At 40.0% G+C, this 1153433-nt stretch overlaps 10 protein-coding genes and 1 long non-coding RNA gene across 25 annotated transcripts in view; 3 read left to right on the top strand and 8 right to left on the bottom strand.

Moving 5' to 3' along the window:
- CAMK1D (calcium/calmodulin dependent protein kinase ID) overlaps positions 1–139542 on the bottom strand; it is a 228202-nt gene extending 88660 nt beyond the window's left edge. Inside the window, exons 1-3 of one of the 2 annotated variants that reach the window (XM_030466180.1) lie at positions 139182–139542; positions 44250–44381; positions 5080–5154 (exon numbers count right to left, since the gene is read on the bottom strand). In XM_030466180.1, the coding sequence (XP_030322040.1) occupies positions 5080–5154; positions 44250–44381; positions 139182–139273 (299 nt within the window). In that variant the 5' untranslated portion in view covers positions 139274–139542. The remainder of the gene's footprint in view (positions 1–5079; positions 5155–44249; positions 44382–139181) is intronic. The other variant, XM_030466169.1, reaches the window with a different exon arrangement.
- Positions 139543–160906: 21364 nt separating this feature from the next.
- Positions 160907–198442, bottom strand: CDC123 (cell division cycle 123). The gene is made up of 13 exons (XM_030458952.1): positions 198256–198442; positions 196965–197036; positions 194840–194894; positions 193423–193455; positions 190027–190122; positions 189225–189331; positions 180960–181008; positions 178903–178978; positions 175883–176005; positions 171439–171467; positions 166179–166307; positions 164218–164355; positions 160907–163423 (listed from the first exon to the last, which is right to left on the bottom strand). Exons 1-13 carry the CDS (start codon positions 198327–198329, stop codon positions 163397–163399), a joined length of 1008 nt encoding a protein of 335 aa, XP_030314812.1. The 5' UTR covers positions 198330–198442; the 3' UTR covers positions 160907–163396.
- A 19-nt stretch (positions 198443–198461) lies between these two features.
- Positions 198462–211628, top strand: NUDT5 (nudix hydrolase 5). Of its 5 annotated transcripts, XM_030458979.1 has the most exons (11): positions 198464–198621; positions 198828–198982; positions 202853–202961; positions 205786–205853; positions 206939–206991; positions 207671–207778; positions 208238–208333; positions 209743–209844; positions 210249–210257; positions 210976–211029; positions 211294–211628. In XM_030458979.1, the coding sequence occupies exons 3-11, from the start codon at positions 202899–202901 to the stop codon at positions 211386–211388; spliced, it is 648 nt and encodes a 215-aa protein (XP_030314839.1). In that variant the 5' UTR covers positions 198464–198621; positions 198828–198982; positions 202853–202898; the 3' UTR covers positions 211389–211628. The 5 variants fall into 5 exon arrangements, with proteins under 5 accessions (XP_030314855.1, XP_030314839.1, XP_030314822.1 ...); XM_030458995.1 differs by lacking the exon at positions 198828–198982 and having other exon boundaries at positions 198462–198621; positions 210249–210313; positions 211294–211382; XM_030458962.1 differs by lacking the exon at positions 198828–198982.
- A 1720-nt stretch (positions 211629–213348) lies between these two features.
- On the bottom strand, positions 213349–227927 carry SEC61A2 (SEC61 translocon alpha 2 subunit). 4 transcript variants are annotated; one of them, XM_030460068.1, is made up of 12 exons: positions 227831–227927; positions 226557–226624; positions 222486–222551; positions 220575–220653; positions 218339–218470; positions 218082–218191; positions 217340–217493; positions 216341–216501; positions 214736–214933; positions 214312–214503; positions 214090–214166; positions 213349–213731 (listed from the first exon to the last, which is right to left on the bottom strand). In XM_030460068.1, exons 1-12 carry the CDS (start codon positions 227835–227837, stop codon positions 213545–213547), a joined length of 1431 nt encoding a protein of 476 aa, XP_030315928.1. In that variant the 5' UTR covers positions 227838–227927; the 3' UTR covers positions 213349–213544. The 4 variants fall into 4 exon arrangements, with proteins under 4 accessions (XP_030315928.1, XP_030315942.1, XP_030315952.1 ...); XM_030460082.1 differs by lacking the exon at positions 227831–227927 and adding an exon at positions 225626–225717; XM_030460092.1 differs by lacking the exon at positions 227831–227927 and adding an exon at positions 225647–225717.
- A 4478-nt stretch (positions 227928–232405) lies between these two features.
- On the bottom strand, positions 232406–252516 carry DHTKD1 (dehydrogenase E1 and transketolase domain containing 1). The gene is made up of 17 exons (XM_030465951.1): positions 252342–252516; positions 250079–250234; positions 249151–249362; positions 247220–247414; positions 246641–246910; positions 244008–244179; positions 242878–243076; positions 241731–242043; positions 240540–240624; positions 239804–239943; positions 239268–239418; positions 237974–238080; positions 235682–235846; positions 235244–235326; positions 233996–234165; positions 233416–233501; positions 232406–232953 (listed from the first exon to the last, which is right to left on the bottom strand). The coding sequence occupies exons 1-17, from the start codon at positions 252502–252504 to the stop codon at positions 232852–232854; spliced, it is 2769 nt and encodes a 922-aa protein (XP_030321811.1). The 5' UTR covers positions 252505–252516; the 3' UTR covers positions 232406–232851.
- A 1947-nt stretch (positions 252517–254463) lies between these two features.
- Positions 254464–257820, bottom strand: LOC115598373. Its single transcript, XR_003987606.1, has 3 exons — positions 257740–257820; positions 257258–257331; positions 254464–254548 (listed from the first exon to the last, which is right to left on the bottom strand). It is a non-coding gene; the product is annotated as an uncharacterized LOC115598373 (long non-coding RNA).
- Positions 257821–257919: 99 nt separating this feature from the next.
- UPF2 (UPF2 regulator of nonsense mediated mRNA decay) lies at positions 257920–321478 on the top strand. 2 transcript variants are annotated; one of them, XM_030451054.1, is made up of 23 exons: positions 259369–259480; positions 259660–259726; positions 263486–263865; positions 264561–265340; positions 270467–270627; positions 271578–271775; positions 273588–273737; positions 280108–280211; positions 280706–280791; positions 287304–287412; positions 288666–288779; positions 289978–290094; positions 292935–293120; positions 293645–293848; positions 294450–294725; positions 296359–296542; positions 300232–300371; positions 302171–302275; positions 303214–303312; positions 304072–304239; positions 309090–309231; positions 312844–312964; positions 320135–321478. In XM_030451054.1, exons 3-23 carry the CDS (start codon positions 263504–263506, stop codon positions 320142–320144), a joined length of 3816 nt encoding a protein of 1271 aa, XP_030306914.1. In that variant the 5' UTR covers positions 259369–259480; positions 259660–259726; positions 263486–263503; the 3' UTR covers positions 320145–321478. The 2 variants fall into 2 exon arrangements, with proteins under 2 accessions (XP_030306924.1, XP_030306914.1); XM_030451064.1 differs by lacking the exons at positions 259369–259480; positions 259660–259726 and adding an exon at positions 257920–258028.
- A 13713-nt stretch (positions 321479–335191) lies between these two features.
- On the bottom strand, positions 335192–360670 carry PROSER2 (proline and serine rich 2). 3 transcript variants are annotated; one of them, XM_030469592.1, is made up of 4 exons: positions 360413–360670; positions 350982–351197; positions 339852–340107; positions 335192–338980 (listed from the first exon to the last, which is right to left on the bottom strand). In XM_030469592.1, the coding sequence occupies exons 2-4, from the start codon at positions 351159–351161 to the stop codon at positions 337983–337985; spliced, it is 1434 nt and encodes a 477-aa protein (XP_030325452.1). In that variant the 5' UTR covers positions 351162–351197; positions 360413–360670; the 3' UTR covers positions 335192–337982. The 3 variants fall into 3 exon arrangements, with proteins under 3 accessions (XP_030325452.1, XP_008491259.2, XP_030325453.1); XM_008493037.2 differs by having other exon boundaries at positions 339855–340107; XM_030469593.1 differs by lacking the exon at positions 360413–360670 and adding an exon at positions 354487–354583.
- A 20954-nt stretch (positions 360671–381624) lies between these two features.
- On the bottom strand, positions 381625–388121 carry ECHDC3 (enoyl-CoA hydratase domain containing 3). The gene is made up of 5 exons (XM_030469594.1): positions 387883–388121; positions 387636–387757; positions 385688–385785; positions 383654–383854; positions 381625–382115 (listed from the first exon to the last, which is right to left on the bottom strand). Exons 1-5 carry the CDS (start codon positions 388095–388097, stop codon positions 381786–381788), a joined length of 966 nt encoding a protein of 321 aa, XP_030325454.1. The 5' UTR covers positions 388098–388121; the 3' UTR covers positions 381625–381785.
- A 21047-nt stretch (positions 388122–409168) lies between these two features.
- Positions 409169–529059, top strand: USP6NL (USP6 N-terminal like). Of its 3 annotated transcripts, none has more exons than XM_030464941.1 (15): positions 409169–409272; positions 414457–414546; positions 465317–465390; positions 467306–467388; positions 484691–484730; positions 489882–489962; positions 499416–499523; positions 502465–502574; positions 504651–504699; positions 506415–506535; positions 509708–509802; positions 512469–512534; positions 512622–512721; positions 514359–514511; positions 525493–529059. In XM_030464941.1, exons 2-15 carry the CDS (start codon positions 414543–414545, stop codon positions 526923–526925), a joined length of 2517 nt encoding a protein of 838 aa, XP_030320801.1. In that variant the 5' UTR covers positions 409169–409272; positions 414457–414542; the 3' UTR covers positions 526926–529059. The 3 variants fall into 3 exon arrangements, with proteins under 3 accessions (XP_030320801.1, XP_030320804.1, XP_030320809.1); XM_030464944.1 differs by lacking the exon at positions 409169–409272 and adding an exon at positions 409280–409328; XM_030464949.1 differs by lacking the exon at positions 409169–409272 and adding an exon at positions 409503–409592.
- Positions 529060–591428: 62369 nt separating this feature from the next.
- On the bottom strand, positions 591429–1140117 carry CELF2 (CUGBP Elav-like family member 2). 2 transcript variants are annotated; one of them, XM_030469342.1, is made up of 17 exons: positions 1139930–1140117; positions 1036292–1036334; positions 1035568–1035603; positions 893889–893924; positions 721288–721484; positions 690315–690397; positions 667769–667817; positions 659114–659248; positions 648653–648732; positions 643570–643728; positions 642107–642170; positions 631226–631360; positions 611748–611867; positions 605939–606136; positions 602601–602744; positions 597065–597236; positions 591429–595757 (listed from the first exon to the last, which is right to left on the bottom strand). In XM_030469342.1, the coding sequence occupies exons 5-16, from the start codon at positions 721463–721465 to the stop codon at positions 597109–597111; spliced, it is 1473 nt and encodes a 490-aa protein (XP_030325202.1). In that variant the 5' UTR covers positions 721466–721484; positions 893889–893924; positions 1035568–1035603; positions 1036292–1036334; positions 1139930–1140117; the 3' UTR covers positions 591429–595757; positions 597065–597108. The 2 variants fall into 2 exon arrangements, with proteins under 2 accessions (XP_030325202.1, XP_030325201.1); XM_030469341.1 differs by lacking the exons at positions 893889–893924; positions 1035568–1035603; positions 1036292–1036334; positions 1139930–1140117 and adding an exon at positions 832207–832476 and having other exon boundaries at positions 605939–606118.
- Between the last annotated feature and the right edge of the window lie 13316 nt (positions 1140118–1153433).

Below are 1153433 nucleotides of genomic sequence, written 5' to 3'. Positions count from 1 at the left end.
GCTCAGCTAGGCTGTTTTGTTTTGTTTTGTTTTGTTTTGGGTTGGTTTTTTTTTTTGGAAAGGTAAGGAGAAAGGTTTCAGGGTTGACAGAGCCAGGCTGGTCACCCTAAAAGCTTGTTCTGAGCAGAGATGTCAAAGCCTGGGAGACCTCATGCAGGAGAAATACTCTGGTGTCCTTGGAGAATCAGAATCCCCTCCTGCCAGGATCAGACCTGCACTTCAGGAGCACAGCCCTTGAAAGAGGTGGAAAGCTACACCAGACTGGCAGAATGATTTTTCCTTTTTTTAACTAGATCCTGGTATTAACAGGATTTCCTCTGGATTTGCTGCTGTTCTTCACTGTGAAAAAAGAGGGCAGAGAAACTCAGGGATGTGGTCAAGTTTGATCATTACTTGCTTGGTTATATGCTTTCCAGGGCCTCCTCCTGTATCCTTTCCCCATGTGAACTGTCTTGTTACCTTCAGGAGGAACTAAAGAAAGAAGAGTTCCAGCATTGCAGGTTGAAACTGCAGCCTGGAAGATGCATTAGAAAATGCTGTGTACCTGTAAGGATGTTAGGCAATGGATTTGATTCGCTAGGGCGTGTGTGACTGGATATTTTTAAGAAAAGGTTAATAAAACAGCTGCTAATGCTGACCAGCTGCTACAGGCAGCATATCCTGCCTGGGAATTCCCTAACTTTTGGAGGTGCCTTTTAGACCTAATTTTTAGGCTGTTTTACAAAGGCAATGATTTTTCCTCCCCATCTGCCTATTGGATGAACTTCTTGCCTTCTGGATGAATTTCAACCACCTTTGATGGAAGAGCAGAGATAAAAAAAAATATTAAGTTCCTATATTTTTAAGCAAATACAGAGGAATAAAGGAGAATAAGAAATTAATGCCTTTGTGAATTTTTAACTTGTCTCCATGTCTTTTCAGAGAGGCAACAACCCCAGCTCCTGTGGGGCTGTGCCTAGTACAGGGTGCACACAAATCTGTAGGAAACCAAACTTCACTGCTTCATGCTCCAGTTCAGGAGAACAATGTGGATGGAGTCAAAGTCCCAAGAGCTTTGGGAATCTGCTCCGACCTGCCCAGGCAGCACATTCAGAAACAGCATTTGCAAACAGTTCTGTGACACTCAGAAAAGATGTGTTTATGTAAATCCATTTTTCCAGCATGCAGAAAATGAATCACCAATACCCAAAGAGACCGATTTTGCCAGTGATGCATTAGTACCTGACAATATTAACCACAACAAGTTATCAGGAGATTTCCCTATGCTGATGAGATGAAGTAAGGCAGAGAGCTTAGAAGACACAGTAGGGTAATTCTGCCAAGTGGCATCAATAGCAATCAAAAATCCTGTACTAAAAAAAGTTTTCTATCACTACAAAAATTCTCTAAAAAAGTTTTCTATCATCCTGAGACATAAATTTTATTTCTGAAAGCACTTGATTTCCCCCCCATCTTCTACAATATCCTCCAAGGAAATCTCACCCAGCGTCCAGAAACGTTCAGAGAATTGTGGCTTTGAGGAATCTGGTGTAGGAGAAGGTGTCCCTGCCCATGCAGGAGAGTTGGAACTAGATGATCTTTCATGTCCCTTCCAACCCAAACCATTCTATGATTCTATGATTTTAGTGTTCCCTGTGTAGGTTTAAATGGCACTACAGGAAACCCAAGTTGGGAAAGGAACAGGTTTTTCTGGGTTTGAAAGAACATGATCCTAATTGAAATATAACAAAACCTAAATGTTTTGAAGTACTTTTCTCTAGTGCCTGCAAAATTTTAGCAGAATCATCACAGGAGAGGCAGCAATTATCCTACATCTATATTCTGCTTTGCAGCTGCAGTGGTAGCTCCACCTGATACCAAAGCTGAGCAATATTTCTTGGAGCAAAAGACAGCATGGAGTTGTCCATAATCTTGCCAAACTTAGAATCACTAGGTTGGAATATCCTGTATTTTGGGAAAATAAATAAAGAAAAAAATGGTCCAGTAATTTCTAAGGAACAGGTTAACACTTTGAGACAGCACATGAAATTCTGAGCTGTCAAATCTGGGGATCTCCAGGCTGGATGCACTAAGAGGACTGGGACAGTCTGAACAGTTTCCTGAGGACTGGTATACAATATATGTAAAAACAAGGTGGTGAAACCAAAGCCAGAGATCAGATTTCCCCATGAACGTGCCAGTAAACCCAGAGGACAGATTCACCAACAGCTACATAACCCTGGGAAGAGCTCCCAGAGGGACTGACAGGAATAAATTAGGTGTCAAATAGATGCAGACGGCTGCCTCGTCACCTCCCAACCTGCCAGCTCCAGCACAGACACTGCCACCTGTGCTTGCCCATACCTCTGACAGGATAAATGAGGTGCAATATTTATCCTTTAAGTGCTCCTGCTAACAGGCAAAAAGTAAAAGTAGACGTAACAAACATCCACCAGGAGGCTTGCTCTGCCTCCAAAAGCCTTCTCCCACAGAGGTGCTGGGAGATGCTCAGGGGCTGTAATGTGGATTTTCCACAACAAGAAGAACTTTAAAGGCTGGCAATGAAAATGCTGTCCATGAAACAAAAAACCTCCCCTGGGAAACATCAGTTAATGCCCACTTAACAAGCAATGAGCCAGGGAGAAGGGCATATGGATTTGAGATATGTTGTGCCCATGACACTGATCTCTGAGTGGCCCTAATGTTACATCCCCTCCCTTTTTTTTTTCTTTTTCTTTTCCTAACCTAAATGTTTCTTCATGAGACCTGCTTGACCCCTTCTACTTCATAGCAAACCTCAGTTTTAAATGTAGGCAACAACTGTATGATTTAGGAGAAATACACAAAAATGAGAAGCTAAAAACCCCACAAGGAATCTAGTAATAAATAGTGCAGAAATGTAAACAAACAGATAGCTCATGCCCTGCAATGCTTGGCAGCTATTGTATCAACAAGTTAGAGTTTCCTTGGAAACCAAAGATTATCCATGCGTGCCTCTCCCAGACAGAAACAGGCAAAGGAAGCACACAGAATTAATTTTAAGTCTTCTGGACTTTGTGGTGTTGCCACTTGACTATGGATGCCAATTTATCCCAATCACAGCTAATGATGAGAATTCAGAGGCAGTGCAGTGGCTGCACCATCCTTATGCAGTGTGCCTTGGGGACATATGCCATGAAATGTCCACAGTGACGAGGGTGAGTACCTGGGCATCTTGTCCTCTCCACCCTGGGATTATAAAACCCTTTTCCAAAAAGGCACAGGAAAGTCTTTCCCTGGAAATACCCTGTGCAGAGCAGAGGACACCATGGCCTTGTCTAATTTACAGCAGCAAGGAGGGCCAACAGCAATGGCTTGGAACAACATCAAACAACTTTAATAAAATTAAGCTTCAGCTAATGTGTTGTACCCGATCACTGAAGCAGATTAAGAGCCCACATGTGCACAGGGTTTGTCTGGGTGAGCAGGAGTTTGTTACAGTGCTGTCACTTGGTTGTCCCAGACCAGGACAGGAGGGTTTGAGAATCTTCCTTGCCTTTTTTTTTTTTTTCTTTGAATGATAAAAAGCATTGATCCTGCTCCCTGTCAGACTTCAGTGCATTTGGATGCACGATGTCTCAGCTCACCCCACAGCACAGGGTGCATAGCTCAGCCAGGGCTGGGGACAGCCCAGAGCTGCTGCCCCACACCCTCTGGATGGGTCCCTGGCAGCTGACTTCAGCCAAGGATTGCATCCCAGGGGCATCAGTGAAGCTGTGTCCATGAACAGCTGAATGATTGGCCCTTGGAAAACCAGTTGGCTGGGTTTACAAATATAACTATAACAGAAAGCATGATTTCCTAATAAGTGTTGAATTGGGAGCAAGTAGAAATTTATACTAATATATATATATATATACACATAATATATATTCAGTTTCACCTGTGATTGCAGATCTACATTTTAGATAATCCAGTCATCTGGATGTCAGAAATTTAGAAAAGTGAGGGTTACACTACATTAAATAAGCTAATAATAAGTAGGAGTTATATTGAGTATAATTTTTTTCTAAATAGATCAAACAAAAACAAGAATTTGTAGATCAACTTGTCACAAAAGTGTTCCTTCCTACAGCCCATCTCTTCTTCCCAAATTCCCATGTTGGAATTTTTAAGACACTGATGTCCCTGTGCAAGTTCTTTTGCACCACTCTGCGTTGAAACATAGGGCTATAGAAACAGACCAAAGATGTACAGGGCACTGTTCTTCCCATACTGCCAACAGGTTCTGAAATCATTGACAACAGAGAAGGGTCTCCCAGCATGGTCTCCCAAGGTTTCCCATGGGGTATTTAACCCCAGAGCTGCCTCTGTCAGATGCTCCAGGCTCCACATCTCTCTCTTCACAGCTGGGCTTTATCCCTCTGCCCTGTCTGCTCTGCTCGTTTGAGGTGATCACATAATTGAGAGAGACTAGAGATGGTAAGAAGTCATTTTAACTTCAAATTATGTTTTAAATTTATTTCAGAAGGATGAAAGGGAAAAAAAAATAAAAGCAGAATGAGCATCACTTCCCTCTCCCCTGCCAGCATGTGATGGGAGTGCCAGATCAGCCACAGCCTATCACATACCTGATGGGATCCTGACCTCAGGCTCGGAGGGAGAAAATGGGGAAGAGGGGCTCTGGTGAGAGGGTTGTGTCAAGAATGGTCTGAGCTACTACTGCTGCTGAGAAAAGGATGAGGTTTTCTTGCAAATACAGCACCCATGCATATGGTGGCAGTGCTCTTGCTCAGTACAGACCAGTTATTTGTTGAGTCACAAAGAACTAAACCATGGCAACCCCGTAGATATGGAGCCACCTCTGACCCCCTCAGCATTCTCTCTTCATTGTGGTTTGATTGGGATGACACCATTCACAAAACACATTGATTCCCAATTTCATGACAACCTAGCCCATCATACCTGGAGCCCATTTTTAACCACTTGCCAGAGATTTGCAGACTGTAGCACACAAGACAAACACCTCTCACATATCTCATCTTTGGGGTTAAAGAAAAAACCTAAACCAAGAAGACATAGTAATTTTGACACAGAAAGTTTATGAGGTTCAGTACTCACAATTGCATGACCAGGTATAAATGGTTCGGGCTTTCATAGATGTCTTCCAGGGCAACTATATTTTCATGCTTGATCCTGAAAAAAACATAAGATAAGTAGAGTGTAAAATAGTTTGTTTCTTTTTTTTTTTTTAATACCTGCAAAACATAAAGCATTTGTCTAACTGAAAATTAGATGCTCCTTGTCAGTACTTTCTTCAACAGCATAAAAGCCAGTTTTGACTGAAGTGAACACACATGAGTGCTTTGCATCCCAGAATGCTGCTATTACTTACAGAAAAGTCCTTCAGACTTCTTTGAACCCAAAATGTTGAAGGGTTAAGCATTGGGGGGCATTAGTGGTTTACAATTCCCATGTCAGGTCAATGAAGATGAATGGTCAGAGGTTGGAGTCTCAGGACAGCAGCAAAGTGGGATGAGGGATCAGTGACACAGGCAGGGTGCTGGGTGGCAGGGAGAAGGGTGCAGAGCCTGGCACAGGCAGGCAGCAGCCATACAACATCCCCAGGCTCCTTCCCACCAAATTCACCCTGCTCCAATGCTGTATCTGGTTTGGACACCCAGATTTCTCTGCAGTGCTATGAAGGATCACACACTTTCTGTGCAACAGCTCCAAGCATCTTCATGAATTTTCTACATCCTCACTATTCTCCCCCATCATTCCCACTGAGCCTCTTATCAAAATGCTTGCTTTAAAGAGACAAATCATCTCTACAAGAATACCTCTAATTAACTACTCAGCGCAGTGCCTCTCTGGGCTTGGTCCTTAAATGCTTACAAATAATTTCCAAAGGATACATTTGACTTGTGCAGACCCTAAAGAGACTGCCAGTACAACTCCAGGGCCAGGTTATTAATTATGCCAATTGCAGACAATTGTTTTAAGAGCAAGAGAAAACTGGGAAACACTGAGCAGAGACAGCAAAGGTCACTCATTAAACAACAGATGGACACATTCAGAAAGAAAAAGTGCATCAGCAGTAACTGCAAAACTCTCTGCATGTTTCAAGGTTCAAGTAGCTTAATTAAGATGCTTAATCACAGACCTGACCCTCAACAGTCCCAAGAGCCCCTACCATCCTGCATGAAGATGCCAAGAGCAGAAGGTCCCCTGTGCCTGGTAGGATCTTTCCTTGCGTAAGAATGTAAACTAATCCAATTTCCTGTAAAATCACTGGAAAGATTATGACTGACCTGAATTTATGCCCATAACGAGTTATCAAAAGCTGCATTCATATAAGGACCTTCAGGAAATTTATCATCAACAATACATGAGCTCAAATACAATACTCTGCAGGGTGTCAAACAAATATACAAGTAGGCTCCTTACTCTACATAAATAACTAGAAAACCCCATGATATTTTAGCAAAATTTCTCTGTGCACTGCATCACAAATTAAGTTATTAATATTGAAAGCGGGGAACCAATCCACCACCCACTTGGCTTTACACAGTACACACCTGGAAACCTTTGTTTTGCTGTGTTTGTTCTCTTCAGGGTTGCAGTTACGACAAGGGTAGTTTTGCCTTGTTGAAGCCAGTTGATGGTACACCAGAACCACAAATGACATTTCAATTGAACAGTCACTATTAAAACTTTGCATTTCTATTTTTGAGAACCTCAGAGGTTCTCCAAACCAACCAAACCCCACTGAGACAGCTGCCAGCAATACCCAACCCTCACACACGTGGCTAATGGGTGGGTGACCCACAAGGATGAACAGCCAAGGGCCAGAAAAATCCTCATCTGTCATGTACACCAAGGGCTGCCACAAGACCCTCTGCCTTCTCTGATTTGCAGACCAGATGGGCCTTGTGCCACTGGGCTCTCTGAGGGCAGATAACCTTGCTCAGTTCTAAAGTGAAGGGGGAGAGAAGGTTTGGTCCTACTGCTGTGGGTTCCTCCATACTGAGCCACTCTGTCCCTCTTGGAAATCAGGTCAGGATTTGGAATCAGCAGGTTGTAAGCACGTGGGATTCAGGAAGACAGTGAATATAAAGTGTAAGCTGGAAGGAGTCATCAGAAGAAGCTGAATCACCCTCCAAATACAAATAGAGCCACCCCCACTATGATGAGGGTATTTTGAAGAAGATGTCCCTTTGGAATGTGACTCCAACGCTGGTGGATGCTGCACTTGAGGGCCTTGATGAGCTGGAAAGGAGACATTTTTTCCTCTTTCTCACAGCCTCCCCAAGACCAGCAAGGCCTTAACCATGGAGTTATGCAGTGCTCAATGCTCCTGGTGAAGTGCACATCACACGCCTGCAAATCACGCAGCTGGTCCCACACAGCATTTCTCTGCTCAGCTGGACTCTCAAATGACAAGCTATTTAAAGCTTGAAAATGCAATTCAACAGTGGGGAAAAAAATCTGTGGAAATTACTTGGAGAGAAACCTACAGTTCAGATCAAGTTGCAGGTTGTATTGCTGAAACTGGGACCAGAGGAGCTGTGGACTTCCCAGCAGAGGTCACTGCCACCAGCAGCAGCCACCAGCTCTGCTGCCCCTCTGAAGGCACCAGCCCAGCCTGATCCACACTAATTAACCCTTCAATGCTGAAAACTGTTCATGACAATGGCACTCCAGGGTTTGGGAAATGGGGACCAGTACTGTCACATCATTTTGCTGATGCCAGCAAGGCCAGTGGGGACTTCAACAAGCTTTTCCCACTCCTCTGTGAGCAGGTCAGAGGTGCCAGACATGTGGGTGCCAGACAAATGGACACAGATACATTGAGAGCCATGGAAATCCTGTGCAGTGGCAGCTGCTTGATGGCCACTGATCAGGAGGGCTTTGGGAGGATTTGGGAATGCCTTAACTAACTCCACTTCTATCCCCCTCTAGAAGTTCCAAGTGAATCTCAAAGGATTCATTCTGCCAAGCCTGCAAATGTCTCCACACAGCCCAACCAGTGCTCTGGCTTAGCAGAAATACTCCCTGGACTAGCAGAAATACCCCCTGGACTATCTGATCTCCTCAAGACTTGCCAGGATTTATTTTTAAAAGGTAGCAGAAGGGACTGAGAAACCAGATCTCCTGGCCCCAAAGTATTATTTTAACCAATGGGCCATATTCTTACAAGCCCTTCTTCTTAAGCCTAGTTTCCTGCAGCCTTTTTCTTCCCTCTGTCCTCTCTCTCCAGCCTCTCCCCCTCCCAATGTGGGGGTCTAATGCTGCAATAGATAAGCCTGCCCTGGAGGAACTCTGTGCAGGGCAATGCAGCAGCAGTGTTGCAGAACACGGTGATGGTGGAAAAATTATGGCTGTAGCAGAGGGGCTGTGGACTGGGATGACAGCAGTTCCCATTAGTTGTTTCCAAAGAAAGAAAAAACTCCCTGAAAACAAACATCAAACCAGGGGCTTGGCTAAAGTAAATTAGCTCAGATTACGCAAATTGTTATGAACAAGGAAACATCCAGCTTTGGAAATCTCCCTTTCCATCCCTATCACCTCTGCTTCATCACAATTCCTGTTTTCCCTGATGCTTTCCCTCCTTCCTGGCAAAGCCCAGGTGCTGCTTGCAGCCCCCACACCCTGATGTGTCCCCACAAATCCCCCCCATCTGCAGCACAAAGAGCAGGTGCCACTTCCAGTCACTGCTGCTTGGTTCATTTTCAGGAAGATTCTGAGGTTATTTGACAGAAAGATGTCTAGAAATAGACATACAAATAAAGAGGGTAATACTTCAACCAATTCTCTTAGGACTCTCCAGCCTACAGATCCCATGAGATGCTGTGATCCAGGGGACAAAGAAATAAAAAAAATAAATCTAGACATGAAGAACAGGGAAATCCAACTATTCAAAAACTTGTGAAGAGAGATTAATCCTGGTAAAAAACTATGAAAGGAAAGGATGGTAGTCTACAACTACCTGAAAGGAGGCTGTAGCGAGGTGGGAACTGGACTCTTTTCACAGACGACCTTCAACAAGACAAGAGGACACAGTCTTAAGTTGTGCCAGGGGAGATTTAGGTTAGATATTAGAAAGAATTTCTTCACGGAGAGGGTGATTAGGCTATGGAATGGACTGCCCGGTGAGGTGGTAGATTCTCCGTCCCTGGAGACATTTAAATAAAGACTGGATGTGGCACTCAGTGCCATGGTCTAGCAACTGCTCCGGTGGGTCAAGGGTTGGACTAGATGATCTCTGAGGTCCCTTCCAACCCGGCTAATTCTATGATTCTATGATTTTCAGAGCAGCACTGGTTTGGATGCTGTGCTGCAGGCAGGCATGAGCCACAAGGGTTGATGAAACCCTACAAAATTATCAAATTTCCCCTCCAGCCTCCCAGTTTTATGATTCTGCCCACATGCTGTTAGAAAGGTGTCAGCAACAAATAAAGGGAGGCAACACTGCACCTGAGCAATGTTTCAACATAGAAGCAAATTGCCAGCCAAGATTTAAAGCAGCAAACTGAACTGGGCAATCAACATCTTTGGGTGACTTTTCTGAGCATGGCAGCTGTGCAAACAAGGGAGCCCCAAGCACAGAGAGGTCCCCTCTGCTTGCTGTGGAGTTGTTGCACAAGAGCACTGATAAGGGAATTGTAATTTTTCCCTGACTGCTCCAATATCCAGTGCTGCTGCAACACAGAAAGCTCTGCAGTAGCCAAAACTCATCCCTGAAACAAGACCCAGCTTGACCAGGGTGGCATTTGGCCCCGTGAGACACCTTCCATCACACCAAACTGGGTGTGATGCAGCATTGGAGCAGTGATGAGGATGAGGGGTGGTATCCCAGTGATGCTAAAATCCACCCTCACCACCAGATCCTACTCCTCTGTCACCAGAAGGGCACAAGTTCCATAGGATCACAACAAGCCCTAATGGGGAAAAAAAAAAAAAAAAACAAACCCCACTGAAAAATTAAAACATAATTTAAAGAATCAATCTGTTCCATGGGTTTTGGCCAGACAGTGTTCTGAAGGAGCAATGGATTTTTATATGGAAGTCAATGTACAAAGGAAATTAAATCCTTTCATGACTGAGCTTCCTGTACATCTCTGCTGGCTCCTGGCTATCCCAGAGGCCAAGGAGCTTAAAGAAAACTGGTGGCTTATTCCCTCAGATTGTTAAAGAGAGGGGTAGCACTCAGCATGGATTAAAGCACAGGACTGAGATTTTGCTGTTGCTTTGGCTGCCAAGCTGCCAGGAGAGCCATGTTAAGTATCCCAGCTGCAAAAGCATGCTAGAAACTATGATTGAATCACTTATTTTAATGTATATCATATTTAACCCTGAAAACTAGGATTAGTTACAAGAATACTGTGCAAAAAACCTTGGGCAAATATGAGAGCAGGTTCCCTCCTGCAAAAACTCTTTATGAGTCAGTGCTACGTTTGCAAGACATGACATTTACTGCTGCTCCTCCATGAACAGCACATGTCAAGGATAAAATGCCACAAGAAGGCAGAAATAATTAGGTGAAAGCCAGAACTAACAAAGTTTAAGTCTGCAAGGATTTATAGCTTTGAGTAAACAAGTGTCTTTGCAAATAAATGCTCCATTATTTCCACATATAAAGAGTTTTGCCAGCAGCATTGGGGGGGGGGGGGGTGTTACTGGCATTGAATTCACCAGTTGGCCAAGAGAAGCTTTTAAATCCCAACTTCTGCTCTGGAGGACAGGAGAAACTTAACTCTGATCAGCTGTCTGAAACAAGTCAATGGTTTCAACAGATATTAGGACAGTGTCACATATATTCACATGAAGTGATGGTATCAGATTGCTTTCCACATGAAAGAAAAGTACCAAAAAGTCTTCAGGATGGCTCATAATGGTGTGAGAACCCCTGGGAACAAACAAGCTGCTTGCAAGGGGAAAACATGACAAGTCTGCTAGGAGGGTAACAGAGTAAGTGAGATGGCAAGGCTTGGTACAGGGAAGGAAACTGATGGATGTCCTGGAAATGCTTGGCTGACTGCAGCAGAGCTCTGCCCACCACGTTTGGTCTGGGAAAACCTTCAGCTCCTGATGCTGACCCTGGGATTTGCAGTGCCTTATGTGATGCAAGGTCTCTTATCATTCCAGCTGTTGAAAATCAACCAGACATGTATGATGTGAGGTTCCATATCTCTCAAGCTACCCCCTCCCTTTCTTATTCTGTAGCCCCCAAGCATCCTCCAAGAAGAATATTTTACAGATGGATATTTCTTCACTGATATTTTTGCATGAGCAGAGTTCAGCATGACACTTCTCCCATCGTCCAGGTTTCCCTCCCACATGGACTTACTGGTGTGAAAAGAAGAAATATAAGCTCCAGTTCAAAATCTTTTTTTTTTTTTTTTTTTTGTCCAGTTGATATTTATCAGGCCTTTCTCATCCACTGACTCACTGGTATCTTTTTTCTTGTAAAAGGTGACTTCATAGCAGACCTTTCCCCCTCAAAAAGAGCACAAAATATCTTGCGGGCTTATATATCTCTGACTGAAACCTTTTGCCTTCTTGATAATTTCAATCTTCTCAACAAGAAGGTCTTTTATACCACCAGCTCATAGCCAGCAAATAGTTTACTTCCAGCATTGAGCAATGACTGCCAGCATTCAGGAGACCCCAAGAAGTTCACAAGAAGTCAGCAGGAACTGCATGGGTTGGAGTTGCTTGCAGTAAAGTTTGAAGAGGAAAAAAAAACACAGGGCGGGTTGGTTGATAATTTTTTTTTTTAACATAAAAGTGAAGTTCCAGGTTGCAAGATTATAAATTTTAAAATGCTTGTGCAAACATGGGAATTTCACCCTTGGGTTAGTATCATGCAAGCAGGGCAGCTTGTGGTAAATGAGAGGCTGCCAGATTCAGATCATTACATAAACTCTCTCCTGAAATGGACATCTTTGGAGCTATCTTTAGAAGGAAGGTGGAAGGCTCAATAGTACCAAGATTAAGTTCTACTACTTCATGTTCCATGCACTGGTCCTCCCCAACCCTAAAGCCAACAATTATGTGGTGACAGATTCTGCAGCTTTTGTTTTCTCCCTCATCAGCTCAGCAGTTTCCCTCTCTCACTCACAAACACATTTGCAAATGAAGTGAAAGTTAGCAAAACCTCAGCTAGATACCAGGCAGATGTTGTTGTTCTTAGCACAGGTGAATCTACAAGCTTACAAAGCAAAAACATCTGTTTTTTCTCTTTTATTGCATTTAGACTGCTGATTTTTTTTAAGCCATATCCTTGATTTGCTTATTATAAAGAGCTGGTGGAGGTTTACTGGATTCAGTATTGAATACTTCCTAGCATTAAAAATGTAAGAGAACTTGTATTTATGAGTAGAAATACAGAATTGTGTCTCATGACCAGCAACAGTTTTGACCTCCTCTGATCTCCCACCACTTGAAACCTTTTGTTCCCACACACATTGCCCATCTCACCTTGCTTGATCTAATGACTGGGCAAGTCAGAGCTAATTTCAGCTCCAAGCCAGATGGTTCAGAGCCCATATGTTGACTGTCTGGCCAGATTAACTAAATCTCTGTAGCTGGAAGGCCAAGGAGTTGAACTTTGGGTCACACATGGTCTCAAACTCACAGGCTGGTTAAAACATATGAAGGAAATTAGTGTCTTTGCTAACAACTTTAAGATCTCTGTGCTTCTGCCAAGTTAATTGGGGCAGGCAGGAAACATCATCCTCCCATCTGCTTTGGAAAACTGGCTAGAAGAGGAAACACCCTGGATGCCCTAGAAAAGGGGACACTAAGGCAAACGTAGAGGGATGAATCACTTCATATACCTTCCCCCAGCTGTGACTAAAGAGGAGATTGTGATAAAAAACCTCAGTCCTGGTAACAAGCAGCAAGTGGCTCAGAGCAGGCATTTGAAGGAAGCAGGGGCACTCAAAATTCAGCAGCAAGGCAGATGTCCACCAAAACCCCTGCCCCTTTTAGCCTTCAAAGTTGGTGATGGTTTTAAAATGAACATTTTTTGCCAGTTTAGTTATTTCAGGATTCAACACTTCGATTTGTCATGTAACTTTCTATACATAAAGAAATGAACCAGGATTGGATTTGTCCTGAGCCACTGTACTAGGAGGATACTGAGTGATTCTGCTATTAATGCAGCTGCCTTCTCTGGGGCTTACATGGGATATAATCCACTGCAAAGAGGAGAAAGGAGGGGAAGGTGCCAGAAGACCATATCTCCTGCTTGTACAACTTGACATCTCTGTTTCATCTTTCAGATCCTACCCATCACCTCTGGGATCTCCTGTTACTCAAGGATGAAGACCCAGAAATCCTTCCAAAACTTTCAGTGGACTTCCTTCCCCAGCACTGTCTGTCTTCTTATCATGAATGTCAGCCTTACATACCATGTTCATAAAACATTCTCACCAGAGTTAATGGTGTTAATGCCAAGCTGGAGACATTTCATAGATGGAAACCTGAGCTGTGTAGTTAAGCACCTGTAGCACTAACTGTAACAAAAACTACCCACATACACCTCAAAATTTCTGATCCATGCCCTACCTCAAGTCACTGAGGTAGCAGATACACACACACACACACATATATATATACACATATATATACATATACCAGGTGCCTCCCTAGCAGTGTAATCCTTCTCTTAAATTCTAATTTCTCCAGATGCTGTGAGCAGAGCCCAGTCTGGCTCCTTCACTGCCAGAGGCATTTGCAGTCTGGGGCATTCCTCCCTGCACCTCTCTGCACAGGAGTGCTGCTTGAAGAAGTAGAGGTTGCTCACTCACCTTAATAAATAGTTTTGGTTCCCTCCTGCATAGGGGAGAGAGGTATGAACCTCCTCAGCCCCAGAGCACATGTATTTTCCTCCTGAAAGTTCTTTCCAGCCATTGGGCATGGTACAAAAGGGATGCTGGAGGCAGCATCCTATCACAGAATCATAGAATGGTTCAGGTGGGAAGGGGCCTTTACAGGCCATCTGGTCCAACTCCCCTGCAGTGAGCATCTTCAGCTAGATCAGGTTGCCCACAGACCTGTCCAATCTGACCTTGAATGTTTCCAGGGAGGGGGCATCTGTCACCTCTCTGGGAACTCATGGCAGTGTTTCACCACCCTCGCTGTAAAAGATTTTTTTTCGAATCTCTAGTCTAAATCTAGCCTCTTTTCAGTTTACAACCCTTTGTTCTGTCACTACAGATTGTACTAAAAAGTTTGTCTCCTGACCACTTCAGAAACAGTCCAGCTGTGTGCTGGGCAAGCTGCCGGGGTGCATTCAGCATGCAGAGGGAGCCCACAGGCTTGGTGCCTCTTCAGGACATGGGCTGAGGTTATGCCCTGTTCTGCCTCAGATCTGAATCACAAGAGAGCTCAGACAAAGGCTGAACATCTCTGGGACAGATGGAGGGGGTTTCACTACACACCAGTGCAGCTTTATAACCTCACACAAGCATAAGATATGAGTATAGGCACTTTGAGAATAAAAATGAGGAGTTCCTAGCTTGCACACCTGGAGTTAGGTGCCAACTTCGTGTCCTCTTGTCTCAAGCATTTTCCTATGAAGGCTGCTCAGCAGCCTTTAAAGAAAAGGAAATTCAAATTCTGGATCTTCTGTCACAGTAACTCACAGCTCCAGCAAAAGGACCAAATGACCACCTGAAATACTTGGATTCCTACAGTAGGACCTGCAGCCCATTGAAGGCAACAGGAATATCCCCAAAACAGTGACATCCCTGATTTCAGGAGTATCCCAATTCCCCTGAGAAGCAGACCAAGCCATCAAAATGGCAGTTTCCAAGCAGTGGATCCCAACTGGCAGCATTCAAAAAGGCTTGCAGAACTTGAGCATAAACCTCCAGACTGTTTAATTTGAAACACATCAAAACAAGTATTAATGATTAACTAATCATTAAAGGTGAAAAAGATAAAAGTTGTGGCTGCAAGGATTTCTCTTTGCCAAAAACAGTGAATTATCTTTTAGTGGTTGGCAGCAGCCCTGTTTTTCCAGTGTGGGGGAGTGTGGATTTCCATGTGCAGCCAGTAATTACAGCTGCTTCCCACTCCCTTGCCTGGGAGTCAGGAGGAGCTACAGGCAATTAAAGTTGGTGAGGAGCTCCTGAGCCAAAGGAGATTGCTCTGAAGGGGTTTCATGCAATGACAGATAACAAAAAAGGAGGCTCTATTTGCAAAATCCTTGACAAACATGGTCTTAAAGAAGACTGACACTCTTGGAAGAGTGATTGGACTCCAGCAAGAGAAACTATCCCTGTCCCTTGCCTCACAAAATGAGAAGCTTTTAATTGTTTACAGTGCATGAAGAGCTGAATAACTGGTATGATGCTCATTTCTTAGCCTCCTGGTTCTCAGATGAGTGTAGCATGTACACATAGACTAAGTGACATCTGAAACCTGGCAGCAGATACTACACTTCTGAAATGAAAGTGAAATATCCATCTGACACAGACACTGGAATGTTGTTGTCTACTATATCTTTTTTGCTGGTCCTGAATACATACTAATGACAGTGAATGTTATACAACCCACACATCTGTACAGGTAAATTAAACAAAAATATGGGTGACTGGTGATTTGGATTGCAAGATGTAACACAACTAAGTATTTAACTCCACCCCATGGGAAATAAGTGTAGCTATCACCCAGGAGATGTGGCAGAGCTGGGAATTCCAGATGAGCCTCATACAGGATCTTAAGCTATTGGGTTATCCAAAGATCTATCTCATACGGGTAAGGTGGAGCCATCACCCACAGTGCTGATGATAAGGACAGGTAGCAAAAGGTGGAGACCATTTCTGTACTCGAGAGGACACTGATGTAACCAAAAGGACACCTTGTCTCACAGCAGGAACCAGGGCTCTGCTCTACACCCATATCCAGAAAGCTTTACCCCTCAAAACTGCATTTTCTTCACAAAGTGGAAAAGCAATCGGGCAACCAAGTGCCAAAGACATTCCGAGCATAAAATTTTTGCCTTCCCCGTCAAACCTGACAAATCATTTGCATGCTCAGCTCTGCAGCTGGGGTGACCATGAATTGTTGTTGGGCAGCCTGGAAAATCACAACCCTTGACTGTTTCCTACCAGCTTGAGTGTCTGTGTAATAATGAAAGCCCAATGCAGTTCCTGGCTGCCATACTAAAGGCCAACACTGTCAGATTTGCCCAGCTGCAGCTGTTCCATACACTGAAGAACAGCAAATGCTCTCCAAAAGTGGTGGGACATCCTGGGGGTGCAGGGGTTACAATGATAATAACTTTGCTCCTCCCACCACTTGTGGGTTTGAGTCTTGATCAAGTCTTGGTGTATCTGTGTCATTAGGACCACTCTGCCACAGCTTGCAGGCACCTTGACCACCAGGTTGGCCTCAGGGACCACATGCCCACAAAGCAGTGAAGCCAACAGACCTGGAGCACAGTTTTCTCAAGGCTCCTGGGCAACCCTTGGCTGGCATCTCAACTCCAACACTTGGTCTGCAGCAATGAGCCAGATAACAAACTCCTCAGCAGCAACCTGCCAAAAAAACCTTCCCATCCCCAACAAGCTACTGGGAAGCCAATTTATTGAAAAAGGCAGAAGGAGAAGTAAGAGGCTAGGCAGGTTTCCACATTTCATCATCCCAGTATTAGGACACTCCTACACAGCAGGCTGCTCCCCCAGCTGCCTGTGGGAAGTGCCAAGAGCCCTGGGCTGAGTCACAGCCACCCTGCACTCAGTGGGAAAGCTCTGCAGAGTGGGGGAAGCATCTCAGGTGGACAACTGCACCACTCTGTGCTCATCACGAGTTCCTCACAGCGTAAAGAAAGCCCAAATGAGAGGAGATTCACTGCTCCTGACACCTGGGTGAAAGCAGTGGGATTGCTGCACGTCCCGGAGCCACCCCTCTGCACAGCTGGCAGTGATAGAGGAAGATGCTCCATGACTCAACCTGCCTTTTGGAAACTTAAATGAAGGCTTAAAGTTCATTTTGAGTCTTCACAGACAGTGAGGGCAAAAATTCATCCTCTCCTTCCAGTGCTGTTGGGTTTGCTTTGCACATGGACTTCAGGAAAGAAGCAGAGGGACCAGAGAGAGAGAGAGAATGGGCAGAATCAATCATGGCATCATTCAGCTGGGCCAAAGCTTGAAATCTTCAATCAGGCAAAACCACTGGGGGTGTCACTTGGCTGGATTGAAATGTTGACAGCAACACTGCACAGTCCAAACTAGACCTGAACTTGACACACCGACTGTCAGAAAAGTTCCTTAACCAGAACCATGTAATTAGCAGAAACCCTTGCTAACAAGGATGCTTGTGTGTAACAGCTAATTGGTTTTTTACCAGGTGAGAATAGGTCTGAGAAAGTTAATCTCCCCAGTTTTACAAAGGATATGATAAAGTGGGTCTAATTAAAAATGAAATAGCATTGAAGTCCATTTATTCTTGCTACCTGTAGTCCTGTGGTGCACAGGCAGGTGTATAGGTTTCTATTTTTAGGAAAGAGAAACCTGGATTCACAAATATCTCCAAAGAGCTCAATAAAGAGTACTTCAAATTGCAGTTCCCTCTTTTGCCACTGAATGGAAGTAAAATTGTTAAAAACATCCACTTAGTAGTCAAGGACCAGACATCTAAAGATTGTTATGTACCTTATGATGCAAGTAACTTCCTATAGTAACTAAGCATCAAAGCACTATCAGACATCCTCCCAAGTATCTTCAGTTAGCTAAATATCTTTAAAATGTATCTCTGAATGATTTCTAAAGGTAATATAGGCACAGAAGAGCTGGAAGGCTGGAATCTTTCCACTGTTCTAAACCTCTAATATCTACTGCAGATGGAATTTACATTTTTTTAATATGCCACTGCAGCACTGTTCTGCTCCAGAGTGGAAGTTTACAATGCCAATACTTCAGACAGTAATGAGCCAAATACTAATGTTATAAGCAGTAATTAATCTAAAAAGACAGCAAATCTTTCATGTAAATTAAATGCATGTCCAACCATAGGAATAGTAGAGCTAAAGAGCAATATTGTGACAGCCTATGGGGCTTTCCATGACTCTAGGTTTTACCACTGGCCATTGACTTCCTGCACATCATGATAAAGTAGAAACAGGAATGAAAATATTTTGAAAATAGGAGTTTATAAATGTATTTCAAATTACAGCAATAGCAGATTTATCTTTTTCAGTTTCTTGGGTTTGTTTACACAGCTACAATGAAATCAGTACGAAAAAAAGGTTGTTTCATGGCATTCCAGAGAATGTTTTCTAACCAACTAAGTTACAAACTACACTGCTGTAGATTTATAATACTTTATGCAGCCAAGTCACATATACAAGTCACACAAAGTGACTCATTTTTTTTCCTAAGCAATGCAACCAATTAATTCAAGGTGTTAGAATGAAAGGTAGCTATTAGATGAAGTCTAAATTAGATGGTACTAAATGCAGCCTTTGAGCTGATGGACACAGGGCACTCTGGTAACATCACCCTCTCCTTTACTGTGCTAAAAGCTGTATTGCCCCCAATAAATAATTCTGAATCAATACATTTAAACTGTCTACTTTTTAAAGCTCATCAACCAAAAAAAGCTTGCCAGGATGATGCTGGAAGACTCCTAATACAACAAATCTTTCTTCACAAATGGGTGCATCAATTCTGAGGAGGGTGGAGCATCTGTCTGGAGAAAAGGTGAGCTCTAGCTCAGCCTTTGAGGCTACTCACAAGAAAAAAGAAGCTACAAATCAAGGGGTGTGATTTTATAGCATTCACTCCTGCCTACTGTATCCTTACATGGGGCAACACTTCTGCTTACAACACTTTGTGGAACAGTCATCAAACCCACCTCTTTTTTATTATTATTACCTCATCTTTATGTGGTTTCAATAAATTCAAAGTCCTGTCACAAACTGCAAGTGCATTAATGCTTCACAGGTGCTGAACACAATAGGTAAAAACTGCTGGGAAAGTAATCAGTGGTGTGATTAGCATCAGAAACTCGAGGTTAGAAGTTCACTTCTGGATGAATGTTCATGTTCTTACCATCTGCAATCTGGTGATCTCTCAAGAGCTGGATTTGGAATAAAATTTACCAAACACCTCAATTCCAAAAGCAACACAAAAAGAGGCTCAAATGTTCATATATAATTAGAATTGCACCCTGAAAGGCATCCTCTCCTAATCTTTTTGCCCTGTTTTATTGCTATAGCTGCCTAATTATACCTCAACCTGTATATTACTGCATTACCACGTCACTCTGCCTCCTGGTGGGATTTTTGAAACAGATGAAAATAATTCTTTCCTCTAGTCAGGAGGACATTTGTATGTTTTCAATAGAACCATAAGAGAGAGGAAACTATCTGCTGTGTTAATGCTTCAGCTCTGAGTTTCCATTAACCTCCTAACTTCAACCATTTTTCATTATGAAATCATGACCTTCAAACCAAGCATACAGAAAGAAAGTACATTTCTCTCCACTCACATACCTCTGAAGTGTGACTGGAAACACTGTTCGCACACTTAAAAAGAATCCACCTTTGAGCTAGGACCAAAAATGAAACCTTGCAGAGCCAATGGAATTCGCTGCAGGATTTACAAGCATTCCAAAGGGAGCCAGAGTTAGCATGGAAACACGCTCGGGCTTCAGGCTGGCACCAGCTACCAGCAAACATTATGAAAAATATTTTGGAAATATTTAGAGAAAGGAAAAAACACATCTGGGCTTTGATGTGTGACTTCACACCAACTAACAAGCACATTGAGAGGCATGAACAGTGGTCAAGAAACCAGCCAGAGCCCCCAGAGATACCAGATGCCAAGGAATGTCTCTCTGTCACCTTATAAATCTTTCTGTGAGATAGAACTGAGAGGAAATAGTTGGCTGGAATGGGCAGAAGAAGGACAGTTCTGACTCCAAGGACACATACTTGCAGGTATCTAAAGTTAGATGACAGGATAACCAAAGCTCATGTCCTTACCTACACTTGAGCTGGTCCACACCATGCTGGTGTGGGATCTCTGAACTGGTTTTGATGACACCATAGGGTACATGGGAAGGGAGAAGCAGACTGTCCAAGGAGTGCACAGGCTTCAGTGACCCGAAACCAGGTCTGTAATACTGGTAAAGTCACACATCATAATCCCATGTGCAAGATCTGCTGAGCAATTAATATTGCACCAGTCGTGAATGTGCTTAATTTAGACACAATTCACTGTTATCATTCTGATTAATACAGATTGTTGAATTAAACTTCACAAAACTCCATACCAGATACAGGTGAGGCTGTTTCCAATGTGTCACTTTGCTTTTGACAAGCATAAATAGAGTTCTGAGTAGATAATCAGTCCTGAAATCTCACAACACTTACTCACTCAGCATGAATGGTTAAAACACTTAAAATTAATCTTATATTAGTCTAATTGTTATGCACTGCCTCCTGGCCTCTTTGCATTTTTTGTTTTATTTTTTACATCTTATTTTCTGCTCTGGTTTCAGCTGGCTATGCCTATTCATTTACTCTTTCTCAGAAACCCACCTGAAGGTGGAAAGCTCTTCCCTGCCATCTCTGCAGCTGCAATGACAGCAGTCACACAGTTTCCAAAGGCTAGGGCTTACATTTCTGCAATCTGTGAGACCCTGCTCAGGGCAGCAATCAGGAACAAGAGGAAGGGAAGAGTCCCAGACATGCACGTTTCAATTCCTGCTGTCTTCTCCTCTCTGGCCTTTTTCATTCATTCACACACCTTCTATGTCCCTCCCAACCCAAACCATGCTATGATGATAATCATCTTCCTGGTTCCTTCCACTTTCTCATCTGCCTATATCTGTCTCTCATGCCACGTTTCCCTGTGGCATGAACTCTTTGCACCTCATTTGAACAGCTTTTAGTTACCAGGAATCCTTCTGTTGCTAATTCAATGCCTAAATGGCAGAGAACATAGCATTGGAGCAGAGCAGAATGAAGATCTCTCTGCTCCAAATCCCAACGTGGTGATGATGCTGTGGTGTGATCTCCTTCTGACCCCATCCTGTACTCCACTTATATTAACAGTGTGAAAATACTTAAACCTTGGAGGTTTCTTAGCCTGATGGAAGGCAGCACAGCCACCCAGGAGATGAGGCTTGTGAGTTTCCAGGTGTCTCATCATATGGTCACACATCCCCACCAGGAAAGAAGCACATAACCACCAGCAATAAGCCCCTCTCAGCTGGATACTCACCTCCAGAAGGGGCTGTAAGGTCCAGCTCCAGGATGAACAGCCATGAATAATGTAATTCCAAGCTTCCAAGAGGGACAGGAGCCCAGGCACAACTTTTGCCTACTGCTAGGCAAAACTCCATCCATCATTTGACTTTCTGGAGGCTGCTTTCAGGCTCCCAGCTCTCTCCATGGATGGTTTCTGCAGTCCTTGGACAACATGAAGGGAATGTACATCTCACTCTGGCTCTTGCAGTTTCCTTTCCCTTCCAAATAACAATGCCACAGTTTGAAGTTGGGAACTGGCCACAGAGCTCTGCAGATAAACAACCCCCACCCCTTAGTTGCCAGAATAACACTCCTCTTGGGAGGAAAAGCCCAGATGTCTAATGGTCCAAAGAAATTCAACTTTAAGTTGATTGAAGTAGAAATAGCCACTGGAAGTGGTAAAAGTCACCAAGGGAGGGAACTGCAGGCCTGGAAATGAACTGAGATCTCTGCCAGCACCCACTAAGGGGGCTGTGCCAGCTGGGGCCTCTGCAAAGCAGCCTGAGGATTTGCTGACTCAGCAGACATCAAGCATGGCTCCTTTTGAAAAGTTCCTCTTCCTTGCAGAAACCCCAGGGAAGGAATTTGACCTCTGAAAATAATTGTCAGCTGCCTGCCAGGATGGATCTACTCACTGCATGAGATGCTTCCTAATCCCAGAGTTTGCCCATGTCCTGTGTCTGCTGAGGACATCAGCTATGAAAAGCATTTCTAGAAGTGGTTAGAAAAAGCTGGAACATGACTCTGGCAAACACTACTAACCTCTTCCAAGACTAAAATGTCTCCTCGCTTTCCTGCTGACCCTCCAAAAAACTAATAAAAATAGAATTTTCAAACAAAATCTAAAATTAGCTACCAAATACAAAGAAGTATGAACTGTAGTTTCTACAGCATGGTATTTTGTAACAGGTATTTTATAATCTCAAAAGCAAGGTTATTAACACCCCCATTATGTTTGCCAGGGACCTGGCAATTCCTAATCCAGCCAATGCATTACTCAGACATCCTGGGGATGGCTTGCAGAATAAAACAAGAAGACAGATGTGTGCACACCCTCTCTGCTCACTGCAGCCCCTTGACTACTTTAATCCTCCATTTCAAACTGGATTTACTTTTCATCATTTTATAAACAGGCTGAGTGGAGCTGTGGATGAAGTGTCCATGCCTAGCAGGGAGTGTGGCCAACAGCTGAAATCAAGGGGCCATTTTCTCTACTGAAACTCAAGTTGTGGTCCAGAATTGATGCAGAAGCACCTACCCCCCTGTCCTTCCACATGGCCATCCACTCCCAGCCACCTCAAGAAATCTCACCTACACCCTGATTTATTGTTGTTTGTCAAATACTCACAGTTTCTAATGCAGAGAAGCACAATTTCCAGATGATTGCCCTTGAAATGGTGACTATTACATATTTTGCAATTTCAATGCAAAGACATTTTTAAGTTGAAAATAAATTCTAAGGATTCAGTCTGATTTAATACACTGGTTGATAAAGAGGATCCCTCCTGTCCATATTTCCCTCCCTGATGCCATCTTTTTTCCAATGGAAAACCAAGAAATATCAATTTCTTTCAGGATCCATGGCTCATGTGAACCTAATAAGATATAAAAGCTATTTTCATGTACTTGTACAGAAAATTTACACTTGCTTCTTACAATAATGAGTTTCCAGATGCTCTGCCTGATCCACATAAAAATGTTTCAGCATCCCACTGGCACTGTTTGCAAGCTGCTCATTCTAATAGCTGATTGCATCCAGTTGGATTTTAATTCAGAAACAACCTTGTTGAAGTAAAAAAAAAATAAAACAAATGTTAAACTAACACAACTAGGAAGAGATTTAGAGCCTGATTCTCCAAACAAACAAGTTATGCTGTAAGATAATGTAAGAGAAAGGTAAGCCAGTCTTTCCATGTGATAGCATTTATTTGTTTAATGAAAGGTCAGGCAAAATAATGAAAAATTCTGTTGTTTAACTCACTGTGAAGGCAGATTTCAGGGCTGGGAATTTGCTCGGTTTTAGAAGAAATAAATTTATGTCAACAACCAGTGCAGTTTGCCAAGCACTTGTTTCACCTCTCCCACCTCTCTCTGGGTTGAGGGCTCTTGGCCAAACCTCTTGCCCCATGAGTCTATTGTGTGGACTCCTTGTTTTGCAGGCACCTTCACAAAGATGTTGCCTCTACTTTTGGCACCTCTCAGCCTTTTTTTCTGTGGCCACTGCTTGTAGGAAACAATCTCTTTGAAAAAACAACTCACTAGTCATTTTCCAAAAGACTTGTGGTAAGCAGGAGAAAGGCTGAAGCCTGGATCTAACCAACCTTGCAGACCTTCCTCCCAGCACCTCTCTCGGAGGAAGATTTCTTGACAACACCTCACCCCAACCACCCTATCTCTTGTCCCTCCAAAGCCAGATGCCTCAGATCTGTAACAACCCTTTGGTTCTCATTTTAATTTTGAGAAGCCTCAGCTTTGCTCATCTATTGAGAGCCCAGGAAACCTGTATTGCTCCACTAAAAGCTCCCTCTGCTCACTGTTTATTCAAGGCCATTTTCTCCCATAGTGCCTTATAGAATCATAGAATCATAGAATCATAGGGGTTGGAAGGGACCTCGAAAGATCATCTAGTCCAACCCCCCCTGCCAGAGCAGGGCCACCTAGAGTACCTCGCATAGGAACGTGTCCAGGCGGGTTTTGAATGTCTCCAGTGAAGGAGACTGCACGACCCCCCTGGGCAGCCTGTTCCAGGGCTCTGTCACCCTTACAGTAAAAAAATTTTTCCGGATATTCAACTTGAACCTCCTGTGCTCCAATTTACATCCATTACCCCTTGTCCTATCACTGGTCACCACTGAGAAGAGCCTAACTCCTTCTCCTTAACACTCACCCCTTACATATTTGAAAACATTGATGAGGTCACCCCTCAGTCTCCTTTTCTCCAAACTAAAGAGACCCAGCTCCCTCAGCCTTTCCTCATAAGGGAGATGTTCCACTCCCTTAATCATCTTAGTAGCTCTGCGCTGGACTCTTTCAAGCACTTCCCTGTCCTTCTTGAACTGAGGGGCCCAGAACTGGACACAATACTCCAGGTGCGGCCTCACCAATGCAGAATAGAGGGGGAGGAGAACCTCTCTTGACCTACTAACCACACCCTTTCTAATGCACCCCAGGATGCCATTGGCCTTCTTGGCCACAAGGGCACATTGCTGGCTCATGGTCATCTTCTTATCTTTGCCATTGTGTCCTGCTCTAATTACTTCCCTTCTGAGAACTTAATTTCATTTATCTCCTTGGAGTCAGACAGGATTGTATCAAACATGTAAACTCAGCTGGGCATGATATTCCTGCAAACACTTACATCCCTCAGGCTGCCCACAATTCTCACCATATCACAAGAGATCCCACTCAGCAAGGGGAATGTGCATTTGTTCAACTCTCCATTTGTTGGTGTTACAGAGGCTGCAATGCTTTGCTGTGCAAACTCCAGTTATTGCTAGCTGAAGCATGCTACAGCTCACACTGATGAAGCTGAAATATTCTTGGATGAGGAATAAAAAAACATCTTGGAAGAGCCTGAATGATGAAGCCTCTAACTGGATTCTAATGGAAGGAAAGTGTTTGTTTTCTGAAATTTAAACATTTTTCTCTTCAACTGATCCATACAGTACAAACAATAAAAAAAAATATGCTGCTTCTTTTTTTCCTTCTCAGTTCTTTATACTCCTGTGCTCTTTGCTGAGAATCTGTCTGGGCTGGTACCTCAAGTGTTGGTACATGTGCCCCGTTCTCAGACCCACAGCTGAGACACCTTGGGGCTGTGGTCACCAGTGGTTTTCCACATATTTTATTGAAATACAGCAACAGTCAGATGAGAAGGACTTTTGATTAAATCTTTATTCTCTCTCTGTAACTAATATGGACTGCAAAGATCTTGAATATTGGGATGTTTTCTAGCAGGTTGCTTTTTCCAGACACGTTGCTTTCCTTTCAGAGTGTGGGGAAGCAGGTTTTATAACACACAAAATGCACAATGGAAATTACAGGAAAGGTTCACACAAACAACCTCAACCTACGTAACTAGAAGGCAATTTCAGTTAATAATGGAACTGATTTTTTATTAAGTAAATTCAGATTTATTTTTGTTTTTTTGACAAGTGAAAGCATAAAGAGCATTTGGGGAACTCTCAGAGATTATAAATAATAGAGAGTAATAATACTGCCATCATCTGCAACGTGCTCCATGGGAGATCTTCTAACTCCACTAGTCAACATGTGGAATAAAAAAGAAAGCTCAAATTGAAGCTGCTGCCATTATTATCTTGCACGAAGGAGAGCAGAATGATGTTGCCCATGGCTCATAGCTCACCCAGAAGAGCTGCTGGTGGCACAGTAAAGGTAGGGGTTGGCAGCTTCAGAAGAACACACAGATATGTTCAACAAATGCCAACTTGCCTAGTGGTCTGTCACTAAAGATGAATTGGATTAATTTCCTTTTCACTCTGCAGAAATCAAAGCAGACTGTTTCCAAATAAATATGTCATCTTTGAGGCCAATTAAATTTTGCAAGCCATGACCAGGAGGAGAAGAGAGGATCAAGAGTTGGGCTTCATAATGAAAGGTGACTCCAAACCTAATTGCTAGGAGAAGCAATTTGACTTGTCTTGATTGTGTGTTCCTCAAGATAGAAGTCTTTGATAACTGCCTGCTCTGGGTTCCCCTCTGCACCCCCTGCCTGGCTGTTCTGCCACAGATGCAGAGATGGGCCCTTCTAAACTTAGGCTACAGCATCTTCTGGTTTTAGCACTGGAGAGCCACATTCAGCCCCAAGCTGACACTACAGGCACTCACCTGTTAAAATATGCATGGGAAAAAGCAAAGAATAAAAGTGAAAAACAGCGCAGAGGCAAACTGATGAGAAAAAAAACTTTTTTTGCAATATGGACAGACATTGATCCCTAAGATAATCTTTCCAAGGAAGTATCACACCCAAGATCTTATTAAATAGCGGGCAAGTGAAGCAGCATGCCAAGTATAGAGACACGTCATCACAACTTCAAGATAGCTTTTTCACTCCAGTGCCAACTTGACATGTGTCCCACCCTATACAATTATTTGCTATTACTTCTTCCTATGTGAGATCACCCTAAAAACAGTAATTAGAGGATATATTTGTTTAGAGCAATGCAAACGACTGCTTTGATGCATAGCATGTCAAGTTAGCCAGGAACCACACCTGGCGACCAGAATAAAATCATCAGTGAAAAATAAATTGTCAGTCTACAGTTTCACACAGAATGTAACACTTCCCTCCAACAGGGCTCATGCATCACTTAGTGCTTAACACACTCCCCAGAAGAGGGAAATATCTCAGACACAGCTCAGCACTTAACCCTTTGAGGGCAGGCACCCTACTGCAATGACGTCTGGACCAAGGTGGGGCTGTTTCCAGTTCCCAGAAAGGAAACAAAAGGACTTGATCAGCACCTCAACTCCCATATTTGCCTTGCCTGACTCTGACCAAAGAGCTCACAAAGAAATGGGCTCACTGCCTGGTTTCATTCTCACCGTGGGTCGATCAAACATCCGAGTGTTGCACCACACCACAGGATTTCAGCCCATGCTGGTCACCTGCTCTGTGAGGCATTCAGGAACAGGCTTAGGTACCAATATAAAAAACTCTTGCACTAAATTAACTTTATGCGTGCCCAAGGAGCATCCATCTACCTTTCTATCAGTCTCAGTTAGTTCAGCAAAGTCTGTGAGACACGAGAGATTTAAGAGGTCCGAGGTGACAGGAGAAAAGATATCTCAGTGGATGACTCCATGCTCTGGAAGAGTTTCTCAAAGGAAAGCAGGAAGGGACTCAGTAGTGTCCTGAAAAAGTTAAGTTTTATTTTTCTATAGAAATTACTATTGAAGGATTTTAGTCCATGAATGGCCCTCAAGCACCACCACAATTCTAATGATGATTTCCACCAACAGCCATGTCCTTGCCACCATCAAATCTGCTGACAGACCTGTTTCTTCATGAGCACTTTCCCCACAGACCTTAAGAAAATGCTTCCACCTCTCCACAGGCAGGGAAGGATTATTTTGTACTTCACTGTTTCCCATGTTGCCAAATTACCATGATGAGAGACAGCAACAAGCCATGGTGGTTAAAGATATTCCTCTGGGGGTAAGAGATGCAGACACTAATGGGTTTATAATATGGTCCATACCACAACACATATTGTATAAATGACAGCTTACATGTGGCCTGTCTGCTGTGAGCAGAAAAAAGTCAGTTATTTGAAGAACCCCACTAACCTCAGCCAAAGGAAGCAGCAGAAATACCAGGGTTCTTCAGGGGACTGCTACACTCTACACATCCATCCCTATTGAAATAATTTGGCTTAGAGCAGCACCACCAGCCAGAGCCCGGACAAGAAGGTGTTAAGGTATCTGGCTAGGAGTGACAGCACTGAAATGGTTTATCCTTTCCTAAGTCAGAAATACCACACACAAATTACAGAAATCACAATGCTGTCTGCTCAGAGGAGTCTATCTCCTCGGGGCATCCTTTTGGAGCAGACCACGCCATGGTAAAGGTCAGCATCGTTTACAGACAAATCTATTTTGTAATACATGGTGCACACTGTGCTCTTTATGAGACAACTTCCACACAAAACCAGCTTTCTCAGGTTGACACAAATCCTCTTGGGCATCTCGCTGAAGAACAAGGAGGAAGGGGAAATGCTGGTTCAAGCAGCAGATTGCCATGCCCACAGCACGCAGCACAGCCCTGGGTTTGCCAGTGGTACCAGCACCTCGACCCCTATTCCTCTGCAGCCCTGAGTGCTTATTGATCCCTGTTTGATTTTGGTTTGACTCAGGCAGTAAACACTGGGGAGGTTTGAGCCCTGGCTGATCCATTTTCAAAGAATTTTCCAGACATGACTATGAAGAGCATCTGGCCTTGAGTCTGAACCGTAGAGATGCCCCTCATGATGACATTTGGAAACTGCTTCCTCGACTGCAAAAATAACCCAGCACGAAATTTCACTTGTATTTTTATACCCTTTAGAGCTCTGAAAAAGTCCACTGCCTATAAAATACTAATGGCAAATTCGATCAAGCTGCAAGTTTGCAAAGGGGTTCACAGTTCCCAGTCTAACCCCCAGCATTTGACAACACTTTCAGGTTTTTTTCTTTTCTAGGTGAGAAGCACAAAAATGCAGGAGGAATTAACTGTTTGGGAACCTCTTTCAGCATCCAAGCCGATGAAACTTTTTTCTGGAATGTGTTCCTCATTCTCCCATACCTCATCCATGCCCCCTTTCTCCTGGATGACTCAATCATATAAGCACCCATGTTGCCAGATGTCATCTTTAAATCTATTTTCTACTTAGAGCAATGTGCATGTGTTATGTCAGCTATGGAAGGGTGGATTGCTACAAGTGTAATGACCCCGAGCAAGGGGCATTTTTGCTCTGCTATAGGACAAAAAAGTCCTATTGGAAATTCCTATGGAAAAGGCCCCACCACAGTGGACCATATGCAGCTTCTCTGATCAGCAGTATAACTCCTCATTATTATCAGAAGTGAAGAGAAGAAAGTGTGAGGGAAAGTGTTTACAAAACAGTAAAACCAACTGCTCAAGATGCTCTGCCTTATTTTTAATACAAGGAAAAGCACAGCCCTGCAAAGCAGTTTTTAATTAACTGCTTTCTCCCAGCAATACTTTTGCCTCTCCACAACTGTGCCAAGTACTGATATTTATGTAACTCAGCAACAGTTATGATTTTGCTTCAAAAATGTTATTTCAGTGGGGCTCTGCCAGGACCCAGCAAACCCTGGGGTGTGTGCAGTTCCAGAAGGAGGCTCAGGGCAAAGATGGTCTTTGAGGATCCTCAAATAAAAAGTTTAGTCTGGAACAGGCTAAGAAAAATCCTGTTTTCTGAGCTTGTTCCTCCACATTGAAGAAGGGAAACAGTGACCAGGAAAAAAACAACAGACTCCAACACCCTCAGTGACACCAAGAGTCCTTAACACCATCCTCTGCCTCCTAGAGCAGCCACAGCAAAGGAACATTCCAGGACTGGATGAAATTCCTATAAGGCCAATTAAAAAAGCTGTGAGCTCAAGTAATTACTAGGGAAAAATAAAAAAAATTAATATACAGGGATTTCCTGAAAACCATATTCCATACTAACTCCTCCACAACTGTACTACTACTACTGGAGGCACCCAGCATGGCTGCTTTGAATAGTTTTAATCTGCCAGGGTTAACTTCTGATTTCTCTTGAGGATTGTGGGGGTTTTTAAATTTCTTTTCATCCCCTCAGAGGGCTGAGTTCCACCATGGGGAGTGCAGACCCCTGAGGATCTGTGGGCTTCACAGGCTCTGTAAAAGATAACTAAAAAAGCAAACTGTTGTCCTTGAATTTTCTAATCAAATTGCTATGCAAGAGCTGGCCCTACCATTAAAAAAAAATTAAAGTATCTGCCTATTCAAAGGGCTGAAAACCATTAGTATAAAACTATTTCCAAAATAAGCTTTTGGGTTTACACTCTTTTATTTTCCTAAAAACAAGAAAGAAATTACCCACAGCAGCAGGGCAGCAAATTCCACTACCAAACCCCCTCCTTTTAATCCTTTCTAGATATTTCATGCCCCTGGCTATGGGTCCCTGTCATGTCTCCACCCTACAACCTCAGCATGCTCCTAAAATCAGCCCTCCCTCCTTCTCAGTTAACCCAGCTTCACAAGGCACTTATTTAAGAATTTATGATAAAATGATGATAAAATCTGGATTACTAAATCAAGCACTCTTTTCAGGAATCAAATGTGCCCTTTTTTTTCCTCCCATCACTTCCCCCATAAATCACTACGTGACATGAGAACACTTCTGGCTGCAGATTACACAAGGAATGGCCAAAATATTCTCCAAGTGTCCAAGGCTGCTATAAAGAAGAATCCTACCCAACACTGCTCAGTAAAACCAGGCAGATTACACAACAGAAGTACCTATGTAGGCAGAATAGTAAAGAAACATCAGGGTTTTTTAACACACTGAGAAACACATTCACAAAGCAGTAAATATAAGCTAAACCCAAGTAAATTCCCAAACAAATGAGAATAACAGGGTATTTTTTGGAAGGAGTTTAGAGGATGCTTTCACAGTTTAGTGAATAAGCAGGAGATTCCCATGAAGGCTGCCTGCCTTCCTAACCAGTCTGCATTAGTCAAATCCAGTTATCCAGACCTACATAGCCTAAGCAGATGAAATAACACAGATCACTTGATGTAGAATGTCAGACCAGGTGAGTGACTTTCTCTTTCCAGAATTAAACACAAGAGTTTAAAGAGAGGGCTTGTCCTGACCCAAAATCTAGTCCAAAAGGAGTGCCAACATTTGGACAGTTTGTCTCATCTTCTTTTATTGAAAAAACATGTTGTTTTGGCTTTTGTTGTTTACAAAAAACTCTTAAAGAGGTTTTCAAAATGGTGCCAGACTAAGACCAGCAGCATATTGAGTCCCAGTGCTCCCTCTCATACCCAACACATCTCTCTCTAAAAGATGGGGACAACATGATGGAGGGTGATGGAGTGGCTGCTCCCATGTTGAATGTCCTCTCTTCACTTTGCCCACTGGACATAAACTGATCCATTGGGTGAAGAAGACCCAACTCATGGAAGTTCCTGAGGTGTATATGGCCATGTACTGACTAAAGCACCTGGCTGTTAACCAAACTTGCTACCTTTTTTTTTTTCAATTTACACTTACATGGCCACAGTTCAAACTGTCTTGATATGTAAATTGGATTAAAAATGCAATCTACACTGAGTGTAAACTCTGCATTTGGAGATGCTCCAGGGTATGCATTATTTCTTGCCTTGAGGGAAGCAGAAAGCCAGGACTAATGCTGGAAAGGATCAAAGTGCTACTGAAGGCAGAGCAAGCAAGATACAAATAGGAGATAGGAATAACATTATTAGGAATAACAAGAACTTGGTTTGTAGTCCAAGATGGCAAAGGGCTGGAAGGACAGTGATGGACTTTGTATCACCATCCCCCAAGAGCAGAAAGCAGCAATTTCCCACAGGGATACTCTGGGCATAATCATGACATAGGAAATTATACAGCTGACTAGCAACACTCACGGGATCCTACTAGTGTTCCCTAGAGAGGGGATTTCAAAGGAATCAAGATCCCTCTCCTCTACAGATGCTTTTAAAAATGTCACTCAAGTCTACTGAGACAAGGATGTGACAGAGTCAACACAGCCCCAGGTCTCTAAAGCTTGTAAGAATTCCCTGTGTGTAAACTCTCTATGCTCATTGACATGCCCTTTCTGTTCTTTACTAAATTCACCAGAAATCAACCTGCTAACATATTTACCTACATCAGCTCTTCCAGGAGCATATATAGCACTAAAACAAACCAAATAAAATTATATTACAATAAAGTAGTATAGATGTTCCCAACTTGAATAGTTATTTAACACTCAACTACGGGGAAAGAAAAACTGAAAATTTGCCAGAAACACTGACATCAAGCTTCCATTTCAAGAGTAATTCAGAGTGATTCCAAATATAGTTGGTCCTATTAAGAAAACAGCTCTGGGTAAGAGTGCAAACAACTATGTCACCATAAGAAAGAAAATCAGAAACAGATGCTTCTAATGAAAGCAGAAATTTTAAATGAAGTAAGCAATTAAGAGCCTGAATAGTAAATCATAGAACCAGAGGCAAGAGGGGAGAAAACCTCTGTGTGCCCACCCCATCCTTTTGGGGTGAAAATTGCTGGGGAACTCTGAGCCTAGTCTTTCAGTTTGTAAAAGCAAAAAAATGCCAGCAGCAAGACCTTGGAGGAGAAAACTTCACTTTGTAAGATGCAGACCATGTTCCACATCCTCTCACAGAAGTGGCCTTTGGGTTCCCTTGCTCCAGCTCTAGGGCTACATGAAGGTAGGAGAGGTGACATGGATAGTCCCTGGCAGATTCCCTCTCTGCGGGCTGAATCCTCAGCCACGGTACCTAAATCAGCAGTAACACCCAAAAACACCCCAAAACACCCATCATCTCTACAGGGAAGCCAAGATTCTGTGTTGGCTTAGCTTCATGCCCTTAAGGTTGTGAGGACATGAAGATGGAGTGACTGCCTTGGGAAGAGGAAAGCCACAAATATGGTCCATGGCCCCCCTTTTTTTTTTTTTTTTTTTTTTTGAGATACAGCCATTCAGGAGGCACTGGGAACCAGTAAAGAAGGCTGGGCAGCATGGCTGCTCTGTACAAAGCCCCGTGTCCACACTGCACACAACAAAGCCTCACAACCCCTGTGGGTGACCCCCATGGCTTTCTTTTCACTTTTGCTTTGGGATAAGATTCTCAGGGGAGCCTCAAAGATTCATGTAACCACGTTCAACGCTTTTGAATGTTCCTATTGACCAGAATAGCACTAGATCATATTACCCATGTCTATTTGTTAACGATGAGGGCTCATTTACCCATGCTGATGCCACGTGCCTTGGATGCATGTTTTGTACACCATAAATGGCAAGGATGAGGCCTTCCAGACGTAAACACTGGGGGACACACAGCGGCTCCGCTCACCAGCGATTTTCTCACGCACCCAAAAAAAAACACAGAAGGAAAAGTTTCAAACTTCACTGAAGTTTTCAAGTTCCCTCCCATAAGTCCACTTGTAGTAAACATGAAAGCAGCCAGCCATCACTGGTACAGCAAAATTTTATCTTTAGAAAGGGAAGAACTGGCACTTCTACATATGCCAATAAAAGCTCCATCTTTGTGGCTCACGCCCTAGCCACGGATTTGTTGTGACTCACATCAAAGAGCATTTTAAAAATAATGAAAAACCCTTTCCTTTATGTTTTCAATTAGAAATCCCCTATTACGCCTTTTAGGAGCAAAGTTGTCAACAGCCACTGTTTTCAGTTCTAATTACCAAGTTTACAGCAGGCATGGGAGTGACCACACTGCTTTGCTCTCGAGTGATGCTTCTTGACAAAATATCTGATGCCAGAGGCTGCTGCTGCATGTGGACTCTTCTGCTTTTGGTGGAGGGAAAAAAAAAAAAAAGAACTGAAAAAAAAACCTGAAAAACAACCCCACTCTGATGTGTATTTTTCAAACAAATATTTCAGTATGAGCTGACTATTGCATTTTGCCAGGTCCACAAGGTCTGAATCCATCTCAGTTGCCCACAGAAAATGCCTGCTTAGCTGAGGCAGTACAGATATATTTGTGTAAGTTCACAAAGGTCTCAGTTTAATCCCTGATGCGTCAGTCAAGACAGGAGATATCACAAAGGTATGAAGATATTTGAAGCAGGCTGTTATTCTCTTTGGTGGGAACCAAACATTATATATAGAAAGTTTGGGCTAATCTCAGATAGAGTAAGCACTGGTGTGCAAAAATGTATCTGGCACACTTCACTGCTACGCATTTGTCATCTGATTTCTATTCAGTATAGAGTTGTAATATACATTAGATAACTTGCTAAAGGTTTGTCCCTTCTCAAAGTCATTGAACCAATTTCCAAGAAAAAGAAATCCATTCTGATTTTCATATTTTAAAGTATTTTTTAAAAAAGAGCACACTACATTTAAGAAAGCTTGAATTCACATGTGTCTATACTCCTTGAAAAAAAAAAATCAGTGGAGAAGCAGGCATTAATTATCCCTATTTAATGTAATGCTCCATAATTTAAATTTGATAAAATACCTGGCAACATTAAAGCTATCTGTAACATAACCTTAGGGAAGTGATTTCATAGTCCACTTACTAATATAAATTGCCAGTATGAAAACTAACCCAGAGATTTCTGCGTGTATAGATGCTTAAGAATTGAACAACAAAGTCAGATGCCTATAAATACCAGAGACACAGAAACAGGGATGCAATCAAGGTTTTGCTTTGAAAACTGATTGATTAAAAGGTTTGAAATCCCATAGTTGCAGAAGCACAACCTCCTAGTATGGCCACTCTTAATTCAGAATGAGAACAGCCTATTCTGATTAAACCAATGCCTCATGAATATAAGGCAAAATTATAAAATTACAATTTCTGATTTTTAAAACATATCAATGTTTCATTTGTAAAAAAATTGACTGCACCATTTCTAGGTGGTCAAATAGAGCCCAAGGGCAGCCAACAGACTAAATGAGTGTCTTGTATTTCTTTATTAAAAGACAAAGTCCTTACTTACAGGTTTATATTGTCTCTCTTTTTTTGTCTTCAAAGTTCCTACTAAAGCACAAAGTGTTGTATGAGTAAGCATTGTAAGAATGAATCAATATGTATTACAGATGACGACTGCAGAGTTAGTTGGCCAAATACCAATTAATTCATGCAGCTGTCAGTTCAGAATATTTTGGATATATTCCAAACTCAGGCAGTGCCATTTGGTTTAACCTGGTGCAACTGAAGGTGTTATGGAGTGCAAATATTTTCCCATGTTCTTATGGTTGGAGCCAACCCCCCTCTGCAAAACCCTGGTTCAAGACACCCAGAATCATGACCTGAATGAGACACAAAGTGTAACTGTGATTCACCTTCTTGAAATGAAAACAGGAGGCAGAAGCTGCCAATGGAGTTGTTTTCAATGCTCACTGGGGTCAGACATCACCCAAACTGTGCCAGTGATAACATAACTGACCTCATGTCATAGCATGGAGGCCAAAACCACATCCACTTGTATCCAGAAAGCATTTTTATCTGCAGCTAAGGGCAAAGTGTGCTCAGGAAAACTGTAATTTCTGATAAGATTTGTGTTTCTACCTTCTTGAATTGAGATTTTTCTGAATACTTATTTCTCCTCCCTGTACATTCTGATCCACTTAGAAATGCATATTTGATGATTTCCACAGAAACCAAGAGTTGAGCTCACATGCAGCTGTGTACCTTGAGGATGCTTCCATCTGGCCAGAGGAATCCTACCTTGCACTTACTTATCTTTTATTCCTTCATACAATTTAATTTGCCACTCAGATACTCCAGAGTTTTATGAGTCAATGCCATGGATTTTAATAGCCCAGAAGTAAGATAAAGGACTACCCATCCTGCTGCTAGGGCTGTGCATCTAAATGACTTCTCATAAAAATACAGTGTTCCTGTGGTTAGAAATTAACTGGCTCCCAAGGGAGCACCACAGCAACTTAATACAAAACACTGAAATCCTCCTGTTTATAATTCAAGATTTAGACAAGACAGGCAAAATGCAATAAATTTATAGTATTTTGACAAGGACATCTTCGCTTCACTAATGCCATGAGGCCTTCAGACAGCCTTTTATGCTTTTTCCAAATGAAGAAATTACTTTCAAGGGGAAAAAACCCAAAACTTAGTGTTGGACAAAATAAATCAGATTACTTCTAAAGAATCTTGTGAGAAAAAACAGGAGAGGAAGGCTTTTGCCTAGCAAAGCCAACTGGGACTACACACTCAGCAGCTTTTAGGCACCAATGCATCCCTCAAGATCTGGGTTGCAAGAACTTGTGAAAATGCTTTCCTTACTACTACTTCATCACCCCAGAACCTGCACTGTCACACTGCTTCAAACAGAGTTGCTGCAATTTTTAACTCCCCACAGCTCCTGTGATTTGGGACAGTCTCACAAACTAACCCAGCTTCTCTTCTGCCAGCTCCATAATCCCCAACCAAAGACTTGTAACTGCAAATTAGGTAACTCCTGGCTTTAAAGACGTGGGTGTAACAAAGACAGACCTTATGCATCCAGATAGTTGAGTCATTTGTCAACCTGCTGAGTCATTTATCTAACTGTTAGATCTTATTTAAGAGCCTTTATGCTCTTTAATATATGCTTTAATAATTCTTTCCTTTAAGGTAACAGACAACGGTACATATCATCTTTTACCACTGAAACAAAACTGTAACCATCTTCCTGAGTAAAAAACACAAGAAAAATTGATATTTTCATTCTTCTCCTAGGACCCTTGAAAGGAACCCAGCTTTGTTATACCAGCTGTACACAGGGTAGGGTCCACATAAACCCCACATCTGTTCCAGCAGCAGACTCCAGCTAAGGCTGAACAATCCCCTTTGCTGATCTGAAAGCATCTTAGAGCAACTTTCAGAAAGCAGCTGTTTCTGCCATAACACACCAAATTCTTTTCCAGGCCGGAGCTCTGAGCAATGAGACATTTCCAGCCCCTCTGCACTGCACCCTCCTCCCAGCATGGAGAGACCATTTTTATTTTTTTTTTTGAGTTGCCTCAGGGCATAGGATGACCTTAAAGAAGAACAGTTATGCAAGGGAGATTTGGTAAACTATTGCCACCCAGAAAAGAGGACAGCTGCATTGTCACCCAGCAATTGCAGTGAAATGACTTTTCAGGTTCCAACCCACCCAGAGGAACACAAGTGTCCTGCAGAGGCTGCAGGACAGAAGTGGTGCACACCAGCCATAAAGCTATTACCAAGCACTACGCCTGCAAGTGAAACTATGTAAGACCAGAGAAGATACCAAGAATTTGGTTCCAGTTCAGGAACCTGGATTGGTACCAATCCAGGCAGTCCAAAGTCTTCCACTGCAAAGTTTCCAGCATCTCTGTCCTGGTTTGGGCCAGGATAAAAGTGATTTTCTGTCTTGTACTTTTGCTTTCAGCTAAGTCTCTTGTAAGTAGTTGCACTTTCTGAAATTAACAGCAAGTTTCTCAGACAGTGTCTGCTTCTGGGGCTGATAACTCTCAATGTTTATAGTTACAGCCAGAGACTGGTGTGCAGAGCCAAGGACACTGCTCAGCTCTGAGGAACATTTTACCCTCCAGAAGGAGTAAAGAGGTCCCACCTGAAGCCCTCCTTTGGGGAGGAATGGACAAGATAGATGCCAGAATTGACCAAACAGAGTATTCCATCCCATACACCTCATACGCAGTATAAATTTGAGGGATCAACAGGGTCAAACCCCTTCCTTCTTCCCCGTCTTCCCCTCTCCCTGTTTGCTTCAGCATCCTGGGAGGATTCCATCCATTCCTCTGCCTGTGGTCCTGATCCATTCCAGCCTGAATCTGTGTGTTCCTGCCTCTTCTCCCAACTGCTGCCGACTCCAGGATTCCAGCCTGGACTGTCCCAGGGCTGCCCTGCATCCTCAGTGGGGATGTGAGAGTTACTGGGGGAAAAGGGGGAAGGAACTTGGTATCAATTTTCCTGTATATTTGTATAGATTTAGTAATTTTTCCTATTTATCATTACCATTTCATTAAAGCTGTGTAGTTTAGTTTCCAACCCATAAGTCTCTCTCCCTTATTCTCTCTCCTTCTTTTATCAGGGAAGGTAATTAATAAAGAGCATCTGGTATTCGGTTTAATTGCCAGGCCAGAGTTAAACCCTGACAATCTCAGTGAACAAAAATGGCATCAGTTTTGTTTCAGGTTTCACCTTTTTTTTTTAATCACATTAATTCCTCGCAGTAAAAGGAAAACAACTGCTAATGGCAAGGCTGAGCTCTCCTGTACCATACCCACAGATACAGGGTCAGATTCACTTTTGCCTGAAACCCAAGAAGGGCAATTCATCCAGTCTGCATCTCCTGGATTCAGGAGATGAGCTCATGGCCTCGAGCTGATGTCACCCTCCAGGAATGCCCAACTGTCTCCCTACCCTCCAGTGTTGTGTAGATCCTGGCTCCTTTCCAGACCTAACCCACCTCCCCAGCCAGAATGCCTGAAGAAGCACCCACGGGTGGCTCCAAGGGGTGGCACTAATGTCCCACCAGGCATCCAGGTCAGCCCAGCAGATGTGTGGGGCCAGCGATGAGGTCTCCCCATTCAGGATGCCAATAAATACATTCTAATCTTCCACACCTGACAGCAGCATCATGAGTGGTACCACTGGATACCCTTAACCACATGCCCAGGCACCCTGAGCCATCCTCCTGTGGGGGAGCTGGCTTTTGGGATGCCCTGAATTTGCAGTTGGCAAGGCTTGGAGCATGGCCACACAGGGAGGGCAACATCAGCCTTCTGTGACCCCAGGACAACTGCAGCATCATGAGCAAGCCAGGTTTTAACAAGTAAATCTACATAAAAGCTTTCTCTGAAAGTGATTACTTCATATAACAACCAGCTGTCTCTTCAATTCTTGCTGAGGCAGCCTATCTTCTCAGCATTATTCACAGAGGGGGCAAAAAAAAAATAAAAGTGGAATTAAATAAAAAGCAGCATGCCTGTTTTGTCCATAGGGTAAGCAAAGCTTCAGAGAAATAATGTTACCTGACAGACTGAGGCATCAAGTGCTTTTTTCATTTTTTCTTTTCAAAACACTCCATTAATTTCTTTACAGGAAAAATAGCTCAAACTGCTGGGGTGTAAAGAGGCAATTAGTTATTAACCCCTTAAAATCCCACAGCTTTTTGTACATCAGCTACACAATCTAATTGCTGTCACTTTCATGTTAGCACTTATCAACACAGGATCAAAGTGTCTCCTCTTCAGTTTGGCTACCCTTGTACTCCATGACCTCATACAGAAAAATAATAACCATAGGAGAGCATCAGTGGGCACCAGCAGAGCCTCTGACCTGGGAAAATGGAGTATGGGACCATCCAGGCCTGCCAGGGCTGTATTATTTGACCCAGAGTCAGCCATGGCTTGAATAGATGGGTCTGTCCCCTAAAGTCACTCAGGAATGTTCATCTGAATTAATTAAATGTCCAAATTTGTGTTAGGGCACATTAAACTTCTGCATGGACAATTTTATTTTGAATAAATGTAGCCCTTGATTCTGAGTTAAATTGCACAGAAGAGTTTATGAGAGGTAACTAATGGGTTTCAAAAGTAAATTTGGATTCATCTTCCTAGAGGATGACCCTAAAGGGTTAGCCCCAGAGCAATGAGCCCTTACAAAATTGGGGGCAGGGAGATTTTAGGGGAATTTTGTCAATGGGCTAATAAAGAGTATCAAAAAGGTACAATTTTTAAAATTACCCTCTTAATCATCATGTAAGTGTTGAAAAGAGGTGATTTTTCCCACATTTTTTTATCAAAGGTGTCCTCTTGAATGCCCAGACTGGTGCTACCTCCTGGGATGGTGCAAGGGGCCCCCTTTGACCAGCATCTGATTTATGGGAGAGCAGAAACACCCCCACTTTCACACACTTTAGGAAAACTGCTCATTGGTGGGTTTTGCTTCATTTTGAGGTGGGTACAGCCCTGACTTCCCAAACTCTGCAGGATGATGCCTCCCAGTCTCTCTCCCTGCTCCTGACTGCTCCATCAGCTCCTGGCTGTAGATGCAGTCATACAAAGAGCAAAGCAGTGCCTGGGTGTGAATCACTGCCTGAACACCCAATTCCCTCATCTCCAGGGGAAAAAGGAATGGAAAGCACTGGCAGAATTTTAGCTGACCTGCTATAAAACAGCTTGATCACACTCTTTAACAGGAAAAATGTCTTCAGTCTGCAATTAGGCCTGGCTCTGATTTGTAATAAGGAATTTAATGGTGCCTCTCCCAGAGGATCTAGGAGGGGGTGAGAGTATGAGATCAGTTTAGTAATGATTTTTTAGACCCCTATTTAGCAGAAACTAGCTAAAATAGAGTATGATTTGCTTAACAAGACATTTATTTGTGCATATTGCTGCTATTAAGTAATCAATACATCTGGGTGCAAGGCTGCAGACAGTTTATTGTTCCTCCCCTTGCTTTGCTCTGACTCAGCACTGAATCTGTCTGACTGTCCAGGCATTACGCATACAGCTAAAAAGTTTCTTGTGATAAACAGTGGTGTAGCCAAGGTAAACAAAAATCAGGCATATTTTTCTCTGTCTGACTCTTACAAGGATGTGGGTTTTTTTCTATTTAACTGGAACCTGATGCTTCTTTACAGCTCAACTCTTTGCACCACCTACTGCCTTCAGGAACCCGTCGCAGAGCAGATTCATCTTTCAGCATGTTCACACCTGCACAATTACCATAAGTGGAAGAAATCTCCTCTATTCTACAGCAAACAATGGAAAGAATTGCATTTACCTTTCTGCTCTAAACCAGAAAACAATTTCTTTCAGAGCAGGTTATGAAACTTCCTGCATCTCAGTTCAGGAAAAGTTTGTGAAACCTGAAGATGACCACATGCTGTCAGTCCCCAGTTAATGAATAGTGATAGTCCTGTTCTAGGGATCCAGTTTGCTTCCTCAAACAGGTTCTAAACCACAGCACTTTGCACTGCTAAAGAAATATATTTTAAAGCCTCTGAATGGTGCAGCTGACCTTTTGTGATTGAGATGTAGTATTTTGCCCTATGTCCAGTTCCAGGCACCCAACACACAAGTAGAAGGAACAGCAATCCCTGTGTACCAATGCATCACTCAGGCACTTAGGAAAGACATTAAGAAAACTTCCCCCCCCCCAGTGTGGTACCAAACACTGGTGACTTTCACCCTGCCCTGAAGTATCCCTTTAGGCCCAAGTTCAGCAAGGTGAGGTCAACCTACTCACTGATTTCACTGGGACAAATAACCATCTAAAATTAGGCACATGCTTATATACTTTGTCAGGCTCAGGCTCTAGGATTAACTGCAGCCTTAGTCTTTCCCAGCACTGCACTCGACAGCTCCTTCCCACTCCATCCCCACCCATCCAGCTCATCAGGGAATGTTGCCATGGATTTCTACAGGACACAAAAGAGTCCATATTGGAAGAACCCTGTTAAGGTTGCTAGGCGTAAATATTGACTTAACGGCTCTTCCGCCTTTTTTCTTTTTTAAGAACAGATTTGTTGGCCACGGCTGGAAAAATAAAATGATGGAGTATGCATGATTCACTCTGGCACTCACAGAAACATGCAGATCAGTTGGCTGGCAGCTCACTCCTCTCTGAGCAGAACATCGCTTCTAAAATGTGTCATTTGCTTTTGGCAGCAAGAGCATCCAAGCCTACAGACAGGGAGATAAAATCTCCTGCCTTCCATGTACTGCACTTGGGGACTGCTGCTGCTGACCTTCCCCACCACAGAACATGTCCCTAATGCATCCAGCAGCTTTTTAGCTGAGACACATGGAATGACTGAGTGCAATCAATGTGCATTAGAAGTCCAGCCCAGAAACCTCCCTTCATGGACTCATGGGTCTGTCGACATGAAAAAGGGCTGCAAAACAAACTGCAGGTAAAACTTTTTATTGAAAGGTCTTCTGCTGTTTCACAGACAATAAATAATGAGGCAGGAGATGCATCAGGTCACACGGGAACTCAGTGGCAGAAGTGAAAGGAGAGCCAAGGGTTTTGGTCATTGGATTAATGCTTTCACCACTAGGCTCTACTTCTTACAGTACTCCACACACAGCCTTAAACTTGATTTAAAAAAAAAAAAAAAAAAGCATAATTTAAAAAACAGCTTCTACACAACATCATCCAAGCCCTTTTCCATATTGATTCTGCCAAATCTGGATTGTTTGTCAGGACTGACAGAAGGACAAACCTCATCCAGGACAGGCCGAGGGTACAAAATATACTTGATACTTGTGTGTGCCAGTTCTGGACATGGCCAGCAAAATACTTGGCTGATCTGTTCACTACATGCAGGTGCAATTAGCATCCCACCTGAGGGCTGGTTGAGCCTGCAGAGAGAATATTCAGACTACATGGTAGACCCCAGTTTGATATACAATCAGAGAAGGAAAGAAGAGTTCCATTTCACAGTACTTGGCAGATGTCTGCCAGAAAACAAGCACCTCATCAGCAAGAAGACAAAAATCTAGTGATCCAATATAAGAAGAGAAAGTCCAGTATCAGAGAAGTGATTCTTCTCTAAAGGATCACAAGGAGTTTGCTCACCTTTCAGCTGGGCAGGGTGTCCTTTGGGACTTTCATCCCACTGGAGTTTAAGCACACACCCCCCGCAAGCATAATGCAAAACCAAAAAGGCAGACCAGGATCAACACACATTCCTATTTATATTTGCTTTGCATCCAGCCTCTATGGCTCTATGCCTTCCTCTCAGGGAACAGGGCTCAACTCCTCCTGCCAGGCATCCTCTGTGCACATCCCCTGCAGAAGCAGCAGTTTTGTGCACATCTTGCTAAGGCTGTGGCACCTCAGAGCCACACAGGGAAGCCCAGGGCTCTGGCATCCTACCCAACTAATTAGACAACACACAAATTAGCCACCCCACTCAGTATTAACCTACCAGAAACCAAAGCAGGACATTTTAATACTTTGGGATCTCAGCAGGATTCACTCCACCTCTCTCAAATCTACTTTTACTGATAGCTTTTGAAGCAGAGATTTCATTGAACAGAGACAGAGGTTGATACCCTCCTCAACTGCAGACAGATCCAGTTTGTTATTTTCTAAGTGTTTCCTTGGTGGCACATACAAATTCAATCCTGTATCAGCAGTGCTGTCTATTTCCAGAATAAATACAGTGATATGCAAAGTTTGCATTAGCAACAGCTACGAAGAAGACATCAGGAGATAAAAAAAGAAAAATCTCTCTTAAGGTCCCAACATGCATAGGACAAAAGACCAAGTAGATCTAATTGTATGAAATTAAGGAATTTTCTGCCCACTCACGCTCCTGCCCTTGCAGCTGGAACAGCACAGCCTGGGAGCTGCCTCCTGGTTTCTCAGGAAATTGTTTGCAGGGAACGGAAACATTTCACATCACAAGCTGCAAGAAATCATCTCAATGATCTCTCTACTAGCTCTGGGTCAAGGCTGATGCAAGGCAATCCTTACTGCATGCCAAAACTGCTGCTTTTCTACACACACAAGTATCAGGGGACAAATCCATGTGGACAAAGACTCTTCCAAGCTGCCTGTTAATGGCCATTAGTAACTGGTTATATAGATGGCAATGGCTGAGCTTTATGACAGGTTTTCAAAACCACCATGCAGAAGTCCAACATGCTGCATTTACTACTGTGTTTATTTATTACCCATTCTACTTACATATGGGTCCAGCAATGGGAAAGCAATAGCACCAAATGCTTGTACCAATTTGGAGCCTTGTTTGTGTCCTTCACTGAAAAGGATCACCACTGCCCCTGGAGTTTGTCCTTGAGGTTGCTCCTTTGGCTTAGGCTGTGTGAGCCTTTAGTCAGAAATACCTACTTAGTTTTCAAGATTAAGGATCAGTTTTGTCACGCAGTGTTCAGACAATCAAGCACAAGCTTCTACATGACCAAGAAGCTGGGGCCAGAAGTCCTACTGGAGATCACAGTGCAGCAAGAATTAAGAGTGCCCCAGGCCAACACAGACTTCTATATAGTTGTACAACATTTAATTGAATGAGAAGGTACTTTTAGAAATTTAAAACGAGTCACATGGACCAATCCTAAAGTGTCCAGTCTGTTTCAGTTTCCTAGAAAGTTAGGGATGACTACTTCATACCCAAGTGTCTCAAGACAGACAAGATGAATTCCACTTTCAGGGCATAAGATGAGGAAGAGGTAAGGATCAAGACTCTAATGACTACAGTGTATTAATACATTGAATCTACAGCAGTCATGAGCTGACTTTTTCTTATCCATGCATTCCAACTATGGTCAGGAAAAATAGACACTGTGGACAACCCTGATAAACTAGAACTTGCCCTGGAAAGTCACTTCCAGAGCTGGCAGAGGTGTCTCTCCATGGTACAGGTTCCCATTCTCTCCTGTAACAGCCCATAGCAAGCCATAGTTTTAGAGCAATTAGTATAGAGATTATTTTAAGCACTTGGAAATAAGGAAACTGGTCTTGCTCTCCTCAAAGCCACTGAGCCAATCACTGATATTATTAGTGTGGATAAGGTCTTTTTAGGGCATCATAGGCTTTACTCTAACCTAACTCCACTCCTTTCCCACTTTGCTGTCATCTGGCTGTATTAATGCAACAAAAACCAGAGCATTTTCCAAAACATTTTTAGCATCATTTAAGCTCAGGTGATCCTGTCTGTCTGTGATGGACTGAACAACCTGTCAGTCACACTTGTCAATCACTCTTCATGCTCCTTAAATGCAAGGATGCAATGGTTTAATCAAGGCAATGAAGCAGAAATGAAGGTCTGATACTTACTTTCTCAGGACTGCAATTTCATTTTCTATGCTGCTTTCCTTCCCCTTCAGTGCCTTCTTGGGGATGCACTTGACTGCAAAGAGTTTCCCACTCGCTCTCTCTTCAGCCAAAACAACTTCTGAGAACGCACCCCTGAAAGAAGAGAAAAAACCTGGGTTTAAGTGGTGCCTTTTCTTTGGAAGCTGTTAAATGAAAGACAAGCACTGAATATAATTCTGGTGTCTTTTGATACCTGCTCCTGAAAGCCTCAGCACCACCATTATGAGCCTCTTTCCTTGCCTCCACAGACTTGTGCAGACACTCACCAAACATTACAGCCTTGCCAAATGCAACCATTTGAATAATGAACCATAGTCCAGCAGAGGTAGAAGCAAAGCTTAAAAATCAGAAAATACCATTTGCACACATGAGGACACAGACTGTTGTCAGGATGACTGATTTGATGGATGATGTACTTTTTCCCTGCCTGAAGTTTTAGGATGTTTAAATCACATAGCAGCACAAAGTCCCTAGGGCTAAATAACACATTGGTGCCAAGAGCACTCTCAGTTCCTCGGTGACCAAAGGAGCCTCTGTTTTGGTCCTCTCTGGCATCCCAGAGCATCTCCTCACCACAGGCTCAACCCTGATTCAGAGGGGGTGGCAGTGTCAGAATTTCTCTGTGTATAGAGTTATTCCACAACACAAACTGCTGTGTGTGATCACTCAAGCCAAAGGATCGGATTAAATCACAAGTCCAAACGTCAGCCTTAAGAGCAGCCTCCCTATGGTTACCCCAGAGAGGATTACACAAATAAACTTCATCACAGCAGCCCATCCCTAATTGCCAAGAGTGGGCAGTGCCTCTCCTTCATTAGGGTATTCCATAACAGAGTATTATTTCTTGCACTCTCATTGCTTCCTACAAAGCATCTGGATATTACTGAGGAAAGGCCAGGAAAATGTTACAGTCAGAGCTACATACAATTTTATTTTTTTTTCTGTTTTCACTGTTTTCTGAGCATATTCTGAGACACTGCTGGTCTGGATGGACCTTTGCTCATCCCCACTGTGGTCACTCATGTTCCAGTGCTCATTACTGGTTTAGCAGTGAGGTACTGGACAAGATAAAGAACTGCTGTGATGAGGAACAAAAACCCCACTCCTGAAGCACCTGTTTTTGTCCAAGAAACATCAGAGCCAAGAACTTCTCTAATAAGATCACAACTGAACGATCCACCAGCTGAATTATTTTATGTATAAAAAATAAAAAGTGGGAGGACAGTTTCCTGCATTTTTTACTCATCAGCAGATTATTTTGACCTTCTACATAGCTCTCAGTGAAAGGAGCTCAGGAGCAGCTGAACAAACTCAGCCACACTCCAGCCTGCTCTTCAAACCTTAATGTTCAACCACAGCCTCATCTGGCTACCCCCAAAGCCTCTTTTGGCTTTCTCTGCCTTTCATTCCTCACAACTGCTGCTTCTCTGGATGTCTGCAGAGTAACAGAAGTTTTTGCTTTCCTGGCCAGGCTCTTTCTTTTTAAGTCATACACTTTGATGGCCCAACCAAGTATCTGTGACCTCACCAATGGTTCCCAAGTTGTGAAACAACTGAATGAATTATTAAGCCAGCAGATAAGTGGATAAGCAAAAACAAGAGGCTGCTGCTTTGGGGAGAAAGTGCCTGATAACCCAGAAATGCTTTTGTTGCCAGCACCAACATGGAAACTGCAACAGGAAGCTTAGGAACAGATTAAAAAAGAATTCTGCAAGCTGTTGCTGTGGATGTCTGAAGCTTGTCTACATGCAGCAGTGACCCTATGAACCAAGAATGCTTTACCTGCAGTTTGGACAGTGCTCCAGACTCTGACCACATTTATGCCACTCTAAGTACGAGTCACTGTTTCCTGCTTTGTGTATTACCTACCATAGCACATCAGAGCATCATGGGCTCCATATTAAGAGTCCACACAACTGGTCCTGATGGCTTGCAAAATTAAGAGATCAAGCCATGCAAAGTGTCTTTAAAGACCAATTTGTTGCTTTCCTATTATCCACAGTCCCCAGTAACTTGCTTCACCAAATGGGGTTTTCATCCTGACCCTCATGCTTAGGACAGCCAGACCAGAACTGCAATAAATCCTTTTTCTGGGAAAGCCTGAACACCTCCCAGCACTTATCAGCCTCAGTTGCAGACCAGGGTGCTCAGAAACACACAGGGCAGCTCCCAGCTCTGTCTCATGAACCCTTCAACACTCATCTGTTTAAGCTTTCAACACTGCTTTTCACTCCAGCTGTGTCTTGAAAAAGCTTTTTGCCTTCAGTTAAAAGCTGTTAAAAGCAGCATACTCATACCCATTGTTTACTGATCATGCAGCTCTCCCTCCCATTCTTTATGACACTATAAAACCAGAGAGAGCTCCCATCCTGATCTGGATTTCCTTGCTGTTCTCAGACAACAAAATAAAGGAATTCCCTTTACATCCCTCCATGCAATAAAGCCAGGCTTGGAAAAACATCTCTATTTCAGCTGGCTTCACCATTTTGCTGTTTTTCTTTTTCCACTTACCAGAACAGCCGTGGGGTTCCATGGTCAGAAAAAGCTATGAATTTAAATGAAATTTCTGCAGGAGCTCTGAGATACTCATAAAAACCATTTCTATATCTCCTTAACAACCTTTGTCATTAAAGCATGAAGGAAGCTGAACCTCAGCTAAAGCATTTGCTCACACATCAACCCTGGACACTGGCAAGGTTTCATATGGGGCCATGTCATGAAACTGCTGGAAAGAGCCTGGGAAACCAGAGGAAAGTGCTGGGGTGGATCTGCCAGGAAGGCAGGAGAGAGATGCAAGGTATTCTGTGTTGTCCTGTGCACAGAATGGTTTGGATTGAAAGGGACCTTAAAGATCATCTCATTCCAACCCCCTGCATGGGCAGGGACCCTTCCCACAGCCCAGGTTGCTCCAAGCCCCATCCAACCTGGACTGAGACACCGCCAGGGATGGGGCAGCCACAGCTTCCTTGGGTAATCTGGGACAGGGGCTCAGCACCCTCACAACAAAGAATTTCTTCTAATATCTCATCTCAATCTCCATTTTTCCAGTTTGATACTGTCCCCCCTCATCCCCTCCCTCCATGTCCTTGTCCAAAGTCCCTCCCCAGCTTTCCTGGAGCCCCTTCAGGCACTGGAAGCTGCTCCAAGGTCTCCCTAGAGCCTTCTCTCCTCCAGGCTGAACAGCCCCAACTCTCTCAACCTGTTCCAGGCTCTTCCCACCCTCAAATTCAAGAATTTCTTCCACATGTCCAACCTGAATCTCCCCTCTCCAAGTTTTAACCCGTTTCCCTTGTCCTCTCCCTACCCCCCTGTGTCCAAAGCCCTCCCACACGTGCTCCTGTGTTCACAGAGCAAAAAGAATGTTAAATAAAAGAGAAGGGAGGAAACAGATGAATACAGGGATCAAAGAGTTAAACTCAGATTGAGGAACCAACAGCATAGGACAAGAAGAAATAGCAGCAGGGAGCATCAGCAAGGAAAAGGCAGCAAAGACACTCCTGGAGTCAGGGGAGAGTCAGAAATAACAGCTTATAGATAGGCAAGCAATTATCATAATTTCAAACACAGAGCTGAATTCATTCACCCTTAACAATCCTGTCCAACCCCCTCAACCCCTCCTGACTCACACATGAAAAGCCAAACACCAGAGAAAAAGTCAGGAAGAAAAGGCTGCTCATTTCCTTGCTAACAGTAATATATCCTATATATCAGCAATATATCCCATATATCAGCAATATATCCTACAGCAAAATCTCTGCTTCCTCAAAAAAGTTCCCCAGAACTACCAACCTGACAGCCTCACTACAGAAAGTTTTTTTTCCCCAAAGAATCAGTGTGCCCTTTAAAATTAAGGAAGGAAGAAATTTATCTTTAAGAATTTATTATAATTCTAATATCATGGAGTTAAAAGTCAATTGTGTATAAAATTCTATACTAGCATTCAGCTTTGATAAATGTTAAATCTTACACCATTAAAGTGACAGGATGTGTTTTCCATTAAGTATTATCAAGTAGTGTAAAAAGGAAAAAAAAAATTATATAAGAGATGTTGGACAACCAGAATGCTCCATATATGCAGCTCAGACAGGCTCTGGATTTACACCCCAGTTCTCCTAGGAGATCCCAATAATGACATGATGAACCCAAGACTTGCCACTTGCCACCCATATGCCACCATCTCCATGGGAACTCTGAGCCAGAAAGAGATTCAGAAACCTCTGGGTGAATCCTGAACTTTGAATTATGAGGTTATGAGAATTTCTGTGAAGTGCACAGGTGAGTTGGGATATTTTTTATTCAGTGAAATAATGAGGAAGGTGCTTACATTGTGAAAATATATGGGAGGTTTATTCTCCTCTTCCCAAAAATTATGGTACAAAGTTATTTTCACACTCTGATACAGATTCTTTTTACAAAAAAAAAAAAAAAATAGGGTAAAGAGGTTAATTGCTTATGGTTAAAACTTATAGTTATGGTTTTAAAAGTGCCTCAGATGTTTTGGATGTCCCATTCCCTTCGTCTTCGAAACAGGTAATGTGCAACCTCAGCCTTTGCTTCTCTAGAGAGGGGCTTAAATCCCTTCAGAAGCTTTCCTTGTCCTGCCTGCAGATTCTAGGAAACAAATAAAAAAGCATCACAGTTTTGAGGAAGTAGGACAGCAGTGGGAATGGGTAAATGGGAAACTTGTGCAGAATTAAACCACCGAGACAGCTGCTGAAATACATGTGGCAACTGAGCCTAGTTTTGAAAGTTTTGACCATGTTAGCATTTACCCAGAGGACTCTTTTCAAACTTCCAATTAAGGCATGAAATAATTTTATGATCTAGATTCATTTTAGATGAATTAGAAACAATGTAAGAAAATTTTTCAAAGAGGTTAAATGACTTGACCAGTCACATGGAGATAATGGCAAATTCTAGAAGGTGGTTGAGACATCCTGACTCCTCACCCCTTTGCACACATCTGGACCATCCCATGAGATGTCAATCTTTTACAGATTTAATCTGTTCAAATTATTTCTCATCCAGTTATTTTCTCTAATCTAGATTTAAAGATTAGGATTTCAAGATGATCACTGGGATACAAATTGCATTCATACCCAAAGATAATGGATAATTTATTAGAAAACAAGGGCTGCAAGGCAAGGCTATCCTGCAGATGAAAGCAAAATAAAGGCCAAATAAATTTTTCCTTCATCTGTTTCAACTGTAATTTAATATGGACACCTAATTTCTGAAAGACAATGAACAACATATACTGTGACAGCAAATCTTTTCTCATTCATCAAAAAAAAATTGCTGTCACAAAAATTCTGACACAATGAAAACAAAGAGTTCATGGAGGGATAAAGCTGAATTTTTGCATTTGCAGAGACCTCCATGTTGAGCAGTGTTCACTGCATGGGCAGGTGCTCTGCCATACTAAATTAACATAGCCAGGAAACAAATTTCAAATCTTCAGGCTGTGTGTAGCTAATGATTTTAATTATGATACAGTTGGCTTTCTGTGTACTTTCCCCCAGCAAACCATAGGAAAAGAAACTGAACACTCATGATATGAAAACTGTAGCATCCTCAGAGGGAAGATACCTGAGATGAGAGACCAACTGAATCAAAATGAGACCAACCAAATCACAAAAGGTCATTTCCATAGCTTGGCTTCAGCACCCACACACCCATTCTGCTCCTTGACTCTCCAGAGAAAGGTGACTTTAATCTGCACTGCAAGCAGAGGCAAGGATGTAAAAAAAAAAATAAAATTTCCCTGGCCTGAGCTCAACCTCTGTGTAATCAGCACATACCAAGGAGATTCTAGTCCTTCAAAATATTTTTCTACAAAGCTATTTTTCTGCACAAGTCATGTTCTATTTCTTTTTATTAAATTGTCTGCTCTGTCATTTCTGTACACACAACCTCACTCTCCCACATTCCAGACCCATCCCAACATAAACCCAAACTAAGGCTGGAAATAAAGTTTTTCACTCTCAAGTCATGTCCATGAATGTCCTGAGGTCAGTGAGAAAATGAATTGACAATGAAATTTTCAGTAACTCAGTGATGTCTTAATACAGTGCTAACAACAGTACAGTCCAGAGAGGGTTTTTTTACCCAATCAAAAGCAATGGAGAAGGTTTTTTGGGACAGTTTAACATAGTACAGAAGTCAAATATCCCTACATATTCCCAAGAGCTGAATATAAATTTACAGGACAAGAAACCCACTTCCTAATCTGGTTACAGCCATCTATTCTTCAGAGGACAAATGCTTTTTTCTAGCTATTTTCATTCATCAAACACCAAGTCCCAACCCTACAACCCCTTCTATGGCAATGCTTCCTCTGCCTGGGCACAAGCAGAACCACCAGGATCACTCTGCTAACATCAGTATTTTTAGCCTCACTAATCCTTTAACTTCCACTAAGCCACCCCCCAGCCACAACTGGAAATGTTTGTTTTCTACCTTGGTGAGTGGCTGCTGCACCACCAGACACTGCCATGCCCTGGGCTGTGTCTGACCCTGGTTCCCCTTCTTAGGGCTGATCCAAATCATCCCCCATAGTGATGTCCCCCATCCCCACCAAGATGCCTGAGGCTGGGAATGCTATTACCCACTACAGATGATGAACAGCACTGCCAGCTGTGCCAAAATGCTGTTGCTGTAGTCTGATGGACAGGGAAACAACAGGGCTAAGAGGCAAAAATACCCTCTGCTGGGTGCAGTTGTAGCAAGGAGCTCTTCTTCTCTCTCACATTTCTCTGTGCCCTGAGCCACTGCTCCATGTCAATGCCCTCAGTATTTTGTCCACACTTGAAGGTATCTTGAGGCCACTGAGGTCTGATGAGCAGCCACTTCCCTCCAGTGGGAGAGGAGCCCAGGAATCCCTGTGCCCAGAGATGGGCAGCACAGCCCCAGCTCCAGATTTCATCTCTTCTGTCCTCCTCTAACTTAATTTTTAAGAGAGAGAAACCACACTAACACACAGGTCTCTTCTGGGACTTAAAAATAATAAAAATCTGTGATTCTGTGATTTTTACAGCTGTGACAATAACAGAGACACCTGGCAATATCATACTGCAGGTGGAGCTTCTCCTTTTCCCTCCTTATGAACCAATTTGGGTTTCTCCCACCATTGCAGGGTGAGTCACTGTGACAGAATGAGCAGCACAAACCCTTCATCCTGTGCAGTCACCAAAAATGTTTGGATTGGTTTGGATTTAACTTCCATTTTTTGGGGGGTACTATTATCTGCAATTACAACAGCTCAGTGTTTTGACAGTTGTTGTCACCAGAGTCAGCTGCAAGAATTTTAATGCCAATTTGAGAGTTATCACTTCTTCTGTTTTAGCTATTCATTATTTTATACTCACAGGGAAAAAAAAAAACCAACAAAAAAACCACAAGAAAACCCCACAAAACACAAAAGAAAAAAACAACAAAAACTACCCAGCCCCCTTAGAATTAAGACTGTGAAAATCCACAGCTACTTAAAGGAAAGCTGCTTAGAGGAAAGAGACTTCTATGAGGTCAGAAAACACCAACTTAAAGTTGCACATTTTAAAGCATGAAATTAGGACACTATGATCAAGGTAACTTCACAACCCTGTCTCTCCCCATGAGGCACCTGCACCAGAATGTGTTGCCCCTCACGGGCTACAATTATTTTGACCCAATTGCTAGAAACCATACAGAAATTAGACCATTACTCCAGGATTAACTTTAAGTTCACAGAGGGGCATGGCACACACCACCAGTGTGTCCCTGAGAAATTACCTTGCCTTCCTTCAAACACCATGTTCTGAGGCATCAGCAAAGTGCCACATTGGTCCCTGGAATCCTAAGCACTTCTCCCTGCCCAGCATCACCACCAAACCAGCTCAGCTCCCACTCTGGGGGTCAGCAGGGAAACATCAAATTTGAGACCTGTGCTGCAATGCAGGCAGAGAACTTCTGGGATGGCTTCCAACCATGCAGATGGGAAATCCTGCAGTGCTTGGGGAGCTCCAGCTCATCCACCAGCAGGGTGATGGCACCGAAGCACATGGCCAAGGAGACTCCCTGGCAAAAAAAAAGCCAGTACAAGCAGAGCAGAGCAAGGAATATGGGCTTCAGTGCCATAAAACTTAGGTTCAAAGATGAATAAAGCACAGAAATTAAGCAAAAAATCAAAAGTCTCTGCAGGACCTCTTCCCTTTCGGAGAAGAACTAAATTTTTAGCTGCCTGGTGCATGCTGATTTAATAGGATGCTATGCAGTCTGCTCTGAGACAGTGATGCATGGATGCTAAAAAGGGAAACTGGCCCGGCACAGATCCCCAGACATGTTTGTTATTACAGTTCTCCTCTTCCCTGAACTGTTTGCTCCTTTCTGATTAATCCTGACCCCTATTAGAAAGGGAAGTATTGTCTTCAAAGGCCTATTACACTTACATTACATCCTCTCTGGCAATCCCAGTAAAGCCATCCAGAATCAAAAACAAAACACACAGCCTTCTGTATTGAGCTCTTCCTTCCATTATACACTTCACAAATGAGCTGTTAAGCAGTTTATTTTCCCCACTGATGATCACTTTCTTTCCAAAGTGAATATTTAAGTTCCTTTTTTCCACTTTCATCTTATAAGACAAAAGGAGCTCATTGTCACCCAGGGTTTATCTGATGGCAGCATTCTCACAAGTAAATAACCTTTCTTTTTCTAATAATGACCTCAAGCCTTTCTCGAGGCGTAAGGGATCACTGTAATTTTTTTCAAAGCATTTCTCTGTTCTGACACTGATATATGCAGGGTCTGTTACAACACATCAGATTTCTGGAGATCTTATCAGGCCATATAAAGCAGATTACATCAATCTGAAGTAGCATCTTCCTTCTTCTTTTCATACATAGAAACTTAAGAAATTACCCTGACACTTTCCAAGGCGTTGGCTCAATTAAAGAACAAAATGCTATTGCATCTTTTAAAGCAAAGCAAGGACAGTGCAGATACTGTAGTTTTTCATGCAACAGTTCCTTCTAAGGAGAAAATCTTCAGTTAAGATGAAACAGCAATTGCCTGAAGATGAAATAACATTGCAATTATGTCTAAACTATGGGAAGCTTCCACTTAGAAGTTTTACCTAAAGGTGTCTGGGTCTTCACAAATTCAAGAACAAACCCCAAGTTCTGATGGTCTTCTTCAGTAATCATAAGCAAATGACTGTATTGTTTTTCTGGTGATTGCCAAACACCAGCCTGTCTTTCATTAACTGTATGGCCCATTCTACTGATGAGGGGCTGGAGGAACAGCAACCTTCTTCTGATCCCTCTTCCTTAACTGTAATTATTTATAAGCACAGAACTTTGAATAATCTAAAAGTGAACACTCTTTTCCTACTTAGCAGAGAAGCATCTCCAGCAGATTATTACATCCCACCCTAAAATATACTGAGGGTAGCACACTGTTACCCTGTAGGAATCCCAAAGTGCTGGAAACCAAAAATTCCCTTTCCATTGATCAAAGAGATCATCTGAGACCCCCAGACCTTAATGCTGAGATGCCTACTGGGCAGCTACCATTAAGTTAGATGGCTTCCAGCCTCAGGAGCTGGTCTTGCTTCCAGAAAAACCAGAGCCTGACCACCCAGAATCAAAGTCCTCTGACCACATCTATATGGGTACTGCTGGCATCAGAACTATTCCCCAAGAGAGGGCCAAGACTGCGGTGCTGGGGTAAAGATCTGACACTGGTCAGATGAGTCACACCCTAAACAAACCTCTTGATTTTCACTGAGAGCAAAGGGAGCCTATGGGGAGATGAAGATGTGGGCACTTTGAAAGCTGAGGCAGACAAATCTCCTCAACTCATAGGACCTGAGTATGCAGGATAACAACATATTCAAAGCCAAAGTAGGATTAGGACTTCTAAGGTTTCTACACCCATGGTCACAGTTCCTATCCCTATTCTAAGGACAAACTAGATTAGTTAATCAGATGATGAAGCCAAGGAACATCTCCTAGGATGTGACATTTCCAGTTTAATCCTTTAGACCAAATCTACAGCCCAGCTAGGAAGCACTCCCCATGGTTGTGATGAGCAGCCTCTGAAAAAGGAGGCCACAGGGCTCAGAGCTGTCACAAGCCAGCTGAAAAATTCTCATTGTGTGAAAGCCCTTCTATGAAACCCTAATTGGGCAGTTCCTCATCCTGTTGTTACCCATCCAGCTGGTCCTGCATATCTGTTTTAAATAATTGGACTAAAAATTATGTGTATTCTGTGTCCTTGCCCACATTAAGTCTTAGCTTAGAATAGCTTTAAAAAACAAACAAACAAACAGAGAGGCACCATTCAGCCCAGTGAAATACAAATTGCTCTGTAGCCCAGGATACCCAGAACTCCCACTGCAGCCTTATTCCCCATTGCCACCTCTTGAAACACTACAGAAGTGTTTACTGCCCTACTCCCCAGCCTCTTGACTCATGTATCCACATGTGGTTTCATGACTGAGGTACATTAAGAAATCTTAGCAAACTGGTTTGCCTGGTACCCAGCAAGCTTGGAAATCAACATTTTGCCAAAGATTATTCCAGTGTAACTGTATCCAGAAGTTACCAGGTACTTCTGAAACTCACAGCTACCTCTGCTAAAGGAATTGTCATGCACTCCACAGGTGTGGATGCCTCGGTCCTGTTCTCATCAAAGCTCAGTGCAAAAGGGGTCTTCTCAGCTTCAGTTGATGAGGAATCTCTCCACAGTTCCATGTTTAAGGTGCTGTGATGAGACTACTGAACTTACTTACAAAATAGGTGCAAAACCAGCACAACATTCCTCCCACAAATTTATTGTCATGAGCCTCCACACCACACTCCTCTGAAAGAGCACTTCTTATGTCATGGAGTTACACTGGGATTAGCTAAAAGGAAATTCCTAAAGGAATTAGCTAAATTAGGTAAAAGGAAGTGCAAGGAACCAGAAGCTGTACCAGCTTCCATCCAAACCAAGCCTTAGCATTGATCAGATGCAGCAGAGAGAATATGGGGTCTACAAACTGAGGTCCTCTGGGTCTGTCCCATGCTTTTAATATCAGACAAGGCCAGAGACATATGCAGCAATTCCATTCCCTGAGGACAGAAAACATTCCCATCTCCTGCTGCTTTGGCCATATGATGGCAGAAGGCCATGAAGAGGGAAGGAGTCCCTCCAGTATCACAGACCTGCACCAAAGCAGATGAGTCCACTAATGAAATACAGCAGAGGAAAGGTACTGATGTTTACTGCTTTTCATCTGAAATGACAGATTTCTCCACTCAAAGAGTCAAGTCTGGTCCACAGAAGCCATCAGCCATGGAGATGGTCCATGGAAACCATCAGCAGTGAGACACTGACACCTCTGTCAAATCCTCCATAAAAAGCTTTAGATCCTTGGTTTAATAGCAACTAGTTTAGTCTTCCTAGCAAATAATCATTCCTTTATTTACCAGCCCTGCTGGCAAGGAGATGAAGACTGGGGACCTGCAGATCTGCCTAGGCAAGCTGCTGCTACTGTGCTTCACCTGAATCACCAGAACCACAACTGAGTCCAACTGCCTGTGGCTTCAGCACCCTGTACAAAGACATGCCAGGGCTGGACTCCTCATGCCTCAGTCTTCACTTCCCATTCTCCAGTGAGCCACAGCACAGGAGGAATTAAGTCAGTGCCCCAGCCAGCTTGCAAACACCAACCTAAGTCAATTGCTGCATAGGGATGACCTTCTGTGTTGGAAAACTTCAGCAGAAACAACCTGACAGCAGCATTGATTCCCTTTATCTGGAATGTAATCACAGCACATTATAGTCTCAGAACACAATGACAAGTTTCCTAGGAGATGACTGCCACGTGCCCTCCCTATTTGTAAAAATGAAATTTCTCAGAACTCATTTCCATCCCAGGCTGAAGCACTCCACACACACACACACACACACCCTGCCAATCGCCACTACCACACTCCTCAGCCTTTATGTGGGTCCAGATAACCCACCCAGCCCTTGGGTGGCAGGTCTGAGCAGTACCACAACACACCTGATGAGAAGGGAACACAGTTCTGCAAACCCAACACTGCTGGTTTCTCTGTTTTTTCAGAATCTGTTGCATGATTTCAAACATGAATAAAAAGGAAGCAGCACATCATCCTCCCAGGTGACCCCCACCCCAGGAGAAAGTCCCATGGATGTTTTGCACTGGGAAAGGGATGAACAGACAGGATTTCAAGAATCTCTCTCCCAGTCCACTGCAAAGGTTATCTGAGAGGCAATTCCCAACACTACTGGTAGCAAGCTGGGCAGCTCAACTGAGCCCAGCCCAGTTGGTAAATGCTGCCACAGGTTGGATGTGGTACAGATGTGCTGTGGCTGGTTGGTACACTAGCACACAGAAGGGATGGGTTGCAGATTATTCAAAACAGGTTAAAAGTTGATTAAAAAACAAACAAACAAAAAAAGCTAGAAAGATTCCAGAAATTTGGCCTCCTGAAGAGCTTCTGTTTATTGTCATTGAAAAAGCTTGAAGGAGAGGAAGAGCTGGACACTTGATCTCAACAGCAAGTGCACAAATCATCTCTGGGATCATTTCAGGAACACATCAAGACAGGACAGGGTCTGTCCTCACCACAGCCAGGGAAGTTCATTATGAATAAATAAGCTGCAAAACACGACAGGTCAAAAGTATGTATGAAACTGTTATAATAGCAGAAAAAGCTTGATACTTTCTCAAGCAAAAGAGTTTTGCTTTCTGCTGTTAATAAGAGCTTCATTTGTTTAGAAAGTTTATGTTCTCCTTGAAACAAAGCCCTTTCCCATAAAAATATTTCTAAGTGACCAGGAATTCATTGCAAGAGAATGAAGACTTAAGGATCCTGAAATGTAAACTCACATGGCTTGGTCATGAAAAGTGTCCTTTTTACCTGGTTAAAGGCAGACATGAAGAAGGGAAAAAAAATGCTCAACAAGATTAAGGAACAGGCTCTCCTCAGTCCAGTCCTCTCCAGTTACAACCATTACCAGTTACTTAAAGAAAAAAAATGTAAGAAAAGGAGCTCCTGCAGCAGAAGACTTCCTCTACCTCATTCATCTCCCCACACCTCCAACACTCGGTGACCCAGAAGAGGGATCTCTATTCCAGTGCCAGTTGTGTTAACCCACCAAGGAGGAGCTACCTGCCCTCTAGTAATCCATGTAATTAATTTTCTTCAACCCATTCACACTTTAAATCTCACAGACTCCAGCAGAATTGAGTCCACTGAGTAACAAAGTACAAGAGAACGCAGCTCTTGTTTGTTCATTTCAAATTTGCTGCTGGATAATTTCTTTCTATAACTCTCTCCTAAAACCCATTTAAAAGATGTTAAGCAGCCAACTTCTCTACTAAAACCCATTTTAAAGATGTTAAGCAGCCAGCTGCTCTCCCATGTCACGCAATGGGTTTTAATCACAAATATACAGAATGGTTTTTAAGCCAGGACTCAAGAGTGGTGTTAGAAACGAACAGCAAAAGGAGGCTGCAGAACTGGATTCCCCCTTCTTGCTCCCCATGGCAAGAAACTATCAATCTGTAGTAGGGTGTACATATGACAAAGCCAGAATTCTTAGGAAAGGAGGTACAACCTCTTACACTGTGTTAAATCTGCACTGCCAAGTTTAATTTTGGAAAAAGAACGATAGAAGTGAGGAAGCTTTTAAAACAAGAAGTTAGAAGGCCCTTGGAGACAGAACCAGGAGAGCTAAAACTTGCAGGAGGCATAAGGAGTTCTTAAAAATGTCAACACTTGACACTCAGAACAAATATGTAACCCATATAAAAAAAAGAAACTCTAGAAAACAGGGAAGTCTGGCAGGCCAAGCAGCTGGGCAAGAGAAAATATGAGACTAAGACAGTATCCACAAAAACAGAAGTTTTGTGTCCAAACAAGGAAACAAAAATGGATTATAGTGGATAGAATATATTCAAATAATATTTGAAAAGCAAAATGCATTTGAAGAACAAGTTGCAACATGAGGAAATTCAATAAAGACTGTTTTGCACATATCAGAAACCAGAAGTGTGACAAGTAGCTGATGGACCAGAAAAACAATCAAGTATTGAAGAAGTATGAATAAACCTGCATGGCTATAGCAAAAAAGCCCCAACATTGCTTTTTGGACATTTGTGTTCACTCCAGAGAGGTTTTGGGAGATTCCCACACTGGAAAAGATTGGTAGAAGAGGTTATAGATGGAGCTGACCCAACCATTCTCTGGTTAGAACTTAGATGTGAAAGTACCAGACCCTAACCATAGGCTGATGTTTCTCCTTTAAAGCTTTATGGGCACCCAAAGATTAGGAGGCAGCTTATGTGACACAGTTTTTAAAATGGGGTTCAAAGGAGCAATGCAGGAATTACAATGGACTCCTGTCAGATTAGCAAATCTGACATCAGCAGGTTAGTAAAAACTATAATGAAGAACATCCCTCTGGCAAAGGATAGAATTATTGAAGACCAGGAAGAATAAAATAGACTGAGGAAAAGCTAATGTGGCTTTCGAAAAGGGACCCAGGTCTCATAAATGTGCTGGAGTACTCTGGAGGGGTCAACATGTATGCAACTGAAAAAATCTTGTTGGTGTAAATTCCTTAGATTTCAGTGGAGTGCCTGAATGCAGGATCTCTGAGATGAGTTCTTAGGGGATAGAAGCAGCTTCCTGCATGGATAAAGAACTGGCTAAAAGGAAAAAAACAGCAAGAAATGCGTGGTAAATCCATTTCATATCCAGTGCTAGAAAGCAGTTTGCCACACCCTGAATGTTCTGTGCTTTTGAGATCCTCATCCTTGCCTGCAGGACATGGCAGAACCAGTAAGGGTGCCAGTGATGATCAGAAGTTTGAAACAGCCCCACAGTGAGGAATTACTGAATCAACTGGGGCTGCTCAGTCTGGAAGGGGCAACTGAGGAGGGCAGAATGAAGCTGAGTAGAATAGGGAAGGAGGGGGGTCCCTTCCAGCTAAAGGATGAGGTGAAAGCTCACAAAGGTAGAAAGGACCCCCACCAAAACAAACTTCATCCAGCTCCTTTCCATAGAACAGTGAACATTAACAAGAATTCTGAACAGGACTGGAAATAAATGGCAATAAATCCACTCCAGACTACTAAAGGCATGATTTGAGTCTCAGAAAATGCTTGCACACCTCCTCCTGAATGCTAGGGAAGTACCCACAGTATTATAACAATTAAGTTACCATTAAATGCTGACCTGTACTTCCCTCCCCAGACATCTGGCATTGGCTCCAGGGATGGGGGGGACAGGACAAGCTGTATTTTTGGCTTGATGCTGTGCAGCTGTTCTTACAGTCTAGCAATGCAGTGGAGCCAACAGCAGCTAATGGGAAAAAACAGGCAAGCAAATTGCATGGAGAATGAAGCCCATTACTGAGACAAATGGGAAATTCTTTAGGGTTAACCCACAGCAAAATGCAAGGAAAACTGTATGTAAAATACTGCCCAATTACATCAAGACCATTTTTCACCTAAGTATCCTGGTCAGGACATGTAGTAGTAACTTTGGAGGAATTAAACCAGCAAAGAATTATCATGAGATGTCCAGGGAAAACACAGCTTTGAAAAGTGCATTACATACCTGTGGTGGAAACAGCCTATGTGATCTTCTTGGACTTTATCTGGAATAAATATAACCCCTGTCTTCCTTTGTTCTTGCTTTGAGTGAATCATATGATGGGCCTCTTACTGCCACTGCAGATAACACTTTTACTTGCAGCTAATGAAATTAAACCTGATATCCCAAGACTTAGCTATACCATTTTAAATGGCAAAACCTCCCCTGCATTTATCCTTACCACATCCTTATGGGATTAGGCAGCACCACCACATATGAAATATGTGGGAAGTAGGGTAGGGAGGGCATAAAGGAGACAGCCCCCAGGTTCCTCCCACTCAAGACTCATTCCTGAACTGGGAGAGTTTCTTCACCTCCAGCCACAACCTGTTTTCACCCTGGATCTTCTGCCTTAGTTCTCCCCTTCTCTTGTATCACAGCCTGCTGTCCCCACACACATCAATGGTAAGGGCCAGGGTACAGCTTAGCTCTTCCCCAGAAAAGAGACTTGCTAAAAAGCTGGGGTCATTCCCTGCCATTTTGCTGGGAAATTTTAATATTTCAGAAGTGTTTCTTGCTTTCTCTATGGCAGACTCCTAAATCTGCAGTAAAGCAGCAGCATTGCCAGCCCACCCAGTCCAGCAGTTAAGTAAAACTTATTTATTGGCCCCAATGTTGCAGTGAACCCATCCTCCTAACTTAAGCAGTGTAAACACACGTTGGTTGAGCTGCCATCTTTATAAGGAAGCAAATCTTTTCTCTTTGTTGACAAAAGCTCTGGGGTAGCATTTATTATACACGAACGTTAGCAGGTGTTCATATTTAACTTGTTTTTGTGGCTTTCTTAAGCCTGAGATGCATACGTTGATTGAGAATTACTGTTTATTCATTTCTATGTAACAGGAGAAGCAGCATTTCATCTGTCTCATCCATATTTAATAGCTCCAGGCACAACAACCATGAAAGGTCGATTTTTCTCCCACTAGGGAAAATACCATTATTATTATTCTTCTTCTAATTACTACTACTACTACCATGGCTACATGTATATTCTGAATTTATTAATTCCTGGCTTTCTATATTATTTTTACATTATCTGTGGGCCAGGTCCTTTTCTGGTGCTTGCCTGAGTTACTGCCCTGATGGAGCCATACTGATTTATGGTTTGCCAAGTCACATCAGCTATGGACAGAGTCAGTTTAAAGCTTCTTGGCAATTTAAGCCAGACTGAATTTTGCTGCACTTGGAAAGCAAACCATTTGGTGTTCTTGCTGCCACCAGGAAGGTGGTTTAGAGAGATACCTGCTGCCTTTTGGAGGTCCGCTCCTATCCCCAGGGTGAGCTTCACCACCTCCATTTTCACACTTCTCAGTCTTGGCATATACAGAGGGTAAATGGTGGGGACAGGGATGGTCTCTGGCTGCTGCTCCATGTGTCACCCATGTCTAGAGCAGCCCCTGCTCCTAAGATGACATGGAAATATGAAGGATGGCACCCAGCAGAGCAGGGCAGCTCAAGGTCTGTTCTGATGCCTGATTAATCTCAACCCCAAAACAGGATCCAGCCCCAAGGAACCAGAGGTACCCCTCTAATCAACGCCCAGGAAATCACAACAGTCTGAACTAACAAATGCTCCAGAGTGTCATTTATCTAATTAAGCATAAAAAAGATGAAGTATAATCCTGGAGACATTTTTTTTTCCCTTTCCAGTAGTAGGAGAGGACTTCAGCAAGCTTCAAGGAAACCTCTTTCCTCACCTGAGCCTGGACAGCCTCCAGCACTTCTATCAAATGTGCAGTGACAATTCCAACCAGAGAAGAAGTTAAGATGTGGGGTTTTCCTGGTATTTGTTCCTGGGAGAAAAGTTCCCTGATAACATGTCATTAAAATGTTAATCATAAAACTGCTGAGGGCTCCTTTCCCCAGGAGGTGACTCGTTCAGCCAGGGTCAGTGGCACGATACCATGAGGCAGTGCGTACCCAGCAAGAAACAAATTTGATGGATTCAACCCAGTCACATGCTGCGAAAGAACCCCAGGAGCAGGGACTGGGATCAGTCCCTTGGAACAGCAGAGCTGCCAGGGAGCCACAAACACCCTGGTGACCCCACAGGGGAGGTTTGCTTGTCCCCAGGCAGGGCTGAGGAGCAGCAGCAGCACAAGGGACAGACCTGGAGCAGTCACCAGCAGGAAGCTTGATGCCTCCAGAGTTGCCTTTTTAGTTTAACTCCAGTTCAAGAGGGGAAAAAAAAGGAACCCTAAGTTGCAAGTTTGGGGCTTTTTCAGCCTCATCTACCTAAATAAGTTAAAAAAATGTTCAACACACTGAGGGCTGAAAGTCATGATGAAAGCAAGAGCAACGCAGAGGATATATATATATATATATATAAACACACATTTTTTTTCCTTTTATTTGTAATTTGGAGATAGAACAAGTCTGTGGGGAGCAACACATATTATTCCCTTTCCTCTGCATGTGTAGTTCTCATTAGGGCCAATTAGGATGATAATCACATCTGAAAGGAGGCTACAAGCCAACCTGTGTGATAAAAGCAGAAGTAAACACAGCTCCTGGGAGCTTCGGGAGCATATGGTTTCCCCACCAGCTTCTCCAAGCTCAGATCTGATTGAATTCAGCCCAGAAAGCTCAGTTGTTTATGATGTTATCTGGGAGATCATCCTACCTGGGAGAGGACAGGGTGTCTGTGTGGCTCTTTGGGGACCCACAAACCTGTCTCCTCTAAGGACTGCTGTAATAACAGGTCTCAGTATGCAGGAGGAGAGAAATTAATTGTTTGTTCCATGTCCAGTGCTTTCTCCATACTTAGCATAAGGCATCTAAGATTTCTATGCTATTAAGAATCAATACATTGCTCGGGGTGATATGAAATAGAAAATCTCATCTAAATTCAATGAAAGCAGGTCCTGCATGCAGTTCCCTTAATGCCTTTTCCATTTTCCCTCCCCAGAGCAAACTGGTGAGTGCAATCCTAATGGGATCGTCCAGGCAGATTTTCTGCACATGGATGTTACCTATGGCATCCCCATCTCCACTGCCTGCCATGCCCTCCCCATCCCAGCTGCCTCCCAGGTGACTCTCTGCAATTACATTTCTAATTGTACCAAGTGGTGCTCTCTCTGGGATGGCACACTGCTGTTTAATTTATAAATGTCAATTTGGAAGCACAATACAATGACAAATTACCCACAGCAGACACAGAGCAGCTCCCACTTATGTAGAGGTAAGAAGGCGACAAAAATAATTAAGTACTTAACAAAGAGAGAGGATGGGGGAATGCAGGCAACCCTTTAATGCCACCCTTCCAAATTTTAACACATGCTTGATTTTGAGCCATTTAAGTGGAAGGGGCCAGGTAGCTGAGTGGCAGGTTTAATATCGGACATGACATTGCACAGTCTGTGACTGTTTGGGAACCTATTTAATATTTAAATCTCAATTAACCAGTGGGACTGACTTGACATTTAAAAATCTAAACAAAACACTTGAAGCGTAGCTCTTTAAAAAGCATCTGTAAAAGCACCTTATTATGGACCTCCTCCTTCTTTGCACCCTGAGTAACATTTCCAGGGTGGGAGAAGGGAAATAAAAAATTGAAAAATTGGTATTTGTTGATTTTTACCCCCATTCTCTTCACATAGCCAGTCCAACTAAGCAAAGATCAGGCTGAATTCTGTCCCTCTGGCATACAATCAGCAGAGATAAATGAGCTAGTTCTGAACTAGAAAAAAATTGTTTTGCAGGAGGAAAATCAGCTTATACCAAGCTCTGAATTACCAATGCTGCTGCTTTCTAACTATCTTGTCCTTTTATACAGCTGATTCCAAGTGATATAAAACATGAGAAGAGGACAAGATGCCTAGAGTACTGGTTGGGGAAATGGGGTGGAAGACCTGCATGGAGCATCCTGGGTTCAGGCAACAGACACAAACCAAGCAGGCTTGTCCCTCAGCCATCCTGATCTCTGCAGGCAAAGTCATGGTGCTGGTTTCAGCTGGAGATAGAGCAGGAGTTGCCTTTTCTCCTGGCTGACAATGCTTCTCCAGTATCAGCCCCACAGGCAGTGAGGGGCAAAAGGGAAAGAGCACCAAAGTAAAAGCATCAGGCACAAGGCAAATTGCTCTAGGTACCAACATTTTCTCCATGGCTCAAACATTATGGATACAACAGCAGCATGGACAACTTTTCCCTTCCACCCAACCACCCCGGCACACCACAGGCTGCCTGCATGGACCCACTTGCATTTCAGCAGGTCCTTCAATGTTTCCAACCAGGAATGAACACAAGGACTTCTGCTCCAAGAGGGCATTAACAAATAACCCCATGTTTAATCTTTTAATCTACTCTCTGATTCTCAGTAGCATCACTTCAAACTCTGCATGCTGAGCACGGGGTTCCTGATGCCACCCTGCAGGCCAGGTGACCACAGCCAGGCCTGGAACCAGCCCCATGAGGTGTCACCATCCACCTAAACCTCAGCCTGCATTTCTAGCCCTTTAACTGCACAAACACAGTCACTGAGACACTAACACACTGCAGATTTCAATCCCTCCTCTTTTGGAGTTTCTCTCTAAAAGCAACATGCAGTGAGTAGCTCTGCAAAGGGTTTGCTCTCTTGCCAACAAACAGAAAAAGACAAATGGAGACCACCTCAAAGTGCATTTGTCCTCTACTCCTTAAACACAGTCAACCAGAGAGGTTCAGTGTCTTCCCTGCTGTCCACCTACTGTGAAAACCACCAGCCTGCCAGTGTGGAAGAAGAGCCCACCACACTGGGTCAGACCAAACGGCAAGTTAGCAAAAAGCACCCCTCCCTCCTCCCCCAGCTTGTGACAAACATTTGACTGAAAAGCATAAGAAAGAGAAAATATGGAGAGATCCTTCACCTGATTCACTCTTCTGACTTCCCATGATCAGCAGCTCAGGGGTTTCCTGGGCACAAGAGTGCCCTGGGCCCACTCATGCAATGATCCATAGGGAAAACCTTGTCTAATCCTCATGTCCATAACCATTTCCATCTCCTGCAGCTCTGCACAGAAAAGCCATGAGAACAAGTGCCTCAGCTGGCACCAGCTGGGTGCCACTGGTGCTAATGGACTCGTTCTGCTTTATACCAGCTGGTAATCTCCCTCTTCTCCCTCTCTGGCCTCTCAACAGATTTTCTGATGTCCAACAAACAAAATACTCACCAAGAAGGTGGATCTAGCCCAGCAAGTGCTGTGCCATGTCTGTGACATTGGTTTATGTCCACTCTCTGAGAGGAAGGTGAAAAACATTGTCATAGGGCTGAAACAGAGTACTCTGGCCTGGGAAACCTTTGTGCTAAACGTCATTACTTAAATATTGGCTTATTCCTTCCTGATGGGTCTTTCTATCCTTTGGAATGCCTTGGATTGTTCTAATCCTTGCTAATGTCATGTTTTACATTACTAAAGGAAAACAGGGTGGGACATGCTGTAGCCCTTCATCCCCATGAGGATGAAGCCCCCAGATTGCCAGCATTTCTCATGACACTGAGCTTCTACATCCTGCTTTAAACAAACTACTTGCAATTATTTCCAGAAAAAGCCAAGTTCATTTCACACCCCTTAAAAATGTCAGCATGCTCTATTCCAGCCACCCCTTTCTAACAAATCACTGACACCAGGGAGAGGTGAAGGGAAAATCTGAACTCTTTTGGAGACATCACTCCCATTTCAGCTTCCATGGGTTCATTACCCCACAGTGACTTTAGCCCCTGTGTTCCTCCTGCCCACTCTGTCATCTCCTCAGTGTGAAGCATTAGGGGACCTTCCCCAAAACCAAGCACTGATGGCATCCCCAGCTGGCAGGCAGACATCACAAGTGCCATCCCTTGCAGGGGGAATATTTGCCTGGGCTGAGTCTGCTCTTGCAAGATCTTTCAGGGTTGGTCTGTGTGCCAGCAATGCTAACGTGCTCACTGGAAAGGGTGTCCTCCACCACAGAGTAAGCCACACAGAGAGGCTCTGTCACATAAAAGCAGTTTCTGCTTGTCAGGGTTTAACACTGGCCCAGCAATTAAACCAAATAACAGATGCTCTCTATTAATCCCCCTCCCCTCCCTGATAAAGAAAGGAGAGAGAATAAGGGAGAGAGACTTATGGATTGGAAACTAAACTACACAACTATAATGAAACAGTAATGATAAATAGGAAAAATTACTAAATATGTACAAATATACAGGAAAATTGATACCACGTTCCTCCCCACTTTCCCCCAATAACTCTCACGTTACCACCGAGGCTGCAGGGCAGCCCTGGGAAAGTCCAGGCTGGAATCCTGGAGTCGGCAGCAGTTGGGAGCTGGAGGCAGGAACACACAGATTCAGGCTGGAATGGATCAGGACCACAGGCAGAGGAACAGATGGAATCCTCCTAGGATGCTGAAGCAAACAGGGACAGGGGAAGAAGGAAGGAAAAAAAGGGGGTTGACCCTCTTTATCCCTCAAATTTATACTGAGTATGACGTATATGGGATGGAATACTCTGGTTAATTTTGGCGTCTATCTTGTCTGTTCCTTCCCAAAGGAGGGCTTCAGGTGTGGCCTTTTTACTCCTTTTCTCCTTCCAGAGGGTAAAATGTTCCTCAGAGCTGAGCAGTGTCCTTGGCTCTGCACACCAGTCTCTGGCTGTAACTATAAACATCAAGTATTATCAGCCCCAGAAGCAGACACTGTCTGAGAAATTTGCTGTAAATTTCAGCAAATGCAGCTATTTACAGGGGACTTAGCTGAAAGCAAAAGTACAAGACAGAAAATCATCTTTATCCTGGCCCAAACCAGGACACCTCTTTTATGTCAAGTTATGATCAGGAAAGGCAGCTGCCTTCCTCAGCTCTGATCTGTAGTGTCAACAGGAGAGATGTTAAACGTTTAGACTGGGAAGCTCCAGTATTAACCAAAAATACACCCACGTAGGCAGGACTTAGGGGATCAGCCCTCTAAACCTGCCCTGGAGCAGGGCCTGACAGCAAACCAGAGGGTTTTCCCTGGATCAAAGATTCAGGGCCAAGTCCCTACTTCTGTCAGCTGCTGGGGAGCTGAGTCCCAAGTTCCCACACTGATCCGTGCTGGGTAAGAGCAGAGAAGCAGCTTATTTTTTCCACCCTTTTCCCATGTGTGATTAGAGATGGGCCCAGGAGATGGAGATTTGCTGGTGAAAACCTCCCCTTTGATCAGTTCAGTGAATTGTGAGAGTCTGTGGTTAAAACCTTTCAGTCCCAGTGCATCCCAATTAGAGATAATCCCGAAATACATGGTTTGCATGAAGTGAGATTTTTCTGGTGCCTGGAAGGAAAAAAGAGGGAGTTTCTTGTTTTAGTACCATTGCTTACTCTGTCATATTTCATCCCAACAACTGAGGTCACATGCTGCTTTCCCTTCCCTTATTTTCTGAAGAAGAAAGCAGAACGGGCACTTTTAGAACAGAAAAAACCCAGAGTAGAACATGGGTCAAGTGAAGTTTGGTGCCTATTTTTCCCACAGGAAAAGTAAATCCAAGAGGCAGAGTGTTCTACATGATGAATTTTTTTTCCAGCTATTTTAAAGGCATTATTTCCTCAAGCAAAAGGAGAAAGAGAGATAAAATGTCTCTCTTTTCTCCATATCTCTGTCACTGAGGAATGTCTCAGCAATTTTACTCATTTTCAGGCTCTCTTCCCTACTCTTCCTTCCTTTTGGTGTCTGTGGTGAGGCTGCAGTGCCACTCACTCAATGCAGAGCTACAAAGTTGACTCACTACAGCACCTTTTTTCTGCTCACCAGCCTCACTGAATTATTGAAAAGGGCACTGTCAAGTTGGGAAGAATATATCCTAAAAAATAAAATAAAATTTCTTTTTTAAGTTCCAAATGGCACCTCAAACCATGTATTTGTGGAAATAAATTAAAGAATTTGTAAGGGACTCGTTTTCTTATCCTTAATAATACCCTTGCTTTTCTTTGCACATTTCAGTCCAGATAATCCCAGTTCACCATCAATTTCTAATTGACTTCACTCTCTGCTTTTCCTGGACTCACAGCAACGATATTGCCAACCCTCATAAGTTTGTCCTCAGTCTTGGGGTATTTGTAGGCTTTTTTTTGTAAAGTCTGAGCTTGTAAAGACATGAGTAATGCTGTGGCTCAGCTTTCAGTTTTATATTGTTTTATTTTGGTACCTGTTAGGCTTCAGAGTTACAGGGAACAGTTTGACTTCCCAGTACAAGTTCACCCTAAAGCCTCAAAACCTAGAATCCAACTGAAAACCTTACATAACCTCATTGTTTTAGGGAGATTTTTGTGATTCCAGGAAGACTGGACACTTTTTTATTTTAAACGCTGACACCTGACTTGTGTTAGATTTAGCATCTTTACAGTCAACATGTAAGTGCAAGATATGCACAGCTCAAGATCTGTTTCCTTTTCCATCCCTTTTCACTGGGTGGGGCTCAGCATCTCTTCATGGGAAACCACCAGTCAGAGCAGTGGGGGCAATGCTGAGGAGATCCCTCTGCTCCTCCATCCCTGCTGACCACAGCTTCAGTTTGAGTGTGTCCCTTATCAGAGCAGCTAAACTCTGTGGAATTCTTAATAATTAGGCAAATACCTAGTATCACCTGTAAAACAATAATTTCTCTGATTTTATTGGTATAAAAAAAATAAACAAAATCATAGAAAGATTGGGGTTGGGAGGGACCTTAAAGACCATCTAGTTCCAACCTCCCTGCCATGGCCAGGGACACCTCCCACCAGACCAGGTTGCTCCAAGCCCCATCCAACCTGGCCTTGAACATTTCCAGGAGTGGGGTATCCACATCTTCTCTGGGCATCTCAGGCCAGTGTCTCACCACCCTCACACTAAAGAATTTCTTCCTAATGTTCAACCCTAACCTACCCTCTTCCAGTTTAAAGCCATTACCCCATGTCCTGTCACTGCATTTTTTACCCTTATAAAAAGTCCTTTCTGAAACTCAGGGTATATAGAAGAAGGTGAGAGTTTGACATCAACACTTAACCCACTGGTGACAACATTAAGAAAGATGCTGGGCATTTGCAAAGAGAGACTCCTAAAAGCTAAGATAAATTGGTCAGAACTCCTTAGATAAAACTCGTATAAGAAAGTGTGTAGTCAAAAGAGAGAACTTGAGCTGAATTGAAACAAATTGGGGAAAAAAAACCCCAACAATCCACACTTATTTTTGTGTTAGACTTTCTGCTGGAACCTTGTTATAAAATCCAGCAGTGCATCATCTCGCCCACACAGAATTTTCTCACAAGATGCCAGGAATGAAAAAAAATACACAGTTCAACCAACCTACCTCCAGGGCATATTTACACAAAGGTTTTCATTTGCCTTTCAACTTGACATATTGTTTTCAATACCTAACTGAAAGATAAAGATATAAAATATACATTGCAATGCAATTTATTCCAGAAGAGCTCCACAGTGCATCTTAGGCAATGCCCATGAAGACATCATCCCTGCACTGCCATTGCCAAACCTGACCCTGGCTGCTAAAATTTCAAGCATACAGGAGAGGAATTAATTAATTTCTTCATTTCTACTGCAAAACTGATGCAGCCAAGAACATCCAAAGAGAACAAAAAATCCTTCATCCAGGCTGCATTTACCTGAATTTGAGAAACTTTGGGCCAGACTGTGGACTGGGAGTATGGAGCATATATGAAGGGAAATGCAGACAGAAATAGTGTTTTTTCCAGCAGCTGTGGGTTGAGGGCTGTGTTTCCCTGGGAAGCAGGGAACACCTAGTACACCTTGTATGCTCTGGGGAGTAGTCAGAAATGGGAAAATCCTTACAAGATTTTGATTTCTCTATGAATAATAAAGGCTCCAGAATAAAAAAAACAACCAGCCAATAAACCCACAAAAATCCAACCAACCAACCAAAAAACCCTTATTTTCTTAAAAAAAAAAGAATTTCAAGTTCAGTGGGGAAGCGAATGGAAAACTCCTTGAAATCATCAGAGATAACCTGATGCCATCTCTACCACATCTGCCTCTGCAAGCAGCAGAGCACCACTGAGGCTCTCCTACAAAGCTCAGAACAGGTTATACCATAACAACACTCCTTCAGTGGGGATTAATCACCATATAATCATGCTGGGAGGATTCAACCAAAACCAGAGTTAAACCCCTTCAGGCCTCATACATACAAACACAGAGTCCCTCCATGAGATGTTTAAAATCTCAGCAGTACAGTGAAAAGGGGGAAGATACAGCGAGGTTATTTCTCCCAAGAGGAGGTTCATGGAGCAAACCCCAGATATGGTTGTTACTGCATTAAGGCAATTAATTCTTATAATGAATGGGATGAAATTAAAGGGAGATGTCTCTGCAAATCAGGAGGCAGCAGCCTACCAGAGAGGCCCCATCATATATATATCTACCCTCTCGGCTCCACAGCCTAGACTGGGACCTGTAGCGGGAGGAGCCATGCTTGCTCCTGAAGCTCGACGAGCTGCTGGTCTCTTCCAGGACTCCAGCCACCACACAGCGCTTCCAGGGTAGAAGTGTAGCGGGAAGAGCCTTTCTTGCTCCAGAGTCTCGACGAGCTGCTGGCCTCTCCATGCCTCGCACCAGAGTGAGCTGAGGTGCCTTCTGTGGGTGTGTGTCCCACCTTTATTGGCCCCCTGGTCTTGCTCATGCCCAATAGGGGCCTGTCCTAATCAGGCACAGGTGGACTCACACCCACTCTTTGGCAACTCAAGGCACCTGGTTGACAATGTCTCTCTACAGGGACCCACAATATAATCTCCTTCAAAGTGGTAAATACTGACTGAAGTCTGGAACAAAGTATGTATTGAATTTGAAGAACCAAGATTTTCACCCAGTTTGCCTGTTTTATAATATATACACATTAATATGTACTCATCCTGCTTGATCCTATCACTGGTCACCATTAAATGCTCCTAACCCAGCTTTTGGTACAACACAAGCTGTACTATTTGTAACAAAATGCTCTCTCAAGAGTAAATATCAATCTCTTCTTGTGCTGTCTCTCTACAAAACCCTCCACAGCCTGTTGCCAGCTCTCATTATGTCTGGTTCTCTCATTTTAATTGCAAACACTTTACGATAAGGACCTCCAATTTGATTTTTCTGTAGTGCAGAACGTGCAGTAAAGTTGCTCACAAATGACAGAGAAAAACATGCAAACATTAAGCATTTGAAAAATGGGTAGACATCCAAAATTAAATTATTCTTTAGAGTATGACTGGCTACAGGCTGGATAAATCCTGTCACTATTCAAGTTAATAAAACAAATCGCTTGACATTTCTTGACAGATGTTAGATAATTTTTAGCAAAGTTACAAGAGCACTATAGATAGTGTTATTAAAAGCTTTGATTAGTTATGAGAATGGGCTCGTAGGTCTAAATCAAAGCTGCTAACTGAAGCTGGTGGAATAATTGATGCTAAAAACTAGAAATAAGCCTCTAGTTCCAAGAAAACGCTATAAAAGGAAGATGACACTTATGCTGGAAAATGAGACAATATTCATGGCTTTCACATCCTTTCTGGTCCACGTTAAACTGTGACTTTTCAAAGCAGAGGGAGCCCCTCACTGTATGGTCAGGCTGGACAGAAATGGCAGGAGTGCTTCTCACCCAGGTGACAGCACCTGATGTGAGTGTGGTCCTCATCACACCTGTGGGGTGCATCGTGTCTGTTTTAACACAGTTACTCTGGAGGAGAAATCTCCATGTTTTCCAGGTACTATGGAAGCAGAAATATTCATAGAATCATAGTGTGCCAGGTTGGAAGGGACCTCAAGGATCCAACTTTGGTTGGATCTGGTCCAACTTGGTCCAACTTTTCTAGGTAGGAACACAGTTTAGATGAGATGGATCAGCACCCTGTCAAGCTGAGTCTTTTAAGACTCAGATATTAAAGTGCCTGGTGTTGGGGAACCCATCAGTCCCCTGGGGAGATTATTCCAATATTTGACTGTTCTCAAGAGTGAAAAAATTTTCTTCTAGTGCCCAATTGGGAACTCCTCAGGAGTTACTTGCACCCATTACCCTTCATCTTTTCCATGGGACTCCTGATGAAAAAGGAGTCTCCAACTTCTTGGTAGCCACCCTTTAAATGCTGAAATATGACAATAAGCACATCATAACAGAGAACAGTAACAGTGAAGAAGCAAATATGAAATAGGCACTGCCAGAACCACCAGCAGCACAGAGGACTTTCCTGCAGTGTTTATATGAGACTGAGTCTCTTTATCTATATCTACATATCGTTATTACTATTTCTTCATTTCATTTAACCTCTTCAGTGTTTTTTTCCCCCCATCTTTAAGGTTTCCTTTATTCCCCTTTTATCTCCCCTTGGTAGAGCAGTGGGGGTGACAGAAGGTGTGTGTCACTTGGTTATTGGCTACAACCCTGACACAGATGTGTCTGACAAGCAGAAGAATCCTTTAGTGCTCTTTGCACACTTTTGAAAAACTCCCAGCAAACCCTACAGACAGTTGGTGAGATGCACAAAGAGCTCAATTAGCTTTTCAAAGAATATTTTTTGAATTCTTTACTGGCATAATTTTCAACCTACCCACACAGGTCTTGTATGTCAGACCCTCCAAACCAGGTAACATCACCCTCCCTTTCATACTCCTTATGAAACACTGCCAAGGTCTCAGGACCAGACCAAGCACTCAGCTAAGGTTTAGGAGCCCACCACTGGTGAAAGGCAACAACATCTTCCTGCTGCCCCTGCAGTGAGTCTCCAATCTTTTTTAGCAGCTGTAAAAATCAGTTTTCTCTGTCTCCTTAATCTTTAGTCCATTTGCTGAGACCTCCTGAAGAGATGGCAACTTGTCCCCCTGGGGAGAGTGGCTTTGCCCTGTGGACACTTCCACCCAGAAATGAATTCACTTAACAAAGACAACATGCTGAGGACCCTTCTGGTCTCACAATACTAAATGTTAAATGATGTCCTACAACAAGACAGCCAAGGACACCAGTAATATAAAAGATTTCAAAGCCATACATGGAAGGCAAAGGGAAAACAATGTACCCAAGTACCGGGCTGAGCTGAAGGCCAATTTCTGCACTCTGTCTTTATCTCCAGTATTACACAGTCTTAAAATTGAGAAAAATAACAACAACAAACAAAAAAACCCACCAGCTGCTAGAAGCAGCTTGATTTAGAATTGATTCTGCTGTTCTCCCATCCTTAGTACAGAATCAAACAATCGAGCTATCAAATCAAAATCCAGAAATACCCTAAAGCCATCACTGTAATAAGATGATTTCATCAGGTTGCTCAAATAATGGCTCATTGAACCAGCAAAATGGAGAAATATTTGCCCAGGAAATTTAGTTTAAAAAAACCCACATTTTTTTTTTTAAAGGGCAGTGAGAGCAATAATCTGAGCAAGAAAGACTTCTTGTGTCAAAGTTCATGGAACTCCAACTTCAGAAGCCTTCTCTTAATGTAACTTGAAACATCAGAAATCGAGGCTGTTGCTCAGCCAGAAGAGCAGAAATGCATTTTAACATAATTATGTCTGTATGTACACATATGTTTGTATATTTTAATACAGTAATATTCTTAATTTAAAAATATATTAATGTCTGTGTGTACACAGATACATATTGAGATATATATAGAGATATATCTGATACATATTGATAACTGTATATAACATTGGGACTAATGTTTGCAAAATTCAGTCATTCAAACCTCCTTTGGTTACAATGAAAAATTAAATGCATCCTGTTTCTCAGAGGAGTTTGACTGCCTAGATTTGTCAAAATTATATTTACTCTAGTAAGTGAAACTCAATCACACCTGAATCACAAAAGGATAAACCTAAAGGCTGCCATCAAGCAGAATTCACCCATTTGACAATATACTTGATACCAGCAGCTGGTGAGGGATGGTAGAATGACCTATATCTTGGTAGCTTTTATCTTCCAAACCCTAGAAAAGAGCCCAAGTCATGTCCTGTGCAGACACCAGATGCAAAGCACAGTCCCTTTCACCTTTGCCTTATCTTTTCCATCTGTAATATGGGACACCCAATGAAGACTTTTTCATCTGCAGTCAAGTAGAAATAGAGACTTTTATTACTCTTCACTCACTACAAGCACTTTCTCACCCCTCATCTGTGTCATTTATCTGGTCTTGGTGGACCAACACCAAACACCCTACCAAAGCCCAAATACACCTGGGACAGTGAGTTCTATGAGGGCTGAAGAGAGGCTCATGCCTGAGGTAATGGGGCTACATGGTAAAAATATTAATAAACAGTATTTCCACCTTATTAGCCTCTAGCTTTCTCAGCACATCATTTCTTTGAGCTATTCAATAACTGTTAACAGGTGACAGGCTCTACAAACCATTAAAATTATGTAACTTTCAGATCTGTCAGGTTGAAGAATTGTTCTTCCCACCACCCCATTACTTTTAGCAACTCCTGCCAAATCAGCTGCCTATGTGGGAGCAATTGAGGAGTCAGTTCAGTTAAACAACTCTCCCAGTACACTCCTTCAGAAAGGTTCAGTCAACAACACCTTTTGGGTGGCCATTTTTACATGGTGGTTTTGTGAGATCCTGGCTGGATTTATCCTCTCAAAGCCACAACCCCCTGCAGTCTTCTTGTAATCCTTGCTCAGAGAAATTCAGATAATATTCAGAATATATCAGACTTCAGCCATTTCCAACAAAAAGGTATATGGAGACAATATGTACATCTGGCACAGAAATACCAGATTTCATGTCCTCAAGTAGACTTGTGAGATTTCACTACAACTTGTGCAGACGGTACAAACCACAAAGTGGCTTTAACAACTGGGGATGCCATTGACATCCAGAAAAAGCAACATGACCACTGAACAAGCACGAGGGAGACGTTGACAGCTCCAAGAGGAACAGCTCTATTTCACAACCCTTATCTCACTGTAATTAATTTTGAAGCAAGCTATCATTCCCTGTCACACTTCCACACAACTCCCAGCTCAGAGAATGCAACCTCGGGAGCCTACCAAAGAAAGATGGGGAATAAGCTCTCCTGGGTCAAATTCCTTATAGCACGTGGTTTGGTTCCATGGGGAAGATGCCCTGCTCTGCCTATCTCCAGCTGGTTTAGCTGGTCAACCAATTTTGGTTGCTGGGTAGAAGCTGCCAAATCAACATAAACCTGACTCTGATCATTGAACTCAAAATTTGTAAACAGATGCAGAGCAAAAACCTTCTCAGCTCCATCTAACTCTGTCATAAAACAAATTTCTAATCCTTTTTTTCTCCCAGTTTACCATACCTTTCTGATGAACTGAGCAGGTATGTCAGGCTCTCCAGGGGCCACAGCTCCTGAGAATCATCAACTGAGAATAAAAATCAGCTTTTACTATTCTGTTATCAATTCCACTTAATGATGTCTTTCTTTATCAGGCATGTTGTGACCTCTGTAAGTGACTAGCCTGGTTCAGAAGATACAAACTGTCTTAAGGATTGTAAAAGTCAAGGGTTTGGGGTTCTTTCCTCTTTCTTTGGATGTTGTAGGACCAACAATTTCAAAGCACTCAATATTGAAAGCTGGTGATGGCAAGATAAAAACAGAAAGAAAGATAACAGCACAACTCACATGCTACATGAGACAGCCAGAAGCTTCTGTGCCACCACAGCACCAGCAATTCAACCTACCAAATCAGACCCTAACAAAGACCAAAATGACAAGCACACAATGCTGCCAATTCCCTCCAAAAATCCAGGTGCTCAATTTAATCCTGGTCTTCGTTTTGCTTACACAAACCTGGAGAAACCCTTCAATGACTACTCATGGCTGAAGAAGACAGCAATGTTTCTCAATTACCAGTGACACAAACATAAGGAAAACATGAAGAATGGCTGCAGGAGTTGGGACAAAGGTGTCTCCTTTTCTTCCTTTCCTACCAAGCAGTAGCTTGTATGGACTGAACAGGAGATAAGCAGCTATCTAAAGCGTGACAAAAAGTTAAGACTGTTTCAAAAGCAGGGCCTGCAAGTCCAGTCTGTGTATCAGCAAATCCTGGCCACGGAGAAAGAAGAGAACTCAAGTGTTAACCTGGCAGCTGAGGGTCTGTCTTATTTCCTACAGTCCTACCCAGCAAACAAGTGCAAAGCTGACCATCCAGCTTCCTTAACTATCTGAAACAGATTGTGCCCTGTCAGAACTAGCAAAGCACTCAGGGCTGATTGCAGCCAAGCCCCCAGAAATACCAAGCAAACCAGATACAAGGGACATACGGGGCAATGCCTTCTCTCCTACAGATAAATGAGTACAGAACAAAAGAAACAAACCAAAGGATGCTTTACCCCATCTTTCTCCCATTTCCTTTAATCAGCCATGGGCCAGAAAACAGATTTCAGATTTTATATACATCCTCCTGTAAATAAATGAGAGACCAATGTGTTCTTATGCAATATCCGCAGCATGAAATAGCTTTCCTGGCCAGCTTTCAGGCCTTATCAGTTTGGCAGAACTGTTTGATACAGTTGGGACATGTGCTCCAGCTGAAGTATGCCATGGGATGCTGATGTTTCACTCTGTCCCAATGTGTAAAATATTCTCTCTACTTCTGACACTCCCCCACTGACATCCTCTTGATGACAGGTATTTGTCCAGTTGCCCTGGTTAAAAAAATTTCCATCTTCCACCACATCTCTTTGGTAAACTCACTGGGAAAACTAAATGATCAAAAACTAGGAAAAGTTCACTCAGAAAAACAAATCCCACCAAAAATAATAATGTAAAATTCTAATTAGACAATAATAATTTTGGGAAATGGTATAGTAAAAGATTGTCCAGGAGATTTGAAACCCACATCCTAGTTTTGATTCACTCACGTTTTGCTGAGTGATTCTGAACCTTCTGAATTTTTTCCCTTCTGCAGAATATGCATAAATGAACCATTTCCTTTACACATCCCTTGAGGATCAGGGAATGAAAAGAACTGGATGAGAGCTGTGCTGTTCTTCTGCACTGAACTTTCCTGTTTTCCTTGATCTGAAATATCTTTCATTCACAAGTCATTATGTGATATGACTTAGAGGGGAGCACTGCCTGAGCCTGTCTGCAGGATACAGCCCTAAGGCACAATATCAGGGATCATCCTGTAAAACAAAAAGTTGCTTCTAAGGGGACAGAAGTATAACAAAGAGAGATGAACTTCATTAACAAAAAACCACAGTAATAAACCTCATCTTGTAGCTGAGAGAGCCTGCTGGAAATGATCAAAATAAACCAGGAAAGTTGTATTCAGTGTGGACCTTTTTTCCCCCTTTTAAATAAGGAATCACCATGCTGTGACTCTTCTTATTGGGAACTGGTGGAAAAAGCTGGCCTAAAGTTCTGAATCACCCTGTTCGGAAATGAAGGATGGTTTTGTGATTGGAAGACTTAACTCGAGACCTGGCTTCAAATCCTGTTGGGTTACAGGTTGCTGATGGGCTTCAACAATTTACCTTTGGTCTGGCATTGAAAGCTCTTTGGAACACAGCTTCTCCTTTCACAGGTATTTGCAGTAATGGGCTTTCATTTCATGCTGCAATCCATGCACTGCTTTAATTTGGGTTAAATTAATAAATTATACACATGGACCTATGTGAGCACTAATATTCTTGAAGAAAAATACCTATCACTGTGTTTCCATCATGCACATCAAAAATTTCTCTTTCCTTCATCCCTGGAAAGATGAAGAATAATAATAAGAAACTGAATAATAGGATTCAGATTAAAAATAAATATAGGGATATCCAAGAAGGGAAACTAGAGCAACTATGAAATTAATCAGTGAAGCTTATGAAGTAAATGGATAGGTTATTGCAGAACAGCATTGAATCAGGCTTAGGACCACCTCCCACTAATTTTTGTATGAACAAAATGGATACTTATTGAAAACATTTTTAATTTGTAAACATTTCAACTATCTCCATCTCAAGAAGAGATAACACACTGGACTTTTAACAAACTTTTCTGAGAAAAATCCCCGTTAAGTTTTCAATTACAACAAAAACTCACCAAAAACTGAGGTTTAAGAAAACAGTCACTCTTTTTACTACCAAGCAGTTAGAGGAGTTTTCTATCTAAAAGGGCTTATGCCACAGGGACAAAATTATCCTTAATATAACCACAATAAAATCACTAGATTCACTGATAAATGTCTTCATCTTCCTACATTGATCGTGCCTATCAAAGAAGTCAGATTTCTCTAAAGGTTTCTCCCCTGGGAGTGCCCTTTTTTACTGGGCAGAGTCACAAGTGCCTGGTGCTCCCTCTCAGTGCCATTTCTTCCCTGCCAGGCTGGCTGCCATCTCTCATCCCCAGCAGGCTGAGCCATCCCCACTCCATTTTCCACCCAGGGAGGGTAACACCGAGGCTGATGGAGAAACCAAACTCTGCAGAAATGCTTAGTGCTAAATTCTTTCCCCCTGCACAAGCCCAAGTAAGTAGATTTCCCATTGGGAACCACACTGAGACACGGACAGAGGTTCCTCTCCTTGACTTGCGGGTAGTGGCTGCTACAGAACACGTAAGTGCCATCAGCACCTGGTGACATACAGAACCAGCACCTGTCTTACTGTGCACGGCCATGCAGGTTTGAGAGGTCTGTGGTTAACAGGCACCAGCTTGCAGCCTCCTGCTCTTTGCAGGAGATGCCACTTGGGTGACCCCCACTTCTGAGGAAATGTCAGTGTTTGGGGCAGGGGTGTGGGAAAGCTCAAAGCAACAAATGCCAGAACGTGGGGCTCCAGCAGGCAGAGCTGCTTCTAATCCATGCCAGCCACTCTTGGGCTTGCTACATCCCTGCACAGGAGATCAGAGTCTCTGTTTAAAGTACAGGTCTCCAAAACCACTGCCAGCCACTGATCACAAAAACTTGTGGCTTGGGCAGACTGGGGCTCTGCTTCCCTCTTGAAAACTGCATCTCAGGGCTGACAAACCCTACAGCAAAGCCCTTGCTGTGGTTTTAGTGGTGGTTTTAGCTCCCGTCAGCCTTGCCTTGTACAGGCTGCATTTCCCACTGCTGCAATAGCTCTGTTCTGAAACAAAATTACAAGAAGCCTCAGATAAAGGCCCATGCGTGGGCTGCTTTCTTCAATCATCCTCCCGAGGAAGGAAGTTCAGCTGGAGCCAAAAGCCAGGTCCCAAGCTGAACTCACACCCTGCTGAGCCAGGCAGGGAAAACACTTCAGAGCTGCATCCAGCAAAGGATGTGATGGTCAGAAGGGACATTTCTCCCCAGACACCCCAGGGGATAGCAATTCAGACCCAATGCAGACAGCCAGGTCAGCCAAGGGAGGTTGGCAGATTCTGCACAGCAACAAAATGCCACCACAGGAGTGAGTCAGTCTCAGGAATAACACCTGTAAGCTCCCACATCAATCCTAAATTATTATATCTTGCTGAGAGAGACAGAAGGAAGAGATAAATGTAAGTGGACAGTTTACAACTGCTAATACTCAGGGGTAGGTTTTGCTCTCTGTAGGAGCTGCAAATGAAGATACAAGGGATGTCTCATCATGAAATAGCAGGGCTGGGGCTTAGGTTGAGGCCCAGGAGACATGGATGTTCTTCATACCACCCTGCTGTGCTGTAGCTTCAGGAAGGATGAAAAAAAAAAAGCAGAAATTCTCAATTACTCAATTGAATGTGGAAGAAGCTTTGGAATCCTAAACCTTAAAACTCATAAGTCAAGCAATGAACAGAAAGAATCTAAATAGCATTTTTTTTTCCCAAACTCTTTAACTTACATTTCCTGGTAAGTTCTCTGTAAAATGAAATTCATTACTTCTTTTCTTTTTTTCTTTCTACACAAAAAATCCTTAAGGGAGGGAGAACTCCAAAGTTTGCACTCATGACAACTCTGCAGAGAAGCTGCACACACAGAATACACAGGAGAATAAACATTTAGAGGTGATTTTTACCAAGCACTGAAATCCTCTTTTAGAAAACTGAAAGTCTCTTTTCTGGAACACTTTCCCTAGATGAGACCTCATTCTTCCAGCCCTGCAAGCTCTCTCACAGCAGCCCATGTTTTGTAGGGCTGACAAATCCACTCTGAAGCTGTGCACTTAAAAACCACCCTTCACCTAAAATACTTTCTGAACTACAGCACTTCATGCTTAAAGTGCAGCACAAACAGAACAGTGATAACTAAGTAGCAGAGGTCCAAGAAACACTATCTGATCTCTTTTACCACCTGCAGAAATGCCACCTGAACCTACATTTCCTGGCAAAAAAATTGTCACCTTGGTTCTGCCACTGGGCATGCCTAAAGGAGCCACCACCTGACTTGTGCCACCTGTGTCCCCTGACTTGTGCATATAAATCTGTGGGATTCACAGAAGAAGTGGCCTCAAAATAAGTCTTCTATGGGGCTGCAGACCATTGGAAATACTCAGATGAAATACAGGTTCAGGTAGAGCAGGATGGGCAAAGAAGTTGGGAAGTCTCCAGCCATCAAGACCCAACTGGATCAAGCCCTGAGCAACCTGAATTGACCCTCATGTGAGAGGGTGACCCTCATGTGACCCTCATTGGATGAGAGAACTCATGAGGTTTCTATCCACGTGTTTTACCCATGATACTGTCATGGAGGTTGGGATTAAGTTTCAAGTGCAGATGTATAAAGTTGAGCATCTAGTCTATGCCATGGAAAAGGAGATCCTCCCCCCTATTTTAAGGAAAGACAGAAGAATTAACCATGGGGAGTATCCTCTGTCCCCACTGACCACTTGAACAGAAACAGCTTAGACAACAACCACCCAAAATGTCTAAAGCTGGAGTGGGAATGCCACCAGACCCTTCAAACCACCAGTGGAAGCCAAATAATTTGGGATTCACACCCAAATCTCTCTGAGGAGCTTCCTAATCACCACGAAGGGAGTGCTATGGCAGCAGAACTCTTCTTCCCTCTTCCCAAAACTTGGATGCTGAGAATTGGAGATGGAGCCCACCTGGCAGTTTTGGAGGAATTGATGCTGGTCCCAGTCTCTGATCCACAGGTTATCTTTCTTTCTTCAGTTTGACTTGAATGCAGTAACTATCTCATGCAAAATATATAAACAGATTTGCTCTTTCTGCATTATACTTGGTGCATTATTTATGGGCAGACTTTGCTTTTCCTCACACAAATAACTGCCAATCATAGGAGCAGCTCCTGTGAAGGATGGATTTACATGAGAATGAGCCCTGCAGGGCTAGGAGCCTAAATAACCCATCTGCCAGCCCAAGGGCAGACTCAGCTCAGGTGCTTCATGAAGTACCACAAGTGCTAAAGAAATAAATCAGTAATTATAATATGTGGCAGCTCCTAGGACACAAGGTGGTGGGAGGAGGCTGGGACACTCAGGCTTCTCCATGTGCTTTTACCATTCAGGTTCTTAGCAACTAAACATTTGTATATCTATCTCCTCTTTCTTTAGACCACAGACTCTTTGGGATGTTGACTCTCACTCACTATGAAGCTGAAGAAAGAAATAAAGACAAATAAAGTAGGATTCCAGGATGAAAAACAAAAACAAAGTAAATAATACCCTCAGCAAGGCTCTGCTCAGCTGCTGCTGACTGACATGAATCACAAGATGAGCTGGCAAGATAAGAACCTGAGTTTTAAAGTCCCACACTTCTGTCACAACAGTATTTTATAAACAACTGACACTACCCACTCCCCACTGAGACATAACAACTCCAAGCAGAAAATCATCTACCCAGGCAAATGCCACGGATCTTTTCTTCTGTCTTCCCTCCCCTTTCTCTCTTCAAATATTTGTTCATCAGACTTCAGCACCAAAAGCTGGAAGCCTGCCCTGCTGCCCTTCTAATATTTAATAGAGTAAAGCATTTATTTGCTAGTATATTCTCTCAGTTAAAACATGCTGCCTCAATAAATCTTCCTCCAGTGAAATTTTATGTATTCGGGCTACCTGTTAACTGCAGAATTTTTGTAATAAATTTTTCTCACTTGCAGCCTGACCTTTGTAATTTTCATAATACAAAAAAAAAATAAAAAATAAAAAATAAAAAAAAAATCTGTTCCTTCCAGGGAAGTACCTTCCCAATCTGCTCACCTTTCCTCTTTGTATGCTGCAGCAAATGGATGTCAGTGGGGAACACTCCCCAGTGGGCTGACCCAGCATCCTGAATGAGGACACCTGAGCCTGGGGTCTGAGGACAATCTTTTATACTTCTTTACAGAAAACACCTCTTTGGGACAGAATACCAACAATATATCAACACTGCAAGCCTTAATCCAAAGATGGCTTTTGCTCTACTGGTAGGTCAATATTAAAGCTTTGGGTTTACTAAAATATGTGATGCATATGTAATATGCATCAGTAAATATTGCATTTGCACCACTAAAATCTCTAGGTGGGCAAATGGGGGGTCACCACAAGGATTTGTTTACTCAGGCTCAGTAATTCAGCTGGGTCTTTTGGCACGCTGGAGAAGACATGATTTTAAAACAGTCTTGTAGAGCTAAGCTTTCAAAACTGTAATAATTTATTTAACTGTCTAATAACAACTAATGCTTCCTATAACTGTACTATAATTTACTGTTGTGCACTCCCCAGGAAAAGCATTTTCTTTTAGCCAGCTGGCTGGAGTTGTGAAACAAAGTGTGTTTGCTGACCACTGGGCTTTCAGTCAGACCCACTGGAACTACAGAGCAGATCAAGACACTTCTGCTGAGTGTTGTCCCACGAGAAATGGTTTCTTCTCTGGAAAGCTGAAGAAGGTAAGAAGGGCTTGTGTTAAAACCATGCAAAGGGGTGTCTGTAACATTTTCACATCCTCTTTCTAATTTCCTTCCTTTAAAGTTTCCCTGATGTCTGCCTTAAACTTAAATATTTAAGAGCCAACTTAAACAAACAAACCAACCCAACTTATTCTATTATTTTCTCCATTTTCAATGCCCATCTCTTCTTCTTGGACCTTTGTACATGAGAGCTGTCTCTACCTATAAAGAAATTAGTTTTTAATTGAATCTTTTTATTCTTAAAATCTCACCTTGGCAGTAACAAAAGCCAGACCCTGGTGTGCTGTGACAACTGACCAGGATAAAAAATATTGCCGGGCTGTATGGACTGTATAGGGATCATGTTCCTTGCCCGAGATGAAGTGAAAGGCTGGACCATGGCTCAAGTCATGCTTCTGACACGAACATTCTAAGTTTGGCTCTTCTAGAGTACTTTCCTATGGGTCTCAAAGCACTTTTGTAACAAAAAGAAGAGTTTTAGATGTAATAGATGGCAATGAGAGGCTTTGAATAGTGAAGTGACTTAATAGAGGACATTTCCGATCAATGCTGGGAACAACATCCAGGGCTTACTAATGCTGCCTTCCAGAAAGCACAGTGACCTTCACAAAACCAAAAAAAAAAAAAATAAGCTTAATCATTGCATTGTTTCACATTTGTAATTTCTGATAAAGGAAAAGACATTTTTCAGGGAAATCTTGGGAGTTCATTTTTTACATGGATCTTCTATTCCACGTTTTCTTTGGCAAACGATCAGTGAGCTCATTAATTTCTATATCTAACTCAGTTTCCCGTTTCAAAGTGCTATAAACAGAAGCAACCAGCTGCTCATGCCAGAAAGTAAACATTAAAGTGGAATGATAACATAAATGGTCCCTTTTAAAACTGTTTCAGATGAAAGAGATCACAAAGGCTCATCTTAAAACCAAATGGCTCTTGAAATCCCAAGTTAAAGACCTCCTTACCCTCTGCTTCGACTAAGTATTTAAGCTAATGAGAGCTAGGAAATCAATGAGTGGATATTGCACTGCTACCCAGCCAGGCTTCAGAGAGATTCTGGTAAACAAACACAGGCCTAAAAATAAATGTGATGGAGGAAATTTTTCAGGAAATTACACATCTATAAGCAGAGGGGAGGAAAAGAAGGTGGAAAGGGACACTGTGGAGGTAACTGACACGGAAGAGATCACACTTCAGATTTTTTCATCTATTAGATGATCAGCTCTGCTTAGATTCGTACACAGCTTAATAACTGAGAAACATCATTGCTGAATCTACAGGCTGCATGCCATGCCCTCAGCTCACATCTGCACACTCAACTACAGATGGTATTCAGGGCACTGGAGAGGGAAACTCAGTTCTCAAGAAAAGCCAACATGGACTCAACTTGCTGCAATAGCAGAGTTCTAAATGCCACAATAATTCTTGCTCTAAGACCTGCTCCAAGTTTCTGTTTGCTTTATTTTACATAATTGGTGGTTCCCTTGAGGGGCTTTGGTGTTATAGACAGGAACCTGTACATATGCCACTACAGGAGAAAATCTAGATTTTGTAACAAAACCTACTATCACTCTTCTCAGTTTTGCAAAACTCTTCCCTAAGCTGAGAGCTCACACACCCCAGATTTGTGCCATACATTCAGAACTTTACTAGTGCCACAGTAAAGTCCTGTTCTCCTGCCTTTGTGTCCATGTCTCTTCAACAGACCAAAAATGCTGATGTTTCCAGATATCATCACATGCAGTGCATGCAAAGACACACAAAAGAACTAATCTCATGATGCCTCTGGCAAACAGCCCTTCATCCCCCACAGACTGCAGGGTTTGCTGCTCCCAGCCCTGTGGCTTTGCCCACCTTTGTCTCCATCCCAATGGTAGCATGATGACATTGCCAAGAAGTGCCTAAGCATGAAGCTTTTCATAAACTCACAGAATTGTTTTGGTTGGAAAAGGCCTTTAAAATCATCTAGGTCAACTATTCACCCAGTATTCCCAAATCCATCAGTAAACCATGTCCCTGAACTCCATGCCTACAGGTCCTTTAAATGCCTCCAGGGATGATGACAACCAGTGCTCCAGGCAGCCTGTCCCATGGCCTGAAAACCTTTTTCATGAAGAAATTTTTCCTGATGTCATATCTAAACCTCTCCTGGCACAACTTGAGCCCATTTCCTCTTATCCCATGGAGTGTTACTTGGGAGAAGAGACTGACTTCCACCTCACTACAGTCTCCTTCCAGGTAGCTGTAGAGAGTACCAGAGAGTTTCAGAGTGGTAGAGTTTCATTTCATTTGGGAAGAGATGAAGTCTGATGACTTACAGCAACAAATTTCATGCTTTTAATCCATATCCTAGGAAAATCCTATAAACAATTATCATGACTCCAGAAAACAATTATTTTCAGCAGACACAGGGCATGAACTTGATGGTGTGTTTGACAGGGAGTGCAAAGGGCAGAAGATGCAAATGCTTCCAGGCTGATGCTGCAAAAGAAGGAAAGGTGATGGCCTGCTGGTCAGTATTACAAATGCATGCAAAATGAGGTCCTTTTCCAGTGAAAATCATGCACAAAGGTCTCTTTACACTGCTAAATGACTTTTCATTGTGAGTTTTGCAAGAGGTTCCCAAACTGCAGCAGAAACAACCAAGCTTTGTTCTAAGCTTTCTCCCTCTGACACTGCCCACGACTCTCAGTTCACCATATGCAAACCACATACACAACCACAGACTGCACACATCCAGCCTGGAACTGTTGCCAGGGAACAAGAAAGAAACATCAGGTTATTTGTTTCTAGCAACTGGAGGGAAGCTTCACTAGGACTGGTCCCAGTTTCCACACCAGTCCTTCAGAGGGCATCAGCTGGGGTAGCACTGCCTCTTCTGTGCTCTTTATCTTCTCCTCCACACAGAAGAAACTTTTTGTCTCTTCTTTATTTGACAGCAGAGATCAGCTTGTGTCTCCAAACTCTCTGACTGCTGCCAGACCTGCAGCTCTGGTCTCTAATAAACCACAATTCTGCAGGCAATTCTGCAATTTCAGAGAATCAGAGAGCAATGAGGCTACCAAAGCAACAATAAAAATACAGATAGGAGAAGCCATTATTCTGAACAATATTAGATTGCCCCTAAATTCATAATTGGTGTCTCCTCAGCCTATAAAAAGTCCATTACCGTGTGCTTCTTTCTGAGAGATGAGGCTTGCAGCATAATCCTTCCCGTGGCAAAATAAACAAAGAAACAGACTTCAGAAAACACTACTTTAAGTCCAAGCACTTCCACAAAATATACTTTCTTGAAGATTGAAAAGGATTATTCTTATGTCATGTTATGGACAAGTTACATAGGCCTTTAAATAGCAGCAGTGGATAAAGCTTTCTTTTAAATAAGAGGTATGCTGTAGAAGCAGACACTTATTTTGCTCATGTGTGATGCCTAAATGCAGAGTAAGGTAACTCAGAAAAGGGAATCAGGTGGGAATCAGGTGGTTTTACAGGGAGATGGAAGTCAACTAATTTAGAAGTTCCTCAACTGCCCTTCTAGTAACAACACAGACAGAAAATGGAAAAGCAATAAGCTGATGCTGTCATTGCAAAGTTTTACTTCCAGCTTTGATTTTCCACAGAACTACAAACAATTTAATTGCGTGAGTACAAATGCACCATGAATCCCTCATTGCACCATTTCCCAAAAAGCTATCAGAGCAATTTTGAGAGAGAACAAGGAAAAGCTACCCAAAAATACAAAACTTTAATGTACACCTTGTCTGACAGTCCCATGAAGGTCCAACCCTCCTCCAGCTGGAGCATGACCCAGGGCAGGGCATGGGGCAGCTGACAGTGGCACTGCCAAAAACTCTGATCTGGTACAGAAGTGGCTGCAGTCTCCCAAGGAGTGAGGACAAAACTGGCCAGGCACAGTACTGCTCAAAGAAAGTATAAAGAAAACTATATAGAAGGGATTAAAGAGAGAGAAAACAAAATAAGACAAATTGTTTGGAGGTCACAAGCCCGATTTTATTGCCTGATTTTTGTTTTGGCAGCTGCACATCCCAGGGAGGCTTACTTAGGGACAGATTTTGCTTAAAGCTTCTGCCATGCTGTGTACAGAAGAAACAGGAACAAAAAAATGTCTCATGGAGTTGTACTTCTTTAGAAACCCAGAGGAAGTGAGCCACTTGTGCAGCTCCCAAGCTCATGCTCTTTGGTGTTGGTTTCTTTTTAAGACTGGATTTATCTGTTCATTCTTTTAATTAAAGAAACATAATAAACATAATAAACACAATTTCACCTTCTTTCCCTCCTGCTCCCCAAGCAAGCATTAAGAACAAACAGCAAAACTAAAACACTAAAATCCACTGATTTTAGTCCAGGAGGAGAAAGCTACAGGTGAAAGCCAAACTGAAGGGGGTGTATCCCAGCATTATCCTTCCATGCCCCTGGGCCAAACAAGGATTTCTGGGGAGGCTCTTTGGTGGGTGTGCAGCAGCCACCACTATTTACTGGTGGCACCCAGCTGTGGGGACATGTCCCTCATCAAGTCTGTGTCCCTGCCTCATATCCTCAGCTTGCTCTCTGCCCAGGACAGTGCTAGCCATGGGTGGGTGACACCATCCAATGAGAAGGGCACCAAAGCCATGCAGCAAACATCTTTCAGATTTGCTGTGAAGCTGCCATCCCTTCAGCCAGTCCAGACTGCACGAAAAAATTCCCCCAACCTGCCAAGGTCATGGTCTGGCACTGCACTGACACTGCTGATCTTCCCCTCCACACTGTGTTTACATTTCTGGCTCCCCCAACAGACTGACCCTCAAGTCCTCCTTCCTTTGGGGACACCAGCCCCAAGAGCCACCAGGCTGTGACAAGTCACAGTTTGCTATTAGTTTATAGCAACCTCCACAGACTTGAAAACATCACTTAAGCCCAGATCCTTCAAGTCATTGTGAACCTGAGGGGCCTCAAGACACCAGGTGGAAGTGCATCTGGGCAGAGAGCTGTTTCTCCAAGCCTGATTCATCCCAACACAGGATGTGGAATTTGTAGTCTCAGCACCCATTTGATGATCAAAGCAGCAGCAACAAAAAGGGAGCAGGAGCCATGAATTGGTTGCTTCATCTGCTCTTACGTAGAATTATGTAATGACATTAAGTGGTGTAATTATGGAGCCCGACCACGCATATTTATGGTAGAAGGGAAAGTATGCTTAATGCTGTAATTACATCTAAAAAAGAGATCCCATGACTGATTACATCCACAGGGTGGCAAGCAGCAAAAAGCTTCATGGTGTAGCATTAGGAATGAATTATGTGCCTGGTAGGTTTCCTTCTTATTCAAAGCACAGCAGTGTAAAATATTGCTGGCAGGTCCCACATCTCCTTGTGCCTTCCACAGTGCCAGGATTATCACCATCACCAAGCCCATAAACAGCAAAACCTTCTGAATAACAACTGAGGCCAACTCACCCTTGTCCCATGCAGGAATGATCCCATTTTGTCCCAAATAAGTAGGGATACAGCACCACTGGAGTGTGACAGCTGTGATACCATCATGGTGCCACAGGAGTTGAGGATGTGGTGACTGATGGGGTCTTCAGCCCTGCTCTATGTGTCTCATGTTTGTTCAACTTTCCTGTTTGTCTGAGGTTGATGAAGCCATAGGATGAATCTAAGACGAAGACCCTGGCAAATGCTTGCCCAGGGCCAACACTGGATTAGCCAGTGTTATACTGGTTACCAGTTCTTCCAGATAAGTCACAGGAAGATGATCTTGGCTGGTCAGCTAGAATCATACCACAAGCCATGTCACCTAAATCCAACTTCTGCAAAGCACCCACACGACCCTCCCATCACTTCAAAACCAACAACAGGAGAAACTGGCTCAAATCCACCTCTTGCTGCCAACTTTCCCCATCCCACACCACTCATTAACTCAGAGCAGACAAGGATTTGGCCTTAGCTTGCTCAGAAACCATCTCCTTCAGGAAACACTGGAAAACACAGAACTACCTAAAACACTGGTCTGAAGCCAAAGAAATGCTAAAACATTCCTCAAATCCATTTGTCTTGCTGCCTGCCATGGAGTTCACTACTACAGTTCTGTGCTATCCTGAGATATATGGACTGTGGGTCCACTCAATCCCAGACAGAGGGAGGACAGTTAACACCAGCCCATTCCCTGATGTGTTTGACTCATTCTCCTTTACTTTCCTTCTTAAGGTTCCTGTTAGAGCAATAGTGAAGTACAACCAGCATTTGTGGGCTTTTTCCCTTAAGAGTTCAGAAAGCCAGTACATGATGGATGCCTGTTGCTCCAGACCCCAAAACTCACCTCTGCAGACAGAGATCTGCATAAAACTGATGCATTAAACTGAGAAATGCACTTCACTTCGCTAGCAAAGTTCATAATATTGGGAACCTGCTATTCCTAGCAGAAAGCCTAAGAGTTTTACAACTAGACCTTTGCTAGCCAGCCACACCTCTTGCCCAAATTGCTTTTACAAACTCCACATAACATCCACAGCCTCCACTCCCCCTGGTGCTCAAATGACCCCCAAGCCCTTCCACTTTGGGAAGGAGACTGAACAGCCCCAGAATAGGTTCCTGCATTTTCGTACATTTTCAGCTGAGCTGTCTGAAGAATAAGTGGGTCCAATAAGATGAGGAAAACATATCAGAGAAACGAGGATTAGGTGGAAACCTAAAGTTTCTTGTCTGATGACTTCAGATCAGGGCTGTTTTACTGAGCAGCATTTTTACTAGTAAGTAAGCTCAGTACTGATTTTTTTTCTCTCTCTGTCTCTCTCAATGGGTGCTTCTCTTCAGGGGTCCAGAGAATTAGTTGGGAAAGGTGAGAAAACTTCCCCCAGGGACAGAAAAGAAATCAGTGTAAGGTTAGGACACTGCTCCTTGCTTCATAATCCTGATGCTAGGACAGGGAGGACAGCCTGGGTGGGAGGACAGGATGGGATCATATATGTTCTTTGGGGGGAGAAAGGCAAGGCTGGGTTTGGTATTCAAAAGAGAGAAGCAAAAAATATAGGTGTAATAGAAAGGGATGAAAAACTTCAATTTTTTCCCCCCAATATTTTGCCCACTGATCTGGCTCACAAGCTCACAACCTTGATCTGAAGGTTGTGAAGGTACTTCAATAAATCCAATCCCAAATAAATGTGGGGGGATGGGTTAACTGTTTATTCCCCAATATTTTGTTCTGAGATTTTTAAATAAAGCAAGTTTCAAAGCTCCAGAAAGAAAGCATCATGGTAAATATTTTTGCTCTTCAAAACCAGCAGCTGCATATTTCTTCACACCAGCTATGAAGCAATGAGAGGAGATAATAAAAGTAGACATAAGCTGGTAGACAAGAAAATATATGCTGAATATTATGGAGCATTCAGCTGAGGAAGAGTGGATAGTAAACACCAAATGAACTGATCATATTTCCCAACAAAATTCAATAGGTGGATACTGATTTCCAGGCATGCCTGCTTCACTCCATTCCCTAGTGCTTAACTGCCTTTGAAGGTCTTCAAAAGCCCGTCCAGAAAACATCTGCTTACTTAAGTGCCATCTTACCAGCAGGTTATTTCTTTAGTCTGTAAATTAGCAGCACACTGACTCCAAAGAGATGCTCACTGAGAACCTTCCCACTTTGCCTCCAGTATTGATTTCCTGGGCACGTTCTCACAAGCACGTAGCAGGACACAGAAGATGATGATGTTTCCAGCAAGGAGGAAAAATTCCAGTTTTGGTATAGGGAGCTCTGAACTTATAAAAAAAATAGGGGTAAATTTAGCTCGTGTTCCTCCTTTGGGCCAAGCTCTGAGGTCTCCGTTTGCACCAAGGTACATCCATAAGAGGCAGAAGGCTGGGAGCAGGGGGAATGGGAATGGGCAGGAGTGTTGGGGGAGCAGCTGACAGCTCCTGGCAGGGAAGGCAGGGGGGGCTCCAGTGATGGGGTGTCAATACAAGGCTGTGACATTAAGCAGCACACTGGTGTGCAGGGTGGCAGCCTGAGGCCAGCTTGAGGAGCAGTGATCAAAACAAGCCAGAAAACTCAGCAACCTTCAGCTACGTGAAGTTTCCAAGGAAGCAAGGGAACACCATGTCTGGGCTTGTTGAACAGCCATGAAACCCATCACCTGTGGCCCCACAGGAGGCAGAATCCCCCTCAGCTCACAGCAGGGCTCCTCCACCTCTTGCCAGCCCATCCTTCCAGCTTCCAACCAGCAGGTCCTGCCCTAAAGTGGACCTGGTGCCATGTTGTGAGTCGTGTCCCCCCATCTGTGTCTCCCACCTGCCTCTGAGACACCCACAACCTACCCTAACCCAGCACAACAACCCCCTACCCAGCACTGCCCACATCATGAGCCCAGCCTCACAACACAGAGAGACATCTCTTGTTACTAACAAGAGACAGAAGTTTACTCACCTCCTGGGTTTTGAGTCTTCAATGGAATTAATTAGCAATCATGAATTAATTTCAGCTGAGAGGAACCCCTGGAGGTCTCTAGTCTACCCCACAAGGCACAGCATATCCAATTAGATCATCCAGCTCAGAGCCATGTCCAGCCAAATTTTGAGCATTGCCACAGTGGATGTCCCCTCCCAGACACTCCAGGCAACCCCCACCTGTGTTTGACCATATTCACAGGAAGGTTTTCCTACATCTAACTGGAATTTCCTGTGTTGTGATTTGTGCCCCATTGCACCTCGTGTTGCTGCTGCACACCTCTGAGTAGAATCAAGCCCCATCTTCTCTACACCCTCCTATTAGGTGCTTATAGACAGAAAAAGCTCCTCCTAGAGCCATTTCTTCTCCAGGATGAAGAAACACAATTGTCTCAACTTCTCCTGGTCCTCCAGACCCAAACTACATTAGTGGGCCTCAGTGTTTCTGGGTTAAGCTATGGTTTGGGGGACACAAAGACATTTAGGGAGTCCCAAACCCTGTGTTTTCCCTATAGCAACCCTAGGGCACAGAGGTACCCCAAGAAATGAGGGACTTGCAGCCTGGGGAGCTAGAGCTGAGTAACCAACCTTGGATGTTCACTTCTCCTCTCTCAATGGGAAGTGAAACCAGCCAGACAAATCCTGAAACAACCACAGAGCTGACAATGGTGAACTGCTGAACTATGGCAACACAGCCACTCCTGGTCAGAAGCCAGAAGCTGCACCTTTCTTTTTTAACCCTAAACCAAACTCAGCACCAGATCTCTTAAATGTACCTATTCCCCTTTTTTTCTTTCCCCAAACCTTTGATCTATCAGTTATTAAGGGAATTATTTTTCTGTCCCTTCTTTAGGGTCTGTGGTTGGGTGGTAAGTGTTGAAAACTAGCACAAAGAAAGAGTGACTGTGTGCCAGGCAACTGTAAAAACATAGCCAAATAAAAGATCTCCTCTGCTCAGAAAGGAAGGCTTTGGTGAGAGGAACCTGTGGCTGTGGAGCCTTCTTCCCTCACTAAATTCAGAACCACCTCACTAAAATTCAGAACAGCTGCAGCATCACTTTAAAGCCTCTTCAGGCTTTCAGTGGAAGTTCATGCAGCACATTAGGGATGTCAGGATGAACATTATGAAAGTTGATGGTGCTGCTCTCCAGAAACTAATGCATCTTCATTTGCAGCACAAATGATAAAGGGATATCTTTATTTGAAACAAATATTATTTTAAGAACATGATTAGCACCAAGTAATTATATGGAGATATCAGTTTTTTTAACAACAGTGAGTGGGACAGAGTGGTTGTTGTTCATATAAAGAGAAAAAAAGAGTGAGACAACTACACTGTGCATCATGGAATAACAGCAGCAGGGCTTGGCCTCTTCTGGTGATGAAAAGCTCCACAGTAATTCCAAAATGTGCTCAGTTGCTTTTTATTTATTACTGGCATCAGTGCAGTCTTTCTTAATGATCAGGAAGAGGAAAAAAAAAGAATAGTTCACAGCATCCACTTACTCTTTTATGTGTGGCCATCAATGTGTCTGTGCACTGAGTCTTTTCTTCTTCTCTCCATTTTTGATATGTAAGCAGAGCTAAACATACTCAAGAGAGCCACTGAGGACATTTGGGCTGTACCTGGCTCAGAAATTATTCCAGGTTAATTGGAGTCTTTTTCTTAGTCTTGGAAACCTTTAGAAACAAAAGATAATATTCATTCTAGGAATAAATTTCTCTTGGTCTTGCCACGCTCAGATCCTTGACTCTGAGATTTTATCTCCAGATCAATACAGGGCTGAACCCAGGACTTCTTGCATGTGCAAAGACAGAAGGAATAGGCACCATTTTTTAAATTTTGCTGCTCTTTTCTTTGGCTAACCTTTAACACAGGCCTCACTGGGCTGGTTAACATTCAGTTTCCTTGCTCAAGGCATTCCACCTAGCCCAGCTTCCCTCCAAAGCTATTAAATGGATTTAATTCAGACCATGATATTGAGCCCCACATAACAAGCCAAAGATTGTAGTGGACAGAGGTTTTACAAAGCTCAGAGGGTTTAGTTCATACTGGCTCCCAGAGCAAAGCTAGTTTAAAAAAATATCTTATTTTCAAGCACTTGTTTCTGTCATTTTCCACTCTCTGCCATGCTGGACCAGCAATGGTGTAAACTGGTATTGCTCTGCTACAGAGATTTAGCTCTTTTCAGGAGGCAGCAATTGCAGTGTTAGCTCTGCCCTGTGTCAGCCAGGAAAGTGGTCATCAAATCCATGTTTGCTGATTTCTCTGGGCATCCTGGGGCATCTACAAAACTGAGCTTTTTTTCTTTGCCTGGGATTCCTTTGCTTGGTTTCTTGTTTTGGTTTTTTCATCGTTTCCTAAGAACGAGCAATTGGATGCTGTTTATTACCCTCCTGTAGTTTTCAGTCTGTTGGAAATTGCTAACACAGGGCTAATCCATTGCTAAATTCCCATTTAAAAACCTAAGAATGCTCTGAGAAGGAGTAAATTTTACTTTTCTAAACCCACGCTGGGTTGTAAAAGTCCCATCTCCATTTTGCCTAATGGAACACTACTGAGTTTTGCAGCATGCTTCTTTTTTACAAGATCTGTTATCATCAAGCCCTATAGAACTAATAACCCTGATTCTCAGTTAATAAAGAGATAGAGTAAGCAGGTTTATAGGTGCTCCACTAGTTCTGGCTCTGGCAATCTGCTTCTGCAAGATGCAGTCCCTGCAATACTGTCCCAGGTCATAAATAAATACAAGAGGCAAGACTCCTTCTTGACCTCCACACTGTGAGATGTCACCAGTGCTCCATGCCACTGCATCTCCCTGTTACTTTGATGTGTATTTCTCAGTATTTCATAAGTAACACAAAAATTAAACAGAATCCGAGGCAGCAGGAAAATCAATCTTCTCCAGAGAATAATTCCAGTTAAAAAATTCAATAAATCTTCAAGCCGTTAAGACACTGTATCAAAAAAAAAAAAAAAAAAAAAAAAAAAAAAAAAAAAAAAAAAAAAAAAAGTTGTAGCAAGGATGCACTTAAAGAGAAGGCATCCAAAAATACACTCCAAACAGCCAACATCTCTGGTGCAATAATATTCTTAATACGTTCAGACAAGTGTTTTTAGGAAGACAGATGATGTCTAAATGTTCTTTCTTGATAATTTCTTGTGTGCTTTCAATTTTCTGGAGACAATTAGTCATTGTAACAGGAGCATTTAGACTTTTAAACACACATTTTTTCACTAAAAAATAATTCACTCAGGCTGGTAATGTGATAACCTTTCTCTGATTAATTAAATTTTCAGCGTGAGGTATTCTGTGAAAGTACATCAGAGACAAAGTGTAAATCCAAACAGTCCTGTAGCTAATGCTGCTTTTTTGAGGATTTCAATGCAATCCTTCAGGCTGCCACACTTTGTCTGTCATCTTTGAGCTTCAATTTCCAACTTTATATAATGAGAAACCCACGTTCAGCCCTACACAGCCACACAATGCTGGTTATTGATATGCCTTGCTTCAGGAACACAGGTTTGCCAATCCCAATCCATTTTAAAGAGCCAGAAGTGAAACCAGACAGTGTCTATAGCTTGATAAATGGTAGGCTGATAGGGTCTGATACCAGAACTTATTCCTCTGCTTAATTTAAAAGTTAATTCAGAAGCCCCTGAGGTCTCAGCAGGAGTGAAGACAACTCATTAGCTGACAGCAGAATTTGGGGTGGTTAATTTATATCCACCATGAGAAGCCTGAGTGCCCCTGGGGCTAGGTGGTACTTCAGCAGTGGTTTTAAGGACAACCATCATATCCCCAAGACAATGAACCCTGAGCACTGTGACCCAAGGGCACCTGCAAGGCATCTCCTGGGTGCAAAGCTGTGTCCTACCTCCCCCCTGAGCTCCTGTTGGATTCAACAGAGAATCAGTCCCTATCTGACCCATCCCAAATACCCACGTTAGGGTAGGAAATGCCACCCAGAAAGGACTTTTCTGACTTTTCCCACAGGGAAGCCAAATTCCCATGTAGGTACCTACCCATGCTTGGGCAGATGAATCTTATCCTCAGTCTCTAGAGGCTGCCAGGCCATCACAGTAGGGACAGAGCTAACACAAAACTCTCAAATTAGAGACCTGTATAAGCGTCATTTGAAGCTTCACACCCCTCAGAGGAGGAATCAGAGTTATTTGTATGAGTAGGTTGCATTTAGAAGGTTCCCTGCTCTTCCCAAGCAGGATGCAGTGAGTTTAGGGAAAAAGAACAATATCCAGGAACACACTTGTTGCCTTAGATCTCTGAATATCCAGTCACAGAACCTCAGTGTTCCTGTGCACATACTCATTATCACCACCAGAATCCCAAGGGATACAGGGATGAGCTTTTATCACTGTTTTCCAGGGTGAGCTGAGGTTGGCAGGCTATGCCAGGGAGAATGAGGAGTACCAGGGAGCAGGAGTGGCACAGCCTGGGGACCATTTCCAAGGTGAAGCCTGAATGACCATTTTTCCATCTCTTGCAGCATTTACAGTATTTCGACAGAAACTTTGCAGCTACAGGGAGACCCTTATCTTTCCTGGCAAAGCTGGTACATTTTTAAGAGCCTGCCCCATGCAATATGTGGTATTTTCTCTCTTTTCACCTTGACAGCTGCAAACTATCGCCCTCATTCCTGTTCCCCTTATCCCACTGGGAACTCTTATATTAAGTAACTCCTAGATAAGAATGGGAAATCAGTCATCATAAACACATGGGCCCCACAAGAACTCCAACTTTCATCCTGAAAAACAGCTTTTGCTGCAGTGCTAACACTGGGATGAACTCCTGAAAGGATTGCTATTTTCTGTAGGCTAAAAAGCTTCCAATCAGCAAATAAGAGGTTCTCCTAGAAGAAGAGTTCCTGATCATAAAGTCTGAGGAATTATTTTTGTCTTTTGAGGCATCAGGGAAGAGCACAAGAAAATCACTCACAGGACATGCATCTACCATGATTTCTGCTCAGCACTGGATTATTATGTGCACAGTCCTACAGGTTTCAGCAAGTGTATGGCTGAGTCTGATCCTGATTAACCACTCAGTATTAAGGACCTGAATTTGCAGATTATCTGGTGTTGCATCAAGGCTCAGAGCCTTTGGAATATAAACTGGCTCCACAACTTCCTAACCTCAGCAGATAAAACTGTCCTCTAACTGGAATTGGGAGCTCTTATGAAAAGACTTTGCACCTACCATGAGGCTGCTTCAGAGATATTAATTCATTCAAGCTTGTAATACTCCTGCAAGATAAGGGATGTTGTGATCCTCATTTTATTGGCATGGAAATAGAGCTGATGGACAGACATTTTTTTCTGGACAAGGGAATCTGAGGAATCACTGTCAGAAATAGCAATAAACATTTTCTAGCATTCAGTCCATGCCTTCAACATTAATAAAGTCTACTCCCTTTAAACGATGCAGCCAGAAGAAAGAAGAGAGGTTTTGTTCTGATAACCCTCCTGCTTCTTTCACACGCTGGAGCTGCAGAACCACATCTTAATTTTGTACCCACACAATATGCAAAACTCCTGATTGCTCAGCTCTCTGCACTTATGTGCCAATGCTTAAGAGCATCTTCTGCCAATTGGAACTGGCCTGTTATTGTTATTAATCATCTGTATATGCCACAGGTTCACAGGAACTATCTGGAGTACTTTATTTCTGTAAAGCATCCCACTGTGATTGCCCTTTTTCTCTCTGGCTGACCATCTCCTCTGCCTATACTTATACTGGTTTTTTTCATTAAACAATCAGATTATACCCGATTTCCCCATTCATTAAATGTATGCAGCAGGGAGAGACAGCAGTTTCTTGCTTCTGCAAACAAATGTGTCTCAGAGAATCTGCACAAAAAAAAAGGAAAGAAGAAAGGAAAGGAAAGGAAAGGAAAGGAAAGGAAAGGAAAGGAAAGGAAAGGAAAGGAAAGGAAAGGAAAGGAAAGGAAAGGAAAGGAAAGGAAAGGAAAGGAAAGGAAAGGAAAGGAAAGGAAAGGAAAGGAAAGGAAAGGAAAGGAAAGGAAAGGAAAGGAAAGGAAAGGAAAGGAAAGGGGAAAGAAGTAAAAGGAGAAAGGAGAAAAGGGAGAGAGGAGGGAAAGGAGAAAAAGGAGAAAGAGGAAAGAGAAAAGAAGAAAGAAGAAAAAAGCTCACATGGAAAGGAACTGCACAGGTGAGACTGGTGGCCCTGTGATACTTGAGTCTGTGACATGGACAAGCCCTTAGAGCCTATGAATTATCAGGTCTTTAAGCAACAGATTTACATTCAAGATTCTGCTCCTTTTGTGTCCCCCCAAATTCTGGCATCTTCCCTACAGTACCAGAGCCCTCAGGGGAATCAGTGTACCCAAAGGTGTGAAATTCTCAAGAAGGGGAGAATCTCTGTGCAAACAAGAAATGTCCCTGGTCATCTTCCAAAGCAAACCTTGCACCGACAGCATAGACTCAGAGCATGAGGATTTGGTCCTCTGTCAGTATGGTTATGTGACACCACAAGGGATGTTTGCTGACTGAAAGCAGCTCAAGAAAACTCAGAAAACAATTAAAAGGAGAAGTTGGGGTTCATGTGCCCCACTGGAGGGTTGTGCATAATGAACAGTTTGCTGTCCTCAGGCCTTGGTGGGTTTGTGTTTGACTCCTTTCTCAGTTATATACAAATGGATATAACTAATGGCCTTGGGGCAACACTGAGGTCTTCCTCAAGTGCTCAGTTGAGTTTGTTCAAGCCATAAGCACTCTGGTTTGTACCACTGGAAAGCACCTCCAACAACAGAGCAAAATATCAGCTGAGGGTATAGTACTGCCAATAATTAACAGCAATGTATTTGTGAGTCCATTATATCAGATGCTCTTATTTACTGTAAATGGATAATTGCAAAAAGTGGAGAGCAGTTGCAGAGCTGAGGCTGCACTGAGGTTTCCACTTAAAGCAAGGACTCAGCCTCCTGGTTGTTTAGTAATTTTATAATAAAACTCAAGAGATTCTGTGGTTCCACTGTCAGCTGGAAATTAATGTGAAGCAGAAAACTAAGAAGAGCTTTGCTCCAGCAGTCGATTTCTCTGAATTTTACATGAGTGAAGCAAGAATCATTGGTCCAAAACTTATAATGCCATTGCAAAAACACTCTGGGCAGTGTACTAGAGGCAGTGAGGCTGTCTGCAGGGTACAGGAGAGAGAACCAGCCCCAGTTTTCCCACAGAGTGGTGCTGCTGCCAGCCTGGCAAACCAAGGTCCCATGCCAGCCTTCTGCAAAGCATCTTTCACATGGCCTTCTGCTAACAGCTCCAGCCATGAGTTTTTTGCAGCAATGACACCTGACTGATACGAGCAGAGCTGTGACCTCCAAATCATTGCACAAAGGCCATTAGCTTGGGATGGCTGCTGTCCCCTGCCAGCCCAGGGCAGGGTACAGTGATTTGTGAGATGAAAGGGTCAATACCCCAACCCCAGGCTCCCTTCCACTCCACCCTTTTGCCCGGCAGTGTTATCGATGAAACAAATGAGCTGTGCTGCAGTGAACTGGCACAAATGTGCCATGCAAAGAAGCAGCTGGAAGCTCAAATTGCAAAATTTGCAGCTAAGAATGCAAATGGCTCAGCCAGGTTACTCTAAAAGCAGCTTTTGTGGTTGGTGAGCTGTGGATGGAGGCACCACAGAGCCTGGCAGTGATGAAAAATATCCCATTATACTCCAAGTGTTCCTGCCTGATCTGGAGAAGCACAGAATTTTGGCATATTTTTCCCCTATTTTGGTAAGATTCCATTATTAGAGATATACACGTACAAGAACTGAGGTTTATATTATTTTGTTACAGCAGTTAATTTTATTTTTAAAAGCTGGATCAATTTGGGAGCAACTTGTAAAAACAGCCTTTAAGGTTGGAGTTGCCACTTCTGGTGTACTTTGAAAAAAAAACCTACACACTGAAACTCTACGGGGTATTCACTCTGTGTTTTACACAAGCAGCTCCTGGTCTGAGGAATCTGCAGAGTAAACAAATGCAAACAGAGCAAAATAAATGAGACAAGAGAAGGTCAGATGAATATGATGAAGATGAATGAGAGTGAGATGGGGGAATGTTGCTCGTAGTGGCAGCTGCATGGCAGGAAGGAAGAGCTGAGCCCTGGGGGCTGGAGGCAGGGCAAGGAGATTTCTGAAAAATACTGGAACCACAGGAGAAGCAGGAGATGGTTTTCTGAAATACACTTCACCTCTTGCCTCCCTCCCCACCCTGTGTATACTCAAAATGAACCAATTTATCCACAGACACAACAACCTTCTCCTTCCTCCTAGCACTTGCACATCAGCATCTTGGAATGGCTGAGAGGGGCTGCACCAGCCTGACACAAAGATTCTGGATTTAATTTTACCTAAGATCTAAAGTCAGACAAAAGATTCCTTTGGTCTACACATGGGGTATGGCACTGGGCAACCTGGCACGTCCCTTGTGTCCAGCCTGGAGCTGTCCCAGGCATCTTGAATGGGTCCCCCAGAGCTTCCCTTTAGCCACTGCAGCCCCTCCAAGGTTATAACCATGGCCCCTGCAGAAAGGTTGCACAAGGAAGAACACAGAGGAAAGCCTCATTTTGTGATCCTTGGCTGTAGCTTTACACTTCCCAAAGATGTTCAAATCCCACTGAAGTCATAAAGGAAAGAAAGACAGATGAAAATTGCTGGCTGCTTAGTGATGATCACATTTTGAAAACTCTTCTGTGTTTAAAGGAGGGAAAATATTGTTCCCTGCTAGCTTTTGGATCTCACCAACCCAGCCATAAGCTTTGGGGGTCAGGCACTTTCATGTTTCACCTGGGCTCAGAAAAAAAACCTGTGCCAAGAAAAAAAACAAAAAACAAAAAAACCCCAAACATCCCACAAATACCTATTCAGACAGTGCCAGGGAGGCTGTATGGAACTGCTGCATTGAAGCAAGAGCTTCCTCCTGCTAAGTACTGGCAAAAAAATTTCCCTGGTATCCACTCATTCTGCCAGAGCTCAGCACAGAGGTTTCCATTTCCACCCCTGGGGGACACCAGGGCAAGATGAGCCAAAGTGGGAACCTGGCACACAAAGTCCCTGCCCTGCAGGCAGAGATTATTCTCTTCCAACATATCTATAAAATCAGTTATGTGGAGACTTTCTTTTTTTATTTTTGCAATTGCATTTTGTATTTGAATTAGATTTTTGTATTAGAATTAGAATTTTGTATTAGAAATAGACCTCTTCATGATGTGACAGTGCTCATTAACAGAGGTTTTTAATAGCTTGCAGCATCTCAGACATGACCAGGTTTGACAAAGACTTGGTGTCCCCCAACACAGCTGCCCCAGAGCCTGTGAATGTGGACACAGTGAGATGGTTTAATCCAGCTCTTCTTCATCAGGTAGCTACCACCACTTGCTGCATTCAGTGGGAATTTTGCATTTTTCTTTGACAGGAAACACCACTGGGCTACCAGAGTGGGTCTGTACATGCCGTGAAGTAACCAGATATTGATATTTTGATGAAACAAAAAATGCCCTGTGGGAGGTTTGTGCCTCAGAGGGAAGGAGGTGATGCAGCCCTAGGGTGCTGTCCCACCCCACTCTTGTGACAGCAGCAGAGCACAGGAGACCCTGGGCAATTAACCGAGGTCTAATTATAAATTCTCCTGGTAAAGACAGCTGAGCAGCCTGTGCTCTGCTCACTGAGTGTCATCTGGTTCTTGTGCCATGCTGGGTACAACAGTAGGAAGAGCAGCCTTGGGGATTTGAACTTGGGTGGGCAGGTCTAAGCCAAGTAAAATGAATTTTGGACTGCAGACTGGGGAGAAATGAGTCCTCCCTGGCATGCTGGAAGGTGTACAAGTTCCCCTGAGGATTAGGATCCCTCTCACTTGAGCAAACTTTGACTGCTTTGGACAAAGCCATGGAGAATATTTTGCAAGGAACAACCCTGTGGGTGGAAGGGATGATCTCATAGGTCTTTTCCATCCGTGACTTCCAGGGTTTTTGTGCCTCTGACATAAAACCCCGAAATAGCAACATCAGTCTAGGTCAAGATAACACTTGTTTTACATCTGGCCAAGAGTAGATGTGCTACACAGAGGTTGTAGGAGCCATTCCCAGATGCTACATCCCACCCCCAGAGTAAGCCCTGGGATGAGGGCTTTCCATCAGGCTGACAGGAACCTAGGGTGTGCACCAGGGTGACCATAAATATAAATATCAGCATGGATCCTGCACGAGTGGGACAATTCCTGGACAAAATTCCTTAGCAAATCCTTCATGCTGCCATGCTGTTCCTCAAGAGATGCTCCTGTCATTTCTGGCAGTTTAGCAAGAGCCTGGGCATGTCCATGGGCTTGAGCCCCAATCTCCCAGGCCTGAGCATGACACCAGCTTCCTGCATCCAACACCAGAGGCTCAGAAACATCCATGCTACACATAACTTCAGAAGTAAAAACATGGGAAATGTCTGCACACTCATCCTCACCTCTCCTCTCAGCCTAAGCTAATTTCCCAGGAATTGCCCCTAGTTAAGAAGAGACTCATGGCCCCTACAGCTGGGGAAAGGTGGCTTTGAACCAGAGCACCCTGACCATGGGTACAATAAATCACTTCACTTTCTAGCACCTCATATTATTTACCCACCAAGCAGGGAACGACTCAGTTTTCCCACCTGGAAAAAAGGGCAGGGATATTTGCTTTTCTCATGCACTGAACCTTAATGAAGGCAAATCTGCAAAATGCCCAGGAAATCACCACTGCACATCAGGTGAGGGCAGTCCCTAGAAAGCAGTGCCCAGTGCAGTGTGCATCTCAGGTCATTAATTAATCTGTACAAATAACTCTGATTATCATGAAGGGAGTTGCAGACACATCAAGGGGAACCCAGAGCCCTGGGGGATCAGCAACCACTGTCCCACTGCAGTCTTGTGGCTAACCCAAACATCAGAGGGGACAGAGGCAGATGAAAAAAACCTTGCCCTTCAAGTGCAGCCACCAAGAAAGCCTAAAAAAGCTCCCTAAGTTTTTTTAAATGACGTGCGAGTGCTGCCCTGAACTTACAGAAATGAAAAAATTGTTTATTGAAATCACTAATCCATTTAAAACATGGGAAAAAAAAAATGCACTTTTACCACCTGGCTTCAGCTGGTGTGTTTATTACCAGAGGATCTGAGGCAGAACCAGCACTGCCCACTCTTGTGATTCCTGGTCCTTTTCCAAACACCCTGGATCCTGGAGCCAGCTATCCCACAAGGCTTGCTGAGAGGGGTGGGGGGGATGTGGGATGGGTTCTGCTTTTTTATTTTTTCAGATATGCTTCTGACTTCCACCGAAAAATATTTCAAGCATGGAAATCTAAGTTCTATAACCTGGAAAGTGAATTGAAATATAAAAAAATTCATTTTTTCTTTTTTTCTTACATCTTGAAATTTTGAAGGCATGAGTCTGAATATTGAGAGCTGCCATAAAGAATGCACTGATTACTGGAAAAAATATTTTTTAATTTTCCTTTTCTTTGATTTTGTTTTTGTTTTTTTTCTTTTTTCTTTCTGATAGAGAGGAGTCTTAACAGCAAAATTTTTCTCAGTGGTCCAAAGTGTTCAAAGTGGTTTCTTTTGGGCTGGATCCTAAGCTCAACAGAAGCTGAGTTCTGCTTCAAGTCCAGCCTTTCTTTATCATTACATCTAAATATGATCTCACCTCCTATGGGCAGCAGTGGCCTCACCACCTCCACTGTAGTGTTATGGAGCTCATTTTCCACAAATACAATATTACAATTCCACCTAAATACTGACTCACTGGGTCACCTGTTTGCATCTCCAGAGCCTCAGCACCAGACCCAAACACCCATTCCCTAACACCCCAATGCAGGAGACACCAGCACCCCCAGCACCCATGGCAGATGAGGACACCCAAGGACACTCAGCACTCATCTGACAGCTTTGACAGCCTGGCAGACTTTAGGTACCACTGCAGCTCCTGCCTTTGAGTCATTCCTGGGCTCTCCACACCAGGATGGAGCCTGATGCAAATTTATGTAACTGCAGACCCAGGTTTAGTCACCCTCTCATCACGACACAAACACACACACACCCCCCACAGAAACTTTCTACATGCTCTGGAAAAACCAAGATGATTTGGAATGATAGGGCTGGGGTCCAGCTCTCCCCATCCCAGGCTGCAGGGCAGCATGTGGAATGGTTTTTTTTGGTTTTGGGATGAGGGGGTTAAGTTCAGGCTGACTCCAAACACATTCCCCAGATTGTTTTGAGGATTGAAAGGAAAACAAGTATTCCTTAGAGAAGGGCTGCCAATTTGACTCACTGCTAAATGACCTCTGCAAGAGATCTTAATCTGGCTTTTAATGGTTCAGCAAAGAAATCTCATCTTGTGGAGGCCAAGGCCAGGCTGGAGGGGGAATTTAAACCCACCTCCCATGGACAAGCAGAGATCTCTGGAGATCCTTCTGCCTTTGGAGATACCACAATCTTTTCATTTCTGAAATACATCCATCCTTGGGGAGAGAAGCTTATCAGCTACTGTTCAGGTGAAAGTCTGCCAGACCTGTGGTTGTAATTCAGCAGGGAAAACAATCATCAAAGGGTAATACTTAATGACAGAGACTCTGGGACTTTTCTCTATGCTCATCAAGCTGCAGGGCTGGGAGAGAGACCATCCCCAGCTCTGCTGAGCAAAGCTTGGTTCAGCACAGCTTGTGTTGCACAGAACACCGTGGATGAGTTTCTTTTTCTAAAATGGGCAGAAAACATTTTTCTTCCAAGATCCCATGTAACACTTCCTCTGCTGAATGCACATTTTGAGCTTTTGGTTTAGTGCAAATCTGCTTGGCTCCAAAGGGAACAGAAGCACTAAGCTGGCTGGCACCAGCCTCTTCTGTCCTGGGGAAACCAAGTTTGAGTCATTAGCACTTGTGTAATTAACCTCTCTTTGTTCTTCCATTGGAAAGTGAACTTTTTCATCTCTTGCCACAACCTAGAGATAAGCAGGGCAGTGTTCAGCATCTGCCCCCAGCACAACGAGCTGAATTCCTGCACTGGAGAAAGCAAGTCTGGGATGGATGTAGCCATCAGAATCAGTTCTGGATCCTATGATCCCATTTCCAGTTCTGTGTCACTACATGTGGTTCCTCTGTAGTGTTAAAAGACTCCCAATTTATTAAACACTCCCCCCAGTCTATCCCTGCCCACTGCACCTGGGCCAGAGGTACCACTTTGTTTTACAGTCTGGGAACCAAGGCATAAAGAAGCTAAGATCTGCTGTACTCCCCAGAGGATTTCAGAGGATAAATCCTATGGATTCATGTTCGTACTTCCAGATCATGTGAAATCTTCAGTCCCAAGAGAGCTTTTTTTTTCGGTGAGTCTAAATGGCAGAGTGATCACCAGCCTCCAAGTCAACTGAAACCTGGAATGTAGTGACAAAACCTCCTCCAGATGTGAAGTCAGATGAGTAAGAAACATCCACAATGGAAGACTCAAACTAGATAGTGTGACACACTGGTTTCTGGAGGGTGACAGTCCTTCTCCACAGTCAGGACATGGTTAGAAGATGAGCAATTACACTGCTCAATCCCTGGCTTTTGAGGGAGAGCCTGCAGCTCTCCACAGTGGGGTATCCTCTACAGACACAGAATAGGAACAGGTCCTGGGATGAGCAAAGGGCTCCACCCCTGTGGTGAAAAGCAAACCAACCTCTTAACCCCTACAAGAGGCAAACACATGCTCTAGATCTGATGCACACTGCTTTCTCCAAACTCTCATTGGTATGGCTGCCTCCCAGAACAGACACCATGACACACACTTGAGAGCAAGGCCCTGGGTTGTTTTTTTTTTTCAGTTATGGGGTGAGAGGTCCTCACTACAGCATTCATCCACCTGGGATGCATGGATGGACTCACAGGTGCTACATGGGGCAAGGCACAGCAGAGCCTGGCTGTTCTGAGGTGTGTTGGGAGGACAGTTCTAAGCAGGAACCATCAGCAGAAGACAGGGAAACCCATGGGAGGAGGATTTTTGTGTGGATTTGTTGGGGCAGCTCAGCAAAGCACAAAAAAAAAAAAGAAAGTCCCTAATGGAGATGTCAGAGCAAACCTGAGCCCCATCAGGTCAGAGTTGTGGAGTCTTCTTATGCAACAACCCAATCCTAAGGTAAAGCAGAAAGAAATTCCATGCTTGTATGACTCAGTGAGTTATTCTGAGCAAGCTGACTCTTACAGGAGGGATTTCACTGAAAAACAGACAGCTGATAAAAGGTCTACAGGCAACCAGATACCACAGAGCTCACATTCAGCCACAGCACATAATTTGCAGGGAGTCAGGAACCCTTCCACCCCTTCAGTGAAGGTGGGAGCATCAAATTCAGACTCCAAGGATATCCCCAACATCAGCATTTCAGCCCTTGCAAGGAGTGGCAGCTGCCAATGGAAAATGCTGGAAACTGAGAAGAGGAAAGTAAAAACAACAAGAGAAGCCAAGGTAAAATGCTGAGTTTCCTGGAGGTTTTCCATTCTTGGCTGCTTGGCTTGGTGGACTCCAAGTCCTCTGATTGAACCCGGGGACAGACAAGTGGGAAATGAGATGAATGTTGCCTGGAAAGGCATTTCAGAACATTGGAACACAATAAAAAAAAAAAAAAAGAAATGCACCCATACCCTCATCTACTCTTTTGCTCTTGCACTGGTTGGCCAAGGACCTCCAAGCTGACCCTTGCATCACACAAGCACTGAGGACATCCCCAAGGACCTCCAAGCTGGCCCTTGCATCACACAAACACTGAGGATGTCCCCATCTCCACAGTCACAAAGCAAAGAAGCCTCTTCTATTGCTCATTCTTGGTCATCCTGAAATGTCATCCCACCCAGGTCACTGTGGACAGCCCTTCATATTACTGCTCTCCTTTCATTTCCCATCATGGTTGCTAAGATGCACCAAAGCCCACGATCCTCTCCTTGCTGTTTGCTATTTCCACATTCTATTAAGAAGGTTCTCATCAGGGAATTGCTTTGCTATCTGCTTTAAAATTAGTTTTGGGGTGGGCGGGTTTCTAATGGCTTTGGCATTGGGCCAGATTTCTATGTTTGCTTTTCAGATTTGACTGAGTATCGAAATAGTTTGGTTTAGGAACTTTTAAACCACTTTAAATTTTTTTGTATCAATATCTAGATTTACAGAAGAACCAGCTGATCCCCCTTTTCCACACAACTATACCCAGAGTACATATGTGCTGTCATAAAGCATGGGGGTGAATGGATCTAAATGCACACTGTACTGGCGTGTGAAAACTTCCAGGGAAACTTCATAAAAATGACTGAGTGTCAAAAAGGGACACATGTGCAGAATTGCCCCCATAAACCATACCAAACCTGGTCAGTCCCACACCATAGCTCTACATCTCCTTCCCCATGAATTTCTTTTTCACTCTACCCTTTCCTCACACTATTTTCACTGTACCTGGGGTGTTGCGTTTACCTCTGGGCTATCTTCTCCTGTCCTTCTTATATCAATGTCTCTTATGTCTCTTATAGGTCTCTTTCTACAGCCTTTCTCTTAACACCTCCATTCTCATTTCCATTCTGTCTTTTGGGGAAATAAGGGCAATAATATTTTAATTTGCATGGGACCGTTGTACAGTAAAGATGATGAGAAGGCAAATTACTCTGTGAGGCATCAACAGCTGCCTTCATCTAGTAGTTTGATTTTTAGAGAGACTGCCAGATGGTCACAGATGACAGAAGCTCCACACATCTCCCCATCCACCCCTTCTGATTGTTTTCCTTTACAGTCAGTAGATTTCTGCATACAGAAAAGACATCCTTGGTATGAACAGTACAGCTTCGGAAGTTGTCAGGGTAGAAGATGGAACCCACATCCACAAACATCATCAAGGTGAGAGTTTCACATTAGAAACACTTTAAAATGTCACACTGAGTGAGATCAGTGATTCTTTCAGCCCAGGACTGTCTCCAGCAGGGATGCTCTTCAGGGAGAGCAGGAGAGCCTGCTCTTTACCTACAGTCTCTTGCACTCTTAGTCTTCCATTATCCACATTTTTTGGTTAAGGGAGATTACTGGGAATACCCCTGTCCTCCTACCACCATAGACCTATTGCCACTGAATTGTTTTAATCCCCTTTTGAACCTGCTGAGGTCAGCAGGCTCACTACCTCCTGAGGCAACATACTCCAGAAGCACACTACCTGCCAAGTACAAAAAATCCCTTCTTTCAGCTGGATATTTGCTTTTCAGTTAGATTAAAATCACTGGATCCAACCACCTGCTAGTTTCAACATACCCCCCACCTGCCCTCCCTCCTCCCTGCTGAAGTCCCAGCCTGTGCAAAGCCCTCAGGAGGAGGTGCTCCATCTCTTTTGAGCTCTTCTCTGGACTTCATCCACCTCCATCCTGCACTGCTTGCAGTACAGGTACATCAAACCTTCCTATCATGGAAATAGGAGGCCCCACATCTTGTTCTCAGCACCATCCCTGGCCATGCTCAAGGGTTTGCTTCCTTTTTTGGATGTCACTACACATCAAGTGGGTGACTGCAAACAACTCCCAAGTGTGACTCCAAGATGTCTCTCCCAAGCTGTAGCTCCCCATGCTTGAGTTCAGCATCATGAAGGCAAGAGTTTAATCTTCCCTTGATGGATTACCTAACATTTATCTACACTCAACCACGTGTCCCTTTTTGACACTCAGTCATTTTTATGAAGTTTCCCTGGAGTTCCTCACCATCCATGTGGCATCTGACTACCCGAAAGAGCTTGGCTCCATCTGCAAACCCAATTTTCTGTTTGTATTTGACCTGTTGTATTTTACAGCCTTTCCCATTCTCTTCATTTGAACAAGCTTTCCATTTCTCAGACACCAACCATCACCTGTCACAAGATGTTTAACTTTCCTTCTGAGCCTGCAGGGGATGTGGGGGAAAACTTTGGTTTCTTTTCAAATTACAGCACACGTTTTATCTTAGCTTCTAGCCCCCTGTTATTAACAGCCTCCAGGCTGCATGGAGGTTCCTTGTTCTTTTGAACTATTCCTTTTATAGCCTCCTTCATATTTAACTGGTCTTGAAACCAAGTATCCACAGACAGGATTTATATGCCCTGCTTTTTCCTGCTGTGATGTTAAATCTAATTGTATTGCACCTTCTCCTAGTGAGCTCTCCTGCTAATACCTCTTGAGCCTGGCCCTGCACACCAAATGCAGAATAGCACCTTTTTTTACAGCACCTAGGATTAATTGTTCTAGGAAGCATCTATTTACTCCATCCAAAACCTTCTTGCTACATCTCATCCTGATGAGGCATTGGCTATGGATGGATGGTTGAAATCTCCTGCTATTAATACTTGTCCTAAACTTGCTGCTTCTTACTTAATATTTCCTGGTTTTGAGAGAGAGAGAAGATGAAGGGTCAGTAGTAAAATTCTAGTACTATACTTATTATTGGAGTCAGGATTTCCACCCACATTGATGCTATAGTGCCTCTCCTTTCCTTTAAGACTTCTGTGCTGCTCCACATTGCATTATCCTTCACTTGCAGTGCCACCTCCTCTGTCTATATATCCTACTCCAGTACTCCTATAATGCTGGTAGCCTGGCAACACTACATCCCTCTAATTACCCCTTTTCTACCAGGTCCCTGGGGTACAGGCCCTACCATGGTTGTCACTTGACAGCAAGCCCTCTGGTTTCCCAGGTTATTTTTCCAGGTTATTTTCCCAAGTTATTTTCCAACACTAGGGTATGAGCATGTGTACGTTTTGCCTCCACTCCAGCTCCTAATACTGTGCACATCACTCAGATGCTTTTGTAGGCAAGTCTGATGTGCCTTTCCTATTTACTGTAGCTGGGCTCTGTTCAGCCCTCCTGGACTGAATGTGCAGAGCATCAACCACATCCAGCTCACAGGCTGCATCAGTCCAAGCCAGGTCCTTCTCTGCACCTTCTTCAAGCTCCCAGTTTGAATGCTCTTCTATAACCCACTTACTTTTCAGTGCCAGGTGCCTTACACTGAATCTTAATCAGTTTTGACTACAGGTTCTTGTATCCAGAAGTTCTCCAGTTCCTGAAGACCCAAAGAGTATCCCCAATTCTCTGTGATCTCGTCCAAGCACCAAAACTACAGATCTTTGGCTGCCTCTCCAGACTCACCTATGGCATTGGATGTATTTCAGAGAGTGCTACCATGGAGATCCTGGACTTCAGTTTCCCACGTAGCAACCTGAAGTTATGCTACAGACCATCCCTCCCACACTTCCCTGTGTCTCCAGGACCAGCACAGACCACCCATCCCTTTCCTGCATCCAGCAGGAACTCACCTAAACACCACGATATCCACCCCATGTCTCCATGACAATTTTCCAAGGTGTCACAAACTGAGCTCCCTCTACATCAGATACCTAAATCTGCCACTACTTGCTCCTTCCAACCCCATGAGATTCCCTCTGCTACTGGAAACTCACATGGAGGGGAGCTGACATCTGAGAGGTTTGATCCCTCCGCACCAGCAGGGCATCCTTCTATCCAGAAGGCTCCTGAAGTAAGGAAAATGCCATACCAACATCCTCTTTTCACCTTGCTGGCCCTGTAATTACAACCCTGAGTTTCTCATACACTTATTTATTGCATTATTATACTCTTTCATCTCTTTAGCAACCATTATGGTTAGATACAGAACTAAAGTCTCAAAGCTCAGACCTGGATTCATTTTTAGATGCAAGAGCAGAGCTATATAATGGAAGTTCTGGATTCCAGTTTCCCCAAAGGACAGGCAGATTTGAAACTACTGTTGCTACTTAACCTGCCCCTCCAGGAAGGAAGACAATTTTGAGTGGGTATATTATTTTACATTTTCTGGATATCTACAGCTGGCAAATGCAGCATAAGGCAATAGCTCTGTGCTCCATTTTTATCATAGAATCATAGAATTGGCTGGGTTGGAAGGGACCTCAGAGATCATCCATTTATTTATAAAATAAACTTTATTTATTTTTATACAAATTTTATTAATTTGTATTATTTTACATAATCCTGTATATGTTCAACTTTTTTTTTGTACTGTCTTCCCAGGAGGAGAGGCAAAACAGGCCTCGTGGCAGAAATTACCTACATGATTTGTACTACCAGGAGACATCCAGCTACAACTTAAATAGACTACACAAAGGACACAGAATAGTTGAAGCATAAGTGGAGCCACTTAGATCTGCCAGGAGACAGAGACCTGGCTTTGCTATAGCTTTATAAAGCTGTAAAATGCATCACAGTTACAGACCACAGGCTGAGGAATTTGCTCACTGAGTCTGGCAGTAGGGAAAGGTCTTGTCAGTGCTCTCCTAATTTCAACCCATAAGCACAGCTTAAAGTTTATCCTTGAAGACTTGGCTTTTGCTATCAAATGAGGCTAAGCTGGACTGTGAGTTACTGTGGAAACAGAGTCTGAAAACAGAGACTCCAGGTACTGGTCCACTCACCCACAAGAATTTTTTGCAGCATCTGCAGGATGCCCGAGTTCCTCCTAAATTGAAGGAAACCTCTCTGACTGGCACGAGTGACTTCTTCATAAAAGAATCCCAACCAAGCAAAACGAGCATTATCCATTCAGAAAATCCAGCACACTTAAGAGTGAGTTACAGCCTCCTGCAGCTTTTCCCCAGATGCTCTCCCAAATACCATGTTGGGATCATTCAGTGTAAAAGGAAGACTTGTCAGAAGGGAAATCATCCAAAAGTCTGGGCATTGTTGACAGACCCTTTAAGGGAGATGCTGTAACACAGGAGCTACAAGACTTACACCATTCAAACTGTCAGCACCTCTCCTCTTCACAGTATTTTTGTCACCTATCATATAATCCATAGAGACTTAAACCCCCGCAATAAAGAGTTGCTTCTTTCTCTCTTAACAAGATCCCTGGATACAAAAGGAGCAAAATTGTTGGTTTTTTTAAATTTTGCTCAACAAGAGGCTCAGCAAAGCATGTGTGAGGAGGTGAAGAAATACTCCCCAGCCATGCAGAGCACTCCATGTTGCATGAAGTGTACCTGCAACTGCAATCTCTAAAGCAATCCCAGTGAGACAAGAGAGAGGCTGAGAGAGATCTCAAAGCCCTCCAGGGAAAAAAACAAGAACCTAACTACATAAGTCACCACCAAGTGACAGAGCTCAACAGACAAGTCATTAACATCCCCAGTGACTGGCTCTATTAGCCTAAGCTGCATTAGTGGGACCAGAGCTGTTGCAAAGTCACAGAGATTAACTAAAAATAGTCCAAGAGCCACAGAGGAACAGTCTTGTTCTAAACTCTTTATGCGACTTAAGATAAAACTGACCCTGATGTCCAGGAGAGCCACGTGTGCAGGAATTCAGCAGCTCCCATCACTAAGGGAGGATGAACCCTACTGCTGGTAAACAGAAAAGAGCTTTCCCAAGTCACTATGGTCCAACCACAGTCTGGAGGGGACCAGTAACAGGAGAGGGTCTGTTCTCATTCCACCCCAATCTACAGAAGAGAAAATCTGTTCATTTAGCAAATCGTTCATTGGTTTCAGTAGGGAGGGAGGTTAAAACATTGTTTGTGATTCTCTAAAACCACTTGCTTTTAATTCACTGCCTAATCCTCAGGAGGCATCTAAACCAGGCATTTTTTACATAGAAATAAAAGAAGCCATTCAATTACAGTCAGGCTGTGTTGAAAACAAATTGGAACAGTATGAAAGAGCAGGCACTGCCAAATAAATGAAATCTCTTCCAAGTGCAAGGCTACCAGTTAAACACAGCCCAGAGAGCAGCCAAAGCCCACTCCTGGCCATGCCTCCCCTTGTTCTCCATGTGATGCCCACCCAAAAAGCACATTCATGTTGTTTGTGTCTGTGTGGATTACAATATGTTCAATGAGTATGAACACATTGTATTTACAGAGAGGGAGACCATGTCCAAGTCCAAAACATTGATCAGCTAACAGCATCTGTTGGATTAAAACTCATCAGACCAAATATAAAGCATGAGTAATTAAATATATGTCCAACTTGATAGCAGTCTATGGTATTACTGGTATTACAAGACTAAGCAGAGTTACAGCTAATGATCAGACATCTTTTGAATGCATATAAAGTTCTCATTCAGGGCTTAAGCCAGTCTTTGAAACATAAAAAATCAAAAAGGACCTGCAGTAAGGTATGGGGGACATAGAAAGACAATGTTTCCTCCATAGCATTTGGTGGAGGTCACTGCCAGGAGCAAGACAAGAGGAGAGGCAATGCTACTGCACTGGCAATGAAATTAATGCATAAATAGCACCAGAAATCATTAGGAAATTATGTGCACAGTCAGGTTCTCACCTTCTCCTCCTCTCTCTCTTGCTAATGCATACATATACATCTCTCCTTCTAGGGCAGCTACAAGCACAGCTTCATGTATCAACACACCTTTAAACCTCTTTGATCTGTGTTTCAAAGGGTAAATTTAGGAGGATGGCACCAGGGAATAAAATCTTTCTTGCCAAAGACTGCATCTACTGCTCTTCTGAAAGCTCAAACTGCTGGAACCCAAATGTGCCACCAAGAGCCACCAGTCATGTGCTGGCTCCCTGCACAGGAATGACAGCTTGGCCCATTCCTTCTCATTTGGTCTTCATCATCCTGGATAGAGTAAGCACGTATCCCACCAAGCAGTTCTTGACATGGCAGCAAATCTCATCAACTCAATGCTCACAGCTCAGGAGGGCAAATGGTTGGTATGAAAGGAAGAATAAGGCTGGGGACTAAGTCCCCTGACTCCTCATTTCTACACATCTGAGTCCCCACCAGGAAGGGATGGCTCCCTTCTAGCCATCCTGGAAGACAAGAAATCTGGACCCATAGCTGTGTGCTTGGGTATCACAAAGCTTGAAACCTCCCTGCAATGGGTTTGCTGCAGCACTTTGCACTCACCCTGCTTGCCAGTGCAGCACAGAATGGCTGCTGGCCAAATTCTGCTCTCCCTTACACCACTGTACAAATTATGAGAATAAACTCCTTTAATGTCAATGAGCCATGGTGAGATTAGATGCCTGTGTTTCAGAAACCAGCACAAGTTATGCCTTTACAACTGAGAGCAGAATTTGTCCCTTGTAGAGAAGCAAGCCTGGTGCCACACAGCTCATGGTGCTCCTCAGAAGGGTTTCCCAGCAAACTCCAAACTCAACAACCCATTATCAGCTCCTTGGCTATCTCTACCCTACCTGAAGCACAGCCATGCTCTGGCACAGGGAGCAGCTGAGACCCCAACATGCACCCCAAGCAGTGTGCATAGATTTTTAGAACCACAAAATCCCTCCAGAATCAAACAGATTAAAATTCCTTGGGACTCTTGCAGGTTTGGCATTTTTAAAGTGACAGGTGAGCCCTTTTAGCTGGTCCTTTTGCAGTGCTGGCAAGACTTTCCACCCAGATGTGTGATCAGATAGTTGCATAGATTTGAATTATCCTTTGACATAAAGATCCTGCACTGATGTTTTTGTCTGTGCCCCACAAAAACAGGAAAACATTACCTGTATAAACTGTGTTCTTAATATGTAGATATGTAAAGCATATTAAGTATGTAAATATGAATTACATATAATGTAATTTGTACATTATTTGTAATATGTACATATAATAAATATGTAAATATGTGCAGATATGTAAAGCATATTAAATGCCTAAAACTGATCTCAAGTTACTCAGGCTGTGGTGAGGTTTTCTTATAAACACACCACATGATTTTAGCAACACACAGAAAGAAATTACAATGCTGCTGGTCTTGGCTCTGGTTCCTGTGTTTCCCCTCATCTCCTTCTCCACCCTCATCTCAGATTAGCCCACCCTCCAGTTATCCTGGTAGGAACTAGGAGCAGCAGGCAGCCCTTAGCCATGCAAGTCCTTTGTCCACTGTCAACTTTTATCTTTAGCTAGCACAAGCCTCTTGCTGTCTCTTGGTCATGGATGTTTGCATGGGGGTACCCCCATGGCTGCTGACCTCTGGTGGGGAAGGATTAACCCTTAAATTTGAGTCTCAGTGTTGATGAGGGAGAGCACAATGCTTGTGCAAAGCTTGGGCGGGCTGGGGGAAGGAGAGGCCACCAGGTATGAAAGCTTTCTTGGGCACTCCAATGCCCTTTGCACCTCTTGGCTTCATCTCCCACCAAAGAGCTGGTCCTGCCCAACTTTCAAAAGAGAACTGTGAACAGTGCCCTGCCAGGCAGACCCCTAAATCCTCCTCTCAGGCTGTAAAGGAGCAGTTGCAGTGAGAGCAGATGCAGCTCAGGGGATGCTCAGTGGGGACACAGGGTACCAGCACTGCCACAAAAGGAGATGATCAACCATAAAACGGATGCCAAATATACCTGTGTGTAGCATCTCTACTTCCAGAGAAGGTTCCAGGACACCTCATAGCAACCTTATAGTATTGGGGCCCTACTGAAAAGCTGTAGAGAGACGTTCACAGGGGCATGTAGTGATAGGATGAGGGGTAACAGTTTCAAACTGAAATTGGGTAGATTTAGATTAGATATTAGTAAAATCTTTACTCTGATGGTGGTGAGACACTGGCACAGGTTTTCCAGGAAGGCTGTGAATTGCCCATCCTTGGAAGTGTTCAAGTCCATGTTGGGTGGGGCTTGGAACAACCTGATCTGGTGGGAAGTGTCCCTGCCTATGGCAGTGAGTTGAACCAGATGATCTTTAGGGTGCCCTCAAACCAAAACCATTCTGTGATTCTATGACGAGAGTAAATTCATCACATTATGCCTGGTCACATCAATCTCTGTCACTACAGAAACACCTGCCAATGCCCTGGGCCATTTAGAGTAGCAGAGAGAGGCTCAAACCACAGAGGATGGGGAGCTGCTCTGCCTCACTAACAAGTGCTTCAGGAGATGGAGAAGCCAAGCAGGGAAACCTGATCTTTGCCAACTTCTGTGATGGGAGACCACCCCCATAACATGCCCATACCCCCACTGCTTTAGAAAACTTCTGCTGTCAACTCTCAGCATGGGAGGAGAGAGGTGGGGGGCATCTCTCAGCCAGCACTTGGGTGAACTCATCTTTCAAACTCCACCTAAAGAGCTTAAGAGGGAGGGAGTACAGCATGAAAAAGCAGATCTTGGAATAACCTGGGCTGAAAGAGCAGGGCAGCAGATTAGCTGAAGACATGGGCAAAGGCCAAGCTTAGATTCCCTTAGTTAAATGGCTGAGAAGAACCAGGAGAGCTGGCCAACACGTCTGGCCAAAATGTATTATTAACAGCAATGCACACATCTACAGGAAGGATTACACGTGGTTAGAGCCAGCTGCTGCTAGCACAATATTGACATAATTCCCACCAAATAATTTTATTTATGATTACAGAAGATCTGCCAATCATCTATTAGCCCTTTGGAAGTTACCTGGAAATGAAAACTTCACACCAATTGACACCAAATTTTCATAGCAAGCAGCTCGCCTGCAGAATCCTGCCCTGAAGTGAAGAGCAGACAGCACTTGCCCAGGATCTTTAAAGTGGATTTCAAAGAGTTTTAAGAAGAGGAATATCCTGTTCTTTACCCTCAGCTATCGGATGGGAAAAATTTAATTCAAAACAGTTGCAGGGTAAAAAACATTAATGAATATTTCATTCATTAGATCATGGTTAGAGGCCATCAGAACTAACGAAGTAGTTTCAGTTTGGGAAATAGAACAATCTTTTTTAAAAAAATAAAAATATCTCCCTTTTCAAAGCAAGATTCTCATTGTAGCACACAAAAGAATTTAAAAAATAAAGTGAAGTTTTTTACCTAAAAAAAATTTTTTTACACAGATCAAACTAATCAAAGATATCCAATTTGCCAATTTGTGCAAGACTGTTGGGATATCCACATTCTCAGAAGCCCTGGTCAGTAAAAACTCCACAGATAACCACAACCATGTACAATTTCATCCAGCACATGAAACCCTGGCTCCAGACAAGTGTAGTAAATCCATCACATCTCACGTGCAGAGGATATTCTTGGCAGAGCAGACAGTGCATACACAAACTTCCCAAATAGAAATAGCAACACTTTAAGTCATTATGCTTGGTCTGTTCAGGGCCTTCCAGGGAGAGAACGGGGTGGTTCTGGGCTAGAGCCATCTTTCTTCACATACTGTGTTGTAAAGTGAATTTTTGTTTCCATTATTGCCTCTCCCTTTTGCAAGAAATGGCACATGAGGATCATTAAAAATGATAGTACTGTCTATACCCCAGCCTCTTAATTCATCCCCAAAAAGACTGGCAGTTTTTTGAATCAAGATTTACAAGAGCAATCCATCTGAATCCACCTAATTTCTCTTTTTTTTTCTAGCTGACTACTGAAAGAAAAAAACAAGGAGGAATTTTTTGAAATGAAGTTTTCTTCTTCAAAGAAGAAGATTAATGAAACTGAACCTACAAGCAGATCCAGATGACCCAGATCTGACTTCCCAGCATGGCCACCAGAGCTGAGATGTCTCAGGGTCAGGCATTCTCAGCCCTGTGGCCACCCTACAAAGCCACCTTCTCCCCAAGAAGGTAACTCAATCCTCACTGTTGCCAGTCAGGTTCAAAACCAAAATCTCAAAAAACCAGCAGGTTTCTGGCTCCTGTGCAGCTGAGCAAGGTGATCACCCTCACAAGAGCTGCACCCAGTTGAGGAGAGACCCACAGCAAATCACTGCAGAAGCCCTGGTCCTGACCCACAATAGCTCAGCATGTCTGGGCAGGAAAAAAATACAATAAATGGCAAAAGGCAAGCACTAAGGGATGGTGAAAATTATTCAGTTGGTATTTTTTTGAAGACTGCTGCACAGGAGGTATCCTTAGATCCCATCTCTCTTCCTGTGTCGCTCACTAATTTCAGGAGAAACAAGTGCAGGGTGGGGTTTGCAGCCTCTGATCCCATCACATCTGCAAAAGCAGTTTGGCTCTTCACATCTGCCTCCTTAAATGTTACAGAAAGTTTCAGCAGCTTCACTCCACCAACAGCCTCTTCTTTGGACTTAATCATGGCAAACTCCCCAGGGTATGCAGTTTGACACTACCACTGTATAAGTTTCCCAGACTTAAAAGGAAATTTTCCTGCTTGGACAGGGGAGCAGAAGGTATGGAAAGTGCTCAGAAATTACTGCTACATCTGGAAAATAACTTCATTTCTCAGTTTAAGCTTCTACTGCTTAAAAAAAACCCAACAACACACGTTTTTGAGTTGTCCTCAACTCCCAACCTCGTGTTATGGAAATAAAACTTTCCCAAGAAATGCCTCAAAGGGCCTAAGCTTGGGCTGTGGAAAGAAGGATCCATGCATTCACAACCTCTGCCACAGGGTTCAAACACTGGGTATTGACAGATTTTCCTCTAGTAATTCAGAAGTTGTTGTTTGTTTTTTTCTTCTGTAAATATTGGGCTGTGCTGTAAAACGAGTTTACACCTAACCAAAGTGTGATGCAGAGTGTTTCAGAGACAGAAGATCTTTTGGCCATGGTCATCACCAGCTGGACATTGGCCAGACCTGAACTGGAAACCTCTTAACAACACAATCAGAGCTCACACAGGCCTGGAGATGAGGATTGCTGAGCAGTGCATCTCACTTTTCTGCAACTTGAGAATGATTGAATTTTTTCTTCCTTTGTTTCCCCCCCTCTTTTTTTTATTTTTGTTTTTGTTTTGTTTCTTTCTTTTCTTTTTTCTTTCAGGCCACAAAACCATTTTCTGCAGTGATTTTCCTTTGAAGCCACCTAATAAGCAACTTATGCTCAGCACATCCAGCTCGTATTTTCCCCACTCTCCTATCCCTCTCCCGTTTTACTTGGCTCTCTAGAGCTGAGGTTCCTGGGGGTTGTTTTTCCAGCTCTTGTGTCTTCTCACCCTCTGCCCCCCAACCATCCACAAATCCCAGGCAGCACACTATGGGTGCAGCAAAACTTCATGTAAGAGAGGGACAACAATAACACAACTTCAAAGCCAACAGGGCACCAGGTGACCCAAACCTGAGCTTGGCTGTTCCCTCACGACAGAGGGAGGGAGATTTTGCCAGCTGAAGAATGGTTCAGAGAAAATGTAGATGAAGGAAATCGTGCTACAGAGATGGAGTTTCCAGTTCACACCTGTCCTCACATCCACTGACCATCCTCTTCCAAATCCTCACTTTCCCTGAGGAAAACCCCACCCAAAGCCATGAGTTGCCAGATGAATCTCCTTTCTTGCTGATTTTACCATATGAAGGCAGAAAACAGGCTCATCCATCATCCACGAAACCAGAAGCAAAAAAATCCTGGGTTTCTGCCTAATGACCCAGAAAAAATTTCAAGCAGATTGGGTGTGTTGATGTGAAATCCCAGGATCCAAATCATCTTCCAGTGTAAATACCAACTGAGATAAAGGGCAGGCATATGCTTTAAAAGCTCATAATCAGTACGAACACCTAAAAAAAAAATATAACACAACTGCAAGGTGTAATGATGATATTTATTTTCAAGCAAAGGTAGAGTTAATGTTTAATTACTGTGGCTTCTGCTTTTGTGGGGCAGAAGTGGATCCCACTGGTTACAAACCTGGTTACAAACTCTCACAAGGTTTCTCAGGAAAACAGACCAAGTGGTGTAAGTGGGGATGCATGTGGTTTTACTTTTTCTCTGCAAGAGACCTGCATTAAAGGAATATCTTATTGGCATCAAATCCAGGGAGAAAGAATGGTGCTACTGCCACTCTCTAAGGACTGGAAAAGTCACCTTAAGTTTCCAGTGATAATTGGAAATCTGGCAAGTGAAGCAAATTAAAAAAGTGAGGAGAAGAAAGTTGGGCCCAACCACAATATTTTTCACTTTTGCTGGCATTATTTAATGGAAGATTTTACATCCAGTAAAAGGATCCAGCTGAGGAAGGAAAAGCTGCTAGCTCCATCCCACCCCTGGGAAAGCTGGAAAGGACCTGAACCTGCACAAGCTAAACTGCCATGAATTTAATTGCCCAGCAATTAACACCCTGGAAGATATGAAACACAACAAGTTTTCTTACAGGTGATCTACATCATCGATCTACATTTTCAAGCTGGTTGTTGATCAAGGTGGCCCAGTTTGAGATACCTTTGGCCTAATTTTAGATAGATTAATCACCTGCAAATGAGCACCAAGGCTATTAAATGTTTACTCTCACCTATAAGACCATAAACCAGCAGGGGAAAAGCCTTATGGCAGTGTTTATATTAGAAACAGCATTCACACAGCTCAAAACCAGCAGATCAACTCCTCCACCCTGATGCAACTCCTCTTGGGCTACATCAATCTTGGCTGGGGTTTAGATGAGGAGGTGTTTCCAGCAGCCCACTCAAGTCTTACAGGGATTCAATGTCCAAGGATGCTGCTGAGCTGCCTTGAGGTGTCCCATACCCATATGCCACTGAAGGCCATTTAAGACCCTCTCTGCCATTCCACTCAAGTTCCAGCTCCTGTGGGGACCCCATCTCCAGAACATCCACTGTGAGCTTTTTCAGACACCCTGGGATATCCCAAATGACACTGAATGCCTAAAGCTAGGCAAATGGACCCAGCTGTTGAAGGTGCAATGAATCCCACACAGCCTCTTTACTGCCTTAAAAAATCAACAGCAATTCCAGGGAAATAGCAGATTTTCTGAAAAAGCAGTACTGTCCCACAATCTCTCCAGGTTCTGCAGTGCACAAGGTGAAGAGATGATGTGTCCTTTCCTTTATTTCCTTTACATTTCAAAAATTCACCAAGTTTTACTCAATCTAATCAGCCTCAGATGAGAACAAACCCAAATTACACCCAAGAAGTTGTTTTTGTTCAAGGTCCAACTCACTGCCTCACGTTATTCTTTCTGCTACAGTCCTATTCCCAGAAAAGCTGAAGATCTCCAAAAACAAAATCCCAACACATTTCCTTTGCCTGTGATGGAGGAAAGTTATTTTTCTGAGCACTCAGAATTCATTTTTGAAGGACTGCTTGATTAAATAGGAATCTATTAATATACTTCATTTTCTTATTGTGTTTTAAAGGGTATTAAATGAAGGCTGCTATTCCCTCATTGCAGTTTTTATGGAATTGAGAAAAATATTTATGGTGCACCAACAGCCTGCTAAACTGAATAGTTTTTTCCCCTCTCACTCTGCCAAGATAGTTCTGTGGTGATGTTTTACAAAATGATTTAGCAGGGCTCTGATTCACGCTTCGTGTGGCTCCATGCTGGGTGTGTGGGGACATCAAGAGCCAGGAGTCCCCACCAGATGTTGGGCTGCCCCAGTCAGGAAAATCAGTGTTGATACCTGTTGGCACCAGTGTCCTGGCAGGGCTGAGGTCTTACCTACAGCTCCCATCCTACCCAGCTGCAGTAGCTGGGGAAGTCTCACACCCAAACCCATGAGTTTTTCCTGCTGTCCTTACAAACTCTGGGAGGGATGGCAAACCTGGTCCCTTGCATTATGTAGAAACCACAGAATCATAGAAACACAGAATCACAGAATAGTTTGGGTTGGAAGGGACCTTAAAGATCATCCAGTTCCAACTCCACTGCCATGGGCAGGGACACCTCCCACCAGACCAGGTTGCTCCAAGCCCCATCCAACCTGGACTTGAACACTTCCAGGGATGGGGCAGCCACAACTTCCCTGGGTAACTGGTGCCAGTGTTTCACCACCCTCACATAAAAGAGTCTACCCTCTAAATCTAAATCTACCCTCTTCCAGTTTGTCATCCCTCATCCTATTACTACACACCCTTACAAAATGTCCCTCTTCAGCTTTCCTGTAGCCCCTTCAGGTAATGGAAGGGCACTATAAGGTCTTCCAGGAGCCTTCTCTTCCCCAGGCTGAACAACCCCAACTCTCTCAGTCTGTCTCATCATCTTCATGGACCTCCTCTGGAGTCACTTTAACAGCTCCAGGTCCTTCTTGTGTCTCTGGGGGCTCCAGAGCTGGATGCAGAACTCCAGGTGGAGTCTCATGAGAGAGGAGTAGAGGGGCAGAATCACCTCCTGGTCACACTTCTTGTGATGCAGCCCAAGGCACACTTGGTTTTCTGGGCTGTGAGTTCACACTGCTGGCTCCTGTACACCCCCAAGTCCTTCTCCTCAGGGCTGCTCTCAATCCTTTCTCCACCAAGCCTGCATTTGAGCTTGGGTGGAGCATTTGTGCTGATATATGTAGAAATAGAGGACCACCACTCAGGTGGACTTGTTCATGGTCACTCTTCATCAGTCTGTATCTACCAGAAAAGCAATGAAGTATTTCATATTTTGGGTCCTATCTAAGTCCCTCTGACTTCACAACTCTGACAGGACTTCAGCATCTGCTTGGGAACAAGCACACGTGGCAGTACACATAAGCAAAATGAGCACACAGTAAGTGAGCTGCACTTTTAGTAAATATTTTAGTGAAATGTGGCTTTCCTTACATCACTAAGGAAAATACACTTCAGGAAAACCTCCCCACTCATGCAAAAGTGAAGTCGTTGTGTGCTTTGTAAGTGGAGCAGTGGAAGGATCTCGTAAGAAGTAAAAAGCTGTGCTAAAAAACTCAGGATGGAAAGATCCGGATACTTGGAGTCTAATTCAGGAAGACGTCAGTGGGTTTTTGCTAAATCACACCCTGTGCAACACATTATTTAAGAATACACAAATGGTTTCTTGAGCGTGGCTGCTCTCCTACCCATGGCCTGGCTGTGTGCCCTTCTCCCTTGGGGCTCTTTGCTTAAAGCATCCATAGGTTAAAGAGCCCTTCCACAGCTACTCACCTTCCCTGAAAGCTTATGAGCAATTTGACAGGGCATCCATCAGCTGGCTCTGCTCTTCCAAGTGGGAAAAGACAGAGTGTTTTACCTTCCAACTATATAACTTTGCATTATAAAAGTGTTTAGACTTGGAGATTTTCCTGATGAATGCCAAATGCTCCACAGCAGCAGCCTTCAGCAGATCTAAATCATGCAGCTTCAACGAGAGCCTGCTTTCCAATTTATGCATTAACTTTACTTTTTTTTCAGAATCTGAGAAAAAGCCTGAATGCACTCTGCCTACAGAAAGGCTTTTTACAACAGTAACTCCGTGGTGACTGGAAGCACAACTCTCTTATGTGACTGAACTGATTTTCAGGAGGCATAAACATTGTTAGACATTAAAAAAAAATGTATGAACTAACACATAGCTAATGCTACAGATCTATCCTTGAGGCAAGCCCACATCATCTTATTACTGGAGGGCTCTTCAGGGCAGTACAAATCCTTATCCACTGCTCCATAATTCCCACTCTGTTGGCAGTAAAATGCTAAACCCACTGTTTTTTCTGACTCACACTTGTAACCTGGATTGCACAGGAGGGGAAAACTGCCTCAAAACTTCACATTTCCTTCCAGTTGCCTCCCTACTGACCATCCATCAGTGAACCAATGCTGGAAAACCCATGAGGAAGCTGGAACTGAGAGATCCTTCTTTAAGGTCTTTCTGCTGTGCTGTGAGTCCCAGAGCACTGAAAGAGAAGTTTCAGAAAGTAAAACCCATTTCAGTTGGGTTTGCTCTCTTGTCTCATCTCTAGTGCTCTGGGGGTGGGGCAGCCCATCTCTTTTTTGGAATCAGTGTTATTTTTAGGAAACAGAGCAGGTTCTTGCAGAAACATGTCCTATAAAAAGCATCAGCTGCAAAACAACAGCATTACAGCTGAGTTTCCAGCACACTCAGATACACCTTAAGGACAACAGGGAAGATTCTTACCATGACAAAAACAACACCTTACATAGTACATTTTGAACATCTCACATAGCAAGCTTTAATTAGCTAATCTCAAAATGAGTTAGAAAGTAGGTCAGGCACTGACAGATGGGGAAACCAGGCCAGAGAGGTGCTGCAACTTTTCCAAGGTCATAAAAAAGCCCAGTGGCAAAGTCAGAAATAAAACTCATTGCCCAGATCATTAGCCAGTGCTCTTCCAGCCAGTTAATGCTCCTGCATTAGTCTACATCATCTCCAAAGGACTTTACAGGCCAACTCCTGACTTTAGTCCAGCTGCAGGTACCACTAGGGGAGTCCCAGTACTGGGGTGCCTATATTGGAAGAACAGCATCAGCAAGAACACTGGGCCAAATAAACTGGTTAGCAAAGTAAAAGCAGAACTCCTGCTTTTGCAATTGCCTTCACTTCAGCTCTAATACACACATGCATGGCCAGGAAGGGTCTCCTTATTGAAGTTTTCCTACTGAGCCCTGCCCATATAACGTATCCCAAAGACTACTCCAGCTCAAGGACAACACAGCCCTGCTGGGACACCAAGTATTTCAGACCAGATTCATAAAGATCTCAGAACTGGTTTACCACTGTCTCACTGACAGCAAAGGTCAGCTCTCACTATTTTTATTGGGAGCAGAGTTAGGTCACTCCAGATAAAACCCAACCTAGAGAGTTTTTGATGCTTGCCTGCACTTGTCATGACCAGAAAGAATGCCAGAAGTGGAATTTCTATTGCACTTCACAGACCAGACATAGAGATGGCAACTGCAATAAAATCTCTACCATAAATGCTGAAGCCATCTAATAAAAAGCACTGAGCTGAGGAGGGAGAGCTAAACTCAACGTGACAGTAGGCTACAGAAAAAGGAAGACTTTGTTCTGGACTCTCAGGAGCCAGCATGCATTCTCCTTCTTGCATCCTCAGCAGACATCACATCCCCTGCCTGTCCAGGATTGCTTTTGCTACCAAAAGCTTCAGACCAGAACACACTTGGCAATGCTAAAAGCTGACAAGAAGCCCATCACCCCTGCAGATACAGTAAGTGATGTTTAAAGATGACTTATCTTGACTGTTTGTTAGACAAGAGTTTCGTGTCAAGGCTCCAGGCAGATCTAAAAGTTGATTCCACATCTCTCTGTGTTTAAGGGCAGCCAAATATAAACCCAAAGGCTGCTTTTCACCCAGTCTGGCAACTCTGATATGTTTCAAAACATGCCAACAACAAGAGAAACCAACATGAACACAGGGCTCTCTTCTTCCCCGAAGAAACTCTATTAATCTAGAAATTCAATTATGTAGACATAAAGCCTTCTGATATTCAAACTCTGTGCTTGATTATATCTGTGGATAAAAAAATGACACAATCCCTTCTTGAAATTCTGTAATTTGTTCTTCAGACCACAACACACAAAAGTATTCAGAAGGAGCCACAGCAGAAAAAGATGCCAGCAGATGGTATTATCCTGAACAAAAGCAATTAAGGACATTTGCAATATGTCAAAAGTGCAGCTAGAAAAACAAAGTGTAGACTTGTACATCTGTTTCTTAATGAAGCCACGAGTATCTGACAGTTATCCAGCAATCACAAGATCAAGACTGCAGCACCACCAGTAATAGATAAGGAAATACTGTATGTATGCAGATTCTTTAACAGTAACCAGAAAATACAAGATGCTGATCAGAAACTGAGTAACCAGATACTGGAAGTCCATATGTCATGCATAAATGTAGCAAAAATAAAAGCATATGAATTTTCGGTATCACAGATTTTGTAAGGACTGTGATTTGCTCAGAAACAGTAGCAACAGGAGTCATCTGGCAATGATGAGTTAAGAAATACTGTTATCTTCAATGGCACAATCATCTGGCATATCTTAAAGGCTGCTGGGAACCTTGTCACCTTGCCTGAAATAAAAAGTTCTCAATATTCCCTAAAAGCTACTTAAGACATTTCTGGTGGAAACCCCATGACACACATTAGAGGTATGAGAGCTATGAAACCAGGCACATTGCTGCCATCCTGCAGACTATAAAACACAAATGGACTGAGGGAATCCCAGAGTACAGGGAACAATCTTTTATCAGTTCCCTGTGGAGAAGATGAAAGGTTCAAACATTTCACATGGTGGTGAGAATAACCTCCTCTCCCGTGCTCCAGCATTACCCCCTGCTACTTGATCACATCTGAAGAATGGGGACTCATTTATGGAAGCAAAGGGTAAAATCAGTGAAGATGCTGCTGAAGATGCTGTTTAGTGTCCACTGTGACAGTCCCTGTCACTTGTTACCAGTGGCTGCAGATCCTCCTCACTACAAACAGGGATGGGACCATCCCAGTCACTGCTGCAACACGGTGAAAGGTCTGGTATTAAAGTAGATGAACATATCACCTCTGTCTACAACACTTGTCATTCATCTCTCATGCCAAGTTGCTTCTCCATTTGCTGCCAAACGAATAAATATTCAGCAAGATTTACATTAATCGGTAAAAAGGGCTGAGGGCCAGGCTGCCTTGAGAAACCTGCAAAAACACAGCCTTAGCACACAGTGAAAAACATACTCACATTGTGCCTCAGAGCAATGAATGCATCATTCATTTTTTTGCCAAGGCCCAGACGACAGCCTCATTAGGCCAGAGATGGATAAATGACAAATGATCTGGTGAATAATGTCACCATGGGCCACGCAGGACTTCATGGCAAGCAGCACCACTGAATACAGATGACTGGGTAGGGATTGAAAGAACAAAAAATGTAAGGCTTTAAGAATTACTTTCCTGGAAATAAAAAATTGCACTGGTTACTTGTTATTAATTTGCTTTGTAAATTGATTTTGTCATGTCACCTTGTCAAAGCATTGAACAAACTGAATAATTGCTTAAGCAGCTTTGATAGAGATGTGACAGATTATTCAAGCATTGTGATTCTTTGTTCTCATATATCTCATTAAGAAATGATGATTGGTTCTATTTACAGCTCTTAAGCTGGATCCAGCAACCACTGACACATGAATCCAACCTGGCATCTACCAATTTTTTATTGTTCTTGGTCCAAAATTGTTCCTGGGCAAGTGGCTCTTGCAAACCCTTTCAGTGTAGTGGCTGATGGTTTTTAACGATGCAAGACAGAAGGGAAAAAAAATGAACTGACTTCCCTGCTGATTTATAGCATCTATGGAATGAAAAGAAATAAAACTTCTTTTGCTTTGTATTATTGTCTTCCCCCATCTCCTATGGAAGGACTATTTTTAATCTGCATTGTTTCATTAAAGAGATTCACAGCACATCCTTGTGAACAACTGGGCTGATAAAAGATGTGAACTGCCCCGTGGGACATGCTCAGCCCTTTCCTCTTCTGTCCTGGAATTGCAACCTGATCCTCCACAGCCTTGTAACTTTATATTGCTATTTGAAACCTGAGTGTAAGGAGCAGAAACCACTGCTGGTCCAGTGCTTTTCTTGACTCTCGGTGGAAAACCCCCAAGCTGTGCTCATCAAAGGCAGAATTTTACAGTCACTTTGAACTGCTACAAATGATTCAAGAGAAAATCAGAAGAGAAACAGGCCTGATGTGCTGTTCTGAGCTACTGCAGGAAGATTTGCTCTGAGTGGAAAGCCAACTCATGAGGAGAACTCCAGGAAGGCATTTTACAGTCATCTTCTGGAACCAAAACTGCTTTTCCAAGTATTTTTATTACCAAACTCCCTTTCTTCCATATTTTGCCTTAAAGCACCAGAATATTAAAGCCACTGTTACGTCCCTTGGGGTATTACTTAAATAATAGGAAAAAAGTGAATGGATTACTAATGTACCCACTACCACAGACATTAGCAGGGTGGGGTTTTAATCAACACAACCCTTCATGCCCTACCCATAGAGCAGCAGAGGGCAATGAGCCATTGCCATCACCATGAGGGCACTGGTGCAGACTGGAGTTAAATATGGGCAGTTTATGGTCATATACTTCAACCAATCCACCTATTGAGGGGAATCACTCACAGGCTATAAGACAGACCTACAGACATCAAGTACAATGTTAGTTAATTCTCCTTCCACTTTGCAACCAAAAAAGACTCCCATCTTCTTGCCACTGCCTTAATCTTCCCGTGTGAATGGTGCTTTACCTAAACAAAGCCTTTAACTGATCCAAAGGAAGACTTTTTGCTGTCTTCCAGCTGTGCTTCCCAGCTGTGCACAGCTGTGGGATGTAACTGTGGCACTGCATCTCACTGAGGGGTTTAGGATTTAAATAGGAGACAGAAAGCACTGATTCAGAGCAGAGGTAACATGAAGAGCAGGATATACCATCATGTTCACTTCTTATTTGACTGGGTTCACCCTCCCTAGCCAAATGAACATGGAGGCACCAGACTGGGTAACAAGAACAGAAACAGAACCATTGGCTGCACCCAAGTCTTATCTCAGCAGATGGAAGCAGGCAAGGAGGCATCACAAAAACATCTGTCAAGAAGTCACTGCAACAGAGAAAGGCAAGTAGCAATCAGCTAAAGCCAGTTTGCATCCCAGGACAAATACCTCCTCATCACTGGGGAAATCCTTATACTGAATTTTGGGTTAGACCCTTTATTAGGGATCATTAGATCATGCAAGGAAGCATGACTCTCCTGCCTTCTCCTCAATGTAACCCAAATCTGAAGAGAAATTCAAACTACAGAATAAATTAACAATGTTCACGATGATCTTAAACAGCGTTTACCAAACGGCACAGGTCATTCTCTGTGCATTTATTGACTGAGCCAAACAACATGCTGGGTGACAAGAAACTAGCACTATATATCACTATATATCACTATATAAATAGTATTTGTAATGTCTGTGAGTATCTATATCTACATAAACACTGCATCTACTTACATGCATATAAAGGGCTCCCACACCTTCATCACAACCACACAGCACTGCAAGACAAAGATGTGGCAGCATCCCACCATCTCCAGAGCACACACTGGCACTGAAGCTGCCAGGCACCTCAGTGGCCCTTGAGTGACAATGATGAAGCATTGGGGATGATGCTGGTGAATTCTTGCAGTTGGGTAGCTCATTAACAAGCCAAGGGACCTGCCTGTCTCTGGAGTCAATGAAGCTCAAAGCACACAGCCCATTCAGAGGAGAATTCACCTGCAGCACAACCATGCTCTCAGCTCTAGTACTTGTTATCTTCTCTTTCAGCAGTGCCACAAGGGCACAACACATTTGCTTTCAGGGCACAAATCTCAGCTGACATCAGGAATCCTAAAATTGCTTTATTTTCTTTCCATTAAAAATACAAGTTTCTTCAGAGAAACTCACTCAGAGGACTTACCTACAAAGCTCTGTGACTTTTCAGGGTTTCTCTCTTAAGAGCACAGGATTTATGTATATTACATAAACTAGATGGCTACATCTAGTAGCCAGGGAAAATAAGTAGTAAAAGTAGTAAGTAGTAAATAAATAATAATAATAATAAGTAGTGAAACTACTCCAGTTACCTTAACATACCCAAGAGCAGAAGTCTCAGTGCAGCCTGAAGTACCTGTATGTCCTATGTCTGCCTGCTTTTAAGAACCTTGTGTTCTTCAGCTCATTTCTTGGTACATTCTCCCCCAGTAGGTAAATATCTAACCTCCTGATTCCTAAAGCTATAAATTTAATCTGTGACGTGAGACATTTTCCTCTTTTCTAAGTTACTGCCCTTGTGCCCCAGTGCCTGGGCCATTCAGTCCCCAGGAGTCACACCATTATTCTCCATAAATGTTTTTATCTAAGCACCTTCTTTCTCACAGTGCATCAAGCAGCTCAGCTAACAAGCCACAGGTTCTCTGCCTCCCTCTTCTCTCCCTAAAGAAGGGCACATGTGCAGCAGTACAGGATTTTGTGATTATCTTTTTTTTTTTAATGTTTGAGAGCATTTCACATGGGGAAGGAGAGTTTGTTTGCTTTGTAATATTCAGGTTGCTATGTAATTATGCTAGAGAAGGTGTCTCAAAACACTGTGGCTTGGTCTCAGAGAATGAGGTGGTGTTTTTAATTATGATCATCATCAGCCCATGGAGAAGCTCAACAGTGTCAGATACAAAAAATGTTGTGTCTCTTGAACAAATTAATTACACCCTTGCGGAAAGAAATCACATTAATGCAGAGGAGTGAGGCTGACAAGGATCCCAGGAGCTTTAGATAGTCTTTTAGATATTTCAGGCCAAAATAAAAGATAAAACCTTGAAATTTGTTCAGGTACTCTGGATGAGAATGGGGTAGGGAGCACAAAACAAGATTAATATGTTCACAGCATCTTCTGCCATTGACAGTGCACACCAAGCACTCTGCTGTGCCTGAAATATGCAAAACCCTGAAGGCTTCAGGGCTGGGCATATCCTATGGATTTACTTATGCTGAGAGGCAGGAGAAGGCAGGAGTGAAAAGTGGGAGGAAATCTCCCAAGCCAGCTCAACATAAGAGGGAAGGATTATTCAGGGATACTCCAACAGGCTCTCTCAACTACGGCTGCATCTGATTAGCAACCTGTGCCTTCCTCAGAGTTCTCCACATGGCTCTACAAATCCTCTGAGAACTCTCCTCTTCCACACACCCTCAGCTCACTCCTACGTTGTTTGGGTTTTTCTAAATAATTTTGGCTTTTCCACATTTTTTTCATCCAATAGTCATCCTCATTTCAGCCCTTGCCCATCACAGGGGGAGTGGCAGGGTCACAGCTAACGAGTTGGGCTGGGAAGTCCAGGCCTGATTGAAGCTTGGTCTCCTGAATTATTTAAACTGGGATGGGAAAACAGGATTCTGCTGGGAACAATCCTACATCACCCCAAGAACTGCCTGGTCTGCTTCAGCTCTTTATAGCTCTGGGAAGACCTCGATTCCTCTGAACATCTGAGAAACAACACCGCAAGAAAGCACCCGTGCTGTTAACAGCCACATGCAGACAGAGCTTTGCACCTTCAAGCCTTAACTAGTAAAAACCAATTCTTTGTGATGACCCTGGATGAACCACATAAAAATAAATACATTTTGAATACATTGGTGCTGACAGAGTGCCCACGATTAAAAGAAGCAGGATGGTCCACTCCAGAAGGCTGGAGTTGATTCTGGCTGTGCTTTGGGTTTTCAAGCAACACATTTCCTCATCTCTAACAAAACAGTGTTAGCATTTTTGTCTTATTTATTTAGCTTGTAAGTTCTTCTGGGTATGAACAGTTGTTTACTCTGGTGTTTGCACTATTCCTAGCTCCACAATGCCTGTTCTCATCTGAGGCCAATGAAAGGAACAGTAGTGAAACCCCCAAATACTTTTAGATCCTTCATATTGACCTGCTCTGGCAGAGGGGTTGGAATAGATGATCTTTCAAGGTCACTTCCAACCCCTAACTTTCTGTGATTCTGTGATATTTCACTTTTGAGTGTCCAACACTCAAACATAGAACAGCTTTTCAGCCTTTACAAATCTTTACATTTCAGTACAAGGAGTTATGCTCTTTTATTTTATACTGTCCTCAAAAGCCCATCCATTACTGCAACAAGTAACAGCTAGAGAGAGCAGGGCAGCCACATTTCTCCAGCACACAATCCATCAGGTCAGCAGGCAGGTTTCACATCAGCTAAAATGTTAACATCACAGTATGACTCCACAGGTCTGGGAGGTACGGGCTTAAGGGAGATACCTGCAACATCTGAGGAACCCCCAGGAGCTCCTGGAAAGAACTGCAAACCTTTGCATCCCAACACTGATGAACAAGGGTTACTTATTCTCCAAACTGCCATACCAACCCTCACCAAAACAACCATGGAGGTAAAAGGTTTCCAGATCTCAAGCTTTTGCACAGGTCCTGACCTCGCTTCGCTCCCATCAATCACTGATGAAATCTCTTGGTCCTCTGCACTCTGACAACCAACTGAGCATCAGATTTAGTTATCAGATTTTGGGTGCTCGGTTTTGAAAGAACATACCTTCAAATATTCAAATATTCAGCCTAAATTAGGGAGAGTTTAGAGCAGGACAATGAGAGGAATCCACAGTGAGCAGAAAGAGAGCAAGGCAAAGGGTGTAGGGGAGAGCTGCCAGAGTTCTGCACCCTATTGCTGCCAGGGGTCAATGCTCGAGTTCATTTGCCCCATTAAAAGCACCTCCTTTTCTTTCCTCCCTGAAACTGTAAGTAGGCTGAAACTTTTCTTTATCTCCAACTGGGAATGTAAGAAAATCAAAACAAAACCTGAAAGAAATCCTACATCTAAGCCAGCAGGTCTTCTCTCACATGCTTCTTCCCCTTTCGACTCTTGAAAAAGGTATTTTAAGAACTATCTTTGTGGTTCTGTACTCCACTTGTCCAAAGCTGTTGATGTGTTAAATGTGACATATGATATTGCCCAGGAAAAGAGCACACAAAATCAGTCATCTGTTTTACAGAGCATCTCCAGCCCTTGTACTCAATTGCTCTACACACAAATCAGATCCAAAAGAGAGCTTCTTCTGAGCATATCCAGTGTTAATTAAAAAAAAAATTTAAAAAATAAGCTTTTTAACTCAGCCAAAAAATTCTACTCAAAAGTATTATTTTAATTTAACCTCATACAATCTGTCTGGTGAGTAATTCTGGCATAAAACTCAATACACAGCTTTCAACATGAAAACATCAGTGAGGGGCCTTCAAAAGTTTATTAACAATCTGTTATTTATAGTTTTGTTTTTAAAAAAATGATTGACACAACATTCAGAGGAAAATTATAGGAATTGCCAAGTCAGATAACAAAAAAACCCATCAGTGTCAAGATTTGATAGAAACATTTTAAGGAATGTTATGATTTCTAGAAAAGATAAATATTCTGATTTATGATGAGCTATTTGTCATTCAAAACCAGCCCAATCACACACATATATTTGCAAATTATTGTTATTGTTGTTAATTATTATTTACAGAAAAGCACTGAAATGCAAGGTGGTTTGAATTCCAATGAAAATGACAGATTGCTGCCCCAAAGAACTTCTTATTCCTCCCTTCACTCATTACCTGTTTACTAACAGTGCCCGTTTAGTCTCAACTTGTTTTCATGCTATCTAAAATGACAAGAAAATTAGGTCCTATTAAGTAATCATGAGTATAAACTGTGACTCACCAGTTAAGTGAATACCATTACTGGCAATAAATTCAGAATCCTATTATAAATACTTGTTATTGTCAAGCAAACCAAACAATACAACTTCATTCAATATTAATTCTATCTCTGGATGCTTGAAAGGATTAAATAACTCCAGCCAATATTCTGCGTGTAGTCAGGAGAACCATGTGTGAAGGGCAACAATAATTGAGGTCAGTCACCAAGGTAGGAAGATAAAAGAGGCAAAAAGGAAGGAAAAAATACCAAGATATTTTAGCTCCTGTGTGAAAGCAGATGGAGGGTGAAGGAAGCAGACAGGCTGCTCCAGATGGTGGGAGCGGCGGTGAAGAAGGCTCTCACACCCACTGTGTTGTGGCTGTGATGGGAAGAAGAGCCTTGGTTAAAGGATTACTATAGGACTCAGGTTCAGCTCCATCCACTACCTCTCCACCAGGTCTTCAGACCCTCTGGGTTCTGCTTGTTGCAGGCTTTAGGGTGTCAGATCCCACTGTGGCTGACAAAAAAGTACCAGCATTTTTATGTGTGTTTGGCCCTCAGAGCTGCACAAGAGTTTTTGGCCAAGGCAAGGATTGCATTTCCACAGAATCATAGAATCTGATTGGCTGGAAAAGACTTTAAAGATCATCAAGTCCAACCAAAAATCCAGCACTGCCAAATCCATCACTAAACCATGTCCCCCAGCACTGCATCTACAAGGCTTTTAAATCCCCCCTGGGATGGTGACCCAATCACTTCCCTGGGCAGCCTGTTCCAGGGTTCAATAACCCTTTCAGTGAAGAAGTTTTTCTTATACCCAGTACAAACCTTCCCTGGTGCAACTTGAGGCCATTTCCTCTTGTTCTATTGCTTGTTAGTAGGGAGAAGAGGCCAAACCCCTCCTCACTACATCCCCTTTCTAGGCAGTTGTAGAGAGCACCAAGGTCTCCCCTCAGCCTCCTTTTCTCCAGGTTAAACAACCCCAGTTCTCTCAGCTTCTCCTCACAAGACTTGTTCTCCAGACCCTTCACCAGTTTTGTTGCTCTTCTCAAGACACTCTCCATGACCTCAATGTCCTTTTTGTGACTGAGGGGACCAAAACTGAACAGGGGATTCAAGGTGAGACCTCACCAGTGCTGAGCACAGGGGACAATCCCTGCTGAACTCCTGATGCCCACATAACTCCTGATAGAAGGTGGAATGCTGTTGGCATTCTAAGCCACCTGGACAAAACCTTCCAAAGCCCATTGCTTAAAAAAATAGGGGGGGAAAGACCAAATGTCCTATTCCAACCCTACCCAGGCATCTTATTGCCATCTTGCAGGTCAAGCACATTCTCAGTCACACAGCATGCAGGTGACTGGGTGTCTTCCAGCAGCAGAGACAGTTCTCAGACAGTAAAGATGCACTTGAAAGAGAACAGCCTTGGAAAAAGACAAGGCAAGGCAAAAAGGGGTAAGACATCAAAACTAGTGGCAAATAAGGCTCAAAAAGGAAGCGTGAGCACATATGTGAGCTGACAAAGTCTCCAAAATGATCCATTCACCTGACAGCCTTTGATTATTGAGTATTTTAAAATTTTATTTTTAGATGGCAAAAGAAAATTGGACTTTATGCTTTACTGTTGCCCCAAACAAGCACTGTCCAAAATGCATCCATTAAACCTGCTTGGAGACCTGTCAAAAATCCCTTTTCTAAAGTTCTCTCCATCAGCCTTTAAATCCATTGGCCATCTTGCTTTTCTTTTCTCCCCATTTCAGTTCCAAGTAAGTGCTCAAACCTGCTATTTTCTGTAACTGCTCAAGGGAGACCAACAATCTACATGATAAGATACTACAATTCACATTGCAAATAGCAGGGACTCATTATTTTTAAGAACACAGGGGAGGTAAGCCATGCCACACAATAGCAACCAGGTTACTTGGTTTAAATATATATATATATATCACCATAAAGGGTTCCTAACAGTATTTTTCTGCTTGCTGCAGAAACTAAAACATTTTAGTAGTTTCACAGCATTAATTTAAACATTAATACCTGGACCTCAGCTCTCAATGCTCTTCCCACAGATACTTGAGAGGTGCTGTAGGTACCATGCACCTGAGTATGAATTATCCCTAAAACCCCCATTACTCAGATTCCTAGAGTTACAGATCTTAAAGTCAGAAATGACCATGAAACATCTTCCTCTGTAAACATGGACAAGAGGCTCTTCTCTTTCCTGGTGATTCTAGCATGCAGCCTGAGAGCTCTCAGATGGCAGGAGGATTTTTCCTAGCAAATCATCCCAGAGGAGATGGGAACCACTTGCCTCCATAGTTTTCCCCAGTAGTTCATCAACCTTCCCCCTGAAAACATATGCCTTAACTTCAGCCCTTTGGGACACTGTATTTTTTATCTGCATATATGTTTTTAACATGAAATGTTTCTTTTATGTATGTTTTTTTTTTAAAGAGGAAAATACTGAACTGAGGAGAAGATGAAACAGTCTCACAGTGCCACTGCAGCCTCACTGGAGTGCCATCAGAGAGAGGCAGAAAATGCTGGTAATGTCAGCAGAAACATGAAAATCAAACACACTCCTCAGAGTTCACAGGGGCTACAGAGCCAGAGGAAACACAGATACCAACACGTTTCTTTACATCTTGAGAATTTCCAAAATCAGAAGGGAAGACCAACTGAGTGACTTGTATGATGCCTCAAGTTAAAAGTCCCAACAGTGATGATTTGTTGTGCTGAAGCTATCACAAGTGCTTTTTGCACTCAGTTGATGAAAAAGGAAGATCTTTGAGCAGAGAAAACAGATCTGGAGCCTGCTGATATCTCCCAGCAACCTCTCAGACACATGGGGCACCTTGGCCAGGACCTGTCCTGACCATCAGCATCTTCTTGCCAGTGGAAGTTTGGCACATCACCTCCAGTAGCCTTGTCCTCCCTAAAGGTCTGAGCAACCAAGAACAGATGAGAACATGAAGTGGAGCAGCTCATGAAAAGCCTGAGTGTCAGTGCAAGACTGCAGGCAGGGGAAAATACCATGAAGGACAGGAGAGGACAAAAACACAGGAGGCAGCACATAAGGATTTGTGACAATGTGTGAGAAAGAAAATAGATGTGAGAGCAGGACATGGGATGACTTCATCTCACTGCATGAACAAGAACATATGGGTATGGGGAAGAGTCATGAAGAGCACCGGGAGCCCATCTAATGGTGTAAGAGTATGGATAAGGACACAGATGAGACAGTTATGGTAGATCCCCTTAGAAAAACAGAATAACCTGTAAGTTTTCTCTATATTGTGTTTTAGGAAAGTCCTGGACACATCTTTTCAGAGAATATTTGTCTTCCCTATATTACAACTATATCCTCACAAATCCCTGTGTTATCATTGCTGAGATTTAAAGATTCTGCTACATCAGTTTTAAGAACAGCACCAGTATTCCAGTAGATATGAAGCTTGAGCCTCTCTAAATATTGTAATTTCCATCATAACTCTAATGGCAATAAGGCCTAATGAGAGCTATCTTAGAACTGTGGGCATGATCCTGATCCTTAGGCAGACCAAATGATTGGAAGCTTTCCTCTTTGGCTGGTGGATTACATGGCATCTTGAGTTTTAAAATGCCTTAGACATCATACATTTAAATATGAAGAAAAAATTATATTTCAGTGATCACTCATCTGCTTATCAGATTCCTGATCCTTGGAAACTTCACACCTCTCAAGGGCTGGGGCAGAATTCCCCCCTTTCCTGGCAGGCCTGTGAATTGAGTAGAGTTACAAGAGAAAAACTTCTGGCTATTTAAAAAGATTACCAGCTATTCAGATCATCTTTCCTCAGGCCTACTTGTTTTGACTTGGAAGGGATCCTCACTGCATCAGCTGAGGATCAGCCCACTGCTGTTTTGTTTTTTTTTTCCTTGATTTACTTTGTGTATTTCTTCTTAGCTGCTTTTTCAGGATCTGTAATTTCACTTTCAAAGGCTCAGTAGTGAACAGGTCCAGTTTCAAGAAGAGGCACCCACTGATCCTCTACATACAGAGTGTGGGGCACTGCAAGTTACTGCAGTCCAACATGGATCAGCACCACCAAAATAAAGCAGCCCAAGAATGGATCAGGACCATTATATGTATTTTTTATATTTTTTAAAACATATTTTGCTGGTTTATATCTTAATTCATATTACATTCTATTTTCTTAATTCATATTTGCAAAATATTTCATTTACACTCTGGTACCCAAGAGACTGCAGACACAAATTAAGATTGGGGACTCATGGGAACTAATGACTACACTTAGGGACTGAGCAAACACAAACCAGGGTAGAGAAAGGTTTGAGTACCCTCTGAACCAGCCACTGCATTACTGGAAACTGCTCTAGGAAAACACTATTGCCCAGCAGCACTGAGCAAAGCAAATAACCCAGACCTCAGCCACCAAAGGAAACAATTCTCTGAGTGGAAAAGGCTCCTTATCTACATCTGGAGGTGACGTCGGATTCAGGATGCCCATTTCAGCATCAATGTGGTTGGACATGATTTACAGAGACACATAAATAATTAATCCCAGCTCTGGAAGAAAGACCTGGGAAGTCATTAGAGGTATTCCTTGAAGCCCAAATGACCTAATGATTAACTGAGTTAGGATCTTATTAATAATTCCAGCAACTTCAATTCTCCCATGTTAAAGATTTGCTGAAAAAGCCTTTATTCAGATGAAAGACTCCTTTCAGAGAACAAATCGTTAGTGGAGTATACATATAGATCTAACATTCACAAACCAAGGAAAGTAAAATTTATTTTTAATGTTCCCTTTTCACTTTCTTCCCTGTTTGGGAGTTTAGTGCTTTTCTTTCTCTAACCAATTTTACCCCAGGAAATTCAGACTGTTGCATGGAAAGAGGCTGCTTCCCCATTAAAACTGCTTTTAATGCTTCAGCATCCTGAAATGGAAGGTGTAAGAGAAAAGCAAAATGGGGCTATTACCCTAATCCAGTGCATCTCATCTGCCCTGACAAATTTTTCACTCCAAGCCCATCCATGCGAGAGAAAAAACCTATTAGGTGGTGAGATCAGCTACAACAGGTCTCAGCATTACAATGAGGAAGAGATCAAAGCAAATTCTATCTCTGCTCCTAAATAATGCCAGAGGAAAGATTTTGGTCCAGGTGCTTTAAAGGATTCCATCCTTTGGACTTAATTCCATCCTTTGGACTCCTGCACCCTGTCTGTCTGCTGCTCAGTTCAGTGAGCAGACCTTTACAAACACTTTATGATTTGCACAGTGATGTCCTACATTTTTTAGAAGTTTCACACCCTGGTAAATCACACCAGAGCTGATAGGAGCTGCAGGTGCTGTGCTTGTGGGTGGCCAAGGACAGAACCAAAACTCAGATTCAAATCTGGTAATTACCAGGGTACCTTCTGAAATTAAGGAATGCACAACCAGAGGGCAACCAATGTGTAAGCTGTAAAATGCACATACATTCATAATTAATAGGGTTTTGTCTGGAAAAAAAAACCAGCTCTATTTCCTTTATAAAGGCCCAGGTTTGTAAACCATTGATTTTAATTTTCAAAAACTTTGTAGATTGACTTGTTAAGTCCAGTTTAAAACTTCACAGCTTCCACTCTCATTAGAAAGGACTTACCAAACCAAACTGGGAGGCTAAGACAATGGTTAATCATTTGAGACACTAATTGGCCTTATTTAATGAATTTAATTTGCAACAGCCATGTTAATATGCATAACCATTAACTCTGACCAACTTTACCTTCGTTGGGACCTACACCTGCATCCATTAACTTCTCTGGGACACAGATCAAGGCCACAACACTAATTGACTCCAGAATTCTTCAGTGGCACAAATTATCCCTCACAGCTCCGTACATAACAACCAGGAATATGCCAGAGGGTTGCTCAGTGCAAACTGTCCTGCTGCTCTTAACAAAGCTCTTTGCTTAAAGACTTTCCTCCCAATACCCCATTGTTCAGGAAGGGAACCAGACACCTCAAGTGGCAAGCAGGGACACGTCTCTCCGGACATGAAATTCCGACAGCTAAAACTTGATGAACGTGATGAGAGTGCACCATAAAGCTTGGCCCTTACACTGCACTTTGCTTCTTCAAAGACCTGGACAGACATTAATTCCATGTGCTAAGTCAGCATTTTTCCAAGGGCTTGGCTGCCTGCTCGTTGCAGGTGTGTGACCCACCCCACATTAAAGGACCAGCCTGAGCCTGAGTCGCAGTTTGTTACTAGGAAATCGGTGAGCCCCTGAACCAAATATACTCTGTTTATAGAGAGCCCTCCCTTGGAAGCAGAAAGAAACTGAAATATGACAGTCAAAACTTATCCAACCGTATTTTGGGACACAGAGTATGGGAAGCACTGTTTGGGATTCACGATGCTTCGTTTAGAGATGGGCTTGAAGTTGCAACTGAGGAAGCGGGGGTGACACCGCAACGAGGAGCAGTCCCAACACAACTGAACTTTAATTCCAACATCTCCAGAGGCAGCAGCCCATATCCTGACCTCCTTCAGCACTCCTGGCTCTCTCTAAAATATCCCATAAGCGAAAAAAAATTTTTCAACAAAAATAAAACTCTCTGCCCAGCCAAAAAAGCATCAGCCTGCACCCCGCTCCCTTGCACCATCTGCGCATGTTTATTCTCAGCCTTCCGATAAAAAAAAAAAGACAAAAAAAAAAAAGCCCACACTAACGTTTTACTAATCTTTATGCCCCGCCACTATAAATAACAAATAAACCCCAACACAGTTAAGTACCGTAGCTAAAACACATCCAATCCACTCCGATTATTCCTGTTTGTTTCTCCACGAATAGATGCAGCCCTCGGCTTCAGGGGAACGCGTGCGAGTCAGACTGCATTTATTTACAGTAGCACCACCGAGAAAAAAACCTTTCCCCGTCTCCTGATCCTATAAATATTTTAAAACACTTTTCCCCCCCTTTATTTAGGAGGTAAAGGGGGGATCTTAGCTCAGCAGATATATTTTTCTCCGTGTTTCCAGACAGCCCCGACTTCTCGGAGGGATGAGGGGTGAGCGGAGCGGCCCCGAAGAGTGCACAGAGGGAAACGCACACACACACCCGCACGCATCCGCGGGGTGATCCGCGCACCCCCGCGGAGAAGGACCCGCGCCGCCCGCCCCGCTCCGCGCATCCCCCCCCAGCCCCCGCAGCCATCCCTTGACCTACGTCCCCAGCGTCTCCTTGAACTCGAAGATCTTCTTGATGTCCTCCGCTTGCTTCTTCCAGGAGCCGCCACCGTCCCCGTTCTCCCGGGCCATGGCCGCGGAGCGCGACCCGCGGATGCCGGGCCGGGCGGCACCGAAACGGCGAGCGGCTTTTGCTTTCCCTTCTGTCGCGGTAGCAGCGACTGCTGCTGCTGTCCGCTCTTCTTCTTCTTCTTCTTCTTTCTTCCTCCTCCTCCTTCTTCTCCCCTTCCTCCTCCTCCACCTCCTCACACTTCCTGCCCGCTGCCGCTTTTATTTCCTCCGCTCTCCGGCGGGCTCCGCGAGTGTCACTTTTCCTGGGCTATTTCCTCCCAACTTTCTCTGCCCCCCCCCCCCGTCCCTCCTCCTTCCCCCCGCCTTTCTCTCCTCTTCCCACCTCCGCACTCCCGGGGCTGCCCCGTCCCTCCCTCTTTCCTTCCGCGCCCCGCGCAGCAGCTGCGCGCACGCTCTGGGGATCACTCTGATCCCTGATAGACCCACCCCGGGAAAAAGTCCTCCCTTCCTTTTTTTTTTCTTTCTTTTTGTTGGTTTGTTTGGGTTTTGTTTGGTTTTTTTGAGAGGAGGGGGTCACTGTTTCTTTACCCCCCGCGCCCCTTCCCCGTGGGATGCGGAGCCTCCCAGGCGCGGTGCGGTGCGGAGCGGAGCGGTTCGGCCCCGCCAGCACCGGGCGCAGCAGCGGCTGTGTGCGGTTGTTATGGCAATGGGAGGAGGAAGAGGAAGAGAAAGAAGGAGGAGGCAGCCCCGCCGCTGCTCTGCTGCCTGGCGCTGCCCCTCCTGACTGAATGACTGGAGATAATTCGCATTGCACCAAAACCGCGCACGTCAAACGGGAGGGGAGGGAAACTAAAGAGGGGAGGGAAAAAGAAAAAAAAAAAAAAAAAAAGAAAAAAAAAAAGAAAAAAATTAAAAGCCACACCACGAGTAGCGCAGCGCCTGGCCGGGATGCTCGGGGGCAGCACCACGCACACTCCCTGGTTGCAAAACCTCACCCCTTGGCAAGGGTACCCAGCACAGCCCTCAGTGCACCCAACGAGCACCCAAACACCAGAGGCACCCCCTTGAGCAGCAGCGAGCCCAGAGGCAGCTGGATGGGCACCAAGCAGCCTTGGCTGGAGGCCCATCCCACCACCCCCAAGCCTGACAAGGCACATACACACACAGACACACGTGGCCCTGCTGAGATTGGTGCTAAAAGTAGCTTTTTCTGGGCAAGGCTGAGACCTTTTGCATCGTCGCATCGGGCATCGGATGAGTTCTGATGAGAGGCAACGGGCAGGATTCATCAGAAAGAATTATTGTCTAGGCTGAGAGGTATCTCTGGGCTTCAGCTTCAGAAAGGTAAAACACTAAAAAAGTGCAGTTCTTTTGGGACAGCCAAGTTAGGTAACTAAATCAGAGGCCTCACTGCCTTCAGGTACAGGCACTCTGTTTCCTGCTCATTAAATAAGGTGCCTGAACATAAATCCTAATATAAACAGCAGAATAACATTCACTTAAAACCAGATGGGATTGTATGCACACAGCTCTTTAACATGCATAACATCCTTTAACAGTTTGCTTGAAATTCTACCTTCGAAGCTGATTTTCTGGATTTCTCATTATTTATGAGCACAATTTACAAGGTATCACCCTGTGAGGCTTTCCCTGGATCTGGGCTGAGCTGTGCCTTCCAATTCAAAGGGGACGTGTCAGAAGTGGGAGTTCATAGGTGTTTGAAGGTGTAATCTTGGAGAAGAGGATGGGCGGGGTGTTTGGGCAATGCTACCCTCTGCTGGGCAGAGCCACTCGGCTTGGGCTGTGCCAGCTCCTGTGCTTTGGTGGCCATCCCACCACACGGGCAGCCCAAACATCCAGGAATTTGGTTTCCTAGGACAGGTGATTAGGTGCTGTCAGTGTTAACTTTGAACAGCTTTCCTTCTTTCCATCCTCTGGGTTTCCTTCCCTGTGTAAGCCTTGTGGCAGTGTCACCAGGAGTCCCCTAGCAGGATCTCCGTGTCACTGCATGCCTAGGAAATGAAAGCTGTGACTGATCTAAAAAGATGCAATTGTCACTCAAATCCAGATTTCCCTTCAGCCCTCGCAGCAGTGATATTTTCTGTCTTTTTCACTCATAAATTCCATCAGAAATGCCACACTGTGATTTTGGGGTTGCTGAACGGAGCTACCAAATGCAACCTCCTGTCTTCAGAAGGCAGAGAGTTTGAGGCCAAAAAAGAGCAAGTGTGATCAGATGCCCTTACCTCTAGCACAACCAAGGCAAAAAGACCTTCATCTATCCAGAAGTCATGAACTGTAACTCATCCTGGAGCTATGACATCCCAAAGCCACCTTTGTTATTTATCCATCACAAATCACCACTCTTATTTATGAAGTCACGTTGGTCCTTACAGCATCACATTAAAATCTCACTGTGCAGACAATATTGCCCACTTTTCCACTCCTGCTTTCAACAGGAAAATTTTTACATTAAATTGCTCAAATCCCCTCCAACACTGCAATTTCTCAGCATCAAAATTGCATATGATAAAGTACACAACCATCTGTAAATCTCAGTTCCTTTTTTCCTTATTTAACCTGCCCATTTAGCATTGTTTGGATGTGCTTTTTTTTGTGATAAAAGTACTTGTATTTGAGGTAACTGGTAATATAGAAATCTCTGGAGCCATTACAGCTTTAATGAGAAGTGCTCAGGATGCTCCTATTAGGCAGGGATGCCTGGCACAATAGACCATCACAGCCCCTTCAGTCTGTCATGTCAGGCTGAATTTAGGGAGTCTGTAATCTTGCTTGACTGATAAGCTCCTGCAGAGCTATTGTGGCTATCAGAAAAGCAGGTATTTCTGAAAAACTAAAATCTTCCATGAGAAGTTGGCTGTGTACAGCAGGGCACATGGCAGTGCTGTGGCTCTGTGTGGCTGCAGTCAGTGTCTAATTCCACACAACTGAAGTACAAGAACATGACTCAAGTGGTAAAATGAAGCACTCAGAAAGGTCAGGATTAAGACTGCCAATGGAACATCAATTTGGGCCCTGTTTGTGGGCAATCTCTCATTACCTGGGCAGGCTTTGCAGCTCTGCCAAGGGTTTTATCAGGAAATGGCAAATAAGCAGATGTGGCTGATGTGCACTTGAAATGGCTGCACATGGGCATCCAATCACCCCATGCAACAAAACCCCTTACAGCCCTTACCAATAACAATTTGTTTATTTTTTTTATAAAGCTTCCTATGGAAATTTAGAGGAGAAATTTTAAAACTGCTTCTAGGTGAGATGTTTTATTTCAGAATGAAGTAATCTCATTTTTTTGAGTATTATTTAAACTACAATATAATGAGCAAATACAAAGGAGTCATACCTACTTTCCAAGCTCTTTCACTTGCAACCTGGTTTTCTTCTGCTTAAACACTATAATACTAGATCTCTTTCCCAAAGAACAATGCTGTTTCTGACTCATACAACATAATCTTCCTTTTCAATTAGAAATCAGCACTGCTGACAGTTTTCTGCAAGAACTGCAAAACTCTGCCTGTTGCTTGGCTGCCCAAGTCCAAGCACAAGAGATGAGCACCCACAGCTCCATGTCTCTGCCTTGGCTTAAAACCCCATGTGCAAGCTCCAGCATCTGAGCCAGAGCAGCTTCAATGCAAAGCAAACAACATGTGAGCACACAGCTGTTCTCTGCTGCCTCAGGGAGTGGCTTTTCCAAAAAAAAAAAAATCCAAAAAACCCAAAGCCACCTGGATTATTGGTTTGTACCTATACAAGCAGGAACCAGGTTCTTTGGTGCTGGTCTGTGGATGCTGATAGCAATGCACAAGCGTAGACCTCAGCAAGCAACTCAAAGCAAAATGACATCTGGGAGGTTCCAGAGCTTCTAGGACAAGCTTAAGATGACATGAAATCCTGGAGCAAGAGATCTTCCAAGTTGGCAGCACAGGTTACTGTCTTAATTTTATTAGAAGCCAAGTCTGACTGACATGATAAATAATCCCTCGCCCCACCCCTAAACACACTTTTTTTTGTTGTGCCTTTTGTGCATTCTTGGCATTTTCATGTGTGGGGATGTTGTAGCTCCAGCCTTAGACCCAAGGTGAGTGACTCTTTTGTAAATCTGAAGGACATCCCCTTGGGTATTATGCTGAGTCATGAGAAAATTAACTTTTGAAAAGAATTGCTTACTTTAAAAAGGAGAGAAGAATTGCTTATTTTAAATGAAGAATTTAAACTCATTTAAATGAGAAAATTGCTTATTGAAAATCAAACAAAAAAAGAGTTCCCTGCTACTTTTTTCATTGGATAGTAATCAGAAAGAATAGCAATTTGAAAAGTGCACTTTGACAGGGAACCAGAGGGTTTGAATTTTCACCAAGGATAAAAAGAGTGCTTCTGGCTGAGTTTTAATGCTTTCCAGGTTTGTTTTGACACTGTTAACTTCAGTGCAGAAAATTATAACCTCACCTTTAAAGATGCCCACAAGCTGAAGCTGCTGATGCCAACAGCAATGCTTCTCTGAGCTCACAGAAGACTTTCAAGCAACCAAGACTTTGACTTGATCTGTATATCAAGAGGATGTACATGTAGAAAAAAAAAATCACCCCAAATGAGAGACTTCTGCAAGTCTGAGATACATGGTGATTTTTGTTACTTCTTTTAGGGTTAATTATAGCCTTAGTCCTTACACCACCTTTAAGCATGTTAAAGCTTTAGATGAATTTAAGCTCTTTCACATGACCTCAGGCCCTTGCTCACCTTACGTTGCTAAAACACTGTCCAAAACCATGCAAAAGCAAGGGAGAGGAGATGATAGATGGGGGCTGCCTCTGCTTTTCTCACAGGGAAGTGGGAGCTCGAATTGCCATAGAGTTTTAAACTATATCTGTAAAGTAGAATGAGCAAGCCCTGAAACAGACTTGGGTCCTCAGCCTGCAATTAGTTGCCTGAAGACCATCTGGTGCCTGATTAAGCCCCAAGGTGCTTATGTCACTCCAGAGGTTCTGAAATGCCAGCCAAGCTCTTTAAGTTGTGACTTTTTTCCCTTGGTTTTATTCTCACCTGAATAAACTGAGGAAGTTCCTGGACAAAACTACTGACAACATGATGCAGAGGTCACCCGTTTCACTATGGAAAAATTGGGATTTAAGAGAATAATAACCAGGTTGAACAGATCACTTAAAATCTGCCATGCCATGGGTGCACTGCAATAAACCTTTCAACCCAGGACTGTAAATCACAGTCACACACAATGGAGGGGGCAGTGGAAAACTCTCCCTGCCAAATCAGAAGATAGAGGAGTAACACAGTGGTAAAGATGAAGATGAGCAATGAGAGAGGGGGTAGAAGTTGGACAGGAGAGCAGGGAACAAATGTGTGATGGGAAGGTCAAAGGGATGAGATGCTCCTGGGGCAAAAGGTTAAGAAAGAAAAACCACACACACCCCACTCAGCTCCTGGTTTTGAGCTCCAGAGACTCGAATCTCAGTGTTTCCCTGCTGGCAAGCACCCCTTATGAAATCATCACCAAAACATGTCTTGTGACTTTAGAGAGCTGCATGACTAACACAAACCCTGCTCATGCCTCTCCTCTCCCTCCCTGAGCTCTTGAGGTGGAGATCTGAGCTTGGGATTCAATTGGAAGAGCCTTGCCAACAAGCAAAGTTTTGGGGCTAAATGAGGATTAGATATTTCTTCAGTTGGTTTGGTTGATATGGCTTTGCACACGTGTTTTTTTTGGGAAGCAACAAGATAGAACATTACATCCACAAGGTTTACATTGGAAAAACATTAGGTGAGAAGGTAAGGACTCAAACGCTGCAAAAATATGAAAAAAAAAAAAAAAAAAGTTGCCCAGACTTCCAATTCAACATCATAATACAGGTTTACTTGGGTTTGGGGTTGTTTTTTTTCCCTCAGGATTTCTCCCCTGCAATGAGCAGTTCAGCACAGGGAATTTGGGGGCATGGGGAAGGAGCTGCCCATGAGGATGTCCAAGTAGGACACTCAGGCTGGATTTGCCCTGGGGACAGGAACAAATCCATGGGAGTTGTGCTTCAGGCACACACAGTGCAGTGAAATGTTGTGTGCTCTGGGAGATCCCTGGGGTTGTAAATTGAGCACCCTAAAATTAGCAAGTGCCTTTGATCACTCTGGCCTTAATCTCTCTGTGCCTCAGCTCACCAGGTGGTGATATCACTGTGAAGATAAACACATTAATATTGATCAGATGCTGCAGCATTACAGAGGAGCTAGCAAGGAAATTAATGTTGAATTCAGTGTGTGGTTTGAACAGCATGTGTTAACGTGGCCTCGAGCAATTCACTGGATTAAAATAACCCCAAATGATAGGTGATCAGATAATTAAAGGATGCATCGCATTCGAGATGCACAAAGGCCTGTGCAGGCTGTTTAATTCTGGAGTTTCCTAGCTCTGGAGAGCTTGACTGTACAACCTTACAATCTGCATGTGAGGTTCACAGCCTGTACCCTGAGGAAGAGAGGTTTATCTCATCACATGGCCTCTGCACCACCTCCATGCACGTGCCTGTCTCTTTCCTCCAGCCCTGGTAACTTTTGACTCCATCCCTAATTCCAACCACGTATCATGCCACCACAGGGAGGCCAAGAAAGAGAACTTAATTTGCAAATGAGGAGGCAGAGTAGAGAGAAAATATCCATTTTTCCCACCCTGGAGAGACAGGTTGTTTTGTTGGACCTCAGGGAGTCCTCAGAGGATGAAAGTGCAAGAGGAGACACAAGTCTGTGGGATGTGGGGCTCTACTGGTTTAGCTACCCACTGCAGTGATCTTTCATCCCATGGATATATCCATCAGGGAACTGAGCTTGTGAACCTCTAAGTAACCCTGAAAGGCCAGATCTTACCAGCTGTGAAGCCAGCAGTGATTGACACAATGTAAGAGCCTCACATCCCACCTCAGCCTGGCTCATGCTTGCATCAGGTCTGTGTTCACACTGAGGATCAGGGCTCAGGGTAAACATGCACAGGCAGGTAGTGACTGAAGAAGAGGTAATGGCTTCAAACTAAAAGAGGGTAGATTAATTTAGACACTAGGAAGAAATTCTTTGCTGTGAGGGTGGTGAGACACTGGCACAGGCTGCCCAGAGAAGCTGTGGCTGCCCACTCCCTGGAAGTGTTCAAGGCCAGGTTGGATGAGCCTTGGAGAAACCTAGTCTGGTGGGAGGTGTCCTTGCTAATGTCAGGGGGCTGGAACTAGGTGATCTTTGAGGTCCCTTCCAACCCAATTCTACATTTCTGTGAACATGAGTCCTTAGCTTCATGCAATATTATTGTTCAGGCTGTACATCTACTATAAGTTTTCATCTTCCCAAGCCCAACATTCTCATCTGAGCCATGGGAATCCTCTATCAACACAACTCACTGCCAGAGGTGATATGCCAGAGTCATCCCATCTAAGAAAAGGGACTTATTCTGGACATCTTCCTTATCTGCACCCAGGAGAAATGTCAACAGCCTCCAGCACCACCTCACCACAATAGAGTCAAATAAGTGAAGAGCTGGGGGGAAGAAAATCATACAAGCTGGAGAAAAAGATATGGAAAGACATTCACTTTCAGCAGAAGTCAGCTGTCTTTTGTATGGGTAAAGTCCTCTTAGAGATCAGATTTTTTTTTTTTTTTTAATGTCCTCATTTTGTCTTTTTCTTACTTGGTGAATATTACTGTTTTCCTGTGTTTCTCACAAAACTGAAATTATCTTGGCTAATTTTGTTCTTTTCTGCCACAGACATTAGGATTGCTAAATAATGAAGGAAGAAGGAGCTTTGCTAATTAATTGCAGGATTGTACCCATGTGCCAGAGGCAGGGCAGTGCCATCAGCAGGTGACAGCTATGTGAGACAACAACCAAAGTTGAGTCTTGCTGCCCAAGCCCATCCCAAAGCAGAGATGAGGTGGTTTGGTCTTTATCAGTGGGCAGATTCTCCATCCCAACACTCCAGGCCTGCTTCCAGTCATTCCCCACAACTTATTTTTAAGCCCCATGAGATTCCAAGTGAAAATGATTTTATTTTCAGTCACAATATGACACAGAAAGATTCATTTGGAGCAGTCTCTCTTTTTGGTTTTCTACAGAAAGTTGGTGCTTTTATGAAATGAAGGTTGAGATTGTCCCCTTAGCCTTTCATTGCAGGTGTTGGCTACCAGAAAAGAAAATAATGCCTTGGAGCAACCCATGAAAAATCCCACTGACAGCACTTTTATCTTCCACAAAGAGATCCACACACAGAGAAGGAAGCCTGACTGCCAACAGGGAGATCCTGATGGGGAATATGTTCCTCCCCGCCCCCCCTGCAAAAGCCCCAGGTGAGGACCAGCATCCCTGGCTAACTGGACAGCAATCCAAGAAGCAGCTGATCCCACATTTATCCACCCCATTTTCCTTTCCATCTTGTTATTCTTGCCCTGAGGATGTGCATGAGGCCAGCTCTGGTCATTAGCACCAGGTTCTTGGCAACTGGGTTGTGTTACAGGGACAGTGGTGGAAAGGAGACAGAAATATTGCTGGGCAGATCCCAGCCTCTGCAAGAGCTGGGTGGACCTCAGCAGCCCAGGGGGAGCTGAAGACCCCAAAAGCCAGGGTGGGAACCATTAAAAAGGTTGGAAAAGAAGTTAATGAGTGAACAGGATCTACAGAAGAAATGAGTTCCACCAGCTTGGGAGGGAAATGTGGATTTTCATATACGCATGAGCTTGCACAGATTAGATTTTTGTCCTTTACATAAAACAAGCTTTTGCCATGGGTTTAGCCCATGCCCTGGCAGGCAGACCCCCAGGTCAGTGGGTGCTTAAGAAAAAGCACAAGATCTTCATTCCTGTGGGACAGGGACATGGGGACTGCCCCTGCCTGTACCTCGGGCTCAACTCTTCCTGAGTAGAGGGTAAATATCTGAACCCAAAGGCACCAGCCAGGTTGATAGAGGTAATAAACCTGTTCACAGGACCAAGCTTTACTCATGCAGTAGCTGTAAACTTGATGTGGAGCACTGGCACAACCTTTGGGCTCCAGGCTAAACACTTGTTCTGCACACTCCACAGCAGCAAAGAAAGGATGGTGCTGAGCAAGAGCTGCCCAAGGGCCAACACAGTCCCCTCCTCTCCTGGTGAGCCATGTTCCATTTACAGAACAAAATTATCAAAGGACTTGCCAAGAAAAGCAAGCATCCAGTCTGGCAGTTTTAGCCAAAAGTATCATTCACTTGCTAGAGCTGAAAAGGGAAAATGCCAGCATTTAGCAAAAACAGATGTTTCTTGGAAAGTTTTACTGGAATTCCCAACTTTCGGGTTGCCAGGGTCAGTGTCACTCTTCCAGCTGTCCAAATTCATCCGTGCTGGGATGTGAGCAGACTGTGAAAAGAGCCCCAGAAGGGGAGTTCTGCAGAATTAGGTGGTGAGGGGAAGGATTTTAGTAGAAGGTTGAACCTCATTGCCCAGAGCTCTATAAATCAGATGGGCAAATGGGCTTTCTTCTAATAGGAACAAAAACTACAGCCCCACAAAGGTTGTTGTACAGCTTTTAGCCAAGCAGGTGTCAAGAAGTCTTGTGCCACAATGCAGGTGGCTTTCCCTGATGGAACTGAAGTTTGCTTTGGGCTTTTTGAAAACTCATTTAATTGAGTGGCATCTTTTAGGCACTCTCCCTTAATTAAATTTGCATAGGCATAGACAAAGAGGAAAGCCAGGCTGCTTTATTGAACTCTGCTCCTCTCATTTAGCAATACCCAGTTTTGCCTCCACCATCCACCTGCCAAACCTCCCTCAGGACAGCTCTAGGCTGAATCATGCCCTCACAGGCTCTTTTTGGCTTCTTTTCTCTCATCTCCCACACAGACACAAGGCTACAAGCAGTGACTGCTGCAGACATTCTGCTCTATGGCCACAACCCCCAAAAAGACATTCCTCACCTTGACTTTGCAGTAAGTTTTGCTGAAATATGATGATTTCTGTCCTATTTGCCATCAAAGCTCCTGTGTCAATTTATCTTTGCTGCATCCCAGCATCACCCAGGCCATGCCTTGACACCAAAACACAAGCAGCCAGGTTCCAGCATCAGCAGAGGGGATGCCAGGGCCAGCTGGGTACCTGGGTCAGAGCTCCATCACGGCTGGGGAAGGCTGGATCTGAAGCAGGTTGTCTGAATGCAGCACAGAGGTTGCTCTGCTTTGCTTCAGCTTGCCTTGCAGGTCCTTTGGAGAGCCCAAAGCACATATTTTTTATGCAAAAATCCTGGTTTGGGTGGAGGGCTACCCCAGGCAATGCAGAGATGAAGGTGAGCTGCTTCCCCAGTGCTGCTCCCTGAACCTTCCCCTCTCCCTGCACGTTCTCCCATTCCCCCCCAGCCTCCAGCTGACATGAAAGGAGCCACAGCCCTACTCTTGAAGTCACTTCTGCCTGTAAAGCTGTGGTCAGCATCACACACAGCCCAAACATGGAGCTGGGCTGATTTCTGTCAACAGAGAACATGATTCTTCGGGTTGTTTGTTTGTTTGTGAATAGGTTTGTGAGAAGAAGCAACTTGTCTCTCACTTTTGTGTCTGAAATGAAAGGGCAACTATCCTTGTTTGGGGAGGAAGCCTCAAGGCCTGCTCTCAACTTTCTCCCCATGCATAAAAAACGAATTTGTTCTTCTAACCATAAGAATTCATGGGGTTTTTCCCTTCCTCAGCACAACTGAAAGTGTGAACTGAAAGGCTCATTTCCTACATTCTCAACTAAGAAGTCAAAAAGCTACTTATTGCTCTTGTCCTGAATGCCCAGCTCTCCCAATAGGGTCAATAAAGTGACAAAGCCCCACATCCTCCCACTCCCCAGGTGACAGGGCTGCCAGCACTGCCCAGGCACACACCAGGTCATGCCACAGGAAAAAATCTTTCTGCTGCTGCCATGCACCCAGAGCTTTGGAACTAACATGACTACAGCCCCAGGAAAGTGTACTGGGGTTTTTGCCCATCACAGAGCAATATTTCTTTCTAGTTCCCATAAAGTTTTCCAGATGTTCTAGAACGTGGCTAAGGAGTGATGATGCTTCAGTAGCTCGAGGACTGTAACTGAGGCAGACTCCAGCAGGGCTGATGCAGGAATAGCTGTTATATTAGAAATTACATAACCTTTCTTAAAAAAAAAAAAAAAAAAAAAAAGGTATTGGATTCAAAATTATTTGGCATCAAAACCTGTCACTGCTTATTAGTCCTTATTCAGTACAAGTGGTGCAGAGGTAAAACATCATTAGGACTTTATTGATTTCTGTCACCAAGGCAGAAGTAACACACCCACACACAAAAACTGGGAGCAAGTTTGTGAGCTAAAACTGGAATCTCCATTCTCCCAGCCTGCTGAGGGGACCTTTCTGCCATGAGAGCTGGGATGCTATTTCTCCCCGGGGTGAGAATGTGGTGCCAGACCAAGTCCCCCCTGTGTCACACCATCCCACATGGGACTCTGAGCCCTGGACACACTGGGAAAACACAGTATAGGTTGTCCCTCTGCAATGCCCAAGCTGGAGACCCTAGACTAGAGGGGTTGTGGAGAGGGAAGACGAGGAAGAATTGGTCCAGCAGAATATCTGGGGCTCCTGGTCACTTGCAGGGCTTGGGCAGGAGTGGGGGGAGGTTGGGGGGAAGCTGCTGATCTCCCTGGTAGCCTCTGCAGCAGGCAACTGTCTGGACAATGCAAACTCATCTTTTAATAGCAAGATTTAGATTTCTGGAAAAAAGATCAGTAAGACCCTGCAAGCCATTGTATCCCAAGCTGAGCCCTTTGTCCGGGTCCTTGGAACATTCTGCTGCTCCAAACCTGATTTTCTAGCAAGTCACTTTGGTGTCAGCCCCCTTGGTGTCTTGGACTGGCAGATCCCTTAAAAGCAAGAGAGGATGTGGGTGTGTAAAAGTGCTTCAGGGACTTCTGCACATAACTTGTGCTCAGGACCCATCCTGCTCTGGCCCTACACATCTAGCACAGCTCATTGGTACAAAGCTTTGCTAAATGAAGGAGTCTTCCAGGGGGGCTTCTCTGCTGCAGCCCATCACAAAGCCAGTGAGGGGGCCTGTGGGTGCCTTTCTCCTTCAGCATTCCACCTTTAATGGCTTTTCACAAGGAATATTGGCTTTTGTACTTCCTTAGATGAATTGGCAAGCCCTAATGAGCTATGAATGCAGTTTAATAAAGCTCCTGTTTGGAGGATGGAAATTGTTCTGTGAATGGAAATGAATGGAGGCAGGAAGAGGGGAAGGAGGGTGCAGAGGTGTGAAGGTTCAGAGCATGAAAAAGCCAAGGATTAAATTGTAAGAACTTGCAGTCTTCAAGCTTAGAAACAGACAGAAACATGTCCCCTGTTTGTTTTGGGGGATCCCACATGATTTGTCATTGCTCAGTGGCTCACAAATGTCTTCCAGAAGCCGGGACAGAAATGGTAGAGGTGAAAAGCTGAGCTGATACACCAGAGACCTTCAGAAAAAAGGCTTGATGCTGAAGAGAAAGTCATGAAGAAGTAGACTGTGCCCAGAGTGCAGTTTTACTCCAGAATGATGTGGTTTGCCTTGCTCTGATGTGAGATGCTGCAGAGCCCTGGATTGAGCTGCTCAGCCCATCTCTGACTCTGTAGGACTCACAGACCTAGGTGAGATTCCCAAAATGCTGGAGCCATCCCAAACTCTGACCCAGACCCTGATGTCTTCCCAAAAAAGCACCCTCCAGGCAGCGTCTTCCATCAGGACAGACAGATGGGATGGAGGTAATTTCTCATCTGGCCTTCGTTACTGTAGCCTGAACATTGGCTTTTCTGGCTGCTTTGGGATAGTGAGGTGGATTGAGAGCTGGCTGGGTGAGGTGGTGTTCAATGGAACAGGGTCAGGCTGGAGGCTTGTAACCAGCAGTGTCCCCCAGAGGTCAATATTCAACCTGGTCTTGTTCAACATGTTCATCAATAACCTGGATGAGGGGACAGAGTGAATCCTCAGCAAGTTCACTGATGCTACAAAGCTGGGAGGGGATGGTGACACTCCTGGGGGCTGTGCTTCCATCCAGCAATGACCTGGACAAGCTGGAGAGCTGGGCAGAGAAGAACCTGGTGAGGTTCAACAAGAGGAAGAATAGGGTCCTGGACCTGGGGAGGAAGAACCCCAAGCACCAATATAGGTTAGGGGTGGGCCTGCTGGAAAGCAGTTTGGAGGAGAAGGATCTGGGTGTCCTGATGGACAGTAACTTATCCATGAGCCAGCACTCTGCCCTTGCTGCCAGGAAGGGAATCCTGGCTTGGAAGAAGCAGAATGTGGCCAGTAGCTTGAGGGAGGCCATTCCCTCCCTCTCCTCTGCTCTGGTGAAGCCACAGCTGGGATCCTGCATCCAGTGCTGGGCTCCTCAGTTTGAGACAGAGAACTACTGGAGAGAGTCCAGCAGAGGGCAAGAAAGGTGGGTGGGGGACTGGAGCATCTCTGATGGGAAAGGCTGAGAGAGATTTGGGACTCCTTAGCCTGGAGAAGAGAAGGCAGAGGGGAGGTTGTTAATGTCTAACATGGTGCAAGGAAGTCTGGAAGGAGCCAGACTCTTCTCAGTTGTTCCCAGTGAGAGGATGAGGGGCAACAGGGACAAGCTGGAACACATAGGGGTGGACAACACATTAAATAACCCACATTTTTAAACACAAGTTTCAGGGGCCAGCTTGTTAAGGGGGATCCCTTATGCTGAGTTTTGCTTTGACTGTTGTACCAGCAACCTCCTTCATAGTATGTGTTACCTCAAGGACAGATCAGCTCTTGGAGTCTCCAGACTGGGTGATGCCATCTCATGGACACCCCTTCCAGCTGTTGGAAATAAATCAGATTATTGCAACTTTCACTAATGCCAGGTAGCCTGGTACCATGCTGCTTTCTCCTTGTTCTCCCTCGGGGCTGAAGCTTGGAGAAGATGTGAGGATTTCTCCAGAGGTTTTTTGGTCCTCCAGGGTGTGTTTTCCAGAATTCCTCTGTTTAAGAAATACTGTCTTACATAACTGTGCACAAAGCTAAACACACATTCATAAAGCATCTCCACCCACACACCCAAGGCGCAGCTAAAACACTGAAGCTGGAACAAAGAGTCACCTTACACTACTCTGGAGATACATGATTACAAGTATACAGGCAATAAGGCATTTTTTTTTATTATTCTTCAATTTCTTTTATGTCTAAGTACCAGATCTGAAATATTCAAGTTTGTGTTCAACTTGCAAGGAGTCTCAGTAACCCTGGAAAGGCTCAGCTCAGTATCTACAAACCCATGACTGCAAAGAACATGGTGTCAATGCCTTCGACAAGATCCAGTTCAATGGGACTGAAAAAAGCTCCATTTTTACCCTTATATTCCATGCTGGTAATATTTTGCCCCTTATTTTCTATTTCTCCTGTACTGTCCCTCCCAAATCAAATAAACATCTGAATTTCAAGCTAATAAAATTTAATGAAATCTGACATTAGACAAAATTCAGCATTAAGTCACTGAGAATACTAAATCATAATTTAAAAAAAATCATTATACTTACTTCTGCTGAAAGATGCCCTTAGGTAAATATTTATTAAAAAAAATAATGAATAGACCTGAATGATATTGTAAAAAAAAGCATCCAACAGGAAGAAAAATCTAGGCTAAGAGCTAGATTCTTAAAATTGTACTTTAATTATTGTGGGAAAACACATTTCTAAAGTTATCAGGTGGGTTATTAACTCACACTAGAAGTATTTTGTGTTTTTTATTTATTTTAAGATGTCATTCACTTTACCAGTGACAAAACATATCCAAACTGGGAATATTTCCTTTAATTAAGGGAAGCAAGTAGGGGACCTATGAATGGAAACCCTTGCAGGACATCTGCAGCCAGGATTATCTTGCTTAACAAGGTGTTGGAGGCTCATGGAAAACATGAAGTATTATGGGCTGTGCACACAGGACTGCAGGCAGCATGATGGATGCAATTCCAGCAGGAGCCAGGGATGGGAGGAAGATGTGAGCAGCTGCTGAGATGCAGAACACAGCCCAGGTTTCAGCCTGGGTTCCTGCAGGTGCAGGGGTTTGTCACTGGGCTGTCTCTGTCTGTCTCCATAAGTGGTCTGGTGGCCAATTTCTACCAACTTTGATAGCTAAAAATAATGAAAGGCATGAAATAGCTGTGTGTTTTGTGAAAAAAACAGTCGTGGGGCAGAGGAAAAGGAGAGTTTGAAATGAGTGCCTTTCCTAATAAACAACAGCCTAGGGGTGGCAGTTTCCTGTTCTGCCAGTCCTTCTGATGGACCAGAATGCCCACGAGCTGGTGAGCAGAGGTACAGCTCAAGATGAGCCCAGGAGGTTGTGTCTTCCCTTATTCCTGGCTGAGGAACACAAGAGAGAAGTCTGAGGATGAAGAGGGACACAAGCTTAATGCAAAGGAACCTTTGGAGACACAGGGGATGTGAAGCTTTTGGAAACCATTCTGGTTTCCTACTGTCTGCAGAACTATTTACTGTGTGCATTTATTTTAACCTCTACTCCAGCTCCTTCTAGTGCTTTTTCCCCAGGGGATGCTCAGTGCTGCACAGCTTGGGGTGCTGTGTGTGCCAGGTGGGTGCTGAAAGCCCTGGCTCCTAAAATGGGCTATCACAGGAGAGAAGAATAAGTTACAAAGGAATATCCCATTAAGGAAGTTCTCCTCCTCCATGATCAGAGCTGTGGTTTTTAGCCCATCACCATGGAATACCACCAGGAGGTCCTGGATACAGACTTAAGTTTCTGTACGGGATGAAGAAAGCAAGCAGGGCAGATTTCCCACCTGAGCTTCTGCACTTCTGCTGGAGAAGCTGCTGTGAACTGGGAAAGGCTGAAAGCCACTGGTTCCCCTTGGTTTACAGCAGCTCCTTTGGGCCTGGAGACCTGAATCTGAGTGTAACTCATCCTGCCAATACATCTCCCCCTCCCTGCTCACTTTCCAGCCCAGAGATAGATGGGAAAGACCATTAGGGAAGGCTGCTGCTGCTGAAGGACATCCCCATGGTTAGGGAGGAGAACCTCCTGCCCAGGGATGATCTTTTGTAGTCAGAGGTCCCTGATGAAGGAACCTCAGAAGAAAATGCATCACCAGCAGCAGCACCCAACAGCATTCTCAGGCTCCAGAGGTTTCCAGTAGCTGATTAATGCCATTCCAAACAGAAACCTGTTTCTCTAGCTAGAATGTCAGCTGCAAGACTGATGGTTACATGTGGCAGCTGCAGGTGTCTGGAATTACTCCAGTTAATTTATTTCATGGTTGGGTCTTATTTTTCCTTAAAGTTAATTTTAAAGAGGTCTTTGCAACCATGAAGTCACCACGACCCTTACTGCCTGACACATGGAAGCTGTAGGCTGAATAACTTATTAGCACCCTTGATAATGGAAAAAAAATATTTAGGACTAATGCAGATTTCCTACTGGAAAAAAAAATTTAAAAGATCTGTAAACAGCATCTGCAGCCATGTGCTCAAGGTAATAATTAAGGAGAATTATCTTTGCTATGTGTATTAAAACAAGATAATTGAAGTTAAGAAATTATATGTCCGTATTAAGGAGAAGCAGATAATTTTTTTGCTTAGGAAATTAACATCAAGTGGAGTAACCGTTTCCATACCTGGAAGAATCTCAGGCTGAAGATGAAAAAATGAGAATGAGATGCCCAAATATTACACCCCAGTTTCTGTGCTCCACCCCGAGATCTGAACCTGGAGCAGCCTTGGGCAGGGCTCTGCTTTCTCCCCTGCATGCACACGGTGGAGGATGTCTGCAGTGAGGGTCTCAGGTCTCCAGGGGTTTATGGAGAAGGGGAGCATGCTGAGCATCATCTGGGGAGCAAGAAGTAAAAGTTGATTCTTCTACTGATCGCCAAGGTGCTTAAGGTGTCAGAAATTTTATTTAGAAGTCCACACTGCATTGCTAATGGCTAATCCAGTAAATAAATCTCATGCACTCTGAGGCTGGAGTTATCATCAGTCACTGCTTAGAGGCAAGTAGGCCTGACTGCTGAAAAAGCAGCAATTAGCACTCATTAGCACTTCTTTTCAAGTCTTCTTTATGGAAAAAGGTCAAAAGAAAGTCGAAAAGTTCCCAGGTTAATCAAAGTTCAGTCAGAAGTCTGAGACTATGGAAGAAACTCACCCGAAGTTAAGCTGCTAGGGCAAGGATTGTGCAGACTCAGGTGCTGGGTTTGTCTCTTCAGTGACTGCTTAAAGAAAGTTGTCCTGAAGGTTCCTCTGCCCTCAGGGACTTTGTCACAGATTTTTCTCATGGATTCATCACTGACTGTTAGAGAAACCACAACTGCAGCCTTTCCTTCAGGATGGGGCTTTCAGAGCAGCTCCCCCTCACCCATCTCTCCATCTAGCTGCCTATTTTAATAATTAATAATTTTAAGAAAGCTCTTGATCAAATTAAGTGACCAATGGAGAGGGCTGAGCAAACTCACACAGAGCATCACCACACGTGATTGTCTATAATTAGACACTGCCAGCAAATAATATTAATGCTTTTTTTTTTCCTCTTACTTAATAAGAGCATTCACACTCTGAAGTACATGAAATGCTACAAGGCAAACTCTTTGAGACAGGGAGCTTCCAGCACAATGCAGTCTTCCTTTTTAAGTGCCTGATCTCTTTCTGCACCTCCTCTTCAAAACATCCTCTATCCCTTTTGCAGATATATAGGAGTACAAAAGATACCAGATGAGTTTTCTTCCCCTTGCTGTGACATTAAGAGAGAAAAAAAAAAAACAACACAACCTATCTCCAGGCAATCAAAATCTATCACCAAGCCCACCAGGTCTTTTTGCAGCTCACTGATGACAATCAAATGGTTTCTATGAGAGACCAACTGCTATTCCCAGATTCTGGCTGACTTCACTACCTGCTGGGGATCAATCCCTCCTGGAAAAGGGAGAAAACCCTGTGCTAGAGCACAATTCCACCTCCTCTTCATCCCCATGTGCTGAGAAGGGCTGGATCACCACATTCCCAAAAGAGATGGTGGTGGCCACGGGCACATGGGAAAACCCCAAGGGCTTCCATCAGAAATCAGTGAAACCACCCATGGATACCACTTGGAAAGGTCATATGGCACCCAGAGGGGAGATCTGAAGTTTGAGGGGGCACTTGTCTCAATTGTGTAAGGCAGAAATTTCACCACACCTTGAAGAAATAGGGTGAGAAAGGGTCTCAGGTAAGACTGAACACAAGCAATGCTTTTCCTCCAGGTTCCCCAGCAATATCTCAGAAAAGCCAACCTGGGAAGCCAGGCCATCCCCTTTGCCACCTTCTGCCTTGCACTGGATTTCAAAGATAGTAGCTCAGGGCAGGTTGTTCCTTCTGGGATTACAGCCTATCATAAACTGAAGTTAGAAAAACCTGTTTCATCATGAAACAGCAGTAGTAGTAGTTTTCTCTTAAGATTTTTGGGTTTGCAGATGTCCTCTATCTCTGGGGTGTCTCTTGGAGTCTCTCTGGAGCAGAAGCAGCTCTCCTGTGTGGAAAGGCAGGGAGAGCTGGGACTCTTTCACCCAAAGAAAAGAAGGCTCAGGGATGCTCTCATCAACATATATAATTATCTCAGGTTGAATGAGTCAATAGTGCACTGTGGTAGCCAAAAGGGCCAACTGTGTCCTGTGTGCATCAAGCTCAGCACAGCTAGCTGGCCAAGGGAGGTGGCTGTCCCACTCTGTGTACTGCTCTGGTGTTGTCCCACTTTGAGTACCTTCTCAGTGTAAGAAAGACATCAGCCTGTTTAAGTATGTACAGAAGAGGGTGAAAGGGCTTGAGGCAAGACTTAAGAGGAGCAGCTGGGATGATTTGGCTCATTTCATAGAATCATATCATAGAATCATAGAATTGGCTGGGCTGGAAGGGACCTCAGAGATCATCAAGTCCAACCCTTGATCTACTACTGCTGCAGTTCCCAGCCCATGGCACTGAGTGCCACATCCAGTCTCTTTTTAAATATCTCTAGGGATGCAGAATCCACTACTTCCCTGGGCAGCCCATTCCAATGCCTGATCACCCTCTCCAGAAAGAAATTCTTTCTAATGTCCAACCTAAACCTCCCCTGGCACAACTTGAGACCGTGCCCTCTTGTCTTGCTGAGAGTTGCCTGGGAAAAGAGACCAACCCCCCCCTGGCTCCAACCTCCTTTCAGGGAGTTGTAGAGAGTGATGAGGTCTCCCCTGAGCCTCCTCTTCTCCAGGCTGAACACCCCCAGCTCCCTCAGCCTCTCCTCATAGGGTCTGTGCTCCAGTCCTTTCACCAGCCTGGCTGCCCTCCTTTGGACCTGCTCCAGGACCTCGATATCCTTCCTGAACTGAGGGGCCCAGAACTGGACACAGTACTCGAGGTGTGGCCTCACCAGCGCTGAGTACAGGGGCAGAATCACTTCCTTGGACCTGCTGGCCACGCTGTTCCTGATCCAGGCCAGGATGCCATTGGCCTTCTTGGCCACCTGGGCACACTGCTGGCTCATGTTCAGCTTCCTGTCAGCATGGAGAAGACTGAAGGGTGCCCTCACTGCAGTCCACACCTTCCTTAAGGGGGGCAGCAGAGGGGGAGCTGCTGATCTCTGGTGACCAAGAACAGGACACAAGGAAATGGAATGAAGCTGCATCAGTGATGTTCATTAGATGGATGGATTAGATGGATTAGATTGGACATTAGGAAAATATTCTTCACTGAGAAGGTGGTTTGTCAATCCCCAGGGAAGCCTGTCAGAATTCAGAGAGGGTCTGGATGATGCTATATGGTTTAGTTTTGGGTAGTCCTGAGAGAAGCAGAGAGTTGGGCTCAATGATCCTTATGAGTCCCTTCCAACTTGACATATTCTATGATTTTGTCATTCAATCTTTGGCCACTCTCCAATGACTGTGCCTAAAACGTACACAATCCCCACATCAAACAATAATCTCTCATTTTTCCATCCCTCTCCCCTGCTAGCCCAGAATGACATCTGCCTTCTTCCTCCCCCAACAGCTTATTATCACCTTCCATTTAATGGTCTCTGCTGTAACTTACCCACTCCCACTGCACTGCTGCTCTGACAGCTCATTCCCCATTTTGTACTCAAATGTCTGAATTCTCCTTCTAACTACAGCACTTTGCTCTCACCTTTATCAGATTTATTCTCATTATTCCAGGCCATTTTTCCTGGGTATTACAGCCATTTCAAACTCTGATAGAGCCCTGGAAAGTGCCTTTGTGCATTCTCAAGTCAGTGACAACAGCAGATTTTCATTTCAGCTATTTATTTCACTACCCTAATCACTAATGAAGTTTTGGAAAAATACAGGTTCTGCCATAAAATGTATAGTGGTTTCACTCAAAATAACCCCTCTGGCTACGTACCAATACCTGTTCCAGGAGCAAATTTTCCACTGCCTTGTGGTAATTTAGTTCATTTCCTTCTTTTCCTTGTAAAAAGGACAAGTGAGGGAAAGAAAACATTAAATGCATCAGTCTTCTCTGAATCACTTGGAGGTTTTTTACTCCATTCCCTCATCTTTTCACACTTAATCATGTGCCTTTCCTTCCAATTTCTGCAGTTTCCTTTTGATTGATCCTTACAAGTCCCCACTACACCATGTTTCCTGCACATTACAAGACTGCTGCTGGGCCATAAAATAAAAGCATAAAATCTTCATAAACATAAACAAACTCCTCAGTCATCCCACCTGTCATCTCCCAAGCAGACCCAGGCATCAACACTCACACTTACAAAAACTGCCTTTGAGCTACTTACTCTGCTCCTCTCCTCAATGCCAACTTGACAGCCACTTTCACCTGAACTACCTCTAACTTTAAGGTTTTTAACCACTTCAGATAAACCTGACTGTAATCCAGAACTCTAGAGTACCATGCTGTACCTTCCAAAATTCAAACATGATACTTTGAAATAATAATAATTTTTAAAAAAACCAAAAACATTAACTCTGTCTTTCCAAGTATTCTCATGTTACAGAATAAGAGAATGGTTTAGGTTTGAAGGGACCTCATTCCCCTGCAGACCAGGTTGCTCCAAGCCCCATCCAACCTGACACTGAACACTTCCAGGGATGGGGCATCCACAACTTTCCTGGGCAACCTGTGCCAGTGTCTCACCACCCTCACACTCAAGATTTGTTTCACTATGATTTACATCAATGAAATGCAACAGTCTGTCAGGACAGAGCTTCACAGCAGAAGCTAAGGCAGAAACTAAAATTCCAGGTCCCTCCACCATCAGGGGTTGAGACCTAGAGTCTCAGTAAGTATTTTTTGTTTTCTTACTCTTAGCTAGAAATGCAGTCTAAGGGTCACAAATTTCTCCTGAAAATTTATTTGTAACTAGCACACTTCCATCAAGAAGGGTTCTGAGAAGTGAAGATTTTTGGCCAGGCAACCTTTCCCTACAACCTGCCAAAGCACATCTTCAGAAGAAGCCTGGACTGTTATTAAGAGTACCCTAAAGTAGTCAAAAACCACTCTGTACCCAGGGAAAATATTGCCACAATATTTTGCACACAGAAGTACAGCAGGACTCCTTACCCACCCTCCTCCCCACTCTTCCTGCAGTCCTGATGTCTTCACTACTGTAAAAACCTATAATCCTTACAGCTTAAGGACTCCATACCTCTGAGAAAGCTTCAGGTCTGCACAAAATACCCCAGTTATGGCATCAGCTCTTATTTTAATCCTATATAATCTCAGGATGACCATAAGTTGGAGACTTTTTCTTTACAGAGGTCATCAAATTCAAACAGAAATAGAGACAGAGTTAATTCAACATCCTGCAAACTTTTGTTGGCATATTAAAGCCTCTAAATACAAGTGTTAGCAAGTATCCACCATGAATCAAAAGCACCATGATCTGTTTCTATATTACACTTTAAAGCCCACCTTTTCTTAGCCAAAGATACATATTTTAGTTCAATACTATTTCTTGAAGTAATAGACTTGCCACCTGAACACAACCTGTATAGGATCTGTGTGAAATGACTGTATGCTGCCTCACTCTAGAACTTCACATGTACCACCTAGGTAAGATTACAAGTATCTTTAAATAATGTTTTAAGCATATAACTAGGAATATATAGTAGCCCTTACTCAGCAAACAGTGATCCTATCACAGAACCACAGAAAAGGGACTTAAACAATTAGAATTTTGGATTTTTCAAATTTTAGCATGATGGCCAGAATTAAAAATGTCACATACTATCCAGTTTAAAACTGATCTGAAACATCTTTCATGTATGAACACTGGTCCCAACACTGTATATGGTGTGGCAAATATCCAGCACAGAAGCTTTGATGATGGTAAATCAATTAGTAAAACCCACAGAAGAGCTTCCTACATCTATCTTATGGCTTTAAACCAAGACTCAGTATTTCTGGATGACAATAATCTGTAGTTCAGAAGCATTTATCAATCTGCTGGAAATTCCAGGGCATTATCTGTATAAAGGAAGTGGTGTTAGATCATCACAACACTTTAAATTACAGCTAGAAACTTTGAAATAAGAGGAAAGCTTTTTAAATTTTTTTACATTTTGAAGTTCCTACCTGATTTAGACATTTATACTCAATCCCACTGATAAGGGTGAGGAAAAACTCATCCAACATCCTGCAGTGTGGCAGGATTAGCTATAGCCCAGCCCTGAGTTACAGATCATCTAATTTGTGTACAAAAAGCTATTGAGAAAGAGATTTCCATCAGTTCAAGGGAGGACAGATCTTGTACTCTCAGACTCCAGGAACTTTAATCTGTGATGTTTCATCAATGTATTTGGTAAAACTGGATTCTTAATCTGCATGATCTTTATCTAGAATAAGTATTCATTCAAACCTGAAGCTAAATAAAGACAGTAAGTAATAATTTATCATCTAAGATCAGATTTAACATCTAAGAACAGATTGTAACCAAATACCGTATCAATTTGAAAGGAAAAGCAAGGCAAAGAAACATGAACAGCTTTATATACACACACACAAAGTATCACATAACTGGTCTGAAATATAAACCAGTTTCCAGGGGCTATAGGCACCTCCAAATGTCATTTCATTTCAACACAAACTCCTGTTTGCCATGCAAACACCTACATCCAAGCCAGTTGGTTCTTTGTCTGAAACTCTCCCCCCACCTCCCAAATAACAGCAATCAGTAAAAAGAGCTTCTGTTTCCCCAAATTAGCCAAGCTTCCTTTTATACAAAAAATGTGAAGTACCACCAAATACAGAATTATAAGAACTGAAAGAGAACTCATTATCTTAAACTCAGAGATGTGATACAAAAGAAACAAGACTGAGTTCACATATAAAGTTACAGGTTGATGTTATAATTAAAGCCATAGATGAGTCTAGCCCAGTATATAGTCATGTTAAAAAATAAGTTTCAATAAAGTTTTCCTAAAAAAACTAAATTAAACCTGGTGGAGTTTAACAAATGTCATAGATTCAGCTACTCTCCAAAATGTTACTTTCCTTGAAATGCATTTTAAATTGCAAATTCCCCCAAACCAAAATTTTCGAACCTGAAGTAGTCTGCTACAGCTGGTCTCTGAAATTAAGTATAAGCCCTCATAATAAATAATAATCCACAAAATAATCCCTTCTCCACTATTTTTTTCTCTTTTTTTACATAAAGGATGAGAAGTGCTCCCCAAACAAAATCAATTTACAGTTTTAAAAGATCACTGCAGAAAAAAACGCCCATACATTCCTTTCTTTCCTTGTGACCGGACACTGGATGATGCCACTGGACTTGTGACATCAAACAATGCTTGATGTTTTATCTGCACAAGCATTAAATGTTGTCATATTTATCACTGAGGAGCCTGATGGCATACTTTAATGGCATCAATCTTCACATTATGAGATGAGAAAGTAGTAATTCAGTCACACTTATATTTTTGCTTGCTCACACCACGGTATAATTGCATTTAACCTGGAATCCAGTGAAAAACTCACCCTGATCTTTCCTGTTTCCCTGAAAAAGCTTTTCTACATGTTTATATAAACCAACAGACATCCAGGATGAACAGCTCTTCAGTTCTTCCACTGACTATAAAAAGCGGGTTTTCTTTAAATCGATAGCTTAATAGTTACATTAAATGTAGCTTTTGTCACAATTCTTGCTTGTAATTCAATGTAAAGCTTCTTGATACCCTCAGTCATCATCTTGCTGATTTCTTTTCTGCAAACAAGACAGGACAGTTTATAATGTTAGGACACAGTTATCTGCAGTAAGAGCACTACTATATCATGACAAGGGTTTTCAGATACAATGGGTATAAGACAGAGACTACATTTCTCAGACATGTTTTTTTTAATGGTAAGAGAAAATGTTTCCAGCAAATGGAACAGAGCAGCACCAGCCCTCTCCCCTCCTTCTATAGGATTGGATTTCCAGATAAATTTGGCCCATATGGTGACCAACAGAATATACAAGAACCAGAAAACATGATGGGAGAGGCAGAAGTCAGTGGCCAAGATGATGGCTACCTGCCCTCCCATCCCCAGCTTACAAAGCTATCATGCTTTCATGTCTCTGTTCAAAGGAACAAAGAAACTGTACTGAGAAAGGAACAAGCATTAATAGGTTTTTTTCTTAACATACTTTTAACTTTTAAAAGAAGTCCTTAAAAGCATTAGCTTCAGGCATTCAAAAAACTCATTTCCATTTATACCACATTTGTATTTACATCTAAATAAGAAACTGGTTGGGTCCTTCAGTTAAGATTTATCAAACTACATTTACTGCTTCCCACAAAGATAAAATTAATTAACTGGAGATCAGTATGAAAGCTCACTCTGCATCACTTAGAAAATAAAAATCACCCCAATGATACATTGTAGGATAGCTTAATAAAGAACTTTTTCTGTAATTATGTAACCTAAGTTAACTACAAAAGCCCAACACCAGGCAATTTGATGTTACCATTTCACAAAGAGGGAAGGTCAGAAATATTTTTTTTCACTACTTCTTACCAGTTTAAGAAAGTCAATTAACTTGTGAACATCCTCTCCTGTAGAAAGGTCCACAAAATCTTTTGGCAGTCTGTAACTGAGGTATGGGCTGGGCTGGACAGTAACTTTGCTGTTCGTACAACGGAAAACTGGATAGTCCTTTGGAAAAGGATTTGGATAAGAAAACAATGGAGTACATGAATAAAGCTACAAGAAAAATGTTTTCTGAACTCCTCCATGAGACTGTTGATTCACTTTGCCTCCAACTTTATTTGGCATTCCTTCACCTAAACCTGCGCTTTCTAAAAATTGTGGTTTCCTCATTAAAAGATCTTCCCACTGATCAGCACAAGTTGAAATGCTAACAGCAGTCAAATAAAGGCATTCATTCCCTCACTTTAAAGTTTCTACCATGTATCAATGCATTTAATATACATACACTTATGACAACGCTTTAATAATGGAGCTCTAAGGAACTTTGGGCAATATTATCTACATACATATGAGGATAAAGAAAATCTTTATGACAGAATCCTGGAAGTTGTCTTCATGGGTTCCTTGCTTAAACCCATGACTGCAAATGCAACCTTACTGAAATTATGATCTAGAGCTTTCCAACCAATTAACTTAGGAGGAGATACTCTATTAGGTATCCAAAAATCTCTCAACACTCAACTGCAGCAACAGGCTTTGGGTAACTTGGCTTAATTTTCAGTTCAACACGCTGACATGCAACAGAATTGCCCACTGTGTGGCAATAAGCAGCTCAGTTTTAAGGACAAGTTCTGTAACTTCACACCAGATTCTGTCATTAGATGTAAGCTGAAGCATGAGGACAAGTCCTTCTACTTTTCATCCATGCTTACGGCAGACAAAACTGTGTAAAGTGTCTGGCACTGAGAAAAATAAATCCTCAAAACAAAGTTTAGGTGTTCCATGGCTGAAGAAGTGGGATTGTGTTTCAACAAAGGAGACAAAGCTTTTAGCAGGAAGGTTCATTGAATGGGTTTTCACACAGCAATAGCCACATGGTGAGACCAAGAAGAAATGGCATGAATGATAGCTTGCAGAGTTGTGCATTTCCCTTTCCGTGTGTTACAAAAATGGTGACAGAACTAAAGCAAAGCTCCAATGTTACAATCAGCTCAAAGCACATAATTTCAGTTACTTCTAATGCAGTTTAACAGCTAGAAAATAAAGAAAAGCTCCCACAATCTGACTAGCCTCAAACAACTGCTAAGTGTTTCCCAAGATGAAATAAAGTGCTACTTTACATCTTCTATCAAGCTGCCCAAGGACTCCTGAGCACATGAGGACTTGGTCTCAGCCATGCAGTGAGAATAAAGCTGGAGTACAAATAAATGAAGACTATTCCTCTCTCTCTGTATTAATGAGAAGTTATTTGTTTTTATGGAAGCAATGCAGCTTGGAAAAGGGATAGAAAAGCCCTGCTGTTTAAACCCAGGGAGTTCAACTAGAGGACAAGGCTTCCCTAGGGGTATTTGATATAAGGAAAAGACAGAAGTTAAGCTTCTTTTTGCTTCCCCCCAAATATAAATCTGGAGCTCTGGGGGACTGTATGACAAATACAAGGAACAAAGCAGAACGAAATGATTAAATAGAAAAATAACATTTTAGGAGAAAACAAAAAGAGCACATCAAAACTGCATAAACTGCAAGTTTAAGGGCATATTCTTCACTATGTCAAAACTGTAGTATGGGCTTGTACCATTTGAAGCAAAAATTCCCCTACAGGCATATAAAATGAGCATCCAATAATTGCTGAGATTAACTACTGCCCAATAAGGTAGATTCTACTTATAAAGGGTTTGTGTTTCATTAATTAAGGACATCTGTTTACTTGAATGGGATGTGCACCACAATTAGAAAGAAAGAAAGAGAGCAAGAGAGGGAGAACATAACAGAACATTATGCCTGTTGGGTTTGTTAGCCAGCCTTCCTCACCTCAGGGCTGTACCTACCTGTTCTGTTGCTTCCCCTTCCCCCTGGTCTCCTTTCAAGTTTTTCCCAGACGTCAGTTCTTCCCACGTAAACAGCAGGGAATCTGTTACTTCACCAAATGGATTAAAATCTATTAACCATATCTTACCCTGCAATGGAACAACAGAAAAACAGAACGTATTTTTTTTAAAAAGGAAAAATATCACTCTTTATACTCTTACTACTGGAATATGCTTGATTTTTAGATAAAAATGTCAAAGTTAGTCACCTGGTTTTAAGCACTTGAAATATTCTAGCATCCTTTAAACAGAGAGTTTTAAAACACAGCAAGCTTTGACTTACTAATTTATTTTATTGACTTTTTTTAAACAGAAGATCAGACAAAGCTTAAATAATCTCCATTCAGTTCTATGGAAGGTGTTTTTAGATGAGACCACAGAAGTTGTGTCTAATCTCCATGGTCCTCTAAGATCCCCAGACAGCACAAACAAAGAATAGGGGAAAAAAAAAATCACCCCAACCAAACAAAAAACCCCCACCCAACCAGGGATTTTTACTTTCCATCAAAAGTCAACTGAGCACTGCTGTACATTCAGCAGTCTACAAAAATTGCTGTTCTTGGCCTCTGAAGGGACTCTAATGATACAGAGCAGGGTGTGTAAAATGCCAGTGGATATCATGAAAGGTGCTGCACAGATACAGATAAATTAAGAATAACTTAAAGGCATTTTTGAGATAGCTATTCCTAATAGTCCAGGCCAGTTTCTCCTGCCTCATCTTTACTATTATCTTCATTTTTGTCATCTGGGTAGTATGCACTAGTGTGCCAGCTTTAGAAGTGAAAAAATTAAAGCAAAGAGACTAACCTAAGTCACTAAAAGGTAACAGAGATGTCTGCAGAGGAGCAAGAAAGAGTTTGTATTCCTTGTATATCTCAAGATACAACCCCCAGCATAGGGCCATCTTTTCTTACCCAAAATAGTGTCATCTATTCTAAAACAAAACGTTACAATACATTATGTATCAATAAAACTGGTAGTAAGAACTTGCAATACAAGTATTAAATCTGGTTTAAATCAGATCTATCAAATATGGAAATAAAAATATGGCTGTACCATAAGCAAGACTGAAAGGTTTTATTGTGTTTATTAAAGACTACTGTATAAAGACTACTGTATATAGCCTGAAGACTATATAGCTATTAAAAAGCTTATTTTGCTTCCTCTTTCTTTCCCTTATTCCTGAAGGATCTTCTTTCTTTAGAAGATCCTTCATATCTTGACACAAACAGCAAATATCTTCAATGATTTACACTGTGGCCATCTGGTTTCTAACTCATAAGATTCTTTTGAAGCCTTCGGTCACAGAATAACATGGAGATTTCCTCTCCCATTCACACTGCCTAAGCCACCCCCACAGGCACCAACGCAAAGAGGCACACACAGCAGAGAAGAGAAATGCCCTGGCTGCTCTGTTATAATCCACAGTGAGTTATTTGTGCAGGTGGGGAGAGTCCCAGCACAGATCAAACCAGGGATATTACTTGTGTGCTGGAGCTGAGCCAGAATCTCAACCACTGGGTACACACAAACCTTCACAGGTCCCTCCCAGCAGAGCCACGGGTAAGAGGCAGCACTGAAACCTGAGGGCTACAACAAAAACTGCAAATTGCAAAACCCCAGACCCAAGTGGTTTCTCACTTGTTGTGAAGAGGTGAAGAAGCACAAATCTGCACAGCTAAGTTACAACACCTCTCCACCAATACTGACACCATGGGTGCAGGGAGCAAACAAGAGCAAGCTCTGCTGTCGTTTTCCATCTCTGTTCCTCTTCAAAAGGCAGGCACAGATTCTCATTATAAGTGATGTTTTACTTTTGCTAATGGGGACATCTTGTTAGCTCCAAGGCAGGAGGAGGAGGAGGAATCTGTAATTTTAGATTCATTCTATCACACTAGAAAAACAAGCTAATGAACCAATTTAATCATAGACAGAAGCCGGCAAATCCGTTCAGCAGTTCAGAGAATCTTTCCCAAATTTTCTGATTCAGAGAATCAGAAATGTTGATACTTAATAAATGATGTCCCTGTGAAACACTTTTATGGAGACTCCTGATCACCCCAAATACATGAAATGCAGCTTTTTCATAGGAATGCAAAATGATTTCTCCAGAGAAGAAATGTACCCTGGAAAAACTGAAAATGGGTTTTGAGACTACTAAAAGTGACACTTGTTTTTTTTGTGAGCACCCAGCATTATTTTCTCCCTCCCTGCAGAAAGCATTACACCATCTACACCAGCTGTGGCCCCCAAGATGCTCTTAAATCTGCACTGAGCTTTGGCAGGTGCAAATTGATGAGAAATAGCAAAACAAACTCAATATCCCTTTTGGGGGTTCATTAAGGGGTATGTATAGAACTCTGGATTAGTACCCAAACTGCCCTTTAAGATTAAATGCTCTTTCAAGTCTTACATGCAATGTCATGAGGTAAATGTAGTTTAAGATGACTTGCACTGTGTATCTAAAGAGCAGTGGTAAAGCTGTTTATCTGCAGTCTTCTGATATTAGTAATCTTTGTCATATGAGAGCACAGAAATGCACAAGGCAGGAAAGCAAAGTTGCACATATCTGGAGAGGAAAAGAAACCTGTAATATGTAAGATTTTTTTTTCTCATCCTAAAAGAGGAACCATAGATTTACCATATCATGTCAGCTTCATGCTTTGTTTTACTAAAGCATTAAGCAGCATGCTGCTGAAAGGAAGTGCCTATGACAAAGACAGCTGTCAGGAAGTGAAATGGCACATAAAATGCAAACTGAACTGTTACATCTCCCTGACTCCAGCTGCACCTTCATGCACAGTGACAATGCTCACCAGGCAGAGACAGGAGCACTAGTTTGCACGTTAATAAAAGCAGCTGTGAGCCAGCAGTGGTCTGAAGCCACTCAACTGCACTTCTTTATCTTACCAAAGTGACTTGTCCTGAGCATGGTAACAAGTTGTTAACACCTGGGAGATACAGAAAGAACAACAGCAGAGCTGATTCTCAGGCTTGCCAGCTGTTGCAGGACAATTGTGAAAAGGAAAAAAGAAAAAAAGATGATCCAAATGAAAACAGGCTACCAATCCTGCAGCATCAACTCTCCAGGGCTAGGATTCCAGATCATTCAATTTGGAAGACTGCGTTTATCCCTTAAAAATTATTTGTCTACAAGTCAAGGCACGAGCTCAGATGGGTTTGGTGAAGAGTGTAACTGGAAAAGCAGACACATAAAAGCTTGTTCTCAACCAGGTCACCACTGTGCCACCCTCCAACTCAACAAGCAGGGCCTGTGGCAGCCTCCTCCATACAGTCTCTCAAGCAACTAAAGCCAGCACAGGGAGGGAGTGGCTTTCATTCACTAATCAAAGAACAAGCTTCTCCAAGCTGAGTTTTTGCAGATGAAAGACTTGAAAATAAGCAGCCACTGGACATTTCTCTCATTCTGCAGGTGAGGTTGCTGTGCAACAAGCCTGATGAGCAGCACAGGCTCGGGAAATTAATCACAGTCTGCAACATTCAATATGCTTTTGCTGCCTATAACTCATTTAGAAAAGCAGAGATGAATAATACAGTTGAAAACCACAAAAGTATGGGTGAAAAGAGGAGGATCTGACACACAAAAGGCTATCTGGCAGTTTGCAAGACCTGAGGGCAGAAGGCACTGAAAGATATCTACAAACAGATATATTTTATCTTGACAGATGAAGAAACACTGCTCATTTGAGATGACACAGGCTGAAGCCTTTTACTTAAATAATCTGTCTTCATGGCTCTGCTGTGAGGTGGAGTACCCATAGGCAGAACCGTAATCAATGCTGAAGTATTTTGCCTGACTGCATCCCCAATACTGACAATCTGAGCCTGAGCAGGTAATTTTCATTACCACTCAGCAAGGCTGGTTTTAGCCCATAGCCTGGTTTCAGGTGCCTTCATTAAAAGTCAGGCTGAGTAACAATACAATAGTTAACTTTCCAAATGACACACATTTACTTTCTGTTTTGTAAACTACCACATGATTTACTCTCAACTCAATCTCAAACTCAAATACTCTTAATTCCAAACCCATACCTGTAAAGAAGTCAATGTATATAGCAGATGTATATGGCTTTTTTTTTTTTTCATTTCTGGTTTAAGGTTTAGAAATAAACAAAGAGAAAGACTTAATTCTCATGCACTAGTGTGATTCTGAAAACCAGGTTGTGATTCCATAATCAGGTTTTGAGATTTAAGGCTATATAATGCACTTTTGGTTGTGCTTGCTTTTAAGATAACATGTCTGCCTTTTTGAGTATAAATCATCTGATTTATTTATCTCCAGATACTAGGAGAGGTCAAGGTAACATATTGGCACCTGAAGTTTAGATGAGACATTTTTCCACACTCCACTTCACTATCTGGATGCTCAGGGTACTGATCTTCTGAGTACTCAGAACAGCTGGAACAATTTAAAAAGAAAAAAGTTGGCCTCCATCAGCCTCAACCTGGCCACACCATGTTCATATATTCTTTTGACAACTAACCCTAGGAAGCCTGTACTACAATTTATAAAGTACAAGTTATCACTTTCTAGCTTCACAAGGACAGTCTGAAAAATTATTACTGTTTTAGTTTTGATGAGTTCAAATGCTACAGGGGCAATCTTCACAGGATTTAAAAAAAAAAAAAAAAAGCCCAAGGAATGACTTTTCAAAGAAGTGCTAAGAATCTTCCAAATTTTTTAGAGTAAGCATAGCAACCTGCAACTTTTTCTTTTTTTATTATCCTGGACATTCTGTTTGAATGTTCAGATACATTTCTGCCTAACAAAGCGTAAGCACTATGTGGAGCAGCAGGTAGTGGTTGCTAAAACACCTAGGGGTGTTGCATGATATTGATCAAGTACCTTTTTTAGAAGAAAACTAAATTCCCTTCAGGAGACTCTTGGAACTGGCAGAACTGCAGCTCAAACCTAAGTTATGTGTTTTTATGTGCTTTTACTCTGTAAGATAATTACATCACTGGTACAGACATGCCTACACCTCTAATGCTATTCTTCTTCCACTGTAGACAGTGTCCAACATAGAAAGAGATCCAGGGAACAGAATAATAACATCAACTAGGTTTTTGTTTAATTTGTTGGTTTTTTTTTCCAGGAACACTTCTAGCAAGATGAAGGTATTCTTTACTTCATCTTTGTAGCATTTCAGGAAAAGTTTCCACAGATTGAACTATTACATACCACCTATTGTTCACTTACCCTGCTGTCTCTGTACACATCAAAAACAACTGGAAAGGAGAAAAGAAAAAAAAAAGTTAATTTTAAAAGTTAATTTCACAGAACATGTCTGAATCTGAATAGATACTTATGTACAAAACACAATCTGCAAAGTCAGTACATCTGCAGAACTGGAAGCCATAATTAGGTTCATTTCCAAGAGGGAGTTGAAACATTTCAAGAACAACTGTTAATGAACTGAGAGATGGGCTGCAGAGTTGTTACATTTAATGCTGGTTTCTTCTGTTGTTTTTTTCCACCCCCCTCAAAGAAAGGCATTTGATATAAGCTTCTTTCTGGGGTAAGAGTTTCTCAGACATTACTGCTGTTTGGTTCACAGCAGAAGGGAGAAATTTAAATGAAGGATCAAGACTCCACTGTGCTAAACTTTGCACAAACATTGAATAGACAGTTCCTGCCTAACAGAGATTAAGAACTTCAGTAGATAACAAGACAAACAGGTCACAGGAACAAAGGGGTCAGTGGGCATACTGAGGAGAAGGTGGCAGGGAAATCACAGAATTGCAGAAATTTAGGGGTCAGAAGGGACCTAAATAGATCACTGAGTCCAACTCCCCTGGAAGAGCAGGGTCACTTACAGGAGGTCACATAGGAACATGTCCAGGTGGGTTTTGAATGTCTCCAGAGACAGAGACTCCACAACCTCCCTGGGGAGCCTGTTCCAGTGCTCTGTCACCCTCACAGTAAAAATATTTCTCCTTGTGTTTACATGGTACATCCTATGCTCAAGCTTATATCCATTGCCTGACTGGCAGAGAAGAGCCTGGCACCATCCTCCTGGCTCTCTCCCCTTATATTTTTATAAACATTAATGAGGTCACCCCTCATTCTCCTCTTCTCCAAGCTGAAGAGCCCCAGCTTCCTCAGCCTTTCCCATAACACAGATATTCCACTCCCTTCGTCATCTTGGAAGTTCTGTGCTGAACTCTTTCAAGCACTTCCCTGTCCTTCTGGAACTGAGGGGCCTAGAACTGGACACAATATTCCAAATGAGACCTCACCAAGGCAGAGGGGGAGGAGAACCTCTCTCAACCTACTATTCACTCCCCCTCTAATGCACCCCAGGATGCCATGGGCCTTCTTGGCCACCAGGGCACATTGCTGGCTCATGGTCATCCTTCCATCCACCAGCACCTCCAGGTCCCTGTCACCTGTGCTGCTCTCCAACAGCTCAGTCCCCAACCTGAACTGGTACCTGAGGTTGTTCCTACCCAGGAACAGTGAAATGGCTGTTTAATGTAACCCAGAGCAGATACAGCAGATACCTACTGATATCAACACCTCTTTCAAACAGACCCTTTGCTACTCAGTAACTGAAGCAAAGCTGCCTTGTTAGCTCCATTGTTGTCCCTTCCCCAGATTTAATTAAGAATGAATCTTTGTACCTGCATCTTTCTATTAGGTTCTGTTCTGTATGCTTAAACAAATCTTTGATTTGTCTTTCTATTCAGCCAGGGAAATCGACAGATAAGCATTCAGGCATGGCTATATGCAGAAATTGTACCAGTTTAGCAGAAAGAAAAAGAGAAAAAAAAAAAAAAGCAAAAAAAAAAAAAAGCCCACATAGATTTAGAAAAACCTAAGACAAATGCTGTATTGTCACTTCCTTCACTAATAAGGAAGGGAATATTTCAGCCAAGAGATTTCCCAACACAAGTGGGATAAACTAAACTCAGGATATGACTGAAGAACACTTGAGCCTCTGCAGCTACTCAGGAAAGTGCCCATCAGCAACAGGGATGTTGACTGATCATGTTCATCCACGCAGAGTTCCTCAGCATTTTAATCTGACATTTCATGTTAAGGTGGCTGGGCAAAGGGCAAACCACAACTCAACAGCACCAAAGCCAGTCATCTAAGTGGGTCTTGACCATATAGCCTAAAAATCCACACAGCTTTTTGCACAAGCTTAGTAATGTCAATTTAAAATGTCACTCTGCAATTAAATGCTGTATTTTCTCAAGAAGACAAACTAAGTCAACAATGCAAAGAGGAGCACAGCAACCCTCAGTTTCTCCTCCAGCTGTTCCAAATGAACTTGTCACCTGCACCATGTACCCTCCTGAGTCATATTTCATTAATAGAAAACTTGCATCTGAGCTTTATAATAAAATGACACCTGTCAGCTTAAAGCAAGCCTATAGCCCTCAAAGCTGCTGTCATTTAGAAGGATTTACATCCCCATCGGGACCCACTGAACACTGGTGACTAATTCAGGACACCCACAAACACTGCACAGAGAAGAAAATCTGAACTGTTCCCTCTTCTTGGAGATGACTCCAGAGCAGGAGTGCCATGTGCCAGTGAGACTGTAGTTGTACAACTACCAGCGATTGCTCAAAATGGAGGAGAAGCCATGGCTCAGTTCTACAACAAATATCAATACCTCCAGAATATTGTTCTTACTGGGTTCTTATGAAAGGTATTTAGAAAGTTTTAATATCAGAAGTATTTAAAAGCATTCACCCATCTGTTATCCTACAGCTCTGACTCTGAAATGCTTCAGCTGCTCTGACTCAACTCTTCCATCTGGAGATGCTACCAGACCAACTGGAAAAAGCAGAGCAAACAGCATCAAAATCCCCAACAAAACAAGAAGTCAGGGAAAAAAACTATAATACCTTTCCTTTTAAAGCAAACAAGCAAGCAAACCCATATTTCTATTGTTAACAACACATATGCTTGCAGACAGTGGATCAAGGGATATGATGGGGGAGGAATGAACAGTGGTTAAAAAAAACCAAAACAAACCCAAACATTTTCTTTGTGGTATTTCTCAGCAGATGGACAAATACCCAGCATTCAGTGCCTAAAAACAAAGGTTAACAAACCTTCATCCCAGAAGGTCACCTCAAGCTCTCCTCTTCCCAAAAGGTAACTCAGATGGCATGGTTTAACATCCTTTACATAAGATGCCACTTCAGATCTTTCAGTTCACCACACAGCAGTTTCACAGAGCCCAAATCTAGGCATCAATTTCCAAAAATAGTGCCCTGAATTCTTATCTATCAGTTGATTACATACCAGCTAAGATTATGTTGGATCAAAAAGGAAAATTAAAGATAATAATCATAATGTCAGATCTTTATATCTGATCTTACTTCAAAGTATTAGGGTTATAGATCTATTAAATTAGTATACTGATTTTGAGACTACTAGTCTTCTCCAAGCAGCAGTCCTTGAGAACTTCTCTGGACTAAAATAAAGGAACCTTGCAGAGTCAAATTATTAAAAATTTCAGTATCAGATAGATACTGACATTAGAAGATATCTTTTTCAGAAAGTCAGACATGACAAATCTATTTGATTACTCTGGTGGCTCAGCAAAATAATTAAACAATTTCAAAACTTCCCTGAAGGTTGAGTATTCAAAGCTTTATAGAAGGCAATACAACTGACAGACAATTATTATGTTTATGTATTTTATTAAATTGAGGTTTGGTCTATACTAGACCCAATTTCAATTCCTTTGTCATATTTTTCACCATTCCTCATCACCCATCATACAACAGAATACTATTCATTTCTAAGTTATGTCAGGAAACTACTTCCAGTAAGATTTGGAAAAGAGTCTACATTGAAAGAATAAGAATTTACTTGGGCTGCTTATGTCTGTCAGTAGAATACCATGGCCTTTATACAAAAGTTCTAGCAGCTACACTGCTGTGCAACAATGCTCTTAGGAGAAACTACTATAACTTCTTGAAAACAGATTCACTAATCCTTTAATACATCAATTATTTAGCAGCAAGTTTATAAACAAGTATTCTTCTTGCCACTGAATACCTTTTGTTAAGTCTTTCCCACCTCGCTTATCAGGTTAAGAATTTTTTGTAATTGAAAACATGAATAAGGGGAAAAAGCCTCTAAAGAAAAAGTCATTATGCCTTCTGAAAGTATCTTTTTCACTCATTGTGTTTCCTGTAAAGTTCCAGTCTTTTCCTTCAGTTTTTATGTCCCCAGTTTTATGCTCATTCAAAAACTACATTGCTCTCTCAAGTCCAAAAAAAACCAAAAACCCACCACTAATAATACAGCTATTAAGAGAGAAATGTGTAGCAAATGCCATTATTTATTGAGAAGTACCCATTTTTCCACTGATCTCCATCAGTAAACTGGGATTTAGCACACTGCAACTCACATGTGCTGTGGAAGAAAGGAGCCTGGCTCAGCACCAGCAAGAGGGCAGGAGGACAAGTCTCATTTCTATGGAATTTATCCTACAAGAATTTTCAATTTTGTATCTCCCAGTACCCCACACAAAAGAACTTCAAAGACACAGAATCTTCATTTCCATGTTTAAGTCTTTATAACCATGTGTGGAATAAGTATTTAGAAACCTTCCTAAACATCCTCTTCCACTCCCCCATGCTCCTCTTGCTAACAGAAGCTTTAGGATACTTACAGTCTTCATCCAAGAATTTATACTGTATGTGTTTCTTGAAAAACTCCTGTATTGATCTGCAGATCTCCTCATGTTGCTTAGAGATGTGATCATAGTATTGAGTGTAGTCCCTCTGTGATATACCTGTCAAAAATTTCAGTTTATTATTATGAGCTTTAGACATGCAAAAAAGCCAACCAGATAAAATGCAGTTATCAGAGACCATTCAACCATTAAGAATTACTTACTCTTTGGCTTTATTCTCTAGTTCTTAAAGAACTTCCACTAGGAATTTGTCCCTTGAACAGTCTGTCCTACATTTTGCAAACTACATTTTAGGTACGTGGTCTGACTATTTTAAGTGAATTTCAGGAGGAAGCTTTGCCTGTGCTCCTCTCTTTTCTTGTTAGTTGTATTCCCTCTAGTTACTCTGGTCAAAAACTTTTTGTGTTCTTCCCATCAGATGTAGGAACCAGAATTTTGAACCATGGAATGAAAAGGGTAGAAGCTAAGCTTGCACATTAGCAAAGACAACAGATCCTAGTGTACTGTAAGGATTCTCACTTAAATTATTTTTTTAAGCATGGAATAATGCCTGCCTGTTTGATAAGGCACTACAAATGAAAAGTAAAATCCTAAACTGAATGAGATGGCATGCAGTCTAGTACCTCATTTCTCCTGTTTGCCCCCTGGAGGACTTTGTTGCACATCAAACATTAGATAAACTATTCCAGGTACAGCACAAGCTTTTAATTGCAGATTTCTGTTTGTCTACAATACAATAAAGTCAGCATCAACAAGATTACACTTTTGTTTACACCTTTAGTGACAGAAGCTCCTGTACAGGAACTGTCAACATAAGCCACTGCAATACCCTGCTGGAGGAATACCAAATCAAGACCTGGCACACCACTGCAGAATGAATAATTCATATTATTTAGAAGAAACAAAAAAAAAAGCCAGAATCCCCCAAGGAAGATGTACCAATGATGACAGTTTTCTTTTTTTACCACATAAAACAACAGAAATTAAACTTTACTGTGAGACAATGCTGACTACCTCAAAAGATGTGCTTCTTCATATAAGAAGTTCATATAATGTTTAAGATATACATGGAACTTTGAATTAATAATAGTACTGCAAAGCTTAACTTGTGTCTAAAAACAAAAACCAAGAGATGGTGGCATCTTGGAGGATCCTGATCTGTAACTGGGAAAATTACTACACCGAGCAAGGATCACTCCTGAGCATGACCTGACACACTTATTAATTTTAAGAGCATGGGAAAATATTGTGAAAAATATTGAACTGTCTTCAGAAATGCAGTTGGAATGCTAGCTAAAAAAAAACAAAACAAGTTTCTTACTGGGTTTCAAACCTAGTAGTGAAATGTATAGTGTTTACTTAGCTAGTGTACAAATGTTTGAGATATATGAAAGTAAGTATCAATCACTAGCTATATAATCTATAATAAATCTACATTCAAATGTTTGAGAGGATATTATAGTGTATCTCTGGCAGTTGTGCTGTTCCAGCAGCACATAATAGGACAGGATTTAAGTCTTCCCCCTTCAAAAAGCTCTGTCAGTGCCCATTAAGCAATACCAGCTTAATGGGGAAGCTCTGCTATTAGCAAGATAAACTCTGTTACAAAGAACATTAATAAATCCTGCAATTGGACAGAGTGGAGAGAGAATGGAAGATGAATGTGGAATCACCAGAAGGAACATCCAAATAAAAGGGCTAAGAGAATGTTACGTGTTGACAGCACCTAGATCAGCACATCACAAAGCATCCATGTGCAGTTCCTTAGGACACCCAGATCAGGAAACAAAGAACAGGGAGTATGTTCCTAATGATTCAGAGAGGCAGGACAGGATGGAGAGACAAACTGCTAACAGGTGCAAAAAGGCACATCCAAACCAAGCACATAGTCACCATGCTGAGAAAAAGCCAGGAGAAACAATGAGGGCTAGACAGCTAATGTCCCTTCCACCTCTGTACCACAAGGAACCCTGGACAGTCCACTTGCACATATGCATCTTAGTGTTTGTCAACATGTAGGTATGAAATAAACAAATAAGCAACCTTGGTTTTGTTTTAAAGAAAACAAAATCACCTTTCTTCCTGTAAGTCTTAATTAAAGCTTTGTTACATCAGTGCTGTAACATTTCTTATCAGAAGAGCTTATGTAGAATTATGACACTGTGTTCACCACAAATGTGAAAGTCCTGTGCTATTTAAATTTCTGTTCATCTTTGAAGATTCTATGGTAGACCACACCAAAAATTTATTCAAACCAGAATCCCAAATTGAAATCCAGAACCACTCGATTTAAGCACCTGTATATGCACTAGATATCCATGCCAGGCAGCAGAAAATAGTTAACACATTTAGGAGGAATATAATTCAGCTAAATTTAACAAAGAGCTACCTAAAATACACACTGTGGCATAATCTGTCTGTCCTCCAGCTGTCACAGGTCTCCCAATGCACACACAAGATCTCTGAGTGCTCTGGATAACCTAATTGTTCAGTGCCACTTGAAACATTTCACACAGTAGGGTTTGAACCAGAGTAACAGGTTGACAGATTCCCTGACTAAGCTACACTGAATAAAATATGAGCTCAGACAACCTCATACACCTGTGGACATGTTCTGACCTCTCTAACTTTGTATGACTTCCACATGTGGTCACATCTTACCAGCCAAATACCAACTGCCTCTGCATTTACTCTGCAAGCTGGCCATGCTGCCTTTTGCTCCTGAAGAGCAGAGTCACTTAGAAAGCAGCCTTTGGGTGAAGCTTCTGAATTAGCATTTAGAATTAAGAAGATTCCCACTGTAATGCTGAGCATGCTGTGCTGTCAGGCTTCCAGATACAGTGGAAAGAGAAATATGGCATGCCACATTTTAAATTGCTGAAAGAAGAAAACATCAATTCGTCTTCAGGTTTAGTTATGATTCAGTGAATTACAGAAATTCCTCAGAACTTCATCCAATAATTTTAGAATTAGAAATAAATTTAGAAAATCCTTACCTATGAGCTTGTTTTCCTTGACAAAGCATCTGAATTCTGCACCAGGGATGAGTTCACACCACTTGCGAAGAACAAGCTGTTTTAGAGGAAAAACAAATGACAAAGCCTTGTTTAAGAATGGAACCTTTTTGTGAATGGGTACAATTTCTGAAATGGTAAGATGACTGCTGAAGTTATTCCTGATACAAGAAAACAAAATAATCTTAGCCTGCAGTTCACATAATCATCTTAGCAAATACTTCAAAGCAACTGAACCAAATATATTAATTTCACAGAATGCTTTTGGTTGGAAGGCATCTTTAAAGACCACCTAGTCCATACTATATTACAGTAAAAAGGTTCAGACTGGATGCAAGAAACTTTTTCAACATGAGAACTACCATGGAGTGGAACAGCTTCCTCACAGTGGTTGTGCAGCCTCCATCCACTGAAATTTTCCAGCCAGGTCTAATAAAATGACAAGCAACCCCATTTGATCCCATTGATCCCATTTGACCTGTTCAGCTCGGAGAAGAGAAGGCTGAGGGGGACCTCATTGCTCTCTACAGCTACCTTAAAGGAGATGGCAGTGAGACAGATGCTGGCCTCTTCTCTCTGGTGACCAGTGATAGGACAAGAGAAAATGGGCTAAAGCTCTCCCAGGGTTGGTTCAGATTAGATATTAGGAAAAACTTCTTCCCAGAAAGAGTGGCACCATCCCTGGAGGTGTTCAGAAGATGTGTAGATGAAGAGCTGCAGTGGATGGTTTAGTGGTCAGGGGCTGCAGGGTGGATGGTTGGACTCTGATCATAGAGGTCTTTTCAAACCTAAATGATTCGCTATGATTCATTGTACCCAGCTTTGAGCATGAGAATGGACTAGAGACCTCTTGAGGCTCTTTCCCATCTTAATTATGTTATGCTCTTACACTCTGCATGGCACTTAACTGTGAAATTATTTAGAGAACAACTTCAAAGTTAAGTTAGTGATAAAGCATAAGGGAAAAAAAGCCAACCCTGCTGTACAACACAACAAATCTATCATGGAATTGGCAGCAAGTTGCTCCCTAGTCAAAAGAGCTGATGAGCAGAATTAAATGTAAGCAAATCAACCTCTATTCTGCTATACACCCAAGCAGAATTCTGTGACGCCTTTGAAGGCACAAACCAGTTAAAATTAGGACATGGGATGGAAATAGTAACCAAACTATTATTGTCAATAGGACAGACTGCCTGGTAATTAAAGCATATCTCTGGCATTTTCAAGTTGCTCCATTTTCTAAACTGAAATATTCAGATGGATCCATTTTTTTGAGGGCCTCAGTTACTGCTGTTGGATACAGGAAACTCCCAGCACCTATCAACTCAGCAATCAAAGATGACATTCCTAACTACAGTGTTAACACAAAACTCTTCCAACTTTTAGGTGTCTTGTATCTTTAAAGCACATTAGATAGTGCTTAAAGGGAAAAAAAAAAGGGAAAAAACCCACAAAGAAAACAAACAAAAAATCCCACCAAGGTTCATTCACTTTTCTAGAGCTCTTTAAGCCCACAGCATGATGACAAATGCTATATTTACATTAAAAAATTATTGGAGAAATTACTAGATGCTATCATAAAGTAACAGCACCACACAAACAGTTTAAAGAATTGTTAATATCTGCAGCAATATCTTAACATTGTAATCTGGTAACAAGCATATGAAACAAGATATAACAAACCACTTCAGGATGCCCCCACTCACTACACACTTCTTTTAGTAACCTCAGCTGTGGTACTCACAAGCAGCACACTATCAAGAACAGGTAGGACTTTCAGCTACTGAGCTTCCCCTTCCTGGCAAAACCTGACAGACATGAGAAGAAATTGCAAAGGAATTTCAAAAGTCTGAACTTAAGATTATCTGATCTGTAATTAAAGGAATTTCTTATGACCCCTAGCACTTAACCAAACTTCCTCACAAGCAACACAATGAAACAAACAAAACAAATATTATGGACACATACCCAAGCACAAATGGCTCCTGGCCTGTAAGCAAGCTGCTTAAATTACCCAGAAAGCATGCCAAGAGTCCTACCTCATAGTCCAAGGAAGGATCAGGGGAATCATCTGTACAGTGAATAAATCTGGAAAAATAAAGCAAAGTCATCAAAAACTGCTTTTACATCTAAGGTTTTTTGCCATAATGAGAAAAATAGCCCAAAACTGTGAATCACAAAAACTATGGTTAAATTACCTTCAAGACATACAAACCAAGAAAATTCAATATAACAATAAAAAACTTCCTTTAACAATTATCAGGGGTGAAAAAAGAAGAATCTAGTATAATCTGGAAGCGTGTTTGGACAGTGATGTGGCTGAATTGTGCATGTTTATTCATTGTTGAGGTTTTTTCTGTCTGAATCAAGAGTTCTGCTCCATTCCTTTTTATTGTTACGTTGGCATAATTTGACTCTCAAAGAACTAGATAAACTTGAGCAATCTAATCTGATTTCATTGCAGCATGTTTCCCCTAGTACTTTTAATGTTTAACTTCCTAAACCACACACCAGAGCCACCCTCATGCCTTGCAGCAGCTCATTTCCACAAACTGGGGACACACAACAGCTCTGCTCGGTGCTTCCAATTCCACAGCACTCGATCCTTCTAAATTAAGAGCCTTAAGAAATGCTCTTCCCAATCTCTTGAGAGTGGGAATAAACAAAACTATTTCCATAACAGCAAGCAGATCATAGAATCATAGAATTGGCTGGGTTGGAAGGGACCTCAGAGATCATCGAGTCCAACCCTTGAACCACCGTTGCGGTTGCTAGACCATGGCACTGAGTGCCACATCCAGTCTCTTTTTAAATATCCCCAGGGACAGAGAATCCACTACTTCCCTGGGCAGCCCATTCCAATGCCGGATCACTCTCTCCATAAAGAAATTCTTTCTAATATCTAACCTAAACCTCCCTCAGCACAACTTAAGACCCTGCCCTCTTGTCTTGTTGAAAGTCATCTGGAAAAAGAGACCAACCCCCCCCTGGCTCCAACCTCCTTTCAGGGAGTTGTAGAGAGTGATGAGGTCTCCCCTGAGCCTCCTCTTCTCCAGGCTGAACACCCCCAGCTCCCTCAGCCTCTCCTCATAGGGTCTGTGCTCCAGTCCCTTCACCAGCCTGGTTGCCCTCCTTTGGACCTGCTCCAGGACCTCGATATCCTTCCTGAACTGAGGGGCCCAGAACTGGACACAGTACTCGAGGTGTGGCCTCACCAGGGCTGAGTACAAGGGCAGAATCACTTCCTTGGACCTGCTGGCCACGCTGTTCCGGATACAGGCCAGGATGTCAAGGTTCTGTTGCTTGTGTGGAGCTGATACTGTGTGTCACCTTTCAGGATCTACCAAGAATGGAGGCAGTTCTGCCCAAGTCAATACCTGTGTACTGTTTTTTGTTGGTTTACAGCAAACCTTCCTATAAATCTTGTAACTTTAAAAGGGAATTAGCAAAAGAACATGCACTTTCCAAGTGTACTCCTTGACCTTTTTGGCAACAAACTCCTTTGATGCACAGAACTGTGTATAGGGTTACTGCTGAGCAATAGTCTTAAATGGCAAAATTTATACTACCTCCCTTTGGCACTGAACTTTGTTAAGCAATCCAAGAGTTTAACATAAGCATTGCATTTGTAAGACATGGCTGCCCAGCCTTTGGTTTGAAGCACAGAGCTATTTTAAGAGTTCATTCAGTATGCTGCCACCAAAAACACATCTCATATGTTGTAGTTTCAACTCCTGTATCCACTACACACAGAGGAAAAAGAAAAAAGGGCAACAGCAGGCATTCTTTCCCAAAGTACTGTAATCAAACAGATCATATATATCTGTAAGCCTGTGTAAACAGATAACAGCCTTCAGCTACAGTTTATATTACCCACAAGTTAAGATCTGTCAAGTCAAGAGAAACAAACTCATGAGAACTTGCAGTTTTGCTTGACTCAGAATTCCTGTCCTACTAGCATACATGCCTCCCATGTTCAGAAAAGCATCACCCACCCTTTCCACCCCAAAACCAATCATACACTAAACATAAAAAGTCACCTGAAGTTCAAAACATGGAGTTTTACAGTTACTTCACACTAGGATTTTACTAAATTAACGCATCTGAGGATCCGCTTGCTTCATTCCAACAAGATGCAGTTTTTTTCCAGAAGTCAAAACCAGCCTTCAAAGCAATCAAAATCAACCCCTCAAATATTTTCAGTGAGAGCTGTGTGGGGAAAGATTCTTCCTCTTTCCTTGGAAGTTAGAGAATTAAATCCTTGGGTGCTATCCCAAGTCAAAAAGACTGCTCAGGTATTGCTGCCAAATCCAGCCAACAGGCAAAATGATGAATAAAGAAGAAAACACTGCAAAATGCAGTAACATTTTTCCTGAGCCCTAATGACACAAGACTGAGTACAAATGAAGAATATAGCAAAACACAAAATAAACTCAGGATTTTGTAGTCTCAAGTTGCTGCTAAATATCATAATGACTTTTTGTCCAAAAACAAAACAAAACAAAACAAAACACCCTTTTCCACCACTTTTTGTAGTGTAAATGTTGAGCAACTTGAGAGAGTTGCAACTCTACATTTTTTACCAACTTAGAGTAGCATTAGTTTTTCATACCCAGCTGAATTTGTCTACTGCATCTGGCATTTTGAACATAAGAGGCAGAAGGCTAAGCAGGGTTTCTTTAACCTGCATCCTGTTCAGGTTTGAAGGTACCTGAAAGAAGATTCGTAAAGATATCAGGAACCCAAAATTGAAATGTACCTGGGACTCTCTTCTCTGAAGCCTTTGAAAATTGTCATTTGAACACTACTAAGGGTGAAAGACTTAAACTCTACTGCTTATAGGCCTTGGGCTGTGGTCAACAGCTTGTTTAGAGATTTATACTGAGATGCCAAGTACAGAAGGATCAAGGTCTCTTTGTAGGTAGCAGCTGCCTGTTAAACTCCAAATGTGTATATTGACAACAGGACACACTATGGGAAGCCATTATGCTGTTGGGTTTTCAGTACTGAGAAAAGCAATTTAAGAAGGTTTGTAAGAACTCCAGTAGCTATCCTGCTATGAAAGCCATGAACTCTGTTGCAAATCACTGAGATTATTCTGTGGATAATAAACTACTATGAATATAATGAGAACTGCAAAAGTTACCCTGTACCTGGCAGTTCCCTTGCTCAATCTATTTTAAAACATTAACAATAAATAAACAAATAACAAACTTTAACACCCTTCAAACAGCAATATTCAAGGAAAAATTATAAACTTTAGGGGCTAAGAGAAATAGGAAATTAATGCACCATTGATAAGAGGCCCTTGTACTACACCGAAAACGGCAGAGATGGAAGTAAAACCTTAAGAAAAAAAACCCATCAAAGGCCTCATCTTTCACATCTTCTCATGAGGAACTTTTTATCTTAAAATAGGTTATACTAAAGCCTAAACCAACAGCTACTGTTCTTGCAGAAAGGTATCCTGAATGCCAAGTCACATTTTTATGAGGCAACACTGCCTCCTGTGTTCTGTTAGGAGAACAGAGCCTGTTACTCCCCCACACACACACATCTCAGAAAAAAACCCTGTGATTTCTCTGTAATTTGTAATACAATGTTAAGAAGCATTAAGTCTGGTATCAAAAATGTAATCACATTGCTAGCTTAAAACCAAGAAGGACTGAAACATCTGATAGGTTTGAAATTTAAACAATGTGCTTAGGAACCTCATGGACTAAACCTCTCAGAAGCAGACTTTTTCAACTGTTCTCAGCAACATGAACTTACATTTTAACTAAGCACTCTTAAAAGCACCTATGTAAAAAAAATTGCAACTCCTCTCATGCTCCTTTGTATTTTGCACATTAATGCATTTGGAAACCATCCCTTGGCCCAGTGGGAGTTGTTTCACCTGTGTTGTTAAGCTCAGATATTTCTTACCTATAAAATGTGGCACAGATGGTCCTTTCAGTCTGTTTCCTGGGCTTAGGCAGGGCTGTGTAGCTACTTTTAGACTCTTTATTCACCTGTCTAACCAGCTTCTTGAAAACCTTTCAAGAATGAACTTCTGGAACACATCCACAGCACCAGCTGGTCCAATAAAATAGTGAGAGTCAATTTGCTACACTTGAGTGCACCTCAGAACCCACCTGACTCACACCATCCCTGTCTTGTAAGTCAAAGGACTATCCCTGAAAAAGATGTTCCCTGCATTGGGTTGTTTTTGAACAAGGCTGAAATTACAAGGCTTTCACCTCTCTGGCTGCAATTACAAAACAACTGGAAAAATAAGAACACAAAAATTAAAATATCTCAATAGTAGCATCTGCAAATTTAAAACATCCAGTATGGTTCTGTAGAACAGGAACAAGCTCTGAAGTCTGACAAAATTTCTAATGTTTATTAAAGAGCATGATTTAAGAATAAGCTTCTCTCATAATTGAAAGGACATTATCAACCCTAGAACTATTGTTAATAATTGTACCAGTCTCAAGGTGGGCAATCATGTCTTAAGAAAATGTAGTCTGCACATCCTATAAATAAGGAAGAAAACTGCATTCTAAACCAACACACTCAAGAGGGCTTTAAAGGGATTTTTGCTCAAAATAAGAGGTTTAATCACTTAACAGAAATCCCAGTTAGAAAGGGATTTATCTTTTTTAATCACATATCCATGACACTATTTTTAAAGCCCACATTAAAACCTGGAAAGTTAAGGATCACACCACACATTTTTTGTGAACTCAGCTAAGTAAAAAGTGATGCTTACTTAGAAGAAATCTCGACCACATTAAGGACTGCATCCTTCTGAAGTCTTTGTTAATTTATACAAAATTAACAAGGAGAAAAGTTAACCCATTATTCTGAACTTTTCAACCAAATTGTCAACATCATGAGAGAATCCAAACATTTAAAATAGCTTGTCATGCTTAATATGTTTGCATTAAGGCCATATTTTTAATGGTTGTATTGAAGTATTGCAAAGCTGAAGTTTTCTTGGTACTTCAGACACTTGGGAAGTAGAGCAAGGGCACTTCCCTGACCTCAACAATGTATATAGATTAATACCAGATAAATAGGTAGGAAATGGGAGAGGAAGGAAGAGGCAAAGAAAGTGGTTTGCCTTAAGTCACACATCATTGGCAAAGCTGGATTAAGAAATAGATCTCCAAATTGCCATTGTAGTTTTTCTCCAATATTATGATCCAGGAAGCAGATTTTTAAATTCATTCAGTTCCACAGAAAACAAAACAAAACCACCATCTAAACAAACAAGCAAAAAAAGGGGTATACAACACTTCAGGTTTAATTATGCAGAGCTAGAAACCTTTAGGCCCTACTTAGTATTAATGAAAGAAGTAGAAATAGAATGCTTCTATCCTTCCTCCTCCCTCTGCCTAACCCTTTCAAGGGATTTGGATGTACTATGTATACAGTGTCCATTTGTTCAGCACTTCAGGATCTTATGCCAGCTACATTTTGGATTTCTGCTTGCTAAGGACTAGAGAACTGGCAGCCAATCAATATATAATTAAGGAAGACCACCATTATGATTCAGGAACAAGCATTTCACTACTGGGTGGGGACATTTTGTACAAATACTTCAGCCAGTTAAAAACACCATGCCCAGACTGCACAATAATATGGGCTTAATCAAGTACAAGATATTAATAAAATACAAGATACAGAGAGAACAGAGTGATTTTGTACATTACAGGCCTCTACAGACATTTCCCTGAAGTACAACTGCAATTCAAATTCATTGAAACTACAAGGCACTACTGCCCATATTAACTCTTAACTTACCAAAACAACAAAGCTTGTACTGGCAAAACAAAAACCCAAAAAACAAAAAACCACAACCAACAAAACAAAAAAAAACAAATTTACAACATTGAATTTGACTTTATAAGAAGGAAAATAAATACAACACTTCAACAAAACTTCAACTTAACTATTAGAATAAGTGATAATGCCACAATCATGTGAGCAGGTTGACTTATTTACCACTCACTACCTGACCCACACTACCTGGTGGGGTGTGTGTGGTCCCACCACACTGGAAAAGGAGTCTGCAAGGATTGGAGCCTTGCAATTTGAGGTGTTGCCTTTCTGCCAGGGGTTATTTGCCCATAGCAGGATCAACAGAACAGATCATGCCTGATACAGGCTGCTCTGCCACTCCTGTTCTTCTGCTGTGAATTCAGGGGAAATTACCAATGGTTCTCTTAACACCCATGCTGGGAAACCTCATGATGGAGGAGCAAGGGTGTGTTCCCTACCACTAAGTCAGTGCTGTCTGAAGAGAGCAAGATGAGTTTCATGGGCAAATTTACCTACTACAAGGTAAAATGACAGAAAATGCCCCAATTTCAGCCTCAGAGAAGGTGATCAGCTTGTTCTACCACACAAATGCTATTAACTAAGAACACAAACACACAGAGCTGTCACATCTTTTAAACCAAGCAGTGCTCACTAAACATTTGATGTGTCCCAAGCTCATTAGAAAGTGGTTAATCAAACAGGGATTTTCCAAAGAGCTCAGGCTGCTTTTTCTTGAACCTTTTTATACATAAGGAGAGTGGAATATAAAAAAAGGTACAATTTAATATTTATAAAGAGCTTGACACAAACTCTACAATTTTATTCAGACCCACAAGGCTCTTAGCCCTGAAAGCAGTGACAACACAGGACACCTTAAATTATAGTGCTCAATCCTTCGAGCAAACCACCATCAAGACACCTGGCCATTTAACCTGATACTGGGGGAAACCAAGAAAGAAATCTCCTTAGTAAGACACTGAAGTCTCTTGAGAATTACTATTCACTCACCTCTGAAATGTACACTGTAAATTTCTCATCTCTCTCATCTCTTTTGCTCTCTATAATCCTAGAATCATAAACTCTTAATGCTCACAATTCTTTCCCTAACCCAACATTTTCTCCCCTCTTTCTCTGTCTCTTCCTCTGCACCTCATAATACTGTGTTAGACATAATGTAAAACCTAGCATCAGAATTGGACTGACAAGAGTTGCCAGCACTCCATAAACGCAGAGATAAGTAATGTATCAACAAACTGGGGGAAAACAGTGTTATTAAGAGCTGCAGAAACTAAAAAGAAGACAATTGCAAAGCATTAATGCAGCTGGCTTTACATTTTAGACAAGACAATTCTAACCAGGTCATAGGCTACTCAACACAGGACACTGTGCTCAGTAACCTTCTATAAAGCACCCAGAGCAAGGACCCTGCATCTGACTGAGTCTCCAAAACACTGACATAATATAAATAAGCATTATCAGAAATTATCAGAAAACAATCTCTCAGATGCTTAAGGCCACGAAGTGCCAGTTTTCTTTGAAACTTTGCTATTCTGAAGGAGGAAAAAAAAAGTAACAGTCTTTTTTTTTTTTTTTAAGGAAGAGGCTGTATTTTAAAAATGAGTGACATGAATCAGATACTAATACTACAGGAGGAAACTGTTCCTATACAATTCATGTGAGCAGAAAAAGTAAATCCCAAGAACACTGTATTCATAATTTTGTCTGGTAATATTATGCCTAAACACAGTTCCTAGAATGCATTTGTTCAAGAGCTACAAGAACTTAGCTTCAGAAGGAATTCTAGAAATACATTAGCAGAAGTCTCAGTCATCTTCCAGGCAGCCTCACCAACAGCTTTAAAATTGTGAAAGGGATATGGCAAAGTCATCTTGAATTGCCATAGGAAGTGGCAGTAACAATGTAGGTAGCAACAAGTAAATGCCAAGAGGGATGGGATGGCAAAAAATCCCAAGCTTAGAACATCAGGTGCTCTGGAAAGCAACTAAGTGAAAACTGTCCTAGTCCATAGTGTTATTTCACATGTACCACTTTAATAGGATGTCTTAATATTTTGCTTTTCCACTTACTTGCATATTAAACTCAAGATAATCAATATAAGAACAAAATGGAGGCTGTTACTCTCCTGTTGACTGAAAGTAGATAAACAATTTTGGTTCACTAGGAACAACTCACTCATGATAAGTAACTTGCCTTACAATACTCTGCACTGACCTAGAACTGTCATTTATTTTTGCACCATAGTGGGAGGCAAAGAAGAAGGAAGGAAGGGGTGGAGAAGCTTAAAAGAACAAGTAATTTATTACTGTACCCAAAATTTATATTACTGTAAACCTTTAAACATTAGCATGCATTTCCCTATCAGGTATTTATCCTTCTAGTAAAGAGTAAGATCTTTCAAAGAACAGCAAAGTTACCTCCAGAGGGCTGTGGGGTGACTGTGTGTATGTCAGGTTGTCTCCTAAAAATATACTTACGGCTGAGTGAGGTCACGAGTAATGAAGTCTGAACTCTTGAAGAGGAGGAAAATGTCACTGAGAGCTTTACATTTCAGAGAGCTGTTCATTGCTATCCAATAGGCATCCTAAACAAAAAAGGAGATCAGCCAAAGATGCACCTTTACTAGGAGGAAGGAGTGCAAGCTGCAGATCTAACAGCACTAAATATCATGCAACATCTCAAATACGAGCAGAATATTTTTTTTTATTTTGAGGAAAGTTTCATCAGCTGTTACAAAAGATATAATACCTACTGCTTTTCTTTTGATTACTTTGCTGAAAGCAGAGCAAATCCATCTAATAACCTATGTTTTCTGCCTTATTGCTTCCAGGTACTTCCTTGGAATGCTTGCCTGAACACAGGTTTCCCTTGAAAATATGATACAAAAACATTTGAGTGCACCCACCCTTAAACTACAGCTCAGGTACCTAAAAATAACTAGAGGGAAGTTTATTGCTTTTTTAAAAAGTGAGGGTTGGAGTCTTTATGCAAAGTTTTCAATTAGTAAGTGAGAAGAGTCTGACCATGATACTGTTACCTGTGACAAGGATACAGGATTTGGTGTAAGATTTTGCTGCCTTGCAGCAGCCTCACCAAACAGTGCATCAGCTCTAATCCACCAGAACCATTTGCAGTTCCAGACTTAACTGTATCTTAATTATCCCTCCTCCCATTATCAGAACCACTCATCTCTTCTACTTTCCAATGCATTAAGATACAATGAACAAGAAAAAAAACCCTCATGTTAACAACTTGCAAGTTTGGGGAGTCAGCACTTACCCTTGGAGCACTCCAGTTAAGTTTAGGAAAAACACTACCACCCAAGGAACTTATTGCTTCTTGAACTTTAGCTGTAAACTCAGGAAATTCTGGTGCCTGAACAAAGAGCAAAGTTATCAATTTCAATGCATTTAGTAGTGAAGTGTAGCCATCTTCTAAATACCACTAGAAATACCAATTGGAGAAGGAATAAACTTGTCAAAAAATTCAGGAAACAAGAAACCCCCCAAAAAAATGTATTTGTAGAAATAAAAGGCTTAAGAATAAACTGCAACATTTCTTTTAATCAGAGGAAACTGAAAACGTTTCTAGTTCTCACTCTCATTAGTAGCCAGATTCAGTGAGCTTCTGGGGAAAAAACTAAACATTTTAACACTCAACATGAAAGCTGCAAAAGCTGGCTAAGGAGTGAGTGAAATAAAAAAACCTTAAATACATACCTGTTTCTTTCTGCTTAATGGTAGATACATTCTGTTCAAGATTTAAAACAAACTTTAAGACATAGTTAGCGTTAAGGATCTCTTAAAAAAAGTCTGAAATACAAATGCTACAATTAGCATTCTGTTAAAGTATTAAATGGTAGAAGAGAGATGAGCTCTGCTTTGTAATAGTTCTCTAGCTGCCTTTAGAAATACAGTAAGAGAGCAAAAGTAAATAAATAAATTCATAGGCAAATTGAGTGACAGATCCTTGTTTAAGCTTTCATTTCACAAAACATTGTTAGTAATACTTTAACTAATCAGCTCTTAAATTAGGTCTTACAGTAGCTCTTTAACAATATATTGCATCAAAATAGAGGACATGCTGCAAAGGTGTGGGCTGGACTAGAAAACCTTGTGTTGTAAAGAACACTGTCAGCATTGTAAAGCTAAGGTAGGGAGGAAAAACTCCTCAGGATATTATAAACTCCACTTTGAATGTTGTGCAATAGAAAAAAATACATTACTGACCTTTAAAATCACATGAGGAGATTTCAGGCATATGCCAAAGATTTTTCATGCATCAGGATTTGTAGCAAAAAGTAGGTAAGAACACTATTTCTGCCCAAGTATTTTTAAATTCAACTCAAAGATAACTTTTAGGTAAAATCTAATTGGTGTCTCTAAAACAACAAAGACTTTACAGCCACACAAGTGATCAGGAAAAGTTTATTAATAAAGTTTATAGCTGTCACATTTTAGATCAGTGACCTAAACCCAACTTTAAATATTCTCAATCTTTCCCTAGTAACATTACCTCAGCTCCACGGAAAACTACACTTGAAAAACTGAAAAAGCACTCCTCTTATTTTAATTTATTTTTAGAGCTTCAGTAAATTTGACAAATTGTTCCTGCAAGAAGTAAAACTCTTCATGCACTGCATTCTGATCCAATCTCTTGTTTTGACAGAAGTCAGGAGACAAACCATGTATGGAAAACCAGTAAATGCTAAGGCTCCCTGTGGAAATCTTAACATCAAGTCATTGATTAATGTAAGTGAAGAAATATACACATGAGGGCAGATCTAAGGCTGAATAAAGAAACTACATTCAAACATTTCCTAAATTCTGAATGTCTGACTTGGCAACTGTCAACATTAATGCCTGTTGGATTAAACACAGGATTTTCTATAATCCCATGTTCTAATTCTCCTTCAGAATATAGAAGTGGCAAGAGAAGCAAGTTCTACCTGATGACTCAGTTGGGTTATCAAATCTGATAACCACAACCCACCTTACTGCTCCCTCAGCCAAGAAACCAAGTGAATTATAACCTGGGATTTATTGCTATGAAAATATGAGCGTGCTGGGCTGACAGCAAATGCAGAACAACAATCTCCTGCCTTTCCCACTCAACAATCTCCAGCCTATCCCACTATTCTTACACATTATGTTCCCCATCATCTCCCTTCTCAGCTTCCACATCGTTACCTGACCCACTCTCATCTCCTGCAGTAACTCCAGATGCAACTCCCCACCCTTTTGTATTCCACATGCTCTGTGTTTTCACTCTTTTTATCACTCTCAAAGTAGTGACAGGCAACACTTAAAAGCACACACTATTTCCATTCACTCACTGGCCCCAGAGAAGCCTCAAGGTTTCAGGCAGAGGAAGAATATCTGCCACAGATGGAGTCTTCAGAGTAATCATCCACCAAATTTACAAGATGGTAAACAGCAAAATTCTACTTTTAGAGCCCCTTTCTTTGACCAAATGGAAGTGTATATTTGTAGGAACCAGCCACAGGCAGAAAATAAATGTATTAACCATTTCCAAAGTTCTGGATTTGGCAAAGGACAAAGCCTTGTCAGTCTCTGAACAAGACCCACTTTGGAGGCCAAACCACCCCTCTTCTTCCTCTCTCCTGGTTTTATTACTGAGCATGATCTTATATAAAATATATATATATATACATATTATAGAACATCTCTAAGTCAGCTGTCTTGCCTCTATCCCCTCTCCTTCTCTTACCTACCCCTAGCCTAATCACTGGGGAGGCTGATTTAAAGTCTGACACTATTTCTTGAGCAACATTACAGTGAGCTTCCAAATGGTAAGATGGATGCTAAAATCCTTGTCCTGAATGATTTACAATCTAAAGGCATCTACTTTATCAAAGCTTAGATATTTGAACTGATGCTATTCGTGCATGTAAATTTGGTAAGTATTAGTTTTACCATCTAGGCTGAACATTCTGTGCTAGCACACACACAGCTCAAAGCAGGGGCTGTGTTTATATTGCACCTAATCCAATGTGGGCAATTCCACACTCTGCTGAATTAGGGAGCTAACAGGACTGAAGTAATATCACCAGTGACAGATAAGTGGTGCAAGTATATTAAATCTGAAAATGAGAGTGCAAGAGCAAGTTTCAAAAAAGATGTAAAAAAAGATGACAGAAGTCTGGTTTATATCCGTAATGATCTCAATTCTAAGCCAGGCACAGTGTAAGGAGAGCATAAACACAGGAAAAATTAAAAAAAAAAAAAAAAAAGATTATAGAAAAAATGTACTTAGAAGGAAATAATGGCAAAAGTGTAAAAGAAGAGCTGTAAAACTGAGCTGCATGGGCTTCATTTCTTCTGCATCCAGTCTGATTAAGTAATTGGGAGATATTCAAAGTGGTGAAAATGAAAGACAGCTATATTTAGAGTTATATTTCAAGTTCATTTCCTACAGTCTAACAAGTGTGTGATCGTTGGGGATGAAAAAAAAAAGCATTTTATTTTTAGTTAAATAAAATTAAGCCAGCAAAACTTTCTTAAAGTTACAGACATCTACACTGCCATCCAACTAGGATGGTCTGAAAAATATTAAATAAAAGCAACAGATCTCTCTAAATGGCAACAAATTTGTATCACAAAGCTGTAAAGGACACTGCTGACAAACCTACTTTAGGCTTTTACAGGACCTTACCTTAAGAGTTGCAGTATTCTCATCATCTGACCACTGTTAAAAAAAATAAAAAATCAAAGGTTACTGGTTTCCTGAGACATCCTTTATGATTTATAAGAACATCAGAATCCATATAGCTTCCTACAACATGTAGATCAAATCAGTGCCCTGGAGCTCCTGCAGTATAACAACACCACACAGTGATAATCATCACAGCTTTAAATTAAAACAAGAAAAATATTGCATATTCAGCGTAAGTACTGTTATGAAGTGTTGATAAAAGAGGATACATATTTTAATTATGAATTACATCACCCAACTCAGAGTTTTCCCTGTCTAAAGCTTGTCTCCATCTCCAACACTTCTACCCTTTGACTCGTAATCCATTAGTTTCACTTACATTTCTTTTTCCATCTCCTTTTTGTCCCTTCTGCCACCCTACATACAACATTTTTTAGCCTTTTTCTTTCAGAATTCCCTTCTGAGCTATTATGGCCTCAGAGACTTATACTGTTTCTCGACAGAAAGAACTTCTCCAAATATACCCCTCCTAATTTTTCAAGGCAAGAATCACAGAATTGTCATGGTTGAGAAAGACCTCTGAGAGCACAGAGTCCAACTCTCAGTTCCCCCCAAAAGAAACAACAAAACAAACAAACCCACTATGCCCACCAGAGCATGTCCTGAAGTGCCTCATCTACATGATTTTAGAACAAATCCAGGGATGGGGACTCCACCACTTGCCTGGGCAGCTCCTTCCAGCACCTGAATACTATTTCAAACAAAGAAATTCTTCCTAATATCTGGTCTAAACCTCCTCTGGTGCAACTTCAGGCCATTTCCTCCAGTCCTATCACTAGCTGGGAGAAGAGGCCAACATCCACCTCCCTACAGCCTCCTGTCAGGCAGCTGCAGAGAGCAACAAGGTCTCCCCTCAGCCTCCTCTTCTCCAAACTGAACATTCCCAGTTCCCTCAGGCTCTCCACACAGGACTTGCTCCCCAGACCCTTCCTTAGCCTGGTTGCCCTTCTCTGAACTCACTCCAACACCTCAATGTCTTCCCTGTAGTGAGGGGCCCAGAGCAGAACACAGAACTCAAGTACTCAAGCCTCAGCAGTGCTGAGCACAGTGGTACAATCACTTCCCTTCTCCTGCTGGCCACACTATTCCTGAAACAGCATTAACTTCAGTTCCAACATCCTCCAACATTCCCTACTCATTATGAAAAATACCAAGAAATAAAAAGGTCTTCTGACAAAGAACACTTTAAACCTTCCCTGAGGTGGCAGTATGCAAAATTATGGCTTTGAGTTTTTCAAGGGAGCTACTGTGTGATTACTTTTGTGACGTGCTCTCTTCACTTAGAGCTTACAAACAAAAGGTTACACACTCATGTTTGTCTCAGGAGACTTGACATTAAGTTGTATTTTATCCTGACCTGTATTTCCTCTGCATCATCACTCCTCTCCTGAGCATGACTTGGCGAATCATCTCTAAACCAAAAAAAGCAGGAAAAAAAAAAATTAGGCACTGGAATTTGACTTGACCATTTATATTACATTTCCACAATGACTACACCAGCTCTTGATCTCAAAATGCTTTCATAGCAAAATGAAGCCTCAAAATCCCTGGCAGAGAAACATCAGAGCAAGCCAGTTCTGAATGAACACCCTGGAATTGGACTTGAGCCCCATTTTGCTTCTTTCAAATTAGCAGATCACTTTCTGCTCTGAAAATGTCACAACTGCAGCTTTTCAACATTGTATTAATCCCTCTTTTCCAACTTTACTGCACTCTTATAGAAGCACAAATTAAACTTTTTTTTTTTTTAAAGCAAGTTCAAGTTAAATTATCCTTCGTGTCCATGTTTCTTTTCAAAGTGAAAATTTAAAAACTCAAGTGTCAGATGTTGGTCTGTGAATTTCTGGTTCTGAAAAGTCCTCACACTCCACACACAGAAAATCCTGCTGGAAGTGGATACACAGGCATCAGCTTCTTCCTGAAAAGCTCCTTTTTCTCCTTTTTTACAGAGGGGAGATCAGCAGAACTGCTGAAAAACATCAGCATATCTGGAAGAAAGACTTCACTGCACACAGTCTCTAAGTTTAGGAGGACTTCTGAAGTTCTTTAGCAGCTATAACTGAGCATGAAGATCTTCAAGAAGACCAAACTCTTGAAGAAGACTTAACTCACAGCAGGTCAGTGCAGCAAACAGTTTACTTTTTATTTATTATACAGTTAAATTTACAGCCCTGCCAAAAGTCAGCTCCTTCAATCAGCCAAGACTCTGCAGTTCATCAGCACAACTCCCTAAGGATTACACCACCAGTTCAGGTTTTGAGACCCAGAGGGCAGATACCAGTTTGCTGAAGATCAGGTGCAGTCTTGGTCTTGACTGCAAGAAGATCACATTCACTTCTAGCTAAGAAAGTTAAACACTTATTTCTACGAGGGATTTTAAGTTGGAAACACCTTAAAAATATATAATTTAATTCAATTATACAGATGTCCATTATTCCACTGAAGGCAGAAGAAATTGAGCAACACAGGTGCAAAGCCAAACCCTCAGTTTCAGTTTTTCTCAAGACATATTAAAAAAAAGAATTAAAAAAATAAAAAACAGGTTGCACAATTCTGCAGGTGACAACACTCCTTATCCAAAATGGTTTAAAAAAAGAATTGTTTTCTGGATACCTTTCATAAGAAAGAATTTTAAAATTAAGAAAAAAAAAAAAAGACTTTTTAAAACGACCTTTCATCATTTCAAGATTTTTAAACCACTTCAACTTTATATAATGATTCCTGAGAAATTAAGACAGAGCTTCCTTATGCTCACAGCCTAATTGGCTGCTCTGTGAGAGGCAAACTACCCTACAGGAAATGATGGAGTGTGGACTCATTTCCAAGCCTGATCATTAACAAGGTGCCTGGATGCAATAATTATTTTACAAAGAAGCCAAAAAGTGAGATTCTGAGCAGAAAACAGAGAACAAGGCCTGGGTTCTTACCCATTGTTCCTCATATCCACTTCATTCTTCCCTACCCAAAATCTTGCTAGAGGTGTACATACAGGACATTCAGCCTTGTCATATGCATGGATTATACACATTCAAAAGATCACACAAACTCAGTAATGATTAAGATTTTATACATATTTTATCTTATTGAGGATTAAGCTCAGGTAATATCACTGCTGCCCTGGATAAGGCTGCAGGAATGTGAATGGGGTGGCACAGTTCAAGGCAGAGCAAAGCAGCCAAGCACAAACCAGGAGGCTCTGCACTTGACAGGGTGGTAAACTCTGCAAGGAAAGGCAGAGGAAACATGACAAAATAACCCTCACTTGCTCTAGGATCAAGTGAATTAAATGGATTTTAGGTCCTGCATCAGGAGTTTCCCTGGCAGCAACACTCAGCCCATTCAGACAGCAAACCTCCCTGCAGCCAGGCCAGTCAGGTTTGGAAAATTCCCCATGCTAAACATAAAATGTGTGTACAAAATGGCTCTGTGAATAGAAAAGAGTCTTAATACTTAGAAAGTGGGGGGAAAAAAAACACTCTTACCTTCCAGAAACTACAAGAGTTCCATCATCCAGCAAATATTCCTTCACATTCTCTGGTAAGGGAAGGATAACACTGGAAGAAAACATGAGAATTTCTTTAATAACTTATTATTAACATTGCTTGCTAAAATAACAACAAGAGTTATAATAAATAAAATATATTAAAACCAAATAATTTTTATTTTATTAAAACCTAACTCAGTAAGACAATCCTCTAACATTATTATTATCCCCCAGCTGAGCAGGGGAACAGGCTCCCCAGGGAAGTGGTGACATTTGGATGACTCTTTCAGGCACATGGTGTGACTCTGGGGGTGCCCTACCCAGGGAAAGGGGTTGATGGTCCTGATGGGTCCCTTCCAATTCAGCAGATTCTATTAAACATTTCTTTTTCTCCCCTCTCATCACTTCCTAAAAAGCAACACCCAGTTTTCCTCTAGGAAAGTAGAGGAAAAAGAGGCAAAAGTTTTAGATGAAATGCACAAAAATGCTCCATTCCTTCCAAGCACTAAGAGAGTCAAAGAAAAGAGTGTGTGTGGCCAGTGAAAAGGGGACAACATGCTGCTGAAACAAAACGTGTCCCCTCTGAGAGCCAAACCAAGTTTTCCCTATACCACTCCTATGCCCTAAAAATTCAGCACTACCACTAAACTGACCAAAAATATACATTAACTATACACTAAAACCCATAGAAGATCAAATGCTTTGATTACTAAAAGCCTGATGCCAGAGTTTTTGATCCAACTGGGCAGCTCCCTTAATCCTGACTTTCCCGAGTTACTGGCAGCTCCCACAGCTACCTCACAACCTGCAGCAGCACCTTAGAAGCTGCGGATTTTGCCACAGCTTCCAGAAACACACAGAAAATCAGCCTCTTGGTGGGGGTGCCTTCAGCCTCAGCTCTAGAAGCAGCCAAGTGGGGAGAGCAGCGATGGGGATGGAGCTCACCTGGTGCCCAACCTTCAGCCCCACCAGGAGAGTAGCAGGGAGCACAGGGCTGCTCCAAACAACTCCTTTAAGGGTGCAAGAGACGCGACCCCCAGCTCCTGGGGCTCCTGGGGCTCCTGAGGCTCCTGGGGCTCCAGGCTCCTTCAAGCCCCCTCCACCTCCCTCCCACCTCTCCTGTACCCCACCCCATTTACCCCCATTTCCAACCCCCCCTCCCCTTCAGCCCAGCCCCACACACCTCCTCGCCTCCAGCCCCACAACACCCCCTTCCCGGGATCCCTGGCCCGGCCCAGACCCGACCCGGCCCAGGCCCGGCCCCACACCGCGCCCCTCGCTCCCCTCACCTGCGGATAGTGACAGCCCGAAAGAGCGGGTACCACACAGAGAACTGGCAGTGCACCACCTGCTCCTTCTTCATTCTTCCCCTTCAACCCCACCCAACCCGGTCCGGTCCGGTCCGGCTCGGCCCGTTTCACCCCGCCGCTCCCGGAAGCTCCCGCTCCTCCCGGAACCTCCCCCAATGCTTTCGGCGCCACCCGGCCCCGATTCAGCAGCGCACACGGCGCGGCGCCACCCGGTCCCGATTCCCCGGCGCACAGGGCCGGTGCCTCCCTCACCTCAGACGCTGCCGCCGCCTCCGCGCTGCTCGGTCCCGGTCCTGGTCCCGGTTTCGGTCCCGGTTCCTCCCGTCCTCACCTTACCCGCCCTAGGTAGCTGCTCCCCTCAGCTGCCGGGCGGCCCTCCCGGCTTTGTGTTCGTGGCCCGAGTCGGGGGGTTCCAGGCTGACAGCGGGGGAAGCCGCGGGTTCTTCCCGCCCGGCAGAGCTTTGCTCGCTCGCTCGCTTTGGAGGAGCTTGTGCAAGGTTTGCGTCTCTGCAGCGTTGTAACGGAGCTTGACAGAGCTGCTTTTTCCTCAGGCAGGGATGTGTTTGGTTGTATTTTGGGGAGAGCCGAGCCCTAGGAGCGCTTTCTGAGCGCCGCGGATCTGCTGTAGCCTCTGTGTGTCCTCTGCCTGCAGGGTCAAGGCGTTCCCATGGGATATTTTCCTTAAATGCTCTCTCCCCTCAGCCGGGTGAGTCTCTGCCCGAGTCCTCTCACACATCAGGCGTCTGTAGGGTTGATAAGAGCACAGAGATATTGCTGACAGGAATAGAGATGCTGCTAAACCTCTGCTGCTTTTGCGAGATAAAGTTTGTTGTGGATTGCTTTTTTTTTTTTTTTTTTTTTTTTTTTTTTTTTTTTTTTTTTTTTCTTTTTTTTTTTCTGTTCTGCAGGGCAAGAAGGTTCCTTTAACATGTTATTTATGTTATTTGGTGCTGAGTGGGTCATCCACTCTCCCAAATACCATTAAAAAAAAAACAAAACCTTTTTCCCCCCTCCCTCTCTCCCATCAACTTCTACCAATTAATTAATTCTGATGCTAGAGCCACACTGCAGAAATGCATGTGCACTGCCTGATGGCAGCAAGTTTAATGTGATTTAAGAATTTTTAGTGATGTTTATCCTCAGTGCCCTCTTCTCAATGTGCTGTTGCTGTTGATTAAAGCAGTGTCAGTGTCCCCTCTGCGCATTAGCTTTAAAAAACCTTTTATTTTGTTCCATCTGTGCTTCAGCACATGGTTACTGAGCTTCCATTGTATCTGCTTACTCTCAGCTGGGATATGTAGTTTGGATCAGAGAATAACTTTTGAGCAGTGACACAGCAGAGCTGATCCATGTATCATGACTTGGATAGGTCACTGTAAAGTCTGGGCAGCCTGGCTACTCACAGCTGATTCACACACCTCAGATTGCTTCAGATTTTAACTTCTAGAAAGGATAACTTGGAAAATTGTTGGAAATTGCTGGCTGTTGCCTTGAAAGGAAGACACTTGATAAGGAAATGAGCAAAGGGAATGAAGTTACAACTTTTTTAAGTGGTACATTTTTAATCAGGTCTGAGTTTGACCCCCACATGAAATAAATGGAACAAGAGTCATGATTTGCCAGCAGTAGCCTCTAATACTTGCCACAAAAATCATCAGAGAAGGTAGAAGCCTGCCAGGCCTTTTTTCCCCATAGTTTATAGTAGAAGAGCTGTTGGTTTGTGCTAACAAGGCTGATAAAGGTGAATGCTTTGACATATTCTATAAATCGTGCTGATAACTAAAAAAAATTACATTCATGGTGTTCATGTAATCCTGACTCAGGTAGTCAGGTTCCCAGCTGTGTTGTATTTTTAACTCAAAGGATGCAGTGATAACTCTATGAGCTGGAAGAACCTTCCTGTCTGAGGGCTGGGAGACAAGGTCTCAAACCTGATGTGAGGCTTTAGAGCCCTAACATTGGAGTGGTAAATTTAATTTTCAGTCACTGCTATTTTATTTTATTTTTTTTTTATGAATAAGGGTTGCCACCCTTGGCAGCATGGCTGGTGTGAGATACCAGAGCTGCAGCCTTCATTCCACTGATGGTATTTCAGCTTTCTAACAGCAGGAGTTCTCATTTCTACACAGAAAGAACCGATCTTTCAGCTCAGAAGTTACTTTTTCGGTGGAACTTTTTGAAGGATCACTAATGCATGGAGTTATTGCACCCACTTGTGGAGGACAGCAAAACTACCAGAGCTGAGACAAATGAGTCTTCCCCTCTGGTTTTCCCTTCCTTTAATTTGCAGTGATAATTCAAACCACAGAAGCTGTACAATTCTTGGCTCAGTCACCACCCACCCTTGAGTCTCCCCACTGCAGCAAACTGCTGAAAAGAGCTTCTGCCATCAGATGAGGCTCTAATATGGATTTGTAACTCACATACTTAAATATTAAGACTGTTGTACAAACCATTACAAGAGCTGCTTGCGGGAATTAGGGTACAATTTGGTAATCTGCATTTGAGAAAGATAAAGTGATACTTGCAAGGTTATGTGGAAGGATTATTGTGATCGATGGGACAGACTTTCCTGTGAGAGGTGACCATCAGAACAAGACTCCCTGAGCCTGACCAGAAAAAAAAAAGTTTAACAAGGATATGGTTCACTATCTGGTAAATTTATATTGTCAAGCAAAAAGCCCATAGTTCTTCCCAAACAGAGGAGGTGAATTAATTGTAATTAGGTATGTGAGATTATTATGGGTTATTTTTAAGCAGGATGACTGTTTCCTCTGGATGACTAGGAACCTCTTGGAACTGCTGTGTTGGGTTGTTCTTCTTTGGTGGAAAGGCTGATCTGATATTTTGGAGTCACAGCAGGAGATCCTGGCCACTGCCCAGCTGCAGCTCTTAAATCCTGAGAGAGTTTGAGAGGTTGCTGGCTCAAGAGCTGATGTGCAGCAGCTGAGTGAACTGAAGTGGGATGGAAACCAAGGTGGTTCAGTTAGGGAACAGTTTTCATCAAACAGTAGTAAGGTAGATAGCAGATCTATGCAGCTTTGAGGTGAGGCTCCATTACTTTACTAAAGGATTATATAGCATGTTTCTGAAAGATCAGAGTTTAATTTAATGTCAGGGTTCCTTTTTGTTATGTTACCTAAAAGTAATTGTTACCAACAAATATAATAACCCTACAAAAGTAGATGTTACCTAAAAGTAACAACTGACCACAATTGACCTATTTCATCCAACAAAACTGTTTTAAGACTAAAGAAAGAGCCTGCCCTGTCTCCATACCAAGGAAATGGATTTGCTGATGTTAGCTTTGAGCCTGTCAATAACCAGAAATATTTTGTACTACCTATTCCTCTTAGCTGCTTTGTGAAATGAAATGCAAATCTTACATATAAGGAAGCAGCTGATGTTGCTGCCTGTTTCACAAATAAGTGGTAGATGCTATAGGTAGATCCTATAGAAGGATAAAGATGAAGTAAAAGATGGAAGTGCTAAACCTGGGCATGACAAGGAAGGTGATCACCTACTCCTGCAGTCCTGCAGTGCTCGAGGCCCCCAGAGCCTTCCTGAACTCAAGGGAAAGATTCCTGTTGATTTATGGAAACTTTACAACCATCAGTGCTAAGAGATCTGTAAGATTACCTCATTTCTCCCGGGTTCAAGCTGCTTCTCTTTGCACTGGCTTTTTGCTTAGGATCCATGCTGCTTTTCCAGACTTCAGTGTTACAGCTGGATATCAGGGATGAACTTCCTGGGAATCAGAGCTTCTCTGCTGGAAGTTCTCTGTAGCTCTGCAGTGAGGCAAGGGGCTAATGGGGACTCTCTTACCCATCATATTTTTCCTGCTGCCTTGTGTGCCTTTCACCTAGACATGGATTGAGAGTGGCTGGACAATCCTATCTTCCTAGGGAGCATCAGGATGGATGCTGAGGCCCTGAGCTTGGGGCAGACACTCAGCTTCCTTTTTCCTGGTGTGAGCCACAGCATTCCCAGTGGGAGCCTGAGCTGCTATGGTCACGCCGACTCCATGTGCCACTTGCAACACACAGGTGACCCAGTGACCTTGTTTCTTGGTGGAAGGGTTGAGTTGTGTACACGTTTGTGCTGTGTGTAAGGTGGAGTGAGGTTCTGGCTCTGATTCTTTCCCAGTTTCAGGCAGATTTTACCCCTGAAGTCTTCTTGGTAGAAGATTTTTTCCCTGCTTTTACAGTTGGTTATTCAGTCTGGTTGTGGTGATGCACAGAGCGCTTCACCCAGATCAGAACTAAACAGTTTGACTGAAATGGATCAGTTTTGCCTCTGCATGTGTCTGATCTTTGAATAGTTAAGGGGGATGTCTTCACAGCACAGTTACTCAGCAGCTGATAGGACACAACTATTTAAGTCAGGGATTTGACCCAAACTTCTGCTTCTCCTTTGAATTATTTGACTGCGGTGCCATCAGGTGGTGCAGAAAATATGAACTGCACTTCCATCACATATCCATACCCTCCTCCAGCAACTTGCATTTGTTAATTTAGAGTGCAGAAATGAACCTTTTAACTTTACATTGAAATCAAATATTGACTTTGTTTCATAGTAACCTGGACTTTGCCCAGGAGGGGAAGAGCCTCGTGTTCCCGAAAATGGCAGCTGAGACATCCACAGAAGTTGGAAAAACTGCCAGACAGTTTGTCCTTAAGGAAGAGGTATAACTGCTTGGGTTTGACACATTTTGTTGTTAAATAACCAGTATTTGAGAATGCTTGTGAGTGCAGAGTAAGAATTGCTATAGATGCTGTATATTTGTAAAATATATTCAATGGACAAAACACTTTTTCCTGATGGTCAGAGAGCTTAAAAAAGGTGGCATTTATCTTTGTTGAAGTAATCATACTAATTACCAGTGGAGACAGAGAAATCTACAGTGTTGTATTATTTTATGCTTTTTTTTTTTTTTTTTTTTTTTTTTTTTTTGGTTTTGCAGCTGTTTCTTGTTTTGTCTTCTTGCTGTTTTCAATATTCAGAAATATTGAGCCACCATGGAGACACCATGGAAACTGGTGGCTCCAGAAACTCATCCTTGTTTCCTTTCCTTTAGAATGAACCACTAAGAGTTGCCTTAACATTTAGGATGCTGCTTCTTTGATGCTTTCTGGCAGGGTTTGAATTATGTTCCTGTTCTAAAGATATTAGCAAGGAGGTTGTAAGATATTTTCAAAAATATTGTGCTCACTTCTTCACAGAATTAGAAAATATCAAGTCCTGAGGAAGGAATTTGGAGGTGCTTCTGAGTCCTTATGAGGAGAATTTCCACTCTTAATTGTTTCTCCTACATTTGTTTCTGATCTTTTTTTAATTAATTCCTAAAAGTTAATGTTTGATGTTAAAGGCAGGCTTGGTGACAGCATCACACTGTTATTATAACACAAATGTAGTTTATTTTATCCAATGTTCCTTCCTTGGAATGAGCAGTGTTGTAATTTCTTTAGTTTTCAAGGTACAGAATTTTTCAGGACAAAAGAGACTCACATTGTCAGGGTGTATTTGTGGCTTTTGCCCATGAATGATGTTTTTAATGTCTGTTTTTCAAGCACAAAGGGCTTTTCCTCTTAGCAAATGATAACTTGGTGGCAGGGGTAATGATCTGCTGGTTCTGTTGAATGCTGCAGCAATGTGGAACCATGATCAATAATGAGTCCTTTGTGTTCTCTGCAAAGTTTTAAAAAATTCACTAACACAAAACATTTGACTGTGTTTACTTAGAGTCATGGAATCCTTTTGGTTGCAAAAGACCTTCAAGGTCATCAAATCCCACCATTAACCCAGCACTGCCAAGCCCACCACTAAACCATGTCCCTCAGCACCACATCTCAATATCTTCTAAATACCTCCTGGGATGGTGACTCAACCATTTCCCTGGCCAGCCTGTCCCAGTGCTTGGCAACACTTTAAATAAAGCAATTTTTTCTAACATGCAATCTAAACCTCCCCTGGCACAACTTAAGGCCATTTCTAGGCCATGTCTAGAGATGCTCTTGTCTCCCTGGACAACAACCAACAGAACCTGATTTTCCTCTTTCTCTTTTGGATCTTCCTGCACTCTAGTTCTGCAGTGATTTAGGAGTGAATACAAGGCTATTTATAATATTCCTGAATGCTTCCAAACAGAATTACTTCTTGTACCTGTAATAAGCATGATATACTCCATCTTCTCCTTTCCTGCTGTGCTTGTGACTACAAACCCTTTAGAAAGCTCTTTTGAGAACACAGAGCTTTCCTTTTCCAATTCCTCTTCTGTGGAAATATTATACTTTCCAACATGAATACCAGAACTCCTACATGTAAAATATGTGTAGCTGCATTTTGAGCCATAGGAGTGCTGCTGTTGTTTCAGTTGCCTGTGAAATTGATTGTTCTGAAGAACACACTTTAAGAATTGTGTGAGTTGATGCAGCTCAGTTACAGTTTTCTGGACACCTGAATCACTTCTGCTTTGCCTCCTGCCTCCAGCTGATGCTGTACTGTTCTGCACCCTCATTGTAGCTGCATCATACACTGCATTTCATTTCTCTATATTCTTTTTTTAGTTGGTGAGTCTTTTGTTTTAAGTTCAGGACCTACATGGCCACACAGGCCCTGTTGCCTCCTTGTCCTGCACTGGAGGCTTGGCATGTGCCAGCCACATTGGGGGCCTCTCAGACTTCATCTTCTACAATTTAATGTTGTGGTTTTTTCCCAGGTCCTCTTTACTCCTTTGCTTGTTCCATTGCTGTCAGCACTGTCTCATTTGACAATATGAGAAGATCTGTTCAACTTACTGATTACTTCAAGTTTCTGTAGTCAGACATATGGCCAACAGGATAAAAAGCTCTGGAGAGAAGCTTCTTCTCTGCTTATACCTTTAGCAAAGCCTAAAATACAAGTTACATTAAAAGAAATAAACTACAGGGCTAAATACCTAGGGATATTTCCTTTTCAAATGGATTATATAAAAGATGTGGAAACACCACAAGGCAAATAAACTCATTTAGCTCAGAAAAGATGTTTTGTAATAATGTTAATGCCAAGCACTTAATCAGCAGCACTCAGGGAAAAAAAAATTCAAAATAATTTGGGTTTCAGTCTTGCATGCTTAGTTGTTAGAGGCCATGGTCTCTGATAAGTGGACACTCATAATCACCAGCACAGCTGTGCAGACCAGGGACCCCTTTTCAGCTGAAATGTGACCTTTGCAAAATGCTTCTAAAAAGATGAGGACTTTCCAGTAAACAGAATCCTACCAAATTCATGGAAACACCACACTAAGAAAAGTTACTGGATTCATCTTCTACTCTGATTCAATAACTTGCAGTAAATGTTATGTCAAGAATAGCTACAGGGAAGTTGCTGCATGTTCCTGCATGTATTCTGATGATGAGATTTTTGTCTTCAACAAAATCCAAATATAGTTGTGGTTTTTCTCCCCTTAGCCCCCAGATATCTTTGGGATTAATCATATAATGTATTTAACAAAGACTTCTCTTCTTCTAGGTAATTGTAGAAAGAAAATGGTTGAAGCTTGAAGAAACAACTTACACTGATCCCTTTGGTAAAACCAGGTAATTGTCTTTCTGGCATTTCAAATTCCTATAATGTTCTCAATTGTACAGACTAGCCCCAGGCTAGAAAATATGAGCATTAAAAGCCTAATACTCAACACAAGATAAGATCTATTCATTGTGCAGTTCCTTTATAGTTCATACTGTTCAGAAAAAAGAAAAAACTTAGTCCTGCAGATGTACTAGCATCTGGGATCAAACTTGGCTCCTAAATTCAGCCACAGTGGGGCCTGCTTTAACTTGCATTTTCTGTTCCTAGTAAAGATGTCATGCAGAAGCAAGTTCCAACTCTGCAAAACAGACTGTGATGATCAGAGTGTCCATCCTGTGGCTTTTCTGGTTCTTCCTTAAGGGTTTCTTTTTTCCTGCCAATGGTGCTGGATCTTGAATACTGTTGACAAGTTGCTCTCATATATTAGCATGCCTGTCCAATTCTTTGCTTTAGTTTTGCTGCATTTATCAAGATAACACAGCTTTACTTCCCTCCCCTGAATGAATTAGATTGTGTACTGATTGCTTTCTCAGTGTCCCCCCGTTCATCAACAAAGTATCCTTAAAAATAGCAAAGACTGGAGCTTTTGTGAAAGGATTTTTATGGCTGGTAGGTTTTTACTCATCCCATTGCTTCTTTTGAGAGAGAAGCTTTGTTTTTCCATGCCTTTATGCTCCTCATGTGCTTAACTGAGCTGAGAGTTCTCAATAATTTACCTTATAAACCTGATGCAAAAGCAAGATGAAAGGTGAAATGAGTATGGTATCTTTACAAAACTGTCTTTCAAAATCTGGCACATTTCCATGAATCTTCCATCATCACTTTTGTATGCTTGCCTGTTCTGTGACAATTATTTAAGTCTTTCCCTCTCCCTCCTTTAAGGAAGCAAAACAAAATAATGCTACAGAGATTTTATGGTGCCAGTACCTGACAGGGCTTGCCTGAACCCGGCTGTTTTCTTACAGGGCCTCACTGTGGGATGGTGTATTTTGCTATTTGGATGACAGTAGCAAGAGTGGAAGAAGAATTACAAACAAAATGGATGTTGTTTATTTTAATGTATTAATTTGTTCATTTCTCTGTGCTAAAACAGAACTTGGGAAAGTGTAAAGCGTACTGGCAACAAAAAGGGTGTTTCAGCTGATGGTAAGACACTGGCAACTTCTGTGTTTGCATTTTTTTCCTGTGAAAGTTCTGATAAACTCCCAGTGCAGAATTAGAGCTGCTCTGTTTCTGAACGACTGAGGATGTGGAACAAACAGCTCAGCAGAGCTACTGAGCCTGAGGTAAAGAGCCCCTGAGCTGATGAAATGTAACCTCTGTGCTGAGGAATCAGAGCCCCAGTGGTGGGTAGGTTTCCCCAAGATCATTGTATTCACTTCAGAGCAATGGAGCAATTTCAAAGATGTGATGGATGCCCTGATCCAGAGTAGCTCACAGACTGGGTCTGCTGCTAGGGGCTGGGGGATACAGCTCTCTTTGGACAAAAGAGGGACATGATTTAGCCATGAAAGGGGGTTCCATGTCATGGCTTCCAGTCTCTGTGGGCAAGAGAGCCCTTTCCTGGATATTGGTGGGCTAAGGTTTGGTCTGGCTTGGTATGTGTGCCTTCCATTTGCTGGGGTACTTGGAAAATTCCATTTGGGGCTCCTATTTTTCTCACCATATCTTAAATATAATCTTATGTGTTATCTTAAATTCATACTTCAGGATTCTGGAGCAGGCATCTAAACATTTAATGCTCAGAATAACAGTACCTGTGTTCCTTTGTAGGCCTAGCACTAAATACTCACTTTCTGCTGTACTTTTGTCTTGCTTGTTGTAGGTGTAGCAGTGATAGCAGTACTACAGAGGACTCTCCACTATGACTGCATTGTCCTAGTGAAACAGTTCAGGCCTCCAATTAACAGATATTGCTTGGAATTTCCTGCAGGTAAGTGACTGAAACCTTAAAATGAGTCACATAACTCTCTCAGGTGTGTTTAGAGGTGCTTGTAGCATCAGTCTCCATGAAGCAGCTCTAGCCAGGAAACCGTGGTGAGCTCTGTAGCTTGGACAGTGAAGAATACACAGGAAGGGCATTTTAGCATATTGGAGACAGTAGTCTGGTAGCAAAAATACCACATTTCCCTTGACTCCTCCTTCTCTAAGAGTTGAAGTACTTGGCTTCTCTCCCTCATAAGAATATGACTGCCCTCAGGTAGATGGCTCCTGTAGATAACCAGCTGAATACATGGGCAGCAGCATGAGGAATCCTTCAAAATGCCTCCGTTTATCCCTCTGTAAAATTAGGGTAGTGACAATGTTTCACCTCATTTGTAAAGCTGGATGAATGTTGGGGTTAGGTGCTAACTTTTAATTGTTCTTTTGTATTTATTTATTTATCTCACAGGCCTCATTGAAGAAAATGAGAGTGCAGAAAGCGCTGCATTGCGAGAGCTGGAGGAAGAAACTGGGTACAAGGGGGAAATTGTTGAATGTACTCCAGGTATTTGCATTTTTTGTGGTTTTCTTTTCTTTCTTCCCCACCCAAATCTAAGTCCATGTCTTAGGGATACAAAATGTTCTAAATCAAAGGAGAAACCTATGCAGAAAAGCCTACAGAGATAAACAGGGAGTAGCATCCCATGGCTGTACTAAGGAAACTTTGGTCCCTGATGAGTCATTTCCTAAACTCCTGTTAAACACACAGGACTACAGCAACAGATTGATGTCTGTAGGGGAAACCTGCTACTAATTAAGACTCTTTACACAAAGCCCAATTATTTAAGCTGTGATTTGGAATTTTAATGAAGAGGTCTAAATTGCTGGACTCAGTGTGAACAATATCTATGAACTTAGGTACAATAAGTAGCTGCATGATGCAGTCTGAGTGGAGGTCATCCTCATGTCAGCTGTGGGGAGGGGATAGTACTCAGGTTCTCCAACTGGAAAGAAGAAAGTAATTGAAATAAATCCCTTGGAACCTGATTGTTGCCAGTCCAATGCTCCCTACATAAAACAAAGTGGAGACAAAAGGAGGATTATAAATAAAACTTGAGGAGGTCGGTAGAAAGGTGAGGCAATTTACATATGATTTCAAATAAATGTCATTGCAGTCCAGACCTGGCTCTTGATCATGGAATCATAGAATTGGCTGGGTTGGAAGGGACCTCAGAGATCATCAAGTCCAACCCTTGAACCACCGTTGCGGTTGCTAGACCATGGCACTGAGTGCCACATCCAGTCTCTTTTGAAATATCTCCAGGGACGGAAAATCCACTACTTCCCTGGGCAGCCCATTCCAATGTCTGATCACCCTCTCAGTAAAGAAATTCTTTCCAATATCTAACCTAAACTTCCCCTGGCACAACTTAAGACCCTGCCCTCTTGTCTTGCTGAGAGTTGCCTGGGAAAAGAGACCAACCCCCCCCTGGCTCCAACCTCCTTTCAGGGAGTTGTAGAGAGTGATGAGGTCTCCCCTGAGCCTCCTCTTCTCCAGGCTGAACACCCCCAGCTCCCTCAGCCTCTCCTCACAGGGTCTGTGCTCATCAGGTAGAACAGTCTCTCTTGGGGACTGAGAGAGATGCAGAGGGGTGATGACAAAATTAAATTCCAATAGGTTGAGGAAGTCTCTCCATGAATTACAGTTTACAGTTTAATCATCAGTCTGCAGAACAGAAAGTAAACCTAGCTGCTGAAAACACATCTTGAAAAGAATCCTTAAGAGCTGAGTCACAGAAGCAGAACCCTTTACAAACCCATTAACACAAACTTCTCATGACTCTTCCAGCAGGAATGCACACCAAATATCTTCTCCTATTGTACTGCATAGATTTCTGTGAAAGCTTTTGTTAAAATGACAATGTGCCTGGCTCTACTTCTGAAAAATCCAACTCTTTGTGTGCTTGTTGGCAGCTCTCTGCTTGGACCCAGGTATGTCAAACAGCACAACACACGTTGTGAGCGTCACCATTAACGGAGATGAGGCTGAGAATAAAAGACCCAAGCAAAAACTTGGTGAGTTTTATGCTGTTGATTTGAAAATTGAGAAGATAACAGGATTAAAGGACTATTCCTACCCCCACATCACTTCTGTCCCAGCTTACTGAGATCCTGTGCATCCTTCAAATAATTTCCTGCAGTCTGTACAAGCAGAGCCAGCTTTTTTCCCTCAGTTCAGTGGGGAGCCCCAGATGTTGTGTCAGGTGTTGGCACACCCAGAATGAGAAATTGAGGTGTCAGACTTCAGTGAGGGCCATAAGCACTTGTGAATCTTGATACTTGCGCCTTGACCCTGGAAGTAACTGCAGTGTCACTCATGAGCAATCAGTTATCAAAATGCTTTGAAATACACTCGGGTGTATTTCAAAATCCTTAACTCTACTACTTTTTCTTTTTTTGTGTGGTTTTTTTTTTTGCAGATGATGGAGGTACGTTGTGTGGCTGTGCTTACAATGACAGGAAGGTCAAATGTGGTTTTCATATGGCAAGTTTTACTTGGAAAATGTCAGTTAAAACTGGTTTTTATTTGAGCCTGGTTTATCTCCTGACTCTAATCAAAGATGTGAGATGGGCTTTGGCCTCCACATGGAAATTCCTGTGGGGCATCATCTCATCAATTACCTACAGGTATGGCACCAGTAGCACCAGTATCTCAGGGAATACAGATTACTGAATCCACACCAGCTGTAGATCAAGCCCCAAAGACAACTAATTCAGACACAGGGGAGGTGTAAGTGAACACAAACTCATTGAGAACAACCCCTTGGTGCTGTTTTGGTTTTCAAATGCATCTGCAATCCACTACTGTACCAGTCTAAGCCAATCCAAAGTCCACTGAAACTTATTTTCTGTTCTCAGAGGAAGGTGGTCTCCTTTAGCAGGGCTCTTATGCTCCATAGCTGTCAGCTACACTGTTTTCCTCAGCTCCTTCTCAGTTTCTTTCTGCCCAACCTGCTTTTTAATGATCCCAGTCACTGCCCTCTCCCACTTAATTGTCCTTTTTGTGACACGTGAGGGCTCACAGCTTTGGGATGGTGATGAGCATTAACCCCGTTTGTTGCCCTTGGAAGAAACAGGACATGACATTACTTGGCTCTACTGTTCACTAAATTAAAGGTGCATAATTTTTTTGTCCTTCTTTCCTAGAATTTGTGGAAGTTATTTCACTTCCAAAGGCTGACCTCCTGCAAAGAATCGATGGTAAGAGCTTTGCAGCACTTCCAGTACAGTAATGTGAACTTCAGAAACCCCTCAGCTTCCCATAGCTCATCATGGCATTTCTGACCCTAAAATACTTCATTGTAAACAAAAGGCTGTGAGAGACTTGGCCATGTTAACAGTGACAGCATTAGGTGTTCACATGCAGAATTCATGGCTGGAATGCTTTACATCTTCCCTTGAGCCAAACACTGAGATCATGGAGAAGTTTTAACAGCATCCCACACTTTGTTCTGTTTCTTGCAGAGCTGGTAGCAGAAGAACACCTTGCAGTGGATGCCAGAGTTTATACTTACGCCTTGGCCCTGAAGCATGCAGAAGAAAAACCAGTTCTTTTATGAAGTCCTAAAACTGGTGATGAGTTGAAAGCCGCCCCACTCAGATGGCTTAGAAGTACAATTCTTCTTGTAATAAGGGTCCTTTGCTTTACTTGCAGAGCAAAACAAGAAGTATTTATAGGAATGACCGAGATACTTTTGTCTGGAATAATGTAACTGACAAAAATGATTTTTTTTCTAACTGCTCTATCGAACCTTGACAGAATAATCGTAATAAAAATGCTGTTTAGTTTTCAGAATGGCTTCTTTCTCACCATGTGCATCACTGTGCTTCTGTTTCAGTGCAAAATGCTTAAGTAGCTGCAGTTGGTGTTGCAACACCCCCTGTGCAACAGGAGGAAGGCAGCAGGAAGGGGCTGCTCCTCTCTTGTCCAGAAGCAGCAGCATTTCAACAAGAGGCAATTTAGTGCCACAGGAGCAGCAGGTTGGGCACAGTGTGCACAGTCTGGCTGCATGCTTGGAACTTTCACTGTTTAGACCTGGAGACATTGCTCCCTTCTCCCAGCCCTAACCAAGCTCTCTGGAAAGAGAAAATTGTTTTGTTTGATCTAAGAAAACACAGACTCTGACAACGATGATGACAAGAACAGGGAAACATCCACAAGTGCAGACAGGAATGGTGTAGGACCCAGCTTGCTTGCACAGCCTCCCAGTTCTCCCTCCCCTAGGACCAGGTCCCTGCACCTCCACAGCACCCTCAGTTCAGTCTCATCAGTTCTAGGCACATCTTTTGCTCAACACATCTCCAGTGTGCCTGCACACAGCCAACTGCTGTTCATTATGTAAACAGCCACTGCTGCTTAAAGGTTAGAATTTTAAGAGCTGTAATCAGCATATGCTAATAGCAAAGTCTTGCCTCTGAAATGAAGCTGCATGAGCATGCATGATAAGGAAGACTTGCCCTGCTTAGACATGAAGCAGCAAACCTGCTTAGGGTTTTCTTCACAAACAACACTAAGTAACTTTGAAGTAAAGTGTGAGAGAAGACAAAAGAGATCAAACTGTGAAATCAAAGGGAAAAAAGTCACTGATTGCAGCTGAACAGAAAAGCTCCATGATTTTAAGGGTAGAGATCTTGAGGTCTGTTTTTTAATTAAGGCTGCTAAAACCTGGTCAGAATTATATTCTAGAAAGAGAAGGTAAGAAAGGATCCTTCCCAAACTACTTCACTAACAACACACGTTAGAAATCATCAAAAACTGCATCTGAATTACATCTTGCACAGATAAAGACCCAGGAGAGAGCTTAATTAAATAAGTTTATTGTCTAATGTTTACAGTTACATTGCCGCTGTAAAGTGCGACAAGATAAATAAATTTTCAGCAGGAACTCCTCTTCCCCCCCCCCATTTCCCTTCCAGGAACACTGCTTTAGGAACCAGGCCTTGGTTCTTCAGACTCACAAAAGCAAAGTGGACATGACATCTCAGTGGCACAGTTTTCACAAGTACATGTTTAAACAGAACTACTGGGCTGACTTGCTGGCACGACAGCAGCTACCACACTGTCCCACAGTGGGTCCAGTGCAAGAAACCCAAGTGCCCCAGGCCCTGTGGTGCAGCAAATCCACCCCAGAATCAGCTCACAGATGAGATGAGTATCAGTCTCCGGTAAAATATTTGCTTGCCCACCCTTAGAGCTAAGAGAAAGGTGCCTGGGTGGAAACTCCAGAAAGGAATAAGGAGTGCTGAGTCCAATGATGGGGAAATGCAAGTTAAAAAAGTATAAAAAAAATGAATGCAAAATGCAGGCTACAAATCAATTTTGTCAAGAATACTGGCACGTGGCAATCTGGGTTTTTTATCGTTCCTATCAGGGATGGGGAAATAAATTTAACATTTTAATGCTGTGTGCAAAAATGTTTACCGTTATCAAACTGATACATGTATCCATCTCACTGCAGTGCTTGAACAGCAAGGTCGATGAGTTGGTTTCCAGCATTACAGGCAACACTAGATAGTACTTAAACGAGATAATGTAAACTTTATTCTTAAGGCAGCTGGTACTAATGCTGCACACAGGCATTGCTCAATGCCCATTACAGTCATGGGACACTTAGCACTTGAAAACAAGTCAAAAGAAAAGAGCATTATTGGACTAAATGATGCGTGTTGTCAAAATGCTTTCCCTTCCACAGCAAACCATGAAATGTTTGGACACCTAGAAAAATAATGCACCTACTCCTCCTACTTCAGCCTGTTCTTTTACAAATATTTCAAAATACTGATAAATAATAGTGACTGCAAGCAGAATGCCAGTGCCGGACCCAATGGCTCCTAGGAAGTCAGCCAGGACTGAAAGGGCACCAATGCACAAGCCACCAAACGCAGCTGCTGTGGGGATATACCTGTGCCAAAAAAAGAAAAGAAAAGTAATATTGGGGGACAATAGTGGTGGGGTTTCAACCAAGAATTCTAATACATCTGCTACTAAAACAATCACCTACAATACTGAGCTACAAATTCAACACTGCAAATGCAGCTCTGCCTCTTGCTACCTTCCATGTTATCACAAAGTAGAAACTGAAATAAATATTCACTGAGAGGAAGGCTGTGTGAATAACCACACACTGGCAAAGTTCTTAAATTCAGAGTGCAACAGTTTTATGTATTCATGTGCTGTGCAACCTCCCCAGGACAAATAACTGCTTTGACTTAAATACCTAAGGATAACTCTACCTCTCAGTACAGATCTGCAGGCTTTACCTGTTAAGCTCATGAACCATTGAAGTATCCCTGTGGCCCCTCATCACCATTTGCTGTTCTTTGAGTTGCTTGGCAACCTGCAAAAAACATCATTTTATGAAACTGCTGCGATGTTTCACAGTCACCTGATGTTTAGTCAGAGTAATAACTGATCAGTTAGGAACTGTTCTAAATTACAAGCAGGGTTTGGAAACATTTAGGCAGGTTTGTCAGAACACCTACATCTTTTGCTGATGAGCCAGACACTTCAATCCAGGTCTTTGAGAAGAATGCACAGGATCCCAACATAAATATTATATAAACTATTACATGGACAGGATCCTCAAATATTGCACCCATGGATTCTGGAGGGGACAAGTAGTAGCAGAGGCCACCAACAGGGTAAGAACGGGCAGGTCCACCACCACTGACATCCTATGAGAGGGGAAGAAAAAGGTGATTAGCTATTTCTCACAGATCTCTCCCATTCCCATTCCTGCAGCTACTGAGGAATCCCCCTTCATTGTTTAAAACAGCTTTTAGCACAAATGTTAAAAAGTAAGTATCTGAGTTTTCTGCTTTGGTTAAATCCCAAAGCTTCACAATGAACTAACATACAAAAATAATGTTATGCAGTTAAAAAAAAAAAAAGTGATAAAATACTTACTGCCCACTGTCCTAATAAGTTGACCAAGAAGTTGCCACTGAAGCGAACAGACAACATCTGGGAAATGACATAGAGGTTTGAGACCAAGGCAGACTGCAGGATGATGGGAATGTTGGAGGTGTAGAAGAGCTTGATGGGGTAGCTGCTGTACTGCCCTCGATAGCGTGCAGACTTGATAGGTAAATCAACACGAAATCCCTACAGGAAAGAACACAAATGCACCCAGTTAATTTCTGAGACAGCAGGAATTCCTAGGATGCCTAAAAGCTATTCCTGACCTCAGTTCTGACTACATCAAACAAGGAGGGCAAGGGCTGAGCACTATGAGGAGAGGCTGAGGGAGCTGGGGGTGTTCAGCCTGGAGAAGAGGAGGCTCAGGGGAGACCTCATCACTCTCTACAACTCCCTGAAAGGAGGTTGGAGCCAGGGGGGGGGGTTGGTCTCTTTTCCCAGGCAACTCTCAACAAGACAAGAGGGCAGGGTCTTAAGTTGTGCCAGGGGAGGTTTAGGTTGGATATTAGAAAGAATTTCTTTATGGAGAGGGTGATCAGGCATTGGAATGGGCTGCCCAGGGAAGTAGTGGATTCTCCGTGTCTGGAGATATTTAAAAAGAGCCTGGATGTGGCACTCAGTGCCATGGGCTGGGAACTGCAGCAGTAGTGGATCAAGGGTTGGACTTGATGATCTCTGAGGTCCCTTCCAACCCAGCCAATTCTATGATCCTATGAGTAAAACCCAAAGGCTTTCTGCTACAGCCTGGATTACAAATTTTAAGGTTTTGAAGGTGTTCCTGCTTGGTTGTACTACATGTTTTTTACATAAAACATTACTTCTCATCTGCTAAGTGTTATTCCCCTGAAATACACTTTAGAGAATAGGGTCTGATAAAAGTCTTTACTGGCTTTTAAACATAAGAGCAGAATTTTGTGTGGCAAGCCCAGCCTTCTGTTTCCTGGGGCAGGCTGCCATCTGAGCAGACCCAAGAAAAGCCACATGGATTTAAAAATCAGATAATTCATTTTTTTGCCAGAACTCTGACACAACAGTTAAAAAAAAAAAAATCACATTTTAGCCATAAACACAAAAAAGACTAGAAAAAAAACACCACCACATGGATCTCCTTTAGTATTCTTTTCAGTATACAGTTCTATTTCAAAAGAAGTAGTAGTTAAGTATTTAAAGGAAATTAAGGAAAACACACTAAATTATGCATTAATTACACAGCTTTTTTCTAGAACAAATCTGTATCATGCACACCCCGAAGAAGGTAGGCTCTGCCCTACCATATTCTTTGAATCAAACTATAAATATCAAATATATTATTATAACCACTGCAGTTCCAGTATGCATTTCTATTAAAAATACTCCCATAGTGCATCTGGCATTCAATTGAAGGTTTGAGTAGATCACTGTCTGAGTACCAGAACTTCTGCTCTAAAAGGTAACAGCTGTACTGTCACAGGGTCATGTTACTGAAGTAACAACACTGAAACAACGAGAGCTTGAGAAAGGAACTGAGACACTCGAGTGACTCCAGTTCTGCATTTTTCCAAGTGACTCCTCCCTAAGCAGTGTCAGACCTACATGAGGAGCTTCTCACTCTACCTGAAAATATATGACTACAGCAAACACAAAGACTGTAGCAATCAGATTCATGAGATTGGGCAAATTCTGTCGGTAAAAAGCCTCTCGCAGAGCCCGGACTTTGTCAGTTCGTGTGGCCAGGAGATGAAATAATGCAATCACAGCACCCTCAAACTCTGTTCCTGCACAAAGCAATAAAGGCAAAAGAAATTTTAATCTGTCAATTTAAACAATTTCAAAAAACAGAATCTTTCTTTTGGAAATTTTCAGAAGTACACATACATAAAATCAGATACAATAGGATACAAATCCTGCTACAACAAATCTATCACAATTCAGGATTCTGCTTTAGCTTACAGAATGTAATCAATGGAAAACATTACTCCTGGTTAAGGAAAAAAAAAAACCCAACCAAAAGGGAACTAAAAAAATAAACAAGGAGAAAAACAGCTTTAGAAAAGCAGTAATAAAATGCAATAGAATGACTGAAAATCAGGAGAAAATGAAAGCAATAAAAATATAGCTCAGATTTCAAATACATTAAACCAGTGAAGTTCTTGATGCAAACAGGCTGTATTTTAACTTGATATTTCTAGGGTCTCAGGACAAGATGTTGTCAAATATTGTCTGAGGAATAAAGAGGTGGTAGTCTCTAAAGAATCAAACTAGCCTGAAGTGATTTGGAAGCACCAACTATAAAAGTATCCTATAGCCACTCTGAACATATGGAATTTCTTATCTTCTCTATTTCTATGGACTAAACAATGTTAAGCCAAAACTAATTCAGTTGGAAAATGCAAATATCTTCAGTCAAGGAGCTTCCAACTCCCATTTTAACTACTGCAAATCAGCAAAGGCAAACTTGTAGCTTATTAATCTTTACATAAATCAGACATGACAATTGACTTCAGAAACTAACCATTACACATCAAAATGTTCTATGTAATACCCATCTGAAACACACTTTATAGTTCCTGTATAGTATACACCCACTGAAACAGGTTGTAATCACACACATACCTCTGCCAGTGTTGATGGTAGTGGGACTAAAAGCCTTCCAGACAATGGTTTCACAGATGTTGGTAGCAATGAACAGGGAAATACCAGACCCCAAGCCATAACCCTTCTGGAGCAGCTCATCTAACAGCAACACAATCAAACCAGCAACAAACAGCTGTGGGAAAAGAAACAAAAGTGAGCAGAGACAAGAATAAATCAAGTTAGGAATTCCCTGCATCAGTATTTGCACCCTGTTGGAGAGTGGTCACTAAGTTTTTCATTTAAATACCATTCATGCACTGTTATTTGCCCTCTCCTGTACAAATGTCCATGCATCTCACCCAGCAATGATCTCTGCAACTTTCCAACACTGACACTAGCAAACAGGTTTCTCACCAAGCACTTGTTTCAAAAAGGTGTTAAAGTTTGTGCATTTACTGCTTTTGCTCTAAAGGATGATGTCTCAATGCGCAGTTTAGTGATAAGCACTCTATGGTACTGAACAGCAGCTACTGCTTTCAAGTTTACTAATTCCTGCATTTTGAATCAAACAGCCACTCCTATCTGAAACATCTGTGATATCAACTATCCCAACTTTCTTTTCCTTTGTGGAATATTTAGAATTTTTCATGAATACACAGATATAAAAGACCATGCTTTACAGCATTAAACACAAATGGCAGCCAGACATGGGAAGATTCTTCCTTTAATCTACACTGTATCTAACCACTCTCAGTTGCACATAAAATAGCTGGTTACAAACCTGAATTATAATAAGAAGACAAATTCCAGCACCCATTTCAGCAGGATCTCCATACATTCCAGTCATAACATACACAATGGCTTGCCCAATGGTAATGATCATCCCAAATACTAAAACAAGAGAGAAAGCAAATCCTTTAAAAAAAAAAATCTGTTGAAGTCACCTACCCAAGAAATCTCACATCTAGCATCACTTAGGCAGGTTGCCTTGCCCGGAATAAAACCACACTTATTAATTTTAATTGGAATGGTGCTTACATTTCTGAGCTCCATTGAACAAGGCTCTGTCTTTTGGAGTGTCACCAACCTCAATGATCTTTGCTCCAGCCAGCAGCTGCATGATCAAACCAGATGTCACAATGGGTGAGATACCCAATTCCATCAAAGTACCTGATCAGGAAGAAAACACAAGTGCTGTTCAAACACTTCTCTGACAGAATTACACTCTGAGGACCTCAGGTCTGTTGTAAAGTTTCTGACCCAGAAGGAACATTTTTAATAACACTTCAAACATGTATTGCAGTCCAGATATGATCAAAACAAGTACTGTTCTCTCCCCAGAAAAGGAAGCTGCTGTGTTAAACTCTGTAATTTTGAAGGCAGCACAAGAACCCTGTGTGGCTTTTCCTCTGAATACTTTTGTGAAGCCCTGCTAACACTAAAGTCAATGCACTCTGGAGCTCACCTGTCTGGCTTATCACATCCAGGCTCCTTTTAATGGAAAGCATCTTGGCCTTGGTTGTTTATTCTGTCAGTGCCTCAACTCACACATTTCCCAAAAGTTTCATTTTGAGGATGGACAGACAGCTGCAGCAGACCACAGGGGGTGATAACGCTACTCTCAGAATCACCAACTCTAGTTAAGAGCACAGAAGCTTAATACTTAACCAGCTCTTAACAAACATCATCAAGATGCTCTACTCTGCCACTCACCTACTGCTGCAATGTCACCATCAGATTCCAACTGTGTACAGCTCCAACAGGGTGACAAAACTTCATAAACCACCACTGCTGCAGCACAGAGGTGTATATTCCAAAAAACCTGCCTGGTGTTCCCTCCCATCCCTGAACTGAGCCATCACTCACTTGCCTTGCATCCTGAAACACCAGAACTACCACCTGAGACCCAAATTTGGAAATATTCTCAGCAAGGTTTTGTTCTCACACCTTCTTCAGTTGTATTATGATGTGGTATGGGAGCAAAACTGAATGTACACACAGCAATTAAACTCAGGAAAACAGCCCACCTCTTGCATGTACCACAGACTCTCCCATCTCACTACAGAAACATTCTCTGGTGACCTTTTCTGTAGATGAGCATCTCCCTTAGATTTTCTCTGGTACCTCTTCCTGAGTGCTTTTATTTCCATAATATCCTGTGTGGCAGATTAGAACTGCATGCAATATCCTTGCAGCTCTGTGTAGCACCTTGCAGCTCTGTGAAGACATTTCTTCTGATCTTTGCAACCAGTTCTTAAGCCATGAGGTCTTCTCTCATCTCACAATAGCTTCATTTCCTGACTGAGCCTTTAATATGAGATCTGAATTTAATAAATGGGTTTTGAGCACCTCACCTATTGTCTTGAGTCTTCTTTTCATTTTTGCCTAACTACCAGAGACCTCATTAAAGTTCTATTTTTTAAAAATTTTAAGCACTTTTGCATAATTGTTTTTTTCACTTTAGTTAAGTGTTTTGCCTGCTACCAAAACAAAAGATGTGAAAGTCTTAAAACCATTATTATTTAGTTCTTTCATCCTTGCAGCCCAGACCTATACACTGTTCAGAACCATGATAAATATTAGATTTATCTAATCTAGTGTCATCTCTCATGGAAATCTCTGCTTCTCCAAAAGCTAGAAAATGAGCATGCCTTTACCTCTGTCATGGTTTGAGCCTATGACAGAACCCATTTTCTTTTTAGTAACTTCACTTTTTTAGTAACTTTAGTAATTTTACTTTTCTTTCTTCCAAGTTACTGCACTTTCTAAAATCAAGAGCATGTTTTTCTGACTGTGTCAGCTTCCAGTGCTGACTACACTCCCTGTTTATAGTTAATGCAGAGGTACCAGTATGGGTGGTTTGCAGAAAGACTCTATTCCCATAGAAACCAAGGTCACTGCTTGGTTCTGCTCAACTTCTTATGCACCAGAAATAAAAGGGCAGAAAAAGGGCCACACCTGTGACCCTTCTGTGGAGAGGAGCAGACTGGAGAAGTGATCCAAAATTAACCAAAGTGTGCAGACTGGACAAATGACCCAAAATTAACCAAAATGTTCCATCCCATACACATCACACTCAGTATAAAGCTGAGGGATCACACTGCTCAGGCTCCCTTCTTCCCTGGCCAGTGTCCTGGGAGGACTCCATTCTTCTGCCTTTGCTTCTGATCATGTTTCAGCATGACATCTGGGCTGTCTGAAACATAACAGCCAACTTTTCTTCCTCCTGGTGTGTTAATACCAACTTAAAACAGAGAGAGGAAGAACCACTGACCTCTGTTTGACGCAAGAATGACTCGCATCCAGTAGAAGGGATCTGCAGAATCTGATGACATGATTCCAAACAGAGGGATCTGCCAGAGCAGACATAAAGAAACCTTGCATTAATCAAAAAACCTTAACATGTAATGATTCAGCTGCTGCACTGTTTAATATCATTTATTCCAACTCTTATTTTTTCTTTTTAACTTAACCAGAGCACAAAATAACAGAGATACTGACAGCATCTATTTTAATCCTCCAACTGGGGTATGACTCAGAGGACTAAACTAAGTTAACTAAGTCACTTCTAGAGGAAAAAAGCAGTAAAAACTAGAAAGGGAGTGTGCATAAACCAGATTACTGAAGTTGTAAAAATGCCTGACATATGTGGTTCTGCAGCACAATCCCAAAAGAATAGAGAAAGCGTAAAATATACAGGTTAGCCACCAAAAATCATTAACAGAATGGAGAAAAATATTAATGATGTTCCATTACTGATCTCATGAAAATTTTTGCAGCAATTTTGAGCTAAAAAAAAAAAAGATAAAGGTGTAGCATAACATCTTTGAGAGGAGAATATAGCATGTTTGTGGGGTTTTTTAACAGTTCTAAACATAATTTATTTTCAGTACAAATTAACAATACAGCAAAAACTACAATATTCCTCCAGCAACATTAAATATTCAAATTTTACAGCTGTAAATCTGTTTTAAAGTATTAACTATGGACATGTCAAAGTCAGCCAGGTTTACACAAACCCTCCAGTATTCCATGTATCAATACTGAGGGATTTTGAGGTCTTTAAAACTCTTCTTAAGCACAGAAGATGAAGAATCCAGGCAATCTTAGTCCTGTGAAGTTGAGTCTGCATCACCTGCTTTCCTTGCTCAAACTATTATAATCTTTTGTATAGATTCAAAATCTTAATTATCCATCCACCTAGCAGCCAGGAAACTCAGATAAATTACATGTGCCTCTGCCTCTACAAGTAGGTATAAGAGTTGGGTTTTAACATTTCAACATTGCTTCAGAGCTGTAAACAAAAACTGTAATACTCCTGCTCCCGAGTCTGGAATGGGAAAGATAATAAATATAATCTACAAAGCCTGACTCTGAAGTTTTATAGTTCATTTTAATCTTCTAAGAGGTTTATGATATCTAAAAAAATATATATGGAGTAATAAATAGATTCTTATTTTCTGCAATAACTGAGTATTACTTTAAAAAGCAAAAAAACCAAATAAACAAACAAACAAAAAACACCAAAAAACCCCAAACCAGTATCTGTTTACAAGCCAGGTACAGGTTCCAGGAACTCCTGCAACTTTGAGTAATAAAGATCATGTAAATGTTTACAAAGACCTGTGTTTTAGAGGGGGTTTATCTCACATCTCTGCCAGTATTTCACAAAAAATCAAGCTCTAAATGTTAACTTCAGTACCTCAGAAAAAAATATTTTTCTGCCATCTTTTCAACCCATCAGCTTGCTCAAGAGGAACCTGGTAAGAACAGTCCCTTTATCACCCCTTCAAACTTGTTACTGCTAAAAAATTAAATTTAGCTCTGAACAGAAAGAATGTGTAATATTGCTCAGTGTGCTTATAGAGTACATAATGAATAATTTGTTTGACCATCTACCCTGCAGCCAGTATCATCACTTGACAGGACATGTTAAATAACATGAAAAAACATCACATATTTTAGACTAAGTAGAAAGCATTAGTTTCTGAAAGCATATACAATAAAAAATAAAGGTTAATTCAGAAAATTAGTTTTCTTTAATTGAACTTCAAATACTTAACCACAGAAATACATAACTGAAACTGGTAAGGCAACATGAAACAAGGACTTACATAGTTTTTTCATTCTCTTTTATAGGTTCACAACACACATTTACTGAAACACAGAAAACATCAATACCTACCTGGCAGCATACTAAGAAAATGAAGAGTGTGATAGCTGTCCATAGTACCTTCTCTCTGAACTGGATCTACAGAACAGATTGTAGAGATTAATGCATTCATTGTATATAGAATTTGCCACTGTACTCTCACATTAGTACTACATGTTATATCCTTCAGAATTAAATCCAAAGATATTTAATTGGGAAGGCATTAGGTTCTATTAGAATTTATTTTTAGTATGATTTCAGATTTTATAGAGACAGTCATAGGCTTCTGTTTAATCAAAGCTTACACAGGCTCTGCAAACAGCATAGCTGATGTTGAATATATTTTATATACTGTATTCTAATATAGAATATAATGTCCAGAAAAGGGCAAAGAAGCTGGTGAGGGGTCTGGAGCACAAGTCTTACAAGGAGTGACCAAGGGAACTGGGGTTATTTGGTCTGGAGAAAAGAAGGCTGAGGGAAGACCTTATTGCTCTCTACAACTACCTGAAAGCAGGCTGGAGCAAGGTGGGGGTTGGTCTCTTCTCCATTATAACAAGCAACAGAACAAGAGGAAAAGGCCTCAAGTTGTGCCATGGGAGGGCTAGAAGAAACTTTCAGTGAAAGGGTTACTAAACACTAGAACAGGCTGCCCAGGGAGGTGGCTGAAACACCATCCCTGGAGGTGTCAAAAAGCCAACACCTTATCTTCAGTGATTAGTGCTCTAGGCTTCAGCAGATGGGAGGTACTGTTTTGTAAGGCTGGAAGTTTTTTAAACTGAAGCACTATAAAGTTTTTGAAGAGATTTAAGTGCTGTGAAGACAAGTAATAAAAACCAGAATGACCATGGGTTTTGCAAAGCAAGTGAAAATATTTAGAATTAAGTTATTTCAAAGACACTTTTTTCCCCCCTCCAATATGTTTTCATCAATGTAGTTTATACATTACTTTAAAAACAAAGTCACATCAACAATCATTAGTCATGAATAGACTGAAGAGAATCTGAGAGTCACAACGTTGGAGGAAATGTAACTAGTGCCAGGTGCAAGAAGAGAAGAACCACAAGGTTTAAGTTTGAACCAGAGGATGCATGAGACAGAAAGAAATCCACTTGATGAGATCAGAGAGAGCTATGACACAGTTTTATGTTCAAGTTCCCACCTTTCCTCCACGGACTGCAAACTTTAGGATAAATGTGTTCACAGCAGCTACTAAAACACACATGAACTAACATGCAAGATAGAGCAGAAATACTAGCTTCCTGCCTCCAACCACTCAATCTGCCTGTGGAGAAGTAATAAGAAAAATTATTAGTGCCTGTGTTTATAGGTACTGAACACCCACAAATGGGAAACTACAAAGCAATGCAGCAGCACAGCTTCTCAAGGAATGAAAAGCTGTTTCTGTCTGTATCTTTGTAAATTAAATCATGCGCTTACTTAAAAGGAAAATAATCCCAGTACTTTTTTTACTGATTCTTTCAAAAGAGGCCAGATGCTAAAAATATTTACAGTAGAAAGTTAAGATAAATAGATACAGCAGCAAATAAATCCAAACAGTTTGATAGACTTTAGGCAGTGCTGACCCACTTTACCAAGTGCTGTTTGAATTCCACAATTCAGATTTTAAGGACTGACTTCTAAAAGAAAAATGCTTCATCAGATTCTCTCTGCCATCTAATGATGCCTTAGCTTCTGAGGCACCACTCAGGCCCTGCAACTGCTCTGCTCTCTCTGTAGCTGCAATGAGTATGACAATTAAGAAATTCTGCATCACTCAAATCACAGTTATTTGCAAGGAAAACAGTCTCTATGATTCAAAAAGACTAAGTAAAAAAAATAAAAGGAAGCATCTAAATCCATATGCCAGGAACAACAAAATACAGCTTGGCAACAAAACATTCCAGCCACAAATGGTAACAAGTACAGGGACAGCACATTTAATCATCTAATCAGATTCAATTGGACATTTTATTCCTTTGACATTTTTCTTAAATTTTGTGAAAATGACAGGACTTAAGCAACATCTTCTTGGTGTTCTGAACAGTGTGTTCTGCTTACAAAAATCTGTGCATAGGAGGGAACTATAAACCAATGCTACCAACTACAAAAGTAGCAATTGCTTGTTAATCGAGTTGGCCAAAACACAAAAGCAACATTCCCTAGTGACAGAAAAAGTCCAATTCCCTCATTACCAATAGCAGCAAAATGATTCAGTGGGAGCCCAACTGAATCAAAACTTCATCTTCCCTTAACAATCAATACACATTTAGAGAAAACAGATTAATTTCTCTATTTTTAATTCATTTCTTGTCCTGGCCTTAACCAATCCACTAAAACTCTTACAAATGATGTCTGCCAGTGAGAGCCCCCAAGAAAACAATATATAACAATGAATAGAGTTACACAGGATGACCTAGGTCACCTGATAAACTACCCACAAGCAAGGAACATAAAATGGTCAAAGGGCTCTTCAGTCTAGCAAAGATGTTCCAAATGATATTTCCACTTCAAATTTGTACAAAGCTGGCAACTGGCAGTCATTGCCTAGACAGTGACCCAGATAGTAATAGAGACAAAGTGACCCAAATAGAGAGGAGAGGATTTTTTGGCACCTCTCTGGGAATCCTTCATCTGCTGGTGGAGGACATGGACAAATCAAGTCCCTTTTCCTCCCTGGCACACAGAAAGGGAAAAAAAACAAGGGAAAAAAAAATCACAACTGTTGATGAGCTTTACAGAAATACTAATATCTGTAGATCTGTCTCAGCTTCCTCTTCCCATCCACTTCACTGTACAAAAAAGGGATGGATGTAAGCAACTAATCACAGATATGTCAAAATTAGGACCAGGAGACTGCACTAAGGTTCACCACTGCAGCAACAAAGATGGGTACTTTCCACCTAGATCAGGGGTGTCTGAAGGGTCTCCAGGGTCAGGGTCTGGAGATTCCTGCTCTAAAGATGCTTTTGTTTGACCTAAATGATTTGTTTGGAAATGTGTCCCAAGAGGGAAAGATGCTGCAAAGCAATAAAGAAAGACAGATAGAGCAAAAAGCCAGGGGATAAATCCCAATCTTTTAAGAAACCAATTCCAGAGGGAAGTAATCAGCAGTTTTTACTGTAACTCCTCCATTCAATCCCACCAGCTCAGCTATGGTTACTGGCACAAACCTCTCTGCATCCAGTCCTAACCTTCGGCAATCTCTCATCAACATAAGAGGATTCTCTCGGGTGGTCTCATGTCCCCAGCTATGTATTTCCTTCTAAGAATATAAAAACCAACATTTAGCTCTTCAGGAATTTTCATGCTAGTCATGACAATGAATATTAGGTAAATTTGTTAGTCTAATTAAACCTTTGTCACTTAGGTGGTATGTGATTGCTTGAGTTTTGGAAGTGAAAACCAAGGATTTGTGGGTTTTGTTGACCAGGCAGGTCTCTTTCTGATCTGCAGAAATTTACTGATTTTGAACTAGAAAATGTGCCAAAAAAATTGGAGGAGTTGCTAGGGGAGAAGAGAGATCAGCTGTAAATGAACTCAGTCCACTGACTTGAGAACAATGGCACATCCAGTAGGTGACTAGGAAGCAATTACCTAAACTAAATCACAGATCACTTTCCCACCTCATTCAGGTAAATCATGGCTATGGGAGCAGAAAATATTTTGTGGGAAAGGAAGAACAGAATTTGTAAGTCCTGAATTACAGCACAAGCCTTTTCAAAGTAATACACATCAGCTCAAATCCCTGTGTTGTGACCAGGACTCAAAGCCAACAGCCAAATCCTCAAGAAAAAAAATGCTTGAAAACTCTTTCCTTGTATCTTAAAACAGATCAAATCATGTGGAGCTAAAATTAATAAATTTTATCTAGAGCTAAGACTTTTAAAAGCAATGGTATAATTACAAAGTGGAACAACTTAACAGAAGGCTGTCAAGAATTCACCATCGTGGTCATCTTTTACCTTAACACAGATTCCACCTACTCCAAAAAATACATCCTACTTTAAGGCCCACTGTACTCATATTGGAGCATGGACTTGTGTATCACAATACTCTCTTATCTATGAACCAAAAGAAGTATGAACATAATGTGGCACTCACTTTTCTTTCTGGTTTCTGGATTTCAGGTAACACTGCACAGAATGGCTTAATGACTTCTAAAAATTTTACTGTTCCAGAAAAACAAACACACAGACAAAAAGAGAAAAAGATATTAGCAAACCTTTATGAATTCATAAAGCTTCATACAACTTTTTTACCTTCTGAGGAGAAAATAAAGCACAGTAACACTGTGTAAGTGAATTATTTCAACGCACCCTTATTAATTGTCTGAAAACTAATGCCCTCTTCTTAAAACAGCTAAAAAGAGGGCAAAAAAGTTAACAGAATCCTTATTCTAATCAGATTTGACCCATTCTTTTTTCCACAGCTGGAATAATTTCAGATGAAAAGAGGCACTGCATGTATCACCAGAACTGAACTAAATTGTATTCCATCTAAAAATAAATGACCTAGTATCAGCCTGTGCTAGTTAAACACAGAAGCAAAGAACACAGATCAAAAAGTATTCATGTAGAGATTACTATCTTGGGTCTTATGGAAGTATTTAACAGAGAAAAAAAAATTCAGTATCTAAAATATGTTTAGAAATCTTAATTTAAATCACTGCAACACTTAATCTGATCAATTTTAACTTTCAATAAATCTCTATTCGCATTTTCTTCTCTAGAAACACTGAACAGTTTGAGCTCTCCTTCTAGAAAACAAATAAATAAATAAAAATTCCAGAGCACATGTGCTTGGTGGGCAATTTGCCCTACAAAAACTTGCACTTTATTCCCAGCTCCAACACATCTGGATAGCCATAGAAAAAAACATCAGTACCTCCTTAAAAAATAAAATAAAACATGCAAGCCAAGTTAAGTAACATTGTGGTCTGTTCGAAATGCCATGTTTGCTTTTACACTGTGCTGCTGACACATTCCAGCTTTACTCATTCCAAGCTCTCAGGCAGCTCACCAGCAGGTGCATCTCGCTCCATAGAAGGCAGCACAGCTCCCTTGTGAAAACACTTAGGCCAGAGGAAGAACAATGATAAAAAAACCCCCAACAAACCACCAGAAAACCGGGTGCCTCCTCCCACCCTCTGCCCTGCAGCCGTGACACCTGCCCGGCCGGAGGCACCCGCGCTGCCACCGCCTCTCCGGCCTCCCTGAGGCGGGCACCTCAGACACGGCGCCACCTCAGCGGCGGCCACGTCCTCCCCTCACACACACACACAGACAAGCGACTCCGCTCTCCAAGGCTGCTGTCCCCTGCCTTGGCTTGGCCCGGCCCGGCTCCCCCACCCGCCGAACCGCGCTGCCGGTACTCACTGCCCATGGCGGCGGCGGAATCCGCCGCCCCCTCAGCCGCTGTCACCGCCGCTCCCTCCTCCTCCTCCTCCTCCTCCTCCTTCTCCTCCTCCTCCGCCGCCGCCTCCCGGCCCCGTCACGTGATGCCGGCGCACGGCTCTCCCTGCCCCTGAGGGGACGGCGCTACTGGCGCGGCGGGGGGGAAAAGCCACCCTGAACCCCGCTTACGGTTCACTGAACGCCGCCCCGATCCTTCCTCTGAGGCGAGGGGAAAGGGACCAGCGGCGGGGAGCAATCGGCGGTACGGAAAGGATCAGGCTGGGAGCGGGCAGCCACGGTGGGGAAGGACCCGCTGGAAGCGGCGCTCCCGGCGTGCTCTGCGCGATGCCCGGGGCCGCTGCCGCAGCTTCGCCTCAGCGAGCCGGGCAGCGGAACCCAGGCAGGCAGAGCCCTGCCCGCTGCTAGCACCGCCGACACCTGTTCTAAGAGTTCGTTTCGGTTTTGTGTGAGAAAAATAAAATATCTTCTCCTCAGTCGCAGCTGTACTCGCCTCTTCATTCGTCCTCGGGGGGTTTGGGGAGGTTTCCCTGGTGTTGGCACCTCCCCAACAGCTTTAGTGGTGTGCGCTACCGTGTTGATGGGCGGTGTGGTGATTTCACATGGAATTTGATAAAAGGGGATGTAGGTGACTTGAACCTGTCCAAGGAGACTGGCTGGGAATGAGTATCACCGAAAGGGGGTCATTCCTGACTCGCAGTGCTCAGATTTTTGGAGGAGGATGAGGGGAGACCTGACCGCTCTACAGCTGCTGGACAGGAGGCTGTGGTGAGGAGAGTGTTGGCTTCTCCCAAGCAAATCATGAGAGGAGCAGAGGAAATAGCCTGAAGTTGTGCCAGGGGAGGTTTAGATTCGGTATTAGGAAGAAATTCTTTACTGATAAAGAGCAGTCAGACACTGGAACAGGCTGCCCAGGGAGGTGGTAGAGTCACCATCCCTGGAGGTATTGAAAAATCGTAGTTGTGGCACTTCAGGACATGCTTTGCAGCTATGGTGATTTTTTTTCAGGGTTAATGGTTGGATTCTGTGATCTTCAAAGTCTTTTCCAACTGTGACAGCTCTGTGAACAGGCAATGATCTGTAAAATGAGGGTTATCAGAACTTATTGCAGGATTTAGATAACAATAATTTAAAACTATTTATTCCTTCTGAGTAACTCATACTATGGATAGGCTTGTATTAGGCTAAGTTGTCAAGAAAGGATATGAAATGAGTGAAGGATTAGGGCTCCCCCCAATCTTGAATCTATATTTTGGATTTTATTCTTCATTGCCTTAGAAGAAATCCTCTTAACTGAGACCTTGCTACAATATCTTTCAAGAATTCTGTTCAATAGCCTCCCTTGCCTGAAATCTCATGTAGGGAGAGCCACGTTTGCACGCAGAGCATGGCCTGTGAGCAAGGTCATAACTGGGCCCCTCAGTTCAGGAGGGATATCAAGGTCCTGGAGCAGGTCCAAAGGAGGGCAACCAGGCTGGTGAAGGGACTCGAACACAGATCATGTGAGGAGAGGCTGAGAGAGCTGGGGGTGTTCAGCCTGGAGAAGAGGAGGCTCAGGGGAGAGCTCATCACTCTCTACAACTCCCTGAAAGGAGGTTGGAGCCAGGGGGGGGTTGGGCTCTTTTCCCAGACGACTTTCAACAAGACAAGAGGGCATGGTCTTAAGTTGTGCCAGGGGAGGTTTAGGTTAGATATTAGAAAGAATTTCTTTACGGAGAGAGTGATCAGGCATTGGAATGGGCTGCCCAGGGAAGTAGTGGATTCTCCGTCCCTGGAGATATTTAAAAAGAGACTGGATGTGGCACTCAGTGCCATAGTCTAGCAATCGCAACGGTGGTTCAAGGGTTGGACTCGATGATCTCTGAGGTCCCTTCCAACCCAGCCAATTCTATGATTCTATAATTCTATAAGGTGAGGCTCAGGTCACATGAAATTCAACATCCCTTGTTTTCCCTTGTGTGTATTGTCATAGTGAAAAAAAAGTGGTTTTATGTAATCATCAGCTTGGTGCCAAAGCTGAGGATTGTGCTCTACAACTTCCTTAGCTACAGCTGCAGCCACAGAGATGTTACTCTTCAGCCTCCTTTTTCTAGTTATCCATGTAAAGGTTCTTTGGGAGCAGAGCAACAAGAGACACTTTGTACAAAAAGTGCTACAAAAAGTGCTGAGGGCAACACAAACTCAAGTACACACCCTAAGTGTTACAGCCAAACAAAATGTAACCATGTCCCTGGGAAGGAGAGGCTGTTGTTACCAGGAAATCAATATTCATGGCTGAAAACGGGAGAGACAGAGCCCCAGCCATTCTCAGGAAAGGAGGTTTCCAGCCTAGGGACCATAGAAAGAAAACCTTGGAAATCTCAGAACAAAAATTTAAATGTGAATTTGCCTTGATTACTGAAGCTAATCAGAATGCACAGAAAGCTGTGCAGTTTGCTAGAGCAAACATGATTTCATGTCACTCGTGGATGTGCTAAAGAAGTCGTGAAACAGACTACAGCACAGGTTACAGAGGTTACTTCTGGGTCATGTGGTTAAGAACTAATGTGGGAATTAGTTTAAAATACCAAATTCTGCTTCAGAGCTGCTTTTGGGAGCCATTTCCCCAAGTGGATGTGCAGCCTGCCTGTAACCTACAGTTCCTCACCTACCAGGACTTTCTATCTGGAAGTGATGGATTTGGTTAAACCCTACTTGTTGCTTTTCAAAGAAATCTTTGGCTTGTGGTAGATTTGTTCTATTTAAGAATACACCCACAGATAACTTTGAGGGGAGTAGGAAGGTGCCCACTTCACTTTGCCAGCTAGGCTGGAGAAGAGAAAATGCTGGGAAAATGCTGTGTTGATGGGAGAGCTGCCGTGGGGTAGCAGGACAATCAACACCAGGGTTGCTGGGGCAGCTTTTACCTCACTACAACCATCTGGCTTCCTTGTTCCTCTGCTTAACCTCAATGTTTTGGTCATTACTTCTTTGCTTACTGATAATTGCCAATTTATTTCTTTCCCCAGATGACAGCTGTGCTGAAACCTTCCCTTCAAGGGCTTCCCAGTCAAGATCCATCCACTGACTGCTGGGGTGTAGAGCATTTGGCTACAGAAACTTCTCTACATTGAGGGCAGAGGGCAGTTTGTGAACAAGCAGGCAAAGGGCTTTTTAAACATTTCCTGAAAACATGTTAAGAGAAAGAGGTGACACAAGCAGAAGTCAAAGGGCAGTGGTGTGACAGCACTTTTGGGGAGCCCTGACACATTAGTCCTCTAAATGGACACAGAGCTCCCATGTACTGTGGAGGGAATAAGAATTGCTCTTGGTGGAAGGAGGAGATGGGTTTGAGGAGAAGCCTTCTCAGAGCCCTCAGTGAGGAGAAGACCCATGGTCACTCCTTGCCTGTAAACTCCTCTTAGTCACTGTCCTCTCCTGCTCACATTGTCCTGTTGCTGGAGCAGAGGTACATTTTGGGAACTTCTTCAAATACCTGTATCTGCTTGAGCTGTTTCAGAAAACCTCACTGATTACCCTCCTGTTCTGTCATTTGCTATTATGCTTTTCATTGATTTCTTCTATAACCTGTTTTGTTAACACATCTTTTGGAGACAAAGTCTGCAGTACCTACTCTGCAAAGACTTTTTTCCTCAGGGACCTCCCAACAGGGCTCTAGCTAAGAACTTCCCACACTGAAAAAACCAAACCACAAAAAGCCATGATGTTTGGGTGGGTTTTACTACAGGAGATTTTTTTTCATGAGCCCTTTTGACCTCTTACTTCTCCTACCTCTCACCCCTACAGCTGCTGGTGTATTTGAAAGAGTTCTCACTATTACAGCTTTCAATCAGTTGTCCCTTAAACTTTTTGGAGCCTGCCTTACTGCACTTCTCTGTTTAGTTTGCCATGGTCTGGTCTCTTTTCTGTTGCTCATATTTAGTCACAATTTCAGCTATCTTCCAGCATATGCAAGATTTTGTGTGGGAACTCAGGACTGCTGAAGGAAGAAGCTGAGCAGAAGTGAGCCTTGAAAACAGGCAGCTCCCACGAGAAATGGTGAACCAGCCCAGCAGACAGGGACTGGAAAAGAGATGGTTTCTTAAATGCACTTCCCTTTGGCTTTACTAGTGACAAGTTACACATTCCTTGTCAACACAGAAAACTAAACCAATGGACCAGTTAACCAGTACAGTCTTGGGGTTGAAGAAAGAAAAGAAAAAAAGCAACAAACGAGAAGGACACTAAAAAGAATTTCCCAGGAAGAAGGTAGTGTCACACTTCAGTATAGTGTCTAGTAAGGGGTTAGGCCTCTAAAAAATATGGTTCTAAAATACGGCATGATGCCTGCAGCCTTCCACCCAGCAAGTCTGATGTGAAAGCACTTCTCCAGCTGAGAGAAACTGTGGTGCCTGCAGCCTTCAGGAACCATTCTGCAAGGTCCCCTGCAGGAATCCTGCTTTAACACACTCCTGTGTTGAGAAGAGCACCAACAACTGCAACAAATTTCATTTCTGTCCCATAGCAAAAGGAATTAGAAAATCCACAACATTCTGCTACAGAAATGGCTCATTCCCAGTCACAGGGAAGCATTTATTCAGCCAACCAGCACTAATACTTCTGTGGAATGGAAACTGGTTCCACACATACACCATCCCAGGAACTGTCCAGTGAAATTAGCAATGTGATACAAGGTATTTTATAGCCACCTCAATGTTCTGTCTCCTGAACTGGATTTTTTGTTTTGTTTTGTGTTTTTCTTTAACTTTAAAAAGATATTTTGTAGAAAATACTACAAGAGAACGAGTAATATCTAGTGTAACAGGCATCATGTCTCATCTTTAGGTATTCCCTTACATGAAAAAATTGCTTCATCATTACAGAACCTGTTCCATTCTTTTTTGCCCATTTTGTTCAACTAAGAGTCCTAACCCTCTGGCTTTTGTTCTTCATAGGAGGAGGCACCAAGTGTGACTGACAGCAGAAATAGTCCATATGTTGAAAACTTAGATAAATGTTTTGGTGAGAATGTCTTCCTGCTGCTGGTGGTGCAGGGTTCCAATGCCAACTGCTGGGGCTGGTAAAGGAGGTCTACTCACAAGATGGAGCTGAAATTTGAATCAGGAGGAAATGATTAATGAAGCACAAGTATAGGACTGCATACAAAGGTCCTCTGATGCCATGGTGAGATCTCCTGTCAGATACTGGGTAGACCCAGCTGGAAGTAATGCAGGAAGTTATCCTCCATCTCCCAAAGACCATGGCTTCAAGAACATGCTTCCAGAGCAAACAGCAGCTTTGGATTTTCTTCCTAATCACTTCAAGCATGTTGTTTCCTACCCAAGATCTTTCAGCATCCTGTCTACTCAGACTAAACAGCTGGTAAAAGAAAGCTCCAGTCCTGCTCATCACCACTACGTGATGCTAAAAAGAGCATCAGCAGCTTAAATCAGAACACACATTGGGTTTAGGCATCAGGATTAATTTTGTGTTAAGCATCACAGAATTTTGCATTCAAGGTGAACTTCAAGCATCATTTTAAAGACTAAAGCCCCATGGGGACATCTTACCTTAACCCCCAGCTGCTTTTCAAACCGTGGTGACACAAAGGACCATGGACCCATGTTCTGTGGTTCTTCCTGACTCCAGATGAAGACTAAAGGATAAGGGTACATTATAAATGCACATATTTATCTTTCCAGCAGTTCAAGAAAAACAGGTTTTTATTTTATAGCACCTCTGCCTTTTTTTGCCTTGGCACCAGCTTTGAAATGAAGGCTTGCCAGAATGAATTCCCTTGCACAGAGTTTGCTGAAGTCAAACCAAATACCACTGTGGGTATATTCTGCTTTTCTACTGCCATTTGCAAAAGCTACTAAGAGGACTTGACTGGAAAAGACCAAGGCAAAAAATGCCTCAAATGGTTCACTCCAATTTTACCTAGTGCTTTACAGAATAGAGGTAAAAGTTATTTTGCAGAAGTGGTAAACATTTGTATTATCCCACTACAGAAACACCAGATGTATGGGGGTGGGGGAGTAAGAGCAAAGAGGAAAAAGCCACTGCAGCTCTTCATCCTAGAAGGCAGGCAACAGATCTAGTTCAGTACTTCAAAGAGTCTAGAAACTGAAATGTAGAAGTCATGCTGACCTTTGGCACGGCTGTATTTCCTCAACTCTTGCTGTAGAGCTTCCAGGGGGAAAGGACACAGTTCTTCAAGTCTCAGAACAGCTGTGTTGTGCTGTTTCTCTCCCAGTGTCTCTCTTTGCTTCACCAAAGCATAGTAATGCTTACCAGAACAGATCACCACATGGGTGACACTAAAGAAAACACAGAATGTTTCCAAGTTCAGTGTTTTCCAGAAACCCTATGCAAAACAGTATCATATTCTGAACAAATCCAAACTCTAAAGATAACTTTATTAAACTAAATTACTACCATGTTTTATCTTCTTTTGCCTTCTTTTCCATCCCACTCCCCTCCAGTAGCTGGCAAACTAACCCTCGGGCCCAGAATGCCCAGAACGCCTGTTTCTTAATCCTGGGAATCTTACCAGACATAAGATTCATCTCTCTTAGCTGTAACTGTGTACAAATTAAACACTTAGTCAAAGCTACTTGTTTATGCACAGTCTGGAGAGAATTAACCAGAAAGGGAGACCAGTACCTCCAGAGGGCAATTCTCTCCCATGCCAAAGAGGAACTGCCTGCTGGAGATAAATAATACACTCCAGCAACCAGGTTTGGGCTGCCTTACTAACCTTAATGAACAAAGGCAAGGAGAAAAACCTCAACTTCTGCACCTCACCATTTATCTCAAAAAACCCAAGATGCTAAGAAAATTCCAGCTTTTGATTATGGGTGAGGATGCAAGCATCAGAGATGCTGTCAGACTCAGGTACTACTGGGACAAGGACCAGGTAAGAACCTTAAGAAGGAAAACAAATGATGGCCAGAGTTGCCTGGTTTTTAACAGGATTGTCTACAATATCTGAAGGGAGACACAGACAGTTTATTATTGCCCTGACTTCACTTCATCAGCTCAGGTGTTTCAACACCAGAACAAAAATTCCACATCTCTTCAGAGAGCAGCTGCTGCCAGTGACTGTCAGCTATCACACATGGTGCAGAACAGTGCCCATCAGTAATGGTGGTCACAGCCTCCCCGTGGGGGCACAGCCTGACAGTCCCAACTCTTGACAGTCATGCAGACAGATATGGTAACTACCAACAAGTAAGTAGAAGAAAAGGAGAGAAACAAGGAAAACTAAGTCACCCACCATAAAACAACATTTTCCTCCCAAAGTGACCTCTTTCACATCACCTCAAACTTGAGATGTTAGGTAAGAGAAAGTGACAGATGTTCCTTCTGAGCTTCTCCTTGAGAAAGCAGAGCTACCTTTTAGGATCTACTGAGGAGTCACCAATGACAGGCTTGAATGTTGTCCTTGGGGCCATTTCTTCAAAACTTGATACAGCAGCCTACATGGGGGAGAGTTGGAAGTTACCAAATCTTTCTGCTTTTTCCCTCAGGCTATAGCTGGGGAGAGGATACCAAGACAGGGGTTTGTTAAATACAAAAGATGCTGTCTTCCCTCTCCCTCTCATTCCCATTCCCACCGAAAGGGGGCACGATAAGCTTCCCAAGAACAATTCCAGACCAAGAATCAACCCTTCATCTAGCTCACTCCCACCCACCTTTGATCTTCCACCTATCTTGCCCCTAGCAGACCTGACCACAAAGCAGACACCAGAGAACAAAGAGAGAGAGGAAGGGAACACATAAGAGAAGAGGAGAGAAAAAAAAATAAAATAAGAAAGAAGGTTTTCAGCTTACAGGGAGCCTGAGTAACACTTTGGGAGCCACAACAATTAGAGGTTTCCTGAAGTTCCGGACCATTTGCCGACGGAGCAAATGGAAATACTGGGCTGGGGTGGTGGGATGCACAACTGACATGTTGACCTGGTCCCCATCAACTCCCTCTTCTGAGCTGTCACACATCTGTGTAAGGGGAACACAATAATACCTTCTCAAGAAGCAAGCAGTGAGCCAAATATGCAACACAGAATCCAGGCAGGTAAGGCACACTGACTAGTATGAGAATATAAGCAAATATCCCAATTCAGACATTGATTGCAAAGGAAGAAAAACCTTACAGAAGAAATGGCTTTAGCATTTAAATAGTAAGATTAAATCTAAGCTACCTCCTTCTAGAACACTGTAACCAGGGCATGACAGTTCTTCTAACAGTGGACAAGCCATTACAATCCCATGGGGACCTTTTAGTGTTTTGCGATTTCTTAGTGTTTTGGGTTTTTTGTAAAAATGTGCTGCAAATTTACTAAATCACATTTAATAGTATCTAGCATTCTGTATGTATACTCTGTGCCCAATGGACAGATCGGTGAGTGGTTTACACCAGAGGGTGGCTGCCTGTTTCAGATGCTAACCCCCAAAATGTTTTCTCTAGGAGGAGGTCTATTTGCAGGTCAGCAATTCTGTCTTGCTATTGGGTGCATTCTGTGGCACTGTGACATTGCTGAGGAGTAGCAATCAGAAAAAGACAGCAGGCAGCACTGAAGCATGTCCCACAGGGCTGTCTGTAGAGGGCACAGGGCCTCTGCAAGCACTAGACAGATCTCACACTAGGAAATCATAGAATTGGCTGGGTTGGAAGGGACCTCAGAGATCATCAAGTCCAACCCCTGATCCACTACTGCTGCAGTTCCCAGCCCATGGCACCGAGTGCCACATCCAGTCTCTTTTTAAATATCTCCAGGGATGGAGAATCCACTACTTCCCTGGGCAGCCCATTCCAATGCTTGATCACCCTCTCAGTAAAGAAATTCTTTCTAATATCCAACCTAAACCTCCCCTGGCACAACTTAAGACCCTGCCCTCTTGTCTTGCTGAGAGTTGCCTGGGAAAAGAGACCAACCCCCCCCTGGCTCCAGCCTCCTTTCAGGGAATTGTAGAGAGTGATGAGGTCTCCCCTGAGCCTCCTCTTCTCCAGGCTGAACACCCCCAGCTCCCTCAGCCTCTCCTCACAGGGTCTGTGATCAAGTCCTTTCACCAGCCTAGCTGCCCTCCTTTGGACCTGCTCCAGCACCTCGATATCCTTCCTGAACTGGGGGGCCCAGAACTGGACACAGTACTCGAGGTGTGGCCTCACCAGCGCTGAGTACAGGGGCAGAATCACTTCCTTGGACCTGCTGGCCACGCTGTTCCTGATACAGGCCAGGATGCCATTGGCCTTCTTGGCCACCTGGGCACACTGCTGGCTCATGTTCAGCTTCCTGTCAATCCAAACTCCAAGGTCCCTTTCTGCCTGGCTGCTCTCAGCCACTCTGTGCCCAGCCTGGAGCTCCCCATGGGGTTGTTGTGGCCAAAGTGCTGGACCCGGCACTTGGCCGTGTTAAACCTCATCCCATTGGAATCAGCCCAACTCTCCAGTCTGTCCAGGTCCCTCTGCAGAGCCCTCCTGCCTTCCAGCTGATCCACACTCCCCCCCAGCTTAGTGTCATCTGTGAATTTGCTGATGATGGACTCAATCCCCTCATCTAAATCATCAATGAAGATATTGAACAGAACTGGGCCCAACACTGATCCCTGGGGGACACCACTAGTGACCGGCTGCCAACTGGATCAGCACCGTTCAGCACCACTCTCTGGGCCCGGCCCTCCAGCCAGTTCCTAACCCAGCGCAGAGTGCCCCTGTCCAAGCTGTGGGCTGACAGCTTTTTCAGGAGAATGCTGTGGGAGACAGTGTCATGTTACCACACACCCACTTGAGCAGGTGACAGACACCAACAGGAACAGCAAGCAGTTATTACAAGGTTCAGTCAGTTTTGCACCAGAGCTGTTGTGGCTGTTGTTGGTTTTTTAAACCAAAACTGCTTCCTCATCACCTCTAGACCTATACCTTCTCATCACAATACCCATTCTTCCTCCACTTCCAGCCCAGCCTGTTCTTTTCTCATCATGATGGTATCATCCTGGTATTTCTCCAGCTTCTGATGTCACAAGCAGGTATACCAGGAATGTGGCATTTTGTGACAGGAGTCCCAGAGCAGTGGTTGCCAGTGCTGAGCTGGGGGAGATGTGAATCTGAGAGGTGAGGTGGGGTACCTGCAAGAACCGTTCCATCCGGCAAGAGGAGTGTTCAGGGCCTGCACCATCATAGCCATGGGGAAGAAGAATGACTATCCCACTCTGCAGAAGCCACTTGGCCTCACCTAAAAACACATAATGAGGAGGAAGGAAAGAAAGAACACGTAACACAGAATGTAAAGCTGCAAAACACAGAATACATCACAAAAACTGCTTAGGAAAAAATAACAGCAGATTCCTGTGTTATTAAATACAAGCCTGAACCATGGTGCTGGCATCTTGCCATGAGATTCACAACAGTGAAACAGCACGCATAAAATGACCTGAAGTTTCTGAAATTATCATGTAATTTTGGGCTTCCAGAAGACTTATGTCTCCAAGGAGGGGAATGAAATATGATGAAGATTTTAAAACCTAATTTAAAAATATCACTAGGCAAAAATAAACTTAATGGAATTGTCCTCCTGACTAACAGGGTAGCCCTCCACTAAAAAAAAACCCTAACCATAATTAATTGCATATTTTCTGCATACTTCTGTAAATTGGTGTGACCTGGGCAGCTTCATGTGAGGCAGACCTAGCTAGCACAGCAGTGGTGGCCACAGGATTGTTCCCCTGAGCTCAAACCTTTTGTGCTGTTGAAGGGCTTACAGTCCAGAAGGTAATTCCTTCCAGCTTCAAATACATAAGAGGGCTATGAATCTCTGATATATGTGATTACAGAAGGAGTGCAGAGGCCCAACTGATGCTAGCTGCCAAAACTCTGGACACTTACATACAACTAATCCCACTCCAGAAATCCATTTTTTCTCAGAATGTTCCAGCTCAGGGTTTTTTTTACCTGAACACTCAAAAAACATACTGAAGTGAAACTTAGAAGTTCATTGTAAGGCACTTCTGTGGGGTCTTTCTTTTATACAATCACTATTTTCCTTCTGCATTGCTTCAGGAATTTTTCAGATGCCTCATGAAGGAAAAGTACAGACTCAAAAGCAACCTGCTATATATACACACATCAGAATAAAAGAGGGAACAGAGGACGGAGGAAAGGTCATTAAAAAAAAAAATCAGCTGCCCTTTCTGAATTACTGTCTTCTTCCAAAGGTGGGATATCTTTCATTTTAGATGAATTGTATTCAGAGAAAAGCAGCACAGAAGTCAGGACCACAGAAGTAAGCTCACAAGACTTCTTGAGAAAACAGGATTACTTTCTCAATACTTTGTCCTTTTACTTCAAAGATGAAAGATTTTCTAAAAATGTGCTTAGTACAAATGATTCATTTTTAAATATAATAGCTCCTTGTACACTCACCTCCAGAGATGAAAGTGTCAAATATTATCTGGGCTCCATTAAAGAAGTCTCCAAATTGAGCTTCCCAGATTGGCAGTAACTTAGGGCTCTCAATACTCATTCCATATTCAAAACCAAGCACAGCTTCTTCAGACAAGGGACTGTTACTCACCTAACAAAATGAAATTTTTGGGGGGGAGGGGTGAGGAAGAAGACAACCCAGGGTTAAGAACCTTTGGAATAAGCCCATCAGTACTAGGCATACTGAAGAGAAGCACTCCTAAAGGCCACTGACAGTCTCCCTCATTTTTGCTTTTTAATGAAGACATTGAGGGGGAAAGAATAATAGTTGATCATTCAAGGAATAGCAAACTCCCTTGCTGAATTTGTAAAGAGAGTAACTACAAAGAAGGGGGGGGTCCCAAGAGTTTTTATGCCTCTGTATGAGGGGTTTGCTAGAATACACAGGCTTCCTACATGTATCTCAGTAGCTTTAAAGCTAGCATTCTGCTTCAGGACAAATTGAATAAAGGTGTCTTGTGGATCACAGAACCTACCTCTAGGAAACCCTTCTGGTCTGGGGACATGTGATTCAGGGGAATGTAGGTATCATCTGTCTCCTGACAAACCAACATTGCGTGTCGTTGACTAAAGGTTCCTCTGCCAACATCTTGTCCACTTAGCCTGATATTAAACCCTTGCCAAGCAATAAATAAAACACTCAATTAGAAAATCATGTAAAAAGAAAACATGCAGGACAACAACTTCACACTTCAAAAATATTACTTGCTATGTCTCTTCTTGGATTCCCTGTATCAGCAAAATCAAATCTGAGATGGAATTCTAAACCAGGTGCTGTTCCAACTCACAAGCACAGAGATACTCAGACACTTCTCTTTTCTCCTCTCTGTAGCCAAGACTTTGTGGTAAATGGTTCAAATTACAGAAGCAAACTGCAAAAAATGTGCATTCACTATCATATGACGTCAGTGGAGATATGAGTTCAGGCTACAGAGGGGGGAACAGAAGTAGTAGCATGAAACACAGTTTGAAAGTATTTGAGAGACCTAAGCAAGTCTCTGTGCACAAATGTTTTGAGGGAGTGGGAGGGAGTAACAATTCTTTGAAGACATTTAGTACTAAATCTAGAAACAGTGAAATAAAAGACATATATTGTCAAATTTACACATTGTATCAATCTGCAGACTTAGAAACACCCAAGTAGTCTAATGTTATACTTTACTGACATCAAAGCAAAAATATTTTATTGTTTGCTGTCTAGTTGCATCTTACCTTGGCTCAGCAGGGAACCAAATGCTAAAGTTTCAGCAGTTGCCCAGTCCAGCTTTGTTCCTTCCTCCACTTTTTGAACTCTTGACTGAACAAGTAAACAACATGGAAAAGTTACTACTTTGCCTGCTTCTATGGGTAGCTCTTTTGGTGGCAAAGATCAATATTAAAAACTAGTAATGCTATATTCCTGCAGCCAGCTTAGGTTGGTTTGGAATACACACAATATTACTCCAACACATCCTGAAAAAGGTTGCACTGAGGACCACAGAACCATGGCTGACCCACCTGCTCACTTACCAGCCAACAAACTGTGTATGCCCAACTAGATCTTAGTCTGAAAATATTAAAAATCTTAGCACAGAGATTGCTTTTGACAGACTTCTGATTTTTCTGGTTGTCAGTGATGACAGATACCAGGCATAAATATTTAAGTCTCCAAAATTCTCCCCTGTTCTGGCCTGCAGAACTGCAGACAAATGATCCTACCCAGCTGTGGTTTTCTTGCCTTGGGCTGGGAAGAGAAGAACATCAGTCTCCTGAAATAGTGAACTCACAGCCTCTCCATGGCTTCCAACCAGACACCTGTGCATGGCCATCACTTAAAGGAAAACATTCACCAGCCCAACCCAATTATTACACACAGACTGAAGAGTTATCAAAAGCTGACTGTTAAACTTGGTCACATGTATACTTATGTTTATATTTATAAAACATAAACACTCCCTACTGGCTCCAGAAACTGTGTACACTATTACCAAGTTCCTGCTTCATTCTCTCATAACTAACTCATTATAATCATAAGGTATATGAATTATAGTAATTTATCATAAATGTTTCTATTGTTTGCTGTAGGTGACCCTGCTCTGGCAGGGGTGCTGGAGTAAATTATCTTTCAAGGTCCCTTCCAACACCTAACTTTCTCTGATTTTCCATAAGCTTTTTTCTCAATTGTAAGAAAACACTGTTGAAATAACAAAATTAAGTACATGGTCAGAACTGGGGGAGAGAACATGTCTGTCTTCAAAACTGGAGGAAGAATGGCATAAATGCAGCCTCTGAAAAGAGAACGAGCTGTTTTTTCCTAGTGAATACTAACCTGTTCTGTAAATGGCAGTGCTGCTGTGTTTAGAATTTTTCCTGTAACATCATATCATAGCACTGAGATAAGAAGCATCATTTTACTCCACTGACCTGTGCATAGGTCTTCAGGAGATGGCTGTGAATCTGGAGTTCTTCAGGCACCTCTACAGACTTGATTCCAATGAACTGCAGGAGTGGCACGGGCATCCCGGTGTCCCAAGTGGTGATTTTAGCAGAAGGCTCAACCAAACCTTTCCAGTGAGACTGCAGGTTGGTGGGAGGTGGAGTATACAGAGTCATGTTGGCAAGATGATCATTCAGTTTGGAATAGTGTGCTGTCTTTATTTCTGATACTTCACCCTCAGTCATGAGCCCAGCAGCTACCAGGTGTTCTGCGTACGCGTCTGGGATGCTCTTACGGGATCTGTCAGGGAGGGAATCAAATCCCACAGACATTAAGCCTGAAAACAGCATCACTCCCAGAAAAGGAAAATCCACCCTACTAACAGCAGGTACCACAGAAAATTAAAATAAACTAAGATTCATTATACTCATTTGCATCAAGTTCACTTTCCTGGCATTTCTAGAAAGATAAGAGTTCTCTTGGGTAAGTGCTTTACAGTCCTTTATTTAAAATAAATAAATTAGAAGAAGTACGTCTAGTGGGTAGTTACAGGTAAAAACAAGTCAAAAACCCTCCCAGTTACACTGACTCTGTGCTATCATGCATATTTTGTTTAGACAAACTGACAGCAGTATTTCGGCACTAGCTGACAATCATTCCATCCATTCCATAAATGCTTCACCTAGACTACCAGAATTCATTGCTCAGTGAATTTTCCTGTGTATTTTTCTCTGGGGATAAAGATGGAATCTGAATACCCTTAAATGCTCATGAAGATGAGTCCCAGTTGGGAGCAGCAGGACCAAGAAAAGATGTGACAAATACCACACTGTCTTTCTGCCCATTCTCCCACATTATCTACACTTCCCTCTGACAGAGGACAACTTTTCCTTCTGCTCAGTAGCCATGACAAATTTGAAATCCAAAGGCTCTGCAAGAGGCATGAAGACACATATTGATAAAACAACACTAGTGCTTACCTTCATTAACTTTTTATTATCAGACTCACACCTCAGTCAAGGGCTGCTGACAGTGTAGCTACAGTTACATAAAGACTCACTGATATCTTCATTACACTGCAGTAGCAGGTGATTCTGAGTTGGTGTATGCACAAGTACATTTTGAGTACCTTACCTGATGATTTTATACATGCTGGGGTTGGTGAAGAATGGCTCATCAAGTTCATTGTGTCCCCACTGCCTGTAGCACAGCAAATCTACTATCACATCCCTGCGGAACTGGCGCTGGTACTCGACAGCCAGGCGGGTGGCACGGACAACTTCTTCAGGGTCATCCCCATTCACATGGATAACAGCACATCCAACAATTTTCCCTGCCCAGGGATTCAAAAAATAACATTAAACACACTTAACCCCTTCCACAGAAAGCAGACACACACATACCCTGCTGAAAACACTCACATGAAGTGTTTTTAACAAAAATCTGCAAAAGATGCCCTTTGTGATGAGAGGTGGGGTAAGGAGTAGGATTATTCCCCAAGCCAAGGGGCAATTAGCCCATCCTGTTGTATTTGTCACAGATTGAGTACAACTTCTTTAGCAGCACTATATTCCCAGAGGACTTTGTACAGAAAGTTCCCACATCTTCTTAATCGGGAGGGGATACTCCAGGGAATGGCAGAGAACAGTTTGATTGCTTCTCTTTCAAACAGACTGAGTTTTGTTTCATTCTTGTCTTAAGCAATCACAACTAGGAATTCATACAAGCCAAGAGTTTAAGCATAGAAATGGCATGAGCCTCATCTTTTGATAAAAAGCAAAACAAGTTCACCTGACAACAAACAAACCAGAAAAATGAAGGAGTATCTGACTTACAAATCTCACTCAAAAAACACACTGAAATGATTTTTATTAAATTTAAAGATATATTTATAATACATCTATGATATACTATCACATTTTTAAAAGCTTTCAATGACCTACCAGAAATTAAATGAGTTACAGACTTGTAACCTTGCAAATATTTTATAACAGCTTGTGAAAATGTGACAAGATTTTCCTTTGATATCTAGTCTTAGCTATAAATCAGACAGGGAAGGTTATATTTTTAACACCTGAATTTTTGCAAGTAGGAGGTAATAATCCATAATAATTTTAATTTCTACTCTATCATGAAACTGGAGATATATTACTCCCTAGAGTTGACAGGCACTCACTATAAAAAGCCCACAGCATATTAACACTGGAGTTAAAAATCCTTTCTGACACACCAGGCAACCTCCCTTCTGACTAAAGGCTACGTACCAATATCACTGCAGTAGAGAGATGATCTGCCTCTCTCTGGAGGAGTGGTATAACCCAGCTGGTTATTAACTATCAGGTGGATGCTCCCACCAACTCTGAAATGTGGTAGATTAGAGAGGGTCAGTGTTTCAGGAACAATCCCTTGCCCAGAGAAAGCAGCATCACCGTGAACCTACATTAGGGAAGATGGACAAGTCTCATTAGAAATCACTGGAGGAACAGAAAATCAAAGCCATAACTCCTTAAGCAAGAGCTTTCAAATTAAGTAGGTAGAACAGATACTGTTTCAGCTGGATCCACTTCTGAACCCTTTCAGACTACTGTTTTCATTATTTGAGAGTTTATAGAGTCTAATCACCAACACAAGGTCATGGCAGCCAACATCTGCACATTATTTCCTGATGTAATCCTTACCTGGAACAGATCTATCATCTCCTAAAACTCACTCACCAGAGCAGAGGTGACTGCAAGGACCATGGTCATAGCAAACCTGCAGCAGTCAGCAGCAAGTGAGGTTAATGGCTGCATTTGATGACCCTAAAGGTCTTTTCTGACCCAAACTGATCTATGATTTTAAGTCAACTGACCACTGAAAGAACAACAGGAAACCAGTCACCACAGCGTGCACCACACTCTTTGCTGAAAGGTAAATGCTGGTGAACTGGGATTTATGCCTATTGCCACCTTACCAAACAGAAGGGGACAGACATGATAGACAAAAAAGAAGGAAAGGAACTGAATGAAAGGATATAGAAGAAAATGAAAGCTTTTAGAAGGCAACAAAAGCTAAGTTATCATTACATTTCAAAATTGCAAACAAATGTTGCAAATAAAAAAAGTTTGGAAGAGGAGATTACTGTGGCATTCAACCCAGGTGTTCATAAAGGCTAGAGATACTAGAATTAGTACCACTTAGCATCATAATATTTTGAAATGATAGTTTCCACTGATTAATCTGATCATAGCTTCCTCAGGATGCAGATTTGATCCTTTGCAGACTTTAGTCACTATGCATATTGATGTAGTTTCTTATTAAAACCTGTTGACAGTTCTGTTTTCTAGTTGTGGGAGAATTGTTTCAAGCTTTAAGAGACTTTTGGAGGTGCCAGGACACTTGGAAGAGAGTAGAAGTGCAATCAACCAATGAAATGGCAGCACTGGGTTTTATACAGTTCTCATACAGAGACTTTTTTCAAAAGGCATCACAGAAAACCAGAGTTAACTACTGCAAGAGAGACAGCACAGCATCCTCACTCTACCCCTTACCATGCTACACTTGTTCCTAAAATACTGGGTTTCCACTTTTCCCTTTTGCTTTCTTCTACTGTCTAAGAATGTTTTGAGTGAAAACTCCAGAACATCTGAAAGAACTCTGTGGCTTTCAGTATTTCCCAAAGTATAAAAAGCCTACAGGCAGTGAGAGTATCCAACAACACAACACTCTGTATATGCATCTCAAACCCCAGAGGATTCAATTCAATCCAAGCAGGATTTTACTCACTTCAGCAGAAAGCTGGAAACAGTTTTTGCTAGCATGTTTTTTTCTGGGCAGTGTTATCATAGAACATAAAAGCAAGGTCACTGTGATGCTTTTAATTAATCAGTGACCCTGACAGTGGAACATCAAATGTGAAATTTATTTCAAGGAGACTTTATGCTCATATTTCAGTCTAAATCATAAACAACAGTAATTGCCTTATGTCCAAAAAGTTGAGAGAAATAAACCCCTCTTCAGCAGAGATGGACAATTAATACTGCAGAAGTGTCCATGGTAGTTAGCCATGAGTTTTACAGTTATATAGAGGAGTTTTATAGTTTTCATGTATTCCAACCACCAAAAAATCAAAGATGCCTTTTTTTTAAATAAAAATATAGGAACAATAAGAACTTGCCCCAAGGCCTTCTCAACATTTCAAATTCCACTTTTTTCTTTTTCTCAGCATCCACATCCTTCCACAAGGAAGCAAATGATTTATTTAACTCAAATATATTTTCACTTCTACCTTTAACTTCCTCCATATTTATTATTCTTCACACAAGAACAGTTCTGCCCCAAGTAATTTTTACTCCTGACTTTAAAAATATTGAAGAGATTGACTCACTTGTATTTCCAAGTTTAATATAATGCAAGAAAAGAAATTTTATCAAGGAACTATTTAGGACTGCCTCCACAGTTATAAAAGGGAGTTAAAGGAGTAAAAACCAGTTCCAGCAAACTCTCTCAGTGCCATGATAAAATGACAAATTTCTATATCCTCCTGTATATTTTGCAATCTTTTTGATAGTTCTTCTCCAAACCCATTTAAGTTTTAAAGAAGTGGTGGTTTAAATGCAAAAGTGGTCTGTGAGGAAAGGCACAAATGGCTCTCAATGCAAAGTATTATTAAAATAAAGGAAGGTATCAAAGCAAGTTCTTCAAAAATTCTTTGAAGTGGAACTGGTCAAATGACAACCAGTATCATCACATAAGCTACCTGGAAATCTTCCTTTCCTACCTATTACTCCATAAAGAGAAATAGCCACTCCTACTCTCCCACTTCTTGATACATACATTAAGTCAGTTTTGTTTGACATTTCTATATACATCACTTCTGTTCACAGAAGTGACCAGTTACAAATTGTGAGCAAAATACCTGCAGGCAAATGACTTTGTCTCCAGGCTGTGCAGAGCTCTCTGGGGAGTAATCTCCATCAAGCAGAGTCTGCTGCCTTCCTCGTGTCTTGCCCACGGCCACTGGATTGATTGCCTCTAAGTGGGAGGGGTTAGGTAGCAAGGTGACATGCACAGGCCTGTGTGAACCAAAGTCAAGATCTACAGAAGATGTCAGGTGGGAGAGAACATCCCCAATGGCTGCTGAATTCTCTGGAAACTCACTCAAACCACGCATCTTACGGAACATGAGCTGTAAGGAAAAACAAAATCAGGTTAAAATCCCTTCATGATTCGTTAATGCATTGAAAGAAAAACATTTAAAGAACTGTATGCTCTCCTCCTCCTCCTGAAACTGCAAGGACACTTCTGGTAACAGCACAGAATCCCCTTCACCAGAGTTCTCTTAAATGGTCTCCTGCAAAGATCTGGCTGAGGTGCTGACAGGTAGATAACTTTTTAATTTATTCAGCATTCACAACACAACAAAATCCCAGGTTTTATGTCATTGCAAATAAATTGGGCACAAAAGCAAACATCAAGGGGATTTTAACTCTCTTACCTCAGGGGGAAGTTGAAGTAAACCTGTGAGAAGATTCAATCTTCCACGATGAGGCATTCCAAGAATAATATCAGTCACACCACTGTATGCACACATCTTAAACAACTCATGGAAGAAACCCATCATACTCTCTGCTCCTTCACCACCGTACCGCTTCACTGTGGCAAACTTTGTGGCTAAGAAGTGATCAAATTCCTATTAAAAAGAGGAGAACTTCAATACAAAATTGAAATATAGTTTTTGTTAGTACCTTTAAGGCACACAGACCTAAGCACATGCCTTCAAAATCTCATGTTATTCTCCATCTCCACAGTATAAGACCAGAAGCTATGAAAACTACAAGAAATCAGCTCTTATCTCAAGCAGAAAAATGTTGGATTGAGGACTGAACTGCCTCTGTCAAATGTGGAAGGAGGTGAATGAAGCAATGTAACACTAGAGCAACTTATAAATTCCTTGATCACTTATTTTAAGTGGAAATTAAGGAATGGTGTTCTTTTACAGTATGAACCTTAACTATCCTGAGATGCAAAGTGCTGGAGAAGCATGGACAGTGTTCCATTTTTATTACTATTAGATCCAGGCCTTAGTATATAAGGAGAAGACTGTCTGAGAGAAGGAAAATAATGACTCTACATTTACTTTATTTTCCTCTCACTCCTCCCACTTCACTCCTTTCATCTACTCTTAGACAGCTATAACAAATGACAAAGTTTTGGAAGCACTGAAAGTTTCTGTCGTGTTTTACAACTAAAGACTGAAAAAAATCTGTAACTGAGAAGGCAAGACTGAGCCACAGCCAAAGATCTGAGCCAATTGCTGAACAATTTCTAGTTAAGCAACAATCTTGTTCCAAGGAACAATGTACACAAAACTAATCACACATAAAACCAGTATTTTTCCTGTCAAATTCTACACCCTAAATACAGAACCAGAGTCAACAGGGGATTTATCAGGGTCCTAATTTCACCCTCCTGTGTCACTGTCAAATTTCTTGAACTGCCAAAGTGGCAAGAAAAACTCAAAATGTGCCATATACTTCTGTTTAGTCATTGGTAAATAACATATTTAACACTCCTTCCACTTTGAAAACTGGAAACAGGGACAACTTCACAGACCCTGTTCTTCTCCCTTTCCATCCTTCTGGATACAGGGAGAAAAGAGATAAAAGAAAAAAATTTCACAGCACACAAGTACTGGAATAAATTTTCTCTGGACATACTGTAAGTACATAAATCTTTCACTTCTTCACAGAATGCCTTGAACAAAGGTTCTTTTGCTGAAAGCAGATTTACCAGTGCTGTATGGCTAAAACCTCAGTCTAACTCTGCTTGTGCTCTCAAGGCCTTGAGAAATAACAAACTTTAAAGCTAATAAAACAGATCAGCATGAAGGTGAAAGGAAAACACAGAACAGCTACACCAGAGCACAAAATCTCAGAGCAATTCCCAACTTGCATTCCCTTCAGTAACATTTAACATAAGCTATCAGATCATTATCCTAAGAGAATCTCACTTCTGAAGACCAAATACTTGCTAATTATTTTTGTCTTCAAATCATAAATTTATGTTACAAGAATATATGTTATAGACAACATACGTTCTAATTAGTTCAAAAAGCCTTTTGAGTTTGTAAGTGCCTGGAAATACTTTCCCAGAAATAATTTCCAATGTCAGCAATCAAACCTAAAAAGGTATTGCTATTTGTTCCAATAATGACTGCTAAGTAAATTCAGGAAAAAACCTCCAGTGAGATTCCTGCATTTGAGTATTGCACTTTTTCAGGCAAAACCTGGTACTTCCTCTTGAACACTGTCAAGTCTTTCAGGATAGTGTTGTTCTTTTTCTGCATGAATAATATGTCTGGAGCAGTAAAGGGTTCACAGCCAACTCCACAATTCTACTACAATCCAGTAGGAGTGAACAGGGTACCTGGGACTCCAACATCAGCTTGCACAAGTGCTTTTTCTCTTCAGGTGTAAATGCTTCTTGTTTTAGCTCTTCAAACCTTTTAGCAAACCACTCTCTTTCCTCTAAAGTTGGAAGCTGGTTAGTTTCTATGGAAATATGTCCACAGTATATATGGTCAAGGTAAGCCAACACATCCTCTAGGGAAGCCTCCTCTTTCCCCATGTTCAGAAGCCCTGGTGAGAAATAAATGTTATTAGCTACTTCAGGAGGTGAGAGGGAAGCATTTAGACCTAAACTGTTGTCTCACAATTATATTAACATTTTGAGTGTACAAATTAATGTCTTCCTTTCCTCCATTTAAAAATAAAACTCAAGAAATTATTTTATGAGCACACTTCAGTGTTATTGAGGGTCTCGTTCTTATTTATAAGGTGCCAAAATGGCTTTCTCAAAGAGTTTAACACAAATAAAACAAAAATCACTGGTTTTGCAACTCAGTATAGCACTTGGTATCTTGTCGCTCAGAGAGGGGAGTTCCAATCCCAGCTACATCACAAGTAAACAAGCACTTGTTTTGCAGACAGAGGAAATGAAGCAGAGAGAGTCTCCCCTTTTTTCAAGGCCACAGCAAGAATCCAAGAAAAGACAAGTCCTGACTTCTGCCCCAACTTCACTACAGTGTCAAGTATTATGCTAAATCATAGAATGTTACAGCAGCTCAAGAAATTAATGTAAAAACCTCAGCAGCTGTAAGAACCAGTAGAAATTTTTAAGGTTTTCAAAGATGCTAGAAACCACACACTCATTACTCAGTGGCTTCTGCAACAAACTCATAGGTAGGCTGAAGTTAACAATTTTCAACCACCACTCAGTATTTGGCTCTTCCACAGTGGATGCAGCCTCCTAATAAACCACCTGGGAAGAGAATTTGCTGTAATAAGGCACATACCTGTAGTTATGAGAGGCCCTTGAAGAGTTTCTGCCAGCTCCTGGATTTCAGGTACTGTGTTCATAACAGCTTGGCCAGCAAACAAGGGATTTATTTTGGCTGCTTTGTGGCCATGTTCAGCATATGCAGTTATTAAACGAGCAAGAGCATGGTCAACTAGAAACAAAAAGAAAGCAAAAGTGTATCATGTGCTTACATTTAATCAGTTTACAGCACCAACACAAGAGTATTCTTTCCACTGATAACCATGAAGGTTCTGGCTGGAGAGATAATTTTTTTAAGCAGTTGTTTTCACCTTATCACCCCACATGCTCCCAAAACCAAACTCCTGAATCTTTTCACTTGTTAATTTTTCAATCAAGTAGACTCTAGACTTCTCCCACAGCTGCCCTCATGGTTAGGCTCCTGTAAAGATAAGCAAAGCTAAATCTTGCTTCAGGTCTCTTTACAACAGGTATGTCCAACTCAAGAATGGCACAGAATCAATGTGCAAAGTCTTACTCCTCGGGCAACTCAATACCACTTGTGCTGCCCTGTTCCTTGCTGGAATGACAAGAGCACAGGGTCTTAACAGTAACTCAGGTCCTACAGCTTCAAAAAGGAAAGTCTGTGTCTGCAGGAGCCAGCAAGATGTACACATACTGAGACAGATACACTAAAAATTTAAATATATGAACAAGGTTTTCAACAAATCCCAGCAACACACTGTTGTGGGCATTTTGCATTGAGGTCAGAACATTATCAACATCAGCAAAACTTGACCAGCTGAAAGGTCACACACATACAGCATTACTGCCATTGAGCATATGGTCAATAAATAGACCAATATTACATATACAAGCAGAACCTACTGCCAACTAGTGATATGAACCAGCTTATAATGAATTTCTAATGTCAGGGTTTGAGGTTTTTTTTCCCTGATAAAGATGCAGCACTGACATTATGGAGTCTGAAGACTGTCCTTTTCCAAAATAATGAAATTTCTTAGGCTGTTTCACAAAGTTATTTCTCTGACATTCATACTTTCACTGCCAGCACTCTGCTCCAACCTGTACATTCACACAGTTGGCCCATTCAAACCAGATCCCTTTCTTCAGTGGGTTCTTCCACAGAAAAATGTAACACCAGCATCTCCCACAATACTCACAGCAAGAAAGCCACTTAAAAGCAAATTTTTAAAATGTAACACAAAAAATAAGTAACCCTATTGTTATTTAACAAGGAGATTACTTAGTAATGGGACTCGGTGTCCAGGATTTAACAGTTCAGTTTCATGACAGCTTCTGTGCAATGGGCTTAATTCCTATTGGAGTCTCCTACGGTGTTAACGTAAGGAAGACACTCCTACTCCGGAGAGTATTTTGCTTTAAATACCTTTTTCTGCAGTATAAATCCTAGCTAAAACCATCACAGGTATTGCTGCAGGAGAGTCACCTGTACTTAACTAGTTCAAGCACAACAATGTAAAAAAGAAAAATGAGAGATGTGTGGCACGGGTGCTTTTATGAGCAGTAAAACACAAGAACTCATTATCACAGTTACTTCAGCCTGTGAAGCTGGTACCAGAAGCTTCTCAGAGACCCAGAGAGTGGATCAGCACCCCTCAGCCCACTGCCAAGAAGAGGCTTTAGGCAAGCTAAAACCTGCTGGGAGCCTTGAGGAGAACATCGGATCATTGACTGCTCAAGGATCACCTGGTCCAAACTTTCTGGGTAGGAACACAGCTCAGCTGGCCCAGCAGCCTGTCAAGCTGAGGCTTGAAAGTGTCCAGTGTTGGGCAATCCAACACTTCCCTGGGGAGATTATTCCGATGTCCAACTGTTCTCAAAATGAAAACTTTTCTTCCGGTGTCCAGTCGGGATCTCCCCGGGGGTAACTAGCACCCATCACCCCTCTTTTTTTCCATGGGACTCCTTGTGAAAAGGGAGTCTCCAACTTCTTGGCAGTCACTCTGGAATGTGGCTTTCCTCCAGGCTGAACAAACACAGACACGGCGGTTCCGGACGCCACTCGGGAAGGTAACGAGAACAAACTACAAAGCGCCTCAGAGGGACGCTTCAGCGCCCTCGGACTTTGGGCTCCTCCCTGGGCTCGGTAGCTCCTCGCAGCCCGACTGGCCCAGACCGGGACCCAGCTCCCCGCTTTCCGCGGCGGATCAGCAACCCCCCCTTTCCCCTCCGGGGCAGCCTCCGCCGCCCTCCCTCCCCTCAGCCCAGCGGCGGTTGTAGGGTGTGCGTAAGGTGGGGTGATGATGGTGTCCGACCTGCTTTCCCTCTCTCCCCGCCACCTCGAGCCTCCGCCGACCGCTCGTTCGCCGCCTTCCGCGGTTTGTAGCCGTAGACGCCCCGCTCGGTGCGGTACCAACGCCGGAGGCCGCCCCTCCATAGGGCGCAGCGGACCGCGCTCCCCGCCGCTGCCGCCGCCATGGCCGCCGCGCAGCCCCCGCCAACCGCCGCCGCCGCCCCCGGGCAGGCGGGGCCGCCACCTCCCACCCCGCCAGGGGATGTCCCGCGGGGGATCGTCCGTGTCCACGTCCTCCACGTACAGATTGTGCCTCTGATCCCCTCAGCCGCTTCAGATGTTCCAGTATCCCGGTATTTCCACTTAAAAAGCTGCGCACATTTCCTATTAAACTGTCTGTCCTGTAGTGGATCTATGAGGGGTGGGAAGAGGTTTCCCAAGGAGGGTGTGGGGTCCCCTTCTCTGTGGATATTCAAAACCCGCCTGGATGCAGTCCTGGGTAATGTGCTGCAGGTGGTTCTGCTTTCCACAATTCTGTGGAAGCCACACAAATCTGTGAAAGTATCAAAGCTTCATCTTCTGTCTATGGGGTGCTGGTTCTGGTTTGTCTGGAAAACACAGGGTAACCTCATCAACCTCTGGAAAGCCTAACAAAAAACCCAAGCCAAACCAAAACAACAACAACAAAAACTGCAAGAAGCAAAGTTTTAACAGTACCTAAAAGCTTAATCTAAAGTTTTCAGGTGCCTGCGAACCATTTTGAAACATGAAGGACAAGAAAGTCTTAAGAAATAGTCAGTATGGGTTGAGCAATTTAAACTTCTAGAGTGGAGTGACTGGCTTGGTGGCTGAGGGGAGGGAGAGCCGTGGATGGTGTCTGCTTGGACTTCAGCAGAGCTTTTGACTCTGTCTCCCGTAAGACCCTCATAGTCAAGCTGGTGATGAGTGGGTTGGATGAGCAGGCAGTGGGGTGGGTTGAAAACTGGCTGAAGGGCCAGGTCCAGGAGGTGGTGATCAGTGGTACAAAGTCTAATTAGCGGTATCCTCTAAGGGTCTGTAGTGGGTACAGTCATGTTTAGCACCTTCATTGATGATATGGATGAAGGGGCAAAGTGTACCCTTAGGAAGTTTGCAAATGAAACAAAACTGGGAGGAGTGGCTCATACTCCAGAGGGTCCTGCTGCCACCCAGAGGGACCTCAACATACCGGAGAAATGAGGTGATGGGAACTTCATGGAGCTCAACGGGGAAAAGTGCAAAGTCCTGGATATGGGGAGGAACAATTCCATGCACCAGCACATGCTGGGAGGCACCCAGCTGGAAAGCAGTTTGGCAGAAAAGCACCTTGGGGACCCAGTGGACTCCAAGTAGACCCTGAGCCAGCAATGTGCCCTTGCTGCAAAGAGGGCCATGTCCTGGGCTGCATTAGGTAAAGTATTGCCAGGAGGTTGCTCTGGTTGGCACTGGTGAGGACACACATTTCCAGTTCTGAGGTCATGGACATATTGGAGAGAAGGGCCATGAAGATGATGGACCAGAGCACCTCACATATGAGGAAAGGCTGAGAGAGCTGGGACTGTTGAGCCTAAAGAGAGGGCTCAGGGGGTTCTTATCAATGACTGTAAATATTGAAAGACAGATGCAAGGAGGCCAGAACCAAGTTCTTTTCAGTGGTGCCCAGTGACAGGACCAGGGGAAATGGGCACAAACTGAAACACTGGGTTCTGTCTGAACGTCAGGAGACACCTTCTTACTGTGAGGGTAACCACCAGGTGCTCCAACAGGATACCCAGAGAGGTTGTGGAGTCTCCATCCTTAGAGATACTCAAAAGCTGTCTGGACACATGACTCTAGGTAGCCCTGGTCAAATAGGGAGGGGTGAACCAAATGACCTCAAAAGGTCCCTTCCAGGATCAACCATGCTGTGATTCTGTAAACTTTGTGTGAATGTAGGCATGAAAGGTAAGAGGGGTACTGGCAAATCACTTTCCCACGGGCTTGGTTGTGTCCATGAATCTACTTGGTAGACTGCCTTCACAACAGGGAAATCAAAGAGGATTTTGTCCTTCAAATCAAACAAAGGCAATGTGCTTTTGGAGCAGGTGGAACTGAATTTTGCAACAGAATCAGTTATGACACCACTGTTGACAAGGGATTTTATGATATTCACAGTTCTTGGAGAAGGGCCACTTGTGTTCCTTGAGGCTGTGTGGTTGGACTTATGCAGATCTATAATAGGAGAAAAATTAAAAGTGAATGACCTTTAAAGCAGCAAAGAAAGAAAAAGGATACAGCTATAGGAGGACACGATGCAGCCAAAAGTAAAGCACAGCAGAAATGTGGCCTTGAATATTTCTTTTTTTCAATGTATAATAGAACAAAGAACCTTGAAAATAACATTGCAACAGCACATAATTCTGAGTTCACAGTAAAGAGGCATAAAAGGTTGATCTAGTTAAATAGAATCATAGAATCATAGATTCTATTCTGTGCTTGGGTAAAAAGACAAAAGTTGCAGTCAGATTGTATGATGATGCAATACTATTCCACTGTTCTTAAGCAAACATCAGTCAAGTAGCAGATATCAATGCTTTTTATATCAAATGTCAATATTTTTATATCAGATATCAAATGGTTTTGCTTTACAGCAGACAGAGACCGAGTGGAATATTTCAAAATCAACACTGATAGGAGGAATAGGTTTGAACATTAAAAGTCATCTGAAGCTAGAAAGGACAAAATGAGGTGGTTCTGTCACACCATGTGGGTCTCAGAGAAGGAATAGAATATTTGTATATGTGAGTTCACTTGCTGCTTTAATCAGGCCAAAGCGTGGGTTTATGGAACATACACCTCATCAAGGCAAATTGTTTGGTTTTGTTTTGTTTTTGCTGTGATTCAAAACTCAGTTGCTGAAGATTTAAAGTGTTTTGCAGATTTTGCCAGCATAAGCACCTTGCACAGGACATGATAACACCTGAGAAAAGCCTTGTTGTAACTATATCTAGGTCAATAAAAGGTTTTGTTGACTTTGATTCATAACTAAATGTGAGAAAGTGGTACCTGTGCCAGCAGGAACAGTGCTGCTAAGGGCACATACTCTGGGCCTGATTGTTCTGGAAAAGACAGTCTGTTCTAGAGAAGACTCCTGCATGAGGCTGATTCAGTCATCTCTAATGTTTTGGCTAAAAAATATAGAAATCCTTCAAAATCAAGGTTTTATGTACTAAATAGTATGGAACTGACTACCTAGCAGAGCTGAACTTGCAATATTTTAATAAAAAATCCTCATCAGCTGGGGGCATTTCTAAAGGGATTTCTAAAGTCCTTGCCACTTAAGGAGTTGTATCAACCCACAGAACCTTCTCACAAGTTTGTGATGAAGTTTGTCAGCTGGAGGTCTGTGGTGGAGAGAGGTTATCTTGGATCTGAGTGTCAAGATGGACTGGTGGGATTATTTAAACAAGGTGAGACACAAACTTGTGTATCTTGCAAAAGTACATGCACTAAAATATTGCTCCTTTCCAGGAAATGGTGACTATAAATAATCTAAAAATTGAAAAATTGTGGGGATAAAACAGATGGGTCTGAAAAAACGATGTGAATATCAGCTCACTTGATGAAAAAAGATCATTTTCTGGATTTGGCTACATGGAAATACTGAGTACACCTACAGATTCTACATTAGTATTTGGCACAACTGTGGTTTCCCTGAATATTGTGTGTATGTTGGGCCACTAATTGAGGAAACATTGAAAAAGCTGGGAATAAGAACTTCAGGAATTCAAAAAATTGAAAGACATGCTTTACATCTGAGACTCCGGAAACGAAATCAACTTGGTGTTCTTTTTGGTAACTTAGAAGGAAAACTTGATCAGTAGGTACACAAATGAAACAAGTGTTTTAGAAGGAAAAACCTTCTGAGCTATCAGACAAAGGTAAAACAAGTTTTACTTGCATGGTCCCCACAAAAAACAGTTCCAATGTAGTTGTGGCTCTGTAGGAGTGTGGTGTAAATACAGGAGGTTTTGTTTCCTTTCAAAATTATACTGATAGTGCATATATAACACAAAAAAACCCCACAACCCACCACCATTTCTTGACATAATGCCCCTAAAAATGATACTTAAGCCTAATATAACACTGAGTTCACCTTTACAAATAAGTCTAAAAAAGTGTCATTTGGTGACATCCACTGATGGTACAGAAGTGGTGCCTTGGAAAAGAAAGCACCAACACTAACAGGAGTTACTTTTCCCCTTTAACCCTTTTTCCCCTGCATTTAGCACATGGATCTGCTCTACTCTAGTGAATCATTCATCAACCTGGTAAATCATAAAATTTTGGCAAGTAGAAGAGACCTGTGTGTAGCAGGGACACCTGAATGCTTTGTGTAAATAACAATTGTGACTTGGTCCTTTCAAACTTTTCCAGAGAGATTTTTAGATGTGTCTACAAAATCAGCAATGAAGTTAAAAAACAGGGAGCTTTTTCCTTTAAAACTAAAACAAAAAAATTCACAACCAAACCTGTCTAGTCCTGTTCCAGTTGGCAGAGCACACCTAGAGCTCTGCATCAGTAACCAGAGCCTCAGATTTGAGCTCCCCCTTGCCTCGGAATAAAAGGTGGCTTTAACAGCTGAATAATCTCATTATGCACATCAAGGCCTGTGCCTGCTGCCATGGCCAAGTATTTGTGTGTGCTCGTTGTTAAGTCTAGAGGGGTGTGAGCTTTCCCATAAGCGAGAAAAATCTGTCAGAATCCAGAGCCTAAATGTAAAATAAAAACCAAGAATCAAATCCTGAAATTCTGGATTGTACCAGTTTTTTCCAGCCTGGGTGACTTTAGGCTTGACCAGCAACCCACACCATGCCCAGGCGTGCAGTTTGTGAGCACTTAAAAAAAAAAATAAATAAAGTTTTGTGTAACTGACTCTACCTCTGTAAAACACCTTCGGTTGTCCAGGCCGAGGGAATCTGACAGGAGAGTTAAGCGCAGCTGCCAGGTTCAGGCTGCAAACCGAACAGAAAACACCCACGAAATCATCAATTACATAAGAACTTGATGTTACCCCCGTTATTCCCGGGGTTTTACCACAGTGACACCTCGGGCACCGCCGTGCCCGCTCCCCTCAGAAAGGCCGCCCCAGGTATGACGACCTGCGTGACGTCACTCCTCACGTCCAAATATACATCGCGGGAGTGACGTCACGCTCGGCGACAAAACGAACCGTGCGCTGAGGCCCCCAAGGAAGCGCCGGTCAGGGCCCGTTCTCCCTCCCCTCCCTCCCGCTCTGAGCGACGGCGCTCCCGGGCCCCCCCTTCCCCTCCGCCACTTCCGCCTCCGCAGCCTCCCGGTAACTCGAGCAGGGCCGCCCGCCGTCAGGACCCCGCCCGGGGCTGCCTGAATGGATGCCTGACCTTTGCCTCTAGGAAAAAAAACCACTCGCCCGACAGCCCGGAACCGCGGCGAGGAGGCGTTTAGGCGGAATCGCCTTTTTTTCACGCTTGGGCATCACAGGGCGGGCGTCCCGAGCTCTCGGAGGCTCTTTCGGGGCGGTGCTGCGGGTCAGGCAAGGCAACGGAAGCCCCGTCAGGGAGCGCGGCGGGCGTCGTGAGGGGAGAGGAGCGAGGGGGCCTCGAGGGGCCGCGGCGGGCGGAGGAGGCGGCGGTGGCCTGGAGGCAGCGCCCATGTCTGCACCGGGCGGAGGTAGCGGGGCTGAGGCGGGGGGCGGCGGGGGCACCGGCCGTTTGGGGGAGAGCCAGGGCACCGGGCGGCCCGGAGGGTGGGGCGGCACCGTGGTGTGTCGGGAAAAAGGGCCCGGGGGAGGCGGGGGGAGGGTGCGGGGGCCTGTGGGAGGCGGGGGCCGTGAGGAGGCGCGGGGGAGGGGGTTCCTCGGGGTTGAGGTGTCCCGGGGTGGAGGGGGGTGAGGAGGAGGAGGAGGAGGAGGAGGAAGGGCTGAGGTGAGGTGGCTGCAGGGCAGGGGGCTGTTGGCCGCGTTTCTCGGGGTGTGGGGGCGAGCGGGGAAGGCAGAGCCCCAGGAGGTGTTTGGGCTGCCGGGGAGCCTGAGGAGGTGGATTGAGGGGTGTGTAGGGGTGTCCTGGAAGAAGCGAGGGGGACTGTTAGCTATGAAGTTGTTTTCGCTCCGCGTGTGTTCAGCGCCTTGGTCCGCAGGCCTCTGTTTCCCGGTGAAAAGCGTGTTGCTGCGGATCTGACAGCAGATCGGTTCCTCCAAGACTTAAGCGAAAGTAAAACTGTCCGCCTGGGCATTCCCTGCCACTGGGGACAGGGGCGCTCCTTCCCCTCCTCTCTGATTGCCTGACTTGCTCTCTGTCTCACTTTTCAAAACTTGTGGTTTATTTTCTTCTGATTGAGCACGGTTTTGTTCTTATGTTCCTTCCCTTCCTTTAAGAGAAACTGTAATTACGTTTCAGTTCTTGAAACTTAATTTTCTGAGATGAGGAAGTTTCTTGCTGAGGTTTTTCAGCCATTCAGAAGTGGGATATCTTGCTTATGTTTTTAATCTCTCTTATCTCTTTTGTAGTAGAGTAGCATATGCATAAAGGAATCCTTATGTCATCAATTTAGTTCCCAGTAGCAGTAGAATGTTAAAGATCTCAATATTCTTAGTTTAATAAAACCATGTTTGTTTCCTGTGTACTTGTATTTGCAAGGATTGAGGTTCTGGTTCATGGCACTGCAGTCTGTGCAAATCAGCTGCTTTTAGTGTTTTGAGAGGATTCAAGCATATTGGACCAATATCCAATATCCTTTTATTTTGAGTAGTGAGTAGATTAATGGTGCTGAATGCCTTTTATGAATTTTTTGTTTCCTTGAGAGTAAGTACAGAGATGCTTTATCTTAAGTGTTGCCTGTGTACTTCAGGATCTTTGTTTTTAAGTTTACAAGCCTAGAGTTTAACCAACCCAAACCCCATAAGGTTTTTAAATTCTGAGATTGGTATGAAAAAAAAAACCAAATAGAAATTCAGATACAACAAAAAATGTCTTGACTGAGGTTGAGTTAAGGTAGGTCAAGTAGTGAAAAATTAAGAGACATAGTTTCTTTTGGCTGAATAGCATCTTTAAGTGATGAAACCGAGAATACAGAGTGCTAAAGGATCTAAATGTCACTACAGAAGTAGGCTGCTGAGAGTCCAAAGTATGTGGAACATGTGTTGTCTTCTTTGTCTTTTCTAATTTTCAGTTGTAATCACCATTTCTTATTTATTGGCTCATAAGGCTCATGCTGTTATCATGCCTTTTCATCAGGACATTCATGGAAACATTAGACATCAAGCAGAAGTTCTCTTAATGATTAAGTTTCTCTTAATGGTGCAGATTAAGGGAACTGCAAGGAAACAAGCTCCATATCTTCATCCTTATTTCCTATGGATGTTAGACTCAGGTGAGCCTCCTCCTGCCTCTTGGTTTCCATTTTTCTCTGCTTCCCACAACTTTTGAACCTTTCAGCCAGTTTCAGTCAAATTAGGGCAGAAGTGTAAACTTTCTAGAGGAAGTATAAGCTTTCTAGAGATCTGGTGACAACTGGCAGCTGAGGAGGAGTAACAAGGTCTAAATGAAGGTTCTTGCTGAGGGAAGGGCTCTTGCACAGGCTCAGAGCTGAGGTCTGTCCGTGCTCTGCTGTTGGCTGACACTTGGGTGCTGACCCTCAGGGTAAAGCTTGGAGGCAGCACCCGCAGTGCCTCCCTCTGGCCATCGGGGAGGCATCAATGAGCTGGCAGTGTGAAGAGTTTGTGAGATAAGGAGCTATCTATGTAGCAGGTAGTCAGAAGTCTTCTGTTCTGTGATACAGGGCAGAAATTTGCTAGAAACTACATTGTCGGGATGGGTGTTTCATGGGGAGAAAGGAGATAACACTGCCTTGTGGCTGAAATTGCAATGTACCCGATTATGCACCATCTTTTTTTTTATTTTATTTTTTTCAATCCCATCTCTGTTTTATCAGATAATCTCTTTAAAACAGAATTCTGAGTTCCTAAAATTAGAGTTTGAGTAGAACAGTGATTTTGGTAAGCAGCCCTATTGTTAAAAGTTACACATGTAGCTGGATGTTTTGTTTGTGGATTGTGGTTTGTTGTTTGTTTTTTTTTTTCCCAATTGGAATTGAATTACCCTACTAAAAACAGGTGGGAGAAAAAGATAAAAGCTGGAGTACTGGAACTGCGGTGTGTTTTTCCAGCATTTCTTTAATCAAACAACCCTTTTTTCCTGATGTTTTAATTTTAAACGTAGCTCCTAATTTATTATCTTTCAGGTTCTTTATTTTGATGTCTGTGTTACTCTCTTGTTTTCTTACTGTACTTCTTGGTGAGAAACATTTTAATACAATTATTGGAGAATCTTCTGCAGTGTTAGAATGGATCTAATTTTTCTGAGTAATTTATTATGGTGATGTTCAAATGCCAAAAGCTCCTTTTTCAGACCCCTTTTGTTAAAAATGGCGGGAGAAAGAATTTAGCTGTCACAAACTAAACAAATTTCCAATGTGGATTTGTAGTGAGAAAAGATTAATAAATTTACTGTTGAATTTGAAACAAAACACATGGAGTACTTTTACATGCCAGGTGGATCTGTGAGAAACAGGCCCTGTTTAACTAGACTGCAGAGATGGGAAAAATAGTTCAGGCCTTTAATATGGAGGCATTTGGGGGGTTTCTTGGGGTTGTTGTTGGTTTTGTTTCGGGTTGGGGTTTTTTTTTTGGGTTAAGTTCTGACTTAATACAACACTGTTTCGAGGTGATGTAGGTTACTGTTTCTGAAATCCAGGTAGTTCTGAGATACTGAACTGTGAAACCTTTTAGTTGTAGACATGCATTAGGGAGCCAAATTTGCTAGTACTTGTTTAAGTGATGCTGATTTGATGGGTCTCACTCTGTAAATCAGTGTCAGAAACATTTCTTCATTGGTGCCATTCCAATTGCTGACAAAGAGGCCAAGTCCTGAGTAGGTTTTCCATTCACAAGTTGCCTCTGCCTATATCTGAATATACTGTGAGTTTTTGCAAATGTTTTTTTTTCCTTCAGAGGATCTGGACAAGCATCTTAAGAATGATAATGTATATATAACATAATAGCATTCCATGTGGAATAGGCAGTATACAATTCTGCCATGTTATGGTTTGGGGATGGTGAAGGAGATGTGGGATACTTGGTTGGAAGCAGCTTTTTCTTTCATGTGATGTCTTGCTTATAAATGTCTTCTGAACTTGTGAAAAATAATAGAAACACTACACTAAATTGGAATGCAAGGGTTGCATTGTGCACTTTTGTTGAGTAGATGCAGGAAATATGTGAGTCTAGCATATTTTCATCATCAATTCTGGGTAAAATGTTAGAAAGGTGAAAGTAGAGGTGGCATTTGGGAATCAAACCAGTGTTACTGATAAAAAGTGAGTGATAGTTCTTTAGGAGGTTTTACATGCAAGCATATCCCACCAGTCCTGCCTATACATGAAGCATGTAAATATATGAAAATTATTTTTTAAGAGAATTTTTTTGTTTTAAGAATTTATTTAGTCTGAGGCAAATAAGGCTTAGGTGGTTCCAGTTGCCTCTTTGTCCTGTCTGGCCCTATCGGATCTTGGCCATGAGTTGGCAGAATGGCACTGCATTAAGACCACCTGAGTTCTAGACTGTAGTTAATCCAGGTTGAGGAAGGTGAGTCTTCCCCTCTCTTTGATACTTACAAGACCACATCTAGACATCACATCCAGTTGTGTAGACTCTTATTTCAAGAAAGGCATTGACATGCTGGAGCAAGTCCACAGGGGGGCAATTAAGATCACTAGGAGGCTGGAGGACAGGCTGCCTGAAGTGAGCCAGGGGGAGCTGGGGGAAAACTTCATCTGTGAGAAGGGGAAGTCTTATTATTGTCTGCAGCAACCTAATGGGAGAGTGTAGAGAAGATGGAACTCAAAAGCTGTTCAGGGATAGATTGAGAAGAAATGGACAGAAGCTGAGGTACAGTGGATTCCTGGATTATTGTAGGAAAAGCTTTGCTACAGTGGGATTATTCACATACTGGAACAGTGGCCTGGAGAGAACACTGCATCCTAGTCCTTGGGCTAGCCAAGCCCCTGATCTGATTTGACCTGCTTTGAACAAGGAAGAACTATGTGACCTTTAGAGTTTCCTTCTGATCTGGAGTACTCTGTGCTTTTTTTTTGTTTTGTTTTGTTTTTTTGTTCAGTATTTGTTATCTTAAGGATACTTGTCCAAATGAAACTAAAGCTTAGATGGCTAGAACCCCCAAAGTTGCTAAAGCTCCTACAAGTCCCCAGAAAACCATTAGCTTTGTAGAATGAGATAAAAGTTAGAGCCTTTGGTAATATTAATATCAATATTAATATTAATATCTTGATAATTGTAATTGGTCTGCAATTGCTGCCATTTGCTCTGTTGGCAGGGAAGTCTGTGCATGCATCTTAGCCTGCACAGCACACTCTTCCAGCTGGTACTTGTGCCATATGGAAATGTGCTTGAGATGACTGGGGAAATCTTGAGAGGAGTGAGGAAAGGTGAAAACAAGATGATGCCTTTTTACAATGAGGACAGTCAGGCATTGGAGCAGGTTGGCCAGAGAGGTTGTGCAGTCTCTTTTCTTGGCAGTTTTCAAGACTGGAGCCTGGAGCAATTTTGTCTGACCTCACAGTTGGTCCTGTTTGACCAGGAAGTTGAACCACTTGATGCTCTGTCTGACCTTCATTATCCTATGCTCCTGAGTAGAGGTAGTGGAAGGTGGAAGAAGGGTCAGTGAGTTGCAGGTGCTTGCTCATGAATCAGATATTTTTATTAATTTTTGGAGTTGCAGATACTTTGTTTTCATGATTCTTAAATTTTTTAGATGGACTTCTGGTTACGTTTCTAGATCTTGTATTCATCAAGTTGCATAAACCTCAGATGTTTTTACTGTATAATTCATGCTAAAGACAACTTTGCTGTGTAACATTATAACAAAATGCTAAGTATTTACCTGCTGCTATGTCCCTTATGTAGTTCAAGAACCTAAACCTGTGTTTTGCTCTGATGAATCAAGCATTTGTGAGCTACCTTATTAAGAATTAAGTGAGTATAGGTGGGCTGTGAAAGTGACTTTAATATATCAGCAAGAAGTTAAAAGTGCTGATTTTCTTGTGATTCTGCAGATTTGCCTGGGTAACACAATGCCAGCTGAGCGCAAAAAGTCAGCAAACATGGAAGAAAAAGAATCTCTGTTAAATAATAAAGAAAAAGAATTTCCTGAAAGGCGACCAGTGAGCACCAGGGAGAAGCCAAAAGAAGATGTCAAGGTTGGCATGAAAAGAGAGACTTTAAAGGTTCCTGAAGATAAAAAGAAAAAACTGGATGAGGATAAAAGAAAGAAGGAAGACAAGGAGCGGAAGAAAAAGGAAGAGGATAAAGTAAAGGCAGAAGAAGAACAGAAGAAGAAAGAAGAAGAAGAAAAAAAGAAACTGGAAGAGGAGGAGAAAAAGAAACTAGAGGAGGAAGAGAAAAAGAAACAAGAAGAAGCAGCTGCTCAACTGAAGTAAGTTGTCCTTTAATGGTTTAATTGAGCCAGATGGTGTAGTCCTGCTGTCTGCATTGTGGTCAGGACTATAAAAGATTACCTGTTTGAATTATTTACTATGAGTTGTATGTCCTGTTATAAATTCTACATGGGTGGCTGACTGTGCTTTGACTTCTACGTAGTTGTGAGTTTTCAGCTCTGTCCTCTGCTAGTTGGGTCTGTAGTACTGGTTTTTGTTAGTATTCTCCATGTGATGACCATGTAATGCACACTTGCTGGGACAAGTGTATTTCACCTTTTTAAAAAATTTCTGTCAGATCTCAGTAGTCTGGGAAGATTTTCCTTAGCTGTGACCCATTGAAAGGCTGTTCTTTTCTTTAAAAGGTTCATCTCAGTCTGGAGTAAATGGATATTTATGTTCATATTTTCTAAGTCTGTTGGTTTAATATGTGCTACTTAGAAATATTTCAGAAATTTCATTTTGTATGAAGTAGTACTTACCTTTGCAGCAAAAAAAAAAATCAAACAGAGTAGTTTATGAAGCAGATGCTTTAGCTTTCTAGGACTAACTTGTTAAATAGTTAAAAATACAGAATTAAGGGCTAGTTGTGTTTAGAACTGCTTGAGGGTTTCCAACTGTGACTTTTTGCCTTTGAACTGTTAATGTGAAAGTAAGGTCCTTAAAGGAAATGACTGATTTTCATTTCTCTTAGGGAAAAAGAGGAAGCACATCAGCTCCATCAGGAGGCTTGGGAGCGCCACCAGGCAAGGAAAGAGCTCCGGAGCAAAAACCAGAACGCACCAGACAGTCGCCCTGAGGAAAACTTCTTCAGCAGGCTAGATTCCAGCCTGAAGAAGAACACAGCTTTTGTTAAGAAGCTAAAAACCATTACAGAGCAACAAAGGGACTCCCTGTCCCATGACTTTAATAGCCTGAATTTAAGCAAATACATTGCAGAAGCAGTAGCTTCTATTGTGGAAGCCAAACTGAAAATATCGGACGTGAACTGCGCTGTGCATTTGTGCTCCCTCTTTCACCAGCGTTATGCTGATTTTGCTCCCTCGTTACTTCAGGCTTGGAAAAAACATTTTGAAGCAAGGAAAGAGGAGAAGACTCCCAACATCACCAAGTTAAGAACGGATTTGCGTTTCATTGCGGAATTGACAATAGTTGGGATATTCACTGACAAGGAAGGTCTGTCTTTAATCTATGAGCAGCTTAAAAATATTATTAACGCTGATCGAGAATCCCATACTCATGTTTCTGTGGTTATCAGCTTTTGTCGGCACTGTGGAGATGACATTGCTGGTTTGGTGCCAAGGAAAGTAAAAACTGTTGCAGAGAAGTTTAACTTGAGCTTTCCTCCTAGTGAGATAATTAGCCCAGAGAAACAACAGCCCTTCCAGAATTTGTTGAAGGAGTACTTTACGTCTTTGACCAAACACCTGAAAAGGGACCACAGGGAGCTACAAAATATTGAAAGACAAAACAGGTGACATTTAAATGTTGCTTTTTATTTGTGGAGAAAAAAATAGTTTGTTTATGAAATGCCTAAATATGTTACGGTATTTGTATACAAAGTGTTGGTGTGTAGAAGATAAGTATATATCTAAGGTAATGCAATATATCTAAGATACTTAGAAATTTGCTCTGAATACTTAAAAAACAAAAACTAAACAGATTCTTTGAAATGGAGGCTGACCTTTAGTTTTTAATCCCTTCACTCTTTTAGTTTGGTTCTGTCCCCTTAGCAGCTTGAGAATAATGTTTTTTTTCCAGCTGGCACCATCCTTTTCCAGTTGGCACAATCTGATTTCTCCCTTTCCACCCACACCCATATAATGGAGCATATGCCTGAATTACTTTGGTTTGTTTACATTTTTTTAGTGTACCAGTATGGGGGGAAATTTTCATCCCTTACACTTTAATATGGATGAATTTTATGTATTGAAGTGTTTGTGGATACAGATAGTTTGATTCAAATACTCTTTAAGTATCTATGTGAAATATTAATATTGAAGAGTATGAATATGCACATCTTTAAGATAGGAATAATTTAATTTCTGCCATGACCACATTGTTTAATAATTACTTGCTTTTCTTTAAAGCAGCTTGAATTGTCGTTATTTGAGCCAGCCTAAACTCAACTGCTGGTATTTAAATGTGGTCCTTCTTTAATCATTTTGGAAGCATTCCAGGCAGATGTTACTGTGTGTAAACAGAGGATTCAGCTAAAAGGCTGGCCATCCATCCAGGGCCAAATGTATGCTTGGAGTACATTAAAATTTGATGTTCCCAAACCAAGGCTTTAAATTTCAATCCATTGTCTTGTGGGTAATGTGCTGCAGTCCTTCTCAGTCAGATAAGTGGTGTATTTCACAGGACCATAAACTGACTTTTGAGCTTTCATAATTTGTACAAGTACCTTACTACTTTACAGTGTGTTATTTACTCAGTTGTTGTTTTTTTGGAAGCAAATGTAAGATTTCTGGGCACATTGGTTCTGTCTGGGATTCAATGAACGACTGCTGAAAAGTCTGTATGACTGGAAATAAAAGTGGAAAAAATGCCAAGAGATATGAGGAATATTAAGAAACTATGATGAAGTATTAGCATTCTGGAAGAGGGAAAAATACATTAATCTTTACTTGCACAACTGGATAAAAGTTACTGGATAGAGCCCTGAGCAGCCTGGTCCAATCTTATCATTGAGCCCGCTTTGAGTAGCTCAGAGCAGACACCTCATTATCTGAATTACCCCTCTGAACTTGGGTGCAAAGCTTTATTTTTGGGAAGGAATGTGAACAAGTATAGTCTGTCACTGGATGAAGATAATTTTATCATTGATATCTGTCTGAACTTTTAGATGTTTATTTTAGCTGCTTAATAAAAGCTGGGGAATAAGTTTTGTTGAAGATATAAGACATCAAAAAACTTTATTGCCTAATTTTATTTGCTTACAACATGTCTGTAACAAGAGAGACCCTTGGTGCTTGCATACTGAGATTGTGCAAGGCATGAGGTCAAAGACAGAAACTTGCCTGGTAAGAAGTCTGTGAATACTATAGAAATTGTAAACTGTGGGTTTCTAATAAGTGATTGTGGTGATGTGTTGTTGTTGGGGTTTTTTGTTTATGTGTTTGGGGATTTTTTTGTTTTTGGGATTTTATTTGTTTTTATTTATATTTTAATTTAATTTTTGTTTGTTTTTTTGTTTGTTTTTTTTAAAGATGGCTAAGTAATCCTATTGGAAAAAGTGATCTTCTGTGTATGTGAAACCTAATCCATTTGGCTGATAGCAGCAGCTTTTATTCTCAGTGTTACTCCAGAACCAGGAAAGTGAACAGGCAGCAAACTGTTCCCTCTTGTGCATCAACAGTGTCAAATCTTCAGGTTATGATACAAAGACCTGTTGAATGTATCTGTGTCAGAAGAGTGACTGTGAAATAACTTAGGCTGTACAGACTGGTTGAGTTCATTGAAAATTAATATGCCAAGCAGTGCTAATATGCTTAGCAGTGCTTTAATATTGTGTTACCTTCTGAATCATTAAAAAAAAAAAAAGCATTATTAGATATAAAGGTTTATGCATGTGGGTAATTAGGAAAACTACCTTGAGTTCCTCTTTAACAGTAGAACCCCAGGGTTGTTTGGTTACACAGCTAATAGCAAATCAGAGTCAGGCTGTGTCATTGGGAGGGAGCAACTTGATTTCCAAATTCTGGTGTGTGTTTTTCAAAAGTGAGTGTTGGATATGAAAGAATATTATTTTGTCTGAATTAGGGGTGTTTTAAGATCTGACGAGGTGTTTTGGCACTTTGCAGCACTCTGGAGACATCAAGATAAGTGCTGTATGCTTTATTTCTAATTGTATTGAAAAATTAATTGTATTTTTTAAAGATTGCTTAGTATGCTTTAGCTTGGATTTGTTAACACTTGTCTTTTGGGAACTGAAACTCCTGTACTATTTTTACATCACTTTGCCTTTTTGGTTTTTAATAATAGCACAGAGCTTCAGTGCTCATGTTTATGAGGTAGCTGGTATATTTTAAACTGAAAATCTGTACCTAATGGATAGCTGTCTCTGTGGAAGGGCTATTAATTGGCACTTATCATGCTTCCTCAATCTAAATTGAACTACTGCCCTTTGGAAGTCAGTGGTTATTTAGTTTAATTTTTCTTGCTCTACTTTGCAGGAGCAGATAACATGTTACTTGGGTGTGGTTTTGTAAGAGGGTCAAGAAATAAAACTTTTTCTAGCCTTACTGCAACTTGCCCCCTAGCAAGACATCTACACAAAGTTTTGATTTTGAGCAGATGATAGGGGATTTTATGTCTCACCCTGTGAATATGCTAGGTATAAAGATGACTTTTGCTTTACAATTAACTGGGAACTGAAAAAAGTCAACACTTGTGTCCCTAAACTTAAATTGCTTAAAGTGTTTTAGAATTTTTATGCTACAAAATGTTTGTGTCTTTTGGCAAGCATATGATTGTATATTTACTGTTTAAAAGCCTAATGATGCAGCCTGCTTCAGGACTTCTGGCATTCACACCTCATTTCAAACTTTATCTTCTGATGCTTTCATCTTGGTCAGGATGCATGGTCAGGGGTACTGGCTGCTTAGTCCAATGTTACTTGCATTATTCAAGCTACTGTAAAACAAATCAGACTTCCAAGGCAGGCTCATTCTGTCATCCTGCCTTTGGAAGTCCATGCTTAATCTGAGCCCAGTTGTGTCTTTGCTGTAGTAGCCTCCTCAAACAGCTCAGCCAGCCTGAAGGGTCCCTTATTGTTAAAAACCTAACTTGTTCCTCAGCCATGTAGGAGCCCTTCATCCAGAGTGGATCATGCCACAGGTGGGAAAATGTGGTTCTCAGGAGCTGAAGTTGGGAACAAACTAGAACATTGTTAATTCTTAGCTAACTCCAAAATCAAGGACTGACCATCATTCATCAGTCTTCTGTGGCAAGCTTTGTACTAGCAAGCTTACCTTGTTCTGTATGTTTGGTTCAAAGTACTGAAAATTCTTGATTTTTAAATTTATTTTTTTTTTTAATCCAAGCTGCTTTATGTTTTGAGCTCCTGTAGGGACTCGAGGAGGTTTTTGTTATTTATATTCCTTTTTGGAATTTGACTTAGATAATAGTGTAACACCCTGTAAGAATCAAGAAGTGTAATTTTTGGTTGCTTCTAATAAATAAAATGGATAGTAACTTGCTGTCAAAATTGCTTAAGTCCAAGAGTTTTCAAAGGATTTTAATTTTTTTTTTTACCTTTTTTATGTTAAAATTGAATGAGCAAATATGCTAGGAATTGAGAAAATACAAGAGCATGTATGTGAAAGAAAAGCTGTGTGTTACTTTCAAAATTTGGTGTTAATATTATAAAATGTTATATGTTTTCCAAAATAAGAATTTTAGCTTTCTTAAGTTTCTTAAAATATGCATTTAAAATTAATCAGAGCACCCAAGTGGAACAGTGAGTAGAAGGGAATCTTCTGAAAATGGAACAGAGATTTGTCTTTCTGAAATGAATGATACATCTGCAACTTGTACTCCTAGGATTTACTGTATGATTTTATGAGGTGATCACAATCTAAATAATTTTGTCTTTCAGGTAGCATACAAGTACTTTGTATTTAATTATTAAGTCCTATTTGTTTTAGCCCATGGTAAATTGCAGGTTTCTGAAGGAAAGATCTAGTCTTTTCAAACATCATGCGGAGTTTTATGTGACTTTATATGATTATTCTAGATCATGAAGGACTGGCAAAGGGCAAAAGTGTGTAATGAGTAATGCTTTTGAACAGTGGTATCTACTAAAAAATGAATGAATCTGTTTTTAAGCTGGTTTGTGGTGTTGAGCAATAGCTGATAACTTGTTAGGTCTTAAGTGTAGTTAGATTGGTAAGAAAATCGAGTTGTGCTGTTGTATCTGTAATTCTGAAACTGCTTTAGTGTGCACTTTTAAGCAGTGATTTTGTTGCTTGAAATGCAAGTTGCTTTTGACAGTGGAGTTAATTTTTTTAAGAGAGTTTAAAATCAGTATTAATATTTTCACAAAAAAGCTTTCAAAGAAGTGTGGTGAAATAAATGCAGCTGCTCTTACTTTGGGTTGATAGACTCCAAATAACTCAGTTTGATAGAAAATTATTGGGCTGGTCTTAATCAGCAAATTTTTTTGAGCCTCTGGGCAATGATTGCCCATTAGTTATTTGAACAACGTAGAAATGTGTTATTGCAGATGCAAAGCAGCTTTTATCCAGCTTTCATATAAGTTTAATGTTTTAATTTACTACAAAAACCTTTTCATAGCACAAGACTACTGCAGGATAATGATGAAAAAAAAAATTAGCCTTTTTCTTTGATCATTGAAGTTAAAATTTCTGTGGCTGCCCTGCCCTCAATGACATTGAAGTTGGTAATTCAGTATGGTTGCTTAGAAAAAGGAGAGCATAATTTAAATTTTGGCTATTGTGGTCTAAGATAGAATTACCATATTTCTCTCTCAAGGAGGGAAATTTAGCTTTGCTCAGAGACATGGGTAGTGGTTCAGTATAGCTCAAATATATTTTGATTTAAAAACTCATCTTATTGTACTTCTGATTTTTGTAGGCGCATTCTTCACTCTAAAGGAGAGCTGAGTGAGGATCGACACAAGCAGTATGAGGAGTTCTCCATGTCCTATCAGAAGCTGTTGGCAAATTCTCAGTCTCTAGCTGATCTTCTGGATGAAAATATGCCTGATCTTCCCAAAGAGAAACCAACACCTGAGGGTAGGCCATCTTCTCAAGCAAGTAAACAGAAGGCTGGATTTGTCTTGGATGTGATGGGAAAGCAAAACAAACCCTCTTACTAATGTGTACTTTCTATTTATTTCTTTTTATTTAGGCATTCTCCTCTAAGAATATCAATGAATTAAAAACACATGTTTTTTTAATGAAAGTAGTTAAACCTAACGTGCAACCGTAACTATTGTATGTTGTATACTTATGGTAATTTATATCTCTTTAGATTTGTTTCAGGTAGTACAGGAATAAATGGAAAACTAAAATATTTTTTACCTAATCCTTTCCATTTTATATGATGCATTTTAAAAAATATTTAAAGAACCTGTTTCAAAAACGGGTTTGAATGTTATAAACAGGAGCATACTGTTAAGCTAATTAAGTCACTAGGTGGCTCTCTGACCTCCTGAGAAGTACATTGTTTAGCTGGTGAAGCTATTCAGTGCCTTAATGAATCTCAAATTTTAGATTCAGAAAGGATCTTGAAATCATGAATGTACCTCATGTCTGAAGGAATTCTGAGTTCTATATATTGAATGCCTCTAAATTTAAAATTATTCTTTTTAATCTTCTGTTCTTAGAATACAATGAGGTAAAAATTAGTCATACTCAAAGCAATTCCTTTTTATGCTGATGTGGTTAAAGCCTGTTGTAGCTTTCCTTTCTAATACCACATAATGTATTTCTTGGTTTCAGTTTTACTCCAATACTGTCTGTTTTCTATCAGTATCCAATTTACAATTTGAAGATAACTTACTGATATAGAAAATATTAAGATTTGCTTGTTAAAAGCACTTTAAACATTACATTGCAATATTTAAGTAAAAACAGCAACAGTAATAAATAGACTCACATGTTTCTAACAGTAATTTTTTTAATATGAAGAGGTACATCTGAAATTTGTGTAAATAACTCTTATGGTTTCTCTGTTTTTGCAGAACATGGACCTGGTATTGATATTTTCACACCAGGAAAGCCTGGAGAATATGACTTGGAGGGGGGTATCTGGGAAGATGAAGATGCTAGAAACTTCTATGAGAATCTCATCGACTTAAAGGCTTTTGTACCAGCAATTTTGTTTAAAGATAATGAAAAATGTTCCCAGAACAAGGAATCTGGCAAAGATGAATCAAGAGGTAGAATGCCTAGATGAGTATTTTTTAAGATATCTTGTTCAACAGAAATGCAAATTTGGAGGAAATTTTGATTCTCTGATTAATTAATTTGTGTTGATCAGGAAGGAACACCAGTTCAGATTAATTTGTAGGGATTAAGTTATATGGGGTAGGAATTATATCTGAATATGCTATTTAAGGAAAGGAAAAAAAGGGAATATATTTTAATATTGATAGAATTTAAAATTTAATATAAGTGGAGATTCACCAGTGTGAGAAAATGTTAACTTTTCTGTGAGAAATGCAGACATTTATCTTCTTTCCAAGATGTTAGTGCATATTCCTTTTTTTTTTTCAACTAAACTGCTTATGGTAACCAACTGTCTCAGTGTAGAATTCCAGTATATTAGAAGTCCTGGATGGTTCCTCACTTCTGATGGTTCATCACTTGACTAGGTTCAGCATCAGGCATTGTTGGACTTTAATTATAATGAGGGAGAAAATGACATTCAGCATCAGTAGTTCAAGGTGTAACAGAACATGCATTTTTGGTTAAGAGCAGCGTTTTGGCCACGTTTTTTTAGTATGCAGTGTTTGGTATTAATGGAATTTCAACTTTATAGCTCAAAGCCCTGTTTCTGATTTCTAATTCTGAATTTCCCTATGAGGATAATAAGGTGTTGGGACAGCTTGCCAAGGGAGCCTGGAATCTATCTTAAAATATTTTTGAGACAGTTGGAAAAGGTCCTTGAGAAATTTTGTCTGAATACATTCCTCATCCACTGGGATCAGATGACTGAACTAGATACCTCACCAAGGTCCATTCCAGACAAAGTTATTCTGCAAATCTAAAGAGTTTGCTCATTTTGTGAGTCTACAATTTCCATATGATGCTTACCCTGCTCAGTTGCCATGTTTTTGTTTAAAAAATTTAATAAGGTTATTTGCCTTGAGTTTCTTTTAATGAAGCATAGTTAGGAAATGAGGCCTAAAAGCATAATAAAATGCTGTAGATGGGATCTTGGATTTATGCTGGACCAGTGTTGTTCAGGTAAAATAAAAACTGTTGTTCAAGAAAACTATAAGCTATTCCTGGCTGAAACTTCACCTGGAGATTTGTAGATTACTTCTTTTCAAGAAAAGATGATTTCTATACAGCCTTCTACATAGCATATTATTTCTCTAGTGTTTTCCTCCTGTTCTGCTTTTTGCTTTTTTTCTTGGTCTGTGTGAAAAAACGTCCTCTTTAGCGAGCTCTGCCGGTTTTGTTATCAGTTGAACTATAAAGAATATGCAGTGGAAGTATTAAATTAGAATTTGTACCTTTGTATTTGGCTCTTTAAATAGCATTTGTGATACTCATTTACTGGAGTTTTGGAGGATACTATTTTGTATCTGAATTTCCCAGTATGCTAGTTGGTGAGTGTTGGGTTTATTTTTTGAACTTGCCATGTGATGGCCCTGGTGATCCATGTAAGGCACTTTTGACTTAAAGTGCAACATTTCTAAGTATCTTCTTCTGTTTCAATGTATGCTGTCATTCAGTGAAGATGTACCAGGTATAGTTCAGAACAAACCAAAGCACCAAAAATTTAATAATCCTTAACAGTGTTTGTGGTTTTAAGGCATAGGGGTAAAGCTGTATTAAGGATGTCAAACCATGGAGACCTAACAGATGAGACAGGATGGTCTCAAAAAGTAGATACTCTTTGTCCCCTTTCAATAGGACTGGGACACTAAAGTGACATAGGTTTAGCAATATGAACCTTCCTGTATTCTAACCAGGATTGTCTGTATTTAATAATTTAATATTTCTACTTAACTTTTAAACAGATTCAAAAGATGCCAAAGATAATAAAGAAGCACCTGGGAGTGAGGACTTGGAGTTGGAGCTGGAAAACCTGGATATTAATGATGATCCCCTGGAGTTAGACTGTGGAGATGAGGCAGAAGATCTTACAAAAAAGCTTCTTGATGAACAAGGTAAAAAGGGTTCAGGAGTTCTTTGTTTCGTGATTGTTTTGGGGCAATTTTTTACATTTGATGGGTTCTCAGTGCATAAATAAGGAGTAACTTAAGGTAGAACTATTTTTTATTTATGAAACTCCAAAAGCTAGACACTGTTATGATTCTGGTAAAAAAGTTTTTTGGAACAATACATTCAGATATCAGAGAAAAGTATTATATGGAAGTTTATGTAGCAAAAGTTACTAAATACCATCATATAGGTTTTAAAAATAATGACATATGAAGGCAGCTGTCTGAAACATGATAAGAGAATTAATTTGTAGACTTCAGTGCACAAATTATTGTCTCATTAAATGTGCTTGGGGTATTAATAAAATATTTTCTGTTCTGCCTTTCTTTCTTATAAATTATTAAATTTTTTTCTTTTGATGATACAGCATTGCATAGGAGAATTATTAAAATTTTAACCTTCAAGTATGTATAAAGGCCACAAATGGCATCTGTGAAAATCTAGCTGTGTTTTATTAGGGATAGCTGCAGCAAAAGATTTCTTAAGGGTTTCTCTTACAAATTACAGGTTTGTCTTTCAGTGGTACTGAGTAGTGGGAAAAGCAGCACCAGGTGTTAAGAAACAAATTCAGAGTCGAGCAAATAAGGTGTTTCCTCTGAACCCAGTTTGTAAGGCAAATTGGTTTTGCTGCTTTGGATTTTCAAGGATTAATACAGATTCTTCTATTTCTGAAGCAGGAAACTTGGTCTGTGGCTAGAATGGGGGGGGAGGGATGGAAAACCCACATCTTGACTCCAGGGGCTGGAGAATTTGTGGCTCAAAAGTGAAAATTCTGCCTGATCCAGTGAATTTATAATTTAATCATCCTCTTTCTTGAAACTGCATTGGACTTGAAAAGCTAAGAAGTTAAAGCAAAACTTGAAGCTGTAGGGTTCATGTCAAAACAAAGTTCAGACTCTGGCAGAGATGCTGTATAGGTGTTCAAAGCTCTGTTCATCAACAGAGCTGATGAAGGCATCTGTAGGTTTGGGCATTGAAGAGCTCCTCAGAGTGCTGGTCTCTCAGCTGACAATAAGGGATGGATTAGGGCTTGCAGGTCTTCAAATTGGATGACTCTCCTGTGCCTAAAAAGTTAGCTGAGCTGAAATTACTCGTGGGACTATGCTGGTCTGACACCTCACAGATTTAGGGAAATGAGATGACTTAAGAGTGAGACTGTTTTAGACTCCTCCTGAAAGGAAAACTGTCAGGATAATTCCATGTAATATTCCTTCAGGTTTTTCCTCTCTTTACTCAGACATGTTGGAAAAAAACATACCCTCTTTGGAATATTTTTTCCCTTTCATTTATATTCTTCTCTGAGCAGTCATCAGCTCATTAAGCTGGTTAATGTGTTAAGTTTTAATTGCAGGATGGTCACTTTCAGTGCTCCTCCAGTCAGATCTCAGATAAAACCATGAAGAGGTTGATTCCAGCTGTCTCTAAGGGAGGCACATAGAGATGTTCTCTTGGTGTCAGAATGAAAAAGACTTTATTCTGCATTGGTCATAGCCAGTAGATAGGCCAAAAATCCTTTGTCAGTAGGCATCTAAAGGAATGTGGGTATTTCCTTTCTTTTTTTATGAGATTCTTTACTTGATAGAAGGTTGGTGATTATTTCATATATAGAGACAAAGCCAGATAACACGAGTGAGTTCCTGTAGAAGTGGAAAGGAGTAATAGGAGATGAGATCAGAAATAGAAGAAGCAGTGTCTGTATAGTTCTAGCTCACTGGGAGGCAATGCTAGTTTGAGTGTGTGTGATAGCACAGAAGGGATTGGTGATCATGCTTTTGATTGTAAAAGCATGCATTGTCATAATATAAAATATATCAAAATAAACATATTTCATAAAATATAAAAAAAACCCAAGCTATGTATGTTTTATTATAAATTTAATCATAATACTGGTTTCTGGTTTTAAACTAGCTATTGACTGAGCATTAAACATACTCCCATCTGAAAGGCTAATCTAAATATGTCAGAATGGGATTTATTTTTTGTATAAAACAGCCAACTAATAAGGAAAGCTTTTTGTACTTTCTGCCTTGTGAAGGCAATGTAAATTCTATACCTAGATCAAATTTCTTTGATACTGATAAGTAGTTTTCATTTTAATGTACATCATTAATTTATAATATGTTTGCAGAATCCTTGTTCTGCTAGAAAACAAGGCTATAAATTAGCACCAGGTGTTAAAATACTTCAACCATGTAGAGAGACACAATGATGGGGGTTTTTGAGGGAGCTGTGTGTGTAATTCTGAACACACCAGATATGCAGAATCAATGAAATTCTAAATTTAGATGTTGTTTCAGGTTCTGTGATACATTTCCATCTGGTGAACTGGTAGATATTTTTTTCAGCCTTTCTCTTATGCAAATTCTACTTAGGTCTGAAATCAGAAAAATTAGGTGTCCTTCAGCTGAAAAATATAGCTTTAACTTTTCTTATGTACTGAAAACACCTCTGTACCTGAGGTAAGGTAGTAGTAATGTTTTGTGCAAAATAAGCAAAGATTGAAACCACTGTATTATGACACTATTTCAAATATAAAAAGTATTCCTAGGTTGAGAGGAGTCATCGTTATAAAATGAGGGGATGTATGAGGCAGAGCCAGGATCCTTAGATCTAAGGTCTAAAATGAACTTTAAAAACACTTAAAAAGTAGCTTCAGTTACTGTGTTAGTCTGGGTGTGGGGATTTCATTAGCAAAGGAATAATTAAATTACAGAGGGGACAATAAGAGAGAGTGTACACTCCAGTCAATGAGTACAACATATCTTTTGTTACTTCTGCATCTCCTTCTGTCATTTCTCTTCAGTCTTTTATCCCCTGTCCAAACTTGAGGGAGACAAGGCAGTTTTTCAAAGGGTGGGTTTTCTAAAGGCATATCCACCTTGGTGTAACATCCTTCACAGCACTGAAGGGTGAATTTAATTGCAGTGCCTATTTCTGCACTTTTTCCCTAAAGGTAGGAGCCTGTAGTCAGCAAATTTAAGATTTGACGTGTAAAAGGAAAATTAATGCAGTTAATTGAAGAGGTTTGTTTATCAGGAATTAAGCTAATTTATTTGTTTCTCTATTGTCTTAACTTTGAGTGAATCTTAATTTTCTTATTTCCAATATGCTCAGGGAAGAGAGAGGGAGCAGATAGCACCGGAGCTGAAAATAGTGGCGGAAAACATGCTGAAAGAAGTGAGTTTTGAGGTTGTTTTTAAAAGAGAAGATAAAATTTAAAAAATGAAGCTATGCGAATGGAGACAAAGATATTAAGTAAGGATTGGCCAAGGTGGAAGCCATGAAGGGTATTGGAAGCAGGAGGAGTCTGGAGTCTGATGTTAATGTATATCTAGTGCCAGCTTTTGTAAGGTTGGTAAGCAGCAAAGATGGTATGTAGAAAGTAAGTATTAAGTCAACCCTCTTAAGTTTGCTACACTGTTTAGAGAGGAAGCAAAGTTTCTCCCTGAAGAGTGGGAATATAAAAAGATCTAAAAATATTCATTAAGAAATATTTTTTGGACCTGGACAGCTTGTGGGGCTAGATTCTGAACACATTCCTCAGTGAGGCCTTGAGTCAACAAGGTGGATAAAATTATGCCTGTGTTGTGCAGAGGGGGTTCCAGCTAGCAATTTGCTCAAAGGATTGGTTTGTACCATCTGAATGTGAGGGCTCCTACATGATCAAATTAATTACAGAAGCTCATCTCAGAGAGGAGTTAACTACGACTAACATTAGCAGGTTCTGTTACCTCCACTGTCTGTGTGAAACTATACACAGTAGACTGAAGCCTTCAGGCAGAGTGGAGTTCCTATGAGACAGCCCTCTCAGGTTATGGTTTTGTAAAAATTAAAAAAAGATGATGACAATAAGGGAGCCAAGGTTTTCTCATACAGTATGTGATTAGGGAGAGGGGAAAGCAAATAATTGTTACTGAAGTAGAAGACTGGCATGAAGTGTTGCAGGAGGACAACTTCAGTAAGTCCTTTGTGTCTTCTCATACTTTCTCAGTTCTGCTCCCTGAATATAGCAGGTTTGCATGCATTTTCTGGTAAAATATAAGGGTGTTTAAAAAGAAAAAAAGAACAAGTTTTCTTTCAGACTGTACTGTCGTCTTACTGCATGACTTGATCTCTACCCATATCGACTATTACAAATAGCCTAACTGTAATTTTTATGCATTACTACTTGTAAATTTTTAAAAAGAGGTAATGCAGTTTTAAAATGTGATGATGAAAGCCTAACTCAAGAGGACCAAAATGTAAAACAATGAATGAATTCATGTTTGCATGAAGTGCATACTTAAAATTGTTGTTTGCCTTAGAGAAGGAAGCCCAGACTGTTTGATTTCCTGATACTGAAATTCTTAATTTTTTTGTCTGAAGTTCCAAACCTGCTTCAGATACTACAAAATAGACTTTCCACTTAGAAAGGATCCACATACTGTGGTGAGAAACATTAACCTTACAATACAGTGGGGGAATATCTGTAGCCCTCTAGTGAAGGAGAGGACCAGTGAAAGAAGACCTGAACTGTTTTGGGAACTGTTTGGGAACTTAAGTATGATAGCAGGGCCTCTTGAAAGATTGTCTTGAAGTGACTGAATTGTCAAAGACTACTTTTTAAATTTATTTCAAGAGTGTTTGAATAGAAGTCAGTTTGAATAGAAGACTGAGGTGAGACAACTGATTTCCATAAGGGAACAAAAGCTAAAAGGACATCAGAAGAAAACAGGAAGGTGTGGCTGTAAATATCTAAATGGAAAAATATATTAGAACAAGATTTACTTGTAAAAACTGTCTGGTTTTACATTTGCTATTGCTTGCATCCTTGTGAACTTGTGAGTTCACAGTGAGAGTCAGGGTTCTAGTAAGCATTTAATTACATGGTTGTTTTTTCTTTTTGTCTGAGCATCTGGAACATCTTCCTTTTCTTTTTTTCTTTCATAATGAACCCTTCTCTCCTGTTCTTCTGACTTCTAGTTGCAGGAGAAGGCAGTGTAACCTGTTCTAATTTCTAGCTTCAAGAGTGGGTAGTGGGCAGGGTTGCTTGGATCACTTCTGAGGTTTCTCTACCTAAAGTCAACCCTTGCCCTCAGCTATGTCAAAAAAATCCAAGACGTCCTACAATGTAACCTCTTCTTTTTCTCCTTGCCTTGAAAAAAGAACTCCAGTCTTTTATGCTAGTTTAGTTTTGTGTCACCTGTAAACACAAAATTACTAAGTCTTAGGTATTTTGTATTTCACTTACATGCAGTTTCACTACCACCATATTCACCTTTTTGAAGTCTGTCTCTGTTCTGCTTTCAAATAACTCCTGGGTATTCTTGTTACTGCTAAACATCCTCAAACTGAAAGGAAACCACACGTCATCAAGTTCCTTTTTCAGACATCAGTTTTCTTTCATGTTGCTTTGGCCAAGGAAAGGTTCTTTCTGAGCATCTGTGTTATAACTCACTGGCTCATGCTGTGCTTATGGAGCAAACTCAGCTCTTTTGTAGGACTCAGTGAGATCTGGAAAATTTTGAAGCATGCCATGTTTTGTAAATACAGGTAACATTAGGGGGATTGGTCTGGTGAGATCTTCATAACTGATGTGAGAAAAATCTGAATGTCAGTGGTATAGTAGTCCTGGTGTCTTTTACTTGAATAGTATTAGTGACTCAGTTAGTAGCTATGGGTCATTGTCACTGCTTCCTGTATTGCAAATTACACAGAAGAATTTACCTGAAAATAAAAGTTGTCACTTGCTTTGCAATTGCTATGTAAGCAGTGCTCAATCCTTGTCACCTTATGGTTCCATTTGCTGGTTTCTGTGCAGCTGAGGGAATTAAGTTGACCTCTAGCTTTTACAGCCTCAAGTGAGAAGAACTCAAGAGCATGCTGTATGAATGAATGGCCTTTTTTGATCAAAATTTCTGATTCTCCTGCAGGGCAAACATACATTAAAACATAGAATCCACAGCTGCATTAAGGTGTTTTGTGTGTTTTCCTAGATATTTGCCCCCATGTTTGGGTCTTCTTGTGGTCTTCCTTCTAACACCTAAAGAACTTATTGTAGTTTTCTGGTAATGGATATTTGTTGTTTCTTTTAAGATTGTAAGTTAGGAGGTAGGTAACCTTATGGAAAGGAAGACGAGTTTTAAATGGGATATTTTGTTGGCATAAACAATCAATGGATGTTCTTTAATTAAAAAATGAATTATCTCCTTTTTTAATCTGTGGTTGAATATTTAACAACTCAACATTATAAATACTCTGCATTTGAAGAATGTGAAAATAAATTATAGTTCATAGCTTAAAAATGTGTACTGCTTGTTTATTTCACTCTGTTAGAACAAGAGGATGAAGAAACCAGTACTGGATCTCATTTAAAACTTATAGTAGATGCTTTTCTTCAGCAGCTTCCAAATTGTGTCAACAGAGACCTCATAGACAAGGTATAGTTACATTTTTTGGTTTTTTTCAGTTGTAAAAGCTATAATGCCAGATCAAGTTGATTATATATGTATATATATATAGATAGATCTGAAGCTTTGGAATCTAGCAGTAGTAGCTGATTTAATTTTTTTAACCTGGAAGAAATACTATCTGATACTGGTTTAATGTGCCTGTTCTTGTGTGTTAATTTGCTTTGAAATAGCCTTGTTTTTTTTCCTTTTTTCTTCTCATCACTTTGTGGTAAATTATTTCCTGTCTACCTAAAGCTGTTTCTTCCATGTGTTGATCCAAAGAATTGGTCTGTATTCCTGTAACTGAATGTTTTCTAACTATGTAGTTCTAGACAAAAGCAAAGGTTTTTCTTCAGGGTTGTTTCTACAGCAGCTGCATGTAAGAGGAATAGGTCTGCAGAAGATGTTTTGAAGACCATGCTGTATTTCTTCAAATGAAAAAATGCTGCATTAGAGTTGAAATACTATCTTGACTTTTATAGGCAGCAATGGATTTTTGCATGAATATGAACACAAAAGCCAACAGAAGAAAACTAGTACGAGCACTTTTCATAGTACCTAGACAAAGGTAAGAACAAGCTGGACCCACCCTTTTGATTGTTCAACTTAACATATGTATATATTTTATCTGTTTAAATTACAGAGGACAGGCATATATTTTAAATTATGTTTGTTTAATCCTGATATGTGCATCTAGAGTGATTTATACTAGAGCACCAAAGAAATATTTAGGATTAATGATCAAGCAGTTCACCACAATATTTTGCCATAGCACTATATATATAACTGTTTGATAATCATTAGATTATCTTTTCATGGCTCTTTTTTTTTAACCTTGAGAACAATACAGATATACCTTATCTCATTAAAGAAGGCAATATTTAATTCAGGAGAAATTGCACTTTTTTATGTAAGAACATTTCAATAGTGAGAGCACAGTATAGTTTAGAAAGAGGGATTTCTTGTCATACATTATGGTACTGTACATAGCCATTTTAGCTTTTTACCTTTTGGAAAAGAGTTGGCTTTAGGCTGGGCAGCTTGGAGAAAGCATGGATAAGAGTTAGAGCCTGGCCTATTCCATCTGTGTAGATCTGTTTGTGCATTTTGCTATTTCTCCTTCTGCCTCTGTGTGAGTGGAGTTCCACCATGCAGGAAGAACCTTTCTTGTGGAACTGACTGCAAATATTGAGATTAAAATTGTTAAATTTACTGGAAAGATAATATTGTTTCTCTTCTCTCTGGTAAACTTCTACCTTAAATAGGTGCAGTTATAAAGGAGCAATTATTATTACTCCATCTTGCCCTATTTCTCCTCAGATGTTGTTTTGGTGCTGCTTTTGGTTTCAAGTGTTTCATCATCATCTTGGATTTCCTATTAGTGTTCACACCACTTTAATTCCACTCACTTTTAACCCTGGGCTAAATATGGCTTATGGAGTGACCATTTTTTGTCAAGCCCATCTTTGAATAAACACTTGAGTGGTTTGTTTTCATAACTTTTAACCACTTCTTGTACTGTACTTTATTCTAGCCTATTTCTCCATCCCATCTGCAATAAGCATCTGCTGTGCTACTGAATCTACACTCTTAGCTGTGTATAAACCAATAGTTTGTTTGCTGACTGTATGGTTTAACATAACTTTATTTTGATACTAGTTTTGCCATTAGAAGTGTGCATAATCTTCCATTCTCCATTCTTTTCTCTAGAAATTACTGTTTTGACACCTCAGTCCTTGGAGACTTTGCTGTCTCTGCTAATAATCTGTATTTCAGGCACAGATGCTTGAATGTCTTGTTAGACATAACAAAATGCTCTTCAGCCCAAATTTATGGTGTAGAGGAAATAACATTTATCAGCCTCCTGGTAATCATGAAATACATCAAAAATACCATTTGAGAAGAACTTTTTCTCACAACCCAAAACATCTACAGCAGTGTAAAGCAGCGGGATGACCTAGACTTTTGTCTTAAGCTCTACCAAAAGAGAGTTTTCCATGTTAGTTTGCAAGATGGAAGTTGTTAGTTGGTTGGTCTATGAACATAGTGATATTTGTAGCACTGCCATGTATTTCTTCCTGGTGCTGTAGATTCCAGATTGTTCAAATAGTATTAACTCTTGGAACCTCTTTGAAGATGCATGATTTTCTTTGAATGATCCAATAAAGTTGCTAGGTGATAGTGACCTGAAGGTTTGTAAATTTAGCAGTGTGATTTCATTGATACCATGAAAGCAAAAGTTAAATTCCTCATGTGTTATGACATTAAAAAAAGATGTGGTTTTGATTAGGCTGTACTAGGAAGTTGGTAAGTAGCTACAAACATGAATATTCTCCACATTACCACTGATTTGTTGTCTTTCCAGTGATGGTTCTATTATCCTACAAATTTGATTTAAGAATGGTCTTTAAAAGATTAATTTTTGTGTAGGAACTGAGTAGATTATTATAGATGGTGTGGCTGGCTCAAGGAACTGGTGTCTTAGTGACAGTTCTGCTAATACTGAAGCTAGTGGCTCAGTTGATCACTCTTGCTCATTAAAAGTAAATATTAATTTTCCTTTCTATTAAGAAATATTAATGTATCAGGGACACATATTTTTTAATAACTTTTTATGCTCTGAGATGTTTTGGACTGGTGAATACTGCACCTTCCAACTGTAGGATTGTAAGTTCAGATGTATGTATCTGCCTTTTGCTTGTGTTTCTGGGCTACTACACAGGAGAAACAGGATCAGGATGTCCAATGAACTTTTTGTTCTTTACAACTGTATGTGGTTCAGAAAATACCAACTGAATTAATTGTCCACAGAAGCAGGTGATTTTAAAGGGCATTCTGTCCTAATGTTTGAGTTAGCTTTATTACTTTAGTTGGCACAGGAGCAGTTATGCTTTCAGTCTTGAAATAAACATTTTTGGTAAAGCTCCATGTGTATATGTGAGTCACAGTACTCATGCTTGGTATAAAATGCTACAAATTAATTTAGAAAATTCTGTAACACACTACTTCAAAGCTTTGTCTACTATGCCTTAACTATGGTTTTGCTTCATAAACCTCCTCACTGGGCAATAATTTTGTCTTTACCTTCCTTTATGAGTGTTGCATATTGATAGGACAAGGGGCAATGGTTTTAAACTGAAAGAGGGTTTAAATGAGAGATCCTGGGAAGAAATCCTTCCCTGTGAAGATGGTGACACTGGCACAGGTTGCCCAGGGAAGCTGTGGCTGCCCCATCCCTGGAAGTGTTCAAGGCCAGGCTGGATGGGGTTGGAGCAGCCTGGCCTGGTGGGAGGTGTCCCTGCCCATGCAGGGGGGTTGGAACTGGATGATCTTTGAGGTCCCTTCCAACCCAAAACATTCTGTGATAGCAGCTTTTATAAATTTGGGGGGTATCTATGATATCCCTCCAGGATACCACTTGAGCTAAAAGCCTTTTGGGGTTATGTTCTCAAGGAGGTGTTTTTATTTTGGTTTGGTTTGTTTGTTTGTTTGTTTTGGTGGCTTTATTGTGTTGGTTTGTGGGAGGGTTTTTGTATGTGAAAGGTTCAGAGGAGCAGTGTCCTTATAGGCTGTAAGTAAAGCAATGTATTTACCAAAAGTGTTTCATCTCCAAGTATATCTGACAAAGTTGTCTAAATCTAGCCATAATGTTGGCAGCCATAATAAGGTATTTCAATAACAGAATTAAGTTCTGCTTTATCACTTGAGAGATGAGTTTTAGGAAATGTGCAGGCACAACAATTTAACCCAGAAAACACAAAACTGGTTTTGTGTTTGAGGAGTACTGCAGACACTGTAAAATCAAAGGTGTTATGCAGTGTTTCCAGAGATCATTATTACTCCTATTTGGGTCGAATAGATTGGGACAAATGCAGGATTTTTCAAGAGAGAAAATTTAATTTGACAAAGAGGGAGAGTTTTTCCTCAGCTAACTGTAGATTACTGTTAGAATACAACATCACTGAACTGCTCTGTTGAATACTTATGAATGGATTGCATTTACATTTTCAGCTGCAATTTGAACCTCTGACCAACAGAACAGAAAGCCTTTTTAAAAGATTTTTTTCAGTGCTAGTACACAAGCAGCTTTCAGATTTGCATTGAAGAATTGGTTTAAAACTAAGTATTAGCCTTTTAATTCAGTCTGCAGTCCAGTAGTTTCACTGGGGATTTAACCCATATTGCTCACAGCTTTAGGACATTCATGTGTAATTCTTTGCTACCTAACCAAATAACCTTCCTGTACAGATGCACTTCAGTTATTTTTAAGTGCATACTGCTGTATTGTTGAATTTTTTCAAATTCAATATGAGATGTTTAGAATCTCTTTTTAGGCTTTGAATTCTAAGCAATTCTAGACAAATTCTGTACAGTAAGTAGGGGTGGTGTGGCTTCTGGGTTTTTTCTTTTTTGCTATTTCCATCTATAGTGATCTATGAAGTTGCAAGTTTGCTAAGACCTCTCTTCATCATATGGAAATTTTTAGCATTATGGTTGTATATTCTAAAGTCAGAAGTTAGCTGCTTCTTGAGTGTTAAATAGTTTTGAACATTTTAAATTAAAAGTTGTAAGACTCCTGTATATCCACTATCTTACAGCTCTTTATCTGGGAAGTCCTCAGTAGCAAGGTTTGTTTTCCTGTTTGTTCAACTGAACTTGACTCACCAGTGTTTCAGTGGCCTGTCTCATTTGAGGATGAACTTGAGGGATGTGCTTGAGATAAGGAGTTTGTCATGGCCAGTAAACAAAAGCAAAAAATGCTTATCTACTATCATGCCAATTCCACAGAATCATTATCTTCCCACTGAGCATCATAGGTGACAGTTTGTATCTGTTCAGGCTCTGGGAATACTCTTTATCTGGTTTATGATGATGCTTGTGAGGCAGAACTTCTTTCCCTTTTGCTGCATTCTTTAAGCTATCTTTCTAGTAGAACCCCAATTAATAAAACAAAATGCCTCCTTCACTCTTTCTGGGTAGAAAATTTTGGATGCACCCATTCTAGAGAGATTACAATTAGAACTTTATGGAGTGAAGTCTTTTTTTTTTTCTTTTTTTCTATAAACTAACATAATGAAATTCTAAAAAAAAAAACCACAACCAAAAACCCCCCAAAAAACAACAACAAAAAATAGATATTTCATTGAAGTGCAGTCCATGTGCTCCAGAGATCCAGAGTTGACAAGGTATCAGTCCAAGGTATGCAGTCAGAAGGAGTGAGTTTTTCACTGTGGTAGCTTATATTCAGAGTGCTTAACAGAGCTGTAAGATAGGGGACATACAGGAGTCTTACAACTTTTAATTTAAAATGTTTAGAACTTCAGAGAGTAACTGACCCATCCCAGTGTTAGGAAGAACTTTTTCACTGTAAGGGTGACAAGACACTGGCGCAGGCTGCCCAGGGAGGTTGTGGAGTCTCCTTCCCTGGAGACATTCAAAATCCACCTGCGTGTGTTCCTGTGTGACCTGTACCCTGCTCTGGCAGGGGATCTGGAATAGATGATCTGAGTTAATTTCTGCCCCCTTCTCAAGAAAAATGCTTTAAAAGACAGAAAACTTAATTAGATCAGTCTTCATGCAAGTACCAGTAGATGGTGCCACTGATACTGCAATCTCTCCAGTTCTGAACACGAATTTTTTGTCTTCTCTGTGGGAGAGGGAATAGATTCAATCTCTTGATTGCCAATTTCACAGTAATTGACTCGAGGCTTTTCCTTATTATATTTCACCTGTTTAGAAATGTGCAGACTTAGTATTCTTCCCCATGAAGAAACCTTTTGTGTTCTGTGTGGGAATAAAAACAATGTGCTCTAAGACTTGAATTTTCCTCCTGGTATGTTCATTTTACAGAGATGAAATTGTTAGCTCTGAGCAGGCAGGTACTTTTTTCAGACCAGAATAAAACTTTCTGCTGTTTGTCTTACAAGAGATGCCAAACAGAAATTCACCCAAAGCAATTTGTTTAGTTTAGCATATGTGTATGAAGAGACTTCTGCTTCTCAAAAGGGGTAATGACTAAATGCTTAACAACATTTTAGTAATTGACTGTGGTCAGTCACCCTTGTCTGTGTGTTCCAGCAAGCTTGAAAAATGTAAATACTGCTGCAGTTATTGATTAACAAAAGAGAATAAAACCTGTTAAATAGGTAACCAGGATACCTGTAATGTTTCACCAGGAGTTTTATGTATTATCAGGAGGCTGTTAAGCTATTTCTCTTTCAGGTAGTATATTCTGATGCTTGTAGTCCACAATTAAACACATTATTATCTCAGTGAATGGATATTAAATGTGACATGGTGACATGGCAATAGAAGAAGGGAGACAGTTTTGTATGCTTTGCTTTGTGGTTTTTGTCTTGATGCTCTTACAATTTTCCTTTGTGCCCAGGCAAGCTCAATGTACCAGCTGTGCTTCTAGATTTTTTTTTCCTGCAGAATCTTTTTTTTTTTTTCTTTTTTTCTTTTTTTCCTTTTCCCCAGCAGTAGGGAAAATCTTAATCCTACATCTTTTGTCTTACATGCAGTTTGTCACTAGAAGCATGCAAATTTAAGGAGTTTCTCTTTACCTAAAAAGAAGCTTTGTTCTACAGTTCATCTTCTTACAGCATGAACTTATATTTTGATAACAAAACAAAACTTTCTTCTTCATCTTCTTAAATGAATTTTGATGCCTGTAGTACAGTTGGTTTCTTTGCATTTAAAAGTGATAAATGCACTTTTATACAAAATAACTGTGCTATATTGGGTCCTGCTACAAGATGCCACAATCCAGGTTTAAGGGCATTTATCCTGTTTCTTCAGCCAGATACAGTCTCTGATGGAAAGAAGCAAAGTATAAATTAAGAAAAACACATGGACCTCCACAGTTCCTTAAGGCAAACACATGACATTGTGAACTGGCTATGAAAGCATGTAATCAAGGAAAGAGAAAAGAAATTAAGGAAAATTCTATGTAGAAAACTTCTAAATACTACCATTTGTGGGAGTACTATTGGGCATTTAGGGAAAGGAGTTGACCTGTCACATTTTGTCTGTAACATACACTATTGTTACACGTTTTATCATCTCCTTTGTTTGCAGGTTGGATTTGCTACCATTTTATGCAAGGCTGGTTGCCACATTGCATCCCTGTATGTCTGATGTAGCAGAAGATCTTTGCTCCATGCTGAAAGGGGATTTCAGGTTTCATGTATGTTTTTATTGGCTTAGTTTTTTCACTTTCCAGTTACTCAATCTGGCAACAGTCACCTTTTGGGGAGAAAGTAACATTTGATAGTAATGTTGATGCTAATTCTGAAATTCAGTGACTCAATTTAGAACATTTATTTGTCATCTGAGCAGGTTTGTTCTAGAATACTAGATCTGTAAACCTTTTGCATGTATAAAGGCAGACATATAAGTTGTATTGTCATCCTTTGCAGTATCATAGTGATTAAAATTAACTGTATGCCAGTTACAACAAATGCTCTGAAAAATTAGAAACCATGTAACTGTAGTAAGAGGTTTCTGTTAATTAATAACTTACAATGAGTTGGTTCTTATTTTAAATGTAGTAACAGGTCCTTGCTACAAGGTTACTGTTGCAGTTATAGTGGTTACTACTGGTATTGTAGTGCTTAATTCTAAAAATGAGTTTTTATGATTTTCATCAACCAAGATTATCTGTGCCTCATGATATTTCAGTTTCATTTCTTTCTTTTGTTGTTTCATTTTTCTACATTTTGTGATAGAATTGGCTATAGTGCATAGTGATGACTCCCTCACTATTTTCTGAATTTTCTGGCACAGGTTTTAAATTTTTTTTTTCTAATATTGACATTGAAAATGTGTATGAATTACTCCAGCTTCTTTGAGCCTTAATTATACTAAGATAAGTATTGTCAGAAAATAGTTATTTCTGATACAGAGAAGTTAAATTTTGTATTTTGCTCCACATGATTATGTATAGAAATAGAGAAATTTTTTTTTGTCAATAAAATTACACTGGGTGTTAGTGATTTTAAACACACATAAAAAAAAAAGGGGGAAGGGGAGAAAGTCTGCACTTTATTAAACCTGACTTGAAAAAGCTGTCAGTATGTAATATTTCCTTAGAGACTGTACCAGTCCTATTGATAGAGACTACTCCTTGATTTTAAAAATGTAGACTCAAGAATTCTTGACCACCACTTCACTGAACCAAAATAGGGATGGCCAGGTCATAGCTGTAGATCTGTTAGAGAACTTAATTATTTGAGGTTTTTCTGGGTGGTGAGGGGTGGGAAAATTCAAAAGAAACAAGACTGGAGCAAGACTTTTACAAAACTTGGGGATAGGTAGAGCGTAGGGAACCAAACAAATATCATATACATCTGAATTCCCAAGCTTATCAAGCACATTTAGGTGAAAGCAATTTATAGGAGATTTTTGAAAGCCTAAAACAAATGCTGTTTTCTTTTTCAGGTAAGAAAAAAGGACCAGATCAACATTGAAACAAAGAATAAAACTGTAAGATTTATTGGTGAGCTTACCAAGTTTAAGATGTTCTCCAAAAATGATACTCTCCACTGTTTAAAGGTCAGTGTTGTGGTAGACCTGTACTACTGTATATGCTGCTAGAGTATCCCCATCCTATTTCCCTTCATATATTTATTGCTACTGTGATCTGTTAATTCATTGTATATGATGCTTTGAACCCTGGTGTATTTCTGCTGTGTGCAAGGAAGTTTTCAAGGCCATTCTAGAAGTTTTAATGGAATTAAAAGACATTCTAGAGTGTTTTAATTTTGTGATGATAAGAATATATTAAAATGAACTTCCACCTTTGGACATAACCAAATTGCTAATTACTTTCTTTGGAAAGCAATGGTAGACATTTTTCACTATCTCATCTGCTGCATATTGCAGAACTGGAAGTGAGCTTTTCATTGTGTTAATATAAAGTAATATTTTTACACAAAAATCAACAATAAAAGGGGAGGGATGCTGACACAGAAGGCTTTGCAGTGATGCAAGGAGAGTATTTCATTCCACCTTATAGCAGGTGCTTTTATTTGTTAAGGTCCAAGTCTTTATCAAGCACAAATATCTAGGCATGTCATCTCAATTTGCATGCTGATAATCATTCAAGTTTATCCTTGACATTAAGTCCCAAAATAAAAAAGGGTTTTAAATAAATGTGCCTTATATAAAAGGTGGTTGAAAATTCACATGGGTAAGAGAACTTCATCTAGGAAGAGTTTCTGTTAATTGATTCACTAGGTATTGAAGATGAATTCTTAAAAAATTGTACTTAGTTTTTCGTCTGTTATCTATAAAGTACTGTAAAATGCAAAGCGATTAAGTTTTAATTATTGCTTAACTTAAACAATAAGATTAGATGTGCTTTGAGGTTATTGTGCCCTTGTGCAGTATTATTTGGTGGTTTTCCAGTCTAGCAGCAGGAATTTTAAAGCAAACAAGACTTGAGTTGGAAGGGGTATGGAACAATTTATTGTGTTTGTTTTAATATTGTAATCTTATGCTAGGCTTAGGAAGCATCCTGTTTTTCAGGTTTATGGAGCCTAAATGTGGGATCCAGACTGTTCTTAGTACTTTTTAAATGAGATTAATAATTTGGATGTTGTTAATGTCTGATCAGTGAAATGAATTTGCATTTTTTTCGTAAAGAATATGGAACATCACAGTAGCATAAAGTCTGGTAGGTATAGCTTACTGTTTTCTGCAGTTCAGAAAGATGTTTAACATGCTATGTTTTTATATCAATATATACCAGATGCTTCTGTCAGACTTTTCTCATCACCATATTGAAATGGCCTGTACTCTGCTGGAGACCTGTGGACGATTCCTCTTTAGATCACCAGAATCTCACTTAAGAACCAGTGTTCTTTTGGTAAGAAAACTCATCAGGAAGACATCACGTGTTATGAAACTGATTATTCCTTTATTTTCTGGCTCTGTTACATGATCTGACCATAATGATGATTGTTAATAATCCTTTATCATGAGAACTCAGAGAGGATAAAGTTCTTGATTCTTTAATAAAAACAGAGACAAGTATAAGAGGGGAGTGAATCAGTTTCCATGAAAACTTGCCTCCTCGTTGTGTTCCATAGGGTGAAGTCCTGAGCTCTCTTGGTCCAATGGACTTCTGTCATCTCATTATTTGTAACATATCCAGTGTTGTCTCAGGTCTGAGATTGCACCTGTGTGAGGAAAAACTTTCTGAAAATATTCAGGAGTACTCCAGTTGACCTATAAATCTGCTCATGACTTAAAATGTAAATAAAGAAATAATTTTCTGAAGCAAATAAAGCTATTGCTTTAGAACTATAAAGAATTCAGAGACAGGGCAAAAATACAGGATGAGAAAGACCATAGTAGCTGTACTTGAACACACCTGAGGTACTATTTGAGGGAAAAATGGTAGTGAATGGAACTGGAGATAAAGTATTTCAACTGGAGGTGAAGACTATTGTAAAATAAGTGGTTTCTTTGCCCTATATAATGAACTGGGGTTCTAAATTTGAAAAAAAAGTTTATGAAGACATGAGAGAAAGGGGGTTTAGAAATAGAGATAGGTAATTAAGGTTAAGACTGTTAATTAAGGTAGGAGTTAAGTGGTATCTGTAAGTCTAGATAAGCTCTGGCAAGGATTTAAAAATAACAAGGATTAGATTTGAGTCTTTTTTAGTGTATGAATGTGAGCCCTGAATAATACATTTACTGGCTTGAAACATAGTCCTAAAACTGTGTCTAGGGCAAGAGGCTGAATCAAACATGGTTGAAATGCTTCAAAGGTACATACTAGCAAAGGAAATTGTGTTAAATTTGAAGCAGCTTAAACAGATAGGGACCAACTAATAGGCCAATTTGTTGAATTAGAAGTCTGACTTGATCTCTGCAGGGAGAATAAAGATGTGTGTGTCTGCAGTAAAGGAAGTAGCTGCTACATTTGGAGGAAAAGAGGGACATAGTTTGCCCTTCTGGAAGGCAACAGGTTGTTTGGAATCTTTTTTTAGACACACAGCTTTTAGGCTGTGAAACACCCCTCTCATCTTGACAGGTCTTTGCCTTGAAACTTTATCCTCTCTTCTCATTGTATAGAGTTAATGGAGGAGCCATGGTTGCATGCTTGGGATTTTCTAAAGGTTTTCCAGTTGATGTGGTTTATCATTAAATATACTCCTCTCCCTAATCAAGTCTGCTTCCCCTGAAAGTACTATTCCTTATCTTTAAAAGATGTTTTGATGCTTTGCATTTTTTCATAGTTGATAAAAATGTTAGAAATCAAGAAAAGTTTCATGACTTTACCAGACTGACTACTTCTAGTCTCACGTACTACAGAAGTGCTGGTTTTTAGCTGTACTGCTGAAATCTGCTGGATAAATGCTAAATTTGACTTAACTGTGAAGTATGAGACAGACACAAACACTCTTCCAATAACTGCCTAAAGCCTCACAGAGTTTCATGTAAGTAGGTGTTCCTTTGCATTGAGGAACCAGAAGAAGATACAGACAGCAAATATTTTGGAATATCTACCAATTAGGATGTAAAATAGGCTAAATAGTTTCATGGTCTACAACTATCTCAATAAATGCATCTTCTAATGTTGCCCTGTTGAAGCTGTAGAGATTACTTTTGACTTAAATAGTGTTGTACAAATTGGGATTGAAGGCTTATGGTACCAATTAGTGTGAACTACAGAAGATAACTCTTCCCAAAGCAAACTAATAAGGCTCTTGTGGGAAAAAAAAAAAATCTAAGTATCCAAATCTAAGTTCCAAATCTAGTTGATATAATAAGTGACTCTTAGGGGTAGAATTAAGACCTGTTGACCTAAATAATTATTTGTCTTACTCTTCACTGTTGATGGTATATGATGTAGTAAGATGGCAAACAGGCTGCATGTCTCTAGAGAAAATATTACATTGTGCTGATGTACAAGAAATTCATAGTTAAGAATGGATTTTTAGTTATTAATTTTCCCTTTTAAAATGCTCTATAAGAGTGCCACAAACTTAGTGATACAATTTGACTTAGTCTAGAGAAATATTTAATGATCACATTGTGGTTTTGTGGAACTACTGGCATGTATTTAAACATGCACAGTATTTGAAGATTATTAGGGTGGTGCATATTTTTGTTGATTATTCTTCTTGGAAAGTCTTTTTTAATTCAATGTCCTCTGCCATTTAAATATTTAGCCTAACCTAATTTGGCTTTAGGATTGATCTTTTGATAAATTAATTGTTTGAATTAATGCTTTGGAAAGAAGATCAGGGTTGTCTTGATCTATGTTTCTGTAATGTAATGATGCTAAAATGTTGGACTCTTGTGTTATGATGTTGTGGTCTTGTTAAAAGAATATTTGCAGTTTTGGTATTAAAAACCTTCTGATGAGTTTTTAATCCTTTTGACTTGGACAATTGTGTCAAATTGTCTTTTTAAGCTTTAAGACAAGATAAGATCACTTGTATTTATAAACAAAGAATTTAACCTACATGATGGCTCATTTCTCAGGGTGACTTCTTTTATAGAGGGATTTGAAACTGGGGGAGAATAATGTATGGTCAGAGGCTGTGACAAAGCAATAATTTGTAGACCTTCTGTCTCCATCCAACCTCTTACCTTCTTTTTTTTGCAACCTTCTATGTTTCCTTTATCCAAGACTTCATTGTAAAAACCTTAGTGTATCAACATCCTTACCTGATTATTTGGTTTTATTTCCAGGAACAAATGATGAGAAAAAAGCAAGCAATGCACCTAGATGCACGCTATGTTACAATGGTAGAAAATGCCTATTACTACTGTAATCCTCCTCCAGCTGAAAAAACTGTGAAGAAAAAACGTCCTCCTTTGCAGGAGTATATTCGAAAGCTTCTTTACAAGGACCTTTCCAAGGTCACCACAGAAAAGGTAAAGAGATTTTTCATACAGAATTTACTGGGAGTGGTGTAGTATTACCTTTCAAAAGGCTTGGAGAGGCTTAATTTTTAAAATTTATTTATTTTTTAATTGCTAAGGAGAATGATTGGGGTTTTTTGTCCCTGATTGTTAAGTTAGTTAATTTCTTTTATTGTAAAGCATGGAATCTCCAGTCATGGACCTGCATGTTTCACAGTCATTAAGTGCTGAATAAATAAAGAATGAAATAATCATTGTGCTAAGTATCTTAAAGAGTAAAAGAGTACAGTGAAATGCAGACAGGCAAGGAAATTATGGAACAAATTTGGACAGCTTGATCAGTTAGAGGACAGCAGCTGGATTACATCTATGAAGCTTTCCATAGCTATTGCAGACCTGCAGAATGCTTGACAAAGAGAATGAGTTTGTGAATGCTTTCAGGGATTTCATCCCAACCAGGAGAGAGTGGAGGTGACAGTGAATATCTTGATATTTTGCCCACTAAAATGTTAAGCTTGTCTTAAAACTTGGTCTAGGTCCTGAGACAGATGCGCAAGCTGCCTTGGCAGGATGCAGAAGTAAAAGACTATGTTATATGCTGTATGATCAACATCTGGAATGTGAAATATAATAGTATTCACTGTGTAGCCAACCTCTTAGCAGGGTTGGTCCTTTACCAGGAAGATGTCGGAATCCATGTTGTGGATGGAGTGCTAGAGGATATTCGACTGGGAATGGAGGTAAAACAACCAACATTTGTGTTAAGCAATGTTCCTCTACTTATGTTGAAATAAAAACAGTAAAATAATCATGCAGAATCCTTGGATTCTGGATTTTTATCTGGTGACTTCTCCTCCTATCTTAGTTGGTGTGTTTTGTGTAGGTTTTTTTAAGTAAAATAAACACAAAAAAAAAATTTAAAAAAAACCCACCACCCCGCCCCCCCCCCAAACAGAAACTCCACAATGCACCCCCAAAAAGCAAACAAACTGCAAAGATTACAGTTTATTCTTGCACAGTATAGACAGATTCATGCAACTTCAAGTAACTTTGCAAACTAGTCCATATCTTGATAGTTACAAGAATTCTTTAGGCAATGACAAATCATCATAGATTTATAATAAAGTATATTAAATATATTTGAATTTCATAATAACCACGAGTTGGCCAGCTTTCATAAATACCTCCAGTATTTTTAATATTTAATTTCTCTGTAATTTATTGTAATGAAATTCCAGCAATTTAAGATAAAATTTAAAAAGCCAAAACCCCCCAGTCTTTCACCAAGAGTCTGTTGTATCTACATGATGCAATGATTATTTTATTTTGGTTTTTATCAAGGTTAACCAGCCCAAGTTTAACCAGCGGCGGATCAGCAGTGCCAAGTTTTTGGGGGAACTTTACAATTACAGAATGGTGGAATCAGCTGTTATATTTCGAACTCTCTACTCCTTCACCTCATTTGGTGTGAATCCTGATGGCAGTCCTAGTCCACTGGATCCTCCAGAGCATCTCTTCAGAATCAGACTAGTCTGCACCATCCTCGATACCTGTGGGCAATATTTTGACAGAGGATCCAGCAAACGAAAGCTTGATTGCTTCCTTGTATATTTTCAGGTATTTGAAAACTAAATTTTATGTATTTTTGTAGATTTCTTTAACCAGCCAATGTAGATGTCTGTTACATATTTCCTTTATTGTTCTTTAGTGCTGTAATTTTTAGAATCCTGTCTGTCTGAGAGCAGTTTTATTTTAGTGATGTATATAATCAGTTATGTAGGTTTTACTGTTCCAATAAACTTGCAGTACACTGGGTTATGAGTTGGTTCACTGAAGAGTTTAGGTTCCCTCTTTCAGAGGGTCTCAGCAACTGGAAAAATATCTGGCAGAAGCCTTGTGGATTCCAGCAAGAGTAAATATCAAGTCTTTCAGTTGGAATGGGACAGCTCTGTGTAACATCACATCCTAACAATGACTGCCAAGAAAGCAGCTTTGCAGGAATACAGCCAGGACCCCTGGGCTATGTGAACATGCCACAAAGTTCTGCACCATTAGGGTGATGGAGACCAGCAGCATACTGGGATGTGTTGGCAGGGGTGTAGCCAGCAGATTGAGCAAAGTGAGTTGGGTTTTCTTTCTTCTCATCCCCACCTCCACCCCTTCTTTTCCTCCTTCCCTTCTGATTGGCACTTGGGGGGCCACATCTGGCACTGCTTCAAGTCCAGGGCCCCCTGATAAAATGAGAGGAGAGACATCAGCACACTGAGCTGAGCCTGGAAGAACTTGTGACCCAGTGAAAGGATAAGAATGGTCACAAATTGCAGCAAGGAAAGTTCTGCAAAACTGGGGATGGAAGATTTCATAATGGGAGTAGAACAGAATTGTTTCCTCTGAACAAATGTGGAATTCCAGTCCATGGGTTTACTGCTAAAACTCTTTGGGCTTATTTTCTTTTTCTTTCTGGTTCTGTCTTTACATTATACTAAAACAAGGATATTAAAAATTAAGGTGAAGGTAACCTTCTGGATGCATATCCTTCACCTTTACATGTAAAATGATTTTTTGAAGTACAGTGTGTTTCTATTTTTAAACATAAATTTAAACATAAATTTGTCAGTATAGAAGTAATCATGTTCTTGTAACACCTTAAAATTTCAACAAGCATTTCTTTAGACCATGTCACCTTTTAAATAGTCATTCATTCATTTTCAGGTCCAATTTTTGTAACATGTTTGTCCTTACACTGTGCTTTTAGGTCCTCTTAAGAGCAGCATTTATTTTTTACAGTTCTGTTGTAAGGGGTATGCACTAATTTATTATAAAGCAAACTGATTAGGTCACTTCATGCTAGCTGCAGTCCTAAAGCTTTTTGTGCTGTTTCCACACTTTTTTCCATAATACTCCTTTGGGAGAACTAATTTTCTTGAAAATATATGGAGGAAAGAATTGAAGGGTTGCCCATTGTTAAGTGCTCACCTCTTAGAAAGAATCTACCCTTAGAAGATGTTTTTTTTGCTCAGTCTTCGTACTTCTTCAAGTTACTAGGAAAAAAGGAGTGGACACTTTGTAGTATCCAGTGTTAGCAACCAGTATTTAGTGATATCAAGATTCCAAATAGTTGTATGAAATGTATGAGAGTAGGGATGTGAAATCTTCTGCATTTTCTGCTGTACTAACGTGGCATTAAGAGCTTTAAGTGCAATAGTTTATAAATACTGATGTGCATATAATTTATTATGTTGTGTTCTAGCGTTATGTTTGGTGGAAAAAGACTCTGGATGTTTGGACAAAAGACCACCCATTCCCTATAGACATAGACTACATGATCAGTGATACACTGGAACTGCTGAGACCAAAGATAAAGCTCTGCAGTTCTCTGGAAGAAGCTGTAAGACAGGTGCAAGACTTGGAACGAGAATTCTTAATAAAATTAGGTAAGAAAATGTGCAAGGGAAACAAAATCTTTTTCACAATTCTTTTATTTCTTAAAATCATCAGTTTGATGATGGTAATAGGGAACTATTGATATTGTCATGATATGATTTTTAATTTTCTCCCATTAGAAATGGTTTTGTAATCTCTGCATTTTTCTGATCACTGTAGAGGTCAAACAGAATCCCCCCAACTAAAGTGATGGTGTGTTTAGAAAAGGTCAATATAAATACTATCAGTATAGCAGTATTTGGAGAGAAGGAGAGTGTGTGTGTATGTATATATGAATATGAAGTAGTATGGTGCAAATTATGAGGAAGAAACTTTATTTAATCACAAAGATCTGGGAACCACACTCTACTAAAAGGAGCATATCTGCACTCAGTTACTGCAGCCTGGTGATTGCTGATGAAAACCATCATTTTGATAGAATGGCTGCCTGTAGCTCTGTCTTCCTTCCTCAGGTCTGGATTTGAGTAGAACTGCTGTGTCAAAGTAAGCATTAGAGTAAAATTACATTAAAAGAGAATGTGTTTTGCTTCTAAAATGCTGTCAGGTACTTTGAGCCCTATGTCTTACCCATTTTGAATGGGTTGTATATTTCAGTAGAGGCCAGAGGATTGTTTGCTTTTTATGAATTAGAGCTTTGGTTGGATTTTGAAGTTATTTTCTTCCTAAAATTTATCTGTTGGCTAGCTTGTGTGCTAGCTTGTAGTTGCTGCTAAGACTACAGTGATGTATGTATATTTATAAATCTTACTGTCTTAAAAATTAGTTACTTTGGGGAGAAAAAGGTTGGACTTACAGCACATCTCGGTTGACAAAATACTGGGTAATATCTTTCTAAAACTATTATCATTAACCTTTTAAACTTTAGTACATATCAGTTCTTAAGAATTATTGGATACTGCTATGCTCATATCTCTGTAAATCAAGTTATTTTCTAATATTCCATTTTTATTTGAAGACAAGCTTGGTCATGAAAAGCTTTTATATGTAAATTTTACACTTTCTAAGTGTTAATTATAGACTCAATAGCACTTCATCTAGTTAGACAAGTTCAATTTTTAATTATAATACTTTAATCCAGTGGGATGAGTACATGCAATTGCCAGGTGGAATGCTTCAACCTCTGTTTTAGGAGGCATTTGTTTTAATATGCCATTTGTTTAATTGACATGTCTTAGTTACCCATGTGGCAACTGAAAAACAGCTAAAAAATTCCTTATGGTATGATATAAATTCCTATCTTCTATGATCTCAAAATTATAACCAAGAAGTAGTTTACCCACTAGCTATATGAAATGTAATATTCTTTTGAAAGATACTTGTTGCTTCCTTCCTACAGATCAGAAATTCTGTTCTCACCACTTGAAGTAACTGAGCCCCTCAGTACAGTTGAGGGGAATGTGGTCATTTTATTTATTGTGCATTTTGTTGGGTTTTTGGCATGAGCAAAGCCCATCAACACCACAGCCTTTATAAAGGGGAATTTATAAAGGGCATTGCCAGGTGTCCTTCCCCAAGTGTGTTGCTTTTCTTGATACTGATACTACTTGCTATTAAAAATCAATATAGAGTGGGACAGTTCCTAGTCCTCCTATTTGGACTATTCAGAGGTGGTCTCAGGAAGGTTGTCTTCTGCTTTTCTGACCTTTGAAGTTTATGACAGGAGGTGCAAGCATATCTGAAGGCAGTGAATTTTTAATACTTTTAGCAAAAGCTCTACTAAAACTTCAGTTCTTGATCAATTTGACCTCACAGTTCCTCAGCCCGTGGACCCTAACACTGAGGGGGGATTGTGCTGAGCACCATGATGGATGTTTGGAGAAAAACAAACTGCCCTTTATCTGCCTGAGATGTAATTCTGGGCAGAGCAGTGTGGGGTGACTTGTTGCATGCAGACCTTGAGCTGGGGACTGGCTATTGGTTCCTGGGCTGCTCTGGTGATTTTGTACTGCTGGGAAGATACTGAGTGATTCAAAAGAAACTCTTAAAAAAATTTGTGCTGCTCCATGATTATACAAGAGCATAGTGTTTATAAATAGGGGAAAAAATGCTTTGAAACCTCTGGAATATGGATGAGGAAGCATGTATGTGTGTGTTCACACTGAACTGAAATCCTCAGTAAGTGCCATACAGCCATATATATATATATATATATATATATAAAAATATATAGTTCACTTTATTTCTGAGTTTTGTCTTATATGAGCACAACTGAAGATCTACCTCCTCCTGAAGCTGATCTTTGTGATTGCAGTAAAAATTTGGTAGAGACCTGGCTGGGTGTATCTGTATATTGCATCTTAAAAGTATGTGTTTAAAAACAAAAAAAAAGTATGCCCTGAACCACTTGCATATTCAGAATCTGGCATCTTCTTAGGAATTGCACTGCACTGCTTTTGTTATTTGCATATGGCAAACAGGGAGTCACAGCTGCACAGAACTGATGTGTGCTTTTGCTGTCCATAAACCTTTAAACTTAATGGCTGCCCCTGAGCATTGATGGTGTGAAGCCCAAATAGGAATGAGTGCAGAGTAACTGTCTTAGTAAAAAATTTGAAAAATAATCTGTCTTAGATCTGCTGTGTCATAGAAAGGTGGCATCAGCATTGCTTTCTGGTAGCCCAAACCATGATCCTCTGGAGGATTAAGTGGCTTTGTAAATTCATGGAAAAAATTAAAAGAATGTATGAGAGCAACAGTATGTGCTGGAAGTTTGTTCTTTTTCATATTGCATGACTTAATTTTTGCAATAGCTCTTCTCTAAAAACAGATCTACATTTTTTTCCTGCATCAGAACCTTGCACAATTCTTAAATATTTTCTCTGAAAACAATTCTCATTGAAATCTGTACCAAAGAGTAAATTGGACACTGAAGCACTGAAAGAAGCAGAAACTTAGTTTTCATTCCTGTGGGAATGGTAGGAATAAAGGGCATTCTGTTGAAGGATAACTTAGAGAAAGCAGAGATTTAGGGAGCTGTGCTTGATACCTTACATTGAGTAAACTAAAATGTCTTAAGGGACAGCGGTGGCAAGCAGGTCAGTAAGGAAAAACTGTAAGATGAACCAAAATTCAATGAAAGAACTGCCAGTCCTGGCTGCAACTAAAATGAACACATCAGACAGTACTTCTGGAATAGACAGATTTCCTGAAGACTTTACATAAGAGCCTACATAGGTTTTAAGTTCATCTGTGGTACATTAGGAAAGAGTAAGAAAGGGTTTATTAGAGGCTGAGAAAACAGTTAACTCTTGATACTGTTGACTGACAGTAGTGTGAAGTACTGGCACTAAGACTGCAGAGCTTTGAGGTCTCCTGGGTTCTGCTGGTTTTGTAGGGCATCTGTATTTTAGTGCTTACACCTCACTGTGTGTTTCTGTAAGGTGGCACGTTTAGTTTGAGGATATTTTGAAGCAGTTTGCACAGTTCATCTTCTTGGTTGCTGTTTTATGTGAGATTTTAAACATTCTTCATAATGGAGATTATTACCTGTTATGAGTAAGGTAACTACATAGAAAATATTTTGTTTGGAAGTCAAATATTATAACCCATTGGAAGTTTTAGTGTTCTTTAGCAATGGAGTTTTGAAGTTTTCACATATTACTTGAGTGGCTATATCCATCCTAAAGTTCTAATTCTGTTCTACTTCCTTGTTCTAGTTCTCTTTTTTTCCAAATTTCAGGAATTGTGAATGACAAAGATTCTAAAGATTCCATTACGGAAGGAGAAAACCTGGAAGAAGATGAAGAGGAGGAGGAAGGTGGAGCAGAGACAGAGGAACAATCTGGAAATGAAAGTGAAGTAAATGAGCCAGAAGAAGAGGTGAACTTAATAATTTACCTTGCCTATACTCAATATTTTGATTACTCATTGCTTTCTGTAACCCTTCTGTGTCACAGAGTTACCAGGTGAAATGTGGCTATGCCCAACCCAGTCAGTACTTGGTGGATATTTGCATCCCTGTTTTGTATATATGGAAAACTGAACACAGAGTTTCTGAGGCTTCTTCCAGAGAAACCACCACAGAAACTTAAACCTGACAGATTTGCTCAGGGTGTGTGCTGCTTCTCAGCAAAATGATGCCTTCAGTTTTTTGGCATGAAAACACTTTCATATCATTTTTCTTTATCTGATGTAGAAGCAAGTGTATTGACTAGATGTCAAAGCAGTCATGTAAGGAAAAATAACAGGTGTTCAGAGTATGCCTGTGTAATATCAATAAATAAAAGATTTATGGAGCATAACATCCTTCCTTGTTTACTGTGCCAGTAATCTTTTGAATCAAAAATGTTGGAGCCAATAAAAAAACCCAGACATGTATGTGGAAATTTTAACTTGTCACTATGACACAGCAGAGTTGACATGATAATGGTAGTGTTACGGGAAGAGGAGTTTAACAAAGAAATAGGAAACATTTTTTCTCCTAATGCATGTGTTGGTTGGCTTACTAGGAAGCTTTCTTTCAGCTTATGCCTCTCAGCATTAAAGCTTCTGAAGTTCATCTAGATATGTGCCCTTAGCCACAAATAATTAGAATCATAAATGGGTGGGGGGTGGGGAAAGAACCTCTGGAGATCTTGTGCAATGCTCCTTGCTCAAAGCAAGGTCTCGTACAGCAGATTGCCTGAGGTAATGTCCAGTCACATTTTGAATATTGCCAAGGCTGGAGGCTCCACAACCTCTCTAGGCAATCTGTTCCAGTGTTTAAACACCATCACAATAAAGAAGGCCTTTTTTCCTTAACATTTAAATACATTTTGTTTCAACTTTTGTTCATTACCACTGAGCACTACTGAGAAGAGAGTCTCACTCCCTCTTTGCTCCTTCCCTTCAGGTATTTATACACATCAAGAACATCTCCCACTCCACTCTGGGACTCCTGTTCCCCCCAGCTAAACAATTTTCTCTCTCAGTCTCTCCTCCTCTGACAGGTCCTCAATCCCTTAATCATCTTCATGGGCAATTGCTGGTTGGGCTGTCTCCAGTATGTCTTTGCCTCCTTTGTACTGGAGAACCCAGAATTGGGTGCAGACTCCAGATGCCTTGGCAGTGCTGAGCAGGCAGGAAGAATCATCTGCTCTGACCTATCAATAGCACTTTTTCCTGATGCTTCCCAGGATGCAGTCAGCTGGCTTTGATGCAAGCATGCATTGCTAGTTCTTGGCCAGTTTGTGATGCACCAGGACCCCAGGTCCTTCTTTGCCTACCTGCTCTCCAGGTGGGCAGCCTTTGTCCTGCACTAGTGAAGGAGTTTATTGCTTCTCACATGCTGGACTTTGGCAGTTCCCTTTGCTGATCTCCAGGAGTTCTTGTCAATCCATTCCTCCAGCTTGTTGATTTCCCTCTGAGTGGGAGCACAACCATCTGGTGTATCAGCCACTTCTCCCCCTGTTCTGCTGTACATAGGTGAAAATGTCAGCTAAAACCCTGTGAGTTCAGACAAGCATAAAATATGAAGCATAAAAACCAAATTTATTAAAGCTGAACTGAACCAGGATAGGATGGGGAGAGGGTAGGAAGGGGGCAAAAATACATATGAGGAATCAGATGCAAGTGGTCTTTTTTCTTTTAAAACAGCCAGAAGTTACTGTTTTCAAATTTTAAAACATTGACTATTTCAGGAGGGCTCTGACAATGAGGAAGAAGAAGGTGAAGAAGAGGAGGAAGAAAACACTGATTACCTGACAGACTCCAATAAAGAAAATGAAACTGATGAGGAAAATACAGTATGTATTTTTGCTCTGGATAAAATAAACTGACTTTTGCATCTTTGGTTTTCTTCACTGGCAGTTTTTTGCCAGTGCTGCTCATAACATATTTGGGAAAACACAGCAAGAACACTCCCTGTTGTTCTTTGAAATTTTGGAGTTTGTTTGTGTATTTGCAAACTTTCATCATTACCTTCTGAAAATGTTTATGCTGTCAGCTTTACTACAACATGTTTTCACAAGACTGTGTGCTTTCACAGTTAGCTAGACTGGGAAAGATTGCATAAATTATGCTTTTGCAATGCCAGCAGTGGTAGCAAACTGATGCAGTACAACAGGGTAAACTAGTCAATTTTCACTAGGTACCAAAAGTGTCAAACCAGGAAGTGCAAAATTCCTAAAATACAGATTTAGGATTGGTAAATTATAACATCTGTAGCAAAAAAAACCCATCCATTTGAACCTGAATTGCAGTTAGATAGTAAGGAAAGTTATGATCTTTATATAACAATGCTTCTTGTTACTGACTTCAGACATTTTTGTTTCATGTTGTGGTTTCCAAATACTGAAGGATAATATTTTTCTTGGAAAGACCATCTAACTTAATGGACTTAATGGAAAAATTGGTCAAATTAGGTGTGGAAGGGTTAGAGACTTTTCTTTGTGTTTTCCATATCTAGAATGTGTGCATATGCATCTGTACACATATGCTTGTATGTCAGTATTCAGAGGGGCCAATCTTCATAATAATTGATGGAATAAACATTAGAAAATAATTCCTCCCGAAAATAATCCAGTCCAACTTTTTAATAAAAATTTATTTTTTTAAGCTTTTGGTTATGTAGGATATGGAAGCAGTAAGGATATTTTCTCCCTTATTTCTAGGCTTAACATTTGTAATTTTTTATTTAATGTAATGGAAGTTTATTTGTTTGGGTTTTTTCCCATTGCAACAGGAAGTAATGATTAAAGGAGGAGGACTTAAACATGTCCCTTGTGCAGAAGATGAAGACTTTATTCAGGCATTGGATAAAATGATGCTGGAAAATCTTCAGGTATAAATATTTATTTTCTTAAATTAATGTAATTTGCTCTACAGCTAACTGTATTTGCTTTGTTTTTTTTTTAAAGTAAACACAAGATTAATGTAGAGCTTACCATACCAAAGATGTGGCCTGTTATCTAAACATGTTAATTGCAGAGAAGTACCTTTTAGTAAAATAGCTGTTAATTGTATTGATTGTGTATGTGAATATATAGCATGCTGACAGATCTTTTTGTTTGTTTGTTTTAATGAGTAGTAAGTACATCAGATACTATGCAACACTTCCTGACTTTTGCAGCACTTCTGACTCTCTTTCTATATCCAGGTCTGGGTTTTAATATGTTTAAAGTGTAGCTGTATGTAAGTTACTTAACCCTGAAGTCCTGTCTTTTTTTCAGTCCCATCTGAGAAATAAAATCTAAGTACTGAGGACTGCAAGTCCTGTATGAGGAATGTGTTAATAATATGCCACCAAAAAAATATAGAATGTAGAATGTCTATTCTGAAGCATATTTAATCAAGTCTGCACTTTTTTTTTTCCTTTCAAGATTAAGCTACCTAAAATTTCTTTGAAATTTAAAGTGTTCCATCTCTGTAGCTTTCTTCTTCACAAGGAAAATGTTATAAACTCCTGTACATTATTTGTGTATTGCTCTCTTTTCTTGGAAGGTTAAAACTTTTCTCATTCATAAAAATACAAATATTACCAAACTGACTGCCACTTTCAGCATCTGATCATTGATAGAGTTTCCTTTTTCTTTTCTAATAGCAACGGAGTGGAGAATCTGTTAAAGTACATCAGTTGGATGTTGCCATTCCTCTCCATCTCAAAAGTCAGCTGAAGAAGGGTCCCCCACTTGGAGGTGGGGATGGAGAGTCAGAGTCTGGAGACACAATGCCATTTGTCATGTTAACACGAAAAGGCAACAAACAGCAGGTAGGAGTGCACACAAGTTGGAGCTATTGCTTAAATATAGAAATAAAATCCATTCACTTCTCTGAAAGTTGCACTCTGACTTTTGAAGCCACAGGGGCTTTTAGTTTCTTCAGAACTTAGGATACAGGCATCTTAATTTTGATAACCAGAAAGTAACATATGTATTATTTTTTTTAAAATCCTTGGTTGTTAATAGAAATCATGTAGGAAAATTCTGTGGTTAAATTATACTGTTGCTAATTACACTTTGGGATTACATCAGTGGGACACTGGAATGTTTTGTGTGTATTTTAAACACAGTTGCTGAAGATGAGTGTTTGCATTTGGTGGACTGCCACTGAAAGTTGAAAGAAATAGAAAAGAAGGAATACTCCAGAATCTTCAAGATTCTAAAAGTTCCTCTGAAAACACATTCAGCTTCAAATCAAAATAGATGGGTTTTGCTAAATTCCATTTCCTAAGTAATTGCCACTCTGTTGAATTTGTTCAATTTGGAAAAAAGCCATTATCTCTGAAGGCTTTTTAGGAGACTCCTCCAGAATGCACTGAGTGAATCTGTCAGAGAAACTTAAATGGAAATCATGTTGATAAAACAAACAAACCCCTTCTTTCATGCAGCCAAGCTATACATTTGTCTTGGCTCTTTTCTCCAGTATGTTTGAATTTTCCTGGGCCAGCAAATGCATAGTATACAAACCAATACCAAACACATGCTACATGCATTGCTCATATGGTTTAGTTCTTTACAGAAACTTTTTCATTTTAGTTGTGTAAATTGATGATGAAAGTGAATTACTCTTGTGACTTTGTGGAAAGCAAAACCCAGGCATTGTTTTCTTCCATGCATCTGTGTTTTCAAGTATTTATGTCTATGTCAACCATGCCATCCTGTTGTTTTTCTTCTGTCATCTGAAGAGTGACAGTAATCTAACAGTTCAGGTACATAAAGCTGAAACAGACTTTTTCTTTCTCTCTGTGAAGCACAGTGTACAAGTCTGTGTAGAAAGTGAGGTCTCTTGAGCTAATGAGTGTGTGTGATTCCAGTTCTGGTTTTAAACCTTGGTAGTCTTTTTAGAAAATCCTTTGCTATGTAAGTGTTAGGAAGGTGTAAGTGGTGATACCTGTTTGAGTGGGCATATACATGCTTGCATTCAATAATGATGATTAACTGATTTCCTTACTACATTTGGTTATTCTTTTTTCCTGGAACTTGAATGCTGTATACAGAGTTCTACAGAAGTTTTGAGTGGAGACTGTAACTGGTATTGGGCTGAAAATGGATTTAAGAGATCTCAAAAAACCCACCAAACAAAAAAACAACCAAACACCAGAACCCAAAACCAATTAAAAACAAACAAACAACAAACAAACAAAAAAAACCCTTGGTGTTTGGATGTTTCAGGATAATTTACTGGGAGTATCTGTAGTGACCAAGCAAGAATGGCCAAAGTTACCAAAAGAAAGTAGAACTTGTTCAGGAACTTTCCCTACTCCTCCCCCAATATTTGCTTTTGGGAGTAGTCTCTTCCTGCCAAAACTCCTCTCAGTGTTTCTAGAAATGTAGAAAACAGTTACTTTACAGACTGCTTCAGTTCTTGAGTCAATGAAAGGCTTCTTTGTCCATGGTTCTGTATTCAGAAAAAAATATGTCATAGTAGTCAGTTTTAATAGAAAAATGAGAGGAAAGAAGAGGTGGAGTTGAAAAGAAAATAATTATTCCTTTTTATAAGAACAGAACGTGCACAAAATCTCGAAGTGATGGAAGCATATTTTACTATTAAGTTATGGCTGTAAACTTTTAGCTTTTTAAGAACAGTGAAAAGGACCTTGCAGACAACCTGGATGCCTGTAAAGTAACTTCTTATCTGCACTGTCACTGGAATTGATAAGCATCAACCTCATCACTTGCTATGTTAGCATTGGTTTGGTCTCTCTGCTCTTTGTTAAGAGTGCTGCTGAAACTTGAAATCTTCATTGTGAGGAAGCACGAATGAAAGTGGAATTTGCTGTGCTTTCTTCAGGATGACCTGGTGGTCAAGGTCCAGTTTCTTAATGCTCTGTTCCCATGACAGCTTTCAGCCAGATTTTAGTGGGACATAAACAGCTATTTTTGCTTTTTAAACAGTGCAAAAACACTTGATTTCTGCTTGCTAAGAACATACAGCCTGACCCAATAGTCACTTCAGGCTGATTATATCCTTTTTTGTCACAATGATTTACAGAAACAGGCAATAGCAAGGATATTGGGTTAGAACAGTGTCTTACAGTAGAATGTCTGGACTTTTTCACTTGTCACCAAGGAAGTTGCATGACAAAACTGAATGTGGCTACTAGAAACCAAGGCTGTGGCATGATGACTTATCCACAAGCCATGGGAGAACAAGGATAAATAAATAAATACTGACATGATCACAAGACTGAGGTCTGTCTAATATTGTTTGATGTATTTAAACTGTCCAAGAAGATTTATAGCAGGTGGATGTGAACCAGGGTGAGATTTAGACAGTATAAAGGAAGTCACATAGGAGCAAAAAATTTGGTAATTCCCAAGACAAAATACTTCCTTTCATTTGAAAGATCTGTAGAACAATTTCATAGAAGAACAGTAATATCCATAGAATTGTTGAGTCTGCCCTTCAGTGTGAAGTTCTTTATCACAGTGATGTTTTTATCAAATCTCCAATATAGTTTGCTGAATGATCATTTTTCAGATCGTTCTTCAGTTTACCATCTGGTAAGTCTTTATGTTCTCTCCCCATCTTTATGAGGTTTCCAATATACCTCTTCAGTGTTTACAAATCAGAAATGTTTCATTTGCTCAGAAGACATCACACCTTTTTGTAATTGTCATCAGTGATTTGATTTCAGATGGCAATCATCTCATTGCCTTGAGATACTGACTCAGTGATATTTTGTTAATTACCAGTCTGGGGTTTTTATGTTGCTTTTGTTGGCACATTTTTTCTACTTTCAACATCATGTCTGAAAACATCTGTCAATCCCACTAAGCTGATAAATCCATAGGACAGACAAAATATAAGAGACATATTCAGATTGAGGAGGAGCTAAATGGCAAAGCTAAGGAATGATTTTTGTCATTAAATGCTGCTGATAAGTTAATTTTTTGTGTAGTTTGCTTAAAATTCATTTGACTGCATGGGAACATTCACAGTCTGCTTGGCAGTAAGTAACTACAGCTCACTTTTCTGTTGGAATTCCAAGAACTTTCATTTTTATTCTTCTGTATGCACCTTAATAACAAGCTTGTTTTTACCTTCAGTACAATATCCTATTACCCTCTCCCCAGGAAAAAAAATCTTTTGCCTCATTTGTCTCAACTGAAAAAAATCTTCTGGTTGATAAGATTTCACTGTACCCCACTTTTTCTCAAGTCTCTGTCAAACTGTTTTGAACAGTTAATTTTCAAATGCTGCATCTGAATGCTTGGGGTCTTCTCACACTCACTATTCATCTGCTGCTAGTGAGGCACCACTATGTAATAGATACCTTGTGATTTCTTAGCAGTCATTGCATTAAATACTGACCACAGGCAGTGAGGATTTTGCTTTTACTGCTTCTCAGCAGAGGTTTTGATAATGCAGCTTTCTGTCTGCAGCTTTTGCCAGTGTAGCAGAGAAGAGCACTGAGAAATTTGCCCCTGCTTCTGTTTCTGTGGAAATAGATCTCAGGTGACAAGGACAAGCAGCAGGATTCAGAGTAGTTCCTGGAATACTGAGAGTGATTATCCTTAAATGCATATCCCAACCTATAGCATGGATATATTAATTTCTAGTGGATGTGCAGTTGAAAGGGGAAGTGAAATTTTTCTAGGGATGTTTGCAATCTTTGTCAGTAAGGTGTTTCTAAAAGCTGTTGTTTCAGTCACATCTAAAGTAGGATTAATTTCCCTGTTTTGAAACAAGTGTACAAAAAAATTCTGTAGAAATAAAAAAGGGGGTTTTCCAAGTTTGGGAAAAGAGAAAGCATCTTCCCTGTGCCTCTGAAAATCTCAGCTCTATTGGGTTTTATTCTTTAAAAAGAAGGTACTTCTGCAGTAGGACCAAGCTTACTTTTAATGCAGCGTATGGCAAATCAGATAATGTATTGAATGTATAGTGTGGGTGTCTGGGTGTGGGGGATGAGGGAAAGATGGAATTTGACACCACAGTTGTCTCTGGGCAGTGTGAAGCTTGGGTCATTTATAAAAGGAAAAATAATATCCTTACACTGTTTCTGTTCTGTTATCACAAGATAATAGCAGCAGTTCTGCTCAGAGGCTTCTTCTGGTTGGAAGGCAGAGACCTTTAGAGGGAGATGCAGCTTTTTGAGACAGCTGTGGTGGTTTTATCTCAAGTCCAGTTAATTCACTGTGAGGGTGTCAGCTTGTATGAAACAAAGAAATAAAGCAGATTCCTATGTGTTCCTGGAGAAAGTTAATCAATTTTGTTCCCATACCTAGTGTGTGTAATAGTCTTTTGCCTTAGCTGAGCATCACCCCTTTTATTATATATTTTATATATTACTTTTTATTATATATTACTTTTGTGCTTTATTATGTATTATTTTTGTACTTTATTATGTATCTTTAGGGAGCCTGTGTACTTTGTATTTTGTCATGCTGGCTTATGTGAACTAGAGCTAAAACAAAAAACAACACATTTTCCAGCAGAAGGTTCTGTAGAAAGTATCTCATCACACTAACCCAGAAATAACCATAACTATTCTGCATTTTGGATTGGTTTGTAGTTGTTTGAGGGTTTTGTTTGTTGGTTGGTTGGTTTTTTGTTTTTATTATTTCTATTTTTATTTTTCCTGTGATGGACACTTAAAAAATTTACTTTCATTTGCAGTTTAAGATCCTGAATGTACCAATGTCTTCCCAACTTGCTGCAAACCACTGGAACCAACAGCAAGCTGAGCAGGAGGAGAGGATGAGGATGAAAAAACTCACTTTGGATATCAATGAACGACAAGAACAAGAGGACTACCAGGGTAAGAAAATCACCAGATGTGTCATTTTTATTTTCACAAGAACTTTCATGGATCTACAGAAAACATTATTTGTTATATTTACCAACCAGAGTTCTGAATATTAAGTTGTAATACTTCATGGAATACCCCTATTCCAGTTTGTCATTAATTATTTACTCCCTGGTCTCTCTGCTTGAAGAAGTTTTTATAGCTCTTCCATGAAAGGGAGTTTTTAAAAATAAGATTTACTTTTAAAAATAAGGTTTACTTAAAAATAAGAACTTATAATCGATCTTTTTGTGACATTATCTCTATTACTGCAAGACAGCTGAGTTAGTTACAAGTGGAATTCAGTGCAACTAAAACTTCTAGGTAGATTTTTAGATATTAACAGGGAAAGGTGTTTACAATCTTCATCTAAGACTACAGGAGACCCTTCACCTGAGAAAAACTGTGACCTCAGTTTCATGTTGTAAAGGTTCTAGAAATACCACAGATTTGGAGCATAAGAACATATTAACAGAATGAAGGTTTCAAACAAATGGTGTGACCTAATTTGGCTTTTAAAGATTTTTAAGTTGGGCATTTTGGAACCTGAACAGAGAGGCAGTTGATAGAACAAAGCAAACATGCCCTAAACTGGTGCCTTTGTGTTTTAATTTCTGAAGTGGTTTGTGTTTTGTTTTGTTCTGGTTTAGTTTATTAAGAGCCAGTTTTCCTTGTCTTCCTTGGTTAAAAAAAGCCAGACCAATAAAACTGCTGGTATTCAGTTGTTCTGTTAGTGTTTCCATTTAACATCTCCAGAGTTCTTGCTTTAGTTCTTTGGAAAGATGCTGCAGTCTGGTGTTAATGACAGTCTAAGTAGTTAATTAGCAGGAAATCTCATTTGAGGTACTTAGTGAAAGGTCATTGTTCATCAAGAAATGGGAGGATTAAATTAAAGCATCTCTGACTCTAGAAGTATTAGGGAATCTAACACTCCTTTTGGAATTTCCATAGTACAAGAACTAAACTTGTAATTGTAAAAAAGAGTATTTTTCCCAAGTGAGTGTTGACAGAGTCCTGTCTGGTAACACAATATATTCATAATATTAAACGTTGTAATCAGCTCAAAAGCTTTTTTATCTAACACACTCCCCTCTTACAAAGCTCCTGAAAAAGAAACAGAAACAATAAACTCTTAAAATCAGACATGTGTATTTCTAATTTTTTTTCCTCATTATCCTTCTGATATTTTTGCTGGTCAAGGCATTTAGGTTTTTTGCCTTGTTGTGTGACTTTCTTGGTATCTTTAAAATAAGTCTGTTTAGTTTAGGATTTCATTGTGAGCAGCTGTGCTTCTTATCCAAAAAAGGGCTATGTTGATTTTGTCCAAGAGAAATGAATCAGACAACTGATACTAATTCCTAACTAGGAATAGGCAACTTTTATTCAATTCTCATAGACTTTCTAGGTGCTGTATATGAAGTGTTAATATAGGGGAAGAATCAACACAGACAAAATAGGTTTTACCATAACTGATATAAATTTTTAAAAGCAGTTGTTGATTCTTTATTATTGCCCTGGGTGATACACACAGTAAAACCAAACTAAAAAGGAAATTTTAATCTGATTTAATCAAAACAGTCCAAATTACATTCCTTTCCAGGACTGAATTTTCTTCAGATTTTATGTGGTTGTTACTTTTGTAGGGTTGGCTTGCCTGTAACAAATGGATACACACAGACTGAAAGAAAGAGTTGGATTTAAATTTCTGTTTCAAGCTTTGAAATTACCAATGGAACAACAATTGTCAAAATTTCTGGAAGAATGCCTCAGGGTTGTTCAAACATTTGCATGGATTGTTGGTTGGGTTTTGTTTCATCTGCACAGGGGTAGCTAACATGAAAATTCACCAGTGCTCTTCAGAGTCATATCAGATAATTATTTAATACTAAAGCAATGTTTATTAGTATTACAGACACTTTAAATTAAGCAATACTGGGAAGTGGGTGACTCTCTGATTTAGAGTAATGTTTCTCTGTGCAGATTTTTGCTTCACTAAAACCAGAAATGGTGACATGCCCAGCTAATACACTGCACTCCTTTGCCATTTCTTCCTTCTGTTATCTTTTCAATTACTCAATTTCTTAGTTCCTGACTTAGCACAAACCCTGGTGTTTTCTTTTCACTTACAGTGTGGAAAACAGAAGAGACAAGCATGCACACACTTGCTCCTTGCTTGCTTCTTGCACCTGGCTGGCAATATACTGTAACCTCTTGTTTTCTTCCTTGGGTCTTGTCTTTGCCAGCAGAGATCTCTCCTGGCACACAGGATTGTTTTGAAGGATATTACTTCATGATGTTTACAAAAATGGACTGTCATTGGCTTGCTTTGCCTTTTCCAGGTGTTTATAGGAGAGCAGGCAGAGTGTGAACATATGGTTTATTAACCATTAGCACCAATATTACGTATTAAATCATAGTCTGCCAGTTTCTCAGAGACTGGGTGATAACTTGCTGAAAGCTTCCTGTGCATTTACAAAAGCTGAGAGGATCTCATCAGTCTCTAGTTTTGCCCTGTGCAAGTCATGGTGAGAGCAGTGTTTCTAGCAGGTGATGGGTGTGTGTCTGCAATGAGACTACCAGAGATTAGAGAACCAGACAGAGCAGACTTTCAAACATAATCAGTTTAACAGCTTATTCCACTTTTCCCCTTAATTTATTCCATCTGCCTGTGTGCTGAGCAGTGTAGATGCTTGCACAGGTGGACTGTCAGAATTACTTTCCATTAGATGCAGCAACATATGGGCAGAGGTTATGTGGAGGTTCCTCTGATGTATTGGTAGTTATATTGGGTACTTAATAACCATTAGCTTAGTCCGGTAAAGAATAATGATTTTTTTTTTTCTTCATTAAAAATTAAATTTTAAAAATGCAGTTTTACCAAAAGGCAAACTACAATACTTAACCTAGATTAAATTGCTCAGAAGTTGGATGTCTAGGGCTAAATTGGGCAGTGTAGGCTTTCTGCACCCACCCATTTCTTCCCAAAACTCCATCCATGAGACAGCTGGTATAATGTAGGTCACTTGAGTCACCCTCTCCAGGTGCCTGTCTCCTCTGTGAAAGGATCCTATTATGGCTAGCTTAGACTTAAATACCTGACTTCTCAATGTCTAATTTTACAACAGTCTTTAATTGGCAGCAGCATTGTCCAATTGTTACTATTTCAGGGTGGTTTCATGGGGTGGCTTCTCATGGGGGGGTGAAGCTTTGTCCCTGATCATTGATAAAGAAAGTGATGGTTTGCAAGCCACTGATAGGTTTGCAAGAAAAAGGTCACAGCCTCTTTCTTAAGCACCTGTGATGAAAACCATTGCTGGCAGCTCCTTCTGTGAGAACATCTGGAAATACAAGTTGACATTACAGAGTAGCCTGGATTTATCAAAGCTGTCTATCCAATTTAATAACTTTTTAAAAAAAAGAAATCAGCTGTTGTCCGTTATCTCAAAGCATTAACCCTGAAGTATAGAGCAAAGTGTAAACAAGGTTTCTTTTTTATTACAGGGTAGTGATCTATGCTTGTGTAAATTCCTCTTGATGAAGATGCAGTGGAAAATGTATTTAACTTTCTCCTGTATTAAATTGCAGAAATGTTGCAGTCCCTGGCCCAGCGTCCAGCTCCAGCAAATACCAACCGGGAGCGGCGACCTCGCTACCAGCACCCAAAGGGAGCACCTAATGCAGATCTAATCTTTAAAACTGGTGGGAGGTAGGACAATCTTCCTTTAAATGTGGTAATTCTGGTTCTAAGCAGGTAATTACTTCCATAATTGGAACGGATAATGATCTGTGCAGTGCAAGTGCATTTGTTAGCTGTTTCTATTCTAAAGCGTTCTGTTAAAAACCAGCATTTTGGGCTTATGACAAAATGTCTGTAAATAAGACCTTGAGAGAGGTTTGCAGCCCAGAGGATTATTTTTCAGTTGTGATGTGGGTGGTAGAATCTGAGCCTTTTTATATGAGAAGAGATACAGGTCTGCTTTCCCAATAACAGGGAAGGAGAGGATTGCCCAAAAATATCTAGAGAAATTCTCATTGTGCTTTTTCAATTTGTTGATCTTGTGACTTATTTCTTTTTTATTTTTAAGCCCTGAATGAAAAGAAAATACAGTAAAGGTGGGGAGGGGAAAGGAGGAAAGAACCTTTGATTTATGGTATGCAAGAGCATTCTGAAGAGAGTATTAAGATGAGAAGAGCCATTCCAGATTGCCTAAGTCATTCTAAAGTTTTTTTTATATACCTCTGTGTGCCTCTTCTTATTCAGAGTAAGCTTGATAATAAACCATTAAATTAACCCTGCAGCACAAATTTGAATAGATGGAGTTTCAGGTGAAACATAGTCTGTTTCTCTTCTCTTTGCAAGTCAGTTTTGGAGGTGGATAGTGGGAAGGGAGAGTTTACCTACTAATGGGTCTGCTGTTGTAATCTAGAAGCTAATGAAATAACCCTGTGTTACAGCAACATTTCCAGCTTCTTTCTGGTACATATTTATAAGCAGTTTATAGGTGCCTGATGATCACTCACTCCACTCAGACCCTATATGGATGCTGCCTGTCTGAAAATAGAAATAAAAAGGATTTTTTTATAAATAGATTGGATTTTTAAATAGATACTTGAAAAAAATTAGCCAGATACAACTCACTAAAATGAACAGTGCTGTCCATTCAGGTTTTTTGTGTCAGTGGCCTAATGCTCATAGAAATACAAACTATCAGTTACACTGAATTGCTGTAATCCTTGCAGGTGTTTCCTAAATCACTGTGCAGTCTTCTGTTCTTTTGGTCATCTCTCCCAAATGCTTTGCAACCTGTATGGGGAGCACACTGCAGTTATTTATTTTTTTTTTAAACATAGCACCCAGATGAGTAGCTGTGATATTTGCAGTTTTCAAAAATGCAGTTCCTTTGGAAGTTTTCTGCTTTTAAGTGTCTTAGGGAAAGTGTGGTTTAAGACTTCACTGTAAACTAGGTCAGATGTTGTCCAACAAACAGCTCTAAGTAGTGTTTGCTTGTTCAAGTAACTGTGCCATGCGCTTGCAGTTCTGGTGTAGTTTTGTATTATGTAATTTATTCTTTGTTCCTTTTAATCTGTAAACTCCTCAGTGCAGGGACCAGGAAGTTTGTTTTAGCAGGGATATTTTGGGTTTTTATGCTGTAGTGCTTGCAGTCATGCATCAGTTGAGCCATCTCAGCCTGTAGGAAGGAAATGTCACTTCTCTGAACTCCCATGGACAGACAGTGAAACAGAGATTTATTTATTGGAGACTGTGCACACTGTAGTTCCTTGCCATTTGCAAATAAAAACTGAACTGTTCATTTTAGTATCTGTTTGAAGAAGTTTTCTCTTTCTTATGCTGTAGAACCAATTTGTATATTACAGATGTTACCACATGAAGAATGAGTGGGTTGTTACTATTTTTTGTATCAAAATGACAGATATGTGATTTTCTGGAAATAGTAACTCAAATTTCACTGAACTAATCATGTATGTTACTTTCCTTAAGGTATGCAACATTTTTAATTTATTTTATTTTACATTTCCTGAGGCTATGGATGATCTGAGCAAGTAAATCTCCTGGCTGATTCCACTGTAATTGAGAGTCCTGCAGGTTCTGGTAGCTAAGGCTGGGATGATTGACCTGCATTTCAAGTAGTGTTAAAAGCAGAGAGATCTGTTAGTAAGTTAAGTCCAAATCTGCCTCTCATAATGGCAGATTCAAAAATTCATGAGGGCAGCACTGGGTTCCTTTGAATGTTTTTAGCCTTGAACAACTGGATCTCACTTTTGAATTAGCAATGCTAATTTGAATTTAGCAATCCTAAAACATTAGGATTTGGTCCAGATGACCTCCAGAGGGCCCTTAGAACTTAAATCTTTTTGCAGTTCTGGTTTGGTCTAGCAGATTGCTAAACCAAAAAACAAACAAAACCAAACAAATATAAAAACATCCCTAAATGTTTCACCTCCTTTGCCTGTGATAAACCCATAGTCACTGGAAGAATGCATTAGTGGCTGTGGCTACAGAGTATGCATTTTGTTAAAAAACAAGGAAGAAATTTTTTGCAGTGTTTCCTTTATTTGTTATCTATTAAGGCCCTTTTTCTGCATTGAATTAAATGCAGTGAGTTTTACAGGATTTCAGAAATTGAAGTGTGTTGCTGTTTATTTGTAATGGTCTGCTTGTATAGCCTCAGGTTTTAAGACCTCTTCATCCTGGGAGGAGGAGATTGTTTCTGGGGCTCAGACAGTTACCTGAACTTTAAGGCTGCCTGGCTTTAAAGATAATTTACTCTTTCAAAACTTGGGTTCCTTGGTTTGCTTCAACAGAACTGGGAAGGAAACAATATTCATTCTTGCCTCCACTTCTGTTTTATTTGCTCATTAAAAGAGGACTTTGGCCTTGAAGCTGTTAAACTGATACATTCAGGAAACACAAAATTGACAAAAGTAATTTTTTTTCAGTGATGGGTTTATCATTAAAGTATTATTTTACACTACTGGAAATCAGCCTCTCACTTCAAAGAAGTGTTTTTCCTTTATTTAAAGAGGATTGAGATCCATAATGGCTTGCTTATAAAGTGAAATGTAAATAACCACATTTTATGAAATCTATTGAAAAAGGTGAATTACCAAGAAAGAAAAAGGAAGTGCAGCAAGAAATTTGAACTGGGACTTACCAAGGAAATTTTTTCTAACATACTGAGCCTTTCCTTATTAAAAGCAGTAACCTCAAAACTCACTTCTGGTTTGAAAGTGTGGTAAAGAAAAAGAACTTGTCTGTGTCAAAAGGCCACTGGATACAGACAAACTGACAAATGAGATCATATTCAAGTTAATTGGTAATTTCAGGGCTTCTATTTGCATCTGGCTCTTACTTATCCTTAATGCATTTAATAGGAAAGAAAAAAAAAGCATAAAGGATTTTAGGATTTTATTAGCTCCATATTCTCATAGTGAGTATTTCCTTAATGTTGAAAAATCAGAGCACAGATAATAAGGAATAATGTGAATGTGACATGATTTCCTGGTTTACCCATTGGACAAACACACTTCATACCTGCTGTGTATTTGATGTATTGACAGATATTACATTTTAAATTCACTTCTTACTGATAATGCCAGAAGTCTTGGGCAGCCTAAACCCTGTTTCCCTGTTAGCATCAGGCATCAGACTGCCTGAGTGTCAGAGACAAACTCTTGGGTGTTGGCCTGGCACTGTCTTGAAGTGACAAATCTCTGTCCCTTGGTACATCATGCTACTTCTGAAATCTTCAGTTGTCATTTTCAATCATCTCTTGTAATCTTTTCTTTTTTAAAAAAAGAGGTTATCACTTCAGCAGTAACATTTTGCTTTTGCTTCAGAGATTTTTGTGACGAAACAGCCTCATGTTCTAGAGAAGCACTTGAAAATGCAGAGCTCTATTTAATGGTGTGCTAGCTCAGCTCACCTTATTCTTTGCCTTCTTTTCCACCAATATTTTAATCTTCACCTTTTCTCAGTTGTCATCCTTGATCCTGCACTACATCCTGCTCCCCACCACATACATGTGCTGGTGTGTTTTCCATGAAAGCCATCCAAGCTCAGCAGTGAAATTCCAGGCTCCCTTTTCACCTGTTAGATGGGAGGAAAGCCCAGGGTAGGAATTGGAATTCTTTCTTTAGAAGATCCTTCATATCTAGATACAAACAGCAAATAGGGTAGGAATATGAAGGAGGAGATTTCCAAATCCTGCAGTTTCTTTTGGTGGACTGCACTGGAACTGAACAAAAGAAAACCAAAAAGAGTAAGAAAAGCCAGGTCCTCTGGTTTTTGCCTGGAAAGATGATGTTTGTTGGGCTCTGCAATTACATGTGTGAGTCTAACACATGTAGCAAAGGTCAAGAGAGACCTGATCATGGTTATAGTTTCTAGGGAAAGGGAGGTAAGTTTATTAGCATGCTCCTTTACAAAGACTGTTTGAAAAAAAACCCAACACCTGTTGTGAAATATGATTGCACAGCTGATTTGGTAGCAGCTATTTAAAATCCAGTGCTTTTGGTTTTTTTGAACACAAAATTGCTGTTAAACTTTCTACAGAATGTAATTGCAGTTTTGCTGTTGAGAAATGAATCACCCCAGCAGCAGTGATGTGTTTAGAGTGAGGCTCACACACCTTTACCTTTGCTGAAGTTTCTCACCAGCCCATGTTAAGGTGCAGCATTCTGTAAACTCTGTTACTGCATTCATCACTCTGCAGGCAAATCACTGCCCAGACTGGGATGTGGACACTTGGATACTTCCCTGCAGGAGCCATGGGATGTTTTGTCCAGTTCCATAGATCTGTGACACAGGGAAGAGGCACCCCAGATACTTGAATTTAAGTTTCCCAGCACTTAAGTTAGTGCTCTTGCAGTATTTTTCTTCCCTTGGCAATATACAGGAACACATCCATGCTGTTTATCCTCCCAGGACAGGTTTGTGGGAGGGGAGCAGAAAGCAAAAAGATCAGGGGAGTGTCCCAAAGTTATCTCTGCTGTCCATGAACCAACAGTTCAGAGCAGGAGTCTGAACCTCAGAGGCTGTTTCCCTCTTTAAGAACCTTCTTAAGAACCTCCTCTCCCTCTAAAGCTCATGTGTCTGAAAGCAAAAAACGTGTTCAGGAATAGGGCACACAAAAATAACAGTTTATGAAAGAGTGTTAGGTTTACAAGGGAAAAATACATTTTGGGTTTTCATTTGGTTTCTCTTTCATGTTTCTGGTTTTGGTTAATGTGATCAGGTGAGAGGGAGACAGAGAGGAGAGCACTAAAGCTGAGATCTCAGTCAAGAAAAGCAAAGCAGCAAATGGGGTTGGAGAGGAGGTGTTTAGAGAAGGAAGGTGCCTGAAATTTATGAAGAAATTCATTACTCCAGAAATTCGGAGCATTGTGGATTGACAGAGGACATGAAGGGATTTGGGAGAAGGGTGAAATTTAATTTCCAAGATCTCACATGTTAAGAAATAATTTTTTGTGATCTTGTGATGTCAGCAATGTGCAGAAAGAACTTGATTTCATTTATTCTCCTGGGCACATTTCAGTTTAAGCCACAATGTTGTCTTGCTGACCTAAATTCTCCCAACTTCAGATGTGCATTGGGTTTTTGATAATTTCCTAGTACATAGCATGGTGGAATGTTTCTTTTTGCCTTTTCTGGTTTTCTGCTCCAGCCATGATTAAGTACAAGTAGATATAGGTATTTCTCTACACATGGAGTATGTGGGCAGTATTGATACTTCTGCAGTGGTGTTGAGAAGCTGACCAGAAGGATTTTGTAGAAAATTTTAACTGTGTTGGTAGCTGGGGAGAGAAGTGGAGGAGGGATTTGCAAAAATACTGCTTTGTTTTACACATCCATACAGTCTTTAATTTGTATGTACGTTACATACAAAGTTTGACCTTGCCAAATCTAGGTTTGGATCACACTCTTTTGGAAAAGGAATGTCATGGGAAATCCATGTTTGGGGAAAAAATGCTTCTAAGATTTTTACCAGCAGCACCTTGCCCTAATCCAGTGAAATCTTGTTTGCTCTTCCTTACCTGCTGCCCAACTTCAGTGGCAGCTGACAGACATCCTGAATGAGACTCATTTTTATGCAGCCAGTCCAAGCATTTCTCCTTCCCCCCCTTTCCACAGCAAAATTATTTTTTTAAAGGGAGATGGAGAGGTACAAGCACACAGATATTATAATTAAGTTCATTATTTTGCAACCACATAGCCAATATTCCAAATATTGAGTGTGCCACAAAGAACTGGAGCATTCTGTCACTCCAACAGATGGTTAAAAACAAGAAATAGAAGCAATACTGCACTAGGTTCTAGTGATACCTCAGCTCAGTGCTTCCTGGCAACAATGTACAGTGTGTTTAAATAAAACACAAATACTGGGTAAGAAAAGAAAGCAATACTTAAGAATACAGAGTCACTGTAAAAGGTTTCTCTGTTAGAAGAAGCTCTGAAGTTATTATGTCCAGTTTCACATACTTGTAACTTTTTTTTCTTGCCAGATTTTCAATAAAAACTGCTTAGATTAAATTACTACTCAACAGATGCTTGAGGTTGATGCACTAATATTAAAGAAACATGAACTGCTTTGTTTATGTGGTAAAAGACTGGGGTGTGTAGGCCTGGGGCTTTCTTGTAATTGTAAATGTGTAATTTTTACTTTTCTTTGTACTACTAAATTTTAATTTGCAGTCTGTAAATCAACTGAAAACCTGCCCAGGTAGAGTAACCAACAGCTGTGCTGTGGTACTAGAGTAGCTTTACAGCTAGATTACTCTGGTTTCTTGTATCATATGCCTGCAAATTTCTGTAATTTTGCAATGGATATGTATGTCCTTAATAGAATTAAATGTGAATTTCTGTCAGCAGGGACATGTTTTTCATGCACAAGGGATGATTGAACATTTTAATACAACTCTTGTCCCCCTAGAAGTATTTAAAACAGTTATTTGACTCCAGAAAGCCCTCTTAATATTCCTGCAGTCCCTCTAAACATTCAGAAACTACACAAAAAGATGAAAACTATTTAAAATTAGTTAGTATTTCATAAATTCACAAATCAGCCATGCACTCCAATAGCATCTCAGCTAGGAAGATAAGGCAGATATTTGTTGGAAAAATTTTAAATTCATCTGCTGATGAAGACTTTTTTCTGATACAGGTTATCTACCCCCTTTTATCTGCTAATGGTCTTTTAAAAAACAGAAGTATTATAGAAATAAATCATTTTAATATATTAGAGGCCAAATGAATATCAGCATCACTAGCAGCTGGTTCCTCTGGTTGTTAATCCACGAAGTCGTAAATATCCCACATTTAACTATTTTTTTTTCTTTCTTTCTTTTTTTTTTTTAGGAGACGTTGATCCAGCAGCAAGTGTCATTTCATTAGGTCCTGTATCTCTGATGTTGTGGATGGTGGAGTCCTCCAACAATGAAATGAGAGCAGTGGACACATCTCAGCATGTCAGTCTAGAGCCTTCAGAACCGAAACCTGGGACAGGCTGGGGCCGTGGGGCAGAAACAGCAGCCTCCCCTCTTCCCCCTCCCCAACCCCACACACAGAACAAGTGGAAGCTTCCAGTCATGGCCTACCAAAAAAAAAAGAAAAAAATTAAAAAAAAAAAAATTAAAAAAAAAAAAAAGCTTTTTGTTATGGGAACTGCATTGAGGGTTAATTTTCTCTTAGGAGCAGAAGTACATGGATGAGGTGGTTAACTTGACCAGTGAGCAGCTTGGTGAAAGCAAAGATCAACCTGAAATTCGGATGGATTACACTGGAATGGAAGAGGTCTCTGTCCGCTCAGGATGTGGGAGAGCAGAGTTCTAAACTTGATGCAAGTTACTTTATCTCTGAACCGAGCACTTTGTGTTGGAAGGATATTCCTGGGGGGCTGCAAATCTGCAGTAGAAAAACGTAGAGCAAATGGTGAAATCCAAAAGAGAGCCCTGACAAGTAGGATAAGTTCTTATCAAACACTCCTCAGTGGGAAGGTTTTTGCTTCAGGAATAGCCTTTTGCTGCCAGCTGGGCAAGAAAAGAGGGGGTGGGGAGAGGGGAGGAGTGAAAAACTTCAGAGCCAAGGAGGTAAAATGTCTGTTAAGGTTTAAAATAGATTGTGAAGTCGATGAACACAGGGTGTTGACTCGGACTGCTTGGAACAGCCTGACACCAGCCTAAGGACAGGGATAGAGTTGAGCCCATTGTATGTATCATTGAAAACCAAAACGTGCCAGTCAGCATAACAGGAGGATGGCAAGGAGTGGATCCAGATATTTTGTTGATCTTCATGGGTTGATAAGCCTCTGTCTATTGAAACAAAAGATTTAAAAAAAAAAAAAAAGAATAAAAAAAAAGAATAAAAATTAAGTCTGGAAACAAGTAGAATTTTTAATTTTTTCTAAGTAGAAATGAGATTTCTTGCTCTGTTTCTGACAATCTGTTATTTATTAGCATAGGTTTTTGTTTGCTTTCAGGTAGAGGTAGATAATTGAGTTAAGGAGCTCATCTGTATGTTATTAATTCTTTTTTTTTTCTAGCTCTTTTAAAATCCTTTTTACCACTGTTTTTGGTTTCTGCATGTAGGAAGAGAGACTTGTAAAGTTGTACCATTTCATACAGAAACGCCGCCCGATCTTCACCAGCTTCAGAAATCTGATCTTTGCCAATGCTGCAATAAAGTGTTGTAATTTAGAGTTGGCATCTGTCTCTTTACATTTAATTTGCTCTTCTGAATGACACTTTGAAGAGTCTGTGGTGTATCAGGGGGCTGGGGAGGCCTTCATACAGGCACTGGGAAAAATAGATGTTGTTTTACCAAAGCAGGAGGATTCCTGCCCCAGTAAAGGTACTTGAAGCACACCTGGTAGATGGGAGATTTCCTTGCTGTTTGGCAGGGAGTTGTGGTCATGATTTCACTAATTTATCCTGGGTTGAAATGAGGAGGGTTTGGGTTAAGTTAATAAAGTGATTCATTGCTTTGGCATCTCAGTTTGTGCACGAATGTGGAATGCTGGGGCAGAGCACACATGGACCAGCACCAGAGAGAAGCAGACTTCCCCTTGGTGAGAATTTGCTTGAAAACAGAAGTGAAATTGTGGCCAAATGATGTTTTTGTGGCTGACACCAGGCAGGCCTGAAATTCAGACAGCAGCCTTCAACTTGGGCTACTTACTCTGTGAGCTCAAGCAGTTACTGTGAATTTTAAATTGAATAAACTTGCCTGTGATGCTCTGATGAGGAGAATTCAAGTTTTTTACGATGCACCTGCTGATCTGTGTTCTTTAATCACAGAATCAAACATTGAGAGTGGAAGAACTTCAGGCACAGCTTTAGGTCTGCTCCTTTGCATGCTCATTCTGTAGCAGCAGCTGAGGATTGGGAAGTGCTGGGATCATTCTCTGATGTTTTCCCCAAGGTCCTCCCCCTCTATTCTGCATTGGTGAGGCCGCACCTGGAGTATTGTGTCCAGTTCTGGGCCCCTCAGTTCAAGAAGGACAGGGAAGTGCTTGAAAGAGTCCAGCGCAGAGCTACTAAGATGATTAAGGGAGTGGAACATCTCCCTTATGAGGAAAGGCTGAGGGAGCTGGGTCTCTTTAGTTTGGAGAAAAGGAGACTGAGGGGTGACCTCATCAATGTTTTCAAATATGTAAGGGGTGAGTGTCAGGGAGATGGAGTTAGGCTCTTCTCAGTAGTGACCAGTGATAGGACAAGGGGTAATGGGTGTAAATTGGAGCACAGGAGGTTCAAGTTGAATATCCGGAAAAATTTTTTTACTGTAAGGGTGACAGAGCCCTGGAACAGGCTGCCCAGGGGGGTCGTGGAGTCTCCTTCACTGGAGACATTCAAAACCCGCCTGGACACGTTCCTATGTGATGTACTCTAGGTGGCCCTGCTCTGGCAGGGGGGGTTGGACTAGATGATCTTTCGAGGTCCCTTCCAACCCCAAGGATTCTATGATTCTATGAAAAGTCCCAGCTGCATGGCTTGGAGCTCTTCTGCCATCAGGTGTGAGATGTGGGGCTCTGCTTGTAACTCTGGAGCTCCTCCAGCAATGCCTTCTACAGCAAGATGCCCAGATCCATTGGTCAGATCCACTTCCCTAAGGAAAAATGCCTACCAATTCCTAACAGCAAATTAAGCATCTGATTATGGTTCAAGCTGCACTCAACCTCCATTTTTAACATGCTGCTTAGTTCCAGAGGTAGTTCATTTATCCAAACAGAATGACAGCATAAAAATAAAATGTGAAGTCACATAGCTTTATTTTATATTTGTCAATCTAATTCCAGGGGTGGAATTTGAATCAATGGAAAAAACCTTTATTAAATTATTTGCTGAAAATAGTTTGGGGTCAGCTGGGGATTTCCTGACTTCAGCCTGAAACCAAACCACAATTCTGTGAAGCCTTTAGAAGTTTAAAATAAATTTTCCTAATGTTAGGCTGAATTAAAATCTGTCAAAAATCGGTGTGAGTGAAAAAAGGGTTGAACATACAGAGTGAAAGAAATGTTTGGATCCTACTTACTCTTTGTTTTTCCTTTTCCCAGCCCCACAGCCTGGGGGGGGGGGTGGCTGGATGCCTGTGAGGCAGCTGATTGATGCACAGGGGTGGCTGTGGGGGCTGCTTGGCTTTCCCTTTAATGTCATCAGAATTGTCTCCCTTCCAGAAACACTTAATGAAAATGATGAGGGGAGCAGCCTGGTTTTCAGAGAGGAACAGGGCAACAACCTGTGTTTTGATCAGTGTTTGGTACCTGTGAATGCTGCTGCTGCATCCAGATGATGGGATGTTTATCTTAATTAATGATGTCCAATATCCTTGCACTTCTTTTCCTACAGGAGTCACAGGGCCCTGGGGAAATCAGGTCCCATTCAAGCTGTGGTATCATCTGTCAGGAGAGGGTGATCCCCAGGAGTGTTTCCCAATTGATGCCAGTCAGAGGTGCTCTTGCTCTTGTCTGAACATTCCAGAACACTCATGTAAGCAGTGAAATCCACAAAAATGTACAGAGGGGAAACTTTCCCATCCTTGATTGCATAAAAGATTTCTGTTATCATTCTCTAGAAAGAATCTGGACTCAGGTCTGGGCATTTGCAGCTGTGTCTTCACTGATGTGAGGCTCCTGGAGCTGGCCTGCTAACAACCAGAAAGGTTTTGTGTGATTGTACTCAACCCTTTTGGTGGTCGTCTCCTTTCCTGTATCTCTTGAGCCCCCAAAGCTCAAGGCAGGGTCTGGGGGAATGAATTTCCCTCCCATTGTAGGAGAAATCAGGTTTGTGACCACCCGAGGAACCTGGACATGGTTGAGTTCATGGGACCTGGTAAGGTGAAGCTGAGGGCATCAGAGGGCTGGAAAGTTTCTCCTGGAAGACAGACTGAAAGAGCTGGGGTTGTTCAGCCTTGGAGAAGGCTTCAGGGAGACCTCAGAGCAAACCCTTCAATGTTTAAGGGATGGAGGAGAGACTTTTTACCATGGCCTGTAGTGACAGGAGAAGGGGCAACAGTTTTAAGCAGGAAGAAGGCAGATTCAGATTGGGCATAAGGAAGAAATACCTTAGAGGAGGAGGGTGGTGAGACACTGGCATAGGTTGCCCAAGGAAGTTGTGGGTGCCCCATCCCTGGAAGCATTTGTAGCCAGGTTGGATGGGGCTTGGAGCAGCCTGGTCCATGGACACCTGGAGGGCAGAGGGGTTGGAACTGGATGAGTTTGAGTGGTCCCTTCCAACCCAAACCTTTCTGTGATTCTGATTTATGGTTCATCACTTGAAAGCTCTGGGAGCCAAGGTGGTGCCAGTCCTTGCTCAAGGATGGAGCAAGCTCAAGGATGGGAAGCTCTGAAATGAGAAAGTGCGGGGTACACCCAGGAATGTCAACACTCCCAGGAAACACCTCCAGCTCCAGCTTGTGATCTTGGGCCTCTTTTTCTGCCCTGCAATGCTGTCACATGAAAAAATTAAAAGAAGAAAAGGCATAATATATTTTTTAATGAATTGCTGAGTTTTCAGGCTTGCTATAATTTTACCAGCTCCCCAGGCCTCCAGGGGAGGAATCCTGCTGTACTGATACATACAAACACATCCATGCACATCATGTAATTTTATGTGTATTAAGGCTTAGAAACCCAGCTCTACATGGTGGAGAATGACTGATTTACTCAATTTTTCAGTTTGGGTTTTGTGTTGTTTGGTTGCTTTTTGTTTTGTTCTGTTGTTGGGTGGTGGGTTTTTTTGGTTTTGTTTTGTTCTGTTTTTCATTTGCCCTTCCCAGCAAAGCAGTCACTGTGTGCTTAGCAGGGCAGGAGGATGGGAGCTGGGAGGAGCTGGGGTGCTTTGCTGATGCTGCCTCCTCTGCACTTTACCTGGGGACACGTTTGGATCCAGCAAACGTGGAGCTGGGTGTGGGAAAGTGCTGACCTGGGGAAATAACCAAACCCTGCAGCTCAGCAGCATCAGCACCACCTGAGAAGAGCTGCAGCCACAGGTGAGAAATTTATTGTCCCTGGGGCACTGCTGGGGGAGGCTCCACACCCCCTCCCAAAAAGGTCACTGCATTTCTCTGTTGGGAGGGATGACTGAAGGGAGACAGATGAAAAAAGCAAGGAAAAAAACTTGCTAATTACTATTGCACCAAAAACATGGGGGTGCTGGAGTAGTAATTCTACACATCCCACTCAGGCAACTATTTTCAAAATACAACAGTCACGATGCCACAAGCCTGCTGTTGCCCCCAATATATATATTATTTTTTCCTTTTTTTTTCCCCCCTTTTCTTTTGAGCTTTCTCGTTATTTTTTTCCTCACCAAGTTTCTTCCTCATCCAAATGCCACTCTGCCTGGCTGCAGATGCCCCTCTGAGATGACATTTTGCTGTCTCTCCTCAGAATTCAGCTATAAATAGTTTTTTCCAACCACTCCAAGCACCCTGGGAGCAGGAAACTGTTTGGGCAAGAATCAAACAAGTGAGTAAATGTATTGTTTGAATTATAAACTTTGCTTTTCATTTGTTCTTGCCAGGGTATGATTGTGCCATTAAAACACTTCGTGTTTATGATCAGTGTTAGAAGAACAAACACTGGTTTGCTAAATAGACTCCCTCCTTCTTCCTTCCCTCCTTTACCTGAATCCAAGCCACTGGGCAAATAAAAAAGTGGCTGAGATGTAAAAGGAGGAAGACATTTAGATTTTCCTGATGTTTATTTTTCTCTGACATTTACCTGAAGGAAAAGTTTTCTGTTGTGCATGGCATAAAGGGGAATGACATTTTCTACTGGAAAAAATTCATGGGACAGCCTGGGAGCTTGAAAACTTTGTTGTATTTACCTCAATTTTTTAATTTTTTTTTTTTATTTCAACTTTTTGCTAGCACCTCAGGATTGCCTTGGTAGGGCCACCCCCTTCACACTCTCATTAACATGTTTCACAGCTGTAAAGCTCATGGGTGGGACCTGGAGGGAACTGGTCCCACTAATTTGGAGTGTTAGTGATGTTCTTCACTAAAGGTACCTTCACGGGACCAACATTTTAGCTGCTCTTTTGGCATTATCCTGATTATCCATGGTCCTCCAGCCCCTGGGGACACTGTGGTTCTGTTGCAATCCCCTGTTTGTTCCTTGTAATTGTGGCAGGAGCATTTTGCAGGTAAATCAGGACAAGCTTTGCCCTAATTCTCCATAGGTGTGAGCCTCCTCCCTCTGCTGTGGCTCTGCTGCCACCCTGATGGGAAACCAGTGGGTGTCTGTATTTTGGGTTGTGTGGCTGTGGTAGGTACCTGGCTGTGTGCTCTGCTTCATCCATTTGACATAAGTTATTGGAATTTGGGGGAAAATCCTAACTTGGAATTGATCTATGTGATCTGAAGTCCCCAGGGCTACTTCTGTCCCTGACAAAAAGTGCTGGATTTACCCAATATATTCGGGCTCCTCACATCACTCAGCCCCAGTTGCAGAAAATGTTTCTTGGCAGTTCTCCTCTTGCCACCAGAGCCCCTGTGATAACACAGTGATGATTTTTGTGGCACTTTGTGTCCTAGTGTTTGTCACCCACCAGCCAGGCACTGGTTTCTTTGCATCAAAGACTGGGGAATTGCTAAACTGGGCAGTGCAGGCTGGTCCTGGGCAAGCTTCCTCTCACCTGAGGGTTGTTTGGCCATCCCCACTCCACATCCACACCCAGCATCCTGCAGTGACAGCAGTGAGGGACCTCACTGCAGGGTGGACAGAGCTGCTTGGAGGACAGGACTGCAAATTCCCCTCACAGAGAATCACCAGAAAATAGAAGAGTTTTGGTTGGACAGGACCTCAAAGATCATTTAGTTCCAAACCCCCTGCATGGGCAGGGACACCTCTCACTAAACCAGGTTGCTCCAAGCCCCATCCAACCTGGCCCTGAACATTTCCAGGGATGGGGAATTCAGACCCTTCCTGGGCAACCTGTGCCAGCGCCTCAATACCCACACATTAAAGAATTTCTTCCTAGGGTCCAACCTAACTCTACCTTCTCATGCTATCACTCCATGCCCTTGTCCAAGTCCCTCCCCAGCTTTCCTGTAGCCCATTCAGGTACTGGAATCTGCTGTAAGATCCCCCAGAGCCTTCTCTTTTCCAGGCTGAACAAACCCCACTCTCAGCCTGGCTCCATAGGAGAGGTGCTGCAGCCCTCTGGTCAGTTTTCATTGCCTCCTCTGGACTCACTCCAACAGCTCCATTGGAATGTGAGGATAATTCCAGGGAGAATTTGAGGAGACTCCCCTAGCTACTGTTGTTTTCTCAAAACAGGATTTGGAACTGGAAGAAGACCTTACAAATGTAGGAAGGCAACCCCAAAGGTGAGGTGTCTGCTCAGGCAGTGATGCTGTGGTGTGTTGGGGCTTGCTGGTTCCACTTAAAAAAGAAAAACAAAAACCAACCAAACAAAAAAAAAACCTCTCTGGTAGCTTTAAAGCCTCCTGTAGATGCAAAATCACTCAGGTGCTGCTGCTTGTCCCTCACAGCTGCCTGGGTGTGGAAACTGGGGCAGTCAGCTCCTGATGGGAGAGGAAGTGGGGAAGCAGTGTCAGAGACTTCATTTCCCTGCCATTTGCCACTGCTGCCAGCTCTGCCTCCCCTGCAGCCAAGGACAACCCCGTGCAAATGTGGGAGTTGGGAATACAGAAGGAAGAGTTATGGAAACCTGGAGTTTTCCACTTGCTGGTCCTGACTCCTCGGGTGTGTAGCCACCAATCCGTCCCTTGAAAGGCTCTTCTCTGGTTAATTCATTTAAATAAAATCAAATATCCCCATTCTGAGGACAGACATTCATTTCTGAACCCATGGCTTCCTTCTCCTGGCTGGAAACAGCAATTCTATGAAAAAGCAGTAGCCACCTCTTCAGAACCAGAGGATGCCCTGAGGCAACCAGTTTCAGAACCCCTCCCACAGCAGCAGGGCCCAGGACATCCCACTCACTACATGTCCCTGATCCTGGGGCCACCACTTCTGGTTGCTTTCATCTTTCCAGGGAACACATTGCTGGAAGTCCCCTCCAGCTGTCAAGGGAAAACTACATTTGCTCTGCAAGGTAGAGCTTTTCCTGTACCTGTGCTGCTGTCCAGATGAGCTGCTTGACCTCCTTGTTGTGCTGTCCAGTTTTTAGAATTATAAATGTATATATATGTAATCCATATATCCACAGAGGTTCTCTCTCACACATACCTGTTCATAGTAAGCTAAAGATCAGATGTTTTCTCCTGGGAGAGCAAGGCTTAGATACATCAGTAAGGCTTTCACAGAGCACCTGAAGAGAGGTCTGGTGTCTCTGCTGTGTTAATCCAGTAACTGGTTATTAAACTGACAGGAGTTGCTGAAAGTTGCATCCCTGGAGTGATGGAAATGAAGCCCAGGGAGAGAGCTGAGAGGCAGCTCAAGCTTGTCTTAGCTCTGCTCTGAGCAGCTTTTCATGTGATGAAGGGGCTCAGGCTTCCTCTTCAGACTTGTGGCAGGATGAGCCCTCTCCTGGGAGGAAGACCTTGGTGGTCAGGGAGGATTTAGTTCACTTCTCTGGGAATTCAGCCAAGCAGTTCCAGGCAGACACCAGTTCCTCATCTCTCCTGCAGCAGCCTTGCTTTTCCAGTAGAAAGAAGGATGCAACAGCAGGACTTGGGGCAGACTCTCCCTTTCTTACTGTAACACTCAAGAGGTGTAGCTGGCTGTGGTTTATTATTCAGGTTGGTTCAAAATCTCAGGCCCTGAGAAACTGGGTGCCTATTACTAGTTGTGAGTCTTACCCAAAACAAAATCAAACAGAAACAGCTTTGACTTCAGAGAAAGCATCACTGCTGTGGGATGTGGCCAGGGCAGAGCTCAGGGGTTTGTTCTAAGATGTTCCAGGAGCTGCCATGCTCCCATGTCCTGGGCTTGAGCATGCTGGAAAACTCCTGCCATAAATAAAAATTAAACCATTAAACTAAATCCATTTAGGAAGCCAGGAAATGTTCCACAGTAATGAAGTTTGTGTCATGAAGCTTGAAGACCTTTTTTTGATCCTCTGCCCTTGTATATTGGAAACAGAAACTTGCTGACAGGAGTTTCCTGATGGATGGTTAAATATGAAGAAATCACCTCCCTCCTGACACCACAGCTTGTACAAAACCCTTCTTCCTTCTGGTGTCATTCCACCCTCTGAACATCAGCACAATGGGTGGCTTATCATCCTTCATCAGAGTAAAACCAACTCATTGCACACATGAGTCTAAGCTGCCAGGCTGCTGGTTTTACTCCTGGGCTGGGAAACCAAATGCTTGTGGAGCTGTAGGTGTGGTGGTGGGAGAGGAAAGGTGATTCAGGGTTAGTGTCTAAGCCTGGGAACTGGAAGGTCAAGCTCATCTCTGCTACTTTTTTTTTTTCACTTACCACCACTGCCCTCATTTCCCAGCTGCAAAACACAGCTCTTGCCCTGCCTTGAAGAGCTGGATAAGCAGGCAGGGAACAGATGAAAAATTACACAATTTTCTGATTCTTGCAATAAGAAAAACCCAGGGAGTAGGGAGCTTCCACTGAAATGATGAGGAAAAGCACATCATGGACATTTGATGGTGAAACTGACCTCTCAAAAACCTCTGAGGAAATGAGGGATCCTGTGGGAACAGAGATCCCTGAGGATGAATCAGACTTGGGCAGGCAGTGTCAGTGACAGAGCCACTGGCAGCAGGACCTGGGTTCTGAGAGGCCCCGTGCAGCTCCCTGGGCTCATGAAGGATGCTCAGACCCTGCCCACCCTGAAGCTGCTGAGTTGCTCCTGGGACAGATCAGTGGAAGCTCCAGGAGATGGGACCTGCCCTAGGATCCATGTGAGGCTTTGAGTGTGGTGCTGGGAGGGGGATGTGCACTTGCTGGGAGAGCCTGGGCATTGTGCATCACCTCACAAATGTGAGGCTGGAACAGGCACTGGCACAGCTTGCCCAGGGAAACTGTGGATTTCCTCCTCCCTGGAAATGTTCAGGGCCAGGTTGGATGGGGCTTGGTGCAACCTGGTTTAGGGGGAGGTGTCCCTGCTCATGGTAGGGGTTTGGAACAAGATGATATTTAAGGTCCCTTCCAACAGACACCTTCTTACCATCCACCAGCACACAAAGGGTGACCAAGAAGATGGAGACTCCCCTTGTACAAGGAGTCCTATGGAAAAGACACAGGGCAATGGTTAGAAGTCACTTCTGGGGAGATTTCCATTGGACTCCAGAGGACGAATTTTCTCTTTGATAACAATTAGACATTGGGATAATCTCCGAATGCATTGGACAGGCTTAAGATCCAGCTTGGCAGGGTGCTGGATCAGTTAGTTTAAAATGTATTTTTACCTAGCAAGGTTTGACTAGATGATCTTTCAAAGCCCCTTCCAACCCCTGACTTTGTGATTTCTGTGACTAGATGATCCTTGAGGTCCCTTTCAAGCTGGCATTTGATGCTTCTGTAATTCCATCCTCAGCAGCTATCACCAAGCCTCCCAACTCTGGGGGTGAAAACCCCCCTTTGGCTGCTGCCAGCCCTGTCTGGTTACTCTGTCAGGTTCTTTCTCAGCATCTCCACTGTCATCTCCTCTCTGCAAACCAGGAACAGGACAGGAAGGGTTCCCCCAGCATGGCAGTGCCTGGGGGATGGATGTGGAAGGTGACCACGTTTCCCTGGGTGATTGAAGGTTCAGGGGTAGCCAGGCTTCCTCACCCAACCTGCTCCAGGTTATTCTTGGCTCCACCTGGAGCTGTTGGCCCACAACCAAGGAGGATTCCTGTGGGGTTTTCTGCAATAGCTGAGGTGAGACAATCATTGCCTCCTGTCCCACTGCTGCAGCCTGGGGCAGGGGCTGAGCTGGTGGGAAGGGTGGGCTTGAGAGCAGGGGGGGCTGAGGTGACACCCCTGGGGATTTGTGGGGACACTGTAGAGGGTTCAGCAAGGATGAGAGAAGAGACTGCAGCAAATGGATGTGGCAGAGCTCAGGGAGCAGGGACAGAGTCCTAGGCCTTGGGACAGTCACCTCACAGGCTCTGAAAAGTGGAGCTGTACCCTGAGCCAGTGGCTAAAGAAAATAATCCTTTTTTTTTTTCCTTGTCTATTCAAACCTTCAACATACACACACATTTTTATCAAGTTACTTGATCGGCAAAAGAATTTTTTTTTCTTAAAATGAGGGAATAGAACTCCACCAGCCTAAGAAAATTGGGTGCTTTTTTGATCCCTCGGGTGAGGACCCTGTAAGAGCTGCATTTCTTTGTGATACAGAGAAGAAAATAATGGTTGTAGGATAACCATGCTTCAGCAGCCTTGGGGAACCTCTCTGTGACTCCTGGGGCTCCATGAAACATTCATTAAAGCAAAGACAAAAGAGAAACTGAAGCAGAGTTGCTCCTTCAAGCCCACCAGCTGCTTTCTCTACTGCTCCTCACTGTTCAGTTTAATCCTAAGGTTACTGAAGCTTCTTCTGGTTTTCTTTATTTTACTGGTTTTCAGTAGCAGGAGGTAATTATGACCCAGGGGAAAAATCCAAAGGTTGGGAAGAAATAACTGGCCCTGCTAACAAAAATAATCTTTCATCACATCTCCCTTTTGAGGTAAGAACACATCTGACCTTTGGGTGAAGCAGCCAGGGATGCACTGATGACTTTTCAAGGAAGGCATTTCCTAGTTTGGGAGGGGTCACCTTGCATGGGAAGAGAAAGCCCTGTTCTGAGGGGAAAAAGAAGACCAAACAAAAAACACACAAGAGAAGGGCGTGTTCCCTTGGAAAGGTTTGGCTCCATCCAGTCTAAGGACCCTCCTTACCTCAGAGGAAAAGATATTTATAGTTTGGGAGTCAAGGCCATCATGAAGATTCCTCTACCTCTACCCAACTTGTGTCTATCTGAAGCAAGACCCTGTGCAGATGGAACACTGCAGGGAAGAAGCCATGAATTAAAGGCTTCCTCCTCTCCAAGATCTGTGTCTAAGGGAGCATCTGCATCCAGGCACACATCTGTGTGAGAATCACCTTGTTAAACCCAGTTTACAACTGGTTAAACACCAGTTCCTAGTGCCAATACCTCGTACAGCTTTTTCTGGCAAGTTAACAGGAGTAAGTCCAGGACAAATGACACAGAAACCAGTTTAATGTAACTGGTTCCTGAGCTGCTGGCCAAGCAATGCTGAGTGAGCCTTGGGGATGGCAGAACTGCCTCACCATGCAGGCAGGGGCCATGCTTCTCTCTTTCAGGTGGTGATGCTGCTGCCTTCCTGCTCCGAGGCTCTTCCCCACCTGCTCTGCCATTGTCACCACTGTCATTCAGTGTCTCCAGATACCACCCAAACCACCTTCTGGGTGACTACAGCCCACATAACAGAGTGAGCCAGGTTGGAAGGGACCTTAAAGATCATCCAGTTCCAACCCCTCCTGCCATCGGCAGGGACACCTCCCATTAGACCAGATTCCTCCAAGCCCCATCCAGCCTGGTCCTGGACACTTCCAGGGATGAGGCAGCCACAATTTCCTGGGCAAACTGGGTCAGGGGCTCACCATCTTTACAGCGAAGGATTTCTTCTCAATCTCACAACCTTCCCTCTTCCAAACCTTTCTGCTTTGTTTTATCACTCCAGACTCTTCTAAAAAGTCCCTCCCCAGCTTTCTAATCCCCCCCCTTCAGGTACAAGAAGGCTGCTATAAGGTCTCCTCAGAACCTTTTCTCCTCCAGGCTGAACCACCCTAACTCTCTCAGCCCAGCTTCACAGGAGGTGTTCCAGCCCTCTGATCATCTCTGGGGCCTCCCCTGGACTCACCTCACAGCTGCAGCTGATGCTGTACCAGCCTGGATGCTCATAACTTCTCCAAAGTATTAAAAGTAGACTGACAGATGAAGCCAAGCTACCTTATGTCAGATTCTTAGAGCTAAAAAAAAGATTAGAAGGTAACATTTAGATGAAAATGGGTCTAAGTGAACAGCCTTGAAACTTTTTCCACTCCCTTCACACTCAAACAGCCCTGCCCCCATCTTTTGGTGCTGACCTATTAAAGACATGAAATGAACTGCATGGGGTCCAAATCATCAAGAAGTTCTTAGATGGAGCTGTGGGTGCTGCAGGGGGCATGGGATACACCTGAGAACTGAACCATCAGGACTTGGCTTTGGGAACGTCTCCATAACTGCCTGAGCAATCCCAACCCATGACTGCTACACCCACCCTGCTGCTGAGCTGCAGCCCCCTGAGCTCCCAGGGCTGAGGAATGACTTCAGTGACCTGTACAGAACCTGGACCATTGTGGGTTCAGTTACAAACTCTCTGAAGGTCATTCAGGAGCACTGTAAATTACAGCCCTCCTGTTTGTGCCTCCAGCAGTACAGAAAAGCAGCCCCAGCTGCTGAGATAAAAACCAAGATCTACCTTTGGCCTTGTACCTGCCCTGATCAGTTCTTTCTAAGGATTTATTTTGTGTGTGTGTGTGTGTGTGTGTGTAACAAGCACAGGAGTCAAAACAATGAAAGCTTTTGTGTAACCACTTTAAAGGCTGACAGTCACTGGGCAGCTGTGTGAGGCTTTACCCCACAGCAAAGGTGAGGCACTGTAATTTAAACTGAGTTTCATTACAGACAGAGCCAAGTTAAATTCTCTCACACTGGCTCCAGGCTGGAGCTGGACACAGTTATGAGGCCACCTGCCCCATCCTGGCTCAGACATCTCCCTGAGCCCCCAGGCAGCCCTGGAAGGGTTGGGGACAGGCTGCTAGACCTGCTGATCTTTTTGGCTACCACCACCATCCTGCCAGGGGGAGCAAAAAAGTAGCTCATGCAAATGGGAGTCAATATTTTTCTAGAGTGATTTCCATTCTGCCTTACAATGTGCAATACCTGGCATTTGGACAAACGCACACCACCACCTGTACTTAAGATACAAATAAAAATAAAATAAAATTTAAAAAATAAAAAATAAAAAAAATCCATCTTCAAAACAATGGCATTATTTCAAGGGTTCCAGCTGCTCCCAGGCACAACCTGGGGTAGTGGTATCACCAGTCCATCCAGCCTCCCAAGCAGGGCTGGAAGGCTTGAAGGACATGGGGCTGAAAGGCAGCCCTTACCCTGAGAGCCTGAGCAAAAAGCACCCACTGCCTTCTGAACATCTGTTCTGCTAAAGGTTTTATTATTGAAGCAAAGGTTATTAAATTTGGCTCTAAACCCTTCCTTACTTGAAATGGGACAAGTCCCTGTGCAATCTACCAACTCTATGTAGCACTTAATTAAGAAACCTTCACCTTTATACTCTCCTTGGCAGCATTAACCCCTCAATACATGCCAGTCAGCACTCTTAACCAAGGAACCATCCCAGCAGTCCTGATGTGCAAATATCCAAAGAGAAAGGACAGAAAGGCAGCAAACACACATGCACATGCTCAGAAAGGATGGGGAGGAATATTCTCTGAAGGAGAATTTTGTCCTGTGCAACAGGTAAAACTTCTACCCTCAGCAGGATCACAGTCACTCAGGGTAACACCTGTGGAAGGCAGGCATGGAAAGACAATTATGAGCTACTATTCTTTCATGTATACAATAGTCCTCCTGGAAAAGTCAATTTAATATTGGAAGACATTGCAGGGGCAAGGGGGGAGGGAAGGAGGACTTTTGCCTCCTTCAAACACTGTTCAGGATGGACTTCATCCCTGCAAGGACCCTGGTCACAGTTCTAGTAGCCCAAGAGTAAGGATACACCTCTCTTAGCAGACAATCCTCTTCCCCTTCCTTCCCCTCTCCTTCTTTTCCCATAGTGTGACAGGATTGAGCTCTGGCTCACACACATCCACAGCTGGAAATAGAAAAGTTATTCAATTATTAGCCAGCAAAAAACTAACTTCCCTCCTCCAAGAAAGATGCATACTACTGGGTGACAAAGAACATGATTCCACCTCCCATCAGCCATCATTTCATTGGTATTATCCCAGTTTAATAGATGATTTAATCAGATTTATGAAAGACAGTTGCCTCTAGCACAAAAGGGGGAAAATTAAAATCACAGCAACATATACACACAAAACAAGATACACAAAACAGAGCTAAATTTATATACATGTTATTAGCAGCTAGACTCTTTAACTTCATTTAGTACATGGCTTTACTTACTACAGTTTTAGGCACAGAGAAGAGTTTACCAGTAGGATATTTGCTATAATGAAGGGCCACAATAAATGCCTCATTCCACATCCTCTATGGCTAATGAAGATCTACCTCTCCCTTTCCACCAGTTGAGGATGCAGCCCTGCACAAAAAGATGAGAGAATATGATCCAGCTAATTCAGCATATCACAACTTTATACTTTAGATATTAAACATCTATTTATGGGGGTTTGCTTCTTTTTTTGTGCTTGTTTTTTAGCAGGGTCATGTTACAGACTTACTGAATAGGGCAGAATTTCAACTAAATAATTAGTGACAGGGTATTTTTCCCCATTTGCTTAGCATGGACTCAGCTGTAAACAACTCAAAAGAGAGCTGGAAAGAAATGATTAGATGTGAAGATTGCTTTGTATGCACCTCACATTTATAATGAAGAATTTGCTTTAACAGGATTTAAAATCACAAAGGTCATGAAACATTCAAATTTACTTAGCCAGTTATGTTAATAAATTATGATGTATTATCCATGTGTAGGACTCCATTCCAGGCTGCAGAGAAGCAGGTGCTTGGATCTATTTTATGTGCTTATCTTTCTGATTTAGGACTACAGACTCAGAGCTCAGTAAAATAGTATGTGCTTCACTCAAAGCAGACAAGAAGCCTTTTTTGTTTCAGCAACACTTCTCACATTTGATTATGCATGCATAAATGCTGTGCTAGACTGAGGAATGGCCACATACTTTAATTACTGATTGCTTATGTATAGAGTGCCTGTCACAATGAGCAACATGATCACTTACCCAGTGAAAAGGCTGAAAAGAATAACTACATAACAGACCCAGCCAGATACCATAACAACACAATTAAACATTTAAGCAGCAAGCAGATAACTTAAAAAAAAAAAATAATAATTAAAAAAAAACAACAAAAAAATTAACTTATGAGGCAGGTTGAGAACAATGCAGATTTTTCCTTCATGACAGCTTCATTTACAAGTACAGCTCAGCAAGTCTGAAATACTTTATCACAAGAACTACAAACTTGTTTATCACAGTTATGTCAGAGCTCCTTGCTGAAGGGTGTGTCAGTTTCTATTATAGCCACTCCCCTCCTCTTCTCCAAGGTTTATTACTCAGCTTCTTGGGAAAACGAGGAGGTTGCTTGCAGCTTTAGAAAGTGCAGAGAGTAAGTACGCTTTTCCCTTTAGAAAAAACCAAAACACAGAGAACTCAAACATGCAGAAATAACAGAAGGAAATTTAGCAGTTCTGGAGTTTGGCATTTGGTTTTAAAATGGCTATTCTGGATGGTTTTAGGTGTATAAAAAGGGAAGGGAATTTTAATGTGGAAGAGCAGCTTTGCTATATTAAAAAAAAATAACCCAAACATACCAGCAAATATATTTTTGGACTATCTTTAAAAGCATTGAGCAAAGGCAAAATAAACCAACTTGGACCTTTCAGGAGCAATGTGCCTTTACATACAGCTCTCTCCTGAAACTCCACTTAGCCTGCAAGAATTTTGGCTGCAACTTCTGTTATGCATTGGCAGGGCAGAATCAAATAAGGCTGTGAGGAAAGGATTATCAGGGCTGTCAAACTACTGGAAGATCAAATGACATTTTTCAGAAGTAACAGAACTTAAAATTGCTCAGTATAGCTTAGCCATTGTTCAAAAAGTAACTTTCTTCATGGAAACTTTTACTTAAAGGTAAGACTTTGGACAGCAGGTTCTCACATTTGGTACAAAGTTAACTTGTTCCTATGGCTTCTCTGCTATGAGATGGTCACAGGTAGAGAACAGCTGGGGTCACAGATTGTCTGGAGACTCTTTGGCTGTCAGGGTGAAAAGCAGCACATGGTGCATATCCTTGAGGCTTCTCTGGTGCCTCTCACTGGACACATTGGTCACTGGAGCATGACCAAGAAGCAGGTGGCAGGGAAGAAAGGAAAGACTTCAAGTGAAGCAGCAGAATGACAGGCACCCACCCAGAGCTTGGGCTGCTCAGCTGAGAAGGTCAAACCTCCCCTCTGTGCAGTCTTGAGCAGAGGACAGAGCAAGGAAGAAGACGACTCCAACACTGGTAGGGAATAAAGCCAAGCCAGATAGAGACACCAAAAAGTCATGTTTGTCACTGAACAAATTCCAGTTTTGACATCATATACTTAGCTCCCACAAGCAGACATGCATGTGGGCAAGGAAAATGGAGCTCTTGTTTTTGGCTTCAGAGAGGGCAAAAGAAGATTTGCCACAGTTTTCTATGTACAACAATACTGCACTGTACACTTCATTAATGAGATTCTGTCTGCTATAGTTCAGCATTACTTAAATATAATTCCTCTTAGTCACAAAAGAGCAACAGATGAGCATCTCTGTCAGAAGGAGAGCCAAAACCTACTGCTATACATGGCCATACATGGTGCCAGTCCTTCTGGGATAAGCACAAGTGGTCGTTCCACAGTATCTAGTACCTCCTTAGCTTGTCTGAAGCAGGGAACTTTCCCCTCGTCCAAACTGGATTATCCCAATCCCTTTGGAACTATTCTAGCACAAAACCATGCTATGACATCCCCCCTGTTGCCAAAACATTCCCATCCAAATTAGGCAGTCTCTTTCAGTAGCCCCAGTTTCCGGAGTGCCTCTCTCCGGGCTTCTTCTGTGGAGCCACGACCAGAAAACTTCACTGTTATCCCTTGGGATCGAAATCCTGAAGGTCTAGGCAGTGAACCTGATCTCCTCCTCATATCCAGGCTTACACTAGGCTGTTTGTTATCACTGAAACTTTTTTCAGTGTTCTGCTGCATGGTGCTGACCTTGTTAGCAGCAAGAGCTACCTCTGGTTTGATTGTTACGGTTTTGCCCATAGGAAGGAAAGGGCTGGGCTTGCTTTTTAAAATATCGTGGATGTTTTGATATCCATTTGGAACAGCATCTGCCTGTTTGGGCTGTACATCAAGCTGCTGAGTGCTTGGGGCATGGTCCACTTGGTCCTGAGCTGATTTTCCCTTAACCAGGCCCAGTTTTGTCAGGGCCTCATATCGTGTTTGCTCAGAGGAGAGATCCCTCAGGGAAGAACTTCTGTTACGTGACAAGAAGTCATTTTTCTGCAGCTTCTCCTCCAGTTCAGCTGCCAGAAAAGCTCCTCCATTGATGTTGGCCAACACCTGGGCTCTCCGTTCCTGGACATTAACTGCTGCTTTAGAAATAGTCTCATTGAACTCTTTGCCACTGACATTTGTTATGTTGATGTTGCTTGGGAAGCGGTGCAGTTTGGGTGCTGGTGCAGGAGGGTGCTTTGGAGCCACAGAATAATCACCATTGGCCACTGGGGTTTTCTTCCTGTCTGAATTCCCTTCCTTGAGGGCACTGGGGAAGCACACTCTGCTCTCCATCTGCTGCTCTGACATCTTCTGGGCCATGATGAGTGGAGTGGGGACAGAGCGAAGCAATTTCGGATGCTGCACGGGAGGAGGGGGTGGAGGAGGCAGAGGAAGTGTCTCAGGTACTGATGGTGGTGGTGGTGGTGCAGGAGGTTGTGGGGGAAGGTCAGCAGGTACAGCTGGCTTTGGGCTCTCAGTCCTCCATGTGGCATCCAACACTTAAAAGAAAAAGCAACAATAGTGTTAACTAAGTCTTCACACAGAGCAGAACACAAGACTTCTCTTCAACTAGGATTAGCAACAGTACTCCCCCATAATTTCTAGCTCAAACTCAGCCCACATGGCCAGAGGAAACTGTAACTGAACTTGTAGCAATGGGATCTTGTAGGTGATGCTATAGTTCAAATCACCAGACTTAGTGTGCTCACTAGAAGCCCTCTTTCTACCATTCACTCACAATCTGCATGTTGGCTTTACTGTATTACAATGGATGCTTTTTCTACAAGAGTTCTGCAATTCCTATTTATTGTAACAGCCATGAGAGGACACATTACATCCCACCATGTACCAGCTGACGAATCCAACCTCCAAAACTGGAGAGAAAAAACTCTATAGCATGAAGAAAACAACATACCATACACTATCTTGTCACAAACCTACTGATAGGATTCATGTGCCTTTCAGTCCCAACACAGAGTATCAGTAAACCCATCTGCCACCTTAAAACTCTTAGAGAGAGTCTTAAAAGGCCTTTGAGAGAAGCAGAGTAGATTGATGAACACCAGCCTGCCTTGCTGCAATGACTCTGTATAATACTCAGTTCTTTTACAACTCAGTCACTGGGTAGGGGACTGAGTCCAGCAACTTAATCATATGCATGACCTCCTTGAGGGGAAAAAAAAAAGTTACACAAACAGCACAGACTTCAAATGGAATTCAGATTTCTGAAATCATGATTCTTAGAGCTCCTGATGTGTAGCAGATTCACCTTGACACAGCAGGGAAGATACAGAATTAACTGTTTCTGTTGAGAACTGGAGTATGTCAGAGCTAAGCCAAAAGGAGAACCACACTTTCAAGAAATACTACTACCTGGTTCTGCATCTCTGGTGGGAGGGCCTTCATGGTCACTGCTTTCAGGTGTTGATTGTACTAAGTCAATGATATCTTCAGTCTCTGAATGACTGGACATATTTTCTTCTGTTGACCTTGGAGACTGACAGTGGATGCCACTGTCACATAGGACTGGCTCTTCCAAGTCATCTTCTAAGGCATCTATGGTTTCCTCAAAGAACATGAGAACATCCTGTTCTTCATGAGTTAAGTATTTAAGACTCTCATCATCCTATGGGGAAAAAAGAAAACAACACTGGAAAGATTAACACCCTACGGGTGAGAAAAGGTAAGCACACTGGCAGCAAACAGAAGCCCATTCTGAACACCAAAAGTGGCAGGATGAATCAGGCAGCAGTCACATCAGAAGCATCTACTGCTTGCTGTTTCATCCCTTCTCAAAGAGACCTTCAGCCACTACAAGGCAAGAGGGGAATAAAAAAAATCCAGGAGTTCACAGTACATTAGATTTGACTGAAGAATAGGAACTCATACTTAATCCTTTAAAGCTTTAACATACCTGAACTTGTTCAGCAGACAAAGTGTCCATTTGAGTTGAACCCAAAAAGAATTGCTAAAAGATCATAAAAGCAGACTTAATAAAACATCCAAAGCCAAAACAACCCCCCATGTTCCCTTTCAAGGGTTAAAACATCTTCAGGCTCTGAACTGGAGTAAGTGGTTTCAGTTGCTGTGTCAGATTCAGGGACAAGGCTTGGGAGCAGCACAGGAGGCAAAGGGCCATCAAGGACAGTGCCACATATTGGTCAATTTCCTTTCTGCTCTAGACCAAAGTGGGACTTGGCTTCCAGTGGCAGAGCTGGAGCTGAAATCTGTCTCTACCACTGCAGTCTCCAAGTTATCCAGAGTCATACTGTAGATTACAAAGTAGTAATAATAAGAAGGGAGAAGCTTTTTAAAGATTTCCCCTCTGAGATAGTGAAAGGACAAATTTAGAATAAATATGAAGACATCTTCCCTAGCAGTAAAGTGAGTGCCCTGGGCTATTTTCTCCAGCAGGAAACAATCCTGTAGACCACAGGAGTGATAAATAATCACTTGAATTAGCCAGTGTTCATTTTCTATGAGTCACTGCTCTTGATTAGCACAGCATCACTATGAGGAGCTGAGCAGCAATGCGCAAACTCGCTTCCACCTACACCCTGGGAAACATTTTTCCAGAAGCTTGGAGATGACAAAGAACGATTAGAAAAGGCACTATGTTAAGACAATGGATACAGGAAAAACATTTCCCAAGAGAACTGTGAAAATTCTGGAATGTAACAAAGTATTGTTGAAAAGTAAGTGAGGTTTTTTGCCTTTTCTGGACTGCATTTCTCTCCCCTCAGGCACATGCTGGAAACTTCACCATCAGTAACTTAACAAGAAGGCACCAGCAATGCAATACAAGACAAGACAATTCCCTTTCCCATCTCTATTCCTCACTTCTCCAAGGACATCTGGTTGTGCATACAGGTAGCAAAGCTACTTCTCAATGGAGGATCAGAGCAAGTTAGGTAAATTCAGGAAGGTATGCAGTGCAAATATCCAGGAGGGAGACATGTTCTTGCTAGGGCAGCACAACTTGCTTCAAACTCACCATGCCTGTTCAGATCATCTTATGTCAGATTAGAATAGAAAAAACTGTGTGCAGCTCTACCTGTTAACTCCTTGCACAAACCATGCTTTTATCCCCATCCCTGGCATGGAAAATAAGAACAATGTACCTCTGCAGAAAAGCAGGGCCTATAGATTAAGAACTGTGAAGCTCTGCCAAGTGGCAGCGAGTCTCTAAGCAGTCAAAACACTACACATGAGAAAATAAATCCTTTAGGGCCCTTAGTTGCCCTCTCCTGTGTAGCCAGTAGAACATTTTCCCTGTAAATAAATGAATGACATACAGCAGACAGACAGTTCAGACACTTCAGGACAGGTTTACTTATCTGTGGCTGCAATCATAGAAACACAGCAGTCTTCAGCCACAGCAGCATTTTCTTTAAATCAGAAGACTGAAACTTGCAGGGAAATACAGATTTGGTGTCAACAAGAGGCCCATTCTTTAACCCCATTTCTAGAGGGTCAGATTTACTGGCATTGCAGTGACCATGGTTTTTGATGGCTGGGCAGAGGTGTGGGTACCTGTAGCTTCATCTTACCATCCACAGTGCATTATCAGAATAAGTAACTTCTTCCAACGTGCAGCAAAACTGCTACAAAAGCTTGAATTTGGATCTCATTTGCAACTGCCTATTTAAAGCACTAACTTAAAAGGCTGATGTACTCCACAGGTCAAACCCACTGCGTGGCAGAGCTCAGTTTTCAAAGGCCAAGGAAAGTTTTACAGCTGCACTTGAAAAAGAGACAGACAAGCCTTTTTTTTTTTTTCCCTTAATGGATGTTGCAATCTCCTTCCTTCCCCACCCAAATACTCATAGGGCTGCTATGTCTAGTAGGCGAGAGAATGACAGGAAAGGAGCTGTTGTTAGGTAGGTCCTAGCTGGAGCTGAACAGAACTCCAAGCAGCTTTTGTTGTGGGTGAGCTCACTGCAAGTGCCAGACTTCCTCAGGCAAGGGGGAAAAAAAGGGGTTGTGTTTAAGAGGTTGATGGTGGAAGCAGATTCAGAGCACCATAAAGTACAGAAATGACTGCACCACACTTTGCTCATGTAAAAGAACATTTCCCATATGAGCTTAAGTCGTTTGACCAAGAACTGAGCAAACCAGCATGTGAACTGAAGCAAAAGGCTGGCAGAAGTATCTCCTTCCATCCCTTTTTGTGCTGCAAGACTGAGCACTTTTCCATGCTAGGTGAGATGTGCAGGACTGGTCAGCAGAGCTCTGCATGACTGCCCATCCCTCATGGATTTTGCTGAAATGAGCAGTTTCCACTTAGGCAAGGGATCCAAAACCACTGAGCATCCCCTTTGCAAACACATTTATAGTAAGTGGTGCCTATATTTAAAAGGCCAATCTATCTCAGCATTTTGGTCTCATTCCTCATGCAGTTTTCCTTAAAGATAAAAAAACATCATGTTTCCTCAAAAAAAAAAAAAAAAAAAAAAAAAAAAAGACAGCAGCACTGGAGAACAGGCAGGATTATGGCAGGTCACCATACTGAGATGCAAAGCAGCCAGCCTGGCTAGAAACCCCCTCAGGCGAGGCATGTTTCAGTTTGAGACAAGGAAATAATCCCATTTTAGACACACAAGCATGGTGAAAATAAACCTACTCGAATTAGTCAAACCAAAGGAGCTCAGAGATGTAAAGCAAGCAGTGACTTGCTTTACCACTGCTCTGAGAAAATTGATGTATTATAAAATGGTCACTTGTAGAACCTACACTAAAGCTTTCTGAAAGATGGGAAGAACTTTTTTGTAGTCAGCTGGTGCCAGTTTTAACTAAAGTTACCAAATATACTTGTAATTGGTTTATTTTTCCACATATTTCAAGTACTGAAACAGTTCATATTCTTTCTGGGCTGGTTTTCTGGGCCTCCTTTCTCCTTGAAGAATCTGGATTTTCAGCAGGCAGTCTTTTCAGCTACTCAAATTATTCACCTCATACTTTCCACCAACTTAATACACAAACACACCTTCCAGAATTAAGTCTCCCATATACCCCATGCTATTGACTGTAAAGCTACTGACAAAAGGTAACCTAAATTCAAAACCTAAAAACTGTGCCTTAGCTGAGGATTAAAGTCTGCTTGGACAGAAGAAATTTGGGATGCACACAGCTGAAATAGCTGAGTATGCTCAGCTGGCATTAATATTTTAGATCCCTATGCAGCCAAATATTTCCTGCTTGGCACAAGGAGGAAAGAGTATGTTATGACAGTCTTTGGTGTAAAAGGGGAAAAAAAAAAGAAGAAAAAATAAAGAGGAAAACAACAATCTGTTTCACAGAAAAGATCCGTTTCCTATCTCTTCAAAAGAATGACTTAATATCAGAGGCCCACAATTTTTCCCATGAATCTGAAGAAATTCCTAACATCCAGACCTAGAATCCTAAGACCAGCACAGCTTTGACAGAAAGAGAACAGCAGGGAGAAGAAAAAAAGGAAAAGCCATCTGCAGTGGTTTAAAAACAAAACAGAAAAAAACCCAAAACCAACCAAACAAAAGACCTAGCCAACCAATCATTCTTCTGAAAACTGCTAGAAAACCAAATTACATTAGCCCTTTCAAACAGTTACACTTTGATTAGCAAAATACCAGGAGAACAGTGGATTCAACTGATTTATCAAACACTTGAGTGCCAAAGAGGCACAGGTCCATGGGAGAGAAAGTGACAACATGCTTCTCAAAAAACCACAGAGGGAGCAAACTATTCTAATATGTAGGAGGAAGAGAGCAATGTGGCACCACTTAGGCCTCATCCTGCCTAATGGCAAGGCAGGCAGTGAGAAGAAAGGGGGAGAAGGAAAGCCCTGCATGCAGGAAGAGTACAAGAACAGGGACAGAAACTTCAGCACAGAAGAAAACCCAAGTACCTCTGATTGTATTTACAGAGAAGGGAAACAGAATAGATCTTGACTCTGCATTGCTTAAATTGGAAGGAAGTGGATTACAAATAAGAACAACCACAGAGGACCAGAGCAAGAAGGCCACTGAGCTCAGCATCTTCAGTCCCCTGCAGTCAGAGGGCAAGGGGACAAAGTTGGGGGCAAAAGAATTGCTGTGGATTGGATGAATTTTTATTTTGCCTCCCTCCACCTTTCTGGTTTCCAGCAATCCAGGGTTTAAGGACTCCCCAGTTGCACTCACATCTGGGTACTTAATAGCCCTTAATGAGCTTTTCTAGCATGAATTCATCTTATTGTTTAAGCCCATTTAAATGGCTGGCATTCACAGCATTCTGTGGCAATGAGTTCCAGAGTTTAATTGTGTGCTGTGTGAAAAAGTACTTCCTTTACAACCCACTATCTGATGATTTTGATAATACCATTTCATTTGGTGAAGATGTCTATAATATTGAATGTTGTTTTCTTCAGTTTATTTACATAATTGTACCTGTGTGCTTCATAATAGTTAGCAAGGCATATAATCAATACACCGTAATTTAGGAAACAAATTATCTAGAAGAATTTAAAAAATAAACCAGATGAACTGAAATCAAACTGATGAAATTACTCCTAACCTACTTTTAAAAAAGCAAACTAAAGCAATTCACAGTGTACCTAAACTCTAAAGACATCTCTTTGGTTATCAAAGTTACTCTGATCAGCTTATAATGTCTTTGTCCCATTAATTTCAGTTAGAACAACATTGAGAAAAATGGGGAGACATTTCAGGCAAAAGCCACTGCACACTTCTTACAAAAATCAAGTAATTTTATGTCAATCTCATTTCCCATGACAGCATGACAGGCCAGTAGGCATATGCATGAGACGTTTTGATTTGAGGGCTTTATTATGTGGTCCCCCAAAATGTTCACTCATGAATAAGGAATCAAGTCCTAAATTAAGTTACTGCAAGTTATCAGTATAACTGGGGGATGGGGGAGAGACTTATTTTTGAGAAGTATCATAATGCATCACAAATTGACTCAAAACCAGACAAGCCCAGAGCAGATTTATTCCTAACACCTCTGATACTTATCTGATACTTTACTATCAGCAGGAGACAATTAACATGGTACCTGTTGGTGCCCTTTTTCTGGAAAATGTAGCTGCAAAGTATTAGGTAGGTCAGAATCAGATCTTCATGAACCACATCAGTATGCTCATAGTCCACAAAATGAAACTCAGTGAAAAACACATGACTACAGAGTTCTGAACAATGGCTAAGTGGCAATACAAGACAGGAGAATTTGCAAGTGGGTTTAAGTGCTGTGAAGAAAGTGCTGTTCAGGTATGTGAATGTCATCCTGGGATATATTAACCAGGGTGATGAAGTAACAGCACATCCTTATTCAGAACACAGTTTAGATTCAGTCACTGAACTTTGGAAAAGATGCAGCCTAACTGGACATGGTCCAGAAAAAAGCCAGGAATACTGCAAGTTTAGCTGCACAGAAGACTGGAAGAGAAGAGCACATTCTGTTTCAAAACAAGGAAGAACAGGTGGTAGGTAGATGCAGTACTGCATCTGTTTCATTATATAAAACACTGACCACTGTGTACTGAAGGCAAGACAAATTAAAATTGGCTTTTGTATTATAGAAACTCTAATCCAAGTGTTGAAAAATAAGGTACTGGAGTACAAAGAAATAGCTCTGGAAGTTCAGGAATGCCTGTCAGTGAGGGTTACAGAGTAGAGCTGCCCACCTGCTGGAATAATCTTTACCTACCAGATCCTGTTTTGAAGAATGATAGTTTACAGATCCTGAATGCACATTCCTTGCTAGGAATCAGCCTCTTCACCTTAGTCGTGGTCCCAACCAAGAAGTCCCCAAGCCCCTCTTCCTCTCTACTTCTTGCCCTGCTGGTAGGAATGATGGCTCTTATTTTTTAAAGTGGGTGAAACACAGCACAGCTCACCCCACACCCTGTAAGAAATGCTGCCCCAAATCAGCTGTATCCATAGAAAGTATCAAACAGTCATAAAAATTCTTCTCATTTTATTTTTGTTACTTGGCAAAGTATTTGGAGATGGTGAGAGACCCTGTAGCACAGTGAAGCCTGCAGAGTATCAGCATGAAGGGGGAGCATGTAGCTGAAGTGCAGCTCAGCATCAAGAGACTCTGAACACTCAGATTGTGAAAGAAAAAAAAAAAAGGTGGCAGTGGGCTAACAGACAATCTGTCCTTTTTCAGTAACTTCTAAAACTCCACTGGATACCAAGGGCCTCTTCAGAGAGGCTGAGGCAAAAAGATGGTAACACAGTGCACTTAAAAGATCATACAGGTTGCACTTAAATTGCCTCTACTTACCCCAAAAAAGGATAAAGATCATAGCAACTCATTTTTAGGCTCAAGAGACATCATAACTACAAAATAACCAGGCTGACCCTGCTTAAGTGGCTGAGGATGTGAAATAAGACACAGACACCTCAGACTACTCATGAGATACTTGGTCTTCTATCTATGCAACCAATGCTCAAAATGTTTCCTGTACTGCACAATGTGTCTGCTAATGACAAACCATCTTCAGTGACTGGGTATTAAGTCTTGTTAGGGCCACAGAGGAAGCTTGTTAATACACAGAATCAGCAAGACATCTTTTTACAATTATGTCCACCTGCCAATTTAAACCAGTCCATCACTGACCAAAATAAATGGTCTCTTGACCAAATTCTGGAGGTCACCACTGACACCAAAAGAGTAGTAATGGACTGTGGCATGAACTGAGAATCTGTCTGAAACAAAGGAGAAAAATACACCTCCACAGCATGATTCACTGAGATTACCAAGAACTTACTATCCCTCAAACTCATTAGGATACAGAAGATACATTAAAGTTGTAGCAGCCAGACCCAAGGTACTGACACACTGGGTCAGTATTATTACTGGTATAGTGCAAAGTAGCAAAGTTCACTTTGGGTACAACCAGAACCTTCTGGTATAATTTTCATAGTTGATACTATTGTCCTAGCATGTTATTCACACCTAGAAACACAAGTAGTTACTCATGGCTAAGAATACATGCACAATACAATTACCAAAGGGAAGCACTGAAAAAGACGGACTGGCTTCAAGTTGATTTGTGCCTGTTTAGTCATAGGACCAAGGCAAATTGATAAAAAAAAAAAAGGTAGAGTTTTACCCCTAAATTAAGTGTCCTTACATATTGCACCCACATTCACTGCAGGTTAAGTCCCACACCATGTATCAGGGAGAGTCATTCAAGAATGAGTTTTGGAAGCAGACAGAATGTTCTTGTTTACCCTCCTCTCCCTTGGACAGAGCAACTGATGCCATGTATGGAGATGGTACATTTGTCCCATCCTCCTGCCATGGCCTTCACTGAAAAGAAACCAGAATATATGTGCAAATTTACATCCTCATGTATAAGAGCTCTTATGGTTAAGATACAGAGAAAAGCTGGGTGGAGAAAACAGCTTTAGATGAATGGTAAAAACATCAAGGCAAACATTCTTCCCATTTAAATGTAGGACCTTGTTCTTGTCTGCAGCTGCTGTGATAAATTTGGCAGCAAAAATACAAACCAGAACATCTGTCATTTATATGGAAAAATTCTACTAAAATCAAGACAGGACAGCAGCACCTTGCTTTCCACTTAACAAAAGAAACCAGGCTTTAAGGACTGCAATTGTCAAAAGATTTAACTAAAAGCACTATTGTGTAGGTAAAAAGCTGAGAAAACTGGCAAAATGAAACTCAACTGACAACAACTGCCTGGCATGAATCACACACACAATTTTAAGACCTTTCCAGCACATGGCAATTCATGTCCATCTCCAAGTTGTTCCTAAGCCAACAAAAGCAGTTCCACAGCAAGTAACACCAGCACAGACACACAGTAAGCAAAAACAGCCAAGAGTCAGCCAAACCAGCTCTAAGCAGCCAACATAGGCTAAAGCCAGCCCAAATGTCTGCCTCTATTATCACATCCCTAGGTTTGTTTGGATTCCACAGATGCAATACAAAGGTTATATTTAGTGACTAATATAGTTTGACACAGAGAAGCTTAAGAGCCTCTTCTTTGTAATCAAGTAGGAAGAAATCTGCAGCAGTACAGGCCTGTTATAAAAACACAGCTACACTCTCTTCCTTTTCAAGGTCATTTAAAAAAAACTTGAGTCAACCCTGAGCTGACTTGTTAACATCTTTAGGTGAACAGAGCCAAAAAAGCAAAAAAGGAAGAGGCAAGTAAGTCTGTGGTTGCTTGTTTCAGGGCTAGGAAGGTCTGGTATGCCTGAAAAAAAAAAAAATCCCTTCCAAATAATTGCTCTAATAAGAAATTTCTTGTTTACACAAAATTACCTGCCCCCTGCCTCTCTTGGCCATCAAGACTCCATCTTCTAAACTTTCTCAATCAAGTTAAGGTCTCCAGGAGAACATTCCAGCAACTAGCTCTTCCCCTTATGAATCCCCAGATACTTAGTGGGGAAAAAAAATTAAAAAAAAAAAAAATCACTTTTAACACAATTACACAGGGATTTAGAAAAATAAATATTCAAAGAATACTGCTTTTTATCTTGTGCATGGCTACAGCCTGTTTCAGTCCTGAAAAGGTAAAAGGTCTCAGTTGATGGAACAATACTGTTTTCTTCCATCAGATCACAAAAAGGAAAGATCTGAGCAGCACTGAAGACCCGAGTCCTATTCACTCAATTACAACTGCCAGAATTTCCTTCATATTGAGTTTACCATAGAACCCCCTCTTAAACTCAGAAATTCATATTATGCCTTTATTGAAAACAGTTCCCACTCCCCAACCTGTTATTCCACAAATGGTAGTTGTCAAGACATATCAGACATGCTACCTACTGTGCTGCTGGAAGAACAGTCATGAAAGGGGATTTACAGCACCAGAATTAAACTTGCTGGTACATGCTCCACTTTCTTCATGTGCAAACTCAAACAAGACCAACTAAAGGCTTCAGAAACTTTTGCTGATGCTCAGGTCTGATGGGAACTGCCTAAACCTGCAGCCAATCTTTACTCCATCTCTATCCTACTGCATTACAGAATAGGAAGGGTTTCTAATTCTAGCTGATGCATCATCATACAGGTTCTCCCATGGTAAGATCTGGTTACATGCAGGGAATCTCTGTCATTTTCTGACACAGCAGACTCAGGATGAGACTTTACAAACAGTGATTTATAGATAGCCTCCTAATTCAGTACAGATTTTTTCAAAATGACCAGACTTATGATTGCCACTGCAGTTAAGAGTAAAATGCATGTAAACATGACTGGCTACTAGCCTGATAAGCTGGAAAACTGGAGTCAGACTAATGCATAAAACCTCCTTGTAATTCTGCATAAAAATTAAGTTGTAATTCTTTAACCAAGTGTAACTCCCACTGTAATTTTCTAAGATCCAATCAGTTTCCATATAATAAACAACATACTCCAAATACCTGAGCCTATGTGGTGTACTTGGCTACTTTCTCAACCTCTCTCACTCTGACCCTCAGCAACTTCATTCTAGAGCAGATCAGAAACAGTTAAGGGACTAAATTAAGTAATACTTGTTTTGTGTTTTAACTAGCAACACAAGCTGCCTTAAGGATACAGCAGAATATTACCGAGTTGTATTTTCATTATAAACAACCAAGAAGGAATACACTTAGAATTACCTCCAATACCAAAAAATCTCAAAGAGTAGCCAAAACACTAGACATTTCTTAGATATGCAGATAAATACAGGTATCAACTAGACAGTTTGTTACTTTTCATCACTTACTTTTACAACAAACCACTAAAAGGAAACTTGCAAGGGAAGACAGAGGGAAAGATAGGGAAAGCCTAACTTCATAATTAAGGCAAGGCAGATACTTAGATTACCACTTAGGGAAAGCATGTCTGCTGGAGTCTCTCCTCAATTAAAAATGGATGGTTTTCAAATGGTTGAAAAAACTTTCAAATTATGAAAAAAAACATGCAAAGAACCATACCTGCTTTCTAGGCTTAGGCTGTCACAGTACAAACAGTGCTGTTGAGATCATTGGCTGAATCACCCTGCTAATTGGAAAAATGCAGAAGTGCATCCTACTCCCTCAATTACTCACATGCTATTTAAATGGCCACACACTCATTCAGTGATGTGAAGACAGTTTTGTTTATGGTGACATATTTGTTACTCACCTAATTATATGAAGGTGGAATAAGCTAAGACCTTCATTCGGGAGTGTCAACAAGGTGCTTAAGCAAGAAAAAAAGAGTATAGAACCAATGCTATTCTTAAGTTCCTGTACAAACTACTCACAAAACCAAAGGCACAGACAAACACTGAACTGCACATGGCCAGAGAGAAGCACACTCCAAGCTCACTGAGCCAATCAGACCAGAACAACAAGCTGCTGGACCAGATTAAAATAGTTCTTTCTGGCCGTTCAGTTTGTAAATGACCAAGATCACAAGAACCCATTTAGGACTAGAAATGGCAAACATCAACACTCAAAAGAAAGTTTAAAAAAAAATCCTCTGATGTGAATAAATCTACTAATGTACTGCTAAGCATCATAAAACACTTACCAAAGCAACACTTCTGCACCTAGCTTGGCTGCCATGATTCTCCACACTGCTGCCCCTCTCCATGCTCCCAAGTGTGTGTTTTGGAGATTCTTCTGATGCCATTTCAGGGGAATCTGACAGGAGGTTTCTAGGCATCACACTCTCTTGATTTACCAATCCTGATGAAGTGCAGAATGCCATCAAGGTATTACGTAGGGCTGCTAGCTTTATTCATTTCTGAAAGCAGAAAACAATGTGTTATATGCAAATTTGGTCTTCAAAATACTTCAAAAGGAATGAATAATAAAAAGTAAACAAAAAGATCACATGCAAGCTAATAAAGGGCACATCTTCATGCTCTGGAACACATCTATAACCTATGGGCACCTCCTCAAAATCAGCCTTATTTCTAAAAGGTGATTTTAAAATCCTACACTGCAAGGTTCTATACCCCATCTAATGTGCTTCCAAACCAGATGTTTACGTTCACAAGCATGGCCACTGCGTACACACATGTCCTATAGATTTAGTTTGTGCTCTCCATAATAACATTTCATTAACAGTAATAAAATCCCATGGGTTGAGATACCACCTGACCCAGTTCAAATATCTTAATCTTTACTACCTTTTAGGCAAGACTTTTATTTATTGCAACACATGAAACAGAACCCTGCTCATTTCTTAACACTGCTGCAGTTCATGTGTTATTGAAGCAGCTCTATGCCAACTATTGCTGGTGAAAAGATCCACAAAGAGAACTTAGTGCCATTTTTGCACCTTCACACTACATTGCAAAATTGCATTTTTAAGCTTACAGTGCTTTTATTTCACTCAGCCATGAGGAAACGGTGTTTGTACATTTGGAAGATGCTTACTGGAGCAGACACACACACCAGCACTTACTGAAGAAAAAGCCCCCAGTTTTTAAAGCCATCCTAGTGCTCAGTTCTGTAATACTTCTCTGAATTGTCATCACCTCCCAAAACACTCTGGCAAAATTTCTTCCTTCATTCTCCAAGTACCACAAAGACAGAAGTCATTCTTTTGCACTAACAGCACAGCAGGAGGGAAAAAAAGTAGAAACAAGCTCTTCTCTTACTCCAATATGTTAAAATGTCCTTCACAACAAGAAATTGCCTTGTTCTTTAATAGCCCACCCTCTCATCCTGCCCATGATCAGGACACAGCCATGATGCACTCCCCAAAACAGTTGGATCTGAGGTACCACATTACACACATCCAGCTGGGAACTGGATACCATTACCCTGTCACTGTACAAATGAAATGAGATGGTCCTGCTTCCCAAGTGCTTCTCCCTTTATTACAGTTCAAGAGGTGACATGAGAAGCAAAGTCAAGCCTGCATTTCCAATTCAATTGGATTACTTCTCCTTCCTCCCTACCTCTGTCAGCTGAGGGCTGAGAAACTAGAGCCTCCTGGTAAGCTGATTAGTGTTTCATAGCAGGGAGATAACATCTGCCAATACCCAGCAACAATTCCATCCTGTTGATCATTTCCTCCCAGGAGCAGGCTATGGCATGACCAGAGGTAGGTATGAACTTCATCTATGCTGTAGCACCAACATGTGTCCTGTGGGAAGGCCCCCACACAATGTGCTTAGGCTGCAGTCCAGCAAGTCTTGGAAGCACAATACACACAAACAGAGCACTGTATGGCCACAATAAAAGCATCCAATACCCTTTCTTCCAAACATTAGGTCTGATGATTAAGATTTAGCCTTGCTTTTACATAAAAGGAACTTTCTTCCTTTCTTCTATTAATAACACTAGCTATAAACAGATACAATGCATCCTCAGGGTAATGGTGTTTAAGTGATGCCACAGAGGCAGAAACTTGCTCTTGATCCAGGTTTTCAGAACCACAAGACAGGCAGACACCAGAGCACTGCAGCAGCTGCTGCACCTCTGGTTGCCACACACCCCGGTTCAACCCAAAAAGCTGCAGAAAAGAGCAGCCCGAGTCCAGAACACCCTCTGCAGCAGCAGCTCCATCCACCACAAACCCTCTGGCACTGAACAGCTACCCACAAACACAAAATTATCATTTTTAGAAGGCAAGACTGTCAGAGAAATTGCGACATCTCAAATTCACAGAGAACTCACTGACTTCAGATTTTATTCCATGATTTTTAAAGTGAAGTTCAGATGGAACAAAAAGTGTTTTCCTTGGGAGGGGCCCACTAGAGGCAAGTATTCCTACTGACATCCAGCATCAGGTGAGTATTGTTTCTCATCAGCACTTTTAAACTGCAGCCCCAATTCCTACCCAGGTGTCCCCAGTATAAAATGGATATGCCATGTTTGTTTAGCCCCTCAGTGATGTCTGACAGACAACTATTAGATTTCCATAATTATACTCAAAACACAAAACTTTGTCAACATTTTATAGATTACATTATGAGAGGTCATAGCTCCAGATTACAACATATCATAGAAAAGACCCATATTTAAAGACTAATCAGATGAAGATATTAATCCCATTTATTTGCTTTCACCAACAGCAAAACCACAGCATAACTGGTCTAAGCTTTGTAGTGGGCTACCTGCATCCAGGACAGCAGGAACACCCAGATTCAGTAATATTAAACATCAAAGCCACAAGTTCTAAATAACAACAAATAACTCTGCTTTCAGCAAGCTCCTCTTACTCATTTTGGTGCTCAGGCTCAGATGTTTTACAAAGCTCCTGAACAATCAACAAAGGCAGTGACTGCAACTGGTTTAAGAGAGCCACCCACACAAGATTAAGTGGAAAGCATTATTGTTCTTGTGTTATAAACTGTGGCTTTTTTAGACGTTTTACTCATTTCAGAAAAGCTGGGGAGCTGTGCAATATGCTTGTGAGCCTGCAGAAATGGGGTGGGGGGAAGATCTTTTTCCCCTCCTATCTTTCACATAATCTTTAACACTTCAAAGATACACATCAGTAAGATCATAACCCCTTCATATATATTATTTCTTCTCCACTTTGTTGCATTTTTCATGCTTTAAGGGAGAAACTTTTACACATTTCTACAGTGCTTAGTGCAGTTACAGCTGATGGGAGTTGCCCTGCACTGCTGCAACACATACAGCACGCTCTATAAATTCCCCTTCTAACCATGGCTAATGCAGAAGTCCCTTTACACCTTCTATATCCCCTCCACCAAGGAAAAGACTCTGGATTTAAGACAGAAATAGCTAAGAATCTACTGAATTTCAGTGGGATCACCTAGGTAATAAGCAAAGGTTCAAAAATAAGGTAAGCACCCTCAGAGAGAGCAACAACAGCAGGATGATGGGTGGTTGTTGTTCCTCCTGACCTTCAGAGATGAATTAAATATGAAAGTTGTTTGCAACAGGATTTGTTGCTTGGTCTATTCAATGCATCATAGTGGGAATTAATTTTTGCTTAGTTTAAGAGATGTGTGCCCATACTATTAGGGATTTATTAAAAAGAAAAAAAAAAAAGAAAAAAAATCAGACCATGATACAAGAGTGCAGAAGCATGACAGGAACAGTACTACCTGGAGAAAAGATCCCAAATATTATGCCAACAAGGAATGTTAGGGCAGCTGTGATTCTATCAGCTGAAATGATCACTTCTTGGTTACACTAGGACTGGCCTTCATGAGATCTGAAACAATACAATAGCATATCATGCATGTTTGTCAGAAGGTGGGAGGAGGAAACTGACATTCTGAAGCTGACATTGAATTTTACCTCTAAAGATTTAATTTTGCTTTGACAGAGACACACAATTCAGACTATTAAGTTGCCAAAGATAAGGTATGGTCTGTCCTTTTAAAATGGGTATTTTTTACAGTTTTGCTCACTAAGATTATTCTCCACCAAAATTCAATACTAGCATTTAAAAGGGACTGTTTCTGTAGTAGCAGGGGAAAAAAAAGTGTATTTATAAACCTTCTTGAAGACTAGCCTAATAGGCAAAAAGATCAATCATGCAAAAATGGAAGCCATTTAGAGGCTAAAAGTTCACCACTAGGTAAGCCAGGAGCCAAAAGCCAGCAAGCAGACAGCATCACCCCATTTACTGCAAGATATACTTAAGGGAAGTAGAGTCAACAACCTGCAGAAAGTTATACATTTTTAAAAGGGCACAATATCAGTCCCTCCCTTCACTATACACATGATTTCTGGAATGCTCTTTGCATAAAAGATCTTCAGGCTACATTTCTAAGCCCAGACTGTACTCTGAGCATCACACACACTTTGCCTGTTCTTAAATAGCTATTTCTCAGTGAAACAGCTGCAAGAGAATAGCTGGCCAGTGAGCTTCAAGGTTTGTTTAATCTGTCAGCTGCAGAGGTACCAATGCACACACTCAGCTCCGTAGACAGTCAGGCATCTTGTACTCCATAGTGTGCTCAAGCTGGGAGAGTTTAGCACCTGGAAAAAGCACCTGAAAGTACTCAGAGGTCACTCAAAGGGTTACTGCAAGATAGGTTTTATAAAAACGAGGGTAGAGGGGAAAATTTAAGACCTGCATCTCCATTAGTCTCTGGCAGCAGCAGATGCTGAAGGAGGAGTATGTAAAACAAGGCAAGGAGAGAGTGGGGATTCATTCAAATTCCTGCAAGTTATGGTGAAGAGACCACGGGGCTTACCAAACCAGGCCTAATAACCTGGTGAATTTTTCCTTGTATTAAGTGCTCCTGCAACATACCTTTAAACCTGCTGTACAAGATCACAGCTAAACAAAACCAACTGGCCCATGACAGGTCTTCACTAAACCACTGCTGTTATAGACTCCTCAAAATGAACTGATCCAGTATCGTGGGCTTATTTCCTCCTTATGGACAGAGCTATCAGCAATTGAATTCTTCTCCTCTCCTTCAGTGGAAGAAATACAGAGTAATCCTTCAACTTCAGAGGCAACCCACAACTTGCCCTTGTGATACATAGTAAGATTGAAACTCTCTGGTAGAGGAACAGACTAAGTGACAATACTGCCTACAAAGGACAGACCTCTCAGACAAGTTGACTAACCTAGGAGCACGAGATGGCTGAAGAGATATAGCTTTGAACACACACACATCAAAAAAAAAAAAAAAAAAAAGAAAAAAGAAAAAAATCAAGACAGTAAATTTCTAAGCTGTTCTTACAGAAAGAATCAGAACAAAACTGAAGCAAGAGCTGACAATGTTTAGAAACCAAGGTAAACCAAAACTGTCCACAGTTAAATTCTGACTTTTCTTCTCCACAGCACAGGTGCAGATGCTGATGATAACATGCTAAACTATTCTAGTTTGATGAACACTCATCTGCTCAAGAAAACTCCTGTCTATCCAAAGCAGTCATGGCTATTTATCATCCAGTAACCAGGAAATGTTCCTGATATTGTTTAGAGAGGGACTGTCACCATAGTACAGCCAGCCAAATAGAAATGATGACCATTAAAAAAAAAATATTACACCCTACTTGCCCAGTCTGTGACAGTATGGTCCTCTACAGAAGAGTCAGGCCACTGGAACTTTCATAGACACTTCCTTGAATGTAAATTCAGGCTGAGATTTCCAGAATTGATGTCAAATAAGTTTGTGCAGTGTTTACTCTCATGGCAGCCCAGGCCAGGCACACAGCTACAACCAAACCAATTACAGTGCTAACAACCGTGGGGGACTCCCAGAATTCAAGAGAATTTAATGCAAGTAACCCAAATATTTTGTTTTAAACTTTCTGGTTTCAAACTTCTCTGCACGCTGAAGAGCTGCAAAATCCGTTAAGTTTTTAAACTAAAAACAAAGATTCTCTCAGTCCTCTAAATCAGAGAGCTGGAGCCTCAGGAAACACACTGAATGTCATTCATACAACTCACACTAGAATTTGCAAGAGCTGCCAACAGTGAAATAATTAATCCTGTGTACATAAGTTTTTAAAAGAACTAGATGGGCAAGGCACCAATTCAGTAAAACTGAAAACCAGCTGACTCCACGAGCATATTTCATCACACACTTCAATGGTTTGCTGAACTGGATTTCAAATTAACTGTAGCAACCACTTAAAAAGAAAGGAAACAATCACAAACCAACATTCTCCTCACCTAAGTAATAATTCCATTACTACACTGAATTTTCGCTCGGAAACAATGCTTAAGGTCACACCTTTGACCACATTAATCCAAGCCTTAAGACACCAGAAAAAGAAGGTTCAGTGCTGGGCTTCATTTTTAACTGGTTTTTCTGGATTTTCAGTAACAGCCTTTTTAGGGTTTTTGAGACCAAATACTTTAGAAACTGTAGTTACCTCTTGAAGATAAGCACAAGACCTTCTGCAAAATGCATCATCATCTCACCATCCTCTCTGCAGTGTTTGGGAAATGCTGCTGCTTTTAAAACAGACAGGGGAACACCAATGCAGGATTTGATGATGCTAAGCACACTGCTCTGCCTTCAAGACAAAATTTCGAGGGGAAAAAACCTGTGAAACATGTTTTCAAACATCTTTGCCTTATTCCCTGCAAGCAAGCTCTGCCCTCACTTCACTACATCAGCAGCTTCAAGTGAATCCTGAAGTGAAGGCTGGTGCCAAAGGTTCAAATACAACACTGGATTAAGTCACCAGCAGAAGATCCCCAAGAGCTCACATTTCCCACGCACTTACAGTGACAGAATCCCTCCCTGCCCCAACTAAAAATAAAACTACAGCCAGTGACAAGTAGTTACTTTTCTTCAGATTAATGTATTACCCAAGGAAAATAAGGCTCTCTCTGGTACTCTGCAGTTGAGATTTGATAACTGGTATCTGCTCAGTGGGAAAACTACATATGATACCCTGAGCTGACTTTTCCAGGATTATATGGAGCTTCAGACACCTTCAGGTGATGGTCAAGGTCTCCTCTGACTTCAAATGTCAAATTTCAATAAGGAAAGAACCCAATTCTTTTAAAGTTCCTCTTTTTAAAGCTCTCCTGTTAACATCAAGGTGGTGCTACTATCTACAACAGCCAACACTTCAGAAACATGCAATATACATAAACACTTTCAGGCCCAGACTCCTCTGTAATTAGACAACTTCTGTCTTGTCACAGGTGTACCATCACTGGGGTTTAAGGTTTCATTATGCAACTACTGTTACAGTCATAGCAAAGGTGAACCAAGTCCTGTTTTACAGAGTATTTAAGGCAGCAAGATAATTTTCAGCCCCAGTGCACTTGTGTCACAGCCTCACAGCTAATTTTAGGTTGCTCTCCCAGGTTTCTTTTTGTGACTGTTGTGCTGGTATTGGGAGGAGTATAGAACACATCTGAGGCACACAGCACTGGCAAAAGAGAGCAGTAAAGTCTTGCCCTGGATGTCCCTTGGGTACAGGGATAATCAATATACACTCACTTGAAAAGAATATCTTCAGGCAGTTAGTTACACTGGAAATTAAAATTCCTTGCTTTTTACTTTTTAATTAAAAAAAAAGAAGAGGCAAGAGGACTTGGTAACAGTGTTTGACACAGCCTGGCTGGCTGGCTTTGAAAGCCACATTCATATGCTCATTTATTTTCATGCTCCAGTATTCTGGAAGGTCAGTCAGCCTGAGACTTGTCAACTGCTCAGGAGTTAAGTTGTTCCAGTTACTGTATCCAGCAAGCAATCCCCTCTGCCAACATTCTTGGTTAATATTTCTCTCAGAGGCATGCAGAGAAAAAGCAGCTATGACCAACAGGAAGAGAAGATATTTACTATTTACAAAATAGAGAATTCTAATATAGAATCTCTCTGTCTCTTTTCCAATGTTAGGCATTACTTGTATGTCTGGTCATGAAACTTCCTTTTACTTGCTGTAAAAAAACCAAACAAATCCCTAACAAGATGCATCTGGAAAAATCTATTCACTTCTGAGAAATAATTAGTATCTACATTTCTTGGAGACATGAGTGACCAACATTTTTTTTTTTTTTAGTGTTTAAGCACCAGCTCCCCACTTATACAGCAGTAATTACTGCAAAGGAAGCAGAAAAGCCACAATCATTATTCTCCATAATAATATCTGCACAAGGAAGTCCATCTGCTGCAATGCTGCACTAGCCAAGGATCTGTACAAGATTCTTAAAATACCACTTTTTTTTATTAACCTAAGCCAGAAATTGTGAAAGCTTTTAAAACTATTACTTATGCTTTAGGGTTTAGAATGAAGTCTTTCCTTCTGTACCCTTCGTAAGAAGAACAGGAAAGAAAATAATAATTACTTGCACTTCTGGTACTTGTTATAGTTTAAAATCCTTGCAAGATTTTTAGAAAGAGACAACCTGCTCCAAATTTCTTTCCCATTTCACCTGCATGCTTGTTACCACAGGAATGCACTCCTGCTACACCCCTGCTCAGAACCAAGCACAACACAGCTCCACATCCAGCTACCTCCTCTGCATGCCACGCTAAAACAAAAACTATTCAGGAAACAAACCCTTGAGACCCTGGATCACCGAAAATCCCGAGAGTTTTTAAAGCTGTGTGGGTTTTTTTACCCACACTAAACCTTTCCTGAGCTACCTACGATTATGATCCTGAGCACCAGCCATCTCACGCTTGCCTGCTCCAGATAGAAAAGGCACCTGACAGAGGGTAGAGGAAAAAAAAATAAAACACAAAACCAACAGCATTTTGAACTAGAATCTGCTACTGCTTAAGCCAAACGCTTTTCCAACGGGAACATTAAATTGCAGACAGTCAGAAAACAATGAGGAATAGGGCAGCTCTTACCCATCACCCTTAGTCAGTAACAGCCTATATCCAAAGTTTTAACAATGCAGGGGTACGAAGCCTTTCCTTAACTCTCTTTTCCTGTTTGTTTTTTTTTTTTTAAGTTGCCGGTTGGCACATGCAAATTGCTTTGGGCAGGATATGATGGGGAAAAACAAGAAACCCAAGGGGGAAAAAAAAAATAAGAAAAATAACCCTCAATACCCAGCTCAATACTGAAAAACTAAGCTTCACATACAGCAGGGAGCTAGGAGTAGTTTTTCTTCTTTCCTCCTCCGTCCACCGAACTCAGGGCACCCCCAAGCACCCCTCCGGAGCTGTGCCCATTCCCCTTCCCGCTGCTCGGGGGGCAGGAACCGGGGGGCAGGTCAGGTACCAGCCCACCGCCCAGACCCGCCTTGGGGGAAGGGAGGGAAGAACGAGGCGAGAGCCCGCGCAGCTACCGCGAGCAGCCGACGTCCCAACAGCAGAAGGGAGGATAAAAATAATTAAACACCCATTAGTGAGTAATATGACCAATATCGAAGCATTCCTATCGACGGCTGACAAACACGCGGCGGCCTCTCCCCGAAGGGGCCGCTGAGGCACACGGAGCGAGGGGTAAAAGCGGAGCGGCGGGAGCTGCTGATCGCCTCACGCCAGCCCTCACCCCTAAACCCCACTCCGGGGAGCCCAGGACCGAGGAAGAGGGGAAAGCGAAGATCCTCGGAGCCGGAGCACAGAGAGGGGAGCCCGCACTCACCGGCAACGAGGAGCAGTCCGCACCTCTCCCAGCAGGGGCAGCGAAGGGCGAAGTGATGAAGGGAAGGGAGCCCAGGCAGAAGAGAGCAGGTGGCCGGAGCAGCACCTCCGATCTGACGCGGGCTCTCCCAAGCTGCCGGCCCCCGAACTCATGCGCATTGCGCCGGCCACCACCCACGGCGGGCGGTTAAAGCGGCGGGCACAGCGCCAGCTCGGGCGGGTTCGTCCCGTGTGGGGAGCGTCGGCCCGGTGGGGCTCCGCCCAGCTCGGGCGTCTTTGTCCCGGGCCCTCTTGGGGAAGGCTGTGGGGCGGGAATGTCTCCTTCTTCCCTCCTGTTCCAGAGGCAGCCTGCGGTATCGCGCGGGTTGAGGGGCGATTCGCTGGCAGCCCTGAGGTAAAACCCTGCCCAGCCGTGCCCTGCCCCTCAGGGCGGCCCTGAACGCAAGGGGTAAATGGTGTTGGATCGGGTGTCTGCGGGGCTTGTTCTTCCGCTGAGCTACTGGGAACTGTTGGGGGGAAAAAAAAAGTGAAAATGGGGAATTACTTGGCCTGACGCGTGCCCTGCCTGAACCTCCGTCTTGAGTGAGGAAAAGGAGTTAACAGCGTGCCCTGTTAATCTGTGTTACCCATGTGTAATGGCCACTTGCTTATTGCTAATATCACATCATGCTCACTGGTATTTATCAACTAATCCCCTCCCTTCTTTATTGTGCAAGGCCAGGGCAGTCATCAAATTATCGATTTAATTTCCATTACCCCCTGTAAAACTTTCAAGCCACTTTCAGCGGTCATTATTTCTCACCTGTGCCACCCATGTGGTGGCAGAAACACTGCTAGGGCAGGAAGTACCTTGGAGTATAGAAGATGGGAATGTTTCAAAAGGATGCACCCAGACTCTAAATAAATACAGTAACAGAACTGGGAAGGAGAAGCTGTGCAATGTGGGCCAGCAAGGGCTGGGAGGTGGTAAATCCGTCCCAAGAGACAACTTTGTCTTGAATAATCTCCAGAGCTGCCGGAGTGGTGTCTAGGTGAAGAGTAAATGGTAGACATCCCAAAAAGACATTTACCTTAGGCGATTTTTTGTTATTTTAAAGCTGGTGTCTAATCTAAGATGTCTGGTCATTCTACAGTAAGGAGGGATAGTATATTTCCACTATCTTAAAGTAGGTTGAACAAATTGTGTTGTAAGGAAACATCTCCAGAGTGCAGTGCTGCAGGGTGGGGAAGCCTGACCAGTCCTATGTGTCTCCCTTGACTGGAGGCCCAGTTTATAACTTGGTAATATTAAGCCAGATGAATCCCACCCCTAGTTTTTATCCTTGGCTCTGTCAGTACCTTGGTACAGCATTGCATGGCTGTCCCATGTAACACCTCTTACACAACAGTAGAAGAGAGGAAAGTGCCTTATTTCAGCAAGGAGAAAAGTGGGAGAGGTGCCTGCCACACATAGCACTGTAGACCCTGGTTAACCAGAAAATATCTTTGGGAAATGTATTTAATTCAAGAATATAATTAAAGGCAAGTATGTGCTTTATTGTAATTTCTATCAATTTGCAGAGCACTTTGAGTTTCATCAGTGTGGGATGTTAGATAAGGATGATGTATTATTCTTACAGCATTATGTGTAAGTATATGGTAACTCACCCTGCCTGAGCTAAAACTCTCCTTGCTGAATAGGACATCACCATGAGAAAGATCTTACAGTTCCAGCTCCATGGTGTAATTTTATTTTTGTCTTTATTTACTCTCAGCACCTTGTAATATCAGGTCTAGTCTTACATTTAAAATGTGCTCTATCAACATTTTTCTACCCCAGGTGTGTCTGAAAGAGGTTTTTGTCCTTTTGATCATAATTCATATGTTTTTTATTCTTTCCTCACTTGTCAACATTATTGACTTCCAATCCCAGCACTGACTTTATTTTAGGAGGTCAGGTGTGTGTTGACACATTCTGTCCTGAAGGTGGGGAGATTTATGGTGCACAGTTCCAAGTACACAGACCCATTACTATGTATTATAAAGAACTTCCCTCCTCTTCACTGTGGAAACTTGTTATACCAGTTTAAAAATATGTCAGGCATGTATCTCCTTCCCCTAACATTAATCATTAATTAACATGTGATAATGACATTTCTGGTTGCTACTTAATAAAGTAAACCTGTATATTATGTGCATTTCTAACTTGTCTCATACTGTGATATCAAGGTCACAACATCCCCTCCTGTCAGTATCAGTACATGTATGGGAAGCCAGGCAGCAGCTCCTCTGGAAATCCTACCCAAACCAGAGCTACTAGAACAAGCCCATATTTGCAAAAATCTTCTTGGCAATCTGACTCTTTTTACAGACCAAAATTCAAGTTTCTTTACATGTAATGTGTTTGTTATATTTATTACTACTGTAAATAGCTGAAACTAAACACACTGAACTAAGCAGCTGTGGTCAAAGAGGACCTTATTCACCTGTTTACTTCATAAATTGTTTTGATTTTGGGTCTTTTTTTTTTTTTTTTTCTTTCTCTGCATGTGGCCTGGATTTGATGAACAATTGGTAGAACTGAGCAGCCAAAGAAAATGTACAATGATAGAAAGCTATCTGTTATTTATTTGAATTCAGTAGGCTTAGAAAGCCCCACAGTTAAAATTTAGAGCCCCCTTGTGTAAGGCAGTGTATATAAAGTAATAAATAAACAAACAAATCCTAGGTTAGAAAGCTGGTAATATACATTTGGAGTGTAAGGCAACAGATACACAAAATAGGGAATAAATGTGCACTGAGATATGAGAGAACCATGAAAGAAACAGGATTTATCTGAAGTGAAGTTGAGTTACATTTGTGGTTGTTATAGTTGACTTAATGTTGTGATAAACATGGTGTTACGATTTGTTAATTGTGTCAGAGTAGCCACTGGAAACCTCAGGACAAGACCATGTACAAAGTGTTGTACAAATGCCATAGCCTACACTCACTGTTGTTCTTGTTTACAATCAGTAACCCCATACCAGATATGCTTCATTTATACACCTGACTCATACACACAACTTTTCCTCATGATTGACCATGTCCTTTTTTTGGCAGGACACCTACAGCTGGAGCCAATGAGAGGCTGTGCTGTCACAACACACCTTGCATGCCAGTGCCTGGCTGGCAGAATGGATTTCCAGGCAGGGAGATAAACTTACAGTAACCAAAACTTCGGGATTTGTCTGTGACTCAGCAGCAGGCTGACATCCCAGCCCAGGTGTCACCGCTGCCTCTCTGGTGCCAGGTCAGTGGCTTTTGTGGTGCTGTCAGTCAGAGACACCTGGACAGGCTGGAAGAGTGGGTAAGCAAAAACTGTGTGGATTTTAACAAAGAGAAGTGCAAGGTGCTGCATGGGACAACAATAAAGAGCCCAATATGGAGCAGGATCTATGTGAGGGGGGCAGCCTTTGCTGAGAGGGGCTTGAGGGTCTTGGGGGACAGCAAGCTGGGTGTCAGTCAGTGCAGTGCTGCAGCAGCAGAGGCGGATTGGATCCTGGGCTGCATCTGCAGGGACATTGCTAGCAGAGAGAGAAACATCATCACCCCACTCTACTCAACATTTGTCAGGTTACTGTGTCCAGTTCTGGTCTCTGCAATTCAAGACATGGACAGGCTGGAGAATGTCCAAAGAAAGGCCACTGAGATGATCAAAGGGATGGACAACCTGTCCTGTGAGAAATGACTGAGGGAGTTTGATATCTCCCTGGAGAAGGGAAAGCTTGGGGGGAACCTCATCACGGTGTTCTGGTACTTCAAAGACCAGAGGATGAAGGGAGTGGAACATCTCCCTTATGAGGACAGGCTGAGGGAGCTGGGTCTCTTTCGCTTGGAGAATAAGAGACTGAGGGGTGACCTCATTAATGTTTCCAAGTATGTAAAGGGTGAGTGTCAGGAGGATGGAGCCAGGATCTTCTCAGTGTCCAATGATAGGACAAAGGTTAATGGGTGCAATATGGAGCGTAGGAGGTTTAGTGTTAACACAAGAAAAAGCTTTTCACTGTGAGGGTGGCAAAACACTGGAACAGGTTGCCTGGTGAGGTTGTGGAGTCTCCTTCTCTGGAGACATTGAAAACTCACCTGGATATGTTCCTGTGTGACCTACACTGGGTGGTCCTTGCCCTGGCAGGGGGGTTGGACTCGATGATCTCTTGAGGTCTCTTCCAAACCCTAACACTGTGATTTCTGTGACTGATACAAGGAGAGCAGAAGCTTTATCTTCACAAGAAGATGAGGAGCAGGAGGTACAAATCACACTGAGAGAGGTTGTATCTTGATGCAAGAGACTTTTTTTTACAGTTGGAGCAGTCGCTCACTGGAACAGCCTCCCTGGGGTTGCAGAATATTTTTGAGATGTGACTGGATAGGGTGCTGGATAATCTTGTCCAAGTTCCCTTTCCTACAAAAGGCTGGACCAGATGGTCTTTGGAGGTCACTTCCAGCCAGGGCTGTTCTATGTTTCTATGAATATTGTTGAGAGGAGCTTATATCTTTTTTCACCCAGGTAATTTTTACATTTGGTTTAGAGTGTCATGGAGCAAAAACAAACTCTAGGTCGAGAAAGACAAATAGTGATCTCTGAAACTGGTCCCACTGCCATGGGGACAGGAATATGGAGCTTCAAAATCTGTGAGCCAAGCTCTAAAAGAACTAAAAGTGCTAACTTTCTTATAAAGAGAAAATGGGAGGTTTAAAATCCCATCCTCTGAGCTGCAGAGAGCAACTTCCATTCCTGCCCTGGGTGATGAGGGTATGTGTGTGTGAAGTGGGAGATGAGTTTGAACAGTGTGATGGTTTGTAGACAACTGAGTCTCTTCCTAGGCAAGCACTTGGGATACCATCACTTGCTGTAAAAAATGGCCAAGATAGTATCTGTGGACAGCACAGACAGTCAGCATTTATTGGGTACTCTCTAGGAATGCCTTTAGCATTTAGTCCTATTTGTGATTGAGCCAGAAGAGTATCTTAATTGCCAGGTTATGTTCTAATATAATTGTAATATAACCCTGAAGCTGCTGTGGCCACTTTGTACCTCTACATAAGCAGAGCTGGAGGCATTGAGAGCTGTGGCAATGAATTTCTCCCCAGCCAGCCTTCACAGTTTTCCTTTGTCTGGCAGATTCACAGATTCTGTCCCTTCTCTCAGTACCTGATCCCCTTCCTGTACTGCTGAGGCCATCTCTCTGTCCCCAAGCCATTCCTCTGCCTCCCCCACCCCACCAGTGCTTCTTGACTCTCTTTCTCCAGAACTCTCTAGGTTGTCTTTGTGGCTTTTCACTGCCTTCTCTCTTCATCAAGCCATTTCCTTCTTTGCTAGTGGCTGATCTGATAGGCACGTTAGTGAGTTGTGTAGTAAGATGGACTTAATTTCTCTCCTCTCTTCACTTCTGCTGTTAGTAAACCTCACTGGTGAGACAAGATTTGCAGGTATGAGGAGAGCCTGAGAGAGGCAGAAGCTACTCAGTGAGTTGTGCTCTCTTCAGGGTTACCTGCAGTTCATATGGGGGGAGAGAAAGGGGAACTGGGGTGTATTTTTGGAATTCAGTACCTCAGTTGCACTTATGCTAGTTTTGCCTCCTAAATACTTTCATGGATCTACTCCATCTTTTCCTTCAGTAGATCCTTCTTAGAGCAAGTGCTTCCCTCTTCCCAAATTTTGTCTGCTTAGAGGGAGGAGGGAACTGCCTTCTACTGTTTTTGCAGTTATCTGGTTGAACGTGACCCAATTGTAGAATATTCCTATAACCTTAATGCAATAGAAAATTATATCTAATAGCTCTTCCTTGGTTTCTACTATTTAAAACATGTTTTCTGGCATTTAATGATAGTTTGTTTTCCCCTGTATCCCAGTGAATATAGGCAGCTAGTTATTTTCCAGTGTCAGCAAGTTTGAAATGAATGTAACTTAATTTCCTGTGGGAAAGGGGGAAATATGTCACAGAATTGGATTAAATATTAATCATATTATTTCCAAAGGGGTGGAGTGAAAGTATAATCAAAGAAATATAGAAAATTATTTATTCTAAAAGAGCATAAAATATGTACACTCAGAAATGAACTTGTCTTTTTTAATTACTGTGGGTGTTTATGATTTGGCCTCTTTGGTTTAGTTATTTATTTTGAGTTTTGGTTTGATTCCTGTTCAGACTGGAAATTAATTATTTTAACAGTCTTCCACTGGCCTGTGACATAAGTCTGGACTATCTTGATTCCAGTTCCCAAGGACAGGGTGTCCTGTCTTAGAGTGAGCTGTATTTTGCATTTGAGCTGTGTTTTCTGTTTCAGCAGAACTGGATGGTTTATGGAAGAGAGCACCATGATGGGATTCCTTATCATATTTGCTGTTGTCGTCCAGGATGTTCTGTAACTGTTCTGGAAAGGGATTCTGGCAGGGATGTGGGTTCTGTCCAGGGTCAGCTTATGGTCATTGGAACAAAGCCTGATAATTTCATTAGAAGCAGAATCAGGCCTTCAGTAGATCAAGAAGGGGGTTTAGGCTTCTGTAGCAGAATGTGGGTGGACTTTAGACATTGAAATTTCATCAGCAATCCAAACAGGCTCTGCTTATCAGCTGTCTAAACCTTCCTCTGCCTTATCTCTGGAGGTGCCTCTCAGTTTGACCTGAAAGTTCACAAGATGCACGTGCTGTACAAGGTGAGCAGAAAATTTCAGCACAAACTTCATCTTGTTCAATGCCATAGTTTACACATCTTCCATCCTCAGTGTCACTCTGTCCACAGTGTGTTTGGAGAGTCTGGATGATATTTATTTCCATATTTCTTCATAGAAATTGGGCTGGTGGAAAACTTTCATGAATCAGAAAGTGAAAGCAGAGATAAAAAAGCTTTTAATCAAGGCCTTACAGCAGGAAGATAGATGTAAGGAGGAAAGAGGGATGGAGATCCACACCTCTAGACCACCAGGACCAAATAATGTATTTTACATTGCCATGGATGGAAAAAATTCCCCATCATGGAAATCCTCTAATGCCAAAGGACAAGGCTTTTAGAGGATAATCCTAGCCTAAATTGCAACCCTGTGTTTGAGCATTGGGTCTCCTAATGCTGTAGGATACAATTACAGAACAAGGCCTGGAAACCACAGCCTTTGTTCTGCCTTGTTGCTTAATTGTTTAATGAAGTATTCACTTCATCTAAGTGAGTGCTTTGTAATTTTGTACTTGCATGCAGCTGGCAGTGGCAACGAGTGAAGAACTGGCTTTTTTACAGAATAATTTGTTCTCTTGGTGAAAGAAGGTGTCATTCAAGACACCAGGCTGCGATAGTAATAATTTGAGCAATTTCCCCATAAAAGGGAAATCTCACCCTTAAAAGTGAGGAATGAAAGCTCATTTGCTACTGCTTCCCCCTCCTTTTCCTCTTGATGTTGTGCAAAGACAGATGGAAGAGGTAATGTGACAATTAGTAACAGATCTTGCCCTAACAGCTCAGTTTCTAAGGTCAAAACACTGCTATCATCTACACCTCTAAAACTGGAATAGGAGAAGCATTCCTGACAAAAAAACCCAGGAGGGTATCTCAAAAAAGGCTCATATCAAAATGAGACCAATATTCAGGCACTTAAATAGATGCAAAGCCACTGTCTGTAATTGCAAAATAACATTTTAAAAGTTTATTTTAAAATCTTTCATGGATTTCAGGAGCAAAACAGTAACCCTGTTCTACTCTTGAAAATACTCCCATGCTTAGGACAATGTGTCAGGCTCCAGATCCCAAGGAGTTCCCTAGTAAAGGGCAAGTGTTAAGAGACATCAGTTCACTACCAGCTACTACCAGGCAGCTCTGCACCTCCCAGCATTTTGGATGTTTTGATCTTTTGAAGCATCTATTTCTCTTTATCACTATAGAAGGAACTTAGATGATTAGCTCTGGGCTTGGATATAATTTTTGGCTGGGGACCTAAATTCCAGACACTGGATATCAGGACGTTTGAAATAGACTACTGAAAGAATATGACCCTGGGAACAGGAGAAAATTATTTGAATACTGGAGGCTTTTTTGAGTTCCAGCCATGCAGGGCCTCTTGCAAATGCTAAATACCAAAGTAACATTGCCAGTCTTTAATATGGAGTTTTTTTTTAATAGCTATAGAATTCTTTTATGAATAATATCAGTACAAACAGAACAGGTGAGGTCACCTGTGCACTTGTCCCTTCCTCTCTTGCCAGCCCTGCCTCTTGGGGGGTGGTGCCTATGGATACTTTGCTGGATCTCACAAGGGAGGGTGCTTCTTCACTGAGACCACATTGCTAGAGGAGGGCAGGACTGAGAGAGGTGGTTTACAGCTACTTCAGTAAAGTAAACTCTGCTATAGGTGGTATGCTTAGGAAGTCCATGGAGTGCAGATGATGGGAAGGAAACCATCACGCTGTGGTGTGGCACTTGGCACATCAACAAATGGTATGGTATAGGACACTTACATGTATGTGGTACAGTATGTACATGTTCATAGAATCATAGAATTGGCTGGGTTGGAAGGGACCTCAGAGATCATCGAGTCCAACCCTTGAACCACCTTGCGGTTGCTAGACTATGGCACTGAGTGCCACATCCAGTCTCTTTTTAAATATCTCCAGGGATGGAAAATCCACTACTTCCCTGGGCAGCCCATTCCAATGCCGGATCACTCTCTCCATAAAGAAATTCTTTCTAATATCTAACCTAAACTTCCCCTGGCACAACTTAAGACCATGCCCTCTTGTCTTGTTGAAAGTCGTCTGGCAAAAGAGACCAACCCCCCCCTGGCTACACCCTCATAGGGTCTGTGTTAATGCATTGTTCTTGGCCCCAAAGAGGTGGCAAGGGCATGACTTGTGACTGTTACACTTAAAAGGAAGCACAGTGCAAACCTTTTGTTTGTCTGGACATTTTGTAACTTGTTTTCATGAAACTACCATTTTCAAGATCATTTAACAAATCATTATAGGCCTTTTAATAAATTACTGTAATTAACCTTGCCTGGGGTAACTGAGGGCAGGATTTTAATTCAGTTAGTTAAGAGTCTGTCCTCTAGGCCTGAATGTTCAAGATCACAAAAGCATCAGAGCCAACATCAGTTCAAGGACCATCAGGAACAGATCTGGCTCACAGCCATCTTCTGTACCTGTACAATGCTGGCTGGTTCCTGCCTGTGCCAGTGTTTTTCTTGGGCTGTTTTTATCTGTGCTCATTCTAAGCTGCCTCTGAGATCTGTTCTTGCAGCTGGAAGTGCTGAAGTATGGGAAGACCCTGGTTCCTTTGCCTTTAAGGACCCACCTGCCAGGTCTTCTGTAGGGAGTTTCCTGCAGAAGGATGGAGACAGAAGCAGGGGTCTGACTCATGGCTTCCAGAGACACCTCCTGGAAGAGCTGCCATGGAATTGCCATGGGGCAGTTGTGCATCAGTCCTGAGCAATCTCATTAGCACCTGATTTCTTAATAGCATCCCATCTACACTTCTGTTGCCAGCTATTTTTGTATCCTGTATGCAACCACTGCCTTAACAGGAATTCTCTGTCTACATAAAAGAATCAGGCTTTGTAAAACCTATATAGGAAATGTTTGCGTAAACTTTTGCATAAACCCTCTAAGAAGTAAGTTTTTAATTAAGAAGAAGAAACAAACCAAACCAAAACAACAAATCATTTGCTTGAAATGTGTTCATTACCTTTTCCCTAGAACCAACATTTTGGCTTCTTTGAAGAAAATATTTCAAAAAACGTTGCAAAAATATTTCTTTAGCACATTTTTGGCTTGAAATACTGTCTTGCCAGGTCTGTTACTATAGCTGCTTATCACTCTGAGGTAACATTGGCTGTTTGTTTCCAAGTTTCAATTGCTTGCTTTTAGTGTTATTACTGGTGGTGGCTCAATTTCTGTGGTTACAGATGGCCATAGTCTGAAATGGTTTCTGTGTGAACCAGCTGAAGCCTCCACATGAAGTCAGAGAAGGATCAAAAGTGTCAGAGAGGAAAATGAAACAGAGGGCACAGATCACCTCTTTCTCAGCTATTTAGGAGCACAGTTGTACAACAGGATCAAAGGCTGTTTAGTGGGAAAGGCACTGACTGGGATGGCTCTGCTCTGAGTGGATGCTTCTTACTGAAAACTGATGAAGCAATTAAATTGCATCTTCCACTCAGTTTGCTGGTGAGAGTTGTCCAGAAGCTGCCAGGCAAAAAGCTGATTTAACCTCTACCCCATTGCCATGGGCTCCTGGAGGTTTAGTCTGGGCTGGACCCTGCTTGTCACCTTGCGTGCTTATCGGTGTGCTTGTTGACCTGGCTCTGGTCACTGCATTCCAGAGCTGGTCACTGAATGTTGTTTATTTGAATTCCTCTGCAGCTTCAGCACAGCCTGGTGTATTGGCTCTTTTGATTGAAGTTACAGGCTCCCCTCACCGTGGTAGCTTAGAGCAATGTACTCATTCCCCATCCTTTTCCCATCATGGGAATTTGGGGAGTATCATAGAATTGGCTGGGTTGGAAGGGACCTCAGAGATCATCAAGTCCAACCCTTGATCCACTACTGCTGCAGTTACCAGCCCATGGCACTCAGTGCCACATCCAGTCTCTTTTTAAATATCTCCAGGGATGGAGAATCCACTACTTCCCTGGGCAGCCCATTCCAATGTCTGATCACCCTCTCCATAAAGAAATTGTTTCTAATATCCAACCTAAACCTCCCCTGGCACAACTTAAGACTGTGCCCTCTTGCTGAGAGTTGCCTGGGAAAAGAGGCCAACCCCTCCTGGCTCCAGCCTCCTTTCAGGGAGTTGTAGAGAGTGATGAGGTCTCCCCTGAGCCTCCTCTTCTCCAGCCTGAACACCCCCAGCTCCCTCAGCCTCTCCTCATAGGACCTGTGCTTGAGTCCCTTCACCAGCCCAGTTGTCCTCCTTTGGACCTGCTCCAGGACCTCAATCTCCTTCCTAAACTGAGGGGCCCAGAACTGGACACAGTACTTAAGGTGTGTACCAGTTCATTCAGGCTGATAACCAGTGTTCCCTGGGATTCCAAATGTTATTGATGGTATCATTATGGGTGCTCTGTCTTTCCTACTTTTCATGAAGCCAGGCAGAAAGCTGAAGAGACACCTGGCATTTGTATTCTTTGTTATTTACAATCATCTTATGATTACCATTGCAGGCTCTTGCAAAGTATTCACCTGCCCCAAGGGATGGAATGACTTGGCAGCTTATCTGCATTACAATTGGAATATTGTTCTGCTGGGAGAGAATGTTTTTATGTTTCAACAGTTCTTGCTGTGCCTTGGCATTTACAGTCCATCTGGACTAACATCTTCAGCACTTTTCTTCCTACCTACCCAGCTGAGTCTGGGCCAGGAGTGTGACAAGTGCTTTATTTCATCACCAAGCTGTGAGTAGCACAGTTGATTAGTTTTTATTATTCACTGTTTTTAGTGTGTCACAGAGACCTGCATAACTTCCTTTACAGGTGGGGAAACTGAGTCACAGAGGGAAGAGATGATATTACTCAGTTCATGTGTTGAAGAGGGTGGAAGAGGTGACACTGAGATCTTGGCTGGCTCAACTCTGCCTGATAGACCCAGATTGCTGCTTGTTCCTGAGAACCTGTGGGATGAAGGCATGACTGTCACACCCTGCTCACCTTTTCTGCCTGCCTTGCCAATCCAGTCTCCTATAAAAGTCTTTCTGAATTGCTTGCTCCCTCCAGAACATCTTACCACACAAACTCATTTGGATCTAAAATTAGAACTCCCTGGGAAAGCCAGAACAGCCAGGCTTTCCCAGACTATGTTCTACTGAATGGTTCAGGTCCCTAAAAACATCTGTGTTTCTCACAGGTGGATTTCTGAAGGCAGAACAGGGGCTCCTCTTGCTTCTGAAGTTCTTCCTGGGGTTTGATACCGACTCACTTGTCTTGACTATTGGATTGGAACTGGTGCACTATGAGGATGGAAAGACAGGGGCTGCAGGGAAAGTGGGAGAAGAGAGCGTAGACCCGTGGCTTGCATGACACCCAGGGGTGCTTGCTCACACACAGCACTCAGAGAGAGCTACCCGATGAAACCAGGGGCTCATTCCCTACGAGCACCCAAGTAGAAAAACAGGAGGCACAACTGGCTTAAAGCATTCACCAGGAATTGCTTCAAGATGTGAGCTGTGATTGCCCTCTGCTGACAGTTTGCTATATCGTGACATCACTTCAGGAATTATTTTCTGGTGTAGGGAAAACAAGGATTTCTGAGCATCTGTAGTGAACTGAGGGAACCTCTCTCAGACAGAGATTTTAGGGGTTTATTGCTTGAGTGTTTTATGTTCCTTCTCGCTGTTGTCACTTAGATGCTGCATATCAATCAAGGATGAGTCTGGTCTAAGCTGCTGTGCAAGCTTAGTGAGAGCCAGCTTTCCCCTGGAGCTTGTGGTCTACAGAGACAGGACAGATACAGGACAATGAAAAAAACCCCAGTGATCAGCCCCATTTTGCATAATGTCTGCTGAGATACTGAAAGCTCTACCTGAGCCCACAAAAAGGCAGTTCTATGAGTCTGCCTGGAAGCTAAAGTCAGGGGAATTCCAAGCAGAATTAAGGCACAAGCTTTGATTACAAGGAGCATGGATCATACTGTTGGCTTTTTCCTTTTTTTTTTTTTAATTTTTTTTTCTTTCTTCACAAGGTTACATAATTCCTTAGCTCAACCAAAACTGCAGTTCAGTCCAATGCCATGTTGGTCTCAGCAGACCAAGCAGCAATGATCTATTAATAAACAGAAGATTGAACTGGACAGTCACGTTTCATTTCTGCCTTTACCACTTGCTCAGGGTTACCCTGGAGTTTTGTGAGGAAGCCAGGAGCTGAATCCAGTTGTTTCTTTATTGTGGGCTTTTTTCCAGGTCTTTAAAGTCTTTCTTTCTCTTGTTTACATTTCAGAATTATCTAACAAATGGCTGATAGGAAAGTATTTAAATCTTACAGTGATGAACGGGACAGAAAGTTCTAGGGCATTTTAACAGTTTTGTGGTGGTTTTTTAGCCTAGGAACTGCTACTGAACTCCTTACCAGGACTTTTGCTGTTGTAAATTTCCTGTTAGGATGTTACTAGTTTGGTAGCTCTAAGTGCTGAATAAATTGGTGTTGCATATCAACCATCCAGTGCCTCATGAAGATTTCAGACCATCCGTGTCAATATTCCTGGATTATCTGGTCTGAATAAATAAATACTCATGTGGAAGAAGGCTAAAGGCTCACAATATCCACAGACAGCAAACAAAAAGGACTGGTATCTTCAAAATTCCATTTTGCCACACTGAGTACACAATGTTTTTTCACAAGTTATGTAAAAGGACAAAAGTTTACTCTTGCTGCCAGACAAATGCTATTCCCCAACCAAGCAGCAGAGGCTTCTGATGTCAGCGATTAAGATGAATTTCCAAGCCCAACTATGGGTAGGAGACAGCAAAATTTGAATTTCTGAACTGCAGTGGTGTCACTGTATGAGGTTGGTTATATCAAGAATATAGCAACAACAATAATAAGTAATAATATTGACCATTAATAATAACCTCAAGCTAATTAATAAGGAGCTGATCATCCTTGCATGAGTACTCTTGTTAGTCCCAATGCAAAAGGGGTAAATTAAGTCAGTTTTCCAGTCAGTTTCCTCTGCATGGGTGCTCTGGAGAAGACCTCAGTATTTCTCTTGCAAGGCCTTCTTTCAGACAGTCAGATGTTCTCATTACCCTGCTCTTTCACCTGGTATGTCTCATTCATTTCTTACAGGTTTTGCATTAAAACCTGATGCTTTTCTCAATTCCAGGATTTACCTCAGTGTTAGCAGTTGTTAAACTGTGATATGTGATGTTTTGTAAAGCTTTCCAGATTTGTGTACTTGTATAAGAACCCCAAGGTTCATTAAAAAACAAACAAACAAACAAAAAACTACTCTCAAGGAGGGAGAGAAACAACCAGATTAATGGTTCTGACTTTGCTATATATAGCAACTCAAAATAAAAAGCCAGAAAAAGCACACTAATATTAAAATATTTTTAACTTAACCTAGTGAGGTCTTGATAGAGAAGGGAGACCAGCTCAGAAGTATTCACCATGCCTCTGTTTCTACTATATCCAAACACTCAGAATAGAGAACAGCAGGTAATAAAGTTTTAATGCCATGAAGGGTATGTTTCATTAAACAGGTACAAGAAACAAAATACTCCTATCTAGCTTGAAGACCACATTAGGAAAATGATGTCATGTGTTCATTTGCTTTCTCCTTTTGCCACATTTTACTGATCCTTCGTTGTTCCTTTCCAGAGGCATCACTTGGTGTCTATGCTGAGAATGATTTGGGGCCAGGAAGTGGAGAAGACAGAAGCAGGTATATATCACATTATCCTTGATGCTGACAGTGCAGAGTTGACAGGGAAAACATTACTCATTTTTCCAAAAATTACTTCATCCACTGTAATTGTTTATAGGAGGACAGATCTGGAACAGAAGCAGAGTGCCCCTCTGGAAGCCCTAACACCTTCTCTATTATCAGCAGTTGAGGCAGCCTGAATGTCAACATTCTCATATTGCAGTCAATTTATCCTTAAAAATTCCTTCAGAAAGCAGACTAGGGTTTGAGCTTCTGCTCCTAGACATGGCCCATTACATCAGACCTCACTGATACATGGCTCTAATGAGCCAAGTTGCAAAGAAGTCTAAGGTGTTGCCACCCATGCTTCTGCCTTTCCAGGTGACTTTCCTGCAGCAGAACTGATGGATGAGATCAGTAACTGTATCTGTATTAAGTCCAATGGTTTGGGGGTTTTTGGGGTTTTTTTCCTCTATAACAAACATAATAAAATACACAATAACCCTGTGATGCTCCCATTATTACAACTCCAAATATTTTAAATAATTATTATTGTCTTAAGTCATATTGTGAAAATGACTAGAATTGGCCACATCAGAGGCTAACAAATTATTTTCCCCTTTCCAAATACACAATAGTATTAGGGGTATAGTTCTACTATTTTCTTTTGATAAAAACCATGTATTTGACAAAAATAATACCTAATATCAAATAACAAGCAGCCAGGAAATAATACATCCTACAGTGGAGAGTGAGGAAGATGTAGAACTGATTTTATTTTTTTAACCTCCCTTGTGACTGTGAAGCAGGGTGGGGATGCATTACTCAGTGGCTAAATTCACAATTAGGATAATTGAGGTGCAACGCCAGTGAAACCAAGACAAATGAATCCTACTCGTTGCAGTGTGACTTTTGTCCTGTAGCTTTAGGTCTTCATGGAAACATAACCATTTGTCTAATTCACCTTATTGCTTGGAGAAGGCAGCCAGCATTTCCATGAGATTATTTAAATGCAGAATTATTAGAAAATGTTGCAGCCACAGAGATAGATGGGCTTTACATAAAATCTCTGTTCTTTGTCGCAGCCCAATGTGATATTGAGCAAGATAATGGTCAGAAAGAGCATTGCCAGGCTCCTAATGAGAAACTGTTGACAGTAGAATTACCCCAGCATTTATCAAAAAGCCAATAAATGTCAAGCATGGGACCTTTGATGCAGTAGCTGATGATTTCTCTTCAGAAGCCTTTGCAGTCTCTTCCGGGCATGCAATCATTCTGCCTTTCTGCTGATTTTATTGAAAACTTTGTTGCTGAAGAAGGACAAGGAGCAGATGTTGGCATTGTGAATGCCACTGCTAGAGTGCCACTGGCTCACCTGGAGACCTCAGGCAGAGCACATTTGGCCTCAATTTCCCCATCTGCAATACAGGAATGAAAATAGAGGAATTACCCACAGGCAGTTCTTGTGAAGGACACAGTGTTGCCATCCAAATGGTCAGAAATCATGAGCTGGGTGGTAAAAACCATGATGCTGACTTCTGTCAGTGAGTTAGTTATGTGTTCATGTTAACTATGTCCAGCTTTTTGTGCCTTTGTGGTACATATTTTCGAGTTCTCTCCTTCACAGCTACAGGTGATTACTTCAAACTAATGCAAAACTAATTCCTACCCAGTCTGCTGAATTCTGGGTTGGGTGGCCCTAAGAGAACCACACGAAGTTTTATATATAAAGTTGTTATATATAAAGCTTACATAAAATCTCATTCTGTTTTTCAGCTCTGAGGAACATGGAAGGTATAAATACCTTGCCCATCACCCGAATCTTCTGATTAATTCTATTTTCAGCATCTGTCCCTCAGATGATGGGGTGAGGAACTTTGTTGCCTGCTCCATGAATCAAGAAGAACCTTGTGCTGTGTGTTACTCCAGCTGCCACTGCACCTCTCAGCTTGTTTGTTTGCCTTGATCACAAGCTGAGCCTGAAGTTACATCACAAGTGATGACAGGATCATATCCTCCAGATTTTGCCCTCTCTCAAATTTCCAGGTGAAGGCTCAAAGCCATCCTTTGAAGGATGCTGCAACAATTATATTTCTTCTTACGAAGCCACTGTAGAACAAAGTTGAGCATTAGAAAACAATGGACTCTGAGGCCAGTGGCTGGATAATTCATTGCCATTCACACTGGCAATTCCTCACTTGCATTTCTCTGCCAGTTCCCAGCTGTTCCTCTGTATATGAACAGAAAACGACCCCATCTGTCATTTCCAGTGATGAGCTGCATCCTAAAGGCTGTACATGGATGGAGCTGTAGTGAGTCTACAGAGAAGGTTGAGTGTATGCCACATGCTATTCCATTCACTTGAAATGAGGCTAATTACCTGGCACACCTCACTGCAGAGCAGAATCTTGAATAAAAATGAGTGAGGTGACAAGGGAAAGACTCGTGGCTATTTTGGGACAAACTGTCTCCTCAGGCTGCAGGTAGCCACAGTGGTAAAGCTCCCACTCTATCATTTGGTTTGCTGCTTCTTGGCTATAGAACTTAATTAACAGTTCTGGAACTGGTCTCTTTCCCAGGAACAGCCTGCAAAGCTGTAAATTAAACAATAAAGGCAGATGTGGGCCAAAATAAAAATTCCACACAAGTTAGAAATTAAAATTTATATTGCTTTCTCAATCCACAGGGGCCAGGGCAGGAATGTTCTAAAACATTTTATTTTTTTATTTGCCTAGTGGTTCAAGCAAGTGGTAGATGTTCCTGTGGATGCCACCATTTTTGGAACACTTGATTACTAATTCTACAATTACTTTATTGCATAAAATAGTACAAATAGATACTGTGAAAACTGAGTCAAAACATACTTATAAATATTTTTTCCTTTCAGGATCTGAAAGTACAATGCAAACATTTGCCCTGTGTGTGAATTAGACTGAAAAAGACTGCAAGGCCAGAAAAGTAACGTTCTTAAGGATCTGAGGTCAGTCATTCAGAGCACTGTGCTTCCTCAGCTTCCATGGAGCTGAAATGTGGAGGAGCTTGAGGCATTGTGGTATTTGGTCTTTTGCAGGGAAAGCCAAAGGTAACACTCCTACCCTCTCCCCATCATATAAAGAACAACTAAAACACCATTTTTGGTAGTTAATTCCCCTCTTGTCAAGGTTTTGTCTTGCTGAAGTGTGGCTGTTTTTACATAGCACTTCCATTTGTGTTAGTCTGCTCATAGTAAGTCATGCTGAAGATACCTCTGTCTTTTTAGTATTAGTGCCTTATGAGGCCATTCAAACTTAATGAATCCACATGCAGGAATAAGATAACTAGAATTTACTCCCATTGCAATATAGCTACTTCAGGTTAAGTGATTATTCTTTAAAAACATAGATATTTTACTTCAAAAATTATGACCAGGAGTTAATAATAATAATGCCAAACCCTGTCATGTGTTGATGGCAATCAGGTGCAGAAGGAGAATTTCTAAGTGTCTGAAAGGATGTGCTCATCTGAACTGTCACTCCTGTTTTAAGCCAGTGAAACCATTTTGTTACTGCAGGTAGTTGAAAGAGCACTGTACCACAAAAATCCCATAATGTACTTATTTCTAAAAGCCTGGAACAAAAGAGCCAGTAGAGATTTGCTGAGTAGTTGCAAGATGGCCATTAAATATAAATATTTTTTAAAACAATTTACTCTTTCCTAATGCTTTTAGAGCAGCATGTGGGAACAGAGTCTAAGTGCAGCATCTTACTGCATTAAAAAGGACATGATGAAGGTTATTTGGCTCCAGATTTAACCCTTCTATCTCTTAAATGCTCACAGCCATTGCTAATCTATACCAACTAGGTGAGTTTATGGAAAACTTACCCATATTTCCTACTGGTAACAATAAAAGTTGATGTTTTTAAAACAACTATTCCCAGTGATTCACATTTTTCACATTTCTATAGAAAAAATATTTTAAATAGTGAATTTAAGTTTAAATTTCCATTCCTCAAATTAAGAATAGCAGCAGAACTGGAAATTGCTTTCGTTTCATTCTGAGTATGCACTGTAGATGGAAAAGAGAAATTTTTTTTAGGACTGTGTATGTATAAATGGTCTGAGTTTTTGTATCACTGGTTTGCATGATGATGTACTGGCCAGTTAGAAAGAGAAGAGGCTGATTTTGGCTCCAAACTATTCAGATCTTACTCCAATATAAAAAAATAAGATAACTTAATTTTGCTACAGGGTGACAAAGTGATACTCAAGCCCTGGATCCCAGCAGTGCCCCTGATGGAGTACAGCCCCACTGCCACTGTGTGACAGACTGACTGAATCAAGAGACCACTTCTTAGAACCTGTGAGGGCCAACAAGGCTGATACTGTCAACAATGCCCTTTGCAAGGTGGCCCTCATGTTGGGGTCACCCTGAAGTAGATCTGCAGAAAATATTACATAGTCCTTGGCCTGGGCTGCTTCTGTCTTCATACAGCCCCTTTGTGGCTCAAACACCAAAGTGCTGACTTAACTGCTGCAGTTTTGCAGCTCAGAGTGCCCAAAGTAACAGGCAGGCTTATTTTTAGCATGATGCTGAAGATGCTCAGGAATGGTAGGCAAGGGGCAGTATCAGGGCACTGGGAGGGGCAGACCCATCCATCCTGCCTAGGAGTAATAGGTCCCTGTAGAGAAGTGCCCCAGGACTTTGTGGAATCCACTTCAGAGAACTGAGGAATGAACTAACACATGCAGATGGGAAATCACAGAATCACAGGATGTTTAGGTTGGAAGAGACCTCCCAGATCATCCAGTCCAACACCACAGTCAACTACTAACCGTGTCCTTAAGGACCAGATCCAAATGCCTTTTAAATGCCTCCAGGGATGGTGACTCCACCACTGTCCTGGGCCATTCCAATACCTGACAAACCTCTCAGTGAAAAAATATTTCCTAACATCTATCCTAACCTCCCCTGGCACAGCTTCCATCCATTTCCTCTGGGCCTTTCACAGGGAAAGGGCTTTTTCCCTCCTCACTCCACCCTCCCATAAAGTCTCCTCTCAGCCTCCTCTGCTCCAGACTAAACATCCCCAGCTTCCTCAGCTGCTCCCCATAGGATTTGTGCTCCAGGCCCTTCATGAGCTTTGTTGCCCTTCTCTGGACACTCTCCAGCACTTCTATGTTCCTAGTGAGGGGCCCAGAACTGAACACAGTACTCAAGCTGCAGCCTCACCAGAGGGAACCTGTGATATAGGGGCAAACATACCTTAAAAAGGTCATTCTTGATTTGTAATACTTCTGCATTTGGAGTTTTAGCAGCTGTCAGTAGAATTCTTATAATGTAACTTCAGACATCTAAGTCTAACCTAAGAACTTAGGCAACTTTACTGTCAACAAAGAAAAAAAGGCCTATCCATTCAGTTATTCATGGTCTTTCTTAGATGCCTATTTAGGGATGAAATTGATGAGACTTCCTGATTTGCCTATGTGGAACCTCAGAAAAAATGTCTTCGCTGAGAGCCCATCCCATGTTGATCACCATGGGCTGAAGCTGAGGCTCATATCATCAGTATCATCATCAATATTACATCCTCAAGAAATTTGCTGATGAAATGAAACTGGAGGAATGGCTGACACACCAAGTGACCTGGCTTCAATCCAGAGCCATAATCTAAGGAGAAATGCAACAAGAACCAGTACAGGCTGGGAGCTGACTGGCAAAGCAGCAGCTCTGAAACTGAGCTTACAGTGGATTGCCCAGTTGAACACAAGCCAAGAGTGCACTCTCATCACAAATAAGACAAAGTGCACACTGAGCAATACTGAATGGCTGAAAGTGTCCAGCAGATGGAGGGAGTGTTTTGTTCTCCTCCACTCAGCACTAGTGAGGCCACATTTGGAATACAGTCCAGTTTGGGCACAGTCAGTACAATGGGGATGTGGAGAAACTGGAACTGGTCCACTGGAGGGCTACCAAGCTGGTTACCTAGAGAACATGACCTATAAGGAGAAAGGAAGAAGCTGGATTTGTCCAGTCTGGCACAGAGGAGCCTAAGTGGTGTCTAACTGCAGCCTGGGACTGCTTGCAGTGAGTTATGAAGATGATGGCACTGAAGTTTTCTCAATAACATCACATCATGCAACAAGGGCCAGTGGCCAAAAACATGCTCAGACTGGACATGAAGAATTTTTTTCAGCAGGAGGGTTTCAAAGCACTGTGAGAGATGACCCAGAGGAGCAGCTGAATCCTTATTGTTGAAGTTTGTGAAGACTGTAAATCCATGGCTGAACTCATTTGAGCACAGGAATGGGCTTTCCAACCAACACACCTAAGATTCTGTGATAAACTGGAAACATACAGCCTGAAAATTCCAGTTGAGTGCCAGGTGGGAATCTCTGCTGAAGGCCACAAGCAGTGGCTTTCCCAGTGTGCATTTTGTGAAATGAAACCATTCCAAGTCCTGCTGGAGGCAACAGCAAAATTCCCTAGAGCTGGGACAAGAGTTTGAATTGATGGTGGAAAACCAGGATTTGCTGAGGGAGGCAAACTAGAAATACACAGAGTTCATAAGCAGATATAAGGAGCAATGGGTTATTGTTACAGGCTTTTTTTTTGTACATATGAACAATAGAGGAATCCATTTTGATACGTGTTACTGTCATCACTGGATGGTGCCCAAACCCTTTAATTCTCCATTAGTAGCAACAAATGGAAATTCTCATCCAGAGGTAGGGGGACAACTACCAAACAGGGTGATCTGAGCTCTCTCCCACTCTCTGCAATTCCCTAAGTAACCTGGGACACATCCCAGTGATACCTGCAGCACCGGGTTCCTTCTGAAACCATGGATTAAATTCACTGCTGAAACAAATCATTTGGTTCAATTTTTCTTAACATTTATTATATACATAGAATAAATTTATTGTGGCTTTGGCACGTATTGAGAAATTTAACTTTAAGTAAAACAAAGATATACTTCCCAAAGGCAACGGTGTGAAGAATCATAAAGCACAGCTGAGGCAAGAGTAGCAAGATTCATTTCTTCTTATCCTGAGAGTGTGACCAGACAGGTTTACGTTTCTGAATAAAGGCTTCAATACCTTCCTGCCCATCTCTCAAAGTCAAATTGTCTGCCATGACCTGAGTGGTCATTTTGTAAGCAGTATCGAGGTCCTGTGCCATCTGTCTGTAAAAGGTGGCTTTCCCCAGTGCCAGGATGGATTTGCTGCTTTCACAGATCTTGTTAGAGATTTTCATGGTCTCTTCTTCCAGCTTGTCTTCTGGCACCACCTTGCTGACAAGCCCGTGCATTAATGCTTCTTGGGCAGAAAGAGGTTCACCAGTGAAAAGCATCTCTAATGCCACCTGAACAAGAAAAAACACCTTATTAAGTCAATTCAGCTGCCTTATTGCCTTGGTTTGTTTGGGGAATTTCAACCTCTTCCTTCTAGTACAAGTTACTCCTTTGACAAAGATAAAATTTAAATCTTTTTGTTTTGGTTTCAAGTGTTAAGAGATTTCAACTAAGAGAAGGGCTGGGGCCTTTTGCAGACTTGCCCACTGATTGCAGCTGTCCTAGCCTGACATTGCTGTTTTTTTTTTTCTAAAGTCCACAATCTCTAGTAATTGTAGTAGGAATAAAAAGAGATGTGGATAGTCCACAATGTCAAATGAGTGACCTTGGTATTTTAAGCTGGGCATATGATAATAAAGACTTGCTACATCAATGTGGGTCTTTGAAAATACCTGCCTTAGCTTCAGGTTGGTCAGGCTGTTTTGAAATATGTCCTTTTTATAGCCACATCTATTTCAGTCTCCTGCTGCTTCTAGTATTTTGTACTTCAGATTTCAAATTAAAAAATCCCCCTGAATACTCAGTGACTTTTCAATGTGATACCTCAGTATTTTTCCACAACTCCTGATGCATTTGATGGATGCCATGAATCATAAGAGCTGATTATCTTCATTAGTACCTTTGCTCTGGAAGCTACAAACAGTGGCAACATTTTGTTTAATTAAAGGTAAAATCAGTAATCCTGCAAACTATAGGAATGTTCTTGCTGCTTTGAAAAGTAGCACAGAGAAAAGTATATCCCACATTTTAACAAGGAATAATAAACCCTGGAAATACTAATTCAGAGAGCTATAACTGTACACTATAGCACAACTGGGAAAAAAAAAAGAGACAGACAGACTGTATTTGAACAGAATGGCTTTACAGATGGGAAATTTAAAGTTGAAGCTTTTATCCAGCAACTGAACTTGTGCAGTTAAGTCCTTGCAGAGCCCTGCTGGGCTTCGAGTTTGTCTGCATGAATCCAACTGGATCAGAACTTTAAATGTCTTCCCTCAGTTACAGAAGCTTTGCAGATTGTGCAGATTGTTTATGCCATGAGAGATGTGTACTCACAATCAGTAGGAAATAAAGCAGGAAGAAAGTACAGAGGGGATTTAGATGCTATTTAAAGCATCTTAATCTACACCCAGGCACATCCTGCTGGCAGTGAAATGTCACCTGCGTGGCCAGAATTGATACCTCAGTAGGACTGATATCCTGAACTTGCAGAGGCTTCCTCATCAGGGAAGAACATTATTGTCTAAAGCACAAGGCTGTCTGTTGGAAAGGAAAGGGATTGCTGAGCTGCTGTGCTGCTGGTATGAGTTCCTGCTGGTTGGAATCACATTGGTAGGAAGCTGCTTTCCCTAAACAGGTTCATCCCTTTATTATTTTTCCCAGGCCAAAGAATTATGAAGGTAATGGTATGAAGGTAATTATCACTGGCAATGAAGTATTTTGAATGTTGTCCTGCAGGAAAATAAAGGTTAGGCAGTGGAACTAAAACTCCTAACATGGGAACCTACTTGTTGCAGAATTACAGAGAGTATCTGGGAAGGAAACCTACCTTTCTTGGAAGGGACCTGCCCAAGGCCACAGCTGGTGTGGAGCAAAACAGTCCAATGTTTACTCCAGGAGTAGCAAATTGAGATTTCTCACTTGCCACAGCAATGTCACAGCTTGCCACAAGCTGACAGCCTGCTGCTGTAGCCAAGCCATTTACTTTGGCAATCACTGGTACAGGAAGTTTCTGGATTAAAGTCATAACCTGTATGCACAGAAGAAAGTGGTCAGTCCCTGAAATTTAAGCAGTGGCTGTTATAAAACTTACAATTGCTTCACACACCTGATGTTTGTATTTTTCAGCTTTATTAATTGGAGTTTAGTAAAAGAAACAGTTCTCTGCAGAACCTGTTGTAATGCATGAGATCTCTGCTGTGCCTGGAGCTGCTCAGTTGTGTTTGTGTAGCATGAGTTGCTCCTGCAAACTCCAGTGGAAATGGAGAGCACAAGAATGAAAGGTAGAAACACTTGTTACCAGATCTGCATGGAACTTGTGTGCCTCTGCACTGCAGGTCTGAGGTGCCTGGCTGGGGGGAGATGTGTACTCAAGAGACAACATCCCCACCTTCATCTGCCGCAAAATGGAAACTGATTCAATTGAAGTCTCTGTCCCAGGGAATTAAACCAGCCTATAGCTGGTGTCTGCACGATCTCTCACCCAAAATACAATTACTGGAAGTCTTTCTAGGCTTACTCTGCATTCCAAGGAGAGACTCAACATGCCAACAACTAACTTTTCCTGCTTGAATTAGACATAAGATGCAAAAACACACTCTCTCATTCTTTCTGTCAGATTACTCTTGAAGGTTGGACATCCAGCTTCTGACAGAAGTTAAAAAAGATGAATTTGTCTGAACTTTTCTAACTCAGGTTCTCCTTCCATACAGTCTAGACCAACAAGCTCACCTAATTTTAATGCCTGAAGATAGAAAATAATAGTTAAATAATTACAGTCATCTGGGTTTTTAAAAAAAATCTCATATTATTGCAGTGTAGCAAGATAAATTTTGATAAACTTCATTTTCTACTTCAATTTCTTCAGTAGATGAAGTCTAGAAAATTTTATGTTGCTTAGGTAAAATTACCTACATTCAGCTTTGAGTCTGATCAGTCTTTGTTCTTTATGCTTATTTAAAAACAGATTTTCAGTGTCTCTGGAGAAGAAGACAACAAAAGAGTACCAATACCAATACCTGCAAGTGTGCAAACAACTGTAAAGTACTCCTATGCTTATACAAATCTGAAGTGAACTGCTTTTCTGAACAAAAAGAACACAGCCTGGTACAGGTTTGTATTTGAAAAGCCTCTGGAGAAGTGGTATTCTCACCTGTTTCAAGATTGGATGAGAAGAGTATGTAAATCTTGGATACTGCATTAAATAGTATTTCATGCTATATGGAACACTTTCCATGTTTTTTCTGCCATATCTTTCCTATTCTGTGACCCAGAAGCTGTGTGGTTCAGTTTTCCACTGACAGCATACTGGTATCCTGCCCTGCAACTGCAAAATTAATATTAAACCATTGACTGCTGCACTGTTGGACCTTGGCTCCTTTCTGATGAAGGCACTGACCTGTCACTCAGTCATTTCTGTGCTTACCTCTTTGTTACTGAAATGGAACCCAGGCAAAGCTGCCAGGATGATTGCTTCATTTTACACTGAAGGCTCCTTTATTGCTTACTTTTACACATGACTTTTACAGCATTTGTGAAATATGGGCTTGACAATGTGTGTAATGATCATTATTAGTGGAGGAACTAGAACGAAAGGTCTCAGGAACACATCATGACTGTACCCACTGAAGGAGACAGCCACATTGGCCTTCTAGCCCTTTTACTTGCTTGAGGGGAAATCCAGGGAAAACATAATTTCACCAGGACCAGATTTTAAAATGTCAGAGCAGCAAAAAGCTAAGAAACTGGAGGAACAGTCTGTGCTTTAGCTAGCAGATGAGAAATGCTGTCCCTCCTTAAACCAATATCATTGCTTTCTCTTATTACCAGGCAAAAGTGGTGGCACTTAAGAAGAACTGTTTACCTCTGCACATATTTCAAATACTTGGGAATGATACTTCACACCATCTTCACTTGACAGTTCCTTTAAATCATGTCCAGAACAAAAGACAGGTCCCTCAGCTGTAAAGAATTTTAGGAAAAGTCAGTCTGAATCAATCAAGGAACCAGGAGTAGCAGCACATCAGTGCCCCAGCTAAAGGTATGTCAAAGAGATGTCAGTGGTCACAAAGGAGCTTGGGAAGTTTTAGAGTTCTGAAACATTGACTTGAGGATTTTGTAACTTTTAATTGCCACAATGCAACATTTAATCACAGTAACATCTACAAACATCTTTTAAGACCCAGCATGTTCAGGATTTGGGCAGCAAAAGAGCAGATTTCTGTGAAACTGTATCTTGGATTTGCTTACCTTCCAGTGGCAGCTGATATCAAAACACCCTTTATGGGTACACTATCTTTACAGCAGTTTTAATTTGTCATGAGGGTATGTGCCATAAGAGTAAACCAATTAGATGCTTATGAATCCTTCAGAACTTCTCTGATACTTGCATGGATGTCACATTTCCAGCTACAACTATGCAGATATAATATAACCTTACTTACATACTCCTTTCTTGTGGACTAGATTATTGTGGCAAACTGTCCAGAAATAACCACACAATTAACATCAGTCACCTCATGGGATCATAAATAAATTAATCACGTCTGCATTTGTGCCTCACTGAAGAATTCACTGCACGGTCTGTGTTAAGACTCAAAGTATTCCCCGATCAGTCTTCAGTTTTCTTGAGATCACATTCCATTCAGCAACAGAATTGGAAATCAAAAGGAACATGCAATTTTTCTTTAAACTAAAACAAAAAAACCCCAAATGAAATTGTGCTCACAAACTCCAGACTACTGTACTCACAAAGAACCCAAAGTGTTTCACAAAATTTGTAACTGCTGTTTGAAAATGTTGAATATATATATTTAAACACAGGCCTGTGAAGTTAGCTCACTTCCCTGCTCATATGCGAGCCAAACACATAGTGGTTTCCTTTACATACAGGAAACAACAGCAAGTTAATGAACCTCTTTCTCTAAGATGTTTGAAAGAGGGGCAGGGGAAGATAATCTTGAAATAGCAGAGAAAAAAAAAAAAAAAAAAAAAAAAAAAAAAAAAAAAGATGGCTTAAGAACAGCTCAAGTTTCTTTAAGAATTCTACAGGTTAATACCTAAATGGAAGAAAACAGTAATAGGCTCTGAGAGGTAATATTTTACAACACCAGGTTTCAGGTGACTGCAATATTGATTATTATGGTCTCTTCTTCATTGGGAAGTTTTAAAAACACTTTTGATAAACCAGTGGCAAAGATAATGAGACAGATCCTGGCTGAGAGCAGGGGAACAGAGCACACGATTTGAAGAAACCCCTTGAGCTCTGGTTTCTTTGACCTTTACCTGCTAGGAAAGGCAGTGCCACACCAGCTCAGCCTGTTCCTGTCAAAAACCTGTAGCTGGGAGTCTTCTTTAGTCTGGCAATCATTAGAGCCTGGCTTGTGTTCTGTTTAAAGTATTCTTCATGTGTAGTTTTAAAACCAATTATTTAACCTGCTGATTGTTTTTGCAGAGGGAAAAAGTTTGCTGACTCCATAAACAGACTGCACAACCTGACTGAAATTCTGAAATGTGTTTCTTCTTAGACGGGTAAGCTATCCACAAAGATGTAACAAGAACCAAGTCAATTGTTAATGCCGTGTTCAAAAATGAGGAATGAAGTACTTTAGAGTGAAAACTGGGATAAATATAAGAGTACAGCAGTGTCTGAAGGGTAAAAGCAGTGAACTGGTGAACGCACCAGTCCCTTCCCGTCCCATTTGCTGTAATTCTGTGAGAGATTGCGGTTCAAACTTTGTATTACCCTGTTTCTTCTTCTCTCGCCTTCCCCTAACCCCTTCTCCTCCGTCGGCCTGAAATGACAGCAGTACCTGAGATGATGATAACTCGGAGGTCTTGGCTTTTGACGTCGTGCAGCAGATCCTCCCTGAGGGACTGCAGCATGGCGAGGGACAGGGCGTTTCTTTTCCTCGGGTTGTTTAGGATAATGTTTCTGTAGAAGACGTTAAAAACAAAGAAGGCCACTATTTAAAAAAATAAAATAAAATACAAAATTGCAAGGAACGCATTCAGAGCCCTGAGGCCCGCAGCGGTGCCTCCCCAGAGCCTCCGCCTCACCGGACGCCCTCTGCCTGCCTCCGCACCGTCAGCCGCTCCGCAGGGCTCGGCTGCCCGGCTCTCGGCTGCCCGGCTCCCGACTCCGGGCTCGGCTGCCCCGCTCCCGATTTCGCGGCTCCCGACTCCGGGCTCGGCTGCCCGGCTCTCGCCGCCGCGGTGCGGCTGAGGGCCACAGCCAGGGCCCTGCTCAGCCGCCTCAGCCCGACGGCGGCCATAGCTGCCGGGCAGGCGAAGTGGGCGGCTCGCTACCGACCCCCCCAGGCCGGCAGGACCCTGGAAGGAACCGAGGCTTCTGGCTGGGCCGGAGCGGGGAGGAGTTCGGAGTGGGACGGCAGGGACCGAGCCCTCCAGGCCAGCGAGATCCGGGGCCGGGCTGAGGCGGGGAGGAGGTCGGAGTGGGACTGCGGGGGGGTGACCCGTGTCTGTTCCCGAGGTGGGGGGTGTTTGCTGCCAGGGCACTGCACAAACCCATCTGGACCTTTGCTTGTCCACCGGCTGGGTTCTCAGACCTGGTTTTTGGGTGTAGAACTCTTGAGACCTCCTGGGATCCTGTGGAACACTCGGGTGGGAAGGTGGCAATGGGTGGATGGGCAGAGTCCCGTTGTATGAGACCCAACAAGGCCGAGTGTGGGTCCAGTACTTGGGTCACAACAAGCCCAGAGGTTTGGGGATGAGTGGTTGGAAAGCTGCCTGGTGGAAAAGGACACGATGGTGCTGGTTGACAGCTGATCCAGCTGCATGCTCAAGTGGCCAAGAGGCCAGCAGAATCCTGGCTTGTGTCAGGAATAGTGTGGCCAGCAGGAGGGAAGTGGTTGAGCTCCTGTACCTGGCACTGGTGAGGCTGCATCTCGGGTACTGTGTCCAGTTCTGGGCCCTTCACTACAAGCAGGACTTGGAGGTGCTGGAGCATGTCCAGGGAAGAGCAACCAAGCTGGTGATGGGTCTGGAGAACAAGGAACTGGGGCTATCTGGAGAAAAGGAGGCTGAGAGGAGACCTTATGGCTCTCTATGACTACCTGAAAGGAGGCTGTAGCAAGGTTAGCATGGACATGTTACAGGACATGTTACTTCTCCCAAGTAACAAGGAATAGGAAAAAAGGAAATAGCCAGGGCAAGTTTAGATTGGGTATTAGGAAAAATTTCTTTACTGAAAGGGTTGCTGGTCACTGGAACAGGCTGCCTGGGGAAGTGGTTGAGTCACCATCCCTGGATGTATTGAAAAGCCATGTAGATATGGTGGTTAGGGACATGGTTTAGTGGTGGACTTGGCAGTGCTGGGTTAATGGTTGGACTTGATGATCTCTAAGGTCTTTTCCAACCAAAATGATTCTGTGATTCATTAATAAGTACCTTAAGGATGTTGGAGGGGCACAGAAAATGCTGACTTCTGCTATAATTTCTTCAGATTTCACTAAGCATTTGCATCTAGTACCACAAGATGGAGATTAGGGCTGTGGCAATAGAAATTGTTAGTGGCAGTAAGTTGGGATGTATCATCAACATCATCAACAGAGAGGACAATTATACTATGCAGAATTAATGAGATCACTTTGAGGGGTAGAGTAATCATCATGAGATGAAATTCAGTACTACAAGGTCTGGGGTCATATATGTGGGAACTAATGAGATCACAGTTTATTCAGTGAGAACTCATAATCTGGAAATGGTTGTGGAGAAGACCTTTGGTATCTTAATTGGTTCCACAGAGTCAGTCTGTAATCTGTATGATGTGTCCAAGGAACAAAAAGACAAATGTGAATTTAGGAGGTGATTTAAAAATTCAAATGTGATCTTGAAATTCCAAGTCCTTTAGGGACTTACATTCCCAGCTCATCTTAATCATTGCTTTTGGTCCAAGAAGACAAACTAAAAGAGGAAAAGAGAGTACAGCAAAGAATGGAGATTGGTATGAGGGATGAGAGGAGTGTTGTTCCTTGAGTCTGGCAAAACAAAGAAGGGACTTATTACTGCAGTCTCTAGAGCATGGGTATTTTGCAATCTGGGAAGGCAAAAAGCTGTGTAAGGTGGAGAATTATGTTGGCACTACAGTGAATGGGTACCCACCAAACAGTAACAACTTTGAGCCAGAAATGGAGCTGAGGAGCAGAGGAGGAGAGGAGTGAGTCACTAGAGGAGTGAGACCATGGAACAGCCCTGCCATAGAACCCATGTGGATAAAATCTGTTAGGATTTTTATTTATTTATTTATTTGTTTGTTTATTTTAAGTCGGAGCACTGGTTGGCATCTAAAAAGGGTTCTATATGATGACTTTGCCCAGGTTACCAGAGAGATGGATCTGGGGAGATGTGTCCCTCTCTCTTCACCTGTGTTTCTGTGAAACCCCAGATCTTTTGCCAGCTACTGATACAAAGCATAGTAAATCATTCCAGTTTGAGAGCTGCACAACTCTCTGCAGACCCTAATTACTCTAAAGAGTTCTTCCAGAAAATGTCACTTTGCAATACAACCTCTCACATTTCTTTCATTCTTCTGTTCTCTGTTTACTCCCAAGAGTGATGATCTCTCCATCTTCACACCTGGCTCAGCAGTCTCTTGGGAAAGCAACAGCTGTGCCAGTGAGGCACTTGGCAAACTTCCTCATCTGCCATGAGATGCTGATGGGCCCAAGCAGTGTTGTTCAAGGAGATACAGGATGCCCCAGACATTATTCCTTTCTCTTCTTTTTTCACACCTACTCATCACGTATCCTTTCCTAAATGCTTGAGGAAAATATTAGTAATTCAAGTGTTTTATGCACATGCAAGTCTTCATTGTTTTGTGCTCCATTTTCTGGCAGGAAAGTAAGTACACTAAAATAAAATAGATATATGTCCAGCATACATTCCTTGTAAATGTAAATCTGTGCTTCTGGTTCCTGATGTCCCCATTCTTGTGACTTCTTGCAAAGCAGGTCTCCAGAACCCAAATGTGTCTCTAGTTTTCGTCAATGTCTGTTGAACACCTGCAGCTTCTTCTAACTGGCATGACAGTTGTGGCTTTTAAATTCTCAACATCAGCCTCATAAAAGAACTGCTTGAATTTTGTGTTTTATCATGCATTTTCTTCCACAGATAGCAACAGTTCAGAGTGGGGATGTACCTTCTGCTCACTGACTTGATATTCCCTTAACCAATGATCCATCAGGTCACTGGGCTTTGTGGCTCTACTCTGATAGCAATAATGGGTTCATGGACATTTTGAGGTGTTGAAGGACACTGACAGGCAGGAGAGCTGGGTCTGCACTGGGATTTCCCCACTTGTCCATGTTCATTTTCTCATGGTTGCTTGTACTTCATGGTCATTCACTGGAAAGTTCTTGCAAAATTTACTTTTAATAACGTGGTGGAAATCTGTAAAAAGGAAAAAAAAAAAAAAAAAAGGAAAAAAGAAGAAAATTAAGATCATCTTAGAAGAAAATGAGATCATCTTAAACAGATCACAGCAGATTTCAAAGTCCCTGCTTGATGTGGCAAAGGCCAGCACAGTGTGTGTGCTGGCTCTGGGAGGAGTCCTCAGTTCCCTGCGACTTTGAGCAGTGACCTCTTTCACACTGGCCTTGAGAATTCCAATATTTTATCTTCCCCCCTACACCCCAGTTCCTTCTTTGTCTTCTGGCTTGTTTTCTGTCCATCTGCAAAGAAAGAAATTTTTTTTGGTCTTCTTCAAAAAGCTTCTTTATAATACAGTGTTTCCTCTCTGTTCCAGTGTTTCCAGTGCTCCCTGGAAATTCTGTTCTTTTTCACTTTGATTGACAACCTCATGCTGCCTTTCACACCCACCCCCATTGCAGATTCTTTTTTTGGCTGCAGCTTCCCCTGTGCATTAAACAGACCTGCTGCTGCCTTCTCTGAGAAAGTGTTGGAAAAAACTTTTCCTATTTCAGGCAGCTTTCCTTTTTATAGCACTCTCTAGCAGCACTGTGGTTATGGATGAGCTCACACTTCCAACTGGAGACAAGTAGGAGCCAGGGTAGCAAGTACCAGATGGGGCTTTTCTAACCTTTAGCTGTATTGATCCTTCGTATAAGTTAAAAAGGGAAATGATGCAACTTTGCTGTTAGGTCATTACAGAAATTTTCAGGGTATCACTTTGGTAGGAAAAGATGTTTTGAAATTCAGAGTCATAGAATCACAGAATGGTGTGGGTTGGAAGGGACCTTAAAGATCATCCAGTTCCAACCCCTCCTGCCATGGATAGGGACACCTCCCACTAGACCAGATTCCTCCAAGCCCCATCCAACCTGGCCTTGAACACTTCCAGGGAGGGGCATCCACAACTTCCCTGGGCAATCTGTGCCAGTGTCTCACCACCTTCACACTAAAGAATTTCTTCCTCAATTTGCTCTAAATCTCCCCTCTTTCAGTTTGAAACTGTTCCTCCTTGTCCTATCACTCTATGTCTTTGCAAAAAGTTGCTCCCCAGCTTTCCTGTACCCCTTTCAGGTACACGAAGGCAGCTGTAAAATCTCCCTGGAGCCTTCTCAAGGCTGAATAACCCCAACTTTCTCCATCTGTCTTCACAGGAGACATGTTGCAGCCCTCTGATCATCTTTGTGATGATGAGCTCCTCCAAGAACTCCATGTCCTTCTTTTGCTGGGGGCTCCAGAACTGGACACAGTATTCCAGGTGGGGTCTCACAAGAGTGGAGTAGAGGGGGAGAATCATCTCCCTGGACCTGCTGACCTCACTTCTTGTGATGCAAATTCAAGGCAGACCTTATTGAGTAGAGGCTGAAAGGTAAAACACATACACACACACATGTAAATGAGTAAATTCTTGCATAAAGACACTTCTACCTATTAATTGGGATGCTGTGATGAAAAAATTGGACTATATTGTGGAATGTGAGGCAGGCATATCCCCTGCTGAGTTTCATGCAAATTATTTCTCGTGAAATGTTGGCATTCCCAGAGGATCCTGTGACCTGATTTTCAACACTGCTGAAGGCATTCAAATCTCACTGGGAGCCAGAGGGTTTCAGCACCTTTAAAACTCAAAGGCTGCTTAATTCTGGTCAGGTGTGTAGCAGTTCCAGGATAACAGGGAGAGCAGGGTCCTGTTCTTGCACCCAGGCCAAGGAAAATAATTTATTTTTGTGCTTTGTGAATTCTGCCAGCAAAGAGATAGATTAATGCATCACTCCTGCTCTGATGTTGAACCCTCTGGGAGTGCCTAAAGCAAAGATAAAAGATTTTGTGTATTTGTTTCTTTTTAGCTAAAGGACTGTGGCACTACATGATACGTGCTGTCTGTATACTGCTCTTTATTGTATCCTTAGACAATTAAAGTTTTCTATACTGGTGTTGAGACAGAAATAGCACAGAAACTTCAGGGCAATACTCACTTGGGCTGGCACTGGCATGGGGCTAGGGGGTCTTATTCTGACCACTCTTGAAATTCTTGGGACTCTTCATGTCCAGAATAAAGACTATTCTACCTAACCTTCTTTGGGTGCTAGCCTTGCTTTTTTGAATCTGAAGATATAATATTCTGATTTATCTTAGGCAGAGAAAGATATGTCATATATCAGTTCTCTTTTTAGAAAAGGGGCTTCTTTCTAGCAATTTAAAATAATTTATTGAATTAATGTATATCAGACTGTCAGAAAAGCTTAGTCTGTACTCTGAGAGAAAAGTGATTTTTTTAAACAATTGATTATTCTGCTAAAAGAAAGGACCTGAATCCACTTTTAACTCCATGACTACTATTGGTATTTTGTAATAACCAGGCTCAACAGATGCTGCTCCAGTCAGGCTCTGATCAGGTCCCTATCTGGCAATTTTGATGCCTCCTGTAATTGCATTTTGCCTTCTGTGGGCAAACAAATCTGTGTCCTATTTGGCACTGACACTAAGCATAAAGCTCCCAGTGTCATCACCACTGCATTTTTTTTTTTGCAGCCACTGGTCTGAGCTTTTTCTCTGTCACAGTGTGGCAGCACTGCTCTATGTAATGACTGCTACTTCTTTTCCCTTTAGCTTAGGAATTGGGTGGATGATCAAAGCCCTTTTGTCAACAGACCCATCCTTCTTCCTCTTCATTTACGGTTGGACTCAATGATCTTAAAGGTCTTTTCCAACCTAGATGACTTCCTGGTTTTCTCTTATCCTTCCCACAGTAATTTTTCATCCTTCACTGTCCTCACTTCCTCAGAGGTTTTAAAGTGATTCATATTTCTCTGGCTTTAACATTAGAATTTTTTTTTTTTAATGTCTTCCAATTAGAAGATTCTTATGCTGTGAAAAATGATCAGGATTATGAAATACCTGGGAGGCTATATCAGGCTTGGCTACAAGGTGGCATCCATTCCTGTCCTTAAATTCTCTAACCTTAGGCTCCCATTTTAGCTACTTAATCCTGCCCAATCAATAGATGGGGTGCTCCTCTGCAGGGCTGGGTCCAATTAGATTCCTGCTCCCAGTGCCTCTCCAGGCTGCCTGCTTCTCTCTGTTGATTGCACAGGGAGCCACGGGGAAGCAGTCAGATGCCTCCTGCAGATGGTGGGAACGTTCCCCTCATCCACACAGAAGCTTCAGATTCTGCTCTCAGCCCAGGGACCTCGCTGGAGGAATGGGATATCAGCAGCCTCTCAGCCTGATGATCCTCTGACTAGCTCAGGATTCACTTCCAGTTGCCATTGTCTCTCAGCTGTGCCCATTAATAAAAGCATTGCTGTGAATTGTAAAATTGTAAATTGTAGCTGCTGTTTGTGGCTAAGAGCAAAAATTTGCTTAAAAGCTCTCTGTACTTTGGAACAGCTACTGTTGTGTGGCTTTGCTCCAAGCCATGTCTGCTAATGACAATTCCCACCACAAAATTCCACCCTCTACCCACCTTGTCCCCACCTCTGCTGGTAACTTTTTCATAGCAAAACAGACTGAATTTTCTGAACTCTTCTGGTTCACCTGTTTCTTGCCCTTTGGCCTGTTTTCAGCTTATTTACTTTTCTTTCTTTTTCACCCCTTAACAACCCTTAGAGGCAGCTTATTAGAACTGGGGAAAATATTAATTTATATTGAATAGGAGTTGGATCCAATAAGAATGACAGAATTTTAAAAATGAGCAGGAGTTTTATAGGAAAATAGGAGAACGACAGAATTCCAGTAGTTAACAGTTCCTTGGTACCACTGGAGTCAGCAGGTTCATGGGGACAAGGAGTCTCAGGCCAAGCTGCCAGCTGCTCATGTGTATTTTTTTCCCTCATGAAGTGGGAGTGTGGGCTCAGACCATTACCCAGCTGGCCCAACACTCTCACTGCACCCTTTTATCTTATCAAGGCCACACATGTTAAATTTGCAGTGTGGTGGCACTAAGGAAGGGATGGTGGCTTCATTCAACACAGCTGTCTGACTTTGTGGAGAAACATCCTGTAACTCTCTGTGTCAAAGTGCTTGTGGCTCCTGTTTTCAGGAAGAGGAAATACTAATACATAATGAGCAAAGAAAATTATTTTCTATTTAATCCACAAATCAAAAAGCATTTTTGTGATAAAGGACTGTTTTGGTTTTGGAGGGGAGAAAAAAAAAAAAGTTTCCAGGAATTATGTCTGCCAGTCACTCAGACCTGTCTTCAAGCTGGAAGAGATGTTAAAAGTTGCAGGAAAATTATTGCTGAGGAGAACAGAAACACATAAAATAATGCTTACTATGAGGAGAAGTGATTAATGCTAATGTGTGATCTGAGCCAGTACTGGGAAGAGAGTTAATATGGCAATGGACTTGTCAGTTATCAATGAACATTATAATGAACTAATCACATTACTGAATTTTTAGAGTTCCATTTATTTCAAACACCCAACTTACTTGTTTATCTTTGTTTTTCTTTTACTTGTATGAGAAACTTGTGCTTGGGCTTCCAAGACAGCAGGAGAGACAAGTGCACACTGATTTCCTCCTCTCTTCTCATCAAAGGCAAGCAAATCAAATGCTTCCCTGACTTACATCCTACTTAATCCCACTAACATTAATTTACTTAAATCTGGGTCCAATTAAATCTGTACAGTATGCAAAATATGAATTTGGCTACATCTCTTTAAAATAATGTCCTTTAATATAACAGTTGTTTTATAACATGGCTACCTGCATTTCTCCTTCATTAGTACTTATGTGCTTAGTTCTGGAGGAGGCAAAAAAAGACCAATTCTAGCTAGTAACTTATTTAAATTTCACTTTTAAAAGAATATTTTTTGTTGTTGTTTCAGGAGTACCTTTTGTACTCTGCAGATTCAGCTCCAGGACCCTGGGCACCTCAACTGGTGCTCCTATTCTCAGCAGGAACCTTCAGGGAGGTGAACAGTATATATCTTGACATCTGAGGTAAATGAAATATGATTATATGACTTAATTGTGAAGTTTTTCAAGTTCTTCATGTTTTTCACGAACATACAGATTTGGTTGTTGACAGTGGAATGAAGTTTCATTTGAATTGCTGAGGATGGCAGAGTGTCTGACTTTGCAAGTCAGCTGAATCTTGGTCCTGTTTGAAGTCAAGGGCTGGATTCTTACAGATTTGACTGGCACCAGGTTTCCATCTGATAGTTTTCTGGACCTGGCACAGCAATTCTCAGGCACTGACATGAGCAGCAATTCATGACACTTCAAGAAGACTTCCTTTCAGCTTTTGGATATGCAGTACTGATTATGTCTGTGCATTCTCAGAGCCACAGCAGTACAAAATGGAATTCAGGCAGCACCTTGGCTCCCCAGTGCTCCCAAAATTGCAGAGCAGCATAAGTACATAATTGCACAGCTTTTTGATAGCAGAAAAGCAACTACTTTTATTCAGTGCACATTAACATTAATCAGTTGTCTGGGTCTGGATCAATCTATAGAGCTGAAATTACAGGGACATTAAGAACATAAATGATGTTTATTATCTGGGTGCCTCAGGCTGTGAAAGTATGAGGCTCCCCCCACCAGACACTTCCTCCTGTTCCAGAGAAGCTCAGAGCTGGAGAAAAGCAGCTTAATGTATATATAAAAGTGAAGGTTGCAATTTGATAGCAAGCACGTAGCTTATGTAGTATTTTGGTGATGTAATGGGAATGGAAAGAAAAAAGACAAGAGATACTGAAACCAGGATTGTTGGAGTAACAGTGACTTGAGTGGAATGAAGATGATGTAAAGAGATTTTGAGCACAGGGCCTGGATCAACCAACTGGTGCACATGGGTGAAACTCAAGCCAGAACTGCAGAATGGCTCTGGGGGTGGTTGTCACTCCTGCCTCAGCAGCTGCTCTCATGCCTTGCTTTTTCCCCATCCAAGACCTGGTTCCCTGAGAAATGGGGACTGCTGTCATTCTAGGTGTGAGCCAGAAAATCTATAGGTTTTTCTCTCTTTTTTTAAGCAGACTTAAGGAGTGAAACACACAGGGTATATAAAGGGATGTTTGCAGTAAAGGGTTGCAAACATTAGCCCAGATCTTCAAGTTTAAGATCTAAAAGTAAGCATCCACAAACTAAGTTGGAGCAACTCTGATGCTGGTTTTAATTCAAATCTGGCTGGTCACAGCTTCTTTGATGACATGACATAAAACCAGAGGTGTTTTGATACACCCTTGTTTCTTCACTACAGAAGCTCCAGGACACCTCAGGATTTGTCCTCTGCTGAGGGAATTCTCCTCCATTTTCGTTTCCTCCAGCTGCTCCTATCCACTCCATCAGGGATTAGAATTTGTCTCAAGGAATTCCCATTGTCTTTTTAACACTTCACACTGATTGACCATGGGAAGGGGCTGAGGTATGAGGAATGTTGCTGGCTGTGAGCTATATCCTGTTCAGCTGTACACCTACAGCTTCCACTCATTGGTAAAAAAAAAAAGACTGACATACAGCCAAGAGGATGACTTGGTCCTGTTCCAGTTATTAGACCTGCATAACTTGACATTGCTCAGAAATAGTTTTCTGACTTTTGGCAGCCTATTATTATCATTAGGAGACTTATTCTTTGTAGGCAGAGGAAGGCTTTTGACTCCTGTTCTCCATATCCTCAGGCCTACTGCTCCCATTCCTGTTACATCTAAACATAAAAGCTGGGACACAAAAGCCAATCTCCTTTCTTTGTATTGACAGGTGATCTGTAGCTGCATTCTGCCTGAGATTCTGAACAAACCAAGAAGCATGGGTTTTTTTTGGACCTATTTCTTTGATCCAAACAGTTCCTGTGTCCCAAAATGAACTAAAACCATGTCCAGTACTGCAAAGAAAACAGTAAAGAACAAGATTATGTTAATAATCAAATGTTTTGTTTTCAAAAAGGTATCTGTACTTAGAAACTGTAGGTAGAGCTTATGCAGTGGATAATCTCATATCAGTTATGATATGATATGTTATGATATGTCTCTTCCAGTTATGTTTTCTAGTATAATATGATTGGGAAGAGGAAAATTATCAGTAATATCCAGTGTGAACACAGGATAGAGATTTGGAGTGCTGCCTGATGACAAGGTATTTGTCTAACACTCATCATCATTGTATGAGAATGCTTTAATTAGCATTTAATTAGCATTGAAAGCATAGTTACATAGATCATCTCCAGCAAAAATAGATAGTGCACCTGATGTTTTTTACACTGCATTAGAAGTATTTAGACATACATGGGCACACCATGTCATCACCTGAGACACCTAAACTGTAAACATCTTTAATTTTAATTTGCAACAGAAATACCAAGAATCACAAAGATTGATAATGTATCAACATTGATTTTGATGTTGAGGTGACTGAAAGTATCAACCATGCAGCAGATTTCAATGCCAGGTAAACATTTTCTTGTCAGTAAGGATTAATGATCACAAAATGTGTTTTATCTACTCAAAAATAGATAATCAGCTTATAATCATGAAGAGGACAAATGATCCTGATCTGTTTCTACAAAATCCTGTTCTGGCATCTGAACAGCTGAGTAGGAGGTATGTATATATTTAAAGACAAGACACCACATATACAGAACAGATTTTTATTCGGCTCTATACTGGTTTATATCCATCTCTTAATGCAGTTCAGATTAGATTTTCCAAACTATTTATCTACATTTAGTTCATCAAAGTTATTCAAACCTGGATTTTACACCTGTGTTTCTACAAAGTGGGCTGGAAGCAGATTCATTTACCTATGTAAGGGTTAGACTGAGCACACAGATTAAGACACCTAAATTTAGGTGCCTGCACGTAGGTGTTTACATGTGAGCTTGCTCTAGTAGCTCCCATGTCAGTCAGAGGAAGCACCTATGGTTAGCTTGACAGCATCAAGATTCATTGACTAATGATTTAGTCACTGTTATCTGCAAAGGAAGCTTAGACACTTCATTTGTATCTTGAAGATGTATATTGTTAAGTGTCTCAAAACACAACCTGAACGTGATCTCGGGCATTTATAAAACAGCAATTTAAATCTGAGCAAGTACTTGCTGAGTAATTTCTCAGGACACCCAATGAAGAGCTGGTCAGTGGAGCTTAGAGTGTGATTAATCCAATCTCTTTAAGTGTCAGTTTTATAACGAGGTGAATCATGTCCTAAACTTTGATTAGTCCTCCAACAACCAGAATGGGAGCCTAGACACCTAGTTTACATCTAGGCACATACATTGTAGATACCCATGGTTAAGCAATATCCATCCTGCCTGAGGTGGCTACAAGATGAGGAGATCCTCCTGTCTGACTTCTTCTATGAAATAGGCTGTAGAATTAAGTTCAGCAGTCTCTGGATAAGCAGTCTCATAAAAAAGGTGGTGAGATGCACTTGAGACCCTGTACACCTATGGCATATAACAGACTTTGCTCAGCTCTTCCATAAAGTTTAGACAGGGAGAAAAATGGTTCCCTTATGTTCAGTAAGGGTTGGGGATCACTGATTCCTTGTTCCCATATGAAAAGGTGTCTGATGCACAGCACAAAATTATTATGCCTTTGTACCTCAATGAAGATGTTCCAGAACAACATGGTGAAGAAAAGGCTGGTGCAGATTGTGTGACATGTTTTCTGTATGGAAATTTTCTGATTGTATGGAAAGTCCAGTATGTATTTCAAGTGACAAACTGTGTGTCATTTAATTAACACATACACTGGATACATTGCCCCTGACAGGATATTTCTGAACTGTTTGTCCCAACTAATTTTAGTTACTCGATTTTCTGCATTTCCCCAAGTACAGATTTCACCCTTTATCTTTAACTGAAGAGGGAGCAGCACTTTTTATTTTCCAACAGCTCCCCTGCTTCTAATTATAATTCATCTGTGGGTCAAATCCTTGGCTGGAAAGAGTGTACACAGACCAGGATCTGCCTTGTAAAAAAAAGTTATGAAAACAGGATGTGTTTTATTTGACTGGAGTGAACGTAATGGTCAGGGGTCATTTTCATTTAAGACACATTTTTTCTCATGGTTTTCAAATATATTTTGTTTCTTATATGACAGCAAAAAATAAAATACATTTTTCTCAGCATTTTTTCTTAAAGCTCTCAATGCACTTTATTGGCAGTAATTTGCTACATCTTGCACTCTCCCTGTATAGTGAATGTATCACTGCTTGCCTTATCTGTTTCCTCAGCTTTCAGGCTTATTTCCCTCCAGTGGGAGGGAAGACCCTGGGTTCTTTCCAATTTATAGTTTTTAAGAGGACAGAAACACCGTATATTTTTCTGTAACTTTTTAACTGTTACTTGTGTTTGTCCTCCCAAACTGGTAATGGTAATTACCAGTAATAATAATAAAACTTGGTAATGGTTTCTTCCTTTATTCCACTGGCATGCTATATTTTTCTCTTGTTTTTAACTACTACCCAGTGTGTCTCCTGTTTGCCCTGTTCCATTCATTCCCTCTAGAAGGGTTTACAAGTTCTGAAAGTTCATTTCAGGAAGATTTCATAATAAGAATTTAAGGAAAATAATATAATCTTGCTTTAAAACACTTCCTTCCTCTGTTTTGCTGCTGAAGTATAATGATTCACAATAGCATCTGGCCAGCCACTGGTACAGAACTTATTGTTTTAAATGTATTTGTTCCTTTTGATTATGAAGCACATAACATGAGGAATCCCTGGCTAGTGTTCTGTGATGAGACAGACCCAGACTACAACATGAGATCATGGTGAACCCAAATATTTGGAACTGGGCAGAAAATAGCCTTGGCAAACAATCTGTAGTCTTAATAGAGAATTAGAATGAGAGGTCTGTGGTGGAGGGCAAAATGCAGGTCTGAAATTTGATCAATTTTTTAAAGTCAGAGAAAGATTTGAAGAGAAATCTAATCTTCTTCTCAAGGGGACTTTGTAGAAACTTCTTAAGATCAGAGATCAAATTCAAAACTAGAAAGGAACCTGGTATCTGAATCCAGTTTTGTTGTAACTCAGGATAATGGAAATATAAGCTGGTCAAGAAGTTATCATGAACTTTCTACAATCCCAGTTTTGAGGAATCTTGCAGAACACTTAGGGAAGCTGGGTGGTGCTCTATACCCAAGTTTTGGACAGGCAGTGCCCATTCCAAAACCCAAATGATAAACTAAGCATAGTCCAGTTCTGAATTTGATCCTTAATGGATTGGGAACATGGTGGTGATGTGAAGTACTGCACTTGAGCCTCTCACCAGATCACTTGAAGCACTTAATGCATGAAGTGAGACAACAGGACTTTCTAGATCCTCCCTCCAAGCAGGTTTGGGGCACATGTGAATATCACACTTTTAAAATACATAATTTCAGGCCTGATTTGGTGTGGACCCTAAATTGGGGCAATTTTAGTGACACCAGGTCTCCTTATTCTATAGCCAAAGTTAATTAAATTCACTTCTGTGTTTTTGAACAGACTGTGAAAATGAAGAATTGCTCAAATTGCTGTAGTGATTATAAATGCCCTTACAGCTCTTGCTGTAAAGAGAATATTATGGTGTGAATGTACAGACAACTTAGCAACAGAGATTAACTGTCTGTCCCATGAACAGATGTTAATCTTCAGTGTCAGTACTGCTCCAGCCACAACCTTGCTGATCAATGTCACATTCAGTGTTGATTTTTTGATTTAAATCTTTTGCTTTTTCATATACATTGTGGCTTGATAACAAGAGGCAAAAGCTACCTGCAGACTAATGACATAGGGGGTAAAGTTCTTGTAATTTATTTTTAGTTCAGCAAACCATTCTAGTTTTCAGATTTAGATTCTTTAAAGCAAATTTGCTGTATACCAAACACAAGATATTCTGTCCCATCTTGCCTCATTTACAGATGCTCCTGTAATTTCCCTGTGAACTGTAGCATATTGTAAAGCTGTGTCGTATTCTTTTAATTTTTACACTGAAGGATTTCAAATGGAACCTAACATAATTAGATTACATGTAATCTCTTCCCATTTTGATCCTATTCTCAAGAGTGTTTGCAAAGAAGCTTACTTGAATCTTTAAATGCACAACTTTAAATTGTGCTGACGGTGATGAATAAGGGAAGCACACTCTCAGGAAAACATGCTGATGTGCAGGACAAAGCCTCATGGCTTTATCAAGTGAAATAGGTACCTCTCCTGGCAGTGTCTGCTTTAAAATCCTTGACACAATTTTGTCAACTTCTGCACAAAATCTATAACAAGTTGATTCAGAGTCTTTCCTTACCCATTTCTCACCTGAATCGCCACAACCCTTATTAATACCTGCTCATAACAGGGTTCCCAAAAAGAATATAGTTTCTATTAATGTGTCAGCCTTTGAGATAAAATGCAGTTTAGAAGCATTTTCAAACAGCCGTCACCTTCCTGGTAGTACATTAAAAGAGATTATGTGTTGCCAGAGCCAGCAAGGCTTGTCAGGTCAGGGCAAAACAACGTTTTAAGCCGATTGGCTCATATATCTCAAGGTATGTGTGTCCTTGCACAAATTCACTTTCCCCTCAACCCAGTGTTTAAGAAAATGCACCTTTCAGGATGTCAATAGGCGTGTGGTCAGACTGAATCCTGCTTATTATTTGGAGGTTAGAGAAGGAGAAAAGACTCCAGATATGATACATAATTATTGGATTATGTGGAAACTTTGAGAAAAAATAGCCAGTTACTTGATGATTGGTGCCTCACCTTCCAGAAAGCTCTTCTTTGTATAAAAAAATTTCTGATAGTATAAAGTGTGTTGCCACCAGCTTCATACTGCTTTTCAGCCTTAAGTTGGCTTTGCTTGCAAAAGATAAGAGGTGCCTTTGTTCTGGTGGCTGTCTACAGGGTCCCCTGGCTTCTTTACAGGATGAAACTGGGCACCTGGTTCCTAGTAAGACCTGGTAAACACCAGTCTCAGCAGTTATCTGTGAGTTAATCCTCCTCATCAGCCAGGAATGTGAATTGCCCAATGGTTCAGTATTTGGGCAGCCTTGCTGCCAGCGTGCAATGTTACCATGGGAAAGGAACTCAGTTGCTTACTGGTGAGAAACAGCTTGAGAGTGTGGCCACCCTCTAGTTGGCTCGTTTCACTCTACAGTTGCCATATGGGCTTGGTTAGGCAAAAAATAAACTGATAGGACTTCCATTTCCCTGGAAAGCTATTTCTATAGTTAAGGCTTCATAGGAAACCTTCATGATGCTTTACCCTGAACAGGAGGCTGACTGAACACAGATGGCTCAAGGCAGAGGAGGAAGAACGTGCTGTAAAGCCCAACTTGCATCCCCTATTTTGTGTTGTACTATATAGATGCTACATGAAGTGGAGCTGGGAAGAGACTCTAAACACATCACTGCTGGAAAAAAATACTTTGATCAAACTAACTGAATATATTTCTTTTCCATCAGTCATTTACACTTCTCTGTCTGCTTGTTTCAGCAGCAAATGGAAAGGGTCAGAAAGATTTAACTTTTGCACTACATAAGACAAGTAATTACACCTTGTGCAGGATACACTACTATAGCACAGAGCATCTACACATTACAGGCTCAGGATTTCATTGCTTGTAACTATGAAAATGTATCCCTTTGATAAGGGAAATTAGGTTGTTTGTTTTGAGTTACTTCAGATATTCTGGTGGTTATGGAAGAGTGCTCTGAAAATTGATTTTATAAATGGCTGTCATAAGAGTCCAGGCTCTTTATCTAACTGTAACTCTACATCAGATCTTCAGAGTTCACAAAAACATCTTCCAAACACTGTACTTGAAAACAACACTGAGGCATTTGAAAGCTGAAGGTGATGTTTTGCCAAGCATCATGACCAGTAAGACCTCCACCTTCTTATCATTTCCTTCTCTTCCTCTGTTCTATGTTCTAACTTACTTGATTCAAAGCTGCATGATTTGATTATAGCTCTTCCCTCCCATTCAGTAAATCCCTTCTTTCTTTGGTGTGGGAGCAGGATGAAATCTGGTTAACAAGAATCTAAAATTCAGATTCAGGACAACACCTCAAGTTTGTGTTTTAAACCCATCATATGCTTCAGTTTTGATACAGCCTCATGTGCCTTCTTCAGTCAGGCTTGCTAACTTCTGCAGTTTCTCTGCATCATTATTTTGCATTGTCTGTCTGGTTGACATAGAAAGGGATCTCTGGGAAGTTGTATTTGGGATATAGAAGTGACACATTTTCAGTTTTGTGGCATTTTTTAATTCACTGAAAAACTACTTGTTATTAAGACATTTTAAAAGGTTGTATGTATTCGCTGAGTGTATTAAACATTGTTCTATGCGTACTTTTAATAGATAAAAAATACTGAAAGAAAAATCAACGTTTAAAAAAGAGAAAGAAATGAGAACACTGAAGTAATATAAGGAGTGACACAGAAGGAAGGGAATGGAAAAAGGCAAGAAAATGCTAAAGGAGGCAGAAAATTTGGGAAAGAAAGGAAGGACAGGAAGAAAATGTGTCTTGACAGGCAGAGGGGACAGAAATAGCCCTCTTCTTTAGGCTGCAACAGCAAGCACTGCATACAGTCAAATCTGATTCCCATGGCAGGAGCCACCAAAAGCAGGAAGAGAGGCCTGGATCAGGGAAATCTAAACCTAAGCAGACCAAGGGAGCTCGTAGACAATGGACTGAGCAGAGGTAACAATCAAAACCAAAAGGGAAAACAGTCTTTCAGGCAGCCAGAAAAATTACATCAGCAGTCAGTAATGAAACAAAGGGCAAACCTGCCTGCGTAGAGTCCCACTCCCACCCCTGCTTTTAACACATCCCTTCCTCAATATAATGCAGTGTTTCCATACAGAATGATGGGTGTGCTGCCACACACAAACTTCTGCCTAAATCATCTGTTTTGTGGAACTGGCTGATGTGAAGCTTCATGTCTGTGACATGATTAGGCAAGTGACAGACTGAAAGTATCACCTGAAACACTGTCACCCACAGCTTTCATTTTGGGGAAAATAAACAAAAGCAAAACCAGCATGTGATACAGCAGCTGAGTACATTTCATCTCATAAAATATTGAGGTACTTGATGGCACTGGAAAGAAGAGACATTTGCAACCTATTGTTCGTAGTCCTATAAACACTTCATATCAAATCAGAAATTTTGAGTGCTATCCTTTGTAAGGGTTGGAGTAGGTTTTGAAAATGGCAAGTCTCAGAGGTTGCACAGGCAATTGCTTGAGCTTAAGACTAAGAGACAAGCTTGTATTTGTTCACATACCTGCAGAATCTGAGCCACACACTCTCAGGGTGCATGTCTGTGCATAAATGGTTTGTATTTCGAGTGACACAGAAAAAAACCCCAAAAGATTAGCTCGTGTGCCTTAAAAGCAATCTGCAAGCAGAAGCAAAAATGCCATATGCCACAGAAAATGTCAATATTCAACACACCACAGAAGCTAAGCCAAGCCTACTACAAACACAACTTGAAAAGGAACAGTCTAAACCAGTTTTAAGAATTATTTTGGAAGCAACAGACTTCTACTAAATGCTGTCTTTTCAATTCACAGGATGCAGAATTTTATTTAGTCCAGTGGGCTGCCTTAGATAGAGGCCACTATAGCAAAGTGTTCCAAAACTTTCACATATTTCTAGTCTACATTTGCCAATTTAAAGCCTGAGTTCTGATTTTCAAAGCTGCTGTTATTCTGAAACAGTTCTATGAGTGACTTGTGGAGGCAGATGATAGCAGAAGACATCTGCACCAATTTGCATGCAGCCCTGCAGAGCTGAGTGCACTCTGAAGACCTGGAAAGCCCAGGAAGACAGAAACTCAAGAAGGAATCCTGAGTGGTCATCATATGCATTCCCTTCTCCCACAGCAAGACTAAAATCTCATGGGGCTGATTCAGCTGGGAAGCCCATCAATACAGCAAGGACAGACTGAAAACAGACCTTGAAGACAGATGAATTTATTTCCACAAAATAGTGCAGTTAGCTCATGTCAAGCACACATGCTTTGTGTTGCTGATGAAACTGTCATCATTTTTGCAATATGAATTTTTGTATTCCTTTGAAGTCCAGTAGGAAGGGCTGCAATGTTACAGGGAACAGGTTGCCTTAAAAAGGAATGCTAATACCCAGTTCTTTTGACTCTGGCTTTGTAGTGTCACTGCCAAATAATGTCAGCAGCCAAGCTGAGTGCTCAGCATCTTGATGAGGTATATCCTAAGTGCAGGCTTGACAAGATGAAGTGTTAGTTTGTGAGTTGTTCAGTATCTTCATTTCTGGGGCTTCAGTCACAGCTGTGGGTGGCTACAGCTTCTGAAGTTAAACACAGACCAGGTCACCTCGAGGTAACCACTGCACGTTCCCTAATATTAACAGATATTACTAGTTCAGGATGTAATTCAGTGGTAAGGTCCAGACTGCATCATAAATGGGATGCCCAACAGAAATCCAGACATACCCCACAGCTCTCCTGACCAAGTTCACACTGCAAACTGCAGCCTTCCTGCTTAAAGAGCAGATGGCCTTGAGGCAAGCAAGTTCTCTACTACATAACCCATGCTGCTCATCCTAACTATGTGACATGGAAGACAAATCAGCACATTGGGAACTGCATGAAGTATGGGGATGGTTTCTAGGTGACATAAAGGACTAATTCTGAGGGCAGCGTAGATATAAAAGGAGTCAAAGACCGGGGAGAACCATACCTGCTATCCTGCAAAGACAGCAGAGACACAGGCATTGCCTCTTCTGTGTTCTTGTGATGCCACACAGATCTTTTAAGCATCATAAATAACAATGATTGCATATATTTTCTCAGATTAAGGACTGTGATAAAAAAGGAAGTGTTGGTAGAAACGCTATTGCAGGATTTGTGTGTGGGAGTAGTGATAAAACAAGTACGCTGTCACTGTCAGCCACTTGGAAAGCTGTGATTTTAGAACTCTTTCACATCCTAGTTATAGTAGTACAACAGGAAAGAATGAGCATATGGGGAAACAAAAATGATGATATATAGTTTGAGAATGTAAGAAATAGAGACAAGATGGTTCACATGAAGTAGAGAGCTCCCTGTGGAAGACATTTATCTTAACTAATTAGCCATTTTGGGAGGAAACAAATCCCTAGCTGGAAGAATGCTAAGTATATTTTTATATTCCAACATATTCCAAAATTTTTAAAAGACAATTAAGACTTGAAATTGAAGGAAGTCAGCTCCAACCACAGTATCTCTCTTGGGATACTGACAGGCTAGTTAATCCCAATTACTTTCTGAAATGTATTGCAAAGCAATAAATAATTTCTGTTTTCTGTTACACTTTCTCTGTCCAAGGAGAGGAAACATTTAGATAAAAGTGATCTGAGCTGCTATGTCTAACTGCCCTTAGCCATTTTCTCCTGCATAAAATTAATGTCATATGTAACTTTGCTTATGCACAGCTATGTAGATTTCCTAGGTTTTCAGAGGCAGTGAGATGTACTGGCAAGGGCATTTGCCATGACAAGCATGATACTTCCAGTTTTTCCAGAAGTAACTCTATTCCAGCTATTTTTCTTCTAAAATGAGGGAGAACTCTTTGAGGACAGAAAACCTATTTAAAGATGGTAGTATCCGTGGAAAAGATTTATTCATCTTCGGCTAATCAGCTGGTAATTATTCAACTCATTTATCTTGGAATACTGAAGCAGTGCTTTCTCCAAATTGTCATGAAATGTCCTTCTACTACAAGATTTAGTAAGAATTAATATTGGAAAGTCAAAAAGCCCTGTAACTCGTGCGAGCTGTTTGGAACTGATTATTTTAAAGAGTTTATCTTTAGGAGATAATGCTAAATTTCTTGGTCACTATTTAAATAGGAAGTATTTAGATAGAAATACTACACAAACACAGGACTGTTTCAAACACTCAAAACATTTACTTAACATTGCTCTCTATTTGCATCATTACTGGATGTCTTTTGGTAGTACATTTTAACTGCTGTTTATTTTAATCTTGCTTCTAATGCAACATATTTCATTGCTACTTCAAATTCCATCTTAACCACAATGGTTTTTCTTCTTAAACCAAACTCGCCTCTTCTGGCCCTGACACCGCGGTGCCATTTGAGATGTCTCATAGTCTCAAGCAGCTGTTTGTCACATTTCTAGGCTTCCTCCCTTCTGGTTTTGCTCATAACTGGGTTTACTGCCCCATGCAAAGCTCAGGGCTGTCTATGCATCAGTCATTTGCACAGAGTGGGAGCAGTCTGCCTGAGGAAGAGGTTGGGCTGGGATCAAAGTCACCCGTGTCTCTTGTGATGTCTGGACCATGCCAGAGGAGCTGGAACAAGAAACCCGGCCTATTCCATCACATGTATTTTCACAAGAAAGCCTGACAAGTTCACCCATAAAGCTGTACTTCAGCCCTCTGATACCAAATCCAGTGGTTTACCAGAGGAAAAAGGAAAAAGCAGAGCAATGTGCTTTTCGAAACGAGCGTTCACACAGCGTGGTCTGGTGGCCAAGATAAATCTGGGAGACACAAGGCCTGTTTTGTGTCTTCCCTCGTGTTTTTTCTCCACATGATGCCTGCTCCTACCAGGTGCCTCAGCACTGACGGGCGGGCAGCCCGGGCAGGTGCCTGAGCTGGGTGTTGGGTGGGTGCAGGCCTTGCCCCTGGGGCCAAACGAACGAGTCTCGCTGGGCGCCCATCCCTACGACTGCCAGAACAGCTCCGGCCTCAGCGAGGGACGGCTCCCACCGACAGCCGAGCACTGGGCACCGACCCCCGGGCTGTGCCGAGGCCTCGTTGAGCGCTCAAGATGGCGGCGGGAGGAGCAGAGAGAGAGCCGGGGTCGGGCACCTCCGCGCCTCGTTGTGAGTCCAAGATGGCGGCGGCGGCGCGGGTCAGCCCTGTGGGACGGCGCCGGCGGGGGAGGGGCCGGGGCGGGGAGGGTTTCCATAGCGGCGGCCGCCGGTGTCACACCGGGGCACTTCCTGGTTGGAGGCCGCCGGTCCCGGGGCAGCAAGCGGGGAAGAGCTGCTGGGGAGGAGGCGGACGGAGGCCCCGGAAGGAGGAGGAGGAGGAGGAAGCCGAGCAAAGGTAGGGACCAGCCGGCACGTCCGGCCATTGTGTGCCCACCCCGGGGTGGGGGAGAGGTAGGAGCGCGGCGGGGTGGCCATTCCGTACCCGGGGAGCAGGGGGGGGAAGGGGGCGTGGGTGCGGGGAAGATGCCGCGGCTCCGCTCTCCATTGAAGCGGGCGGGGTGGGACCCTGTTCCTAGAGAGCTGAGGGGAGGCGGGCAATACCATCCTCCCCCGGGGGGAGCCCGGGCTGCTCTCTCCACCGAGAGATGGAAGAGGCGGGAGACGGCTCCCGGAGAGCACTGGGGCGCTTCAGCCTCTTCCATTGCCAGCGGAGGGGTGTGTGTGTATTTGGGGGGTCCCTGCTGTTTGTGTTGGGGGTCGGGGCAGCGTGTGGGGGGCCATGGGGGTGTGGGGTCGGATCGCAGCTGACCGTGCCGAGGAAGCCCGAGGGGAAGCCCTGTTGGAGATGTCCCTGGCTTCCATTGTAAGGCTTGAGTGAGGTGTGGCGGCGGTGAGGAGTCCGAGCTGGGGGAAGGGATCCCCCAGGCAGGGTGGTGAGGGAGCCCTCAGGGGAACCGGGGGGGCTGATGTTGGCCTCCGAAGTCCGAACGGGGGCAGGGGAGGCTGTGGAGGGTGTGTGGGGTTTGGGAGGGAGGGATCAGAGCTGTGGGTCGGACAACCCATGGGGCCTTCCTGAGAGCCCCCTTCTCTCTCAAGGTGGGAGGCAGCAGGGAGTTTTCGGATGGCCGAAGCGTTGTTTTAACGCGACTTTCCGGCAAGGCTGCTTTTTGTCCCTACTCCCTCCTCTGCTTTTTTATAATACTTCAGGGGAAAAGTGCCCGGCTGAGTGCACTCTGTACAGGAGGCTCCGCAGCCCTGCCTGCTGCCAGCACTCACTCTCCCCAACTTTTTTGTTTTTTTTTTTTTTTAGTCCCTTGGGACCGCCGGCGAAAGATCCAATCCATTATCAGACGTTTCGGGTTCTTTTCTGCGGTGTGGGTGGTGGCTTGTAGGAAATCCCCCAAAGCCACTGAGCGGCCAGCTGAACGGGAGTCAAGCGGTGACTTTAAACACTGTCGCCGAACTCCTGTACCAGTCTTTTGCCCCCCATACACTTGAGAATAACTTTCTTTGTGCTGGTTTCTGTCAGGAGCGGGCAGCTGCACAGAGCTGGCTGTGAGCTCTTGCTTTTCACTCGCTTGCAGCGGGACGCTGCATCTGCCTCGCTTGCAACAAATGCATTTTGTGGCAGATCCGTCCTGTTAGCATAATTCTATTAAATAATCGTCCTCTGTGGTTATTTAGGCTGATGGGTTACCCTGCAGTCTGGAGCTGCAGTCTGACAGTCGAAACTCGAGCTCTGCTGGGCGTGTGTGTATGGAGCTCGGCGCCCAATCAGCAGAGCCTGAAACCCAAAAGCAATTTGCTTCAGCGCTTTGTAGTGTAAATATTCCTGCTCTGAACAAAGGGGAGGGTGTGTCTTTGGGCTTCTTTCATTTGTACGTCGATGAGCTTCCTCATTTGTGGCCACTCAATGATTTTGTGTAGTTTGTTTTGTTTTTTTTTAAACAGTAGTAGTCTTATTTTGCTGTGAGTTTTACATTTGTGCTGTTTTGGGCATTAAACTGAGCTGGGATGCTCAGAAGCTTGGAACTGAATTGGGAATTTTTATTATGCTCTTTTTAATAGCCGTGCTCTTAAGTGACTTAGTTTTCTCCTTCTTAAACTTCTCTTGTTACTGATAGTAACTTTGAAGTCCATTCGGCTTCGATGCAGTGTAAAATAAGTATTTAGTGGAACTGCCTTTTAACTGGGCATTCTCTTGCCCTTTGATTATCCTACATGGAAACCAATAATTTCCAACTTAATGTTTTTCCAGCCAGCTGTCTATAAATCTTTAAAACATGTACTTTTGAAATTTATGTATCTGTATCTTGGACTATCCATGGCATTTTGGTTTAAAGAAGCATATGACAGTAAAATACTGATTTGTGCCAGGCAGGCTGTGTTTAGACTGTTTTGTCTGTGTGTGTGTGTATTTGAACAGTGCAGTTGCATGCTCCTCCTGTGATTTCTGGTTCTTGTGAACTGGGCATATAAATGCTTAATGTTAACTCCTTAGCATCAAAGTTAAGCAGATACAACAACAACAACACACAAACAGACTAAACCTGAATCTTTAATTGTCAACTTAAAGGAAAAGATTTTATTTGGATAGAGTCACAGAGCATTTAATGATATGTTGTAATGTACTGGCAAGCTGGCTCATATTCATTACCCTGAAACAAAGTACTGGGTAAGGAAGAGACCTGGTGCTTGGTATGGAAACAGATAATTGGATGTATCAGTGTGCTTGAATTTGAAGTTGTAAAGAGCTTCCCTCACTCCTTTTAAATCTAAGTTAAAATGCTGATAGTAGTTTCACAACTACTAAAGGGGAATATCACCAAGGGCTAGTAGGTGTGTATTAGTTGAGGAAATACTGGTTGAAATACAAGGGTTAGCTCTTCAGGAAAAGAGAAGGATCAGAGGTATGAGTGTGTGGGTTTTTATGGCCTTGTTAATTCCATTCTTCATCTTTTGTGTAGTAGCTAGTAGTGACCTACTACAGAGAAGAGAGAGAGAGCCCTACACACATTGAAATAAATTGGATTGTTGTCTGAGAGAGAGAAGTGATAATTGAGGTTTTTAACACACATCCTTCTGATAAGTGTCAATATGCAATAGAAAGTGCAGACTTTCTGATATTTGGCAGTGTTGACTTTTACTGTACTGAAATTACAGATAAAAGTTTACTTTTTGGGGTTTTTTGTTTTGTTTTGTTTTTGTGGTTTTTGTTTGTTTTTGTTTTTTTTTTCTTCTCCAGGTACTTTAAACACTTCAAGTAGTCCCTGTAAATGGCCTTCAGCAAAATGATAAGATTGTTGAGCAAGGGAAATTTTGTAAAGCAAATATGCAATTTTAGTTCAAAGAACAAAACCTGAATTTAACCAGAAGGCTGTATTGGCTGGTAAACAGCTATTAGCAGTAGCCAAGGAAAATATTTAGATGCAGAAAGTGAGATAAGACTCATGCTTTATTGCTGGAAGTTGGGAGTTCCAGTTGCAGTGGTACACCAAAACATGTACTTTTCATGGTTATAAACCATATAGGTAGTCTATAGTTGCCACATTCTTCTCTGCTAGTTTCTTCTGTGTTTTGTGACTAGATTTTTATACATTATATGTTGCATATTTATGCTAATATTGTCCTTAAGTGGTTTTCAGAACTATTGTTGGGTTTTTTTGGTTTTTTTTCCCTAATGAGCAGCTTTTTTCTGTACGTACACACAATAAAATGTCACCTGATCCAATGTCTCTGAGGCAAAGAGTTGTTCATATTTACAAAGCTAAGGTGAGACTGTACCTTTGGAAAATCAAGTTGAATGGGAGACTTCAGTCTTCCAGCTGTCTGTGTGAAACTGAAAAACAAATTGGGCCCAAAGGTATTAATGGAGCTCCTGTGGAAAGGGCTTTGGACCTGGGCTGACTGCCTTCCATAATACTCATTTGATCTTAGCATAATAACTGTAACTAGTCCAGTAAATTAATAAATGCCATGGATTTTTGACTAATTTTGACATCAGTGATCCCAAGGAAGTTGACAAGGCTGCAGTTCTAATGATAGTTTTTAACCAGACACTTTTTATTTTTGATTAGGCTGTCTTAAATGTTTAATTTAGCAGCCATTCACAGAACATTGAAAGGACCTGCAAGTCAAACTGTTCTTCTCCAGTGATTGCACTATCTAATGCCTTTGTGTTTGTCTTTGGGTTTTTATAAAGTTGCAATACTTATTTTTTTCAGCATGGCAATATTTTCTTCCCCTATTAAGCTCCCTTCTTGCATTACTTCTTCAGTAATTACCTCTTCACTACTTCTTCAATAATTCAGCCAGCAAAAGAAGCTGGTTGTAATTTTAAGTCTCTAGCATTACTGAAGGTTTCCTTTAGGCACCTGGATGTTTTTGTGGTGTGTGGATGGTTTTGGTGTCTATTTTTTTTTCCTTTGGTGTTTGTGTTTTTGGGTTTTTTCATGTTTTTTTGCAAAACTGATTTTAACAACTGATCTAGGGGCCTTTTTATGTGACTCCAGCTCTGTGACAGTCCCTGTACTTTGGCATATGCTGTAGATCTGTAAATGTTATAAAAAGTCATACTTTATAACAAGTTAGATCTCTTCTTTTGTCTTTCTGTATTTTCTTTAAGCATCAAGAGATGGGAAGAGGTGAGACTTGAAATCTGAGTCAGCACAAGATATTATCAGTCAGGATTAGCACAGGTCACCAGGTTCAGCACCTTCTAATTGGTTCTGAAAAGGGGAAATTAATTGCGTAATATCCTTAATACATAGGAACTGTAAAGGTATTAGAGAAACTCTTTATAGCTTCCTGGATACACTTGGGTTTTTCTTCTCCTCTCAGCTGTGTGGTGAAGTTACTTTCTTTTAACTGTTCTATCACATCTGTTTAAGCTTGTTTTTAGCAGTAGGATGGGGATTATATAATAAACTTTTCCATAATGTACTTGCTGTACTGTCATTGCTGGAGATAATGTCCTCTATATTTTGCTTCGGGGAGAGCCACACAAATAGTGAATCCATATCTGCCCTACTTGGCTGTATAATTTTTTTTTCATTTTGAGTATGAATTGACTGGTTGGATGGGTTAGAGTTGCTAGGAATGATAACTTTTTCAGGTCTGGTTCTGAGGAGGGAGTGGATGCTAATACTGACCTAAATGACTGAACACAAATGGGTGAATGTTTAGTAAACTTAGGTGTAGGTTTTTTTATGTTAGAGATACTGCAACTTCTTGTTGCTGAAAGAAAATACTACTTTGGTGTATTCAGTTACTGTACCCATATTGTAGTCTTGCACTTTCAACTTCCTAAAAATGTTTCTTATCTTTTGGGAGCAGTTCTATTTGCTGAACTAGTACATGCACACAAGTTAACTAAATGTTAGAAGAAAGTACAGGTTGTGAGCTGATAAACTTCAGAATATATCCACAAGCAGTAAAGTTCATCAGTCATAACAAATACCTCTTTGTGTTGCATTTTTTGACAAATAAAAGATAGTGGGAAAGGAGGTTTATGAATAAACATTCTAGTAGTTTGAAGTTGAAAAAATTATTTGTCTCTTTATTTTCCTACCATCATCAGGACATGTATACCTCTGAGAAACCTTCTCCAACAGGATTCCTTGCTTCAAGATCTGTCTTGGATTATTCGAGAAGAAGTTTCCAGTCATGAGTGAGTAGATTTCTTTATTTGAGAAAAAAAGAAACTCCTAGTTTGCAGTTTAGAAGAAATGTACTTCTGTAGAGGGTTTTGGAAGGTGGTTCTTCCTCAAAAATATTAATCCTGAGGTTTGTCTCCTCAGTCCTTTAAAAAAACAACAAAATACAGCTGAGGTTTGGCAGATACTGTTTTTGATCTGAGAATATTTGGTCAATGTGTGCTCTGTAAGACTTGTGTGTTGGTTGGGTGGGATCATCCTTAAGAAGGTGAATTCTGTAACAAGCTGATATTTGTTTTTTCAATACAAATAAAACATGTAACTCTGTGGGGGAAATGTTTTAGGTTTGCTAAGAACTCCAAAATATCAGACTGTCCAGTAAATTAAAATAGCTGGTAAAAATCCAATGTAAAATGAATGGACTTCATTTTATGGGGAAAAAAATATATTACTCAAATTCCAGTGTAGACGTCTGATCCCAAAGGAATTTTGGCATGCACTGAAAAGACCTGAGCCACAGAAAATTTTGACTTAAGATTTGTTTTGGTGAAAAAACAGATGAAAGACACCAGAAGTTTTGTTTTAGGCCATAGTGAGCTGTTTTGAGTACTTAAAGGTCTTTGATAACTTTTTGGGATGTGAGAATTCTTAATTTAATTCTTGGCAGCAGGATTGGCTAGCCCTACACCACGTAGAAATAAGGATATAACTTCATATGCACAGGAACTGTATTTATAATGTAGCTTAGTTTCACCAGAACTGTACTGAGTATGTTGAAGAATGAACATCTAGTTCATAGGATAATTATATCCTATGCTAGCAAAATAAAGACCATTTGATTTTCTGGGAGGAAGTGAGTGAAGAAAATTGTTGGTTAAATTTCTTGTCAAACTAAATGAAAAAGTTGTTGACATCTGGAAGAAAAGCAGAATGATGGAGGAAATGCTAAATGCAGCTAAAGACAAGCTACACCAAAAAAGGGACTGAAAGAAGTGCTAAAAGCTAGGGTTCATGCTTAGCACAGATTGAGCTGCTTTTATATTGTATAGAACTATATCTGTTTCCACTTTTTATTGCTGTTCACACTTCTTTACATTCTGACATTTAAAGTATTTGCTGTAATGTGTAGCCAATTTTTCAGGCAGTTACTCAAGTACCTGAATATCCTGATTGGCCAGATGCAGCTGTACAAATCTCCATTTGTTTCATAGAGCATCTCAGTCTTAAACATAACAAATACCTGTAAATCTTTCTACCTTTTGAATCATAGTTGCTGTGTTAAGTGTGACTTGCCAAGGTGCTGTACAACAAATACTGTCTTGAGCAAAACAGAATTCATTTTGATGGGACTTTGATATGGTTCCAGACTGCTGAGTTTAGCTTTATATTAGCATATGCATATTCCATATTCAGAGGGAAGTGCTTTTTGTGTGGTTAATATTAATAATGTTGTGCAAAATACAATATCTTTGCAGGACATCAGGTTCCTGGGGTAGATAAGCTTAAGTCCATACTAAGTGTTGGGCTTCAAGGACACACAAGAAAATGCTGTTGTGGTTTTTTTGTTTTGTTTTTTTTTTTTTAAATATGGTTTTGAGAAGATAAGATTTATGTTCAGCTGGTGTTGGTTTTCTTATTTTATGGTTTACTACAGAGAAACTTGAATTATTTAGCATGGTTGAAATGGTTTTAGGTTTTACTCTTCTAGATACCCTACTCTGTAAGTTGTTATCTTGTGGTGATGTATTTAGTTGCATACTTCTGTACCTACAAGCTTATTTACAAAATCTGAGGGAACCCAGAACAGCAAGGTTTGTTAAATGTGATGGCAGCCTCTAGTGTTATGAAGTTGGACATAACCCAATATAATTTAAATGGAAAATGGATCTAAAATTATGATCTAGAATGTGGGGACATCAGATTTAAGAGGGCAAATACCTTTTTGGTTAAAATATCCCTCAGAATACTGTTATGTGAAGGCCATGCTACAGAATCCTACTTTTTATTTTCTTGTGATACACTTAATGCAATATATATTTCTCTTGCTGTTTGACTATTGGATGTTCTAAAATCTTGGTTCTGAAATTACTAAATCCCTTTTCTAATGTCTGTTCTAAAATTATTCACAGGCAGTTCATATCTGTTTGGTTTTCTGCCAACCACGGCCATTAGCTTAAAAAGCCTTGAATTTGTTGTTTTAGCAGTTTGTTACACAGAGCATATCATTTTATCAAAGCAACTTGTAGAAGAAAATCCAATATCCTGGCATTTAAGAAGCACACACACAAGCTTATTTTTAAGCAAATGATCAGATAAATTTTTTTGCAAAAGGAACAGGGGAGATGATGCTGTTGTATAACTTAATAGTTCAGGTGTGCAGGTAAGTGCTTTGTCATCATTTTGTATTGGATCTTCTTCAATACTGGGGAAGAGTATTGACAGAACTGCAGTGCCCACCATTGATAGGAGTTGGTTTTAGTTTTTGTGCAATGCAGGGTATTTGAAAAGGTGTTAAACTCAGGCAGCCTCTGTCTTAAGGCTTTCATTTCTGTCAAATGCCTTTATAAATGTGTGTTTTCATAAATAAGGAGAAGACAAATCTGTATTTCAAATTATACTGCAATACTGTAACTCAGGACAGGGAGGTCACATGCTTTAAGGGCAAGAGTAGACAATGTAGCTCAGGCTGATTTTGATTTATTTTGTATTTAAAGATAACTTCTCAGGGAAACCCTGTATGTGTGTAACCTACCTAGAATGTCACACTGCAGAAAAAAACATTGATTTAATTTTCTATGTTTTCTCTAGCTATTGACATTTAGCTGCCAGAAAATATTTAGTGTCGTGATAAATTCTTGAGGTGAACTCTGCTTTTTTATGCCTGGAAGTTTTCTTGTTTGAGGGAGAATGTGGTGAACTTATTTGAGCTGCAGTGAACTCAGTTTACAAACAATTAAGCTAAATGCTCGTACACACAGTTGCAGCAAGCTGCTGACATCTTCCTTTGTTCTCCTTAAATATGTATGATGCAGTGCCAACTTTATTTTTTTTAACATATTATTCTGCTTTCATGATAAACTGTGCAGAATAACTCTTTCTTGGTGTTGTCTTTTTGCTTTATGTTTTGTTTAGTGTGTGTAGATGGGCAGTTAACCTGCTCTGCTTCAGTATCATCCCTTCAGGTTTTGTTCCTGATTCACTGAGGTTAGCAGTGCTTTCTGTGTGTTTGGAGAGAGTCTGTGTAATGCAATCTTACATTCTGAAAATGGTCAGTGTGGCCTGGTAATGAGGTGGGAAACTTTTTGCTTCACCAGTTCAAGTCAAGACCACAATGGTGTGATTAAAGGCTGCTTCTGTGTGATGGTTGGTTTTTTTATCTTAACCTCTCATTACAGCTGGCTTTCTAGGTTGTGTTCACAGAGGAATCTTAGGGTTTTGTGATTTCTAAAAAAACCTACCAAAACAAAAAAGAAGTAAATTTTTTTTTTCCTTTTGTGTGCTCATAGAGAGCCAGGTTTGGCTGGGAGCTTCTCTGCTCATGAACTTAGAAATTGAAACAAGCCTTAAGGTTAGCCCTAACAAAAAAAGGTATAATGCTTTAGCAAGTATGCATTGTTATTTCTATGCCTGCAACCAATAAAAAGCATTTTCTGGGCTTTTATAAAGCTTCCTAGGCTAAAAAAATAAATCTCCTTGGTTAAGGCTGGATCAATTTTCCTTCCTCACCTCCAGCCTTCCCCTCCTTCTAAGCCTGAATGAATTTGTGGTGAACTGAGGACCAAGTTCATAAAATAAATGCTGGGTAATGGACCAGCTTTAGTGGTTTACAGAGAGCATGAGGTGGCTGTGTGTTTTGGGGTGAAGTGTTGCAAATAGTTATGAGTATGATTGATGTTGTTTAAGAGGCCTTGTAGTAATCAGTTCTTTTCAGTGAGCTGCAATTGAAAGAAAGGAAAAAGGTGTGAGTTCTGATTCTTAGATAAAACTGCATGCTGGGGAAGGAAAGCTTAGAAGTAAGCTAAGATACCTTTATGATGAAGTATAATAGTGAATAGCTAAAGGATGTCAGATTATTATGTTCAGTTCTAAGTTTTTGTTTTATTTTTGAACCATGAAAACCCATTCATGAGATACAAGCTTGAAGATTCAGTATGTGAAATGTTTTCTTTAGCAATTGTTCTTCTCATTTCACAGTACAATCATCTTCTAATCTTTAGAAACACTGTGACTCAAGAAGTAAAGAATAAGCTGTTGTATCCTAGGGCATCTTTATAAATAGTAATTCTCTAAGAAAAACTGGAGATCTGAGTGATAAATACTTGTATGGCATAGGTGATAAAGAACCATAATGCATATTTGAAAAAGCTTAATTTGAAGACTTGGGTTATGTTAAAATATTTAAAAAGTTAATAATAAGCCCTCTAATTCATCTGTCTGGAAAATAATGAAACCTCCAAGATACTTAAATTATTAATATCTCCATAAAAATTAGTTAATTTATAGCATTAGTATTTATCTTAGTTTGCTCTGTTTTTTCTTGAAATTATCAGGGGGAATTTACCACTGTACATAACTACAATTACAAATGAGCACTTGGATCAGAAGAAATGGGGTAGTAACTTACTTTTTTTTTTTTTTTTTTAATAGTGGGAGGATGAAGCATGAAAAATACATGTATACAAAGTTGTTTGGCTCAGGAGAAGCACCTACTTTACTATTTTTGATCTTGCTTCACTGTTACTTTCATGTTGTCTTAACTTTTAACTTCTGTTTTCTTCAGATACTCTTAGTTAATGCTGTATCTGCTGGCTGTCTCCTGTATAGTGTAGGTAGCACTCCAAAAGACTATCAGCAAGCATGCTGGAAATAGGTTTTTGACTTAAAATGTAGACTCGGGGGTCAGAGTTATTGAGTAACAGAAACTGTGTGGAACTGCAGAAAAGCTTTGAATGAAAATGAGTTTCATTAGAAAGGTCTGGTCTGAAGAAGCCAAGGCTGAACCTGAGGTCTTGAAAATTTCATGAACCCCTTAAAATGTTGCCCTTGCCAATGGGGGTGGTGGTGTCCCTGAATTCCTGTATTCTGAATTCCTGCATTCTGCCTTGTTTGTTGCAGGAATGTTCAGGAGATTGAATAAAACTGTTGACTACAGAGCTGTGTGAAGGGTGGTACTGCTGTAATGCAGGGAGAGAAGCACAGAGGTGAGGGTGTCAGCTGTGGGTGAGACTGTCTCCTTTCCAGTGATAATGATGGTTTTTTTGCTTGAATTGTGTATGGAACTGGAGTTCAAGTTGCTTAGGAATGGAGTAATCTATGCCAAGTGAGGAGAGGCATCTCCAGAGGGCTAATCAGATCCAGAGATCTTTGCTGACCCAGTTTCTCACCAATGCTGGAAGCAGACAGCTCCTCTAAATGCAGAGGGTGCATGAGCTGCAACATAAACCCAAACACTTTACATGCACAGAGTGGATGCATCGCCTTGAGGAAATGTAAGCATCTTAGCAGAAACTGCTTGTTTTCTTAATAGTCATATTTTGTGATGTTGGGTTTCTTCTTATTTATTCAATTGATGTAATTGTTCAACTTCTGAGATCTCTAACTTTTTAATTTTGCTGATGGTATTTAAATATATCAATACGCAAAAGCTTTTTGAAATGAATCTGCATTTAAAATTAATTTTGTCCTAATCACTCCTTTATTTGTGGTCACTCTAGGCTATTTAGAATTGGTAAGTGTTGCTTTCCTTGCACTTCAACTTCATTTTCCTCTTCAATCTGAAAATAAATATTTTGGAGTTTTGTTCTGTAACTTTTTTAGCAGAACAAAGTAAATCTTCACCCTCCATAGACTGAAGTGAAGTCACTTTCTTTTCATAAGCTTTGCAGAAGGTCGCAGCTACCAAAAATACATTTATCACTCAAACTGTTCCATTCAGTAATTTCACTTTCTCAGAGGAGTAGTCATCACATACTGCTTCATTGAATTATTTAATAAGGTATAATAGAACTAAATGTTTTAAAGCATTGTTTTTTTAAAACAATGTATTTGCTTAGATTTAAATGGTTGAATGTTTTAAAAAGTTTTTATTTTTCCCATAAAGGGAACATCAAGTCTGCCTTCTTTCAGCTGTGCTTTTTCTCCTGTTTAAATTGATGGTCAGACGCAAGGGGGTTTTCTAAATAAGTTAGTGCAACTTGACACCTATGTTTAAGCCAATGTAATTTTTTAAAATGTAAACCAAAGTTATTGTCAGTGGCAGGAAACTGACAGGAGAGTTGTGGTGGATGAATTACCATCATGAATGTCGTTGGAGCATCAGTCTTTTTGTATACAAACTTGTTGCTCACTGAATGTCCTTTTTAGACACTTACCCTTCATGCTTATTCTGTCACTTTTGCAATGAAAATCAAGGTTGAATTATTTACAAATGTTTTATGATGCTCTAACTGTGCGTGTCTAAAATAGCAATGATATGTTTTTATTATAATAATTTATATTTGCTTAAAATTCATTACATGCTACATTTATACTATATTATTTTATATTTATAGTACATTGTTTATACTTAAAATATATAATTCATTTATCATAGAATTATAGAATGACTAGGGATGGAAGGGACCTTAAAGATCAGCCAGTTCCAACCCCCCGCATGGGCAGGGACACCTCCCACCGGACCAGGTTGCTCCAAGCCCCATCCTTACCACTAACACTTCCAGGGAGTGGGCAGCCACAGCTTCCTTGGGCAACATGTGCCAGTGCCTCACCACCCTCACAGTAAAGAATTTCTTCCTAATGTCCGACCTAAACATCCCCTCTTCAAGTATGAAACCATTTCCCCTTGTCCTCTCACCACACAACCATGTAAAAAGCCCTCCCCAGCTTTCCTGTAGCCCCTTCAGATATGGGAAGGCTGCTATGAGCTCACCTCAGAGCCTCCTTTTCTCCAGGCTGAATAACCCAACATCCTCAGCCTGGCTTCCCAGGGGAGGTGCTCCAGCCCTCTGAGCATTTCTGTGGCTTTTCTCTGGACACATTCCAGGAGCTCTGTGTCCTTTTTGTCCTGGGGACTCCAGAGCTGGACACAGAGCTCCAGGTGGGGTCTCACAAGAGCAGAGCAGAGGTGCAGAATCACCTCCCTTGACCCCTGTCTGTGCTGCTTGTGATGCAGCCAAGAGTTTGTGTGTGGATATATAGAGGGCGAGAGTAATTTCTAAATTTTTCAGCCTTTTACTCTGATTGATAGTCAGTAAAGACTGCTGAATTATTACAAGTGATTGGTTTCCAGAGTAGTACATCCCTTTGGCGTGATAACACTCTGCTGTTACATTTTTTAAGAAACTGAAATCTTAGTTTTGGTTCTACTTCTGTACTTCTTTATGCAGAACATTGCACAATAATAATGCATTTATTGTGGGTCCTTGGTACTCCTGCAGCAGAGAGAGTAACAAAGAGCACTGTAACCTTTTTCTCTGAAGTAAGGGTCAAGTACCCACCACTATGTAAGCAGTTCATATTTCTGGGATCCTATTCATCCTGTGATAAGTTGAGGGTGGCTTTCAAGTACATTCCAAAGGAGGAAAGATGCAGAAACTTGCAACTGAAATACAGATCTATAAATGCAGATGTTTGTCCAGGCACCCCCATCTTTGCATAGGGCACTAAATAGAACAGTTTTATGGTTACTGCAGGGAGAGCTTTCCAGAGGCTGCAGCATTAAGCTCCCTGGTGGTGTTACAACTTCCTCTTGAATTAGAGAATTCACAAAACAGCAGCTGAGTCAGATGAAGGTTTAGAAATGGGTTGAAGAACTTTTCTAACATCACTGTTAAGTGAGGAAATAGGACTTTCTTTGCCTGTTGTGAGTCATGTTGTACTCTCAGTACCAACTACTGAATAATACGTAACTCTGTGCTGGAAAAGTGAAGCTATTGCTGCTCATTAGTGTAACTTTATCACACATAAGAAAAACAAGTGGGCTGCACCCTCCCTTTGTTATGTTGTTTACATTCATATTCAAAAAAACATTAGTTTTACAAGATGTGTGGTTATTTTAACCTAAACTAAATGTGTTTCAAGGAAAGCTACTCTGACATTCTTCACCAATTTCTATTAAGAAACAACTTCTTTGGTTTGTAGCATGGGTGGAAACTATTTGGGGTTGTTGGCATAAGTGGGGTTATGCAAGTAATCCCAGCAGGATTATTGGCTCCTTGACTGTCTCTGTGTTTGTTTAAATTTAAGATCTTTTCTTTACTTAAACTATCCAGTGTGTTTTCCTTCAGTGTTTAAAGGATGGTTGCAGGTGTTTGTATAAAAAAAGTAGCTGCACTTAGGCAATATCATACCAATCAGCTGATTTTTAAGGTTCATTTAATCTCTTATTGCACAAGAGTCTCCTATAATTAAGATATTTAAATTCTTAAAAACTATGTGGGAGACTGACAAGATAGCACTGGAATTTGTTCAAGGCTCTTGATATGCCTGTTTGGAATTTCTGAAGCGAGCAGGAGGTTGTGCAGGACTCTTGACTGGTTGGGGAAGCTGGGGTATGTTGTGGGTTCTCTTTTTCTTTTTTTTTTCTTCCTCTTCCTGTTTTATATAACATGATTATTGTCTGGAATGGAAGGCATACCAACATGCTCTAGAATCTCCAGTGCTTTTGGCCAGTATAGCCATTAATATAATGACCACTAATTTAAAAGAGCACTTTGTTTTAATAAACCACCTTGGTTTGTCATAGGAGAGAGGATTCTTGAATGCAGTCTTTCTGTTTTACCCTTGAAAAGCTCTTTGAAAACCTGCCTAATTTCATGGTAAAGTGCTGAAAGGCTCTCTTGGAGCTCTTTTGAGTGGGAGTCAGACTTCCCAGAATTTTTAGAGGCATAGGGAAATGTCTCTCACCAGAATGTATTCTGTTGCATTGAAAGTAAAGCTTTTTACTTTTTTTAACTTTTTTTTTTTAAAAGTAGAATTTTGTACAGCATACTATGAGGAGTTTTATTTTGTGATGCTACTCTTTCTTAACTGTACAAACACTACAGTGACAAAGCCCTTCTTCCCTGACTTACCCCAAAAGTTACTTTTTGGAGGTGATGCTTGTCAGCTGCAGCTCTGTTCATATCAGTGACACTGCTACAGCCACACTTTGTGTCTGGGCTGCCCTACAGACCCTGCTTGCCTTGCAGGCTTCTGAGCAGTTATATTTCATATATCTGTTGATGTCTGTTGTAAAACTAGACAAGCTTTTAGCTTCCCTCTTCCCTCCCTCTCACCTTCCCCCAGTTATGAGAAGTTACTGTAGGAGGCTGAAGGAGATCAGGGTGGGTCTTGAGGGATGGGAGAGGAAAAATGAGTTTTAGGGTTTGCCTTGAGAAGATCTGATACAAACTGAAAAGTGTCAATTTTGCTTTTTATTTCCTCCTTACTTCCTTCCCCCCACCATGCTCTTTTTCTAGGCCAGAAGCAGTGACAAAAATGTCTGTAGTTTTTCATGTGGTAGGAAAGGGCTTATTTTAGAGCAGAGGCTAATGTATCACTTCCAGTCATACTTTGATATTTATTTCTTCAGCATGCATTAAAACAAGCTAAAAGAAATAATACCTCTGAAACTTGCTGTAAAGCTCTCAGGTGGTTTTCTTTTTTACAGAGATAGGTATATTCCATATATACCTACAAGATATTTGTGTGAATATATATATATATATATGTATGTACCCTAGAAGATGGTGAAGCACAGCTAGGTTACACACATGTTTTCCAGTGAAAACTAATGTATCAAGTTTAAGTATAAATCTACTGTAAATGGAGGATAGTGGCACTACTTCTTCTGTTTAGCACTGATGTTGTACCACTGGTAGTTAAAACAGTGAATTAAAATGCTTGGCTGTAATACTGGGTAGAGTGAAGCAGTTCAATCCCTTCTCGTCTGGACCATGAGCTGAAACTTGGCATAATTGTTATCTGTAGATACAGGGAGAGCATGAGGAATGTGAGGCTGGAACTGAGTCTTTAGGCCATGTGCAAGTGCTTTATCTCTTGCATTAGGTAGGCAAGATGTTCTTTAGTTGGATAGTTTGGTTGTCTTAAGGTGAAGCTGAATAAAGAAGCCTGTTTCTCACTGCTGCTTCCTGCCTCTTGCTAGCACAGTTTATTTGCAATCACTGTTGCTAAGATGTTCAGGTGTTTCCCTCATTTTTTCATTGCTGAAGGAACAAGAGAAGTCTTTGTTAGTAGCTGAGGCATGTATATACTTTATGGGAAATAGGATAGGATATGAAACAAGTGTGACATGTTCATTGCAGCACATTGCTAAATAAATCCATTTGTAAGAGCGGAAGCAAAATGGCAACAACCATAAAAATAACCACAATGAGGCATCCACAGTTCCTCTGGGCAACCTGTGCCAGTGTCTTACCATCCTTACACTAAAGAATTTCTTCTAACATCTAATCTAAATCTACCCTCTTTCAGTTCAAAACCATTCCCTCTCATCCTTTTGCTTCATACTCTTGTGAAAGGCCCTCTCCAGATTTCCTGTAGGCCCTTCAGGTACTGCAAGGCCACTCTGAGGTCTCTCTGGAGCCATCTGGTTTCCCAGCTGAGACCTCAGAGCTCAGCACAGCTCCTGGTGGGGTCTCATGGAAGTGGGGTAGAGGGGGAGGATCACTTCCCCTGACCTCTGTGGTGCTATAGTTACTCTATCATAACACTGTAGCTGCTGAACACAACCCTGATCATAGTGTTCAGAAGACATGAAGCACCTCTGTCTTACATCTAAGGAGTTCTGCACTGTAGCCTGAGCCTGTTGCCTTTTGGCAAGTCTCTCCAGGTTAGATATCTAAGAGCTTTTAGAAGTCCTTTAAACAGTTGTTTGACTGTGTAGATTAGATGCACTTCTATGTCTAAATCTGATGGTACAGTTTTACAGTGAATATATGAACAAAGACTAAGCAGTGGCTTTACTTTGCTTGTGGAGGTGATAGGCACCAGGAAGAAAAAAAAAAACCTAACTATACAATGTATTTTTTTGTTGTTGTTTTTTCTTTTGTTTTGCTTTAAAGGCTTCATCAAGAGGTATTTGAACACAAACTTCTGATATTAATCTCCATTAGTGCTTGAAGTCTCTTTTTCAGGAGGAGGATAAAAGTGATCTACACCAGCAGTTCCCTTGGTTTCATGGTATCTCTCTGGGAAAGTTGCTGTCTATCTTGCTCTAATCTAGGTCCACTTGCAGAGTGTGTTGTAGCAAGAGCTAAAGGGTAAAAAGAATGTGAATTGAGTAAGAAGTGTAACAGTAAAAGTATTGTGAAGTGATGGGGTTTTGCAATGCGTAGTTTCTTTCACTGTGAGCAGTAAATGTCTGCTGAACATACAGCTCTGGTTTTCTGTCTTCCCCTTTCCTTGTTTTAAGCATTGTTTTTCTCTTTTTGAGTTAAGTTTTTGCCTGGAATAAGTGGAATTGATGTCATTGGTCATTTATTTATGTTCTGAATTTAGTGACCAGGGTTTTTTTGTATATTTAAAGTAGAAAGAGAACCAGACTTGGAAAAAAAAATCCTCTTCAATCAGTATTAACTTAAGTAATTTTCTCTTACAATTATTATTTCTCCAGTTTGTGGATCAAGCTACTTTCTGCTCCCAAGAAGGTATTTTCCAAAAGAGGTTCATATATCTACATCAGGTTTGTTTTAAAAACTGCAGCCTTGCTTTCATACTTTACAAATGGTAGCAAAAGTGCCATAAGTGATTTAAAAAAATGTATTTTCCATAATGAATGCAAATTCTGTTGAATTAAACAGTTGCTGACATTCACTGACTCTGTAGAGCCATTCAGAAAACTGAGTATATTTTTTAATGGATACTTTGCAAAAAGCATTTGTCTCTGACAAATTAATGCCTTGAATAATTCATGGAGTCATCACTAGAGCAAAGGTGTTCACAGGAAAGGCTACCAGAATTCTACATAGGGTTCCTTGAGATCATTAGGTTTCCTTTTTTATCTTTTTCATGGTTCTTATTAGTGCATTACTGCCAAAGAACAATCTGTATAAAATGATGAAAATCAGAATGTAAAGTTTCAGAGATTTATGGAGAGGGTCAGTTATTGATCTGGAAGGATAGAAATCTCCTAACTCCAGTCGCTCATTTAAAATACTTAATGAAAGTTGTAGTCTTCAGTTCGTAGATTGGAAAACTAATTCAAAATATTAGTTAGGATTAATAACCTACTTTATAGAATCTCTGGAAATAATTTGTATTGTGATATATTGCCTGTCTTAGAGTTCAATATCTATTTATTTTAGATAGTAGTTTGGAGACCAGTTGTGACAGGAAAAGCCAGAGAAGAGTACCATAAAACAAAATGTTTCTAGTGATACTTAAGATATTGCCAAGACTTTGCTGCTCAGTAGGTTTTATCTGAATTTTTTGCAAGAAATGTGCAGGGTTTTTTCTGTGAACCCACCATAAAAGTATATTTACAGTGTGATATTTCTTCTATTTGATATTTAGAGAATCTTTTCTCAGCTAACTAATGTGCCTTACTGGTATTTCTTTAATTCTTTATTGCTGAAAACATTTCTTCTGCCCATGAAATAGTTGTTTTTTCTGATAAGAAAGTCTACTTGATTTTCTGAGCCCTTTAATAAGATGTGAGAGGAGGTGAAGCCGTTCTGCCACGTGTGGTTTCTGAAACTGCAGCTTTTCAAAGCAAACATTCAGCTTGGTCTTAGGAACAGCAACCCTGGCTGTTGCTGGTAATTGACTTTTTATAGCCCTTGTTATGAATGGTTCTACTCACTCGGTAGCACATAGAAGTGCTCTGGGGTTTTTTGCCTTTTTCTTTTTTTTTCTTTCCCAACAGATGTGGAAAGGAGGGTTCAAAGAGCAAAGGGATCCCACTCCTGTAAATCCCCATCTCCTGGGTTGTGTGTAATGTCAGACTTTGCTCTTTTGCAGAGCTAAAGAGATATCAGGAGGAGTGTCCTGTGTATTTATTCCCTTTCCAGGTGATTGTGGGAGGACCTGAGGCTTGTTCCTGCTTCCACTGAAACAGTTTCCAGGACTGCATCTCTGGCTTGGTACCTTGCTGGCCCTTGTGTTATGGGCTGTCCATTTCTCTGGGTGTGTTGGGCTTGAAAGCTTTGTGTCTTAACCATATTTAGAGTCTAGCAGGTAGTGAAAAGGACATAAATAATTCTGGCTGTGGGGAGCATAAGGTGGGTTTATGAAGTTAGGTCTACATGGGTTTCTGCAGGGAACAGTCTGTGTGTAGACTGAATTTCTGGCCAGTTCAAGTAGATGTGAAATGGGAAAAGAATGTTCAGAATAACTTTGCATCTCAGATAAAATTTGTGCAGGCCTATTGTTCATATGAATAAATGCATTCAAGTCCTTTTAGTTTTGATTGGTTTTGTTGTTTTATTTTTTTTCTTCTCTTAGTTATTTGGACATCTTTCTTTCTGTAAATGAGGGCACAAGTGGGTGTATTTTTGGGTAGCTTCAGTGCTGCCTAGGATTACTCTGAGGGTTCTTGATGTTTTTTGTGAAAGCATAGATAGAATGCCATGAATACATACAAACATTACATATTATAAGAAGAGAGTGAAAGAGAAAACATGAAGTTTTCATCAAAATTAAATTATCATTTTATTTTTTTTCCTTTCCAAGTGTCATTTGACAAATACCTAGTCAGCCATATTTTTGCTGACATCTTTTGTTTTGTAAATATGTTGCCACCTGGCAATATGTGTTATGAAAAAGAACTCCTTTCAAAGACCAGTTAAATTATGTTAATGAAAGCAATTTTATTTTTGAGTAATGACAGCTGACTAATCAGGATGCAGATCATTCTTTTTATTACAGTTAGGAGAGGTCAGGGGCTGCACACAGTGAGGCATATAATTCCATCCTGGTTAACTGCTCCTCCTCATACCACGGTGTTTTATCAGGTAATGTCTGTGTGATTGTTGTATTCCCTACAATTTTGAAGTGAAGAAAAGCAAAATGCAAGATCATCCTCAAGCAGATCCTGCTTGGCAAACTGGCTGTTGAAGATGAGAAATGCTTAGCAGGAATTCACATGATAAGCACTGGGTCTGTAGCACTCCTTTTGTCTTCAAACAAAATCTACTTAAGTTGATACGCTGAGTTTGTGGCATGGTTTTTTTGTTGTTACGTGTGTCTGTCTGTCATAATTGCTGTGAACTTTCAGTTGGTGAATTCCTGTGCCCACAGTTTGTCCTTTGTTAGGATGTGGTGAGATGGTGGTTGTCATGACAAACTGTATGAAAATATCAGTTGGGTTTCACAATTCAAAGATAAGAGTGAACTATAACCAAGTTATCAGCTATGAGTAACAGATGAAGTTACACGATGTAGCTTGTTAGCGTGGTTTGTTTCTTGAAGTTTTTGGTGTTACCCCCTTCTTTAAAGCCAGTTTATTGTTACTGTGCAGATGGGTGCATCAACTGATTTGGGGAAACAGAAATAACAGTCACAAAGTTTATTGTGTAATTCTTCAGTCTAAGTGATTTGTCTAAAATTGCTGTTGTTTACCATGAACACCATGGTCCTGCTCAGACTTCCACCATTTCTTTGCATTCCACACAGGATATTTAGTAAACTTGTTTATGTTTTCCTAAATTAATTTTAAAGGTTTGTGAGGTTTGTTTGTTTGGATTTTTTTTTTTAAATTTTCTTTCCACATGGCAATTTCCCTGACAAAGAAAAGAGAGAAAATGCTGTGCATACCATCTTTGGAGATTATTTTATGTTGGGGGAGGCAGATGTGCATCAAAATAATTTCTGATTCTGAAGTTTTTATGCATCTCGTTTAAAAGCTCAAAGCAGACTTCAGCTGTTAACAATGCCCCTACCTCTGGTTGGGAGAGATGTACCAGTGGCCACGGCCTGAGAGCCCATGTAATGGCTACTGGGCAACCTTTAGTAGGTACTGGTTTTGTATTCCATGCAATATGGTATTACCATAGCCCATTAGACCTACAAATTATCTACTAGAACTTTTCCATCTTTTTTACCAGCAGTACAAGGAATGGTTTGAAAGGGAATGGCTGTAATCCTTTCTTGGGAGTGCCTGAAGTGCCCTATTTCTTTTGTCAAGTAACATTGATAAATGCATCCCTTCTTTTCCTTTGTCTCTCCCTCCGCTCCTCCCTTCCCACTGTTACTCTTTGTTAGTTCATCATCCTCACTGCAGCACTTGACAACCTTGATGTGGAAAAGAGAGAATCTTGTTCAGTTAAAAATAAACTTCAGGATCTGCAAGGTATACTCATGCTTTAGGTGTTTAAGTGGATGTTATGAATTAAAGTTTTAGTCTGCCTTACTAATTTTTTTTCCTTTTTTTCAGTTCTGAATATGTTTGTATAAAGACCATCAAAAGTTTATGGGTGCTGTAGAGGTAGTTGTGCTCTGTTATGAACCATAAACTCAGAATTCAGCTTTTCAGAGGAAATTTGTTATGTGATGTAGCTTTAAGTAGCAATGTTCATTTTGAGTTTGTGTCTTAACTTGAAGTTGTCTGATAACCCAGCTAAATAAAGAAAATACTTCATGGCAAGATGATGGTGGGAAAGTTCTTACAGCAAAGGTTTTGATGACTGGATTATTAGTAAATAATTTTTCAGACAGCTCTGCATTCTATGTCTTTTAATAATGTTTTGAAATTATAGTTGTTCTAGAAACATCTATTCATCTTAATCTTTTCCTTACCTGCCTACATATAAAGTTATTCCTCCAAAAACTGGAATTTAAGTTTATGTACAGAAATCAGAAACTGTTCTTAATATAGAAAATTGGGAGTTTTGTTTCAAATGGTTCAGAGGATCCTTTTTCAGTTCTGTGGTTTGCCTGCAAGTGCTTATTGAGTGGACACTTGAATGTCTGCTGGGTGGGAGAAGAAATCAGGTGGGTTGTCAGAATTATTTTACTTGTCTTTGGCCACTGAAAAGAGGTTGTATGGTAGTATTTTGGGTTGTTATTACTTCTGGCACAGGTGGATTAATGGGCATACTGTAAATGAGACTGACATAACAGTAACAGTTTGTGCCTGTGCTGTAAATGTTTCAGGAGACTGATTTGCATGTGGATAAGAATGGCAGCAAATCTAAAAATCTGAACCCTTTGTGATCAGCAGCTGGAGCTGGAAAGAGATGACCTCTACCCCCCACCATGTAACGCTTAAGCAATGGGAACAGAAGGTCTAAAGGCCAGAGAATGCATCTTGCTGTGCCTTGGCAGTGGTCTGTTATTTTTTTTTTTTTTTAAATTTTATGGTTTTCAGAAAATGGAGTTGGCTTCATAGATTCTTCTTTTTATGTAAGCAAGTCTTTGCAGTGCAGTGTAGGAATTAGGTTTCCTAAAGCTTTCACAGAGCCTCTTCAGGGCTGACAGTCCTCATATAAAATACAGTTTCACATGATTTTTTTTTGTTTGTTTTTTCTTAACTCTGTAGAGCCTTTGACAGAAGGCATTTATGAAGTGTCTTTTTATGTTTTCCAAATGGCATATAAAACGCTGGGGGGCTCATACTGCAATTTGTCTGCTTAAAATTACCTGACAGAAGTAATGCTAATACCTCAGCTGAAATAGTTCCCCGGGCCTCTGGTGGTGGGAGAGGGAAGAACGCCTGAAAAACTCCCAGGATTTCCAGTGTGCCTCCCGGCAGGCAGGAATTCCCATCACGTACCGGGGTGTCAGGGGTGTGAGATCGGGGGGGAGAAGAGGAACCGAATGACTTCAGCAGGTGCATGATGGAGTTTAGCAAGCTAGATTTAATTTTAATTCTATTAGTAGGTCTGATGGTGGCTCTGTGCTGTACTGGGAGCTCTCTTAAAGCATTGCATGAAATTTCATGAATTAAGGCAGAGTTGAAAAGCGGATGCAGCATCTTAGATACAGAGTGTAGGGGAGTGCATTGCCTCTGTCTGTGTTCGTTTCAAGTGGTGTTTCCTTTAGTTACTTTGTGGTGTGAATGTTTCCTTTAAAATTAATTTACAGAAATTGGTATGCATTCTCTGCAGTAAATAATTTTAAAATGTTCTCTAGAAATACACTTAGGACTGCTTGCAGCTTTTTGTCTCCTTGTGCTGAAGTCACTTTAAATCCATCACCCCAGCCTGTAGACTCATCAGGCAGAAGTCTCTCTGTGAAGGTGGACGAGTTGTTCCTGCATCACTTTTGCTAGAGCATCCTGAAGACAGCCATGTAATAATAGGTAGGAATGAAACTTGTTGGAATTTTGGAGGAGCATTTAGTCTCTTTGGTCTTGCTAACAAGCAATGATTCAAGTGCTACAGATTGTAAAGGATCTGGTGTCACCAGCAAGACGGAGAACAGATGCTGCTAAGAAAGGTAAGAGCAGCACTGAGATGCATTCAGTGTTCCGAGTAATTTACTGTAAATCAGAAATATTTTGGAGTTTGGTTGTAGTTAAATTAAATGGGTACTTGATACTTTTAAAATATTCTTTGTTGTGGCATGTACAGCTGCCATAATTCAGCTTTGAACTATATTAAGCCTAATTATTACTGCTTTACAACTGCAGTTTTCCCAAAGAGAATCCTGATGACGTTTATTATGTGGAAGATGGAGTTCATGTCAGCATGTGTAACTGCCACTGTTTGCCTTATTTTTCTGGGGAAAAAAATTTTTTCTTGTCCAAATAGCTCAGGCTGTGAAAATACCAACTGTGTCCTGTGGAATGGCATCAGAATAGGTTTCTCAGAGTCTTAATATTCCAGATGAGAATAAGAGCAAAAATAGGCTTCTTTAGTGCTTATGGAAATGAGGGAGACTGAAAGTACACAGCTGCACTGCTGCTTAGGTTTTATAATGAGATTATTTCTAGATTACAACTAACTTCAAAATTCGAAATGGCTCTTGCAAGTGTACCAAACATTATTTGAAATACCTAATTATTATTTGAAATGTTGTTAAATGCTTTTGCATGTTGGATATCTGTTTGGATTTTCTTTTTTAAAGGAGTGCCATCCTTTGTGGTATCCGTCATACTTAGCTAATTATGAGCTGCTTAAACACTGGTTTTTTGTCTTTACTTTTGCATCCAAATTATTTGCATTTTTTGAATATATGGTTTGTAGAGGAACTAAATAATTCATAGGGATGTCTTAAAATTGTATTCCCTTACTGGAGTTAATTTTCTGGGACTGCTTTATTTTGTATTTAATAGGTCATGAATAATTTAGGATCTACAGCATCTGTCTGCCTGTTACTGTGTCATTGTTTTCCCCTAGCACATGATGTGTGGCTATTGGCAAGTACCTTTATTTTTAGCCACACATCTAATAATACCAGGTTGCTGTAATATACTAACGAGTTAGTTAATGAAATGCCTCTGTAAGAAAATAAAGTGAATAAAGGTAGAAGTAGACTTTTCTGTTACCCTCTTTTTCTTTTTTTTTTCCTCAGAAAAAGGCATGCATTTCATAAAGCCACTCTTTCTGATTACTTTAGGTTTTTTAGTGATTGGTTGAACATCTGAGTCAACAGTTTTATGATTTCATTTCTGTTTGTGTACTTGTGCCCCCCTAGTTACAGAGCAGAATCAGGAGGACCAAGAGTTCTCATTCCCTCTTATGCCTGGGGCTGGCTCTCCAGTTTGATTTTTACAGAAGTAGTGTAAGAAGTGGTTTAAAAAGATAAAATCAAAAAGTATGTTAAAAAAAGGTTTATTGGAACAGATTCAATGGAATTGGAAGAGAAAGCCTTGAAAAACATAAGAAAATGCTAATTTCCTCAGTTTTAAAGCTTTGAGGTTACTTTTCTGTCTTGCTCCCTTGTTTATAAGACAGTAATTTTGGTTATTGTTTGGGCAGTATTCTCAAGCTGCTAGTAACTGAGTTTATTAGATGGCAGCTTTTGCAGCTCTCGGTGTAGCACATTTTGACAAGCAATATTAAGATCTTAGCATTAAAAAAAAATTCTCAAGAAAACATTTATGAAAGATGCAAAATCCCAACAGACTTCTGTGATAAATACAGCAATTTGAGTAGGCATTAGTTTTCTGTGGTGGGTTGTGGTGAGTTTTGGTGTTTGTTTTTTTGTTTTTTTTTCCACAGTATGCAGCATTAGGCACCTGGTGTATATGAAAGACTCTATTCTGCAGAAATGACTCATTGTCTTTATTGTTTTCATTAAATGGAAAAATGTATTTGTAAAGGAAGAGATGCTAGGAAGCCCGGTGTGAATCTGAGATGAAATCACTGAGACTGGGGGATGATGTGTGAAGTGTTTTACAATGTGCTTTCAAATTGCTGCAGCCTTCAGTAGGGACCTAATTGGCACTCAGAAGACATGTTGCAAAAAAAATGTATTAATTGTATATTTCATGGGTTGTATCTAGTTTAAAACCTTTCTTCTTCTTTGAATGACTGTCCAAACTGTAACAAATTTCATAAATATCAGATAAGGTCACAGGGGATAGATAAGGTCACACAGGACTCCCCTGGCCTCCAGATTTCCCAACATTTATTTTCAGGCTGAGATCAAGCAAAAATGGTTATTAGTGGTTATTAGCCAGGAGAATGTATTTTTGCATCCATGTTTCAACTACAGAAACTTGTAACAAGATCTGTGGTAAGCATAGCTACTGTGGAGAAGAAAATTCAACCCTTGGTAGAAGAAAGTCCTGCAGGAGGTTGTTTAAAAGGAGCCCATCCGTAACATTTCATGAGTTGAGATGTGCATTAAATGGGATAGTTGAACAGCCTGTCCAAGCTGCCAGATCTGATTATTTTGGGATTTTTTAGAGGTGAGTTTGTTTTCTTTGTGGCTGTGACCCCTGCCACTAGTTAAATTAAACTTTGTTTTCTGTACAGAAGGAGTGTGGTGAAGAGGTGATTTACCAATACAAGGCTAAGCTGTGCTGACAGAAAGACAGCGTGAGCCTGAGTATCCACCTTGCCTCTCAGTTGCAAGTTATGAGGTTGTGGTTTAGTCTTCAGTCTGTGACTGTGGAGGTTGACATCTGAAAATCCTTCATTTGGTCTCTTTAATAGGTTCTTGCCTAGTGACACATGCAGTGAACCAACCAGTAAGTTCTGGTTTATACTACCTCACATTTCCATAATTGAAAAAAGTCTTATAGTCCTGCTTAAAACTTTTATTTTTATTATTATTATTACTACATAAGAAAATCCCCACCCTTTAAGTTTATTCCATAGTCTTCCAATTTCAGTGAAAACTCAGTGTATATAGAATTTTTTGTTTGCTTTTTGTGGTTTTTGTTTTGGGGAAAACCCAAGCCCTTACCACATTTAGGTAACATCAGGCCAGTTATGGGAAAAAATTGTAGCCCATTTATTACCAAAGAAATAGCATTTTGTATACACTGTAAGTTTGAAGGTGAACGTGAAGTTGTAAAGAAATTCTGAAAAGGTTGCTGTGATTTTATGTCACAAGACTTAAATTTCTTAAACAATTTATGAGATCTGAAGTCTGTGGATAAAGTCATAAATCATGCCAGTATGAAATTCTCATAAGCATTCTGATTCAAAGCTGAACATTTCACAAGATCTGAAACCTTTTTGAATAAAAAAAATAATTAACATTACTTCTCCTGGAGAAATCTATGTAGAATACAAATCTATTAATTTTTTTTTTCACCACTGAAGTCCTGGTTGAAATCCAAGTTTTAAAAAATCAATAAAGAAATATTCATGTTTACTTCTTTTCCCTTGTTTCCATATCTGTTAGGATATGAAAAGAGATGTATTAAAATACTTCTAGCAGATGGGGCAACTAAATGAAAATCACAGAATTAAAAAGGAATGCAGTGTTTTACTATAGGAGGTATAGATACCAAAAAAATTCCTATAGGTATAGAGAAAATGGGTTTGAATTCTTTTGTGTATTGCAAGAGGAGACATAGGTTTGGTCACTGCAGTATTTGGGCTTAAAGCCAAAGATAATGCTCATCAGGAGTTCCATGTGTTTCTTTAGGCAGCACATCTTATCACAGCCTTTCAGGTTCTAAACAAACCTTCTGGATATCTTCAGTTTAATTTTCATGCTGGAAACGTGGGCCTCTGAGGTGTGGGATCAGGCTGCCCAGGGAGGTGGTTGAGTTGCCATCCCTGGAGGTGTTTAAAGGACTTGCAGATGTGGTGTTTAGGGACATGGGTAAGCTTTGGACTTTGGAGTGAGGTGGAGGTAAAGGCTTTTTCCAACCAAAACAAAACTCTGATTCTAGCATACAAGAGTAATTATGTTTAAATGTGCCAGTAATAGCTTGCAGTTGTCAAGAAATCTGCCATCACTTTTAGTGTTGTGGTTTTTTTTTTTTCCTTTTGGAATGGACTAAGTTGATTAGTTGCAAGATAGAGAAAATAAATGAAGGGCCGAAATCAAGGAACCAGGTTATTTTCTTAACTTTAGTGATAGTGGAGGAAAGCTATAATCAAATGCATTTCCTCAAAGTAGCTAATGAAATGGTGGAAACTCTTCAGTCTCTTGATTTTTATATTTGTTGCAACATCTTTGCACAGGAGGCTGAGAGTTTTGCCTCCAATGGGAAGCTTCAGTGTTACCTGAATTTATTTTCTGATTTCTTTTTTAATTTCTTGCTTCCCTTCAGAAAGGATTACATTCTCTTTCCTTTCTATTGTTTAGGATTTAAAAAAAATTTACTTTGTGATTTTTGTTTTATACATGTGATAAGCCTTTTTATTGTTTTTTTTCAACTTTTCATTGTCTGCTAATAAGAACTTGCTTTATTACTTTAGTATTGCCTCACTTTTAAATACTTTTCAATGAACACTGTGTAGGAAATAGCTGCCTAAAATAAAAACCTTAGGATTTGGTGATTTTTGTTTCACTTAAAAACAGAGCTGTGTGTTACTGCAGTTTGCTTTCAAGTGAAGTTCTGCAGGCATGCAGGTGAGCTGATTGAATGCAGTGTTCAGCCTGAATTCAGCATGAAGAGTTCTTGAGGAATTTCTGGGGCAAGTTCATGATCATCATTGACCAGTATCTCATCTGTGTTGTGCTTTGCCCAATTTTTCAAGTTTTTGGCGTATATTGTAGCTCCAAGTGCATATTTTGTGTTTCTGCTTCCAGTCCAGCTGATGGAAGATCCTGATTACTCTTCAGACCCAGTAGAATCTTATGTTATTTTTGCTGAGCTCTGGATTAGTCCTGTAAAGGGTGGTATTTAAGAACTGTAATGATAATTGGGATTTTTTGTGTAACTGGATTGAGCAAGAGACATTATGAAAGCATATGCATGCTTTCTGATGCAAACCAGTAATAAGAATTTTTCTGAAGAAAGCTCTTACCCCTCTTACTCCTGACCCAGAACCAAAATACCGAAGAAAATAATAATGCTTTTGAAGATTGCTTAGATTTTTTTCAGGAATACAAAAAACCAAACCAACAAACAAAAAAACCCCCATACTCTGGCTTTTTGCCTGTTGTTCTTTTGTACTAACTTCCTATATCAGAATATTTTTTTCCTGTCATCCAGATCATGCCTCTTTTCTCACAAGCTAATCATCTCTTACGTTCCAGGAAAACTGAACATTGACAAGCAATGCAACAGGACTGGATAACTTTTGGAGACTTTATTTTAAAAAACAAAAAAGTTGTTCATGAAACCCAAATGGTATTCTGTGTAAAATGGGTAGATAGAGATGGCTTATTTTTACATGTAAGAAAACAGCAATCAAATGGAATTCAGAGTGTTGTTTTTGTCCCTCTTGGAGCTGCTTCAAGAATTCTTCCAGTTCATGTGATTTCATGATACAGTTTTACTCAATCTTTTCTTTGAGAAAGAGTTCTCTCTCGTACTGTATCAGGAACAGCATGGCCAGCAGGTCCAAGGAAGGGATTCTGCCCCTGTACTCAGCCCTGGTGAGGCCACACCTCGAGTACTGTGTCCAGATCCCCTCAGTTTAGGAAGGATATCGAGGTCCTGGAGTGGGTCCAAAGGAGGACAACCAGGCTGGTGAAGGGACTCGAGCACAGATCCTATGAGGAGAGGCTGAGGGAGCTGGGGCTGTTCAGCCTGGAGAAGAGGAGGCTCAGGGGAGACCTCATCACTCTCTACAACTCCCTGAAAGGAGGTTGGAGCCAGGGGGGGGTTGGTCTCTTTTCCCAGGCAACTCTCAGCAAGACAAGAGGGCACGGTCTTAAGTTGTGCCAGGGGAGGTTTAGGTTGGACATTAGAATTTCTTTACTGAGAGGGTGATCAAGCATTGGAATGGGCTGCCCAGGGAAGTAGTGGATTCTCCATGTCTGGAGATATTTCCAAAGAGCCTGGATGTGGCACTCAGTGCCACAGTCTGGTAATTGCAACAGTAGTGGATCAAGGGTTGGACTTGATGATCTCCGAGGTCCCTTCCAACGCAGCCAGTTCTATGATTCTATACCCCAAAGTGTCTTCTGATTGACAAAGGCATTATCCAAAGTATCTTAGGTTGAAAGAATCCTAAGTAAAACTTCAGCGTCCTTGGACTCTAGAAAGTAGAAAGTAAGTCTTCTCATTCAGGTGTACTTAGAAAAGCTGATGTGCATAAACTGCATATTTAAAGAGTAGATGAGCTTGTGTGGCCTCTGGCTTGAAGTTGTCCTATTGACTTCAGCAGCTCCTCTATAGAACCAGTGTTAATGCAGTTCAAGTTTTTGGAAGAATACTATTATAATCCAGGACTATTATAATCCAGATTGGGTGTTTTAGCTTGGAAATGCTAGGTAGAAGTAAAGGTTTTCTAGACCTTCATACCTGTTCTCAAATTGCTTTAGTTTTTAGAGGTAGAACAGGCAGGGGAATGGTGTGAGATTTTATTCATAAGGCTGGAATGTGGACAAAGAGTAGAATTTATTTATTTATTAATTAAAATAAAAATGAGCTTGGCAAGTTGTTCAATGAGCTGCTAAGTCTGACAGCAGGGAGTTAAGTATATTTTTTGTGTCATTAAATATGAAATTCTGCCCATGGCAGTCAAGATAATATATGTATTCTGCAGCTCGTCAGTATATACAGGCAGCTTCAATTCATTATTTACCATGGCTAAGTTTCTGCCAGTGTGACAAAATTCAACTTTATTTCAGTAGACTCCACTGACATTATGATGTTTTATTAAAGTTAGGTCTTTCAGCTGTGATTTAATAGATAATTAATGCTGGCATAAATGACTCCACTTGAGGATGTGTTCTTGCTTTGCTTCTGCTGCTCAGTTTGTCACACAGAATGGTTTGGATTGGAAGGGACCCTCAAGATGATCAAGCCCCAACCCCCTGCCATGAGCAGGCTCACCTCCCACTGGATCCAGGTTGCTTCAAGCCCCATCCAGCCTGGCCTTGAACACTTCCAGGGATGGGGAAACCACAAATTCCCTGGGCAATCTGTGCCAGTGTCTCAACACCATCAAAATGAAGAATTTCTTTCTAATATCTAACCTAAATCTCACCTATTTTAGTTTAAAGCTGTTACTCCTGTCCTGTTGTTACATCCCCCAGCTTTTCTGTGGCCCTATCAGGTACTGAAAGGCCACTAGAAACTCCCTAGAGCCTTCTCTTCTCTGGTCTGAACAACTCCAACCTGTCTCCTCATCCCTGTAGAACTTCACAAGCACTCATGTAGCCATACAGTGGTTTGAACAGGGAAGCTGATCTGAATTAAACTACAGTTTTTGGTTTATTTTCTAATTGAGTTAGTTTTAATCTTGTCCAGTTTAACCAATCCAGTTGCTGATGCTGGCTCATGCCAGCTCCAAGGAGGAGCCAGCAGCAGGCTGTGAGCAATGGGGAGGGACTTCCTTCTGGGGTGATGTGGCTGATGCTTGTGTGAAGTGCTGCTGAGACATGTTACTGCAAGAGGATGAGGAATTCCACCTCAGGATGCTACAAACTCAAGTAATGATACAGCAGGATCATAAACTGGACACACAGTGACTCAGAATTTTTATCTAAAATACTCTTTTTCTGGTATACCTCTCACTTGGAATAGTAATAACTTTCTTGGGCTATATATACATGATGGCTTTTCTGTTGCATTTTTTATCCTGACAATTTATTGCCTTTTTACTTTATTTTTTTAAAAAACACTTAAAATATTTCATTTCCCTCATTTATATGATGCCAGATGCAGTGATTAGGAAAAGGCACAGTGCTGCTTGGCCATATGTAGCTGTTAATGACACACTGCAGAGTCTGTTTGTTTGGTCTTTGATTATTAGGAAGGTAGCATCATTTAACCAAGTACTTAGATGTTGTATCTTGGGAATTCATCTATGGCTTAATGAAAATAGTACAGATCACTTCAAATTGATTTAGCTACAGAGGAACTACCGGAAAGTGAAGTACTTCTTGTTTTCTGTTTATGCAATAATGGTAATCAGCTGAAACGAGCAAATTTACAGTAAGGAAAGCACAATAAATACAAATGATGTCCACCTCCATACCATGATTTGTTATCGTGGTTTCAGTACTGATTTAAAAACTGAATCTAGTTTGTCTCCTTGTGACAATAGTGAAAAGTGGGGTTTCTGTGGGTTTCTTGTCCAGATAGAATAGCTGACTGCTGGGTTTGTTTTCAGTCTATCCAAGAATGGTCAAATGTGAAGTAATAATAAGCTGTCAGCCCTGCACTACTTTCAGTTATGTTGAAGGAGTTTTAACTGCACTCTTCATCAGTTTGTCAGAAGTCTCCAATATAAGCATAGCTTTAGTTTAAAAATGTATTGATACAAAATAATAAAAAATGGAAGCAAGCAACATGCTAGAAAGAATGCATGATGATACATGGCTGTATATTGCTGTTTATCCTCTTCTGGTATTAGGCTGTTGTGTGGTTTTAAATCCCACAGGTGGTGGGATTCTCCTGTGTGGCCTCCAGAGCTATATAAATTCAAATTCAATGGTTTGGTCCCAGCTACTGGCTGAGTAGAAACAAGAGGAATGAAGCCTTGTATTAAATCTCTTAAAATTTAGGGTTTTGAGTATCAATTTAATCCTCACCTGTTGCAGTCCATGGATATATGCTGTTAAATCCCTCTGGACTTCTTATTTTGTGTGAAGCATGGGACCACTGCTGACCTGGAGCAGCAGAACTTGCACTCACCCTTATTCTTTCACTGCAGCAGGGGGAACCTGACAGCTGGGTTCAGAGCAGCTGAGAACAAGGTGGCTTTGTTTGGTCTCTTAAAAGAAGAGGACAGCTGTGTGTGGGGAGATAGGGATTATTCAAGTATTTGCTTAACATTTCAGGTTGATGGCTTACATAGTTTTGAGGTTGAGCTGTAAGGATGAATGTGTTTGGGTTTCTGGTTTCAGTGATACTGCAGTGAGACAAAGATTGTGTTTTGCCTCAGGCATTTGTCCAGTGTCCAGTATGTTTGGAATAAAGATGAGATGTGGATGTGGAGAGAAGGCATTTTAGTCTGGTACCTTTCCTTCTGTAGCTGCTCCTGTGCTTTTGTCATGGTGTTCCTTTTACAATTAAGCACAAACATTTTAGTTTTGGGTTTGGAGTCTTTTCTCAAAGTATGGGAAGCTTTGCACCGAAGAATCCAGAAAAACAAGCTGTGTTCTCTGTCTTACTTGTAGTTCAGATGAACATTTTTCTGACTCTGGATTTGTGGCAATTGTTCATACACTATTTTCAAGTGTGCATGACTTCTTTCTTCTTGTGGACTCTCAGTGTGTAATGTTGGCATTATATGTTACTTCAAAGCATTTTTTTTCTTAAAGAAAGACTTGTGCTATTGACGTGCACATTTACAGCAATGATGTATCATCTAATTCACCTTAATTTTTTTTTATTTTCAGTATTTTATCCTTATGATTATGAAATTTGAAATCTAGTGTTATATATATATATCCATATTAGCACAGGCAGAGTTTATTAAATCCACTTAGAGCTTAAGAAGGTGACAGTTTAGTTTGTTGAACTGCAGTTGATAGGAATAAGCAGCAGTGCAGAGATAGGTGCTACCAAGTCTGCCTGTTTGGTTTTGATAACTTAAAGTGTGGTGACAATTTCAAAGTGACAGGGTCTCAGCTGGACATTTTCTCCAACACATAATTATAGCAATAGGGTGTCTTGGTGTTTTGGTGTAAATCAACAATTCACAACTTTCCTGGACATCTTCTCTGGTTTTTCCAAGGTATTTTTATGTCCTGTTGAGCTTCGAGATCTTTTGGTACAGCTTGTAAGCAAAAAAACCAAGGCTTCTTAAATCAGATGACATATCCAATTTTCTCAGTCATGTCTAACAGCAAACAGAAATACTGGTTTCTCAGTAGAGTAGGTCCTCCTGTTTTGTCCTTGTTTCAAGCAGCTTCTTCTAAAATAAATTATCTGTCAGCATTAGTATTAAACTATCCATAAAAATGTTAATTCGAACTGAGTTTCCTGATCAAACAGAAAACTTAATTAATGTCAGTTAATTAAATTCTTGGTGGAAGTGAGAAAATAAGTACACAAATGCTGAAGACTGCTGCTGTCTCTTTGCTAATAAAGCAGCTAACGAAGCATTTTCTAGCTGTACCTGGAGAGGGCAGGTCCTTGGTGGGAATGATTTCCTTGAGGAACAAACCCTCCTCCTGCATCACATCCCAGGTTATGTACCTTTGGTTTTTTCCTACTGTGAACTTATGCAGCATGATTACATGCCAACATACCCAAACAAATAAAAATACATGTGAAAACAGCTGGTTGCACACACTCCTCTCTGGGAGAAGAGTGGCACACCTGTGCCAGGTGTCACCATTGTTAGTCATGGTCACTTTACTTTTCTCCTCAGGTGGTGGTGATGGGTGATGGAAACCTGGCAGCTCTGAGGGCTCTGTGTGTGCACCTGAGCTTTGATGTAAAATGATTCTGGGCTCACTGGCCACAGCTCTTGTGGTCAGATTGTGTCCATATGGAGAAGCTGGTTGATATTCAATGTGTAGCTGTTTTTTGATAATTCCATTTGCCAGGTACCCCCACAGTACTGCTGCTGGAGTGCAGGTGTTTGCTGCTGCTTGGAAATGGAGCCCGAGTGCACACTTGCAGTTCGGGCAACAAATTTGCAAGTTATTTGAAGAGTGATGTAGGATTTAATTGGCCTTCAGTCTCAGGGTTTGAGTGGTCCTGTAGCTTTTAGATTGTAGCTTTAGTGCTCAGGGCATGGGGGTGTAGCTTTTAAACCAGGTATGATCTTGATGCAGGTAGCTGAAACCACTTATCTTTGGGGAGTGAAAGTTGAGTGCAATGGTTGGTATTTCTCCTGCCCTTCACACTGTGTGGAGTGTGGTGGGGTTTATTTTGTTGTTTTGTATTTTTGGGAGTGTCTGTGTGTGTGGTTTTTGTTGGATTTTTTTTGAATTTTTTTAACAGTTTTTTTGTATGGAATGGTGGCTTCAAAATGACACTATCACAATACAACTGCTCCTGTGGCACATTAGCAGGCAGTCTTTGCTCTATGTTTTAGTAGTGTAGTGCAGATATTAATGAAATATAAGTGGGATTGAAAAAAAAAAACACTAAAAAAAAAAAAAAAAAGATTTTATTTAAGAACAGAGAAGTAAAATGATTTTTTTTTAGCATTCATGTCAGAAATTGCATGTCTTCATCCTCCTCTCCTTTTACCAGTGCAGCACCAGATAGAGGTGCTGCAGAGGCTGAGGGAGCTGGGGCTGTTCAGCCTAAAGAAGAGGCGGCTCAGGGGAGACCTCATCGCTCTCTACAACTCCCTGAAAGGAGGTTGGAGCCGGGGGGGGGTTGGGCTCTTTTCCCAGACGACTTTCAACAAGACAAGAGGGCAGGGTCTTAAGTTGTGCCAGGGCAAGTTTAGGTTAGATATTAGAAAGAATTTCTTTACAGAGAGAGTGATCAGGCATTGGAATGGGCTGCCCAGGGAAGTAGTGGATTCTCCGTCCCTGGAGATATTTAAAAAGAGACTGGATGTGGCACTCAGTGCCATGGTCTAGCAACCGCAACGGTGGTTCAAGGGTTGGACTCGATGATCTCTGAGGTCCCTTCCATCCCAGCCAATTCTATGATTCTATGATTCTATGATTCTATGATATATCTGAATATAAAAATGTAATCTTTCTGTACATTATTTCTCTAAAAGCAACGGGCAGAGGCCTGTAAGGTATGAATTAAATCAGATAGTACAAAAGTTTCTGTATTTACTAACTGACAAAATGTTTTTATTCCCTGGAAATTGGAGGGGAAAATGTCTTTTTTTTCCTCTTTGCTTATAGGTGAGACACATTTTTATGTATTCTACCTGGCAAGATAACTATACAAGTGTTTGGAGGGGAGGGAGGTGCCTGAGTTGAGAATAGGCAAATTTCACCATATCTGCTAGTTTACACTATGACCAAGATTTTCCCCAAAATTATTTTTAGTAAGGGGCACTCTTTTCCATGCCACTTTTCTCTCTTTTGTGAGGAGTATTTTCCAGAGGTTAAGGATAAGTCTGGGGCTTGTTTTTATAAATACATCCTTCAGAATTTGACAGTAATTTTGGTTACTCATACTTGTTACAGTTAGAATGGAAGTGTAACTTTTGTTATTAAATGTAATTTTTGCCTGGGAAATAGCAGTAGTCTGAAGGAAATGGATGTAGTTGAGACCCAAGAACTGGAATGTGGAGTTGCCTTCATCTGAGACTTCCTCTTTCTGATAGAAAAGGAAATACTGTTTGTACTCATGAAGGGACTTTGGTAACATGAAAATGCTGTGATCTTTCACACAAATATTTTCTGTTTCATTTAAAGTCACATTGTTTGGGTTTGTGGAACAATTCTTCATCATTTTCAAGTGTTGGGTATTTTTGGGATGCTTCCAGGGCTCCCCAGTGGATGATACTCTGCTGATTTCAGGCATTGCACTTTTTGCTGTGTGAGGGATAAATGGCTGCACCGTCGCTCTGTGTCCTCATTTTTCTCCTAAAAAGAAAAAACCTGACTAATCCTTCCCTTTTTCTGATGACAGCTGTACATTGAAAAGACTTCAACACGTTTTGAAAAATTTTCATCTGTGCTGCAGCTGCATTGCATCCTGCAGCCACCAGGTCTCATCATTTAGTGAAAGAAAATGTTGTGTTCGCAAAATATTGTGTGGAGTATGCGTTACAGGAATCAAAGATATGTAGATGAATAAAAATGTTTTTGTCAATTCTGTGCTACCAATTAGTACAGTAGTTAAGGTTTAAAATATGTGGGATGAATGCTAGTTTGGAGCTTGCCAGATTTATGGATGAAAAATGAAAAAGCTACACAGACTCCAGTTCTCATTACTATGTGGTTTATAGGCGCTGGAATGACCTAAACTGTGCAGTGATAATTGCCTATTTTACATAATGTATAAAGCTTCATGGAAGAGGATTCACAGTGATGGAATGTGTATTAAAAATCATTGTCTGGTAACTATTAAGAATGTAAAGCCTTTCTATAAATAGTGCAGATAAGCTCTAAAGGGAAAAATGAGCAAATATGCTTAGGCAAATCAAAGGACAACTGATTGCAGTGGGGCCTGTGCTGTGTATTTAATGTAGCAGCAGCTTGGGGACTGTTGGTGTTAGTGAGCAGCATATGGCTGTGGTGTAGCCATAGCCATAAATCTGGAGAGGAAACTGAGGGTCCAACATCCTTCTTGTGTTCCAGCACGTTTTTCAGGCTTGTTCAGACCTTGGTCTTATTCTTTGGGCAGAACATAACTTAGACTTAGGAGTGTGCCTTGCAGATAGCTTTATCTGGAAGGAATCCAGTTTTGTGCATTTTCATGTCACTGCCTTGCACAAACTGAAGAACAGTAAATGGAGATGATCTGGAGTTATGATCCAAAAGCACTCTTCCAATTTAAAATAAATGCTACTTTCAGAATTGCATGGAACATCAATAATTTTTTACCCCAGATTTATGATCTTTACATTTTATAGAATATCTTAATGTTATGGATTTTTTTTTAAGGAATAAGTGGAAGTTCTAATAGGATTGGTATTTCAGAGGCATAAAGGGGGCCAAGAGATTGGGCATTAATGTATTGAAGATTGCCATTTGTGCCTTATGTTTGTATGTGCTCTCAAGATTAGGTGCTAAATTTGTGGGAAGGTTGTAGTTGGCCACTGCATTTGGCTTACTTGGCAAGGTTTTGGTAACAGGGGCTGCAGAGGTGGTCAGTGTGTGAAGAGGCCATGGAATGTTCCCTGTGTTGGACAGAGCTGGTTCCAGCTTGCTCCAGAACAGACCCACCACTGGCCAAAGCTCAGCCCATCAGTGAAGCTGGAGGCACTTCTGTGATATTTAGAAAAGGGTAAAAAAAACACAGTGAAGGAGAGTGAGAAATAATATGTGTGAATCAACTCTGTAGACACCAAGGTCAGTGAATAAGGGAGGGGAAAAAGGTGCTCCAGGTTCCAGGGCAGAGATTCCTCTACAACCCATGGAGAAGACAGGTTGTCCCTCTGCTCTCCATGAAGGACCACAGCAGAGCAGGAATGCATCCTGCAGCCTCTGGAGCAGCTGGGTATGCTCTGAAGAAAGCTGCAGCCTGTGGAGGGACCGTGCTGGAGCAGACTCCTGGCAGGAGCTGTGGCCCCTGGAGAGGAGCCCACACAGGAGCAAGTTTTCTGGCAGGCAGAGCAGCTCGTGGGAAGGACCCGCGCTGGAACAGTTTGTGAAGGACTGTATCCTGTGGGAGGGACCCCGTGCTGGAGCAGGGCAAGAGCGTGAGGAGGAAAAAACATCAAAGACAAAATGTTATGGAGTGACCACAGACCCCATCCTGCTCCCCCTGTCCTGTAGAGGAGGGTGCTTGGCAGCCAGGCAGGGGTCACCCCGCTACGGCTACACCGAGGATGCGGAAAAACTTCAACTTTGCACATGGGAATTCCTGCAGGCTCTCTGCAGTTCCCTTAAACTGCCAGTGCTCATGGCATGAGCTAATTCAGCAGTTTTGTTGTTGGGGGTCACAGTGCATTCCCGTGATCCTGTTTACCAGCACAGCCCAGAGCAGTAACTTCCAGCAGAGCCGTAGACAAAGGGCAGTGATGGATTCGACAAGCGCTGTAAATCCAGGATGGGATGAATGGATGATGTCCTGCATTTCCCCTTATGCTCTCAATGATGTAATCTCTGTCCGTGTTAAAAAATAAATAGCCTTGTCCAAAAAGACCCACTTTTAACTTTTCCATCTACTGATCTGTAGTAATTGGTTTTGAAACAGCATCTACTGGTATGCCAGTGGCCCTTATAAGTAATTTTAGCTAATAAGTGTTAGAACTACTGAAGTCATTACTGCCAGCAGGAAAATGGAATGAATTATCTCTTGCATCTTAGATGCAGAAATGGCATGATGTGGGAAGCTTATAGAAGAGATAATTACATTAGGATTGATGTAAGGTGGTTGGGGTGGGGGGTTACAACATTTATTTGATATATCTTAAATATTCCTGTTGTAGAATTGTTATTTAATAGTGATTTGGTTTGGACTTGTTTATTTGACTAAGCTGCATTTCATAGCAATTTGATTCCTTTTTAATTAAAACAACTTTTCTGCAGAATTTTGTATGAGCTTTTGCTCCCCAACATACTTTTGCTGCCTTTCATCTGTCATGCAGCTTTTATCAGTTGAGTTTATAGATTTCTTTTTGGTGGGAAAACAGTTGTTTCCAATTAAAACCTAAAACCAAACAAAATATTTTCAGCTTCAGATTTGGGAATAATTTATTTTAACACAAAGATGCTACAAAGCTGCTGTAACATGAAAGCTATTTCTGTTCTTTTATTATTTTGAGTATTTTTCCCATCTACAATTAAAACAGCTGCTGATTTGTTTCCAAACCATTTTTTGTCATTGTGAGACAGATCTCAACAATCCTTCAGTTACAATTTGATCTGAATCCTGTAGTCCCATGCAAAAGGCTGTTACCTGTTTGGTGTTCTATTTGTATGAACTTTTAAGCTTGAACTTAAAATACTGCTGGCTAAGTGATTTATCAGTGATTTGCCTGGTATTGCAGTAGTAATGGCTTTCCCATTTCACTGAGCAATAGATACTTCTGTGGTCTGAGAATACAAAATCTGTTTCATCTGCCCTGGAGTGGCCACATAGCATTTATATCTGGCAGTCAGACAGTCATTGCAGTAGCTTATAAATATCATAGTTCCTTATTTGTGTGGTATTCTTAGTGATGAACTTGAAACTACTTAAAAGGTAGCTGTGTCAGTTTTAAAAGAAAGCCAATTTGGAGTCACCTCATTTGTAGCTCTCCTGCTGGTAAGTTTTTTCTCACAGGTGTCAGTTATGGGGCCTTTGGAAAACACCCATACTTCTGTCTCTCTTTATGGGGTATTTGATGTTCAGAATATTGTATTTGTTTCAGTAGACACCTTTAAACTAACTTCTGGAACAACCTTTTGTGATCTATATCTTCTCAGTAGTTCTAAGCCTGTGTAGTTTTTTGCCTCCACATTTGCAGCAAGGAAGTTTCCACGAGTTTTCCTTAGGCTGATTTAATTTTTTTTTTTCAATTTCAGCACTGCTTGTGGATGCAGGGGGATACAAAATGCTGTTGATCTAATGTACAGGTGTGAATGAGGAAAACAGGTACAAGGCAATGGCAAAACAGGAACACCACTGATGGACTTAATTATGTAATGAAGTAATAAAAATTGAGAGCAGCTCAAATTTTTTTTTGTTTATTTTAATTTTGGTGTTGCTTACCGGTAGTTTTGTGCTTTAAAATACCTATGATGTATGATGCAAGCCTTAAGGAGAGGACTTTTGAGTGTTGGTTAATGAGAAGCTCAGCATGAGCCAGCAATGCACTCTTGGAGCCTCAGAAGCCAGCTCTGCCCTGGGCTGCATCACAAAAAGTGTGTCCAGCACATCAAGGGATGTGATTCTCCCTTTCTGTTCCACTCTGGTGAGATCCCATCTGGAGTTCTGTGTCCAGCTGTGGAGACCCAAACACAAGAAGGATGTGAAGCTGTTGAAGTGAGGAAGAGGAGGGTCACAAAAATGATCAGAGGGCTGGAGCACCTCTGCTATGGAGAGAGGCTGAGAAAGTTCTTCAGACTGGAGAAGAAAAGGCTCAGAGGAGACCTTAGGGTGTCTTTTGAGTACATGAAGGGGGTACTGGAAAGCTGAGAAGGGACTTTTTGTCCTTTTACAAGGACATGTAGTGATAATACAAGGGCTAGTATTTTAAGCAGGAAGAAGATAGATTTAGGTTAGATATTAGGAAGAAATTTTTTACTGTGAGACACTGGAACAGATTGCTCAGGGAATTTGTGGTTGCCTCATGCCTGGAAGTGTTCAAGGCCAAGTTGGATGGGGCTTGGAGGAACCTGATCTAGAGGGAGGTGTCTCTGCTCGTGGCTCGGCGGTTGGCACTAGATGATCTGTAAGGTCCCTTCCAATCCAAACCATTCTATGATAGATTTAAAAAATCCTTTTCTATTGGCTTTAAGTCTGCCATGCCTTAGTGATGATGAACCCCAAGTGCTTTAACTTCACAGCTAATCATATCCTGGGGAGAAGCCATTCCCTAAATCAGGCATTGCACTCAATGCCCCCACCTCCTCTTTTCATGTATTTCACATTTGTGCTTTTTATTAGACGTGGCTTGTGAATTGTTGCTCCTGCTTTTTGAGTCTCAGAAGGTGTTCTATTACCAGAAAGCAATTATACAGATCATTGCCTTCCTACTGGTGTGTTATGTGTCATGTACAGATTGCAGTGTCTTGACCTAATCGCCAGGCTGTATTTCCATCAGCCCTGAGGTTCTGGCTGTTGTGGCTATGGGTTGTAGCCTTTGCTTGCATCCATAGCATCAGAATAGCTTTGGACCACTCAAAATCATAGTAGCCTTTCATTACATTTCCACTAAAGATTTTTAATGTGGTAAAACCTGATCAGATGGCTTGCAAATCCATGTTTTTGTCTTGTGCCTTGAACTCCTCAAAGGTCTGCCTGTTTGACTTGGGGGGAACAAAAAAAAGGGGGGGGGGAAAAAAAAGTAAAAAAAAAAAAGTAAAAAAAAAAAAAAGTTACCTGGCTTGTGTTGAAACCTATGATTCAGTGAAACACCATCTCAGCTCAGTAGCACCTGAACAATAAAGGCTGTTGGTGACAGTGTTTTAATTAGAGAGCAAGCATCCCCCAGGACATGCATCTGACTCATTTTTCAGAAAAACCTGTCAACAATGTGTGTCAGAGATGCCTTGAATTTTAAATTGAATTTAAATAAGTTATTGTATCTCTTGTACAAAGTACTGATGGTTTCATTTTTCTACATTTTTATAGCACATTATCACAATAATATGAAGTGTTGGTCCTTATTGTTAGTTTTTAGGTTTGATGTGCTCTTCCAAAACAGTGGGTGTTGGCAAGTGAAAAATGTGTGTGTAATTTTATAGTACTTACACCCCATGTTTTTCCTGTGCCAGGGAAAGAAGGAGAAAAAAAATGAGCAGAATTTCTAAGCTAGGCACAGTAAAGCTTGTACTTGTGGCTGGCATGCACCAAAAGCTGTTGTCTTAAATGTGGTTTATATTAAAATAAGTTTACAATTGTCACACTCCCTTCTCCCAGACTTGATGTAGGCTGAGTTGTTTGTAAATTCTTTCAAGTACTTCCTGTCATAACAAGAAGTTTGCTGTTAAATTAACCAATTTCAGAACATACTCTAAAACAGGAGGAACGCTTGGTAATTTTTCCCTCGCACTCAGACTTAGGTGCTGACAAACAGCAGTTGCACTTTTACTGAAGACAGAACAGTTGATGAAAGGCTATTGGATTTTCATCAAGTTTGAAGCCACTGGAGTGATAACTCTTAATACTTCCAAAATGCTATAACTAAAGCAATGTTCATTATATACAACCTCTTCATTTCCTATCCCATCACTAGACTAGGAACAACTTTGCAGAGATGTTGCCTTGGTTTACTGCAGTCGTTGTTTCAAGGAGATACTTTGGTTTTGTTTATAGTAACACCAGAAGTGTGAGGTTGGGATTTTAATGCTTACTGAAGAAATGTCTTTATTGATAAGAGGGAACCAAAATTCATAACCAAGATAGATTTTTTTTTTTTTCCCCCTTGCAAGTTACTTTGGGTTTAACTTCATATGAAAATTTCAGGCCTGAACTTGTTGAACTTTGGTGTGAAGTTGATGAATTTGGGAGTGAGTATTGTACCTTATGGAAAGGTTCTCAGTCTGATCACCCTGGCTGTATCTGCATGTCAAAAAGGAGGATTTAAAGCAGTAAGTTTTCTCTCTGTAGCTTCTGGTTGTAGCCAGACCTCAAAGCTCTCTTCTTGTGAAGAGTTGAGCTGTGATGCTGTGTTGGTGTCTGGGGTAACCAGTCAGCCCAGTTGTTCCTGGTCTGTCCAGGCTGCAGGAATGAGAACTTGAACCCTCCCCAAAATGCTGACTGCCTGAACTGCTTTTATACAAGCACAGTGCAGGGAGTGGGTGGATCTTTGTTTAAATCTCAACTTGTGCCTCCCTGAGAACAGACCTGGTCTTCCCCTTTCTCTGAAATAAAGAGCACAGCTTGTGTCTGCCCTTTTTTTGGGAAGATTCTGCAGTTAGTCTGCTTTTACCAGGTTTTAGGGTATCTGTTTGCCTGATGCAGCTCGATGGGCTCCACAGATTCTTGCTTCTCAGGGTGGATTTTCATTCTGTAGGGGACAAGAAATTTGCAGAGGTTGAGAGCAATCTGTTTGGACTGAAATAGGTTATTGAGCAGGACTGAAACCCATAAAAGGCTTCATTTGTGTATTATGGTAAAACTAATCCCCCTAACTTGGAATAGGTGTTGCCAAAATATTGTGTTAATGTTTAGATTAGATGAAGTAGACTTTTGTCCATGTATTGAATTAAAAAATGCTTTTTAGCCATTTCAGCTAACTTTCTGCTGAGATATGAGTCAATGACTCATGGTCAGATTTTTTTTTTTCTTTCTTTCTTTCCCCTGTTTTGTTTTAACAGAGCATAGTGGTAAAGATCTTCTTCTAAAGATCTTACTGCATCATTGACTTCAGCATTAAAAAATAATTTTTTTTTTGCTTGATGCCTGTGCAGAGGGCTTAGTCCAGAGTTAACCCTGTGTTTTTCTTGAAAAAGAAACTTTCCTAAGGCCTTTGCAGCGTGTGTTTGTAGCGTGTTGTCTTGCATCAGTACTTAAATAAAAGCATTGATTTTGAGAGAAGTAACATTGAAAACTTGGTGGTAAGGTTGTGAGTGTCATTAAGGTACCTCACCATTTGTAATCTTCCTGTAAACCAGTAAAAAGAGAGTAGTAATGATACAGCTGCTAGGGCAGTGATTACTGGCAAATAATCAGCGTCTGAAGTGAACACTGAATCCAAAGAATGAACCAAATGGTACATCTCTGGTCTCTTGAAAAAGTAGATGTACAATCCCTGTGGAGAATTCTTTTTGGATTAACCTGTGTTATCCTTTAAAATCAAATATTCATACAAAAGTGTTTTTATGTTTGCTTTTTGGTCCTGTACTACTGCAGTTTGTCCTTGCCTCTCAGTGATACAGGGGTCTCCACTTGCCATGCTTAGCTCCTCTCTCCCTGGCAGAGGTTGGGGAAAAAATCCCAGACTTTTTTTGCCAGAATGTCTTAAGGTTTATGAGTAGATGAAATAAAAAAACAAAACTAAAACCAATCAAACAAAAAAACCCATCAAGTCTAACATGTAACACAATTTAATTGAAATAAAGTTGATGGATATAAAGTAGCCAGAAGATTTATCTTACTAGTAGTGCTTTTAGACTAAAGCTCTACGAAGTTTTAGGGGTTTATCTTCCCCCTCATCCCCTTCCCCCCACCTTTTTTTTCCTTTTTTCTTTTTTTCTTTTTCTTTTCTTTCTTGTGTTTTAACCAAACTCTGGAATTGTTTAAGAAATGTTTCAGTTGATACAAAATAAGTGGATGCAAATAAATTTGTACTTGTATTGCTAAATACCAGTGTGAACATCACCTGATGTCAGTCTGGTGGCTGTGCCATTGGGGTGTAGTGAGGTGCTCTGAGGCTGGGACACAAAGCATGGGGCCAGCCTTCCAGGCCCTAATTCCTGTTTTGCATGAGAAATGCCATGGCTGTTTACTTTGTTTTGTTTACCACCCCTCAGTCCTTGAAACAGAAAACAACAGGAGCTTCTTGTCTATCACCAGCTTCCTCTTCTCATAACAAGGATGAAGAAATTGATAGCATTTTCTTCCCCTGTTCCTGCTGCTGCTCAACAAACTTGTTTACCCTTCATTTGGCTGTCTCTTATTCCTCCAGCCCTTCCTATAACCACTTTATAAACATAAAAGGGATGGATATAGTGCTGCATGACATTTAAGATAATTAAAAATGTTTGGAGGGGATTTCAGTACTTTTCTCTCACTCAAATTTTAATTTTAGTTTTTAATTAACTGAATGACATATTTTGAGTAGCTGATTACTCAGGTTTTTCAAAGCCAACTCTGTTTTGTGCCATGTAGACATGACTGATATTATAAGCAGGCAGGTATCTCAATTTGCCTTGACGTCTTCCTGTGGACTTAAACTTAGAATCACCAAGAGTAGGTTTAGTGTTGGAGGAGCTTCTTTGTGCCATTCAGACTTTTCATAGGATTTACTTAGAGGATCCTATTGGTACTTAAGGTATTACAGCAATTAAAATGTTTATCTGCTGAAAGATTAATAGCTCAGAGACAGAGTCGCTGAAGAAAGCTGTTCAGCTGTGGTAAACAGAGCTGTAACATGTAACTCAGTATTTTGTGTGAAAACACTTCTAGTATGTTGAGATTATAAATTGAATACAGAAGGGCCTTGCACCTCCTCTGTAACTGGTACTGTGATTTCTGAGGGTTCCTGTAGTGTATCACAGTGGTGGGTGGAGGAACACCTTAGATCAACACCACTATGGTATGGATTACAACAGCCTGTTGTATATATACATATATATATAGCTACTGTATAGTAGCTATTGTAACATGCTTTTGCTGGAAAAACCCCAAGCAATTCTTTTTCATCCTGCCAGAACTTTTACGATATTTCAGATTTAAGTTTCTGTTGTATATTGGGGTGAAACTGAGCTGAAAACATCAAAATAAATCCTGAGATTCCCCTGTGCAGAGGCTGTGCCCACAGAGGCAGAGCACTCAGCAAGTGGGAGACTGAAGCTGAAGTGTGGACAAGAGGCTGAAGTTTGGATTTCTCTGGCTTTTGGGGAAGGACTAATCCCAGGGGGCCTCATGACGTCTCCTTCAGGAGAAGGCAGAAAAATAAAAGTTTGGAAGCATATGTGCAGCTGGTAAGTAAATGCTGGTGCTATCAGTAGCTGCTCATCTGTTTGCAAGCACTTCCCTTTCCGCAGTGGGCAAGGTGCAGGGAGGTTTCAGTAGCCTGGGCAATGAGCAGGAGTGGAGTGTCAGCCATTGGGTAACACTGTGGGCTCTGGGCAGGGCGAGGGGAGTTTCTCCTTCCCCATGATGGGAGTTTCTCCTTCCCCATGATGCTGGTGAAGTTTTACTCCTGCCCCATTCAGTCAGTGCTGGTATTTTTCTGACTCGAAGCTTTTTTGACTTGCTGTCAGGATGACATCTACTGCAAAAACAAACCCCCCTTTCTTCCTGTTTTAATCAGTTAAACTGTCTGGGTAATTAAATGAGTTGGACTCTGTGTGTGTCAGCGTATTCAAAGATTGTTTGTGTATAGGAGCAAAACTTCTTATATTAGCTTGTAAAATCATACAAATACAGATGAAACTCGATGCAAAAGTTCTCCGGCTAAACTTCTCTAGACTTAGACAAGAAATTAAACACTTTCCTCTAAAATGAGGAGCCCCTTTCAAAAACTTCTTCCAGAGCATGCCTGGGCGTTGTTTTGTTGATGCTTTAAGCTGGAAATAGACTTCACATCATCAACACTGAATTTCAAAATATAATTGTTTGCTCCATTAATTTTCACTAATGCCGAGATAAAAATGATTAATTGGGAGACTTAATATAATTAGTACAGTGTGGCATCTGACTACTTGTATTTAAGTCTGTTAATGTGGGAAGCATAACTCTTCTTATGAAATGTTCTGGCTTGTCTCAGCATCTAAAATATTAGAACCATTTTACTGTTTAAATTGATGCTGCACATCTAATGCTGTGAAAACATTCATGATCTACTACTAATGAAGATGTACAATACAGGAAATCTGAAATTATGTCAATTTCGGATAGTTTTTTTAAAAAATGTTCTTTTTATGCTGCTTGGAAAAATGTTTTTTATATGTCAGACTGATATATGGCATTGGGAAAATGAAGAGGAAATTGATTGCAGAGAACAGTTCTGTTCAGTCTTGCTGAAAGATTGTTTTGCTTGTATGTTTAGTAGCCTGTCACAGTTAAAAGAAGTATGAGTTGTGTCAGTGTGTAGAAGAGATATTTTAGTTTTCAAGTCTTTGGGGACTGCAGGCATTATATACTCTTGAAGGACAAGGAATTTAAAAAAAGAACAAAAACATTTTCAGTTAAATTTGCTTATAACTTTGTAACCAATATCTGAAAAGGCACTTGTGTGGGAAGGATAACTTGATTACTTAGGTTGATGCTAAAATTCCTGAAATATTCCTGCTTTTTGTTTACCAATACTGCTTCTGTGGTCAAGTGTCTGATCTTGCCATATAGTACAGCAGATGATTTGCAGACTATTTCATTAAGACATTATTATAAAGGTTAGGACTAGTGCTGGGAAAGGTCATGGGTTTCAAGGGGAGTGTGGGAGTACTGCTCATGAAAACAGATTCTGTGTTACAGTGGGATCAGTGGTAGCCACAGTAGGAATTCCAGGAAATGTTATCCTTGGTGGAAGACTGTAAAATGATTTCCATGTAGTAGAAAACCTCCTGTGTTTTTCCTTGAAGACTCTGTCTTTGTCATTTCTGTGCTGCTGGGTTATAACATGTTAAAGAAACAAGGCTTTCTCTGTCTCCTTCAACAGTGAGAATGCAAATCTGCTGGAGTAACCACTTCAACAGCTGTTTGTAGGGCTGACATTACTCAAGACAGCTTAGTGTTTACATCTCCATAAAGATGAAATGTATAGGTGAATAACCACTTGGTATTGGTCATAATGCTGCCCTTTCATAGCAGTGAGGAAAGAGAAAAATAGTAATAACCTAGTGAAAAGGCCAGATGCCACCTACACCCTTGGGAAGGAGAACAAAGGATTACTTAAGCTTAGACATAAGACATGAGCTGGTTGTTGCACAAGTCAGACCAGTCTTTACATACTGGCAAGCCCCAAATTATACCCAGCCCAAGTCTTTACATTTAAACCTATTAAGAGCTGCCATTAATGTTTTGAACTGTGGTGACAGAGTCCTGAGCAGGAGGGTGGGTTGTATGTTGGGTTTTTTTCCTCTTTCAATAAAGAAGCATTGTTCAAAATTGGGCTTACTCTTTTCAGTGTAGCTTGTCACAAATTAGCAATTATTGTTTCTTCTGGCTTGGCAACCGATTGTGTTAACCTTCAGCAAATTAATTATCTTTTGGCTCATGACTGCACACACACCACTTTGCAAGATGGAATTACAGTAGAACCCTGCCAGTTCCTGTCGCTCCACTTTGTAACCCTTGTGGTAACATTCATGAGGCTTAATAGGGTGGTGATGACATTCAAACTGCAGTTTACTGGGTTAGTTGCATGCCTAGCTGATGGAGATGATTTAATTTTATGGTGCACTTGTTTATATGAAACACACAGAAAAAATAAGTGCAAATTAAGGCTAAGTAAATGACCGAGTTATGTTTTATTAGTTTATATTCTTTTGCTGTTTTATTCTGAGTTTTGTTCTTTCAGTGCTCTATATCTATTAGCGAGGCTGTCTTATTAAATATAAACTCACAGGCATGTTGAAATAACTGATCACTATAAGTAGAGTTCCTGGAAGCCCTTTGGTCAGTTTGAAAGCAAGGCAGTAAGAGTAGTTGATTTAAATTCTGTTTGATATATATATATATGTATATTAGGCTCCTAAATTCTACTTTAATATTTTGACACAAGTTGCTCCTGTGGCATATTGCTTAGTCAGGCTGCTTTGGTTGTAAGTTAAATCCTCACTTTGATATCTTCCCCATATTAGTGTTGCTTTTCATTCAGTAACACTACAACAGGTTCTACTCCAAAGAAACACCATGCTGCTTTTTTGTTTCCAAGGGACAAAGGAACACGTGTGTTTTGCTGCTGAAGTTGGATTGTTTTTGAGCAGCACATAGCTGAATGTATTGATTTTACAAATCGTTTCACTCTAGTTTTTTTTGTTTATTTTTTTGCTTCTGGATAGAGTGATTTAATTTAAGCCAGAATCTTCCCTTTTCTCTGTGTAAGACTTTACTGGGAAAACCCACAAAATAGTCACCCTAAACTTTAAAATCACTTTAAAATATAAGGAAAATATCAGTGTAACATAATTCTTAACTGATTTCTTCCTGAGGGTAGCATGTGGCAGAAAAGTATGAGTGCTCTTAAAAAGCAACTTGTTTTCTTAGAATCAAAGAATCGTTTTGGTTGGAAAAGATCATGAAGTCCTAATATTAAGGCAGCATTGCCAAGGCCACCACTAAACCATGTCCCTAAGCATCACCCACATCAGGTGGTTAAGGTATCTGTTGAGAAAGTTAACCTAGAATGAGTGCTTTTGTTCATTGTGTGCCAGTTCTTTTTGTCCTGCCCAAATATACTCTCGGGTAAGGAAACAGAAAGTAGTTGGTTTTACAAAACCAGTTCATGAGAAAAATGGAAGACAATTTTTGTATAGCAAGAAGTTTATTCATGTTTGTTTATGAATGTCAGCAGCAAGGAGATGCCCCTTCTGTGGGAAACGTGCCTGGTGGGGGGTATCACACTGGTTTAGTCTAAATTCATACTGAATCCAGAGACTGAACTATTGACACCTGGGTTTGGGTGGGATCCAGGAGCAGTTAGCAGTGGTAAAGACAAAGAAGCTGCTGCTGCTTCTGAAATCAGCTGCTGCTCATTTTGCCAGGCTCAGCCCTTTGCTGGGCAATGTGGGGAGGAAAATTAAAACAATTGAAGGAACTTTTTTTTTTTTTTTGCTCTGCAGTCACTGTGGGGGGAAAAAGTTTAGTGCAAGACTTAATGAAATCTCCTGTTCCTGATGTTTTAGCACTTTTCAGGGTGCAAGGAAAACACAGAATTGTTGAGGTTGGAAGAGACCTATGCAGGTCCAACTCCCATGCTCAAGCAGGGCTACAAAAAGCTGGTTGCCCAACACCATGTCCAGGGGGGCTTTTGAATAATCTCCACTGATAGAGATTCCACAGCCTCCCTGGGCGACCTGTGCCAATGCTCAGTAATCCCCACAGTTAAAATGCTTTTCCTGATCTTTAGAGGCAACCTTGGTGTCCTATCCCTGGGTACCACTGAAACCAGCCTGGCTCTGGCCTTTTTGAGCCCTCTCCTCAGGTACTTAAGTCTATTGGTAAGATCCTCCTGATCTTCTCTTCTCCAGGCTATCCTGATCATCTTTCTTTTGGCTTCAGAACGAGCTGGAAGCCTACACAAAATGTTCCAAGCTAGGTCAGGCAGCAATTTGTCCTCTGACTTGGTTAAATCAAGAAATTGAATTGGCTGTCTCCTGGCTGTAACCATCATATAGCAGCTGATATTTTGCTTTAGAGATCATGTGTAAGGACTAAAATCTATGCAGGAGAAGGTCTCAAAGTGTGTGGACTTGAATACTTGACGTAGAGATTTATTTTTCAGCTTTTGGGAATGCTGACTACATACCAGATTTGAAATAGCAGAAGAACTCTGCCAATCTGGAATTTTTATACATTTTTGTCAGCTCCCAAAATCTTAAGTGTTTCAGGTCCCAAATATACCCTGAAAAATAAGGAAGGTTAAGTAGAAAGCATATAAAATCTCTTGTTGTCTAAGTAGAGAATGCCAGCCAGTTACAGAAATCTAAACTGTATTTTTAGTATTACTTAATTTCATGGTTTCTTAACAGAAACAGAGTACTTCAAGCTGAATTTCTCCTAAGTCCTTTAAATAAGATGCTTTTCATGCAACACTGGGTAAATACCAGTAAGAATTCTTACCCAAGACTGTAACAGTGATGTGTTAGAGGAGTCAGGTTCTCTGAGGCTGTTTGTTCAAATCCTCTTGTTTATTATTAGCTGGAATGCAGGGCTGTGGGCTGTGGTGCAGAACACTTGCATGGTGCCTGCATGACACTTCTTATTAATAAATAGCATCTTTGTTTGGGTATCTGCAGCTTGTGTCACTGTGGAGGGGCCGTGTCTTGAAAGAGGAACACGTGTCAAGTGGCTCAGTTATGTGAAACAAATGCTACAAGTGGAGGAGAACTTTCCCCTGTTTAGTTTTGATAAACTGATTCAGAGTATGGTCTAGAAACAAGTAGATTGACTTCATGAAGACTAAAGCAGAGCTTTACAAGGACTGGGCAGAAAGTTGCAATCTCAAAACTGGTAAAATGTCTTCTTATTTTATGCACGGGTCTGCAGTTGTTTATATCATGTGCTGTTCTGCTTCTCTCTTGTTTTGGATTAGTGGTAACTCTTAGGTTCTGAACAATTTATACAATTAAGATAGATAATTATGTTTAAAGGTGGAAGAAATGGAACTCAGCTTCTCAAAATCCTGTTTTTCCTGAGAAAGTATTGCTATGTAAGAGGGTTTGCTTTTCTGACTGTAACTATTTCACTTTTAATACAAAAAGTTCTCTCTATATTAAGATAAAAATAAAACACAATAAATGATGCCTAATAATTTCTGTTCAGAACAGGATAATATCTATGTGCAAGTATTTACCTAGATTTTTCCTTTTGAACATTGGCTACCCACAACAAAATACTATTAAGTGTACGTCATGGCTTTATTTGATTGTTTGTAGGAACTGACTGGAAGGAAAATAAACAGTCTGTGTTGTCTTAAAGGGACTTTCTGATATGACCAGAGACTTAAAAAATGGTTTGTTTATTGCTCTGATATGTGCTTTGAATGAGTAGATGTGTAGCAGCTGATGGTAGTGCCTGCAGACAGGAATTTGTGCCAGTGCAGCTCTTTGTGCAGTGGAATGTGTAATGTGCAAACAAGCAAGAATTTCAGTGAAGTGATGGAAAACAAATTAGCATGTTCCAAATCTTTTGGGGTTTTTAGGCTGCTCTGCAGTTGAGGAGGCAGTGATGATGGGTCAAAGATGAAATACTCTTTTCAGAATTTGAGATAAGATTACACAGGATGTTATTAGTATACTGACCACGTTGGGAAGAGGCATGACTTAAACCTGACACAATTGTAAGAAGTGATTTATTATGCTGCTGTTAATGCACAAGCACTGTAATGTACCTCATACTTGCACACTCCTTTGATACATGGGAAGAATGCACAAGTGTGTTGATAGAAGTGTAACTTACTCATTTTGTGCTACCTTGATGAGGGAGTCAGTGCTCAGCTGTTGCTACCTTTTCCAGGTGAGGGACTCTGTATAACTAGGCTGTTTTAGGATAGTTTCAGAGAGAAGTCTCACTAGTGAGTTTGAGTCACCCCAGAGATATTTTGCATCTGTGTGACCACTTTTGCACTGGCTGGAGACATGGGCTCAGTCAACTGCAGATAAACATCACTTCTTAAATTTCTGTGCCCTCCTGTTTTGCAGTTCTGCAGCTGAACAGAATTGGGAACCATGCAGGTCTAGGCAGAGTTCAAATTACAGGTACTTAGTAAATGATGAAGAGAAGAAGCTTTTCTTTTAGGAAAGACCAGGATTTGACTGTCTTGTGGCAACTCCTCACTCAGCACCAGCTCAGTTTTGTCAGGCTTTGTGATGAAAACCAGGTGAAACCATGGGCTGTTTGTGTTCCCACTCATTTAGTTTGAACAACTGAGTTGCTGCTGGTGCTGTAAGAAGGATCCTCAGTGTTTAATTTGCTAATTTAAATTAATACAAAAATACATTCTTACCAATTCTATTTGTTCCTTTTTTTTTGTCTTCCCACCCACCCTCTTAAAAAAAACTGTACTTGAGGTGAGTGATGGGGGATCTTGGATCAAATGTTTTCTGATGTCTTTAGTTGCCTACATCTACAGCTGCTGTTTCTCCCTGTGAAACAGAAGGAAGAAGATGGCACATAGCCAAGAGTGAGGCAGGTTTGTTTCTTTGAGTAGGATTAAATCTGGCAAACTTTAGTTCTGTATCAGTATTCACTTTCTCACAAAAATTTGTATGCTTGAAAAACCATGACTAATAGCAAGAATTTAATTTTTACATCTATTTGTAGGGCATGTCTTTATTCCCCCTTTAGTAGTTTTTATTTTTACTTGGATCTATTGTTTTGCTGTCTAAATACATCACCTATAGCAGCTGGTCCATTCCAGTTACTCTTGTATCCATTATAGATTGGGGCATTACATATTTTTTTCTTTGCTTTAAGCCTGTTAATATTATTAATTCCTTGTCTCTCTTACAAGCTGCAAGATACTTTGAATTGCAGCTGATGAGTAGTAACAGGGAGTTTCCAGTTGATTTTTAAGTTTCTGTAAGAGGCCTGTTTGTTCTAAGTTGCAGAAATATATTTTAATTTGTCATGATGTTTCTCGGGTTTTATAACAATTGACTGAACTGGGTAGGGCTTTGAAATTAAAAAAAAACAACATCCAAACCACGACACAATGATCTCCAGCTTGAAAAATATGAGAGTTCATTTAAATGGGTTTATGATGCACACAAGGATCACCCAACAGTGGGTAGCAGGGTAACACCCAGAATTCTCTGTAAATTTGTCTTTACTAAGTAATACTGGCATCTCCAGATCACTTATTTCATCTCTCACAAAAGAAGCACTGGAGTCTAATTAGGATTGCTTCCTTGTGTAGCACTGGTTTATTTTTTTGTCTGTGATGCTTACATTTCCTACATACCATCACCTCTGTCTGCTTTAAAGAAACAGTGGCTTTTGGAACTCTTTGATAATTGGTGAGGTAAAGAGAGATTCTTATTAGAGTGACAAAGGAAGAGAGCTTGTACTGATGCTAGAGATGGCATTCCACAGTTATTTATCAGGCCTGACTCTCTGGCAGTTTAAAATCCTCTAAATTTAAGTATCCTTTTGAAAGCTTATATCCAGCAGTTTACTAATTATCTCAGCAGTGTTGACAGGTAAGCTAATCTGACTTCCATGAGTAGCAGTAAAGTAGTAAACTGGTTGTTAGGTCAGTCCTTTTTCATGTCATCACAGACTGGGATTTTCTGTCTGTAATAATGCTTCAGTTTGCATGCTGCTTTCAAAACATATATTTATAGGCCTGAACTATTTTGGGGGGGTCTTACATGCACTGCTTAGTATGGAATCATTGGCAGATTTTATCACCAGTGATTATACTTCTCTTTTTAAGTCATTGATAATATATTTCCATGGCTTTTAGTCAAAATCAGTTTTCTGTACTACTTAATTGACCATATATTAATACCAACCTCATCTGAGATTGTATGGTTTCCAGTATAATGTGGTGCTGATCATCTGCAATGCTAACTTTTAATTAGAAAATTTAACCTTGCTTGTTTCACATCTGTAACTGCTTTCAGTGAGATAAGACTGAATAAAACTGGTAAGACTTTAGAATATCTGTTACATGTCTTTAATTTTTTAGTGATGTATTTCTGTGCCCAGGAAGATAGCTCATGAAGAATTTGTTCTTGTTCCTATATTTAGCTTTTACTTTATCAGGAATTCTTGTATTTCTTACTTGAAGATATTTAAAGAATTCCTCTTATAAAAAAAAATCATATTTTATGCCTATCTCCTGAAACATGACCTCTTGTCCTTGTCTCAAGCTGTTTGCTGAGTTTTCAGTATGGACGGATTAATGCAACATGAAGCTATTTTAGTGCAGCTTGGAGGTTAAGATGATTCTGGCAGAAAGTGAAGAGGATTATTTTGAAGGCAGTGAATATGTTAATTTCTCCAATAAATGTAATTGAATTGTCATAAGGCAAAGAACATTCTAAACTTGGATTCATGTGTTACATATGCAGAGGAAAGGAACAGAAGCTATGGCCACTTTATCAGCATAAATCAGGACTCTCTATCTGGTGCAAATACAGTTTTGCATTCACTTAAGCAAAGACTTAAATTTTATTTCAGCTTCTGCTGCTGTCCTGATTTGTGCTGCTTATTCTCTCTTTGTTGAAGAACTGGGTGTGCCCTTGAGACTGTTTTTAAATAGAAGTAGAAATCTCTTTAAATATTGTTAAAAAAAAAGTCATGTCAACTATTTACTACTTGAATTTACTACTACTATTTGCTACTTGAATGTATCTACCATTTCATATTGACTACTTACTCTTCAGCCACACTCTTTCTCAAGTCAAATCTCATGACTGGGGAAAAAATTATTTTTTCCTCATTTCTTGAAGCCCAGCAGCCCAATCCCACTTAAACAAGTCAGCCTTCCCCCTGCATTTCTCTGGAGAAGTGAAGATTAGGATTGTTTAGCACTTACATTTTTGGAAGAAATGTCAGCTTTCTAAACAAACATAAAGTTTAATTTTAAAAACCTCCATAATTGGCCTTCTGTAAAGATTTATTGTAAGCACAGATATCTTTGTGTCTTACAAAAGAAAAAGAGATTTAATTTTCATTCGAGTTCCTTCCGCTTCCCACTTGGAAAGTAATGCAAAGCTCCATATACTACTTTATGTCAGTGTAGATTTAGTTGGTTTAGTGGACATTGTCAGTTTAGTAGGCATAATATGTCAACTAGTGAAGGATTAAAAAGTGGATTGTTATAATTGTGTTGGGAATCTGTAGTGCTTGAATGCACTTGGAGTAGCATAGGGTTCAGTCTGTGCCCTTGCGTGGTGACAGTGCTGGGGAGGGTTTCTCTAGTTGGCCTTGGTCAGCATTCACATAGTAAGCTGAAGTACCAAAGCCCCACATTTGCTATGAAATTGCATCAGAGAAAACCAAACCAGTTACCAAACTACTTGGTGTCTTCCCCGTCCTCACGAAGCTAAGGAATGAAGGTGGAGGCATCACCTGGAGGAGCAGGAGGAACAGAAACACACACAGTTTGGACAGCACCAGAGGCTGAGCAATATGAAATGCATCTGATTGATGCTTACCTTGCAGGTGTTATGGCACAGAGGTGTGTAGCTTCCAAATATAGCAGATGTAATGCTTAACTGGTGAATTTGGGGTTTTTTAGGTTTTTTTTTCTTCTTCAAATAGTTGGAAAAATACATGTCCAGTTTTGGAGTGCACTGGAAAAAATGACAAAGCTTGATGTCCTTGTCCTCACTAATAAATGGGAGTAATATGACTGGCAAATGATGGTGACAAGCAAAGGGGTCCAGAATGAGGAGAATGAAGTGTAACTTTTAAAGCAGTAGAGCCAGATGTCAGGTTAAGTTTGGGACAGTCATTGCTGTTCTCTGAACACTGGCACTTGGGCCCATGATTGGGCAAACTGAGGTTTTCTCTGCGTTCCCCTAAAAAAACCTCAAGTGAAAACATGCAGAGTCCATGCTAAATCCCTAGCAGATGGCTTAGAAGGTCACCTTGGCAAAAATTCTTGTCTAAATAGCCAAGAAATATGTAGGTAAATTTTACTAAAGTGCTGGGTTTGAACAAGTAAATGCATTAACAATATCACATGTTATGAAACTGTAATGTTTGATTTTGTTTTTCTATTTCATGTCCCAGATGGTTGATTTTTACAATTCCTGAAGTTCATTAAGTTGCCATGTACTAAATAGTGTAAGAAAAGCCACATGCCTGGAGTTAATTTTAATACAGTGTGTACTTGAAAACTATTTAAAACCTTTTTAAAGCTTTGCTTAACTAGATTAATTGCTTTTTAGTAACCAAAACAAATCAACTCTTCAGTCTTTCACAAACTTACAATTGATCAAAACTGATTTGCTTAATTCATTTGGAATCATAATCACATTTGGGATATTGAACTGCATTATTGTTGTTGAATATTGAAAGCAGCATCATTCTTACTTTTCTTTCCTGCTAAGGGAGCAATGCCAAGGAACCTAATCTGGTTATGTATACAGTCTGCTTCACCTTCTCTCCATCAAACCAGATTTATCTAACCTTAAAGTCCACTGCTGTAGTCAACATCTGCAGTGTGCTGATATGCAGTGTTCACCCACACATCCATTTTTTCTTGTTTGTCAACTTTCCTTTTGTCAAATCCTTACACATATTCCAACTCTATGAGGCCCAGATTGGAGTTCTGATACTATAATTATGTCCTTCCCTGTTTTCTGAGAAGTAAGTCTTAGCTTCTCAGATAAAATTGTGCAGTATTTCTTCAGCATTCATCAGTATTCAAATCCTTCTCTACAGATCCTGTAAATAGTTCACACTTTTGTTTTAAGCCAGTACTGTATGTTCTGGCTTTTTTTGATGAGGTGAATGTTTGTGGAATTAGCAGTGAGTAGCATTTACTGTTTTCTTGTGTCTTAGTGGGTCATGGGGTATTATTTTTTTAACTATTTAATACCTGCTTTGAAGGAAAATCAGGAGCAGTCTATACTCAGCAGTTAGGATACCATCCAACAATTGTATTTTACTCTGAACAGGATGCAAGACATGCACCAAGTTTATATTTTGCTTTGATACAATGGTTTTGGCATTTCTACATCCAAGTAGCCTCTGAAGTTGAAGTTCATATTCAGACTACTTAGCTGCTTTGTTCACAAGGGAGAGGATCTGAACAGCATTATTTTAATTCTCCACAGGTGCAGATGCTGAACAGGATGCTGCTGTCAAACTTGCCCAAGAACGAGCAGAGATAGTTGCCAAGTATGACAGAGTAAGTGAACTTGATAATAATTTAAAAGACATTTTATAATTAATCTTAGGAATATGTCTGTTTAAAAATGAATTATGGTTCCTACTAGCATTTGTTTAAAATTCTCTCTGTAGTACTAATCTGCTGGTTTCATGATACACTGGCCTCTGGGTGAATTAAATTCTCCATCCACAGGGGATATTCTGAGTAATAACTCAGTCAACTCATTTTTCAGGTGCATGGCAAGCTTGCTCTGGAGCTACTGTAAGGTAGTGTAATGTATTAGAAATAATGAAACTAAGGTGTTTGAGGATGCTCAGTGTATCTATGAGATCAGAAGGACTGTTATTTTACTGTTTATTTGAATTTTTATTACAGTAATAAAACCATTTAAGTCATTAGAGACTTAAAAGATGAACAAACAGCATGGGTTTTTTTGCATTGTACTGTACTTGTCCCCATATACTCAGCACTGGTTGGGCCACAGCAGTTTTCAGGTTTGGTCCTTTCACTACAATAAAGATGCTGAGGTGCTGGAGCATGTCTGAAGATCAGTGGAGCTGGTGAAGGGTCTAGAGAACAGATACTGTGAGAAGAAGCTATGGAAACTGGGAATGTTTAGCTTAGAGAAAAGGAGGAGGGTCATGGGAGACCTTACTGCTCTCTACAGCAACCTGGAAGGAGTTTGCAGGAGGTGGGGGTTGGTCTCTTCTCCAAAGTAACAAGTGATATAGGATGAGAAGAAATGGTCTCAAGTTGCAACAGGGGAAGTTTAGATTAGATTGAATATTAGTAAAAATTTCTTAATGGAAAGGATTGTCAGGCCCTGGAACCAACTACTCAAGGAAATTGTTGAGTCACCTTCTCTGGAGATATGTAAAAGCTGTGTAGATGTGGTGCTTAGGGACATGCTTTAGCAGTGGACTTGGTCGTGCTAGGTTAATAATTCTTGGTGATCTTAAAGGTCTTTTCCAACTACGATGATTCTGTGATTGCTGTGAGAAATTGAATACCCTCGTCATACCTTGTTTGGCTTGAGAAACTTGTCAAAGCCACAAGTAAAAGCCTGGCACAGGGTATATCTAGAATGCCTGCACTGCTCACATATTCTTGTAACATGGATTTTTATAAGTGTCACTGGAGTACTAAGCAATAGACTTGTTTGTACAGTCCATGAAACATTTACCTGACAGACATTGTGGTGGTTTGCACAGTGTGCACTGATGTGAGCAGCTGTGGGTTTTCTTAATAAGGAAAACATGTGGTTTATGTTATGTGTTCTTTCACCCCCAGAAACCTGTTTGCAGCCCAAACCAGAAGAATGTATAACTGAAATACACTTAAATTTCTGCAAGTCTTAGGAAAATTGGCAGTTGGAGTAGAAAAGGAATGTGAAGGAGTGCTTTGTTGAGGGAAAGCTCAGTGCTGCATTCTGTTTGACAGCTGCTGGAGGTCAGCATGGGCCTTAACTTTGAGATTTAAGAGCCTGAGAAGAGAGAATCTGTGAGAAGAGATTGTCCACAGTATGTGCTGTTGTCAGGTGATGGATCAGGAAACACAGAGTATGGAAAGAAAAAGAGTAGAGGGCATTGTGGACTTTGATTAGATTAACTTTTGTGGAGATTAACAAAAGATGTGACATGATGAGTCTGTAGTTGAAATCAGTGCTTGAAAATTATAGTGTGTATAGTGGTGACCAAGAGATTTCATGTGATGGAAATACTGTTTGTAGGGGCTGGGAGAGTTGTGCTGCTCTCCTGATTTTTGGTTAGTCAGTTTAGGACTAGTGTTCTCCCCATCCATTACCCTACTACCAGTGTGTCACAAAGATTATGCTTTGAATGATTGAATCCTTTTTTCTCTGTTGTACCTTATTGTGTTGTAGTTTTATTGTGTCATAAAACTAAATTTACCTCTTTTTAATTCTTTCCTCTAGGGACGGGAGGGTGCCCAGATTGAACCATGGGAAGATGCTGACTATCGACTTTACAAAGTCACAGATAGATTTGGGTTTCTACAGTAAGTAGCAAGCTGAAAAGAAAATAAGATTAAGACTTTGCTATTATTATTACTATTTATGCTTTTTATTGTATTGCCTATTTGGAGAAAGCATTATGTCTTCTAAGAGAGCTTTTGGAAACAGCTGTGTAAATTTTGGGTGATTCAGCACTGTTCTTATCAATTCCTTTTCTAGTTGTGTTTTTAGTTCTGTAACTTGATCCTGCTTAGGGAGTGAAAGGTTTTTGAATATTTTATTTGGGTGTGAAAATTGATAGTCTATGAAAAATATTTCAAGCTGAATTAAGTTGCAGATAAATTTTGATTTTAAGTAATTGTGTGTAAACAAACTTGGAAGTTCTTGGAAGGATTTTTCAAAGCTTTATTGTAATGTTGATCTTTAAAAAAATCCTAACACATTTAAAGTTGCTTAATGATTGTATATGAACAAGTGTGCATTTCAGTCAGTAAAATGTAAATCTCATGTACCTCTATGTATTTAGTAACCTTAACAGAGCCTCTGCCTATTTGGAACCTAATGTTGCATCATAAATTAAAAGTCAGAAAATACCAGACTCCAGTCAGGTACCTCCTTTCTGAAAACATAATCGGTATCTTTTTAGGTACATAAAGATGAGAATATTAAATTATATTTAGGACTGTTGTGTTTGGCAAATGAAACTGTCCCAGGCTGACTTGCTACTTCAGATAAAATCCAGTCAAAGCACTCTCCTGGTTTTGGTGTTTGGTATTTATGTTTGAATGCATCGAGGGCAATTAAAATCCAGAAAAATTGGTGATGAGTGGAAAATGAGCTGTAGTAACTCCATAGTTTTAGAGTATTGGCAGGGGAGGGGTGTGTGTATGTCTTGGTTTTGGGGAATTTAATAGCCCCTCTTTTCCTTGTCTTTTGTAATGTCATTTTTAAAAATAAGTTCTCAGTTGAAACAGTAATCTGTATTTGTAGACTGCCTTTGCTTCATCAGAGAGAGTTAATTTGGTGTATGACCTCCAAACAGTTCTGTTTTACACAGAAGTAAACTACACTGGTAAACTACAGCTGCAACACCACATGTCTGGTATTGTAGCTGCACTTGTAGCATTTTTAATGGAAATGGATGTCAGAATTATTTCTTATGTGAAAGTAATTGAAATTCACTATGAAATTCACCACTGCCTTCAATGAGAACTAATCACACACCTTCAGATTTGCAAATGGATTCTTGATTTAAGTATCCTTACAAGCTCCTGAACTATTCCTGTTCCTTGTGTTGTGATATTTGCCTTTTTACACGTTAGGCAGGGAAGAATGTTATTTGTGACTGCTGCAGTCAGTTTTTGGGAGTCTTGGCTTTCCTTGGTATTCCTCAAATACAGTTGGCCATAGTGTATTTGAGAAGCAGTGATGGGGGAGCTGCTTGGTAAATGACCATGTGCCAGTTTCCATGTTGCTGTGACTAAATTAGAGCTGCTGTGGACACCCTTACATCCCACTGCAGTCATTCTTGTGATGTGGCAGGGTAGGTGGTTTAGTCATTAAACCATATTTCCTTTCTAGTAATGTCATTTGTCACCAATGCAAAGTCTATGCAGAGTTCATTCTCTGCATCGTCAGTGTCAGGGGATGAAATGAAAGATTTATAAGACATGAACACTGCACAAATTAACAATCTGTGTGTGTACTCTATCTCTTCACTGTGATTTTTTTTTTTTTTCTTATATGCTAATGATGTCTCATTATGAGGCAACTTTCACCTGAGAGTGCCATCGGTGCTGCTTTATGATTCTTTAAAGCAAATTCATTGCAAATGATGTTTTTGTTTTCCTGAGAAGTAAAAATCTCTCCTAGTAGGAGAAATATAACTAGGATTAGCAGATTGACTGTCTTTCTCAGAAAAGACACAATTTATATTGCATTATAGATTTTAACTGTGGTCTGGGTTTTCACTGCAACACTGAGCCTATTAAATCTACAGTTTCTGAAATAAGCTCCTACTCCTAAGAGAATTTTAAACCAAGCAGCATGTACCAAACCAGTTGCCTTGATGGTTATCACCTGTAAAACCTGTAATCCCCCGTGACCCATCTGTCAGGTGTTTACAATGTGTGCTACCAAAACAGGCACACTGAAAACTGAGAGTCTGGGGACAATATCAAGCTTTCTGTATTCACCCTGAGATCTGCAGTGATCTCTAATCTTGTTTACACTGCTATCTTAAAATACTAAGTAGCTGAAAAATGTCTTTTGTATCAGACTTCTGCTAGAAGTGAGGAACCTGACAGAAAATTAGGGTTTGTTTACTTGAGTACAATAGGTTTCGATTACTATCAGGAGTTTATAAACTTCTCTTTCTCCTTGGCTGTGTCCTGTCCACAGCTTTCCTTGGCTCTGTGAATGTGCAGCCAGAGTTCATCTGATGGCTGATAAGGCAGCAAAGATAAGGTTGGTGGGATGAAGCTCTCAAGCTGCCTGTGTAATTTGCCACTGAGAAGAGGGAGAGAGTAAAGACTGGAGACTTTTAAAGGAGTTTTGGGCTACATCTACAGCTTTTCTGGCATCCCAGTGTCCTTATTTGTGTGTCAAACTGGCAATTAGTACATGTGGGGAAGTGAAGACACTTCTGTTGTCTTCCTGCCATAGCAGTAGAAGTGGATAAAATTATTTAGGTTTTCTTTTGAGAACAGACTGACTAGAAGGAGGAAGGTGCCTTTATGTGCAGCAGTATATAAATTGCTGGGGATTGCAAAGAGATATAATGTGTCCCTTCAGGTGAAATATCTCACCTTAAGGGTAACCTCCATGTAAGACCAACAGTTGAAGTATCTGATGAGCAACTTTGTTCAGTTCTAATGGTAGTTTTGGTGTTTATCTTTACTTAGCACTGCCTTAAATTTTTAATAGCTACTGCCTTAAGAATACAATTAAATTTGTTTGCTTTAGTACCATTTTTTTAAAAATTATTTTTTTATTTTGAAGTTCTGTAAATGAATCTGTAAGTTCTGGTTGACCTGGCTATTAAAAGGAAATTGGTGTGGACAGGTTATTAAAATACTTATTTAAAAAACAACAAGCCAAAACAAAAAGCTGAGTTGATACTTAATGAGAGTTTAGAGAACAAGAAAGTAAGTTCAGTGAGAAATACCAAAGCATTATAATAATGAGAATTGTTTGAATTCAATAAAGGGAAGTTTTAGAGGGAAGCTGGATCAGAGAAGAAAGTTTCCAGCAAACATGCTAAGCTGCAAAATAACCCTATGGGGAGCTGAAGGAGTCTGTACCTTGAGATGTTTAAGACAAGACTGTACAAGGCAAAAGGCACCTGTGAGGAGTATTGTCAGTGGAATAGACTAAATTGTAAGGAGTATGTTCTCAGTAGGGTAGCTTATAAACTATGTGAGAGGCACACTTGACCTAGAAAGAGTTTAAACCTCATTATTGGCTAAAATGTAGAAAACCTGGTCCCATCAGCTACTCCTGTTGTGAGGCTGTAAGCAAGTGGTGGTCATCATGATTTATTTAAGCTCATATGGTGGTGTTGGCAAAATACTCTCAACTTGAGAGTTTTTATAAAACTTATTGCCAAATAACACAACCTTCTGAATGCCAGTTGGATATTGGGAGGGACCCCAAAATGTAAAACTTTAACAAACACCCATGGGAAATGCCTCCCGTCTGTTCCCCTAGAACAAACTTCCCTTGTTTTGTACTGTGGGTTACCTCTGAATTGCTCCAGTTCCTTTGGTGAGGTGACAGCCTGCATGCAATGGTTTCATTCTGCCACTCTTTGTGTCTTGTTTTTGTCTACTGCTCCTTGTGTCTTACTCATTGTCTGCTGCCCCAGCAAGGGTCACCTGCAGGCTGCAGTCCTCTTGGAGATGTCCCTCCTCTGGAATGACCCTGTCACTTTCTAAGAGTGCATCTCCAGCTGTGTCCCCAACATCTCCTTCAATGTGTCTTCTCCTCCCCACATCTCCTTCCATTTCTCCTGCCTCTAGCAGCTGCCACACTTTTAAAATATGTTCTTAATAGAGGGACCATGGATTCCTCCAACTCATTGAAGTTTTGACACATGATGGCCTTGGTACAGCAGATTCAGAGCTGGCTGGAAAAGTCATCACTGGGACAGGGCAGGTGATGGTCCCCTCCCACACAGGTCATCCCTGTGTGGATGCATGGAATTGCACGGAACTGCCATGTTTGGGTATGAGTCAAGCCCTGGAATCAACTTGTAAAGAAGGTAAATGTTGGCCAAGGGAGCCAATATCTTCTGGAAATGTTGGTAACAGAACACTGTAAATGTGACCATGGTTACTGGACTGCTGTACAACCACACAATGTGTTTGCTTCCTTCTGGGAGACTGAGGATGCATTTGTAAAGTGGTGTTTTCAGTGCACTGTTTTCCAAGGGGAAAAAGCCATTTCTGAGTCCAGAATTCTCAAATGACTTCCAGGACATGTGTCAGCTATGAAGGAGCTATGATTCAGATGCTGATGTGTCCTCTTATAGCTGAGACTATGCTGCATGCTTGAACCCAATTTATAGCTGTTCATACTGTATATACTAGGGCAATATTTTCAACCCTGTTATATTAAACTCAATTTCCAGTAGAAAAAGGTGGAAGTTGCATTGGTTCATCTCAGTACCATTTCATACACTCTTAATTCCATAGAACTGTTAATCTGAATTGATAAGGACTTCTATCAAGTGTTGCTGGTCTTCCTAAAGCCATCTGGTGTCCATGGAGTAGTGCCTATTAAAACTTAACTCTTCACTTACCTAATATTTGTCTGGGAGAAGCCCAAGCCAGGGAGCTCATTTTAGCCATGAGCACAAGAGTCTTATGAGAACAGACCACTATATTCCTGCAGGTGCACTGTGGTTATCTATAGCCCTAAATGTGTAGGGTTTTTTTAAAAGAAAGAAAGAAAAAAAGCTTCAGGTTGGTCCTCATTCTGTAAATTTCCCAGTAAAAATCCTGCTGAACTCCTGATTTCTCATGGTGCAGGCATGCTGAGCAGTCAGGCTGATGAGAAAAATACAATTTATTTTTAAAGGGGACATTTTTTCCTTCAGGAAAAATCTATCAGCAGTGTTAGCATATAGAGTTTACCAGTGTTTTGATAAGATTGGATATTCTATAAAATGTTCTTGAAATTGTGTGTGACAGCTTGTTTTACACCTATAAGTTGATATAAGGCTAGCAGACTGTCTTAGGGGACCACAGTGTTCAAATTAAGCCTGAGTTTATAATACATGACTTTTTCAATCAAGTATTTTAGGAATGGGGGAAATGCCTCAGATCTCTTCACAGTCATAACAGAAACTGTTTCAGCTGGTTTTGGAAATGAAACGGATGGAATGTGTTTGGTATTCAAAAAAGATAATATTTTTGTTTGGAGTGTTTTATTTTTTCCCCTCTTCTTAGGTATGTTGTCCTTTTGGTCAACATTGAGTGAGTGAAGCTGTGTAATTTTTTTTTCTTCCAGATTTAATAAGAATTTTAATTTCATGTTTAGAAGACACAAACACAAAAAAGCACCAGAACGTTGCAATTAAAAAAACCCAAACAAAGAAGTAGAAAACAAAAATAAAACCCCTACCCCAGAAAAGCAAACTTTAAACACCCCGATCCTCACAAAAAAAGCTGTTTCTTTCTGTTTTGGAGGCTGGCTAAGTTTTAAACTAAATGTTCTGTCGTCTGTACTTTCATAGAAACTTTACTTTGTAGATAATTCTGTTTGCAGTTTTTCTATCAGCAGTTATTGATAAGGGAATAACTTCAGGGAAAAAAAAAACCCTAAAGGCATTTGAGTGTCTTGAAGCTCATAGCAGGCATTCCAGTAATGCCTTGGGATCTGGGATTTTCCCCTCCCCCCTCCTTGAATTCTTTAGGTGACTCTGGAATGGTTAAAAAGGCTGCTAGAATTAATATGTTATTCCTTGGGTGGTGGCAAGTTTTCTACTACTCTTAGGAATGTTTTGAAACATATTTAATTTCTATTTTTTTAAGCCTAGGTTTTAAACAATATCTATATTACTTGTCTATTTAGAAGTGCCAATTATATGAATGGCTTTTGTAGTTAAAAATTATTTAAAGGTCTTAAGTCAACAGAAAAAGCTGCAAATTCAAATGTCAATGTTTTGCAAATAAATAAGAGCAACTTAAGCTTTATCTGAAGATCATCAAAGCTCATATTTAAGCATTTTCATGAGCATATCTTTGTGGGTTTTTTTGGAAACTGCACAGCTAGCTACAAGGACAAAATAACTTCATTCCTTTCCCTTCCTCCCTGCCCTGTATGATGTTAAGGTTGAATGGTCACAAGAGCTGATTGGTTTTACAAAACAGCCTAAACCTTGTACGTGCTCCTAAAACAGGGAAAAAGCTGAGAGCAGCATTTTGCAACACCAGTGTCACATCTCAGGAGCTGAGCTTCTTTCAGGCCTTTCAGCACCAGGCCAAAAGTCAGAGAGATCAGGATGAGTCAGATGGCCTCAGCATTTTCCTAGGATGGCACAGAAAACTGGGATTTGGGCAAATCCAAGCAGCCAGAAGGCATCTTCCTTTGCTTAGGTATCCACACCAGTAGTGCCTTGTTCAATGTACTGCCAGGTTCTGTGCTGCTCTTTGTCCTGAAGTCTGTAAGTCATTGCATAACATTCCCTCTCAAGGACCAGACATCATTAGTTGGCATCATTTGTTTGGTACCCATTAGAACTAGTAATTTCACTCCTTCATCTAAAAATGACCAGGTGAAAGGTATTAAAAAAAAAAAAAAAAGGGAAAGAAGAAAAAAAAAAAATTGACACCTTTTTAGCTAGGAATTAGGATGTATATTAGCCAGTCTTTTATTAGCAGTAGTTGTGTATATGCTTCTTTGATTCTTTTACTTGTCTGTCCCTCTGTATCACCCAGATGTGAGGGGGCATTCAGTTTTCTTTTGTAGGAAAATTTATTCATGCAAGAGTTGTGCTTTTCTAAGTAAGAAAAATAAAGTCCCTGCTTCTTGGAATTCAGGGCAGAAACAGCTCTAGCCCAGATTTTACCTGGCTACTGATGTCACTACACTGTGAAACATAGATCATGACTAATGTATGCTGATTCATATATTGTGAAAACTGCTATAATTGTTCAGGTTTTAATAGACTCAAAGTGGGGAAAGCAGAAGGAACTACTATTTCTTTACTCTAGCTCTTCAAAAACATTTTTCTTTCTAAATTTCATCAATGAACACGGCCAACTGCATTGTGCTGGTAACTTTTAATAATGAGCTGTGAAAATCATAAGATGCCATGACATAGTTCTTAAAATGCAGCAATAATTTTAAGGATTTTCATTTCTCTAATCTACACAATCTGAATTCTTGTCAGATCTTGTTACTATCAAAGTCCACGTTAACTTCTATTAATACTTATTATCTTAGAGCAAGAACCATTATTGGGAATTTTTGTGCTCTAACATGGATGATTTATCTTAAACATGGTTTTTGTTTTACTACCCATTCCATAAATAGAAACTGGGGTTATATGTGCAGCTTGGCAGATGCCAGTGTGCTGATAAATGTCCAGGGATCAGCACAGTGAGATTGTACAGATTGGATATTCATTCTGCAAGGGTTTGTTTTGTTTTTCTGCTAGTGAAGGTAAACATACTCAACAAAAGCAGTAACAGTAGAAAATAGAGTGGATTTTTTTTTCTGTGTTCATGAAGCTCTTAAAAACTTGGGTTAGATTTTGTTACTTCTTTTATAGTCACTGTGCAGTGATTTTGATGGAATTGTACCCATTTACAGCAGCTGAGAATCTGACTCATACTCTTATTCTTCATCCCAGGAGTCTTATTAAAGAAGTGAACAAACTTTCACAATAGTTTACTAATGCTGGATATTGTTGTGTTGCCAGAGGAGCTTTTCAAATAACGAAGTTCTTTATCCTTCCTTTTGCTAAAGATGGAGGCTTACCTGCTCTCCTCCATCAGACTTTTATCCTAAAAAAACCCCCAACATATTGCATTTTTATTAGCACTGTAATGCATTTCTGCAGCATGCCTCAAAAATGAGCTAGGAGAGGGGAAAAAAAAAGAGCTCAATCAAGAATTGAGATACTTCATTAAATGTCTCCAAATGAAGCTATTGATTTCCCTCTTCCCTCCCCCAGCATTATTATTTTCCCCCTAACTTTGTAATAGGGAACAGTATGATGAGCAGCTGGTTATCCTCTCTCTCATTCTTTTTCTTGGTAATTTATACACAGCCTTGCTGGAAAACAGTCCTTGCACTCCTTGTCTCTAGAATATTCTGCATTTATTCCTCAATCCTATTTATAACATGCCTGTCAAACCACATGTCCAAGCACAAAAGCTCTTACTAACCCTGATGGTTTGAGGAGGTACATGCCTGAACTCTCTCCAGATAAGAGATCTAAGGGTTGCACTCCAAGTGGTTTTGTCAGCAAAAGCAGTTTAGGCTGAGATGCCAAAAGTTTTGGGTAATAGAAATGAAGTCACATGGTGGGTGTAATTTGGCATGCATTAAAGTAGACACACAGCCACTATCCTTCATTTTCTAGGCACAGGAAATATTGCCAGGCACATTTAGTGATATGATGATGTGCTAAAAGAGCAGTGAAATGCTTACTCTTAACAGTTCAATTACAAATGTAAATCTTATGGAATTTTCTATGTTGTGGTCATTCATTAGGGACTTTCTGTCATTTTCCTCTCCTCTTTTCTTCTTGGCTTTCTTAGACAGGGTCAGACCTCCTTGTCAGCAGAGTGACTTAACTCTTCCCTCCCTGGGGATGAAAGTCTGCCAAGTTCAATGTCTTTCAGCTGCCAAAGGGAAATCTTTATTGAAAAAAAAAAAAAAAAATCAGACCTCAGTTGCTAATTCTTTTTTTTTTTTTTTTTTTTCTTAATTCTCTCTCTTTTTGGCACCTCATTTTGATTGCAAAATTTTTGTGTGGCATTATGATTTATTATGAAAACTCCACTGTGTTGATTACGGCCTCACATACGTGATACACTTCCCTGGACTGATTTAGCTCTGAAATATTAAGTGCTAGGCTGTGTAGTGAGGATCTGCTGTTTAAAAAAAAAAAAAAGCAAAAAGCAACAACAAAAAAATGCCTGAAGACTCCCCAAACACAAACAAACTAACAAACCAAAACAACAACCCCAAATTTCAGCTCTATTGAACGTTCTTTCCTTTTTGCCCTAATGTACTCTTTGGATATTTTATTTAAAGAGAGAAATGGAAGTTAGTTTAATAGTTGAGATTTAGGATGCTTTTTTAAGGTCCATCTTCCTAGCATTAGACAAAACTGTTTTTCTTGCATGCATTGACATGGAATTACCTCTAAAAGAATTTTAATTAGATACATAATAAACGTTTATGAAGTGGTTTTACAAATTTTACTGTTTATCAGTTATGGAACTCCTGATAAGTTAAAATCAATTTCTGCATGCTACACAGTTGTGAAGTGATGGGGCTGAGTTTCAGAGGCAGAACTTTAGAGAACAAGGTAAATAGGCAATTGCATTTAACTGTTGCTGACAGGAATTACATTATCAATTCCATCTATTTTAGTTTGCAGCTCTGCTTCTGTGATGGGCAATGAGTTTTGTCTGCATTTGTGTCCAGGTGGGGTGGTGGTTGCATAGTGATCCTTTTCCTTGCACTGATGCATTTGAAGTTTTTTTCTAAAAGCATGAGATGGGTGTGGCAGTTTGCAGGAATTTCTGCCTTATAATCGGTGTTTTCTTTTGCAATAGCATGGGGTTTAAATGTTACTTTAGAATGTGTTTTGGTTCACAGAATCTGCTGAGTAGGAAGGGACCTGTCAGGATCATCAAGTCCAGCACCTGTCCCTGGTTGCTATGAGGAATATTTCAGCACTTTTTCTCTTCAGTGTTCTTCACACTTGCTTTTTTTAACGACTCTTTTTTGCCAGTCTGATGGCAGAAGTGGCCATTTATTCAAAAGCTGTTCCATGAAAATTGTCTAAGACAGTTTTAGAAGAAAGGAGAGGAGCCAAACTTTTTCTCCCAAATGATCCCCCTGTGAGCTTCACAATCATACAGGATCTTTCAGTATTTGCACAGCACTTGTGTTCTTGGTGGTAGAACTTCACCAGGAGAAGGAACAAGTCCCTTACTTCTGCTCTCAGTGATGTCATTGTCCAGCCCAGGCTTGCTTTAGACAGCTGTATAGCTAAGGATGCTATTTGAACCCAGAATTATTTTATGATCATTTCATGCAAGGCTTGAAGTAATTTCTTTTAGACCTGTTTCAAGAGAAAGGGCAACCACCTGTAATTCAAGCAGCAGGATTGGTATTTGTAGCCACACAAGGAGAGTAGTAAGATTTCAGTTATATATATAAAAATTTCAGCCATGTTTTATTGTCTATCTAATTTTGGCTTCCATTGGAAAAGAAGCAGCTTTGCCCATGTTCTGTGCAGATCTTATGATTGCAACAATTTTTTAATATCTGTCTAGTGTCTAGAAGGTACCAATAAATTTTCCTGTTATTTCCTTTACAAAAGCATTTAAGATAATCTTATCTTCAATTCAGTTTTGTTTATCTTAATAAAAATGGGTATTTTTAAGAATAATTTGAAAGATTATTTTATTTTATTTTAAAAAATTTCCTCTTGTATTATCACAATGGTCTAGCTTATGGTACTTCCTCTACTCTCCCCCTATGCAGGAATGTTCTGTCATTATTTGCTATCATTCAGAATGACATATATTATTTTTTTTTTCCTAGAACTGTCACAACTACCTATTTCTTCAGCATATTCTTAGGACTACAGTTGAAATTTGAATTTTAAATCCATTCTTTCAGCTAAGTTAGTCCAGGCTGTCAGTTCATCAGTCCTCTGCAGATACAGAAAGAAGTGAAGTGAATGCAGTCCTGCAGATTTGATTGCAAACACCAGAGTAAGCTGCAGGATAATTCTGCCAACTAAGGACAAATAGTGTGTTTTTGTTAACAGCTGCTGCTACTGAATTTGACTAAGAGATCACCAACTGTGTACACGGAATTCATGAACTATTTCCTTTTATGAAAAAATCTATTAGATAGCAGAACTGAAAAAATTATTTAATATGGTAATATATGATTGAATTTATACAGCACACATACAGTGAACACAGTGAACTGCTGAAGCTGTAAGATGTAAGGATTTAACATATAATTATTACCACATAAATGTCCTACTATGTTTAGCATTTATATACAATTAAAGTAACTGAATATGGGGAATGGCCAGAGTGTGTTCAGAGGAAATGGTCTGAAGTTACAGCAGAGGAGGTTTAGATTTGGTATCAGGAAGAATTTCTTTGCTGAAGGAGTGGTCACTGGAACAGCCTGCCAGGGAGGTGCTGGAGTCACCATCCCTGGAGGTATTTAAGAACATGGGAGATGTGGCACTTCAGGGCATGCTCTAGTGGCTGAGATTGTAGGGGTTTTGTTTTTTGGCTTTTTGCATGGGTGTGTGGTTGGACTTGGTGAGCTCAGAGCTCCTTTTCAACCAGGATGATTCTGTGCTGCACTGATGCTGATCATGAAGCGTGCTCAAGGAGGTCCAGGGTGGCAATTTTTAGAAGTGCAAAGGCACTGATAGTCTGGACCCAAGTGATGGACTCACAAAAATGGAATTCTAAAGTGCAGAGAATTATTTAATGGAAGAAGCAAAGGAACATTAAACACTGAGCTTCAGCAGTGAACAAATGTGTGTTTGTGGGGCACTACTTAGTTATATGGGGAGACTCTTTGCATAGCATGTGAATTAATACAGATGAAGCTGCCAACATGCAAGTCCTATTAATCACTATTGATATACACTATTTTCACTATTAATATACAGTGTAATTGCATCTGTTCAGTACTAACCTTCAAGCAGTACTTAAAAGCAATATATGTAGGCTTAAGGAAAAAATCCTAGGTGTTTTGACATTTCTATATCAAACATACCAGAGAGAGGGGAATGAGACTTGCTTCTTTTTTGTCTTTTACTGTCTTGAGAGTTTTAAGATAGCTTAGACTATTTTTTATGTTTTTTAAAATATTTGTTTGAAAATACTTGAAATAGGATTCTCAGATGGTTTTAACTGTAATGCTTACGTTCAATTAAAGTGATATCAAGAATCACTAGAAATGCTCCTTGTGCAGCACTAGAAATGCAGTTGTGCAGATTATAGATTTTTCTTAAAGGTTTTCTGATTCCTAGCTGGGAAGATTTGAAAATTTGCATGTAGAATGTCTTTTACTAAAGAAAGCTTGTACTTTAGCATGTGGCAGGTATCTTTTTGGTATTGATGTCTCCATTTTTTTATATTGGCAATAAAAACTTTTCAGTGAAGTCATCTTCTCCTGAGCAGGAAAGTACTTTATGAAAAAGCCACCACTTTGAGATTTAATTGAATTGGATAGATATTATAATTTTATTTTATCTTATCTCTGAGAATGTGCATGAGTTCCTGCAGAGGAGCTGCATGCTCATGGCACTGTGCTATGTGTATTGGCAGCAACAGCCACAGAATCCACAAATAGTAATTGTAACTAAAACTTAGTCACAAAGTCACATATGATCCAATCTTTTGCCAGCTTTAAATTCTTTCTTGCAGCAAATTCCCTGATAATTATGTTGTAGAATAGCACATTGGTTTATCCCATATGTTAATTAATTGCTTTGGCTTACTTATGAATTTTAACAAAACTTCTGAAAGCTGTTTTTTAATCTGCTGTAGTCACCACTCGTGCTGTGCAGAGGCTTTTCATTGAAAATTCAAAGTGGATGATGACAGTAGCAGAGCTCCAATTATTTTGATATATAACTCACAATTTTGATTGTGTGTCTAAGTCAAACGTGTAATTGTAAGAATTTTATCTGTGGAAAATCTGTCATCTAGTCTAAAAAACAGTTTTCTGTCTTGCTCCTCAGTATTTTCAGAAATCTTTTCCACATGTTATTGGTTTTGAAAATCAATTTACTTTAATTTCCATGCAGAAGTTGGAAGCTTAAGGTAATAATTCATAGTCGGAATTCTGAAAATGAACTTGTTAGGACTAGAGGATCTGAAGCTGAAGTTATAGAGGAGCTTTTAGATTTCTTGAATTTACTTAAGCCACACTAGAATCAGTAAAATGCTGTGATTTGAGCCAGCAGGGAACATATTTGGGACTGAAATACAAATGTAGGAGAAGAATAATATTACTGATGAATGACTAATATGAGAAAGTCTTTCCTTATGTTTGTGTTGAACAAATATATCAAAGTTCTTTTTAAAAACTGATTTAAACAGTGGGTAGAGGTGACTAAGCTTGTTAAGTCTGAGACTTTTCAGCTTATTTAAACACCACTGTTACTTGAGGAGGCTAATTACAACACAGCTTTATGGTCAGAACCATAGATTTGCATGTTTAATATTGTGAAGTGTCAGATATTTATGCATTTAAGGTTAATATTTCTTTTAGGTTATCTTGAAAAATTCAAAGATATTACATCCATTCATTGCTTAGCTAAACATTTTCAGTCAAAGCCTTGCTCTTAAAAATGAAATCCCAATTCTTTGAATTTATATGCTTTGTATAAATTTCCTTTCCTTTCCTTACCATAAAGAAGTTAAGTGTCTGAGTTGTATGATAGGAAGAACACTTTGGACCAATGTTCCAGATCTTCACCAGTGAGGACCACAGGTAGAGGCCCCGAGTTCCAGTCAAACCTTGGAGTTTAGCACTTCCTCCCAGTGAAACAGCTTTGAGGAGCCTTTTAGAAGGAGAAAGCCCAGTGTGCCTTCATGTGGACTCTGCTGCCCTTATAGATTTAAGTTTTGGTCCCAACATTTTGCAGCTCCCAAACATGTAGTCAACATCTCTGGACCTTTCTCTCAAAGCTGTAACACCAGAGCTGCTTGGTAGTGACATCCAGAGCCTGAGAGCTGCTGCCAGGTTCTGAGGGATGTTGCCCAGCCCATGCCCAGGGCAAAGTTACATACCAGAGGTAATGAATGGTGATTCCTTTCTGATTACATGGATGAGTTTACCTCATTTGGATCTTTCTTTATTGTGGACAGTAAGCGTGTTAAGGTTTCATTTCTGCTGAGATCTTATTTACATGAGTGCAGTTAAAAACTGTGTCTGTGACTTCTCTTTTGGTTATCAAGTATTGTATGGTTCCAGCCTAATTCAGGTATCCACTCCTGTTTTTCTCTGTATCCCCTAAATGAATATTACTTGAGTTATTAAGGGACAGCAGTCATCTTAGGAGAGGATGTGGCTGTATTATGTTAATATTGTTTACTACTTTGTGTTATTACTTGGTGAAGTACACAGATAAGAAACATCAAAAAATAAAAGTAAGTAGGCAAGGGACAGTGAGAGAAGGTTTAGCATTAATAAAAATAATGAAAATATAACAAAGTTAGATTAGCTAAGCTGGGGAAGGTTCATTATAAAGAAAAAATGAAGATACAATAAAATTACATAGATTAGTAGTAGACATGAATTGATTTTGTGTCTGATCCCACCTAATCCTTTTTAGCAAAAAATCATAAGGTACTTCTGCATAATAAACAGATATGTAAGTGTATAACAAACTAAATGTAAGTGTATTTATTTAAAATATATTTAAGGATTTGAGAGAGTTTGTCTGCCCACTATTCCTTTCAGTCCTTGCACAATGATTTTAAATATTATGTATGTGAGTGCATGGGTGTATTTCCTGCAGTGTAGCTGACTGAGAGGAAGATCTCCAGGAACACCTGTGTTCCAGTCCAGCAAGTTACTGAACAGCCTGGGGCAGTTTGCTCAGCTTCTGCTCTTTCTTCCCTGTGTTCTACTGCCAGCACCATCTCGGGGAATAAAAACATGGATCTGGCTTGAAGTGCTTCTGTGGAAATTAAGTGCTTAAAACATATAGGTATGTGATGTTAGTGCACAGCAATGCAGCTTGTGAAATACCAGGGGTTGTAAATTTGCTGCTGGATTAATTTAGCAATGGAACATGGTGTCTGCTTCCCAGGACAAAAGAGCCTTCTTTCATTGCAAGGTAGATTCAGCTGTTGCCTTTTATTTGCAGAGTGATGATAACTTGCAAAACTAGCAAAGAGTAATTCCTACCAAAATCATAATGATTCATTCTTGTTTCCCAAGAAAAGGAGGTTTGAAATAATCTTTCATGGGATTCTCTTCTGTGCCAGACTAGCAAAATGTGAAGATAAGGTGTCAGGTGGTACCAGTTGAGCAGAGGAGTTGCTGTGTCTGGTGTGAGGATGTGGGGATGAGGAGCTGTCAGATCCATGTCTCACATGGGGGGTAAGAAGGGTCTGGTGTGCATGGCCACAAGATCTTGTAGGGCCACAAAGGATGAGGCTGCTTTGGGTTTGTCTTGCTGTGTGAGACTGATGCTTCTGGTGGAGGTAGACAGTGCCTGCTACTGGGGAGATGATTCAGAAATAATAATCTGACTAATAGTAAATCTTAATAAATAATAACCTCCCTTATAATAATAATGAAGAGAAGAAAACATTGCTAAAGAATTACAACTTTTAAGTAGCATTTGAAAGTCCCAGCAATCTGTACTTAACACCAAACAAAACAATAGAAACCCCCAAGCAGGTTATTAAATTGAACTTTTTTTTTTCTTCCCATTCGCTGATTTTTTTTTTCCTTCTGTTCACGTAAGCTTAATTTTGAGGTGATAGTTGATGTACAAAACACTTGTGTTCAGTTTTTTACTGTAGTTATATGTGAATGTTTGCAATACGATGACCTTATAGCACTTAAAGCCTGAGATGGCACTGAATATTGGCTTTTTCTGATGCATCAGGCAAATGTCCATCAGGATTTTTTGGGGGTTTTGATGTTGTTCTTCCAGAAAACTTTTAGATACTTGGAAAGTGCTTCTAAGTGAACCCATTATGCTTTTTGCAGTGCTGTTCAAAAGAAACACTCTTTTGGTTTTTAAATTAGTTTCTACTTCGTGCACTGGAAACTGAGTTATGCGAGTGATCTCTGAAAAGGTGTTGATTAAAGCAAGTTTTTCCATTAGACAAAGCAATTCAGATATATTTCTGTATTCAAATATAACTTCTGAATCTGAAACTGCATATGTTAAGTGAAATAAATGAAATAAAATATAATTCAAATTTGAAATAGATCAAATATAATTCAAGCATTTTACATCAGTTCTTATAATGACTGCAGCAGCAGCTACTTGTGTAGCCTTCCCCAGTGTTTTCTCCCTTGCACAGGTTTGATACAAGTCTAAAGTACTGTTTTTTCACGTCCTTGCCATAGAAAGCTATAGTGATGTGGATAAGAATCCTTTTGTAATATCAAAGTCATTGGAATTAATTTTAGGATTTTAAATACTTCCTGCTTTTTAGTCCCTTTTAAGCAGGGTTTTATTGGTTGTGTTATTTACTTTACCTATAGAGCAGCAAGAGGGAGTCTTGCTACTTCCAGGTGAGCTGCTGTGCTTTCAGAAGCCTCAGGTAATGCAGGCAGAGAAAGACTCAGTTGTCATCAAGATGGTCCTGTTACTTTTGATAAGGAAAACACAAGTTTCTTTCATAAGAACAGAAGTTCGAGCTTTCAGAATAAAACTTAAAAAAATGTAAAGTCTGAAAATGTATATGTTCAAAGGCTGCTTTTCAAGCTTTCCATTTGTAGTTGACCTTTTTAGAGTTAGGCTTAGAAGTGAAAGGACTATGTTTTTATATGAATATTGTTTTATTATTATATTATTTTAATTAATTAATGGGTACCTATTAGTAAAACTGATTTCAGTTGATTTTTTTTTTCCCCTGCCATCCTCCCTGTAACTCAGATTGAGGTTTGAGAAAATAGAAGTCAACTTTCAAATCAGTTTCAGTGCCTTTCACAGGGCAGCAGTAGTAAAGGATGAGAACCTTTTAGAGAGGTATTTCAGCTAACAGCAATAGTGTTTAATAAACGCTAATAAACTTGAATTTCAGTTCAGTAGTACAGCACGGATTACTTTTATTAAAGAAAAAAAAAAAGCTTTCTGTTAAATCCTGTCTTTTAAAGCTACATAACTACTTTGATTTAGAAGGTTTAAGATGAAAATAATCTGGTACTGTACCAAAAATATTGCTTTACTGGGTTTAAAAAAGAAACTGCAGGGGTTCCTGCATGTCCTTGTCATAGTTCTCTGAAGTCCACAATTCTTGTTTACTTGTTACTACACACTACAACAGTAAATGCTTACTTGTAAGAGCTTTTACAGAAATTATTTTGTGCCAAGATTGCAAAGTAGGCAAAGAGTAATATGAACTTTGTCTTTGTTTTCAGTCCAGAGGAGCTTCCTGTCCATGATGTGGCGATAGAAAAGGTAAGTCCAGTGTCTTTCAGGTTTTTGACTGGGAAGTAAATGTTTACAGATTTGACTTTTTAAATATAAATAACTGTGAAATGAGATGAGGAAGTATTTTAGTGATTTGCATGTCCAAAGCAACATGTTCTAAGTCACCTAAGGGTTGTGGTCCTTCAGGCCGTATTAACTTGCCTACAGATCCCTGGGGGCCCACAGGATCTGGCATTTACTGCTGGCTGCAATGAGACCCGAGTTTTCCTCTCCCATTATATGAGCTGCTAGAGGAAACAGCTACTTAAGAGATCACACCCAGCTCTGCCCTGAAAGAGCAAGAGCCATTGTCAGGAGCTGTCATTAGCTCTGCTGGATGGATGTATTGTCCAAGTGAGGTGGTGGCTTTGATGCTGAAGTCCCTGTGTCCATCCCCTGAGGAGTTTAGTGTACTTTTCTAGTTTGGTAAATGGTGACAAATATCCTGGCCACCACCTGATGACCTTCCTTGTAATGCTGAGTTGGTGAGCCAGGTGTATTCCGGACACACAAAGCCTGTCAGCATCTGGTGCAGGCCCTGGTCCAAAATCCTTCTGCTGTTTGAGGGTTCTGGAGGAGAACTTTGGAAATTGATGCTTTGGGAATGTGGAATATTAAAATCATTGGAAACTGAATTTTTACTTGTCTAATATTTTCCTGTCTATTGGTATCTCCCCTTGGGCTGTCAGGCTCATTGTTAACTCCAAAACCGGTTCTTGTTTGTCCTTATTGATCATCTGTATTATCAGAAAACTTCAATATTTAAAACTTTAAATAAACTTTAAAAGTTTAAAGTTAGCCCTCTGGCTGCACGAATCAGTAGAGTGCATGGGAAAAGGGATGGAATGACTTGTTCAGAGGCAGCTCACTCCCTGAGTGTTAAGAGCAGCAGCACTTGTGAAAATGAATGATTTTTAGTTTCAAGTAGGGCTAGTAAAAATGATTCTTGTAAAAGAAAGGAAGTTTTGAGTCCCTTGTGTTTTGCATTGGTTCATGTGTGTTTCTGAGTAAGCAGCCTGAAATGGTTGCATTTTCCTGCCCATATTTAATGCCATAGTGAGTGTATATATAACTTCATTTTCATCAGAAGGACACAGTGGGATGGTGAGTCTCAGCATAAATATTAGCTTGGAATTAATTGTTGTATATGTGTTTTGAAGCTCTGAGTCACTATGGTTTTGTATTTAGCCTTAAATTCTTGGGGGAATATAGCATCTCAGTTCTCTGTCCCATATTGTGTTCATGCTGTCTCAGACAAAATGTCAGTATGGAAACTCTGTTTGTTGAATCTAATTTAAATTGCAAATCTAGTGCAAATCTGTGTTCCTTCTGTGTTAGACTCCTGGTTATACTCCTGATGATATCCTGACCTCTGCTGGTTTGAGGTTTTTCTGTCTTCTGCCAATGGTGGTTGAATCTTTACAATTTTCAAGATACCATTCATAGGGTAATTAATGTAGGCAAAGGCTACAATCTATCTGTGCAATATGTTTTGAAGTAATTTATTTGGAACTATTATGCTTTCATTTTTTTCTTACATTTGAATTAAAAAAACCAGTCCTAAGCTATTTTTTCAACTGTAACTTATGTAAAATTTTATATCCCCTTGAATTTTGAGTCTATATTCTTCATATAATTAATATTTTAATCTATTTTATATTCATAAAGCTTAATTTGGGTGTTGTATGTGTGTATTTACCTGCATTATAGTTTTAGAACAGGCATTATTCCTGTGAATGTTGACCAATTTGGCTTCATTACCTTGCTGGGCATTTGTTGACTTGAATCAAATCACTGTCCTACAATCTGAACTGTTTAACTTCAGATGAGACATCCAGCACATTTGAGATAAAACTAGGGAGGGAAATCATCCAGAGCAGAAAAGTAGGCAGAGAACTGACCTCAGGGAATGCAGAGCCTGTGTCAGACTCTGTTTTTGAAGTGCTGTGAAATATTCTGTAAGTAATTTTCAGTTTGTTTGGGTTTGTCTTTGGTTTACTAGATTATAAATTCTCCAGGGATCAGTTCAGCAAATTCTGGTTTTGTCTGAGCTTCTGGTTTAGCATTACTTTAAGCCTCAGCTCCAGAATGCTTGCTCTCCTGGAAGGTAGAGTGCTACACAAAAAATGGATGCTTGCCAAGTGAACTGCATGCTTTTTTGCTTTGAGTTGTGTATTATTTGCTGGCATGAAAGTAAGAAACCTCTGCTTCAATTATTCTGAATGGCAGAAATGCTTCAAAGTTTAAAATATACTCAGAAGACAGATAACTGGTTTGGGGTTTTTATGGTGACAACTACATGGAAGTTGGCTGAAAGAGCAGCAGAATCCCTCTGCTCTGCAATGAGCAGCATCAGATCTATCGATGTTTTCAGTGTTGCACCTGTTAGGCATGAAAGTGAACATAATTCAGACTGGGGGAAAAATAGCTGAATGTTTTCAACAACTGAACTCAGACATAATTGCTGTTTTGACTACAGTAGCATTGCTTGAGAAGTGGGATAAACTGACACATAAGACACAAAAGCGTGAGCAAATATACAATTGAAATGAGCTCCTGGCTCGAAAGACCAAAAATCTTGCAAGTAGATCAAAGGTACAAACAAAGACTGTGGGAGCAGATATGGCTTTATTTTTCTTACCAATTATCTGAACAACCTGTTGAGGGCAGAGACCTGTCTTGATGGCAGTGTTATTCCTGTGATCTAACTATGCCTAGAGAACATCTCCTTTTTTTAAATTTATTTTTTTTTCCTTAAAGGGGTTGTGAGTGTTGAGGAGAATCAGAAACAGTGCTGTGAAAATAGTGAAATCTGGGAAGCAGTAGCTTTTCTACAGTTCCTCTCTAACCTAAGTCTTCAGAAGAGTGTTTTAAGTAATTCTAAAAGAAAAGATAAAAAAAAAAAAGGCAAGTAGTTGAGGTATTACCAAATTCAGCATGGAACCTGAACAAGAACATGGGCAGTTGGTTGCAATGTGAATAGTTCGACAAGTTAAGGTTGAAAGAATAGAGGCACCTCTTCACCCATAGTTCTCTTATGTTTATGTAGGCTTATGTAATTTTGTTTCAAATAAAAATGATTTAAAAATAAAAAAAACACCTCAGTTTATTTCCAGGACACTTCATGGAATGAACGATGTCTGGGGTGAATCTAAACAGTCATCAAGTCATAGTTATGCAAATGCAAGGCTTTGAGTTTCTGGGTTAAGGTGGTCGTTTGCCTGTTTAATTGCACTGACAGCCAGGAACAAATGCACAAATTCTGATGAGTAAGAGCTAGAACAAAATTAGAATTCTGTTGAGACAATAACCAGTAATTTTCTTTCATGTGTTTCCCCAACATTTCAGACGCAGTTAATGAAACTATGAATAAGTTCTCAGTATGTTGCAGAGCTTTGAAATGAGACTCTGACATTGTTACCAGCTTGCATCACTGACCATTTGAAGCAGCAACTCCTTCCTGCCTTTAGCAGGCCTGGGATTTGAAGTTGGAGGTAGAGAGACTTCACTTTGCAAAAAAAACCCCAACTTAAATATTTGCCTATCTTCATAGAATCATAGAATTGGCTGGGTTGGAAGGGACCTCAGAGATCATCAAGTCCAACCCTTGATCCACTATTGCTGCAGTTCCCAGCCCATGGCACTGAGTGCCACATCCAGTCTCTTTTGAAATATCTCCAGACACGGAGAATCCACTACTTCCCTGGGCAGCCCATTCCAATGCTTGATCACCCTCTCTGTAAAGAAATTCTTTCTAATATCCAACCTAAACCTCCCCTGGCACAACTTGAGACCGTGCCCTCTTGTCTTGCTGAGAGTTGCCTGGGAAAAGAGCCCAACCCCCCCCTGGCTCCAACCTCCTTTCAGGGAGTTGTAGAGAGTGGTGAGGTCTCCCCTGAGCCTCCTCTTCTCCAGGCTGAATAGCCCCAGCTCCCTCAGCCTCTCCTCACAGGATCTGTGCTCGAATCCCTTCACCAGCCCAGTTGCCCTCCTTCATCTTTGAAGAGAAAGCAGTAGCCACAGCACAGGTGTTTTTCTGCTTTAGCTTTTCCAGTGTTGTTCCTCAGCTCCAAAGCATTATGAAAGACTTGAAATAGTGTAATTTTTAAAAAAATACAGTTAAGAGTTAACTTTGTAGTACAATCATAGACACCTCACCTACTTGACAGCATGTAAAACTGGGCTGTAAAAATATGTAGTAAACCTCTCCCTGTGACTAGAATCAGGAAAATACATGTATTTGGCTCTGAAGAGCTATACTACCTTCAAATTCCAGTGTCTACAATAGGTAATTCCAAGTGCTTGTTTGGATTTTAAATTAAAGAGGTTGATGGTAACTAAAGCAAGGTTTTCATAGGCAGGATGGCTATCTTTAAGGCAGTAGATATATTACATGCTTTTAAAGCCATATATAACATTAAAAATGTGTGGAATTCACATATTTATTATATTAAATAGTGTACTACTTAATATAGCTCTTTATTTTGTTTGGAATTCTTATTTTATCACCTTGTCACTGAAATTTCCTTGTCAGTAATTTAATTTAAGCAAGTAGATCTTGCCTTCAGGAGAAATCCTTGATGTTAAGATATTGGGCCACTTAGGTAAGAACATGTGCCCGGCCAAGGATGAGAATGACTGCAAGATTTTATTACTTTTCATGTCCAGAATTATGAGCTTATTCCCACTTCTACTTGCTGCACTTCTTTTTGTTCATGTACTTTGTTCCTTTTTAACTTAATACCTTTTAAGAAAGATGGTCTGTATGGTCACTGAAAACCAGTAGTTAATTATGTTTAGGAGAAGTCTGGGTAAAGGTGATCATCATTTTGGAGTCATCTAACTTTTAAAAAACTTTCAGAATAAATTATTGGCATTAAAATTTAGTGAGTATGAAAACAAGAGAAGAAACATGAATTTTGTACTTAAACTTTTCTTTACACTGTGCTGGAAGTAAGTGCTGTGTTTTTTGATTGACTGATTATTCTGAATGTTTTAAATGAACCCATGGTACTCTTGTTGTTCTTAGATGATTGAATAAAAAGTTTAAATTTTTCTCTATTTTTAGAAAAACAGAAATAGTTTTAAATGTATTGATTTTGAAAAGGCTAAAAAAAATCTGATTTTTTTTTTCCCCAGCAAAAGCACCTTGAAATTGAAAGAACTACAAAATGGCTTAAGATGCTGAAAAGCTGGGAAAAATACAAAAATAGTGAAAAGGTAAGCTTATGCGTGCTTTTTTCATCAGCTATCATTTCTGAATGAGTATAAAACCTTTAATTAGATTGTCTGTAGTTATGAAATATGAAAAAACCCAAAAAACAAACCCCTAAAAACTCCACATTACAAAAAAACTTTTTTTTTTTTTTTTTTTTCCCCAAAATACAATAATACATGATAAACCAGTAATATGAAACTAACAATCTTGGTGGCCACATGCAATGAATTTCCAAGGGTGATGTGACATAGGCTCAATATATTAATTGTAATAGTTGTGTGCTTTATACTGGCACTGCAGGATTGGAACCAGGATCACAAAGTATTCTGTATTCAAGTCTGGAAAATAATCTGTGAAGCTGATGAAGCATCAGACCTGCTTGTCTTGTCTTGCAGGGAGCTGAAGTTGCTTTTGATTTAGGCTTTGAGAATGTGAAGGTGGGAAAAAAGAAAAGTTGTTATAAACTTGAAAAGAAGGGGACACCTTTGGATGGGAATAGCTGAATTCTTCAGGAACTATAAATCCCCTTTCCAGAGTTATGAATGATAACTTCACTTTTATTATTCCTTTGTATGCTGGATATTGTACTGTTAAAATTCCTCTTTTGAGTTACTGGTATAGTCTTTTTAATCTTCTTCTCTTCTGTGGTTTTTTTTTCCTCCTCTTTTTTTTATTTTTTTATTTTTTAGCAGCCCAGATTTATTGAAGGGGCTAGGATAGCTAATAGTCATGGATCAGTGAAAAAACCCTTGAATAACTCCCCAAGGAAACTGATTTGTCATAACATGAGGCATATAGTTTGATGTTTAAATTATCAGACTTACCAGCACAGATATCTTAGGATATCCCAAGATATCTGGTTGCTTTGTTAAAAAGAGAATTGCACTGAGTAAGTTAGAAGGGAAAAAGTATAGAAAGCTCTTCAGTGCCCTGTCCCCTTGGGATAAGTCTGTTTTTCCTGTGAATAATATGCAATACAGCATTCATAATCTTCAAGACAAGTGAATTATTTTTCATAGTATGAATGAAGTCTCTGTTTGACTGGCATACCTTATAATTGATGGGATTTTTTTTATTTTGGAATCAACATGGAAAAAATGAAGTCTGCCGGCAGCTACTGCCCAGCAGTGCTACGTTTCCTTACTTAACAAAAAAAAAACCCCACAGAAACCCGAAGTAAATTTATTTTCTATGCATAGTGGCAGATCAATATAGTCTTTAAATTGCTTTTTGGATTTTAGTTAAAGAATTATTTTTATCTTACTCAGACAACAAATAATGGTCTGGGAATAATGACAAATTGGTTATGTTAGGTGTGCCTTTAAGTGCTGAGTGCTTTTAGTTGCTTTAAAAGCTATGTAGAGATTTTTATGTGGATAGTTTATTTGCTGGAATTGTAGTCTTGGTCATCTTACAGTTATGGAGTAATTTTAGCTGGAAAAAAAAAAGCTTGCTGGAGAGGCTGTATTCTCAACACTGTGTTCTGGGGAAGTTTTTGTAAGTGTTCTTGTTGCTGTTTGGTGGGTAATGTATGGTATAGGAGGCTCTCAAATTTCATCTTCTACATAATAGGGCTTAAAACTTTCATAATCTATTGGGGTTTCTGTTCAGTATTTTCTAATACTGCCATCCACCAGTATTTTGTTGAGGAATAGAGGACAAATGTTGTGCATTCCAAGTTGCTGCCTGGATGACTGGCCTGCAATATTGCCTGTCTCCCTTATTAGCCTTCTGTTATAGTAAATTTTTCTGTGCAGATTTTAAAAGGAGATATTGAGACCAGAATGCTTGTTTGCCTGATGAGCAGGGAACTGAGATACTACAACTCAAGTAGAAGAAGTTTATTCAGCACACCTTTCTCTTCATCTTTGCTTATTACCTTTGGTTTTGAGACTAGAAGCCATTTCTTGCACTTTGGTTTTGTTAAAAAAACAGACCAATGGTCTGTTTTTTTCAGGCTGTAACTAAGAAGCTAGAAAATTAAGTTTCTTAAATATGAAGCTTATGCATGAAAAAGTAATAGTTTGTTTCCAAAGTTTTTCTTACAATTCTGCTTTCTGAACTCACACCACTTGTGGCTTTGTTTCTTTACTTTTGTGACTGGGTGGATACAAAGATCAAGGGCTTTCCCAAGTCAAAGGGATGATCAAAAAACTTGTGTAACAGCTACTTCATTTGCAAAGAGGCTCTTAAATGTGACCTCTCAGGTAGCACCACAGCCATGTGTCATTGAAGCAGCAGTGATCTTCCTCTTAAGCCATCAGTGACATCAGTCAGTCCATTGCACACTGAATAATCCTCTGTTCACCAAGCATGCAGAAGGTACAGCAGATGAACTGAGCAGAAAGAGTTTCAGTTTGTGTTACAAATTATAGGCTGAATTATAAATAGTGGCAGGAATAATTCAGTATGCTTATGAAGAGGATGAAGTTTGCTTCAGGCCAGGAAAAATTTTCACCAATTGTTGAACTCTGGTGGAGCATGAGACTTGAAAAACAAGGGTGTTTTCCTTGTTCTTGCTTGCATTTTATGTGGTAAGTGAAGTAGAACATGGGGATTAAATAGTCAGCATCTTCCTCCTCCCAAGCATTAAGAAAGTCAGACATCATTTGTCACTGCTCTTTATGGAAAGCCTGATGATGTTTTCAGGGTTGTTCAGAACTCACAAATAAATACAGTATTCACCTGAAAGTGTGTTGGAGGGCTGCACCAGTTTTTCATGCCTGCCACCCTGGAGTGTGGAAGCAATAGTTGCAAGAACTCCTGACTCTTGGTTTCTGTCTCTACTTGATTGGATAAAGTGGTTAACACTAGAGGAACAAATTGCTAAAGAAAATGAACAGTCTGGGTCTTAAAAGACTCACTTCAGCTGACGTTCCCATGGTTTCTGTGCAGTTAAACTGCTCCTGAAATCAGCATTGTTTAGGAACTGCACTGAAGATAACATTCAGCAGCAACAGCAATGGTGTCAAAGGGTTATAAATTACAATTGTAGTGATGGCTTGGTTTTGGAAAATGGCATGTTTGGGAGATGCCTCTGTTGTTACAAAGAGAGCAAAGGAGAATCAGGGGAGGTGATGGTCCCTGGAAGGTGATAGTGTAGAGCAGGAATATACAAAATACAGGGCTTTGAACAGCCCATTTGTAATGAATCTTCCTCATACACAGCTGAGAGAGTTTTGGCTTGAGGAAATCTGTTCATAGCGTACACATACTGTAAATGAATCTGTATACTTGATTATATTATCAAAACTGTCTTATGCTTATTTGTAAAATACAGTTTTCATTTAATACTCTTGCAGGGCTGCCTATAGGCTGCTTCCTTATTTCTTTTCCCATCATAACCTCACAAGGAGAATTGATGCAAAAACATTAACACAGTGATGTCTGTGTATGTGCAAGTTGCTACACTTTACATCTTTCCCTGATCTTTATTGCAGGAGAATACTGCAAGAGAGGCATGAGGGCTCTGGGGACTTCACAGTGTTTTCCCATTGCAACCATGATTTTAAACAATTTTTTTAAAAAAGGACAGGCAGGAGAGGGCAGCAATGTGTCACTATGGACTATGGGGAAATAGAAAGAGATGGAAGAGTTGTCACACTGAAACCAGAAATGTACCAGTCTCTACCATATCTGGGTAATGATTTAGAGGTAACAAAGGATGACGTAATAAAATCAACCCATCTATAACTCCACAAGCATGTGTAAAACTCCTTGATTCCTATATGATTATTTAGGCATCTTTTCAGTGGCATCATCATAATTGTTACAGACACCAGGCTCTGAAGTGTGTGACTGCCATTGTGTCATTGCACGGTTGATATTTGTCAAAACAAAGCTTTCATCTCCCCACCAGGCATTTCTTATGCAGGAAGTTTCATAGAGTAGCAAGGTTTGTGTTTCAGTGTGGTCTTTCTCTCATTTATTCTTTTATTTCCTATTTGTATTCTACTGCTTAATAATCCCGGGTTCAGTCAACCACCACACACTGTAAATCTCTTCTGGCATAGTATGATCATAAATTTCAGGAAAGATTAAATAAAACTGTTGGATGTTACATTCCCATTTGAGTATTTCCACCAAAGTATTTCTGTCTTTCGCTGTCTACCTTCATCTGTCTGTGACTGAAGTTGCCTAAATTGAGAGGGAAAGGAAGAAGAGAAACAATCAGGGTAGCTGGCAATTACCAGCTGTTCTGGCATTCACACAGAATATAATAATCAAGTCCTCACTTAGTGTGGAGTCTGAACACAGAGCCTTAATGAAGAACCCTCTTCTCATTCTCAGATTTTTTTTGAATGAGATTGAGCAGTTCTTGTATTTGTACTTTTTCTTCCTTTCATGCAACCCACAGAAGTTGAAGAACCTCTAAAGGCAGCAGCCTTTGTAAATATATTTTCTTGGAATACATTTTTTGTGAGTCTTCAGATTTTAATTCTTAAGCTTCTTATCACTGATTCTTTTTGAGGTGGCAGTCTCTCTGCTTATGCAGTTCTTGCTGAGGTAACTTGAGAAAGTTTTACTTTCAAGGGAACTGGTTTTGTATTTTGCAGCAGCAAGAGTGGCAGCTCCCACTCTTCAGATAAGTGCTGTCTGATAGTGGCCTCTTTTCTTGTGCTGAGACTAGCTGAGGTTCTGAATTTAAGACACTGGGGAAGGGAAATGAAGGGGAGGTTGTATGTTTTCCAGGTTTTGTTTTGTTTTTTGTTCAGAGCCTATATTGAATTTTGAATGTTATGGACTTCTTTATTTGAGATGATGGCTGATTAGGAATATTTCAAATTTGAGGTTTTTTTTTTTTCCTTCTTGCTTTGTAAGCCTTTTAATGAATCCTGAATATTGTCTTGCTTCACAATGGGAAGGTCCAGTTTCTTCTTTCATCAGAAGCTCCTTTTCTATTGGCAGGAGGAAGGGCCTCATCTAGTGCATCCTTGTCCTACCTACTTCTAAATCAAAAATACTAGTAATAGTTGCCAACAATTTACGACAAACATCCTTGGCTGAATGTGAACTTAGAGGTGAATCTGAATTCAAACCTGTATTTTTATTTAAGTTGCATTTACTGTATAGTTGTATCTACTGAGGATAATTTTCTTTTTTTATGTCTTGTGCTGATGAAAACATCCCAGATTCTATAACACCATTTTTGAATTGTGCATGTTTTCATAGAACATATATCTGAGCTCTGAGTCTATATACTTGTATTTAATGTTATTATGTTAAGAAAGCCATAACTTTAAAGAATTTGTTGAAGGTTGACTCATTATTTCATCTTCCCAGAAGTGGAAGAAAAAGTAAAGTAACTTGATGAATTTTCTACTTGTGATTTTATTTATTAATTCAGAGAGAACAGATGAGTAGATTAGGGTTCTGCAAATATTTTGACACTTAACCAGCATTTTTCAACGTGTTTTCAACCTATTACATACAGAAACGAAAGACAGCAGAGGGCAGTAGTATGGTATTTATGGTAAAGATGTTCAATTAGCTAATATCAGTTTGTCCATTTACATGTTCTTTAACTGTTTGGTGACTGAATGATTATCAGAAATTATTTTTTCTGTGAAGTATACGTGGGTCATCCCACCACCTCCTCCCTCCCTGAGGTGCAGTGCAGCTGTGTCATTTTTGCAGAATCACACAGAATCATGCAGGATTGAAAAGACCCTCTGGAAGTCATCAGGTCCAACCCCACTGCTCAACTAGGGCTACCTACACCCAGCTGTCCTGGAGGCTTTTGAACATTTCCCAGCATGGAGACTCCACAAGCTGTCTGGATAACATGTGGCACTGCTCAGTCACCTTCACAGTGAAAAAAATGTTTCCTGATGTTCAGAGGGAGTCTCCTGTGTTTCATTTTGTGCCCATTGCCTCTGATCCTGTTCCTGGGCACCACTGAAAGCAGCCTGGCTCTGGCTTCTTCCCATCCTCCCTCCAGGTATTGGTACATATGGACAAGATTCCCCAAAACCTCTCTTCTCCAGGCTGAGCAGTCCCAGCTCTCCCATCCTTTTCTCACAGGACTTACTCCAAACCTGTAAATATCTTAGTGGCCCTTTGTAGGACACTCCCTGCTCTGTCATGTCTTTAGTACTGAGTAGCCCAGAAGCAGACAGAGTACTTCAGTACTCTGGACTTAAGGATCACTTCCCTTGACCTTGGCAATGCTTTGGTCTGTTGCAGCCCAGGACATCATTTGCCTTCTGTGCAGGGGCACATTGCTTTCTCACATTCAGCTGGGTGTCCATCAGAACCCTCAGGTCCCTCAAAAGCTCTTTTCCAGCTGGGTGTTCCCTGCCATGTGCTGGTGCATGGTGTTGTTCCTCCCCAGGTTCAGGGCTTTGCACTTCTCCTTGCTCAGCTTCCTGTGGTTCCTTTGAGCCAACTTCTCCAGATTCTCGAGGTCCTTCTGGGTGGCATCATCACCCTCTGGTGTATCTCCTGTCAGTTTTTTACTGAATATACAATTTTTCACACTTGTTTCCCTGTTATTGCTTGTGTAATGGAGATTGTGCCGTGAAAGTTCTTTTCCTGAGTTACATTTCTGTCTTGTATACAGGGCAGACAGGAAAAGTCCTTAGTCCTGTTTTCTGTTAAGTCTGTAGACATGATCTTGTAAAATCTTGGAATGAATGAGAGGTTGTATCCCTTCCTAATAAAAGAATAGCTGGAACAGCAGAGTCAGCTAGGTACAGATCTAAAATGGTCTGCAAAAAGCTCTGAAAGTAATTTCGGTTTATGCTGTCAGCTAGTGCAATAATTTTGATCTTAGCTACTGAAAATGCTGTCCTTCTATTTAATTTATTTTTTTCCTCCACATTTACTGTAGTGGCCTGATGAAACCACTGACTTCTCTGTCCTTTCTGCTCTTAAAGTTATTTTTGCCAACTAATTTTTCAAACTCTTCTTTTAAAATTCATCTGTTTCAGTCTGGGAAGTGCAGAAGATGGGAAAACTGGAAATGCCATCAAATCCTCTAAAACTGATTCTTCTTCAGTTTTATCTCCTAAGCCCAAACCTTAACAACCTCCCACTTGGGATGTTTTGAATTTGTTTCAATAAGAAACTATTACTATGAAGAGTTATTTCTGGTCCTTGTTGTCCACCTGACCATCTCCCAGATTGTTCACTTAGAACAAAGGTTCTCTTTTGGAAGAATTTCTTCTTCATCGAGTTTTCTTTTTTGATAACCATATGCTTGTTGGAGGCTTTTGAAAATGAATTACAAAATGATAATTACCTGATCTTTGTTTTCAAGATATGTTTTCAAGACTTGTTAGCAAGATATGCTATTGCTGTACCATGGGTCTAAGGAATACAGCTACATGGCCCTGGGGATGTATAATGCTGTTAATTTTTTTTCTTTCCAATTCCTAGAAAAGATTTTGCAAATTTTGGTTCATTCTGGTTTCCAGTAGATGTGCATCCTCTTTCCAGGGTGACTTCACTGCAATTGGTGGTGTTTACTTTAAAAAGACTGAATCACCCTCTCTCCCATGCAGTTACCCTCCTGTCTGGGTTGACTCACCACCATGAGCTGAAGTCTGGAAGTACATCCATAGAAGGGTGCTTTTCACAACTGTCCCTTGTTCTTTATCCTTACAGAAGAAACCATAGTAACAGTTGTGCTTGCTCTAGAAGTGTTGCTGCTTAAGCAATTTTAATCCTGAGGCAGCTAATTTTTCTTTTTAAAGCACAACATTGGCTTTGTGGACAGCCTCCAGGATTGTACAAGTTTAAAATTTTCAGTTGAAAAGGGGACAAGAAAAAAAGAGTCATAACCCTTCAAAGTTTTTGTTTCCATCAGAAAGCCATCAAAATACATGTGTAAGAGTCACACATTTTAAAATCCAGACACGAACCTTGCTGGCATAAAAGACACCTTCAAAGATCTGATACATCCTGAACAGCAGGAGGTTTCCTAATACACTGCAAGGAGGGGTTCATTAATCTTCCAAAACTGGAGACATGAAACATGTGAAAAAGAAAAAAGGATCCTGTCCTTGAGGAGGACATTTCTTGTAAAATATTTCTTAGGTTACAAACATAACTTTTATAAATGTTTTAAAGAAGTGATGGTTTTTTCAGTTGAAATTTTTAACTTATAACATTTGTAGGAGGTTAATGTCACGTAGGTTTTCTCTTAAATCAAACTGTCTCTCTTTCCCATCATGAAAAGAATTGTGAAAACAGATTTTTCAGAAAAGTTACTTTTCCTTGTTAGAGTTCTGTTGGTGTCTCAGACACATTTCCAGAAGGATGAGAACTTGTTTTGTGTACAGTTTTGGAGTTACTAGGATTTAATTGCTCTCAGACTTTGCTTACCTTCAGTCTCTCCTGGCTGCATGAAGAAAAGCATCAGACAATGAGTCCACCTTTCCCTGTTTAGAGGTTCCTAAATCCTTCAGCATGAAGAGGTGCAAATCAGAAGAGAACAGAAAGTCAGTGCTTCTGATCTTTTTCAGATAAGACCAGTAAGAACCAAACCACTGAGTGAGAGTGCAAGAGCAGTGAAGAAGCAAGATTTACAGTATATACAGCTACTCTAGTTATGTGCAAGCATAATTGAAGTTATCCTCTTCTCACCCATTTCTAATATAAGCTGTATGTATCAGAACTGAATGTATCTGGAATGGGAAATTTAATTTTCACAGCTAAGACTTGCGTGCAGTGTTGCTAGGTTGTTCTGTATTCTTAGAAACTGTGACCAGAGTATCTTTTATGCCTTGTTTTTGTGCAAGTGTTTGAATATGCATTTTGGAAACTTGGTATTAGATTAGAAATTTGATCTGAAAGCTTCAGAAATGGTACATCTTGGGGTTTTTTTGTGATCTCACATTTGTTTGGTATGCATACATACATTTCAGCATGCTCTTGCAGTTTTATAATAATTAAAAAATCAGTTATGCTCTTTTTATGGTCACATTGCTGTTTGCTTTTCAACATTCCCATTTATAGTTTATAATTATAGTGGTAATATTATACAGGTGTAATTGTTTATATAAATCAGTGTATGTGGCTGGTCTTGAAATACTGTGTTATGAAAGATCTGATTTTGGGGGGGTCTAAATTACCGAATTTGGAGTAATATTTCCAGTATTTGTAGAATAAATGCTACTCAGCAGAGGTGATATAATTTTGGTGGGACATACTGCATCCTGAAATCCTGGCTTGGGCTTGTACACATGACCTGCAAGAAAGGGTATTTTGACCTGTGTGTTCATTTTGTTCCCTGTGCTTCTGCTGATTCCATCAACAGAGGTCCCAGGTGGCATCACTGGACACTTAAGTCCCTCAAAACACACTGGAAAACTTTGTCCCCATCAGGTTGTTCCCTTGGTAGGATGATTGAAATAATTATCTTTTTCTCTTCAGAATGTTGTATGTCATTGTTCCTTTTATTCAGAACATTGTAGATTGTGGTGCATTTATATTTTATTTTCTTTTTACAGTTTCATAGGAGAATTTATAAAGGAATCCCACTGCAGTTCAGAGGGCAAGTCTGGTCTTTACTACTTGATGTCCCTAAAATGAAAGAAGAAATGAAAGATTTTTATAATGTGAGTTTGTAGAATTTCCTCTTAATTAAAAAATTAAAATTAATTTTAAAATTTCAGATACTAAGATTACAGGCCTTATTAACCTTGTGTTGTTTTTCAGTGTTTAAAAAAAGATTATAAATTTCATTGAACTCTATTGCTTGTTTTAGCTAGGTAAAAGGCTGTGTATTTCAAAGCACTTTTCTAGCTTATTTTATTGTTCTGTAATTCATATAATTAATTTGATCTTCTTTCCATTTATTTTCCCATGCTCAAATCTTTGCAAAAACCTTTCTAAAAGCAAAGCAAAACCAAACCAAACCCCTGTCCCAGTAAGAGGAAATAAACATCTACAGCTCTTTGTGAAATCTCTTAGGAAGTACTTCATTAGTTGAATATTAGTAATAAGAGTTCTGGTATTCTGGAAGGGATAGAAGTTGGGGCCCTGATGTTTTAAAAGCCAGGACAAGCAGGCTCTTTCTGACATCACATCTCCAAGTGAAGGTTACATATCCCTTAAAATGCACTGCCTGGTAACTTGGTTGGGATCTCAGAGGTGCACCTGATGACACTTAATGTTAACCCCACAAAATTCTATAGGTATAAATTGGCCACTTCAGCAAATCTCCTACTTAGAATACAAATAAAATAAAGTCCTAACCCCCTCAGCCCCTACCCTCACCCTGAGCAGCAGCTGAAGCAGCCTCTGAATTACTGTGGTGATGTTTCTCTAAATTTTCCCCTACTACCTCTTTTTCTGTGGGTGTGAATACAGTTGAAGACAATCAAAACTAAACCTCAGACTTGAGGGGAGATTAAGATTCATGTGCCATCTAGGAAGTTAGGCAGAAGCTGAATTGAGTCCTTTAAAATTCTGTCTTTCCCTCTCTGCCTCTCCGTGCTAAAGCATTGTAAGAGAGTTTAGCTACCAGAACAGCAATCTGGTATTGTGTGGTGTTTGAATTTTGCCACACAGGAATTCAAATGTTCCCTGCGTTTTTAAAGAAATAATGTCCAGAGTTTGAAGGGAATCAGTTGCTGGTTTGAAACTGACATTTTTTAATAGCACTTTTTTGGAGCTGAGACACACTGGGTGTTAGTAGACAAAGAGTCTTGTAAGGTCATGAGAGAAGGTCAGTGTTGGCATTGATGTTATCTAAATTTTGGTCTCTATGATCTTCCCTTAAATTATTTATTGCCCTTAAGTCTGACAGGCTGCTCTTTCTGACTACTACATTTTTAACTTCCTAAGTAAGACTAGTGGCAGATCCAAATGGGATAAAACAGAGTTAATGCTGTATAATGTAGTTGTGGGAAAAGAATACTGAGTAAAACCAGAAACATTTAAAACCAGGAGAATTAGTCTTGAGAGATGATTAATGCCATTTAGTGCTCAGTGCAAAACAAAGAAGTGTAGTTCAGCTGTAGGAATAGAGAGAACTTCTGTCATTATCCTAGTTTATTTGTGATAAACTAATTTCATAGGATAATTGGGTTAGAAAGAACCTCTAAAGGTCATCTAGTCCAACCCCCCTGCAGTAAGCAGGGACACCCCCATCTAGATCAGGTAGCTGAGAGCCTCATCAAGCCTCACCTTGAACACCTCCAGGGATGAGGCCTCAGCCTGGGGAACCTGTTCCAGTTGTCCACTGCCCTCATGGTAAAGAACTTTTTCCTAACAGCCAATCTAAATCTACTCTTCTCTAGTTTAAAACCATTGCCCCTCATCCTATCACTCAGGACCTCACAAGCAGTCCCTCTCCAGCCTTCCTGTAGGTCCCCTACAAATACTGGGAGGTTGCTCCCGTAAGTTCCATCACTCATGGTGCTTCTTTTTCTATATTTCATTAAATCATAGGCTCCAAGTCCTCATGCCACCTTAATACCAATTTTCTTTTCTTTCTGACAAATAATTTTTGGATGTTAGTAGTTCAAATTATACTGAGAGATGCATGAAGCTGAGATTGTGGTTAATGTTCTGCTGGCTAATGGCTGCTAACAGTTGGTTCAGTGACTGACAGGAAATTCATGATGTGCCTGATGCTTCTGAGTGTATGTAACAGACTGAATGGGTGTTGCTGTTCCTTGCTTGATCCCTTTGTTTTTCTCATTTTTGTCTTCAAGCCTTTTTGTTTCCTTGTAACCAGAACCTGTAGAGTTGATTGCTGGTGGCATTCTCTAGTAATGCAATTCAGGTGTAATGTTTTGAAAGTAATATGTTAAATACAGTTAGAAATATCTTGCAAACTCAACTTTTGGGGAGGGATGTGAGAACGAATGAAAGCATCTCTAGAGAAAATTAGTCTAAGTGCAGAAAATGAGGTGGCAATCTAACCTGTGCAGGCTTCCTAAATATTCAATTGCAAAATTGGATTTAATTATGAAATGTTAAAGCAAGTGCTAAAGTAGAACTATTCTACAACTAAATTAGATTAGAACAGAATGATAGAGGAAATGACCAGTGAAATGTCCATTATCTGTACTTAGTTAATAATTGGAAGCTGTGTAGCTATTCTACTTAGAGAAAAAGGTCAGAAAAGTATGAAAACCACACTAAATCATCTGCTAAAAGTCTAGTCTTGGACTACTAATATCTTAGTACATATTTTAGATTCTTGTTCATGAGTAGTAAAATTCACTTTGTCTTTCTCCAGTGATGTGCATACCTGAGAAATAGCAATTTAAAATGCTGAAGCATAGCCTTAAGCATGAGTAATGAATGGTGTCAAAAATATTATGGGATTGGTCTTTTTACCTCTGCACTGTGTAAATGTATCTGAATCTATGGAATTCATAAGTGTATGTGTATGTTTTGGAAGTTTAAACTTTTGTGAGTTCTACATCAGGCATTTTAAGTCATGAAATGGCAAACACTTCAGCATAGAAGTAAAGGTAGGCAGGTTTTGGCTATTTCAGAGTTCACAATTTTAAACATAATTTCTGTTCTTTACTGTTTTCCTAGAAATTGAAGTGTCAAGCACGAGGGTCTTCACCAGATATTAGGCAAATTGATCTTGATGTAAATCGAACATACAGAGATCACATCATGTTTCGAGACAGATATGGTGTTAAGTAAGTAAATAAAATGGGTTTATTTTGTCCTAAAGTCAGCTTCTGATCTTCCTCCAGCCTCTTTGACTTGCACAAGAATATTGAATGTAATTTCCAAACTTTCAAAGCAGGATTGTCTATGTCCAGTGATGTAATTACTACTGCAAAACCAGAAGAGCACTTCCAACCCATTAGTTTTGCCCATTAGTTTGGTACTAGTAGCATTCCAAAGAAAAAACATTTTTAAACTGTTCTCATATTGTTTAATATTGAATAAAAATGGTCTCAGATACTGTAAATACAAAAGCATGGGAATTTTGAGCTGATAAATGAAGATTTATTGTCCAATCATATTATTTCACTTTGTATTTTCAAAAACAAAAGAACTTTTTGCATTTCTAGTAACTTCTCTTCCCAGAGACTTTTCAGCCTTCCTTTGGAATTTATATTCTCTCCTGCTAGTATCTAATTCAGAATCAATTAAAGCACTGTTTTATGTGTGAGCATTGATTTATTACATATGTAGGCCTTAATGCTTTTGCATTTCTTCAAAATGTTCATGTTACTTTTTTTTACTGTCCTTGGATGAGGAATATTAGGCAGCTGTCATCTTTAAAAATGCTTAATGGTGAAATAAGTGACTGTACAAATGTCAGCATTGTTGCTGGATTGCAACATCAGCACCTTGCTGGGAAGGAGAGAATATTTTCTTCCCTTCTGTGACAATGCTAGTTCAGTTTTTAATCTCCTTTTCTTTCCAAGGCAGATTCTGTGGTAGTCTGCCCTTTCCAAACAGCAATATCAAAAGAGCTGTGGGCTTTAATGTGATAGTAAACCAAACGTTTTTACATTATTCTGAGCATTTTATGGACAAATTCTAAATATGGGCAATTTCTATGATGACTGCAGCACAGAATGGAATAGAAAGCACAGACTCCCAAGCTGGGAGTTATTCTTTGCAGCCACAGTAGTTCAGATACATTTGTGCAGTGCTGTCTCTGCTTGAGGTGACATCTCCTGCCTCTCAGTATTACTGCCACAGTGCCATGCAGAAATGGCTTTGTTGCTTCTGGGCCTCAGTAAGATTTTCTGCACACATTTTAGGTGTTAGCAGAAGCTCACTACCCCATCAGTTTGGGGTTAACACAAGCACAGCCAGCTCCTGTCCTGTAGTTGTGTTACAAACATGCCCTTAGAGTCCACAGGACAGCCTTTGGCTGCATAAAACAATTTCACACTTGGAATAGATCTTGGAATTACTGCACATATATTATGCATTTCCAGTGATGCCTCAATGAAAAATTCAGAAATCATTTCACATAGCAATGAAATAAAGTCCCTGTGGGTAAAACAACAGCTTGTTTGACTTTTAAGTAGACTGTATCTCTTTGAGGGTTTATTCTTTTACAAGGTGTGTTGCTATAATCAAGAGTAAACAGTACTAAAATTACCATTATTTTATGTATTTTACAGTGAACGAGATTGAGCTCTTAAGTTTCATTTCATATGGTCAGCTGAAGATAAGGATGGTTCCTGTGTACACTGGGACCTTTTAGTTTGTCCTTGTAAAATAAGACTCCAGCTTAAGATCGAGTACTTCAGGTTACACTTTGGTTGCTGAAGAATGGCTTAGCTTCAGTTCTGCATGAAGGCAAACAAAAATTCCATCATCTAGACATTTTGGCAAAATTATCCTAGTTTGCATTCTCTTCCCAGTAGAAAAGATGGAGCTTCTTGCATATTCCTCTTTTTCCTAACCTGCTAATACCTGTTTCTATGTAATTGCTTAGTGACAAGGCAGGAGGAATTTCACTGGACAGAAAAGGACAACGTGCAAAACATGACAGTTAAGATTTTAGTAGTTTTAGTTGTAGATGAAAGTAGACATTCAAATTCCCAAATTCTTTCACCAGCACATCACAGAATGTAGGTGTTAGTTTAAGAGTTTATTATGAGAGCTCATAAACCGTTATTTTAACATCACAACTGGAAAAGAGCAGTTCTGTTTTGGCTTTTTTGTTTCACTACTTTTATGTTTTCCTGTTTTTACAAAAGACAATATTATGGTATTTTCCTTTTCTACTCTTATTTCTCCAGGCAACAGTCTTTATTCCATGTATTAGCTGCATATTCCATATATAACACGGTAAGTTGTACAATTATTATGGTTTATCTGAGTGTGCCGTAGGATAATAATTTGCAGTTCTGTATCTTCTTTCTCCTTAAAAAACAAAACAAAACCCACAAGCCCTCCTACAAAACAGAAAACATTCCAGAGACCTTTGGAAGTACATAAAAAAAATTATTTGCTTGATGACATGTTTTGAGCTGAAGTTCAAATCGAACAAAACTCCTTGATTATGAGCATCTTATAGCACAGCCTGAGCTGTGAATACCGTGTGACTGAAACCAAGTATTTTGTCTCATAAGAATAATTGATTTGTGCTTTCTGGAGTTTCAGGCTAGTGACATTTTCCACACATTATATTATTTGCCTCCAATTCACTTGAATGATGGGAAGGAAAACACACTGCAGAAAGATGTATATTGGAGTAAACAGGCATTTGTCATAACCTGGAGGATTCTAACAAATTGAAAATGGTTTTAAAAGGTTGCATCTTCTTTACTTAAACCCTCTGTCTTGGCTGCAGTCCTGGATGAGGATTTGTTTGGGGTTTTCAGACTGTATCATAAGGGCTAGAAACTTAGGTATTTTGTAATGTCCTTAGGCTGCATGCATAAAATAGGGGAAACAGAAATGCTATTACATCCACATTTAACTGTGTTTTATGCACTATTCCCTCATTCATTGTGCCCATTTTCATCCCTTTTATACATCTCTTATATTTTATATCCATCAGCAGCTCCTTGGAATTCAATGTAAAAATATGTAGTTAAGAAGAAGAAAGTGAAAGTAAGCAATTACTTGGATTAAATACCACTTTGCTTGATTTTTCAAAGTACTAGGAAATGGAGCCATTCTATCATGTTTCAGTTTCTGTCTCTGTGCAATTTGTTGGCTCATCAAACAAGTTGCATTGCTGGAATTTGTTGTCTTTCACTTGTTATATTATTGAAAGGTAGTGTTTAAATCCAGCTGTTAAGTGTAGTGGTGGGAATACTGTAGTGAGGTTTTTATTTTTCCTCTTAATGCTTTGCTGTTATCTGTAGAGCAAACTTCTGCTAAAACCTTGTAAACCTGAAAAAAACTGATTCAACAGTTAAGTCATTGTCCTTGCAAATACTTTATCTATGGGGCTGTCTGAGCTGCTAAATGATAACAACAGTTGGTTCCTGCCTTAAAGTAAAAATTGATAGCAAAGGAAACACTTGAGTTCAGTTTTGGAATAATAAAAGCTTTTTTCTTCAGCTTTCTTACATCTGCTTGCTATGGGCTGCTAAACTTGAGCATGTTTATAGCTCCAGGTCACTCTTGTAAAGTCCTGTGTTTATCAGATGGTGCCCTGGCTGTAAAGCAAAAAGAGGAAGAATCCCTCTATCCCCAACTTCCCCCTGCCCCCCAAACTACAACTAAATGCAAAGTACATCCATTCATAGAATCAGATGATAGTTACTTGAAATTGTTAGTACCACCAAGGATTTTGTACCTCAATGCACTTCTAATGAACAATCAAGACTTCCAGTGTACTTTTCAGTTAAAGGGTTGTACATCATCCCTTCTCTTAATGTTTTAGTTTTTAAATATTAAGTGTATTTGGTTGTTCTACAATTAGGAAACTTACACCATTAGGACAGGCATCCTCTTTTCTCCCCTAGCTCAAAAAACCCCCAAACCTAACAGCTCATGCTTATGAGGCTTTTATTCTCAGCTTTTTAATATTTTCACCGTCTGATTTTCAGGAAGTTGGATACTGTCAGGGAATGAGCCAGATCACAGCTTTACTCCTAATGTACATGAATGAAGAAGATGCCTTCTGGGCCTTGGTGAAGCTTCTCTCTGGTCCCAAGCACGCTATGCATGGTATGGCATTTCTTGTCACTTCCTAGGACTGTGCAAAGGTTGAGTGTCAAGAGGCTCATAGAATCATAGAATGGTTTGGGTTGGAAGGGCCTTTAAGGGTCATCTAACCCACCCCATGTGTGGTGAGCAGGCACATCTTCAACTAGATCAGGTTGCTCAGAGCCCCATCCAGTCTGACCCTGAATGTTTCCATAATGGAGCCAGGATCTGTCCAATGATTGGGCTGGGGGCAGTGGCATTAACTGGAACACATGAAGTTCCATCGGAACATGAGGAAAAAATTCTTTACTTTGAGGGTGACAGAGCACTGGAACATGCTTTTCAGAGAGGTTCTGAACCCTCTTCTGGAGATTAAAAACCCACTTGGATACAATCCTGTGCAACCTGCCTTTGGTGAACCTGCTAGAGTAGTGTGGTTGGAGTAGGTGATCTCCAGAGGTTCCTTCCAACTCCTGCACTTCTGTCATTACATTAGGTTTCAACCTGCCCTCCTCAAGTTGTAAATTATTTGAAAATGGAACTGTTCTGTCTGTGTAGTCAAGATAAAACATAATGGGAGCTCTATCCTGTGGTGCCATTGGATGTTACTGGAGCTCACCCATACTTGCTAGTAATTGTTTTTATATGTGATCTCTCAGAGAGTGTAACTAGTTTAAAGATGGTTATGTGGACATCTAGATAGCAGTCCAATGATAGTGGAAACCAGATACAGAATGTGTTAAGTGATATTGCAGCTATGTTGTCATTTGGCAGGATAGGAATACACATTTAAAAAATGGACCTGTATCTGAACATTAATTTTAAGTTTCTTGGTTTTATCTCAACCTCACACAGAATTTCCTGCACTCATGGTCCTTTTTTAAAACAGGAAAGAGTCCTAACCTTGGCATGTGTTGCTAATGGAGAGCTCTCAACATGAATTTCACAGACTGTTTTTTGTAGTCATCATTTGAACTTGCCATGATGAACACAAGGGTTCACCTGGCAGCTGTGATAGACTTACACAGGCAGATGTGTTGCTTCTTGGTTGCACTGTCACTGTTACTGAATACCCCATTCAGAATTCCCTCTCTCCCTCCTTCATTCCTTCCCCTCTCCTTTCTACCCCCAGTCACAGGGCACACACCTGGCGAAGGATTAAAGGTGGAAGAAAGGAGCTTTGAGTAGCCCAAGAGGCTTGAGGAGTTGCTCTGCAGGGCACCTGAACCATTGTGCCACAGTTTATACACACATGGAAGCTGTCTTTGTAGCAGCTGTTAAGGAAGTTTGCATTTATAGATATGCTGACAAAATCTTAATTATAACTCATATGTTCCCAGTTTATAATTTATGAAATGTTTCCAACCTTTTTTAAGATCCTGATTTCTTATGATTTTATATGTTTTAAATGAGTTTATCTTAGTGCAGCATTGCTGTAAGTATTGATTTAGATTCTGGAAGGGAAGCTTTAAAACTGACTTAACTGATGTCAGGTAATTGCACTTTTTTCCATGTTCCTCTTTAGAGAAAGTATTTTCAAGCACTGTTTGCTATTTCTTTAAAGCCTAAATAATTTCAATACTACATTGCTAGTATTAATGAAGGAAAACTTTTTAAATTACACTTGATGCCACTGACTGTCAGATAGTTCTCTGAGAAGAGCATCTCTGTATAGAAATGATAAGGGATAGAAATTATAAGGGTGTGCTGAGTAATTAAATTAGAATTGTATTGATAAGAGTGGGATGGTTGAAACTTTTAGCTCATTGAATTTGCTGCCATAGGAGATGGACTGAAGAGATAAAGCTACTTTGGTGATAGAACCTGTTAAGTACCTTTGGAAACTCAGGCAATATCCACTGCTCTCTGTGTGTACGTGCTCACTGATTTCTTCAAGGTAGATTAAAAAGACAGAACCTTTCTTTGTAAAAATCTTATTGATTCTTCTCTGGTGCATTGTGTCCACCTGGACTTCAGGTGACTTTATTATGGTTTCTGTCAGTTTTCTCTTGGACTTTTGGCCTGAATATTGGACCAATATTGGACTGAAAACCAGTTTAAGAAAAGCTGGCATTATGTCAGCCACATTCCAGGCCCCTGGTGTCTTAAGCAAGAGGTATCATAGAATGAATAGCTCAGCTAGTTGATTTTTGAGTTGTTTTAGAGCTGTTTAGGGCTCTGACTTTGGAACCTGCCCAGTATCTTTCATGGAAGAATTTAGCTTGGTTTTAATCTTGACTTTATCTTCTCCTAGTACTTCTAAGAATCTCCACAGGCTGTTGAACTGACAAATTCTCTGTGGTTTTCTGTTTCCTAGGTGTTTGAAAACAGGTCTGTTAGTATTTATAATGTCTTTTGTTGTTTTGGTTTTTTTTGGAAGTCTTGGTTTTCACATTTTTATACTGCCAGTGTTTGATCAGCTCTGTTTTTCTGATCTGAACATAGCTTTAGCTTTTTGAGGAATCTTCTTTGAATGGTTTCTTTTCCTGCTGTGTTGCTGTACTAGTTTTCCTTTGCATTTCAAGTTTTTTTAGCTGGTGTTGTGTTTGCTGAACTTTTTTAAACTCTACTGATTAACTCCATTGGAAGGGGATCTTAGTGCTTTCCTTTTCCAGTGTATGTTCACTAAAACAATTCAAGATTTTTTGTATTCCCTTAGTTTCAGTTGTGTACACTCAGTCTTTATATATTCATACTTCTCTTGGCAGAATATCCCTCTTGTCTTCTTTTTAATTGTTATTTATTCAGTGCAAACATTTTCTAGTAGCTGCCTATACTGTTTGACCTTCAATCATGAGTTTGCTTGGCATAATCCTGATTTAAGTCTTTCTGCTTTTAAAAGTTTTAGTTGGGGTTGTTGGGTTTTTTGCTGGTTTTTAAAGAATAAATACAAATTTGATTTTCCTGTGATAATTTACTCTACCAATAGTGAGCAGACTATAGTAGGACTTATTGATGTGCTGTGAATCTACCATTACTAATCTAATAATAGTCACTAAGGGAACATGTTGATGTTTTGCTGTAGACATTTAGGCAGGAGTATGGGCATATCTCTATGTGGACATCATGATATGAACATCTGTTCAGATCCAGTGGTCTCATAGAGGGATAACGTTCTCGAAGCTCTAAATGCTTTTTAAAATGTAATTTTTATAGTACATAGACTTTTGACACGGTCAATTTATTTTCTTAGGGTTTTTTATTCCTGGTTTTCCAAAGCTGTTGAGGTTTCAAGAACATCATGACAAGATACTGAAAAAATTCTTGTCCAAGCTTAAGCAGCATTTGGTAAGTATTTATGTCACAATAAAAGCAATAGTAATTTACAGTTTGCTGCCTTGTTTCAGTTCAGGTTAACCCACTAGGTTAAAAATACCACAAACCTCAGAAAAATTGTTAGGCTCTGAAGGGTAGAAGTGCTCTTGTTTTCATTAGAGACAAAGTTATGGTGCTCCTTAGCAGAGTTTTGATAAAACTGGATCCTAAGAGTAATTAAATTGGGTGCCTGTCTGACTTTTGACCTCTAAGTGAATGAAAGTAGGTGCTTCTTCTGCTTGGCCTCATGCAAACTGCTGTATTGCAAGATGATGTTAAAACCTTTTCTCGAGTTTATTCTGTGTAGAGCTTTGTGGCTCAGCTCTGGGCAAAGGTGGAGTTTGCAGCAAACAAGTTTTAATCTTTTTAATGTTCAAAAAATAACCTTTAGAAGAGGAGTCAATAGTCCCTTTAAAATTGGCACATACTCAGTAGTATTTTCATGAAGTTAAATTTTGACTGATAGATTTTTTTTTAATGCTGTTCAACAGGAAATAATATGCTCTTCATTTTTTTGCTAACACTGGCCATGTTCATTTAAAGGAACAAATTATTTTTCTAATGGGAGAAAAATGCCTTTCCAGTACTCATAGAAAGTTTTCTCTTACAACCATCTTGGTTCTGCTGGAATCCATCTCCAGGTTTTAAAAGGTAGTGTAAGAGATTGCAGCAGCATCTTCTAAGAGTGGTGGCAGCTTTACAGAAATTGCCTTCCTGACTATATTATTTTCTGTTTAATATCTTTCCTCTTTAGAAAAAAAAAACCAACAAACCAGTTTGGCAGCAGTCTAGCACCTTGGCAATAATGAATTGCATCTAATGTGTGCCTGTTGTATTATAAAATAGAATTAAATGTATTTCAACAGCATGGTGTAAGAATGGGAATGGGGCAGATCTGGTGAGGGGAAAAAAGCATTCTTCTGTTAAAAGGTCAAGTCAAAATTAGTCATGCAAGATGATCTTGTCAATAAATTTGAAAAAGAAAAATTAACACCAGTTCTGTAACTAACTTTACTCTGAAATGAAAGCTGTGGATTTAGTTTTCACAGTGCATGTGAGATGATGATACTTGTTTAGGAACACTTGTATTCTAATTTTTTATGTTGTCACATTTCAGGAGCAAAATACAGAATAATCCCAAGAAGACTGGGTGGATTTAAGAGTACATGGTGAAAGGCCTTGTACTTTCTGAAAATCCAAAAATAATTACATACAATTGAGGTGATACATCCTGAGGCTGGCATGCCATTACATTTTGTACATGGCTTATGTACCTCTTTATGCATTTAATAATGAAGAATGGTTTTTTCTGTCATCCATTCCCCACCTCCCCCCCCTGCCTTGGGTCACTTGAAAAAAAAAGTTTCAGAAAAGTGCCAAAAGTTGCTTTATTGACTGAAAATGCAAATTTAAATAAAATGCTTTTATAGCTCCTTCAGAGAGAGTTCTTGGCTGCTTGTTTAGAGGGAATCAGAAAACATTCACTCTCTATATTTATATAAACGTAATATATATTATATATTTATTTGTATTTTTTTTCTTTTCAGTTTTAAATCAGAATTTTGTTCTGGTTTTGTGTGAATATTTTTAGAGGCATAAAATTTAATAGAAAACAGGGGTTTTATCAGGGAAACACATGGTACATTACATCTACCTTTCACTAGACTGATGGCCATACTTACACATTAGAAATATCTCACAATAAGGTGATTTTTGATCTTTCTGATTTTTCTAAGATTCTCAAAATGGATATCTCAAAGATTGTTTCCATTATATTAAGAATTATTTTTCCTAGTTTCATCCTACTCTAATATTAGTCCATTTTAACTCACTGAAAGATGAAGGTAAAGCCTGCAGATAAAGCAGAGAGATTTGGTCTATTTCTTATTCACTGTTTGTATACCCAATATCTTGGAAAAGCTGAACGTGGCAAACATAGGATATGGTGTTATCCCAAGGTTAAAATGCAGAATTTCTTAACTTTTCAGCTTTTACTTTGGCTTTTTCTCTAATTGTGCAAAGAATTTTAAAGAGCTCAATGAAACTGCAAAGCAGCTTTAGTTATCTTTGAATGGGTGGCATACCAGATGGACCATCTGTGCTCCAGGGAAAAGTAAGTCCCTTATTTAAGGAATGAAATTCCTTATCAGTCTGAGTCCTGGTTGAGGCCTTTTGTTTGAAGAATTTGATTGTTTTGGGCTGGTTTCTGGTAGACAGGTATTCTTGTCACAAAATCTTTTCAACCTTTGGCAGGAATTGGCAGTCTTGCTATAGAGAAATGAAAGACTAAAGGGATCCAGTGCCTGAAATTTGGGTACTCCAGAATATTGAGTTGTTTTCTTGAGAGGGGACTTAACCCACTGCTACATCTGCTAAGAATAAGATGGAGTTCTAAGTTGTGTTAATGCCTCTACATCTCTGAATGCATGTTTCTTCAGGTGATGAAATTGATGACAAAAAAACCTGAACAAGACAGAAATTGTATTTGTTGGATTGAAGTAACTGTTACATGTTGTTAAATTAATTCTTTATGATGACTGTTTGGTATGTTGGACTCGAGATGGAAATGTTTTTTCATGAGCAGTGCAAGGCATTATTTGATTTTTATGAGTGTTTTTAAACTTGTGCATTATTTACAGGACTCCCAGGATATGTCCACTAGCTTTTACACAACAAAGTGGTTTTTCCAGTGTTTCCTTGATCGTGTGAGTATGGTTTTCATTTTCTATTTCTGCTAACTGTGACCTGGAACCAAACTGGTTTCACTGTGTTGACTGACTCTGTCATTGCAGACTCCCTTTACATTAAGCCTCAGGATATGGGATATCTACATACTTGAAGGAGAGAGGATTCTCACTGCTATGTCTTACACAATTCTGAAACTGCACAGAAGTAAGAAATCTCTCAAACATTTAAGTGCTACACAGAGATTCAGCTGGGTTTGTTCTTAGTTTGTGTAACTTGACCTTGTGTGAAAATCTTGCTTCCCAATTCCCTTATACTATTTCTGACCATCACTGAATCACCAGTGTATGTCTCTCTTTACCCAATTGTTTGTCCAAGATTGTAATTAATATTCAGAATGTCTGTAGTCTGCTGGGATGGCTTTCTCTTCCATCTCTTGCCTTTGGGTAAAGTAAAATTTAAGATTATGAACAGATGAGTTGTCCAAAGCACCTGTGTTAGGTTCCCAAAGGGATTTGTAACATTAAGTTCCAAAGCTCCAGAAACCTTTTGAGAATGGATGTAGCTTCAAAATATACTTGAACATATCTCAGGATTGTACCTTGTAGCTTGAGTTTGGTACAGGCTTACTCTGGTACTTTGGCTTTCTTAGTGAGATCATTTAATTCTTTGTAAATTTAGAGGTCTGCATGGAGCCTGCAGAATTGATGTCTTAATTTGCTTGCAAGTTTACCCTCCTTGACTTGTGGTGATACTACCTCACTGTCTCACTGGGGTGTATTCATTAGTTTGTTCATAAACTGCTTTGAAAAATAGAAAAGGTTACTTTTAAAATTATTGTATTCACAAAAGCTAAACATTTAGAGGCTTAGCATTTTGGTTTCTCTTTTTTATGTGCACAGAGACATCTATTTAATTTTTCTTTTCTTTATTTGCTACTCTTTTTATGGGAAGATTTGAGGAAAAAGTCTGAATATAGACGTGCTTGCTTAGCAAGTAGGTAGCAACTTCCTCCACAATTAAAACACTGTGGGTACCTTGAGACAATAGTGAAGAGATGAGAGGATTGGCTGAGAAGGTGGCAGAAGACAAATTCTGATTTATTTTCCAGTCTCTTGTCTATTCTTAAAAGCACTGATGGTACAGCTATCTGGCCAATGTGTCATTGTGGAATACATACCAAAAGCACTTTTTTCATAGTGTTAAACCTTTTTTTAATGGTTTCTATATAGAAATAGTATGTTCTGGAACTTGTGGTGGCATGTGTATGCTTAAAGATGCTACATAGGTATGCAGTTACAGCCTTGCAAGACAAAGAGGTGTGTGGATGAAACACAGCTTTTTGTTTTTTCACAAAAAGTACCTGAATTTGCAGAGTCCCTGAAACAATTGTTCTGAAGTGTGAACTGCCATCATCATTCAGTGGAATGATTAATTCAGTTGCAAGTGAAAGTACCATAAATATAATTTTTAAAAAATGTTTTACATCTTTTCAAAACTCTTAATGGGAGATGTGTGTTGTTCAGATCTATAGCAGTGTTATATATGTTGAGGATGCAGGATGAAAAGCAAAGTCCTGAAGCTGTTGGACATGAAAAGGCTGAAGGACAGTGTCTTGCAGTCAGTTTTCTAAAGATGCTGCTTCTAGGAAAACATTGCTCTAAGTAGAGAATGCTAAGTAGAAAGCATTTCCCTGTTGATTTGCAAGGGAATTTTCATGCATTTTGTAGATTTCAGGTGTAGAATTCTGTTACCTGCTTACTTAAGAGTTTTTCATTCTACTTTGAAATTTTCCAGTATTCATAATTAGGGCATTTTAATATATTATATTTTTTCTTGTATAGAGCATCTGATGAAATTACAAATGGAAGAACTTGTAGAATTTCTGCAGGAGTCTTTAGCCAAGGATTTCTTCTATGAAGATGATGTTGTAATAGACCAGCTCCAAAATTCTATATCAGAATTGAAACGAGCAAAGCTGGATTTGCCACTAGCTGGTAAGAAACTTGTACATGAGCAGCTTTAACATGAGCTATTCACACATTGTCCATTTTTAAAGTGTTAATTCATGCTGTTAAAAAACATGCAAATTTTTATCTCTTCATCACTGCATAGATTTTGGACTTTTTCTCCTGAAATATTTTACATTTTAAAATGAATGCTTTTTGTTTAATGAATTTGTTCTTTTTTTAGAGTTTTATTTACTGGTTGTAACTTAATGGCAAAGCATTGTACAACATCCCATATTCTCATAATTTTATTAACTTAGAGTTATAAAATCTTTTAAGATAAAACATCAAGTATCAAGGTTTCAAATTTTTGGAAGCACCAGCTTGCTCTGAGAATCCAGCCTGTTTTCTAACTTGATTAACTATGGAACTTCTGTTAGTGAAATCCAGATTTTTAATTCTCTGCAAGTGATAGACATTCTAGGTGTTTAACTGAATTATTGTCTTTATTTCTTCTCAGTCTTTGTGGTTTTCTGTTGCAGAGCAGAGATGGTTGTTTCATGGGGCACTGCTTAGGAAATATGTATAGAATCTCATCTTCCTCTTTAAAGATTTCTTTTACCTTTTCTATCCCTACCTCCATAATCTTTACTTAGATTTTTTCCTTGTGATTATTTAGTCCTTTTTCTTTATTTTTCCCAGTTGTAAAATAGTATGTGAGAAAGAATGTATCTTTTTAAATAGGTTAGAAATATGGCAGAAATTCAAGTAACTTTGCTTTGCTTTACTGGATGTTTTTAGGACTACTCATCACTGATCTGTCCTTCTATAGCAGAAGCACTTTCTGTGCATTTGTTTCACATCATCTTGGCTTATCATCATCATCTTTGTTTCACATCATCTTGGTTTCTCATTTTTGTTGCTCTCTCTTCCTGTGGTTTGCCCTCTTTCTGACTTTGTCTGTTATCCCTCCAGCACACTTTCTCCCCAGTCACAATAGATCTAAGTCTGCTTTTTTGCTCTTGCCTTTTTGCATATGCTCAGTCTTTGTGGTCCTTCTTATCTCCAGCCCATGTGCTTGAGCCTGGAGGTTTTCTCCCTGTCACTGCAAGCACTGCCTCTGCCCCTGTCTAATCATACCCCAACAGAAGGTGTTCAACACAACAGCAAAAGGTACCAGATGTTACTCCTTACCAAGACAGTTTGGCAGTGGAATGCAAGTTGTTTGGTTTCATACTTTCTACACTGAGGAGTAACTTCTGATACAACTACCTGACAGGATAGTTAAATCTTCAGCTCCATATTGGTTCTTTCTTTGGGGTAGCTAAAGCAGCATCAATGACAATAAAATGTTTTTTTTTTAACTTGAATGAAGAACATTTAATATTGAAATAGGAAAACAAGGTCAAAGTGAAGTCTATTTTGGTGCTGGATGAGGAATTCAGGTTTTTTCCTTTCGAATTTCAAAGTAGCCTGGGAGAACCTCTCTGTGTGGTATATTTCTGCTAGGGGTAAATGGGATCATAACAGAAAATAAATATAAAATGTCTTCATCCTAATCCTTGGGATCTAGCAGATTTGTCTGCTATTATCTGTAGTTGAGTGAAGCTGCCTTATTTGTTCTTTATATGAATTTCACAAGCCTTTGATTTATTTTTTTGTCTTTTCCCACTCTGATGTTAATTTTGGTTTTACTAATCACTGTCTTCAGGCAATAATGTTTTTCTACAGGTTCTCAGCATTCTCTAGACATTCAGCTTTGCTTGCTTGTCTAACTGTCCTATCTTTACTACCTTCAGTCTCTTTTTAACTATTTTTCTTCCAATTTAATGTATAATTTGTGAAGCCATTGTATTTGAGGCAGTAATACACACAAAATAACAGACTGTTCATTTAAGTATCCACTGTAGCCTGGGAAAGTAGTGTTTATTTTAGTTTTCTCAGCTGAAATCATAGCACTACTTCCTATCCTTTTTTTTTTTTTCATTGAGACACAATTACACCTTTAAGAACTAAAGTAAAAATACATGATAGAAGGAAAAAAAAGCTAGTCTTACAGTTGCATCAGTATCAGTCATCCAGGAATAGCAGTGAGCTAATTAAGCTCAGTGGAATTTTCCATCTGGCATCCTTTGTTAGGCTGTATAGATTTTCCTGCCCTAGTAGGGTGAGCTGCAGAAGGATATTAAAAGAGGTAATAACTTTTGCATTACTTTTAAGTGGACGTCTGCTTATGTCTGATGTAGCTTTCTCTGGCTTGCTTCCTCCATGGCTTTTCCCACTGAATTAAGGAGCTCCTTGTTCCCTTCTGAGCAGAGAGGAAGGAAGGGACTTCGCTTAAGACATTCTCACTGATAAAACCCTTGAAATGCTCAACCAGAACATGGGTGTAATGAGGATCATGCTAATTTTGGATGTCAGTGAAATGCTTTTGCCAAGGCTGGGGCTATTTTGCATAAAGCAGATGGATTTTCATTCTTCTTTGTGGTAATTCCTGGTCTAACTGCTGGCCAGTATAGGATAGCTCATATTTATCAACCTTAACTTACAGCTGAAGTGCTGTTCACCAAACCCAAGGTAGGCATCCCTGTTCCATTAACTATGGGGACAGGAAACTGTTTGGAAAAGGACTCTTACTGGCAAGCTGCCTGGTTATCAAGCTCTCAGAGGCAGGCTGTGATAGCTATACAATATGAACTGTCTTTTAAGGTACTTCTCTTCTGACATATCCTCAAGCAAGTTTAGTAGAAAAGACAATTGGTGTTTTCTGGATTGTTTGAAACCTTATGAAGGGTGTCCACACCACAACAGGTTCTTGACAGCACACTCATCTAAATCTGTATGACTTCTATTTAAATCTCCTCAAGGCGCCAGATCTGATGCAGAATGGACAATCTTCCTTACTTAATTCAAAGATGATGTTTAGACCACAGCAAAAGGAATTTTCTTGGTATATACCACTGAATACCAAAATTTCTTGAGGCAGATTCTTTCCTTGGGTGTTATCATGGAACTGTAGAATCATAGAATGACTAGGGTTGGAAGGGGCCTTAAAGATCATTTAATTCCAACCTCCTGCCATGGGCAGGGACACCTCCCACCAGACCAGGTTGCTCCAAGCCTCATCCAACCTGTCCTGGAACACTTCCAGGGAGGGGGAATCCAAACTTCCCTGGGCAACCTGTGCCAGTGTCTCGTCACCTTCACAGTAAAGAATTTCTTCCTAATGTCTAACTTAAATCTCCCCTCTCCAAGTATGAAACCATTTCCCCTTGTCCTCTCACACACCCATGTAAAAAGCCCTCCCCAGCTTTCCTGTAGCCCCTTCAGATATGGGAAGGCTGCTATGAGGTCACCTCAGAGCCTCCTTTTCTCCAGCCTGAACAACCCAACTTCCTCAGCCTGGCTTCCCAGGGGAGGTGCTCCAGCCCTCTGAGCATTTCTGTGGCTTTTCTCTGGACACATTCCAGGAGTTCTGTGTCCTTTTTGTCCTGGGGACTCCAGAACTGGACACAGAGCTCCAGGTGGGGTCTCACAAGAGCAGAGCAGAGGTGCAGAATCACCTCCCTTGACCCCTGTCTGTGCTGCTTGTGATGCAGCCCAGGACATTGTTAGCTCTGAGCTGCAAGCACACACTGACAGCTCATGGGGAGCTGCTAAACCACTACCACCCCCAAGAACTTCTCCTCAGGTCTGTCTAGAATCCTTTCTCCTCTCAACCTCTATTTGTGCATAGGATTGCCTCGAGAGAGCAATCTCTGCTAAAAGAGCAGCAGAATTCTTTTAATGCTCACAAGATACAGATTGAATTTCCATCTTTGCTGTAAGTTTTTCCTGTAGGACTACATACATAATGCAGTGCTCAATAAACAGCATTTATATATTAATACACATATAATATTATAGTGTCTGACTTCAATACACAAAAGCACTTTCCAGTGGAATTTTCATATTCTGCTTAAAAATATGTGACTGAAAACAGTTCATTAATCTAGTGCTTCATAAACAAGGCATTGAAGCCAACCTTCAACCTAAAGGCTCTTTGAGACAATTTTTCATGTGTGTTTTGATATAAGGTGTCCTAAAAAGGGAGGGCAAAGGGATCCTGTATTGGGTTTTTTTAATTACTTTTGTTTGACCTTAAAGCAGCTGAGAGGGCCTTAAATCAGATAATGGGCATGTACTTTGATTTTAAAGCAGTACTGGCAAATTCAGAATCTGCCCTTTTTCTTGTGATTACCTTAGCTCTATTTGTGTGTGTGATAACACCAGCTTTAAAATCCAACTCAGTTCTTCTCATTTTCCCAGCCTTTTCTAAGCTCAGGGAAAACTAGAAAAGTTTGAATCTTGCAGATAAACATTTGAAGATCTATGGCAAATACTACTTATCTTTAGAGGTATATTTTAAAATTTATTATAAATACTTTTTTTATTCAAATATCTGTCTTTTAAAATGCTCATCAGTGATAGCACAGAAATATGTAGTAGATTAATAATCTATTAAGTAATATAAATTCTTTACTGTTGGTGCACCTTTTGACAGCCAGCCAAAACAAGAGAAATATGTAAGTCTGGTTAACTTTCCTGTTTCTGATAGTCTCTCTCTTTTGGTTGTGTTTTGTTTCAGAGCAATTTTGGATTTTTCACTTGTGCTTGAAGAATACACAAGTAGCTATTTGATACAATGCACTTATTCTAATCAACTAATTTTTCTGCCTTGTTTCTTGTGTGATACAACTACTTTATAATATTATGGAGGAAATGAATACATGAAATCTTACTAATATAATTTCAGCAGTTTTAAGCATTGGTATTGCATAATTTCAAAACTGTTGCTGTTTAAAACTTGCATGTTTTTGAAAATATGATCCAGATAGTTTTGCTGGTCAGTGTTCATATTCCAATTCTAAACTGACTTTTCAAGAAAGTCTATGTTGAAGAAATGAAGAGTTGGGGATGTAAAAGATGAAATGCAGAATTAGGGTTATTAAGCAAAGTGGTTAATTTTAGAAAATTGTTTTGCAAAGGCAGCTCACAGCTGGCTCACCTCAGTCTTCTGGTTGATGACCATGTTAAAATTTCTATTGTTTAGCTAAATGCAGATGTTATTAAAGTAAGATTTCCTTCTGTCACTGCTGCAAAAGTGACATAGCAGGAAGGCAAACAAGTGTATTTTGTTCTGCCTTCAAGTTGTCAGGCAAGATTTCATTTGAGTAACTCCTTTGCTGATAAAGAAGCAGGAGCAGATGTTGGCTTTCAGGTAGCATTTTGAGCTTCTAGTGCAGGCATTTAAATTTCTTTAAAATTCTCTTGGACTTGTAAACTGAAGGGGTAAGATGGGACATCACTGAGGGAAAATAAATACAAAATACCAAGATGTCATTTTAAGGGTTGTTTTTATGACCATTACGATTCTTGAAAATTGTGTTAGAACAGTCAAAGTGTATGTATTCTGGTGCTGAAATGAAGGCCTAGACTGTTATTCACTGGAGAGAGCACTTAAAGCACTTTACTCCAATTATATGTCTGCTATTTAATGCATGAGGCTGTTAGTGCCTCCTGAAGCAATTATCTGTAAAAGTCTTGTAGTTGAGATCGACTTCCACTGGGTGGTGACCAAGCCTTGTTAGAGCAGGAAGAAGTAGGCAGACAAACTTTCTTTTATATGACTTGAATTTCTTATCTTTTTGGGAACAGACAGATCTGCTCATGTTTGTTTTTCTACTTTTCATGTCAAGTAATATATTTACTGGCAGCAAACAAGCACCTGATCAATCTTGTTCTGCTAAATTGTCCCTCTTGGATTTCTTTCTTTCCTCACCCTTTTTTTAACCCTATTTTCTTTGTTATTTTGTTTGTTATTTGTTATTTTATTCTATCCTGCATACAAGCCTACTAAAGCACTACCTTTCCTTTAAAGGAAAAGTAGAAAATCCTGTAGTCCCAGTTCTGCAGATTCTGATATAATCTATGATGTTTGCCTTTGTGAAAAGCCAGTAACTAAACTCTGTCTAGGAACCTGTTTTGTTGAAGAAGGACCAGAGTTACTCAGTTCTGCAGCTCTTGAAAATACTGGCAACCTGAGAAAAATCTAGTTGCCCTATTAATTTCAAAAGGACAGAGGCACATTTGATGATTATAGAAGTCACTGCCAAAACAACCTCAGCTGACCAGACAATTTTGTCTCAACCTCTAGCTTAAAAATGCTTTAAACCTTGTGTGTAAACATAATAGACTGTATAGCTAAGCACTTAAGTCCCATAAATACCTAATGTAGAATGCAAGAGATTCTCCATTCCTCAGTCAGGCAGTTATGTCCAGCAAGTAAATGAACTCAGACTTTGGAACAACAGCACAAGTAGGTATTCAGTGAATGTCCTTAAAAATATCCAGATAAAATTTCTGCATGCTCAGATGTCAGGAGTTTGAACAGTGAGTTAGTTGAAGTATTTATGATGATGGTGGAGAGCTGTGTGTGAGGCTTTAGCCAGATTTGGAGAACTGGTAGATCCAAGATATGCAGCTTGTAAGAACTGGAACTTTTGGATGCTTCTCTGGGGAGCTATTTGTATACCTCTTAAGTTAGAGATGTTTATTGTGATGCTTGGGTTATTTTGTTTGCTTTTACAGAGTGGTTTCTTTTCCTTAGCTTTTAGTACCTTTTTCTTTCTTGCTTGCCAGCATACAGCATTATGGTTTTCTTGCTATTCTTGCTGATAGTGGAGTGCTTAAAGTGTTCACAGGCATAGTTTGCATGCTGTTCTGCATGGTTGAGGAATGTCTCACTGCATTACTGTGCATGGTGATAGATTTGGTTATCCTCTACTTGTTTAACTTTGTGGTCTCTTTGACCTTCAGGATTTTTTGTTTTTAAGCTACTTGGTAGTTCCATTGGAAGTTACAGCTCTGCAAATATATATAAACATATATACATATGAGTGTGTGTGTGACCTGTATACTTAAATTAGAATTAAATATCTGTTTTGCAGTTTAAAACAAATTTGTTATCTAAAGCTGTCCAGTTTACAGGATTCCTTTGTGCTGCAGTATTCATAAAACTGTATACAACTGCTCTCCTTCAAGCCTTTTTATTGCAGGAGATGATGAGAACTCAAGCATTTTTGCACCGGCACAAGGCCTGTGCTTCCAAATTGAGCACCTATGGCAATGTGGCCTTTCTTAAAGTTTCACATGCAGATGTGGTTGATTAAGCAAGTTATGTCAGTTGTTTTTGTCTGGGGTCACATTAAACCAAGTTCTCTGGAAGCCCTGTAGCTAAGATTTAAAGCTGTTGTGTTTTTTTTTTCCCCACTGACCCTTCTTCCACACCTACTCATTATTCCATATTTTTGTTTTCCCTGAAAGCACTAAGCTCTGTTATTACCAGCCTATAAACACAGCACCATGCTGTTAGAATGCAGAGATTTTATTCTAAATGAACTATTGTTTTGGAACACTTTGCTTGTTACTCAGTACATGAATTGATGTCGAGTTTTAACAGTTTCACAACTAACCTAGTAAGACTCCTCTGATATTCATTTTACAGCTTTGATTCATGTTATAGTATATACAATCTAGAAAGTGCAGCCCATATCTACCTAGTTGTAGTGTGTTCTTTTACCCTGAAATGTGAAGGAAAGGTGACAGAAAGTAATCTTCAAAGCAGCCTAGATAAAATTTAAAAAAAAAAAATGTCTGCAGTATTCTCACTTGGGTTTTATTAGAGCTTAGTGGTAATTAAGAAACCTTAAGTGTGTGAAATTTAAAAGCAGAAAACCTCTCATGAACCCCACCTTTATTGTGCAACCAAGTATATTTCAAAGGATCTCATATTACCCTGCATTTCTTAAAGAGTAAAACCTGGAAGAAAGAAAAATTGGTTCATGCTTTTTATGTCTTTGTACAAATGAAGGAAGCATTACAGCTGCTAGAGCAGCTTGTCTTCAGTTTTTTGTACATAGCTTGAATAGCTGTATTTCAAATCTGTAAAAAATAAATCATTTTTCTATAACATTTATTGCATACAGGGACAGATATTTAATAGTTTAAAGATACTGAGGAGCCATTTTGCTATGCTCTCTCATAACTACTGTGGTTCACCTGGAGCTTATAAGTAGGTTAGCAGCATATAAAAACTGGTTCTAGATGATTTAGATGACAAGTTTTGGGGTATGTCTTTGAGTATTGTTTCTTAATTCAGATGTCATGCTTTTTTAACATTCAATATTAAGACTAAAAGTAAGATTAAAAACACTGTGAATATAGTTCCAGTATGAGGAATCCTTATTATGGGGAAAACTGACTGATATAGAAGACAAGATCTTCAGCTTTGTCTGAACACTGTGTTTTAGAATACAAATGGAGCTAAATGGTACTAAATGCCTTTTGCCAAACTAAAGCAAGTTCTGAAAGTGTACTCTTGTTCATAAAGAATAAAGAACAATTTTGAGGAGGCTGCTGCAGCAGCAGGCAGTACATGGCAAAGCTGTTAAATCATCCATTTACTATATATTGCAACTCATTCCTGTCTCCTCATCTGTTCTTCAAATGGTGTGCTGCTGGGGACTTCAGGTTTACAAATCTTCAGATTTTATCCTGTCTTGTAAACAGTGGAGCCTCACAGCAAGAGAGAACAAACCATGAGGCTTGTAATTCCAGGAGCCACTTGTTGGAACCTAATGCTGAGGCACTACCCCACTGTGTGACCTGCTGTACTGTCTCCCAACCATTTGTACAGGTGTTTTCCATGGCAGAGTACAGTGTGCCAGGTGTATAATCCTGTGGGATTATTTAACATGTGGCATGGGGTGAGAGGAAATGGCCTCAAGTTGTGCTAGAGGAGGTTCAGATTGGATATTAGGAAAAAATTCCTTACTGTAAGAGTGGTCAGGCATTGGAATGGGCTGCCCAGGGAAGTGGTGGAGTCACCATCACTGGAGGTGTTCAGAAAATGTGTGGACGTGGCACTCAGGCCATGGTTTAGTGGGCATGGTGGTGTTGGGCCAAAGGTTAGACTTGATGGTCCTTTCCAGCTTTAATGATTCTGTGATTTTATTATCTCCCTTCTGGGCACAAGGAGTTTGCACCTTCAGTGTAAGAGCTTCAGTTGTCTGTTGGAATAATTGTGTGATCCTATATGAGCAGAGGGTAACCAAGGGAAAATAAGAGTGGAAGTTTTTTTATAGAAAACCTGGACAGGCTGTGTTTATTTTAGACAAATGGAGGTATCTGAAGTTAAATGTTTCTGAAGAAGAGGGCAGGTTTCCATGTGACTTTTGGTCTCATCTGAAGACTCTGAAAATCTATAAAAGTCTAGTTGAATTTCTTTGCAAAACCAGGCTTGGTTTGTTATGTATGTTTTACTTAGTTATATTGTCATGACACAAAGTGTCATTGTGTTCTTCTCTATTCTCCTTTTATGTTCTAGCTGGCACAAACTGTAAGTTTTCATTTAGTTTGTAGAGCAACTGATCTGTGATTGTAGTTTATGCTGTTATAAAAAATAGCTCTGACCTTGGCTGCTGGCTTTCCTCTGTGGATCTCAATCATGAGCCAGTCATCAAAGATTAAACTCATACTATTAGCTGTAAAAATGACCATAGCTCACTTATAACCACAGCACTCATCTTGGGGATAGAGACATTTGAGTACACAGGAGCAAGTGCACACATACAGACACATGGAAGGGATTTTCATTACAAATAGATAGAAAGAGTGAGGTGCAAGCTGTATAATCTGTGATGATGGAGAAAGATTCTACAGTTCTTCTCTTAGAAAGAAGCAGGAATTCTACAAAAATATTTTTCTGACAGACATTTTATATAATGATTTGCTTAACATTTAAGCAAGAGTAGCCATTTTTTTTTACTCCTCTCAACAGAGCTTTTTCTTAAACAGATGCAGAGTAGGATTGGTTTTATTATGCTGATTTTTAAAGTTTTTTTACATTTTAGGGAATTCTGAACATAAATTTAGATAAAAATAATGAGAAGTATGTGAACTTTTCTGCTTATAATGAGAAAGTATTACACAAATATAAGTTATACTGAAGTGGATATAGTAAAAGACTTTGGCTGAGAATATGAAGGGCACTGACTGTTAGAAGAAAGATTGCAATGGAAAATTTTAAGTAAATTTTTCTATTAGCATCATCAAGTGATAAAACACTTATTTTCTGAAGTGCCAGGGTGGATTGTTCTGTGTCTCTGCATAATTGATGCTTACCACTGGCTGGTGTGATATGTTGAGCTCCAGTCTGGGAGAACTTTCCATTCATATCCTAGTTCTGTAAAGACTCCTTTGTGTTTGGCAAAATTTATCAGTTGAACTCAGTTGAAATCATGACGTAGCCAGTATCATCATTACCTATTTCACTTGTTCTGGAACTGATAGAACACTGAGCTAAAAAAAAAAGAAAAAGATTCTGCATAGAGTCTTGTGGTTATAAACTGAGGTTATTTAAACTGAGGACGAAATATCTAGGTAGAGGTTGAGGAGGAAAAAGGACTTAACTTTGCAGATATTAATGAGCTCCACCCATAAAAAGAAGTGAGAATAAAGTCAACTATGTCTGGTAGGAAGCTTGTGCCATGTGAGTGAGGAGCTGATAGAATAATTTGACAGGAATTACATTGAAAGATGAATGAATGGAGGATAGTAGATTGGGAGAGGGATATTGGGAAAGATTTTTGAAGTGGAGATAGTACTTTATTTAATGTCAGAGGGATGGTGTGAAGAGAGTACATACAGAGAAGGTACCATAACCAAAATGTCATCTAGGAATTTTTTTCTTTGCAAAGTGTCATGAATGAGCAAAAGCTTTGCAAGATTCCATCAGCTGTAGAAAGGAAGATGAGAGTAACTGGTTGAGATGAGGAGTATAAGCGAAATATTTGTTTCATGTCAGCAGAATGGTGACCAGGAGGGTGCCAGGTAATGGAGATTACAGCTGGGTTTGCTTGCATGACCAACAGATTAAACAAAACTTCTGTACAAAGATGAATTTATGTTATTCCCATTCTTGTTTTAGGTAAAGAAGATGAATTTCCAAAGAAGCCATTGGGACAGATTCCATCAGGACCTCAGCCTGCTATGGTTAACTCCACTCCAATGCTTAATGGACAGACCAGCAGTGGTACACAAACAAGAAGGACAGAGAGGAGACCATCTGCAGGAGAAGAATCAGAAAGTTCACCAAATAACCGAAAACGAATTAATTCACTGGAAAATAAACCTTCCTTAAAACAGCAGAAGACTCGACCAGTAGAGATACAAAGTAATCTGCCTAGGAATGAGGAAGACACCAGAAGAAAGCCTCAGCCAATAGAGCAAGACAACTCGAGACAGTATAATAATGCAGCTGCTAATCAAAATTCTAATGCTACTTCAAATACAAGAAAGGAATTTGTACCTAAGTGGAATAAACCTTCTGATACCAAAATAATTGAAAAGACAATGAAACTTCCTGCAGAGGTGAAAGGAAGGCCAGTAAACCATTTTATTTCGGGCCCACCACCAAGCCCTGGAGAAATGCAGCCTTTGAATGTGAAGCAAAAGATGAGGGTTTTGGATGTTGATGAAAGTAAGCGAGGGTCTAATGCTTCTCAGTATGACAATGTTCCAGAAGTTGAGAATGAGAATGAAAATATTGTTCAGGAGATGCTGGAGAGAGCTCTTCCACAGAGTCCTAGGCATGTAACATATTCTAATAGTCCAAGAAAGCAAACTGAAAAAATACCAACTCCAGTAAAAATACCCAATAACTACACCTTCTCTTCACAACCCAGATCTCCAAAATACTCATCACAATCTGACGGACCACCTCATGGATTGAATGTAAAACAGCCTCTGCCATGTTACAGTAATCCACCTAATTACCATGGAAATTCTCCGAAACATATTTCCAGTATAGGCAATACAAGTTCTGTACCTCTGCATTATCATGGGAATCGAACCAGCCCTTCTGGTGGGCCATATGGTTCTTTTATTTCAGCAGATTATTCTCTGGATAAACTACAAATGAATTCGTATCCCGTTAGTCGCCAAAATCCTCTTCCACCAACCCCTGGCCAGATAGAAGTAGCCCCTGTTGATGCTTATCCCAGCAACTCAAGGTCCTCCACAGGTGTCAAATTCATAATCCCTCCAGTGGATTATTTACCAGAAGACAGAAAGTGGCCAGATGCAGCATACACTTACAGACACGAGCCCTACAGGCAGCCTTGGAGTCAAGACGTTAATAAAGGCCACGTGGATAACTTCCAGAAATATCAGCATTTTCAGTCAACACCTTTTCAAGACCTTCCTGCTGTTTCTGTGGATAGTCCAATAAGATACAGGACTTCACCAACCTTTGAAGAACAGGGTTCCCCACAATACCAATATTCAAGCCCAGCAGCTCAAGCCCAGCACTATCGAAACAGGAATGATGGATTGTCTATGCATGAGTCTGTGCTTCTCTGAGAGTCTGTCTCTACTTAGTAAAATGGCAGGAGCCAAAACCAGTTAAACATTACTGTGTTAGTAGTAGCCCACCTCAGTTCTCAAAAATAACATTGTTTCAGAGGTATTTCAGACTTGCATTGAGGACTAGTTGAATTCTTAGACTTGCATTGAAGCCATTGGAAGTGATCTGATGCACACAGGCATAGCAATAAGGTCATATACACAGTAGGGTTAATACTGACATTGTTCCTTACATTTAAATAACATGTGTTACAGTCTCCCTGCCTAAAACCTGTAACACATTTTAACAAGTTTTATTTTGACTGACATGGTTAATGCACTGTATTAGGTGTGTGTGTGCGTGCGAGTGTGCACTTACAGTACTCAAATGCATCCAGAAAAGAGCTGAAGAGTTTAAATGTAAATGCATTTAACTTTGGGCAAAGCTTATGAAGTACTTTTGTTTCTTATTAATTTTTCTCTGTAATTTATTTGAGAAGCCATTCCTTTTGAATGGCAATTTCTGTCATTTTTATACAGCTGCCTCAGCATCCCAGTATCTGTTCTGGGCAGGAGAGGTGCTTTGGGATTATTAATTTAATCTTATGTGAGAGTTAATTTCCTCTCCTTTGACTACTGTTTGTCATTTTCCTGAGTAAGAAGGAGCAGACAGGCAAAAGCAGAAAGCCAAAAATGTCTCTGTAATCTGGCCAAGGAATGGTGCTTGAATTTCAGGGCAGTCTCTCTACTATTTTAGGTGCAACAAAAGCATAGAGTTTTTACCTTCTTACCCTAACCTACCTTCTGAATGTCATCCTATATGCAAAATATTGGAGCACAGCAAGAGTAATGCCAGAAACAGAAATGGTGCTGCACCCTTCACTTTTTGCCATGCTGTCAGACTAAACAAATGGGTTGCAGGGCCAAACCTCATGGGTGTCATAGAATGACCACCTCTGTGACCCTCCTGTGAAGTACATGCAAGAGCTGGGGATTTGGGTGAGGCTTGACATTCCCTGAGCTGTGTGAGCTCCCAGTGTCCTTCTCTTAAGCTTTGTCATGTCAGTTCCATTTTGTTTTGCCCTTTTGTGCCCCAAAGAGCCAGTGGGTTCATGTCTGTGACTGGGCATGTGCTGCTGTGCTCTCAGGCTGCTGTGAGACTCTCTGGTGTTATACACTAAAATGATCCTGACTGTTATTAGGAACCTTAGAGTCCTGGTAATGTAAGTATTTCTAATCAGTCTTTGCAGCCTTTTCTACTTCGTGTTTTCTGTTCCTTGACTGTGAATTAGGGGTGAAAAAAAATGCAGGTTAAGTAGCACATGCAGGATGTGGTCCTGTGAGCAGCTAGGTGCCGAGCAGAAGGACCTGACCTCTCCTTGAAAGCAGTGGGAGTTGAGGTGGATAAGGATCTCACCAGAAGAGGTCCTTGGAGTGCTTAACAAAGAGATTTTTCTAATACTTAAGTGCAAAACATTGGTATCAACACCTGTTTTGGGTAGTTTGGGAGGTTGTCCTCTTATCTTTTGTTTTGTATTATTTGTTAACTGAAGACATAGAAATGGATATTATTATTTTTTTTTTCCTTTAAAGAATGAGCTTTAGTGCCTATAATTGCTGCAGGTTGGCTCTGTAAGTTTTAAGGTACAGAAGTTAAACAATTTTTACAAATGGAAGTAACATTTACTTAGTATATTTCAAAAACTTTTTTTGTGTATATAGTGTGTCTGATGTAATTTTTAATGAACTGGGCGATTTTATATTTTAAAAATTGCAAACTGCAGCAAAGTACTAGTAGCAAAGCACTACACTGAAACTCTGAACTAAAATTGTGAAGATAAATATGACTTGGGCTTACTTTAGTTCTGATTGCTTACAGCAGCATAGAAATGTATGTATATAATATTGTGGCTAAATGTAATAATCTCAGTGTTTAATGATGGTTCTGTAATTCATAACAAAGCCGTACAATTTATTTGTGCAAGCAATGCAAGGCTCCAAAATATGTATCAGCATTAGTAAATACTGTAGATTTTTATATATAAAATATATACACACTATTTTCTTATGTCATCTGCAACAGTTTTATAACTGTGTATCCTATTTTGATGTGACTGTATTTTTAACATGTTAAAATAATAATAATTAAGCTCATCTTGCTTTGTCTTTATTTAGTTATCTGATTAGGTCAGAACTGGACTTGTGCTCTTTTCAGTACAAATAATAGAGCAATTGGAGCAAGTCCAGAGGGGGGCTATGAAGATGATGAGAGGGCTGGAGCACCTCTCCTGTGATGACAACCTGAGACAGAAAAGACACTGGCACGGGTTGGCCAGGGGAGTTGTGGCCACAGGAGAGTGAACTAAGGTGCCTTCAAACCCAAACCATTCTGTGATTCTATAATAATTGCTTTTCTTGAGAGAATCATCCATATTTTTTGTTTTACTTGGGGGAAGTGATATAGATGGTTGGACCTGGTGATCCTCGAGGTCTTCTCCAACTTTGACCATTCTGTGGTTCTATGATATATATATTTGATACAAGTCCTATTTAATTTTACTTATTTATGTTTAGAGCAAGCAACATATCTATGATACCAACTGTGTAGTGCTTCTGCAACATTATTATTGAAGGAGCAATATTATTGATTATACACTGCTAAACCTTAACCTATCATTTTCAAAAGCTTGGGTGTATGAACTGTGATCATAATTCTCTGGTTTTGTTCTAATACTTTCACCCGATACCAGTTCAAGAGAGGAGAATTACTGACAGGAGAGACTTGCAAAATTACATTGATCAAAGTGCAAAGTAATAAACTGTGTGTGGCTGCTGTGTCTCTCACATATTTAGAGAATGGTCTAGAGCTTTAAAAAGAAATTAAAAAAAAATAAAGTCTTATTGCTTGTAGTGCAAAATACACTTTTATCTTCGTTTAGGTGGGCAGACCAAACTAAAACTACTGCCAGATTCAAACCTATTGTTCATACCAGTAACAAAAAACCCCTCAATACAGAGTAAAGTGAGACAAAAGTGAGACACAGCTGTGCCACTGTCTTTTTGGCAGAGGGAATCATCTGAGTGTAATGGATTAGATATCCTCATAAGAGCTTTTCTGTTACTGTTTTCTTTGATCTGAAAATAGTCAAGCAGTAAGTATCAACTTAAAATATCTGAGACCTTTTCTTCCCGTGGTTTCCTAGTTTTTCCAAAATATGCCTGCCTCAAGCTGTGGGAACTGTAGGGGTTTTGTCCAAGTTGGTTTTCATGGCTTTCCTTGTGATTATGAGACAAGGTGATTGGGAGAGTGATTAATATCACAATCTTCCCACTAACACAGAACAACACAGAAGACAAAGCAAGGATAGATGTCTAACTTCTATATAGTAAAAAAATGAAGTGACTTTAATTTGAATTTAAGAGAGAATTTAAGATCAGACTATTTGTATGCTGTGGTCTTTTGTGGTTGCTTTCCCTTTTACCCTAATGCCATGCTAGATTTAATCTGTAGGCTTCAGTGTTGGACTGAAACACTTCAGTCTTCTGCAGCATAAATTGTGTGGCTATGGGAAAAAAAGCACAGGAAGGGTCAGGGCATCACTGGCACTCTGAATGTTTTTGATGAGTGGGATGTGATTACATGATCAAATTGCTTCTCTCTATAATCAAGCCGTGCTACAAGTGAAGACAGAAGCTTTCCCTGCTCCTTCCTCATCTGGCCTGGAGGGAGATTCTTTTGGCATCAGATTCAGTGATGAGTTTGAATCTAAGCATCCACTCACTCAGGCATCTGAAGGAAGAAAATCTGACCTCAGGAAAATGATCTTACCCTTTCCCCAGATCCAGCTGAGGTCTGTGTAACACCTCAGGAAAGGTGACAAAAGAAAGAGAAAACCCATTTAGTGAGAAGTCTATTAAGGAGAGTATTCCCTCCTAATCCCTGCTGATGACTACCTAAAGCCTTCAAGCGTGATATTGTTTGCAATTGTTTGAGAATGATCAGACCAGTGTGGGCAATTCTGTTTTTCCTGGGGCCAGGAAGGAAGAACCTTCACACGTGGAAATGTTGGTTACCTTCAGAATGCCTGACAGCAGGATTATAAAAGCAACTATTATAAAAGCAACTTCCATGTCCTCACTGCCAATGAAAGTTTCAAGACAAATAGTAAAGGTCTTTTTAGAAATCTTGGAGGTTGCAGAAGAGAAATATCCTGTTGTTAGTCAAAGAAGCACCTTTGTAATAAACCACTCAATAATTCCAAAATTTGATGCAAAACATAATCATCAGTGAAATGTCAAAAGACAGAGCTTCCAGTGTGGGGAAGCAAACCCAAAGCTTCCCTGAGGTTCATAAATATTTTTCAGGGAGATTTCTTTCAAGAATCCTATCCTGAATTTCACATCATCCTCAATATGACTTTGAAATGGACTTGCAAATTACAGACTTTTTTTTTTTAATCTCCCCCTTGGGTGGCATTACACTGCACGCACCAAGAGGAATACTGTTTAAAATATGCCATCAAACGCCCACCATTTCACTTCCAGCAGAGTACATTCTGCTTTCAATACTTCAGTGAGAGGAAAACATAATCGTTTTTTGTAGTCCTTTAAATACTGCATTTTTGTAGCACTTTGTAAATGTAGCACAGTTACAGTTTAACAGTGACTTAACCAGCCAGGTACAAGTTCAGGCTCTTCAGCAAATGGCATGAAGTTACTGCATAGAGGTTTGGGGTTTTTTTTTCTTTGTTTTTGGGTTATATTATTTTCTTTTGGGGAATATTGAGATAATCAAAATGCTTTTAACAGCAGAGTTGCCATGAGGAGAGGACTAGGCCAGCAGTTGAAACTGGAAATATAATTGCAGTTGTTTCAGGATGGACTTTAGGTGGATGCCAAACCTGGTCTGCTGGGCAGAGACAGCATTTTCTGGATTCTTTGTGCCAGAGGGCACTTTACTGCCTAAAGGAATGTGTGGGTCTCTCTCCTGAGTGATTTGATTTTTCTTCTAACACTGAGTGCCTTTCTTTGGGCTTACAAAGTTAACAGGTTAGTAGAAGATCCAAACCCACATGTTCTGAATAATCTGAAAATTAGCATCTTTTGTTCTGGCTTTTCATTCTTCCTTGTTTTGGTTTGTTTGGGTTTTTTGGGGGGGTTATGAGGGTTTTATTATGTTTATTTTACTGATGGTTGTTTTATTGTCAGCCTTGTCAAGGTGAACTATGCTTGACTCTTCTGTCTCCTTACTTACCCCGATAACTTGTGTTTTTCAGTGTTTTTGTAGTGCCCTTTTGCTGCTTTTTCTGCTGTTCACTGTGAACATGATAAAGCAGTTAATATCACAGGGTACTGTTTGCTTCTTAGCCTCTCTCCAGACAATGTGCAAATTAAAAAGAAAAAAATTCTTAATATATTAGAGTTGGTCAGAAATTCTCCTGAAAGGTTTGTTTCATTTTGCTTTGTTTTTTTTTTTCTGACAGAAAGCAATTTAATTTAGTGATTGGCAAAGGATGCTGTAGTGGAGGTACTTGTACAGTCTGCAATCCAGAGTCAGAGGTTGCTTCTGCTTGGGGATGAAGCAACAAAAGCTGTATTACATGCAGGGCCAACCAAGCATTTTTTTACACATGCTGTATTGTGCCACAGGAACGTGCCAGCTCAGACTGGCAGTAGGTCAGATGTAGCTCCAGCATGCTTGATTTGGTTAGGTAAATACCCCCTCGTTTCCTTGTAATTCATTGCTTTTGTCAGATTTTCTGCTCAACATGAGATGAGGCAGAGAACTGAAGCCTTACTTGGGAGGCCTGGAGCTGGTTTCTGCTCCAAACCATCCCCTTTGAGCTTTGCATTTGCAGCTTCAAGAGTGTTGTCCAGAATCATTTCCAGTAGTGTCCTGTGGGTAAAAGCAATCTCTCTTGGTTTTTACAACCAAGAGCTCTGTTAGATTCTTTTTTGTTTGTTTGTTTTAGATTTTGTCTCATCTGTGTCAGAAGGGCTGAGTTTTTAAACGCTGTTGCTTAGCTGCCTTAATGTTTGGGAATGGAGCTGAAGCTCAGTACAAAGCCTCTTCCTAGCAATCCCTGGGCTTTCTTCCTTGCAAAATCAAGCAATACCTTGGCTGAAGTGCATCGTGGAGAATCCACACTGTCAGAAGAGGAGGAGGTGAGTCCATTCTCCAAGTCAAGAGGCTGTAAATAATTGGAAATGTGCTCTGTAAAGGGAACTTAGAAGAAAGTGGTGTCATTGTATTTTAAAAGTCATTTTACAACAGTCTTTGTTGCCAGAGTCTTCCTTAGAGGCAACCCACCAACTAGCCTTATCTCTCTAGAGAAAGTGCCTGTGTTAGACATCTTTATTTGATGTCAACTCGTGCTCTGGGCATCAGAAATCCTTTGTTTGTTCAAACTTCGTGTCCGTAACTCCTGATACCCTTCACAGCTCTGTCCCCAGGTTTTTTCCCTCAAGTTTTCTCGTGTCAGATTTTTTTCCCCTCACAGTTATTTCAGTTCCAGTAGATAGGGCTACCTGTTTGTTTGCCAGTGAATGATTTTCCTCTCCAATTCTTATGTCACCTTGACATGGACTACCTGCTCCCTATCAATTCATTGCATTCTCCAGTCCATCTCAAAGTCTGTTTTTGAGTTGCAGAGCTGTCACTTTGCTTTGGAGAAATCAGTGAAAAAGGGTAAAGTACCTGATTTGTAGACTGTAAAATAGAAAATGACATGAGTATAGAAGTCAATCACAAACACCTTAGAAAGGCCTATGTGGTGCTTCTGCTTTGCTTTACAGAATGCAGCACCTATATCATGGGAAGTGATAGAGGTGATTAAGTATTATCTAGTTAATTGGAAGGACTGGGATAATGAAAATGTAGAGTTTATGGCCACTGGAAGAGAGGACAGGCAACTCAAGGGGACTCTAAAAGCTATGCAGGGAGTAAAGTAGAAGAACCAAAACCCAGTTAGAGCTTGATCTGGGTAACTGCCATAAAAATAAAATAAAGGTTTCTATCAAATATATTGAAAACTAAAGAAGGGTTAAGGACAATGTCCACCCTTTATTGGATGCAAACATAGCAAGAAAGGATGAGGAAAAGGCCAATATACTTTATGCTTTCTGTGCCTCAGTATGAGATGAGTTGTTCCAGGGAGGTGCTTTATTCAGTCACCATCCCTGGAGATATTCAAAAGCTGTGCAGATGTGCTGAGGGCCATGGGTTAGTGGTGGGCTTGGCAGTGCTGGGTGAACAGCTGGACTTGATGGTCTTAAAGGGCTTTCCAACCAAAATGATTCTGTGATTGTATAAGTGGATTACTGAGTTTTTTTCTTTCAGCAATACCTTACTTTACTGGGAGATTACATCCACGATTTGAGATCTTCATCCTGGCCAGCACAAAGGAGCAAACCAGCCTTTACTGGGGGGCTGAGCACAGTGCTCTTTGTAAATATTAATCACATATAATGAGTAAAGAAAGAATTTTCTCTCCTAGCTATAGAATCAGTACACTCACAGCTATAGAAATTAATTTGTAGCTACTGGAGCTCATCTGTTGTGCAGAGCTATACCTCAACCTTTTTGATGCTGTAAATTGTAATTGTGCTCTGTAGTGTGGAAAAATGCAGCAGTAGCCTGAGCTGTGCTCTGGGCTGGCAGCAAATGTCCTGCCTGCAGCAGTGGTTTTACTGAGGTGTTCAGTTTCTTTGGAGCATCCCCAGTCTCACAGAGAGAGAAACACACCCCTGCTCTCCTCTAAGTATTTGTGGCTCCTACTGGTTGTGGCTGTTGGGGTTTTTTGGTTGTTTATTTGTTCTGTGGCAAAGCTCAAGGGCATATTTGTGTTGTTCAATATCTTCATCAACGACTTGGATGAGGGTATAGAGTGTACCCTCAGCAAGTTTGCTGATGACACTAAGCTGGGAGGAGTGGCTGACACACCAGAGGGCTGTGCTGCCATTCAGAGAGACTTAGACAGGCTGGAGAGTTGGGCAGAGAGAAACATGATGAAGTTCAACAAGGGGAAGTGTAGAGTTTTGCATTTGGGGAAGAACAACACAATGTCCCAGTATAGGTTGGGGGCTGACCTGCTGGAGAGCAGTGTAGGTGAAAGAGACCTGGGGGTCCTGGTAGACAAGAGGATGACCATGAGCCAGCAATGTGCCATTGTGGCCAAGAAGGCCAATGGCATCCTGGGGTGCATTAGAAAGGGTGTGGTTAGTAGGTCAAGAGAGGTTCTCCTCCCCCTCTATTCTGCATTGGTGAGGCCGCACCTGGAGTATTGTGTCCAGTTCTGGGCCCCTCAGTTCAAGAAGGACAGGGAAGTGCTTGAAAGAGTCCAGCGCAGAGCTACTAAGATGATTAAGGGGGTGGAACATCTCCCTTATGAGGAAAGGCTGAGGGAGCTGGGTCTCTTTAGTCTGGAGAAAAGGAGACTGAGGGGTGACCTCATCAATGTTTTCAAATATGTAAGGAGTGAGTGTCAGGGAGATGGAGTTAGGCTTTTCTCAGTGATGAACAGTGATAGGACAAGGGGTAATGGATGTAAATTGGAGCATAGGAGGTTCAAGTTGAATATTCGAAAAATTTTTTTTACTGTAAGGGTGACAGAGCCCTGGAACAGGCTGCCCAGGGGGGTTGTGGAGTCTCCTTCACTGGAGACATTCAAAACCTGCTTGGACACATTCCTGCACGATGTACTCTAGGTGGCCCTGCTCTGGCAGGGGGGGTTGGACTAGATGATCTTTCGAGGTCCCTTCTAACCCCTAGGATTCTATGATTCTATGATTCTATGATATTCAGTTTTCAGGATACCCTCTTCTCCTGTCCTTCCTGCTCTGTCCAGATTACACCAAACACTGATGGAGAGGGGAAGATCATAAATTCTCCTTGGCTTAAGCATCTGCAGACTGGAGCTGCTGGAGGTTGTGCAGCTCTCTCTGCTCCCCACAGAGAAAAGTTCTGATGGTGAAACTTCAGGCAAAGAAGGAAATAGTTTTGCTCTTTAAATGCCATTTTAAAAAGCATGATTTCAGTGAATGGGTGGGGTGTCATGCTGTGCACACATTTATCGTTGTAAATGTTATGTCTGAAAGGCTTTGAAATGCTTTCTTGTGATTTGGGGCACATAAGCAGATCACTCTTGTTATAACCCTCTCGTTATACTCAATAGAATTGGTCAGGTGCTGTTTTTCCCTGTTGATTTAAGTGGTTTCTTACAGAGGCCTTCAAGTTCCAGAATAACATTTCGTGCAACCTTGATAATTACTTTATTATTACCTCGTAGGATAAGCTCCTATGTCTCCCTCCTCTTTTTAGAAGTGAATCATGTTCTGATATTTAGAATGACCCTAAGCTGAGATCTCAAATTTCCTTTCCAGCTGGACTAATGGAGCTTGTAGGAGGGAAGCCAAACTTCCACGACTTCTAATTGCCATCAGATTGGATTAATAAAGGAAAATTACTTAAGTACCAGTCTAGAGATGGAGACCTAGCTATTTCTTTGAAAAGACTTGTCAGCTAGTAACAAGGTAGCTGAACCAAGTAGTTGAACTGGACTTGTTCATTTTTCGAGTTACTTTTGGTGTATTATCCTTTGAAAAAGGATTCACTCTTTTGTGCACTGTTTGCTGGAGGGGGTCCAGCCAAATCTCTGCTGACAACTTGGACACCTCAGGAGATGTCTCTAGAAGTAAACTGAAGACTGTTTCCATCTCTGAGCCTAAGCCACACACCATGAAAGTCATTGGGGTCTGTAAGTAACTTTGAAGGGTGTGATATTCAGAATAAAGAAGGTGAACCGCCCGAACTCTTGCAGTTCTTTTCTGTTTAGCTGATAGAGTAGCAGTCTTATTGCCATGGGACTGGAGCTGTTTCCAGCTGTAAAGCACTCAACGTTTATGCAGCACTAAAGAAGCACTTTCCATGACAGGACTCCTGTGAGGGAGTTGGCTCTAATTATTTTAATTGACTGAAGCAGGTCAAAGATCCTGTGTCCAACTTTTCAAGTGACTTAGCAGTAGGTATTCATCATAGAATCTGAGGAGCCAATGCCCAAATTACTTAGGAAGGCAAGGAAGAAATCCCCTGTCTTCATATCCATGGCATTTTAACAGATGCTCAGTTTTACTGTGAGCACATAGCTGAGCCACTTTATGAAGCTTTCCCAGCCTGCATCTTTTGTCAGACACTTCCTTCCTAGTGTTGTTCAAAAGAAAAACCTGCAGTCCTTTTATTTTTAACTGCTTGTGTTAGTGATGGGAGCTCTTAGGGAGAAATTCTCTCTTTGCTTTTTTGCCTTTGCTGTAAGGTGCCTCGCATGCTTTGCAACAATTAATTCCTGATTTATCTTTGTAACTGCACTGTGTTCTGGTGAACAAAATTTCTCAAATATTTTCAGTCATTTTGTGGTAAGTGTAATCTGACCTTTTGGACTTAGTTTTGGCTCAAGGCATTGGTTTTAGCCACTGGCTGCTTTCTTTCTCTGGACTGAATTAGGCCTAGAGGATGCTGTTGGTGCTCTGGGGTGGGTATACCTGAACCTCTCACTGAAGTGAGCATCCAAAAGAAAATGAGAATGGGGTTTTGAATTCAAAAAGCTTTATTAGAATGTCAGCTAGAATACTTAATTATCTTAATTAGAATTCAAGGCGACAGAATTTTCTTTAAATATTTAAGTGCTCTCTGCCCTAGACCATTAAGTCTCTTCCTCTGCAGGTCTTTTCCTCCAGGACTTAAATCAACCCAGCTGTATTTTTCTGGGTTATCCCAAGCTCCAAGCAACCCTGTCTCATCTGTAGGATGTCTGCTCCCTGCTCCTCTCAGCAATTTTTTAGTCTCTCTGCAACCCTCTCTAGCCTTTTCTTCCCAAGTTTTGACTCTCAGCCCCTTCTGGAAGTTCCAGCCCACCCTGCCCTCATGGAAAAGCTTGACTCCAGGCAGCCCAGAAACCACCCTGATGGCTTTCCTCCCATCCACACCAGATGGGACACCACCAGCCACAGACACACAGAAAAGGTTGGTATTGATTTGGAGGGCTCTTCTTGTATGCTGTATTCCCAGACTTTGCAAGCTTCTTAGCTCCTGCTTGCTTGGGATGAAGAGGTCTTTCTGTCCTGGAGAGGAAAGCCTTCCACAGCAGTTCAGCCCTCCAGGACTACTAAATACATAGTGCACAAGCTCTCTGAGCTCAGCAGAACCTGAATATTCATGTGTGAGGGAATTTTTCATCAGTGAAGTGAAAAAAACCACCAGTCTTTGCATGTTTGCTTCCTGAGATAAAAAACTTTTGGGAGGTCTTCACACCTGCTAGCAATGCATTTCATGTAGGGATGGTGCTGCACAAACAACTGCCAGCATCTGATCTGCATCTGATCTGCTTAGACAGATGTGGGATGATGCTTTTATGTCTGTTCTTAAGTACTGGATTAAGTGTTGATTCTCTCTTAGTTTCTGTGCATGATACCAGATATTTCTTTCTCTTCAAGTTAGATGAACCTGTCTCTCTGCAATACATTTATTCATTCACCCTGAAAAACTTTTTTTTTTTTTTTTTTATGGTAGTTTTTTTCTTGAAGTATGTTGTTTAAAAGCATGTATTTGAAATGAGATTTTTATTGAAGCTGTTCAAAGAGGCTCAAAAACCTTACAGCCTTGACATCTGAGGTCTTCCAGAAGCAGCTAAGTGGGCTCTGCATTTGAAGTGGCAGCACAATGCAAAGGTGTAGCAGAAGGGAAATGAATTGTATTAATTCTAACAAACTTCAAGAAACTTATTATATCTCTGAAAGTTCTTTACAGCTTTGGTTCAGAGGTCTCAGATATAAAGGAGCACTGAAATCAAGGATGAAGATACTGACAAAGGCTTCTGGAAGATGGAGGACGCAGACCTCCTATGAAAGTGAGACTTCTCTCAGGCTTCATTCAGAGAAATAACAATAATAATAATAATAATAAAAAAGCACTCAGTAACATCTCTGAACACAAAGACTGAACAAGTCTCTGGCCTCTGAGACTGGAAGAATTTCTTCATTTGTGATTAAACAGATTCATGGGCAGTTGCCTTTGGAACTACAAACAGGCAAGATCTGGCTTTGTGTACTTATTCTATATGCATAGAAAGAAATTACTGACCTGCCTTGCCTCTTTTTTCTTTTTTTTTTAAATATTTTCTGGCAATACGTGTTTTTTATGGCTAACAATCTTTCAAGAATATATCAATTATTTAGCTGAAAAAATGAGCACAAATCAAGAGAAAATTAGATGCCTCCCAGTTCTATGCTTCTAGTTTAGCAATCTTAAAGCTCAGAGGTGAAGCACTTAAATACTGGCTGAGAGAATACATCCAGAGTGGGGAGGAGATTTGCAGATGCACTGACTTCCAATGAGCCACTCCCTGGTGCAGTATCTGGTGCTCGTGCCTTCTTTAAAACAGAGAACAGGAAAGTGGTGTCTTTTCCCTGTGGAGCTGATGAGCTGGTTGTCCTTAGAATCACAGATAAGAAAAGACCTTGAAGATCATCAAGTCCAACCATTAACCCAGCACTGCCAAGTCCATGTCCCTCAGTACCACATCTACAAGGGATGGTGACCCAACCACTTCCCTGTTCCAGTGCCTGACAACCCTCCCAGTAGAGAATTTTCTTCTAATAGCCAAACTACACCTTCCCTTGTGAAACTTCAAGCCATTTTCCTCTTGCCCTATTGCTTGTTACTTAGAAGAAGAGGCCAAGCACACCTCCCTACACCCTCCCATCAGGTATTTGTGGAGAGCAATAAGGTCTCCCCTCAGCCTCCTCTTCTCCAGGCTAAACAACTCCAGTTCCCTCAGCTGCTCCTCACAGGATTTGTTCTCCAGACCCTTCACCAGCTTGCTTGCCCTTCTCTGGACACACTTCAACACCTCCAAGTCCTTCTTGTAGCCAAGGGCCCCAAACTGAACCCAGGATTTGAGGTGTGTCTGCAGCAGTGCTGAGCACAGGGGGGCAACCACCTTCCTGGTCCTGCTGGCCACACTGTTGCCTCTACAAGCCAGGATGCTGGTGGCTGCCTTGGCCACCTGGGCACACTGCTGGCTCATGTTCACCTGGCTAGTGACTGCTCTGGCGTTTGCAAAACCAAGGAGCTGTACATGCTTTTCATACCAGAGGGTAAATGCTCTGGAAGAGGGAACTGTCCCTGTGCCCTTGCCCAGCACCTCAGGAGCAGCCCCGTGCAAACAGCCAGGATGCTTTTGATGAAGATGAGTTTTTCTTTTTGATGAAGATGAGCTTTTCTTCTCCTTGACCTTGGACATTTGCTGCCCTATATCTGCAAACAGCTTTGGAAATACAATTCACAGCTCTTAGACTGGTGAGTTCCTGCTACATATCACAAGTCTGTGGTGTTTTCTTTTAATTATTTTTTTTAAATTCCAGACTCAAATCCTTTGGCTCAATAACTGCATTATTATGAAACACTCCTGAAACTAAACTCTCGTTCTCCATGCAAAGGTCAGTTGAACTGAGATCCCTATGGCATAAGAAAATTCATAATGCTTTGGCTTCTAACTATTGTTGATAAATCCCAAAGTCACTCTTCCCGGTTCCCAGAAGGATTTTCTTCTGTTTGGTTGTGTTTGAATTGATTTGGTTGTATTGTGAGCCTTCAAAAAACAAAAAACCAAAAAACCTCACCAACACAAAACCCAACAAACCCTGATAAATTAATCCCAAAAGCAGTTTCTTTTGTAAAATTAAGTTTGGTTCGTTTGCTACCATCACATCTATTTATGATCTGCAGAGATTTTTGTATGAACATCTAGAACATTGATAAAGTACTAAATAGTACTGTGCCAAGAGTTAGTATCTGGGGGAATCTTTTGGAAAAAGCCCCACTGATACGTATCTCCCGCTGATGCAATTACATGAAGATGCCTTTTAATATCAGTGTTCACAATTTTAACATTAAAATCTAACAATAAAGCTGTTCCTGGCACTTGGGATTTCTGTGTTTCAAGTTGCCTTCTGTATTATACTTAATTCTAGAAGTTTATAAAGTTTTCATTGAATTCTGTAGACTCTGTTATTGCTTGTCTGTATTTGCAACCTGACTGAAGCTCTTTGCCATTTCCTGCTCTGCTTTTCATCATTTTTCTTTATTGAAGTATTTGGTCCTTTTAAATAGATGGGTTTTTTTGTGGAGCATAACTTTTTACATGCCTGCTGAGTTGTGTTTTGTGCTGTCAGGTGGAAGGCCTTGTACAATTTACTGTTTATGTATCTCCCATTCCAAATGTAATGTTCCCAGTTAGGTATGACAACAACTCCCTTATGCTTTAAGAGATTTACCCTTTAAAATTTCCCATTAAGCTTGTGTTGACTACATGTCTGGCTACACACAGTGAATCACACTAAGTCACAATTCCCAGCACCGAGGCCTGTTTTTTGCTAATTTTTTTATAATCAATTTACTCCTGGGAATTTTTCCTAATCAAACTGCCCCTTGATTTTACACACCATGAACTTATATTCCACTCTCCCTCCCCTGGCACCTCCCAGCAGCTCTGAATTTTGTTAGGCAGCAAGAAGTCATGTCCAGCAATGCTTACTCGTGATAGATCAGCTTTCCATTCTCTGCATTGTAGACCAATTTTTAACAGAATAACTCACCCTGTTGTTTCATGGCATTTGGCTGTGTGTTAGAGATGTCAGTCTCTTACTGCTCATAATGTCAAGTGTTCAAATGCTTAGGACTCTGAATGTCTTGGAGGACTTACCCATAGGGTGGGCACTTCCCCAGGAGGGACTGAATTAAAACTTGATAATGAATTTAAAAGGTAAAGAGTATAAAAAAAAAATTTCCCACCTACCCAGGAGTGTGGACCTGATGACTTCTGTCTGGTAGAGTAGTACTAGGAAGCCTTGTGTATGAACTATTAGAAAAAATATTTCTTTATCTGCTGCTGGTGTAAAGATTTTTAAAGCAGTAGGTTAGGTGTATGGCTCAGTTTTGCGTAGTGATTGCTGGGTTTATTTCCATCCTCCTCCAGCAGTGTGAAAGCACTCAGACAATGGTGTCTGAAGCAACCAGGCATGAAAGCCCTCGGTGCTTCTGTCCTTGGGGTGATGTTGTGTGCAAGGACCTTTAACACCCATCAGTGTTTCAATGCAAACTGCAGCCATGGTGCATTGTCCAGCTGTGCCTCCAGCCCCTCTCCAGCTCTCATCCCTCTGGCTGAGCAGGGCTGAAAGTCCTTATTCACCACTTGGCTGCTGCCACTACCCCTCCACAGCTCCAGCCCTGGCCTTGGGTGTAGGCACTTGTTCTTTCTTTTTTGGCTGCTTCAGGGAACAATCCCCTCAGCGTTTCCACCGAGCGGGTTGTCAGCGTTTGACCTTTCTGCATGGCCACAAAAGAGCCCTGCATTACATTTTGGGATTTTCCCTTTCTCTAAAAGGTTTCATTGTGTTTGCTAAACCAGAGCTGTCTCAGCTTGCCATGATAATGCCCAGGCAGAGTTAACAATATTTGTACCAGGAAGCTTTCCCTACCCCTCTCCTATTGCCGAAAGATTTATTCTCTCTTACAGTCAATAGTTCATAGATTTGCATTATGAATGTTTGTTGTTTGGAATTTGTCAGTGAGGAAAGGCTAATTCCAGACCTAGCACCATAGATTTGCAATGTCATGCAAAGCACAAGCTATTTTTCACATAATTATTAATATTGTGCTGGTGGCAGCCCAAAGGCAAGTTGTATCTGCTTATCTCCAAACTGCCCTGTGAAGATGAGCAAAATTCATACTGACTTTGATCAGGGGCAGCTTATCTGTTGTAAGTCATTTCAGAGCCCAGCCAAGGGATTTCTGTTTCCATTGCATCTGAGCATGCAGGATCTGGGAGCACTGGGTGTCCTCACTGGTGTGTCCAAAGTTTCCATCCCTATTGCCAGTACCAGAATCAGTAGCCTGGCTGAGACCAGGGAAAACACCCCAGGACACAAAGCATTCCCTTTTTTCCTTTCTTTCTTTTCTTTTTCTTCTTCCTTTCCTTTCCTTTCCTTTCCTTTCCTTTCCTTTCCTTTCCTTTCCCTTTCCCTTTCCTTTCCCTTTCCCTTTCCCTTTCCCTTTCCCTTTCCCTTTCCCTTTCCCTTTCCCTTTCCCTTTCCCTTTCCCTTTCCCTTTCCCTTTCCCTTTCCCTTTCCCTTTCCCTTTCCCTTTCCCTTTCCCTTTCCCTTTCCCTTTCCCTTTCCCTTTCCCTTTCCCTTTCCCTTTTCCTTTCCTCTCCTTTTTTTTCTTTTTCTTTTTTTTTTCTTTCTTTTTTTTCTTTCTTTTTCAGAACACCTCTCTCTCTCCTGCTAGCATTAGGTCATAAGTTGCAAATAGTGTTTTTTCAAAGCAGCAATAGTCAGAACTTTTCCTGAAGTAATCTTGTTGGGTATATTTGGCTGGATGAATGGAAAACTGAAAAGTTCTATGGCCATAAGAGCACCACACTAAGAACTTCCCTACCCCCCCCTCCTTTTTTTCTGAATAGACCTTTTTTCTTTCATTTGGTCAGAGTTACTGTAGGTTGTTTTTGTTTTTTTGGCAGGGGGAGGGCAAACTAAGAGGGTTTACATTTTTAACACTAACCTAAATATTACCAACCTCAATAAAGCTTTCTAAATGGGGACTGCAGAATTGGAGTAGAGTTTGTAGACCTGAAGCTGAGCAGCCTCCACCTTTGCTGATGGGAAAAACAGGTTTGCTCCTGCTCTTGAATGAACTCTGAAAGGTAAATATTTCAGTGGGAGAGTCCAAAAAAGGGGTATTTTTTTTGGAGTGGTTGTCTAGATGGTCTCTTAGGAAGACTGGGTGATAATTTAGCTACTGGGAAATGATGCCATTAGGAATCTACAGCAGTTCTCCTTGGAGAGCAGATGGGGTTGTATTGACTTGGTCTCCTCACATGTCACCTTTTCACCATTGCTCTCCTTTGAAAGCACCTGGGAGACAGCCCAGATCTCAGAGGTCCTGAAGAGGGGAGCAGATGGAGGATGTATGGCATTTATGGCATAGTACATAAAGCAGGTGTTGCTTCAAGTCATATGATGGGGAAATGTACCTGGAAGGACATTTTCCAAGTGTCCCAGGGACACCAGATGTCCTGTATAAATTAATCAGGGGTTGAAGGATACCATGCAGTTGAGGAAGAATTTCTTGCTTTGGAGATTACAAAACATTTAAAGCTTCATACTGTCTGTCCCAGGCTCCTGCCATTCACTCTCTGGCTGGAGAAAATCCTGGGAAGAATATGCAAAGGTGAGGGAAGATACCTGGGCTGTTGCTGTCCCCATCCCCAGGGACAAGCCACAGGGTTGGGGTAGTTGGCAGTGCAAGTCCTCTCCTGTGCTGGCAGAATGATGAAGATTCCCAGCAGTCTAAGGCTGGTTCTGGTATTCCAGCAGGGTGGAATAGGAATATTTGCATGCCACAAATGGCTTGGTGGAGTTGTGTTGCCAACCCCAAGCTGCTCATGAGGCACCTGGCTCTGAGGAAGCATCTTCCCAGCAAGCACAACAGCACAGTCACTGCCTTCAGGACCTAGATGAAAGCAAAATCAGGTAGGACTAAAACCACCTTCTCAGGAGATAGAAGGGCAGGAATCTTGCACTGGATGTGCTGGACAGCCCAGGAAATGGGGAGAGTGCAATTCCCCCAGCTGAAACCTTGTTTTGTTGTTCTGACCTTTGAGAGGATTTTTCTTTGACATTCAGCATAAAATTTCTTTGTTACCATCTCATATATTCTTGCCTGTAACTATTCATGGTAACTCAGGGATGACTCCAGTGTTACCCCTGGGGGTGTGGTGGCATCCCTGAGGCCATGGCTCTGCTGCTGTGTGGCTCTGATGGAGCTCAGCCGTGCTCCTTCATGGCAACCCACCCGAGGCCCAGCTGCTTTCTGTTCTCACCAGTGTCACCAGAGATTTGAGGACATGGTTTATTTTCCCTGGTGAAATACATTTACTGTGTTTGACATTGAAATTGTCGTTCAGAATTAACCTGCCACTGTTAATGAGAGTGAGACAGAGCAGCTTTCTCTCCCAGCTATTTTCCTCCATGCCCTCCCTCCCCCCCCCAGTTTTCCTCCAGAGACCTCAGTTTCTTCTCTGTACCCTTCTCCCTCTTCAACTTTGCATCAAGCTGGACCAAAAGAGCAGCAGTTCCTATATGAACATTCAATTAGTCTCATATTTAAATCTTGCCACTGTGACCCAGTGAATTATGAAAGGGGCTGGATACCAGAAATCAATTGAGCTCTAATTCCCAGCCCTGGCACTCACTCTCTCTGCACATTGCTATAGGCAAGTTATTTCAGCATGTTCCTTCTCTCTCCATTTCTTGCCTATAAATTGCACGTGCTAACATTAGGTGACGCAGCAACATCACAGATGTAGCAAGATATTTGGGTAGAAAAGGGAAGAATTACAGCAGCAAACCCCACTTTAACACTGCCCACTGGGGGCTTAGGATGCCATTTTTATTTAAAAATGTATCTGTATCAAAACATTTGTCAAACTTACAGGATGATTCAGGCTTTGTCTAACTTTTATTAAAGATAGAAGGTCCAGGGAAAATATTAAATTTATCACATGAAAGACAGTTCAAGATGAAGAGAAGGTTACAAGAAAGTAAAACGCAGTGATTTTTTTTTATCCCAAAATGCTCCTGTGAAGTTATCACTCACAAGCAGTCCAGCACAGTGACAACTCAGACCCACAGGGGTCCCTTATCTCCCTTATTTCATGCAGAAATTATTACATATGCTGTCATCAGGAGCAGACAGAATCCAGGCAGACAGACTGCATCAACCAGAAGGGTGCTATTACATCCAGGGCCTTATTATTTTTATTAGGTTTCTTTTTCACCTTGTAGGAAATGTTTTTCAGAATGGCTTTGGAAAAAAACAGCTCCAAGTCTACAGTGCTCTTTAGCAGTGAAATTGTAATGCAAAGGAAATGGAAATGTGATGGAGAAAAAAACCAAGTATTTTAACAAGTTCACAAGGCTTCCAGGTTAGTTTCTTAAAACCATCAGTTGGGTTTTTTGTGTCCTATTGCTGTCTTCTGCTGCAACCTGGTGCTTCCCATCATACCAGGTATTCTGATGATCAATTTACAAGCCAATCATTACATTTTGGTGTTCTTATCCACTAATTGAAGAACACAAAGGTTTTGTGGTGGAAAATTTATTTCATTTTATCGAAAAGACTGCTGGGAAAATCTAGTTGGAGTCAGTGTTTCCTGAATGGTTTAAAATGTCATCTGAGACAAAGTTCTGTTCAGCTGCTCTCCAGGATGGTATTTTCATAGTGCAACATTTGTACAGCGTGGGAGAGCCAAAATGTGAACTCATGAAAGCAAAGTCTTTAAGCTGCTTAGGTGGCTGCACAAAGCAATCTGAAAAAAAAGTACAGGGCAAAGAGGGAAGAATAAATTAGGTAGTTTAAATATCCTTAATTTTAATTAAAAATGGTAGCACTGAAATTGGAAATGCATTTAGCCTGCTAGCATCCCTCCAATGAAGCATCCTTGGTTTGGCTTCTGGGGATCAGAGTCCTCTTCCTGCATTGCTGAAATCTCTCTGTGTTGCACACAGTTTGGCTGAAATCAAGAGTTTATTACTGGCCTTTTGGCCAGCAACTTTTGGCCTCTCCATGCTACCTTAATGCTACCTTGGCTAAGTTGTGCTGTTTGCACATCCTTTCCCTCCAGTCCCAAGTGGAAACTTCAGTTTATGGGAATGTAAAACTGTTTGCCATGAGGTGATTCATTGGGTAGGATACATAATGCTCTCTTCAGTCTCCAAAAGTTTCAGCCAACTGATAAATAACCAAGAACCTTGAATGTTCCTTTCTGTCTGTCTTTCCCCTCAGAGTGCTTTGTTTGACTGGTGCTAATTTATTGGTGAGTGCATTAAAAGCCAATCACTGTAATGTCATGAACATGAATTACCACAGTATGCTCTGTCATTTGGCAGCTTTTTCAGTGCCAAGCATCAGACTAATCCCAGGGCATGGCGTGTGTTTGTGTTTTGCTATTGTTGTTTTGCTCCTCTGCATTTTTAAGGGTCCAAATTAAATCTTGAGGCTGAAAAAAAGAAAGTTTTAAAGCTTTCTCCAAAATCCAAATGCTGTTTGTGATGAGGACTCTTTGAGTTGATGGTGGTGGTAGGGAATAACTCCCTCTTTCTTTCCTCCCCCTCATATGCTTTAGACTGAACTTTTCAACCTTGATACCTTTGTTATCATTATTTAATGACTTCCCAGGTGAAGGTGAACGCAACGAATACCTGCAGAGCCAGGTCCTTGAAGGATAGCTCTACAAATTGGGATTTTCTCCTGGAAGGTCAGAGTCACAAAGTCTCTGCCTAGGTTGGTCTCCCCTCCTTTTCCCTCCTGGCAATGCCTGCATGTCAAATAATTGCACTCTTGAACCGTGAACTCCAAGGCCTGTGCTTCCACTGCTGCTTGGCAGGAAGAAGAAGTGATTTTCTGTGTGGATTTAAATAGCCTTGTCTTGTCCTCTGGTTTTAAAAATAATTTTTAATATACTTTTCCACCTCACATCTTCTGAAGTTATCACTGTGCCCTGCAAGGCTGGCAGCCTCTGAAAACAATTAGAAAGAGACCCTTGAAGGCAGGATCTTGACAGTCTTGCAAAAGACATAATTTTAATCTCATAGAATGTCTTGGCACTCTGGGTGAAAACAGCTTTTGTCCCTAGGATGAAAAATGATGGGTTTAAAGCCAAATTCTGTGATTATGGAACAGGCTAGAGTGCAGCACAAGGCATGCCTAAATTGCCTGTCTTAATCCATGGTCTAATTGACTCTAAAATGCTGGGGAGAGGAGAAATCATCCAGAATTTCATCTGCATGCATGTCCTGACCACTTGGTTTGCATTTGTGCAGAAGCAAAGCTGTGCACCAGAGGTTTCTATGGCTCACCTTCCTGGCAGCCTCTCCTTCCTCCTCTTTGACCTTGGCCCATTGCCCTTCCTGGCATCCCTGGGCATCCAGCACCTGCTCCTGCACACACTCAGCACTGCCCATTTGCTCCTAACATGCAGCTTCTCCCTTGTTGCAGGCAGGTGCCTTTGGGTAGGACATCCCATCCTGCTGCCTCCCCACAGTCTGTGCATTCACACCTCCATGGTACTGGCTCTATGGGCAACCTTTGAAAAAGCTCTTCAAGAACAGAAGAAAAAGACAGCTCAAAAAGTACAACAGACAAAGCCAAACAGGGAAAAAACTCAACACATTTCATCTCATTTATGCACTAGAGTATATGCATAATACTGTACAGTGATTTTAATCTCTGTTTGATTTCTGCCGTGCCTCTTTCATTTGAGATGTCCAGACTGCAAAGAAGGGATGCTGGGCCCATACCAGCCCTGTGAAAAGCAGGAGGTTTCACTCAGGGATCATGCTTTGTTTCTGAGATGTGCAGCAAACTGTGTTGCTGTCAGTTTTCATCAGAATGATTGGCCAAAAATGTAGAGTTTTGCAAAGCTGACTCACGAGACAGACCCCAGGAGATCGTTGGCTTTGATAGTGCTGTATTTATTTAAACAATAAGTGTAGAGAGGAGGTTCCTAGGTGCTCAGAAAGAATCAAGCCCAAGATATTTCCCTGATTAAAGCTCCAGACCTCTTCCATCAGCACCCCAACTCCAAGCTCATTTCACAAGGCTGGCTGGCTGTGCCTTCAGCACTCTGGCATTGAGCTGCATTAGGTCCCAGGCTCAGCTCTTATCTGCTCTGTCCTGCAAAAGTAGACCCCGGATCTCAGAAACCCCCTCTGTCTGCTCTCCTCCAAATCCAAGAAGACTCAAATATTCCTTGTTTTTGGGTGAGGATGTGTGCTTTTGTGTTGGGTGCAGGTTCCTGTTTGGAACTGAGTAATGAGTGCACACGAATCTAGGTAGTGTGTGGTGTTTCATGTGCTGTATAAAACCATAAATCACTTTAAAATGTCATCAAGTAGCTGTTTTCCCTGGGAAGGGCTTGGCTGGTGCTTCTGGGTGATAGACTCTGCTTGTGGTCTGTCTGTGAGGGTGGTGAGACATTGGCACAGGTTGCCCAGGAAAGTTGTGGCTGCCCCATCCCTAGAAGTGTTCAAGACCAGGTGGGATGGGGCTTGGAGCAACCTGGTCTGGTGGGAGGTGTCCCTGCCCATGGAACTGGATGACCCTTAGGGTCCCTTCCAACCCAAACCATTCTGTGGTTCAAAGACTCAGCCTGAAGCCTCTCTCAACTGCACTTTTCACTCAGTAGAAGAGGAGAGAGGAGGTGAAGTGAGGAGCATGAGCTAGGCAGGGCTGCCACTGGGCATTTGATCAGATACAAGCCAAGGACTGTGATTTAATCCAAATTTTGCATGTGTGTAAGGTTTTTTTATTATTGTTGTGGGTATCAGGGTTTAACACTGGGCCAGCAATTAACTGAATGCCAGATGCTCCCTATTAATCCCCCTCCCCTCCCTGGCAAAGAAAGGAGAGAGAAAAAGGGAGAGAGACTTATGGGTCAGAAACTAAACTAAACAGCTTTAATGGAACAGTAATGATGAAAAAAGAGAAGTTATTAAATAGACAAATATACACAGAGACAATACCATGTGCCTCCCCCTCACCTCACTACCCAGGCTGCAGGGCAGCCCTGGAAAAGTCCCAGGCTGGGCTCCTGGAGTCAGCAGCAGATGGGAGCTGGAGGCAGGAACACAGGGATTCAGGCTGGCAGGGATCCATGACCACAGGCAGACAGACAGCATGCCCCCAGGATGCTGGCCATGAATGAAGCAGCAGAAGAAGGAAGGGGCTTGACCCTCATGATCCCTCAAATTTATCCTGATATGGTGCAGATGGGATGGAATCCTCTGTTAGGATAATTTTGGTCACTTGTCCCTGAAGCAGGGTTGCTTTACTCCCTTTCTCCTTCTGGAGCATAAAATGTTCCTTGGAACTGAGCAGTGGCCTTGGTTCTGCAGACCACTCTCCAGCTGTAACTATAAATATTGAGCATTATCAGTTCTAGGAGGAGACACTGGCTGAGGAACTTGCTGTTAATTTCAGCAAGTGCAGATGCTTAGAAGAGACTTAGCTAAAAGCAAAATTACAAGACAAAAAATTAGTTCTATCCTGGCCCAAACCAGGACAGTGGGGTGGTTTTTGTTTGTTTTTTGTGTGTGATTTTGTTTTGTTTTTGTTTTTGTTGTTGTTGTTGTTAATGTTATATTTTATTTGGCTTTCTGTTTTTTGGGTTTTTTGTTTGTTTTTTAAGACAAGCTCTGGCACAGCTCTCTGTGACTGAGATCTCTGGCAGTAACTACATGGGGATAAACACAACTCAGAGCTTTGCTGTTGTGGCTACACCAATTCAATGATGTCTGGAACCTTGATTTCGGAGCTGGTTTTGCTTTGCAGCCACTTGGCAAGCAGGGGGTTACTTTTCCTCATCTTTGTGGCATAATCCAACAGTGCCAAAGATGAGGGTGTGGGTGGGGGAGAGATGTTGCACTGAGATAAGGAGAAGCTTTGAATTCAATTTATATGTGACCTAAATTCAGGCCCTGTGGCCATCGTGTCAATCACACGGTCCTGCCTGCCTGATTACTGATGTAAGTAATGGTGAAAAAAGTATATTTTGAATGTCCTTGTCTGTGGCTTCAGGGAGGACATCTCTGGGGGGAAAAAACCCAAAAAGTTACTTAATGATGCTCATCATCAGTTCTGTTTTCCAAAGCCGTGAACTCTGGTTTATCCTAGCACTGAGAGAGCATGTGACAGTGCACATCACAAAAATATGATGTGTTTATCCTATGAGGACAGCTTATGTTTTAGGAAATCAGACATTTCTTTCACTGCTGAGGCAGCAAATGTGCAGAATCGTTGTGTGACTTACTGAAAATAATCCAAAATGTAGATGTGGCTCCTCTAAAAAATCTGGGAAGCCTTTGTGAAGGGTCAGGGCTTTTTCTGATGGGCTGCACAATATTGCATCCTCTCCCTTGAGCTTTACCATTCCTTCTGTGCTGAGGCAGGGTTGGGTTGGGAGGTGAGGGAGGGTGTCTTACCCCTGTTCCAGAAGAGGTGTCTGAGCTTCTAAATCTTGAGAGAAAATCCATGCAACACATCCTCCCCTGAGCTGCAGACCTGAGAAACAGCCCAGGCTGCTTGGGGAAGGAAGCACAGCCAGACCTAATTTGCTGATCCCAACAGGTATGTACATGACATAACCACTAACCCACACAGCCCTGCTGAGATGACAGCATTTCAGAGTGCAGCAGCAAAATTCCAGACAGCTGGATAATTACAGTGGCAAAATTTATGTTTTTATGGCCCTTTAGGAGCTTCAGGTGAGAAATGTTTTGTGGATGGCACTCTTATGTTTGAGCATCCAAACTCTGTCCAGGTCTCCTGCAGATCCTTGTGCCTTCAGTGGCACCTTGGGCATGGTATTTGCAGGCTGCTTTAGTTTGGAATTATCTCCTCTGAAGTAATCCCAGCTTTCTTGTATCCTTTTCACAGGTTGGCCCAAGCTGAGGGTGAGGGCAGTGACCCAGCAGCACACCTGCCCTCCAGCACGTGGCTGAGCATCTCCTGCTGGGTGTTTCATCTCCAGCATTGCTGCTTCCCAAAGTTAGAAGCAAATAAAAGTCATGCTTCATGGAAAAGAAACCTTTATAATTTAGTTCTCCAGCACCACCTGGTCTACCATCCTCTTCCTAACCTCTTCCTTAATAACATTTCCCATGCTGATTGTATCAGTGTAACATGGAGTGAAGTACAGTCAAAGGGTAATCTTTTTGTGATTGAATATTAGATTCTTCTGGTCAATAGGCTCTTGCAAACTGTTTTTTCAGACTGATGGAAGATGGCAGGGACAGAAGAGAACTTGAGGAAAAAGTTCATGTCCCTTCTTCCCAACAGTTTTATTCTCTTTTATGGCAAATGGTGTAATTTAGGGTTATAAATTAGAGAAAGATGTTCAAGACTGAGAAGCCATCCTGACCAAACCTTCCTCAGAAAGCCATTAATTTACTGTGTTTAGGACTGACAAGATACCTGAGATGGGTCACCAGCAGCTCAGCCTTGGAGGAGACAGAAAAGAAAAACTTGGGGCTGCAAGATCTGTAAGGGGTAAAATGCAACTTAAGAATATTGATCTTGTGCCATTTAAACAAGTATATAAAATTACATGTTAAAAGCCATTTTTTGCTATTCCTTGCAGAATTAAGATCTAGGGTTAGCACTGTTGCTTAGGCAAAGCCAATCCTGTATTCTCTCTGCAGAAAGTGGTAACTTCCCAAGGTTCTGCTCTTACACTGCTGGATGAGCTGTTGCAGAACTTGAAAACCAGGTCAGGCTCCAGCACTTCCCATTCCTCCCTCCAGACAACTTTCTGCTGTTTCTTCTTTTAACCACCTTTAAAATTGTCTGTGAATTTCTCCCCTCTCCTTGCCCCCAAAAGAATACAAATAGAAGCAGATGTGAACCGTGTTTGCATGCAAGGCAATTTAAAATTAAATGTGATACCAAAGCAAGTAAAATATAATTTAACATATAATACCTATCTCCAACCAGAACCAGAACCAGTCTGGGGGTTCTTACCTTGACTATGTGTCTCTTTGGCATTATTAAGTCCTCTATACCTGCAGGTTTAGCTGCTGTTCAGTCTCACCAAATATTCTTTTTTATTATGGGTAAAAGCATAAAGTTGTACAGTCTGAAGTCCTGGTTATTTTTAATTATCACAAGATGGAGGATAAAAGTTAAAGGTAAGTCCTTTGGGTGATCCAGTCTGGTAGGGGCTCTCAGGGCAAACTTAATGGGCAGTGAAGAGAGTAGAGGGTTCTCCCTTTCATGGAATTTTGTACCAGTGTGGCTCACATCCTTCAGGGGTTCAGATCTTCCTCTGCCATCCCCTGGAGACAGGCTGGGTGTTATTTGAGCTGCTATTGAGAAAATAATGTGGGATTTGGGATGTTTATGGAAATATTGAGCCAGTCAGCATAGCAAAGGGTCACAGTGAAAATTCTTGTTGAGGATTTGGGAGGCAAAGGAGGGAGTGAGCAAAAAGCCACCTTCTGTTGTTCATGTGCAGGTTGTGTTTGTCCCTAACATGGGTTTTAACACTGACATTTAGGAGAGGAGGATTCCGTCCAAAGACCCTAAGGAGATGGAGGGGCTTCCCTTGCAAGCACGGGTGAGAAACCTGCATGAGAGGTGAGATTGCAGATGTGTTCCTGTGTGCAGCATCTGCTCTGACCTTGGCCTAACAAATCTTTCTGCTCTTTGTCTGTGTTCTCTAGGGGGGTGTCTATTTTCCATTCCCTCTCTGGAGTGTCCTGATCTCTCCCTGTCTGTTGGAGACAAGGCAGCTTCTGGGTCTGCTCACTGCAGGACAAAAAATCTCAAACCAAAACACAATGTCACCTAATTGCAAGAGCTGAAATTATTTATGGACCTGGCCTTTGGAGTCAGAGCCTCAAACTTTTTTAGTTACCTTTGGGGATCTGTGCACAGGATACCATGGTGATGAGAATAATATTTGGTATTCAAGTCTTGTCTATTCCACTTTAGCAGCTGGAATGGGCAAGAAGCTGATTATGACCATAACAGAAATGATGCCAAAAACCTACATACACACAGTTTGGAGTGTTGGCTTTTTAATCAGACGTATAAAACACTTATTTTTCTTAAGCCCTGCTGGAAACAAAATTTGGAAGGAAAGCTCCTGTTCAATATTCAATGTCCCTGTGCAATCTGAATCTTTACCTATAAAGCTGCCTTCCAGAAAAAGTCCCCATCAAAAGAGGAAAGACTAGAATGTAAATTATTTTCTTGATACTGCTATCTGGGGTATTAATATGCATTCACCAAGAAACAAAACCTGAAAATGCAAATTATTCCCACTGTGGACCCACATCAGCATTGTTGGACTCAGGCTGAATCTGCCATTGTTTGGTTCAAACTTTATAAAGTAAGAGCTCTGGAGACAAAAATGTAAGGTGCTTTGTTTCTCCAAGGAAACCATCCCGAGTCATTAGCATTCCATGGCAATTCCACAGCAGTGTTGATGGGATCTGGGGACAGCTCCTGCTTTTCAAATTCACCTGCAAGGACCCTGCAAGGCAGAGCTCCACCTCTCACTGCAGACCTCAGACTGATGCTGTGATTGTTCCAAGAGATCCTGGAGGCTCCTGAAGACAGCTCAGAGCTCAAAACACACGAATGGCCACATTTCCCAAGGAAGGTGAGAGATTTCCAGAGATAATGAAAGGGTTTAGAAGAAGTGATCAAACTTCCAGCTGATTTATACTGAACTGGGCAGGAAGGGGGCTGGAAGAAGTGGGGCTTCTAGTCCTACATTTATTGTGCATCCACCATGATTTTGGGCAACTTGCTTTTGCATTTGCTTTTTCTTTTTTTCTCCCATGGCCCTCTCTGTTAATACAACAACACCAAAGTAGTGATGGCTTCTTTCATGCATTGAAGATATAGGAATGGGCAGGGATATGCAGAACTGATTTCCTCCACCTACTTTTTCAGGTGGCCAGATGCAAGACAGCTCTGCTCCTGGGGGTGGTTTGTCACAGAATTAATACCTAACTTCCCAAGCTTATCTACCCAACTCACAGGACTCTCTGGAGGATGATGTAAGACTTGGGACTGGAGACAGCACACATCCAGCCAGATCATAGCACAAGTCTATCAGCCCCAGCCACATGGGATTCATCTGAGCACATAAACTGGTTGTCTGGTCTTGCTTTGGCACCAGAGGGAAACTGGCACATTCAAGGCATGATTCATCTTGCCCTGAAGCTGATATCAAAAATAGGTCAGCTGAGTGTGCTGTACAAGTGCCTGTTTCTGTTCGTGGTTACAAAGGATGGGAGGCTCTGTAAGACCCAGATGTCTCCAGTGTGGATGTTTTGTATTAGGCAAGATGAATCCTGCCTGTGCTGCAGATTTTTAAAAATGCCTTGTGCAATTGATGCTGGGGTTTCAAATTGAAAGTACAAGTCCAATTAGAAAGCACAGTGTCCTCAAGGGCCCTCAAAGAAATGTGTTTGTGCTGAGCTCAAGTCTGACCCTAAGCCCTGACATATCTTTCTCTAATATTCCCACTAAAATGAGACTTGGTCCTGTCTGTCACTTCTGTTTTTCAACTGAAATGAAAGATTTAATCAGGATTTTCACAGATTTCTCCCATAGCTGTAAACTAATTTGGACAGAGCAGCATACACGTTTCCCTCTCCATCCGCAAAAAAAACTTGTAGAACTTTTCACAGTTTCTGAAAATACAACTTTGCTCCAAATTCCTATTTTTTTCCTTTATTTTTTTCCTTTGTGCTGTATCAATCCATAATACCGTGACTCTGCCACAGCTGAGAAAAAGAAACTTTCTTAGTAGGTTGGAACGTCTCAAACTTAGATTTCTAATCAATTTGCACCAACAGCTATGGAAACCAATGCAGCAAGCCAGGCCTTCTCTGTATCTTTCTTACATTTGAAAAAAAAATAATAATCTGAACAGTGACACAAGTGAGCCTGGTATAATTACTCTTCCATTTGTATTCCTGGACTCGTGAATCTGACAAGCCTCACAGAGTGAGATTAAAAGCTTTCTCCTTCTCTCTCAATCAGAGATTTCATTTGCTTCCATGTTTTACAGTAAATAGAATCAGTCAGCAGGAGATGGTTTTGTTCTCTGCAGTGATGTCTTCCTAGTCAAGGGAGTTCTTATTAGCAGCCTGGGTGGGGAGGCAGCTGACAGGAGCCTCCAATGTGGAATGCTGGGGCTGGAGTTCCTGGGGGAGCCTGGAAATATCTCCTGAGCAGCAAACCCCAGGGCCTCTATTCCTTATTGCCTGGATGGGGTTTAGGGACTCCAAACAAGAGTCAGAGTCAGCCAGGGTCCAGGAGGGAGCAGGATGATGCTGTCAGTCAGTTGTGTGGGTGCCAGGCCAAGGGCAGACCATGCAAATCAAAATTAGCACTTTTTTTTTTTTTTTTTTTTTTTTTTTTTTTGTCCCAAATGTTGGGGCCTCGGGGAAGCTCCACAGCCTGGGATAATGGAGTCCCTCATCTTTTACTCTGGGTTGGTACCAGTTTGGTGGGAAGGGATGGTGCTGAAGCATGGCAAGCTTGGGATGGAGAGGGCCATGCTTAGCAAGGGCTCGGACTGAGGAGAGTGAATGGTTTTGTGCACTGTAGAGGAATAAAGGAATTTTTGATTAATGAAGAATTATACTTTGGACACTTAGATATCTCTAAGTTTAGACAACAGCAGAGCAGGGAATTTTAAATATTGCTTTCTGTGCACTTAAGCACCTGAATTCCACTTGCATTTCATTTAATTTGTTTTTGTCCTTTTTTTCACCCTGGCTTGCAGGGCTCTGTGCCTCAATTTCCAGCCCATAAACACAATACAAAATAGAATAAAAAGAAATTGGAAGCAGTTTGCTGAAGCCTTGATGACAGCTGGTACGTAAATTCAAAGACTTATTTTGTCCCTCTGTACAGAGCAACCCTTAGTGCTTCACTGTTTATAAGTTTTGTGTGGTCAGACCCATGGATAAGCCAATTCTTTGGTGCTTACACCAACTGCTCTATTTCCCATTTCTGTTTATGAATTTGAGAGACATGTCAGGTTTCATGCAATGTAAGTCCTCTGCCAATCCTTCATTAAACAAAAAGCAAATCTGCCCCTAAGCCCCAAGGATTTCCCTCCCCCCCTCATATCTTTCTAAACGTGTTCAATCACTTTATAAGGACAAATTGTACATTTTATTACCCACTAACTTTGTGAAAGTCAACCTAAAAGTTGATATTTCTATTCTTTCCTGTTGTCTCCACTAATAAATATTCTGTGGCGAGGCCTGAGCTGACAGTTGTGATGATGAGATGGGGTGGAACAGAAATGCTCAATCTTCTGTGGCTGCAGTGACAGCTGGTGTGGGCTGGCATGGCTCCAGTGGAGATCTGGCCCCTGGTCCTGAATTCCTGCAGGGAATCTGTCTGTGAATGCAGAAGCCATTTTACAGTCTGCATTTACCTTTAGCCTGACGGGCTTTAATAGCTGATATCAAGGTGCAGTTGCATCATTTAACCAGCACACGATGGTGTGAGTTGGAAGGGACCTTAAAGATCATCCAGTTCCAACTTGCCCTGCATGGTCAGGAACACCTTCCAGCAGACCACCTTGCTCCAAGCCCCATCTAACTTGCCCTTGAACACTCCTAGGGATGGGGCATCCACAGCTTCCCAAGGTAACCTGTGCCAGTGTCTCACCACCTTCAAATTAAAGAATTTCTTCCTAATATCCAACCCAGATCTGCTCTCTCCCAGTTTATAAACCATTACCCCTTGTCCTGTCACTACGTTCCCCTATACAAAGTCTCCCCCCATCAGGCACTGGAAGGCTGCTATGAGGAGGTCATAATGAGGAAAGGATGCAGGCACATGCAAAAGCAAACTTGTTTTCAAAGCAGATGAGGTTTGTAGCATCACCCTACTGGTGTTGGAAGGAGAAAAGCCAGAAGCTAAAGCAGGGACTTGGGGACACTTGTCTCCTGGAAAGCCAGGAGGGGCTGCTGAGCCAGCCCGGCAGCCCAGGAGCCAAGCAGGGATCCAGCTGCTGCTTTCAGGGAGGGGAGAGCAGACTGGAGCTTGGCACTGGAACCTGACAGCTTGGCCAACCCTGCCCCTGGAGTGCTCCTGGCAGGAGGCAGAGCTTCTGAAGCAGAGAGATAAAGAGGTTGTACGGGGACCGCTCTCCACGCAGCAATTAACGGGCAGAGACGGCACCAAGCGAATGTTTCAGTTGCAGAGCCAGGAGGTGCCAATATGTTTTGCTGTTCTGTGGTTGTGTTCTGGAGGCTCCAGCAGAGCTGTTACACTGAAGGGTCTGTTCAGTTGGCTTTTCCACTCTAAACCTCATTTTTGAAAGGGGTTATAATTCGGCCATTTTTAATTAACGAGGGGATTAAACTTGGCACGCGGGCACTCGAGGGCTGTTTGTTGCTGGTTTAATTTATTTTTGCTAATCCAATCTGCTAGGCCCATCTCAAAGAATATTATTTGTTTCTGCTTGCTGGGGTTGACTTTCAGTATCTCCATGTGTCTGTGTGTGCCTATAACTGTGTGTAAGGGAAATGAGATTTATCAAGGTGAAGAATGGCATCTAAGAGGAGGCAAGCAGGTTGCTGAAAGATCCCACATTCCCAAGGCCACAGTAACTCAGACCAACTATGTGCTGAAACAGGGTATGCAGAAACAGTTGCAAATCTTTTGTTGAATCTCAGAGCAGAATTTTGTCCACTTGGGACATGCAGAAAGTTTTTTCCAGGCTTAGGCATCGTTCTTGTCCACAAGAAGCTCACAACTTCCAAAAGAACGAGGCTGCTTGCTAGTAAGTCACTATCAGAATGTATAAAACTTTGTAAGTGACACTGTAAATAGTTCCATATTGTAGACTACTTTATTCTAAAACCCAGAAGTTATGGGACCATAAACCTCTCAGTATTCCTCATGCAGTCTTTCCTCACACAGGTTTCCATTTTTCTGTCTGCACCATGTTTAATAGCAAGCTTTCAAAAAGCAATGTACAATTTGCAACAGGTATTTACTCTGACTTGCAGAATTACAGTGCCAGAAGGAGTGAAAGAGCATTAACTATGCCAGCAGCACTCTTTAGAGCTATTTTTTTCTTGACTTGTTTTAAAGTCTGTTAAAAACCTGATTTTAATGATGTTAAGTCCACCTGGCTAGATAAATTTATTGCAGTTCTACTATCACAGCAACTAGGAAGTTTTTCTTCCTGTATAAACCGAATCTGCTTCTTAACTTAATCCCATTAATTCTTCTCCTATAAGCCCCAGACATGAAAAAGAAATTGTCCCTTGCATTTTTGCAGCATGCTTTTCAAGTAACAAGGCTGTCAACTTGTCTCTTGGTAGTTCTTGCTTCTTCAGGCATTCCAGCTCTCCCAACACACTGTATTTTCAAGGCTTCCAAAAATCTGCCTATTTTTAAAAAAAACATGCCTTATCTCTTTCTAACTGGCCTTCCCTTCCTGGGAGTGCTGAAGATTTTGGATGATATTTCAGCAGAGTTCTTGATGCTGCCCCTTTGAGCACAGCAATTTTGCACCTCTTAGACCCTTTGCTCTGTTGCTGATGGCTTCTTAAGCATCATCTACACATAACCACAATACACAGAATTATGCAATTTAGACTCCTCAGGAAGAATGACAACTCTGTTTTTTTGTGCAGGTCCTTCACAAACCTGTTGGCAAACACCCAACTGGAAAGATCTGCAAAATGGGTATTTTTTAAGCCCTGAGATGGTGGGTCCATGGTTCCTCAGGAGATCAGAGCTCTCTGGTAAGCAGAGCCATGGGGGTGAAGTGTAAATCCCAGCTTTGGCTATAGTCTCTGGGCAGGTTCAGGAGTCACTGAGCTGGTTTGGTAATCACTATCCACAATTTCCATCTGACTGTAATGCCTGTCACTTTGCTGGGCTGTGGCCACCTCAGCTGATGTGTCTTGATCCTATGGATGCTCTCCCGTATTTGGGAAAAGGGAAATCTTTAATACAAAGCAGGTGGGTAACAACAGATGAGTTGTCCTTTATCTTCTGGCACTCAGGTTGGGATTCAGCCCTTCATTCAGTTTCCATGTGCAAGTTCCTGTGATTTTCAGTGAGGGTGAAGGCAAGCTAGAGAGCACAGCAGACCAAGTAGGCAGGGCTTGAGTTGTTAAATCAAACACAGATATCAATCCAGAAGAGCAAAGGTCTTCATAGAATCATAGAATCATAGAATTGGCTGGGTTGGAAGGGACCTCAAAGATCATCGAGTCCAACCCTTGAACCACCTTTGCGGTTCCCAGCCCATGGCACTGAGTGCCACATCCAGTCTCTTTTTAAATATCTCCAGGGACGGAGAATCCACTACTTCCCTGGGCAGCCCATTCCAATGCCTGATCACTCTCTCCGTGAAGAAATTCTTTCTAATATCCAACCTAAACTTCCCCTGGCACAACTTAAGACCCTGCCCTCTTGTCTTGTTGAAAGTCGTCTGGCAAAAGAGACCAACCCCCCCCTGGCTCCAGCCTCCTTTCAGGAAGTTGTAGAGAGTGATGAGGTCTCCCCTGAGCTGCCTCTTCTTTAGGCTGAACACCCCCAGCTCCCTCAGCCTCTCCTCATAGGGTCTGTGCTTGAGTCCCTTCACCAGCCTGGTTGCCCTCCTTTGGACCTGCTCCAAGGACCTCGATATCCTTCCTGAACTGGGGGGCCCAGAACTGGGCACAGGACTCGAGGTGTGGTCTCACCAGTGCTGAGTACAGGGGCAGAATCACTTCCTTGGACCTGCTGGTGACGCTGTTCCTGACACAGCCCAGGATGCCATTGGCCTTCTTGGCCACCCGGGCACACTGCTGGACTTCCTTAGGTCCTGTGTCAGACCTACCAGCCCTGTGCACCAAGCTCAACTTCAGCAGAGCTGAAGGAACCCAGGCACCAAAACCACACATTATTTAAATCTGGTGCCTCAGAGCTGATCTCTGACATCCACCCACCACCACCTTTGATTTTTCAAATTAAATGCTCTGAATTTGTGAGGCTTGGAGTGTGCTTTGATGGAATCCACATTGGAAACATTTCAGGTACAACATAGATGCTACATGGATTTCCAGTGATTTCTGTGGTTCTGCTCTCCCTGCAGCCCCTCTGCCTTGGCCATGTTTCCAAACTCAGCTTTTGACCAACTGTTGGGCTGCGGAGCAAGGGAAGAGCAGTAGAGGCAGAAGGAACCTGTGCTTCCTCTAGTCCCATGGTCTCTGGCACCACTGGTTGAGGGCTCAGTTTGACTCCACAAGGTGAGGAAAGGGTTTTGTGTGAGCAAGGAAGCCACCACTGCAGCTGTGATTACTTTTGGCAATAACCACACTCCCCTGGACTCATCCCACTGAACTCAGAGGTCCAAACCCAGAAGCTCTGAGAGCTGTTCAATATATGCTATCAGCTTTTCTGAATGGAAAAAGCTCCTCAGGGAGACTGGTTCCTCTCTTCCAGTGGCAACTGGGAGGGAGGAGAAGGCCAAGAACATTGGGGTTGTTTAGTCTGGAGAAAAGGAGACTGAGGGGAGACATTATCACTCCCTACAGCTACTCTCTGCTCTCTCCAGGAGGCTGACGTGAGGTGGGAATTGATCTCTTTTCCCAAGTAACAAATGATAGGATGAAAGGAAATGGTCTCAAGTTGTGCCAGGGCAGGTTTAGGTTGGATATTAAGAGAAATTCCTTCATGGACGGGGTGGTCAGGCACTGGAAAAGGTTGCCCAGGAAAGTGGTTGAGTCACCACCCCAGGAGATATTTAAAAGCTGTGGAGATGTGGTGCTGAGGGCCAGGGTTTAGTGGTGGACTTGGCAGTGCTGGGTTAATTGTTGATGGTCTTAAAAGGTCTTTTTTCAACCTAAATGATTTGAAATGTTTTTCCCCTTCCAGGGAGGGCTGAGGGCTATTGCTGATTTGTGGATTTGAGGATGGATATTTTTGCAGGGAGCAGTTTGCATGGGCTGGGGTTGTTTTTCTCCTCTGAATTGCTTTGCCCTGCAGCAGTGAGGACGCTGTTTGAAGGGGTGCAGCAATCACTGTCTCCTGTGCGCTGGAGCTGTAATCTGTGCTAGTGCTGCTCCTGGGTTATGCATGTTTGTCAGATGAAATTTTTCTGCAATTTCCTTGGCAGGAGCAGTGAGTGACACACATCCCCTCAGGTTAAATTTCCATTTTTTTTTACTACTCTTCAGGATTCTGTGACATTTCCCACGTCCGGCTGTTGGAGCTACAGGTTCAAGCATCTACACTGCCCTCAACCACATCCCAACAGGGATAATTTGACCCTTCAGCAGTGAATACATTGACTTCTGCAGCTCATGGTATGAACAATTTTGGGGGGGGGGGTTTCTCTTGTAAGATCCCCACAGGGGAAACCTCTGTCACTGGGTGCTCAGCAGCACCAGGTCCAGCAGCATTTTTCCTTCCTGTCAATCAGAGCAGTAAGTTAAAAGTGAAGATTAAAAAGAAATCCAAAATGGTTTTACTTTTTTTCTTTTTTTTTTTTTCTTTTTTGGTAGAAACACATACAGAATTGAAATTTTCAAGCTTCTAGCAATGCATAAAATATTTGCACACAGCTCCAGGAGTGCTGCCTATTAAGAGCAGCACCACTTACTATGAGGTTCTTAGGAAAATCTTGGCAGTTGACAACACCAAGCAGCAAATACAAGCTACATAAAACCAGCTGCTCCTCTGGGTGGGTTCATATGCCTCTGCTTTTCTGGTCTGAATATTTCTGTGGGTTTTGGTTTTTTTTCTTCCAAAATCTCTGGTCTCTTGTGAAAACTTAGACAAAGCAACTTCTGCTGTGCTTAGACTTTAGGGTCTCTGATGATCCTTGCTGAGAGTGAGGGCTGTCAATAAAGTCTCCTCCATCTTCACAGTCAAAAGAGAGAAGGAGCCACCTTTTTTGTTTGTTTGTTTGTTTTTCTCAGCCTGAAGGTGCACCTGTACAAGTGGTTTGATTTTTTTGGTTGCCCCTGGGCCATCTGTACTGAGTCCAGCATATAGGTTCATTTCCCAACATTCAACCAGCTTGTTCTCCCCAACATCCAACTGTGGTTGTAGTTTGCTCCAGGGACCTCTTCCTTCATCCCTCTTCCTTCATCCCTCTTCCTTCATCCCTCTTCCTTCATCCCTCTTCCCTCTTCCCTCTTCCCTCTTCTTTCCCCTCCTCTCATTGCCCTCTGTACCCTGAGGTAGGCACAATGTATTTTCAGTAAAGAGGAATGGGATTAAATTGAGATCTCTCTTTTTCTGGGCAAAGGAAGAGGGATTGATATCAGGTACCTGAGATCTGTCACCAACCACTAGGGAAAAAGAGAAACCTATATTATCTATTTTGATTGTTGTTGTTATTATTATTATACTAAGAACCCACTGAGGCCCTCTTATTATGTTGTTAAAGTCAAAGTTTTCCCTGTGCACAGCATTCTTCAACCAGGGAAAGACAAAGAATTTTTGATAAAGATATGCTGATAATGTTGCTAATTACTTTCTCATCTTTAAAAATATGGCTGCAGGCAACTGAAGCAATCTCTTTGTTGCAGGACATTGTAGGCTGAAATGTATGGATGCTTGATTTCCTCTACAGGGATCTCACAATATGCTAATTTGTCCTTGCAGCACATTTTTTTTCTTTTTCTTTTTTTTTTTTTTTTTTTTTTTAAAAACCCTCTTTGCTACTCTATTTTGCAAGTCCATTATGTCAAAAAATGATCAGTTGTATGAGTACAGGGTGCAGACCTCCATCAACATACATAGATATGTGTCTGTATTGTCACACACATGCAGATATTTTAAAAATCCAGATATGTGTCTATGCATGTATTTATATATGCAGTGATATACTTATTTTTTATTATTTAATGAGATTAAATGTTTAATGAAATTAAATGTTAATTTTTTCTAATTATCTGTAATACGAGCATACAGGTACATATGAAATTTGACAACATTTTAGGAACCGAGTTTGTGAATGGCTGCTTGAACTCAGGTCTTTGCTCTTCTGGGGAACATTTCACTCTCATTTCACACAAAATGTATGGTTTTTATGGTCTCTATTCAACACACACAGTTTGCAAGCTTAAGTTGTGTGCCTGCCCATGCATTTTCCCAACACTTCCATCTGAACTCTCATTATAAATTCCTTTCAGTAGCTATCATCTGTCATTTTAAAAAGTTGAATAATAATCTGGTTAGTTCATATGAAAAATGATGTTTGCTCTAAATTTGGCTATGATTGTGACATTGATGTTAGTATTTTTGTAAGCTTGACACCCACAAGCTGAAAAGAGAGGTGGTAAGTTTATTTTTTAAACTTCCCTTTCAACCCCCTGTTTTTCAATTAAAAGCAAAAAGTCACATGGAAAATTTTCACCACATTCACTGAACTTCCTATGTTCATTTCCAGAAAAATTTCACTGAGGCAAAGGACGAAGTCTGATTTTTTTACCCTCTTGGATTAAAAAACATTGCATCAGGTGCTGAGAATTAAAAGTATTCCTTATTCAATGAAAGCCACCAGCTGAAACACTGCTGGGCCTGATGGAACCTCATGGGAATGGACCATGGAGTTTGTGACAGAAGTTTGTGACAGAAGTCCTAACCATGGAGTTTTATGGCAAAACCAGAATTACTCTTGAAATGGCTGGAGGGGGGGGCTCCTTCTCCAACTTCTTGAATTTTGAAAATTATTCTTGGACAAAAAATAGTTTCTAGTGATTGAACACCTGTTACTAGAGCATTTTCAAGAACAGGTGTTGTAAAAGGAGTTATGACATCAAAAACAACTCCAGCAACTATTTTGGCAATTTTAAAAAAATTCACTTTGTTTCCATTTTTCTTTCTCTGTATTGCTTTTGCCTTCATTTCTCTCCTGAAGATCCAGCTGGGGCAGAAGGAAAAGGTTTGTATATCTTTTCCTTCTTGTTATCCAAATAACTTATAAAACGTTTGTGAATCACACAGAAAAAGATTCTCAGATTTCAGTAATAGGGCCAAACCAAACAATAATTTTAAATTATATTCTTTCTAGGTCTGTCCTGAGAAAAAAAAAAACAAACTTTCCTAATTAGACCAGCTCAGTCCCTGCTCAAAAATAGTTCCAGATCACACGGAAGCTTTTTTATCATCCTGATGGTATTTCTTCTATATGGTGTCTTAAAGTTTCATATGACGGTGGAAAATCAGAATATCTCATAAAAGGAAACTTTAAATTCCTATGAGCCTTGGGGAAGGTTCTTTAAGGCTTTTTTTTTCCTTTTTTTTTTTTTTTTTTCCCAAACTAGCTACTGGATTTTACTCAGACCTGGAAAGTCTTGTTTTAACCTGTCATTGCTCTGTTCAGGGGACAAGCTGTCCCCCCCCCCCAAGCTCATGGGTGGGAAAGGCAGAAGGGTGTACAGCCAGGATTTTAGGGATGGAGGGGTCATTTCTGTGGGGCCAGCATGAGTTCAGCAAAGGTTGGCTGTGACCCAGAGCACATGCCAGCTCATCTGTCACAGATGCACAGAGAGCTGGTGGTGACATTTTTCATCTGTCAGGAAACACACTATCCCAAATGTCACAGGTCACTTTTTTATTATTACTATGTTTATTTTATTTTATTTTTTTGGCTAACTGGTCTGTGATTGCTGTTGTAGTGGCTGAGGATGATGGAGCTCTTGTGCTGTGCTCACCTCCCCTCTGACCCCAGAGGAGCTGTGAAGGCCATGGGACCATCCTCACATCACTTGCACCTAACTGATTGGAGTTGGTGGTGTCCAAGCAGAGCTCAAGGAGCCGCAGGAGACCTTCTGGAGACCACCTCAGGCTTGGTATGGGCTTACATGGGCACAGACTGCCTTCAGCTTTCTCTTCTGTTTCTTCCCTTGATGGAAACAGGAAATCAGGTCTTCCCACTCTGCTCTGGCTCCCACCCTTTCTGCACCCACTGGAAACTCTGTGGTTACTCCAAGTAAGTGCACATTCAGCTGCAATAACCTGACTTCACAGGGAGTGGCACTTTATTTTCCAGAGCCTGAGCTTCTTTGAATGTGTGGGAACTTCAGGGACACATCCCTAATGCAGCAGCACATTTAGATGACAGCTGCTTAGAGATGTGACAAGTGGTGCTCTGAACTTGCCTTTGCATCACCAAGCAGCCTGGCAGGGAAAACCACAGTAGCACGTGGGGTGGCTTTGCATGGGGATGGGACATGACTTTTGGGATGCAGGATGAATTGGGGAGCCTGTGAGTGACTAGTGATGGGAAGGATGACTTAAGGGAGGGAGGGGTTAGATAATAAATGATGAGGCTGCCAGTCACAAAGACAAAGGGGGATTCCGGATGAAAAGACAATGATTTGATCAAAGGAGAAGGGGAGGACAAGACACACCAGGGGGGATGACAAAATGGTGCTCTGGAATTACTTCCCTCTGCCTGGTGGGACCATGGCCACCTGTCCTACCTGTCAGCTGCTGTCTCATTCCAACATCCCTGCTGCCTCCACTGCCTCATTGTTTCTACCTTTATTTCACCCAGCAGTTTGTGTGATTGACTGGTTAGTTAGCAGTTCTTCAGACCACCTTCCCCATCAGTTCCTACCTTCCAGCTTTCTTGTTGGCACGTTTGTTATTTCATTCCCCACCATCTCTCCTGCCATTCTCCTGAGATGTTTCATCATCTCTGGTTGCCTGTGGATTGACAAATTCTGACTCTGCTTTCACCAGAAAATCACATTCATTGTCTTGACTCACTAATCATGCCCCATCCTCACATCCTTGGTGGCTGATGATGGGTGGGTGAGCACCAAAAGACCCCCTAGATCTCCACAGGCACTTGGAGGCTGACTGGGTGAGGGACAGGGGAAGGGGCAGGCTGGTTTGTTTTCACCACATGTGCATGGAGAGGAAAAACCTGTCCCCAGTGTTCATCCTGTCTCTTCATTTTGACTGATACAGCTGCAAGTAGAAACCAACACCTTTTGGACTCCATCAGCCAGGATGAGAGCCCTAAGGCCCAGTCTTTGTACCTGAAAGCCAGAATAAAGGCTTAGTATTCAGTATAAAGGTCTTGGACATCTAAAACCATAATTAAACTTTAACTAAGAACCTCTCTTCTCTCCCCTCCCAGTCTTCCTGACCTGGGAGCTGAGTCTACCTCACCTCCAGGACTGAGGACATGGGCATCTACTACATGGGAAATCTACTACAAATCATGGCCAGGTCCTTTTACCAGTCACTTGCCTTTCTGCCAGCTGTGAACACATCACCATGGGCTTGCAGGGAGCCCAGCAGCCTGGTGCCTCATAGAGAAGGCATCTGGCACCCTCACCCTGGCCATGGCATCACTGTGGAGGTGTTTCCCATGCAGAGCTGGGTGCCCCAGCAGGGCTGCACTGAGGTCAGTTGAAAAGAGAGATGGGAATGTTATTTTTGCTTCATGTTGAAAAAGTCTCTTTTACCTCTGATGAGTTGCCTTTTGCAGGAGATTTTGTAAATGAGGCTTCATCAGAGGATAAAAAAATCGATGCCTTCTAGCATGTCTCCCACACATGCACTTGACAGCTGACAACTTCATCTCTGGGTGATGTGGCAAAGAGCCTGGACAGCCCAGAGGAAACCCTCCCAGCCATGGGGACACCACCACAGGCAGCTCAGGGGCTCATCTGCAGACAGAAGGATGTGTCCCAGCAAACAGCTCTTGCTTGTTGATTTATGCAGAGCAGATACTTCTTGCATATCTACTTAGCAGCTACAGGAAGGGGGGGAGAAGATGTTTTTATCATTTAAGAGTGATGTGCTATATTTCTCCAGAGGGTCCCCTTGTGCAATGCTCAGGCTTGGTGGGTGGGTGGGTGGGTGGGTATTGCCTCCTTGAGAGCCCAGAGTAGGACATCATAGATACCGTGGCTGAAGGGCTCAAGCTGTGATGTTCAGTTGTTAAGAAGGATCCTGGCATATTTAAACCTGACCTTGCCATTAGGGTGCACAGCTAAGGGGCTTTTCCCTTGGCAATCAGTCCATGGGGTGGTTTGGTGTTTCCTGGGTCACTGAAGATGTTTTTTGCACAACTGTTTTCAGGCAGCATGAGCTCTGCTGTGCTGGCTAAAAGCTGCCTAGTGAAGGATGTCTTTAATCTGTGCCACATTAACCATGGCCCAGGGCATGAACAGCAAGATGTCAGGGCAGCCCACAGAGCCAGGCACTCCATAGAGCTGGCTGAATCTGGGAGGCTGAGGGAGAAACAAGTCCTCTGCCTCCAAGATTTGCATAATGGCTTTTATATCTTTAATGAAAATGGTTTATATTTGCCATAAAACTCACCTGAGCTACCTTTTAGATGAGGTGATGAATGCCAAACGTATGAAGAAGCATTTGCTCATCTGTTTTCATTCTAAGCCTGAGCCAAAAATAATCATAAAAAAGATTGAAGCATCAGGAATTACAGCCCTGCCTTCATGTCTGGCCATGCAAGGTGGTACAGCTCAACCTGCTGAGAGTCCTTCACAGGTGAAAGGATGGAAGTACCATGAGAAGGTGGAATTCAACCCAGAGAGACCAGGGATGGATTTGGGAGCTCTGGGTTAGCCCCTGGCCTCCTGCAACCTTTGGGAAAATCAGGCCAGCCTGGTCTTTGCCATCTCTTTCTGCTCTTTGTTTGACTCATCTCTTTGAATTCCAGATTCTTTGGGTCATGGGATATCTTTTACCATCCAAATATCTTGAGGCTCATCTCTGTGCTGGTAGTGTCATAAGCAGTATTTCCACTGCACTGAAAACATTTTAAGTCCAAAAATATTTCCTGAAGTGGATCAAATCTTAAAGCAAATAGCAACATTTTCCAATAAATAACCTCCTTAAATATTTAATTTCAGCTCAATAAAAAACATTTTGGTTCGAACTTCTCCAAACTGAAATAGGCCAGTCCTTTAATCTTTAAATTTTAGTTTAATTTCTTAATGACACATAAAAACAATTTTCAGGTTAGGGAAATTCCTTTTCTTGAATGCCACCATCATTTTTGCACCATTTCTGTTTCACTGAGACCCTGAACCAGACATATCTGAACTGTTTTCTCCATGGCTGCAGATGGGTGGGTGCCAGTTGTGTTCTCATGCTACAAGTGGCTGAATTTTAGCAGAGGAATGAGTGATCTCCAATAGCCATTAAAGTCAATGCTCATCAGCAGTTACTTTATTCTAGTGTCTTAAAGAGTGCAATTTCCATTTCTTGAAGCAGACACTGCTGTAATCCTGTGTCTCCTTTATCACATGAGAGTATACTGGAGCTTCCATTAATCACTGTAAATTGGTGAGAGATCATAGGCAGAGAAGCACTTGAAAAAGCAAAATACTCCAAATGTTACAAACTTAAACAAGAAAAACTCAAAATCACTGTAAAAATCAACTTCAGAATTGCAAGTTATAATTATTTTATGCTACTTGGGAGTGGGACCTCACAGATGAAAAGAAGGGTCAGGCTCTACTGACTGCATTTGCTTGATTGCTCTCTCTTAAGTCAATGTCATCCAAGATTTATCATTGAGAAGGCATCAAAGGCTGCACTCTGCTCACAGGTGACCAAATATAAATCCAAAATTCAGATCTGAATTCACATTTTCAGCTCTGGGCAGCAGTACTGCAAAATGCCAAAGTGAAGGGTGTTTGAAAATCCCTGCTAATGCTCTGGCTGGAAAAGATTTTTTAGACATTTCACTTCCACATTAAAAAGAAAGGATTGGGTGTGGAAATCTGAGTTTGCCTAAATGGCCTAAGAATCCTTACTTGGTATTAATTCTTCAGCATTTTTCAGTTCTAGTTCCAGAACAACAACAGATGGCAAGAAAAAAGACCAGTAACAGGATAATGGGAACAGTATAGCATTACAAAAAATATACCAGCTATATCTCCTATAAAGGAATCCTTTATTCTGCAGTGTCTCTGTGTCCAGGTCTGGAGCACTGAACACAACAAGGACATGGAGCTGTTGGACTGAGTCCAGAGGAGGCCACAAAGATGATCAGAGGACTGGAGCAGCTCTCCTGTGAAGAAAGCTGAGAGAGTTGGTGTTGTTCAGCCTGCAGAAGAAAAAGCTCCAGGGAGAGCTCTGAGCACCTTCCAGTACCTGAAAGGGCTACAGGAAAGTTGGGAGGGACTTTTTACAAGGGCAAGGAGTGATAGGAAGAGGGGAAACACTTTTATACTGAAAGATAGATTTAGATTAGATATTAGGAAGAAATTCTGTCCCGTGAATGTGCTGAGACACTGGCACATGTTCCCTAGGGGACTTGGGGCTACCCCATCCCTGGAAATGGTCAAGGTCAGGTGGGATGGGGCTTGGAGCAACCTGGTCAGTGAGAGGTGTCCCTGCCCATGGAAGGGGGCGTTGGAACAAGGTGATCTTTAAGGTCCCTTCCAACCCACACCATTCTGTGATTCAGTGATTCTATGACTATTATTTATCTAACTGACCAGGCAAGTGACCTTTTCATTACAGGAGGTATTTTCAGATTGTCCCAAATAAGAGAGAAGACTGTGAGAAGCATAGGAACTCCAGATCTGAGTTTTTTCCCCAGGAGATGACTGATGGTAATATTTGGAGGCTCAATTCCTCCTTTCAAGATGATGATCCTTTCACCAAAAAATTCATGACCCACTTTCACTGGTTTCCATATTTGCAAAATCCCAGCTGAAGAAGGGGGGGCCTTGTTCCTATCATCATTGTATCATATCATAATTGCCAACCTCTTGCTTATGAGCTACAGGCTGATCCTCATTTAAACATTTTTGTTATTCTGCAGAATCTGCTAAACAGATTTGTGCAAAAAAAACCCCTTTGGATTCAGCTCCCACAGTGCTGTTGAGTGCCAGGCACCAAGAGCAAGGGACAACATTTGTGCTGTGTCATCAGCTTCCTCTGTTGCTGGGTATTATTACTTCTCCATGGCTGGATGCTCCTATCTTTTAAAGCAGAACAATCAGGAATAAAGAATGTCAAATGAGAAATGAACTATGAAGGACAAATATTTCCATTTCTGCACAAATAACCTTTCCTTGTCAGCCTTGGATGATGGTCTGTGTGCAGAAAAAAAAAAAAAAAAAGAAGCCATTATAGAAGCACCTGGGTGAGCAAAACACCAAATGCATGTTTATTTATGAAACATAAAGGCAATTCCTGGCCTGCAAGCCCAGGAGGATCATTGTCTTATCTAATTTGCTCTCCCCTGTAGGAAACCCATCATTTCCACCCTGTTTCCTGTTTGAGGTTTTGTCAGGTTTCAGCTTCCCATCTTGGCTGCTTCAGCCATGCAAACAAATTCCTACAGCTCTGTGTGACATGTCAGCTAATACAGATCATGTTGGGCAGGTCAGAAGAACTTCAAAGCTGATGTTCAGGGTGTAAGCCTGAGCACAGGGCCTGTGTGAGCAGCTTGGTGGAGGTGGCCTGTCCTGTAAAGATCAAAACTGTTTCTAAGATGGCAGGTTAGTCACCCCTGATCACCAAGAACATTGAAAGCCTTTGCCTCCCTGTTTTGGAGTCACATTGACAGTTCAGTACAGGAGATAAAATGATCTGTCTGGGGCTCTGAGCAATTCAGAATTTACTGCTGCATCTTCTGCACCAAGCACCAATGACAGTAGACAAGAATATGTGGTTAGTTTATGGTTTATGGTTTATGACATTGGTTTTCCTTGTCAAAGAATGAAGAGACAAAAAAAAGCTAAATAAATAAATATATGGGAAAAAAAAAACCCAAACAGGAATGCTGGCAATAATTAAACACCACTGAACTGGAAGTGGGTAGCAACATGAAACTGTTTCTGCTGAACTGAGTTTGGTTGCTCATGATTTGTAAATGCAAGTAGTGGTGATTCTGGGAATCCTGTGTACAGAGACCTATTTCTTCTGCTTTTGTCACTGAAAGAATAATAGGGATACATTTGGAACAACTGGATTAAACCAGGGTTTTACCTGGCACAGGATGGTGCTTCTGAATGCTGAGCTACAGACCCACATTTCAACAAAGCTTTTGTCTGGAAAAAGGGCAAACTAATTTTTGGTTTCTACATTTATTAGCCAGTTGTATGAAACTGTTTTCCATGTTCTAATTCAGTCTGCACTAACAGAGTGTTCATGTTTCTGACCCACAGGCCAGAACCTGCCTTACTACCATCACCTCTTCAAAGAAAGAAATGTGAGTAAAACTTATTTCTGCTCTGAAAATGGTGGACAGAGAAAAGACATGTTCTCACCTGGACGCTTTTTGTGTGTTGAGAGTTCTATTTTCTGGCTCATGAGGGGCATGCAATTTTTATCAGCCCTATCAGAACTCAGGTTCTGGAGCCATTTCTGTCTTCTGCATCATCTGAAAGAACTGATCATTACTTTCTAATTGTAGGACACAGGGTGTAATCCCACCACTATCAGACTGTGCTCTTGCTTACCCATGTGTAACCTCCAGGAGACACTTTATTACTCTTGATGGATGAGCCTGGAAGAGCTCATCTTGACTTTCAGATCCTAAGCTGCAGTTACAGCCCTGGAAGATGAGAATCTGTAGGAGAAACATTTTGCTAGTAAACAGAGCAAATGAACATACAATAAACCTCTGAGACACAGTAATCCCAGAAACCCATGACACTATTAATAATGGGTCCTTTTCAATGTGAAAACCACACTTCATGCCCCAAAGCCTCCTGAATTATGTTTGGGTAGGCTGCAGACATCACATTCCTTGGAGGGTAATAGCTTCTATCTTCCATTTCTCTGATGCTCCTTATTTTTTCCCCTTCATCAGATGGCTATGGTTCCCCTAAGAATCCTCATTTAAGTAGCTTCAATCTTTTTCCACTTTACACTTATTGATCTTCTGGGCAGAATGGGTCTTTCGGTTAGTGGAAAATTTTAGGGTTTTGAGGTTAGTTTTTATTCTCAGGAAGGATGAAAGGAGGAATTCTGACGTGTTGATATAGAGGGTGTAAGTGTCTTTGCATGTAAATACAGACATTGCACTTCCTATATGTATCACCAAATATATGGTGAATAACAGAGGAACAAAAAACCCAGTACCTGTGGTGGATCCATATTGGAACTTGAATGAACATCTGAGCCACCAGGATGTCACTTGTCTGGGCTTATTGTCTCTGTTGGTGCCCACCTTGTCCTCATCTTCCCAACTTGACAATATTTACTGTCCAAACCCAAAGTTTTTATCCACCATCGGAATGCATTATTGGAGGTGACTGTAGGCAATTCCTCCATGCTCCTGGACAGATCATGCTCAAGTAGAGCCCTATGGAGGTTTCTTCCACAACTTCTTAAATCAAACAAAGAAACTGCTGCAGAACCTCAGCAGTACTTAGATGCCCTCTGCCTCCCTAAGCACTTAGTTTGGATGTCAGTTAACAAAATTATCTCTGGATACTTCATGGTTCACCAGTGGCTGTGATTAAAGCTCATGGTAGGGAAAACTCCTGAGGAGGAGGCTTGCAGGTCCACCTGGAGATGTTCATCCATTCTCCTGCAGACCCTGAGGCCACTCAGAAGATCTGCAGGCAATGTACAAGATTTTTCTTCCATGACAGATGGAGCCCTGCCCAAGACTGTGGATAGGGACCCAATGTAGAATACAAGTGCTCAGGTTGCATTTTCTGTCTTCTCACTCCCTGGAAGTGCTCAAGGCCAGGTTGGATGGGGCTTGGAGCAACCTGGTCTGGTGGGAGGTGTCCCTGCCCATGCAGGAAGGCTGGAACTGCATGATTCTTAAGGTGCCTTCCAACCCAAACCATTCTGTGAATCTGTGATCCTGTGATTTAGTGGCAGTTTTAAGATGGGTCCACAACATCCATGGTAAGTGTTCTAAGCCCATTGCTGCCCATCTGCAGTGAGCTTGAGACAACTCAGTCTGAGCTTGGGAACCAAATCCTAGCTCAGCCCTCATGGCACAAGCTCCCTCCTGCCCCATCCAGGCAGTGCTGGGCCCAGGAGGAGCCTTCTCCTTCCTTGGGAGGAGGCAGATGAGCACCAAGGATTTAATCCCCACTGTTGGTATTGCAGTGCCCACATCCCATCTGAGGGATTGGAATCTGCTGCTGCTGCTCCATCCTGCTCAGAGTTTACAGCTGGAACCTGGGGCCACTGCTACAGGTGCCAGTTTAGCAGTTTTCAGTGCTTTGAGAGACCATATTCCTGAAAATTGGCCTTCCTGCTTTTACAAGTGTTATTGATTATAATGTGAGTTGCATTGCAGCTGGAACTGCAATAGACTCATAAGGGGTTTGTTTTTACTTTTTATTTTTTTAACCAGACTTGGGGGTTAAGTGGATACTACATTATGCCATTATTATAGCTTCAATATTACTATTTTTCTTTAACTGGGCTTGTTTATTACTGGGATTGTTTATTATGCATGTGTTAGCACAAATGTGGAACAAATGAATCCAATATCAAATTAATGCTGCGATCAGGTTTCCCCCCCCTTCCCTCTTTAGTTGCCATAACAATCTGTGATCTTGAAAGAACAATAAAGTTAGAATTGCATTAAAGGTGTTTACATCATGTACACTCTGTATCCCATTATTATTTTTCACTGTAATAAAAGCATTGAGTGTTTGTTTTGGAAGAGAACAGGTTGCAGCTCTTCCCTTGCCTTGTCTCATGTTGCTTTTTGCAGCCAAAAGTTGTTTGTTTTGAGAAGAGGGAAGGGTATTTTGGATTAGAGCTTTTGGAGGAGGGGTGATTTTGTTTATGTTTTTCAAGATAAAGTTTGTCTTTTACTTGTGGGATGCAATTTTGGTTGTGCTACCTTTGAATTTCAGAACTTCCAAGAAGGGCATCTCTACTTCCCTATGTTGTAGAAAGTTCATCTCGTAGCTCCCCCCCTTTTTTGACAAAAAGCACAACAAAGCAACACGTGTGCAAGGAAGAGATTTCACCAGCACACGTGTGTGCCTGTCTGTGTGTGCCTGTGTGTGCAAACAAACGTGTGTGAGTGGTGTCAGTAACTCTCCCTCCCCAGGACTGCCCAGGCTTCTGCCCCTGGGGATGGGATGAAAAGAAACCCCATGACAGATGTCATACTGCCTAACACATGACTTGTACGTGGTAGTTCAGCAAGGAATGTTGTGGAAAAACATTTATGGAACAAAGAGGCTGTTATCTCAGTATTTTGACAGTGCTGGGCATGGTGGAGCTCCTTTACTGCTGCTCCTATCCAGTCTGGCACATTATTCCTTGCTGTGATAGCTTTCTGTGTAGCCTTTGCAGATAATCCTTGTGATAAAGATCCCTCTGGAAAAATGGGAGGTTTCCATTTTTAAATTCATAACTTGATCACCTTATGCTGAGGCTGGACTTGGACAGAAATACCATGAGAAGATTTTTCCTTCACCATCGACTAAACCTGCTGTTCTCAGATGCAAACCATCTTTTGATGTTTTTCTATTGGAAGTTTAGCCTCTGCTAAAAGCACAGGATCCATCTATTTATGAACATTTCCCTGATTAATCTGAATACATGATGTGCAGTGACAAGCTAATTCTAAATCCTTTCCTGGTGGCACTAACATGTCTTTGAATTCTTTATTTCAGATTCTGTACCACACAGAGGAGGATTGCTATGCTGGGCACAGGGCTTTGGGTGGGGGGGTGTTGAGGGAGGATAAAAGAAAATCAAATTACAGGTAGGCTGGGCAAGGGATGTAGTTAGTGCTCATAAATCCCCAGAGAGACCTCTCCAGAGCTGGGCTCCTGTAGTCATCCCCTCACTGACTCCAGTCCTAAAGATCAAAGAGCAGTGGATTAAGTAGTGTGTATTCTGCAGTGATGTGCTGCTGGGATTGGCAAGGTGGGAATCACCTAACTAAAAGATCACAGCACCAGAGTACAGGTTCGACTGGAAGGGACTTCAGGAGGTTCAAGTCCAACTTGCTGCTCAGGGCTGGGCCAACTTCAGTGTTAGAGGTCATGCCTAGTTAAATTTTTAACTAATTTTTATTGTCTCCAAGGATGGCCATCCTACCTCATCTCACGATCTCTGTTCCAGTGCATAATTCCTTTCATGGTGAGTTTTGCCTTCCTTAAATCTAACTGGAATTGCCCTTCTAGCAAATTCTTGTGCTCATGTCTGTGTAGCTTTTGTCTTTTGGTTGTATGCTGCTGAGAAAGATGTCTCCATCTTCTTTACATTGCTGAAAACAGCTGTAAGATCCCCACCCCCTTCTCTTCTCCTAAATCTGTCTCTTCTCCAGGATGAACAAATGTGATTCTGTATCACCACATGCATCATGTGCTCTGTTCCCTCAGCATCTTGGTCTGTGACCAAACTGCACTCACTCCAACTGGCTGATTGGTAGCCCCAAACTGGCCATAGTGGTCTTTCAAGTACCAAATAAAGGAGTACAATCAATTCTCTTGATCTGTGTATGGAGCAAAGGAGATGCTCTGGGATACACTGATATTAACACTGCAGAAACTTTTGAAGGTGCCACCAGCTGTAAATGCCAGTGACAAGGATGGCCTTGGGCCTCTTGCTGTATAAAATTCACACTGATCCTGGAAAAAACAAATAGCTGTCTCAAAAGAGGTTCACAGATTAGCAGTGTTGGGTGGTGGCTTTTACTCTTCATTGTGGCCTGTCAGAATGGTTTTTTTTTGTTATTTGGGAGTCTCCAGCTGCCAGTGACACTTGTTGGTCAGTTATGGTCACAATCACTGCCTCATGCTGTGAGGTTGCTGGTTGGCTCCAGGGGCTGCTCCTTGAGTAAGTGACCTAAGCCACTTGGAGAAATCTTTTGGGTGTAGCTTAAATGATAACGCAGTGTAGGCTCAGAAAATAGGGACAGAACAGTTCTCCAACATGTTCCTAACCAAGCTTTGCAGTCTCAGACATCTCCTCATCCTTTGGTCTGGGGAACTGCACTCCTGCTTAGTATCATGCTGTAAAGATAAACCAGAGATATGAATGGGGTCCCTCACCCCACTGTCTGAGGACCATAAAGCGTCATGTAGGAAACCTAAGTCAAGTTGCTGCCCAATGTCCACACTGGCTCATCTGCTCCACAGGCTGCTATTCCCAGCCAGTCTGGATACAAGACAATTTGCCTCAACCATTCTTGGTGAGGGGAAATGAAACCAAGGGGCTTTGGGGTGGCCAGTGATGTAGTAGTGTGGCCAAGAGAGCTACTTTTAAGTCTTGCTTGGTGCTAATGTGGCTGCTCAAATGTCTGCAGATGTTGTCTTCAAGCATTTCTTGTGACTGGTACTGGTGACTAGGAAGAGCCTACAGGGGCTGGGGAAAGAGGGAGGAGAGCAGAGGGTGTTTTGTGCTGGCTCTTGGTTTGTAACCATCCAAGGGATGTGCTCATGCTGGGTAGCACAAGGGAGATACCCTCAAGATTACACTCCAAGATTACACAGTGTAATTATGCCAAGGAAAAATCTTATCAGCTTTGCTTTGGAGCATGGAGATCCAGATGTGCCTGACCTGTCTTCAAGACCTCAAACTTCATCCTTGTGTGGTGAACCCAGCTCTTAGAAGGTAACATGGTGAGTGACCGTGCCACCACGGCAGGCACAGACAAAACTGTCACACTTCAAAACTTCTACATTTTTGAGTGAATGCTTTACACCATGAGCATTTACTGTTCTGAGAAATCACACAAAAACCTGAGAGCTTGATGACCTTGTTCTGGTGACCAAGGTGATGAGGTTTGCTGCAACACTTCCACATACTCATTGCTGTCCTTGTGCTTCCCTTTGCGTCACTTCGGGCGACACGGAGAAGCTCTGAGGGTACTCCAGTGATTTATAACATGCCTTCTAGCTGAGGGCATGGATTTATCATGTTGCAACAAACAAATGATTAATAGTTGCCATAGTGATAATGAGAACTTGAAGTCTTCAAGCACTACAGAGTCAACTGCAAGCCTTGGCACATTTGTGCTGCAAAGCAATCATGGTGGGGTCTTAAAAATAGAGGCTCAGGAACCAGCATCACTTAATAACACTTTAACACCCTATGGAGAAAACATTCTAAAATAATCATATAGTTCTTTAGAAATGTGAAAAAAGAACCCAAACAGATGGGACTCACTTCAGCTCTTTCACTGTAAGACATTTAAATATTGTTGCAAAATCTACTTTTCCTTTTTTTTTCTTGTTTTTTTTTCTTTTTTCCTTTTTCTCCTTAAAATGCAGTTGAAAAATGCTGCTTTCTACTGCTTAAAAAGCAGACCCTTACCCTACCTCTTTCCCCTGGCACAACTTTTCTTATTGAAATGTTATATGAAAAAAAAAAAAATTGTCTTTCCAAGGTCCAGTCAATGCTTCTCTTTAATTCAAGGCACAAAATCATTTCACCTCAAATTTTCTTCCAGCCACGAATAAGAAGTCTTTGTATGGGTGTCCAGATTTTTATTTCTTAATATTCTGTGAAGAAAAATGTCATTCAGATACCTGTAGGACACTCAGGCATATGGGCACTTGCTTCTGGCTGTTTGTTGAGGACCAGATTGACCCCAAGTCCCTCTGTGTTCAACAGCCTGTGCTGCACAATGCAATGCTCAAAGAATCCCCAAATCATAAATTCATAGAACCATAGAATCATAGAATATGATTGGAAGGGACCCATTAGAATCATCAAGAAGAGTTTGCTAGTGATGGGAGCCTCAGCTAAACAGCTGGTGAGGCTTACCTGGGGGATGTGTCCTAACAAACTGAAATAGTTCCTCAAAAAATGTTTGTGTGCAGGAAAAACTCTGGCTTGATTTTCCTCCACTGGTGTCAGCTGGCTGCAACATTTAGCCTGAAAATGACTGATCCTCAACCTTTCATTTATCCTTTTTTCTGAGTGGCCATGCCCTCCTCTTCTACCTGATGCCTCCCAAGATAAATTCCAAATGAGAGAAAAGAAGACAGCAGACTTGGTGGCCATTAACTACTACAAAAATCATTAAATAAGACAGAAGGAATTAAAAAACCCTGGGACATGCAGAAGCTCTATTTTTCTTACTGGTACACTGGAAAATTCCAGCTGAAGATCTGGAAGATGAGTTGATTGATTTATTCAGGAGATCAGATAAAGAGCAAGGCAGGAGATATTGTGCTAAACTAGAGAACATGCAGAATATTGTTTGGCATCAATGTGCAGCTAATATCCTCCAAGAAGACTGAAAAGTGATGAGAAACCTTCCTGTTGTGTGACTTCTGCATTCCTCCCTGCCTCGGGGCTTTTTTTTTTTTTTTTTTTTTTTTGTCAAAAGCTCTGAAGCATCAGGATCCTGTACAGTAAAACTGGTGTAAAATTATATTTCTTGCTTCCTCAGCCTATGATTGTGGGAATCTAAAATCTCTCTTAGGCATTGGGAGGACAAAAGATCTGAAGGCACAGCCTCTGCCCAGACTTCTTCACCTCAACAACAGCAAATTAGAGAAAAGAATGCACACTGCCAGGAGCCCAGGCAATGTCACAGCTGAGAGACAACACAGGTAAGTTGTTTTGGTGTTACCACCAAGTTATAAAGCATTAATTATCAGTCAGTCCTGCTCTGCAAGATGATGGAGACTGGAGGTTCAGTGCTAGCAGGTATCTCCCAGCAGCTTGCAAGCCATTAAAGTACCCAAAAAAGCTTCAAGACCAGTGAGTCCCATAGCTGTACTTTAAGTGATGAACACAGATAGTGAAGTTATTAAAAAGCAGCAAAATTTTAGCCATCTCAACGAACCATCTAAGTTGCAGTGCCCTCAGACAGGCTGGAATGGATGTTTCTAGTACTCAAATGTCACACTGCTGTAGGAGACAAAATTGGCCACTAACAATGACCAAGCCAACATTTGGCCACTCACAGTTTGCTTTGGTTGCCCACAGCAGGCTGCCTGACTTTGCTGAGGATACCACGGTGTCTGCAGCCAGAATGGGCTTTGTGAGTTGCTGAAAACTTCTGTGACTTCACATAAACAACAATGTTGTGTGCTGTTTCAGAGCTACAAAAATTAAAAAAAAAAAAAAAGGTAAAATGTTCGCTGTGAGAAGGGTTTTGAACAGGTTTTTGTTCAATTAATGCAACTTGATTTATTGCTAGGTGAGCCCTCAAACAGCCTGTAATTACAGACTCACAACTGAAAAGTAAGAAGATTATGAAGGTTAAACATATCAAGTCTTTGCATGAGAAGGAAGTGATCAACAACAAAAAAAGTAGAGTTAACGAGAGATAAAAGGATTCAGGAGCACAGCAGATAGGTTCGTGCTAGGACATTCTGTAATGAAAGGAGACAGCACAGCAAATGAAAGCAGAAAACCCTGATATTGCTCAGAGAAATGTTAGAAATCTTAGATATAGTCTTCACAAATAACTCTCTTTTCAGTCCCAAATTTACCTGCTGTGCCAACACAGTGTCCTCTCACATTCGGTGCTGAAAATTAATTTCTTGAGTAACAAGGATGTATAAAAAAAATATCTTCAAACAGGTTATAAAAAGAGGCTTTTTGCAGGGAAAAAAACTTTGAAGGGAAGTTCCCCACTGCATTTTAAGTTTGCAGCATGGATAAATCTCTTTGTGTTCTCGTTTCAGTGCTTTCTCACACACTGTGTCTCACCCTTGTGCCTAGAAAAGAAAGACAAATAGAGCCTTTTGGGCTAGCTGACCTTATCCCAGGAGGACTGCTCTTAAAGACCATTTTCAGCTCTTTGCAATCTTAAATCCCATGGGAGAAGAAGCTTCCTGTGCTGCCCCAGAGGCAGCTTTGCTCTCTATTAGATTTCATTTTAGCGAAATATTTTCCTGATCTTCAGCCTTTATGTCTCACTTGCTTAATTCCTTCCCACTGCACCTAGTTAGGCTCCCTTGTAAAATCCTAAATAATTAATCACCTCCTTCATTCATTTCAAACACTTGTTGAATACAGAGCAGAGAACAAGAATTACTCGTGGGAAGAAAAGGAATGAGAATGGGATGAGCCAGGACCAGCTGAGAGGTGAAGAACTGGGAAAGAACCATGCTCCAAGCATAAAATCCAGGCTGGTGGTGGAAGGGCGACCTGCTCTGCCCTGTGGCTGATTCTTTCTGCTTACTTCTGCATATTAATTTAGGAAGGTAAAAAGACAATTCCTTGTGTGGTCTTGGAAGGGGACAGGGGAGTGGAGCATCTCACATGGGAATTTGTGGTAGGCCCATGAAAATGACCATGGGGAACCATGGGTTTGGCAGATGCTGTTTGAAAAATGTGCAACAAAAAGCCTCCAAAATCTGTCCTGCTTATGCAGCCTCTTCTAAGCTTGTATGGCCATGGTTTGTGGCAGGAACCTGGGATGTGGGAAGGGGAGGTGAATCCTGTCTCTTCCTGGTTGAGGTTTTCATGCCTTTCAAGTCAGGATGTTCTCGATCCATAATTGAGCTGATGGTGATATTATTTTCCCTTCCTCTACCAGGAAGATTGCTGGAAACCTGAATTCTGCTGAGGGTATAGGAAGAAGGGTGAATTGCAAAAAAAAAAAAAAAAAAAAAAAAAAAAGTGGGATGAAGACAGAAGAGCAGGAAGCCCCAAACCTTGTTCCATGAGTTGTGCTCTGGCCCATGGAAAGGAAGAATGGCACCATCTCTGGGGGTATTTCCAAGATGTGTAGATGGATGGGGAGATGGTTTAGTTGTGGATTTGGCAGTGTTACATTACTGGTTGCACTTGATGATCTCAGAAGTCTTGTGGTTGATCTTGGGAGTCTTTTCCAACCAAAATGTGTGAGTCTATGATTTGGCAGCTGGCAGCAGACTGACACCTGATTAACAAGGATAGGAGTGGGTGGGTGGGTTCCTGTCACCTGCAAGCACAAGGATCTTTTCCTTCCTGGAAGTGTTGTGGCTGGAGCTTTGCTTTGTCACTACTGAGGTCATACATAAGTACCAGAAGCTGTTTATGGACCACTGGAAGCATTGCCTAAGAGTGTGATTCACAGCAAGGTGCTGAGCTGAAACCTTGGTCCTGCCTCACCTCATCCTGCCAGGGTGAGCTCTGAGAGTGTTGTGTGACCAATGTACCTGCTGGAGAACAACCTCTGTTTCCTTTACAGGCACCTTCTGGATTTTCCTTATTTTTTAAATTTATTCTCATTTTGGTATGAAAATAAAAGGAGAGAGGAGTGGGTGAGATCCCATAATTTGCTATCTATGTCCTCAGCCTCGACCTGCATTCGCTTCAGCCATCTGCAGAGGGACAAGTGCAACCTAAGGCAAGTGCAACATCCATATTTCACACTTGCTTCACATCCCCTCCTGCCAAGTTTTCAGATGACAACAAATTGATGGGGGGTGACCAAGGGCAGGGCTGCCACTCAGAGTGACCTTGACAGACTGGAGGAAAGGGACATGGGGAAATGTGTGAAATTCAGGGAGGAGAAATGCAGAGACCTGCAGCCAGGAAGGAAGAGGTGCTTGCAGTGATAAAGGCAGGAGACACACAGGCTGGAGAGGAGCTCAGCTGAAAAGGATTTTGAGGTGTCCTGGTGGGAGGTGAGAAGCCAGCAGTGTGCCCTGGCAGCAAAGCAAGAGAACATCCTATGCTATGTGAAGAACAGCAGAGCCAGGACAAGGAGGGAAGTGATTGTCACTGCCCTCCCACCCCCACTCTCCCCCTAAAGACATGTATTAACACATCTAAATATTACATCCAATTTTTTAGTCCCTTCAGTATAGAAAAGTAATGGACAGAGTGGATGGAGTTCAGTGAAGGGCCAGCAGCAGAACTGGGCAGACTGGAGCTCCTGCCTTCCAGCAGAGGCTGAGGGAGCTGGGATGTTCAGCCTGGAACAGAGAGAGCTCCTGGGGTACCCACACAGCAGTACCCTCCCCTGATTTCTAGGAATAACTTCTCAAGAAGTTTTAACAGGGCTTTTTGCAGAGGCATATGGCAGGGTGTGAGAGGCAAGGGTCACAAGTTACAAGAGAAGATCTGGCTGGATATCAGGAACATCATCATGAGGACAGTAAGTGCAACAAATTGCCCAGAGGTTCTGTGAAAGTTTTTGCTTTTTACTTCATTATTTTTATTTCAGCAGGAGCTGGGTTCTCCAGTGTGTGACATGATTACACCAGGATCAGAGACCAAGGTTGGTGTGACACAAATTAAGTGATACTTTGGCCACATCCACATGCCTGGGGATCTTCCAAAGTTGTATAAGATGAAACTAATACTGGAGTTGCTCTATAGATCACGTAACTACAACTCCTTGGGGTTCTGGCTTTTCTGTCATAGGGATATTCTGCATACATCTATCCCCTGAAAGCAGTCCCACTGCAGAATCAATGGCATTGGAGTTGCCCTGGAGCATCCGACATGACCCAGGTTTAGGAAAGTGAATAAAGGTCTTAAAGCAGGAGTCAGATCACAGACTCACCCTACTAAGCTTAGATACCCTTAGTCAGGTATCTGGATGCACCAGACTCATCTGCTGTTCAGAGCTCTTGGAATGGGCCAAGGATATTCTGTGTTGGAGACCACAAGTGTCATGTTAATTCTGCATCATGTCTGCAGGCCCTTAATGGATGTTTTAGAGACTCTAGGATGTCTTGAACAGCACTAGATACCTACATATGAAAAAAAAATATAATAGAGTAGTACTTGCCTGCAGAATAACTCTGCTGACCAGTTTACTGTTGCCCTACATGGGAGCTAAGACTCTTGGTGCACCTGGTTCTCTGAGCTGGCTAAACTGGTCATCCAAAGCAAGATTGATTTGCCTAAACAGAAGAGCTTAGTGCCATGGGAGATACCTTGAGTAGTCTGAAACACCTACACAGGACAGGCAGGTGTGTCACTTGTGCCCCTGCTGTGCTGGAGCACATCTCCTGTGAAGACAGTGAGAGTAGGGATTGTTGAGCTTGGAGAAGGGGAGATGTTATAGCAGCCTTCCAGTACCTGAAGGGGGTACTATAGAAAGGGACTGTATAGGGATAAGACAAGGGATAATGGTTTCAAACTGAAAGGGGACAGATTTAGGTTAGATATTAGGAAGAAATTCTTTCCTGTGAGGATTATGAGACACTGGCACAGGTTGCCCAAGGAGTCTGGGGATGCCCCATCCCTGGGTGTGTCCAAGGCCAGGCTGGATGGGGTGTAGAGCATCCTGGTCTAGTGGAAGGTGTCCCTGCCCATGGAAAGGGGGAACAAGATGATTACCAGGGTCTATTCCAAGCCAAACCAGTCTGTGAATCTATGATTCTGTCGCAGCAGTTGGAGCCAGTAGTTAAGCAGGGTATCCTTGGGTACTGGGGGCATTATCTGGTGACTGTACTAAGAAAACTGAATTATGCTTCTCCTCTTTTCTTGCACCCCGTGGCAAATCAGCAACTCTTCCTGCACTCTTATGCACTCTTATGCAACCCTTCCTGCATGGGTCTTATGCATATTTCTCCTCTTTAGGATGCATCTATATCATAGAATCATAGAATTGGCTGGGTTGGAAGGGACCTCAGAGATCAGTGCTGAGTACAGGGGCAGAATCACTTCCTTGGACCTGCTGGCCACACTGTTCCTGATACAGGCCAGGATGCCATTGGCCTTCTTGGCTACCTGGGCACACTGCTGGCTCATGTTCAGCTTTCTGTCAATCCAAACTCCAAGGTCCCTCTCTGTCTGTCTGCTCTCCAACCACTCTATCCCCAGCCTGTAGCGCTGCATGGGGTTGTTGTGGCCAAAGTGCAGGATCCGGCACTTGGCCGTGTTGAACCTCATCCCATTGGAATCAGCCCAACTCTCCAGTCTGTCCAGGTCCCTCTGCAGAGCCCTCCTGCCTTCCAGCTGATCCACACTCCCCCCCAGCTTAGTGTCATCTGCAAATTTGCTGATGATGGACTCAATCCCCTCATCTAAATCACCAATGAAGATATTGAACAGAACTGGGCCCAACACTGATCCCTGGGGAACATCACTAGTGACCGGCCACCAACTGGATCAGCACCGTTCAGCACCACTCTCTAGGCCCGGCCCTCCAGCCAGTTCTTAACCCAGCACAGAGTGCCCCTGTCCAAGCTGTGGGCTGACAGCTTTTTCAGGAGGATGCTGAAGTCCAGGTAGACCACATCCACAGCCTTCTCCTCATCCACCAGGCGGGTGACCCTGACTAGCAGAGATGTCCTATAGGGTTAAGCAGCACATGTCAGCTTTTAGGGCTGCTGTGCTGAGGTTGAGCAGACACATTGGTATCTCAGCATCTTTGTGGTGGAAGCTCAAGAGCCCTGATCAGGGACCTCTCTGGTATCACTCTGGCTTGGAAGAGCACCTGTGCCTATGCTGTTTCATGGAGCAGCACATCCCCTCCCTCCATTATTGCTGCTATTTATCCATTTTTATCTGCAATGACACTGGTGTCAGGTCAGTTTGACTGGCAGGTTTCTTCTGAATTCCAAGTGACCTCTCTTCTCTATTAGGTTGGGTGCACCCAGGTATCCCCCACTCCCCAGGTGATACTGACTCATCTCCACTGCCTCCTTCAAAGCCACAGGGCTTAAACTCACACTTGCATCAATGAAAAGCAGCTGCAGCTATTCAGAGGAGGATGACTGAAAAAGCATTGAACCTTCCCTTATGCTTCCTATTGACAGAAACAAATATGCATTATCCTATGGTTAAACTATAGTCAACTGTGCCTGGGTGAGAAAGGCAGGACAACTGCAAATCTCTCTTTAAGTATGTTCATTTTAGCAATGAACTTAGGCTTACAGAGACTTTAAACTTGTTAAGTCCAGATGAAGAAAAAGAGAAAAATTCTCCTCACATTTCTACATGTCAAGAAAATGATTTCTGGTTCAATTCTGTAGCAGTCTACTTAGTTACCATTGCTATTAAAGATACAATATTTTCAAGAAGTTGGTACCACGGGCTAAGAATGGGATAGAGAGCTCTGATCCATTGATATGAACCTTTGGGACCTCTAACACACCAGTAGCATCATTGGGGAACATCACATTCATAAAAGAAGAAAATGACCCAGCACATGGCAGGTTGGTTTGGCACTTGTTTGGCAAGATAATGGAAATACTGATATGGGTATGAATGGGTAAAAGACACTAAAGAAGAGGTAAACAATTAATGCCAATCAATGTGCTTTTTTAGGGAGGAAAGGTTGTCAAACTCCATTTCACTCTTTGATGTGATTGCAGGTTTTGGGTGATAAAAGTAATTGCAAAGATGGCATAGACTCTGACTTTTGTGTGTCTGACAGTGCAGAAGATCCTGATTAAAAAATTAGCATTCTACCCTATCAATACGAGGCACATCAAATGGTTTAAGAATTGGCTGACGTGTCAACAAAGAAGCTGTCAAAGGGGAATCACTGCAGGGGGGGGTATTTTTTTAGAGGGGCTCTGCAGTGATCAGTAATAGGTCTGAAAATACTGAATATTTTCACTAATGACTTAGAAGTAAATATTAAAACTACCAATATATTGGGAAATAAGACAGAGGACAAGGAGTTAAACACGAGTGCTCTTGGTATGGCTGTAAGGAATCTTTCATGTCTAAGAACAGGCAAATAGATTACAGAGGCAGGAACCTGTCACACAATACATCTGAGGGGGGTTTAGGCATGCTAAAGAAGCAACCCAAGATAATTCTGCTATTACGGTGTTTTGTGACTTTTGTGTGTTATTCTTTGCAAGGACTGATGCAATCCCAGACTGTGCAATTCAGAGGAGTAAAATGGGGAGGTATTTTAAATTTCTGCATGTTCCAGCAATAGACCAGATGTTGAAATACTGCATCCAGGCCTGGTACCACATTTAGAAAGATGCTGGGGAAAAAAAAAAAAAGGGGGTGATGAAGGGAAGAAGGTGCAGAAATAAACCACAAAAATTATCCAACAGATCAAAACCCCCCACTGTTGTATGTAGATGTTTCCAAAGCATGACATAGCTAATTTATTTTCAAAAGGGATGAAAAGCAACTTGAGACTTCCTCATGAGTGCCTTTGGGGGAAACTGGTAGGTACAAAAGGGCTCTTCAATGTAGCAGAACTGAGCAGAGCTGGAACCAACAGAGAAAACATCTGCAGAAGTGTGGGCAAAGATTCAGCAGATTGTTTGCTTCTGTGAAGTGATGGACCTTCAGGCCAACTTCCAGTGCCTTCAGATGAAGACTGAAACATTTTCCTTACACATTCTGTGACTATCATCAAGCATGGGGTGAGGGGGAAACTATCTTGTCTTATATGTGAAGGGTGAGACTTGGTGATTTACAGGTGCCCCCTAAAACACTATTCAGAGGCATGGAGCTTTGAAACCTACAGTCCAGGGAGCTGATAAAGACAATGATTGCCCCCCCACAGGATCTCATCTCTAGTCTTCTGCCTTTTGCCAAAATGCCTCCCTCCAACACCTCTGTGGTCTCCACCCTGAGGCACCAGGCAACATGGATAAGCCAAGAGTAAAAAATTTTCAAACTGCTGCTGGGAGGGATGCGAGGTAACAGTGAGAATCTTGCTTGCTCTGTTCTCAGGCAGATTTTTTAGAAGCAAATATACCAGCAAAACTTTGTACCAGTTATTAGCCCCCTTTCCAAACTGGTTCTGTCTCCTTTCTCTGGGAACTCAAAAGATTTATGCATGTCCTGCAAGTGAGACATTTCCAGAGCAGCCCAGGGAAACTGGGACATCACTCCTTCAAGTACCATCTTCAGGAAACAACTCTCTAATATTTAAATGCTTCTTTGTTTATGAAATAAAGTCCACCAGACCTATCACCAATTGTTTATGCTAAAGAGCACACTCCCATTAATGTTAATGATGCTTTGGAGCATAAATCCTTGCTAATTGATATAGGACTGCATCCCAGAAGAGTTTACTTTACTGCTGATTTAGCTGATAGTTATAAATGTGTGAGAGGGAAGTATTAGCATTCATGTAGAACAATTAGGTTATCAACAGGGGCGAATGGTTCAGAAAATGAGTGCAACTTTCCGACTCACTTTAATGGAAGAGAAGAAAGTCGGCTAAGCGAGGAAAATCAGAGCTATTACTTAATATTTGTGTTACAGCAGCAGCCCCTAAAAACCAGGGTTGGGTCCCCACCTGAGCTCTCTGCAGATGCTGGACAGGACCCCCCTGCTGCCCACCAAGGTTAATCCTCTCCATGGCCCCTGTGTCCAGGTCTGGAATTCTAACAAACCCTGCCCATTGGATGTCGAGCTCAACAACACTTGCTAAACATGTATGAATAGAGAATGATACAAGCAGAGGGTAGATTTTCACAATTTAATTTTTTTTTTTTTTCAGATAATATAATGGCATATGAAAAGTGAGGCAGTAATGCAATTCAAATGAAAAAAAAAAAAAAAAAAAAGCAACCCCCACCGCTCTCCTGGATCTTTCTGCCAAAGGTTGACGTTATTGAAAGTTTGCTAAACACAAGGAGTCCAGGTATTTCCATAAAAATCTGATTGTTCAAAATCTACAATTCTGTGGCAAATGTACAGCCATCGAAGGAATAAATCTTTCAGTGTACTCAACAGTATTAGCTATTTGATTCCCATTTAATTAAGGGGTTCTGATGGGAAAATGTTTTCCCAGGAGAAGGCTCAGATACAGGAAACGTACAATAAGCCACACATCTTCCTCAAAAAGATGCTTTGACCTTGAGTGTTGAATCTGTGATTTTGAGCATACGGGTTTTCATTTTTAGTTCTAAACCTATTTAGAATCAGGAGAAAAAAAGTCACATACCAAAAAAAAAAAAGTATCGTATTATCTGTGGAATAAATATAGTATATTTTCATTACATTTTCTGATTCACATATTTTAGCTGTTTCTTAGTGCAAAAGCAAGCACATTTACAATACAGAAAAAGAGCTATGTCTTCATTTTAGTATCTTTTGCTCCAAGTCATGGAATGGTAAGACTTTTTCTCCCCATACACTCCAGTAAGCCTGATTTTTAAGGTCTCCATTATTAATAAAATACCAAACGAATTATAAACACTTGCCTGGGCATGGTTATAGACCATGTACCAAGTAAAATTTCAAATAACAAAAAGCGCCCAACCCTAGAAACATGGTGTGGTTTTTTTTTTTTTCCATTTAATGCTCATAAAATTTTACAGACAACAAAATCCTTTCTTAAGCTTTATTTAAGAAATCGAATACTATTATAGTTCAATATATATAAGACACATCCAGTATTGTGTTCCTGATAGCAAGTGCATAGATTTTGTTAAGATATCATTTTTATATTTTAATTTTTTTTTTTTTTAATTATTTGTTACTCAGTAGCATGTTTCATGATCACATGAAGGGATATTCCCAGTGACTTTGCTAAGAGCATGAGAGAAAAAACAGAACACAGCAAAGTAGTGAAACTACAACAGAGATGAGGAACAAAAACAATCAGGCAAACTATCAGTACAGTCGATTCCTGATAAGTGAATAATCTGATTGCTTGGTCACAATGCTTTATTCACTTATCAGGAATGATTCACACTACATTTTGTTAAACTGTTTTCCTTAGCCTAATACCTAAGAGTCACACTGGGCAAAGGCACACACACTCTGGCAGGCTATTCTTTAATCAGCAAGTCTTGTGACAGTTTGGTAATTTCCCATGGCGATACACATATAGCTAACAAAGAGACATTTTGCTAACACTGCAAGGTGCCTTACATAATTGAAATTAAAAGCATGCATTTAAGCAGGACAAACTGTTCAGCTGCATTGCTTTAAGGAACTCATTTTTCCCCATTGTTGAAAAAAATAACGTGAAAAAGAAAGAAAAACCTGTGTCTTTCAGCCCTGAGTATTTAAAAGAAACCCAACTGCAGTATAAGTCTTTTTTTTCCCTTGTATTTTTGGAAGAAAAGACTCTTCACAAAGCTCTAGTTTCTTTCCTAAGATCAAGTTTGGAGAAAAAAAAAAAAGAAAAAAAAAAAAAAAAAAAAAAAAAGAAAATAAAAGAAAAAGAAAAAAACCAACTATCCATAATCTAAAAACCCCCGAGAGCAATTTTGGTTTCATGCAAGTCAAGACTTACTCAACTGAATCCACTGGTGTTATTATTATCCAAATCAGGACCATAAACTCTAGAGGTACCAAAAGTCCCAGGACATAATCTGACCATAGGTTTCTGCTTTCCTGCCTGGGCTGTCCACTAAGGGTGGTTTTAGATTAAACCTAGAGTTGCATGGAAGGCATTTGCTTGGAGCCCTCACAACAGACCCTGCAAGGTGACACTTGAGCTTGTTTGGGATTCCAGACTCATCCCTTCTTTGTGTTTCATGGTAATGGAAAAGTAAAAAAAAAACCAAAAACAAAAAACCAAAACCATTGAGCAATAACAACCAGGCCAACTCATGAGCCACTAGAAAATGTCAAAACTCTTCCAAATGCAGGAGCCAACGTTGCTGCTAACACCACATGGAAACACCCAGTGCACCATGACCTTGCAACCTCGTAAGACATCACTTGGGGGGCAGGGATGTGTCTGTGTGTGTGAGCCAAAGCCAGAGTGCCAGAAAGACCAGGAGAGAGAAGACAAGAGGGAGGAGTGTCATTTGGGTCTCATAAGAGCACTTTTAAGTGGTCTTTGATTCCTGAGCATCACAGAAAGTGGGACAAAGGAAAGGGATGGGGACATATGGCTTGAATTCCAGAGAGCACTCGCCAGTGCTGCTCTCTCCTCCTTGGGTTTGGTTTTGGTTTGGTTGGTTTTGTTAGGTTTTTTTTTTTTTCCTCCCTCTCCAAATTATATGTTTTGTATCTATCTATGATCAGAGGAGAGAAGAGCAACTTTTGTAAACCAGAAAAACATATTTTTTTTTTTCCTTTTGCAGCTTTTATTTCATTGTGGTAGACACTGGCTGGGGGAGAGCAGAGAGATTGTTGTGAGGAGGAAAAAAAATTACAGAAAATGAAAGAATAAAAAAAGCTAAAAGCCAACTGTAAAAAATAATAATAAGAAAAAAAAGTGCTATGGTATTTTTTTTTGTCCCTTTTGAGATTTGTGTAATACTATTAGCCAATGCTGAGAATGATCTGCTTTGTAAGCCCACAACAGAAATATTACCCATTTGATCAACAGGGGATCTTTTTTCACCATTTCTCTTTTTCTATTAAAGCCAGTGGTACAAAAACGTACAATAGGAATAATAATAAAAAAGTCTTCCTGTGCTCACTTGGATTTTATTTTATTTTTAAAGTTATTATATGTCTAACTGCACATAAGCTCGCTCACCTGGTAGGCTTTTGCAGGCTCTCACAGCCCTATTTAAGATGTGATTAGTTTCTAAGGAGAGTTTGACTAACACCATATGCCATCAGATTACTGTGCAGTTTAGGAGAAATCCCAAGGCTAGATCCTCTTTTTCTTGAATGCTTCATACAGTTCTGTGAAGTAGTGGCAGAGTATTATTGTTATTTTTTTTTTTTTAATGAGTTGGAAGAATCGATCTCCATAATCTGCGTTTTCCGGTCTGACTGGAAAGTCACAGCAAAAAAAAAAAAAAAAAAAGTTCAGGTGGCTTCTGATGTGTTTGTGTGCAGAAGTATTTGCAGTTAGAAGGCTAACAAATGCTACCTTCAATATGACTTTGCAGGAAACTAATTTAAAATGCTTCCTGCTCAGATAAATAATCCAAGTGATAAGGCGTGACTAGGGGGAGGAAGAGAGAAAAAGAAAATAAAATTCAAAGAAATCATAACATGTCTAAAATGTACAAATCCTCTTTTGCCCCCCAATCAGATATTCACTTAGGTGGAATCGACTGTATCATTTGTACACAACCAACAAATAGAGAAAAAACCAAAATAATAATAAAAAAATAAAATAAAAATTAAAAACAGGCACGTGAAACAGTGAGGTGTGTAGATGTATTACCAACACAGAATGACCACCAACAATACAACACACAAAGTAGAGAGACAAGTATTAGGAAAATGGTTTAATATTGGAGACAGAAGCAAAAAACTGCATCACACAATAACATACGTTACAAAAATAAGTCTGACTGTTTCAACTACACGGTTATGTTCACAATGAGGACAGAAGAATCAGAAAAAACTCTGATCTAAACAGCAAAAAAGCAAACCCCTAACTTTTTAACTAATACATTTATCCACGCAAAGTGACCGAGTACTCCTAATTCTAATTACCTTATTGTGTAACTGCACGATACAGAATAAAAAGTGAAACTTACCGCTTTTGTTAAGACAAAATTCTAAACACTAGATATAAGCAAAGGGAAAAAAAGAAATCAAGCCAAAGTTTTGAATTCTCTAAACAAAACCAACTCTCTTTCTATCATTCAGAAATCAAACTTGAAAATCAGTCATGATCGAGGGGGCCCACAAGAGTAAGCCACAAAAATTTCCATTTGTTTTTTAATCTCCAGTATAAAAAATTCCACTGGTACAAAATGCATAAGTACAATCAAGTTGTAGAAATAGGAAAGCCTGCTTTTTTTTCCTTTTTTTTTTCTTTTTTTTTTTTTTTTTTTTTTTTTTTTTTTTTTTTTTTTTTTTTTGGCTCAAATTCCATCAAACAACAAAATCCAAATGCATCAATAAAACAGAAACAATACTCAAATGGTCTTACAGTTTCCACTAGATTGCATTAACTTTGGCTTTTCTCAGACAATACTTAAAAACTAGTTTGTAATTTTAAACAAAATGATAGTATTATTAATCTACAAACAACAATTCTCACAGCACAAAAAAAACACAAGTACATAGGTTGCTTTTTTTTTGGTGTTTTTTTGTTTTTTGTTTTTTTTTGTTTTTTGTATGACATTATCCAAAAGGTAATGAAACTACAGGATATTTTTTCCTTTTGTTAATTAGCACTTAAGATAATAAAAAACAGAAACAGTAAAATGATTCCAGAGTAGCACAAGCCAAGGAACTGTAACCCCTATGGTGAAAGAAAGATGAACTTGTTACTCCTTTGAGGACTGCCATTTCATTGCAATTAGCTAATTTGTTTGAAAAATCAACTTGTTTAGTCTTTTGATTAGAATTTTGTGAAGCAATTTCCCCTGTTTTTTTCTTCCTCTCTTATTAGGCCCTTGCACCCTTGCAGCTTTTTTCCTTTCAAAATTTTGAAAGAGAACTGGTAGGTAATTTGTCTGCACAGAAGTGTACGTTTAGGTTCTTAGTTTGGTACTCGCTTTTCATTGATTTATTTTTAGAATTTTATTTCAAGATGGACACTTTTCTCAGCATGGACCCATCTCAGTTGCCTGGAAGTAACAGAAACATTCCTCCTCTCCCAGTGCTAAGCCAATGTCCTGTGTAGCATATTTTGAGGCAGCTTGAAACCAAGTTATGCTGCCTGAGGACCAAAGACCTCACCGCTCTAACTGGACTGGTCAACCTGCAGGACACACTAGGGCATCTAAAAAAGCTTTGGAAATTTATACAGTGGGTACAACGAGAAAAATTAGTGAAACAGTCTAAACAATCCAAATGATGATCTCATATTATATATATATGTACATATATATAATATCATGGACGTGAGATGACACTTTGAATACGCAAAATTGCTGCAAGTAGTACAAAATAGCCCTCAAAGGGTATAGGAAGGCCCCAGCAGTAGTAAAAACGTGAGAAAAGTGTAGATCATTTATTTTTAAGTGCACGTGCTATAAGAAGGAAACTTTTTTGCATCACTAGAGGCTAGTCCTTTCCATCCCAGGGCTCTACATAAAGAAGCTTTTAAGTTGGGGATGAGAGACAAGAGTGCACCAGCTGATGTTCATATAGGGCTTCGTTTTTAATTTTAGGTGGCTTCAAATATAATTGGATAGAAATAGGAAGAAGGTATGGCACTTCATTATCAGTAGCAGGTACTGCTGTTCACACACATTGGATTGGCAATGAATTCTCTGTACCAGTAGCAAAGAACCAAATTTGGTTGTTGGTCGCTACTTGTGCGGTAGAAATGCAATTTAATCAGACTTAGAAGGCAGTGAAAAGGGCTACCAGCATCTCTTTTCTGGTTCCTTACACAGAGCTTCCTCCAGCAAACACCCACATCAGCCACATATATATTCCCATGGACTACTAGTACGAGTAAAGCTACTCCTCTCTATAGGAGTGTCTGCAGGAGTAAGCCAATATATTGCCGTTACAAATAATGGCAGATAACACCAAACATTACAGTGTATGTAAACTTTATCCATAAAAAGTAGTTTAACTGCAGTGCACACTGAATTTTCATCCAGGAAGATCTAGTGCATCTGATTTAAGCAAAAGTTCATTTATTTAAATTACAAAAATATTATTATTTTTTTTTCTCCTCAAGGTTTTCAAATGGTGGGTTCGCCACTCCTGTCTGGGAGTGGCTCACACAATAGATAATTAAAGAATTGTTTTCTTTTTCTTTTATTTTATTAATACTGAATAGCATATTCCAGCAGCATATTAAAAGCTCTTTAAGAAAAGACAAAATCCCCCAAATCTAAAAAGGAAAACCACAAGTTAATTACGGTTTTAAATAATTTTAGTTATAGATACAGAAGAAATTTAGACAGCAGTAAAATATTTTTGTCCTTCAGATCTGCCCTGTGCATTGTTCTGATTTCAACCATGTATTAAATAAACCACAAAAAACTAAGTATATATATATTTATAGATATAGATATATATATAAAAATAAACAGCAAAATGGTGAATGTATAAAAGGTATTAACACTCAAGACAGCTCTGGGTGGAAAGGGTTAAAAGTTCAAAACTTTCTCACCTTAGAGGTTTCCATACAATATGAAGAAAATACATAGTGAGGTTTGCTTTCACAGCATTGATGTGTGCAGAGTGGTTAAAAAAGTGAAACATGGGCACTTATACAATGTTTTACAAAAAACATCAAAGAGAAATAACAAACAATAACAATTTCAGGCAACAAGACCACAGGATAGCAAGTTAACAAACTTTTTAACCTCTTTTTTCTTTAAATATTAGGGATTTATACAAAACACATAATAAAATACCCATGTTATCAAATTACTTCACACAAGAAACACACTGAAGCTCTAGGAAGAAAGTACCTTTGGAATTTGGCACTATAGTTTCACTGATTTTTTTTTTCTTTAAAAGAAAAACTGATCACATTTTGCTGAACACAAACACATCTAAATTGTTCACAATAAAAAAATGACATCAATGCGTCACAAGCCAACACAAACTTATTCTGGAATATTTTTTCATTTTTCACATGAAATTATTTTTTCTTTTAAGCAAACAACTTTTTTTTGTGGTTTTTTTTTTTTTTTAAATCTCGTTTTTGTTCTTGTTGTTCAAGTAAACCAATTTGAAACTTGTCTTTTATAAACATAGAACACTTAAGACCATAAGACTCATGATGAAACCACAACTTAATTCACAGAAGCACCAACGTAACACATTTTACAGTAACCTTTCTTCTGTACATTGAAACAGTATAAAATATAGGTAATTTCATGTGCATTAAACCATGGATTGTCTAACTGTGAGTCAGTTCAGCAAAAGGTGACACAAGTAGGTAGCATTTGCCCTAAAACAGGGTAAATATTTTCTTATACTAATCTACAAAAGTGGTTCTATATATACTTTAATGAGAAAGTGAGCCACCTAAAATGGCCTTATCAAAAAACTTTACACTGCCTGAAAAATGTAAAAACTATTACAGACCTCTAGAGACTTAAAATCAGACAGTTTTATTTCTCAAACTGTTTTGGAAGTAGTCTGTTAGAAACCAACATTCTGTGCCTCTGGACACATATTGCTATTGTCACCAGTGACCAGGCAGAATGCCAATCCCTGTATAATACTTTCAAGTCTGTTTTTTTTTTTTATTTTTTTTTACGAAATGAAAACAAAACAAAACCAAACCAACAAAGAAACATAAACAAAAACCCAAACAAAAAAACAAAAACGAAAAAACAAAAAAAAAAAAAAAAAGAAAAGAAAAGAAAAGAAAGAAAAAACATTTTGCCACAGGTTGTTTTTAAATCCTATCATTAATTTATCTAATAATAAATTTCAGTCTTGCATGAATGCAGCAATGTTTTTTCACATTGACTTCCCAGAATTCATAGCTAGATGAGGTCACATGCAAATTTCAAAGGTCAAACTAGATCAAAGGTCAGTAGGAGAACCAAATATGATGTGAGGTCAGAAAGACATCAGAAACAATGACGGGACGATGAAACTTTTTTTTTTTTGAGACGCCACAGGGACATGCTAGGCAAACGATGGGCTAACGGGCATGGAGATGTCTAGGGAAAAAACAAGGAAGAGGAAAAAAGTTACACAGAATCTATGCAGCACAAACAAAATCACTTTTATGGGTGCAGGAGAAAACTAATGCAAATCTTTTATCAGTAGAGTCTATGAGTCGTTCACATAATTTGCATCAACTTACAATACTTGTCAACAAGAGCACAATGGAACCCCAAAAGAATCCATCTGAAAGAAGTCAGAGAGAATGGATTCCTCTTTGGGGAGAAAAGAGAGGAAAGAACCAGTTTCTACAAATATAACAGAAAGGTTTGGGGAGGGGGGGAAAGGGTCAGACAACTGAACTTTAAACTAGATAATGGAAACTACGAACAAAATAACCAGACAAATACAAACAAGAGGATAAAAGCATGAACTGTAAAGGGTGTAGGGTTCAACAGTGAAAAAGCGCCCATTCTTGGCACAATTACTCTAGAGACTACTTCAAAGGATCTAGCTAGCATAGAGAGCTGCTCTTTAGGTATCCAATAAGTTAACAATAGGCAATAAATAACTTCCATTACTTCTGAGGCAGTAAAAATTTTGTATAAAAATAGAAATGCTTTTTACAAATAAAATTTACAGGCCTGTGGCTTTCTTTTATTATTATTAAATTTATCTCTCAAGAAACATCAAGTACTGTCACTCATTTTATTTTATTTTTTTTTATTTTAAACCCTGTAGCTTTAGAAACAGATCTCTAAATCTTTTTTACATTAATCCTTTCCAAAAAAACAAGAACTTAAAAAAAAATGAAATATAAAGACGACCAGTGTAAAATCAGACTAATATATAACAATACGTTGATTTGAACAGAAAAAAAAAATCAAATCTTCTCAAACAACAAGTTGATGTAGTGGAAAGACTTGTTTCAATTTTTGTTGCAAAATAAGTGCTTCAGCTGGCATGAGGCCATTTTGTTTAACCTATAAACTGCTGGTGCCACCCTGGTAAAAATACAATCCATCTATAGAAAACAACTTTTATTGTGTGCTAATGGCACCAGGGTTCACAGAGTTTAATTGCACATTTTTTTCTTTTATTTTATTTTATTTGTGTGTGTGTGTTGTTTTTGAATTTCAAGACGTTTATTTTTTTTGTTTTTTTCAAGGAGATAAATTATGCTGCAAAACAAAATACAGTAACAGAACTCAGTAGTTACTTGGCTAGGAAATGGGAGCCAAGTGTAGTAAGGACAAGTGGGGAAATGGAAATGGTAACTGTAAAAATAACTGTCTCTTGGTGGAGGTTGGCTATATGTTTTCTTAACCCCCCTGCAGAGGACAGGTTTGCTCATGGGACTTACCCTAAGAAAGCTAAAATAAGAGCAGTAAGCATCTGGGGTTAAGATCAGTAAGGTTTGCTGTCATTTTTGGAGCGTTTCAGCTGAACCTTCAAGCGTTTCATGCCAATCTGAAAGCCGTTCATAGCCTGGATAGCAGCTTGTGCAGAGACTGGATTGTCATAGCTAACAAAACCTACGAGACACAGAACGGAGGCGGGAAAGAAAGCGAACTATAGGTTAGAACAAATGTCAGAAGGCTTTTTGTTAGGATTTTATTATCACTATTTATTTGACACATTTACTTCACTTCGTTCTTTGAGCACACTTTGCACCCCGTTTCCTCTCCCACTCCCTTTGCCTTCCCCTTTACCTGAGCAACATTTTCTTTACTAGCTGGGATGCAGCTGGCCAGGTTTGGTGCAATGCAGTTCCCACTCTGTTATTTACCTACTGACTGTAGAGACTGGAGATATTATTACTGTCACAATTTTCACTGTAATACCTACACACCTCCCAGTCTATTAGGAAGTACTATTAGGCCAGTCTGCAGATGTGAAGCTGAAACAGAAAACCTGGTTACAGAAACAACCCCCAAACCTACATGCTTATACACATTTGCACAGCTGAATGGGAGTTCATGTCTACTGGTCCTGTGTGCTATGAAACAGTCGTCTCCTTGGGCTTAGCCTAGGACAGTTGCAGTGCTACTATTTTGTATTTCTACAGCTCCTTCCAGTTCAAGATCTCAAGGTATATTAAATGTTAATTGATTCAGCCTCTTGTTCCCCAAAGGGGTATGCAAGCACCAAAATTAAGCAGCATCGTAAAGAGAACGGCAGACAATGAGAACTCCAGATTTTCTGCTCCTTGGTTGTGGGCACTAACTAGGGGGATAATGCTTGCTTGGGTAATTCAGAATGGCTGGCCTGGCTCAGCTTTCTATTCCTCGGGAGACTAAAAATGCTCTTTCCATAATGGACTCAAATCTCCCTGATTCTGGAAGCTCAAAATTCATTTTCATATCTGGGCCTCCCACTAGTAATTGCAAAGCTTGCCTAACTGCTGCTCTGCCTCAGCTCTGGCTAATTACTGCTGTACTCAGCCTGCTATTATGCATCTGCTTTGAAATGCTCCCTCTTCTTTCCACTTGAATTTGCCTTAACACACATCCCTTCACTCTGTGAAAGCATGGATCCCACACACTTTGTTTTCCATCTTAACACATGGAATTCTCAGTGCCTCTCCTGCCTGCTTTCCTTTATTTGTTCTTAGTGCCTGTGTACTTTTCTGATTCATAATCTCTTTTAATCACCATTTTAACCTGTACTTCTATTGCTATTTCTTAACTTGCACAGCTGCCCTCTTCCATCTTCAGTATCTGAACAGTACTTTCCATTGTAAAGTAAAAAACCCTCTTATCAAGTCATCTGGCCCTTGTCCAGCTGCTCTCCTTCATAGACCTTCCCTATGTTTTCACCTTAAATCAACTTTACCAAACTATTTCACTTAAAACTTTTCTTGAATATTCGGGCTAACTTCTTCCACTGAAAAACACCTCACAATTAAATCTCTGTAGATCTTCTCCTGCCTAAAGCAAATTCACTCTGTTCATGTTATTCTGTGGTTAACTATGTTACCTCTTTAAGGGGTAATAAATGTTCTTTTATACCTTCCTTGGTTTTAGTAATTCTCACAACTTCCTGACTTTCTCCACTTGATAATTTCCTATTAGTGTGATACCCTCTGGAGCTTCATCACGCTCTTCCTTTCTTCCTTCCTTCCTTTCCCCTATTTTTTCTAGGACATCTTATCTGTTCATGTGACTCCAATCACTGTCTTAGCACTGTACTCCTGTGTCTACTTCCATTAGCTCACAGATCTCAGCCTGACTCTCTAGGATTGCCTCAGGGAGAGAAAAGAGATCTACTATGAGTTGGAAGGCAACTGTAACACCTTCCAGGCTGGTACTCCACAACTGAGATGCAGCTACTCTTACCTATATTGACAATTCAGCACTTTCCTCCACACTACTCCTGACTTTAACTTTGCTCTCTCAAGTGCATTCAGAATGGTCTTCTGCTATGAACTTCTCATGACCTTAGTTCCTTCTCTTCTTTGCTAGTTTAAGCTGCCTGAAAGTCAAGCAACTGATCCAAACTTATATGTCATCTATGTCACTTAGATGGCATCTGTGAATGATAAATGAAGAGATGCATGCACAGAGGTGGCTTTTCCACCCACCATTCATGTCACCAATTTAGACACCTCCACTAATGACAGAAGAACTATTAGCTCAGGCAATGCTTACCTTCCAGGAGGGTGAAATAAATCACCTCCAACTATGTCTCTTTATTATTTTCCACAAATTCAAACATACATCCTCTGTGCCGCATCAGTGGAATCTGATTCATAGTTTGTCTCTTTACTCAGAATGCTGTATCTGCATTAGACTGTTACACTTTCATCTTCTCCCTTATCAAGAACCTTCATTTCTAAAGCTTACAGAGGAATCTGCCATTCTCTCCCTTTATTTACCTTTTTTTGATTGCACCCATTCATCATTTTTTTTGTCTGAAATTGAAACTGCAGGTTACATGGGGATGGGATGATATTTTTTATCAATTTTCAAAGACCCTGTTGTGACAATTCTGATTTTTGTTTTAGACCTCTAGGTATCTCTATAACCAGGATACATATTTTTAATCATTCAAGTAGCAATTTTGCTATGAGGCAGACTGCATTTATACTCTGATGTCATTGGGTCCCCCCTCCTCTGCCTTACTTCTGCATCTCTCATTGCTGTTATTCTAAGATTTATGAAAGGTGAGAGATAAGCTTAAAGAGTGAAACCCTTTGTCTGCTAAATAAACTAGAGCTGATGAGTAGTAACATAAGAGTACTCCAGATGTAAACAGACTGTCCTGTCCTCCTCATCACCATTTTGAGCATTCATTTGAGGTGGTCAAGAAAGCAAATTATGCTAAAGTCTGCATTCTGTAAAGAAGAGTAATTTTTCATTTTGAGAAGCAGTGTTACATAAAAGTTAACCACTGTATGTCACTACCCTGAGAGTCATTCAGAATGAACCTTCCTTTCCCAGTTATGCCAGACGACAGCCTTGGACAATCTTTTCACCTTTCTGGTATTCAACCTGTCCTCATCTATAGTTTCACTTCCTCCTTCTTTGGGCAGGAGATTGGAAACTCCAGAGTAGAAAGCCCTAACCCTTTGCAAAACTTTATTTTCATTATTATTATTATTACAAGGGAAAATACCAACCAACAAACCAAACCAACAAAAAAATCCCCAAACCAAACCCAAACTGTACCATGAGCAATGATCATTAATGATACAGAGGAGAAATGGTTCTTCAGATGCACTATTAACCTAGGTTTTGGGTGGGAGGACAGTGAAAAAAAAAAGCTTTTAAAAACACAAATATGGGACTGAAACAACAAATAGATGATTCTTGCTAATAAAACTGAGGAGGTACATACAGAATATGCTAGCATGTTAAACTAGCAGGATTAATTCTGGCTTTTCCTGTGACTAGCAGTCACCTACTGAATCAGAAAATCTCAAATTCCTCTGCAGTACTTTTTGTTTTTAAAGCAGAACTCTGTCAATGGTGGCAAAATATCTGGGGAGGAAGAATGAGAAATTGAAATGTTAGTGAAAGCTGACTAATGCCAAAAAGACAGAGGACTCCTCCATTTGCTGGGTGTTGAGCCCTTCAGTTTCCCTCAAATAAGATAACCTTGGTGCATCACTCTAAGGCAGGTAACTGTGTCCCATAACTCCAGACCAATGTGTAAGTAGGTAATCACAGAGTAAAAGAAAACCCACAAAAAGCAAGAGAAGGAAGCGAGCTGATGAACTCAGCCACCTGCCCAAAGTAATCTACATTCTTTCAGCAGTCAACACAGTTGCTGCATTTTGATTAACATAGCTTGATTTGACATTTCATCAAGATTCCTGAAGACCTCAACAACGATTTTGTCACCCCAACATACTGAGTGAACTGGCTCCAGATCAATAGGGAGTCTATTTCAATATCACTTGCTGAATTTGCTATAGCCTCACAGACTGCTTTAACCCCTTGCAGGAAAATGCTTGACTGTGTTGAGGTCTGAACAGTTTTTTGTAAAGCTTAAAGAGGTGAATAAATGGCATGACAGAGTATGGAAAAGGGCAGAAACAGCACTGTAACCTTTCTCTAACCCAAATTAACTCCAAATATACTAAGGCCTTGCCATAAAGTGAATAACAACACTCAAGATTGTGGAAGGCTTGAATTCCAGTATAGTAAGTATTTCTGAGAGACTTGATGAATTCTACTTGATTTTGGGTATTATCTGTTTAGATAAACTGTTTAGATTAACCTTTTCAAAGATGGGTTAAAGCTAAATAGCTGCTCCTGAATGGTACTTGTGGAGATAAGTACTTGGACAGACCTATTTTAACAAAACCTAGATCTAAAACAAAACATTATTGATATGTAAACTATGAAACATATATTATGAATAAGGGGGAAACTCAAATGGGGACACTTCAAAATTGAAGGATAGGGTTCAGCAAAGAGGAACACTGCTGGTACAAAGGAGTTTTTGGAAACTAGGAGATAGTTTGGACTGGTTACTCTTCTGTAATACATGCAGCTGCGTTCCTTTACTCAGGGATGGAGATGTTACTCTTACAGCTCCAATATTTTATGTCTAACCTTATAAAACTTATCTTTAAGGGACTCTGTCCTCTGCCTCAAGTTGTGCATAAGACCACAACTACCAGACCAATGCTCTAACAGATTGTCACTCCCTTGAATTCTGTACTCCACTCCATCAAAGCACTGAACTGGTGCATCTATGCTGTTCAAAGGATACCAGCCCACTTAATCAACTCTAGAGCTTGTTTCATACCAACATAGCACCTTCTTCTCTGCTGTGATGGAATTTTCTGGCAGCTGAAAATGTTGTCTGTGAAACTTGACACTGATTGCATTAGACTGCCTTTACCCTTGCCCTAGGGTAAGGGGAGATGTCACCTTCCACCAGTCAGCCTGCAACAGCTGAAGCTGCATATCTAGACATCAACTGCAGAGTGTTCTGAACCACATGCACACACCATTCAATCACTAATTGCAAAATCTTGTACTTAATTTAGAAGAAAGAAATTCCTGTAATGTAGAAGTAATGGGTTAAACATAGAGAGTTTTTAAGTGTCTCAGCTATACAATAGAGAATAATTAGGTAACCATAATAAGGCAGTTTAACATTATACTAAATGACATTCCCCCACATAGGGTGTAATTAGTTTCATGTACTTGACACATTCATGTGAGATGTCAGACTGGAGGATTATTATTGTTTTTCATACCTAATTTTTAGTTAGAACCAGTTTGTCTGTGCATCTTCCTGCTCATTTGAGGATTAACAGTCCATAATTTTTGGAATGAGATGCCAGTCTGACATTTCTCAGATTGCTGTTAATTTTTTTCCCCGGTCCCGTTTCAGTACCGCGCACGTGGCTTTTACTGTTTGATTTATTAAATTTGACATACCAAAGCACTTGCTCAGATTGGTCTGTTTGTCAATGAAGACTTTAGCAGAGATAACATTTCCAAAAGGCATGAACATCTGCAGAATGTCCTGGTCTCCAAACTCCTGGGGGAGGTGGTAAATAAAGAGGTTTGCCCCTTCTGGACCTTTAGGAAAACAAACAAACAAAAAAGTATGAAAACAGCTATTAAAAGAGCTCTATTTCATTTGGTTTTCCATAATACTTACTGAACGTGATGGTCATAAAACATTTCACTCTCCATCTTTGAAGGAACAAAAGCAAGTGGGTCATCAAAGGAACAGAACTGAAATGCAGCTCTTTAGAGCATCCTATCTGAAAAAGTGTTTACTTGATAACTCTACTAGAGACAAATTCAATTGAAGTCTCTTTCTTCAATTTACACAAGTGTCTTTCAGTATCATCAGGGTTAGGAAAAAGGGTACACCATGTATTACTCTTACAATACCCCAAGAACTGCACAAGGAGTCCTCTGCTGCCTCACACACCTGCATGGGCTTGTCAGTTTAATTCTTGGGGGATTCTGGAAATGTGAGGAGCTGAGCTCAGAGCTCAGATTTAGTATCGTACATTTAAGCTCAAAGGACATGCAACTAGCAGGGGTGAGGATAACAAAAGGATAAGACAAAGCAAACCTTGTGACTGGGAAATTAGGGAAGTGAGAGACAGGAAGAATTAAATCTGTACTAATTAATGACAATGTACTAATTAATGACAATGTCTGGAGTTTGGAGGTTTTTCTTTCTTTCTTTTTTTTTTTTTTTTTTATTTAAAACTAATTCCCCAAAGAAAGCTCTGTCTCCAGAAGGAAATTGTAAAATATTTTATTATTTTTTTTAAATTCAAAGCAAAATAGTCAGGGTGAAATTAAATTGGCATTAGACAAAGCTGAGTTTGAAAACAGAGGTGCAAACTCAGAAGTGCTTTGAATATTTTTCTTACAGTGGGAATTTGAAGTACACATGATTACTGCTGTTGGTTTAACCACTCATCCTGGCACTAATTTGTTATATTTTCTCCAGCTCAATTTCTCCTTTGGAATAAAATACTGGAAATGAGCAATGGATGCCTGGAACAACATGATGAAGCCAGACATGTGGCCCTCCCATGCAGATACCAGGGGCATAAGTGGTACAAGAAGGGAACAACTATTTGAGGCAAGAACTCATCTAAAGTAACTTGCTTAAGTATTCCTTTGCTTAATGGAACCTAAGTGTGCCTCAGATGTGACATCCTTGTTTTTCTGGAGAGGAATAGGAAAGTGTGTGTAAGATTTATGGAGTACCTTTCACAACAGTCCTGATGCCTCATCTCTCACCTACCAGAAGAACCAGGCTGCCTGCTCTCCCCCAGCCTGAAGGAAAAGGCTGCAAAGTCTGCCCAAGGTGAGGGAAGGGGGGAATATAAATGGATTAGAAGAAATTATTTTTTAAAAAGCAAAATGGTTTTTTGGGGGGTGAAAAAAGAGGGAAAAAAATTTTCCATCATGAACTTATTTCTTCTTACCACAAGTAAACTATCCTTTCTGGAAGATAATATTTCTTGAAAATCATAAGAACAACCTTATCAAACATGAATTTAAGCATATGTATGAAGCAGTCCACTGTGCTTCAGCATTTAATGTTCACATAGCATTTTTCTCTGGTACTTGTTTGTCCTCAACCACTCCAGACTCTTCACCATTCCATTGTCAGAAATCATGTTAAAAGACAAAAAATAATTGTCAGTATTCAATGATGGAATTTACTCACTTTAACTTCTTACTAACAGAAACAAGACATATAACAGCCCCCCTGTATTTTTAAAGGGATAAAATGACCTTTCATAAAGTAATTCATAATAAGAAAAAAATAAATCTGCACTTGGTATGAACTTTTATAAACAGAAAAAAAATAGTTAGGAAAAAAAAATCATACTGCCTTACACGATGTAACTTACAATGACACCAAGTAAAAATTTTCTTTTTGGTGTCAATCAGTCTGTTGTCACTGATGAAAATGAGTGAGATGAAAGATAAATGCAAAAAAAACCCACAAAAAAGGAGAAAAAAAAAGTTGATAAAAATATTTAAATAATCCAAGCTGTTAGCAGTAAATGAAATAAGGAATTCAGAGAAAATACACATTTTAACTCCAGTGTCCCAGGAGTTACACAACCAGCTCAGGGAATGCCAAATTTGTCTTCCTGAGAAACGCATCCCGTAACAGCACAAGAAAACTATTTCAAAAGAGAATAAACAAATTTCTCTTGAGGATATTATACTAGTTTTATTTCCAAAGCTTAGCCCTGGCAAGAACATTTATGACAACATAGAAACAATCTTAGAAAGCATGCAATATTTTCCTGTCCTGCTGGAAAGTAGAAACAAACCCTCAAAGTGCCTGGGAAGTGTGCGGGGAAATGCAAGAGAGGAAAAGGGTAACCTCTTACTTAAAATCTTGTAATTAGTATTCATTTACTCTTAGCAATAACTTCCTGATGTCTATTTGCTTTTGGAATGGGGGAAGGGGGCAATCATTCACTGAGTTACCTCCCCTAAAACACCCACATTTAAGTAAAGAACCAAAGTGAAAACGGATCTTGTCATTAACTCAAAACCTTAAATCTAATCAGATTAACTCCATTATCACATAACATGTCAAATCAGAAGAGAGAATAGCACCCATTAAGGGATGATTATTGTTACAGGTGCCTTTTTACACAGTAAATGCTTTTATATGAGAAAGGATGGACAGAGGGCTGGAGCACTATGAAGACAGGTTGAGAGAACTGGGGGTGTTCAGCCTGGACGTAGCCTCCAGTATCTGAAGGGACTACAGGAGAGCTTGGGGAGGGACTATTTATGAGGGCATGTAGTTACAGGATGAGGGGTAATGACTTTAAACTGAAAGAGGGTAGATATTTAGTTTAGATATTAGGAAGAAATTCTCCCCTGTGAGGGTGGTAAGATGCTGGTACATGTTGCCCAGGGAAGCTGTGGACTTCCCATGCCTGGAAGTGTTCAAGGCCAGGTTGGATGGGGTTTGGAGCAACCTGGTCTAGTGGGAAGTGTCCCTGCCCATGGCTGGGGGGTTGGAACTAGCTGATCTTTAAGGTGCCTTCCAACCCAAACCATGAAGTGTAACTTGAAGGACAGATGGTTAAAAAATTACTCTCATTATAGTTTTAAGAAAGAAGCAATCCCGAACAGGGGAACAATGAAATGAAATCAAAGACCAGGCTATCAGAGGCCCTTTTTAAGCCTCTGCAAAGTAACAAACCTATGACACCGCTTTTGCTTGGCTGTGGGGTGGGCTGGCTCCCCCTGCAGCAGACTCTTACCTTCCTTCTGGCTGCCTGCAGCACTTTGCTGCTGCAACAAGCTCTGGCTGTAGAGGGTGGGCAGGGCGGCGGCAGCATACTGCTGGATTCCTGAGTAGGCCTGGGTGAGCGCGTCCATCGTGCCGGCCGTACCGTTCGTCAAGCCTGTGGCGCCGAGTCCTCCGTTCAGGGCCGCCATACCTGAGAGCATTTGAGCAACTTTACAAAAAACCCAACAATAGAGAAAAGAAATTGCACTTGTTCATTAGTGCTTTCCGAAAGTCGTTGGTATTATACGACACTGACAACGACGGCAGTGCATGCAGCTCGGCACTTTCACCAAATGGGACTGAAAACAAAGAAACACGACTCTGGCGTCAGGTTCACTTCAGCACAAGGGTTGCACAGTCAAATGGACTCGCATGCAGCCTGCTACTGGCAAGTACTACAGCTTGGTGCTCCTGAAAACCTCTCTGCCCGTTCTCCTTGACATCTGTGCTTCTGACAAAGCTTCTGGAGCCGGCAGAGTGGGACCCATTCCACCTGGCCACTGGGAAAAAGCGGACTGCAAGGAAACCAACTCTTTCTGACCAGGGTCTTTATTAACAGGACATGACCACACCGTATCAGGTTTTTTGCTCATACAGAATTAGGAGAGAACCTTGATTAACAGTATTTTGAAACAACCCTTTGTGTAATTATGGGGTTTTGTTTCTGATAGGAAAGTGGATTGCAATGCTCTGGACTTCCACCTTCCTCCTCCAGGTACTCCAGAAGAGATGAACAAAGCACATCTGGAATGACTAGAAGTGCTTCATCTAGACCAGGCATCTTTCACAAAGAAAAAAAAAAGCATTTTGGTTCTAGCAACACCTTTCATCTCACTGGAAGAACTGCAAAATTTTTTTCTTTAAAGCGCTCCCATATCCTGATAAATATTGCATTAGTATAACTGGCATGACTGCCAGAGAGGAGACTGCAGACTGGATTACTAGCTGTGCAGAAAATGGGATCCCTCATTTGTGCAGAAAATGGGATCCCTCATCTGTTCAAACTGTGAGGTCTGCAAAAGATATTTTACTACTGTTACTCCATGGTGGACAAACTCCTGGGCTGCAGCCTCTCTGTTCCTCCTACTCATCATCATGGCTCCTAAATGAGCCACATTGAAGTGTTAACAGTTTTTGGGTTTGTTTTTTTTTTTCCCCAGAAATGCCAGAAAAGTGGATTTTCCTTGTTAGAGTTAGTCTCTTCAGCAGTCAAAGGGGTGGCTGAGTTGAGAGCACTCCTCATGGTCCACACCTCCAGCTTCTGTCAACTGGAGGAGTAAGCAGGACCGAGAGTTACACCATATTTTCTGCACAGGTAGCTCTCCTGTGCTCCCCAGTTTTTAGGTGAAGAGCTCACAGATAACTTAAAAGGGCTTAATCATGCCCCTTACAGTATGATGGATCAGTCACCAGAAAAATGGAGAACACAGAATGACTAGAGACCATTTCTTAGACATTGACTGCATAACATTTTAGTTGGCAAAACACAGGTTGAAGAGGTGACTGGTGGAGCCATATTAACATCCAAAAAAACTAGGGACATGGAAGAAAAAGAGAGTAATAATGAGGGGTTATATGCAAATTGGAGAAAAGTAAGGAAATTAAGTAGAGGACATTTTATAGTGAATTAACAATGAAATCTATTAGACTGGGAACCAATCTTCAAGGCAAATGGCATAAACCTTATCACATGAGTAATTTAGAGATAGAAAGAATACAGCAGGGAATTATCCTACATTGACAGAGGAGGAGAAAGATGCTGACCTACTGGTTTTCTTCCATTTCTTATGTAGATTCAAGAAATGTATTCCTATGAGCCTCTGATAATCAGGACAATTGCTCAAGTGGCACCTTTCTGGCTCCACCAGAGTCTGTGCCAATTAAGAGAACTGTACTGCATAAATTATACCTTTTGATATTACTATAATTTGTGTGACTAAACACTTGACAGAGATGTGATATTCTTAGCCTTTCCTTAATAAAATGTCTTGCACTTTGAAGATTTCTCTTTCCCCTCCAACCCACTTCAGAGCATCACTGCATCCTGATAGATGGTAGTGGCTTCCACTATTGTGAACAAAAACCTCTGTCACAGCAAAAGAGAGACAGGTATTTGTTGTACAATGCTTCTAAGCATAAAATAAAAACTTGTAAACCAAGATTGTTTGTGAAGCATCTTATATCTGAAGTAGGACATTTGGAAAAGGCAGATTCACCAATATAACAACAACAACAACAACAACAACAACAACAACAATATCCTCATCATCCTAAGCCTGACCTTAACCTGCTCTGATTTTGTAGGTTTGTGTCATTGCTTTTATGTTTGCTAAAGCACTGGTTAAAGTACAAGCTCCTGATAAAACAGCTTGTATCTCTCCTTTTATTACAGTGTTGAAATAACTTGGTAATAGAAGAAGCATTAGGATAACATGTTATCTTTCGTTGAGTCATCAGCCTATTAGAGAAGCAAGCTTTGTGCTGCAGTGGGGAGCATCCTCCCCCTTCTTTCACCTGAAATCAATAGCCCCTTCCCACCAAATGATTTCAGATTAGCAAATATCCAGACACTCCTGGCTCATGGTGCTGCTTCTGGGAAGGACAAGGCTATTGCTACTGCAGCACACGTGTCTGAACACACTTCCCTCTTGAGCAAAACAGATCTGCAGAAAACTCTCAACATCTTTTCTATTCTCCCTTTTTACATTTTTATGAAATCTGCAAGGTCCAACTGCACTTACACATCTCTGCCATCTCTTTATTATCTCCACTACTGCACCTCAGCAAGCTATTGAACTCTGGTCCCTTCCTCGCTTTGTGAAATAACCTTGTGGAGTCTCTCATCTATGGCCTTCTACTTTTTTGAGTTACTCTACATAATACAGAAGTGACAATGCTTGGCAAGTCCAAAGGTCTCTTAAAGTGCTTTCCAAGCACCTTCAAATCTGTCACAAATAGTTTTATCTCCATTTTACAAATGTAAATATGGGGGCAGAAAGGCTAAGTGACTGCCTTGCCTTCACACACAAACATTGTGCCATAGCAGTCCAGCGCCCTGAACCCATGGTCTGCTTTCTTAATTGCAAAGAATCTCTTAATTTCTCTGGATTAATTTTTCCTCACTACGCATAATTCCTTTTGTTAGTTAATTATTTAAACTTACGTGGCCGAAGGAGACAGTCTAATGTGTTGTCATTTAATTCTTTAGACGCTTAAAGGACAACCAAGGGAAGAGCGGGTGAATCCCCACAAATAGGTATAACTGTTGCCTGAAGCTTGGAGATAGTTAATCTTCCCATATGCTACTTTCTTTAATTTTAAGGCCTCCTTAAAGGCATCTTTCTAAAATGCTTCTCTCTACATTATCACTCTCCACAGCCCTGCTTCTTCTTCATGGACCTGGTCAGGATCCAGAAAACAGCAGAAAACAGGCAGAAGTTTCCTAGCGATCTTGAAAGACATTCTCTTTGCCATTCTCACATACAGAGCAAGACACCTCTTCAAACAGAAAAGCACCTCCTCCAACACCTGTGTGTACATCAATGCCTATGCCCAGTGTCACCTTCTGATTCATTTTTGGGTTAAGCTTTGGTGGGCTTGTGCTTTGGATCGCTCCTAATTCTCCACTGAGAAGCATGACACTCAATTCCAGCTTCTCTGCACAGTTACTTAAGGAACCTCCACAATCAAATTCTGTTTGAATGCTTTTACTGGAATGCTTGTGACCATGACATAATGTGAAACATCACTGAATGTGGGGTTTCCTGCAGGCAAACTGCTAGGCAGGATTGAGCATGAACTACTGGATCAGCCATGGTCACTGGGAAAAGCATCAACTCATCATCAAAACAGGCAGGGGAGGCTGTTATAATTTGAAAAATGTCTTGCTTTCATTAGCATCACAAGTACCTGAAACTGATCATCAGTTTGTCAGAAACAGTGCCACAACACTGTGTTGTGTTGTAGGGAATGCAGTTTCCCTTTTTAGGTCTCTCTCACATATGTATAAACAGACAGACATATCCACATACAATTTTATAAGTGCTATACACATACAGATATTCTAGGCACATACACTCTCTGTGTCCACAAAAACATCCATGAAGATTTGGGACTGAAGCCACTGTTGGTACAAGTCCATGGAAGTAATGGTGGCTTGAAACAAGTTGAAACTTGGCACTGGGTTGTGAATATGTCATTAATACTTCAAATGACACATGCAGGTAAGATTGCACACACAAGACCTCAAAATAGAGAAAATGGAAACTCTTTGCTTTTAGCCTAGCAAGAAGAGCTAAGAGGAGTGCAATGGAAGGGTTCCCACACAAAGTCAAGAGCACAGAGGTGACTCATTCTTGCTCAGTCTCAATAAAGGAAACATTATCTTGGAGTGCTCCAGTGCACCTGGGTTCTTGGTACTTGTGGGAGGGAAGGAGTGGGATGCCATACCCTGCTGTTAGTATTGTGACTTATAAACCAAGTAAAGTACAACTGTTTATCAAGAAAGACATTTAATTATCTCTTCCTTATGACAAGGTAGCTCTCCTGGTAAGAGAGCTTGTGAAAGGGGACAAGTTAAGTGTGCCATTTTCAGTGGCTTGCTTTAATGCTATTGTAATAGTAAGAAAGGAAATTAACATTGGCCATTTTGGGACCCAGCACTTACTTTTCTTAATTTGTTCTTGAGTAACATTTCCTATGATGTTGTTTGTGTGAGATATGTATGTCCTTGCCAGAAGCAAGACCTGTTTTATACAAGACCCCATGCAACCACTCAACACTGCTACATGGACATCCATTAGCCCCCTTCCTTCCCAACTCCCAACAATGACAACCAGAGATCACAGAACAAAAGGATTGGGTGAGCAGCCAAGTACAGTGACAAAAAGGACATCATGCAGAGCATCAGAGTGAGCAAGAGATACTGAGGAGGACATCCATTCCTGGGGGTACATTATGATGGGTCATGGACTGGCAATGACCAAGTAAATTCCTTGCATTGCAAAAGGAAATGCAAGGAGCAACAGCAGCTAAGAAAAAGGGAGGGGGAAAATGCAGCTGGACAAATATCTTCCATTGAAGGCAAAGGTGAAGTCATCATAGCAAAAACAATAATAATAATAATAATAATAATAATAATAATAATATCATTCTTCTTCAGGAAAATCTTGACCAAGGCTAAGAACAAGGAAGAATATTCTGGCATCTACTTAGCTGGAGATGCCAAAGTTTGTTTAAGATGTTATATGATAGATGTGCATGTTCTAGTATTACAGGTAACTGACTTGCCAATTAAAAGCCAAAGACTTCCCTGAGTTTTTAAAGTATGTTGCTCTCAAGTCAATTTATCAATTCCTAACAACATTTAAAACGAATGCTTTTGTGGAAAATATCTTTATTATCACTACATTTCTGAATGAGGTTTTGTACACTGGCTTGCTAAACCTGTTTTCAGACTCCTGAAATGAAAAAGGAGCCTCTCCCATAACCTGGATAACACAAATCCCTGGTAACAATTCTTTTACCTTCCATACACCCTGCAAGAAAAGGAGTCTTTGTGCAGGGACCCAAGGGACTTCACTTTGCAGGGCAAACTATGTGAAAGTAAAAGACTCCAGAACTGCATCTGTACCATGAATGGAACCAGATCAACTTGACCCCCTTATTTTGTATACAGATTAGAAATCATCACATCATTGCTTTACAATTGATAGTTTTTGTGTCATGATTCTTGGGGAAGGCTGTCCACCACAGCAATAAATACTCACTGTTTACGGTACCTGCTAGTGCATTAATATTATTCAGTCCAACAGTGGCTCCAGCCAATCCTTGGAGAGTACCCAGAGAAGTCAAAGAATTCATGGCCGCACCAGCTGTGGAATTAGCAGTTGACGCAGCCACTGAAATGAAAAAAACAAAACAAAACAACAAAGTGAGGAAAATTAAGGCCATATTTTGCTTATTTTAGCTGATCTCAAACCAGCCTACAATAATGCTGAGTCCAACAACAGGGCTACTTGCAAGAAAAAGAAGAAAGGAAAATGGGACCAGCAGACCAACCTTGCTCAAGATACTCCTAGTGTGGTTGTTCATGGAAAGTGTTCATAACCCTTGAAAGATTAGATAATAAAATACAGCATTATCCTATTATTTGCAAACTTAATACAGAAGCAGTATGTATGGGATCAGGCACTTTCTCAAATGTTTGTCAGTCAGTCTAACATCCCAGGCTGATCATCTAAGCAGGCTATTGAGATTTTGCCCAATTTTAAACTCTAGCATAAAAAAAAAAGGGAAAAAAAATTTCTCAGAGATATTTAAATTATATAATTATTAAATATTTAATTATTCTGAGTCAGGCCATTATGTCTCTGGCTCTAGGACACTTTATGAACATCATTTGAAGCCTTGAAGTTTACAAAAAGAAGAATGACCTGCCAAATACAAAATGTAACTACAATCCATTTTATTGCAGGCTTTTAGCCCAGCCTTTGTACATAATGAGTCCTGTGTATGCATCCCATAAATGATACTATATGCCTCCACAAAGGCTATGCTAGAGAGGAAGCTGAGGCTAAGATGGAGAAAAGGTCCTTCCTGCTACAATGCCAAGGAAATGATGAAGGTGGATGAGATGAAGCCATCCAAGCAGCAAGCTTAGGAAGAGAAAGAGACTCACAGCTGTCATAGGAAAGCAATGAAGCAACTTAGAAAGAGATATAATTTTAGGAGGGGTTGGATGAATTAGAAATGTGTATGTCTCTCACAGAAGGGCCTTGAAAAAACACTGTAGATTAAACACTTCACCTACAGATAGGTAAAGTTATACCAGATGAATCACAGTTATAAAAGCCATGGAAGCAATTAGGTTTTCAGCTTGTCTCCCAAGGCCTACTTTAGTGCATCAATCATAAAGGTTTTCTTTCTCTTCCTTTAAAAGTTGCATTACCTTCTGAAAAGTGAACACTGAAAGTCAGAATTTTGTTGATGACTTACTGTCATCATGTGTACACCTTGCTTTTTTTCTCCTATTCATTACCTAGATGTGAAATGGTTAAGATAACTTTTATCTGGATGCTCTTTTGAGCTGCCAAGCACCAGACAACTCAGTGAACCCTCAAGGATGTGAAGTCTCTACAGTTGGCAGGATCCACTAAGGAAAGTGGGAGGCAATTTTTTAATTCTGTGGATAAATCTTAAAGCTCTAACCTACACATAACCCACCTATCCAGCCTTAAGAACCACCAAAGACAAGGCTTCACAGTCATGAGGCCTCAAAATACTAAAGACTGGTGTTGGTGAAGAAAGACTTCCAGACTCCATGAGGCATTCCTCGGTCCAATTCCCTCACATCTGCAATGTTAACTTGAATAATTTTGCATGTTGCACATAGAAACAGCTTTCATTATTCAAGCTCTCCCCACAAAGCAATAAGAAGCCAATAATGTCTTTGATTAAAAAAAAAAGTAATTAAAAAAACAAATAAAAACCCACTTCTGTCAGATAATGTGGGCACCAACAGAGAAGGGAGGAAAAAATAAAAGGGAAGGAATGTCAGTGAATTCCCTCTGACCAACACTGCTCTGTGTTTCTGCTCATGTTCATTAGCAGAACATTTAAATGAAGTATATAAACCTCAAATCTGAACTATGTGATTGGTTTTGACTGGGCTGAATTCCATCCATTTCTGCTTCAGAGGATTATTACTGTTTTCTCCTGAGGATACACATATATTTAAGAAATGAGAGAAATGGGGGCTAGGAAGCTGCCTGAAAATTACATTAAAGCTCTTGGGGGCAAATAACTCCTGCGAATGAGAGCCATACACTTATGGATTGTCAACACATCTGTTGGAGAAGGCCAAAAGCCCTGATTAAATCCTTCCCTCTCGTGCAGTGTTTGTGTTTTGGTGGCTCTTGCCATACTCTCACTGCTCAAACACATGCACCAGGGATGGCCAGTCTCCAGCTAACATCTCTTTTCTTCTATGTGCATCAAGTTTCTCTGTTCCACCAGACAACCACAGAGGAGGTGCCTCAGATTCTCCCATTTGAAGTTGCAATGCAGATTATCTGGTTTGCCTAAATAATGACTTGGCATATAATCAATGTAAAATACTAGCTGAAGCACTGAAGCACCCCAGAAATCAGCATTTTGTTGTTGTGGCTGTTTCTTCTACTTAGCAGTGATCTGTCTCACAGATTGTTGGGACAATGCTTTTTCCTCTTGGGCTTATTATTTCCTTAAGGAGAAAGAAACTGAAGAAATGGTGTGGTTTCCATTATCTTATTCAACATGGAGTGAACAGAAATGAAGGGTGCTCCCTTTGTCCAGGCCATTGTAAAGGACAGATCCAGCACCTTGCTGGGTGAGTTTTCCTGAGAGACTCCACACTAGTTATATGCTTCTCTTGGATTGAGACCTGAACATGTGAAATGCAAATGAAGACAGTAATGAGCTAAAATACTACCAGAAAGGGGCTGTAAAAGGTCTGAGATACTGACAGAGGTGAAAAATTCTCACAAAATGCTGGATAAAACAAACTGATGAAGCAATGGTATTCCTTGTCCCCAAAAAACTTAAAAGGGAGTTGAAACAAAATATAAAAGTCCCACGAAACACATGGAGGCTGAGGCCAGCTGGAAATTTTTACTTCATGTGCTCCCAGATTACATTGAAATCTGTCTAAAGACAAAGCCTATGCTTCCCCTGTCCTTTGCCCTTTTCTACTTTCTTTCTGCTAAAAAATTGTAACATATATTGAACCAAAGGGAACAAAAAGAAAAATCACATGCCTTGTGGTAACAGTAGATGACTGCACTACTTTTGGGGAACCTGTATAACTCTCTCGTGTCAGCAAAGCTCTTGGGCTCCACAACTGCTCAGAGTAATGGCAAAGGAAGTATAATTCACTGTCAAATAGTGTTATTCTATATTTATGGCTTTTAGTTGTCCAGATGACAAAAACAGATTGGATACCTACTGAATTTGTAAATTGGTTTTTACCAGGTTCCCCTGCCACCAAATAAATTAGAAGGAAACATTTCACAACTCCCTCCATCCTCCACACCAAAACATTGCTGTTCTGAATCGAATCACTTCATAGTGCTGCTTAATAAACAGTAGGCATCTGTCTCCAGGCACTTAGACAGCTTGATGTACAGAGCTGTAGTGCCACTAGGAATTGCTCTCTCTGTGCTACCAGTGCAACAGCATTTGGTACAACAGTGAGGAAAATCAAAACACACAAAAAAGTGCAAATGACTTGGGTTTCTGGTGTCACTCTGTACAGAATATCATCTATCCGCATTTGGTCTATTATTTTTTATACTGGGAATTTTATTCTCATGTCCTTTAAACCTGTATATGTCAGGGAATAAATACATTTCTGGGGCTCTATTAAGTGAGTTAGCTCATACTGAGGCTGGAGCGATTCAGCAGACTGGAGCTCTAACCTGATGAGTGCTGGCTGGATATACAAAAGTTGGTGAAGAACAGAGCTGCTTCTTACCAGCTGCACTGATCATTCCCTCACAATGTTAAGCCCTGTATAAACATCAGAACATGATAGATAAGATTTTGTCTACTCAAAGGAACTTTTTCCTCTCTAACATCAATCATTGGAATAAGCCGATGGCTTTCTCAGAGGCTGTTGCTCAATCAGAGACTATTGGCAGGAGTTACTGGGTTGAATCCTTTGGCTGCTGTTGCAAGGTTTCAGACAAAACATTCATGATATTTCTCACTGACCTAAAAAAATCTCTTAATATGTGAAAATAATACCACAACATTTTATAAGGAGGTCAGGACTTGTCCTCTAATCTATAGAAAAATCTCTTTCCTGCAGGTATGCTGTGTACTGGTCACCTGTTGCTGTTTCCATCCAGGCCACATAGAGAAACTTTACAGAACACTTTAGCATCTCCAGCCATAAGGGATGAAAAGGTTATAAAATGTTCATTTTAATATTAGAGGTCCAACCATTTCTTCTTCATTTACCCCTCTATTCCCACATTTCTGTCTCACAGCCTTCTCCTTTTTTTTTTTTTCCATAATCAACTCCACTTTAATAAGTAAACAGAAACCTTCAAATAATACAAATAATGTAATTAAGAAGCTGTGAAATAGAGAAAGACATGGCTGCAGCCTTCCCCCAACACACCCCGGATCACCCCTAGCCCCTGTCATTTGATCTTACTGTGCTTCCTCCATTTAATTGCTGAGATTTTAGCTACCAATCAGTCTCATTATGAATAATGGGTCTTGGCCTTTTGTTAACATGTTAACAGAACTTGCTTTGATATGGAGAACATTTTCACCAGAGTGGGTGCTCTACTCAGTATAGACATTTGTGTTTAACTAGCAGTGTTGCATTCATAGAGACTTTAAGGCTGGAAGAAGGCTTTTTCAACTATTCTCAACACATTTATTTCTGCCTGTAAAAAGGCTGTAACACTTTTTAGGTCAGATTTTTTTTAATAAAAATCAAAACTAGCAATGAGCCACTTCTATTTTCATTTAAATAACATTTCAAAACAGCTCCTAAAACCTATGCCAGCCTAGAAAAACAACTGGTATTAGCACAGAAACTTTTGGCCAGCTGATGTCCACTAAGCTACGATGATTTATATCACTTGGATTTACATCAGCTGGTAAACTAGATTCAGGATAACAAGGTCTAGGAAAGGCAGTGATGTGTAAACACTTTTTTGGCTTTGCTGTGCACATTGTGGATGGGATCAATTTCCCTACCTTTGGCAGCCTCATTGTTAGTTTAAGCTAGTCTAGTCAAAAGTGTTCTTTCAGAGTGTCTCTGAGCCTGAAAGACCTGCAACTCAAACAACCTGACTTTAGATTTCTGTCTCACTATGGGCTGCACACTGAGATAGAACTGAACTGCACTCTGGTAATGCCCCTCCTTCCACTGATGGAGATGGTTAACCCAAAGCAGACATAGGACACAGAGGGAGGAAATGGGCTGTGGGATGGATTCTGCCCTTCCTGTTGGCCATGAGTTGTTACAAGGAAGTGATCTGAAAGCAGGGGATCTGCCTTCACCTTGCCCACAGAACCCATGCTAAACCATGAAAATTCAGGAGTTTGAATGTAAGCACTTCAACCAAACCTTGGATTCAAAGAACTGCAGGATGCTGGGCAATTCTGAGTTAATCTGCAATGTGCACTCTTCTGCAAAGCACACCTTGTCAGAGCAAGAAACCAGGCAGCAGGGACTCACTGTTAGGATTTAGGTCATACAATTAGGATGTCCTTGTGCAAGATGAACTGAACTTCTCTATGCTATTGGTGCCTCTCTCAGTTTTGCCTCAAACTTCTTGTGCTGACCTGGATAAAGCACTCATGCTTTTTTGCTGCAAAACAGGGCTAATTATGCTTCTTTCCAGTTGCTGGTTTGTCTCTTAGAAAGCTGTATTTTAGAGGCACAGGCACATTTCTGTCATACCTATTTACTTCCCATACCAAAGATCAAGGAGTGCCCTTGATAAGGCCTCTAGGTGTACTGAAATAAAACCACAGACCTGTATCTCTGTAATACAGCCTTGGGCAAATCCCACCCCTCTCATGTCTCAGGGCCAATTTATAACATGAATCCTCTTCCCCAACAGAGGAGATCAAATGGAGGTTCCAGGGAGGCTGCCAGAGCACTTGGTGATGAAACAAAGTACCAGATAAACAGTCCTCACTGTTGCTCTGAATAAAATGAACTATTCAAAACATCCAAGTGCCACTATGATTTAGAAGACAGATGGTTTGCAGTGTGTAGTTGACCCCAAACTTTGCTTAATTTTTTGGTTAATGTCTAAGTAATAAAGAATCCAAATGACTTCTCAGCAGTCATATACCACAAAAAAAAAAAGGAGACTCTTGGAAACACCATACTATATAAGCTAACTTGGTGCTATTGCATGGGTGGTGATGCAAAGGCTCCATTCCTCTTCTCCTATTCCCTTCTTCCTCTTCCAACACTGGCATGCTGTCTGGAAATGATACACAGTCACACTGCAGATCCAGGACTAAGGTATTAAGAATATCAAAGAGGCATCTCAAAGACTTTAAGTGAATTTTCTTTTTGGAAACTATTTTGGGTTTTAGGCAGGACTAAAGGAGAGTACAAAGAAAAGCAAGGGCAGCTTCAGCTCTTTGCCTGTGTGTAGGGTTGCTGTAGATCTTCACCCACCCCATCCATGTGAGGAGATATTTCTGGAGCAGAACCAGCTTTCTGGTGCTGCAGGGCTTAAGGGCAACTCCAAGACCAACTTAAGTAGTCTGGGGCTTTCTACAGGGAGATAAACAACAGTAACTGTGTCAGCCCTGCTGACAGCTTTCCTTCAGGCAGCTCTTCATTACCCTGCACAATTGACTGACACTACCTAATGCACAGCACAACAGGAAGCTCAACTTTTACTCTGGTATCACTACCTTGCTTCTCTCTGTTCTGGTCACACTCTGCTTAGTCAGGTATAGAGAATGTGCATATGCTCAAGAACAAACCATACCTCTCCACTGTTAAACCACAACTTGGTTCTTGTTGTTTTACTTAATGAAGAGTTTAAATAACTGTGTTCAAAGTACTTATTTTGCTCTGGTTAAGACAATATAGTAGTGCACCAGGGAACAGTATTAGCCAGAAATTTAAGGTTTAGTATCTCTACAACTTTAAGCATGAGAAGTTGCAGAGAAAACATGTTCTCTTTTGGGACAGACTCCTGTCAAATCTATATTGGTGGTTGTCTGAGTCCAGAATCCTCTTTGTTTGTACTGCATTTGGGTGTATTTCTGATTTTTTGATGCTTTCTTGAGCTCACTGACTCCAAGGGCTCCAAGATAAAATAGATCTGACTTAATCTGCTCCTGAGTCATTCAGAGGGACACAGAGTTGGCCAACAGGAACCTCATGAAATTTAACAAGAACAGATGCAAGGTCCTGCACATGGGAAGAAATAATCCCTGTTAGTAACACAGAGTGGAGATGGATGGGCTGGGGTGAAGCCCTGCTGAAAAGGATGTGGAAGGGTCCTGGTGGGAGGTGACCATGAGCCAGCATCATGCCCTACCAGCAAAGAAAACCAACAGCATCCCAGGCTGTTGGAGCAGAAGAGCCAGGATAGCCAGGTGATTTTTCTTCTTTACACATCAGTTGTTAGATCACATGTAAATACTACATCCAGATGTGGGCTCCTCATTGCAACAAATACATTGATCAACTGCACAGAGTTGAGTGGAAGGCCTGTGAGATTGTCATGGGCTGGAGCACTCACCCTGTAACAAGCTGGACTTGTTCAGTCTGGAAAAGATGTAGCTTCAGGTGTACCTGAAGCAGCCTCCAAACACTTTTGAGGAGGTCATCGGCAAGACAGAGCAGAAGTGCATACTGGAAAGATGAGAGGTTAATTGAAGCAAGAGAGGTTCAGTCCAGATACAAGTAAAAAAAATCAGTACTGTATTGTCAAACACTGGAATGGATGACCCAGATTTCCCAGTTGTTCTCCCTAGAAGTTTTCAAGACCTGAGTGGAACAAGCTGAGATAAGGAGAAACCTTATCTCACCTTACACCTGACTCTGGAAGTGGTTGGACTACAGACCTCTTGAAAGCCCCTCCAACCTTGATTAGCCTATGAACCTATGAAAAGTAGAACAGTGAAGAGCAAAAGTAGAAAAAGTCTTGTAACACTGAGACAGAATGAAAGAAAGCTGAAGAATAAAGATGTGTTGGCAGAAAACTGAACAGGAGATCTGGCTTCTGTTCTTGGGTCTGTATAGAGGAACAGGGGTTGATACCAAATACACTACTGTGCTTCTGATTCTAGTCTGTCACAACTGTGTATAAGATTTCCAGGGCTAGATCTAACAAAAGGAAGTCCTGACATTGTGTGATTCCTTGAGATTTTAGATCCCTCTTAGTTTCCTTCAGGTTTAGCAACAAGAAAATGAACATAAAATTGTAGGGGAATGGAAAGAAAGATATGAAGAAATTATGCAAAAGGAGTAAATGCAGTAAGGAAAAAAAAAATTTCAACTCTTCTGCCACATCCTCAGTCAGTGACACAGAGAAACTTACATGAGTTGAGGACAAATGGAAACGAAATATTAAACCCAAAGTAGAAATGCCTAATTTGTAGCAAGCTGAATATAAAACTTTTGTTTACTACCCAAAATCTCTTATGTAAACAGAATATTCCTTTGTCCCTTTGCAAGTACAAAAGGGATAATAAAGCTGAGAGACAACACTGGGTTTAAGGATAATCAGATTAAAGCTTCATTCTGTGCTTTTTTCCTGATCATTAGCTGCAAACCCCACCAATGTTAGGAACAATGTCTTGGAAACTATCTAAACAATATGAACACCTGAGTGAAATAATAAAGATATTAGCCAAAGTTTAGCTGTGCTGGACAAAAGCTATGCAATGCTTCCAACTTTGGTGTGATCTACATTATCTTATTTTGGTTGTGATACTCTCTCAAAAAAGAAAGGCACCCAGCTGCAGAAGTTGGGGAATCTGGGTAATCTGGAGCAATGACCTGGTGTTATGTGGCACTCTGGCCAGATTTGATCTTACATCTTTAAGACTGATCAATTAAAATCTGTTCTCTGTACACTGCACTAACAACAACTGGTTGTTAAAGAAATGGAGGCCCCAAGCATTTCTGAACTCATGAATTAAATGTCTCTTATGGAAAACAGAAGCAATTCAAGTACAGTAATGATCGAGCTTATGAAATGAGAAGTAGAAACATGGGTGTGGGGGGAAGAGGTAAGTCAATCACACCACCCACGTGACATTGCTCTCAGGAATTTGCAGTTGCATTTCTGTCTGAAGTGAGCACATTCTACGGGCTCTGACTGCATAAGGAACATTTTAAAGGGGAAGAATAATTAAGCGATGACAGAGGCATCATCATTATTAGATAATCACAACCCAGGGGCATTAACAAACGTTGAGTGTCTCTAATCCCATGGGGTCTAATTATTCTGTGATAATAACCACACCTCCAAGTTTTAATTTATTCTTGTGGAGAATCTGGAGGGGGTGGGGGGTGGGGGGGGCATTTTAATATTTTTTATGAAAGAAGATGCAGTTGGCCTTTCAAAAGGGCTCATCAGTATTCTAATCTAACTAGCACATGTGATTGGCATTAAACTGTTTGCACTTCACAGTTATCTCCAGTCAATCCCAGTATTCATCCTTGCACAAACCAGAGGTCTCCCAGTTGCTAATGTAGCACCAGCATGCACCAGTTCTGTTTCTTGAGGCAATTTTTGGCAAAGAAGAGGTGAATTTTTCTAGTTTGGGGAGGCTGAATCTCTGATAAACACATTGCCAGTGGTGTGGAAAGAGAAGTAAAAACTTGCTCATTTTCTGGTATCTTGGAGGTGCTGTCTGACATGTCAAAAAAGGAAGATTCCAGTAAGTTTAAGAGCTCTGCTTGTACTTAGATACAATAAAATAAAAGTGACAGATGTACTCCAGGGAAAGAACACCAGAAAAGCAAGAGAGTAGGAAAGAATCAGGGGGAAATGAGAATGACACTATAGAAAGACATATACTAATACCACAGCCTTTCACAAATAAGTCAGTGTCCCTCTACTTCTTCATTACTCACAGGTGAACAATTCCTATGAAAGATTACCCATGTCTTCTCAGGGCACAGAAAAAGAGAAGCACCAGTGAGGAAAAGAGGAAAAGAGAGCAGCACATACTCAACACCAGGTTGTTTCTGTGTAGCTGTTCAAATGCAAAGGGAGGAGAGAGACTGTCCCCATGGCAAACCTTTCAGCAATCCTTTTGGCTGAAGCTGGCTTTTTGAAAACAGCTTTATGTTTTACTAAGTCCTTTGAATATATTCACTTATTAAAAAAACCCAGACAACAAAAAAACAGGGAGGTGAACCAAGTCATTCAAATTCTTTGCAAACTGAGAAGTCAAGGACTTCAAGAACTAACTTTGGCCTCATAAATGCAAACTCTTCAGTTGTGCATGGACCTCTGAGCCCTGTGAGCTTGAGACAAGTGAAAATCAGGGTCACTTATGTTAATCACTTATGTCATTTATATTAAAGCCTAATGTGACACTTTTGATTGCCTTGAAATCACGGTGTCTACACCAAGGACCTTCCACAGCAGTGTAAAGGAGGAGAAAACAAAGCATGCAAAGGCACTGCAGATATGCAGACAAAACTATCCACTGGCTATTTTTGTAGTTTTCTAGTCTTACTTTCTCTAAGTTTCCTCCAAACCTATCTGTCCAACGGAAGGTATTTTAGGAAACAAGGGTTTATTGATTGGAAACGTCTTTGTGAATCTAGGATATTGTGTTTAAAGGTGCATTTTCCTGTGAGATTATGAAGATGGAGAGGGAGTAAAAAGCAAGTGAATAGTCTGAGCCAGTTCCACACTGATACTTCTATTTTGTTGAAAAGTCTTGCTCAGTAAAGACCTTCCACCTCTAGTGTAAACTACAATATATCCTGTTTCAGCACCATGCCTGAAATGTATCTTGTGATCTCCCCAGCAGACCACAACAATAAATCACTTTTAGTTTGGGATGGGAAGTACTTTAAGGAGGGGTTGGGGAAAAGAGTAATAGGCCACACTGGACTGGCATGGGTTATACCTCATGGCTGCCCATTAGATGCTTCTCACTGTAACACAAACTGAAATCAAATCAAATTGAAGCCTCACAATATGAAGAAAACAAAGAATAATTACTGAGCATTTATGATTCTGTTTTACTCAGTAGTACACAGGGCTGTAAACTGTGTTCACTGGAGAACCACTGAGGTCACACGAAAACCAGAGAATTTCACAGATGTGCTCTCATGTTTATCATTGCTATCTCACACAAGGTGCAGCAAGCTATTATTCAGGGACCTGTGCCCCAACACTGAAACAACCACCACTTCAGCATACAACCACTTCTAAAAGACTTTGAAGAGAATTTTTGCTCTAGAATCAATAAGAATCTGCTTGAAGCCAGGATCTCCTGCCTGGAGCTCAGGTTCCTTCACACTGCTCTTCCATACCTGCAACCTCTTGGACTTATTTCCACCACTAAGAAGTGACAGTAAGTGCTAGTAAGCAACAACTAGTAGCAACTCTTCAGTAGAGTTCAAGCCTATAGGTCAAGGCAAGCACTGTTTTTGTTGCAAGAGCACTAATCACAACTGTATATGGCAATTCAAATTCTAGTACATGGGAGAGGATGACCTGATTCACCTTCATTTTCACCTCACAAGTACATCTGTCTTAAAATAAGGTACCTAGTCCTTAGGAGATGTTTGTCTTTCCATTGCTGCAAGATGTGCCTAAAAGATTTCTTTATTTCAGACACTTAGGAGCCCTATCCATGGTATTTTAGAAGAGAGATGAGAAAAACTATTTACTGAGAGTTTGAGTCTGTGGGTAAAGGAGTTATGATTCCAGAATATGCATGAATAGTAATTTCCAAGGAAGAGAGGATTTTTAGTGGATGTGCAGGCACAACCTCATTGTAAGAGCACATCACAAGACAAAGTCATTTCCCTCTATAAACAGCAGAACTCAAGGATTATTTTGTGTCCATGTAAAATTTCTCAGCCAGGTCCTTTGCAGACCATGTGTAAAGTCATATGTAGTTCAATGTGTTCCTGCTTCTTTTTGTTAATACTGCACATTTTTGTTCTGTGAAAAGCAAAGGCAGTTAAGTTTCTTTGGTTTTAAACTCATGCAGCTGTTGATATTTTTGTTTGGCCAATACATAAAACAAACCAATGGTGCCATATTTAAACAACTACCTCTTTTCAGACAATACTGAAACAAATAGGTAGAAGACATTTATAAACTCTAACTCCCAGTATGTTCCACAATTTATCCTACCTTAGGAAAACAGACCACAGGTACCCATGGACATGTACACAATTCAGTACAGTTGAAGGAGCAGTGCTGGCAGCCATAAACCTTAAATAGTTGAAAGCTCATTCAAGTGCATGAGTTTTACTAAGATTTATGTTATTTCCTGAATATTAGGAATTCCAGCATTTTCTGGGCTTAGAACTTCTTGTAAAATATATAGCATATAAGCTCACATATCTACCTGTGTAGCCAAGCTGATAGTATCATGTTTCTTTCATTGAAAACAACCCTGAACAAACTTGAAATAGTACTTCCAACAGAGAGAAAAATAGCTTTTTTACAATCTGGGATTCTTGTGGCTTGAAATAGGCATTAAGAGTGGAGTAGAGAGATACTTTCAAAATAAAATGTATTACAAAGTGTTACTTGTATACTGCAAACAAAGTAAATCCTTAAATGTGCTAGAGCAATGAATTTAATACTTTAGAAGAAGATAATGTAATAATGTTTAAAAAACAAACATGTCTCCTGTTGAATTAGATCCTACTAATCCATGGCTTAGTACTGTACACTGCTTCCTAAAAAAAAAAAACCCAAAAACAAACACCCAAAAAAACAACCTCCAAAAAATTAACCAGCACAATGCTTCATTGAAAACTATGCTGTCCTTCAGCATACAGCTTCAGTATTTATGCAGTTCTGAGGAAAGAGTCAGAGATTCCTGAATTATTAATGTTGATTCTAAAAAAGAGGCAAGGAGCTTTTGCAAAATGTCTCTGCAGCCTCACACCCTCCTTCGGTGACAGGTTCTGCCCACCCTAAGTCCAGTTATTTAGTAACCAAACTTTGTTAAGACCCCTTGGACTGAACTGATGCATACCTCCATCAGCAACCTCCAGATTATCCCTGGCTTGCTTTTCCAAATGAGGAGACCAGGGAGAGACAGGGCTGTCCCAGGGAGGCTCCAGAGGAATTTATCCCCTTTCACCTCTCCTTCTACTGAGCTGAGAGCCTAGGAGAATTTTGGCCACGATTCCTGCTCTTTTTTCTTTAGTAACTTGTGACATTTTGAGACATTATTAAAAAAACAAACATAGGTCAAAAATGTATGCCCAGTTTCCTATTTTTTGGTTCCAACTTGTGTTTGGATGCCTGCTTCTTAAGGGTGACCTTATTATCAGATGGGCTTAGTACCAACATATTTCTCCTAGAAGTAGCATAATCTCTGGGCACTAAGCACAGTCAAAATCAATTCAGGTATTTCAGAACCTAACCACAGGGTTGGAAACTAAACACTACGTGGGTAAGCCCAGCTGACACATCATTCAGAAATATACTTCTTCCATCTCAAATCTCCTTGAACTATGCAGTCAAGTTACAGGCACTGGGTGGTGGGCAAGCTAAGGCAGAATTTTCTTTCATGGCTTCCTTGCAAATAGATACTTTTGAAAAAATTGGTGCTGAGATGAGGATTAAGGCATTGGACTTCTTAGTGCTCAGAGCTTGAAGATAATGGTGCTAATAATGTAACTAGATTTAAACATGAAACAGATTAAACAGAAACATTTGAGATGTGAAAATCATACACTTGAGTTGTTTAAGCATCCATCCAGGGTATGTGTACATTATGTATACTGTATTTATAAACATTTATTTAAGATACGTGTTATATTCATCAACTATATCTTCACTGTAAAAATATTGAACATCATACTAGGGAAGTTTCCTGTGTACTGCAAAGCTAATAAAGCTGATTTTAAATGATTTTATAAAAATGGAATCTGCATTAATTCCACATGAAATGGTATGAAATAATCAATTTGTACGACAGCATGAACAGTGCCATTCTGCATTTAAAACCGATCTTTGTCAACATGAAACATCTATCTCAATTCCCTCTGTATCAAACTGTCAGACCTTCCTACACACCTACTGCGAGGGTTATTTTTGGATCATCCTGGAAGCAAATCACAGCCATCTCAGTGGGTGTACTGGCCTCTAACAAAATGTCACGGTGGCAGCCGTGCACTGCTGATTGGAGAAAAACGTATTGTACCAGAGAGAACAAAAAGAGAATCTACTAACAGTGATTATTTGAACATTCTCCACTGCTTCTCAGCTGAAGCATCTTGTATATTCTATAAAATCTCTAACATCTCAACAATTGTGTTCACAACATGAACACATTCAAATAACAAAGACAATCCTCACGCTATGTTAGGGAATAGAGAAAATAATGAACCAATGATGCTAACTATAGGTTTTAATTTTCTGCTTTTAGCAGGGGGAAGTATGAACTAATTCTTACAGGACAGGCACTTTTAGCAGGATTTTTTTTCTTTTGGGGTTTATTCTACACTTCACAGACTTTCTTTTTTGGGGTTGTTATTCTTCAATGTCAGCATCTGTCTGAAATGAGTAGTTTTAGATTTTTGTGCTTAGGAGTGCTTCTTTTCAACAGAAGAGTGAATGGCTGAATTCTGGAATAATATGGCAAAAGCTGAGCTGGAATTTAAGAGGTCGTTAAAGAAAAATGTCTTACTTTCTACATTGCCAATTTTTTTTTTTTACTGAAGCATGAACAGCCAGCTCAGCTGTGTGAATAAATAACAGTTTAGAGAATCAAATAATCACGAAAATGTTATGGAAAATCAAGGCTCTGAAGTCTGAAACTGAATTAGCTTCTGGTTTAGCAATTCTATCCCCCCACAGCTCAGAAGTTATATTGTGTATGTTTATGCAGATAATTTTGGATTGATAATTAGATGTTTTGTCTCTCTGTTAGCACATAGAAGGGTTTTGCTACTGGCTACTAAAAAAACCCATTCATGCATGAATTTTAAGAAACAAAATTGAAATGAAAGTCCCATAGGCTGTGGAATCTCCATCCTTGGAGATATTCAAACCTTGAATGGACACAGCCTTCACCAGCCTGCTCTGAATGGTCCTGCAGGAACTCGAAGCAGAGACTTTGGGAATTGTCTACCAATCAATGTGATTTAGTGACTCTAATGCTGTGGCATTAAAAATATAAATCCATGCATCAATGGAGAAGGGCAGGATGACAAAGAAAGCTGGTGTCTGAAACTCAACTTCCCTTCTCCTGTGTGGACAAAATATTTTTCTGGTGTGGCTTTTTGCAAACAGATCAGGAGCTTCAGAGCTCCTTGTATCAGGAAATTTTTTACAGTGTTGATTCAACCTTGTGCCTCTCAGGATAGTCAGGATAACCATGATAATCCTTGGGAGAATTAGGGTAGAGGGTCAACTGAGGCAAATTAAACGTCAGAGTTAGAGGCAGATACCCTGTTCATGAGCTTGTATGGCACTCCTTGACATCCACCTCCAGGCCTGCCCACCACCCACTGAATTAACCATAAATCTCTTCGTGCTCTGGAGAAACAGCCTCCCTGCAAGCTCTTTGGCTGTCTATCAATTTGCTGAATGTGTCAAGGACAGTCTCTGGAGGACAGGACAAGGTTCCTGATACTCAGCTGAGATTCATCCTGCCTAAATTGAGAAATTTAGAGTGTTAATACCTACACCTGAGGCAGCTGCTCCAAAATCCCTTCCCAGTTAATGAGAAAAGCAAACTTCCATGGCTTAGCTGTGAGTTGACACCGACAGGCTCAGACAGCCTGGAGTAAGGTGAAGCTACTCCAGCCCAAATCCTTGTGTTATGAAATATACAGGCACCTGCCTTTATAACAGGAAAGTATTCCAAGTGAATGAAGTGAAAAGAAAGTGAAGAATTTATTAACTAAGTAGAGGTGATTAAAGTAAACAAAGGAAACAATTATCATATCAAAATAAAAGATAAGACAAATGATTAAATGAGTCTTCAAAAGCCCTGTGAGAAACTCAAGAAAGACATAATATGCATTTACCTGGATTTTATTCTTTCATTATTTCATTTTCATTTTTGTTCACCACCATCTGATAATTGCAAGAAACAGTTACTTTAACCATGGGCAATTTAAACCATTTTAATTTTTTGCCAGGGCCAAGAGACAAAAGAACCTATTTATTGCCTGAGGGGATTTTTACTAAAATGAAAGTTTAATCTTTCATGTTTTTTTAAGCAAAAGCTTTTAAAAAACCATTTCTAACAATGCTGTAGGGAGAGACTTCCATGGGTATGCAAAATTGAAATTATAAATTTACAATTATAAAAAATTAATAGTTTGGGGGATTGCATTGTCTCTCATCTTTCTGAATGAATATTGTTTCAAGCTTCAGAGAAAGTATTTAGCACATGGAGGAGAATGAGTGTCCTCAGACTCTCTTGCAGTCAAAGCCAGTTAGTAAGAATGGATGAGTGAAAGATCATTGGAATTTATTTTATTGGGAAATGTGTGACTTTATGAAGCTTAAAGAGCAGTTTTGTACAGACTGAAAGGTCACTACTAGATGCTGATTTTTTGGGGTTTTTTTGCTTTTTGAATATATATTGCAACTAGAAGCCAGCAGCAAGACCTGACATCCTCAAATACCAGATGCCCTGCTGGTTCCTCACTTCATGGCTTTCCTGTTGTTCTGTTTGCCAACAAATCAAAGTCAGCCTCACCAACATCCCCTTTGTAAGAGCTCAATGCATTGAAGGTTGCTAAATCTTATCTATGCAAAACTAAGCTGCAAGATGAATTTTAACTGACGAAACCACATTCTTGGGCTCTTATGACATGTGTCTACAAAGGACAGAACAAGAGCTCCTGGTCAAAGATTGATTCAGGAGAGATCTTTAGGAGAGATATTGTTATGTATGGGGAGAAACATGTATATATGTGGCTTCCATGGCTTAAGGCATATTAGAAGTACATGCTCATGTCCATCCTTGTTCTGTGCAGTATTTGGGCTTTAACAGCACCTAGAAAATGATAAAATTTAAGCCTGTAACCTTTCATTCTCCTAAATTTGGGCAGTTTTCTGAACTGAGAAATATTAATTTAATGCATTATCTGGAGAGACACAAACATTTCTTCCTGGGCCTAGTGCAGGCTTTGAAATCAGACAAAATAATTTACACTTATGACACACAACAAGCTGAAGAGTTCTATTAAAAGAAAACTAGGCCAAAAAAATACCCTCAAGGCCTCCAGATATATACACACATTGAAAGGCAGATTTAAACGTTTTCTGCCAACATATTTCAAGTTTTAATGGAAATACTTTGAGCTACTATGAAGAGCTTTATCAAACTAAATTAATTTTCCATAGAGCAGAGAAGAATCACTGAAGATATTCAGGTTTACAAAATATTTAATAGGGTGGAGGACGTGGAATGAGATAAGAAAGGTTAAACTGAAGGACATTTAAGAAGGCTTGATTTTAGGTTGGTTGTGCAACATAAATAGGTCAACGAACCTATTAGATAAAGAATTTCTCTGACATACCAAGTTGTCTAATATTAGAAACACTTGTGTACAGCTACTATCCTTAAGACTTTCAAAAGCAATTGGCATTCTGAAGACACTATTTCAAAAGCTGAATCTCCAGGGGTTTTTTTGAAAGTAACACAATGTGTTAGCTAAAATAATTAATTTCTGGAAAAACCTTGGACCTGCTTGACTATACTACCCTTGGCAATCTTAAGATCTAGTTATCCCAAACCAATCTCCCCAGGCCAACTGAAGTACCTTTCTAACCACTTGCCTCTGCAGACACAGGCATCAGATGAAACTGCATTCCAGGTACTCAAGGAGCCTTGAGACCAGATTAGAAGAGGGATCCAGCCTATCCTGCCAGGCTGGATAGGAAGCCTCTGCTGGAGGGGGAGAAAGAAAATTGTGGACCTTAAGAATTAATCTGAGTCCTGTGTTAACATGGCAAGACAAAGAGCATGACAGAACCATGCTGCACCTGAGGTTCTGCTGCAGAGCAGCAATGATATGGGAAGTTCATTTCCAGCCCTTGAACCACAATGCAGTACATTGAGTTGTCCTGAGAAGTCAGCATGGCTCAGGAAGTGCTGATCACCCTCTGGGAGGACAGACCACCCAAACATCCAACAGCTAAACTGTAGAGATATCAGAGAGCATGGATGAAATGCAACATTTCTGCTTCTATACATAGATGACATTTAGACAAGAGCAGCTCAGCAGAACTGACACTGAGAGGAGCCTTTTGCAAAGGGTTAAGCTCCAGCTCCAGGATGGAGGGAAGAGATTGCTCAGGTGAAAAAAAAAATAGTATCAGAAACCCAAAATGATTTCTACCCAACCTGCTTCTCAGAGATGTAAATGAGTATTGTTTTTAGGTTGAGATGTGGCTCACACCAGACATGGGGAAATGCTGCACAAGCTTTATATTTAGCCAAGCTGCCTTCCATTTAACCTGTCCCCAAGAGAAACAATAAAACTGTAATACAATGGGAAGAGTTGGCCAGCTTTAACACTCAGCTCCACATTCTCTCCCAGTTCTATTGTGCAGTGAAGACTGTTTCCCTTACTACTGAGCTTAAACTGTCTGCCATGGATTACTCTTTCATGAGGAATAAATACACAGTTAAACAAGATTAAACACAAATTTTCTTTAGTGGTGTCTAAAATAATATGAATGTTTTTCAGAACAGCCATAAACACACTTCATGATGCAAATAATTATACCCTGCAGCTTTTATACAAAGATACAGATTCTTGACTCGGCTACCTCACTGTAAATCCAGAGTAACTCCACAGAGTCAACATCTCTCTCTGTGGATTCTGGAGATGCTGGAGTGTTACCAATTTCTCTCTACAGTTTTGCAGACATCAGACATGCATGACTGAAAGTCTACATGGTGGTGATGGAGGCACCAGCACTTCCTATCCTGTCCTTTGTTCCCCAATAAATCTGTCTTCTGCTTATTGTAATGAAGTCAGAATCTGTGTTACTTGTGCATCTGATATCACTTCCATAGCTGTAATCTCAGTTTGGACCAGAAGAAAGTTCAACTTAGGCTACAGCAAGGAAAAGAGAAGAGAAGAAAAGAAAAAGGAAAAGAACTTCAAAAAATTCATGATGGGTGGAGGCAATATGTACATGATGTGCTGGGAGTCCAAGATCTGCTTCTCCAGGAGTAAGAACCACTGTAGTTGATCTTTCTGTAGGATGGGAAGGGTTGGCTCCTCTTCTGAATGATTTCTGGAAAGTGTAATTTAGCTTAAGGTTCCCATGGGATTATGATTTTCAGGTAGAATTTTGTAAGATGGGTTCACTAGGCTTTAATGGCCCCTGCAATGAGCCTGGAAAGGTGACCATGCTCACACTGGACCACTAGAAAAATTACTTATTTGCTTAAAAACAACAGCAACAAAAACATATGCAGCTATTCAAAGGCAAATCAGACATAACATGGAATAACTGGTTTAACTATCATCTTCCCATTTATTCTCATTTTTGTATTTTGAAAGCAAGCATTCTCCTCTTACCAGGACTTGTAAGGGCTCCCAGAGCACCAGTTGTTGTGGAGAGAGGATTTGCATTGGTGGTGGTAGCTGAGGTTTGGGCGGCGGCTGCTGCGGCTGCTAAAGTTGCCAAATTCTGTAGTTGTAAAGCGTTCATGCCTGCATGAAGAAGTAACAGGGTTAGGTAAAAGGCACCATTAAAAAAGCTATTTTCAATGGACATGGAGCTTTGGATATACCTTGCTAAGAGATTAAATTCTTCGTTCCCACAACACCTACAATCTGGGAACCACCTCTTATGGTTCCTGAATAACATCTCTCACTTCTCCACCTTGGAGCTGAGAGGGTAACAGGAAAGGCACCAGTCTATAGTTTAGGAAAATTAAAACTGATTTGTGCTTCTTCTGTAAGGGAAGTGTAGAATTAGAAGTCATTTAAACTCTGTGTGAAGCCCAGGTGCAATACTATTTCCTGACACAACAGGGGGTGTGAAGAAGATAACTATTGTTTAAAACACATTCAGGACAGGGTCATACAATTGGGATGAATACAATTTGTGTCCCGTGTCTCCTCTCTATCTACTAAAGCTACTCTGTGCAGTAACCAATAATTGTGCTGATTTTCTTTGTGATGGTTCATTTCTAAAGCCAGATATGGACTAAGAACATCAAATCAGCCTCAGCCTGATCACAGAGCCATCATTCAGGTAAGGACTTTCAGACCATAAGGTCTAGACTGTGATAGCAAGTCTACTCAAGTCATCTGTCATTTCATTAGTTTGGAAGATGTGGGGGATATATACCAGCATTTCAATGAGGACCTTCAAGAAATTGATGCATTTAAATAGAAAAGGCTTTAACTTAAATGGCGAGTAAAAGAGGACAAACAATAAAGAGATCTGATGTGAAATGGAAAAGAAGATGATTAAGGAACAGGAAATGGCTTTCATTTGACTTAAATTAGAGGGACAGGAACCTTCCAATCCAGAGGCCTTTACAAGTACTTATCTTTTATCTTGGACTAGACAAAGTATTTAGGCACTTACTCTAAGGTGATCTGCTTCAGTAAGAGACTGAAATACAGATACAAGTTAGATGCTAGCATTAACCAGACTGGATCCTTCTGGGATACTCTGATTAGCACACACCTGTCCACAGGGGGGATGTTCAGACTGGTATCTACATGAGAGAGATTGCTTGGATGGCAGTGAGTGCTCATCCTCTTTGTTTTGGACACTTCAGGGAGATCTGTGCATGTTCTGTGAGCCCTCAGTAGAACTGAGAGAGTGTATAAACCCAAAAGATTAAAGAGTTATTGTTATGTTCTTGAAGTCCACACAAAAGGTTAAGTGAAAGGAAGAACATCTTCATCTGAAGGAGAGCCCAAGTGCCTGGAAACTTGTCCAACTTTTTCTGAACTTTAGTTTGTCTAACAAGAGATACTCCTTGTCCCTGCACACTTTGTCAAACAACTTGGAGAAGATGAAAAAAAAAAAGTTAAACATAATACTTAATAAGTATGTTTGAGAAGGAAAAAAATGCAGTAAGGGGAAGGTATTTTCTAGGAACTGAGGAACCCTGCAGTAATGGAAAGTGAGATTATTTTTAAAGGCATATATTAGTACAACCAAAGAGCCCCATAAACAAGTATGACTGTCCCAGCATTAGGAACTCTCAGGTGAATTTTGATATAAGCTTCTACTTGTGAATAAACTCCCAAATTTAAATAAAGCATGTTACAACAGGCAGGTCAGGTCTCTGGTGAGGACACAGCTTGGCTGAGGTTCTAATGCTTGTTCCTCAGACAAATGCCCGCAGTCAGCTCAGATATTGGTGCTTTTGAAAATGTGAAATAATTGCTATATTCAGAGTAACCATTTAGTCGATTCAAGAGCACTATTTTGCAGTCTGGAATCTGCACAATGCACTTAGAGGAATCACCTGTCAAAAACAGCTCTTTCAGTTTTTTTATAGAGGCTAATGATAAAGGTTTTTTGCAAACCCTTGCAAACTGAACTATTTTGCAAAGTGAAATAAAGCTACCCTAGCCACAAGCTAATAATAAACCAGAAAATTAGGTGTAACTACTAAATAATATAATCATGGGTTATTGTTGCAATGGTGCATTGTGGGTCAATCTTCTAAACCAGCTCTCATGTAGTTTAAGTGCTTCAAATGTAAAGATAACTCTGAAATGGCAAAACTGTATCTTAATTACATGGACATTGGATAGATATTGGATACCCAAATGAATGGAATAAAACTGCTTAGAACTTCTCAAATCTTGAACAGTCATCTTCTAAAGCAGGAAATGTTGACTGAATATTTCAAAATCCTTTTATTTTTACTGTAATTCTAAAACCCGGTTTTGGAAGCAGCATCATAATAACTAATAAATTTCTGAAACCAGAGATAATATGGAAATTCATAACTGTTTTCAAATCCTATTTGTGGTTTATCTTGATAAGTTTTCAAAGCACAACTCGGACAAATTCAGAAAGGATAATTTTAAATTTCTCTTTTTTTAGTTACTCAGTTGACCTACATGCTTGCCTCATGTGTAAATTTATCTTTTTAATATTTTTTTTATTAAAAAAATCCTTTTCCTTCGTGAGTAAGATTCTGCTAATTATTTTGAACAGGATTTTAGGTATGGAGAAAACGTAATTTGGGGTCTAGCTCTTTGCAAACAAAACAGAGTGGTTCTCAAAATGAGATACGGAATCCACTTTCATTCTGGATTGATATCTAGCCCTCAGTTTTCATTTACCTTTTTCTTTCCTAAGAAATGTAAGTAATTCAGCAAAGAATATCCAGTGAACATGCTGGTCTTCATTGAGGCCCTATTTAATGCCACAGAGATTTGGGGAAGCAGTGGGTTGCTCTCCACAATGGCAGCATGGTTTTCTATCACCCACTGGTTACTTATTTATCAGATGGATCAGTCATAATCAGCTTATATTTTCTGTGAGGAGGTTTCCACTTTGGACTTTTAAACAGCACGCATGGTAGGATTAAATAATAGCAAAAAAATAAATAAATACAGAATGATACTAAAGGAGAGATGACAAAACAGCTTGCCCTAGCTGAAATCCCATGTGCTTCTGGAAAATGCACGGACTTTTCTCCAAACCTCAGTTTAGAAGTAAATGGATTTAAGCAGTTTAATGCTGCTTATTCTATCACATTTTATGTGCATGGCTTGGCCCAGGCACGCAAGGCTGAAGAAGGTTTTGGAACAGGGAAGATGGAAGCTGGAGGGCAGCAGACACGCACTGTGTGACACTAGGAGAAGTCCAGCAGGCAAGAAAAAGCCAACAGGCAGCAGAACAAACAACTGCTCTCTCTGGGCTCCTGACCCACTGTTACACCCATGTAGATGCAAAACAAACACTATTGTTGCCTCATCCCCCCCCAAAATATTTTTTTTAATGGACATTTCTTGTGGAAGCAGAAGAGGAATCCATCAACTTGAAGAAAGAATTTCAATGCCAAAAAATAGATTAAGATACAAGAGCCATGCAGTGACAAAGCTGTCTCCCCACCCAGTCTGTTTTACTGTAGAGGTGACTAAAAGACACTGGCCACAAACCAGCCCTGCAGATGTTATGGGGTGTCAGCTTCAGAGCCTTCAGGAGAACTGCTTGTCACACACATAAGAGCAGGAAAACAAAGACCCCAAAGAACTGAGCACCTGAATGAGACTATCATCAAGGGCTTGTGGCACGCACTGTCACCCAGCACCATCTAGAGCTGGTTGTGTCAACAGGTTTATCACTTACTATGCATCCTCTTCAGGATCCTCTGTCTTCTCAAACATATAAAAAAACATAACTCCTGTCATCACTATTTCACATTCCCCAGGCATTTTACCATCTCTGCTCCCTCTTTATTGGTTTCTCCTGTCAACTTGTCAAGTGCGTCAGCATCCCACTTGTTAGGACAAACTCAGAGGAGGGAAACCAAATTATCTCAAGTCCCAGACCCAAAAAGCACTTTGCTTTCAAACGGGGATTTTTGGCTCAACTGAACTTCAGCCAAGGTATAGTTCTGTGGGACTAATCTGCTCCCTCATTCTCTCCCCTTTCACACACTGTCTTCACACATTTCACATCCTACAGCTTTTTCCAAACAGTCTCAAATCCCGCAACGGAGCTGGACCGCAAACGAGTAGATTGTTTTATTTGAAAGTGCTGCTCACTCAGCAAATGTACTTGTCTCTGAAGAAATGCAAATTGCTTCAGGCTGAAGAACAGCCTCATAGGCAGAGCTGTGCATAAAAAATGAAAATCCCCCTGTAGGGGAACAAAAACTTCAGGGTAAGGAATAACTCTTGATCTTCCTGATGGAGATGATGTTGGGAATTAAAGGGAAATGATTAAAAAAACAGAATCACAATACAGTTTGATTCCCTTTTTAATAACATGTATTTACCAGTGTGCTTGGCAAATATTCAAGATTGCAAGGAAATTCAACTTTCATTTTGTTATTTGGCAGATTAAAAAAACAATTAAATTATGTACAAAACAGATGCACAGTATGCCTTGCTTGAAACCTAAGATTTAAAAAAAAATATTTATAAGGATAAGGGCATGAAAATTTAATTTAATGTTCACCTTAGGTAATTTTGTGTCTTATTGTTCACTGCAATTACCATAAATCTACATATCAATAAGTGAGAACAGATGTCAGTTGTTACAAGTGCTTGCCAATCAGGCCTGTTAAAAAGTGACAGATGGATGGTGATAGAACATTCTCATAAGGCCTATTAGCACATTCGCAGGAAATTTTTGTAGTGCTGCACAGTCACAGATGCAGTTCTGTGAAAACACAGGGAAATTTGAGAGCACGAGATGTACATTTTACAACTTCCCGTGCTGCCTCCGACACAAACTTTCACAAAATGAAGCAATTTGCCTCATTTCAGTCACCACAGCTTCCCGCCTGTGATAACTGTAAATTCGGAATTACTGGGCATTTGTAGAGGAGGCAACTGAGTCATGAGCTGTTCCTGAAGACTTCCTCATAAGCTCCTGGGTTTCCAAAACCACAACAAAATCATATTAGGAAACAGTTGAGATGTGCTTGCTGAACAACTTCCTAGTAAATGATGACACTGGCTCCATTTTAGTGATAATACATGCATGGAGAATTACAGAGTCAATGGTGATTATCAGTTCCCACTAACTTGGTTCCCTCTTCTGAAATTTTATTCTTCCCCATTATTAGGATTTATTCCTCCTGAACTGAATCCTGAGTGCACCTTAAGAATTGTGGATTGAGGTAAAATTTATCATCTCCAGGCCAGAAAGCAGCTATTTGCTAACACTGACATCAGCCATTTCAGATGCTAAAAATGGGGGCAAAGGCTTCACAGCCTGGGTCTGAAAGAGTGTTTTGTTATTCCAGCAATATTCTAAGAATTTAAAAATAGATAAGAGGTTACCTCCATCAACCATATATATTCTGTGCCTACCTTTAGAGAAAAGCTGCTTATCTGAACAGTGTTTAAGGTACACTGACCATTTAGTGCTTGATTTAGAAAAGCCCTTAGAACAACTTCTAAGTTTACTCTTGATTCTGCTGTTTTTTAAGAGTACATGCTTAAATCTGACTGAAAGTTAAAGTACCTACTTGACTCATGTAAGATTTCAGCTCATTTTCAAGTTCTGCATGCTCTAAACACATCCTGGCAAGAAACATGCTTTGCTCAATTGAAAGTTCCCCAGGCCTAGTGGGAAGGATTTGTCTGATCTAACTTTACCTGAATAAAAGTTACTCACACAGGCTCTTGCTAAAGTCAAAGAAGAGTGAGTGGTTGATTCATTTGATCCTAAAATGGACAGATTAACCCCAGCAGCCCTTGGTAGGATGAATGACAGACTGCATGCCTGATTTCCAAATTTCAGTGGGATGAATTCCACTCCCAGAAGCACCAAGGCAATAAAAATCTCCTCTCTTTCCTTTCACTGTTCATGGCAAGCTCAGCCAGAGCTACAGATCTTGTGCCCAGACTCGGCCAAACTTTTGTGCACTATTGCCACCTGAATAAGCATGTCTGGTAAACTGCCAAGCCTTGGTTTTCCTCTCCAGGTGCCTCTCCTTCTCCTGTGAGCAGGAGCAAATTGTGAATGGAGAACAGCCTGGCTTGCTTCAAGCTCTGCCTCTCAAAAAAACAACAAAAAAAGCTAAATGGAGTTGTTCAATTTATTAGCTAAAAAAGAAAAAGCGAAGCTAATTGTCTGGGTTCAATTAAAGTAGGGCTTTCAATGGAATTACTGTTACAAAAGCTCCACGGTTTTAGTCCCTGAGGTCAACACTTTCAAAACTGCCAGTTATCTTTTAAGAAACAGCTATCTCCCTTGAGCTGGAAACACTTTCTCAGTGACCTTTACTTTTAATATGATATCCCTAAAGAGGTCATGGCAGGAGAATGCCTACTTCAGTATGGCTTTGCTGGAATGAAGCCACCAAAGAGTCAGAGGATACAAAGGATCCCTGGGCCAATGCAGAAGTATAGAGCTTTTGTGCAGATGGTCCTGGCTCCCAACTGGTCCCTCCAGATCTACTGAGCCAATACAACAATTAGAGGAAAATATTCAGAAACCACAATCTCACAGAGTTTCTCTCACCCATCTGCTCCCACAGACTCTGCAACAGGAGGAAATCTGGCTTGAGTAACACAAGAAGGGTGAAATGGATGGAACAGGGCTCAGGCAGGGCCAGAAGTTCAACCCAAAATGCAACGAAACTGTGAGAGATTTTGGAAAGGACTAGAAAAAAACCAAACCCCACCATATATTGGAAAAATATAATAAGTCCTAGCTGTAGAGAGTTTAGGGATCTGAAAGCCAAAGCAATAAAAGCCAAAAGCTTGGTTCCTTCTCCTGCATGACTTCAGAAAGCAAAATACACTGTCTGTTCAATGAAATAAGAGACCAGACCCTTTGTGTCTTCCACAAGCAATGCTTATGTGCCCTGAATGGTCACACATGTAGAAATATTTATGTATGAGCGAATATTTATTCCAAAGCATTTTACATCAATGGACAATTGAAAATCTTCATAGAACATGTATTTTTAGGCATTCCAGCTTTCAACAACTGCCCAATGTAATATTAAACCTCCCTGGTTTTACTCTTGGTTTAGTAGTTCCCAAGCTCCCCTTAAACAGGCAGTTTTTTTGCTTAAATAACTGCAGCTTTTAGGGTCTGATCCAGCACCAGGCAGAATCAATGCAAATGTTCAAGCAACATCAATCTCTTTTGAACTGAGCTTTCCATGCAATTTGTATACATTTGAAGGAGGAATCTTTTTTGCTTGAAAGGTTGCTAGTGCTTAATGTAGTTTGCACTGTCTTTTTAAAGTAAGACAATCAAATAACATAATGTAATTCATCTAAATTATTAGTCTTCCCCAAAGACAAAGCACAGCCTAGGCACTGAGGCTTGAAAGCCATGTGAGAGAAAACACTGCCTTCAAATTAGCATCAGCAGATATTAGAGGCAGGGAGGGAAAGGGAGAAAGTGCTCACTGTAAAATAAAAACTCAATGATGCTATGAGCTTCTATGTTTTATAAATGACAGTGAAGCAGAGTTTGGTAATCAAGAAAATTGTTACTCTAATACCAAAGGTAATAGCGCCAACTCCCTAACTTTATTGCCAGTCTTGTCATATTGTGCTGTTTTCTTTGGCTGGAGATAATTTAATGAAAATTTCATTTTTCAGTAAAAATGAGAAAACTTCAACTGGTGGACCAAGTGTGGAATCCCAAAATCTTGAAAAGCAAAGTAGCAAACTGCTGCCTTTTGTCTCTCACAGGTCAGTATTTCACAAATTCTAGGTAAGCCAGTTTCATGATTTACTTGAACATCATGCATGGTTTATCAATCTAGGGCAAAGGCAATGCTGAACATGCAGTGGGGCCTGTGGGCTGCTGCATCAAGAACAGCATTCACTTCTGGAGGTGGTGCTCTGTGAGTTTCATGTCTGTATATCCATGAGTTCTTGAATAAAAATCCCTATTTTTCTTTGGACTGGACCTCCAGCTCCCAAACAAACAAGCAAACTCCAGTTCTCTTCAAACAAAAATGCCTAACTCTCCTCCTCCATCTTTCAACAAAACCAAAGAATCCCTGCTTTTGCTACATATAAAGTACTTTAACCAGACTGAGGCACAATATTAGGAAAACTTCACACCAAAAATCAGTGTCCTTGCTCTCCTAGCAAATAAAACTGCCTTGATTTAAGAAAAAAAAAATCACTGAGAACTGCATAGCAAATATTTCTGCATGTGTGGAGGTGGGTGTGTGCTCTGTCCTTTCTGCTCAATTTTTAGCAATACAAAATAAATACTTGCAGGTCTAAAGGTCCCTGATTATGAACAAAAGGCTGGCTGTACAAGAAATCTTAATTCAGAAAACTGTGACTTCATAGGGACAATTGAGATGCTAAATAAGACAGATAAGTAAGAGTGAAACTTCAGTGGCCTGTGTGGATTTTGACCAAACTTAGTGTCTGAATCCAGTGGCAAGCCCATCCATTGACTTCAAAGAGAAAAGTTGGACCACTCAAACACAGATTTCAAAGAACCTGCAAGCTGTAAGGACAGATCTTCTTTAGCATTTTACTCAATTTTGTCCAGATTTTATTCCTCCCCTTGAAATATTTTATTAATAGGCAATCCTGAAATACATATTAGACTCATTTTTGTAAAATGAACCTATACATCTTAAGTTAAAAACTCTGGGCCTTTATAAACATCCAAGGATGGCTTCAACAGGTAATATGAGATCTTGCTGCAGACACAGGATTATTTTCTATTTCTTTCACAAAGCAAATCTTTAATACTATATGCACTGCATGACATAGTTCTGCATGATTTCTGGGGAGAGGACAGGAATTTTCAGTCCTATTAATGAGATAGTTCTTAGTCTTTGGCACTTTCATTTAGCTGCACCTCAGAAAGAAATTCAGTATTGCTAAGTTTACTTTGAACATTGAAGTTTAAGAGTAACATGTTTTGGGGAAAGAACAGAGTAAACTTCAAGATGCTTTGATACCATTAATGTAAGATTAAATATATGTCTTTTCCATGAGAGGCAGACAACCATTAAATTATCCCATATGAGGAGGGCACTAGCAGTCTAATCTGTATTCAAGAAGGCATATCCCTCAGGTAAGAATGATGTACCACTACAATTTCTTAAGATGACTTTCTACTAGTTTCAAGACCATATGATTTTCAGACAATAAATCACAACCTAGATTGAAAGCCCACCCTTAAATTACTTGACTACAATTGTTAGTTTCAAGACAGTTCTTGAAGACAAAGCTGAATCTCTAAGGGTGAGAAACAGGCAACTGAAAACTTCCAAGGTGCACAAAAAGCAATGGATATCACATTATTTTTCCTCAGTGCCTCAATTCTTTTGTTTTGTAGACCTAACCAAATATGAAAACATTAAACACAATCTCTGAGCAAAAAGCCACTTCCAAAATTGCCAAGTATAAAACTGTTACAGAACTGTTCTGTTTATCATATTAAGATACATTTTTGTGATGAAAAAATGCTAGATTGCATGTGTAACATAATAGAAGCAGCAAGCACTGCCAGCAGGTCTGAGGAAGAGAGAATAATTCAGAGATATTGTCATCTGTAGGCCAATTTATATTGTCAGACAGCAGGTTCACATTAGTCTCTGATGTCACTGCAATAATGGCATAATATAATGGTTGAGCAAAGAATACCTTGTGGGGTATGGCTATACAGTGTGGTATATCTATACTTGTTAAAGTGGTTCAGGATCCATTCAAAGCAGAAGAAGCAAAAGATCAGGATTAAAAGAAGAATGAGAAATGCTGTTCATAAAGACTTCTGAATATTTCAGCCCTTGTTTTGTGATGATGAAGCAAGTGCAACGCTGTATTTCATTGATTCAGTGTGTTCATGATTAAAATAAACTAATGTAGCAATTTAGGGATTTTGTGCTTCTTTTTTTTCCCCCTCAAACACGAAAAAAAGCTTTTTAACAGTTTCTCGCGGCAGGCATAATGTGCATCTGTGCTCTGATTTACTGCACATGCTGCCTTCTCTAGCATCATGTTAAGTTAGGGTATCAGCATGGTAGGTCACACAGTGGGAGTGACCTTTTGCTAATCACTACACATCAGTTACTACTGGCACACAGCTCATTACTTAGAAACCCTCCAACTAGCTGGCTTTCAAATCCACTCACGCTTTGATTTTTTCCTGCCTTTTCATTCTTTCTTTTTTTTTTTTTTTTTTTTTCCCCCCCAGACTAAAGATTAGACTTTTACATAGAAGCTTCTGTTGTGTAATTTTGTCAACTAGGGTTCCAAAGTCAAAAAGGCACCCAGTTAATTTTCCATGATTATAAAAAGAGCCTGGAAATTCATACTGAAGGTAGGCCTGTAATCTTAGGTTTCATTAAAAAGGTCAGAACATTTCTACTCAGCACCTATTATTAAAATGTTTGAGGGCTGCCATTAATTTGATTTTTCAGGACACAGAAATCTCACTGGAAATTAGAATGTAATCCTGCTGTTGCTTTACTGACACTTTTCATAGGGTAGGATATGGCTGCAGGGACTAAGAGCTCTCCTGCAATTTACAATTGGTTACTTTGGACAAATGGCAGGTGACTAATGCAAGACAAACTGTTTGCACAACCTGGGAGCACTGGGTTTAATTTCAGTTTCTGAAAGAGGGGAGAAAGTGTTTCTATTGACGTTGAACCTCACGCTGTCCCCTGCCAATACATCTGCCACATTTCATACACAACACCCCCCTCCAATCCCAACAATGTGATTATTAGAGATACAGAATTCAATAGTTTAAGAATACAAAACAGCTGGAGCAAAATGAAAGGGGTTTTAACTTACCGGCCATTTGCTGAATGCCGCTGAAGGCACCCAAGTTACTGGAGGAAGTTGCTTGCTGCAGAAGCTGCAAATTAACAATACAACACAGCAATCTATCTGACATTAATGTAACAAATGAAGATAAAACTAAAATGAGCTATCATTTCACATTTGGAGTATTTATTCTTTCCTTTACATTTATATAGTCTCTTGCTTCTGTTGGAATGAACATCCCTAGAGTCAATGCTGTAAATCCATATTAATGTCTAATCTCTATTAAGAAACACAGAGACACAAGGGAAACTCAATAACATTGCTGCTTTAAAACAATTAATCAATTTATTCTTTTTAACAACCAGGTGTTAAATCTATTTAAACCAACATAGCGTGACTAATTACAACCCTCTGTAGTCTAGTAGTTACCATAACTCATCTCTGTCAATCACAGTCCATTCTCCCCCACTCCCTTGAATTCAGTTGTTTCTTTATTATCTTTATGAATCAAGCACACAGATAGTCATTAGATGGGTATTTGTATATAACAACTTAGCCTACCTCAGTATTAATTAGCCTGCCTCAGTACTAATATATATTTTTAATCGCCAGGTAAATTGCTGTTTATGGTTCTATCACTACACCCAAACACTGTATGCATACAAATTATAAAGTTATGCATACACAGTACATATAGATATGGACGTATCTGCTTGTCTAACTTGGAACCATCAAGAACTTTCCAAGTGATCCAAAAGCTGCTCAACCAGACATCTCAGCTCCAGAGCCACCAAAGGGAGAGGCTCCCTCTCAACTGTGCTGCCTGGAATTCTCTCCTGGCCATCCAGGACTGAAGATACATGGCTGTGGATTTCAGATTTCCCCAGCAGGGCCAGCAGCTAATGTCTGTTTCTTATCTTATAAATGGACCAAGGAAAATACCATCATAAATTTATGAGAAATAACTTGCTTTTCCCTGCCATCTTTGCTTTCTGTACCAGGTAGAATGAACCACAAATATTTAACATTGACAGGATCATAAGTTAAAGTGAAAGCAATGTCCAAAATGAAAATGTGGAAAATCAGAAAACTGAGCCACAACATTCTAGTTCAAAGGCTGCACCATATAGATATGGCCCCTATAGTGTTCAGCTGCCTATCTGTCCTCCCCTAAGGAAGAACTTACATTTTATTCCAGCTATGAAAAATGGACTCTGACATTGAAAAGAACTATAAATGTAATGGAATCAAGTTTTATTTTGCAGCACAAGTAAACTTTAAAACCTTGCCTTGGACAGCACTGACACACCTTGAAATGTTTATTCTAATTCATGGTTATTTATTTTTAGACCACGTGATAAACATACCGAGTTTTTTTATGTAGAAGACATGCACCATATCCTGAAGGATTCAGCAATTTATTGCAAGGGGTTTACTACAGCTGATTTACCATGGTTCTCAAATAAATACAGTGTAACACAGTCACTTACAGCTAAGTACTGTGGTGTGAGTCCTCCAAGACCTGTGAGGTTTCCCCAAGTGGCAGTATTGAGCTGTTGCATCTGCTGTGCCAACTGCTGCTGCAAACGCCGCTGCTCCTTGTCCTTTTGGGTATCAGCAAACTTCACCACGATTGGCGAAGAGCAGCCCTGTGGTTGGACAGATCAGGAAAGACAGAAGTGTTAAACCCCACCGAGTCACCCCTGCATCCTGAGCTCAGCCGTGACCCACGGGGCCAGAAGCAATGGCACGACCTGGTGGCTCACCCTCTCTTTTTGATTGGCATATGTAGGACCAGAAGGACTGAGGTTTTCAGCATCTTAGGAAAAGAGGCTACAGAGAAATTATTGATTCCCCAGTTCCTTTCACAAAGCACCTTTCCTCGGGCTCTCTTTTTCCTTTCAGCTATCAAAACTGCTGCCAGAGACAGCGATGTGTACCAGTCCTCTTTAATTAAGCTTCACAGCTGATGAGATGGATGTGATGCTTTGTCTGCAGTCTGTTTTCAAGGCTTCTTTCCAAAGCGAGAGGTGTGCAACCTCCCTGCTGCCAGGGACCACACAGCCAACACCCCCCTGCCACCATGGGCTGGCTGTGTGGTCTCACTGGGTGCAGCTGGCTTGTCACCCCTGTGTGAATAGACTGTGAGGAACTGATTCAGTGCAGTGCCCAGCACCAACAGGTCACTGGACCTTTGTGTATCAAGGACCCCCAGTCTCAAGAGGGCACAAAGGACGATGATGCTGGGACAATTCACCTACCTGCAGTCTGCTCCCAGGCATGCTTTGTAACAAGCACCCTTAAGATGTGAACAAAGGGCAGGATGCAGACCAAAACGACTGATTTCTGGGGAAGCCCATTCCTGATTGCCACTATTTCTGCTATTCCTTCTAAAAGCCTCTTGTCATGTGATAAGGGAGTGCTGTAAAACAGCTTAGGAAATAGGGAGGCTGTGAGAAGGAGCCTATGCCTCTGCAGCCTGTGCCTCACCCATGTCTGAGGGAACCTTGAGAAGAAGTAGGGGGTCATGGACCAGACAGACTTTAGAGGTAAGTTGGATATTTCCCTGGGACTTCAGGTTGGGTATTCCTGGGCAAAGTCACTGAGAGAACAAGACATATGAAGAAAGAACATGTCTCTATTGCTCCCGCTCTTTCTTTTCCCCCATCAAGATTAAAAAAAAAAAGTTTTCATGTTTTAACCTTTCAAGTCTTCATTTCCTCAAACTAAGGGAGCAAAGTATACACTGCAATGATTCAGTTCTTCAAATTATTCAACCATTTTGTGACTCATAGAAACTGTCAATCCATTTCGTACCGTTTTCCAAATTCATAGAATCCAGTGAATAACTTCCCCCCACCCGCCATGCTTTGTTATACTAATTTCTTGTCTAACTTCAATCTGAACACAATGGTAGGAGTGAAAGGTGACTCAAGTCCAAAAAACACAGAAGCACTTCAGCCAAATTGTAAAGTGTGGGATGGGGAGCAGGGTACTATTTAACCTAACTTCCCATGGCTGCTCTCACATCTGTCAACATCTTCAGAAAGGTTCCTGTCCTCTGTGATTTACAAAAAGCAGCCATGTACCTTTTCTCTGAAGAATCTCACACCACGACAATAGATAAGAATATTCACAGTCATCAGCTGAAATGGTGAAATAAATCACAATAATAAAATCTCTTGTATGAAGATCTCCTGTCAACACTGTTCCTTTGGAATGATCTTAGAAAATCATCAATTGTGATTTATTATTCCACCTCCAACATCTTTCCTGTGTGTTTCATTGTAAAAATGTCTATCAGTGTTTCAGTGAGGAAGAAAGGAGATACATACCACTCCAGCAATCAAATAAAGATTATGAAGGAGTCAGCTTATTACACAATTACCTCTCTCCAGTGATGTTTCATACTAATATTAAAAACAAGATCCTTTAAAAAAAAAAAAAAAAAAAGGAAGAAAACAAAAAAGGAGCTTGGGGTGATGGGTGTGAGAAAGATTTTTCTGTTTGCACTATTTAAGAAGCAAACTCTCTTTCTATTTTATATGAGATTTGGTAGCACTGAGCTAAGAAAAACCAGAACTCACTGCCTTCTACCTAGATGTGCAGAAGAATTTCCAAGGAAATAGAAATTAATTTCAAGGGAAGAAATATTATCTGGCTATTTCAGTTCTCAATTCAGCAGCTCAGCACTCAACACTACAGCTTACATCAAATTTATGAATGTTTAAATGTCAGTAAATTGTATAAAAACAATATCTCTGCAATTTATGAATCTATAATTCTTTTTTTCAGTGTCTGCTCTATATTTCATCACTTCATCATTTTCAAGAGTGCAAACATTCTGAAGACTGAAATTATATGTAGCAAGTGCCTCTGTATGAGAAAGGAGTTGTTATTGTTGCATCAAATTTACTCCATCATAACAAATTAGTGTCTTCTACTGGTGCTGCATTTGAATGGCTTAAACAAACAAACAAAATAACCTCGACAGAAACGAGACAGAAGAGCAAAAACTTAGGCCAGCAATTATGCTTTTAAAGTCAGTTGATTTAACCAGGTCAGAATGTTAGGTGGAAAGAGCAGTAAGAGAATTTATTATTCTAGGAGATGTGCTCATCTGGACATTAACAGCCCCATTGTTCTTTCTTAGTCCACTTTGAAATTTCACCTTGGTCAATAATGCATGCCAAAGAACTGAAAATAATGACATTTTTAAAAAAAATCTTCAGTAATTGCATTGAAATGTAGTTGTGTATTATATGTTGTCTTCCCAGTGCACTTTTGTTTGCAAAAAACCCATGAAACAAAAATGTCCAAGGACAACTTGGGAAGTTGAGATTTAACACTAACCCCAAGTTAACTTTTTACTAGAAGACTGCAGGCAAAAGAGAGTAAAATTTTTTGGCTTAAAGAATTCCTTTTGTTTTGTGCTTTTCCATTTTATATCTTGAGAGGAAGCTCCCAGCACATACATAAGATGTATCTCCCTTCCTCATTCAATGGTATGGTATCTTCACCCCATTTAGTGCCTTTTTCTTTCCAACAGCTGATGCTGGCTTCCTATTTTTCTGTGTATTGGCAAGAGAGTATGTACAGACTTTTCTGAGTCCCCCCACAGAGCTGGAGCAAGTATCCCTTCAGGGTTCCTAAGAAGGGACTCACAGCCTGAGCTGAACTGACACAAAGACCCAGATGTTCAAAGTGGAAGTTGGAGTTACCATGCAGATTTGGGGATCTCACTGATGATGTCTCTAAAGGTGTTGAGAAGTATTGGATCCAAGAGTAACTATTCTATAGAACTAAGGTCAACAGGAGCATCACATCAGGATTGCAGGCTCTTTCGGAGCACTGCATACAACAGGAGAATGGGAGAGTTTGTCTGAGAGGTCTGTCTAATTCTCTCTTTAATTGTACCATCTTCTGAAGTAGAGCTGTATAAAATTCACTTTGCTAGACAGAAAAATACATTAAAACACATGGAAAACATAGGTAAAACAGAGTATTACCAATAACCATTTCCTCTTTACTTGGAATCAAACCCAGTAAAACATACAGATCTGAATTAATGGAGCAGTGCATGGCAGACAAATTACTACGAGTATTATTTCAGAGACTCAAAGTGGCAGTTTTTTCACAGTATCCTGTCAGACTGCACAGATTGTATAACATCAGCTTTCTAGTAAAGATAATTTCAATTATTCTCATGTCATTGGCAGATTCTCATCTAAAACTGTATACTCAGAGTCTAAAAATGCATTGCACTGAAAAGAAAACACATCGATTATAAAAGAAGCTCAACCAAATTCAAACATGACGTTTGGAAAGACAATAATAGCTTTGCAATGCCAATATCATTACTGGTAGTATACAGAAAATAGTTAGAGACATTTTCATGCACTGGCTTGATTTTTTTTATCTTCTTATCCTCCTCTCTCCACCCTCCCACCCCTGGTCTCCCCCCTTGGCTCGTTACACAAAGCAGCTCAACGACATGACGCAATAATGACTGTTTAGCACCCAGCATGCTTTGGGAGACTAGAGCATTGCAAAGAAAAATCACTGAGAAAATGAAAATTAAAAAAAAAAATCGAGAGGTCCTGGTGGAAAAAGAAATAAAATTAAAAAAAAAAAGAAACAAGTGCACATAACATCAATGCCACCTCTGAGAAAAATCATCACTACACAAAGATACAGTATACATAATACAGTATAACATGCACTCTCCAATGTTAAGCTAGAAGATCCAGAGTAAGAACAGACTTCATACTTGTGAGGTCTTTTGTGCAAAATTCTGAAAGACCATGACAAAAATCACAGACTGAAAAAAGTTTTGAGATTGCCAAAGCTGTGGCATTCGATAATCACTCCAATGAAGGGATTGTTAGCCTGCAGCTATAGTCACATTAAGTGAAGAGGTTTAAAGTTTTGTCTTGCTCATCATTACAAAATACGAGGCTGTAGAGGCAGTCTGGGAGGAAATAAACAGAGTTGCTTACGAGGGGACAGCCACGATGGTGCTCTGTTGGAAGTGCCACACTTTGATATGCTCTGTCATTATTAGCATTTTTATTGGCAACATGAAGAAGGAGAAATTATATTAACTTAAAAAGAGATTCTATTTGCAGGAAAACACATGCACTAGTAACTCAGCGTGGCCAGGTTAAATCCCTTGAGATTTTTCTCAGAGCAGCACAAACCACAGCACTTAAAAATCTATTTAAAAGACACCGAGATTTTTCTTTGGGGACGTGTGCGTTAAAATTAAAAGCAATTTACTCATCAGATTTACTCTGAGCACGACTCAGGAGTGGTATTCACAGCATTTTTATTTTCTGCCGAATGCCAATGAAAACAGGATCAAGAGCCGTGTTTGGATACCACGGCGACCTCACTGTGTGCTTTCAGGTCATTAAGAAAAATAAGCTTGACAAAGAGAGGTAGAGTGAGTTGGTAAAAAGTTTAAATCTGTGATTGTCATGTGTCTGATATGGTCCAGGAGAGCATGGCTTTACCATTCGCAATCATTTGCACAAAGAAAACAAAGAAAGGGCAAATGATACAGTACTGTACCTCCATGGTCTGAGACTGGTGCATGGCTTTGATTGCATTCTGTGCCATTGCCCTTGTAGAAAATGTGACAAACGCACAGCCTGTGGGAACAAGGGGACAGGGAGCAGGAAAGACAAAAAACAACAAGACAAAAGGGTTGGACGCTTGTTAAACCAACACAGTCTACGAGAACGGCCACAAGACGACACTGTTCTCAGTAGTACATAAAAATAAACAACTTCTCTAGTTTATTTATTGACAGTGCTGACTTGCTAATCTGACCATAGATGAAAGAAAAAAAATCAGGTGGGGATGTGTGAGAAGAAAGATTTTAAAAAAAAATTTTTGGTGTTTTTTTTAAATTTTTTTTTTGTTACATTAGTTTTTGTGCTTTAGCCACAGGGTTAGAATTGAGTAAGGCTTTTATGTAGACTTTGGATTGCAGTTTAGTCTGTTCAGACCATGCATTAACAACTGCTTGCTATGGCTTTTGTGCAGGTAAATTGTGGATAGCCAATAAATGACTGGCACCACCGGCAGCTGAACTGGGAATTTAAAGGAGTCTGTAAAGTCATACATTTTTGGGATGCACCAAGAACAACAATACAAATAAGGATGAGGAAAAACTCCACTGTCTACCCTCCAACTAGGTGAAAAGACTCAGACAAAATTCAGTAATGTAGGTGGAGTCTCAACATTTAGGAAAATAACATTTAAAATAAAAATCTTTATGATTTTCCTTTCTCTGAGCCCTAGGTACGAGTATAACTCTTTGATCTATGACAGCTACCACCAGCTTGAACAGTTCTGAAGCTATGTGCATGAACACCCAAAAAATCACTTTTCTCTCTCCTCAGTCTTTTAAATTGTAATAAAAAGCCAGTAGGCTAATTCCTGGGCTATTTTTCCACCCTTTTACTATTGTCAGTCATACCTACACTGGGCATGGTACAGGTCAGCTTCTTTAGCGTGTGACTCACTGCCCTTTTGACTAATAAAAACATTGCCTTCTGAGATTTACATTTTATTCTTCATGCACCCTTGGGTACCTTAAAGAAAAAGACTGTGAAATTAATGCAGATTCAGGCTGATTTTGTAATAATACCATGGCACACTAAAAGCTTAGCTAAAGCAACACAGTCTTATTTCACTTGTGATCTCTAATGACTTTAAAAGTGCATTGATTTTCAGCTCCCTTAGCCTTGCACAGTTTGAACTTAGGTTTCAGAGAATAATTTAGTGTTCCACTCAATTTCCTCAAAACATTATTATTATTACTACTTAAAAGATTTCCAAATGAAGCAAATCTAAGCACTGAGAGGCTAAAGCATATTGTCATTTTAGAGCTAATGCATGAAAGCTGCATTCTGGCATCAAAAATACAATATTGTTGCCCCTGTGGCCAATGGGCAAAATAAACCATTTTGCAATCCAACAAGCAACAGATTGTTTGGTTTATGTAAATCAATTTGAGTCATAAAATACTTTTCTTTTTTGCTCTGTGTGTACCTGGTAAGATTATCAAGTCAAGACTGTATTCACATTTTAATCAAACAACAGTAAGAGAAAGCAATGCCTGATCATTACCCAAAAGCACTACAGCTAGTCATGAAAATAAAGTCAATGCATTTTTGCATCATGCAGTATTTTTTTTCCTCCTTAATGTAAGGGCCCTTTATATAAGAGATACATAAGTTGACTTATGTACCTCTGGCTGATAGGTGAGCATGATTAAATCAGAAATCAGAATTTTTTGAGGCAAACTTCATGGCAGTGTTGTGATTCTGCATATTTCTCAGGTAACATAACAGCTGCTGATGTCTTACTGCTGTTTAGCCACAAAAAGTGTTGCTATACTATTCTTATTCAGAAACAAATTTCTGTCAAAGAAAAAGATGTAACAAAACAGCTTTCTGTACAGCAATCTAGACAAAATGTGCAGTAGAAGGTAAATAAACTACAGTACCTCTGCTAGATTCCATATTGCTGCTGTGCACTAAAATTAAAGAGGCTCAAATTTACCGTCAGTCTCCAAGTAATCGCTTCTAAAAACATTTCTGTTGTTATGATTAACAGAGGAAATAACACCAAGGGTTTTCATTTATCATCTTGCAAATTCAATGGGGGATGAGCACAAATAGAGATATACTGGAGGGCAGGCAAGAAACCCCATACAGAGCTTTGAATAATATTGTTTATAATGGTCAAGAAACTGCTTCATTCACTTCTTTCGCTCTCATTATCCAGGAGCGTGTACCATAGTGACAATTACTGAATGGAGGTTTAGAACGCATAAGAAGCATGTAAAATGTCAACAAAAATCAATAAGACACAGTTTATGCATTTATCACAATTTCTATCCAGCAGTACTGCTGTAAGTAACTTACTGAGAGATGTTGCAATTAGCAGGTCTCAAAAGAAATGTGAATCAACAGAGAAACAAAGCTGTGCTCCTCTCAAGATAAAGCAGGCTCCCTCTTCCCTCCCTTAAGCTTTTTCTCTTTTTAACCACAAAGCTCAGCTGTTGGGGACTTTCAGTGCCCAACACTACCCCAAAGCCTCCCTCCTCATTCCTTAGGCCAAATCCATCTGTGTGGATCCCTTTGGCTTTTGTCATGGAGTGAAAAGACCTTGGTAGCAGATCTCTGTGAAATGCCACAGAGTGAGCTCCCAATTTAAAAGAAACTTGTTCTCTGGGCAAGGGGAGTGCCTGATGAATGAGGTTATGCAGTTTTAATATGAGCATTTGGAAAAAGCATTCCACTGAGAAGATGGGACTGCATTTTAATTACAATTTGTCAGCCAGAGGCTACGAGGTTAGGTCCCCTTGTTATCTTCAGTCAGCAGGCTACTTCCCCCCAATGGACAGTGGCCATTTGCACAGTAAATGTCCAATTTGCCTCAATAACCAAGGTAAAAACTCAATAGACAACCTTATTTCTAAATTATTTGATAACCTAGACCTTCAGTTGTTACTGTCAAGCACTCTAATTAAATGCAAGTGAATTTAACTATTCAGACACCACTACATGTATTCACATTCAAGGCTACCAAACCTGGACACTCAGACACAGAATTCGGGTATGTATTATGTGTGTACACACATATTTCTATGTATGAACCATGGGATCCTTTCCTTCACGACCAGACTGCCACACTGGAGGGGAGCTAAGCCTGAATCATTATTCAGTCGCTGAATTTCCATCCACTTAACTCCATCTCTGAACTTGCATGTATAATTTAGGTATGAAGAAAACCTGTTTATGAGGCTGGTTTTGTGGGGCACCTAGAATTGAATCAGAAGCCAATTTTTAAGCACACTGGATTTCACTTTTTTAAAGCTCTGCCTGAACCATCCTGAACTGTTGCTGCAGCAGTTTCTGAAGGGTTGAGAAAACCCTTTCCAGCATACTCTCACTCACTGTATCTCACGGATATAGGTGGTCTTTTGGGAACATACTGCTAGCTTTAGGACTGTAAATCACAATTACAAGAGGACAAGACTAATCAGATTTCATGCCTCATGGTGCAAGGAAACAAGAAAGGATTTCCATGGCCTCTTACCCCATCCTATGAAACACTGCATTGATTGTAGTGCCGTGGGCTGAGGTCTTCCGGACCAACAGCTACAATCAAATTATTACTGTTCTACCATACTGAGTCCTGATACTCAATTACTGCCTTCCTACAGGACCTATGGAGCTCTCCAGGAGAGAAAACGTGGAAATGGGGATATTTCTATAGCTAATGCCCTGAAAATACTTTTTTTTTGGTACCAACAGCTATCTAACCACAAAAAAATCCCCCAAATAAAATAATAATAAAACAATCCTTTTGTAAATACGGACAACCTGCAAGTGACCTTGCAATTATTTATCACCTCTAGTTTCAAAATGTCAGGGATCACTAACAGGAACAAAAGGTGAGGGAGGAAGGAGGTTTAAGAGTTTTCATTTCTCCTCCAAGGCTGCCTTCCCCCTACACCAGAGAAATGATTGACTGGAGAAAGGCTTCTCAAAGCAATTTCCTTCTGCAGGCAGAATTGGGGGGAGGCAGCCTGCCCTGTCACAAAGGGGATTTTGGAGCACATTATCACATTTGCCATCTTGGCTGAAAGAATATTTAAACTTCCAGGATTGGTCCTTACCACCCTCCTGCCCCAAACCGAAGGAGAATTTTGAAGAGGCTGCAAAATTGGAAAAGCTTCCTCCTCAACCCATGCTGTCCTAAACCTAGGGCTTGCTGCTTGAGTGACTGAATTATCTGAAGTATTTAAAAAAGCTTAGCACTGCTCCATTTCAGCTCCTGCTTCACTTGATTCTTCTCATCTCAGGCTTTCATAGACTGTCTTGAAACGTTCAGTCAGCAGTTCACACAGTCAAACATAACATCAATACTTGGGAGATGCAACTGAAGGAAAACATTTTCAAGTATGGAGGCCTCGAGGTAAGGGGTCTGATTTCATACCTACATAATAAACCTCCCCTGTAAAATTAGCGTGGCCTAGCAGAGCTTTTAAAGACCCCAATACCTCAATGAAGCCAAAAAGAGATGCAAAACACCTAGATACTTTAAAATCAAGCCTAGAGTTAAAAATGGAAGTTAAAAACCCATGGCTTTAAAGTTCTGGAGATAAAAGAAAGGCAGATACAATCCATTTTTTAAAAAAATTTGTAGTGACTCTGACACAGAAGAAGGCTCCAGAGATTTTCAAAGTCATCTGAGCAATCACAGTACTACACATGGTGGCTGCGCAGCTGGTGGTGTAATGGTTGCACTACAGCTTCCCAGTTCACTGTAAACAAGGTTTTTCTCTGCTTTTTGTGAAGAAACAATAGTAAAAAGCTGCCACAATACTCCTGCAAGAAGTAGTTGGGATCCTCTGAGATGAAAGGCTCTATTTAAAGATGAAGCTCAAATAACAAGCTACGGAAATTGAAGCATGATAAAAATAAGCTCTAGTTGTGTTAAAATATTTCTAGCTGAGATTGCAAAGTAGACTTTCCCTTTTCTACACTGTGCTAATATTGCACAGTCTGAAGGAAGGACGAGCCTAGGAAACAGCCTTCTAATGAGGACATCACACAAAAATCTTAGGGGTTAAAATACATTTTTGCTACAAATTAAGATATCAAATTGTGCATTGTACAGACATTTGGCCATTAGGTACTGCTTGATCCACACAATGACAGGCCTGAGACCAAGTGCAACAACTTAGCCCAAAGTGAGGCATTTTGGAAAAGTCACAGTGAATCTCTTTAGTTTATGCATATCAGGCACATAAAAGTAAAGAGGTACATCCTGTTAAATTCCTCATCAATTTGATGTTACTGACTTCTCTTGACCATCGACCAGATGACAGATTCTGGATTTTAAATTCCCTGAAGTTCATGGTCGCCTCAAACCGTTTTTAATTGGACAGTCAATTAACCACCTCACAAAGTACAGATTTCAGTAACCAGAATTCACACAAGACCAGAATCAAACTGGTACCAAATACCACACTCTCTTATAGTGCCTTGATGACACTCTCATTGGAATAAGCATTCTTGTAAATTATTTCATTTCAGCCTTCCCTCTGGGGAGAGATTGCTGCAAAGCTGCAGTAATGGAAATCTGAGATGTAGTTACTGGTCAAAGGCCAGCAGAGACACTGGTCACTTAGATGTGTTTATTCCTTTCCAGCTTCAAAAGAGTTTCAGCAAGGGAAAAGGAAAATTAAATGTACCATAATGATTGGAAAAAATTAAAATGTTACCACATCACAGCTAAAGAAACAAGGCATGGAATTGCTTCTGAAGAGCAAATAAAAATACAGTGCTTGCATCATGCTCATTTCCCATCACTGAAACACAGGGCAGAAAGTGGCCCCTAATCCAGGCTGTTCCCATGGCTTGCACTTTATATTACTTTAGCTCATGAAGGAGCAGTAAATACCCTTAAAGAGCAGTAAATACCCAATCCAGCATACAATCTCCACACCTACCCTTCACTGCAATTATTTACGATGCAAATATATTCCTTAACTAATTCATCAAGAAAAACCCTCAATCTGAAAGTATGAGTGTCTTTTGTGAAATTAAATTGCCTGACCATGATATGACTCTCCATGCAATTTCTAAACTACTCTGAAAGCAAAAAAGGGGAAAAAAAAATCCTTGTAATCAGTGTCTGCAGAATTGTTCGCTTGTCCCATGTGCCTGGTGATATTTTGTTTTAAAAAAATCACACAATTAGGGGCCTAGAAGATGTACACTTGTAGCTTTTCCACAATTTTCATGGTATATCCAACTATCTGTACATACTATTAGCAGGTTTTTTTGGTGCATGCTATTAACCCAGTTGACTGCTTTCTGGTATCTGTTATATAAATCTGCATTTAGCAATACAGCAGAATAATTTACCATGTGGTGTTCCTGTTATAAGCATAAGAGGATTTTTTTTTTATCATTACAGATGGTAATAATTCCTACAGTGATATATTGATCCACGAACCTAAAAAAAGCTATTTACCAATGTAGGGGAGCATTGCTACCCTTATTTTAAGGAATGCGATAACAGAGAGATGATGACCCTCACCTAGGATCAATACAGCACATCAGTGGCACAGCTACAAATCAAACGTGGGTATTTCTGGCTATTTTTGTACACTCCAGCTACGATGGCATGGCTGTCTGTGCTGGCATCTGTGGTCATGTAGAGATTACATAGTGCTGTGAGTCAGGAGGTCTGAAAGTTTCCTTAAGCCGTTTGCAATAAGTGATTTAAAATCTTAATCATCTGAGGCAGTTCGCTTCTGCTTTTTCATGATAATGAAGCTTAGCACATGATATCACAATCATGAATTTTTGTAAAGCATACTTAGCTCTTCAGAAAAAGTGCTGGATTAAACAACCCTGCAGGCTGAATCCTTCTCTTTGAATAATGAATACAGTACAGGCAGTGGCACGCTTCTTTAGATAGTCCCATGAACCCTTCTAAAGGGAAGGCCAGGCTCCATGGCTGTTGAGTCTCTGGTTTCTTTATCTCTACAGCCAACAGGGTATTTTTATTTTTAATACCTTTCACAGCTAGGAATTACTCACTGATAGCCAACTAATTTTGTAGGGACTATCCCAGAGCCTTTGAAAGGCAATGCCTTTTGGGTGCTGCCTGTTTCTTGTAGCTGGCTGGAATATAACACATTACAGATACAAACAACAGTTATTTTTCAGATGCAGGAGCAAACAACAGTGGGGAAAAAGAGACTCAAGGAAAAAAAAGCTGTTTCTTTAAAACATACTGCTCCAGTACTGGAGCTTTGTATCATTATTTTAGTCATGTTTTACAGATGAATTTCAAACAGCTGACAATAGGAATTTGGAGTGGGAATGCTGATGGTCCATTATCAGTACTGACAGCAATGGGTGTGACTTTTTTTAAGGTTCTGTCAGCTCTTGGCTGGAAACTACAATAGAAACAACCAGTTCAATCTCTTTCCCTCTCTCTTGATCTTAGCACTTATATCACACTCATCACTAAGTGTTATATTTTCCCTTGATACCACAGGATGGGATTTTTCCTACACTTCAACTCTACACTCTTCCTATGGGTTGACAACAGCAAGTTACCATACCAGCTGTGCAGCTGCTGTTGCAGTATAGATGTGGCCCAAAAGTCAGCTGAAAGATTTTTACTCTTCATTAAGAAAATAACAAAAGCAGTACAAACATAAACTGTTCTACTCAGCAGTAGAACCTGGAGCTATTCCTTGTAGCTATCTGTTAGTAATAAAGCCAATTTGCCTGAACCCTTTAACAAAGCTTGAAAGTTGGCATAAATACCAATGGATATTACTTTTCAAGCTCTTTTCATCTGAGATGCTATAATGTGCACTTGTTATGCAATTGAAAAGGGATGCCAAACAGAGGTTACTGGACCATATTTCCATCTCACTGCTCTGAGCACCTCGAGTTTTGAAGGTTCTGGCATGGTGACAACAGTGTTTTCCTAAGATAGTGACTATTTTTTATTCCCCCCTCTGTGGCTGGGAGGGAAGCAGATCTGGATGGGTGCTGGGAAAACAAATACCATTTGTGGCAGTGGGAAATCACATCTTGGAAACAGTAACATGAATCAAAACTCGTTAAGTATTGGAACTTGTTACAAAGATTTAACTGTATGAATTCTCCCTCCTTTTAATGAAGCAGCTTCATCCTGTGCTTTTCCAAGCTCCCTCTCCACTGCGAATCTCCCTTAGCACTTTTCATTTTGACTTCAATACCAACCATTTTCCCAACACTTTGCCTTCTCTCATGGAGTGGTGGTTTTGTGAAGCTGATAAACATCTGCCTGAAAACTTGGCTGGCACAGCTGAACTCATTTTCAAGTGTGAACATGGGTGTGTAGAAAGCAATTCAAGTTTAACAAGGCATGATGCATGAGGGCATGAGAGAGTATCAGTCGTGATTGTGACCGAAATAAAGCGAGTGGCAGAGAGGATACAGCTCTGCTCTGACTACTGGTGTGTGACCTACCTGGACTGAGACCTTCAGCTTCCAGCAGGAGAGAGCAGCACATTACCTCTGCAGCTCTGCCTGATATATCGGTGACATGGCTTAAAAATCTCAGCTGCTTATTATTGTGAAATTGCTATTTATAGCAGAACAAAACTATTCCACCAATCTCACATAGCCTGGTGGATTTCATAGTTAGCTTTTCTATGCTTATAATATGCCAAATATCTGCTGAACAAAAGCATGTATGCAGTGGGATCTCTATGGATCCCAAGAAAGATGAAGTTCTTTGTTGGGTGATTCTGAGGAATCAATTACATCTTTTTGAATCTCAAAGCGTCTGATGCCCAGATCTTGTTACTTCAGCAGTTCGTTAGCTCCTTTCCCAATTACACCTTCCATCACCCCTTCCATGTGCTGCTTACAAAATTAAATCAGTGAAAATCAGAATTATTTGTTTTACCTCAATGATGGATCTAGAAAGATAATGGCAGCACTTGACTCCATCAGTTAACATTCATTACTGAGCCTCAGGAACCAACCTCAGACCTTTCCTCTAGTCTTCCCCAAGGCAATAGACATGATCCTGAGGCTCTCTTGCCTGAACCCCGCTCTGAGGGTTCAGGAAGGTTTTGGAATTGCTGACTAAGCATGCTTAACTAAGTGCATACTTTTCTTGGTGCTCCCTATTGCCAAGTATCTTTGCAACTGCAAAGTCATTATTCAGAAGCAGTATGATAGGTTCGATCAAGTGGTACCCATGAAATATAGATATACCTGCAACTTCCCTTACTGAAATTCTTAAGACATTTTGAAGAATCTGGGCTGCACACAAAACAAAACACAAATTGTTGCACAAAATACTGAGGATATTATAGCCTACTGGAAAAAAGCAGATCCAAAAGTAAAGAAAAATATCTAGATCTATACCTATAGGCAAAATGGGTACTATTATTTTTTTCTGTGCCTTTTGAAAATGTAATAAAATGCATAAACTGTGCTTTCTACATATTTTTTCTATAGAAATAGGAGTGGTATTTTCTCAGTTCCACACTTACAATTACTTTACTTCCCATGCCACTAACTGGCCATGGTGAGTACCACAGCATCCTTCCCCACTGACAGATGGGACTATCACTATTTTCTTTTCCACCGAGCATCACCTGGCACTGACATTTGCAGAAGTTTCACACTCTGAGATTAATTTCAGGTCCACATACCATGGAGTTAATGTGCAGCCTGGATCATCAATATACAATTATTGTTCTTTTCAGTATGTTTTCAAAGGGCCTTTCCCCAAAAGGCACTTCTGCACTCATGAGGGATCACCAGGTATTGAAGTCAGTGCTGCACTTCATTTCCAAAGTTCAGGTCAGTTCCTTGACTGCTCTCGGTGCTGCTGTTTAACACCTCTGCCCTGGTTTTTGGGTTCTGATAGAGGCACAAGATTTAAAAGCTCTTTTTACAAAGTTTTGTCCAGGCAAAACTCTCAGGGTCAAACTAACTTCTTTGCTTCTCAGTTACAATTTTGCATATAGTTATAGAAAACAAGGGAATGGAGGAGATGGTGCTGTGACGTGGGCTAATTCCCATGACCCTGCATCCCTTCAAGCAGTTATTTACAGTCCTTGGCTTTTTTTTTATTTTTTTGGTTTTACACTACAAAGTAGAAATGGGGTCAGGGAAGGATCTTTGATTTTGTCAGAGCAGAAAACTGGGGGTGTTTTCTCAGGGTGAAAAGAAACCTTTCCAGCTGACAAACAGGGCAATAACACAAGTTAATATGTTGACACTGAAACCTTTCTGACACTGGAAATAAAAGGTGATAATTTCAGTCACTGTGAAAAGTTCATGTGGATACCTTTATCACGTGGGACATATTATAGCATAACCTCCAGCTGCAGACAGTGGCTCTGCCTACCCTGGCTGTGACATATAGCTCCCAATTAGCACTTAAGGAAAGAGACTTTACAGACTGCACACTCACCTCTGCTCAGCCCATCCGGTCCCCGAAGGATTCGGCATTCTTCTATCTGGCCGAACGGAGAAAACATCACCCTGATATCATTCTCATTACACTTCTTCGAAACCATTCCTATGAACAATTTTCTGTCTTCCACAGCTAGAAGATAAAAATAATGAATGAGCAAAGGCCATTTCATCTTTTTCCTGTGATCAATGCTTCATTACCACATCAAACCAAGCTCCAGTCATGTGAGTCTGGCTCTGTAACTGAAGACAAGTCCTAAGGCAAACACTTTATACTTACAACCTCCCTTCCCCCCTCCCCACCCCCATCCCAACTCATTTTATTTTCTTTCTCTCTCTTTTTTCTAGTGGTGCTTGCTGTTTATATAATGTATTAATTGGCTGCCTTAGTCATTCTGCATATGCCTCCCCATCACGGCTTCTAAGAAAAAAGCATCCTCTGTTAGGGGGACTTTTAAAGACATCTTTGCATAGATTTTAATTCAGATAACTTCCCTCATCTCCCTCATGAACGAAAGAAATCATGACAGGGGTGAAGGTGAAGAAGGGATTGTGCACGTAATGATATGAGCTAATGAAAAATATTCCTGAGAAATGTTTTGAGAGAAAGGCTCCTATCTGAGCTTTCAATTTCAACCAACTTAATGCATGGCAGTCAAAAGGCAGAAGTCTAACGACTGCTCTGGAAAAAGAATGCATTAAATTTGCTGGCTTTTTTTTCAGACTGATAGAGCCCTCTCCCCTCCAGGACACAAGGTATATTCTAGGGCACTGCTTTAACAAGAGGACTGCATAATTCTCTCCCAAAGTCAAATCCTTTGATTTGTAATGAAGCTGAGTTTGCAAAAAACATGAAAAAGGTGCTTTATCTGAATTATTGGTAGAATATTTGCTACTTGCATTGTCACCAAAATCACTAGTAAAATCTAGACTGCTGCAGCAGCCCTGCTAAACTCAAACTTACAGAACTAAAGCTGTGGACTCCTGTCAAAAATTAAACAGGTCATCAAAACTTAATTCACCCTGGTAGGACTTAGAAGTGTTAACGCACCCTCCCCATCTATATTAAACCAGAACTCTAAGTGCTTCTTATACAGTATATACACCAGTGCTTTCTTCTTCTCTTGAAATGGCATGTAAATCCAATTCACTGTTAATGAGTAGGCTGCCTGAGTTTGCAGGGAAGCAGAGAGAGAAGGAAAGCTTTACTCTAGAGAGTCTGCAGTGCTCTTACTTATTTCTATTATTGTGCAAATTATTTTTGTAATGAAGTATTTTCATTTCTGGGCTTACAAGGAAAAAAGAAAAAAGGAAGAATCTTCCCTTTCTCCCCAGCTCTCTCTCCTGTATTACCACGAGTTTGTCAAATAGAATAAATTGCAGCTGAGGAAGATGAAACTGCATCTATTTTCATAGGATTTTATTTGTGTTATACTTCAACACTTTAAAGGCATTTAAAAATTTCAACAATAAAAGGAAGAGATTTATGTTTACTGATCATGAGAGATATTTGAAGTAATTTTTTCCTTAGAATTGCTGACTTGAAAAAGTATTTGTAGCTTTTAAACAAGCTGCATTTTTCAGAATCCAAAACAGAGACCAGACCATACAATCCTAGCTTCTCCCTCTACAACCTTGTAAGAAAACTGGCATGAATGTAACACCCAGGTTAAGTTTTCCTCAGCAGATTCCTCAAGACTTAGCATTTTCATTCACACTTTACTTTATACTGAAGTTCCACATGCAACTTAACTCTCCATAAAGGGTCAAAAAATTATGCATGAGATGAGTCAGTTATACACTGATCAGAAGCTGAGCATGTGGAACTGAAAATAAGACCTGCAGGTTGGTATTTCTTTTTTTTATACATATATATGTGTGTGTGTGTGTGTGTGTACATGTATATCTTTATATTTATAGAATCATAGAATTGCTTGGGTTGGAAGAGACATTAAAGATCACCCAGTTCCAACACCACTACCATGGGCAAGGACACCTCCCATTAAATCAGGTTGCTCCAAACCCCTCCAACCTGGCTCTGAGCACTGCCAGGGATGGGGAATCAACAATTCTCTGGGCAACCTGTGCCACTGTCTCACCACCCTCACAAGAGAGAATTTCTTCCCAATACCTGATCTGAATCTGCCCTCTTCCAGTTTAAAACTATTCTCCCACATCCTATCACCACCTGCTCTTATAAAAAGTCCCTTTCCATTTAAGTCTTCCAATAAAACTTTACATCTGATTCATACTGTATTCTTGGCCTTGGTGCTGCTAATAATTATTTCAAGGATTGTCTTCCTGAAAGCCCCAAGGAGAATTTAGGTAGGCAGTCACTTCTCCTGGTGGAAGGATGCCTGTAACTTGGCTGCTTTCCATTCCTCTACTGCCTTGATTTCTCTCTCTGAGGAAGGTCCCAGCCCATCCTGTCCCCTCAACAGCCATACTCTCGCTGGGGTGCAGGAAATGGTATGAAGCAAGGGACCAAGCTGGGCTGCCAGGTGTGGATTTTCTTGGTTTGTGGATACCACAAACTAAGGTCAAGCTTGGAGAAGCCATGGTGCCAAGCAAAGGTCCAAGCATTGCCTTCTGCTCTGTATTATGAACCTCTTAACTTCTGCCTGTGTGTCAGCTAGTACCTGCCAGTTTAAATTTTGGGCTAATTTTAGGCTACTCTAAGGGTGACAAGATCCCAACCCTCTTAAAAACTGCTCCTGGTCAAGTTGGACAAGTGCCTGCCAAGCCATCCCAAAGGAGGTCTCTCATTGTCCTGCTTAGGTGCAAGGACAAAGACTCAAATAGAAGAAATTCACACAGAGATTCAAAAGAAATGAGATGCAATCAGGAAGGCTTTGTTTTAATTTTCCAAAGAGTAGCAGACGACAAACTCCCCACCGGCCTCCTTTAGTTTCGCTCGTAAACCTATAAATATGCCATTTAACGAACATGATTTGCAGGTTTTCAGCTTGAGGGTGATTTTATAGTAAATTAAACATCCAGCTTCTGTGTACTGTACATCTTAAAAATGCAGATTTTGTGAAGAATGCTCAGAGTACAGAAAACATATTGATATGATGACGTGCTCTGCATTCAGTGCTATTAGTCAGTGGTGATCAGTGCTGAAGCTTAAGAAAATTGCTATTCATTTTTTTTGGCTAGGGGCCCAGCATAAAAAACATTTAAAGAGACAATTGTCAAGATCTAAATGACATGTTTTCATTCCATCTGACAGAACATCTGATATTATTAGGCTGGAAGAGTTTTCAATGATATATTCTCATGCAGAGAAAGGAATGCTTTTTCACCCCCGTAAGACTGGCTGTCTGAATTTTGTTTTTGCATTTCTGGTCAGCAGCTTCTCTCCTTTTCTTCTAAAAGGAATACTTATCTGTCATGCAGACATGGTTTGAGAATCAAATAAACAATGGACTGCAAGAAGTATTGGTCAAATATATTTAGAGCAAACTCTCTGTTCATTCAGCCAAGTCTGCTGGTCATTCCCAAGCAAGGATCTCAGTGCTAAGCACACTCATCCCAACAAAGCATGAAGACCAGGAAAGGCACTTCCTGCTGCTGTTTGAAGAAAGGATGGCTGTCAAAAGCCATCCCACCTTACTTTACTCATCCACAGTTTAGGTGTGCAGTTGTAGTCTCAGCTAAAATGTTATCAGCTCCCTGTTGTCAATGCCAAGATGGTAAAGCTTTTTTATGGGATCTCCCTCGTCCTTCACAGCAGGCAGGGCTGTTACCTTTCAGCCAGCTCCCAAAACTTGCTCATCATGATAACATGTAGATGTGCTGAGCTCCAGCTGCAGGACAGGAGGAATAAGTGAGCTCTAAGGGACTGAACAAAGCTTGGGAGATGGGAGTGCTTTGGGCAATGACAGCAGGCAAAGCAGGCTGGGGGAAGGAAAGCAGGGCTCAAGGGTCAGTAGCTCATAAGCATTTCACTGCTGCTTGATAATTGTCTCTCCCATGCTAGAGGTAGGTTTCAATAATTCAAAATCCAGAACATAATGAAAATTTTTGGCAAGTATTTGATATCATTAGTTCTGAACCTTGCTTGTAAACCTAGTTGTACTTCTGGATATTTTGCACAACTCTGAGGACATGAAATAGACACAACTGACTGTAAGCATCTGATAGGATGAGTGCTCTGAATTGATAAAGCAGAAGCAGCCAGAAGGTCATAGTGAACAAGGCCCCAAGTTCTAGTTCCATGAAAGAAGGTGTGAAACTGTGTAGCATCTTGATTAAATAATATGGGATTCACCTCTAATCCACCCAAACATGTTACAAACACAAGTCAGCTATGTTGCCCAGGCAGCCAGTGCAGCACATCCAGTGCCAAGCCTGGATTTGGGGTGGGAATCTTTCTTCTGAATGCAGAAACTCTATGTGATGACATGCAAACCCCTGTTTTAATGGGAGATGCACTGTTCTCTTACCTTCATCAGCACTAGCATTGCAAACACTACCATAGGTGCCCAGGTGTTGTGTTTGAAGCTAGAGACCTAAGTTAGCCTTCAAAATTTATCTGAGATGAACCCCACCTCTGCTGGGGGACTTCTTTCAAAATGAATCCTCCTGCATTCTGATAGCCCTACATCCAAGTTGCAGAATAAAATCCTGAAGGGTCTAATTTTTTTTGCTTTAGTCAATTTGCTTCAGTAATGAGTATTTCTTGCAGAAATCGCTTGTGCCAACCCAGGAGAATAAAGAAGTAGAGATTATTTCTGTATACTACAAAAGCATTAAACCCTGTAATAATCATGGGAAATCTCCCTGAAGATACAACAAACTTTCTCTCTTCTAAACCCACAAAACTCTGTCCTGAAAATTCAGTTATATCCCTTTAGTATATATTTTTGAGGAGTTTAGTCAGTTGGAATGCATTTTTTTTTCATCCAAAAGATGCTTTCTTTTTTGAGCAAATAAAGAAATAGTTATTGTATAAATGTTCTTTTTTTTTTTTGGCCTGTGAAAAACCCTTGCATACAATCTGTCCAAGTTGCACCTGGAATCAAAGCTGCCTGCATTAATTATCAACTTTTCTATGTGTCATTGCTAACATATGGCCTTTAATTTTTCCCTCCAAATTGGCAAAGTTGCATCACTTAGAATTCCAAAATTATTTCTGTAAATTTTCACTAGCAAAGTAATAACAAAAATAGTTTATAAGATGACTCAGCTTGCACCACTCTCCCTCCCTTCCTTTTTAAGCAGAGAATTTTCTTATTTTCTCTGAAGTAGTGATGTTTTGATCCATTTAAGAGGATACCCTCTTCATGATATCTGCCTAAAAGTATTGTCTGTACTCAGATCCTGATCCAAGAAACATTTAAGTATTTGCTAAATCATATCTTGTTAATAGCCACAGCCAACTTAAGAGTCAAGCATGCACTGATGCTTCAGCACTAGAGTGCAGGAATCCTGTTGTCCTTAAATAGACAAATACTGTGCATGATTAACAGTTGAGATTAATCTAGCAATGGTGGAGCCTTCCAGGTCTTGAAATCATGCTATTCTGGCAAGGAATCCTAACCCAAAACTTGGTAGACAGGTTAAAGTAACCACCTAACAATACAAAAGGTGGTCAGACTAGACACAACAGGTAATCAGAACAGCACACACCACACAAAATCCATTATCTGAAAATCTTTCAGGGATGTTACATTTCTCAACAATTAGAGTCTTTTCAGAATCCTCCCAAGGGGATAAATTAACTGGATACAAAGGAAAATCTTTTGCCATCAACTCTAGCTGCTAAAATCTTGGTAGAAGAAATTAAGCTCTGGTTCACTTGCATGAGCAGAGACATAACTAAGATACATGAATGCAAGGAAGGAATGGAGATGATTGCATAGAATTATCAGCCACCCTGTTCCTACCCAGAAGGAAACAGATCTCCATGGTGCTAATAAAGTCCTAGTCCTGCAGAAATGCCCAGGCACTTAGTTAAACCTGTGCAGGAGATGCCTCTTCTGTACCTACCTCTTAGTTTCTATGAGACCAGCTTGGCCTTTTATGCTAAGGGGAAGATTTCTGAAATTATGCCTACATCTAAAGACATGAACAGTGAAGGAAAAAGAGGAGTGTTTCATCCCAGTATTCCTGGGCTTGGTCATTCAGATCATTCAAATATTTTTTGCAAAGGTCTCAACATGGGGAGGAGTTGTCTTATCAGACATTAAAGGCTGTTCTTTGAAGATGAATGAGAGGACCTCTTCTTCCTCCCTGTGCAACTTTACTGGATCGATCAAGCCTTCACAAACATGTACAAGCTTGGAAGAATTTCAAACTCTCTTACATATCTTTCCACAAGCTATCTGGAAATTCTGACCAAGGGAATTTCTTTAGCCTTTTTGAAACTTGACTGATAAAATCAAATGGGATCCTCTCAGTATTCAGAAATCAAAGGGTTTCAAGCATTCCTCAAAAGCTCAAACGCTGATCAAGAAAATCAAGATGCCTTGGCATCCTTTCTTTCTTTTCCCCTTTGAACCCACCAATCTGGTGGAAGAGTTACAGTTTACAATTTGCTCTTGGCACAGTTAATATACCTCCTCAGATGGACAGCCTGAAGCATATGGGAAACACGTGCCAAAGAGGCCTCTGCATTGTTGCTGTTGTTTCTCTTTTGGCTCTCCTAGCTGCCTGCAAACTCTCAGCTTCTCCATGGAGCCCACACCTACACCTCTCTTTCTGAGGAGCTGTACCACTGTTAACATCAACCATGGTATTACTTTCCCTTCTGTCATTAGAAGAGTTCACCACCCTCAGAATGTGCCTAGCACAAGTGTCACCCCCCAGGTGCCTACATGTAAAAAAGTATTTCATTTGACAATTGCAACCTCTGATCTGTTAATGTGTTTTCTCCAAACTACAAAGAAAAGCAAAGGAAAAAAAAATTAAAAAGTCCCAGTGTCTCATGGTTTTCATGCTAGGGTTAGGTGGAAAAGAATATTCTGAAGATCAAAAGTATTCCCACAGTGAAGACAGGAGTATCATGCAGATAACCTGAAGCATAACAGCAGCAGCAAGTAGCTAACCTACCCTTTTTCCAAGCAGGTGTTATTTGCAGAGCAAGACAGAATTTGCACAATTCCCTGTAGCGCTTTGCCAATATGTTCAATCTCCTTTAGGAAGAAAAACTTCAGGCAATGAACAAGTAACTCACTGGGAGTCTATTTTGGTCCATTGCCTCTTATTTTTCTAATTTGCTGAGGAACCTGAGGTGAAATTTATCTTTGAGAGAAGAATCCAGAGAGACTACACTTAGTCCAGAGGATCCAGACCAATGTTTCTGTACCTAAGGGAAAATGTTGCCCACTGCAAGCACAATACAAGGCAGTCAGTGGAATCTGGATTCCAACACCAAAGTTCTTGATTTTCAGTGATGCTTGAAAAGTTTTGTCCTCCTGCACATGCAGCTGCCTTGGCCTCTCAGCATTTTAGAAAGAAAAAAATCATTGCCAAAACTCAGCCCAAAAGGGAGAATATCACTCCCTTCAAAATGGGTGATGGCTCAGTTTTCCTGTGCTTGTGGCCAGTTTTGTTTTGAAAGCTGTCATAATAGGAAAACTAGCACAATGTGAAGTTTTAATTTCCTTCCAAACTTTATAATCCTCGGAGAAGCCTGAAAATGGGATGCACTACAATTAGCAAAAAGAAGCCTTAAAAAAAGCCTTGCAGAGAGATTTAGAGCCCAATCATAATTTACATTTGCAGGTATGTAGATCTCTGAGTGCATGGCTTCTGCCCTGATTACTAATTAATGAGGTGCAAAGATGCCTGTTGGAGGAACCAGCTCTGATTATGTGGGCCTTATGGGAAAATGAAGCTCTTGCAATCTAAGAAGGCAGATGATATCTTTAACATATATTTTAGAAAATTACAGGAACAAATCAAGGGGCAAAATATACACATGTATATATTTTTAAAGAATCACACACTGCCAGGTTGTGTTACCATCCGATTATCTTATTTCCTTGAATATACAAACCTGGCATGTTTAATAGATTTAGCATGCTGTCTATTTTGCATTTCATATACATCCACTTAGGCAGCACCCTAGTATTCTGAATGGATATTACTGTCATTATAGCATTCATTTTACAATCGTTGAGAGGAATAAGTATACAGAGAGCTTCAAGGTGGGTTTCCCAGTTCAGAACCAAGAATATAATTAAAACAAATTTGACTCAGATCCAGAAGGGCATCATTCTATAAAAAGGAAGTTTAGTCAAATATTTAAGGCCCATCAACTGCTTGCATGGTTTGTTAACATGGGAATGTTTTTTTGTTTCTTTTTTTCATTTCACCATGAAATTATCATCTCCATCTTATCAACATCAGGTGCTCCTGCATCACCTCGATGCTAGGAGAACACAAGGAAAAAGATGTACATAGTGAGGTAGGCTGTGACATACAGCAGGTACAAGGAAGACTTTTGCAAAACATTTTCCTTCCTTCTTTAAAGCTGAGGATGAATGGGAGTTCAGAGCAGGTCAACATTTTCACCAACGTGTCAGGTAAGCTGCCTTGCATATCATTTTCACCATACAAGGAACATAGCAAAACTTCTCACAATGTGGTGTTTGCTTTAGTTTAGAGAGAGTCCCAATTAAGTAACAATAAATTAAACACATACCATTTGACTTTTCACTATCTGCAGGTTTCATCTGAATAGGATGATGCATCTAAAACAAAAACGAAAGAGAGTAAGGCAGGTTGGATAGTCATAGAAACCAAGAATCATGCTTTTAATGAAGAGCTTACAGGATACATGATTAATATTAAACATGTTGATATCATATAAATTCAAAACAATGCTATACTATAGGCTTTTAAGGAAAAAAAAAAAGGTAAAGGAGAATTTTATAACTAGGACAATTAAAAAACCCCAGATCACTGGGCCCATAGGACTCATATTAAACTTTAATTTGCTATTTCTAACTTCAGAAGTTACAGGCCTCATTAGGTTATGGCATGTTTGGTTTCATTTTTACCAACTTTCATATGAGTTTGAGTTTGACAAATGAACTTTTCCTGTAATTAAAAAAAAAAATAAAATGCTGATTCTTTCAGGATTGAAGAGGAAGAGACTTCCTATAACAGCTTCTTATAATTGTTTAAGATCCTTTTTCTTTTAGATTACATTATACATTCATTCATAAAGCTTCCATCACCACATGGCACAATTCTGGCTTCCATAAAAACTCCTAATATTTTTTTTTTTCAACCTTTTTCTCCATTCATGTACCTCTTACTGCAAAAGAAACCAATCCCTGTGTGCAGCACACTATGCTGAACACTTCATGGCATCCTACCTTGGCACACTGGGTATGGTGTGTGCCCAGGTTTCATTACTCAGTGATGCTCCCCATACATTAAAACATTGATAAGGCAAAAAAAAATTTTAGGACTGGTGTTTTCTGTTCTTTCAAGAACAGCAACACAACAGTTGAGCTGCTTCTGATCAGCGCCATGTGGCACATCCAGTGGACATTGGCCAAACCCAGCCGTGTGTCTGCTAGGATGGATTTGGGGAAATTTTGTTACAGATTGTCAGAAGCCTTCAGGAACTGACCTTGCACTGAATTTTAATGTGGGAGGTGCTTAACCGTGGCAACCCCCTCACTCTTATTGTCTTCCACAGGGCTCTGCAGAATTTTTGTGATTTGACTGCAGCGAGAGGGCTGCTGCCTCAGTAATTCCTCACCATTTCATGTGAACATGTAAAATCTATGCTCTTTCTGCTTTTGTATCATTTTTCAATGCAGCAGAACCAAGTATTGCCTAAAAAATGTCAGAGGCAATTTAATTTTTTAAATAAAAGACTATTATGGCAAACTTTGGGAAACAATAACAGCTGAGCAGGACAGAAAATCCTTGCCCTGATATCTAATGTGCTATCAAAGCAGCACAGAAAACCAAATTTGCATTACTTTTGGTGGAGCCACTTAACCTCCAGGGACACATCTACTAAATTCTTTAAAAAATATAAAATATTGCTGTGAGTGTTTCCATAGGATTTACTCAAAGTCCATTACACCCCTGGCTCTGCAAACCAATGCTTTCCTTGTACTGCTTGCAAAACTCCCTAAGGTGCCCTGAGGAAAAGGAAAAGCCACCAGGTGGATGTAGTCACCAGGATGCATAAATGTTTTTCAATTTTAACAATTCTGTTCTCTTTGAATCGTTTGTTTCCCTCTCCCAAATGGACTTTAATAGCCTAGCACTTGTCTGCCACCACTCTTACCTGATCTAATTTATACAAAAAAGAGAACTTCTATTGTACCCTATGTTCTTTAACTAGTGCTTAACATTTATCCTGGCTCCAACAATACACTGGGCAATGAAGACCTTAAATTCATGGAAACATGATAAAGCATGTCCACTCAGCAAGCAAGCAAAAAGTGAAAGAAGAAAAAAGGTGTAACTTGGTCCATGAGCCTGTTGCAGGTATTGACAACTCTGAGGAGCAATGGAGTGGTGAGAAAATAAAGAAAATTGAGTATTGTAAATCTGGGAATATGCAAGTTATAGAACAAAAACCCAACCCAAATCCAGACCTCTTGTATGCAGAGAATCCATTGCTCTTTCTAGCTGCATTTATACAGTCCTAAGTGGAGATATTAAGAACAGAGGCAATTCTAACAATGTTAAAAATCCTTCACTTTTACAACTGCCTGAACCAGAGAAAGCAGCTTTATACCAAAGTCATGTGAAGAAGATATTTTTGTATCCCCTTGGACACAATGTAGAGATGAGTATTACCTGACAAACACAGTTGCCACATCAGAAATATTCCTTTTCTGATATACATAACTAGCCCAGGTTCATTAAGTCAGTAATCTGGTATGTTCACACAGCAAGAGGCAAGATTTAACAAGAAGCTTCAGCTGGGTTTTGACTTAATTTCAAAGGTTCCTGCTAAAAACCCACGGTCCAAATTCTCTTCTCACCAGCAAGCCAAAGTCAGGAGTGATGCTGTCGTGCTTAACAAAATAATATAATCACAAAAGTAATAAAAGATTCAGATCAGTCCTGGAGAGCTTAAGCAGCAGAATACCCATGGTAAAATGTATGGAACACACAAACATGGCTTCAGCAAAGGGGGAGGTGGAAAAATACCTTACTGATAGTTTCCTAACACAAGGGCTCGTGTTGAAGCTTGTTTAACCCTGACCATCACGAATTGATACGTTAACAACCTTTAACACTAGATTCAATAAAACATGCCATTTATAACCTGAAATGGGTTTTACAGAGTCACTGGTTTGCATCTCATTATTAAACTCATTGCTGACCTCTAGAGACAACTGCCGTGACAATACATATTATAAGCTCTCTACCCATAAAATATTTAAAAGTCTAAAAAAGAAAAGAAAAGAATGAATCTCAAAGAAGTGTGCAGTGAATAAGAAAATTAAAGGGGCAGAGACAAAGGCTAAATAGATACTATCCTTTCACTCTACAATGAGCAAAAGAGAAAATAATCTGTGTGTTTTATATCTTGCTTGTATAACTGCAGGCTATAAAATAATAAAATAGCTGTGCTTTCTGAGGCCCTCCAAAAGATTACAGATGATATAAACCTGTTTCAAATTAGATGCCACCCACTAGAATCATGTCATCTCCTGAAATGAAGGATTTCATGTCTTATCAGAAAGCTGTTATTGTAGCTATACATCACAAAGCCATACACTTATGGATCTCAAGGTAAGTGATTTCTCAGTATGTCATGTCACACAGAAGAACAGGAAACATATTATTCTGTGCATGAAGAAATCCTTGCTTACAAAAATATGGTATTTATGAACTCACTGTAGCAATTAATAGACAAGAGTGAGAAAAGTAACTGCAGTAAATAATTTATATGCATCAGCATCATCCTGTGCTCAGACTCTATAGTAAAGGAAAACATCACAGCTCTCAGACAAGTTCTTTCTGAGTGTAGGCAGCTTTCCCCAGAAAGCACAGAGCATGGGGGTACCCAAACCAGACTGGAGAACAAGCTGTAAGGAATAACTTCTCCTCAGCAATGTTTTAGAGAGCAGTGTGGGATGCAGTTGTGCACCCAATAATGGCATGACCTACCTTTCCTATGCACACTCTATCCATAGGTCTCAGAACACACTACTGCCACTGTTTTACTACCCAGGGCAGGCACAGGGCTGTGCCCAAGGTTGCAGGGTGCCTTGGGGCAGCACTGGCAGCAAAGTGGAGGCTCCACCACTGCCTGTGCTGCTGCAGAGGCCATGCAAAGCCCGAGGCCAAGCATGTCACTGCTGCTCCTTGGGCACATCCCAAGCAGGGGTGCTGCTATGATGGTCCATGGGAACCAAAAAGGAAAAGAAACAGTTGTCAAACAGGCAATCCTGAAAATCCCCCTGAAATCAATGGGAATCTGGCTGCTGGCTATGTCAAGGCAGCAGCAGGACTGAGCCATGGCCCAGAATTACAATTGAGTAGTTACATTTTCCCCTCCCTCCCCCCCCTTTTTCTTGAGTACATCTCACCGTATGTAAATACAACTTCATTAGATAAAAAAACAAAGCCAATCAACCCAAAAAACCTCTCAAAGGCACACATCCTCTCCAGCTTCAGAGCCTCAAAGTAATCTTTTTGACAATAATAACGCTACCTATTTACATTCTTGTCAAAGCCATGTGACATCTGCATGGGAGAAAACGAGACGGCTAAGAGTCTATTTCTGGCAAAAATTTTGCAAGGAAATTAGATTAACCTGGGTGGAATTCTATCTGGGAATTTGGAGTCTGTTGTGGTGATTAAGTCATCATTTCTGTCAGATTACTCTAATCGGCTGTCAAATATGATTCCACAACCCCATCTGTAACTTGGCATCCTCGTTATTCAGTCGATGTTACCTTCTGTATACAAAACAAACACCAAACAAGGAGGTGTGTGCAGCCTAGCATTTAGCAGAGTCATTAGCTGTGATTACTATTGTGTGCTCACACATTGCACAATGTGATCAGCTAAGGGCTTGTTTTATTTAGCCAAGGGAAGCTTTAAAACAGGTGTAATCTTCAAGTATTCCTAGGGGTGAATGGGGAAGAAGTCTCCAGCCATGGTCGAGCACGGAATTGCCATGCTCTGAGACACGGCTGCATCACCAGCAATTGCTTAAATCTCATTTTGGAGTTGTCAGCATATTTTAGGCAGCTGCTTTTTTTTTTTTTTTTTAAGGGAAAGGGGTACTCAGATGTTCTAGGTAGACTAAAGACTTTCTGCAAGTGGTAGTTTCTGCAAATGAAGCAAGGTTTGTAGGCTGAGGCAGTCAACATGCTAAATGATCTGTATTGGTTGGTTTAAATGAGAGGTATTTTGTTCTGTATGTGTGTTTGTCTTACAGAGAATTTGGGAGATTAAAAAGCAGGAAATGCCTTCAGTGAAGATGAAGGAGCTGATGGGTTCAATTTGCTGCAGCTGTGTTGTGTCTGTGAAATTCAGATGCCTTCAGCACCTCTGATACTCTGGCCATGCAATTAGGCTACAAAAAAATCGTTATTTTATGATCCATTGCAAAAACATCTTCATACACAATTACAACACCTATTAGCAGCTTTCACTCTCCATTCCTGCCACTGCAGACTGCATGTCTTGCTACTGTCATTCCTGGTACCTTGAAGGAAAGGAAACGACTCATCAAGACATAACCCCAACTGCACATCAACCTGCCCCTGCCTTCACACAATACGTTAGTTGAAGGCCAACTCCTAAAAGTGCTCTTAAGATAAGCACAGAGTGACATCACACCAAGGAGCTTAGAATATGTGTACAGGGGACTTCTCACTTCTTACCATTCCCCTCATCATCTTTCTACAGTCCTCTAAAGCCACTGGCAGATTTCTAGAGCTCACAGACCTCTTTAGACCTGCCATGCTTATACATTTCTAGCTGTGCCCCAGCTCAGTTTGCTTCTTCCCTGTCACCCTCACAGACTGTGGCATGGAGAAACAATACTAAATTGAGTTAAACCTTCCCCCAAGCAAAGGGTAAATTTAAAGAAGTTGGGTTACTCAGGTAACATCCAAACCAAACCAAATGCAATAGAATTAAATGATAACATCTTGCATGTCTCTTGTTATTCCTAGAACTTTGGGACTTGTTTCTTGCTAGCATCAATCGCTGTGGAAGTCAAAAGGGACTTCCTTCACATTTTGTACATAGAATCATAAAAAGTTAGTGGTTAGAAGGGCCCTCTAGAGATCATCTACACCAACCCTCCTGCCAAATCTGGGGAGGCCACACAGGAACACATTCAAGGGGTTTTCAAAGTCTACAGAGAAGGAGACTCCACAATCTTGCTGGGCAGCCTGTGGCAGGAAAGAATGTAGGAGAGAAAAGATGTCAGACCTTAATAAAACTGTAATGTTATCAGAGAAATTATTATATGTCCATAGACTTTTTTTAACCAATAGGAAAACAAAAAAGGAAGAAAATATTAAGGGGCAGCAGGGACAGTCTAAAGGCACAGAGGGAAAAAAGACCCTAAAGTGAGCTTTACCAGCATGAAAAATGATGGAGACACTTTCCTTTTACTGTTCTGTTTGCAGAACTCTGGTCTGGGAAGGAATTTAAAGTTTTCTCCAGGCTCCTGGTCCAATTGTGAGTTCAGCTTAATTAGACCAGTAGTCCAAGGAAAAGATTAACTCAAATCTGTACCTTCAGGGCTACCAAACACCTTCACTGAGTCTGGAAGTCAAGAAGGAAAGTATTGACCTACCAAATGACTCAGAGAAGAAGGGAAAAAGGTCCATAGGCACCAGGAGGATTAAATGATTTTCAGTGTCTTCAGAAATAATTTTTCTGGATTATTATATGTAGACACATCTACATGCAGCCCTCAGCCCCTCACTTCAGCTTTTAGGTCCCAAGTTTTTCAGTAGGATCCTTTTGGAGGAGCTCTTGAACGTATTTCCCACATCACTTCAATGCTGACTGTTTTTGCTTTTTTAAACCCTTGTGACTAACAAGTAATACAATTTTCCAGAAGTGAAAGAGGCGTATTTTCCTACTGAAGGAAACTGTTGAGAACGACTTCTCTAGGGTCAAACTAACTTGAATTACACAGTCAATATCTGGCTACAGCTTCAGGGAACTTCTCTGGGAATTAGGGATGGTCTCTGAGGTCAAATAAATACTAGTGAATAAAAAAGGCAAGGGACTGTTCTCTGGCTCTAAGGAGAAGTGGCGAGGCACAGCTTGCCTTTACACAATCATACTTTTCCTTCCTCTCAAAACAGGATGCCCTTGTCCATACTGCCTAATGGGAACACTTTGTAGCCCTTGCCATTCTTCCAAATATGCCCACACACTGGGCAGGGAAGTGCTAACCAGCACACAGACCAATGCTGTGGTCCTTCTTGCTTTACCAGTGCTTGAAGAGCTTTGGATTCCCAGTATGGGTTTAAGTCATTCATCTTACTTTATTTACAGGTAAAAGAACCATAAATGTGCATCCATCACATAGATTCTCACAAATAAATGCAAAGCAGTAGCTGTAGCTGCCTGAGCAATGGCATAGCCAGAAGATTGTTTGCTGTCATCCTTTCATAAATCCCAGTTTAAGGCACTTAAACCATGTTAGGTATTCATACAATTTTAGTAGTAAAAGAATGTGGTCTGTTACTTGGCCTCCTAGATTACTGTCAGACATAGATATATGCATATCCTAGGGAGAGAGTGAGAGGGAGTGAGAGAGGGATAGAAGGAGGAAGGGAGAGAAGCAGGAGAAAATGAATATTGCTGGTGTGTGCCAAATATAGTTCATGCTGTAATGCATAACATCATTATTTTCTATTTAGAGCACAGAAACAAGCCTACAGCTTGCTTAAAACAACTTGTTTCTTTTACCAGAGAAGACTAAACCTGCTGAAATTCAGTGACTTCTGGAAGCTTTCCAACTCAGTCATTTGCAATCCACTACACTCCATGTTTTAAATTCAAGTTAAATTGAACATTAGCTTAAGTGACTAAAAACAAAAGCTGAGCTTTAAGATAATAATAATATTCTATTCTGCTCCCTTCTGCAGTCACCCCTGCATCCTGTTGTTCCTCCTGTGCATTTACTAACTAGGGTATAACACTCAGTCTCCTTTAAAAGTTCTGCCCTCATGTAGACATAAAAAGTTTTGCTGTCTTAGAAGTGACAACTTCACTTCCTAATGTACAAATAACTACTGCTGCTCTGTTAGCAGTTCTAGTCCATTTATTTAATTCCTTCATTTCTTACCACCCACATGAATGACAACAACTCCAGGACTCATGCAAGTCAACCAGTGGAGATAAGGAAGAGAAGGTACAACCAAAATTTCTCTCTTCAAAATCACATGGAAACCAGGGTGATTAATTCTCTGCTCTTCAAACAAATGAGCCTTTACAGAACCTATTCAATCCTAAAAATAGACATTAAGTGGGATTCTATATCTTGTTGGGAATAATGCCTTGGGGATATTCTGTATCATCCATGCTTAAAAAGCAAACCCATTAGACATCTGAGCAAAACATCAGATATTATTTTAACAGCAAGGGTTATCCATCTCATCTGCAGTGGCAATAACTTTTGTTGACATTTTGCCAATTGAAGTTTGCACGCTGATGTGGTGGGTTTTTTGGTTTTTTTCCCTTTTGCATTAAACCGATAAGGCACAGAAAGATAACAGAAGTCTCTCCATGACATTAATTGACCGAGTTTTAACACCCATTCAAAGTAACTGTGAGGAGCAAAAATTACTGCCCACGTTTCTGAGTGGAAAACGTTGCCCAGCATCAGGAAGGGAGGCGCTGCCTGGCCCAGGGTGATGATCCAGAGGGATGCAGCCGAGTTGTTCCCATCACAGCAGAGCCCAAGCTCCTCATGCTCTAATTGATTTCTCCTCCCAGCACCATTGGGAGGTGCTTACTCTTGCTCTTTTTAGCAGGAAGGAAGATGATTGGGGAAAAAAGGCACAGAGGCTACATATGATTCATCTGGAGTTACAGTTTTATCATCAGGCACAGGTAAGGTGTTTACGAGCAGGTACGCTCCACACAAGCAGATTTTTTAAACAATATTACTCCCTAGATACTCAAGAAGTAATGTAAGAACCTGAAGCAGTGATCCAGGATAGCTGGAGGAACCAAATGCCAGCCAACCTGTCATGGGTTTGGGATGCCAGCTAATAACTTAAACAGCCTGGAGCTGCACTGCCTGGATTTGCCCAGTGTGACCTAAAGTGCCAGGACTTAGTTCCCAGCATGACACAAACCTTACAGTCAATGTGTCTCACAGGACATGAGTCAAGCTGTACATCCTTCCATCTCCCTAGTAGGGTGTTGCTTTCCAGAAGTCAAAAGGAGGTTGAGATTTAAAAAGGAGTATTTTTCCTTCAAATCTAAGAGCACCATTCCACCCTACTCCCACTACTATTTCAAAAACAGAGCAGAGCCAAAACACACTACCTACAATCTCATCTGCAACAGAAAGTTTTCCCACCTCCTGTGGGAATGAAACAGAGGTTCCTTAACCATCCTAGAAGGCATATGCAGTAAAACAGGGGTTTGTGCTTACTTGACTGGACTGGAGAGGAATATTTCATATTTCTTCTTCTAGCAACAGTAAATTTCCTTGCTTAGGAAACACTGACTCCTGAGGACACATTCAGGAAAGTTTGCCCTTCTCATTTATGACTTCAGAATCTGTGAAGACTCAAGACAGTGTTCCTACCTTAAAAAAACAAACCTCCCCCGATGTGAAATGGAAAATGGAAACACTGTAGATGCTTGGGTTGTGGGCACCATTTTTCAGTTCTAATGTTTGAGCCTGGTCCACATGAAATCCCTCCCTTCTTACATAAATTCCTCTGATTTCACATCAACATAGGATGACTTTTAGATACCTGTGAAGAAAACAAAGCAATGCTCTATCCCCTTCATCTCTTCCCCCAAAACACAATCCAAAGAAAATATAAAATACATTCTCTTTTAAGCTACTGATAACGGCGAAGAAATTTAGTTTAAATGAGAGGCTTTAAAAAATATTCCATGGCTTTTGTAATGCAAAAGACAAACTCAACTGTGACTGAGCGCATGGCTACCAGGATATTAAATGCTTGTTTTGCAGAAGTTTTATTTTAAGATTTATGCTGTTCTGTTCTTGCATTTACTGTCTCCTCTGTGAACTGTGCTCTGGGAAGACACCATGTGATTGTGCTCAGCAATATCCTCCACCTTTGCCAAGCTGAAATTCAGGAAATAACCCTTTAAATGGAATGACTAGTGACAGCAACATTTCAGAAAGGCAAGAAAGCATACTCAGGGGCTCCTCTGTTTCTTTCACAACATTATCTCATGTACACTTATCATTTCCATTTTTAGCTTTCATTCAATAAGAGAGAAACCAGCCTCAACCACTCCCTCAGTTTCACATCACAGATTTTTCTGTTCATTTACTAAGCAGATCTTCTGCCTGACTCTCTCTGCAGCATGGAAAGTCACCTTGATCCAGCAATGCAAATGGACTCCTCTTCTGACAGAAAAAACAATCTATTATTTGGGACAAAACTAAAATTCTAGGCTGTGGAGTTTTTATTATTTCTTTTTTTAAGATAGGGAGCTTTTTAAAATTCTTGTTGGAAAGCTTTCATATTTGCATTACAATGCAGCACCAAGAACATCTCATCACTAAAAAGGGTGACTGAGGTAAGTTTAAAATAAGCCCCCAAAGCATCAAAATTATAACTTCTACTGAAATTCTTTCTTTCGAATTAGAGCAAAGGGTACAATTTATAGAAACAGTTGGCACCAATGATGCAAGGCTGATGATGCTTTAAATTAGCAGAGATTCAGAGCAGTTCTGAGACCAGAATACACGCCTTGATTCACAGTTCCCACCTTTCCATCCCTCAGGCAGGTTAATTCCTCTCAGTTACCAAACACAGAGTAATCCAGATTCCTTGAAATGTCAGACATGAGCTCCAAACTACTTGTCAACATGCATGTCTCTTTAAATATTGCAGGTAAAAACCAAAGCATTTAGGTAGAAAAGGGGTTTTGAATGAAGATGTCAAAAATCCTACTCTCCTGACTGAGATCAGCTGGGGAAAGGAGTAGTTTTATTGTTTAACCAGCAGAGTCATAATATTTTACGCCAAATGAGGATACGGCTCATAAATTCTATTTAAGCTCTCCATGAGCTGAAGTTACAGGAATTTTCCACAACTATCCAGTACCAGCATCCAAATAAAAGCTCTCAGTGCTATGCCAATACTCTGCAGTGGCGAAATAATCTGGCTGTGGAGAGAGAATGAAAAAAGACAGCTCAATACTTGATCCATCTATGAAAAACAGAATGTTACTGCAGTCTCCAGCCACAAGCAGACACAAACACACAATGTCCACAGGAAAATATCACTGTCTAGTTGTGTACACCTACAATTACAAACAGCAGCAAAAAAATCACATTAAATAACCATGTAATTTTTAACCACCTTGTGTATGAGCTCCTTCTCCTCAATTTTTAGCATCTCTGTAGCTAATGCACTTTGCCAGTGTTTTCTTTGGGATAAAGATGGCATTTTTAATTCATATTAGATATGCAGCATATATTTATAATGCTAATCTCAAGGAATTCTAATGTATTTAATTATTTCCCTTAGTTGGTGCTTGGGAAGTTAAACAAACAAACAAAACAAATTGTCAGCATTAGCAGAAGCATATATTTTTGAAGAATGACTCAGTTCTAGCTGTCTGTGGTATGTGGACAGAGCTGTGATTAAGCTTTCATTAGTAAAAGGGACAGTATCAGAAACAGTAAGGCCAAAATCAACCTGCCTCCACCCATCTGCAAAGCTCTCAACTACCATCTGATTCCAAATAGGAACCGTAATACATTTTTCCAGAGGCTGGGCTCACTGATTCTCTTGAAAAAGGCACCAACACACTTTATTTAGTGACTATAAATGCAGTATGTGAAAAGCTGCCTTCTCTTATTCTTTATGTTGTGGTTCTACTCAATTAGAAGTTTTCTCTGCATTATGCCCCATGAGTAGCATCATTATGTGCGACTCGCCTAAAGGTCAAAGAAATCTCTTTGCAGAGATGGCTTCAGGTGGAACAGCTGGAGGCCACAGAGACTTATCAGGAAGGTCCTCTGATAAAACAAACTTAGCTAAAAGCTTTTCCTTACATTATTCATCCTACCTGCTTCAAGATAGCATTTGGAGCTAGTGGGAAGTCTTGAACTCCTGTTTTTTTGGCATATGTTGTTTTCTCTTAGCAGGGCTAATGCAGCCTCAGGGCTGCTGCAGATTCAGTGAAGATCACAGAGAGCAACAAAAGCGCAGGGCAAGACAGCAAGGGTGCAGAAAAAAAAAATTCACCAAGTCACACCCTCTATTTTTGGCTCTTCTGACAACAGGGAGGAAGACAAGTGCCAGACATGAGAGAGCTGTTAGCTATCAGGCCACTTTTTAACTGGGATAAATCCGTGCCATTCTTTGCAAAATGAACAGGGTCACAGGGACGTGCCTGCCTGAGCAACCCTCAGAGCCCTCCAGACACAAGTGCATAAGCATGGCATTTAAACTGACTACAGCTCTTACTTACCAACACCTCTCTTGGTTAATCATATATTGCTGTACAAAGAAGAGGATTCTACATCCACACAAGCATAGCAATTTCTTTTACTTCTTAGCAATTGCAGAAATGAGAGATTAAAAAAATTCAGTAGCTCATCTTGTATGACTTAATGCCAATACAGGATTACTGCCTATCATATATTTTCTAATTCTACCTCAAAGCCAGTAAGGAGTAGGATGTAACTTTGCCTCTTTTAGAAGATTATTCTAATTGGACAGATACTGGGGGTTATTTTACTGATACTTGATCTAAGTGTTATTTCACCTCTTATGACAGTAAATCCTCAGTTCTGTGTACAATCAAAAATAATTCCCATTTGTCACTGACATTTAGGCAGCACTTGGCCATGGAGGAAATACATGCACTATCTACACCAGTGCTGCTGTGGATGCTTGGTGAGGTACTCCTGTAACAGCATTTATCTTCTCTGAATTCCTTGCAATGTTTGAAATGAACATCCTGTATAACAACACAGCACATTTACCTCTAAGGTATTATCATGAATTGGTCACAAAATAATATTTGTCACTGTCTGGTAGACACTTACTCGAGTGATGGTCTAGAACACAAACTCCCTTCAATCATTTGAGCCATTCACAGCTGAATGGAAATATGAAGGTATCATACACCTTGTAGCTCTGCATGAGGCTGTAATTCCATTGAGGGACCCTGGCAGTGGTGAGGAACTCCAGAGTGTTTTGTTTATTTTGACAGTGGAATTATAAACTTCACTTATGGTGGTACCTGACTTTTGGATTTTAGTTTAAAACTAACCTTACCCTCTGCTTAGAGCCTTGTTTCCCACAATCTTATTTTCATAGAATCAGAATTTTCAGTGTTGTAAGGGATCTTTAAGATCATCCAGTTCCAACCCCCCTGCTATGGGCAGGGACACCTCCCACTAGATCAGGCTGCTCAGAGCCCTGTCCAGCCTGGCTTAAAAAGCTTCGAGGGATGGGGCTTCCACCACCTCTCTGGGCAACCTGTTCCAGTGTCTCACCACCCTCACGGTGAAGAACTTCTTCCTAACTTCCAATCTAAATCTCCCCTCCTCTAGTTTGAATCCATTCCCCCTAGTGTTATCACTACCTGACAGATACTGGAAGGCTACAATAAGGTCTCTTTGGAGCCTTCTGCTCTCCAGACTGAATAACCCCAACTCTCTGTCTGTCTCCACACATTCTGTCTCCATCACATTCTTCAACCCAGAATCTTATGTTCTCTATCTTGAAATCAGTGATAAGGCTCTATTCATACTTCCTTAAAGATCGTTACAGAGTTCCAATTATTCCTTTGAGACGTGAGCTATTTTTGTTTTTTTCTCCTTTCTCTGTTTTTTCCCCCTTGTGTTTGTACTTCAGAAGAGAACATTTCCACTCGCTGCAACTTGTAATGGTTGCAAAGTTGGTTGGGTGAGCTTTGCTAGAATGAATGACAAAGACAATGTATTCATGAGATTCCCTGATACATTGCAAATTCCATTTGCAAAGAAGCAAAGTTGGTTATTCTAACCCCTGCCTGTGTATCCCCCCCCCTCCTGCGATGGGAGATAGCCCAGCTCTGAGTTACAATAGGGCAAGAACTGGGATTGACTGCAGACTGCTTTAATGCCACTCTTAATGACAACTTGTGAAGATTAGGAAGTTGTCAGAATCAGATATCAGCAAAAGCTCCAGCTTGCTTTGTGAAGTCAGTCTGAATTAATTAATGGGGAGCTTTCCTTTGATATCGCTTTGATATTTGGCTGCAGCTGGATAAAAATCAACCACAAAGGAAGCTACATTTTGTTTACCACTGCTTAAGACTCTGTTTAGTTCAATGTTTTCTTTCTTTTGCAGTTTTTGCTTTTTTAACTTCCCTAACACAAGGCGAGAGACAGGCTTTTGCTAATAAATGGAGCTATGGTGGCATGTTTTCCAACTGCTCCTGGAGCTCCTCAGGCTGCATTCTGGGAGCAAAGCCATTAGTGATTTCAGCAAAGCTGCAAGCAAAAAAGGGAGATGTTCCAAAAGTAAGACAAACATGAGCCCTCTCCACTCTGGTACTGTTTTTCCCGTTAAAAGGCATTTAACCCTTTCATGATATTTGCTCTCTGGTTTAGAGAGTGCTGATTACTTGCTCCATACACTGACAGCCTGGAACATAAGCTCTGCAACTTGGAGTCTTCCCTAACTTTTCAGGGTAGAAATTCAGAGCCCATTTTAGCATCTCTAAGGGTCTTGGATTTCTACCATGACAATCAGATGGTCTGTACCCAAAGATGTGCTTGCATCCAAATGAATCTCTGTGTATTTCTAGCAGCCCCAGTGACCTGGCTGGCAAGAGGAGAAAAGATTGCTCTGCACACCACAGGGGAGAAGCAGACAAAGAAGTGGCTCCAACTAAGCTGATGAAGATGATAATTTCTTCTTGAGAACAAGCAAAAAATCAATTATCTCTCTGTGTCTGCGAAGAGTATTTTTAATTAGGCATAATATAATTGCCCAAAGTGTGTTATTAGAGCAGGAGGCTTAATCAAGCCACCCAGTTTCACCTGGTTTTCCAGGACATATTTTGAGGCTTCTAATGACCAAAAAGAAGACAGAACTTGGTTTTCTCTCTCACCCTGTGTGCTGTCACATACAACAGCACGGTGCTTCCAAACCGTGTATGTCATTACCTGATTGAGATGGGAGAAAGGTAGTTAGGGATGCCTCAGCTTCCCACCCCACCACAGGAGTGGGAACACTAAATGAGACAACATTGCATCCCTTCCATAGCAACGCACAGAGCCACAGCCTGCACCACAGAGGCCTTTGAAAGATGCAGCACAGCTCACAGGGTTGGACACAATGGCAGAAGGAGGCTGAACAGTCTCTCTGTTATAAAGCTGCCACGAAGCCCAGGCTCTTCAGTCGTAACTCAGATCCATGGGTTCCAAATATTGCTGTCGAGGCAGATAAAGGCAACCAGGGGCATCTCTAACGATGTTACTTTGTGGTGCTTGCAACATTGTTTATGATTTGCCTTTCTAATTTCACTATCCTAGGAGCAGTCAGACAGTTGGGAAAGCTCCCTGAACTGGTTTTCCATTACGAAGACAATTTTAATAGCTTGTGTCATGGTGCTAATGAGGCTGACTGAAGCACCTGTACTTTCTGTTCCGGATAACAGAAAACAGCTAACACCAGCAGGAGGATAAATAGCTGTTTAAGAGAGTGCCTGGGCTATTATCCTGAGCTAAGCATCCCACCTAAATCCCAGTGAGCTTTGCAATACCCTAGAGAACTCCAGTGATGGCTTCTCAGTTTTGTTCGGAGTTTTCCATTGTGAAGTGCACAGCAAAAGGTTCTCCAGTCAGTGATTTTTTGGGTACCCAGCTGGAAAGTGATATCCTGTGAACTGATCTCCCAGCCTTGCTGAATAAGATGTTCTAAGTCAGACATAAAATTCTGGAGGCATTTTGCAAAGTGATGACCTCAACTGTCCAGACTGATGGAAATCAAAGGTAAAGTCCAGTATCACACACCAGAACAGTTTGGCCTTTTGGGGATGGGCTCCCCATCAGGGAATTTTTCTGAGGTTAAGCCAGTGTTATGCATTACTTAGTTTCCACTGCAATATTACTACACAGCAAAGCTGTGCTAAGAAATCCCTGGACTATTCCAAAAGAGCTAACTAAAAAAGCTAGTGTGCATCTAACTATTTGCAGCTGGGCTAATGTGCTCTTGCTTCTTAGCAGTTCTGCTACAACAGGGAAAAGCAACAGACTGATGTGAATGTCTACAGTCTGACACATCTCACTGATGCCCAAAGCCCATGCAGCTCTGCATCCCCCTAACATATTCCAGGGGCACCAGCCCCCCCCAGGCAAGGCAGATCAAGGTTTAACCTCCTTCTCTTAGTGCTTCAGGTCAATAGATCTTCCTGCACTTCCTCATTCTTGGAGAGTATCTTCCAAACATTTGAAGCTTTTCCAGATAATAACAATACTTCTTAGAACACGGACTCACATCCAGATATCACAATTCTTGAGTAACTTGTACTAGATTATCTCAATTCTGCAGAAATTTACTATTTTAATATACAGCTTCAAGAGGTGAAATGGTGACTCCAATCTCAATGAAGTCCAGTGGTGAAGACTGTTAGGTCAATTGAAGTTAAATCCCTAGAACAAACAAGCCAGAGGGGATCTGAACTGCATTCTCCTGTGTGCCAGAAGGTTATCCTAAAGATCAGGCTGGATGGGAAGATGAATCTGGCCTCCATCCTTCATTGAGAAAAAGGGACAATATAACTATTGTGAATCTAGAGAAGCTATTTTCACCTAGTCAATATTCCCCTCTCCATTATTCTGCCATTAAGCTGCAAATTTAGCTACTTACAAGGGTTTCATTAGGCTCCTAGGTTATTTTTTATCATTTTATGTATTCAGGGCTAGTGATCCATTTTTTGCAGTGATGGTAGATGCAAACCCAACCTTTCTAATAAGGTAACAAATTTTTGTGCAAATACTGTTTTTTCGTTTAAGTGGCAAAGCCAGTGTAACTGGTTTTGAGGGGAAGAGGTGTAAGTGGTGCATTTGCATAATAAAAAACCCACTTCTTCTGAATTGGAAAAAACGTATCATTAAGTGGTTTCATTTGCATAGTAGTTTAAAGGAAGAAATGGTCCAAATGAACTTCCTCAGTATCATTCCATGTGTGTTGTAGCTCAGTTCCTAGGAACAGGCACTTTCTGGGAATTCTCCACTCTCCCATCTGCTTTTTTTAATCATTTAAACAGCTCTAGATTTTCAGATCCTTCATTAAACAGCATTTGGCCATGCTATATGGGTACTGAATTAGTTTAATTTGTCATCATAAATCAATCACTCCAATTCCTTAACTAACTTAATTGCTCTTTGGATTCCCTTTCTGTTTGTCAAAATCTCTCAATATCACTGATATCTCATATTCAGGCTATTATTCATGTCAGACTGGATGATTACCTTTTTATTACAGGTAATTTTCACATAATGTTCACACAGCACTGAGGAATCCTAAGGCCTGAAGTCGAGAAGGTAAGTGGAAAAGACTCCAGAAAGAAGCGTGCCAGGATACTGCTTAGGAGTGAGAAGAACACAGGATGTAAAGTGAAAAGCAGAAATATATTTGGTTTTTCACTTTTTGTTGGACAAATGGTATTTTATCAGCAAGTGAAAGTGGATTCATAGTAAGTCATGGATGCCTGCATTTTTTGGAACAGATTACACTGAAGTTTTGATAACCTGCTAAACACATACTGCACAGATTTCTGTCCTACGTTACAGCTTCTTACCCCTTTCACCTGCTGATACATGTGACGCCCACATCCTGCTGGGGGGGGGGCAAGACCAAGTGTGATTACACTCCAGGGAAAACCTGGCCTGGGGGAGCAAATGGAAGCCCCAAAGCAGACTGGCATTGAGCTGATGATCATCAGTAGGGCAGAATGAGCCCTACTGAGACCAGGTGCGAAAAGAGAAGAACTGTCTAAGTTCCAATTTAAACATAAATTTTTCATATTCTATAGCCCAAAATGGACCTCAAGGTTTCCTTACAGTCAGTGCAGAATAGTCAGGGAAAAGTTCCTTCTAAGGCACTTGTGTTTCCCTATCACGTAAACAGCATTTAATAAAACCAGTAGTGATTCTTATAAAGTAAAAACTGAAAAATCTTTCCCTAGACAACATCTGGCAAAAAAGGAAGCCATTAATATTTTACAAGACAGTTAGATCCTACAAACTCCATCTTGCTGTTTTAAAATTATAAGAGCTTTCTCCAAACTGTATTTCTCCATTGTTAAACCCTTAATTAAATTGATTCATACAGCTAACATCCTAATTTCATGCCAGAACTTCAATACAAAGGGTTTGCTGCTACTTGGAATATGTATATCCCACTTGAAATAAGAACCACGTAAACCATTAGTCTGTTAAAAGCTTGGAACTGTGGAGGCCTAAATCAGTGTGGGATGTTAATTATTTTTTGTGATAACCTTAGCTATGAGGATATATGTAAAAATAGCAACAATCATTGCTATGCCAGATCAACCTTACTTCAAATATAGAACAAAGACTCCAAAGACTTCTAGGTGGAGACTGTACAAATGGATTCCCATTGATTCTTAACTTCAAATACCTTCTGCATGAGAGTAAAGATTTATTTATTCACCTATTGCACTCTGAGAATCCAACCATCAGGTACTGCTCTTCTGTTACCTATCTGCCCTTCACTCTTGCCAGGAAATCCTCCCAGAACCACTGGCTAACAAAACAGAGCATGTTCTCTTTTTAAACTAATGCAGGTTAAAACTAAAACAAACAAAAATGTCAGTGCCAGAAAGGTGACTAAAGGAGCCCCTGCATACAGCTCTTCAAGGTTTGCCCTCTATACAAAATCCAATTTTCACTAAGCAGCAAATTAGAGCACGGGGGAACTAAGATTATTATATCTAACTAAAGGTACAGAATAAATTTAGATGGGTGGAATTTATTGGATTATTTTGTTTAGGGAATAGAAGTTAAACAACTCAACAAAGCCATAAGATTCTTAATGAAGTTGAGACTAGTTAAGGCCTCAGTTCTACAATCACATCATAAAGAAGCACAGTTCTAAGATCATTATTACATTGAAATTGAGTTTTTCCCTTTTCTCCCTTCTGCCTTTTAAAACAAAATCCAGAGCAATGTTTCAAGAAAACCTGACTGTAAGCTGAATAACACAAACCACAACCCTCTGAGCTATGCTATGAGCTGTGAGCTCTCATGTTGTGTTTGAAAAGACACATCTGGAAATTCACATTGTTCATTTACAAGACACACAGGCTACTCATGGTGCTAGCACAAAGTAAACAAAAGAGAATATTTCATTGATATGTATTGTATAAATCAATATGCCTGTATTTCTCCAACACTGTGTATCTTCTCTGTCTAGTAGTAATCCTACCATAACAAGTGATATCTAAATACATTTTGGAGGAAAGATAAAAGCTCCATTATGTGACAAGGAATATTATGACTAACAGAGAGATTATACTAATCATGAGCAAAAAGGACAATGTTTGATCCTACTTATACTAGAAGTTTTAAAAAAAAATTTTTTAAAAGCTTTTAAATGAATTTTATCCTCAGGAAAATGATTAAAACCAGAAAAGCCTTGAGATGTCAGCTGGTGACATGTTCTTCTTCTTTATCTTTCTTTTTTGTTGTTGTTGCTGTGAAAAAAAATCCGAGAGAACCCAGCAAAGTGCATCATTAACTTCTTATTAATTTTATAATACAAAGGCAATTCAGTTAAAATAGTGGTGCTGCAACTTTAAATTACAGAACTAGCTTGGTATTTAATGAGAGATTTAGCACAGCGGGGTTTCTGTTAAATTAAGTTGTGCCTTCACATCACAGTGGGAAAACAGGTGTATATTGGTTTAGAATTATGGAAATGTTGACTAATTCCAAGGCTTGTAATCAAACAGCAAGGCACCCTGCAATATTTTCTTCCAAGATTCTGCATTAATCATTTATGTCTGGTCTTATTTTCTTCATGTCCACTAAAAGGGTGCAGCTCAAAGGAGCAGATAAAGCACTCGTGTTTTTATGTCTCTGTTAAGGATGAGGTCCACCCAAAAAGAAGGCATAAAATCAGCCCTGGTGGCTTTGCTCAATGCCTACCTAGATTAAACAAAGAAAGCGGTCTTGGAATAGAGACAGATTTCATCCTAAAACCCCACTTTTTTGGCTTCATGAGTTCTGATGCAAAACCTGCTTACCAAGCCACATGGAGTGGGTCTGCATGTAAGAAATAAGGAGAATAAGGCTGGAAATAATGGAGCCTCTGTCATTTAATGAACACTGAGGTATTCCCCTCCACGCTTCGGCAGCAGTGGGGGTTATACCTGTGTGCAGGTAAAATGCAAGCAAGTTCCAACCACTGCAGCATCCCTGCAGCCCCCTGCTCCCACACATCTGCCATCACCCCTACCTTACACTAATAAATCACCTGCCTTTGCCTCGGATTTTTTCTTCCTGGGCTACTTAAGGATGCTTCTTATCTGACGCATGGTGGGATTACACTAAAAGCGGAAAACACGGATTCTTTTGTTTCCAGGAGACACCTTATTACTGGACCTCCTACATACCATATCCCATTTACTGGAAGCAAGCTGACACTCGATGCCCAGATGAACCTGATCCAAATTCATCCCTTGTTGTAACTCTGCCAGAAGATTGCTTTCATTTGCTCTGAAAGAGACTGATTTGACACATGGAACTATCCACAACTCGTTCCTGCTCATTCACTGAAAGCTGCTTAGCTGGCCAGAGCTAGCAACATGCAAATTGCTAAAATTCATATAAGAAGAATCCTGCTAATGTGAAGTGTTTTCAGCACACGTGCCACAACTTTTAAGAGTACTTAAATCGAGTTATTTTGGGCATACACAGATGCAGCATTAAAGTATCAGCATATATGCTGAGTGCCTGCATACAGCATGGGCAAAATATAGGATCACATATACAAGATGTGTTGAATTGTTCCCTAAGAGAAGTAATGGATCTCTGTTTGAGTTACTTCTCCTAATTAGAGGTGTCCCTTTAAGAAACAGGTATAACAAAATCTCTCAAAGGATAATAAAGTATCTCTTAACATCTCTGGCATTATCAGGAGTATTTTTAAAGCCCAGGCCCCAGAGTCATGGGAATGTAATTTTCACATTTCCTTAAAAGAAAAGTTTGTAACTTCACAGCCAGGACAGGAAAAAAAAAACCAAAAACTAACACCAAACAAACAAAAGAAAAAAAAACTGCTTGAAAGGGTTTTAAACAACAAAGAGCTAGAAGTAGCATTAGAAAAAATACTGTATTTTTGAGTTTTATTAAAAAAAAATCAAAAGGAGCAGTAGTCTCTCTAACTGGTGGGTGCTCGTTAGCTGAACAAAAGCACAGGAGAAAATTATGCCTTGCTCAAGTCACATGGGATGTAGAGCTGAGCCAGCTTTGCCACCTCTAGATGGAGAGGTCAGGGAGTCTGCCCCTCTGAGTCACCTGCTGGGATAACAAGGATCTGTCAAAACACACCAGCCAGCTCAGGGAAGAATGGAGGAGCAATGAAAGGATGCTCTCTGCTTCTAAGGGAAGCAATGTGATAGTGCTTGAATCTTGTGGTAGAGCTTTAGGGTAGGGTTCCACACACCACCTGGACCCAGAGATGCTGGCTGGGCAAAACATCTTGGAGAGCAATTAAAAAATTGCAATGTTAGCTGAACTGGGTTAGAAAGTAGCCATCCAAGGGTTTGGCTTTTCCTGGCATTGGGGATGAGAACCAACAACAGGGGTTGCAGAGCCAGAAGCTACTGTGAATCATCCCCCAGAGCCTTCCTTTCTCTCTGAGGATGGCACCTTCATCTTCTATATCCTCAAAAGTTAAGCCTGACACTTGGAGGTTTGTAAGGTCCAGTTGCAAGGATTCACTTGATGGAATACATAACTTGATTTGTGGAGTGGCACAATTTTTATTTCCCTAAGTTGACCTATCTCTGAAGATTTCCTACCACTGCTTCCAGCAATTTCACTTGCAAATGACAGAGGATTACCATTTTACTTAGATGAATTAGCAGGACTCACATGTAATTTTCTGACATACTTCTTTACGTTGGTCATTTCCATGAGAGATGAGGTGGCTTTCCTAACAGGAGTTACATAAAGTGAGCTGGCCAGGCATGAATTTTGCAAACAGTATCCAATTTCCCATACAGCACATAGGAACTGAGGAAGATATTGGCCATATAACTGTCAGTCATGCTAATATTCTGTTAATTTATACCGTGTTGCATACATTTTTTTATTTTTGTCTGTAACCACACACTCCAACCATATACTTGAACACCTCCCCTACCTCAAAAGGGAATATAACTCCATCCTTCTACTTTTGCTTTCCCATCCCCAAAGTATTTGGCTGCATTCAGCAGAAGAAATTAAAACATTAGAACCAGATTTCAGAGTTAAGTCATGCAATTGCCAGTGATTAACAGGAGCAGGGAACAACACTCTACGTGGTACCACGCTCTACTGGACCCTGATGTGCAGCCACCAAACCAGTGCAGTCAGGTTGTTCAGAAACCATGTAGACAAAGGATTCATTTAACAAAGCTGTCTGTATTTTCTCTTTTTCTCTTCTCTCCCCTTTCAAACTTGAAGCCCTAGTGGTGCAGTGTTTTCCTTCCATGATTTTCCTTCATCCTGTCCCGTCCCACCCCCCTTAAAAACAAAACAAAACAAGAAAACCAACACTGAATCTACATTGCAGCTCAGTAACTTCCTCTAGTCAGCAGGATTCAGCATGGTTTTCAGCCACGGGACTTTCTAAAGAAGAGCAAGTGCCTTTTGAGTTGATGTCAGTGCTACAGAACTGGCACAGTTACAGGACAGACCATTAGGTTAGCCACCCTCCCTTGAAGAGATCAAGGTCAGTTGGGGCACCAAGCAGCATCTTGAGGGAAAGGGCTATTTTTCTGACAACAGAGTAATTAGGATCAAAAGTAAATGTACTCACCCCAGGTAAAGTTTTAATATTGTGCAGTGCATTCTGTGCTTCAAGAGCAGCTTTTCTTGTATAAAATGTTACGAAACAACAACCTATAGAGAGAAATGAAAAGCTTTCAGAAATTAGTGAGTATGATTTGTGAGAGTACAATAGGGAGAGAGAAAAAACACTGGTTGAACAACACATTATGAAAGCTGGAAACGGGAATTATTGTGAAGCTGCCTGAATGACATGAATAAAAGAAAGCTTGTATGGTTTAAAATAAAAAGTCACCCCCTGTGCATTGCATCTATGGCATACCTACATTGTTAGTGAACTGTAATCACTTAGAAATAAAGTTAAGCAAAATCCAATTGGCTTTATACATTGTAAATAAGGTTATATTTTCCTGAAGACTCCCCATTATACATTGAATATAAGTGGCATGGAAAGCTTAAGCAGAAGGAATTTATTGTTGCATTCCAGACAGAAGTTCAGGTGAAAGCAGGACCCTATTTAAAGAGCCTTACATGTAAGAGGTTTGCTCCCTAACATATGAAGCCAGGTAGGACTGGAGGTAGGAACCTCATCTCAGTTTTAAGAAAGAAGACAAACCACAGGAGTATTCTCCAGGGGTGGGACAGTGGAGGCTTCTGATGGTTGTCAGTGCTACAAGAGGCTGCATCCATGGGACCTTCAGTAAAGCAGATGGGTTTAGTTCCCTTAAACCCTTGTTTATCCCTTTGGCAGCATGGTCCAAACAAATTGTCTGCAGGATCAAACACAAAGTTACCACTTTCTCCACTGCAAATATGGAAAGTAACCTCCTGAGGTACTCCCAGCCCAACTCTTGCCCCAAGGTGAGGTCAGGGCTCACAGGTACATCGTCAGAGGACAGCTATATAAACATGACAGGAATGGGACAGAGACATAAGGACCAAGATCTGACTTGCTGTGATCTGTAATGTGCCACAGCAATGAAGATTGTTCCCAGGGATGCACGGGGCATATGCAGAGAGCTTATTGCAGGAGGACCTTACATTCACATTAGGGGTGGGATGCTCAAAGCAACATCCCAGTTCATTACTTTACTTCCAGTGGGAGGGAGACCACTTTGAGACCATCCCCCTCTCATTAATGTATAACACAAGATTGCAGGTATAGAGACAGGGAAAATTCACACATAAACAGCTCCCACCTAGCATAGTTAATCAGTGATGTGGGTGCACCCAGAGAGCCTGATCTGTTCTTACTCTGTCCCTAGGGGAAACAGGGTGTGTTTGTGCTGGGGACCTGGGCAGCCCCTGCTTTGGAGCCATGTTACATTAAGAAGAAAACCCAAAACTCCTATAGAGGTCTGGGGATGCAGATGGGCTGCTCAGTGACCCAGCTGCTCTCAGGAGAGAGAGAACACAGTGTGTAACACTGGATGGGAGGCAGAAGTGGCTACTAAAGCAAAAACCTACTCGGCACCAAACAATATGATGCAGATTTAAATGATGAATCCAAAACCAATCCTGCTCTCTTAATCACAGATAAAGATTTTTTGCAACTACAGAGAAATGTCAAAACCCAACAGTAAAGAGAAGAAACCCTGGCTCTTGAGCCTTGTGTTCCCTTCAAGCAGTAAGCAAAGCTGATACTTTCACTGGCTCCTTGATCTTCACGAAGATGAACCAGCACATCCCACCTGAGATGGCTGCTTTTGTTCAACCTCACAGCTTCCCCATGACAGTAAAGGAGATGTAGGAGAAGGGGTGCAAACAGCTGAAGTAGTGGTGTTGAAGTGGCCCATGCAGCACCTTGGGAGGAAAGGCTGGGTGCAGAACTCCCCCTCTGCTTCCTCCTGCTCAGCTCAGGCTGAGCCTTGTGCTGTGAATGCTCCCTCAGGCTTTACAGCTGGGCCAGCAACAACCATTACCTTTCATACAGAGCAAAAGTAATCGTGTATATTCCCAGCTGGAATACAGCAAGTTTATCCCTAATGCAAAAAAGCACTTGCAGGCAATACAATACATGGACAGGCAGGTAATGCAGACTTCATGCAGTCCAGAGAAATATTTTTCATACTGCAAAGAGGTTCCTTAGAATTCCACACCTTATGATAGAGACAGTTTAATAATTATTCCAGTGAGCCAAAAATTGCTCAGCAGGGATGAGTACTACAGACAGACACAGCCTGTTAAGGTCTCCGTTCCCTTTGGGTTTTTCTAAATCTTCCATACCACTACTCTGGAATGAAAACAGGAAACAAATCTGAGTTTGTGACATTTAAGAGTGCAAGCATGAGAAAAGGTTTTTCTCTCCTGCCAGCCAGCTCCAATGTCTATTTTCAATTGTTTCTTCATTTGATTTATTATCTGTTTAATATAAAGCTTTTTAACCAGGAGACAGGATTCAGAGGGGAGAATACTGAGCAGTAGTCATGACTTGTGATGCCCTTAACCATGGGTTGGGAAGAGTTTCATTTTAGATTTCAGCTCTGTCAGTTTATTCTGATAAGAAGTTTGAAATCTATTGGTTTACCTTTCTTGGCACTACTTGAAAGGACTGCACTTTAAAGATGAAAATGCTGTGAAACAGCCTTTAACTGGACATTTTTGGGAAGTAATAGTGCAAGAGAGAAAAATGTCTCTGTGAATGAGGACTGGGAGAAAAGAGCAGTTTAGAGGGAAACGTGCAGACTTTTCCAGCAGGTCATTGGACCCTGACAAAATGGAGATTTCTACACTCACAGACAGACATATCTGAAAATGCACACAGATAAAAATCTTTCTCTGGACTCATTTTCAAAAACCTCAAGAAAACAAGAGACAGTTTACTGTGGTTTGAGGAGAGTATGGGCACTAGGCTGAGGATAGGTGATTCTGAAGGTATCTGCTAAAGAGGTCAGGGCTGGACTAAAAATAGAAAATAAGAAAACACAGAAGAACAGAAAAGGCAAAAGTACACATGGTCCTGAAGGAAACACTATAGCTTAGCCTATGGACTTTCCACAGGTGTTCACTGCCAAGCCATGCAAATCACCCCATGCCAGTTTTGAAGATGTCTCCAGTATAAAATCTCCTTGGCTCAGTGAGACATCATACAGGAGAAAGTACCAAATCCAGTCCTTTCTGCAGAAATATCAGAAGGGAAGATGCCTGTGTAAGAGGACTGGGCTAGTCTGTGCCTCAAGACTCGTAGCTGGTCCCTGCTGAAAGACAACTAGGAAATTACTTTCCTTCCTCAATATTCCTTAAGAAAATGTAATATTGCCAAAGAAAAAGCAGTGACACTGCTGGAAACAAACAGTACATTTCCTACTAAGAAAAAAACAAAACAAAAACCCCTCAGCCCTCTCTCTCCAGCCCCCTGCACACATAATCTTGGCTTCATCACCAACGAACTTGACAGCAGCTTGAACCAGAACTAAATTTTTCTGACATCCAAGTAACTCAAAACCTGACAGTGATAACCTTCTCCCCTTCTAGTCAGGTCAACTTAAAAGCTGAATTGGTTTATGGACATGGTTCTGCCAGTCCTCAACAGCCTGAAATCCAGGCCAGTCTAATTCCATGTGGGATAGCATCTTCTTGACCAAAGGAACAGGAACTGATGGTGGCAGTCAGTGCCACCAAAGAAGCAAATCTCCTGCCTTTTCATACACTGGTTGTGCTCTACCTGGAACTGTATTTACTACAGCGTAAGACATTTCTTTGTTGTACCTAGAAAAAATACTGAATGAATCATGCAGATCCCTACAGTCCCTTAAGGACACTGGCAACAACTTCGTGGCTATCCTGCTAGATGCTTCAACAGACTGAATAAAACCTGCTACCCCGTGCAGCACAATGCCTGATAGCAAGAAATGAGATGCCTGAGAAACAAAGGCAGAAACCAGCCCTACATCTCAAAGCATCTGATAAGAAAATGCTGCAATGTGTACACTACAATGCTCAACTTCAACACATCATTAAAAAAGAAAAAAAAAAAGGAAAAGATCTCTTATTTCAGCTTGTTACTTCTCCCTTTTTTTTTCTTTTATTTCCTTTTCTTTTTCTTTTTTCTTTTCCATTTTTCTTTTTTTCTAAGGAAATATAGTGCCTGAAAAAGACCTCAAGGTCTCAGCCATTGGGAGAGAGTTGACACATTCAATTCTCCATGACACGTTCAATTCACAAGCCTCTGCTCTGGCTGCCAAAGGCACCAATTAGCATCAGTGGTGGAGATTTTATTTATTTAATTTCCACAGAAACCTGTTTAGCAAGACACCGACAAGGGCAAACAGTCTTCTGTATGGCTCAAAACAGCTCTACCTGAGTCACTGTCAAAGATGGCAGCAAGATTACATGAGGATCATGCAGCCATGGCTTCACTAAAACAGCCATTTATAAGTCAGGGATGGATGAAAAAAAGAGCAAATGGTAAGGACTGTCACACCACTCTAACCCTGAATTTCTGGTGACAGCAAACCTTGGTTTCTGAAGCACATTTGTGTGCGTTGTGGAATTACAACAAGTTGCAGTTTTCACCATGAAACTTCAAAAAATACTATTCCTTCTGTGAGCCAGAGGATTTTTTCAGAGCTGCTCGTGACCTCTGGCAATGGGACTTCTCCTCTTGTGTGACTTCTGCTCTACAATCCAAATTCTTCACCTGTGAAACCCTTTCCCCCACCCACCCAGACATGAGTTTGTAAGGCTGTAAGGTACAGCTGTATGACATCGCCAGGAGCTCCATGGTGTCATTATTTTATCACTTTCTCCCAATTCAAGCAAAGATTAATTACTCCAATAAGTTGTTTACATTCCTAATTTTGAACAACTGATAAAAAAAAGCTTTCCTTCACTCAGAGATGTGTCCTACACAGTGCTCGTTGGTATTTAACAGCAATGGGATCTGTGTAAGAGGCTTAATCTCCTAGCTGGAATTTCATGCTTGAATGAATACAGCAACCTCCATCTTGCTTTGGGTGCAAAAAAGTCTCTTACAGCACCCTAAGGTGAATACACAGTTCCTAGGTTAAAGTTACCAGGACCTACAAAACTGCATCAATATGAGAAAGTAACCCTTGGACCTGGAGAGGAATTAAAACACATTCTGCAACATGGTTTGAGGTGTTGATTTGCTTAAAGAAAAACATGCTGCAATTTCCCAGGCTGAAAATTTTAACTTTTTGGGATTTAAAAGAGAAAAGATGCAGGAGAAAAAAAAAAACAAAACCTCATGTTGGTTGGTCTGATTTATGAGTTTCTCTAGTTTTCAACTGTCAAAATTTGTCAGTTTGGATCTCTCCTGTGTTGTGCATATTATCACCTGCTGCCAGTATCTGAACCCTAACCATAGGGTATAGAAATACAAGGGCTTATCAGTGTGCCTGCAAAGCCTGCAACAACTTAAAAAGTATGAAATTTGCTTTACCTTCTAGACTAATAAAATAAACACTTCAAAACAGCTATAATGATTATCTGATGATTGAACTCTGTATTCTTTTAGCAAGTAATGGAATCCTGGCAGACAAATTCAATTCAAAATACATTCACATTCAGGACATCAACAAAGTCATCATGTTGTGAATTGAAAATTCCTTTAAAGGCTGCGTTTGAATTCTAAGGGGCTGACAGATCAAGGGACTGGAGGCCCTGGAAGGCTAAATGAGTGAAGTCCTGCTATGTTTCTTTCTTTCTGTGAATGAAGCTCACTTTTGTGTGTGCATTTGCAAGCAGAACAGGTGCTGGCTTCATACAAGCTTGGAATCTCAATAGGGACAGTAGCTTCTTGTCAATGCAGCAGAGTTCAAGCTAGTTTAAGTTAAGGAGAATTTCTTTTTTATTTTTTTTTCTTTCCCTCCAAATGTTCCTCTCCTGATTTCTACATTCACTTTCTCACTACCAAATTTTACACATTACACTGAAATTTAACAGGGCTGCCCTTTAAAAGGGTCTCTTGCATTCCAGCTGTTCACCCGAATGCTAAAATATGTGCTCTGTAAATCACAAACAGCTGCCTGAACAGTGTGATTGCAACCCAACCCACCATGACCTACACTGTCATTTTCAAAAAGGAAATGAAGACATCAAAAATTCACTTCCAGTAAAGCTACTGAAAAGACCCAGTGCTACTGGAGTTCAGGTGTGTGGTTGGGAAACAAGCTCTTTCACATTCATTAAATTTGGTGAAGGGCAATGGGAGCCTTGTCTGGAATTTTTTTCTGTATTACAGATTTTAGTGCAATTAGCAAACCTGCGTGGAAAACAGCAGTCCTAGGAGTGGTATTTAAAGTCTTAGAGATTTTGGATGGGTGATTCCATACAAAAAAAAAGAAAAAACCATGAATTGCCTGAATAGCAAAAGCAGACATTCCTGACAAAGGAAAGCAAAAAACTTTTTCAGAAATAAAAATCCAACTATTTCTGTAATTCTGCTGAATAGAAAAAGGCAGTGGCTAAGGCAGGGATGCATTTTGATTCCTACCTGCACCATTCTCCTGCTCTATTGTATACGGAGTCACTCAGGAGCATGACAGCAATGATTCACTCCTGAAGCAACCCCTGATAGAATTGCCATATACTGCAGAAATCAGCCTCTAACGATGCTGCTTCCCAATTAGCTCAGGTTTGCTAATAGTTTGATATAATTGGCACCCTGATGGAAACCGTATTACCAATCCTGTCACCAGCCAGGAAACTGCATCGCCACTCTAATGACAGCACATATTATAGCCATGCCACTTCTAATATTAATACATTAGCTGAAGGTAGGCAGGGGCTCACAACTGAGAAGGATTCACAATCAGGACGTGCCAAATTCCACCCTGTGCTCTATTTTTCCTCCTGGTTATAACATCCAGGGTGGCAATGCACCAGCCCTGACGTGCCCTGAACCGCCCCCATCGCATTAAAGCACAAATGCTTCAGGCCAGTAACAGCCCTGTAAATGGCCAGTGAAAAATGATCCCACAGAGCTCAATTTTTTCCTCTCCATGCCTTGCAAGTTATGATGGTCTTTCTGTTAATTGGCCACAAGTCCTAGTTTGCTGTCAGCCTTCAGCTGCACCGGGGAGCTCTTTTGGAGGAGTCACACTCTGTCATTCCCCTACCCTTGTGAATACAAATGCTCTCTATAAATGTCCTCTGCCTACAAAATGGAAGACTGCTTTTTCCCCCACCCCCCCCTTTTTTCTTTATTTTTTAATTTTTTTTTCTTGTTTTGACCTAGATGAAATCTGCTGCATTTTTAAGTCTTTTGGGAAAGCCACTAAGAAGTAATATTCACTGGTTTGTGTGCCACAACACTCCCCTCTCCATTATTATGTAAATTTTGACTAAAGTGCTACACACATAGAAAAGATATCAAGGGCAAAATTGCCAGAATTTGCTTTTCTTGCTCTCTGAAATAAGCCACTTACATTAAACAGTTTTAAAAGGCTAATAGCTGTTAAAGTATCTGCAGAATTTCAATGTACATTTTTTCATATAGGACAATGACAGCTTTTAGCAAATTCCCGAATTCTCCTGCTGCCTGTGCCAATGACTGGGAAGCAAATGGCACTGGTACTCTCTGGTTTACTTTTGAAGAAAGGGTCCAACTTCCACACCTGCAGCTTGGTAATACTCATTTGTTATTTGCACTAGATCATGATAAAGGAGGAAGAAAAAGCAGATGCAGAATTAGATGATATGCGTTGTGGCAGGGTAGATAAATACATACAAATCAGGTTTACAGCACCAAGGTAATTTGATGTCATTACTAACTAATATGTTCCTAAAGGAAACACTGTGTGAATCACTGTGTGCTGGGACGTAAGCTGAGCTGTAATGGTCTGGGCTGACTAGTGGATGAAAGGCGTCCAAACATAAACATATGCAAAAAAAAAAAAAAAAAGAAAATGAAAAATTAAGATGTCCTCCCTTATAAAACTATTCTTACAGCTGAAAACTGGTGTGACATTGTATTTCAATTTGAAAAGACTGCAAAGATCAAGTTTACATAAATTAACATAGGCAGGGACACATCTTTCCCTAATGGCATTTCAAAAGCCCTACAGTCTCTGATATTCACTACTAGCAAATCACACCTCCTAGCACACACATCTTAAGTCCAGGATTTTCTTCTATGTTTTCTTTCACTTGAATGCTTGAGAAGGATCACTAAAGACTGATTTTCCCCAAAAAGCCTTCCAAGACCACTGCTCGATGAAACTTCTTTGCAGTGCAACCAACACTTTGAGAAGCCACCCAAGTCCTTGTTCAACTAGGAGGCAACTCTGTAGTGCAAAATACTCAGAATAGCATAGCTTTACCATAATTTTTTTTCCCTCAATATCTTAAAATCTTTCATACTGGGAGTTAAATGCAACTTATAAAGTTACACTGTCTCTGAGAAAAAGCTATGTTCTGCACTGGAAACCATTTTCACTGGTTAAATACCAGTGGCATCCAGGGCTGCATAGGCAGAGCACTGTCAGCAGGTCAGTCAGAGATCCTTGTCCTCTGGTCAGCCTTATGGAGATGCATCTGGAGTCCTGTTCCCTGTTCTGCTCTCCCCAGTATGTGGACATAGAGGAGGGAGTCCAGTGACTGGCTGTGAAGATGATGAAGGGGCTGGAACATCTCTCATATGAGGACAGGCTGAGAGAGCTGGGACTGCTGAGCATGGAAAAGAGAAGGCTTAGGGAGTTCTTCGTAGTGTATTCAAGGTCAGGTTGGATGGAGTTCTGGGCAGCCTGATCTGACTGAAGACATCCCTCCTCACTGCAGACAGACTAGACTAGATGGTCTTTAAAGATCCCTCCCAACCCATTCTATGAATCTACGCATAAATACCTGATGGGGAGGGATTAAAAAAGATGGAGCCTTCTCAGCTGTGACCAGAGCCAGGACAAGAGGCCATGGGCACGGATTAAAATACAGGAAAACAAATAAGGACAAAGATTTTTACTGTAAAGCTAAACAAGTGCTGGCATGGTCTGCCCAGAGATGTTGTGGACTCTCCGTTCCTGGAAATACTACAATCTTGCTGGACACAGCTCTGAGCAACCTGCTGTAGGTGACCCTGCTTTGAACAGAGGTTCCTTCCAACCTCAGCCAGTGTGTGATTGCATGGAACAGCAGTGAGGGAATTTTAGTGGCTTTCCCACAAAACCCCTACTAAGGCAGTGTAACTTCCTCAGAAATACATTGCAAGCTTATTTAACTTTAGCAGACAACATCAGTTAAATTACTGTTTTATTGTTGTACTCATCAGTTGGGAACCAGCTCTCAATCATTATCAAATTCACACACAAGATGAGTTCTTACATAGCAAGAACATATAGGAAACAAATAGGAATTACTCCTTTTTGTTTTGTTTTGTTTGTTTAAAGAACATGGGAATTACCCCTTTTTGTTTTGTTTGTTTGCTTTTGATGGGGATTTTTTTTTGGTGTTTTGTTTTGTTTTTTAAAGCAGAACTAGAGATATTAAAATATCATCTTAAATTAAATTAAAATATTAAAATATTCACTGAGACTATTTTGCATAGATATGCCAGACAACAAGAATGTCTCTTACACCTTGTTTTCAGAAATACATCGAGAAATTTATTAATTCAAAAGCTGAACTCAGGATATATTTTTGAAATTACAGTTTATCCAGTCCTGCTGTCTCTGACAGGATGAGGTTTTGTTTAAATCCCAGCATTTCTTCAGTACTACAAGACCACCTATCTACCCACAGCCCTGACAATTCTAGAAATCTGAGCCTGTGTCTTCTAAAGAGAATACAGGAAAAGCCAGATCTAGCATTACAAACAGAAGAGCAAGAGGAGAAGGAATTATAAAAGAAGGCATAAGGTGGAAAGATTGCTACTGCTGACACAATGAAAACGAGGTACAAAAAAACCCCAATAGTGTCCCTTACCCAGGAACTTGGTTAGAAGATGGTCTATGGTCTGGTTTCAACACTTCTTTGGATCTGGAAGACTTCTATGCAATTTTTGCAAGGGAATCTAAATCTGGCCTCAGATGATTTATATCTAGGAACAGGGTGTTGAAGTTCTTCTGAAAATAGTGTTCAATGCCCATCCGATTCTTCAGACGCCTAAATGCTTTTGAACAATCTGGCCTTTAATCTCCCTGTGCCCTCACTTCTCCTTGTAAAATGGAAACAACAAAAATCCCTGAGCTCAAAGGAATACTGTGAAGAAAGAAATAAAATTTAAAAAAAAAAAAAGACTGAGGTAAAAAGATACTGCAATAACAGCAACCTGAGTATCAGCAGAGCTATACCTGCAAGTCTGGCACACTTCCTCTGAAAGTTTGCTCATAAGAAATGGAAGAAATCAATAGAAGACATTTTATCTGGCTTAAGGGGCACTTATGCAGCATGGGAAGAAATTCTACCTGAAATATTGTCTCCAAGTGCCCTGAGATTCAGTTAATGAAGACTTGTTTTCCCCCAACACCACCTGACCTCACATTTTACTGTTTTTGGCCAAGCCACCTACCAGGGGCTCCATTCTCTGCTGGCTGAAGAACTGACAAATCCTCCACTCTGAGTCAAGATTTGTCACAATATACATATCATAAGAGTTGTGTTTCTTTTCCCCACCTTTAAAACTTGGATCCATTGCTTGGATATGCCATACACCCTGCTCTGTTTGCCCAAGATGCAGTCAAATACTTTCATTTCTTTCCTGACTTTACCATTATAAACCCTACAGACCTCACATTCAGTTCCAGGCATTTGCAGTTTCCCTCTCACAAGGTCACAGCTCGTGTCAAATCTTTCCTGCACCATGTGCACCTTCAAGCAGTGTTTCATCTAAGGAGCTTCACTCTCCCTGAACTTGTTAGCAGTGACACATTTACTCCACAATTAAGTTTTGGTAACAATAATAAAAAAGAAATAGAAGAAAATCCTTTCAACTCTTCGGTCTTTCTAGGTGGCTGAAACAATTTTATGCAGATGAAGATGCAACTCTACAGAGCCTTTGAACTTTAAGCATCATTTTAACTTAGCTTTGAACTCCCAACAGGGCCCATGAACTTTCAAAGCAATAAACTCTGCCTGTGAAAGCTTCAAATAATGTAGAAAAAGGCACGGTTAGAAAAAACCTGCAAAAGACTTTTTTTTTTTTTTAAATGCTTGATGCTATTGGAAATATAAAAACACAACCAAGTGCTACTGAAGAAGTGTATTCGGCACTCAAGTGTTTCCCTAATTAATTGTTTAGATGAGTGCTAAAATAAATGCAGCAGCAGCAAAGATAAACAAACCACTTTAGTAATAAAGCCATATATTTGTGCAGACACACAAAAATAAACGGCAGCACTTAATGAACACAAGCAATGAAAATGAAGAACACACTTTGTGTGTGGAATCCATGCTCAGAAAGCTCAATCTCAGAGGTATTTGAGGGGGATCTCACAACAGCTTCCCAGCCTGACCCACGTTTGCCCCTTGTAGAGCATCTTGATTTGCAGAGACTAAGAGTGTAAAAACAAAGTGTCCTGATGAAGCTGATGTTTCACTTTGCCTGCACAGCCTCACAGGAGCAAGGAAAATATTTGTGGTAAGAGACTGTTATCCCAGACAACAAGAGATTGGGTTTTGTTTGTTGGTTTGGTTTTTGTTTGGTTTTTTGTTTTTTGGTTTGGGTTTTTATTAACTAATGTAAAACCTACAAAGGGAGATGCAGAATACATGTAACAGAATATACATGTTAAGATGATTTGAGCAGTCTTCTTTTTGTCACTGGAAAATGAACTAATGAAGCATAAATACTGGGAGAAAACATTATCTTGCAAATCTAGGAAAGCAGTTTTAATAGAATTATAAAACTGTTAGACAGGAAAATTCAGCCAAGCTCTCCTCCCAGAGAGGACAGCATTACACTTCCACGTGTAATTCTTCCAAAGTTTTATCTGCTCCTATCCATAGATTTCCCAGAATCAGGGCTCTCATTATTTTCCCAGAAAACTAGTTTTCAATCTCACAAACATTAATTTTAAAGATACTCTTCATGGTAAATATTTTTAATTTCTCATCACTATTTATTTCTTGAAAACCTTCCTGAAGAACACTACTACTTTGCAGTCTTTGTAGAAGTCACTAACCAGGGCAAATTAGTAGAACCACGTGTATCATGCAAGTAAACATGTAAATCTTCCCAGAAGTCTTAATACTGGTTTAGTTCTTGATACTATCAACCATGCATGATTTGGAAAACTGATTAAAAAAAATCTATTCACCAATATTTAGTATCTCTTAAAGCAAGGGAATATTGGGAGTGTGTTGGATGACCCATGGGGCACAACTCAAGCCCTCTAATTAAAAGCAGTTCAGAGCAATCCAAGCAAGACAGTACCATGATATATAGGCTTATGGCTCTTCAAAGATCAAGACATGGAATTTAATCAAATCAAGATTTAAAATAAATTGTCAGCAGCCTGTTTCCAAGTTATGACAAGAGAAATAGTTGGCTAGAGAGGGACAGACTGTATGAAATGATTGGCAACTTATCAAGACAAGAAGAGAAAAAAGTTGGATGATTGGCAACTTAATCAGAGGGAGAAGGAAAAATAGAGAAAAGGAACAAAACAAGTGCCTGAACAGCTATGTGGGGGCTCCTGTGGCTGTCAAAGATGGCCTTGAGCAGGCAGTGGCAGGAAGGCTTAGACTGAAGCTTCTCTGCAAAACAGATGAAACTATTGAGTGTTCCTTGGCATCAATAACTTGGGGATCCTGAATGTATCTAATCAGGTTTGTAGTAGCATGATTCTGCACAGTGTTCTCTACAGCAACACATCCACAAAACAAAATAACTGTGAGCTTAATGGTACTTTGGTTTGCTACCAAAAATTCATAGGGATTCAGAACAAAGTCCTCAGTCTCATCTGAAAGCTGGGGGTGGTTGGGGAGGGAAATAATCAAATAAATAAATCCAAGGAGTCCTTGTACAGTATTTCATCTTCAGCCTTTGCTCCTTCTCTGACAAAAGTTTTTTTTTTTCCATTGTTCATTTTGCATGAAGACCAACCTGAATAACAATAATATTTTGGTAGTGGTACCCTTATAGATTTTACAGTGTGCCCTTGTCTTTTAATCAACATGTTATTATCCTTTTTTAAAAAAGAAAAAGCTATAGAAACTTTTTCTGGAAGAGAACTGAGGGATGGTTGGTGGCAAGAGGTTAGATTGTCAAATGAGATTTGCAGCTGTCGGTTCCTTCTGGTACCAAGCACTGCTTGGTCTTTTCACAAAAAACCCCTCACATTTCTATTTATCCATGAAGTGCACCAGGTCAACAGAGAAATGGCAAAATTATATCCTAAAAATGTGAAATTTTTCTTCTCACTTAAGATGGAGGATAGGGTAACACTGGAGTGAAGTCCTGCTATGACTGGGACCCATATCTTGTATAATATTTTGGCTCCTGCTAAGCCTTATTAGAGCAAATCTAAAGATATTTCCAAGAAATTGAAATTCTCTATCAGATGGCAGCATTACTCACTCTTGCATTTTGTATGCAAAAAAGATAAACTTTAATGTATAGCAAAAATTATTTCTGGAACAGCATATTGCACGTTTTCACTATAATGCATATCATAAGCTTTGACACAGAGATAACCAAGCGATTACTTGCCAACCTCCTCTCATTCCATCAGTCTTAAAAGATAGGATAAAAAAAGCTTTTCATGTGCAACAGCAGGCTTCAGATTAGTCCCGTGGAGTTATCAAAAATGTGGAACTAAATATCAGACAAGCCCAATTTAAAATGATGAAACAGTTCTGAATTCTAAAACAATTAGGCTGATTTATGCCACATGGCCTAATACAATGTAGGTTTGGATCTTTCTTTTGCTTTTTAAAAGGGAACACATTGTTTCATGCTACTCACAAATTAGTACAATCCAGATTGATTTGTTGTTTTGTTTTTGTTGTGGGTTTTTTTGGTTTTGTTTTTTTTCCTGAATACTCAAGAGCAACTCTTACACCTCCCAAAGAGGTTTTTTTGGAAGACTCATGTTTTACCCAGGAAGACATACACAGAAGTGAGTTACAGACCAAGAAAGGACAAACCATGACTACAGCTGCAGAACAGCATCATCTCCTCTTTCTGTGGCTTTTCAGTGATGCTGTTACTCAGTTTTCACTGCTAGGTGCCTCATTTCTTCTTCTAAATCAAGGATTCTAGGGTGCTATGAAGATTAATCAGGTGAGGCTTGCAGTTTTCTTCTCTACTCTTTATGAGGGTTGCTCCCAGAAAACACATGCATCTTGAATATTTCTGGCTCCACCGGGGTTGAGATTTAAACACAGACATTGGCAATGCATCTCTACTTGATCATGGGACTAAAAAGTCATCATCTGTGTTCCAACATCCATTTAGTTACTACCCATGTTTAAAAAGAAACAGAAGACTGGAGAAACTCTCAGTTATCACAACATGATGCTAGTGATGGCACCAACATTGCTCAAAAACTACACTGAAGATTTCTTACCCCCATTACTTCAGAATACTGCAATTTACACTATAAGGCATAAAGCAAAAGGTACAGGGCATCCACAGCACTTTTTAAAGGCTTTTACTTTTGAAACACACATGGACAATGGATTTTAAATGAAAGTTCTGTTTCTCTATAGCTAGGGGTATTAATATTTTAGTATGACTGCATCTGTGAATGAAGACATTCAAAAAGCCATTATGTTTTCAACTTAGGTTAATAATAAGGCTATTTTTCCACCCACTTTCTGGCACAGCTGTAATGTTCTTGGCCTCAAGTGGGAGGTAATGTGGAACAAGGATTAGCAAGATGGATGATATACAGCATACAGTGCCAGTTCATATAAAATATTACTAGATTGGAAATGACTGTTTACTGTCTCAGTGATTACATGACAACTTTTTTTCTTTCCAAAGAACATACAGTATGTGGCCTCCTCTATGCCAGTAAAGCTTAGTGCATAGCACCTGGGTAATGACAAATTAATTTTTGAGCTACGCCTGATGAGGGGGTCAGCCAAAATCTTAGACAGAGTTTATCCCCAGTACTATTTTGACAGAAAATGTATTCCTCCTGTTCATCAGCATTAGCACAGTGCAGGGATTATACAACAGAAAATAGTCGGGGGAACAAAATACCAGAAAAAAAAATAATGTTAGGACTGTGCATTTAAAGTACAATTATAAAACAATTCATCTTGTAGGAAGGGGGGGAGCTGGAAACAGCATCTCATGGTCCACTTCCAAATAAAATTGGACAAAACATTTAGGAATGCACTAAGCAGAACAAGTGTGGATTTGGCAGACAAAAACTCGAACTAGCAGGTCTTTTTTCAGTCCAGTTAGGTTTCCAAACCTGAGAGCTTTGCATCCTGGAATGTGAGGTCTTTTTGCCTTATCTAGAGACCAATCTCTCTTGACCAAGGCCAGAGCAGCTCAGCCATGAGCAGTCAGGGACAGCTGAGCCCTGGCTCCCAGCACATTCAGGTTCCATCATCCCTCCAGCCAAGACAACCATGTGGGTCTAAAGTTTATGTCCTGTTCAGACATAAAATTTGTTCTACCACAAAGTCAACACAAGTTGTTTCAACCCTGAGCTCTCAGTAGTTCCCATCACTTGGGCTACTGGCCACAAGCATTGCCAAAATATCAGCAATACTTCAGAGCTGAAAAATGTTTTCTTTAATAATTCTAGTGAAAGAGCACTTTCATGTGAAAGAGAAACAGGAGTGTTTCGAAATGGCAAAATCATTTCTCATCCCTAAGCAAAGCTCCTCTGAAAGAGCTGTTCGCAATTCCAGACACCTCCATTTTCATGTAAATAGTTTAAGGATTTAATAAAACATATAAACAGACTTAAATCATTATTCTTCCAGCTGCAGATGATCTATATTAACTGAGCAATCTATTTCCACAAAAATATTTTCATTGGAATTAATCTTAATGCTCACTTCTCCTTCCTCCAGCAAGCTAACATCTAGGCACTTTGAAATGCACATCAGCTACTTCAACAAGTAAGATGAGTAATTCTTGGTTTTCCTAACCACACAGGGCATAAGTGGATCATCTCTTTACATGCCCTGGACGATGAAAACGACATTAAGTATTAGAAATTTTCCTGTTTGAGTAGCCTGGTGAGAACAAGCCAAGTTTTCAGGCTTGCTCTCATCATCATTTCCAGAGTATCAGAGTTTCCATGAGCAGTGCCTCCCAGAGTCAGGTCACCAAAGCCTCAGCCCTGCACTCCCCAGCTTTTTTCTTTTTTTATTTTTTTTTTTTTTTTTTCAGGGCGTTGTTCCAAGGCTGTGAGCAGCTACCCAAAGTTCCAAAGTCTGCTTCTCTGACATGCTCAATTTGGCAAGTGTAGGAGAAATGCTGTTAGACAAGAAGAAGAGGGGGAAAAAAAAGAAGTAGGCACATTCCCTTCTCCTACTCACTTTCTAATGATTTTTGTGCTGTTTCCTTTTAAATCTTTCTTAAAATTTCAGCCTTTGGCAGCAAAATCAGCAAGAACAGATCTCTGCTTCAATAAACATGCATAAAGCCCTTTTTGTTGAGGAGATGGGTCCAAACTTCTGGCATCTGGGTTGTGCAGCTTTCACTGCACAATCTTTCTCATTCATCTATGCCATCAATGTTTCAGGACAAAGATCATTTTATCAATCTGTTTCTACAGCATATGGTACAATCTGTTACACGAATCTGCAATACAAACAGCAGTTGATAACCAGAGCCTGTGGACAAGACTGGAGCCCCAGATTTTAGTTCCTTTGTTATCTGTGGCACAAGGACCCTGATCACAACAGGGCAGGCTGCACTTCTGCTGTGTGCACACAAGGTACTATGGGCACTCTCCATGAAGTCTAAATACTTTATGTTCCCTAGAAAAAGAGAAAAAAACCCCACAACTTATTTTTTCCCCTTCCCTCTGTTTCCTTTAAGTAGTCAATCAAAAGTTAAAGCCATGATCATACAAAGGGAGACACCAAATTACCTTCTGTAATATCCTCCTAAAATACAAAATAAAGGGAGAAACTTAGGGAGAAAGAAGAACAATTTGTGCCAGATGCTGCCTAATGGATATTCAATAAAAAATGTTACACACAAATGTATGAAAAAAATGCCCTGCTTTTAAACAGATTGTTCCCCCAAATCACATCTGACTGCAATAGTAATAATGCGTCTCATCCTAATTAAATATTTAATTTTTTTTTTTTAAGATTGCAACCACTTCTGACATTTGCTGCACAGAATATTGCACTCTTGCTCCTTGCAGCACAGATTGTTAGGCTGCTGCTTTACATGCTGATTTCTCTTTTGTCAACTGAGACCTTGAGTATTTTCATAGGGAAAAGCAGATCACTGTTTTTTTAAGAGAGCCAAACAATGCCATGTAACCAACATCAGTTGACACGGGCAATTACTTTCTTTTTTTCCCCAAAAAAACCCAAAGCCACAAAAACAAAGAGAAGACTGTAAGTCCTTTGAATGGCATGTGCCTTACTGATTGTAACAGAATGTCAACTGCATGCATAAACACGGGTGGGTGAGGTTCAGGAGTGGCATGTGGATCATTAAAATGTAAGATGTGTAGGTGAATTAAAACTTTTGCCATTGGATTCGGTTCATAACAAAGAAAGTTGCTGCAGAAACTATTCCATTGTTTACCAATTTCCTCAAAAAAAGCAGTTCAAAACCATTTTTCCCCTTTGTTGCTGAATGAATGGAGAATAAAAGATTTTGTTGCTAGATTTCATGTATTCCTTTTTTAAAAGAATGCATACGAAAGGAAAACAAAGGAGATGCAAACTTCAGTGATATTTTTGACATTCAAAAATATTCTGCAAAAACATCCCATATATATCCCATTTTCTCCTTAATGGTTAAAACATAAGAGCAGAGTAGGGAAATTGTGGATATCTTTATCAGTGGCTTGAAGCATCTCTGGCTATGTCACTGTGTTTCCATGCGTCTGAGTCTTCCATTTATAAAACGTGAATATGTTAACGTAGCTTATTTGCATTTCTGCTTTCATGTAGGAAGTCACACAAAATACCTTCCTGGCTCTCACTGCCACATCTCCCTGTAATGCGAGAGCGAGAATCCTGCATTAATAACAGCATTAAAAATACCACCAGGATTATTCAACACAATCCCTCTGCCATCACGAGCAGTTCCTGTCCTCAGCAGAGGCTCTGAAGCCCCAGCATGGGTCACCCTGACACCTCTGTTGTGCAGCACAAGGTGTGCTTGGGCTGCTCGTCCTGGTGCAGCCCTTACTCACAACAGACACACTCAAACTAGGAAGGACACTTCTGTTCAAAAACCTCACCTTCCTTAGACACTTGGAAAACCACCTCGAAGATGAACAGCCTTCCTGAAGGGCTCAGTGATTACCTGTCATGTACATACACCTATACTGGTTCTTAGCTTCAAGCCTGTTCCTACTCAGCAAAGTAGTGAAGAACATGCTTTAACTTTTAATCACTTGCTGAAGTCATCAGGACTGTCTGCCTAGTGGAACAGGGGTCTTTATGAGCCAAATATTATTCTTAGTAATAAGGAGACCTGGCAATACACTAGATGGACCATTTGATAGCAAGTAACATTAATTCAATTAAATCCTCTTACAGCATACACTCTTCAGCTAATGCAGCTTACAGTGAAATTTTCTCTAGCACTCATTTAAATATAATTACTGCACTTATCTTGTCATGAGGAGATTTCTGAAGGTTACTTGTACTGTGCATGTGTAAACCTACAAGCTAGGCTGACCTTTAGTTGTGAGATTTTTTTAAACTACTTACATTGCAGCACCTAAATAATGATGATAATAATAATAAAAATAATAATTCTCCACTTTCACATAGCACCTTTTAACTCAATATATACCCTAGCAAGAAGAAGCAAGCAACAAAGGACCAAAAGGCATTGCATGCTAAGAGCTAAGGACTGGAAAGGAAAGCTAAGTGTTGGAAATCAAAAGGCTGGGAGATACACACTAGGAAACCACAACTTAAAAGAAGTAGTAGCAGTGGTAGAGAATTTCGTTTGATTCTTCTGAAAAACACCCTCTTCTGAGACAATTTCATAATCACCTTTTATACACAAATTGGTATTATCAGCAGCTATGCTGCAGTGTCACCTTCCATCTGAACCTGAGAAGAGATTCACATCTCCTGACCAAGCTGGTTTTGGTGACATTCCCTTGTGCTTCCCTACACGTAGCCCAGTGATATACTGGAAAAAGTCTCAATCATTGGCAAAACTGGAAACTGGGAGGTGTCAGTAAAACAAAACAAAAGAAACCAAAAGAAGAATCAAACATCAAACTTCAGTGTGCACAAATATCCATAAACCTACAGTCTCGAGAGCCTGATGAAATAATGGAAGTACAGGTGTAGAAACAGGAAGAGAAACCTGCTGAGCATGATGGAAACAAGCAGTTTGGAAAGCCACCCCTATACACAGTGGATGTTTCAGGCCCTTGTAATGGTAAAAATTGCCATACAGTTCTATTGTAGGCTCTTTTTCTTGTCTTCCCTTTCTCACAACAATGAGAAGCACCCTCAAATTAAAAATCTGCTCCACTTGACCCTTTAAAATTAGGGAAGAAACAGTAGGGTTTGGGCTATGCCAGCAGTGTGCACCAAGCAGAGTGTAACTGAGCAATCCACATCAAAGTGCAGACACTTGGGTGAGGTGAGAAATGCCAAGTCTAAAAGGGAAAGAACCCCACTTCTCAGGTCTATCAAACCCTGCCCTGGCCTCAGTGTTGCAAAAGGAAACTCTGCTGCTTAGTTTTTACATCTCTCTAACAATGGCCAGCTGGATCACAGAATAAGAGAATGGTTGGGATGGAAGGGACCTTAAAGATCACCTAGTTCACACACCCCTGCCACAGGCAGGGACAACTGCCACCAGACCACGTTGCTCAAAGCCTCATCCAACCTGGCCTTGAATGCTTCCAGGGATGGGGCATCTAATTCTCTGGGTAACTTGTTTCAGTGTCTCACCACCCTTGGAGTAAAGAATTTCCTCCTAATGTCAAATCTAAATCTACCATTTTTCTGTTCCCCTCATGGTATCACTATATGGCCTTAAAAAAAATCCCCTCTCCAGCCTTCAGAATGTTTGTAGAGGTTAGAAACATTTGACATAATTATGATGATTCGATCATCCAAGTTTGCCAAGGGTTCATTTTTTGTTTAAGCATGAAATGAATTGAGAGAATCTTGCTCTCCTCATTTCCACCCTTCTGCTCAAACCCAGATGCTCACTGCATTAAGAAACATCAAGCAATTTCATTCAGCTCTTATGGCACACAATAGCAGACATTCAAGGGAGAACTTGGGGCTGTGAAGTATTTTAAAACTCTTAAATAAAATGTGGGATACAGGAGGCTCTCATTCAGAAGTAACATTTTCCCTTCCATCGAGAGTTCCCCCATGCTCCGGTGAAGTGAATTAAAATTGACACTGAGAAAAACCTAATTGAGCCAGAGACAACACAGCACTTTTCACTATAGAAACTGAAGCCCTGGTGGAATTACTCAGGTTAATACAGTCCATTTTAAATGTACAATGATTTTTATATCCCATGATGTGCAATAACAAAGGAATCCTGTTGTTTAATACTTACTGTTTTAATTACGGGAGGCAAAGAGAAAGTGGGTGGGGGTGCCTATGGGTCTGCTCCACGCTCATTTTCTAACCACAGTCTTCATCAGATATGATTAATATGTGAATAAATCAATGCAAATCTCACCTGAGCAGTGTTAACATAACAAAACCTTTGTGTCAGTCAGTCCAGGAATCCAAGCACCGAGAACGAAGGGAGCAGATTTGATTTTGGTGACACAGTAACAGCACAAACAGAACGTTCTCCTCTGCCTGCTCAAAGTGTCTCAAAAATTTTCAGAAAAGTCCCTGTAGGCCTCTATCTCATTTCTTCCAGCTGGTAAAAATTAAGTGATGCTATTTCTCTCCTTTTGCAAAACATTTGGAGATCTACAACTGAAGCATCAGAGCTGCTCCTCACTGTGCCACGTTCTTCCTTGCAGCTAAAGTTTCATGCAGTACATTATATTAATCTACTCCTTATTGCAGTAGAGCTCCCTAAAATTGCAATTGAAAGCATAACAACTTGAGCTGCTAGGACAGTTTAATTATTGTTTGAAACATAAATTTCCCCAGTTCAGTTAGGCAAATAAGAGACGTGGTTTATTAGAAAAGATCTTCCACCTCTTTATAGCTCCTCTTCTTCTTCTAAAAGAATGCATGACTCAGATTTAGTAGTTTTATTTTAAATTAAAACCATGAGGTAGTAGACACTGAAGTTTTTTTCCTCCACAAATAATAATGAATTTATGCACCACAGAGTTTAATCTGCTCAGTGAAAGTCTAACATCCCACTTAAAACTGCATCCTCATGGGCATAGACTAGACAGTAATTAGGTGCAGTGAAAATCCAAAAAGATCACTGGAAACATTCACATTTAATTTATTCACTGGATTGTCTCAGAGTGTTTTTATAAGCAATTAGGAAGATGCAGATTCCTGAAAGTGCCTTCTTTCCTGAGATTGATGGACCAGGAGATTTGTATGGCATATGCAGCCTTCTTCCCCATAGCTCACTGGCTTGAGGTAAGCTGAAACCAGGCTTAGAAGCCACTACCAGACTTTATCCTTAGGGAGTTATTTGCTGTTCTTTTGAAATATGCTAATGGCTACAGTGCACTATGGAACTGACATCTGGAAAGAAAAAAAAAAAAAAAAAAAAAGTAACTTTACACCTGCACAACACATCCTTTCCTGGCATCTCCATAACACAAATCTGACACCAGGGTAGGCTGTGGGTCTTATCAGACCTAAGGCATGCTCAGTACTGTCCTCTTGCTACCCTGCTCCAGCAGGGTGACAAAGTATGGTGCTGGGAAGATGGAAATAATGAACTACTAATTATTCTGCACTGCAAATGCTTCACACATATCCATTTTATAATGTATTTAAAAATTATAAAGAGTAACAGACATCCTTTCAAAGCTTTCCTGTGGTTTAAAATTCATGTCAAGAAGTAGCAAACTCAATGGCATATTTATGATAAAACATTTTGCATAGTCTTTAGCTTTTTACTGCAACTCATAATTGTAATATTTCCACGTCTAGCACATCATCTCAGCAGTGGTGGAGAAATTCCTACTTCCTTGGGAACTCTTGTTTCTATTTCATGAACAAAACTTCTCATATTGTGGGTTTTATTTTTTTTTAATTAATCTGTGCATATGTGTGCACACACACTTGTTGATAGTTTTAGCAGGGTGGCAATAATAGAAGATTAAAGCAATAAAACACCATTCTTGTGGTGGAAATGAGAGTCTCGGAAGCTGCAGCACAGCTGAAATACATGCTCATAAGGCTATTCTACAATTACACTTCATTTTTGACATTGCTCCATTGTAAAATGTTTTCTTCCTCTGAGCTCCATGCCACCATGTGTGAAGATTTCAGACTTCTACGATTAAAACATCAGAACTGAAGAGAATGAGAAAGACTGCAAGAGTTGTGTTTTGTTTTCTTTTGAAGTGATTGTTCTTTAACAAAAACATGCATCTTTTTCATGTGGCAAGCAGCTAAATATTGTATGTTTACTCATTTAATAGAAAATTGGAAGAGGAAAGAATTTCAGTGCCACAACAATGTCATAAAAAGATCTAAACTCACTGATGTGAGCTTTAATATGCAACTGAAGAAACTGGATACCATAAATCTCAAACTGACAGTATCTGGCACTGTTTCAGAGGTATATATTTTAAATTTAGGCATCAATCTTGAAAATACTTAAACATGCATGTGATTTTATGTCTGAGCTTTATGTCCATTGATTAATTCTGTGTGCGAGTGTGTGCATGACTTGACTCAGATTTTTCCATGTATTACAATTTTTACCTTTGAGATTATATATTTGAGAGACTGAGGTTTGGCATATTATTCAGATTCAACAATGAAATTTTATTAGCTGGGGTTTTTTCAATTTTATTGAAAGTTAAGGCTGTTTTAACCACCTGCCTGTGTAGTTTTCTGATTTAATGATGGCATTATAAAAAAAGATTACCCCATTATATTTTAAGAACATTTGGGAATTTTTGTAAAGTTATTCTAAAATATTAAATAGGTAAGTGTTGGATGGTTTGCTGAAGAAGTAAACATTCTGGCAAAGAACTGCTTGCCTTTTTTAACTATTGTGTAAAATATTATTTCCAGCACTGTCATGACCAAAGCCCACTATTGTGTAATCTCCATAATTCTAAATCATTAACTTTCAATTGTTTAAAAACATAATTAGGGAAAAAACCCACAAACAAATCCCTTTTTTTTTTTTTCTTTTTTTTTTTCCCCCCTGAAATGTCAGAAAACCTGAACCCATAATTTCACCAGTATTCCTGGAGTTGTTGAACATACCTGGAAAGTGCTTGGATTTATTTCATGCCTGAGTGGGAGCTCAAACATCCTTTTACCTAGCTTGTCTTTCCCCCAAGTGTTTATTAGACATGAACATTAAATATCAATTAGGAAAACCACAGTTGGAATATGAAGTCCTACTCCTAACGGCTGGTCTGCATAGGAGTTTTTCTATCAATTTAACTAAACCAATTAATGTAGTTTAAGTTTATGCACTTTTTTTTCAGCATAGATGTAATTATTATGTGCTTATACACTCTTAGCCTAATTTTGAAAATTCATATACAGATGTAAATCATACTTAAGCTGCTACAAAACTGTGCAACCAATGAGCCCCAAAGCGATCTCCTTTAATCCCTTAGAGATGTGTTATTTCCATTAATTTCTTATAGCAACACCTAGAGTCCTCACTTCTGTACCAAGCCCCCACTGTGATAAATACTGTAAAAATACAGAGTGAAATGATGCTTAAAAAACCTTCTTAATTCTGCTACAGCTCCAGTCATTCATATGCCATACATAAGAACTTCAGAAACAAGGTTGAGGGAGGTTTTATGTGCACAGTCCCATTCTTTAAACACCACAATCAGAAACCACTCTCTACCCAGTCCCCCCAACATCTTCTACTCTTGCAGTCAAAAACCCCTGCTCCTGTTACACTTTCTTCCCAAATATCTTCCACTGTTTCTGCATTATCTGGCCCGGTTGGATTTGCTGTGATCATTTTCTGTGTGAAAGGAAACAGGAATTGTTTTGGTTTTTGGCATAATCGATGGGAATATACAGCAAGATGGATTTATGTGGGCAAAAAGTTTACAGTCAAGTATGCAATAGGACTTTATCTTCATCTCCTCCCCCTCCTCAAAACAATACAAAAATATCAGGGGTCATCTGAAATGTCAGATTCTCTTCATCCTGGCCATACATAACCCACTGTCAGCTGTGTCTACCACATTCCTGACACCTTGTCCTGCTTATGGGGTGAAACATGGGGCACTTTCATGTCTCATGCTGCTCCTTGCACAATATTTCAAAATACCAAAAGGAAGCAAGCAAGAGAAAAGCTTCTTTAGGAACTTTTCTTACTGCTGCTTCAGGAAGACCATTCTCTACTCTGCAAGTGAAGGAAGAAAGTTTGACTTAAGAAGTTGTGTGGGTTTTTTTTTTTTTCTGTTGGCCTGCTGTTTCTCAACCTTAAGTCTATGCTATGCAGTCCCTGGGCTTAATATTAATTGAAAGAATTTATCTCCTCCTGCCTTCAGTATGCACTTCAATATACTGCAGAAACTTCAATCATATCCCCTTATAACTTTTTTTTCCAAACCAAGGTACAGTCATGTATTCTTTCTCAGTCAATGCTTGAAGCCCTTTAAAAGTTCACCTTCTTAGACCTCTTACCATGGCTTAACCCTTCCTGACTTTATACAAAATCATGCTGGTCTTCTCTGGACCTCTGCCCCTTTCTATAGAATGCTACTAAATATTGGTAGCTGTAGTTTAAACATGATCAAAAAAACCCTCTTTCTTTAAGTGGTGCAGTATTTCCTTGAAAGATATATTCAATGCTTCCATTTATACAGCTTCACATTTCTGTGCCTTTTTGACCACACGGACACAAAACATCATGTCGATCCTTTTATGATATGTGCTCTCTTCAAATCTTCTACTTCTCTCAAATCTTTGAAAAAATATTCAACATATGTGTTCACCCAAAACTCAAATTTACTCTTGCTCATGGTTCATTTTACCCAGCTGAATCTCTTTGTATTGGACTGTTTTCTCCAGGTTATCAGATGGCTTCACCTCTATCCAGTCCTTTCTGTGTGATCCAAAAAGTTGGATAACAAGTCAGTGGTTCATTCTGTCAAAGCCATTTACATAGAGAGTGAAAAGATATTGATCTCCAATAACAGTCCCTGCTGCTCTCCAATCATCATCCCCTCTCTTCCCCTGGCCCATAACCTTTCACCATTCTAATCTGCCCTCGATCATCTAACCAGCTCCTTTCTCCATTTGAAAATGGGCCCTTCTCTGCTTCACCAGCAACAGCATGTATTACTCTCCTATGTGACACTGTGTGAAATGCCCCTGGGAAATCCAGCTTGATTATACACACAATTTCACACCTGTCCACTTTCAGAGAAACCTCTTGAAAAACTCCAGCAGATTTGTTCAATCAGAAAAAAAAAATCAGCTCACATCGCTAATATGTTTTCTAATCCTACTTATAAGCTATATAAAATTACAGAATTAATGCTCTTTAAGGTTTAAATTTAAACATTCTAAAGTCAGAGACTGAAAGTTGAAAGCTCAACTTTCTAATTTGCTTTCCCTCCCCACTGTACTTTTATCTAAAAGCAAAATCTGGCTTTTGTGACTCTTCATGGTGTGAAACATCATGGAGTACACAAAGCACCTGCTTAAAAAATAGACAAGGCAATTTTTCATTCAGTGCATGAAAGATTTCAACTCTACAATGGTAACAGAAGACCTCTTGTCCATGATCACTAAAAATTATTTTAAAGCACACTTGCATAATGGCTGTGGTCCCAAGTTCTGCAGTTTTGACAACATATGTGCTTGTGATGCAACTCATGGGATCTCAAAAGCTAGACTATGTTTTTGTGGACCTGTGAGAGCATCCAAGACTCAATGTAAGTCAAAATGTGGAGAGAAACTCTGTGATGTCTGAGGGGAGCTTTTAAAATATCTCTAAAATAGTTTTGCCAAACACAAAGCATTGATATTTGAGGAGCAGGAGCATGTAATCAGCTGAGCCATGAGGCAAGGGCAGGAAAGAAGGGTTGGTTAATGTCTTTGCTGCTGATTAGGACAGTCAGGATGGGCTTGTGTGACAAGTGGAGTGCCACAGCCCTGCTCCCATTAGTACTGCCCAAGTTCCCTTTTCTGTTCCCACAGAAAATGGGACACTGTAAGCAGGGACCTTCTGTAGTGGAAGAACTGTTCCCCCTGCCTGTTCACGAGCATTTTTGAAGGGTTTAACTGTAGTTGAAGTGGAACCCAAAGAAGCCACATAACTTCTGGCTCCTGTATGATTCGCCCATCCAGTCTCTCCTGTATGCAGCAGATGAATGCCTCATTACCAGATTCCTTTACTTGCTTCCTGGTAGACTGAAATTACCATGTTAAATAGGATAATAATAAACACTGGCCTTTAACTACAGCACATCTCTGTTCACTCAGCAGCTACCCTCTAATCTGATAAAGGGTCTGTAAAAAGCTACAAGGAAACACAGAGTTAGGAGTTAGTTGTTACCCAGGTGCCTCTCCCCTGCTTCCTGCAACACAAACCCAACAAGGGGCACGAGCAGGCTGAAGCTCACAAAGCTTTAGGGGACCTCTATCTCTACAGGAATTAACGGGTATTGAAGCAGGGGCAAGGTACCAAAATGACATTGTGGATCTGGCCCAAGACTCTTCTGCTGCATTTCAGTGGGCAGAAGTAGCCCTGGGCCATCTGCTTGCTTCAGCACTTGGAGTCCAAAACAACAGCAGCCAAGAAAATCTTTCCGGTTTGGAAGAACAGTAGGGAAGAAGAGAGATCTTGGTGGCAGTGTATACTGCCTTCATGTTGAGCTTGTGTATTTTAGGTTTTATAGAAGCTCTCTTTAACAACCACTCTGAAAAAAAAGTCATCTATCCACCCAAAATAATTATATAATGCAGCAAACTGGACTGGGAACAGAGAGAGCTGATCGGCCTAGACTTTGAATCCCTTTAGCCCTCAGAAGCTGAAAGTGCCATTAATTTCAGTGTTACAGGATTTCCTGCTTTTTTTTTTTTTTTTTCCTTTTCCATTTTTTTGTAGGTAGTTTACCTAATCTCCCGGATTTCTCCTGTTGCAGCGAGAGGAAAAAGCCTTGCAAAACAACAGGAGATAAGCACAAAGTCAAATTACTTTACTGAGCTCTTTCACACATCCAAAATGAACCAGAGATCTGCAAACTCTGGAAAGCAAGAGGATTTTGCTACTGACAGAGGATGTTTTGATCATCACTCACTGAAACACAGCTATTCCTGTGATTCCCAGTTAATAAAGCCAAGTTTACACGCTTGCACTATCAGTGCTATATCTGTGGAAATAAGAAAGCTTTCCTCTAGTTTTCCAAAGTGAGTAAAACTTGGCTTTCTACCTGTCTTCCTCATCTTTGTCCAGCTTCAGCTTTGCAGAGCTGGCAAGCAATACAAAAAAAGAGGAAAGACATGAACTAGGCCGTCTGTCGTTGGAGGGTATGAAAGACAGTCTTAGTAACAGCAGGAGAGAGAGAAGCAGCCTATGGTTATTTTTGACAGAATTGGGAGAGACTCAGATTGCAGCTTTATACACAGCTCATAAGAGAAAAATTCTGCCCAAATTGGAGAAGCCCCTTTGGCCAAGCTAATAGAAATACACAACCCTTCTCTGGTAAGAGCAAAATCTTTCAAAAATCAAAATGCCATTCTTCAAAAACCAAAAACCTCCTCTCCCCCTCCTCTGCACACTGTAGTAGAACTAACTTGCATTTTTGTCATTGCTTGTAATGGTTTGCAGAACACTCAGAGAAAATTTCTGGGTAATACCAGCCTGCAAATGTTCTGCACAATAAAAACCTGACTTTTTCTAGCATCACCTAACCACAAAATCCCCTTGATGGCCCATGCTGCAAATCTGGAGGTGATGCAGAGAGGCAGCAGGCAGGAAAATGCCTGGCACTGCCCCAATCCACCCAGCTCAAATAAAAATGGTTGCTTTGTGTGGGTCTTCACACAGCAAGAGAGCATGAGATTTGATCTCACCTCCAAACAAAAAGTCAAAACTCAGCTTCATTATTAAATGCCAATTAAATAGCACAGGTGAAGTACTTCTCATGCATTGTGATGACAAGACTACCAGACATTTTTCAAGGCAATTTTTTTGTTTATTTGGTTTCTAACCAAATATTCAATAATCTCTCACACCAAATCTTTTGCGCTGCTGGATTAAGAAAATAAAAATAAAAAAAATAAAGAGGCGGCTCAGGGGAGACCTCATCGCTCTCTACAACTACCTGAAAGGAGGGTGTAGCCAGGTGGGGGTTGGGCTCTTTTACCAAACGACTTTCAACAAGACAAGAGGGCATGGACTTAAGTTGTGCCAGGGGAAGTTTAGGTTAGATATTAGAAAGAATTTCTTTACGGAAAGAGTGATCCGTCATTGGAATGGGCTGCCCACTGAAGTGGTGGATTCTCCGTCCCTGGAGATATTTAAAAAAAGACTGGATGTGGCACTCAGTGCCATGGTCTAGCAACCGCAACGGTGGTTCAAGGGTTGGACTCGATGATCTCTGAGGTCCCTTCCAACCCAGCCAATTCTATGATTCTATGAAAAATCATTTCTAGTCAAGAGATATCCACAAGAAACTCAAAAGGTTTCTGTATCTAGCAACCTTACTGGCAGACTCAGCCAAGAGGAAGAATAAAGCCAGTATGGAGACTGACTCCTCCAAAACTTCCAGGGGAAAAGCTGATCACAAGAGGAGCTTGCTGCTGGGTCAGGGAAATGTAAGTCTGAAGGTTATTCTGTCTTTCTTGAGGATCAATTTATTTTACTCATTAGAACATATAATGCCTGAAGTAACATAAAGACATCATCTTGACAAAGAGTGGAAAAAACCCAACAAAAACCAGCCAAACCAAAACCAACCACCTTTCAAAAAGAATACTGAATATGGGGACTGCAAGCCTTCATAATTAGTCTACAAGAATTTGCATAACCTGTCCTTCATGCCTTCCAGCTGCCTGGAAAACAGGTACAGCATAATGGAAAACACTGCAAAAACAGGAATTGGTGACTTTCTTCTGTCTAACCACAATACAAGTCTCACTTCATTTACTGCTTAGTGGGAAAGCATTTCTGTGTCCCAGGAATCGGCTCTTACTACATGGAAGAGTCTCAAAGTTCAGCATTTGTGTGGTTTAAACTAAGTAGGAATTTACTCATCCATAGCAGCCTGGACTGCAGAAAATCCAGTTGCTTGACCTCTTAATGCTGCCTTCTATCCAGCATTACAAGCAAAAGACACTTGGTGAGGGCTCTGTGCTAACGTAACAAGGGGCTGCATGCTACAATACATCAACCCTAGGGAATGGAGGGAGCTGGAAGCAGAACTGCACTAAACACTCCAACCAAAATTACCTTCTCCTTCTGAAGGGAATGAGCAATCTAATCTGAGGACTTGGTTAGCAGCAAGATATGGTGAGATGAACCCCCTTCCTGACATTGGTGTGACACCCATAACACCAAGTCTTCCAACCAGAAGTGATACATGAAAGCAACCCAAAATGAACTGTTTCATTTATAGCACAAGACTTTGTCCAATTGGGACAGCAAAGAAGAGGCCACCAAGAAGATCCTCTGCCCTGCACCCAGGCAAGGAGGAACTGCTGAGCCTTGGCAGCGCTTTGCACAGGAGCACCCAAAGTTGTGCCATGTGCCTTCCACAGTAGTGGTCACCTCACACTGAACTGGAAATCTCAAGCGAGGGCTGTTTTGCACTGTTAGTCAGCTGATAGTCCACAAAATTGGTTTATTATATTCTCCAGAGCACATGAGCTTTTAAAGGTTTTTAGAAGCAATGGCAGGAGTGAGAATGAATAACTATCTAGTAACCTTACAGCAAGGCACACAGGCTTGTACCATTACACCTCTGAGCTGCACTAATTATTGGTACAGTTGCTTGTTGCTTTGTAAAGCAACACTTTGATGTACCAAACCTAAAGTGTAAATGAAAGTATACAGCTATTTAGGGAGAAAAATGCACTCTGTGAAAAACAAAAAGCAACACCAAAACTCACCTGCAGTCTACATGCAAGCATATGTACACTAACATATGCTTTAACACACAAAATTCTCACATGCCTAAACACTCAGTGAAAGAAAGCAACACAGTTAAGGACAGATGCTTTGTGTGTAGAAAAAAATGTAGGAAGGAAAAGCAACCCTTTTGAAAATACCAGAGCCAAAAATCAAACCTTTAACACAGCTACAGAATATAAATCAGATTTTGGGAAAAGGGCAGGGTAATACTATTTTGTAGTTTTTATTGCCTCTGGAAAAATGACATAGCAAGAGCTATGAAATCCTATGATTTCTCCCCTTTTGTATCCTCAAAATTATTCCCGCCTGGGGTGCAAAGAGTGGAAACAAAAAGAAGTAGAAAATCTTATTTTTCATGAGCTAATCCTGGGAAAGTGACTGCTCTGGTTTCCATGTTTCTTGGCAATAATAATTTAAACAAGAATGGCAATCTTTTGTTATTGTTTGCACAGCTGGAATGCACACTTCCAGATAACAGACATTTAAACTGCAATTTAAGAAGAGGAGAAAGACAGTAATCGATAAGTGTTCAGGAGCCTTCTCCTCTTAGGACTGCTACATAGCTCAACACAGTATGACTTCAAAACAGACAGCCCAGATGCAAACCTCTTTGGAAATCCTGAAGGCATGCAAGACCATAAAAAAGAAAAGAATAATAAAAAAAAGAAAAAACAAAACCTAAAACAAACTGAAAGCAAACAGAGCAGAACTACTGTACCTTTACTTTGGGGAGGATTCTGACTTCTGTCTCGGAGAACATTAATCTGGTAGACAGCTCCATAAGGCTCAAAAAGTTCTTTTAACTCTTTTTCTGACCATGAACGGGGAATCTGTCCAACAAACATCTTAATGGCATCTGGGTCTGGTTGGTCTGAATGATCCAAAGCTCCATTCATCTTGTTAGCTGTGCCGTTACTAGAAAGTGGAAAAGGAGATTAAAAAGAGAAGGCAAGTCAGGAGACTATGCAGTTTTCATGTGCTCTAGATGCAGAAGATGATGTCAATTGGCACAAAGAAGAAAAAAAAAATCAGCATTTAATTAATAGCATAAGTATTATGAACAAAAAACAATGAGATTACATTTTTCATTGAGCCTGGTTTTCTCTGCAGGCTGCTGGTTAATGTCATTATATAAGAAGAGAAGGGCACAACGCAAACCAGGACTTATGCATTTTACAGCAGAGGATAGTTGAAAATAAGTGCAGATTTCTCTCCATGACTGTTGTAAACAGAACTGCAGTGAATTCTCACTGAACTGGCTACTGGCAGAAGTAAGGCAGTGCGTGAGTGCGTGTGTGTTTTGTAATAAAGTCACATGAAAGGAATATGAAACACTTGGCAATCTGTCAGATGACTAATGCAAGATGCCAGTGATGAATTTGCAGATTGTGTGAAGCATCCATGTGTGCATCAAATTAGTAGGATATTGTCTAGAATGGAAAACACTCCAGCTATGTGGCTGGTTGCTGCCGATTAGTTGCCTGTGCTCTTTAAAAAGGAGAAGCAGTCTGGAAAGCTGCAGTTTGAAGTTTATTTTTGAAGGTTATTGCACCCTGGCATTAAAAAAAAAGAAGCAAAAAAACCATACAGAAACCCCACAATTGAAAGAGAAAGAGGTTGCAAAAATGCCTACTTAGTAGGGAAAATTACGATACTGCTTCAAAAAGTTTTTCTCCCCTGCAAAAGGACAACACATTTTTGAAATTTTTCACACCCTGTAAATTGTTCCCCTGTCTGATCTCCAGATGCACATCTCTAGTTCAAAACAACCACACACTTTTGCAAGGAGAAAGAACTCAGTAACAAAAAACAACCTGCTCTGTGATACAACCAACATTATGGTCTAGGAAGAGTTGCACTTTTTCTAAAACATGTAATTTCAAACACTGAACAAAAGTAAAAATACAAAAAACCCTTCTTATATAATTCTTGGTAATTAAGAACAGTAATTTCAACTAATTACTTGTCTAGAGATTCCATAAATGATCATTTTTTGGATTCTTCAGTTTCAAGACAGAACACTAATGAGACGTGACTTTAAGAGCAGCCCCCCATCTTTCCACTGGGGAGAGGGGGGAAATGGCCTGTGCTCAGCAATGCTGAAAGCTGATCATCACAGAATTCAAGCATTTCAGAGCCACCTGCCACTTCCAAAAAACTTGGCTTTAATTACAATTTCTCTGTTTGATGATTATTCAGGAGAGAATGGCCACAGGAGGACTTGGAAGAGCTCAAAATCTGGACAACCCAAAGAAAATCATATATTGAGGGTGAATAAAATAATGGCAAGGAAAATACAAGCCCTGTCTCATAGCTATGACCTGTGCAAACACAAACTGTTTTTGAGAGGTAGGACATCTAGATTAGATATTAGGAGGAAATTCTTCAGTGAGACACTGAAACAAGTTGCCCAGGGAAGCTATGGAGGTCGCATCCCTGGAAGTGCTTGAATGGGGATCTAGTGGGTCCCTGCCCCTGCAGGGGGGCTGGAATTAGATGAACATCAAGGTCCTTTCCAACCCAAACCATTCCATGATTCTATGTAATTCCATGTATTTCATCTCCTTGAAAGCATAATTCACCTGAACACATTATTATGACCACATTAGCTTTAGAACTTTACAGCAGGAAGAAGAAAGGTGTACGAAAGGCACACTTCAAACCAACAACAGGAAGTTTGATCATCACTTGTGAAGTGTCTTCAACACGAACCATCAGACAGCAGGATTTATCACATTCATTTATTAGACAAGATTCCTTTTCATTCTAGAGGGAGTCTTGCCTGAGTGAGAGACAGAAAGATTTGGTCCAAACTTTTATGTCACATTTCATGCACAAATGCACTCTTACACAGTCCCTTAATTTTGAGGATGTCCTACAGGTCACAAGCACATCTTGGGAAATTCCAGTTTCTCTAGGCCTCAGAAAATGCATTTTCCATACATATGTAACACTTAAGCCAAACCAAAACCATTCAATCAAAGAACCACCCTCCCCAATATTTCCAAGAAACAGAAAACCCCCACCTGATTCACCTGAATGATACTCCATGGGAACATCTTTCAAGATTTTCATGGAGCAGTAGGCAACTACATGACATCTATACCACTGGAAAATCACTTTATTATTTCTTTCTGATTCCTATACCTTTATGTCAAACCCAGTCTCCTGAACAGCAACATCCCTAGTGGGGAGGTTGAAAAATCCCTGATCTATAGCTTAAAATAAGTAAGGAAAATGCTTACACATTATTTTGGACCTGCAGCAAAGAAAGGGTAGAAGCTCAGCTCCCAGCTTTATCCTAGACTCAGTCAACTGTTTTCTTTCAGAAATCAGCTTTTTTTTTTTTTTTCACTTAATTTATTCTCTATGCTGTTTACATTAAAAAAACCCGAATTGTGTTAATTTTTAAATTCTGTCCTTAATCTTTTCTCTCTGTTGGATCCCTTTATTAAGAAATCCATACCAATTGCTACTTTAGCCAAAAATTACAGCAAAGGTCATATTTAATAAAGAATAACAAGTTTATTCCTTTGCTTTATCCTTTATGAAAACCACCCTTACCACCAACACCACCACAATTTCTATTGCTAACAAGCCAATTTGAGGAAACCACAAAACCAAACACTTCTACCTATTTTCTCAATTTAATGATCCCACTAGCATCAAGTTCTTGCTTTGAGCTAAGGGTTTAGACACAAGCCAAGACGTCTTTTAATTCCACAAAACGTTGAAAACCTTTCTTTACTTTTGTGGAACTGGAGTCGAATGCCTATGACCATATTCCTTACATCTCTATTGGATGAAGATGGTTACAAAGGCTCTGATTCCAGGCACAGGAAACTGCACGCTGTGATGCAAAGCTCCAAGGGCCAGGTTTTGCTACTCACTGCCTGAATTAACTTGGATAAGTCATTAAAACTTCTCCAGACTAAATTCCACCATCCGCTGACAGCTCTGCCAATCCACTAACTCCTGCAGATTTAGGAAAAAAACAAGCATAACCCAGCCTTTTCTTTATAATCCTTTTCTACCACCAGGCAGTGGTTTCACTGAGCTGCCAACATTTTTTGAGGGCTAATAAGGAAGTTCAGCCCACAGAGAGGGCACTCTTCTCTACGGGCACAGCTGGGCTGCTTTCTGAATTGCATTGCTTCTGACTTCAGTGCAAACTAATGCTCTGGAGCACCTCAGAGGAGGGTTCACACTTCCACTGTCAGAATTTTGAGCACATAAACACTGTTGCATTAAAAACACTTGCAGTAGCATCCTCACCCAGCTTTGGCAGTAGCCATAGGACTATAACTAATACAGACAAACTGAACAAGCAAATAAAACAACAGAAAGATTGCATACTAGGAAGAAATACTTTCCTGTAAGGGTGGTAAGACACTGGCACGGGTTGCCCAGGGAAGCTGGGGAGGCCTCATCCCTGGAAGTGTTGAAGGACAGGTCAGAGAGGGCTTTGAGCAACCTAGCCTAGTGGGAGGTGTCCCTGCCAATGGCAGGGGTGTGGGAACTAGATGATCATCAAGATCCCTTCCAAGCCAAACTATTCTGTGATTCTATGATTCTATGAAGATAAGAATGGAGGAAAAAACATTACAGATTCTATGGATCTGATTCCTGCAGTGTACTTGAAGGCTCCACAATACAGCAAACCTGCCTGATAATTCAGTTGTCACAGAGCTTGTTTGGTTAATACAGAATCCAGCCAAATATTCTTGATCCCTCAGAAATCTCCACTAGAGATGAATTCCCATATCCCCTTATCAGTCTTCACCTTCACCCAGTGGGTGTTACCGCTCTGTACTAAGACCTCTTAGTTACCCACAGCTGAGAGGTTCTGCTACTTATTTTTGCCAGTCAGTAACTCTGAGGAAGTGGCTCCTTCCTTCTCCCATCCTCCCCTCCTGCTGCACCCAAGAAATAACAAGGAAAAAGAGAAATCATGTATGAAACCTTCCAAGAAGAGGCAAAGCAATCCTTGTGAAAGCTTAGGGCTATTTCTTGAAAGCATAAACATAGAGAGATGGATGTGTCTAGAGGATGCTAATGAGAATGAGATCTCTTGACAATTACTGTCAGTATCCAAACGATGACATACATTTTTTAAAAAAAGAAAGAAAAAAAAAGTAGATTATGTGGTTTGCTGTCTCTACACAGCAGCAGTCCTTCCCTCCATGGCCAATTTAGCCCACTGGACTCAGGGGTGACCCAGCACATCATCTTCACTGACAAGGTGTCATCTGTATTGTAGAGTGCAGCTTGAGGGCAGAGATTAAGCCACTGCAGTCACTGCCTGCTTGTGGTTGCTGCCAGAGCATCCTCTCTCTCAATTTGTGCCAATTTTCCTTCTAATAACCTAACTATCATTCCATCATTTCAGCAAGCTGACAGGGCCACTCTTTGAGGAGCTAGAGATTGTTTTAATATCACTGCTGCTTAACCAGAAGCACTGGAAAAACCCAGTAGAAGCCTTATCTGTCCCTCCCATTCCTATTTGTAATTGCAGCGAGACTGCTAGAAGCAAACTGACCACTAAGGAGAGAGGCAGACTGCAAAAAAAAAAAAAAGAAAAAGTCTTGGTCAAAAGGGACTCTTAAATTCATCACTGTTAAGAGCTTTGGCATTAATCCTCATTCATTTCCATTAATGAACAAGGTGTCAAGCCAGGTGCTGAAAAACAGCTGTTAATGGGTTTACATGAGACCTGGTTTTCAAATCTGTTTTTAAAGCTGCCCAGAACCCTGCTAACTGTTCCATTTTGGTTAATTCACATCTCAACCTTCACTCTATTTCTGCGGGTTTACCATTTTGCCATTGATTTCCCTTTTTCACATTCTATGGTATAAGACATCTCAAGAAGAACACTGACCTCCCTCTAAGAGCCGATATAACAAGAACATGAAAATGAACAGCTTCCAAGTATAAAGACTACTAAATCCACCCCGGCACAGAAGCATTTACAGGCATCAGGGTTTTACAGTAATAAAATAAAAACATCCAAGCTGCGGAGTTGCTGCCAGGGTATCACACGAGCTGACAAAAGGGAAGACACTGGTTTGAAGGACTCCAACTGCTGTCAAGAGAGACACACAAGCATCACCTTACCATACTCAAAAGATCGTAATTGCTGGTTTATGAGCAAATTTTATCTGGAAGGACCCAAAAGGGCTTTATAAACTCATTGTTTAGAGAGGAATGACTTCATCGTAAGGTGACAGACGGCAGCTGTTTAATGACATGGAGCATTATCACACAACAATTTCAGCCAGGAAGAGTAGAACAATACCATCCCCAATTGAAAACTGCAGGGGGTTGCGATTTATCGACACAGAATGTAATTACCTAAATTGGATTTTGGCCAGCAAAATCAGGGCCAGAACCTCTGACAAACAAAAACAAACAAAAAAAAGAAGCTGTTCATATTTTTAAGCCATAAATCACCAGGTTTCTGTGTATTTGGGGGAAAAAGTCACCTCGAGATTTCTGACCCATCAGCATTTTCACTGTGCTGTTGCTCAAAAACAGCTCAAAGGAAAGATGATCCTCAAAAAAAATCTTTACTTGTTCATGCTATAGCATCTTGTACAGTTTTCAGCAGAAATGTTAAACACTAATAATACTAATAATTGATATAAGTGATATATATCCATAACAGCAGTTGCTAAACTGACATAACACCCAAAGCAGCACATGGCAGGACATTCAGCCCTATGCACACAGTAATGTCCACAAAATAATTTTCTCCAGGCTTCCCTGCACCCATCAACAAGGCTGACAACTGAGTAGCTGTAAGACTTGCAAAGCTGACATTCTGCTACACATGAAGGCCAACTGCAGCTGTGAGAGGGGATTCAGAAACTGAGCTGATAAAATGTTCTCCCTTACTCCATTTTACAGACCCATAAAGCCTTTAACAAAGAGCTGATCAATTCTGCATCCATCCAGCAGAGAGCAACCGCACTTGCACTCACGCACACGTATTAACTACATGAATAATCCTGATTGCTTTTAATACCTGACACCCAATGCTCAGGTTTTATTCTTCTCAGTAGCTAATCATACTCAAGTGCTCACATAAGTACTAAATGGTGAAGGCAGAGATTTTTTTTCTTGTGTTGCTTCCATGTTGGCAATAATTGCAAAAATATGTTTCTTAAGACAGCGGAGTCCTTTTCACTGCCCTGATAATTTAAACTTCACCGTAATTTTTCTGGTGAAATTAGTGTTTAGCTGTTGCTCAGCTTTTCTAAGTCCCTCTGTACACTAGATCACACAACCTGTGGCAAACCATTGTTACTATAGCAGATCCTTGTTTCTGAATAACCCCAAAGGTAGCACATGTGATCACTTCAATGCCTTAAATGCAAACTTTAGGTAAGTTAAGGGGGTAGCATCCTCTCATCAAGGAAAAAAAAAACCCACGTGAAATTCTGGGAAAAAATATTCCTACGTTGAAAAATGTTTGCATAGGGAATAAATTTGGTCTGGGAGAAGAAGGAGCAGAGCAAAGTCATCTTTCAAAGCAGGTAGGTCAGACTGCATCAGACTAAGACCAACATGAACTGAGAAAAACACTGAATGAAATACATACCAGAGAAACATCAGAAGTTAGAGGTATAGATGCAGATTCCTCATTAGTATTGCAAGAAGAAATCAAAGATACAAAAGAAAATCATAATAATATCTATGTTAAAATGCAATTACCTCTTCTGCTTGTGGTGCACAGTGGCTTCATGACTACCTAGAGTTAGCCCTCAGAGTTCTGCTCAACACAGGGAATGAGAGACAGACTGTCCCCACCTGGCTGCAACTTCCCTCATGCTCATTGCTAAACCTGCACCTCCAGAGGCTGGTGGCTCTTCAGGTGCTCAGCCCTGGTGCTGCTACCCCACCTCCTCTACAGATCAGTTTGATTTAGGACTGAGGTTTCAAACAAAGCCCTGGATACTCCCTGTAAATGTGTACAAAACTACAAATTATGTTATTTTAATATTCTGCTTTTAGTAATGTTTCCTAGAGTCAATCAACTGTAACTCAGCAAAGGTTTGTATGTCTGCTACATTAAACTTTCAAAAAAAAACCCCCTTTACAATCAAATATATCTTTAAAAAAACCTAACGATGTGCAATGTGTCTCAGACAGTCTCAACTCCTACTGCATGGACCTATTTTGTTATCCAACAAATTATTTCTTAGAACACTCAGTAGTGTTTCATGTTGTGTACTTGCTGTATACAGACACAAGTGAAGTAGCTCATACAATTTAAAATGTATGTAAACACAAGAATGAATAAGTGCAGAAGTGAAGGCAGAGAGAAAGAGGTTTGTTTTTTTCAAGGTCCTTTATTTTGGAACTCAAAGATCATTGCTAGTCTATCCAACAGTGGAAGTAAATAATTAAACACATCATTTGTACAGGTGTGAATTGGGTAGCATCTTTTTGTTTATGCTTGTAAAAAAACCAGCCCACTTTCAGAATCTCTCAGGTTTTACCTACACCAGCCTATAGATTTTACTCAACTGAAACCAGAAGCTCACCAGCCAGTGACAGACACCTGCCCTTCAACACATGAAGAAAACCAGCCCCACCCCAACCCTTAATCTGAGTTTGCCTCCCCTCTTGTTCAAGTATGGATGAAGGTCACAGATTTCCAGAGAAACACTAAAAGAATGACTAAAATAAATGCATCAAGATCTAAACTAAGAGGATATGTATTAATGCCTTGCCTTGTTCTTTCATGCTCTCCTGTAGGCTTTGGGAACTAATTAGTTCAAGGCTGGATGAGATCTGCCAAGCAATAATGTTCTGCAACATGAAACTCAGCTTATGCAAGCACCCAATGAGTGATTTTTGTTTCTGCACATTTCTGTGCATTAAAGCCTCAAGCACAATTCCATCTGTCTCCATCAGGTGTAATGTGGGTGCATTTCTAACTCTACACTGCAGGAGAAAGGTATCACAAGAGGTAAGATGTGTCTGATAAACATGTGAGTCATTAATTTTATATATCTGTTTTCTGTTGGCCAACTCCAACATATGGGTATCCACACAACTGGTTTTGTCCTGGAGAGCTTAGCATCAACAAAAGCTTCTAATTTGTAACTTTTTTGTCTCTAAACTAATCTCTGTTATGGCAGGAAAAGAACCCTGGCTGATCACAACTACAATGCTCACAAGCAATGACTTCAACTTTTTATTCCACTCTTGTGCTCCCCACCAACCTTTTCCTTTTCAGTTTCTTTGGAGAAGATTCTGTCTTTTTGCATAAATATCTATGTGACACCTGCAAGGTGCTCAAACTGCAATGGGGTTCCCTGTGCATTTCTGTAAACTGGACAATAACATGAATGAGTGCTCATGCACTTGCACAATTATATTACAGTTTTGAAGCACTGAATTATGTAATTTTTCACATGAAGTTGAATCTGAAGTAGCTGACTCAGTATTAGTGGTGGGGATTATTAATGCCTTGCTTTGCTTATTACACATATATGCAATGAAGCATACTTCTTTCTGTGCGGCAGGAAACATTTATTGTTTAAAAAAAAAAAAAGAAAGAAAAAAAGAGCATTTGATTACAACCAAATGTTTATATATTTGTGACATGTCAACAACTGAATTAGAATAGTACCTGTCATTTAAAATTCAGGACACGTAGGACCATCTGTTTTCTTGTCAACAACCTCAGTCTCTCTCTACATTCCCAACACACTTACTGATCCAAATTTACAAAGTTGTAACTCAGTTCCCTTCTTCCTTTGTCCAAAAAAACCAAACTTCAAAGGCAGTAATGAAGGCTTGATTTTTTTTTTTTACTTGATAATCAGTGACATGACTGAGCTAACTTTTATGTCCAGGCTGCCAGTTTTCTGCAAGGTCTTATGAGGTTTGCAAGGACCTTCCTAGTTTATAGCAAACTGTGTCCTAGGGTTGGGGGGGTGGAGGGCATGGAAAAGATGTCCTCCAGACACTTGTTTTGAAACAGCCATTTCTGTGTGCTCAAGTCAACCAGTTATTGCAAGAAGTAATTTACAGAACAATGTATTTCAAGACTGGTGCCCATGTGTGCATCTGTATGCTTGTACCTACTCCCAGTTGAGCTCCACAAAGCTCCCTGAGCTTTTTTGGGCTTCACAGGGCCCAAAAGCATGTGTCCAAAGAGAGGGAGGCCAATGGCTCGTGCCTGACATGGCTGCTTTACCTAAAGTGCTTCCTTAAAAAGGGAATGGAAGATCACAGCACTGCTTATATTAAGGGCACAGGCAATTTTGGTTAGCTGTGTTGATTTACGTGAGATCTCAAACAGACAATTAAAGCAAGCTGTGACATTCAATTTTCTCACTTAAAATGAAATATCCTATCAAATTCACCCATGCTCCCTCCTTTTACAAATCTGAATATTAGAAAAGATTATTGTCCGAAGTGTGATGAAACTGTAATTTTAACAAGTCGAGTATTGTTACAGCAAAATCCCCCTCAGCTGATTTTATTTTTTAAACCATTTCTTCATTTTTTTGACACCACATCTGGCATAAAGAATACAGATGATCATTTGTTTATATATCTGTCTAAATGCCTTTTCCAAACACAGCCAGATGGAGCCTTTCAAAATCAAATTAATTTCAGATTAATTCACTCTGGACCCACTCCAGTTTCATGACTCTATGCTTTGAGGCACCATCTAAATTGATTTAGAGTCACAAACTTACAGAGCTCAAGTCCTTAGGTATAAAAAAAAAAAAAAAAAAAAAAAAAAATCCTTCTTGCATACTGAAAGAGTCAGCAAATCAAAAGAGTCTGTGATTGCAAGTTTTTGGCTGCTTCAAAAAAAAACCCACCCCAAAACAGCCTATGAATGCAACAGTCTATATACTGCCAAAATCATATATAAAAACCCTTCATATTCCATCCCAGAAAAATCACTCTAGAACTATAAACAAATGTAGCCTGCAAACACTGTGGGCTTGCACACTGTCAGTCCTCTATGGATGCCTTTATTATCTCACTTGTTTCAATTGCAATTTGGGTTTCCATGGAGATGTAACAGTCAACTCTGGGAAATTATAAGATAAATGTCAGGCAGTGATAACGGTGTTAATGAAGCTTCTTTGACAAGCAGAACTATGCTTCAAATAATAGGCCTATTTCTATTAGCATATGTATAACGTGTCCAGAAAAAGAAAGAAAGAAAGAAAAAAATCCCAACAAGAAGGAAAGACAATATTACAAAATTAAAATTAAATTGTGCATATAGAAGATACGAGACACACAATAAAATGCTGGATCTGCGGGAAACGAATTCCTAACAGAAGAGATGTGGGTTTGAAATCTAATTGCCCGATTCCTCTTGAAATTTTTGCACTCAGCTCCAGCGCTGAAAAAGCGCTTTGCTGACACGCGCAGACACACTTTGCATGGTGTGACTCTTGCTGCCTTACAACACGAGGCTGGAAGGATTTGCTACATAAGGCACTTTAAAACATGTTTTTTTATAATGTGCAAATACAGCTGCAGTGAGCTGGGAGGAAGATGCAGACCTCAGTGGAAACACTAATAGCTTCTACACCAACACAGCCCCTACCACGAGAGCTCTCTGGTATCCCATGTGCTCAGATGAGAGTGTTGGGTCCAACATGTCTTGGTACAGGGCAACTAGGCTGGTGAAGGGACTCGAGCTCAGACCCTATAAGGACAGGCTGAGGGAGCTGGGGCTGTTCAGCCTAGAGAAGAGGAGGCTCAGGGGAGACCTCATCACTCTCTATAACTCCCTGAAAGGAGGTTGGAGCCAGATGGGGGTTGGTCTCTTTTCCCAGGCAACTCTCAGCAAGACAAGAGGGCACGGTCTCAAGGGGAGAGGGGAGGGGAGGGGAGTTGTGCCAGGGGAGGTTTAGGTTGGATATTAGAAAGAATTTCTTTACCGAGAGGGTGATCAGACATTGGAATGGGCTGCCCAGGGAAGTAGTGGATTCTCCGTGTCTGGAGATATTTAAAAAGAGACTGGATGTGGCACTCAGTGCCATGGTCTGGTAACTGCAACAGTAGTGGATCAAGGGTTGGACTTGATGATCTCTGAGGTCTCTTCCAACCCAGCCAATTCCATGATTCTATGATGGCTTCAGTGTGATACCACTGGGGTGACAACCATCAGCACTTCAGACAACAGCATGGTGTGATCTTGACCTGCTTCAGCGCTAACCAAACTGGCAGAAATCACAGAGAAACTGCCAGTCATCTGTGAGGGACTGCAGCCAACTTTTTGCTTTCCACACATGGGAAGGTTTTGGTAAGCTGGAGGTCAAAGAGGTGACAAAGCTGGTTTCATTTGGGCAGGGTGAACTTCCATCAGCAGCCAGAGGAAGGGGAAGGACTTCGGTTCTTCCAGCACTTGAAGGTCATTTGGTAATCCATCAGAAACCAGAAGGGGTAGGGCAGGAGTGGGGCAATTCTACTGGAGAGGACTACAGGGCGATTTTTGCAGGCAGAGAAAATGTGCTAAGATGTTCAGTGCCTATTCATTAGGTGATATTGCTTCTGGCTGGAGAACCAAGAGGTCTAGAAGTTGTTCCCACCTCTTCTCACCCCATTATTTGGCTTGGGAATTTCAGTCCTTTGTCTGCCTTTGTAACTCTTTCAAGTAAAGTCAATCCTCCTGCATAGTGACTTTGCAAACATGGTTCTTTTTTTAACTGAGTGTTGGGGACACGAAAGATAAAAAAATAAAGCTGAAAATCAGGATCAGAATTGGTTTAGTAGTAGGGGAGAGTGAAACCTCAAGCACACAATCAAGCAAAGAACATCTTTATCCCTCTCTAATCTAAGTATCTCATTAGATTGCTGCTTAAATGTCAATACTTAGAAAGTGATTTTTCCCGATGACTTTCAACATACTTACAACTCTTCTAATGCTTTTGGGGGGAGAGGGGAAACCCCCAAAACCCAGCATTACTGTTATTTGTTTCTATGTTACAGAACAAGTGCTCCTACCAGCTTCCTGGAAGACAGAAAAACGAGTTAAGCTGGAGCCTGGCTTCAACTCCAGGTGGACAACCTTTCATGCTATAGCCAGGGTCAAACAGGCAGAGCCAGGTCCCACCACATGCACCACTACCAACACTTGCAACCAAAATCTGTACACTACAGAAGAAAAACACCCTGCAATGCCAGAACTCTGAGCAATTTTTAATGAAAAACCACTACATGTACTAGATGGAAAGCACTGCCCTGCGAGCATGGTGAAACAGAACATGTTGTCTCCATCTCATACTTGTTGAAGCCCCTAAATCCCATTACAATTGTGTGTTCTAAGTTCTTCAAAGAATGATCAATTTTCCTTTGTATTTTGGGTTACCAACAGATGTAATTTTACATCTGAGAAGAGAGCAGTTATAGAAAAGGCTAAGTAGCACCAACATAGAAGTAGTCCACAAAAAATCTGAGTCTTCAAAGGAAATTCGATATTTTGTTTTTCAAGTTTTACCCTATTGTTGCAAATCAGTTACTCTGCTCCATTGTTACACCGTTCTTTTGAGCCTCACAAGAAAATAAATAACTACAGATAATTAGGAAAGCAGTAACTCCCCCTTGAAAGACATCATTCAAAGAAACAAAAAAAACCTCAGAAAATTTGATTTAAATTTTCCTTATACCATGAAAAATCCTCCCCCAAAATACAGCCTAACACACCAACTTCCCAAATTATATGGCAGTCATTTTTTGGGACTTTTCTGACTTCAAACATAGACCTCCATCTTCCAATTGCAAGTTTCCAGGGTAGTCTGCAGAGAAATTGGTAAAACAGCAGGGAAAACTGCCATTCAGAACTTGTTTGCCAAAGAAAGAGGAAAATACATCTGGAAAACTTGCTGAAAGCCATGTTTATAAGGTTTAAAAAACGTATATTTTAGGACAAAAGCTTATCCTAGTGGTTTATTATTTGCTCTGTGATTTTCTTCACAAGCTAAAATATATCTAGGTCTTGAGGACTTACTGGCACTTTTCCAGAAAAATTGGAAAGAAGATGGGAAAAAAACAGGAATACCATTAGCATCCCTTTGACCACCCCATGTTGTATAAAGCCTCTTAACTGCAACAGAAAAGGTAGTTAAACACTTGTGGATGTATTTTTAAGCTCCTTGTAATATACTCGACCTGTGGAAACTTGGCCAGCTCAGGTTTGGCTCCCTGTCAGCAGCCGTTGAAACAAATTGTGATTCATAGAAATCTGTCATCACACCACAGGGTTAATTTCTTTCCTTCTTTTTTCTCTTTCCTTTTTCCCTCTGGAAGTGGAAAACTCTTATTTGCGATGACAAGTCTTTGGAAAGCTGGAGGATTAGTAACACCATGTGGTTCCCTAAGAGCTCTAGCCCTCTTCTAACTGTTTTTCCATATAACCCCTCTCTGCATGGACATCAGCACCTTTGCTCAACAGATGGAATGAGGGGAAAAAAACCTGTCCCAGGGCAGGTGGAAGAACCTGGATGCTGCTGATGGCAGAATATAGACTTGAAACTCACAGGTCTCAAGTGCTTGATACAGGAAACAGAGGGGAATCCAAGCATCCAATATGGGATTTTAATACTATGAACATTTATTCTAACGATCTGAAAGATGAACCTGCTGGGGCTGTGACTGTAAGAAAGAAATATGGATTAAAACCAGGAAGCCTGAATTTTCATTCTGACTTCTGCCACTGGAGAACTGGGGACTTGTACTGATTTTGGTTAACACAGGGAAGGATACCTGTACCTTGTAACCATGCAACCACTCACGATAGACTGTGACCATCTGGAAAGCAGGTCAGCTATAAACACCAAATGTGGAGCTTTACTTGAGCAATTTTAAATTTATTGGGAGAAATATTACAGATTATTTTAAGGCACATCACTCTTCTTTCTATAGCCACCCTTCAGAGAAAAAAATCTGACAGAAGAACAGGGAAGTGTTTCTAATGGCAAAGAGCAGAGGACCACACAAAAACGAAATCTGTTTCTCAGAGCCACTCTGTCATAAGCTTTTTTCCTTTTTACTGTGTTTATCTCCTCACCTTTGAATTGCTACATTGTTCCCATCCCAATGAAATGCTCTGAAACACTCAGAGGAAAGCACTATATAAACTGTCATGCTATTAAAGACAAAAAAACCCCAACTTTTAATGATACACTTTTTCTTTTCATGCATATCTGATTTTTTAAGCAGTATTTGAAAATTATGCAATACAGAAGAAAAGTACTTTCTAAAGCCCCTATTACTATTTGCATTTCAGGAGCATCTCTGAGGTCCCAAACAATGCTAGCTGCTTTTTAAGTAGCAGACTTAATTTTATTAGTAAGCCCAGATGTTTTCTTAGTCTTTTCATGTTAGGAAACACGACACACTCTCAAGAGTATTTTAATAGATGGTTACGAAAAAACAAGGGGGAAAAGGGGACACAGAACATCTAAGTTCACTTAGCCTACAAAGTCAGGAATTTTTTATCTACTGCTTTCTATTGGTCATCTTCATTAATGATGCCAAGATCTGGAATGCTTCTTTACTTCTCTGTGCTTCTTTCTGTGACTGGAGTTAATGTCAACAGAGATGATTGAAATAATTAATGCTTTACTGAGAAGGGTCAGAGAATCTGTGGGTTAACATGAAGAGACTGCTGGACAGAACCTGAACATATTCCCTGAAGTTTCAGGTGGAAGGGAATGCTAATCTGATGCCCTGGCTCACATCTTTTATTACTCCATATTTTCCAGGCATTTATCCTCTAAATCTTCTGCTATCCTTTCTTATTTAATGTGATGGTGCATTCTGAGACAGAGCTGCATTCAGCTGGGGTGCTAATTAAAACTACTCTGAAATACTAGCAGCTATATAGCATTTGACTAAAATACTTGAGATATGAAAATCTGTACTAGCTTTTCCATAAAATAAATTCTTATTTAATAAATTCTAATTACCCAGGGCATTTTTATGAACAAAAGGGATTAGCAATTATAATGTATATGATACACTTGTATATCTAACAAGAGAAAAATCAAGCCTGACAGTGTACTTTTGGTTATTTCACAACACACAGACAGACCACATGGAAAAGGAAACAGATTATGAGCAGCTTTCCCTTAGTGTGGAGCTGTAAGAAGCTCAGAGTCATCAGCAGCAGCACACTTACAACTGCAGTGTACGAGTCCCTGACAGTTAGATCAAAACTATACATCCTCAAGGAGCCATTTAGCCTAAATCACAGCTTGTGATTTCTCAACTTACATGGTCAATGGGTCTGCATTTCTTAAAAATGGGAATATCAGCAGAGGTATCATTGCAACTTTAGGAGAACTGTTTCACTAGCTCTGTTCCACGAGAGCTGCTGAAATGTACACAAAGCTTTACAAATGACCTCATTTTTACCAGGAAAGGACATCTCAGCTATGTTCTATATTTTCCTGAACAGAAAGGAAAGCCCCAAAGCCAAACTGTCATATCTAATCATTGTGTCGCTTGAGAGTGTTTAGAACAAACAACTTTTTTCTTCTTTTTTTTTTTTTTTTTTTTTTTTTAAATAAAAAGCTGTAGAGCAATTGTAGCTTTTGTGAGAGCTGCATTTTCTGTCTCAGCAGCCAGACACTAGAACAGCAGTTTTGCCCAGTTTGATGAATGAGCCTTATAAGGATAAATTTTCACCTCATTAATGATCTAAGCTGATTATTCCCTCCCCCCACTTTTCCTTTTAGGTCATGGATGAAATGTGACCCACTTTCCTTGAATGGTTTTTTTACTATCTATTTTTCCCATTAGAGTAGAAAGCCAGTTGCCAAGGACACATTACAAAGCAACCATGCAGCCACTAAATATCTGCCCCCCAAACACACCCACACTTGTCTTCTCCAGTGCCTTTACAACACTTTTCCCCCCCTCTCAGCACCTACTCTGAACAGGACCCTGCTTCACATTCAGGAAAGCCAACAACAGAACCGCTTATAAGGACAAGCTTAGCACGAGAATAGGATTTTCTAATGACTCCAGAGACTCCTGGGGCCCTTCATATTTAAAAAAATATAAAGGCAGCAGCCTTGGTTTTTAATTACTCCTAATTCTAAATCTCATGGCCTTAAACACAATAGCTCTTTCAACTTGGAAAAAAAGTGACACTAATCAGTAACAGAGTCCCCTGCGCAACCCATGAGTCCTCTGATGGCATTGCAATGTTTGCACTGTTATGATTTTTCAAGGTTGACCAATGAGTCAGCAAAGCCAAGATGACATAAAAGCATTAAATCATGCAACTGAAGTGGCTTTTTCACAAACAGGACTGGATGGATTGCAATTAGCAGGGGGAATCAGTACAAGGCAAATATTGTAAGAGCAGAGAGAGACAAATAGGGAATTAAGGGAGATGGTGTTCATTTTGGAACAACCCAGTCCCAGATGTTAAGGTATTTGTGGTTTAATACAGCCCCTCTCACCAGCCAGGTAAGGGATGTAGTTAAAAACCATTAAAGGTTCAGTTGCTGAGGCTCAACAGAAACAAAATGAAGACTTAATTCATCTGCCCTACTTCCCTCTCACTAGCCTACTGGTATTCCTACTTGGTCCAAAGTCCTTTGAAAGGGAAGACTGGTGTTGTTCCACAATCCTCTCTACAAAAATTCTTCTCCTTGGCATTTGTAAAAGAAAAGAGGTCATTCCAAATGTTTCACTGAAAAATTAAACATGAATATGTAACACTGCAGCTATGTGGACCATCAGTGCTGACCATCTCAGCTTTCTGTCATTTATCACACTTCCTGGTATTACCGAACATCCTGGTGTTGCTTTCTATAACCAATACCTAAGCTCCTTTAGCATGATTAAATGTTTCATGTATATGGATTCACATTTAAATTACAAGATTGAGGATTAGGTCACAACTCATGTTTCTACCTTATAACACACACTCTTTTTCCACAGCACATCTACACCAGGCTTTCTCCTAACTCTTGTACGGATGACAAAAATCATATCTGCAATGGGATTTTCCAGTTAGCAGGAGAACATCAGAGCTGAAATGCACCACTAACACTGTGGAAAGATTAAGAGTCTCCAGCATCCAAACAAAATGAACCATAAATACAATTACTGCTGAACTGTCAATGCACAAACTAAGCATGGGTTTCTAGCGGTGCTGAGCTAAGTAATAGCCTCCTAAAGAAAAAAAAAAAAAAAAAGAAAAATAGAAAAATGTTGTAAGTTGCCCACAGAAAGAATATTCTGACATATGGCCAAGGTTTCTAGGCACCCTGAAGAGAGTCCATTGGAAACTCCTTAGATGGGCACTGAAAGAATAGATGAGGTTCCTAGAGGGAATTCAAGGGAAAAGGCATCATTTGCTTATCTGAAATAGGCAAACAAACCTGGTTTTCTGGACATTCAAATAACTTTCTACAAGCTTGACCACATTTTCTTCTTTATGCTATTCCCTACCCTTCTACTTGTGTTTATATTCACAGCTTTTTTCCAACCACTTCTCTTTTCAGTTATTCTTAACACACCTTTTATTTACAACTATCTCATTTCCTCTTCACTAAACTGATTCCACCAAAAATACACCAAATATATAAAAATAAGGGCCAGTCATGCTCACTGTCCCTCACTACTGCTTTATTCCTGGACAGCGTTCTAATAGCAGACTAAATGACAGCAACTTCAAAGTGACTGAACATCAGCTTCTGGCATCAGGTGTTATAATTTTTGAGCCATGTCTGGATTCCCAACAGCTCTCTTTCAGTCTAAATAACTGTTCCTCAAAAAATAAATGTACTGTACACTGTTGATCTCTTTTCCTCTTTACTGTTTTTGCCAAATTGCTTCCAAGCACCTGTGATATTCTCTAGCTACCACTGCCTGTTGCTCCTTTTCTTAACTTCTTTACAAGAAACACACAAGTCAGATGCAGGAAAAGGTCATCTTATCTTTCAGCCCTTTCAGGAGCCAAGGCAGAGCTGTCCTCTGGGGTGGACTGGTTATCTGCTCACTTGATGAATTCTGAAAGACACTCTACTTCCATTTCCCCCAGTCTCCAACAGTGGCTGAGCTCCCACCAGAGCTCCTGTGCAAACCCAAAGTACAGCTGGGCATCAATTTTCCCACTTTCTTATTTTCTGGAAAAAGAGATGGCAGGCAGCAGCAATTTACTGTTTAGTGCCTCACATGATCATTCCAGTGGTCTATACAAGCAGTGACTTTTCCAAAGGCAGACATGGGGAGCCAGGTTACAGTGCAGTGAAGAATACTCATTACTGTAAATTAAAACCTTAAACATATCACCAACAGTGAAACAATCTCTGTTTCAATTACGTGGTTACCTAGCACATCAAGTCTATTCTTGCTTTGGCCAGAAATACTGAAGCTGTAATTGATCTACTCTGTAATCATGTTGTTTATTTCAAATTAAAGATAATATAAAAGGCATAACTGTACATGTATATATTAACAGTACCACTGCAGACATCCAAAAGGAACTCGATTTTATCTCTGCTGTTTTGCATTTCAGCCTCATTTCTTCCCTTTTACCATGGTAAATACAATATTTGCTTTCAGAGTTCTGACTCTCCAGGGATTATAAAGGAAAAGTACTTAACACAGAGATTATCTTTCTGGTGTTGCACTGTATAAATGAAAATTGTTACATTAATGGCACTATACAGTCATATTCAAACACCATTAAGTATCTCTCCAGAAAAGAGAAGGAAAGGGAGTGCTGAACTCCAGCATAATTCTGCTTGGACTTGCAAGTACATTTATGATTCTCCCTCCCTCACCATGCAAAGGATTCTCGGAAAGGCATTTCCAGCCTTTCTTTTTCTTTCAGTAGCACTTCATAGCCTGTGTTAAAAGCCACAAGAAATACTAATACCAGGCAAGTGAGGAAGCACAGACACATACAACAGCCAATTCTCAGAGGCTGCAAGGTCTATAGAATTGGTACAAAACCTTCCACTGAAATTCTGCCCAAGTGTAAATTTACATCATCAGCCCAAATCAGGATGCAATTTCACACCTACAGACCCTCATCCGTAGTGTGAGTGTGTCTCCTTTGGGTTCAAAAGCATCCAACAAACTGCTTTCACAGAAACCACAGAAAGCTAGGGGTTGGAAAGGGACCTCAAAAGATCAGGGAGTCCAACCCCTCCAAGCAGAGCAGAGTCACCTACAGGAGGTCACCTAGGAAGACATCCAGGCAGGTTTTCTTGATCTGTTTTCAAACAGACCAAGACTCCAAACTTCATTCTATTACACATTCTTCTTCCATCATGGGTTTTTAGGACTTCTTTTTAGCTGCTTTAAATCAGTAAAGGTCAGATATATATCTGCTAATGAGTACTGGTAATTAAGGTTTCAAACCACAAAGCAGCAATGCAACTTTCATGTTGCTGATATCTTCCTTAATTTGTGTATGTTTTCAGAGTAATTTCTGACAGTCCTGTTTGATGTAATTCCATTAAGTTCTTCAAGGCTAAAGTTACTGAGGAGATCTCAAAATATCACTAAGCATAGTTTTTTCATGTCAGATTTTTGTGTATTTTATTCTTTGAAAACCTGTGCAATCATTCTGTAAATTAGATTTTTCACTTATCACAAAAATCTAGAAATGCATATCCTTAGGCTGTAACTTCCAGAATTTTGTATTTTGGGAATGGAGAACATAAAAGCTTAATAATAAAAATAATAATAATAAAATTATTTGAGTGTTTAAAAATGCTGCAGCAAAAACATTTAACTTTGCTGAAGAAGCTTAATTAGAAAGCTTGGGAAAACTTATTGGAAAATGTAATCATAGCTTAGTTACTTTTGGGAAACATTTTGGGAAAACTCAGCGTATCTCACTTTCCCTCCTGTAAACTGGAGATATCCGTTTGGCTTTGTCAAGCAGTTTTAAAGGGAAAGCAAGAAAATTGGGAGTCATACAGACACATAAAATTTAAAGGACTGCAACAAGAACCTTTCCCATAGATTTCAACGAGTCATTCCTAGGAACCAGACAGGCCTCTATGAACAGGTCTGTTCAAACATAATTTCATTTGTATGTGTCTGCACGGTGCAGAAAATAAAGAAGAAAGGCAAAAAAAGCCTCAGCGTGATCCTGAAATTAATTTTCATGATAGAAGCAATTGAGTCCATCTTCTAAGGTACTTATAATTACATTACACTGTTACTTGGAAGAAAAACGGCCAGCTATATTCTAAGAAAGTATAAACCCCATCAGCCCCATCACAAATCACTACGTTTAATGTATTCTTCCTTTTATTAACACCCACAAGGTGCCCATTAGAAGCACCTTCATTGCTAACCTAAATCACTTCTAATTATTAGACCAGCAAAAACACGATGGAAATGTTATTTCATGTCTTCAAATGAAAGGCTCTTTGCCATCCAAAAGACATGTCAGCACTGGGTGATTTAGTCCATGACTGTTTACTGCCTTCAACTTTCATTAGTGTTAAAAGCACCAAGATCGTTTCCCTGACTGCTGCGATTTCCTAGGAGAGAAAAACCACCCAGCTACTCAAGTCTCCCCTGCCTGCAGTGGGCTGGAGAAGCAAAAGATCCTGGGCTGGGAAGAAGGTCCTGGGGTGGGAGGCAGCATGCAGTCACCCACACCTTTGCTCTTTCAGGCTGGGTTATCACAACACTGGCTTAGTAGGGCTGGGAGGAGGAAAGGGGAAGGACCACTTGGATGTGGTTCCTCCTGTGGAGCTTGCAGAGCAGCCATGTCCTGCCCCTGCCGCCTCACCCATCTCCTGAGTCAGGTTTGGTTCAGACCCCAGGTTTTCCATTTCTCCCACAAATCCCACAGCAAAACAAGCAGTGAATTTAAATACATTATGTACCTGAACTGTTAATTTCACTCCCAGAAAGCTGTCTCATAAAGGTTTTTGTGCTCTTCTAAAGAATCACTGAAATAAAGGCTTGATTTTTTTTTTTTTAGTAAAATATATACTATTCCCTGATTTTAGCTCTAAGCTTCTGACTCAGCTTTCAAGAAATATTTGGAGCATTTCACAGGAGTAAAACCTCCTAGCTGAATAAAAAACTATTTCCTAAAACAGCAGACAACACAAAGCTTATACATGTTTAAGCCCATTCAGACACATATTAATATTCCCTCCAACTAAAACCAAACAGCGAGTATGACAACAACATCTTACTAAGAACAGGGAATTAAAATAATTATTCTGGTGTTTCACTCTGAGAATTCTTGTGTGCAAGGGCATGACAAGCCCCTGAATATCCTGACCTTATCAGATCTGCTTCAGGCTAGGGTTTGGAGCAGATGAGCCCAGACATCCAAACTGACATTACCCTATGGTCTAGACCTCAGCACCCAGAGTAAAAATCTGCTGGAACTTGAGGAAAAAACATTTTAGGAAATGAAGTATATTTCCTTGGAGGAAATGTGTATTATTTTCTATAGGACTCAATACAATTTTTTCTTTGTAGTATATTTTATTCCCTGGGAGGTGGCATTATGCATAAATGAGGCCTGACTCTACCACCCAGAAAAGGTGACCCAGAGAACAGTCCCTCAAACCCCCAAAATACTTCAAATGTCTGACACTGAATTTCAACTCTATGACCACTGCTTATTTAATACATGCACAAAGCAATTTTACCAGTCCAGTGATCAGCGAGCCAATGATACCCATTCAATCAGGGAAGAAAGAGCTGGAATTTCTGGGGATGGTAATAATATTCTTAGACTTTGAATGAATCATAATCCTTCTGTTTCTCAAACTGTCTATCCATACCACAGATGTAACATCTACCTTCTGTTTAGAAGCTCCTTACTTGAATCATTACCATGATACAAAAAGATAAGAGAATCTATGGATTTCTTATACAGGAATTATACTGTGGTTTGGTATTTTATTAGAGGAAATGCAAAAATAATTTTGCTAAAAAGTTGTCTGTGACATTCAGCACTGTTTCTATTAACATGCACACACAACAATAAAAACTTATGGGCATTCTCAAGCAGTTGTTATATCATTTACGAGACAATGATAAAGCTGTAAACTATAATAATAACAACATCAAAATAGGAAAAAAGTGTATAAAGGAAACCAAATCCAATTATTTAAACTATGATGTGGCACTAAAAAAGAAGCAGTTTGCTATTAAAATGATGTAACTGATGTGCATGAAAATTCCTACATCAAAAAGCAAAACACCGAAGCCAAGAACATTGATCTGCCTCTCCTCAGTCTATGTGGAAATGAATGACTAAAAGTTTATATTTGAGCTGAAATATTATAAAACCAAATACATGAAAAAATACTGTAGTGATTCCTGCTCTCACTGCCCTGAAATTGGTGGGTCAGATAAAGAAGGAATCCAAATCTCCAAAGCCTCTCATTTTGAATGCTAACTAAAAACTTGACTTCCACAACCTCCTCACAGCTTTTGGTCACTTGTCAATATTTCACAAGACACAATAAATGATTTCTAGACTGCAACCATTCCTTGAAGCCAGCAAGAAACAACCTACGCAATTCAGTATCTCTCTTTCACCTCCATTTCTCCAGGGCTGGCCTTGAGCAGTAAAAAAAGAAGCAAGCTGACAGCAAATCAACTCTTCTGGAGCCTTTGCAGCACATGCACTTCATGGGCCAACCCAGCCTTTGGTCCAGAAACAGTACTGTAAGGGAATACATTCCCTGGCCTAATTTTCTATTTGAGCAGCTTGGGAGCCAGGAAAACCAATGTACTGTGTTCCTTCTACAAGCAAACAAAATGGACACCTATTATGTACATAGAAACGAAGAAGGGTTTTTAAAGTATGTTTTCCAAACATAATTTTGCAATCTGGTTCCCGTTAGAACAGTACACTCCAAAAGGGAAAGGATGTACCTCATTTTTCAAAAATGAAAGGCAGTGATAACAAATTTGGTTTTAATCTGTTGTATAAACTTTAGAAACCTTGTTAGGATGGCATCCAAATAAATATTTATCACTGTAGTAAACCTTCCCCTTAGTGTTGGTTAGACCTAAATCCAAGCCATACCTTAGAAATATCTAAACTGTAAACAGGCATCTCAGAAGTTCACTATGCACGGAACCAGCTCAAGCAAAACCCAATACAAGTATCTCCCACAGGAACCAAAAGCTGGTGCAATTCACTCTAAACATGCTTCTCTCTTGGCTTCTAAAGCACCACTTTGCTGTTCTCTTCTTGGTCCCTAGTTGCCTCTTTGCCAAATGTAACACATATTTATAAGAGGTTAAAAAAAGAAACGAAACGCCCACCAAACAACCCAACTGCTGTGTAAGGGGAAGGACAAACAGCAGAGTTAGATGTAGCAGCTTGCTTTTACTGTCTGTTTGCTCTTGGGAAAATGCAAGAGTGGCTTCTTAATATTAATTGAATAAAGAGCCGTGCAAATTGCAGCTGTTGCCCACGACTGGCTCTGGAAGAAGGGTGTTTTCTCAGCTCACTGTTTCATTTCTAGACTTCTAGAAACTCTGCACATATGTAGTCCTGCAAGTCGCACAATTTAATGCTGTAATCCATCTGTGAAACTCCAGCTTTTCTGACTCCAGTGGCACATCAACATTATGGAAACTGTAGCTAGGATAAGAAACATATTTAATGAGGCTCTTCTCCACCTGTTGTGGTTATATAGGGCAATAAAGGGACCAGGCTGCCAACACAACATAGGATGCAAACCCCATTTTTTTTTTAAATATGTTTAACCAAGCTGAAAGGCCATCAGACAAGTGTACTAGACACTAGTACTGCTTCCCCTGATTTTCTAATTGCTTGCTACAGGGTTACTTAAACTCATGCTACAAAAGTTAAATCATCACTGTAGGTGGCATTCCTGTACTACCTGCACCCTGGAGCAGTGATGTCCAACATAAAGGTTGACCTGGAAGGACAGGGAACAACACCACAGGTGAGGATCACTTATACCCTAACTCAGCTTGAATCTGGAAGAAGTGCTCACCACCGATTTCATGGAAAAAAGGAAAAAACAAAACAAAAACCAAAACCAGAAGAGTCCTTTTGGTTGTCTCATTCCGAGTCCTTGCATCACTGACCAGTTTTGACCTCAAAGGACGTGTGGAAGTATCAATAAGTGCAATTAGGGAGGTCCTTAAAAAGAATATTTAAATGACTAGGGTCTTTATCCTGTCACATTTTCTGGGTACTAGTACAATTTAATTTGATTTTAAGCTGTACTGTTTGATGAAATGTCCTGTTCTTCTGTTCAGTGAAGTCAAGACACAATAAATGGATTTTTAATGGACGAAAGTTCAACTCCTCTGGCAGCAGAGACACATGAGGAAAAGAGACACAATGTACAAATGATGCACTCTGGGCTGACTTTCGACCTCAACCATTTCATGACAGGTATAAAAATTAAATACTGATGGGGTTTTGATTGGGGTGGAGAGAGAAGAAAAAGGAGAGAGTTTTGAATGGCAGCAATACTAATAGCCACACAGCATACAAATAATAGAGAAATAGAGTTTGGGCCTGGGGTACAACAACAGGACAGCCAAAATTGAGCTAAAAACATTCTTGTGTTTATTTTTTTATCTTATTTTTTTCCCATATATGACTTACTATTTCTGTTCAACATCTGGCTCTCTACTGTGCTGTGTGTGGTTTAGCAAAATCCACTCGTTGATTTGGAGGAAAGGGGAAGGTGAGAAGAAATGTAGTGATGTTACTAATCTCCATATTATGTGGAGGAATCCTTAGTAGAATACATGCAAATAACAATATTCTTCAATGTATTTATTCAGCATGATGTGAGTTCACCATTAGAGACATGGTTCAAGGCAGTGTTTCCTCAGTCCACTTGGAGAAATGAGCTAGGAAACAAAAATAGCCCTGATGGTGCCCATATTTATCAGGACTTGACTGTGCCACATAATTAAATAATGATTCTTTAATTGATAATATGATGTGCTATATCTAAAGCTCTGAAAAGACCATTACAAATTATTTTGAAGCTCCAAAAATACTTCAAAAATCAATTAAATTATATTAAAATTGAATACCAATTAAAGACCAGAGCACCCATCCCTGTATGCAACACCTCAGCTAGCTCAGTGATCTCCAAAATCTCTGCTCATCTGCCAGACAGATTGTGGCTTTTAACATATAATGTCAATAGATTGCAACTGCTTACTTCTGCTCAGTGGCTCTGGGCTAGAAAATGCTATTTTCAGTGTTTTCCCAGGGAGGGGAAGAGAGCATCAGCCTTTAAAGGCATCTCCAAAGACATTTATATTTGAAACACTGTTGCTAGATCTGCCAGCAGAAGCCTTCACATGGCCTCACATGCTTATCAGGAGGCAGAATTTATCTCCCAGCTTCTCCTGGGAGGAGATACACTGCTTTTTCTGTCTTTGAACAGCATTTGTCAGATTAATTAATGAGCTTCCTAACACCTATTCCTCTGGCCTGCAACTGTTCCAGATGCCCTTGACCCCACTGCTTCTTTTGATTTCAGCAGTTATGGACTTTGGGGTTTGGGTTTTTCCAGCTCAGCAGCTCTACAAGTAGTCAGTGCCACTTCTGTCCCTCCAATACAGATAATTTGTTCTCAGCAGAGAAGACACAGGGCAAATCTACCCTCAGAAAAGCAGACCCAAGAGGCCACTGTTGCATCTTCCCCTCTTCCATGAGTACCAATGGCTTTTAAGGCACTTTTTCATCACAGCTCCTTGATGAGGGAGAAAATTTGCTATTGTCAGGGTGTTGCAGGTATCAGATCTGGAACAAACCAAGACTTTGTACAGCAAGCATTCACAGTGCAAGGACAGTACTGGGGACTCTTCATGCTGCTTTATTAAACACCAACTACGGAAGATCTTGTGGCTTCATGAGACCCCAAAGAGTACCCCTATGGTCCTCTAATTTCTATTTGTTTAGGGGACTGTTTTCACTATGATTTCAAGAGAAGAGTCATATAGAAACTTAAATCTTCTTTTCCCTACCAACAACTCCTTCAAATACGTATGACATTCAACTACAGTAAACCCACAAATATAATGCTCCCTCTTCAGATGCAGTCATTTGCATCCAATGTTTAATGGCTTCTAATGGAGCCATATCATTTAAATGTTAACTGAAAATTATCATTCTTAATTATCTGACACCTTTATAATTTTTCAGGTCACTTCTATTCTGAAATGTAATCCAGGTACCTTGATTTTATTTATAAACAACAAGGTGGAGAAAAAGCTATGCATAAGCTCAGCAATATTTTCATGAGGCTTGGTGCCTCCCCTTAGAGAAATTACTGAAGCTCTTTTAATGTTTACAACTAACTTCTTCACAGAAACAGCAACGTCTTTTCCCCTGCAGTCACAGCCAACAACAACCTTTAAATTGCTGAGGGAAAGACATTTTGAGGTTTGAGAAACACAGCACAGAAGACACAAATGACAGCCATCCTTGGAATACCTTAGTATATCCCAACCACAGGGATTTCAGTCCTGAATTACTGCCAAAACAATATTCCAGGGGCTCCCTCTGAACCTCTAGCCCAAAAATAAGTATTGACCTTCTAACATACAGCTAGGAGTTCACAAACCAGGGATGCTACTAATGTTTGGAGGAATGGTGACTCTTAGAGATGCTCAAGCACTGTTGCATTATCTGCTTCCAGGTAGAACTTGAGAGCTGCTCAAAATTAAATAAAAAGAATGATCAGCCTAAATTATGCAGCAGGTCCTAAGGCTGCTGTAGCCAGCATCATGCAGACAAGGAGTATTTCATATTATCATAGAATCATAGAATTGGCTGGGTTGGAAGGGACCTCAGAGATCATCAAGTCCAACCCTTGATTCACTACCGCTGCAGTTCCCAGCCCATGGCACTGAGTGCCACATCCAGGCTCTTTTTAAATATCTCCAGGGATGGAGAATCCACTATTTCCCTGGGCAGCCCATTCCAATGCCTGATCAACCTCTCCATAAAGAAATTCTTTCTAATATCCAACTTAAACCTCCCCCGGCACAACTTGAGACCCTGCCCTCTTGTCTTGCTGAGAGTTGCCTGGGAAAAGAGACCAACCCCAACCTGGCTCCAACCTCCTTTCAGGGAGTTGTAGAGGGTGATGAGGTCTCCCCTGAGCCTCCTCTTCTCCAGCCTGAACACTCCCAGCTCCCTCAGCCTCTCCTCATAGGGTCTGTGCTCGAGTCCCTTCACCATCCTTGTTGCCCTCCTTTGGACCTGCTCCAGGACCTCGATATCCTTCCTGAACTGAGGGGCCCAGAACTGGACACAGGACTCGAGGTGTGGCCTCACCAGGGCTGAGTACAGGGGCAGAATAATTTCCTTGGACCTGCTGGCCATGCTGTTCCTGATACAGGCCAGGATGCCATTGGCCTTGGCTACCTGGGCACACTGCTGGCTCATGTTCAGCTTCCTGTCAATCCGAACTCCAAGGTCCCTCTCTATCTGGCTGCTCTCCAACCAAAACAAGTAACAAGTAGTAACAAGTCTCCAATGAATCTAAACTTCTCAGCAAATGCTAAGATAACCATGAGACAACAGAGCATTCAACTGAGCTGTTACAACAACAAGAGGGGAAAACTCCTGTTTTTGCTTCAGTGCAACAGCACAAAAAACTCTGAACTTATCCAAGCTTATGATCAGGGGCCCACAGGAGACAGATGACAACCCTGGACATCAGAGGAGACCACAGTTTCTTAGAGGACCACCAATCTCTGCTGCCATCCTTGATGGGAGGACCATTTGTGAGATACTCTGAGTGGGTCCCCAAAATGAGAACCTCCTCATATGTTTAGTTCAGAAAAAGACTGTAGTAGAGTCTTGCTTTGCCTTTACTTCACTGTGCAATTTCAGTAGAAAGATGATGGGTAATGATAGAACTTAATTTAGAAAGGGAAAAGCTATAATGCTCTGTACTGAATACTCAAATCACCTTTAAAAATAAATAGATGAAAGAAGACCTGCACATCATGACTTTGAACTTAAATGAAAAGCAATTCCTGAACAGCTTCAAACATCTTTTCTAATGGTATTATGTTTTTCTTTAGTTCTTCAAGTTTCCAACTTGGAGAGGAGTGCAAGAATTGCATGTCTGGGAGAAAGTAAAAGGAATAATGTACATAAATTCCACAAATGGATCAAGTCCTTCCCCTTTTAGTGGGGAAGTGTTATTCTCCATCTTAGCAAAACCAGCAAATTCTACAGAAATTCTGCCAAAGTGTACATTCCTTGGTCCAAGGAGAAACAAAACATTGATGAGTTTAAAGTGCATTTTTCTCCTGGTTAAAGGCTGCATGTGTTCAGATCTTTAACATCTGTATTTCCCAAAAGGACTAATTTTCTGTGGATCATCAGATTTCAGTTGCATGTTATGCCATGAAAACCATTTAAAGCACTGTAGTGCACATATTTCACCACAGGGTTCTCTATGCCATCAGATGTGGTTCAGAGTTTCATTCTCCCAATTCTAAATGAGTCTGGTTAACCAAACAGCATGTGGCTGACTGCTAGAAACGTAACCCCAAATCCCAGCCCCAGCAGTCTTCAGAGAAAATAAGGAACAAGTTAAACTGGCATACTTGTCATGGACCTGACAGGGATAAAAATTAAACTTAGGATTCCTGTCCAGGCTCATTCTAAACATTGCTAGACACAGCTGTCTATTGAAATACATACCCAAGACAGGAAATTAAATATAGAGATCTGCTTCCATGCTGAACTGCAATGCCTACCCTAAATCAAATCTGTATCTGAATTTTGGCCAGTTGTCTTACTCCTGACTCTGACACTTAATCCCCAAAGGTATCTGAGTTAGTCTCCCCCTTGCCCAGATATTACATCTCAGAACACAAGCTGACAGCCTTCCATGCATGAAAAATATCAAACATTTTCGCTGAGAAGATGATGTATGGAGCTTCTTAAAAGCAATGAAAACAGGCTTTGGAGCTGCAACCAGAACATGATGCAAAAGTGGGTATGAATAGGAATCTTGTTACAATCATACAAACCAAACCCATCAAATCTGGGATGCCATGAATCTCAAACTGCCTCCCTTTACTCTGCAGTGCAGGGTAGATCAGAGCAGTTTGGAGTCAACACTCAACACTTAATAAGCCTGCATGCAAAACCCACATGTCTCTGGTAAGTGCCTTTTGGAATTACAATAGTGAAGACACAGAGGACATTCTCACAGCACTTCTGCCAACAACTTCTGGAGGTAAGAACGTTCTTGAAAGAAATTTTAGGACGAATGGCTTCCTGGAGTCATCTTGAATTAATAAATAATATCTACCTTCCTGAGATAGCTGTTTTACAGGTGTGTACAGCTGGATTAAAACTAGCACTATGGCCCTATTTATTTACCATTAGCTTCTTTCTCTCTCTCTCTTTTTAAACTCTAACACATAATTTCAGACTACTGTGAGAACCCCCTTAATTTGCTTCAGTATTGTGTAAAGCAATGTCCTGCCTTCACAAACTGATTAGTAAGTGGTTTATGTTATTCCACTGGTTGTCATCATTATTGCAAAAATGTTGAGCAAGGCTGCTGTAGGCTGCTTTTGAAAATGTCTAGAATGACAGACTGTTTCACAAGTGATACAAGTGTGCAAAACACACTTTTCTGAAGAAAACAGACCAAATAATATTACATGAATGAGCACACTGTGTTTCTGATAGATAGTTTCGTATTTTCAGGACCACTGTAGATAAGAGCATAAAAACAGCACCAGCACTGGACCCTGACTTCAAGGGCCTGGGTCTTATTCCAGGTGTGGGTCTTATTCCAGGCCCTGGTATAGCACTAGAAATTCGGTTCCTTTGTTGGAAGGAATCTCAGATGTGTTATCCTAGAAGCATCTAAAACATCTGAGGTTGCCTGCTGCAGGATCCACTCTTCTTCCATTGTCTGTAAAAGGCTTATGATGGATGAATACTCCAGACAGCTACAATTAAGTGGGGTGGATCTTGTCATGAGTTGCACAGGCAGCTTAACATTTAAATTAATTGTTTTTGTTGGAGAGGGTGAAGCAGAGGTTGCCTCTCTTACATGTTTGTTCACCTAGCAACTGACCTTGACTGAGTTCTCTGATTACTACTGCAATAGGAATTAATGCTAATTATAGCTTTAAAATATTAGATACGTTAAACCTGCTCCTAGATATTGGGGCATTCTTAGAAGCAGAAAGAAAAATGGGCATTTAGTTGATCCTGAAGTCATCCTTCACCATAGGCTCAACCCGCTCCTTGTATATTTCAAGCTTCCTTTTCCATGTCCAACAACTGTTGAATAAAATTAAGAGTAACAGCAGTGACTACAGAAGTGACTACAGAAACTTATTTGCTGCAAGAACCATGAATTACTACCACAATCATTGCAAAAACATAGCCATGTGGTTTCTGCTTCCCTGCTTCCGCAGAATGTAATACAGAAAGTTCTGACTTGCCCACTTCTGGTCACAAGTTGTGCAACTCACAACTGATAAACAAGGGCTTCTTTTTTTTTTTCTCTCTCTCTCTTTTTTTTTTTTTTTGGGTGCAACTTCACCCAAAGGGTTCTTAAAGCAGGAGGAACTGACCTCTTCCCTTTTCTCAGCATTAAAATTTCATGACTACGTCGTTAAACAGAGAAAACCTGTGTCAGCATAGATTCACAGAGTAATTTTGGTTGGAAGGGACATCTTGGGGTCATCTGGTTAAGCCACCCTCCAAGCAGAGCCAACTAGATCAGGCTGCTCAGGGCTGTGCTAATATTTCAGTAACTTGAAGGGCTGCATCTCTGGGTACCTGTTATAGTGATTCACCACCACCATGGTGAAAATATTTTTCTTTACATCTAATCAACCTCTGCATTTCTATTCTGAGAAGCTGTGCTATTGCCTCCTCTCCTATGTTCTCTGTGCACCTCTGGAAAAAGTCTTGCTCTGTTGTTTCTTTAAGCTTCTTAACAAGTAGTTGAGAACATCTTTAAGATTTCCCTTAATCTTCCCCTTCAGGAAAATAAAGCAGCTCTTTGAGCCCCTCCTTGTACATCACATATTTGAGAACCTCGATCACCTTGGTGGCCCTCCACAAAATTCCTTCAGTATGACAATGAATGTGGGGAACACAAAACTGGACAGTGTCTAAATATGAACTCACAAGTACCTGACTGAGAAATGACTACCTCTCATGGACTGTTGTCTACCCTTTTATTTGATACCCCATTACACAGCTGTCCTTCCAAGCTATAAGGGTTTAATGCCAACTCATCATGACTTGCTGTCCTGCTATTCCCCCCCTCAGAGCCTTTTCTACAAAACACGATACTTCACTCTCACAGAAAGACATAAATGCACAAAACGTTAATCTGCTCACAGCATTTGCTAGAACCAAAGTAAACCTGCAAGCATGATGGCTAGATAAATGGCTGTATGATGAGACCAAGAGAAGATGCCAAGCAAAGCGAAGTGTAGAAATCTGTACCAAGAGCTCTAGATCATTATAAAATATCTACATATATATATATATATATACACACTACACACACATACATAATATATATATAACATATACATATATATATGGACAATTTGACACTGAATACCACACCCTTACACACAGAAGTCAAACCAAATTATCTTGTCTTCTACTCTAATTTGCTTCAGAAATATATAAAACTCTACTTTTTCAAATACAATTGAGGACAGTAGTGTCAGGACAAACCATTCTTTCATAAAGTAACACAAAAGACACTCTCCATCTTACACAGAAGTGAACCAAAGGCCCAGATTCTGACATACTCTCCATCGTTGCAGGTTTTCAAAGTACAAACACAGAGCCAAGCTCAGCCTTTACAATGAGTCATTCATAGGCAGCAAACAGTTCACAGAATTCACTTTAAGTCTTTCAGAAGTAGCTCAAAAAAAAGACAACGTATTTTCTAAAATACTTCACCAGAATTTCTGGGACCCTAAGAAAGCTTTACACGTAAAATTTCAATTTTTCTACTGCTACCAACAAATTTCTTCCCCATTTTAAAGACAAACAAGCTTTCCAGTGACAGACAAACACTGGAATAACTTCAGTCCCTAAATTCAAATTTCTGATCAATAGGAAAATAATCTTCAGTGTGTGTCAAGCGAGCTAAATGAACAGACTCCTGCCTGCAAAACACCAGAAAACTTCAAAAGCACTGTTGTTTGCTTCTGATTTCTAACCTTAGAAAACTATGTTCTCGTTTGAATATGAAATTGTCCATCTAATGAATACAATATACATTTTGAAACACTCCTTCCTCAATTGAAATGTTATTCATTCTGGGGTTTTTGGTACTTTGATGCACATTATAAAATTAAATCCAGGAACCACCTCTGCTTATCACTTCTGTTTTTTATCAGCAAACTAGAGTGCAGTCTCAGGACTTACGATAAAAACTGCTCCTAATACTTTTCTGTAATCTAATTTGTTTCAAGATCACTCTGCCTGCAGATGAACATATGCATGTGTGTACACATGTTATAAATATACATAAACAGCCCACTTCCCACAAAAAGCATATGTATTCTTCAGCCAAAAGTTCTTTTTAATCTAGGACTAGCAGAAAAACAGCTTTTCTCTAGATATCCTTCCATTTTTAAACATCATGCCTTCAATAAAAAAACACCAACCCCTGAAATTTAAAGGACTAGTATAAAAATTTCAAACATTTTCATTACCCCTTTGTTCCAAAAAGCACAAGTACCCAGACTAGACATTTCAGTGCAGCCATTAAAGCAGAATGCCTTTTGAGGCAGAATTCTATGAATGCAGTCTGGCTTATAAAAAATGTATTGGATGATAGCTCTGAAAAAGGCTCTGAGGCGTAACATGGTCTATCATGTTGTGCATGCATGAGTTAGCTTTTACAAGATCAGAACCAGAAGCAAAGATGAATGCTATTCATTGTAAGCCTAAAGCTTTGAAAGTTCAGTATCGCAGTGCTTGGAGGTCAGTGCTACAGCTATTAAAAAAAATAATAAAAAAAAAAAAGTACATTTTACAGAATTGTCCCGTTTTTAAATATTTGGCACAACTGCCACCTCAAGTCTCAATTGTGTGGAGCTGGGGCTGCAGCAGAATGGGCAGAAGGTAATTGCCCACTGCCCAGTTTTCTCCCTGCTCATCCAGCACCACTCAGCACCAACTGAATTTGTGATGATGTCAGTGGTGTTCTTATTAGTGGGTTTTTAAAAAGTCAAATATCACTTGATGGTAAAAAAAAGAATGGCTTCACTCTGGGTGTAAAAACGAACAATTCTGGCAAGGACTCATCCACTTACTGTCAAAGAAAATTACATACAATTTACTATTTTGACATTCTGGAGTGTGTTTGACCCATTATTAGAGTTTGGAAGTCTTAAAGAGAAGCCATTCAAATGAACATTAAACTAAATGGATTTTCTCTGATGAAATAATGATAAATAATAACACAGATGACTTTTGTTGTTTGCAAAATAGCTTATTCATCGTGAGTTGCCCACATGATTTTGAAAATATCCCAAAGCTCGGACAAATTTTTTTGACTGTATATGCTACATGGAACTAACAATAGTTGTTATTCTTAGTCAAACTATTAAATATTATGTGAAAACACACCTGAGCAATATCACACTGAGTCTGGAGAAAACATACATTTCAAAAATTATCTTTGCATTTTCCTGCTGACATAATAAACACTCTCGTTGATGGGAGTCCCAGTGTGGCAGTGTCCCCCACAACGTACCCTCCTCAGACATCTCCTGTGTGTCTTCCCTTCTAAGCAATTGTTCTTTGCCACCAACCGAAGTGTCAGCTGTGACTTTCTGAGTGGCTCTGAGTAATAGGATCGGCTAATGTTCAGCACATGGAGAAATTCCATATCATTCTCCTCTCTAAAAATACCACTGGCTGTGCTAGAGCCACTTAGTGGTGATGAATAGCTAAAGGACAAGCAGGACTCTAAATTTACTTCGTATCTGACAGCCCCTCAGCAGATATGGGTAATGGATCCTACTTACTCCAAAATACTGTACACTGCAAGGCACTTCCACCATTTGAATAATACACTCAGTATGGGCTTCCTAATGATTGTGATTTTTTTCTTCCCATTAAGTCAGCTGATTACACATTAAAAAGCTGTTAGTAAATTTCGAAATGTTACTAATTCAAGCAAAAAGAATGTTTGGTCTTTGAATGCACCTCTAAGCCTCTATCAGAGAAGGACGCAATTGACTTCTAGGGATTTGCCTCGAGTGTTGAAGTGTGTGCATCTTATCAATGACACAGCTATTATCTTCAATGACTTTAGCTGATTCACTCACTTTATACACGGGTATGTCTTTTCTGGCTAAACAGCATTATAGAATTGTATCTCCTGAAGGTCATTTGATAACTTTATATGGGTTTTTTTGTGTAGATGCATTTTTAATAAGGTCCCATTTCTGTATTGAGGAAAACAGCATTTGATGAGACAAGGGTATTTACTGATATCTAGGGATCTCCAGTTGGCAATTATATCATAATTGTTTTTAAATTCTAAAAAAGGGGTGGAGTGGGGAGGTAAGAGATAATTAAGTCACACGAACAGCACCAAATTGCATTTGCTCTCAGTTTTGTTGTGCACAATATCAGTTAATTGAATCATCTGTAATTCTTCTCTTTTTTTTTTTTTTTTTTTTTTAGCCTGCAGGAACGCACACAAGACATTATGAATGAGAGGTGGTTGGCAAATTCTTGAGAACAGAGAATTGAGTATCCATAGGATTTGCCAGAACAGCAGATGAGATTATATATGTCTGTGTGTGTGAGACACAAATGTGCCAGGGAAGGTGGAGAAGAGGATGGCTCTGGCAAACTGATGTCTGTCAGCTAGTGAACCTTGATTTCACTATTAATATGTCATGCTTCACTGCACAGAAGCTTTCAGCAAGCATCAGCTGCACTAACAAACACATATTTATTATATATATATATATTATACACACTGGCTGACTTCAGACAAACCAGTCCCACTCAGTGAATCACCAGAACATGGAATGGGCAGAGTCTTTCCTCACTCATCAGCAAAACATTTTTTGGTAATAATTATCTGAGTAACACTTGCTTCTGTGTTTTTAAAAGAGAAAATGTTTATGATTTAACTGGCTTTGGCTAATGGAAAAGCCCTCGCTGATGTGATCAATCATGTTGCTAGCAGTTAACACTGGAATTACAAATGAAAGCTAAGGAAGTAATAGCAGCCTAATCCATAATCCTCCTAGTGCAAAATGAAGGATTCCAGCATATCTGGGGGCCTGCCCAACTGAAACACCATTCTGAGAAACTGCAGTGCTCTTTTTTAAAGATCTTGCTGTAGTTTACATTTTATGTTATTCCTTTTCCTTTGCTGCTTACACACATTCACACACATTCATAGTAAATGGCCTTTGGTGGAGGAAGTATTTGGGTGACTCATAGCTTGATTCATCTTGACATTGCCCTTAGAGACCAGGGAGTGTAATTCTCACTTTACAGGACTGAGTCCTGACCAAGGTAATAATAATGAAGGTCTGTGGCAGAGGAGGAATTAATCTGGGTCAGATGAGTCTCTAATAGCCCGTAATCACCGAACACTCTGTCCCTGTATCGTTTCATTACTATCATCTAAAGCCCATGTATTTGCTTTGGTCTGTGCATTCTTGTTCCTGGACAATAAGCAGGACCCAATGAAATCTATAAAAAAAGCACATTCCCTCCTTTCCAATGAAGAACACTGAAGATTTAGGGAATATTTTTACTTCTCTATCTAAACACTTGTATGAAAAAATTTGCCAGTTAGTGGGTGGTTTTGTTTTCTACTTGGTGATAAAAATACCAGGCCAAATCTTCCTGTCCTTTACACCAGATGAATTCATAACTCACAGTTTCAAGATTTGATTAGATTAAGCAAATATGCAAAGGAAAGAGGCATCCCTACTCCAGCAAATACCAGCTCTGCCAGCCTCACTGCACAGGTAGATGAACATTGCTTCTGGCAATCCTAGAAAACTGCAGTCAAAGTCAGACATAAATAGCTTCTGAGACAAAGGTTTATTGTAAGCGCACTTTAATGATCTGGTGTTTATAGGTTTCAAACTCAGGACAAATGATAATTTGCCAGCTGCTTATACTAAGGATTGCTTAGCATATGTGGAGGCTGGAGGAGAAAGTCTGAGGGTATTTACCTTAGCCTTGCTATCAGCTGCTGAGCAAGGACTACCCATGAGCAGACCAGCGGGGAACAGGATATCAGCTAGAAGCCTGCCTGGTGCATTGACCTGTACTAACAAGATACATTTGGAAAACAAGAAATTCAAGAATGGGTTATCAGTGGTGATAAGCACACCCAGCCAGGCTAGATCCAGAGTGCTCAGTTCCAATTAGCTGTCTGAAAGATGCAGTCAGTTTATCAGAAGTGCTCACTGCAACAACCCAAGATCATCAAGTCTGCTGGATGCTGAGTGATCTGCAACACCAAGTTGCTTGTTTAGGTACCTAAATGCAAACCATCAAATGACAGGCTCTTTTTCAGTAAAGCCTTTGGATCTTCTTATCAAAACCTTTAAGGGATGATTGACATACCTTTAGCTCTAGATGCAAAAAGCAAACTCACGAATCCTTCAGAGTTCTAAAATTTGAGGACTGATTTGCACAGATACTCCATCCTACAACCCCTATGTAAAACTGTTTTTGTCTCTTAAATGATGTGAAGAAAATATTTCATCTTCATACATAGCATATAGTTGTTACATTATATACCACGGCTAGCAAAACCTCAAAGGACATTACTGCAAAGCACTCTTGAAAAACCATGGGAAGGACAATACTGGTCTTTACAAGGAAAAATTGGAGTGAGTGGTAGTTAGAGAACAGCTGCAAAAAAGGGGCATTAAGTCAGTTCCATTGCAATCAAAATGAATAAAAGCTTTTTGCTACACTCTAATACACACGCATATGATAGCTGAAGAGTCTTTTTGAAATCACGACCTTTCTAATACGACAACATGTTCAATAAGCATAGAAAAGAGCCAAAAATCAAACAAGCATGTTCTTATTCTTAACCCCAGCAATAATTTGCCATTTCATTAGCTTATGAATTTTACAAAAGATGGGTTTCTGACTCAGGATATATCCAGATCCCACTTAGAAGGGAGATGGGGGTACTCTGTGTATGTATGTATATATATTTTATATCAGGAGTCAGGTTTAAATCCAACATACATAACCTCTGAAATTACACTAAAATATACCAGGGATACGATTTAAGAAAACACCAACCAACCAACAAAACAACAAAAACAAACCAACAACACCAACCAAACAAAAACCCAAAGAAAAAAAAACAACCAAAAACCCTGGTTACAGTGCCAGTTTGTCTCTCTGCGTTTTGGAAACAACCCATATCCCTCATGAATGCATTTACTTTGTAGTGTACAACATTTAATGAAGAACTGAAGCAGTGAGGCTCAGTCACAGTGGGCAAGATACATAGATACAATGTCAAAATAAGTGAAATGGAGAAGCGCTGTAAAAGCTATGTCACATTTGCTTTGCCTTTTTTTGCCAGGCTGATGAGATGCTGATACAGATCATTAATGCTCTTAATTTTCATCATATTAATGTCAGTAGTAACATATTAGCTTGCTTGTATATATTGTAAATGCTGCTGAAGTGTGCTGTACCTTTTTTCTCTTTGGATGCCTAGATTTATTCACCCCTTGACCACCTTTTTTCTTTCAGAAAATCATGACAAAAGATGGTAAAGAAGATGAAACAAGGCCAAAGATGCACCTGCTTACGTCAGATCCTTGAAGGTATCAAAGAGAACATTCACAAAGACCTTAACAGAAAAAAACAACAAATATACTGAGTCCTCATAAATACCCCTTGTTCACCTTTCTGGCTCTAAAAAGAGTAAGTGCTTCATTGTTTGTTTTTTTTTTCATATGGGGTAATTGGGTTCCTGATAATTTATTTGCTTTGCAGACTGCTGCAAAACCCTCCAAATATCACCTAAGAGGGTAGTCAAAAGGATGACCACTGGCTACAGAGAACCTGGGGATTGCACTGTGTCCAGGAAAACCCCTGACACCTTCAGGGAGCCAAGGCATCTTGATTCTGGAACAGATGAGTGGTTAATGTCTGCAATTAATGCCTACATCTCTGCTCTCAGGCTGCTCCTGAAAACAAGGAGACAGAGCTCCTTTGTAGAAAAAGCACATTCAGAGAGATGCTTCTAAACATGGCAGCAGAAGCATTAGAGTCACAGCAAGGGACAACAGGGACAGCAGAGGCCACAGGGAAGAGCTGGCTGAAGACATGATGGAAGGACAGACACTCTGAGAACAAAAGGGATTTCAGAAATTTTCAGCAACCCCAGAAAAATATGCTGTTGACTGAAAGGACTCAGCCCACAAGACTCATGGTGAAAACTGGAGCAAAACTGGAGCTCAGTTTATATCATTTTTTTGGTTTCCACTCGAACTTGTTAGCTTATGCCATTTAAATAATAAAAAATATTAAATATTTTAATTAAAAATGTTATTTTATTATGAGATTCAAAGTTTTGGGAATATTTGCTTTTAACAGACAACCAGCAGATTCTGTTTGACTTGGGCTGATACCAGAGTTCAGCTCAGTACTGAACTCACTAAGTGCCTGTCACCTGCCATCAGCAGATGTATTTCACAGGTGTTTAATTTTGCTCACCCACATCTAAGCAATTTCATGATTTAAAATCAAAGCTGATTGACTGAAACAAAAAGTTTGAAACGGTCTAATTTCACACTCACTGTGAAAAAAAAATATCTTGTCTTCAAGGAAGCAACTGGTAATAAGCATATATGATTTCCCCATTTTAGGAAATGATGAAATCTCAAAGTGCTAGGAATTGCTTTTGATGCTCCAGAAGACATCACCTCTAACCCCACACTCATTTGTAACTGTGGAAGCCTTAATGAGTAAAACACCATAATTCCTAATTGTAACCTTCTTATCCTTACCTTTTTTTATCCCCAAACACAAAAAATAGTTTGATTTGGGTTGAGCTACTCTTCTCTGGACAAATCATTCTGCCAATTTGAAGCAGCCAACAGCTAAGTCATAACATGAAAAGCTCCTGATTGCAGTGGACCAAAAGCTTGACCCTTGGTATGGCTGCAGTGGCTGAAGCAAAACTGAAAGCCACCACACTTAGCAACCTAGCACCCAGTTCTCAGACTTTTTGACTAAAGCTCAAACAGTTCGTTTTACAAGAGCAGAACCAAAAATCTTGTTCTCACATGATTTTCAGCTGGAGGCAGCAGAAAATAGTAAAGGAAAATAAAACGTCAAAACTTTTTGATGTGTGTCTACCAGTAAACATGTTTTGCTGTAATATCCCTATTATTCCCAAAAGCTCTGAATTTAACTCTTCCACCTCCACCAGATTCACAGAAGAAATAATAATCTGCCTCCTGAAGATTTATTCTTCAGCCAGTTTAGTTGCTGCTTGCTGTACACTTAGGAACAGTGTCCCCACCACTGACAGTCAAAGAATGCCTGTGCTGTGTAATTGTTGTTTACTGCACATCTCAGCAGACGACAGGAAAATCTTTGGATTTAAAGAATCTGTGTGGATTATAGCATGTTATCTGTTTTCTGACCAACTGGTAGAAGATTATAATAGCTTGTAGCAATATACAAGATGCAATCAAATAAATGAGTGCAGATGGTAGAATTAACTCCTTATACACCTTGAGCTTTTAGAAATAATTCATAAAATACTGAGCACAACATTATCTGAACATAAATATAGCCTCACTGTACTTTGTTGGCAGTGACAGGCAAGATCAATATTGAAGACCAAATGCCAACAGTAAAAGGGTATGTCAGTCAGTATTTCACTGACTAACTGCCCTTATCTGAAGCTCTCATGCTTCACTGGGTGAAAATACAGCCATTGATCTTAGTGTCACAACTCAAATTCTTCATATATCAAATAGTTTTTTTCCCCCCTTTTCAGCTGAGTTTCTGGGCCACTACTTATTTTTATGATCAATATTTCTATCACTCTCACATGAACTACACTTTTATTATATTAACCTTTAAGTACAATTTTTAACATATCTGTTTGGTGTAATGTCACGTGTTTTAACTCAACATCTCTTTTAGAAGTGTCAGAGCCACAGATGAAGTTCAGGTTTCTTAAAAGCATTAACTGTAAAACTACTCTGATTACCTGATAAATCTACCTGGTGCTCCAGAGGAGTTCTCCAGGGTTGTGGAGCTTGACTCAGTTTCCCTTTTCCTGAAATTCACAGCTCAGCTGTAAAAATTTCTCTCAGAAGAAGAGTTCAGCAATTGATCGAATTGCTTTGCCTTAAAGTACTTAAGAGTTGAAAATTATTGTGACAAAAAATATATCCATGCAGACAGTCCAATGCCTGTAATGGAAAGAGATTGACTGTTCTGCTAAACAATTCTAGGTACTCAGAGAGGGCTTAATTTCCTGTAGGCTTTATGGATCAGGTCCCTGGCTTGCCTTATGGCCTTGGCTGAGGCACTTGAGCTCTAAGAATTTCCCTTTTCCTTTTTTATGGCAAATTGGATATATGAAGGACAACTTACTTTCCTTAGGTCCTTTGGATCTACAAATGTACAAAATTATACTCCAGAAGTAGTAACGGTAATTCTCTGGTCAACATTAATATTCATTAGTAATCTAACTAAAATTAAATGTTCTGAGATACTGAAATAAAATATCTTTTTATTGACCATTAAATGGACAATAAGAACACACAGACATTGTAAGACATATTACTATCTTAGAGAATCCATTTTAAACATAGAATTTGAGGAAAATTATTTAAAAAAACCCAATAAAACCCCTTCCCCCTCCGTTAGTATAATGTAAAGCAGCCTCACTAAGCTTGTTTACTTGTATTAGTGCAAATTACATAAAACTATTACTCATATTCTTAATGTCCATCTTGGAACTAATACAAACAAGATAATTCCTTGATTATTTGATTACTAGAGATAGAATCCTTAAGCTATGTAGGTTCTACTTTTCCAAGTTTGCTTTAAGACTACTAGAAACTAAAATGAGTGAGAGTAAGTAAGGTAGTCAAAGCCTATTTTATTTTAATTTTTAATTACTATTATTTAAAATTTCAGTGTTTTACATTAGGACTACAATTTTAATACAAAAGTTGATTGCTCCCACTGGAAATTGTTCTCCCCCCAAAATGTTTCATCAATTATTGCATTGCTTTGACATTATCCAAATTGTCAAAGCAATTTCATTATATATCCCACATAAAACAGCATTAAGGGGTAACAGCAAAATGGCTTTAGTCCCTGTAGGGCTATCTCTAGAAAAATAATTTCAGACAAAGAGGAAACAATGCTTTGTTCTTGTGCTGTGGGAGGTAAGTTTGCCTTTCTTGGCTATGGCTCCAAGAGAGAAAAAAAAAACCCCACGCGACCAGGGACTGCTTAATGCCGGGAAAACAGCAGGCTGTACACAAGTCAGCTCGTTTATGTGTCCCACAACAAGAGTTTAATGATAACGGGATTGACTGGTGCTGGATATGTAATGAGGCTTAATTTCTCAGATAGAGAGAGCTCTTCAAGGGAAGAATGCAGTGGGAGGATGGGAGGGTAAAAGAGCCCGTGCCCACGCACCTGCATGCGCAGACGGGTAGGATGGAGGCGCCTGTTTGCACATAAATAACCTCTTGGTTACAGTAAAAATTTTCCTCTAGCTGTCCAAAATTGTGTAGTTAGCATTATTATATATAGAATTCTGATAGGAGGATGTCAGGGCTGTTTTCTCCAGAGGAAGAGGCAAAGGTATAAGGTATGGGATTTCCTATGTAGCAGGGAGAAGTCACGACTTGTGTTTGAATTCATTCTGAAAAATTAAAATACTAATTGCACAGTATCCTTGCACACAAGTTGAGAGGAAAACCATGGATGTTATTTAGGGTTAAATCCTTCTTAGGAGGGAAGAGGAGCAGAAAAGCAGACAAAGTGAAAAGGAACTATAAACAAATAAAAGAGGAAGCACTCTGCAAACCATGAAATGCCCCTTCATAACTATCCTATGCACCAAATAATATAATCCCTAGATGGCAAAAAGTTCAAAAGAAATTTAAAACATTTATAATATAAAAAGAGAGTAAGTGATTGTGTTTTCAGTGATGAACACAAAGAGAGTTGGGAAAGGGGTCTCTGGCTGGGGGAATCTTGGTTCTATTTCTGCCTTTTGTAGCATGAAAATTACTTCATTTCCCTGTGCCACAACAGAAGAATGTGAAAAATTACTACAGAACCACATAAGGGAATTTTTGAGGCTTAGTTAACATTTAATGAAGGGTTTGGGATTCTTGTATGAACACCACCACAATAGCAACTAGTATTATTAAAACCAAAGAAAGAACAGTTTTTATATGACTGAACTATGAACTTAATGCAATTATAGTTCCTACAGTTTATTCCAGTGATATCTACTGCCAAGTTTAAAAGTTACTCAAATTCACTCTTTTAAAATGTAAGATTTTATTAAAATGCACTAATTCAATTTGCCTGATTTTAGGCCATTATTACTAGTTCTATATAAAAATTCCTTTTATGACAATGTTCCATTCTGCAGAAAGCCTCAAGGTAAAATGAAATTTTAAGTGACTGGATCAATGAACACTAGATTCTTAAAAGTGTTCTGCAATTCTGAAATCTCTACCTTACCAGTTCAGTGTCTCTGTCCTTTTGCTGTATCCATATCCCATGAAGCAGGCATAGGATTTAAACCTAAGATAAGGGATAGCACTGTATTTGAGATGCAAAATACATCAACAGTGGCCACATCAGTACACCAGGCCATCTCATCAGCCAATATTGCATAAACAGTAAAAGTTAAATGTGTAAATGTCTTAGCTATTTCTTCCCATTGCATAAAAAAATACCCAATATGACAGAGCAGAAAAAAAAAAAAGTCTCATTTGAGATGGAAACTCCTTAAATTTTTCGCTTTATAATTATCTTGTCGCATCCTTTGGATGCGCCAGTAAGAGAACCATCAATGTATCGATCACACTGTCCCTCAGCCCCTTGTTTCTGCCAAAAGACAGTGTCACTTCCATCAAGACAAACCATACCAAAGCTCCCTGGTGTTAAGGACCAGTGTGGCTGCATCTTGATGATGGACTGAGCAAGGGCAGCTTTCTATCATGCACCAAGAAAATTAGCAACATTTAATTTTTGGCAGGCAGAGATGGACGATGGAAAACAACAAAGACAGAAAACGCAGTCAAAAACTCAGTTTCTACCCTAGTTTTGGTGTGCAGTTCTAAGTGCGCTCAGGGCGCAGAACACCAGTTTCATGGCGCCTCCCTTACTTTCCAAGTTACTCTTCCTGTTTACAGAACCAGGAGAAAAAGGTAGCTAAACTGAACCAGATTACAACATCCTTTTCTTGTCTGGGATGTCAGAATTGGCAGTCAACAATTTGCATATCAACTTAAGTTCACCTCTTAGGATCCTCCTCATAGGCTCTGTGCTTGATCCTTTCACCAGCACAGTTGCCTCTTTGGACTTGCTCCAGGACCTCATATCCTTCCTAAATTGAGGGGCCCAGAACACTGGACACAGGATCGAGGAGTGGCCTCACCAGTGCTGAGTACAGGGGCAGAATCACTTCCTTGGACCTGCTGGCGACTCTGTTCCTGATAAGGCCAGGATGCCACAAATTTAATGAAAAATGCAGCAATTAAAGAGTGCATGGCAGGTCACTAACCAAAAGTGGATTGCAGTGAACCAGGGAGAGGAAGGAAAGACAGATTATAAAATATCAATAAAACTAATGAGTCTCATTACTGATGGGATTTAACTCTCTCAGTTCAACAGAAACAGCAAAAGGGAAAGCTGTTATTCCATTTATTGTCACCTTCTCATCTGTACTTGCCATATGAAATGGTCATTTTGCCAATCTTTTTGCTGCTGGGAAAATATTTTGAAGACCGAAAGAAACAATACTTCAAAGGAAAAGTATCAATTCTGACAGTGGCAAGGAGATGGCATATCTCACAGGTAATAAGAAAAAGGACATTAAAAAAAAAAAATCTAGATATTTATGTCACACGACACAAAGCACTTTTATATGGACAGGATCAATTTGAGTACTTTACTGCACAGTTAAGGTGATGGCATATGTTATCATTTTCTGAAGAGGCAGAAAAGATACTTGCATTTTGCTGTGAAATATGCTATCACCAAGCAGGTTGAAAGGAACTATATTTTAATTTCTAATGACCACATTTTCATGAGGCTACACTTCATGCACCCTAAGTAAAGGGAAGCATGTGGCAGGTGAGGGATTTCACTCTCCAGTTTCAGGTTTTCAAGTTCATTGAATGCTGGTGCTAACTTCTGGTCAAGGCAGGGCAACTGAATTTATTAAAATTCCTTTTTAAAAACTAAATATATAAATTGAAAGCCTACTCTCATGCTATCTAATAATCCTGGGATACTGGCTAGAGGAATATCCTCGGTAAATCTATTTCTCACTGCAGAGCATGGAGAGGTAAGGAGAAATCCCTTTAATTAGTTCTTAACGTGCTTTCTGAGTAACACATATGCAGGGGTTTCAATTGTGTTTTCTGTTATTGTCAGTACTTGTGAACACTTGTGGTTCATTGACTGAGCCTCATTACCCCTGGAGATTGTTTGTTCATCTGTTTGTCAGAATTTAATTACTTGAGCACTACCACTGATAGAAGGACATTCAAGCAAGAGCCTAATATTTTTCTCTTCTACATCTACTGTAGGTAGCTTTATTTCCTCTCTAGGAAACTGCTCCTAATCAGCTTGTCACTGTGAAGAGCAAATTTCATAAGCAAAGGAGGAGCCTGTTCTGCAGCCACCTCTGAAAATCTACTTTCTTAGCCAAATGGATAAGAACTTATCAACTCCTGACCTTCTTACTCAGAAGCAGAAATGTGATAGTTCTGTTACACTTAACTAATTACAAACTCTGTTTTCCCCCTGCATCACTGAAGCAGAAACCTCCTGAAAAATCCAAAGCAACACTGTGGGTGTCAGAAAGGAATCACAGCCAACTTCATGGGGGCACAAGCAAGTGCACTATGATTGGTCACTTGTTCTTGTAGATGTCCCATCCCTGGAAGTGCTCGAGGTCAGGCTTGATGGGACTTTGAGCAACCTGGTCTAGTAGGAAGTGGTCCCTACTTGTAGCAGGGAGGTTGGACCCAGATGATCTTTGAGGTCCCTTCCAACCAAAACCACTTTTATGATTTTATGACTGCTCATCAGTAATCTCTGGCCATAGTCTCCAAGGAAGACTCTTTACAAATTTAGGCCACAGGACACTTTTGGTGCAATATTTTGCAACCACAAACATGACTCCTGACTATCTATGACTCCTGAGTATCTAAAAGATACTCATCTATCAGAACATTCAGATAGCCAAGAAATCAAAGGCTTACAGCTTCACCTGTTTTCACCTAGGGAGAAAATCACAGATTAAATTTCACCTAGCTGCCATGAAGCTTGAATTATTACCCATAAATATGTATCACCAAAATGAGGACAAAGTATGTTAGAACTTGCCTAATATGTTTCAATTAATGGAATGTGTCTTAGGCTCAATTTTTGACATACTAGACAGAGTTCACATTTTTATCAAATAACTCAAAAAACCATTGTCCAATAAGCCTTCCTTCATAAGCATGCAACAAAAAGTAACTTCTTGTATTAACTTTTCCCCTCTAAACATCCTCAACTAACAAAACTCACTCATTGTGAAAGAAACCAACCACAGAAAATTAGTGATATTTCAGTAAGACAAAAACCATTGTTAAGCAAAGGTAGGGCAACTCTATTTTTACCATTTTCTAACACACCTTTAAGCCTAATACCATCACTGCCTTCCTATGTTAAATATGTCAACAGGGCAAAGTAAAGCTTTTGGTATCCAGAGCTTCTATAGTTGCTCTCTGTCTTCTTCAGCATTTATTGTGGAACATCTCTCATGATGAATCCAAACCAGTTTCTTGTCCCATTTTTACAGTAACCATAAATGAGAATGGTCTCCTAGTATTGCTGCTTTAATGGCACTACTCAGTAGCATTCAAGGGTATAGAGTAGGACTCCAGAGGCTGAGAATCCTATTTGAATGTATAATAAAGGAGCATCTGAAGTTTTACTAGGTTTATTAGATTGTTTATAGCTATTTCAATAGTAGCTTTAAAAAAAAATGAAAGAATAGGTAACACTGGTTATCAGAGTTCTAATAGCAGCCTAGCACTCATGCTATGCTTTATTTTAAAAGCTCTGATTCTTGAAGTCATATTTATATGGGTATCTTGACTTTCATTTTCATACAAAATGCCCATTGAATAAATCTTGGAGTGACATGAATCGTTAAGGTTCAGATATCAATGGGTAACTAAAAAAAGATGCAACTATTTGAAAAAGTTCTCACTTTTTAAGACTGTAAATCTTGTGAAGGCTGATTCATGAATTTCAGAGTGGCTACACTGACATTGCCACTTCAAAGCTTTCTTTTTTCACCATATATCTAGACTACAAAAATTAATTTCCTGAATCTTCCAAGTCATTTCATTTAACAATTTAAGCAGAAAAACAACAGAGGCAGCCCTTCCACTGCCCACTGCGGCGAGTAAAATTGTGCAGATAAACAAAACAATTATCAGGGCATGCAGGAGGGATAGATTCAAAGAGCTGCCTTTACTAGTTTGCTAAAAACAGATCCAAATTAATGACCAAGGAGCTTTCTGCACTACCTGGTCTCTCTGGCCATTTCAAAACCACAAAGATACAAAATTATCCTCTGCCACTGGCTGATGAATCCCCCCTTCTCTCTGTGTGAAGGACACTGAGCAGACATCGACATGGGCATGGGGGACAGAGTGTGCACCAAGGGAATGTCTCAGGGTGCTCTTGGATTTATCTTCTATCACAGTCAGTACAGCCATGGACCCACAAGGGCTCATTGCAACAGCACAGACACATCCGTCCACACCTTAACAGCTTGTCTGTTTCTTTCAGGGCTCATTTGTTTCCTTAATAATTCAACACACATATTTGTGTTTCTTCCAAACAAAATGATATAAACTGGAAACATTTTTTAAAATTCTCATCCAGAGCTAATTACTGATGCTGAGGATTAACATGCTGTGGCACTTCAGCTTTACTTACTTTCCTTAATTAATGTCATATTTGCAAAGATCTATAAAAACACTGTTTAGGTAAATGATGTGCATTCATTAAATATTTAAAACCCATGTCTATTTTTTTAAAGTATTCAGAATGCCTTTGGCAATTCCTATAAATAACTTTCAAGCCTCAAGGGGAACCATAGGTGCTTAATAAAAAGGCTAAAATTCCATTAACTATTAGGAAAAAAGGTGCTTGTGTCAGGTGCGTTAAGAGCCCTCAAAACACATGCATGTATTTCTAAATACTTAAAGGTGTGTGCAAGGATCAGTTTTTTCCAAGGGAAAAACGTCTCTTGCACTACATGGTAACAAGACTGAAGTTGCACCACGCAGTAACAACATCCAAGCTGTTATTAATAGGACTGAGTGGCTAAGGGTGGTTTCCTTGCTCCAGGCAGGCGACAAACCATCTCTGATACTCTTCCTGTACTGCAGAGCACAGTCCATAAGCTGAATCCATCTTTTCCAGGCATTTTCTTGAAAACTATGCAACACAGAACAGTGTATTTAGTGATACAGGCTTTTCCAAAAGCTGAGCCATAAAGACATTGCTATTGCAGCTGAATAAGATGTATTTTTGAAGACTCCCTACCCATTTACAGTCCTAGGGTGGGCTTGGCTAATACAGTTTCAGTGCATGTCAGTAATCCAGATAAACCACAGGAAACCCTCAGTATTTGTCCTGGTCTTCAGTTTAAAATAAATGTCAACATTTCAAGAAATACTCTGCCTGAGAGGGCTAACAACTGGTATCAACATGGTCCAATAAAGGCTAAGACATCATTAAGTCTCTACTTGGAATTTTTAGAGAAAACCCATCATCTTTTTTTTGGCCCACATTGTTCTAGAAAGGCATTTTTACCAATGTCACAACAGACAATGCTGCTTACATAATTTGAAACATGTAAAGAAAGAGGCTGTGCTGGGCATGAGGAAGGAGAAGACAAACTCCGGCCAGGAAACATGCTGTCAAGTGGGATGGTTTTGAAGGCTGTGACGATATCCAACTGGATTTGGGTCATGGAGATGGGGTGTGACCACACGGCTGTGATGCACATCTATATGTTGCAAACCTAAGCAGTGGGTTATATGGAGTGGGCACCAACTGTGCACAACCTCCACAACAAACTGTACAAGTTTTTTTAATTTTTTCAGGGGGAAAAGCTGTCTGCACTCTCCACTTCTTCCTGGGATAAAGAACATGCATGGACAGAGAAAGGAAGTCACTCAAATTTCTGTCTCATTGCAATGTTAAATAAAAGCCTGCTACTTGTTGGCTAAGAAGCAACTTAAAAGGCAAAATTTTAAGGCCAAATTTTCAGTCTAAACACACTCTTAACTCCAAGAGTAAATGCACTTAACCTCCTATGCTAATACTGAAGAGAATGAGACCACCATGCAATTAATTAACATCACAGTCCATCTTCTATAGATTAGGCATGTTTTAAATGACAGCTTGTAAAATAAGCATTGCAACAGGACAGCTTGGGAAGAAGGAGCCATAGTTTCTTCCTCTATAACTCACTTTGTTCATCTGAGACTTCACCACCATGGTGTCTGGCTTCTACTGGAGAGCTCAGGTGTCTTAAGAAACACGACTGTCATGGGTCTGAGCTCACCACCTACTCACAGATCAGGAAAGAAGCAACTCAGTTTCCTGAGAGCTGCCATCTGTGTCACTAGCTCGGGTCTGCTCCTCCCAACTGGCCAGTTACAAACCAGTCAACATCAAGGGGCTGCAATCAGTTTCCCCTTCCATCCCTTAAAGCCCTATTCTGGCTTTACACCAAGCTTCAATCCACAGCAAGTGCACTTTGCTGCAGGCAGTGTATGTTTCAAAGCAGGTCCTACTGCAAAAAGAAATTGCAATGAAACCAGTTCTGGTGAGAAAAAATAATCACATGCATATTTGTAGGACTAGGTCCACATAGGATAAGCTGTAGATAAAAATGAAAGAAAATTACTGAAAATATGAATTAATATAAGCGTGCATAATTAAGAGTAAGTGCACTGCCATTATTTTCAACCTTTGGAGTATGTGGAAAATATTCTGAAGAGAATGGGACAATTTAGCACGTCATTTGCAATCTTAAATGCTTTCCTAAATAGAAACAAAGGAAAGTAATCACACTGATAGCTGTTTTAAAGGGAAACAGAGCTTGTGACTGACCCAAGGAACCAGGTAGAATTCCACTGCCTGTTAATCAAAGAGAACTGAATGAGGAAAAAGATAACTATAGGAATGAGGGACAGAGATAATTAAAAGCTTGAAAGATTAAAAGCAGATCAAATTCAGTTATTACTTTTGCAGAAATATCAAAGCATAATTATGTCGTTTTCACACATTGTTATTTGACTTTCCATTGAATTAAAATGAACACAATTAATAAACAAAAAGTATCCAGTTAAAATAGAAGCATGGGGAACCTTTCTACAACTGCAGCTAAATTGTTGCAGTGCTTTCAGTGCTCCCATATATCATTTGTATCTTGAATATATTAACTTTGAGTTAGGCACAGTGAATTGTATTATTATCAGTCACATTATAAAAGAGGACTCTGTATAAACATCTCTGACCACTCTGGCAGATACACATGAGACAGGCTGCAAAAATTCAAATGCAGGACACAGAACAGCACAAAGTGCCCTCCATAAAACATTCTCTTGAATGCCATTTAATTATAGTGTCTACTTGGTTTCCTTTTCAGTTTTTTTCCTTCTTCCATCTCTTCTCATAAAACCCTCAATGCAACACATAGATGTAATGATTTTAGTGGTTTATTAATTGGGCTTAGGCCCACTTCTAAGGCAAGCATTCAGCCTGCCAAGGGACAGCCTTGTCACACATGGGAGGCAACATTCACCTGCTTCAGCAAACTGACACCAGCATCACAGCATTAAAAATACTGAGCCACACAGAAATGATCACTCATCTTCTGCTGATACCCTCTCTTTCCACTGGAAAAAGCAAACACCACATGTGACCACTAAGCAAGACATTTGTGAATATAAAACAAGGAAGCCTTTAAATTAATTTTTTTTTTTAATTCAAATTTACTACGGTCCCCTAAAATATATATGGTCCAAAAGCCTCCTCCAGTATTGTAACTGCTGTTTTCCTTAAAATCATGGGGAGGTCAGTCTGGCAACTGCAAAAATAGTTTTGTTTCTTAAAATGACTGAGGTGGGGGAAAGAAAAGAAAAAAGTTAAACCAGCTCTACCTAAACTCCTTGCAAATATCTAAATACATTTTCTTCTGCTTATTGGGTATACTTTCGAAAATCCTACTCTAATTTCTACATTGCATTAATACTTTCTTCTTGCCATTAATATTGTGTTCAGTGAAATGATAATATTTTTCAGTTCACTTTCAGAGAGAACTAAATCTACAGCAAGCTAATCTGCCATAAAGTCATGTTTTATACACATGACTACAAATTGAGTTTTACACTCCATGGAAAGCAATCTTCCATCTTTAAGGGTATCATGAGACACAGAATTAGATCTATTCTTCTGCCATTACTAAATCATAAGATGAAATATAATTTGACGTGCAAATGATATTGTAAACCCAAAGCAATGAAGCACTGAAATGTTTTTAGTACTGAACTTACTTGTTTGCTTAGTATTAAGAGTCTTTTGAGAAATTAGTCTCTATTTATAATGGAAACAGCATTACATAAACTTTTTTTCCATAACACAGGTTCTAGTCTGGAGATTGAGAGCTTGTATGAATTTATTTATAAATTGGGCATCTGAGTTTAAACAAGTGTTTCTCATCTTTTAGGCTCCAGAGACGTGAGCACTGGGACTCTGTCACAACTACAACTTGTATTTCAGATAATCTGGATGCCATTTAGAGCTGCTTTCACTTGTCAAGTTTTCAAACAACTTAAAAACAAAACAGCTAATGCAATTTTCTGGTTACATGGGGAACAGGTTTTTGGTCACTTGATCACATCAAAGCAATCAGGAATATTGGCAAAGTGCTTATAGAGAAGTTTTCTCAGGTAAAAGGAGATACCACTGGAAGGTTGTAAAGTGCTGCCTCCTCACATTACTGGATGTTATCTTGGAAAACGGAAATGATCCCTCCAGAAAGCTTTGGCCACTTACTTTCTCATATTTATAGTTTAAACTCAGCAAGACCTGGAGGGCAACCAGGTTCCCCTTGTAACCCTTTATGTATTCAAACTCAAAATGTTTTAACACAGTGCTGTCCTCTGACTTTTCATCATCAGGTAAAGTAATGCAAAGGTTCATATTCAGGCCTTGCTTGATACTATTTTCCAGTTTAAACCAGCAGGGTCAGTGTATCCTTTTGTACCTCTATGTCAGCATAACAAAAAGAAGAAAAAAAAGGCTTTCTAATGCCTTCTCAAGACACAAAGACAAGAGTAGATGTGTTGCTGTCAAAACAACAAAAATGTTGCCCTTTAGGATTCACGTTGTCCAGGGTTATTACAAACACTCCTGGTGTTTCCTTTCAACCCAGATGAGGGGAAAGTTGCACCAGAGGCACAACTTCTCTTCCACTGCTGTCAAGTTTTAGCCAACGACCTGGTGACAGCCACCTCCTGTTACCCCCAGGGGGAGACAGGAAAGGGAATGCAGGAGAGAGACTTTCTGAGTTTGGAAAAGAAACTACAGCAGGTTTAATGTAGTAATAAGATGGTGTGATGTAATACGACGAAGCAATAAGTAGATGATGGTGAATTATATAAATATGGACGCCCTGCTCCTCAGCTGGTAATTACTTCCCCACCAGCCAAGTCCCAGCCCGGACTTAGCAGCAGATGGGGGTGCCTGAGCCCAGTGCCCCAGTGACGCCCCCAAAAGCCTCAGAGCAGCCAAGCTGGTCCTACCTGGAGAGGCAGGAGAAAGTGACCCGTCTTGGAGAACGATGTTCTTCTCCAGCAAGGCCGCAGGGGCAGCAGCAGAGGGGCAGATGGCACCCAAAGCAGCAGAGCCCGGGCCAGGGAGCCCCCAGCCAGGGGAGCGCGCCCTGAGGCGCCATTTGAGAGAGACCCCCCCAACCCCAACCCCGGGCAGGAGCGCTGTGATTGGTCCGTTCGGGTCACCTGACCCGCCCTCTCCTCCCCACAGCCACCGCCTCTGCCCCCATGGTCACTGCCACAGCCACAGCTCCGGGGGACCCGGGGGACCCGGGGGCTCCGCTCACCGCAGCCACAGCCGCTGCTGGCCCGGCCCTCTCTAACCAGGGCAGGTGTCTTGGCCTTCTGGCATGTTGCTGGAATCATCATCCACACTTGGAGCCTGTCGACAGAGAAGTGGCACAGTCCACTTCCACAGCAGAGCAGCCCCTCGCCCAGAGGCAGTCAGGCACCGTGGGGATGTCACCAGGTAAGGGGGTGGCTGCTGACAGTGCCTTGGAGGTTCAGCTCCATAAACTGCACAGAACTTCCCAACGCAGAGAAGCCCTCAGTTCCCATCTACCTCCTTTTCTTGTGCCTCCTGAAAAACTTCTTCAAGAAGCTGAGCTGGGGGAATGCAGGAGGCGGACAGTGTTGCCCCTCTGCCCTTCTCTCAAAGAGGGAAGATCCAGAGAAGTAACCAATGCAGCAAGAGATGGAAAAGTTCAAGACAAAACAGGAAAAATATTAAAATGTGTGTTAATCCATTTATGAAAATCTATTTTTTTAAATATCTTGGTGCTTAACCAGTATCAATCATCACTTCCACGGGCAGCTTTTTGCATTAACTTGGAAAGAAATAATCCTTACATTTAGATAAACTTCCCCCAACAAAAGACCAGGACACTCCCACTTTTGGAGGTCACTGCAAGTGGCCAGTATCCAAAGATAGGTCCAAGCATGAAAACCAGCCAGTGATCCACTGGATCACAACCTTAACTGGGAAACTCAAGCTGCCCTCCAGCACTTACTCCAAGCTCTTCGGAGGAATCAGCCGGGCAGGACAGCTGAAAAAGAATGATTGCAAGTGACTGCCAATCACTTTGCATCCATTGGCATGCTAATTTTTGGACAGAATAGGAAATTATGGTCAATGCCAATCACTGCATGTAGTTCTGCACACATTGACATTGATGGAATTGCATCACATGGCATCCAGATTCCTTTTCGTGGAGAATTGAATGGAAAAATATTTGCTAATTGAGACATGGAAGCACCTTATGGCAGACTAACACTTGGTGCAAACAGCTCTTTGATAGTTATAGAATGTATTTCTTCAATAATAAGAAAGTTTGTTCTTTCATTAAGAGTAACATTTTGAACTTAAAATAATTCCTGTCATTGGAAGACTGAAACATTTACAAAGCTGGTGAAGTATTAATAGTATATTTTCATAGTGGGAAAAACTGTGGCCAAGAGAGATTAAGGGAGTTACTTGCATTTTTCTCAGGCAACTAAGAATAAAACTGATTTATCCTGATTATGAAACTATGATCCAAATCTCAGGTTGCTCTTGTTTCAGCACTGAAATATGATCCAAGTGTTCTCATTTTTATTAAATTTTAAGGAAAATGAATCCTGAGAACTTGTTACAAACAGTAGAGGAGGGACAGTGAATAAGAAGAAGGAACCCTGCATAAAGCCGTTTAGTTCTTTTAAATCCTTCCCACTCACACAAAACTGCTATTTTGGTGTCCTAGGTTACAGAACAAAATCCTGGGGTTTTGAGAGAGTTTGGACACATTGAGAAGAAAGGTGGCAAAATGGGGATGCGGGCAAAGATGAGGACAATCAAATCTCCTGCTGTATACCATGTAAGATGAAGGATCAGCTGTGAATACAGCTTTTCACTTCTGAAACTTCAACCAGCAGAATTGACTCTTGAGCATCAGGTTAAGGCCACCACAGTTACAAAGTTATAAAATGTATTTGTCCATTTCTCTGGAAAAAAAGGTTCTTTTATTTTCCTCTTGATGCTACTTGCCTATCCTTTTTAATACCAATTGCATTAAACCCAGAATATTTTATGTATTCTTTAAAGTTATTACATCTCATATATATTTTTTTTCCACAATTATCTTTAATATAACCATGGAATTTCTGAGCTGAAGCACAGCTGTAGTCCAGTGTCAACTATGGGCAATAGAGCACTTCTGTTATTCTTACTGAAGGGGTTGCAAGCAGTCTCATTCTTAATACATCTGTTTTTCACAGATCTCTTGTGCTGTGCTGGCATTTTTAAGCTGCTGTTGAGAAAGCCTGATGAACAGGTAAAGACCACATCAGATCAGAACTGTGCTTTCCTTTAATAACTTTGGCACTCTTCAAAAGGCGGCTTTGGGAAGAGTACAAGAAAAAAAAGGAATCAGTAGTATAAGTCATAAATACTAAATTCTTTGGAATTCAGGATATTTCTCAGCAGTTCCACTATTCCTTTGTCTAGATTCCTTACAGAGCATGCATGAAGGCTGCAGCTGCAGCTCCTTTATCTCCCCAGCCAAAACTCTCAGGAAGAAAATCCCATCTACTGCAAGCTATAAATAAATGAATTCCTTTATTCAAATAGAGACATCATAAATTGGGGGGAGTGGGGGATGACACATGACACTGAAACTCAAAAGTAAATATGAAGTCACCTTCTCTTCACAAATATCTCTGCCCAAACTTGTTTCAGTCCAGTTCATTGTTATTCTTCAGCCCTTTTCTATAAATATTTGTCTTGCATTTTTCAAGACGTATATTTTTAAAATGAAATTCTATTAGGGATTTTACAGTACAGGAGGCTATTATATATACATTATCCTTATGTGCATGATTGGGGAGAATAGATGATTTGTGAAGTTATCTATTATGGGGAATAATCAAGATTAATGAGCCCTATGGCACTTGCTGAATGCCTCCAGAGATTTATTACTCAGGTTGTTCGTTTTTCTTGTTATGTTGGTGCTGTCAAGAGTCCTATAACAAATGCAAACACAGACGTGTATTAATTGCAAATGTGGAACAAGGCTACTGTGATGTTACTAAATATTTACAACTCTGTTGTTTGTACAGCATCTTCACTGGCTGTAAGATTTCTTATCCACAAGTTTTCTAATATAGTTGCTACTTTGGTATACAGTGCAATATTTTCATATACCTGAAAAGATAAGAGGAGAGAGAGGATGAAAGAGGAAAGGGAATTCTGTGTCCATCTTACTTTAAACAATGCAAGCTCTGGGCAGAACGGAATGACAGAGCCCTGAGCTTTTCCTGAAAGGTTGTGCAGCCAACTCTAGAAGACCTGATTTTGTCATAAATACCTTTCAAAACAACACTTTAAGAACTCCAGTAGATGTGGCATAAAGTAAGTTTCTTAAGAAACATGTGAGCTGTGCTATACTTCCCAATCTGTCTAAAGATGCCATAACACACATCTGTCCACATGCTAATGCTGCTTTTATCAGCTGACATCCCTGCATTTCTGTGGAGGTGTCAGCTGCCAGCAAACTCCACAGTATCAACAGGAGGTTGAACCCTGAGAATATTAAGTTATTTGCAAAAAAGCTCAGTATGTTCTGAGCAGTGTAGGCAGCCACACTTCTCTGAAAGTAAAAATGTTCAAGAAGAGCTCCTTTTTGATTTTAAACAATCTTTTTCCTGTATTGTTTCTCTTCATCAATGTTGTCAAGCTGACTGCTGGTCAGGATTCCCTATGCTTAATGCACAGTACTCCTCCTGAATGGACAAAAGTAAAATATGTCACAAATAGAATTTTTTAAAGGGCACTGTTAAAAACAAAATAGGAAGGATCAATGTTACCTTAAACATTCTGTATGCTGAACCTTAAACTCAAGCAATGCAAACACTGATGTAAAGTACTGATAAAATAGTTAATGGATGCTAATGACAGTGTCATGATGTCTGTAGCTTTACTCTTGAAGAAATCAGACACTCTGCTGGTTTTTTCCTTCAGTATTACTGATGTGGACAGAGACTTTATTCCTCCAACCTTCTCACTCAGGATTTGCATAAGGGCCAGTTCCCATTCCCAGACATTAACAGATCTCTCCTGTGCTCTCTAGTGCAAGTTCAAATCAGAGGTGTAGACTTTTCATGTTTATGCATTCATACATAAAAACACATGTATACCTCCCAGGCACATGTTTTTCTGATTCACCATGCTGGCATAAAGACTGAATGTGTGGGATGATGCATTAGCTATGAAGTTCAGCACTGTTACTGTATAGGAGTATATAATCATGTAGCAGCAAATAATGACACAGGACCCACCAAGATCTTTCTTGGTGGAAAAGAAAGAAGAAAAAAAAAAGAAGAGAAAAAAGAAAAAAAAAGAAAAAACAAACAAACAAACAAAAAACCAGAACAGTTACTTCAGAAAAACATATAGGTGCAACTTCAGGTTCAGAAGCCACCGTGTCACAGGTTGAAAATATCCGGGAGAGTCTATTGGGAAAAAAAAAAAAAAATCCCTGAAACACTTTGGGTTTTTTTGGTATTTGTTTTTGTTCAGTTGTTGTCATTGTTTCTTTTGATTTGTTTTTTAATTTTTTTTAATATATTTTTATTGGCTTCTGTGAAAAATAGGCTGTTAGACTAGGGTGGATATTTAGTTTGGTCCTGTAAAGCTGTTCACATGCTTTTAAATAGCTAGTGCTGAAGTTCGAATACATTTAAAAAAAATATTTAATCCTCTTATTTACAGTCATATCTTAAGTTAAAAAAGATGCTGGTCAACTACTAAGCATTGCTCCAGGGAGAGAAGTCCCCTGTCCCTCACCTGGAATTATTTCCCAAAATGCCTCAAATCTTCCCTTTTCTCTATTCTCCAGCCCCCACTAATTTGTAATTCTTTAGGTAACTTGAAGGGGGCCTACAAGAAAGCTGGGGTAGGGCTTTTTACATGGTGTGTAGAGGACAAGGGGAAATGATTTAAAATTTGAAGAAGGGAGATTTAGGTTAGACATTAGGAAGAAATTGTAGCAAGACAAACCTCTTTTAGGGTACGGCGCTTCAAGGTCCAACCAGGTGTTCCAGCAGAGACTCACGAACAGTGCTCCGAACCTATAGCCCACAGGGTTGACTAGACTGGATCGGTGCTGTTGCTCTGAGAGCAACTGATCTCTCTGCTGGCTAGCTTAGGAGTGAGCCCTGCCTGTGTCTCAGGCCTCACCTTTTACTGGCCCCCTGGTCCTGCTCATGCGCAGTGGGGGCCCACCCTAATTGGGCACAGGTGGGCTTGACACAAGCTCATGCTCACTCCCTGGCAATTCGTGGCACCTGGTTGCCTCGTTACACCACAAGAAATTATTTCCTGTAAGCGTGGTAAGACTGGCACAGGTTGCCCAAGGAAGCTGGGGCTGCCTCATCCCTGGAAGTGTTCAAGGTAAGGTTGGATGGGGCTTGGAGCAACCTGTTCTGGTGGGAGGTGTTCCTGCCCATGCAGGGGGGTTGGAACTGGATCATCTTTAAGGTCCCTTCCAACCCAAACCATCCTATGATTCAGAAGATAACCTTTTTGGGGGGGGGGGGGGATGCTTTGGAGGCACTGAAAGTAGTATTAGCAGTATTAACAAACACTGAAAAATCAGAGATGTAGCAAGTCCTTTGAAAGGATGGTAAGATATATTCTTCTCATTAAATAACTACATGCTCTCCTTTTTCTTCTGCTTAGAAATAAAATACATCAGAAGTTTGTTTCATTTCAGTCTGCAGTTAGTAGCTAAGTAATTTGCCATGCTGTGGGAACAGGGTCATGTCAGATTTAGAAATACAAATTAGAGAGTCATCCCTGACTAGCAATCTGCTTTTATTTCCTTCTAAACATTATGGAAAAAATGCAGAAACATGGAGACACACAGCAAGGAAATAATAGAATAGTCCCAAGTGGTTTTTAAAAAATCAGCTCAATTAGATGTGTATTTATTTGCAGACTCAAAAGACAAAACCAAACAAAATGTCTTATTAGGTTGCTATAAAACACCAAAGCAATTCTTTGCCTTTGGCTGCTACTCTGCTTTTACAATGAAACAAGTTTTTGAATACTTGCTACCCAGACTGATAGGTACTGTCTGAACAGCAATTTCCCCATTTCCTTTAAGTGTTAACCATTTGTAGCAGTAATCTGTATAACTTCAGGCAGTAAGTTAACATGAGACAGCTATTGGAGAAAAAATTCAGGCATAGGCAAAAATTGAGACAACCATTCTTATTTTTGCATACATAAGTGTTAGCAATCAAGGGGAAAAACCTGTTATATCTGTTTAGAAAACCTGGAGCAGACCAAGTCTCACTGCATCTCTTAGCAGACAGCCAATGGATTAAGGATGCTCAAAAGACTAAGGCAATGTCTGCAACTTCAGTCACGACAAGATGGCATGCAGGGCAGAACAGAGTCCCTAATTATAAGAATAGGATGCTCAGAATACCATAAATTAACCCATACTGCCAATCACAAGAACCTTTATCACCTTTCTTTAAATCATCTTCCAAAGACTTTTTAAAGAGTGAACAACTCCAGACCGATCTTCATTGATAAAATGGTACAGGAATATCTACCACTTAGGAGTTTCCTTCCCCATGAGGCCAGTCAGCCACTGCCCAGAGGTTGTCCAGAAACACCATGAAGTCTAAATTCTGGGAGGCTTTCAACACGTAGCCATAGCAAACCCTGAGCAACATGCTCTGCCCTCACAGCTGACCCAGCTCTGAGCAGAAGGTTGGACTAGAGACATCCTGAGGGACCTTCCAGCCTGAGTTATCACATGATCCTATCCCTACTAGCAGCAACAGCATTTAGTAACACTTCACAAAAATGAGAAGTGACAATGAAAAGCCATCACATCATCAGGATGAAACTGAAATATCCGAGTATGAGAAAAAGTGAATTTTTTTCCCAGGGGCAGCATAACCTTTTCTCATGCATCACAGCAGCTGCTCAGTCTTACACGAGAGGATAGGGAGTATCAAAATCTTCTGGTTTTGATAAATTATAAGCCACTAACTAGCAAAGAATAGCTGTCTTACAGAGGCTAAACATCATGAGATCATCTGAGATACTGTTCAGAAAACCTGTCCCACTTTGTTATAAATGGCAATTTGCAGCTATTGAGGATTGAGATTTTTGCTCTCTGCATATGGCATCAGACTGTACGTAGGAATGAGTGATGGACATTTTTATAATACCTGATTCTCAGGCATTCTCAGGAAGTAGATACTTGGTTTCTCTGTACCTGGAAACCTTTGTGTAGGTTTTATCAAGTTGCCAACTCAGCTTTGACTTTAAACACAGGAAAGCTATTGTGTTTTCTAGAAATGCTGGTATTACATATACCTGCCAAAAACATAAAAGAGAAAACTAAACAAGGTGGCATGCATTGAAAGATAAAATCTTTTAGATAGTAGCACTCTCCACTCACTAAGATTTGCAATTAAACATAGAGATGTAAAAATAGGAGTCATCCAAAACATCACATGGCAGCAGCTGAAGTTACAGAAAACTGAGCAGCCCCTAAGAAAGTATTGTTAGAGTAATTTTATACTCAGTGTAGTATCTATAAGCACCAGTGATGTCAGCTTTTCACAGACCCTTTAGTACTGCTTCCATCAGAGAAGATACTGCAGGGGAAAAAAAGAAAAACCCTATTTGGAACCTCTTCCTATCCAAACAACTTGAAAGAGACTAAATTATGGACAACCTCAGACAAAAGCTACTGCCTTGTAGCTCTTGGTCAGTTCAATTCCAAAGGTTCAACTCCTCATTTTAAGCACCTTAAAAACTAGGTAAGATGGTCAGACACCACCAGAATATCTATCTAGTGAGGTGCTTTAACATCCAGGAACCAGATGTAAATAGCTCAACTCAAATCATTCCCAAACTGTACATCAATAGAGTAAAAAAAAAAAGCAACTAATTTTTTTCCATCCTCCATGATATTTTCCCAAAGTCTAATTAGTGTGATACTCTCCATCCTCCATGCTTAATACTTTCACTATAATTCAAACCCTGTCATGGAGCCACACAGCTGGCAACACTGACATAGGAAAATGTAAAACACATTACACTGGAAGTGTGGAATACCCATACATTTCAGGAGTTCTGTGTGATTCCAGAGGAAGACAAACAGTGACACAAAGATGTGGCATATTCAGACAGGCTTCATTTCATAAAAAGCTCTGAAGTTCAAAAATTTAGCATTTGTTATAATGTTTGTAAGACTAATTAAGTGGTCGGTTCTGCAGGCTGGCTAACTGCTGTCTGCTGATGGTTTAATGATGCCTAATAAAATCATACATATACACACATATTTTATTTTACAGGCTAATGCAATTAACAAAAGTGAGCAGCTAAGGACAGATAACAGCCAGCCAGCAGATGCAGAGGGACTTTGTACAGAGGCCTAACTGCTTGCATATATTCAAATCATAAATAAAGGTCTGCCACCCCTCCTGTGTACATTAAAATGGATATTCCTGAGATCGACTGGAAATCTTTAACTGCTTTCCAGAGATGCCCAAAAATAACACCTACAAGAATTACTGAATAAAGAAATACAGCTCATAAGGCATCTAGCACTAATTTATTTTTCTGTGCTCTGCTTACATGCTATGTCCTCATATGCATCTGTGTAAACAGCACACTGGTTGGAATACCACTTTGTCTTTTAACTTTGTCTTCCTTCTCCAGGCATTCTGAACACCAAAGTACTAAAGATCATGATTCCACTGTGAGACATAATCTGTATCTCACAGATGAGAAAATTAAGGCACTAACACTCAGTCTGACTTCACTGAGCTACAGAAGCCTCAGTAAGTACTGTGTTAGTAATCCAGCCATCCTCCTTCTTCTACAGTCAATAATGAGAAACAAACATACCAGAGTGCCATGCCAAGGATGCCTACCTCTCCATTGACATTACCAGGATTTTAGGGTAAAGAGATTTCTTTCAGGGTTTGTGAGATGTGGAGAGCAATAGCCCTGTTTTATCTACATGCTTGCCCACAGCTGCCCCTCGTGAGAGTGGTACCATCACCCAGATGCTTCTACCTGCCTAAAATCTAACTCAGGTCAGCAGGACTTTCTCCACTGCCATACAGAAGGACTGAAAGACTATTAAATCTGTAAACACAGCCCATAGGAGATGAAGTACTAGTTCATTAGCAGATAAAGGAATATGTGCAGGACTCAACTCCCACCCCTCAGTTTCAAATGCCAGATCATGTATTTTTAAAATCCTCTTTAGCTTCCCTATTCATCTTTATGCCAAATGGTTCTGTCTGAGTGATATTTTTGACCTTTCATGTATAGGAAGCTAAATAGAGAGAAATGATGGGGAATGTCAATAAATTCCTAGTTTTTAAAATTTTAGGTAGAATTGAAATCAAATATTAAGTCAGTCAAATGGGATAGTCAAAAAGAGTGAAAACCTGACTCATATCTATTGACAATCTTCTTCCTCTTTTGGGGAGTGCAAATTTTCCTATCTATTCTTGGCCATTAGTTAAAGGCAGTAAACAGACAATTTTCTCAGCAAAATTTATGGTCTCTCTCACAATGCAGACAAAAGACATTTCTTCTTTTTTTCAGGTGGCTCAATAGGCTGAAGAAGAAAAATTCCCAGAAAATGTCTGCCTGTTACTGAAGGAGAAAGAAAAAAGGTGTGAGTAATCCAAAGCAAAAGTGAACATCATGCAAGTGCTGCAGAGTCTTTAAAGGGCAGTCGAAGACTTGGAGTAAGAGCTTTGAGCCTGGTGCATGCAGGTCAGTCAGCATTTTCAGAACTTGACAGAAGTATTTTCAGGGAGATGAATTAACTGTACAAGGACACTGTGCCAGGCACTGTTTCATTAGAGAAAGAACTGAAAAATATTTCGATCAAAGTTGTTTCCTCTTTCTAAACTTGCCACGGTTACCAAAACACAGAACGGAAGGGGAAATAGTGCTGGCTTGCTCAAACCTTCAGCACTACAGTGCTGGTTGAATGCATTAGAAAGTTCTGAGGCACTGGAGTGCTTTTTTTGTTTTCCCATGTTTAAGTATGAAATACTACCTACACCCACAGGCTATGCTCAGCATGAATGCAACACAGCTAAACAACATTTGGCTCTTACATGTCTTAAAAGTAAAAAAAAAACCCACACAAAAAACCCCCATAAACATCAACTGAATAACTCTCAGAGGAGCCTTGGAGCTTTTACCACTGTCCTTAAGTAAATTGAGGCACAGGCACAGACAAAAAATCCTCCCTAAAGCCTTGTGAAATCTGCAGGTGGAGATGCAATGAGGACACACAGGGTACTTCTCTCCCATTCATTATCCTGCAGGCTTCACCTTACAGACTTCTTCCCAACAGTCATCCTCAGAAGCATAAAGGTTCATAGATTTTGTTAATTTTTAAGCCTGGATTCTTAGAATAAAATGAGCAAGGGAAAAGATAGACTGGTAGCCTACCATACTGAGCATTCCCTGAAGCAATGATAGAAGCAGTTTCCAGAAGCAAGATGTGGACCTGGGCCAGGGCAGACTGGAATAGATCTAAAATGCTGGAGGTAATGGGCCTGGTTTTTGGTGCTGCACAAAGCAGGGTTACCATGGTCTTCCTCCTCATCACATCCTTTAAATCCATGCAGTTCCATTACTTTGAACTCTGTGACTTAATACCTTTTGTCTACAGCAGATGACACAACAGGACCACAAACCCTTGTTAGAGCCCCTTAGAGCTATCGTAAAGCAATAGCCTTAATCTATTTTATCCAGTCCTAGTGAATGAAGCTTTAGAGGGTATTTTCTGCCTGCTCTGCCAACTAGATACTTCATAAAGCGAAACAGAATCTCTGCTTCCTTCAGGGCACCTGCTTTCAATTACAAGAAACATACGGCACCTTCAGATTTTTCAGCTTTCAACATCTGTGCTTTGCAGGTACAATTTGTTGCATTCAAATTACTGCTAAACCTGCAGAATGGTGTTGAGCTATTGGGGGCATGCTTGAGAAACACTAGAGATGGACAGAACATAATGGCATTTGCAATTGCTTTTTAATGACTGATTAATGACTGTTCTGAACCAAATCTTTAAGTTGTTTAGAAACCTCACCTCACTCCTCAGAAAGTCCATTCAGCCACAGCTTGATTAAAAACATCATCTCTACTCTGTAGTAGAGGGACATACTTGACATTGCTATCAAGCCAAACACACCACGCTCACACCCCCCCTTCTAACAGGAAAACAGCCTGTTATAACCACTCAGTCACAGCTGGTCACCACACTGGGATGAGACAGTGACAGGTTTAATTCTGTTGTCTGCGTTAGGTTAAACACGTCAATTGGGATCACACTTGTGCACAGTCTTCTACTTTCCCACCTTTTCCAAAGAGCACTGCTTCATACAAAACACACCAGCTCATCTGAGCAACCCCTCATGACTGGTAGAGCATCACCTAAACCCAAGTGCCCATTCCTAGACAGAGGCCCAGGCAGACTGATAGCAGGAATCTCAGTTTAACCATCACCATGAAGGTCTTTTATTTAGGATCCTGCAGCTAGGCTACTGGCTTCTTAGCTGTCAACATGTCATAGCTGGTGCTTGCCAAACTGAAGAAGCTAAAATGTAGCTTGTTTACTGCCTCCACTGGGTCTAGCTCAGGAAAAACTTGCTGGTTCTAGGAAACATGAACGAGCAGCCCCAAGGGCAAATCAGGAGCCAGAAAGTGGTAACGAAAAGCAGAGGAGTGAACAATGAACACTACTGTTAGAAGGAAAAAATAGGGGGAAGTATCTTCTAATTCTAGACCTGCAAGAATAAGTTCTCATGGACACATGGATAAGAGATCTGTGGCAGAACAGGATTCATAGGAATAGACTCTGGAAGATATTCTCCAGGATCAAATCCAGTTGGTTTACTGTATAGTGATGGCAACTTGACTATTTAGGTATTTACATTCTCCATTATTATGTTTGTATTTAGTTTTATATATATATATATTATTTATTTTTATCTAAAAGGGTCATCCTGCTTAGGATGAATTCAGATCCACTGAAATTTCATTGAGCTGGCTTAAAATCACAGGAGATCTGCTATGGAAGGATCTGTGCTGAGTGATCCTTCCTCCTCTGTTCACAGTACAATGAGCTGCTAAGGTCATGTATTTGAGAGAATTTAAGAACATAAAAGAAACCAATTATTATGCTTAGAGAAATCATGTGCTAAGAGTAGGTCGTTAGACTCAAACAAACTTAGTAATGGAAACTAGAAATCAATTTATATTGTTTAGTTAATGTAAGGAAAAATCCCCCCAAATTAGGGAGCCTTGCATTTGTGAAGTCTTCTCTTTTATCACATCATTTTTTGCATGTTTGTTTCACAATAACCAGCTGAGCATTCTGGCAACTATTAGGTTCATTTACACCTTTTAACCCGGTTTCAGCTCTGAACTTCTCTCTCCTCCAGCTTTACTTCAGGAGATTGAAGCAGTAGGATGAAATCCAGGTTTTCTTTACATTCCAAGCAGGCTACACCTACATTTGTTTCAGGACTTTTTAAATTTAATTATGTTTGCACTTGGATGTAAGTTAAGTCACAGCTCAATCACTGACTTCACTCAGCTATGGCATCCACTCTTCTATATTTGACTTCCCCAACTGCCTGATGTTTTGCAGTGAGTTTTTGATAAGGGTGTGCTTGCAGATTTTGATGACAGACTAACACCAAATGAAGCTCCAGCAATGTTTTCCAGCAATGTTGTGTATATTTTCTCAACATGTCTTCCTACCTGCACCTTCAGAGCTTATCTATAATATGTTTGCATTCTGTTTGCACTACCCAGCATGGTCCTTACCACGAAGCAAACTGTTATTAAAACATTATGCAGAACATAATGCCAGGACACATAACTCCAGGCTCTGAAGGGATAGTAGTTTCTATTTCTGTCTTGCAAAATTCTGTTTGCCATCATTAGAAATTTCTTCAGTCATAATCAAGAATGAATAAATCACCTGGGCTAGTAATTTCAAGTATCATAAAAATCTATTTGGTTTACTACTCTTGTCTTCTCCCTTTTCTATTTTTTTCCACCTATTCAGGCCTAAAATTCACAAGAGAATGGATGCCTGGAATGTAGGTCCAGCTGCAAATGATTTGAAGTTGCAAGAACTTCAGAGCAGGCATCTTCCCTTGCTGTGTCAAGAGATGACAGGACATCAATACAGGGAAGATGCTCGAGCTTGGTGGAGAACAGATGTTAGGCATCTTAACTTTTCCTAGTAATTTATTATATTGTCATCTTTTCGGCTGCCACCAGCAGATGGTTTAACAGTTTGGAGTGGCAGCCAAACTGAAAAGAACTGAGTAGTGCCATTGACTGTGTTACATAGACAGAAACTGATTAGGGCATTATCTTCTCATCTGAAATATGAGAATTGAATTCCACACTCAGTCACAGACTTCCCGTGGACATGTCTTATCTGAGGTGTAATAACAGTGCAATCACAATTGCAGCAGTTGCCCATATAGACCATATACAAAATAAATTTAAGGTAAGCTAGTTACTAGTAACAGCTGTGAAAGCACAAGCTCTGAAACTCATCTGCTGCAGACAAATCTCTAATCTCTTTGGCTCGGATTTATTAAATCTATGTGTGCAGGATTTCCTATTTAGTCCGTGAAGAGAAATAATCATTTTAGAAGCCAATTCAGACTTCAGGTGGACTAAAATGAAGGTAGCAATCTCTTTCCATTGACAACAGAGGCATCCTAGGGCAACTGTAGATAAATGCTATCTATCTATAAAGCAGGATAACAACTTTTTCACAGCAATAAGAAGATGAATAGAATTAATATGGCTTAGAATAACAACAGCAATTATCTACCTCAGATCAACTTTCTTGTTTTCTGTTCAACTTCTCTGCTAACAGTACACCAATATACATCTACTCTGTAAAATGGCAAAGCATTCCCTTTCCTTTTCAACAGTTTAAGGTGCTGCTAGTAACCTAAGACCAGAAAGGACTTCCTGTGTCACTGAGCTTGGTCCCCAGCCAACATGGCTAATCCCAAATAATCATCTCATTCATCACATTCAAGCCCTGTAGCCCAGTAAACACAGTGTTGGTGGTGCCAGTAATAGGCCACAGACATTGTGCTGAGTCTGCACCTCCTTGGGTCCCAGGCATGTCAAGCTTTCCTTTGCTTGCATTGCCCAGCTCAGAGCTTTGTTTTAGCTTCTTTAGCTGCTGCAGCAGTTTTCCTAATGACCAGGTGGCTATTGCCTAGTTTATTTTACTTTTGCTTATCTTTGCATAATGATGGGATTTAAGTGTAATTTTTATACAGACAGTAGTAACAAGTAGTTACTATGCATAGGATGAAATATTTATGATGCAGGATAATGACAGAGCACAGAGGACCAGAGGACCACAGACATGGTGTCATAGTGGAGACCTCAGAAGAGGTGACACACGGTGCAGAGGAGTGGAGGCATCAGCCAATATCAGACAGGGCATGGACTGACACCCAAGACCCCAGAGCTATAAAAAATCACCCATAGCTGCCTAAAGAAATGCAAACCTGTGGCTTTAGGGGTTAAGAAAGCAAGCATCCAGCATACCTAAGACATTGCATACATGCTGAATTCAGGGGTAATGTGGTGTTGCAACCCAATGGAGAAAGAGCAAGGTATAAAAGAATGTCAGAAAACACTGAAATAAATAGCAGCAGAACAGAGCAAGGAGGAAGAAATCATCAACAGCAGCATCGTGCTCCTTGTAGCAAAGAGAAAAGCCCCCATTATCAAGATACCCCTCTGAGTGAAGCCTTTGGTAACTGGCAGCATTCCATAACCACTTCCTAGCTCCAAAAATTAAAGCAAACAGCCTCAAGACCCATGGAGTGAGGGCAAACAAAGCACCACAGAAAGGGGCAGATACTTGGAAATGTGTGTATCCATTTAAAATGTATTACTATTGAAGCTTTCCCCCTCTGTAACAGTACTCTTTGTTTCCTCTTTATAATTAGATCTGGACTAATAATTCAACATTTCATCTTGCCTGTAGAAAGATTTTCAGCGTAGCAATGTTCAACATTAAAACTGGTTATGACTCTTGCCTTCATTGCTCCTACAAGACAGGCAGGCCAAAAGCTCACAGCTCTAAAAAACCAAAACACAAAAAACCAAACACCACGACCCAAAAAAAACCCCCAAACTCTCTACTCATTTTTTAGCATGAATATCTCCAATTTATATCCATTACTGTCTTATGCTCGCTGGTAGCATTTACTCTATCCATATGTTCCTGCAGTGGTCACACTCCACTTAGGCACTGCAGGGACTAATAAAGACAAACTCCTTCATCTTTTGGGACAGTCATGACCCCTCACTTTTTGTTTTGTTTTTTTTGGGGGGCTTTTTGGGTATTTTTGTTTTTCTTCACTGCAGAAGCCCCAGCACAGAAACTGAGATTATTCAGAAAGTTTACAGGAAAGGCAGAGCCATGACTATTTTATGCTAATTTCAAACATTTGTGTTTGCTAAAGTATTTTTTGAGGAGTAACAAAGCGAGTTGTAATAATATAACAATCATGATAATATGTTGATAGTTTTAATTGAAGTAATTTCTGTAGACAATAAGAATTATGCCCTAATGTGTTAATTAATATGATTAGGAAATGTTGTGAAAATGAGTATGTAAAATGATATAACACAATATCTGGAAAGGCATCTTTTACAGGGAGTGGCTCCTTCAATCTCTCCTCAGGGTGAGATTTATGGACGTTAACACACAAGACTTCAGCAAGGTAAACAGCTGGTTCGATTTTAGTTATAATGAACATTAACTCTGCATCCCCATTTCTGCTTAATTAAACCTCTGACTTTGCAACCAATCAAGAGCAAACAGAAAAGGTAACAGGCACTAATTGGGCCCTGTGCAAATTCAGCCACAGGTTGCAGCCAGAGTAGACTACCTAAAGAAAAACTCCTGCAAAATATAAGTTTCTCTCCTTCTCCTCTCTACCACCCTACCCAAGGATTTCCTCACTCAAAGCCAAATGACGCATGCACAGCATAAAGAAAAAAATAGTAAAAGATTAAATGCCTTTTTAATCCTGCCCAGGTAGTCCCTTCCCTATATAATATAAACCAAAAACCTCCAAACTCACAGAAGACTGATGAACCGTCCTGCTGGACAGACTGACAGCAAGCTCCTGGGCTTTTTGATTTATCTTCACCCTTCCCTTGCGTGGATCATAACTGCACCAGCTTGGAGTCAAACACCAAAAAGCACACTGAAGAGACAGAGAAGGAAGTAGCACAACCTGCTTTTTTAAATGCAAGTCTAACAGTAGAGAAAATCTAAAAACATGTAGTTCTGTGCCCTAAATGTGTTTAGCAAACCACAGTGCCTCCCTATGCAAAATGTCCCCCCCGTCCTCCTTATGTCAGTCAGCACAAAAACAGTTTCATCTGAGAGGAACTGAGGACGTGATGTGACAGAGCACAGACTTTCACCACACTTAGAGAGGGAAGAAAAAATAAAAAAAAGAGGAACATATGCCCTGGAGGAGTCAAGATAATTTCACATTATTCTGTTAATGAATCTCTAAGACAAGATAGGATAAGAAAAATTGTTGAAATACCTGACAGCCCCTTAGATCTGGAAGTGATGGCTGCAGGCTGTCTTGAACTGCCTCACTTCATGAGCATGCTCCTCAAGGTTTCTTTCTGACCTGCAACCTTTATCTGAGTTTCCTTTGTGGCTTAGTAATACAAAAAGTGTCACTTAACTGTCACACTTAAAACCACTTGCTTGCTGGTTAACTCTTCTTTTCCCTACAGCTGAATTTTGCGAGTTGACAAATTTAGTAGGCAGCTAGGAAATGCAAAATAGAAACACCCAATAACCCTTAATATAAATATACGAGTTAACAGTGGTAGTCAGTTGGGATTTACATGCACAAGTGGGTTCATCTGCAAAAAGCACCATTTTGTAGCTCTCTGAAGGAAGTGGTAAATACTGTGTGTGCTCTCACTGCTTCATGGGAGGCTGAGCTACCTAAGCCCTGAACTGAGAGCAGACCTTAAATATAAATCACTTAATTGCTCGTTTTATTTGATACCTAAGTACTTCATGCTAATAAAGTTAAGCATTAAAGGATTACAATGTGACAAATTATACGCCCATCTCATAAAAGAAATATCACTGAAACAGAGCCAGATCTGAAAGGCTCTTGATAACGTACAGCATACATCTAATTTTAGATGATTCCTCAATCACTAGAGAGTTTGCAGTGTACACAGCCAACCCAGCTCAATCAACTGACTTCTATCTCCATGACTCCAGGTCACATTATCTCATGAATGAACTGTTATGTAGGTCAGTCAAGAGTCATCTTCTAATTGAATGCACGTTTCAGCCTTGGCATTTATGCTTTAGATATCAAGGCTGTAGACAATTGGGTGAGCCAAAAGAAAATATCAAAGAAGGGGCTGTGATAATTGGGCTTTGTTTCAGACAACACACATGGAAACAGATGCTAGCAGAAGTTTGTATAGAGCAGTTTACATTTTATCTGAATTTAATGCAGGTAGAAAGTGCAGAAGCAACAGGTTCAGAGGAAGGAGGCTTTGTTAGGTGGCAGATTTTAGCCACAAGTCAAGCACGGTCCTGCTAACGTACCTCAGTTTCAGGCATATTGGTCACTGCTGAGGTATGTGCCAAATATCTGCCTGCTTGCTTGCAGTAACTGATACTGCTGACTTTTTTTCAAATAGGCCCCCAAATGGTCATCAGGGAGGAATATTTTTGGTTTCTCCCAAATCAAGGCAGATTAAAGAATGGAAACTTTCAGTTCTGTTGTCTTAAGCACCAGTCTATCCCAAGTCACATTTTAAAGGAAGAGGTCTTTGGTGAGACTTCTCCATCTGGTTCACAAACTGTTTATTTAACTTTGCAATCAGAAGGCTGATGTGAAATACATTAGAATTTTAGTCCTGGTAATATCTGGGTAAAACGAAGACTATCAGGCTGGAGACGCTGAATGAAAAAAAAAAGCAAGAGAATTATTGCTTTATAGAAAGGCTTTTGATCAAACATTTCACTTCCTGTTTAATCCAACCTATTCTAATTTAGACTTAAAAGCAAAATTGCAACTGATTAAAATTGGGTCAGCAGTAGTTCCTGTATGAGGCAGCACATGGCTTACAGTCAGATAAAAGCCAAGCTCTCTAAATGCAGCACTGCCCGTACTTCATAACTGTGACCAAGTAGCTATTTACTTGTTAGCTGTGCATTTTCAGTTTTCAGAAACAACTCACAAAGGATTTTCTCCCCCTTTGTGCTTCCTCAGCTTTAAAATTAGTTTCTGGTGTGCAAAGGGTTAAATTACTGAAGTGAAAGCAAAATGCCCAAGGCCAAGTTTTCCTGTAGTCTGTATACTTGGTTGCATTTTCATCTCCTGTGTCCTCAGCAGCTGCTATCTTCAAGTGGGCTTCGACATGCCCATTGCTGTCCCAGCAGTTTTTTTGTTTAACTCCAAGCTGGCTTTTTGAAGCTTTAAAAAGCTGATACATGGGGGATATAGAAGGGGGAGGCAGGAAGCCGCAGCTATTACATGGGAGACATCTTGTGCCCCACCTGCTTCAAAACAGGGGATTCGAAAAAGATAAAGTAGCTTAAAAAAAATAAAATAAAACAAAAGCCCCAATTCTAAAGACCACTCAGAAAACCCCTCTCTAACCCCCTCACTTTCTCCAATAGAATCTGTTCTCTGGTTTTGTTCTCATCTCCCAGAAACAACTGCTTTGCACTCAGGTAGTGTGAGTCTTAGGAGGATGCACAAGCAGTTACAAACATCTGTTAATTAAGTCCTGGTTTGCATGTGAGATGGGTAATATATTAATTTTACAAATGAGTATGTTGAAGCACACAACACTGGGTAATACTAGCCAACAAAAGTACTTGAATTCAAGCTAGAACCAGCGAGGACCAAGTTTTCTTGTTTCAGCTGCTATTCTAAAGAAAATAAAGGCTACATAAGCACACTCACTTATGCTGACAGATCTCACTTTCCAAAAGACAAGTCAGAATAATCTTCCAGAAAATAAACACAGATATTCACAGAAAAATTACAAGCCACTTATCAATAAATAAACAGGTCCAATTTGCAAGCAAGAGTATTAACGTATTTTCAATGGCTGAACCAAGGGAAGGTCATTATATAGTGTTTTAATTCTAGTACATTGTGTTGCATTTATACATTAGCAGTTAAATGGGATAATGTCAAACTTGCCACTAGTTGTGACACCATAAAAAAATAAAGGCTGTTTTAATATTCATTTGGAGAAATAAAATAAAAGAAAATAGTGAGACCTATTATTAATCTCCCCTGTTCCAGCCATTGGGAGAATGTTAATCTTTCTGTACCAATTTTACACGCAAGAAAAAAAACTATAATGGGAAGTCAACAGATGTGAAAAATGTAAATCTTTGGTAAAGTGCACAATCAACAAAGGCAGAGAGGTTTTTGCTGTTGTTCTTTTCAGAGGTTTGTTTTTTTTTTTTTTTTTGCAAATGAAATTGTTTTAATGCTCCTTGACCTGTAAATGCCATTTTTAATGTCATGGAGGAAATGAATTAATAGAAGTGAAAAAATAAATCTGAAAGTCAGCTTAAGGAAACAGCCTCTTCAGCAGATATGTTATTTTTTGATTTTTGAAAAGTCGTAAGCAATGATCTGACACTCAGAGCTGCTGCAGTAGATTGAAGCTGCTTAGCTAATTTTGGGTAGTTCAGGAACAGAATTCAATGTGTTTGGTCTCATATGTGGACACCAAAGGCAAAGTATCCTCTTAGGATCAGCACTTACAGAAATAGAGCATTTCCCTGAAGATGACACCTAAACCTTCCTTTATAAGGCTTCTAAATAATGATGGTTATTTATTGTGATATTAAATTCGTGGCATTTCCCCTCCCCACTCAGTCTATAGGTGACCATTTAGCAAAAGGAAAGTTTCCTGAAGGCAATTACCTGGCTGCATTTCAAGACATTCTTATAAATTATTTCCCTTTAGCAAGAAGTTGCACTGGGGAAGCAAGGAGGCACCATCCCATGGCAGGAGATCCAAAATCCAGAGCTTCCCGAGGACGAACACACTGCAGGGTGCACTGCATCCCTAGCTCTGGTTTTGACTCACCTCTCTTTTCCTACAACTGTATGACCCACACAGGGGTTTAGTGGAGACACTGCATTTCTCAGTAGCTATGTGCTGCCTCTTGGACTGGGTTTTTTTTTGTTCAGTTGGTTGGTTTTGTTTTGTTTTTGTACATCCCCAGAGATATGGGATATTATCCCTTGCACAGATGATCCCATGTTCTGTGCAATGTTTGCCAGTCCTGCAGTATTGGCCATGCCTCATCACCTCTGCATGCACATGGTGCCAATTTTGCTAAATCACACCCTAGTGAAAAAGAGGAAACCAAGAGACAAGCTTTGCTTCCAGTAATTATCAGGTGGGCTTTTGTTCTACCCCTGACTTTTTGTCTTCCCTGCATCCATCACCTCATCAGGTGTTGGCCTGATTCACCACTCCAAGTAGCCCACCTGATACCTGGTTTAGCTTTGCTGACCTTCAGCTAAACAGTTTAGAGCATTTTATCACCATGCTTGGTGTGGTGTGGAGTTGATCTGGGCAGAGGCCCTCAAACATTCCTGTAGCAATTATCAGCAATGAATATTTCACCAAAAAGTGGAGCCAGGCAATAGTGGATCACACCTGGTTTTCTTCATCTTTGGCTGTACTGCACACAGCTGTATCTACAGACTTCACCACAGCTGAATCCTATTTATCTTATTTTTTGATTCACTAACATGGCTTTTGCCCCAAAACCTTGCAGTTGTTCGTGGAAAACACATAAGTTTTTTTTTTAAATTCACATTAACTTTCACATGATTTGCTTGCTCCACTCCTCTCTATATTACTGAAAAACCTTCAGTACAGTAACTTTTTATTTTTTATGGTTCCCTTGTCTTTCCAATTACCTCCATATCCCTCACACTTTAACTTCCACTTTTCTGCCAGAGTTTTGTTTATTTGTTTGTGTTTCTTTTTATTTTTTTCCCCTAGAGACAGGTGCTTATAGACATAGATGATACAGTAAAGATGCATCAGTGCATAGAAGATTGTTTGCATCTCTAGTCAGTCTGCAGAGAAGAATGGAATATTTTAATAATTCCTTCCTTTTTAACAGATATACAATGCTGCCATCCCTTCTTTTAGGCATTGAACCTATATCCCTATCACACAGGGATTACAGTAATACTCTTGTTTGAAAAAGTAGGTAGCCTTATGCAAAATTAAATAGTTCAGTTAAGGAGCAGCTGACATCTTCATGGTGCCCACTAAACTAAGCATGCAAATGGACAGTGTATAATAAAATATCTTATTTTGGGACAATTTATTCAATTATGAATATGCAAGTTATGTTCTCATGTTCCAGTTTGACCTCTGCTTACTGAAATGTTGACAAGGACACACATATTCTGACTGTCATGTTTTTGATGCCTCCAAAAAAAAAAACCCAAACTAATTACAAACCAAAATCAAAACTGAAAGAACACAATGCACTGAATTACAGGGGATCCTCAGGTTTCACTTTATAAAAATGTACAAATCAAGTTTTTCAGGCTGTTTGTCTACAAACAAAAAAATTCAAAACATAAAACAAGAATATCATAGAAGTTCATGATTCTCAAGACAAAAAAATATGTATTTGGTCAGGTTTTCAGGTTCTATTATTTCCCAAGAATCTTGAAATTTTTTTCAATAAGACTTCTAAAGGCATTATATTATTTGTAATGACCTGAACTTAGCAGCACACTCCAATTTTGCAGCCTCTATCTTACTTACTTTTGCAAGTTTTATCTTACTTTAAGGCCTTTGAGTCAAATTTGCAGGGAGATAGGAATGAAAGTTTTCTTTGCTTAACCTACTGTAAGCTTGGTGCACTGCAAAGATTTAGCACCAAGAGCTGTTTTATGTCAAATTCTGAAAGGGAAGGTGTTCTAATGTGATGTACTATAGAAGAATTGTGCATATTTCGCCCAGATTACTTTGTCTAGCTTTTCATCTTCATGGAAACATAAAATTACTACCTGGATCCCCCTAAAAGCCAGTCTGAGATGGCTGCTGGTGGGATCCCAAAGCACTTGCACACTTGGATCAAGAAAACACACAAACAATGGGACCTGCTACAAGCATCTTGATGCTGACTTCCTCTGGTACTGAGATAACAAAGAAAGTTAATATTACAAAAAAACACAAAAACCACAAAAAAACCCCAAAACAAACAAAACAAAAACAAAAAAACCCACAACCAAACAAACCAAAAAAAAAAAAGTAAAAAAAAGGGGAGAAGGATAATAAATAAATACATACATACATGCATCATACACATTCAACCCTCAGAGTCCTAACCAAATCTAAGTTGCCCAAATGTAGTCCTGGCTCCTTTTACTCTGCAAGTTTTTGCATCAAAGCTATTTGCTGAACTGGGGAAAAGGCAGCTGGAAAAGAGATAAGAAAGGCATGAAAATGGAAGGCTTTAGGACAGCCAAGCTTGGCTTTGTGTAAGGATCATATTACATTGGATAAATCAAATGTAATGGTATGTGATAGGGGCAGGTAAAGACAGGAGCACTGAGGAGTACAGCTGGGGTTTCATGCTTTCCTTGGCACGTGGGGTGTCCTTATCAGCCTCCACTCCCTGACTCTCACACACCTAAACCAAGCATGAAAAATTTAAATCAACGAATATTTGTAGGGCAAAAGGTTAACTGATACTAAAAAGTGGGAATGAACTCACTCTGGCAACACAATTGAGAAAAGAAATTTGGAAAAGTAATTTGGAAAAGTTGAAAAGGCTGGATTTTAATCCAGAACAAATGCTGGAAACTAGTAAAAAAAAAAAAAAAATCACTCAGATTAAAATTCAAACTAAAGGCATGAGGTTGCACAAGGGCTACAAGACTGAAAAAAATGAAAGAAGAAAAATTACTGAATATCCCATGATGGACACACCAGCAGTGAAACCATATATTTAAAAAGGGCCTGAGACAAGGCTGAGTGCTGCTCATCTGCTGTATGAACAGTGAAAAAATTATGTAGTCTTTAAAGATTGTATGCAATAATTTTCAAGCTCTCCACATTATTTTGTGAAGGCCAGAGCTATTACTGGGTTTTTTATAGCATCACACTGGTAATTCTTCCCTGTAACAGACAAATAGCATACAGAACACAAAGATTAACTATAATAAAAGAAGATACAGAAAACCTTACAAAATGGGAAATTGGGATTGTGAACCTATTGGAAATAAGTAAATTGATTTTTTAAATTCCTACCTTAAGCTTTTAAAAGCAGACCCTTAATATAGAGTACTGAAGCCTCTAAATTTTTCAATTTTCAGCTCAAGACATTTGACACTTAATTAAATGGAGGAAACATTACCTTTCTTCTCTTTATTAAGGTGCTTATGTATAAGAAACAAAAGAACAGCACATATCCAATTCACTTTTTTCTTGTGTCTCACAGTTATTTTTTTTTAAGCCTATAATCTTACAGTGAAATGAATAAGAGGAAACATGTTACCACATTTATGAAAATAAAATTTTTACAGTGAGACACAGGAAGTTTTACATTCATACTGTAGTCTGAATCTATGGGTTAAAAACTTAAAAGCAACTCAAAATTCAGTTTGGTTGCATTTCTAGTACCTTCTGCCAAGCCTGATAGTTTTTCACTGTCCAACAGGAATTGGAATCACTGGGCAGTGACTGCTACATCATTGTCTGAATACTGACAGATTAATCTAAATTTCAACACCAATTTTTAAATTTATGAATTTTCAAATACTTTATATATTGCCATATTGCCTAAAGGATTCTATATTAAACTGTGATTCACGTTCATGTCACAGTGACAATTCAGAGAAATGTATTTGGAAATAGCTGTATTAACAGGGAAAAGGAGGAATGTACTTAAAAAATGAAGTATTTCAGGCAAAGTTGGAGAAGATTGAGCTCCTTACAGGTTTTTACATTCCCAAGGTTTTGAAAGAAGATTGTCATTTTGCAGAGGTTCTGCAAGACCTTCCCCCCACACCGATATAAACTGGTATTTCTCTTGCCATTTGTGTCCAGTTCTGCAGACCTGAAAACTAAAAAAGGAGAAGAAATACCCAGCAATGCCCACAGGTTACAAACACTTGTGCTGTGGTCCCTGCAGTCTCCATGCTGTAGTGGAATTTCCTGTGTGAAATGCATCCTTGTGCATGCAGCAGCACAAGACTTGTGATTCACCAACACCACAGCACTCTCCTTTTTGCCTCTGAAACATCTGGAATATGGGAAAAAAACAGTTCCCTCCCAATGTACTGTACCCAACAGGCCAAAGTCCACAAGCTGATCTGACATATTTTGAGCAAAGCTTTACCCCAAAAATATACAAGTTGAAACCTAAAATTATCTCCATGTGTACTCCAGCTCTTTCCTTCATCTGTAAACAAGTTGTGAAGGTTTTGTAAGAGAAGATAATGCAGGTGGTTTTGAGTTCTTGCTCTCTGCATGTTCTTTCAGTTGGATTTTGAAAAAGAGGGCACCTTTTGCTAGATCCAGAGCAGGAATGTCTATGGCCAGATCTCTAGGAAAGAGTGAAATGCTGGAAAAGTTTGAAGAGGAGAGAGCTGGCACCATCAGCTTTAAGAGTCAAAAAACTTGAAAAAAAGGACAAACTAAAAGCTTCAAAATTAAAAAATGAGAATAAACATGAAAGTATTTATTTTAAAAGTCAAGTATTTGTTTCAAAACTTTAATACTCAAAGCATCACTCACCAACTTTTGTCCCCTCCAGTTAATGAAGACACAGGCAAGAGGAGCTGCCTCTACCTGCATGTGGAAACCCAGCAAGTCCCTGGACTCTCCCTTCACTTCCACGGGCTGATCTTGCTGCCTATTACCACCATTTTGCCTGTAGCCTGTGCTCTAATCGAGAAGATGAGCAGGAGAAGCAGCTGTGGGGAATTTGCCCAAGATGTTTCATTAGGCCTGGCAAGTCAGACCTTTTGGAGGGGGTAAAAAAAAGTTAACATTAAAATTTAAGCTGCAGGCCTGGAAAGTTCAACATTGTGTCCTGTCACTCTTCACACAGTCTTCCTGAACTGCTCTTCATTCAAGAAGTGGCCCTGAATCATAAAGTGCCTTTAAAATAGAAACCCAGCCCACATCAGCAGCTACTATTGCCTCATCTTAACAAAACAACCCAGCAACACATTGACATGAACTTTTTTTCTGACACACAGCCCTTTCACAAATACTAATCTCACACCTACTATAGCTACAGCTCTGAGCAGTGAATTTTTATACAAGCCCAGTCTAATTCTTTAGTGGGAGAGTCGGACAGAACATCTAGAGATCATCTAGTCCAATGACTGACAATTCTGTGATTCTGTGACTCTTTAATGCATCTTATAGCAACAAAATTTTCATCACAAGAGCAAAGGGCTTTGCCAAATCTGCTCCCTCCTAAGAGTATTTCCTCCTAAAACCAAACCAACTCGCACAGCCTCACATATATGCAACCCCCTCATGCAACTTGAATGCTAATGCAGAATTGGCTGCCTTCAGGAAGCACATGGGGGTTGATAAATAAGAATGTGTTGCACAGGGTCCAACAGCAAATCCAGGGACCCTGAGCAAGAACAGCAGATGAAGTGTGAAAAGTAGCAAGCTGAAAAGCAGAACAGAATGGCAAATTTTAAACACAGGGATACAATTTAAAATGCCTGTTTGGGTGAAGTTGCATTAGTTTTATGTAGTGAAGCAAATGCATGATGTCAGAAAAGGGACGTTTCAAGAACTGTAAGTAAAAACAGACATTGAGGTTCAGTTTAATTGAAAAAGACAGTTAGAAAAATACAAAGGGACAGAATCAACAAGCAAATAAAGCATTCCTTGGTGAGGTAACAGAGTGTAAAACAAAGCCACCACCCCAAACTGGACTGCTGAACACTTATCTCAATGGCCCCAGACAGCAGCATCTGTCCTCTTCAGGAGCCACAACACAATCTAACTCAGCCCAGTCCCTACCTGGAGGTTGTGGAGCAGACACATGCAGGACGTGGCAGCCAAGTGTTGTGAGCTCCTGCTTGACATCACTCACTCCCAGCCTTCCAAAACCTCCCACTCCTTCACCACAGGAAACCAGAAATACAGCACTCACTTTCCCCCCCCCCCAGTAAGGAAGTTCAGCATCTCTGAGAAACAGCCAAAATAATGTTGCTTCAGAAAGTGCAAGAAACACGCAGTACCCAGTCAGCTGGGTAGTAACTTTGCCCCTGTACTCAGCGCTGGTGAGGCCACAGCTCGAGTCCTGTGTCCAGTTCTGGGCCCCCCAGTTCAGGAAGGATATCGAGGTCCTGGAGCAGGTCCAAAGGAGGCAACTGGGCTGGTGAAGGGACTCGAGCACAGACCCTATGAGTAGAGGAGGTTGTAGCCGGGTGGGGGTTGGTCTCTTTTGCCAGGCAACTCTCAGTAAGACAAGAGGGCAGGGTCTCAAGTTGTGCCAGGGCAAGTTTAGGTTAGATATTAGAAAGAATTTCTTTACCAAGACGGTGATCAGACATTGGAATGGGCTGCCCAGGGAAGTAGTGGATTCTCCATCCCTGGAGATAATTAAAAAGAGACTGGATGTGGCACTCAGTGCCATAGTCTAGCAACCGCAACGGTGGTTCAAGGGTTGGACTTGATGATCTCTGAGGTCCCTTCCAACCCAGCCAATTCTATGATTCTATGAACTTACACCCAGAATCCTATTTAGTACTTTACATAATTCACCATTTTCTAGTTACATCCATAGATAAGCCATCCATCTAGGAAAGTTGTTCCACTTTATTGTCATATGGCCGTTGCTTACTTTTTATCAACCAAATATCAATTAAAAGGCAAAACCAGGACTGTTAGGCAAATATCTTTGTATTTGCATGTCACACTTGCATACATACACACAAACACTTGCTGTCATTCAAAGAGGAAAAATAACCTTGCCTGAAATACAAACTGACTTTGCAGTGTTAGGCATCAAGTGGAGCTTTCAAAAACCTTGAAAAAGAGAACAATGAACAGATGTGCTTAAATTCTGCATCAGCTATTATAATGGTGCCATTTTTCAGATAAACTGAAATTAAATCATAACATACTGTCAAATAACAGATCTAGATCACAGAAGCCAGCGTGACAGCACTTTAAAAATACAACATATGGATACAGAGCCTTTGCTGATACATATGCACTCAGCAAATATTAGAAAAATCAATCAAAATCAACATGCAAACTCGCTGAAATGACTGGATGCCTTGTGTTATTCATTTCTAATCCTAATTGCTTTGTTTCATTCATCAGGATTTATATATGCACCGGTACACTACTGAGGCAGTTAAAATTAAATACAACCCATATTTTCTCCAGAAAAGTAATGGACTTTAACATTTATTGCAATGAGAGATATTAACATGCAATTCTGCTCCTAACTCCAGGTTATAATACAACTGGATCCACTGGTCACTTGTAAAAGGCAACAGAAAGTTTTGCTTAATGATGAGGGCAAATAAAATCCTGACCAGACTTTCCATTATTCTTAGTGAAAATCCATCTAGTGTCTAAGTACTACATAAATATTTTGCCAATGACTAAGTCAGATTCATGGCAGACAAGAAATAAAAATGTACCAGAAAAGGCCATGTAAGGAACCTACATCTGTGCTGCACCAAACCCACATTGCTCTATATGAACGGAGTAAATTCACAATGATTTTTAGTGCTCACAAGGACAAGAACAAAGAAGCCAGAAGAAAAGATATGTGCTACAAGAGTTAGCTTGGATTTGTACCGTTTTTCACACGTAGCTCTCACAGCAGGTTACAAGCATTAAGTGGAATGAACTCTAACCTGTAGATGGAGGGAATAAGGTTAACTGGGGTAGCAGAGAAAGTCAGTGGCTTATTCCACTGGAAGAAACTGCCTCTAACATGCACAGCAGTATTGCCTTTGGAAAAAGTAAATTTGACACCCATGGGGGAAAAAAAAAAGTTTAATTAATTAGTGGGGTCTACCATTTAACACACACAAATCCCTATGGTTTAAATCTGAAGTTACATACTTGTATACACACAGAAGGTAACAGTTTGGAGGGGAAAAATGGAAATTAGATTAGGGAAAAAAGTGTGCCCCATAACTCAAGCACTAAAATCACTACAAAAGGGTAATGGCTGTGAAATATTTAAGAGTCAACATTAATATCATTCAACTTCAAAGGATATCACCTTCTCAGAGCGAGCTCCTCGCATTAATCATCAGCAGAATGAGAAGCCTCACATCAGTTTGTTTGCAGAAGCTTCTTCCCAAACACATCAGCTAGAAATGAAACACTGGAATTCTCTAAAAGCCATAAAATGCCCTTGCAGAAATCCTTTCTTCACCTTCTCAAGTCTACTCCTGGATTTCCCAAGAACTTTGTAAATAATTTAATATTTAATAGTTCCATGGGGAGAATAGAAACACTCTGAAAGAACAAGAAGATATTAAAACACTAACAAGGAGGTAAGAGGCTTGTGAACATGAAAGTTATATATTTGCTGAACCTTCTTCCAGTTTTCACATACTGTCTTCTCCATATGTAACTCTGAACAGCAGTAAACATTTAAACTGCACTGCATTATTCTGTATAATAAGAGCTTGACATTTTTATTTTCTCCAAGGAGAAGCACTGCCTATATGCTCTCTAGTGGATGAACAGGGTTTTTACAATTTCCCTCCTTCTCCTTCCTTTAAATGTGATCAAATATGAACTGAAAGGTTTCTATTCTGCCAGAAGCCCAGTCCAAGGTTTTGTGTTTCTCTAGCAACAAGGACACTGTAATGACTGAAGCAGGGCAAGGAGCAGTTTCTCCTCCCTCTCTCTGCTGCTGCATCAGGTGCCATCTGTGTCACAGGAGTGGGAACACCACACAACTTTTGACCTGGACCTTGGCGAAGACTAAGGATAAATGGATTACTATTAAATTCTTTTAAGGCACAGTGTGAAGTGTAGTTTTGTCATGGGTATCCATACTTTTTATCCATACAGTCCTTTCAGAGGCAACTCCAGAATTTTCAGGAGTAACTACACTCTTCCACAAATCAAATATCATAGAATCACAGAATAGCTGGAAGGGAAATATCAAGTTACTGCAGTCACTTAGATCACATTACTATAGGAACTCGATATTTACCAAGGAGGTGAATTTACTGAGGACTTCTCAGGCTCTCTGTTTTGCAACTTTGCTGCACCACACTTTTCTCCTCTGCCTGTAACTTCCAACTGGAATGAAAGGGGACGTTCAGAGACTGTCTCCTAGAAAGACTGTGTTTTTCCCCACTGAAAGCTTACTGGAGAAGGATGCAAGGAGAAAGGACTCACAAGTTTGACCTAACTAAATGCCACCATGATTTCAGAAAAAGCTGAAATCCCAAGTAAATAACAAAGCAGCCAGTATTTGGGAAATATGTATGATCTAAGACTGAACACTGCTGCAAATTCCTTATCTTTGCTTAAACCATTTTTGGGCAAACGAAGGGCTTAAGGCTCCAGCAGCAATGACTTTTCATCAACACTAAGTTAAAATGAGCTGACCTAAAGATTGTCAATGTTGTCTCATTTTGGCAGAGGAATCCTGTTAGCAAGACTCTCTTCTCACAGACAGCAGGTGCACGAGCTGCAAGAGCCCATTTTCCTTTAGATTAGGTGTATGCATCACTTCTTAAAAATTTATAAATCACTTAGTTTTCCAAGATCCAAGTTCCCAGTAGAGTAACTGGAATTACAGCCATGCTAGCAGTAAAGGAGAAGAGAGTTTGTTACAGTTGTCATAATATGGTGAACCATATTATAAATTACTTCAGGAAATGGCTGCTAATACCCTCTCTGTGCAGCCTTGGGAGCTACCACCTTCCCTGTAGTCCACTTCTGTGGAAATTAAAGAATTTTAGTCATTTGAACAGCAGATAGAAGCTTCCACTCATCTGAAAGCATTTTTTTCCCCACCTAGAGGGCATAATCACCAATTACATCTAGAAATATAAATTTAATTATTTTTATTGACTAATATAATCTCTATCAACAAGGAAAGAAAACACACTCTCAGAACTATAATTAGATATTAGCTCATTCACAACAAGCAGATAATCCCTGTGAGACAAGACACTTCTTGGGACAGTTTCTTTGAGCCAACTGATGGAGAATTCCTGCAGAAGGCTTTGACAAGCAGTGAAAAAAAACCAAACCAAACCAAAACTGAAACAACAAAGAAAACCTTGAATCCCTTCTTTGTTTCTTATCAACTTACCTTTTCTTCTTCCCTTTCTTTCTTTCCTTTTTAACTCTGATGTCTGAATTTTTCAAAGTCTTCAAAAATATATTTTTATATATTGTGCATTCTGTACACTGAAACCCACGTATCTGCTCTTTGGTTTTTGAAGTCTGGTATCTTTGTAGATTGCCTTATTCTGGGACTTGAGTTTTGGTTTGCTTAGAAAACGTTCATTAAAACAACACAATTTTTAAATGCTTCCTTTTCCTGGTTTCTACTCATGTCCTGTAATATCTCTCCACATCACCTTGTCCCATATCAGATGCCTAAAGCTCTTATGTCTGGGGCTCTGTAGGTGACACCATTGGTTCCCTCTCTCTTCAATGAACAGAATCTGTCCCTCCAAGGCCATTTGCTTGGTCTGTTACCCCCCCAGCTCAGGAAGAGATGAACATCCCCAGCCTGGCCCTCCTCCTACATCAAGGGGCACAGAAGAACCTGAGAGATGACAGCTTCAGATTTCCAAGTTGCCTGCTTAAACCAGGGCTAGTGATTCCTGTTTTAATCCTCTTTCTCCAAAACCTGACCTGTAGTTTACAGCCCACTGGGACTCAGGGATCCACAGGTAGCAAACCACCTCTGCAGCACAACCAAGCACTGAGCAGGGTGAATGTTGAGACCACTGCAGGGAAACAGCATTATGGATGGGCAAGATGAATCAGTGGTACACTGAGTTCTGCTAATTAGCACCACAATATCAACAGCAAAAGCAAAGAGATAACCAACTCTACTATTCAGCAGCATGCACCAGTCTGCTGGGGCCTGGCCCAGGGGTGTCTCACACCCCAGTCTCTACCATTGTGTCTTTTTTGTGAGCATGACCCATGGCAGCCAGGATTAAAACCTGCTGGAGTTGTACCTCTGAAAGCATCAAAGATGTAACCCTGGGTCTATTAAGCGCCAATACCACCTGCTTTGTATTCCATCTTCTTTCAAATACAGCCATTCATCAGGTTTGCCTTCTCTTTTCTCTGAAAGCAGCTCCAAGGGACAGGGAGAAACATGGATGCTGCAGTGTGACCTTCCTCGAGCTCCAACTTTTTTCCCCCCTCTCTTTACCCCTCCCCAGCTCTGCACAGGAGAGGAGTTTGGTGCTGCAGCACCTGCGTGCAGGGTGAATCAGCAGCTTTTCCCCAAAAAAAGGCTGCTGGGAGAGCTGGGGTAGTTACATAAGGCTGCAGCAGCCCAGGAAAGCTGACGTCAGGGAGAGACGAGGCAAGAGCAACACCAGGAAAGCTCATCAGGAGACATGGCTGCCTCTCACTGAAGACCTGTCAGATAACCCTTTATGGTGAAATGCACAGTGCACATTTCTCAGTTCTCCCTAGTGGGGGTCAAATGAGTGCTGGCCCTACACGAGGTGCTGGAGATGGAGCTCCCTTTCAAGCCATGGCCATGTGTAGGAAGCAGCTGCTAATTGTCTGTGACTCTGGGATATTCAGAGGAGAGGACCAGTGACAAGGGAGCTGACAACCCCTCTGAGGAATGTCCTCAACTCCTCTGCACATGGCTGAAACAGGGGAGATGAAGGAAATCAGGCTATACCTTGCTAGAGGAGCTGTGTTACTCCTTAAGCATCCCTGAAGGCATCGTTATATCCACTGTCATTAGGGCTCTCACTGCTCTCTAGGAAGGGAAAAGGTGACTAATGACTACCAGAGGAGGACATCCAACTAAGTGCTGCACCTTTCCTACCACACTCCAAGCTACAGCTGGATCATTTGAAAACATGCAGACTGTCAACCCCCTATCACATATAATTTTAATTGACTGCCATTTCACAAACCTCTTCCAACCTGGGAGTTTGGATCCTACTTCCACTCTGCAAAGCCAGGACAAATCCTCTTGAGCATTCTCCAGTTTTCATATTCCTTCTCAGTTTCTGGGTTTTGCATTTATATTTCCTAAACCTCTTTCAAAGTTCCCCTCAAGGGGGGCTGGAATTTGCTAGTCAGAAGCATGGCATGCATATTTGTATAGTAATACTGACCACTTTCACAAGGGACTGCTTGTGATCAGTAATTCAAAAAAGGAGCCAGGAGTATTTTACATGTGACTGGGTTTTTTTTTGGTGGGTGTGTCTTGAGTTTGAGTGTTTTTGTGATTTTTTTTTTATTGTGATATAGTAATCACAGACTCCAAGAGATTTACTATCTCTGTCTCTGACATTGCCCTTTTTTGAACCCTCAAACACATCCAGAACACCTGCTCTTCACTCCCTGCCAGGACCTTTCTTGTTTCCCCACTTCCTGCATGTTCCTTTTTTTATCACTACCTCCCCTTTCCCACTCATTTGTTTTAGCACTTCTTTCCCAGGACTCCACAATTTTTCAAACTGTTCCTCTCGGAGGGCAGCACCTCCTTGACAACACTAAAATCCCTCCTGAAAGCACATCTGCTGAATCACTTGCAAGAAATTAGTCCTGCAAATTGTGTGTCTCTTTATGTGCATCTGCCTGCCTGTTCTTCAAGCCTAGATTCACCTACCCAGGAGCAGCACAGTCAACCCAGACTTCAGCTGGGAACAACAGAGAAAGAGAGGGAGAGAGGGAGGGAGAAACACCTCTGGAGGATCATTCTGAGCACCTAAGATTTAATGTAATAGAATTATTAATAATACATAAGAAAAGAATTATCCAGAGCTTTTTAGTCAGAAAAATCTACAGCTCAAGTCCCATCTGAATGGAAGAGAGATTATTTTTTTCTGTTCAGTGGGATATGAATTAGTACCAAGTACATAACCTACATTTCCAGTTGAATGTGCAGTGTTGCCTACAGCTCTTTATATTTTAGTTCCTTCCAAGTATAATCATCTTAAAGTTTGCACTGAAATGCACTTGTCATTTTGTCATTTACTGCCCATCACTTCAACTGGCTATGCTTGATTTTTTTTTTTTTTTAAATCCTGTTCCATTGTTCCTCGTCATTAATTCCATCTTCAATTTTAGTATTTACAGCCCTAAATTGGATGGATAGCTTGTTTTCAGCACAGGCAACCAAACTGCAATTGTTGGTGTCTCTTTCTCTTCAGCACTAGATGCACAGGGTTGAATTCTCTGAGTGGTGGGAAACAAAGTACTTAATGTACCAACCAGACCATGTCCTTAGGGGTGCACTCAGTGGGGCCCTATATCATTAAAATGAGGCACTTAGTTAAATACTTTGCTGAATCTGTGCCAACACACCCAGGGCCCTAAAGCCTTGAGCACCTTCTTTAAAAATGGATCTTAGCTCCACTCTTATTCACTTCAGTGCAACCTAAAAGTTTCCATCACACAGGAACTTATCTTTACTCTCTCAAACGCTGTCTAATTCAAGCTTCTAATCTTTGCCTTTTTATCTTATTCACTGCTCCCTGAATGTGGAATTCACTATCTATTTTCAAAAAGGAAGTAAGTACCACCACTGTTTCCTAGACAACAGAAGAGCAAAATTAACTCTTCCCCCACCCTCTCAAAACAGGCAGAAATATTTAATTTTGCTATCTGACCATACTAAAAAAGAGTTACAGATGAAATAATTCGTTACAACCCAATGCATGGAAAAAAAAAAAAAAAAAAAAAAAAAAAGTGTCATGCTGCTACAGTATGAAAACATACCTTGCCTTTCACTCCAAATCCTCTCCCAAACAAAACACAATTAGCCTCAGCTACAGAATCTACAGACTCATCTTTACTTATGATAATTAGAGCAGAGAAGAGAAATTTGAACAATTTCACTCATCTAGCGTGGGTAAAAATCCCTGCTTTTTCAGCAGGGCAGAGAAACAGAATTTTACAGCTGATGGTCTTTGCATGACATTTCAGCAGGCACCAAGATGACATAAGCCAAAGTGTATGCCAAAAAACAAGGAGTAAATTAATCCAAATTTCTTGCATTGGTTTTTAGCTTGCCACAATAAACTGAGGTGTATCCACCCAACAGGATTACTGGGCTGGGTGAATCTCTTGCCTTTGTACCCTGGAATCCTTCCTCATGCCAGGGAACCTACGCTTGCTTTTTTATTATTTTCTTGTAAAACTGTTGTACTGCACAACTCTGAGGTGACACTCAAGCCGAAAAAGCATTCTTAGATGCCAATAAACCAAAACTATTTCAACATGTTTAGTATTTCTGTGCTTCATTATTAGTTATAAGAAGTCTTAAGGATCCTGGGGTCTTCGTGTAGTCATGTTTTGTAGCCACTCAGGCTGGGTTGTGCCCATGCAATGTGAGTGCACAGTCTTACAGCTCTGAACCAGGGTATTTTCTGAGACACCCCTCAGGACAAATAGAAACTATATGGGGGCATCCTATATATGTTTAAAAGATGTGAAGAAGGGTGTTGCTGTCTATGTTGAGAAAAACTCCAGAGGCACCATAGGAGACCTCTGCAAGTGTGTATAATACAACAGCACAGGGCACAGGCCTGTTACATGGCCATAGCATGCCTCATGTTGCTCCTGGGCATTTTTAGTGCTAAACTAAAATGCTTAAACTTATGCTTCAGCATAAAGAGTGTCTGCAGAATGACTGGAAGCAGCAAGATGAGAAGACTCTAGATAACCACCACGTTCTCAAATATACAACTACAGAGTACATCCAGGCATCTCTTTGGTTTCATTGCATCTCATTGCATCCAGTGTGTAGAAGAGAGATGACAAATCTCCTCCTTTAGTACAGATATAATTGGGGTTTTTTGCTCCCTTCCTAGAGTCCCAGCATACAGTGCAGCAATCCATCATGCCTCCAAGCCTTTTTCCCTTCACCAGAAATATCCTTGCTTGGCTTGAGGTGCATTGGTAAAGGAGGAAAAAAAAATAACAAAGGAAAAAAAAGCTTATATTTTAAAGGAGGAGAGAAACAGGAATATTGAGAGCTATCCACTCACACAGGGCTTGAAGACATGCTTGGACACAGCACAGTCACTTGTATAAGCTGTATTATAGTATGTGTATGTAGATACATTCTTGCACATTTTCTTCCTTTCCAGGCCAAGCAGATCTTCAAGCTGCCCTGAATGTCAGAGACATCCAGGGAGAACTACAGACAAGAATTTTAAACTTAAGAGTACAAGTCACAAAATGCATTATTTGGCTGTCAAACCAGGACTCGCTAAATTAATGAAGCATTTTAATTCCCAGATCAACAGAAGCAAAGTTAATTTTGTGAAAGTGTGCTAGATTCCAAACCTATTACTATTAAGACTAACTGAAACCTCATCTACATTCTTCAGGGAACAGGAGAGGAGAATAAACAGAGGTGAAATTAAGCACAAATGTGAAGTTTGGTTTTTTGTTTGTTTTTGTTTTTTGACTGCAGTAATTTTGACAAAAGAAACTTAGAGCCCTGTTAGCACTAATTCCTAATAGAATGGTCCATTTTCCAGCAGCCTACCAGATGCCATTTTCTTTATGCACACTTTTTTTTCCCCCTTCCTCTCTTCAACAACAAGCAAATAGATCCATTTTTTTTGCAGGGGTTAAGACTGTATTTCCCAAATGATTATTTGCACTGTAGGAGCTGTTCAGATCTTTCATGGATCAGGGTCCCCATAATTAAGTTTTGTATAAACACAGTAGAAGGAAATGGTCTTCTCTGTAAAGACCTTGCACAGTCTAAGGTCTCAAATGAGCCTGAAATGAGAAGCAAATTTATTCAGTAAGAAGAGTTTAGAGCTCCTGACTGTAAGTGGTCAGTCTGTAGGCCATCTTCTAAGGTTTTTGGGTTGCAAAGCAGCCTTTGAGCTGTATAGCATGTTAATAAATAGTAAGATTACTCTACTGACCACCAGAAAAGGGCACAACTGGATCTATAGCCTTTCTTTAAGGGAATAATATTTACTATAAAGTTAGGAAAGGTTTGTATAGATCAACTGGATGGTCTAAGATGGGAAGGGAGGGTGGTGATGATACAGAATGAGACTTTCACACCAGTAAAAATGACTATGATCTCTACAGACCAGGAAACAAAAAAACTCCTCCAGATGGCAACCATGGAAAAATCATTATCCTTGTGAACTGCATTAGTCCCACCAAAGGAGGCATTCACAAAAGTAGTATTACACAGACGACCTTCAACAAGACAAGAGGACACAGTCTTAAGTTGTGCCAGGGGAGGTTTAGGTTAGATATTAGAAAGAATTTCTTCACGGAGAGGGTGATTAGGCTATGGAATGGACTGCCCGGTGAGGTGGTAGATTCTCCGTCCCTGGAGACATTTAAAAAAAGACTGGATGTGGCACTCAGTGCCATGGTCTAGCAACTGCTCCAGTGGGTCAAGGGTTGGACTAGATGATCTCTGAGGTCCCTTCCAACCCGGCTAATTCTATGATTCTATGATTCTATGATTCTATGATTCTATGATTCTATGATTCTATGATTAGGCATAGGAATCCAGTGCCCTGGGTTCTCCATACAGACACCAGAGAAAAGCTCCTCAGAAGGGTTCTGCAGATCACTGACTTTGGGCTCCAACAGGACATTTCAGAACTGGAGTCTTCCATTTTCCACTGATTATAGAGGAAGCCAAGAAAGATTCTCTTCCTTGTAAACACCTCCAGAGGCTTCAGGATGGTTTGAAAGGACAGTTGTACACTAAGATGAGAACACAGATTCAACTTCCCTCTGTTCCAATATCAAATTTTCTTTACCAAGACATTGACACACTTCATAAAAACATTCAGAGCTCCTCAGAGAAAAAGCTAACTAAACCATCATTATTTCCACAGAAAATGAGTATGAAGCTTTAGAACATATTTCGGTGATTGCAAAAAATGGATAGGAAGACTAAAATAATTGGCCTGATTTTCAGTGTCTAACTTTAGATACCCAAATTTGAAAATTTAGGTCATGTGACAGTCTATACTATTTAAATCTCATATCCTGGATTACTGCAACACAAAGCCACCTTTCATTGTTCCTTTAGCTGGTATTTTAAAATGAAAACTATACAGAGTAAGAGGTAGATTTTCTCTGAATTAAAACGTTCTCAAGACTACATCATCCTATTAATCAGCAGTAGGAACTACAGTGACTTAAAACTCAGTGTATATTATTTTAAGGAATTAATCATTAAGAAAGGTCTCTGCACACCTGGAAATGCAGAACCTTTGCCAAGTTTATCAATACACAGAGGCAAAATTGCTTTCAACCTGACCTGGACAATTGCAAAAGGTTCATTACTCATGCTCATTCAATTTCTGGCCATTTTGCTGAGACAAGGATGTTACTCAGTGCCAACAGAGATGGTGGTTTTGAGATGGACACTTTCCCACTATAAACTGGACCACATCCACTGGCTTATTTCATGCACCGAACAGCTGCTGCAAGAAAAAAAAAAAAAATCTGATCCAAACCAGTGTCCCAGAGGTAGAAGATCCTGTAAAGAGGAATGGTATTCAGATGTAATGTTTATAAAATTATGTTTCAATTTAAATGTTGGTTTGGGACAAGAGAGATACAAAGTCTCCTTTTAACCCTTTGCTTTCCAGATTTGAAAATAGCAAGCTAATGCAATTTTGACCAAAAAACCCCAAACAAACCTCAAATTGTTTTCTCATGCAGTTTGCTATACAAATTTTAAGCAAAGGAGGAAAACTTTCTGGATATGTAACTAAACAAAGGCTAAGGAGGAAAAGGTCTTTCAGAACATCCCTTATGTATAGCAGGTTTGAGCAGTACTCTGAAAATTGCATTTGCAATGAAGCATAATACTGTAATAGAGGTTACCATTACTGTGTGAACATATTCTTAACTCTTTTGCATTGATTACATAATAAAGATACTTGACAGATTATTGAAAACATTTGCATTCATTGCTTTGCACCATTACTCAGGTCAAGCCTCCTTATCACAAAACCTGTAGGATAAACTTTATTTATTTTGGTTCATCTGTTCTCTCCCCAGGGAGAAAACAGAAGACACAGTTAGAAATTTTTAAAACTGATTTTGCTTGCACTTTTATGCATATTTAGAGAATTTCCCAAGAATACAGCAGCCTCAAAACTGAAAAAAAAAAAAAAAAAATCCATTTTCCTTGAATTATTTATGTAGCTCTCCTGCTTGAACATAAACATAAGTCATTCTTATTTACACAATAGACCACCTGTTATATTGCAGGAGCATCACAATGCTTTCCAGCCGTCCAGTAATGTTAGAGATGCGGGAGTACAACAATACACAGCTTGCCTATTTACCTTGATTTCAGCAAGCTAAGTACACATGATAGAGTGAAAAACATTTCAAGTGAGTATTGTCATGCTTGAAAATGCCTTCCCTATAGCGTACAGTTTCCTTACCACTCTGGTTTTTGCATGCTTACCTGGTCACTCATGTACAACTGTGATGGTAACACCTGCTCTGAAATAAGAGCTTTGGTTTTGACCGTTTTTGTGGACTATGATCTCTACAGACCAGGAAACAAAAAAACTTCCAGATGGCAACCATGCTCAAGTGTTTGAAAATGTCTTAGGAAACTAGGACTTAGTGTAAGTAACTAGGACTCAGATGCCATGAAGTTTCTTCTGAAGATGGGACTGGGTTTCCTACATGGTTTCTGAGCTCCACAAAGCCCAACATTTACCTACCTGTGATCATGTAAGGTCTGTACCACTCTGCATGGGAAAGCTATGCAAGAATGCTTTAGTTACACATGCAGCATATTGCATGCTTGTATTAATGATGCCTTTACATATGCAGCCCAAAAATAGGAAGTGCAGAGAGGTCTAAAATGCTGTAGGATTTTATATCACAATATCAACCAAACAGCACTGTGATTTCTGAACAGACCACTCACCAGCTCCTCAAAAAACCCTACTGTGTTACTGTCCTGGTTTGGACCAGGATAAAGGGGATTTTCTGTCTTGTAATTTTGCTTTCAGCTAAGTTTCTTGTATGTAGCTGCACTTGCTGAAATTAACAAGTTTCTCAGACAGTGTCTGCTTCTGGGGCTGATAACACTCCATGTCTATAGTTACAGCTAGAAACAGAACCAAGGTGTGCAGAACCAAGGACACTGCTCAGTTCTGAGGAACATTTTGCCCTCTGGAAGAAGAAGAAAAAAGGTCACACCTGAAACCCTGCCTTAGGGAGGAACAGACAAGATAAATGACCAAAATTGACCAAACAGAGTATTCCATCCCATACACCTCATACTCAGGATAAATCTGAGGGATCATAACGATCAAACCCCTTCCTGCTTCCCTTTCTTCCCCTGTCCCTGTTTCCTTCAGCATCCTGGGAGGATTCCATCCATTCCTCTGCCTGTGGTCCTGATCCATGCCAGCCCATATCTGTGTGTTCCTGCCTCCGGTTCCCAACTGCTTCTGACTCTAGGATTCCAGCCTGGACTTTCCCAGGGCTGCCCTGCAGCCTCGGTGGTGACATGAGAGTTATTGGGGGAGAAGGGGGGAGGAACATGGTATCAATTTTCCTGGATATTTGTATATATTTAGTAATTTTTCCTTTTTATCATTAATGTTTCATTAAAGCTGTGTAGTTCGGTTTCCAATCCATAAGTCTCTTTCCTTTATTCTCTCTCCTTCCTTTATCAGGGAGGGGAGGGGCATTAATAAAGAGCATCTGGCATTTGGTTTAATTGCCAGGCCAGAGTTAAACCTTGACAGTTACCTTCTTGGTGGCATCCAAAACCCATCTGAAAGGCTGCTACTCCTTCTAAATTCAAAGACTATATGTGAAATACTTTGAAATGGAGGGGGGAAAAATCCCTAAAGCCCAAACACAGAAGACATTCCCTTCCCCAGCCTCTGCCACTTTGTTTGTCTGTCTGTGTTTGAGCCCCCCCTTGGCAAAAAATATCTGCAAAATATGTGAAATATGTGTTAGCTAATGCTATCACAAACCAAACCAATATCCAGCTCCATTGAGAGGGCACAGGATCAGGGGACAGGGAATCAGGCATCTCCTGGACTCTGCCAGTGCCATCCATTAAGTCAACCAGTGAAGCCCAAACCACACACACATAAGGACAATGTGCAAGTTGTCCTTTCTCAGATTGTCAAAATAACATTTTTAAGCAAAAAAGTGAAGAGATACTAGCACAACCTATGAGCAACAGATGCACAGCAACACTTGCAATTAGATGCCACTGGCAGGATTATCTTTAGGTCTAATATATAGTTATCTCTTCCATGAATGTAAATACTCTCTTGCAACAGTATACTTGTTTAATATCCAGTGCTGTGTAGTACTCATTCCCCACCTATTATAGTGACACAGTGCAGTCAAGAAAACATCACTGCTGCATGAGAGCAGTTTTAATGCAGACAAATGAATTAAACCCGACGTAAGCAGGTTATGAAACAATGAGAGAGTTGCCAAGAATCAAAGAAGAGATTGAATTTAACCATTATTAAAATGACAAAACTTGGGATCACCAACTGTAAACAATTTTCATCACCTAATTAAACAGCCCATTAGTGCTTTCAAAAGAGATGGCTGGTGGAGGCCACTCAGAAAAACTGTTGACTTTGCAATGGTTTGTGCTCCGAGTTAATGGAGTTGATTTCAAACAAGCACTTTCCCTATGCAATCCATTACAATCACATCAAATCCTTTGTCCAACACTGTTCACTCTGCAATCAAACCAGGAGCCCACGTTGCCCAGCAAGGGGGGCAGAAATCTGCTGCTGTGCAGCACTACCCACCCTGGGCATGCACAGAGAGGAGGGAAAGCAAAGCACTACTTGTAACCTGAATAACCTCATGGGATTAGGATTACTTAGCATGCAGTCACACACAAAAAAAATAATTATAAATGAAACAAAGCAGGCTGGGGGGCAGAGGCTGAGCAAGGGAAGAAACTAGGAGCCACCACTATACATCAAATTTGATTTTCATTCCTACACTGAGTTAAACCAAACACCTGGAAATGACAAAGCCAAACCTAAAACCTGTGTGAGAAAGAGGCATTATCAATGAAAAATTTAAATCCCTAGAGGAAAATTTCCATAAAGATTTTGATGTGTGCCACGTCCCCACTGACAGGACATTTTGCAGTTGTGAATAACTCTCCTATTCAAAGTTTCTCACACTCTGGCACCAACTTCTATAGAAGGGATTGACCAAGACTCCTCAAGTATGTGTGCAACCCCAGTCACCAGCTGAAGTGATTTGCCAAATCACTTTTGGAGTAATCTCTATCAGAAAACTCAATACACTTCAATTCCCTTTTGTTCCACCACCCAAACCAGAAAGCTGAGCAGAATGAGACCTTCCTGCAGCTTGAATGAGATACTGTAAAGGTTCCCCAACTACTCATAGAAAACAAAAAATTAAAGAGGCTGAAGAAGTGTTGAACTGCTCTAAATTATTGTGAACCATTGTTTAGAACGGGCTCATTTCTGTCTTTATCTCACTTAAATGGAACTGTATCTGAAAATATGTTTGTTTATGCAAATTGGACATCCTTCTCCTGTTTGAATTAGCACCATAAGTACATTCGGTATCAGTGCAGACATTCTGGTTGTATTTAATGTCAACATTGTGAGCAACGATGGAGATGGGAAATATTGCTCTGCTTGTTGGCCATGGAATAAATTTGCCAAATAGAATCAGTGTAGCTCTAGAGTTTAAATTAATGCAAGCAACACTGTTATCAGTAGTTTTTAGCCTGCCACTCTTAGCTTCTAACAGAAACATTTAGGCATAGGAAGCATTACATCTGGCTACAGCTGCATATTACATGGTCCATTGAGACTTAGATGCTGATGGCTGAACTGAATAACAAACAGCTGGATATAAATGCAAAGATCAGGGAATCATAAGAAAATGCTTGTATAGTATCTTTGAAGCCTCAAACACAATGATACTGTATTAGCTCTATTAGCATTACAGAATAAAATAGCCTGAGGATCGGCGTTCAGCTCCTCAGCGAGGGGAACCAGTGACTTCAAGGCAGGTAGCAGCAGATTCTTTTTTGACTACTTTATTATTTATATTCAAACAACTTATTTTATGAAAAAGTTAGTTGTGAAACTAACATCAATTCTGCCAGCAGTGCCAGGTAACAGTCAGCCAGCCACAGGAGTTATGGGACATCTTTCCTCTCCGTTCTTGGGAACATCTTGAAAATCTTCTAAATTTCTAAAATCTTCTAAAATTAAAAAACAGGGTATTTTTAGTGCCACTGGAAATTCAAGACATAAAGACCTGAAATGAGACTATGTTTAGCTCCCTCAAAGGTCTAAATGTTGCCAAGAAGGAAAATCAAACTAGTGTGGCCACAGTGATGGGTCTTCTCAACCATCCTTCAGGCATTCACAGAAACATGAGCTGCTGCACAATCCTTGCAATTCAGAAGCTTCCACTGAATGAGGAATTTATTTTTCTTAAGAAAAGAACAAATTAATGTTAGCCTATTAAGCTTACTATACGGATTGCATGTTTCCAGGATTGACACTAGATAGGAAAATATGGCCTACAAAGTGACAGTACAGAAAGCTCCAAAAGAACAAAGCAAAAAAAAAAATCCAAGTGTGGCAGAAGACCTAAATTTGTCATTGGCCTAAGGGAAAAAAAATTGTTTGTAGTTTGTTTTATAAAAAGACAGTTTCTTCAGTAATAATATTAGTAGTCTGGTCTTGTAAAACCTGGAAACCCATCTTCCTTCCTGGCTTGAATTCTCTCTAGCTACCTAACTGGGCATCCTAGAGTTCAAAGCACACTTTGTTAACTCTTGTCCACCTGTATCATAGAATGAGAAGGAAGGGGGATGCCTAGGGAAGAAGATCAGTATGCAAGCTGAATGAATATATGATAAGAAAACTGAAGACCAATTCTCCTTGTAGTCTACTTGATAGAGGGTGTCTCTCCCTGTTTTGAAGGTCTTTAAATCTATTGAATGTTCCCTCCACGGTAAGGCCACCACTCACATTTCTAAGTAAAGGTTGAAGAAATGTCCCTGAAGAGATGTCCCTGAAGGCATCCTGATGGCCAGAGGAGGCACAGTTTTGATTCACCTGACAAGACTGAAGAGGCTTGAGATTGCTTTTTGAATTCTGGTGGAGAAACATCCTGAGGATGGTGGAGACAACTTGTTTAGCAAATGTAACCCTGGGCGGTGTTGCAAGCAGAGAAAGAAAGTACATTTCTAGCCCGCCAGGGTTAACAGATGAGGAAGAAAGAAAGAAAAAATTATTCTTGAAATAAAATTAGCTATATACCCATGATACAGCTCTTTAGCCTCAGGAGCTGACAGAAAGGTGTAAGACGACACGGCACAGGACACTAAGTGTAATAAGCAGGCATAAACACAGAACCTTGCATCTCAACAGAAATTCATCATAAAAATCAAATAAAAGGTGGGTTATTTTCACTAGTTGGCATACCACCACCCTTCTATATGTCTGGGTCATGACACAGTTACATAAGAAGAAATTCCCATCATGATGCCAAGACCAAAGTGGTTTTAACTTCAGCAAAGAAAGTTACTTCAATTTCTCTACTGGAAACACAGACTCTGCCAATGTTGAAGATAGCTCTGAGAATTCAAGAACATTAAAAAGGCTAATGTACTTGAGCTTTGTTCTAATTACTTTTCTTAATAAGTTTTGCTGGACCACTAAGAATAGCTGCTGTCCTGGGAACTCCAGCACTCAATCACCATGGTGTTCCTGTGCATAACTTGCAGCAACCAGGCAGCAGAACTTGGAGGCAGAATTACCAACTTGGGCAGCAACTGCTTTAAAGTCCATGGATCTAATTGCCCTTACTGTCACCTGGCTGCAATATGAAGCTGCCCAGAGCCCCTTCCACAGCAAGCTAAATGGCCATAAATAGATAAGCAATAAGACTCCTATTATTTAATCCAAATGATTTTTTAAATGTCTTTAAAAAGCTGTGACTCTATGAAGAGCACCCAAATTTTCATTTTCTTTAGAATAAGAAACAAACCAAACAGACTGAAAGGAAAGCAGTGAGCACAGTAATTTCAGACCAGACTATTTGTGCTGCTAGTAATAAATTCACTGACCCATGTGCATGTGCTTATTAATCCCCTATGGATATACAGGCATTCAGGACCATCCCTTATTTATTTATTAGCATTCATGTGATCATTCCACACCTGCACCCATACTCTTCAATGCAGTAAATCACAGAACCAATAACTGCAAGTGACTTTCTCTTCAATTGCATCTATCTCCCTGGAATCATCCCTACAGGGTCAAGTTCCACTTCCAGAGAAGATTCAAATGCCCCACTTACTGAGAGGGAAAAACCCACTCAGAACAAACACTCATGAAAGGAAAAAACATGCATGGTGTGATAAGCAGGTGATTGATCTACTATGATTCTATGAAATTCTACTCTAAAAAGCATATTACAGAAGTTCAGGATTAGCTGTCTCTACCTAGAAGGTTTTTGTTTAAGTTTCCAGTGCTCATTTTACATAATTAGGAATTTAAGGATATCCATATCCTTTCTGCTTCTGCTGCTTCACCTACTGGAATGTACAATGACAACATTTTGATGGGGAGAAGGGCTTTAGTTTCATGTGTGGAGTTAGAGCTGAAATATTAAAACTCCTTGGTTTTGGGAGAACATCATAAAACCAGAATTTTCAGTACTATTGCTTTCCTCCTGAAAAATACAGCTGTTTCACAGCACAGTGTGGTAGGAAGCTTCAACATCCCTGTTATGACCTGTCTAAATCTTTGATGTTACCACCAATCCTGAATAAAATCTCAAACCTATTAAAATAAGAAAATATAAATAATGAAACAACAGAGTAATTAACCCTGACTTCATACTGATCTCAACTACAAATTTGAGTTCAACTACTTTCAACAGTAAAACATTGGAAATAACAGCACTAGCCTAATCTTCAAAAGATTTTCAGAGAAAAATCCTCTAACATAGGCTAACAGTGCTGGATTCCTGTATCTGAAAGCTACAGTACTGGGCCTTATAGTTTGATTTTTACAAGCCTTATAATGAGGGTGGAGAGGATATATGTTCCATTCTTCAGCTGCATTTTTGTACCACAAAGACTGCAATTTTCAGTCTCTTGAAAATGTAATTATAGATAATGTTTGCATCAGTGGCAAGAACACAATGAGCACATGGGGCATGAAAACTCCACTCAAATCACATCCTCTTAGGTTATGAAGCTTGTCTTCTGCCAAGAGTGGAGTCATTTCAACAAGCTAATGTTCAGTATGAAAAGGATTGTGGTTTACAACACTAAACCATATATACATCCTGCTTTTACTTTACCCATTATTCTACTCTTTGCTTTTATGTAGGGAACCTACATAAACCAGAAAAAAAAATTATTTGCATCACCTGGAAAATCTGATGGCTTAAAAAAGCAACAAAAAAACTCCTGAATACATTAGTTTAAAAATATACATTAGTATGCTTTGTTTCTATGACCCTACATTTTAACCAAGATCAAACCAAAAAGTGAACAGCAAGTGAAAAGGCATCAATGTTGCAAAAGGGGAAGTCCCTTTGAGACAAACCAACCCAGTTCAAGTTGGAAATGAGACAGAAGATTTCTCCAAAGCTAACAAGACCAGGAATTTCAGGAAGAGAAATCAGGCATTTGATTTGGTCAGAAGATCTACCCAGAGTAAATTATTCTAGAGTAAAATGAAATTTATGTATCTGGTATTAAAAAAGAAATCAGAAGAGTTCTGCATCACATAAACTAAGCATATCCTAAGTAAAAATTACATAGGTTCAGTGTTACTACTTGTTCCCCTCAGTAGTAAACCAGAATCAGCCTGAGGCATAAGTGATCTTGATGCTGCTTTGGTGCTATTTTCAACATATCCATCCCTTGGAGTGCATTGAGCTCCTTGACTAAGAAAATTAACCTGATTTCTAAAGTAAACAGAGTTTTACACAGAGCAAGAAGAGGATGCATATTTGCACATCAGAGCAAAGAACACTGATGGTATTCCAAAACCCCAGAGGTGATTAGGTGTGAGGGGCTGACAGGCTCAGGCTCAGGCTGCAAAGTATTCCCCAACCAGCACAAAGGGATGAGAACAGAGAGAGGGCAGCAAGCAGACAGCCTCACCACACTAAAGCCCAATGTTTAATTGCATTAATTGATGCCATTAAGTTTATTGCCATTACAGATCAAGATGACTCTCTTAAGAGAAGAAAAAAAAATGAAAAAAAAACCAAAACCCAAAAAAGATGATAAATTAACAGCTTCAAACTCAGAAGGCAGATCAGGATAAACCCAAAATACACAGTTATCAACAACTTCCTCTTCATTTTGCAGCACATTGTGATTCTTAGCACTAAGAGCCAGCTCATGCACTAATTGGGAGTCCTAGCATGCAGCTACCAAAATACTTCTCTTCCAGCAACCCCGGGGAAAAGCACAGTTGTGTTTCATAAGCAAAGAAGAGAATCAGACTTAAGCTCTTGTGATACTGAATATGTCCAATCAACAGAAATTCTTTGTCTTTATTTGTTCATACTGCATTTGGATCACAGATACAGAGTGCTTTGAAATCAAAGGAATCTGCCCATTGACTCAACAAGCCTTGGATTCAGTCCTTAATTTATTCATAAGAAACAATCTTTCTGGAATCTGAATCTCTGAGCTGATGCTAAACTACTCGTGTTAGTTGAGTGTTATGGTAAAGCCAAGTGCTTACAGAAAGGCCCATGATCTACTGAAGATGAATAGATGTCCTGCTGCATCACCCAGAGATAAAAATTTCACATGAACATCTCAAAATGGAAGCAACTGCTCACACAAAAAAACCTACCAAAGCTATCATTTAGGAGGATGCCTTAAAAATTGATAAAATTTAAGTCTAACTCAGTTTAACTAGGTCTCCTTTCAATGCTCAATATTCCTGGCTGAAACTCCCAGCTTATCATGTGGAATTAACAGATGCCCTTGAGAAAGGCACATTACGTAGATCCACAGTGATTTGCATTGGGTAAGTAGGGCAACTTATGATTGTGGAAAAAAAACCACAACATGATAGTATTGTATTTGGTTCATAACTGTTGGGTGAGACAATTTAAAAAACAGGGAAAAGAGAAACAAATAAATATGCACTACAGAAAAGCAAGAAAACCCACTATATTTTCGCAAGCCACATTTTTATTAAACAACAGATCCCCAGAAGAGATGGAAAATTATACACAGGACAGTAATTCCAATACGCTGGGTCACTGAGCACAGACCTAAAAGGATGGTCATACTTTCAGGGAGTTTCAAGACAGATGCTGGATACTAAAAATGTAAGATAATTATAAAGTTTGTCAGGTTTCTCTTACCTACCTTATCAAACAAGGAGGAAAATAAAGTATATGTTCTGCAGAGATTTACAGGAACTTCTTCCACCAGAGCAGCTGAGGAGGAATCACAGAGGTGTTTGAATACTGAGTGGACAGTGATAAGAGAGTGACCCAGCAGCTGAAGCAACCTTTCAGGGGTAGCTAAATGGAGATAGAAGAGCAGAGTAGTTCCACATTGGGAGGTAGGAAAGGGGGAAAGGTTCTTGGACACATGCAGCCTGAAGCAGAGTATGCTGAAGGCTCCCAGCATTTTAAATAGATACGAGCAGGGCAAATTGCATATGTCAAGGACAGAGAAAAACATGACATGAAATGGTAAGAGTCTGGAAAAAGACTTTTAACTATACTGATGGATTTTTAAAATGCTAGATTCTAAGCTTCCTCACTGACTGAAAAAAAAAAAAGTTTTTCAGCTAGATCTATGAGAGTTTTCATTATTTACAGCATATTATAAGGCTGGATAAAAGGTCTTTGTTTGTTGAGTCTTGGCAATGTGATTATTTGCTGTTAAATATTTACAATTTTTTTCTTCCCCCCCTCAAAGAGTTTGGGAGAAGGAGCATGAAGTTGATTTATTTCTTTCTAAGTTCCAATGAAGCTTCCAGGTTCGCATTCAGGAATTGTCAACAGCAATTTTGCATTTTCTGGGATTTGAGGGCTTTGCTGGGCTTAAAAATTAAATCTTCATTCCTGTTAACACAACTGATGCTCCACTTTTTAAATACAACATTAATTTTAAATGATTATTTTCTCTGCTAAGTAATCCTGATTCTGCATCTTTTATGAAAATCTGCCTAAGCACATACCTTTCCCTCTGCATTTTCTTCTGCACATGTCCCCTGCACAATATTCATCTTACTCAGGGGCATGGCAACTGCCCTCTCAGCTCCCAACTCATTCTGTATCTGTGGCTTCAAACCAAACAGGAAAAATCAAGAGACCCAGCTGGCTGAAGTCAGCAGCAGTCCACTCCATGTCATTTCCCACTTGAGTAGAAATGCAGAGCCCAGGGAAGCTCAGAGACCTTCAAATCCTCTGAAGGCCAGCAAAGTAAAGAAGTCTGAGTATCCCCTGATGTGGAGGTGAGGACAGAAGGAGCAAAGAGGCACAGAAACAGCCAAAAAGCCTCTAGCTCCTGCAGAGCTTCCAGGTAGCAATAGGGGCATCTTAGCAAGCTGAAAATTGCTCCTTTCTGAATCCTGGTGTGTATCTCCTGCTACGAGTACCCTCCTGTTCCTCAACAAAGGCACACAGGACACTATGATGCCAGTAAAGTGTACATGCAGGGGGAAGAAGAAATGATCTAAAGGAGCCTGGAATAATGCTTTGAAAACACAGGCTGGTGATGTTGAAGACTGCTTGGGCCAAACTAAGCCTTGTAAGTGGTATTTCTGGATGAAAACAGATCTCGCTCCTCTATAAATTTCTTTATGGTTGCTCTAAAGGAAGGGTCTGCATAAGATGAGGAGTTGTTTATGTCCTACTTTCAGCATGGCAGCCAAGAACCCCATGTCAGCAGTACAGGACTGCATGGTAACAGCCACTGAAGAGAAAGAAAAGATGAAAAACATGCAGAATCTGTCCCAAAGTCATTCTGCTCTACAATATACAACACAGCATACAGAACTGCAATCTGTTCCAATGAATTACCCCAGGAACAGCACAGACATGAGTATGGTAAGAAGATACTAAAACTCTGACGTTTCCCTACTCTACACAGCCTCGTCTTGAAAATAAATAATCATGGTCTGGCACATGAGATACCAGGCTACACTTAAACAATAACAAAATCAGGCAAACACAATTGGTTTTGCCTGTAAAATCTGTAATTTAATGTTGGACTTTCTCTGACTATAACTGAGCCCTGTTATGACACCGCTGGATTTACTCTTCTCTCCAGAGTAGCAAATCAACTTAAAAGGAAAAGTTGTACTCCATCCTCTGTGGCCAAATGATAGAGATGCCTGTCAGGGAAAGCTGAGAGCCCTCAGGCATTGAGATAAGTCCTCCTCTCTGGCAAAGGGAAAAAGGTTCTTCAAGAACAAAAGAAACTCCTTGGCCCTACCTAAGATGGGTGAATATTCCTGAAAAGAATGCACACCAAATTAAAATCAACTTATTTTCAATTCCATCACTGTGATAGCCACTCGCTGTAGCAAGGTAGAATAGGATCTGAGAGGTCAGTTGCCTCATGTTTCCATGTTGAAGTTCATTATGAAGGGAGTGATGGGAAAAAGACTGCAAAAAGAAAACATTTATTTGATTGTGATTCACAGTTCAGAGCTGGACAGCCTGGCATGGGACACAAAGCCCAGCATTATGCATTCCTCATTCAAGCCAAGCTCCAATAAACTCACTAGAAGTTTGGCTTGAACATGGATTGAAGGCTACAGTCAGTAATAAAAGATCAGTAATAGTGCTTCACATATCCAGAGACATACTCTCTTTCTAGGAATTGCTTCTTTGTCATCTATTTCGCACATCCTGCAGAATTAAATGCTAATTGTATTTCTTCCTTTTCCCCCCTGGTCTCCTCCCACTCAATATTGATCTCCAGAAGGAGCTGGCAACCCTGAACATGCAGGAGAAAGCCAATATTCACCCTGAAATCCTAAAATCACAGTGCCTCAAGGAAGAAGTTACATTACATGGGTCAGTTCAGGACAAGGGGAATGACTTTTGCATTGTTTTCCCTGGAGAGAACATCTCTACCTGTAGTTATCCCTTATTACACACTTCTGGGTTTGCTGTAAACTCTCTTGTTTTCAAGAATCAATTTTAAAGACTAAATTAATACCTAAAGTAATAGTCACTAAAGTAATTTCCTCTTTTTTTTTTTTTGGACAGCAGGAAGGTAAAGTAGTTCGGAAAGGGGCATTAAGTATGCAAAAAAATTTAAAGTGAAGTATAGGAAACTGAAAGTTCATTTACTGACTAATGAAACTGATAAAATGGCAGACTATTTTTCCCCCTGAAAGACATGACAAGGGAACCAAGTTTACTAAAACACAAGGTGAAACCAAGCAGAACTGCAGCCACCTAGCTTGCACTTTCTAAAGCATTTGTATGAAAACCAAGCACAGAAGGAAGTTTTCTTGAAGTGATAGCCACTGGGCATGGAATGTGCTTGATGATGTTCCAGACCCCTAATGCTTGTTCTACAGCCCAACTGTGTTAAAATATTAAAAAACTAACAAAAAGAAGAAGCATTTATTGATAAAGAGCATAGCCAGATGTTTTGCTCACTAGCAATAAACTGCAGGCAAAGGCTAACAGATGCAAGCAATTGAATAAGCCAGGAATAAAATAAATAAATAAAGAGATGAAGGGAATAGATCACTTGATTTTGTAGATTTTCAAACACAGTTATCTTCTGCCAGAAGTTAATAGCTTCCAATTACTTGGGTCTGTTTCAGGCAAATGAAGTGCACTTATTTCACATCTGGCCAGGCACCATCAGTGCCACCAGACCAAGAGCCACTGAGGGCTGGAGCCAATGACACAACAAGTGGAGGGTCAAGCAAGCTATGGATTTTTTATTTTTTTGTACCTGTGAGCCCACTAAGGAGCAAGAAGTGGGAGGAGTGTGTGTTTATCAACTAAGAAGACAGTGTCATGCCTTTAGATGGGGAGGATGAAGGATCTTCATTCTTTTTCAGGGTTATGAAAGAAAAGATAGCTCTAGCCAGCTGTGACTTGAAATCAGGCTGGAACTCCTTCAAAAGATACAGGACATAGGAACAGAGCACAAGGAAAAGCACAGTGTAATCTGGGACAGAAAGGGTCGTAGTTGGTTCAAGTGGAACTGCCTGGAACTGAATGGAATCCATTTGATTCCATTCAACTGGAATCTCCTCCAATCTAGGAGATACCCAGCCAGAAGGAGGTGTGTAGCTGGGTATCACCTGTCTTTTACCCATACATCAACTCCACTGCTGTCTAGGGGCCAGAACATTTCAACAGCAAGAAACAGAAAATGTTGTAAATTAGTGATGCGATGAATTTCTGCCACAGCTGGGAGACAGTGTTAGACCTTTCTGTCAAGACTGTATTTGTTTTATGATGATAACCTGCTTGAAAAAAATGAAAATAATACATATTTTTTTAAATCAGTAGATTATTAATGCCATTTCCATGAAAGATCAGTGGCTGTATCTCTGAAATAACAGTGGTTGTAAATCTGAAAATCCCAGAATAAGACAGAACAATTTAAGAAACTTAGAGGGATGTGAAAATCATAAAACAGAGAGGTTGCTGCTCTTCTTTGCCTGGCAAACCTGAAGTTGCCCAGCTTCCAGAGGCTCACGGGTAAAGAAAAGAACATGAAGGGAATTCACGTCCTTCACAAAGGATGAGTATATCCCTGGTGGCAGCAGGGATCAGAGTGAACTGGGCACAGCTGGACACCATTGCCTCCTTCCACAGTAACTGGGCATAGCTGGACACATTTATCTGCTTCCAGACTCACCTGGGCAGAGCTGGACATGACCATTCCAGCCTAACTGAAGGTGTATTTACAGGTACAGTGTAATTCTCTCTCCAGTCCTAAGCCATAACTCCTTCCCCCAGATGTGACAATATGCTGCCCTTGATAGTAAACAACGGGTAAAATCACAAAATAACACTCAGAAGGATGACAAAGAGTCTTTCCTGCTGCTCTTACACTAATGTTTCTTTTGGAGCTTTGCTTTTGAGCTTGGCTTCAAGGATTGCCACAGTTTGATAGGCAAGGGCAGCCAGGCAGGGGGAAGCAGTCCCAGGGTAGAGATCAGACTCAAGACACTCAGTCTTCTTCATCTGTGTTGTAAGAGACAAGAGATTGTAGCTGCTCTCTTCAGCATAAACTGGTTTTTTATATTTGTGTAAATCCACAGGAAATTAAAAATAATAATAATAATAATCACCAAACAGGCACAATTGGTACAGTATGCAACTCCTTTGTGAATTGGCTCATTTAGGCATTCATTTAAATACAGTAATTAAGATTTAACACAAAACAGAAGCTGCTTTCAGATGTCATTTTTGAAGGCCAGATGATCTCCTCTTTATTAATATTATAATTTTTAACTATTGTCAGCTGATTTTTCAAGGATCAAGCTGTGAGCAAAGAGAATACACTGATGAAGTGTGTTCTATTTACGTAACGTCTCCATGAAAATGAGAAATTGATTATCAATCTGTGATACAGAGAACGGATAAACTGCACAACAACTTCAAGGTGCTTTATCTGGACAAGAGGGTAGAATTTATAGCTTGGCATGTGCCATTCACCCTTTTTATTTAACGCCATAGAGAAGAGCATTCTGAGAACCTTTATGAGAGAGCCAGCAGCTTACTGCAAATGAAAAATGAAATCCTGGAGGGAACACAAGTGCTTTGCTGCTTTTCCATAGGCATGCAGAATGCGGGAATGCGGGGGAAAGCAATTAAAGTATGATGATTCTAAAGGGGAATAATTATTTCGCAATTACTTGAGAACATTACATTTATTGCTCTAATTAGTTTTTATTTTCCAAATAGGCATTCTTCTGCCTGCATCCTCCTTGCACCTCTGAAGGTTTTCCCTGGTTTCCCGCTTCTCCACTAAAGAAAGCTTCACCTCACCCTGTGTGCATTCCCTGTTTTGGGAATTTAACCTTGCCCTGCCACCAGTTTGTTGTAATCAAGGGAAAGGATGTCAGGACAGACAGTATACTTTGCAATTATATAAACACACAAGAAATTATCTGCTATGGGAAACACAGTTTGTAGAAATGAAAAAAAAAATCACCTCTCCTCCTTAGAAGGAAAGAGGTTTCTATATGCTTAAACTATAAGAATAATTTTTCTCTAGAGTGCTGTCTTGCCAAAATGCATTCCAGGAGCTTTCACAAACTAAAAGATTTTGCACACCTTTTCCCTTTACTGGTTGGGTCAAATATTTTTATAATAATCTATGAATTAATTATAAAATTTGAACAGCACGAGTGCTTCTGAGATATCAAACATCTTAGAAAGGCAATGAAATATTTAGATTTATCAAACTTTTTAAAGCAATCACAACTGATGATTAATTTGGATGATGAATACATGTGGGAGAAGCTTCAAAACTTGTGAGATCATAGGAAGTGGAAGATATATTTAAATATTAATGTGCTGAGAGTTACTGTAGGTTACACACTGAATAGGGTTCTAGGCAGCTACTAGAAAAGATGATGGGGAGAAGAACACTATGAAATTGTAATTATTTAATCAACATCCAAGCATTTATTTTCCTTTTTGAAATTCTTTGTCAAAAGTGAAGAATTTTCTTCTTGTGCTTTGCTTTCCATCATCAGTGGCCCAAAGAATCTGTCATGCTAGTAACTTCAGGAACAGGTCATAATACTTAAAATAAAGCTTTTATTAAATTAGAGTTAGAATAACATGCCAGTGTAAGGATGAAGCTATGGTCTTAAAAAATAGCTGAGACTCAGCTATCCATTTTTAGTTAGCAGTTAAAGATTTGGTATATATATATGTATATAAAAACAAACAAAAAAACCCCCCACAAACCTAAAAAAACCAAACCAAAACAAAAAAACACCAAAAGACAGGTGTAAGAAAGAAAAAAAAAACAACAAAACAGCTGAAAAATTATTTTTGACAGTACGTTGAGTTTTTCCTGAGATGAAGTTAAAAAAAATCTTTTATTACCTCCAGCTTATGCTTGAAAGAGTCCTGTTTTGTAGGTTTAGTGCAGAGGGAGAAGTTTTGGGTTTTAAAGTACAAGAATGCATGTGAATTATGACATCCCTTATTTATTAAACAATAAATACAAACAAAAAGTAACAAAAATTGATTTTCATTGCCTTTTCAATCATCTTATTGTACATATATCAGATTTTGACTCACGGATAAAAATAAGCAAGAATTCAAACACTACTTTTATGCATAATTGCCATGGAACCCATGCAGCTGAATGAGGACTGCTTTAAGTGCCATGTATTTTATTGTCGTTACACCCAGTCCTCAAAAATTAAAGTAAAATTTGTCTAGGTAATCACAGACACTATTCCTCATTTACATGACAGGTAATCCCAGGCAGTGGAATGTGTATCATGGAAAAGAAAACTTTTGGCAGTACAGCAGAAATCACGGTGGGGTTTACTATGATGAGTATTTAATTCTCAAAGTAGCCACTTTACAACCATCAAGTTGGCATGAACATGGAAGTCAGTGAAATTACTAAGCAAATTACATCCAACTCCCATTTTATAACCACACTTAGTAACCATTAACCCTCTCCTGCCCTGCCCAAATATATACACACACTTTCCCGCCTACACCATTCCTACAAAATTGCTTCTTCCACACAGATAAAACAAACAGGCAATGAATAACATAATGAAATGTAATTTCTGATTCTTCACCTACAGCACTAACCAAGTGGTCTTCTTGCAAGCCTTTACAATAGCTAAAGCATTGAACTTGTCACCTGCCCAGAAGAACAGAAGTTCATACCTCTCCATGCTTTATGTCCTCAAGGACCTATTCTCCAAGGCCATTTCATTAATTAATTTCTTTTAGTAAAATTGCCATTCAGTTACTAACCAGGTATACTGATGCCATACCAACAGTTTAACTATACTGACTGGTCATGCTCGAAGTATCAGATGTTCTATTTTGTTTATATTTAGGTAGTTAGTAACAGCAACATTTAAGAGCAATTAACAGGTTCAGAGAGGTAAGGGTGTTCTAAGTTTGACAACTATCAAGCTGACAGTCAACTTTCACAACAGGCATGCACTGGATATTCTTCCTTGAAAATTCTCCTTCTCTGTTGTTTTTTGTAAAAATAAAATAATGGTACTGAAAAGAATTCCTTTTACAAAGAACTTTTAAGTGTGTAAACAATGGGAAGCATAAAGTGATACTGTGGTGTCGATTACCCCACACATCTGATACGCCACAGGCAAAACCCAAAATATTTTAAAAATCCAGTTCTGCAAATTTTCCCTGTGCAAGAAGAGGGTTTTGCTAATTGCCTCACTCGAAAATAGGAAATTCCTTTCTGGTAAAGACTGAACTAAGTGACACTCAACAGCTAGACAGATGGTGAGGTTAAAAATTTTGTACAGCACTGTAGCTTGGAGCAGGCTCTGTGATGCACCGTGCCACCCCGCTGAACGCTGCTAGCATCTCCCTGCATGGCTGGGGTGGGCCAGCTAAAGGGTAAGGGGCACACAGACCCCTGACCCCTTACACATAATCAAACTGCATTCTCATCAGCACTGATTAGTCCAGAGAGTTGGGGACTTGCAACTAAATGTGTGTCACCACTTGGCAAGATGGACAAAATAAACATGTTCTAAATAGCGAATTCTAGTGTTTTGGAAAGGCAGTGTAGCAGAGCTTCCACAGACAGCAATTAGTTTTGAGATCTTTTTATTATTTTTTGTGTTTAGGAATGGAGGCTCCTTTAGTTAATAGCAATTTGTATGAGTGACACATGATCCCTGGAAATCATACACCTTCACAATTACCACTAGCAAAGCAAAGCTTGGTTAATACAAGGAAGCACATCACAACAAGATCAATGAAATTGCAGGAGGTAAACTTTTTTCCTTCAACAGATTGCAGTCCCTCCCAAAACACACAAGGAACCAGAATAAAACCCTAAAAATGCATGCTAAACAACTACATTATTAAACCTCTATTTAGAGATCCACTTAAAAGCTGACATAACTCTCATTATGTTTCTTTGGATGCTAAGATCTGCATCTGATGAACACTGACTGTGTTCCAGGTTGCTTTAAAATACATTAAGGATACTTCCCAGAGAAGAGAAGCATTAAGATATCAATGCAGAAGGAAGAGTTTGACGTGGTACTTCCTCCTTGAGGGGCAAGTTGGAGATAAAGTTATATAAGCCTAAGTGACAAGAGGGCATCATCAGCCACAGTTAATAGTGCCTTTGAGCTTGGAGATACTTGTAGATGGTATCTTTTCTGACTGCCTGGAAGGAGGAGCAGGTAGAAAGCCTAATCAAAGCTGAGATGATTAAAACAAGGGAGAGCTTGGCAGATCAAGAGCTACAAGCAGTCATCTGCAACTTTGTACCCCAACAGTCAAACCCATGAAATTTTTATGCAAAAGAGGAGAAATCTAGCACCTTTTCCAAAACTGCCTGGTGCCAATAAAAACAGGGATCTTACAAAGGAAAAAAAAAAAAACACCCAACCCAAAACAAAACACAGCAGTCATCTCAATTTAAGACCACGCAACAGACAACAGGCAGCATTTACGCAAACACTTTGCTGTCCTTCAAGGACTGTAAAAATAGCGTAAGACATCTGCACCAAGTAGGTTCTACCCCTGCCTTTCTCTTCCCCCACACACTTGCTAAATTCTCAGCTGCCTGAACAACTGCCCACCACTGAGGATCTCTACGCAGAACGCTGCCGGTGCAAGCCAGAACGCTCCACCTTAGGAGAAAGTTTGGTTGCCAGTAAGAAAGGTAATAAAACTCTGAATAGTCTTAGATGGGGCCACGGTATGCAGCCTGATTTGTGCAAATCACAGGTGACAGTCTCTGCTGCACACCAGGGTTTATTTACACTTGTAAGTTAAGTGCTGCCTCAACCAGAATAGCTCCAGTACAGAGTCAATGCCAAAGCCTCTCGCTTCATTCTAACGTAACTCAAACCACATTTGTCATCCCGACGAAAGAAAAAACAGCAACAAAATAAAAGACATTCTGGATACTGTAAAAACGCAGCGCAGTCCTCAGCCTTTGTAGCTTTCAGCAAGTGACTACTTCCCCTTTCCTAGCTTTTTTTTTTTTTTTTTCATACAAGGCTTAGGCTACCTGAAAATCCCTGTCATTTGCCAATGCCCAAGAGGATGATAATAGAAACTTTCAGACCGAGATTAATGAAGCAGAGACGGACTAAGGGAATACTTCTCTTTCTGAAATTCCAGCTTTCAGAGCCTTCCAATAAATCTCATCCCGAGTTCAACTCCATGTAAAACAACCATTCTCACCCTAATTAACACTGTCCGTACGAGGCAGCTGTCGGGGACACGATTTAAAAAAACAAAAAACAAAAACAAAAAATCCCACAAAAAACCAAAAAGGAAAAAAAAACAAACCAAAAACAACGAGAGAGAGAGAAATTCTTGCTTTCTGCCTGCTGGTTTTACTCCCAGTGCATGCTTAGGATTTCATTTGAATTTAAAATCCGATGAAGCTTTTGCAAGGGGGCTGGGGGCTTATTCTGCCAGGCAAGGACTGAGATAGCAGGGGTGGGTCGGGCTGGGTGCAGGGGACAAGTGTCTGTGGAGGAATTCCCGCCGGGCACGGAGGAGAAGCGCACTCAGTTATTCGCGATCGCAGCGCGTTTCTCCACGTTGCATCAGCAGCGTATAAACCCCACCACCACCACCACCACCCCTCTCACCCTGCCGCCCCCTGCCCGCCTTTACCGACCTGCCGGAATACTAAACACCCAGCTGCCGCCCTTTTGGGAGAGGGGCGGGGGGCACAACACGGAGACCACCAAGTGACTTTGGAAGAGGGCGTGGGGGAAAAAAAGGGCGGAGGGGGGGAAAGGACCTCCTTCGCCTCCCGTGGAAGGGCGGACGGTGCGGGAGGGAGCCGGCCGAAGCCCCGGGCTCAGTGCCGGGCGGTGGAGGGTACACGGAGTCGGGGGGTACCCGGAGTCGGGGGGGTTATCCGGAGGCACCCTCGCCAACACTTACATTCTGTCAGAGACCAGCAAGCGGCCGTCGACCATCATCTCCGGAAGGAAATCCAGCTTGAACGAAGAAGTCATGCTGGGCTCCGGGGGCGCCGCGGCGGTCTGGAGGGAGGATGCGGCGGGGCTCGGCGGATCCCACAACTGCGCCGGGCGGCGGAGAGGCAGGCACAGGTGCGGAGGCCTCCCCGCGGCAGCCGCCAGCCCCGGCAGTTGTCACATTTCTCTTCCCCCTCTTGGTTTTTTTTTCCGCCAATCCCCTCCGAAATCGACTGCTGAGGCAACTGTCGGTGGAGCGCCAGGTGCTGAGCGGGGAGGCGGAGCCATTTCCCCGCTGCGGATCCCCGTTAACCCCTGAGCCCCCGGCGGGGCCCGATGGCTCGGGGAGAGGCCTAGCGCCGGTACCGGGGGCGGGGGGGGACACTTCCCCAAGGCGGGGGGTCGGGCACCTCTTCGCCCGCGGCCAGCTCCCTGACAAACTTTGAGGGCGGCGGCGTGAGAGGGAGGGAAGAGTCCCGTCCCCCCCCCCCGAACCTCTTCCCCAGTCCCCTCCGACCATCTCAGCTGCTCTTTACCCCCCTCTCCCCAGCCCCACGCTCGCATTTCGGGTGTGGACACCCACCCCACCCCCCTGCGTTATAAGGGGCGAGGCTCGCCCCCGCGGAGCCTGCTGACATTTCTGAGTGGTTTGCACAGAGCGAGTTCTATCCCAGTACGGTTGCCACTGCCGAACTGGGAGCACTGGGAACGTTTCGGCAGGTTGCTCACTAACAGGCTGTCTGCTCAACATTCCTGCCATTCAGACCTTGGCACCCGTGGAACGCTCCAAGTGATGTTACTGGCTTGTGTAGTAACTCCCTCCTCACTGATCAAAAATAGGGATTTAAATAAGTAACGACGATAAATCCTTCCTCATGTCTGTAACCTGCCAAAAAGTCTGTGCCCAACCCTGCTGCACTCCAGAGTTGGCCACAGCCGGCACACAGAAGTGACACCACCAAGACACACAAAATTCCACACACAAATAGCTGGAGCCACCCTCCCCACGCTACCGCCCCCTGAAAATCTGTATAAATTCGCCTTTGCATCTCCAAAGCTCACTTGCTGCAATAGAAAAGCAGCTCCAGGCAAAAGAATATTAACATATTTACGAAGATTACTGGATGATCTGAGCAGTCTAGACAGACAAAATGTTTCTCTGCATTGTGTATGCTTCTCCTTCGGAATCTCTCTCAAGGTTGTATAATTTCATTTGTTCTGGATAATCAATGCTCGGAAAAAGTAACAAACGCAAATGAAAAACTACTACGTGGAAACTTTTTCAAAGAGTATTGTAAAATAAAATTGACTGATACATAATGCTACCAGTCAGGCCAAGTTTGCTTTAGATTTTGACCCATGTTGATTTGATAATAAAAATACAGACCAGGCAAATTTTCAGAGTTCAGTTTATTGCAGTAAGAGATTTTTCCATTTTAAACAGGAAGAAAAACCCCTCAGGCTGCTAAATTTTTTGCCTACTTTGCAAGTCTAAAGAAAGAAAAGGTTCACTTGGCCCGCAGCGTAATCCCCGTAGGACAGCTGCAATCCTGAACAGATATCTATAGTGTCATTAATCTGGTCTCTTCTATATGTTCACATACTGTCCTCATCATCATGGCACCTAAACATCTATGTAGAAAGCACAAGGCAAACCTGTACCTCTTTAATAAATTAATGGCAATTCCTCTATGCTGCCCATCATTGGAATACGCAGCAGATAAAAAAATAAGTGCAAAGTTACAATAAAAGGAGAAACCAGCAAAACTTTCTCCAGCTGGATGCAGCCACCTGGGTTTTGATCTGAGGCCTCCATGGTGGTTAATCCAGCCCAGAGCAGTGTTGGATTAACTTTCAATTTCAAAATCTTGCCACTGCAGAAGGGGCAGGTTTTAGCTTAGAAGAAATACAGGCAGCTCAGTGAGGATGAGTATATTCTTTTAAGTAAGAAGTCTCCACCCCCACTTCACCCTGTGCAGCTGGAGCTGGACCTCTTCATGATTTTTTTTTTTTTTTTTTTTTTTTTTTTTTTTTTTTGTACATGCTGAATTGAAGGGACTTCAGGGACTTCAGCCTCATCAGCCTGTCTCTTTTAAGGACCACAGCCCCACTGCTGCTGACTGAAAAGTAAATCCACACTTTGCACAGGATGCAAAGTGGGGAGGAGGAGAGAATCACAAATAATTTTGCTTCAAATCTACACATGGAACAGTGAAATCTTTATAAATTTGCCACATTTCACAAGGTATAAGTGCTTAAAAATGCTTCATTAAAACGTATGTTCTTTTGAAATATTTATTTTCCTTTTAATTACATATGAATTAGCTGGAAGAAGCTGTAGGGAAGCCCTCTTACTGACTTAAGCCTTCTCAGCAGTTTGTTAAATTCTAGCCTCAAATCCCTTGAGGGAATAGTGGATTCAAAGCAGCTTTTAATCATACTATAAGGAGGGTGAAGTAGTATGTAAGTAGGTCATAGAGAAAGCATTACAAGTGCATAGGTTATTGCTTTATTTAACAACTCCAGTGTAACACACTTTTCAAAGCACATTTGCTTTTGCCATTTAGAAGTTGGAGGCAGGAACAGGGTCAAATGCAAAAAGAAACCCTTTCTATAAAAGATACCAAGATATGACTCAAAGAGAGCTTAAAGGGAGAAACTGCATTCTAAGAATTTGGTTCTTGAACATAAATTATGTAGTGTCTGTGTATGAATCAACTCTCGAACACAGAGGGTAAGTGGTGAAAAACAACAGCAACAAAAAAAAAAAGCCCCAATGTTTCACACTGTTACAGGCTCAGCTCTGATATTTATAACATCAATAGCAGTTTCTTGACCGGCACATGTCCACAAAACAGCAACTTTTATTAAAAATGAAGGGAAAAAACGTAATCTTTGCTCCATTGCCACAGTACAGAGAGAAATGAGGAGAGGGAATGGCAAATGAAGCTGCATTAATTTTCATAGCATAAATCAGACAGTGGATGTAAACACTGGCTTAGAGGAGCTGCATTATTGCTGTGCTATCGCTGCCCGCCGATATTAAGCTTTTTCAGCTGGTGGAGCATATGGCACTTTTGAGGAAGGAATATGGAATTTGGAATCAGCAATTCTCAGGCTTTAATCCTATCCAGCTATAAATGGTGCCTCCCCTCATTTCAGAGGCCCAGACCCTACTTGCTGCCACAGCTGCATGATTTACTCCTTGTGCCTCAGTTTCTCCATGCAGGGCGGGTGAAGGAATTTCACCTCACGTTTGCAATGTACTCACTGCTCAAGTGGCTTTTCAAACACAGAGCTATATGCAATTTCTCCTGGCAACCCAACCTCAGAAAAGCAAATACCTCCTCCAAGAAAAAAACAACAAAACACCAAAACCTTCACAAAGTTCAACTGGAGAAAAACAGTGTTTGAGCGGTGGAGTATGAGCTCACTCTGATGTCACTGCCTGTGGTTTCAGGCATTCAGTGAGCAGCCACCCCCTTCCCTTCCAGATCCCTCAGCCAAATCCAGCATGGAGCTCACATCATGTCCCCCCTCCAGACCCCTCCTCACCCTTTTCTTAATTGCCGTTCTTTTAATCAACTTGCTCCCCCAGTATAAGGCCAAGGAAATGCTACTGTTGGAAGCTCTTCAAGGGAAGTTTGCGAATGACTTCACTCTCTCCCAATCCTGGAAGGCAGCATAAAGAGAGTTCAAATCCTCTCCTTTATTCCTCCCTAAGCCAATGAACATGCTCAGGATTCAGCTTATCTCTGGCATCAAAGCAAGTTTCTAACAGAGGCGGCAGAAGCAGAGCTCAGTGACAGCGGTGTAAATTTGGAGCAGGCTCAAATGACTTCACTCAGGATCTTCCACTAATGCAAGAGGAAAAAGAAATCTGGTCCAGATAGTGCTAGCGAATGCAAATGAGGTGTTCACTATCTCTCACAAAGAAATAACCTTCCAGGCACACCATGAGCTTGAAAGTAGTAGCTTAGCTAATAGCAGAAAATAGAGCATTTTGGTTTGTGCGGTGGGATGTGTGAGCCTACCTGCATGTCAGGAAGGGAGGAAGGCATCAGCATGACTTTTACTAGCAGACTTCTAGGGGGACAAAAAAGGGAGGGAGGCAAAAAAAAGAAAAAAAAAAAGTACACAAGCACAAGTTACACAAAGCATTTGGTCAGACCTAATGAATGGTGGATGTGCTGCAAAGAATTTAAACAAAAAGTAGTGCATTTCTCTGAGTGACAAAAAGTAATGGACCAAATTCTGCACTGTTTTACCATTTATGAGTATTCTGATTATTTGTAACAAATCTACCTCTGCCAGCTAGATCTAACATTGGATTAAAGTGTTGCATTATAAAACCTTAACCTTTCAATAAGTTGTTTTTATTAATGAAACCAAACATACAACAGTTTTGCCCATCGTCATATTTTAAGAACTAAAAAAAATCCATATGACCAAAACCCTTTTAAAAATAAAATTAATTATTGGTTAAAACTGATCAATGAATTTTTAATATTCAAATCTAAGATTGTGACCTGCTTGTGAGACTCCCCCTCCCCCTTCTGTAGGCTGTTGTAGCTAATCAGAAATTTTCAGAAATAAACGTCATTTAAAATTATTCCTGTGAAAAGGTACCTCAAATTAAACATTTCTAGAGCTTTCACTTGAAACACATTGATATTATGTAAACTTGGTTGCTATAGTAAAACTTCCCACTCACTACTTTTTTTTTTCCTTCCTATTTTATATCACTTATGAGGTGATTTCATCCCACTGTGGGTATCAGGCCTTTGTTCTGTTTTGTGGGTAATAACTCAATCTTTCCAAAAACAATTAGGCAAAATTTCATGGCACAAGGCAGACACTGCATGTGCTGCAAGGCTTTGGTGAAAAGCTAATTTGGAGAGAAACCCTACTTTTGTTAATAGCATGGAAATACTTGGATAGTCAATCATGACCCTAAGGCCCAATCCTGCATAATTAAAGTGCTCAGCAGGACCTGGCCAGTACCAGTTGGGCTATCCCTGGTGCTCAGCACTGGATTTAGCAAATACCAAAGTAAAGTAGTAATAAGTAAATATTTGCCAGACTGAGTCCTACTGTCCTGTTATTTATTTTCTGCCCTACTGAAGAGCATCAGTATTGATCTGGAGGTCTTGCCTTTGTGTAGTGCCTTGTGCATATAGACACAAGACGAAGACTTTTGTCAACCCAGTCTTATCTCAACTTGACAACAGGCATTGTCTCTTTTTTCTGCTTTTTTCTTTTTTTCTTTTCCCCTTTTCTTTTTTTTTTCCCTTTTGTTTTTTTAATAAACTACCTTATCTCTTCACCCACTGACTGATTTCGTCAGCAACCACTACTCAACCAGGAGACAAACTGGGGCACTCTGTGCACTGGGCAGACCTGATTTCCTGCTTAGTCAGCAGACACATTATTTATGGTTAAAAAGGGCATCTTTCCAAACAGCCCTGGAAGAAGGAACTTAATACTGCTGGATTTGGCTATTATCTCCACATAAAAAAAAAAAAGTATAATTGTATTACTTAGGATAGGAGAAATCACACATCTGGTGCTCCTGTCTGTGTTGCTCCACCCTCACAATATGCAAGAGCCCCTCTTATGCCCCTGAAGGACATGGGAAAAGGCCTTCTATAACCAAAAAACCTTCTTCTCTCCATCCAGACCCACAGGTACAACTACTAGGAGGCACAAAAAAACCTCCTTCAATTTGTATTTATTCAAGATTTCTAAAGATTTTTTGCCCAGATGGAGGGGGCTGGTTATTAGGAGAGATGTGGGATCTGGGAAGAAGACATGAGGATGGGTTAAATACGATAGGTTACTGGTGGTGCTGGAGGGCAGCTCCAACTCCAAAAGCAACAGGCAAGTGTGAAGTTCTAATGTGGCATTAGTAAGACTAGAGGTTGGGTAAGAGACATCAGAAGAGACAGGAAGTCAAAAGTAGACTTATTTTTGAAAAAAAAAAATCTCGGGTTTATTATTATATCTGAATTAACTCAGTGTACTCCATTTCCAACAGCAGAATCCTTATAATGTTAAATTCCATCTCCCCTTCTCATCCTCTTCTGCCAAATGTTTTTCTTTCTTTTTCACCTCACCTTATACTCAAATTGTATCTTTAAGGTAGGAAATTTCACAGTTCTTCTCTTCATTTGTTTGTGAAGTGCCTAGCATACATGTCAGTCCTCAAAAATAACAAACAATAACTGATAATATGTAAAGTAACTACCTTGGCTTGACATCATTATTTTGCACAGACAGAATTCATTAAATGTCAGACATGAAGGAAAGAAAGAAAAGGACTGCAGTAAATGTAAGGCATTCAGACGTGCAGAGAACTGCAGTGCACCTGATTTTTGTATTTGTTTTTTTTCCCCTCCTAAATGAACAGTGTAAGAACTGACACGTGGGACAGAGCCAAAGGTCCACCTAGTCCATGATCCTACCTCAGATAATGGCTTGTAATGCACGTAAAGAGAAAGAACATGGACATGGCAAATGCATCGTGACCCTTCCCTCCTTCCAGCAACCAGTGGATGAGAGACTTCCTAAAGTCAAGAACTGCATCCCAACCAAGATGTTTACCAGCATCAAAATCTCTGATTCAATTTTTTCCCCAAAATTCTCTCTCTGAAAGGAATATTGATGAAGTCATATGTTTATTACTCCCAGAGGTGCCTGTTGAACAAGCTGTTCTTAACAATTTCAGAGCTTTGGGGCTCAGTACAACAAACAGAAACATTGGCTTTCTTTTCTGAAGCAAAACATTAAACCCAGCTTAGTGTATAACAAAATGTTTTGCTTTGGTAGAGCCCAAATAATTCATCTGCAACTTTTGAAAAGAAACTCAAGTCAATGATCACAATAGTTTTGTAGGGGAAAAATGCTGAAAGCATGAGGTTCATAGGGCAGGAAAAGAGTTTGACATCCTTTTGAGAGAAAGGCTGCTTAGGAAAAAGAGTAATCACTTTGGATTGCTATCTTGGGGGGACAGGGGTTATCTGAGTCAAATGTATGTTCATCAGCCGTGCACAGACAGATCTCCATATGATTCATTGGAGCAGCACTGCAGAACACCTGATGTTGCTGATGCAGTTCTGTTAGTGTTTTGTTATTTTTAAAAGGGGTTATATAACTCCCTCATTAAAATTAAATGTGGGCTGAAATGATGCAGGCAAATTCTCAAGCTTTGGAGTGAGCTTCTTCCTCACAGTATAGCTGAAAATAGATCATTTTTAGGCAGAAGAGAAGGAAAATGAAACCAAGAAGTTGTTACAGTTGAAAATCGTGTCGTACAAATTTAACTTCTCTGATAATGCACCGTTTCCTTTCTAGAGGGCCTTAATTCTTCAGATGGTGACCTGCAGCTTTTAGGGAGAGCAGGTGCTGGATTTGAATCCTAAATTTGCTCCATAGCACAGCTATTGTAACATCCACAGCTATCTACACTTGCAAGGTTCAATTTCCAGATGATCTACATATGGGAGCCCTTGCTATTTCACTTCACTCCTCTGTTTGTCTCAAAGGGATAGTAAATGCCTGTATCCTCTCACTGATTTTCCATCAGGTTTTTCACCCCCTCCAACCCTGTCCTCTATCTTCTTCCCAGTGACAGACTGTTGTCTGGCATCCTCAAAGGCTGCTCTTGAAGATGACATGCTGATTTTGCTGCCATGGGAACTCCAGAGCAAGGACAGAGTTTACCCCTCACACACCGAAGGGCACAAGCAACAGTTCCCCATCCCACCCTTTCCACCAGGAAAAGTTCACTCTTCTCTCTTTCAGAAGCCTTGCAAGGGACATGGGAAGGCTGAGCCTTAAATAACACGAGTGCTGCAGCCTCTCCAGCATCCAGCAGCAGCTCAATTATTTGGAGGAAGGTGAAAAAGTCTAATAGCAGATGTGAGCATGCAAATTGCTTTTCAAAACTAGTGGAGAAAAAGCTTAGGCAGCAAAGCATAAGACTCGAGAAAAAAACCACCTCTCTAATGTCATGGCAGAAAGCATTATCTTCATAGAAGTGCCATATTTAAAACTTCCACAGCAATTTTACTGAGAACTTTGTTCCTTTGAATCAGAGAGAGTTAATTTAAAATTAGGTTATTTTACCTGAATAAGGGTCGCAGGCTAACACTTCATCCACCCAGCGTGCTACATGGAGACACAAGCAAGTAATTCTCTCCTTTTCCCACTCCCTCACACAGTTTTGGGTGTTTTAATTGAAATAGAAGGATCATTTTTACTTGGTTGCTTTTTGCAGGGCTGCTTGTGATCCACACTGTGTCAGCCTTGTCAGTGCACTGGCAGGTTTACAGACCTGAGATACTTTCCTACAAGCACCAACTCATAAGAGCCTAATCTGGTAATGTGGGCTTAATGCATAATACAATTTTACAAACCACCTAGAAACTGAGTACAAATCTGGTAGTCAGTGCTTCCCAGAAATGCCAATTTAGCCATTAGGTTCAGAAACCCCGAAGATGGGTCTGTCTCCTATTAGCCCATGAAGTGGTCGCTGGTCTTCAGACTATCAGTGAAAATAAATTTGTGTGTAAGAACAGTTAAAATCCTTTTTTTTACTTCATGCTCAAGCTGATTACTATTTGTGCTATCTCTGTCTCAAGGCCAGAGTGAGAGGTAAAAAAATCAGGGTCCAGATCAAGATTTACCCCAAATTTGGAAAGATTCCTGCCCCTTTCCATGCAATGTAGTTAACCTTCAGCGCATCATTAACTTGCCAAGCACACTATTAAAGTGACTCTAAGTGACACGTTTGCTTCAGCTGCAGGGTGAAATTACACTAAAGCAAAACAAAACAAATTTTAAAAGCTTTTTGCCACAGAGGGGGAAAAAAAAATTCTCTTTATTTCCTCTGTGAGGATGCCAGCAGTCCTGTTTCATAAACTCCAGTGATTCATCCCCATCCCAGGCAGCCAATCATTCGGCAGGTCAAGTAGAAATGGGCTGTAGAGCCAGCAACTCCTGCTGCCCTGATAATTCATGTCATTCCAGGCATGGAGACATGCTTTCTCAACAGCTGCCATTTTCAGTTACCTTTTCTATGGCTGACATACAAGTAAATGTGTTGGAAGCAGTAAAACAGTCATAGGGAAGCAGTTGCAAAGATAAATAGCACCTGCACGTGATAATCTCTAATGTCATTAAAGGGGAAAGAAGGATGTGTTTTGAAACTGATTTTTTTTTTTTCTTCTGAAAGCATTACTTGACTTCAGGGGGTTTATGTGAGTGTGACTGAGAGGGATTTTTTGTGGTTTGGTTTTGGGTTTTTTTTTTTTTTCCACTTGAATAAACATTCAGACATTCGTCTTGGTTATAACCTTAATAGATATAACTAGAGAAAAAGGGGAAAAAGCCAACTCAATATACCCGGTGTTTAAGAAAAAAATCTTGCAATCTAGTTGTGAGAAAGATTTTGCATAGCTGGATTTTGCTTGAATTCAGTAATGCTCACTTTTAGAAACACAACTGCTCTAATTAAGAGAAAAGGATTATCTCCAGTCGATTCTTTTCAGTCTTTACTTCTTAACATCTAACTTAAATTTCATGAGCTACTTGCTCAATAACTGTCCTCTGAATTACATGTAGTTGATTACTTTTTATGCAGATGGAAACAGAGTGGGAGTTTTGAGGGCACAGGACTATAGAAATAAACACCCTCAATGAAAACATGTTCAAGCTTATGTGCATGTGTGTACATATGCACACAGATGTACACCTATCTTAGGTACAGAGCATGCATAATTTATGTACACATGCCATGTAAAGACCCTTTGTCTGCATATAAATATTAAAAAAAAAAAAAAGTAATCAATAAAATAAGTGTTCCCAGATTTCAAATGCATAAGATTATCCATATTTATTTATGGTAATCTACAAATGAACGCTGCAGAGACAGTACAGGTTATCCAAAATGGTACTTGCATTTAATGAGAAACTACCACAAATATCTTCAAGACAGATTTAGCTGCATCCTCTAATACCCCCTGAATTTATATCATGCAAAACACAATGTACAAGCCACATTTCCCCTTTGGAACAATTGGCTCTTGAAATGCCAAAGGAAAGCCAAGCTTTTCTCTCCACACAAAGTCCTCTTAGACATCTTGCTTTCAGATTTCATCAACTTAGGTGTTTTCAGGGCTGTAAGCAGTGAACTTTCCATCAGCAGCATCTTCAGCTAATTAACCCTCCTGATTACAATAATTAGTATTGATTCACTCCTGAATGACTTCTTAAGTATTCAAGCACAATCTACACTTGCAGTAAAACTTCTAGATATGAATATTAATTGAATTCTCTCCTTTGTTTTTCAGCCCCAAAGGTATAGTTTGCAATCTTATATACTTAAATTTGATAACAGAAACACTTCAGTTTTATTCACATTTAACAAAGAGAATATTAACATGTTGATGTTAGAGATTGTGGTTCATGAATCTGGAAAAAAAAAAAAGTAGACAAAGACTATAAGCTAATAAATAAATAAGTAAATGCATAAATAAAAATTCACTTGCACTTCCTATGGCAGTGTGGAAAGGCAGCTCCCAGGTTAAGGGCTGTCCTGCTCTGAGAGGTAGGAGCAAGGACAGTCTTTCTTTTTGCCATTACACCTGGTCATTGCAAGAAAAATAACAACTCATGCAGCATCTGAATTAGCTCTCCTAGTGCTGTTGTGGAAACAGATGTTGCCAAGTTTGACAACTGCAAAGCACCACATTGCTTTGTGAATGGGTGAGATTTGAAACAGGTACCACTGAGGACACCTGTGATGTTCATGCATAAGATCTCTAAACCTACAGTCTCTTAGAATACAACACTTTTGTTAAAGAATGCTAAGAAACGGCTTGTGTTACAGACTTGCTTCACCTGCTTCTGTGTTAATAGTAATTGTTATGGCTCAAAAAAAGCAGCATTTAAGTAAGTACTCATAGGAAGAATTTTTGAGGAGTAGGTTCACACAGAACAATTCAAAAACTATTCATCGATGTAAACGCAATGTCAGAAAATACCCTTAGAAAAGAACAAAGTAATTGTCAATCCAAGACAAAAATCTGTCGTATATGTCTTTTAGACAGCATTTTATCTGAAAACATAGGAACTACTGTAAGTTTAGTATGAACTCACCTGTGAGAAGAGCGCTTAGGAAACCGTTTTAGTACTGAACGGTCCTTAAAAGTGGCGGCTGGGGATGCTGCCCAGGTGTCTGGCAGTGTCTGCTACAAAAGTGGCATTCACCCTACACTACAGGGGCATTTCCAAGCAACCCAGAATGAGGGTTTCACTTTATTGCCACTGACAAAGGGCAGCAGCTGCTCAAAAACCCATGCTGAAGGAGAACTTGGTAAAAAAAAATACCCTCCCTCTAGTTCTGGCAGAGCAGAGCAGTTGTGAATGAGTTAATGTTTATCTCAAAAGAAGTTCTTCCAAGAAAGTGAATTGTAACATGGTCCTACTATACTAAACAACATCCTTGCTTTCTTCATCTTTATGCACAAAACACAGCATGCAAGAACTGCCTGAGAATCCATAACCTCTAGGCTCCTAATGTATTTTATGCAATATTCCCTTTTTTTCCACATAAACTCTTTCCAGTTGATTTATACCATCTCAACACAGAAAGGAACAAAATGCAACAAGAATTTTAAAAATGTAAGAAAACAGAGCAAGTGCTCACAGTCTCCCCTTAAAACATTATTTTTGTTGAAAAGACATGCTTTAGAGAGCTGACTGCTACCAATTTTTTTTTTTTTATTTAATTAAGGGGTCCAAGATATCCCACATATAAATCATGTACTAGAAACCAGGTTAAAAAAAAGGAACGAAGCCCCTACAGTTAACTGATCTAAGGAAAAATATACAAATGACTAGTAAATATCTTTTTCCTCAGAAAATGTTTACAATTATCACTAAAAGTAATACATTACATTTGCTTAACATGCAAAGTATTTAAAGACTAAATAGTTTCAGAAACTCCACAGACTGGCGACAATATATTTTATTTGAGACACAAGCTGCTGTCCAAGTAGTAACTCAACACTTTTTCAGAAGCTTTATAACAATTTCTTTTCATTATGCATAAGGCACATGAGCATTTTGCCAAATTCAAACCCCAAATTGTTAACTGTTCTCATGCTAAACTATGGCTGTCTAACCAGAGAGATAATTCATGAAATGTCATATGAATAATTTGTTAGATTTTGGGATAGGAATCATCTAGGTAAATTATTCTGTGTATGCTAATTAATTCTAACCTATGCTAATAGTTGGATTATAAAAATGGAAAGTAGCATGGGTTCCCACTTTGAGATCTGATTTATCATTTTTATTGCATTTTCACTATCTAAACAAAATTAGAAACAGTATCTTCAAAATAGCAGTTAAAGTTGATATGATCAGGCATAAAATCAGGCAAGGGCACATTTGGCAACTGTGTATTTGCCAGATTGACAGCAGTATTGTAAGCTTTCAGAATCAATAAGTTTTCTCACCACAGTTAAAGGCGAGGTTAGTAATAAATCTCCAACTTAATGCAATGGGCATAATTTATAAGATGCAAACCTCCCCCTCCCTGCACTATTAGCAGCAGATATCAAACGAAACAACCATCACAAAATAGGCAATACACTTTGTATTCTATCGTACATACAAAAAGATTAAGGGAAATGAAAAAGGGGCCGAGAAAAGGAATGAAAAAAAAAAAAACACCAAAAAAAAAAAAACCAACCCACCCCATCGCCAGACATACATTAAGCTAGTTTGACAGCACCATTGTTCAGCTGTCCCATTGTCAGACCAAAAGATGTATTCAATGCTACAATGTCTGCTAGCAAATAAACAAAAGACTACATTTTTCAAAGCGGGGTGCCAATTCCAGCATAATTCGGTGTGTATGTGCGTGTCTGCGTGTGTCTGCGTGTGTGTGTGTGCCTGAAAAGAGTAGTCGATGCTGGCCCCCCTCTAAACCCTGGAACATGAAGAATATATGTGTAACCCCACAGAAGGGAGTATTTCAATATTTTTAAAACATCTCCAAGTGGAAATGACTAGATGGAGCATAACTAACTATTTACATAGGCTAAGTGAAAATTAAAGTGGTATTTAGGGCACTAGCTCTAATATGGAGTCTCCCTGAGCTTTTTCCATGCTTATTCCATGCTCAGTGCATAATAATGAAGCAGGCAGAAATATTGCAAAGGAGGTGATAAAAGAAATACCAGCTCTCATTTGGGGGGGGGGGGGGGGGGGGGAGAGAAAAAAGCACTATATATTTCTTTTTTTCCCTCCTTGCCTCTCCGTACATTTGTCGTCATCCATGAAATGTGCGATTCTAACTAGGTGGAAAATGCTCCTTGCACCCAGCAATGCCTGTCTTGTCTTTTCCTTTAAATAGGGAAAGTACTTAATCCACAGCACGGTTCTAGTTGCAGCGGGCCCAGGCAACTCGAAAGCACGCGTTAAAACAAAGGAGACAACATACCTTAAAAGCAGCTCCTCATTTCTCATAGTAACAGCGGATTTGGGACAGCGCATGCTTTCTGCACCGATATTCTCAACAAAAGCCAGTTCAGAAGTGCGCTCAAACATCAATGCCACAGTAGCTACTCACTAATGGCTACTCTTTCTCTCTTTCTCTCTCTAGTCAGACGCTGAGTGGTGGAGCAAAGGGGCCCCTGCAGATTCACTAAGCAGAAATAATCCTCTCTGACAAGTTATGTTGTCTGGGCATATTTTACATTAATGCACTGTGCTGCCTATAGGGGTCTTGTTTGCGTTCACGTTAGCCTAGCTGGTGTTAGCTCTCTTAATTACCATCAAAAAAAAAAAAAAAAATAGCAACAACCCTTTCACCTCCCCCCTAAAAAAAATTTAAATATATAAATATATCTATATATATATATAGCTGAAAGATAAGCAGAGCGAAATCTATGGGCAAATGAGGGCAGGTTTGTTCCCTCTGAAAGGATGCATGCTTGATATGGATCTTTTGTTTGCCCTGCAAACTCAGTGAATACAGTGGTAAAGAGATGCTGTGGCTCGAGAGGCTTGTGCACTTTAAGGGAATTGGGTTAGAAGCTCTTTCTGGGGCTCTGGAGTCGCAGCTGGAGCTCTTGCTCTCACCCTTCTTCCCTTCCCTGTTCAGGGCTGAGTGGCTTTATGGGACCTGCCAGCTCATATCAGAGAGACCAGAGAGTATTAACTCAGGCATCTGGGGCTCTTCCTCAAGTTTTCAGTTTTTCTTTGCAATTTTAACCCCTCCAAAACACAAATACAAAATCCCTCTTTTTTTACAACCCCTCTGATAAGAAAACTCTGCTACCAAGTAACTGAGTTTGCTTTAACCCAGACCCTTAGTCTTGGCTTTGGCAGAGGTCTCGCAGACAGGAAAGGGTGTTGCATTATTCAATGATTTACTCACTTCCTATGTATGAAAAGAACTATAGTGGGACACTGACTTCAGAGGAACAGCCTCTTTGGCCCTACTTGGGAGATCTGCTGTGTAATTTGTAGAAAGAGGTTGTGGGCTTCCCAGTTGCCAAGGTATTCAAAGTGAGGTTTATTTTCACATTTCGGTTTCAACTTCTGCTGGGTAAATATTTAAACAATGCAGCTACTTTTGCACCAGGAGGATGGTTGGGGTTTTTTGGTTTAATTTTTTTTTTTAATCTACATCAGATGATACTTAAGTACATGCTTATTTAGGAGATGCTGAAAATTCAACATGACCTGAATGCTTTTTTCAGTCAAAGCCTTCCTTATATCACTCTCACAGTAAAATGCATCTCAAAAAAAACCTGTCATTTCTTCTGGTGTTCTATTAATTGAGTAACGTGCAAAACTCAGAAAACACGAATTGTCAAAGATTGCCAACTAGTCAAAAAGGCCAGTAGGTTTCAAATACACTGAGCTAAAAATAGATCTTGACCCCAAAATTTGAATTCAAACTTTTGTAGACTTCTAGTTATGCCTGTGGTTGGTCTGAACATCTTTTCCTACATTATATATTACTGCCTTAAAATATACTGCTACAATATCCTGATGCAGTGCTGCTGCTTCTAATTCCTTAACAGAAGCTGGCATTTAAGGGCTTAATCTTTATGGTAAACTTGAGTCTGGGAATGAAGGCAAAGGGAGCAATCACCAATATAAATATACTGACAGCAAGATCGTGCCTTTCTGATAGCAGCTGTAAACTTCTATTAAGGTCATAAATTGTTTGCAACAGAAATGATCCTTTTGTTCTACACTTCCCATTGAGCACTGTGAGACTCCGGGATTACTTTCTGTCATTCTGATACAGTATTTGTCAAATGACCAAAAGACAAGTTTAAAACCAAACTTAGGCATAATCTACTTTTAATGATGTACTGAGAAAGAGCTGAATACAGTAGTTTGGGGGACACAGATATCACGAAGGACTGCAAGTCAAGAGAAGACAGGTTTCAATTTGCTTCCCTTTACATCTGCAAAACATGGCTGGAATTCTAGTTGCTCTTGCAATAAAAAATAATAAATCATTTTAATGATTAGCAATTCAAACCAATTCCATGTTAAAATGTCACGCTCCAAGGTCAACCGAGACGGCGTAGCAGGTACTCCACGCTAAAAATATCTGAGCAGTCATAGAAGGCAGCCAGGAAAATACTCATCCAACATGACAAATCCCATTCCTCCTGCCCTAAATACTAAATCCATTACTACCATTTCAGGCATGGCCACCAGCTCTCCAGATTCCTCCTTCTCCTTCACTCTTCACCTCCAAGTGACTTTTGCCCAGCATAACTCACCGTGATGCCTGGGCTGCTCCAGACCAGTCTCGTGCTGGTGGGACTGATGTATGAGAGGAGGCAAATGCCAGAGTATGCTACAGAATATACAGCTGAAGGGGAAGTGTCAAACAGGCCGATAAACTGCTACAGTTTTCCAAAAATATGGCAAGGATCAGCATCTTAAGACACTACGAGCTGAGGGAACAAAGCTTCCTTTTCAAGCAGGAGTAGAATGGCTCATACAGAGCCCTTTGGTGGGAATCAATGGGCTTCTGTTGGGTGGCTCCGAGTAGTTGCAAGTTCTTGATCATTTCTGTACTTAGAAAAAAAGAGAAGGAGCAGCAACAGGACATAAAGTGGAGTATTACGGAAGGACTCATCTACAGCCAAAGAAATAAATTTTAAAAAAGAAAAAAACTTGAAAATAAAATCCCAAAAGTGGGAACACAGACAAAAAGAACCTAAGCTTTCTACTGACACATAATGAAACATCTGACAGAAGAACATCTGCAGTGGGATCACAGCTGCTGAGGATGAGAAGGAATATGAGTTTTATTTTCAGTTGTAAGATGCACTAAGCAGGAGTGCCTTTAAAATAATATGGCTAAAGGGAAGATTAAAACAGATGCACAGGGCTATCTGGCATCTTTCAAGATGAAAGTCCAGCTGTGAGGCTTAAATTCAATATTTAGCATGAAAATTTTGTAAATTCATAGCTGATACATATAGATGGCACAAATTAGACATAGTGGAAGTTTAATAGTTTAATTGCTCTGTAGTTAATGTAAACCCAAGTCTTCTATGTATGGCCTCTTCTATGTATGGCCTATGAGTTTGCTAAACTAATTATGTGATGTTGCAAATCCTTGAAAGGCCACAGGAATACCAGTAATTTACAGAGGCAAAAGGATCAAAATTCCTGTGGCAAACCAGCAACAATATGTAATTTACATCAATGAAAAATACACCACCTTTTCTCTGCTTCTGCTTCTGTTTATTCTTTGACCACTCCATTTGCTTGCGGTCTTTTAGAAATATTCAGAAGCTCAAAATACAATGACATTTTTCTACACTAAAGCAATACTATCAGCCATGCAATGAACTACATTTTATGATCGTAAAATGGTGGCCAAATATCCAGGAAAACAGCCCAAAAATCGTGAGTGCAATCACAAGAGGAATAGAGAGCCTTGAGTCATTTCCCCATTTCACCACACATCCCCATGTCAGATCTCATGGAAGCCAATTAACCTCTTGCTCACATCACCAACTTTAAAATGGAAAAACCCAATAAACTCCAGAGCAGTGTGACAATGATACAGAAGATTAAAAACTGTATCAAACCATGTGTTAGTGTAGTCACACAAGCATTTAAAATACGTCTTCTCCTCACGAGAGGGGCTTGCAGCCTACATCTCAGTTATCTGCTGTTCTGTACAGTTATTTAGGCTCAAATCACATTTGTTTTGCATAGGTGTGAAAAGCTACTCTTTAATCTGATAGCATTTTACTGTTTTAGATGGCTAAATCCTGCCTTTGAAGTTAAGCAATTAGTCTAAGCTAGTCATCTAGGGTTTCCCTATTGTCAGAGAGGAGAGATTAGTTATACTAAAAGAGCATTACCATCTCTCGCCATTGACTTCAAAGGGATTAGATCCCTAACTTTTAGATACATATATTAGGAATGATGAATCCCACCTCCATGCCTAAAGCTAAGGTGAGAAATCCCATATTTCTGTTTCAGCATTGCCAGCAAGCCAGCACGCTGTGACCGCTGTGCCCGTGCAGCCCAGATACCTGAAGCATGTCTGGCACTTCCAGATGGAGCTGTCACCTGCCTGCAGGACATCAACAGCAATCAAGCTGTAGCTGAGGCAAGACTATCAGGTCTGAAGCAGTTACGCCCATAAAAAGTTGGAAGCAGAAAGGAAAATGGTCTCAGCTTCAGAACTGGTGCATGTGAAGACTTCCCAGCACGCTTTGAGAAATCAGGGAGTTGATTTAGGTGTCTCCTCCTAAAATATGCTGGAAAAATGAGCAACACATCACCTGCAACTCTTAGATTATTAGGGCTACAAAGATGATCAAAGGGATGGAGCACCTCTCCTATGCAGACAGGCTGAGAAAGTTAGGGTTGTTTAGCCTGGAGAAGAGAAGGCTCCAGGGAGATCTTGTAGTGACCTTCTAGTACCTGAAAGGGCTACAGGAAAGCAGGAGATGGGGGCTTTATTAGGAGTAATGGCTTTAAATTGGAAGAAGTTAAGACATTAGAAAGAAATTCTTCAGTGCAAGCTGGCGAGACACTGGCACAGGTTGCCCAAGGAAGTGGTGGCTGCCCCACCCCTGGAATTGTTTAAGGCCAGGTTGGATGGGGCTTGGAGCAACCTCTCTAGTGGGAGGTGTCCCTGCTAATAGCAGAGGAATGAGAACTAGATGATCTTTAAGGTCCATTCCAGCCCAAACCATTCTGTGATGATCCTATGCTTCTATGAAATTGTGGAGCATGAGACCTGGTGCTGCTAGAACCAGAATATTCTGGACCACTTCACTGGTTAATCTGAATTGCAAGAATTGGGCTATAACCCAAAAAGTTGTATCTCATTAGGCTTTACCTCTGCTCTTCCTGAGAGTTTTTTTTTATTTTTATCTAGAATAAATTATTGCATGTTTGTCTCTGCTTCCTCTGTTGATTTATTTTTTATTTATACAGCCTCTAAGCTAGCTGTACAAGGAAGACCAAATTTGGTCCCAAACTACAGCAATCTGACTTCTAAGATACTACTTTTATCAGGAGATCAGAAATCACATGGTGTAAGACTGACTTTCCTGCATTTGCTATTTTTATTATGTGTATGTACATGGAGTTGGTGAAGTTTCTCTATGAAACACAAGACACAGAGACACAGTTCCTCACCAGTATGGATCATAACATAATTTCATGGTAAAACCATATCTATCAGTTGTAGAGGCAGTTGCATATTGCAAATTCTTTTCAAACTTCTGCAGTAGAGAAGCAACAAGTTGTAGGTTGTCTTTTTTTAAACAGCTTTTCTACTGGTCCAACATTTGCCCACATTTCCTTTTGTCTATTTTGGTAAATCTGTTAGATGTTATGCTTTCCTGTCTGAGTCATGGGGGCAGCAATTACTTACAGACCTACAGGTCAGTGTGAATAATGCAAGAGATCTTTTCCAGCTCCACTTTTTCACTTGGAAGCATCTAAGGAGCATCACAAAAATTAAATAGCAGAGGCAGAAAACACAGAAGTACAAAATGTACAAAATCCCAAAGAAGTAAAAAAAAAAAAAAAGTACAAAATCCTGCAGATTAATATTTGGGCAGAGGGGGAAATAAAAAGCATACAGCAGGATTGGTACCCACTGCTTCTCTCTGTTAGAAAGGTGTCCCCTGCCTCCCTCCCGCATTCAGCAGTGCTGGCTCAGTGCATCTCAGCATCTGGAAGAGAGAGGCACCAGAAGAAAGAAACCTCCCCTATTTACTTAAAAGAAAAGTGCTCTGGTGCTTCTCTCTGCTTCAACAGGGAAGGGGAAAAAATTGCAGCTTATGCAAGTCACAAGTTCTAACACACAAACACACATCAGTGTGTTTTTTAAAGACAATACATCACTGGAAACAGCTTACAACTGGCCAGATTTTGATTGCAGACATGGCTACTCTACAAAGCAAATAATGTATTTGGAAAGATCTACATGTCATAAGAACATCTGGCCTGCAACCAAAGGGAAGGAGGAGAAAACTGATCAAAAGAGCAAAGAGAGACAGAGGAGGCCATGGAGAACGAGATCTAAAAGACTGAGAGAAAAGAAGGGAGAGAACAAACACAGCTGGTTATAGAATAATTTATTTTCTGCTTTAATTTAAAGTCTATTTAAGGTACAAGTAGAACCTGCTCTGCCTAAACAGGAATATCTTTTTTTACACTTGTAGTAATGCCAAGATCATCACTCTTAGATGTTCCATGTGGAATATCAAAGACCTTGGGTTCTTATGAACACAGTCTAAAGAAAGAGAACTTGCCCAATATATACAACTGTTTTATAAACTGTGTATCAACAGCTAAGAATGAACATGAATAATGTTAATAATTACAGATGAGAATTTAATAGCGAGTCATCCTGCAAAGTTAAAATTAGGAAAAAAAAAAATTTAAAAATCATACTTAACTGTTCTATCAAGCCTGTTTCTAAATGATCTGATGGTTCTCTACACAGAAGGTTCATTTCACATTCCCATGAAATGTATCCAACATTAGGGAATAAGATGGATATTTAAAAACATGATATTACCAAAGAAAGTGATGTTCAACAGAAACTCATGTACAAGTGGAAATGAGGTAGGAGTTTTATTTCTTGAATCTTGTGTCTAGATGAGCAGACACATGCACCAAGAGAACCTTAGCAATGAATGTGATGGGGTAAGTGGAGCTTACCCTACACTGTCCAGTGTGATGTGAATTTATTTAGAACAACTCATGATCCAGCAGATTGCCTGAAAAGGCAGGAAAAGTAACATTACCCCATATGGAAGGGAAACAAACTGGAAGTTGTATAATTCAAGTCACATGAAGTGATTTTCTGTTGTTTCATTAACTGGCAATACAGAGTCTAATTTTGAACAAAGGATTATTTACAGAATATGTATTTCCTTTTATATATGTTCTGAAGGGGTGGAAGTTGATCAATTTCTATACAGCTGCCATATAAATAAAACTAATAACTACAAAATAATAATTATTTTTTTGTAAATAAATTAGTACAAACACTTGCTTAAGCAGCTTTTAGCCCCCCTGATCAATTTTATTGCATGATAGAAAAGAAGAAAAATCGCCTCACTTTTTTAATACTTCAAACTTTCTACCTAACATTTGTTATCCAAAGGATACACTTCCTTCCTCTCTTCCTCTTTTTATCTTTAAAAATCTATTAGCATTGATTAAAAAGAAAGAACTGGGACATAAATCTTCAGGTGGATTTACTGCACAATACATTTTTCTCTGACCTTTCTTGTGTAACCTAACACTTGACGGTTTTGTGCAAAATGTTAAAAAATAGTGATTTTTGGCAATTCTAGTGCCCAAATTCACAGGACCAGTGTCATCAGGCCTGTGGTTCAGTTAGGATGTTGACTTGTGGAGAGGAAGAAATAAATCAGATCCTTTAAAAACACCCAGAAGATGGAGGCAGTTGAAAAACCATGATGAAAAACCTGGCTATAAAGAACTGTAGGCTAAGGGGCTCCTTAAAACATCACAGTGCAAGTTTTTTAAAAGTATCAATCTCAAATTTGCTTTTATTATTTTTTTTTAATTTTTTATTTTATTTTTTGTTATTATTATTATTATATACCTTTTTTTTCTAACAGTGAGCTAAGCAAAACATTGCCTAAATCTTACTGAGGTAATGAAAGCAGCATGTGGAGTAGGGAACTCCATTTGCAAATGGCTCTTTGCCATGGCAGGTACAGTGTTCCCACCAGTTTTAGTTTTAGTGAATGATGTAAGCACAAAAATCCCACTATTTTTAGTGGATGATCAAAGCAACTAAGCCACAGAGGGATGAAGGCTCATGTGAAACTAAGCTATCTGATCAAGATGTGATACCAGTTTGTGAACAAACTGGATCCTAATTTTGAGTCCTGAAGTGATTGCATTTCACCTGACAAAACTATTTGGTTCTCTCAAACATGGTTTGGCCTGACTATTGCACTTTGGCCACCTAACAGAAGCTCAAGAGCATAATCACCTTTGGCTTCCAAATCAATTCCAATTCAACCCATCATGGATTTCCCTTTGACTAGGCAAGAAGCATAAATAAACCAGGGTCAACCTCAGCAGCTTAGTTAAGCATAAATAACTGGATGAGAGGTCTCCATGCCTACTTTGTCCCCAAATCCTGTTCTAGAAGAATATTTAGGCAGAGAGTTCAGGCCTGGCAATGGTATTCCATCTTGAAATGGGCTGTGCAATGCTGCCCATGGTTCTTTCCAGTCCTGGTATGACAAAGATGTTTGGGGACTACAGAGGTGCATGTGGGAGATCCAAAGTCTCTTGAGATTACCCTCTGGAAAAAAAAAACCAAACAAAAAACCAACCAACCAACCAACCAAAAAAAAAAAAAACAAAAACAAAACAGGTGCAACCTTCCATGCCCCCAAAATGATAAATGATAAAATGATAAAGAGCCCTCGGGGACCCCATCCCTGTTCAGCCAGACACAGCCCTTCAGTGCCAGCAGTGTGTTCAATGCTAAAAAAAAAAAAAAAAAAAAAAAAAAAAAAAGGCCAAACCTGCACTCTGATCTTTACAAGTGCCAAGAAATCTGTTAAAGCCTTTACATATTGCAACATTAAATGCTTGGTAAATCGCCACATCATTTTGTGCTTTCAGTGTTCCCAAATCCACATCATTCATCTTTTCTCTGCAAAGCCAAACCCTGCAAAACTTGCTGAATGCACTTAACTCCAAATTAACACCCTGTAAAAACTGTTCCTCTCTTCTTCTTATATGCTGTTATATGTAAAATCTACACCCAAAGTTAATTTCTTCCTGACCTTGTGCTGATTAATGCAAATTAAATTACATGCTAATTGCTCCAAATGGTTTGCATGCAGGCTGGAAAGCAGTTCTTTTTGCTGGTGGTAAAAACACATTGGTGATTTTTTACACAATGGCTACATTAAGTCATTGTTAGGCTTGCAGCATCTCCAAAAATCAGATGTTTTTGTAGCACCTTTTAGGAAGCAAGAAAAAAAAACCCTAAAAAAACATTATTAACTTCTGATCCAGTCTTGCAGAAACTTTACTTCTACCTCGTGGGAGGCATTTTATGGCTCGTTCAGAGCTCAAGCTCCAAGATGCATTTTACAAAACCTTGAGCCAGTTCTGTTAAACCTAATCCCCTTGTGCTTGTCAGCAGAGAACACAGGCACTTGATTTTGGACATCTGATTTGTTAAAGGGTAGGGGGAGAAGGGAGGGAAGCATGGACTGCTATTTTAGATAGATCGTACAATATTTTTGCAATTCAAGAGAAAACAAGGAATTATTTCAAACAGTGACAGCTGCCAGAGCTCTTAGAAAGGGGCTGTGCTCCTGGATATCACCACTGTTTCAGCACCCAGTCTGAATCCCAGTCACCAGACCTGATACATGATGGTTTTTGGCTGGGGCTCTGCTTAGTGCTTGGCATGGGGATCAGATGCAAGAGTGGGTGGTGCATAGCTCTTCCACAGTCCCTGGAGCAGCAGAGATTTCCAATACAAATAAATCTGGCATTTATAATGAGCAGTGGGGATAAAATGTGAATTACATCATAAGAAAAGTAGGGGGAAAAAAGAACCCCAAACGTGGTGTTCTCCAAGAGTTTCTTTCTTTCCGGGCTCTGCTGCAGTGAACAGTCACACTCCACTCTGTAATTTAGCCTAGAGTAGGTAAACAAGATTATGCCCATTTTATAGAAGTGGAGACACAGAAAAGTTAAGTGAGTTGCCCAAATTTACACATGCACCACAAGACAGATTTGAAAACAGAATTTGCTGAGAGAAGAGCAAGGCACTCAGGTATTACTCCCCCCTGGAACACTCCAGTCCAGAGAGGATTTAAGTCCTTTCTGCCTCATTCACAGGCAATAGATGCCCAGACCATAAAGGCACACACCAGCTACTCTACATGCTGCCAGCCACCCAAAATATCCTTACTCTGACAACAAAACATGCGACTTGGTAGCAAACAACCCAATTTCTGCAATACCAAAGGTTATAAACATTAAGCCATAGAAAGGACTAGGCAGGTTAAAGACACACACTGCGGTCATCTCTATCCTAGTAATCCAAAGACTGATAAAATGAACTGATAAAGAGGTGACACACACACACACATATATAAATATATATGGCAACCCTTAACTAACCTGATGTATAACAAACATTCTGTTGTTTGTCTTTTTTATAATATTTTCCATTATTGTTCCACTCCTAATTGATGCTATTTCTCCCTTCCTCCCCTAATACTGATGTCCCCTTTTGGCCTGATTTCGGTAGCAGACCTCCTTTCTTTGATATTCTTGATTTTGACTTCTACTACAAGCTGAGGCTGCCAAAATCCCAGCCCCCCTGCACTACAGATAGTACAATTCACTCAGTTTTAGCCCCAAGTTCAAAGCCAATGTTTAGGAAACTTAACAACCGATACCTGAGCGAGTAAATCTCCTCAATTCACAGACGAAAGTGTGACCACCACCAACACGAGCTCTGCTCCACAACACTGACCCTAAGGGGCCTGTGCTGTTGAGTAATAAAAGTATTCCCTCTCCAAGGTCTCTCCTGAGCAGAGGCTGTCGTGTCACACTCTGTTAAATTATGTGTGATGGGTCTGTCGTTAGGATTACTCTGTAGAAGAGACAGCTTGGAGGCTGCCAGATTCATTAAACATCTTCAGTGGGACTTCATGGGGGCCTTTCACTTACCCTGAACAAACAACAAACACACCCTTTGTGCACAAGAACAAAGGGAGTTTTTGCACTTTTGTTTGATGTCAGTCACAACTGGAGATTAAAGCTTCTGCTCTGTGGATTTCAAAGTTGTCTCCCCCTCTTCCAAAGCTGCTCCTCTTGCTGTCTGCTAGGCACTTCAAAAAGGTTTACAGCTAAAAAACCCCAAACAAAACAATATTAATAACAATCAGCCTCAGAAACACTACGTATTTTTGGCATTTGTATGCATTTTACTGCTAGATATGACTGAAGGAGTGAAGTGCAGGAGTAACATATGCAGGAACTGTGTTTTTTTTAAAACACTTTGCATCAGGGACTGGAAAACTGGATCTGTGAATAGGATTTTCTGTGTTAAGATTGAAGCACGGTAGGCTCTGAGCCACTGAAAAAAAGATGTAGCCCAACTAAATCTGGATTTGGGGAAGAACAGCTTCTGTTTTCCTAGAAAAGGATGCAAATGGGGGAGTTTGTATTACGCCTCCACAAGAATTAAGTCATGACTTTTCCTCCAGACTCCATGCTCTGATGTGAGGGGTGGTTATTCACTGGCAGATATTTCAGATTGGTTGGGTTTGGATGCCTTTTCTGAAATCTGCAGGATGTGCCAATGAACATCTATCTTCCAGAAGAGGCATTTAAAACTAAGCAGGATGATGTCCAGAAGAAGGCTGGATCTCTTGTCATCTCAGGGAAAATGCAAAACACATTACAATGCAACAGGGCACCCTAGCAAAAGTCCACTTCCCTCAGATGTCACCTCAGGATATCTAAAAGCAAACAAGGTGAATTTCTTTAAAAGCTGCAAAAATAAGAACAAATATTGCCCAATTCAAGAAAGAAGAAAGTGAACAACAGGAAACCAAAAGGTGTGCTTGAAATATTGCAAGGAGGACTCAAAATTAATGCTTTCTCCCCTCTGATTTGTATGGTCTAATTATTTTAAGCCTCATCTGTGAGGTGAAGGTCAGCAGCCACCTCTGTACTCAGAACAGCCTAACTAACTAACTACATGTAGCAGTTTGATCCAGCCCCATTCTTCCCAACCTGTGAAGAGAGGTTTTTACTTTGCTAGATTGTCTTTCTCTACACCTCCAATGCAGAAATCAATTAGAAAACAGGATATAAACTTAACAAAGGGTCACATTCTTCTACCTAAATCCTTCAGGGCTGTCAAAGGATGGATGGGACCACCCTGACTATAAGAGCATTCTCCTTCACACATCAGACAGCAGAACAAGAAAGTGAGAAGGAACCACAAGAGTGACTAAGTGATGGAAAATGCTTTTCAAAGTGAAGAACTAGTGTTTCTACAGTTTACCTGATTTATAAACCCAAGTGATTTGGGGATGATAGGGCATGGCATGTAATTTGGGCATGGGTTTTGGTTACCAGTTCTTCAAGTGGTCCATCTAACAGCACCCAACTATCTTATTCAAAGCACCTAGGTTTTATGATGATGTTATATAAGAAATAGAATGCTAAACATATTTCAATTTCTTTGTGCTTGACCAGTTATGGAAGAGTTTGTAACTTTAACATGTATTCAGAGGCCTACCCTGGTACACCTGCTTATTATGAAAGAATCTAATTATTGCGAGCAGAACTAAATATGATTAAATCTCAACTGTGTGTCAGCATACTCTCCTTCAGACATAAATTATGCAGAAAGTCTCACCAAAAGTTATGTGCTGATGTGGCTTGGTAGTGCAGTGCTTTAATGTACAGCAGCTCTGTCATTAATATTAGGTTTGCTTTAAATAATGAAACAAAAATTAAAATATTTCCAGAGGACACTAACTGTAAAGATATAAAGTCATACTGTGGGGAAGAAAGCAAGTTGTGTAGGTCACAGCATCTTCATAAGCACTTAAACAAGCAGCCAGGGGATGTACTCAAGGGGTTTCTACCCCACAGGAGCTTTAGGAAAGCTGTCTGAAGGGAGAAAAATACCATTCCATGGTACAAGTAGTACAGTCCTCACTGTGTTCTTGCCCTGTAATAATGCCCTTCTCTTTCTCTCTCAACTAAATTGTATTAATTCAAAAGAAATAAAGGAATTTTGTAATATTTAAAGTACACTTAAGTTGTGTAGACTGTGATTGCCATTTGACCCCCATGAAGTCCTTCCTGCTTGGTTGTACGTTTTGACTAGTTTGAAGGCTTACTTCTTCTCTGTAGTTTAATATTAGAGTTAGTTATTTAAAAGTTGATTGTTGCAATCTGAGGCAGTGTTACAATATGCAGATCATTCATGCACTGCAGATTTCCTACTGTACCAAAACATCCGCATCTCCATTTTTTCAGTTAATAAAACTACACCAGGAGAGAGAGAGGGAAAGATCCTACCTACAAATGATACCACTTCCCCAAAGCAGCTCTGACAGGAATGGCACTAGGAAATATGCCTAAACCCAAGTTTCTCACTGATGGCAACCCAGGGAAGACAGATGGGAAGTATAAGATATGAGAACATATACCATGAGGGTCATATCCTGACAAAGTCAGGATGCAACTATGAAGAGCAGACAGATCTGGTAGGAAGAAAACACTCTGAGAACCCACCACTTAGATGCTTGCTGGCATGGAAGTAAAGTGGTGCCAGTAGAGACATTTTGCAAGAAGTTTTCCAAGCCCACATCTGATTTCTCTCATGAGCTCTCATTGCTTCTGTGCCACTAAACTGCCAACCCAGGAGCACTCAATACTCACACAGAACAGATGAAAGCTGGCACCTGAAACCCAACTTCTGTGTGTCACTAGCGTTTGGGTAGCCTTCAAAGCTGGCCAGGTTACTGTCCCCCTGGGCTGAAATGCCTACAGCTAGAGGGCATCCAGTGGCTTTCTGCTTTATTAACTCTTGGGGCTGGAAAGAAGATTTTGCTGAGTTTAAATGTTTGCATGGAGGCAGAGCGCTAGGAAATATGTAGACAGTAGCACAGCAAGTCCAGTTCTTGGCTCCTGTGACAGGCAGAATAAAAGACATCTTTTCCAGAGCCTGCAAATCATACATCATGAATCTGCTGGAGAAGTCAAAAGGTTCTGGCCTCAAGAAAAGGGTTATCTAACATTTTAGAATAGTAAAGAAGCTGTTCCATATTCTGCCAAGCACAGTTCAACTTCACTTCTCTGCAAAGTTCTTTGAAGCCCTTGAACTCTACTTTCTGAAACAGAAGAAGAGTAGGAAAACACACGTTCAAAACAAATTATGATATTCAGAAATTCTCTATGCAGCACCAGTAGATCAAATTATTTTCATTATATCATTTGGTCACAAAGAATAGTGACATAATTAGGGAGCTAAATAGCAACAGTTTCCTTCTGGTAAATTTGCTGTAGCTAATTTTGTTAATAAGACAGGTAATTGTTTTACGCTCATTCAATATGTTAAGTTTACCTAATACTAAAACCAATCAGAACCTTTAAATTAATTTTTGTTGTATTTCTAAAGGAATCAATGTCATTATTAATCATAAAAGGAGTGCCGAGTCAGAGGATGATAAATCTCCTTTGGGCTTATTTGACTTTCATATTTATGGTTTGGATAAGGTTATTATGAAGGAATTTTCAAGAAATGACTGAGGAGGAAAGGGAGGAGAGCAAGTGAGGAAATACTGTGCTCAAATGCTGTGCTGCTATTGACTTCAGCAGCATGTATGCAACCTGATTTCTTTAAGCTGTGAAGACATAAGCATTGCAAAAGTATTCAAAATAAAGCAAACTGCTCAGACTGCAGGGCTACAGAGCCCTAAGATATGTAATTTCCAAACTAATATATCTGAGAGTGGGCTTACAAGAAAACAGGAGAGAGGATGATCTGGGGCATAGAACTGATGGGATTTTGCATGCCTGGCACTGGTGGTTTTGCTTTTAAAGAATTAGGAAAAAAAAACAAACAACCCAAACATTTGCTCAGACTACAGTTGTCTTTGTTGCACTTCTTGCCTCACTGCAAAAAAAACACCTTACAATACAGCAGCTATTTTAGCCACACTTCTACAACTCAATATATGGTAATGCAGTGAAACGTCCTAGATAAATGTGTCCAATTTTCACAAAGCCAGTGTTGCCTGCATCACTTTTTACATGCTTTGACAGGATAAGGTCAATGCCCATTGGCTGTGCAAGGAATGGAGGATGTCATCAGTGTTGCTATTGTCATAGTAACGTTCCAACTCAGCTTTGGAAGGTGGCAGTTCTTGGTCACCCTGCCCAGTAGCTGCACATCCACATGCTCCCCATTAACTCTGAGTACCCAAAGACAGGACCAACAGTTTAGTGATGTATTTTACTTCTGTCTCGAAAGGGGAAACACACTGGATGTTATGCTGTGATGTTGGTAACCTGAGTACTTTTCACAGAATGTTATCATGCCTTCTGCTGAAGGGGATTTTAATAAAATCTCAAAGCCAAACAACCTTGAATGGGGATATGATTTCTGCTGCTGTCTCCCTCTGGTTACTCCCAAACTTTGAGTGTGTGCAGGTAATTTTCTTCTGTATCCACCTGCCTGACCAGCATCCCCACAGAAACAAACCAACAAACCCCAGAAACCCCTTTAACAGGGTCCTTTATAACTGCCCCATGTCAAACACCAAAGAAATGTTTTTTGAACATAGATAATGGAACACATTTCACAGCTAAGATACTCCAAATGTGAATGATTAAAACAGAAATAACTTCAATATGAGTTTTACAAAGACATTCTTTGTCTTTCTTTGTATCTTCTAAGAGACAAACCTATCAAAGGAAAATGTTATGATAATGTATTACCATGCTGAGTTAATTGTCAATTGCAAGTTACTTAAGTGTACTTTAATGGTATGTTTAAAGCCTTTTTTTCAACCCTAATAGCTATTAATGGTAGGGAGAGAAAATGAAACCAATTTTCCCTAACTTAAAGTGGAGCTCTGTTAAGCATAAGTGAACAAAATTCTAAATATAACAAATCCTTTCAGTATTTCAGCTAATGGGAACCCACACCGTCCATATTTCAGTCTAGCTACAGACTACTTTCCAGGCAGCACTTATGTAAGATCACACAGTATTGAGTGTGTCAGTGTTAGAAACATTGGAGTCAGTTCTTCAAATGGTTCTGAAATAATTCCAAAAGACTGAGACGGCTGAACTGAAGGAAGAATGACATTCCCAAAGGATTAATTCAGCATGAAAAACCAAGGAGATGTTGAAACTGGTTTTCAAGGATTCCTGTCTCCAGAGAACAGTGTTTTGTAGATACTTGACCCTAAGGACACGAAGCCAAATATAGATTTAAAATTCCTAATAGCATTCAAAACATCCACAGTTAAGCTCAAGAAAATATTTTGGTGTGACAGAAATTCCATTCTCAAATAATTTCCATTTACTACATGCTTCAATACATATCTGCTCCCTTCCCATCCGAATGAGTGGATTTTGCCAGTCTTCAGTCATTTAAAAGAATATTACAATCTCAATTTATCCTTTGTCCCTCAAGTCAAGCAATATGACCAATTTGAGGTGGAAAAATCATTAACCTAAAAGGTACCTTTTGTTCTGGGGATGCATTGAGACTGAACAACTAATTGCACAGTGTTTGTAGGTTATTCTAGAGAAGACCTTATTTCTGAACTCATAAATCCAAATAAATAAGATTGAAGCTTTCATGGGAAACAGCACAGATGACAGCATGACATCTTCCACACTCTCGTATCCTGATCTTTTAGACCTGCTAATTTTATTGAGGTATTTAACCATCAAGTAATTTCATAATAAAATGCACATAGAAAATTGTTAGCTATGTGAAAATCAGCCACTGTCAGTCATGAGAGGTTCAGTGATTTTCCTTTACATGACCAAAAAAAAGTGTAATTTCATTACTCATTTGCTTCTTGCATTAGCACATCTGAAACAGGACTATGAAACCTAATTCCTTCCTATTCCATTTTCATTAAGAAAAAAAATTGCAAGTCATCTCTACCTTGGGAGCAACGTACTCATTAGAAAAAGCTGTTTCACTCAATCATGAGGTTCCAATATGCTTAAATTAAGCTACTCCTAAATCTTACAACTATATACTTCAGCAAAGTCACTAGAAAGAGGGAGGCTTTTAATGCCAGAGATGCTGTAGTGTTAAATCTCCTTTGTGACTATTTTGCTGTGCAGAATCCCAGAAGTGGGATACAAACCTGCCAAATGTCAACACCTGTTCTTGTTTATGGATTTTTAAAGCTAATTTTTTTTTTGCTTCTAAGACATTTAAAAGCAACCTTCATATAGCATTAGATAAGCTTTAGAACCAAATGTCTCTACATCTACACATCTGAAAGAACATATGTTGAGTTGTTTGTTGCCACCCTCTAAATAAACAACAGAAATAGAAACCTTTGGTAGCATCCCTCTTATTTTCAAAAAAATCTTCCAAAAAAGAAGGTACATTATCCTAAATTTGAACAATCCTACCATGTGCACATATAGAGGTACGTGCTGGAGGCAACAGAACCTGGATGAAACAGTAAATAATGAATATGATTTCTAGAAGTAGGGACATACCTCTGTGGGGTTTTGGGTTTGTTTCTGTGAATAGGGCTCTTGTGCTGACTACTCTTCACGGGTAAAAGAAAAAAATATTCCTGGTATATTATTCCCACTAGTGATGAATTAAGGAGATAGTGTGCCCAGCATTAGCTCCTAAATTGCTCTCCACTTTGTAAGGGAGATAATGAGTGAAAATTTTAAACTCAGATGTCCATGTTAAAAATCTGATAGTTCTGTTACCCAGGTTTTCAATGTCAATTTGGACTCTCAGTGGGGTGAGGATGAAGAAAAAAAAATTAAAACCTCAACTGCCCCTTCCTGTGGAGCCTTTAGTAAAAGGAGAATGATTTATAGAATCTCAAGAGAAAGCAGCATTCCCACTTTCTAGAGTCACTCGAGTTGTTACTTTTAAGCCCTTGCCAAGGAACTGCAGATTTTCACTCGTGGAGTGAAAGAACAGAAGAGAGGAAGGAGGAAATTTTATTCTATGTAAACAAATACTCTACCTGAAGGGGAATTAAAAAAAAAAAAAAAGCACCAAAACTACAGTCAAATATTTACACTTGTGAAGATTCAGGCAAAACATCAAATCAAGCTGTACTCTTAAGAGCCCTGTTCCCTTCCTCTCTGTTCTTCTTTGTATCCTCCTCTCTGTGCTCTTCCACTGCTCCTGACTGCACTGAGAGCTGCAGCTGCAAAGAAAGATCATCCACAAAGCTCCAACTCAAAGAAAGATCATCACAAAGCTCCAGAGTTGGAGCTGGTAGCTGGGGACCCAGGGACCACCCTTGTGGAAGGGGCTACACCAGCCATGCTGAATCCTCTGTGAAATCCATTTATGTTCCTAAACAGATTCAAATTTTGGGGGGCCTGCATGTCTTTTCTTCCTGTGTGTATATCTTATAAAGTGATGTACGTATTTGGGAAGCACCATAGAGTTCCTTTAGAGTAAATCTTTTGTAAGAGCAGACTGGTTTTTTTCATTGAATTTTGTTTTATGGGGAAAATTAATTCCCAAATCTTTGCAGGTACATCCAATCGCATTTCAAAGAGACATTTATGACAGAAAAGGTCTGGAAAGATGATGCCCCAAATACTACAGTCTTCCTAAGCTCATTCTCTATAGTGTCTGTGCACCTGTAATCACAACACCACGAAAACTTTCCTGCCTGAGTCTGTCTCTACTGTCTAACTTCATAGTAACCCCCCCTCAGCTGGGGAAAAAGATGAAGCAAACAACATTATTGTTTTTTTACTCAAAGGCACTTAAATCAATAGCTCATGATAACAGTATCAAACAATTCTTGACAGAGGGTTATACTCCCCTTGACCAAATCAGCAGCTTTATTTTCAAATTGCCGAAAGAATTTTCTCTGGATATGTTTTGGGGAAATAAAAGAGTAAGTAAGTATTTTCAGTTGGTTTCCAGCACATACTATGACTGTTAAAAACATTACCAAATAATTAAAACTCTCAAAAGAATATATTTAGAAAACTGTGGCATAAGAAGATGACATCTTACAAGAAGTGATTTCTCTGTATATTCAGCTAATTGATAGTTTCCATACCACCAAGTCTGTGTGTTTTAATCTGAAACAAAAAACTAATTTCATAATAAGCAGCTAGGGCTGGAAATGAGTTTCAGCGGGTCACACTTAATCCCTTTTCATCTCTGACCAAATCAATCACTTGCTTCAAAAAATACTTAATTACCAAAACAAAACAATTAGCAATATCAAACAAAGCATTTTCTTTCCACACTGTCCCTCTGGTTCATTATCATTCATCCATCTGCCTCGCAGTTTTTCAGATGCTCTGACCGTCCACTCCTGTTAAAGATCAATGAAAGCAACAATCACTCAGAAGACCTGAAAAATCAGGCCCAATTGGGCAGCCCTAATTAGTGGACACTTCTGAAATACTGGATGTTTCAAAAGAGTTTCATGGGAGCCATGTGCTGCAGAGTTGCCACACTTAAAAAATAAAAAAAAAAAAGTATTTTTTTTTTTAACTTTTATTTTGCAGCAAAGGAGAAACAACATCTTTATCTGCACTGGAGAAAGTTTGGGATGAAATGCCTGCCAGAGTGCAGCTATGGAGATAAAAGTGGCAGACATACACCCATCTATTTTTTTGGTGATTCAATAAATGGGATTTTTCCATAAAGCCCCAACAGGCATAAAAGCAGAAAAGGGACCAGTGACACCAGCTGCCCTACATGGTGCACACAAGTGCTCACAGCCAGTACTCTGCCTGGCCCCAATCTGAGCCCTTCCCCTGCAGCAGCCTCAGAGGCACCTGTGGCAGAGGCAGCTGGGAGCTCAACACCCCAGATTTCTCTTTGCAGGGCTGAATAGCTCAGAAGAAGAAAAGGAGGCCACCTTCCCTCCTCCATCTGCAGTGGGGACAAGGTTACAGGATTGTATTTCAAGTTGCCTTGAATAAACTCACCCCTAAGAAGGGCACCAGCACAATCTGGGGGTTGCATGGGAAAGGTCCCAAGCTCTCCTATGAGCATTAGCAAAGCAAAAAAACCTTTTTCAGTGCCAAGATATATAATATATGGTCCTTGTTCCCACTCACACACGTATCCCCGCTATGTTGCTGACATCATATGTAAATTCTTTCCTACAGTTGCTTTATATTCCGGAGAGACATAAAAAAAGACTTTAATGTAAAAGATAATCACCCTTCTCATTCCCACAGTTGCCTGTCTATTATGTGAACAGCCTCCTGAGAAAAATGTGTTGTGGATGCTTTATGTGTTGATCAGCTTTGCTCTTTTCACAAAGAAGCTTTATGCCACTCTCAGTGATTTTCTTGGATATATTAAGTCTTATTATTGTAGCCCCCATTGGCCTTACTCATGCACAAGGATCACTTCAAAGACCAAAGGGCCTACAATCTTCCTTAATTATATCAGCATAAACAAGATCAGAATTTGGTTCTGTTGCTTCATTTCCCAGCACACAGTTATTGTCAGTTTAGGTAACTCTTCAGGCAGGTGATTCTTCTGCAATGAAATTCAACAGATTTATTTAAGCTCAATAGATTTTAATATCAGACTTTCAAGAAAGGAGCAAATCTCTTTCTTCTGATCTGTTTTATTTTTGGAGTAAGTGGGCTGCCATACACCAATAACCACCATGAAATCCTTGCAATCTTTTCACCTTCTCTGGAAAGAAACTCTAGCCAACCCAACATGTCCCTCCTTGAAAGATCAGTTCCTCAACACAAACCCATGAATTTATGTTCCCCTGATTACTCAGAGTTTATCCAGGTATCCAGAGAAATCACTATCCATGAAACCTAAGGGAAGTAATACAGTGATTGACTTCGTAGTTATTGCAATTTGATACTGTGCTTCTCAACCTCCAGGGTCTCAATTCTTACTTGAATTTCACAGATCAAGTATAATAGCACTAATGAAATCACCTGTCAGTTTATAGAGGTTTAAAACTGAGAAGAGATTCTGCCCCATAACTTAACCAGAACAAAGACATGACCCTATCAGAAGAGACTGAGCCTCTTTCTGTACAATATTGCTATTTGGTTGACTAAATTGCTTTCAAATTGCACAAATTCTGGTTTTAATTTCACTAAATTAGATGGATATAAACATTTAGGCTGTAAAGAGAGATTTGTATCATTAAATATTCTCTGATTGCTTAAAATCAGACTGAGAAGATGCATTAGATTTTTTGAAGCTATTCTTAAATGAAATAAGAATACCAGATGTAATGCATCGGCGCACCTGAAGGTTTATATAATGCAGATACTCATTACTTCAGAATTTCATGCAGTTAAAGAAAAAAAAATAATCCAGTCAGTCTCCACTTTTTACTACCCACTTTAATTGCTTAATACTTTCAATACTTTCATTCCCCAGATCTTCTCATTCCTACCTGCAACAATGAGGAGCAAGGCAGCCTACATTAATCTCATTCAGCCATCACTTACTGCCACTTATAAAATTGCATTCTAGACAATCAAAAGGGTTTTGGAGTCTGAAAGTCATCAATATCTCATTTTTATCTGTGGTCCAGACATGAGGAGCACCACTATGCAGGGCTAAGAATAAAACCAGCATTAGAAATAACAATTTGGCCTTTGGTCTGTTACAAACCGTTCTCCACTGCAAGGTCTGATTTTTGCTATATCTCTAAAAATAGGTCCCTGAAGCATGACCCCCAATTAAATAGCTGCAAAAAACTCCAGCTCACTACAGAACAGCTACTGCAGATCATTGCAGGTAGTTTAGGAGTGAATCCAGCACCAAGAGACTGCAATTCCAGCATAATCACAACTGGATTTATTAACTATGTCTCCTTCTGCATTCTGATGAAAATGACACAATAAAGTTCCTAAATTTTCAAAATAAAAAAACTTAATACTTTAGTGAACACAGGAGTTGTCCCACATATTGTGACTGATTTAGTAAAGTCTTCCTTTCCCCTGGTTGTACATAGGGTTCTCTCCCTATGTTGTACTCCCCAGGCTTTGATCCTGACAGCATCTCTCAGAACCAGGCTCCCTAATTTTACCAGATGTGTGTGAACACTCATCTTCAAACTGCTGATCAAGTACATGACTGTTGTCTGAATCTGATCTTAGATCTCCAGCTTCTTTGCATTGCAGGTTCATATTATAATCAAGCAAAGCACCTTAGAAACAGTGTTTTGAAGACAGAGATTTTAATAATTAATTCTGTCTCTATAACTCCCCTACATCACTTGTAAAATCAGTGTATTAATTAGCACTGTTTGTGCCAGACAGAAACAGCAGCTTTCTCTCCCTGGTCCCCTCTTTTACAATATGTACTAGTGGGAAAACCTCATGCCTCTGCACATCCCTCTCTTCTGTGACTGCACCCCCAGAACAGTTCTGCTTCAGATAAGCAAAGGAATGGAAAACCAATGCAATGAAATGTTGATGCTCAGTTAATAATTGTAAAGTCATATTTTTCTTGTGTTCACACCTCCACCTCTCCCCAGGACACTAAGATTCACCTGAAAGACACTGTTACAGTATAAACTGGTTAGTGGCCAAATAAAAAAAAAAAACCTTTTATTAACTGTCATTTCAGAAGGATCCCATTTCCCATTCAGCTGCAAGGACCTTTATGTTTGTGAACATACTACAAAAACCTAAAAGAATTTCTATTTATTTACGCCCAGATGTTGCTATAAATTTAAAAAAATACTTCTAGGAGGATATAACACTGCAACTGCTTTTCTCCAGCAGCCTTCAAAAATCCCCAGAATTTTAATTGAAGACCCTTTTTTATTTTTTTTTTTAAACGGTATACACAATTATCTCTGTAGAGGGGCATGAATGCAGGAGAGAGAAGTTGAAGGCAGAATGTTTGCTCAGTTCAAACAGCATCACACGATGTTACATTCAGGCTGGCATGCCTTTGAAAAGGCACCATCAAAAATCTGAAGGCTTCAGTATATTCATCATCTTGTATCTGTTCTGGATAGGACTTACAAAAGACACTGTGCTTTGATCAGAGAGTTATATTTAGAAAGGACTACACAAGCCAAATTATTTTTCCAACAGTTTCATGCCTTGTTTTCTGTCCACTGAGTATCCAAATGGGTCCCTAGATTGTGAAAAATGAAGCTACTTTCTTTAAAAAGAGAAAAAAAATACATAGCCCATTGCTAATCAGATAAAATAAGAATTATGATTTATACTGAGGATGTATGGATTTTGCACAACTTCAGAGGCCTCGGTTTCTCAAAACACTGTGCTCATCTTTAAAGTCAGTGAGACTTAAACAAATGCTGACATGCTTTGCTGGAACATGGCCTTGAACCACTATTCAAATTAAAAGGAAAAAAACACATAGAGAAGATACCAGGCACCTTTTATTCCTGCCTAATGGACAGAGAGGCACAGGAAGAGAAAAGACACAAGTTAGGAATGTGCAAGGTGTTGGGAACACAAACCAGAGGATCTGGTTCCAGCATCCACCGGGCTACAGTAATTTTTATATATTTTTGTTTGTTTGTTTTTAAAATAACATATATATCTATTATGATAAGTAATGAATTTTCTCACACTTTAATGTCTGGAACACAATCATCACAGAAATCAAAGGACTATGTCTTACATTGTCAATCCAATGGCACACGGGTGAGCTATCACGTTACCCTCTTCTCTCTGTTGTTTCCTGAGATTTTGCAGAATACCTTGAGTTTTTTCTGTCTGCACTTACACTGGTGACTGTTGCAGCAGAGGAGAAGGATTTTCAACATGACAGCAATGAGAAGAAGGTAGTCATCTAAGATGGGGCCTTGAGAGCAGTCAAGGTTGGTTTCTACTAAACAGAATGTTACAATTTCCCGCCCGCTTCAATGAGAACAAAATTCAACTGATCTTTGAGTATTGCAAAAAACTGGTCCAATTCATAAATCTTCAGATACATTTTATTTTTGCTGTTTGTCCCTAGTCTTCAAATCTCATTAATTCCTACAGAGACAGATATAGAAGTTTTCAGGTTTGGTTTTGTTTGTTTTTTTTTAAATGTTACTTTTTTATAACCAAACTTAGTAAAATGAACAAGCTCTAAATTTGTCTAAACAACACATTAAAACACAGGTCAGAAATGTAGAAGGTAAATATAAATAGTATTTAAAAAAAAATAAAGTTTTGTAAGTCTGTCTTGCAAGAAGAATTGAGAGCAATTTCACACCACATCTGGCACTGAAACACGGCAGTGATTAATACATTAAAAAAAAATCTTCAATTACTCTGAAAATCAACCTATTTTAAAAATTATTTCTAATACTTTCATCAATTTCCTGACACACAGAAATCACCTGAACTATTTATTTTACTGGAGCAGCAGCACTTCACAGCAGCCTGAGGATGTGCCAAGTATGAGGTCTATTATTTCACTTGGATTTAACCAGATAGAACAGCTTTCAAAGTACATTACTGATAAGGGATGGTTTGATGTGAACAGCCTAACTTTATTAGAGGCTCAGCTGATTCAGAAGTGCAGAAACAAGGTAGCTGAAAATTCTCCTGCTTTTTTGATAACTTGAGCACTGTCTAGGCACAGGAGACTGATGAGATGCTGATAAATAACAACCAGAGTTAGAGGAGGGAAATCAGCTATGTACATTGTCATGAACAGATTTTCCAGCTTTTAAGTACAAGGATATTAACTTTCTAAGCATAGGTAGATTTGAAAGCCCAAAGCAAGGAAAACTTAAAATATTTACAAGTTCTGAAATCACAATATGGTTTTAAAAAAAGAAAAAATCACTCCCTGTCAGGCTCAAGTATTTCCAACCTTTTATGACAGACTGGCTGAGAAGTTTCTTACCTTGATATCTTTACACATACTTCAAAGCTCAACTGGATATGATTATTAAATAGTTCCTATTTTTAACAATCCAAACTCCAAAGACCCATTAAAGTTATACACTTACAAACAACAATCCTAAGTGTGAAGCATTTAAAAAAAAAAAAAGTTGCTCCCTTGACTAAAGCAGACAAACTTACAAGGAAGGCTAATCCATTCGACCTGCTCAAGCTATATTTCACATCTGATTAAAAACATGCCACTCTAAGTACACAGAATAGTCTGAAGCACAACAGTTGGGCCATTCCTGCCCTAGCCAATATTTTCTGTGAACTTGCAGGGAACTGGCAGAAACATTAATCTTCTTTCCATCCCCTCTCTCCCCCTCTTAAACCTGCTGCTAGGAAAACACTCTCTTGTGAAGCCCATGGGGAAGATGTCCCTGCTGAGACAGGATAAAAGACTCCTACATGATTCTTAGTAGCCTGTATGGGTCCATCAGTGGCTCCTATCCAGGAAAGCAATCTTATAGTCTGTTGATCTGTGAAAGAGCCCACTACAGATTGTGAGAGATGAGCAAGTCCCATCTAGTTCCTGCTATAAACACACCTTTGGAAAATAAACATGCCATTGGCTTTTTGGGGCTGTAGTTTACTGGGTTCTGTTATCACCATGATCACAGAGAGGCAATAAGACAAAAAGGGCTGTGGAGAAAATAATTTTTTTTTAAAGGATGTGTAAATTCTTAATTCTCTTTTCACTCCCCTGGTGTTGTAGGACACTAAATGCACTGGAAATTTAAATTGGCAGCCAGATCACTGAAAGAAAAGTGCAGCAGACTAGAAAATGAAAGAAGAAGCCAAAAGGCAAAAAAGCCTAAGCACAACTGCTGGCATATTTCCCTTTCTCTCCCCCTGTTTTGCAAGTCACAGTATTTTCTAATTTGCAAGGAAAGAAATTAACCTGTAACAGAATGTCACAGTCTCTGCCACACAACAGGGGTTTATAGCACTTAAGCCTCAGTAAAAATTAATCCTAACTTGTAAATAAGAAGTGGATTCTCTTAATGATATAATGGACCCAGCTCCTTTTCTTGTGTTAAGTCTCTTGAGTGATGTATTTTCCAGCCACTAAAGAAACTTTTTGCAGCACTTGAAAGTGAGGGGTTTTTATGGAGTCTATCTCCATAAATTCATAATTTAACCCCCTGTTGAACTGCCACGGCTGCACATCCCTTCATCTGGTGTAGCAGATGATGTGTTCACAACCAGATAGTGCTGTCTTGAATAGACAAGGAACAGCTATCAGTATATCTTTGGGACAGAGGATGCATCTCAACATCTAGACAAGTTTTACGGTCATTTGGCCTACATTGACAATGTCAAAAAAAGAAGCCAAGATCACAGCAGGCTGTGGAGACTGCCTTGTTCTGAGGAACAATCCACCTGGCTGGAAATGGTGTTTGTAAGACACTTTGAAAACACAAATTGCCTATGTGCACATAATTGCCTCTGATGCCTTCAGTCTGATGCTTCTCTGAATCTGTAAGATTCTACCATTAAACACATTTATTTCCAACAATGGCACCTAGAACTTGTATGACTAGGTACAAACCACCACCTCAAAACTCCAAAACATATAAAAAAAAGCAATAAAAAACTTCAAAATCCTGGCACAAGAATACAAAACTCATATGAAACGATCTCATGGTCATCCGGTGCAACTCCAGGAGAACACTAAATTTTTACAAATTCAAATATAATAACCTAGCCTGGGGCAGTATTGGCCTTAACTTTAACCTGTTATTTAATTAGGCAAACATCAACAATGGGACTAAAGAAAGCAGTTTGGGAAATCTAAAATATGCAAACCATACCATATTAGAACTGTAAAAATTTCTTTTGTAGAGCTCCACAGCTAGAAAAATAAAGCCTTCCTATAAAACCACCAGTTTAAAAAAAACAAAACAAAACCAACAAAGCCAACATTTAATAATATTTAAGGATCTCTCTTGACATAAATTTGTGGTCTTTCAAAGAAATCAATGATGCAGAAATTGGGCAAATTTTATTAAACTAATTCTGAGGTCTAGCTGTTTTGGAGCTGTCAGTTCTTATCTTCAGTGATACACTTTATCACTGTGCTACAAAGGTCTTGATTTGAGAATGAAGCCCAGAAAAAAAGTTAAGCCCTCCCCTTTCTTCCATAAAGGAATTAAACGGCTGTGTTTCATCTATGAAATTCAGTGAGCAAAAGATAGCTTTTTCTGAGGTACTTGGGTTGCTAAATCTTCTGGGAGCCAGGTATTTATTTGGTAGTGACTGGGATATGAGGCTCTAAATGCTTAAACGTTTTTTCTGCTATAAAACTAAGTTGTTTTGAAAACTGTTCTAAATCTAGTGCTTCTCCTTCCTTCTGTGAAATGTAATTGCTATAGGCTCACTGAAGAGAGGGTATTTACTGGACCACAGTTTAATAAAGCTTATCTGCACAAACACACAGGTAAACTAAGGTGGTTTAACTTGGAAAAGAGCCACCCCATTTCAGAGTAAGCATCTTTTAAAAGCTCCTTCATCATTACACTTACAAATGGAAGATGCAGTGCAGCTCTATGGGCCGAAGCAGTGTTTTATTTTAAAGGTATGACAAAATAACAAAACAACACAACAAGAAACTAAGAAGCAAAATGCTGGGAGAATTATTCATTTGAATTTGTGGCAGTTCTGATGGGATACAGTCAACCCACAATAACATATTCTTACCTTTTTTTATTTTACAAGGATGAGTAAAGGGTGAGGTTTTGCATTCTGCTCTGATTGATCCTGTACCACTTGCATTTGCAGCATCAATATGTGAAGTTTCATCAACACATGCTACCACACACCCTGTCTATCCCCTGATCTACTTAGAATGCATTTATAAAACCCTAACATCATCGCTTACCTGAAATATTATTGGCTCTTTTTATGTAGCTTCTGTTGCTCAACAATCATTTTCCTCTAGCTTGTAAAGATTATCTATGCGTTCATATTCCATAATTCTACTGGTCAGAGCTATAAGGAGTTTGATTTTGATTTCTTTGAAACCAGCTTCACAAAAATTGTTTGACCATAAAAGCTAATTAGTAAAGACTCCCGTTGTTAATCCTGTGCAATAGATTATAGCTGGAGGATGCAAAAAGATCATTTCTTCCATAATAACTGCTGCATTTCATCATCTTAAGCTACACAGCAATGCAAAGGTAATGACATTTTTATTTTATCTTTTTATGATAGAACTCATCAATACCACTATCCATTTTCAGGTTTTTTTCTAACACCTGCCTGCAATATCCAAGTTGAATCTCTGGAGAACCACACAATCATTTTCAGACAGTAGTACACTGAAAATGAGGATTTTGAGATCTCAGTTAGCATTAATACCATGCAGCCTAATAAAGCAAACATTAGCTCTGCCTGTGACTTATTCACATTACAAGCAGTTAAAAAAAAATGCTAAGAATGGTGCAAGACAAAGCAGTTGATTCCGTTGAGACAAGGATGCTTCTGTGTCCCACAGTGAGGGTGGCCTCTAAGCAGAAAAGCTCCATTTGTGCCAGGTTGAAGAACCATCTTTCCAGTCACATTCAAGGTTTAAAATCTTGAGCAGAAAACCCGATACAACTTAAATCCTCAGGGACAAACATTTTAAGCAGGTAATGGCAATGTGATTGCTGGATGAGTTATGCTGAAAGAAAAAACAAATAATAAACCCGTATCGATTGCCATCCTTCTATGGCTTGTATGGCCCTTGGTGACTTAAGGAACTGAAATCATGTAGTAGTGGTTGACCTGAAATTGCTCTTCACATTCATAAAGACAAGCAGAGTGCAAATCTGCAAAGTTTTTTGGCTACCTTTGTACTGGGTAAGGAAAATTCTGAGCAGCTTCACTAACTGTCATGCAATTCATATGTTGCTCGCAATCGATTCTTTTTACTGTTTGATATTTGGAAAGTACCAACAGTGTTCTGCACCAGCAGGTAAAGGCATGAAGAAAAGTTTCTTGTCACGAAGAGATTGCCATTTAGATACACTATGTACTGACAAAGGAGAGTGTAATGGGAAGCAAAGAGCGAGCAGAGTAATTGAATGATGCATTTAAACATACATTTTGTTATCTCTGTGGGGTTTTATGTTTGTTTTCTTCTTGACTTATTGAATTCAGTCTTCATACTTTTCAATCATTCATTAGCTAAACAGTTCTCTTGTGGTTTGCCTAGATTAGGAAATGAGGACTGGGACAAGCTACAACTAGGAAAAAGGTGGGTATTTTGTTAAATGGAGGCAGCTCACATCACTTCTGGAACACCTCTTGCTACTTACTCATTAGCATTTACCAGAGAGCTGCCTGATGGAGCTGTGCTCTGCAGAATTAGTTTATTCTTAACAGCAGCCAGTGAAGCCTTTACAGACAAGATGGTTTGCTACAGACATTGCAAGTTGGCCAGCCAAAATGCAGGCATCCAAATCATTGGGATTTGGAACATAAAAAGAACGTGGGCAGAATCTGTCTAATTAACTTGACAGATCATGGAAAATGGTTGATCTTTTTAGCATCTATCAGTCCCTTAGAAGTTATTTTGTGAGACAGCAGAATGTAAAGGATATATGGAAAGATTTCTCTTTTTTTTTTTTTTGTTTCCTCCCCACAAAGAGTCAAGGGGCAAGATACTACAAACCATTCCATATGACTTTAGACATCTCAAGAGAAAATGTCAACACTTGAACCACTAACTCAGACCCCTTGTGCAGAGATGCCTGGTTTTCCCCATTGAGTGAGAATGACTCCATACAACCTATTTTAAATAGCTACCTCACCAAAAGTTATTTGGTGCCTGCTTTTCTCTACTGACCATAAAAGAAACACTGAAAGTCCAGCCTAGATGAGGAAATCCACAGGGTTGATACCAAGATGCCATTATAATATGTCGTTTAGAATTCATCTAATGTCTCAATCATTACTCCATGGGAAATATGAATCAGCAAACATTACAAGCTTAACTAATGCCAAATCTGAATAGGTTCTTTCCAGAGGACATATGTGGCACTTATTTAGTAAGTATCTGCCAGGAACCTTGTGATGAGAGGATATCTGAAATACCAAATTTCAAGAAAACGGGTAGAATTAAAACCTTATAAAACATTTAGAAAATTCCAAGCATTAAAAGTGTGCAAATTTGCAGACAGAGTTACATGATGCTACCCTCATTTAAAGGAAGCTAGCAGTAAAATGAAGAAGTTTAGCATGCAGAGCTAAGTTGGTGCAACTGCATGAAAATATCTACAACAGTGATTTCATCCCATTTATCCCAGCAGTGTAAGTAAAACTTCTCCCTAGCAAGGCAAGCAAAGATTGCAGGCTGTGTGGTACTTTTCTTCAATAAGAAATTCAGAAAAAAACCCCAAACCTATTAGGAAATCTTAGAGGGATATCATTCATTAGCTGATAACGTTGTACTTGCACCTATTGATATTATAAGCATCTGGGGCAATAATCCCATCTCCCTCTGTGCTTGTCCCTTTCTGGGACTAAAAATATCCCAACTCACCAACCTGATTTTAGTTGATTTTCACCACCCCATTATTGGAATATTATTCCTAGTGAACATAAAATCTAAATTCTAAAAATATAGCCCCAGTGTATATTCAGAGTGTCCAAAAGCAGATAGAGATCTTGTCAGTCAATATTATTCTTTCCTGCTGGAGCAGAATTCTGTATCATTCTTACATCCTCAGAAATGTCAGCTCAGGTTCAGTTCTGACTTTGAAACACCAGGATGCCCAAGCTACCTTTTCACGTTACATTCAAGAAGGAAGAAGTTTTCAGGACAATAGAAGTGATCCAGATACAGCTTTAAATGGAAGATGATTAAGTCACCTAAATTTATATTCACTGCTGATGTAAACCACAGCATGTAACATTTCCAGTCACTACACAGAAATCTGTCCAGACATTTGGTGACCTCTCCCGGCCACAATTTCAGGGGCCAATTATAAAAGAGGCAAGGTGACAGTCATTTTACACACAGAGACCCTTACCTAGTGCATTAGAATGTAGAAGTAGAAAAACAAATTTTAAAAAAGAAATCTAAGAATGTGTAAGAATATTTAGGATAATGGTGTCCTTTCAGCTACCCTTGAAACATTTGATTTCAGCTACACCCAGAAGAAAACCAGAAATTGCTGCCATTAGAACATCTTCTCTGAGTTTGGGATCTCTTATTGGAGAATAAGTTTAATTAAGTGTGGGGGATTTTTTAAAATCTCATCTTATTTCATAACACTTTGTTGTTTTTGTATGAAGTGGAAAAAAATAACTTGCAAAACAAGTATCCCACATTCTGAAAGCTCTTTTTGGAACATATGGTCTTATCCTTCAGAAATTATGAGTTCTCTTGACACAGGCTGTGACAATCAAGTTGCATACGAAGTACTGCTATATTATAATTACTCAGTTATGCCAGGCTTTTCAACAAAACTTTTCCAGAAGTTGCTGTCACTCAATTTCAAATGTGCATTCAGAGATTTGAAGCTTTAATGAGCCTTGATTGAATTAAGTAAAGGCCCCACCCAGCCTGTGAAGGCAATTTCTGCTGAGCTCCTTGGCAATACACAGCCCCAGGCAAGAAACACCAAGTCTGAAGCAACATCCAGAGAGTTCAGAAAGCTTCAATGTAGAAACGAAGTTTCCCAGGAAAAGGGGCATCAACACACTCCCATCTCCTGGGAACAGATGGATCCAACACATAAAGCTTTGTGAAACGAGAAATGAGCCAAGCTGGAAGTGTGGTACCGTATTACAAACTCTGCTTGCATTTCCTCCACACCTAGCTATAAAAAGACTCATTATTGACATTATGTTAATACATTTCATGGGGGACACCAGATAGTCTCTTAACTTAATAATGGACTGAATTTGGCTGCTGCATTAGCTGGTGCCCATGCCAGTTGCATTTTAAATCGAAATTTGAATTTAGTCTGGATGGAATTTGCATCTCTTCCAATCAATTCTGAACAACTGCAAACCCCATATTTTAAAGAGCTGTGCCCAGTCACTTTTCAGTGAAGTGCACAGTTCCTGATTTTGTCAGCTATCTCTCTGCCATTGCCCTTCTAAAATCCAGAGCTTCCTCTCCCAAGGATGCAGGGAAAAAAAAAAATTAAATTGATATGGTCTGACAGCTCACTTCAGCACAGCAAACAGAGCCACATAAAGCTTATCCACCACCCCAGTGAAATGTAAATACAGTTTAGGGCTGAACATATTTGGAATATGACTCTGCTCACAGACTACACCCTGGCTCATGGACTGAAGCTGCAGAAAACAGCAAACCCTTCAGCCACCCACCAGACATGGTTGCAGCAAGCTGGATCCACAGATGGGAGCTCTTCATGGGTCAGCAGCCTCCAAGCCTCCTGCTCCACAAGATGCGAGTAGATCCTCTGAACACACCAAGCAGATTAGCACAGAAATAATTCCAGCCAGTGGCCAGATATTCATTCTGGGGACCTGCCAGACTTTCCAATCAGCCAATTCATTTTTAAAGACAGTGTCTTATTAGCGCCTTCCAGTTCCTGAATTACTTTGCTGAGTTTTTCTAATGAGACAGCAATCTGTTCAAGGGTATTAAGAGAAGTAAATGATAGACCTTTCCTTTCTGATTTGATTACACAGGTGTATTCAAAGGTTAGAAGGATGACAGCAGGCTGGAACACAGGAACACTGGAGCAGTTGTAAATTACAATCCATGCAAGAACAGTAATATGAGAAGGGGCTTTTACAGAAAATGGTCATCTTTTCCTCTACCTCCCCTAACAGATAACACACATTGTACATCCCCCTTCCCCTTTCAGTGAACCAAAGTACGATGCTTAGCCCTACATTACAGAATTTTCTGTATTCATAACCAATCTAAACAAACTCTGAATCAGCTCTTTTCCTCCCATTTACATTTTACTGACCTTTAATTAAACCTGTTCAGCAAGGCGCAATTTATAAACACATTTTTCTAGTTCTGATTCCCAATATGCAAGCAATATCAAGAAACGATGCTGCTTTCTCCCAGAAAGATAACTAAATGCTAGCATTTAATGCTCAAAACCACACAAAATATTCTTCCTGTACTGTAGCCTTTAATCCATCATCTTCAATTGTGTGATTTGACAAATGGTACCATGCAGTAGGACCCCAACATAATTACAGTTCCCCCCAGCCATATCTTATTTCAACAAACAAACAAACTAACAAAAATTCCCGTCAGTCTCACCAAATTATGGCAAAGATAACAGGGAAACTTTTCCCCCTTAGCTTCACCTATTTCCAGCATGGACTTTTTTTCCATGGGAACCCTTCTGTAGATACCCTTCAAATAAACAGGGAGAACAGACAGGAATGATTCACCTCACTCCATTATCCATCTGCCAAGTGCTGTGGGATGAATCCCTTCACCTGGGAAGGTGGGGAACTCTTTCAAAGCCAAGTAGGAATAACACAAACACCCTGCAAGCAGGGAGCGACATTTCCATTGGAAATGAGGCAGTTTTGATTTTCACTTCCTTACTAAAAAGTTTAGATTTTATATTGATTTTTATTACATAATTTCCCCGTCTTTCTGTGAACATTTCCCATAGAAAAACACAGCTAGAAACCTCCAATAATAAATGAGTTGCAAAACAAATAAAAAAACCCCAACATCTTCAATGGCAACCATTTTATACAAAACACAACAGAAATCACACACTGAAACTGAAAAACTTCTAGTAGAATGGCATGGAGAGAACCTTAGTTTTCACAGCTCATGTACACTGATGTGCTAGAGCAGGTCCAAAGGGCAACTAAAATGGTGAAGACCTGGAGCACAAATCTTACCAGAAGCAGCTGTGGGAACTGGGGTTGTTTAGTCTGGAGAAAAAGAGGCTGTGGGGAGACCTTATTGCTCTCTGAAACTGCTTGGTGGAGGTTGCAGTGAGGTGGGAGTTGGTCTTCTCTCCCAAGTCACAAGATATAAGACAAAAAGAAACAGCCTCAAGTTGCACCAGGGGAAGTTCAGATTGGATATTAGGAAACATTTCTTCATGGAAAAAGTTGTCAGGTTCTGGAACAGGATGCTCAAGGAAGTGGTGGAGTCACCTTCCCTGGAGGTATTTAAAAGCTGTATAGATGTGGTGCTTAGGAATATGATTTAGTGGTGCACTTGGCAGTGCTGGGTTAACAATTGGACCTGATAATCTTAAAGGTCTGTGGTGTTTTGGGTTGAACCATGCAAGAGCATCCTAGTCATTCAATGCCTGCTGGAAGCATAGAACTGGGTTGGGTTCCTTCAGCCTGTGGATGAGGTGATTTGTGAGAAAAGACAGTAAAAATCATTCTTAGCTGGCAATTTTGCTCTACCATCAACAGTACACATGCAAAAATTAAATGTGCTCTATTTCTATTTATTTTTTTGCTTTTCAATGCAAAACTATGTCTTTCCTGAACTCAAATACTGTCCCAGCCCTACCCAGTAAACTCCTGTCAACTGAACACTCCTATGCGGCTGCCCTTTTTTGACCCTGGTTATGGGAGCACAAGTCACAGGTTACAGTATTAATCCATGCAACTTCTGCCCAAACTTCCAAGATTCAGGAGCTCTGGAAGAAAGAAACCACTCCTGCATCCCTTTGATGTCCTCCATCAATCCAGCAACATTTAGATGGTAACACATTGTGTGCAGTCACAAAAGAACATATTTTAAATAGTAGTCTTATTACAAATTTGTAAACACAGCTAAGAAACAATAATACCTCCCTTTGTACTTGCTTTTGGAACAGCTGCTGTCACTGTTGCAGAGCATCTGCAAACTGGAAGGTAACTTAGCAAATACCTCCAAAACCCTCTCCTTAATGAGTAGGTAAGGAGTGACAATTAAAACCTGAGCTGCAGCAAGAGATACTTGTGTTTCTATGTTCCCTACCTTCTAGCTTTTAGGACTGATTTCAAGCTTTAGTTAATAAACTGGATGTGAGGTGGTTGAAATTAAACCAGTGAAGTCAAAGTTTCCATAAGCACCAGAAGGATGCAGTCTAGCTCAACCACTCTTCCTTTATCTTTTAAAAGAGGTTTGGTTTTATTTTTAAGTCTAAAGATCAGTCATTTGCTCCATCTGATGACTGCTCTCAAAAAAACTAAAGTAATTTCTTGGCTTATTACCGATCTTTCCTGAGGTCAGAAACAAAGTTCACCCTCTGGATTGTGATGGAAGGCAAGAGATTCTGATGGCTTCATGGGAAATTCAGCACAGATGAGCTCAAGGAAAGGAAAAGGCCAGGATGTGTAGAAAAGTGCTTCTTGTATGGGCAGCAGGAGGCAGCTCCATGTGTAGGAGGTGAGAGAAGGCAGCACGCTGGGAGTGGGAGAAGGCTACAAAGAAAGTCAGCTCTGCGTGGAGAGTGAGGAACATAAGGAATATCACAGCGTGTGGGATGAGATGAGAACAGAGATGTAGGTTTTTAGAGAACTTTAAAACAATTATAGGTTTTTACCATGGGAGGTTCTGTTTGACTAGATCAGAGCACTTGCTTCCTTCTTACGTGCCTGGAATTGAAGCTTTCTCTGAAAGAGCTTGCTAACACTATTCCATACTTTCAATTATCATTTAAAAAAAAAATGCTTTAAGATAGTTTCTAGATATGTTAAAGCCTTACTGATGAAATCTTAAATATAATTTACATATCTAAGTCATATTTGCATTCAATAACAAGACAGCTTTCCCGTATGGAGCAAGCCATCAATAGGCTCTTTACTAGCATCTTGCTGAATTTCCCTGGCTGCAAGAATTTATCTCAAATTCAAAAGGCTGCAAATTTAGCTAAAAGAAAGGAGATAGTGATATCATCAATGATAGGTATCTTTGCCAAATTTAGCCTGATGGGTACACATTTTAACATGTGTATGTTGTTCAAACACCACTTGGTATATCTTCAGGAGCTTTACAAGAGACACAAGGTTATTTTTTTAATTTAATGTTTGGGGGGGTTTTCCATTAAAAAGAAGGGAGAAATTGTTCATACCCTTCTTACAAATAAAGCACAAAGTGTCAGTATCTTTCCACAGTACATCTGCACACTTCCCTGAGGGATTTTTCATTATAAAAATCATATCTCAGTTATCAAGTCTTAGAACCATAAAACACATATGGGATACCTGACAGAAGCCTTTTTTTTTCCAATCAGGAAATACGAGTAAGAAAGACTGGTGGCTGAAGCAGATTTTTTTTCTTTTCTTTTCTTTTTTTTTTTTTTTTTTTTTAAAGCATATTTTGAGAACTTCTGAATATAAGGAAGACTGAAAAACAGTAAGAGAAGCAAAACATCTCTGATGCATCTGGGAGAAGCAGCCCACTTGTGAGTGTTGCACAGGCAGCACTGGGAACAGGAAATTCATGTTCAATCCCAAGTATAATTACAGGGTGAGCAGAGAATGGACTGAGACAGCCCTAAGGAAAAGAACTTGGGGATGGTAGTTCAGGAGAAGCTCAACATAAGCTGGCAACATGTGCCTGCAGTCCAGAAGGCCAAACACCCCCTGGGCTACTTCAAAAGAAGTGTGGCCCAAAGGTCAAGGAGAATATCTCTCTGCTTTTGTAAGACCCCACTTGAAGTACTGTGGACAGTTCTGGAGCCCCAACGCAAGAAGGAAATAGAGTTGGTGGGGCAAGACCAGAGAAGCACCACAAAGATCACCAGAGGGTCAACCTGAAGAAGGGAAGTCTCCAAAGAGAAGCTACAGCAGCCTTCCATTACCTGGAGAGGTTAGAGGAAAGCTGGGATAGGACCTTTTACAAGGCCATGTAATGAATGGATTTAAGCAGAGAGTGGGTAGATTTGGGTTAGATATTAGGAAGAAATTCTTTACTGTGAGGTTGGTGAGACACTGGCACAGGTTGCTCAGAGAAATTGTGGCTGTGGCTGCCCCATCCTTCAAAGTGTTCAAGGCCAGGTTGAATGGGACTTAGAGCAACCAGATCTAGTGGGAGGTGTCCTTGGTCATTGAGGGGGGTTAAGGCTACATGATCTTTAAGGTCCCTTCCAACCATAACCATTCCATAACTTTTTTTGTTTGTTTGTTTGTTTTGTGTGTCTTTTTGCTTTGGACAGATTGCTTTTTCTTATGTTAGAGTTGATGCTTCACTGTAAGATCTGTATAGACATAAAACCTATAAGCCTGTAGAAGGTCAGATGAGAATGGATTTGATGTGTGCAGAACACAGGGAAATGAGGGGGGGGGAAACTTGGGGCTATTACTTATTTATTAGTAATCCTTATTTCCTTATTTATTGTTTTTGTGAACTCAAAACATAAACCTTTAAATCAGTGCCTTGTCTCACAGAATGAAGTTAATCCAAACTGAATTTACAGAAGGGAATTTTCTACTATCATTATTTTAGTCCACCCAAAGAAAGCTTCTCAGCTGGAAGTCAGAGAGAAGAAAACTGGACATATGTATCTCTTGAAAAGGTAGAACATCAGGAGTTATAAAAGCTCTAAAAACCATAGAAAACAAGGATGTAACTCATCATCTTACTGGTGTGAAAAGAGTTTTGGCTACAGACTGAGATTTTCCAGCAGGTATTTCTTCCCATTTCTGCTTCTTCTTGACCTTGCCAGCCTGTCTTTCAAAGCAGCTGCCAGATAATACCAGATGAAGAGATGAACCAGTAGCTTCCCCTGAACAACAACTCTTATGCTGCTGTAAAATAAAAAGCTCCTGTCACATGTTTTCTATTATCCAGCACCCACTAACAAGACCCTACAGCATTCCACAAGTTAATAAAATATAATCTAGTTAAGATCAAAATTTCAAAACCTGCATTAGAATAGCAAGCCAAACCTGAATGCCAGATTTTCAACATCTGCCTGAGCTGTGAATTTTTTCAAATGGGTGAATATCTAAAAATGTCTGTTACGTCCCTGGCACTGAGAGGCAAATTCATCACAGGAATTTATTTCCCATTTATATCACATTACCTGATGGAGCTGCTGAAGAAAGTCTATCACTCACAAGATAAAATGGAAGGCAGAAGAAATGAGGTAGAGTCTCTCACTGCCTTGCTCTAAATATACAGTACTATGAGCAAGTACAACTGAAAACATTTTTCTCTATCCTTAAAGTAATTTTTTTTTTTTTTTAATCACCCCAAGTATGTGCCATTCATCAGACTCACTGTTTTTACAGGAAAACTTCAAGCAATCAATCTAAAACCCTTATATTAATTCTTAGAGGTTCAGAGACTGGAGAAGTATAGGGGTTGTGGCACGAGTTCATGCATAGCTCAGCCAAATCAATATCCCCTTTAAACCACATCACTCTTTTTCACCTTGCAACTTTTGAAATAGAAGATAGAGTTCCTGCTTTAAATGAATATTTTTCTTGTGTGATTTATTTCCCCATTTCTACACGTGCAGTATTATTATCCTGAGGGATACTCTGGGTTTTTTTCCCTTTTCCAGCTACTGAACTGTTATTTCCATAGGCATTCTCCCTAACAGAGAGGAAAAACATCACTACTGCATCATTTCTATAAAAGTAAGTTATTATGAAATGCCAATTAAAAGTTTCTGCTACTGTCCCCTCCTAGTGAAGAGAACACTTTCTTTGGAAGTAGGAGGTAGCAGTTGGACACACAACTCTGGACAAAATTATGCAGCTCCTCTGAAGAATAAGCCAGGGGAAGGGGAAATCAATCAAGCAATTAAAGTAGCTTCATCATCAATAATTTTCTGAAGTTTTAAACCAGTTGGAATATTTACAGGTAGTATGCCAAGTTTCTTTTGTTGCCACCTTCTTCCTCTGGTTCCATGATTTTCTGCTGATGCCAGGGCTGGCGGCTGCACTGAGTCCAGAGCTCCTCTGGGGTCAGAGGTGCAATATCTATTCTGTTATTAGAGAAATTACTCAGTGCAATTTCACAGTTCAGCAAAACAGACTTACTTCTTGTATGCACTGTGTGCACATACCTTAAAGAGCACAAAGTTTTTCTGCTTCTACTCCTTCATGAAAACATCCATCTTTTGCAGCTTTAGAAATGTTAGCGAGCATGGTTTCTTTTCCTACTTAACTTTAATAAGGAATTACTACCTTGCATATAATCAGGTTTCTAAAGGACTAGATCTCCCTCTCAGCTATAAATTCAGAAACAAACAAGTGAACTCTATGCTTTAGGTAAAAATTGAAGAAAGTAACAGGTGGCTTTTTAGTAACATGATTACTTTTATCATTACATTCTGCATATTCAGTGTTAGCAGCAACCATCTCCTCTTGTGAATGACTTTCCAAATTCAATTGCTTTATTCAAGTTCTCTGTTTATTTCTGCAGGGACAGGACTGCAGAAAAGCAATGCTATTTCTGCAATATTTTATTTTGTTTACTCTCAATGAAAATGAGAAGGTCCTTTTTACAGCTGCACAGCCTGTAATGTCAGCTCCAAGCAATCAGCTAAAAAAAAAAAACAACAAAAAAAACCCACAGTCACTTTGCAGGTTTAAAATAAAATTTAAAAAAAAAAGAAAAAGAAAAGAAAAAAGAAGAAATCAATTCATGTTGTCACAGTCTATCTAGAGTCATATTGTCCCCAGCCATTGATACAGAATGAGAACATCTGGGGATTCAATTACTCATGACATGAATAATAATATTTCATTTTAGTTAAATAAAACTTAGTTGCAGGAGCTCCTGCTTGCTTCACCATGTGATCCTGGAATGATAACAGCAACTGAGACAAGCCACAGTCTCTTTGGCATCCCTGAACACAACAGTTGTGTTGCATCTGAAACCCAAACAGATAATCTTTAAAGAAAAAAAATTTTTTAACATCTATTTAAAGATGGGCTCCTGAGCTCTAAGTCCTAGCAGTTCTCTTAAATGTCACAGCCACATTTTAAGAACTTGAATTAACAGCCTGGTTCAGAAGAGTAATACTTACCCTTTGAACCAAGGTCACTGGCACCTGTACTTGTCCAGCACTTTTGATTAACTCAAACCATGGATCTAAATTGTAATGGGCTCTTATTTTAGACTTGCACATTGTGATTCTCAGTTCAAGACAATGCTACTCAAGTATCTATGTCTATATTCTTTCTTAACCAATCAGAGCTGTCAGTGTTATTGACAAAGTTGAGATCAAATCAGATGATACTCATTTTATAGCAATGAGTAAGCAGCAACACTCATGCTAAAATTGCACTGATTTGTGCCATCACTTTGATATCAGCAGGGTTATTCTCCCAAATTAAGCATGTGAACCTTTGTGAGATGAGTGACAAATTTCAGAAGCAAAATAATCAGAAAAGGCTGAAAGTCAGCTCTCTATTCTGTGGGTCTCTGTTAGGTAAAGCTTGGCATCTTGTTTTCCCTCATTCTTTCTTCACGGGCGTTCACTGAAGTTGGATTGTGGCAAACAGAGGTGATTTGCACCCACCCTACATCATGGTTTTGCTGAGGCTTAAAAGTTCGCTGCAGAAAACAGTGTGAAAGCTCAAGAAACAAATAAATAAATAATCCAAGGGTCTAAGTGAAAAATATTTTGCATTATAGCCCAGCTAGGAGAAGCACCACGCTGGCACTTTGCTGTTGTGGAAGTGCTGCGTAGGGCACAACTTGCAAAATATATTGGGAGAACATACACAGAAAGTGGGGTAGGTCCTTGGTGGCTCCAAACCTGCAAAACATCATCACTAGTAAGAGAGTTATAGCACCACTGTGCTCTAAACATGTGAGTTTGGGGCTCACAGGCTGCTTCTGCTGACCACAGGAAAACTTGAGGGGTTACCTGCTTCTAGTGGAAAGGCACACATGGGAAAATCTGCATCACCTCATAGGAGAAGTCTCAAGTCAGCACCCTCAAAAAATAAAAAACAGTCACCAATTGCTGCTTGCAGGTCTCATATCTGGGTTTATGTAACTATCCAGTCCCACTGTGACCGTTGCCTTTTAAAAATCTGTAGTGTTTATAGACTCCAATAAAAATGTTTTTAATATAATGTAGATGAAGTATAAACTGTTAACTTTGAACACCGGGGAATGTGTTAGGCTCTTGGGTTGTTGTTTTGTTTTGGTTTTTTTTGGTTTTTTAAGCCTCTTTAAATAATTTACTAAGAATTGTCTAAGATTTGCATGTAATTCATGGCAAATTTTTTTGAGTCAAACAGTTGCAATTTGTGTAAATATTACAATAGCTATCATTTCATTTAAAAAGTGATGCTCAGAAGGCAGAGTACATTGAAGAAAGCATTCAGTGGGAGTTTCTGCTGTCCAAGGAGTCTCTGTGTGAGTTTCCTGACATTGTCCCATCCATGTCTCTTACCACTGCTCTACTGGGACCTATGGTAAGGATGACAAAAAACCTTGTGTATCAGCAGTTCACTTCCAACCGTCTATAAAACACATGAAATATGATAAACACCCTGCCTGTAGTGTAGCAAAGGTACTAAGAGGAAACTTCTCAATTTTGCCATGTTAACAAAGCTCTCTTTGACTTCAGTTGCTGTGCAGCTTCTCCAGAAGCAGATACATTTACACCCTCCCCACCACCAGGTGCATATTTATATCTGAATTTACTCCCACAAGTTTAATCCTGTGCACTGACTTTCTAAACAATGTTCTCATTATCTTCAGTGGTAAAACAACACATAAGAAAAGGATACACACAAGCTACTAACATGGAGCACAAATATTTGAGATGAGCTGGGAAATAAAGTGATGGGGGGGAAAGGCTTTGTACTCTAAACTGGTTTTCTTTGCTCTTTCTTACACTGCAATGGCCTCTCAAAACCCACCTGTAATGATCTCATTTGCTCTATCTTCATTCCATCTGCTGTTCAAAGGCTCATTTTTTGAGCAAATCCAAGAAATACCATTTCTGTGGCAGTCAAATGTTCTCCCCAGACCAGTGTAAATTTAACTTAAACCAGTAAGATATTGCAGTGCTATTAAGTGGAACAGATAATGAACCTGAATAACTGCTCCATCTTATTAGTGTAGCCCTCATATACCACCAGTCTTTCTTCAAGCCCTGCTGCTTAGCATTCCTACTGCCTGATTTCAGACTAAAATTAGATTATTGGAATGCGTGTTTTTTACAAGAGGTCTTTTATTTGCTCCATAAAGTATTTAGCACTCTTTAGGCACTGTATAAATAAAAATAATCACGATCTTGGAATTCACCTTCAGGAATGGAAATGAAGAGATCCGAATCCTTTTATTTCTGCTGTACATTATCCTCATTGGGCACGTTTGGATGACAATGCTTTGTAAGATGAGTTAAAAAGATGCTTGGAAGTCTGGTAAAGGTGAATAAGAGAAAAAAAAATAAAGGAATATACTCTCTACTTTTAGAGTTTTACAATAGGGAATAAAAATAAAAGCTGAACCAGACTTCTAAGATAAAGGTCTGCTGTTAAAATCATTAGTGTCCGTGAGAGATGCTAACAACTGCTGGTGAAAAATGGTTGTGGGTTCAAAACCTGTCACAGAGTAAAATCACTTACACTCATTTTAAGATTCAAAGGCTATGTCTAACTAGGAGCTCTTTCTAGACTGCAAACGGTGATTCCTGAGGACTCTGCACTGTGAAAAGAGTTACTGCCTGCTGGGTCAGAGCCATATCAAGTCCAACAATAATTTTTGTCTGACTTTTCCCCCCCCTCCTTGCCAGGGTCTATATTTAGGACTTAAGCACCAAATATTGTAAGGTTTTTTTGAGGTTAAGCATGCCAATGTCCTCAAAACTCCAGTAGACATCGGCTTACATCATTTAGCACTTTTAACACTTATAAAACTCAGGCTCACCTTAAATTAAAGCTATCATTCAGTGAAACATCCAGTCTATGCTATTTCCCCAGGCTCCACTTGCAGGCAATGGAGAAATAAACACAGTTCCCCAAGGTTATTCAACCCGTCCTGATATAAGGCACCTCATTCACTTCATTTCTCCCCTTGTTCTTTACACTGAGGACTTTTGTGGTAGTTATATTTAGGCAAAATGAATCCTGCCATTGGTATCCTAGTCATTTTTTAATGCAAGTCATCAGTAAGCACATATGGATAATCACCTCTATGCTCCTTAGGCTCCTCTTAAGATTTCAAAAATATCTCTTCAGAAAGGGATCAGATTGCACATAAGTGTGTTTTAAGAGTAACATTAGCTGTAGAAAACATATTTCAAAATGGATGTGAAAAAAATTAAAATTTTGACAGCTACCAGAAGGAATAGCTCTATCTCACATTTTATAGATGTTGAAGCTTTACTCAGAAAAAATAAAAATCAGGATAGTTCAGAGACAACTTGTGTATTATTTCCTCAAAATAACCCAGATTCACTTACAATACCATCAAACCCATTATTATACCAAGCAATTACTGTAATTTATATTACAACATCTCAGAAAGACCAAACGACAACAGGGCCTTCCTATACAGCACACACAATGGGTAAAAGGCTGTTCTGCTTGTAGTACAGAAAAATAGCTCAAAGGTTAGATGAAAGAAAACAGTATTTAGAAATGAAAATCTGAGGCATACAGAAAGGTCAAATGTAAGATTTTTTTTTTTTTTTTAAGGGAGTGATTAGTTAAATTCAAATCTAAATTTACAATAATTATTTTCTTCAGAAAATGGCATGCATCCAAATTATGGAGAACCTGCTCTTTAAGATAGTTGACTTGACAGCATTTAAATATTGAGAGCTGGAATAATGTGGTTTCAGAAAAAGATACAAGATGATATCATTTCCAAAGACTAACTCTGGGTAGCTGCATATAGTTTGACATTCAAGAGATTTTAATGTCATCAGCTACCACTGCCTGCCACCCAGGATGAACAACATTTTCTTGACCTGTTATTTATATGCCACTAAATGGAAGTGAGTTTTGAGAAAGGATTTGGAGGTGGTAATAGGAACTTCTCCATTAGAAGAGAGAGTCACAAGTGGACTATGCCAAATCCCTGCTTTATTTAAGGGAGAATAAATCTTCAGTAAATTTTGTACCAAGGTGAGGGAAATTCTGCCATATATTGGCAGAGACATGCATGGTGTAAGTGGATGGGTGTTCAAGCCTGACATGACTGGCAAAGCAGCACGGGTGACATCCCCAGCACATAAAACATGGGAGGTAAAGGTACAACCTGGGGTTCTCTGAGTGAGAGAAATTGCTTGACAGAAGATCTGAGAGGGGACCAGAAAAGCAAATAAAGAAGCTAATCCCAGCTCCCATGGTCTATGCAAAACCAATGAAGACAGCAATTGAGATGTCAAGCAGGTCTTTAGTCCATGCCCCTATTGCTGCCTGGAAAAAATCCTTTTCATTTTATAGTAATTAAAATGCTCGTAGATGTTTTATTAACTCGCTCTACGGAGTCACACAGATTTTATAATTCATCTAGGCACTTATAAATAGTTACTTGGGTTAGGCTGTCAAGACAGAAATTATTCAAAACCTTGTGTACTTAGCTCCTTGGAAGACATATCATTCCCTAACACAATGGTATTAGAAAGACTGCTGACAGATAGTGATCAAGAGATTTCATTTTGCTTGTCATATGGTGGGTTAGATAAAAGCTTAGTTGCATTAGATTTAAATAATGGTGAAGTTGCAGGTTAACATTTTTCAAAAGTACTAAAGTGACTTCATTACTTAAATTCTATTTTCAAAACGCTGTAGACACACAAGAATATCAGTCTCTGCAGTAAACGAAACTTAGACATTATTAAAGAAATTTGGGTAAAGGTGGGGAACAAAAACCCTAACCCAAGAGGGCTTAAAATTTGTACCTTCTCCAGACCACTGGCTTAAAAGACAAAAAATTTGCAAATTATTACAACTCTAAGACAAGCTAAAGATTTCATTTTCTACTTGGAACACACTTGATTTTTTTCACATCAATGTATCCATGCCATTATACATTATTGCAGATTTCCTCCCACCCACCTGAAAAAAACTCTAAATGAGTTTTTAAATGGCCTTTACCTCAAAATACAGGTTTTGCTGAATTTTGCTTGAGACTTAAGCAAAATATGACTTAGAAATATGACTTAAGCAATAGTGCAAATTATTCTAATGACTTTTTTTAACACTAAATGAGAAGACCTTGGAGGAGGAAATGACAATTTAAATTTGCTCCCCCCCTCCTAAGTGAAATGTAAAATTGAGAGACAATATAAAAGTGGGAAAGCAGCCTAAATTTTACTTCTGTTATCTTTACTAACCTAGTATTAAGCAAATAAATAATCCATGTGGTTAGTCTATATTTAAAATATTTGTTCTTCTTTAAATATAAAATAACTTTCACAGAAACAAACAGAAGTGGCTAGAGACTGGAATCATTTCTTTGATATTGAAGCTGAGCATTTTCTCATTTAAGCTCCAAACATCATCTCCCTGGTGCCCATAGGGCTTTGCACTGTGCTAGAGCATATTTACTGCTCCCCTCGATCACTTAGCTTGTTATGAAAGGGTGGCTGCAAGCTTAGGTACACCAAGGAGCTTATCTTCATTCATTAATTGTTCTGTATCAAGTTTAATCAGTGTATTTCTCAAGTGAAGCTATATTCCTTCTAATACTTTTATTTTGGTCTGTTATCACAGGTACCATCTATGCAATGTTGAGAACAAATATAGTTTGAAATAGGGCTGCCATAGCAGCTACAGAACAGCTAAAAAGAAAAAAAAAATAGGCCAGACCTTTATTAAATTTTAAAGTATGCCTTTGCTACACTCTTGTAAAGATCCAAATAGGGTATTCAAATCTCTGGAGATCACCAGTATAATTTCTTTATCATGTTCCATTTAAAATTTAATTATGTAGTCTACAACAAGAAGTATCTGAGTACTCTAAATAGGTCATGCAATGAACAACTTAATATTATTATAAAGTTTTCCTTGTGAAGATCTGTTCTTTGATGTGCTGTTGCAGACAGAAAGCCTTTCTTCGAACAAAAACAATGTACATTCATAGATAGAATAATGTCATTTAATATAAAAATTTTAAAGCTTCTTTATCATATTTTTAGTTTAAATTTTCAGTTCCTTCTCTAGCCTGAGCTTCTCAAAATCACCAGAAATCACTGGTAAATTAGAACTGACACAATATAATTGTGCTGAATATTTTAATAACTTTTTAATATCTTTCTTTGAATTGAGAAGGGAGATTTTTCTCATGAATGATTTTTTCTTTTTTGTTTTCTTTTTTTATAAATGACAACCAAAAATTAGTACCACCAGTTACTAAACCTTTCTGACATTCAGATAAACTACCCCAAGTAGACACATCTGCTCACTCTTACATTGCTTGCAGCAAAACCCCTTTCACCAGGTTTACAAATGCTTGGAAAGGATTTGATTAATCCTGACCACAAATGTACCCACAAGTCATTATTGCCCTGGGAAGAGGCATCATGTTTGCATGCACGAATCAGAGTTAGATTACCAGGATTAGAGAGTGCTTTTCCTGACCCACTGGACAAAATACAACAGGCACAGGGACTACGGGAAGGTGGTTTTTAGCTGCAGCATTTCAAGGTGCAACACCAAGAATTTTACAAGCTATGATGAAATTGCAGGGTAAGGATGGAAGAAGATGTGGTATTGGTGAGGAAATGAGACAATTGCACTGTAATGAATTAATAATGACAAAATGATTCTCTTGGAATTTGAAAGAACAACAGAAACTAATAGATTAATACATGACAACATGAGATTAAAAACCCCAAGGAACTGCTTGTTTAGAGAAATGCAGGAACAGCTGAACCCCTGAGAAAGGTGGAGGACCAGACAACCTGCACACAGCTGTAAACATTTTTCTTAAATCAAGACAAGATCATTGGTTTTAATATTTATAACACAATTACAATGCACTGTGCACATTGCTTTCATAATCTGATTTTTACTTGCAACATCTTGCCACAACTGAAATTAAAGCATTACAGTAATAATTAAAAAAAAACATTTCAGCAATCATTAATGGCAAGTATGAAGCCAGACATTTATTGAAGGATCTATACCTTTAATTTAAAATGGAATTCATCTCTGCAGTACAAGAACTTCATGTTTCCAGTATATTAATCATGTAATAACTAACCAATTAGGGCTATGTAGTCAAACTGGAAATATTTTAGCACTAAAGCCAGTGAAAGATACAGATGATCGGAGTTACTGACATTCCTAATCAAGAAGACAGCTATTCCACTGAATTAATTTTATTTTTTAAATTATTTTCTTTTTTTATATATTAAGATTTGTAATATTTTGCCATGAAGATGAGTGAAATCTTTTACATTTCAGGTAGGTCTGATAATTGGTCAGCACTTTGAGCACTTGGCAAAATTTCACCAATATATCTGCTTGTGTAACTGAAGATATCAAGTGATGGTAACTCATAAGAGGAAAGGTATTTGATAAATGAACAACTGATATAAATTACACAAGTTTGTATCTACAAAACAAGGTGACATTACAAAGGGGAAAAAACATCATATTCCATACATATCTACATTTCTAAAGATTAACAAGAGCCAATATAGACAACATGCACCATTAAAAAAAAAAGACACTTTCTCTCTTCCTTAGAAACAGAAATAACCTGTATGCATTATCATGCTTAAAGAGAACTGATTTTGTTGTCGAAATATCCTTTTTAACATTACCTATTGTATGAACTACAGTACTGATAACTATCACAGGATAACATAACCCCCCCAAACCATTATCTCATTAAAACCTCCTGCACCTCAAAAGAGCAAAACTGGTGGGAGAAGATTCAAGAGGACCAAGAGCACTGGGTTTTTTTGGCTCACCAAGCATCTCTGCAAAGTGACAGGTTACCATATCAGATTTTTTTGTTTCCCTTCTCTCCACCCTTTTCTCTTTATGTATGATTACAGCATTTTATTGCATCCTCTGACAGTATGTAGGCAGGTCTCTCTTCAAAAAACTCTATCACAGCTTGGGAGTCTTGTCTAGTTCTATCATTTCTTGAAAAGCTTTCTCAGCATAGAAGAATTCAGTCAACGCTATTTCCTGCTTTCCAAATGAAAATGTCTTAAGATCAGTGTTTTTTCCTCCTGCCTCCCAGTTTCCCTCCCTTCATCCCTCAGGTGAAATTTAAAGCAAAAGCCAAACTACCTGCAATGGGTGTAATTGCACAGCTGGAAGAAAGCCACATCTGGGTTTTTTTCTCATCAGGTGCACAACAGTGCTGAGCCTCAAAGCAACTTCACTGTGTGGCTTTTAAGTTGTGTAGTCTTGGCTGTGCCAGTATTTCAGAGTCATTTTGCCTGTCTATGGCATACAGTGTGTTCTCTGCACCTCCAGCTCTCCACATCCCAGCAGTTTTCCTTTGGGAAAGGATCATGTTCTGGCTCAAAAGGTTGTGCTTCTTTCAGCACCTTTCAGACACTGACACACAAATGCAGTACTGAGCAACTTGCTTACCTTGGTAGCGTTCCAGATAACTCTGTGGCAGTCTCTCTGAAAGACACAAAGTGAGGACAAATTAGCTTGGGTCTGAAAAAGCTATAAAATTTTAAAGATGCCTTTATACTGCTTGAATTTGTAGGAGTGCAGAGACACATCCACAGCTTCCTATGCAAACGCGTCACTCGCGGATGCGACGTCCGGATGATCATATACACAGGAATGTGAAAAACAGATGATGGAGTGTGATCTAAGGATTTCATCAGAATCAAGTTCTCAGTGGTTCAATTACTCATTTTTGAGGCATAAAATTATCACTATTCCAGATGCCAACACTTACGATCCTACATAGCCAAAATGTAGCACTGGGCCAATTTTCCAGTGGCAAAAGTTCCCTTTTTTTTCTGTACTGCAGCAGAAGCAAGACACAAGGCATATTTATAACCATGTCAGGCACTGAAAAAACCCAACATTAATGATAAATCTTCTTATGATGTTAATGTTAATGATAAATCTTCTTATGATGGGCTGAGGCAATCATTATTTTCCAAAGCTGTGATACCTGATGCGATTTGCTAGTTAGAATCTGTTTTGTGGGTTTGCAAGTTGTTTAAGGAAACTGAGTGTGAAATAGTGGAAGAGGGATGACATAACAACTATACTACCCTAAAGCATAATTAAATGCATTATCATTACCTGCGTACACATTTCTTAAAATACATACCCAATTTATTACCACTAGCTCCCCTCCTCAGCATATTTACTTAGACCTTATCCAAACATCAGGAAAACAGCTGGATAGCTCCAATTGGCCTTTCTCTCCCATGTCTAAGACTTTACAAATAACAGCAAGAAGGCATAAGAGAGTTTGTTGTCCCACACTTGACCAGAAGTCCATCTCGTTTCACACTTTGCTCACCCAGTTAGGAAATCTCTGTTCACTGCTTAAGCTTGCCACACAAAAGGCAACTGGTTAGCTCACACCCTGTTCACTTCAACTTAAATCCAAACTGCAAAATTTCACATCTGTAGCTTTGAACTTGTGGTATGGAACAGTTCTCAACATTACTCTCTTCTCCTTGTTTATCCCTGAGAAATAGGAAATCCTTTAATTCACTTTTACGTACAGAGGAGAAAAAACCCAAATAAATCTAATCTTCTTTTTTGAAGGGTGTGGTGGTAATTAAGACAGACCTCAAAATCTTCCTTGCCTTAACAATCTCCAAACCCATGGATCTAGTGATATCCAAGTATGGAACCAAGCCTAAACATTGTTGCTTCTATGATATAAACCTTAGAAATACTAATTTATTTACAAATGCAAAGAAAAAAAAATAAAAGAAAAAAAAATTTTTTAAAGGCTCATGAGGAACTTTGACATGTTCTGAAGCCACTTTTATATATATATATATATATATATAAATGGGGCAACTAGCAAGTTATTACAGTAAGAGCACAATAATTCAGAGCTCTCCTTAATTACTATATTCCCTGTGCTTCTGGCAGCATTTGAACCATAAGCAGCTACAAGGGTCTTGGATTTTTTAATGATTAATTTTTCTTTATTGAGCACTCCACAGTGACACCCGGGCTCTTTCCTTAATGGTTACAATGGTGATCGTAGACTCCATTACAGTGTCAGAGAAGATAAAATGGTCCCTCTAAACATGCACAGCTTTGCATTTTTGTGGAGTCTCTATCTTCAAGCTGTGCAGTTTGCTGGTCACAGAAGGTTGCCTTAAACCTCCCAGTGTTTTGCTTCAAAAGGCACAGTGCAGAACTGTGCTCAGCGCTTGCAAAGAGGAATAAGCAAAAAATAGAAAGCTGGCTCACACCCTTTATTGCACACACCATTCAGCCACAGACCAGCAGATATATAAACCCTCTCAGAAGATCCAGTTCCTACCCCAGCAAAGGCAGACAGGTATGAATTTAACAAGTGCCTGTGATGAACAAAGTCCATGATATAAATGACATCAAAGGTGAGAGCCAGGAGCAAGAGGAAGAGAATGGAAAGTGATAAGAAAATGAAATTAGAGTGGAGCAATTCAGACTTGGTTCTATGGGGTAATTTGATACAGCTGAACATTTTAGATATTTTCATTAAACTCTCCTGCATATTCGTATCAAACCACCTTATTTTCGAAGCCCTACTCATAATTCATACAATTGAAAGAATGAATACAGTATTTTCTGTAACCTATCAATGGACTGCATCACTAAAGGGTTCCAACAGCCAGGAAATTTTTCCCTTCCACCACTAATCACTGCCAACATCTCATTTCATTGAAATGCTTTTTTTGGGGAAAGAACCTGGACGAAGAAGTCAGGCGGGGCATTTCTTCATTTTTTCTTTTAAAGGGACTCCCTACCCTTTAGCTACCTATTATCACTCTAATAACAGACTAGCATGAACCTTACTGCTTTAGGGTATGGGAGCTCATTTTATAAAATAGCAGTTGCTCATCCAGTTCAAAGATACAACCAGGGAAATGGCAGGTGGGTGCTGCAGGAAGCCTGAAGAAGCAGAGGCAGCTGTTTAAAAGAGGATGTTAAGCTGGAAACACAGTGTCAGCTTCTGAGCAGAGCAGTGAGTGATTGCTGCATCTAAATTTCTAAAGATTTTCATTTTTGTTAAATAATCCTCTCTACAAGACATGCTGGTCTTCTGAAAACAATTATTAAATCGTCAATACAGTAGTAAAAAATCTGAATGTGATCAGAATCTTAAGCAACGACACTGCCAGCTTTTAGCATATGCATTTTTAAGGTAATTAATTGTGTTGCCAGTTTCACATTCATCATCAAATTCTAATTTTAAACAAAAATATGTAAGGTAATGATTTTTTAAATACAGATGAAACTCAAACTGATGAGTAAAAGACAAGCCTGATAACTTCCCAACTGTCCAAAGGTATCATTCTCTCATTAACTCAGTAAACATTTAAACCATTAAAAAAAAAATTAAAATCCACCTTAGGTTATTAGGCTAAAAATATTATTTTCCTAGAAAACAAACACAATTATCTCTGCAATGTCACTGGAAATAAATGGTACACGGACTGCTGAAGATGGTTAATGTCCACTGTAAGTGTCCTATAAATATCAGGAATTGAAACACTGCTCTATAAATAAATTTCATGGGAGTTTAAAAAAAGAAAATCTTATGGAGCAAATTACTCATCAAGAAAACCCTTAAAGTTTATTTAAAGATAATGGATACCCGTTCTGCAGTATTTCAAGAAACTGAAGCTAGACTTATACAACCAATTTTCAGATCCCTAGTACTCCCAAATGACACATGCAATAAACGTAACTCATAATTTACTCTATCTACAGAAAAAAAAAAAACAAAACCCCTGTATTTTTTTTTCTTGGATAAAACCAAGAGAAGAATAATACTCGAAGGCAAAAGGAATCTAAGACCATTTATTTTCACATTCTGTCTATGGGATGGAAGGATGACCTTGAAAAACAGTGAGGACAGAAACAAATGTTTTGCTGGGACTGCCCTGAATTTGACTGAAATCAGTGCAATGCAGACAGGATAAGCTAATGCACAGCAATGCAAAGTACAGAAGAGGACATGGCTAAAGACCCTGGAAAAGCTTTTAGGTGGAGGGTGACATTAGAAAGCACAGTCACAGCATTTATAGGAAGGTCATTTATGATTTCCTAGCATTTTGTGTTCAGCTGGGGAGGATAGATCTGGGGCAGAGAAGTGATGGAAGGTGAAGGTGCTGTTGAAGCCAAGAGGGTGCTGGGTGGGAGGTCAGCATGCCAAACAATTACGCCATCACGTGTAGCCTTCAAAAAAATCAAAAGCAAAAATATATATAATAATAATAAAAAAATCAATCTGAAGTTTACAAATTATTTACTAGATCTGTGAGGAGCTCTGACCCACTGATGAGGGTCTGTACCCTTCAGAGAGGGCAATGTAGCTGTTCACAAAAGCCAGCATGGGCAAACCAAGCACCACACACATTTTGCCATTTCTCTCTACAGGCTGAGAGATCCTCCCCGTAGGATAGGAGTAGGATGTGTAGCAGAGCAGAAAGGAATAAATATTTTAGTCAAAAGCTTATAGTGAAGTGGAAGTGGGAAGATCTGCATAACGATCAGCAAACAGACTTTACTGCCTTTTAATTTTGTTTAAAGAAAGTTATCCAGGAAAACTATTCAGAGTATTTGGAGAGTGTTGTGTTTGTATTAAATTTTATGTTCCCAGATAAATCATACTGTGCTCTTCTCTCTGAGGCTGACTTACCCACTTATGTGCAGGGTCTGGCACAAAAAGCTCTGAGGTTTAATTGTGCAATATTTTTGTCAGGTTTAATACTCTATGCTCTGGTTCAAACCAGGATGGCTTCAGTGGAGATGTAAACTGAGGCACAGAGACAGAGCAGGGGTTGAAAAGGCAGCTGAGGTAATCTTGTGTGTATTCTGCTAGATGCATGCCAGGAAACTCAGCAAAGTACTGAGCTTAAACCATGCAAGTCAAGACAATGCACAGAAACAAATTTTTTTTTTTCCACAGGACCATGACTCTTAGTGATTTGGAAAGTCTTAGGCCTCCATCAGGAACAGTTCTGGTGGTGAAAAGAAAAGCACATGGAGAGAAGCTAAGCAATCTGTCAGGGTGGTGGGGAAGATGCAAAAAGAAAGCAACACATTCCTAAAGTCATGTTGCCATTCTTCCTTTTTCCATTTCACACTTTGAGGAGAGGATAAGGCCCGCCTACAATGCACAAGGCAACCGAGGATAATGTCATAAGGATAAGAGGGAAGCTGAAGAAGGGAGCTATGTGGTGTGCTATCAAGAAAGCAGCACAAATTCAAACAGAAAACCCTCAAGATGCAGAATGTAAGAGTCTTTCAGCTTGTGAAGATAAGTGTCCAAAGCCTGAGGCCATGGTTGTAGGCTTCAGAGCCAGCAATTGTTTCAGCCAGAAGGGTTAAATGGTCCAGGAAAAGAGACCATGACCCATTTGACTCTCTGGGATGCGTAGCAGCACTTAGTTCTATCACTTGCACTAATTTTTTTCCATGAAGCAGAGAAAAACCCTCTAAAGTTTAAGCTGATATTTCTGGTTTGGGTGAAATTTTCAACCTTTTACTAAACAGAGTCCTCCAGCTAGCACAAGCATTAATCACGCTAGATGGAACATACTTGTGAGCAGAAATAAGTACAAGGGAAATGAGATACCTGAGAGAATCACTTGGGGAGTTATGTGTTTTTCGAGGAACATTCACAGCAGACATAACTGGATGTGCCAACTGTGCTGATAAGGTGTACGTATCACAAATCACAATCTTGTTGGGAACCAAGAAGTTCTACCTTGAAATATTTCCAAATATTGCATAAGAGTGAGGTCATTCTTCCTTTTGCCACTGGGGCAAACTTAGCTTGCCAGAACAAACAAGGGATTTGATTTTTTTCCATCTCTTTCCTGGCTCTGCCTACAGGCAGGCACCGTACCACCATCTCTTTACCCTACACCCAGCCACACAAGAAGATCAGGTTGGACATGGGGCCAAACTGTTGAGCAACACCTCTGGGCTACAACGTTGATGGTTCCTGTGATCCCCAACTCAAAGGGATCCATCCCATTAATTTTAATGGCTTTTCACCAGACCATCAATAAACAGCTTTTTAAATTGTCAGGGTCCCTGACTGCAAGGCAGGCTCAGTGCTGCTGCCCAGGCAAACATCAGTGAAGTGGCAAGAGAAAAAAAATGGCTCCTAATTGTCAGTATTAAGCAGAACTAAAGAAAAGTTTACAAAGGGAAATGAAGGATTTTCCACTTAAAGCTGGGGGGAACAGCTGAAGAGGAACATTAAATTAGCTTTAAAACGCAAGGTTGTATCAGGAGGAATATAATTGCTTAGTTGGAATTTCACCAGGACTTTGGAGTCAATGCCTCTACTCTTGCAGAAAAGCGCCGTGGGATTTTTAATGACCCCAGACGGTCAGGACATTGATTTCACATTTCAGCTGAAAAATGGCACCTCCAAAAACACATTGTTGTCTCTGCTCTTCTTAAAATCACATGGGGGGACTGTGTCCAATTTGACTTGGAAGAATTAATAGTGTGTATTGAAATGCCATTGAGAGACACAGGATGTTTCACTGGTCTTTAATTGGATGGTTTCTCAGCTTTGTTAGAGTGCAGAAAATAAACAAGTTACAGTTGAGCTAAATATGGTGTTTAAATTTTGAATTCAGTTTTGCTATAATTAATTAGATGGATTCTACCAAAGTTTTTTTCTCTGAATCACATGCTTTTAGCATATATTTCCTTTTTGAAACTGTGCCGTATCACCAGTAAAGATCAAAATGGTAGAAAACAATTTCATCTTTTAAAAAATGTCCGATGTTAAAAAAAATAACCAAGATTTCAAACTGATGGTACTGTAAGTATTTTATCTTTCACACAGTAAGCAGCAAATAAACACTGCAGTTTTAAAACTTCACACAGTGCTTAGCTGCCTAACAAGGATCATAAATTTGCAGCAGAAATACTGCATAAGCAGTCTCTGAATGTGCTATTTAAGTGCAAGCTAAATACTCTTTTTTTAGGAAGTGATGTAACAAGTTCATATGTAAAAGTCTATTTCTACACAAGCTGACATTCTGCAAGATTAGCTGACTGAGATAAAGGACATGAGCAAACACGCTTGTTGTTTTCTCCCATGATTATTTTTAAAAGCTTCATTTTTCACCATTCTAAATTTGCTACTTCTGAATTTTTCATTCCTCTTAAGGTAAGGAAGAAAGAAATCTCTATGCATTTAGTGATAAGCATTTGCCATTAAAACAGGGGAAGTCCCTTGTATATCCAGTATACAAATAAAACCTCAAATGAAACATGCCCCCATCATTGTTACTATTTTTTTAGATTTCTTTAAAAAAAATGTTTCTTTTTTAAATCCTCCATCTGCCTCATCTTTAAAGACAATAATACTATAACTTAGAAGTCAAAGCAAAATTTAGGCCAAATCCTCATTCCTTGCAATTTACCTACAAATCCCATTTAAGATCTTGGCCTCTTGTCTAAGTACCCACCAAGGACATCACATGAAATCTCCTCTCTCTTACACCTTCTGCTCTGGTATTAAAGATAAAAATGAATAGGTGGAAGAAACACAGCAGTGTGTCTTTTTATAGATTAGTAATGGGGGCACAGATAGGATGCAATTCAGCCAGGGTCATCTGGGAGAAACAGTAGGGCACAGAGGAGGAATGAAGAAAGGTCCCACTTTGGTGCTTTGCTCCAAGGTCAGCCCCTGACATGGTGGATGTGCAGACACAGCTGCTGCAGCATGGGCAGTGCTGCTGCCAGGTGTTTTCTCAGGGAAGTTAATTCTGAAAGTTAATGACTCAGAAACAAAGGAAGGAAAACCATGGGTACAGATTTTGGCTCTCTGGGGTACAGCAAAGAGCAAGAAGAACATGTAGGAGAATCCACCATGGTACCAACTCTTACATCTTCACCCTGTTAGTACAGGGAGAGAATTATGGGATGCACAGGCTCCTGCCTCAGGGAGCTTTAGGAGATCAGTGGGAGGAAAATACCCTCTCTGTCTCTCCAAAATTAAAAGAAATATCATCCAAAATGGATGCTCATTACACCTACTACAAACTGCCTGGGCAGAAGATTTTGCACACTTGTTATTTTACTGACCTGTAGCTCATACTGCCAATACCCTTGCTTGCAGTGTTGTGTTATACTTCACCACCATCTCTTCTCCACTGTACAAAGGAAAGGCAGGGAATCATGCCTGAAGTCTCAGAAGTAATTTGAGATCAAATTTGGTCATACAAATATAGAAGTGCAGGAGGAGGCATCTGGGCCATGTGTTAATTCTACACAAGATTCATACATCAGCTTGGGTTTGAAGGGACCTTAAAGATCATCCAGTTCCAACCCCCCTGCATAGGCAGGGACACCTCCTACTACATGAGGTTGCTCTAAACCCCACCAAACATGACCTTGAACACTTCCAGGGATGAGACATCCAAAACTTCTCTGAACAACTTGTTCCAATGTCTCACAACCATCACACTAAAGAATTTCTTCCTAATGTCTACCCTAAGTTTACCATACTCTAGTTTAAGGCCACCCCCCTGCCCCCATCACTACATGCCCTGGGAAAAAGTCCCTCCCTCATTTTCTTGTAGGCCCCCTTCAGATATTGGCAGGTTGCTAGAAGGTCTCCCTGGAGCCCTCTCTTCTCCAGGCTGAACCCACCCCAAGAAGTCATATAATCACAAGGATGCATAATATACATGAAGAAAGACACGGAAATTATTCAAGTACTATAGAGAGTGATGGCCTATGTACTTGCCTTAGTTTATAGAATGTTGTAGAGGACTGCAGTAAATGTTTCCTGACATTTAAGGCTTTGTCATATTTGTGTAGTGTGGGAAGTAGTTATATGCACCATCTACACAAGTGTCTTTTATGATGAAGCAGCTGTTGGCTGGGTCAAATGTTGATGTCTTTAGTGAGAAATGACAAAAAGAAAAATCCACTCTAACAGTTTTCCATGGAATACCCACACTGAACTCTTCTGCCTTCTCCTCCAGTTTCACCTGTTAATAGTTCAAAACTCTGGCATTCCCTGGTGTTGGATATTTTCACTAATATCCACAGACTTGAAACCATAAAAATTTTGGAGTATGTATTTCAACTTATTTCACAGAAGTCACAGTTGATTACCTACCAAGAAATGCCAAGCTTGGAAATGGCATCTCATCCTGGTCTCAAAATACTTGACTGAATCAGAACTTGGATACTTCAGCCATTATGTATTTAAATACTTATTATTTTCTTACCCTATGCAGACCAGGCAGAGACTTGCATTTGGGAATCTCCAAAGTTTTATGAAGCTGAGACACTTTCTGGATCAAATCCAGATGGTAAAACGTAGGCTCCTTAGAAGAACTAATATTAGTTAGGAAGGGGATGGCCTTGCAAACAACTTGGTTTTTTTACAGGACCCACATCAGTACTTACCAGTAAACAAAAACCAACATCCCCCAGCTGAAAACCCCACAGTTTTCCAGGTTTTTCAGTCTTACTACTTCCAGCTAGGACAGCTGTGAACTCTAACTGTATTTTTTCACTCAGAAGACAGTAAATGCCAGAAATCTCACAAGGTCAGTTCTTGCTGGAGTGTTTAGTAGCAGGGATGCTGGACATGGCCATAAGCTGTACCACAGGCAGATGCAAACTCCTCTGCCTACACTCCCAGCTATGGAAATAGAAACCAGCTTTGATAAATGCTGCAGCTACCTTACCTAGCCCTGGGGAAGCATTTAATGACTTTGGAAAAGCCTGGTTTTCTTCAGGAGAGGCTTCATCAGGAACCACTGAAAGCCAGTTCATCTCTACCTAGAACACCCATGTTGCAACCTCCTCCTTCAGACATCCAGAATATTGTCTTTTAATCTACCTGCTGACAGAGCTACAGCCTCTTTTACTGGGTTACTCAAGGATAAAGTCACTGCTTAGCTCTTTCTGTCCTGATATCTCCTTGGGAGCCAACAGACAGCAATGTCAGGCTGAACCATGGGATGGCACAGGAAAAACACAGAGAGGACTTCAAGCCCACCAGCCAGCACTCCGTGTCCTGCTAGCTGCAGTTCAAACCACTTGTTATGCTAGTTCCATAAATACTTCAGTATCTCAGCACAAACTGTAACAGATGTTGGATGTTGTTATTTCTTCATTCTTGTTCATTTGTTGTTCATCTGTTATTTTTTGCCTTTTTTTTTTTCCCCCCCACTCTTGCCACCTGCCCATCCACAAATCAAAAGTGTTTAAAAAAAACTACAGTCAAGCTCTGTTCTTATTGTTCCCTATACTGCTGCCCAAAATTAACGGGACAAGAGAAGAAAAGAGACGAAGACCTAATTCACTGTCTTATTTCTAACTTTAAAGGGATGAGTTGAACTTATTTTGACAGTCCTAAGTGAAGAGAAATCTGCTGAGCTGGCCACCTCAGGAAGCTGAAGTACACAAGTACCACCATTTCTAACAGGTTCATTAATGTCACTGAAGAAAATATTGATGAAGATGTAAAATTATTACATAAAGTTTAAGGTAGAAGGTACCAGTGATATAAATATACAAGAAAGTCCTTTTCTCCCCAACCACATCCAAACCAGAAGATCCTAAGATAGTTCTTTAATGGCAAAAACTATTAGGCTGCAATATATAGCAAGCACATTTATTAATCATCAGACCATTTATGTTCTGTAATTCTACCACAGTTGAATAACATGGACTACTAAGTACCTGAATCAGCTATTAGCAGGCATTCCTGCTCATTAAAACTCACTTATTTAGACTTTAGAAATGGTAAATGTAACCAGCCCTGGAGGAGTGTCACAATGCTTGGAAATGGCAAATTAAGCTTCATTTACCCAGCTACACTCATAGGCAGAGGGGGAAGGGAAAAATCCAGTGACGGTCCACAATGAAGCTCCGAAGCTTTTTGAAGCTGCATTAAGAAAATGACAAATCTTACAAAGAGAGCCATAAAGCTTCCTCAAGTACAACAGTTCTGCAAGGAGCTATTTATCATAGTTTGTTGAAAAGACTCCTACGTTTAATACTATTGGACTGTGAGAGCTGATTATTAAATGTAATTACAGAAGTAGAGGAGAAATAATAGTTTATTGCCAAGCATAAGCAACACTGTATTAACAAAGAGGAGTAGGGAACATGTTCAGCATTTGGAATTGTATCATTAGCTTTCCTGGAAACACACACACAAATGTATACACATTTAATTCCACATTAGCTTCCACTAACCAGAATTATCCTTCAATAATTTCTGGTCAGGGTCAATGCATCCATCTACACTTAAGAATAAGAAAACAGTAGCCAAAGTGAATTACTATTTGGGTTTCAGCTTTTATTCCTTCTCTGCTTAACAGAGATTTATTAAAGAACACCTGTAACCTGCTGTCAATAAATATTGCTCACACAGGCTTATTGGCAGCCCTGCAATAGCTGCATTTTTCCTACAGAGCTGCCATTTGAAGGGAACACTTTATTCAGAATATGCCAGTGATCAGGACATTCTTCATGCAGTAAATCTTTTAGAACAACAAGTTTTGATTTCTCACTGCTACCTGCAAGAATTAATTTTAACATCTAGTACACCTACATCTTTGAATGCTTGCTTGTGTAACTAGCCATCCATTTTCTCTCTTCTTGATGCTGAATGATTTCTCCCAAATTCTTGATGCTGCTTCTTAACTCTCAGAAATTCTGCCTCATTTCTTATGCATCACTGTCCTTGGTGAACACCCTTTCTTTAAAAACCCACACAATTCTTTCATAAAACCTTCTCTTCTGCTTTGGGGTCAGCATTCATACTTTTCCCAGGCTACAAAGCTCTACAAACTTAGAAGCAGAGCTCCTTACAGCTAGGACTAGAGTTTGTGCCAGCAAGCAGGGCAAAACCCCAGCCCTATCCCAGCAGTTCCACAAAGTTTAGACTGAATTAACTCTGCTGCTGGTCCAAGACTGAAACATTTTGCAGAACTATGTTTTGGAAGGAAGGCATGAAGTGACAGATGGATTTTATTTATTTTGGGGAACAGCTTAAAACAGGTTGGGAACATTGGAGAGGATCCTGGCACGACAAAACAAAAACTGAATGTATCTGAAACACTGGAGAGATGCAGAAATCACCATCACAAGAACACACACACACATTTATCAGTAATATGGTGCACACTGGCCTTCACTCTTTAAGCAATGGTCTGTTTTGGAGTGGGAAATCTAACCAGTAGTTTTGAAGCTCAACAACTTCCTCTAAGCATTTGCATCCCCTCTTAAGTTCATTCTGTAGCAATAGCTTGATGTTTTACAAGCAAAACTCAAAAACAAGAGCAGTGTGTGTGTAGCTGAAGAAAAAGAAAAAAAAAAGAAAAAGAAAACGGAGGGAGGGAGAGAAAAAGAGAAAAAAAAGAGAAAGAAAGAGAGAAAGAGAAAGAGAAAGAAAGAGAGGAAGAGAGGAAGAGAGGAAGAGAGGAAGAGAAGGAAGAGAGGAAGAGAGGAAGAGAGGAAGAGAGGAAGAGGAAGAGAGGAAGAGAGGAAGAGGAAGAGAGTCGATAGGAAGAGAGGAAGAGGAAGAGAGTCGATAGGAAGAGAGGAAGAGGAAGAGAGTCGATAGGAAGAGAGGAAGAGGAAGAGAGTCGATAGGAAGAGAGGAAGAGGAAGGAGAGGAAGAGAGAACAAAAGAACGAAAGAGAAAGAGAAAGAGAAAAGAGAAAGAGAAAGAGAAAGAGAAAGAGAAAGAGAAGAGAAGAGAGAGAAGAGAAGAGAAGAGAAGAGAAGAGAAGAGAAGAGAAAGAAGAGAAGAGAAGAGAAGAGAAGAGAAGGAAAGAGAAAGAGAAGAGAAAGAGAAAGAGAAAGAGAAAGAGAAAGAGAAAGAGAAAGAGAAAGAGAGAAGGAGAGAAAGAGAAGGAGAGATAGAAAGAGAGAGAGAAAGAGAGAGAGAGAAAGAGAGAGAGAAAGAGAAAGAGAGAAAGAGAGAACAAAAGAATGAACGAAAGAACGAAAGAAAGAAAGAAAGAACAAAAGAACGAAAGAACGAAAGAACGAAAGACTGCACGTCAGGTGCAAAGAGAAGAAATCAGAATCTGCCTTATCTACTTTTAGGCATTCACATCCCTAAGATTTTGTTCAAAGCAGCATTTTCACATGGCCAAAGGCTACATGTTTGAGAGGGCTGAATCCAAAAAACCTGTGTGGATATATCACTAACAAAGATTTTCAGCCATGCTGCAAAATCCTTGGGAGCTCAGTGCTGATTATATTGAGATGCTAAAAAAAAAAAAAAAATCCTGCTAGCTATCTATCTTCATCTATAGATACACAGAGGCATTTGAGAAAAATCTCTCTGGGTAACATAACATCATTGGTGTAAAAGAAAACAAGTTTTCCTTTTGAAGGTTTTTGACTCATTTGGAACAGATAAATCACTGCAGCAGCACTTTCCAAGTGACAATTATCTTGCCACAATAGCCATAAAAATAAAATAAAATCAACACGGATGGAATCCAAAGTAGGAGATCTAAATTATACATAACTATATTCATAAAACTACACCTCTGCTCAAAGTTGCTCTGTACACTACACATATGCCAAGATCTCTTAATCTGCTGCTGATGTGCTGCATATTGCAGTCGTGTGCAATTACAGTTAGCTATAATTAAGCACAATTACAGCTTTTATTTCTCCACTTGTTCCTTAAAAAGCATAGTTGTAATAAAACTTTTTTCCCTTTTTTTTTTTTTTAAGGTGAATATAATTATACATCCCTATAACACCTCCAATAATTAGTTTGACTCAAGTTTCTTCTGGAACAATTTTCATTTTAACTGTCAGATCTGCCATCTATAGTCAATAGAACACATTGTAAAAAAAATTCTATCATTAACCTTTATTCACCCCATAATTCTGCAAAAGAACTTGAAGAAATTGAAGAATTCTTTGCTTAAACATCTAGAGGCTAAATTCAACTAACACCCCTTCCCTAGCAATACCTTCTTAATAACAGTGAACCATTATTATTATTATTATTATTATTATTATTATTATTATTATTATTATTATTATTATAGCTGTCTATAACAATAACATATTAAACCTCGGCATAAAAGGTATTTGGCATCTCTCTGCATTTTATAGCCTACTTTCCATAAAAGAATCTCTTTACTGTATCTTTGTTTAGAATCTACCAGTGATTACTAACCATGCAGACTGCAGGGAAAAGTAATTAAGTTTAATAGAAGCCACCCTCATTTTTGAAGCTGCCCTCAATTTAAGCCACAGAAGGAGAGTAATTAAATTTAATGTGTGCCACAGCTTTTAAATGAAGATATGGCAAGAAAAATTCTCTCGCTCTGAAACGCATCTTTCCTGAACACTGCAAAATAAGTGTTGTGATGCCAAAAGATAGCAAACAACAACCACCAAGTTGTTCCAAGTTCTCTTTTTCTCCTGGCCATGTCTTCCAAGGGGTGAGGCCTTTGGGTAGACTGAGAACAGCATAATCTAAGTAATAGAAACAGGGGTGCCTGGAGTAGAATCACAGCTGAACAGTTTCCTGACCCATCCTTTGCCCAGGTTATCTGCTTCAACTAAATTAAGAAGCTTCTGTGGCAGGGTCCATCTTTTACATGTTTTTAGCACACTTTTGACTGCAGCCATAAATCTGTAGAGCACGGATGTTGGCCAAGAGCTTCCCTCAAACAGGGGGGAATGAGGACAGGACTTGAGACATATTTTAAGACACAGACACAAATCTCTATCTCTTCACTCTTCAAGTAAATATAGTGATATCAGCCAAAGCTCAGCCATTTTGCTAAGAAATAGGCTTATTAGGTGTTGCCCAGAAACAGAACTTAAAAACTAGGTGTAATGAAGGTATTTCACTCTTACAAAGATGAACATAAAGACTGAGGAGCTGAGACAGAAAGAGAGGAATTTCCCTCTTCCAGCTCTGTAAAGAAGCAGTGGGCTCTCTCTGTATGTGTGAATAAATTCCTCCTCACAGAGAATCAGAGAAGTTTCATCAATGAATTTAAAAGAAATGAGGAATTTAGAGGCTTGAATTACTTGGTAAAAGGGATGAAAACTACTTTGTTGAGAAGAAGGTTACACTGAGATATTAAACTCACAGTTGGTTTATAGAAGAGCTCTGAAAAATGTAAGGCTTCCAAGCAGCCTCCTCTCCTGAACAGAGTTTTGTACCTACCATTAGGGCTGAACAAAACTTCTGCATTGAAACAGAGTCTACACTTGAAAAGGCAAAATCTGTGATAAAATTTCAAAAGCTTTTGTCCCAAAGGCTACTCCAATATCCAAAACAGAAAAGGAAAAGAACAACAAAAAAACAAAAGGAAAAAAAAAAAAACAACATACAAACAAACAAAAAACATGGGGGAAAAATGGGTATAGAATAAATAGACCCTTTATTCCAATTTCAAACCCTATCACAAACCTGCCATGTGTTTCCTCAAGAGAGGGGTTGGATACCCCATTTTAGCAGCATAGACAACAGACACCTGAATCCCTGGTGAACACCCTGTGCATTGCAGGAATCTGTATGTACAGCAATTCAGATTTACACGTTTCATCTGGATTTCATTTCTTTATAAAACTGTCAAAAATGAACATTTGTAATAGTAAACAAGAGGCAACCAGAGTTTCATGTCTGGCTGTCTCCTTGACAAAGCCACAGTCTTACATCCATCAGTTTGGGGACTGTTCAATAAGCACATCCACACTTCGAATCTTGAAGCCACTGCTAATATAAATTGCAAGCAGTTTGGGAAAGAGACTGCATTTGTAGTTATTTTTAGTTTCATGACAGAAATAAAGAGATTTGCTTATACATATAATGACAAAAAAGTTGGATTTTTTTTTTGTTTGTTTTAAAGTAGAAAAATAGGGACAAAATTGCTGTTTAAATTCTAATTTTTACTCAATTATATTTTAAAGGGATCTTACCAGATGCTGGAACTAAAGCAACATGGTTTTGCTATATTTATAACTAAGCTGCAAAACATTCCAACATTTACAAAGAGAAGTAATCTTTCTGCTAATGCCAGGAGAAGAATAAGCTCAAATGCTATTGCACATGATGGTTCTTAATAGTTGGCACTAAGAGAGGAGAAATGTCTCTATAACAGCATCAGGGAAACTTGCATTGCAAATACTTCAGCATCACAACAAAGAAGAAAAAAAGAGGGAAAAAATGTGTAGAGTGTTAGCATAGGATCATAACATATACAGGTTTCCAGTCAGGATGGATGAAAACCCAGGAGAGCTGTGGTCTCTTCCCTATCTGCCCCAATCCAAAATCCCTTTTCTCATCCAAACCACATGGTGTTCATGCCTTCTGCTCCCTCTTAGGAAGCAATATCCTTTTCTCTCACATTTCCCAATCAATACTTTGGCCCTTCTGTTGTTGGCTTCCAACAAGACAACTCCCACTGTCCTCTAATACACCCCATGCATTCCCCCACCACCTGCAGCAGAATTATAAGTTGTACACAGCCTGGCCAGAAGCTTTTGGGGAAAAATTAAACCAAATACCACCCAAGGTCTTCAGTAGCTTCTCAATTCCCCTTGCAACAAATGTCAGATGTACAACATAACCTTCACCCCTCATCTGATCCTCTCTTTGGAGGATATGGGTCCTGTCTCAGTTGCCAAATTCTCCAAGTGATGGTGGGATGCAACTCAGGTTGTGATGCAGAAGCAGCAAGGCTCCCCCAGGCCACTGGCATAGACCACTCAACTGGTTAAAAATTCAAACAGAGCAGTCTGGAAATTTTTGAACAAATGCTTTAAGATTATGGAGCACATGTTACAGCTGTAGCCACCCACAGTTCCCTCCTACAGAACAAACACTGAAAGCAAAAACCATTCACTGCAGAAGTTGAAAAATAATGAAAAAGACAGCAGTAAGTATGACATTAAAACCTATGGGTATTTCCTGCAGGAACTTCTGCAAGAAAGAGGGGAGGTTTGCAGGACACAACACAATAAGAAAACACAGCCCTGGTTTACAAGTTCATCAGAAGCGTGAGGACTGATGCACAGAGCTGCAGTACTTATGTTGATCACTGATTTCTCACTTATGTAGGAAATGATATTTTACAGTAAAAAGGTGCCATAGTGGGTGGGATGGGAAGGACAGCCTCTTCTATCTGTTATTAAAAATAACTAAATCAGACAAAACCCCAGATAACCTCAGTTAAAAAAATTCCAAAGTCTCTGAGGAGAGCAGAGAGTAGAATAAGCATTCAAGGTGCCATTCAGCAGGGAAAAGGGATAAGAGTTCTGAAACACTCCATTTTTGGGGGGGGGAGGGGGGAACAAACAAACAAACCAAAAAAAAAAGAAAAGAAAAGGAAAGAAAAAAAACATTAAATACAAGCAAAGCTACATGTTTTCCACCATGGAACTGATTTTTTTCATGTTCTCTTCTTGCAGTGATCATTCAGCTCTATGCATCAAAAAATCCTACTGATACCAACATGCATGGTCAGTCAGCAGGATATTCTGTTTCAAATATGATATCCAAGGTAGTTTCTTTGATTTGTTTCAAGAGTGCAACAGAATTTTCCACTTCTCCCAGTGCCTCTCATGTTCAGGTAAATGTTACAGCTTCTGCAAGTGCAAATTAAATGGTAATTATAACCTGGCTAACCTACCTCATCATTAAAATGCCTGGCACAACTCATTTGCCCATGGAGCAGAGATTTGCTTCTCTCACATTCACTTAAGAAGGAAAATACTCATCTTTGGATGCTATGGGCAAGCTGATTGCTCTGATCATAGAGGGCAAAACTGGAGGTGTCTGTTCAACCCTCTAGGAAGGAGTACTGCATTCAGGTGGAAGAACATATTGTCATGTTAGTCAGTAACACCATTTGGGCAAACAGCTTCCTGTAGTGTCTCAGCACTGGTGTGTTTAGGGAAAAAAATAAAGATTTATCTTTCTGGTACCAACTGCCCAGAGTGACCACATCAACTGCACAAGGAAAAAAGGATGTGAATGAAAGTGCTAAGGTTCTTAGCACCTACACCTTAGGGGGTCCTGTATTTCAAACTGGTATTAAGGACTCCTTATGTATGAGTCCAGCTTAAATTGTTATGCTTTTGTGACAGGTGGAAATTGAGCTGTAAACAAATCAATGCCAAAGAGGAAAATACTAAGAAGAATAAAAATAGCAATCAGCAGAAGTCCTTTAAAAGCAGTGTCAAATATAGAAAAAAGAAACCTCCAACCCTGTTGTCTACAGCAGATATATCTACAAAAATTTCTTTCCAGCTGGGAAGGCAGTATTATTTAGACCTCTAGATGCATTATATTTTATTATATGTGTGTATACACACACACACACACACATATACATATAATATTTTCTTTGAGCCAGAAACAACATTTTTGTTGCATTTACAGATAGTCCAGAGCACAGCTAAGATTCTGAGGTGATGCCATAACTGTTTCAATAGAAAGAAAAAAACCAAACAAAAGCATGAGTGTTTCAATACAAGACAAAAATTCCATATTGAATTTTACCCTATTAAAAATCCTTGCTTTTTTAGGTTAAAACTTTGTAGCTGGGACAAAAGGAGAGCTTTCTCAGCCTGGCAGAGCTCAACATTTTCTTCCATCTGTAACCACCGAGATGGAGGGGTATGGGCACAGTCCTGCCATGATACTGAGAGATGCAAAACTTTCTTGGGTATTATTAGTTTATGAAGCTATGGCAGAGCTCTTGAAAAACAGGAGAGGGAGATGTGGAGTGATATTCTAACTAGGACGTATCAGTTGAATGAGTTGTAACTACCTAAAATCCTTACAAAAGCCCTGATATTCAAGGCCACGTTCACTTACATTTGTGGACCAGATTGCCATCAGTGAAATGCAAGCCAAAACACAACACCCACAAACAACTACCCTACTTCTTTTTTGTTGAAAAATGATCTTTTCATTTCACAAAAACTGTGTCAACTTAAATCTTGTCAGCATGACCCCAATCCGTCCTATTCCCTGAATCTACAGAGCTCTTTGCAGAAACCATTCCCTCCCCAGGCTACAATCTCGTCAGAACTCATAAGTGCTGGCTGGGACTGTGAGAGACACCTCTGAGGAAACCCCAGGTGCTTCAAGAAGGTCTTGGTGGTGAATCCCATAAGCAATGCTCCTTGAGTTAACACCCATCTACACCCCACAGTGACACTAAAGGTATTACGCTCTAAAAAGCTTGGCATCATAAGTAGAAAGGATTAGACATTAGAAAGGCTTTTTACAAACTTAGGGGACATTTCCCAACAAAAACAAGAACAGTGACAGTTCCATCATCATCTGTCAGCTACTAAAGTTCTCCCCTCATACTCTAATACTACCAACATGCATGAGATTTTAAGATGGCTAAGCTGACTGATACTCTTGCTTTTTTCCTGCTAAGATTTAACTCAATGCTTCCACATCCTTTACTGGCAGAAGTCTCTGTGGTCCTTCCTTATTGCACTGCCTTGTTAACTTCTTATTTTAATTCTCTTCTAGCCCGGCTTATTTCCAGCATTCAGTTCATAGTCATCTCTTCTTGCTTTTCACTCCCATTTAACATCATCTTCTTCTGCCCTAGCTTTCTTTATTCTGGCAATTCAGATCTATCTGTATACCCTTGCCTCCAGATATACAGTTTCCTACTTCACCTTCTCTACCATCAATCAATAAAATTCAAGCACAGTATTTTATCTATTACAAAAAATTTTTAGTACATCAGACCTCTTTAATAAAGCCAAAGTTTCCACCAGACCATGTAAAACAGTGGAACCTGGAATGATACATACCAACCCAGTGCATGCTGACAATATATTGTAATATTCAGCTACAGCCGACTGTCACTTCAGTTACTTCTTACTGTGCTCACACTTGTGTCACAGACTGCCTAGTTGTAAGTTATTTTGACCTAGACTGGACTTTCCCTCCTGTTTAGCAAGTGACAAGCAAACAAAGTCCAAAAAAATAAGACTAAGCATGAAACTGGTGCCTAAAGAATGGTCAATAACTTTCTCTAAGATGCTTCGTTATTGACACAGATATTATCTATACACTAATTTTTCAGTGCCATTTACTTGAAAGGTTCTGACTTCACTGACATACACCAAGTGGGTAAAAAAGATTAAGTAACAGGTCCTTGCACTTTTGAAAAGAGCTTTTAGTAGGTGGGGGGAAAAAAAATTGGAAAAATATCAAGTTTCAAAGTGAGACATGGAAATCATGGATTCCTGTACTCCATTTTAAAGTGTTTTCTACACCAGCAAAGAAATAGATCTGTCTCATTGAGCTGTTTAAAGAAAACCAGCTCGTGTGAATGGTAATTTTTTTATCTGCTGCTATATAAGCTCTACTTGTTAGGTTTCTAATCACAGGCTTTTCGCTATTTTCTTTGGTTATTATGTGAGATGCATTCGCAGGGATCTCAAAGAACAGTTGGAGCACTGCAGATATAGGATATGTGTTCCCTGAGATTTCATTATGTAGAGATTAACACCTCCAAACAGGCGCCATCTCACAGAAATGCAGCCAGAAGTAGAGAACAACAAAAAAAGCAAATCCACAGATTTCAGACTGAAAATTTTCCTTAGCTTACACTCACTTTTAGAGTTAAATGCAGATAGATGAAGAATTTATTCCTTCAGAATACTTTTTTCTTTAAAAAAACAAGCTGCAGATCATTCTGTTCCCTGTCATTTCCCTGAATTAATGGAGATTTTTACTCGGTGATTAGGAACTGAAGACACACACAAAAGCAGATTTGTCTTCCCCAACCTGCTGTGTTTTCACTGGGCAAATCACCTCCAAGTCCACAAAACTTCCCCTTGCGCATTGCCGGATGGCTGGGAAAGCTGAGAAATAACTTATTGAATAACAATATTAGCATTCACAGGCAGCTCCAGAAATTACATATACACACAGAGCATTATTTAACTGCACGTCTTTTCATTTCCCCTGAATGAAATCTCTACCGAGCTACAAAGAAATGTAATTAATAAGCACTGCAAACACACAAACCAGCAGCACCCTCCTGCCTGACCCATGCCCAAGCTCAACCACTCTAAGTGCACAGACCATTTAAAGGCTGTTCTCTTGTCCTTCCCTGCTCCAAAGTCCAGCCATAAATAAATGAATCTGAATTTAGATTTCTCAGACTGCCTTTTGTGTTCAACGTGATGCTAGCACAGCTCACGTTCATCTTCTGTCACCCCACAGTGTGCTCAGACAGAGATTTATGCCAGATCTGCTCCTAATGATTCAGCTAAACATAGAGGTGGGAGAAAGATGAGGGCTTTGGTGAGCAGCAGAACCAAAGGGGCCTCATTGCCTATTGATTCACGTCTCCAAGTTGCCCTCCCACGTGAATTTTTGAATATCTAATAAGGGTTGATCTCCTGACTTCCCCTTGTAGGGACCACTTTTTCTCCACTGTAATGGCTGCTATTTTCATGAAACTGGCAGAAATTAAATATATCAGAGACCTCTGTGCCTGTCAAATATGGTTAAAATGTATTCACTGGCGTAAAAAGCCACAGAGACAAGAGGAGAAAAAATAGGGGCTGACAGACAATTCAACTACATAATCTTTGCTTCTTAAGTGAAATGGAATGGGAGAAAAGAAAAAAAAAAATAGAGCAGCAAACCAAAACCTGGCTCTGACAACATAGCAGGAATACCCACACACTACATTCTTCCTGTGGCCAGTCATTCTCATGCAAACCTCTTATTACAAGGGTCAAAACTGGACTGGAGCATCTTACAATGACAGAGAGCGACAAAACAAACCCAAATACAAGAAGGAAGGACAAAAATTACCCAAACTGGATTTCAGATGTTGCAGGAAAACCCAACATTCTTCCATGGCTGACAGTCAAGACACTGTAGATCAAGGTGGCTACCAGCCAGCCTGTGATCAATGATTCAGGCAGACTATGGAGACTATATCATCAAATAAAGAATTTTTAAAGCAGCTACTGCAGGTTTACTGTGAACTCTACACACCCAATGGTCCAGCAATTTTATTCATGGACTCGGAGGCCCAAACAATTGTTGCTACCAAAGCCCCACTGTTAGTCTTTAATTTCTGTTCACTTGTGCTAGAAATGAGAGTCAGATTTGCTGGATTTCACCTCTGATCCAGCAAGACTCTCAAGCACGTGGTTAACTTGAGGCATGTGGCAAACTTAAATGAAGGGGGGAAAAAAAATTTTCATCCACTTAAAAGCTCACAATGCGTTAACCTTGCTGCTGCCTCTGGGCCTTTGTGAAGGGGGAAAAAAAATCTGAAAAGAAAAAAAAATCACCAGTTTTAATTCTGATCTTCTCTATGAATATAAAGTTGGTTACTTTGAATTCTGTCATAACCCAATACGTTATACATATAAAAATGTACACCAGGCTTTATTCCCTTCACCTGCTGTAGGTTTAAGCAGAGGATCCACCCTGTGCACAGAGGAACTGTAGGAAACCTCCCACCAGCAGAAAGTCTCAAGCACCATTTTTTGATCACAGTGGATGGCAGGACTGCAAAAAAGCTTTACCGATGCTATAGAATCAAAAGAAGAAGAAGGAAAAAAAATCTGACTATCTGAAATCCGGGCTAGATCACAAAAAGCTGCAAGAATTTACCCCAGTTTCAAAAGGATTTGCCTAACAGGCTGCTCGTGTCTCAGTTCAGCTTCATATGCCTGTGCTGGGCTGAGACACCATCTGCTCCCCAGCAGAGCTTGCTGAGGTCCGTGGGAGTTCTGCCTCCAAAGTGACAGTGTGACGTGGCCCATCGTCCTCTACCAAGCTACTGCCTACACTTCCTATGGATGTCTCCTCAGGCAGGCATTTGAGGTAAAGCAAAAAAGAAAACAGAAAAAAAACCCCAACACAACAACTAAGTGAACGTGGTGCTGAGGATCTGATTTGTGCACATGAGCCGCTGGAGTTCCCAGAGACAAAAAGAATAATTCTCATTACCCCACAGTGGTTTTGACCTCTCTCCACATGAGCTTTGCTTTACCATCTCTTGTGTCAGCTTTATCTTTGTGGGTGTAACCCTTTCTTCCATTCACTGATAGAGGGGAAAAGTCGATTCCCATCCATTAGTAAACAGACTTAAGATGTGCAGATCTATCATCATGCTGCAAACTTCATAAATAATCTATGAATACCTTAGATGGCTAGAAAATTTCCACGCTATGTATTTTATACTTATTTCCAGGTAAATCTCTCAGAAGGAGATTGTTAGCCCATAAAAACATCTACCTGCCCCATATAAATACATATGCTGTTCTGCTATTAGATTGATTTCTAAGACTGTTTCAACAGTGTAAATTACTTCAGCAAAATATACATCGTTGCAAAACACATTATAGTATTTTCTGTATACCTAAAGTCAGCCTCGGGACAAAATACAGTGTATGCTCCTGCTTAGACAGTTTGAAATTAGGCTTTTTTTTTTTCTTTTCTTCTTTGCCATACTCATTCCTGCTTCCCATCAGTGCTGCTGGCATAGGTTGTTGCATTACATATGACAACAGACAGAGTCCTACTTCTTTATAGACTGCTTGCCTACATACTACCACTGTTTATTATTCTCAGTGCACAAAGTGCCAGCTCAATCAATAGTTCAAAAGCCTTGTTCAATTCAAATGGACTTTACAAAGTACTGCACTGTAATAAACACATGTGGGCAGAATGTTTCCCCAATTGCTTACATGACAACTCTTATTGCATAAAGCAATACAATCACCACATTTTTCTTACTATGCAGAGTCCCAGTTAAGTCAAGAATGAAATTATCCTATTAATCACACATGAATGGGGAGCAGTGGCAATGACATATAGTAAATAAAGCGATAAAAGAGAAATACAGTGACAAAAATCTTCAGAGATTATTCCTAATGTGTTAGACACGAGAGCAATTTGGACTGGTCTCCATTTCTTACTCTGCAAAATTTCCCCACATAAATGGTTTTATAGGTTCCAAACAGTTTAAAGAGCCATCAAGACAAAAGTTGTCTGCTAAATTGCAATGAAAGCAATAAATATGCTTCTTCTATGCCTAGAAGGACCATTAGGTCTCCTCTGTATCCCCACTAATGATCCTACTTCACACAAACTAAGCTATTGACTTGCATGATGTTTTACAGATATAAAGATACTACCAACTAACTACAGACCAAAGGTACTCAGCAACAGGATGGGCACCTGCATGGACAGAAAGAAATCCAAAGGGTGATACTTTCAACATCACCAGCAATTTTGTCACGAGGGTTTACTTATACAGAGGTAATGGAAGGTCTTAAAATTTTGCCCAAAATCTTTTTACATCATTGTCTGAGCTCTATCCAATTCTCTTCCTAGCTAAATGATTAAAGTTAGGCAGATTGCTCAGGTCCTTAAAACATACAGATTTGCTCAAATTCATTCAGACTTTGCTCAAATTCCATGCAACATATAAGAATAATAATTACCACAGGACAATGTATCCTACTTTCTTTTTCCTGCTCTATTAGCAGAAATCACTCAGAATCAAGCAATGACTACAACTCCCTGAAAAAAAGCTGGCAAAAGAATTATCATCCAGGGATGGTATTGTAAGTACCAGCCTGTCCACTTTCTATCAATCAGATACTACTGGCAGAGCAATAAAGAAAGAGTGAGATAAGAAGGAAACATCTGTCAAGCAACATCCCACACAGGCAAGAAAGAAGGAAAGCAGTCTGGGAAAAGAACAGGATAGCAACAAAAAATTACCAGCAAGTAATTTTCCCAGTGTTGTACATTCCTTTTCTCCTACCCTATGAATAGAAACCCAGGCAGTGAGTTTGCTATTTGAGGCAACCCCTGGTTGAAAGGTTTTTTTAGTGACAAATCATGTCTGAGGAGCAACACTTTGGCCGGTTTGACAGCTTTCAAGGTAGTTTCCCAGCACTTGAGTCACGCAGAGGAGTCAGGACACTTCACATTTACAGCTTGCATGTTAGATAGCAACAGCCAGGCTGATGTGCACAAACCAGAGAGGTGTTCTCTCAATGAAGAGAAAGAAGGACTCCCAGGCTTTGGGTGCTGCTATGGACACTTGAGGCACAAGAAGACCCTTTACAGAACTAAAACCAGAAGAGGTGATTGTTGGAGGCCTCAGTTGCATAAGGGGAAAAAAAAAAAGGTTGTTTTCTTGAGGTTGTTGAAGATGGCCATAGAAAGACCAGACTGTTGACTGTAGATATTTTTTATTGTGTAGTATCCTGGGCAGCAGTAGGAGTACAAATTGAGTTGTCCAACTAGAGAGATTAAATGTTGAGAGATTAAAGAAAAAGAGGCAAACTTCCTTCTGATGTATATGAAAAGGATAAATGCAACAGAGGGCTACACAAGCTTTCAAGTGATTAGCATGAATATTCTTTGCATTATCAAGCTCATGTTACCCAATTCATTTTTTTGCATAAGAAGCCACATAGGACTGAACTTGCTATAGCACAGGAAAGGTAGGTCCAATAAATTCAGAGATCTGTGCTTGCTGCCATTTTGTCCTTTTTGTAATTGTTCTTGGGTTTTGGTTGTTTGTTGATTTTGTTGGTTTTTATTTATTTAATAATTTATTTTAGAAGGGTAAAAAAAAATAAATGCATACATCATTTGTCTGCTAAAGTTGAATAACATTAAATTCATATCCCTTGCAGTGTCTTCCTTCTATCACTGGTCCTGCCTTAAACCAGCTTAAACTGATAAAGAAAATAAATAAAAACAACCCCAAATAAAACAAAACCTTACCCTGTACACTGCTGGGTTTTCTCCACATTTGTTCTGGGTTAGGAAAGACTTAGGCTGGAATCTTTTAGGAGTATCATTCTGACAACTTAAGCATATAAACAGACAAAATCAGAATGAATTACAGATGTTTTTTCCCCATTTTGCATTTAATAGGAGTTTGTAAATACTAGAATGCAAGACATTTTCATTTCAAGATAGTTAAACCAAAACAAGACATTAAGTATACTTGAACTCTCAGCTTACCCACACTGCAATTTAAAAGACAAAACCCACAAGAGTTTCAAGCTAGGATTGGGCAAGATTTCATGCTTACCCAGGTCAAACTCATAAAATTCTCAAATGTGTTTTGGAAAGACAGGATACTGGATTATCAGCTCCTTCAGTAACTATTCCAAGTCCCATGGGTAGTACTTTTCATAGCAAGATGGTTTTTTTGTTTGTTTTACAAGTTTCTGGCCTTACATTAATGGAGAGGGGGGAAAATAAACAAACAACCAAATAAAAACAAAACAACTCCCCCCCAAAAACCAAAACAAACTCAAAAAAGCAAACAAAAAACCCCAACCAACCAAAAACCAAGATAAACCCCTAATACAACACCACAAACCAAACCAGCCTAACTTCAGAACTTTAGGTATCTTTGAGCATTTCACAGATACACAATTTAAAAAAAAAACATTTCTTTCTAGTCTCTTCTGAGTGCTTTTGCCATAATGCTTTGCTAAAGATCTCTTAAATAGCTGGACGCCAGTGCTGGGGTGAGTCGATTCCCATCCTTACTCACATAATGCCTCATGTCCATTTCTGCTTTGCTATCATTTGGGTAAAACCAGGGGCTTTTCTTGGGCATGGAAGAAAAGTCAGCAGCTGGTTCTCTATGTGACAGTAGCACAGGGCTCACCCATAGCTGTGAAGCCACTAACTCTGGATCTGAGCCACAAGGTACCCTGACCCCAGTTTGCAGAACAGGCATTGCTTGAAGGAATTCAACTCCCTTAAGCATCCATTTGCTACTTAAGAATTTGATAGCGTAATAAACCACAAATTTTCCCTTAAAACACTCATTCCTCAGTTTACTAAATATGGATTGGTCCAATGTTTTTCACATTGAGGATTTACGTTTTCTCCTGTTTTCTCAAAAAAGCAGCAGCTGGGAAATAAAACATCCATTCAGAGAACCTCCCTGCCCCACTCCAACCCCTCGCCTCTCCCCTCTTAGGGTGTAAAGGAAAGTAACAGGGGAGCTGAGAAAGGCCATGGGTCCTTCCCTGGCTGCTTGGTTATGGAAAGTGACAGTGTTTATTTTTCCATTAGGAGGAAAAGTGCATTGCTGGGCATGGAAGGAATTAATTGCTTTCATTTGATAACCAAAAAGGCTGACCACCTGTGGGTACAATCAGAATTGCTTTCCTCTCTTGATGTAAACAAGAAAGTAATTGAAAGCCTAATGTGCACCCAGCAGTAAAAAAACAAGAAAGAAGGACCAAACCTGTAGCAGCACACTTTATTTAGCCTGGCTTATTCTTTCCAGTTGCTAGAGACAAAAGATTTAACAGTTTAAAACAAAGAAGAAATTATCTTACAAATTGGGGTGATCTCGGTTACCAATTTGGCATTATGTTCATGAATCTCTGTGATCAACAAGTCCATCATTCTCAGACCTGGCCTTTAACCATAAGAAAATTGCAAAACTCCTGCTCACTCTCAACACAGACAGGCTGTGTGGAGAGTGATGCCTGCACCTCGCTGCAATAAAAAGAGCAAAAGTGAATGGCTGGTAAGGGAAGAAACCCAGCTTCATTTCCTTCATGGCTCCAGGAAATGTAACCTGTTGTCTAATCAAATTAAATTGCAAATTTGAATGGCTTTTTGATGTCATAATCTAGCAGATAGAAACCCATTTTTAAAGAAAATATGGATTTTGCACAAAACCCCAGAAATATTTATTGCCAAACATTATTAATTCAAGGAACTTGTCATGTATAGATACAGTATCTCAGTACTGCCATCCCATCTACTGGACAGTGAGTTTTCAGTGTAATGAGAGAACCATGAAAAAAACTCTCACATGGAGATTTCCTGGGAAAAAGGCAACATGTCTGGATCTGCAGATAATGTCTGAGCACAGATTAGCTAACTGCAAAAAAAACCCAAACCACCCTTCTTTTATTTTCTCATCCGTCAGCCAGATGGATAGGATCTCTCAACATCTTCTGTTCTGAGTGCTCTTGAGCCTTTCTTACATCAACAGGGTCAGCTTCCAAAACACAAGGCTACAAGCACATGACTCAAAGTTTTGCAGTACAGCAAATTCAACAAGAAAAACATTAAAGATAAATAATGATCCAACCGAACAAAATTTATTTGGTTTTGTTACAGCTTAGATTGGCCAGGCTGAAGGAGTTCTTTCTGTGGACATTTTTGTCCTAATACACTAGTGGAGTGTGGATGTGGTGGGGAGAAGCTGTTTTATTTTGAAAGCAACATCCATTGATATGAAGGGAAGGGTTGGAAGATCACCTTGATATCAGGGAAGATAAACACAAAGTAGATCACCACTTTTACCTGGTCCAGTATAGATTTTTCTCCCAAAGAAATACCTTTCAGCAAAACACACTCTACCCAGGGCTGTTCAGTTTTCAGGCATCAAATTGCAACAGTTATGAGCCAACTAGACAGAGCCTAGAGGAAAACAGTAAGAATGGTCCAAGTTCCAGATGTTATGACCTACAACTAGAAAAAGGGGAAAGAAACGAGGTTGGTGATCTGAAGATCAGATGACTGTGGGAAGCTTCACCATCTTCAAATACAGAAAATACAGAAAAAGGCTACTGCAAGCAGAGGAGAGTAATATTTTCTCCATGTCCATATGAGAGGAATGCAGAATTCAGATAACCTGACATATTTAATGGCAGACATCTGAGTTGCATGTTACAAGGTTACAGGTAAGCATACAAGTCAGATGACAGTCAAATCTGACTTTCCTTATGATTTCCTTACTCCAGATTATCTCCTGGAGCTGTAGTTCATATTTAGAAGCATGAAGTCAAACCATAAAGGCCAAGGAAAGGCTGCTGTACCATAGAAGAGGGATAGCAGCATCAGTGGAGGATACTCTTCAGTTTAGCAGATGTAGGGAAGTATCTATGATTCAGGCAGATGGCAAGAGGAAGAGAAGATGTAATTACTCCACTTCAGCTTAAAGATTTTTCGTATCTTATAAGACATGATTCAGAAGGAGGTGAAATCTTACAGTAGGTACTAATACCTGTTGGTTTATGATGGCAAAGGCATTTTTCTTGTTAGAAAACAAAAAAATCTGGAAGTTGGATCTCTCCAAAGCTGCAAACAAACTCTCTACAAACTTCAGAGACCGAAATATAGATTAAGAGGAGGAAGAGTACCCTGTATATACCAGATATGTTAGTATAATATAGCATATATTGCATAGTACCCAAATGATGACTTTGAATTTCCATAATTATTAAGGTGGTCAGATTATCAGTTTGTAACACAGCTGACCACAGACTCTGATCTGAAAACCTTTCCATGGCTGCTGAAGTAGTAGCCATGGTCAGGACAGCTGTGTTATTGCACATGCTATGGCAAGTACATGCATAATATTTCACCTACTACGATTTTTCACAGTTCTATCCAATACTGTTCTCCTGCCAACATTAATTTTTTGCCAGTTATTTGTCCTCAGCTGATTTACTCACCCCAAACCCTGTTCCTTCAGCTAAAACAAAATCAAAGTGAAATCATCAGGTTCTTCCATTTCAACAGCTGTACATTCCAGTTTCACTGGGGGAGGAGGAGAGGAAAAAAACCCCACTGTTATCTGCTAAAGCCAAGACACCTTACAGATAAGAAGCACCTTCAGCAAGCCCAGGTAAGTCCCTTATACTTTCTGGAAAGCAATCTAGTGACAGGTCAGTGAATCAATTTTTTCTTCATAGAGGTCAATACAGAGCAGTGTAGGATTCATCCAGGCAATCAGGCAGTTAATTAGATGCAGTGCTGATCACTAATGCTTTAGCTATTTACCTTTGAGTGACTGCTTAGGGAGAGTTGCAAATGCTCCTGTTAGAAGAAATTATAGAGTAAACTTTTTTTTTTTTTAAATACCTTTCTGATACTTTATGCTTGGAACTTTGAATAAATATTTTAGATATTTCACATTTGAAATGCCAAGATTAAGCAGATCTTCATTCCCCTTGGATGACGAATACAGAGAGACACAGAGAAGTAATATTTTAATAGACCAATTAGAAGAGATGGGCAAACTGCAAGGCATAAATTATATGAATATATTCAGTTTACATCACCTATAACCCTACAAGTAGTAAGGTTGTAGGCATCCCAGTGTGACAAACTGAGCTATGGCTGAGCTGCAAGTAGCACCCTCTGGAACAGATCTGTGCTGCAGCTGCATTCTAAAACAAATTGAGGCCCAGAAAAATTAAATTATTCTGCACAGATCACAGATACTGTTGTGACATCTGACATGGAAACCTGACCTCGAGCACTAACCTAGGAACACGAGCCAAGAACTTAGAAAAGGTTTGGTAATGCTGTCAGCACGCAAGCACTTACACGAAAGGACCTTTCACCTATAGAGGAGAATTACAGTTTTAGGTAATGCCTGTGTCCAATTTCTGCTGAAGTTTGCTACACACAAATAAATGACCCCTTTCGTTCCACATACAGACTGGAAAGGGTTTAAAGTGAAAGGAGTGTGTTGATGAAAGGAAGAAAAGGAGACAAAGGCCATCCCATATTATAAGGAAACAGAATAACTGTTTTACAAGCTCCTTTTTGCCCTGCAACACCACCCCCTGCCCCCCCCATACTTAATGACCGTGCTTTGCTTAAAGAGTGGGCCCAAGGCTTGTGTATCAGCTTTTACAATCTGTTTTTAATGTGGAAAGATAATAACTGTGCAAAATGGAGCAGACTCTATAAAAATTCTCTCTGCAAATGTGATTACACATAAAACCCATAAAAATTGTACAAAGCGATAGATGAACCAAAACTGAACAGCTGTAGTTTTTCATTATTTTGGAACTGAGCAGTAAGAGTGTATGTATAGAGAATGACTTCAATTTTTTTAATCTTCTGGACTTAATTGAATTATACATCTGCTGGGAATTTAAAATTTCAGAAGGAATATCACATTTCTGCTAAATTGAATTCTATATTGTTGAAATGAAGAACTGTCTATGAAATATTGGCAATAAGGTTGATATATTTCAATAAACCCGTATATATCTATATCTATCTATCTATCTATGTTATTACAACTAAGATCATTGGTAATCTCAAGACATTTTTCACCCAGAGAACAAAGTAAATAAAGTATGGTGGCATATATGTTTACTTTAGGGATGATTTTAGACAACTGAATTTAAGACTTAACCACTTCATACCTGTTGCAGAACCTTTTCTTGTACTGCTCTAGCCTATCCTGTAAAATGTTTTTACTTCTAAAGAAGCAAAAAAAAACCCAAAACAAAACAAAACCCAAACAAAAACGACATAACCAAACCATGAAATGTTCCTGTTCTAATGCATCTGGAGAATTCAATATGGTCCAGGGCACAAAAGGAGAAGTGGAATGCAGTCAAGCAGCTCTCAACTGGTAGAGCTCACAGATAAAAAACAAAGGATAGACTTTACACACTATTTTGGATATGCCATTGAGTACTATAACAAAAACCTATTTTGATAGATGTATCGAATTATTCTATAGTGTGAAGAAGTCTTCTTAAAACTGCTTAGCTTTATTTAAGTGAGACATAACAGAAAAATGGAGAAGATGGATTAAAAACCACAGTGAGAAATTAACAACACGCTCAGATGACAGAAAAAAGTCCTCTGGATCCACTTGAATAATGCAAACAGAGCCAAAACAGACCCTGGCCCTTGGTGGGTCTCCATCACAACCAGCTGCTTTGGTACTACAAAGGCCTTAAAGTTAATGGTTCTCAAGCAATCTTGATAAACCACACCAAGCTGAGCTGTACAGAGTCATGCTGCTGCTGACCAATTCAACCCTGCGAGAACATTTGGGGCCAGGAATTACTTTCATCCTGAGATTTCAGAGGAGGCATCCTATGGTGTTGTAGGGTCCATGGGGAGCATCCCCAACATGGATATATTTGTGCCTGGGGCCAAAGCATTGGCCCTTTGGGGCAAATCAGTACCTTGCCCAATTCAACAGGTACAGCAAGGCACACCCCAATTTAACTAAAGATCTTACAATCTTATATGTATCAGCTCAATAAATTCAGCTTCTGCCCTGCATCCTGCTGCCTGCAATATCCATGGACATGTAGGAAAATGGGTTAAAACAAACAACAACAAAGCCCACCCCCACTTGCTAGAGATTATCTGCAGTGCATCAGTGTAGCTGCTATGAGCTGCCTGAATTGCGACATCTTACTGAACACCCTGGCCAAAACTTAGTTCTTTTATCATGGAGTGTGTTTAAATAGATGTCATTAAAAGAGCTGTGTTTACTTACTGAAGAAAATGCCAACAAGTAATGCAAGACGTTGCCAATACTATTGTTAAACACGCCATAATTTTTTTCTTTTAAGGGGGTCAAAAAATCTTGCTAAATTCTCCCTGAAGACGCACACACAATGAAAAGAAGAAATTGCTATTGCAACAGAACAACTTTATTAATAAACTTTGATTGTGCTCATTGACTGCTGCAAATTGTATTAAATATTAACAACAACATTTTGTATATTTTATATTACTCATGAAAGTTTTATACCTTATGCCTTACAGCAGCCATAGATTTTATGTAAGCTTGCAACAAAAGTGAGAAACCATTAAACATCACAGAGCGGGTCTATAAGTATTAGCTGCACATTATTATATGCAGATATAACACCTTCACTTATATCTATCTGTCCAAGAAGATTATTTTCAAAACTAACAGACTTCAAGTCAGGAGTTTTGTGATAGCAGTGGTAGCAACTCCTTCTAAAAGACCCAAGTTGTGCAAGAGCAGAGTCACTGGGTATTGCTTCTGGGTTCGTCATCTGTAGGATGGCAGATCTGACCAGTTTTGTCTTCTCTGGTATTATTATATCTCTATTAGCCAGGATTATGACAAACCACTTGTGCAATGGCTACAAATATGGTTATTATGGAGATTCGCCTTTTGGTCACTTGACAGGAAGGCATGGCCCTGTCCTTGGGTGAAGGGCAATCACAAGCAGGATGAATGGACTTGAAAGACTGTACCAACCACTTAAAACAATAGGATACCTTCAGTGACCTTCAAAAAAGGGCAAATTCCAAGAAAACATCATCATTTTGGACAGTGGCTCCCCACCTTTATGCTTTTCATTAAAAATCACTTAAGGTATTTCTGCAAACAGCATGGCTTAATGCATCTGCCTCAAGAGAGGAAGGTGAGAGCTGCTTAACAGTGCACAGCCATGTCATATAAAATGAATTTAACAACAGCAAGAGTAGAAAAACACTGTATCTAATCCAGACTGTAAGGAAACTGAGATAGTGAAAGTATTCTGGAAAATCGCCAGGACATTGCAAGCCCATGGGTGTGTGTTACTGTGTAAGACACTCATCATCTTGTTAAAAAGAGGAATTGAGGAATTTTACTGATTACATGTTGTAAGGCCTGAGAGCATTAACATCTTGGAGACTAATAGCTGAGTGGAGTGTTCTTTTTTCTATTACTTTACCCTTTTTTAGCAGTGGTAATTAGAAAAGTTGTGCTGACAACATGATTTTTAGCATCCATGGTTCCAAATGGGTAGTCTTACTGGAGAAATAGTGGCATCCAAGTTTTATCAACTGTTCTGGGAAAAGGATAGGACATCTGTAGATCACGATATCCCAGGTAAAACTGTGTTTATAAAGGGAAGATCTTTGTCTTCTCTATATTCTCTCCAGTGTCTCCCAACTGTTGATAATTTGGTCTCTTCATCTGCCCTTTAAAAAGATTAATTTAAAAATATAATATAGACTAAAGAATTCAAAACATACTAACCTGAGGAGAAAATTATATATGTTAAAATTTTTTCTCTAACGAGTACAAATAAGAGTAGAAAGCACTATTTTCTTTTTTTTTAAAGCAGAAAGCAAAAGAAAAGTTTTGTGTAAAATATAACCTACTTTCTTGATTTAAATAAAGACCCTTAGCATGGCATTAATTGTCCAAAAAGCAGTTTTAATGTGACATCCTCATTCGAGATGTAACAAACCTGGGCCTTGGTGACGGGGAGCAGCCTCTTGAGCACTTCAGAAAGCCTGAAGTCAGTGTGAAACAACTGCCTTGTCCTTGTCCCCAGCACTGCAGCATGCATTGCCACAGCAAGCTGCAGGCCCCACGCATCTCATTTCACATTTACAGCGACTAAAAACTGAGTTTTGATTTTCCTTCAATTCATTTCACAACCTGAACATCACCTTACAGAAATAGCACAGCCAGCAGGAGAAGGGAAGTGATTGTGTCCCTGGTACTCAGCACTGGTGGGGCTGTACCTTGAGTATTGTGTTCAGTTCTGGGCCTCTCACTTACAAGAAGGACGTTGAGGTGTTGGAGTGAGTTCAGAGAGGGGCAGCCAGGCTGGGGAAGGGTCTAGAGCACAAGTCTTACAAGGAGCATCCAAGGGAAGCGGGGTTGATCAGTCAGGAAGGAAGGAGGCTGAGGGGAGACCTTAAGGCTCTTCACAAACTACCTGAAAGGAAGATGTTGAGAGGTGGGGGTTGGCCTCTTCTTCCTAGGAAGAAGTGGTAAGACAAGAGGAAACTGCACCAGGGGAGAATTAGATTGCGTAGTAGAAAAAAATCCTTCACTGGAAGGGTTATCAAACACTAGAACGAGCTACCCAGGGAGATGGTTGAATCACCATCCCTAGAGGTGTTTGAAAGACACAGACATAATGCTTCAGGACATGGTTTAGCACTAGACTTGGCAGAGTAATGTTAATGGCTGGACTCAATGATCTTAAAGGTCTTTTCCAACCAAAATGATCCTATGATTAGGGAGCATTTAAGCCATGTTATCACTGTCAAAATTTTGGCAGAGGCTATTACACATCACCTATCTAACTAGGTTACAGAATTTCATAAGAGCACAGAGACTAAAATAAAAATAAACCAAAACAAAATAAACCCAAAACATTAAAAAAAATCTCATACTGTGTTTCCCCTGTAAAAAAAAAAAAAGAAACAAAAACCCAACAATAAAACAAAACAAAAAAACCCACAAACTGAAACCCATTTCTGCTTCTCTATGTATCATTCCTTATGCATTTTGCCTACTTCCAACAAAAGTATTGGAAAATATATTACTCCCTACTCCTACTGAAGGAGAACTGTTTCATATAAGCATGTATAGCAGACCAGAGGGCATGCACATTCCTGGCAGAGAATTTGACAGGTTCAGTCAACTATTTATGTACCCATACGCAGCACCTCCAGACACAGACAGCAAACCAAAAGGGTTCAACCATCTTTACTCCTAGCCTGTAAGTAAATTAAATCTGCATCTTGACCATGTTGCCTGGAAGAGGTTATTCAATTATTTACAGGGCAATAACAGGTAACTGCACTTTACAGCAGTTTGTAGACAGCTACTGTATAGTTTCAAACAAAGAAAATATGGACTGTGGCAGTCAGGATATATTAAAAAAGGGAAGGAGGGGGGAGAGCAAAAGAAAAAAAAAAAAAAAAAAAAGTCCTGCAAACCCAGGTATTTCTAACTTTTTCTCCAAGGCTCCTCAAGTCCCTTTGTCACAGATATCCTTACCATATATTCAGCAAAACATGTAGCATCTGAAAACAGGTTATTGCTGGTATACCAATTGATCTCAGAGTTTGAAGTTCGCCCAGTTTTATCCCTAGAGCCCATTTTCAGGGGCTCAGTCTACCTCCCTGTCTCCCCTCTGCCTAACACTTATCTTTTTAAACTTTTGAGAATGTCCTTAGTTTTAAGTGTCAAGAAACACTGGGATATGTAGTAGAAAAAAGTGAAATCCTGAGCAGGTCAGGAATTTAAGACTCTAAATAGTCCTTTACCCACCTGGACCAGTCTCCTTAGATACTCTTGCTTTCTCTATTTCCCACCTTCCTTAGAGCACATGAGAAAAAAACACCTATTTCTTTGAATCTTCCATACTCTGCCACGCTTGCTTCGCTCTAAAAAATGTTTTTGCCATTGGCAGATACTTTGGGACAGAGTTTGCATGGAAAATTTCAATCAAATGCTACAGCACTGCTTAGGTAAGACTCCAGATGCAGACATTCAAACCAAAGTGTTTCCACAGTGTCCAGCTGGAACTGGCCAGGCAGGGATTTACAAAGTGTTTTGAGGAATTAACACGCTGGTGCAGGATGCGAGGTATTCCTCAGGCATTAGGGCAGGGGAAACTGCAAATACTCGAAGCCACAGGAGGAGCTGAAGGTCCTTGCTGGCTTTCAGCCCAGGATTCAGGGCAGGGAACCGAATCACATTAAACACAATTAGCAAAGCCCTCACTGACAAGCAAGGGCTCTTTTTACTTACTGAGGGTTGCTGCTGAACAGCAAATTGCAAGCAAATCAGGGGATCAGACCTGGCTTTGGTAATGTAATGCATCCTTTGCTATATGTGACCACTAGCTAGTGTAACCAGGGTGCTATGCACACCAACTTGTGTGTACACACAGCTGAGGGCTTGCTCATGCTTGGTTTTCACCAGCTGCATCTGTAGAGCCATGAGAGGCTTTGGTTTTCTTACCTTCAATTTTGCAGCTTTATGATCTGAGAGGTGCCACTGACTGCTGTGAAGCGTGGCTGTAATTCTGATCACAGCAGAGTCCCAGCCCTATTTCTCCAGTCACCTGCCATCTTTGGAAAATGCATTAAGGGGCATTGTGTGAAAGTTAGAGGTGGGAAGAAATAAGCTGAATTTGCCCTAATTGCATATCAAAATAAAAAATTAATCTCATTGAAATAAATCAATGCAAAAGCCCTTTCCCTGAAGAGTGAGCATGGGGCTAAATATTTGGGCTCATTTATTTCAGTCAGAAAGGGAAATAATTGTTAAACAAAGTTCCCAAAGTTCAATTTTTTTTAACTTTCAGATAATATTTCCTCATTGCTAGATGAAGTTGTGCAGAGGGCTTGCACTTTTCCCTATTACATTTCTTGGAAGTCTTATTTGCCACCTAGAGAAAATTACCACTGGCAAGAAACTATTAGTGTCCTGTTTGAGAAAAAGTTTTGGATGCTTCCAGAATAGAATAAGTCCTTTGCTCTTGCTGACCACATAGGACATATCACTTCATCTGCTGCACCTTGCCTTTCCACATGTAAATCCCCAAAGCTTGGCTCTTCTAAATCCGTTAGTGACATACAGGGTTTTTTTCAGAATTTGAAGCAGTATTTCAAGAACTTTGAGCAGTACAAATATTCCTTACCTTTGGAAAATACGCATCATTCCTTTCAATCATATAAGAAAAATATGCATCATCCTCTCACATCAGTTTTCTGATGACCAGTGTTTGCTTTGACAATGGAAAACCAGTATTAGAGACTGTCCTGGTGTAGTACCTTATGAACCATGACAAACTTAAAATTAACTGCAATTAACACTGCCTTACCAGCTCACATCATTACCAACTGATTGCAACTTTACCAAACTGCACCCATTCCAGTGCTTATTAACACTCCTAGCTTAAAACAACTCTATTTGGATTAATCTATTAATTTATTAACTCAAAACTTTGTGACTCTGGAAAACAGAAATTTTACCTGATGCACTCTGCACCCTCATCACAAAGGCAGGCAAAGCTAAAAGATATGGTGAAGGCTTCAGTGTAAAACACAGGCTTTTGCCCTTTTGCATCCCTGAACTGTAACAATGTTAGGTTTAAAATTCTAAAACCCTTGAAGGGCTTTATTTGGAAACACCATAAAATCGTGCAACAGTAAAATCATTAATTAAAACCAGGCATCAATTAAAATCATCATACCTTTTCCTCTGGTTTATAATAAGCCCAAGTATTTAGGCAATGTTCTACACTGATTAAAAATAATGTTTTATTAAAATACATTATTCCTAGTAATCAGGCAAGATCCTCTATAGTGAGAGATGTCAGTACTCAATTTAGACTATTTGGGTATGATACATAAGTACTGAAAACATAGTAATGGATTGGGCATGGAAGATAAGACTATGCACAGCCACTAGATTTGAACTATCTTTGAACTTAAATTGTTTTATCTGCCTGGATTCAAAGGGCTTGGTTAAGAGCTGGGTGGGCTTACAGGTGTTAAACTGGCCACTGGCAGCCTATCATGGCTTTTCCAAATGCAGAGGAAACATCTTTCTACTTCACAGCAGGAGCTGCATGCATGAAAAATCTCATGCAAATTGGATTTATCTGACTTGACTTTTCTTCTTCAGTGAAGATGTGGAAAGATTATGATTAAGCAAGCAGTTTTCTCCTACATTTTCATTCCAAATTGTTTCCACAGGCTCAAGTCTCAAATGACATGTGCCTTTTTAGGCTGGTCTAATGTCGGGGTAAGTAGATCCGTGTATCCCTGAAATACTAAAATTAGGCTTCAGGCCCTGAGATTGTCTGGATGGCTTAGATTCCACTTCAGCTTCTCGATTTCATAGATAACTGGGATAATGTTCTTTTCTGGGACAGAGCTGCTACTTTGAGTTTCCAACACCCATCACAGAACTGAAAGCAAATATTTACCCTGAGTCCAAAAAAGCTGTGCTTAGAGAAAAAGAATTAAACAGCACTTGTCTTCAGATTGTTTGGGAGCTACCACTACAATTCTATTTTAGAGAGAAGGAAAAAGAAGTGGTCTCTCAAGTTACAAACACATTTTAAACTGTTTGCCTTGTGGCCTGTTCCCAGACACCCGATGTTTTGAGTGTAGCCACACCAGACAGCCCTGACAAACAGAGGCAGCAAGTTTGCTGATATCTATCTCTGCAAGCAATTTAAATAGTTCTAACTTTGCTTTTCCAACCTATCACTACTGATGGAAGTAAATCTAAACCTCATAATCTAAAAAGGAATTTAATTTACCTTCCTTAAACATACATAACTATGAATCATTCTCTGACAGGAAAACAAGCTGCAGGTAAAAAGCAAAAAAGCATTTACTATTAATGAACGCTACATGAAAGTAATCCCACTCACAACACCCATTCCTCCTCACCAAATTCAAGATTTTGTACAATAAAAATCCTTTTTCCTGAAGCATATAAACAACATAATGTTATTAATTAGTGGACTGCTATAAATTAATTCTAAACACTTCAGGAAATTGGTGCAAGCATTATTTAACATTAAAAATCTTGTGCTGCTTAATGACTTAAGCCCAACTCTAATCCTCCCTTCCATTTTAAAGCATCAGATACAGTCCCTGTCAGATGTAGTGTTCACTGCTCACTCATGTACTTCTCATACTACAGTACCTTGCTTCTTCAGAATTTATTATCTTCCCCAAATTAGTCCTCCTGGAAGGGATATACCTACCTGTGATAGGTTAACTGGACTCATATTCCTAGTAAACTCCTTCCAGCTGTAGAAATCCCTCCCAAAACACCACTTCTCATATGAAAAGTATTACTTCTTAACAGGAAGCAGCATCTTAACCCACATATATTGACTGATTTTAAAGACATGTAACCTCCTACTTGTGCTGAAAGTGCTTCTAAGTGACAAATATGGTTAATCTCCAAAGACTCTTGCCTTTCACTTTTCAATTATTTCCTTATATGCATTGCAGTTTGTTTTAATTAAAGTGCAATATGGGTGGAATTTAGCTGCTTTTCTGCAGAGCTTAGTACAGTGGCAGATAGGCTTAGAAAACCCAGACAGACTTAATCTGTTAACACAAGAATTTACAGGAAACACCCTGTTTATATGTATCCCTACCATTTTTCTGAAGTACCCTAAAGAAAAAAAAATAGAAAGAATGAAAAAAGAAAAAAATTAAACTAAATTTCTAATTAAAAAAAAAATAATAAAAGTATGAAAGCAAAAAAAAGGTTTGGCAGAACACACAACCACCAAATCAGCCTCTTTTCATTAAGCTGTCTTCAGGGAATGGATTTTAGTGACTGTGAATTACTGTTTTTAATATAGAAACATAATCATTTTAGTTATTTGTACAAAGTAATTTAGCTTGCATGATATACACTGGTTCATTCAATCCAAGCACAGTGTCCCTCATTTCCAAAAGCCCCTTTGGCTCCTACCTTGTCAACGGAACTGGTATAACCATGGAGAAAACAAAACAAAACAAAACAACCCCCACACCTGGTATGTTCTTACACAGAGAACTTGACTGAGTAATGTTTTGGAGGAAAGAATGGATTTTGACTGAGTCCATGTGAGCTGTGAAATTACGAGCACATCAGAAATGTGCTTTCATCTTTGCAATGTCCATGCCCATGCAAATACTAATTAGTTATATCTACCTAATACCCAATTTATTACAATACTGTTTTCCTAAAAGGTAATATATATATTACCTTTATATATATAAAGGTATATATATATGCCCTATAGATGAAATAATTTCTTCAGGGTCACAGCAGATGCCTTTTGCCAACTTGGGGGGGAACCCTGATTCCTATGGACTCCAAGACCTATGTCATGATGTGGTTTGGTCCATTTATTAACCATGTGGCCTTGCCTCTTTGTTAGGCAGATGAAAAATGAAGATATAATCTTTACAATGTAAAGAGCTGAATAAAATTTAAAACCAATCTGACCAGCCAGCCCTTTTTGGTTATTGCTTTTAGTGCTTGCTTCAGAGGACTCATGAAGACTGGAAACTGTAAAAGGAAGGTTTGGGACATCCCTGCTCTCCCATGTGACTGATTTTCACTCAAAAGAAACATAGAAAGCAATTAAAAGAAATAAAAATAAATCACAATTCAAGTATGCTGCATCTCGAGAATTTGGACTAACAGGCTTCGTACTTCTTGGCTAGAACATTTGGGAGATTTTTTTGTCATGAACAGATTTCTTCTTTGTGTCTGAGCTTGTTCTGCATCAAGTAAAATTCTAAACCCTAAGAATTGCATTGGCACTGATTAATATTAATTTCAATTTTATTCTAATACCTTCGCAAGTATCAGTTGCTAACAAAGGTCTTTCCTATGTAGCTGGTTTCTACTATACCGCTTCACACAGCTGTATAGTGCATTATCTCTCTGTAGCATGGACTTTATACATCAGTGGTCTAGATATTGTGGGTTTTTTTGTTTATTTGCTTTTTAAACACAACAGTTAAGACCAATTGCTGCTGGCAATCCAAAGAAAGAAAAAAACCCTCAGATTTCAGAAATCCCTGATCAGACCTGGGGAAGGGCAAATAGCTTCTACAGAAGAAGCAGCCAAGTTCAAAGCCAATATTTGAACCAAATTCTTTCTTTAGATGAAAGAAGTTTGATTTTGTTCTTGTTCAGGCTTCAGCTAAGTACTGCAAAAGGAGCCTTTCTTTCAGTTTCATCCAAAGACAGAAATAAAAGATCTGTATTCATGTTGGGGAGACTCTCCAAAGCAAGCAGACACAGAGTCCTGTCAGAAGATGTCTCTTTGTACTTAATTTTGTCATGCTTGAATCTGCTTTACTTAACTTTCACTGTACAAAAATTAGATACATCCTTTCTAATTAATTTTCCCTTGGCTTTTCACATATGCTACAGACAGACAAAGGCACTTGCAGAGAACAGGTCGAGTTAAGCTAACACTCCCATATCTAACTTAGGCCAATAAGAAACACCCAAGAATGAGCTATTAATTTACTTAGACTTTAAATTTCTTTCCCAAGTAGTATTTGGTTGCCATATAACAATAGCCAAAATGACATGTTAGCCATAAGGGTAAGCAAATATGAAGTGATGTGAATAGTTCTTCAATTGTTCATTGTCTGAATAACTGCTTGATACAGCAGAACTGCAAATTACTGCTGGAATTTTGCTCCATCTCCTTTGCCTACATTTTTGTCACCATGTTCCATTTGATGTGAACACTCTGCACTCTTATGCTCTGGGATTTCTGGATTCCTACCCTTAATCACTTACAACTTCATGGAAGTCAGAAAGAATTGTGTTTGGCAGAGGGAGGGTAATTTCTCAAAGGGAAGCAGCAAAATGTAACCCTGTTGTGACCCTTCTTCATTTCCTTCTTCTGTATCACTCACAAAGCTTTGACCCAACCTCTGACAACAAGCACAGACACCCACCTGCTTCTCAGTCAGGGTAGATGCCATCAAAACCAGACTGTATAGCTATGGAGAAGCCCTGGTTTTATTTTAAAGATAAATTTGAAGTAGTAAAAGACTGACAGCTCTACAGCTGGAAGTTACCGATGGAGTTTGTCACTGGTACATCATGGGAAAAACAAATGCTCAACAAGCAGTTGAAAGCCCTGAGTTTTAGAGCAACCCATCCTTGGTCTCTCTTCTGGGGTAGAAAGACATTTCTGTGATTATCAACCACCAAGTGAGGACTGAGACACAGTGCATTTTGCAAGGACATTATATCCAGCCTGAGTTCTTGCCACTCAGCCTCTGGAAAGTTCCCCATGATCCACCAGCTTGTGAAACCTCTGATGGCTAAACCTCTGCAGCTGGGGTGCTAGGTGCAAAGGAAGATCCTTGAATTAAAACACCTTTTGCTATCAGTCTCACCAAATGCCAAAATACAGCTGTGAACTATGTTTCAAAATGTTACTGCTGGAATAGTAATGGTTTGAAACCAAATGTTTTGTAACTCCTACTGACCAAATCATGTTTTCAAACAACTCTGATCATTTCTTCCACTTAAGCACTTCTACTGCTTCCTCACCTGCTGGGAAGGCCAACATAATGTACAGTACCTGCAGCAGTTAACTTTGCATAGTGTTTTGGGAAGTTTCTCTTTAACCAAGACCTCCCTTCAGTGGAAGCTTAGACTCCCCTTAAGAAACCCAAAATGTGGCAATCCCATTAAAAATTACTTTCAGGGTCTGTTCTACCAGGATGACTTCCTGGCAGTAACCAATAAAGCAGCACTGTCTCTTTGTCTGCAGATTTTGATGCTGACAACCAGAATCAGGTCACCTTCAGCTGGCTGACTTCCAAATTGCTCCAAACACAAGTGGGAGGAGGGACGAGGAGCAGCCAAGGAGAAGGCAAAGCAACGAAATAATGGAGTCAACCCAGCAGTGGCACTGCAACACTGGTGTCAAAACACAAACGTTTACCAAAAGACACAAACACCACCTCCTCACCTCCCTTCTCACCAGGATGTGGGTGCCAACGGGCTATGTACAGACAGCTGGTGCAATACCAGGGGATGTGCCATCTTGGCTATGGGAAGTCCATCCTATGTGACAACTCCGTCACTTCTGTGCCTAGTGCCTCTTTTACACCTGATCACACTTGTTGACACACGTGCCAAAACACAGCATTTGAAAGGGTGAGGAAAGGAAGGGGATGAGGGCCTTCATAAGCAAGGCTGCCAGACTGACATGCTGCATTGCAGCAGGGGCTTGAGGAGTCCTTCACTATGCATGGCCCAAGGATGAATAGAAAAAAATATCTATGCAGTGCAACTGCTGGCATATAAACCACTCACATACCGGGCTTAGGACAGCACTGAGTGTCAAGGGTTGAGATTACCTGGCACCAAACAACAAATAAGGAACCAGAATCCCACAGATCTTATGAAACCCATTTGCTTGCATCCCAACATCAGAAGAAAAGTAACCAAAGCACGATAGCATCATTTCCCTCTAGACATCCTTTCCGTGTACTACCTGCAGTGGTTGACACTCAACTCTGAAAAAGCTGGTAACTTGATCTCAGGGAGTGTCCTGAGCATTTCCTCCCCTTTACTAACACTCATTATCTATAGGACAGCAGCTTCCCCAATACCCAGTTCTTATGCTTGTACAGAATCACAGCTGAAAGATCTCTGAGGTCATCAAGTCCAGCCTATAACCTAACACCACCACACTGCCTATACCATGGCACTGAGTGCCACATCCAGCCTTTCCTTAAACCTGGGCAGTCTATTCCAATGCATGATCACCCTCTCCATGAGGAAATGCTTTCTGATATCCAACCTAAACCTCCCCTGGAGGAATTTCAGGCCATGCCCTCTCCTCCTGTCACTTGGGAGAAAAGCCCAACCCTCACTGACTCTAACCTCCCTTCAGGTAGTTGTAGAGAGGGATTTCTCCAGCCTAAACAACCCCAGCTCCCTCAGCCTCTCCGTATAATTCTTCCCCCTAGTCCCTTCACCAGCCTCATTGCTCTAACAATGTTTTTTGTCAACAGTGTTTTATTAACAGTGAACAACATAGGAGTGGCACCTTTTATCCAGAGAAGTTCATTGCTATGGATTCCATAGGTTTGCCTGTTCGGGCAAACTTGAAGAAACATCACTGTCTGCAAAGTTTTCCCTAAAAGATATCATCCTGGTCTTCTATTTTGATTCATTCTCCAAGCCCAAGCCACATCTGTCCCTTTCAAAACTGGAAAAGCCAAGGGTAAGGTTAGTATTAACTAACACATTAAGTTTGGGGTTTTTGCTGGGTGGTAAATTCCTCAGTTTCTCCAGGTATCAGATTTCTCCATAAGAACAAAAGAGAACATTCCAAAAATTAACAAAAAAAATATCTGTGGGCCCAGCATGCCCAAGTTATATCACCCAAAAATTTAAAATAACAGTAAGTCATTTACTATCCTCTCACCCTGAGCTTGGCAATGAGACCTTTTCACTGTGACACCCAAATGACTGGAAACAAAAACTAAATTAAAGCAACTTTTCTTCCTTTTGGATAAACATGGTTTCAGAACACTAGCTTTTAAATACAACTAGTCCTGATTTAGCAGTAGTCCTCTGTATAGGACTTAATCTATAGTTAGATTTTGCTGGCATTAGAAAAGTCTTTCAGTGTGCAGGCAAAAAAATCCTATTTCTATAACACAGACCTTTTTATTAGAATCATACATAATATGATTCTATATATGTTAATGCATTGTTAAATAGACTCAGGTTCAATGATGATTCAAGTTTTTGGCATTAGAAAGCCCAGTTAACCAAGGAAATCAACTTTGCACAGTAGCTCCATGTTATTCCCACCCTTTTGGGTGAAGGGAGTCTGGGACCAAGCCATAAAACACCACGTTAAAGAAATAGTAACAGAAAGTCAGAATACATTTGGGATAGTAACACCTCCAGGCCTGAGATAGAAGCAAGACCTGGTTGTATTGAATGCCACAAAATAATAAATTGCAGGAGAGTCTCTATCCTTACAAATTTAATGGAAACAAAGAAAAATGTGGGAGGGAAATGGGAAAGGGAAAAAAAAGTGAAGTTACTACATGATACATACCAAGCAGTGACTACACCATGACTAGGTGGACTAAAGGCAGCTAGGATTTTAAATCATCTATATTTATTAGATCATATATTCTGAAGATTACTGTCTCATGGGAAGGAGAGGTGAGAGATGTAATAATGCCAGTGGTGATTAAAAAAAAAAATCCAGCTTGACAGTCAGAGCCCAGGCTGGATATGCAGAGCTGGCTGTTAAAATAGGAACCTGGTGTTCCCTTACATACTCAAATTCTTCCAACACCACACTAAGAAGTCTGAGTCATACTACTTCATAGCTTCAAAAGCCTCAAGTAACTTTATTTTCCAGGCACTAATGCTGTAGCATCACAGAAATTTTAGTGTACGTGCAAACTACAAGGTGCTTATGCAAAGAAACTCATCATAAATTATTGAAGATATTTAATTTCACCAGCTTTTATGAGGTGACTCCTACACATCCTGATGCACAAATAATCTAATTAAACCTGCAGTTTAGGAGTTGCCTCTATTAATCAGAAATTGATCCCTTTTCTGAGTCCAAAATGCAAATTTGAAAGCAAAACTGTATTTCCTAAGGGATCCACCCCTCCCAGCACAATGTGGAATTGTACACAGAAAGAAAATCTGCAAGTTTGCTGATTTTCTGGTACTATTTTCCTTCTTGACATGCAGAAACAAAACTCATTTGACTTAAAACAGACTGAATTTAAGCCTATCTCTCTTGAAAAAAAAAAAACCCAAAACAAAGCATCTCAGCCTGTTTAGAGAAAATTAACAAAATAGATTAAGAGGTCAAATAAAGAGGACTTTTCACCTGAAATGTACTGAAGAGGGTGATTTTATGTAGAAAGGAAATTAAGTTCCACTCAGAGGGATTAATCCAAGCATACATGCACAACTACAGGGTTGGACCAGATGATCCTTGACGCCACTTCCAACCTGATAATCTATGATTCTGTGAATATGTAGCAGCAATCTACTATCTTCAGTTAACCTGATAGAACTTCCCCTCCACCTCAAGGCCTGGCTGGGATAGCATGAGTGTGTGCTGCAATATACCAACACATCCAAAAAACTAAGAATATTTACATTAAAATACACATAATTAGCTATAAAATTGATCTTTAAAAGATGCCACCAGAATGCCACAAAAATAACAACACAGCTTGATATGACTTTAATTCTGATTTAACGGTGTGTAGCTTGGCACAAAACCTCATTCTGATTTCACTTGAGCAGTGCAGAACTTGTCATCAGATCCCTTTCTAATCTTACTTCAATAAAATATGCTTGACATCAAGATCCACATACACTGCTTTCAATACTGCCTATAAACACGTCTCTCTGCTTTGCTTTAAATGGAACCTCAGGGTACAAAGCAATACAACACAAAAATAATTGTGCCATTTTATGGTTGGGAAAGACGTGCATCTTTAAAAGCACAGCTCAACAAATTGGGATGATAAAAAAGTCTTTATTGTATACAATTTTAAGATAGATATTTTTTTTTTTTAATTCATGTCCTCATGATGAAAGAGCTAATGAAGAGATAAAAGGAAAGCAGAGGTTATTTTCAGAGAATTAAAATGCTCAGCACGGCCCTGAGACAGCAATAATATAAAAATGTACGTCTGGGGACTTAGTAAATTCACCTAAACAGGCTGGCATCTGCATGAATGGAAACACAATTGCTTTTAATATCAAGCCGTCAGCCTGTTGTGTTTCATAATGACAAAGGAAATTCAAACAAAACAAGAGAGTTGCTTTGTAATTGCAGGGGAAGCACAGACAAATGTTATCTCCATTTTATTCAGTGGAGTTTGCATTGCTCAGGAGCATTTTCCATTCTAAAGAAGTTAAAATATTAATTTAAAAATTAATTAATAATAAAACCACAAAAACAAAAACCCCAAAGAACAACAAAACCTACAACCTAAGATAGGCCTTTGAACTAATTGCCAGTAAGAAGCATTTGTTCTACACACTGCCCATAGTCGGAAGCTTGGAGTTCCTAATCCTTTTTGCCCAAGCACCTTTTTTCAATCATTATGTTACTAGAGGTAAAATGAAATCCCATGGCCCTGGAGGAGAGTGCTTGGCTGGAGAGCAGAAGCTAGAAGAGGGAGGATCACTTTCTGTTTATTGCAGCAGGCTTTTCTCCACAAGACCTGGATTACCATTTTTATTTTTGACAGACGATTTCCGTGTCACCTTGGGCAAGGCACCTAATTACACCCATTCATACCATTGTTCCCTTTCTCTTTTGCCTCATCCAGCTGTACAGTCTCACATAAAAGCACTTGCTAGAGCACACATGTATGATGCCAAGCACAACAAATCCCACTGTCTGACTCCAACCACCAACATCATGTTTGTGGTCAGCAAACCACATCTGTGAGTACTCAGGGATATTCAGGACAACTGCTGAAATATTTGTTATGTAAATGTCTTTCTGTGGTTTTCTAGGGTTTTTTTGTTTGTTTGTTTGTTTTTTCTCTAAGTTAGTGGAATGAAGAAAGGATGAATGAAACCAAAAAGAATAAGCCCATATTGTGAAAATGTCAGCCACAGTCCCTTGTCAGTAGTCTCAGCATTGGACTCCATCTATCAGGTTGATAAAGGATGATGTCTGTCTTCTCTATGGCTCCTATGGCCACATCCCAGCCCATGAAGTGCTGTGGGATCCTGGGCCTGTCTCAATACCCTGCTGGTACCCACTACAACCCCTTGAAGTGGGATGTTTCCCCTTATTCACTCACGCTACTGTATGTATCTTAAAAACATAATCAATTCCACTATAAAAGTTAACTAAGAAACTTCTTTGAAAATAAAGAAACAGAAAGTACAAAAATAATAAATTTGATGCAACATGATGTTCTGTTCCCTCTTGCCTTGGGCTAGACTTTTCTTAGACATAACCAAACTCCAGACTCTATCTAATCTTTCCTTTTCACAGCCCACTCAAGTTCAACAGATATACTTATATGCAAATTGTTTGTGATTTTTTTTTTAAGATGGGCAAGTCTAACTATTCAATCATCCTTTGAAGCCCAACTGAGCTGTGCTCTCATCCAGCACCCCCAGAGCTCTCAGAGTCAGTGGAACAACCCACCCTTTATCCTCATGGATCTTGCCCTATTTATCAATAATATGTATCCAGTTACACAGAAGATCCCAGTTCCCCTTATCCCACTTGGGACAAAACTGTTCAAGAAAGATTGATCAAATGTAGATGTGATAAAAGAAGTGACTCTGCCTCTTTTACCACAATCCTCTGTACTGTTTGAATTGAAATAACTCAAGATTTCCATCTTACTTCCCCCTCCCCTGTTCCCCCCCCCCCCCCCCCCCCCCCAAAGAGAAAGCAGCAAGAGATTCATTGTTTTGGCCTCAAGGCATTCATCAAGCTCTCTCATTTCTTTCTTGAGTTCAGCAGAGTAGCCACTTTATCTGGTGTATGATTGGATAGATTTTTTTTTCCCCAGGAAGATACTTCATTTTAGTGTATATGGAAGGTATATTGCACATAGAAACCAGGGGAATAGAGTAGCAAGGCACTAAATCTATCTGCTCAAGAACATTTATTCAAAGACAACCACAAGGCTCAAGCTAATTGACAATTTCTGCTCAGGGCCCATGATTAAAATGCGAAGGCTGCTGCAGGTAAGAACAGGAAAGAACAAACACCACCATTGGCAACAGGGTGCACAATAGCTGTCATGACCAGCAGTTATCACCAATTTGATTTTAGCACCTCGTATAAATCAAGAAAAATAATGAAAAACACCTCCAACTCAACAGCAAGGCATAGCCTAGGGGATGAAGGGATTAGGGAGAGCATACAAGTTTTGTTACAAGTTTTGTTACAAGTACCCTCTGGAATCTATGTCAGATATCCCAAATATGCAGGTGTAAATTGCTGAGTTTAAAACACATTTGAGACATGTTAACTCCTGTACACCATTAATGTTTTATAAAACATTCAGTGAGATTCTTCATAAAAATTTTCTTCCCTTCTTGTCAGCACTGTACAAAGAGGACACAGCCCACAAAGTTGAGTCTATTTCTGTTTCTGAAGAGTTCTCTACCAATTAACCCCAACAGATGCTAACTACACCATGCATTTGGTGTGACTCATGGAGTGAAACATTTAGTGAAGTTAGGACAGCAAATTTATTTATGTACAGACAGCAGTGAGTGGAAAGGAGATGTACAACCACAGCATTTGGACAAGAAACTTCAAACCCTTCACACCTACCCCAGTTTCTCACACTAGTGAAAAAAAATCCTTGTGTACAGCATGGGGTTTTTTTTTTTAACATGTTCATCTCTGAGGGGTGTACCTGTATGCAAAGGGTGGTGGCTTAATGATGCATCTACCCAGACATCATCCCTGTCAAACTTCTTTTACAAATAAATAGCTGCAGCACAAATACTAAAGATATACTCAATTTAATCCCTCCTGAGCTGAATCCAGCTCATTGAGATCTTTATATACCCAACCTACTTGAAAATGGGTAACAGTATATTAGTTTACATATTTTTCTTAGGCAGTGAAGAGCTGAGCCTTGACAAACTGCTCAAGCTTGTTAGAGTGTTTCTGGCAGATTTTGAAAACCACACTGAACTTTGAGGGGCTACTGCTGCTTGGGCACCTCCCTAAAAACCCATGAAAATTAGCTTGTTCTTGTATTTATATCTTTTTTTAACAGAAATGAAACTGCAGTCAAGGCACTGGGCCAGCAATTACATGAGTAAAAATCTCACACACATGTATGCATGACATACTTAAATCTAGGAGCTAGAATGCATTTTGTGCTTTGAAAAGTGCTACCTACCATTACCTAAGGGAGTGCCCTTATATATGCAGGCTTGAATATCTGTCCATGTTTCAGCAGAGCACTTATGGCAGTAAGAAGTCATTTAGGAATCAAGGACATTCAGTTCTCCCTTAGATCACCCCAGGTATTACATTCATTCTACATTCAGAAGGTACTGACATCCCCAATCTGGACAGGTCAGATAGGATCACAGAATTGTCATGGTTGGAAAACACCTCTAAGATCACCACATCCAACCATAAACATCCCCACCTCAAAAAAACTAAACCAAACCAAAACAAACCCAAAAAACCCCAAACAAACAAACAAACAAAAAAAACCCCAAACCAAACCACCATGCCCTCTAGAACATGTCCTGAACTGCCTCATAATTTTTCAGTGCCTCCAGGGATGGTGACTCCACCACTGCTCTGGGCAGCACCTTCCAGTGCCTGAATATTCTCTCAGTAAATAAACTCTTCCTAAAATCTAGTCTAAAGCTCCCCTGCTGCAACTCTAGGCCATTTCCTCTGGTCCCATCATTATTATTTATTTGAGAAGAGGCAAACACTCACCTCACTACGACCTCCAGTCAGGTAGTTGTAGAGAGCAGTAAGATCTCCTTGCAGCCTTCTCTTCTCCAAATGGAACAATCCCAGCTCCCTCAGCCTCTCCTCAGAGGCTTTATACTCTGACCACCTTGGCTGCCCTTCTCTCAACTCACTCCAGAACCTCAGTGTCCTTTTAATGAAGCGCCCAGAACTGAACACAGAACTCAAGGTGTGGTCTCACCAGTGCTCAGTACAGGGGGGATGATCCCTCCTCCTGCTGGCCACACTACTGCTGATACAAGCCAGGATGCTACTGGTCATCTTGGCCACCTGGGCAGACTCACCCTCAGCCAGGTGTCAACACCTCCAGGGCCTTTTCTGCTTGGCAGTTTTCCAGCCACTCCTCCCTGAACCTGTAGCATTGCATGGGGCTGTTGGGACTGAAATACAGGACCCAGCACTTGCCCTTGTTACCAAGGTGGTTGTGTTTGTCCATGCTGTGCCACTGTTTGCAGTCACCCATCTTGGGCATCACTGGCTATGATCTCCAGACACCACCCAACCTTCATCTCTACCTATGTTCCTCATCTCCAGGACTTGCTTTGCTTCACTTCCCAGATCTTCATTCCAGTTGGGATCTTCATCTTCTTCCTGAGCCTCTTTCTCCTCTTTGAAAGAAAGAGGACCACTTCTTTCTATGAACACAACTTTTTTAACTTCCTTTTTTTTTTTTTTTTTGGAGTCCCACATTTCCCATTTACCAATCAAAATAGTTTATGTGCAGAACAACAGGGGATCAGCCTGCTAATGGATGCATCAGTGTCATCTTTCTCTATTAATTGGAAGACTTAGGACTTGCCACTTTTGTTTAGTCCAGGTGTTCACAAAATTTATAAACCAACCTATTACCAGCTGCAGAGAGGAAGCAGCAGGCTTTATGCTTGGCAGTTCAAAAGTTCAAAGGTGGACACTCACCCCCACACTCCGATTATCTACCTCATGTTAGCATTTTAAATTTTTTTTGTCTGAAACTGTCATCATATTTGTATTAACTCATCACCTGCAAGTGCTTCACTGCATAGTCAATGATGAAGCAGAAGAAACATTAAAATCTGTTTTGAGTATGAATATAATACTTCCTTTAGTGTTCACATGTATGTTGATAAGATGGTTGTTCTCTGTTGTTTTTCTTAAGAGGTGTAAGGAAGGTACTAGTCACTGACTTACAAGTATCAGTGCCATACGTTAACTCTCCCTCTCCTGATAACCTGTTGACTTTCTGCAACATTTCATAAGAATCCCCACAAGGCAGCAAGCATAACTCAAGCTAGATATATTCCTCCCCCCAAAAATACCTAACACATTTAATCATGCCCACAAATATTAGCTTTAGCCTTATGTAAGCCTCAAACGAGCATACAAATCTTACTATCACTGTTTGAAGTCTAAACCACTGGCAAGATTCCCAAGTAAATGACTGTGATTTTGGAGAACACCAGGAAATTCAAGCAAAGCAGTAAAACTCAGCCTGCCCCAAACAAGCAGATATATTCCTTTGCCAAACAAAAGTTCACAGCAAAGTTAAACACAGTATTAGAACCAACTGACATTCACCAAGAAATGGCAAGAGATGTTCAAAATGCAATGAGAGGATTCCTAACCAAACTGGGGGGCTGTTTCTGGTTTGATGTGCCAGTAAGGAACTCAATCATCAACACTCTTCCATGTCAACAAGAGTTAAAGGTGGACAGTAGCTCAAAGGAGATACCTTAACAGAAACTGGCTTAACACCTTCCCAAGAAATATTTTAATTTTAACACTGTGAAGATTGGGGGAAAAAACCAAACCACACCAAAAAAACCCAACCAACCAACCAAAAAAATCCAACCTAGGAGTTAGGCTAATCTCAGGATGCAGGCCAAAGTCCAGACTCTCTTAGGAGCAAAAATTCCAAAAAAGTGAGAGCACAGAGGATTTTTTAAGCACTAGCCATCACTTTTCTGTCCTATAGAGTGCCTTTGAGCAAGAGGATCGTTTGAAAACTTGGCAATTAATCTCTTCCCCTCCCACCCTCCTTTCTAAACTAATAGCTCAGCCTAACAATCTCCAGGACAAACACAGCTAAACAAAAGAGTCCCCACCCAGCACTCAGTGATTATTAAGCCTTAAGTTTGGCTCAGAGTCTCCTTTGACAAATAAAAACATAAATACGTTGTCTTCACACAAACTGGGGACATGCAGCTATTCTTGATATGTACTGGCATGAAGTCTTAAAAATAATAGTTCTTTAAAACAGCCATCCATAAGCATAAGAATATAAAAGAACTAGAGTTAAACTACTTTAAAAGACTAAAAAAATCTTTTGCTGAAGCACACTGTCAGAAACCTTCCCAAGCTGAATTCTGTGGATGTTGGGCAGGAGTTTTACTTAGTTCTTGTAATATACATTTAAGAGGGCCATGAAAATTTAGCACAGAAACAGGACTTCCATTTGGTGTCAAGAAAGTTCAGACTGAGGGGGAAATACCACAGCTGAAGCAGAACTGAAGAGTTGGTCTGAAGTTCCCATGTAACTTAGAAGAGTCATTCCTGCTACCCTGTGGGGTCAGAAATCCTCTGTGGTTCGTTTCAGAAACTCATGGACTGACAATAACAAAAGCCATGTAAGTCTCAGAAGAGGGCCTAAGATTGTGCAGTAATCTTAGAGCAGAGGTGAATTCCCCCCCAAAATGAAAAATGTAGCAAATTTGTGCATTCTTACCTTATGATTGAACAAAAAGTTACTGACCTTAAGTCTTATGTATAATGCCTGAGCACCTGTGACTTTTCCCTAGACTAGAAATCCCCGTTCACAAAATATTTTTTCCCAGAGATAAGGAAATAAGTAACTATGTAAACTGGCAGCAGACTCCTTGCTCTTTACTCCTAAAAATGTCCCAACACCAGGATGATGGGAAACACCATGTTACCCCATGATACAAATACCAAACTTCCAATGAAGGGCCTTAGGTTATTACTTCTGGTTTCCCCTCTGCCATTGACAACACAGCACAGAAACTTAACATTCATGGTTTGTACCATTGCTCTCTAAAACAAAGAAAAAAACAAAAACCAAAACTAAACCAAGCAAACCAGGAACTGAAATCTTGAAGGTGAAGAAAAAAAAAAAAAAAAAAAAGAAAAAAGAAAAAAGAAGAAAAAAAAAAAAAAAGGAAAAAAAAAAAAAAGGAAGAAACAAAATTTTTTCCAACCTTAACAGCCATGTTTTATAAAGGTTTGGTTCTCCTTGAAGGCAAGAGTTACACTTTTTTCTAGAGGAGGGAAAGAAGGAATGACCAAATCATCTGTTTGCAAAGAAAGAATGCAAAGCTGCAAGGTAGTGGGAGTTTATAGGAGTAATTAAATTAAGGATGATTCCTGCAATTTGATTCAGTTCACCACAAGCTTAAGAACCATTCAAAGGTTTAACTCAAGTTTTGATGCTCATAAAACCATCCCCCTCTCATTTACAGAACTTAATTGATTATTACCGATTTCAAAACAAAATTACCATCATATTCCCTTCCCATCTTTAGGAAGCAGATGTGTAAACATAGTCACATACAAACATTAGCTTAATCCCTCACACCTTTTTTGATCATCTCACCCATCCTCTGAGAAGCTTGGCAAGGAGGTGCTAATCTCTAAAATACTAAATTGTCTTAAACTTTGTGAAAATAGGCTGTAAAGACACAGAGCCTCTTAGGTACACCACTTCAGACAAGGACACTTTTAATCCTCCTCAACAACAAAACAAAACCCAGCAAAACTCAAAACAAAATAAAACTTCCCCCTCCCCCCAAAATGAAATAATACTAAAGAGGAAAAAAGGAGGGGAAAAAACCCCAGAAACCACAACTCAGCAATCCCAAACACACAACCCCCCCAACTCGAACACTGAGACCACCAGAAGTACATAAAAAAAAAAAACAAACAACAAACCAGGACCCCTGCTCCCCAGTTCTGAATCTGCATCTAGTTCAGCACCAGAGATTCAAATGAAGACAGAAATCCCAAAGAAAAATTTCAAGGGTTCCAGCTCTTTCAGAATAAATTTTTTCATCCCTAACGTAGAAAGATAATACAGAGGAGAAATAACTTGCAATCCCATATGAATAAAGCTTTTTTAAAAAAAAGGGGGAAAAAGGGGGAAGGAAGAAAAAGGGGGAAGGAAGAAAAAGGGGGAAGGAAGAAAAAGGGGGAAGGAAGAAAAAGGGGGAAGGAAGAAAAAGGGGGAAGGAAGAAAAAGGGGGAAGGAAGAAAAAGGAGGAAGGAAGAAAAAGGAGGAAGGAAGAAAAAGGGGGAAGGAAGAAAAAGGGGGAAGGAAGAAAAAGGGGGAAGGAAGAAAAAGGGGGACGGAAAAAAAAAGGGGGGAAAAAAGGGGGGGAAAAAAGGGGGGGAAAAAGGGGGGGAAAAAAGGGGGGGAAAAAAGGGGGGGAAAAAAGGGGGGGAAAAAAGGGGGGAAAAAAGGGGGGAAAAAAGGGGGGGAAAAAGGGGGGGAAAAAAGGGGGAAAAAGGGGGGAAAAAAGGGGGGAAAAAAGGGGGGGAAAAAAGGGGGGGAAAAAAGGGGGGGAAAAAAGGGGGGGAAAAAAGGGGGGGAAAAAGGGGGGGAAAAAAGGGGGGGAAAAAAAGGGGGGAAAAAGGGGGAAAAAAGGGGGGGGAAAAAAGGGGAGTGAAAAAAGGGGGGAAAAAAAGGGGGGAAAAAGGGGGGGAAAAGAAGGGGGGAAAAAAAGGGGGAAAAAAAGGGGGGTAAAAAGGGGGGGAAAAAAGGGGGGAAAAAAAGGGGGGGAAAAAAAGGGGGGAAAGAAAAGGGGGAAAAAAGGGGGGAGAAAAAAAGGGGGAAAAAAAGGTGGGGAAAAAAGGGAGGCGAAAAAAACGGACGGTTAAAAAAAGGGGGGAAAAAAGAGAGAGGGGAAAAAGGGCGGGGAAAAAATGCCGGGAAAAAAAGGGGGAAAAAATGGGGGGAAAAAGGTTAAAAAAGGGGAAAAAGGAGGAAAAAAGGGGGGAAAAAGGCGGGAAAAAGGTGGAAAAAAAGGGGAAAAAAGGGAGGAAAAAAGGGGAAAAAAGGGGAAAAAAGGGGAAAAAAAGGGGGAAAAAAGGGGGGAAAAAAAGGGGGAAAAAAGGGGGAAAAAAAGGGAAAAAAGGAGGGAAAAAAGGGGAAAAAAAGGGGGGAAAAAAAGGGGGGAAAAAAAGGGGGAAAAAAGGGGGGAAAAAAGGGGGGGGGAAGAAAAAGGGGGGGAAAAAAGGGGGGGAAAAAAAGGGGGGAAAAAGGGAAAAAGGAGGGAAAAAGGGGGGAAAAAAAGGGGGGGGAAAGGGGGAAAAAGGGGGGAAAAATGGGGAAAGGCGGAAAAAAGGGGCGGAAAAAAGGAAAAGGGGGAAAAGGGGGAAAAAAGGGCGGGAAAATAAGGGGGGAAAAAGGGGGGAAAAAAGGGGGGGAAAAAAGGGTGGGAAAAAGGGGGGAAAAAAGGGTGGGAAAAAAGGGGGAAATGGGTGGAAAAAGGGGGGAAAAGGGGGAAAAAAAGGGGGAAAAAAGGGGGGAAAAAGGGGGGAAAAAGGGGGAAAAAAGGGGGAAAAAGGGGGAAAAAAGGGGGGGAAAAGGGGGGAAAAGGGGGGGAAAAGGGGGGAAAAGGGGGGAAAAGGGGGGGAAAAGGGGGGGGAAAAGGGGGGAAAAAGGGGGGAAAAAGGGGGGGAAAAAGGGGAAAAAGGGGGGAAAAAGGGGGAAAAAAGGGGGAAAAAAGGGGGAAAAAGGGGGAAAAAGGGGGAAAAGGGGGAAAAAGGGAAAGGGGGAAAGGGGGGAAAAGGGGGAAAAAAGGGGAAAAAAGGGGGAAAAAGGGGGAAAATCTTAGTTGAACATACAGGTCCTCTCCTACAGAAGTAAAACTAAATGAAAATCAAAACAGGTCCTAGTTACATCAAGGCTTGTTATTCACATAATGCAGTTCTCCATCTCTATTTTCAGGTCCACTATTCAACTTCAGAAAGTTTCAATTACACCATATAAAAGATCTTAGGATTTTGAAATCTTTAGGACCCTGTTTTTTCTGGCCAATCTTATCTAATCCTTTACCTCAGGGGTATGTCTGAATTTATCTTTGATCACCATTACATCAAGCTACCAGGAATTAAATGAGAATCTTGTTACATTAAAACAAAGTTGTTTATAATCAACCATGCACAAGCTGTTGGTATGGCGAGCTGCCACACAAATCAAGGTTAAAACAGGCCAGGCTTACAGCTGAAATATAACTAATATGACTTTATTCTTTCAGACATTTGGTTGGGCTGACAAATTTGTAAGTCTGTAATTTACACAATGTCCCCATGACATGTGGCAGTACAGCTATTGTGCATGGAGATTTTTATCATGGGAAGGAGGGGGAGGAAGTCTACATTTTCCTAATGCAAATCTTTCTCATAACAATTTTGGAATGCATGCTGGCTTGCTAAAGTATACAATTTACCTATCTGAGAGTACACGAAGTTCATATGGTGACAGATAATTATTTTAATGCAATGCAAAATTACCCTGGGGAATTCATTGGTCCAGAAAGTACTTAAGATACCATATATAACACTATTAAATTGAAGTATAAGCTTTACTAAGACATGACTTGAAAGATTTATTCTGTCTTTTGACTCATGCATCATATCAATAAAGTAAATTCAGTTAGAATTCAGTATTAGGAAAGAAAATTCAATTAGTAGGATTTTAGCACTCTTGTATAACACAAGAATTATCTCCTGGGATCAGACAGGAGTTTGTTTTATATGACCTTCCCTCCCTAAGAGGTACAAAAAGCCTCCATGGATAGGGATATGTTGCCAAATAAGGAAAGATTCTTCTCAGCCACAGATAATAGTTGGACAAAGTGTGAGGATTTATATCCTTTCCCATCCATTTTAATCCTATCTAATTTTAAGTGTTCTCATCATCCATAAAAATAATTTTTTTTTCCAATTCTAAGCATTTGGCCTCCATGGCATCTGCTGGCACTGTATCCTTGTGAATTAATTGTCATGTGGGTTATTGCTTTCAAATCTCTCAGAGGAATTTTCCCCCCCTTTGTGTTACGACAAAATTCAAACAACAAAAGCCTAAATCACCATTTCCGAGAAGTGGTTGTTATTCTGTAGAACCCTTTGCCTCTGTAATTAAGCACTGCTCATAAGTAAGTCCATCTAGGTCTGAAATTATTATCTAACTCTTGCTGGAACTCCTCAGAGCATATTTCTTTATCATCTTCCTGAAGGAATTAAAATTTGGCTGCTACTACAGAGAAGACACAAAAGATCCCATATATAGGTAACTGCTCTGTTCCAGATCATCACATTTTATGAAACCTTCATACACACTGGTTATACAGCTTCCTCCTGCAAAGCTGACTTTATTCAGTAAGTGCCACACCAGGCTTCCAGCAGCTGCTGAAAAAAAAAAAATGCTCAGCCCTTTGCTGCTGAACGAGCTCTGTTTTTCCATCCCACTGTCACCATGAACACTTGTGCAAACTTCCTGTGTATCATAGGATCAAATGGGGGGAAATAAATGCAGAACTCATTCTTTTATCCCAATTGTCATGTTTTGTGATGTTGCAACCTGGAGCCCAACATTGTTTCATGCCCAAATCACAAGCTGACTCTATACATGGTTTGTTTTCATCACTAGGGCTTGCTTTCCCCCCTGTTGTTATAGGCTGTATTTTCACAGTATCTCCTGAAATTTCACTCGTAACCTGAATTACAATACACAGAGTAATATTAATAATTACAATACAACTTGTAATATTTTGCAGAGAGTTTAATAGGAAAACAGGGGAATGGTTAGTACAGTCAGTTTAATACAGGTCCAGGGTACATTCAAGTACTTCTGTACATTACAGCACATTTTGTTTTCAGCGTGCTTTATTTTTCTTAGACAGTGACTATGATGGTTTTTTCCTAGAAATTAAGTGAAGTTGTATCTTAAGATTTTTCTGCTACAATGCCTGCTCAGTGAGCATCTAACTATAGCAAAAATAACTCTGGCAAAGGTAATAAAAATAGGATAAAGTTATGCCTCCTGGGACTGGACCTGCAGCTTCACGTGTTCTCATTCTTCTTGTTGCCTTTACTCAACCACCCCAATGTGAACAACGTGAGTTTTCTTCGCAGTACATCAAGGTCTTTGCATTACTTTGTCACTTAAAGAATAATTGCCTAATTTTGTTGCTGGACACTGCTGTGTATGGTCGTACAGTACCTACAGATAAGACAGAGGAGTAAGGACGTAAAGTGCAATAACTGCATCCCAGACTGACAGAAACAGAAAAATTCAAATTGTAATTTACTACAGAAGACAGTGCTAGAGATGGTACTTTTAAATCAGGGGACCTCTTTCTCTGGGGCAGGGAGGTGGAGAACTTTTGAATACTTCTTATGAAAAGAATGAGAGAAAAGGTATAGGAGGACCTCAAAGTCCACATAAAATAGTGATCTAGTCAGCTCTGAGGCATCACGTAACAAGACTCTACAGTTGCTCTTGCAAGACCTGTGTGCATGATGTAAGCCCACATTAACCACAGATTTTAATGAATTTAATGGCAAACAGAGTAACCTGCTGCACACAGATGGAGCTGCATCCTCAGTGAACAGCAGGGAGATCTAAACTCAATTTAAGAGCAGTCCCAGAGCTATATGTGAGAACCATGTTGTCCTGTGTTAAAAATAAAAACTGCGTTTGCAGAAATTAAAAAAAAAATCCCTTTTCAAAAACCAGGAAACTTTCTGCTCTGTTGGGTAGGGAAAAAAAAAGTTGAAGTTACTCCACAATACATCATTTTCCAGTGACTTTAAGTTGGTATGCAACATATATGGTTAGTTTACACAGCTTGTCTGCAATGTAGGATGTCATAGGTTTAAGTTTTTTTAATAGGTTATGCTAAATTTATTAGTCTACTTAAATGCTTACTAAGGAGCTAGATCATCTGTTTCTTTTAAATAGAGAAAAAAATAACTAGAAAATTAAAACTTAATGCAACTGTATTGCCAAGAGCTCTTAAGAGTCCAGACTTCAGATGGAGTAAAGCTAGGCATCAACAGGCTGGAAGTAATTCATACAGCAAGTGCTTTGACCGAGACATTTTGCCTCCTATTTGATCCAGAAACTTTATGTAGAAAAAGAAGTCACATGGGGCCCAACTCTCTGTTACTCTAAGTCAGCAGATCTCACTTGATAAAGCTTCATCGCTTTGTATCAGCTGGAATTCAAACCCCAAAAGTCACAAAAAAGACCCTGCCAATTAATTGCTGTTGGAATGAATTAAAGTTTACATCAGTGTTTAAATAATTTTCTCCCCATCATCCCCCATTTGAGACCTTTAATACTTATCTCCCATTTCCAAGCTTGTAAAGATTCCCAGGCTACACAAATACTTTATTTTGGCATGTCCAGCCAAAACGTGACCTCAGTCAACAACAGTTTGCAATTCTTGGCAAGGTTGGGTCTTCCAACAATGGGGAAGTCCAAGAGCTACAGGGACACCCACAGCCTCAGCACTGCCAGCTACTGGTGGGACTGAAATTCTTCCTAAGGACCACACCAGTGCAGAAAGGTTGTCCAGCTGAAATAACAAATTAGCAAACATGCCCAACAGCAATAATGACAGGGCATGAAAAAATTTAGGCCCAAATACATAACATGGATCAGGGATCCAGTTCTTGAAGTTATATGGAAAGCCATGCAAGCCTCCCAGGGACTAGAAGCCTCTGAAAAATATGCAGTAAACCTTTGCTTGCTTAAAGCAAAAATTAATTACAGCTTAAGCAACTGAGAAGTGAAATTCATCCTACAAATGTCTGAAGGTGAATTTAGTTACTATTTGCAGAATTAGGTAGCTGCAGCTTGAAATCTGTCAGTGCCTTCTGGTTCAGGATGAGCACACTGGGAAGAGTAATGCTGGGGTGACCCATCTGTAAACCTATCAGAGAATGCCAGGTTGGAAGGGACCTCAAGGATCATCTGGTCTAACATTTCTAGGAAGGAACACAGTTTAAATGCACCATTTTGAGCTGAGAATTTATAAATTTTGTTTATAAATTAACATATTCTTTGTGGTGAAAGACTATTAAGTCCAATGATTTTTAGGAACTGGAATGTCCACAGCTTCAAAGACTCACTTGAAGTTCTTTCTATAACACATCACTGTTTTCCTGGGGACCTGGAAACCAAGAATCTTGGAGCCTTAAAACTAAAGAAAAAAAATTACCTTTTCTCTCTCCTTTTATTGCTTTCCATAGTATCTCACAAATTCTTGGATGGAATATGCTTGACCAAACCATTCAAAACTCTGAGATTTCCAACTGCATGGAAGTTCTGGATATACTTAATCTATTAATTTAATCAATGCAATTTACTACAAGTAGGTCTGCAGTTCAGGTATGTTAAGCCAAGAATAAGTCTTCACTACTAGAGATTCTTGCATAGTTGCCTGAATGAGTGACAGTACAATTACTGTTATAATCACTGAAGCCTCCTAATATTTCTACCTTTAGAAAGTCTTCAGTTTTAAATTTTGGTTTGAAAAAACAATCAATAATAAAAAACAAGTTCCTGTTTATCATTGGGAGGCTACTAAACAGAATGGCCACTAATATCAGGTGTGGACCAATTCAAGAAAAAGTGTCCTTATAATGAATTACCAGAATGATCCCTATATGCAAGAGATGCATGGACTTTCCCAGATGAGGAATAAAAAACTGAGGAATCTCTTCCACTTGTGATGAAATACGGGGAGAGGTAAACAAAAAAAAAAAGTGTCTGACAAAGTTATGTAGAAATGTGATTCACATTAAGGTGTTGGGTTTTTTTTAAGGAAAATTAGAGTATAATTGGTACAAACATGGTCAGGAGTCATATAAAAGAGGTAGTTTGGTAACTTTTAGGGTATGCTAAGTATTTTTTTGGTGCCACAGAGTATTTTTCAGGAGTGTCAGAGCTCCTAGAGTTTGAACAGGTTCCTTGGGAGACAGTGAGATCTACCAGACAACACCCAGAGGGAAAAGTTAAGAGCATTTTCCTTGCAGATAAATTCAGCTCCTGCTCAAGTCCTGCAAAAGAAATTCCTCTGAATCTGGAAGCAAAGGCCCAGACAGAGAGATTGCAAACCTCCCTGGTTAACACTCCCCTGTGCTCCATATTTGATGCAGCACCTTGAGATTAGCAGGGGTGCAGAAGGTCATTAAAAAATCTCTCTTGAGCAAACAAACCCAAGCATAGGCAATGCTGGAACAATGACTGCTGTAATAATAACTGAGAAGTTTCATTGCTCTAACAACATCCTGCCATACCAATGGCTGGGAATATCCCTGATGGCACAGTTCTCTCTGAATGCAGGTGGTCAAACACAGGTGAATTAAGATGCATGTGAACTGAGGAGGGGGATTAGAAAAATGAAGGAGAGCAAGAAACAAATATATGAAAACAATTACTCACATGCAGCTGTGAGACATGAGAAGAGCAGCTATGCAGAGGAGAAACTGCATACCAAAGGGGAGACCAGTAGGAGGGGTTAATAAAGCAGAGCAATAACTCTGCTTACAAGTTTTTATATAGGGTTACTGAACAGAAGCATCCCATCACATACCAAAAAAAGAAAAAAAACCCACAAAACCAAGGAAACCCACAAACGAAGCCAAACAACTGAGAAAACCAAAAACAAAGGGGAAAAAAAATCAAGAAACCTAAACCCACAAATTAAGTCATTTGCCATTAGACAAAGCTCAGCAAGGGCATTCAGCAGTTCTGTGTTCTGGGCTTCAACCAGCTTCAGACAAACAATTTCTTGGGAAAATGCTGGTGTATGCAAGAAATTTGAATTATGCCTGTGGAGCTGCCTTGCAAAGGCAGAAATACTGAAGAATGGGATTTAGTAAATGAGCAAGAAATTACTTGGGCTTCAAAGAGTTAAAATTCCGGTTTCATTTAAGTAAATTATTTTTACTAGGACAAGTGGTGAAAAGCCTGGCCCAAGGCTGAGTCCTCACTGCTGTGGGCTCTATCCAGGCAGAACCATACATCTCAATACCCATGAAAAGTTTATAGCCAAAGTAGACAAGACAGGTATTACCAACCCCATTTTACAGGTGGGAACTGAGGCACATAGAGATTAAGTAACTCACCCAAACTGACACAGAAAGCCTGGGAAAAGCTTGAAATTATAACCTTATCTCTCAAGGCACAAGGTAACACTGCTGCTGCCCTGCTATCCTTCCTTTCTACAGGCCATTTCCTCCTTATTTCAGTTCCATTGAGCACAGAACTAGACAAAGCTTAAAATCTGCAGTGGGTTAGTTCTGAAAGAGCTGCAGCGATCTGCAGAAGTACATTATGAGTCTCATTGATTTAAGAGATGAAAATGATGAAATAGTAGGTGAAAGTCAGTATTACGAAGTAACACGTGTAGGAAAGGATGATCCCAGTTTTACCTGAATCCCATGCTGTCTGCATCTATGTTACTAATCACCAGTCAGGAAAGTAATTTGGGGGGTATAATAGATTCAGAAGCAACATAACCTCTCTCATTCCTTAAAAAGAAAAGAACCTGAACTCAGTGTCTCTAAACCTTAGCAATGAAACCACTATGAATCTCTATGAACCCCAAAACACAACTGCAATACAAATCTACATGTAAGAAGAGCCCTCCCAGTGCATTGCTTTGTTAGCACTGATGCAAACAGTATGTCAAACCATGGAATTTCTTTGCTACAAGATGTTGTGCAAAACCAGCCAAATAAATTCATGGAAGAAGCATTCATCAAAATTCAGACATCACAGCTGGAACAGGAACTCCTTGAAATTCACTGATGGCTGGGAGAGGATTACTACACATTTACCATCACAGACTTTTGCTAGGTATCTGTGCTGCTGGCACAGTAATTTTATATTATGTTTTAGGGGTTAGGGCAATTTAAACAATTAGGCAAAGGAAAACAGCAGCAGTAGTCAGTAAACCTCTTTGTGAGAGAGCGTTCAGTTGAATTGGATGGCTAAATCCCCTATAAAGCACCTGGAAGATTTAACAACTCATGTCCAAATGAACAAGATGTAATAAGCTTGTATACAGGCTTGATATGAAAAGTGGATTGTTTTTAGTAAAACAGTAGAGAATAACCTCTTATTGAAAAGAATTATATTGAATTTTAATCAGGGGAAAATAAAGATGCAAGAATAAATCTCCACAGGCTCAGAGAAGGACTAGATGACTTTCTCAGCCATCAACAATGGATTCAGGAGTGTTACATCCTAATCTGCTATTTTCAGTTATCTTTTTCAATCACACCACATATCCTGCATTTTTAACTAAAAAAACAAAACCAAAAGAAAACAAAAAACCCCCAAACAACCCAAGCAAACAAACAAACAAAAAAACCAAGAAAAAATGCCATTATTGTCATTTACAAAGTACAGAGGAAGCACAAAGATGAAAAAGTGATTAAAAACCTCATACTTCAATATAGCTGGGCCTAATATTTCACCCCAGTATTACTCACTTGAGTGATTGTAAAGTCATACATCCAAACTAAAACCAGGGGAATCCAGACTATGTTTTGCTGCTTATGTTTTACATATTGGAGCTTAGTAACAACCAATACCCCCTGGAGATTCCCATCAGTGTCACGACTGCAGATTTATGTGACCCCCTCACTAAAATCTCTTTCAGGGACATTTCTGACATCATCTGTCTTTTCAGAGAGGCTAACTGGAAAACCATTTCTCAAATGTGTTTTTAGTTATTACAAAATACACACACCCTCTTTTCAAGTATTTTTTTTTTCTTTAACAAGCATATTGTGGCAATTATGGAGGAATTCGTATTCTCCAGTGACATCTGAAATTCCATTATCTGCACTTCATGGTGGCAATGGAGTCCAGCATTACATGCCTGGGATAAACTTTCAGGGCTTGTTTTCTTTTGGTTTTGAGTAGTGAGTGGAGACAAAACTGCTCAGACCCTCAGAGTAAAGCACATAAAATGGTCTGGGCTGGAAGTTACCTTAAAGATCACCCAGTTCCAACTCCCCAGCATGGGCAGGGATAAATTCCACTTGACCAGTTTGCTCCAAGTCCCCTCCAGCCTGGCCTTCAACACTTCCAGGGAGGGGCTTCAACCCCTTTTTCTGAACAGTAGTTCTGTATTGGGAGCCCATGCAATTAAATAGTCTGTTCAGATACTGAATACAATAATACAGGGTGCCTTATCTGAAGCTTTGCTATGATAGAAAGGCAAAAACCAAGATCAGAACAAGGCTGGCATCACTACAGTTGTCTCAATTTATTCTGTGCCAACAACTGAATTTGAGCTGTTGTATGTACATTCCTTCCCCCTTCCCAGTTTCAACACCTTGTAGCTATTTAACCCATGTTAATTCACAGGCAATCACAGGGGCAGGGTGTGGGGATAGGATTATTGGTCCAAAATAGCTCATAATACAAACATCAACAAGGCTGAAATTGCTCCTACTGAACTGACTTGCCAAACATGTCAAACACCTTTTTCCTGAAAAACCAAACCATTTACAGGCTGCTTGAATGGCATGTGGTGGGAAAAGGCATTTCAGAGAGAACATTTGAATTGGTACATCTGCCCAACGAACAACATGTTCCAAACAAGATGTTCCCATCTCTAGTAGCCAAATTGTATGGGCCAGTTCAATAGAACTTGTGAAATTCAGGTCATCTGTATGCAGAACAGTGCAGCAAGATTCCCTGCTTCACAGGCTGCAAGTTGACTGTTCATGTAAGTGAAAACTGCTACTATGTGCTTGCATTTCACCTTGAGGTTGCCAAGTTAAGTTAAAAACAGCTTTTTTTTTGTTGTTGTTTCTGCTAGCAATAAGCCATAGAAAGGTCACATACTTCCTCAGACAGGAATGCAAAGGGGTACAAGGTCTTCCCTGTATAGGTAACTCATGTGATTTATAGTGCTGCATTTAGCCTCCTTGGAGCCAAATTAAGGGAGAAAAGCAAGAGAAGACAGGGCCTTGAGGGATTTTATTTTTTTTTCCCCCCCACTTCCCTCTCCTTTTTGTGCCTCTCCTTGCTAGGCTCCTGCTCTGCTTTTGCTGTTGTAGGGGCCCAGAGCACAGGCTCTGGCATCAGAAAGCAAGACCAAAGCTGTCCCTGTTATGTAGGTAGAACAAAACCACATCCCAGAAGTGCAGAGAAAGTTTTGGACAGGAATGAGAGACATCTCTGGAGTCACAACAGCTGATCTTTGTCTCTTATGCACAAGGAGGGCTAGATCCCAGCTCCTGTACCCTACTAGAGAGAGGTAAATCTGGGGTTTCTAGGATGACAGAAGGCTGGGGAGCACACACCATTTGCTGGTAAGGCTCTGAAGGTTTTATAAAGGCCTGAAGTTTTGCCAGCCTCTCATAGCTCTAAGTAATACAATAGACATGGTGTTTATTCTAGTGTCACTGTGCAAAGTAAGATGACATCTGGAAGGGAAGACCAGGTAGCAGTGTGTTAATGTCAAAGCACAGAAGTTTTGCTGGGAGTTTATCTGCAAAGAGGCAACGGCAGGGGGGGAAAATAATCCATGAGATCTCATAGATTTAATTTCCAATACTTTTAATTTTCAGATCACCATCAAGAAGTCCAATTAAAGAATTTTCTGAACTGTGTTTTGCTCTGCACATTAAACTGTGTTTAAAGCCCCCCGAGTTCCTCCCTCCTTGCTGTAACATGAGCCCAGCAAGTGCCAAGTATTACGAATCTCCCTGTCCTGCTCCAGAGAGCCACAACGAAAAAGGGAGGCCTGATGTAATATTATCTATACCATACTGCCATTTATTTATTTTAATACCTCTGCTAGCATTCCCAGCCCTGCTGGGTGAAGTCCAGCCAAATCCCCTGCCAACCACCACCACCACCTCTCCCACCCTTTAGGTTCCACCACCAGCCACAGCCTATAGTATTGTATCTCCTATTGTACTGTATCTTTTCCTATATTGTTCTTATCTCTTCTACCTTCTCCTTTATTATTCTTAATTCAGAGGGTAGAGGATGTGTGCTCAGGTGAGGTGGGGTTAACCAGCACCAAGGCTGCTCTCAGCCCCGGGGAATTATTAAACCTCGATGTAATTATTCCCCTCGCCTCCAGGAGATCTGCATCCTTCAGGCTTTCCCCAGCTAAGGAGGTCTCAAACTGCGAGGAAGCCACAGAATGAATTACAGGGGGTGCACAAGGAAAACAAAAAATCGAGAATTTCCCACCGTAGGACACTACTCTTGAGCTGATAGCAACGTTTGCTACCGCATTTCATTTGGGCCTTAAAAAATTGCTTTGTGCCACCTAGGAGAAGCAAACAGAAACACTCCTCTACTTCTCAGAAACATTAGCTACTGTCTCCCTTGATACACGGAGGAGACACATTAAAACCAGCAAGCTCAGAAGCATCAAATAGGCTGGAAACTACCCTGCAGAAGAACTAAAATTTGCTAAAAAAAAAAAAAAAAAAGGCAGAAGTGGAATTACGATTTAGTAATTTCAAGCTGTATGAGCTGCACGATGACTTGTGGTTGTTTTTTTTTTCTTTTTACTATCAGTGATCATTTCACTTATATTACATGCTGCCTTTTTCCACCTCTTAACCCTCAGCATCCTGCAGTTGGTCTGCACAGCATCACGTCTGTACAGAGCTGTTGCTTTAATCTTACATAGATAGCAACTACACAAAGAAATGTCCAGTAAAATTGACTAAATTGTATCTTTGACCTACTCTATTTCCAGCTGTAACCTCCTGATGCACACACAAAGTTGAGAAACTTCAGTCATGCTGTAGGGAAAAAGTGACAGGGAGATATTTCTTCTCCAGCCATGTAAACATGTCATTTTTCTAAGAAAACAGGATTCTTCGAGAGGGCAATGGTTTCTCCTCCTGAAACCTCGACTTTCAAGTCCTCTGTGTTATCCCTCAACTCAGCAAAACCCAGTTCTAACCTGACCTGACTTGCAGAACCATCAGAAGTAGTCTCACAGAGCTTGATAAACTTTTAAAATAATTCCTAAGACAGATTTTCTGGAGCACACATGCTGTAAAATAACACATATGGAGCTCTGCAAAAGCACTTTACTGGGATTCATTGGTGCTGACTCACAAAAGTCACCCCAGCTCTGGTCCCATATAGTGTAACCACCCAGCCCAGATGCCCATCACAGCCACTCCACCATCCCACACATCCTTCTCATCCTGGGATAGATCATCCTCCCTGGAGTTTTGAATGTCAAATAGAAACTCATAGTTTTGTGCTGATAGTCCTAAGTGATTTTTAAAAATGAAAAACAAACTTGCAGTTAAGACTGCTCTGCCAAAGCTCATTCCACAGACAGACAAGGATACAGGATCTTAGTCCACATTCCTACACACAGACTCAGAAGATGGTCAAAGAAATTTAAACTTCTGCAAAAAAGTTAAACTTTCTGCCAATATGAGGAAAAACAGCCTAGTCATGTAAGCAGACTTTACGGTTTGACTTCTGAAGGGTTATTTTCCTCTTTCAGCTCAGGACACTAAGCTCCTTAAAACACTGTAGCAAGAAAAACGACTGTACTTTAAAATATTCTTATATAATGACAGTAATAATAATAATAACAACAAAACTCACACATTCCCTCAAAATCCCTGTAATTTACCCCTTACTCCCCCCTCAAAAAAACCCCAAAACAAACCCAAAACCACCCACACCCCAAAAAACCCTCAAATGAAACAACAAAAAACCACCATAAAAAACCTAATCCGTATTTGGTGCAGCTTAAGAGCTGAGGGAAATAAACTTTATATTTAACTAATCGTATAATTTCACCATCTATATTCCCAGATGGTTCCAATGTTTTAGTGAACTTTCTGCAAACCATCTGCAAACTTTTTACATATCGGGATTCTCAATAGGCAAAGCCAGGCACTTCCAGCAATATTAAACAGGAGCATTGAACACCGTGGAGTTTAAAATCGGCAGCAAGCATTAACAGGGAGATTTCACCCCCAAACCCCCCCCCCCCCCCGTCCTTCTTTTTACCGGTTTGAATTACCATTTTACATCATTCAAAGTAACAGCTGTGCTGAAGGTAAAAATCACGAACGAATTTTAAGTATCAAACATATGCCTGAGAGGGACAACAAACTGTGGAAGTTTCAACAACAAAACGAAACAAGCACATTTACCCCCCCTTCCTCCCCCCAGGACTATTTCCCCCTTCTTGATCAACTTTCACGCTGGTTTTTTTGCTCCTCTGAAGCTTCCCACCCCTTTCTCTACAAAACCCTGTACGGAAAGCAGAGAGTTAATCCTGCAGTTTCAACTGGTGTGAGCCCTTACTATTAACTTGAATGTAGGAAGAAATTTCTCCCTAAAAAAAAAAAAAAGAAAAAAAGAAAAAAAAAATACCCTCAGTGCACTGTAACACCGAAAAGTATATTTAAAATATCTCCCTCGGGTCTCTCTAAACATCTGCTTAAAGGTTTGCTGTATCTTAAAAGGGCTCTAATTACCAGAAACTCCTCTCTTACTTAAGCCCAGGGCTCACATTTCGATTATAACTCAAGCTCCACTTAATTTAAGGCTAAACCAAAAATGCCTGTACCAAACAGAAGAAAACATGGGCCTACCTTAAAACTTTCCAGCTTTTCAGAGGATCCAAGTCAGAGATTATAGACACCATTGTAGTAATAATAACAATAAAATATAAGTTTTTTTTTAAAAAAAGCAAAAAACAAACCCAAACACGGCAGGGAAGCCTAACCACAAAAGCAGCAAGTACTCTACTCAGTGTGGGAATGACAACAAACCCAGCACAGCTCTTCCTCCTTCTCAAGCTGATAAGCACTTGTCCCAGCTTCTCTCCACCCCCAAAATCAATCTTGTGCTATATTGCTTCACAGTCCCAGTTTCATTTCTTCACCACTACCTTTTAAAGCCCTTGTAATCTGCTCCAACTGATCAAATTTGACCTTTTTGTAGCCCACTTTATTCCAAGCACAGCCCTCAGTTAAATCTCTCTTTATTAACACCGTCCTTCTTGGCTTTCTTTTGGAACAAACACAGCTCAAGCTTGAAGCCTCCAGTCTTTGCCAGCAATCATTTACAGATTACTGCAAGCTGCAGTCTTTTCCTTTTGGGTATTTTCTTCTGCCTCTGAGGTTTGCTCTTATATTCCTTTCTCCAGTTTGGGGGGGGTCTCCCTTTCCCTCTTCTGGGTAGGCAGGAGTTGGACACATACAGGAAGGATTTTCTGATACACTTCTGCTAACACCTTCCCTCCTCCCCTCACCCCCATCTAGACAGAGGAACACATTGAAAACAGTTTAAAACCTGTGAATAAAGAATCATCTTCCCCCCCTTTATTTGTAAAAATCTATTAGACCTGATAGAATTGTAAGGTGTAGCTGTGAATGAAAACAGCCTGATTTATAGGGAGCCTGTTATTAGGGTAAAATAATAAAAAGCCTGATAATGCAAAGACAGATGTAACCCTCTGGGTGTTTGAACAGGGAAAAGGTGCCTATACAATTCCATTAAATCAATTTCTTCTTTTTTGTTGCCACTTAAAATGTAACCAATAAAGCATCCTCCAGGTAACTGTAGTGACCTGAAAAGTTGTTTAACTGCTGTTTATTGTGTCTTTAGGTAAGAAAATCTAGATGATTGGCTGCTGTTGTGTTTCTGTAGCACTTTTTGACATTGATTTCCCTGCATGTAAATATTTCTCTTCTACAGTTTTTGTTTTGTTTTGTTTAATCTAAATGTTTTCCATTCATCCTCTGAATGGCTGTACCCTCTCCCTGAGCTGCACTGGTCTGGCAGTTCTGGAAATTCTCAAATTAAAACTGTTGGGGAGGAGAACAAAACTACCCTAAATGACAGATACTTCCACTTTGCTATTTATACTATGGGGATATGTTCTGTGTTTCTCTCTGCCTTCAGGTTCTAAAAAAAAAAAAAAAAATTAAAAAAAAAGTTAAGGTCAACCCTTGTACATTTAAAAGAAGCAGTAATATGATGGTCACATAGAGATCTGGTAGCATCACACACTTGTGGAAACATAATAAAGAGTATAAAAAGGCTTACTAAACTTCAGAGTCTGGTTTAAATTTTCTACCACCTCTTCCTTTGGTGAGAGAAAACTTGAGCTGTGCCTTAACTGTTTGCAGAGCTGCCTTTTGGGCTGTGGGCTGGGTTTGGGCAGCCTGAGATTCTCCTTGCTGGTGTCCCTGTGCAACAAAGGCAGCCCAGTGTGCCCTTGCCAGAAGGTCACATTGAGGCTTTCCAATGTTCAAAAAAGATTTTGTGTGCCAAAAAGAAGCCAGGAGATAGTGTCCAGATAAAACCACCTAGTTTTAAACTACCTAAATATAAACTGCCTCCTTTATCCAAAGGCCACTGCATCATTGGCCCCATTTAGGAGAATGAGATGTGGAGTCCCCTCCTTCCTTTTTTTCCATCCCTCAGCCCTGTGAAGCTCCTTGCTCAGCATGTGAGGCCATATCAGTTGAACAGTTTTAGCAAATCAGGCACCAAGTTCAGACACAGAAGTTTTACATCCTCCTGTGAGCAATGGCTCCAACAGCTTTGCTTTATCTCTGAGGGGTGTAACAAGGATAAACATGTCAGAGACCACTGATAATGAGCCTGGAGGTGCAGATCTGGGGGAGGAGGATGGAGGACAGCTGGGGGCTACAGATGCTCCACCTTTCTCTTAATGTCAGTGTGATGCAAGGTGCTTCTCACCTGATATACACATATCTGAGCATTTCTTTATAGATAAGGGCTGTGTTCACCCCTGGATACTTTGGGGCCATATATTTATTTACTTACAGGAGAAGAGTTTTTGCCACAGCAAGTAAAATTCAGTTGCCACTTGTCATGTTTCTTCGTGGAGCTGAGGAAACCTTCATTATGAGTGCAGTAAGCAATTAAAAAGGACTGGCCAATGTCTCTTTATTTCTTCTCGAGGTTTGTAAACCACTGTTACATGGGTTGATCTCTCTCTTGAGGCTGTGGAGGACATTTGTGGTTACAGCACACTGCCTTTTCTCTTCCCTCTCTCATTTGCTCATTTCAGAGTTATGCTCATGTAGTTTCCCATGTAAACCTCTCACATGTTTCATACTGGTGATCAGATTCAAAGTAAAAAGGGCTTCAAGCTTAGTTTGCAAATGAAAAAACTACAAAACACTCTGTTCTGTCAAGCCCAGATGGAGATCAGTGACAAGTGGTGTCCCTCAGGGGTCTGTACTGGGAGCAATACTGTTTAATATCTTCATCAGTAACATAGAAACTGGAATCAAGAGCACTCTCAGCAAGTTTGCAGATGACACCAAGCTGAGTGGTGTGGTTGACACACCTGAGGGACTGGATGTCATCCAGGGAGTCCTGGAAAAGCTCAGGAAATGGGTCCATGTCAACTTCATGAGGTTCAACAAGGCCAACTGCAAGGTCCTGCTCCTAGGTTGTGGCAACCCTCAGTACAGGCTGGGGGATGAAGAAATTGAGAGCAGCCCTGAGAAGAAGGACTTGGGGGTACTGGTGGATGAAAAGCTGGACACGAGCTGGCAATGTGTGCATGCAGCCCAGAAATCCAACTGTGTCCTGGGCTGCATCACAAGAAGCATGGCCAGCAGGTTAAGGGAGGAGATTCTGGTCCTCTTCTTTGCTCTGGTGGGACCCAACCTGCAGTGTGGTGTCAGTTCTGGAGCTCCCAACACAAGAAGGACATTCAGTTGTTGGAGTGAGTCCAGAGCAGGGTCATAAGGATGGTCAGAGGGCTGGAGCACGGGGCCTATGGAGAATGGCTGAGAGAGTTGGGGTTGTTCAGCCTGGACAAGAGGAGGCTCCAGAGAGACTTTATTGCAGTCTTTAAATACTTAAAGGGGACTTTATAAGTATGCTTGTAAAGGACAAACTTCTCTAGTAGAGCCTCAGCGTAGGACAGGAGGTGATGATTTTAAACTAAAAGTGGGTAGATTCAGACTAGATGCAAGGAAGACATTTTTTATGATGAAGTTGGTGAAACTGGAGACATTTCCTGGACATGTCTCCATTCCTGGAGACATTTAAGGTCAGGTTGGACAGGGTTCTGAGCAAGCTTATCTGGTTGAAGATGTTCCCTTCTCACTGCAGGGGATGTTGAACTAGATGGCCTTTAATGAGCACTTCCAACCCAAACTATTCTATGATTCTATGGCCCCTTGGCAAGCCCAGCTTGAGTCCTTGTCACACCCTCTTTATCTGCTGTTGCACATCAAGATGAGAAAGAGGCAATGATGCTCTGCCTTTATATTCCACTTAGGAATTCAACCAGTTTCAGTTTTTTTGTATGGGCCAGGATTATGTGAGAGCTACAGATAATAGATCTGTATCATCCATTAAGATTGGATGCTCCTTTATCCCTAGACTTCACAGTCTAGAAATACAAGATGAAGGGCCACAGTTTCCCTTGGTGTTAGAGGGACAAAACAAAGCCAAGAGAAAAAAACGTGGTCCATCCCCCACTTTAGGTTTGCACTGAACCAGCCCAGAGCTTTGCTGTACCAAGATGTTGAGAATCAGTTGCTTCATTCATCCAGAAATTCCATAAATTCTCTCTTTCAATATTTCTGTCTCTTAACAAGTTTATTTTATACTTTCCATAGCCATGCTTTTCACTGCCTTCCCAGAGAAAACACTGCAACATATCCACATGAAAACTATACCATAGGAGTAAAGAGCCATATTCCTTTCCCATTTCCAATTATTTACTGTTATTTTTATTATTTTCACTTGAAACACTTCATGTCTGGAAAGAAAGTCAGGTCTCCATTTTGCTGGATGTGTCAGGCATTTTTCCAGCTTTTCCTACAACACTGAAGAAGGCAACTACAAGCTTTCTAAAAATAAAACTTGAAGATTAAGTTTAGCACAGAGAAACTTGTGACAGGCAATGGATTTTCCAAAACAGCCTCACGCATTTCATGCAGCATGTAGCTATAGCAGGAGAAAACAAATACAACAAGAACAGAGATCCACTGTAAAGTTATTTCAGCTCTTGTGCTTGGATAGTGGCACTCCAACCCATTTTTTACCTAAATATTTTGGGTTTGTTTTTGTTTTCTGTTGTGTTTAAGGACTTTGTCTTCAAAGCTCTTGTGCTTTAAGTGATTTCCTACATTCTTCAACTTGTTTGCCAAGAAACAGCCAGCACATCTGTAAAATATTACTTAAGCAAATTTCTTACAGTTAGCCAGAAGGCAACAACACTGAAAGTTTCCTCTACCTGCTGAAATCCAGTCTATTGTCTTTGGTCTCTCAGGCCATAACACGTCCTGCTATGAGAGCTTAGAAGTTCTTGAATAATATCATAAAGAAATACAAGCTTTCCAAGATTTTGAGTCATGTTAAAATAAATACATACATATATATATATATATACACAGTTTTGAAAACAGCATTCACATATGCACGCACACATACACAAAAGGATCTCTAAGCAATATCATCATCCTTAGTTTAGACAGCTGTGGACTCAAAAAAGTTCCAGATCAGCTAGCAACAAACATTTGAAGGTCAAGTACAGGGCAAAGTAGTTAAAAAAGCATAAGTAATTATGGCTACTGAGCGTTAGAAATATGGTTTTATGTCAAGAGATTTCTTTGCCCAGCTGTTTCTTTAACAGAAACCTGTTGCACTGAGGGCTTCATAGTGTTGGGCAGGAAAATAAACCATGTATAGTAAGCAGTTTGGGTTGGTTATTTCATCTTCTTTCAAGGGTGTTATCTTATTCATAACATTTCAGGAGACAAGGAAGTTCTGCCAAAGCACAACTTTTTAGTCAGCATGCCCAACAGCCTGCTTATCAGGCATTAATAGGGAAATAAATATCCTTCTAGCATCATGTATTTTCTAGCAACATGTATTTTCCATCTCTCTTTCATACAAAGCAATATTATTTGAAAGAATCCTAGTCTTTGACGAGGAAACCTCATTCTCCTTAGGGAGCCTGTTGTTAAACAAAAGCTTATCTATTAAAGAGTGGCCTCCAGCTTCAGGGCTGCTGTTGAGGGCTGATAAAGTCTCTTCACCAGACTGTCTCATGTCCCTCCCCCGCCCTCTTTGCCACCCCTCTGCCTCTCCTCCCGGTGCCTAAAGCCTGTCCTTTTAAGCAATGGAGTGGCTAATTGAAAATGCATTCCAGTGCTTTACAAGCAGCTTTTCTTTCCTGCTGACCAGCCAAATGTTTTAAAGTTGGCAAGATGCTTTTTTAAGTTGGGAACTCAGGCGCTTGTTTGTGTCCTGGATGTGTGAAAAAAAAAATCTGGCTCAATTCAGTAAATCTGTTGAAAAAAAAAAAGAAATTAAAAATCTCATGTCTAGAACTGGTATGAGTAAATCCAACTATAACAAATCTTTAAAGCGAGTCTACATTCTCTTTGTGAAATAAGAGACAAGAAATGATCAATCCTAGGTTGAAGAAATTCACAAAAGTTGTACGCCAGTGCTTGGACACAACCAGAGAAGAAGTAGTGACAAGCAAACATAAATCCAAGTGACAATCACCCTTTGGGAAAGAGTTCTGTAACCAAAACACCCAGAGGAAGTTGGTGATCACTGATTCATGGCCGATCAACTGCCAACCAGGCTGGGATTCAAGCATCTTATCACACACAACTTAGAACTTGGCTTCATCCAGCAGATGCAGAGATTTAAGGGTTTTGTTTCTTTGCTGAACAACAGACCTGACTGTACAAAGCCTGCACTGTAACAGTTAATCATTAATCTTGAATTACATAAATGTGTCTCGTCAACTTCTCGCTTTTACAAAGTCTGTAGAGACAAACTTTTAAGAAATGGTATTTTTTTTTATTACGGATTGTGATTTTAATGGATTTTCAAGTACCTTCAGGTTTTGTTCATGACAATTGCTGCAATAAAAAGCCCTATGAACAAAGATGTGTTTTGTGTCTATTCATCTAGTAGAAAATGGCTATTATGGCATAGTTTATTATGGGAGAAATCTTTCCAGTCTCTCTGAACAGACAGTCTTCCCCAAAATCCCCTCATCCTAATTGTTTTTAAGGTGTTTGTAGTTTATTTTAAACAGCATATGAGCCAAACATTTATGTCCTGTGCTAAATGTCTCTTTAATGGCTAGCAGGAGGGTTTCTTCATTCTGCAGCACTGACAGAGCAGAAACACTTCTGTAGTCCGAGGCATGGCTTGCCCTTCCTAACCCAAAGGAAAGAATGAAAGAAAAGAAAAGCTCCTTGTATTTGCCAGACATGTTCAAAAAGAGCTACTTGCACACCCCAATCTGCTTCTTTCATTCCATTCAGGAGAGTCATGGGTCAAATTTGGTAGAGGGGAAAATATCACCCATTAACTGTTCAGCTCTGCAACAGACTGAGAAGCCCAAGCTGACACTGTCTTTTCATTTCCATTCTTTTGGTGTCAGGTCATACAGAGAACAACAAGAGGTCCTTATGAATCCTTATGAAAAGGTTTTTGTTCAGGCTGCCTCTGTAACATAGTCCAGAAAACAAAAACTTTGGTAATGACCTTAATAAGTGCTTTGTTGTGAAGGCCATGTTTTCACATGGACCACAGCTGCATTTATGGAGTCTGAATGCCATCTCATGCAGTGCTGAAGTATAAATCTAGAAGTAATTAAATTATGCTGAACGCATATACTGTAAAGTGTTTAGCAAATGATTTCCAAAGAGATAAAGGAAAATAAATGGCTGCATATCCGTATGTGTCTTTAAGAGACTCTTCAAATATTTACCTCTGTTTTTCTATTCATCACAGAAGTCCAGAAAAAAGGATGATTATTGGTAAGTGACTAGATGGAAATATTCAGTTAATTCCTCTTAGTCTTTCTTCTTGACACTGAGAAAACTAATTTGTTATCTATGCTCTACTTTCCCATCTGGGAGGGTTAGATACCACCCCAGCAATCCACTGAGTAGAACACTAGGAACTAAGTAGAAGACAAAAAAAATTGGCAGCTTTATGAAATTCTCTCCTTTCCAAGATTGTTTTAAGTCTAAATCAACTGAAATACTGGTTTGTCATTCAGTGTAAAAGAACATGATCTGCCAAGACAGATGGCTTCTACTGCTTCAAAAATTTAAAAGTTGCTGTAGCAAAAGCAAGGAACCTCTGAAGCTTAAAAAAAATGGTCACCTATATTGTACTGTTTGAAAAGAAAATAATTTAACATTTCCAAAGTCTTAGAGAGACATATGGAGAAAATAGCAAAAGGGAATAATTATGAAATTAAGAAAACTGTGAAATAAACCTTCAGCTTCTGAGACTGATCTTTATTAAACTACACTCAGACACATGATTCTGCAAGTAGCAACCATAAACACCTACCTTGTGCATGACCCCTATATCCTTTAAATACAGAGGGAGAGGCACAGGATTCCCTGTGACCATATGCTTTGCTATTGACCTGGAGATGATGACATGCAAGTAAGGAAATAGAAAATGCTTTAGATGCCAGAGCAGTCACATCCATATTTCATATAAAGGCATGAAGAAGCATCTTTTTAGCCTGTGCATGAACTGTACCAGCATAGGCTGAGTTTATGTCTGATGCTGGGCAAGATTTGCTGGACTCACTGGAGATAAACTGATTTATCTTCCCTTCCCATTACAAGGCAGGGAGAGCTGATGAAATGGGAAGAGGACTTTTTGCCATAACAGCTGGCATGAGATTTTTACAGGCACAAAAAACAAATAAGTGTCCTGATTCTGGGCATGTAACTCCCCTGGAGCCTTTGTTTAGAAGTGCTTATCTGCTTGCATAGGCAGAAGTATCTACAAATCCATGTACAGGCGTGTGTATATATCTAAACAAAGCACCATGGAGCACATCGAAATAATCTGTTGCTCTCTCGAGAAAAAAAGCCACATGTTAGCCCTGAAAAAAAAGCACAGGAGAGAGTTACATAACAGTATTACTTTATCAGTAGAAGGCTGGAATTAAATTAATTTCTAAAATAAAACTTCTCTTTATAAAAATTCACTAAGAAGTTAGTTTCATAATTCAGGGGAAAAGTATTTTTTTTCCTTATTTATATACTGCAATTATTTGCTGTGATTATCTAAAGAAACGTCTTTTATTTGTGGGAAATCAGTACCATGTTGTTTTCTATTTCTGAGGACTACTGATTTAAAGAAAAGCATCACATAAATGTTCATTCATTCCCATGGTGGCTGTTCCATCACTCTCTACATTTCTTCCTGGAACTTTTATATCCTTCAAAACATTAATAGCTACTGTAGCCCAGATTGCATTATTTATATACCCAGATCATATTAACACATACAGTTTGTTTACAAGAGATTCTTTCCTTCCTTTCAAAAATATTTAAAATCTCATGTCACACTTTTCTGTCTTGCTGACCTCATTTACAGAAGCCCAAGCACTGTAGTGATTTTTCTCCCAGACAAGGCCTAGGCTGTGATTCCAATAAAGACAAGCACAAGTCCCCATGCTGAAAATAAAACATTTTTATTGCTTTCTAAACCTCGGGCATAAACATTCATTGCTTCATCTGACAGGATCCAACCAATAAAGATGGCAAAAAAGAGTTAGATTAATACAACAAGCTTCATAGAACGTTACACTGCCCTCTAGACACTGGATGTCTTGAAAATTGCATATTGTATGGCTTGGCCCACAGAGGAGCAAGGAAAATAGCTTTGTTTTCTCATTTGGATGGTCAGTTGTTACAGCCTCAGCAAATCCATGCTTCTGTGGAAGACACGGGACCTACCATGAGTTGTGTCCCTCAAGCCTGGATTCTCATAGAGACTCATAGGCTGTGTCTCTGGGAAACCTACTTCGTTCATAGGTTCCTGGTGTGCCTGGCAAGGAGAGATCAATAGATCATCCTGTATGTCCTTCTTAGGTTTCATGGCTCTCCCTGTCTGACCAAATTTTTAGAGGATGGAATCATGTTCCTCATCATCCAGGAAGGAGTTCAGTTTCTGTTTGAGGAAGTCGGAAGGGGAAGGTGTGGCATCTTTTTATTATAGTTTGTTCAAATTATTTATATTACACTCTTTTAGTTTGTAATTTGTCTGCAAATGAGTAGTTTCAGTTCCTGCTAGTTATTTTCTATCCAGTTACATAAGAAAACATATCATGACTATGCCTAAGTTTCCTAGGAAAGGCTGAGGGTTTTTTTCCCTTATAGACCATTTAGATGGCTACACAAATGAAAGAAAAAAAAAAAAAAGTTGAAATAATCCCAAACAGAATGAACTCTATATTGTTGATGTAAGCAATTCTCTTCAGTACTTGAATTACTTGTTCCTCACAGAATCAGAGAATGGTTAAGAAGAACTCATCTCTGGAGGTCATCTAGTCCAAATTCCCTGCTCAGGCAGGACCACTTAGAGCCAGTTGCTCAGGACTGTGTCCAAATGGCTTTCAAATATGTCCAAGGATGGAGACTACACAACCTCTGGGCAATCAGCGGAAGAGTTTTTCGTGATGCTCAAAGGGAACCTCTTGTGTTGGGGTTTGTGCCCATTGCCTCTGGTCCTGTCACCTGGCACCACTGAAAAGAATCTGGCTCTGGTATCTTTCCAAAGATTTTCTCTTGTCTAGGATGAGAAGTCCCAGCTCTCTCATCATTTCCTTATAGGATTAATGTTTCAGAACCATAATCATCTTTGTAGGCCTTTTTTGGACTCTCTCCAGTATGTCTGTACCTCTTATTCTGAGGAGCTCAGAACTGAATACGGTGCTGCCCCCCACCCAGCGCTTAGTAGAGAGTAAGGATCACCTTCCTCAACCTGATGGATACTAGAGGATCATGCTGCCATGCAGAAGGATGTCAAAAGGCTGGAGAAATGGTCTTATGGGAAGTTCATAAGAGAAATAAAAAAATCAAAATATGAGGAGGAACAACCCCGTGCACCAGCACACACTGGGCCCACCCAGATGAACACCAGCCTGGGGAATCTGGGGGTCCTGGTGGACACTGAGTAGAAGATCATCCAACACTGTGTCCTTGTGGCAAAAAAAGACAAATGGAATCCTGGGCCGCATCAGATCTTAAAGCTGGTGTTGCTACTCAAGACTGAAGCAAAGACAGCATCCAGTTCCTCAACCTTTTCTATGTCCTGTGTAACGAGGTCCCCTGTCTCATTCAGAAATGGGCCCGTATTTCCACTAGTTTTATTTTTGTCAATTATATACTTTAAAAAGCCTTTCTTGTTGTCTTTTACATCTCTGCCCAGAATCAACTCCATCTGAGCTTTTGCTTTCTTACCCACATCCCTGGATTGCTGGACACTATTTCTGTATTCCTCCCAGATCACCCATCCTTGCTTCAGCCCCCTGCATGCTTCTTTTTTGTTTAAATTTGCTGAGGAACTCCTTGTTCATCCACACAGATCTCTTGACATCTTTGCCCAACTTGTTGGGATGGAATTCTTTTGACCTGGGAGAAGGTGAACCTTGAAAATGAACCAGCTTTTTTTGGCCACTATTACTTCCAGGACCTTATCCCATCTTAGAAGATGCCAAAATCTGCTCTTCAAAAGTCCAGTATTTTGAACTTTCTTTTTACCCTCCACCTTCCTCTCAAGATCCTGAACTCCACTCCATGTTTTTTTTTTGCAGACAACGATATTTTCAAATTATGGATGCTATATCAAAAATTCATGTTCATTTCATGATGTCAATAGCAAGTTCAGGCTTTATGTTGACATTATTGATGAGAAAACTGGGCCTATTATTTCTCCCAAAACACAGGCATCCAGCTGAGCCCTCTTTGAGATGTTAATTGGCCTGTGTTCAATCCAGTTAACCTGTGCTCTGTGGGTAAGAAATAACCTTAACCTTCTCTGGACTGCCAAGGGATGCAAAGTAAAAAACATAGGAGTACTAATATTTTTCCATTAGAATGTCATAAAGGAATGAAATGGGTAGTTTTGATGGATTTCCTGGTTTTCATCAATTTCTATCCTATTAGTTAAATATTTTTTTCAGCCAAAATACATTTTTTATGTCTTTTCTGCTATTTTCCCTTTGTTAAAATCTAAAGTAGCCTGTTAGTATGTGGGGCAGTTGCCTGCCCATGTTGAGCCCTCATAAGCTTAACGTGGCTGTGGTATTGCAACTAAAATTTCCCTTTCAGTGCAGGATAACCCAGTGTACACATTTCAAATGATCCATTCACAAGAGAAGTTTCCAGCAAACTAAGTTATCTATACATTTGAAACAAATTTCATTATTTTTAAGTGACATAAGCAAATTATCCTGTTACATTTCAAGCACAGACCCAAAACATTTACCAACCAGATCTAGAAAAACCTCTTGTCCACCTCTCTCTTTCCTGCAGCTATTACCAACTTTATCTCAGGCTAGCAATGACCCACACCAATTCATATACAGAAGGTGGTATGAAACTGGTTTAAAGCAACGTTTAAAAAAGAGTATGTAACTCTGTATAGAGAAGCAGAGCTACTTGTTATCCCCACCTATATGTGCTGAAATTTTGCCAGCTTTTGCTGAAGCAAATTCCTATTTCTCAGCTCCCATCTGGCCACCCTCCTGTGGCACTGGAGGTGACAGGCACAAAACTACCTGAGCTGACACGTCTGTCATAGTTCAGACTTCTGTCTGAGCAACATGACTGTTGTGGGAAGATGTCCTGACATGGGCAGCAGGACAGATTTTGAATACCTGGAATGGAAAAAACAATGTTTAAACATATATATACTGCAAATTCTTTAAATTTCTGCTCCAAATGATGTAAAACCTGGCAAAGGACTGGAGAAATAGTAGCTGCAACTTCAGTTGCTATTGAAATTGGCAAAAAGGAGAGCTTTACAAAGATCAATGAAGTGCTGTGGATCATGTTTTATTCTGGAGCTCTGTTTGGGGGAGGAGGAAAAAGGGAAGGTGCTTTTTCCTCTGCAACTGCTCATGGGTTTATTGAGACCTATCATCTAGTGATGAGAGATGAAATTCAGTGTATATGGATACTCATTGAAAGATTCCCAAAGGCTTTAGAAATAAGAATGTAAATTGAAGGTGAACAAAACTGGAATTGAAGCTATCTCCAGCAAATATAATTAAGGAAATAACCCAGTGAATGAAAAGTACATTGTATTTTTAGAAATTATGTAATTTTCAGTAACACAAGAGAAGGGTTCCTAAAGGGAGGAATTCTCAAATTAAAGACTGATATGAGAACCACTTTCAAATGTTGCTTTACGAGCAACAGTACCAAGATGTGGCAAAAAATGTTCACAATTCCCTGGGCTGTGGCTTTGCTCTTTACTCCTGGTACATCTTCAGCTTCTTCCACTTGGTCTTAGTCCTGACAGTCACCTCCATGCCCTTCTATGTCTATGGCTTCTCTATTACAACCTTATGAATTTCATAGCTTTTCATTTACCCCGTTTCACCTTTTTTTTCTCATTTTCTCTTGCTGTTTCTCTATATACCCATAACTGCTGTCAATACCATTGAGGTGGCATAAGCTTTTAGCCAAATGTGTCCTCTTTCCTCACTATGGAGTTATCATAACCTAATAAATTATGAATAAAGAAGTTTCTAATTTACAATCAGTTTCATTCAGAATTTTCTCCTTTGGAAATTTTTTTCTTTTAAAGCACCAGTGTGTGGAAGACCAGCAGGGATGTACTCAGTTTGCTGTACTGAATGTAATCATGTCATGATCATTCATCCTTAGGCAACCACTAACTTCCAGCCCAGTGACAAATTCATCTTTATCCAACATAATGAAGTCCAGAACAGACTTCGTTTGCATTGAGCACAATATCATTTATGGTTGAAACTACTTTAAAAAACCCAAACAAATCATCATTGATATTTTGCTGCCAACTGCATGGATACAGCAGCCATGGCTGAGGAACTGAAGACTCTCACCACAGCTCAATTCCCCTCCATACATTACTGATGGGTGCTTATGGAATAGCACATCTTATTCTGAGGCTTGATTTGAGTTTTTTCTTTGAAAGACCTGAGTGGGGATGCCTTCACAGTGCTATTTGTTATCTCATTGATTGCTGTGTACTCTCAGTCCTGCTAATGCAGATCAGATGGGGTTTGTCCAGAGCGTTGCCTCTCATACGATCCTGTGATGCACAGAGCTGCACAGAGCTCCACAGCACTGAGATTCTGGCCATCTCCTGTTCCATCTATCCATCAATTCCACAAATGATCTCCATTTCAACCACTTTTTTTATAGCAAGGGTAGTTTAAGCTTTACCAGACTCATTTTTGCAGACTGCTGTTTTTGAACAACCTTGTATGTTCTCATAGCTGACCCAAATTTGAGCACAAGGTTTGACTAGAGAGCTCCTGAAGTCCTTTCTAACCCCAGCCATTCCATAATCCTAAAGTCCTCTCCACTATTTTTTTTTTCTTTTTTCCTCACTTTACCTCTTTTTAGACTGGTTACAGGTAGAGACACTAAACCTATTCAAATCAGCAGTCTTTCCACCAGATAAATACATCATATTTTCCTATATGTTCCCAGTTCTTTTGATCTTAATTCACAGGACTTTCACTCTAATGTAAAAGATAAAAAAACATTTCCTTGGTGTTCATTGCTGCACAGGTTCAGTTTTGAGTTTGGACTCCTGGGACCTTCACCCTACAGGACAAGCTGGTTTAAAGCTCTCTTGGCTGCTCCAGTTATTATTTGACTGGAACAGATTTCAGCCAGCCCAGAGCACAGGTACCACCAGCTGTCTAGTGGGCAATGGGAAGAGATTCATCTCCAGTATGTTTCAGTCAGGTTGTAGCTTCCACAAACCTGGAAAAAATTGGAGTTTTTCCAACTTGCCCAAAGCACAGAAATCTCTACAGTTCTGCTGCTGTAGCCAGCCAGAGCCATCCCCATGTGCCCTGCCTTTCACTCTCCAGCTTGCCTTACATCTTGGAGCTAATAGAGGCATAACATCTGCTCCCCTCTATCCTTCCAGGACTTCATGAGTGAGAAGTAGTAGTGCAACTGTTTAAAAAACCCACAATATTGTAAGGCACGTGTTGGGATCTTCTGAGCAGCTGAGGCCCAGGGATCTGGAGGATGAATCATGTAAGCCAGACACAAACTTTCCCCACCACCTCCCCACCTCATTTGAAAGGAAAGAGGGTCAGAGCCAGACCATCTGGACCACTCTGTAGGAGCAGAGGCCTGCAGAGAGGATTGGGCTGCCTGCAATGCTTAGCAAAAAAACAAAGCAAAAGAACTTCCTCTGCAGACCTTCCTCAAATGTGCTCATCAGCAGCTCTCAACTGACTTTATATCAGTGAGCATTTACAAACATTAACCCTTAATTTCCAATGGGAAAGAACATGAAGCTAAAAAAGACAATATTATGAAGGAGATAACATTATGAAGGAGATAACACTATGAAGAAGATGATCGTATGAGGAGGACAACATTAAATTAAACCTGTGGTAGCATTTCAGAGGCATTATTACCAAACCTAAGAGAAATCTGTCCCAGATTATGCAGCACTGGTTAGAAAGTGCTGTAAGGACTCATAGTACTCTACTGCTGTCACAGTGCCTTATTTTATTCACAAAGGACTTAGAAATTAAATTTGAAATGGAAATTCATAGGAGAGGCAACTGGACAAGCAGGATAATATGTCACCAGAAAATGTAGATTTGCAGGGTTTGTCTACTTGTATGAAAATCCTAAAACAATTTCTTCATTGATCAGATTTCTACTGCTATACAAATTTTCTCTTGTGCAGATTACTGCAAAGCAGTCAAAATTAAAATTTGTTTCTTTATTATTACACTAGAATTTTTCTGACTTTTATAGCCTCCCCAGTTATCACTTTCTATTAGTCCTATTACCCAGTCTAACTATTTTTTTCCTGGGATGATTTCAGCATTTTTTCATATTTGAATCACCCAGCAATAAAACATACAATGAAGAAAAAATTGGCAATTGTTGTATAGAGTTATGCTTTTTATTCAGGAAAGTATGAGTCTGTCTAATACTAAATATACCCTTAAAAGGCAAAAATTGGCTTAAAATTTCTGTTGATATTACCATACCTGTTACCAGAAGAAATGGCATATTCCCACTGAATAATGTTGATGAAGACTGTTTCAGAAAAATTTATTCCAGTTGACACAATTAAGATGAAAACTGCTGGCTAAAACTACAAAGTACTCTGTTTCTAAGAGAACAAAGTACTGTTCCACAAAACTTAATAAATTGCAGAATTTCTGATATATCATTTACACATTCAGTTATTTTAAGTACATGCTTGTAAGTGAAAGACTGTTGTATAGGACATCCAAATCACTATCTGTACTTAATGAGAACAGCTCTGTTAATTTTACTTTTTTATATTCAGTTTTTCAAAAAACCGTATATTTATATTTTTCAGAAATTGCAATGGAATGTGATAGCCTTCAATGTTTCCTTCTTCTGGATTCTACAAAAAGTGCCTGTATCCACTTATACTGCTGGAAAATGAAATAACACAGATATATAGATTTGGAATTTCTTGAAGTTCAAAAACTGATAGTAGGAAAATTGCTATTAAAAAAAATATTTTAATTGCTTCTGGAATGATCATTAATAAAAGGATTTTAAGGTGCTAGAAAGTTTGGGAGGTATCAAAGAGGTATTGAAGAGAATATGGAGGTCAGGAAAATAATCTTCAGATTAAATGTATGTCATAAGAAGGTATTTATCAGAGGAAACATTCAGGGCTTCATATATAAATAGTTTTCTTTCTAACATATATGTCAAGTTATCATGTAAAGTGGGTCCCTGCAGTTCAATATACCAAGAAATAAAAATTCAGTTATGTGTCAAGACAGAGGGAAGTTTCTGTCATCTCTAATTTGGCAGAAATACAGGAAATGTGGAAAAGATGTAGATAGAACATAAAAGCCTCACTGTGAAGCTGAGCTACAGCAAAACTCCAAATCTTAGTTAGTTTATTGATTGGCTCTGTAAAGATGATGCCCTATTAGCAAAAAAGGATGTTACCCATCCTCTGCCTATTGCAGTGCTGCAGCAATTCCAGCAAGCTTAGTATATAGATTTGTGTACTTGTCTCTACAGTCCATTTGTATGAACAAGTGGCTCAGAGGATTTAGCTAACTCCCATCTGGTTGCTTTAAAAGCAGAAGTACAAAAATATCAAAGCAACAAAAATAAAAACCATTTTAACTGGTCTCCATCTGGCAATTTTAATAATGGAAATGCAAAGTTACAAAACATGCCAGCTATCCAGAGCTTGTACAAAAAGAAGAAGAAAAATTGTGATTAAAGACATTTTAAAGATTCCTGTACAAGACAGGTTAGCTAAGAGTACAGCTGAGGTTCAGCTAATATTTGTAGTATAGGTCACAGTTTAACATAGAACAGGAAAAGTAATTTTTCTCCTAAATGTTGAGTTTTGCAGTGATACATAATTATTGTCTTGTAAAACAACTTGCAAATAAAAGCCCTAATGAGCGTTAGGGTGCCTTTCTTCTGGCTTGGAGACTAAGGATGAACAAGGAGGTTTGTGAAAAACCATCTGCAAACGATGATGCAACATTAATTTAAAACTTTAAATCACTTTTACATTCTCAGAAATGTTTTCTTTTGTCTAATGTGTTCACTAGCTGAAAGTGTTAAGATTGCTCAGGAAGGGAAATCATCTAATGCTCATATGAAAGAAGAGAAGAGAAAAATCCTCACTATTTCAGTTGAGTTTTATAGATCAGACTTACGTATTCTATTAGGAAACTTGGATGCTGAGAACATCAGTGCTGCAACATTTAATTTAATATATTTTGTAAGTTAGTCCAAAATCTTTCTACACAGCAGGTTTGGAATAATCATGGTTTGCATTTTGCATTTTTTTTTTTTTTTTTTTTTTTTTTTTGTTCTTCCCACTTCTCACTTTTGCTCTATTTCACTTTGAATACTTCACAGTGTTTTTATTTTGAAAGCTGGCCTATTTTCCCTCACAAAGCAGCAGATTCAGTTTGTGGTATAAATGCTAAATCAGCACGTGTCAAACTTGTTAAACCTTTTTTATGCCAAGCCTTGAAGGACCTGATAAAATAAAGCTGTAAAGATATACATTTTAATAAAACATTATTCATGCACTGTTAGTCCACAAAATATTCTCATGTACTGTATAGAAATGAAAAGCAACATATCTCTGGCCTAAAGCTAACTTTTTATGACTCCCTTGGTAATTTTTCTATTCTTTAATACTACTTCATTTATTTATTTTACAATAAGCTTTCAGAAAAGGGATGGCATTTTTCTCCACACATTTGCATGTGTTTTTTTTTTTTTTTCTTTTTTTTTTTTTTCCCTTGACCTTTTACATCATCTATAGAAAATTTAATAGGAATATGGAAATCAGACAGGGTAACTGCTGGAAGCAATAAGTGCTGATCAAAACCCAGAGACAGCAACTCTGTTGAGAGAAGAACTGTGGTTGTGTGGTTCAGACATTGGTCTGGGAGTCGTGAGATCTGGGTTTTCTTCCTTAAACCGCCTGACCCCCCGGCGTGATACCAGCTCCTTATTTACTCGACAAGAATGATAATATTTGCATTCTCCCATTCTTTTGTCTATTTAAATGATAGGTGGCTTGAGAACCCTACTGTCATTTATAGTGCTGGTATGGTGTGCAGCACAGTGTGGTTATTTCAGCTGATGCTATTAGGTAATGTTGTAAGGTAAAAATAGAGATTAGGGACCTAAGTACTGTGCCCTTTTGTGTGATTCTGCCCTTCTGCAAGTCCAAGAAAGCAAGCCCTGAGACAAGGAGGATGGAAGTGGTTTGTAGGCAAAGCCAAGCTTTTGTCTGCTTAAATACTGGAGTATGAGGTTTCGTATTTCCCAAGCTGCAAGCCTTTGAAGTCACTGGAATGCCTCAGGTATTCAATACTGGCTACATCCAGATGACTTTCCAAAGGTATTTGCTGGTAGCTGTTCAATGACAGACTCCATAGGTCTCTTACTTCCTCATTCAGGAAACCTCTTTTATCAGTCTGTTTTTTGCCTTTTTTTGACTCTTCTCACAGTTGTGACTCACATCTGTCTGTAAGCCATTCATTTAGCTGTGTCAGAGAACATGAAGAACACCATGATATTCTCAGGACATCAGCATTTTTCCAGGTTTTGTGAATGAACAGATCTACTGGAACTCCAGAATAGGTCCTCTGGATGGGTCACTTAGGGATTGGTTTTCCTACAAAGGATCATATACTAGAAGAGCAACTACAATCAGTAAATGAAACCCCACTAGATCCAAACATTCTTCCACTCCCATAGCTCTGTGGGAATCAGGAAAACTGTGAAGATTTGTTCCCTCTTGTGCCCTCATGGCTCATGCTTTTGGTCACTACCTTTTCCTCTCATAGGGACAGAGTGCCCCAGATGTGTCACAACTATGCAGACCTTTATCAAAGGCTTTCAAGAATACAAATTGGTCAGGGTCAGCTGTAGCTCTCTCTCCTGGAACTTGGCTGTGCTGTTGTTGACTGAGTGATCAACAATCAATGTCAATACCTGGACTCATAAGGAGTAATTTTTTGCCTCAGCCTTCTTTGGCAAATGCTCAGGCCACACGGCCCATGTCACAGGCAAAGGCAGGGACTGGGAGAGTGAAGAAACACCCATGGTGGAGGTGGATCAGGTATGAGACCATCTAAGGAACCTGAAGGTGCAGAAGTCCATGGGATCTGATAAGATGCTTTTGCAGATCCTGAGGGAACTAGTGGATGAAGTTGCTAAGAGATTTTGGTATTTGAGAAGTTGTGGCAATCTGGTGAATTTCCCACTGACTGTAAATAGGGAAAATAACCCCGACTTTTAAAAGGCAAAAAGGGAAAATCCAGGGTACAGGCCAATCATTCTCCCTCTGTGCCTGGTAAGGCCATGAAGCATATCCTCCTGGAAACTATGCTAGGGCACATGGAAAAGAAGGAGGTGATTGGTGACAGTCAACATAGCTTCACTGGGGACATAGCTGCCTGAAATGTTTGGTGGCCTTCCCTAATGGGATGGTAGAATTGGTGGATAAGAGAATAGCAGCTGATCTCATCTACCAGGACTTGTGCAAAGCATTCAACACTCTTCTGCACAACATCCTTTTCTCTAAATTAGGGAGATATGGACCATTCAGTGGATGAGGGATTGGTTAGATGGTTTCACTCAAGGAATTGTGGTCAATAGCTTGATGTCCAAGGGAAGATCAGTCACTAGTGCATTCCTCAGTGGTCAGTACTGAGACCAGCTCAGTTTACTGTCTTTTTCTACAATACAGACAGTGGAATTGAGTGCACACTCAGCAAGTCTGCTGATGACAGCAAGTTGTGCAGTGTGGTCGACACACTGGAGGGAAAACCTGACATCTAGAAAGACCAGGACAGGCTGAAAAGTTGGGGCATAAGAAACTCCTGAAGTTCAACAAGGCCAAGTGCAAGGTCCTGCACTTAGCTTTAGGCAATCCCAATAGCAAATAAAGGCTGAGGGATGAAGAAATTGAAAACATCCCTGAGAAGAAGGACTTGGGGGTACAGGTGGATGAAAAGCTGGACATGAGCTAGAAATGTGTGCACACAGCCCAGAAAGCCAACTGTATGCTGGGCTGCACCACAAGAAGGGTGACAAACAGGACAAGGGGAGGGATTCTTCCCCTCCACTCTACTCTCGTAAGACTCACCTGGAGTGCTGTGTCCAGTTCCAGAGAACATAGAAAGGTGTGGAACTGCTGAGGCAAGTTCAGAGGAGGGCCACAAAGATGTTCACAGGGCTGGAACACTTGTCCTATGGAGAATGTCTGAGAGAGTTGAGGTTGTTCAGCCTGGAGAGCAGAAGACTCAGGAGAGACCTTATAGTGGCCTTCCAGTACCTGAAGGGGCTACAGGAAAGCTGGAGAGGGACTCTTTATGATACCATGTAATGATAGGACAAGGGGATAATGGTTTTAAGGTGAAAAAAGGTAGATTTTAGTTGAGTATTAGGATGAAGTTCTGTAGTGTGAGGGTGGTGAGACTCTGCCACAGGCTGCATAGGGAAATTGTGGATGCCTCATTCCTGGAAGTGTTCAAGGCCAGGCTGGATGGGGCTTGGAGCAACCTGGTTTAGTGGGAGGTGTCCCTGCCCATGGCTGGGGATTGGATCTAGGTGATCATTGAGATTCCTTTCATCCCAAACGATTCTATTATTCTTCAGGAATAAAAACTTTCAGTTTTGAGGAAGTTGCTGTGCAAATATCAAGGGCGTAACTGGGTTATCTATAGAACCACAGAAAACCAGGAGGATTGTGGGAGTTAATTATTCTTAATACAGCATGAGAAAGTATAATTTTCTCTTATTATGCAAAAAATGAGGCTCGTGGAGAAAGACTGCTGTTGGGGATGTAGTTTAGATCCTCTACTGTAGACATTGGTAGCACATAGCAACTTATTCTTTCTTTTTTCTCCCCATGCCTGAAAAGATTTTTCCCTGTCTTGAAGGAGTCCCGCTGTTCTTCCCTGCCTTCCACACCTGCTCTCTTCTCCTTTGTCTGGTGGGCTACAAAGTAAAACAATAAACATTGAAGACACAAATATTCCTGTGGTTTGGCTCCCAATACTTGGAAGCTGATGAACTGATAAAGAAGGGAAGGTTTTTTTTCTAATTGAGCCTTGAGTTTCTTCTTCAGCAGATGATTTGCTCAAATACAAAGGTTAAATCCATATTCTGCCATACTCAAAGGTATTTTGGGATGAGGATTTCAGTGGGATTCTTGCCAAATGAGTGAACATACAGGGAGTGTTGGCTGCTTGTGCAAAAGCAGGTAGAAGACTGTCCTGGGGTTTGGGAGGTGGGTTCTGCTGCACTGCATGCTGGTTGATTAATACAAGACACTTAGTGTCTCCTTTCTCCCCCTTGCTGTGCCTTAGGTTGAGGAGGAACAATGAAATTTTTCTCCTTTGTACTGATTTGAAAGCTACTCATGAAAACTGCTACTTAAGGAGTAGTTAGTAATGTAGAGCAGAAATTCTTGGGTGTGGGGGGGGTGGGTAAATATGATTTTTAGATCAAATATATACAAGTTTTTTAAGGCAGAAAAGCCTTCCTCAGAAAAATGATATTTCCAGAAGAACTTTTCATTTTCTTAACACCATTTTTTTTCCTCTTCTTACTGAAAGAACATGGATGGAAAATTTCCAGCAAGCTCCGAAAACAAATTAATTCCTTGTTTTCCCCAACATACTTTTTTCCTTCACAAGCAAAAAGAATTTTAAAAGGAAAGACTGGTTGATTTCCCATATCCCTGAAAGTGAGGCTGTTATTACTTTTGCTGCTGCTCAGAAAAATCTCAACAGGTCATAATGTTCCACTGTGTGTGTTAGACCTGAAGGAGAAAGGGAATTCACATTCATTTAAAGATACTGTGGTACTGTCTCCATAAATCCCCTCAATGGGACAACTAGTAGGCCTAGCTTGATGAGATAAAGATAGTGTTTTACACCAAGTTTTCAAGCTTCATTCTAAATAGTCATTGATTTTGTGAGTATACATCAGATTTTTATGTTCTTCTGGATATCATTGTCTACAATTCTATCCTTTACTTTAAAAAGAGCAGCAATTGACTGGCAACACCCAGAATACATCCTACAACATCCATCTACTGTGTCGTAGGATCTTACTGTAATGCCATAAACCACTCTTATTTCATATAAAGAATGATTTATACTGAAGTTAGTGTCTTAAGTGCAACATATCCACACTGGGTAATGCTATCGTAGCATATATTTCTTCTTTAAGAGTTAACCTACTCTCCAACTTGATTTTTCAATGAGTGTTTGCATAATATAAACCAGCCACTTTGATACTAATAGAAATAAATGGCTGAAAGAACACAAAAATGTGAGAGCTTTTGCTTGCTATTTAAATTCTTTCAAATATCAGTGCTGTGTGAAATTCTAATACACTTTCTCTGCAACAGTCAGATATTAAATTGTCCAAAGATTAGGAAATTACTTAAAAATGTAATTAATACAGCAGTACAATTCTCTGTGGTCTGGAAGATACGATGCATTTAGTGTAACAAATAAAACATAGGATAGGACAGTCACCCACATGTATTATACATCTAATCCACTAAAATATGTACATAGATTTACTACATTTGCTTTACAAACTTTGTATTTTCTGGCCCAAATATTAAAGAATTCTTTTCAATTTACAGCTTCTTTGCTGTTGTTGCTTGTTTTGTTTATTTTTTTTACTTAATTTCTTCAGAAAACTCCTGGCTTTAAATTAACAGTAATAATACTGGCAATCAAATATTTAAGAATATATCCTTAAAAAGTCCCCTCTTATTTGTGATCAGAAGTTGGAAGAGATCAGAGGAGGTAATCTAGTTCAACCTCCTGCCCAATGAAGGCCAGGCTTACTTTTCCATAGAATATTTCTTGGTCTTGGTTCTTAAATCTTCACACTGGTGTTTGGTTAAAGATTCAAAACTAGGAAAATGCTCTTGCTCTTAACCTGCATCCTGAGCAAACCTGTGTATTGGTGCTTTAAATTGATGGTGTGATTTCTTAGGGGATATGAAGCCATTGTTTTATCTCTGACAGCTTCATGAAAATTTTGCTATGAGATGTTATTATTTTTTCTCATTTTAGAGGAACTCTTGTTTTAAACAATTTGAAAATTGTGAGCAGTTCTAAAAGTTTGGTAGTTGCCTGAAATTACTTTGCATGAAGATTGAGATGCTACCAAAAACTTAAGGTCAGGGCAAGAAATCTTTTGTTAGTAATCTGTAGCCATCTGAAATGTGCTAGTTAGTCCTTGGACTCCACTTTTCAGTCTTAGGCATTGATCTTCACGTGTCCTTTACATGTCTTTATACCCTGTAGTCCAGTTTATGAGTCCAGTAACAAAGAGAATTAAAATGAAGAAAAACCAGGTTACTGCAGTTTTCCTAACTCCTGGGCAAAGGTGTTGTTATGAATCCAAGCCCTGCATTATTTCTGCTACCCAAAGCTGCTGAAGCCCTGAGGAGCTTGTTGCTGACCTTGTTGTGAGCAGAAGAATCATAGAATCACAGAATGGCTGGGGTTGGAAGGCACCTTAAATATCACCTAGTTCTAGCCCTCCTGCATGAGCAGGGCCATCTCCCACCAGACCAGGCTGCTCAAGGCTCCATCCAACCTGGCCTTGAACACTTTAAGGTAGGGGGCAGCCACAGCTTCCTTGGGCAACCTGTTCCAGTTGGTTGGAATAGATGAGTTTTTTTCTGTTCTGTATTAACCTATGAATCTCTGAACTTAGGAACCTGAGATGAAACCAACTTGGACATTGCTGAGTGACAAAATGTTGCAAGACAGATGAATGAACTGAAATTCTGTGTAGAATTATACTTCCAGGAGCAGGAGAGAGGGAGTACAGTAGGCCAAGAGTGACCTCCTTTCCTCTTTCTAACTGTATATGTGCTTTCAGGCCTTAAATATAACATATCCAATGCAATATTAATTCTGTGTGAGCTGCTGTTCAATGGGTGAACAATATTTTCCATTAAGGTGTTGGGGGTCAATGATATGGATAATTAGCTAGCACTGTGGTTCAATGCATAAATTCTCTCTGAAGTTGTAGTAAAACATATGTTGACTCTTGGTAACCCCAGTGTAGATGTTGCAGCCTTGTAATGGATGTGGATGCAATGACCTGCTTGAGCTTGTCTACTTGAGATAAGGTGTTTTCTTAAATGATGATGATGAATGCTGCTCTTCAAGGGAGCCAGAGAGTGTCATTAAACTAGCTAATATTTTGCTGCCCTCCCATGTAGAGCAACCACTGCTAAAGGGCAATAGTGCTGTCAAATCCTCATACGATGGAGCAGAGAATAAAGTAGAGAGAAAACAGGCTGAAAAAAAAAGTATATAAAGGGCCTAAGGTGAATTCAGTCTTAATATCAAGTACATTGCTTGTTTTGTTTGCTTGCTTTTTTCCCTTCCTAAAAATAGTTCAATAGTTATATTTTTACAGAAGCAGCCCCCTTCAGCCCCCCCCCTCAACTCTCCTCATAATCTCAGCCACAGAAAAAGTTCATCCTCTATCAATAAAAGCATCTCAGATCTCTTTAGACCTGGAGACACCAGCCAGAGTTATTGGTTCTTCTCCAGATTATTCTGAGGTGCCAGAGTTCAAAATGAAAATCTACAGATTGCTGGTAGCTATTCCAGAGCCAGGGAACTGCACAGATCTATCCCTGAATCAGTCTCTGCATCTATAGAAACCCAAACAAGCACATCCAAGGATATCAAATTAAGAATGAATGCCTGTGTGCAAAGTTTTTTTGTCTGTGTCAGGCCTTAAGAAACTAGAGGGCAAATTCTCTGCTGATGTAATTAGCACAGCACTGTTACACTCCATGGACCTGTACCAGTTTAGAGACACATGAGATTTGACTCCATTACTTTATTTAGTGACACTTACAGTAATTTCAATTTGTCAAGTCTGCACTGCTGTATTCCAACAAGTAACACCCTTAACTCTGCTGATGTCTCCTCCTCAAAATGTTGTGCTTGTGCAAGCAACTGCCTTTCCTTTATGATCAAACCAAAACCATGAAAGTAGATGATTTTTTTAGTTATCTGTGTAGCAGTTTATATCCGAAAGAACAGGAACACAGTTTAGAGACTCTGAGACACAATTATCCACTTTGCGAAGATAATTTCAGCTGGGGAAAATACAACAATCATTTTATATTGATATGAGACAAATACATTTAGATAGGGAATACAAACAGTGAGATTTGTCTCCTTGACACTAAAGGCAGGTACGAAGATCTTGTTTCTTAGTCTTAAAACATCAAGAAAACCTAGCACTGTTGTGTAATGTTTTGTGAATTTAGAAGAAAGGAATTATTCTTTGATGACTTGGAATACAACATTCCTTATGAGGAATCACTGGCATCCTCATGCACATAGGTTTTCTTTGGCTTCTCATCAGAGTGATGAATCTGATCTGGTGAGACCTCACCCACATTACTGCATCCAGCTTCGGAGTCCTCAGCACAGAAAAGTCATGGAGCTGTTGGAGTGGGTTCAGAGGAGAGCCAAGAAAATGATCAGAGGGATGGAGCACTTCTGCTATGAGGAAAGACTGAGAGGATTGGGGTTGTTCCATCTGGAGAAGAGAAGGCTGTAGCCTTCTGACACCTTATAGAAGCCTTCTAGTACCTGAAAGGGGCCTATTAGAAAGCTGTGGGGGGACTTTCTATAAGGGTGTGAAGTGACAGGACAAGGGATAATGGTTGTAAAATGAAAGAGGTTAGTTTTAGACTAGATATTATCATGTTAATGTTTTGGAGAAATAGAGAAAGAATGGGTGGAAGGAACATCAAGGGGTCATTCTCTTACTTCAGGCAGGATCTGATGTCTCTGAAATGTTCCTAAAATAAGTTTACCTAAAACATTCTTAAGGTTTCCAGTGATGGAGATTCACAGTCTTCTCAGGCAATATAATTATGTGGTTAAACATTATTAACATTAAAACCATCTTTCAGTGTCTAACAGAAATATTCCTTTTTGCAATGTAGAGCATATTATTTCTTGCCACATACAAAAAGTCTGTGAGGAGCAATTCAATCTTTTCCCTTTTTCCAGCAACCTTTTATGTACTTGATGACTACTAATCCTGTCTCTACTTGGTCTTTTCTCTTGAGGAAGCAATCTCAACTCTTTGATTTCTAATAGGTCAAGTTTCTACACCCCTAATCACTCTGCTCTGCCTGCAACTGACCCAAATATTTCTTGAAGCACAAACTGCTGAGGGAACATCTTGTTTCAACTATGGTTTCATTCATACCAAATAGAGCAGAGAGATTATGTCACATGTTTTACAGAGATTATTGCTGCTTGTACATCCCATAATAGTATCTGGCTTTTCTGCAGAAGTGTCACTTTAATTTCAACGATCCTTTCTTATCTTATTCTCAATCACTGCTCTTTTTCTGCAGAGTCACTGATTAGGCAGTTGTTCCCTGAAGTCATCTTAGATGTCTCAGACTGTTTCTACAAACTGTGAATCTCATTCTGAATTCTCATCTTCCTAAGTGGCTGGGCCTCTTTTCCGTTACTTGCCATATCCTGTCCTAATAAATAGGCTTCATTTTCCTCTGCATGCCTTGAGTACAAGTTTCCAGCCATTTCTCTGCCCGTTTTACAGTAGTTTAATCTAGCCAAAATTTCCTTTCCTTACTGTGACAGTGTCAGGTGAAACATTGTCAGAAACCTCACTGAAGTCAAGACACAAAGCATCTACTGCTCCTGCCCTATCTACAAAGCCTGTTACACTGTCATAGGAGGAAATGAAGTTGGTTTGACAAGATTTGTTTCTGACAAATCCATGTTGCCTGTCACTCATCTTTTTGTTATCTTCTAGGGGCTTACAAATTGTTTGCTTGGTTATTTGCTCCAGGATTTTTCCAGGAATTGAAGTTAAGCTGACAAATCTATCCCCATTTCCCCCTTTTTAAAGGCAGGCTCAGTAATTGCACTTTTCCAGTATTCTGGACCACAACCCCCTTACCCCCCTCTGTAAGCTCCCCAAGATAACCAGTGACAGCTCTGAGATTGTCCTGACAGCCCTTTTTCTCTGATAGTGCTCACCTTGAGGTGGATTTCCTGAGGCTCAGTGACCATGAAAATAGATCACTAATATAAGCACTTATCTTGCTTAGCCTTAGTTTTTGTCATTTGTTCATGTCTTTAATTCTTTTAACCATTTCATCATTCCAATCTCTTCAGTGAAGACAGAGGCAAAAGAGGCAGTAGAATTGTGTCCTGTTTGAGTGTTTCTGTCCATAGATTACCTACACAATTTGATAGCAGAACCAATCTTTAGGATCCCTGCTCTTCTGAAACTGACCTTTTACCAATACACTCTCACACTGGATTCTGAACTTCGCTTGGATACTTATGATATAGCTCGTGATTACTTTGTGTTGGATTTTTATTCTTTAATAACGTCCCATGAAGTTTCTGACAAAAGCTTTTGAAAATAACAAATGAGTTGTGTCAGTTGTGTTTATAGTGATCTGGTGTGGTGATGTTTAAAACACTCATCTGCCACATTTAAAGAGTTAGGGCATTTCATGCACTGATACATTTCCATCTAGTATCAAAAGGACTTTCTACCTTTAATAAGCACCATAAAACTCGTTTCAACAAGCAGCAATTTAATGGCATCGTTGCATCTGATCAGATGAACATCTTGTTCATAAAAAAGTCTTCCCTATAAATAAACATAGGAAATACAAATTAAACAACTTCCATGTTAAGATGCATCCAATTTAATGTCTCAATTCTTTCTTTACAGGTTGTGAACTGGAAGAATGTGAACATTGAAATGTTGCTATGCTTATTTGCATACTCATATAAAACACAAAAATACTTTGTCTAACTTGGGCTTTGCCCCTCTTTCAGCCATCAGTTTAACTACACTGAAGTAAGCCCCTTGTATTCTAGCAAAACTGATAAGGCAACTGAAAACTGGAAAACAAAACAAAACAAAAATGAAACAGAGTTCAATTTTGCTTCTAAACTGGATGCTTTTATTCAGTCTGACTGAATGTGTTAATCCAAATTTCCAAATTTTAAGTGACTGGCATTTTTATCCCCAAAGCACCAAATAATTTTAAGCATTCTGGTGTACTTAGCTCTTATCGGTTTCAACAGTTGTTAATAAAACTTTTTGCATTTTCTGCTCTCTAAATTTCATGGATTGGGTAGGAAAGCCCACAAATCTACAGTTTCTAGTAGTCGATAATGATGTGGAGTGAATACAGGAGTGGGACACTAAACTAATCAGTGCTATTGGACATTGGTGAGTAGAAATCTCTATATTAGTGCCTAAACTGTGCAGTGATCCATGTCTCCTAATTGTGGGAGATAGTTATGTTAAATTGATTTGAAAATAAGTGGACAGAATTATTATGCCTACATTTATAGCTAAGCTGATGGAAATCAGATGGGGTTTAGTTTTGCAATCCACCTCCTAAATTGGTGCTGAAGATCCCAACAGAGACTTCACTGCCTGCTTTCTGTCCACACAATAAACTGTGATTATTGGATCCTGATGACATCTTCTCTGAGCCTATATTAAAATGAATAGAAATAAACTAATGGAAAAAGCATGTTGAGGTAACTTGCTCACAAAGGAAGCTGTAAAGTTTATCAGCATTGACACATGTGGTCTAAGGAAGGACTATCACACCAACTCAAACCCATGTCAGCATTACCTGGGGTTGCTCCTAGAGAACGCATTCCTTTTTAAAAAAATAATTTTCGGAGCAGAATAAAGCACTGAGAGAGTTCACAACAAAAGCAAGAAAACTGAATACAGTAAGTCAGAAAGATGTGCTCTTGTGGTTAATTCTCTGAGGAGCAGAGGAAGTGCTTTGGTGGAAGTACTGGGAATACATTACTACAGACTGCTAGACAATTCATTAATGATTTTATTAGGTGATTATCCCCAAATTCCCTGCTTAATGAAAAGGCCACATGGTAAAAATAATAAAGATGATAGGGGTAAATAATAAGAGATGTTTCATTGCAGTACATAAGCACTCCTTTACAGTCAGGGTTTTTTACTACTTGTGTCAACTTTCACTTCATGCCTATGCCATATGTAATATTCAGCTCTCACTGTTAAAGAAACTGTGATTTGATAAATTTAAGGCATGAGGATCCAAATCCACAGAAGACTCTGGGAACCTTAAGCCCCCGAAATAGCAACCATCCTACTAACATCAATGTGACTTAGAAACTTAGTGCCATTGGGAAAAGGAGTGTCCTTAATAGAACTTTTACTCTTCAGTGATTTATTTTTTTAAGTCATAGTTTTAAGCCTTTGCTCATTATATGCATCCAGAAAGGAAGAAATCCTTGAATTTTAGAACTTTTAATTTAAGCTTTGACTTCTTTTAATATAAGCAATAATTAAAAAGAAAGGTCTTTTTTGCAAAAAGTTCTCATCTTTCCACTATGAGGGCAACAATCAAGGATATTATCAAAGCAGAATTGAAATACAGTTCTCATAGAGATCTGGTTTAATAGAAGTGGCTATTAAAACTGTCTATACTCCCTGTCCTTATATCCATCTCCTTCTCTTTGGACTCATACTACTCATACTACTGCTTCATTGAGCAGATGTGCTTTTCTCCAAATTCCTGCATCTACTTCGTCTTGGACTTGGAAATCTATGGGATTATGCAGGTTTTTTCTCTCATATCTACAGTGCTAGTTCAGTATGTCAAGTTGTTATCCTAGCAAGAGAATTAATTTACAGCTCTATAGCTGTTGACCGCCAGCGTGGCATTCCAGCTGTTTATGTTGAGGAGCCTCTGAAGTATGGTGTTTATCAGAAATTGCACTGGAATGATTCAACTGTTTTCCAGATTAGCTGAAATGCTGAGCTAACCTGTTTTCTAGTCCAATAAAAATACATGTTTTCAATAGGAGGACTCAGAGAATCTCTTATTAGTTTTACCACATGTGTCAGGCAGCATCTACCTCATTAGCAGTTTGATGTAACAGACATAAAGTCACTGGAACAGAACATGTTTACAGGGTAAATATCTCTCACTTTGAAAATAAATATCTTGGCTTTGGCTCAGCATTTATTTAGCAGTGGGAAACTGCTGCCTTGTGACAATGTTCCATTTCATTGACATTATATCCTAATGATGTTATGAGTGGGGACAAGTTAACCTCAGAAGGTTCAGAGGTTCAATTTTCATGAGGATAAGCATCTAGAAACTTAGGAAGCTTGTAAGATATTATCCCAACTTTGTTATTTTTTAATTTTCTAATAAACTCTTGTCTCTTTTGGACTTAACCTCTTGAAAAATCTCCTCCAGGTAATCTCTCTGTCCCTGTTACCCACCAGAAGATGTGGCTAATGTGGCTCCATAAGGTCTTGTGCTGTAGGTGCTGAGGGCACTACATTTCCCTGACTTTTTCAGGGCAATAAAGAAGATCACAAAAGGAATTTCTCTAAATAACCTCCAGTCTGAGGTCACAGTGCAGCCCTTTCCCACATCACACATGGTCAGTAACATTCACAGATGGCACCAGGCTGATGCCTTGGTTTTAGGCATTTAGCATAAATGAGATGTTTAGGTTCTCTTTGTAATCATTGGGAAGATTCAGCTAATGATGGAAAGGACTTGAATTTACCTGACTTTGATGGAGTTTGTCTGGAAAGGTTTTGTCCTGGTTCTCACATTTTCTTTTCAATTAGGTTAATCTTTCTTTCTGGTTACAATCCAGGAAGATGATAGCCCTGAAACCACCTAACTATCTGCCACTCTGATACCTACAGAGAGAGGCTTTCTTCTCTTTCTCTAGCTAATGCCTTAACCTTTGTTCTTTCCCCTGTCACACTACCTTTGCAGACTGCATATCCTTTTGCTAATGAGCAGATTTAAGAAGTTTCTTCCCAGCTGTTTTTTTTCCCCCCACATCTTTTTTCAAATATTATTCTTTTCAGCTGCCCATTTCAAGTCTTTACATCCCTTTGGCCATATTTCTCACTCACCGTTTACTCACTACTATTTTTGTCACAAATTAGAACTGACAAAACTTAAGCAGCACTGGTGGGTTTAAGTGCCTAAATTCTTAGGGTTCCAACTTGTGAAATACAACAATTCCTGAGTACTTATCATCTGGAGCAGCAAATCTGCCAAAGAATCTGAAACTGGATATCCCAGCCAGAGGCAGCATTAATGATACAAATCTCTCTCAGGAAAATCAGTGTCAGGAAAATCAGGAAAATCTTTTTTTCAAATATTATTCTTTTCAGCTGCCCATTTCAAGTCTCTACATCCCTTGGCCATATTCCTCACTCATAGTTTACTCACTACTATTTTTGTCACAAATTAGAACTGACAAAATTTAAGCATCACTGATGGTTTTAAGTGCCTCAATTCTTAGGGTTCCAACTTGTGAAATACAACACTTATCATCTGGAGCAGCAAAACTGTCAAAGAATCTGAAACTGGATATCCCAGCCACGGGCAGCATTAAAGACACACATCTCTTTCAGGAAAATCAGTCTATGTAACATCTTCTTACTGTTCACTGATTTCTTCTGAAAGTTGTTCTCTCTCTTACACACATTTCACTCAGAGAAATGCAGGCATTAATCAAAGTCAACAGCCAATGGATGGAGCACACCGACCTAATAGAGCTACTTAACTCCAATTAAACCAAGCAGTGGGCAGTGTAACCTCTCCTTGCCATTGCTGAACGAGCTGCACCACTGAATACAAATTAAGGGAAGCAGGTTTGCTGCTGACCCTTCAGTACAGTTTTTACTCTGAAGTACTTAACACTAGTTCAGGGATTAGGATGCTTGGGCTTCACAGTTTGATAAAAAAAAATGTAAATAAGATAAGGGATTAAAGCTTAACCTGGAGATCCCTATGTAGAAATGTGTACCTTGAAAGTCAAAGATGTGTTCAATGACAGGAAATTCAGGGTGCTTTCTTCTAATCTTTGTTTTGCATGCCTATAATTTTATAGCAATATTGCCAATTCCTGTGATTTAACGTGCATCATATGAAAAATAAAAAACCCCACACCTTTTATTAAAACTGTGAATTTCCAGGTGCATAAAACCTTGGAGAAAAGCATGAAATGTGATTCAAGTGTGCCCTATAAACTCAAAAAAATACAAAAAGGTCTATCTTCTGCCTTGTCTTTAAGTTGTATGATCAATAAGATACAGCCAGACTCATAGCATTATGCCTGCATATACTAATATATGTCCATAAGAATGAGAGGTTGTTGGCCTGACACATGACATGACCATTGTCAAACACTGTGACCAAGCCACATATAATAATTCAATAATTTTTTATTTAAATGATTATTTTTTCTATCACCACATCTCCAGCTCTTGTGTTTACTGTGAAATTTGGTCTCTTTCAGCAATAAAGATTCATATACCTGTGGTTATTTTGTCATTTATATGCAGTTCTATCATTGTTTGTTTTAAGCTCTGTTTTAGGAGGTGTTCTATTTAGTACAGTACAATGATTTTTGAATTAAGCTCAGCAAAAAAGTGTTACTACTTCAACTATATCTTTGAATATTTGAATATATTTGTTTGCTTAAACACTGGCTTAATCAGAAAGCACTGAGGATTTGTTTTGAAGTACAATGTTTGCAACTGACAGATAACTTTTCTCTTGGTGAATTCTAATTGCTTGTAACCCAGTGGGAAAATATTTGTGATTGTATATATTGATTTTTTTAAAAACTAAGAAAGAAGTATTTTTAAAAATAAAGCAAGAATTAATGCTTCATAAAACAGTACTCAATCTGCAAACCCAGTTGGAAGTAATGGAACTCTAAATTTAAAATGATGACTGCAAAAAATTGTTTGATGTGATAAGACTTTTACCTTTTAGGCCCAGTGTTATACATGTAATGACAGTATTAGTTGGTCTGCCCTACAGAACATGTTGAGATAGCAATGAAAACAATAAGAACAGTAACAATATTGTAAATACTGACTTCAGTGTGGAAAGAATGCCAAAGAGTTTCTGGGCTCTATAGCTTTATACTTGTTGCTTTGGTTCCATCTCACTCTATGGCAAGACAAATGAGCTTTTATAACTTGGGAGTGGTGATTGTGAAGGGTATTGAAATATAAACATTTCACTGGACAAATTATAGTGGTAAAGGAGGGTGGTAAAGTGCTTGCAATGTTATGCACCTCTTTAGTAAGAAACCTTTGCTATTCCTTATATTGATATCCCCTTTACAGTAGTTAGGATAACAACAGTTGCTTCAATGTTTTACAATGTTTACACTGTTTCATGTAAGTACATATTGATTTTAAGGATACTTGAAAATTCTGACCTTCATCAAGAGCATGAAACAGAAACAGTACAAACAGCCCAATAGAAGCAAAATAAATAAGACTTCTTGATGTTTATTTTCTAAAAATGTGCACATGCTTTCCACCCCCAGGTTTCAGAAACAAAGAAAATAGGGAAAATTCCAAGCAAAAGCTTGCATAAAATAGCAAGATGGGTCACATTTAGATGCAATGAGAAGCTGGAGAAAACAAACACTGCTGTCTCAACCTCAAAACCCAGCAGCTTGGTTTTCCTGTAACCACTAATGACATACATATTAGATTATTACATTGGAAACAGAGCCTCTTGGAACAGTTTATCTTGGTTCCACAATTCTTTACCTAAGTGCTTTTTCTGGACCATTCTTTTTAGGCTGACAAGGATCTGAAATCTGAAAGGCTCCTTGTATTTTTTTTTTTTGAGAGCCTTTATAACATACAGTGAAGGTATGAAAAATTACTGAAATCTCATTGTCACTAGAAAAAGTTTTGAGGTATAACGCACAGACAAACCTTAATCCTTCTACAATCTATAAAAAGAAGGGAAAAAATTGTGATTTTGGGAGTTTGTTTTGGTTTTTTTTTTGTTTTGTTGTGTTTTGGAGTTTTTGGGGGTTTTTTTTTCCAAGTACTGCAGGAAACATATCTGAGATTCCTATAGGTATTCAGACAAATGATGTCTGTAATTTCTGTAGGTTTCAGTGCCAGCTTGTAAACTTTAACAAGGGAATATGGATGGCACCTTTTATAGACCCTGAGCTTGAACGGGAACAAAAAAGGATTTAGTGACTCAGGGACCCATAGCAACTGTTGTTGAACAACATCTCACTACATCAGTCAGAACATAAGACACCTTAACCAGCTCCAGCTTAACTAAATGATGGATGAAGAGACAGGCAGGTGACAATGCCATGCTCTTTCATTTTATCACAGGGGCTACGAAGAGATTGTCATGCATAGACAAATCTTCTGACTGATTCTACCATTGCCTGTGTGCATTTCAGATCCACAGAAGTTAAATTGATTTTAGTGCATGAAAGTTTTTCTGATTGTTCTTCTGAAGTGCTTGCTCATAGAACAGCAGCTAGTTCATATCTGAAATAATTAAAGGTACCAAGACTTGAAGAGGAAATGTCCACTGAATGAATGAAAATTGAATGTAACAGGAAAAAATCACTTCCATTTAATTTTGTCATGACTGATTGTCACTTTCAATTATTATATTTACCCTGTTTTTATAGGGGTGTTTACATTTTATACAACTGTTTTACCTCATTTTAAGGCACTTAGGTCCATGAAAATCAACGAGACTGGAGGGCATGAGAGGAAGTGTTAAATACCTGCAGGATTAGCTCTTAGGGCTGATAAATACTAAAGAAAAAATGCTGTTAGCTTCATTATTGACACTGTACAGCAGGTTCATGTAGCCTTATGTTCTCCCTGAAATGGTGTTTCCTTCTCTACCAGTGGGATTTTTAATCTCTATCTGAACTCTATTAAGTGAGAAGCAAGATTTGTTCTGGATCAGGATAGTACAAGCCATAATCATATGTAAATTCTTGAGCAGAACATTCTGCATTTGAACATGAGTCACCACTGTGCTATGTTAGCATCCCAAAGTGCTATCCAAGATGAGAAATCCCTCATGCCAGGCACATGCATTAAAACAGAACCCTTTCATTGAAGTTTACAACTGATGTGGGAAAGACAGATCAGAGTTAGGAGGAAAACATATGAATTCAATATTGGATGAATCCCACTTGGTGCTGATGGCAGATCTTTGGATGGAGACGTTTTTCTTCTGTCCAACAATGCCATGCTTTGTTCCTTATCTCAATGTAGCTTGAGAAAAACTTGAACATTATCTAACATAACTGTACATAAGGAAGATGTATGGCACTTGCAAGAAGAACCAGATTTTTATTTCATACATGTTTGTCCCTGCAAATGCCCTGTGCAATGTTAAGACACACTGGAAATCCACACCCAGGCTTCTTCAGGCACATCGTCATATTTTTCATATTTTCTTACATTTTAATACAAATCTATCTGAAGTCTACAGGATCAAACCAACTTCACTTAAGAGATCATAAAAGAGATGGATGGCTTATGTTTCTGTTCCAGAGCAAACAGGTCCATCTTGATGTAAAGCTGCCTTCATTAAATACCTTTATAATCTTAGGGGAAATAGAGTTGCTAAATCTCCCAATCCCCAGCTTATTTTTAAAATCCCAGTGCCAGATGCATTACCTTAAAAAAAAAAGAGAGTAACAGGAGTGTTTAGATTTTTTTTCCTTTTCCAGTTCAACTTTCAAAATTAAAAGCTTCTGCCTGTTTATAGACTTCATGAAAAGGTCTTTAAAGGTAGTCTTTACAGAAGACTTCCAGTTTGAACTAAAGGTACTGGTATTTAGAGAGTGCAGTTGATAGGTTTAGTACTTGTCTTTAGCCATCCATGTTAAGACAGTTAAAACAGGAAATAGTAAAAATAGATTAAGGTAGAAAATCCAGGGAACAGCCTCTTAGGCTCAGTTATGAAATGCCTAACAGTTCTTCCTCCATGTGTTTTTCTGTCGACATCTTTTCTGAACCAAAGGCTGGACTCAATCAGAAGACAGTTAAGTCATTTGTATCCTAAGCTGCAAAATATCAGAGTGGAAGAGCAAATGGCATGCTGAGGGTGCAAGAAATGGCTGCAGGTAATAGGCAGGCAAAATGAACGAAGAGAGTCTTGCTGACTGGAATGTGAGATCTGTTAGAGTCTCAAGAGCTTCCTCAGGGAGATGGTTGGAGCTTGGTGGCTTTGGTCATTTAAATCAAACTGAACATTTTAACAGAGAATATACTTCAGGGAGCTATCAACGATATTTAAGACATCGTTTGCAATACATCTAAACCACCAGGATTTTGTAAAGCCAATATAAAGTAGTGTGTGTGAGAGAAAAAAAGCACCTGGAAAGAAGCTTGTACATATCCCCATACAGCAAAGCACTGGAAAAGCATGTTCCCCTTCTCCTTCCCATAAATTTGAAGGATGTCCTATGGCTATAGTGCTACTTTAGTCCCTGGGGACGTCCCTGCACATCCTTGTGCTTTTCCAGACCTCTTTGGTGAGGGGATGAAGGTCCCTGAAAGAACAGGAGAACATGTGAAGTATGTGTGTACTTATGAACCTGTGTACTCCAGAGGAAATATGAACAACAATTCACATATTTCATTAGGAAAGGTTGTAGTGAGGTAACACAGAGAGCTGTAAAACTCACAATTTATTTTGCATTTTTTGTTATTTCTTTGGAATGAAAGTGGGCCAAAATTGTGATTTTAACCAAAGGCAGCCAATGTGTGAGATGCCTGGACAGAGGCATCTCACAGAGATCCCATTCAGAGCCCATCAAGGCTTTTTTTGCACCAAAACCTGAGCTTCTGCTCTAAAGTAGTGTTTTTCTTACACTGATAGTCCTCCCTGAAGAGTACCAAAGGAACAAAAAAGCCTGGGAAACATGTCATTGAGGCAAGTTTGTGTGCAGTTTAATTTATTTTGAAAAGAACTCAATGAGGCATTTTCCATGTGATGAAGTTCACACCTTAGCAATGTTCTTACTGAAGTCATTGGAATGACTCTCAGTGTCTTATACCAACTCCTGTAGGAAAGGGACTGGTAATAGGATCTCTGTTTCCTTGGAGATCACAAGCTTATCAAGAAGTATCACAATCTTCTGCCTTTTATACTTTAATCGTTTCCATAGAATACACCTAATGTATTAAGATATCACAAGAAGGATGAAGTATTTAGATAACCAATAAATAAGAGGGAATTAATAATGTCTAACATTTTGGTTTCATGAGACTAAGGCTGAAGGAGAGAAAAATGGACCAAGAAGCTATTATCAGATTTTGCATTTTTTATGCTTGAAAACCTTTTCATTTCAGATTTCCAAATAGTGTTGCACTTGTGAATACAATCAGCAGAAATTGCAGTGAATACTCTATTCAAAGAAGAAATAAAAATTCATGTAAAATAAAGTTCCTTTGAAAAACATTTCTTTATTACTCTGAAGCCAAATCAATTTTATTAATTTCAGATCAGAGGAAGCAAGTCAAGCAATTTCTTGGGTATATTTGGGCACAGTCATATTATTAAACACTACAGACAAATCTCCAGTGAACCTGTGTCTGAAAGAAGCTTATTTTGGCTTTCCTGATTCACATCTCTGACTATAGTTAGGTGATTCAGAGATTCCAATCCATCAGTTTAAGTTTTCTCATGGTTCCAGTGGTTGTGGGCTGTGGAAATCATAGTGGATCTTAAGTACTTTCAATTCATGAAGATTCAGACTCAAATATGGCTACAAACTTAACAGCTGCCCAAGGGCTGTCTGTAAAATTCAAATGCTCTCCTTCAAAAAACAACAGATGTAATTGGAGCCCTATGTGAAAAGGGTGTCTTCTTCACCACTCTCTTTTGTCTGCAGTGTTTAGATTCAAGGGCATGACCAAGGAAGATGTCCCACTGAGGCAAGCTGTCTGGATCTGTGCCATCAACTTATGTTTTCTGATATCACTTTTGAGAGAAATAGCTGATACAACCTGCTATGAAAAATGAGTGCTAGTCAGAAAATAATTTATTTTGCCTTGAGGAAAAAAAAATAAATCACAAAAATTATTAGTTAATAGTAATAAATATTTTCTGAAAGTTTTCTATATTTTCTGGATTATGAACACAAAGCTAAAAGTGTGTTGTCTGATTTTCTTCTCCCTAGCCCAAACCATCAAGTTTTGCCAAACAAAACTTTGATGTTCCATTTCACTGAAAATAACCTTCCATCAAAAAAAGTTTCAAAAAGTTTTAACTGTTCTAATTAAACTCCACCAGGAATTATTCTAAAAAGTATGCCTTAAAGCTGTAGAAAATTACATTAATGAGCACTTGGATGCTGTAGTCCTTCTCAAACACCCTCAGATGCTCTCAGTGAAATGAGAAGAAGTTTATATTCTCTCATTTGTGCCCTTTATGTCTACAAAAATAATTTCCTGACAGTGAAAAAGTGCCATGGAAATGCAGTTAGGAATTGGTGCTAGTTGCTGGGCTTCTTCAACCGGGTGTTAAAAACATTTTGGCTCCAACTAAAGGTCAACTTGTTTTCCAGCACCCAGTGGCTGGTGCCCAGATGTTAAAATGGGAGATGATAGGATGCCAGAACACCACCCGGATCCCAGTGCTTAGTGTTTCAGTAAGCCAGATGTAATGTCTTGATATTTTATATAATGAAAAATACATTTTGTCTCTAATTAGATAGCTCTCAAGACACGATGGAGGATAAAGAACCACAGAATCACAGAATGGTTGTGGTTGGAAGGGGCTTCTGGAGATCATCTGGTACAGTCCCCCTGGTCAAACATGGTTGCCTAGAGCCAACTACTTCCATGCTCTATATGCTTCCTTTTTGTGTTTGGGTTTGACCAGGAGCATCTTGTTCATCCATAAAGGCCTCCTGGCATTTTTGCCTGATTTCGTATTTGTTGCAATGGAACTCTCTTGAGTTTGGAGGAAGTGATCCTTGAATATGAACAAGTTTTCTTAAGCCCTCCTTCCCTCCAGCACCTTATCTCACATGATTCTTTGAAACATTAGTTCTGAAGTCCAGGATGGTGAGGTTGCTTTTCATCCTCCTTCCTGCCCCTCCTGGAGTTACTGAACTCCAACCTTTTACGGTCACTGTAGCCACAGCTGTCCTTGACCTTCACAACCCCAGCAAGCAACTCATTCTTGGTGCATCTGAGGTCCAGCAAAACACCTCTACTCATTGGGTCCTCTATCACTTGGAGGAGGAAGCTGTCATCAATGCACTCCAGGGACATTCTGGACTGCTTATACTCTGCTGTGTTGTCCCTCTAATAGATAATCTCTCATCCTGTTTTTTCTCTAAACTAAGACTATAAGACTGTCAATTTTGGGAGTATTTGTCTTCCAGGCATAATCTTGCTGTGGGAGATTGATCAAAATGGGGGTCGTAGCTCTTAGAGAAGAATTTAGTTTGGTGCAGCTGTGCCCTGACAGTTTGGGAAAGGGCACAGTAGAACTAACCCCAATTAGCAGGTACAAAAAAATAGTCTGGGCTGGGTAACGCAGGAGAGATTCTATTTTTGATCAATTCTGTAGACAAGGTAATTTTGCCTTAGTCTAAAAAACTGTAGATAATTTTCCATTTGTATAGGTAAATGGAGCGATTGGAAGAGTTCAGTCTGAATACCCAGAAGCTTTCTCCTTTATGAGGCATCTTAGAGACAAAGTGAACATCCTTCTAATCACGTCCAGAAAAAACCAAAAGCAATTAAATATAGCTGCAGCACAAATTCTGGGACTAAATTGTATCAAGCTCACAAATAGCCCCACTAGCAGCGAGCTGGGGACCTTAGCAGACCCTTGGCAAGCCCAGGTTACATCAGAGTGTGATCCAGATTCAATTTGGCACCCCTAGAGCCAATCTCTAGGGGAACCAAAAAGAAAAAAAATTAATTAAGAAGGGCTCAAAAACAGACTAATGATTTCCAGAAAGCAGGTATTTCTCAGCAGTCCTGATTTCCAGCTGGTTGGACCTGCACGTGGAAAATAAGACATTCAATCAAGGGCTGTTATGTAAGTGCAGCTCTTTGAGAGCACTCCATATACAGTATAAATTCTACAGGCAGAGTGTTTTAAGCACTTGGAAACTGCAGAAGATGGATATGGACTCTCTAAATCCATATAGCTTTGAAAAGAGGAATAAAGAGAAGTATCAGTATAAGTAACATCAGGAGGTGAGAGGAAAGGTTTATAGGGAGAGGTAATACCTTTTATTAGAATAACTGATAGTGTTGGAAAAAAACAATCTCCCTAGGACAAAAGCCCCTTTCAGCTTGTCTGTTTCTTTTCACTTCTATAAGTTTATCTTGGAAAAGACATTACTTATTCCTACAAGTCTCATCTCTCTTCTGTGCTCAGTCAGTCACTTAAAAGAAGGTATTTCACTTTAAGAGCTTTTGAATAATGAAAGCTGTGTTACCTGCTTGCCCAGACTACAGTTTACACCTACAGTAGTCAGTACACGGAAGGAAGCTGTATGAATAGGACTGGGATCTACCTTTTAAAGGGCAATAGGGAAAAAAGAAGGGTCAAAATGAATTGAGAAAACCTCGTTTTTCAGTTTTTCTGCCTCCAGGCAAACAATAATTTTCACATGCGTTCACTCATCTTTTGAAGGTATTTTTCCTCAGGAGAGAAGGCCAAAGAAAGTGACTTGAAGTATCTTTCACCCAGTGAAACTCAAAGCATTTTGTACGGATTAATTAATCAAGTTCTGATGTCCCTAGCAGGCTTACGAGTGTTTTGCAAGCGACACCATGGTAACAGAAGTGTTGAAACCCTTATTTCAAAGAACGTTACACAAGAGCAACAGAGTACACAAGAGTGTCTACTCATAGGGCTGGATTCGTTTTCCTAAGTTGTGGGGAATATCAAATCAAGCTTTCTTTCCATAAGAAATGGAAAAGTTTCTATGGTCGCATATTCTATGCATTTATTTTCCTTAACTTTCTAACTGTCTGTAACATCTCCTAAGGTGGGGTTACTGTATCAAGACAGGCTGAAAAGCTACCTATGGATGGTCACTGAGGTTGGCACACATTTAATTTGCTTTTTTGTATTTATCCAGCAGGTGTCTGCATCTGAGCTAGTCACCATAGAGTCCCTCTAGAATTCATGGTGAGGAGCAGGCATTTTTTAAAGCTGTAGCTAAAATGAATCTATTTTAAAGATTTCAGAAGAGTAAAATTGTACCTGAGAAGCATTTTTAAATTTGTTATCCATAAGGGTGGCAAAGACTGGGGGTGAATAGCTGAGATTCTTTCTATACTCTGTAGGTGCCTACATGGATCAGATGAAACTCATCTTCTACTGCCAAACTGCATCAGCCCATCAGGGCATGATTCCTTTTTTACAGCTCAATCCCTTTTCATCTGCTCTGTCTGTGGTATTCAAATGTTTTATGCGCACGATGTCATCCCTCTGAAAACCTCATGAATGTTATATTTTATTTATGCCCTCAGAATTGCTGCTGATTATATTATGGCAATGTCTTGAAGGCTTCAACAAGATCAGGGCCATCTCTGCTAGTCAGTGTCCAAGCAGAATAGCTGCATCAGAGGCAGAGATCTGGTATATCTGAGCTTAGAATCCATCCCCATTTCACACTCTGCTATGATCCAAATAGGTGTAAAACCCTCTCCCCACAGCTGCTGCCCTGGGTTCTATAGGAAGGAGATTTATGTGCAGGGGCCAAGCAGTACCCCGAGGTACATGACTGCAGATCAGAGCATAGGTCTGCCACAACACAGTTGTGCATGTCAGCTCCAAAGGTGGTTAGGCATGAGACTGCCCAAGAGAGAAAATGAGCTAAAAGATTAGATTATGCCACCCTGCTGTTTGTGGGTAGGAAAAGACAAGGCACAAAGAGATTGATCACCCTGCAAAGTCAATAGAAGAGTCTGAAACAGAAGTTATTTCTCAACCTGCAAGACATTCTTCTTTGAATGGACAGATGTTTTACTATTTAGTCTTAAACACCTTGCCTGCAACCATATAGCAGCTGTGAGACAAAGCTATAACCCAGGAATTATGACACAGAATTTTAGCTGAGACTCGAGAGCTATAAAATCTGCAAATGTGTGGGAAAAGGATCTAAAATGTATCAAATGCATTCAGTTCCTGCATTTGCTATACAAACAGAAAGTTAGAACAGAAAAAAAAACCCAAACCAACCAAAAAAACGAACACCAAAACTTCAGTAAGTTTCTGAAAATTTATTGCAAAAAGCCTATTCCTATAAAACTTTGCTGGTATCTTAAAATGTGGAGTATGGGACTGTAGCATGATGTACTGTGCACAGACATGAATGACTCCTGATATTTGATTGTTTTATTGCTTCCATCTGAGCTAACCTTCTTTACTTGGATTTTACAAATTTAAGGACTTGCCAGGATGCTTGCCAGTTGAATAAAGGGCACAGCTAAGGTCTCCGAACATCTGGTCCAAATACTTAATCATCTTGTTGCATGAAGGCTGGTATTTTTATCTTGTATTCTGATTGGGTCTGCATAATTTTTTTTCATAAATTGGTATTTAAACCTCAAAACCTTTAGCTAACTACATCTGTCATTGATATTTTATTGTTTAATTTCTTTTTATAGAGCCAAATTACATCTCTCCCACATACAGCCTGCACTTTACATGTCTAATTTGTCGACATGTTCTATAATGATAATTTCATTGATTTAGAAAGTGACATTATGAGCAACATATGTTCAGTTTAGCAGCAAACCTTGTTAAAGCAATAATGTCCCATTCTTCCCTTCACCCTCCCCAAATTCAAATATAACCCACATTAGGAGGCAGCTGAGTCATTTAACTACTTTAAATCTTGTAAATATAGAAACCTGCTAGCTGTTGAGCTTTAGTCTTTGCCTGCATATATTTCCTACTTTGGGTTGTTAGGAAAGGACAGTGCAGAGATGAATTGCACTACAGTACTTTGTCTAAAAGCATGATATATGTTAATTTCCTTTGGAAAGAAAACACTTGGAAGACAAAATTGCTCCCTTAAAATAAATAAAAAAAAAAGCGAAAATACAGGACATTCATATAAAAAGGACATAATTGAGGAACATCAATTCACAGACACTAATGAGAAGATGCCCTATTACTTTCTCCCAATTATCCTTAATGTAATCATCAAGAAAGAGACTTATTTTTATACTCCTTGTGAAACAGCTGAGTAATAAAAAGGAATTATTTTTATAGACTCCAGAGCTAGTTGAATGCTTTGCCATCTGTACTGGTCTAGAGCCTTTCCCAAAGTATTTGTAAACTAACTACATTTTGATCTGGTAAAACAGAGTTTACTGATTTCAGGATTGGTCTGAAACTTCATGCTGTAAGCTCAGCTTAGTTTTTGCAAAGACATTTTACAAATGCTTTACAAATCACTACAGAATCCACTGAAGCCTATAATGAAATTTACTAAAAAAGGCACAGATTTCTTTGGAGGGATGTAAAGAAAGGGAATAATAATAAACAGGAAGTTAAATCTTGTTCTGATTTTGAAAAGGGGAACCGCTATTAAAAATAACTAGAAAAAACAATGACTGCAGTGTAGTGGTTTGAGAAGAGGTCTGAGTCAGGGGACACATTAACAGAGATGTTATCACCATGTTGTGAACATGGGTGACCTTTGCAGATCCCTTTTATCTGCAGGTCAAGTGTCAAGAACAGATGACTGAGAATCCTGTTCTTCTCTTGACCATCCCACTCACTCTGTCACAGGTCCATACACACCAAAAAAAAAAAAAAAAAAAAAAAAGATCACACACAAAAAAACCCCCAAAACCTCTTGATTTTCTACATACCAATTCCCTTCAAGGGATTTTGTAAGGATCAGTTTTGGAATATACTGTGTAGGTGAAACTCTCTGTATTTATGAAAGCTCTTGCTGTGTGGCTGTATTCTTCACTTTAAGTGGGTAGCTATTAAGTGGAATAGACATGACTGTGCTTCATTCACCATCTGGTGTAATACAGTAAGTTTTCTTTTAAGATTTTCAGACCTTTTCACATTGCATTTGAATGGACTATCAGTACATATACATGGGGGGATATTTCTCCAGCTACAGCTTTTAAAACTTTATTCTTGGTAGAGATTTTTCAAATATATCAGATCATTGCACTTTGAAGCTTTCTTCTTGTTTCTTTCTCTATTATTTTAACTGTCTTTCTATTTTTCTGCCTTACTGCTTGCCTGTATTTATTTTTTTAATTAAATAGAAAGTTTCAAAAGAAGTGGGGGTTGTTTCGTTGTTTGATTTGGTTTTTTTTTCTTCCTCTATAGGAAAAAGTGCCAACTGTCCATATGCTATACCAGCTTCTATGAAGAGGAATCTATATAAATTCTAGAATTAATCACAGGTTTCTTTTCACACTTCCTCTGAAAAGAAGTGACTTTTCAGTCTGGAATGAAGATAATAAAATACTTCTCCACAATGAAAAGAAGTGACTTTCATTTTCTTATTAGGAGAGAAAATGTGGTTTTACTTTATGTTAACTAAAACAAAGCAAAAACCTCAGAGGAGACAAGGTAGCCAGTGATTTTCACACTGAACACATCAATCTGATACACTTGCATGGAGATGGATGAACAGCTTTTCTCTTCATAAAATCAGTTCAAATTATTTGCCACATATTGGAAGATTTGGGCAAAGAATCTCTCTTTTTCCTTATAAAAGTGAGGTCTTCAAGTGCAGAACATTTTTCTACTGGTTTACTTAACTCAGCAAAGAAGAATAAAATTGCTTATTTGAAAGAGAAAACCTTTACTATCTATCTGCATTCCTCTGTGACTGTCTTTCTCTGAGGCAGGGTACACTGCAGTATTAGCAACGTGTTTGCATAGGTAAAACTTGTAGCTTTTTGGTGGCTTTGCTCTTGTTTATCAGTGCTCTTGGCATTTTTCTCAAACACTACCATACCAGAGTTTTAACTCACATTGGCTATTTTATATTAGTGTACCTACTGTCCCATTCACATAGAACCATTAATTCTTTATTTATAAGGTGCTAAAATATAACTTCCTGATTAAAAACCGATGTTTCAATTATTGGATGTATCAGGAGGGTCAAAGTTAATCATGTAGGACATTTTCTTCCTGATCAAGTATGATGAGGGATATAACAGACTTGGTGACACTGTGATTTAATGGATAGCACTCCACAGACATGTAGAAAACCAACCATTTGGGTTCTCAGTGGGCAAACTGACTCAATTTCTTAATTTGGAATGATACAGGGTACCATATAACAATGCTTTGGGATTTTTAGATTGTCTTATGTAGGTCTCTGTCTAACTGGAGCTCTAGCGAGTGTCACACCTAATCCCGCAAGCTGGATCCTAGTTCTTTTATAAGACAAATGAAAAGTCCTTTTTCCTTGCTTCAGCTAGGAGAGCAACAAAACTATGAAAGTATGTTATTTTAAGAGCATGAAAGCATGTCATGTTTTGACAGCATTGTGTCAAGCACTGTAATCCGTCTGTGGAGCACAAAACTCTCCTGGAAAATCCCTGATTTGTACAGCAGACCATACACTGCAGTAGGAGACAGATTAACATTTGCTGGAGCAAAGCCTTTTACCCTGAGACAACCGATTAAAAACTTGGCTTGATAATGAACAGGATGCTTCTCCACCTGAAACCTGTCAATGAGTTCTTTGCAAAATAAGTTGAATGCACTCAGCACAAGTTTTAGCAGAGTCTTCCCCATTTCAAAAATATCACATTTTGCAACCTAAATAGAAAAATATATCTAAATAGAAAAAAAAACATATCCTGAGACTGTTTTTTTTTTGTCATGCAAAAATGTGATCTGTTAGTTCAAGTCTGGAGAAAACAGTCTGGGAAAAAAGCCCAGCATCCAGCTTTAAAAGTGTGTGGGCACCTCTTTGAACTACCAGTAACGTTTTGTAGCCATGATGATTTGGAGACATAAGTGACACAAGGCATGCAGAGAAAGGCAATATTTTCTTTGGTCAGCTGATAAATTTCTGCTCACCTTTGGCTTTAAAACCTCTCCACAGTAATCCTACAATTGTAAACATACTGAATCTCATAGTTTTCTATTTTATCAAGCATAAGGGCAGCTATGTACATAAATGATCACACTTGAATAAAACAGCTGAAAGCCTCCTGTAGCATAATTCTTTTTTCATTGTATGTGTTACTGAACAATCAACTTCTTCCAGAATATTTTGGTCTCTGATTCTCTACTCTTTGTTGCTTTTCTTCTTAAAGTTCTAGATTTTAAACTGCAAAGCCAGCCAATGAAAACCCTTGTTTACCCTCTTTCACGCTACATACTAAAAAATATTTAATGGGCTTACTGTTTCTTTTGGTGAATTTGTCTAAGCAGGTTATCCATTCATTACCCTTTGAAGAATATGGCTCCAAGTCTCCATCACAGATCTTCAAAGCTTTCATATGATGGAGTGCTAGAGGGGGCTCTTGGGAGCCCCAGTTTAAGAAATCCTCCTCCACCTCCAGAGTAGGTGTGATTTTTTTCTCTCTCTGATAGAGTCCACCCCCTCTTTGTCTATATCTAACTCTTTACCAGAGAAGATTTATCCTTTGGGTTCTGAAAAATACTTCTGAAGAGCAAATTTTTTTTTTGCCTTTGGAATAGCTACACCACAAAGAAAGATTTCACTTCCTACCTTGTTTTCAAAATGCATAAGAAAATCAAGTAACATGCTTTACTGACATTCAGAATAGTCATTGCTGTTGTGCATAGATTTGGCAAGTGGCATATCATAGGCCTATGTCAGCTCTGAGATATTCTGTGTATGAATGTGCATGTGTTTGTGTAGAAGCCCTTTAAAAAGCCTGGCAGGACACTAGCAATAAATCTGTATCCCCTTTCACTGTTCAACTTTTTTCTCTGATAATTCTAGTTCAAAGATTCTTCTAGTTCCAGGAACTTAGCCATTTTTTCATATATTGTATAATAGGAATACTAAAGGTAATATCTGTGTAGATAACTTTCACACAAAGTTCTTGTGGCATGTAAATTGCACTGTCAGCAAAGGGGGCATTGGTTGGATTTTTTAGAGAGATTCACCCTCATGGAAATATTTCAGACACAGCATGTTTCCATTAAAAAAAAGTAACTAAATGTATAGGAATTTTGATTTAAGATTTTAGCCCAATTCTTATATAATGGTTAGTTCCAGTAACCTAATCTGAATGCTTTTAAGTGGAAATCTGCAGCCAGATCAACTTTGATTTGCCAACTCTTTCCAGCTGAAGTCATTTGAGACAAGATCACATTTAGATAAGAGACTACTAAAAAAATGAAGTAATTGGAAAAAAAAGATTTAGAGATTTGAGTATTTGACATTATTACTTTTATCCCTTACCCAGTCCTGGTGTAAAGAGGTACAATGCAAGATGAAGATGTCTGACTGAGTCCTTCTCTTGCAGGACTGAGACTCATATTGGCATCTGGAATTTTTTCAGTGGTCACTTGAAGATAAAAATGGAGTTTCAACATCTAGCTGACATTTCAGCATCAAGACTTGAGTAGTGCCTGGTCCTGCCTATGCTTAGGGGCATGTATAAACTTCCAAGCTTACAAAAAAGTTTTTATTTAAATACCCATAAAGATCAGTTGATGCAAAGCATCTGCTTGCTTTCTAGCAGTGCCTATCTCCAAAGGACATAAAAATAGCTTTTCACTCATCAAGTCCTTTGGCCTCTTCATTCTTTTGTGTTAATTGGAGCAGTTTCTCTGCTGCTGTAGCCTGTCTCACTGCAATGAGACTCTCACAGCAGCAGTAGAATTTACCTGCATATCCCCTTTCCATGTAATATTTCACCCTCCTAGTATGGGAAATTTCCTCCCTTGGCCATCAAAAAACTCTGAAAGACATCAAGAAATTATCAAATATGTGTGCTTAAAAAGAGAAGAAAAATCATTGTGGGGTTTAATTCCAATGCTTTGGCACAGAAACATTAATCAAAGTCTGCAAAGAGCAGCTGTGAGATATGAGCAGATATAAAATGTGTATGTGTATTTTATTTATATATATATACACATATATATTCCCTAATCAGTTACTGAATATTTTACACTGATGTATAGACTGTCTTTAACTTCCAAGTTACCTTGATGTAAATGAACAGAAATAAATTATACTTACTACATATTTACATTATATTTACTACAGAATCCATATTTTAATAGTTGTGAACATTGTGAACATTTAAGTTAAATGTGAACATTTAAGCCTGGCCAAGCCTTGCTTTAGTCCTGCTGGATGCACCTTTATTTTACAACATTTCCAAGTGAAGTATATCAGTTTTCAAAATAAGTGACTTTTTTCATGTTCTTTTCCTTGTGCTTTCCCAAGTACTGGCAAAACAGTTAAAATTGAGATCCAGCAGGGTGACCTTAATGGACTAGGTTAATATTTTAGGTATTCAGGTCTCCCATAACAACAGCTTAGTTCATTAAAGATCAGATAAGACCTCATTTGCTTGTTTTGCATTAATTGTGCAATGTTATGTGCATCTAAAATTCAGTTTCTGGAAAAACAATTCTTTCTGATGAAATTTCTCATTTCCTTATCCAGGACAGCAATAGCATCTCTGCATATCTTGATGCAGTGGAAGGCTGTTCCACCCTGGAGCTGTGGCTTTGTGCCTATAAAATGAGATGTTCTCTGTAGTTTCAGCTTCAGCCCTGCTCTGGGTGGAGCAGATCCCTGCAGCAAGGACACCTTTATTTTCTCAGCTAGTGAAGAAATAGTGGAGTCTGCTGGTTCTTATGGGAGGGAAACTTTGTCAGCAGATGAACCACAGTCAAAGCAACTGCAAAAATCAACACTCAGATGGAAAGAAAGTTGCCTGCCTCAGCATCTTGATCATTTTCAGTCAGCAGGTGCTTTGCTGATGGGCAGCACAGGGCACAATGAATGCAGCAGAATGTGAGCAGAAACCACAATGTATATCCACACCTACAGCCTGCAGAGAAAAAAACTCCTGGTCTTTCCTTCCAGCTGCAATATCCCTCAGGGAAGAGTGGGTTATCAGGAGGCAGAAAGTCCTCCTGTGAAGGGAGGAAATCACCTATGTGTTGCATATGGATTCCTCATATGGACCCACCACATGTATGCTCCCTCAGCAGAGCTGCAAAGCCCTCCCCTTGGAACCAATAATATTAGATACAATTTTTCAATTCCCCTGGGAATTGCCATTGCATCTGGAAGAAGATCTTGCTGTGCAGAGAACATGTCCTGAGCTGGGCTTCCCTAGGTCCCAGCCCCCTCCTAGGTTGAATGTGGAAAAGCTGAGGAAGGGGTGAGGACATGGTGAGTGGGAGGTGGGTATCATTCTCCTGTGGGCTTCTGCTTAAATGCTACATTATGCTTTTTCAACTTGTTTTCCTCTTGTTTACAATCCATTGAAACATGCAGTAGAGTGAATTGAAAAGATATCTCGATCATCTAGATGGATTTGTACTTGTAGTACATGCTAAGGAAATCCAGTGTTATTCCTTGTAATACTGAAATCCCTGTAGATATCAGGCTCTGCTGCTAAAATATGGATATACTTACATCCCTCATACATACTGTATGTATGTGCAGTAATCTAAATCCTTGGATGTCTCTTGAATTAAACAGTCATTTTGCATTATAATTAATGTACATTATACTTTGCATTTGCTGTGAAAAGTAAACTCTTAAACCAATGTGAGGCTACTGCATAGCAGGATATCAATGTTTTCTACATATCCCAGTGGAATATGCTGCAAAATATTCCACTGTCTTCCAAAAGAATAGGAAGAAGCAGATGATAAATGATGTATTTACTTGCATATCCATAAGGCAGGAAGACACTATGGCATGAATTTTGTCTTTATGTGCTCTATGACCCATAATGAAAATTGGTTATGTGCCTGCTGATAAGGGACAAAAACTTAAAAGTGATTTACTAGACCAATTTATTCGTAAGTCTAAGACACTACTTAGTCCAACAAGTCATATTCATTCGTACTCTCTTCCATCTTCCTAAATCTATCAGTCAGTCCTATAATAATTCCGGCTGCTTTTATGAAGAGCTTCCCAATGCCTCCCTGGTATCATGCAGCCCAGGAGGGAAACCTCTCTCCACATTACAGTGTTTGCAATCCAGTCCTGTTTATATGTTCAGTGTGAAGTTTAGCACATAAACAGACTGAAATATGGTGGAAAGAGTATACGCACATTGCTCAGGATCCTGCAAATGCTTCAGACTTATGGAAGCTTTGGAGATTCCCTTTGATCAGGCTTTAATGCTAATGCTCATAAAAGAACTACTTCTAGCATCTGGATTAAGTAACTTTGTGCATTTGGAAGAAGGAGTGGTTGCAGCATTTACAGATTATGTTCTATGAAGCTAATGTGGAGATTAAGAAGTATTTATGGATTTTATTTTCATAGATGGTAGATATTGAGTTATGACTTGGCAGGCGCAGGCTGATTTTTGCATTTTTATTTTCTGTACAGCAATTTACATTTGCAGAGTGTCTAGGGTCTGAGACTGTGTCCTTAATAAATCAGGAAAAAAAATCAATGTGAAATGAATGGAAGCCATAAAAAGTAATATAAGAACAAGATAGATTATTAATGATGTAAAATCCTGTATAAGTAGCAAAAGATAACTTCAAAGCACTGCCCAAACATGTTTTGAAAGGCAATGCTTTGAAAGTTTGGCTACAATTTGTAGGAGTGATGTGCTTTTAAGAAATTTCCTAACCACAATTTGATTATCTATCACTCTACTTCTGTCCCTTCAGCATATGTAAACACAGATTGGGTTTCTCATCCCTCACACTTAGTGGTGTCATAACAGCCAGAGTAGGATAGCAGCATGTTATGATGTTTGAAACAGTTACACAGTCCAGGCTAGACAGAAGTTCTTTTCAGGGCTGCTCAGGGTACACTTCTAAAAATTTTAGGATGAGAACAAATAAAAAATATTTCATCACTCTTAAGAAGTAAGGGAAAGAATGTTCATCTGAATCTTATACTGGTTCTTATATTTCTATATGCATCTTGCATACAAGTTTGAAACCATGCATGTCATGAGACCAACACTATTTAGTGGGTGATTTGCCTTTAATGTAGAAATCCCAAAGGCTGCAAATGAGGACAGAGTATCTCTTCCCTCCATGACCAGCCCAAATGGTGTTATTGTCACCACTCAGCTTGCTTTGGGTGAGAAAGGTCAGTGAGCAGATTTAAACAAAACAAAAAACCTTAAACAAAACCTTGAAAGGTTTGCATTGGATCTCCAAAGCAGCTTTAGTCAAGGAAGAGAGAGGGAATGGATGTGGATGATTCAGCATGGGGAGAGTGGAACACTCCTTTTTGGTGACAGCCCTGGCTTAGTTATTATAGCAAGTCATGCTAAAGTTAGCTGTGGGCAAATACCTTGATTGCATCTTAAGTCTGGAACACAGTGCTTGTATCTTAAATACAGAAAATAAAGCCCTAGACACGCTTCCCAGTGATCTTCATGAACCTAGGAGGCACAAAATGTCCACTACTCTTAATTTCAAAATATAAGACAAAGAATTGTTTTCAATTTTGACTCTGCTGCTAGATTCACAATCATGATATCCAGTTAGAAAATGAAAGCAGTTCTTTCTTCTCCCCATAGCTCAGCCACATAAACAAAAGGGAAGGCTGAGGAATTTGTCTTGTCATTTTAGCTGTTAAAATATTTGGAGTTTCTTTAGAGGTAATTGCCCAGGCTTCCCCTGTAGTCAGTGGAGAGAGATAAACAACTTCAGAAGAAAATAACTCCATCTATATCAGACATGTATCCTAGCAAGGGATCAGCTGTCCCTGCAGAAAGCTTAGGCTGCTCATTTACTCCCCATACTAACTCCTAGATGGTTGAAGTTACATTAAAAGAATCCTAACTGAGTGACTATACAGGGGAGCTAATGAAGGTGTGCAGGCACAAAGTTCTGACAAATGCTCAAAGAAATACTGAAAGATTAAAGAGGCAGGTTTAAAAAATACATTAATCCTTCAGTTATGGGAACCTCAGGTGTTGTGCATAGCAAAAGCTGTGAGAAATGTATGAAAGAAATGGATGTTTTTTATAGTTGATAGTGCATTTTAACAAGCTGATATCACCTGCAAGTCATCAGTGTTGACAATATTACTAAAAAGTGTTTTCAGTTCTGTGCTGATATTTTTTTTTTACTAAGCATATTTTCAGATATAAAAAATTAAGTAGGAAAAGATCTTGTAAAGAATCAAAATCCCTACTGGTTTGTTTAAGTCAATTGATAACTAAGGGATACTTAAATTTGGTCAAGCTTCATGTTTTTTTCATCTTTATCTTCTGACAGACACAAACACCATTATCCTTTGATGGCTGATTCAGAACAGGAATTCTGTTGTGCACTATACTTAAGCAAAGAAATATAGTTATTTCGAGTACTTTTAGGTCTAGAACACCAATAACATAAATGTTAACTTAACTAGACTATTTTTAACCAGTTTTTCACCAGTCATGATTCACAGTTCAGATTCTGATCATTTGCACTCAACAGCATCCTACCACATGTGGCTACTCAAAGTTGGGAGTTATCTTCTCAGATCTCCCAGATTTAGCAGAATATGTGGAGTATACAGCTTGGTGAGCATGTGCATGGGAGTGTTCTCTGTAAGGAGACACACCAGAATGGCTGACAAGCAGACAGGCTGTTTTTCTGTGTCAAGCCTGAAATAATGTCTATATTATTAGGAGACAAGAGGCTGCTGAAACTATCTTTAGTAAGGAAGTGGAAAAGAAAGTTGGCCGCATATGGTTGTTAAAAATCTGTATCACTTAGTATGGAATAGTATATCTATATTGGATTGAGGCTTTTGGCTGATTTCCAAATGGATAATTAGATTCCTTCTGCTGAAACAGAAGCAGCCATCACCTCCTGTCCTAAATGGTGTGGTTTGAGCAGCTCCCATGGTTTACTCTTGGTCAGCAGACGAAAAAGATTCCTTAAATATATAGCCCTTTCTGGTGGATGGCTCAATGAAGATGCCCAATAGTTCCTTGATCCTATCTAGTTTTAAGGCACCAGTGTCATATAGGTCTGTATAGCTTACCTGCATATGTCCCTGGATATACATCAACACATCAGCATGTACACAGATAATTAAAGCTCGTGCTTTGGCACTGTGGGTCTGGAACACAATGTCCATTAATAGTGGCGACCTGTTTCTGGGAGTGTAGTGCTTAGTAGAGCAAATGATTCAGAAAGAAAGGCTGTTAAGGTCTCAGTAACCAATGAATATGTGTAGCCCATCAAAGAAATGGCTTTCACTTACTATGGCAGTGATGGGCTCTTCCAGACATACCTGCATTAGGATAACCACAGCCTGAGCAAAACCTTGTCAAAAATAGAAAAGTGAACAATATTTTTTTAGCTCAGTTCCAATCAGATTAGACAAAATCCAAAAGTAATAAAAAGAAAATCTTGAGTGCTAGGACCTTATCATATGTATCACTTATAATACAGGAACAGTGATTGACATGATTGGACAGTGCCCTATTCAGGGGGTTGAAAAATTAATTGAGGAATATTAACTTTGTAAAAGCACATACACCAACTCACTTTGTTCCTCTTTAAAAAGTCAGTACTGTGAATGTATGTGGTGCTGACCCTATGAACCAAGGGCAAGACTTGCCCCAGGAGGGGTGTTTCCCTGTGTTGTAACAATCAATTGGACCCACAGAAGAGATTTCTTATTTTTTGTGTGTAGTTATTGCACCAAATATTGATTAGCAGAGATGGCTTCACATGGAGTCACCTGAAGAAACAGCAGAGAGGGAAGGTCCCATCATGATTCTGGGTTGTTTTGACTTTGCTAGGCTCTTTTCTAGGCTTTTCATAGATAAATTCTGCTTACTGCCAGATACCTCTTGACTGTGCCTCAGACAGGGAAGCCAGCAGAGATGTACTTATGCCAAGAGGTTTCTTTGGGTTGTTTTTTGTCTCCAGAGAAAAGTACAAGTGGCCTGTACTTGTCTCATTAGCACTGTCTCCTCCTGTAATCCTGGGACAGACCAGTCTGGGCTGTGATGCAGAAAGACACCAGGTCTACCAGTCACGGATGTGAAGCAGACTCCTAGCATGTCTCAGGTCAGTGTTTTGCTGAGTCAAACCCTTATCTTTGCATTGCTCTTTCTAAAATGTAGATAATTTCAGTTCTCCCATTCACTACTACTGGCTTTTCCTATTTATGACATAAATTCTCTATGGAAAAAATGAATGTGTCAGTATAGCAGCTGATATTTTATGTACCTCCAGGTTTGCTGTACTACCAATGTTAGTGTTATGTTTATTGACTTGTGTTGTCCAAAGCAATGAAATAAATCACTGTTGTGTCATTTTCCAGATAAATTAATTTCTAGTTTGTATTTTAAAGTAGCTAATTCTAAAAAGACTAAAAGGCAGTAAGGAAAGTTTTTTCAAAGCTTTACCGTGTGTCTCCACTGGCCTTCAAAAAAAGAGAGATCCAGATCCTGCATTATGAAGAAAGGCTGAGAGACTTGGGGTTTTTTAGCCTGCAGAGAAGACTGAGAGGGGATCTAATTAATGTGTCTAAACATATGAGGGCTGGGTGTCAAGAAGGAATGAGCAACCTCTTCTCTCTTGTGCCTTGTGATAGGATGAGGGGAAATGAATTCAAAATAAAGCACAGGGAGTTCAACCTCAACCTGAGAAGGAGTTTCTTTACTGTGAGGGTCACAGAGCCCTGGAGTAGCTCCCCAGAGCAGTTGTCTCCTTCTCTGGAGACTTATAAGACCTATCTGGATGCATTTCTGGGTGACCTGCCCTAGTTTTGTCCCTTCTCTAGCAGGGAGGTTGGACTCCATGATCTTCAGAGGTCCTTTTAAACCCCTGACATTCTGTGATTCAGAGGAAGGAAATCAGACTTTTTAAGATATCTGTCCAAATACTTGGGCCACCTGTGGCAGTCCTATTGGACCTGATTGGCTGCATTTTTCTACCCTGAAAGGTCACTGATAATTACAGAGCAGAGCCCTGTAATTTTTCATCCAGGAATTAAATAACATTAATTGCTAAATATCACTTGGGAGCAAAAAGGTATAGATTGAGTACATGAGCCCATACTCAGGAGTCAGAGCTTATCTATCAGTGGAAATAATTCTGCAGAGTTATAAATGGATACAAAGGCTTCAAGTGAAAAATTAAATGCTAGGTCTTACATTAATCTGTTTCTATTGTAACTACAGAAGAAAGGAGGCTAAACACTTATTTACTCATGAAATGTCCTACTTAAAGACAATTTTTAGACCTGGGTTTAAGAGACAGCATTTTTAACAGTCCCAGACTCCTCTAAGTGCTGATGCCTCTGAGACTCAAAGGGAGTTGGGCATCTGTAATCACATCTTATTTCCATCTTCAGACAATTTCTAAATCTTGTCTGCATTCCTAAATATCCCATATGTGCATTGTCTTCATGCTGGAGTCTCATTTTCAGCCTAAAGTTTCACTTTCACTCAAGCCTTACATGTTGATTTTCAACATTTATAAGGAGCAAGTTTAATTTCTATCCGGAACAACTGGATCTCCCATTTGTATCTCTATTTCTGTGATATCATTTTTTCTCTTTACACAAACAACTTGAACTTGCTTGTGTCCCCTTGGAATGCCACTGCAAACATCACCTTCTGACTGTTTCATTTTGATACTAATTTATTCTCCTTTCTTGCTGCATACCCATGCATCCCATGGAAACCTGTCCCTTTACTTTCATGGCTTCTTACCACCTGCAGCCTTGCCTCTCTACTGTCCCTGTCACAAGGGCTCTTGCTTCTGATAAATAATGAGTACAACTCCAGCTGTGCTGGTCACATGTGTGCAGCCTATGTTGCCCTCCACTTTCACTGCCATACAAGCTTTAAAGCAGATTCACATAGATATAATTACCTCACCTTCCTTGTCAAAGGTCTCCTTTAGCATATTTACAAAAACTTACCATGTGCTAACACAGATATTCAGCCTCCCAATGGATGTGACTTCATATTTTCCCCTCATATTCTACTATCTAGCTGATTACTATTTTCTTATTTTTAAGCTGCATGTTTTCTTGGAGGCATCAAGTGATTGTTTTGTTCTCTTTGTGATTTGCTTTGTACAGCAAACAGCCAGCTCTGAATGTCCTGTGTGTTTTCATTTTCTCATGCAGCGGAATCAGCCTGACCAAAATATCTACTTATAAATTGGAAACATTCCACTGGATCACTGAATCCAATAAGCTCATCACAGGCACCCACATTTTATAAGCTCTTTCAAAAACTCTTTAATACCCCTTAAAACCAACTAGATTCCCCATTTCCTTTATTATTCCTACTGGAAAGCTGTTTCAGAGCCTTACTCACTAGGGGATTAGAAAACTTTATCTAATTTCCAGCCTAAATTTATTCGTGGACATTTTGTAACTATTTGTTCTTGGACCAACATTGTTCTTTAGTTTAAGCATTTCCTCTCCCTGGTGTTTACCTACCTGAGAAGTTTATAGAGAGCAATCCCATCCTGTCTTCATGTATGTTTTGCAAGGCTAAACAAGCCAAACTCTCTTAGTGCCCTTCTTCAAGGGATCTGTGCTCATCCTCACAGCCTATGTTTGAAAGTCTGTTTCTCATACAGGAGTGATCAGCACTGAACTCTATTTTCCCAGTGAAGCCTTAACAGTGTGGCAACAGTAGCAAGAATAACAGAAATATTTCTCCTCACATCTTTTTTCACAGTTGGATTAAACTGCTCCAATAATCCCATGATCCATCTACAACCTCTTTCCAATCTGATTGTTCTTCCACTGTATTACACATTTTGTCTCTATTTAGCTGACCTTCTTTACAGTTTCTATATTATTTTTTTTTCCAACAGTAGTAATGATTTTCTATATATCACCAGGGGAAATAGTTTAGTAAATTCCAAATTTCTCTTAACTAGACAGTTATCTTGCCACTGGTAGCACTTTGTTTGTATAGTATTTTTACTTCTCCTTACTATTGTTTTCTACAAAGTAGTTCCTAAGGTATTACATAATTTCACATATATAGTTTTCCAAGGTCCATTTATTAATTATAGGAATAATTAGAGCTACTATATAATTATATGGTACTTGCCTGGTTTAGCAAGTTTCTCATGTGTGATTGTACAGGTTGCTAATATTAGAGTTGTGTGTTGGTAATTAAAACCAAATGGCCCTTCAGCTGGTGATTTGTCTCTCACCTTTTTTTGGCTTCAGCTATTAATTTGCAGATCATTATTTCCATTAGTCAGCATTTCTTTGCTCCTGTATTCATCCTCAAGATATGAGGAGGCATTTGTCCTGTGTGTTATGATCATTGTTTGTTTTATAACCCTGAGGTTATGAACAGCAAATGAGAGCTCTTGACAGGTGGGAGCATGAAGCAATCGTTTGCTTAAACTCTTGGAGAGTTGAGAAATATGTGAACACCATCACAAGCATTGGTGTCAATGCCTACAGAGCAAGACTCCAAATTTTTTGGCATTACATTTGGAGGCAATGCCTAGAAACCCAAGCCCTTCTCAGCCTCTATGAGCCATCTGACTAAAACCCACAAACAAGCAGGATGTCCCGTGGGTGGGATTTACTATTCCCTGAATCACTTCTGAGTTTCCAAAGCACTTCTTTCGTGCTTATGTGAGTTTGTTGAAGGACTCCAGGGAAAGGTGAGAAGCAAGCATCAAGTTAGCATGAAGAATTCTACCTGAGCTTAAGGTATCCCCTGTATAATAAAAAGAGGGTAAAAAAGATGAAGCCAGTGACACAACTGAGCGTAGAGATGAAGATGAGATGGTGACAAGGCTGGGGTTTGCATACTTCTCTTATTCCTTGAAATCCAAACTCCTTGAAATCCAAATGGATCTCCTGGGTCCTGGGTAAGAGGCTTTATGAAGAATTTCGCCAGATTTGTTTGACAATTCCCCATGCTGGTCACTCAAACATAGCACATAATCTCAAATTTTCTTTCCCCTTTTTAACCTTTCCAGTGGAGGTTGCCAAAATAATTTGCACCTGTTTCAGTAGCAGACTGTACCTGGCACAGGCAGGATCAAGGAAAGACACACAGATGATTATAAAAAGGAAAAATCCATCTGCTTTTTCTTCATATTCTGACTCCACATGGCTAAATCAATATAAAAGGGGCCTAATTTCTCCACTAACCTTGTCTAATGAAGATTGAAATTTAATAAACATGTAAGCAAGCTGCATCACCATGAAATAAGAGACTTCAAAATATGACATTTAGTTCATTATTTATTAATCTATTCCCCAGAAACACGACAGAGGGAATGCAGACTATCTATATTAGAAGCTGTTTCATCTTTAAGAGATAATGGAGACCCTATTTCCCTTGCACAAGGTTTATATTCTAAAGAGGAAATGAGATCTAAGATGCAAAATTTATACTACTCATGATTTCTTTTTTCTGTGGAAAGTCGAAAGAATATTCCCTCCCAGATTAAAGGTTTCAAAGCATCATGTGCTTTGAAAGTACATGTTTATAAAAATCAGAATTTCCTATCTGGGAAAAATAAACAAAGGTACATGTGGTGAAACAAAAACAATAAAGAAATGTCCCCCTAAAGAGTAGATAAATCCATCCAAAATCCACAGTTAAATGGATGGAGACTGGACACCCAAATCTCACACATTTCACTGCTGTATACAAAAGCAGTGAAATCTTTTCCAGACAGTAAGAGAAATTTGATTTCACATGCAATATGGTTATTTCTATTTCTCTTCAATGTATTTAAATTTATTCCCTGATTTAAAAGAAATGCAACTGATGATGATCACAGCTTATGGATGATAACCATACTGCAGAATTACTCCTACTCATTCTGGAATGAGTCCCAGTTTCAGTAGTGTGTCTGAGGTCAGAATCCAATGCATCTATACTGGAATGGCCTTTTTACTGGCTCTGCAAACTGAGCCTCACTGGCAATCTTTATGCCTGTTGGATTCACCCCCAAAATCTGCACTCCTCAGTGAAGAGGAAAAAAGCCTCTGCTGACAGGCATTAGCCTGCACATAACCATCCAGACATAATATTTTTGGGAGTGATTCTGTGCCATTGTCTAAGTAGACTTCGAATCTCAAATGAAGTAAGTTTTGCATCATTAAAATACAACTTCTAAAACATGAACTCGAGTCATTAGAGAGAAGTTCATACTAAACTTCCTTCTTACAGGGAATGATCTAAGAAATAAAAAGTGAATAAATAAGTTTCAACAAATTGCTTTAATGACACAGTCCATGAATGTATTTGACTTATTTTTTCTCACTGACAATGAAAGTGAGACAGCAAATTAAAGGTACAATTGTAAGAAAAAGTTACAATGGCAGGACATGAATTATTTTAATACCTTACCAACTGAGCCACTGGTACTTCACAATTCATGAACAAATTTTCTATTACTACAGAGTCATGCTTTTATTGACTGGTATAAAAACACCATTTGTATCTTTTTTCATCCTGCTGTGTTTCTATTTTATTGGAAGTGTCCTGTAACAGGTATAACATCAGCTCAGATTACCAAGAAATCTATAAAATAGCTTCCTGCTACTACCTTTGGTGCAGATTGATAGAATACATTATGATCCCACTGAGTAAATGATAAAAGATGTTATTCACAGGCAAACATGAATTATCCTCACCTGTTCAAAATTCTGAATATACCCACTTTATTATTAAATTATGAAAACATTTCACTCATATTGATTAGGAACATGGATGCATTATTAAAGAGAGGCTATTAGGAAGCATGTGTTTCAAATTTAAGTTCTGAGATTTGTGACTCATGGTAGCACCACAAATATTTAATGCAAATAGGAGTGGACAGATACAGATTCATAAATGTTCAATTTCAGCACCTAAATATATATGTTAATATTTTCTATTGTTGATTATAAAAGGAAAATGATATTGCTCAGTGCTGCTTGTATATTAAATACAGATAAAATTGTAAAAGAATATTGAATTTTTACATTTTTAATTTTCTATTTGTTCAATATAAAAGAGGATTTCCCTCCCCACCTTTGCTACACCCTTGGTTTATAAGACATGGCTTTTAAAGGGTATAGTTTTGTTATTTTCTAGCTCTGTTCCAGGCAATATTAAGACTAGTTACCAGCTCCAGAACCAATTTCTCTGTAATGTTGCTGAGTATTTGTTCAGCAGTTAAGATAATTATTAAAAACCATAAAAGATATGAACACAAATGGGTCTCTTAGTACAATATGTGCTCCTCTTAATATTGCTCCTAGTACAATGTATGATGGCTAAAATTGTGAACAGTAATTAATTTTTGATCAATTTTGTTCCTAATAGAAACAACAGGTCAAAACCTGAGAGATTTAATAACCTCACCATGGGTACCTATTAGTAACAGCCACGTTTTTCTGCTTCTACTCACCAAATACAAAAGAGAGGCTATTTAGTTTAATGCTATTATGCAGAGACTGGGACTAAACATTGGGGTTCTCTCTGTCTGATATTTCTTTCAGAAATAATTGAAGGGTGCATAGAAAGTGTCTGTGTGTGTGGGTACATGCATGTGTGCCCAACATTTATTTTTTATATTAAAAATGGAGGCATATGGAAAAACGTCCTCCCAGGATGTTGAATAATTTATGTTTTCCCTGTCTTCTGGTTCCCTTCAGAGTGATGACTGGTTTAAGGCTGATGTACATCAATTTACAATGTAACAGTGGAGCTTTGGATTGCTTTCAAGTCCAGATTGCTTTAAAAAGCAAGAAGAATGCATGGAGGCATGCAAGGAGCAGTAACAGGATTGGTAATAGGGCTTGGACAAACTACATTAGCAGTTGTGAATTCTCTCTGGTTTTATTGAATGCATCATTTTAATATTGCATTGGTTTTGAAGGGCGAAATGTGAAAAATATTTTTTTCATTTTCTTTTACATAAGAAATGCTCAGAAGCTGACAGTTTTATATACCTTCACTCCTTGCCTCCTGTCTGGTTTGTATCTATATCTTCAGCATTTTTTTGTCACTTTTTCTATATACCAGCAACCAAAATTTATGCTGAATGCTTAACATATATAAAATTATGATGCTTCTAATGCCCAGTGCTTAAGCTTTACTAAAACCGAGGCTACATAGATGTAATTCTTACAGAATTTACCTGATGAACTCTGTTGACCAGCTGCCTCTTTTTCTTTTTTGATGTGAAAACTTCTAAATCTATTTGATGAGATCCCTGGATGTTGTGTCCCAGCCGTCTCTGCCCAAATGCAAGATAAAAACCTTCTCCAGCTCAACTAATAAAAGACAGAAGTATCACTCATCATTTAAAGATTCATTTTTGTTATATAAAATCCTAAGAGTTCATTTATATCAACTGAGATGTATTACATTTACAATGATTTTATGAACCGTAGTAACTTACTTAATTTATTGGGCTTTTGGTAATATACAGAGAACACTAAAAGTTATACTTAATGCTTGGAGCTAACCTTAATCTCTGGAAATGGTTGGAAATATAGTCTTGAAAATTTCAATGGTTATAGGGAAAAATGTGTAGTTTATTGCTTCTAGGCTCATTTGATTCACCTGGCTTTCAGGAAGGAGGTCTGGCAAGATGTCACTGCTTCTACAACCAAAGTATAAATTATTTGCTTTGAGTTCAGTAAAGTGAATGGCAAAGCAATCCTGCACAAGACTGCTATGAAACAGGTACTGAAAATGAAGCAAGTCTCTGCATAACTAACATACAGCTAAGTAACATTTAACCCCATTTAACCTACTTTTTTTTTTTTTCCATTCATAAAGAAGACTGTTGAACTGCAAACCTGCTACTGAAAGAATAAAACCACTCAGGCCTTGACAAGACACTAAATGTTGGTTTGAAAAAGTGTTCCATTCATTCAACACATCCTGCAGAAGATGAAAAAGAAGATGAATTTCCTCCTCTCTTTCTGCCTTTGCCACTGTGTTTGTGTGATGCACATTTCATCACATCCCCCCTCTGCCCAGGGGTAATGTCACTGGAGGCTTTGTGGTGCTCTGCTTACTCTGCTCAGGAGGAATGGTGGAAGGCACAGGGGATCTGGATTCTTTCACATGAGAAGGAATGGAAGAGAAGACATGTAGCTGTCTCCTTGCAGTGAACTGGTAATTCATACATAAGGTCAATGCTAAGCAGGTTGCTAAACTACAGCCTTGCCTTGTTGTCATTCAGATTTTTTTATATGACAGGAAAATTACACTTTGTAAGCTGGGGCAATGCAGAAGAAAATCAAGCTATCATTACCAGTCTCAAGTCTTTCTCTTATTTTTGAACTTATTGTGGGAGAGCAAGAATGATCTTTCAGTGGGCTGAAGATTATTTACTCTGTGATGACACTTTCAGTCATTGTTTTCATTTGTGCTAAAGCAGTGACTTTCTGCAACAACACTGTATAGCTTAAGAAAGAGTTAACATGTTATCTCTCCTTCTGGAATACTCTCTTGGTGAAGAAAATTCTTGTCTTCGTTTTTCCTAAGAGATAATGGCATGGATACAATATTCCACGTTCCACAGGGATGCCAATAAGTAGTTCACTGACTTCAAAGAAGCTTTTGGAGCCAAATATTCATCCAATGCAAGTCTGGAATGACACAATTCAATACAACATGGCCATTTATACCAGAAGAGGGTCTTGTCTTTCTCAAAAGTGAATATCTTCGAGGTTGTGTACTGAGTAAATCAAGTTGTGTTTATTGTCAGTGACAAAATTGAAGTATCTCTACACTACTGGACCTAAAGATCTGAAGAGGGTGACTAATAATTGATTTGCATACTTGAAGGAGACAGGAATCAGAAGAATTGAAGCATAAGTGAAAAGTTAAAAAGCATTGCTGAAATGAAAAACCAAGTATGCTTTGCATATTGTTGTATTTAAGTAGCAACAACTTTCATAATTTTTGTAGTTTTGGCAAATTACAGTGCTCCAAAGACATTGTTGAATCTTGACTACAACATCAGTAGAGAGCTTTTTTCCATGCCTGGGTACAGACATGGTGACAAAAGCAAGCAAATGCAGCTCTTGTATTCAAGAGGGACTAATGGAAATATAAGGTGGTTAATGTCACCTCAGTCCTTTGGAAGGTGATAGGATAAATAATTTTGGAAAACTTTTTGAACCACAATATGAACAAGAAGGTGTTCGGGATTAGTCTGTAGGGAATAAGAGAAGGGAAATCATGCTTGGCTAGCCAGAGAGCCTTCTACAGGCAAACCATTAGCCCAGTGGGTGAGGAGAAAGCAGTGGGTGTTGTTTATTGCAACTTCAGAAAGGCTTTTGACAATGTCTCCTGTAACATCCTCATCAACAAGCTGATGAAGTGTGGCCTAGATAAGTAGATAATAAGGTGAACAGCCAATTAGTTTGAACAATCAGGCTCAAAGGGTTACAATCAGGTTTGGCTGGAGGCCTGTGACCTGTGGAGGACCCCAGGAGTTAATACTGGGACCAGTAAAATGTAGCAACCTAATTAATGACATGGGTAATGGGATAGGGTGTACCCTCAACAAGTTTGCAGCTGAAACAGATGTGGGAAGAATGGTTGATACACCAGACGGTTGTGCTGCTGGTTAGAGGAACCTCAGCAGGCTGGAGAAATGGGCCAACGTTGACCTTATGTAGGTAACAACGGGACATGCAAAAATCCTGCACATGGGGAAGAACAGCTCCACATACCAGTACATGCTGGAATCTAAATGGTTGGAAAACCACATGGAAAAGAGGGACCTGGGGATCCAATTGGACTCCAAGTTGACCACAAGCCAGTGATGCACTGTACAAAGAAGGCCAATGGCATCCTCAGCTGCATTAGGCAGAGGGTGTCCAGCAAGTCAAGGGAGGTTGTCCTTCCCCTCTGTTCAGCACTGGTGAGACATTTCTTGGGTGTTGTGCACAGCTCTGTGTTTACCAGTTCAAAATAGTTATGTATGTGCTGGATTGGTCTAGCAAATGGCCATGAAGACCTTAAGCAAGGGATTAGAGCAACTGTTAAATGGGTAGATGCTGGAGTTGTTTTTCCTGGGGAGCAGAGGCTTGAGGGGATGCCATGAGTGGGGATGAAGAATGAGTGAGAAGGAGCCAAACTCTTCTCTGCACAGAGGCAAAACAAGAGGCCACACGACCACACTGAAATATAGGAAATTCCATTTAAGCTCTTTTTGCTGGGAGGCAAACAATAGAGCAGGTTGCTCAGAGAGGTTGTGGAGTCTCCATCCTTGGAGATAGTGGAAACATATCTGGACATAATCTTAGGAGATCTACACCAGCTGACTCTGCTTTGAGCAGAGGATTTGAACTAGGTGATTGCCAGACCTCCCTTCCAGCTTCAACTATCTGGTGTTTCCACAATGCAAAATATTTTAGTTTAAGGAAAAGAAGATATATCATCTCCAGTTTATTTCCCTCTTGCTAATATTTTATTATCTCAACGATTTTTGCATTGCAGAATCTCCAATGCAAATTCTGTGTGACTAATTCAAGGTTTCAAAACCCCAGATGCTGAAATACAGCAAGGCTCCTCTTTAAGAGGATAAGAAACAGAGTCCAGTACCACCCAGCTTCTCTGATTGACAACATCAATGAAGACTTTAAAGATGTTAATGAAGTTTAAGATGACAATATCAATTCATGTATAATTACAACTTGGAGAATGCAAAAGACTTGATACAGGTTTAATTTGTTAGAACATGTTTTGCAGCTGTAGCAAATTTACTAAATGTATAGTCAAATTTGGTTGAAGTTAAATTAGGCATGCATCTAGATTCTTGGTTAAAATTCTTCAGCTGCCTGCTTCTAAACTGGTATAAGTAATAATAATAAAAACGTCAGTACAAGCTGGAGCCTGCAGCTTATATCCCATTATAAATTACACTTCAGATTTTCTAAACTAATTGTTAAATTTAGACTTTGCAATTAGCACTCCACAACATTTACCAACAGAATTAACTGTATCACTTGCTATCAAGATGACATTTCAAGCTCAATTACATTTTCATATGTCCCAGACTGGTAGCTCTGATGTATTCTAAGAAAATAAAACCTAGAAATGGGCAAACTGCAAATTGTCGTGACAAGACTCACAATAGGAAATTGTCTTTTTTTGGTGTCTGTTTAGGGTAAAAAGAGCTATCTTATTGGATATAGATGCAATCTTATCTGAGCAATGTGAAATATTATCTCAGGTTGGCAGAATAAAATGCAAATACTTTCTAGAGTTCCATCATTTGAGAATTGTATCTAGCAACTTTACAGTTTCCAGGAATCCTTGTTAGCAAGTGCATGAAAACTGCCAGGAGATGCTACCTGGTGTTGCTTTTTAGTGTGATAGGGTATGAATCTGAGAACTTCAAAAGATAATTTCAACAAACAGCCAAACCTACAGAGAAGCTCACAGCTGGATTTCATGTTGTGTTTACTTAGTAGAGCCAACCAACAGGAAGTTTTTGCTCTGCAACTGTATAAAGACTAAAATTCAAAGCCACTTATTCCTGATAACCCATTCAGAATCAGAGCTGAACTAAATTCACTTGCTTTCAAGATGTAAGTAGTGAAACATCTTAAAGTTGCATTAGGATGAGTCAGTCATACTTTGATGCAATTATATCTACTTCTATTAGGGGGTCACAATGGAAAGGAGCACACTGCAGCTGTTGTTCAGATGTAAACCATAATACTCATCATACATGTGACACCACTTTCACCTGTACCCTTGTAAGCTGACTTCTTGGAACAAAATAGAACACAGAGAGAAATGTTTGATATCAGTCTGGAAAAAGAAAAAGGCTGTAGTTTAGACAAAGAATGGGTATAAAATTCCATCTTTCTTTTGATGAGGGGCTGGAGGCATCTGAGATTCTCATTCACTCTAACTTCTTTCATGGTAAAGCACAATACATAATAAAGTTTTTTCTAGGACTTGTATGTTCCCTTTGCATCCTCTACCATCTCTTGGTTATATCAGGATAGTAACAATGCCTATGGCTCTCAATCTAACACTCTTCAATACCTCCACTTTTCCTCCAGCTCCCTATTGAAAAAGAAATCTCTACCTTGAAATCCTTGACATTCTCTTCCAAATCCTTTGATGACTTAAAAAAAAACCTTTTCCCTCACAAAGAAGCTCTACGACCTTGTGAGTAACATCTTTTCCCTTTCTCCTCATTTATTTGTTGCTATACCTGTGGTGCAGAACTTTCCCAGGATATGAACCCTGGCAGCACATTTTCAGCAAGCAGGATGGGAGGTAGGTTCCTAACATTCAGTCACTTAAAATGTCAGCTAAATACCTAAATGCCACATGTGCAGTCCAAAGCATAATCATGTTCTGTGTCTGAGCACCAGAAATCCTGATGGCACTTTACATATGATATATTATTTTCATATTAAAGGCTTATCCAGGAGAGATGTTCTGTACAGTGATATAATATCCCTTATAGCCCACCTGCTCTTTTTCTCTGCAGAGTAGATGTCAGTCATAAACTAGAAATCACAATGGTGACAATAAATTCCATGGGAAAGTTTATTCTGTACACACAGTAAGGAAAGGAAAGTCAAAGTTACAGGCACACGACACAAGAAAACCAAAATGTATATTGTCTTCCAACTTAGGACACAATTCTACATCAGCTAAATACTCCTGAGAACTGTATGTTTCTTAAAAGTCAAATCACAATGTACTGGTATGCCAAAAAAGAAAATTTCAACATTGAGGGAAATGTTAATAAGAGATTTTTTAATCTGATGTCTAATGTGCATATGAAAAAAACCTGAAAATAGCAGAATGATTCCATGAAGCAACAGTTTGGCATTCCTTCAAGCTCTTCTGATGTATACATAGATGAAACATCAGTCCACAAACCTAAAATTAGTGCCCTAAAAGTAGTGGAATAGAATGTGTCTCTGAGCAGTTCAAGCTGAAACAGATAGACAGATGGGAATCTGTATCTCCCATGGTCCTGGTATGATTAGGCATATTTTTCATAGCTTTGATTTATGGGGCAAAAAAATATTTTGTTTAAATCCTTAAAATCCTAAAATCAGTCCAGGTAGATTTTATTTATAAGCCAACAAAGCTTGTCTGGCATGAAGATTTGAGTTACATGTTTTAATTTGAGTTTTATAAGTGCTTTTTTGTTTTTCAATTTGTGCTTGTTGTCACTGAAATGAATTAAAGAGAGTGTCTGGGTTACTAAGAGGTACTAAAAATCAAAGACAATTATATTTGAATAGCACATGAGCTCAGGGTGAGAACATTGGCTGGAATCTCAGCAGGGCAACTGATGTCATGTGCAGGTTTTGTTTTTTTTTTTACATCCAGAAACCTTCATAAATCAGTGGAAGTCTTTGGTAAGTGTTGGTTTGGGGGGCTGGCTATTGGAAATGGCCATGCAAAATATAAGGAAAAAGAAACAAACAAAAAAACCCAACCCCCGACCATCTGAGCTCGTTTAATGTCTCATATTTTATAAAGCAGAATTTACAGCAAATGGCTCACAATCCATCAAGTGCCTGAGCCAGTAGAATTTTGGCATCCACAAACAACATAGCACTCCTTCATAAAGTTTTCCAGGGGCTTAGTGTCTGTTTGTATGAATAGCAAAGCTACATTTTAACCTGCATAACATGTTGGCATTGTGGTAATAAGAAGCCTCTACAAGTGTCTGGGCAGTGATTTGGCTCGTGGAAAGAGAAGGTTGGTAGTAAGCAGCCTCAAATGTCTGACCTCCTTTTGACATGCACATTGCAAGTCATCATCAAACTTGATTACAACTAAATGCCAGACCTTCCAACAAGCTGTTCTGAGCTTGTTAGTTTGGAGTCCAAAAGGAATAACTTTGGTATGGCTAATTCCTACAGTTTCAAGCATTGTAATTCCTACAGTTTCAAGCATCGTCAAGCAACTAACATGATTTGTAGGGAATTTAAACTGTACAGGGCTGATCACACACACTGGACTTCTCTCTTATTTCAAGCAGAATGATTTGTCTAAGGAGAAAATGTGGGACCAGGTTTGCAAGGAAGCTGTTGCTTGACAGAAAATACCTAAAGGGTTTCATGGGTTCATTCTGTTTCAGTATTTGATTTAAGCCCTTTTCTATATTGAGCACTGATCACCAAAACTTGTAACATCTGGATTTCATCACTAACAATATTTTCAAGACTTTTTTTTTTTTTTTGTCCATCCCTGAAACTCTCTGTTAGTGTATCTGGGTGGGAAGAACATCAACATTAACATGAACACATGATGTTTGAAACTTCTGTTGAAAAATAATAAACATCTAGGTATTACACCCAGAATATCTTTATAGATATTTTGTGACTGGAGATGAAATGAACAGCTATGTGTGTTCCCTCTATGGAAAAAAGAGGGAACATACCCTTTCATGTTTACAGAAACTTTAAAAAAGATTGGAGTAAATCTGTGGCACAATATATTGGCTTAAAAATAAAATCAGTATTCACCATACTGCTTTGCATGCAGCAATGCAAATTAAATTGTGTTCAGTTTCAACTCCATGTAGTTGATTCTCCATTTTGAATTCAAATAGGATAAACTGCTTCCAGGGATTGGTCTAAAGAAGATGGTGTTAACTCTTTTATTATATGATAACATGACACGAGGCTTCTCAAATAGCACTACACTTGAACGTATGTATAGGCAAATGGATCAAACACAAACTCACATTTGGCTCCAGATTAATACTTCAAATGTCAAGAATTGTCAAGCACTAATTGGTGCTTTAGATGAATAAATTCCCATCACAGCCAGGGAAGAGGCAATCAGTAGAGTCAGTGAATCTTATGTGTGTGCAATAATTTTTTATATACCTGTAACTGGATGAAAAGTATATACCTAAAAGCAGAATCTTAATCTCACATTGAATCCTAATTAAAAAATTGCTGCAAATCAGATTGCATGATTTGCTTTGGTCTTTTCACTGTGCACAGATAGGAATAATACCAACAGCAACAACAACAATAATAATACTAAAATTATCATACCCATTGTTTAAGTGGGGAATGGTGTGTTTGTCTACATTATAAAATTGGTTTGTAGTCTGTAGCAAATCACTGGATGGAAGCAGCTGTTGTCAAATAAATTTAGCCTCATCCCAGAGATAAGTTCATTTTTTCCATTCAGAATACTCTCTGAAGTGTCATGTTTCCATTGTGACTGTTATGCTATGTATTATTCTTATATATTATGCTTATCTTTGCCACTAGTTTGATAGTCTTTTTTTAGGTTTAGGTCTGTCCTAACCTTTGTCTTATGCCTATCATAAGTCCATGACTCTGAATTCAGACAGACCTACAGTAACATAAGTTATTATTGGTAAAAGTAAGCAGAGGAGAGGTTGACATCAAGAGGTATTTTGTTCAAAAGCTGTGCTGCATTGATGAACAAAGTCTGGGCTTATGAAAGGAATAAAATTCCTATCTAATAAGCTATATTAATGACAAAAAGAAATACATCAAATAAGCATCTCACTCATAGATCATGGCTGAACTATGATAATGTAGAGCTGAAAAAATACTGTCTAGTCTGCTTAAAAATCTGGCCATGCTGCTGTGCACTCACAAATATCTCAAGCAGCAAATGATGGAGAGCTCCACTGATCTCAAATAACTCAATTGTTTTTCCTTTTCTAATCAAATATCTTCACAATAAGAACCAGATAGGCATCATTCAGCAGGCAGTGTTGTTGTGAAAGCATAAATATAGCACTTCACTGTTAATGTAACATTAAAGATTAAAAATGTTTATTACCTGTTATTATTCTGTTACTTGTTTTGTGTAGAGAAAAATAGAAGTTGCTGCCTTAATGCATGCAAAAATCACAATGTGCATTTATAGTCGAGAGCAAAGGGCTGGGGCTATGAAAATTATGTAAATGATGAATTCCATTGAAAGAAGTTTCAAACCCTTAGGGTCTTCAAACAGCATTAATTCAAGAAATTAGATATAAAATTTAACTTTTTCATGCTAATAATGATTTCATAAGGAAAAACTCATTATTAAAGGTGACAAATACGAAGTTCTATTGAACATTTAAATTCAGGAATCTTAGTACGTGCCCCTGGGATATATTTACACAGCCAATGACTCTCTGATGTTATTAAGTAATTTATTTGAGAAAGTCTCCATTCATGAGTTTACATAAGAACAATATCAGGTTTACAAAGGCTTGTGTTGTCAGTTTAGCAAATACCTAATTCACAGTGACTTTTGCTTAAGATTTTCATTAGGTGGTTCAATATTGTTTGATCATTTAGTGTCAGCTTCATAAGATCATAATATCCCTTATATGAAAAGGGGAAATTAAAAGAAGAATAAATTAAAAAGAATGAACTAAGCTTTAATTTATATGAACTTCAGCAAAAAAGAAAAAACAGTGTCACCACTTGTGATAATACTTTGCTTGAACACAGACTATCCACATTTGACAGCTTGAGGTAGGATATTGCTGTAGTATAGTTCTACATGTGCAACACCAAAGGTAATCTGGAATGTTGCATATGGTTCAGTAGTTTGGGCTGATCAGTGATGTGACAGCATTGATTCCTGGCAGCATTAGTTAGAGAGGCCATGCAACCCTGGGCCATCAATTAGAGATGCACAGAAATGAAAACACCTTAGGTCTCGTGATTTCTGTGCCTTTTTGTGCCTCCAGCCAGTGTTGCAGGCAATGTGTAAATGTAACTAAAGATGACAATTCCTGCATCAAGGACCAGAGTGGATATGGCAGAGAGAAGTAGCAGAAGATCCCTTGATGCTGAAAATAGAGCTCATCAAAACTGTCAACAGAATATTTGGCTTCTTGCAGAAAATGCTGGTTCATCAATACCAAACTGGAAATCTGCTGATTTTACTCAACTTTCTAATGAAATACAAGCCTCGAAATCTTCATTGTCTCTTGGCTAGTTCATTCACCATCACTCCTCAGAGATCTCCCTGGTCCCCATGCTCCATCTCAGGGCTATGCTGGAGGAGCTTTGGTTCAATAAGTGTTGGAAATCACAGCTTGTTCCTCTTACAACTTGCCTCTGGAACATTCCTCCACAGGATGGTTCTTACTTGCCCTTTACCATTGTTTTTGCACAAAGATGTCTTTCCACCCTTGTTTCTCTTACCCATTCCAGCTAAACTAAAACTCTTTCTGTTTCCATGGGAGGGATCTAATCTGTACTCCAAGGTTTGCCTCAACCCCTTTTCGTATTCTTTGCTGTGTGTGTCCTAAGACAGCTGAAACTGACTGCCCATAACCCTGTCCAATTCTTTTATAAACCTCTGTTTGATCTGCTTTCTTCAGTAACTTTCTATTTGAGGGCAGCTGATGAAAAACTGGTCTTATATCTGAATTTTTCATGGCAGTAAATTTTGCTGTTTGTTACAAAATGCAAAAAAATACAAAATACAATACATAGCTAGAGAATTATGTCAAACTCTGATTTCTTAATAGTTGCACATAGTGTTTTCTATTGTTTGGTGTCTTGAAAATTGTCCAGAAAATATTACTGCTAAGGGAAGATAAATAAAATATATATATATTTCTTAAAGGTGAAACAAACAGTTTCTCTAGCTTCCAATAAAACAAAAACCATCAGACTTACAGTATAGGAATCTGCAACTACATATTATCTTTCCTAACTAAGCTGCCAGTTGCTTAAATGCTGAATAAAAAGCTGAACAGACCTAGTTAGGATCATATCTCTGTACTAAAAACCTTGACATTTAATTCTGATTCTATCGTGGACATTTTCAGAGTTCTAAAACCAATATTGTTCAGCCTTGCCTTCTGGAGATTGGCCTTGCAAGATTATTTCCATTGGAGGGGGTGTTATTAATATTGGTCAGGGATATTTTTATATTCCAATTTGATTATTACTTTAGAAATATGTACACATATGTTCACCTGAAGAGCAGAAAAGAGAGAAATAGGAAATTTTTCTCAAAGGTTTACGACTCAAAAACATTCCTTCCTTATTCTTCTTAGGAAGAGAACTTCACTACATACAATAAGCAGGACAAAATATCCCAAAATATCCCACAGACTTGATTCTAATATAATTTTCCCAACAGCCTGATAAAAGGTGCTGTCATAGTGTGAACCAGAATCATGCCCAGACATTAAGACCCTGCAGTCTGCAGTTTAGTCATTTGGAAACCCAATCTGAAAGAAATCATCTTTATCCATAAAATGAAATTACCAAGTATTTTCATGCAATATTAATCCTGACTGTTGATAGATTGCTTTCTCTGATCAATTGATCAGTCAATCTAGATTATATCTCTAGCTACCTGTAAACACACACACATATACACCCAACCCCTCCTGCAAAGGGTGCTGAGGTTTTCATTCAAAGTAGCAGAGAACAAAGAGATTTATAGTAGCAAGAGTTTACAGAAATGGGATGTTTTTAGCTGGGTGGTTACAACACATTATTTAAGGAAATTAACTATGATTTATAGAGCAAATATAAGACAAAGCTTGTTTAACATATTGCAGCATTAAGTATCTCCTGCATTAATTGTCTCTAATGTCTATTCCATTTTTTATCTAACAAGGTATACTCCATTATTATTTTTATCCAGTTCACTGCTTGATTCTGTCTCTCCTTTCAAAATTAGCTTATCTAATCAGAAACCACTTTTTCCTGTAGTTCATTTCTCATAAAAAGAAGAAATTCTTGTTTACTGGGAAATTAATTGGATTATAATTTTGAAAAGAAAGAAATATGAATTGCAATAAATTATTTCTCAAAAAATACATGGGAGCGTGAAAACCAACAAGCCCAAAACAAATTAAAAGCTCTACTGAATGAAAAGACTATAAATAGAATACTGAGACTGGAAAGAATAATTTATCTTCGTAACTTACCTACTCCTTGTTATTCTGTTGAACAGAGCTGAATATCTAAGGAAGAAGAGAAGATTTATGGATTTACTAAATGATGGTCAAGTCAACGTATATATTAGCTGTCATTTTTCTTCTAGCTTTTCAGCCAATGGAAACAGTAGTTAAGCCTTTATTATAGAGAGAAAAAGTATAAATTAACCAGAGATTTTGTGTCCACAGTTCCTTTTCAGTGACTGACAAATTTGGACACATCATCTTTTTTATGCAACTGTATATATTTAAGTGAAGGAGAGAAATACAGAAATTGTGTTCAAAACTGGGTAATATACTTCAAGTGTTTGTGAAACTGTCATATTCCACACATTTTACTGCTTCCCAACATTTCAATTCACATCAATCTGTAGGAATTTAAAAATCAATTAACTAATATTTTATTGATAATTATGAGTTTTTTTTAGGTAAACCAAGGAAATCAAATATTAAACAGATGACAAATAATTGAAATAAACTATGGGAATTGCCTAAAGAAAAATAAAATGTATAGAAAAAAATGTGCAAAATTAGTATAAATAAGATTCTAGAAACTGGAAACAAGATCTGATAAATAAATTATAATTTAATATTATAAATTTTTATAATCTTATAGAATTATAATACATATCACAATATATAGATATATTATAATCTGATAGAACTGAATGATAGAATATAAAATTCTAAGTCTTAGGGAAAACTTGACTCTTACCTGTTCAGATGATTAACACCTTGACCTCTTTCTATTCGTAGACCTACCAAAGAAAAATATGAAATGAAATTAAATACACTAAATGATGTGAGAGAAATGAGTATAGATTCATACTGATTTAGCCTGATTTTTTAAATCCTTGTAACTGAATTGCATTTATGATAGCAATTCATCCTCTCTGCTAGCCTTTGATCCTTAAACATACATATATGGAGCCTGATGTAAAAACAATTTGCTATTAAAAGGATCCACTTTTTATCTACGTACCACACAGGTTGTTTATAGTGCAGTTTATTCAGTGAGTATATCAAATTTAGAGAAGGGAGATTGATAAAGGTAATTACTGAACACTACTGCCTTAGAATAGAGATGAAAGCAATATGCACCTGACTCAGCAAAGACAGGAGTTAAATGTCAGATTATCCACATAAGTGTCTCAAGTAACAGGAGTTTCATGCATGACAGATGCTAGAATGGGCATTAAAATGGTCAGAACAAAAAAAATTCAGCAGTTCCATAACACGCACTGCATATGTGTATTGTCATATGGAAATTGTCTCTAACTTCAAAAGATCTATTTGCATGCTCAGAATCAGGCTTTATAAATCAACAAGATAAAAGCCTTCACAGTTTCTTAGTACTTACTCAGTGTGTCTACTCTAAATTTACAAAGCAAAATTTAACATGCTACCAACACCCCAAGATGGGACTGAATTTTATTTCTTTCAGTCACTTGTGTGTATGGAGCTCCTGAGGACTTTAGCTATAACTCAGGTACTAAACAGGCCCTGCCCATCCATACTGAATGGAAAGAAAATTATTGATACGTGGTGGGGTATCTGCTGTCCCTGTCCCTGGGGTGAATGTGTTGGTGTCTCATTGAAGAAAATGGTGTTATGTCACTTGAGAAAGGAAGTTTTGATTACACCCAAGCTACTTAGAAGGATTGCTACCTCCCCAATGTAAGGAATTAATAGTGTTTGCATGGAAGTGACAGAAAATCACTGATGTCCAGTCCTATAGAATAGTTAAAACAGGTTGTCCCCTTTTGTGAACCTAAATACCAGTAACACTGAAGCCACTCTCCAGCTTCTTATTATATGAGAAAGTTTGACAGTGATGAAAGAGTCTCTCAGGCTGCCTCAGTCATCAGCTCCAGGTTTCTGACACAGGACACATGAAAGAGAGGAAACTTGCTTGGATATATAATCACTGAAAATCTTCAGCTAAGTGGTGGAGATAGGAAGCCTCAAGAAATAGGCAAGGTGAACTGTGACCACTCTCACAAATGTTGGGAGTTTTGCTGTTTGTATTAATGAGAGTCAGCCTGAAAATGCCAAAAATAAAGGTGGAAGTACCAAGGTTTTTATTACTAAATAATTAACATTAACCTGGTTAATGTTCTGGTGTTCTGGTTTTTTTTTTGCTTTTGTTTGTTTGGTTGATTGGTTGGTTTTTTTGTGTGTGTTTGGGTATTAGCTTGAAAGGCTCATAAAATTAAATCAATTCCACATTTCTCACTTTTACCCCTTGTTTCCTCTCTGTCTGGTGTGTCCTGTTGCCTCATCCAAGATCCATCCTCTTCATTGACTGCTTACAAAGAACCAGATCACTAAATGGACTCTTCACTACCAACATAATGGAGATCAAGCCAAGCTGACTAAAAACCCTACAAAACAACTGTGAAGTTATTCCTTTGCTTACATCTCAGTCTCTGAAAGGCTCACATCAGAAATCAAAGGAGAGATTGATTGATTTTAATTTTTAAAAGAAATTATTTTTTTAAACATGGATAGTATGGGGCATCAAAGTTTCCTAGAACAACTAAAAATTGACCTGTCTGCCTAATACATTTTAAAAAATAGTTTTATTTTCTTATGTGGAAAAGAATAAATTCAATTTGTAGCTCACCATGGGCATTCTGCATGTGATTCTGAAGTTTGTGAATCTTTAAAATAAAAAATTTAATTTTAATTTGACTTAACTTTGTAGAGCATGTGTATTTATAATTCTCAATGGACAGGAGGCAAGGTAGTGTCACAATTCCAGAACTAGGTCTTCTGGAACATCTTGCTTCACAGGTTGTCTCTTTTGGGCTTCCCAGTCTGTCTATAAAGTGAAAAATTCTGGTTTTGAATCAGCCTTAATAGTTCAGACAGATAGAGTCAGGCTTTTGCTCAAAACTTGATGAGCAGTATGAAAAGAAAAAAAGTATCATGTTGTTATAAAATATATATTGTCCAATAAGATATAAGGAGCTTTAAACTTATAAAGCTTGGGGCTATAACTTCTGCCTTACCAGTGTAGTATTCCCATTCCTATATCTCTTTCCTCAACAATTTATCCTTGCTCCAGGTAAGCTTTAAGAGATTCTTTGGCAGCACTAAAAGCTACATCCAGTTCAGGCACACAACAAGTTAGTTAGCCTGGGCTACAGATGTTCTGATGTAACTTTTATACTGGCACCTTACTCATGAGTGACTTAAATCCCCTTCATTTAAATAAGATTTCCTCCAACAAAGATGCATCAGCCACAAAAAATCACCATAGAGGTGATTACTCCAGCTGAGATGTTCTGGTTACTTTTCCTGGCTAACAGAGGTCACTGTTTGCAAACCTTTGATGCAATTTAGGCAGTAAATTACATAATTCATAGAATCCCAGAGAAAAACTTAGGGTAGAGGGAATCTATGGAAGTATTCTAGCCCAATGCTCACATATTGTTGCTCACTGTAAATTATGAAAATGAATGAAACTACCAGGATGGGGATTTAAGAGAACTTGAATTGTTTTACAAATGGGATGGGTGGAGCATGCAGAAGGTTGAGGTAAGAAGGGTCAGCTGGCAAGAAGTGTGGCCCTCTGAGAGTTTGAAGATGAGCTCTCAGGCTACACATAAGACATGGTGCTAATAATTCATAGCTGTTACATGTTAAACAATAGGAGTTATCATCCTTTTTACTTAACTAACTGAATTTGGTTAACTACCAACTTCAACACCTGGAGGGAAATATAAAATCTATGGAGTTTGGTGTGGTGGAAATAGCTGGAAATAGCTGGAAATAGCTTCTTCATCCTCTGCTCCATATTAAAGAGGGGATACTTTGGACACAATTATTGTTAACAATTGTACAGGATTTTTCTGAGAACTGGCTTTTTTAGACTGACACTTCAGTGAATTTTGCTTACATGCAACTAAAATAGATGAAATCCAGAAAAAGTAGTAAGATTCAAGTATCTTTAATACTGATTTAAAACTCCGCTTCTCTCTGCACAACATAAACTCTTGCCCAGATACAAAAGTGAGAAGAGTGCAAGTCTATTTCACATTCGAAGCATACACACTGAAGTCACAAAACCAGATTGCTTTGCCCACAACTAGAAGGCAGAAGAGTAAAATCTCATTAAGGCTGGTATATGGAAGTAGGTTTACAAGCCATGCATATCCATGAATAGGTTAGTTTAAATGTCTGAGAAATAGATGGCTTTTCAAATATCTGGCTGATAGTCTTAGGCTTGGAAATACAAACTAAGATGAACTCAAAAGCTGACATTCAGAAATAAATCTGTCTGGAAAATGGTGTTATGAAGAAATGAATCTACGTTCTAGAAAGACTGTTTTTTAAAAACTTGTCTGATCTTCCCATGACTCAGTAACACACATTTATCCCTGGCATTCTGCTGGATTTGGATCTAATGTATGTGTTCTCACATGGCACCTCTGAAAATCTGATTTGTATGCAGGGATGCTTGCATAAAGTGTTCAAAAGTTTTGCCAACAGGAAGAATATGACTGCTGAAGGAATATTCAAAAGGCTTTGAGTTTCATGGAGTGTGCTCCCTAAAATCAGACATGCATGCTCATAAAACTTAAACATGTCTTTCCTGTGTTTATTTGTACTAGCAACTACTGGGTAACATTTTCTAATTTTTTTTTTGTTATGTTTCTGTAATGGTGTGTTATGGACATTTTCTGCCCCTGTCAGTTTCTGAAGCTTCTCAGTGCTAGGCAGCTCCATACATACAGAGAAGGGGAGGGAAATAGGAATTGCTCTTGATGCTTGCTTGCTGCACACCCTGAAGTTTGTCTTTAAACCTAGGATGTAAAAAACCCCAGAATCTTTTCTAATGGCTTTGGTTTTATATTTTGGACTGGTATCTTATACATGGTTATTTGATATTTCATCTGAAAGATGAAGAACGATCTTACTGAATGAAACTAAGTAGTTAATTTTTGGGCTGTACCCTAAGACCACATTGGCCCTGATGGATACTGAAAACATCATAGATGTAGGAATTCATGTATGTATTATTAATTCAAGGTTAGAGCACTAATACAGAAATCTGTGTAGGTTACTGCTATGAAAAGATGAAACAATCAAAATAATGCTGTTTTTACACTGAATCTGTTGGTAATGCTCAGCACACAGACAAAATGAAAAAGAACAAAATAGGAAAAATCATTGCAAATTAAGCCCATTTTTCATTAATTTTGTCACATATGAACTCAGATAGGTTTGAACTTTGCAGTCATTGTAGTGCATTCGAAAAATAATAATGCAACAATTATCCATGAGAGAGTCTCTGTTGTATTAGTAAGTGAGCTCGCCAGTGGCCAAAATAATATCTGTAAATTCCCGTGAATTTTAACCCAAAACGTGGCAGTCTGGCATTATTATGAGCTTTAAATTTTCAAAGAGCAACATGATTAAAGCAGGACTGGAGTGTTGAGTGGCACCTCACTGGTTTCATTTGCTAGTATTGTTATTTTCCAAGTTAATATTTGATTTACAAGAAAAATGCATTTAAGTCACACAGTTAGTCCTACAATTCATCCACAAGTATTAAATCCCCAAATTGCCTTCATTTGTCAAATGCTAAAGCCCTACCTGAGACTATTCAGTAGCAGAGTATGAATCTAATGATGGCAGTAGGAAGGAGGGAGGTTAGACCTATAGAGGCTTTAGAACTCATACCTCTTGTCTCTCCTCCCCTGTCCCCTTCTTGACTTAGGGAGTCAGAAGGGGGACAAAGGAGTCCTGTGGCCAAAGTACTGAATTAGTACACAGTAATGCAGTTAAGCTTCAGTATATGGTAAAGACAGCTTGTGAGTCCAGTCATCATGATTTTCTTTAAAGCTTTCTCATGTTAGTTATTTGAATTGATTTTAAATTCCAAATTATCAGTGAAGATGAAGGAATCCCAATCTTTCCCCTTGAGCTATGAGTTACCTCCCAAACTGTCCTGTTTTTCCCATGCTTACTGTATAGTTGCCTCCATTCTATAAATTTTTTGTCTTTTTTTGCACAAGGGTTCAAACACACTGAACACTAAGGTTCAAACACAGAGAATGAAGGCATTTTTGTACATAAATAATAAGGAATGAAGCCTGAATTAGAAATCAATATGAACAACCCTCCAAGAGGAGGTGATTACCCCAAGCAACATCTTTTATTTTTAATTACCTAATATAAATCCAAGTTGTCAAACATTATCAGTGGAAAAAATCTTAGGTTGTCATAGACTATGATCATGAAACTATCAAAGTTTGTGTCAGCCCCTCATTTAAGTTACCATTGCAGAGTAGGAATGGACTGCTGGGTGCAACGATTTGATTTTCCAAGTAGTGTTTTAACAGTTAACTTCCTTTTATAAAGAACTTAGCTCAAGTACAGTCAAGGTTTTGCCTACCATTTGTTTCAGGAATCTGGATCAGATCTTTAAATCAAAGCCAAATGTGAATAAAAGCAGTAAATTCATAGGCAATAAATCCTCATTGATCTGCATTACTCAAAGATGGGACCTGCTGGAACGTCTTCATAACATTTTTTCCTTCCTTCTCCTCATGTGCAACATATTGCAGTAATCAATTAACATGATGGAATATTCCTGCACTGAGACCTTCTTGTAACTCCCATATGGTCAGAATTTGATCTTAATAGCTCAAATTGTTATTTATTTATTTATATATTTCTGTAGAAGCTGAACTCATCCTCCTCAGTAGTGATGATGGAAAAATAAATCTAAGCTTTCAGAAGGCGTTACTGGTTTTCATACCACTGATATCTTGTTTGAATATTTTGAGGAAGTCTTGTACTCAGAGAGGACTGAGCATCATTTGCCTGCACTTAAAGCACCCAACTAACCAGGAGAAAATGGAAATGCCCAGTTTCATCACTTGCTTTTGAAAACATAGGCCTTATTGTACCCCTTTAGAGCAAACAAACAAAAAAATTTGCTCATCTTTTATCTTATTTAAATAATTAATTCCTGCCCCTCTAATCTCATCTTTATTTGCTTTTATAACAAAAAAGACTTGAATTCCTCTGTAACAATCCAGGAAATTCTGACTTATAACCTCAGTAATACCATGTAGACCTTGGTTCATATAAAGAAAGGACAGTAGCTGAACTTGTGTTTCTTTCTGCTTTTAGTTGTTCTCTAGTGGGGTTTAGAAATGTTACAAAAAGTCATAACTGGAAGCTTGTGTAAGTCCTTTCATAATGCTTGTAAGGCTTGAAGCAACAAAAAAATCCCTAGAGGTCCACAACTATACAACTGGTAACACCAAAGCTCTCTGAGCAAGCTCCACAAAAATTTTCCTTGACACAATTTCCTTTGGAATAGTTGTAGGAACTGAGTTTTATGTACTTAGTGAACAGTAGTCTTGCAATTAAATTTATTACAAAAAGGTTCAAAACCTCTTTTTTTTTTTTTTTTTTTTTTTTTTTTTTTAAACATGATGTCAAATCAACCTTCAATATTACCATATTTCTTAATTTTTTTCCTATATCTGAAAAGACAATGTGATGCACTCCATACTGCTCTTTCTAAATAGATGAAGGGAGGTGGAGAAATTGTTTGGTCCATGTATATTCCAGCAGAGGGTGGCAGTACACTACCAGGCTCCCAGAGTAAAGGAAAAGTTACACAGTAACATTTGTGGCTTGTTTCTTCAGTGACATTGATCAATCCATTCAATCTCCATTCCCTTTTCATCTGAAACATTTTTCTTCCATAATTTCCATCTACTAAAGACTACAAACCATTTTAATACTCCTGAGAATAAACATCTATGAGAATGAATACTGGGATATCTGAAAATGGGAAGATCTACTCATTAATTAATAGATCCAGAATGATTAACTTCATCATCATTAGCAGCAAGTTCACCAACAGTGTCATAGGGGTTAAACTCTGTAGAAGGAAGGAGACATTCTATGGCAAGATGTTTCATTCCACTTTCAAAGGACTGTGAACATTCTCAATGTCTCCTCCCTTTTATCAGTCCAATTTTGCTACTTTGGCAGCAGTCTACTCTTCAACATTTGAAATTCCTTGTTGTCTCTTCATTCTAATGTGGATTTCTTGGATACCTGAGAATTCCCTTATTCTTTCTCTGTTGATTTGGTTTTTAGGGCATTTGTTTTGCCCTTTTTCTCCTTCCTTCCTTCCTTCCTTCCTTCCTTCCTTCCTTCCTTCCTTCCTTCCTTCCTTCCTTCCTTCCTTCCTTCCTTCCTTCCTTCCTTCCTTCCTTCCTTCTTCCTTCCTTCCTTCCTTCCTTCCTTCCTTCCTTCCTTCCTTCCTTCCTTCCTTCCTTCCTTCCTTCCTTCCTTCCTTCCTTCCTTCCTTCCTTCCTTCCTTCCTTCCTTCCTTCCTTCCTTCCTTCCTTCCTTCCTTCCTTCCTTCCTTCCTTCCTTCCTTCCTTCCTTCCTTCCTTCCTTCCTTCCTTCCTTCCTTCCTTCCTTCCTTCCTTCCTTCCTTCCCTTCCTTCCTTCCTTCCTTTCCTTCCTTCCTTCCTTCCTTCCTTCCTTCCTTCCTTCCTTCCTTCCTTCCTTCCTTCCTTCCTTCCTTCCTTCCTTCCTTCCTTCCTTCCTTCCTGTAGTTAGCAGCTAGGAACTTATACATAGGCCAGCAACAAGGGTGTATTCTTTTCCATTTTGCAAGTCTTTTTAAATATCCTGGTAGAAAGAAAAAGTAGCAATTGGTGCAGCCAATTTTAAATTAATGCAGTGAAAGTGTTTTACACATTATCAAACTTTAAACCTTCATGATTCAAGGATATGTTTTTTTTGACGCAAGGAAATATTTCAGTTAAAGAGGAAAACAATGCATAAAACTCCTTTATGCAAACAATGAAATATTATTTGTACACAAAGCATGATTTCTTTAATGCACTTTTATTTTCCCTCAAGAATTTAAACCAGAGGATTATGCAGGTCAAGAAGAACTTGAAGAACAAAAGCCTTTCATGATCAAGCTCTCAATATAGACTTACATTAGTAAAAGCATCTGAATAACATTTCTATAGTAGTAATCTAAGTAGCTTATGGCAACTTCTCTAGTAATGAAAGCCAAGCATAATTTTTGTGCGTTCTTTCTGAAGACATTAATTATTTAAAATATGTAAAATACAGAAGCAGTGTTCTGGAACAGCTTTCTATTAAGAGGAAAGAAGTTGGAAATGATGCCAGGAGCCTTAGGTGACGAATGACATGCCTCTTCTCAAAAAGAAGTGATTTTTTTTTTTTTAGGAATTAAAGGAACTAAATATTTTCACTCAGAACTGTTGTCAGTAATAATTCCTTACTACTGCCATGGTAGATTCAAAGTGCTTGAGATTCTTTACAGAATCCCCTCTGTCATAAGGAGCCCTAGACTGGGATCCTTCAATTTATTCAGGCAGCTAGCTCACCCTGGAAGCAATAGATGCTAAGTACATCACTATATTTCAGGAAGGAAAACTTGTGCCTACTTACCTGCTAGGCAATTGTCAGAGGCAAGAGCTGGATTCAATTCTTCTGCATCACTTTATAGCAAATGGTGACTATATTAACCTTTGAAACTCTCTGGAAACCACCCACAATACTGAACCATAAAATATCCCTACTATTTGCAATGGGAACATTGCATGTAAGGTTGGGCAGGACATAAATAGTATCAACCTAGAAACATCAGTGCTTCTAGACAGTCATTTTTCAATTACTTAATTTTCTTTTGTAGTAATCTCTCCAGTTATGTAGTGAGCAGGCATTCCAAAATCTGAGAAAATTTCAGATATGTTTTCAACCCTATGAGTAGCTTTCTCTATAACTGGCAGCATATTCTCCTCAGGTACTCCTACAAGAGGTGACATGATTCTCAGCAGGATTCTTAACTAGTAATTAAGTAGCATAAAGTGATGCAATATGGAAAAAAAATAGCCAGGGTGATCGGACTCTCCATATCATTGATTGATTGTAATTTAGATTATTTTATGTATCAGTGCAGAGGGAATATATTTCCCACACCTAGAGGAACAGTGGTCCTTTAAGAGTCTCTCCCAAATATTGGCTAGCATTGTAGAAACTATAGAATAAAAAGCACAAACCACTGAGCTTTCAAAGGGAGCTGATTTCCCCTAAGGAGTGTAAAGCTGCCATAGATGAGCCATGCTTTGTGCCCCCTCATCTTTCTACTGCTTGAATGAGACTGGAGCAAACACTCATAGATGAGAAACACCCATGAAGTTCATTGGGAGAAATGTCTTCTGGCTATTGGCATCCTTCAAGCATCTGACAGAACAAGAGCCAAAACTCAAAAATACATTTAAACTATCATGTGAGTCCAGCTAGAAACATACCTGGTCTCCACAGTAACTTTTCCCCACAGGACTAATAGGTTTTATTAGGCCAATGTACCATTCATATTAAATCTTTGGGTGAATGTCCTGGAGTTTGATCTGCAGATGGTTTGACTGCTTGCCATCAGGAGGCGTCTCCTGGGAAGATGAATCCTCCTGAAGGCTGCCTCTTCAAGTGCAGTATGTCACCAACAGATAATCATATATTGAAAAATTTCTTGGTGTAGTGAAATGAGGCAACCAGGTGCCACTAATTGCCAGGGAGTGAGCATGAGCTTGTGTCAAGCCCACCTGTGCCTAATTAGAGTGGGCCCCCACTGCACATGAGCAGGACCAGGGGGCCAATAAAAGGTGAACCCAGGGCTTCAGCATTGTGGTACTGCATGCTAGCCGGCTAAGACACAGTACTGCAATGCCGAGGCCCCAGGTTTGAGAGTCCTCAGAGCCTAACCCTGAGGGTGATGAGCACTAGTGGCACAATGAAGGTAATACAGTGCTCCAAAAGCAACTGACCTCTCTGCAGACATGCTCAGGACTGAGCTGAGGCTGTGCTTCAGGACTCACCTTTTATTGGCCCCCTGGTCCTGCTCATGCGCAGTAGGGGCCCACCCTAATTAGGCACAAGTGGGCTTGACACAAGCTCATGCTCACTCCCTGGCAATTAGTGGCACCTGGTTGCCTCATTTCACTACATCTTGGAACCCTGTTTTTGTGAATAGTAGCAGAGAGAAACTGAAAGTAGCATCTACATGAGAGGTTTTTCAGGAGACAAATAAAGCAGAGTAGACAACATTAGCAAGTTGTAGTAGTAGCAAGAGGAGATTTTTAGATTTCTATGCAGTGTGAGAAAGATATAGGGGCCTTTGAGGTGGGGAACAGGGTGTGCAGTTCAGTGTTAATATGCTGAAGTCCTGAATGGCCCAACTATACTTTTGAACCCCTCCTGGTCAATAGAAAACCTTGGAGTAAAATGTTATTCAAGAATAAACTGGGCTGGAAGAGAAAAAAGAATTGTTTAGAATGCTTGTTTTAATAAAATGAAATATTTGGGGAAGATGGAGAGTTTCGTGAGGAGGAACAGAATATTTCAGAGTTTAAAGTCTCTTTCTCTTATACAATAGTGAAAGTCCATGATTGAAAAATCTAGCCTTGAGAAGTTACAATACATCATGAGAAAAAGGTGAGTCAACCTGTAATGTTTCAATTATAGGATTCCCAAGAATACACAGGTGGTGTAATAAGTAAGGTCACTTTCTTTCCATCAGCAGTAGCCCTGCTATTTCTGCAGTTTCTATGAATGAGAAACAGTAATACTTATGATTGTGAAAAGACCAAAGTTGAGAGCAGATTGATCTAATGTTCAGAACAGTAAATAGATTAATATTTGTTATGTAACAGGTGCTTATCTATATGCATGTTATATAATGAGGTCTATGTGCATGGTGCTCACCCAGACCATGGGGATGATCAATACATGCAATAAGAGGTAGCATATTCTCATATTCTCCCCCCTTCAACATTACTAGTAGTTGAAACTTCTTTTTTTTTTTTTTTTTTTTTTTCTTTCTCTTTTCTTTTTCCTAGACTGGCTTGTGAAAGGACAACAAATTGGGTAGGTTCCCAGTATAGCCACCCACCAAACCTGCTAGGTTATGTCCTGAACTAGGAGTCTGTGGAGCTGATTCTGACCCCAGCTTTGTCATAATTTAGTTTCACTCTGTGCTCATTAGGCTATTCCTTCATCTTTCCACATCCCCCAGCTTTTTTCCCCAGTTTGCTTTGTCTGTTTAGACTGAGCTCCTATGGGCTTGCACGAGCTCTCCTTTATTGCTGAGGTGGCTTTGGACCGAACACCAGTGTTCAGAGTCATGGTAGGAGATCTCCATTAGACACTAGAAATGGCTTTAAGTTCAGATGCTTATTTCTTCAGCTCTTATGTATCCATCACTAATGACATGCTAATCTACGCCATGTAGTAACCAATGTGATACTTATTAGTGAAGGGAAGCAGTTCTGGCACATGAGTGAAATGAATGTGCTCTAATTGAATAGGAATGTGACTTTCAAGGACCCTGAAATAAAAAGACCTCCTGGAGAAAACATGATGCATGATGAGGAAGGTAGGAACAGACTGAGAAAGGAAGTGCTAGGGACCCTTTATTTTCCATTCTTATCTCAGTCTCCTTTATTTTTCCTAAGCACTGAGGCAATTCAAAATAAGAAAATCACTGATAGCAGGGGAGTGACAAAACTGGTATTAAAGAAGCCCAAGTTCACTTCAGACATAAGAAATGCAACAAGGAACACAAAGGTTTGCAATGGGGCATGCAACAACTTCAAGGAAAACCCCACACTCTTATTTCTGTTCTTTCTTATTCAGAACTAAACATGAGACAAATAAGAATTTAAAGCCCCATATACCTAACCTATTTCCAGTAAATGTAGTTGGCCCGTTATTTTTAGGATATTTTGAATATATTAAAATACCATATTTATCTCTGCAGTTACTTGTGGAAAACACATACCTGATTTGGATTACTGCTAAAGGAACCTTATCTTTTTAATTTCCTGCTCTCATGCCTTAAAATTCCTAACCTTAATGTTGTATTAATGCAATTTCTTTTTTTGCATTTTAATATTTTATCTTTATTTAAAATGCAGGGAACTAAGTCACTGTGATTTATTCAGTAAGCTAATAGTATTGTCAGATCCACTCAGTGTTCTCTTACCTCTAAGGCCCTTCTCTAGTGAGTTCTCAAATTAGAGGGTACTTTTAATCATCTATTTAAAGCTAGCAGTGTGTTCTGAGAGTTAATTACTATTATATCATAATTCAGAACAGAGAAAAAACACAATAATATTTTGTAATCATTGATCTTCCATGTCCCCCAAATCCAAAACATTCTTAATTGTGCAGAAAGCTAGACATGGCTAATGCAGCTATTTGGCACTGTTAGATTTTGCAAGCTACTCTTCCCCTGCCTTGCTAGCTGCAGAGGAGAAACAAGCTCTTCTGTTCTAATTAAAATACCCATCAAAACTGAGAGCAAGCCAATAGAGATGGTGTTGTCCAACTTTATCTACCTGTCATTAAGATTTTTGAGATGAGACAAAAATGGTGAATTTCCTCTGACATATTCTAAATCATTACTGATTTGTTGACACTCACATGGCTGCTTTGGTGGCAACAGAGGAAATTTTCAAAGTGGTTGTCAGACAAGAGGAAGATGTATTTGTGAGTGGAAGAGACAAAAGGGAAAATAGATTTACAGAATTTACAGAAAGTTGCTTTCATTTTTTTCTTTTCCTTTTGGAGTGCGTTTGTTTATTTAAAAAATGCCATATGCATTAAAGAAATGTATGAGGAAAATACAAGCAATCAGTTCATAAAACTCCATTTTTATATTTATTTTCCAGGGACACCTTCTTCATCACAGGGATGTTAATGTCATCTGGTTGACAACTATGGAAATAACCTATGTATTTAAGCAATGAAAACAGAGTTAGCAACTCATTCACACAATGCAGTCTGTTCTTTATTTGAATCTAAAACCTTAATGATGTCCCTTTAAAGGAGACCTTGCTAGATTGATAAAGAAAACTAATGAGGTGGCCTTTCTAAGGCTAGTCACATAATAGCCACGGTGACAAGGACCTCTATCAAGAAATAAAGCAGAAGATAAATGAGATTTTTCTAATATCCCTTTCACCCATTGTTCACAAGTGTCATTTGATACAGCTTCTATTTATCATGAGATAGTAGATACTGGGCACTATTTTGTAAAGGAAGCCTAAATTGCAACATTGTGTTATTAACAGCCTGTAAACACTCTTTACTCCTTCCTGTTCTTTTTGCAGCTGTGCAAAAACATGTCCAGTTGGTTGAGAGTTTTTTGAGGACCTAAAGGGCATTGTTTATATTTGTACTCGTTGTCCACACAGCACTTAACAATCAATTGGCAATACATCAGTCAGCTAGCCTGAGAACTACTCCCACCTAAGCAGAGAAGAAAGGTGTTACACCTAGACCTCCTTTATTTTATATTTATTGCAGATACAAAGCCTCAAATGCCAACAGCTTTCACCTTTTCCCCAGGTCCCAGCCACACACATGGAGTGTAATCCTGTTTCAGGGACATTTTTGAGTGTGGGCAGTGTGACCCATCTCTCTGTAAGTGTTCCCACTGAGTTCTCTTTTTCAGTCGGGAAATAACTGATTTTCCTGGGTGTGCCTGGACCTAGTTTATATTAAAGAAGTTCATAATAGGAATTATCTGGAATGAAAAAGTATTTATTATTTTTGTGCTGTTAATGGATCCCTTTTCCTTATTGCCCACCAGCAGGTATTGATACACAATGATGAGGTCCCTCTGAGACTTTTCTTCTCCAGGCTGGAAAGTCCCAGCTATTTGAGCCTCTGCTTTGCAGAACCAAAGGTTTTATGCCCCAGTCTATTGACCAAGTTTCAATATCTGATTCATCCTTCTCCTCTGTATGGGAATGTTTTGTCCCTGGGACTTTTCCAAAGCGCTGGCACCTTGCAGTAACTACTGAGTTTCTTTCTTCTCCACCTTGCATTCAAATAAATGGCTGGAAAAACTATGCAAGGTTTTGATTGATGTTTTCTACAATGAAAGTTTCTGTATAATTTACAATCTGTGCAGCTTTACTGCTATCTAGTCACTGCTGGGATGTCAGAAAGTCCAGCATACTATCAGCAAACAGTTTTTTGCATAACTTGAGAGGAAGGGAAAAATTCTTGCCATGGATATTGGCATAAATCCATTCTTTCATGAAAACTCCCACTAAATCTTTAATGTCCAGAGAGAACACCTGGAAAAGCCTGTGCTTAAGGCACTGACTTGCAAATTGTATCCCTGATTTAGCCGCAAATTTCCGTTGTGACCAAAGGAAATGTACCTGATTTTTGTGTCTCTGTTTCTCTAAAATGAGCATAAAGCTTTCTGCTTCCTGCCTCTACTGTTTTACCTGGCTTAAGATGCAAGCTTTTGGCAGTTAGAGGTGGAAAATATTTTTCCCAAGTAAAACACTGATAAAGAAAATAGCAATATCTGTCTCCCAGGCAATGCTTTTCATCTGCAGATATTAATGTAGTCTGCAAAGTATCGTTATTTCAATTTATAAAGGCAGAAATGAGGAAGGGGAAATTACAGGTCCAAGGTCATGACAGAAATATCAGTCTGATCTCCCAAATCCTACATTTCTGTGCTATACTTACTATGTCACACAATGATGCCTTTCTGGGACATATGGAGTAATAGTGATGATAATGAGCACACAGATATCTCCTTTGAAAGGTCTCATCACACACCTGCCTGCATGGAACTCAATTTATACACCTTGGAAGGATGAAGATATGAGTCAATATAGCATTAATGTAATATCCTGATGGCTGTTAGCTTCAAAGACATCTTATCCCACTTTTCATGAAAAACAAGACTTTGAAAGGAGAGCAGTCACAATACAGATTAAGTGCCACCTTTTAAATTATGATCAAAGTTGAAATGCGCTGTAAAGTTGCCAAGAGACCTACATATTGGTTTATAGACTGTACTTACTAAATCCATTATTTCATACAGGGTGTTTCTAGCCTGTGTGCTTGTGTGATAAGTTAGGAGAAGAGGAATTGTCGTTTTCTTCTCTTGGGACGTGAAATGGAACAAAGGACTATGATGTGGTTCAGATACTGTAATGAACAAAAGAGACTTAAGTAAGTTCTTAGCGCTGATCTAGACTTGCAGGGGATCACCAGCATGTCAATGGGTGTGATATTTCCAAGTACTTTTTGGATCAGACCATTCAAAGCTTCTTTGTGTCATTTCTAAAGTCCCTTTTTTTCATTAATTTCCTTAAAAAAATTAAATAATAATAATAATACTTATTTCCCTGCCTAAAGAGCTTTCTGTGAGGGCAAACACAGTAGTGGTTTTATAGGTATTCGGATTCTACCATAACGGAGAAAATGAAACATGAAGGGTGATGGGACATGACTTTTCTCTTAGCTGGGACCAGCTTCACCTTTGATCATTTCTGGTAGACCCTTGTTTAATCTGGTAGTGACTTTAGCTCCTTCCTTCTCAATTTATACCAGAGCTTTACTATCTTCATTGTTAGAAACTGCTTCTAATGCCTACTCTAACTTCTTTTTGTCACAGTGTAAGCCTGTGATACCTTGTTCTGTCCTTTGCACCAGCTTCTACTTCTAGTAGCCTTTCATATTGTTAACACCATATCCCCTTTAGAATTCTTGGCTTTAGGTTAAATAAACCCTAATAAATTTAGACATTACCATCACTATCCTTTGGGATCTTTCCAGAAGATCTGAAACTGGCCAAGAACTGCAATTGAGATTTTTATGGGTATTATACTGTCCTTGAAAGTGGTTTCTGTCCCTTTGGGATTTGTGTCATCTGCAGTTTTAGTGAATATAGTCTTTAGTCTTTTGTTGAGGTTTTAACAGAGACTCTGAATACAACCTAGAGAAGAGCTGAACTCCCTGTAAAATCTGCCTGATATCTTGTTTAATAACAAGCAACTGTTGATAAATTGCTGAAATTATTTTGCACCTCTCTTTTGCTAATTTTCCTTGTGAGAATATCAGGTAAAGCAATCTCAAAAAACTGCACTAGGAAATCAAATGATCTGCTTTCAACTGCTTCACCTCTGCCCCTGAAGCTTCCCATTCCAGTGGGTGGCATCCAGACTGTTTTGACATAATTCCTTCTTGGTGAATTTACGCTGACATTTGTAAGTACCTAGACAAGCGTGTTTGCATTAAATAGTTTCTAGAGAATAATGATGTGTGAAATATTGTAGGTGCTGTCTTCAGCATCTGGGTCTTGGAACCCTTCAAGACTTTTCAGGGGGAGAAACAGAAATAGGGAAGGTGAGGTCAGAGCACTGGAGAGTGACAGGGAAAAACCGGATTTGTCATCTGGGCTGTCTTAAGCCAGGTAGGGATAAGGATGATGGAAAGCACATTTGGGAATGCTGTAGAAGAAATTAGGCACTGAAAGATAGTTGTATTTGAATGCATTTGAAAGACAGTGACTAGCAAAGAATCTGCTAAAAGTAAGACTGTCATTACCAATGATGTAGTAAGTCTGAAAAGCTAGAGGTGGTGGCTACATGAAGTAGATGGAGCTTCAGTTACCATCTGGTATCTGAATCACAATCCCACAGGAGCAAGAACCATTCTATGTGCAGTGTATATTTCTTTGAACTTACCTCCTTTAATAAATATATCACATAAATCATATTTTCACTACATGTACAATGCAAAGCACTATTCTGCATACAACCCCCCCCCCCCCCATAAAACTTAGTAATATTACTGTCTATGGGCCTGGAAGGTTCTCCAGTGTTGTGTAAGATGTGGAGTAACAGATGTACAGAACAAAAGTGCTGTTTGCATTTTATGAAAGTTCACAGGGAAAAAAATCACAACTAAAATTTTCTGCAGTTTTATCTAAGTCGATTTGGAAAGCATTGCCATAATTAAAAATACAGCGTGTCATGAACTGAAATTATATTATTCATTAAAAACAAATCAATCCATTTAGGTGTTCTGTTTTGTTACCCAGTGAGATTCTCATGCCAATTACCAAGAGAAAATAGAAAGAAAGAAATATTTACTTCTAGACAATACATTTTTTAGTGGTTTATGATTAATTATAAACCACAAAATTGGCTGTATAGCACTGTTGAACTATATCCATCACAACATCAGAGAAAGTAGTTTCTGGAAATCTAGTTTGTCATTTAGTTTCCCTTGAGTTACAAAGTGGACTTGCTAACCATTTCAAACCTCCTTTATTTTGTATGGATTTCTGCTGAATGCAGAAGAAATATTGTTCCAATTTGCATGTTGTATATGGCTTGAAAAGGTCTCTTGGCAGGGCAAATGAGCTCTAGGGTACCACAGTGGGGCTGTTATGGTGTCCAAATGATCCATTTTAAAGCTACTTCTAGTGTATCTATACTATATGCTAGTCACTGAGAGCATTCTGCTGTTTCCTCTATGATCACAAGGTAGACAAGATTTAATGGCCTTCCAGAGTGCAGTTGATGAAATAAAGCATTGTACATTGTTATTTCAAGGTAAAAAAACACTACTAGAAGGCTGCCTGGAGAATTGTTGCTGTTATCTGCACGTGATACTTGTCCCTGTGGGTAACTTACTGGGGTATGAAACTCAGACAATCAGAACTGCACTGACAAGAGGTTACAAGGCAAAGCTTCATGTGTGCTCTGTATCACATCCCCACTCTTACCTCTCTCTAGAACTTAGTGCAGGATTTATTTGCATGTACTCGGTAGATTAAACAAATCTGCACAGCATGGAAAAAAAAAAAAAAAAAAGAAAACAAAGTAAGGATGGAATTTAGTTTTAGATATATTCAGAGACGTATTGCAAGGTGCCTGTTAGAATGAAATAATAGAGAAAAAGCTCTTTCTGCATGGAGTCTTTTCAGAACTGTCTATTAAGAGAAAATAATGCCATGTTAAAGAGGTAAACAAACACCACTGCTAACTCTCACAGTTTTATATCAGGTTTTACAATATTTGTTTTCTTCTATCTTAAAAACTCATGTCACTAGAAAAGAAGATCTGTTTTCATTTCATTATGGTTGTGGGAAACATTTTTTCCCACCCCAAAGAATTTTAAAACTGTAATGTCTCCAGAACTGGGCAGGGAGCAAAAAGCTTGTAGACACAAAACAAAACCCAAACCAAAAAAACAACAGAAAATAAAATAAAACACCAAACCAAACAAAAAAAAAAAACAAACCCCACAACAAACAAACAAAAAATCCCAACAAAAAAACCTCCAACTAATTAAAGAACTTTTTGGAGTGAACTCATGATTTTTTATTGCTAGGAGTCAGCAACGTGGGGAGGCCTTTTGTGCTTTTTCAGAACGAAGGAACAGTTTCTTTCTGTACTGATCTGTTTTTTGTTTTTTAAGCTGCTGTCTCTGCAGCTTCTAATAAAACATTAGTCCCCCAAAATCAGGGTAATATTTTTAAAAGCTCCACTGTCATTAAAGTCCTGGGGTTAAGTTTCTCTGAAAAATTCTTATTCTTCTTAGAATGAGTTAGGTGGAAACCACAGTGCCAGTGTTTGGGTTGGCAGAGCAGCAGCTGAGATGCAGTTTGTGTCTCTGGTGTGAAAAGGTCTGAAGTCTCCCAAGAGCAATAGAGTTACTGAGCTGCTGTGGTCACAGAGAGAGCCTAACAACCTGAAATCTGCTATGCATGGGTACATGGATGTTGTGAGGATTTAATTAACGCTTGGAAAGCATTCTGAGGTCCTCAGATGACAAGGTTTACAGAACTCCAAATGACTGTTATTATATCCCCTCTGTGTTTGTGGTGGCAGATAGCCAACGAGAAGAAATGTTCAACCCAAACCAGGCATTTTTCCCAAAACCTTTGTTATTTCTAGGCTACTGCTGGAAAAAAAGGTGGATCTGTGTCCAATTTAGTGAGTGCAAATTACAAGTGGCTTTTTGGGGATTCCTCTTTACTTTTGAGCATGATATATGTAGCCACAGCAAGCTTTCTTGCTGCCTGAGTACATACTTATTACCCAGCTCAGTCAGAGAACTGGTTGCAGTCTCTAATATTTGAGTAAACCCCAAATCTCTGTGACACTTTTTTTGATAGAGAATACCATAAACAAGTAATTTCCTACATCTGCAACTTTGTTGTTTTCTAAAACAATGTTCATCTTGTCAAACCTCACCATGTATGTTGAAAATAAACCCCAGCTAAACAATGCACTCCATTTCACACTCAATTATTCCCTGGGGGCAGTTGAGCTATAAGTTGCTGATCTCCGTCACAGACCTTGAAGCCTGATAGGAAAATGCCCAGATATTGTTGTGATGACACTAGCATTAAAGCATGTCTAATAGATTATTTTATTCTAGATCTATCTTCATGTATATGTGCTCAAAGAGTGTATAGACTTTTCCAGTAAAAAAAGTGTTTAACCACTGTCATGTTTCTGGCACATTGGCTTTGGAAGATTTTGTCCTAGAGAGATAAAACTCATTGCTAAATTTCCAGTGAACTAAAGTACAGGGAGTAGCAAAGGACTGGGATCCTGTATCGGGTTTTGTGCATTCTGGCAGTAAACTAGGTCATCTCACAGAATCTTTTTGGTTGGAAAAGATCCTTAAGATCATCAAGTCCAACTGTTATTCCAGCACTGCCAAGTCCATCACTAAACCATGTCCCTAAGCACCACACCTACATGGCTTTTCAATACCTCGATGGATGATGAGACAACCACTTCCCTGGACAGCCTGTTGTAGTGCCTGACATCAATTTTTCTGAAGAAATTTTTCCTAATATTAAATTGAAACTTCCTCTGGCACAACTTCAGGTAATTTCGTCTTGTTTTATTAGTTGTTTCTTGGGAAAAGAGGCCAACACCCATCTCACTACAGCCTCCCTTCAGGTAGTTGTATAGAGTGATAAGGTCTCCCTTCAGCCTCCTTTTCTCCAGGTTGAACAGACCCAATGCCCTCAGTCACTCCTTGTAAAACTTGTTCTCCGAACCTTTCACCACCTTCATTGCCCTTCTCTGGACATGCTCCAACAATTCAATATCCTGCTTGTGGTGAGAGGCCCAGAACTGAAATACACTCAAGATGTGGCCTCATCAGTGCTGAGTACATGGGGACAATCACTGCCCTGTCCTTCTGAACACACTATTCCTGATATAAGCCAGGATGCTGTTGGTCTTCTTGGCCGCATGGGCCTCTGTTGACCACCACTGCCAGGTCCTTTTCTGTCCAGCAGCTTTCAGGGCTTTCAGCAGCTTCCCCAGGGCTGTAGCATGTCATGGGATTGTTGTGACACAAGCACAGGACCTGGCACTTGGCCGTGCTGAATCTCATACAATTGCCCTTGGCCCATCAATCCTGGGCAGGTCCCTCCTAAGAGCCTTCCACCCTCAGGCAGATCAATGCTCCCTCCCAGCACAGTGTCATCTGCAAATAATCTCTCCCAGCGTAGTGTCATCTGCAATAATCTCCAGATTATTGATAAAGATATTAAAGATGGCCAGATGGCCAAAACACTGAGCCTGGGACACTGCTTGTGACCAGCTGCCATCTGGATTTGCCTCCATTCACCACAACGTTTTGGGCTCAGCCATCAGGCCAGCTTTTACACAGTGAAATGTATACCTGTCCAAGCCATGAGAAGCCAGTTTGTCCAGGAGCATGCTGTGGGACACTGTGTCAAAGCCTCTACTAAATTCTAAGTAGACAACATCACAACCTTTCCTTCATCCACTAAAAGGATGAGGGAAATTTCTTTCATCTGTCTGTTTCACCTATGCTTCAAAATGGTTTTGGCCATCTCAACAGATTCACTGTGTGGCACATATGAAATAAAGAATAGGATGTTGTCCTGATGCCATTCACTGCTCAGAGAAAAGGTTTTTGAGGAGCTTTATTCTGCAGTGACTCACAAAGTCTCACATGATCTGGGTTTATGTTGCCTTGGGCCTGTCAGCTTTGGAACCCATAGGGTAGACCAACAGTGCAAATATTTGCACAATATGTCCTTTATTTCCTGAGCTCTAAGCATGCAATGAGTCCCAGCCTCAGTGGCTGTCCCTGCAGGGTTTCTCCACCCCAGACTGCTCAGGCAGCCACAGCTTGAAGTGGTCAGAGCTGCCTGGGGGAATACTGCTGCAAAAATGTTGACACTAATAGTAGTAGTGTGGTGACATCCCCTGGCTAGCTTCCAACATCTCAGTGCTGAAGTTAATGCTCTATTTGCATCCAGTAACTTTGCCAGGTATCCTCAACACTGCAATTGTAAGGTGCAGTGTCAGTCAGGAAAGGGAAGGGAAAAGAAAACTGTAAATCCCATCCTATCAGCTGATAGGCAGATGCACTAGATAGGCACAGCTAGCTATAAAAGTGACCTTGTTCAAGGACACTTAGGCCTTCATTTTGTGAGGCATAGCTGTATTCAATAACCAGGGAGTTATTTGCAGTTGTGCTTTTTAGCAGAGGCTGAGGAGAAAGACTTAGTTAAACTCATGGCATCAGTACACGTATGTGGAGTGCATTAAATCCTCCTTTCCACCAAATTTCCTTTCACAATTTATCCAGTTTAAGTGATATCGATGTCATTCATATACTTCTATTGTGTTTTTAGGCTAAAAACATTTCTACAGTGTAAACACACACAATTATACTGCAGATGACCCGTTCATTGCTTTTTCCAAATTGATCTATGCCACTACCATGCAAGGCTATTAATATAACCAAAGCCTGGATCTGATTTTAATGCAGAACTCAAAGCTGCTTTAAAAAAGTAGATATAGAAATGTTAATATATGCAGCAGAAGGTATTTTAAATAAATATCTGTCAGATGGTTAAATCTGTGTCTCCCTGGTGTTAATTATGAAGCAATCAGAAGAGGACAGGGAAAAGAATATTTATTGCAGGTTGAAAAGCCAGTTATTAGGTCTGTATCACAGCAAACCATGTGGACTTTTCCTTCAGAAACTGTCTTTCTAATGATGGACCGAGTTCTTTACAGATCTTGTACAACCCATATTTGAATTAGGGAGAGTGATAATGGGCAGGGAACAATTTAAAAGCAATTAAAACCAATGGACAGAAAAAGATACTGATCTAGGAGCCATTTGTCCAACTAGAAGGGCAAAAATAAAGTCTGTTATGGTCAACGAGAACCCAAGAAGCTGAAAGCTGTACTTCTATGCAGCCCAAATGCACGAGGTATTTAAACAGGTAGGTAACATTGATTTCTGTGGACCTTATTAATCCAAAGATCTGTTTGGATTCCAGCTTGAACATTTTGCTAGATTTGAGGTAAAAAATGTGGGTTAGAACTGAATTTTTCACCTGTGCTTATGGAATTTTGGAGTCTGATTCCCACTGACCCCTAAGGGAGGTTGACCATTAAGTTATCAGCTATGAAATCCTTTCCATAACATCCTGTTGTGTATGGGTATAATTGCAAGCAGAATAGTTAGATACATCTATCTGTTGTTCCATTATATCCCTGTATATGTATTTCAATGAATGTGAGGATCTAATGTGACAATACTGTATGGTAAATGCCACTTGTCTGTGATCTCCTTGTAGTTTATTAACAATTGGGCCTTTATAATGAGAAAAAATTCCAGTGAACAATACAATATAAAGAAGCTAGTCAGCAAAGGTGAGTCTGATGCAGGTAAATTTGATGGATTTTAGACTTACTGAGCATGAACAAATTTATCTTTGTGTGAACATCTGCCATGCAGATATCTGCATGACCAGAACTGGACTTGTGAAGAGACAAAATGGTGATTGTGTGGTGCCTCTGATGAGCAAAACCAATAAAAATTCTCAGCCAGTCAAAGAGAACTGAATTGTTACTTAACAGCAGGAGGCTGAGTTATGCAATGAGAGTTTCAATATCTTACTGTTCCCCAAAGTCCTATATGCTGGCTATTTCTACTGTATAAGTTTCTCAATTGTCCTTAATTTAGTAGAAAACCCATGGATCAAATCTAGTGAGTCTCAAGAATAAACATTTCTGGCAGAAATTGCAGAAAAAGTAAAGAAGTAGGGGTTAAATGTTTTATTTTTGGAGGCTTTGTAGTTTGTAATAAATCAAATATTTAAACTGAAGTTATTATAATTGCAGTCTTTTCAGTCTAGTCCTGTTCACAGTGAAAAATAAAGTACCACATTAGGATGACTACTGACATTAATGGAAAATGAAGTTTTGCAACCCAGTTCTAACAAGAAAAACAGAAGTGGTTCCAGTGACCAATGGACTCTCCCACTCCTGCACACGTATGTTTTTAAGACCAAAGACAGTGAAAAAGACTTATTTTTGCTTTCTCTTTTCCATTACAGAAAAGTGTAATTCTTAAGTATTCTGCAGCACTGAGAGTCACAAAATTCAAAAATACTGTATCCAAAGCATGAGTATAATGCATAGTGATTTACAGTGCCTCCTCACTCCAAAATGCAGTCTACTGGTGCTGACAGAAAATACTACAGATACAGAAATGGAATAGACTGTAGGGTGCCTGATAGCAGCAACATTTGATGATTTTGGTCTTTCTGAGAACAACTTATCTCAGCTGATACATTGGTAAGAGCCTTTTACATTGGTAATGGCAATGTCTCTGTATTTTCTGCATAATTTTCTCTTTCTGAAGGTAGAGGTCACATTAGAATAGACATAGATTACTGCTCAGGTTTACTGTTCTTTTCATGTGATTTTTTCCTTTGCATACATCACTGTTCTGCTGTTATGAGTCAGTGTAGAACTGGTTGCTGATGGACATCTTTAGAACTCAAGGACTAGCCAAGCTCATTGTTTTCCTGATGCTTTTAAATATGATTTTTCAGGTGTCTGTTGGATGACTGTCACTGGGATGCTCCAGTTGAAAGGCTAATTTGATCCTTTGGACAGAGAATCAATTAGCAAAGCAGGAACTGCTAAGAGGGTCCCTAGACACATATTTAAAGAGCATCCCATTTAACATATGGTTCTTCTTTGGTTAGTTGAGTCTTCAGTATACTTTTTGTCCCATAAACATAGTAGTTCTCTGTAAGATGAAAGAGGGGGAGCTACACATCTGCAGGGATGTCTAAATAAACATTATATAATCAACTAAACCTCCAGAAGCAGGACTTTGTCAATGATATGGAAGGATTCCTTTCTAAGATGTTGTTATGGTATCATCTAGACTAAACCAAATGTCTCATTAAATATGACAACTCATACTAGGGCCACAAAATACAGGGGAAAGCAAATATTGAAGGGTCTGCTTTCTACTTAGCTACTATTTCAGCTAAATATAAGTCCTGGCACTTGAAGGAGAAGAAAGCTAAACCCCAGTTTTTATTTTTTGTAGAAATGCAATCTCACACAAAGCATCAGTAGACTTAGGTCTCAGACAGGGGTAGAAATTAGTGTACCAGGAGAAGGTGGGATTAAGCCTAAAGAAATTTAGCTTTACATGAACATATCTTGCCTATTGCTTGAAATTAATAGGTTTGTGGATTTTAACACCATAAAGGACCAGCATGATTAACCAGTTTGACCTCTGTCTAGTCTGAGCTCCTGCATAACGCAAGCCATACTTCATCCAGGGATTTCTGCTTTGAGCCCAGCTATATGTTACTAAACTAAGATGTATGTTTTATAAGCATATCTGATCTTGATTTAAGGACTACAATGACACTTAGTAATTTGCCCCAGTAAGTTAGCTCATTATGCAGCTAAAATTTAAATGAGTTTCCTTTTAAGTCTAGTTTGAACACTTTTTATTTCAGTGTGCAATTATTAGACCTTTTCCTGCCTCTGTCTACTAGATTAAAAGCCCCTCCAGACTCAGTATAAGTACTTGTGCAAATAAAGACTGTGATTTATGTTACTTTTAAATCTATTCATTTGAGCAGCTAAACAGAGAATTCCTTTAAAGTTGCTGCCAGTATTTAACTGGTTTCTTTGGTGCTGTGGAGATAAGCGTTTTTTCTGAGGTAATTTGCAGACAAAATATTGTTTTAGGGCACAGGATATTGCCCCATTCATCAAAATTTTTCAGGACAGTCAGATTAGTCCCACAGCTTTCAACAGAACTGTTACAGTCACAGCCAATCAAAAGAGGAATCCCTGGACTTTTTTATCCCCCTTCTAACACTGATGATGAAAAAGGGGGAAATACATTTGGAAATGGGGACCTTTCCTCAAGAGGATTAGGTGAGAAGTAGCTTGTGTCACACAAACCAAAATTCAAACAGCTTTTGATATTGGATTGGTTCAGTTGGAGACTGAGGCATCTATGTGGAAGTAGTTACCTGATTCTTCATGGTAGTTAACAGATTTAAATTAAATAACCAGTTAGACTCACAGAATTATCACATCATCAAGGTTGGAAAGGATCTTCAAGATCATCAAGTCCAACTGTCAGTCCTACACTACTGTAACCACTAAATGATCTCCCCAAGTGCCACATCTACGCATTTTTTGAATACCCTCAGAGATAGTGACTCTACTCCCTTCCTGGGCAACCTGTTCCATTGCTTCACCACTTTTTTGGTGAAGAAATTTTTCTTAATATCAAGTCTGAACCTCCCCTATGACAACTTGAACCCATTTCCTCTTGTTCTACCACATCACTTGGGAGAAGAGGGCAGCCCCTGCCTCACTACAACCACCTTTCAGGTTGCTGTGGAGAGTGATAAGGTCTCCCCTCATCCTCCTCCAGAATGAACATCCCCAGTTCCCCCACCCTGTCCTCACAAAACCTGTTCTCCAGACCCCTGTTCTCTTCTCCAGAAGAAGAGGAGCTTCCCTCCTCTGCACCCTCTCTAGCACTTTGATGTCCTCCCTATACTGTGATGCCCAAAACTGCACACAGTACTTGAGGTGTGACCTCACCAAGGCTGAGTACAAGATCTAGTAAGATCTAGATCCCCAGTCCCGCTAAAACACTGCTCCTAATACAGGCCAGGATGCCATTTGCCTTCTTGGCCACCTGGGCACACTGTTGTCTAAGGTGTGATTCATCTGATGTCATGCAAATTTTATGGGGGGGATTTACTATATGACCACTTATGACTCTAATGGCTGTAGCAAGAGGGGCTTTGTAACCATTGAGATTACCTGAAATGTCACTGGTGCACCACCTGTTCTTCAGCTGCCACAACAGGTGAGCATGGGTCTCTCTTACATCCTGCATCACAACCAGCAATATCTGTGAATGCCTGAGATAAACCTCAGCAGCCCAAGCTGTAGAAGATACATATGTATGGAAAACTGATGGTCATGAGAGCTCAGCTACCCAGATACACAGCTACCCAGATACACAGCTGTAGAACGTGGGCTGCTTAGTCTTAAACCAGCACTTGAGGAAGCAAAGGCAATCCTTTTCCTCCACCCATTTGCTCAAGTCCCTTGAGGTGGAATGTATATGACACCTAGAATAAGGGATAGAATTCAGCTGCCCCAGCTAGACATTTAGTGTTCATTATGAGCTGTGGATTATTTTGCCTGGTCTCTAGTTCATTGAATCATAGAATCAGAATTGGCTGGTTTGGAAGGGACCTCTGAGATCATCAAGTCCAGCCCTTAATCCACTATCACTGTGGTTACCAGACCATGGCACTAAGTGCCACATTCAGTCTTTTTTTAAATATCTCCAGGAATCCTCTGTTTCCCTGGGCAGCCCATTCCAATGTCTGATCACCCTCTCCATGAAGAAATTTTTTCTAATATCCAACCTAAACCTCCCCTGGAACAACTTGAGACCATGCCCTCTTGTCTTGCTGAGAGTTGCCTGGGAAAAGAGGCTGACCCCCACCTGGCTCCAACCTCCTTTCAGGGAGTTGTAGAGAGTGATGAGGTCTCCCCTAAGCCTCCTCTTCTCCAGGCTGAACACCCCCAGCTCCCTCAGCCTTTCCTCATAGGACTTGTGCTGGAGTCCCTTCAGCAGCCCAGTTGCCCTCCTTTGGACCCACTCCAGAACCTCAATATAGTTGCTAGTTTACAAGATGTTGGGCCTTCTGTAGGCTCTGCATCCTATCTGATCATCCCATGTTCATGTTTTAGATAGCAGAGGGCAACTCAAATAAACCTGTGTGCCTCTTTAAAGCATATCTTTATGAGTCTAAAAAGTGTGTTGTAGAGGCCTGAGCCACACAATATGGGCTCTTTCTGGAGTCTCTAGGGTGAATAGGCACCTTCAGAAGATAATTAATTTGACCCAGTGAAATTAACTGTTTTGGAGAGAATTAGTAACCCTTAAGAAGTGAGCATTTCTTTGTATGGACTATGTAAGGAACATGTGCAGTTCAGGTTTAGAGAAGCAATTTTTGGATGTCTAAGTTAAGGCACATGAACTTTGTTCCAAATGACCTTCACTTGTATTCTTTGACATGAGATAATGTGCTTGACTTGAAGCAGCTCTAAGGCATTTACAGGTTTTTGTCCTTTCATGAAAGAAGTGGACATGATGTTAAAACACAAAGACAAGAACTGATTACAATCCATATTTGACATACATTAAAAACTAACTGAAAGTTAATTTACAAGACTGAGCATGTTATAGTAGGCTGTCAATATGTTCAATTTAAAATGTACCACATATGGTCAGAAAAGCCACCCAGGGGATTATGCTGCTTGAATTCCTCAATAAAATGGCAACCTTTAGATGTATTAAATATTACATTTGAAAAAAAAAAAAGAGAAAAAAATGAAAATCTATAGCTAAGAGAAACACAAGTCCAGAGGGGGAATTCAAGATCTGTTTATGTGTAATTGGGTCTTGCTTTGTGAAAATCTTGACAGCTAGAGGAGCTGCCTTGCTTGTATGAGACTGTTAATCACATTCAAAGATCTGCATGCTGCTAACTGCATACTAAATTCCAGAAGATTTACAGCCTTTGCTCTGGTTTTACCTCATTTACACCACACATGGCCCTATCAAAGTTGCTCACCACATATGGGGGATTGAAATTTTAACATTATCTCAGTGTCTTAATGACTAATCCTGAATGATGAAACTGTAGATCCAAGCACTGTTGCACACCCTGAAGTAATTTAAGTTTTGACAATCTGTAATTCATACTGTAAATCAGTGAAACAACTGATGTATTTCATAATTTGGCATGGGCATATGTGTATGCCAGATTCATGAAAATCAGTACAGACAGACAAAATTTTACATTAGTATGTTATTTAACATAGTTTCATAAGCAGTAGTTTACAAGTTAAGTTATGGTACATTTACTTAAGAAAGCTGCAGCTTGAGCAGAAAATTAGCAACACTGTGATATATTAGTATATTATGCTCCTTCTACTTCAGCAGCAAAAAAAAGCAAGAAAACATCAGTGAGATCTGGCTGGGAGAAAAGGGAGCTTTCTCTTTTCTGAGTCTCTCCTAGATTCAAATATGGGCTCATCCTGTTCAAATTCAGAGCTCTTTTTTTGTTTCTGTTGTCCTTTATTATTAACATTTCCTTGCTTTGCCTGAAAGACCTGGCTTTCTCACCACTTCCCATGCTTATATTTTGTGCCTCAGGATACACCATATTTGAGTAATCAGGGCATTCTATGGTGTGGGTTTGAACTCCTTCAGGCTGAGGATATTTAACTACCTTGTCACCTTCAAAACTTCTATCCAAGGCTCATCTTTGAGAGCAGCTATTCCAAATCATTAAATTAAGAAGTGTTAGCAGACAAAAGTAAAAAATAGCAGATGATGGAACATGAGATTTGAGACACTCATGACAGATATTTACTGGGAGGAATTAAATATCAAACATTAACATTGTCTTGCTAAGCTTTTCAGAATGTTAACCTGTGGAAAAAATGAAGAAAGAAAAGAGAAGAGAAGAAAACAAGCACACTTTAGTTTGCACTTGGTATGGATGGTCAATGGTGAGAGGTGGTTACATCTTGAGATACAGGGTTCTACATTTGTGCATTTGATGCATTTCTGCATCTGTGTTCTCTGGACACATCTGCACAGTGTTCATGATGGACTAAGCCAGAAATTAGAGCAAGACATTTTCCAGCTCTGCACAGCAAATATTTGTGAGCATATCTGGGCAATAGAAGTTAGATACTGGGTAAAGAGTTCTGCCTAATGAATGTTGGGATTTTTATTTTTACTGGTAGACTCCCCTGGAAATGACACAGACTGAGCTATTGAGTGGGATTTAATCCTTAGTCTTTATTTTGATGGAACAGGGATTTAGGCATTCCATTTCATACTGTCTGCTTAGACAATAAGCTCCTCACAAGAGGAGTGATCTTCAGATGTGAAGACATCTGTCTGCATCTAACAAATAAATAGGAAGCTCTTGGTTAAAACAGAATGGTAAAAATAAATCCAGGATTGCATGCTAGATGAGAAGGAGACTTGCAAGATGCTGGATGTGTATTCTGCCACACATCATCTGCCCAACTTCAGGAGAGTCACTTTTCTGTCTCGTTCCTCAACTTCTATGTATAGACAAAGAAAACTGTCATTTTTGCAAGTATTGTGTGCTTAATATATGTATTATTCTTTAGAAATACCAATGCACTAGAGAGAAGCAGCTAATATAAAACCCTGGATGAAAAGCTTTTATGCTAAACAGAACTTCAGATTAGCCTCTATGCCTAAATTTCCAAGTGTAAGAAATGGAGATAATACTGCTTGCTTATAGTCTACAAAGGATTTGGTGGTCTGTAGAGGATGCACACTTATATATAAGTATCATATAAGTATCATGTATGTAATGTAAACAAAGACTACATAAAACTTGATGGATCACTTAGACCTATACCTGGTAGGTAGGTCTTAATTTCCTTTTCTAAATTTCACACCAAACTGTATAATTTGTGCCAGTGTAGATTAAAATACTGTTTTCCTGAAACCCATTAAACACTAATTAAAACCTGGAAAAGATTTAGACTGGACAGTCCTTTAATGCAATCGATTAATAAAATAAATCCAAAAGCTGTCATAATGATTAAGGTTGGCAGCAATCCATTAGCTATTTATGACTACATAACACAACAGTATATTTGATTTTCTTTCTGTTTTAACAAGTGAACACTGACATTAAAGTCTATTGCAGGCAGACTGGACAAAGTCTGAAGGACATTCTTGCCAATTACCTAGCCCAAGACAAAAAAGCAGGACAGCGTTGACTTAATAGCTATAAGATAACATGAAAATAAAAAAAAAACAACCCAACCTTTTGATTTTTATGGAATTCATGGGTTTAAGTCATGAAAATAGTAAAATTAAGAAAAAAGTCATAGCAACTAGTCTGTTCACCATACAATGTGAAGAATGATTTCTACCTGAAATATTACAAGAAAAACATTTGTGGTTTCTGGGGTTTTTTTCATCAGTTGTAGATAGAATGATCTGACACAAATGTCTAATGAAGATATAAATTATGCACATTTGTTGTTAGCTGTTTAACTTGGTATGTACCTAAAGCTGAAGATGTTTATATGCAGTTTTTTTTCTCCAAGTGAATGCATTATAACTGTATTGTTGGTCATGTTTAAAATTTTCCCACAAATATATATGTTTGAATAATGAGAAAAACAGGAGAAATAGAAGTAGTGGGTTGGGAATCCTGCAAGAATTGTAGGATAAATCAAGGAAAGAATGCTCCAAAGTCACTGTCTTCCCAAAAAGGTATCTCTAGAAGAAGACTAATCTTATCTCAATAAAAAAGTTTTAAAAGATTGTTTGTTGAGGTGCTTTATGCTGTCCACTGAATAAAAAGGGAACCTTACACTAACAAGCTCTGTGAGTTTTAAAATATTAACACCTAAAAGCCTAACAGCCCATGCTCTGTTCTGTTAGATATTTTATAAAGAAATATAGGACATGAACCACATCCTTGCTTTACTAGGTAGATTGGAGGATGAAGTCAGAGAGACTTGGGAGATATCCAACTTGGAAACTAAAAGATGTTTTGCAGAGTTTGTCGAGGATCTTGCAATAAAATAAATTTTCCTGAAAAATTCTTGAAACTCAGAGCAGTTCTGGCAGCAAATAAATTCTCACAGAAGAAGTAAGAGCAAATGTCGCTCCAAAACTGTTAATAACTTAGTGATAAGGGATTGAATCTGAGATGTGGAAACTGAGGTCCGATTCCTGATCTGAATTACATATAGGATGGATTTGCTTTTATCACCCTACTGGAATGCCCCATTACTCTCCTATGAGGTCTGCCTCAATTTCTTTTCAAATATTTACATTCTTAGTTTATTTCTTGTTTGGAATTCATAAATTTCTGAAATCTCATAACCTCTCTTCTCCCAGCACAGCTCCTCCGTGCTGTACCCATAACTTAACAGGTAGCCAACAAGGTAAAATAATAGTATTAAAGTTTGCTGCATCTAGACAAGAAATATATACCAGGACCTATCCAAAGGCCACTTGAAAGCATTAAATGTTTTTTTTGGGATTGGATTGTCCACAGATAAAATTCACATATATGCAATACAGTGCCTAAAGATATACAATATACTAACCACACCAATGTTTTCCAAATACTGAGATATACATCACTCTTACTGAACCAGTCAGAATAGGAATAATGTCTTTTTATGTTTAAATATCTCTGTGTACCTAAAATACCATACCAACAAGCAGAGATGGCATGTTTATATACACCCATTTATGAAAAGTAGATGCCATTTGTTTATGACAATGAAAGACAGGGAGAAGTGCATATACGAACAGGTATATAAATTAATTAAATTGCTTTTTATGTGCCCATCCTAGAACATAAATTTGCAATTTGCCAATCCATCTTCTTCCTGACTCTCTAATATTGCAGCAGCAGTGAGAAATCCAGAAATCATTATCCAGCCTTCAATCAGTAGCTTACATGCCGGGGTAACTTGCTTTATCTTAATAGTAAGATAGTGACTGGCAAGAGCAATAACACAGAGATAAGACTGGATTCATATCATTCCTTGTCAACATTCTCAGCACACCACTCGTTTTTTATTCTTGAATAGAGACCCAATGAATCCTAACTCACAAAATTGCTAGTGGCAATGCCTGAAATGTTGTAGAAGCTTTAACGATATATCAGTTTCAGAGACACTCAGCTCTCATAACTTTTTCTAGAACAGTTTGCAAAATGATAAGCTTATTTAATTCAGACAGAGAAACATATTTCATGAGGTATTCTCACATCACTGAAGGCATTTGTGAAAGACAAGTTTGTTGCTGTTACCTTCTCGTAGTCCACTGCAGGGGTAACACATCTGCCCCATGTGTGATAGTGCCCCGAGCGATGGCATAGGTGAGCAGTGAAATATTTGTTAATAACGTTTAAAGGTGAGTCTAAATAGATGAGAACTTTTGGTCCATAGTCCTTCCAGTGCCCAGACTTTTAAGGATATAGAACCTCTCCAGTCAAAGTTGAGCACAGAGCTGGTGACCAGTCACTAGTGAGGTCCTGCAGGACTCCTTGCTTGGCCTTGTTCTCTTCAACATCGACTTGGACACAGGATTGGAAGGAATTTCAGGCATGTTTGTGGATGACACAAAACTGGGAGGAGAGGTTGACACCCTTAAGGGCAGACAAGCTCTGAGAGAGGCCTCGACAGGTTAGAGAGATGGGTAACCACTGGCCATGTGAAATTTAACAAGGGCAAGTGCCAAATTCTGCACCTAGGATGGGGCATCCCTGGTGGCAAGTGCAGACTGGGGAATGAATGCCACAGCAGAAAGGGACCTGGGGGTCCTAATTGATGGCAAACTGAACATGAAGCAGTACATGAACATGAGCCAGTACATGAACAGTACATGAACAGTACTGAACATGAACTATGTTCAGCCAGGAGGAACAACTCTGTCCTGGGGTGCACCAAGCACAGCGTTGTCAGACAGGCAAGGGAGAGGACTGTCCCACTCTACTCTGCACTGGTGCAACCTCACCTTGAGTACTATGCACAGTGTTGGGCATCAAAGTAAAGAAAAGACATCAAGCTATTGGAGAGCATCCAAAGGAGAGCAACAAGGATGGTGAAGGGTCTGGAATGGATGACTTAGGAGGAGCAGCTGAGGTCACTTGGATTATTCAGTTTGGAGAAAAGGATGTTGAGGGGGCCATGTCATTGCAGTCTATGGCTTCCTCATGAGGGGAAGAGATGGGAATGGCACGAATTTCTTCACTCCAGTGACCAAAGACAGGACTCAGGGAAGTGGCTGGGAGCTGAATCAGGAAAGGTTTAGGTTAGATATCGGAAAAAGATTTTGCACCCAGAGGCCAGTTGAGCAATGGTACAAGTTCACCAGGGCAGAGGTCACAGCACCATGACTGCTTGAATTCAAGAAACATTTGGATGATGCTCTGAGGCACATGCTGTGATTCTGTGGGTGCCCTACACGTGCATGGAAGCTGGACTCGATGATCCTAACTCTAGGATCATCCCTTCTACCTCAGCATGTTCTGTGATTCTAAATAGACTATTCTCCACTTGATGTTCTGTGCCAAAACCACAGCAAGTCCCCATCTCTGGCATGTTTCCCTGCACCAGGCACTACCACTACATTGTCTCTGAATGTTCAAGTTAAGTAAATAAATCAAATTACAAGTTAAGTAAATAAATCAAATGACAGTGAAAACAGGGAAGAGAAATTACTTCCCTAAATTATAGCATTGAGCGTATTCCTACAAGGCATGGTGGTATTTTTGCTAAGAATACAAGGTATACCCTGTCCAATTTCCTTCATAAGCTCACACTTGTCTAGGATAATGGAAATACATGCTAACCATGACTGCTCATAAACTTACTCCTCACAAGGATTACAGCATAGGTTTACAATGATATTTTGTTTTATATGTTCACCCTATAGGTGTTAATTAAACTTTAAAAAAAAAAAAAGCCTTCATGACTTTTTGGTAGAAGCCAGAAAGTAATTAGAAAAAAAATAAAATTGACACAGGAGTAATCTTCCTAATTAAACAGTAAGACTGCACTATATAGTTTCACACCATATTGCAAATATGAAATTAGGGATCCTAGATGAAATGTCAGAAGCTTTTTCTTATGAGTTTATATCAGCAACTTGATTATCATATTGATTCTGCATATCAATGAGATAATATCCCACAGTGTTTATTTTTCACCCAATTGCTTTCTTGAACATAATAAAATTAAATCCAATATGATATTAAATGTAAACATACAGTGATATTATATGTAAATACCTATTTAAAAATCTCTCTGCTTATTGATATTCAAATTCACTCTGCAAGTGTAACATTGCAAACTACAATAATATATTTTTCAACCTCCATCCAGGGACTGGAACTAAAAAGAGGATAATCTTTTTCTATTCCTTTCCATAATAACATTGCATTATTTATGTAGAAGGAAATGAAAATAGTAAGTATATTCTGCCTGAACTACGCTGCTTAGTTGATCCCATCTGATTGGTCTTGGAAAGCAGAATGGAAAAAAAGAATGTGATGCACATGCTAAATCAGTGCTGGCCAGACTGAACAGACAATTTTTGCCCTGCCCTCTACAAATCAAAAGCTATATTTAGATTGTAAACTCCTGACCCGGACAGTCTCTTTGTTCTGTGTTTGTAGTGAGATTAGTTCTGTCTTTGTCTCTGGCCTCTTGTGTAATACAGTAACAAGAATAAGAATGACTTCCTTACTTCTTTATAGAATTGAAGGCCTTGGTGTAACATTTTTTTGTGCAGGGGCATTGCACATTGCCTGTATGTTCAGCAGTGTTGTAGAATATGATCCTGTACCTTTAAGAATCCACTTAGAAGAAGAGTCTTATGAGTACTTCTTAGCCACAGATGAGAAACTGAATCTTGTCTTTTTCTGAACTGCTGAAATCGTCCTGTTATTTTTTGGAGATGCTAAATGTCTACATCAGCTCCATACAAAACATTGTCTTCCAGTTTCTTCCCTGCTGATCTGGTTCAAATGTTTACCTTGATTTGCTCTTGTTAGTACAAAGCTAAAAAACTTAATGTTTTTAACAAAATAATAAACAAATGATAGCTATCACAATATACCAAAATGTTTAGTTTAGCCAATATTGTATCTGTCCTGTTAAAGGCAAACAGGTCTCAGATAATTTTATGGTATTTGGTGGCTGGAGCTTCCTTATTAAACAAAGTGAACAGAATAAGGAACATTAAAATCTATAACAAACCTTCACTGAAATAATAACTAAGTATGCAATGTCTTTAGACAAAATATTCAGAAGATCACTGGAACTCTAATTCCAAATTAAGAAACTTATATCCCACTCATAGTGGCAGAATATTATTTGAATTTCTCTATATTTCTTTGATTTGTTACATAGATCAGGGGAAAGCTGAATCAATCCATCAAAACTTTCTAGAGCAAAACTAAGCAATGTAGCTGCTGATTAAATTTTATTTCAATTCAGAATTGAATCCAAAGCAAGCGAGTGACTGAACAAGACCTAATCACAGATCTGGAAATAATAACAAAAAAATTTTCTTTTTTTTTGTGTTGTCATGACTTTGTGTAATTACATATCTGAAATAAAAATTATGGCTGTAGCCCTGTGTTTGGTACTTTGCCTCTTAATACGTGATATTACACTTGACTTCTTTTGCAATTGTCATTAGATAAGAACTTAATTGCTTTCTTTCTCTAGCCCTGCCTTTGTCCTGCAGGGTCTCCATTTTACAGAAGACTATTTCCCATGCTGTAGCAGTCAATGTGTTGTTACTTTAACAATCCTGACAGTTTAGTATCACTTTCTGCTCCATAGGTACGGAACATCACTTTCTCTCAAATGCTTTATTTGTTTGATAATGTTAATAAAATCTGTGAAATTTATATATAATTTATATATATAATTTACATATAATTTGTTGTTAGTCCAGATGCTGAGATTCTTTTAGCCTGAAAAATTATTTTCAAAGAATGGTTTCCCCTTAGAAGCATTTCCTTTGTTATAAACTGTTCCTTTCAATTACTTGATATTTTGTTTTAAGAGATGCCATCCTGTCTGGAAGTTCATGGAAAGTTTTAATGAGCACTTACTTCCAGCTAATTGCTCAGTTTGTGTTACATAATACAGCAAATAAGTTACAAAAAGAGGTATTTGATGTTTTAGGTTGTGTAACAAGTGTTTGATTGGTTTTTGATATTTGTCAGAAGAATTTGAGAGGCAGAAGTAGATTCATTTTGCCAACATATCATTAATGGAATGAGTGAGCTTTTTTCATACCTAGATCTCTGAAACTGAAAGAAAATGAAGATGCCTTGAAATAGTACAGTTTACTATTTGTTTACTAGTTTTCCATATAGTCAGGGGCAGATCAAGATTACCCAGATGCAATTTTTATAATCTTTGAAGGTGATGAGGATGCTTTAAATTACTGAGGGCACTAAGAAATATAACAATATTGTATTGTAAATCACACAAGCTTAAAATTATAAAAATCTAGCTATCTATGTGCTGAATTTATGCTATCATATACCTATCATAAGAAAATTTATAACAAAGAATTGATCTTAAGTATTTTAACTATAAAGAAGTAGAAAGGGATTTTAGTTCACGGAAACATTTGGCTTCACACTTTGGTTTCAACAGACAAAATAACCTCACCTGATCCCTTCACTTTCTCTGAAGAAGTCCTGAATGCTCATGAAATTGTGAGCATTATTGAAGGATTGAAACTTGATAAGATCTTGGGGCAGGAACTGTTTGTCAGAGGAACACTGTGTACTCAGAGATTAAGCTCACGGTGTGTGTGAGATGGGGGTTGCTCTAGAAAAAAGTCATAAGTTTTGTCTTCATATCTTGATTCTTTGGAATCTTTGGAAAAATTGTGAGCTTTTATTTTCTCCATTTCGGTCTCAAAAGCACTAGTAAGAATATTTCTTTTTTCCAAACAGATATGAGTAGCCTGCAGGAACCAGATAAACATTGGTAGTTAAGGCTGTAATAAAACCTGAAACTGCTTTCAATGGTACTCTTTTCAGTTTTGGAAGTGATTAAAAATGTATTTATGTGACTGAAAACTGATAAACACCATTTAAAAAAAATCACAGCAAAATTAAGCTTGTGAAATGTAGTAAGACCACTGAGGTCCATTTGAGTGTAGAGCTGAAAAAAAAGCACAAGAGATACCTTGTCAAAGATAAAACATTATTCCATGTTTCAACCTTGGCATCCAGAGTTCAGTAATTCTGCATAGCACTGGAATATTAGGCATGTTTATTGATTATTGATGTTTCCCTCTACCATCTATTATTGATGTATCCATCTCTGCTGACTTCTCTACTGAAACCAGATAGTATTACAGGTAGTATTGCTGGCTCATGTCCACCCAGCTGAACTCTATTACCTTCCCAAAACCTCATGGCTGCAGTTTAGACTATCGCAGCACAACTGCATCCAGGAGTTGTTTGGAAGAATTGAGGTCTACAACAAAATTGTTTCAAAGTCATTCTGTATCTGAACTCAGGTGTTTGTGTGCTCCTCTGGTCTCTGGAAGGAAATTGAACCCTTTCCAGAGAAGAATCCTCTCTTACTCCAGGTCTGATAGTTGAGGCTTCTCAGCTCTCCCTGTCTCAGTTCCTGCTGCTCAGGTGCTGTATCTGCCTGGAAAAGACAACTGTCATCTGAGAAAAAAATATTTGTGGAATTTCAGAACATTTGGCATATTGAGAGACTAGAAGCACAGTGTTTGCACTTTTTGTCTCTGCTTGGAACTGGACTAGAAAGCTTCCTGAGTAGATAAATTAAGTCAAAGGGCCAGATTTGAAAGCTGAGACAGATACTCATTAAGCATGGCTTAGTGTCAGAAGGCACAAGTTGCACTCACTGACCTGTGGGATATACAACAGCATCAGGTAGGTATCACACTGTGGTTTTCAGCAGTGAAAACAAACCTGCTTTATGAAGGAGATCAACCATAATCAGTCCATGGGAAAGCTGGGGTTAGGACATCAGCCCTATGGTACTAACTGAAGTGGTCAGTAGGATGAAACCCTTTGCTTAGTTTTTCAGAAATACATGGAAAAGAATTCTCCCTGCAGTTCATTGTCTGCCTTGTTCATTTCCCACCTTTCCAAGCTGTCCAAAAGCATCCTAGTTTTTTCATGATGATTAACACAGCTTCAGACTGGATTTGAAGTCACCATGTAGCTTGGCCTAAGATTGCCTTAACATGTATTGTTTTAAGGTGTCAATAATGTTGTGCATCACATGCCAAGTTGTCCGCTATCTTCTTGTGTTTGAAAGGATTTGAGACTGAAGATATTTTTACTTCAGCTGCAGAAGTCAAAGTTCATGTGTACAGCAAAGTAATAACTTGTAGCAAGCTGAATGACACCAACATTTATGCAGAGACATTGGCAAAGAGTTTTTACTGGATCTTAAGAGGTTCAGTGGCTTTAGTAGGTGAACATAGAGCAGACATACATCATAGGGATGCTTTAAGAGCACCTCGATTTGGACTCTATTTCTACTCTATAGTCCAGGCTACAGTTCATTAAATAACTTGGTCTTATGCATATTTCTCCCCCACCCCTTCATGCCAAAACATTATCAGAACAGCTAGGTATTTTTCATTAAGATATTTAGGAAAAGATGATATGGTAAAATATTTCCTATTAAACACATTTCAGAGAGAAAATCCTGCCCAGCTTTACAGCTTTACTTTTTTTTATGCCATTATTTATGACTTCCTTGCTGTTTGTCAGATATGGCACATCTCAGATGAAAGCCCTAGAAATGTTTTCTATTGTAACATCTTCATTATAAGTAACATCAATAACTTTGCTGTAAGACTGAGCAAACAGAAAAATAAGGGCAGGAAGAGACAAAATATAGAAGGTTATTCACTACAGACCATTTGACACCCCATAAATTAATAATTTTAAAAAATTGTTTTATAGGACCTACTTCACACGCCAGTAACAAAGATTAAATATTTCATTTGGGTTTCTAAAAATTTATTTATTAAACATTTTATAATAAAATTCACGGACATTAAGGAGTATGAAATTCCCCATCTTCCATCAGGAAAACTGTTGTGTTGACAGAAGAGTTAATCAAAAAGCCAAATAGTGAATTTATTTGAACTTTTACAAGTATAATATTTCCTTTCAGTTGTTTTTATTGAAATAACCTTTTGTGACTATTAATAGCTTTCATGTAACATCAGCTTCAGCAGCCTGACCTGACTCTAGACACAAAGCTAAATGTAAACTAATGAGCACTTAACTCTCCATTACATAAATGGACATTTATCAGATGACAAATTAAAACCAGTAAGACACCAAGACAAATGTGCTGTCAGCAGCATTAAGATGGGTCACTTCCACTACTCTCCTCAACTCCACATTAATAAGCATTCCCTATTGCAGTACAGTCAGTGCTTTGATATTCATTTTTATAGTGGTTCAACACACATCAAAGTTCCTCCACCCAGCACCATATTAGGTCTCGTAAGAAATAAGGTAAATGCAAATGTGTCTTTGAAGCAATGATGACTAACAAATCTATTAAAAATATTTCAGGCCAACATACAGAAACCCATGTTCATGTCCTTCTTTTGCATGTTATTTTCATTTTCAGAAATTTTCAGTTTCAGATACTTTGACATTTTGACCACACTAAATATTCGGGAACATACGAAATGCACAGATGAGCCTTTGTGCTCTATTTAAAACCAAACAACCAACCAGATAAACAAACAATAAAAACCCCAAACAAAAACCCCACAGCAAGATAATTTGATTTAGTTGGCTTAGAGCTAATTGATTTACTGCATGTCTGATATTTTCTCAGTTGGTTTAACTGGGAAGTTCAGAAGTTTTCATTTTTATTTGACAATGTCTTTCATTTCCTCAAGAAGCAAATTTCTAACATGAGATGATCATTTTAGTCATGCTTCAGAATGACATTTGTACAGAAAGAAGATGCAACTCCTACTAATGTTAACCCTTCCCTGAATCCTGGGAATAATATCTCAGCTTTAATGAGCAAATGCCACATGTGATAAGAAGCTTTTGATGATGAGCAGCAAACCATATGTGATGAGGTTGTAAGTGAGCAATGAAGTCTAGCAGAGTGGAAGACATTTGTGGAGTGGTCTGTGGTTGCAGTTAATGATTACTGGTGTTTAGTGCTTATGTCCATCATGCCATGAACAGCCAATGAGGTTTTGTAAGTTTATGTTACAATCTTATACAGGGAATTCCATATAAATCTGCATACTGATACAAGAAAAAGTGGGGAGAGAAAAGAAGAATTAAATCAGCCTCTTTGATACCCAGGGATAGGGGCAATTTTGCTGCATAGATGAAACCCAGGCATAGCAGGTGAAAACAAAAGTGGTTGTGTGTATCTATAGCTGGCTACATATGGTAGCATGAGGAATTCTCTGGTAAGGTGGGCAGGCTGAATGGTGTTTTTCCTTAGTGTTGGAAAGCCCTAAGACTAAAGAAACAGCATAACTTCTAGCTTCTGCAAAAGGAAAAGAAATTATTTTTTAATCTTAAAGAGTAGAAAAATGTTAAACTAGAGAGTCAGAAACCAACTGGAATTCACCTGATGAAAAGTGTGTGTATATCTGAGCTCAGGCTTCACTATGAGACTCAGGGTTCCATGAGAGTGAGTGGACATTAAGGGGAAGATTTATCTAATGAAATGTAGCTGTCTAAATAAACTGGCACGAAAGTCTTGGATGTATTGACTGTATCTTCATAAAGTGAGTTTAGAGTTACTTTGAGAAATGTTGAAAGCAATATTTTACTTGTGTTTTACAGACACCCACATGTGGTCAGATGAATTCTACACTGTGCAGTACACAAATAGCTAAAAAAAAAAAAATAATAATTTGTGCTTCTTCTGCCTTATTAAGAGACTTGTACTTTTTAACTGATATTTGCCCTCCTTAAGCTAAGTCATTCAATGGGGCCCAGTCATCACTGGGTGAAGAGTTCTTGTCTTCTGAAAACCAAGCCAAATTATGGCATTTTCAGGAGATTTTCCAAAATAATAATAATAAAAAAACCAAACCACAAATCAGCTGTTGGTTTAGGCAGTAGGTGCAGATATAGACAAAAACTTGTATTCATCAAGTGCCTCCTAGGTTTGTACAAAATCCCATTTATGAGTATAAACACATCACCAAATGAGTTGCTGGGGTCCGAAACTATTACCAGTTTTGTGCAGAAATACTGTATGACCATTTCCCCTGCAATTCCAGTTTCACACAGCCAAAAAAATTCTTTCTATTTAAAATGTCATAGAATCCTAGAGTTGCTGGGGATGGAAGGAACCTTAAAGATTATCTAGATGCAAACCTCCTACCATGGACAGGGACATCTCCCAGTAGAATGGGTTGTGATCTAATGATCTTCATAGGAAGAGATTGATTTAGTCTTAAAAATAATTGAAAAAGTGGTCATAGAATGTAATTTCATATCTTGCTATGCATTTTTCAGGACTCAAGATGTATGTTTGGGGGTAGTGAGAAGGTTTAACCTTTGCTTTCTTAATCCCCCCAAGGCAATATTTCCTGCTATCACCTCAATCCCTGTCAAGCTTTAGTTTCTCCCTCGAATAAATGAGGAAGGGGTGTATAATTTGCCTGAGACTGATGGCATATTTTCAGAACAGAAAGTCAGACATCTGTTGCTGATGGGACAATGTAAAATAGGCAGGTATCTGGATCACCATAGTCTGGTAGAAGCAACTTGTACTGTTCTCATAATCAGGAATTTGTGTTCTACACTGAGAATTTTTACATTTTAATACTGTCTAGTTCTTTCTTCTTGAGAGTTTTAAAAGGAACGTGAGGCTGAAATTAGGTTGTTCCACATTTTCATGTTTGCAGAAACATAGTAAGTTGTTGATTGGTCCCTTCTGTGTGTCTGGTCATTACAGAAAAAAAATGTGAGGAAGATGACAGGACGGATCATAACACTTTAAAGTGACTATTTTATCTTCTACTCTACTCTGGAAAAATATGCAGTCTACCTAAATGTTACATTATCTGGAAAATGAGTCAAATTACTTAAGCAAAATCTCAAGGTAGGGAAATTCTTGTCTCTGCTTCACATTACAGAGTAATGAAGTTTTTTTCCAGTAATTATACTTTAACTTTTTGTCCCCTTCCTTAAAACCAAACTGTTGCCATTCAGTAGACCGGCTGCAATGTGCTGATGTGTGTTCTTGGAAAGAAGTTGAAATACACAAACCAAAGGCAGTGCTAGTGGCCTTGCTAGGGATAGCATTCACCCCTGGGAGATATAAAAAACTCTTATGAAGAGCAAATATTTACCTTTTTATTAAGCTAGACAGTATTAAGGATCAGGTGCTTTTAAAGCTTCCCTGAGGGAAGTTTTTTGCGTGCTGTGACTGTTCAAGAGCACTTCCATTCCAGTGAACACATTGCATCTGCATTTGTACCCAGGAGACACACTGAAACATCTCTGGGGAAAGCTGTGATCTCATGAAGGGATGTCTCATTGAGGATTCCTACATCCAGTCAGGAAGAGTCAAAGGCAGCAAGGCTTTGTGTGGCTCTTCACATTCCCAGGAATGCTTTGTGCATACTGACCATTCCCTCTTTGCCTGTGAATAAAATTCTTTTACCTTCTCCTCTCCTTCTCCTCCCCTGCTACGTGGAGCTTATCAGAGGCTGAAGGAAAAATGGGCAGCTTTTTGTTACATTTAGGGTGGATATTTACCTTGTTTTGCTTTCATTATTTGCGTGGCTTTTGCTTTACCTATTAAACTTTTTCTATCTCCACCCATGAGTTTTCTCATTTCCACCCCTTTCATTATCTCCCTCATCCCTCTGGGGGAGGAAAGGGGGAATGATTGTGTGGTCGTGTGGGGCTTAGTTGCCATCTGGGGTCAAATCATGACATCTAGTTATTCTTGTTATTTTAATACCATATCTAAACATGCCAAGTCAGTTTTGGAGGGAATGTGGATGTGTATGGGAATGTGAGGGGTTTATTTATTTTTAATAAGGATAAACTCGGGCATTAGAAACCCACTTTGCTTTCCCAGTTCTCGTATCAGTCCCCAAGCATCCTCCTACCACCATCTTACAAACTCAGACTGACACAGAGCTGATAAATTGACAGAAAGTATCAAATGTCAGCTAGGGCTCTGATTCTCTCTGGAGGCTCTTGGAAACAAAGTATGAACAGATTGTTCATGCCAGAATACCTCATTATTTTAAGCAAATTGACTTTCTTATTGACTACATTGAAAGGTTGTACACTAGTTATAATTACCAGTTCTACTTAATTTTCCTTTATAAAAAGGTCTATACTCTCTACTTGACAGTATTATTTTGATTAACCTACTTTTTGCCCCAAGAGACTCTTTAATATTTAAAAAAGAATGACTTGATGGTATAGATGTGTAGCACATGTACACGATTATTGTGTTATAATCACCCATATCTAATCTGAATGGTGAAGTGCATTACACTGTAGTTTGCAATGAACTATGAGATTTTGTAGAGATGGTGAGGTTAACAGCAATATACACATTAAAAATAAAAAAGACCTGCAACTGCAGTTTGTGCAATCTACCATAAAATACAGCAGTGTGATGTGAAGCAAGATTAAAGGATTTGTTTCACACCCCTCGCTTTTAGTTTGTGAGCGTTTTATGATAACTACATTAGGCTTGTGTTTTATTTTTAATAATAACAATAATACATTAATTTTTACACTCTCTCCTCTATTTCTCTCAAATCTGGCTTTCACCCACGTCTGTTTTCAAGATAGTTGAATAATATGAACTGACTACAGTTTGGCCAGCTCAGAGTTGGTCAAGGTAATTGCTGGAAACATGTTCTTGGCTTTCTGAGAGATGAGAGAGAGATTGAAAAGAGGTTGCTGATGCAGAAACATCTACCTGGAATGAGGGCCAGTGAAATGTCACTTGTAATCCCATTAGAGTGATCCTGGATGTCTACTCCACACTGCCCTAAGGGAAGACCTTGGTCTCCACAATAATTCATCGAAACGTAGGGGGAAAAAATGATGACTGGTTCAATAAAAATGATGCTGTCCAGGATCCAAAGCCAAACATTGTACTCTCTGGTTCTTAAAGAAAAATAGTATTTTTTTTTCTTCTAGACTTTTCTTTCCTTACAGTCTTACAAATTAGTGGGACTCGCTGCTGCCATTCAAGTTCAGTTCTGATGTGTTGTTCGACTTGATCTTTCAAGCCAAGAAATTGAGAAAAAAACTTTCATTTCTTCCAGATATCAATTTTTCTCTTGAGATATTAACAACTCCCTGTGAAATGCTATGACACGACTTCATAAAAGTGACCTCATTTTATTCAGATACTGAACCTCACTATTTTTCACCTGTTTACAGGAAAAAGACTCTATGTAATAGGAGGAATATATTAAAATGTGAAGGCCAAATTAGAATGTGTTCTCAACATTTGAAACATAAAACCCTACTTTCAAAACCATTATTTCTGGTAGTGAGAAAAGAGGCATGAAAAACCCTGCTTAGTTTTCAGATCACAGGCTCTGTTTGCAAGTGGGACAAGAGAAAATAACTTTTTTCACTCATGACATGAGAAAACTGGATCTGGAATCCATTGGGAGAAGAGATACAGGAGCTGACAATGACATTTTTACTGTCACTTTTCAGAATAAAAGCACTTTTTGGTAGCTCCAGTCAGAGCTTGAAGGAATGATCTAATAAAACACATACACTCTGTGGGGCTGTTGTCGTAGGGAATGAGTGACTGCAATTAAAATGACCCTAAGATGCTTCAAAATAAGATTTCTGAGATTTATAGGGAGGCCACTTAAAAATGGTAGGCTGCTCTTCCAGCTGCAGAGTGCTTAGATCCCTCCAGAGAAATGAAACTGGTCCCAAGTATATCCCATTTAAGCAGAGAATTACCTGAAGACACAGGGCTGTCACACAGATGCCAGAGATCTGTAGCTGTTGTAGCAGAGCAGATTTAAGAAACACATTATTTTTCTGGAATTGTTTTGCCACAATGTTTTAAAAGCAAAATTAAGGGAAATAATTGCTCTCCAGTCAATTTTTATGAAAAAGACACACAATACTAAATACTGTGCTTTTACATACAATATGTATATGGTTTAACTTATGCAGCCAGGTAATAGGAAATCTGTGGAGATGATGTATTACATCTTGTGTTACATACACCCCAAATATGGGTATGCTGAGTAACACTCAAAGGAGGTTTTTGGCAACTAATTTGGATTGCAGGTAAAATTTAGGTTCTGGGATGTTGCAGTTTAGTGACTCTACTTCTAAAGGTGCCTAAATATGCCATTTGCTGAAAGTTATTTTGCTAAGGTGATTTCTTAATAGCTTGTGATTCTCCTCTTGAACTGAGCTAGAAATAACGTGCAGTTATTTGCTGCAGCCTGAACAGCAGCCTGAACAGTATTTGCTGTCTGAATTCCATGTAAACTAATGGGAAAATGCCTTAGCTTCTTCATTTGCCCAGGTTGGAGGTAGTATTTAACTCACATTGACAGGATGGGCCTCCTCACAAGACACATTATATAATGTAGATATATTTTTCAAATTTGTTGAGTTTCTTTTACAACCTTTTTACAACTTATCGATCCCCTGGTCAATACAGTTAAAAGAAAGCAATTCAGCTCACCTGAAAGTAGACAAAGATTAAGTTTATAAAACAGCAGCTTCTTGCACCACCTGATACACCTTTTGAGGATCTGAGATGCACCAGGAGACTGGCTCATATAACACAAAATATATGATCCTCAAAACTTTCTGTCAGAGTGTCTGGAGGACAGGCTTGATGCCTGACTACATCCCATATAGAACTGGATGCTTATTTGTGGGCACTTAAGTTGAATCCCACACCTCCAATGACTACAGTGGAAGCTTGGGCACCCATCTTACTTGTAGATACCTACATTTAGGTGTCTTAATCTGAGCTGAATCTTGCCTGCCTTCTCAGGGTTGTGAAGGATCTGAGCTCTAATCCTAATGAGATGCTTCCTATGAGCTTTTTAACATTTTTTGGAGGAAGAGTTCAGAGACATCTGTTTGGCTCTGGCAGCCACAGTAGGAGCCTGGCGTTTTCATGCTAGGAATTGTAACCTTGGGATCAGGCACCACCATGCAGTACTCGGAAAGGTTTATGTAGAAAATGTCCTAAATCCGAGGTGTAACTCTGAGATTTCATATGGTCCATCTATGAAATGACACTTTACTAATGCTAAAATGTATTCCTTAATTGCAGTGTTATGTGCAAAGAAAAATATACATAAATAAAGTAAGTATATAAAAGAAAATGTTCCTCATTGAATGTACAAAAATTTGTTGTCATCTAGGGTGCTGTTCTACTTATTTCTTAAAGATCTTTTCCAACCAAAATGATTCTCTGATTCTATGATTCTCTTATTTGTGTGTCTCCCTATGTACATATATATGAATATACAGATATATGTCTGTGTGTGTTTAAAAAGAGATAGATAGGTGGAAGCATAAAAAAGTTATGCTTACTATATGTAAGAATTTTTGTGAGTTGTGCAAAGCCAATGGAAAAAAGGATCTCTCCAAAAGCATAATGGAGCAGTAATAAATCAGCTTAGTGCAATTTATTATTCTTGCACTTTGGTCTTTCAGCAAGACAGCACTGCTCTTTGCGCTTAAAATGTTAACGAGAGAGCAACGCTTTTACTACAGCTGTGTCCAAAAACATGTGTGCAGTCATAGTTACACAGCTCAGCAGCTCTGGGTGGTGGGTTTGTGCATTTGAGCTCTAGTGGATACACCTGAGCTTTCATACCCTTGCATCTGTGTTATATCCACACCCATTGTTTTCAGAGAGGTGGAACCAAAGCATTAGAAAACAGAGAGGAAGGAAAAGCAAGTTTGTGAAGAACCTGGTGAGGAGAAGTTAACCTCCTTCCATGTGGAATATCTTTCACGAAGCTGTATGTGAATGTACTTTTCATCCTGAAAGATGGGAATCTGTTGTGCACTTGTGTCTGAAGCTATTGATGGTGGAAATGGAAATGCTGCCAACCTCTGGAGTCTCAAGTCCTCTCTGTGCTCTGCAAACCATGGGTATTGTGGTGAGTGCAGTTAACCACACGGGCACGTCAAGGCAGCTCAGTCTTGATATGAAGACATGGCCTCGATGGGAGAAAATTAAGGTCATTTCCATCTTTGAGTATTGAGAATGACAGCAGGAATAACAGCAGAAAGTATGCCATTGTTACTAGGATGCTGTTCTGCCTACAGGGATGTGGACTGTTTCACTTGCTTTCTTAAATGGCCACCAAACACAACTTCTGTGTCATTCGTTGTGGTTGAGGCCCAAGTATCAATTTATTGAGCAGTCTGCTTCCTAAATAAGGTATCTTACTAGTCACCAAAAATGCCTTAAATATATATTTTTTTTTTTCTTTTTTCTTTCTGTGACATTAGTGTCTTTTCAGAGGCAGCAAAAGTGGTGGTATTATAGGATTTGGAAACAGCAATTCCCTTCACATTCAAAGCATTTCACAATCTGTAAAATATCCTAATATACCATAATGGTATTTTATTAAGAGTACTTTAACCATTGTACAACAAATGTATTGAGGATTTCCTTTGTACATGTATTTTTGTCAAGTGCAGCATAGTGACCTTGCTTTCTAGTTCCATCTTGAGAGCTGGATTGGGATAGGTGGATGAACTGTAGTGAACCAAGAGGAAAGTATATGGTGAAACAATTGTCTCTCCAGGAGCTGTGTAACCTGGAGGTCTGTGAACTGGTCAGATGTAGTTTGGCTGAGAAACTGTTTCTGGGAGGAGAATAAGTTAGAAAGTATTAGCTACACTTCTGAACTATTGCGAATTGTTTCTAATGTAGGTCTTTTGGTGTCCTTCCTTCTAGCTCAGTGATTTAGGCATTTGATTTTCAGTTTGAAAGCAAAAGGTATTGGATTCAAATTGTAGACGAGCTGCTTCCATCACAGATGTACTGAAAGCATTTTAACACCACACAGAAAAGTGTATTTTAAAAACTCAGGTGTTCCTTCTAAGTATTTACAGGAGATGGTTATGACCCTCATGTTCCCCAGAACAGGGGGCAAAACTTCACCAGAACTATGCAGTATTTACCCAGGCCTATTCTTGTCCTATACACCAAGTTTCTGTAATCTAGAGCTAGTTGTCTTCACTTTATCCATTCCCAACCTCTGCTTCAGTTCTCAAATCTGAGAAATACCTCTTATGGTTTCTGCCATTAAACAAATCCAAATAATCTAAATGTTCCTTAGAATTTGTTTCACTCCTCCTTCTTCTTTCTGTCTTTTTATGCAATTCATCTACTCTCTCAATCGCAGATGAACTAGCACAAATCGATGAAAAAGATTTCAATCTTAATTGCCTCTAATTCACAATGGAATAATTAATTGAACATACTGTATCCTGAAAAGCTTCTCTCTTTTGTTCTGCAGTGTTCCTGTGCCATGTTTAATTGATTCTAGTAGCAGCTTATAATGGACTGCGAGATCTCTCTTCATAAAATAATAAAACTAGAAAATATTGTAGAAAAGGCTTACTGAATTGCATGAGGAAAAAAGATACATTTCCAGCAGCTGGATGGGCTGTAACTTGTAAATTTTATCTTTGCTCATAAAGCAAACAGCCCTTACAATGGTCTTTTATGCCACCCCACCTCCACAAAGCCAACAGGTAATATTTATTGGAGAAACGTAAGAAAGAGCTAAGGTTACCTTTGACTCAGAACTAAACTGTAATCCTAATAGCAACAGTATAAAAGCAGACAACCATCTGAAAGATGCCACAGCATCATCAAAGGTGATGATCAGGCACATGCCTGATCCTGAAGCAGAAAACCCCAGGGAATTATTCATTCCTCTGAATGCTTCATCGATAAAAGGAAAAAATGGTGATCTTTTCATTAGGCCACTCTGGTTCACAAAATCAGACCCTTCTGTTCCTTTTTTACAAATTTTGGACAGCTCACTAAACTCTGCCTATAACTGAGTCAAGTCACTTGTTCCACCTCTACATATCCTCTTTGGCTGAGGTTTCACAAGAACCTGAAGATTTTCTTATTTTTTCCACGGTTTCCACCAAATTCTGTGCTCCAGGTTCCTTATTCCTTCCCATGTGCCACATTTCTCCCCACACAGTTGTGGAACTGTGGTTTGTTTTTTTTTTTTTTTTTAAACTCCAAACATTTCAGGAATCTGAGTTATGGTGCAACTCTGTAAAAGCAGCACTGGTAGAACAGAGATACTGAATTATTCTGGTGAAACGTGGGCTAAAGGTGCCCAGGGCATGATGGGGTAGGAAAATCCTATATAGGTTTTTCAAATGAAGAAAATGTACCATGGAATGACACAAATGAATCAGACAGAAAAAAAAAAAAGAACATGAGCTATTAGGGCTGTTGAAAGGGAAATTCAATTGGCTGTCATCCTTGTACAAATCTGTGAGAGCCAGGCTTCAAGTTACAGTGAAGAGGTCTGAGAGAGAAGAGATAGTGCTGCTAAAGTGCATGTTCTTTTGGTGGGTTTTTTGTTTTGTTTTTTTGTTTGTTTGTTGTTGTTTTGCTACTTTTTAGAATATCTTTTTCCTTATGTGTTAAATTACAGTGCTGTCCTACTTTACCACTGAACAGTACCACTGAGATGCATTTTCATTTACTTGTTCTTTTGTGTAGTGTAACATCCACTTTGTACAGAGATGCAAATAAATAGAAGTGCAGGGAAATAGTGAACCAAAACCTTTGTATCTTGTTTTGAGCTAAGACCCTCTTCTTTCATGCTCTGCTCTCTTTTTCTGTGTGCTTTCTATCCTGTCATATTCAGATCATGCCTCATTTAGCTGAATTACTCAGGTCACCTTATATTAATTGTGCAATTTAGCACTGATGCTGCTGATATATCCCTATCTGAGGGTGGTGACAAAGAACTCATAATATAAGCAAGGTTTAAGAAGATTTCTCCAGGCAAACGAGCACAGACTAAGAAATCTGGTATTTGCCATCACCTTATTTTTTTATGATTAATTAGTGGATGTGCTGGAGTAATAATCCTGTGCAATTTTCCAAGCCCCATCCATTCAATTCAACATCCCATCCTCATTAATTTTCAGTGTGTAGCGCTGAAAACTTTCTCTTCCTACAGCAGCTTTGTCTTATAAATCTATTTTCTTAATTAAGAATTTAGCATACCGGATGGCAGTGGGACCATAGGCTGCCTCCTAGTTTAAAAATAGTCTAACCTGAAAAGATGGTTTTCATCTTCTGTTAAAATCAGCTAATAGGAGGAGAGATTTAGCTGAAAAGAGGTCTGATATATTTGTATACAATCCTATGTTGCCATAGAAAGAGATGAATGAGAGAAACTGGTGTTGTTTAAAATATTATCTTCTTTTATAAGCACTGCAAGTTAACCTGTCCCCAGAAATTCTAATCCAGCAAAACATTTAAGCATATATTTGCTTTAGTCAGCTATGGCAGTGAATGGGATTCTTGAAATCCTTAAATTTCAGCAAACACTTACGTTTCATGCTCAGTTAGATTCCTGGTGTATTATGTCAGTGTTAAAAAGTGTCACAGCTTAGGAAATCACAATCACATTAAAGCTAGATTCCTTTCCTTGGTTGACTTTTTATTATATGCTCGATATGTAACATTAATATTTATAAGCAGATGGAAGGCATATTTACAAGCACTTTCCTGTAAATCAGATGCCTGGAATTATTAAAATATTTTTGTTTTTTTTTTTTTTCATAATGTTATGATTTCTTTTTCTGCTTTCATGATTTTTTTCCCCAAAGTTTTCCATTTTAGCTTTACCATTCCTTACTATACTATACTGAAAATAAGTAGCATCCTTCTTTCTTTTCTCATTTTCAGCTGTTACCTCTGTCTGTTTCTATCAATGTACTTATTTCTTTATTTATTTTTAAATTGTTAGGGATTTTCTACACCTTTGGCTTTCAGTCAGGCTTTATTTTACTTCCCTGTCCCATATATTGCAGATTTTGCTTCTGGCTCCATTTCTTTGCCTGGTTTCTGCTATGTCTCAGCAATGACAAAGAATGGACAAATAGCATCAGTGGTAAAATCTCTAGAAGAAGGTCCAGTCACTCAGTGTTTCTGACACAGTGGACTTTGAAAGTGGAATGAAGAGAGCAACATACCAAAAGGACACTTTTCAGTGTCAGGCCTTTAGACATCTGCATATCTAGATGGGTAAGGATTTTAATTCCAAAGCCAGAATCTTTACTCACCACCCCAAAACCACAGATAACTACCTAGCAGAAAATATATTTCCTGACTAATGGTTTGGAAACATTTAGAAATTCACATCATTGATTTAACTCTTTGCTGCCTGGTATTGAAACTATGAAAGTTAAAAAATCTTATCCTAGCAATGGTCTGAAAAATAACCCTAAAAAAAAAATTAAAAATCAGCCTGGTGAAGTTCATTGTCTAATTTAAAGCTCTAACATCTGAAGGCTATTTTATTAGACTCTAAGGGAAGGGGGAGGGGAACCTCTGTAAAATACATAGACTAATAGATGTTCTCAGTGCTTAATCAGTTGTCCTCTTAAAACCAAGGAGAGGAAGAGGTTTTTTGACTATTCTTTATGCTAGTAGTGGTTGGACATTTTTGGACAAAGGTATATAAAAAAAAATAGATATCTCAGTGCAAATGTAGCTCCCTGTGAGCCACCTCTGATGCTGGTCTAGCTGTGAGGCAGAACAGCACTTAAAGGCAGACACTGTGGAGAAATCAAGTCCTCACTTCTGGGATAGTATTCCTGGGTGATTTGCCCTAAAACCAGAGAGTTTATGAAAACCCTGTTGCAGTCCTGTAAATCTGTAATCCTTGTAGAAATACATGTAGCCAGAATGGCAATTTCAGTGCCTCCAGAGAATTTCTATTCAGCAGAAAACACTTCCAGACCAATTCAATCTTTTTCAAAAGAATAAGGATTTTTCCACAATTTGGAAGGATTGCCTTTTGCGTGAATTATACTTAGCACCACACATTTGGAATGATAAAAGAAATAAAAAAAATAACAGCAGCAGATTCCTTCATGCTATTCTGAAGTATGAGATGATAATAATGTATGTTCCCTGGATAAAAAAAAATGAACAAACATCTTACATTCCAGTCCTGACCCTCCCTTTATATGTCATAAATTAAGTCATGTAACTTCTCTGTTCCTTCGATTAGCCCTCTGAAACAGTATGGAATACTGTGCTTTGAATTATTTTTCATTAGTACACAGTGATGAAAGTGTGAATTTAATGCTTAAAATGTGCTATTTCATTTTTTTTTTCCATGTGAGGAAGGGACAAGGAGGTGAGGGAGGTTTTTTTTTTAATTGACAAGTACAGCAAGTCTTTCAGTGGAAATCTAATCTCAAATGCTGGTTCTCTAAAGGGATCACTAGCCTTTATAAGTGCTGCAACAAGCCTAATTAAAGCGAATATTGAATCAGACAAGATTTACATGGATATGTTGTATATTGCTTTTTGATTATTCAACAAGAAGTTCTACTAACCTTGTTTTCACTGACCTGTACGAAAAAATTCATTCCCTCTAGGTTTACAATAGTGAAATCTCGTAATTCTTCACTCAAATACTCACCTCTTCCCTGAGAAATCCTTGTAATTTATGTAAAAAAAAGGTGCCTTTCAAAATCTGGCTTGAAATATACAAGAACTAAAATTACTCTTACTTTTAAAACATCTTGAGTTCTAGCTATGATTCTCCCTAAGGTGAGGTCAGCTTTAAATGTTTTGACCATGAATTCATTGTAAATTATGTCTCAAGTTGCAAATATGTCTGGCTTGTGATAATACCTGGGGCTTAGTTTGCTAGGCATCTGTGGGTAATCAAAGCCTTGTTTTGGGTAGAATCAGAGAAATAGTTCATATTGTAACTGATGCTTCAGTGCAAATAAGCAAGCAGGACATGGAGGCAATACTATCTTTTCATTTTAAATGGTTTGCTTTAGAGCTGCCTGACACATCATTTAACATCCATTGAGGAGTGGAGTATTTTTGCTTAACGTTGAACATTCATTTCTGTCTGAATTTATCTGAATTCTTTCTCCAGCCAAAGACTAACCTGCATCCTATTGTACTGGGCAATTTCAGAGTGCAGATGTCTTTCCCAAATGGACTCTCCTCTTTAGAGACTTATGCACCACCAAACAAAATAATCAGTGTCAGAGGTACAAGGCAATCGCTTTATCTAAAGCCACCCACTCCTCTTTTGTTTTCCTGAGAACATTGTGTGCTTTTTATCTTACATCCTCTTGAGATCTGCAGATGCAAAACTTTAAATGCAGGGTATCAAAAAAAAAAAACCCCACAAAAAACAACCCAACAAACAACATGAAAATTACAGAGCTTTGCAGTTAAGCACTATGTGCCTGCAGTTCTACAAGAGAAGAGATAATTTTACATGTTGCTTACAGACATCCATGTGATAAAAAGAAAAATAATCTTTTTCACACACAAAAAAGCAAAGATTGCTATCTGCATTTACTACAAAGTACAAGAAAATGAAAAGTGCATTAGTTTCTATGCAATAGATAAGCCTTTAAAACGAAGCTCTAAAGGGGCATTTCTATGAATAAAGGAAACTGTAAACTGAATATCAGAAAATGTTTCCTAGCTGTTAGATCTGGCAAAAGCAGACACAAGAAATGACACAACATGAACTCTAATCTTGAGAAATTAACACTGTATTGGCAAACCAGACAAAGAAACAATCTGCAAGAAAATAGTCTAAAACTTAAGAAGAGTCCCATCTGCATCTAATTCTACAGTTATCTGATAAAAAACCCTAGTACATCACATCTAACTGATTTTTGGTTGGTTGGTTGGGTTTTTTAAAATTTTTTAATTTTTTATTTAATAATCAGTTGCAATGGAAATTGTGTCTGAAGAAAAAAAAATTTTCTTTCAACTGGCCAGAAATTCTCTCTCTGATACAAAAGTCTTCTTAGTTTAGGATGTAGTTGGCCCTATATCTAGGCTGCTCAGAAATAAAAATGAGTAGCTTTTCTCTCTGAAATGTCACATTTATTATGAGCATAATATATTATTGTTAATTGGTTTCCAATACCACGTAGATGTCCCAGCAGAGACTGAAGCACAAAGGAAGAGATACCCTTTATTCCAGAGATCTGACAGGATGGAGATAAAAAGGGAAACAAAGAAAGAGATTTGTCTAAACTGAAAAAGGTGAATAAGGTTGGATGAGACCCTAGGTGCCCTGGTCCTCAGGGACTTTCTGCAATCCACCACTCTTTTTCCTGTGACCTGTAGAAGTGTTTTGTGCCACCAGACTGTAAAGAACAGACACTGGAGCAAGGTCTAGAGTTCTGGAGAATAAATTTACACAAAGTTCAGGAAAGTTATATTAAAATGAACTCATGTTCAAAGGCAAATGTAGCAGAAGTACATTTATTTAGAGTGCCACATCCATCTAGATCTACATAAAACATGTACAATATACCACACCTCAGCAGGAACAGTAACATTGTGCACATATATGTATACCATGAAGAACAATTTGTGTAACTTTGCATGGAAAAGGAACTGGGTTTTACAGTATCTCAAAATGGGTCAGTGCTGCACAGAAAAAGACAAGAGGAAAAGCTGCAAGACACAGAAGGACTCAGTTGCCTAAGCAGGTAGGTTGATTTTATACACCCTGCCATACTTGAGGCCTCTGTATGGGACAGAGAGATGACACAGAGGAGTTGCAAGAGACTCACACCTTTCTGAAGAGGAAGATGGAGACCAGATGGGATAATACCTGTACTGGTATTGGATGACTACATGGAAGAAGCACATAACTAAACCCAATTATTTCTGAAATCACTGTTCCAGAATTCATATCACCTTATCCTGGCATCTGCAAGATGAGCTGTCTACACAGCTACTACACCTACACAAATGAGTCTCTCCCAGTGTAGACCTGGGACGTAATTAGTCTGACCAGCATTCACTTTGCAATGAAACCATTTGTGTCCTGAACACTGCTGATTTTCAGGAGGTGATGAGCTCTATGGTGGCTTGCTCAGATGTAGACATCTACGTCATAGAGATGAATGAAGTTGCAGTGACAATGAAATCCCACCCAGTGTCCACGTTGTGCTCACAGGGCTTGGGTCTAGCTGGAGGACTGTCAGATGAATAAGGAAATATGGTCTCTGAGGAAAATGTGAAAGAAATTAATAAGCAGTCTTCAGATACAGAAATGACTTCTGCAGTGTAAAGGGGAGCAAAAGGTTCCTCAGGCCAGTGCCAGAGGTTTTCAATCAAAGCAAGAACTCCAGAGAAAAGCAAACAAAACAACAGCCAACCAAACAAGCCCTATTTTGAACAATGTGGACAGGGAAACATCCAGCAGCCTGTCTGGCAAGTTGTGATGATTCCATCACTGGAAATCTATAAGAAGACCTAAAACAAGCATCTGTCAGGACTAACACATCTGCTGTTGATTCCTCTTAGCACAAGGGGATAGATGAGATGGCCTCTGAGATCCCTCCCAACCATATGAGTCTGTGACACAGTAATGAATAATTCACTCTTTATCTTTGCAGAGATGTGGAAATAAATAATAACTGAAAGTCTAATCTTAGCAAAACTCAGAACAGTAGGAAAAACACATATAAATCATTGGTAAGCCTGTAAGATAATTTATACTGCATTGCTAAAGTGCTCAGCACCTAGACAGTTAGTCAGCTTTTCATAATACCCCAACTACCATTCAAATGTCAAGTGAAAACAGACTTGCCAAGTCTACCAACCAATGGTTTAGAGAATTTCTAGGCAAACTGCCATATGCATTTTGAAAAATAGAGCAAGTAAGGTGGAGGAATAGTCCCTTCTAACCTGTAACATGTCAGATCTTTGACTGTACATGATCCATCATTGTGACAGAGACAACTTTTGATTAATTTATAGTCAGTTTTATTGCTGAATCTACTTATTGCTTAGTCTGTGCAACAGTCTAGCACAGCCAAGTCCCCAAAACTTAGGGAAGAAATAGATACTTGAAGTATTCTCCCCTCAAAATAGCCCATGATAGTTATTAGCATCAGTATTATTTACTCTGGGAGTATGTGCTTGAACAAAGAAGAGGCTGCACGCAACAGATTAAAAACATTTGTTTTAAAAAAGGTTAAACAGTGTATGAATAATTTATTCAAAGTGTTCCATGTAATTAGCAATACAGGAAATATTTGGTAATAACTAAACTATTACTGTGCATTTTCTGAATTAATGTAACAACCTCTACTGTCAATCTCTATGAAAATGGTATAAGAACTCAACAGCAGTTTCTCAGATAACTGCTTCTGCATAAGCAGCTTTGGTGCTTCTGAAACTAATTTGGCTGGATTAACAGCACCAGGTGCCCTAGATATGAATACTATTTTAATTGGTTTTAATATTAATTTTACTGATAGGTATCATTGTCAACTACTGTCCTGAAGGATTTGAATGACAATACTTGTGCATTTCTTATCCTTATTTATTTCTGGTTCTGAAATGGTCTTAGTAGGAAATACACATCATTTAGGAGCTTCTTTCTCTGGTAGCCTTTTGCCTTTGGGTTTATAGAACTGTAGAATCATAGAATTGTTTCTGTTGGAAGAGACATTTATGATCATCAAGTCCAGCTGTTAACCTCACACTACCAAGTCCATCACCAAACCAGGTCCCTATGGGCCACACTGACATTGTTTTTAAGGGGGAATGGTGTCTCAACCACTACTCTGTCCAGCCTGTTCCAATGCTTGGCAACCCTTTTGGTGAAGAAATTTTTCCACATATTAAATCTAAACCTCTTCCTCCTTTTTTTCCCTAATTCCTGTCGAAATCACTACAACCTGTCCCTGGCTCAGTTTTGCATATCCCTGTATTAATCATTGCCCTTGATGCCCTTGTATATCACTCCCATTCATTTCCAACCTCTATCTGTCCCTTCCTCATAGTAAGTAATAAAGTGAACCTTGCCACTGAATTCTGTTAAGTCACTTTTTCATAAATCTATATTAAAAATCACCTTTTCCTGATATCTTTCTTGGTGATTCTTTAAGCAACCTTAATACCTTCTGCTCTCATCTTCAGTAGACTTTAGGAAGAAATTCTTCACTATGAGGGTGGTGGGGCACTGGGGCCCTGGAAAGTTGTTAATTCCCCATCTCTGGAAATGTTCAAGGCCAGGCTGGATGGGGCTGTGAGCAACCTGATCCAGTGGAAGGTCTCCTTGCCTATGGCAAGGGGGTTGGAACCAGATGATCTTTAAGGTCCATTTCAACCCAAATCCTTCCATGATTTTATGATTTTGAAGTCTGGCATAGCATAAGGGATTAGCCATTGTCATGAAATGCAGAAGAAAACCCCTTCCAAATTAGACAGAAAGAGGATCAAATTCTGACTTTTCCTACTCCCAACATTTATTTAAGATGTGATGGCAACAAAACAGGGATCAGTTGCTATCTTCCACTAAGGTGTCGTTAACCAGTTCTCCACTATGATCTGTACTTTGTTCTTCCATTGTCTATAAACAGAAAGCCTTTTATCCTTGCTGCTTGCTTTCTTTTTTTCTCCTCCTAAGTATCACAAATCTGTAAAACCCACTTAAAGAAAACTTGAGCTGTATATCTCCTCAAAGATTTGGGATCAAGTAGATTGGATTTTGTCAATGTTTTGTCCAAAGTCTTTTAACCAAATTTATTTAGAAACTCATTTGGTATCATCCATTTCTCACTGGCAAGCAAGCCTGAAGAACATTTTCCAAATTTCTATGAGTTTTTCTGTTTGGATACTCAGCTGGAACTATAGATTTTCAGTAATGACTATGAGCATAGTCCTGCTGACTCAAGTTGGTTGAAAACCTTTGATTGTCTTTAAAGTGCAAGATGTGGTAACCCACTAAACATTCCAAAAGGAGGCAGCCGAAGTTGGTGAACTTCACTGAAAATGTCTTTGTTTTTCTTCTGATTTCAGAAATTCATACCAATTAATTTTCCCTCTCGGGTGAAACGTATTAATAACCCTAAATTTGAAAATGCAAAGACTAAAGACAGCTATACTAAAAGAGGATCAAGGAAGACTCAGCAGAGTTCTCTTTTAGAAAGATTCAGAATTATTGTTCATTGTATCCTGCTGTCAGCTTTACATTTCAGAAATGACCATGACACCCTGAGCATGCCTGCTAAACCAAAGGTAAATAAAAATTCATATTACAGCCATTCTGTTACCAGGAAACCTCTATTAACAATGTCCAATTTTGCTCCAATATACACATGCCATGGCTAAGTGATTGCAGTCTGTATTATTTCCATGTGTGTTTTTGCACCTCCTAAGATGTATAGTGTACACCCATTCAATTGACACTACACTAGAAAATAAAGCTTTGCAAATAAAATGAATGTTTATAAAATCTCTCCTGTAAGAAATCAAAGGAAATTTCTTTTTACAATATATTGTATGCAAAGCAGTTGCTGATGCTGTTTTGGATGTTTAATGGTGTTTTTGATAGCTTCTACTTTGAGTGTTCTATTTGCAGAATCAGTAGAAAGTTTTCTTCATTTTTAAAATGGAAAAACCTCAGAGGACTAAGTCATATGTTTGAGATAGTAAACAATTCTGTAAGTTTGGTTCTGTTTATATTTTCAAGGAAATTTAATGAAAAAAAAAAGAAAAAATCAGGTCCACAGGCTCCTTGTGATCAGCTTTTCAAGCCATCTTAGATTTTCAGCCTGTGATGTACATAAATTTATTTCATGTTGTGGAAAGCAGTCTTCTGGGAAGAGTTTCAGCTGCTCCTTTCTGGGCTTTTAAGTACTTATATGTCTTGAAAGAATTCTGTCATGTACTAAACATTCTGCTGAGTTTAGGGCCAATAAAGGGAAATTCAGAGCCTTTTGCTAAAGATTAGGGTCTTTACACTGGTTACATCTGGATCAGAGAGATTTCAGGAGCATGTCATAAATATAAGTGTGGCTATGTATGTATGTCCCCCAAAATACCTCATCATCTTTCCCCTCAGTAAGGGCTCTGCATGCAACTTTCACTTGTATTATTACTTTTCCAACTGTTCAAACAGAAATTCTGTTTTAGCAACAGCTTGTTGAGAGAACTCCATGTTTTCCCAGTATGTACTTGAAGAAGATTAATGAGTCTTACTAACATGCCAAGTCAATCTGTTCCCTTATGTCAATCAACTCCCATAGAACAAGTCTTTCTGTCTCACTGGCTATATTTACATGCAGATATACTGCAAAAGTTTAATTAAAACACTAACCACAACTGATCATGAAATACATTCCAGAGCACTATTTAAAAATAATTGGATAGATATTAGGAAAGTCTTTTTTTTTTTAATTTTTTTTTTTTTTAAATTAAGAAGCTTTCCTTCAAGGGGTCAGTGAGGACAAAGGAAAAGATAAACAATATGAATAATTTGACAGAATAATTCTTATGATTGAATTTTGATTTCTGTTGACAGTTGGTTCAGACTATTTGGAAAAAAAAATAGCATATTTACTTGTTGCAGCCTAATTTGTCCAAGACTTCCAATGTATGCAAAACACTGCCATTACTGGGGCAAGAGAAAAATTGTGGGTTAGTATGGTGCTACCTATCCTACATTGCATACAACCTCAAAAACTGTAGACTTCATCTCTCAAGCAGCAGAATTTGACATCTTACAGGTTACCTATGAGTTAACCAGGGCATGGATGAATTAGCATAGTGAGCTCTGACACAGGAAGGAGCAATGTTTTCAGAGGGTAGTAACAGGAGTCAGGGGAATCCCCAAAGGAAACTTAGTCATATTAGGGAAAAAATGAGAGACTAGAGTAAAGGCAGAGAAAGAAGATGAAAATTCATCTGTGGAAGGCTGAGTATTGCTTATAGACAACAAGAACCTGAAAGTCAAGAAAGTATTTTTACTTTCATTGCTCAAGTTTTGCAGTGATTAAATGTTTTCCTCAAAACATAAGAATAGAAAAATACAAAAGTAAAAGAATATAACGATATATACATATATATATATATTTTTAACAACCATAATTCCTCTATTTCACTGAAGTAGGACAGCTTCTGTTCTGTTTTCTAGTTACCAAGGAAGTCCAAAGGGAATGAAAATTTAATATGATCCAGAAAAGCAGAGAGTTAAGTCACTGCAGACAAATTCAACAGCTGAAACACATTTATTTTTTTCATAAGCAGAAAATGTTTATCAATTAGCTTAATATGAGAATATTAAGAAGAAAGAATGTTTATGCTTGCAGAGGTATTATATCACTGAGGAAAAAATAGCAGCTCTCACATGGCCTGTTTTAGAGAACTCCATGTTGTCCCTACCCATCACAGTCATTAAAAGAGGAGTCAGACTACTCCAGGTTTTCTACTGATTTAAGATATAGCCCTAAATATTGACAAAAGTTCCAGAGGAAAAATTTCTGCAGGGTTTTTGGGCTTTGCCTCCTACCATACTGCGTGCTTGCAGCAGCTCTGATACTGTCCAGCACTTAAAAAGGGATCCCATAAGAGTTGCCTTTCTGTCTTTTTTTCATCCTACACTTTTAAGTCAAGAATTTCGGGTAGAGCCCAGCTTGTTCTCAGCTGACTATAGGTTGATCCTCACAGTCCTGCTGGATCCAGGCTCTCACTTCAGTCCTCTAGTTTTCTTCCAGTTTCTCTGCCATCTCTTCTCTTGTCCACTGGAATGGGTAGAATTTGTTTGGAAATTGCATGGTGAAAAGACCTTTGCTCAATGCCTCTCTTTTTTATGTGTCTGTGAGAAAAGAAAAAAACCAAAGAGCTATGTCATTGCTATGCATGATCAGGAAGACAGAAGATACTAAAAGGCATCAATATGCAGAAATGGATCAGACTACTGAGACTTCTACCCACAGGTCAGATTTTGCATCTTTGCATCTGGAGCCCAAACCTGATTATGTTATCTTGGAGATCTTACAAAGAGCAGATCATCAGAAAACTACAAGTAAAATGTGTAAGCGTCTAGTAAAAATGGCCAAGAACTTTTTGCATTTTTGTAATCTTTAGATTATGCTACTGGAGATGGAGCAGAGAATGGTGGAGTGAAATATGGGATGAGCTCCTACTAGACCTGTTTGATATCAGGCTTCAGAATGTCAGCAGAAAATGGAATGTGATGAGCCGGGTGAGGTACATGAGTGGGGTCCAGATAAAAAGTTGAGAAAATGAGGTGAGACAGAACTGCTGATGGCATGTATCACTCCTTAATTATCTAATCCTGCAGTTAATTAACTTTTTGGTCTTTTGGAACTCAGATTTCCATTGCTTAGGTTTGCTGGTGGACAGAAACAAGTGGCCCAGCTTAGAAATCCATTTGATGTTGGGAGAGGTATAGACAGGAGGAGACTGCAGGCTGAGGTTGTCTGCTTAGGTCAGAGATGATCAGATTTTTTCCAGGCACAAACACTGAAGTATGTGGGGTTAGCAAAGTTGAACTACAACACTTCTGGTCATGACAAAACTGCTTGCTTGGAGAGCTTCCATCTGTCTGGGGTTTACACACCTTTGCTGTCTAAATAAAAGTAGTTTCTGCTTTTATGAAGTTAGAAGACCAGAAAAAGTTGTTGAAGTCCTTGAAGTCATAGTGGGAAGTTTTAAGGCAGAAAAAGGAACCTTGACATGCTGTTGTGGTTGTCATGCCCAGAGTGCCACATGCATCATCTGGTCCCTTGGCAGGATCCATGTGCCCCCTACTCACATTCCCCCTCTCCATGTCCCCTCCACCAGAAATGTACTCACCAGAGGCCAGCTTTTGAATTGTGGAAGGGGTCTGGCTGTGCCTGGAGAGATCTTGGAAGCTCATGTCTTGGATGATATCACCAGGTCTGAGTTTGGAAGTGGACTGAGCCTGAGAAGTGGTGAGGACCCCTTGATGAAGTGGCCCTGGGACTTCTGTTGTACACTCAGCTCTGTTGTGCAGACAACAGTCTGTGAACACTTAGGCATTCCCTAGTGCACTACCATCCATGTGTCTTGTGGAAATCGTCTTGCAGAGGAGAAGTACATCTCACAGACCTAAACAGCTCAGTCCTTATCTAAAGGAATATCTTCACCTTTTGTTTCTGAACTGAGCATCGCTCCGCTGACACAAGCCTCAGCCTTGGCATGGCTTCTCAAAGCAGTGTTTCATTTTTCAGTGACTTTTCCCACAGTTTTTCCATCTAAGGGCCATCCTCAATCCCACCCCATGAGCTGCTGTAACAATGTGAGTAGGTGGAGACTTCTTTCAAAATCTCAATAATTGAGTTGAGTACTGCTAAAAGTAGATGTTTCCAGGAATGGGGAGACTGATAGGGTAGGAGAATTCATGATGATGCCATAGGGAATATGCCATAAAGGACATGTTAAGACAGAAATTGAGCATAATGACACCACCATGAGGAACTTTTCCTCCTAAATTCCTTACCTAGGCCACTGCAGGATCAAGGTGGAAAGCAAACAACCGGGGAGTCTGCACTTCAGTGAAGTTTTAAATCTGAAGGAATATGATGTCATATAACATGATTTATGTTACTTGAGAGCCTGGTGGCATGCGTCCATGGGGAACAAGGAAGGGCTGTCTCCTCAGATATTCTATGCTATGCATCAGGGGTGCAGAGCAGGATCCTGCCATGGCAAACCTGAGAAGAAGTTACAGAGACTACAGCAGTCTGCTGAATCCATCAAGGGAGCAGATCATCTCCTCTGAGACAAAGTGAACTAGAAGAGCTGTCCTCCCCAAGTTTATATTTTACTCTCTTTAATGTTAGAAGCCAAAAATGCTCCTGTTGAGGGTGAAATGACAAGTTCAAGATTTTATTAAGTAGGTCTAAGTATGTTTTTCTTCACTGAAATTTCAAGTAAGACTTCCTGAGAGAAACCTTCAGAAGGTTTTGGTTTTATTTTAAAATCTTTTGGTTGCTCTAAACTGGGGCTTTTACTGGCAAACACAAGAAATGAATGAAAGGCATTCAGAAGAGTGACTGAGGCAAAGAGCATTAGAAATACCATCTACATTAATAAAAATTTGATAATTTAATTGTAGCATTGAGTAACAGCAGAAGCCCAGCACATACCTACATAAACTGCCTGTTCGTGTGGCATGGTGTGTTAGGATATGTGGTCTGCAAGCTTATTGTATGAACTGTTTTTTAAATTGCTGATTATATCCTTTGGCAGGTTCTGGTGAATTAAATTAATAAGACTTGTTGATTGGTAAAAGATAATCATGAATCCCAGTTTGCACAGTACTGTCTAACATAAATATTTGCCTTAAAGATAGTAAGTTTTAAATGAGTGATTTAATATAAAGTATAACATGAACAAAATTTGCAAATCTAATTTAGCATTAAAGCACTTCTCAGAAAATTAACTCTCATTTCTGCTCACACTATCTAACAAGGGGAGGTCAGGTTTCATCAGCCATACAACAGGTCACAGCAGCAGAAGTATAAGAGTCTCTCCTCAAACTGGTCTTCTTCTTGAAAGATATTTTCTGTATAATCAAGTGAGATCAATACCTTGATTTACCAGAACGACACATTTAAACAAGGCACAAAACTATGTGATAGAAGTTAATGAAGACCGAGTGCTGAGGGAATTTTTAGCAATCCATTTTCTTTAGGGAGGTGAAGCAGGTTGTGATTAATTCTCGTTTTTCGTTCTCTGTTTTGTAAAAGATCAAGTACATGAAAGTGATCCAGAGTTACTTGTTTTTTTTTTTTTAAAAAAAAGCAGGAAAAAGCTAGATCTATCTCTGTTAGCCTTACTGTATGATAAATAAGAAAAAAGAATTCAGATGTGTCAGGTGCAATCTTTGCCATCTTACTGCTGCTTTTCTGTGAAATTTAAAGACAAGACTTAGGGAAAGGTCATTCAATATGTATCTGCTGAACCTAATCAGACTGATCTGAAAGCTAAAACTAGCTTTGCACGTCTGCAATGTAACAAATCTGATACCTGGTTATAACACTGCAGAGTTTCCAGCACTTGTGTTCTAAAAGACATAAAATGGTTCATGAGTTGTAACATGCACAATGCTACTTCCTTAATAATTAAAGAAACCTCTCAGACTCAGTGCACATGCTCTGGCAGGAATGATGCCACTAAGAAATAAATTGCACATCTACTTAAAATTCTTCTCTAGCAATATTAGAATCTGTCCAGTAAAATGATACGAACTAAATTTGCCATAGTGCTAATTTACATTGCCATTAATGAGAACACAAGTTTTAAATCACAGACACCGAAGTACTATTGTGCATCCAGCTTATTTCAGCTCCACTCAGGGTGATAAGGCATTCTCTAGACAATTGTAATTATGAGTAATTTGTAAAAGTAATAAGAACTGCTTTTTATTACAGGCAATAAAAATCAATTCTTCATTCAATTATCTTTCCTGGCTATGATATGATAGCTGCCCTGAGTGAGTGCAACAGCAAAAAATCTGAGCTAACTTCTAGGGACAAGAACTATTAATGAAAAAGATTACAGCATTCAAAAAAGAAAAAAAAACCTACCAAAAATTAATCTCAATTTCAACTTCTTGATATAAAGATATGTTAATTAATGCTCGTTACTATTGCTATCATCCTTCTTTTTCTTTAAAACCCAAACTTATTCACATAAATTTAAGCATAAGACGTATTTCCTATTTCATTGATTCAGTGGGATAATTCTTGTGGTGAAGGTGAAGCACAAATGTAAATCTTTGTATAATCAGGGTGATGGTGAAGAAAAGAATTTTGAAAGTGATTAGCTTCCATGCAATAAAACTTGAACTCAAAGTTAAATATTAGCTCAAATTTTAACATTGGATATAAATGAGGAAATCACAGATACCTTCTGTTTAATAATAGGTTTTCATGCTTCAAGGAAATGTGCTTTTTTAATTTTGAATAAAGTCAGCACTAGAGAAACTGGAAAGTATCTGGGGACAAGTATCCAGTTTTGATTTGTATATTTCTTTTTATTTTAAAATTTCTTCATGCTACTAGATGGGTCTGGAAACAAAGCCAAACAACTGAATCTATCTAAAAAACGTAATTTGAATTTTTCCAGTATTTTTGGTTCCAGCAAAACTGAACTGAGGAGCAAGGGTGGCAAGTTGTATTTTGCAGCTGGAACCTGATTTTTGTTTGTGATCTTAGTACCACAACCAATCTGAGGGAAGAGTTGGTAAAGAAATACAGAGGCATAAGTATATTCAAGTGCAGAAGTCTGATTAGGTTGAATATATTAGGTTGAATATATCAGGTTGGATATCCTGAGTAGAAAAGGACCCATCAAGATCATCATTTCCAACTCCTGTATGTGTGTAGGGCACGAATAACACCATGTTCCTGAGAGTGTCATCCACACACTTCTTTTTGTTATGGTAGGACCAATATCCTCATCTTCCAGAGATGTGAATTTTTAATGGAAGTGAAGAATTGAGCCCTCCACTTGAGGATGGCCCACTTTACTCCACTACTTTTGTTCTCTCTTCTTAATAAGGAGAAGGCATGGAAAGTTTGTTTGAATTATGATTCAGAACAATGCAGTGAGCTATGCCATAAAGACTGTTTATCTTATGATAAAATCATACAATGGTTTGGCTTGGAAGGAACAACTTACAATAGTTACAAATCTGCAGCATGAGCACCTTCCACTAGACCAGGTTGCTCCAAGCTCCATCCAACCTGGCTTTGAACACTTCCAGGGATGGGGCATCAACAGCCTCACAGGAAAGCTTCTCTTACTAATATCTAATCTAAATCTACTCTCTTTCTGCTTAAAACTGTTCCTCCTCATCCTATCATCCCATGCCCTTTTAAAAAAATCCCTCCCCAAATTTCCTACATTCCCCTTCAGCTACTGGGAGGCAGCTTTAAGGTTTCCCTGGACTTTCTTTTCTCCAGGCTGAACAACTGTTTCAGCCTCCCTTCATAAGAGAAGTGCTGCAGCTCTCTGATCATCTCTATGGCCTTCTCTGGACTCACTCCAAGAGCTCCATCTCCTTCCTGTACCCGGGGCTCCAGAACTCGACACAGCACTCCAGGTGTGGTCTCACAGAAGTGAAGAAGAGGGGGAGAATCTCTTCCCTTGTTCTGCTGGTCACACTTCTTGTGGTGCAACCCAGAAGAAAAGCAAACTATTATAATGAGCAATCAAGCTGAGGATTATATGTATCTAAATGTAGCCATTTAGATTCATCTATACTTTTTAAAAAAATCTCTCTAGCATAATGCATCACTGCTAAAATAGTAATGGATACTAGCTGAAGTCAGGAGCCATTGCAGGAGCATTTTATTAAAAAAAACCCAAAACAATATAAACTTTGGATCATTTTCTTTTCTGCAGCCTTGCTCAGATTTTTAATCTTGCCTTATATCTTGGTTTTCTTTTAAATGATATGTATTCTAGAAATTTAATTTTTCCACTGAGTTCTATATGTCAGTTACTTAAAAGGGATAAAAAGACCAATAAAATATTTTCTGATTTACATTTATTGTAAAATTTCTAGTTTGTGAATATTTCAGAAGTGTGAGTTTTATGATATCATGGCAACCGAATATTTTGAGTCAAGATTTCAGGCCCTCCTCTGAAAAAAGCTGTAACTATAATGACAAAAACTGTGCTACAAGTTTAATAGGAAGAAGTCACAAATTTCTTATTTTTCAAAGTTCATTGATGGAGAGGCAAGAGGCTAAATCTTTTCATATTCTTCTGAGGATTTCAAGATACCTTGAGGAAAGCGATCCACCTGAGAAATCAATTTCTTCCTCCATTCCAGTTCTACATCAATCAATACCATTGAGTAAGGTTTCACTTTTCCCAGTTAATAACATATTTGAATGAGCTGACACTTTATCAATATGTTGGCAGCTTTGAGATATCCCCTTTTAGAAAACTCATATAGTACTTATGTTCATTAAAACAATTAGCCAAATCCATGAAATACTGTCTCATTTTTTATATATTTATAAGCAGTATATCTAGGCATTTGGTTCATTTCAGTGATAGCTCTTTTGTTTTCCAAGAACTTCTCATTTCTTCTCATTCTAAAAAGTTTATATTGTTTTAGTCCAGAGTGGTGTATAATAAACTCCTAAGTCTGTCTTGTTTTTTTTCAAGGTTAACATCAATGTGGTTAACTTAGTTTTATTTAGGAAGAATGCTGCAGTCTTGGGAAAGCCAATGTCTAACACCTCTGGTTTACTGTATTAATTTTATATCAGACAATGAAGTCCAATATACTGTTTCCATGCTACTTTTTCCAAGGAGTAAAATGGATCTTGTTTGAAAAGCTACACATCATCTGCATGAGGAACCATACCATGTTCTCCCTGTTTACCCTTTACTCCTTTCAGTCAGAGAACTCTACTGATGTGTGGTGACCCAAGGGTGAGAAGGAAGGTGAATTTATGCTCCTGTGGTCAGACTTTGATCTGCTCAGCATAACCCCTCTGTGGAAGGTTCATTTCCTACCAAAGAAGTGTAAGGATAACTGTACTGAGCAGAAATATGTCTCCTGACTACATCCAGAATATCAGGTGTTGGCTACAGTAATTAAAAATACATTGACATGCTTTTTTTACCAAATGTTTTTGTTTAATTTGTTTTAATTTCAAGAGAGAATAAGATACCTTAGAGCCTAATTAAATTCTTTTTTTAAAATTATTATCTGTTTTAGAACATGATTCTGCCAACTTCAGTGCTTACTGCATTTAAAAGTTAAATATCATGATCAGGAGTGCCCAAGACATTGATTAAAATTTCCTGTAGATGTCACTGTATATATTAAAACCAATTAAATTAAGGTTCTTTCTAACACCCTTTCAATGTCTAGGTGATCTTTTGTTTGCCTTGTCCATTTTAGATCTTAAATGAACTTTGAACTATCCTAAGCTAGATGCCTGTCCTTGTTTTTTTTCTTATGCTTTCCACAGGTCAGTTTCCCAAAAAAGTGAATCCTCAAGCATCTTTCAGTGTTTCAACTCCAGGACTTTCCAAAGGGCGCAGGAATTCAGTCTAGTGCTCGAAAGGATTCAGATGGGTTGATCTCTGGCAAAGCTCAGTTTAAAGATCAACATTTTCCCAGAATCATAGAACAGTTTGGGCTGGAAGGGACTTTTAAAGTTCGTCTGGTCCACTCTCCCTTCAATAAGCAGGGACATGTTCAACTAGATCAGGTTGCTCAGCAATTTTTACAGCAATTGTCTCCCACCTCATGACAGGTGAGGGGAAGGAAACTACGGGTCTTACATAAGCAGGCATGAACAGAGACTAGAGACAGAGGCCTCTTACCACTAGTGGTTGAAAAACCTTGAAAGCAAAAGCTTTTTTTTGGTTTGAACAGCACAGCTTTGTAAACACTTGCTGCTATAAAATATTCCCTCTGTGTGAAATTCGTAATGTGGATATTTACAACATAGGCTTCTAATGTAAAGAAACATTCTAGAATGTCAGTTTAGTCAAGGAAGTAAACAGCTGCCTCACAGAAACAATTAATCTCATCCTGCAGTAGATACCTAAAATAATTCACACCCTAGAAATGCCTGATTCTCTTTATTGGTGACAGAAGAGGACCTTGTGTGATTAGCTGGAATGGATGTCCCTACATAGTAATTCTATATATTTAGTTGAGATGAATGTTACTGTGGGTGCCTTTTCCCTAAAAAGTTCAGATTCTTGGGAATACAACCTTTGCTTGGTTTTACAACATTCTGTTATTCATGATCTAAAAGAAAAATGCAAAAGGGAAGGCCCAATTGTATGTAGTTTCCTGATTTAGCAGAGATGTAGCACTTCTTAAAATCCACCTTATGTACTCCTTAAAATAAATGAAAAAATTTTCTGTCTGTCTCAGATTCTGCTTTATCTATGATAACTGATGTATTTATTACTACTGTACAAATAATGTGAGGGCTGGCTTCAAACATCTCACAAGACTTTCCTCTACATCTTTCAGAAGCCATCTACATTATCTTCCCTGCCAGAACTTCTCTCTGTTTTTCTTTGTACTATCTTTCCTTTTTTCTTGACTATTGCATTTTCCACATCTGTTGGTAATTTTAAGATTTTTCACATTTGTCTCTGGATCATAACTGATACTGCCAATTGATTGACATTATTCTGTCTTGCTTGACACCCAGAAGTTTTAGAAAACTTCTTTCCAAAATTAAATATCTAAGTGTATCAAGATTTTTAAATTCTTTTCCTCTCTCAGTCTGGATGCTTTGTCTGTTCTTAAGTTACAATTTCCAACTAAGATTTTTCTTGCAAATACCTTCTCAAAGTACTGACTTTAGAGGAATAAGTTTACAAGTTAAGAAGGTGCTCTTAGGCAGAAAGAAAGAATCAGGGAGGTCTCTACTGAACTGGAGTACCAACTTACTACCCACATCAGAGAATTTTGATTTTAATCAAATAAGCTTGGAATAAAACGCCTGCAAAAATATCAAAATCAACATCAGATATTTAGAAAAAAAATCAGAGTGAAATACTGTAACAAATAAACTATTTTTCAGAGTGCCCAGCTCTAGTGTCAACAAAAGGGCATGTTATTCTGCCTTCAGTAGCAAGTCTGAAGAGGACTGACATAACTTAACCTCAAAAGCCCTTTAGTGAATATTTACTGTCATAAAAGTGGGTGCTTATTATACTGGCAATACCCAGTTTTAATAGGGGCAGGTGCAATGCCATCTTCTCCTGCATCAAGATCCCTCAGTCCTCAGCTACAGCATACTTGTTATTCCACTCCTAAAACTCTCTTTAAGTAGAGAACTTAGCATTTTCATAAATTCCCTGAGGATCTAGGAAGAAAATGTTCCCAGGCCCTCAGGGGCTAAGTATGTATGGTGAAGTATATGAATAAATCTGTCAGTTTTGAATCATTAGGAATGGATGGCTTTAGGGCTGATTTTAAATGGGTGCCAGTACATCTCAGTGTTTTGCAAGACACTGAGGATGGGCAGGATAAGCTTATACTGTTCTTCTTGTTTGGATAGGGTTAATGAGATTGTTATCAAGGATTGTGTGGGAGTTAATTGTATTAACAAGGAAATACAGAGAGCCAAGCAGTGTCTCTGAATTTCATAGACATTTTTTCCATATTATCCACTTGGAAGCAGTCTAGATGGAATAAATCAGTACTGGCTCTGTTTGAATTTATAAAATTACTTCCAACTGTTCCATAGTATTTACTTTTCCCTATGAATTAAAGGTAAATAATTCAGGTGGATCAGGTACAGTGTTTTAAAGCACTGAGTTTAGATATATATTATTTCAAATGTATTTGTTCTTGTCTTATTAATGGCAATACAGACTATTGGTAAAACACACAGGAAAGTAAATCACTTACCCTATTTTAGAAACCTGAATTTACAGACTGAATTATGTAGACTATGCCCAAATACCTTTCAGTCCCTAAGGTGGGGAAGGACAGTCTTGTGTTGTCAGTCTGAATGTGTGTGTGTCTGAATGTGATGTGCCTGGGTCTCCCTAAGGTTGTGTGTATGATCTGTACATTTAGATGAACACCCTCAAAAAAGTCCACAAGGTCTGTTATTGAAACTCCCAGTTTTTAAGTGGTTGAAAAGATAACCCCCTCAGTCTACACATTATTTGACCTGGGGTTAGAGTGAAAACTATTTCTTAAAGTCACTTGACTGCTGTTGGCATCATAAAACAGAAGTAACCAAAAGGCACCTATGTCTGCTAACTTAGCTGCAAAAATGCTTAAACCAGCAGAAATAAACACAAAACCACAATTCCAGCTTGAATGGAAAAGCAAAAGCTATAACTGAGGAGGAGGACAAATTCTTTATCTTTGATGGATCACATTGGCATTGAGGAATAGCAGTGATGCATTCTTGCTGTACCTTGTCTTTGCAGTCTGAGACTCAATATATTAGAGCAATGATATTTAAATACTGTAATTCATGAAGTTTCCCATGTCATCATCTGCAGGATGCCCCAGAAGAAGAGTTATGCCACTGTGCTGTGTGAGGAAGCCTCCAGTGAGCCTAATAAACCAGAGGATGTATTGTGAAGGTGCATTCTCTAATGGTGGCCTGTTCAGATATGATATCAAATATATATCTATTATAAAAGAAAACCAAACCTGAGCTTTAAGAACAAGCAAATATCAGAGATCTTGTCTAAGCATCAGTGAGCAGATCCTTCAACATGTAGTAAGGTGTTTAGCTTTCTTAGTAGATTGCAGGAACATTCCCCATCTGCTTATACTCAACAAGTACAGATTCATGTGCCAGCAGTCAGACTCATGGACACAATGCACCTTGGCTTTTAAGACAAATCCTATAATGCTGTGGAGAGGTGTACATTAAATCAGCTTCAAGGTTCTAATCTAGACCAGCCTTTTGACATTTGTTCAGCAAGAAAAGGTACAATTCCTTGCTACCTACACAACTTTGATGGAATCAGATATTTCCCTTTCTTATAATGCTGCACTGCGTTTTCTTTAGAGAAGCCTCTAGAGGCAGTAATCTACTTCTGAACTATTGCTATCAACTCTCTTAACTGCCTAGATAACACAGTAGACTGATATTTTTGTTGCTTTAAATACATAAAAAGTGATCAAAAAGCCATAGGTGTGGGAAGACCAAGGGCAATTTAGAGATGACTGCAGCAACATTAAGTGTTGCGGGAAGAGCCTCTCTTGCTCCTGAGGCTCAACAAGCTGCTGGCCTCTTCCTTGCCTCACACCAGAGTGAGCTCTAGCTCTGTGGGTGTGTGTCCCACCTTTATTGGCCTCCTGGTCTTGCTCATGCCCAATAGGGGCCTGTCCTAATCAGGCACAGGTGGACTCACACCCACTCTTTGGCAACTCGAGGCACCTGGTTTATCTTGTTTCTCTACAATTAAGTACTCTGAGTTTATCCAGTCTGGACTTTTTCTAAGGAACACAAATAGACACAACTGTAATGAGAAATTTTACCTTGTTTTTTAGGAATAATCTATAATCTGATTATGAAAACTCTCATTTTTCAATAGAGATAATTTAATATAAACAAAGCATCTGCATGGTTCCTTTTTTTTTGTTATACCATTAAATGGAGACTTCTTTGAATACTTGATTGTTAACTGTGTTCTGACATTTTTTCAGATATTTTGCTGCAATTTCCTGGCAAAGCAGAGTTCTGTGGAAAAACGCCAGTTCTTCTTAAATATGTTCCTCTGAGAAAATATCTGGTGGTTTTTTATATATGTTTTTTCCCTTAAAATTATACTAATGCAGGCTTCTATCAGAAATGAGCTTGGCCTCCTGCCACATTATCTGATAGAAAACCAGATCTTCTGTGTCTCTGGGAAGACACAGAGCATTGATTGCCTTCAAAGCAAAGATATTTGGGCTTTCAGCATCCTGACCTTCAGCAGAGGTATGTGTGTTGCTTGAGGAGCAGGGAATCTGGAGCCACTCAAGGTTTTAAAAGGTTCTGCATTTTCCAGGAAATCACAGAAGTCTGGCAACTGAGAAGTGCCTTCCCAAACAGCCTAAGAGTGGAGTGGGACAGGCAATATGAAGAAGTGATACTAGTCAAGAATAAAAGATGTTCAGAGAGTTTATCTGACCTGGAAAAGACAGAACTCACAAACCTGTCACAACCCAAACTAGAAAACCCTGAAGTTTCCCTGTTTTTAAATTTTATTTTATTATTTTATTTTATATTTGTTTTGGTCGATTTCGGCTTTTTTGAGTACTGGAAACACCAAGGTGAGCTTCAGTGTCCACAGCTCTGGGGCATTTCACAGTCCTTCAGGTTCTCCATGCTGTCGTGCACAGGACACATGAACACTCTTATTTCTATTCCATTGTTTGATTTTAGGTACGTATGTAGCAATTCAGCCTACAGTTTTAAAAGAAATTTCTCCTTAAAATAATGCACACATAGAAAAGAGAAACAAAAAAAGGGCAGTCACTGGTGCTTGATTAATTTCTTTTTTTGAGGCATTATTTTCCTAATGTCTTACTGTAATAGAATAACATTTGTATGGCCATGAAATGCAGCAACATGAGCTTTTAATAATCAAACTGCTAACATAAGTGTCATAGCAGTATTTGGGTGGTTAATGAAAGGTTTTTATCCAGCCACTTATTCTGTTTCATTTCAGCAAGTGTACAACACTGCTTACAGAGAGTATGACATGTTGCTCCTTTAGCAGAGCACTCTCCGTATGTTCATTAAGGTGGAAAAAATCAAGGAAGCTAAATGCAGGTGTCAGCTGAAATCTGCAGAGGATCACTGCTTCATTGGATTGTGATTTCTTCTTTGATTAGCAATTAACATATTTCTGGACTTCAGGTGTATTTAGTGTATTGTCCCTGAGGTATCAACATTTTGTTTGTGTGGTTTGATTTCTTTCTTCCTTTTATTTTTTTAAGGCTTACATTTTTACTGACACATAGGAAGACGTCTGAAGGCAGAACAGTATTCTGCTGTGTTTGACTGCCAAGGAATGACATATTAGGATATTTTCTTCTCTGCCTATTTTTTTTTTTTAAGCACACAGTTATCTTTATGCTGAGGACCATGAAATCCCTTGGGGAGACCACATTAAATGAGGAATCAAAACATTTCAGGCTTCTCATCACAACTGCAAATTGAAGAATAAGCACTTACACACCACATTCACTTAGGTAACCGAGGAACTGTCTTTGGCCTGTATTTAATGACAAAATGTAGTAAGTTTTTGTATTTGTACCACAAGCCACAAGGTGCATTCGATGGGGCTCAACTACTGAAACCATTTCAAAACCACATTTCAATTTTCTTGCCTCCTACCTTCTCTTTCCTCCTTTCTCTCTCTTGATTACCTCACTACTTAGGAGTGAGTAATGTTTATGCAGTTGGCCTTCTGCCTTTACTTGCAAGGTTGGAAACCAAAGCAGATTAAACCTTCTGTAGTGGCCTCCAATTTCCTATCTTCATGGGAGTGAGCAGTGAGAATAGCAGATGTATGGACAGAGTTGACACAGGTCATTATTTCTATTCTCAAGCTGGCCAGAAATCTAGATAGGAGGGACTGTTTGCACATTAGCAAGACTTGTGGTGGTGTCTGATAGGAGGCAGTTGTCATGCTTAGCATTTCCATGTTGGGAAGCCAGTGCTTCTACTCAAAGGGAGGAAGGTTAATAATTTAAAATTCTGTGAAGAAGCACACCTTCTGCAAGAAGGATGATTTCTCAGACTACAAAGCACAAGGATGATTTCTCAGATTAAAATTAATAGGAACCAGTCTGCTAACCAAAAAAAAAAACAAACAAAACCACACAAAAAAAAAAACCACAAAAAAAAAAAAAAAAAAAACAAACAAAAAACCCAAACCAAAAAAAACCCAAACAAAAAAACTGGAAATAGAGAGACATGGATTTGCCATGAAGACATTTTTTGAGGGGTCACTTATATCACAAACTTCCTTCATCTTATACTATTTATGCAGGTAGAAATGTCAGTACATCCTGGTAAATGCATGAATTATCCATTTATTGGACATGACAATATCAGGGAGGCTCATTTCTCTGTATATCACATGGCTTTCTTTTGAGGCTCCCTGTCTCAGATGTTTTGTGTCAGGTTCATCTGTAAACATGGGACAGTATTACATGCTCCCTTGTATATATGTATGTGCATGTAATCTAAACTTGTATCTATTTATTCTTTTGTCACTCTGTTGATTTAATTGATATGACCAAGGCAAGGGATAGTAAGAATCGTCCTACTGTTTTCACCCTGTCAAGTTCTAATACAAGGCCAGCAATTATATGGATGACAGATGCTCTCTATTAACCCATCTTCCTTCCCAGAAAGGGAAAGGAAAGAGATAAGAGAGAGGGACAGGTTAGAAACTAAACTGCACAGCTCTAATGAAACAGTAATGATGAAGAAGAAAATAATGAAAGAGGTACAAGTACATACACATATATGAAAAAAATAACATCATGCTGCCCCCACTAAAGTTCATGTCACCATCCAGGCTGCAGGGCAGTCCCTGAGAATGTCCTGGACTGGATTCCTGGACACAGCTGCAGGCAGAAACTGGTTTTAGGAATGCATGGATTGGGATCAAAGGCAGAAGAACGGACAGAGTCCTGCCAGAATGTCAGCTTTATACTGAGTATGACTTGCATGGGACAGAAGACTTTGTTTCATTAATTTTAGGTCACCTGTGCAGTCCTCTCCTTTGTACAGAGGGGTCACAAGTGTGACTCCTTTTACCCCCTTTCATTTCCAGCACATAAGAGGTTCTCCAGGGCATGCCATTCTCCACAATAACTGTAACTGTTGAGAGTTATCAGTCCTGGAAGCAGATACTGTCTGAAAAATATTTTGTCAATTTCTGAAATTCCAGTTACTTGGAAGAGCCTTAACTGAAAAGTAAAATTACTAAAAAGAAAATTGGTTCCATCCTGGCTCAAACCAGGACACACACTCAGGTGATCTCTTTATGCAGTATAGTTCTAGATACTTCATAAAAACATTCAAGAAATTTAAACTTAATGGAGAAACTGACCCCTTTCTGAAACACTGTAGTCTTTTCCTAATCCCTGTTTAATGAAAATTGATTTAAGAACTGAAGATTCTAAGGTGCAAGATTTGCCTTGACCTTTACCTCTTCCTACCAAGGAGGTAAATACATTTAAGCAGAGTAAAACTTCTTAAAAACTTTTTGTCCATATAGAGATCTGTTATGTTGCAGATTACTTGCAAATTTAAAAAAGGGATAAGTGTGATAGATCTATGGAGCTATAGAAGTTAGAAATCAGTATTCCAGTGTGGCACTTGATTTGAGTTTAAACAGAGGTTCATACTGTAAAATCCTGCTGCTGTGGCATGGGCATATTAGTATGGCAATACTCAGTATCACAGACAGTTTTTGCAATCATAGTTTTGCACCTGATGTATAATACCCTCCTCAAGCAAATGATTAGGCAGATAAGAGACCTACATGTTGAACAGCTAAGGTTATGTTGGCCTGCTATATCTGTAGAGAGATTCTTCTTGATAGAATGAGCTCATGCACTAATCTTTGGCATTTTTTGTACTACAAAAGTGAGACCAACCCTTGAAACAAAAGACATCTGAGTCTGGGTATTTCCTCTACTCAGTCCCAAAAAACCTTGGGAATGATGGATTCACATATGACAATCATATGTTCAAGAATGAAGGCAGCTCATTTTCCTTATGAGGATCTTCTAATGCAGACCCTTCGTGGGTGTTATGGTAGACATCTGTATTTTTTTTACTGTATCTTTGAAGATCTGCTGTCCCTCTAATTGTTGTTTATGCTTCTTGATAACTAACATCTCAGTCAGAACATTTTTCCAATCCTGTGCTCAAAACTCTCTTGTATGGCTTGGTATGCAAGGTGGGAGTACAAATGGAGATTAAGAAAATCTGCAAATTTGTTTTCAGATTTTGAAGTGAAACAACATCCATTGGTCAATGACAACTGCTGTTACTACAGCTAAAAAATACAGAACATCTCTTTCTATGGCAACATCTTAAGCAGATTTCAGAAATACAATTTATGGGGAATAGCATGAGCCTGGGTACTCTCAGCTGTCTGGGTGCACACTTTCATATAAACTTTTTCTCTTTAAAACCAGTATTTAAACACACAGTGGCCACACTAATTTATTGTGCAAGCCCTGAAAAATTCTAAATTGGGATTAGTGTCTATTAACTCCATTAAGTTCCATTTGGCAGTCAACCAAAGTGTCAATTGAGCTCACATTCCTCTTTATCCATTAACTAGTGCTGGAGAAGGCACATGTACAGTTTCAAGTGGAAAAAGGTGTCTGGAGTAATACTGCAACTATCAGGCCAAATTCTCTGCCAGCATAACTCACAGTGTTTCCAAGCCAGATCTTTCAGAATAGGCCGTCTGTCTTGAATTAATTTTTTGTATTCACTTTTTAATAAGCAACTTTCCAAGCAATAAGGGTTTTTTAGCTGCATGACTCCTATTAAAGTCAATAGGAGTCATGTGGCTAAAACCCTATGCCATGCTTCAATTTATTGGAAATTGGCATCTGGTGCTGAGAGCACTTCTATTGTTTGATCTTCCTGCCCAATCATCACTTTCTGCCTGGTGTAGCCTCTATGCTCCTGCTTGCTGGAATCTCCATGCCTAACCTTTCCAGTCCTTCCCCAATATCCTTTCACACTAAAAATAAAATAACCTCCTCTGTAGAATCATTATTGCCTCGTGCCCTTTAGTCTGGATTTTCTTTATGCAGCTTCTTTGTTCAACCTCAGCTGTTCCTGAACTTCTCTGTTGGCTGCAGTGAATCATCCCATTGTTCATGCAATTAGTTATGTTTGCACAGTACTTGAGGATTTGGTTAGATGAAAGGTTCTCTGAAAAAAAAAAACAAAACCAAAAAACCCACAAAAAAACCAACTTATCTCCTTACCTTTTTCTTCTGAAATATTAGGGGTTAAAATACTGTCAAGTGGGTCTGATGTCATAGATTTACTAAAAATGAGCTTCTAGCAGGTGTTACTAATTACTACTTGATAATTTCTTGCTCCCCCAGAATAATGTTACTCCATTTCCAGTGAAATCAAGGACAATCTTTCAGCTGATATGAGATGCACATTAGCTCTAGACACATTTTAACCACTGTAGATATGGACTGCAAAATCCAACCCTAGGAACATTGCTATTGCAATTACTTGTCAATAAATGAAAGCAGTGTATATTTTATTAAAAATATGAAGACATCTTTCTTTTTGTATCCCTATGCATTTTAATTGATGTAATTGTGAACAGTATGCTAATTCATACATGTATCTAAATGGTGGTTTCTTTAAAACATCAATAAAAATTCTACTTATTTTTAAGTGTTAAGGTTAGGGCACCAGCTCAGATTACATCTGGAATGTGATCAAAACCAGTGCTTCCTCCAAGGACTACTGAAGTACTTTTCAACCAAATGGAAAAAGAGACATCTTCATAAATGAAGATTTATCCTTTATCCCCAAGGGGGCTTTGAACATTGGAGTTTAAAAAAAAGGTTTTATTAGATGGTGAGGTGCTAGGGTTTACACATATTTTTAAGAACACTTCATAGGAAAGCTATTAATGGTTGAATATAATACAGCTTTATAAAAAAAGACAGAGGCTGTATGGTCCCCTGAAGCAAAAACAAAGTTTGGATTCCTGAGGGATTATATATTTTAAAAAAATAATCTCAGGATTGAAAATTTAATCTATCAGTTGACACTAGTCAAGCAACTTGGGACTGTGCTGGCCAGCCTACTTTAAAATATAACTAAAGGATACTAAAGATTATTTCCAAGGAATATATTGAAGAGCAACAAAGAAATGAATGAATATAAAACTGTTTCTGGGACACTTGTTTTCAAAAATCTCATTAGATCTTCATTTTAACATGGATACACTATGAAAAAGCAGTGTTTCCAAGCAAGAAAATTTGTTATTTAGTCTACCGGAAAGAAAGAATTGTTTTGTTTTTTTTTTACTTTTCATTGAGTAGCTTTGGTGCTTATCTAAAGATGCCAGAGATTCAGAAACTCTATTTGTCTATGGGAGGTGCAGCAGCTGCTGTGCAAATGTCAGTCCTCAAACATCACTCCTTGCCCTCACTCTTTGGGGCTGTGCTTATAGATAAATGGCATCTTTTTCTTATGCATCTCTTCACCCCCAGTGAAGTCAGTGGCAACTGCTGCAGCAGTTTTTCAGGGTTTACCCTGAGAAAAATGGATTAATGTTCTTAGGACATTTTACTTGTATGACTGCTGCTGCCCAAGCTACATCGCAAGTGTATTTCCATTTGACAGGGTTCAAAATGACCTGTGCTCATTTTCCACAGGATTTTCTGTGGAACATTTACCATATCCATGTTTCTCAAAGTAGTTTCTTCAGGTTTTCCACTTTTTCAGAAGTCCAGTGTTTTGCCTGAGAAGTATTTTATTGTTAAGCAAAGGATGCCAGAAAAAAGATGTCAAGGATAAAATGGGTAAAGTGAGAGCACAAACAAAAAGTACTAGTAGTAGTATTAGCAGTTTGAAGAGGGTGAGTGCATGACATCCTTGTTTTTAAGAAAAAAAAAAAGAAAAAATTAATACAGAGGTATTTCATTAAAAAAATAATCTATCTGAAGTAAATTTGACCTGAGCTAAATTTGAACTGCCCTAGAGAAATCAAAAAACTGTGTCACACGACAAAACATACCAACCAGAAATCCTCCAGCTAAAGATTTAGCACAGAGAGTTAGTTTTAAACTAAAGAAGACCAGCACTTTAATCTTTTTGCTTGATTTTCCTTTCAAACACAGTCATTCATTTAGCTCCCTGCTGTCCCCATGAAGAATTTCTTTACGATGAAATCAGGGTTCGGAGATTTATTATGCAACGAGCAGAGCAGGTTCAAGCTGATAAAGACTTCCTGGGTGAGTTAAGGATGTTTAATGCCAGGAAAGATACTCTTTTAATGTGAGGTTCTTGACCATTTATTACATAAAAATGTTAATCTGATAGTGTTTATAATCTGCTTGTTATCAGTGGTGGCTGCTTGGTGTTAAGGAGAAGATAAAAGAGAAAGCTGAAGAAGCAGATTTGGGGAGCACTCACTCATTTAACATGCTGGAAGCAACACATCTGCTTTCCATTTATCTGCTCCCACAGAGTAAGGAGAAGAAGGCTTATGGCTGTGATAAGGCAGGAGCTTGTTGGTCTGATTGGGAATGGGCATGCAGGAGCTGGAAGGACACTGCACAAGAGATAAGCTGTGATAAGGGACAGTCATTTTCTAGGAAACTTCAGAGTGGAGGAAGAATTTCTTCAAATGCCATTTTGAGGGGTTTTCTGAATAGAAAATATTGAATCCCTTCTCATTGATCCACATCCTCCTTCCACCCCCACAAACTGCTGGGTTATCTGCAGCACTAATGAATCCAAATATCCTGCAGGTTTGCATCCATGTTGTGCCCTGGATGTGTCCCATTTAACATATGAGCTGGTCCTGTCTGTGAAATCTTGGCAGGCAAAAAACACTATGACCAGTCCTGGTTGTGCAGAACCAGTTGCTGCTTGAAAATGTAAAGTGGTTGGCAAACCGGGTTAAGTGGTTTCATGAGTTCAGGAGTTGGCTGTAAGGGTGGCCTGGAGGAGAAGCACCATTATCACCTAAGCCTTGCTTTCTTTTGGTGAGACACTGGAACTGGTTACCCAGAGAAGCTGTGGGTGCCCCATCCCTGGAGGTGTTCAAGGCCAGGCTGGATGGGACTTTGAGCAACCTGTTCTAGTGGAAGGTGTGTGTGCCCATGCAGAGGGGCTGGAACTGGATGATCTTCCAAGCTAAACCACTGTATGATTCTGTGATTATAAAAGGGCCAAGACAAAGGTTATCTCTGTCTACAAGACAAAAATAGAATATTTTTCTTGAGGGGTATGGATCAGTAGCTAAGTTTTTTAGGTGTTCTTATGAGTTGACAATGTTTGCAACCAGTGGATTAGCTGGATAGGAAACAGCTTGTCCAGCTCTGAAAATATGAAGGATTAAAATCTTAGAAACATAGGATCATAGAATGGTTTTGTTTGGAAGAGACCTTAAAGATCATTTAGTTCCAGACTTCCTTCCATGGGCAGAGACACCTTCCAGTAGACCAGGCTGCTCAAAATCATTTACTTTTGGATGAAACCATGACCAGTCCAAATTTTCATGCCTAGGGAGACATAAACTCATTTCTTGTGTTGAAACTCCCATGTTTCCCACAGCCTAGTAGAGTGCAATAGGCATGTTTTTATTTTGGGGTGACTGCTTTATACTTAAATGACATATTGACAGTAAAAATTCTATAGAAATCAATAAAAAAAGATTTCTCTGGCAATGCAGTATCTCCTAATGGCAACTCACATTGTTTAGAAATTTCCAGGTGTCTCATAGGCTGAAGGTGGGTTTGCACAGCATTTTGTCTGCAGAGCCTGTGCAGACAGATCCACACAGGCTTTATTGTAGCCTATGGAGAAGCCATGGACACACAAGCTGGGTGTATCTAGGAACAAGCCATGCATGAAGCAAATAAAGCATCTGAAATGTTGACTTTCAAAGCTGTTTCAAACCTAACAGTCTAGTGTCTGCACAGAAATCCTGTACCACACCTTGTAGTCAAGTAAGATTCTCTATCCACATCTATTAATCCAAGGGGAACATGCATTAGCAATCCCCTGTCATAGGCATAGAGGTTCATGAGGGAAACCATGGTTAGAATGATCAAACTCTCAAAGGCAGAGCAAAATTAATGAAATATCAAGTGTGCGTTGCTTAGTCAAATATTTATTTGCTGATCCACTCAAGTGCATTTAGAAGTGTGTGTACTGGGGAGATGCTCATCTAATAGCGTAGAATATCCAAAGCTTTACATTTCCTGAAACACCACAAGCAAAATTAGCAGAAGAGCTGCAAGATTCGCCAAAGTGTCTGGGTGATATTGGGGTGCAGATTTTGTTTCAACAAGGATTTAATTTTTGGTTCAGAACTGGGAGCTTTTTGGTCAGACAACTGGACTAAGAAGCCTTTGTAGATGCTGGGTTTAGGTTGAGAACTTCAGCTTCACGGCAACTGAGTAGCCATGTGTCTAGACTGTGTGTGTGGTCTCTGCTAAACTGGGCTCAAGTTGATCTGCCCTGACATATTCATTTTATATTAGGAAGCAAAACAAAAATCTGTCACTGTACCAAGTGTACTCTGGTCCTAGGAAGAGGATTGATGAGAATGATAACCTGAGAAATGTCAAATAATGAGCTGATATAGATGATCTCTGCTCAGTCTATGTTCATTCCCTAGGTGATCATCTAAGTAAATAGTCTCTGTATCAGGAATTAAATGGGTTAAAATTGCAGCAGGACAGCAGGAGAAGTATTTTGTATGGTACTAGCTTGGGTCCCTCTGAGTTAATGGGGATTGCTAACTGATAAATCCCAACTGACCTCTAGTAACAAGACACAAGAAGGAGCAAAGAAGAAGAAAAAGTCACAAGCACAAAGCCCATGGCTTTATACTTCAAGCCCAACAACCAAAAGCAAATTGGAAGTCAGTGCAAGCTGCAGAGAATAAGTGTAATGCACATTGTTCGCTAGTTCTGCTAAGTAAACGATCAATATATTTACTCCCTGGATAGAATACAATTTTGCTGTTGTGACAGTGCTACTTCTACTACTCTGTGAAGAAAAATGACTCCACAGAGTCTGTGATCCCTATCTGGTCAGAGCCTCCACTGTTTGAAAGATATTTTTAAAGATAACTGAAAATCATACAAAACAGACTTACTGAACATTTGCAGTACACAAAAGCCAAGAAATCAGACACAGAATAAAATTCAATGGCTAGTGATTAGCCCAATCTATTTTAGTGAGATAATGCCAAGTTATCTTGATGGTTTCAGCAGAATAAAACACTTCTGAAATCCTTACATAAAACATGCAGAGTTCACAATGGATTAAAGCTTTTTGTTGAATTTCCTCTCATATAGATTGTTAAAGGAAACTTGTACCTCGGCAGTGGATTTGGCTTCTTTTTTTTTTGTTTTTATTTTTGATGTACATGCTTATTAGGGTGTCTGGTTTTATTTAAATGTTACAAATGCAAATTCACCTACTCCTGGTGCTCAGGTTCAGGCTAATCAACAGAGAACGATCACAAGGTTCAGCTCTGAAGGGGGCCTACAAGAAACCCAGAAGAGGACTTTTGATAAGGGCAGGTAGTAATAGGACAAGGGGTAATGGCTTTAAAATGGAAGAAAGTAGATTTAGATTAGATATTAGGAAGAAATTCTTCACTGTGAAGGTGGTGAGACACTGGAAACACATCATCCAAGGGAAACAGTGGATGCCCTCTGGAAGTGTCCAAGGCCAGGTTAGATGAGGCTTTGAGCCACCTGGTCTAGTGGAAGGTGTCCCTGCCCATGCAGGGGGCTTGGAACTATATGATCTTTAAGATCCCTTCCAACCCAAACCATTGTATGATTCCATCATATATCCAATGAGCTATGGAGAAGAGAAAGAAGGAAGGAAGGTGGGAGCCATGAGAAGTGAACATTGACATCCAGCTAGAAGTGAAAGGAGGTTACTGTGATGAGACATGTTAAACCTGAAGCTTGGCTAGAAATTTTCTGCCTTCTGTATAGCATAGCATAGGAAGCAAAGAGAAACAGAAACAGAGAATCTCTTTTCTGGGAAGCTCCTTAAGGAGCAAAGGCAAAATTGGCCTGAAGGAAAATTGTACTTTTTTGACCATTGCAGTTTATTACTGGGAGATCAATGGGAAGAGTTTGAAGCAGAATATTAATGTGGGCTATTCTTATAACCTACTCTCCTCCTCATAAATCTCCCATTATTGCATGTGCACTAAGCAGCATGTTGCTTCACCTTCTCTGAGGCACAAGTCCACCAACAGCTCCTTCATTTTCTTGTCTGTACTTCTGACCAATATTTGACTAAAATAATTCCTGCTCCCCTTGACATCATCATCCTTTTCCCCTTCAGCAACCCCACCTCCATGCCCCTAATGAACAAAGAAACCAAGAAGGATAAAAAAACTCATGAAAATACCCTCTTTTTATCAGCTTTTTAGCTGACAGATATTTAGAATCCCCGTCCCTGGAAAAATTCTATGTTAGGCTGGATGGGGTTTTGAGCCACCTGATCCAGTTGAAGATGTCCCTGTTCACTACAGAGGGGCTAGACCAGGTGACCTTTAAAGGTCTGGTTTAACCCAAACCATGCTATAATTCTATTTAAATATAGTTTTTGATTTTTAAATTATTCAAAAATTAAAAAGATTTTGACTTTTACTTCTCTGTCACAGGTAAGTTTTATACTTAATTGTCTACTTTGTTTTCAAAGAGCTAGACATCCTTTTCTTTCATGTTTGATCTCTTGGTCTAAAGAAGTCAGTGAGCTAACATCACAGATGTCCACCATCCCTTCATCTACCAAAGAGAACATGTCCAAAAGGAGTAGAGGGAGCAGCCTGAGTGGGCTTGTATATGCTGTAGTGGAACTTCAAAGACAATGCATATTATAGACACAGTGGAGTGGACTTTGAGCTAACTAAACACCTCATAGTTACGAGCAACATTCTTTTTCACCATGTGCCTGAGAGAAGAAGAAATGTTAGCTCTATTTTCATGTTGTACGAAGATGAAAAGCCAGTGAGATGAAGTGATTTGTTTAGGGTCGCTCAGGACATCTCTAGCTGAATCAGAAACAGAGCTTCAGTACCTGAAGCCCTGCTCCTGTTAATAGTTGTATCTGCCCAGGTGACAGACTACACTTTCACTCTAGAGAATAAGAAAATCGATTCTTCTAAAGACACCCTGTTAAAAATATTGTCCCCCATAGCAAGGTTGCCAGAGATTCACAAGCTTCCTGCATGCGCAGAGGCCAGAAAAACCCTGGGATACACTGGCCTAAATTATTGTGTAAAAGTAGCTGGGTATAAAACAATAATAGAAGAGAAGGAGGAAAGAGAAGAGATCTCTGGAAAGTTTTCTCTTATTATGCAAACACAGAGTCCAAAGATTTTCCAGGGAATTGTTGTGTTAAATAGCCACAGCTGTAAATTGTGAATTCATAAATGAATACAAATGTGTAGCTGTCATAACTGGCAGATGACACTTCCTGAAGGATAAGCTTGTACTCTTCCCCAGCGAAGGCAGCATGCAAGAGTTGCATCTCCTGAGACTTCTAATGTACAAATTCTTTGGCAATTCTTCCTAAGGCAGAACTGTTTTTAATTTAGAAGACGTCAACTTACTTGTACTAGTGGGAGAAATTAATAAGCCAAGGATGCAGGTCGGCTGTACTGTAATACTGAGTAGATATGTCTCCATTAATTGCAGGATTGTCTGTGCTCACTTAAAAGCTGTCTGTCTCAGAGCTTGATCCTATTGCCTTTGCTCAGATAAAATTCCCTTGAGCTTCTAACACCTTTTCTGCTGCTGACCCCTCCGGGGTGGGTTTGATTCATGTCTGCATGCCTCACATGCTGAATCATATATTACTTCTATCTGTATAGCATGGATATGAATATAGATAATCATTTGTCCTCTAATACTAAGCTCCCTTGTGTTTGTTTGTCCTGGACATTTAAAAAGTGCTATTTTATAGATGGGGAATTAAAACAAAGAAAATCTAAACTCCATATTCAAATGGCCTGGATTGTAAGCAGTGCTTTTTATCTAATATTTTCTCCTGGCTTCTCTAAGCAGCCTCCTGCATGGTGCTTTACTAAATTTCAGTTGTTTCTCAGAAGCAGCCAACTCTCTCCTCTGACCAGTCATAGATACTTCATGCTGCCTGAATATAGCCTTGAGAGTCTCAAAAAAGGGGTTACAGTGAGTCTGACAAAAAAAGAAGCTTAAATCCACATATCAGCTCTTAGGTACTTCTCTGTCAACTTTCTGACCCTTCTCCATTGCAGCTCTAAAGGCCCTGGGCAGGAGGTAGTGGGCATTTACTGGAGTTATCCAAGTCTGTCCTCCTGCAAGTGTGTGGAGGAAAACCCTGGTCTAAAGGGTGAGGTATAACATTTCAGCTTGTAGATATTCTAGAAGATTCACAATGTGTGCATGTACATGAGAATAAATGAAGTCCTTCAGTTTTTCCCATCCCCTTCTCTTCATGTTCATTCCACCCCAGTAAGCAATCTGTTATCTTCTGGACTGACTTATTCCCCACATTTAGAAACTCTTTTCACACTTTTAAGTGAACGATGCTCTCTGAATACCAAACATATATTATGTACAATTAGACTTTCTAAATGTAAAGTTAGGGTAATAAAAAACTTGCCAGAATTAATATTGTGTTCTTAGTAAATAACCTATGTGTTTCTAAATGAAAGCAAATTCTAAAAAACCAACCAACCAACCAACCAAAAAAACCCCCAGATTCATTCCTCAGTGAAATTCTGTACAGTTCAGCAGATTCATAGGCAATGGGCACGGGTATTAGTTGCAGTGATTGCTTTTTTTTCTGAATAGAGAGGAAGTCTTTCCCTGTGCACAACAGCAGCAGATGTTAGATTTTGGGTGGTACTTTTGTATAGGTGTGCTAACCAACAGAAACTCACCAAAAGGTTTTCATTAGGAACTGAGTAGCTTCTATGAGCTTAAGTATTCTTAATATATTAAGAAAGTGCTAAACATATTACGTTTAACTATAATCAACTATTTTAGTATTTTTAAACTGTTTTTTTAATTGAAATTAAACTGAGATTTCTAATTAGATTTTGATCTTAGCTAAATTAAAATACAGTCAGGAGACTCATCCCAGATTTAAATTTACATTAAAGAGTAGTGGTTTGTTTTTTTTTTCTTTTTTTTTGTTTACTTGGTTGGTTGTTTTCCTGTCCTTGGAAAAACTACATAAATACTGGAAGGGGTTTTCTTGGGATCCATATTATAGCACAAGTCTCTGCATATTACTAATAAAAGGCTGTTGTAGAACATCCTTATTTGTGCTGTAAGCTCCATGAAGCAGAGGCAATCAGTATTTTGTGAAAATGAACCATATTATCCTCATTAAGAAAAGGACCAGCCTATCAGGTCTGCAACTATTACAAGCAGCAGAGGGAATTTCACACTGCTAAGCAGGAGCTTACCATTGATTTACAATTGTATCTTTTTATAAGCCAAAAGTATAGTGTGGTCTAGGATTTGATACAGTGCTAGACCAAGACTCAGATGTTTCGCTGAATTATTCATGATCTGAGGCAGATACACCTGCTCTCTGCTGCTTTTCTCACTTCTCATTCTGTGTAGGTCTCTTTTTCAATGGGGAAACTTTTTGGTACAACACCAAGCACCAAAAATCCTCAGTTTTAAGCAGAGATTCCAAAAAGTAATATCAACAATAAACAGCATCAACTATGCAGAGAAAATGGCTGCAAAATGCCATATAGAAAAACAATGTGGAAACAAATTAAGTTGAGATATTTAAGTTTCAGAAAATTTGATGACTCATTCTAATTGGACACACTAAACAAACTATATTCAAGGGATATTTCCCTGGCACACTCTAAAAGCCTCCCCCACCCCCCCACCCCCCTTTTTTAATATGAGAAATCTGGTTAATTAAATTTACTTACTAAACAGCTTGCTCTACAACACTAGAAAATGACAGATGTCTTTCATAAAATTAGTCATATTGTGGTAATTTTCCCCACTCCCCCAAACGTTTTAGGATTATGGGCATATTTTCTCCTAAAATTGCTAACGAATTCAATGCAAAAATGTTCTTAAAGGAAAGGTGTTCTATATGAAATGCAGAAAAGTTTTTTTTGTGACATTTTCTTGCTGCAACTTTTTGCTGTGGGCTGCTAGATGCTTGCAGAACTCAGTGTAATTTTAAAGGCTTATACTTGCAAAAGCCAATCATGTATTAATTCATTTGGTATTCATTGAGAGACCTTTAATCATGATGGATTAATTTATTATAAATGTGGATATAATACGTTATTTCATAATATCACCACTTTAATTTAGCAATTAAACAGTCTGTTATTATTTCAATCACTGCCCAGATATCTATCATGATACAATGTTTTGCTCCATGGTGAATTATTTTATAGTATGAATAGGACAATGGATTTTTTTTAACCTTTGGGGAAGCAGAAATAGACAATATAACACTTTGCCCTGGTATTCTCCTTTGTCTTACACTTGATTCATCCTAAATACTTAGAGCCAGCTAGTCAGAGGCTCGAAGTGATTACAGGTCTGATCCAAAGCTTGCTGAAGTCAATGCTGCACTCAGTGTCTTAGATCCTATTGTGAGTGAGAGGGGTGTAAATACTTAGCAAGAAAAGGAGGTGAGCAGGACAAAAATCAGGCAGGAACACCAATTAAGGGCAATCTGGGGTAACAGATAAAAATGGTCAGGTACAAGAAAATCTAACCTGTTATTTTGTGAAAGCTGAGTAAGACTATTAGTGCTAACCTGCACTCCTGCTTCCTTGACAGACAGAAACAGGGCTTTCCAAAGGGCCTGGGATAAGACAGTTATGCCCCATTCTTGAACTTCACTCATGTGCAATGCTTATGCCTTTTGACACTTTCAGCTCAGAAGAGGACTTGGGGTGCACATATAAAGATCGAATTTTGCCAATGTCAGATGTCAAAATGTTACAATATATGACATGGAATGACCCCAGAGGGAATCTGGCTCAGAGTATAATTTCCATAGTACAGATGTGGTAACTGAGAAGCTTGGAAAAGAGAAATCTTGCTTTGGTACCTACAGTAAGTGGGGAAGGGTACAAGGCAGAACACCTGGAAAACAATATTCTGCAGTTTCTCTTTGTTCTAACCACTTGGCCTCATTTCTTTGTCTAACACGTGCTGTTGTCATGTTTGAGTTCACACCACAGCAGTGTATAACTGTACCACTTGCCACAAATTCTGAAGCTTTGATTTTTGAGGGGGGAAAATGTGGTAGAAGTTGCCAAGTCTGTATCTCTAGCTGGGCTCTAGAGAACAAATTGATCTGTTACTTTGAGCTCATTTTTTACACTCCCTCTATTGACATTTAAGTAACTGATTCTTCTCCATCATTCTTAGCTGTCTTTTTTCCTTCCTGTCAAGAGCTTGCTAAATTAAGATTCAAAACCTAGGATAGTTTTCATATGAACCCAACAGGAGTCAATATGTTTACTTAGATAAATGGTTATTTTACAAGGTAGTGTAAAATGCATAATTTTCTGCAGTATATAAAGCCATGAAGCACAATCCATCATGAGTGATTCATTTAATCTCTGATGTATCAGCGGATGCCTTCTTCAAAGAGTGATCTGGAATAAGTGATTCACATTAGGAGATATGGGAAAAAGCTTCAGAGAGAGCAAATGAAGCATCAGAATCAAAATGATGATAATGTATACTCTATCTTTTGATAGAGATCACAAAATCCTGCAAAATCCCCCAGTGTATCCCTCTGTCTGTCCAGGATTCATTCCCTCAAGAGCATTTCCTTGCAACATTTGGACTGGATAACTAAGGTACCTACACTCAGAGATGATGAGTATTTTTATGGGCTTACAAATCTACTAGAACCAATGGGTTTAATCTCTCCTTGGCTACAGAATCAAAGCCAAGTTCTCTGCAGGTGTAAATGGGATCTGCTCCACTGCCTTAGGTTGAGTTTCACTCATTTACACCAATACAGAATTTGGCAATAAAGATGTTCAGATCAAAAGGTTCCAGTTGGCAAACAGAATGTGCAGAAAAGAATCTGTCTGGGTAAATACTCTGGAAAGACATCTTTTCTGTGGAGAAAAGACTTATTTTTCCTCAGCGGACTCTGATATTGATAAATCCAAATTATATTAAATTTTGGGGCATGTCTTCTGACCTTGCTAACTCTACACTGATCAGCTACAGAGGAAGCTTGCCAAAACCTTGTAAAAGGGAAGCACAGTGTTACAGTCTTCTATGTGAGTTTTCACACCATCATATTTTATTCATATTGTATGTTTACACTTTCCATTGACATAACACTTCTTGGTGATGTATATATGTATTTAATGAAGTCAGGATTGGAACATGTCCTGCCATAGCTGCTTGCAACACATGCACCAAAAGACACAGCATGTAAATGTGTTTGTATGATGCCACCTGCTGCATTGCCAGAAATTATTCTCACCTAAATTGGAGTTCCTGCAAATGCAATGAGGTTTTTTGCCATTATTATTTCAGAGACAAGTAAGAAAGATTTGTTTATTTGTTAATAATCATTTTGGGAAATATGGGAAGCAGTGAAATATCAAGACTCAATTAGAAAAATTATCTAAACTGACATTTCAAATGAACAGAATAACACAACTCCCACTCCCTCATCCTATCCCTCTCTGTTAAATGTACACAGCTGCCTTTTCCAAAAGGACAGCATTAGAATGTCTAAGCTTTCATATCTTGGATGCTTCCTCAGAATACAATTTGCTCCTGGACAAGGGCACAGTGGTGAGTATTCAGTGTGTTTATTTGGATGGGTACAGACGGTCCTGGTCTGAATGCCAGCTCCACTCCAGCAGCCCTCATCAGGTCTCATTAGCTGAGTACCAACAGCCAGACTTCTTTCCTTTAATGAAGGCAGAAAATTTTCTTGCCTCTGCCCACACCCCTTCAAGTAACAGGAGGATTCTCACCAGGGTTGCATCAGGTTAGATCAGATGTCTATCCAGCTCATTGTCCTTTCTCCACCAGTGGTCAATCGTGGATGTCTTGGGAAAGCTGTAATAGTAAAGCAAGCGCATAATGCTTCCCCATCCTCCAAAACTTCATGATTCAAGGATGTCCTGTAGATGTATCTGCACACTCAATTTCTGTTTGCAGATTAGGGATATACTTTTATATTTGAAAACATTTTACCTAATGTGTACGTTCACCTGCTAGCAGTAATTCCCACCTTCCTCTTTTCAGGTCTCTCAGGGTTGGTGAGGCATGAAACTGTACTCATCTGAAGTTCAAATTAGAGGAGGGGAGTATTCTGCAGAGGGTTGCCCCTTTGTTCTGTGTTTCTATTAATTATATCTATGCTAATAAAAAGTATCAAGGCCAGGGGTGTGGCTTGAGCACTATTGCCTGATCAGTATATTTGATCCCCTGGAATAGGGGAAATATAATCCCTTTTTTAAAAAGTGAAAAAAAAAAGACCCAAGGAACTACAAACCAGTCAATCTCACCTCTGTGTCCGGCAAGATAATGGAGCAGATCCTCCTGAAGGCTCTGCTTAGGCATGTGGATAATAATGGGATGACTGGTAACAGCCAACAGGGTTTTACTAAGGGTAAGTCCTGCCTGACTAATTTGGGGACCTTTTACAATGGGGTCACAGCCTTGGTGAACAAAGGCAGAGCAACAGGGATCATCTACCTGGACCTGTGCAAGGCATTCAACACTGTCCCACATGACATTCTGATCTCTAAACTGGAATGGTATGGATTCAATGGATGGAGCACTCGTTGGATAAGGAACTGGCTGGATGGTCACTCAGTGTCCAAATGGAGCTGTCTGATGAGTGGTGTTCCTCAAGGGTCAGTACTTGGACCAGTGCTGTTTAAGATCTCTGCTGGTGACGTGGGTAGTGGAACCAAATGCACCCTCAGCAAGTTTGCTGACAACACCAAATTGTGTGGTGAAATCAATACTCTGGAGGGGAGGGAAGGGATGTCATTCAGAGGGACCCTGAAAGACTTGAGAAGTTGGCTTGTGTAAACTGCATGCAGTTCAAAAAGGCCAAGTGCAAGGTTCTGCACCTGGGTCGAGGCAATCCCATGCATAAATAAAGGCTGGGAGGAGAAAGGATTGTGGACAGCCCTGAGAAGGATTTGAGGGTGGTAGTGAATCAGAAGCTCCCCATGAGCTGTCAGTGTGTGCCTGCAGCTCAGACCTAACAGTGTCCTGGGCTGCATCAAAAGAAGCACAGACAGGGGTCGAGGGAGGTGATTCTGCACCTCTGCTCTGCTCTTGTGAAACCCCACCTGGAGCTCTGTGTCCAGTTCTGGAGTCCCCAGCATAAGGAGGATGTGTCTAGATGAGAGTCATTAAAATGCTCAGAGGGCTGGAGCACCTCCCAGTGAAGACAGGCTAAAGGAGTTACGGTTGTTCATCCTGAAGAGGAGGCTCCAAGTTAACCTTATAGCAACCTTCCAATATTTGAAGGGGGCTACAAGAAAGCTGTGGTAGGGCTTTTTATATGAGAAGACAGGGGGAAATGGTTTCAAACTTGAAGAGGAAAGATTTAGGTTCAAGATTAAGAAAAAATTCTTCCCTGTGAGGGTGGTGAGATACTGGAACAGGTTGCTCAAGGAAGTTGTGGCTGCCCCATCCCTGGAAGTGTTCAAGGACAGGGTGAATGGGGGTGAATGGGTTGCCTTGAGCAACCTGATCTATTGGAAGGTGATCCTGCCCAAGCAAGGGAGTTGTAGCTGGATGATCTTTAAGGTGGTCCTTTCCAGCCCTAGCCATTCCATGATTTTGTGATCATCCATAGACTTGTAGTTGATGGGTTTGGGTTGTTCCAATGAACATCGTCCTTCACAATGTTCAAATTTGGCTTGAAGGACAGCAGGTACCAACAGCAAGGTTGGATTCTACAGCTTTGTCTGGGGTTGCAGGAAGTGTATGCAGATGAAGGTGAGCTGTGCCATGCCAACAGGCCTTGGGGCTATAGGGTGGATCTGGACTGTTTTATTCCATAGTACTGACAATTGTAGAGGCATGCCCATGAGTATGGTATTGATAAAGCAGGAACATCAATTGCTGTCCCCAGAACTTTTGAAACCACTTTTATTACCTTGTGGAGAACAAGATTTTCTGCCTAGAAAAATTAATTTTAAGTCAATGAATGAAGCTACATAAAGGAACTTGGAGGCATAGCAGCTCTTTTGAGTAAAAAAGTTCCTCAAACTTGCTTTGCAGCCTGTAAAAATTTGCTCCTTTTAAAATGTTTGCTTCCTGTCCTGCTTCAATGCCATTTAATTTTGTCATAATATATTTTGTGAAACTTCTGTAGAGATATACATTTATATGTGTTAAACCACTACTACGGGTCATAGATTATAATTTTTTGTTCTAGTGAAATCTTAGAAGACTAATTCATATGATTTTGCAAATCACACTTTTGTAAGACTTGCCTGAGGTTTTTAATAGCTTGAAGTACGAAGTTGATTTGAAATCATAGAAAAATAACTGCTTCTGTATGTTAGCACTGGTATTCAACCAAAGATAAGTTGGTGTACAAGAGTATAGTCTTTTAGTGTTGAAAGAGAAAGTCAAAAAAAAATTAAACTATGACAGTGTTTTTCTGGTTTATGATAGTCAGCATGTCTCCACTTACAAAAGGGGCTGGTTATCCTTACTCCAAATTATACAGCTTTTTGCTTAGATAAAGACATCAACTGATGATATTTCCATGTTTTTTTCCAAAAGTTGATATCTGGGCAGTAGATTATGAAATGTTCTAAAAGTCAAGAAAAATACCTCTGAAGAAAAGAGTATGCTGATAGATTATTACCTGATAGAAAATCACTTCATTTGTTTATTTGAACTCAGAATTTTCAAATTTGCTGGAAAGGAGAAACAGCCAGATCTTTGTGTGTCAGCAGTTAGAACTGGGAGACTTTCTAATACAGAGGTACAGTATACAACAATCTAAGGGTCTAATGCTCATATTATTTTTTCTATTGGTTACTGCATGTCTGAAAAAAACTTTGAACTACTGCATCCATACAAGCAAATCTGAAACCTCTAAAGCAGACAGCATGCTTTGCTGCAAGAGTACAGTTAATCTACACTGCAGCTTCACAGACAATGGTTACCCCGAGTGTAGGAATTTCTGACTAAAATTATTTTGTCTGTGTTATGCAAAAAGTTGTACGTGTCGGATCAGTAATTTCTATCATCCTTAAAGATTAGTCAGGCTCTAGAGACTATTATTTGCCATTCTGGGGCAGATTTTCAGTCAGCTTCAAGGGGTCATTCTGATTTATGTCAGCAGAAGGTCTGGCAAGCTTGTGTGTGTGGAATTTAAGTCATTCTCAAGAAAACAAAACCGAAATGAGCACTAACAAAAACCCTCTTCATTTTAATGTAGTTCTAATGTGAGTATAAACACACTTGTGTGCTTGAAACAAGATGGTTGGTAAGTTTATTAAAGTGTGTCTGTTTTTTTTCTGGGTTTATCCATAATTCATTTATTAATAAAGATTTCAGCTGTGGTGGAGTCTTTATCCTACCATAACAGGAGCTCCTGGCTTCATAACTCCACTGGAGCAACCCAAATGATGAATATGAGCTGAAGAATAGCAGCCAAATCCTTCTAGGCTTTGTATATTTGTGCTTGCCAGAAAAATCATGGCCAGTTGAAGGAGCAGGAGATGGAAAGTAGCCACCTCTGTTTTGGCATTTCTCAAAGTCCACCGAGGCAGCTATACAAGTCTTTCAGACTTGGACCTACATAAGTACATTCTGAAACTTGGTACAGGAACTGGGGGGCAGCAGAGACTGTTTATTTATGAGCTACTTAGCAGTCCCTGATGCAGCAGCTGCCATGATGCATAGCCTCAATGCAGCTTATTCATACTCCTGGCAAGAACTATCCTCATGGGGAGCTGCGCTTTTGGATGTTTCTGGCTGGAATACGAGCATACTTTACTGCTTCTCTTGCAGAGTATGAGTCTATTCACTCTGGGGGCAGTTTTAGCATCTGGCCCTATGCCTGGACATCATTACTATTGGGCACTTATACTGAACACAATCATGCTGACCAAAGTCTGTACAGAAAAGATTACATTCTCCCAAACCAATATTTTCAATTTGGCCCTCATGCTTCTGACAGCAGGAAACTTTTGGAAACACCATAGGCTGTGTTTGCTGCAAACAGCATTACCTGAAAAACTTGGTGGCTATCACAGGTTTCATGAAAGTAAGATAGTGCAGAAATACTGTACCCTCTAGTTAAACTGGATGAGCCGAAGAGAAGCAGTTAAATAATAATATATGCTCCACATGGCACAAAAGCTCAAACTGCCTTCAAGTAACTCTTCCAAGAAAGCACCTGGTTGAAGAGTTTGGGGCAAAAAGACAGAATTTATTGTACCTGCAGAGAATAATATTTTCCTGCTCATACCATGAACAGTTTTACTTTTTATAAATTTAAAAAGGCTTTACTACTTAGAAATGGGACTGAGAGTAAGACAGTAACATGACATGCAAGTGTACCCTGAATCTAAAACGGGAAGGAGCTCTGAGTTTCCAGCTGCAAGTATTCCTATTCATATCACAGTTGCAGTAAAGTGTTTTGCTATATCCATGCATAAAGAAGTATAAAGCAGCTAAAAAATTTTGGGTACAAACCTGAATATCACCACATTTATAGCCTTGGATTTTCCAGAAACTGTACTTAGTTGCTTGGCAGAGGGAATTGGCTGAAAAAAAAATATGATACTCCAGCAACAAAACCTATACTTACTTGCTTGGTGAACTTAAAGCATTTGTGTGGTTCCAGTGGCTTCTATGGGACCGTTCCTATACTATAATCCTAAGCACATAATTAAAGGCTTTATTGGATCAGTGCCTGAACAACCACTGCTGATTTCTTTTGAATACACATTATGTTAGGGACCAATTGTAAGCTCATTAAAATGAACAGAAAGGATCCAGCAGACATTGGATCAAGCCTCATCTCAGCACTTTCATTAGAGAAACATTGTCTCTTGTTTAGTCTTTTGCAGGTCACTGAGTTCCCAGACTTTGAGTCATTGATTACATTGTATTATCAAGGAAGTTAGAGATTTGCCATCAACTTAAGTGAGTACAGGATAGGGCACAAGGAAATAAAGAGCAAAATCATGTATAATGTGCTATTCCAGGTACTGAGTACTTAAAAAGCAAGCAAGAAGCAGGCATGCCCATGAATTCCTACTCACAGAGGAGCCCCTTTTTTAGGGCACTGTGTGTGCCATGTGATGTGTGTGATAATGTACATTACATTTCTTTGGAACAGCTTGGGATACAACTTTTACCCTCCCTCCCCTTCCCTCAATGCCCAGACTAATAAATCTCCCATTTGTCTCACCTGTAGTTACAATAAAGCTGTTCTCAGCAGTGTTAACATCTGCCATGGTCATTCTTCTGGGGTGAGAAAAGCAGAACATTTTCATTGCTTGTTCATTAGTGAACAGTAGTTAAGTAAAGCTGTCACTTGTGTCTAATTATGGGTGAGGATTTTACAGCACAGTCTCCTTCCTAATGCTAAACTGACATGGCCAAGCCCCATTTTATAGTCATTCCCAGATTCTTTGCAGCCATATTTAAAATCCTTATGCTCAGAGATGGCAGGTGCCATGTGTTTTCACAGCTACATTAACAAATGCAATTTTGTGGCAACTTGACCATGCCAGTGAAGCAGTAAATTTCTGTAATCTCTATGGTTAAGAATGTCACACAGGACTTTGCAGGACATATGTAAACCCATTAATACGGGAGTGCACAGAAGATAAAATATCTTTACAGCAAGAGCCAAAAAAAAAAAAAAAAAAAAAAAAGGAGAAAAGTTGAGGGATTTTTTTGCTGCTGGAGCAATGAAATGTTTCAGAGGAAAATGCTAAAACAGAAAAAAAAAGCTTTACTGAGCTCACTCAGCCTATTTTACTTTTCAAATGACTGCCACCAATTTAGGTGAGAGGGGATAATTTGACTTACACAAATGCTAACATAGGCTTATCCCCTAGCATAACTGCATAACTGGGATGCTAAACTTTATAAATCTCTTTTCCAAACCCTTACTCCCTGTTACAGTATACTTACACTAGGATAATTGTTCTCACAATTCTTTTTGGTGTCTTAGGGAGATGGCAGCCAAACCTTTCCTAGTTCCTAGCATGCACAAGTCACAGAGGTGTATCTGAACACCAGTCCTTAGCTGTTTTGCTCACAAAACCTCCATTTACCAGCATGAGCTTTACTGTTGGAACTGAGTCACTTTGGCATTACTCAGGCTTCATAAAGACCACTCAGCTTCAGCATCTCAGCCACCATTGCATCATTCAACACATTTCAGAGCCAGAGGGTTTGCCCAGAAGGAGATCATTGACTTGCTCTGCTTTGGAAAGGGATCTATGCTGAAAAATGGCTCTAATACCACTTTATCTCCTTCCCAGCTCTTCACCAAACTCTACAGGACTCCACAGCTGGTCTCAGGGGTACTGCTGTCAGAGGACAGTTTTACAGATGGAGGTAGAGCCAGGATTTGGTTTCCAGTCTCCTGCAGATCCCAGAATAACTGCTAGATTTTGCAACAGGTATCTCCATTATCAGCAGCAGCCAGATGAAACCCAGCAGTTATATACTGTACAAATTCATGCATTATTGTTTTTCTGACCTGTAAGTCATTTCAGTAGAGATTTCCCAGGTTCCCTGTAAAATCATATGAGCTATAGATTTTTTTCTTTCTTTAAAAAAGAAAGATGTGATTCCAGCATAATCACTGCAGTCCAGGGACTGGATCTTCTGGAAAGTAAGGAAAACAGCCTGCTAAGAGTGCAGTACTAGCCAGGCAAAGGATTGCATTATAGATTGCTCACAGACTTCTCCAGCAGAAACCACTCCCGTGGGTTTTACCATGGGGTTTGAGCAAAACTCCTAAAGAACACAGATCAAACAAGAAAACATCTTTGACTGCTTATGGTTTGTTGTGAGACAGAAGGGTTTTTAAAGTTACTCTTAGCAGCTCCTTCAGTCTCTTAAGACTTCACACAAGCAAGCAAGGTTGGGAGAGCAGCTCACACACTTCTACACTCTGTGTGGCTGCACTGAAGCCAAAAAGGCGATTCACAGAGTGGCCCTTTGAAGTCTGTGGAGTTTTGTCATTGATTTTGAGAGGCCCAGGATTTAATTCGCAGTGTGTAAGGTTAAGCATGTGTGTAAGACCTGCAGGATCAAAGCTGAGATGTGTAAACCTGTTCAGCAAGAGTACCCAGCCTTCAATGTCCTGTGAATGTGGTCTCTCTCACTGCGTGTCGCTGGGTAGGCTGCTATTGCTCTTCACTCAAGTGTGAAAGATTCATTTAGTATGCAGATGTCCTTCATAATTGTCAGTGACTTAGGATACAGCAAAAGAAAGGCGTTAGTACAGCCACTTCTGAATGGAGAGCCTATGGAAAACATTGACTACATCAGATTGATAAAAAGCCACTATTAATCTACATGTCTTCCTGTTGTTATCAAAAATGCAGGCAACAGGCTCTCTGGTTTGCACAGTGGCAGTGGCTTGTACAGTGCTTACGAATTAACCACTGAAAATAGCAAATGTAAAAATGTGTTACACAAATCCTGTGTTCAGAGGTTTTTTATTATCCGAGCAGTTCTATGTCATATTAACGTTTTCTGAATGCTTCCAAATCTGGCTGCTGTCCTTACTGAATAAAGACTGTTTCTTCAAAGTATTGCAGAACTCTGTTCTCAATCATATGTGAAGTTCAATGACTTTCTATTTAAATGGATGATAAAATCCAGTTTCTCAAACCAAACCCACACTTAATCTTTGGGAAATTAAATCCTAAAGGCGATCATGTTTGTCTAATGTATAATGTGCCCATATTGCTGAATGTCTTAGCTATCTAGTGTGGTTTTATGTCTCTAACAGCAATGCTGTGTATTTATCTATGTATTATTGGTTATTTATATGCCAACATGTTTACTTCTGAAAGAATTCAAATTTTTCTTGAAGCCTGACTGATGTTGGTTATGGTCATCTTTTAGTACCTTTTCTGTGAGACTTTATGAACTAGGCTGCTCCAGCCCTGGGTTCCTCTGCTCCTTTCAACCCTCTGTTCAAATGGGCTGTGACCCTACCAGCATCACCCACGAGCCCTCATGTCATGTACTGGGACACACAGGCAAATGCTGTGGACAATCACAGGGCCAATGGGAAGCCACTGGCCCCCTCAGATGGCCAGGTGAGACACAGAGGTGAGATACACTTAGGTGAACTTTTGGAAGCCAGGGATCTCTCTGCAGCAGGCATTTTTAGCACTATATATGCAGCCTTATCTGTGTAACTTTAGGAATTCAAATAGTTTTCCTGGAAGCTTTCTAATCACATAACTTCCTCTGGGTGAGGGAACTTACATGAGGAGCATCAACTCATTAAAATGCTGGTGCCTAAATTAAGCAGACTTCCTCATCTTCATAGACTTTCCTGACTTTCAGGTTTTTTAAAGCATTGTGGTGTAGTTTTTCAAAACCGCTGGCCTGCAAAGTAGAACAAATAAACTAATCACAGCATCTCCTAGATCATTTCAACCGAATAAAAAGTAACCCTGAGGAAGAAGATTATTGTACATTAGGGACACTGCCTGCTGTGCACTTGTGACTTCATCCCACTTACAGCCTTTGAGGACTAAAGAAATATGTGGGTAATATTACCCTGTCTATGAACTCCAGTCCTAATTTCACTATGATTAGCCCAGTTTAAGCCCATTGCCGAATACATGAGGCTTGGTAAGTCAACAGAGCTATGACTGTTTTTCAAAGTATGTAATTTATAGAGTTTTAAGCCCTTTGTCTTCATAAAGCAGTTACAAGAGAAGCCAAACAGATGATGAAAGGTGTCTACATTATGCAATGAAATAATATGGTTAATTAAGAAAATTTGAGGAGAGGACATAGTTAAATGATATGAGCCTTGAATGTGATGTTCTTCACTGGGATTCAGATGTTTAAAATAGGTCAGATAAATCAGAAGAATCTACTTGTTTCCTTTGACTGTACTGGGACCCCAAGGCAGTTTGCTCAGATGTAGGAATCTAAAGTGTAAGTATCTACATTTCAATGAGATGAATCCTACCTCTGGTGTCCAAATGTCATGGACAGAAAGCAGACACTTTTATGGGAGATACAGAAAAAGATGGAAAAAAACCACATTAAAAAGCATCAATATGCAGAACTTTGGGCTTGCTCCTAGTTTGTTACCTTCACCAAGGAACACGATAGTGTCTTCAACAACAGGAGCAGGAAAGATGTGGCTCCAAAGGCACATTAGCCTTTTGGTGAAAGTGAAGTTACCCTCACAGGCTACAGGGCATGGAAAGCAACCAAGGAAAACTTTGTGTGATAATTATAGTCTAGCACTGATCTCTCTTTGCTTTCAACTTTACTTCATTCTTGCTACTATTTTACAGTTTAACCTAATAGGATAAAATATTTATATTCTTACTTCATATCTAGTAACCTGATAAATGCTATGTGCTTCTGGAAATGATCAAAGTAATTAGGAGGTATTAGATTACTTTTAGAGTTTCCTATACCTTACATGGGATTAGGAGTCCTAAGGAGTTCACAGCAAACCATGAACACAACACCAGAAGATGAAGGAGATGTGACTGACAGACAGGCTTGTGTAAGGAGTGTGTCATGACAAGTGTTGGCCCAATCTGTTATCAATCAGCCAGTGGTGGAGGACCAGAGACTTGGGACCACTCTGAGCCAGGTGCAGCTGTCTTGCTTCATTTGGTGATGTAGGGCTTTAGGAATGGCTCTTGCTGAAAGAAGACCATAGCTAATTTGTTAAATCAAATGGAAACGCAGCAAGCGCCTTGTAATGCCATAAATTATTTGCAGTTAGAAGAGAAATGTAAAAGTCTTTTATTACAAGAATGAAAAAAACCAATCCTCAGAGGCTAAAATCTTAGCATTTTGTCATGACTCTTCCATACTTCAATGCAGCTGACCAGAAATGTAATGCTAATAAATAATCCCAGTCAGGGAAAAACGTGCTATGGCATGTTCTTAAGTAGTTTTGCAGAGTCCTGAGAAAAGTCTGAAAATCTGGCCTCTCTCAAGAGAAAGAAGCTGATGAAATCCCATCATTATTGCCCATGGCAGTTCTGGGATTTGCCCTGCTTCTACCTGCTGCATGCAACTCAGACTTGCAGTGACTTTTTATGGAGAGGTGGAGATGTAAAAGGAATAGAATTATGCCAGCTTTTCCCTGTGAAGAAAATTCATAGCTATGTTATCAAAGTTTCTAATTATAAATTTTCTTTAATATTTTATTAATAGGAGGGGAGGGAAGATGTCAAAACTTATGACATTTCACAAGTAAGATTATGGGTTGATTTCTGATTGGATGAGAGATCCCTAATAAAAAAGCTCATAATTTTATATACATTCCTCTAGTGATGATAGAAATTCTTTGTATATAATAGCACCATTTCTATTCAGGAATCTTGTTAACAGTTGTAAACTCAGATTATCATTTTTATTAGCCTAGTGTTTTTCTTATTTCTGTGTTACTGACAGGAAATTACAGCAAATTGTTTTCTGTCTTGCTTTTTTTTTTGGTTTTGTTTGGGTTTGTTTTTGTTTTTTTGTTAAAATGAAAGCAATTCCATTCAACTAGAAATTTCTAAGCACTGGGTAGGAGACAGTATTTCTAGAAGCCAACAGCAATTTGAAATACACAGGTTAATTAAAAAATACATATATTTAAAGACTAAATTCAAAGAGAAGGTAGACTGGTGGATTGGATTAAAGAGGTGTGGGGCTTTTTATCCTTTTAATTTCAGGAACAAATTGTTGTAACCAAACTCAGCACCTAAATTTGGCTGTACTATATTTCCATGTTTCTTAACAGTAATTTTGACATCACTTCCATGTCTGATTACTCCTGGCTTCATTCCTGCTTTACTCCATGCAGCTTACCCATTACTAAGATGCCCACCATGAGCAGTGGGAATCAACCACTATGGACTTCTCATGGTTTTGGGTGATTAGGAAACTCAAATGAGAGTATAGGTAGTTGTTTCACCCCATTAGGCCACTTGAGCTTTGTAAAAGCACAGTTTCTAGGAGAATGTGAGACTTTAGCTGCATAATTTACTGTCAACAGCCTACAGTTTATTCATATTACATCAGATACGCTTCTAACTGTCAGTTGATACTGAGTGAATAAAAACTTATTTCCATAACAAGAACACTGAATTCATTCCTTTTCTTCTCTGGCAATAAATGGATGGGAGTTTAGGATTACAAGGGACAAAGCCTAATTTTCTTGGCCTTGCAGACCTTGATGTTGGGATGGGGGGAGGCAAGTTGTCAGGGCAAAAGCAAGATGTGGGAGATACAATGACCTTGTTTCACAAGGCACCATCATTTTCTACCCAAGTAAAGTAAACCTCCAGAAAAGAATTGCAGTGTTTGAAATTGAGGCTGAAACAGAGTGATGAGCTCCTGCAAGTACAGCTCCTTTAACCCTGTGCCCTAACAAAGTTACTGTGAAAGAATGTGATTTTCCATATGGCGCTGGCACATCTTCTCCTTCTCACTGGGGACATGCAAAGGAGCCTGTCTTTAATCCCTGACTGCACCTCATCACCCCTCTCCTTGAACAATTTCACCCCTGTGATCATATTATGCATTTGGCAAAACAGACCTTAGAGTCTGGAAAATTTGATGTATCAATCTAGATATGATTTATTGTGAGGCATAATTTTTGTGGGCTTTTTCATGTTAAGGAAAACAGCTTTCAAGGAATTAGAGGACTGAATCACATCAGCTTTCTTACTTCATTAGATTTCTTTGAAATATCTTATACTATGTTCAAAAAGTTTCCCTCAGAATGTCTACAGACCTGTGAACAACTAACTATAAGGTTAGTATTTTTCATGCAGTCTATTAAGAATACTTCAGCATTCATATCATACCTACATGATCTAGTTTTAAGTGTAACAACAGCTATTGCAGTAACAATAGAAAAACTGTAGGAAAAGAGAGTTCAGCAGTCGTAAGATCCAGTTCTGATACTGTTCAGTAATTTCTTCTCTAATACATGATAAGCTCAATCTTCCTGTTGATTTTAGTAGGTGCTGTGCCATATAACACTTGGCAGAATTACATTCAGAAAGCTTGAGAAAAACCTGTTACCTTTCAAGATTTATAAGGATAAACACAAAGCAAAAACCAAACCAAAACAAACTCATGTTCTAAAATATATTAATAATACTAATAATAAAGCTAGAAATCAGACCTTGGAAAGCAGGGGACTTGCAAGGCAGGAGCTGCAACCTGTATAATACAGATCTGATTGTATCTGACAGGCTTTTATTCACAGGAAACTATCCACAGCATCAAACTCATTCTTTACAAAAGCAATGCTTTGTATTTAATCTTAAACTTTGTCAGATTCTTGCAATTAGGTACTGCAATGATATGATGAGATATGAAGTGGAACATCCCCCTTTCTCCAGAAGCACAATGCAAGGGAGAGAAAGAACTTTACCCGGCGCTGGACAACAATAAATCCTGGAAAAAACTGACCCCACTCCATGCAAACTGAAAATATTTATTTATTTTTTTAAAAAAGTTTCAGTGTTGCACTTTCCTACCTAGTAAACAGCCGAACAGCAGAATGATAACCAAGACCATCTCCTCCACCCCCATCTCCACCCCCGCCGTATCAGCGCTTCAAACAGCATTCACGAAACAAAAATCACACAGACACAGAACCCCCAACTCAAGTATCTTTTCTGATAGGTGCATGGAACAGTAACCAAAAAACAATCAGGTCCTCATTGTCATAGTGCGACAATCACAGAATCGCTTCTGTTGAGCAAATAGTCAATTCAGAGAGAAAAGCATCATGAGGACAGACACGAAGGCTGTTATTATCCATTTTAAGTAATAGGAGAAGGTCACATATCAAGCAGTTACACCTTTTCATTATATCCTAACCCTCCACAGCAGGGGAACCACACTTATGACTGCGTTAGATATACAAAAGCTTTCGGCTCCAAAAAAGGAAAAGAAAAGATGGGGAAGGGAAAAATAATAAATAAATTCATCTTACCAGCACGTTGCAGCACCAACTTGCTTGAAGGAATGTTGCCTTTACAGGTTTCTCTTTTAATTATCCTGAAAACAGAAGGGAGAGAAAAAAAAAAAAGAAGACGACGAAGCAGGGTTGTTAAATTAGTGTGTGCTAGAATCTTTTCAGTTTGTCGCAGAGTAGAAAAATACCAAAAAGAAAAAAAAAAGCACGCAAAGAGAAAAAAAAAAAAAAGGAAAAAAGAAAGCTCAGTAATTTAAATTTGCTGTCAGTTCAGGCAGCATCGCTCTGTCCGCCCCTCTTCCCACTGGGTTCTACTACCTGCAGGGCTGCAACTGACAGCTACTGTGCAAACAAAAAAAAAGGCAAAAAGCATGCTGGGACCATGCTGTCTGCTGTCTGAGTCTCTCTCCACTTCTGATGACTGAAAATCATTAGTGGAAAGGTTCTGTTGTTGTTTGCTGGGATTTTTAAGTTGGGTTCTTTGCAATGAATTTAATTTATTTTTAATTGATACAACGCAGCACGTGACAGAAACTGCTGGTTGTGTTTCTCAGCTCTCCTCAGAATGGAAACGAACCTGAACAGATTGATTTTAATAGTATGGTGTATGTAGAACAGACCCAGACGTTTACCATGCTGTACTTTAGAAGCATGTGTTCAGCCCTTCCTCTAACACTGTGTACAAAAACACTGGGTTGAATGGAAAGTCAGGAAAGCTTTTCAGCAGAAAGCAGCTAAAACTCTGGCACTCAGAAAAGTTGCTAATATTGTTTTTGCTTGGCTTTTAAGTTTTCCTTCCAAACTTTTTCAAATAATTTTGGTGAACAAAAAACTAGTTCAAGTTGAAGGCATAACAAACAACTGTCACCGCATTCATTTAGAAGGGGTGAATGAACCATCACAGTGCATAAAAGACAATGTTTTTAACCAGATGTTTAAAACTAGTTTTAAAGGTCTGTGCTGGTGACTATTAGCAGACTGCATACATCATATGACCGTGAAATATTTGAAGAAAATGAACAAGAAAAACAAGTACAAAAGCTATAAATGCCTTTTAATGGCTATTTTAATTGTTGCTAACAGGCTTTTAGCAACAGGGCTAAAATCATCCTTCCAAAACAAAGAGAAGCATAATCTATAACTTCTAACTACAAATGTGTTCAACAAAATACGGTTCCCACCTAATTATAAAATAAAATTAAAAGAGTGAAATGAGGCTTTTCCTTAATACGTTAGTAGTAATTGCTTGGATCATGCCACAGTAAATATGCAACATTTGTATTCAGTTATTGCTCTACTTATGTGTGTAACCATAAAATAAAAAGCTGAAATGTTTAAACTTAATTAAATTAATCTCTGCTTTACTAGAAGTTTGCCATTTACACAGAGACACATCGGTGCTGAACAAGCCTGCCATAGACAATTGGCTTCTAAATAGATATTTAAAAACTCTGTAGAAACTAATTGCTACTATGCTTGCATGGCTTCTACTACCTTTACTCACTGAAGTAGCTCTGATGGGATAATCTCTACCACCAGGAGCTGCATCAAAGGGCTCAGGGTGTATGCTGTGCCCTACAACCCTTGCAAAGCTCCTGTTAATGGATGGGCAGCCATGATAAAGTAGCCCAACATTCAAGCTGATTTTCTTCTCTTCTCCAGACCCTTTCAACAGGAAGGGTCTGGAGGCATTTCTACAGATGGTAGAAATCTCCCACCATTCCAGAGTTAAACTTTAAATTGTCATGGCTGAGAACCATCTCTTCACAAAGTTCACCAAGATCTCTTAGCAGATTTATGTTGTCTACAAGTATTTTTGCTATGTCCTGTCAGGTCAGTCAGTATAGAGGTAAAAGACAGCCCAGGGTGTTGTCTTCAAAATGGAAACACAGATATGTAAGAACAGTGAACATAATTAAGAAGAGATGAAATGGCAGATTAGATTCCCCAGTTACTCACGACAAACATGCAGCATTTTCCCACTAGAATATGCCCTCATTTTGCACTTTTGTGGCTTTAAAGCACTATTTTTGTGATACTAAAATGTTTTATCACTTATTTTCATCCAAATTCAATGTATCCTGACTTTCTTTCTTTTGTTTTAACGACAAGATCTTCCTGGTTTTTGCTACTTTTTAAGAAGAAATAAAAAGGTAAACAATAGAGGAAAATGTTCTTGATGTTTTAACAGAATTTGATTCTTATTTTGATATCTCCACATAAACACACATGCTGGATTTCAAAATTTTGTTAAATCCATCTAACTTATTATCCTTCTGTATCTCTTTGTAAAGTCAAGGGTGGCCTCTTTTTAATGCACTTGGCCTTTTAAGCCAGGCACTCAGACCTTCAAAAGACAAATAATTGAACTTTGCCTTTAATGGAAGACAGTAGTGCACAAATAACAAAACCTAAAAAAAATCGATTTAGCAAGGAAATACAGTCAAGAAGGCAATTTGACTAATTGGTTGAGAAAATGCACAGGAGCTCATAAAACCAAACATTTATAGAAACTCCTTACTGTGCTATTAACTTGAATTATAAATAGTGGCAAAGTAAGCTGTTAATATCAACCTTTTCTCCTGCTATATAGGACACTAGAAAACACAGGAACAAACATCGAGGTGTTTATAAGAGCAGAGTCTGACTCAAGTCAGTGGATGCTTCCTTCATTTTAGGGGTTTAGTGATGTTTTATGCCATGGTTATCCATTCATTGTCTGTTAAAATCTAATTTTGATTAAGGGTCATAGGTCTTGCACTGGAGAAGCAAGCTGGGTACTATGGGAAAGTTAGTACCTTCTTTGTGGTTCCATAGTCAGTTTTTAATGAATCAGTTAAATTAAAGAAGCAGTAATTAATGGAGTTTTCCTACTATATAATGCAACAGAAAGTGTCTAATTAACCTTTGCACCCTTAACAAAACACCATGGAGTGAAGCATTTTTCTGGTCTTGCTTTAGTTAGCACAAATTTTCTTTTAAATTTAGAACTCATAGTGAATTTTTTTTAATTTTTTTGGTGTGTTTGTGTTTTGTTTTTCCCCATAAATTTTCATGTCATTGAGAATCAAGGATTATCTCCCATACACACTGAAAACATCTTGCAAATTTCCATTGTGGTTTTTTTTTAAAAAAAAACCCCAACACACCAAATCTTCAAAATCCTTTTTTTTTTTGCACTAAGTCTAAATAAACCCTGACGTACTGTAATGGGAGAAATGTTGAAGAAGGATGTTTATCTCAGGATGAGATTAGTCCCAATAATCAACACTTGTAAACATGACAGACACCAAACAGCACCGGAAAGATCCCTTTCCTTCCCTTGCAAAGTCTTTCCCTATAGTCAGATCCATCTGAATGGTTTTGATTCAAATGAGTCAATTCCTCTTCAGTCGTGCCCCTGAGAAGCAAAGGAGATCCCTCCTATGCAAAGAGAATTTAGAGAAGGAATTAATTATATGGATAAAATAGAAATACAATTTCATGTAAACAGCCAGCTCCGTTATTATAGGGAGACTTGGGAATAAAGATGGCCCGTGTAGCCAGCTATGACTTTCAGTAGTCAGACATTTTCAGATTTACAGTGTGTATTATTTCTGTAGAAGTAACACCCATCCTTTGGTGACTTCATGTACCGTAATTCTTTGTGTACAAGGGAAGAGTTCTGTTACACTAATTGCTTCCTCCTGCAGCTTTAAATTGAGGGCTGCTTTTTCATACATTTAATTGCTTTCCCCTACAGCTCCCAACAAGAAGGTAGTTGAAGGTGGCTTCTAAACAAAGATGTACAGTACTTAAAAACCCTTCTAAAGAGAGCTTTTTTGTACAACACCTGCTGTTAATGGAGTACTTTGTGTACAGGTCTGTGTAGTCTTTGAATCCATTGCGTTATTTCAGAAGTAGTGTGTTGTTGGAGGATTTTTACATCTGATATGGTGACCTATATATGTTAATTACCCTGTGCTGGTAAAAAAATCCACCAGGAGACCCTCTCTTCTTCCAGCAAAATCCAGCCCATAGAAGTGGGCTAGTAAATAAAAAGTAAGACTGAAAACTTCTGATTGCTTTGTGGATAACAATCACTTAATATTACTTGTTTTTTCAAGATGAGAAAAATGGAATGTTACAGATTCCATTAAAATAGCATAATTTTATAATATGTAGTTTTGCTTTAAAAAATTTCTTGCTGAGGAATAAAAAATTCTGTGGGTTATGTGATTTAATAAATGACAGTTACACATCTTAGCTCTTCCCTCTTGCTTTGCCTGTGGTTGAAGTAATTTTTCATACCTATGTTGCTGTCCCCTTGGTACATCCTGTTGTCTTGCAATCAAAGGGGGCTAACGAAAAAAAAATCTCTACAGAACTTGGTGCTTTGATAAAATAATCCATCCTTGAATGTTAGCCTTCTAAATGCTTGTATCGTAAGAACAGTTTGATGTTTGGTTGCATTCAGTGGGATGTTAACTGATGGTTTGATGGAAACTTCTGGACATAGATAATATGGATAAAACTGGACATAGTTAAGCAGAGAAAGAAAATTGCTCAGCAGTTTGTAATGTTGCAATAGCAGCCTTGGCTTGAGGTGAAAAGAGATGTTTTTCATGCTCGTATAAATAGGAGAAGGGGAGACCAACATTAGGTTCAGGTGTTCATAACAGACTGAAAAGGAAATTTTGAATTTTATGAAATTTTCTTCTTAACAGCCTCAGAACAGAAATACACTTATTACTTCTCTCAGGCAGTATCTGGACACTTCACAGTGCTCCGGATCAGAAGAGTAAAAGAATAAGTCAGCTACTATGGCCATTATGAGAAGGTCAGCACCAACATTATAGGAGCTACCTATCATGTGTTTAGGAACTGCTACAATGAATCATACAGCATTAGGCCTTATATATTTTCATGGAGATCACCACAAATGTGTTTTATTTTTTTTCTGACGCATATCTCTACATATGTCCTGTATGTGCTCCTCTGGAAACAAAACTTCCAGATACACTTGTGTATTTTCATAATATGTGCTAATGAATAATTCACTCATGAATAATTTAATCTTGCAAAAGTTTTATTCTTATTTACTGAGGCACCGTAAAAACACTCCCCATCCTCATATGGATGCTTTTCAGTTCTAGTCCATCTTGCCATTGAAAGAACTGGTCAGATTGTAGACCATATTTTTGGATTCATGGATCCAGACTAGAGGTGGGTAGATTTAGATTGGATGTTAGGAAGAAGTTCTTCACCATGAGGATGATGAGACACTGGAACAGGTTGCCCAGAGAGAGACGGTGGAAGTTTACCCCTGGTAGTTTTTAAGGCCAGGCTGGATGGAGGTCTGAGCAACCTGGTCTAGTGGGAGGGATCCCTGCCCATGCAAGGGAGTTGGAATTAGATGATCTTAAAGGTCCATTCCAACCCTGAAAATTTGATGATTCTATGTTGCCTAAAACACTTATCTCCAATGTCCAAGTGACCAGTTAACAAAGCAGTTGTAACTGCTTTAACCACACCTTTACAAGCCTGTAATTTCTGAGTCACAAACCCTTTAGGATTATAAAGCTTATCCCCTGGCAAGCATCACTCCATCCTCTCAGACTCTAAATTAATGCCCAAGAATGTGATCACTTTGATGGGACCAGCTGTTTCTTCTGCTGCCAAAGCACTCCAAACACTTTGGCAGCTTCCCTAAATGTGCTCAGTAATCCTGACATGTAGCATAGGAGTGTGTTCTGTGGGCTGCTTGGCAAAAAGGCATCTGTGCAGGCAGCAATGACCTGACACTTGACTTCTGAGTTCACACCTTATTATATAGATCTGGAGGGATCCAACATGAATTCTGAAAGTGCACATTGGCAACTCCTGAACCAACATCTTTTTTTTTGCCTTCAAGCTTAAAACCTAACAGGTGAGAAGTATGGAAAGATATAGACAAAGACATGATTTGGTATTTATTAAGCCTTCCTGTAAAGTCTTCTTTATCTTTTGCAATCTTTACAAGAGGATCAAAGAATATCATCTCAGTCAGAAAGATATTATTAGCAGGTCTAGGGGCAGCGCTTTTCAAATTTTCATGATGCTTTCTTTTACATGACCCTGTTTCCAGTTGCTTATGGCTTTTTATCATACTACGCTTTGGTATTAAATATTCTCTGCTAAAGGTCTGCCTTTGATTGTTGGAAAACTTCAGCCAAATCAGCCCAGTCTTTGCTGAGAGCCAGGATGAGGGAAAAGCATCGTAGATGGAAGTGGTCTTTACTTTCAAGAGGTCTGCATCTATTTTATTTCTGCCAGGATTCAAGCAGGGACTTGAGATTTGTCCTTAAGCCTGGCATTTATGCCAGGGGCAACAAAAAAAGTACATCTATAAGACAAATTATACATGTGAAGGAAATTATGAAGAAGGTGATAAAAACCATAGGATGGAAAGACTGTATTCTCCATGGTATAGGAGAGGGCACAGCATGATCAAGATGACAGGTTGACACTGCCTTAATTTCGGGGGAGGAAAACTCAGTGAGAAAGTTTTATGTATAGGGATTTGGACAGTGTCATTTGGTCTCAGGGCTGTAACCCCCTTCACTTACTGGTGTAGGTATGGCCATTACAGTAAGCACTGAACACCTGAACTGTTGGTAGAAATACTCTGAAAATAAAGACAAAAGTGGACCGGAGGCAATACAGTAGGACAACAAATCTGGCAATGTATTTAGAAGGGCAAAAAAAGAAAAGAGATTGGAAAAGCCTGGGAAAAGGCAGTTAAAACTGAGATGCTGCTGGAGTAGAGAACTGGTTGGTTAGACAGGATTTCTTGCTTACAGGTAAGGTGGGGAGGTGAGAGCAGGAAGTCAGAGGAACTGTTTCAGGCATGTAAACTGGACATGCACTTTTGGAAACATGCTATATGGCTTCAGAGAAACTGTGCAACCAAGAGAACCTGATTATGTAGCATTGTACAATATGGGCTTTAGAGGGGATGAATATTGATATCAACCATCACTGCAGTGTTTCCTGAGTTTTTGAAGCACTCAACCTCTATAAACAGCAACGTTCTTGGACATTTTTCTTTGCTAGTATCTGTACAGACTCCTAATGGTGTCCCTTTCTTGAGGTCCTTGGAATTATTGAAAATGAGTTAATAATAATGAAAGAAAATGTAATAATCAGCCAAATCCTATTAAACCCTTCACTAGTTTCTGTGAAACCCTTCACTAGTTTCTGTGACTTCCTCTCATTTTTCTCCTCTGTGCATCTCTTCTGACATCAGAGCTTTGCCTTGAAGGGCAAGAACATCCCATATGTTGAGCTCTGATGGTGTAAATGCTCTTAAAAAGGAAACTATTCATCTTTTTGGTATATAAGAGAAGCTGGTAGACCCTGTGTTCCCTGCCCTGGAAATGGGTAATCTCCATCTCCCTCATGGCTAACTATGCATGAATTGTGTCATCTTGTACACAAAGGGAAGATCCGATTGGGGCATATGTTATCATATAGCTGCAGTCACACAGAGGCCCTCAACATGAATACTATTAAAATGTGAAATGCTCATAGATTATTTTAGGCTTCACAGAGAGCCAGAACAGTTACTGCAATAAATTAGAGCAGTTGCCAGGCACTTATGTATCAGTGCACTCTAGCTGTCACTTCTCAGGCTGCAGCACATCTCTGCCGTGCTCTCGTGTTGTACCATGGGCAGGTTCCCCAGACCAGGGCTTGCATCAGTTGCTCCATGGAAGAACTGTCCTCCAAAGGTGCTGAGATGGTCCCTAGTACAGAGCCCAAGGGATACACAGGGCCAAAATAAGTGCCAAAACCCCACTGCCTGTCTGAACAACCTTTCTTTTTTAATCCTCACAAAGATTTCGGCCTAAATTCTTTCCCTGATCCCTTGACTGGGAGGTAGGATCAGAACTAGATTATCTCAGGGACATGTCTGAGGAGCAGAAATCAGTGTGCCTCACACCTCTATTGTCAGAAATCCTTACTCCTTCTTCAAGGCATTAAATGACCATTTACCATGAAGTAGAAAAAGCAGCCACCTTAAACACAGACATTTACAGGTATAACTGCACTGCTACTCTACAGGTGTTTCTTTATGTTGCCTGTACAAAATTAGGAATGTGTATGTTCCATTTAGCCTAAGTAATAGTGCTGCTAGTGGTTTTTTTTTAAATTATATTCTTTTTCATTCTATTGACTTCAGATAATTCAATGAAGTAAGTTATTAGTTATTACACCACAATATATTTTATTGAAGTTTTGGCTTTAACAGTGAAAGTCATTAATCATTCTTAAGTATTGTACATAAAATGGGGACTTTTCACTGAAGTGATACAAACTGGTTATGTCAGGGGAAAAAACATCCCAGCACATGTATTGCTGAACACAGCAAATTCTCTTGGGATGCACTACTACTGTTTTATTTCAAAAGCTGTCTAGATGAAGAAGTAAATAAGTACTAGGTCTAATCTTCAGTATTATCTAGTGATTTATCTTATTATTTAGACTGATGTGACCTGACCAGAAAAAAATCCCTACCTGAAGTGAAAACACTAAATGGCAGCCCCTTCAAGAGACTGAACAAGTCTGAAATATGCTTTGCTAGAAATCAAGTTTTATCCATTGGGAGAGGTTAAATCAGTAAGAAGTAGAACAGGATACAATTGTGGAAGATCTGGTGTGCTATCTGGTGTTTTCTTCCCAATTTTACCTAAGTTTATTATTGCACAGCTCTAAACATGTCTGCTTCCTCCAGCTGCCTCAAATGCCAAACTGTGAGAAACATGCTACTGGAGTGGCACTGACTACTAGATCTTGATTTGATCTCCTTAAATTAATGTCTTTTTTACCAACTATAATAAAAGTACAAGTAGAAGAGGAAAATATTTAATTCTGCTGGGACTTGCCCACTTTTACATCACTTATATAAACCCACTTTTACAAGATTTATTGAAGAACTTTTTTTATTGTGTCCTTAGAGAAACATTATCCCTGAAGAGAAGAAAAAATGTTTTCACTCCCTGTGCTTTACCTTGTAGTGCTGAGATGCTGTCATTAAGAAGTGGTCAGCTAGATGTTGCCATGCACAAAACTGAAATGTTTCATCTTGTTTTATGACATGCGAATTTTGTCTAAGTCTTTAACTCAACCAGATCTTTTCTTTGTGCTTCACACTGTAAATTTATCTCCAAGTTTTCTTGGAGATCTCGTTCAACTCTTTGTCCTCCTCCCTTTGCTACTCATTGCTTTTTTCTCTAGTGGGATTAGCTTGCAGTTTTACAGACTAAACATAATTTTGCTTTAAGACCACATTCCTAACCTATTCAGGTCCTCTTGCATTATTTCACAGAGGCTGATAACCTTTGCTAATTTTAGTACCATCTCCACCTTTCATTAGTATTCTGTTTACTCTTTTCCTCTGGAACGAAATGAAGACATTAAAGCCTGACCTGACTCCAGCAATGCCTCTTAGATAACTCCCAGAAACTTTCAAATATGTTTGTCATTATATATCTTTATCTATCTTGTCTATCTCTAGACAGCTTGCAATGTGAGTGACAATAAAAAGATATTTCTTCAACCTAGGAATATCTATTATAAACAATGGTAAGTAAAAGTAACCCCCCACACACACCCTAATAAAATAGTCAGTAGACTTTATCTTTACATGGGTCACTAGCATATCTATTGCTTTGTCTCTTAAAAAAAAATCTAAGCAGTAATCCTCTTTCTGGCTGGAAAACGTACATCCTCTGGTTTCTTACCTAATTGCTCTGAAATATGTTATGGTGCTGCTTATTTACAGTATCCATAAATATAGTTTCAATAGATAACAATGTGCAAAGCTGGTGCTTTCCCTTAGCTGGAGGTTCATTTCCAATTTTCCATTTTAGAATATGAGTTATGAGAGGACCTAGAGCTTCATCTTTGGAAGAACTTAAATTAGAAGGGAGTTGCAGAATGCTTCTTGAGGATCTGAACCTTCCTCCAGGAGGAAAAGTAAATACTTATTGATCCACATGATACTGTTCTTTAGTAAATACTTATTGATCCACATGATACTGTTCTTTAGCTGCACATGGCAAAGTCTTGATTACCCTCCCAGAAGAATGAAAGAGGTGTGTAGGGAACACCTGACTTACTGTGCATAGTAATAGGTAATTTTAGGAAATTCTGAAGATCACATATTTGAGAGAGTTACTGCTTGGACTTGTTGGGAACTTTCAGTATTTCCAGTATTTCCTACAGATTTCTACTTATCTCCTGTGCCCCTGTGGATCCATGTATCCCCAAAATAAGTGGGAGGCCCATCTCTTCTGTGCTGGAAATTGATGAAATACACACCATCCAGGACCAAGGATGTACATAGTTTTTCTGTATGCTAGACAAAAATCCCAGATATGGTAGATTACCTTCAGATCTAGATCAGACCAGCATACTTTGTTGATGCTGCTGAAGATTTCTTTCCAGCCTTCCAGAGATCTCTTCTCAGCATACCCTCATATTTCTTGTTTTCATATTCTTTTCAGAATATGACAAGTCTTAGAGAGCCTTTCAATCTACACTTAGAAACAGACTAAAGCCATCTGTATTATCTTAGGCTGAAATGGTCAGGTTTTGTGCATGAAAAGGATGATAAACTCTCAGGCTAGCCTCAGCCTTTACCTCAGCATAGTCTATCTTAACCTTTTTAGGTGTTTAGATCTGTGTGAAACAAGACATTACTTTCTCAAAACAGAGCTTTGTTGTAAAAGACAATTTGTGGGAATCTAACTGGGAATAAGGGAAGGTTAATAGATTATGGTACTGGCCTCCTGCTGAGAATTTCTCTTCACACTCCCCATAATGCTAGACCAGTTGGAACTTGCTGCTGAATAGCTTTAGTGGGAAGATACTGAATGCTAATGTCTACTTGATGTTATATCACTGGTTCCTTTGCAGGAACACCAGTTAAAAATCACTCTAGCATCAACTTCAGTCCACCCTTCCAATTTATAAAAATTCACAGTACAGATTGTTTTGAAGAGATGGAGAAAGGTGTTAATCTGCTTAGAAGCATCCCTGCTTTACTGCCTGCTTGTGTAAAAATCCAGATTACATCCTAAATTGATAAAAACTGTCATGTTGGGATACGTGTCTGGTACCTGTACAGACTAAAGAAATAGTCCAGAACTCTCCAGGACTGTAGAGGCTGTGGCAGGAGAGGCTTCTTGTCCTGTCTCATGCAGTTGCACTAATGCTCCATGGTTTAACCTGATGAACCTATGAGGCTTCTGCCTATTAATCTACCTGGAGTAATTCAGTGCTTTGATAGTCCAAACTTGTGTCTCTGCTTTGCCAGCTTTGGAGTCATCCTGCATAGGTGAGGAAACTGTCCTTGCTTTCAAAGTAGCACTGGGAAGCTTCTAGGTGACCCAAGGCCATAAGTGATGAGATGTTTTCTTCCCTTCGAGGAGAGAAGCAAGTTGAAGTGATAGTAAGTTCACTATTCACAGCCTCTTTTAGCAAGGAGAGAGATGATTCTCCTTCTAGAAAAATGAAATATATTCTATATATATATCAGAAATAGTTTGTGGTAGATAATGATTCATAGGTTTTATCCTGTTGGGAACAGATTTATGTCCCAAATCCCACCTCTCCCCTTTCTTGAAGGAGAATGGCAGGGGGAATTTCCTCAGTGCATCTCTCATACAGGGCACTCTTGCAGCCTCCCTTGCTGCAGGTGAACTGCAAGTCAAAGGCTTCTAGAGTATACTCATCTTGGACTTGCCCTTTTTCATTCAAAATGAAGTCAAGACAAGCTTTACTACACTTAAAGATTTTGTACCAAGAAGAAAAAAGAGGAGGGAAGGAGGGAAGAAAGGAGGGAAGGAAGGAAGGAAGGAAGCAAGCAAGCAAGCTATGTTAACTAACATTAGCATTGAGGTATCTGTCAGCGAAAAATATAGAATCTATTTTACATATAGGTATAGAAATTTTAATTTAAAAAAGGGTAGTGAAATGTACAAGCAGAATCTCCTTAAGTAATCAGTGTGTGGTTCACTTAAAACAGAATTTATTAGCACAAGGACTGCCCAGGCAATCTGTCACTAGTACATCTATTTAAATATTTATTAATTTACCTATTGCCTAAACTAAATTAAAACACTTGTCCATTTTCCCATTTTTAAACTACTGTTTTGCAGACACTTTATATATGCCCTATGTCTTGGGTTAGTTCAGTGGTGTTTTGGAAGTGTGGGGGCAATAGGGGTGGCTTCTGTGAGAAGCTGCTGGAAGCTGCCCTGGTTCCAATCCCTGCCCTGCCTCTACCCAAGGCTGAGCAGATGTGGTAATCTGGATGCACCCCTGTGAGTAGCATATTCAAGAGAAGGAAGATCAAACCGCAGAAATATAAGAAAAGGACCCACAGAGCAGAGTAGAGGATTAAGTGAGAGAGGAATGCCAGAGAAAAAGACATCAAGGTCAGTGAGGAAGGAGGGGGAAAAGTACTGAGCAGAGATTTCCCAAAGCCCATGGTGAGATGGCAGCTGTGTCCCTGCAACCTATGGAGGAGCATGGAGGAGCAGTGCTTGGAGGACCACGGTGGGGCTAAACATGAATTTATAGCCCCTGAACTGTCACAAGTGGGCTGACATGAAGAAGCGGCCTGTGTGGGATTGTAGAGAGGGGCAGACATGGATCTGCAGCCATGGAGGACCCTGTGGCAGAGGAGGTGACTGTTCCCAAAGCAGTTGTGACTCTGTGGCAGCCTGGGCTGGAGCATTTCCTGAGAGACTGCACCTCACAGGAGGGACTCAAGTGCCCCCAGGGATTCCTGAAGGACTCTCCCATGAGAGGGACCCCACACTGGAGCTGGGGAAGAATGTGAGGAGTCCTCCCCCTGAGGAGAAAAAGTGGCAGAAACACCGTGTGGGGAACTGACTCTAAACCCCCCTGCCCATCCTTGGGGGGGCAGCATCAGTGAAGCAATCTGGGCTGGGGAAAAAGGGAGGGATGTGGGGAGAAGATATTAAGATATGGCCATGTTTCCTCTTTTCTTCTTGTAGATTAAATAAGGGTTTTTTTCTTTCCCAAGTTAAGCCTGCCTGGTTTTTTTTCCTGTTTATTTTAATTGAGGCATGCAAACCTCTCTATCCTTGTGTCTATACATGAACCTTAAGGTAGATTTTCTCCTCCCTGTCCCATGGTGGGTGGGAGGCAAACAAGTGGAGGCCTGGTTCATATCAGATGGGGCTAAACCATGACACCCTTTTCCTTGATGTACAACTCACAGACTTTTCTAAAGATGTAAGAAAACCAAGGACAAATGAGATGTAAATTCTTCACCCTGTAGCAAGAATCAATAAAATGACCTGTGACATTTGTGGTAAGAGTAGCTTGGATGATGCTGTCAAAAAAGGTCATGTCCTCCTTGTCACCTCACTGATAGAGCTGATCTTGGTCAATAGGTGAGGACTCCTAAGGTACAGTCCCTGGTTATAATCTTATTGTCTGTGGCTGATTAAGAAAATCTTCTCTG

This window comes from Calypte anna, chromosome 1, assembly GCF_003957555.1.
Source record: "Calypte anna isolate BGI_N300 chromosome 1, bCalAnn1_v1.p, whole genome shotgun sequence".
NCBI lineage: Eukaryota > Metazoa > Chordata > Aves > Apodiformes > Trochilidae > Calypte > Calypte anna.
Note: the sequence above shows the minus strand (reverse complement) of the source record. Positions and strands in the feature narration are given on the sequence as shown.

Excerpts from the sequence above, each read along its gene's own strand:
- CDC123 (XM_030458952.1), bottom strand. The coding sequence starts at position 198,329 with ATGAAGAAGGAGCAGGTGGTGCACTGCCAGTTCTCTGTGTGGTACCCG. Across the intron at positions 178,979-180,959 it reads ATCCTTCCTTGGACTATGAG|CTTGTTCTTCGCAAGTGGTG; the intron begins GTAGGACTCTTG and ends CCTCTAAAACAG. Across the intron at positions 171,468-175,882 it reads TAAATTCTTGGATGAAGACT|TTGTTTTTGATGTGTACAGA; the intron begins GTAAGTATCCTA and ends TCTCCTTTCCAG.
- NUDT5 (XM_030458962.1), top strand. The coding sequence starts at position 202,899 with ATGGCAGCTGAGACATCCACAGAAGTTGGAAAAACTGCCAGACAGTTT. Across the intron at positions 202,962-205,785 it reads AGTTTGTCCTTAAGGAAGAG|GTAATTGTAGAAAGAAAATG; the intron begins GTATAACTGCTT and ends CTCTTCTTCTAG. Across the intron at positions 207,779-208,237 it reads TTGCTTGGAATTTCCTGCAG|GCCTCATTGAAGAAAATGAG; the intron begins GTAAGTGACTGA and ends TTTATCTCACAG.
- SEC61A2 (XM_030460068.1), bottom strand. Across the intron at positions 214,934-216,340 it reads CTGTAGTCATATATTTTCAG|GGATTTCGTGTTGATTTACC; the intron begins GTAGAGTGAGAA and ends TCTTTCCTGTAG. Across the intron at positions 214,167-214,311 it reads CTGGCTCATCAGCAAAAGAT|GTTGCCAAGCAACTCAAAGA; the intron begins GTAGGTGTTCTG and ends TGTTTTTTGCAG.
- DHTKD1 (XM_030465951.1), bottom strand. The coding sequence starts at position 252,504 with ATGGCGGCGGCAGCGGCGGGGAGCGCGGTCCGCTGCGCCCTATGGAGG. Across the intron at positions 247,415-249,150 it reads AGCTGATGTTGGAGTCCCAG|GAATTTGATCACTTCTTAGC; the intron begins GTACCCTGTTCA and ends TCTTTTTAATAG. Across the intron at positions 240,625-241,730 it reads TCCTGAAGACCTATGCACAG|TCAAGAGTTCAAAAAGTGGA; the intron begins GTCAGTGGAGTA and ends TTACTTGTTCAG.
- UPF2 (XM_030451064.1), top strand. The coding sequence starts at position 263,504 with ATGCCAGCTGAGCGCAAAAAGTCAGCAAACATGGAAGAAAAAGAATCT. Across the intron at positions 263,866-264,560 it reads GAAGCAGCTGCTCAACTGAA|GGAAAAAGAGGAAGCACATC; the intron begins GTAAGTTGTCCT and ends CATTTCTCTTAG. Across the intron at positions 271,776-273,587 it reads TGGCAAAGATGAATCAAGAG|ATTCAAAAGATGCCAAAGAT; the intron begins GTAGAATGCCTA and ends ACTTTTAAACAG.
- PROSER2 (XM_030469592.1), bottom strand. The coding sequence starts at position 351,161 with ATGGCATTCTGCACTTCATCAGGATTGGTAAATCAAGAGAGTGTGATG. Across the intron at positions 340,108-350,981 it reads GGTGCAGAAGTGTTGCTTTG|GATGATGAGAGTCTTAAATA; the intron begins GTAAGTGTTTTA and ends TTTTCCCCATAG. Across the intron at positions 338,981-339,851 it reads CAGAGATGCAGAACCAGGTA|TGTTGGATGCCACATGGAGG; the intron begins GTAGTATTTCTT and ends TTTTCTTTTAAG.
- ECHDC3 (XM_030469594.1), bottom strand. The coding sequence starts at position 388,097 with ATGGCCGCCGTCGGGCTGAGGCGGCTGAGCAGGGCCCTGGCTGTGGCC. Across the intron at positions 385,786-387,635 it reads CCGAGTTATCATCATCTCAG|CTGAGGGACCTGTCTTTTGT; the intron begins GTACTGCTGTCA and ends AATTCTTTACAG. Across the intron at positions 383,855-385,687 it reads TATTTGAAATATGTGCAGAG|GTTATGACTTTAATCCAGAA; the intron begins GTAAACAGTTCT and ends CTGTGCATACAG.
- USP6NL (XM_030464941.1), top strand. Across the intron at positions 467,389-484,690 it reads GATAGATTTGGGTTTCTACA|TCCAGAGGAGCTTCCTGTCC; the intron begins GTAAGTAGCAAG and ends CTTTGTTTTCAG. Across the intron at positions 484,731-489,881 it reads ATGATGTGGCGATAGAAAAG|CAAAAGCACCTTGAAATTGA; the intron begins GTAAGTCCAGTG and ends TTTTTTCCCCAG.
- CELF2 (XM_030469341.1), bottom strand. The coding sequence starts at position 832,280 with ATGACTTCTTCGTTCAAGCTGGATTTCCTTCCGGAGATGATGGTCGAC. Across the intron at positions 721,485-832,206 it reads TTGCTGGTCTCTGACAGAAT|TAACGGCACAGCTAACAAGA; the intron begins GTAAGTGTTGGC and ends TCCACTTTCTAG. Across the intron at positions 643,729-648,652 it reads ACCAGTCTCAGACCATGGAG|GGCTGCTCTTCGCCAATCGT; the intron begins GTACAGTACTGT and ends GTCCAACCACAG.